The sequence below is a fragment of the Astyanax mexicanus genome, chromosome 6 (genome assembly GCF_023375975.1).
Source record: "Astyanax mexicanus isolate ESR-SI-001 chromosome 6, AstMex3_surface, whole genome shotgun sequence".
Lineage (NCBI taxonomy): Eukaryota > Metazoa > Chordata > Actinopteri > Characiformes > Acestrorhamphidae > Astyanax > Astyanax mexicanus.
In genome coordinates this window covers 808375-1961807 of record NC_064413.1, presented here as the reverse complement: position 1 = coordinate 1961807, position 1153433 = coordinate 808375, and the positions used below count along the sequence as shown (strand labels likewise).

The 1153433-nt window shown below is 36.9% G+C and overlaps 52 protein-coding genes and 3 long non-coding RNA genes across 107 annotated transcripts in view; 33 read left to right on the top strand and 22 right to left on the bottom strand.

The window, feature by feature from the left end:
• Positions 1 to 86589: 86589 nt before the first annotated feature.
• On the bottom strand, positions 86590 to 96165 carry LOC125802331 (uncharacterized). The gene is made up of 3 exons (XR_007439365.1): positions 95656 to 96165; positions 91917 to 92072; positions 86590 to 88552 (listed from the first exon to the last, which is right to left on the bottom strand). It is a non-coding gene; the product is annotated as an uncharacterized LOC125802331 (long non-coding RNA).
• Positions 96166 to 106686: 10521 nt separating this feature from the next.
• Positions 106687 to 109229, top strand: LOC103039641 (regulatory subunit of type II PKA R-subunit domain containing 1). Its single transcript, XM_007255908.4, has 4 exons — positions 106687 to 106821; positions 108035 to 108111; positions 108650 to 108696; positions 109079 to 109229. The coding sequence occupies exons 1-4, from the start codon at positions 106756 to 106758 to the stop codon at positions 109150 to 109152; spliced, it is 264 nt and encodes an 87-aa protein (XP_007255970.2). The 5' UTR covers positions 106687 to 106755; the 3' UTR covers positions 109153 to 109229.
• Positions 109230 to 122586: 13357 nt separating this feature from the next.
• Positions 122587 to 148028, top strand: otoa (otoancorin). Its single transcript, XM_022674175.2, has 29 exons — positions 122587 to 122694; positions 126016 to 126099; positions 126782 to 126876; positions 127545 to 127566; positions 129025 to 129067; positions 129757 to 129898; positions 130095 to 130163; positions 130274 to 130464; positions 131278 to 131480; positions 133176 to 133297; positions 133702 to 133847; positions 133954 to 134062; positions 134169 to 134384; positions 135001 to 135165; positions 135979 to 136119; positions 137431 to 137486; positions 138095 to 138215; positions 138409 to 138527; positions 139402 to 139537; positions 140295 to 140488; positions 140911 to 141001; positions 141840 to 142002; positions 142782 to 142966; positions 143719 to 143871; positions 144217 to 144359; positions 144458 to 144594; positions 146010 to 146107; positions 146196 to 146373; positions 147758 to 148028. The coding sequence occupies exons 2-29, from the start codon at positions 126045 to 126047 to the stop codon at positions 147829 to 147831; spliced, it is 3567 nt and encodes a 1188-aa protein (XP_022529896.2). The 5' UTR covers positions 122587 to 122694; positions 126016 to 126044; the 3' UTR covers positions 147832 to 148028.
• A 3818-nt stretch (positions 148029 to 151846) lies between these two features.
• Positions 151847 to 165455, bottom strand: znf687a (zinc finger protein 687a). Its single transcript, XM_007255906.4, has 11 exons — positions 165352 to 165455; positions 161483 to 163664; positions 161285 to 161372; positions 161083 to 161167; positions 160790 to 160974; positions 159663 to 159854; positions 159413 to 159575; positions 159078 to 159311; positions 157746 to 157858; positions 157527 to 157629; positions 151847 to 156443 (listed from the first exon to the last, which is right to left on the bottom strand). Exons 2-11 carry the CDS (start codon positions 163641 to 163643, stop codon positions 155886 to 155888), a joined length of 3882 nt encoding a protein of 1293 aa, XP_007255968.3. The 5' UTR covers positions 163644 to 163664; positions 165352 to 165455; the 3' UTR covers positions 151847 to 155885.
• Positions 165456 to 166944: 1489 nt separating this feature from the next.
• setdb1b (SET domain bifurcated histone lysine methyltransferase 1b) lies at positions 166945 to 185788 on the top strand. Of its 3 annotated transcripts, none has more exons than XM_049479979.1 (23): positions 166945 to 167183; positions 168595 to 168829; positions 170094 to 170257; positions 170375 to 170431; positions 171048 to 171091; positions 171663 to 171972; positions 172822 to 173023; positions 173509 to 173582; positions 174348 to 174538; positions 175482 to 175611; positions 175714 to 175849; positions 176877 to 176984; positions 177809 to 178097; positions 178509 to 178861; positions 179942 to 180058; positions 180277 to 180446; positions 181422 to 181664; positions 181758 to 181919; positions 182077 to 182255; positions 182889 to 182976; positions 183928 to 184160; positions 184340 to 184428; positions 185228 to 185788. In XM_049479979.1, exons 2-23 carry the CDS (start codon positions 168597 to 168599, stop codon positions 185343 to 185345), a joined length of 3690 nt encoding a protein of 1229 aa, XP_049335936.1. In that variant the 5' UTR covers positions 166945 to 167183; positions 168595 to 168596; the 3' UTR covers positions 185346 to 185788. The 3 variants fall into 3 exon arrangements, with proteins under 3 accessions (XP_049335936.1, XP_049335935.1, XP_049335937.1); XM_049479978.1 differs by having other exon boundaries at positions 176874 to 176984; XM_049479980.1 differs by lacking the exon at positions 170375 to 170431 and having other exon boundaries at positions 176874 to 176984.
• Positions 185789 to 187682: 1894 nt separating this feature from the next.
• LOC111193399 (uncharacterized) lies at positions 187683 to 198412 on the top strand. 2 transcript variants are annotated; one of them, XM_049479986.1, is made up of 8 exons: positions 187683 to 187744; positions 187878 to 187922; positions 188563 to 188874; positions 189584 to 189649; positions 190122 to 190169; positions 190354 to 190665; positions 191457 to 191477; positions 198245 to 198412. In XM_049479986.1, exons 1-8 carry the CDS (start codon positions 187720 to 187722, stop codon positions 198352 to 198354), a joined length of 939 nt encoding a protein of 312 aa, XP_049335943.1. In that variant the 5' UTR covers positions 187683 to 187719; the 3' UTR covers positions 198355 to 198412. The 2 variants fall into 2 exon arrangements, with proteins under 2 accessions (XP_049335943.1, XP_049335942.1); XM_049479985.1 differs by lacking the exon at positions 198245 to 198412 and adding an exon at positions 191654 to 192421.
• A 2316-nt stretch (positions 198413 to 200728) lies between these two features.
• Positions 200729 to 207732, top strand: LOC111193391 (uncharacterized). Its single transcript, XM_049480000.1, has 12 exons — positions 200729 to 201170; positions 201309 to 201350; positions 202030 to 202344; positions 202621 to 202677; positions 204499 to 204609; positions 205255 to 205276; positions 205469 to 205500; positions 205597 to 205627; positions 206143 to 206195; positions 206821 to 206845; positions 206926 to 206993; positions 207389 to 207732. Exons 1-12 carry the CDS (start codon positions 201146 to 201148, stop codon positions 207493 to 207495), a joined length of 888 nt encoding a protein of 295 aa, XP_049335957.1. The 5' UTR covers positions 200729 to 201145; the 3' UTR covers positions 207496 to 207732.
• Positions 207733 to 209390: 1658 nt separating this feature from the next.
• Positions 209391 to 213224, top strand: LOC103027644 (uncharacterized). Its single transcript, XM_049480497.1, has 5 exons — positions 209391 to 209415; positions 210399 to 210707; positions 212568 to 212867; positions 212974 to 212988; positions 213118 to 213224. Exons 1-5 carry the CDS (start codon positions 209391 to 209393, stop codon positions 213222 to 213224), a joined length of 756 nt encoding a protein of 251 aa, XP_049336454.1.
• Positions 213225 to 215853: 2629 nt separating this feature from the next.
• Positions 215854 to 239562, top strand: LOC111193427 (uncharacterized). 6 transcript variants are annotated; one of them, XM_049480004.1, is made up of 11 exons: positions 215914 to 216190; positions 216302 to 216343; positions 233162 to 233482; positions 235280 to 235396; positions 235494 to 235551; positions 236395 to 236423; positions 236520 to 236550; positions 236651 to 236703; positions 237717 to 237738; positions 237816 to 237883; positions 238863 to 239562. In XM_049480004.1, exons 1-11 carry the CDS (start codon positions 216166 to 216168, stop codon positions 238934 to 238936), a joined length of 840 nt encoding a protein of 279 aa, XP_049335961.1. In that variant the 5' UTR covers positions 215914 to 216165; the 3' UTR covers positions 238937 to 239562. The 6 variants fall into 6 exon arrangements, with proteins under 6 accessions (XP_049335963.1, XP_049335961.1, XP_049335959.1 ...); XM_049480002.1 differs by lacking the exon at positions 216302 to 216343 and adding an exon at positions 231949 to 231990 and having other exon boundaries at positions 215920 to 216190; XM_049480003.1 differs by lacking the exons at positions 215914 to 216190; positions 216302 to 216343 and adding exons at positions 220487 to 221121; positions 231949 to 231990.
• Positions 239563 to 241035: 1473 nt separating this feature from the next.
• trim108 (tripartite motif containing 108) lies at positions 241036 to 255258 on the top strand. Its single transcript, XM_049480496.1, has 15 exons — positions 241036 to 241156; positions 241875 to 242070; positions 243647 to 244135; positions 244876 to 244971; positions 245400 to 245633; positions 245742 to 245818; positions 246664 to 246776; positions 246877 to 246936; positions 248329 to 248425; positions 249691 to 250195; positions 251226 to 251321; positions 251442 to 251675; positions 252238 to 252308; positions 253127 to 253242; positions 253840 to 255258. Exons 3-15 carry the CDS (start codon positions 243683 to 243685, stop codon positions 254334 to 254336), a joined length of 2649 nt encoding a protein of 882 aa, XP_049336453.1. The 5' UTR covers positions 241036 to 241156; positions 241875 to 242070; positions 243647 to 243682; the 3' UTR covers positions 254337 to 255258.
• Positions 255259 to 259141: 3883 nt separating this feature from the next.
• On the top strand, positions 259142 to 265088 carry cldc1 (C-type lectin domain containing 1). 2 transcript variants are annotated; one of them, XM_049480008.1, is made up of 6 exons: positions 259142 to 259484; positions 260307 to 260408; positions 260660 to 260818; positions 262008 to 262159; positions 263243 to 263364; positions 264389 to 265088. In XM_049480008.1, the coding sequence occupies exons 1-6, from the start codon at positions 259385 to 259387 to the stop codon at positions 264543 to 264545; spliced, it is 792 nt and encodes a 263-aa protein (XP_049335965.1). In that variant the 5' UTR covers positions 259142 to 259384; the 3' UTR covers positions 264546 to 265088. The 2 variants fall into 2 exon arrangements, with proteins under 2 accessions (XP_049335965.1, XP_049335964.1); XM_049480007.1 differs by having other exon boundaries at positions 259144 to 259484; positions 260304 to 260408.
• Positions 265089 to 265708: 620 nt separating this feature from the next.
• cops7a (COP9 constitutive photomorphogenic homolog subunit 7A) lies at positions 265709 to 280839 on the top strand. The gene is made up of 8 exons (XM_022674166.2): positions 265709 to 265803; positions 268199 to 268321; positions 269418 to 269493; positions 269730 to 269818; positions 271182 to 271384; positions 272228 to 272333; positions 275704 to 275873; positions 280428 to 280839. The coding sequence occupies exons 2-8, from the start codon at positions 268199 to 268201 to the stop codon at positions 280465 to 280467; spliced, it is 807 nt and encodes a 268-aa protein (XP_022529887.1). The 5' UTR covers positions 265709 to 265803; the 3' UTR covers positions 280468 to 280839.
• Positions 280840 to 286551: 5712 nt separating this feature from the next.
• LOC103036196 (PILR alpha associated neural protein) lies at positions 286552 to 301614 on the bottom strand. 2 transcript variants are annotated; one of them, XM_049479975.1, is made up of 5 exons: positions 300382 to 301614; positions 298580 to 298929; positions 296515 to 296593; positions 290294 to 290413; positions 286552 to 288111 (listed from the first exon to the last, which is right to left on the bottom strand). In XM_049479975.1, exons 1-5 carry the CDS (start codon positions 300390 to 300392, stop codon positions 288090 to 288092), a joined length of 582 nt encoding a protein of 193 aa, XP_049335932.1. In that variant the 5' UTR covers positions 300393 to 301614; the 3' UTR covers positions 286552 to 288089. The 2 variants fall into 2 exon arrangements, with proteins under 2 accessions (XP_049335932.1, XP_049335931.1); XM_049479974.1 differs by lacking the exon at positions 296515 to 296593.
• Positions 301615 to 301703: 89 nt separating this feature from the next.
• Positions 301704 to 325292, bottom strand: si:ch211-154o6.3 (uncharacterized protein LOC563854 homolog). Its single transcript, XM_049479973.1, has 13 exons — positions 324532 to 325292; positions 322329 to 322444; positions 320698 to 320846; positions 318853 to 318976; positions 318620 to 318741; positions 316987 to 317073; positions 315431 to 315520; positions 314062 to 314150; positions 309893 to 310121; positions 306307 to 306429; positions 305964 to 306129; positions 302544 to 302632; positions 301704 to 301995 (listed from the first exon to the last, which is right to left on the bottom strand). The coding sequence occupies exons 1-13, from the start codon at positions 324619 to 324621 to the stop codon at positions 301910 to 301912; spliced, it is 1560 nt and encodes a 519-aa protein (XP_049335930.1). The 5' UTR covers positions 324622 to 325292; the 3' UTR covers positions 301704 to 301909.
• Positions 325293 to 326356: 1064 nt separating this feature from the next.
• On the top strand, positions 326357 to 348555 carry znf384b (zinc finger protein 384 b). Of its 6 annotated transcripts, none has more exons than XM_022666982.2 (11): positions 326357 to 326545; positions 328676 to 328731; positions 328873 to 329110; positions 330175 to 330264; positions 331054 to 331196; positions 332470 to 332537; positions 334479 to 334703; positions 341213 to 341380; positions 341913 to 341991; positions 342151 to 342309; positions 345212 to 348555. In XM_022666982.2, exons 2-11 carry the CDS (start codon positions 328678 to 328680, stop codon positions 345578 to 345580), a joined length of 1593 nt encoding a protein of 530 aa, XP_022522703.2. In that variant the 5' UTR covers positions 326357 to 326545; positions 328676 to 328677; the 3' UTR covers positions 345581 to 348555. The 6 variants fall into 6 exon arrangements, with proteins under 6 accessions (XP_022522703.2, XP_022522701.2, XP_022522702.2 ...); XM_022666980.2 differs by having other exon boundaries at positions 345185 to 348555; XM_022666981.2 differs by having other exon boundaries at positions 331051 to 331196.
• Positions 348556 to 350322: 1767 nt separating this feature from the next.
• gnl1 (guanine nucleotide binding protein-like 1) lies at positions 350323 to 368949 on the top strand. Of its 2 annotated transcripts, XM_022666978.2 has the most exons (12): positions 350323 to 350545; positions 353077 to 353230; positions 353853 to 353989; positions 355241 to 355392; positions 355523 to 355594; positions 359375 to 359567; positions 359677 to 359775; positions 361946 to 362128; positions 363213 to 363391; positions 364503 to 364668; positions 365722 to 365862; positions 366642 to 368949. In XM_022666978.2, exons 1-12 carry the CDS (start codon positions 350473 to 350475, stop codon positions 366881 to 366883), a joined length of 1791 nt encoding a protein of 596 aa, XP_022522699.2. In that variant the 5' UTR covers positions 350323 to 350472; the 3' UTR covers positions 366884 to 368949. The 2 variants fall into 2 exon arrangements, with proteins under 2 accessions (XP_022522699.2, XP_049335921.1); XM_049479964.1 differs by lacking the exon at positions 353077 to 353230.
• On the bottom strand, positions 356196 to 469200 carry LOC125802329 (golgin subfamily A member 6-like protein 4). Of its 4 annotated transcripts, none has more exons than XM_049479969.1 (2): positions 468098 to 469200; positions 356196 to 356347 (listed from the first exon to the last, which is right to left on the bottom strand). In XM_049479969.1, exon 1 carries the CDS (start codon positions 469106 to 469108, stop codon positions 468563 to 468565), a length of 546 nt encoding a protein of 181 aa, XP_049335926.1. In that variant the 5' UTR covers positions 469109 to 469200; the 3' UTR covers positions 356196 to 356347; positions 468098 to 468562. The 4 variants fall into 4 exon arrangements, with proteins under 4 accessions (XP_049335926.1, XP_049335928.1, XP_049335925.1 ...); XM_049479971.1 differs by lacking the exon at positions 356196 to 356347 and adding an exon at positions 356430 to 356450; XM_049479968.1 differs by lacking the exon at positions 356196 to 356347 and adding an exon at positions 356813 to 356968.
• On the top strand, positions 388014 to 439798 carry ddr1 (discoidin domain receptor tyrosine kinase 1). Of its 2 annotated transcripts, XM_022666995.2 has the most exons (18): positions 388014 to 388433; positions 411136 to 411284; positions 416473 to 416575; positions 417320 to 417548; positions 417657 to 417804; positions 417920 to 418022; positions 419350 to 419536; positions 422765 to 423014; positions 423478 to 423624; positions 426867 to 427030; positions 427623 to 427824; positions 430223 to 430336; positions 431173 to 431468; positions 432258 to 432385; positions 432777 to 432974; positions 434556 to 434820; positions 434922 to 435071; positions 435524 to 439798. In XM_022666995.2, the coding sequence occupies exons 2-18, from the start codon at positions 411188 to 411190 to the stop codon at positions 435662 to 435664; spliced, it is 2922 nt and encodes a 973-aa protein (XP_022522716.1). In that variant the 5' UTR covers positions 388014 to 388433; positions 411136 to 411187; the 3' UTR covers positions 435665 to 439798. The 2 variants fall into 2 exon arrangements, with proteins under 2 accessions (XP_022522716.1, XP_022522717.1); XM_022666996.2 differs by lacking the exon at positions 430223 to 430336.
• flot1b (flotillin 1b) lies at positions 439808 to 455427 on the bottom strand. The gene is made up of 13 exons (XM_022666994.2): positions 455253 to 455427; positions 453523 to 453583; positions 451614 to 451689; positions 451097 to 451187; positions 450438 to 450581; positions 449775 to 449894; positions 449577 to 449672; positions 448945 to 449097; positions 448379 to 448560; positions 447475 to 447520; positions 447232 to 447369; positions 446346 to 446510; positions 439808 to 445255 (listed from the first exon to the last, which is right to left on the bottom strand). The coding sequence occupies exons 2-13, from the start codon at positions 453563 to 453565 to the stop codon at positions 445232 to 445234; spliced, it is 1278 nt and encodes a 425-aa protein (XP_022522715.2). The 5' UTR covers positions 453566 to 453583; positions 455253 to 455427; the 3' UTR covers positions 439808 to 445231.
• tubb5 (tubulin, beta 5) lies at positions 456943 to 466730 on the top strand. Its single transcript, XM_022666993.2, has 4 exons — positions 456943 to 457101; positions 461268 to 461376; positions 462413 to 462523; positions 463858 to 466730. The coding sequence occupies exons 1-4, from the start codon at positions 457045 to 457047 to the stop codon at positions 464913 to 464915; spliced, it is 1335 nt and encodes a 444-aa protein (XP_022522714.1). The 5' UTR covers positions 456943 to 457044; the 3' UTR covers positions 464916 to 466730.
• A 695-nt stretch (positions 469201 to 469895) lies between the features above and the next one.
• On the top strand, positions 469896 to 545118 carry mdc1 (mediator of DNA damage checkpoint 1). The gene is made up of 13 exons (XM_049479963.1): positions 469896 to 469966; positions 471398 to 471566; positions 471990 to 472574; positions 473684 to 473765; positions 474447 to 475369; positions 475923 to 475979; positions 476304 to 476576; positions 477437 to 480951; positions 481929 to 482111; positions 482854 to 482979; positions 483741 to 483851; positions 484774 to 485844; positions 544653 to 545118. The coding sequence occupies exons 2-12, from the start codon at positions 471419 to 471421 to the stop codon at positions 484960 to 484962; spliced, it is 6192 nt and encodes a 2063-aa protein (XP_049335920.1). The 5' UTR covers positions 469896 to 469966; positions 471398 to 471418; the 3' UTR covers positions 484963 to 485844; positions 544653 to 545118.
• On the top strand, positions 487850 to 517720 carry si:dkeyp-77h1.4 (uncharacterized). Of its 2 annotated transcripts, none has more exons than XM_022666988.2 (9): positions 487850 to 488092; positions 497239 to 497287; positions 497695 to 497715; positions 498200 to 498469; positions 500075 to 500371; positions 505466 to 505759; positions 507525 to 507703; positions 508473 to 508574; positions 508708 to 517720. In XM_022666988.2, exons 2-9 carry the CDS (start codon positions 497242 to 497244, stop codon positions 509542 to 509544), a joined length of 2046 nt encoding a protein of 681 aa, XP_022522709.2. In that variant the 5' UTR covers positions 487850 to 488092; positions 497239 to 497241; the 3' UTR covers positions 509545 to 517720. The 2 variants fall into 2 exon arrangements, with proteins under 2 accessions (XP_022522709.2, XP_022522708.2); XM_022666987.2 differs by having other exon boundaries at positions 497686 to 497715.
• si:ch73-54f23.4 (zinc-binding protein A33) lies at positions 520010 to 529389 on the bottom strand. Its single transcript, XM_049479965.1, has 6 exons — positions 529155 to 529389; positions 527609 to 527704; positions 526451 to 526684; positions 524073 to 524095; positions 522923 to 523038; positions 520010 to 521731 (listed from the first exon to the last, which is right to left on the bottom strand). The coding sequence occupies exons 1-6, from the start codon at positions 529275 to 529277 to the stop codon at positions 521175 to 521177; spliced, it is 1149 nt and encodes a 382-aa protein (XP_049335922.1). The 5' UTR covers positions 529278 to 529389; the 3' UTR covers positions 520010 to 521174.
• ino80e (INO80 complex subunit E) lies at positions 531830 to 537075 on the top strand. Of its 2 annotated transcripts, none has more exons than XM_049479967.1 (8): positions 531830 to 531844; positions 532006 to 532157; positions 533002 to 533084; positions 533165 to 533235; positions 533725 to 533777; positions 533899 to 533965; positions 534716 to 534833; positions 536613 to 537075. In XM_049479967.1, the coding sequence occupies exons 3-8, from the start codon at positions 533004 to 533006 to the stop codon at positions 536817 to 536819; spliced, it is 597 nt and encodes a 198-aa protein (XP_049335924.1). In that variant the 5' UTR covers positions 531830 to 531844; positions 532006 to 532157; positions 533002 to 533003; the 3' UTR covers positions 536820 to 537075. The 2 variants fall into 2 exon arrangements, with proteins under 2 accessions (XP_049335924.1, XP_007255949.1); XM_007255887.4 differs by lacking the exon at positions 531830 to 531844 and adding an exon at positions 535119 to 535217.
• On the top strand, positions 539557 to 788688 carry LOC103032795 (uncharacterized). Of its 2 annotated transcripts, XR_007439361.1 has the most exons (3): positions 539557 to 540460; positions 542126 to 544482; positions 788564 to 788688. XR_007439361.1 is itself a non-coding variant. In XM_007255886.4 (2 exons), exons 1-2 carry the CDS (start codon positions 540200 to 540202, stop codon positions 543629 to 543631), a joined length of 1767 nt encoding a protein of 588 aa, XP_007255948.3. In that variant the 5' UTR covers positions 539557 to 540199; the 3' UTR covers positions 543632 to 544629. The 2 variants fall into 2 exon arrangements, 1 of the variants encoding a protein (XP_007255948.3); XM_007255886.4 differs by lacking the exon at positions 788564 to 788688 and having other exon boundaries at positions 542126 to 544629.
• On the top strand, positions 548344 to 553313 carry LOC103031540 (receptor-type tyrosine-protein phosphatase H). Its single transcript, XM_022666991.2, has 6 exons — positions 548344 to 548631; positions 549741 to 550007; positions 550846 to 551109; positions 551680 to 551937; positions 552948 to 553041; positions 553122 to 553313. Exons 2-6 carry the CDS (start codon positions 549878 to 549880, stop codon positions 553285 to 553287), a joined length of 912 nt encoding a protein of 303 aa, XP_022522712.2. The 5' UTR covers positions 548344 to 548631; positions 549741 to 549877; the 3' UTR covers positions 553288 to 553313.
• rmc1 (regulator of MON1-CCZ1) lies at positions 554282 to 566834 on the top strand. Of its 2 annotated transcripts, XM_022666934.2 has the most exons (21): positions 554282 to 554462; positions 555737 to 555813; positions 556205 to 556289; positions 556820 to 556876; positions 556976 to 557062; positions 557292 to 557432; positions 557784 to 557887; positions 558600 to 558689; positions 559371 to 559476; positions 559693 to 559801; positions 560378 to 560410; positions 561226 to 561279; positions 561409 to 561537; positions 561779 to 561885; positions 562456 to 562575; positions 562658 to 562735; positions 563588 to 563692; positions 564102 to 564170; positions 564270 to 564495; positions 565313 to 565409; positions 565506 to 566834. In XM_022666934.2, the coding sequence occupies exons 1-20, from the start codon at positions 554364 to 554366 to the stop codon at positions 565390 to 565392; spliced, it is 1956 nt and encodes a 651-aa protein (XP_022522655.2). In that variant the 5' UTR covers positions 554282 to 554363; the 3' UTR covers positions 565393 to 565409; positions 565506 to 566834. The 2 variants fall into 2 exon arrangements, with proteins under 2 accessions (XP_022522655.2, XP_007255945.3); XM_007255883.4 differs by having other exon boundaries at positions 565313 to 566834.
• LOC103032492 (epidermal growth factor receptor) lies at positions 565902 to 606016 on the bottom strand. 2 transcript variants are annotated; one of them, XM_022666906.2, is made up of 27 exons: positions 605781 to 606016; positions 591675 to 591826; positions 591016 to 591226; positions 589688 to 589819; positions 588892 to 588960; positions 588675 to 588793; positions 587614 to 587755; positions 586781 to 586897; positions 585892 to 586018; positions 585220 to 585293; positions 584790 to 584880; positions 583655 to 583857; positions 582483 to 582615; positions 581962 to 582052; positions 581071 to 581228; positions 579429 to 579467; positions 578440 to 578581; positions 576700 to 576822; positions 576122 to 576220; positions 574742 to 574927; positions 573678 to 573833; positions 572954 to 573029; positions 572703 to 572849; positions 571508 to 571605; positions 569775 to 569954; positions 569455 to 569545; positions 565902 to 568706 (listed from the first exon to the last, which is right to left on the bottom strand). In XM_022666906.2, the coding sequence occupies exons 1-27, from the start codon at positions 605854 to 605856 to the stop codon at positions 568417 to 568419; spliced, it is 3522 nt and encodes a 1173-aa protein (XP_022522627.2). In that variant the 5' UTR covers positions 605857 to 606016; the 3' UTR covers positions 565902 to 568416. The 2 variants fall into 2 exon arrangements, with proteins under 2 accessions (XP_022522627.2, XP_022522628.2); XM_022666907.2 differs by lacking the exons at positions 591016 to 591226; positions 591675 to 591826; positions 605781 to 606016 and having other exon boundaries at positions 588675 to 588767; positions 589688 to 589774.
• Positions 610243 to 615643, top strand: cavin4b (caveolae associated protein 4b). The gene is made up of 2 exons (XM_007255881.4): positions 610243 to 610790; positions 614697 to 615643. Exons 1-2 carry the CDS (start codon positions 610428 to 610430, stop codon positions 615282 to 615284), a joined length of 951 nt encoding a protein of 316 aa, XP_007255943.3. The 5' UTR covers positions 610243 to 610427; the 3' UTR covers positions 615285 to 615643.
• dnah5l (dynein, axonemal, heavy chain 5 like) lies at positions 617462 to 688199 on the bottom strand. The gene is made up of 79 exons (XM_049479960.1): positions 687829 to 688199; positions 686676 to 686779; positions 685587 to 685775; positions 685003 to 685077; positions 684464 to 684550; positions 683634 to 683705; positions 683443 to 683544; positions 682214 to 682400; positions 681071 to 681236; positions 680848 to 680941; positions 680454 to 680552; positions 679436 to 679617; positions 678633 to 678752; positions 677659 to 677860; positions 676953 to 677048; positions 675890 to 676063; positions 675686 to 675775; positions 674507 to 674662; positions 672437 to 672576; positions 672140 to 672291; positions 670681 to 670888; positions 670166 to 670253; positions 669203 to 669326; positions 668086 to 668258; positions 667295 to 667387; positions 667007 to 667210; positions 665937 to 666017; positions 664749 to 665153; positions 663968 to 664086; positions 662839 to 662975; positions 662130 to 662292; positions 661298 to 661409; positions 660526 to 660654; positions 660308 to 660408; positions 659927 to 660025; positions 658955 to 659108; positions 658126 to 658392; positions 657875 to 658003; positions 654605 to 654820; positions 653719 to 653865; positions 653435 to 653607; positions 652596 to 652774; positions 652205 to 652392; positions 651340 to 651534; positions 650762 to 650896; positions 650492 to 650681; positions 649417 to 649634; positions 648442 to 648753; positions 647645 to 647734; positions 646575 to 646811; positions 645506 to 645673; positions 644643 to 644849; positions 643814 to 644143; positions 642596 to 642802; positions 641669 to 641911; positions 641081 to 641235; positions 639438 to 640102; positions 638236 to 638516; positions 637016 to 637231; positions 636257 to 636424; positions 636058 to 636162; positions 635038 to 635151; positions 634287 to 634463; positions 633999 to 634193; positions 632408 to 632563; positions 631186 to 631368; positions 630218 to 630388; positions 628725 to 629103; positions 627183 to 627454; positions 624915 to 625079; positions 624018 to 624285; positions 623264 to 623385; positions 622998 to 623153; positions 621863 to 622054; positions 621267 to 621455; positions 620540 to 620672; positions 620249 to 620457; positions 619251 to 619472; positions 617462 to 618602 (listed from the first exon to the last, which is right to left on the bottom strand). The coding sequence occupies exons 1-79, from the start codon at positions 688079 to 688081 to the stop codon at positions 618387 to 618389; spliced, it is 14070 nt and encodes a 4689-aa protein (XP_049335917.1). The 5' UTR covers positions 688082 to 688199; the 3' UTR covers positions 617462 to 618386.
• On the bottom strand, positions 689272 to 711101 carry tmeff1b (transmembrane protein with EGF-like and two follistatin-like domains 1b). The gene is made up of 10 exons (XM_007255880.4): positions 710302 to 711101; positions 697992 to 698101; positions 697250 to 697379; positions 695700 to 695726; positions 694520 to 694619; positions 693132 to 693280; positions 692838 to 692894; positions 691996 to 692116; positions 691509 to 691670; positions 689272 to 690198 (listed from the first exon to the last, which is right to left on the bottom strand). The coding sequence occupies exons 1-10, from the start codon at positions 710462 to 710464 to the stop codon at positions 690114 to 690116; spliced, it is 1104 nt and encodes a 367-aa protein (XP_007255942.2). The 5' UTR covers positions 710465 to 711101; the 3' UTR covers positions 689272 to 690113.
• Positions 715065 to 854108, top strand: si:ch211-285f17.1 (sickle tail protein). 13 transcript variants are annotated; one of them, XM_049479961.1, is made up of 22 exons: positions 733094 to 734520; positions 734850 to 735559; positions 776839 to 777152; positions 801308 to 801521; positions 809168 to 809366; positions 811087 to 811180; positions 819792 to 820576; positions 823120 to 823233; positions 823456 to 823505; positions 824909 to 825072; positions 828389 to 828564; positions 830571 to 830704; positions 831591 to 831738; positions 833130 to 833586; positions 834373 to 834577; positions 835792 to 836087; positions 839124 to 839261; positions 841320 to 841424; positions 844252 to 844329; positions 845726 to 847396; positions 848591 to 848731; positions 851167 to 854108. In XM_049479961.1, exons 2-22 carry the CDS (start codon positions 735277 to 735279, stop codon positions 851701 to 851703), a joined length of 6303 nt encoding a protein of 2100 aa, XP_049335918.1. In that variant the 5' UTR covers positions 733094 to 734520; positions 734850 to 735276; the 3' UTR covers positions 851704 to 854108. The 13 variants fall into 13 exon arrangements, with proteins under 13 accessions (XP_022522684.2, XP_049335919.1, XP_049335918.1 ...); XM_022666963.2 differs by lacking the exons at positions 733094 to 734520; positions 734850 to 735559 and adding an exon at positions 715065 to 715172; XM_049479962.1 differs by having other exon boundaries at positions 733092 to 735559; positions 835795 to 836087.
• Positions 854109 to 857548: 3440 nt separating this feature from the next.
• Positions 857549 to 859510, top strand: si:dkey-96n2.3 (uracil nucleotide/cysteinyl leukotriene receptor). The gene has a single exon (XM_049479966.1). The coding sequence runs from the start codon at positions 857590 to 857592 to the stop codon at positions 858550 to 858552; it is 963 nt and encodes a 320-aa protein (XP_049335923.1). The 5' UTR covers positions 857549 to 857589; the 3' UTR covers positions 858553 to 859510.
• A 1353-nt stretch (positions 859511 to 860863) lies between these two features.
• nphp3 (nephronophthisis 3) lies at positions 860864 to 888786 on the top strand. 2 transcript variants are annotated; one of them, XM_022666955.2, is made up of 28 exons: positions 860864 to 860957; positions 863205 to 863588; positions 864094 to 864219; positions 864523 to 864673; positions 867919 to 868071; positions 868355 to 868488; positions 869232 to 869392; positions 870016 to 870193; positions 870727 to 870801; positions 871487 to 871642; positions 873918 to 874021; positions 874236 to 874350; positions 875019 to 875162; positions 875850 to 875947; positions 876052 to 876154; positions 877415 to 877497; positions 877862 to 878000; positions 878718 to 878882; positions 879135 to 879229; positions 879688 to 879810; positions 880364 to 880553; positions 881276 to 881517; positions 882123 to 882198; positions 882664 to 882791; positions 883740 to 883980; positions 885336 to 885461; positions 886232 to 886347; positions 886949 to 888786. In XM_022666955.2, the coding sequence occupies exons 2-28, from the start codon at positions 863265 to 863267 to the stop codon at positions 887115 to 887117; spliced, it is 3915 nt and encodes a 1304-aa protein (XP_022522676.1). In that variant the 5' UTR covers positions 860864 to 860957; positions 863205 to 863264; the 3' UTR covers positions 887118 to 888786. The 2 variants fall into 2 exon arrangements, with proteins under 2 accessions (XP_022522676.1, XP_022522677.1); XM_022666956.2 differs by lacking the exon at positions 860864 to 860957 and adding an exon at positions 861912 to 862508.
• On the top strand, positions 878019 to 878534 carry LOC125802330 (uncharacterized). Of its 2 annotated transcripts, none has more exons than XR_007439362.1 (3): positions 878019 to 878107; positions 878252 to 878323; positions 878444 to 878534. It is a non-coding gene; the product is annotated as an uncharacterized LOC125802330 (long non-coding RNA). The 2 variants fall into 2 exon arrangements; XR_007439363.1 differs by having other exon boundaries at positions 878252 to 878311; positions 878444 to 878489.
• A 663-nt stretch (positions 888787 to 889449) lies between the features above and the next one.
• On the bottom strand, positions 889450 to 897197 carry uba5 (ubiquitin-like modifier activating enzyme 5). Of its 2 annotated transcripts, XM_022666953.2 has the most exons (12): positions 896896 to 897197; positions 896141 to 896186; positions 895937 to 896026; positions 894926 to 895035; positions 894685 to 894771; positions 894002 to 894086; positions 893344 to 893448; positions 893100 to 893227; positions 891845 to 891980; positions 891641 to 891716; positions 890818 to 890924; positions 889450 to 890066 (listed from the first exon to the last, which is right to left on the bottom strand). In XM_022666953.2, the coding sequence occupies exons 1-12, from the start codon at positions 897045 to 897047 to the stop codon at positions 889983 to 889985; spliced, it is 1206 nt and encodes a 401-aa protein (XP_022522674.2). In that variant the 5' UTR covers positions 897048 to 897197; the 3' UTR covers positions 889450 to 889982. The 2 variants fall into 2 exon arrangements, with proteins under 2 accessions (XP_022522674.2, XP_022522675.2); XM_022666954.2 differs by lacking the exons at positions 896141 to 896186; positions 896896 to 897197 and having other exon boundaries at positions 895942 to 896026.
• Positions 897198 to 898500: 1303 nt separating this feature from the next.
• sh3glb1a (SH3-domain GRB2-like endophilin B1a) lies at positions 898501 to 912505 on the top strand. Of its 2 annotated transcripts, XM_007255873.4 has the most exons (11): positions 898501 to 898735; positions 900682 to 900823; positions 901122 to 901250; positions 902206 to 902339; positions 902728 to 902820; positions 903983 to 904072; positions 905445 to 905468; positions 906357 to 906446; positions 906567 to 906667; positions 907885 to 908107; positions 909027 to 912505. In XM_007255873.4, exons 1-11 carry the CDS (start codon positions 898673 to 898675, stop codon positions 909132 to 909134), a joined length of 1197 nt encoding a protein of 398 aa, XP_007255935.3. In that variant the 5' UTR covers positions 898501 to 898672; the 3' UTR covers positions 909135 to 912505. The 2 variants fall into 2 exon arrangements, with proteins under 2 accessions (XP_007255935.3, XP_007255934.1); XM_007255872.4 differs by lacking the exons at positions 903983 to 904072; positions 905445 to 905468 and having other exon boundaries at positions 898503 to 898735.
• Positions 912506 to 920452: 7947 nt separating this feature from the next.
• On the bottom strand, positions 920453 to 932894 carry nrros (negative regulator of reactive oxygen species). 2 transcript variants are annotated; one of them, XM_007255870.4, is made up of 3 exons: positions 932789 to 932894; positions 923679 to 923787; positions 920453 to 922717 (listed from the first exon to the last, which is right to left on the bottom strand). In XM_007255870.4, exons 2-3 carry the CDS (start codon positions 923772 to 923774, stop codon positions 920762 to 920764), a joined length of 2052 nt encoding a protein of 683 aa, XP_007255932.2. In that variant the 5' UTR covers positions 923775 to 923787; positions 932789 to 932894; the 3' UTR covers positions 920453 to 920761. The 2 variants fall into 2 exon arrangements, with proteins under 2 accessions (XP_007255932.2, XP_007255933.2); XM_007255871.4 differs by lacking the exon at positions 932789 to 932894 and adding an exon at positions 927160 to 927783.
• Positions 932895 to 935063: 2169 nt separating this feature from the next.
• On the bottom strand, positions 935064 to 940717 carry fbxo45 (F-box protein 45). The gene is made up of 3 exons (XM_007255942.4): positions 940107 to 940717; positions 938095 to 938451; positions 935064 to 936032 (listed from the first exon to the last, which is right to left on the bottom strand). The coding sequence occupies exons 1-3, from the start codon at positions 940410 to 940412 to the stop codon at positions 935847 to 935849; spliced, it is 849 nt and encodes a 282-aa protein (XP_007256004.1). The 5' UTR covers positions 940413 to 940717; the 3' UTR covers positions 935064 to 935846.
• A 1099-nt stretch (positions 940718 to 941816) lies between these two features.
• rbis (ribosomal biogenesis factor) lies at positions 941817 to 944584 on the bottom strand. Of its 3 annotated transcripts, none has more exons than XM_007255868.4 (4): positions 944443 to 944584; positions 943530 to 943646; positions 943295 to 943411; positions 941817 to 942279 (listed from the first exon to the last, which is right to left on the bottom strand). In XM_007255868.4, exons 2-4 carry the CDS (start codon positions 943638 to 943640, stop codon positions 942208 to 942210), a joined length of 300 nt encoding a protein of 99 aa, XP_007255930.1. In that variant the 5' UTR covers positions 943641 to 943646; positions 944443 to 944584; the 3' UTR covers positions 941817 to 942207. The 3 variants fall into 3 exon arrangements, with proteins under 3 accessions (XP_007255930.1, XP_049336504.1, XP_049336505.1); XM_049480547.1 differs by lacking the exon at positions 944443 to 944584 and adding an exon at positions 944005 to 944177; XM_049480548.1 differs by lacking the exon at positions 944443 to 944584 and adding an exon at positions 943816 to 943837.
• Positions 944585 to 945684: 1100 nt separating this feature from the next.
• On the bottom strand, positions 945685 to 955035 carry riok3 (RIO kinase 3 (yeast)). 3 transcript variants are annotated; one of them, XM_022666929.2, is made up of 14 exons: positions 954919 to 955035; positions 954346 to 954425; positions 953184 to 953299; positions 952766 to 952911; positions 952503 to 952610; positions 951787 to 951896; positions 951476 to 951619; positions 950096 to 950223; positions 949692 to 949874; positions 948858 to 949017; positions 948216 to 948296; positions 947995 to 948084; positions 947439 to 947546; positions 945685 to 946444 (listed from the first exon to the last, which is right to left on the bottom strand). In XM_022666929.2, exons 2-14 carry the CDS (start codon positions 954379 to 954381, stop codon positions 946334 to 946336), a joined length of 1521 nt encoding a protein of 506 aa, XP_022522650.2. In that variant the 5' UTR covers positions 954382 to 954425; positions 954919 to 955035; the 3' UTR covers positions 945685 to 946333. The 3 variants fall into 3 exon arrangements, with proteins under 3 accessions (XP_022522650.2, XP_022522651.2, XP_022522649.2); XM_022666930.2 differs by having other exon boundaries at positions 954951 to 955033; XM_022666928.2 differs by having other exon boundaries at positions 954346 to 954434; positions 954919 to 955015.
• Positions 955036 to 955994: 959 nt separating this feature from the next.
• Positions 955995 to 962905, top strand: LOC103024572 (transmembrane protein 241). The gene is made up of 15 exons (XM_022666990.2): positions 955995 to 956196; positions 956402 to 956448; positions 956542 to 956619; positions 957180 to 957261; positions 957582 to 957659; positions 958171 to 958196; positions 958293 to 958344; positions 958653 to 958701; positions 958963 to 959008; positions 959421 to 959456; positions 959569 to 959603; positions 960509 to 960578; positions 961263 to 961356; positions 961655 to 961719; positions 961824 to 962905. The coding sequence occupies exons 1-15, from the start codon at positions 956125 to 956127 to the stop codon at positions 961876 to 961878; spliced, it is 885 nt and encodes a 294-aa protein (XP_022522711.2). The 5' UTR covers positions 955995 to 956124; the 3' UTR covers positions 961879 to 962905.
• Positions 962906 to 963076: 171 nt separating this feature from the next.
• Positions 963077 to 966055, bottom strand: LOC103024886 (CDK5 and ABL1 enzyme substrate 1). Its single transcript, XM_007255940.3, has 6 exons — positions 965978 to 966055; positions 965733 to 965865; positions 965420 to 965523; positions 965160 to 965266; positions 964018 to 964225; positions 963077 to 963515 (listed from the first exon to the last, which is right to left on the bottom strand). Exons 1-6 carry the CDS (start codon positions 966035 to 966037, stop codon positions 963375 to 963377), a joined length of 753 nt encoding a protein of 250 aa, XP_007256002.2. The 5' UTR covers positions 966038 to 966055; the 3' UTR covers positions 963077 to 963374.
• Positions 966056 to 966463: 408 nt separating this feature from the next.
• Positions 966464 to 967900, bottom strand: LOC125802430 (CDK5 and ABL1 enzyme substrate 2-like). Its single transcript, XM_049480495.1, has 3 exons — positions 967586 to 967900; positions 966844 to 966930; positions 966464 to 966470 (listed from the first exon to the last, which is right to left on the bottom strand). The coding sequence occupies exons 1-3, from the start codon at positions 967813 to 967815 to the stop codon at positions 966464 to 966466; spliced, it is 324 nt and encodes a 107-aa protein (XP_049336452.1). The 5' UTR covers positions 967816 to 967900.
• A 1020-nt stretch (positions 967901 to 968920) lies between these two features.
• Positions 968921 to 983773, bottom strand: rbbp8 (retinoblastoma binding protein 8). 2 transcript variants are annotated; one of them, XM_049480646.1, is made up of 19 exons: positions 983685 to 983773; positions 982438 to 982595; positions 981885 to 981927; positions 981290 to 981385; positions 980063 to 980166; positions 979174 to 979246; positions 978932 to 979086; positions 977795 to 977926; positions 977515 to 977585; positions 976971 to 977050; positions 976534 to 976816; positions 972787 to 972901; positions 972621 to 972691; positions 972420 to 972513; positions 971830 to 972033; positions 971071 to 971131; positions 970897 to 970978; positions 970098 to 970239; positions 968921 to 969254 (listed from the first exon to the last, which is right to left on the bottom strand). In XM_049480646.1, the coding sequence occupies exons 2-19, from the start codon at positions 982535 to 982537 to the stop codon at positions 969163 to 969165; spliced, it is 1998 nt and encodes a 665-aa protein (XP_049336603.1). In that variant the 5' UTR covers positions 982538 to 982595; positions 983685 to 983773; the 3' UTR covers positions 968921 to 969162. The 2 variants fall into 2 exon arrangements, with proteins under 2 accessions (XP_049336603.1, XP_007255929.3); XM_007255867.4 differs by having other exon boundaries at positions 977795 to 977890.
• Positions 983774 to 984931: 1158 nt separating this feature from the next.
• esco1 (establishment of sister chromatid cohesion N-acetyltransferase 1) lies at positions 984932 to 995649 on the top strand. 2 transcript variants are annotated; one of them, XM_007255863.4, is made up of 10 exons: positions 984932 to 985015; positions 986462 to 988637; positions 989521 to 989602; positions 989732 to 989822; positions 990259 to 990361; positions 990791 to 990922; positions 992275 to 992364; positions 992581 to 992724; positions 993433 to 993617; positions 994577 to 995649. In XM_007255863.4, the coding sequence occupies exons 2-10, from the start codon at positions 986463 to 986465 to the stop codon at positions 994722 to 994724; spliced, it is 3150 nt and encodes a 1049-aa protein (XP_007255925.3). In that variant the 5' UTR covers positions 984932 to 985015; position 986462; the 3' UTR covers positions 994725 to 995649. The 2 variants fall into 2 exon arrangements, with proteins under 2 accessions (XP_007255925.3, XP_007255924.3); XM_007255862.4 differs by lacking the exon at positions 984932 to 985015 and adding an exon at positions 985022 to 985385.
• A 3703-nt stretch (positions 995650 to 999352) lies between these two features.
• On the bottom strand, positions 999353 to 1006898 carry fen1 (flap structure-specific endonuclease 1). Its single transcript, XM_022666949.2, has 12 exons — positions 1006780 to 1006898; positions 1005507 to 1005612; positions 1005254 to 1005356; positions 1004130 to 1004232; positions 1003037 to 1003100; positions 1002837 to 1002946; positions 1002609 to 1002745; positions 1001825 to 1001891; positions 1001604 to 1001735; positions 1000718 to 1000869; positions 1000484 to 1000598; positions 999353 to 999601 (listed from the first exon to the last, which is right to left on the bottom strand). The coding sequence occupies exons 2-12, from the start codon at positions 1005586 to 1005588 to the stop codon at positions 999524 to 999526; spliced, it is 1143 nt and encodes a 380-aa protein (XP_022522670.1). The 5' UTR covers positions 1005589 to 1005612; positions 1006780 to 1006898; the 3' UTR covers positions 999353 to 999523.
• LOC125802516 (uncharacterized) lies at positions 1002327 to 1018047 on the top strand. The gene is made up of 2 exons (XR_007439648.1): positions 1002327 to 1002484; positions 1017518 to 1018047. It is a non-coding gene; the product is annotated as an uncharacterized LOC125802516 (long non-coding RNA).
• tm9sf1 (transmembrane 9 superfamily member 1) lies at positions 1007428 to 1018047 on the top strand. The gene is made up of 9 exons (XM_007255861.3): positions 1007428 to 1007651; positions 1008855 to 1009057; positions 1009577 to 1009708; positions 1010130 to 1010252; positions 1011206 to 1011564; positions 1012424 to 1012578; positions 1013191 to 1013376; positions 1014115 to 1014388; positions 1015231 to 1018047. The coding sequence occupies exons 2-9, from the start codon at positions 1008863 to 1008865 to the stop codon at positions 1015622 to 1015624; spliced, it is 1818 nt and encodes a 605-aa protein (XP_007255923.3). The 5' UTR covers positions 1007428 to 1007651; positions 1008855 to 1008862; the 3' UTR covers positions 1015625 to 1018047.
• Positions 1018048 to 1020822: 2775 nt separating this feature from the next.
• On the bottom strand, positions 1020823 to 1024889 carry nanog (nanog homeobox). The gene is made up of 4 exons (XM_022666912.2): positions 1024311 to 1024889; positions 1023011 to 1023375; positions 1022430 to 1022549; positions 1020823 to 1021551 (listed from the first exon to the last, which is right to left on the bottom strand). The coding sequence occupies exons 1-4, from the start codon at positions 1024705 to 1024707 to the stop codon at positions 1021225 to 1021227; spliced, it is 1209 nt and encodes a 402-aa protein (XP_022522633.2). The 5' UTR covers positions 1024708 to 1024889; the 3' UTR covers positions 1020823 to 1021224.
• A 3159-nt stretch (positions 1024890 to 1028048) lies between these two features.
• Positions 1028049 to 1049872, top strand: ipo4 (importin 4). 2 transcript variants are annotated; one of them, XM_022666911.2, is made up of 31 exons: positions 1028049 to 1028189; positions 1028326 to 1028431; positions 1029347 to 1029433; positions 1029891 to 1029970; positions 1030085 to 1030126; positions 1030224 to 1030353; positions 1031430 to 1031609; positions 1032575 to 1032640; positions 1032804 to 1032905; positions 1033392 to 1033475; positions 1035874 to 1036026; positions 1036136 to 1036189; positions 1037136 to 1037245; positions 1037354 to 1037462; positions 1038167 to 1038296; positions 1038399 to 1038512; positions 1039367 to 1039480; positions 1039599 to 1039722; positions 1040409 to 1040520; positions 1041175 to 1041287; positions 1041379 to 1041456; positions 1042281 to 1042338; positions 1043979 to 1044084; positions 1044694 to 1044887; positions 1045350 to 1045400; positions 1045920 to 1046045; positions 1046151 to 1046377; positions 1047057 to 1047189; positions 1047643 to 1047747; positions 1048361 to 1048430; positions 1049658 to 1049872. In XM_022666911.2, exons 2-31 carry the CDS (start codon positions 1028366 to 1028368, stop codon positions 1049786 to 1049788), a joined length of 3249 nt encoding a protein of 1082 aa, XP_022522632.2. In that variant the 5' UTR covers positions 1028049 to 1028189; positions 1028326 to 1028365; the 3' UTR covers positions 1049789 to 1049872. The 2 variants fall into 2 exon arrangements, with proteins under 2 accessions (XP_022522632.2, XP_022522631.2); XM_022666910.2 differs by having other exon boundaries at positions 1028049 to 1028431.
• Positions 1049873 to 1050492: 620 nt separating this feature from the next.
• si:ch211-196f5.2 (uncharacterized protein LOC556372 homolog) lies at positions 1050493 to 1052123 on the bottom strand. The gene is made up of 3 exons (XM_049480494.1): positions 1052098 to 1052123; positions 1051764 to 1051993; positions 1050493 to 1051512 (listed from the first exon to the last, which is right to left on the bottom strand). Exons 1-3 carry the CDS (start codon positions 1052121 to 1052123, stop codon positions 1051421 to 1051423), a joined length of 348 nt encoding a protein of 115 aa, XP_049336451.1. The 3' UTR covers positions 1050493 to 1051420.
• Positions 1052124 to 1057291: 5168 nt separating this feature from the next.
• On the bottom strand, positions 1057292 to 1069621 carry rec8b (REC8 meiotic recombination protein b). Of its 2 annotated transcripts, none has more exons than XM_022666998.2 (18): positions 1069341 to 1069620; positions 1068389 to 1068457; positions 1067435 to 1067577; positions 1066480 to 1066555; positions 1065926 to 1066046; positions 1065534 to 1065606; positions 1064905 to 1064972; positions 1064064 to 1064145; positions 1063903 to 1063984; positions 1062852 to 1063038; positions 1062630 to 1062770; positions 1061866 to 1061938; positions 1061487 to 1061644; positions 1060689 to 1060737; positions 1060293 to 1060368; positions 1059086 to 1059193; positions 1058351 to 1058457; positions 1057292 to 1057715 (listed from the first exon to the last, which is right to left on the bottom strand). In XM_022666998.2, the coding sequence occupies exons 1-18, from the start codon at positions 1069394 to 1069396 to the stop codon at positions 1057636 to 1057638; spliced, it is 1749 nt and encodes a 582-aa protein (XP_022522719.2). In that variant the 5' UTR covers positions 1069397 to 1069620; the 3' UTR covers positions 1057292 to 1057635. The 2 variants fall into 2 exon arrangements, with proteins under 2 accessions (XP_022522719.2, XP_022522720.2); XM_022666999.2 differs by having other exon boundaries at positions 1057684 to 1057773; positions 1069341 to 1069621.
• A 1090-nt stretch (positions 1069622 to 1070711) lies between these two features.
• pdcd6 (programmed cell death 6) lies at positions 1070712 to 1089186 on the top strand. The gene is made up of 6 exons (XM_007255857.4): positions 1070712 to 1071052; positions 1076725 to 1076786; positions 1083463 to 1083507; positions 1084783 to 1084941; positions 1087192 to 1087301; positions 1088504 to 1089186. Exons 1-6 carry the CDS (start codon positions 1070970 to 1070972, stop codon positions 1088600 to 1088602), a joined length of 558 nt encoding a protein of 185 aa, XP_007255919.1. The 5' UTR covers positions 1070712 to 1070969; the 3' UTR covers positions 1088603 to 1089186.
• Positions 1089187 to 1097271: 8085 nt separating this feature from the next.
• Positions 1097272 to 1153433, top strand: part of dlgap1b (discs, large (Drosophila) homolog-associated protein 1b) — a 92972-nt gene continuing 36810 nt past the window's right edge. The window contains exons 1-7 of one of the 3 annotated variants that reach the window (XM_022666918.2): positions 1097272 to 1097449; positions 1108284 to 1108379; positions 1119379 to 1119457; positions 1132340 to 1133467; positions 1135870 to 1136078; positions 1139510 to 1139690; positions 1142664 to 1142913. In XM_022666918.2, the coding sequence (XP_022522639.2) occupies positions 1132400 to 1133467; positions 1135870 to 1136078; positions 1139510 to 1139690; positions 1142664 to 1142913 (1708 nt within the window). In that variant the 5' untranslated portion in view covers positions 1097272 to 1097449; positions 1108284 to 1108379; positions 1119379 to 1119457; positions 1132340 to 1132399. The remainder of the gene's footprint in view (positions 1097450 to 1108283; positions 1108380 to 1119378; positions 1119458 to 1132339; positions 1133468 to 1135869; positions 1136079 to 1139509; positions 1139691 to 1142663; positions 1142914 to 1153433) is intronic. The other 2 variants (XM_049480825.1, XM_022666915.2) reach the window with 2 other exon arrangements.

Genomic DNA, 1153433 nt, shown 5'->3' with positions numbered 1-1153433 from the left:
TACAGCCCATGATATCATCAACAGATTCAGAGTATACGCCCATAAGCGGCAGGAAAACCTTGAACAATGGGCACCAGTGACCTTCAGATCCTCAGGGCAGCACTGCATTAAAAACCCACATCATCCTGTAACATCATTCTCCTGAACTTCTGAGCTTCTGGATCTTCAAAAACATTTTAAAATAAATTAAGTGAATTGTCAGATGCTGGTGTGAATGCAGAGTTACACTGGATTAGATTCACAATTTACTTTAAGTGAAAGAGTGACAAGATAAAACCACTGTAGCAAATCATTTAAGACATAATGAATGCGCAGCAAAGCCTTGATTTATGGCAGAACAAAACCGCAGCAGAGCTGCTGGAAGAATTCTAGGATTGCATGTGCTCTGACATATTATCACTCTTTTAAAACAAGTTAGAATAGGTCTACGGGCTTTACAACAACACATCAAACGTCCCACGTCTCCAGGAAGTCGCAGGAGTCAACCGCATATTAATAACGTTATTAAAAATCTCCCGATATCTAGAACGCCCATGCAGACAGCACAGTCACGTGTATAAAAGAGAAGGAGAGAGGGAGAGAAAGACTTTCCCCTCCTTTGCATAATTTTATGCAAAACAGCACATGGAAAGAGAGGGTTCTGCAAAGACTCTGCGAGTCAGCCAATCAGTTTTTAATGTGGGCGGGCAGTCTTTTTTTTTTTCCCCTTCTGGATTGGATGCATTCAGGAGCATCATGGCTCCTATCAAAACTTACGTCACCTATGACTACTCTAAAGTATATGATCCATGTCTGGTACGATGGCAAAAGGCATTTTGAGGTGAGGTAAATATTTAAATGAAACAGCTAAAAGGTAAAGTTTTGTAATCCTTTGGTATCCTTTGTGTGGGGTTTATTTTGGGGGGGTTTGTAGAAGATTTGGTCAGACAAGACCACACAAGCCACCTCGAATTACTGACACTCTTGGGGTGATATAAGTGACTTGTCAATTGTCTGTTGCACTGTAGCAAATCATTTAAGACATAATGAATCAACAGTGCGGGCTCATTTACAGCAATAGCTGGAAAGCATGGGGGAATTATGTGGGAGGAAACTCTGTAATCTTCCAGACAGGCCTTGTTTCAGTGGCAGTGCCAAAAAATGCAGCAGAGCCAAAAGTCAGCCAGGAATGCATGTGTGCTGACACACTGTGACCTCATCTTTCCACTAGGAGAAAACCCACACATACTGCAAGCTCAAACAGAAGTGAAGAGGAGATTTATCACTCTTTTTAAAGACGTTAGAATATGTATATGGGCTTTACAACACATGCTCATTAAAACCAACCTCAAACCTTCCTTAGAAGATCGTCCGTAGTCACAATATGTGGGTGGGTGACATGACATGTCCTTTTTTTTGGTTCAGTGAGTCAAATATATGTAAATTATAGAAGAATATGTCAAAAGCTTTGATGATATTGTTCAGAAAGTGCTGTTTTATATGAATTTACAGAGAATTAATTGGATTAACATTCAATTTCTTCTCAATTTTCAGTCAAACCAGAAAAAGCTCATGTGGCGTGACTGTCCCGATCACATTTCACAAGTCTAGATTTTGAATAAAAACAAGCAAATAAATGTATTTTCTGTTTAATCAATCATATATTAACAACCCAGATGTCTACTTGTGAGTCCAATTAAAAATAATGCAAAATGTAACAACTTTGCACGTGAGAAATGCTATAATTTGATATAGTAATGATAAATAATCAGGATAAATTGACGTACATTATCACATTATACCCATTTTTAATTTAATTCACAATAACAGCCATGTCACACCACGTGACAATTTTAGTCATATGTTTCTATATTATAAATGTTATAATATTTTTCCTTACACTATTTGCTCTTTCTGCTTCACATTTTACACTTATTACAGTTAGCCTACTACAACCTACCCCAGAAATATTTCCTGAAACGACGGTGATAAGAAGAACAGTGAACTACTTAATACATGAACCTGATAACAGTCTGTGATGTTTCCACTGTTAATGTGTGTGAATGTCCTCTTCTCTTCAGTCCAAACCACTGATGGACTTCAAGTAATATGTTCAACTTAGCTCAACCATAGCTCACTAAAATTAGACAATCCTATGATTAACAAAGTGTTAACAATAAACTTACATCACTGCAGTAAAGCTGAGTATAAATATCCGATTCAACATCTTATCTCAAAAACAGTAAAACTATTAGAACATGAACATGATATTTAATTAAAAAGCATTTACTGCAAATAGAAGTAAAACAGAAATGATATGAATATTTTAGAAATGATACGGTGATGAAATGTAAAATGCTGATTCAAAAGGCAGAAGGTTGAGGACATTAAGTTAAAATTCCAACGTTAGCACAACCATTGAACATTAAACGTTGTCTCAATGTTGAATCAACAACAGACATCATATTTCAACCACATTTCAACGTTGAATGTCAGTTTGTATGCCAGTTGGGATGTTATTATTAATGTTGTAAGTTTTTTTTCTTGCATTTTTTTATATATATTTTTAATTCCCCAAGAACTATGAACGTAATAAACTTACGCACTCATTCACTTTACCAGCCTTAAGCTATATACCATATTTACACTATTACTGTTATACGGGTTCTATTTATACTGTCATTCCATCTCAATCACCATCAATATCGCACTGTTGTCTTCCGTCTTACGTATGTCTATTGTGTTATTGTTGTATTGTACATAAAGTGTCTCTCACTCTTTTATATTATATATCTGATTTCTTTTTATTTCTATTTATATATCTTATTTTACCCCCCACACTACTGCACCTTGTTTTTGTCTCATGTATGTCTATTTGTGTCTCTGCTGTATTGTACTCATAGTGTCTCCCATTCTCTCTTTATTTTATCTATTATCTGTACTTGCAGTAAAATTTTGGAAGGAGAGTAACGTACTTTTAATTCTCTGTATGTCCTGTACATATGCAGTATTGACAATAAAACTACTTGACTTGACTTGACTAAACACAAGGAGGAGCCCTAACCAAGAAAACGTTCAACTCCAAGAAAACAGCCAACTCTGCCCACATTCAGTCCGGCCTCCTAGCGTCCGTCACATGGCGTCAGTGCTCTGACGAACCATAGGAGAGCAAACCACAAACCCGTTTTCTTTTCGGGCTGCAGCGGCACGGACTTGGACGCAGAGCCGGTGTGTGCGCGAGTCTCATTCATTCTCTTTAACTTCGTCGAAGCAAGAAAGGAAATGGATTTGCGAATGTGCTTCTGCTCGGTGCTGGCGCTTGTTTTGTTTTGTAAGTAGCGTTAGTTTATTTCCTTTTGTTTGAGCTTGTTATGTTTGTTAATCTATTTTAAAGACCGAGATCTTCAAAGAGCTCTCACTTTCCTAACTCTCCTGTAACACACGAATTAGTTCTAACCGCATCCCCGCCCGCGCAAAAAAAAATCTCCTCTATCTCATTACTACCCTGTCAGAAATGTATTTTTATTATTTATTTTGACTTGTATTAACTCTATTGCTAATGTACATGTTTAGTTGTAGATCGCTTTGGATCAAAGTTAAGCTAAATGCTGTGTGATGCTGGGATGATGTAATATAAATACTGTAAATGATGGTAATCAGGCAGGTTTCTCTTTGATGTTATAACTGATGGTCAGGTAGTTGTCGTGTTTCTGGTGCATATTCGTTGATTAAATCTGGTTAACTTATGTTTATTTAGCTGTAAAACTGCTTGCTGTTGCATTAACGTTACCAGGCTGCGCACGAGACCCGCTGCATCTGCACGCGGATTCCAGGAGTTCGCGCGAGCTCACAGCTGACCGCGCCGATGCTCTGAGGCTTTAAGGATGTTCTGGAATTTTATCCAAAGCGACGTACAAATAATGATGCACATTAACAATAGAGGACATACAACATTAAAAACCCATAAAAACGTTTATAGGCAGGGCCTAAATGAGGCATAAGAGCGAGAGAGAGTGTGAAATAGAGGAAGAAAAGGAGGGGGAGCAGGAAATGAGTTCAGAAGTTGATGAGGTGATGCGAATGTCATTATATAATGACATAGTTTTTCATGTTGCTAAAAAACAATTTTGTAAACTAGGCTGTTTTTATCAAACTACTTTAAAAAATACTTGAAAAAATGTTAAAAAAAAAAAAAAAAAAAGAAAAGAGGGAGGGTGGGGCAAAAAGGATAGCTGAAAAAGGAGAGCAGTGTGCATCTGATAGCAATGAGACCCAGATGGTTGGACGTCAGCAGTTTTATTGTTTGACTGATTGATTGATTTGCATATTGTGAACATTTTTTAAAGGCTAGGAAAAGTTTAAAACAATTAGGCATGACTGCTATGTTTTACAATTTCAACACTTTATTCACCATTACTTTACCAGATTAGGTATGTGATTAGGTCAGGTGAAGGTCATGTGAATGTACTTAGAAGTAGAAATTCTGTGTCATATGGTGACAAAATTTAAATTAGAAATATGAATTCTGTGTCACATGGTGACAAAATTAAGATTAGAAGTAGGAATTCTGTGTCATATTGTGTCACAAAGTAGGATTCTGTGTCATATGGTGACAAGATTAAGATTTTATAAATTGTTGTACAGTTTGGAATGAAGTGTTTCATTTTACCAAAGGTCTGAGGTAATCTGCTACTTGCATGTGTAGCTGTTTGAATTGTGTGTCATTTTTTGACATATTAAGCCCTATTTTGTAAATAATGTTCAAGCAATTATATAAAATTGCAGTGCCAAACTAACCAGAATACTTAACAGTGATTAAACAGTGATATACAGTAGATCATTTATAGATCATTTATATGTCTTAATGTGGATCTTCTGATTTGTTACAGTGGGTGGAGCAAGCACTACCAGGAATTCAACTGAAGGTAATTATCAGAGACATATATGTGTGTGTGTATAAAAGTATCTGTATATAATAAATGTATTTGTGTATATATACACTGCCTGGACAAAAAAAGGTCACACACTCTAATATTTGGCTGTGATTACGACATGCTTTCACTGTAACATCATTTGCACCAGCTTCTGCAATGTTACACCATTTATTTATATCCAGAGTTGCATCAGACCTTCGCATGACCTTCTTTCTTTGCTCCAGAGTCCAAAATTTATAATCTCTAGGAAACTGAAGCTGTTTTTGCTGGTTATCCTTACTGATAAGTGATGCTCTTGAGGCTACACAGCTGTTTAGTCCCTTTAATCACTTGAGTTTCCTTCACTGCAGTGTGCCTGTGGGGATGCTCTTACTTTCACTATTAAACATTTACTAGAGTTCTAGTGTTATTCAGTTTCATCAACAGTTTAAGTGATCGCCAATCACCATCATTAAAGATTTTTTGTTTCCAACCACATTCCTTTCTTTAAAATGATGTTCTCACTGTCCTTCCTCTTTTTAATAATTGATTTTAGTAGTTTCAGCTTCAATCTCCTTAGATTGTTTTTTTCTGCTTGATGGAGGCAATTATTGTGACTCATTTGAAATATGTTTTTTTAACAAATGGGAGGCTACTCACTGCATCAGGTAAATCAGAGTTAAGTTACTTGTTGTCAGCTGAAACATAGTAATAATACATGCAGTAGTCTCATCCAATGGGAGCCTCTCACCCGTTTACTTGGTTAGATCCATGTAGATCCATTGACATTTTTTGGCCAGGTAGTTTATATTCTTGCCATAATATGAATAGTAACAGTAAACCAACCCAAACTCAAAACTTGAGCTTATTTCATTATTTATATGTATATTAACTTTTTTTCATTATAAAATTCATTGTTATGAATAAAACATGTTTTGATTTTCAGATTGCATCCCGGTATCCTGCATGAACGGTTACGTCTTACTTCCTCTGAGTGAAAGCGTCATTGACAAACGCAAGGATTGTGAGCACGGTCTGTATAATGAGGTGAATATGTGTTTTAAACTCTGCTCTGAAAAGGGAAAAAATATGAGAGATGTATATTGTAAATGTTGGGTATTATTTGGATTATTTGGTCAGTATACAGGATATATGGAGTTCATTTAATATTGGTCTGTTTACAGTTGGATCAATTTGTGGTTGATCCTACTCAGCCAGGCGGCAGAAATTGTTCATGCGACTCACAAATCCAGGCCCAAAAAATGACCTGGAAGATCGACTGTCACAACAAGACGGTAAGAACTTAACTACAGTTAGTGTTGTTTTTGATCTGTATCTGTACTGTTCACTCTAAACAAGGGATGGAATCTAATACTTGTGTGTGTGTGTGTGTGTGTGTGTGTGTGTGTGTGTGTGTGTGTGTGTGTGTGTGTGTGTTTGTATTTTCAGAGAAAACCTGAGACCTGTTTCATGAGTAAGTGTCTCATCTTTAAATCATTTTAAAGCTCAGTTCATCTGTGAGAAACAGCAGCTTCACACTGTTTAATCTTAACCCCTTGTTTCTGTTTGTAGTTAACGCTATAATGGCTTCTGAAGACGAGCGTAAGTTGATTAAATTTAAAATACAGCAATTTTATTGTAAAAAAAAAAACAGAAATAGAAAGTGAAGTGAAATGAAGTCACTGTAAAATAAAGGTTAATTGCAAGGATTCGTAATTGGGCTTTTTGTCCATATACGCATGCACACACTTTCAATATGTATATGTATATATATATATCTATATATATATATATATATGTATATTTATATACAGCATTATTTACATGACAGTTGTTGTGTATTTTTATTTTTGCATTTATTTTATTTTATAGCTAAAAATGAAACTTCATCCCCCCATGTTCTGGCGTTGGTGGTGGTGCCGGTGCTGTTGGTGGGGGTGGCTGCTGCTGTTGGGATCGGCTATTGGAGAAATAGAGATGTGAGCATAACATTGTTGTTTCAGTTATGATAATGACAATACTGATATTAATATTACATAATGTTTAAACGTATTTACAAAAAGTCAACTACACTGTTAGAGATAGATTTTACATGAACATGTGTTCATTTAAAATTGCCATATTTGCTCAGCACAATAACATGATTAATAACATAGTAACAAAGTAAATTCTTTGTTTATAAAATTGTGGCAAAATCTATACAATGATGTATTCCATGCATATTTCTGTACAAACATTGACGTGGAATCAATCGTCCAGTTATTACAGCTGTCTGTCTGTCTGTCTGTTATTTAGTTGGTTAAGATCAAACAGCATGTAAATACAGACAGTGGATAACATGCAAAACTGTAAATAGTTAAATGAGCATAATATGATAGTAGAATATATCATATTATGCTATATATAGTAGTATAACAGTATGAATTAGTATTATAATATATATCGTGTTTACCTTTTCCAATTTGGTAAATCAGACAGATGAAATAATAGAAATAATAGAAATTATATTTTACAGCATTTTACTGCATTTAACTTTATATAAATCATAATATTATATAAACCAAAATATTCAGTTCCGTCAATACAGTGTTATATGCATTAACACATAAAAGAAATATACCTATGTAAGTGTTGTGTTATGTACACAGGGAGGGTAGAGCTTGTGCTGTCTGTAATTAAGATGCTATTTATTCAGTTTATACATTTATTGATTATTTCTTTACTGCAGGGCAACAGAAACCCAGCTGCTGAAAACCAACACAGTAAGTACGACCATCACAAATGACCCTGAAATAGAAAAACCTGTAACTGTAGCTGTACACACTCTAATCCTTCTCTTTTTTTTTCTTTTTTTTCAAAGATTCTGTTATTTGATGATGAAGATGGCGTTATATCTTTTCGAGAAGGAGGGAACCAGCAGTGGTTTTTATCTCTTATTCCAACTTTTCTGTCTGCCTGGCTACTTTTTTTTAACTTTATAATACTACTTGGGGTAGTTTTAATGCAATTTAAAAAATAGTATATTTTAATGTGCTGAGTAACACCTTAAAAAATAGTTTTTTAAATGAACATAATTTATGAATTTATGAAATAATCACAGACAAGAACCTAGCTTTTCGGCGGCTTTAGTCACAAACCAATGCTAACACCAATCTAAGCAAATATATACTACACTACGATTCTGTATATCGACGCTGTCCAATAAAAACACTTATCTCCAAAACAGCAAATTTACAGAAGAGAGTAAAAAACTTCGAAACTTTGAATGGAAGTCAATGTAAAAAGAGTTTATTTCAGGTCATTTTAAAGAGTTTATTTCTATTGGTCATCAACAAAAATGGAGATACTTGTTTTTCGTAGGACAGTGAAGATATAAATTATTATTTATCCAGTTTTCAATTGGAATTGATTAACCTGAGATTTCATATATAAAATAAACTGGAGATGATAAAATAGGATGTTCATAGCAAAACAACAGAAACATTTAAACTACTCTACTGCTACTATATTTCCTTTCATACAACAAAAGTTAATTCCATTTTGTTTTAATATATTTAATACATTTCACCATTTCCCTGAGTTCCTGTGAGCCTGAGACCCATTCTTTCACTAATGTTTCTACACTGTAAACCCATACGTTAATGTAACTTGATGTTTTAATTTATGCTAATTTATGCCTTTTTTTAAGGCAACCAGTTTTCTCAATTTGTTAAAGTGAATTAAACTTCGGATGGGTGAGCAAATACTTATGGCAATATACTGTATAGCATATATATACATACATATGTTACATTTTACTATTATTATTATATATTTGAGCTGTTTTGTGAAAAAACAGCAGAAGATACTTTATATTAGATAAAGCAAAGACAAATGAAGTAAATGTTGAGCTTTTATATGGATAACTTGGTTGTGAACATTATAGCATTACAATTTGAAGGACCTAAATGTAAAAAATCAAGGTTTTCCAAATTTTCCAAAACTTGTAGCAAGTGTAGCAAATACAAGTGTAGCAAATACAAATGCAATGTGATTTAATCTTGAGTCATTTTAGAGTATACCAACAAACCAGAGGTCTCATACTGTACAGGCAGACATATATAAACCTCAGAAATTTTTATATTAATCCGACCACACAATTTGAATGGAAGGCAAATATTTGTTGTCGTTAGCTGTGAAAGCTGATGCAATGAAATGCTGTGCCAGTGTGTACACAAATCTTCATTAATCAGTCATTTCAAAGCCTTGTATGAGACCAGCTCATTAAAAAAAAGAGTTTTGTCTTTGGGTATCACTTTATTTGGATGGTCCGGTCTGTTAGATGTGCCTCATAGATGATTTAAAATAACATTCAGTTTACACTCAAACTGGGGCTGGGCGAGTTTAAGAAATATCGATATATTTAGACTATGTCTAGTAAACTATATTAGCTGCAGAACGATTAAAAACGATTTAATTTCCACAGCGTTTATTGTAAGGGTGTAACTTTACCAGCCTTTACAATGGAGGCTTTTGCAGTAAATATTCCCCAAAGATGCCTCTCAGCCAATCAGATTTGTGCAGATTTGGGAGTGTGGGAACTCACAGAAGAGGTATGAAGACGAGCGTTCTCTATCACAATCAGCATGTCTTTAATGTTCTGAGATCAAAGCACTAATAAACAACAGCAGCAGAATAAACCAGAATAACCTGAATGGCCAATCAGCTTCTTCACATGGGGATGAGAATAGACCTGACACTGTTTCAGCCCAGATTTATAGAAAATGAAAAAATAAAACTCAAAATGCACATTTTATTGACTTATTTAATCAATTTAGTTTTTAGGTTACTAAAACATTTATTTGAAGAATATGTTGTTAATAATTAGTGTTTATAATTTAAATTGCCTTTGAGTTGTTGATGATATAAAATGCTGCTAAAAAAAACTAGGCTCCTCTAATGTACATATATTTATTTGCCTGTGTAAAATCTGAAACTAGCTTTTTGTTATTAACTTATGGGATGTAAATATTGATATATACATTTTTTATCCATATCGCCCAGCTCTAATTCAACTGCATGTCTATTAAATGTAACTGAAGTCTAAGGTAAAAGTAAATGATGATCTATTGAATGTAACTCTACACCCAACGCTAACCCGAACTCTAAACATTGGCGTAGGAACCAGGGGGGAAGTAATAATAATGATAATCAGAAATAATGATACCGCAGAAAAAGCTGAAATTGTTTTAAAATACACTTTTATTTTGAAAGTACTAAAATCTGCACCCCCGCCATGAAAAACACCTTCTCTCGGAAACGCGTTTCTAATTAAAGTTAGCTAAAGCACTTATCTCCGATTTTATCAAGAAGACGGTGCATACGCTCTGCTGAGAGGCCGTGCCTTTCATGGCACTGCTATGGTGCTGAATTCAGCCCCCCCGCCAGGAAGAGCACCCCCTCTCGAGAGAGGCTGTAGGTGACGGTTCTTTTTCCTTATTTTTTACGAGTCAGCGTAGCTTAGAAAAAAAGTGTCGTGGGTATTTCCATTTTCTAAGTAAAGTTAAAGTCAGGAAGAAGTGAGTGCGCGCTCCCGAGAGGGGGTGCTTTTCCTAGTGGGGGTGCTAAATTCGGCATACCAAATCTGTTATATTATTTTAAAAACAGGTGATAACTGGTCAGATTTTGTCGTATGTATATAATTCAGACATTGTTCGCATAATTTCTTTAACAACAGTAAATGTAATGTGGAGTAACATGTTTGGGTTGTAAAGTCAAATTTAGTTGAATTTAACTATTAATAAGCAGAAGTACAGAAAAATGTATTTTGACTCTAATCTTAACATTTTAGGGTTAGATTTAAGGTTTAGGTTAAGGTTTGGCTTAAGGGTTAGATTTTAGGGTTGATTCATGGTTGAGGTTTGGTTTATGGTTTGGGCTCTATAGAGAATAATTTACATTTGCATTTAATACACATTCAGTACACATTAAAGTAAATGGAGTATCTATGAGTCATCTGTTCTGGACCAACCAAACAAGTGTTACCTGTCTTTGAAATAAATAGAGCTTTATTAATAATAATCTTAATATAAATGATGATAAATAATATAATCACTTTATTATACCATACACTACATGTACATTGTCAATATCACACAAAAGCATCATATCTCCAAAACACCAACTTTACAGAACTAAAGCTAAAACCAATGCTGCCAACCTTAACATTAACACAGTTTTTTTATGCAAATCAATTGTCACCAAGTTTTCTGATTCTGGTGACACGTTATCGCTTTAATTTATACCTCTTTATCTCTCTTTTGCTTTCTCTTTTGACCACACACACACCCACACACACACACACACACACAGCTGCAGCTAGTTTTTTTTCCATAAGCTCTCCGTTAAAATTTTACTCAGCATGTTAAAATATTCAAATTAAATATATATGTTTCTATATATAACATTAAACTATCCTGAGATGTTATAAAACATAAGATATTAGATATTTATAGTAAAAGTAAAAAGTCTGTTTGCCTTTTTACCAAACCACACCCCCAAAAAAGGAAGTAGATACCAGCATTAGTTTTTCTTTTGTTTAAATCATGTAGCATTTTCCCCAAAGTGTTTTTCTTAAAAAAATGTCAATCACTTCTATGTAGCAAATGCAAGACTTACAATGTGATTTTATTTTTAATCATTTTTTACTGGCGGGCGTACACAAATCTCAGAAGTGCCTGTTATTAACCTGATCCGCGCTTTGTTGTCGTTAGCTGTGAAAGCTGATGCAATGAAATGCTGTGCCAGTGTGTACACAAATCTTCATTAATCAGTCATTTCAAAGCCTTGTATGGGAGAAAATCATAAAAAAAGAGTTTTGTCTTTGGGGTTTTCCAAAAAAGTGCTGCCGATATGATCGGGAGATGACTGGTTCGAATCCAGGTCATGCAGCTTGCCATCAGCTGCCGGAGCCCCGAGAGAGCAAAATTATTATTATTTTAAAAAAAAAAAGGTTGTCTTTGGGTATCACTTTATTTGAAAGGTCCGTTAGACATGCCTTGTAATCATGACTTTTTACAGAATATTGTGATTTTTGCTGTTAATTTTAAGTGATTAACAACATTCAGTTTAACAATCTTGCATTAATATTTTTTTGATTGTGCTTATTGATTTGACTAAACCTGATGATTTGTGTTTTAGATTTAATACGTATTATATATTAATCTTTACCCGGGAACTGATCTGCTGTGTATGAAATGCATGATGGTTATTTGGGGGGTATTTGGGTGGATTTGGTAGATTTGGTGGTATTTGGGTCTCTTTCTGCTGCTTTCTGTATCCTGTAGTTGCTTTCTGTCCTTTATCATGTATGGATTATAATAAAACATTTAAGAATTAAGTTTTTGTCTCAGATTCTGTTTATTTAAACCAGACAGTGTCAGCCTGGCTATCAGAGATCCTGCTGATTCAAAACCAGCAGAAAATTGGGGAAATCCAGGAGCGGAAAAAATAATGTAATTTGATTCTGTAAACAGTGAAAATTTAAATACATTCCATTTACTGAAGCCCAATAAATTATAGGTATATTCTGTATATTTCTTACAGAATTTGTTGTAAAATGATTTCTCACATCACCAAACACAGTTTATCCCATTGTGAAAGCTTGTATTCCTGCACTTAACACAGATTGACGCCTGTTGTCCATCAGAATAGACATTTATCGGCCAATCAAACAGCATATTAGCCCACTGCACTGAAAAACATTAGTTTGCACACTAAAATAAAACATGGCAGCATCCCTACTAATGAGGCAAAATAAGTATATATGTATATATATATATATTTTTTTTCCTATCATGTATTACGTTTTGTTGCATAGGGATGTTTTGTTTTGAGATAAAGTAAGTTATAAAAAAAGTAATATAGGATAAAAATAGTGTTAAACTTTTTTTAAATAGTTAATCAATTTTTTTTATTATTTTATTTATTTATTTACTGAATCTTAATTGTGAGTGCATTGCAGACACAAACAGCATTTTTTTTCATCGCTGAAACATAATTCAGGTTTGAAAGGGTTAAATATCAGCACTGTCCACATTTAAAGAGCAATGTTCTGAACTTTTGAATTGTATTTAAATCATTTAAATGTTCAGCAGTTCAGAGACAGAAACAGAGACATGGCAGAAATAATCGCTGACTAATCGACTAATCGGAAAAGTAATCGGCAGATTAGTTGACTAACAGAATAATCATTAGTTGTAGCCCAAAACAACATCAAAATGTTCTTGATCTAGAGGGAATATTATCAAAATATACAAGAAGGATTTGCAAGAAGGGGAGGATGATAGTGGTCTACCAGTGCAAATTATTCTAATATGGTGCATTTTCCACAAATCAGACCTGAGAAATAGAAAAGGTTAGAGCTTTTATATAATGGGAGTCCCTAGCTAAAGAATTAGAAGAAAAATATTAGATATTACTAAAGAAAAACAAACTGAGCAAACAGGAATGGTGAGCATTGTGCAACCTCTAAAACTCTATCAACTCATACCATATATGGTCATTCGTTCATTGACAGCTGCTTCCAAACACAGGGTGTTTACCCTGCCTTACACCCTGTAGCTTCTTGTAGGTGATAGCACTACACAAAGTGCCACCATGCTGCCCCTCTGTATATGGTCACATGCTTTGAAAATGTGTTTTGTCATACAAGGGACTTTTTATATTGTGCAGTTGTGTGTGAGCACGAGAGAGAGAGAGTGAGAGAGAGAGATTAAGAAGGTAAAAGCTGAACCAACATCTATTATATACAGCTCTGAAAAAAAATAAGAGAGCACTTTAGTTTCTGAATCAGTTTCTCTGATTTTGCTATTTATAGGTTTATGTTTGAGTAAAATGAACATTGTTGTTTTATTCTATAAACTACAGACAACATTTCTCCCAAATTCCAAATAAAAATATTCTCATTTAGAGCATTTATTTACAGAAAATGAGAAATGATGCAGAGCTTTCAAACAATGAAAAAAAAAAAGAAAAAATGTTTTAAGAGTTCAGAAATAATCAATATTTGGTGGAATAACCCTGGTTAGTTTTTAATCACAGTTTTTTGTTCATGCATCTTGGCATCATGTTCTCCTCCTCCACCAGTCTTACACACTGCTTTTGGATAACTTTATGCTGCTTTACTCCTGGTGCAAAAATTCAAGCAGTTCAGTTTGTTGGTTTGATGGTTTGTGATCATCCATCTTCCTCTTGATTATATTCCAGAGGTTTTTAATTTGGTAAAACCAAAGAAACCCAGCTTTCTTTCCAGCTGTACTGTGTTAAAATATTTAAATAATCATTCTACTACATTCTGTGGCCCTGAATTGTGCAGAAAAAATGTTTTTATTTATCTTTGTGGGCGTTAACTAAAAAATTTATACCAATTTCTCCTTTAGTCCATTCAGGTTCGGATTTAGGACAGGTGCAGTAAAGGGTTAAAAATAACACCCACGTGGCATTTTGTCAGAATAATAAAAAATCTCATATCAGGATTTTATTATAATGGAAAAAGATGCAAAGATGTTAAAGTGTTTAGCTATTTCATTATATGTTTGTCTCAGAATCAAAAACGTACAAATAATAATAATAATTCTTTTGAATTCCTTTGGTCAGAATTGTGTGGAAGAGTATGCTCTCTTGTCTGTGTATGTTGTTAACTTTAAGAGCTATGTCAATTTCCTTTTCATTTTTGTCAGAATCTTAAAAAAGACACTTCAATGATTAGGAAAAACAGGTGGGAACAAAAAGCCCCCTATATGCTTGTTTACCCCTGTAACCTTTTAGAGGATATTAAAGTTAGTAACATTCCTACAGTAGGAATTCTTATCTGATACTGATTAATGGCCTGGAAATACATACCAGTACCAAAAGCTAGGGCAACACCCTCTTACTCGTTGCAGAAAAAACAAAAAAACAAAACATCGACCACAGAAATACAAGCCCAAAGTCATTTATTTTGAGAACAAAATGGAAGCAAAAACATCAGGGATAAGAATGCTTTAACTTCCAGGTTAAAGATTACCTAAAACTAATACAATCTTTCCTATAAATCTTCCCGACCTCCCTAGCTAACAAAAGAAAACAGTAGAAAAGAAGAATCCCAAATCCCCTACAGCAGGGGTGTCCAAACTTTTTTTGTTGGGGGCCAGAAGGAGAAATATATTTGAAGTCACGGGCCACAGACTCTGTAATAAAACAAATAATGAAATATACCACTTTAAATAATACATTTTTCCTGATTATTTCATTTACACATCATTTTACTTGACTTACTATCTTTATCTTTGTGTTGTGTAAACTAAGATTTTTCAAATTGATGTTTCATTTCATGATGTCTCTTAATATTAAACTCCTTAATTACGGCAACTTTTAGACTTTGGCCTGTTTTTCTGCGCTAGAAATGCGCACTCTCTCCGCTTTTAGACTCTTTGGCCCGTTTTTCTGCGCTAGAAATGTGCACTCTCTCCGCTTTTAGACTCTTTGGCCCGTTTTTCTGCGCTAGAAATGCGCACTCTCTCCGCTTTTAGACTCTTTGGCCCGTTTTTCTGCGCTAGAAATGCGCACCCTCTCCGCTTTTAGACTCTTTGGCCCGTTTTTCTGCGCTAGAAATGCGCACCCTCTCCTCTTTTAGACTCTTTGGCCCGTTTTTCTGCGCTAGAAATGCGCACTCTCTCCGCTTTTAGACTCTTTGGCCCGTTTTCCTGCGCTAGAAATGCGCACTCTCTCCGCTTTTAGACTCTTTGGCCCGTTTTTCTGCGCTAGAAATGCGCACTCTCTCCGCTTTTAGACTCTTTGCCCCGTTTTTCTGCGCTAGAAATGCGCACTCTCTCCGCTTTTAGACTCTTTGGCCCGTTTTTCTGCGCTAGAAATGCGCTCTCTCTCCGCTTTTAGACTCTTTGGCCCGTTTTTCTGCGCTAGAAATTCGCACCCTCTCCGCTTTTAGACTCTTTGGTCCATTTCTGACACCTAGCATTCAAACTTTGAATCTCACATTATAAAAACCTGCTTAACAGCGGGCCAACTTTTGAAGTGTACTTACAAAGATGGACATGACAAATAATACAAAGATAAAAGATAAAGAATAAATGAGCTACCCAGGTTGTTTTATAGTCTCTGGCAATAGTACAAGTCACAACACTTACATTAAACAACCATTAAAGACTGTATTTTCTGCAGAATGTATCATCAGACCACAACATCACTCAAACAGCAAACTGCTGCCATGCAAACAGCTGAGCTGGCTATTTTTTGGCTGAACAGGTAATCACTGAGCTTCAGTAAGGTTACTAACCATAGCTAGGTAATTTAACAGCATCACTACTGTGGTAGAGACAGGCTTTTTGGACATTGCAAATGTATAAATTTATGATCTACGGCAGATTAAGACCCGTCGTCGCTTGCCACTGTGTGTCAATCTCGCAACCCACGTGAACTCCACGTCTGGGGAAGAGCGCCTGGGGCTGAAAACTCTATCCAGTGGAAATTGGGCTGTGGTACTCACTCACAAGTAACCTGCAAAAGAGATAGAAAAAGAGAGAGAGCAAACCTCAAAAGAGGAAGAAGAGAACAAAAGAGAACAAAGTGAAGCTTTCTATAGTAACAGGAACAATAGACATGGAAAAAAGTCTTCTTACACTGACTTTCATTGAAAGTTAAGAAGTTTTTTTTTTCTCTTGTACCGTGGTGTTTAAAAGTTGGGGAAGAATTTTCTATATTGCTGCATGGATATGTACTAAAACATCATCAGCTTTTCACAAGTCCTAATAGTAAAGATAGATAAAGATATTAATGCCCCTAGATTATTGTAAGGATGTTTATAAATGATTAATAGCTGATTGGGTGTTGAGTAGTGGTTGTTAAGTGGTTATTTGTGTTTACAGAGGCAACACTAAAAAGAAAGTACACACAATCACTAATAACTCTATAATAGAGCAGTTAATTTGTTCTGTAAAAGGATATACACTGTGAAAACATGCTTTGTCATTGAAGGGATTTTTCCTGTACATATGTATGTATGTGTACATGCAAGTAAGAGTGAAAGAATGTGGTAAAAGCATGGTATGCATTATGCCCAGACTATTCTGTTAACCCTTTCATGCATAGAGGTCACTACAGTGTACAGCTGTTTAATTTTTTTTTTTCTTTAAATATGCTTGCAATTTTGGGCACTGCTGCATATAGTCCACTGTAGTGGAAGCTATTGCATCATCCTATACAAAAAAATCCCATTGGTTGGTCATTGTAATGGGAAAAAGAAGTCAATGAAATCAAGATGGCCGGCAGACAGGGAAAACCACCAAACACCTTGGCTATTTTTGTTTCTACCTTTTATAAAATTATATCACTGCAGGTAAAAAATATATAATTACATCAAGTAACATCTAAGGTGACATATTATGTAAAGATTTTCGAAATTTTGATTTTATATTTGAGGGAATTGTAGATTAATCATCTGTCCACTTAATTGTACATCATGCATCATTAGCTATTTTTCAACTTTAATGCAATGTCAATTACTTCCAGTGTTGTTTTTAAAATAATTCATATTGTTTAATGTTTTGGCTGTAAATCAACTTCTTTAATTGAGGAATGTCTGCCAGTACAGACAGTTGCAAGCAGAGAAGTAGGGTCAAGCAGTGATAGTGAAGGTGAGTCTGGAAATGTTACTGAGGGAGTTGAGGCTGAGGAACGGAGATGAAGGAGATGAGGCTGTTGAAACTAAGGGCACCCCAATATCCAGTATGCCCCTGGAAACCACTGGCCCCAGCTCAAGAAAGTATAAAATGCCAGCACACGAAGAACCAAGTACGTCTGCATGCAGTGTCTTGTAGCTTTGTGCCCTGTATGCTTTGGCAACCATCATAGAAAATAGTCTCAGAAATTAGCAACAAGCATGATTTGACAGGAAATATGATACATGCTATAAAATACTATAAGAGAATATGCTCACTTAACAGTTCAGAGACTTGACAAGAATACAGTATGATAATACCAGTCACAATCAAGATTCTATAAGGTTCTACGGTTCAGAGACATTTTCTTGTGTCACAATATCCTCCTCAGTTCCACTATTCCAACAGAATACCATATTACAACTGTATAACTGAATTACATTTGTGTTTTTTTTACAACAAAAAATGCATGAAGTATACTTGAGTGGACAGATAAATATTTCTTTATCGAATAAAGATAGAATATATATTTTTTTCAAACCTTGTTTTACATCCCTAAGGATGTATAAAAACACTTAGAAAAAAAATCCTGACTGAGTTTATTATAATTCATGCATGAGAGGGTTAATTTTTCCATCCCACACACACACACACAAACACACAGACACACACAAACACACAGACAGACACACACACACAGACACACATAGAGACACAAGTCAACCCCAATTGGAAGTTTTGGTTCAAGGAACAGCAGTCCTGGGAAAGAACCAAACCTTCTGGAGAACAACTGGTGCCTTTTCCCATTTTCAGGATAGTAAAGTAAACATAAAGCCATTACTGAAAGAGTAAAAGGGTAGTCTACTCTAGAAGATCTGTGAACTGAAGCATAAAGCAGATAATTCCCACCGCATACCCATGTTTACAAAAAGTTATAATCCCACACTAAAATGACAGGTGTTTCAGTTTCATTGTCCAACCCCTGTACATGTGATGTATTATTTTTATATTTCTGTTTATTCCCTACTTTGTTTAATCCTCTATTATCTATCTTGCTATCTAATACTTCCTTGTTCTTTTTTGACCTGGACTGTCTTATGCTTCTTGGTATGTTCGACAGACAGAGCAGTTACACAACACAGTACCACAAACAACAGTAATAGAGGTGGTACAGTATAATCAAAAAGAAGTAAGTAAAAGCACAGAAGACATGTAAAACTATATAAGATGTATACAAGAATATATAAATACAAACAACACGAAACTACACAAAGTATGGAGTATGTTTGCTGCTTTACTTTTTTTTTATTTTGGTTCTAACACTGCCTGTTGTTGACCGTGTTTTTGGATTATGTAAGATAGCAAAGAGCATCGCGATGCGCCTTACGCAGGGTGTATGATAGAACCCATTAAATTGATATTGAAACTTAACATTTTTTTAATTTAATAATAAATCTATTAAAATTAAAAAAAAGAAAGCTGAATAATCAATTTCAGTATGTTTCCTGTCATGGGGACACATGGAAATTCTTCCAAATTCCTCACAGAAAATGACCAGAGCAGAGAACAAACCCAGTCCACAACCCCAGGCTGTGTTTTACACATGTGCTAAATTATTATACATGTGCCTCTAAGAAATAATAATCTTTATTGTGTTATAAAAGTCAATAGCGAGCAGTAGTGCTTACCTCTAGTAACCTGAAACCGAGGTATTTACTGTGGAGAGCCGCTGGAACGGTAAAGAAGCATTTACACTAATTTACTCTGCCACACCACACCTTTTAGTGCCTCTCAGGTTACATACTCTGCTGTTGCAGACAGAGAGACGTGATTAAAGACGTTCAACAAAAAAGACAATCTGCAGCAAAGGGAAGAAGGCCAATCTTTATGTACATAGCTTTTTCCTGCAAAACAGCGATCAATGCCCAGTCATTTTAGAGTCTGAAAATTAAAAGTTTTTTTAAAAGTCTTTGCACTTAGCCACCGTCTCATCTTCCATAGTGGGCAGTATAAATAGTAAACTGGGATATGGGGATGCCCTGAAACTCATTAAATGTTAAAAAGGTTCATTAGACATGCAGGTCAGTAGGAAGGATTCCCTGATGATATTGGATAAAGGAAACCCACCAAATTCACAAGCCCTGAAGCATGAAGTTATGTGGTGTTATAATGGAATGCAAATAATGCTTATAGCTAATATATTTACAGATCACTACTGTATTAATGATTGTACAGAAGCGTACGGAAGCATGTTTCCATCACCTACTCATATTAGCTTACATACATTAGCTTTATCTCTTCATTATCTCTCTATACTTGTTTTTGTTCTGTATTGTTCTTATTTGTTTTTACTGTCCAGGTTGAACACGATGGATTCCTCTTAATTGGTTCTTGGTTCTTGGTCTTGATTCCTCCTAAGGTTTCTCCTAAGGTTGTTGCGGTAACTGTTGCCGCAACAACCTTTGCACTGTTTGAATATCTGTGGTGCTGCTCATAAGAGGATTGAAGCCGTTTCTCTGTAAAACTGCTTTGTGACAACATTTGCTATATATAAGCGCTATATAAATAAAATTAAATTAAATTTATTGAACTGAACTGGATGAAGCTTTTGGCTTGCTAGGGTCCAAAAACATTTGACTAATCTACTAATACAATGATTAACTAATGAAGCCATGTTCGCAAACTTTTAGCTAATATATGGGGCGCCAAAACCTGTGCCATGATTGTATCAAATTTGAGATGCGCAACTCGAAAAATGGGACCTGTAGAGTTGTTGGTTAAAATGATAAATTTTAGTCAACAGTAAATGGTCAGAATTTAGTGTTTTTTTTATGTGAGTGTTTTAGCCACATTGTTTGGATGCTTACTGTACAAATACTATAAACAACACTAATTCAGGAGCAGTAAATAAGCCCTCTACTGCCAAACAAGACAGATATCAGTCAATATTCTTCTCGAGTTCAGGAAGACAAGCTCTTTATGTTGCTTATTCCTGCCAATCACCAATCAATAGCCCTGAGTTGCAGTGCTTATATAGTGCCCAGTGCCTAGTCATTATAGACTCGTTATTAAGTCTATCCACTTGGCCGCCGTCTCCGCTTCCTTCCTCAGCAAAATCACGTGTGGTTTTGTGCATAAAGGAAACCTACGAAACCTACAACTCCAGGTGCACGAAGCTATGTTTCACACACACTACCAGCTGAACTGTCAATGCACCTGCAAAGCAACTCAAGCACTTAGCACTTAGCTTCTTTAATCTTGTGTTTATCTAACCTCAATAATAAATTGAGAATCTATTCTCTTTAAAGGGTATTTCTTGAACTGGGAGTCGAAGCCAATAACTATTTATGAACCTTTAGAACCTGTCTAGAACTGTTGCATTTTAATCTGAAAGTTCTATACTTCTTTTAATAATTTTATTTCTCATTTTTAACCCAATTTCTCCCCAATTTTGCTCAGTGAATTACCCAACCCACTCATTAGGACTAGTGATGCTCCAACACACCAGGAGAGTAAAGACTGACTAGCACACGCCTCCTCCGATACAATTGAAGTCAGACTCTGCCTTTTTTTGAGCTGCTGCTGATGCTGTAGCATTGCCGAATAGCATCACAGCGCTAACGCTCGGAGGAAAGCAGCACAGCGACTCGGTTCTGATACATCATCTCACAGACGCAGCCTTGTGCTGATCCACATCACCCTTTAGTGATGTTAGGAAAGAGCACCATCTACTACTACTTCTATACTTTTAAAGATCTGTTTCTGTTTTTCGTCAATTCACTAGGAACACCGCATGACTAGATTTGCAACCCTGTTACTCACAACCCTGTTACTGTAAGTTACCAAATATATTGCATAATCTAATTTTAAAAACTGCTTTGATACCTGAGCTTGACGAATCAAACTTTTTGATGGTCTATTACCTGTATTTAATAAATATATGACTAAAAATAATCAAATTGAAGATCAAATTTTCAGAAGTGACCACCCCTGAAATGTACCAAAATCCTGGAATGTTCCTTATGGGTCATTTTTTTTAAAGCATTTAAATGCCAGAAAAAAGTCTAAAGGCCTAAATACACAAACTCTCTCTAATACACACAGCATCAAACATCATAAGAATGACTTCAGGGCCAACAGTGTATGCAGATGTACATATCCAGCACATTTCATCCCATCCATCTTTCTCCTGTTCATCACAAAAGCCATGCAAAAATCTGGAGAATTTAAAATTCAATTATGCTGCTTTATTTTGGGGCTTTGATAGGGCGGATTATATTTGACCCATAGGACAAAGGAAGTAAACAGAATGTTAAGATCACATAAGGGTTAAAAATATATAATTTCACCACTTAATCTTTTCTACAACATGGACAAAAGCATATCTGAACATAATCCATTTCCAGGCAGAGAGCCTAGAGGCAGGCAGTAATGTGCAAGCTGGGATTTCCCACACAAGCATCTTGACCTTGACAGAGCAACAGCAGGCTGGGGAGGATTCCTACAACGTTCAGGGCTTTTTAACACACACACAGACAAAGCAGAGGCAAAACACACTCACCTGTTCAAAGCTTTGCATTTAATTTTAGTGAGATTTTTTAATTGAGATTAGTACCTGCTTACATCTGCCATCTGTCATAATAATAGAATATTAAATGCATTTTGGCACATCGACCCAGACACACATTTTGAATGATAAACATCTCACCACTGTCATTAATTGGTAACACTTTAATATAAGACTACCTTTATTAGGGTTTTCAAATGGTTTGTAAAGGAGTTTATTAATGGTTATTAATTAGACTGCAAATACTTTAAAACCACGAATAACCATTAATAAGCAGTTAATTAATATATAACATAAATAGAAATGGCAACAGTGAGCTGAAAATTTGCAAATCAGTGATTCCACACTCGTTTATACTGTCAAACTTCAGATCTTTCTAGATACTGATTTTACTTTGTGTTTTCCATCAATCAGCATTAAACCTAAATTAAATGACTAAGTTGCCACTGTTGCTTTTTTATTGATGTGTTTTAACTGCTTTTAAAATGCTTTTAAGGCATATACAGTCTAATCAATAATAAGTAATAACCTAATTTACAAACCATTTATAAACCCTTTATAAAGGTCTTATTTTAAAGTGGTACCCATTCATTTCCTTACCAAAACAAGTTTATCTGTACAGTGTGGGACAGTATAGTGGATAACCACAGATCTCACCAACAGATACAGACATCAGCCCCAAATACAGCTGTATAGATTACTAAGGCACTGCCGCTATGACCGGGGAGATCTCTGGTTCGAATCCTGGCCATGCAGCTTGCCATCAGCTGCCGAAGCCCTGAGAGAGCACAGTTGGTCTTGCTCTCTCTGGGTGGGTAGATGACACTCTTTCCCCTCATCACTCCTTTTGAATGCAGCAGGTCTATAATGGTCAGGATAATTTATTTCTTGGCAACTCAGGTGAAGACATATCAGCTCTTGTGTGGTGTTCACATGGGGGCAATTTTCAGCAAGCTGGGATTTTCCACACCAGTGTTCTGGACAGAACTGAGCAAAAGTGATACAGGATTTTTGCATTTATGCATTCAAAATATTACTTGGAGAGGCTGGTTTCTTGGGCAGAGCTTTGCTAAAACTCAGGGGAAAGTGCTGCGATTTGGTTCTGATACATCAGCTCACAGATGCAGCCTAGTACTGATCCACATCACCCTAGGAGTGATGAGGGGAAAGAGCGCCATCTACTGTACCCACCCATTCTTTTGGTTACTGGATTATACTGTGTTTATATTCATTCTATTACATTTACATTAGTAGAAACTTATAGAGACTGTATTAATGTTATAGTATTGCTGTGTTTTTAGGGTGTAATGTGTATAGTCCTTATTCTGTACTTATTTTAAGTACATGATATTAGGGGAAGAATCCACTTTACAAACTTTTTGGGAAAAACACAAAGGATGGCCCTATACCACCATAGCAAACACACTGTACAACACCTTAACAACCATTTAGCAATAACATAGCAATCATCTGGGATACCACAGAAACACCATAGCAACCACATAACCACTTAGCAACAGCATAGTAACCATCTGGGATACAATAGCAACCACATAATAACCAGTACGTAACACCAAGGCAATCCTCTGGGATATAATTAGAAGTTCAATGAACATCCTTTGTGAAAGAAAAATAAAAATGTAAGACCCAATTTATGGTACTATCACTTCTAACTTAACAAACAGCTGGCCAATCCATATACACAACATGCTGAATACCCTTTACACATCTGGACTAAGTAAATTAAACACTTGATCCAAAGCTCTGTAAACTCTTGCCAGAGAGCTATTTTCACATCCAAAATCTACAAACACTGATCCAATAAACAGCTTTTACAACACCTCAGCTGTACACTTGTGGAATAAACACAAGCACTACTATCTTGTGTTTTTTGAGTGTTCAAAGTGTTGAGTGTTCAGTGTGCTGGTCTGTCAAAATAGTCATATGTACAGTACTGTGCAAAAAGTTTTAGGCACCAAAGCAAATTACACTGATCCATTTATCTCTGTGATATGAGTGTTTTTACCTGAAACGAGCAGCATCACATATGATTTAAACAGATGCAAATAAACATAAATACAGTAAAATGTAACAAGAAATTCTAATTTTTAACTACAAGATTGTTTTATATCCTGTGAGCCGAGCTGAAAAACAAATTGTAGAGATTCCAGATTTCTCCTGGATGCTCCTCTTCAGACAGCATGTGTATATTATTATACCTGATTTACCACATTTACCAGTAATTTACCACCAAACCAGGTGTTGATTAATATGATGAGAACTAGAAATACTGTAACTGTATTTAACTCAGATGAGGAGGAGAGATTAGGAGATGTTTTAAGGAAAACAGGGTTGTAAAAGCTGTAACTGCTTTTTGTAAATTTGCTGTAATGTGTTTTACTAAGCTAATAAACACCTACTGCTCAGATAAGAGGCTTTTTCTTTACTGAAATTCCCACATGTGCCTACAACATTTGCACAATACTGTACACAGTGTGGTAATTGTGGGAAAAGGCTGCATCTGTGAGTGATTCACAGGAAGAGTATGGGAGACACAGGCAGACTGCGAGGTAGTAAAGCTGGAAAAGAGTCTGTAAAAGGGTTTTATTGTGTGAGTTTGCGGTGGATATGCGGTTAGAGCAGCTTGAGATGAAAACAGTCTGAAGAGACTATCAGGGGGTTTTCTGCACTCACTACTCAGGCCCTGGGGCAGGGCCGCCGCTCTGCATACGCAGACAACGCAGCCAGCGTTAGGCCTCAACCATTTTGCAGTTGCAGGGAGCCAAATTGACTGAGAATGAAATGTGTTGAAATTATGACATTATTAAATTTAAAACCCAATGTGAATTATTTATGATACGCTCATCTTTTTTGTCTTTAAACATTGCATGGGGCACCTACTCTACTACTTAAAAGCGGCACGTTATTATTTTTGTGCATAATATAATGCCCCCACCCCTATTGCCTGAAATGGCACGGCTCGGTTTGCTCTGTTGGTTGTTGCCAGATGTGACATTTTCCAGTCAAATAAATAATCAAAAAATGCATGGAGGCGCTAAATCTTGCGCATGTTTAACCATTTTTAAAGTGTATGTGGCCATTCTATACAAAAACTTGTCCAGTGCAATATTTGTGTAAGTTAAAAACTTAAAATAAAATAAACAAATAGGATGAAAAATCGTAACTTATCTGGCAACCTTAGTCCTAACTAAAGTAGCAACGCTACTTGAGTTTGGCAGGAGACAAGTTCACCGCGCGAAGTTGCTACTAAATGGTAATTCAACTATGAAGCGACGGTTTGAGTCTGGAGCTGAGAAGAAGAAAAAGAAGCAGAAAGATGAGGCCCATGCATCCCTTTCTGGTGAGTAACTTCGATGATAAAGGTTTAAATAGTTTTGATTACTTCATGTTCAGTGGTGTTGCCTGAGCTAGTTACGTTGGCTTTGCTGATTTGGTAGCTTTAAACGCTTAACTAGAAACTAATCTGGGTATTGCAAGGCACGTGGCACGTTTGCAAATAGTAGTAGTGTAGTTTGAAGATTTTTAGTGACTTTAATAAAAAATTAATAAACAGAGTAGCCTACCTATTGACTAATGCCGTCAGTGCACTATCCAAATGGTCTGTATGACAGCAGGATCAGACAGCTCTATAGATTTTGACAGGCTGATATAAATACAACACGAATATAAACGATAATTTCATAACCTTTAAGGCTGGCTTGTGTAAATGACGTGTCCACTGCTTAAAATAGACATGCATCGTTTCATTTATTATTTATACATTATAAATAGTACTCTTGTGCTGTTCTTCACTGTTATTGGCCTTACTTATAACGTTGTAAATATTCACAGTTACATGTGTAATTTTAATAAATAGTAAAATTTTGCGTAAACCTTTTGTGTTTGTGTGTGTGTGTGTTTTTTTTTTGTCCTCCCTGACCAGTTATGCCTGCCCTGGGGTCTATAATTGTGGTTAGAATTTGTGTTTTACTTGAAGGAACTTTGTAGCCGTCACTGCCTAAAAGTGAATGTTACTTCTGGGCTGTGGGGAGTTTTTAGAGGGCAGTAATGAAGACGCGTGGTTTATCTTTACTGGCTCTTAAGGATTGCTTGTTTTATGCACCCAAACCGGCTCTTCTCTGCATTTGAATAATTAATTATTTTATCCAATTGTGTGTGTGTGTGTGTGTGTGGTTGTTTCAGCCTCCAACCGGACCACAAACGTCATGTCAGCATTATGCTACCTTGCTCACGTTTATAACAAGATACAGTATATTTCACAAATATACCCCAGCTGGCACACATCCGACCTTCAACGTTGAGATGTGGTTGAAATATGATTAAAGTAATGGCTGTTCTTGTTTCAACGTTGACACAGCGTTGAATCAACATTTAATCTTTAATGTATGTTAAATGGTTGTGCAAACGTTGAGATTTTAACGTTGAATCAATATAATGTCCTCAACCTTCTGCCTTTTGAATCAGCATTTTACGTTTTATCACCATATAATTTCTAAAAACTGTAGGATGAAGGAATTAAAAGGTGGTTTTATTCCATTTGCAGTAACTGCATTTTAATTTAACACAAATTGTTCACCATACCTGGCGGTATGTTCATGTTCTATTAGTTTTACTGTTTTAGTTTTTTTTTAGATTAGATCAGTAATCAGATTGGTACTAGTGGTGGGTAACACTCTTTATACCTCTGATTTACTACAGTGATGTAAGTTTATTGTTAACACTCTGTTTATTAAAGGTTAAACCTATGACGTAAAATTAACGTTGTCATATCAACGTTGATTCACTTTTTAAAATCAATACCAAATCCAACATTGATTCAACGTTGATATGGCAGCTGGGACAGGCTATTTTTGCATTGTTGGTACATAACCACATAACCAAGTTTAAACTAAAACACAACTACAAGGGGAATGTTTATTTTTTGTTATGCTTGCGACCGCGAAGGGATTTTTCCTGTACATATGTATGTGTAAATGCAGGTGAGAGCGAAAGAATGTGTGTGATACAAGCATACAAGCATGTTAGGCATTATGCCCAGACTATTCTGTTAATTTTTCCATCCCAGACACACACACACACACACACAGACAGACACACACACACAAAGACACAAGTCAACCCCAATTGGAAGTTTTGGTTCAAGGAACAGCAGTCCTGGGAAAGAACCAAACCTTCTGGAGAACAATTGGTGCCTTTTTCCCTTTTCAGGATAGTAAAGTAAACATGAAGCCTTTAGTGATAGAGTAAAAGGGTACTCCACTCTAGAACATCTGTTGACTGAAGCATAATGCAGATAAACCCCACTGCTCTCTGAACAATTAAGGACTTCTATCAAAAAATCTTCAATCCACATCATTTTTCACAACAACAAACAGATTTATTGTTTACTTTGTGTTAAAACATCTTGTTCCAGCAGATCCACTGTTATATACAGTAATCCACAGCAATGATAATCATACAATATATTTACAAAAACTTAAACTGTAGTGAGAAAATCTTCTTTACCATCAGGCAATGTATTTGGGGTATGCAGTGTGGAGCAGTCCAAAATCAGAGGTGGTGGTGGTGGTGGCAAAATAAGCTTTTGAAGCTTTTGGAGAGTGATGCGAAAGAAGCTTTTGCTTTTGCATACCTCAGGAGACTCTGTTTGTAGCGTGCTTGCAGAAATGGCTTCTTTCGCATCACTCTCCCATACAGCTTCTCCTTGTACAAAGTGCACTGTATTGTTGAGCGATGCACAGTGACACCATCTGCAGCAAGATGATGCTGCAGCTCTTTGGAGGTGGTCTGTGGATTGTGCTTGACTGTTCTCACCATTCTTCTTCTCTGCCTTTCTGATATTTTTCTTGGCCTGCCACTTCTGGGCTTAACAAGAACTGTCCCTGTGGTCTTCCATTTCCTTACTATGTTCCTCACAGTGGAAACTGACAGGTTAAATCTCTGAGACAACTTTTTGTATCCTTCCCCTGAACAACTATGTTGAACAATCTTTTTTGTTTTGGTTTAATGCATATTGCACATTTTCTGTACAATAAACCTCATTTCAATCCTGAAATATTACTGTTTCCATCAGTTATTAGATATATCTAACTGAAATGGCTGTTGCAAACACCCAAATATTTAGAACTAAAAATGATTAAGATTAATAGGTGTGCCCAAACTTTTTCATATGACTTTATATAAATACTCATGAGAAAGAGCCGAAATCCTATCATTCTTCAGAAACCTCTAATGGAGTGAAAGCAGGGTAATACAGAAACAAAACACAGCTCACATGGCATTCATTCATAGTAGAGACAACAACTAGACTGTTTAAAATTAATGAAAAAACGAGACCCTTAAAAATCTTAAAAATAGTAAAGATCTTATAGTAAATAGTAAATAGTAAAGATCTTAAAAATAGTAAAAATCTATTGGAGCGGTACAACTGTCCCAGTCTGGCCCTGTGGGTGAGTGAATACTGTTGGCAATATAGTTTATGTTCATTATGTACTAAGATACACACCTCCTGTGCTCTCTTAAATACTTATCATCATACGTCATGCTACTACTACGTCATCTGAAGTTACATCAGCTCATGACTGGCTCTTTAAAAAAACAAGCCAGCTGAGCGAAGGGTTAAACACTCTCCGCAGCAGAAAGGGAAATTCAGAGGGAGTGGTGCTGCCTCTGATCTAACTCCTCCCATAAGCGCTGATAGGGTTAGATAGATCAGATTAGAGATCAGGTCTGATGCTGTCCGACCAATGAAGCATTGCATCAGTTCCCCACCCCACCCCACCCCCCCTCCCCTCCGGGCGGCTGTGCTTCAAGCTCACTGAGCGCGCGCTTCCCAGTAGCGGCTGAATTATTCCCAGGCTCACTTCTGTGCTCCTACTACCTGCTAATTTCCACATTTTCGAGAAAAAGCAGACCTCATCGGCTTTTATCACCGACCTGACGGACGCTCGACTTTGTCCAAGATGGAAAACAACGGCAGAACGATATTAAGTAAGTCTTTATTTACTTAATAAAGCTTTAAAACTGTCTTCGGGCTTTTGAAGGTGCTGGAAGTTTAATACAGAACCTGATTCACTGATGCAGATCTCTCTCTTTCTCTCATACAAACATCTCTCTCAATTTAAAACTTTAATCATCCTGTACAGCTCTTAAAAAATTAAGAGACCACTTAAAATAATCGGTTTCTCTAATTTTACCATTTATAGGTTTATGTTTGAGTAAAATGAACATTGTTGTTTTATTCTATAAACTACAGACAACATTTCTCCCAAATTCCAAATAAAAATATTATCATTTAGAGCATTTATTTACAAAAAATGTGAAATGACTGAAATAACAAAAAAGACGCAGAGCTTTCAGACCTCAAATAATGCAAAGAAAACTAATGAAAAAAAGTTTATAAATGTTTAAAGTTTTAAGTGTTCAGAAATCAATATTTGGTACCCCACTGAAAACCTCTCTGGAATGTAATCAAGTGGAAGATGGATGGACACAAGCCATAAAACTAAGCTGAATGGCTTGAATGTTCACAACAGAAGTGGCATAAGGTCACCCAAAAGCAGTGTAAAAGACTGGTGGAGGAGAGCATGCCAAGAAAATGCCATGCCATTTCATGCCATGAAAGCTGTCATTAACGTGAGAGTGAGAGATATTCATGTTGACTTAAATACTTACTGTAAAATTGCTTACAGTGTGGTCAGGAACCATATGCAAGGTTACTAAATAAAACAAACAATGTATGCATGCAGTCCCATCACTGTACTGATTTGCAGATATTTAAACACAGTGCATGTGTACTAATCTGTGATCCATTTCATTTTTAAATCAGTTTTTGCTTTGTAACCAGCCAATAATCTCACAGAATGAGATGTGCCTTAAACACTGTGTAAAACCCATTAAAAACTTCATGCTGTAGGACGCCATTTGCTTATACATAAGCTAGAAGATCCTCCAATTTCTGCGTTAAACGCTGGTCTCTTTCAATTCTGTTAGCACTGTGTGTGTTTTCACACATGTGCCAACTGAGACATCAGAGAATTCTTACATATATGTTATTAGAAATAACATTACTGACCTAAAATCCAGCTCTCTTTATCAGGTTTTGTAATCAGAACAGTTCAGTTTGTAAAACTGAATAGACGAGTCTGAAAAAGTGCTATTTTTGTTGGTACCAAATTGCTGTTTGCTGTTTGTGGTTGACTTTGCTCCCCTTTGTCTTTCATTAGCTCTCCTGGCCCTGATACTGCTGAAGCTGACCGTCACTGAGGCGAATGTAACCTGTCATCCGTCTGAGCAGCATAAGAGCGGTGGTTCCCTCTACATCACTGTATCCAACAATGGGGGTTGTAATGAGGTCCGCTGGAAGGTTGATGTAAGTTTTTTCTTCCCTTTATGCTCAATTCGTTGAATTTCTGTTGTCAGAATGATGGACTAAAGTGTTTGTCTTTGGGTTAGGCTAAATTAGTTCATAAAATCTAAAATAATAGATGGTGGGCCTCCATATTGGTCTACACCACTTGACTTGTTTAAAGACTCCTGTACAAATTACATCTTTTGCTAAAGTGTAAATAAGTGAATAGCCACAATATACACAATATTGTTTGATGATGTATTACCTTAAAAATAATTGTGATAAGCCATTCAGTTGCTCTAATATAATGATAATAAAATGGCATAATAATTAAGATATATTTTAAAGAACAATTAGGACTCTGTTCTGAGAAGGGCCAGATAAATGTGAACCTATTGGCACCATGCCTAACACCAGACAAACTCTGGAGGGGTATAAAGCATTTCTCTGGAATGATAATGACGATTCATCCAGTCCTTGGCCAATGCCCCAGAACCTAGAGGAAAGCCCTCTCTAAACAGTAGAGACAGTAACTCCCACAAAAGCCCCCAAAAAAAATGTTTTAATTGTTTTTAATACTTTCCCTTTAATAGTTTAGTCCATAAAGTGTTCATAAGTATCAGTGCATTGCTAGCACAATTGTCATGGCGTAGCTATTTAGGTGAATTGTAATAAGTGTGACCTTCATCACTGAATGTGCTGTTTTTGTGTCTTTAGGGCCGCGTCGTAGCACATGACGGGGATTTTAATAAATCACTGGTTCAGTCCCAGGGGCGTTCCAATATCACCTTTTACACCTGCACTAAAAATGTTACCTACAATTGTGACAAGGTGAGTACTGACATATAATAGCCCAGGGGTTGTATGGTGTTGAGTGCATGTGTAGCGCAGATTTATGTGAGTGAGAGCGAGGCAACACAGTGTTATGTAGAGCTTAAACACACAAAAACATATCTTTAATTTGACACCATCTCTTTAATTTGACACCATCTTAATTTTCAGTCTCAGTGTGCAATGATTTGTTCACAAGGGTGTGGTGGGTTTTAACTACCTTACTTACATACTGCTACAGGAAACAGATTCTTTTTTACACACGTAATGGTGCCACAGAATGCATTAATGAAGGTGTGGTTTTATGTATAAACAATAAATAAATAAAAGTGGCCATTTTGATTGGAAAATGTTTAACAAGCCTATATTTACCACCCTATTACTTTACACTGAAAACCTCTGGAATGTAATCAAACCAAGCTGAACTGCTTGAATGTTCACACCAGGGGTGGCATAAGGTCAGCCAAAAGCAGTGTGAAAGACTGGTGGAGGAGAGCATGCCAAGAAAATGCCATGCCATTTCAAGCCGTGAAAGCTGTGATTAAAAATCAGGGTTATTCCACTAAATATTGATTTCTGAACTCTTAAAACACTCAATAATAAGCTCTCCTTCAAAGTTTCTTTCTGAGTAACTTTCTGTGACTGATGTACTTCTTTATATCTCAGATTTCTCACACAGATCACATTATAATTTGTGTAATATGAGCAGATTTTAAAGTTCAAATGTCTCCCAGCTTTTAAATGCCTTTTTAGTGATCAAGTAAATCAAAACACAGAACAATGACTCTTTTCTTGAACTTTGAATCCGAAGGGAGTAAGAGTGGGGGCGGATTTTTTGGTTGGGAAGAGCTCACAAAGTTAACTATCAAAGAAATAACTTGAAATTACTTACAAACTTGAAATGAAGATTAAACATCATCGCATTCTTAATGCTTCAGTTTTTCTTTTCTTTTATTATGAATAAATATGAATAATTTTTATATCCATGTTCGGTCTTAATCTGTGGTATTGTTTCAGTATCAGTATATTTAGGCAGGTATTGCATCAGAATTCATAATTTACTGTTAAGTTAAGTAACTGTTATTTTGTTGTCATTCACAGGAAATCATCCCTTGTAAAGGTAAGTAATTGCAGTTATTAATTATTAATGTTACTTTTCATTTTATATTGTATCTTATCTGTAAGCTGTAATAACTTATGTATGATTTCCTTCTCTTATTATAGATGTTTGCCGCGCCAATTCAGGTAAGTGCTTAAGTATCGTCTCTATTTTTGTACTAGTTAGGAGGGATTTTTTAGATAATTGCATGTGAAGGTCTCTAAAGTATAATGTAGAGTATAATGTCTCTAATTAAACACAATTTGTGCATTTTTCTCTCCTATAGATTTCTCTAAAGAAAACCCCAGCCATGATCCAGGTGCTCTAGCTGGTGGCCTCGTTGCAACCATCATCACTTTGTTTGCTATCATTACTGGCATCACTGTCTGGTTGAGGAGGAGAGCCCAAAAAAAAGTAAGTCTAATTTTCTAAATTATTACGATATCTGCATTATATATTTTATATATAAATCAAGAAACACTGCCTGGTCAAAAAAAGTTCACACACACTAATATTTGGTTGGAGCGCCTTTAGCTTAGATTAACACTTTACGCATTTGCTGCGGCATCAATTCCGCAAGCTTCTGCAACGTCACAAGATTTATGTCTGTCCAGAATGTCATTAATTTTACACCAAGATCTTGCAGCAGCATTGATGATGGTAGACCCTGAACGCTACACAAAGGTTAAGATCTGGACTCTCTCTCAATCCATGTGTGAAAATGATAAATGATGATCTCTTGCTCCCTGAACCCTGAACTCTTTTACAATTCCAGCCCCATGAATCCTGAGATTTCCATCTTAGAATATGGCCGTGCCTTTAGGGAAGAAAACATTGATCCATTGATGGTGGAATAACCTGGTCTATATATTTATTAAATTCAGGTAGTCAGCTGACCTCATTCTTTCAGCACATACTGTTGCTGAACCTAAACCTGCAGACCAACTGCAGCAACCCCAGATCATAGCTCCGCCTGATCATGCAGATCATGCACCCACAGTTGCATGGATGCATCATTTCTTTAGCCTCTCTTAAATCTGGACTCATCAGACCTTCAAATGACCTTCGTCAATTGCTCCAGAGTCCAATCCTTATGATCCTTCGCAAATTCAAGCAGTTTTTGCTGGTTAGCCTTTTTCTTGAGGCTACACAGCTGTTTAGTCCCAATCCCTTGTGTTCTCTTCACTGCATTGTGTATGTGGAAATGCTCTTACTTTCACTATTAAACATATCCCAGAGTTCTAGTTTTGTTCAAGTGTTCAAATCTGTGATTTGATTTCACCTAACGTTTAAGTGATTACCAATCACATTCCTTCCTTAAAGATGAAGCTTCCCAATGCCAATTCCATGTTGACCTTTCTAAAGCAGATGAACATATTTTCCATGACCACAAAAGTCTGAGTCTTTCCACATGGTTGCTTAACAAATGAGAAGCTACTCCCTGCATCAGTTAAGAAATCAGTAAATACCTTGTTGCCAGTTGAAGCATTATCATGATAATAATCAGCCATGCAGTAATTATGCAATGGGAGGCTATTTCTTATTTGCTTAGTTAAAGTCAGGCAGTGTATATCTCATGTGCAAATACCATGAACTTGTGTTAACAAAGACATTTTTAGAATCTAAGCGTTTTTACTTTGTGTGTGTGTGTACAGATGCTGCCAGTGCCAGTAATCCAGATTACAGCTGAAGCCTAAGAAAGCAACACAGCGCTGATGAAAACAGTAAAGGCCTGCGGTGAAGAGCTCGCAGTGATATCCAGAAGAATCCAGGATGCAGCTCCAGGTTTCAGCAATGATGAACAACTGTGGAACGTTGAAGCAAGATTTACTTAAGACGTTCTGATGCTGTACATCAGGGGTCGGCAATAGGCAGTCCGCGGGTCAGATGTGGCCCGCGAGCGTGAAACATATTGCCCGTGAGGTTGTTTGAACTATAATGAACGATAATGGGAAAAAATAAAATAAAATGTTTCTCTGGTGCGCTTTTGTTTATATTCCTTCCCTCTCTCTCTGTTGCGTTCGGCGTGACTTTAGTCCTCGATTTACAGACTCTCTGTCTCTTTATAACGCCGTTTTTCCCTACCGTGTCCCAATTCACTTGTGAGATCAGCAGTAGTGTATTGGACCGTGACCCTGATGACATGGGTTCGCTGGTGGTTATTTCCCTGTTGTATTTCCTTGTGTTTCCCTGCTGTATTTTTTGTAATCTTCTAAAACTTCTAAATTTAAAAAAAAAAAAATCTAGATATGCAATACATCAAATTTAGCCATTATAGTCTTCTAAGACTATACTCTTAATTATACTGTCTTTTATATTTGAAGTTGCTTATTGTTCTGTAATTATAGATGAAATTCACAATGTTGTATTTGTACATTATTGTGATTTGAATCACGATAATGGAAAAATAGCTTTATATTGCTAATCCTTATGTTTCTGCTATCTGCTCAACCTGCTTCTATATAAAATGTAAATATATTATGGATTGCACAAGTTTCCTTAGATCTGTTTGTTCATTTTTATTTTACCTTTAATTATTTTTTACGCTTAATTTGTTTTCTTTGCGTTTTTGCTTGTCTTGTTACCCATTTTGTTCATCTGCTGAAACCCACAGAGTCTAAATATAATGTAAGGATATTTGTTGATTACTCATCTGTATGTGCAACATTCCATTTGAGTAGTATAAAAGGTGTTTAATTACTTTTTTATTAGTCATTGGCACTGTAGGCACTGTACATCATCAATTTGATCAATAAACTTCTCTTTTCTGTTGTAAACTGTGAAGCTGATGTTGTGCTTTAAACCTTTAATCCAGTTTCCCATAAGTATTTTAGTGTTAAATTAATTCTGCAGGGCTAAAGCATACACTAAACACTGTGTGGGAGTGTGGAGTCAGTGTTGTCAGTCAGTCTGTCTGTGGCCTAGTTATCTTTTATCAGACAAAGCAATTTGTTATCAATGTCATCAGCAGAAGATTTTAGCCAAACTGTGCTAAAGAATCTGAATTTTCCATTATCAATCAAACAAAAAAAAGTGCACACATTATATTATTTTTAAATGAAGTGCACACATTATCTCCCGGTCACTGAACTCCCTGTAAGGAACTTAAAGAGCTCAAATTCATGTTTTATTTCATTTAATTGCCTGTTATTATACAGTTGCAACAGCCCTCTCTCACATATGGACCTGGGGACTTTCCTTCCCACTTCCAGAGGCTGCTCTCACCAGAGTAATGAATGTTTGTTTGCTGCCAAGTTTTGCAACCATTTTGCCTGACACTGAATTTTTGTACGGACGGACTGTTTGAATGACTCACTGAAATGAATCACTTTGTAGACAAAAGCAGTGAAAGAAGCACAGATTTCATCAGCATGTACACTCTAAACAACAGAGGTACGATATAAGTACTATTTTGTACTCAAAGATACACTCTTTATAATTGTACCCTCAATTACAATAATGGTCTTTTCAGGATCAGATTTGTTCCCTCTGAAGTACAAAGTCATTCCTAACAGCAATAAGTACAGATTTTACCATTTAAGCAGCCAAAGGGTACATTCAGTATTCTGTATCACTGTACTAATAAACATTATATATTTTAATTGCACAGTTTTTTATTTGTAAGCCAGACAATTTTGGATGATCAATTCTTGACACATACTCAGTTGATGATAATGTTTATAATCTTTATAATCTCTACTGGCACGAAAAAAACATTGGTACAAAAAAGGACTTTCACTAAAAGGTACTTTTTTTGTACTTCAATATAAGGTACAGCCCCAGCGACAAGCTTTACACTCTTTTAAGTACAAATCTGTACTTACTTTTCTTATTGTGTAGGCTTTGCAAGGCATGGGCTGGATCTTATTTACACCAAAATTCCCAGTGCATACAGAGCAGAGACTGGCCCCACTACAGCCAATTACACCACAACTCTGTGATGGTATTTCCAGCATACAGAAAGGTCATCAGAACAGAAGCAATTGACAACCTGACAACCTGACAACATGTTCAGAGAAGCCGCAACACCTGATGTCTCTGTCACCCTGGTGGAGTAGACAGAATCAGTGACTGGCTACTTTGGCAAGTGTGTTGCCAAAGACCACCGCCATTATATAAAATGTAGTCATCTGACATCATGACCAACATTTAACCTGAAATTAGAGTCTATTGATGATGTTGGCCAGCTGGGGTAGGAAGTTGGGCTGTACAGTTCCATCAATAAACACCAAAACTCACACCCTCATGGACTGTTTATAGTGTCTGGAGATTTAAATCAGTCTGTAACCTGAAGGCTCCTGCTGCTCTGATGCCCAACTTTCACCCGCATGTGCACTTTGCAAGGCATCTGCCATTGGCAGAGCTACAGAGCACAGCCCCGCCCTCACTATGGCTATCATATTCAGAGAAGCCACAACATCTGAAGACTCAATGAAGGAAGACCCCAGTGTCCTGCCTCAATGACTCCCCTAAATCATGAAGTGCATTGTGGTTAGTAGGTACACTGCAGTTTGTGTATCTTCCAGACTGATCAACAGACGATGCTATCTCAACAGCACTTCACCTGGCTTTCACCCACCTGGACAAAAAAGACTGCAATGTTCGAAAGCTGTTCATCGACTTCAGTTCAGCCTTCAACAACTGAGCTTGCTGGGCCTAAAGTCCTCGCTCTGAAACTGGAGTTCCTGAGAGACTTCAATCAGGCAGGATTATGTATAACTGTCAAAACTGGGCATACAGACTGTAAGGATCCCCCTTTTTGATCTAGTAGTGGTAAAAGAAGAGGTAACATAGAAAAATAGTAGTGTTAGTAAAAAGTTAGTAATGTGTCAGTGATTGGTGTGAAATGAAGGCCACAAGACAATGTGCTTTAGGAAAAAACACAGTAGGAATTTACTGGAAAAAAGCCAAGTTTTACAATAGCAATTTTAAAAAGGGATTATTTTTTTATTGGTGGAGTTGGTACACGTATTAAAGGAGAACTCTGGTGTAAAATTGACTTTTGTTGTAGTAAAACATGATAAAAAGTTGTTACCTTTGATGAATAGCACACCTCCGTTCTCCCACAGCATTCAGAGATCCAGAAATTTTAATTCTGAGCTCCGCCATTACTCCTGGTGCCAGCTGCTAGCTAGGCAGAGTCTATGTATATATATGTCTATGTCTTTATCAGTACAGTAATGGCGGCGCTCGGAGCTGAAGCTAGCGTTATTGGATGTAAACAGTGGTGTTTAATAAGCTTCTTGTGCACTTTTTAAGTTATTAATGAATGTCTCTTAAGAGACATTGAACATTAATTAGACTTCCAGAGCTCAGCTAGTGTATTTCAGAACTCAGCATCAGCCATGTGGTATTGGACCAAATGTGTGTTGTTTTAGCCACTGAAGAGTTGGCACATGAAGCTTAGACCAATTCCCATACTATACTAACCAGCATTTAAACAAAAACAGCCAATCAGCTTGCTGCTTACGCAGTGAGTGAAGGAGGTTAGAGTGCTAGGGGAAAAAGCATCTATTGATTTGATCTGTGCAAGCATTTAAGCCATAGAGATCAGCTCGATCTTTTAAATCATTTAATGATTAAATTATAATGAAGTAGGAGAAAATAATAATACTCCAGTAGTTACAGATTTAGCATTTTAGTACCTATACACAGTAGTGAAGTAAAAATAATGCTCCAGTATTAGAGAACAAATACAGCGTTTTAGTACCTAAGTACAGTAGTGTAGTAAAAATAATAATTAATAATAATTTTAGTGTAGTAAAAGTGAAGTAATTATACTACTGCCCACAACCCTTACCTTGCCTTGCTTTTCTGTCTGATAATGCAATTCTGGTCTGGCCAGGATCAATATCCAGCTCAAAAAATACCTTTTCATTCTATTATGAAGTGCCTTGTTTGCCACACGTACTAGACAGGGTGTCAGTCCAAAAGAGAATACGCACTACTTGCATATTTGCCATGACAAATGCCTAGCAACTCTCAGAAAATGGGCAAGTTGACACATACCATTTCTATCATTAATTACTTATTTATATTATTTATTTGCTGTTTGTTTTGTTGTTGTCATGTAATTACCTAGAACTATATGCCTAAGCCAAGAGCCATTTAGCAACCTGTAAGACTTTCTTAGTCATCATATAGAGGAAGTAGGGCTGGAGGCACAGTCTACAAGTCAAGGTCAATAACAAGGCAGAAGGTCATAAAACATGACATCAGGTTTACCAGAGACAGAGACAGGATATACACAGTCAAAGAACAGGAAGCACAGGTCAGAAACACCAAACATCAGATCAAAGCAGTGAACTGACTAAGTACACACGTACACCCTGCGCAAGGCATGTCGCAATGCTCATGTTACACCATCGACAGTCTATTTTCATGCCTTTCATTCATACACTACACAGCTGCTTGGGTATCTTCACAGAGCAAACACACAGGTCAGTATCCCCTGCTGATAAATGCAAAAGCCTTAATACCGCACTGTTAAGATAGGAACGCGCCAAAGTCAGGGCACACCTGCCTCTTAAAAGGAATGTAGGGCAACTGAAACACTGATTGGTTTATTTCACGTTACACCCAAAATTAACCACACCCATGATTAATTAAGAGAATTAGTACATGCCTTTTGCATGCTTCAAGCAGAGCAAGGTGTATTTTTTGGACCCTCACAATACCAAAGACACGCCATCAACACGCCCTAAATCCAGCTGCATGAGCCGCAATTGACTTCTTGCCTATAGATCGCTAAAAATAGGGCACTCAGACACGTGGTGAGCCTTTTAATAAGTGAGCTGGCTCGATTTAGGATTGTGTGGAGGGTGATTCAAATTCAATACCAAGAATGCCAAGAACCAAGAAAACAAAAAATGGGATTTCTGAACGACACACTAAAAGCAGAATCAGATGCTATTTTTATTTAAGTATAGAACTGACTCTAAAATTTGTAGTGAACGCTGTTTTTTTTTTTCATTGACGACCAGTCACAAATTTTGGAAAAAAAAAAACAAGATCAAACAAAAACAGGAACTGTAACCACTCTTGGTAATTTACCAGAATCCATTCATACATTACTGGAATACTTGAGCAGCAGAATTTGTCATCAGGCAAAAACACACAATAACACATTGAGAAATTTGTGTTATTGTTATTGGGATAACTGCTTACTTCTGCTTACCTAGTTACACCTGTCCTATCTGTCCAAACTGTAGTAGTTTTTCCTTTTTTGTCCTGTATACAGAACAGTTCCCTCTCCCTTAAACTGGAATGTTAAGTTAAGTTCATAACTTGACGTGTAGGTAGTTTTTCCTTTGTTGTTCTCTATACATGTTTTATGTGAAACTGTCTGTAAACAAATCAGACAGTTGATAGACATTCTTCTAGCACTTAAATCCATTTATCTTAGGAAATGTATGTTTCTGTAATCCTGAAAAGCACTTTTATGTGTTGCATCATATTTACTTTTAGGGGTATGTCATATCACAGGAATTAGTCACGTCATGTCAAAACAGGGATTATTTGTCATTTGTCATTGTCAATTGATCTTTGACTCGAGATGATACATAAAATACGTAAAATACATTAAATATACACTAATAAAATTAAAAGAAGAAATATGTGTTGCATGAGTTAAGACAAATAAGTTAATATTAATCTAATTTAAATTTAAACAAGCCAGTAAAAGCTAAAACTATTAAATAAAATATAAGATAAAACGGTTAAATATGAGAGGATCCGGTTCTGGTCTAAAAAACAGCAGATAACAGACAGTGAAGAAACAGATAGTGTTAATGAATATTTTTCATAATGGACAATGTATTGACAGTGGAGAAAGGAGAATGGAGGAAGGGGGAGGAGGAAGGGGGGAGGAGACTGGGTTTACTGGTTTAAGTGCCTGTGCCTGAGTCACTCTGGGACGGCTTTCCTCAGATCGGTCGCTGTCTCTGCCGCTGCGATCTCTCGAACAAGTCTATTAAAGCTTACTTCAGACTTTTTCAACACTGCTTCATTTATAGGACTTTTAAACAGCCTCTCCGGAGATGATCGGGAAATACAACATGTTGTTAGGTAAGAATTACTGTTCATTCTAAAAAATGAATGAGAATGATGGAAGCAGTGAAAGCGCTTATCAGCGCGTATGAGAGCGGAGTAATTCACTGATATAGAGAATTGTATGTGATGCGCTCCCTTATCTCTCTGCGGTGCTGATATCTGTTCGCCGGTGTTCTGTCGAATTTTGCTACCCATCGATACATGCTTCCCAAAGGTACTGCGCATGCGCCGACCTACACAATTTAATTCTTTCTCGTGTTTTATGTATAATTAATCTGGTTTAGGGGGGTTTATGTGCATTAAACAACCTGGGCGCACTATCATTGCACAAAAGTGTAAATGGAAACTAAAAATTACACTTATTATCATAAATAAATACAAAAACAGTTTGTAATGAGCTATATTTACTATAACTTTGCCATGGTACAATGAATTATGCAATCCAAATCTAATAACGTACATCTACTGGAATATCACTGGGTACATGCCCTAAAATAGTGCTTCTTTTGTATTTTTACAGTTAAATATACATTGGGGCAGCACGGTTCGACAAGGTAGCAGAATTCGACAGAACACCGGTCGCTTCTAAAAGGGTTAATTTGACTGTAAATTTTAAAGCCGGGTTTTCATATGTTTTTATCATAATTCCTTTTGCCTTGGGTGCATTAAACCACCTGCTTGAATGTTACAAATCTGTAAATGGCCATTTAAAAAATTTAAAATTAATAAATAATAATAAATTATAAAAAATACCGGTAATCTATTCACTGTATGCCCATAACTCACCTGATACAGTAATTTAGCAAGTTGGAATATCCTACCAAGACTTATTCTGCCAGGAATATGTTCCATATAGAGCTTTTTCCTATTTGTACCTTTAAATATACACTAGGTTAACACAGTTTGACAGGGAAGCATAACCCGACAGAACACCGGCCGCACACTAAATGCGCTGCGTGCGCACCAGGCAGCACGGTACTACCTGCTTTAAATGCTGCATTTCTGGCATTTTAAAGCATTTTAAGTCATAGGCCATGTCGTATTGATTTGGTTTTGTTTAGTTTTGGTTGTAATTCAGTGTAGTAGTTTTAAAAAGGCCGTGACCGCGTGCGATTTTTCCAATAGATGAAACTCTATTTAGACTGGAATATCTATTATATCTATATCATAAACTTCAATGTGTCTACTACTAAAACAAAGTTTTTGGGTGTTTTTAAGACATATGTACCGATTGCAAAATTGATTTAAATACAGTCACTCAACTGGTACAACCTTCCTATAGCGGAGGCCTTGGTAGTCCACTCTACTCAGGCCACTAGTCCACTAGAAACATAACATAGAATTGGGGATTTACAGGACTATATATATGTATGTCTCTCTTTTCTTCTTTTCCTGTTGTTTTATGTAGCGCTCTTCATCATCCAGCTGAAGCTGGCCTTGGCCGGATTTTCTTGCCATTCTTCATTAAATGAAAACGGCTCTGGTAGTAATACTGTCACTGGTGACCAAGAATGTAATGATTTCTCCTTCAAGGATGATCATGTAAGTATTTCTTTATTAGGGTATTTATATTTTCATATAGGCTTGAACTGTTAATAGCACTTAACAGTGCAATATATTGTTGTTAGCTCACATTTGGACCCTACTGTGAACACTTACTTTTGGTTTGCTCATTTTGGAGGCGCTTAATTAAGTGAATAAATCCTCTACAGGAAACAAACTTAAACCTGGTATATAAAACCCTATTAAATTGAAATACATTAAAGTGTAAATGCTAATTTTGAGGTTGAATAGTAAATCAACTGTAATGTGTCCATTCAAATAAGAGTTTACACAGGTCTTAATAAGTTCAATGAAGTCTTAAAACATGCTCATTGCTCATTTCAATGTTTGAATGAAGTGATAAACATTGCTTAATTCAAACACTGAATTGATTGAATTAAGTAATAAAAATACACCATAATGCATGGAGCAGTCTAAAATTTAAAAGTAAATAATTAATTTTGGTTTCATAAAGAAGCATTTTGTAACAGATCTGAGTGTAAAGAGGGTATAAGGATTCCGTTAAAGGTTTTTCACACTCATTTAACACAGATCTCCACCACAAATGGGGTTTCCAATGAAACCAAAAGTGGTTCTTTTTCGACTTTACTCAGTAGTAGTGTCAATTTAGTGGTTTGTTAAGTGGTTTGTGGTTTGTTAAGGTCAAAATACAAAAAATCCCAGACATCCCAGAATCCCAGAAAACCAGGCGAAATTCACAAACGCCTAAGAAACAGTCTAAAGGTTATGCATATAAAGAATAGGCTTATATTTGCAGGGAAAACATAGAAAACTACATACAATACCTAGCAAAGGGTCACTCAAGCATGTAAACAACTATGAACATAGCCTTTAATGCTGTACATGTACTGTTTTTTTGTGTGTGTTTAGAGCAACGTGTTGAAGATTGGCCAAGCACAGGCTGTCTATAAATTCTCCGATTGTGTCCCAAACATCACGTTTTTCTGCAACATGGTGAGAACTGCCAGCTATCATTTACATTCAGAAGAGTGTTCACGTTGGTTTTTGATGTGTGTATGTTAAAATAAGGGTGTGATTTGCTTGTTTGGAGTGAAAAATGTTCAGATGATGTTTTATATTTAGTTTTATATACCAAACCAAACTCTTATTTTACCTCAGAAAGAAACACATTGATTAACTATTTACAGTACCACGATTTTTTTGGAATTGTTTCTATAGTCTCTAGTGTAATAATAATAATAATAATAATAATAATAATAATAATAATAAAAGGGCTCTGGTCCATTTGCATAGTGTGTGATTAGACAGCTGAAGAGATTGTAGGAGGGTAATGTAGTAGGGTTAGCGTTTTTTATCTTAGCATCTCACTAGCCTTCAATCAGTGCTGCACCCATTCAGCTAACATTAGCTTTTAGCCTTTTTAGCCTCACTATTATTTTTTCATATTTTATATGAATATAACAGTATGATAACTATGCTTATTAGTGTTTTTGGGGCTGATTCCAATTTCTGATCAGCTTTTAGCTCAATTAACACAATTTAGCATTCTATCACACCTTTAGGTCTTTTAGTAGGAGACCTATGAGGACAATTTACTGTTTATTTAATTAATTGAACATTTTGGAATAAAAATAAAACAAAGGCTATGGCAGATATACATGGCAGATATGTTGTATTTAATGTAATATTAATATTTACTTTTAAAACACAAGTTTTCATAGGTTATTATTAATTGACTACTTGTTTTTATTTTAGCCTTCACGTGCAACCGCCGTTTGTAAAAGTAAGTCGCTGAGGTTTGACTCACATTATTAATGTTTATTAATTATTAATGTTGCTCTTCATATATTATATTGTCTAAGTGTGTTTGTAAGCTGCAATAAAGTACATAATAATTGTCTTTTATTACAGACGAGTGCCCACCCAAAGACAAACCTGGTGAGTGTTTTTCCTATATCTTCCCTACATTTGAACCCTGGTAATGATTTGCCTGTGGTTATATTTGTTTGCGTTCATATTCAACCTTTTTCTTCCAAGTAAGCACGTGTATGTTTGTACGTTCCTGATATCTGTAGCAATTTTTAACATGTTAGTTTATCTGGAAGGCAGTTCACTTATTTTTTTTTTATCCTATAGGAGAGATATCTGAACGCAACAACACAGCTAAAGGTGGTGGTGGTCTGTCTGCAAGCAGAATTGTTGGTATTGTTCTTGGTGTCATGTTGTCACTGTCGCATTTGGTGTTATAATGATCGTTGTGCTCCGGAAGAATAATCAATTTAAAAGGTAAGAGTCTCTGATTGATTATTTGAATATTCAGTAATGTACAGCAGAACCCCTCTACACTATTTACTATATTATTAACTGGTAATAACTACAAATGCACTGTAAAAAAGCTAGTGTCCTAAACATTTTTCCCTTTGTGTGTACAGATGCTTCCAGTGCAGTAATTCTGTCATATAACTGCAACTTTACAAACAGCACAACACTGAAGAAGCCACCATGAGAGGTCTGCCACCATGAAAGTTTGCCACCATGAGAGGTCTGCCGCGAAGAGCGAGCACTGAAATACCTGCGACTGCTGAGCCCAGGTTTCAGAGACGAATGCAGAACTGTTGATGAACTCTGTTGGAAAAGAGTTGAACACCTACGGTGAATTCGGGCTTACTGGTTAATGAAAAATGTTTTTTTTCATATTGTGTACTTTTAAGCAGGGCCAATTCTCATGCATCCTCACTGCATTTGTGTTCTGGGTGATAATCAGTCTTATTGATACCTGTACAACACAATAAAATAAGGAGGGGTCAGAGTTGGTTCTTTTTGATTCATATGTTGTGTTCTTGCTTGTCTTCCGTAGTCTGCTTGTGTTCTTAGTCATGCTATCTGTAGCACATGGCTCGCCCTGTCCAAGGCCCAAGGCCGCCCTGTCACAGTGTTCCCACCTGTGTCTCATTTGTAACCATGCCCCCTCATTATCCTCCCCATGTGTTTCTTGTCTGTGTCTGAATATATATATATATTTGTCTTTTTGTCTGTATATATATATATATATATATATATATATATATATATATATATATATATATATATATATGTTTGATTTCTGTTATATTTATTTCTTGCTTTTTAAGCTAGTCTTCTTTGTTGTTGTTTTACAGTCTTAGTATTTGGCTCTTTGTTTACTTTTGTTTATTTTTATGTCTTTCAATTCTGTCTTTTTCTATCTGTATATTTTTTAAATAAAAATCTCCTTGCCCTTGCATCTGGCCTCTGACTCAGATTCATTAGATATACACTGTATTTAGCAGTGATGCATTCACCCAACAATACAAAAAAATAAAAAAAATTACAAAAAAAGGTTCCTAAATAAAATATTTCTTTTTTATTTTATGGTTAGTTTTCCCAGATAATTAATGTATTCCACTTTTCCCAAGTGTTTTTTTCTTATGTGGTTTTATGTGAACTGCAAGGCTTGGCTAAGTGTTGGGGCAGGTTGTGTAGGGAGGGTCAGTGTGGAAAGAGAAAAGTATGGTTTAATTGTGTCAGGATGTTGTTCAGTAATATTATTCAGAATATTTGTTACATTACAAAAAATACAGTTGCTGTGAGGTTACTGAGCGCATGCTATTTCATTGCATTCCAATGGAGTCTGGGACGAGAGAAAAAAAAAATAAAACAAGTGAGAAAGAGCGTAAGAAAATAAGTGAGAGAGATAAGTTGAGTCTGGTGCTCTTTGAGTCGTGATACATTTCCAGTCACTGTAACATGATAGAGGTGAACAAAAGAGCAAATCGTCACTGTCCAATGAAAACCAGGTATCTCCAAAAGAGCAACTATACAGATAAGAGAGAAAAACTTCTAAACTTTCAATGGACGTCAACGTAAAAAGAGTTTATTTCAGGTCATTTTAAAGTATTTCTATTGGTCAGGACATTTTGACACAGTGTAAGGGACAATTTCTTCTGTTCCAATTATGTAGTGAACTAAAAATCCACAAAAATTGAGTTTTTTTAATGGACAGCAACAAAATAAAGGTCATAACTTCCTAACTGAAGTTTGTAATAGTATTCATTATTATTATGTATGTTTGTTTCAAGTAATAATACAATAAGTATTTGAATTAATGTGATGGCATATATAGGAAAATTGCCCATTGAGTTGTTTATAGACCAGAGTTTGGATTCCTATAAATCATAAATGTCAAAGGTTTATTGTATCACAGTGTTACATTTATAAATATTTAATTCTCCTGTATTCAAGGTAAATGTTTGGAGTAAGGGGAGGTCAGAGTTAGGGAAAATGCCCAGTGGGTTTTGAATGAAATTTGACATACAGATTTATTGTGGGTGTGTGGAAGGGAGGGGCTTTTGTGCTGTTATTTTTTGTTTGAACATTAGCTGCATAGTTTTTTTTTTGTATTGAAAGTACCAGACAAGGCAGCAGGATGTGGAAAACGTTTTAAAGGAAGTGTTTGATTGGACTGGTTGATGTGTTTAGTGGCCTGTCAGCACCTTCACACAATTTTAACTGTGGTAAGGAAAATTCCAGATCTAAATGTGAACTAAACATAGGTCTGGGTTATGTAATGAGGTGTTTTTACTGTTCCTTCAGAAATTTGTTGTGGATCTGTTCTTTGTATTTGAACAGTAACTGCTAATATTTTTTCTGCATCTACGGTATGTGTACGGGGTGAGCTTTGGGTGTGGAGGAAGTGTTTCATTTAGTGTGTCATTGGGCCAGATATCTTTTTGCTCTAAATCACACAGCTGTATGGTTGCAAACACTTACAGATTTACACTTGTATAAACAATGTGATGTGAGGAGCCGGTCCCAGCTGGCTGTCTAATCAGTCCAATTAGACCTGTCACAATAATTGCAATATCGATTTATCGTACAATAAATGAACATGAGCTCAATAACTTTTGATAATCGTGATATCGTCTATTGTGTTTAATGTTTCACATATATAACAGTGAACAGTAATTTAGCCAGTCATGCTTCAATAACTGTGACTCCATACTCACAGTGTGGACTAAAGTAGGTGAAGAAATAAGTATATAATTCCCAAACTAACTATAACAAATGATTTTTTAAATGTTTGCTGTCTTTTAAAAGTGTATAATTGCTTTTTATGCTATTCGGTTATCATCATGTCAGTGGAATTTAATAGTTTTAAAATGACAAAAACATCGTGTATCGCAATAGTTTCTAGGACAATATATCGTCCACAAAAAATTCTAATCGTGACAGGCCTAAGTCCAATGAGGGCCAGCTTGGACCAACTTAAAAACCCAACACAGGCAACACAGACCCAAAACATTGAGTACATCAACTAGAGCTACACTGGGCCTCGTTTTGGGTGTGGTGGCGGAGGGCTTTATTCCAAAAAAAAAGGTAAATTTTTGAGTTTATTCAATCCCTGTGTCTGTGTCTCTCTGTGCTTTCGGCTTACTGGGACGCGATGCCCACTCCCCTATCCCCACTCCCCTATCCCCACTCCCCTATCCATAGTTTAATTGGATCAGGATAGGAATAGTTGTGCTAATATATGGGAGAGGGAGATAAATGAAAGAATGTGTGGTGGTGTTCAAAGAAGAGAAATATTTATTTTTATATTTTGTGTATTTTGCACATGTGGGACAAATGCTGCGACATTTACACCTCCAGATGCAGGAAAAGGGTCACCTGCATCAGGAAGGATCCCACCCATACAGCACATGCACTTTTTCAAAACAACCAGACTGAGAAACAGCTTCTTTCCTGAAGCTGTTAGGTTCTTGAACTCCACCCAACAACACACTGCACTGTCAATTTACAAGGAAAATTACTGTTTACAAACACTGTCACTTTAAAACTGCACTGAGACACTTTATGCTCTTAATTCACATTTTCATGCTGCTATAGCAAACTTGCACTCTGGACTTCATGTTGCTGCTACCTGCCTACTCTCTATTTTTGTGTATTAATCTTGATGTCTATTTTTCTCTATTCTATTTTATTGTGTTCTTATTTTTATTTTATTTTATTTTATCTATATTTATCTGTTTTAACAACAGCTCTTAGGTGTAAACTGAATCGTGAGATCACAATTTTGTTCCACCTCATGTACCACATGTGATGCAAATGACAATAAAATCTCCTTGAAATCCTTATAGTAATCTTTTGTAAAGTTTGGCAACAATTTCATGCCTCTAGAGTTGAATAACTGAATAACTGCCACAGACTATTTTTTGAATACTCTATAGTCCTATATAATAAATATCCTTTAATCACTTGGAGACAGTTGTTCCCAAAATGGTACACATTTAACACTCAAGTATATATTTTTAATAGAATGTTTTAAAGAAAACAAAAACAGTAATGTTGTTTCTGTAATGTCACTAGCCTTTAGTATTTGCAGATAGGTTGCACTGTGGTTGGCTATACATAGGTCTGGACCACAGAACATGCGTTACAATTTTGAAAGACTTGGTTGATGTTGATTTAGGTTTTTGTGTTGAGAAAGATATGTTTCTGGTAAGCGCTTCTTAGCAGTTGTAAAAAAAACTGCACACACACACTCACAAACAGAATATTTACTCCTTATTCATACTTTTATTCTTATTGAAGTAATTTATCACAACAACAACAACAGCACTCTTACTTATAACAAGTCTTATCTCTTCCTGTAAACCCATCCACAAGCTTCTACAGTATACCCACACACTACTCACACCTCATAAACCCAATCACCCACCCACACCCAGACTCACTTCCGGTCATGTGCACCTTCAAAAAACAAGATCACATATCGTATGATGTTCCTGTGTGGGTGAGACAGACAAGAAGAGCCACATCAACACCAACAATAGCACTCCAGGATTTACCACACTTCAACAGATTTTCTAAGTGTGATTTGACATAAATGATTCATTCTCTAGTTGCTGATGATTGAAACTGATATAGGATTCAAGGGGGGTTATTACTCGCCTTACAGTTTTATTACTAGAATACAAAAGTACTCTTTTGTTTACTAGTTTATTTCCCACAAAATTGTGTAGGTTTGTGATCCATTCAAATTGACTTTTCATGCTAAATATATCCATCACACCCCCAACAATTTGCATAGGTGAAATGTAATGGCTATTTTGATAGAACATGAAAGTGTGGCTAACTAATATACAAACATTTTTGTATACCACATGCTCTAACAACAGTGTAGTAGCATTTCTAATAACACTTTACAATAAGAATACATGAATTAAAAGTACTTAAGGCAGAATGTCTCAACTAATTATGAATTGACACTAGTTAAGCCATTATTAATCATTACAATATATTTGAGCTGGTGTCTTAATTTAATATTATTTATAACATTCTTAAGCATTAAAATTTAGCCATGTTCAACAATGTCTTACCTTGTGTCAATTAATAATTAGTTGAGACAGTATTGAGACAATGTGTATTCCTTTCATAGTTACTGTTAACTAATTGTGACCCTTATTGTAAGGTGTAAAGTCTCATTTTTCCTATACAGAGAAAAACACTTCTTGCCTTCATGACTCTAATACAGTATAACACGTGTCTTCTCAGGTCTATATTATTTGATTACATAAGGTTACTTCCCCAGACAGGGAAAGTCCAGACCTATGTGCCATCAAGTATGTGTGGCAAGACTTGAAAATTGTGGTTCACAGATACTCTCTATATGCCACCACATTCACACTTACATCATCATAATAACTAGAAAAAGACACAGAAACACAGAGAACTCTGTAACTATTAAAAGTAGAAGTTCTTTCTTTTCTTTAGAGAAATTAAAGTTAAAGTCAGAGAGCGGTGAGTACTGTTTCCTACACCTTCAAATAAAAACTCTTGGAAACTGGAGAAAAAAAACTGCTACAGGAAGAGTCACGTCTGGCTGACCCACATGAAAACAGCAGCTTTATCCTTTAGCTCAGATTAACATGATTAAGGACTGAGTCTCAGTTTCAGCAGTGAAGAGACCTTAGAGAATTAGGGATTAGAGGTCTGACAGGTAAGGAATTGCAGTAAAAAAATCATGGATAAGATGAGAAAATAAAAAAGTAGCTTGCATGTCTAGGTCATGTCCAGTCCTGATGCAGTACTGCACCACTGCGGACACACACATTATTGACTCAGGAAAGCTAAACACAATTGCATGGCACATTTTTGTATTTGTAAAATAATGTAGATCATTTTATTTGTATCATTTTCACGAATCTGCTGCGACCCCCAGTAATAATATTTTTTGTATTTGAGTTATCTGACATGTATCCTGAGCACAAATACAGACCAAACAAGTTGTAAATCTTCTTTACGTGATTTAGACCCATCTTCCTCATGCTTAGGCCATGATTTAGTAGGCGGTACACCGAAGTGGTACATAATTCATGTGAAACATTCGCTTGCCTTTGCTGTCAGGTTTGATGGCCTCGACGCCCCACAAAACAACAACTTCCTTGCACTTGGCCTGTGTGCTCTTGCTTTTTAGCACCACTTTCAATCTCTTTAAAGTTAAAGATAAATGACTGAAGGGATGTTACAGTGGTGAAACATGAGGGAGACTAATTAGTAGTGAGGGTGTTAATGGAAATAAAAGTCTGAATGTAAGATAAAAAAATATATATACAAAGCGAATGTAAAAATTAAAAAATATATATTATTATATTAATCAATTTTTGTTCTTTTTTTTCTTTCATTAATCATGTATTTATGGGAGGGAAACAAACTAGCTCTTTAGTGTAATGTGGTTTGCCTTGCAAACAGGTTACAACCTTTTTATTATAATATCTCAGGATTGTTTTTTTTATTTTAATTTAATTCCTGACAAATCTTTGGGTAGCCATTATTCTTCAAGGAAAGCGCAGCAACCCAGATCCTATAAATCAGCTAACTGTCGCCTGTACTGACCTACATCACACTGGGGATGTGTGGGGAGAGAGCGCCACCTAACCACCCAAAGGAAGCATGGACTATAGTGCTCTCTTGGATTCTGGCTGCTGATGGTGAGCAGCATTGTGATTGGATCACAGTGACAGCTGGACTGGAGCTTAGATCAGGCCCAAAATATCAAGTCCGACCCAGCCCGAGCCTGTGCGTGTTCTTCCCGTCCCATCCCATTCACTGTCATTTTGAGCCCGAGCCCGATCCCAATTTAAACCCCACATTTTTTTGGAATTAGAGTGTTAAAACTGAGCTTTAAAAAATATTTTTGGGATGTGTGAATGAGCAAAGTCTGTTCAGAATGATGTTCATTAACATTGCAACACTAAAGAACAATTTAAGAAGAATTATTTAATTATTTAAGAAGAACTATTTAAGAAAAAAAAATGTTTATTAACAACAGATCTCCACAAAGATTAAAACACAAAAATGCGAACAATGATCCACAGGCCTAAACATCTGTAAATTAGGCTTAAAAAAATCAGATCAGGTAAAGTTCAGGCAGAGAAGTCAGACCACTCTTAGCTCCCTTGTTTTGCTGTTTTTTTAATTAGAATATATTTTAATGTGTGACCTAATAGTTTAACAGAAAGCTTTATCACCAAGCACACGTGTTGTGCCTGTGCCTTAGGCCAGCCCTCTCGTTATCCTCCCCAGGTGTTCCTTGTCTGGTTTCTTGTATAAGAAGCCTTTTAGATTCAGTGTTCCTAGTCATGTGTCTGGTCATGTGTGTGCTGTAAATCTTTGGTTGTAAAACATGTTTGTGGAAAACTGAAAGCCAATTTTAAAAAGGTTTGAAGCAGTTATAAACATTTTTTACACAGCTTGCAGTATATTAGTTATGCCTGAGTGTATACATGTGAAGGTTTAGTATATATTATATATAGAAACTAATATAGGGGATAATCCCATAGGGAATTAATCCACTCAATTCAAATGAGATATAAACACTAAACATGTAATCAGAATATAGAAGCTCTGTGAATGTGTAAATTACATTTTTCAGAAAACTTATTATATATGCAATTTCTTTCACCAAGGTAGTTGCAAAAAGAGCTGCAGAGGTATGAGTCACTTCTATATGTCTGTTCATCTCTTTCCTGTTTTACAGGAATCTACAGTATCTGTGACCACAGGTCCTGCTAGATGGCACCTGTTACATGTTTAAACCTCTCATTAGACTATGGTACACTTCTTTGTGTAGTAGTGACTTGATAACATGTTATGAACTTCACATAAAAGCTATTTAAAACTCTCATAGATTGATGAATAATGCTGCCAAATACACACTAAGAACATTAGAAGTAGTTAATAGTTCATGCTGAAGCTTAATAAATAGTGAATAAATCATTTATAAATGTCTATGCATATTAAATGTATTTATAAATGTATATGTTACCAGCATGTACTACTATTTGTATTACTTTCCTTTCCTGTTATCTTGAGTTCATTCAGAATCTTGTCAGAATGTAATGATGTAATTGTAAGCCATTTATTAACTATATGAGGAAATATACAATTAGCACACGTCATTATCATAGCAGAATTGCACTAAACCACCACTCTTTTTGTTCCTTTACACACACACACATGCAGACACACACACATGCACACACACACACACACACGGGAAGTACCTGATAACCCCCACTGCTGGCAACTTGTTGTTTCTGAGTATCTCAGCTGAGATGAAGAAGGCATTTAATTCTTAAGAAATCTGTCAGCTTTCTTCAGCTACACTCTTAAACAGGAAATTAACTTTCCCACGAGGCCACATAATACACCGGAACTGTTTAGAACAATGTTATTTTTATCTCTTAAAAATGCAGTAATTACATGGCTTTGATAAGTTACTAGTAAGAGTGGAGTTTAATAAAGGCAATAAATAAACATAATGCAGATATACAGTTCCAAAAAAATGAAGAGACCACTTTAAAATGATCAGTTTCTCATTGTTTCTCACAACATTTCTCCCAAATTCCAAATTCAAATATTGTCATTTAGAGCATTTATTTACAGAAAATGAGAAAAGTTCTAAATAAATTAAGTATATTTAATTATATATATATATTTATGTAACCCTGTACTACAGTAATAACTTGAGCATAAAAACACATTGACCATGAAGCTCATTTCTCTATTGCTTCTCTCAGTACTACAGTTATTCTACCTGTACTACAAAAATGATGAATTGCAACTCCATTTTATTAGATTAATATCCTATATTATTTCCTGTTGTACTACATTACAAAGTATTCGAAAAGGAATTCCTAACCTCATTTCCACATTGTTTTATGTTACACCCACACACTAATTTGTCTAGACCAACACAAAGAAGTAAGTGGTTGTAAGTGAAAACAAAGTGTGAACAATTGTCTTTAGTCATCGCCTAATTAGTAAGTAGAGTCCAGCTGTGTGTAGATTAGTCTAAGTATAAATAAAGCTGTTCTGTGAAAAAAAGCCTCAGTGGTTTGTTAGAGAACACTAGTGAACAAACATCATCATGAAGACCAAGAAGGAACTCACCAGACAGCTCAGAGATAAAGATGTTATGGAGAACAAGTTTAAAGCAGGTTATTATAACATATTTCAAGCTTTAATCATCCCAAGGAGTACTGTTTAATAGATCATCTGAAAATGGAAGAGGCATGACACAACTGCAAACTTACCAAGACAAGGTTGGTCACCTAAACTGAAAGCCAAGGCAACAGGCAAGAAGTGCACTAATAAGAGAATCAGCCAAGAAGCCCATGGTCACTCTAGAGGAGCTGCAGAGATCCACAGCTCAGGTGGATCAGGAGAATCTGTCCACAGGACAACTATAAGTCATGTATTCTACAAATCTGGCCCTTTATCAAAACCATTTTCGTAACAAAGCCATAAAAAGCTATGCGTGGAACACAGCAAATGTGGAATAAGGAGCTCTGGTCAGAAGAGAGCAAAACTGAACCTTTTTTGGCAGCATCATGCCACTAAACTTAACTAAATACAGGGCCATTCTCAAGGAAAATCTTTTAGAGGCTGTAAAAGACTTGGCAAGACTGGGAAGGAGAATCACCTTCCAGAAAGACGATGACCCTAAACATACAGCTAGAGTTACAATGGAATGGTTTAGATTAAAGAATATTCATGTGATAGAATCATCCAGTCAACGTCCCAAATGACCTAAATACTATTACGCTTCTGTGGGAGTATGTGAAACTCACTGTTTACTGATGCTTTCCATCCAACCTGGCTGCACAGGAAATTTGGCAGTGTTAAATCAACACTGATTAGTGTTAAACTTTACACTCTCAGTGTTAATTTAACACTAACAGTGTTGATTTAACACTGCCAAATTTCCTGTGTGAGCTTGAGCAGTTTTGAGCTTGAGCTTTTTTGCACTTACACATATTTGCCTAATTTTAGCAGCCACCAAACTGCTTGTGCAGCCATTCTGCATTTCCAGGAAATGCACTTGTATTACAGTTTTTCTCTCTGTATTACATTGATGTACTACATTAATACTATTTGTGCCACATTATTTCTTGACTATTGTTAGAGTACCGTCTACTTTATAAAACAAATGACTATGGCAATTCTCTATTTACAGTATTAATTTACCTCCATATTTTCTCTATGTACAAGAACAATTCTCTTTGTAATATATAAACTGACAGTCATGGCTGTAAGAGTGTGTGTGGTTGTGTGGGTGGGCACTCACATAAGAACAGGGCTGGTGAACCCAGCTGACCCTGAGGCACTTAAATACATAAAGGCACTGTGCAGACATGTGTGCTCTGAGGTTGACGCATACACAGGTGATCAAGGTCAAGACACTGTGAAGTCTACTTGCTGTGGTGTAACAAACCTAAAAACTTACTAGACTGAAAAGCCTGGAACTCGTCAACCCAACCGCACAAACCCAACCAAGATTAACTAAGATTTATTTAAAGTAGTGCAGTCGATTTTATCGCATTAATGAATGTGATTAATCTGTAAACTTTAAACTCCTCCCCTTGCTAACACAGATCTGCTTAGGCGCTCACACAGCTTGTCTAGTACAGTATGAGTCAGTATGAGTATGAGTCACTTTAAATTCAGTGTTTTTCCAAGAATGATCCCTAAAGTCATCCAAACTATGATGAAAACCATATGGAATTATGTAGTAAACAAAAAAAGGGTTAAACAAACCAGAATACGTTTTATATTTTAGATTCTTTAAAGTTAGAGACATAGCATAACATGAATTGTTTCATAAATAACAATTTTGTATATTGGATGACTTTAGTGATCATTCTTGAAAAAATACTGAAACATATGGGGTTTGAAGGGCTACACATCACATTGCATCCAGTCAGCAGATGTTTTCAACACTTTTATAGTGGAGTAACTCATTGGTTTTCAATCATGTGATGCTTCCTTTTAATTTGTATTCAAGGCACATACCAGAACTATGAACAATGAAAATACATTTTTAATAGTAATGTTATGTAATTAGGCTAAATTGAATATTTAATGCTACACATAAAGCTTGCTGCATTTCTTCCTCTCCAGGGTTACAGCTCATACTGTATGAAGACTCATGCCATCTGAATATTTTAGAGGGGGCGGGTATGGAATTAAGGCCCTTTTAACAACTGGATCTTTTTTTAAATCTTTTTTACCATAACTGACAACTTCAATTTAGTCTGTCTTTTGCTTTAATGGATCACGCGTGAGTGGTCCGCTCAAGACAGCGGAGGAGAAGATAATGGTGATGGGATGGAGATGGGTGATAGGTGGATAGTGACAATGTGAGGAGGCCCTGGGAAATACATATATATATATATGGGATTAGGGGGAGTACTTCACGCGGTGCTTGGTTTGGTGCACTCCGACTTCACCGCGAGATAACCACATCCTCCCTCCCTCATTATCGTGTGAGAGCGAGGCGACAGGGAAGCTAACCCCCTCACACACGCTGTTTTTTTTTTCATTCTAAAACATAATCCTATATTATAAATCTGTCTTCAACTAACTAATGCTTATTATAATGATATGGTGATAATCTTTGTGTCAGTCGTCATTTTATTACCGTAAAGCACTAAATTTCCTTTCGTATTTTGTATCATTAACTTTTTATCTCTAAATTCTCTTAAACTGTTGCTTTGTTATTTTAAAAACTGCAAAGGAAAAAGCTTTTTAAATCGCCATTATTATTATGTTTTTTGTTTTTGTTGTTATAAAAGGGGAAACGCAGACCTAAATCAATATAGATTAACATTTATACTACCATTTGAATGTTAGGTAGGCCAGGACCCCATTTAAAAAGGTATTGATTTTTTTTTATATAATATAACTTCAGTGCTTATGCTTTATCATTTCTCCTAATACACTGTAAACCCTAATATGTTACGTCTAGTCAAATCAACTGAAGTAATTAGTTGCCTCAAATGAATTAAGTTTTCAAAACACTTTTTTTTTGTAATTTATAATACTGTATGGAGTTGAACAAACATTTATCTTTAAGTTCAACAGACAAACCACAAGTACTTTAAACTCAAAATGTGGCGTAAACTTAACTTTTTTAAGTTAAAGTAACTATTGCACAACCGCTCTATCTTACTTGTTTAAGTTATTACAATGATTACTTAAAGTTATTTTTTAGGCAACATATGCATGTTGTAGCTGTTTTTTAGCCAAAAATTCTAAATTTAAGGGGCACCACTAAAAGAAATTAAATAAACAAAGACATCAAAGTTAAGGTGAATTAACAGACACTTAGGATGCATTAGACAAAAGAAACTTACATTAGTAGTGGTTTCCCAAAAAGTGTGAACAGTATTGAGAGCACAACAACACAGAGAAACCGCAGAATCACTACACACTGTGTATGGTGAGTATCAGAAAATGAGAGGACACACCCAATATGCAAATATATTGTGCCAGAAGCCAGTGGAAAAGATACCGCCAATGGCAACAGACTAAAGTCAGTTATTTTAAGTTGGTTCAACTCAAAGGTTTCGGTTTGAAAAGTACAGTATATGTACCACAAATGTTAACTTAACTCAAAATAGATCAGTAATGCAAAATTCCATTTATATGTATAACAGAATTCATTCATTTAAGTACAAACAACTTATTGGTTTACAGTGTAGTAAGCTAGCTGTTATCCATAGCTTATTCTAGCTGCTCATATTCATGCAGTTTTATGCTATAAAATCAAATTTCTGCTTTAATTCCTTTTTATAAGAGCGACACCCTGAGATCTGTTGTAGTTCGTGAGGGCTGCAGGTGGAGACTCCCCCACCAACTACAAGTCGGATGCTCTCAGAGGCTTGCGCGCTGACCACCAATGGGAAGCGCAGCTCTTTCGAGCACGTGCTCGTGCAGCCCTGCAGCAGCAGCATCCTCCGCTGTTCTACTCTCTCTATACAGATTTTTTCTGTGTTTTCTGTCCAGCAGATCAAGACTTATATTAGAGATGAAGAAGCTGCTCGTGTGTAAGTAATACTTTTCTCTCTTGAAGCGTTTAAATCCTGTCATGTTCGCTCTGTGTGTGTGCTTCTGGGAATTTACCGAGCTCAGAAGCGTTGCTCTTGGGAAGCCTATAGAAAGCTCAGTCATACCTCGGGTTTATCTCTTCTTATCGCACGAGCTCTCTCACTTTGATTTCAGCTCTTATAAACTACAGCGTGTTTCGATAGATGCGGTTAGTCTGCTCGCTAGTATGTAAAACATTTACATGTTTTTTTTTTCAGTTTTTATTGTTATTCTTTCTCTTTGCATTTTCTCATTTGTAAAGCACATTGAATGACCGCTGTGTATGAAAGGTGCTATATAAATAAGTGCCTTGCCTTGCTTAATAATAATCAACGGAATCTTAAGAATATGAGCTAAAATATCATAGTTTACGGTTATGGTTAAGTTCGCTAAATGATCACACCACGGGTGACTAATACATGTTTAAGAATCTTCCACCTCCACTTTGTTTCAGTGTGGCATTCCGTTCCAGCAGTCAGTGTTGCGTTATACAAACAATTATAGTATGATAATGAAATTAGGATGCCGCCTGCTGAACTTACTGTTATTGGTGGTGAATGTTTGTTTTAATACGTGTTCTCAGGTTTAAAACTGTTTAGTTGAGGATGGATGACATTTAGGTACTAACCTGGGCAAATTTTCTTATCCAGTCAGTGTATACAACGCACACTAAAAAGCAAAACGTGCATTCGGTATTCTGTATCACTATAATTATGCATTTTTTTATTTGAAAGCCAGACATTTTTGGATCATCGAGATCTTGACACATATTCAGTGGATTATTATGTTTATAATATTTATTATCTACAAAAAAAGACTTTCACTGAAAGGTACTCTATTGTATTTCAGTAGAAGGTATACAGCCCCAGCGACACGCTTTGTACTCTTTAAAGTTCAAATCTGTTGTTATTGTTCTTATTGTGTGGGCTTTATCTTACATCATGCGCAAGATGCATCAATGCTATCTCTACTCTTACAACTGTCTTTTTTTATGCCTTTCGCCCACACCGTTGAAATAGCGTCAGAGTTTAGGAATAAATCTACACTGATGGGTGGGGTGGTCTGGAAGTGAGGTGTGTTCAGGTAAATTTCTGGCGTGTTTCTGCCCTGGCGGTGGGGAAAACAGGAGCTCCACTGACTTATTAAAACTCTGACAACAGTCAACAGTCACCTGACCAATCTTGTCTTAGCCATGCAGGTGCCATGCAGGAGGCACATGCTCAGTGCATGTACACCCCAGTCCTTACATACAATCACACACACACACACACACACACACATGCACAGGCTGCAGCTCAAATCCAGCTTTTACATCAACAATAAACCGAATAAAGAATAAAATAAAATTGCTGTTCCCTTCGCTTGCTGTTTATTGCATTTAAGTAGAACAGACACAGCAGAACACTACAGGCTTCCATTGCCAGTGTCAGTGTGGGATGATGCAGCTACACCACAGGCAGTGACTTTTATACTGTTCATATAATATAGAAATGATATACTATCGACCGAAATTAAGAAACATATTGTGATTTACATTTTGATTTGTAGTAAGAAAAACAAACTGAAGTATTCATTTAGTCATTTATAATCTCCTAATCTGTTGTTTTGTCTCTCCATTCCACAGTTGACTTCCTTCTCCTCCTCACTGCACTGTTGTCACTTGTGCGTGCACTCAGTGACTCCTGTTCTGTTATCCATGTTCCAAATAGCACCAGCTATCTCCTAGCAGAGGGTGTAGGGTCATGTGATAACTACAACTGGCTTATCAAGGTATGTGTCTTTTTTTACATCACATGATGTCTGGGTGGGGCACCTTTGTTTATTTTGCATTATGTTTAGTAAAGTAGTGGATCTACTGAGGTACAGTAGATTACACACACAGCTATAATATGAGTCCTACCCAGAAATACCCTGAAATAAGATATGATCATTGAATCCAGATCAGGCTGGCTTATGCAAACACGTCTGATTCACCTTTAATTACCAACCACTAAACTTTGCTAGAAACATGCCGTGGAGTTGTGCATCCCTACCTTTGGTATTTAGAGATCTCCAAAATCACAAGTCAGTAACTTTCCATTGTTTAAAAAAGTAACTGTAAGTTCAGTTCAGCTGTACAGTGGAGGAAGGTGTAGCCAGACGTTTACCACTTCCTTGATTGAACACCTCCAGCCTGTTAAGAAGGAGCTCTAACCACCATTAACCACTCAGTTCTTGTCTGCACCACAAAGAAAACGGTTGCCTATCAGATTAAAAAAATAACCTTGTCTGCCTTGTCTGAATCTGAGGTTTGCAGTGTTCTGAATGAGTTCTGTTTTTTTGTGTTAGCCATGCTGTAACTAACTTTAAATACTGTTAAACAGCCTGTTGGAATGTTAGCTTAGCATTGGGTTAGTAGCTATTTTGTGCTTTTTAGGTACTTGAGGCCATTCACTTTTGAATACAATAGGACCCAACTAAAAAAAGCAGTATAAACAAACTCATAAATGTGGGTGTGATGGATGTCATTTATAATGTGTAACAGTAGCGAACAGTGGTACTTAGGCCTATTATGATGATTGTCATAGATTATCTTACAAAATATGGGCATGACATCAAGTTTTGCAATATTGTCTATTATGTTTTTCTTAGCCAGGAGAGACCCTTAATCGTTAATAGGTGAGCTGGTATGTCAACTCCAATTCCAGTGACTGAATATTAAAGGTTATTTGCTCTTTAACTGGATGTAATTGCAATTATGGGCCAAGTAGCATGATTTTCACTGCCATGCTATGCATGTTTTAGTGTGCGTTGTTGTTCATTCATTAATATTTTGGAACTTGAAAGGTTCTGACAAGGGAATCCTGGAATTCAATGAATGAAACAAATCAATATGCATTCCAAATTCCTATGCTTCATAATACTGTTCTATTCTCATTAATATGTCCAATTCATCAGGCTTAACTCGTTTGACGCTTGTTTTAGACACTGTTAGTTAAACACTGCCAGTGATTGCTGTGCATGCATTACAGTTGAATGTACGCCAATCAATGTGAAATTGAAGAAAGCAAATAAAGAGCTTAACCTGAATGTTACTGTTGTGTTTGTGTCTTCAGGGAACAGTGGTGGCAAATGAAGACGGCTTTAATCGCACATTAGTTCAAAGCCGAGGACCGAATATGATTACATTCTTCTCCTGTTACGACTCTGTTACGTACAAGAATGTGTGCACACGGGTGAGTAATACTTTCACGCAAAACGTTCAAGGGAAGTCAATGTAGATTACAATATATTTAGTGTTTCGTAATTGTACAGTTAATTAGAACATATATACCAATTATCTGTTTTTTTTTCCTTTCTTATCTCCACAGATCACTGTTAACTGCTCCTGTAAGTAAAATGGCATTTTCAAAAAAATGTATATTATAATTATATAATTATGTATGCATTTTAAATCAGTACACCCTTAGTAAAAGACAGTTGTTTTTTACCTAATCATATAATTAAGGAGTTAATAGATTCTTGAAGTTGGAAGGCCATACCAATCATGCTTTGTTTTTTGGTTGTCCCATACAAAAACTTTAATACTTATAGCAATTAATGTGCACTTAACTTGAGTTCTTGCAATTATTTTGTGAACACTCACACTCTGCCCAGTCAAAAAAAACTGTCACAATACACAATGAGTCACAATTGTCACAGTTTAGCCCATGTCTGTCTTGTGTTTCTCCCTCATTTGGTCTCTTGTGCTCCTGCCCTCTGTTTACCTGTCATGTTTCCCAGCAATGTGCTTCTGTTGTGTTTTGGTCTTGTCTCCGCCCTAGCCCCACCCTGTCATTAGTTATTTGTAACCCCGCCCCCTCATGATTGATCCTCAGGTGTTTCCAGTTTCCTGTTCCCTCCTTGTGTATATAAGCCCCTTTGTTTCAAGTCTTCCTTGTCTAGTCTTTTGTTGGTTTGTTTGCTGTCCGTAGTCTTGTCAGGTTTGGTTCTTGTCTCATGCTGTCTGTTAGTTTCCTGTTTTCTAGTTTAAGTCTTCTGTAGTTTTGTATTTAGTGTAACTTTGGTTTATCTTGTTTGTTCGTTAGTTTGTTTTAGTTTGTTTATTTAATAAATTAATTATATTCTGCACTTACGTCCATCCCCTACCATGTGTAACAACAATACACAGTAGCTTATTGAAACAGGACTCATTTACATAGATATATACTACCAATACAATGGCTTGCAAAAGTATTCATATGCCTTGAACTTTTACAACCACAAACTTGAATGTAAAGTAGCACATGATTGTCAAGTTGAACAAAAATGATACACATCTTAACCATTCCACTGTAGCTCTGGCAGGTTTTCTTCCAGGATTGCCCTGTTTTAAGCTTCATCCATTTCTTATCAACTCTGACCATTTAAGTTTGTGATTGCAAGTTGATAAAATGTGGAACAGTTCATGGAGTATGAAGACGTTTCTAAGCCACTGTTTATATATCTTTGAGGCACAGTCTGTTTAATCCTGAGGCTAGAGAAAGTGTTGCATCAGAAGAATTTCCCGTAACAGTACTCAGTTTGTGTGTGTGTGAGTGTGTGAGTGTGTGAGTGTGTGTGTGTGAGTGTGTGTGTGTGAGTGTGTGTAATAAACTATTTTCTTTCTTCTTTCACATACAGCCACCTGTGCCCGGTTTCCGCCACCCACTGGTACGTTTTCAATCACAGAAATTACTTCCTATGAAGTCATTCATGCATGTCATGCATGGGTGCCTATAAGTCATGTATTACAGGAGTGAATAGAAAGTGTAGGAAGGAAGATGTGGTCTTGCTAGATAGTGCCAGCAGTCAGTAATGTGCACTCTTGGACCGATGCAGTAATATTTGACTTAGGGCTGCAAAAATATACTCATATTTTCAAAATATTAGCTGCGCCTAACAGGAATGAATCCTGGTGGGTAGTCATCCCAGACTGTCACTGGAAGCACTTTTCCACCAAAAGAATTTTCTTTCTGGCTTATAAGAACCGTGGGGCTTTTTAGCGAACCAGCCCGCGTTTCCAGCTGTTTTAGTGCAACCGTCAAAAAGTCACATCATATGTGATCAATAGAGGACGGTGCACAGATGCAGTGAACAGAAGTGGTCACGGTTTGCGATGAAGAACCTAGAATTCTTCAGTTCCCACTATTGCTGAGATTCTGCTTCAGGAAAAGGTGTGGTGTGTCGGTCCGAAAAGGACAGGACACATCTTTACTGGGTTTTACTGTTTTTTTTTTGTTTTGTTTTTTTACTGGTACTTGTTACAGAGCTGTTGTAACTGTATGTATGTGGTCTGAAACAATAAAAGTAATACATCTATATCTTAAGTAAGCAACACAACACAAGTCTCTGAACAATTTCAATATAAAAACTTACTTTTTGTCACAAACGCACACAATAAAAGAGGAGCAGCAGAGCACTGAAACAATTCGTTGTTCAAGCCTCTCTACAGCCTCTTAATCACTCCAGTGATCCCATTGGCTGTGTTCCCACAGATTGCTAGTTATTAGCCAGGTATGCATTGACTTAAAGGGATCTTGCACCATTCTCTCTTGTATACCCGCTGCAAATCCTGGTTCTGGATCCTACTTTTGTTGGTGGAAACGCAAAATTATCAAAAAAGATCACAATTAGGTTCTCGAACCAGAACAGTGCCGGTTCCACGTAGGTGGAAAGGCGCTAAGAGTGACTGGTAATGCTTCAGCTTCAGTGATGAGTCCCCCTTTTGTTTCGGTGGAGATAATCAGCAAATCTGTGGGTGGAGGCACCATGTTTTAGTGCATACTGTAGATAAATGGTTTGTTGTCATTGGTCTTCATTACTGGCACTTCATTACAGCCCATTGTTACATTAATAAAGTCCTGGAACCAGTGGCCATAACTTTTCTGAATGCACCAGCACTCCAGTGCTCTGTTTCAGCAGAACAATGCTCATCCACACACTGCTGCCAGCTCAAGCAATGTAATTAACAATACCATGCCAGGGGCAGAATCTGCTAAATCAGCAGGAACTGGCTAAAAATATGCATGCTGCATGGGATGGATTAAAGCAGTACACCATTAGGAACCTCTACACCTCTCTACAAAATCTCTGGCACATCTAATATCTGATAATATGGGCCCACACAGATCTGCTGAGGCATTACATACGCATTTTCCACTACTTCTGTATTTGTAACTCAATAAATAGCTTTAACCGTTATCTCATTTCTGAGTAGCTCTGTAATACAACACTTTCTTGTGGGTGCAGTTTTTTTGATGATGAGTTTAGAAAGCAGAGATGAAATGTCACACATCTTCCTACGCAACACTTTCTGTAACCTGAGCTACTATTGTCTTTAAAACACATAAAACATTGTGCATGCGAGATTTCGTCATCATTACCTTATGAATCCTGCATTGATAATGCATTATAATTACTGTCATAAGCTTATGTAAAACACGATATGTAAATATGAACAGGGATATGCATAACCTTATAAAGCATTATTATGTTACTTTATGTAGAGAGTTTAATAATAATATTAATATATGTTCATAAGAGCATTGAGTAACACTATGAATGTTATCTCTACAAGACTCTATGGATACATTCATAACATATCATAATAATGCATTCATAAGGCATAAGGCACACGGTTATAAATATTTATGACAATGCATGACACATTATATCCATGTTTATTATGCATTATGAATTATAATCATGATCATTATGCTGTGTTCATAATATATGTGTTAAAATAGTACATATCTATCATAAATACTCTATTACCATAGTGAAAGTATTTTACTTTACCTGTAGTGGACAAAGACCATACGTAAATGACATCATAAATGATTATAAGGTAGTATTATATACAAAACAAGTCTTGAAAATTGTTGTATTGTACAGTGTGTGTTTATAAATAAGCAGCTTTAGTGACGTTAATGATGAATAACGATCGAATTATTTTATAAATATTTAAAGCCATGTTTATAATGCTTTATAAATGCATTACAATGTGCTGTGAATGTGCTTATAGAGGCTTACAGGTATGACATTCATAGAAAGTGTTACCAAACGTTGTACATATACAATATAAGGCATTAAATCTGGTTTAATGAAGAGACTGTAGTTCATAGATGAAAAATGGGGCACCACAACATTTTTATGGTGTTACTTACAGAAGTAAAATAAATAACAGGTTAGGTCAAGGTTCTCTCCACTGACAGCGTAGCTGCACACGTGCCCACACATTTAGCTTAAAGGGGCACTTAACTGTAATTGAAATGTCTTCCACCTTGTGAGTCAGTCAATAATACCGCTCAGTGACGCCCAACCATCTGCGTCTCATTACCACCATCATCTCTCCCTTCTGCCCCGCCCCTAAACCCATACATCACTCAGTCCCCTACCCAAACTACCACCTCCCATTTTTTAGCCTTTTTCAGATTTGAGCTGAGGGTGGAGTCAGCTAAAATCAGAGGCTGTTACCCTGTAGTTACCCTTAAAGGGAACGGCTGTTAAAGGATAGTGCACACATTAATCAATACCACATAATGCATTATGAATAGAAGATTCATAGAGAGTGAGATTTCTAAAAAGGGGTTAGATTTAATCTGGAAATTGCATATTACACCTAAATTAATGTATAAGCAAGCTTTTTTTACCCAACATAAAGGGGCCAGATTTACCAGATGAACATTTCTAACAACATTACCAGAAATTAGTGTTTTTACAATGCTCACAGAACACTCTTTTCTTCACATTTAGAGAACTTTGGCGCAGTTATTGGTGGCAGCATTGGGTGTTTCATCTGCCTCTTCATCATCGGCTGTGGTCTGCTGATATGACGCAAGTGCAAAAGTAAGAGCCTCCCTCACTTATTCTCTACACATTTAATTATCTGTTCTGCTGATATAAATATATGAGACATTTTTTAATCGGTTTATGTTTTTGTGTGTGTTTATATTTAAAGAATAAGAGGCAGGCCTGGTGCAGACGCAGCTACAGCCCAGCAGTGCACAGGGACAGTATGAGGAAAGAACCCACTTTCAGGGTGACTCATGATCCGGAACCCTTTATGACACTATGCTCAAATTAGCCTCAAATGTTTACTGAAACACAGTGCTTTATTTCTGTAATGTGGGAGGCATTCATTTTTAATCAGGTGATGGGGTGGTGCTTTTTTTTTAATCTTTCTTTGCTTAACACTGCATCTTTATGTAAGCATTTCTTCAGACTATTTTATGATAGAGTACTTACTGTGTAATTTGCACTTTAAAAGTATTTTTATGCTATTTTTGTAGCTTTAGAATAGTTAATCTATTAAATGAATAGACTTTTATTCTGCTACCTTTACTGCAGTTTCTGTTCTATACTGTACTGTAGCACAGCATCGTGTATTGTTAGAATTATAGAATAACAGCATTAAGTTATTAGATGTGTATATTGAATTGTATTTATTAATTAGATTATTTATTTACTTAATTATTTCTTACAAGGTAAAAATCATGAAATATGAGACAATCTAATTTTTAAAAATGCATAAAAGTTACAGAAAAGCCAAGAATATACACAAATAGTATCAGATTATTTTATTTTAACTGCCATGTACTAAAAACTGACCTTTTATTTTTGAACAAACTTAAACTGTGTTCACATTACAAGTCTTGTTAAAAAAAAAAATCAGACTGCATTTGGATCAGAATCACAATCTGTAGCTGTATCTATTTTGTGAACAAATCTGTTCCTGCACAAATTAATATGTTTATGCACGTTGCTTACACTGTAAAGTATTAATGAGTATTCTTGTAACAAAAAGAAAGAAAATGAGGATTCATGTGCGAGTATGGAAACTAGTATGTGGAGATCTGTGTTAGCGCAGTAGCCAGAACAAGCTGAAAAAATATTCAAAAGGTTTATTAAATTTTAAAGGGTGATATATTTTTTGTCTCTCACTATTCAGAGTGAGCACAGTCTGGTCTTGTGCGTCAAGAAAATGGCTGTAACCTATGTACAGACACTAGATTTGATGAAATGAATGCACTTTCTTTTTGAATAGAATCAAACAGTAGACAATCTTTCTGTACTCACACTTTACTCTCAGAGGAAATGTTACTAAATATTCTCCCATATTCTCAGTCAACTCTGGAGTTGACTATGGGATGTGTACCCCAATTATTAAAACAACAATTTGTACAGCAATGTTGGGGCAAAAATCTATATATCTATCTATCTGGGATGGATTATAAAGGATTAGATTAAGTCGAGTGTGTGTTTCTGACTGAGGAAGCTACTCTGATCTATAACCAATTATCTACTAAGCAGTAACTCTTCTCTATTTCATCACTGGCATGTGAAAAACATTTATTTTCAAAACAGCAACTTTACAGAAAAGAAAAAAAGCTCTATATGAAAATGTATGTAAAAAGAGCTTTATTTTTGGTTATTCTGGATCATTTCTATTGGTCCACCTATCAAGACATTTTACACAGTGTAAGGGACAGTATGCGTGTTCACATTATGTAGTAATACAAAAATAAAGGTACTTCTTTTTCATTGGACAGAAATGATATGTAGGACTTTATTTCAGTCTAACACTTTCAACTAAATATTTTCTATATTGCTATAATAATATAGAAGATAATATTTAATATGAAGTTGAACTTTTTACAAAGCAAGAACAATTACAAGGCAATTACACAACAATTACGCCTTAATGTCTTCCTGTATAAAGCCACGATCTACATGCTCTTTAATCAACTCCATACTTTGGGCCTTTGTGACTCATCTAAAGTGTGGTTAGGTCCTTCCAAAGTGTAATTTTTAAACCAATACATGAGCCATATAAAGGACACCAAAGATTGCATTTATAACCTCGAGAACATGGATAAGGGTTTGCCAAGTTACCACCTGAAGGTACTGCAAAAACATGAATATACAGCTATGAGAAATATGAAAAAACCACACTTAACATTCCTTCATTGAACAAGTAGGGCATAAAGTCACCCAAAAGCAATATGAAAGACTGGTGGAGAGGTCTCATGAACATTTATGTTAGCCAATGTGAGAGAGGCCTTCAGTTGCTTAGAAGTTACTCTGGGGTCCTTTGTGACCCTGACAACTATTACACAACTTGCTCATAAAATGATCTTTGTTGGTGGATCACTCCTTCAGAGCGTAATAATGGTCTTGAATTTCCTCAGTTTGTACACAATCTGTCTGACTGTGAATTGGTGGAGTCCAAGTTCTCACAATTATGTTTTGTTGGACCATTTATCTCAATAAATAAAAAATAAAAATAAATAACCAAGTGTATTTTTTGTCTCATTTGTTTAAGCATGTCCTCTTTAACTACTTTTAGGACTTTGTTTTTGAAAATCTAAAGATGATTTAGGTCATATTTATGCAGAAATACAGAAAATTCAAAATTCAAAACACCACTGCATATAGGGAAGCCCCACACTGCTTGATAGGATACTAAAAATATCCCAGTAACTGGAAATTATTTACAGACCCATCATAAAGAAAAACTAAAGTGATTCATTATGTTAAATGATAGGGTTGTAAATATGCTTGTAAAAGAACCTCTACTGCCAGTCAAAGTACCAGTTAATTTGGTGTATCATTAGTCCTACACTGTGTAATTCTTATTTTAATACAGTTCTGCAACTTGTATGCTGCAGCTTAATTCATACACATCACAACCAACATAAACACTTTGTTACTATAGCAACAGTAGGCTAGCACAAACACGCTAACTCCCCAAAGAGCTATGCAAAATATTTTTCTGTCTGTTATCAGCCACATCAAACTCAAGCGAATCACCCAATTAGTGTCATCATTAGGGCGAGTCACCTGGAATAGTTTTTGTAGTGTCTTGAAGGAATGAGTTCCTGGAAGAGCTTAGATCAGGGGATTACTTCCATATCTTTTCTGTAACCCTTAAAAGGTCTTCTTCTGCTAAAGTCCACTTGTTCTTGTTGTTTGTGACATACAGTAGGTCTCTCTGAGTTGTTTATGATGCTGCACTTGAAACTCTTTCTCAACCTCCATTGCCTGCAGCAGCTAGTAAAAGAAAGTATTCAGAAAAACGAGTCGAACAGGAAAGGCTCAGAAGTCTACCACAGTTTTAGGTTTGAATCGGATCTCCGGTTGATTCTGCGTTTTTTTAAATAAATGAAAAAAAAAAAAACAATTAAATGATTTCCAATGTGACAAATCATTAACTTAATTGCTCAAATAATTCTACAGGATAATTCAACAGTGTCTGCATTTCACCTGAAACTCTGTAAAAGTTGGGAGATGCAACAGGACAATGGCCCAAAACATCAGAGCAAGTCCATATAATAACCATGGCTTAAGAAAAACAAACTCTGCCTTTTGAAGTCAGAGCCTAGGTCTCAGATATTATGGATTGACTTATAGAGAGATGTACATTTGAAATGTTCAAGAAATATGACAGAGCTAAAGCAGTTCTGCAAGGAAGAATGAGCTAAAATTCCCCCTGAACTATGTGGAGGTTTGATCCACAGTTACAGGAAATGCCTGGTTGAGGTCATTGTGGTGAAGGGGGTTCAACCAGCAAATATATTCCAAGGGTTCATTTATTGTTTCCACTACCACTTTAAGTGTTCTATGAAGACCTGCAAGATTATTTTTGTGTTATTATTTTAGGCACATTATCATTACCCTTGACTTGGATGAAGATCAGAACACATTTTATGACAAATCTATGAAGAAAACCATGAGTTTTTTTCTGCAAAGGGCTCACATCTGTTTTCTCTGTATATGTGCTAATAAATTGCACAAATGTTCATTAAATACTATTTTTGTTTTAGAAGCAGAATTATTGAACATTGATTAATTATTTATCTCTCTCTCTCTCTCTCTCTCTCTCTTCCTCCCTCTCTCTCTTTCTCTATCTCTCTCTCCCTACCTCTCTCTCCCTCTCTCTCTTCCTCACTCTCTCTCTCTCTCTTTCTCTATCTCTCTCTCTCCCTACCTCTCCCTCCCTCTCTCTCTCTCTCTCTCTCTCTCTCTATCTCTCTCTCTCTCTCTCTCTCTCTCTCTCTCTCTTCATCAGAGAGCAGAGTGATGTGCAGGCTTTGAGCAAAGCACTAGTTTTATATGCAAAGGCTTCTTCTGCCAAAGTGAATTGGGGCAAATCAGAAGGTTTTATTATTGGGCAATGGCAAGATTTTGGGTTTCCAGTGCTTCCAGAGGGCTTGAGATGGGGGGTGATGGGGCTGAAATACCTTGGTGTTTTTTTAGGCACAGCCCAGTATCAAGAGAAGAACTGGGAGGGAGTAGTGGAGAAGGTGCGCGCTAGGCTGTCTAAATGGACTTGGGTCCTGCCTCAGCTATCCTATAGGGGGAGAGTCTTGGTTGTTAACAACCTGATCGCGTCTAGTCTCTGGCATAGACTGACAGTACTGGAGCCACCAGACTCACTCATTAAAGATCTGCAGAGACGGCTTGTGGACTTTTTTTGGACTGGCCAACACTGGACTCGTGCTGCTGTCCTTTATCTCCCCGTGAGTGAGGGAGGTCAAGGCTTGATCGACCTGTTCAGTCGGATAAAGGCGTTTCGACTGCAAACAGCACAGAGATTTTTATATGGAGTGGGGATGGCATGGGCTGCAACTGCCTGTGTTCTTTTACATAGGGTGGAAAACCTTGGTTATGATAGGCACTTGTTTGTATTGCAGCTGAACAATATGAACCTGTCTGGAACTACCCAGTTTTACCAGTCTGTACTAAAGGCCTGGGCTTTAATTTTTAAGACTACCAGGAATGAAGCGCAGATGTGTTTTTCCGCTGAGGAGGAGCCTTTATTTTTTAACCCGCTGGTCAGAGCAGCTGGTTTGGCATCCAAAACCATACGGCTTCAGTTTCAGAGGGGAGGCATTACCAAACTGGGACATTTGAGGTCGCGAGGGTCTTGGAAGTCCAGCGATGTCCTGAAAGCAGAGACTGGCATCCTCTCTGGTCGATTGCTGCAGAGAGTCCTGGGAGAGGTGATATCAGCCCTGCCTGCTTCTTTCAGAGATGGTTTAGAGCGCTCCTCAGATGCAGACCATGATTGTTTCCCATCACTCCCTATTGTTTTTAATACAGAGGACTCATGTGAGGAGGAGGGGGCCCTCCTCTCTTTTACACTGCCATGTCTGGACAATTTTAGTGATGTGTCTAAAAAGGCCTTGTATGGAGCTTGTGTTAAAGTTCTCCATAAAGACAATCTCTCTGGTCTCAAGGAGTCAAAATGGTCAGGGTTGTTGGCACCAGGCTCTTCTCCACGAGGTTGCTGGAGATCCCTATACAAACCTCCAATAGAAAAACGCACTGCAGATTTGCAGTGGAGGATTGTGCATGGGGCTGTGGCTACGAACAGACACATAGCGCACATTGACCCCACTACAGGAAAGCAGTGTCCCTTCTGCAGCAGTGAGGAGACTGTTGAGCACTTGTTTTTAAGGTGTACTCGGCTCTCAGGGATGCTAGCCCTGCTGAAGCTGTGGTGCAGTGCTCTTGGCGTGTTGTGGTCAGACACTCTTTATGTGTTTGGTCCTAAGTATGTGGCTGCTAATAAGGAAAAGATCTGCCTGATCAATTTCTTGATTGGTCAGAGCAAACTTGCAGTATGGCTTTCCCGAAAGAATAAACTCCAGGGGAGCGGGACACTGGACCCCGAGCTGCTGCTGAGAACAGCAGTAAAGTCCAGGCTCAGGGTGGAATATGCCTTTTTTAAGTTGACTCATAATATGCTGACTTTTAACCGAGTGTGGGGGCAGAATGAGGTTTTGTGTGTTCCTAATGAGGAGATTTTGGATTTATCTTTTTAATTTTTTTTTTGCTTTTTGTTTTTGTTATTTTTGTGTGGTTTAAGCATCATATTTGAGACTTTTTGAATTTTATGGGTAGTTTGTAGAATTGTTTGTGTTTCTGTTTTTCATGTTGTGATATTAAAGTGAGGTTTAAAAGTCTCTCTCTCTCTCTCTCTCTCTCTCTCTCTCTCTCTCTCTCTCTCTCTCTCTCTCTCTCTGCTCGATGAATGGGGCGAGGCTTCTTTACGGGAAGCAGCAGCATTTCGCCATAACTGCAGCAGAGCAGCAACTTCTGTTCCGATCTGAACAATGAAGATACTATTTAACGGTAAGATTTCTTTATTTTAGTTTTTTTTTAGAATCATGGGCGCGTTTTCACGGCTGAAACTGCTATTTAGAGTATACAGTAACAAATGTATCGGCAGTATGAGTGTATAATATACAGGTGTTTTGCATATTAACGAAAACATGTGCTTATCTACTTTTCCTGGTTTGTAATGAAGTGTTTTAATCTATCGTTCCACTTTAAACAGCGTTTAATACATTCAGACTGTTTTATATAGCTTAATTACCCAGATCGGGTAGCAAAAGTAACAACGACGTCAGAGTTTATTCATTTGTGCACGTCAGTTTTATGTTGATTCAACATTGATTGGTTTCACACGTATTGTTTGTATTAAACCTTACTTACAGTAAATATGTATATCTTGTTTGTTTACTGTTCTTATATATTTTACGGTGTTTGCACCGTATAGGAATTAACACCTAAATAACACAAATAATCTCTATAATAATGGTAATGATGATTTTTATTACTATTATTTTATTTTTTGGTATCGCTATTTTTCGTGGAGAATGCACCTTGGTTGTTTTTTTCCATCAAAAATTTGAAACAAGTAATACAAACATACGTTTATTCAATGCTCTATTCAGTGCGGATAGCAAAGGTATGAGATATTTTATCCCCCCCCCCCCCAAGAGAGACCCTTTTAATAGTCTAAGTTACAGGCCAAAGGTATTTAATATAGACTGGCGTTCACTCAAATAGACAGCTCCTGTTGAATCAATGAGGAGCTTTTTATCTTTGCTTAACAGCGTAGCACTTTATCCCTGAATTCTTCATGAAAAAAGAAAATCAACATTAAAACTGATTTCAAGGCATTTTCTAGTACTGCAGCACCACATTTCTTAATAGTCTATCAGTGTATCATTTTAAATGATTGCCACAACCTACACATGAAGATATGAGTTGATAAGAAACGATTATGCTTTAATAAGTTCCATCCAAGAGCAGAATTCTAATGTAAATGAAACATAAAAATAGTTAAAGCAATTATGAAGTCGGAAAGCAACAACACAGATGATTAAAAATTATGAAATTTTAATACAAAACATGAAGCTGTAACATATGGCAGCCTACTGAATTCCTGAGAAATCCAGATACAGTCGCTGACATAATCTTTGATGCAACCTTCTTATATTTATTTTGTGTATCAATAGAATTAATATTCAACAGACAGTCGCGACAAGGCACGTCGCGACACAGCCCGTCAACTGTATATTTTCACGCGTTTCGGCCGTTAAAATAGCGTCAGGGTAGAGTTTAGGAATATATTTACACTGACAACAGTCAATAATCAGCCACCCAATCATATCCTAGCCATACAGGAGCGCGGCGCGCTGTTTAATTCGCGTTAGGCCCAAAACACACCCATTATTAATTAAGAGAATTAGTATATTTCGAGCAGCGCAAAGCGTCTTTTTGCGCGCTCAAGATATCAAAAACACAGCTACACGATTAATATTATTGTTATTATTTATTAATTAGATGATTATTATTTTTTACAAAATCAGAATCTTGGTAAGCTGTACAAATAAGACACGTTTACAGATGTTTTTTGTTGTAACTTTTATATTCACACAAATGTTTAACGTTTATAATGTTTCACTAGAATATTCATTTAAAAAATAAATGTTTCTCTATAAATTAGTATAAAAAGTATTTTGTCAGATTGCCAAGAATATCGTTATTGCAAAAATACCCTGAAATATTGTGATTTTATTTAAGGCTAAAATGCCAATCCCTGCTGTATATCATGATAATTGACCACAATATAATTAATGTATTAAAATAATTTTAATGCTCAGTTAGTTGCCTGCTGGTCAAAGCGCAGTTATTAATAATAGGGCAGCCAGTTTAATTGCCTTGCGGCCACTGTCATGCCCTTAGGGAATGCCAGCCCCGTCTCAACCCGGCTTTTTAAATCTGAGATAAGCCGAGATAAGTATCCTATTGTACTGTTTGAGTAAACAGATTAGCCGTAATTGAAATTAATAGCACTGTATCTGATTAACACTGACTTAATAAAGTGAAAAACATGTATAAGCATTTATGGACAGTAGCATCTGTCTAGGGATGACATAATAGAGCATTGTCTATACTGTATTGGCAAGAACTTGGTAAAACGATGCGATACAGGATCTGATTCAATATCATGTGATATGATCCTGTAAGCAAGACATATATTGCAATGGTTTAATTCCGGTTTAGTATAATAGTATAAAACACACACTGTCATATTTATAAAATAAGTGTTAAAGTTTATTTATCATAAAAAAACAGAATTTTAAAAAAATAAGTACTGATTTAGTAATAAATAATAATGATGTAACATAAAATAATGTAATGTACCAAGCAAAATTTACCAAACTACGAAAGTGCAGAATATTTAGTGCATGCATATTGTTTCTAATCAGGGTATTACTGTGTCACAATGTATTGCGTGTGATACGATGTGACACACTCCTACTGACTTTAAATGGAAGTTAATGAGGAACATCTGTTCTTTTTAAGATTCAAGAAACGTACATACTTATATATTTTACATATTTTAGTAATATACCGCTTACCGGTCAATTGGAGAGCATGTAATACATTCTTTTTAGTATACTAAAAGAATGTATTACATGCCATCCATGTGTTCAGATTATTCAAATTTCAGGAATTATACTATATTATGGATCATAAATTGTTTGATTAATACATAAGGTTACTTGTAAATGCAGAAAGTTGCGACACCTTTTTTACAGTAAATTTTAGCATCATTTTTTCAGTGTAGCACATGCAAGCTTCCTCTGCTTTCTATATGACTGAGCCTACAACCTTCTCTGCCTTTTCCTGGCCTAATCTTAGCTTTTAGCTTTTTTTAGTTTGACATCCGTATTCTCCTTTTCACAAGTATTGCACAAGTATATCTGTGTTCACAATAGTTGCTGTTGTGTTTAGCCTTAAAATCCAGCTAGTGGTTGAAATATATATCAAATTTTAGGGGTAAATATCAATATAAATATAATATCAATATAAAAATATATATCAGGGTATAATGGTTTTGGGTGTGCTCTGTCTGGTTCTGCTGGATGTTTTCATGACGACGTAACAGCAGTGAGTCACCGTAGAGTGTAGCTCCAGTTTTATCACTTCCCTCTACCAGTCTCTCATTTTTCAGCCGACAAGACAAACACAAGTTGTGGGGAAAAGCGGTGCTTGTGTGGCCATGTTTGTGTAATGCCTCTCAGCTCGAATCAAAATGGTCACCGGAACTAATCAGTCATCCTTGAGAGACGTGTAGAGTTATTTAATTTGCTTTAGCACTGTTCCAACTCCAGATTTTGCAGTTTAATGGTGTGATGCCTGTGTACGGCTTTTTGATCAGACGTACAGTTTTCGTAAAAACTTCGCTTTTTTCCCATTTAAAAAATGCGGAGACAATTAAACATCACAATTTTTAATTATTGCCTTCTTTCCAAAACTATGATATATGAAACAATATGATATAAGTTTTTGTACAATTGTCGTACGAATTTTCCCCATAGGAATGAATGGGGGGCCCAGTGCTGGATCTTGCACCCCAGCAGCTCTGCGCACTGAACCCTTTCTGTACACTGCTCTCCAGTACTGTGTGTGTATAGAGGAGCTATTGGATAAACCAGCTTTCAGACAAAACTTTAGACATCCCACACGTCCAGAGCAACCAGCGTCCATACCCGAGCGGTGTAGCAATGTGCAAACACATTATAACCCGATTTATGCAAATATGTTACTTAGCAACCACCTAACAATCACTTAACAACAGAGCAACAACTTAGCAACCACATTAGCAAACACCTAGCAACTGCTTAGCAATATCATAGCAACCACCACAGATACCATAGCAACACCTTAGCCAGCACCTAGCAACTGCTTAGCAACATCATAGCAACCACCACAGAGACCATACGACACCTTAGCAACCACCTAGAAACTGCTCAGCAACATCAAAGCAACCACCACGGATACCATAGCAACGCCTTAGCAACCACCTAGCAACACCTTAGGAACCACCTTGCAACTGCTAACCAACACCATAGCAACCACCATGGATACCATAGCAATGCCTTAGCAAACCCTTATCAACACCTTAGCAACCACTTAGAAACTGCTTACCAACACCATAGCAACCACTTCCAGCAATAGATACCCCAGCAATGCCTTAGAAACCACCTTGCAACCGCTTAGCAACACCATAGCAACCACCACAGATACCATAGCAACGCCGTAGCAACCACTTATCAACACCTTAGCAACCACCACAGACACCATAGCAAGCACCTAGCAACATCATATTAACGACCATAGAGAACGGTGGGAGCCATTTTAGCTGTGCAACCATCCTGTGTTTGCTTCAGGAAATTCACTTTTCTAGTTTTCTCACTGTATTTTAGACTGTTTAATAGAATAAGCTAAAAAACATGGAATATACCTAATATTATGTAGACTTCCAAAAGCAAAATGGGACAGATGAGATTGTAGCATCATAGCTCTTTAAAGCCATTTACAGCCAATCACAACTTTACATGGAACAACTGTTTTGATTAGTCTGTGGTTGCTTAGCAACTACAACTAAGTTTACCATCAAAGCCAAATGTTTCCCAATAATGTTTTGATCTGCTCTTTTAAATAAATAAAAAAATCAAAAATAAACTTTTTCTTTTGCAAAAAAAAGTTATTTTAGGCCCTGGCTCCTCTGACCTGAACATTGCATCATAGCTCAGAAGAGAACCTACTGGCACTTTAAGTCTCATCAGGGGTTTTCTCACTTGCAGACATCATGTGATTCACAATGGAGTGATATGAGGTGATGTTTCTTCTGGTTTAAGATTGGCTGAATAAATATGAGGTGATGAATGAAGTAAACTCACATGCTGCTGCTGAGTAGAAGAGGAAATATCTCTTTAGTTGTAAGAGTGTTGGGGTCACCTCAGGTCATACTGTATCCCAGTCAAGCTGAGAACATCTGAAAACATCCTGTCAGTCTAGCGTATCTGTTACACACAGTAAAGAAGCCGTGAGCAACTGTTTTCTGAGTCATTTAAAGTCAATTGAGTAATCAGCTGGAAAAGCTTTGAATGAATCAGTATGTGGACGCGTGCAAGAAGAGAATGGGAGTAGAAAGTGAGTGCTAGTGATTAAATAGCAATACACTTCTACACTACATTGTGCTAATAGATATTTCCTCAAGCTTTTCTAATGATTCAACATCACTTAAGTGTTTTTACATTTACACAGAACTGTGGAGGATAAGAACCCTGCTGGATAGTTTTTTTAAATATATGAAATAGTCATTAAAAAAATTATTATACTGACGTTTCAGTTACTGGTTGGCGTTTTGTATAATATGATGATAATGCAGAGCTTTAAATAGGATATTAAAATGAATAATATAATTTTGACTTATGAAATTGTAGTCTGTATTTTCCCTTTTTAGTTATGTGACATAAATAGGAAAACAGATTGATAATTTGTGGCAGTATTTTTATAATCAATGTTATCTATAATGTTCTGTTGATACCTAGTTAACAGGCAAAAAAAAGCTATTTTAGGCCCGATCCTTTGTTTTCGCTGCTGTGCCGCTTGAAACACAGATACCATTAACAAATATTATTTCCAGCTTAAAACAACAACAAAAGGCATGTTCTCACACACTAAGAAAAGTAAGTACAGATTTGTACTTAAAAGGGTACAAAGCTTGTCGCTGGGGCTGTACCTTTTATTGAGGTACAAAAAAGTACCTTTCAGTGAAAGTCCTTTTTTGTACCCATGTTTTTTGTGCCAGTAAAAATTATAAAAACTATAAACATTATGATCAACTAAAAATGGCTCAAAAACTTGATGATCCACAATTGTCTGGCTTTCAAATAGAAAAATGTGCAATTAAAATATATATTGTTTATTAGTACAGTGATGCAGAATACTGAATGTACCCTTTGGCTGGTTAAATGGTACAAATCTGTACTTATTGCTGTTAGAAATTACTTTGTACTTCAGAGGGAACAAATCTGACCCTGTAAAGACCAATATTGTACCTTTGAGGGTACAATTATGAAGAGTGTACCTTTGAGTACAAAAAAGTACTCATATCGTACCTCTGTTTTTTAGAGTGCAGAAGACCACAGAGCATTTTACTTTGTGGTCTCACATAATAGCTGTTGTGATTTGCCTTAAAAGGCTTTCTCTGGGTGGGTTCATGTAAGTTGTAGAGGTGTAAATAGTGAAGTAAAGAAGTTAAGAAGTTGGCTCATTTTCAGCTTTCAGTTTTTTTTCGCTGGATTTTTAGTAGGACTGACATTGTTTGAGGTTCCAGGTTTGTCAGATCTATGCTTTAAACTCTTATTACTAATTTGTGCCATGATAAATACAGTTGAACATTCTAAGGTTCCTTTATAAACCAAAAAAACATGCCATTTATCTTACCATTCTGTCTGTCATGCTGCTGAACTGCCTTTAACTTAAATTTGTTGTCGGAAACAAATCACACTTCCTATGTGAGATTTTTAAATAGCCAGTATTGTTGTGAAATCTGACTGTAACACATGATGAGATTACAGCAGTCTTTAGCTCCGTGTGAAGTGATGCCAAAAGTAGTAGAACAGAGACCCATTTTGTGTCAAATGGAAAATAAAGATAGATGCACAGAGCTATGGATGGTAATGCCTTCTGTGATTAATTACTGGTATTCATGTGATCTCACTGTGAATCGAGGTTAAATGTCAGATACACACACAAAAACAACTCCCATAACTCATGTTACCTTGCCATGAGAACTTTGGAGAATGTTTATCCTTACACACAAGATAACACCCCACAACTTCTACAGGTGTGGACGTGAGCTACCTTTGAGGTAACACTTCGTGATCAATTTATGTAGTGATGTCCCATGACTTTTGGCATAAATTGCTGCTTGGCTCAAGTCAAGCCGTATAGAATATTTTTAATAACATTTTCAAGCATTTGCACTAAATTAATTTTGCAATCTGTTGACATTTCAACGTTGAATAAACTTACATCACTGCAGTAAATATTAGTATAAGGAAAGTTATCCACCACTACCAATCTGATTTGTATATAAACATTCCCCCAGATATGGTGAAAATTTGGTGCTACATTAAAAAGCAATTTCTGCTAATAGAATAATAACACTTTTTAATTCCTCCATCCAACCATTTTTTTTAGTGGATGGTGATGAAATGTAAAATGCTGATTCAAAAGGCAGAAGGTTGAGGACAAAAGTTTGCACAACCATTTAACATTAAATGTTGTTTCAAAGTTGTTTTAACGTTAAAACCACAACAGACACTACTTCAATCATATTTCAACCACATTTCAACGTTAAAGGTTGTTTTAAATGAACTAAACTTGTGGACTTTCAAAATTCTCAGTGCCTTGTTTTAAATGTCTGTGAAGTGTGGAGCTACTTTTGTTTGTTAATGGTGTAAAAAATAGTGGTTTCTTTGCATGGGTAAAGCTAAGCGCCTTTTACTAGCATTGTAAACCTGTTGGTTGGGAACACCGAATGCTGGGGAAGAACACAGGTGGATATTTAACAAACGTTCACACTCGTTATCATGTTTCACCACAACCCAAGCCCATTCAGAACTGTTCAGAAGCTGATTTTTGTATTGTTGAGATACCTAAGTAGGTAATCCATCTCCATTATCTAGATTAAACACACGCGCGTGCACATACACACGCGCGCGGCAGGACTATTTATTTCCCGCCGACAGTTAGTTAAATATTAAATGTTACGTCAATCTAGGCGCGAAAAGGAAAAGAGAAAGAGAAAAGGGAAGAGAGAAATATAGGGAGGGAGAGGAATGAAAGGAGTGAGGGGTTGTTATCTTTTAGTTCTGAGTAACAATAAGTAATATATGAACCCACCGTAGATCATTTAACTATAATTATTCCTCCTACAATCAGGTCTAAGTGCAGTTTTCAGAGATAACAGCATGTAAACGAGTCGCTAAACATCCTGTGATGATGTAAGAGACATTAATCACCATACTGTTCTGGCATGTTTTCATATTGAGAAAATGTACTTCGATCAAGCATAGCATTACGACCACCTCGTCCTTGTTTCTATGCCTTTTGTTTATTCTTTTTTTTCAGCTCCACTGATCAGATAGACGCATTTTGTAGTTGTATAGCAATTAGTTCTGTATCTGTTTCTCTTTATACTTTATTATTATCCTCCTCTTTCACTCTGTTCTTCAATAGTCAGAACCCACAGGATAGAAATGCACCACAGAGCAGCTATTGCTACTATTGTTATTTGGGTGGTTATTCTCAGCACTGCAGTGATTAGCAGTGGTTAGCATGGTGGTGGTGTATGAAGTGTTAATGTGTGTTGTGCTGGTGTGTTGTACAGTGAGTAGATCAGACACAGCAGTGCTGCTGGAGGTTCTCTGTAAATCCACCACCAAAATGTTTTCTTTAAATGCTGTCAAAAGACTACATAAAAGAGGCATTGAAAAATATTAACCTCAAACTAGAAAAGCACTGATTATTCGCCAGTATACATTATATATTAAGCTGAAAATGCCTCCTCCCCCAAAAAAATAAAAAAATAATAATAAGTTTATTTATATTGTGATGTGTTTGTTCATAACGCCCTATATCCCAGCGTTTCACTCCAATAGCACGTTTTTTACTGTAATAGCTGTAAAGGCGCGGTTCTCTGTACGCACAGAATAAGCGACAATGCGCCCTCTTGCATGCCCTCAAAATTCCCCTGCTCTCCCAGTCTCTACTCACACGGCACGATCAATCAGTGGCCTTGCACAGCAGCCCCCCCCCCCACACACACACACACAGAAAACCAGACCAGCAACCAGAAGCAGCCCTAATGCAAAACAATGTCTTTTTAAGATTAGCTCTGAACCATTCAAATTAATGTGTTTTTCCACTGACCTCATATATACGCAACTTTCTCGTTTTTATCCTCATGTTTCTTTATTCAAAAGCGAGAAGCTTGTCTACTTTTATTAACAAATACTAGACTTCAACTGGCGCCAATTTTCATCATATTATTTATAAATACACACACAAACCCCATTCTCCATTTATTCGCTTAAAATGGTATTAAAAAGATAAAAAACAAGATAGCAATGTAATTAATTGCTCCATCTCTAATGCGCTGAAATAACTTTGAACTCCGACCTCAGGATTGATTCGATTGTGCATCGATTTTGTGGTGTTATGTTATGGTTAAATGTACTATGACTTGTATTAATCTTACATTAAAAATGTATACCTTGTTTGTAGTCTATTCTTATAGTTGTCTTATAAGTGTCTTTGCAGTGTAAAAATGAACATTTATATGATACCAATGATACTAATAATGATAATAATTATTATGATAATAATAATAATAACAGCATTGTGTGGGTTGAAGAGCCACAACCTTCCGAAGCCCTTCAATGAACGCTGATTCAATGTTAGAATTTTAACACTTATCGATGTTTATTTTGTTTCCAACAACATTAAAATATGTAATGCAACGCAACAATTAACATTTATTTACTGTTATTTGCTATCTGGGAAAGGGAGTATTTAAACCAATCGTGAATTAAGCATGAATAGATCTTATTCAAATATTAACTAGCGATGCAAATAACATGACTTGGCCGGACATGGCACACATATTCATATTCATTCATATTTTGCTTTGTCAGTATTTCTGCTGAGATGTAAAAAAAAATGTATATTTCTAATTGATTTATTTAAAAAGCAAGTCACTATTTAATTTTTGCAATAATTCTGAAATGTTTCATTTTGCTCGGTAGCCGCAAAATAAATAGTCTCCAAATATCTTCAAATAAATCTGGCCCACTCTTCACCTGTACAGGTAAGTTTATATTAGTGGTTTTAGACTAAGCTATTAGGAATAGACGAAGTCATACCACGACTACAAATTACATCATATACCGCATTTTAACCTGCATCATATTGTGTTCTTGACGTAAGCATCTCTGCCGCTTTCCTGATGAACTAGATCAATCCCCCACCAGGCTTTCTGTAACAGGTTCTGCATATCTACAATATTTAGCAGCTATATATAGAAAACTATCACCAAGAACACAACATTCCCCCCTATTAAAGTGTTTCTCAATCGCGTTGTTCCCCTTGATTTGTTCTTATTTCTGCACAGCCACACCCTAACACGCCTGCATCTTTGGATAAAGGTGTTTTCCACTCACCACACTGAGCACTCCATCACCTAAGACGTGTAATGATATAAAGCTTTACTGATATAGCTTTTTCATTTATGCAATAGTAATGAGTGTCAAAATACATGGTTTCAACTTCGACCAAAACATAAAGCTGGTCACTGTTCAACATGATTTTAGTGTTCTTAAACCGGGCTATAAACTATAGAGTATAATCATTAAATCATAAATCATAACGCATTTTATAATATATTTGAAGCACATTTTTCTTGTGTTTCAGACCGCAGACCTTTGCATAGATTTTTTTCAATAGCTTTTGGTAAGGGAGGCTTCGAGCAGCAACGCCGAGAGCCAAACCTTTTCTGCATATTTTCATTTTGATTTAATTTCAATTAACATCACTCTTTATTGTTAGGTTTAATAATATGTATAGTTTTTTGCCTTTTCTTAAAAAAAAAAGTTGACCCTCGTTTTACATTCTTTTTGTTTTTTTATTCTCCACCAAGTCCCACTTGGGACTTTTGTATGTAGAAAAAAACATATATATATTTTTTGGCTTGAGTAGGCTAAAAATATCCAACCTCTTTTTGTCTTTACCTGAACTGGACCAGGTGAACCTTCCTGCATATTTTATTCGTAATCACAGAATTCTCTTTTTAATACATTCAAATCTTTATATATTTATGCTTCATGTCTTCCCTGGACAATAACTAAAACAAAAGAATACACTATAAGAAACTATGCGTTTAAAAGAAATATTGAATGATCTGGTGTCCCAATACCTTTGGTTTATACTATGTTTGCCTATGTATAATGAAAATACTCTTTTTTTGGTGCTGCCGAAATTCTGCACCCATTCAGAAGCGAATATTGGAAGCTTGCCACAGCGATAATTTAATATACATTTTTTTTTTTCAAAAAGAATAAAAAAACATTAAAATAAATATAATTTAGAAAATATTATATTTTATTTATACATACAAAAAAATAACGAGAAAAATAAATTATTTAAACGGATATTGCAGTTAGGGCACTTGTAATTACAGCATTACACATTTAATAAAACGATGCATTTCAATACAAAAAAATTGTGAATGCCCTTACAGTAAAAAAAAAAAAAAACTTGTAAAAATCTAACCAATATAGCACAAGTAGTGCCGTTATAATATCAGCACATATAAAAAAGGAATAATTAAAATAAAAATGCATAAATGACCGTAAAATAAAATGGACCGTAACGAAGTGCGCAAAAGGTACCTTTATGACTTTAGCGAAGCAAACATTAAAAAAACGACACATTGTAATTAAAAAATAATAAGAGTGCATACAATACAAAAAACTGTAAACAAAGAATAAAATAATGTTATAATAACCGCAGGGCACACAGTAAATTATAAAGATACAATTAAATTTATTGTAAATATAAACACAAGTTAAAATAAAAACGATACAAATAAAAAACGAACTGTACGGAATTGTACAAGATGGCGCAAATAGATAATTACACCAACACGTATTTAGACAAAAAAAGACCTAGCAATAAATCGAACTGTAAAAATAATAGCATGCAGCTGCAATTGCCGTAATAATTGCAGAACAGCACACACTATATTAAACGATGCATTTAAATTACAAAATCATGAACTACCATACAATAAAACGAAATGTAAAATTTAGAAATATCACCGTGGTATGCTTTGGAGATTCTAATCATATATTTGACACTTTTCCAAGCAGCTGGGCCCTTAGGTATGTTTGTTTTTCACGCCGCTGCCAACAAGACTTAAAGCGTGAGGCTGTAGTACAAACATATCATTTTGCAACATTTGTTGAGGAAAAAAACGAAAATTAAAATCCCAAAATTAAAACCAAATACCTAAACCTTGGCGTCTAGACCATGCATGGTGCTGTATCCCCGTACGTTTTCTTATCACAAATTCGCTCTATTAGGCGAGCCTAATTCGTCCTCTCAGTGATAAAATTCTCATAATCTGACGTTATGAAATCACCGGGGGTTGAAAAAGTTTAATAGTGCAATTTGTGATCAGTAACCAAAATTAAAAGCATTCCGTTGACTTTATTTTGGCTGGTTTAGTTAGTTAGACACAGACCTAATATTTAAATTCATGTTAACCACACTACATGTAATACTCATGTAAGTATCAATAAATGCCTGCTGGTTTTACAATAATTAATAACTTGCATTCAAGTAATAAGGTAAAATTATGCTTAACGAATCTCCGTTAAGTAACCGGATTAAGTAAATCAGTCATTAAGTGAATCAAACTAAAATAATAATTAAGCAATAAACAATAGTAATGTTTATTTTTTTGTTGAAACTGAATATTGATGTGCTTATATTGAACACAATTCCATGATGCTGCGTTTAATTTATACGTTTGATTAGATTTACTTATATTGTTGTAACTAATTGTAAAATAAGATTTTCAGGAATAACCGCGATTTTTCTTCTAAAGAAGTAACCGTACCCACAGACACGTGCAATGGTTTGAAAAAGTCTGATGTGATTTTCTTATCATTAAAAAACATGTATATTAAATATATGTTTTTTTTATCTAATCATGTAATATATCTTGTCCCGTTTTCTCCCCAATTTTGAAGGCCAGTTACGCTACACATTTATTAGAACTAGTACTCTAGTAATGCCCCTAGGATTTAACAGCAGCAATTCTGCCCTATTCCAGTCAGCAGACTGGAGAGTAAATTAATCATCATGTGCTGAATATGGTTTACAGTTAATCATCCTGTGGTTGAGAAAGTGGGACGATATATCGCGATGTGTCACAGGAACCGCAAGACTGCTTTGAAATGGGATTCAGCGAAAAAAAAAGATTTGTAGTTTATTTGTACCATTTATTTTTTTCCTTTTGTATAGGGATGAGTATGCACCAAAAATTAACCGGTCCAATTCGACTCTACTTATCAAGGGAGGAATGAGGGCAAAATCAAAACAGAGCTCATTTATATGCAAATATATGTCTTAAAGGCACAGTGACAGCACTCGTATAATGTTTAATATATTAATTTGACTCACGAATAAAACACGAACGTTTCGGCTCTTCGGTTTTCCTCCAGACCCGCAACTAAATAGATCACCCTGGTGTGTACACCGCGCCCCACTTAGCAACGTCATAAACATATAGTATTCCTTAAAAAAAGCATATGTTTGTGATTATTATTATTATTATCATTATTATATTATAGTCTGTTTTTCATAATGTCCTTTTTTCTTTTTTGCACATTATATATGTTTGTATTTGTATGACGTTAATGACTGTTAATGACGTTACTAAGTGAGGCCTGGTGTTTAATGAAAACACTGAGTAAAGTCTAAGTCGAAACGTTCGTGTTTTATCCGTGAATCAAATAAATATACTGGACATTATACGAGTGCTGTCCGACCCTCTTTATTTTTCGTTTTGTCTGTTGCGGATTCAGCGCGTGAGAAGAATTTGGAAAAGCAGCTTGTTTTTTGACGCTATAAAGGCACAGTTACAACAAAATCATTCTTTTTGGTAAAGGCTTGTTTTCTGTTGTTCGACCTTAATTTTTTACTCAGATCTGATTAAATTTATAGCGACAGCTAGGGGTGAAAATATGGGCCTAAAATAAAAAGGTTATATTCTTGGTAATATGACTAAATTAAAGTCTGAAAATGAATTAAAATTAATATCTTTTATTATATATTAGTTTTGAAAATTCGCGGAAATAGCAAAAACATATATAAAATAATAGCAATGAATAAAGTAACATTAAAATAATGTAATGTTACAAAACATACTACCACAATATACATTATAATTTATATACATTTTATTTAGTGCATGTATTGCAATCATAAACAATTATACAGAACCCCTTTTAAAGCTTCACAGTAAAAACAATGGCAAAATACTGCTACTATTACAATACAGATTCATTAATTTTGCTAAAATTGACTCACCACCCAAATAATAGCTGCTCTTTGTGGTTTTCCTGTGGGGTCCTGATCTTTGAAGAAAAAGGTGAAAGAAAAATAAAAAATATATTAAGATAAACAGATACAGTGCTAAAGCTGCAAGTGCTCATATTTTCAAGACAAATAAAGGGTGTAGAAACAAGGAAGTGGTTATAATGATATTCTTGATCTGAGTATGTGTTTGTATATACAGCTCTTGAAATAAATAATAGACCACTTCCGTTTCTAAATCATTTTCTCTGATTTTGCTATTGATAGGTTTATATTTGAATAAAATGAACATTATTGTTTTATTCTATAAACGCCAGACAACATTTCTCCCAAATTCCAAATAAAAATATTCTCATTTAGAGCATTTATTTGCAGAAAATGAGAAATGGCTGAAATAACAAAAAACAAGATGCAGAGCTTTCATAACTAAGGTTCATAACTTTATGCCACTCCTGATTTTTTTTTCAGAGCTGTATATATACACATACTGTATTTAACATGTCTCATATTTTACAATGTCAAAAATGTTGGCACATATACGTCACATATATTGTAATAAGGATATTTTTACAATATAAGGCGGATTTTGGTATTCTAATATATATTAGATAACCAGTTGTAATATCTTTATTTCTATGAGATATAGTCTGACCAACTGAATCCCTGTGTGTGTTTTATTATTATTTTCAGCTTTTTTTTTTGCTCCAACTGGCCATAGGGTGCATGGCAGCCCCGACTTTGGAAACACAGTGTGTTGCGAAGCAGTTGGACGCAAGCACGTTTCTCTTCACCCTGCCTCAAATTGTCACGCATGCCATGCGTGACCCAAGCTGCGTTTCAAGCTGGAGCAGCAACGTAAGTGCAGATTCTTCCACTTATTCTAGTTCTAGTACTTGCCCTTAACGATTACACTCGGCTGTTTCAAGGCTTTTGGGGGCCCCTTTAGTGTGCATGCCCAGTAGGCACAGAGGGGAAACGGTATCCCATTTATTTAAATTTCCCACATCAGACATTTCACAGTACCTTTTAAGATTTCTCATATTCAGTCATGTTAAAACATTTCAATATGTTATATATGGTCATTAAAAAGACCTACAGCTCTGGAAAAAAATAAGAGAGCACTTCAGTTTCTGAATTAGTTTCTCTGATTTAGCTATTTATAGGTATTTGTTTGAGTAAAACGAACATTGTAGTCTATAAACTACTGAAAGTTCAGCTTACAGACCTCAAATAATGCAAAGAAGAGTTCAGAAATCAATATTTGGTGGAATAACCCCGGTTTTTAAACACACTTTTCATGCATCTTGACATCATGTTCTCCTCCACCAGTCTTACACACTGCTTTTGGATAACATCAGCTTGGTTTGATGGCATGTGATCATCCATCTTCCTCTTGATTATATTCCATATGTTTTTAATTTGGTAAAATCAAAGAAACTCATAATTTTCTTTTCATTTTTTTCCAGAGCTGTATGTTCAATTTCACTGCATTTCAAAATCTTTCAACTGGCGCCACCTGCTGGTAACTGCTTAACGATGAAAGCACTAAATCTGAATTTATCACACATTATTTTTATTACAATAAGTTTAATTGCTATTGATGATGTCAATTCTCGTTGCATAATTTAAAAACTTCAAAACCTTATGACATCTTTTCTCATTCAGTGTATTTTTATGGTTTTTATATTATATTGTAAATTCATATCGTTTACAAAATAATTCCATATGCGTCTCTAAATGTTTTTCAAGTCTTTAATATTAATCTCCAGGTAGAAAATAAATTAAAGAAAGAAATTAAGAAAAACTTTGAATGAAAAGGTGTGTCCAAACTTTTGACTGGTATTGTATTTCACTACACAAGCTCTGTAAACTTGATAACATGATTAATTAGTATTAAATGCATTAAAGTTTCCAGATTGATTGCATGGCAGCACTAATAGTATTATATTAAATGAGGTGTAATGTAGAAATGCTTTAAAGCTGTGCTCATTATCTCCCAATAGTCAATATTAGTATTAATAGAATTTATGGGCTAATTTAATGTTCAGAAATGCTGTGCTCATTATCTCCCAATATTCAATATTAGTATTATTAGTATTTATGGGCTAATTTAATGTTCAATTGTACTGGAAACACCATAAGAAGTCGTCATTATGACCTCAATCTGACCTTAATACCAGATAATACTGGGCACTTGTTATATTAAACAGTGGCACTCGCCCAAATTTCCTAACAGATTTAAAAGATCTTAAGCATCTCTATTACAAGAGATTCTATACTGTAATTATTCTGTTAATTTACGTCTTCAGGGGACAGCTCAGGATGGTGAGATCTCTGGGATGGTTCAGATCAATATGATGATGTTATAATGGGGAATCATTCTGACAGCAAAGCCCTTTAGAGGCCAATTTAAAGTCAATACACGCCTGTTAGAGAGTGCGGATATCTTGGCGAGATTTCCAGATAAAGTGTCTAAAGCTACACAACACCTCGCATTTCAGAAAAATAACAGCGTACACATGCCCTAATTCACCACAAACGCAAGAAAAATCACCCATTCCAGCAGCTTTAAAAAGAGATAGATGAAGCCATGTAAAATAGAAACTTAATACTGAGACTAAATCCTCTCCAGAATTGTCTTCAGTCTTCAGTGAGTCTTTGGAAATCTTTCAGCTCAAATATCACTGAAAAAGGTCCAATCTTCGCTTATTTTACGCCGCTGTGCTCAGAGGGAGGAGCCTCAAAGTTCTGAAACATAAAAGAAATCAATATATTACATATGGTCAGCATAATAGGATCCACACTGCAATATATATATCACATGCACCATATATACAAACATCATATATATGTATATCTTATTTTTTGACAGAGCTGTATAGAAGTGGCAGAAAGTTATCCAAAAGCAGTGTGAAAGACTGGTGGAGGAGAACATGATGCAAAGATGCATGAAAAAAAAGAAGATGTGATTAAAAACATGGTTATTCCACCAAATATTGATTTCTGATCTCTTCAAACTTTATTAATTTGAACTTGATTTCTTTGCATTATTTGAGGTCAGAGCTCAATATATCTAGAAATATGTTTAGAAGAAGTGTCTGAAACACGGGTGAGAGTTGCAAACCGTGGCCTGAGCGCTAATAGATTACATCATAAGCATCAGCCTCAATGCCCGGTATTTTTGTAGTAAATATATTCTTGCTGTAAATAGCAAAAGAAATGCAAAATAGACTGCTAACAAGACAGAATTTAGGTACTATATACATAATACTAATATTATTATTACTTTCACGAGGCCACAGACGCTGTACAAGTTAAGGAAAGAGGAAAGAAAAATTCAAAGAACACTTGGCGTATAAGGAAACTTCAATATCATATTGCGATTTTGTGTTTTGCAATACAGTATTGATTTTCAAAAAAACATGGATTTTAATCATTAGTTTATATGTAAAAGTTGTTGTCAGACAATGGTTCATTTAGTGTTGTGTTTAAACCCCACCTCTAAATATTATGTTTTGTTCAGCTGTCATTCTGAACTCCTGAATAGCCCCTCTGATTCTGAGAGGGATGAAACTGAAACTTCACGGGAAGCGTTGCTGTTTGGCGTGTGTGCATCAGTTACACAGCACAAACCTTTAAGATAAATGTCAGATAAGGGTCACCCAAAAAACTTTGTGAACAACCTAATATAATTACCTATCAATCAGATTTGGGTCATTTTCATGCATAGCCTAGTGTTGACAGTGTTCTCTGTCAAGCTTTACTCTTATCCTGTATTTTTTTTATTCTTTTTTTATTTATTTATCCACTTAATCACAGCTAGCTTGTTTTGAACCATTCTAAACTGATGTTAGATGGGCTGATTTTATTATTATAGTATGTTTATAAATTTGTATCAGTTCCTTTATATACTCTACAATTGTTCACATTTTTTACATTCTTTTTTCCCTTTTTCTTTCAGAATATAACGGTTGCTTTAGCTGGTGGGGTAGCTATGCCAGTTATCTCTGCAACCGACGACAGCGTTAAGACAGTTGGCTGCCCAGTTAATCTGTCCTTTCGCCTCAGCTGTCCTGCCAGCAGCGTACGTTATGACCACTGTACAGCAGTTTATCATTATAATTTCCATGTTTATACTATTTCTGTTGTGTATTTCATCAGTTCCACTGGCCATATAGAACACTTAGTAGTTGTATAATAATTATAGACTGTAGTTCTGTATTTATTTTTCTGTATAATTTATTATTATCATCCTTTCACACTGTTCTCCAATGATGAGAGCAGCTATTATTATTATTTGGATGTTTAAAAACTCCAGCAGCACTGCTGGATCTGATCTACATAACCATTGAAGAACAGAGTGAAAAAAAAGAAGCATTAAAAATAAAGTAACAGCGAAACAGATACAAAACTACATTTTGTGATTATTATACAACTACAAAGTGCTTCTATTTAATCAGCTGATAATGGACAATGCATGTATAAAAACTTATCAATATAATGCAAACACAGTGCATTAAACATTTCTGTCTTTTTATTATTTTGCAGATCGACAAGTTTGTAAGCTGCAGCTGTAAGTAATTTTTTTTTCTGTAATACAGTACAATATTATACTGATAAACAGGGGTGTAATGATACACAGCATATATCATTAAAAAATAAATAAACCACAGTTAGTTCCGACCCTGCAATTTGTTTGGCTGAGAGGCGTTTTATGAGTGCCGTTATCAGCTGGTAATGCACTGACTGTAACCGAAGCTCTCCGTGTATTACTCCGCCACATACAGGCAACCTAGCAATGATGCAGCGCTTACAAGCCAAATAAAATTCAAATGCAATGTGATTATACACCACTGGGGGCGCTAGATCCCATAGACACAGTGAACAAAACTGTGTAAGCCATGTCTCCAATAGGCGGCACAGGCCTTAAATTTCTTATGAATATGCTTTAATATGGACAGTGCCTTCCGCCAAAAAGTAGTTCCACAACAACTGTAACAGAACTAACTACAAAACGGCGTATAGTTTATAACTTACAGACTAACACCACGGAAGTTAGCTTGGGAATAAGCGAAGATGGAACTTAAATGTTAGGACCGTGAAATAACGCTAATACTCTCCTCTCCTGCTCTGTGGAGTCGTCTTCGTGTGAAAGCTGCGCATTTTTTTACAGCATTTCTGCTTGTTTTGCTGGGTGGTGTTGGCTAGGTTTAGCTAGCCGGCTGGACTGTGGTTAGGTTAGCGTAGCTTGCTTTAGCTCAGCATTAGCTTAGTTTAGCCTAGCCTGGCTGGTTAAGTTACCGTTCTGGCTGTCAGACGGCATTAGCCGAGGTGATTTTCTTTCCCTTTTGCCACAAAAGACGAGTCAGGCGCTGTGGGTTGAGCGCTAGCCTGTGCTAAGCTAACGCTGCTGCTGGTGCCGGTGGAGGCGATGATTCAAAACTGTACTGTGTGTATACGCCGTTACTAGGCAACGCGTCGGCGGAGTGATGCAGATAGTGTGTGAGAAGGCCGTGACGTTATCACAAATATCACGGCTAGAACCACTTCTCAACCAATCAGATTGTGAGGTCGGTACTAACTGTTGTATTAAATACAATATTTTTTATATTTAAGCGATTGACACCATTTAACGCTACAGACGAGAGTAAAAACAAATCGAGGCACGTAAACAGAGAGCGTAGTCAAATAACAAGTGTGGGTCAAAACCAGAGAGACAATAAACCAAAAGATCAGAATTGAATCACACACCGAAACCGATACCATGAACCCGCTAGAAGCAGCGTTTAACAAAAATACCAAATATAAACAGAACAGAAAGGTAGTCAAAAATCGTAGTCAAAAGAGCAAACACGGGTCATACACGGAAAAATACAGACAGAAAGGTAACGTACCGTATTTCGCTGATTAACAGGGAAAATACTTCGCAACAAAATCGAGAAACAGACGGGTTTATATACATACAAATAAAATACAAACGCCTATATATATATATATATATACGTGTGTATATATATATATATATATATATATATATATATATATATATATATATATATATATATATAGCAAGCTGGAATATAGTCTAAATTTGATCTAAACAGTGGCCTACCTTATGAAGTGTGCTGTGGTGAATCCAGTGCCTTCTTTGTTGCAGCTTCCTGGAGGTTCCAAGATGTTTTAATACACGTATTAAACGCTGCTGCTCCCCCGTTAAATTGGAAATGACTGCACGCCGCTTCTAACCAACTATTGGTCCAGGATATTCCTTTAGTTTGGGAAAGTAAAATGATGTATTTTGCTAAAACAGCAAAGAAAGTGTCTGTAAATTGTAATTGTTCTACAGTAAACAGGTTTTAGGCAGTACAGATTTTTGAATTACTGCTACTGTGAGTTTTATATACATTTTATTTTTTTATTGGTTGGCGATAGTATTTTTTGTATAAAATGATCAAGCATTTATTAACTATGATTTTGCTCAGTTGCTCCATATCAACCTATTGATTTTGGATTCCCCCCTGTAGACATTCTCAAAAAGTGGTCTCTGTCAATGCAACCAATTCATGTTTATAAGGAATATTCTTTAGAATAACTATGATAAACTAAACAGCCGACAAATGTTTTATAATTACAGAAACATTAATAATACTGATTTGTGGATGGTCAAATAAACCACATAAAAAATAATAAACATTTAGCACAGAGACTTGACTCGAGTGCACTTCTCTGGTACACACTTCACTAAAAGACTGAAGTTATTATTATTCACCAGCAGATGGCACCTTAAGACTAATTCACAGACCATATTATATTTATTATTATGGTCAGTATTGATATAATAAACATTTTCCAGATTAATTTACTGTGAATAAACACATTCTTACACATACAGAGGGACGTTAATCTTATCTTTAAACAACTTCTTGTACATTTTATGCAAATTTCTTTGATGTGAAGGACTATGATTACTGAATAAATAATAAAACTGGGTAGTTAAATGAAATCCACTTATTAACAGATCTTTTAATGCTGACTGATATAAAAGACCATGCAACAACGTCACTGTTCTTACTATTTGTTTGTTGTGACTGCTTAATATTTTTTTTAAGTATTTACAACTTAACTAATAACATTAATAAACTCCTTTATGACGTATTTATAAACCCATTATAAAGGAGCATTATTTTAAAGTGGTACCCCTGAAAACTACACCTACACCTACTTACACTTACTTACACATTAATAAAGCTGAGTCAGATATATATATATATTTTTTTTCTTTAAAAATTTTTTTCAATTATGGAGTAACAAAGTATATGTATATGGTAAAATACTCTATTTTTGTGCAATATGATGATGGAAATAAATGTTCATGTTTTTATTTTTCAGGTCCGCCATCTCCACCAACAGCAGGTAAGAATATACAAGACAATACTGGACAACTATGTCTAGAATATGTACAGTTGTGGTCAAAAGTTTACATACACTTGTAAAAAAACATAATGTTTTGGCTGTCTTGAGTTTTCAATAAGTTCTACAACTCTTATTTTTCTGTGATAGAGTGATCGGAACACATACATGTTTGTCACAAAAAACAGTCATAAAATTTGGTTCTTTCATAAATTTATTATGGGTCTGCTGAAAATGTCACCAAATCTGCTGGGTCAAAAATATACATACAGCAACATTAGTATTTGGTTACATGTCCCTTGGCCATTTTCACGGCAACTAGGCGCTTTTGGTAGCCATCCACAAGCTCCTGGCAAGCTTCAGGTCGAATGTTTGACCACTCTTCTTGACAGAATTGGTGCAGTTCAGCTAAATGTGATGGTTTTCTTGCATGAACCCGTTTCTTTAGCACTGTCCACATGTTCTCAATGGGGTTTAAGTCAGGACTTTGGGAAGGCCATTCTAAAACCTTAATTCTAGCCTGGTTTAGCCATTCCTTTACCACTTTTGATGTGTGTTTTGGGTCATTGTCTTGTTGGAACACCCAACTGCGCCCAAGACCCAACCTTCGGGCTGATGGTTTTAAGTTTTCCTGCAGAATTTGGAGGTAATCCTCCTTCTTCATTATCCCATTTACTTTCTGCAAAGAACCAGTTCCACTGGCAGCAAAACATCCCCAGAGCATAATACTACCACCACCATGCTTGACAGTAGGCATGGTGTTCCTGGGATTAAAGGCCTCACCTTTTCTCCTCCAAACATATTGCTGGGTGTTGTGGCCAAACAGCTCAATTTTTGTTTCGTCTGACCAGAGAACTTTCCTCCAGAAGGCTTTATCTTTGTCCATGTGATCAGCAGCAAACTTCAGCCGAGTCTTAAGGTGCCTTTTCTGGAGCAAGGGCTTCTTTCTTGCACGGCAGCCTCTCAGTCCATGGCGATGTAAAACACGCTTGACTGTGGAGACTGACACCTGTGTTCCATCAGCTTCCAAATCCTTGCAGACCTGCTTCTTGGTGATTCTTGGTTGACTCTTGACCATCCTGACCCATCTCCTCTCGGCAGCATGTGATAGCTTGCGTTTTCTTCCTGATCGTGGCAGTGACACAACTGTTCCATGCACTTTATACTTGCGTATAATTGTCTGCACAGTTGCTCTTGGGACCTGTAGCTGCTTTGAAATGGCTCCAAGTGACTTCCCTGACTTGTTCAAGTCAATAATTCGCTTTTTCAGATCCACACAGAGTTCCTTTGACTTTCCCATTGTAGCTTTTGTAGCTGAGTCTAATCACTGGGTCAAATGAGCCCTATTTAAATGGGCTCATGAGAAGTCAACAGCTGTAGTCAATCAGAATCACTTACAAGAAGTGAAGAGGCCATGACATGAAGCTAATTTGATTGACACAACTCGCTACATCACCAAAATTGACAAATTTTGTTGCTGTATGTATATTTTTGACCCAGCAGATTTGGTGACATTTTCAGCAGACCCATAATAAATTTATGAAAGAACCAAATTTTATGACTGTTTTTTGTGACAAACATGTATGTGTTCCGATCACTCTATCACAGAAAAATAAGAGTTGTAGAACTTATTGAAAACTCAAGACAGCCATAACATTATGTTTTTTTACAAGTGTATGTAAACTTTTGACCACAACTGTAGCTATATCTATATTCCTGTGCTCTAAATAACTAAAAGAAAGTCTGAAAGTCCAGGTGTGTGTTAAGCTTCTCAGAGATTTAGGAGGATCTGCATCAACAAGAAATTAATTAGATTAATTTATATGTATCACGTGATTATGATAAGCTATCTATTAACAAGTCCATTAATTAAAATATAGTGGTCTCCCCTCCACAAATGTGTGTGTTTATATTAAAGGTGAGGTGCTAGACTAGTACTGTCTGTGTGTGTATTAGTAATTAATGTTACAGAATAACAGAAGATATAATGATAGTTTTGATGAGCCACTGTTGGACAGTTGTTTCTAGGATGAAGAGCAGGTTTAGGTTCAGGTGGTTCAGGTAAAGGTGAGAGAGTAAGGTGAAAAGAAATGATGGGATTGCACTGCTCAGCACGTAAAGATAATAATGTATAAATAATGTATACTTTTGAGTTTTGAGTAGCTTTCCACCTTTGGCTGTTTACATTAGATCAAACAATGGAGATTGCAGCTTATTTAAACAGAAATATAAATATAAACAGATCGTGTTTCCTCTGACACTGACTGCACACTCACACTTACACATTCTATGGACATGAGTCAGAGCTGCAGAGTAGAGACAAAAAAACTAAATTTTCCTAGAAGCACAGGGCTTGAACTTCCTGCAGTACAGAGTAAACAGAGCTTTGAATGCATGCAGTTCCTGCAGAAAAGCTTAAACAAAACTTCATATCTACTTACCTTATTTAGTGTTATGTGCAGAGAATAGTGCACATAGTCCAAAGTGAAGTGTAGGTCATCTAAAAATGCGAGTAATCCTCTCTAAAAAGACAGTACTAGTACACGGCTGCATTCCTGCAGTGCTGTGAGGAGAATAACAAGTTGCCTCAGACTTTGAGGAAGAGGTCCCGCCTCAGCTGGCGCCAGCAACCCTGTTATTGCTGTTACAGATCATGCAATTAGTTTCGTTTTGCAACCTCTTTTGCAATATTGATGAAACAACAGCATTCAGTTACAATATATATAATAGCTGGATATCTGAATCCTGTAATAAATACGGTGGGGTTGGGTTAAAAATAAAATATTGTTTCCAATGAAACAAAACAAAAAAAAACTGCAGCAGGCTGTGTGTTTTTGTAAAATGAGTCCAGCTGCGTAACAGGAGTCTTAGGCAACCTAATACCCCAAACACCCTAACCCTTCCCACAGTGCACTCTCTTCCAACTCCCAATGCATCTTAATAGCATTACACAGAGTACTTATAGCAGCCGTCTGGCGGGAAAAAACATTACATCATTGCAAAACACATTGCACCATTGTTGAACTGACCTTTTTATTATCAAATGACTGACCTGCTTAGAAATGATGCCAAAGTACACACTGTTGTGTTTTTTTTTTTTTTTGTAGTGAGATCCAAGGCTCACTGGGATACAGTGCCATGTGGTGAGTATGTTAAAGCATGAATGAGCTTTCCTGAAAAAAAAAGAAAATATTTATTTTTTTATTGTCTAAAGAAAAAAGAGTCAGATCTGCTTTCTGAAATAGTGTACCTAATCCCTTCTAATAGAGAAGTCTTGTTTTGTGCTGAGGTGTATTTCACATATCGTCACTGTCCAATGCAAAGCATGTATCTTCAAAACAGCAACTTTATAGGAGAAAGGTAAAACCTACTTAACTTTCAATAGACGTCAATGCAAAACATTTTTTTTCAGTTCATTTGGGAGAATTCATCAAGACATTTTGATTGTCTTTCATTGGACAGCGACAATATGGACCTGTTAGACTGCGTGTGGGACAGTGTGCCCTTTGTACTAAAAGTATCAGTTTATTTTCCCCTTGCTCTTCACTTTTCCAATGAGCTCACATTAAATATTCTCCAGATGTGAGACTTTGAACCTGAAAAACATGTTTCTCTGTCTAAAGGAATGAGAAAAATTGGCTAACTCTCTCCAAGCTCATTGGAAGCTTGTTCTTCTGTGTACTAAATATTGCAACTATTTTCAACTATTTCTTCACCATCATAACCAGCTAAACCCAACAAAACCAAACTAAACGCAACCAAAACCAACCAAACTCAACTAAAACAACTAAACCAACCAAACTCAACTAAAACAACTAAACCAACCAAACTCAACTAAACCCTACCAAACCCAACTAAACTCAGCTAAACCTACCTAAACCCAGCTACACCCAACAAAACCCCAAACTAAACCCAACAAAGTCCAACTAAACCCAACAAACCCAACAAAATTCAACTAAACCCAACAAAGCCCAACAAAATCCAACTGAACCCAACAAAATCCAACTAAACCCAACAAAATCCAACTGAACCCAACAAAATCCAACTGAACCCAACAAAATCCAACTAAACCCAACAAAACCCAGCTAAACCCAAAAACCCCAGCTAAACCCAACAAAATCCAACTAAACCCAACTAAATCCAACTAAATCCAACTTAACCCAACCAAACCTAGCAAAACCCAACAGAATCCTACTAAACCAAACAAAACTCAGCTAAACCCAACTAAATCCAACTAAACCCAACAAAACCCAACTAAACCCAACAAATCCCAGCTAAACCCAACAAAACCCAACTGACCCAGTCTGCTACAGCTTCTGTCATTGGAAAGTTTCATCAGGACGACTTGACCGGGATAATGTAGATCAGGGGTCGGCAATTAAGTTTGGCCGCGGGCCAAATTTTTTCCAAGCCATTACATGGCGGGCCATAAGCACTTGGCGGGGGGGGGGGGGGGGGGGGGGGGGATTGGCGGGCGCGGTGGCGGGAGGGCGCTCTTAAAATGACAAGCAGACATTCAAGTGGGCTGATGTGGGTGAAATCTGTGGACTGACCATTGGGGGCGCTATTAATGATATACCTGTTTGTTAAATAAAAATAAAAAAAACAAATATAAAAAATAACAGAATAAAGAAGCTAGCAGTTATCTAACAGCCCGTGGCTCTATCAAAAAATCTTTAATAAATTTTTCTGTTTTGGAAAATTAAGTTTCTAAATAAAGAGCATTTTTGAGACAGACAGATGTTTCTTGCTTGCGGGCCGCATCTGGCCCGCGGGCCGCCTATTGCCGACCTATGATGTAGGTCATGTGAATATGTTTAAACTGAATTAACTTCCCAAACAGAGATTAAGATCTTAACTTGCATATAATGATTTTGTCTTAGTTTCTACTTTCACTTCTCACTTTCACACTTCTTCTCACTTCAACTGAAAGCAACAGTATTGTGCTACAAATTGCAAACATGCTGATGCTCATTAAAGCTAAGTTTCCCTCATTCCAGGGTTCCTGGTAGTTGGCGCTGTCTTCATCATGCAGCTCCTTACACTGTAAGGTATGTATATGTAAAATATATATATATGGGAGGGTTTGTACACTTTTGGCCAAATGACACAATTTTGTTGTGTGCAAAGTAGTCATTAAAGTCTCTGTGTGGAATCAAATATAAAACACAGTACTTTCAGCAAATTCTGATCAGGAGATTTCTGGTTCGAATCCTGATCATGCAGCTTGCCATCAGCTACCAGAGCTCTAAGAGAGCACAATTGGTCTTGCTCTCTCTGGGTGGGTACAGTACAGTAGACGGCGCTCTCTTTTCCCTCATCACTCCTAGGGTGCTTTGGAGCAGCACAAGGCTGCGTCTGTGAGCTGATGTATCATAACCAAGTCGATGTGCTTTCCTCCGAGCGTTAGCGCTGCAATGCTACTCGGCAATGCTACAGCATCAGCAGCAGCTCAAAAAGAGCCGGAGTCTGGCTTCACATGTGTCGCAGTTTAGTGTAGTACTGTGTAGTACTGGAGAATTACTCTGTGTTTACTACCATGTTATGTTGTGTGGTCTTATTTGTGTTTAGGAACGACCCCAGAGAAAGGATAGAGTGATGACCAGTGAAGAACAAAGACTTCATCAACCAGTGGACCAGATATACACTTATTACACTTTCTACTGTAATCATGCTATATATATCATGCAAGTAATATATATATGGTTCTTATTATATATACACTAATAATAGTAGAAATTATATACATTTATTTAAATTAAACTATGTAGAGGAGAAACATAAAACACTTATAAAGCTTTATTGTATCTAATTTAATATCATAATATAATATAATATAATATAATATAATATAATATAATATAATATAATGAAGTAATTATTTTTATATATTATTATTATTATTATTATTATTATTATTATTAATAAATATAAATTATATATATATATATATATATATATATATATATATATATATATATATATATATATATATATATAGGGTTTGGACAATGAAACTGAAACACCTGGTAATTGATCGTGGTGACGGACAGTTCTGGTGGAAACAGGAGAGTTGAGGTGCACATTGAATTCTGCGTGATTTGATCAGCCGTGGTTTTATGTTTTTTGGATACAATCCGGGTTAGCACCCGAACATCCCTTTCAGACAGCTTCCTCTTACAGCGTCCACAGTTAATCCTGTTGGATGTGGTTGGTTCTTCTTGGTGGTATGCTGACATTACCCTGGATACCGTGGCTCTTGATGCATCACAAAGACTTGCTGTCTTGGTCACAGATGCTCCAGCAAGACGAGCACCAACAATTTGTCCTCTTTTGAACTCTGGTATGTCTCCCATAATGTTGTGTGCATTGCACTCTAATATTTAGAGCAGAACTGTGCTCTTACCCTGCTAACTAAACCTTTACACTCTTACAGCTCTTACTGGTGCAATAATGTGCAATTAATGAAGATTGATCACCAGGCTGCTCCAATTTAGCCATGAAACCTAAAATCCCCACTAAAATGATGACAGGTGTTTCAGTTTCATTGTCCAATGAACATATACATACACAGGTATACCGAGGCCATGAAATTCCACGAATGGTGCTTTTTTCTGTAATCAGGTTTAAGAGGCAGTTTCTAAAAGTTTACAAATAAACACTAATAGTAACACTAGTGAGCAGAACATCACCCCCAGACTCTGCTATTGATATTAAATACCAAAAGCAGAGTTCAGCTGCAGTAAATAGAGGACAGCTGTAGGAACTGTGTGATCTATTGTCTCTGGAGGCTCTGTGAAACCAGACATTGTGAATAAGGGTTTCCCCTGAGAAACTAAGTTCTAGACTAACCTCTTATCCCTGAAAACCACTTCCATTATTCACCACTTCTACTTTCGTTCTCAGAAACTAAACAGATCATCACAGGCTAGAGCTTACCACACAACGTAAAATCAGGAACTGCTGTGTTTTTGTCTTTATGAACAGTGTGTTTTTTTAAGTTAATCTAAGGTTACGTTCACACTGAGTTAGCAGCTCATATATGGAGCATCTTTTGCTGGAGTGGAGAGTAAACAGCTGCTCTGAAAAAAGGTGAAAAAAGACCAGGTGGTTTGCTTTTGCTGTTTTTTTTGCAGCTATAGCTGCACAGCTTCACCAAGAGATAGAGTGTGGGTACGAGAGAGAAGCATGTAGCCCTAATGCTAATGTATAAAAGCAAAATGACGTGTGAACTCAGATTTGACTGTTCGCATTCATGTTGCATGTCCATGGATGGGATGCGTATCCGATTTAGGACCACATATGAAAGTGACTCAAATCTGATGTTAAAAAATCAGATTTGGCACATTCACACAGCTATGAAAAAAAACAGATTTTACCCACATGCGAAAAAAATGTGCAAAAAATGAGATGAATAAACAGGTTAACTTTTGCAAGAGTAACAGACTGAACTTTCTTGGTTAGAAAATGATCCGCCCCTCCTGGTCAGAGTTACCAGGGCTCTCAGCCAGCATATCTCAGCCTCCCCCAGTCAAAAACACCAGTCTTAAAGTCTTTATGCCTGATCTAAAGAGACCTCATGACCCGCCGTTCCACCAATCACGAGTGAGTGGTGAACACCCTCGAGGTCGTCCTGACCTAAATTGATGACTCAAGGTCTCAAATTGTTAGATTAGCCTGTTATAATCTTAAAACAGGCGCTGTAGGTTTCTGTGAATTGTTAAAATGCATAGACAACACTTGTGAAGCTCACACACACTTTCTCACACACACATTCTCACACACTTTAATTCACACATATCTCACTATCTCACCACAAAGTGCTGATTAGACAGATCAGATAGAGATTTCTCTATACAAATTCTGAGAAGACACCCTGAAGCTTTTTCTCAGCCACATTAAACACTGCCTATGTGAAGTTTTACCCATGGTTACATGTAAATCACTCTGATTAACAAATTAACCAGAGATCATCAAGTAAAACTAAATAACATATTAATTATGCTAAGTGCTGATTATTATTTGTTTAATCGAAAATAACACAATAGATGACAATAGAGGACAGAACTAAAACTATACAATTATAAGAAAATATTCTTTCACTGCTTAATTAGGATAAAAAGGTTAAAAACAACAGCTTTTTTACACAGCTTTTATATTTAATATATTCTACAATACTAAAGATACTACGTTTCGTGATATGTGTAGTATCGCCATGTTTTTCCCAATACACACCCCTATATCAGTTTACTAGTTTACAAGAATTGGTGCAGTATAAATAAAAATGTTAAGGATAAGCCCTGAGAGAGCACAGTTGTCCTTGCTCTCTCTGGGTGGGTACAGTACAGTAGATGGTGCTCTCTCTTTCCCCTCATCACTCCTAGGGTGATGTGGATCAGCACAAGGCTGCGTCTGTGAGCTGATGTATCAAAACCGAGTCGCTGCTGCGCTTTCCTCCGAGCATTAGCGCTGTGATGCTACTCTGCAATGCTACAGCATCAGCAGCAGTTCAAAAAGAGGCGGAGTCTAACTTCACATGTATCAGAGGAGGCATGTGCTAGTCTAAACCCTCCTTCTGTTGAGGCATCCCTAGTGATAGGGGGAAGAGTGCTAATAAGTGGCAATTTAGGAAACCCAAGATGCTGACATACTAATATTGATAACACATCTCATTAATTATTTAAATCATAGCAGTCTTAACTTATCAGTTATGAAATCACAGCTTTTTTATTACTAAAACAATTAGATAAATTCAATTCACTTGACCTGCACTATTAAAGTTAGCATACAGTCTATATATAGAATAATATATATAGCATATATAGGCTATTGTTGGGAAAATCCGCACTACCCTTTACAGCGCCATTTCCAGTGCGTTCCCCCTGAATTCTTTTAAATGGTTGAGATGAGTAGAGAAGTCAAGAGGAGTCAGGATACCAAGTTTTCAGCAAATTTAACAGTTTATTTCAGAAGATCTTCCGGGAACAATGCTCCGCTCAGAGAGTCAAGGAGAATGTTCATCCCACTATGGTGTGAGTGAAGAAGGTTGAACAGCCCCCCCTTGGTCCCATAAACTGTATCCTATCTTGACATGACGCCATGCCTGCCTGGCACCTGCGTCTTCAGTATAATAAATCTATTGTCCTCCCGCCTGGTTCTGGCAACATAATTTCAGTAGAAGTTCCCTCCTTATCTTTGGTCTGAGGGGACGGGTCAACCTCCCTCACTCTCAAGGTCTAACTAACCACAGATGGCTACACATGTGTTGTGAAACATTCTTGTGCGAACTCAAATAAACTACTCTCTGCTCTATATATAGCCTTTTTTACCAGTGATTCTCAAACTCTGGAATGTGTACCACCTGTGTTACGTGAAGAATCTTAAGGTGGTACACAAGATGACCAGATAAACTGACCATACAATTAGCTGTATATACTTAAATATTAATGAATTCATTTTTTTGAAGTTAATCTCAACCCATAACATCCTGTATGTAAGCCTCTATAACTGCAGTACTAAAGAATTCACTATTAGCATAATCTTTATAGGCCCTACAATAGAACCTAATGGGACTCAAACACAGATCCCAGTAGATTCTGCATTACGTTTCACTTTCACTTACAGGAATAAACAAGTTGAGGTATTATCTTCTTCTTCCTAGTTTTGTTATCTGTGCACTTTACACACAAACATGTTTACATGTTTCCCACATGATATAATTACCAACACTACATTGCACTAATGTTGTACCACCTTTACTAGCTCCAGGCTGCATCTCTGCAGAGTTGATTTGTTAACTTCTGGAAAACCTCATGAGATAATATACAAATTCAGATTCTGAATCAGTTTCTCTGACTTTGCTACTTTTGTCATTTAGAGCATTTATTTGCAGAAAATGATAAATAAATATATGTCTTCATATTCATAAAGTTTTAAGAGATCGGAAATTAGAAATGTTCAGAAATGTTTTAATCAGTTCTCCTCCACCAGTCTTACACACTGCTTTTGGATAACCTTATGCTGCTTTACTCCTGGTGCAAAAATTCAAGCAGTTCAGTTTGGTGGTTTGATGGTTTGTGATCATCCATCTTCCTCTTGATTATATTCCAGAGGATTTTAATTTGGTAAAATCAAAGAAACTCATCATTTTAAGTGCTCTCTTATTTTTTTCCCCAGAGCTGTATGTTTTTCCTGCAACTCAGAATTTTAGAACATATCATATCCATTAAAATAGGTCTAGATCGATAGTAAAAATCAAATCTTAATCAGAGACCTTAATCTGCTCTTAATCTGATCTATTTCCAGACTTTATAAGATTTTTTCAGCACCTGCAGAAACCCTGGTATACCTGTGTTAAATGTTTAGTCAATATGTTGATTACTGGTCACTGCTTGAACCGTGGGTGGACCATGGGCCTTTTCTCTGGGCATTATTGCATATATCATGTTTATATTTGCTTTCTGTGCATTCCTGCATCTGGTTATGTAACCAAATTTGCAAAAAAAAAAAAAAAACGAAGTGATTAAGCAATAAAGTGAAAAAAATCTACTTATTCCACATGTGTGGAATAAGATTTTATTGGAATAATGATTTTTATTTTCTACTGTCGCTTTATACTGCTTTAATAAACTTTTAAAGCTTGCATCTGTCTCCAGGTTCATTCTTCAGAATCCAGACTTATACCATGCCTATACAGTAGCAAACACTTAGAAACACCATAGCAACACCTTAGCAACCCGTGCCTATACCATAGCAACACCTTAGCAGCCACCTAGGAACACCTTAGCAACTTACTCCTACACTATTGCATCATCTTGGCAACAAATGCCTATACCATAGCAACTCATTGGGAACAACCTAGAAGCAACTTGGCAACTGACCCCCATATTATAGCAACACCTTAAAAAACAATGCCTATACCATAGCAACACCTTAGCAACCACCTAGGAACAACTTGGCAACTGACTTCTACATGTAAGCAACACCTTAGCCACAAATGCCTATAGCAACACCTTAGCAAACACCAAGGAACATTTTAGAAACTGACTCCTACACTATTGCAACACCATAGCAACCCATGCCTGTAGCATAGCAACACCTTAGCAACCACTTAGAGACATCTTAGAAACTGACGCCTACACTATAGCAACACTTTGGCAACCAATGCCTATACCATATCAACTTACTGGCAACCACTTAGGGTCATCTTAGCAACTGACCCCCATACTATAGCAACACCTTAAAAAACAATGGCTATACCATAGCAACACATTAGCAACCACCTAGGGACAACTTAGCAACTGACTTCTACATGTAAGAAACACCTTAGCAACCAATGCCTATACCATAGCAACTCACTGGCAACCACTTAGGGTTATCTTAGCAATTGACCCCCACACCAAAGCAACACCTTAGCAACCACCAAGGAGCATTTTAGAAACTGACCCATACACCATAGCAACAAGGAATACCACCTTCCTAGGCACCTAGGAATACCTTAGCAACTCCTACACCATTGCAACACTTTAGCAAACCAATGCCTATACCATGGCAACACCTTGGCAACCACTTAGGAACACCTTTGCAACCAACACATGTCACAGCAACACTTTTGATCTACAATCACACTGGCAGTTTCTGTAGTAACTGCATTTCTAATGAATAAATGCAAAAGCTGCTTAAAGACTCAAAGCACTGTTCAATTCCTCAGCATAAATAAATTGAATAGAATTATTACGTAAAATTCTGTGCAAACGTGCAACAGCATTTAGCATTTAGCCTTTTATGATTTTAGTGGAGTTCATCATACTTCATGTTGCTTAAAAAGTAAATAGACCTGTTTATTAAGAACAATGCACCCACAGGTCAGGAGAAGTGAGTACTGTAGACTCTCTGTCTGTGTAGCATTGTGTTTATTGTGGGTCTCAACTAAAGAACTTGAAAGAAGAAGTGTGTTTGCAGTGAAAGAGGTTTATTTGCTGTGTTTGTATTCATGGTTACACCCAAAATAAGGAAGTCAAAGCTGTTTTTTTCTGTTTCAGTTGCAACTGCACCAACAGCATCAACTGCACTAACTGGTTTTATAAAGCAGGTTGTCGCAGTCAGTTGAACAGGAATAGAGTAATTAAAACTAGTCAGAGCAGTGAATAACTCACACTAATAAACTCAAAAACTATATGTACTTCCTTGTACTCAAAGGTACACTTTTCATAATTGTACCCGCAAATGTCTTATACTGAACTTTAGAGGGTCAGATAAGTTAACTCTGAAGTACAAAGTCTTTCCTAACAGCAGGAAGTTCAGATTTGTACCATTTATCCAGCTACATTCAGTATTTTGTATCACTGTACTAATCAACAAAATATATATATATACATATATATATATATTAATTATATCGTTTTCATTTAAAAGCCAGATCATTTTGGATCATCAAGTTCTTTACACATATTCAGTGGATGATAATGTTTATAATCTTTATAATCTGATAGATATAAGATACTGAAAGGTACTTATTTTTCTTAGTGTCATGTGTTGGATTATCATTTTAAATTATCATTATTTTATAATTATTTTTACTGTTACATTGATTTTTAAGCTAAAAGCAAACATGTGTTGGGGGGGGAGTGATCTGTCCATGTTGTTCACATACCTGTTTATATACAGTACGAGCAGTATACTCTACCATTAGGTGGGTAGGGTGTGTTCAAGGTGATAGATAGATAGATAGATAGATAGATAGATAGATAGATAGATAGATAGATAGATAGATAGATAGATAGATAGATAGATAGATAGATAGATAGATAGGTAGATAGATAGATAGATAGATAGATAGATAGATAGATAGATAGATAGATACTTTATTTATCAGTGCGTCTTATGGATAGATAGATAGATAGATAGATAGATAGATAGATAGATAGATAGATAGATAGATAGATAGATAGATAGATAGATAGATAGATCCCGAAGGGAATTTAGGCAGCAACAACAGCAGCAACAACGCAATATATACTAGAAACATATTTAAACATAAATTAAAACACAGAAGAATAGAAAATATATATATAAGGCTATAAAACAAATTGCATGTAAGTTTCTGCCATACGTAGTGTTTTACATTTAGGCCAAAAAGTGCAACTTTAGTATAATCTAATTAGATCTGACCTTGTTTTTAACAGCTAAAGGCTGTGTAAATAAGGTCAGATAAAAGAATGCAGGTTCACACACTGTCCTGTAGTGATGATCTCAGGATGTTCAGTCTATGACACTCAGGAACTTCATGAGTTAAAATGATTGAGAAAGTGCTGAGAGGAAATTAAGCTCTTTTGGGTTAAGCTTGTTGGTGTAACATAAAAAATAAAGGGGTATACATACTTTTTAAAAGCACTGAATCTGAGCAGAGTGCATGCAATAAGAGTTCAGTACACTGTAGTACCACTACTTCGCCAGCAGGGGTCTCCCAGTAGATCTGACAGCTGCACGCGCGCGGGCGTCGCCTAGCAACCACTGTCATCAGCAGACGGACCGCAGACGCCATGGATCAGCAGCCGGACCCCGGAGCTCTGAGCCCCGAACAGCAGGAGAAACTGCGCCAGTTTAAGGTACTGAGAGATTTACTCTCCCCGCAGAACCGCGGTATAATTTACCTTCCCCAAACTCGCTCTGTTAGCGCGCTGAAGTAAAGCATTGTGGGGACTGTAGTCCGTTTACTGTATCGTGGTGGTTTAACTGTAGTCCTGGGGACTTTGAGTCTTTTTTAATGAAAACAGGCCTTAAATATGCCTGCGCAACATCTCACGCAAAAACTCTGATTTATAAAGAAATACTTGGCGTAAAAACGAGGAGACGAGCGCACATTTCAGCAAGGTTTGACGCATGCGTATTCATTTAAAAGATAGAGCGCAGAGAGAGCGGGAATTACTGACATCATGTGGTGAAGCGCGGAATTGCAGGTACCCCAAACCATCCCCACGCATATTAATTCATACTGCATAAATCAAGATTGATAATTTTAATAAAATATAATAAAATATATATAAATATAATTGTTTAAATATATTTTTGTCAGTATTTATAAAGCTGCAATGCTTGCCATATCTTAATCGGCTTTATATGTAGTATTATTTTTATTATAACTTTTGTATTTCACTTGTAATTTATTTAAAATGTATTTGTATTATCTGGCTTGTTTTATCTCACAATTTAAAAATCTAAAGGTGCTATATATAACTATTATTATTATTATTATTATTATTATTATTATTATTATTATTATTATTATTATTATTATTATTATTATTATTAATGAAGTAAACATCTGCTGAGTATTTTAACAAAAAATGAAGTAGAATGTATTAGGACCCTATATTATAATAAATGGCATCAATTTGCTTCTATTACCATTCCTACAAAGATATATTTATGCATATATTTATTGTAAAAACAGGGTGTCTGTTGAGTCCCTAAACATTTTTCTGGGTACCTGAGTAACATGGTGCTGCTAACTTTAGAGATTACTATATAATGCATGTTTTTAAATTATTTTTAATCATACTCACTGCAGTTACACATTGTCACCGAAAACTTACAGACTGTCACTTTAAAATTATTGTTTTTAAACATTTTTAAAAGTTGGCATTCGCGCTAATGGGGTCTTCACACTAAATAAACCCAGTAGGCAATATCTCTAATTCATGAGTTTTCCATGAATAACTCTTTAATCTGAAATGAAACATCACATTTAAGATTAAAACTGTATTGAAGTATTTTATTAGTATTTAAGTTTCTGTGTATTTTGTCTTTGCTTTTTTCTAGATCAAGACAAGAATAGCGAACGAAATGTATCTAAGAGCTCATCCAGAGGTGGACGTGCTGCTGAGCGATTTTCTAAGGTGACTATTCAGAATAAGAATGAGAATTACTTTTATTCACTAAGTGTGTTATACATAATATTTTTTTGTCTATTTGAACATATTAAACAGAAAATTTACAGTATAAGAAACAGAGATGAGCTGAGACGATGTGCTAGAGTCTATATTTGCACTGAAGGATCAAATGATACTGGCTTATCAGAGTAGATCAATATTATACAATCATTAAAGAAGGGACTTTTCTTGTATCATCAAACACAGTTTATCCTATTGTGAGGGCTTCTATAGGGCACTACATCACTGATTAGCTAGTCCTGGTTTATTCTCGGGTAATGCGCTTAGTGCCTCTCAATGACTGATTTATGCAAATTGAATTCCACTGAAGCACAGAGATAATGTGAAGATGCATTATAAAGTTGAGTGATCAAGCTTAGTTCCTTCAGCTGTGCTTCAGTGAATATCTCAGATTAATTCAATGGTTATATTCATGTATTGTTTCCTCTAATAGAAGAGTGAAGAATTACTTTTAATTTTTTTTATCTTTCTTTTTTACCCTCAGGGACGTGTTTCTCAAAAGACCAGCAGATATCCGTAAATTCGCTGCAGGTAAGTAAATTATTTATAGGTTTATGTTTGAGAAAAATAAACATTGTTGTTTTATTCTATAAACTGCAGAGTATTGTAATATGAAGCATTTATTTATTTGCAGAATATGAGAAATTGCTGAAATAAAAAAAATGCAGAGCTTTCAGACCTCAAATAATGCAAAGAAAACAAGTTCATATTCATAAAGTTTTAAGAGTTTAATCACAGTTTTCATGCATCATGCTTGCCAGTCTTACACACTGCTTTTGGATAACTTTATGCTGCTTTACTCCTGGTGCAAAAATTCAAGTAACAAATATTCACAGTAACAGAACTTGCATGTCATTTTAATAGTTCACCTCGTGAGTGAACCTGAATGTGTTTTTTCTGTTCTTCTTTCTAGATTACTTCATTGACCCCAACCTGCCGGAGAAAATCAGGGTGCAGATGGAAGATAAAGCTGCAGTGAAGATCTAAAAAAAAAATGTTTTAACACATATTTACATTTTATAAAGATTAAATGTGTTTTATAAAATAAATGACAAACACAATAACTGGGTGCTCTCTGGTCATTTCCTTGTAAATGATTCACCTTCATTCATTTGCTCCATTAGGGTGGTGCTAGCAGTTTTAAGATGTGAAAACAACAAACAATAGTAAAGGAAAATAATCAGTGCTGTGCCAAAATCCAACTCCCCTTTATGTAAACGTGCGTAAAGAGATGGAGACTATGGCGGGGGTAGTCCAGGTTTATAAAGTAAAAATCCATCCCGAGGTTTTGTTGGCTTAGCCGCAGGAGAGCCGCCCAGGCATTTGGGAGAAATCCCGGGGATGGATTTTTACTATCTGGACTTGGACTACCCACCTCTGTTTACACAAGATAGCTAGCTAACTAAGTAACTAGTGTAAACAGAACTATTTAATTTATTTTATGAGTAAATAATAATAATAATATTTATTTAGATGAATATTTAAAAATGTATACATTTATAAAATTATAAATATAATATAGTATATAATAATATATATATTGACAACATATCTCATTCATCAACCTGCAAATTTAACTTCATGTACATTATAGTGGACACAGCTTTTTTGTTGCTAAGGCAATACAAATTTAATTAAACAAGAAACTATTTTTTTTTGTGCACGTAGTGTTTCCCAAACTACGGAGCCCGGGAGGGGCCGTGGATAAAAAAAAATCATTAAATCGAGAGAGGCGACCGTGAGTCGTTTCCCACGCCGCGAGACGCCTGCCGTGTGTGTAGAGCGCGCGCAGTCCTTCACGGAGCTTATTTACCAACCATATAGACAAATACAGTCAACTCCAGTGATGAATCCAGGAAACAAACATTTTACTGATGCAGGATGACTGTATGTGTGTTAATAAAAAAACAAGATTAAAACAAAGTTATGATACAATTTGGAAATGTGTTTATTAACGTATTATTTTCAACAACAATATAACGTAAAGAAGTATACTTTTGTAAATATACGCCAAATGTACACTGTAAAAGGAAATAAAGATAATACAAAATTAATAATAAAATATATATATATATGCTATACCATATGTCTGTCTTTAAAGAGCATAATATAAAGTATTTAATCATGAAAGCATGCATTAAACACCTTCCTCAGTGTAAATTAATGCACTGCGCAGGGTTGCCTCATCCAATATGGCGACCACGCAGGCACGTCAGGAGGAAGGGTGTGCGGCGTCTACGTATATCTGTGCACCCACCCACTGACTCATACTCACGAGTTCCCAGCTGCAGTCAGCAGTGCCCACTCAGCGCAACGCATCTGTCTCCTCAGAGATTAATATTAAATTAAATACTAAAGCTGTTAGTTTTAGGATGTTGGTGTTTGAGCTGAGAGCCGCAGAGAGGATTCTGCGCTGTGAGTATTACTTTTATTCTCTTTCATTCCGGCGTGTTTAGCCACGCGCGCTGTTCTGCGCGTGCTGCTGCTGAGTTTGTTTTGTGTGGGAGGATCTATCTGTTGATCAGGCGCGTGCCTTTAGAGGTGAAAATATAAAACATGCGCGCGGGCAGGACTTTAATGTCAGTGATTGATGCTTTTCTGTGTCCGGATTTCTACCGCTTTAAACGCATATCGATAGTTAGTTTCCGCCGGTCGGATGTTGTGCTTTGCTGTGCTGTGATTGGTCAAGCCCCTTCCCAGCTGAGTCATTTCTCTGATCTTGCATCACTCATGATGCAACAAAGTCTTTTTGAAAGTCTTTTGTTTGTGGACGTTTTTTCTGACTTTAAATGGTAGTATGCAAGGTAGACAAGTAGGCAGATAAGGTAAGCTAGCTAGATAGGTAGGTAGGTAGGTAGATAAGGTGTGTTAGGTAGATAGGTAGGTAGATAAGGTAGGTATGCTAGGTAGGTAGGTAGATGAGGTGGGTTAGGTAGATAGGTAGGTAAACTAGGTAGGTAGGTAGATGAGGTGGGTTAGGTAGATAGGTAGGTAGATAAGGTGTGTAAGGTAGGTTAGGTAGATAGGTAAGGTGGATAAGGTAGCTAGGTATGTAATATAAGTAGATTCTTAGGTAGGTAGATAAGGTGGGTAAGGTAGACAGGTAGGGTAGGTATGTAGGTAAGATACGTAGATCGATAGGTTAGCTAGGTAGATACGGTGGGTAAGGTAGTGGATAAGGTAGGTAGTTATGTAGGTAAAGTAGGTAGATAGATAGGTAAGGTGGGTAAGGTTGGTAGGTAGATAGCTAGGTAGGAAGGTAGATGGGTATGTTGGGTGGATAAGGTAGGTAGGTAGAAAGGTAAGGAAGGTAGATAGATAGATGGGTAGGTAGATAAGGTAGGTATGCTAGGTAGGTAGGTAGATAAGGTGGGTTAAGTAGGTAGGTAAGGTAGGTTAAGTAGATAGTTAAGGTGGATAAGGTAGCTAGGTATGTAATATAAGTAGATTCTTAGCTAGGTAGATAAGGTGGGTAAGGTAGTGGACAAGGTAGGTAGTTATGTAGGTAAAGTAGGTAGATAGATAGGTAAGGTGGGTAAGGTTGGTAGGTAGATAGCTAGGTAGGGAGGTAGATTGGTAGGTTGGGTAGGTGGGTAAGTAGCCCAAAAACAAGGGACACAAAAATACAGTAGGCTTTCTTGTGCATCAGCTTCAGAAGAGGCTACATTCTAGGACAGTGGCATGCAGATTTACAGAGTTGATGCCTCAGTGTGTGGCGTATGGTCTGAGTACTGCAGGCTGACATCACACTTCTTCAACCTCTGCAGCAATGCTAGCAGCTCTCATGCATCCATTTTTTTAAGCCAATCTCTGGATATTACTCTGGACACGCTGACTCAACTTTTTTGGTTGATCGTGGCGAGGCTTGTTCTGAGTGGAACCTGTCATGGAAAACTGCCGTATGACCTTGACCGTCGTGCTGTTTCTCGGTTTTAGGATGTTTGCCATCTTCTTATAGTCTAGGCCATCTTTGTGGAGAGAAATACTTCTGTTTTTCACATCCTCCTAGAATTTTCTTGCCACCAGAACTGTCTGTTGGAACAATAAGTTATTGTGCTCTAAAACCAGGTGTTTTAGTTTCTTTGTCTAACCCCTGTATGTATTGATGTTTTTTTTTGTTGCAGTTGTAAACTTTTTAATTTCTGTTTGTCTTTTTTACAGTCCTCTTCCTCTATTTCCTCCTCCTCCTCCTTTTCTCGCTGGAGCCACTGGTAGCTGAGCTCAATAACCCCTGTATTGTGGAGTGGCATCCAAACGGCACCATATACACCCTTACAGAGCATGTGGTTTCGGGTGAAGACTTCAGTTGGCTTGTTGACGTGAGTGCAAATAATCTATATAGTATCTAAATGTGAGCACAAAGCACTAATGTGGAATGATGTTAGTGAAAATCAAATGGAAATGTAAAATGCATGATGTTTTCACTTTCATGCCACATCTGGATCTCTCAGCTTGTCAACAAATGCATGTTTAAAGCGCTCGATGAGGTGATATCAATGAGTGATTTGTATTAATGGCAGTGCAGTAAAAGTGAGCTACACTCCACACTTGTATTAATACATAATGATGAATTAAATAGCTTTGTTTCATGATTGCATACAGAGAGTATATACAGCTCTGGAAAGAATATAAGAGACACTTAAAATGATGAGTTTCTTTGATTTTACCAAATTAAAAACCTCTGGAATATAATCAAGAGGAAGATGGATGATCACAAACCATCAAACCACCAAACTGAACTGCTTGAATTTTGGCACCAGGAGTAAAACAGCATAAAGTTATCCAAAAGCAGTGTGTAAGACTGGTGGAGGATGCATGAAAACTGGGATTAAAAACCAACCAGGGTTATTCCACCAAATATTGATTATTTCTGAACTCTTAAAACTTTATGAATATGAACTTCTTGTTTTCTTTGCATTATTTGAGGTCTGAAAGCTCTGCATCTTTTTTGGTAACCTATAAATAACACTATCGGAGAAACTGATCCACAAACTGATTAAGTCTTTATTTTTTCAGAGCTGTATATAGCTTAAAATTCTAACTCTGATATTGGTGTTGTGTGTTTAGGACATTGTCAAGGCAAACGAAGACGATCTGGACCCCACAATGGTTCACAGTCGAGGACCGCGCTTCATTGTGCTCTATTCCTGTCAGACACTTTTGTCGTACAGGAGCACGTTCAGTGTGGTGAGTAATAAAATGTTTATTCCACAATAGTAAAAATGCTGAATTGGATAATAAGTAGTACATTTAATTTATTATCAGAAAAATGTTCTGTTAAACAGGTCATACTTGGCCAAAAAGTGTCACAGAATGTAATAAATTAGTATTTTAAGTTTGCTGTAAATGATTTGATGTAAAATATAAGTAGGTGTTTAGGAACATATCGATATTAAAAAACACAAAATTTAGTTTTGCATTACTGCATACATATTTAAAAGCTCAAAATCTATTTAAATTAATTTAATCAAGGTAAAGCAGACAGTGGTTCATATTGGGTTGTGTTTTAGGTGTAATTAATCACGATTAATCACATCTTTTCTTTTTCTTAAGACTTAACGTAACCTCTGTATCGTGATGTGTATCATATTGGCAATACACACATATATATCGGCAATCATATCTTGCCAATATGCATCCCTACTGTGAAAATATCAAGGTCCTTAATTTTGTTAAGGTTCTCATTATAATTATAAAATTCTCATTATTCTATAAAGAACTACTGTATAGAATAATGAATTTACTGGTTTAAAGATATTTAGCTTTTTTTCCCTCTTTTGTTTTAAATCCAAAGACAGCATGTTAGCTTGGATTTTGGTTGGATAACTTCCATAATCTGTAATTAACCAAATGTTTTTTGTTTGTTTTTCTGTCTTTATAGATTCCCTGGAACTGTTTCAGTAAGTGAAAAAACTATATCCTTTAATACAGCAGCTTTTAAAACTTTTTAAAAGTACTATTAAAACCATGACTAGTAAGAATATACTATGGTTACATTTAAATTGCATTTGTTATTTACAGTTTAGATTGTCTGGCCAGTCTGTTTTTTTAAAGCTATGGTGTGATAATCACTATATAGCAAAGGAACCAATTGAAACTTTTTTTTTTATAGTGTATTAAAATAGCTGTTATTTATTTATTTTGAACGTTTTTTAATGATCTTTTCTTCAGGGTACAGTGGCTTTACTGTTCTTGACTGTTAGTTATACATGGTGTATAATGTTGTATTTTTTTTTTCCCTTTCCCAACAGCATCCTGTCCCATCACACCTGCACCTAAAGGTAATTTCAACCACAGACACCACCAACCACTTTCTATAAGCTCTTTCTATGAGTTTCTTCTGTAGTTTTAATGTTTGGCAGAAAATCAAACTGTCAGTAAGGGAAGAGAGTGTGTGAATAGGAAGGATATTGTGGTCTCTTTTTTAAAAGCCCACAAAAAGTCTATTAAATCACCCACTGAGGATACAGTTGAATAACCAATACAAAATGCAGTTATATGATATGATGCGACAACCTGTTATAGTTTTTAAATCAGGCTTCATATAGAAATAGCAAACTGCAATGTTATCTTTTTCTGTATTGATACCGAAACTTTTAAATAACATCTGAATCCAAGCTGATATTTCTTCTGAGCAGATTTTAGTTTAGTTTGGAGGATAATCTAATATTGTATAACCTCATTCGTTACATAGATCAGGTGTGCATTTATTGATTGGCTGATTGGCCCTTTTTCTTACACTCTGTTGAAGGCATGTTGCAATGCTTATCGATATCTTACACCCCTCCAATATTCTATTTTTACGCCTTTCTTTAACGTTTTTAAATGGTAAAGACGGTTACAAATGCATCTACGCTGATGAGCATGTTGGTCAGGAACATTTCTGGTGTATTGCTATCTTGGCAACAGAAAAAACAGGTGTTCCATTGATTTTAAAAACCATAAACAGAAAACAACCATCAGAGACGTTCATTGCTATCTTGGCACACATGGACACGCAGCAGGGCGCAAACCCATAGCCATTCCTTCGTGTTTGCAGATATGCAAATTTGTTTCCGATTCCCCCCCCCCCCCCCCCCTCATTTTTCTCCAAATTTGACATGCCTCCTCCGACATGTGAAGTCACATCATGGACACGTCCAAGTAGATGCACTGTTAAAATAGCAATCCGCCAAAGTCAGAGCTCACCGTACTCTTAAAGGGAATGATGAGCATGCGACACGCTGATTGGTTTATTTCACGTTACGCCCAAAAATTAACCACACCTATGAATAATTAAGAAAATTAGTACATGCCCTTTTTTCCAAATTTCAAACTGCACAAGGTGTACTTTTCCCGCCGTTACGATAGCAAAGGCACACTGACATGCTCTAAATCAAGCTGCGCGGTATAGATTACTTAAATAGGGCCTAGTGTGTGTTTCTTTAGTTTAGTTGTCAAAATATTATTTAAATTTCCTCTGGATCCTTCTTTGTAAATGATACAAAAGTTAGCACTGTCTGACGCCAATTTTTAAACTAATTCAAACTAATCAATAAAAACAATACCAATGTTTTGAATATCGATACAGTATTGCAAAACAAAGTTTTGTGGTAGGATATGGTATCAGTGTTTTCTTACACCCCTAGCTGCCACTTCTACGTTCGATGGAAGGAACTCTACAGATGCTGGGAATCTCCGTGCTGTAATCGCTGGCTGTAGCGCTGCTGGTGTAGTGGTACTCTGTGCTCTTGTGCTGCTCGGGGTGCTCTGGTGGAAGAAGGATAGACTGAAAAGGTGAGAATCCTGCTCAGCAGTGTTCTCCACACCCTGAGACATCTGTCCTAAAAATCTGTAAATCATTTTAACACGGTTATGTTTCTGTGTGTGTACAGATATTTCCATCCGGAGACTGCTGCCGTTCCTACATGTGCCTACAGCGCAGCAGAGTCCGGAGTTTCTTCACCAAGTTAAGGACATGTCCTTCAAATGTCTTCAAATGTAATGAACCTCTCTAGAGTTGTGTGGTATTTACAGTTTTTCTCGGCCAGCATCACTCCGCACCGTATTACAAGGGATGTGGCGTAGCACAAGTTGATTCCATGCATCTCATTGTGCATTACTATTCAAACTTAAAAAATATCCTTAAAGGTCGTTCCAGTTGTGGTCTCTAGTATGGATGAATGCAATGTGAGCAGTTTTTTGTGAAAAAAGTGATCTCTGAAAAAAGACAGGATTTAGGCTCCTGCTCATGAATATTCACACATGCAAAAATATTGCCTCAGATTGGCGTACAGCACTGCAGCAGAGAATGCCTACCTACCTGTCTTTACCCCACAGTACATTTTACAGCTCTTAAACTCAAAGGACTAAATGTTTTCAGAGATACAGCCTTAGTTATAAAGGTATATACAGCACTGAGTGCCTAAAGATAACGCCACACCCCGCTACGTGCAACACTGCTCTCCCCGTGGCATTGATAAAGTTTCTTTCAGCTAATTTGTTTAGCTAAATCGGCGCCTGCTTTGACTGGTGTTCTGTCGAGTTGAGCTACCTTGACAAACCGTGCTCCCATAGTGTTTATTTAAGGTCTCGGTAAAACAAAGAATCAACCGGAGATCCAATTTGAACCTATAGTTACTTACGATAGTTAACTAATGTTAATTATCTGGTGGATTGCTATTTTAACAGTGCAGCTACCTGCTTCTCAGCGGATGAAACTGACCAGCCCTGAAACTGTCTAATTCATTACTCCCATCACTGATACTAATTGACGGGTTGATGTAGACACGGTGCTTTTCCTGATCGACTGGTTTTTCTGAATATTTTATTTTACTAGCTGCTGCAGACAGTGAGGAAGAGCAGCATCATAAACAACTCAGAGATCTGCTGTATTTCACAAACAACAAGAACAAGTGGATTTTAGTGGAAGGAGAACTTTATACTTTGTTATATTATGCTGTAGAACAGGGTTGGGTATCGTTTGGGTGTCAAGATTGTATTTATTGTGTATTTATACGAAGAGTACTTTATTTTCTATGTTATTTATATATTAATGTGTTTGTCTCATCTTAAATAGTGCACAGATTAAGATGTTAAAGGCCGATAACATATTTTATTCATCCTACTTTTCAGTCCTGAGCATTACAAAATCCACACATAGAAAAGTACTCTAATTTGCCCTGAAAAACTGTGAACTCTGTGAACTGTGACCTGGCTTAGACTGTTCCATACCTTTTACATTTGATTTGTAGGGGGTTAAAACTATAACTAAAGCACACAACAAAAATGATTGTTCTTTTTTGAACACAAACCAATCAATTGAGATTTTCTCTGGCAGCTTTTACATAAAGATTTACAAACCAATTTGTTAAATCAAATGAATTCTCCAAGCAGTAAGTAAAATAAATGTACTGTACGATGTGCTGCGTAGTAATTTAACATGCTTATGTCCTAGTTGTTACCCTTTTATATATGACTGTATACAGTCATTGGTCCAGTGATGATCTGATTCACAGGTACTGGACACAGTTTTTATCACTTGTGGTGTGAACACAGGTTTCCACTACTTACATTTCTGACATTTCTGACCGCTGGTGGCCTCGAGGCAGGGGCCAGGGGGGGCAACTGCCACCCTTGATGCCTTCATGGTTCAAAAGCATTCTAAAGTGCACTCTATAGTGACCAAAAAAAAAACAGAAAGTGCCCGGGTGACCACTAGAGTGCCTCTAACTCAAAAACATTTGATAATGTGTCTTAATTAGTGTCTATATATATATATGAGTGCCCATCTGCCCTTCCAGCAGAATAAAGTGCAGTAGCAGTGTCCAAAAGGATAGTTTACACAGCCACTAGTTTAGTCCACCACTGATTCTGACCTCAATTTTGTATTCATGAGCAGCTAACACACAGACACACAGAGAAATCAGACCAGCTAACACACTTTTACTGACAAGCATTTACTGTATTTAATGTGTCTGCGCCCCTGATCACCTTTTTATCCCCTCTTTATAAACTTTTTTTAGTAAATTTTTGTATATCTCCCACATAAAAACATTCCATAGGTAAAACATTACTTTGTGTTTTATTGTAACCGATTACAGACAATCGAATTGAGGAATCTGAATGTGAAAGGGATTTATGTTTAGTGGAAAGGTAATAAAAAACGATATCCTACCCTACTGTACACTCTCTGAAAAAAAGGTGCTAAACTGTTTAAGACCACCTTTGTATTGTATTACAGTGTTTGTGTCTTGTACCTTGTTTTTCTGATAGTTTAGCACTTGTTTAGCACTGTATTTTTATTTTTATTTTTTTATTTCTATTGTTTTTTATATTATTGTCATTATTATCATTTGTTACGTATATGCTTTTATATTATATTATGTTTTCACTGAAAAAAAGCACACTTCTGTGAAATTATACAGCATTATGCAAGCCAAACACTGTCATGTATACTTTTACTGTACATCACTCAATTTCAGCCACACTGGAGCTTCATTAGAGCTCCATCAGTATATATTAATAAGTGGGCAGATGACTTCCGACCAATGATTGTCAAGACTGTTAAGTGCATTAAATGGTCGACGATGAATGAAAGAATAAATAAATAATATATGTCAGACCTAAGCCAGCTTTGCACATTTCACTGTATTTAATTGTAATACAAGTATATTTTATGCAATAAAACTCTGCATATACTATCTTTAATTGTTTATGCTTGTGTTTTGATGTTTGATATTCCAGTCCTGCTTAAGTGCTTTAAAATAAAATGCAGATATTAACCGAATTTAGATATTTAGTAAAGTCCAAATAAAATTAAATTCTTACTATATACTTGTTTACTATACAGCTCTGGAAAAAAATAAGACTTCTTCAGTTTCTGAATCAGTTTCTCTGCTATTTATAGGTTTATGTTTGAGTAAATTGAACATTGTTGTTTTATTCTATAAACTATAAACAACATTTCTCCCAAATTACAAATAAAAATATTGTAATTTAGAGCATTTATTTACAGAAAATGAGAAATGGCTGAAAAAACAGAAAAGATGCAGAGCTTTCAGACCTCAAATAATGAGGAAAAGTTCAGAAATCAATATTTGGTGGAATAACCCTGGTTGGTTTTTAATCACAGTTTTTTCATGCATCTTGTCATCATGTTCTCCTCCACCAGTCTTACACACTGCTTTTGGATAACTTTATGCTGCTTTACTCCTGGTGCAAAAATTCAAGCAGTTCAGTTTGGTGGTTTGATGGTTTGTGATCATCCATCTTCCTCTTGATTATATTCCAGCCATATATATATATATATATATATATATTTAGTATATATATTTAGTAGTGCCAGCTGTCTGAAAGGATGAGGTGAATTAATAAAAGAGGAATTTACTACAATTAAATCATTAAGAGCTCAACATGACAGGTTTTAGTTGTTTGCAGTGTTTCACCTCCTGATTAAAACTGAATACATTACTGTGTTTATTCTTTCAGATGATTTCCCTGTCCGTCACTTCATAATTAGCACCATTAGGTAATTGGGTCCGTTAGGATGGAGCGCCGGGGGAGTGGAGGCAGTCAGGCGTGTTTGTTAGTTCAGCTCTAGGGGATGAAAGTGGACTGAACTGAATGGAACATGATGATTTGTAGGAGTTCTGTATTATAAACATCTCAGACTGCTTGATCTGTACAGACAGAACAGGGTGACGGACATCTTCAGAGATGTTTATGTACACTGACAAAGTTTGATAAATTAATTTTATTTATAAGAGTTTGGAGAACAGTTTGCCTTGAAAATTAGTAATTAGTAAATAAAACTTTATAACTAAAGAAAATATTACTACTACGATTATTAGTCTACGATTTACTTAAAACACAGTTTTAGATCCTCAAAAAAGGAAAGTTGTATTGATTTGAATAGCAAAGTAACTCTATAAAGTACTTTAAATGTTGGCAACTTACCAAAGTTAATATAACCAAAGTTTTTTATTTTTTAATTTAGTTCTAATATTTTCCCATTTTCTCCCAATTTGGCCAGTTTTTCCACCCATTCAGATTCCACAACACCAGGAGGGTGAAGAAGACTAGCACACACCTCCTCCAACACATGTAAAGTTAGACTCCGCCTCTTTTTGAACTGCTGCTGATGCTGTAGCATTTCCGAGTAGCATAACAGCGCTAACGCTCAGAGGAAAGCGCAGCGACTCGGTTCTGATACATCAGCTCACAGACGCAGCCTTGTGCTGATCCACATCACCCTAGGAGTGATGAGAGGAAAGAAAGAGCATCATCTACTGTACTGTACCCACCCAGAGAGAGCAAGGACATTTGTGTTCTCTCAGGGCTCTGGCAGCTGATGGCAAGCTGCATGACCAGGATCCAAACCATCGATCAGTTTAACATTACCAAAGTTAATGTATCTATTGGTTCCTGACATCATCAATATGCATAAAGTAAAGATTGAACAAATAGAATATTAATAGTTAAGCGTCTTCGAGTTCTTTGAGAGGTGCTGTATAAGTATGAAAATATAATTTTAAAACAGTCAAATTTTAACTTTGATTTTGGACTGCCAAAATTTGTTGTGTTTTGTCGCACAAGGGTTTTGTGTTTAAAACAATGTTTTTTTTTAATGTTAAAAACAATTGAGTCACATAAAAACACTCTCCACAATTAAATTCCCTTGTGAAAAGGAAGTATACTTAAGAGCATTAAAAGTATGTTCAAATTTAGTTTAAATTAGGTAAAGAATACTAAAAGTACATTTTTAATTTATTTATTTATAAAACACAATAAATATAGTTTCTCTGTATTTCCATAAAATGTATTTTTAAGCAATATGCTTTAAATTATATGTTGTGTTGATAGAAAGATATATAGCTTAATTACAATTGAAATATACTTAAGTTGACATAAATTGTTCCAAAATACATATATATATATGGTACATATTTTCATTTAAAAAAGTTTGTATTTTTTTCCCATGTTTAGTATACTTTAACAAATATATTTAAATATACTTTGTGTGAATCGTTATTTTAGAGTATAGCTGAATTAATGTGACAAAACCTTCCTGAAACACATTGAGCTTGAGCTTTTGAAACAGAATGAATATTAATATGATACAGATTTAGAGTTTTGTAAGGTTGACTCTTCTTGTTAAGTCAGCTGGATGGAGAAATTGGTCTTTGCTTGGGTTAAATTCTTCTTCTGATTGGCTGTTTTTAAACAGGCCATAATAAGCCACAGTGGGACACTGTGGGTCATTCAGTCGGATTGAAATAATTTAACTAATTGTTATTGTGAAGTGCAGCAGAAATTTTCATAATGCCTTTTGATCCATTTCTTTATGTCTTTATTTTCAGTGCTACAATGTATTTATAAAAGTATTTGGGGCATCTGCTCATTACTCATGCACTTCTGTCCATTAAAGGCTTCCTACTAGATATTAAAGACGCATTGCTGTGAGGATTTGATTGATCTACTCAGTGATAAAACTCCTGCAATATGGACTGCAATTGAAAAAACAAGGGGGACCAGTGAGTTTTTAGTCTTTCTCGGTCACATGACATCACATAACGCTGTTCAGTAGCTCCTCCATTTCCACTCGCTGTTGTGTTTTTAATGTGGATCTCCATGGTAACAACCAAGCGCCCAAAGTGTAATTACGGTGCGCGGCAGTGGACAAATAGCTATTTTATTAAAGGCAAGGAGACGAAACTCAGAGATGTGCGTCCGGACGGGACTAAAATTACCGGAGGACCACGAAAAAGAGTTTAGAGAAAAACAGGAGATAATTGAGCCTGTAATTTATTTATCAGAGGACGTCTGAGAAAAACACGTACATGATCGTTCTGGACGGGAATAAAATCACAGAGAATAAAAAATAAAACATAAAAGAGAAAATTACCCCAGAACACCCTGAGAAACTAATCCCGTCTGGATAGGACTTATGATTGTGTGCCCATATATGGATTAACATCAGTGCCTGATGTAGTCCTTTAGGTGGACGGTTGTTTCTGGTTGGGAGTATGCCGTGCGTTATTGGCTACAGCTTCTCACTGATGTGTGAGAGCACCACTCTGTGAAATACCTGCACCAAAGTCAGAGCTTACCTGCCTTTTAAAGGGAATGACAAGTGAAACACTGATTGGTTTATTTCATGTAATGTCAAAAAACACCTATGATTAATTAAGAGAATTAATACATGCCTTTTGCAGGATTATTTTAGATGCTTAAAGTCGTAGAATGAAAAAAGAATTAAATATATAATGCAGGCTGGGAATGATGTGGCTTTTCTGAAGTTGTTTGTTGATGGTAACGGAACATATTATCTATGGAACGTTCAGCTATGAAGAAAATACTGCGTGGCCACCTAATGAATTCCCTCATACACCTGAGCAGGTAAGAGACCTCCCACCTGATACTGGGCGGGGCCGAGCAGAGACTGCAGGGCTCACATTCATTCCTCTCAGTCTTTAGAGGAACACCAGCAGCATCACCAGCAGCCCTTAATATACCGTCTGCATCACGGAGGAGAAACTGACGCACACTGTGAGTAAATTACATCTGTATTATTATTTAACTAACGCTGAAAACACTGTGATATTATAGGCTGGCTGTCATTTACTTGAAAATAAAATCTGCGATAAAACAGAAAAATGCTTTATTTTATATGTACATGTATCCCTTTTTTTAAATTAATGTTTAACAACGCTCATATCTAGGAATTTATATCTCAAGTAATATATTAAATTATATATAAAATTTATATATATATATATGTGTGTGTGGAAACAATTAATTTTGTAATGTATCATAATTGGGACAATTTTTAAAAAAGGGTATCTGTTAAGAGTTAAAACCTATAAAAACATATAGTATTGTTCACTTTCTGTATTTGTAAAGGTTTGGAATACTGATATATACAGTACCAGTCAAAAGTTTGGACACACCTCTTTTCATTCAATGTGTTTTCTTTCTTTCTTTCTTTTTAGGATTTTTCACATTGTAAATTTAATATAGAAACTTATATAAAAGCTATAGAGAAACTGTTTACGGTTTACTACTTAATGTTATATGTGTCCCTTATATGTTTTCTTAAATATTTTAATAATGAACTGAAATGTAGAAAATGAATTAAATAAAGTAATAAATAAAGAAAAAACATTAAATGAGAAGATGTATCCAAACTTTTGACTTGTTCTGTACTCAAACAGCATAAAAAATCTATATATATCAAAAATATATATATATTATTTTTCATTCTAAAATAAATATTTGAATCTAGAAAACATTGTGATATGTCAATTAACAAATGAACATGTTTAACATAAAAACGCTGTTTTACAGCATTTTGTAGCTTTGGTTATGTTTTATTTTTGTTGCTATAGCAACAGCACTGAGGTCTACGTTTTTAGAGTTATATAAGTAAAAAACTTAAACATTTTAAAATATGTTCAATTAAATTATGCACAGTTTATGGCTGTTCATGAAGGCTCTGGATATTTTCCTTTTATCTGAATTTTATCTGAATTTGATATAGTTAAAATCATTAGATTTTTGATGGATTTTTACTACCATGTTGATATAAAATAAAGAGATTTCAGCAAAGTCAGTTCAAACCCAATATATTGATTAATAAATCTGAATAATTAATACATTAATGAAATAAATAGAATCCAGGGACTATAATAAAGAGCATGAGAAGCGCTCGTCTAATTTTAGCTCTTTACCTTTTGATCTGCTGGGTGTGGAGGTTCAGCATCAGGTTACAGGGCTCTGTTTTTCTGTGAATGAATCCCAGCGGGACTCTTCATTCACGTTGGCGTCCTGGAGCCGTCCTGGTTCCTCACAGGTGGCAGGCAGGATGCGAAGGTTGCATAGATACAGAAACCACAGCAGCAGTGGAACAAAATGTACACAAATTAGAAAAGGAGTCATCAGGAGCAGAGTGTGTTAAATAATACAGCGTTTTATTCTGGACAGAGGCTTAAATTACAATTTAAAATAGTTTTAAAATAGAATAATTCCAGTAAATGTGGATACATAATATTAGTGTCTAATCCTTCATCACTATCACAGTGATAGTGAATATCTAACTGCTATAGAAACCTATTAAAAGTGATTCCCAGGATGACATATGAGTCAATATCAATATAACATGCTTTTGTGTTACAGCATAGCTGTTTATATGTCATACAAACTTTCATATAAATGTGTGGCAACACATTTTACAAGATAGGATGTTCCCATGTATGTTTTGTACTGACTGGTTGATTTCAATAATTATTTTAAAATGTCAATTGACACAACTATTTCAAAATAAATGTACATTTAAACATATTTAAAAATAACTTTCAATTGGCATTTCAATAATTCTTTAATTATTTAGCTATTTTTAAAAATATTTCAAACTAGGCACCAAGTGGTCCAGCGGTCTAAAGCGGTGCCACTATCATCAGGAGATTGCTGGTTCAAATCCCAGTCATGCAGCTTGCCATCAGCTGCCAGAGCCCTGAGAGAGCACAATTGTCCTTGCTTTCTCTGGGTGGGTACAGTACAGTAGATGGCGCTTTTCTCTTTTCCCTCATCACTCCTAGGGTGATGTGGATCAGCACAAGGCTGCGTCTGTGAGCTGATGTATCAGAACTGAGTCGCTGTGCTTTCCTCCGAGCTTTAGCGCTGTGATGCTACTCGAAGGAGGCATGTGTTAGTCTTCACCCTCCTATCTATCTATCTATCTATCTATCTATCTATCTATCTATCTATCTATCTATCTATCTATCTATCTATCTATCTATCTATCTATCTATCTATCTATCTATCTATCTATCTATCTATTGTCGTTCAAAATCTGACGACTCTTAGGCCTCCCGTAAAGGGAAGCCTTGGGCTAGCTTAAAATAGACTCTTTAAAAATTATCTAGTCATGCATCACTACAAAACTTTAAATACAAAAGAAAGAAGAGAAAAACAGACGAGTGCCTTGAGTTAAAAAAAGGAGAAGACGGAGTTCTTCGAAGTTCTAAGATGTTCTTTTATTGTCTTGAGATCAGCCAGGTTCAGTCAGAAAGTTCCAGTCTTCTAATAACACAAAGGAACACACGTATTTTTATACAGTATTTGGGTGAACAGAAGGTGGGGGCTTTAGGCTCCACCTTTTACTGTTATATAACCATTTTCCAGTTGAACATAATCGTTCCCAAATATGATCACCTTTAGGGAGGTTTTTTCCAGTCAAGGCCATGGCGTTATGCCAACATTTCCTTAATTGGGTCTAATCGTAGCCAAATCAACATGGTATGGTTTTTTTTAAATACTGACCTTCACGAGCACATTCTTTCCCATGAGAGCTAAGGTCTAAGTGGACACCTGGTTTCCGTCCAACGAATTTAGAGATACGCTCCCCAACCGTCCTATAGGTTTTCTGGGAACCCGGCCAAAGTATGGCCTGTTTATCTTATGAAGCTGTCTCCCCCGAGACATGCCTGACGCAGGCCCAGGCAGAGACTGAGCGAACTTAATGAACCTGCTCATATAAGGCCAAGTGTTGCTTTAGTATATGAAGCTTCTAATATCGATCTCCAATCTCCTAATTTAGGCCCCACACTATCTATCTATCTATCTGTTGGTCTGTCTGTCTGTCTACCATCCCATTCTTCCAATACTTAAATACAAAAAATGTTGAATACATTATTACTTTTCCACTTGTCTGTGAAGCTTAAAGAACACATAGACTTCTACTCAAGTCACTTTTTTTGATAAATGAGCACCTAAAGTACTTTTACTGAAGTCTGGGTCTCTAGTACTTTATACATCTCAGCCAGAGCTGCTTAACCTCACATTGTTTTATATATTTGATTCTGTCTTCAGCCAGCAAGAGATTTCCAGTTTAATCCATCATGTCTCCAGCAGGAGGAGCGTTCACTGTCTTGCTCTTAGTTCAGTGGGCTACAGGTAAGCTGAATTAATTGAACAATCTTGATGTATATGGAATAGTAAAGGTTTATGTTTCAGTAAAATGAACATTGTTGCTTCATGCATCTTGGCATCATGTTCTCCTCCTCCACCAGTCTTACACACTGCTTTTGGATAACTTTATGCTGCTTTACTCCTGGTGCGAAAATTCAAGCAGTTCAGTTTGGTGGTTTGATGGTTTGTGATCATCCATCTTCCTCTTGATTATATTCCAGAGGTTTTCAATTTGCTAAAATCAAAGAAACTCATCATTTTTAAGTGGACGCCGCCCACAGGACACTATTGGTGGACTGTTCTCGGTACAGCAGTGACTCTGAGGTTGCCAAGATAGCAATGAATGTCTGACGCACCTGTGTTCACAGTTGCCAAGATAGCAATACACCAGAAATCTACCTGAACACACATCACTTCCAGAGAAATACGGCCATCAGCGTAGATACATGTATATTCATACGCTCCATCGCTGTTTAAATTATGCAGGCGGAGGGCATGAAAATAGACTGTTTGCAGGGGGTAAGATAGCAACAAGTATCACAATGCACCTTTCTTTGAATTGCAACGATGTATGAAAGGAACTATCTATACAAATAAACTTGACTTGCTTTCAGTTTTGTTCCTGCGCATTAAATACAGATTAACATTTTTTTCTCATTTTTTTCAGTAATGTCACAAGACATGAGTCCATCTCCAATGCCAGACTTCAACATGACCTTCCCTGCAATACCCCAAAACTTTGAGGATGTTGCCAAGAAACTGGTAACTTATTTCAACTTAGCTATTTTATTACTCTAATAATGTGAGTTTATAATATGTTATAAAAAAAATAGAATATCATTTAAGAACCATCTTTATTCCAGTAATTCAGTTTAAAATGTGAAACTCATATATTATACAGATTTATTAAACACAGAGTGATCTATTTTACGTTTTTTTTTATTGTTGATTATTATGAAGCTTACAGCCAATAAAAACCCAAAAATCCGTGTCTCAGAAAATAAGAATATTATATATTAAGACCAATTGGTACTTTTGGCAGTACTGTGGGCAGTGTGCCAAATCCTGCTGGAAAATGAAATCTGCATATCTATAAAAGTTGTCAGCAGAGGGAAGCATGAAGTGCTGTAAGATTTTGTTTTCATTTTCCAGCAGGACTTGGCACAGGACTGCCCACACTGCCAAAAGTACCATTTTTTTCTTATATAATAAGACGAATGCAATCATTGCAATAAACTTAAACAAGTGGAATAGTCAAAATAGTGTATATGCATGTTTATAATAATAATAATAATAATAATAATAATAATAACAACAATTTCAATAGTTTTCAGTAATAATAGTTTCCTCAAAATCACATACACTCTTAGTGTCATTTGAGAAAACAATTTTTTATCAATTCATCGATCTTCTCACTCTTTTCCTCACAGATGACCAAGTGTTCCAAACAAGGTAAGAACTGAATGCAGACATACCGTAAATCCTGTCTGTATGGGATTAGTTTCTCAGGGGGACGTCTGTGAAAAATATTCCACACTTTTACTTCTAGTGATAAAACTCCTGCATCCTAATTGCAATTGAAAAAACAGTGAGTTGAGGACAAGTGAGTTTTTTTTGTGTGTGTATTTTTTCAGTCACATGGCATCGCGTTCAGTAGCTCCTCCATTTCCACTCGCGGTTGTGTTTTTAACATGGATCTCCGTGGACTCTCTGTGCCCAAAGTGTAATTATGGTGCTCGGCAGGGGACGAATAGCTATTTTATTAAAGGCGAGGAGACGAAACCGTGATTTCGGACATGTGCTTCTGGACAGGAGTAAAATTACCGGAGGAGCACGGAGTTCAGAGAAAAACAGTTGATAATTCAGCCTGTAATTTTCTCAGAAGACATCTCAGAAAAACATGTAGATGATTGTTCTGGACGGGAATAAAATCACAGAGGACCCCTGAGAAACTAATCCTGTCTGGGATATAGGACTATTAAATTGCAGACTTGTCTTTGTTTATCTGTCTGACTGAATTAGCTCTTTAGAAAAGTCACGTAGGGTCATACCACAAAAGCATATCTGGTTTTGGTTTAGGGCCTTCTCATGCAAGCATATGCAAAACAGGGCAAATTTCCCTACAGCTTATCAGCAGTTTATGCTCAGATGAGAAAGTATTTATTATAGGCAAACGTGACCCACCGCTGCTTCCTCATAATTCAAACGTGCGTCTGTTCAGACTCTTCTAGATGACATTAAAACCATATTTATATTTCGTCGCTGTCCAATGAAAAACAAGTATCTCCAAAACAGCAACTTTACAGGAGAGGGAAAAAAACCTTCTAAACTTGTGATTAATTGAAGTCAATATAAAAAAGAGTTTATTTCAGGTCATTTTGAGGTATTTCTATTGGTCCATTCGTCAAGAAATATAAAAATAATTTTAAATAATGGGTACCACTTTAAAATAAGACTACTTTTATGAAGGGTTTATAAATGGTTTACAATTAGTTTATTAATGGTTACTAATTAGGTTGTAAATGCCTTACAAATAGTTAATAATCAGGTATAACACATAATTAGAAAGAACAATAATACAGATGGCTGTGGGTTCACTATTTGGCAAACAACAGGTCATTGTTAGATAGATAGCCCTTTCTACGTATGTGTTATAACTGATTATTAATGATTTTAAGGCATTTACAACCTAATTAGTAACCATTAATAAACTAATTGTAAACCATTTATAAACCCTCTTATTTTAAAGTGGTACCAAATTATGTAGTGAACTAAAAATCTACAAAAATAGAGATACTTGTTTTTCATTAGACAGTGATGATATATAACAAATATTCAAAGCTAAAACAATACCAGATCTAACTGCTGTATTTTGTGTAATAACAATATGATTTAATTGTATTGTTGCAGGTTACCCTCCACCCCACATGATGATGATGTCCTCTATGAACAGGTAAATATACACTAAACATCCACAAGGCAACATACTGCAGATGAAAAGAGCTACTGAACACCAAACAAACACAAAACCAAGACACAATGTATCAAGTCCTGCTGGAAAATGAAATCTGCATCTCCATAAACGTTGTTATCAGCAGAGGGAAGCTGTAAGATATGAAGTGCTGTAAGATTTTGAGGGAAAACAAAACTGCACTGACTTTAGACTTGATAATAAAACACAGTGGATCAACACCAGCAGATGACAGACATGACTCTCCAAACAAACCATCACTGATCATCAATAAATTTTACATTTCATTTAAAGGAAATGAAGGGATCAGAGTCTGGAGGAAGAGTGGAGAGACACACAGTCCAAACTGCTCGAGGTCTAGTGTGAAGTTTCCACCAATCAGTGATGATTTGTTTGGAGAGACATGTCTGACATCTGCTGGTGTTGATCCACTGTGTTTTATTATCAAGTCTAAAGTCAGTGCAGTTTTGTTCTCCCACAAAATCTTACAGCACTTCAAATCTTGGAGATGCTGATTTCATTTTCCAGCAGGACTTGGCAAACTGCCCACACTGCCAAAAGTACCAATTCTTAACAGCTACAGTACATTCTGAACTCATGCATCCCTACCATGGTGAAAACATACTGTTCAGTTATCTGGTATTCACTCTGGTGTTTCACATCTTTTCCAGCACAATGACAGGGCTGGAGGAGAGGATGGGAAATCCCTTCTTTCTTTTTCCTGCAGTTCTTTCCTCCCTTCTTCCACTGTCTGGAAATCAAACCCAACCACAACCCAACATGACGGACCATTTTCAAATGAACATGTCCATGGTAGTAATCTTCTCACTCATTTACACACTTATACACATACATATACTCACACACACATACCATACCAATCTTAATATAGATGAAGGAGATATACGTCTCGCACATTCTTACTGGATTTCTCAGCAAGGTTTTGTTATCTTATGTCAGAATTGAAAGATTTTAAAGGTAAAATGTTTTGTTCTCGCTCTGCTTTAAGACCATGACAGAGAAGATGTGGAACTGCACAAATCTGCCTCACATGATCAGCATCATGAGGAACGCTACGGTGAGTGCTCTTTTTCCCAACTGTCAGGTATACAAATATTACACAATATAGGTCCCTGTCATTCTCTCTCTCTCTCTCTCTCTTTCTCTCTCTTTCTCTCTCTCTCTCAGGAGAAGGATTACTGCTTCATGCGGGCGTTTCTGGCTCCGCTCTCCTGGGCCAGTGTTCTTCAGAACAGCTCTCAGTTCAGTTCAGAGCAGATGGGTTTACTGCTGTGGGCGGCCAAACCTCTGCTGGAGGCCACGCCCCCTTCTCCTCTCAGCCTCCCCCCCACCCTGCTTAGAGCTCACCTGGTGGAGATGTGAGTCACCAACCACAGCAACCACACAACCACACAACCATTCTCCTCACATCATCTCCTCAATCCTCAATTAACCTCCTTAATTTACCTCCTCACTTCTCACATCATCTCCTCACTTCTAACTTCTCCTCACTTCTCACTTTATCTCCTCACTTCTCACTTAATCCCCTCACTTCTCACTTAATCCCCTCACTTCTAACTTCTCCTCACTTCTCACTTTATCTCCTCACTTCTCACTTAATCCCCTTACTTCTCACATCATCTCCTCACTTCTAACTTCTCCTCACTTCTCACTTTATCTCCTCACTTCTCACTTAATCCCCTCACTTCTAACTTCTCCTCACTTCTCACTTTATCTCCTCACTTCTCACTTAATCCCCTCACTTCTAACTTCTCCTCACTTCTCACTTTATCTCCTCACTTCTCACTTAATCCCCTCACTTCTCACATCATCTCCTCACTTCACATCATCTATCTATCTATCTATCTATCTATCTATCTATCTATCTATCTATCTATCTATCTATCTATCTATCTATCTATCTATCTATCTATCAGTTCCTCACTCTACCTCTGCACTCCTTACTTCACCTCTTTACTTCTCCTCCTCACCTCACCTGTCAGCCTTTTTCTTTGTTTCTTTCTTTTCTCAATTTCTTTCTATTTTTTTTATTTCACTTCCTTTCTTTTTCTTCATGTCAGGTCTTTCTCCAAGATAAATATGCTTAGTGAAATAATTAGTTATCTTTGTAAATATAAATGTTATAAATGTTATTTAAAATATCCTAAATCTTGATTTCTCTCCATTTCCAGGATGAAGCTGTTCAGCGATGTGTTCAGCTCCCTGTCTGAGAAACAGAGGGATCAGATCAGGCAGTGGATGAAGGACAGAATAGCAGAAAATGATCCCCTCTGTCAGACAAATCAAACCCAGCCCAGGATCCTTTCTCCCGCTTCAGAGAATCCATCATCTCCTCCAAATAAACCTGGACCAGTAACGGACACCCCAAACCCCCGTAAGATCTCTTCCTACACCCACATTCACATGAAATAAAAGGTTATATACAGCTCTGTAAAAAAAACATTTAAATACACTTAAAAATGATGAGTTTCTTTGATTTTACAAAATTGAAAACCTCTGGAATATAATCAAGAGGAAGATGGATGATCAAAAACCATCAAACCACCAAACTGAACTGCTTGAATATTTACACCAGGAGTAAAGCAGCATAAAGTTATCCAAAAGCAGTGTGTAAGACTGGTGGAGGAGGAGAACATGATGCCAAGATGCATGAAATTAAAACTGTGATTAAAAACCAACCAGGGTTATTCCATCAAATATTGAACTCTATTCTGAACTCTTAAAACTTTATGAATATGAACTTGTTTTCTTTGCATTATTTGAGGTCTGAAAGCTCTGCATCTTTTTTTGTTATTTCAGCCATTTCTCATTTTCTGTAAATAAATGCTCTAAATGAGAATATTTTTATTTGGAATTTGGCAGAAATGTTGTCTGTAGTTTATAGAATAAAACAACAATGTTCATTTTACTCAAACATAAACCTATAAATAGCTAAATCAGATAAACTGATTCAGAAACTGAAGTGCTCTCAGACCTAAAATAATGCAAAGAAAACGTTCAATGTTCTTCTAGGAATTCACCAGAAGATCAATGTCATATCTATAATAAATGTGTCCATTTTCAAATAACCAATACAGTCATCACTTCTCTTGATTGATCCAGAATCTGAGCAGACCAGTGCAGTGGTGAGCGATGATAAAGCTCTGAGCAGGGCGCGGCGAGGCTTAGCGATTGGTCAGGGTTTAGGACACGAGACTTGGAAAGTAATCCAACCACCGACAGTAGAGACAAATCCAGCAAATGCAGTGAACTCTAGGAAACCAGTGAACAGTCCAGGAAACCAGATGAACCCCAATAAACCAACAGGATCTAACAAGGATACGTCACCACAGACTGTTAACGATAATGGAAGCACTAACCAAACAGAAATGGAGAAGAACAAGACAGAAGTGGCTGTAGGACATGAAAAAAACAATGAGACGATCATTCAGAGTCCCGGGAAGCAAGGCAGCATCGGAAAAGAGGTAGAAGTTGGGAGCAGGAGCGGTAAAAACGAAAGCACAGAACAGGAAATTAAAGAGATTGTGAACAAAAGAGGTAAAAAATCTGCGTAAATCTTGATTGAGCTACAGATCGCAAGCAGAGGAGGATGAATAGAAGACAGCTATTCATTGGACAGAGTGTGTCAGTGCTTGTGAAGTGAAGTGAAGTGAAGTGAAGTGTGTAGAGGGAGTAGATGCAGACATCTACGATTAAACTCCTCTGGTGTTTGTTGGTTTGTGTGATGTTTCTTGGCCTATATATATATATATACTGTGTGTATAAATACAGAATACAAATTTGGAAAAAAAATAAGAGACCACTTCAGTTTCTGGATCAGTTTCTCAGATTTTGCTATGTATAGGTTTATGTTTGAGTAACATGAACATTTCTCCCAAATTCCAAATAACCATTTCTATTGGCTTCTATTGTCCTTTTTTAAATGACTGTCTGTTGTAACCAATGCAGCAGATAGAAATAAGGGTAAAAATGTTGGTTCATTACTATAATGTGAACACCAAAAAATGCAGAAAAACTAGTGTATAAAAAGTCATATCAAAATAAATCCATATTATTCATTCCTCTCTAGCCAATGGGCCTTCTTCTGGATGCCCACGAATGCCATGGTTGAAGGCTGAGGCGCTGAGGATGATGGGACGCTTTGTGTCACGCATGTCTGAGTCAGATATAAAAGCAATCGTCACAGAGGAGGTACGTCTTTGTAAACTGATTATTGAAAATAACTCATAAATTGCACATAAAATCATGTGTCATGCAGCTGGCCATCAGCTGCCAGAGCCCTGAGAGAGCATCTATTTGTTTTGCTCTCTCTGGGCGGGTACATTAGATGGTGCTCTTTCCCCTCATCACTCCTAGGGTGATGTGGATCAGCACAAGGCTGCATCTGTGAGCTGATGTATCAGAACCGAGTCGCTGCGCTTTCCTCCAAACACGCTGCGTCTTTTTACCCTCCTGGTGTTGGTTGGCATCACTAGTGATGGTGGGTGCACCGAGTGGGTGCATTAGTGATTATTAATAAGCCTTATTAGGTCATTTGTTTGCCACATACTGTTACACTAATCCTAAAACCGTTCTCTCTCTTTCTTTTTTGCCAGCTGTGCAAGTTTTTCCACACTCCTGAGTTCCCGTATTCGTTCACTAAACCCGACGGGATGCAGCCGTCTATTGGCCGGATGCTGCTGCAGCGGCTGAAGAGAGAATGTTCCAGTAGTGACCAGGTCCTCCCACCCCAAATGGAGAGGTGTGTACCTGTAAAGCCCTGGTTTTAGTATTCATCCGCATATACGATGATGTTTTTTCATCATTTGCCCTCCGCACTTATCTTGTCTTCTTCGCTACACCTCCAGGCTTGGCTCTCTTATCTGTTTCTTTGATGACGCCTCATCCCTGAACAGCTCTCAGAGTAAGACTCTGCTGATGCAGCTGGGGGACTGTGATAACACCGATAATGATCAGGTTAAGACATTTTCTCTGCATTATTATAAAATAGTGAATTAAAATACGTTTTTAGATGGTTATTTGACCCTGCTATGCCACTGTTCTCTACCATCCTCTCTCTCAGATGAAGCGGGACTTAGCGAAGAAGGTGTTAGCAGACATTGATGCTCCTGTAACCCGGGAGTTCCTGAAGTCTCTGGGTTCCAGCGTGTCCGTCCTGCCTCCCTCCAAACTGACCAGCCTCACTGCTGATGATCTGAGAGACGGTCTTTCCAGCCTGAGTCAGGCCAAGTGGACGCTAGCTCAGGCCAAAGTCCTGGCCAAGAAACTGCTGGATAAGGTAATGATGAGATGCTCTTACTAGATGGCTCCATTGCATCCATTAAAGCTTGTGAAATGAATAAAATGACTATCACAGTCCAATTTCAACCCCAACCCCAGTATTTACTAGAGCAGGGGTCGGCAATCGATGAAACATCTGGCCTGTGAGGTTGTTTGAACTCTTTAAATTGTCTGAATTTTAAAAAAAAATCTATAAAATCCTCCCCTGTCTCTCTCTCTGTTTCGCTCGGCTTGACTTTAGTTTCTGCCTGTTTCCGCCGTTTTTCCACCCGCTCTTGGGCTCCCTATCCCCTTATAAGGTTTTTTTTCCCCGACCGTGTCCCAGTTCACTAGCCTTTCTTCTTGGGTTTACCTGCTTTGAGATCAACTGTTCTGCAATTGGGTTCAACAACCCTCTGGGCTGGAGAGCTACTAGTCATCTCATTACACTTCATTTTACAAAACAGACTTTTTATTTTGTGGCCCACCACATGATGGCATGGAAAATATCTGGTCCAGGGCCAAACTTAATTGCCGACCATGCCTACCCATCATTTATCTGTTACTCATCTGATATCATGGCTAACCTCTGTCTCTGTTCTTTAACAAACCCTTTCCTCCTCTCCTCTCTTCAGAACATCACTGGTGAGAGTCTCTTGTCTCTGGGCTCCATGGTGATTGGGGTGGACGTAGAGCAATTGAGGAAGTGTAAAGGTCTGGAAGGAATGCTGAAGAATGAAGGAATGAAGAACATGACTGAGAAGATGTCATTTTTGCAGAAAATGGCTCTGGTTGAGGGGGTGAGGATTTATACTCATATTTATACAGTACTGTTCAGAGGTTTTATACACTTCGGCTCATTGTTCAAGAGTATCGAATCACATTAAAACAGATGCAGGTAACCCATTGATGCCCACCTGGGTTGATAAAGGGAACATCTGGGTTAAACACTGTACATTTGGACTAGATAGGGTCCCAGTAGTCCACCTGAAAAACACCTAGCCTACATTCCACCCATGTCACCCTATATAAGCAAATATTATTATAATATGATTTTATGGTAACCTGTTTAATATTAATCGCTCTATAACTAAACAATAGGCAAATTGCACTGTACAAATTAATCAACTATTTAACTAGACATTGCATAAAATGACATTTTTTTCATTTATCTAATGTAGTATTACCTCTAGTACAATGTCACTACACAGCAATATAAATATTTATCTATTATTTACAAACAGCATAATCTACATAATCTATATACATTTTTATGCAGGATAAATTGGTGTAGTTTTAACAGTCAGACAGTAGTATAAAGTAAAAAAAAAAACTATTTTGATTCAGTATAAATGTATATGTATAGGTCTGAATGTGACAGTAAGTTGTGTGTGTGAATAATACTAGACTCCACATGAGATTTGGAGATGTTTTATCATCACTTTCTTTTAAAATTTTATTTGTATTTTTTCTAATATTAGTGTTTTACTGAATAAATAACGTACTTATCACCCAAATAAGGAGGCTTTTCTATTGTCCTCTTCATAGGGAAGTAAAACACATTGCACATTTGTGGCAGATCTCTATAAGTGAAATGTGTGTGTGATCCTCAGATGCGCTCCAGTTTGAATGCGTCTGATTTGGTGAAGAACGTGCCGGACTCTCTCCTCCCCGTCATCTCCCTCTTCATTCTGGAGAAAGCAGGAATTGTTTCAGTCGACCAGGTGGAGGGTCGCAGCTGGTCCCGCACACAGGTCGGTGAGAATTTTGAGAATGTGATAGTAAGTCGTATAGGGTGATTTTGATCCAGGATGAATCTGCAGAGTGTGAAGTTTAAGTAATTTTTTATATTTACTTATAATAGGATAAATCTGTGTTTTAACAGTCTGACAGCAATAAGCATGAATCAATTTTGATCCAGTATGAATCTGCAGTATATAGATTTGAATGTGATAGTAAGGTATGTGGAGTGATTTTGATCCAGTATGAATCTGTAGGACATAAGTTTGAATGTGATTGTAAGGTATATGGAGTGATTTTGATCCGGTATGAATCTGCAGTATAAAGGTTTAAATGGGATAATAACAAATGTGGAGTGATTTTGATCCAGTATGAATTCATAGTCTATAGATTTGAATGTGATAGCAAGGTATGTAGAGTACGTTTAATCCAGTATGAATGTATAGTCTATAGATTTGAATGTGATACTAGGTGTGTGAAATGATTTTAATCCGGTATGAATCTGTAGTGTATAGGTTTGGATGTGATAGTAAATTATGTGGAGTGATTTTGATCCAGTATGAATCTGCAGTATATAGATTTGAATGTGATAGTAAGTTGAGGTGTGTGGAGTAATTTTGATTTAGTATAAATCTGTAGTGTATAGGTTTAAATGGAATAGTAAATGATGTGGAGTGATTTTGATCCAGTATGAATTTATAGTATATAGATTTGAATCTGGTATGAATTTATAGTATATAGGTTTGAATGTGTCAGTAAGTTAAGGTGTGTGGAGTGAATTTGATCCAGTATGAATCTGTAGTATAAAGGTTTGAATGGGATAGTAAATTATGGGGGGTGAATTTGATCCAGTATGAATATGTAGTATAAAGGTTTAAATGGGATAATAACAAATGTGGAGTGATTTTGATCCAGTATGAATTTATAGTATATAGATTTGGATGTGATAGCAAGGTATGTAGAGTACTTTTAATCCAGTATGAATGTATAGTCTATAGATTTGAATGTGATACTAGGTGTGTGAAATGATTTTAATCCGGTATGAATCTGTAGTATATAGATTTGAATGTGACAGTAAGTTGAGGTGTGTGGAGTGATTTTGATCCGGTATGAATCTGTCGGAAATAAGTTTGAATGTGATAGTAAGGTGTATGGGGTGATTTTGATCCAGTATGAATCTGCAGTGTGTGAAGTTTCTGTGTCTGGATATTATTATTTTACATATTTGTTCTTCAACTTGAACCATTTAAACCAATCATATCTACGTCTGCTATTTAAAATCTATTTGAGCTTCAATATGGTTTAACATGTGTTTTTTTCTCCAGTCGGTTTACATTATGAAGAAGGTTTTGGGTGAAGGGATAAAACGTGAATATGTGCGGTGAGTCCCTAATTATTCAGGCAGAAAGAAAAAATGTAAAAAAAGTAATACATTCTTATTAAATTACTAATACACACTAATATATTTTTACAGTACTTTTTCTATATAGTTTTTCTTTAGATAATAAATATATTAATAATAATAATAACCCATATTGACTGTTTATAGAAATGTGTGTGTGATTTTATGAAAGATAAATGTAAATGCATAAGTAGCTTTTAGATGGCAATTTAAACAAAAGTAACTGTATAATAAAAACATATTTGTTTAAAAATGAGCAATATTCAAAAAAGTAATTAGGTTATAAATACAGAAAATATGCAAACATTCTTATTACAATTTACAGAATTTATTTAATAGATTTTCTTTATAAACTCACCTTAACTAAAAATCTAAATGTTTTTTTTTTGTTGAAAAAATACCAACTTTAAGAGAAAATTGGCAAGAAAATGTATAAAAGTAAAAAAATATATCCTATATATATATATATATATATATATATATATATATATATATCTGGTGCATTTGCTTTCAGAACAAAAAGTGTGCTGTTCAATTAACAAAGAAATTACATTGATTTATTAAATATTTTAACTGTTTATTAACAGGAAGCTGGGCCAGGCTGTTCAGGGCGTAACGTGCAGCATGGTGAACAACGTCAGTCAAAATGACACCATGGAAATAGTGCAAACCCTCACCAGCTCGTCTAACTGGTTATCTCGAACACAGGTAGGTACTAGAGATGTTCTCAGTACCTTAAATAATCTCAATATTTTATATTTTATATTTTAATCTCAAACATTTTCAGCATTTGAGTATTAAATGTATTGATAAACAGCATAAATACAAATTTAAACTTTTAAAATTAAAAAATGATATTATCAGTATATTGTCTGATCTGGGATTCTGGTGTGTCCTCTAGATGAGCTGCATCGCTCAGAAACTGTTTCAGACTCTGGAGAAGCAGAGGGCTGGATACTTCATCAACATCACTGACTCTGAGCTCCAGGCCATTCCAGCTCTGCTGCTGATCCAGCTGCCGTGAGTTAATATTCATATATTAATATTTAACCGTTAATATTTAACCCTGACACCAATCCTAATCCTGACCTCAACACAAATGTCCCTATCGTACACGATGCTCATTGCTATCTTACACACCTTCAACCTGTTTCTATTGCTAAATTGCAACTTGAACATGTGCTTGCAAATATACCTACCCGCACCTTTACAGCGTGACGAGCAGCTCAGTTTCCTCTGCTGAGAAGTGTTAAAAACCAGGTAGCTGCGCCGGTAAAATAGCAATCCGCCAAAGTCAGAGCTCACCTGACTCTGGAAATGATGAGCAAGAGACGCTCTGATTAGTTTATTTCACGTTACGCTCAAAAAACCTTCATTATTAAATAAGACAATTAGTAGAGTGCTTTAAGCAGAACAAGGTGTACTTTTCCTGTTGTTACGATAGCAAAGACACACTGACACATTGGCCCTAAATCAAGCTGCATGGTTGAGACTAAACTAGAGACTAAAATCTATGTACATGTTTGCAAAATTAATTTACATGGTACAGAAAAGTGCCAATATGATCACAGGTTTAAATCCCAGTCTTGCAGCTTGCCATCAGCTTCCAGAGCTCTGAGAGAGCACAGCTGTCCATGCTCTCTCTCTGGGTGGGGACAGTACAGTAGATAGCGCTCTTTCCCCTCATCACTCCTAGGGTGATGTGGATCAGCACAAGGCTGCGCCTGTAAGCTGATGTATCAGAACCGGAACAAAACTGTTATAGTGTCCAAATTCAGCCAAGAATCACAAAAAGTTGCTCAATTGTATTTAAAATGCGGTAAACTGGACAAGACCGGCTTGGTGTCTGAAACTCATTAAATACCACACCACTAAAACTCATTTTATTCCACAGAATAAAGTCGATTCAGGGTCTCCCAGCCTCAGTTTGTCCTCGATTCCTGGAGAAGATGAGTCAGACCAACCTGTCCTCCCTGCCCAACAGTTCACCATCACGCCGTGAGCTGAGAGACAGAGCGCTCCGCTGCCTGGTGAATAAACACAAATCACACACCATCAGAATGAAGGAAAAAGTGATGTTAAATGATCTGGAGTGTAGTATGATTGTTGGTGTCAGAAGCAGCTGGTCATCATTTTAGTGTGGGATTTTAGGTTTCATGGCTAAATTGGAGCAGCCTGGAGTTCAATCTTCATTAATTGCACATTGCACCAGTAAGAGCAGAGTGTGAAGGTTCACTTAGCAGGGTAAGAGCACAGTTCTGCTCTAAATATTGCAATGCACACAACATTATGGGAGACATTCCAGAGTTCAAAAGAGGACAAATTGTTGGTGCACGTCTTGCTGGAGCATCTGTGACCAAGACAGCAAGTCTTTGTGATGCATCAAGAGCCACGGTATCCAGGGTAATGTCAGCGAGATACCACCAAGAAGCACCGACCACATCCAACAGGATTAACTGTGGACGCTGTAAGATGAAGCTGTCTGAAAGGGATGTTCGGGTGCTAACCCGGATTGTATCCAATAAAAAACATAAAACCACGGCTGATCAAATCACGCAGAATTCAATGTGCACCTCAACTCTCCTGTTTCCACCAGAACTGTCCGTCACCACAATCAATTATTGTCCTCTAAAACCAGGTGTTTCAATTTCATTCTCCAACACCTGTACAAAGAAAAACACTTAGCGAGTGGAAGTTATTTATTTTTGGTTAGATGAGTCCACTGTAACTGTAGTTCCTGCTGTTTTTTACTCACACTGACGTATCTCCGGTTCTCTGTGTCCTCAGGGGAAGAACGCTTCTGCTCTGTCCACGTCTGAAGTTCTGTCTCTGGGTCCTCTGGTGTGTGAGTTGGATCCTGCGTGGATGTCGTCTCTGAGTTCAGCAGTTCTAAACTCCACTCTGCAGGCTCTGTCCTCCTGTTTCCACATCCCCCGCGCCAACAGAGCCCCTCTGTTCAAACTCATTACCGGTGTTTATGGGTAATGTAGTCCTCGGCCTTGCTTATTCTGTAGTCATGTGTCTTGAAGAGCCTTTTTTACAATGTTAAAATGACTTAAAATTTTGCACACTGTTTTTTTTTACCATTTCCGGTTATTGACTAAACCTAAAGAGCTTAAATTGCAAAAATAAAGATGAAAAAAAGGGGTTGTTCTAAAACTTTTGATCGGTAGCGTATGTTTCCCACGATAATGATGATATCATGATACTGTGATTCTATAATTTTGATATCACAAGACAATACATGTCATCTGTGTTACTGGAGAGGATAAAATACTCCTAAATAATCAAAAAACAGGAATAATGGATTTATTGGTGTCAGTTTTAGACAATTTAACAATCAACAACCTGCAGTTGACTTAATAGAGCTAATTCATTTTTTACGTTTCTTCTTTAAAAACAGGGATCAGTCAGTTTGGTCAGAAGATGTTATAAAATTATTGGGACCCCTGGTCTTACTGAATGAGACTGCTGTTGAGATAATGCCATCCAAGGTGAGTAAGACACTTTATTTATTTATCTAAGTTACTTTATTTCAGTAATTCAGTTGAAAATGTGAAACTCATATATTATATAGATGTATTAAACACACAGAGTGATCTATTTTAAGTGTTTATTTCTTTTATTGTTGATGATTATGAAGCTTACAGCCAATGAAAACCCATAAATCAGTGTCTCAGAAAATTAGATTATTATATAATAAGGCCAATTGGTTCTTTTGAGGAAGTGTGGGCAGTGTGCCAAGTCCTGCTGGAAAATGAAATCTGCATCTCCATACATTTTTTTAGTAAAGGGAAGCATGATGTGTTGGTCCACTGTGTTATATCAAGTCCAGAATATCTTACAGCACTTCATGCTTCCCTCTGCTACTGACGACTTTTATGGAGATGTAGATTTTATTTTCCAGCAGGACTTGGCACACTGCCCACATTGTCAAAAGTACCAATTGGTCTTATATAAAAATCTAGGAAAATAAATGCTTAAAATAGATCACTCTGTGTGTAATACAGCTATATAATATATGAGTTTCACATTTTTCACAAGTTTTTAATGATATTCTATTATTTTTTTGAGATGCACTTGTATTATAAATACACTATATGTCCAAATGTTTGTGGACACTTCTTCTATAACACATCACATATATTCAGTTACTTTAAGTTGTACCCATTGCTCATCATACAAAGGTGCAAAAGCACATATAGCTCATCTAATCCCTGTTCAGAAGTATTGCCAATACAATAAGCACCATGGATGAAAACTTATAATGTTTATTATAAACACTTGAATGGGTAAACCCATAATTTACATCACTTCCTCTCTGCTCTACAGTCCTGGATGAAGTCGCTTCTGTCGGATCTGCTGGACGGGATTCAGAGTCAGCCTGCAGCTTCAGCTCCAGAGGAGTTCCGCCTGTGGCCTAATCTTTTAGCCCTGCGGCAAAAACTGTTCCAGCTGAAAACCAGCCCCACCCAGCAGCGCCGCAGGAGAGCAGGTGAGGCTCTAGAACCACAGCGAGAACCCTGCTGTGAGACAGATGAAGCATCTTCATTATTTATATATTAAATTTAAGTTTTATCCAATTATGAAGGTAAAAAAGAAAGACACGCCATGCAGAAACAGCCCAGCTGTTAGCACATCCAGCATCCAGCCAATCAGATTGCTGCTTGTGTGGAGAGAGGATGACATACTGGTCAGCATGCTAGTGGGGAAGCCCCCCCTTATCTACTGTGGAGATGTGCGCAAGCGCAGTTGCCATAAAAATTAAGAGACCAGTTTCTGAATCAGTTTCTCTGATTTTGCTATTTATAGGTTTATGTTTGAGTAAAATGAACATTCTTGTTTTATTCTATAAACTACAGACAACATTTCTCCCAAATTCCAAATAAAAATATTCTCATTTAGAGCATTTATTTACAGAAAATGAGAAATGGCTGAAATTACAAAAAAAGATGCAGCACTTTCAGACCTCAAATAATGCAAAGAAAACAAGTTCATATTCATAGAGTTCAGAAATCAATATTTAGTGGAATAACCCTGGTTTTTAATCACAGTTTTCATGCATCTTGGCATCATGTTCTCCTCCACCAGTCTTACACACTGCTTTTGGATAACCTTATGCTACTCCTACAGACCATAGCCTTATCAATCTCTGTAAGTTGGATATGGATTTAAAACATGGGGAAGTTTTGTAGTCAACATAAATGTATTATTTATATATAGTTATTTTAACAAAGGATCTTCTTATGTCCCATTTTGTCTTTCTGTCTCTAGTTGCTCTCGTACTGCAGCCTTATACATCACTTATAGAGGATCTGAAAGATGCAAACGTGTACTGGAGTCCGACTCAGCTCTCCAACATGACCGCCCTGACTTTCAGAGAGACCGTACAAGTGCTGGGAGAGATACGCAACTACACTACAGACCAACTAGCAGCGCTCAGGATGAAGGTTCATGAGGTACATTTACCAGACATCCCACCTCTCCCATAAGTCCTGGGATTCTTCTGCATATTGATATCAATAGCAGCTCCCTGCTGTTTGTAAATCATATAGAACATCACAAAAATTGGGATATTGGGAAAATTGTATATCAGCTGCAAAAGGTTAAGACCTGGCGTCCACATGTGTGGACATCACATTTTTTTTCTAGACCACAACACTAAATATTGCTCTACAAAGGCCTGGTGTCCTCATATGAGGCCATTATACATTAACTAGTGGTGGTAGAAGAGTTTAAAAGGTACAGTTTTCAACAGATTTTGTTCAGAAATTTAAATCAACAGTAAATACAGTAAATGTTTATGTTTTTTACTTTGTTATATCTTCATGTTGAAGCAGCACATCAAATGAGCCATATTGCTCAAGGGGGCAAAACTGTTGTTTCTACCTTTGTTTTGCACTCAGGTATAAAGAAAATGCTGTTGTTTTCGGACACAAAATAAATGTTTTGCACATTCATTACTAATTGCGACTTCATTGCGTTCTATTAAAATATAAAACCAAAGTCCTCATATGTGGACATGATTTTTCTCAGAAACTATATCATGTAAAAATTTGATTCTTTGTTTTTACACTAATCAGGTGCCAATTAGCCTAAATAGCAAAGAGAAATAAAAAAAAGCATGCCATGTATGAGTTCGGGTCTTTGGAGGTAAAGGTGTTTCCACAACTATATTTTTTATATGTTATGTTCTTGTGTTGTGCTGTAGGTTTACGCTAATGTATCAAACCTGGATCAGCCTCAGATTGTGGAACTGGGCTGTATATCTCAAGGTTTCACCACCAAAGAACAGCAAAGTCTGAATATCACCTCCCTGGATACCCTGAAACAACTGTCTGCCTGCCAGTGGAACCAAACACAGGTAACACACACCGGCTGATTTTATCACGCTGTAGGTTTTATGGTACACAACCACCACAAACTTTTTTTTACGCATGTCGTCTTGGATCTCTCAGCTTGACGAATGGGCGTGTCCGTGACATTTTTGAATTAAAATGAAGAAACAAAATTAAACAATCTTAAGTTTAATATTTTACGGTTTAAGTAAACCTCACTGTGAAGCTCGTATGTGTGTGGCTTAATGCACAGTGGCAAAGCCAGATTATAAAGACTATGACTGTTTATAAAGGCAATAAAACCATAAAACAAGATTGAGCTACTACTAATGTGGATGTTGGTTCTGTTCATGGTTCTGTGGTTCCTGCAGATTGCTACTATCTGGCAGAGTTTTGCGGAGAGAACCAAAACAAAGATGGCCGACCTCAGAGCAGTGGAGATGGTGGGTCTGGGGAACTTTATCTGTGGACTGCAGTCTGACCAGATCGATCAACTCAATACTACAGAATTCAAGTAAATACACACACATATACACATACAGCAATACTTTATACTGACCATGAATATATAAATATATTAATATTTTGATGTTCTGCTCTGTGGTGAATCAGGGAGGCGGTGGAGGATGTAGGGAAGGCGGCGTGTTCTTTAACTGTTCTGGAGTCTCTGAAGAAGAAAGCTGTAGCTGCACTTGGTCTTCCCAAAAGCTGGGGTGAACCTGAAGTTTGCGTGATGGGCAACATAATCGGTACGTCTCTGAGTAATGTTCCTATGAGATTCTGGTACATTTTAAATTTCCTCACTTAATTCCTACAGATTTAGAAACACCCCATTAATACTGGGTATAGCAGTACTGACTACCATCTACAGTACCAGTCAAAAGTTTGAAAGTTTTTATTTTTCTTCCTACATTGTGTATGAATACTAAATTCATACAGACTATAAAAGAAGACTTAAGGAATCATGTTGTAAACTTTATTATTTTTTTATCTGGGAGCTGTTAACTTCCAGTTTCTGATGCTGGTAACTCTGATTAACTTCCTGTACAATCCTGTACAACATAGGAAACTCTTGCTCTTCCTTTCCTGAGGGCGTTCCTGATGAGAGCCAGTTTTATCCCAATGTATCTGATGGTCTTTGCAACTGCATTTGAGGATACTTTTAAAGTTCTTCAAAGATTCGAACATTACTCAAATATTCACTATTCACTGTATACCTGTAACTCTACCTCTTCACTACTTTACTTTAACTGATGCTCTCAAACACTTTATTAAGAGACAAGAAATTCAAGTAATTAACTCTTGATGAGTTCAGCACAGCTGTTAACTGAAAGCCTGAATTCCAGGTGACTCTACCTCATAAAACTGACTGAGAAAATCCAGCAGAACAAGAGGAGCTACTTTAAAGAATGTAAAATATATTATTTTTTTGTTTACTAAATAATTAATCCATATGTTTTTTCTTCACAGTTGTGAAGACAGATTACTTTATTATTAATCTACAATGTGGAAAATTTTAACGTAATGAAAAAACACTGATTTTAAGGTGTGTCCAAACTTTTGTTTGTGGTGATCTTCAGCAGAAACCCAGATTCATCAGTTCATTCATCAGTTGTTTGTCTGTTTGCACAGCCAGACACAGACAATGAGATATTCCTGGTATTATACATGTGATACTGTGAATAAAGAAATGTAAAATTCCTGCTTAACTTGAGAAACAGGTTGTTGCATCCTTTGTTTCATTGTTTAATGTTGTCTCAATCCAACTTTAAAATTTGCCATAACATCTCACAACTTATACAGGGTTTGTGGCTATTCCCAAGCTCTGATATAACACTTTATGACCAATTAAATACTGCTATATGAAAATACGTCTGGAATACTGATCTAGCAGCGAGCCCTGAGAAGTTGATGCTGCTTCTGGACATGGTTATAGACAGTAAAAATTAATATAGACAGTAAAATAAGTGCCATTTGTGAATGTAAATGACCTAAATTTTGCCAAAGTAATCCTTTTTCTCGTGTGATCCCCATCTGTATATGTTCTTATGTATATCTATACATTTAATGAGGTCAAGCGGACAAAATATGAAATATTTATTTGGTTAATACTGTCTGCAATCAATAATAAAGTTTTCACCCCCAGTTCTCTCTCTGTCCACAGCTGGTTTGAACAGCACTGAGTTGGCCAGTATGAACTCCTCCGTCCTTCCCTTCATCCGCCAGCAGACCATCCCTCTCATTTCTCCAGACCGTCTGGCTGTGAGTCCCTTTCTCTCCTTCTCTCTCTTTTTCACCTCTTTAATGTTTCAGTAAATTCAGTCTCTTATTATCTCTCTCCTGTAATCAGGCTCTGTCCATCACCCAGCTGAAAGCTCTGGGTCCTGATAACGCTGCCATGATAACAGCGTCTCAGAGGTCAGCGCTGCGAGTGGATCAGCGGGCCGCAGTGGACGAGGCTTTAGGAGTGGCTACACCCCGCACTGAAACCAGCACCAGCGCCCCGATAGCCGTGCCCCAAAAAGCAGGCATGTGATCTCTCCCTGAAGTACTACAGACCATTAACTCAAACACAGCTGCAAATTTATCTGGAGCCCACAAATTAATGAGGGTCCCCTGCCTCCCCCACCTGTCAAACTGAAAAAAAAAAAAAACAACAGAAAACAGAACACATACCGAAAAATAAACCCATAAATACTTCCTCAATTACTCCAATACTCTCTGAAAATTCCTTACTATTCCATTTTACTGTTCTGTTCCACCTTAAATTCTGCTTAAATATATATTAAACAAACACACTAGTTATTCACACAATCACACTTTAAATTATGCTGCTATTTTTGTAATATTTTGGATTCATACTTTACTGTTAAATTCTACTGATATAATCACACAATTACACTAGCTCCACCTTAAATTTTACAGCTACATTCGTACAGTTCACTAGATCCACCTTAAAAACTGTTGCCATATTCACACAATCACAGTAATCCCACTTTAAATTCTACCACTATGTTCACACAATCACACTAATTCCACCTTAAATTCTACCGCTATAATCACACAATCACACTAATTCCACCTTAAATTCTACCGCTATAATCACACAATCACACTAATTCCACCTTAAACTATGCTGCAATTTTTGTCATATTTTGGGTTCATACTGTACTGTTAAATTGTACCGCTATGATTGAACAATTACACTGTCTCCACCTTAAATTATGCTGCTATTTTCACACAATCACATAAGTTCCCCCTTAAAATCTGCCTCTATGTTTACACAGTCACACTAGTTCAACCTGAAATACTGCCACTAAATTCACACAATTATACTAGTTCCACCTTAAATTCTATTGCTATGTTCACATATTTACATATTTACAAGTTCCACCTTAAAATCCGTTGATATGTGTACACAATTACACTAGGTCCACCTTAAAATATGCTGCTATTTTTGTAATATTTTGGATAATTTCTACTGCTATAATCACACAATTACACTAGCTCCACCTTAAATTTTACCACTACATTCGTACAGTTACAGTAGTTCCACCTTAAAATCTGTTGCTATAATCACACAATTACAGTAATCCCACTTTAAAATATGCTGCTATTTTTGTAATATATATATATATATGTGTGTGTGTGTGTGTGTGTGTGTGTGTGTGTTTATGGGGTTTTTACACCACTGTTAAATGAAAAATCTTTTTTCATTCTTCAGTGTTTATGACCACATATGTGTGGTGGCCTTTGTGTATTTAATAATTTAGTGGAAATATTAATGTAATGGAAACTGACACGAAAAGCACAGAATCTCTGGGGCATTTCTGTCATAGTCATCTCTCTGTCTTTCTCTCTCCCTCTCTCTCTCTCTCTGTCTCTCTCTCTGTCTCTCTCTCTGTTCTCCAGGGGCCGCAGAGCGCAGTGTGTTTGGGATCGCAGTGCTTCCTGCTGTACTGGTGATGCTGGGATTCATCCTCTGAGGGAACCATACTGAACATCTCACCGGGAATATTTACATCTGAATTACTCACAGCTATACAGCTCAATGCTAATGCTAAAGTTCTGTGCTAATATTCTTAACTTAGCTTAGCTTAGCTAAAATTTCAAAAAAGGGCCTGATGCAGTTCAGTTTCAACAAATAACAATACATCAAGCATTTCTCCCTTTTGAGAGAAATCAGTTATTTTAAATGTTTGCAAATAAAAAAAATCATGCTTTATTAACAGATTTCAGGGTAATTTGAATAAAATAACCTTAACAACAATAGTAGTAAAACAGTTATAAAGAAAATAACAGATTTCTTCCAAACAGGAGAATATATAGCTCTGGAAAAATGTATTTATAGGTTTATGTTTGAGTAAAATGAACATTGTTGTTTTATTCTATAAACTACAGACAACATTTCTCCCAAATTCCAAATAAAATATTCTCATTTAGAGCATTTATTTACAGAAAATGAGAAATGGCTGAAATAACAAATAAAGATGCAGAGCTTTCAGACCTGAAAAAATGCAAACAAAACAAGTTTTTAAGAAAAGTTCAGTAATCAATATTTGGTGGAATAACCCTGTTTTTTAATCACAGTTTTTGTTCATGCATCTTGGCATCATGTTCTCCTCCACCAGTCTTACATACTGCTTTTGGATAACTTTATGCTGCTTTACTCCTGGTGCAAAAATTCAAGCAGTTCAGTTTGGTGGTTTGATGGCTTGTGATCATCCATCTTCCTCTTAATTATATTCCAGAGATTTTAATTTGCTATTTGCTAAAATATTTTTTTCCAGAGCTGTATGTTAAATATATGATAATTTGTTAATTAATAATAATAACATAAATAAATAAAGAAAATTAACTATAGTAAATGAGTAAATATATTTCTTATATTTTAAGAGCCATAGAGAAAACCTAAATGATTAATATTATGCATTATATGTTTTGTATGAGGTACAGTTAGAACATCAGCAAATACTAGTTACAATTACAAGGCAAACAAAACAACTACTTCTACTATATGACACTAATAACAACATATCATCGCTATCCAAATATCTTTTTATATTTTTATTGATTTTTAGTTTACTACATAATTTGTGTACACAAAATATGTATTTCACTCTGTTTATATTTCTTGATAAATGAATAAATAGAAATTCATCAGAATAACCTGAAATAAACTATTTTTACATTGAATTGCATTGAAAGTTAAGAAGGTTTTATCTCTCTCCTGTAAAGCTGCTGTTTTAAGGATATTTTTGCACGTTTTTAATTGGACAGCAACCATATTCAACTGATTATGTTAATAATTAATAACACACACCTGTCCTGTAGAGGGCACCAATTCAATGCAATTCACTATTATCTCCCCAAACAGTGTGTTGTTCAAAGATGCTGGATTTTGTGCTGGAAGTGTGATTATATCTATTTTTTATCAGGAATTAAAGACTTTATCGCACTTTATTTTGTTCTCTCTCTCAAAATCAAATATACTGTTAAAGGAATAGATCAGTGAGAAATAAAATTAACTTAATTTATTATTTAATCTAGATGCATTTAATCAGCTAAAACATGCACTGAATCGGTAAATGTATATAAGATTATAATAATGTGTACACTGTTAATATGCAGTCATTTTGCTTAATATATACCATAACATTTGATCACCATAAAATTGATTTAATGTAAAAAAAAAAAAAAAAAATCTCAAAATACCCATTTACTAGTACATAAAGTACTAAAAATGTTCCATAGTAATGTTTCCTACAATGATATTGTGCAGAGCTCAAATCCTGTACTCTTAAACTATTAAACTATATTTTTTTCAGCTGATAAAACAACATATATTTTTGTCCATGTTAAAAGTTACACTTAAAACAGAATTTATAGTCCTGGAAATGTTATGTTATTTTATGTTATGTTACAGGTGCATCTCAAAAAAAATAGAATATCATATGTTAAGAGGTTATTTTTTATTTTATTGTTTATAATTATGGTTTACAGCCAATGAAAACCCAGAAATCAGTGTCTCAGAACATTAGAATATTATATAAAACCAATTGGTACTTTTGGCAGTACTGTGGGCAGTGTGCCAAGTCCTGCTGGAAAATGAAATCTGCATCTCCATAAAAGTTGTCATGTCATGTTATGCTTTCCTCTGCTAAAAACTTTTAAGGAGATGTGGATTTCATTTTCCAGCAGGACTTGGCACACTGCCCACACTGCCAAAAGTACCAATTTTTGGGTTTTCATTGGCCGTGAGCCATAATCACCAATAATAAAATAAATAAACGCTTAAAATAGATCACTCTGTGTGTAATACATCTATATAATATATGAGTTTCACATTTTTAAATGAATTACTGAAATAAAGTAACTTTTCATTGATATTATATATATATATATATGTATATTTGTTTTTTTTTTAAATGCACCTGTATGTTATGTAATGTTGTGTTGTGTTAAGTTCTTCAATATATCAAATAAACATCACAGTTACTGTCCAATATCTGTCCTTGAGCCTGAACTTTACTGTATGTAAAACTAAATTCATGAAATCTGTAAAAAAAATCACTTCTACATGATCACCACAGAAATTACACACACATGCCAAATATCATGGGACAGGTATCTTATCGTATTTTGAGGGAAAGAATGCTACACTGACCTGCAGTTTATGTGTGTTTTGGGGTCTCTTGGTTTAATGAGGATGTGATTTCTGCTAGAGAGGCTTATCTGCTCACATGCTCACATGAACAATTCTAACCAGATGCTGCCGGTCACAATAATTAAGCCATATAATATGTAATATTGGGGTAGATCAGCACAGCTGTGCCAATATTACACATTATAGCACAAACCTCAAAGTATATTATTGTAATTATACCAAAGAATATTGAACTATTCCCATTATATAGATTTTTTTGTACATAAATAAACAAAAACATACCCTATTTAGAGTTATATTTCTGTATTCACAAGGGTAATTTAAATAAACAACAAAAGTAAAGAAAAGACCTGCTTTCTTTTAATAAGCGATTTTTTATCTATAAAAACATGATAAGACAGATCTATGATTAGTAACAGTTATTTTATTTACAAAAGCCTGATTTAGAAATGGTAAAAATCTGAAGAGAGATAAAATGACCCAGTTAAAGCCCCAATCAAAAGATTGTACACACATTTACACAAATAAAAGAGTAATAAAAGTACATCAATATCAAACTTAACTTAATTCATCCATCACAAAAAATAACCACTAACTAATAAACATTTTTCTACAGGGTGAATAAATATGATTAATATCAGACTGATCTTAAATCTAAAGAGGATGATATATAAAGTTAAAGACAAAACATTCTTTTCATGATTTTCAGCAAGATTAGTGTTTTAATGTTGTTTTATGCAATTTTTTTGTATTAAAAAGGGAAAGGAGCACAGTCACTCTTATTTATCCTGTTAGAACTGCAGAATGTTGAAAATTCTTGTTAGGAAAGGTCAGACTCAGATGATACAAAATTTATGAGAACTGTTTGCCACTCAAAATTGTGTTCTAATTTTTGAGTATGAAATATGTAGTATAATCGCTGGTTCGAATCCCGGTCATGCAGCTAGCCATCAGCTGCCAGAGCCCTGAGAGAGAGCACAGTTGTTCTTGCTCTCTCTGGGTGGGTACAGTACAGTAGATGGCGCTCTTTCCCCTCATCACTCCTAGGATGATGTGGATCAGCACAAGGCTGCATCTGTGAGCTGATGTATCAGAACCGAGTCGTTGCGCTTTCCTCCGAGTGTTAGCGCTGTGATGCTACCTGGCAATGCTAAAGCATCAGCAGCAGTTCAAAAAGAGTTAAAAAAGAGACAATTTCTAAAAATAGGGAAACAGAGGCTTATAGTCTCTGTTTATTCTTTTTTTCTGTTTAATACAATGCATCCTAACTTATAGTCAAGGACAATTTGTAGAAAAAAATAACGTGAAATAAATGAATGACAAAACACAATGTATACTGTTAGCCACATCTAAATAAATTTGTTTTAATGATTCAGATCACTTTGAATGTAGTTTATAGTTACAGTGCATAGAGTATTTAATAACGTTTTTTTCTTAAAAATATAGTATTAGCTTTGGTTAATACATTTCCTTGTCAGTAAACAAGACAATAGGGCAACGTAGACAATAAGCTGTTATACTCACTGAGTGGGGTGTTATAAGCAGTTATGATCATGCACGGGGGGATCAATAAGATCGCTTCAGCCTCTTTTCAGATTTTTGTTATAGGTCATATTTTAAAACTGTATAATATGTAAATAAATACATAATCTTGCTCAAAATATGAAATAAATGTTTTGTATCTCAAAGAATGCCCTTGATTTTAAGGTCACAGTAACAGAAATTTAGAAGCAGGGGTGCTCAAACTATATTGATGTCACTTAAAGTTACCCTTTGGTCTTTTTTACAAAAAAAACTTCAACAGTAATGAAAGAAAGTTAAATTCCAGTACATTCAGCCACAGGCAGGCTTTTTCTCCAGTATATTAAATATGACTGTATTAAGAAAGATCCCAAGGGTGCTGAGTGGTCCAGCAGTCTAAAGCTAAAGCTCTGCCAATATGATTGGACGATTGTTGGTTTGAATCCTGGTCATGCAGCTTGCCATCAGCTGCCAGAGCCCCGAGAAAGTACAGTTGGCCTTGCTCTCTCTGGGTGGGTACAGTACAGTAGACAGCGCTCTCTCTTTCCCCTCATCACTCCTAGGGTGATGTGGATCAGCACAAGGCTGCGTCTGTGAGCTGATGTATCAGAACCGAGTCGCTGCACTTTCCTCCGGGCGTTAGCACTGTGATGCTACACTTGTGTTGTGGCATCATTAGTGATAGGGGATATACAGCTGAGTAATAGCTGAATAAATAGGTGGGACAATTGGCTTAGCTAAATAATGAGGGAAAATGGGAGAAAATTACAAATAAAATCCTAATTACAGTGTGAAGAGAACTGCCACCCCAAAAATCACTTCTTTTTAGTCCTGACTGAGGCTTTAACTGTCCAGCTGATCGTTAGAAAAGGAAAACAGTCAAGTTACTGTTGTTAACACACATGATTACCTACATCGTTATGTATAGAAAAAAAATCTTTGGGTACAGATCAGCCTGTAGTTTCTTCTTCATGATTTTCTTCTTCATCAAATTCTACTTATGCCTAGCCCTTATATACACACACTCTAATGCTTACACACATTTACACAGTTTATGAAGCTTTCTGTTGATCCAGATGGCATTGAATCCCAGAGAAATTTGATATTTGATGGCTTTTAACATCCTCATCAAACTCCTTTAGCATTAGCTAATTAGCATTAGATTTAAAGAGGAAGGCCACCAGTTACTAAGACTGTTCTCCTGTATGTTACTGAATATTAAAACTTTTTGATTGATTAATAAAAACTCAGACACAGAGACGTAAAAAAAAAAAAACAAGACAAAATCAAAGTGTGCTAAAATCAGTGTTTCCCAACTTAGTCCTCAATCAGACAATCAGGACTGGATTTCCCAAAGCAACGGTGATCATTAAAGGAGGCCACAGGACACAATTACATTAATTTAATTTTCTACTTGGAAATTCTATTCAAAAAGTTGGGAGAGTCTCAAACAATCCCAAGTTCAGAATCAAAGTTCAGAATCAAAGAATCAAAATTTTTTAAACCAATACTTGCTGGCGTACTTATTGTATGCTGGAAAAGGATTGAAATTGGTCGACACTGGCTGTGCTACTTTAAATTAATTCATTTAATTATTTATTTGTATTAGCTTCCACCAAGTTAATCCATGGTGTCTAGTCTCTCTGCAAATAAATAGATATACCATAGCACTGGCATCTGCAGATATATACAGTACATGTGTAATATAATTATATTGTATCGGCCCAGAATTCACATATCAGTGCATCCCTAAACCTAAATGTAAGGATTAATATATCTAGATATTTTACCCCCCCCCCCCAAAAAAAAAAATATACTATTATTGATGTAACTTCTTGTGCTAGCCCTGCAAAAATCGGACTGGGAAAGTATATGAATAACAGTTTAAAACGATCTGCTGCTACTGGTGCAACAAACTTTTAGAAAGGCTAGGTAATCAAAAAGGGGGTGTCATAATTTGGAGTTCTTTTTTACCTTTTTAACTTATGTAGTGTTATAACATCTAATGCTTCTTGAAATGGCCATTTATTAAAGTATTAAAGGTTATGTATGTATTTAGTTTATAGATCAGTTGTCCTGAATCCATTATATAGACACATATATAATAAGATTAATCTTACTAATGCTGCTTTTCAATACAATAGCATTTGTAAAACCTTCAGCAGAGCGAACAATGGAAAACTAGATTATCGTAGAATCTGCAGAAACTGCGAGTGTGATTGCAGTGCTGATTCGTGGCTGGTTGCTATGGTGTTGATAAGCGGTTGCTATATTGTTGCTGAGGTGTTGCTGGGATATCCGTGGTGGTTGCTATGGTGTTGCTAAGTGAGATTTATCTTTTTTTAATGCTGCTTTTTAGTACAATAGCATTTAGAAAACCTCCAGCAGAGGGAACAATGGAAAACTAGACCATCGAAGGTTCTGCAGAAACTGAGTTTCATCGTAGGTTCTGCAGAGTGTGACTGCAGTGCTAATTGCTAAAGGTGTTGCTAAGCGGATGCTAGGTTGTTGCTAAGGTGTTGCTATGGTATCCGAGGTGGTTGCTATGGTGTTGCCAAGTGAGATCCATCTTATTAATGCTGCTTTTCAATACAATAGCATTTTAAAAAACCTCCAGCAGAGCGAACAACGAGAAATCAATGCCTTGTAACTGACAGTTAGATTTCTTTCACCGAGTAAAACTTAAAACTCGAATGCTCCAAAAGGACTGGGCTGGAAAACACTGATCTCAGCTGCAGAAGACTAACAATTCAGTCTATTTCTTTTAAATCATAAAACATTGCAATAGACAGTGTTTGTCCAACAGTACAAAGGCATCTGTGAGTATGAACAGCTAAGGCTCAGTAAGTGCACTGGGGTAGGTGCTGAGGAACATCTAAAAGTCCACCACCTGCCCAGAAAACAATCCAGATTATAGATTATAACAGCCTCCTAAATTCCCTATACCGTCACCCTACAAGAAAAAGGAGTAAAGCTGTAAAGTAAAGTGCTGGTTCAGACTAAACCAGCACTGATTAAAACTCGTCCAAGCTCACTGCAGGGCTTCCTGCTGCAGGCCTACAGACCTCGAGTCTGGACACGGAGTGTTACAAGGCACATGAGGACATGAGTACAGTAATAAACCACAGTTTGGCCCAAAAAAAAAAAAGCACACAATTTTCCCTCTTTTGAAGCAGATCAGCCTGAAACGTGCTTCTCTATTTTTGCACTGAAACTACAAAGTTAACAGAAGCTAAAAGCTAATCGTCTCAAATTAGAAACAGTCTCTAATAGACTTCCTCGTTCACACAGCATTCCCAGCACTGCCGAATACATGTTTTTAATGTATCAGAAACAAAAGACTATACAGGCAAATGCATGAAGGTAGAAAGGGATGTCCAAATGCCTGGTTTAATTGGAGACATATCGTTAATATCGGATTAAAACATAATTTTGTACTTATAGTTAATTTCTGTTGGAATTTAGAGTATACATTTTAATAGCATTAACTGATTGTGTTTCACACTGACATTATCCAACAGCATTATTACACATTGCATTTTTTTCTTCACTTCCTTTATCCCTATAGTTTTCTTGCATATGTTCCTGTGGATATCTTTTAAGTGGTACTTTGACTTTTTAGTTTGACCGTGTGTAGGTACTGGTACTGTCCTGCCAATCTAAGCAGACACGTGCAAAACTAAGGAAGCAAGCATCAGACACCAAACACTTCTTTAGATCACACGCTGACTGAACGCATTTTGGTAAAGGAGGAAAACTGGAAGCTTCATTTTTTTAAAAGCCAAACTATCAGTAGGACTTCACATTTAAAACTACAGCTTTTCTCAGTATCGACAGCTTCATTTCTCCGCCTCAGGCCGGTTTGTCTGTTTTGTAGGTGGTAATAAAGGCCATGCCGTGTGTCCTGAAGTGTGTGCTGAGGTCGGCGGCCTTGCTGAACTGACGTCCACACACTTTGCAGGTCAGCTTGTCCTCTCCGTCTTCTGCCTGAGACAGGGACGCCGGAGAGAGGTCAGGCGCGTCCAAGGTGACGTTACCACGGGGGGCGGCGTCTCTGCGGCCTCTGGGCGTGTTATCCGGCTCGGTTCCTCGCATGCGGTGGCTGATGAAGCGATGGCGGCTGAGGGAGGAGCCCGAGGCGAAGCATGCTCCACACAGCTGACACTGCAGGGCCCTGCCCCCTTCGCCACGGTGAGTTTGGATGTGCTGGAGAAACTCCTCCTTCTCCAGAGACAGGAAGCCGCACGGTGCACAGCGGAAACAGTCTCCATCACGTCCCTGAGCTGACCTTGTCCCTGCATCCTGGGACAGGTGTCCCTCGTCCTCCTCTGCAGATCCGGCGGTCACAGCGCTGGGGGCACCGTCCTGCTCCGAGGAGCTGTCGGCAGTGTCCGTGAACCGAGACGATGGCTGAGAGGACAGAAGAGAGAGGACAGAAGAGAGGACAGACAGAGAAAATTTTAAAGGCATTCAAAAAAGGCTTTAAGTCAACATTATGGCAGAATTGGTATTTTTATTTTATTGTTTTGCTTCTGTGCTCCCCCTACAGTCAGGCTCTTAATTCACCACTGAAGCACATGCTTACCTGCATTTCTGGACAAGCTGAGAGATGCAGAACCGTCACTGAAAGTGAAAGAAGCATGTGGACTGAGGCAGCAGAGTAATATTGCAAGATTCGCAATAGCATTTTGCAGTTTAATTAATTAAATTACGGTGTGTACACTTACTAGCATCACAGGTGTCTACAATCTTGTAATCAGTCAGTCGGCCTATATATATATATATATATAGGGCTACAGGTAGCATACTGTGCTGTGCTAGCATCTCTGCAGGGTACAGGGTAGCTTACTAAGTTAAGTAAAGTAAACACAGATTTTTCTTCTGAATACTGTTTATTTGGGTGAGTAAAGTGGTTCCGTTTATTTACAGTAATCTTAGATTCCTAAATTTCTCCAGCACTAAGGCTGGAGCTTAAGCTTAAGCATTAGTGGCTAAGCGCTCCAGCAGTGCTAGCCGGGGTTAGCAGCAAGCTACAGGCTGATAACACTCCCCTCTCAACAGGGAAACAGCGAGCACGGTTAGCAGGTAAAGCTAATGCTAAACTGAACTACCTAAATATCACTGCAATTTGATGGAGTGGCTTTACTGCTCCTTAATAGCTGACTGGTAAAATTCATACATAAGGATTCCCAATTTTAGGGAAAATTAAAGGATTTTAACTGAAAAATATGGCTATAGTGCCAGCTCCTTCTTAGTGTGGAACATGCAGTACCACACTAGAGCAGCATAGGTGCATAAGCGTAGGTGCAATTCCTAATTTTCCACAGCCAAACAACATTAAAACATATTTTTAAATCATTTTTAGTAAGCTGTTAATTAGCAGCAAAGTCCAGCTTAAGTGATGCACTCTGTTTTAAAACTATGTTAGGATAATATCTCATTTGCTCAAGAAGCGTAAACACACACTGCCAAGTCGTCTCTGTAAGCTCTTACCTGTCGTGGATTTGTAACTCCTTTTCGTCCGCCATGATGAATTTGCATATGTTTATCTAGGACCAGCTTACTGCTGAAAGTCTTTCTGCCCTCAGGGCATAACCTACAGGTACAAACAAACAAACCAAAATTAAAACAAATATCGTATCAAAGTACAAATCGATCCCACGAAGAGTGAATTTCTGTCTGAAATATCGTATCGAACAGAGCTTTACTCACTGGCACTGGAAGGACCTTTTAATGCCCTTGTGTTTGACCCGCATGTGGCGTCTCATGCTTGAGGAGGAAGAGAAGGAGCGTTCACAGAAAGTGCAGGGAAACCGCTTCAGCTCCTTTAAGAGAATTCAACATAAGAACAGGTCATTTCATCAGAAGCAGTTCTTAGCAGTTTTACCTAGTTTCTGTTTTCCCATAACCTTCAACTCCAGTAAAAAAAAACATGTGTTTTAGCTTGAGGTATCAGCACACAGGAAGGAAATCTGCGATCTTAAATATAATTTTACACTCCTGTAGCTAATGTGACTTCTGTAAATTGTGGCCCATTTAACCCATCACTTGGACTGGGTTTCATTTAAAAACTTTCAATATCGATACAATACTTAGAATTCAATAGGAATATCCAAACAATACTTAAATATCTTTTTCTTAACTGAAAAAAATTAAAAAATCAAAAAGGAAGTGTGTAAAAGAGCGCGAGAGACAGAGGGAGTGAGACACAGAGGGAGTAAGAGAAAGACAGAATAAGTGAGAAAGACACAGAGCAAGTAAGTGAGAGAGAAAGAGAGAGCGAGAGAGAGAGACACAAAACGAGGGAGAGAGAAACACAGAGCGAGTGAAACAGAGCTCGTGAGAGACAGAGCTCGTGAGAGAGAGCGAAAGAGACAGAGCTTGTGAGAGAGAGAGACAGAGCTCGTGAAACAGAGCTCGTGAGAGAGACAGAGCTCGTGAGACAGAGACAGAGCAAGTGAGAGAGACAGAGCGAGTGAAACAGAGCTCGTGAGAGAGAGACAGAGCAAGTGAGACAGAGACAGAGCGAGTGAAACAGAGCTCGTGAGAGAGAGACAGAGCAAGTGAGACAGAGACAGAGCGAGTGAGAGAGACAGAGCGAGTGAGAGAGACAGAGCGAGTGAAAGAGACAGAGCGAGTGAAAGAGAGACAGAGCAAGTGAGAGAGAGAAATAGAGCAAGTGAAAGAAAGAGAGAGAGACAGAGCGAGAGAGTTTTTTGCTACCTCCCTCTCCACGTTTAGCATGTTAATGTGTTTTTTATGCAAAGTATCGAAAATAAGTATAAATTTTATTATTATTTAATTTTTTTTACGTTTACATTTCAGTCTGTGCCTTTTTGATATTGAATTTTGATACCCAGCCCTACCCATTACATAGGCATTAACCCCCTGAATAAGGCCAGGCCAAATAAAAATGAAAGTGTAAATGCACTCATATATAGTCCAGATGAAATGACCAAGTGTAAATGGGGTTGAAAGTACTGCCTATCATAACTAATGGCACACAACAGATGACGTGGCTGTAGTTTAAAAAGCTCAAGTTACCTTTCCATGCTTTTTGGCCATGTGGTTGATATAATTGTCTTTGTCAGAGAAGCGTGTTTGACATTGTGAGCAGCTCCACTGTTGGGCATTGGAAGTGGCAGGACCTTTTTTCCCCTTTGGAACTCCCTCTCTCTCTCCGTCCTCTTCATCTTCTCCATCAGAGCTCTCCATCTTCACAGAGCTTTTCTGAGCTGATACTTCACTGGGTTGAACCGTTAAATTCCTGTGAGAAGCCTGAAGAGACAGATGCGTGATGATAAAATGAATATTTCTTACGCTAGACAAATCAGAAATACATTCTAGACAGCACAGATCAAAATATATATGATATATACCTTCATGTGTGCCAGCAGAGAAGCTCTCTGAGTGAACAGCTTGTTGCAGTCAGGACACTTGAACACATGGACCTTCTGCTTGGTTAAGTGAGTGTCAAAATGAAGGCTGAGCAGGGCTTTCTGGGTAAAAACGGTCTGACAGAGGACACATTTATAGATCTCCCTGTACAAGAGAAAAAAAATACATAAGCCATTAAATAAATAAAAAAAAAACACCAATTTAACATCTGTTCCAGAAACCTGTACCTACTTAGACTGCTTGGCTGTGTCTGTGAGCGTGGGGTGCTGGGCAGTGCAGTGAACATCAGCGCTGGGGGCAGATTTGAAGGCCATGGGGCAGGCGGGGCATTTATGGAAGACCTCACAGTGAGCTGTCTGCATGTGAGTCTTCACTGCATTCAAACTATTTACCCCTCCAAACACCAGCTGGCAACAAGGACACCTGCAGAAAGAGACACGGCTCTGGCATTGAAGAGGGTCAACCAACCAGCTACCAAACACAGATATTTACACTCGCAAAACCAGATAACTTCCAGAGATCTGGAAACATTCATACAGACCCAGAGTGTGGAATATGCAGCAGGGACATGGATGAGGGTTGGAGGGTGAGAGACTAGGATGAGAAAGGGACTAGAAAAGGAGGGTGGGACTAAAATAAGGGTGGGAATAGAAAAGGCTAGGACAAGGGAGGGACTAGGACGAGGGTGGGACTAGAAAAAGAGGGTGGGACTAGGACGAGGGTGGGACTAGGACGAGGGTGGGACTAGAAAAGAAGGGTGGGACTAGAAAAGAAGGGTGGGACGATGGTGGGGCTGGGACGATGGTGGGGCTAGGACAAGGGTGGGGCTAGGACAAGGGTGGGACTAGAAAAGGAGGGTAGGACTAGAAAAGGGGGTGGGGCTAGAAAAGGAAGGTGGGACTAAGACAAGGGTGGGAGGGTGTTAGGGTGGGACTTGGACCTGGGAGTAGAACAAGGGTGGGACTAAGATATGGGACTAAAAGGAGGCCAGGACGTTGTGACTAGAACAAGGGTAGAAGATTGGGACAAGGACAAATGTGACAAAGGTGGGAAAGTAGGACTAGAACAAGGGTGAGAGGGTGGGACTAAGGCATAGGACTAGAACGAGAAAAGGATTTAAATTGGAGGATGGGAATAAGAAGAGGGTGGAACTAGGACCTGGGACTAGAACAAGGGTGGGACTAGATCGAGAGTGGGACTAGATCGAGAGTGGGAATAAGACATGGGACTAAAAGGAGGCTAAGACATTTAAACTAGGAAAAAGGGGACAAAGATGGAAAAATGGGACTAGGGCAAGGGTGTGACCAAAACACTAAGATCCAAGAACTCTTCTGGAACTCGTAGTGCCCCTCCTGTACCTGTATCCAAGCTGGCGTGAATAGTGCAGACAGGACTGCTGTAAGTGAGAGTTCAGGTGGTTAGGTTGGTAGACGAGGCCACAGTCAGGACAGACCAGAGGGGGCAGGTTCTGGTGAAGCCGCCGGTGAGCCGCTGCACTGCAGGAGTTCCACAGAGGCATCGGAGGAGAACACTTCATACAGCTCTACAACACACAAACATGTTCAGGTTACAGAGTGAGTCACTTTTGGTCCTTGTGCTTCGAGGTAATCCGCAATAAAATGACAGAAGACAGCGCACGGCACACACTCACTGATTCAGAGCCGCTGGGATCAACTTCTTGGAAGTGCGCAGCAAGTTCTTCTGTTGAGCTGAATGGACTTTTGCACTCTGGGCACCTATAAAGTAATGTTAAGTAATGAATGCTGTAATCTTCTAGAATATCCTGATTGTGGAAAATAGATTATCTGATACAGAAGTCTGCAAGATCCTAGGTCAGAGAGGTATGTTATTACCGGTTATCAAATATTCCAGGCGGACCAGAGGTTTCTTCTTTAGCTGCAGGCAAAGAACCGCAGGCCAGCAGAGATGGGGAGAGCACACCTGTCAAAAAATATAGAAATTTAAGCAGACTAGAAAAGATTATCCCATGAGAAAAGGTTTCCCACGAGATTGCATGCTTCATAACAAATGATTGGTTTCATTTCTCTCACCAATTGGCACAGTGTCCTGCTGACCAATCATCTGCTCCATGCTGACAGGTCGCATGACCAGATGAGAGCACTGCATGACCAGCCCTTTCTCCTTGTGCTCCCGAGCGTGCAGCAGCAAACTGCACTTGTTGAAGAAGGCCAGGCGCTTTGAGCAGTGGTTGCAGGTCACCTCAATTCGTAGCGACCGCCGGTCGTAGTGTCTCGCCAAGCTGCGCTCCAATGCAAAAGCATCACCACATTCCAGACAGCGATAACCTGCAGGAGGAACACCCAGGCCCCACTCTGGAGGTGGGGGAACAGAGAGGTCTGGCTGGTAGCTGGGCAGTGGGTTCCTGCTGTTGAGGATCTTGTTGAAAGCCTCCACAAGGCTGGACTGACTGCGGGAGATCACAGCACCGGAACTGTTCACGATGGACGCTGCTTTGGCCGAAGACACAGCGCTGTAAACTGTTTTCAAGCCCATCGACTGAACATTGATGCCCACAGGTGAAGACGACAAGGAGGGGGAAGGCAGAGGTTTCTTGACACTGGAGACGGATAAAGTAGCAGACACTTTCTGCACCTTGCTAGCTGCAAACAACATAGCTGTGCTAGCATCTTGCAATGTTGACACAGGCAGCACTGGTGAATTTTCAGATGCTGCAGAAGCAGCTCTTTTAGGTCTGGTGACCACCTTACGTCCTCCTAGCTGCATCTTAGTGCTCTCAGATCTCTTAGTGGCTCCTGCTGCAGCTCCTTTAGCAGCCAGTCTGGTAGCAGTGCGCGTGACATTGCCGGTAGGCGTTTTAACAGTCTTGATTCGAACTTTCAGTGGTCTAGAAGGTGCTGTGGAGGTGCCCAAGCCTTTCTGGCCAGCAGAAGCTACTGGAATAGGTACTGGTTGCTGTTCTTCCATGTCCACTTGAACCTTTTTCTGAATGCCTTCTTTAGGACTGCTCTGAACATGCGGATCGCAATTCCTTCCCTCTTGCATGCTCCTCCCTTCATTGTCCATAGTTTCCTCCATTGTTTCTTCTGGTACTGGCTCTTTTTTGACTGGCAGGGAGGTGGAGGGATTGGTGCTACACTGGGCAGGGGCTGGCGGTAAGCTCTTACCCTGTGGACAAGGGGGCATTTCTGGCTCAGGACTTTCAGGAGAGTCCCTCTCCTCAATAATATGCTCTGGGTATCGCTCTGCATTGGATGGGTCAGTAGTCTTTTCAGTCATAGAAGAGCAGGTGTTGCTGTTGCTCAGGGGTGTCTCCTGGGGGGTGGAGGACATTAGGCCTAGGTGTTGCTCTGTGACAGCAGTAGCCTCTCCAGTTTGGGTGTTGCTGACAGGCAAAGTTGGCGAAGAGGGAGATGGTGGCTGGAGTTGGATAGATTTCCTCTGTCTTCGTGGAAACTTAGGAGACAAAGAAGCTTGGAGGTCTGGACTTTCCTGGATCATAAGTGGAGGACTTCCAAGGTCCGGCTCAGATTCTTCGTCTTCTGAGCGAGGAACACCGGTCCTCGACGTGACGTTTAAAGACTCAGGATGCTCTACTTCATTTTCATCCAACTTGTTTGGAAGAAGGTCGATCAAATTTGCGGATGTGTCGGAAGTATCTGAAATGGGTAAAGGCACAGGAGGCGGAAAGATTACACTAGAGTGACTAGAAGAACTGCCATCATGGTTTTTCTCATCATCTTCGGGCCAAAGGCCATTTGGTTGCATCTGAGGCTGACTGGAGTGCAGGCTTGGTTCTGCAGCTTTATCTGAAGAAGCTTTAAATCCATTATGGATGAGCGAGTCAGGTGGCAAAAGACTATGTTCTCTGGGTTCAAGTTTGGGAGGCAGAACAGAATCACCTTCACTTCTCTTCGTCCCACATTCCTCCTCCTCCTCCTCCTCCATTTCTTCCTCTTTTATCAGAACATCAGAACACACGCTGTTTTTTACTATAACACTGACCACAGGAGGGTCATTAGAAGCTAGAGGAACACTTTCTTTAACCTCTGCCACAGCAGTGGGTTTTTGAGCAGAACCTCCACTTTTCTCCTTTCCATCTGCACCACTGGATTCACTCTGATTCCCATCAGGATCACCCGAGTTCGACTCAATAGCCTCCTTAGCATCAATGTCTGGAATATCGAATGCTGCCAGCAGGTCATCAAAATCTGGTGTCTTCATGTCACCCATAACTCTGTGACCAAGAGATGCCTAAAGATCCAAAAAAACAATGAAAAACTAACATTGTAAAGTACATTTTTTTAATTTACAACAGCACACAAAGTCACTGGAGCAAAGTATGATTTTCTTTTAACAACCCAAACCTTCACCTTACCATATCATTACCATATAAAAAAAACACCTGAACTGGCCTCTATTATAGGGTCATCATCAACTTGCATCTAGTATATATTAATAAAAATATAATTAGCATACATCCAAACTGTACAAGTATGATGTTCCTTTATGTGTCATTAATTACAATTACACAGACAACAGCAAAATTGCACTATATAAAAATAGTTTTATTATTTAAAACTATTTTTATATAGTGCAATTTTGCTGTTTTAAACATTATGTGGGAAACTACTTTTAGCTTTTATTTTAAAAGTATTTTTTCTTAAGGCTTCATTTCTTTGTTTTTACTCTAATTCTATCAATTTCCGCCTCATATTTAGGGTCCAATTTTGTGTCTCAATTCTAAGTCTTGGTCCATAGTCTCGGGGTTGTAAAAATTGCAAGGTCCTCTATAAGGCACATTCAGGGTAATTACAATTACATTTCTTACTGAACTACCCTTTAATTTAAATGAATTACCATGTCATAAATCTAAATTGACAAGCCTTTATTATATGGACATACAGCAATAACATAGTAATCACCAAATATTTACCAACTGAACTAGCTTCTATAATAATATGGTACAGTACTTAATATCAAACTCACAATTAGATTTGCCTGTATTATTATGGGCGTTATACCCCAATTATATAGTAATTACCATATAATTACGAACTACCTCTAATATATACAGCTCTGGAAAAAGACAATTACTTTGTGTAGCTGTATCATTTAAAATCTCAATAAAACTCATTTACATTTGATTGTAAGGTGACCAAATGTAAAAAGTACATAAAAAAGAACACTTTTGCAATCCAATGTATACGTAATCAAAATAATAGTAGCAGGTGTTGGAGAAACAAACCACTGATCCAGAAGTGATGTTTAACCATTAACATTAAATAAGTAAAGAAGCTCAACCCAGAAGGAAGTGTCAACAGGTTGCTAACCTGCTACAGCTGGGTAGCTTGTTTCTTTAACGTAAAATAATCAAAATAACAATATTGCAGCATTAATTTAAGCAGAGGGTTAAGGTTAAGATTTTCATAAGTCTGCACAGATATGCATTTACCTCATAACACACAGCTGTCAACAGTGCAAATTAGCCAGAAACAGCCCTACAGATTAGCCACTACTAGTGAAGCCACGGGAAACTGAATTTATTTGCTTTTAGACATAAATAGAAAAGAGTTTTTACCGAATACTTAGGTTAAAAATGTGTGCTGGGTATATGAAGACTTTTAAACAGCAGATAAACTGTGCAGAACGGGGACGCTAGCTGTGTTAGCTAACCTAAGCTAAGCTAAGCTAAGTTAACTATCCAACTGTCTGCAGCTACTGGCGCAGCTAGCTTAGCTTAGCGTAGCTCAGCATAGCTTAATGCTCAGGCTGTTTGCTGAAGTTTATTCGAGACTAAAGAAAAACCCGGGTCCGCTAAAACACAGTAAACTGACACAGCACCCCCTGCACATGTTTTAAACACACCAGCCGCCTGAACCCGCTGTTTATCGCTGTCTGAGGACGTAAAACCAGAGTTTTAAGTTTAGTTTAGCGTTACCTGCTCGCTGCTGACTGTTCCTGGCCTCTGCCAGGGCGGAGCATAACCGCCGCCGCGTCACCCCTGAGAACTACACCATGAAGACTGGATGTGTAAAAACTAGTGGGTCAGTGTAACGATTATTAATTACATTTAATTACTAATTACGTTTTAGGCTAAATGCAAAAATAAACAATTGGATGTAAAAAGTCTTTATTTATTTTTAAATGTAGTGCAATGTACAAGAAATAAGTTTTCATCCATGGTCAGTGTAATGTTTAGCAGTTTAATTTTTTTGACTGTATCAAGCTAAAATTGGGTTTTCATCCAATTTTTCAATTATTGAGTTTTTTTATTTCAGCCTTTCGCAAACAGAATTTCAAGAAAAATAAAAAGGTGAATCTTCTCTGGATTTTCAGATTTTCCATTTTTGTTTGTTGTAACACAAATCTGGTGGGATAATCAGAAAATAAATTTTTTTTTTTTTTTTTCATTTTTCCTGAAATTCCGATTGTGATGGGTCAAAGATATAAAAACCAAAATTAGAAAAATAGATGAAAACTTGTTGTTGTTGTACACTGCACTACATAAAAAAAAACATCCAATTACATCCAATTTTCCATTTTTGCATTTAGCCTCAAACGGAAAATGAAATCAATAAGCGTATTAAACTGAGAGTTTTTCATCCAATTTTTTAATTATTTAGGTTTTTTTTTATTTCAGCCTATCCCAAATGGCTGTTTTCAGTGGGATGAGCAGCGTAGATGTCCGTGCGGCTGTGTACAGTGAACGCTGCACATTACTGCCAGTGTAAACAACATGGCACAACAATGACAGCATTTCTTCATAGCAGTATATTATCTGGCTAATTAGGTACCAGATTAAAGTGTTCCTTATCAGCATTTTAGCTCAATTAAAAAAAGGAAAGATTTTTGAAAGCTTGGAGCAGATACTTACTGGCCCCTGTAGCAGGACCCAAGCTCACAGGTGCTGCCAATCAGGTGCTAATCAGGGACCCCAGAACCTGTGGGTAGCAGAAGCTCAAAATAAGTGTCAGTAGCAACAGCAGTTTACAATACAAAACTGTCTGCATCAATATATTGAATTTATTTATCAATTTAAATATTTTTTTTATTTAATTTATTGACCTCTTGTTACTGACAGGCCACCAACTGGGAAACTCAGGGCTTATCTAAAAATCAGATTTTCCCACTGGTGAATAGTTTGTAGGTTTGTGGGGACGTTCATGTGCTCTCATCTCGTAAATACCATAAAAACGATATTTCTGACACGATTTGAAGGCAGCATTAGCTCGATGGCAGGTAGTGGTGTTATCCACTAAGCCACACCACAACACCATAACAGGATTTCCAAATGTAAAACATTTATTGCTGAGAAGCATTTTTATCACAAATAAATACAAAATCTAGCAAACAATATTTTATTTATATTTTTTGTGTAAAAAATACATATCTTTACATATCTGTCAATCACAATCGTGCGAGATGATTGGCCAGCAAAAATAAACCCCACCTACAAGCTTCCCGCTTGCTTGCTACGCTGTACTCCTATTGGGTGAGAGGGCGCCTGTCAATAATCACAAAGCGGCGCTCTGATTGGTTGGACAGCCTCCTCTCGTTCTGATCTCGGTGAAGTTTCCCACCGACAAAGCGGAGAAAGTCCGGGATAATTAAACCGAACCGGACCGGCTGTCTCGCTTGTTCGGTGTGAAATGACGTTTATAGCTGCGTTAAGCTGAGTTAAATTCCTGTAGGTAAATAAGTGGATGTGACTTTAGGGCTCAGACCCGGAGCAGTTCACCGAGGAGCCGCGGAGCGGGTCGGGCTTTGTTGGTAAGCTAACTGCTAAGCTAAGTGAAGCTAGTGGAGGCTAGAGGTGGCTAACCCAGGTCTAGAAAGTAAAAATCCATCCCAGGGTTTTACAAAAATTGCCTGACCCGCCCAGGGAGTTGGTACAAAACCCTGGGATGGATTTTTACTTTTACCTTTGGTAAAGGCTAAAGCTGGGGAATCAATTAAGTTATCTTAGGTAAAAGGCTGCTTTTCGGGATTATTTGCTTATGTTTCCAGACTATAGATTCATTAAATTAGCTGAAAAAAAAAATGCTTAAATAGTGTGACTGGTTGGTGCAGCTAAACGAAGTTAAACATGGACATAAGCTAGCCAGCTTTAGCAGCTAACAAGCTAGCTAAACAAGCTTAGCTTAGCTAGCTTAGTTTAGCTATCTGTTCTAGCTGGTTGTGATGCTTTGCTCTATTAGCTAAGCTAAGCTAATGTTTGTTGATCATATTTTAATATGCTATAGCTGTATAGTAAGTTAACTGCTATTTGTTATAATTAGTAAATTTGTAAGGGTTAGATCTGAATGGATTTCAGTTGATGTTTTTGTCATTAGCTAGTCAAGTAACGTTAGCTTGCAGATAGCAAGCTAAGCTAAGTTAGTTAGCTAACATTATATTGTTGTGATTTAAGGAAAGCATGGTGTGCTCATACACAGTCCCTTTAAGCAGCTATAGCTTTAATGTCTGTACCTATAGCTGTATTCCTAATACAGCTCTGAGAAAAAAATAAGATGAGTTTATTTGATTTTACCAAATTGAAAACTTCTGGAATATAATCAAGAGGAAGATGGATGATCACAAGCCATCAAACCAAACTGAACTGCTTGCATTTTTGCACCAGGAGTAAAGGCATAAAGTTATCCAAAAGCAGTGTGTAAGACTGGTGGAGGAACATGATCCCAAGGTCCACGAAAACTGTGATTAAAAACAAGGGTTATTCAATCAAATATTGATTTCTGAACTCTTAAAACTTTATGAATATGAACTTGTTTTCTTTGCATTATTTGAGGTCTGAAAGTTCTGCATCTCCTTTTTTCTTAATTTTCTGCAAATACATGCTATAAATGATACCATTTTTAATTGGAATGTGGGAGAAATGTTGAACTGATTTGGAAACTGAAGTGGTCTCTTCATTTTTTCCAGAGCTGTAGATATATGTCTGTCTTTGAAGGGTGTAATGATTTTTAAGTCTATCAGGAAGACTTGACTCTCCTTTACCATAAAAGTTCAGAACAAGGCATCTGCATGCATCTTATCTAGTATAGTTTTAATATCTATATAGATCAATGTTCTGTTCAAAGACAGTTAATGCTGTGCATGGTGATGACCTGTCAACTCACCAGCAATGGTCTGTCTCTTTCTCTCGTCCTCTTCTTTCCTCTTAAATCATCATGTCTCACAGCTATGGAGGTGGACTCCGCCGTGGGCTCTGGAGGCCTGGAGATGGAGCTGGGTCCGGAGCTGGAGGAGGAGTTGGGTGTTTCTCTGGATGAACTGCGCGAGTGGATCGAGCAGCAGGTGGACAGCAGCGAGGCTGTGCAGCAGAGGAAAGCTCAGCTATCGGAGCTGCAGGAATGGGTTGAGACGAGGGAAAAAGAGATGGCTAATGTGGATACGCTCTGCTCCACTGCTTCAGAGTAAGTCCCTGTGTATGTGTGAGATTTAAGATAATGGCATCTAAAATAAGGTGGCACTGAAATGGGAATAGTGGTTTGATGGCGCTGATTAATGTGAAGCACAACTTATCACTATTCCGCACAAAAGAAACAGAAAACAGAATTTAACCCGTTCAGTGAACACACTGTTATTAGGGTAGTAAGAATGCCCAACATACGTTTTTTTTCTTTCCTTTTCCCCCCTGGAGGACAAAACCACACATGCTCACTTTAAATAAACCTCCTTCTCTTCCTCTCTTCTCTGAGTCAAATGACCAAGCCTAGTTTAATTTGCCTAAAGGCAAAATACATGATCAACATAGTGTTCGTTTATTTAAAAGGAGAATCAAAAGTAGGGCTGTAATCACTAGTTGACATAATCGAACAACATTAATTTAAATGTTTATAAAAATCTGAGGAGTGTTGAGCAATACCAAAAAGGATAGATAGATAGATATAAATAAATGTACAAATAAATAAAGGACATTCATTTTTTACTGCTTATTTTCTGATTAATATAAAACCATCCTGTAAAATTGGCCTGCTGCCTTAAGAGTGAAGCTGCCAAACATGCATTGGAACAGGAACCCAGTGTTACTGGGTAGAAATCAGCAGCCTCAGAGAAAAGCGTGACATTATGCTCTCTCTCTCAGACTCTGGCTGCTGATTCTGATGCAGCATGATCCAGAATTTTAACCAATGATCCTTGCTCATAGTGAATGCACCTTAAGCCCTATCCGGACGGCATTAGTTTCATATATTTCAGACTTCTATTTAGTGATAAAACTCCTGCATCCGGACTGCAGTTGGAAAAACACAAGAAGCAGTGATTTATTTATTTTTATTTTTTTCTTTCCCTCCTCTTAGTCACATGACATCGCGTTCAGTAGCTCCTCCATTTCCACACTCTGTTGTATTTTTAACTTGGATCTCCGTAGAAACGTGTGACCAAGGTGTAAATACGGTGTGCGGCAATGGACAAAAAGCTATTTTATTAAATGAAACGTCCGGACGGGATTAAATTTACCGGAGGAGCACGGAGTTCAGAGAAAAACAGTAGATAATTCAGCCTGTAATTTTCTCAGGGTCTCTGAGAAACACGTACATGATCGTTCTGGACGGGAATAAAATCACCCCAGAACCCCCTGATAAAATAATCCTGTATTAGGAGCTAATTAATCGTTTTTATGATTTAATATTGATGTTCCAGTCTGAGGAAAGTCCACGTTGTGTGTGTGTTTCACAGTTCAGTTACGCAGTGCGAGTCCCTGGTGAAAGAGCTGTACAGTAAAATGGGTCTGGTGTATCGGGAGAGTAGTTCTGATGACGATGGCGGAGGAGACGGCAGTGCTTCTGAGATTATTGAAATTGATGATGATGATGACGATGATGTCATCGCTGTGGGCTGTGGTAAGTAAATGCCGGTTTATTGGATTTTGATGGATATAAGTTGGATGTGTGATGCCTATGGGTGCCTGGTTTACTTTTTTATATTGATTTTTGCTTCATCCTCCTAACAATTTGTAGCTGCATCAAGTAAGCGTAAAGGCAGTAGGTCAGTAGCTGCAGAAAGTGTGGGGAATGGTAAGTTATTAAAAAAATGGATCATCCATAACCCCTTTCAAAACTCAAATATCATCGGGATATAATAAAGGGGTGCACACTAGATACCTAACAGTGGCTGAGTGTTTACTGTATTGATGATGTGCTTTATTGGGCGAGTTCTTCACTTATCTTGGGGAGCACTCTTGGGAATTATCTCTGGGTGTAAATTTACAGACTAATACAGGGTATCTCAGTAGTTCATGAAAACTTAATCATCACCTGGAATAAAGACCTGGCACACCAACTGCTTTTCTGTCCTAAATATATTGCAATAATTGATTTTAAGACCATTTCATGCCACTGGTATAATGATAAAATATGAGCATTATGATTATTTTATTTTTTTGCAATACCATGCAGTTTGATGCCTGATATAGATAACCTATTGCCCTGTACGAATATATTCTAATAATATCTAATATTTATTGTGTTTTCACAGTTAAACTAAGTACTCTATTGGTGAAATACTATATTATTAGTTTTTTAAATCTGTGATTTTGTTTTTTAAATTGATGTCGTGGGCAGTTCTTTCCAATCACTTTAATGGGGACTTTTTTTTCCATAATGTTTATTTCCTTTCCTCGTTCCTTTACAGTGGTCCCACCAAAGAAAGTTGTGACCCCGGTCAAAGATTCAACGGTAAGATTATATCACTGTGCCTTTTAGAAAGGTAGCCAAAATAATAAGACACCTAAAAAAGTGATATGTTTTTGAAAATGGGATATCTTTTACAGTGGTTCTCAAATTGTTAAACCAGTGTACCTAACTAATACGGAAACTGTTGTGGATTGTGGAGTTTCACAGGGTTCAGTTGTAGGTTCTATGAAACTGTAAGGAAGGACTGAAGTGCAGCTTTTTTATACAAGATCTACCAGGTTAAACATTAAATACAAACAAAACTTATACTGTTACTGAGGAAAACCTTTTAGACTTCAATCACCAACATTTGTGTGCCTTTAATATTTGCTGGCTCCACCCTCAGCTCAAATATGAAAAAGGCTAAAAAAATGGGAGGGGAAGTTTGGGCGGGTTACTGAGTGATGTATGGGTTTAGAGGTGGGACAGGAGGGAGAGCTAATTGGCTGAGCTGCAGCAGCAGCAACAGTTTGAAAACCACTGCTCTAATAAATGTAACCATATCTGTATGATTTCAGTTTAATATAATTCACATAAACATCACAGTTCATTGTCTGTTTCCTCTCCTGTTCAGTTTAAGGAAGCCTCGGCAGCTATTCAGAGAACTTCACAGCAAGTGCAGAACTTGATGCAGACGGTCACCAAAAGCACCCCGTCCGGATCCAACGCCATCGTTCCACCTAAAGTGGTGGCCCCGCCCACTCAGAGCCGAGGTCCCATGATGAACATCCCGGCAGTGTTCGTGTCCTCAGCCCCAGGAAACTCGGCCACCCAGCCAAACCCGGCCATAAAACAGGACGCCATGAAGGTCAACATGAGCATTCTGGGTAAAAAACGCACCAAGACGTGGCACCGCGGAACCCTCGTGGCCATCAACTCCGTGGGTAAGTCCTCAACACACACTGACACAAGACTGTACAGAATATTATGGAAATATTATTAATAACTAGGCCTGTCACGAGTGGAACATTTATTCAATCAATCAATCCTTATTTTAAATAGGAAGTACATTGAGCGTAATGTAGGGTTTCAGTGTAGCCGAGCATTTAGAAAAACAGAGATTGACATGACGAAGAAAATGAAAACTAAATTTAATCATTTTAAAATAATGGTGCTTAAAATATAAAAAATAAAAATAGAATTAGAATAAAAATAGTAATTATAAAAAAAACTTATTTTAACTGATTAGAAATTAAAATAAAAAGAAGATAATATTAATTCAACAAAAAAACAGTTAAAATTAAGCTAAAACTAACTTTTATATTATACAATAAAAAACACAAATAAATCAATGAATTCCAAAAATAAAAACAATATAAAAAATATTAGTTATAATAAAAAGAAAATCAAAAGTTAAAAAGCACTATTTTAAATAAACAATAATATAATAAAATAATCAGTATGTAAACAATCACAGAGTAAAAAGTTAATGACATCCATTACAATATGAGTACTTGCAAAATATTAAAAATATCACCTGCAGTTTTGCATTGTGTGAGTTTCAGTTACTTAAAAATATTTTTAACATAAAAAAAAAATCTGTTTTAAAAAATGTATTGCTCATTGAAAATATTTTTGTTACTAAGCAATTATATCAGTTTATCAGTGGCATATAATATAGTAAATATTATAGTTTATCACTATAATTTTTGGGGCAATATGCTGTTCAAAAAGGACATTCTGTGACAGGCAAAGCATAACATTCCTTGTCTCTCTGCTCTCCTCTGATTCAGGAAACAGTTTTAAGTATAAGGTGAAGTTTGAGAATAAAGGGAAGAGTCTGCTGTCTGGGAATCACGTGGCCTTTGACTATCACCCCACTCTGGAGAGGCTGTACGTGGGAGCCCGGGTTGTCGCCAAATACAAAGACGGAAACCAGGTGTGGCTGTACGCCGGTATTGTGGCCGAGATGCCCAACAGCAAGAACCGTATGAGGTGAGAACATGAAATTAAAAGCCAGGAGGTTCATATTTACTTTTATACCACAGTTACTTCAGACCCTGCAATGTGATTGGCTGAGAGGCGTTCTATGAGTGCCGTTATCAGCCGATAATGTACTGTAACTGAAGCTCTCCTTGTATTACTCTGCCACATACAGGTATCCTAGCATATATCTGTGCAGTATGAAGCTGCTTTAACACTAAACGCTGAAAAAAACAGTGTTTTAAATAGGATTTCAATAAAAGTTTCATGGGTGTGAGCGGACAGCGAAGCACATATCGAGTTTAGTGTAAAAAACAGATTATCAAGAATTTAATCCGACTCATGTTTGAGCTTAACAGCTGTTCAGGTGCAGTTTAATCTGATTTATTACCCAGAAATGTATTAGCTGGATGAATGGGATCAAGTGGCTGCTGATTTAAGATGCAGAAAAATTTATTGTTGGAACTGATGTACATATCTGTCGTATGTTCTTTCAGGTTCCTCATCTTTTTTGACGATGGCTATGCTTCCTACGTGGGCCTTCCTGACCTTTACCCCATATGCAGACCCTGTAAGTATTACTTTAATGTGAATTAATTGTTAAAAACTGCGTTGAGGAGTCCATAGGTAAAAGGTATAAGGCATTAGTAGATCTAGAAGGTCCCTAACAGTCATTAGACTGGACTTTGCCTTGAATTAAACACATGGAACCAAACTTTTGCTTTCCCAGACTAGTCCTAGTTTTTTAAATTTTTTACATAATGACACTAATTTTATTAATTAATAATAGATTGTTAAAGTCATTGGTAATCAATTAGCCATTCATATAAAATGTAATTTGACATTAACCAATCTTTTTCTCATTATTTTAATTAATTTGTTTTATTTATTATTACTTTAAATTTTTATCATTTTTTATAATTTTTATTTTACTTTACTTTTACTATTACCTTTATATATATATATATATATATATATATATATATATATATATATATATATATATATATATATATATATTTTTTTTTTTTTTTAGATTCTATAAATTGTTACATTTTATGTGTCAATTTAGTTTTTTATGGTCGTTTAGAATGTTCTATTTTACTTATATATTTTATTCATAAATATTAAATGTTGATTTTAAAATTGTTTTTCATCCCTTATTATTTCTAATTTCTTATTAAATGTTTTTAATCCCTTTGATGCTTTAAGTGCTCTGCAACATTGTAAATGAGGGTCCCCCATAATGTTTTCCTGAGTAAAATTTAGGGTAGTTGATTGATTAAATGTCCTGCGATGTTACTGATGCTACATGTTCGTCTGTGTGCACATGCAGTGCAGAAGTCGTGGGAGGACATAGAGGATGAGTCGTGTCGGGATTTTATTCAGGAGTACATCACCGCGTACCCCAACAGGCCTATGGTCCTGCTGAAGCCAGGCCAGATCATTAAAACCGAGTGGGAGGGGACGTGGTGGAGGAGCCGAGTGGAGGAGGTGGACGGCAGCTTGGTGAAAATGCTGTTTTTGGTAAGTTTCAGTGATTTTATTCTGATTCTCTGTCTGTTTTCAGACTTAATACTTAGAGATGGACCAGTTTGTGTCTTTCAGCTGAATTGGGTGATTGCTGATACTGATTTTGGGCGGGGCCAAATGCCACATAGATGCCAGGCAAACTTGGTTCAGATTCCCCTAATTACAGCCACCTCTAAGAAAAAATTGGGAATCGAAGCTGAGTGTACTGCTTTTCACACTATTAGGCGTCCCGGATTATAAGGTGCACCATCAATGAACATCTATTTCTGGTCTATTTTAAAATTGGTAATAAATTTCATAAAGCGCATCAGATTATATGGCACATTTTATGCAACACTAGTAAGGAACCGGGGTGTCGCCATGTTTTCCTTCTATTTCAGCAAGTCTGAAGACCTGTAAAGCTAAGCTAAGTTAAATAAACAAAACTGTAATTCTCAAAAACCATTTCAGACGAGTCAAACAGGTCAGTTGTGTGCTGGATGTTAATCTACACAGATTTCTCTCCTGAAAACTGTTTATTTGGGTGAGTAAAGCGCTTCAGTTTATTTACTGTAAGCCTAGATTTCCAGATTTACACTAAAGCTGGACCATTAGCATTAGCAGCTAGAGTTCATACGATTTTTGGGAAACTTGGAGGGTTTTAAGTGCGTCTTATAGTGTGAAAAATACAGTATTTTATTGGTTTTATTGAGTGCTTTTATTTGGTTAATGGGGGTAAAATCTTTATTCTGAACTGTATGATCTGCTGACTGAACTGATTTAAGTCTGCTAAGAGAGAATCTTTAATATAATGTTTTATACTTAATATTATATCTTAAAATTAATATTTAAAACTGCAGTCACACAGTGAAACAATAGAATGAGAGTGATGTATAATGAGATATGTGTGAAAGTAGAATCATGCATTGTCTAAGTGTTGTTTGAATGCTGTTTTTAGGATGATAAGCGCAGTGAGTGGATCTATCGTGGGTCCACCCGTCTGGAGCCCATGTTCAACCTGAAAATTAGTGCAGCCAACAGCCAGGATAAGAAGCTCGGAGGCCTGCAGAGGCCAAGACCCAACATGGGTAAGAAACGCCGCTTTCTGAATGTGTTTGTGTAGCTGTGATGATCATCTCTTTTTATTGAGTGTCTTAATAATTAGATTGTTCTCCGTTTGGTCTGTTTAGTACCAATGAGACCTCGAGGACCTGTCGTCCAGTACAATTCTAATGAGAACAATTCGTTACCCGGTCGACCTGCAGGCCCTCAGTTTACAGGACCTCGGCCGCAGTTCCCCTGCCCCCCGCAGGCCATGCGCCCTGAGTGAGTATCCAGCTGCTCTGAAATTAGATTGCTCTTTGGGACTTTTAATACCTGCCATTTATGTGTTTTTGTATTTAGACAGTATTTGGGTCTTAAACAGATTTTGTTTACAATTAAACTCCTAAAAATATAATTATAAATCAGTAATAAATATATAATAAAATACAATACATTATAAACATATAGTACAGTATAATAACCTCAGGGTCATTGACAGTATGCAATCTTACTGCCACACAAATTCACCATTTTACTTCCTTACAATACTTTTATCAATATTTTCTTATATTTGTTTTTTCTTCTATATTTTTCTAATGGTAGGTGGAAAAAATATGAGAAGGATCTTTGTTAGTTTAACCCAACTATTGTATTTACTTTTTTGCCTCAAGTTTTTTGTATAACAAGTTGTTTTTCGGTGGTTCGAATCCCGGTCATGCAGCTTGCCATCAACTACCGGTGCCCTGAGAGAGCACATTTGGTCTTGCTCTCTCTGGGTGGGTACAGACAGTAGATGGCACTCTTTCTCCTCAGCACTCCTAGGGTGATGTCGATCAGAACAAGGCTGCATCTGTGAGCTGGTGTATCAGAACCGAGTCTCTGCGCTTTCCTCCGAGCGTTAGCGCTGTGATGCTACTCGGCAATGCTACAGAATCAGCAGCAGTTCAAAAAGAGGTCGAGTCTGACTTCACGTGTCGGAGGAGGCGTGTGCTAGTCTTTACTCTCCTGGTGTTGGGGGACATCGCTAGTGATGATTGTGGAATAGTGTAAATTAGGGAGAAATTGGGATATTAAAAAAATATATATATTTCAGTGGACTTTTCTTAAATCACATTCCTGTATTTTATTTATAATAGTGAATAATTTTCTTATGTGTGTCTTTATCTGTATGTATATTTTATTAGTAATTAATATGTTAAACCATTAGTAGGATGGGGTTAGAAATTGGTTTATTGGAGTTATTCTCCTTATCTTTACCTTTCTTTTCATCTTGTATGAATCTCTCTCTTGTTTCCTTGTTTTATAGCAGTAACATGATTAAGAAGGCACCATTTGTTTCTCCGACTCGGCACACCCTGAACCCCGACCTTCAGTTCAAACCCGTCAGCACCATGCCCGCCCAACCCAGCGGCCCCAGGTTAGCAAATCTGTCTTACTCTGAACCACTAAACCCCTCCCACTGCTGGAGCGTTACTACTCCGTTATTATTATCGGGGTTTTTTTTGCACTATAAGGCGCACTGGAATATAAGGCACATTTTCTGGGACACTAGTAACTAGTAGTAAGAACAGGGGTGTCGCCACCTCTAAAGCTAAGTTATTTAGACAAAACTTTCATTATAAATAATTACAATTATTATTTAATAAAAAGTTTCAGATGAGTCAGACAATTCAGACGAGTGCTGGATGTTAATCTGCACAGATTTCTCTCCTGAAAACTGTTTATTTGTGTGACTAAAGTGCTTTCATTTATTAGCTTGTTAGAACATGGTAAACGTGCAAACTACCCTCTGTTAGACTAACCTCTAAACAGCAAAAGTGCTAGCGCTGTGGTTAGTGCCGAATGCTAATGCTGCTCCAGCAGTGCTAGCTGGGGTTATCATCAGGCTACAGGATAATAATACTCACCTCTAAACTTACAAAGAGCTAGCGCTTTGCACGGTTAGCAGCTAATGCTAATACTGCTGGAGAACTAAACTGAAACTCCTGTATAACTCTGTACTTCAGTGGAGTGGCTTTACTGCCCCTTAATACCTGACTGGTAGAATTCATACATAAGGAGCACTCACGATGTTTGGGAAAATTAAAGGATATTAAGTGTACCTTATAGTTTGAAAAATATGATAAGTGTGGACTCAGTTTTGTCATTAGTCCTTTATAATACAGTAATATGCAAATATTTAACATGCAGTTGAAGTGGATGAATATCAGATTTTCACCATTTCTGTTTTTTCTGGTTCAGGTTCTTCCTGCTGCAGTCCAGTCCGGTGCAGACCCTCATTCCCATGGCCCCGTCCCAGCAGGCGATGCAACCGGCGGTGTCTGCGTACGGGGGAGAGCGGATCCCCCAGGAGCCGTCCTATCAGGCCCCCAACGACCGCCTGTTCTACCTCTCCCACTCCTGCACCCCCGACTGCCTGAAACGCGTCCGGCCCACCCGACCCAACATGCACCGCGGCCGCAACCCCCTCCTCACACCCCTGCTGTACGAGTTCCGCCGCATGACCGCCCGCAGACGCCTCAACCGCAAGGTACGGGTGTGTTAGTGTGTGTGTGTGTGTGTGTGTGTGTGTTGGTGAGTCTCTTTTTCTCTTTCTGTCTTTTTTTTTCTGTATCTCTCTACGTCAATGTCTCAGTCTCTGTCTCTGTGTCTCTTTCTTTCTCTCTGTCTCTCTCTGTCAATGTCTCTCTCTGTCTCTCTCTGTCAATGTCTCTCTCTGTGTCTCTCTGTCAATGTCTCTCTCTGTGTCTCTCTCTCTGTCTCTCTATTTCTCAGTTTCTCTCTCTCCATTTTTGTCTGTGTCCCTCTTTGTCTTTGTGTCTCTCTCTCCTGTCTCTCTTTCTCTGTGTGTGTGTGTGTGTGTGTGTGTGTGTGTGTGTGTTTTCTGTCTCTTCTCTTTCTTTTCTAATTGTTTCTGTTCCTCCTTCCTCCCTCGTTCCAGATGTCGTTCCACGTTATCTATAAGTCTCCGTGTGGTCTGAGCCTGAGGAACATGGGGGAGATCCAGCGCTACCTCTTCCAGACGACCTGTGACTTCATCTACCTGGAGATGTTCTGCCTGGACCCGTACGTGCTGGTGGACCGTCGCTTCCAGCCGCAGAGGCCCTTCTACTTCATCCGGGACATCACAGCGGGACGGGAGGACATCCCCCTGTCCTGTGTGAACGAGATCGATAACACTCCTCCTCCCAGCGTCGCCTACAGCAAAGAGCGCATCCCTGCAACCGGGGTCTACATCAACACCAGCGCAGACTTCCTGGTGGGCTGCGACTGCACAGACGGCTGCCAGGACAAGTACGTTTCTCAATAAAGCACAGGGCTCAGGACGGATCTGTCCCAACAGAAACACAGATCACTTCAGAAACACAGAGATCACTTCAGAAACACAGAGATCACTTCAGAAACACAGAGATCACTTCAGAAACACAGAGATCACTTCAGAAACACAGAGATCACTTCAGAAACACAGAGATCCCTACAGAAACACAAAGATCCCTACAGAAACACAAAGATCCCTACAGAAACACAAAGATCCCTACAGAAACACAGAGATCCCTACAGAAACACAGAGATCCCTACAGAAACACAGAGATCCCTACAGAAACACAGAGATCCCTACAGAAACACAGAGATCCCTACAGAAACACAGAGATCCCTACAGAAACACAGAGATCCCTACAGAAACACAGAGATCCCTACAGAAACACAGAGATCCCTTCAGAAACACAGAGATCCCTTCAGAAACACAGAGATCCCTTCAGAAACACAGAGATCCCTTCAGAAACACAGAGATCCCTTCAGAAACACAGAGATCCCTTCAGAAACACAGAGATCCCTTCAGAAACACAGAGATCCCTTCAGAAACACAGAGATCCCTTCAGAAACACAGAGATCACTTCAGAAACACAGAGATCCCTACAGAAACACAGAGATCCCTACAGAAACACAGAGATCCCTACAGAAACACAGAGATCCCTACAGAAACACAGAGATCACTTCAGAAACACAGAGATCACTTCAGAAACACAGAGATTAATTCTGAAATACTCGTGATCATGCCAGTCCAGCAGGGGGGGCTAACTGCTCATGTGTTCTGATGTTTGATAAATTCTTCTTGAAGCATTTCATTTAGCACAGAGCTTTAAACCAGATTCATACAGATACGTTTGTACCTGAGAGGATGGCTTGGGAATGCCCACATCTGTATAAGGTGGGAGGTGTTATCTTGTGTATCTTGAGTAAGGATGAATGATCAGAGATCAAGGACAGCCTGATCAGGAGTGTTGGCAGGTGGATGGGACACATTTCTATGGGTTTTTTCCCCCCTTATCTTTTCTTTAGATATTTAACATGATTTTGTTTTCCTGTGTACAGGTCTAAGTGTGCCTGCCACCAGCTGACGCTGCAGGCTACTGGGTGTACTCCAGGGGGTCAGATAAACGCCAACGCTGGGTACAACAGCAAGAGGCTGGACGAGTGCTTGCCCACAGGGTAGGTATTAAAGTGCACAGGAGAGATTTGAGATTTATCATAATATATTGTTTCAGCTTTTTATATATATATATATATATATATATATATATATATATATATATATATATATATATATATATATATATATATATATATATATATATATACACACACATATATATATATTTTTATTAGCTAATCTTCTTTTCTCTTTTGTTTTTATCTTCCTCTCTCAGGATATACGAGTGTAACAAGCGCTGCCGCTGTAACCATCAGATGTGCATTAACCGCTTGGTGCAGCACGGCCTGCAGGTGCGCCTGCAGCTCTTTAAAACCCAGAATAAAGGCTGGGGCATCCGCTGCCTCGACGACGTGGCCAAAGGTTCCTTCGTCTGCATCTACGCAGGTACAGAATGAACTGTTTCTAATGGTTTACCCTCATCTTTTTTGCTTAGTTAATCAGTTCAGTTTATTTTTCCCATTACTGTTGTACAGGAGTGACTCCAGTCTCCATAGATTTGCATGCATATACAGATTAGTAATTCATTAGGTGTAACAGAGTCCTTGAGAGGAAAAAAAAAGGCTAGCTTTGCGTTTTCTTCGCCGTGCTTCATGTACCGCGGTTTTCAAGATATTGACACCATTCCAACTCTCGATTATGCGGCCTGACGGTGCGATGCGTGTATACAGCTTTTTGATAGGACATACAATTTTCATAAAAACGTTGTTAATGTTAATGATTTCCTGCAATTGTCGTACAGTTTTGCCCAATAGGAATGAAAGTGAGGCCCAACAATCTGACTTGCCAGTTGACTCACGGGAACCATTTATGCCCCCCACTCTCCAGTACTGTGTGCGTATGGAGGAGCTGTTGTATAAAGCAGCTATTGGTCACAACATACAAACACTTTAGCAGTCACTGGGCTTTTCCTTAGCGACCACCTTAGCAACACCATAGAAACCACCATAACGAACAGTGAGAGCCATTTTAGCTGTGTGACCACCCTCATTTTTTTTTTCCAGGAAATACACTTTACTAGTTGTAGACTTTCTTTTTCTGTCAATGAAAAATATCTATTTAGAATGCAGTTTAGTCCAAGACTAGACTTAATCCCTGTTTAGGAAACCTGTAAATCCGTCAGTCTCACTCAGGGCCGGAACACTGCTACTGAGCTATTCTCTCCAGAAATGTGGACCAACCAATTTGTGAACCATATTCTGTATCTCTCAGCTTGTCAACAAATGCATGTGTACAGCTGTCCATGAGGGATAGCAGAAAGCCTGATTTGTATTTACAGAAGTGAATTACACTTCTCATCTGAAAGAAAAAATACCAATGCCCACATAATTTCACTGTTTTCTCTCTCTCTCTCTCTATTAGGCAAGATCCTCACGGATGACTTTGCGGATAAAGAAGGCTTGGAGATGGGAGACGAGTACTTTGCTAACCTGGACCATATTGAGAGTGTGGAGAATTTTAAGGAGGGCTATGAGAGCGAGGCGCACTGCTCGGACAGCGAGGGCAGCGGCGTGGACATGAACCGGGTTAAAGTTCGAGCTCCGAACCAGCAGGGCAAACATCCCCGCAAGTCAGAGGACCGCAACAGCAGCACTACCGGCAAAGGTGAGCGAGGGATTATAAAGAAATCTGATTACAATATCTGTCTGCACCCATGACTAAGACCCACAATGTTAAATAATCTCCTCTTGTCTTCAGGCCAAGGCTCGTCTGAATCTGGAGACAGCGACGAGGACAAGGACTCGAACCCTGACGAGAGCGACAGCTCAGACGACACGTTCGTAAAAGACACACACTACACGTCCAGCTCTGTGTGGAGGAGCTACACCACCCGCCGACAGAGTAAAGGCCTGAAAGAGGGTAAAGACCTGCAGCTCTTTCTCCTGCTGTACTGACTAAAATACATGAAACACATGAACTACATTTTCTCATAGCTACCCAACACTACTTTCCTCCGCTTCATTTTCCTCCAAACTGTTGCCGTACTGAAGTGTCCCTCCCTCTCTGATCCCTGTAGAGAGTCAGGACAGTAAGGATGGGATGAGCGTGACGGGTGGAGGAACAGAGGAGCAGAAGCCTCCCCCCATGCCTGAGGAGAGCGGAAAGAGTAAAGTGGCGTCTTGGTTGACCAGCCAGTCTGAATCTACTGGAGATCAAAGTGTTAAAGCAGAGGAACAACCGAAGACTGAGAAGAAGGTAAGACTGAGGGTTAAAGACTTTGTTTTAAGGAGTGCTCTAGGGGTGGGAATCTCTAGGTAGCTTACGATATGATTCAATTAGGATTCAAAGTTGCTTTAAAAAAAGTCAATTTAAAAGTTAAGCATTTGTATCTGTAGGCCCTTTAACACTGTTTCTATTTACTTAAAAAACATAGTTATTTCAAATAATCTGCTGTAGATAATATAGTGTTATTAAAAGCAGTAAAGCTATACAATAAAGTGCTTTAGCTGCTTATAGAAGTAAAATCAGAAGTGAGACAGAGCAAAGCTTCAGAGATTGGGTTGGAGTGATCAGCTGTGATTGGTGTCAGTGGAGCTGATCTCTGGTAGAAGCTCAGCAGTGGGCGTGACCTCGCGTTCGGGAGGACATGACAGTGCTAATGCTAATCAGGCATAATTTATTTTTGTCATTTGTGAATCGATCCAGAATCTTTCACGTCCAGATCCAGATGCATCTAAGAATCAAATATTTACCCAACTTCTAAAGAGCGCCCTCTCTCATTCACTCACTTCCCTCTCTCTCTTTCTCATTCACTCACTTCCCTTTCTCTTTCTGACTCAAACCCACACTCACATGTTCACGTTTCCCTCTCTGGTGTCTCTCTCACAGGAAGTGATGACCCTCTCGGACAGTGATGATGTGCAGACCATCAGCTCCGGGTCAGACGACAACAAAGAGCGCGAAAAGAAGACTCAGGGTAAGAGAGGATTCAGTACAGACAGAATTTTAAATGGGCTTTTTGGTTCCAACACATCTGATTTAGGCCCAGTTCAACTTATTATTTTGTACCCTTACCCTTGATTTTAAGTCAGGCTTCATATGATCATGAAAACTAGCAATTTCCAGGCCTGGATAAGTTTTGGAAAAGTCATGGAAATTTTGTCTACAAATCTTTTTTTTTTTTTTTTTAAGCCAACAAATTAATCAGCGACCAGCATCCAGATCTGAAACATACTACAGTATTATTACTGTCCGCTCACAATAAAAACTAGGAAATTCCAGCATAAAATCATGGTTTTAATTCATTTTTAAGTCATTGACACCACTAATAATTACATTTTGCCAATCTAATGCTGATGATCCTTATGAAAAACTCATTAAAACTGAAATGCATCCAGCAATATGGTTTTGGAAAAATATTTGTAGATTAAGCATTTAATGCTCAGCAGTAATGCTGTTGTTTTTGTTTTTAATATAGTGCCACAATCATGCTCATAATTATGGTTGGGGTTTTTTTTTGGTTGCAATTTTGAAAAAAGTACCGTTTGGGTATCACTACCGAATTTAAGGTACCGTACCGGTATCAAACATTTTAAAAATGATACCCAGCACTATTGTCCATTTCTTATTTCCTCTGTGATGGGAAGCTGAAATTAGCTTTATTTTAATTTGCTTTTATTAGGCTTTTTCTTTCTTTTTTTTTTTTGTTGTTGTTCGGTTCCACCTTAAATTTAAGGTTGAATGGGAAATTTAGCTATTAGCCTTTTTTCTATTATTATTATTATTATTATTATTATTATTATTATTATTTTATTTTATTTTTTTTAAATAATGCTTGTTATGAAGAAAATAGTAAGTAAACATTAAAACTACATATTAAACTGAGATATAGTAGTTATCATAATTTTTTTATCTTTCTCTTTCTCAGCGGTGGTGAAGAGGCAGGTGGCGGTGAAGTCCACGCGGGGCATCGCTCTGAAAGGCCCTCACGGTATAAAGATGAAGGTGGGCGGAGGTGCCGGGGGCGGGGCCGGAGGGGGTGGTAATCAGGGCCAAGGCGGAGAAGGCGGCCCCAAAACCACCCGTCAGTTCTTCGATGGGGAGGAGTCTTGTTACATCATTGATGCTAAATTAGAGGGAAACCTGGGACGATACCTCAACGTGAGTATTGATTACTTACTTACTACCAGATTAAAATGTTCTGCAGTTATTATGTGCAGGCTACACACACTGCAGATTCTTATTAGACTGAACCTGTATAGATTTTTAATCTATCAGACTAAAATCTACCTGCATTACAGATTCAGTATGTATTTTTCTGTTTTCTGTCTCTGTTACAGCACAGCTGCAGTCCTAACCTGTTTGTGCAGAACGTGTTTGTGGACACTCACGACCTGCGGTTCCCCTGGGTGGCGTTCTTCGCAAGCAAGTACGTCAGTTCTTACATATTCATACTGCAGGACATAGCCTGTAGATTCATACTGGATTAAAATCAGTACACCGATCTCACTGTGATATGCTAAAAAAAAAAAAACTCCACACACTGCAGATTCATACTGGATTAAATTGACTCCATCATCAGACTGTAAAAACTACATGCACTGCAGATTCATGCTGGAATTATCACTCATCGACTCTGACAAGCAGCACACAGATTCATACTGGATTAAAGTCACTCTTTACACTGAAATCTACACACTGCAGATTTACACTGGATTCAAGTCAATCCTCACTTATTACTGTCCCACTGTGAAATCTACACACTGCAGATTCATACTGGATTAAAGTGCCTGTCCCTCTGTGTGCCTGTCCCTCTGTGTGCCTGTCCCTCTGTGTGCCTGTCCCTCTGTGTGCCTGTCCCTCTGTGTGCCTGTCCCTCTGTGTGCCTGTCCCTGTGCCTCTGTGTGCCTGTCCCTCTGTGTGCCTGTCCCTGTGCCTCTGTGTGTCTGTCCCTGTGTGTGTGTTTGTCTGTCTGTGTCCCTGTCCCTATGTCCGTCCCTGTGTGTGTCTGTGTGTATATCTGTCTGTCCCTCTGTGTCTGTCTCTGTCCCTTTGTGCCTGTGTCTGTCCCTCTGTCTCTGTGTGTTGTAACTGTGTGTGTGTGTTTGTCTGTGTCTCTGTCCCTTTGTGCCCGTCCCTGTCCCAGTGCCTGTGTCTGTCCCTCTGTCTCTGTGTGTTGTAACTGTGTGTGTGTTGTAACTGTGTGTGTGTGTGTGTTGTCTCTGCAGGCGTATCCGTGCGGGGACAGAGCTGACCTGGGACTATAACTATGAGGTGGGCAGTGTGGAGGGGAAGGAGCTGCTGTGCTGTTGTGGATCTACAGAGTGTCGTGGGCGCCTGCTGTAAATCACAGCCTGCGGTTTTCACTGTTCACCGGGAAGCAGAGCACGTTCGGGTGGATTTCTCTGTGTCTGAAGCCTGAAGAGACCTGAGCAGAAGAGGAACTGAGAGGAAATCGTGTGGAATAAAGCACAGTGTTGATCTGGAGCTCGCCGACGCTGTAACTTTCATTTCATCTCCTTTATTAAACTCTGCCTTACACTCGAGAAAAGGCCATATTACGCTGTGATAATATGGAAGGGTGTGTGTTTCCTGATTTCACTGTTCGTTGACTGATCTGCAGATGCTGTTCTCTTTATCTCCTTTTAAGGCAGTTAAGGATAATGTTTTTTTCTTTTTCTCTTTTTATAATCAGCCATGTTTTATTTTGTCTGTGTCTTTGTCAGTGTGTTTGTAAGGACAGACCAAATTGTACTCTGGAACAGAATAAATTTTGTCCCTAATGGAAATTGCCCAGTCTGAGTCTTTCTGTCAAAGAGTATCTAGGGTTCCTGCAGGTCCTTAAAAAGTCTTAAATTGTCTTAAATTTATTGCAAATTTGATGTAGGTATTAATGTTTCAGTCTGTGCATTTAATGCTCATGGAGAAGCACATGCTAACTTCAGTGGTGAGTTACCAGAAAGAGAAAGGTTAGTGGATTCAGCTAACATTTAGCGGTGAGCTAGCTAGCACACTAACATCAGCAATGAGTTATGTAGCTACATTACTGGAGAGGGAACTAAGGTTAGCGAAGAGCTAGCTAACATAATAACATTAGCACTGAGTTATATAGCTACATTACTGAAGAGAGAACTAAGGTTAGTGGTGAGCTAGCTAACATACTAACAGCAGCGAGTTAACTAACATTAGCAGTGAGCTAGATAACATACTAAAGTTAGCGACGAGTTAGCTAACATTAGCAGTGAGTTACATAGCTACATTACTGAAGAGAGAACTAAGGTTAGTGGAGAGCTAGCTAACATTCTAACATCAGCGAGTTAACTAACATTAGCAGTGAGCTAGATAACATACTAAAGTTAGTGACGAGTTAGCTAACATTAGCAGTGAGTTATATAGCTACATTACTGAAGAGAGAACTAAGGTTAGCGAAGAGCTAGCTAACCTAATAACATTAGCACTGAGTTATATAGCTACATTACTGAAGAGAGAACTAAGGTTAGCGAAGAGCTAGCTAACCTAATAACATTAGCACTGAGTTATATAGCTACATTACTGAAGAGAGAACTAAGGTTAGTGGAGAGCTAGCTAACATTCTAACATCAGCGAGTTAACTAACATTAGCAGTGAGCTAGATAACATACTAAAGTTAGTGACGAGTTAGCTAACATTAGCAGTGAGTTATATAGCTACATTACTGAAGAGAGAACTAAGGTTAGCGAAGAGCTAGCTAACCTAATAACATTAGCACTGAGTTATATAGCTACATTACTGAAGAGAGAACTAAGGTTAGTGGAGAGCTAGCTAACATTAGTGGTGAGCTAGCTAACATTCTAACATCAGCGAGTTAGCTAACATTAGCAGTGAGCTAGATAACATAGTAACGTTAGCAGCAAGTTAGCTACGATAAGTTTTGATCTCCATGACTATTTTCATTTAAAATTATGACTACATTTTTGGGTCTTAAAGTATGTTTTTTGCAGTCTAAAAGGGTCTTAAAAAGCATTAAATTTGACTTTTTTTTTGCTAATGCAAAGTAAAGCATTAGCTTAAAGTTAGCATTTAGTATGTGTACACAGAATAAAACGTACAGGGTTCTGAACATATTTATTTACCACAGAATGTGACAGAGGCCAGTTTTTGAAAAGCCCACTAAAATTCCATATTGACCTGGACTGCTTAGACATGTAACACCAAATATGGGCATAAACAACATGATGGTCTATTGCGATACAGGGATAACGAATCAGTATATAATTAAAAAGCCTTGTAAAGACATGAAAAAAAATCACGAAGAAATATCATGAAAATTTATTGGTTAAAAAGTGTACGAAACCCTGGTAATATATATATATATATATATATATATATATATATATATATATATATATATATATATATATATATAACATGATTGAGGTGCCTCAAAACCATCCAGCAGGTTCTTAAATATTACATTGATTAAGTCCTTAAATATAAAGTTGTTTAACTCATTTCCCTCCCTAAGAAACACTAACAAGGGTTAATCTTTACAAGACAATACAAATTATATCATGATGTTGATAAACTTTTAGTTTTTATGCTGTTTATTTCCTCACAAACCAACATAAGAAGAAGCGGAAAGCAGAACTGGGCCGGTCTCAGTGTGGTCGGGGGTGAGGTGCCCTCAGAAGAAACAGCATCACACACATGACTGAAGAGCATGTGATGAGTCTGAACAGTGATGGACATGCGGTGCTTTATAATATGTAAGTAACATTATTTTTATGGCTCAACTGTTTTTGCTCAACTTCAATTGTATTTATATTACTCTGATATAATCTAAACTTTTGTTATTTGTCTTTTCGTATTTCTTCTGCTTGTTCTTCTAAAAAAAAAAAGATACTTCAGTCATGATGATGGCAATATCACTGTCTTTAAAAACAGGTATGTTCTTTTCACAAATTTAATTCATTTAAAATAAAGAGAGCACTTAAAAATTATGAGTTTCTTTGATTTTACCAAACTAAAAACCTCTGGAATATAATCAAGAGGAAGATGGATGATCACAAACCATCAAACCACCAAACTGAACTGCTTGAATTTTTTGCACCAGGAGTAAAGCAGCATAAAGTTATCCAAAAGCAGTGTGTAAGACTGGTGGAGGAGAACATGATGCCAAGATGCACGAAAAAAAAAACTGTGATTAAAAACCAACCAGGGTTATTCCACCAAATATATTGATTTCTGAACTCTTAAAACTTTATAAATATGATTTTTTTTTTTTGCATTTTTTGAGGTCTGAAAGCTCTGCATCTTTTTTTGTTATTTCAGACATTTCTCATTTTCTGCAAAATATAGCAATACCAAGTCTTAGAAAATTTGAATATTATATACAGTAAGACCAATTGATACTTCTGGCAGTGTGGGCAGTGGGCCAAGTCCTGCTGAAAAATGAAATCCACATCTACATACATTTCAGTGATATTCACATTTTTTGAGGTGCCCTAGTATATATGCATTATGCAATATATAAAATCTGCTCTTAAATAAAACATTAAATCACATTATTTTATTTGATGAACAGATGACGCTCTCGTTTTCCAGCCGGCGGAAATTTTTGTAAGCTCCAGGTCTGTGAAAGTTGGGGAAATGATCCGGTTCAAGTGCTCCGTCTTTGAGGAGAGCGACTCCAGTGATCAGATGAACATGTTCCTGTGTAGAAATGGTGTTGGAGTGATGATGAGACTCCTGGGGAGGAAAGGAGAATACACCTTTATTATAAAGAACGTTTCAGAGCTGGACTCAGGAAACTACAGCTGTGTTTACTCCTTAAACAGATATAATCTAGAAGAGGTGAAATCTTCAGGACTGAACTCCATCCACGTTCAGGTTACTGGTAAGAGATACAATTTAAAATTATCCTATTAATTACAGCTAAGTATAGAAACAGTGTAGATTAGAAGATTATTTGAGATTAGGTCAGTAATGTAAGGTTCCCAAAGGAACACAATTCATTTGGATTTTAGTCATTTTAGTCTAAAGTCTAAAGGGTATTAAATTCAGTGGCTCACTTACTTTTTCTAGCCTGAAATGCAGACGTTTACTTAATATGCTCAGTTAAAAGCATGAACAGGGCTATATACTAATCTATATACTATATTGACCAATTGGTACTTTTGTTGGCAGTGTGGGCAGTGTGCCAAGTCCTGCTGGAAAATAAAATCCATCCAGCATCTCAATAAAAGTTGTCAGTAGCAGAGGGAAGCTGTAAGATATGAAGTGCTGTAAGATTTTGCGGGAAAACAAAACTGCACTGACTTTAGACTTGATAATAAAACACAGTGAATCAACACCAGCAGATGACAGACATGACTCTCCAACCCATCACTGATCATCAGTAAATTATACATTTCATTTAAAGTAAATCAAGGAATCAGAGTCTGGAGGAAGAGTGGAGAAACACACAGTCCAAACTGCTCGAGGTCTAGTGTGAAGTTTCCACCAATCAGTGATGGTTTGGAGAGTACTTTAAAGGAAATAATTTATGATTTAATGTTTTACAGGTTAATATCTTGCATTTCCTTTCTTTTTTCCTCCTTGTAAAGACATTTCATCAACGACGACCACACCAGCACCTCCATCCACGATAAGAACCAAGAGACGAACCTCAGGTAAGAGCTGGATTTATGATAAAAAAACACTGGTAACATTTTGAAATAAGGGTACATGAATTAGCTTCTAAACTAAGGGTATCTTATGGAATTACTACTTAATAACTAAATCAGAAACTGTTGTGTATTACTATTATTGTTGGAGTCCCACAGGGTTCTGTTCTGGGGTGGATGAAACTGATTTTATTATAACTCTCACTGGCTAATTTAAGGTATAATTAAACATTAATACATGTTAATGCTTACGAATATTGTAAATACTGTTAATTACTGGTGAATTAAGACATAAGTTAAAAATGTGTAATGATAAATAATGCCTTAATTAGCGCCAACATTCGAAAGTACTGTTAATGAATGTGAACCTTTACTGTAAATTGTTACCACGTGTTTTATTCCTAATTCTATTCAAGAAAAGCATTAATTATCAAACCGATGTTTGATTTTCATACTGATTTTAAATGCTATAATCTAGAAAACGTGAAAACTTCCAGAAAAACCTCAGTCCATGCTCAAGTCCCAGGTAAGAAACATACTTTACCATTTTCCTCATAATTACAGCAAAATATGACCGGAGAAACTGTGTAGATAAGAAGTTTATTTGAGATTAGATCAGTAATATTTGGTAAAATGTAGATAAACTGTCTGAATTCATTAAAAATGCTCTTAAATGACATTAAAATCACATTATTTTATTTGATGAACAGGCAATGCTTCCGTTTTCCAGACGGCGGAAATTTTTGTAAGCTCCAGGTCTGTGAAAGTTGGGGAAATGATCCGGTTCAAGTGCTCCGTCTTTGAGGAGAGCGACTCCAGTGATCAGATGAACATGTTCCTGTGTAGAAATGGTGTTGGAGTGATGATGAGACTCCTGGGGAGGAAAGGAGAATACACCTTTATTATAAAGAACGTTTCAGAGCTGGACTCAGGAAACTACAGCTGTGTTTATTCCTTAAACAGATATAATCTAGAAGAGGTGAAATCTTCAGGACTGAACTCCATCCACGTTCAGGTTACTGGTAAGAGATACGATTTTAAATTATCCTATTGATTACAGCAAATATAGAAACACAGTAGAAACAGTGAAGATTAGAAGATTATTTATGATTATGTCGGTATGAACTGGGTGAGATGTTGAAAAATGTCACGTTGTTGCTCTCAGTGCATCATAATCTCTGTGTTAGGATTAACATTAGTAGGGTTGGGGGATATTGTAAAAAAAAATATATATCAATATTATTACATCCACCCATCTTCCCACATACTCATCCTCCCACTGATCCTCTCACCCACTCAACCAACCACCAAACCAACCAATGGTCCACCCATCCATTCAATCAACTACCCCCCCCTACCAAACTCCCAACCAACTACCCACCCACCAATCCAACTAAACACCCAACCAATCAACCACACAACCAAACACTCAGCCATCCAACCAACCAAATGTCCATCCAACTCTCCACCCACTCATCCAACCATCCATCCACTCACCCACCCAACCATCCAACCAACCAATCACACAATCACACAACCACCCAACCAACCATCCAACCAACCATCCAGCCAATCACACAATCACACAACCACCCAACCAACCAATCACACAACCAACCAACCAATCACACAACCAACCATCCACCCAACCAATCAACCACCCAAACACCCATCCATCCATCTAACTATCCATCCATCCATCCATCTATAACAAGTACACCATTTCTGAGGAACAATTCTCAGATTAAATGATTTACAGATGCCGTGTTTTTGTGTTTTTTCTCTCTATGCTGTAAACACGATTCTATTGAAGGCATGACTGAAGAAAAATCAGGTAAGAGATATAACCTGTTATTTTATTATTATTATTTTTTATTTATTTGGTTATTATCTTAAGTTTAAGTAAAGTAAAAAATGTATACATAAACTTTTATACACTGATTACTGTACTGATCTAACCGGAGTGATGTATCTCCGCTAACACAGGAATTCTTCTTGTTGTTTCTCCAGATTCTCAGTGGTGGATAAATTTGCTGAGATTGTTTTGCTCGGTTGGAGTTCTCTTATTTATGTGTCTGATAGTCGTTTTTGATTTTTACTCAACAAGACCTCAACGTCCTGTTACCCTGGATTCTGCATAGATTACAACCATGCTGGATTTAATACATCAGTTAAGCTTTAATATTTACAGTGTATTGTGTGTGTGTGCGTGTGTGTTAATTTATGTAAATATGAAATATATACATTTATCAAAGCAGAATTGTACAATAAAGATATTTTTCACAATTGTATAATGCAGTGTATTATATAAAAAATACTGTTTTTATGTAATAGAATGTAATTCAATGTAAATATAAATTTATGTTGTTCTTATTCCTGTATTTTGCAATTTTTACACCAATTTCAAAAGAAAAAAAAGTGAATAAAGAGAATAACAAAGACATAAAAATACGATACGATTCAAACACATACATACTGAGCATTTAAAAAGAAATGTAAATATTAAAGACGGAGGATAAAGTATAGCAAAACGTAATGCATATAATTAAATTCCTTACTGTATAATTACAGTAATTACATTTAAAGTGCTTATCTATCTTTTTTAAACCATATATAATGTTGAAGGTTAAAATAATATATTTAATATTTATGCAAAGTTACAAAGTCTCATTTATGTCATCAGCATTTTATAAATATATTTTGCAATGTGTATAAAACTGTGTTATAATATAATGTATTGTAGAAATCTTTTAAATAAACTCGTATCCAAATATATATATATATTATATATATATATATATTATATAAGCGCTCACTCTGCCCCCTCATAAACATATACAGTACTGTGCAAAAGTTTTCGGCACCAAAGCAAATTGCACTAATTCATTTATCTCAGCAATGTGAGTGTTTTACCTAAAGTAAAAAAGCACCACATATGATTTAAAAGAGATGCAAATCAACATACATACATACAGTAAAACTTAACAAGGAATTCTCATGTTTAACTATAAGTATGTTTTTTATATCCTGTGATTCGAGCTGAAAACAAAGTGTGGATTATTCCAGATTTCTCCTGGATGCTCCTCTTCAGCCAGCATGTGTATATATATATATATGTTCAGTTCCGTCAGCAGCTCACCTGATGAACCACATTTACCAGTAATTTACCACCAAACCAGGTGTTGATTAATGTGATTGATGAGAACTAGAAACTATAACTATAAATTTTAGCTTTTTGTAAAATTGCTGTTTGTATTTATTGTAATGCTGATTTAATGTGTTTTACTGAGATAATAAACAGAAACTTACTGCACAGATAAGAAGCCTTTTTTTACTGAAAAAAATCCCACAGGTGCCTAAAACATTTGCACAGTACTGCACACGATGTTGTAGCACATCAGCAAACACCAAAACACAAAGTACAGACTGCACAATAACCTGCAGCTACAAGCTGATCTGAAGCTTAAACTAAGTTTAAACTAAATGAAATTAATCTCAAATTAAGATTAGCTTTTAAAATAGAGAGCAGTCGTGCTGTAGACGAGCTGCAGGTCGAGTTTCTTCAGAAATGCTCTGCAGTATTTCGGGTCGTGAGCTCTGTGGTGAAAGAAAGAAAAAGTGAGCTTAGTTTCAGATTCAGACTCTAGATAATAAGAATAGCAGCGCAGCTCACAGTGCAGAGACAGTACCTGCTCAGAACAGGCCTGTGAGAAAATAACACACGCCTCACCTCAACGGCTCCTCTCAGCATCTTATCAGATACTTATATTTAGTTTATATATTTAGAGATTAAGTTTATACACTTCAGACTCTTTTATCTGAAGTTAACATTCAAAAACACACAAGTAAAACTCTGGTGAAAGAAATATATACTTAATTTTAGTTAAAATAAATTGAGAAAAGAAAGGTTTTATGTACTTACTTAAAATATATTAAATATATACCATATTTGCACTATTACTGTTATACAGGTTCTATTTATACTGTCATTCCATCTCAATCACCATCAATATTGCACTGTTGTCTTCCGTCTTACGTATGTCTATTGTGTTCTGTTGTATTGTACATATAGTGTCTCTCAGGCTTTTATATTTATATATCTATTTCTCCCCCACCACTACTGCACCTTGTTTCTGTTTGTCTCATGTATGTCTATTTGTGTCTCTGCTGTATTGTACTCATAGTGTCTCCCATTCTCTCTTTATTATATCTATTATCTGTACTTGCTGTAAAATTTTGGAAGGAGAGTAACGTAATTTCAATTCTCTGTATGTCCTGTACATATGCAGTATTGACAATAAAACTACTTGACTTGACTTTATTAAAATATTTTAAAATATATCATCAAATGTTTGAAAATAAACTTTGCTCATACTTTTTTTTAAAAAGTACAATATAGTGTATTTTAAATAAATAGACTCTCACAAAGTACTCTTTTAGTGTACTGTAATTTAACATACTTCTAAAATACTTTTTTTTTTCAAATATACTTTTGTACATTTTTAGCAAAGTGTTAAAAACAACTGTTGCAGTAGTTCATTTAAAAAAAAAGACAATGTATTATGTAACTTTTTTGGAAAATAAATTTAATTAAAACATTGATAAAATATTTTTAAAATATATTTAGGTATTACATTAATATAACAGTTAAAATGTATTTCAATGCTCCGTAATTATAATTAGAAAATTTTGTAGGGTACAGTGTTAAATAATAAAACACATTTAAATAACAAATTAAAAAAATACAGAAAATGTAACATAAATTAAATGTATATTTTAACATGCGAAAAATTGTTGTACATTATATTAAGATATATTTTTATACCGAGCAAAGTATACTAGAAGTGTGCTACTTACAAAAGACAGGAACAAGAAGCATGTATATTTGTACTCTAATGTAAATATAGATCACATATATTTAACATTAAACAATTAATCAATTCTTTATATAATTCTAATATACCTGGTGTATAATAAATAGTGATACAGTTGTAATACGCATTATTAAATGTATTATAATTTTACTGTAAGCATATATAAAATATTGAGTTACATACATGAAGTAGTATAAATATGTTTAAATGTTACTTAAATTTTACTTAAAATTTACTTAAAACGTATATTTAAAATTGTTTTTACTTTTAGTACAGTTAAGTACACTTTTGTACTATTTTTTATAATGTAATTAAAGTATAATAAGTACAAAAAAAGTTGTCTAAAAGTAGACGATAAAGTAGACGAAAAATATCAATACGTTTAAATACTTAAATGTTTTGTTTTGCAATACTGTATAGATTAAAAAAAAACATCCATCCACCAATAGATGAGCAGATAAATAAAAGATGTAGCCAGGAGATAACCTAGATCTTCACTCTGATAAAACATAAGAGATCAAACAGTACCAGATAAACAACCATCTCTGTAGAGCCCTACTAATATACCACTCACAACCTGCACTGTTCACTGGAGCTGATAGAGGGCGCTAAGGAGTGCAAACTGTTCAAAAACTCCACAGTGTTGTTTAAACACATCAGTAAAAATGTCTATAGTTTTAACAGCATTACTGCCGTATAAAGAACTAATTCTTGTTATTGGAAATGTAGAAATACAGTTATATTACAGATATATTACATATATATACATATATACATGTAACTCTTTCAGACCCTGCATCCATTGCAATGGACATGGTGTGTTTTTTCTCATTTTTATCTCTATTCTTTCACTTCACACAGATTCAGACCTATTGTTCCCCAGAATATACATTTATTAGCCAATCAAACAGCAGCAACTCCTCCCACTGCATTAAAAATAATAATAATTATCTGAACACTGAAGTAAAGCATAGTAGCACCCTAGCTAATGTTGCATGCAGAGAAACACCTTTTACAATCATGTTTTAGAGTTTTTTTACTGCTTAAAAATAGTTTCTTAAAATATATAAGCATATATCATAAAATGTGTGTAGATAAAAAAAACATGCTAAGTTATATGAAATAAAAAAACAGTGTTAAGCGAATGACTGCACTGCAACGAACAGACAAAAAGCTACAAACACGAATATTATGTTTGATTTTTATTTACTTATTTGTTTTTTGTGTTTTATGTATTTTTTTATTGAATCCTGTTTTTGAGCACACTACAGACCGAAACAGCATTTATATACATCATATACATTTTTCATCACTAGAACATAAGTTGAGTCTGAAAGAAGTAACATTACTCCAAAAATAGGAGTAAAGAGGCTATTTTTAAAACGTAAGGAGTAGAAAGTTCAAAAGTTGCAAAAAAATTATTTTAGGAAGGCACCCCCAGAACTGGACTTGGACGCCCTCTTCGAATCCCCCACTAAAATCTATGCTAAAATCACTATTAAAAAAAAGCACCATTACAAAGTGTACTTTCACTGTTTTTTACTTTTACCAGATATGGATATACTTTACAGTAGTCAAGAGGTAAAATGAGTTTTGATGGGAGCCATGATGCTCCTGAATGCATCCCGTCCAGAAGGGGGAAAAAAAACACTGCCCACCCACACTAAAAACTGATTGGCTGACTCACAGACTCTTTGTTGAGAACAGGCCAATCAGAACCCTCTCTGTTTTGTGGTTTGTTCTAGATTCTGGGAGATTTTATCTGACTTACAGGCATTAAGGAGTCGTTATTGATATGCGGTAGACTCCCGCAACTTCCTGGAGACCTGGGAAGTCTGTAAATGTAAGCAGTAGAAGTAAAAATAATATGAAAAATATTTACTCCAATAAAGAACTGTACATATAACCAACATTTCTAATAAAGTAAAGTTACAAATTTTTCGTATTTTGTTACTTTACACCTCTGGGTGTCAGAATGTGATTTATCTCGTGTCGTGTACTGATAGATAGCAGTGATGTACTCTGTCAAAAGAACCTACTACTGTGATCATTTTAGTGCTGTAATAGAAAATACAATGCTTTATAATTAATGCGATTACGTACATTTTAAGCAAGTTACTGTACGTTTCACAGTGTTATATTTCTACAGTGAACCAATAAGAAGAACTGGGCTGAGTCCAGTGTGGTTTAGTTCTTCAAGGGCATTCATAATCATAAACTTTAACACAGTTTAACACACACACACACACACACACGTTTAAAACTCATCTGGTGAGGTTGGACAGAGATGGCCTCACAGTGCTTTACAATATGTAAGTAACCTTTAATGTTTGATTTATACACTTTTATTTTTAAAGAGGAAAATTAATATGAATAATTAATATCAAATATCAAAATGTTTTGTGTACTTTCATTTCTGTACAGATATTTCCGTCGTGATGGCAGTATCATTCTCTGCAACAAAAGGTTTTTATTTACTTTTCTCACAGATTTTCTTTGCTTCAATATATAAAACATATATATTTTGATATATATATATATATAAATCAAATGTAATTCATTGCATTCATTGCATAACTCATACATACTGTAGGCTGTTATAAGTATATATATATATATATATATCAGAGAAACTGATTCAGAAACTGAAGTGCTCTCTTCATTTATTTTGTATTTACTACAGAATGAGGATCTGATTTATTCTATTGATTCTGAATCTGCTCTGTATTTTTTTCTGATCAGCAGATAATTCTCCTCCTAATTTCCAGCCAGCGTCCATTTATGGAAGCACTACTGGGAACACTGGGGATCATATGCAGTTTAGGTGCATCATCTTTGATGAAACTGGTGCTCATAAGGACGTGTTCATGTATCTGTGTAGAAACGGTGTTGGAGTGATGATGGAACCTCAGGGGAAAAATCGAGAATACACTTTTAATATGAGGAGAGTTTCAGTGGAGGATTCTGGGAACTACAGCTGTGTTTACTCAATTAATTTACACAATCTGGAAGATGTGAAATCATCAGGAGGAAGAACAATCCACGTCCGAATCACTGGTAAGAAATATATCCCAATATTTAATAAAATATCTGTATTATTTGAATTGTTTTTACAATTTAAAATGTTGAAATGCATTTGTACTTTAACCATGATTTCATTAAATGGCAATTTTCTACACTAAAATTGTCCAGCTTATTATTGTCCACACTGTAGTGCTTAACATCATAATATAATAATAATAATAATAATAATAATAATAATAATAATAATAATAATAATAATAATAATAATAATAATAATAATTTATTTCCCATTTTGAGGGACAAAATGTATGTTTATAATTCAGTAATTTAGATGAGAAAATCGTACCTTTTTTTTTTCAACCTCTTTTTTCACATTTTATGCTGTAAAGACAATTCTACTGGAGGCATGACTGAACAAAACTCTGGTAAGAGATATAACCTGTTTTTATTATTATTATTTTATTATTTTTTCGGTTATTATTTTAGGTTTAAATAAAGTAAAAGTCTGAGTAGATTAATACTACTATTTTCAGTATAATGAATTTTAGTATAATCCCCAAATCTTTTATACCCAACATTAATATTGAGAAAACATCGTCCTCATTTCTTTAAGTTACAACCTTTTATACACTGATTACTGTACTGATCTAACCGGAGTGATGTATCTCCGCTAACACAGGAATTCTTCTTGTTGTTTCTCCAGATTCTCAGTGGTGGATAAATTTGCTGAGATTGTTTTGCTCGGTTGGAGTTCTCTTATTTACGTGTATGATAGTCGTTTTTGATGTTTACTCAACAAGACGTCCTGGGTAACGTCCTGTTACCCTGGATTCTTTAATAGTGTGTTTATGGGGAGGGCGGGGAGTCTAAATGTGTGCAAATATGATATATGTACATTTTTGTATAATAAAATTGTATAATAAAGATATTTTTCACAATGGTCTAATGCAGTATAAGATATAAAATGACTGCTATTATTACTTTTTATTCCTTTAATACATTTTAAACCTGCTCTAGTTGTCTCATTATTTAATAAAACACCTTATGTCATAATTAAAGTACTGGCATCAGCTTTTCAAATCTATTCATGTGTCACTTTATAAATATATGTAAGCAATGTGTTTAAAACTGTGTTATAAAACTCGTACGTAGGAACCCCTTAAATAAAGTTTTACATAATAAAATAATATAATCATTTACTCTGCCCCCTCATAAACATCTACACGATGTTGTAGCACATCAGCAAACACCAAAACACAAAGTACAGACTGCACAATAACCTGCCGCTACAAGCTGATCTGAAGCTTAAACTAAGTTTAAACTAAATGAAATTAATCTCAAATTAAGATTAGCTTTTAAAATAGAGAGCAGTCGTGCTGTAGACGAGCTGCAGGTCGAGTTTCTTCAGAAACGCTCTGCAGTATTTCGGGTCGTGAGCTCTGTGGTGAAAGAAAGAAAAAGTGAGCTTAGTTTCAGATTCAGACTCTAGATAATAAGAATAGCAGCGCAGCTCACAGTGCAGAGACAGTACCTGCTCAGAACAGGCCTGTGAGAAAATAACACACGCCTCACCTCAACGGCTCCTCTCAGCATCTTATCAGATACTTATATTTAGTTTATATATTTAGAGATTAAGTTTCTACACTTCAGACTCTTTTATCTGAAGTTAACATTCAAAAACACACAAGTAAAACGTGTGAAATAGGAGTAAAAGCAGGTGATAATGGAGGGAAATATCAATAAATTAAAGTATTTCAATGTTTTGGCGATTTTTACAAATACAGTACTGATCTTTAATTAAAATGAAAATGTAAAGATTGGTGTCTGACAGTGTTATTTTATTGTGCTCAGTCATTTTATACAGTGGTTTGCAAAAGTATTCATGCACTATCCGGATTGGATTAGTTTCTCAGGGGGTTCTGGGGTAATTTTATCTTTTATGTTTTTTTTTTTTTTTATCCTCTGTGAGTTTATTCCCGTCCAGAACTATCAAATACATGTTTTTTTCTCAGACGTCCTCTGAGAAAATTACAGACTGAATTATCTACTGTTTTTCTTGGAACTCCGTGCTTTATTTTTTAAAATTATCTCTGAGTTTCGTCTCCTCGCATTTAATAAAATAGCTTTTTGTCCACTGCCGCGCACCGTAATTCCTCTACACTTTGGGTGCACTCTGTTTTTCACAGATATCCACGTAAAGAAAAAACACAACAGCGGAAATGGAGTGGAAATGGAGGAGCTACTGAACCCTGTGATGTCATGTGACCAAGAAAAAAAGCCTAAAACTCGCTGGTCCTCCTGTTTTTACTATTGCAGTCCAGATGCAAGAGTTTTTTCACTGAGTAGAAGTGTGAAATATTTTTCACAGACGTCCCCCTGAGAAAATAATCCTGTCCAGATAGGGCTTAAGTCAACTTACAACCACAACCACAAACTTAAATGTATTTTATTGATATTTTTCAGCCCCCTTTACTCTGAACCCCCTAAATAAAACCCAATGCAATCAATTCAGCGCCTTTAGAAGTCATAACTTAATTAGTTAATAGAGTTAATCCAGCTGTGTGTAATTTAGTCTCATTATTAATACAGCTGTTCTGTGAAGACCTTAGAGAACACTAGTGAACAAACACCATCATGAATACCAAGAAGGAACTCACTAGACAGGTCAGAGATAAAGAAGAAGTGGAGAAGAAGTTTAAAGCAGGGTTGGGTTATAAAAACAGAAATTGAAGTTTTAATAAAAGAAATAAAAGAGTTTTAAAAAGTACTGGATTCAAAACCACTTAAAGTATAAAAATAAAATAATGTAAGGAAAAAATAAAGCCATTAAGAAACAAAAGCTTAGGCCACGCCCACAGAGTCCTATAGTGCACTACCCCTCCCTCCCCAAAACACATTTTATTAAAGCCATAATGACTATACTAATAAAAAATTTAAATGTTAAAGTTGATAATATAATTTGGGATTTTGCACCAGGCTCCTCCCTAGTGTTTAAGCTGCATATATGCTGATCGTAAATGAATGTATTTTACATACAGTAGAATGTAAATATATTAGAGAAGCTTTAGTTGGACTGAAGTTTATCTCTTGAGTTTCTGCACGGATCATCTTCATACTAGACTACATAGGTCTGCTATGTTCTTGCTGGAGTGTGTGTGTGTGTGGCGGGGTGGGATCGTGTGCAGGTGTGATGGATCACAGTATAAACCAATAGGAAGTCAGAATGGTATATGTTTATACTTCTCTACATCCAATCACAATCAGATTTACTCTATCTGGATGGAGAGATTTATCTGGATAGGGGTTTTATTGAATGATGAGAAGCCGGAATGAAAACCAGCTGAAATGAAATAGGAGTAACAAGGCTGTAGATAACCAACATTTCTACTATAATAATTTTAGGACTGTGATTATTACTGTAATATAATGTATTGTATATTTCACACTTCTATATTTCGACAGTGAACCAATAAGAAGAACTGGGCTGGGTCCAGTGTGGTTTAGTTCTTCAAGTGCTTTCATAATCATAAACTTTAACACACACACACACACACACACACACACACACACTCATTTGAAACTCATCTGGTGAGGTTGAACAGGGATGGCCTCACAGTGCTTTACAATATGTAAGTAATTTTTTAATAAACATTTTAAAGGGGAAAATTAATCTGATTTATTGATATTAAATTAAGTACCTCATAAATCAACTAAACTAAACTAAAATATTTAGTTGTTTTGTTTTCTGTACTCTCATTTCTGTACAGATATTTCCGTCGTGATGGCAGTATCATTCTCTGCAACAAAAGGTTTTTATTTACTTCTCTCACAGATTTTCTTTGCTTCGTTATATAGAAAATCTATTTTTTTCCAGAATGTAAATCAAATGTATTTTATTTTATTTAACTCGCATATACTTATACAGCTCTGTAAAAAATAAGAGAGCACTTAAAAATGATGAGTTTCTTTGATTTTACCAAATTAAAAAAACCTCTGGAATATAATCAAGAGGAAGATGGATGATGTAGAGAAATAAAGTTATCCAAAAGCAGTGTGTAAGACTGGTGGAGGAGAACATGATGCCAAGATGCATGAAATAAAAACTGTGATTAAAAACCAGGATTATTCCACCAAATATTGATTTCTGAACTCTTAAAACTTTATGAATATGAACTTGTTGTTTTCTTTGCATTATTTGAGGTCTGAAAGCTCTGCATCTTTTTTGTTATTTCAGCCATTTCTTATTTTCTGTAAATAAATGCTCTAAATGAGAATATTTTTATTTGTAATTTGGGAGAAATGTTGTCTGTAGTTTATAGAATAAAACAACAATGTTCATTTTACTCAAACATAAACCTATAAATAGCAAAATCAGAGAAACTGATTCAGAAACTGAAGTGCTCTCTTCATTTATTTTGTATTTACTACAGAATGAGGATCTGATTTATTCTATTGATTCTGAATCTGCTCTGTATTTTTTCTGATCAGCAGATAATTCTCCTCCTAATTTCCAGCCAGCGTCCATTTATGGAAACACTACTGGGAACACTGGGGGTCATATGCAGTTTAGGTGCATCATCTTTGATGAAACTGGTGCTCATAAGGACGTGGTCATGTATCTGTGTAGAAACGGTGTTGGAGTGATGATGGAACCTCAGGGGAAAAATCGAGAATACACTTTTAATATGAGGAGAGTTTCAGTGGAGGATTCTGGGAACTACAGCTGTGTTTACTCAATAGAAAGACATCCTCTGGAAATTGTGAAATCATCAGGAGGAAGAACAATCCACGTCCAAATCACTGGTAAGAAATATATCCCAATATTTTATAATATATCTGTATTATTTTAATTATTATTATGCATGCAAGTGAAAATATAATGAGATTAAAGTTGGAAAATTTTAATGATTTGTGTGTTATCTGAAGGCTTATGAATACATTATAATCAATAGCCAGAATAATTAAAAAATTATAAGTAATTTCTTTCACTCTTTAAGGACAAAACGTATGTTTATAATAAAGTAGCAGTAATTTAGATGACAAAATTTAGCTTTTTCTCTCTTTTTTTTTCCTGTAAAGACTTTGCGTCCGCAGTGAACACACCAGCACCTCCAACAACCTCTATCAACAGCAATGGTAAGAGATATTTTACACTTTGTATTCTATATACTCATTTTATTCAATTATGCAGCTCCGAAAAAAATTAGAGCATTTAAAAATGATGAGTTTTTTTTGTTTTACTCAATTAAAAAAACTCTGGAATATAATCAAGAGGAAGATGGATGATCACAAACCATCAATCCAAGCTGAACTGCTTTAATTTTTGCACCAGGAGTAAAGCAGCATAAAGTTATCCAAAAGCAGTGTGTAAGACTGGTGGAGGTGTAGAAGATGATGCCAAGATGCATGAAATTAAAACTGTGATTAAAAACCAACCGGGGTTATTCCACCAATTACTGATTCTGAACTCTTAAAACTTTATAAAGATGAACTTTATGTTTTCTTTGTATTATTTGAGGTCTGAAAGTTCTGCATCTTTTTTGTTATTTCAGTCATTTCTCATTTTCTGTAAATAAATGCTCTAAATGAGAATATTTTTATTTGGAATTTGGGAGAAATGTTGTCTCTTAATTTATTTTGTATTTACTACAGAATGAGGATCTGATTTATTCTATTGATTCTGAATCTGCTCTGTATTTTTTTCTGATCAGCAGATAACTCTCCTCCTAATTTCCAGCCAGCGTCCATTTATGGAAACACTACTGGGAACACTGGGGGTCATATGCAGTTTAGGTGCATCATCTTTGATGAAACTGGTGCTCATAAGGACGTGGTCATGTATCTGTGTAGAAACGGTGTTGGAGTGATGATGGAACCTCAGGGGAAAAATCGAGAATACACTTTTAATATGAGGAGAGTTTCAGTGGAGGATTCTGGCTACTACAGCTGTGTTTACTCAATAGAAAAACATCCTCTGGAAATTGTGAAATCATCAGGAGGAAGAACAATCCACGTCCAAATCACTGGTAAGAAATATATCCCAATATTTTATAATATATCTGTATTATTTTAATTATTATTATGCATGCAAGTGAAAATATAATGAGATTAAAGTTGGAAAATTGTAATGATTTGTGTGTTATCTGAAGGCTTATGAATACATTATAATCAATAGCCAGAATAATTAAAAAATTATAAGTAATTTCTTTCACTTTCACATGTGTGTAAGAAATATAGATTATCAATATGAACTTGTTTTTATTGTATAAGTTTATATGTAAATTTTGGTGTCAGACAGTGGTTTATTTTTTTTATTATTATTATTTGATGTGTTAAGACCCAGATTTTACATTACATTACAGGGCATTTAGCTGACGCTCTTATCCAGAGCGACTTACAATTATTTTTATTACTATTACAGAGTTGGGCCAATGTAGTGTTAGGAGTCTTGCCCAAGGACTCTTATTGGTGTAGCACAGCATAGTCACCCAGACCTGGAATTGAACCCCAGTCTCCCACATGGTAGCTCACTGGCAGGTGGTGGTGTTATCCACTGCACCACACCAAACACCACTTACTAAACTATAGTTTTATACTTTGTCTTCAGAACTCAATGTTCAGATTGCTTAAAAAACTCAAAATTCTTTTACTCACGTTTTGTAATATAAAAAACGTTTAATGTTAAAAAAAATATATATATATATATTTTTTTTAAGCCTCAAGACTCAAAGTTGCCAAGGTCAAACACTTTAAACATAAACAGCTCATTATCTATCTATCTATCTATCTATCTATCTATCTATCTATCTATCTATCTATCTATCTATCTATCTATCTATCTATCTATCTATCTATCTATCTATCTATCTATCTATCTATCTATCTGGTGTGTTTGTTCGAATTAATAGTTCTTGGGCTTCAGTTAATGTTGCATTTCACTTCTTTTTATTTGTGCAGATTCGTCTCCTCTCTCACTGAAATTAATAGAAACGCTGCTGTTTTCTCTGGGTGTTCTGCTCGTGGCTGGAATGCTCTTTTTGGGAATATACTGTACATATACACATAACAGTAAGTACTGAAGATAATATTTCCACTTCTTTAAAACACATCTCTCATCTCAGAATAAACCTGATGACTTAAAAAAAACTTGACTTCACTGATTTGAATTGAATTATAAGAAATTATCTTATCATATGCATTTATAATTACATTGAGAATACCTACCTTTTTTCCAGAGCTGTATATATATATATTCATTTATAACATTTTTTTTTTAAACTTTCATTTTAGCATTTAAATATACACTAAAAAAATAAACAGTTATAATACACTAAATAAAGTCAGATTAATGAATCCAGATTCACACACTGTCTTGGAGTGATGATGATCTCAGGATGTTCAGTATGTGTCACTTAGGAACTTCATGAGCACTATTTTAGTGATCTATAGGTAAGTCATCAACCGTGCAACATGCAACTTAAAAGTACAGCTTGCACGGCTCAAAAACACACAAAAGGCATTAACTAATTCTCTTAATTAATCATGGGTGTGGTTAATTTTGGGCGCAACATGAAATAAACCAATCAGAGTGTCACTCGTCATTCCCTTTAAGAGTCAGGTGTGCTCTGACTTTGTCGGTTTGCTATTTTAATGGCGCAGCGCTTCGGCACTTCTCATCAGAGAAACACTGACACTTCTTTTTTTCTTTTTCAGTAAACCAAACCCAAGGACAAAGGTGCGTTAGATACGTGATTCCTGTTTTAGTGATTTCTGTACTTCCTGTACATTACTTACTTGTTAATTATATTTTTATCTGAATTAAATTAGCAGAGTGAAGCTAATCCTTGATAATTGAGTAATTTTATGCTGAAACTATATATTAACTCTATTTTTTTGTGTTTAATTAATTAAATTCTCTCTGTTTCAGTGTTCAGGATAATAATATTCAGTTATGTGAAGGTCTGCGCACTCTATACATTATTATATACAATATATTATAATCTGTTAACTACTGATCATTTACTTTTATATTGTTTTATTGTCTATTTTTTTAAGATTCAGTATCAGTGCTGTCGGAAATGGAAAGGTTGGCATTTTTTACATGTAATAATTTTACATATTTTTAAAATAACTGCAATATATTTTTTGTAACAATAAGAAATGTATATTGTGATAGCAGTATTTATTTTGAAGTTTATATATATATAATTATAATAATAGAATTATTATAATATATAATTGTTTGTCACTTTTGTAATGTGGAAGAATTTTTGTTATGTAAGATTAGCTATATGTTATATATTTTTAATACAAATTAATAAGCCTTCATTAGTCTGTCTGTTCTTTACATTTTTTTTTTAATTTTGCACATTTTTTTGTTTCTACTGAAATTTTAACTAAATAAAATTTTATCATTTTATTTTGTTGCAGCAGTTTATTCCTGCAATTATTAAAATATTATTCAGTATTTTTTTTTCATTTCGCCAAGAATTGTTAGCATAAAAATACCTTAAAATATTGTGATGTAATTTTAAGGTTGGATCACCCACAACTGAAGTTAGATTGTTGTATTTTATGTTTTATGTTTATTAAATCCAACAGGAAGGAGACCTTTAATGATATGTATGCATACGCCACAATTTCTGAAGTAGAAGGTAGGTTTTTTATATAGTTTTAACATGATTTATGGTTTAAATAAGTTCCTCTAAATCAGTATAACTATAAATAATGCATAATTTAAATTAATCAACACCAGCAGATGACATGCCTCTCCAAACCATCACTGATCATCAAGTTTTACATTTCATTTGCTGGTGTGGATTTCATTTTTCAGCAGGATTTGGCACACTGCCCACACTGCCAAAAGTACCAATTGGTCTTATTATATAATATTCTAATTTTCTGAGACTCTGATTTTTGGTTTTTTTAATTGGCTGTAATCCATAATCATCAACGATAAAAGATCGTTACCTGTATGTGGTGGAGTAATACATGGAGAGCTTCAATTACAGTGCATTACCGGCTGATAACGGCACTCTCAGAACGCCTCTCAGCCAATCACATTGCAGGATCGAAGCTAATAGTGGTATATTCGCAGTTAGTCACAGAATATTGTCATAATTATTTTGATTACATTTTTTTAATCGATTGACACCACTAGTTTTATCATAATTTTATGAATCTGGACCATTACTTTACATCAGAAAACTAACCAATTATTCAGTTTACTTAAAGAGTGAAAAATCGAGTTTTAATTTTGTAATAAAATTTTTTTCACAGCTCAAACAATTCCAACTACTTTTGGGTAAGTACCAGCTTTAACATAGACTGTTGAATTCTGTTCTGTTCTTTGATTAATTTAATTTTTATCTTTTTTTTGTATAGTAATGCTGGAACTGCGGTTTACAGTCTCGCTGAAGGCCCAGCGATATACAGTACAGCTCAGAAACCTGGTATCTATATCTATAAATATATAAACTATATATATATATTTCCATTAAGAGCTAAAATGTGTAAAGTAATAAAACATACCAGACCTGCTTAAAAGTTTTATAAACTTGCAGCTTAGCCAATCAGCTCTCCCTCCTGCTCCGCCCCTAAACCCATACATCACCCAGTGAACCTCCCAAACTACCCCTCCCATTTTTTTTGCCTTTTTCAAATTTGAGCTGAGGGTGGAGTCAGCAAATATGAAATCAGGGGCTTTAGTTTCCCTTTAAAGTGTTTATAAACTGTATTAAATATTGTTTTCTTTCATACAAACATGCATTTTAATGTGACAAGAAAATGCAAGTACAAGTACAATAAACAAAGCAGTAATTTTATATTTTTATGTGTCTCTGTGCAGAAAAAAAACGTGGAGAACAACCTGCAGCAGCGACAGAGGCCATGTATGCAAAAGTGCAGAAACAAAAACAGGAAAAAACATATGATCAGATTTTCATGTATGAATAATCAGTGTGAAGCATTACTGGATATTGTTATATATACAGAATCAATTTAGTGATATTTGTTATTTTATAATTATATAATAGGCATCACAAGAAGTGCAAAAAATGATATTTAGAAGAGTGTCTCATCTGCATTAAAAAGATCTGTATTTCAAAAATGAGAAATTTCCACACAGAAGAAATTTTTTGTGTAACACGTCTGAATGTAATATCAGTCATTTAAAGTAGAAGAAGGTTAAAATATTATTATTAAAACTGTACTTTACACACTGAATTTTTTTTCTTTGTTGAGTGTAAATAAATAAATGAATGTTCTTTTTCAAAAATCTAATTTTATAAAATCATGTTTGTATTCCTGTAATAAATAAAGGTCACAAATCTGAGTATTGCTTTATTTTCCTACTTTAATTATTTTCAGGATGATTTATCATGTATAACTAATAAACAATATAAACCATCAACAACAAAATGTATTATTTATTACTTCCATGATGATGAATATGATAAAGAATTATTGGAAATTAAATAAATACATGAACATTAATTCTAAATCAGTTGGTTTGTTATTTGTGTGATATACTCAAAAACTTAAAGCTGTTTTTGATGCCACAAGTGATCAACTGATCAACAGTGTGTCTTTGCTATCGTAATGACAGGAAAAGTATGCCTTGGTTTTCAATGTCTCAAAAGGCATGTACTAATTCTCTTAATGAATCATGGGGGGGTTTTGGGTATAACATGAAATAAACCAATCTGCTCGTTTACACTTACACTCATTTACGGGAACAGCAATGTTTTTTTTTTTATTTTGTACTTGAATTTGTGCAGTGCTGTGTGTGTGTGTGTGTGTGTAACAGAATTAAAAATTATCACATTAATTTTTCCTAAAATTTCTCTTGTCTCCAATTTTAGCAAAGGTAAAGCTTAGGCTGTCCACTCTGGTGTGGTAAAATAAAATGAAAACTATTCATTTAAATTAAGGAAATCTAAATCTAAATCTACTTTTAAAATAGGACAGTCCCCATGAGCAATTTAATATTTTGAAAATTGTAGGTCTTATGATAATTTTCAATAAAACTGTGCTGCTATGATTCGTGCATCGCTGGTTCAAATCCTGCATCAGCAGCCAGAGTCTGAGAGAGCCCTAATAGTCTTGTTCTCTCTGTGTGGATAGATGGCGCTCTCTCTCCCCTAGTCATTTCTAGTGTGATGGTGGTGAGCACCACAAGCATCTGTGAGCTGATGTATCAGAGCTGGGTTGTTGCGCTTGCTTAAAAAAAGAGGCGGAGTCTGACTTCACATGTATCGAAGGATGCGTGTGCTAGTCTTCACGCTCCTAGTGTTTGGGGGGAGGGGCATCACTAGTGATAAAAGGGAGTCCTAATGAATGGGTTGGATATTTAACCTTCCAAGATGGTGAGAAAATGAGGTTTAGAAATTAAAAAAAAGAAATAATTTACTATTTATTAATTAACACTAGTTTAGACACTATTAACCATTACAACCATTTGAAAACTATTTTTTTTAACTCAATTCATTATTAAATACTTTATTCATAATCATAAAAATTCAGTAATTCATGTTTTCATGTCTAATATTGCGTCAACTGATCTCAATGAATAATTAGCTGAGCTATTACTTATAACAATTTAACAGTAATGTTTATTACTATCATAAGTACTGTTTTTTTAGTTAATCTAATATTTATATTTTTATTTGTTTTAAAACTGTATGTATCACATGAAATATCATGTAACTGAAATCACGCAACACAATCTTAGCCAATCACGTGTGCCGACAGAGCAGCTCAGAGCAGCGATTGGACGTGCAGATGAATCAGGATGTGAAGAATTTAGGAAGTATAATATTTTACATACACATGAGAAGTTAACGCCAGTGATGGATGCTCTATATCGCTTTGCCTGTAAGTAAATTCATTTCATTTATTTATATTTGTTTTTACCTGTAAATTAAGTTTACAATAATATGAAATAATCACACTAATTATATGATAATATTTTAAATATATTGTTGCTTTTTTTGTCCCTGAAACAGTGATTTCACTCATTATGCTGCTGTCAATATGTAAAGGTATGTATCCTGCAACACTGTGTGTTTTATATCAAATACAAATGCTCTGAAATCTGTAATGTTTTAAACCTTTTTTATCTGTTAGACACAGAGACAGATTCTCTCGCACATTTATTTTTTTTGCACTTTATACCAAACCAGCCGTTTTTTCTCACTTCTGTATTTTTGCGTATATATCTGTTCCTATTTTAGTTCATTTAGTTTACTTTACTTTGTTATTTGACATCTTTGTTTGAGCTTTTGTTTTATAAATTGTCCCTATAATGAAATTTTAGTTGTTCCTATTGGTTATTTGTGTTTTTATCAAATATGTTTTAATATATATATTGTTTTAATGTGATTGGGCAGTCATTAAAGCATTTCATTGCTAGTTAGCCTGTGTGTGACTGTATGTGATGAATAGAATACAGTTAGAAAACAGAAAGAATAGATAGATATATTAATGGTTAATCTCTGGAATATAATCAAGAGGAAGATGGATGATCACAAGCCATCAAACCACCAAACTGAACTGCTTGAATTTTTGCACCAGGAGTAAAGCAGCATAAAGTTATCCAAAAGCAGTGTGTAAGACTGGTGGAGGAGAACATGATGCCAAGATGCATTAAAACAAAATGTGATTAAAAAACAGGGTTATTCCATTAAATATTGATTTATTAACTCCTAAATCTTATATATATATATATATATTCTGTAGTTTATAGAATAAAACAACAATGTTCATTTTATTCAAACATAAACCTATAAATAGCAAAATCAGAGAAACTGAGTGGATTAAAGTTGAAAGAGCACATGTTTTTGATGTTATATCAGCAGATAACGTCACTGATCTCCAGCCGGCGCTGGTGTTTGGTCGCTCCTCTGCGAGAGCTGGAGAAACCCTGGAGCTGAAATGTAGAATCGAAACCAAAGTCAAAGCGGGTCCTCAGATGCACCTGTACCTGTGTAAAGATGGAGCCCTGCTGCAGATGGAGCGGCTCAGAAACGCAGTCGATCACACTTTTATTCTGAGGAACATTTCAGACCTGGACTCCGGTAATTACAGCTGTGTTTTCTCCTTCCACAAACTCCGCCCGAAGAGCCTGAACACCACCGGCCTCAACTCCATCCACATCAGCGTCTACGGTCAGATACTGCACCTGCTGCACCTGCTGCCTACATTAAATCAGCATTTACACACCCAGTACACTTATTTATTCAATTACTGAGCCCTGGATTTAGCATTCAGACTTTAATCGTAATGCTGAGAATACTGTGATTTAAATGATTTAGTAATGGTCTGGTTTAGTGTATTGCGTGGTATCCCCCAGGGCTCTATTCTAGGGCCTAAAAAATGTTAAATGTTAAATATAACATTAATACAGTTTGAAAGTAAAGAACTTTATTCAGGGTTCATACACTTTTTAACCAATACATTTTCATGACCATATGATTTTTAAAACATCAGTGCAGACATGGACAATAAAACCAAAAATCAACTAAACTTAAAACTAAAGTTAAAATTGATTCTAGTAGATGTAAAATGAATCAGATTAAAAATGTTGACACACAATCTATATGACTTTATTACTGAATTGACATATTTGTAGCTCAAAAAAGATTTTACCAATCCATAAACTAAAACACAAAGATTTTAAGACCAAATTTCCATGACTTTTCCAAAACTCTCTCTGTATTTTTATTTTTCTAAAACTTATCCAGGGCTGGAAATTGCAATTTTCAAATTCCATGATTCTTTTCCAGGTTTTTCATGACCGTATAAACCCTGATTATTTACTTTAGAGACTTTAGGGGGTTAAATGCTTCCGCAGTTTCAATAGCATGTTTTTACTGTCCCTCCAAAACCTTGTATCTCCATATTTGTGTAAAAATGTCTCAAAATGAACTGACCAATAGAAATAGGAAAGAAATAGCTGGAACAATATATTTTGTACATTGATATTAAACGTTAAGAAAGCTGTCTTCTCCTGTAACGTTTGCCATTTAGGAGGTACAAGGTTTTTGCATGACACTGATAATATTAATAATATTAATAATAATAATAATAATAATAATAATAATAATAATAATAATAATAATAATAATAATAATAATAATAATATTATGCATGTAAAAGTGTGATTTATGACATGGGAAATTTCATTATCACTATTATAATCATGTTATTATGACAAATGTAATCATTTTATGCATTTAATAAAATAACCATGCATTCAAATGATCACATCTAGTGAAATGAATATGCATAAAATGATTACATTTGTCATAATAACATGATTATAATAGTGATAATGAAATTTCCCATGTCATTTACTAGTTGTATTAATCTGCATTACTATAAAACAATGTTAATGTTGTGAGTCATTGAGCACAATCATTGCCTCAGTGTACATGTAATTCATGTGTAATAAGTCAATAACAAACAAATCATTTATGATACTTGTTATTAATTAGACACTAAAAAATTAAACATCTATCTATCTATCTATCTATCTATCTATCTATCTATCTATCTATCTATCTATCTATCTATCTATCTATCTATCTATCTATCTATCTATCTATCTATCTATCTATCTATCTATCTATCTATCTATCCTTACTTCCTTTCTTCCTTCCTTACTTACTTCCTTACTTCCCCTTCATCTTCCCTTATTTTTCCCTTCATTTTTTCACCACCCCACATTTATTCCACTTTTAAACCCCCTTTAAGGAAACATTTTCTATGTATAAAATATATTAAACAGCTTTTGTGCCTTTGCAAGGGCTAATTTTGTTTTTACAAATATGTTTCAGTAGTAATAAAGTAATAAACAATAAATATGCTTTAAAATGTGCAGGAGTTGCAGAAGTATGCCATCTAATAATAAAATAGATTGACCAGGAGAGTCCAAACCTTTTCATTCAATTGCATTTTAAAATGTAAATAGTGTAACAATAATAATCAAAATATATAAATCTAAATAATATGTTTCCTCTAAACAGGTCATTCCTCTGATGTTCTGCCAGCAGAAATATATGGAAGCTCGGAAGTGAAAGCAGGACAAGATTTAGAGTTAAAGTGTAAAATCCCCACTGAATCCGGATCCTTCTACATGTACCTGTGTAAAGACAGTGTCCTGCTGAAGATGAGATTACTGCAAGATAAAAAAGAGGAGACTTTTATTTTGAGAAATATCTCAGAACACGACTACGGGAGCTACAGCTGTGTGTACTCCAATAAAAAATACGCTCTGAAGGACTTCACTGGAACAGAACAGAGTGCAATGAAGTTTCATTTCTATGGTAAGAGATTATATTACTGCATATAATACTCATTTTTATTTTTATTGTTTTATTACAGCATCTAAAAGCCAATTATATTTATTTTCTTTATTTATTTCACATTTAGGTATGGATATAGATGGTAAGTCTGAAAGCTGTGGTGCAGTAGCATAACACTTTAATGAGACATTTACCCTTAATTATTTATTTATTTAATTTTTTTCAGATACGTACTGGACGATGAATTTTGTCAGGCTTCTGTGCTCTGTAGGAGTGCTCATTTTTGGATGCATCATAGTGATTTTTGACATTAAAGCTAAGGGCCGTCCAGTCCAGTATAGGCTCAGTCCCATTTCACCCCCTGCCCCTTCCACTTAACTCTACTATTCACATTTTTTTGGAAGTCTCGATTTAGAAAATCTTTTATTCTTCAAATTAAGATATTTCTAAAAAATGAAGAAAACTGTATTTGGTACCACTTTAAAATAAGATTACCTTTATAAAGGGTTTATAAATTGTTTACAATTAGTTTTTCCTAATGGTTACTTATTAGGTTGTAAATGTCTTAAAAATCATTAATAATCAGTTATAACACATACATAGAAAGGGCAACAATATAGATGGCTGTGGGTTTTCTATTTGGAAAAACAACAAGGACAACAAGGTCATTGTTGCCCTTTTTCCAGATGTGTTATAACTGATTATTAATGATTTTTAAGGCATTTACAACCTAATTAGTAACCATTAATAAACTAATTGTAAATCATTTATAAACCCTTTATAAAGGTAGTCTTATTTTAAAGTGGTACCCTGTTTTCTTCATAAAAAGCTTTAAAAATGTCTAGTAAATTATCCCAGTAGCCATGGGCGGATTTTTTTAGATCCGCCCCTGCCAGTAGGTATCTAAACTTCCTGTTCCACCTTAAATGGTGCAGCAGCAGTTCCTGTGGCTCCTGCATTTAAGGAAGAACTGAAATTTTGTTTAATTATAATAATGGATATAGACAGGGGCGTTGAACTAAGGCCAGTTATATATATATATATATATATATATATATATATATATATATATATATATATATATATTTCAATAAGTATCCTGGTATATAATATATAAGACTTTAATGTGTAGTTTGTGGAAAACATACAAGTTTAGGACAGAGACCAGGGTTAAGAAACTTATTTAAACTAAGTATAGTACTAAATTCTGGTTATCCACAACATCCAGCTTTTAATTACAGCTTACAGTAAGTCTTGCAATCCTAGATTAATAAAAATAGTTTGAAACTAAAATAGTTATTGGCTGATCAGGTACATCAGGGCAAGTTAAACATATATCGTTTTATTTTCCTTGACTATCTATCTAAGCTAGCTAATTCTAAAGTTAAGCTAACTGACTATAGTCACAGGCTATATTTTATTATTATTAAGCACACAGCGGGTTTGATTTGTGTGTTTTGATTCAGAGACAAGTCTGGGCCTCAATCTTCCAGGTCAAACTCAGCAAGAAATATGATCCTCCGACTCTTAAAAAGATCATTTTAGCATTAATAACACTCCAGTTTCTGCCTTGTGCCCAATAAATCCAGGTTAGCTCTCCAGGAAGAAGTGGATGGACTCTTGTATATTGTTGTATATTATTAAAGTATAATTAAAATACTGTACATATCATTCAAACATACTGTGAGTTAAGAAAGTGGATAATAATAATAATAATAATAATAAACACAGCTTGTGCAGTTAATGATAATGTTCTGACTAACCTGAGTATGATAATATAAACTTGTAAATATATATATATATTTTTTAATTCTAAACAGTGAAAAGTATGTACACCTGATTTAAACGCACTTGGGCCCAATCCCATTTTACCAATTAGCCACTTTAATGTGTAGTTAATGTGTAGATTTTTTAATGTATTATGGCCATATTCTTCATAACAAGCATAAACTGATAATCGCTAGTAGTTTGTCTCTTTTTCCTGTTCCTGTTCCACCTTAAATAATGCAACAGACAGTAGAGGCTGCAGTATTTAAGGTGGAACAGGAAATAACTTAAAATACAAGCTAATTTCAGCTTCCCATCACAGAGGAATTAAGGATTTAACTAGATAACCAGCAGCAGCCAGGTTGCTGAACTTTGTCCGTATTGGGTGTGTAAAGGGTCGTTCCAAATCTTCTCAGGGTGTAGAGCTCAGTACAGCGGTGTGGTCAGAGCTGCAGAAGCTTCATACAGACCGATCTTTAAACAGAGACAGAGAAAACTGCAGCTCAACAACACACAGCCCTCGACCCAGACCCACAGAACTTTCACAAACACTCATTTATAGCAGGAGCCTCTTCACACACAGATACACTCTCTCACTGTAGTTCTACTGAGATACACACTGTTCCAACCACAGGAGCTAACTGCTGAGAGGCGCGAGTGTAATTATAATAGCCATGATGATGATGATGATGATAATGATGATGATGTATAATAATATAAAAATGTACAACAACATGATGCTGTATCACTCTTTCTTTCTATATTCAGATCAGAGGTTCTCAACCTGTGTATAACTACAACACATAACATCAGCCCACAAGAAAACAAAACTCAACTTTTATGTAAAATTGTTTTGCACTGACTGTGAACTTGATAGAACACAGTGGATCAACACCAGCAGATAACAGACATGTCTCTCTAAACCATCACTGATTGGTGGAAACTTCACACTAGACCTCGAGCAGTTTGGACTGTGTGTCTCTCCACTCTTCCTCCAGACTCTGATCCCTTGATTTACTTTAAATGAAATGTAAAATTTACTGATGATCAGTGATGGTTTGGAGAGTCATGTCTGTCATCTGCTGGTGTTGATCCACTGTGTTTTATTATCATTATATTAAGTCTAAAGTCAGTGCAGTTTTGTTTTCCCACAAAATCTTACAGCACTTCATATCTTACAGCTTCCCTCTGCTGATAACAACTTTTATGGAGGTACGGATTTCATTTTTCAGCAGGACTTGGCACACTGCCCACAAAAGTACCAACTGGTCTTAAATAATATTTATAATTTTTGGGTTTTCAAATAAATAAACTCTTAAACAGAAGAGGTTATTGAGGTGTAATTAAAGGGTGCTGAAGTGTACTGGTGTAAAATTATGTAAGAGCAGAGTTTATTTTAGTAATTTAAATAAGGCAGGATCATTTAGCGCTGTAACGACCAGTAAGAACCAATAACAAGATCTGGGCTGGTACCAGTTTCTCCTACCAACAGCATGAACAGGAAGGAGCATCACACAAACGCTTGAAGCTCAAGTGATGATTTCCATCAGCGATGGACCTTCAGTGCTTTATAATACGTAAGCGAACTATTATTATTTTACTAGAGGATTAACTAATAATAATTAATATATAAATAATCTTTATCTGGCATTGATATTAAAACTCTTTGGGGTTTTTTTTTATTACAGATTTTTTGGTTATGATACCGATATCAGTGTCTCCAACAACAGGTAGCGTCTTCTTCTTTCTAACACATTTTAATTTGCTTTGATGTGTCCAAAGGGGTAGGAGCGGGTTTGATATTGGGTTTGGGTATAATGTCTGAATTATATACACATAACAAAAACTGATCAGTTATCACCTAATATTTAAAATAATATAACAACAGATTTGGTTATTATTAATATTATTATTATTATTATTATTATTATTATTATGTATAGGCATGTCAATTCTGTAGTATATTTACATTTTCTCCACTCTTCTTTAAAAAACTCATCAATGTTGTGTCCTGTGTTTTTAATTTTTTCTACTGAAAGCACTCCTTACGATTGGTCATATTATTAAAATAATGTAACTTTACGTTTCACAGAGATATTTGGCAGCAGTTAATATAAATGTTAGATAACCCAAACACTCCCAGTCTGTTAGCAGAACAAGACTCATTTTTATTTTTATGCAGTATATTGTTATTGTTTCTCTCTCATTCATTGCTCTCATCATCGACCTCGCGTGTAAAGCAGGTGTTGTGCTGAATTCAGCACCCCCGTCAGGAAAAGCACCCCCTCCCGGGAGCGTGCACCCACGTCTTCTTCGCTTTAACTTTACTTAGAAAATGGAAATACCCAAGATACTGTTCTAAACTGCGCTGACTCGTAAGAAATAAAGAAAAAGAAACATCACCTGCTGAGGGGGTGCTTTTCCTGGCGGGGGTTCTGAATTTGGCACCGTAGTAGTTCAGAAATCTGCACATTCGGCAGTGAGTATGCACCGCCTTCTTGATAAAAGCAGAGATAATTGCTTTAGCTAACTTTAATTAGAAATGCGTACCCGAGAGGGGGTGCAGATTTCGGACAGTTCCTACAGCAATGGATAAATATTTACTACAAATGATCTGCCCTAATCTGAGTGTATTGAATGCATTACTTTGTTTTTGATCAACAGAAAGACTTGATGATTTCCATCCAGCAGACATTTTCATCAACAGCAGCAGCGGCACTGTTAAAGTAGGAGAAAGCATAATGATAAAGTGTGCCATCTTCCAGCAAATTAGTTCCAATGACCAGCTCTATACGTACCTGTGTAAAAATGGTGTTGGAGTGGAGATGGGGCCGATTGGAAAGATCAGAGAATATGTCTTTATTCTAAAGACTGTTTCAGAACTGGACTCGGGATCCTACAGCTGTGTTTATTCATCAAAAAAATACCCTGTGGCGAATGTGAGTGCATCCGGACAAAAGATCATCCATCTTCAAGTCACTGGTAAGAGATGCTTAAGTTATTATTAGTATTAATCTGCTTATATTGATTTAATAATGAATTAAAGATGCATTCTCCAAAAATTAGAATATCTTTGAAAAGTTTAGATTTTATCGCATTCATGCAGCTTGCCATCAGCTGCTGAAGCCCCGAGAGAGCACAGTTGGTCTTGCTCTCTCTGGGTGGGTACAGTACAGTAGATGGTGCTCTCTCTTTCCCCTCATCACTCCTAGGGTGATGTAGATCAGCACAAGGCTGCGTCTGTGAGCTGATGTATCAGAACCGAATCGCTGTGCTTTCCTCCGAGCGTTAGCGCTGTGATGCTACTCGGTAATGCTACAGCATCAGCAGCAGTTCTAAAAGAGGCGGAGTCTGACTTTACATGTATCGAAGGAGGCGTGTTCTAGTCTTCACCCTCCTGGTGTTGGGGCATTATTTGTGATAGGGGGCGTCCTAATGAGTGAGTTGGGTAATTGGCCTTGGGTAAATTGGGGAGAAATGGGATAAAGATTATATAAAAAAGAAAAAATGTATTAATATAAATTAATTTTAATAAATGTGATATTTTACCTCAGCTAAGAATGGAGACAACATGAGAAACATGAAGTGAAATTAATTTTACTCATTGCTGAACATTCAGCAGCAAGTGTCTTTAAGGTTTTCACTGAACCTATCAAAAATTACTTTCTTAAAGGGGCGGGGTTATCCCAGGATGACTGGGTGGGTGGACAGGGAATTCTCAAAGTGGGAGTTTGACCCACTTAATGTTTTTTTTTTTTTTTTCAGGTCCTCAGTGGCTGATCAATTTGATCAGATTGCTCTGCTCAGTCGGAGTGATTATTTTTGCATGCATCATCGTGATTTATGACATCAGGACAAGTTAATTTTGCAGCACATATAAAAAACCGAGGTTAGCAAGGCTAACAGATTGTACACAGGCAGTAACAAAGTCAAAATCAAGGTTTATCATGATTTTCCAGTTTTCTGTAGCTTTAGTCTATGAACCAGTACATTAACAGCAATTTAGAAAGTAGATTTTATTTATACTTTCTTTTACTCTCTTATTCTATTTCTCTCTCTTTCTCTCTCTCATTCTTTCACTCTTTTTCCCCTTTTCCTCATTGCTTATTCTTTCTGTTTCTTTTACTCTTTCTCTTTTTTCTCTTATTCTCTCTCTCTTGTTCTTTCTCTCTCATTTATTCTTTCTCTCTTTCTTTTTTCTTTATCTCTCTTTTTCTATCTCTAAAATGTCTAAAAATGTCACAATACATTTTTTATTTAATATGCACACATTATAATCCACTGTTTCTAGATTGTGTATGCCAGTTAGCTTATTGATTTAATTGCAGAATGAGCAAATCTGAACCAATAGTATTATTATTTATGACTTAAAGGGGCACAGGTTTTGTGTTCATAACTGTAGGCATGAGGAAAGAGTTGGGATGGGGGTTAGATAACCACATTTATTTACTGGGACATATTTTCAGTGTACTAACATAACTGAAACTTAATTTCTGTGTTTTAAATTAAACTAAATTGAATCCACCCATAACTGCAGACAGTTTAATTACAAATAATACAAATCTTTTATCATATACATATGCAGTGGTGAGAAAAAGAACATAATAGCCCGTCTCATATTTGCCAAAAAACATGTTGATGATCTCCAGGACTTTGGGTAAATATTTTTTGGACTGATGAGACAAAAGTGGAACTTTTTGGAAGGTGTGTGTCCCGTTACATCTGGCATAAAACTATAAAACACATAATTTAAAAAAAAAGAACATCGTACTGAAATGTAAAACATGGTGCTGGTAGTGTGTGTGTGTGAGACGGTCTGGGGCTGCTGGATAACTTGCTGTAATAAATTGAAGCAGGAATTCTGCTGTTTACCAGAAAATCCTGAAGGAGAATCTGAATCCGACCATCTGTTCCTTAGTGACCTCAAGCTCAGGTGTACTTGGGTTCTGCAGCAGGACAATGACCCGAATCACACCAGGAAGTCCCCCTCTAAATGGCTTAAAAAAAAACTAAATGCAGGTTTTGAAGTGGTCTAGTTAAAGTCTGATTAAGATGCTGTTAACTGAAAGTCTGAATCCCAGGTGACTCTACCTCATAAAACTGACTGAGAAAATCCAGCAGAGATGTGTAAAACTGATCATCTAATCAAGAAGTGCTTCTTTGAAGAATCTATAATATAAAACATATATTCTGGTGTGTTTAACACTTTTTTTTGTTTATTAAATAAATCCATTAGTTTTTCCTCATAGTTAGTTAGTTTTTTCCTCATAGTTTAGTATTAATCTATAATGCAGAACATGTTAAACTATTGGAAAAACTACTGAATTGTAGGTGTGTCCAAGTAAGTTTAAAGGGTTTAAAACTATACTAATAAAAGATTAAACAGTAATAAGTGATTTATGAAGAACGTATGGAGAAGATATGTGTTTGAAACAGTAGAAAAGATGCCACATAATAAACAACAGAGGTTTTAATGTTAACTGATGAACAGTGGGACTCTGTAGAGATGACTCTACTGTTTAACAGATAACAGATGCTCTTGGTTGTTTTTGATGCAGTTTAAAGTTCAGCAGCGGAAGTCGTGTGGTGTAGAGCTCAGTATAGAGGTGTGGGCAGAGACAGAGAAACTTTCAGAAACACTCATTTATAGCAGGAGCCTCTTCACACACAGATACACTCTCTCACTGTAGCTCTACTGAGATACACACTCTTCCAACCACAGGAGCTAACTGCTGAGAAGCTCCAGTGTAATTATAATAGCCATGATGATGATGATGATGATGATGATGATGTATAATAATAAATGTACAACAATATGATGCTGTATCACTCTTTCCTTTCTATGTTCAGATCAGAGGTTCTCAACCTGTGAATAACTACAAACCATAACTTTTTCTCTCCAAACCATCACTGATTGGTGGAAACTTCACACTAGACCTCGAGCAGCTTGGACTGTGTGTCTCTCCACTCTTCCTCCAGACTCTGATCCCTTGATTTCCTTTAAATGAAATGTAAAATGTACTGATGATCAGTGATGGTTTGGAGAGTCATGTCTGTCATCTGCTGGTGTTGATCCACTGTGTTTTATTATCAAGTCTAAAGTCTGCTGACTTTTCACTTTTATTGAGATGCGGATTTCATTTTTCAGCAGGATCTGGCACACTGCCCACCCACACTGCCAATAGTACCAATTGGTCTTATATAATATTAAAATTGACACTAATTTTTGGGTTTTCAAAGAAATAAACCCCAAAAAAGGAAAGGAAACAGTGCTGAAGTGTACTGGTGTAAAATTCAGTAAAAGAAGCGTTAGTTATGTAAATAAGGCAGGATTATTCTCTGTACGTATGCAGTTTAGTGCTGTAACTTCCAGTAAGAACCAATAACAAGATCTGGGCTGGTACCAGTTTCTCCTACCAACAGCATGAACAGGAAGGAGCATCACACAAACGCTTGAAGCTCAAGTGATGATTTCCATCAGCGATGGACCTTCAGTGCTTTATAATACGTAAGCGAACTCTTATTATTTTACTAGAAGCTTAACTAATATAATTAACATATAAATAATCTTTATCTGGCATTGATATTAAAACTCTTTGGGGTTTTTTTTAATTACAGATATTTTGGTTATGATACCGTTATCAGTGTCTCCAACAACAGGTATTGTCTTCTCCTTTGTTACACATTTTAATTTGCTTTGATGTATCCAGAGGCGTAGGAGCGGGTTTGATATTGGATTTGTATATAATGTTTGAATTTTATACACAAAAACTGATCAGTTATCACCTAATATTTAAAATAATATAACAACAGATTTGGTTATTATTAATATTATTATTATTATGTATTGGCATATCAATTCTGTAGTATATTTACATTTTCTTCACTCTTTTAAAAAAACTCAGCAATGTTGTGTCCTGTTTTTTTAATTTTGTCTACTGAAAGCACTCCTTACGATTGGTCATTTCATTAAAAGAACGTAACTTTACGTTTCATACAGATTTTTGCCAGCAGTTTATATAAACGTATATAATTCGGCACCATAGTAGTGCAGAAATCTGCACAACCGGCAGCAAATACTTTTATTTAAATAATTCTTCTTGATAAAAGCAGAGGTTTACTTTACTTAGAAATGCGTTCACGAGAGGGGGTGCAGATTCTGGTGCGCTTTCAAAATAAAAGTTTACTTTAAACATGTCTCACCCATCCCCCCTGGTTCCTACACCAATGGATGTATCACATATTTACTACAAATGATCTGCTCTCACCTGAGGCACTGAATGCAGCACTTTATTTTTGATCAACAGATGGTCTTGATGATTTCCATCCAGCAGAAATATACATCAAAAGCAGAAGCAGCACTGTTAAAGTAGAAGAATTCATAGCAATAAAGTGTGCCATACCTCACCAAATTAATTCCAATGACAATTTTAATATGTATCTGTGTAAAAATGGTGTTGGAGTGAAGATGGGGCCAACTGGACAGAAAGGAGAATGTGACTTTATTCTAAAGACTGTTTCAGAGCTGGACTCGGGAAACTACAGCTGTGTTTACTCCTCAAAAAAATACCCTGTGGCGAATGTGAGTGCATCCGGACAAAAGACCATCCATGTTAAAGTCACTGGTAAGAGATGCTTTAAATTATTAGTATTATTAATCTGAATTAAATGGTGGTTACTGGCTTTTTCCCATCTGACATAACTTTGAACACATATATGGTGTTATATTATTGATGTGATTCATTGCTCTCATCACTGACCTCACGGTGCGGTGAGCCTTGGGTCTCGACCCCTGTTAGGCAGTGCCTATAAGTACCAGAGGCAGGTGAAGCGGGAACCGTGGGACTTCCTTGGTTGTGCTCCCAGCAGCTCCGAGGAGGAGGAGGAGCTCTACCCAGCACCGGCCCGTACTCCCTTGCCGTATCCCCCAGGGGCGGTGCTCTACCTGGCTCTCGGCCGCACAGCTCCAGAGGCCGTCCCAACTCCCGTCCGCGCGGTTCCAGATGTGCGCTTCGTCCCAGCGGCTGCAGCGCTACCTTTCCCGGCTGCTGCAAAGCTAGCTTCCACCGTGGCTGCTGAGCTGGATTTCCCCGCAGCTGCAGCGCTATTTTTCCCGGCGCCTGCTACACCGTGCTCCAAGACTCTCGAGACCCAGGCCTGCCACTAGGCCCTCGGACTATGCCCCCAGAACTGTGCCCGGGCTGGCCCCATGGACTTCCCCACAGGCATTAGCCAGTCCTGGGCACCCTTCTGTATTTATACCCCTGTCTCTCCCTGTCCTGGTTCATGTCTGTGTTCCGGTTCCTGTCCTTAGTGGTTTCTCTGTTTCCGTCCCTGTCACTGTGTTCGTGCCTGTCCCTGTTAATTTTTTTGTTCCTGTTCCCATGGCCGGTCCTGTCCAGTCTCTGTCTCCTGTCCAATTCCCCGTCCCGTCTCCATCCCCTGTCCAGTCTCCGTCTCCTGTCCAGTTCCCCGTCCAGTCTCCGTCTCCTGTCCGGTTCCCCATCCAGTCTCCGTGCCCTGTCCAGTCTGCCGTCCTGTCTCCATGCCCTGTCCAGTCTCCCGTCCAGTCCCTATTCACGCCCCATGCCCAGTCTCCTGTCTAGTTCCCTGTCTCATCCCTTGTTTTTCTTGACCCCTCCCCGCTGCCAGCCCCCGGGGTTCGTTTTTACGCGCGTAGGGAGCTGTGCGTTTAGGGGGGGGAGCTCTGTCACATCTTTGCCCTGTTTCCTGTCTGTTCTCATGCTATTTTTTAATCTTGTTTTAGCTCCTTGTTTTTGTTTGTAGCTTCCACGTTGTTCTTATTATCTCTCGTTTGTTTTGGTTTATTTCTTTGTTCTTTGATATTTATTTAATAAATATTCAGCCTTACCTGCATTTGCGTCCGCCTACACGTCTCCCTGCCTGCCAATCCCTGACATGGGCTCCGAGAGGGGGTGCAGATTTCGGCACGCTTTGAAAATAAACGTTTATTTTAAAACAATTTCTGCTTTTTCTGCGGTATCATTTTTTGGGGGGACAAATCCACCTATTTCTATCCCCCCCGGTTCTTACACCAATAGATGTATCAAATATTTACTACAAATGATCTGCTCTAATCTTATCTTATCTTTTACACTCAGGTAAAATCTGGTCAGGGATGATTACAGAAACCCAGCGTTCTGTAAGAGAGGGAGAAGACCTGACACTGACCTGCAGAATCACGGTAACTCTGACCTGTGCTGAACTCTACGTTTACCTGTGTCTGAATGGAATTGGGAAGCAGGTCATGTCAGTGAGCTGTAGCATTTATTCCACTTCCACAACCTTCCTTCTGAGTAAAGTTAAACACGAGCACTCAGGAAACTACAGCTGTGTGTATTCAACTCATAACTACTCTCTCAGTGAGGTGAGAAAAGCAGGAGAAAACACCGTCTTCATTCAAGTGCAGGGTAAGAATCTGCTTATTATTAATATATTAACAAAGAATTAGAGATGCATCTCAAAAAAATGTGAATATCACTGAAAAGTTTTGATTTTATTAATATATTGGGAGATCGCTGGTTCGAATCCTGTTCATGCAGCTTGCCTTCAGCTGCTGAAGCCCTGAGAGAGCACAGTTGTGCTTGCTCTCTCTGGATGGGTACAGTGGGGGCGGGGTTATCCCAGGATGACTGGGTGGGTGGACAGGAAATTCTCAAAAGTGGAAGTTTGACCCACTTAATGTGTTTTTTTTTTTTTTTCAGGTCCTCAGTGGCTGATCAATTTGATCAGATTGCTCTGCTCAGTCGGAGTGATTATTTTTGCATGCATCATCGTGATTTATGACATCAGGACAAGTTAATTTTGCAGCACATATAAAAAACCGAGGTTAGCAAGGCTAACAGATTGTACACAGGCAGTAACAAAGTCAAAATCAATGTTTATCATGATTTTCCAGTTTTCTATAGCTTTAGTCTATGAACCAGTACATTAACAGCAATTTAGAAAGTATAATTTTTTAAAATATAAATGTTTAAGACGTGTAAGATATGTAAATTGTTCATTTTTAATAAAAGCCTGTATTTGGTTATGAATTGATCGTGCTGTTTTGAATGCTTGGTCATTTTAGTCTGTGTTTGTTATTGAGGTGAACGTCAAGTGTCTGTGCAGCTTCATCACAAATAAGATCCAGCCTCTCTCTCTTTCTTTTTTCTCTCTCTCTCTCTTATTCTTTTTATCGCTTTCTCTTCTCTCTTTGTCTTGTATTCTCTATCTCTTATTCTTTCTCTCTCTTTCTTATTCTCTCTCTCACTCTTATTCTTTTTCTCTCTCCTTCACTTTCTCTAATTTTTTTTCTCTTTCTTTCTATCTCTCTTTCTTTTACTTTCTTATTCTGTCTCTCTCTTTCTCTCATATTCTTTCACACTCTCTCTCTAATTCTCTCTTTTTCTACCTTCTTGCTTATTCTTTCTCTTTCTTTTATTCTTTCTCTTTTTTCTCGTATTCTCTGCCTTTCTTTTTCTTTCTCTCTCTCTCTGTTGATTTTTTTATCTCTCTGTTTTGTCTTATTAAGGTGGAGAAATGTTTGAGAACCACTTGTCTAAAGGGATGTATGTAACTGTTTAAAATAAAAAAATATTTTTATGCTTCTACCCACAATAAAATCTGGATTTGTCATTTTTTCTAATTAAATTAAATCCTCACAGGATTTAAAAATGTCACAATACATTTTTTATTTAATATGCACACATTATAATCCACTGTTTCTAGATTGTGTATGCCAGTTAGCTTATTGATTTAATTGCAGAATGAGCAAATCTGAACCAATAGTATTATTATTTATGACTTAAAGGGGCACAGGTTTTGTGTTCATAACTGTAGGCATGAGGAAACATTTGGCATGGGGGTTAGATAACCACATTTATTTACTGGACCATATTTTTTCTAGTGTACTAACATAACTGACACTTCATTTCGGTGTTTTAAAATGGTATTAGAAACTCTTACATTAAATTCACCCATAACTGCAGATAGTTTGATTGGTGAGAAAAGTAACACAATGGCCTGTTTCACATTGTCCAAAAAACATGTTGATGGTCTCCAGGACTCCAGAGACAAAAATGGAGCTTTTTGGAAGGTGTGTGTCCCGTTATATCTGGCATAAAACTATAAAACACATAATTTCAGAAAAAAAGAACATCATACTGAACTGTAAAACATCTGCTTGTGACCTCAAGCTCAGGTGTACTTGGGTTCTGCAGCAGGACAATGACCTGAATCACACCAGGAAGTCCACCTCTAAATGGCTTAAACATACTAAATGAAGGTTTTGGAGTGGCCTAGTAAGTCTGATTGAGATGCTGTGGATGATCTTAAACATGACGTTTAAAAATACTTTTTCACACAGGGCTAGATTAGTTTGGATAGTTTTTTTCCCTTTAATATATATTTTTTTATTTAAAGATTACATTTTATATTCACTCAGGTTATCTTACACTCAAATATTCACTATTCACTGTATACCTGTAACTCTACCTCTTCACTACTTTACTTTAACTGATGCTCTCAAACACTTTATTAAGAGACAAGAAATTCAAGTAATTAACTCTTGATGAGTTCAGCACAGCTGTTAACTGAAAGCCTGGATTCCAGGTGACTCTACCTCATAAAACTGACTGAGAAAATCCAGCAGAGATGTGCAAAACTGATCATCTAATCAAGAGGAGCTACTTTGAAGAATCTATAATATAAAACATATATTCTGGTGTTTTTCTTCATTTTTGTTATAGTTTGAACGAGATTTTTATTGATCTATAATGCAGAACATGTTAAACTATTGGAAAAACTACTGAATTGTAGGTGTGTCCAAGTAAGTTTAAAGGGTTTAAAATTATACTAATAAAAGATTAAACAGTAATAAGTGATTTATGAAGAACGTATGGAGAAGATATGTGTTTGTAACTGTAGAAAAGATGCCACATAATAAACAACAGAGGTTTTCATGTTAACTGATGAACAGTGGGACTCTGTAGAGATGACTCTACTGTTTAACAGATAACAGATGCTCTTGGTTGTTTTTGATGCAGTTTAAAGTTCAGCAGCGGAAGTCGTGTGGTGTAGAGCTCAGTACAGCGGTGTGGTCAGAGACAGAGAAACTTTCACAAACACTCATTTATAGCAGGAGCCTCTTCACACACAGATACACTCTCTCACTGTAGTTCTACTGAGATACACACTGTTCCAACCACAGGAGCTAACTGCTGAGAGGCGCGAGTGTAATTATAATAGCCATGATGATGATGATGATGATGATGATGATGTATAATAATATAAAAATGTACAACAACATGATGCTGTATCATTCTTTCCTCCAGACTCTGCTCCCTTGATTTCCTTTAAATGCAATGTAAAATGTACTGATGATCAGTGATGGTTTGGAGAGTCATGTCTGTCATCTGCTGCTGTTGATCCACTGTGTTTTAGTATCAAGTCTAAAGTCAGTGCAGTTTTGTTTTCCCACAAAATCTTACAGCACTTCATATCTTACAGCTTCCCTCTGCTGAGAAACACTTTTATGGAGATTTCATTTTCCAGCAGGACTTGGCACACTGCCCACACTGCCAACAAAAGTACCAATTGGTCTTATATAATATTTACATTTTCTGAGTCACTGATTTTTGGATTTTCAAATAAATAAACGCCTAAAATAGATCACTGTGTGTTTAATACATCTATATAGTTTTTAAAAAATAATAATAAATAGAGTGAATTAAAGTAACTTTTCAATGATATTCAATTTTTTTGAGATGCACTAGTAAATATTATTCAATTCTGCTTAGGTCTTAGAAAAAAGGACAGTTGTGATTAACTGAGAAAAATCTAAATATTGTGATTTAAACAACTGTTAGATTACATATGTGACCGAGACTGTTGTGTTACTTTGTGAGCAGAGGGCATCTTGGGAAGGTATCGAGCTCCACAGCAGGTGATGATTTCTTTCATCTGAGACGGCTCGGGCTTCACAGAGGACGTCACATGAACCTCATAACCCTGTAGAGGAAGGAGACAGACCATCATTACTGCATCATGTTAGCAGAGTTAATGACAACTTTTATGGAGATGCGGATTTCATTTTCCAGCAGGAAACACTGCCCACACTGCCAAAAATACCAATTGGTCTTATAATATTATCTTATAATATAAAAATTTTCTAAGAGTAAGATTTTTGGGTTTTCATTGGCTTTAAGCCATAATTTTGTATACAATCCGGGTTAGCACCCGAACATCCCTTTCAGACAGCTTCCTCTTACAGCGTCCACAGTTAATCCTGTTGGATGTGATTGGTCCTTGGCATTGCAATATTTAGAGCAGAACTGTGCTCTTACCCTGCTAATTGAACCTTCACACTCTGCTCTTACTGGTGCAATGTGCAATTAATGAAGATTGAACACCAGGCTGCTCCAATTTAGCCATGAAACCTAAAATCCCACACTAAAATGATGACAGTGTTTCAGTTTCATTGTCCAACCCCTGTAAGTTTCACATTTTGAACTGAATTGCTAAAATAAAGTCACTTTTCTGTAATATTCTGGAAATGGTGTCTTGCTGAGATTTAGGCGGGGTGATTTCGAGTCTCCTGCTAGAATTCACTTCAGGCTTTCAGTTCTGTAAGAAGCCTTTTCTCACTTCTCTGATTAAAGCCTTTCTTCCTGTGTGTCTGGAGTAGTGCTACACTATATGGACAAAAGTATTGGGACACCTCATGGGTTCTAAAATGTAACTGTTTTTACTGTTTAGGCAAGGTTTTCTACTGGATTCTGAAGGATTATATATGAAGACTTGATTTATTTGCAGAAAATGAGAAATGGCTGAAATAACAAAAACGATGCAGTAAAACGTTTTCAGACCTCAAAAAATGCAAAGAAAACAAGTTCATATTCATAAAGTTTTAATAGTTCAGAAATATATGGTAATATTTGGTGGAATAACCCTGGTTGGTTTTTAATCACATTTTTTTTTCATGCATCTTGGCATCATGTTCTCCTCCACCAGTCTTACACACTGCTTTTGGATAACTTTAAGCTGCTTTTGGTGCAAAAATTCCAGAGCTGTATATGTACATTTTACTTTTGCAATTTATATGCATGCACTTAATACTGTGCACTTTAATATTGTGATTTATTTTCTTACAATACCTTATTTTAATGTTACATTATTTTGTTATATTATTATTATTTTGTACAAATAAGCGTCTTGGAAAAATATCTGATCATTTAAAGTTAAACAAAATAAGGAAAGGTTTTCAGATTATTTTGTTATATTGGTATGAAATAAAAATGTAATTTGTATTTTAATTTGTATATCACCAACAATATCAGTATCAGAAAAGTTCCCTAAAATATTATAATTATAATTACTATGATTTAAATAGAATTACATATAATGTAATTGACTGTCACTAATTAATTCTCCTATTATATTCTAATTATATTCTGTATTCACAAATATTCATGCTGTTTTTCAGATCCTTAATGGAGGATTCATTTGATAAGATTATTAAGCACATTTGGATTTCACATAAATTTACAAGCGGTCTGGATTTACATCTTCATGTATGTAAAAGGTGTGTGTGTGTGTGTGTGTGTGTGTGTTCTTTTGCAATCTGCATATTTAAGACTTTTATGAATCAATTGAACTGCAATTTTTGTTTGTTGTAATTAAAACACAGTAAAGCTACATTTTTACCTTTGTTTAGATTACTTTTACATTTAAAATAATTGAGTTAGTGTCAGCAGAATCATAAACAATATTTCCAGGTGTGTTTGTTAGTAAACTCTGTGGTTTAAGATAAAAGGTATTAATAGATGTACTTTCTGAGTCGGGTGTGGTCTAAACGGGCATGTGACAAAACACCACAGGCCTTACTAAAATAACTCATCTGAAGGAACTGATCAGCTTTAGACACAGTTAAACTTTTCACACTTCAGCTTTTGTCAGTGTGAGAAAAGGGAAAAGGGAATATATATGTACATACAGCTCTGGAAAAAAATAAGAGACAACTTAAAAATGATGAGTTTCTTTGATTTTACCAAATTAAAAATCTCTGGAATATAATCAAGAGGAAGATGGATGATCACAAGCCATCAAACCAAACTGAAGTTATCCAAAAGTAGTGTGTAAGACGGGTGGAGGAGAACATGATGCCAAAAAACAGGGTTATTCCACCAAATATTGATTATTTCTGAACTCTTAAAACTTTATTAATATGAACTTGTTGTTTTCTTTGCATTATTTGAGGTCTGAAAGCTCTGCATTTTTTTGTGTTATTTCAGCCATTTCTCATTTTCTGTAAATAAATGCTCTAAATGAGAATATTTTTATTTGGAATTTGGGAGAAATGTTGTCTGTAGTTTATAGAATAAAACAACAATTTTCATTTTACTCAAGCATATATATATATATATATATATATATATATATATAGGTAGAGTCACCTGGAATTCAGGCTTTCAGTTAACAGCTGTGCTGAACTCATCAAGAGTTAATTACTTGAATTTCTTGTCTCTTAATAAAGTGTTTGAGAGCATCAGTTAAAGTAAAGTAGTGAAGAGGTAGAGTTACAGGTATACAGTGAATAGTGAATATTTGAGTAATGTTCGAATCCAGATTATGAGAAGCAACAACTACTCATCTATATACTTCAAAAAAGGTCAAGATGCTGACACTGGTGTTTGACAGGCTCAATTTAGAGCAGCTGTCAGTTGTAAACCTGTGAGGCATCTTTGTCTCAATCTCTAAGATATATATCTTCTTGCACAGTTGTGCATCAGGGCCTCCCACTTCCTTCTTCTTTACTCTGTGTTAGAGAATTTTGACACATTGTAAAGGACAGTTTGTATAGTTTTTTTCTTTGGACAGTGCTAGGCTTTAACGCAAGCATTTTTATTCTTTAACAATGATCTGACATTAACCCTTTCAGACCCTGCGTCCATTACAATGGACAGAATGTAGTTTCTTTTTTTTCAAATATTTTGTTGCACAGAACACTATTTGAGAGCTGATGTCAATCAGAAAAGATCATAAACCAGCTAATGAAACAGTAGCTTAGCCCCGCCTACTGCACTGGACAAAAAAAAAAAAAAATCTGCAACTCAGGACATGCCACTTTTTATCATGTTTAGGGGAAAAAATAGTGGAAAATGATTTATTTTCATATAGATTTTATAGGAGGACACTTATTTTGTTTGCATTATAGACAGAAAACAGCATTTTTATAGTTTTCCATCACTGAAACATGAACATAATTCAGGTCTGAATTAGATTAATTTAGAGTATCACATTTTATCTAGTGATTTTTATATAGTGATTTTTTTTAAATAAATTGTTATGAAGCAGCTTTACAGAGATACAGGTCCAAGCCTTTTTTGAGTAGCATAAAGGTATAAATGCATAACATGGCACAGAAAAATTCCCTTTATCTCCTTAAACCTTAGGGGGGACCAAGCGACAATAAACTAATAAACCCATCCTCCTCTGATCAACACTATAAATTATACAATTTTTTACTGGGCAGAAGGAGGGAGATAATGAGAAGCTATGGCTAGGAATAGGAATTATATAAGTACAGTAAAAGAAAAAAAAATGTATATATATATATATATATATACACACCATACTGTGCAAAAGTTTTAGGTACCAAAGCAAATTACACTAATCCATTTATCTCAGCAATATGAGTGTTTTTACCTGAAAAAAGCACCACATATGATTTTAACAGATGCAAATAAACATAAATACAGTAAAATGTAACAAGAAATTCTCATTTTTAACTAAGTATGTTATATCCTGTGAGCCGAGCTGAAGAACTAACTGTAGTTCCAGCTGTTTGTATTTATTGTAATGCTGTAATGTGTTTTACTGAGCTAATAAACTTCACTTACTGCACAGATAAGAAGCTTTTTCTTTACTGAAATTCCCACAGGTGCCTAAAACATTTGCACAGTACTGTATATAGATACATGTGTAAATTTTGGAGCATGCACTACAAATCTAAATTTGTAAAATTCAGTAAAAGAAGCGTTAGTTATTTGAATAAGGCAGGATTATTCTCTGTACGTATGAAGTTTAGAGCTGCAGCTGCCAGTAAGAACCAATAACAAGAACTGGGCTGGTTACAGTTTCCCCCACCAACAGCATGAACAGGAAGGAGCATCACACAAACGCTTGAAGCTCAAGTGATGATTTCCATCAGCGATGGACCTTCAGTGCTTTATAATACGTAAGTAAACAAATTATTATTTTACTAGAGGATTAACTAATAATAATTAATATATAAATAATCTTTATCTGGCATTGACATTTTTTTAAATTACAGATATTTTGGTCATGATAACGATATCAGTGTCTCCAACAACAGGTATTGTCTTCTCCTTTGTTACACATTTTAATTTGCTTTGATGTATCAAAAGGCGTAGGAACAGGAATTGATATTGGGGGGTTGCTAAAAAAAAAAAAGTTGCTAAAATGAATAAAAGCCCACCCTATAGTGACTTAGAACAACATTTGCAGAATTAAAGTTAATCTCAAAAAAAAAAATACAAAATACATTTTTATCATTTTTACGGGAAAAAATAGGATTTAATAAGATTTATTTTTATATTAGGACACTTATTTTGTTTGCATTATAGACAGAAAACAGCTTTTTTTTTTTTTACACTTTTCCATCACTGAAACATGAACATAATTCAGGTCTGAAATGTTTAAATTAGATTAAAGTAATTGTGTGACAAAATCGTTTGTGAATTCAATTTAATTCAATCACATTTTATTTAGTGATTTTTATATAGTAATTTTTTTAAACCAATTTTGTCATGAAGCAGCTTTCAGAGATCCAAGGTCCAAGCCCTTTTTTGAGTAGCATAAAGACATAAATGCAAAAAGAATACAACAAAATATTTTTTTCTGTACTTGCATGCAATATCTGAATTATATTATGTACATATACATGACAAAAACTGATCAGTTATCAGCTAATATTTAAAATAATATAACAACAGATTTGGTTAATATTATTATTGTTATGTATTCGCATGTCAATTAAAACTTTTTCCACTCTTTTTGTACTGAAAGCGCTTCTTACGATGACGTCTTTTTATTAAAATAATGTAACTTTACTTTTCATAGAGATTTTTGGCAGCAGTTAATATAAACGTTAGAAAACCCAAACTCTCCCAGTCTTAAGCAGAACAAGACATTATCTTAAAGTAATTTTTATGCAGTATATTGTTATTGTTGCTGTTGTTTGATTCATTGTTCTCATCACTGACCACGCGTTTAAAGCCGGTGTTGTGCCGATGTCAGCACCCCCGCCAGGAAAAGCACCCTCTCTCGGAAGCGCATACCCACATCTTCCTGGCTTTAACTTTCCGTAAATACCCAAGATACTGTTCTAAACTACGCTGACTTCAGTGCGCAGAATTCAGTGTGCTTTCAAAATAAAAGTTCCTGTTCCTACGCCAATGGATGTATTAAATATTTACTATAAATAATCTGTCCTATAATACAAATAATCTGTTTTTGATCAACAGTAGGACATGATGATTTCCGTCCAGCAGACATTTACATCAACAGCAGCAGCGGCACTGTTAAAGTAGGAGAAAGCATAACGATAAAGTGTGCCATCTTTCAGCACAATCATTCCAATGAGGAGATTAATATGTACCTGTGTAAAAATGGTGTTGGAGTGGAGATGGGGCCGATTGGACAGAAAGGAGATTATGTCTTTATTAAAAAGAACGTTTCAGAACTGGACTCTGGAAACTACAGCTGTGTTTACTCCTCAAAAAAATCTCCTGCGTCGAATGTGAGTGCACCCGGACAAAAGACCATCCATCTTCAAGTCTCCTCTGGTAAGAGATGCCTTAATTATTGTTAGTATTAATATAAATTATCTTTAAATTCACAGCCAGCTTACATTGCTTTCTTATATACAGTACTGTTTTTTTTTTTGCTACGAAAAAACTAATATTGCAATAAATACAAATAACCACATAGAAATTGTTAGAACTGTTTTAGGGGGCTATAGCCCCCCCTAGACAGTAGTTATCTCTAGACAGTATTTATCTCTAGACAGCCATTTTAAAAGAAAAGTGTATTAAGTATATATTTTTTAAAGTATACTTAACATGGAAAAGTACATACTTTTTAAAATGTAAATATGTACTTAAATCCATACTAAATGTACTATTTTGTAACTTGATGTAACCTATGGCAACTTAAGTATATTTCAGTTGTAATTAAACTATATTTAAACACAACATAAAAGTATTAAATTGTGCTTTTGAGTGCTGATTTTTTGTACAACTTCTGTGAACTTAAGTATATTTAAGTATGTGTTTTTAAACACCTTTTTTAATACACTTGTGAAGTATATTGTAAGTGTACTAATTGTAAAACTTTACATATTGATGCACATATTGTGAACAGCTTAATGCTACTGGGAAAGAAAAATCACTAAAGTGCACTTTAAGCAGTATTTAATGCCACTACATATATATTTTTTAATCAACACAACATATAATTTAAAGTATATTTTAAAAAATACATTTTATGGAAATACAGAGAAAGTATATTTATAATGTATATTTTCATAAAGTATATTAAATTATAAAAATGAACTTTTAGTGATTTGAATATACTTTTGAATATACTTTATTTTCACAAGGGAGCATTGACCCTCCCCACAAACACCATAGAAACCACCACAGATACCCTAGCAATCACCTTAACAACCACTTAGCAACAACATAGCAGCCAGCACCGATATCAAAGCAACACCTTAGTAACCACCTAGCAACTACTTAGCCACAAAATAGCAACCACCACAGATACCATACCAACCACTCAGCAGCATCATAGCAACCACCTTAGCAACCACTTACCAACAACATTGTAACCACCACAGATACATTAGCAACACTTTAGCAACCACTTAGCAACACCATAGCAACCACCACAGATACCATAGCAATCACCTTAGCAACCACTTAGCAACAACATAGCAGCCAGCACTGATATCAAAGCAACACCTTAGTAACCACCTAGCAACTACTTAGCCACACAATAGCAACCACCACGGATACCATACCAACCACTCAGCAGCATCATAGCAACCACCTTAGCAACCACCTTAGCAACCACTTACCAACAACATTGTAACCACCACAGATACATTAGCAACACTTTAGCAACCACTTAGCAACACCACAGCAACCACCACAGATACCATAGCAATCACCTTAGCAACCACTTAGCAACAACATAGTAACCATTGCAACACTTTTGCGACCATTTAACAACACCCCTGCTACCACATGGGATAATATAACAACCACCTACCAACATTTTAACAACCATATAGCAACCATTTAGCAACACCGTAGCAACCACCATTTATACAACCAACTTCATACAATGACCTGCACAACCAGCCCACATTTTTCTTCAGGAAATTCACCTTTTTTAGTTATTATTCTGTTTTTACAGTTTGTTTTCTGATTCTACCAAAATATTTCATATAAATTTTAGCTCAAAAGTGTATATTTAAAAAGAAAAAAAAAAGCAAGTAAATATATCTCATTGCTTTATATCTTAGTTAGAAGATTAAATTGATTTAATGTTTATATTTGTGACTCTGTGTGTTTTAGAACCTGCTGGTTCTGTTCAGTCAAATTATACGAAGTTCCTGCTGTTCTCTCTCGGTTCTCTGCTCCTGATTGGTTCGCTGGTTTTGGGAACATGTTGTACACGGAGATCCTGTAACAGTAAGAACTGAAGATAAAATTTCCTCTTCTTTAAAACACGTCTCAGATCTCAGACCTTAAAACATAAAGAGAAACAAACATTTCTTCTTTTTTTCAGAGCCCAAAAACCGAGGAGAGAGGAATGATAGAAAAGATCAGCTGATCAGCTGTGAAAAGTACGTTTAATTATTAACAATTAACCAAAGTATACAGATTTAATTATTATAAAATAAGATATACAACAAAAAACATAAATATAAATATAATGATTCAATTCAAGAGAAGGAATCCAGTGTAAGCAAATTAAGCTGGTTTATGTGGTTCAAATAATGCCAGTTGTAGTTTTACTGTTAAAAAATGTTTCATATAAATGGTTAAGAAAAGCTAAAAAACAATCAACATAGACATTTCAACTGTATAGTCTCATAAAAACAATTATTATCATGAATATATCATTCAAATTGTATTATATATTTAAACATAAGATCACTTTAAATATCTAAATGTGTGTTAAAATAAGAAAACAACAAAAAGGTTAATTTTATTAAAACTCTGAGTTGTTTTATGTTAGCTTTAATCTCAAGAAGCTTTTCAGATAGATGTTTGAGTATTTTTTAATAAATTCTCAGTGTAAAATGTAAAGGAAATTATATATATAAAATATATAATAAAATATATAAATATACAAATATATAAATATATCAGCCATTAATAAAGAGTGAAATGCCAAAAGGGCTAAAGCTTAAAGCAGTTCAATATTTGTAAGCAATAACTAACAAATAATAAAAAAAAGTTAAAAAAGCTAGAAAATACCAAGTTCATAAAAAAGTATTATATAAAACCACATATAACAGTTACAGGTAGTATAGAATTGACAAATTAGAGTATAATTACTTTAAATTATCCAGGAAAAATACTATATATGATCCAGTAGAATTACTGTAAACTATAAAATGTTTGAAACTTTTATTGATAAAGTTTAAATAAATTAATAGACAGTTCTCTTCTCTCTGTTTCAGAGTGCAGGATAATACTGGCCAGTTTAAAGGTGATTTTACACACACTGTTAATATAAATACAATATACTGTAACCAGTAAACTGATTTAATTTTCTCCACATTGTTTTAATCTCTATTTTTTGTAGGTTCTGTGCCAGTGCATCAGGCAGGAAAAAGGTCTATTTTGCTTTAAATATTTCAAATCAAATGTATGTGTAAAAAGTTTAACTCAATGTAATCAGCAGCTTGATCTTATTTCATATCTTTAATTCTACAGGACTGAGAACAATGATGAGATGTATGCATACGCCACAATTCCAGACATCACAGGTAACATCAATTATTACCTGGATGTTTTTCTGCTAATCGTTTATTTAAGTCACATTTAGAATAGCTAACACACAAATGCAACTGCACATTTTTATAAAATCACTTTGTACCTGTAAAAATGTTTGTTAAAATATTATATCTTAAATAATGTACATTGTGAGGTATTAATACCAACATACTGAGTGTTCTTATAGAAGAGAAGTAGGAATTATTATAATATTCTTATACTAAACTCAAGGGACAATTATCTTTAATTGTATTATTTATATTTAAAACTCCATCAGAATACACCAGATGGAAAAGTGTATTGAGACTTATTTATCAAAATACTGTGCTTTTGTCCCTCAAAATGTTATAAAAATGAATTTTAAGTGTATTATTTTTAGTTTTTAGCATATGTATGTAAGACTTAAAACTACATAGAAATCATATTTTTCACTTTTCACTAATCACTTTGCTAATAATTAGCAATTGATGGAAATGTGGTTGTTTTAAGATTTTCAAAAAATATTAAATAGTAAATGTTAACCTTGTATTGTTTCAGAAATATGTTTCAATTTTCTAAAGTAATTTTAATAACTTTAATTACTAAATTTTACCACTGAGGAATGGAAAGCTTAAGCTTTAAGAAACTGAAACTGATTTGCATTGGTTGCTAGGTGGTGTCTAAGGTGTTGCTATGAATCCGTGGCTGCTGCTATGGTGTTGCTAAGTGGTTGCTAGGGTGTTGCTAAGGTGTTGGTAGGTGGTTACTATATGGTGTTGTTATGGTATCTATAGTTTGATATAAAGTGAACACTTGAATTTTATGGAGAGGAATTAAAGCCTTAATGTTTAGAATTAAAGTGTTAATTTTCTCACAAAAAGACATTTTGTAGAGGGTTCTGATTGGACTACAGAATTTAGCCACATTTTAGTAAACAAATGGGACACAATTATTATATAATATTTAATATTTTAGAGTGATGAAGTTTAACATGAGATCTAATACTCTGATATAATTTAATTCACAGTTGACCCAGTGCCATCCACCTCGTAAGTAACCAACCTTTTCTTTGTTATCACTTATTTTGTGCAAACATTTTTCATTAATTGAATTTTTTTCTTGCTAGTGATGCTGAGCTTCCTGTGTACAGTCTCGCTCAAAACAGTGCCATATACAGCACAGCTCGAAAACCTGGTGTGTATGTCTTATATTAATATAATGTACCTTTTGTGACTGCAGGACAGTTGTTCACATTTTTACCCAATATCTCTGTGTAGCAATACATTTTACAAGATTGACTCTGAATCAATACATTATTACACACACTGTACAAAACAAAACTTAACATTGTTCTCCTTAAGGTGATTTTTAAGTCAGCTGAACAAGAAGTATTGAATTGCACCATAAACTTTAGCAAACTTATTACCTCAACTAACTTTATTAAGTTTCTTGTTAAAAGTTGGCTGAACTAAATAATTTGTGTTGGCAAAATTAAATTAAATTAAAGTAAAATGCATTAGTTGTCAGTGTTTCCTTTCATTACATTTAGTATATTTTACATTTCCTTGATGCAAAAATTCATAATGTTTCCATTAAATGCCAATTTTCACTAAAATTTCCTAAAATCATTAAAAATGCATGCATGCAAGTGAAACTATAAAGTGATAAAACTAAATATATTATTTCTGCAGATCCTTAATATGTTACCAAAAGAATTAGGTAAATCTTAGAAAAGAGTTTATTTGTCTTAAAATCTCTTAAATTTGCCTCCTAGAATTGTTAAAAATTACACAGACAGTAGATATTTTTGTTTTATTTATTTATTTTTTTAGCTCATTGCATTTTGCAGTTTGCAAATTTGATGTAAGTTTACTGAATTATTAATGTCTCTATAAAAGGCTCTATTTTCAGGTATGTTTATTACTTTTGGAGACAATATGGGGAAACTGTAGGTTTATAAGTTCACAGTGGAAAACTGTTGTTTGTTGTTTGTTTGAAATATCTTTGACAGAATTTTTGAGGAACAAAAAGCTCAGTATTTTGATAATAATCTGAGATAAGAACATGAGAGAATTGTCTGTAGTATATAAAATGTATTAAATGACTTTATCTGTGTTGTTTACAGTGATGAACAGTAAAATAGCCTTTTCTCTTTTCTTTCTTTACATTACAGAAAGACTTTCCTACATGGAGACTAAACAAACTGCAGCTATCTATGGAAAAGTCCAGAAAAAAGGAAAAGGCTAATTATGAATTGTTATCATGTGTGAATAATCAGTGTTAATCATTACAGTTTTTTACACTTTACAATAATACATTACATTAATACATTAATTAACAGTACTCACGACATAAAGTCTAGACTAATAATTAATTACCACTAATTAAGAAGCTATTCATTATTTTTTAAACTAAACAAATATTTTTTTTAACTATTGTCAATTAATAAATAGTTGATACAAGAATTTTAACCAAGTTAATATCTGTGGTCTTACTGTAAAGCCATTTTTTGTAAAAGGTTCAGAAAAGTAAAGTTTTTAATTATCTTTTGTATGTATTGTAGAAAACTGCAGTAGTTTTTACAGTAAATTGCAGTAAACTGTGATATATGTACAGAGATTTATACTGTGAGAAACTGGAACTACTGGATGTTGCTGTAAATAAAAGTGAAATATTATATTTTTGGAAATGTATTTAATTCACTCTACTCAGCTGCACAGTTACTGCCATCTATGGGCAATTAAAGTTTTACCATTAAATAAAGTATAAAATCTGTTTTATGTTTTATTGTGAGAATACAAATGCCATATTAAATAATAATAATAATAATCCAGCCAGCTTTATGTGTTATAATTTAATATAACTTACTTTAAAATGGCGCTTGACAAAAAAGCTAAGCTAACTAGCTAGCCAACTAGGCAGCCAAATTGCATTTATGATGGAATGGGATATTTAGGAATCCAATTTTAGCCTCACAGCTACATTTTATTTATTATTAAATTAAAAACTAAAAACTAATAACTTTAGTTAGCTTAAAAATCCAGCTTCATGTGTTATAACTTAATATACTTTAAAATGGTGCTTGACAGAAAAGCTAAGCTAACTAGCTAGCTAGCTTGCTAGGCAGCCAAATTGCATTTAAGGTGGAATGGTACATTTAAGAAACCAATTTTAGCCTCACAGCTACATTTTATTTGTAATTAATTTAAAAACTATTCTAAAAAGAGTGGTTTACCATAATAGTTCTAGTTAGCTTAAAAAGCCAGCTTCATGTATTATAATTTAATATACTTTAAAATGCTGCCTGACAGAAAAGCTAAGATAGTTAATGGTAGTTAGACAGATATCAGCTAATATTTCAACAAAACAGGGTCTCATACAATATATGTACTATGTCTAGTTCTTGCCTAGGGACCGCACACTTGCTAATATATATATATATATATATATATATATATATATATATATATATATATATATATATATATATATATATATATATAAATATATATATATATATATATATATATATAAATAACAGAATATTCTATGAAATTAGTATTTACCTTATTGGACTTCAAACCGCACAAGAAAATGGCTTACCGCTTCTTTTGTCCGCTTCCAATTTTGGAGAGAAAAATAAATAGTAAATACAGCTCTGAGAAAACATTAGAGACCACTTACAAAAGGATGTGTTTGTTTATCTTACCGAATAAAAAATTTGGAATATAATCAAGAGGAAGATGGATGATCACATGCCATCAAACCAAGCTGAACTGATTGTTTTTTGCACCAGGAGTAAAGGCATAAAGTTATCCAAAAGCAGTGTGTAAGACTGGTGGAGAAGAACATGATGCCAAGATGCATGAAAACTGTGATTAAAAACCAGGGTTATTCCACCAAATATTGATTTCTAAACTCTTAAAACTTAATGTATATGAACTTGTTTTTTTGCATTATTTGAGGTCTGAAAGCTCTGCATCTTTTTTTGTTATTTCAGACATTTTTTACAAATAGATGCTCTAAATGACAAAATTTATATTTGGAATTTGGCAAAAATGTTGTCTGTAGTTTATAGAATAAAACAACAATGTTCATTTTACTCAAACATAAACCTATAAATAGCAAAATCAGAGAGACTGATTCAGAAACTGAAGTGGTCTCTTCATTTTTTTCCAGATCTGTATGTTAAAAACAGTGAAAGATATAAAACACAAGAGGAATTTCAGTTTTTTACATTATTAAAACGAGGGACACAAAGATCATCAGATTATTATGTTAAAAAGAGATTTTTATTGTAGAATGAACAGAAATAGCGTCACATGTGTGTGGGTGGAGTCACAGGTGTGTAGGTGGGGTCACAGGTGTGAGACGAAAGAAGTTACTAGCTCAATGCTTCGTGAATCACGTGGACGCTAAGTATTATGACCTTCTACTGAAGCCAGTCTCGTGGCTCCTATGAGTCTGGTAATTTGCTCAGATTCTTTATCTGCTCTCCAGAGTGTTCAAACCGGCAGTTCTTCTTGTAGACCTGATTTAGTACTGGAATTGTTTCAAACATTGTTCCGGCTCCAAATGCAGCGAATCTGTGTAAATTTTCTATGGGTCCCAGCCCACGTTGGAGTGGAGGGGAACGACATAGTGGATTTGGTGGCCGAGCAGTGTTTGCAGCGGCAGATGTGTGATATTGACATCCCTCTGAGTAAGGCAGAGGTTAAAGTTTTAATTAAAAAACGCGTTCGGGCCCTGTGGCAGATAAACTGGGAGCAAAGTCTTAAGGGCAGACATTTGTTTAACATTCAGCATAGCACTGGAGCGGTATCGGGTGGAGGGCTCGGCCGGAGGGCTGAAGTAGTGATTGCTAGACTGCGAATAGGGCACACTATGTTGAACTCTTCCTTACATCTTATTAAAAAACATGACACAGGCATGTGCAGATTCTGTGAACATAGGGAGACTCCTGAGCATGTGCTCTTACATTGTTGTAAATATTCTGAGCAGAGACAGCAGTTGTTTGAGGCAATTACGTTGGAGGGCCATAAAGATTTTTCTTTGAAAGGGTTGCTTTGTTATGGGATGGGCATGGGGATAGTTCATAAGCAAGTTCTGGTGTTTTTGAAAAATATTGGGTTATTTAATTTAATCTGTTCTGTTTCTAATTTAAATGATGTTCACTATCCTGAAGTCTCCCTTCGCGCCACGGCTCAGTAGGTGGCGGTAATGCGCCTGTAGTTGGTACGCCATCCGCCATTAATACGAAGAAGAAGAAGAAGAAGAAGAAGAAGTAGTCTCGTGGCTCTGTTAGTTACTTGAAGTTACCTGGCTGTTGATGCGCAGGTACATGCGCACGCGGATGTTCCCCCGCGCTTCAGAGAGGACAGGTAAGACCTGCTGGAGTCGAGCTGCTCCTGCATATGCTGATCTGATCAGTGGGAGCAGCGGGGTGAAGGTCGGTGAGAGAGACATGCTGTGTTGTGGCTTTTATAAAATAAATAAAAGTAGAAATTATTCTCTAATATTGATTAAACTGAATGTCAGCTATGGATAACAGCTTGATTATCAAATATTAATTATATTTATAATTATATAATATTGAAATATATTAGCAGAAAATCTAAATTATAAACCCTACTGTGTTTGTTTTTTTTTCCAAACATACCTGGCCAACCTGATATTTAAATGGTAGTATTTATAAATGTATTAGTGCATCTAAAAAAATAAATATCATTAAAAATATTATATAGATGTATTACACACAGATGTTTTATTGTTGATGATTATGAGTTGAAATCCCAAAATGAAATCCCAAAAATCAGTGACTCAGAAAATTAAAATATTATATAAGACCAGTTGGTACTTTTGGCAGTTTGGGCAGTGTGCCAAGTCCTGCTGGAAAATGAAATCCACATCTCCATGAAAGTTGTCAGCAGAAGGAAGCATGAAGTGCTGTAAGATTTCCTGGGAAAACACTTCACTGATTTTAGACTTGACATTAGCAGCTAATGCTAATACTGCTGCACCCAGCCTTAATCTTCACTGAAAACTCACCCTTATAACGTTCTAATTCAGTGGAGTGGCTTTACTGCTTGTTAAAAAAATAATAAAAATAATAATATTAATAATGGTGATAAAACAAGCTTCCATTTTATTCACATTTGTTTCTTTCTATTTATAAGTCTTTATTAAAATATCATCTTTGTGCATTTTTGTCTTTGTTTTATTCACTGCCTGTTCAAAAAAAAAAAAAGTCACCACCTGGATGTAAGTGAGTAAATGATGTGTTGGATGGTTGATGCTGCAGTTGGTCTGCAGGTTTAGGTTCAGCAACAGTATGTGCTGAAAGAATGAGGTCAGCTGACTACCTGAATATACTGAATATAGACCAGGTTATTCCGTCATCAATGGATAATTTTTTCCTTCCCTGATGAGACGGACATATTCCAAAATGACAATGCCAGAATTCCTGTGTCTGGAATTGTGAAAGAGTTTAGGGCTCAGGGAGCACGAGATCATCATTTATCATTTTCACACAGAGTCCAGATCTTAACCTCATTGAGAATCTTTGGGATGTGCTGGATGGAGAAGAGCTGCTTTGAGCAGTGGTCAGACTCTACCATCATCAATGCTGCTGCAAGAGCCTTGGTAAAAAAAAATGAATAATTAAGCAACACTGGATTGAAATAAATCTTGTGACATTGCAGAAGCTTATTGAAACAATGTCAGATGTCAAAGCTAAAGGCGGTCCAACATAATATTACAGTATGTGACCTTTTTCTTGACCAGACAGTGGCCTAGACTCCACTTGAAGAACTTCTATTTTCTTTGTTTCAGTTTCAGAATCTCACCCCAAACTGAAATGCTTTTACAGTAATTTATATAATCCCATAAACTGTAACTGCAGCTGAACTGTGTACTTTGAGACTCATTATGTGCTGTAAATGTTCTTCCTCCTGCCAGATGAAAGTCTTCTAGCTCCAGACAGAAAACTGGAGCATGATGGCTACAGCTTTAGAGCAGCAGATCCAGTGCTCGGTCTGCCTGGGTGGATTCACCGACCCGGTGATTCTCCCCTGTGAGCACCTGTTTTGTCGACAGTGTATTTTAAAGCATCTTCAGAAAAACAAGAACCCATTCCGGGAGGCGCGATGTCCAGACTGCAGAAACACCTTCAGACAGGAGGACCTCCGAGATAACAGACCCGTCAGGAACATCGTGGAGAGCGTCAAGGAGCACCTTTCAGAACTCAGACTTCAGCAGCCTTTAGACCAGAAGCAGCAGAAGCAGCAGCAGCAGGACTGTTCCTGCAATCTGTGTCCTGAACATGAGGAGAAGCTCAAGCTCTTCTGTGAGACGGACCAGACCCTCATCTGCCTGATCTGTAGAGACTCTCTGCAGCACCGGTGTCACTCGTTCATCACAGCGAGCGACGCAGCCAGCGTTAAACAGGTCAGAAACGTTTTTATTATGGTGGCAAATAATGATTCTTTTCATCAACTTATGCTTTTAATTGGTCGACTAGACAACAATTGTTTCTGCCATGAATTTAAATTGATTTTGAATAAAAGAAAAAACAGCTGAACCTATGATTAAATATAACAGAAGATGTTTAAATGTGGAAAGTACAGATTAAATATGTAATCTGTTGTGTTTGGGCTCTTTTGGAGAAAGTGCATTAACTGCATTTCTGTGGTTTGCTGCTACAAATTGCAAATTGTTTAATAATCAGCACTGTTAATTATATAAACTTATCATTTGTTGACACCAATATATCATAATAATTTGTTAAACATTGTTATTTTTATTCCATAAATCATCCCTATGCAGTGGGCGGGGCTAAGCTGCTCTTTCATTGGGTGATAAATGTCTATTTTTTTTAACAACAGGCCTCAGTATGTGTTAAATGGACGCAATTCTGTAGACCTTTGGGAAGAATAAAATCTGTAATCTGTAAACAGTACTTTAATTGGTGAAAACCTTTTGTTCTTTGTTAAACCTGAAATGAAAGTAAAAGGAAAAAGCAGTCATATATAAGCACTGCCACTATGATAAGGAGATTGCTGGTTTAAATCCCGGTCATGCAGCTTGCCTTCAGCTACCAGAGCCCTGAGAGAGCACAGTTGGCCTTGCTCTCTCTGGGTAGGTACATCAGATGGCGCTCTTTAAACTGGTGATTCTTTGTTTTACAGGATCAGGTTAAAGCAGCTAAAGAACAGCTGTCAAAAGACAACGAAAAGGTGGACCATCTGATCCAGAGTCAGTTATCTGAAATCAGTAAGATTAAGGTAAGATTCAATCTAATTTAAGGTTAAACCTCCCCTTTTGCCAAGTTTAGGTGCAACAAACATGTTAAACGGCTTTAAAACCAGGGTTATTCTACCAAATATTGATTTCTGAACTCTTAAAACTTTTTGAATATGAACTTGTTTGTTTTCTTTGCATTATTTGAGGTCTGAAAGCTCTGCAACTTTATTTGTTATTTCAGCCATTTCTCATTTTCTGAAAATAAATGCTCTAATTGACAATATTTTTATTTGGAATTTGGGAGAAATGTTGTCTGTAGTTTATAGAATAAAACAAGAATGTTCATTTCATTTTATTTCATTTTAATACATTAACCTATAAATAGCAAAATCAAAGAAACTAATTCAGAAAATGAATAGGCTTTTCAGTTTCTCAGTTTAAAATATCCTCTTTTTCTACTTTTGATTAGGATCGGTCTAGCGCCTTGTCAGCTCTGATCACAGCACAGTTTGAAGAGATGCATGATTTCCTGAGAAAAAGGGAATATGAGGAGAAAAAAAGGCTTGAAAATGAAACTGAACATGCTCTGAGGCAAATGAATCAGAACTTAACTAGGATGGAAAAGCTGCTGAGTAACGGGGTGGATAATGAAGTAATTCTGACCTCTGCCTTGGAGGCTGATCAGCCTGATCAGTTTCTACAGGTAAAGTTTTGTTCTTAGTTATTTTTACAGCCTTGTACATATTATATTATAGTTTCACATGTAAAAATGTAATTTATTTATTTTAATTATTCCATTTTTGTTATTTAGTGGTGGTGTGAAAATGGAAATCGTATAATTACACAAGTGGAACAAGAACACAATGGTGCTGCCAGATCTCCTCTAAAGTGAGTTTTTCCATAGAGAATTAAAGTTATATATAATATATATAGGGCCTGTCACAATAATTATATTATTATATTCTACAATATATTAAGGCATAATCATGGTTTTATTTATGGATGCACGATAATATCTGAATTATTGTATCGCCATTGGACAATAATTGCTGTTTTAATAATCATTGTTCGATATGGACAATATTTTAAATTGATATTTACTGTATTTATTTTACACTGGAAAAGGACTAAAAAATACTAAAAAGTGATTTTAAACAATTAGTTTTAAAGTTAAAAAGTTATACCAAGGTTTCTGTAAGTTAATAAATAATAATAATAATAATAATAATAATAATAATAATAAATGTGTTTATCTGCTTTGGCTCCCACAGCGGTGCATCCCTACTTTTATAATATTTATATTTCATTTATTTATAATTCTGAAACATTTTTTTTTATTTTGATTATAATTACTAAATGTTTTTCTTTGCTCTTCAAGATTAATGTGTCATGCATTTTTATGCTCTATTAAATATATAATCATTATCATTGTATATGTGGCAGGAAATTATGTTAAAAGGAAAATGTATATATATTTTCTGGGAAAATAAATTAATAAAAAAAATGAACTACTATATATGCGGATTTCATTTTCCAGCAGGACTTGGCACACTGCCAAAAGCACCAGTTGGTGTTGTACCATGTTCTAATTTTCTGAGACACTGGTATTTGGGTTTTCAGTAAAAAGAAATGAATGCTTAAAATAGATCACTATTTTAAATAAATAATAAAATTATACCTTATAATTATGAAAAACACTTATACTTGTATATCCTTTTTTACCCCTGGTGCAGATCACTGATGAAAGACCTCAAAGTGAACAGTGAGACTCTGTTCCGTGGCTCTTTTGATACTGGACTTCACGTCTCCAGAGTGGTGAAGGAGATGATGAAAGCCATGAGGAAAGGTGAGCATTTTTATTTGAGTTATTTAGCTTATTTTGTTCTATAAATGTGCAGAACAGAAGATTAAATTGTGAACTAAACAAATTTTTTGTGTTTTTCTAGTTCAGGGAGGAGAACGCCTCTGTGAAGAAAGTCCTCACAAACTTTTATTATACAAAAACTGTTAAGAAATTAATTATTTTGTGTTTGTAATACTTGTTGTGAGTAATGATGAAGCCTGGGGGTGGGGAGTGGCTGGCACTGGAGGTGGGGGGTGGCTTGGGGGGCACTGACCATCCCCAAATCTAACACTACTCTGGTTTATCTCATTGGGATTTATGAACTACAGTTATTTGAGTGCTGCAGTCGAGATCATAAGAGCCGTGTGTAGTGTGTAGTTCTAACTGAGTCACACTTTGATTTCAAGGGTTTGTCTGCACTTATTTAAGCATTATGTAGATGTGATTTAGAAAAAAAAACCAATGCTGAGATGTCACATTTGTACATAGTAAAATAAATTGAGAAAATGATGTAAAGTTATTTGATTCTCTGATTTATGTCTGTTTGTGAGTTTTCCATCCAACATTTTTTGTGCATTTTGAAAATTCCCATTATGTTGTAGCTAGAAATCAGGACCAATCAGTGTTTTTTTTTTTCTGAATAAGGGCGGAGCTAGTTGACACATTAACCTTTTAAAGGCAAACCTGTTCATTTTGCTCACTTTTTGGACAAACACTAGAAATTTAAGCACACTGTAAATATATGGAAGTGCTTAAAATCACCCAAATTCTTTCAGTAATTCAGTTAAAAATGTGACACTCATATATTATATAGATGTATTAAACACGTAGTGATCTATTTTAAGTGTTTATTTATTATTTATTTATTGATGATGATTGATTATGGCTTACAGCCAATGAAAACCACAAAAATCAGTATCTCAGAAAAGTAGAATATTATATAAGATCAATTGGTACTTTTGGCAGTGTGGGCAGTGTGCCAAGTCCTGCTGGAAAATGAAATCTGCATCTCTATAAAAGTTGTCAGCAGCAGAGGGAAGCTGTAAGATATGAAGTGCTGTAAGAATTTGTGGGAAAACAGAACTGCACTGACTTTAGACTTGATAATAAAACACAGTGGATCAACACCAGCAGATGACAGACATGACTCTCCAAACCATCACTGATCATCAGTAAATTTTACATTAAAGTCAATTAAGGGATCAGAGTCTGGAGGAAGAGTGGAGAGACACACAGTCCAAACTGTTCGAGGTCTAGTGTGAAGTTTCCACCAATCAGTGATGGTTTGGAGAGACATGTCTGATATCTGCTGGTGTTCATCCACTGTGTTTTATTATCAAGTCATTCATTTTCCAGCAGGATTTGGCACACTGCCCACATGGTCAAAAGTACCAGTTGGTCTTATATTATATTCTAATTTTCTGAGACACTGATTTTTGGGTTTTCATTGGCTGTAATCCATAATCAGTCATCAATAATAAAATAAATAAACCCTTAAAATAGATCACTCTGTATGTAATGCTAAAATAATAGCCTCTAATTCAAATCTTTCCAGATACTATTGGCTACAGGGATGAAAGCTTAATAATCATAGATAAAGTCAGAAAACGACTTTACAGGCTGTGTCCTATCAGCCTCACGTATCTCTATAGGTGTGGTCTGCTGATGTTTCCTGTCTCACATTTTCCACGTCATTCTTTTCTCTAATATTAGATGGAGACAGGATACAGGCGTGAAACGTGTTTATATGGGTGTTAGCTGGACGGCATGGCAGGGGTCAGGAAAACAGAACGTTTAGCACAGCTGTATACATACAGTTTACACAAACAATAGAGAACTACAGACAAAACACTAGAGATCATACGAGACCATGGATCAAAGGAAATGCTACACTGGAGATATGATACATATGATGAAGGCCTGATTAAATAGATCCATTATAGATCATTAGTGGCAAGAAATCAAGTCTAAATACTTTGTTACTATACTATACTATACTAAGTAGAGATTTATAAGTACTTTTGTGCTTTACTTGAATATTTCTCACTCTTGTTTTTACTCTTACTTTATATAATACTCATTAATTAGTTCATTAATTAACAGTACTTACAGCAGATTGCTTCGCCTATTTATTAATTGGCATCATTACAACATTTTAACTAACTATGCGAGAAAATTAGAAATAAATCTAATTTAGAGGGTAATTAGATGTTATATATTTTTTGTGCTTACAAGGCATATACAGAGTAGAAGCCTTATTTGTTAAACTAAATTACTGACATTGTATGTAACAAGACATGGCCTTTCTACAGCTGTATAAAAGGACAATACTGAAACGTCAATAGTGAAAAAATCTAACCTGACTGGTATTTCCAATAGTTCATGCCTGGCATAATGAAGCACCAGTTCTTTCTAGATCAGTGTTACACAACACATTTTATATAAACTGACTGGCCCACATTTTCACTCCAATTCCAGCTTCACTATATTTCCAGAAGTTTTTGCTTTTTTTTTTTTCTCGAAACTGTGCTCTCTCGGGGCTCCGGCAGCTGTTGGCATGCTGCATGAACAGATTTCAAACCAGCAATCTTCTGATCATTGTTACAGCACTTTAGACCGCTTAATGGTTTTCGAAGTATTTATAAACGAATTAATAAAATAAATTAATTAATAGATAACCCCTTTTTTATACACTATTTATAAAGCCTATAAAAGGTGATTGTGATTTTGTAGAATGTGGTAGAAGGTCGGTAGAAGGTCATGGCTTTTCAGTTTCTGTGTGTAAGCCATTGCAAGCTTTTTTGCAGGTTACATTTGTTCGTGGTTTGATCAATAGGCTGCAGAACCTGTTTGTAGGTTGGGTGGTGCCTGAACCTACGACTAGAAAAATCGAAAGCATCTTCGTTATGTAACTGAGAACATTTCTGAGACAGCAGCAGTTTTACTTTACTGCACTTTATCCTCACCGTTCTTCTACGATGGCCTTCCAGCTGTCCTGCCATATCGAGTGCCCTCTGTGTCTGAGTGACTTCACTGATCCGGTCAGTCTGTCCTGTGATCATTCGTACTGCCGCCAGTGCATCACAGGACACATGCAGGCCAACCCCAACCAGAGCTCCTGCCCCGAGTGCAGGAAGCCCTTCACTGAGAAAGATCTGCGTCCCAGCCGTCTGCTGAAGAACATGACTGGAGCTGTACGGAGACACCTCTCGTCCTCCTCCTCCCCGACTTCACCTACAGAAACTCCAGCTTCAGCTCCAGCTCCAGCTCTGACGACCCCTCTGACTTGTGCTGATCACGAGGAGAAGCTGAAGCTCTTCTGTGAAACGGATCAGAAGCTGGCGTGTGTGGTGTGTCGAGATGGAGAGAAGCACCGGGGGCATCAGTTCAAGCCTGTGAAGGAGGCGGCACAGATAGTCAAGGTATTTTTTTTTAAACAAGCCAAATTGGTGCATGACCAACATTCATTGTTAAAGCCTGATTTAAATAATGAGATTTGTAGTTTCACACTTAAAAAAATCATACAAAAAATGCAAAACGTCAGATTTTAAACACAAAAAAAATAAAAGACGTTTGAAGATATTGAATGGTATTAAATTATCTTTGCCATAAAGATTGTCTTAAAAAAAAAGAAAAACTTTGCAAAGAGTTTGCAAAGAGTTTAAAATGATAATGGTTGTAATCTATAGTTTGTTTAATTGTTTTTAAACTAAAACAATGTTGGGATATCAACATTGATTCATCATCTAAAAACAAAAATTAATTCAGGGACTGGCAAGCATGAGACAAGAGCAGATAAAATGAACTATATACTTATATACAGTATGTAATTTTGCACGGAACCAGAATTAATACTCAGTGGTGTCTGAGTAGAGTACAGGGGTATATATAGTGAGATAAACAGGGGAAATCAATATTCCGGTGATTGCGCTCTAGAGAGGGTTAAGTAATCAGTCATGTGCTGTGTGATGTAAGTGTGTGGTGCATTCTGGGCAATGAAGTCCAGAGCTGGGAGATCACTGATTGACACAAGTGCAGGAGGAATAGAAGTGTCTTCAATGCCAGTTGTGACACATTAATTATAATTACTAATTTATATTATTTGATGGTAGTCCTATAAAAAATATGATTGTAAAATATGAGCATTAATGTACATATTGCATTAACTCATCTTTCGTGGGTCATGTGATATGAGCTGCACATTCCTCTAAGTCTTGTCTAAGTGTTTGAATGCAATCACAACATTTTTTATACATGTCGAAATTCAACAGCAAATTAAAAAACTTAAAGAGGCACTAAATCCTGAAAGATTTTATTTTTTCATTAAATTTTCATTTCATTCATTTTTTTAATTTTGCATCTGAATTTATGCTTTTTTCATTTAGTTTGCTTTTATTATGTCACTGTATAAAAATTTCCATGAGTTTGTACTGCCCTCTTTTGGTTCTATAGGCAGAACTGAAGGGTGCCATAGGCTTCCTGGCTAAAGAGAACATACAACTGTGTGACATGTCCCAAAAACAGACAGCTGAGATCACAAAAACCAAGGTATGACCATTCCATTAGTCTGGTTAGGGACCTTGTCTCAAAGGAGCCAAAATGTGTTTCAACGCCTTTTTAAAAACGAATCAATCTAAATATGTATAATTTCCTTTTTTATTACCTTAGATTAGATCCAAAAATCTATCAGACCAGATTTCTGCTCAGTTTGAAGAGCTGCACCAGTTCCTGAGAAAAAAGGAAGAGGAGATAAAGAAGCAACTAAAGAGTGACGAGAAAAAAGCTGTCGAATCCATGTGCAAGAACTCGTCTGTGATGACTGAAAGATTAATGGAAGGAAAAGAGACTGAGACTATTTTTCAGTCTGCACTACAGATCCCTCAACCTGATCAGTTCTTACAGGTAACTCCATGTTATGCTTTTATCAATTGTTCGCCTCTTCGCACATTGTGGCATTTACATTAGCGTAAATACTATGCTACAGTGCGTACATAAACAATATACCATTATTGTATATGGTATACAATATACAGTATATTGCAAAAAGAAAAAAAACATCCTATTCTTAATCCATAACATTTAATATGGTGTTGGTCCACTCCTCGCAGCTATAACAGCTTCAAATTTTTGGGAGAGCTTTCCACAAGGTTTAGTAGTGTGTTTCACTGACTGTTGGCTGTGGAATACTTCGTAGTGAGTAGTAAAAAATGTTGCACAGGTGCTGGATCCAATCACAGTACCACAGTGCTGGAGTTCACTGAGTTCCTAAGAGAGACCCATTCTTGCACTAATGTTTGTAGAAGCAGTCTACAGTATATCTAGCAGATTGGAACCTGAAAGTTCAGTTATTGTATAAATAAATATTATACTGGCAATATATAATATTTAAATAAATAAATATATAAATATATGCATTCTGATGGTACTACATTAACATTTAATTTAACCATTTTTCTTTTCCCAGTGGTGGAATGAAAAGGGACTTTCTGCTACGCAGAGGATGAAACAGAAAGACAGCTCAGGACAAAAAAACAAGTAATTTCTAGCAATGAAAAAATCTTATTTTAGCCCTTTATTTTATTTATTTACTGTATTTTTCGCACTATAAGGCGCACCGGATTATAAGGCTCATTTTATGCGACACTAATAACTATTAAAAAATCTAATTATACGTGTCAGACGAGTTAAATGAGCGCTGGATGTTAATCTACACAGATTTCTCTCCTGAAAACTGTTTATTTGGATGAGTAAACGACTTCTGTTTATTTACAGTAAGCTTAGATTTCCAGCTTCAACTAAAACTGCAGCATTAGCATTAGCGGCTAACCGCTAGCTGTTAGCGGCTAATGCCACCCGACAGTGGTACACTGAGGAACCCTAAGCATTAGCATTAGCGGCTAACCACTAGCAGTTAGCCGCTAATGCCACCTGACACTGGTACACTGAGGAACTCTAAGCATTAGCTACACTGAGGAACCCTGGGTGTTTCGGTGAGCCAGGGCGATATAAGCTAGCGGTGCTAGCCAGGGTTAGCAGCAGGCTACAGAGTGACAATACTCACTTCTGGACGGCCAAAAAGCTAGAGCTTAGCGCGTTTAGTAGCTAATGCTAATACTGCTGGAGAACTAAACTGAAACTCCTGTATAACTCAAAGGAGCTTCACTGCTCCTTAATACCTGACTGATAGAATTCATACGCCCTTGTAGTGAGAAAAATACGGTTTTTATTTAGTTAACATGTCCATAACAGGCTTAAAACTTAACATATAAAAATGATATAAATATTTAATAGATTTCTGTATTTTGCTGACAAATTCTGGAGGTTAAGTATCTTATTTGTTTTTTATGTTGCAGGTACAGTTCAAGACTAACAGGTCTAACTGTGATCCCTCATTCATTGTTTCTTGGCCCTCCAGAAACTCACTTGCAGTTTTTTGTTTGGAAAGAGATGCTGAATTCAATCAAACCAGGTGCAGTAAATACCTTCCTAAATTTAATTCACAGTCAGTTTTTTCAGAGGTGGAAAGTAATGAATTACATTTACTCAAGTAACTGCAATCAAGTAGATTTTATGATTAATTTGTCATTTTTAAAGTAGTTTTTTAAATAGGTAATTTTACTTTTACTCAAGTACATTTTGACAAGTAATCTATTTTGCTACATTGAAATCCCCATTACTGAGTAAAAAATAAAATGCTGGGAAAAAAAAACAATTGTCTGAATTAAAAAAATAAAAATAATTGGTGCGGATGCGCCGGCGCACGGATACTGCCTGAAAGGTCCAAATTATTATGTGAAATACTTGTTCATTTAAAACAATTTAATGTATGATTTGTTGTACTTTTTTACATCACTATGTAACTTTTACTCAAAGTACATTTTAAATTGAGTACTTTTTTACTTTTATTCGAGTAGATTTTAGATGGGTACTTTTACTTTTACTTTTTCTGTACTTTTTCCACTTCTGGTGTTTTTAAAATAGATGTTTTTTAGATCAGTTGTGTCATTGCCAATTTCCAACCATTCTAACTTTTAATTATTCTAACTGTCCATTATTTATTTTCCAGTTCCTGAGACTTTTACCTTAAAGGAACCTGTAGACTCTTACCTAAGGATTGCACCTGGAGGTGCACATGTTTGGCACACCAAGAGAAAGTCTGTCTTCTTCGCGGACTACAGTCCAGGCGTCGTCTCCACAGAGTCCTTCAGAAATGGACAGCACTACTGGGAGGTGGAAGTTGGGAAGAAGTTAGACTGGAGCGTAGGAGTAAAAGCGGAGAAAGATTCAGGGGTCCATCTTCATCTTCGAGATGGAAAAGGATATACCCTCAGTTATGATAGACATGAGTTCAAAGCTAATGTCAAAGGAAAGCCCAGGAAGATCGGACTCTACGTGGACTGTGAGAGAAAGAATATCTACTTCTATGATGCTGACAGCATGTCTCAGATTTGTATAATCAGCTATACATCAGACCTTCCCTGGTCTATTAGTCTTAATCCAGGGCTTTATCTAGATGAAACAAACAATGATCCACTCGCTGTATGCTCCTACAGAGCAAAATAAGTCAACTGGTCGAATTCTGTAGCCAACCGAGCCCACTCAGCTGAAAAACTACACTATATCAATAAACGATTCGAGAATTATTAATAATTTAAATGATATTAAAAGTACTAAATGATAATCTTGATTTAGCTAAGATTTACTTTATACTTAGTATGCCTAGAAGTGTTGTGATCCACCCTCATCTCAAAAAAGAAAAAATGCCAAAAAATGGGAGGAGTCATTTGGACGGGGCACTGGGTGTTGTATGGGTTTAGGGGTGTGGCAGGAAGGAAAACTGATTGGCTGAGTTGAACCAGAAAGGGCGCTGCAGAGGCAGAAATTACAACAATAAAAGCATGTTTTTATGGTTAGGAATGGTTTATAAAAAAATAATAAAGCAGGACTTGTATGTTTTATTACTTAAAGAAACACATCTCAGCAAACAATTAAAAAAATATATATGGTTTAGGGTTTAAAGCCTTTTTTAAAGGAAAGTTTGTGCAAGAAAGATTTTGGATGGAGGGAAAAGGAATCCTCCAAAAACAGGTTTTTATGCTAATCATCCATATAAACATTTTTCCCCACTGTGTTTTTCAATGACTCTGAAATTATGTATTTTATGGTGTACTGATTTATCTTTTAGTGTGAAGTGTAAACTTAAAATTTGATTTACTTTTATTTACTTTTCTTGAACACAACTCATGTCCATGCTAGTTTTAACTGGTAGCTCCTGAAATAAAGAACAACAAGTACTTTTCTTGTTTCTAAATGCTCATATTTTTGAAGGCCTTTCTTGTCCCTTGTCTCTGGTCCCTTGATTTCCAAATGAAATGTAAAATGTACTGATGATCAGTGATGGTTTGGAGATCTTACAGCACTTCATGCTTCCCTCTGCTGACAACTTTTATGGAGATGCAGATTTCATTCTCTAGCAGGACTTGGCACACTGCCCACACTGCCAAAAGTACCAATTGGTTTGATCTAGTACACTAATTAGGGGTGAGCCATAATCATCAATAATAAAAGAAATAAACGCTTAAAATAGATCACTCTGTGTGTTTAATATATCTATATAATATATGAGTTCCACATTTTTAACTGAATTACTGAAATAAAGTAACTTTTTTAAGGTATTTTAAGTTTTTGAGATGCGTTAAAGCAGTTCTGCAGGAAGAATGAAGTTCAGGTCTAATTCACAACTAACATTGCTAGTGGTCAGTGTTTGAAATGTAACATATAATGCTGGGATTTGCTGGTCTGTGTTGTGTTGCTGACAGTGTAGTCTGACTGGGCACTGGATCAGTCTTGTGCAATCAGTCCTGAAATAAAGCCCACGCTTTTCCTTCCTCTTCTGACCTTCTTAACTGATGATAAACACACAGTCTTAGCTATTTCCTAAATGCTACTTTCAGTTTTAGGATTAGCCTGTTAACTCTAACGTAGTAGGAACAAGCTGTACACTTCATATCCTGCTTCACAGATATCATAATCATTTAATTTCTCTTTACTGTGTCATTATTAGTATATGATGTGGGTGATTTTCTGGATCGGATGCCCTTTGAGTCCCTTTTTGTTAGTTGGGAACATGCCATCAGCTTTTGATTATTAGGAGTAGATTAAAGAGCAGGAAAAGGAACTCAGATCACCTTTTTGGCTGTACAAATACTTAAAGGTCACCTTCCGCGAAAATCCGATTTTTCTTGTTTTTTGTGGAATACAGTAGGTCTCTCCGAGTTGAATGTGTACACCTGCACATTAAACTGTTTTGCAGCCCCCATTGTCTGCAGGAGCTAAGCAAAGAAATCCCCCCTCCCCCCCTCCGAAAAACGGGTGAATTTTGAATTATCTTTCTGCCTACGTAGGCAGAAACTCACAGACCAGCCCACCTTGGCTCGAGAAACTCCCAGAGGCGGAGCTGAAGCGACGCAACATCACCGCTCATCAGTTAGGAGGTGGGAGGCAGTGAGCGGCAGAGCGGTGGAGGGGCGTCGCAGTGCTCCTAGCCAATCAGAGGAGAGATATTTGCATGCTGTTTGCATGTATGAATATTCATGAGCAAAGCTGGAATCCGGTCATTTTGGACACACCCCTAAAACAGTCCATTAAAAAAGAGCTATACAGAGACACCTGAGCACTTTTTTTTTTACAAAAACGGCTCACATGTCATTCATTCATACTAGAGACCACAACTAGACATTTTAAAATGAAAGAAAAAACGACGGAAGGTGACCTTTAAGTTACCTTATTTACCTTAGTAAAAATGTAGGTTATTTATACTTTACTAGAGTGATTATGTTTGCATTTTCACACAATTATCTGAACTTTGTACTCCTTACATTTTAAAAACAGCCTCGTTACTCCTATTTCATTTCAGCTGGTTTTCATTCCGGCTTCTCATCGTTCAATAAAACTCCTATCCAGATAAATCTCTCCATCCAGATAGAGTAAATCTGATTGTGACTGGATGTAGAGAAGTATAAACATACACCATTCCGACTCCCTATTGGTTTATACTGTAATCCATCACACCTGCTCACGTTAAAGTTATCCAAAAGCAGTGTGTAAGACTGGTGGAGGAGAACATGATGCCAAGATGCATGAAAACTTTGATTAAAAAACAGGTTCTTCCACCAAATATAGATTTCTGAACTTTATGAATATGAACTTGTTTTTTATTGCATTATTTGAGGTCTGAAAGCTCTACATCTTTTTTTCTCATTTTCTGCAAATGCTCAAACATATACCTATAAATAGCAAAATCACATAAACTGTTTCAGAAACTGAAGTGATCTTTACTTTTTTTTCCAGAGATGTATGTAGCCTAGTATGAAGATGATCTGTGCAGAGACTCAAGAGAAGTAGAGTTTTTCAAACGTCCATCTAAGCTTCTTTAATATATTTACATTGTACTAAAATACATTCAATACAATGGGCATATATGCAGCTGAAACAGGGAACAGCCTATTCCATCTAGATGACTTGGTGCTCAAGGTGTCTACCACTGGTTTATATGTTTAGAAGCAGATTACCAATAGAATTCTGTTTTTAGTTGGTGCATCAAAGTTGAGTTTAGAACTATTTGACTGCTAGTGAGATTTGTGGAACATTTTAAAGGTAAAAAAAAAACTTAATTTGGTCCGAATGATGTCTATTGATGGATTATTCCATTTTTAAAGGTGTTTATCTCATTGTACTGATATATAACTCTGTTTTAAGTGTTTCTAATTTTTTTGGTTTGTCCTATTTGTCAGATTTAGAAATATATTAGGCAATAAATAAGCTTAGCTAGTGAAGTAATGACGTAGTAAAAACATGTTTGCGCTGTTTTAAACACAGTCATGTTGGACAGCTGCAGTCTGCTCTGTTTGGAACACAATGTTTGTATTTGATTTGCGTAGAGGCCAAAGAGAGGAGGAAAAAACATAAAAAAAAATAAATGAAGACTCAGCAAGTGAGATTCCTTGTCTCTGAAAGTGCACAGTCATGATTGGTCAAACCAGCTTGGTCTAGATATGTTCCACATGTTGTTCTTCAGCTGCTGAGTCATGGTTAGAGATTGAGTTGCTGTTTCTACACACAAGTTCACAAGTTCATGGTTCACTTCAGGGCCTGAAACCAACGTCCATGTTTATCAAGCGAGCGGACAGACTGACCTCACTGTTATGTTTGATCTTCCTGTTGATGGCAGCAAAACAGTTAAACACAAAGTATGTAAACTGGTCTTTAAAAGAATTTGTGGACTTTGGTGGACATTGGTCTGGTTTTTATACTAAGTGTTCAAAAGCAACTGAAAAAAATCAATGAATCACTTCTGCCAGGAAGACTCCAGAGGACAGTATTAACAATGTGATTAGATAACAATTACAGTAAATACCCTACACAGACATCTCAAGTTGCAAAAATTAACATAAGAGAGGATAATGAAGAGAGCAGTTCAGCAGTTTCTGAATCGGTTTCTCTGATTTTGTTATTTATAGGTTTATGTTTGAGTAAAATGAACATTGTTGTTTTATTCTATAAACTACAAACAACATTGCTCCTAAATTCCAAATAAAAATATTGTCATTTAGAGCATTTATTTACAGAAAATGAGAAATGGCTGAAATAACAAAAAAAAGATGCAGAGCTTTCAGCTGTCAAATAATGCAAAGAAAACAAGTTCATATTCATAAAGTTTTAAGAGTTTAAAAATCGATCAATATTTGGTGGAATAACCCTGGTTTATACGGTTTTCATGCATCTTGGCATCATGTTCTCCTCCACCAGTCTTACACACTGCTTTTGGATAACTTTATGCTGCTTTACTCCTGGTGCAAAGGTTCAAGCAGTTCAGTTTGGTGGTTTGATGGTTTGTGATCATCCATCTTCCTCTTAATTATATTCCAGAGGTTTTCAATCTGGTAAATGCGAATATTGGGTTGAGTGTTTAAAAACTCCAGCATCACTGCTGTATCTCATGCACTCACTGTACCATCAGCTCAACACTCAATAACACCTCATACACCACCACCATGCTAATCACTGCTAATCACTGCAGTGCTGAGAATACCCCACCACCACCCAAATGTTCATGACCTGAAATTTTTTAAAGTTTGTAAAATAAAGAGGTGACTCATTGGATGGTTGTGAACAGCATGTTCTAGATGTTCAGGTTTTCTGGAGTTTTGAAATCGTGCCTTTCCCAACTCCTCTTTTTTCCCGCCAGTTCCTCCTCTTCCAGTAAACTCCCACTGGGTCGCTACTTTCTCTACTTTCTCTGTGTGTTACAGTTACGCCCCCACCCCACTCCACCCCACACCCCACACCCATCCCACGGCCGCGTGCATATCTGTGTGTGAGCGCGTGCATGCCTCGGACGTGCGTGAGCGCGAGCTGAGCGTGAGGAGCTGGTGTGGAGGAGCGCACAAACACCGGAAGGACAGACAGAGGAGATCAGAGGAGGAAGGAAAGGTGGAGAAAGTTCTCCTCAGTGATTTTGTAGTTTTCAGCTTCACGCGCCTCTTTGTAGGACTTATTAAAGTGGGCGCGCGCGGCTGTGTGACAGTGCGGGTCTCGCGGAGGGGGTGAGCATGGCGGATATAGAGAACTACAGCAGTCTGCAGGAGTTCACCGAGGAGCTCACAGCGCGCGGAGACAAGCCCATCCTCCGCTCAGCGCACGCGAGAGCAGGTAACCGCACGGACAGACACTGCCGGTCACGATACTCTAACACGATACCTAACACATCACAGATTATTTAGACATATTAAAACAAATATATTATACTTATAACAATATCAGTACTTATTAATAATTAATTGACAAGTTAATTATTTTTTATACTTAGTCTTGCTTAATTTAAAATGTATAATATAATACATGTAGTTTTAATTCAAACTCTTGTATAACTTTAAACTTCCTAAATCAATGTATCTGTCTGTCTGTCTGCCTATTTTCCTGTCTATCTACTGTTTGTATAAATATCTTTGTCTATACCCTACAGTCCAATTGTCCTTCTATGTATTAACCTATCTTTCTGCCTGTCTGTAATATATTTTTAAATATAACAAATATTTGTCTGTTCATCTGTTCTTCTATCTATTTCTCAGGCTGTCTGTCTATTTGTTTGTATAGTGTGCTATATATATTGTCTGTTTGTCCATTCATCCATTATGTCTGTCTGTCTGTCTGTCTACCTATTTTCCTCTCTATCTATAAATATATATATATATATATATATATATATATATATATATATATATATATATATGTCTATCTGTCCTTGTATATATTTATCTATCTTTCTGTCTGTCTGTCCATCTGACTTTTTATATATTGATCTTTCTGTTTGGCTATTTGTCTAAGTTTCTATTTGTCTCTGGCAGTTCACCTATTATGTCTGCCTGTCCTATTTTCCCGTCTACATATAAATATATCTGTTAGTCTATTTATCTCTTTATGTCTTATCATTTATCTGTGTGTGTGTGTGTGTGTGTGTGATGTTTTCAGCAGGTGTGGTTAAGGGGATGGAGTGTGTGAGGGGACAGATGGCTGCTGTGCTGCTGGTGGCTCTGCTGGCATCGATTTGTGCCAACATAGTTCTCGGAGTTCTCTGTGAGTAAACACACTTCTACACGTACACACACATATCCCAGGCCAGCATCCTCTTCTGCGAGTGAGTGTGTGTGTGTGTCTGTGTGTGTGTGTGTGTGTGTGTGTGTGTGTGCATGTCTGTGTCTGTCTGGCTCAGTTCCAGCCTGGACAGATTAGATACACAACAAAAACAGTGCAGTTAAAGAACAACTTCCTAACTCTCTCTCTCTCTCACACACACACACACACACACACACACACACGGGCTGCAGTGATGAACAGCAGATCTGCTGGTACCTCGGTCAGTGAGAGCACAGCTGGCTCTGGGAGGGAGGCGGCCTCTCTGACCCTGAAGCTGAGCGCCCTGCAGGAGCGTTTCTCCGTCCTGTGCTCTGAGTACACCACCCTCGGCAGCAGCTGCAGAACACCAGGTGAGAATCTCACAGCCTGCATTCACAAAGAGAGATTTATCAGCATTATGTGAGAATAGACATTTCTTGCTCTTGGGCTTGTCCTATAGTCAGAAAATGTAATGGGAAATATAATTTCCTCTCTAAGTGAATTATTGAGGTCAGGATTTTGAATGGTCAAAATCCTTTTTACCCCCAACTCATCCAAATTCATCCCAGCTCATCTCAACTCATTTCAACTCACCCCAACTTATCTCAACTCATCTCCAACTCACCCCAGCTCATCCCAACTCATTCCAGCTTATCCCCAACTCATCCCCAACTAATCCTAGCTCATTCCAACTCATCCCAGCTTATCTCAACTCATCACAACTCGTTCCCAACTCATTCCAGTTAATTCCAACTCATTTCAACTCATCTCCCAACTCATCCCAACTCACCCCAACTCATCCCTAACTAATCCTAGCTCATTCCAACTCACCCCATCTTATCTCAACTCATCCCAACACATTTCAACTCATCCCAACTCACCCCCAATTTACCTCAACTCATTCCAACTCATTTCAGTTCATTCCAACTCATCCCAACTTATCCAAATTCATTCCAGCTCATTCCAACTCATCCCCACTCATCCTAACCCATCCCAGCTTATCCCGACTCATCCCTACTCACCCCCAGCTCAGGAGGTATACGATACTCTATATTACTCAATATTACACCCTATAGCACAAACCTCCAATGTATTATTACTTAATTAACTCTTTTTACATTGACTTCCATTGAAAGTTAAGGAAATTTTATCTCTCTCCTGTAAAGTTTCTGTGTATTTTATTGGACAGCAATGGTATACTCCAGTGTTTTGGACCGAACTCTGTTCACACTGGTGCCGCCAGACAGAGCAGGACAGTGTATTGCTGCATGAAGTGGACACTTGCATCACTTAGCATGTTCCTCAGTCTGAATCTCACAGAGAGCTGCACTCTTTTTTAAACGTTATTCATCCGTGCGTCTCTCCTGATACTGTATGGAAATGGGAGGAGAGAAAGTCGTATCCGCAGCCTGCTGTGAAAATTGGCCTGTAGAAGGAAAGAATTGCATCATCACGGCTTTGTTAGCTGTGCTTTTTTAATCCTGGTCTTTTTTTATCTTTAACCCCACCACCACCCATAACCCCTCCCCCCATCCCCACATCTCCCCCACCTCCACCCAGTAAAGACGTGCAGGCCGTGTCCGGAGGGCTGGACACATCTGCAGGGGAAGTGCTACTTCTTCAGTGAAGACAAACTGGACTTTAGGAACAGTAAAGACAGCTGTGCTTCTATGGGCAGCCATCTAACCATCCTCCACACCTACCAGCAACATGTAAGAGTGTGTGTGTGTGTGTGTGAGAGAGTGTGTGTGTGTGTGTAACTGTTTGTGTGCTAAAGTTAAGGCTAAATATTAGACTCATATTATTCATAATTATTTAAATTATATTATTTATGACGTCATTATTATTATTATTTCTGTCATTACATTCCTAACTTTCTAGGCTTTGACACCCTTTCTCATTTAATACTTTTTCCCTTATTTTTATTTTTTCCAACACTGTAAATTATTACTGAACTGATTCAGATGATGAAGGAACACATAAGGAATGTAGTAACATGTAGTAACTTGAAAACACTGTTACAAACTAAAACACTCTGTGAAGAAGCTTTTAGGTGCTCTAATCTGGGGAGCTGTTTGTTAAGTTGTGGTTTCTGGGGCTGGTAACTTATCCTTTCCTGGGGTCCTGATGAGTGCCAGTTTCCTCATAACATTTTTGCTGGTCTTTGCTAGACTTTTTTCTTTATTTAGTTGAGTAGTTGTTGTTTCGTCTCATAATCTGGATTAGAACATTACTCAAATATTCACTATTCACTGTATACCTGTAACTCTACCTCTTCACTACTTTACTTTAACTGATGCTCTCAAACACTTTATTAAGAGACAAGAAATTCAAGTAATTAACTCTTGATGAGTTCAGCACAGCTGTTAACTGAAAGCCTGAATTCCAGGTGACTCTACCTCATAAAACTGACTGAGAAAATCCAGCAGAGATGTGCAAAACTGATCATCTAAACAAGAGGAGCTACTATGAAAAATCTAAAATATAAAACATTTTGTTCAACACCGTTTTTCTTTATATTAATCACAAATTCGGAAATGTTTTAAACAATGAAACATTACTGAATTTAAGACTAAATTTAACACCATAATTGTAATATCTTAAATGTATAATCTATCTTTGTTAAATGAAGTGCCTCAAGATTGCATCACCATTTTGAAGCGTAAGATGATCTATTTATTACTAGTTAATTAATATAAAAGTTATGCATTTCTTGGAATTAAAACTTTTCTTATTTTGAACGTGATGATATTGATTAAGGAGCAATTTATGTAAATGTGATTTTTTTAATGCAGGATGATCTGGGAAAAATAGCTCGTTCTTTTGGTGGGTTTGACTACCATTACTGGATCGGCCTGACCGACACTGAAGAAGAGGGAGTGTGGAAATGGGTGGACAACACAGTGGTCAACAAAACGTAAGACCACATATTAAACACAAGCTAAACATTCACATATCTTTGCCTCACTATTTCTTTGTTTTCTCACATACACTGTATTTTTCACACTATAAGGCGTTAACCAGATTTTAAGGTGCGCTATGCGACACTAGTAAGGAACAGGGGTGTCGCCATGTTTCCCTTCTAATTCAGCAGTAAGCAAAACTGTTATTCTTAAAAAAATATATTATTTTAAAGTCAAACGAGTGCTGGATGTTAATCTACACAGATTTCTCTCCTGAAAACTGCTTATTTGGGTGAGAAAAGCGCTTCAGTTTATTAGCAGTAAGATTAGATTTCCAAATTTTCACTAAGGCTGGGTGTGCAGCAGCATTAGCATTAGCGGCTAACCCCTAGTAAATGCCGTCCAACAACGCTACACTGAGGAACCCTGAGTGTTCTGGTAAACCAAGGAGATATAAGCTAGCTGGGGTTAGCAGCAGGCTACAGTCCGATAATACTCATCTCTGAACTGCAAAAGAGCTAGCGCTTAGCGCTGTTAGTGGCTATTGCTAATGCTGCTCCAGCAGTGCTGGCTGGGGTCAGCACTTCAGTGGAGTGGCTTTACTGCTTCTTAATACCTGACTGGTAGAATTCATGCACATAGCACACCGGATTATAAGGAGCACGGACGATTTTTGGGAAAATTAAAGGATTTTGAGCGCACCTTATAGTATGAAAAATACAATAGTCTGTTTTATCTGTCTTGGTTTAGTTAACAAGCTGGTAATCTATAAAAACAGTACTTCTAGTAACAGCTAATTGTTACTAATTTAATGTGATTTAGAACACTTTTAAATATATATATATATATATATTTTTTTTTTTTACTGTTTAGGGATGGTTATTATAATAAAAAGGTCACTATGAAATATAAAATATTACACAAAGGCTTCCAATGCAATGGATATAAAAAAAAAAATTGTCTGAAAGGGTTGATATGAAATTAACATAAATGTTAATTGCTCTTTAAACTCATGGTCTCACTGTTGCCCGCCTGTAGGTACTGGAAGAACGAAGAGCCAGATAATCACCAGTCCGGAGGACTCCACGGTGAGGACTGTGCTGTGCTGGAGTCCCACTCTAAGTCCTGGTACGACGTACCCTGCGATTTCCTCTACAAGCGTATCTGTGAGATGGATGCTGTTCCTGTGCAGTAAAAACGTGGAAACTGTGGATTGTTTACCAAAGAGCTAATCTGAAAGCTGTAATTGTAAATATATCAAAAAATGAATGTTTAAAAGTTGTCTAATGGAGGATAAGCCAATTAAACCAAGTAAAAGTATTGCTACTGCAGGGAAATGATGAGTTAGCATACCAAGAAAGCTAAGCTAGCACGCTTAGCTGGGGAATTTGCCGCAAAGATATGTATTTTTAATTTTAATGATGAATTATAATTAATTGATTGATTGATTGATTGATTTGCATATCCTGAGTGTCTGCACACCAAAGTACACAGAAACATCATCCTCGCCTATAGCACAGTTAGCACTGAAGTTAGCTTACTTTTTTAAATAGTGTATTTTTTAAAACTGAAAACTTGTTTTGTTTTTTTAATTGGGAGATGAAGCATATAACAAAATGCTGATTTATCACACCTCAGACTGTGATTGTGGAAAAACATTAGATTTTTTGTACCTTTTGAATATGTTATTTTGTACATTTTGCACTGTTTTTCACAAATAAAGAAAATTATCTGCTGAGCTGAGTTGACTTTACTGTAATTCAGACTCCGCCTCTTTTTGAACTGCTGCTGATGCAGCATTGCTGAGTAGCATCACAGCACAGCGCTAACGCTCGGAGTAAAGCGCAGCGACTCGGTTCTGATACATCAGCTCACAGACGCAGCCTTGTACTGATCCACATCACCCTAGGAGTAATAATGGGAAAGAGCACCATCTACTGTACCCACCCAGAGAGAGCAGGGCCAGTTGTGTCTCTCAGGGCTTTGGCAGCTGATGGCAAGCTACATGAACAATTGCTCTTTTGGGTGTAACTGGACTGTAAGATCACAATTTCGTTCCACCTCATGTACCACATGTGATGTAAATGACAATAAAGTCTTCTAGAATCCTTAAATTCTTGAATATTGTAATAAAGATTTAAAGCATATATTTTGTATTTTAGTTTGCATTTCTTTTCATTTATAATTTTTTAAATATATTTTCTTATAATTTTTTATTTTTGTATTAAATATGATATAACAACTGAACCTGCCTTTCCATGCCGGCAGGGGGCGCCCTAACATTTACACGCCACTCAATGCATTCGATTGGTCGAAACTCCGCTTGTCCCCGCCTACTCCTTTCTCTGTATCCAATCAGAGACGCCGATGTTGTGTTGTCTCTCGTCAGCTTAGCGAAGACTCAGCGGGACTGCGGAGAGGAGAAGAGATTTGGGCTAATTTAAGATATAAAGGTAAATATTTCGTTGTTTTCATTTTTAGTGTACAATAATTCGACGGTGCTTATAAACATATTCAGGACTTTATTTTTTAGGTTTATGTCATAATTTCTGCTCCACACGCAGTTAAGTATTATGACACCCAGTCTAAATAAACGCAGGCCTTGTGGCGTTTCTCAGCTAAGCTAAGGAGCAACAATGGCTATTATACTGATTTTAAAGTAGTTTAACGTATGTAACTCAATTTTTAAAGTGTATTACTGCTTAAAACACGTTAATTGCCCGATTTAGATCAGCCTAAACTTACATTTCCATGTTTAAAACGAGGTTGAAGCTGTTTTGTTCTTGTTCGCTAGCTGCGTTTTTGGAATTGTCCGTTCCACCTTAAAACAGTGCAGCTGTTACGTTGTGGAGCCGGAGGATTCAGCACGTAACTGCTGTTGTTTAAGGTGGAACGGAAAATATATGGTAGCTAATCTTCTTCTGTGTTTTCAGATGAACATAACTATAAACGTAACCTAAGACACTTTTTTACGATGAAGGAGGCAGATTTAAAGGCTTATTTAAAGATAAATATATAGATTAAACTCATTTTATTCAGTAAGTTATATAAATGAAGTAACTTACTGCAGGAAAGTTGTACGTTACTAGGCTAGTAGAAGGTACCATGCAGTTAGCCTTATGGCTAAGCTAAGCTAAGCTAATATATGACAGCCTTTTTTAAAGCTTAATTTTAAGAGTTTAAAACTGTGTTCTTGTGTTTTATATAGCTATATTTTAATCATACTAACATCAAACAACAGTTATATTATTGTATAGGTGTATATCATGCAGTCTTGGAGCTGACAGCTGACTGTATATATAATTATATAGTTAGCTTATTTAGTATATAGTAGTGTATGTATGTATATATATATATATATATATATATATATATATATATATATATATATATATATATATATATATACGTACGTATGTATGTATGTATGTTTAATGTAAAAGCTGGTTGCATACTATACCATACAAAAACAACAAAATTTGAAATTAAATGTAGAGGAAACAATAGCTTGCACTTTTCTTTAAATGGCGCTGTCTGTATGGAGTTTGGGCTAGATAAGTGTTCTTATGATCAGTAGTTTAAGTAAACAAAAACAAAGTTCATATCTTGCAAATATGCATTTTAAATTCATTTAAGCAGCAACAGAACAGTGGTGTTTATGGTTCTATATACAGCTCTGGTAAAAATAGAGAGACTTCAGTTGTTGAATCTGTTTCTCAGATTTTGCTATATATAGGTTTATGTTTGGGTAAAATGAACATTGTTGTTTTATTCTATAAACTACAGACAAATTCCAAATAAAAATATTGTCCTCAAATGATGCCAAGAAAACAAGTTCATATTCATAAAGTTTAACAAGTTCAGAAATCAATATTTGGTGGAATAATCCTGGTTTTTAATCACATTTTTTTTTTGCATCTTTGCATGTTCTCCTCCACCAGTCTTACACACTGCTTTTGGATAACTTTATGCTGCTTTACTCCTGGTGCAAAAATTCAAGCAGTTCAGTTTGGTGGTTTGATGGCTTGTGATCATCCATCTTCCTCTTGATTATATTCCAGAGGTTTTTAATTTGGCTTTTAAGTGGTCTTTTTTTTTCCAGAGCTGCTGATGTATTTACTGAAGTTCCCTTGGTACTTTTTTGAAGTGTAGTTTGGAGTGTCTTTTTAGATGATAGTTTCAATGTCTCAGTTTAAAATCTGTTAAAATATTTACAGTACTGTAAAATTCCCAGAACAAAAAAAACAGTGAATTCAGAAAATAGTGCAGATGTGTAATGTTTTTTTTTCTCTACAGTTAAGTATTGCTTTTAAATATTTGGCAAATACAATGATATATATTTTATCATTCATGTTTCAGTATTTGTCAGTATTTGTTTACAGTGTTAGCCAAGCATCTCCCATCTAAAAGAGAAGATGCCATTTTTAGCTGCCATTTAGATGCCATTTTTTGAATGCCCACAGGGTTCAGCAATAATTCATGTTCATTTGTTCATTTATGTTTTAATATTCCATAAACCAGCCTTTTGTACTTTGCAGATTTCCGCAGCCTGAATTAAAAACCCCTTTCGCTTTTTCATTGCTGCACTTGGTGTCGACACCTGTCAAATAAAGGCTTAATAAATGGCTGTTGCTGAAAGCGCAGTACGCTTATTCTGAATGTTCCTGACAGCCAGGGTACATTTATTGTAAGATATTGCGCCCTGTGAGCACAAATTTAATTAGAACATCTATCATAGAGAGAGGTCTGTATAGAAGTTAGATTAAACTTCTTTCTGTTGTTACACTTGGTCTAATCACCCTTTCATTTTCCTTAAATATCTCTTTTCTCTCTTTCTCTCTCTGTCAGATGGAGGTGGATCAGCTGCAGTCTCTGTCGGGTCCGGCTTTGGCTCAAGCGATCAGTTCTCTGCTGGAGACTCCGGGACTTTACGTGTTCTCTGATATACTCGAGCTGCCCAATGTCCGAGAGGTAGTACTTACAGAGATACAGCATCAATGTGTATTGTTATAAGAAACTAAGAAAACCACATAAATTAAGCCCAGTTTTGGACTGCACAGCATTTTAAATAGAGATTTTAAAACATACCGTAATTTTCACACTATAAGGTGCACATAAATTCCTCTGATTTTCAAAAATCGGCATTGTGCCTGATAATCCGGTGTGCTAACCACAGCGCTAGCTCTTTCACCGTTCAGAGGCGAGTATATCGGACTGTAGTCTGTGTGTTTATTGTGTTAAAATAAGCTACGTGGGATGAACCGTTAATATCTAATAGCTAATATCGCCCTGTGTTACCGGAACACTTAGTGTAGCGCTATCAGGCAGCATTTCCTAGCGCTAAGCGCTGCTAACAGCGGCTAATGCTGCTCCAAACCTCACTGTTGAAAATTAGAAAGCTATTGGAAAGCTAAGCTTTACTGTATAAAAACAGAAATGCTGTATCTTATATTATATATTATATTGTAATAATATTATATTGTATTATACCTTGAAATATGGTGCCAAATCACCCACTCCTAATTATCACGTCAGGGTACTACAATTTTGCTGTTTTTTTTGTAATACCGTGATATAATTTTAGGGCCATATCACCCACCCCTACTTGCTCCTTAATATCGTTGCTTAAAATGTGCCTTATAGTCTGGTGCACCTTATAGTCCATTAATTACGGTAGTATTTTAGCTTAGCTTAAAAACAATTCTCTTGTATAGGATAAGAGCATAGAGAAGCTAAAACCAGTAGTTTTTCTATGATATCAGCTTTAAAAACTAGGTGTTAATAAAACGTTTAGGATGGAAAACTGTTGAGTTCGATGATCATTTTCGTGCCAGTGAAGAAGACACTTTGATGAACATGAAGAACATTGTTGAGTGTTGTTTATGTTAATTATACCCGAGGAATAAGCTTGTGGCTGATTTAGGCTTTTTTTTATTAAGAAAAAAAGCTGTTCTTCACTGCTTTATCAGAATTAAGGTGTCCCCAAACTTTTGATGGTTAATGTGTGTGTGTGATTCTCACACTGTTGTACTGAACATCTCCCCCTCTCTCTGATATACATCCACAGTTGGAGACCGGTCCTCACGCTCCCGTCTATCAGCTCCTCAATCTCTTCGCTTACGGAACTTACTCCGACTACAAAGGTAACCATGACAACACACAGGTTGGGTAGATATTACACCCCTGGGTGATAGCTTCATCCGCTTTGCTCGGTCACACTCCGCAGAGTGTTTTCTCTCACACTGCCTGTTGTCCAGCGTTCTTCTGGAGGTGCTAGCCGGCAGTCTGGTGGCTATCAGAGTGTTTGTGATCTGTCTGTCTGATCTGACCTGTCTGTGTGTTTGTGTGTGTGTGTTTTTTGTTGGTCTGTTCTCCTCAGAGCGAGCCGCCTCTCTCCCTGAGCTCACACCCTCCCAGAGGAACAAGCTCCGCCACCTGTCCATCATCAGCCTGGCCTCCAACCTTAAGGTACTTTTTAGTTCTTTTAGCTGTAGAAGCTAAACCACAGTGGCTTTTTTTAAAGCAGAAAGTGATTATACAGTCAGTTAGGGTAAAAGATAATGAAAATAATAAATAAATAAATAAAAAGCTACTCTGGTGAGCTTTTGTTTATATTCCTCTCCTTGCTCTCTCTGTCACGCTCGGCGTTAGTTTCCGCACTTGTGTCTTTGGTCGCTAATCTGTGGTTCACAGTTTATTTTACATATATGATCAGAAAAAAAGAATCTGCAAGTGCCTTTGTGTCCAGAGTTAAAAAAAAAATGAATTGTCAATGTTACTTTAATCTAAATATTGTTACTTTTTGTTGATAAATATTTAGGGCAGTTTTCTCAGAACCCACAGAGTCCCCGGATGGTTGTACTTTATCTGTTTTATTTATTTAGGATATTAAAATATTTTTATATTTGAAGCCCAATGTCTGCTTTTATTGTAAAAATGTCGTATTATTGTAAAATTGTGTAATAGTATTATTATGCTAGTATATTTTTACTGTGGCACTTAAAGCTCCTTTGGGAGCCCAGATGCAGAAAAAGCATTTTATATAGTGCCCCTTTAACAATCTAGCAATCCTGGTGGCGCTCTGTTGGCTTCAGTTCATTTCAGTTCAATTTTGTTTCTAAAAAACAAAACTCTCAATGCATTTTTGTCCACATTTTTCTCATGTAGTTTGCTGCCATGTTTAATTTAAATTATGATTAATTCTAGGAGTTTATAGTGGCCTTTTCGTGGTGTGTACACACCCAGAGAAAAATGGCAGATATACCCTAAGTAATAGTGTGTAATCCCAGCTCTGTTTCTGGTACACTGCCCTGCAAATTATAGCATTTATTATAGCACCTTCTTTCAAACCAATCGGTCCAACTAATATGGTTAACAACCATTAACTGAGTTGATTTCCCTTTTACTGAAACATTTGTCACTGGGTAATGGTGCTGGAGAGCTGGTTTGATGACCTTTAGGGTCAGAAACTGCTTGTTAAAATGCAGTCTAAGCTTGTGTGGTACCAGAGTTTTGCCAGGGAGTGTTTAATGTCCTGATGATGTGCGGTCCAGAGGACTTTGCAACTGTGCATTTCCATCGTTACTTGTTCTTGTCTTTATGCTTCTTGTTTATTACTGTAGAACAATGACCAATTGCTTCATAGAAAAGACCAATTAAAGAGTCTAAAAACAGCCAGTAATCACTCTTAAATTAAAACTCTGTAACAAGGAACTGAATTGGATAGATAAGTCTGTTTGTTTGTTTGTTTTTCACCTGTATTGGGGATTATAATATCAATTATTGGGACATTAAGATCTCTATTATTCTTCTTTCCCTATCTCTCCTCCAGTGTTTGCCGTACTCCCTGCTGCTGCAGCAGTTGGAGCTGAAGAATGTGCGTGAGCTAGAGGATTTGCTGATCGAGGCCGTCTACTGCGACATCATCCACGGCAAACTGGACCAGCGGAACCAGCAGGTGGAGGTAGACTTCAGCGTGGGCCGAGACCTCGGTCCCAATGAGCTGCCCAACATAGCCAACACACTGCAGGAGTGGTGAGTGAGTGTGTGGGTGTGTGTTTGTACTTGGGCATTAATATCCTGTTACCAGTGCATGGATCACATTTTCATATATTTTCACAAAATTGGGAGATCACCAGTTCAAATCCCAGTCATGCAGCTTGCCATCAGCTGCTGGAGGAGCCCCAACAGAACACAGTTGTCCTTGCTCTCTCTGGGTGGGTACAGTACAGTCGATGGCACTCTCTCCTTCCTCTCATCACTCCTAGGGTGATGTGGATCAGCACAAGGATGCATCTGTGAGCTGATGTATCAGAACCGAGTCGCTGTGCTGCTTTCCTCTGAGCGTTAGCCCTGCTGTGATGCTACTCGGTAATGCTACAGCATCAGCAGCAGTTCAAAAAGAGGCGGAGTCTCACTTCGCATGTATCGGAGGAGCATGTGCTAGTCTTCTTTACCTTCCTGGTGTTAGAGCATCACTAATGATGGAGGGCGGGGGGAGTCCTAATGAGTGGTTTTGCTATTTATAAATATATGTTTGAATTAATGGACATTGTTGTTTTATTCTATAAACTACGGACAACACTTCTTCCAAATTCCAAATAAAAATATTATAATTTAAAGCTTTTATTTCTCCTCCACCAGTCTTACACACTGCTTTTGGATAACTTTATGCTGCTTTACTCCTGGTGTAAAAATTTAAGTAGTTCAGTTTGGTGGTTTGATGGTTTGTGATCATCCATCTTCATATTGATTATATTCCAGAGGTTTTTAATTTGGCAAAATCAAAGAAACTCATCATTTTTAAGTGGTCTTTTATTTTTTCTACAGACCTGAAGAGTGTATGTAAACCTGTTTGTGTGTTTCTCTCTCTCTCAGGTGTGCTGGGTGTGAGGCAGTGCTGTGTGGAATTGAGGAGCAGGTGTCCAGAGCTAATCAGTACAGAGAGAGCCAGCTGAAGGTCAAAGTTCAGGTGGAGACAGAGGTCAGTGTGTGCAGAAAGGAATGCTTTGGACAGTAAAGATTTGCACGTCTTATAAATGTTCATGATCTAAATAAAACTGCTGGAATGTTATTATAAACCCTGGAGGAGAGTGAGCCTTTACCACCTTTCAGCTGTCCTTATTTTCAGCATTGCTTTAAACTTATTTTAAAAATATTCATCATAAAGAAATGACATTTGGCTGAATTAAAAACAGCCACGTTCCAGGCTCTGGCGAAGATCCCCAGCAGAGACGTCCTCTCCTCTCTGACTCAGCCTGCTCTTGATATTCGTCCACGGTCCTTTCATTCTGTTCTTTCTCTCCTTTCCTTATACTCATGTTTTTCTCTCTCTCTCTCTCTCTCTCTCTCTCTCTCTGTCTCTTCTCTCCAACTGCTCTTATTCAGATGCCATTTAAAAGTGATTAAATGTTAGAATTGTGTTGATTTAGCTCCATCTGGTATGTAAATACCCTGTATCTCCACAATGTCAGAGGAGAAGAAATAAACTGACCTAACTTTGAGAGGAAGAACACTGATATACAGGGTGTTTCAAAAGTAAGGAACACCCATATAGTGCAGATTTCTCAATTCTTCCATTATATGGTTATTTCTTTACTTTTGAGACAACCTTTATTTATTTATTGTACATGGACAAAATTAGTGGGACACTCCATCGTTCATTAAGGAGGAAACTAAAGGAACACTAAATCCCACTGATTTTATCTGACTCCACTCTCAGCTCAAGTTTGATAAAGGCTAAAAAAATGAAAGGAGTAGTTTGGGAGGGGCACTGGGTGATGTATGGGTTTAGAGACATGGCAGAAGAGAGAGCTGATTGGCTAATGGGATGGTTGGATGACAGCAGGGGGGGCGGTATTATTGATTGGCTGATTTGCATATTGTGATGTGTCTGTGTACCAAAGTACACGGAAACATCATCCTCCTTTTTCTAAAGGTTAGGAAATGTTTAAAAAAAATTATGCAGGACTGGTATATTTCATTACTTCAAAAGAACACATTTCAGCTATTAATGGAGAAAAATATGGTTTAGGGTTTAGTGTCTTAAAAAAAAAGAGTTAATGCTATCCGTTTTTTCTCCTCACATTTAATAAAATAGGTATTTGTCCACTGCCCCGCACCGTAATTACACTTTGAGCGCACCACGGTTTCCACGGAGATCCACGTTAAAAACGTAATGGCGAGTGGAAATGGATGAGCTACTGAACCCCACGATGTCATGTGACCGAGAAAAAAAGCCTAAAATCTCACTGGTCCTCCTGGTTTTTTTTTTTTTTACTCCAGTCTGGATGCAGGAGTTTTATCACTGAGTAGAAGTGTGTGAAATTTTTACAGACGTCCCCCTAAAAATAATCCCATCTGGACAGGGCTTAAGAGACAAAATAAGCACATTTAAGAAGCAAAAGGTTTCTGTGCTTCGCAAACTCACTTCTTCTTGACTTTTATATTCAGCTTTTGTAAGTCAAAACAGTACAGAGACAGAGCTTGAGGCTAGTCTATTCATTCTATTCATTCTGGTTTTTATTTATAAAAGCATATCCATATTGTAAGAATCACATCTCTGCTTTTATCTTTTAATCTTCCATTGAAAGTGTTTCTCACTGTGGTCTCAGAAACGCAACAGTGAGTGTCTGAGAGACGCTGCGTTTCTAAGCTTTAAAGACGGAAGCTTTTTGCTAAAGGCACAGAGGCTTTGATCCAGATATGTTTTTCGAAAAGCAAGACTGGAATATGTGATAAACAGTTATTTTACTGATTCAATTTAAGCTTTTTAATCTGCTCTCGCCTGACTAATGAAGTTTTCATAGACGTGTTTTATTTTCCTCAGCTAATTACATGCCATGTAGAGATGTGGCTTCATGGTTGAAATCTCTTGTATTTATAGCGTGTAGTCTCCTCTTATGACCTGCAATAATGTTGTCAGAAATGTGCTTCACGAGTGTGAAGATACAAACAGAAGCAGCTGCGCCGCTGATTTCCAGTTTAGAAACTCGAATCTGGAAGCTCCGCCTGCTCTGCTGTGATCTACTGAACATTTGGTCAGTTTAGGCGCAGCTTCTTCTTTTGCAGATGAAGTTTTTTAGCGCCAGGATTTGGATATCCGCCGGTAAAGACGCGCTGGCGTGGGGTGAACTGTACTGTATTTGAATATTGTTTGCTTCCACAGCACAGAGTAAACCGACCAGACTGGTAATGTTTGATTTTGTGAAGCCGGCTGACTTTAAATCCTCTGCAGAACATGGCTTGTTTTTAAGGCGCTGCAATAAGGGAAAAGCCCCTTAATAAGCCCTCCTTAATCCAAGTAAACACATTTTATATGAATTTCTCTGTGATATATCCTAATAAAATGAAAGATTGACAGTCGAGGTTTATATGAATTTTTAAAAGGGTGAAATGAATAAAGCCTGGCGCTTTGTTGACACACAGGATCACTTGTGCCTAAAACTTGTCTTCTAAAACCCGCCCTCATTGTTATGTTTATGAATTATATATATTTTAGTATAGCCTTTGCTGCATCAAAGCAGAAGGTAAAAGATACTGATCAAGCATCCTTTTTTCTACACCCACTGAGCATACAGGACACTTAGTACTGTATTTTTCATATACAAGGCGCACCACATTATAAGGTGCATTATGCAACACTAGTAAGGAACAGGGGTGATGTCACCATGTTTTCCTTTAAATTCAGCAGGTCTACATTTTTTATAACTGATTTTATCCAAAGAAAAATTCACACTGTTCTTATTTTTCATTATATATCTACTAGATTATTGACCTCTATTGCAAATCTGATCTAATTCCTGTATTTTTTTATATCATAGTTAGGGGTGTGTCATGTCATATTGTATGCAATAATGAAATTATTTTTTTATTTTGTTGCAGGAGTGTTTTCTTGAAATATATATATTTCTAAATTCAGTGTTATTTCACACAAAGAGTGTTGTTATCGCGAAAATACCATGAAATATCGCGATATTGTTTTAGGGCCAAATTGCCCATCCCTATTTTTGATAAGATGAATACGATTATTCCTGACTGTGATGTAACAGTTTTGGGCCTTTGGAATTGGTCTGTTTTCCAGCTGTTTCTTTTTCTTGGATGTTCTTTTAAAAGGTTAACTGTGTTTTAAGGGTCACTTTCATTTACAGAACACTCATTATTCAACTATTCCACTATTCTAATAACCGAGTATATCCCAGTTTCATCATTAAAGCATATGATTACAATATTAGTATTTTGTCCATATTTCTTGTGTCCCTTATAAACCCGTGTTTGAAACCTTGAAAGTCGTCAGTGCTCCAGTTCTCTAACATTAATTAAACTTAATATCTCGTGTCTTGTCGCTTCTCCAGGTGTCAAACCTACAGAAAACCCTGAAAGCAAGCTCCACTTCACCATCTTCTGGCCCCGCCCCCGTTGGAGCCGCATCCAATCAGGATGTCGATCAACCCGCAGAGCCGCGAGACCCTGCGTCCTCTCAGGAACCACGGCAACCAGGGAAAAAGAGCTCGAAAGTCAAAGGGTAAGTGCCGTGGCTTGAGGACATTACTCCCAGCGTTGCATCATTTCACTGTCTGCTGCCTCCTCTTCCTTTCATGTGGATTTTTCCCTTTGTTCTTTTCATTGTTCTTTCATTTATGATTGTTTCATTTGCATACTTTTCATGAATCACCTTGAGCTGAGTTTCTGTGAAATAGAGCTGATCGATATGGACAAAATACTAGTATTGTGATTTTTCTGTGTTGTGCATTAAATATATATTTTAAGCACATTTTAAATTTTGCTTTAGCTGAGAATGCATTGCTGATTAACACCTATGGAATTGTTTCCCAGACAGGGATTAAGCCCATTCTTGGACTAGACAGCATTTTAAATTGAGATTTTTTTCCATTTAAAGGAATATATAGCTTAATCCATGTCAAGGAAAATGATCCTAGTTATCAAATCACTGTCAGTATTTCCACCGAAATCGTTTTTATAAATACTCGAATAAATACACTATTCTAACTCCCTCAACCCACAAGTACACTAGACAAACTGGACACAGACCATTTCTTGTGATCTGACAAGACTATGTCCAACCTGTGGTTGTAGACACCCATCAAGTATGGCTGGGTATGGAAATTCGATACCAAAAAGCCACCGAAATGTGTGTGTGCTACTGAATACCGAAAATTTTGTGCCTGATTTCAGTACTTTGTATGAAATGCGCACATCTTTCTATCTCTCTCTCTCTAAATATATCTAAATTTCACCAATATAATACGGATATTTCTTTTTTAAAAAACTCTGAAAAACTAAACTGCGTACAGCAATATGCTTAGAGAAAATGTTTAAAGTAATGCTGCTGTTTTTGTTCACACACAAAAAAAAAAAAATTGTTTATCCAACAAGATCCAAAAAGATGGAATAAGATGTACTCATTTTGGCTGTTAAATAAATGTTGCGTCAGAATAATGATCACTTTTTGGTTGCATTTTTTTGGTTGCAATTTAAAAAAGGTATCCAAAAAAAAAAGCATACTTTGGGTATCGGTATCGAATTCAAGGTACCGTATCGGTATCGGCATTGGAAAGAATGTAAACGATACCCAGCACTACTTTTAAACTTGGTATTTTGGTTCAGACCAAACTGTACATTTAGAAAGTCAGAGCTAAATATGGTGAATTATCACATAAAAGAGCATAAAAAAGAGCTTTAATAACATCGTAAATAAGAGCATGTTCTAACTGCATTACCTGCATGTGGCAACAGAGGGAGCTCTTCACACTGCAGTGCTCAGGTGACATAACTACACTACAGGTAGAGTGAGATTAAACTTTAACATGTATCTCTTAATTTATTATATTTATTATATTTCATATTATGGGAATATCCAGCAGTGTTATCACACATCACATTTCCTCCTCTTCATGCTTTTCTTTCTTTTCATTGATTGATTCTATCAGAGGTTCTTCTTCTTCATGCTCTTTTTTTCTTTTCTCTTTCCGAGTCTTGGTTCTCCTCAGTGGTTCTGCTTTTTTTTAACGTTTTTATTTTTTTTATTCTTCTTCATGCTCTTAAGGAGTTTTCCTGAGAGTGTTGCCCTTGACAACAGTCATTAGGGGGCACACGCATTTCTTGAAAGCTGCTTTGTGACAGTGTTTGTCATAAAAAGCTCCACATGCATAAAATTGATTTGAATTAAATTAAATTGAATCCCGGGCCGTAAAACTATTTCAGTAAATTGTAAGAGGGCATTTACGCTCAGCTTAAAAAGAGTGAGATTTAAAATGCGTGTCTGCTCTGATGGCCATGAAAATGAAGCATTCGGGAGGGGAACAGGGAGCGAGGGAGTGTGTGTTAATGTGTGTAAGTGTGTGTGTGTGTGTGTGTGTGTGTGTGCACGTGAGTGTGCTTCAGACATTGCCTTCATTGTGTGTGTTTTTCTGTAGTTCCATTTTGCCCCAGTTCCTCGTTCCTGTAGAGGATTAGTGACAGAGCCACTCTTCTAATTAAGCTCTAACAAGCTGCTAATTGTCCCTGTCCTGTTCCCCAAACCTCATGCAACCAAAACAGCTGGAGGTTTTTTTTAGAGGAGATGAGTTTGATCAGCGGCTCTTTGGAGGATTTTTACCCCTCCTGTTTTCTCCCGCTGCGTCCGTCACTGAAGTGCAGTTATGTTTTTACAGTCTTATTATAACTTAATTATATTGATGGGGAAAAAATGAATAAAAATAAATAAAGATTTTTTTTTCATGAATTGCTCTGAGAAAATGACTATCTATTAGTTTAATCACTTGACCACCATTGTATCTGCACTATTGGCCGTATATTAACCAAAACTAGGGCTGCAACTAATGAGTATTTTGGTAGTCGACTATTCTGACGATTATTTTTTCGATTAGTCGATTAATCAACAATTATTTCTGCCATCTCTAAAAACGATAGAAATAGCACAACAAGAGATTTAAATAGCATTTAAAGATCTGAATGTTGTTTAAACGTGGAGAGTATAGATGATAGAAAGAAACTAAGTTGAGTGTAAACTGTGAGTGAGACATTTACCCCCCATTTATCTCCCATTGGGCTTCTGTTCCCAGCACTTTGTGTAATGCGGTACTGTTACAAATGAACGACTAGTCGACAGTGTAATTTGTAGTCGACAAATTTAACTAATCGACATTGTCAATTAGTCGATTTGATTTGCAGTAGGGCTGGACATCAAAATTCAATACCAAAAATGCACTGATTGAAATGTCTCGGTACTTCAGAGTACCGAAAGGTCTAAAAATAAATAATAAATCTATCTATCTATCTATCTATCTATCTATCTATCTATCTATCTATATATATATCTATATATATATATCTATATATATATCTATATATATATCTATATATATATCTATATATATATATATATATATATATATATATATATATATATATATATATATATATATATATATATTTATTTATTTTTTTTTTATTTTTTTATTTTTTTATTTTTTTTGCAAAGTTTGCAAGAAATGCAAAGCCTACCAAAAGAAAAGAGCGCACACACAGCGAGGGTAAACATACGGCGACAGTGCTCTTATAAAATACTCACAAAAATACGTAAAAACAAAAAACAAAAAAAAACTAATTTTTAACCACTTATATCAATATTATTTTCCCCCAATCTAATGCTAATTATTTTATTTACATTTAAATACCTATTAATACATGCTTAAACAATAAAAAGAAATGTCTTAAATATAAAGTTTCCATTAAAATATTAAGCTAACATTTTTTTTCTATAAGAAGCACAGGCTGGTACATTATACTTATTACTTACTTATTACTTATACTTATTATAATTATATATTTTTAAATTATAGAAAGTTATATTAATTATAGAAAGTATTGTGAACTATTGTTCTTAATGAAGCACCACAAACAAACATGATCATTGTTTTTTGTTCCAAAAAGATCCAGATTGTTTCCTTTCCTCTCATGGTGACAGTATGATAATGAGATTACTCATGTCAGCTGATAAATAAATATTTTGCATAAGAGTAATTATCGTTTTTTTGACTCTTTTTAATATATATATATTTTTTAAAATAATACTCAGCCCTAGTTTGCAGGTAATGCTCAAAAGTTATATATTCTGTGGCACATCCAAAATTTAGGAGGGCACAGCTCAACCTCTTTACTCTCCTCTTTTAAAATATATCCTTTCATAAATTATTTAACCTCCTGAAGCACCTCTGTACTGCTCTGCTCTGCTCCTTTACTCACTCCACCTCCTGCTGCTGCTCAGACAGAGGATGCTCTCCTCCAGCTCTCATCAGGACCAGTTATCTGTTTGGTAATACCTGGATACAGATAACTGGACCATCCGTGTTTTGGGGGCAGATACCACCTTAATCTTCAATTTCTCCCACCTTTAAACCATCACTGATTGGTGGAAACTTCACACTAGACCTCGAGCAGTTTGGACTGTGTGTCTCTCCACTCTTCCTCCAGACTCTGCTCCCTTAATTTCATTTAAATAAAATATAAAATTTACTGATGATCAGTGATGGTTTGGAGAGTCATGTCTGTCATCTGCTGGTGTTGATCCACTGTGTTTTATTATCAAGTCTAAAGTCAGTGCAGTTTTGTTTTCCTGCAAAATCTTACAGCACTTCATATCTTACAGCTTCCCTCTGCTACTGACAACTTTTATAGAGATGTGGATTTCATTTTCCAGCAGGAATTTGCACACTGCCCACACTGTCGAACAAAAGTACCAATTGGTCTTATATAATATTCCAATTTTCTGTTTAATACATCTATATAATATAAAAGATTTTCACATTTTTTAACTGAATTACTGAAATAAAGTAACTTTTTTTCAATGATATTTTATTTTTTTGTGTAAAGATGTGCAATCTGCATTGTGCTGTTTTTAACATTGATCAAATTAATCTGAATTAATTAATACATTTCTGTTTTAATGGAATCTCCCAGCCTCAGGTGGGGAGTTTGTAATAGTCTGGCAACCTGTTGTGTGTTATTTTGTTAAACTAGATCTGTGTGTGTGTGTGTTTGTGTTTGTGTGTTTCAGGCTTCGTGGGAGTGGGAAGATCTGGTCTAAGTCTAACTGAGGACGCCGGCACTGAGAGATGCACTGAAGCTGATTTACAGAGAGACAGACAGACGGACTCACTGACCAGGACACTTTACACAGACTGGAGTCGCACAGGCAGACGGACTGGAGCAGGTTTCAGCACAGCTGCCCAGACAACATTTAATCACAGACGCAGACAAATACAAGATTCTGATTAGCATGTGTGTGTGTGTGTGAAAGAGTGTATGTCCGTGTGTGTATGTATGAGTGTGTGTGCGGGCTTGGGCTGTATATGTTTTAACTTGTTAGATTTGCGTTTCCATTTTTGTTTTCTGAGTGTGTTTGATTTTTGTTGATCCATAACTGGTATGTAAAATAATAAGGAAATAAAACATTTTCCACCAACCAACCAACCAACTGCTCTCTCTCTCTCTCTCTCTCTCTCTCTCTCTCTCTCTCTCTCTCTCTCTCTCTCTCTCTCTCTCTCTCTCTCTCTCTCTCTCTCTCTCTCGCTCTCTATCTTCTTCTATCTCTCTATCTAGAGCTCTGGACAAAAAAAAATAAGAGAGCACTTAAAATGATGAGTTTCTTTGATTTTACCAAATTGAAAACCTCTGGAATATAATCAAGAGGAAGATGGATGATCACAAACCATCAAACCACCAAACTGAACTGCTTGAGTTTTTGCACCAGGAGTAAAGCAGCACAAAGTTATCCAAAAGCAGTGTGTAAGACTGGTGGAGGAGAACATGATGCCAAGATGCATGAAATTAAAACTGTGATTAAAAACCAACCAGGATTATTCCACCAAATATTGATTTCTGAACTCTTAAAACTTTATGAATATGAACTTGTTTTCTTTGCATTATTTGAGGTCTGAAAGCTCTGCATGATTTTTGTTATTTCAGCCATTTCTCATTTTCTGCAAAAAAAAATGCTCTAACATAAACCTATAAATAGCAAAATCAGAGAAACTGATTCAGAAACTGAAGTGCATGGCTTTATTTATATATATATATATATATATATATATATATATATATATATATATATTAGTGTATAATATAGTGTTTTTCTGAGGTAAACAGCTTCACGGCGCTGGTGCAGCAGATGGAGGGTAGGCTGAAAACGCAGCAGAGTTCTCCTTTAAGTGGTGGTAAATGTTAGGCCACTGAGGGAGCTGGTATGTTTTAGAGGTCATGGCATTCATTATCGCTCTTACACAGCCACACACTGAGCCCTGTGAGCGGCGGTGACACACACACATTTACACACTACCAACATTACAGCTATCACAGCCTGTCAGATGTTTGGCCTGTGGTGTCTTTTCCAGCCATAAAAATGGTTAGGCTTTGCCTAAAACTGTTATTCTCACCCTCCCATCTCTCTTTCTCTCTCTCTTTCTCTCTCTATCTGTCTCCTTCTCTCAGTTTCCCCTGCATGACGTTAATGGCTGCAATTAACTCCTGGCACTCGCTCGGAAACTGAGAACTGCAAAGAGAGATGATCCATTTTTCTATTAACCCTCTGTCCTCCTCTGGGGTTTGATCTTTTGGTGGGGTAGATAATATGATGTACTGTCATTATTGTGATATTATCATCATCATCATATAGAGGATCATCAGAAGAGAAAAACAGCGCTCATAAGACCTCTGACAGCATTTTCATATCAAGATTTTAGCTTCAGATCCTCAAAGTCCTGAGACGGAGATCCACGTTAAAAACACGACAGCGAGTGGAAATGGAGGAGCTACTGAACGTGATGTCATGTGACAGAGAAAGCTGGGAAAAAACTCACCAGTCCTGTTTTTTCAAATGCAGTCCGGATGCAGGAGAAGTCACTCTGAGAAACATTTCACTGAGAAACTTGATAGATTAAACAGTAAATGTTTAAAAAAATGTTTAATAGGTGTTGAAACAAGTTGGTCAGTGTGGTCATTTGTTAAGTTCTTTTTGTTTTGTTAACTTTGTTAAATCTTTCCAAAATTAAGGTTTTCTTGCTTCATGCTGGCCTCTGGAGCAGGGGTGTACAAACTTTTTTGTTGGGGGCCAGAAGGAGGAATATATTTGAAGTCACGGGCCACAGACTCTATAATAAAAAAAATAATGAAATATACCACTTTAAATAATACTTTTTTCCTGATTATTTCATTTACACATCATTTTACTTGACTTACTATCTTTATCTTTGACAGTGTTGTGTAAACTAAGATTTTTCAAATTGATGTTTAATTTCATGATGTCTCTAAATATTAAACTCCTTAATTACGGCAAGTTTTAGACTCTGTTTTTCTGCGTTAGAAATGCGCACTCTCTCCGCTTTTAGACTCTTTGGCCCGTTTTTCTGCGCTAGAAATGCGCACTCTCTCCGCTTTTAGACTCTTTGGCCTATTTTTCTGCGCTAGAAATGCGCACTCTCTCCGCTTTTAGACTCTTTGGCCCGTTTTTCTGCGCTAGAAATGAGCACTCTCTCTGCTTTTAGACTCTTTTAGCCTGATTTTCTGCGCTAGAAATGCGCACTCTCTCCGCTTTTAGACTCTTTGGCCTATTTTTCTGCGCTAGAAATGCGCACTCTCTCCGCTTTTAGACTCTTTGGCCCGTTTTTCTGCGCTAGAAATGCGCACTCTCTCTGCTTTTAGACTCTTTGGCTCGTTTCTGACTCCTAGCGTTCAAACTTTGAATCTCACATTATAAAACCTGTTTAACAGCGGGCCAACTTTCATTCTATTTCTAAAATACCTCGCGGGCCGCTCCAAAAAAGGAAACGGGGCACAAATGGCCCGCGGGCCGTAGTTTGGACACCCCTGCTCTGGAGTCTTTCTACAAGAAAAAAATATATACATAATTTTCTCATGCCATTTTCTGACTTCTGTACTCGGGTTCATCCATCGCATTTTTTCTATCATCATGAAGATCCTCGTTACTCCTCTAATTGCGATATTTATTTACTTATGTTTTTATCACATATCTCACTTTTACAGTCCATATTCAATCCTGTAAACACAGTGTTTCTTCACATCCATTCCTCTGATTCAATCCTCTGCCCCCCCTCCCCTCCTTCTCTCTATAAATAGGAGTGTTAATTTCAGTCTGTGCGATTGAACGTCAGTGTTTCACAGTCTCTCTGAACAGATGGGAGCTGTGAACTCATACAGCTGCACACCTGCCTGTGTGAGATGATGAGGCCCTGTGTGTGTGTGTGTGTTGGTGACAGACCAAGGGTGAAGCGAGGCGTGTTTTACACGCTGAAACTTTCAAACTTTCGCAGCTTGTACGTTTAATTAAAACTACATTTCCCTGGTGTTGCGTGATGTAAATTAGTACTTCACACCAAACCAGCGGTCAGCCAATCAACATGCTGACAGCGTGTCATGTGACGCCGCCCCGGCCACTTTCTCTTAAGGCTGGTTTATTTGCTGGTGACCCATTATGTTAACTAGCTATCTAGTTAATGCGACAGCTGTTAGAACAGCTGCTGGTGTCGTGTTTTTATGCAGCAAGGTTATTCACCGTCTCCTCCTTTGACATCACTTAATTACTGCACAGAGCTCCGAGTCCTTCGGGACCTAAAGGATGAAACCGAATGCAGAATAGGAGGCTGAGATGCGGCAGTAGAGATATGACGTGACCATATGTCCTCTTAACTCTTGCACGTCTTTTTGTAGACCTCTGAAGTCGTGTCCGCATCCTGTAGTCAGAGCCATGCTGTCATAAACATGTTTCTAAAGTCTAAAATGTAGGAAAAGAGCCTACACTGTAAAAAACAAAACTCTTCTCATTATGATCAGGGGATCGCCAGTTTGAATCCCGGTCATGCAGCTTGCCATCTGCTGCCAGAGCCCTGAGAGAGCACGGTTGGGTACAGTACAGTAGATGGTGCTCTTCTCTTTCCTCTCATCACTCTTAGGGTGATGTGGATCAGCATAAGACTGCATCTGTGAGCTGATGTATCAGAACCGCTATTTTGTCCCACCCTTAGAGCTGTTACAGCTGCAAAGAGGGACCGACTACATACTAATGCCTATAGATCTAAAATGGCATTTCATTAAATCTCCAGTAGGTGTAAAGTACTGTATGTGTCGATGTTCCAATACCCTGGTCCATATAGTGTATTGGAGTTATGATGTAATAATGCAATAATGATAATGGCAGTTTCTTCAGTGTCTTCTCCTCAATGCATTCTTCCCACAGAGTGACTTCAGTGTCCCAATCAATACTCCAAAAATCCATAACCACCACTTTTAAAACACCAGGGATATAGTTTTATTGATCGTTTGTTGTACAGTGAACCACAGACAGTATTATTTAAGGCAGTGCTACTCCAATGATATAAAATTACACCACACTAATCTCACGCTATCACAGCTCCAACGTGTAGCTGAACCTTGATTCCATTGAACCAGGTACCAAAGAGCTTCCAAACTCTCGTAAACACAGGACAGTTCGTCTCAAACTGCAAGGCGGATTCCATATAGATCCCACAGAGGAGTATCAGGAAATATCATACAGCTCTTCTGTTCTTGTTTCCATTAAGAGTTTCTGAGAAAGTACCATTCCTTTTCTTCAGTTGAGTCAACAAGTGCTAGTTTTGAGGGTTGAGGACCAAAAACTGCTGTTTAGTAGCATCTTCCCATGTTTTGTGCCATTTGAAATCAGAGCCTTCTTGATAGAAACGTTACATTTGGCTTTAATACTGATTTTTAGGGGCTAAAAATACTGAATAAACAACAAAAAATCTTGACTGACACAGTTCTATAAAGGGAAATATTAGATATGTTATCAGATTGTCCGTTTTCAAACATGAATTGTCAATTGCGATTGTCAGTTCCCAAACGTTAACCACCCGAAACATCTAAATAAGCTAAACTAAATATTACTGCTGCTGGGTTTTTGCAGTTTTGGGCAAGTTTTGGAATGGCACCCGCCATTGGTAAATTTGTAAACTTACTAGCGCTAAGTGCTGCTGTTAACCACATAAAAATACTGGAAATCTAATCTTACTGTAAATAAAGGAAGTGCTTTACTCACCCAAATATAAATTTTTCAGGAGAGAAATGTGTAGATTTACATCCAGCCCTCGTTTAACTTTAAAATAAAGTGTTTTTCTTTAAGAATTACAGTCTTGTTTACTTGAATTAAAAGGGAAACATGGCGGCACCGTTGTTCCTTACTACTGTCGCTTAAAATGCGTCTTATAATCCGGTGCGCCTTATTTAGACCATAATAGACCAACAAAATAGACTTTCATTGATAGTGCACCTTATCTGTAAAATGTCTGTAAAATACTGTACTTATCTTTTAGTAGATATACCTTTAAATTAGTTTTTAAAGATTTCTGTCCACTTTACCTCCCAGAAGAACTTCATCCTGTTTGATTTTGATTCCTTAGATGATGATAGTCCTCATTTTTGGACTGAACTCTGAACTCAAACGCAATAGTTTAAAATGGAAATTAGATCCAATGCTGTAGAATTGCAGTTAGACCAGTCTGTATTCAGCAATGTCTTCTATCTTCCTGCAAAAAACACACGTCTCAATGTCCTCGTCTTCTCCTCAGGTCTTCTCAGGCCGTCATTGGTCCATATCCCGACAGTCGAAACACCATTGTATGATGTATGTTGTATATGTTGTAAGTCCTTAGCGATAAAAAGTCTTAATCAACCTCACTTCCAGGTGCCACGTTCTCCGTGCACGGTTACAGAACCGTGAATAAAACACATCGCTAGGCTTTTTTACATTTGTAATCACTGAAAGTGTTCTCAGCGTCAAGTTTATGGGATTTCAGTGGCAGTAAACATCAGCACAGTCGCTGTTGCCAAGGGTGACACAGCTATATAAAACCCAACAGTCTAGATACAGAGCCGTGAGACAAACGAAAAAATATATAGGCTACATTTATCTCTGCAGTCGTTCTGCGAGTCTTAATAAATGCTACACCACAGCGTCGGAATAACAGAACACACGAGCAACCACAGCGGAACTGAACACCCACATCCACCAACATCCCAGCCACTGTAAACCTGCGATTATGGAAGATTATGGTACAGCTAAAGCAGGCAGGTAGAATTTATCAAGCCTCTGTGATTGGCTGCAATAAACATGGGAAAGTGATGCATGGGTATTTAATTCAGTTCATATTTCAACTAATTCTAAAGGAACTTTATTGTGGTCATCTGATCTTTTTGTTGTATAAAAATATTAATTGTTTGCTCAAATATTAAAAAGAAATTCCAAAACAATAATTGTGATTGGTTGTGCCCTGCTTGCCCCTTTTTAAGTGTAACAGTGCAAACCTATCATAATTAAAAAGAAAAGAACCTGACTCAATTGTGATTCAATTGCACTAATTCAAAGATTTTACCATTATCAATTCTCCTAATATTCAATAATTTTTGCCAATTGTAACCAAAATAGCGTTTAGAAATATATAAAAAACAAGAATTTATCTTAAAAAAAAATGAATCAAAATAATCAATTTGTGAAGAAATCAGACTCATGTCAAATAATTTCCTAAAGAAGATTAATTGAATCAATTGAATGAATCGAATCATGGTGAAATCAGTAAAGCACTGAATCAATTCTTAAATATTTCAATTGACCTAAATTAAATCATGGTGAAATGATTGAAGCACCAATTAAATTCTTGAAGAATCAGTTTGAATCATGGTGAAATCACTAAAGCACTGAATCGGATCTTAAAGAATTGTAACTGAATCAGTTTGAATCACTGTGAATCTGAAACTGTTTTATCAAAAGAGTATTATAATTAAATTTAATTAAATTAAATCACTGAAGCTCTGAATCATTTCCGTACTTCCTTTGGATTAAATCAAATTTAGCATTGATTAGTTTGCTAAGAATCAACCTAAAATGAATCATGAATCATCACTGATTTGATTCCAGAAGAACTGCATCTGAATCAATTTGAATCATTGTGATTCATTGAGTAAATTTGTTCCAACAGAATTCTAATTGATTGGAACTGAATTAAATCAAATTATAGTGAAACCAATAAAGCATTGAGTTGTTTACTATTTACTAAAGAACTGTAAATGAATCAACCTAAAATGAATTATGAATTTACTGAACTCGCTGATTTGATTCCAGACTTAATGAATCTGAATCAATTTGAATCATAGTGAAATCATTAAGTAAATTTGTTCCAACAGAATCATTATTGATTGGAAGTGCATTAAATCAGATTTATACGAAAATAGCACTGAATCATTTACCTAAAGAATTTAAATTGACTGGAATTTAATCATAGAGGAATCAATAAATCATTGAATCATTTTTAAAAAACGCTAATTGAATGAAATCATAGTGAAATCAATGAAGCATTGAATTGAATCGTTGTGAAAGATCAGAGATGTACAGCCTGGAGTGTAAAACTTCAGGAGTCCCGCTGTCCCTCCATGTCCACGTCCGTCCATCTGTCCATCCATCCCTTTGCCTGTCCGTCTGTCTGGATCCCGCAGGTACACACCTGTATCTGTACAGGCAGGTGATCTGCAGGTTTCTGTCTGTAAGTGAGTACTGTGTGCAGGTTCACGTGTCGGCAGGTTGGTTCACGCATTCGTCCTCTCAGGATTCCCTCCACGCCCGGCGGGCACACAGGGACACGGGCACACGCGGGCACGGCTCAGTGCGGTCAGCTCCTCAGAGGTTGACCACAGGAATCCTGCATAAAGAGAACGACAGCAGAACAGTGGAGGAGAGAGAGAGGAGGGGGGGCTGAGTTTATCCTGCGTGAGATTAACTTTAAAATCCCCCCGACTTCAGAAACGAGAGACTTCACTCCTCTACCTCTCCCTCAGTCTCTCTTTCTTTCTCTTTTTATTTATTTATACTTCCCTTCCTTTGTTGTCTTTCTTTCTCCCTGTCTCTGTGTTTCCCTCATTCTATCTTTGCCTACCTCTCTCTTTTTCTGTCTCTCTCTTCATCCATCTATTTTTGTATGTATTGGTTCAGTCTATACTTGCTGGGTGTTTCTGTAATTGGTTCAGTCTGTGTCGGTTCAGTCTGTATTCTTCAGTCTGTACTTTCTGGGTCTGTTATCAGTTCAGTCTGTATTGGTTCAGTCTGTACTTGCTGGGTCTGTAATTAGTTCAGTCTGTATTGTTCAGTCTATACTTTCTGGGTCTGTATTCAGTTCAGTCTGTACTTGCTGGATCTGTAATCTGTTCAGTCTGTATCAGTTTAGTCTGTACTTGCTGGGTCTGAAATCAGGTTAGTCTGTATCGGTTCAGTCTGTACTTACTGGGTCTGAAATCAGTTTAGTCTGTTCAGTCTGTACTTGCTGGGTCTGAAATCAGTTTAGTCTGTATCGGTTAAGTCTTTACTTGCTGGGTCTGAAATCAGTTTAGTCTGTATCAGTTCAGTCTGTACTTGCTGGGTCTGTACTTGGTTTAGTCTGTATCAATATAGTCTGTACTTTCTGGGTCTGTATCAGTTCAGTCTGTACTTGCTGGGTCTGTAATCAGGTTTATCTGTATTGGTTCAGTCTGTACTTGTTGGGTCTGTAATCAGTTTAGTCTGTAATCAGTTCAGTATGTACTTGTTGGGTCTGTATTGGTTCAGTCTAAACTGGCTTTATCTGTTCTGGTTGGGTCTGTAAAATCTAGAGTCTGTATTGGTTAGGTCTGTAATGTTTATGTCTGTTTCATGTCACTGTATCGACTGGGGCTGTAGTGATTAGGTCTGTAATAACTAGGTCTGTACCAGTCTAGTTGGTACTGGTTCTGTTTCTATCAGTTTGACCCATATCAGTTTAGTTTGTATTGGATGAGTCTGTAATCAGTTCAGTCTGTACTGGGTTAGTCTGTATCAGCTGGGTCTGTAGTGATTGGATTTGTACTGATGGTTCTGTTGTTGAATTTGTTCTGTACTGGTTTCATTCAGTGACGAACAACAAAGAAACATTAAACAATAACAGATTATCTCATTCATTCACTCTTTTCCTTACTATTTCCGTCTCTCCTTTTCTTTGTCTTTTTTATTCTTTTCTCCTGCTTTTTCTCTCCTTTCTTTCTAGCGCTTCTTTTTTGTAATTCTCTCTCTCTCTCTCTCTCTCTCTCTCTCTCTCTCTAGTCCTTTTCTCTCTGGTCCTCTCACTCTCGTCTCTCTCCCCAGTTCCTTTTTCTTTTATTTTTTCTCCTGCTCTTTTTTCACCACCCTCTCTCTCTCTCTCTCTCTCTCTCTCTTTCTTCACTATGGGCAGTCAAATCCTCTGCCTCTGAAAACACAAATATGCGCATATTCATGTGCACAAGCTCCAAATCAATACATGCAAATCAGTTTAAAGCAGAAACCATGCGTTTCATTCTCCTTCTCTCTCTCTCTCTCTCCCTCCCTCCCTCTCTCTCTCTCTCATTCTCCCTCCCTCTCTCTCTCTGTCTCTCTCTCCCTCCCTCTCTCTCATTCTCTCTCTCTCTCATTCTATCTCTCTCTCTCATTCTCCCTCCCTCTCTCTCTCTGTCTCTCTCTCCCTCCCTCTCTCTCATTCTCTCTCTCTCTCATTCTATCTCTCTCTCTCATTCTCCCTCCCTCTCTCTCATTCTATCTCTCTCTTCCTCAGTCTTTCTCTCTCTCTCTCTCATTCTTTTACTCTCGCCTCCTCTCTTCCCCTCTCTCTTCCTCAGTCTTCCTCTCTCTCTCTCTCTCTCTCTCTGCATATGCTTGTGTCCCCTTTAATGCACACACTCTTTAGTCTAGTTATCCTTGGATCACACACACACACACACACACACACACACAATAATCATCCTTGCATCCTTGTTCTGTCTTGCAGGCAAACTCATACTACACTCACTGCACACACACACACTGAACACACACACACTGAACACACACACACTCTCTACCTCTCTCTGTCGGGGAAGGAGGGGGTGCTGTGAAGTGTCTGCCTGCTGTCCTCCTGAGCCAGAGAGCGAGGGATGGCGAGCGAGAGAGGAGGAGGACGCTGGGAGAGAGAGCGGTCATAACTGAGAGAGAGAGAGAGAGGGAGGAGGAGGGAGGAGGGAGAAAAGAGAAAAAAACTGGTGAGAAAAACACGACATGGAAAAACATCACGAATATACAGAGAGAGAGAGAGACAGGGGACCCAGAGACAGAGAGTAAGAAGAGGATGTAGAGAGAGATAGAGAGAGCAAAAAAGAAAGAGAGAAAATCTGAGGAGGAATAGAGGGGCAGGGATAGGGAGAAAAAGTGGGACAGAGAGATAGAGACAGAATGAGAGAAAGGGACAGAGACAAACAGAGAGATAGAATGAGATATGACAGACAGAGAGAGAAAAAATGAGAGAGAGGGAAAGGAACACAGAAAGACACAGAATGAGCCAGAAAAAGAAAGAGGGACCGGAACATAGAGAGATAGAGAAAAGAAGAGAGAGAGGGACAGGAACACAGAGAATGAGAGATGACAGAGACAGAGAGAGACAAAATGAGAGAGAGAGAGAGAGAACAGGGACACATAGAGATAGAATGAGAGATGACAGAGACAGAGAGAGACAAAATGAGAGTCAGAGACAGGAACACAGAAAGACACATAATGAGACAGAAAAAGAAAGAGGGACAGAAACACAGAAAGATAGAGACAGAAAGAGGGACACAGAGAGGTAGAAAGAGAGAGAAAGACAGGGACACAGAATGAGAAAGGGACAGAGACAGACAGAATAAGAGATGACAGGGCCATATCTTACACCATGCACAAGGTGTGTTACGATGCTCATTGTTATCTTGCACCCGTCAACAGTCAAGACATTTCTCCCAAAACTTCAAATAAAAATATTCTCATTTAGAGCATTTATTTTTAGCAGAAAATGAGAAATGACTGAAATAACAAAAAAGATGCAGAAAAGACTTCAGACCTCAAATAATGCAAAGAAAACAAGTTCATATTCATAAAGTTAATTTAAGAGTTTAGAAATAATCAATATTTGGTGGAATAACCCTGGGTGGTTTTTAATCACAGTTTTAATTTCATGCATCTTGGCATCATGTTCTCCTCCTCCACCAGTCTTACACACTGCTTTTGGATAACTTTATGCTGCTTTACTCCTAGTGCAAAAATTCAAGCGTTAAGTTCAAGTTCATCATCATCATTAAGTGGTCTCAATTTTTTTTCCAGAGCTGTATATCTTGTTATAAAGAGGACATGGAGAGGGGGCTGTGTTTTTTTCACTGTTTTAGCAGTAGAAGATCCTTTAATATACACATATATTACAGCCACAGTGATAATATAAACACAGGGAATAATATATTGAGGAGTATAATATATTCAGTTAGTTACAGGGTGTGACATGTAATCAGTAGAAGAGGAGAATGTTTGAGGTGAGGTGATGTCTCACATTATCACTGCAGTCCCTGCTGTATATTATTCCTGAATTAAACAGTTAGTAAATTATTTGTTGAACATGTGCGTGCGTATATTTAATATAACAGCAGTAATGCAGGAGAAGTTGTGTGTTGTGTTAATGATAATGGTGATGATAATGCTCTGTTCTCGGTAATGCAAGCGGTAAAACGAGCCCCTGCTAATTATGGGTCCGGGCCTGGTAAAGCGTACGTGCTTTTAGAGACGCTGAGAGCAGGTTAGTGCACTCCGTGTCTTCAGGCAAAAACACTATCATTAGCTAAAGACAGAGAGAGAGAAAGAGAGAGAGAGAGAGAGAGAGAGAGAGAGAGAGAGAGAGAGAGAGAGAAGAGAGAGACTCTGGGCTAATTGCAGGGTTTACATTTGTCAAATTACAGCCAGCAGTCATTATACCAGACGGACTGAGAGCCACAGGTACATTCACACACACACACACACAAGGCAGAGTCATGCTCATGCAATATTCATGGAAAAAACACACACACACACACACACACACACACACACACACAGAGGGTGAGGAGCTCGATCAGGTTCTGCTCGGAGTGAGAGGCAATAAACAGCGGAGGGTTGTTAGGAGAGCAGAAGGCTGGTGCACACAGAATGCATAATGTAGAGAGGAGTGTGTGTGTGTGTGTGTGTGTGTAAGTGTGTGTGCTCCCTCGTTTGATCAGCTCGTCAGCAGAGGCACAACAAATCGCTAGCGACTCAGTTTGATACCCCGATAAGAGAGGCTGCTTGATCTGTGTAAGTAGTAGAAATCTCTGGTGAATCTTCACAAACCAAAACTGACCCTAAAATAAAGATAAACACACAATTCCTACAATTACAATTACAAATTACAATTACAATTAAGCGATAAGATATTCACAAATTCAACTTTTCAATACAGATCAATTACCAATATCAGTTGTAGCCATTTTCCAATTTCCTCGACTTATCACGCCTGACCTGAATAGGCGATATGTGGAAATATGTGTCTGTATGAGCTAATAAAAATTCAAAATATACATCTCTAACTAAAGGCACTGACTCAAATTACTTCATCTATCATATGTAGTGCACTATTGCCTGGTTCACACACCACACAATTTTAACCCAGTTTTTCTTTAGCTTTTAGTCGCTGTTAGTTTTTTGTTGATCACCGACAAATATTCTCTACTCAGAGGCAAATCATGGATCTCTCGGCGCTGACTGATCGCATGCTAGATATCTGACCCAGTCGGCAACTGGGAGTCAGGAGAAGCGGCTACCAACAGCCAATGGAGTCACAGAAAAAAAGAGAGAGAGAGAGAGAGAAAGAAAGAGAGAGAGAACCACTGTTTTCAGAACTCTCCACCTTTTCTATATCAGAGCTGTTAATAAAAAGACTCTGACCACTTTCTGTCCTTTTGTTATAACAGTAAATGAGTGTTAAATGGAAATAAATTCAGTTTATCATGTCAGTCAGGTTATTTCTGTTTTTAGTTGTTTGTTTTTTTGACGTGATAAAAGCACAAGAATCATCAAGGGAACACAGAACAGAAACAAAGGGGCTACAGTAAACAGGAAACACTTGGGGACAGGTAATGAGGGGGCGGAGTTACATATTAACACAGGTGGGAGCACTGAAGACACCTGCAAAAAGAAAGGAATGGCTAGGAAAACAGACAAAGATAAAAAGGAAGCTCTGTTTCTTCCTGTAGATGGAATATTTGGATGATATGGGAAAAAATATGGGAAAAATATATATTTTTTTTGACATCACAAGTGATGACTTTTTAAGCTGTTTTAAGCTGTTTGAGTGAATCAATTATACACTGCTGATGATCACAGAGACCATTATTAATATCGTATTATTAATAATAATGAAAATAATAAGAATAATAATAATAAGACTTCTCCTGGGTCGCTAATACTAAAAATACTACTTTTAAATCACTGACTTCTGGTACAATCTCAAAATTTTTTTTTTTTTTTTTTTTTAAATAAAGTAATATATATTGCAGAAAAAAATACTGCAACATTTTATTTTACCCAACATAACGCCGGCCTGCAGTCGTGAACAGAATCCAGAGATTGCCATGACTACAACACGAATATAGCTATTTTATTTACTATCCAAGCCCACCACTGAATCTACCACCAGCGTGATGCATGTACTGTTTCTACTGACTGTTGTATATAATGCTGATAATGGTGAAACATTTTCTTTAGGGATTATTTTGTCTTTCTTCTGCATTCATAATTGGATTTAAACCATAGGCTGTTCCACCACAAGCTTATCTCAACTCCAGCACTAAACAAGGTCTCAAGCATCAGTGAGAAGAATATTCACAGTCATTTAATAGCATTAAGTGTAATAGCTTTCTGTGAGGAGCTGATAGAAGCTTTATACTCTCTCGAGTTGCTTTGAGTCAGCAAGTTTCTCTAACTGTGTTTCAGACTAAACCCACTCCCAATGACTGTTTAACAACTTAAGCATTTAAAAATATGCAGATAACAAAGCAACAAACAAACCAAATAATATAATCAGGAGGAAGATCAACAGGATGATCACAAGCCATCAAACCACCAAACTGAACTGTTTGATTAAAGTTTTGCACCAGGAGTAAAGCAGCATAAAGTTATCCAAAAGCAGTGTGTAAGACTGGTGGAGGAGAACATGATGCCAAGATGCATGAAATTAAAACTGTGATTAAAAACCAACCAGGGTTATTCCACCAAATATTGATTTCTGAACTCTTAAAACTTTATGAAAGATGATCAGTTTTGAACATCTCTGCTGGATTTTCTCAGTCAGCTTTATGAGGTAGAGTCTCCTGGAATTCAGGCTTTCAGTTAACAGCTGTGCTGAACTCATCAAGAGTTAATTACTTGAATTTCTTGCCTCTTAATAAAGTGTTTGAGAGCATCAGTTAAAGTAAAGTAGTGAAGAGGTAGAGTTAAAGATATACAGTGAATAGTGAATATTAGAGTAACTACTCAACTAAGTAAATAAAAAAATACTTTAGAAATGAATGGAAAGTGCAGTCACAAAGACCATCAAAGACTTAATGATGAAACTGGCTCTCATCAGGACCACCACAGGAAAAAGAAAAAGGAGACCAATAGTAACAGCACCCTATATACCCTATGTACTTTTCCCGTCGTTACGGTAGCAAAGACAAACTGATGCGCCCTTAATCAAGATTTGCGGTGTCTGGTTGATGGCTCGCCTATAGATCACTAAACTAGAGTTTAAAAGCTGACATAAGTAAAGAATGTGAAATTTAATTTTAAACTTGAAATATTTTATGAGGTAAGTCAGAAATTTTTATTTAATTAAAAATGAATTTTTAGGGTTTTGAACTTTTGAATGATTGTTTTAAAACTTCAGTTATTTTGAAATTATATCTTCGCCTCACAAGTCCAGAACACAACAAAACATTGTTAAACATATTTCAAGCTTATAAAAACTTAAATATAAATATAAATTAAAACATACAAATGCAGATTGTGAGTCAGCTCATAAGCTCCATAAATATTAGACTTTTGTTCAGACGGATGAATGTAAGAGTTGCAGGGGACAATACGCCCCCTCAACTTTTAGATGTGCTCTATAAAGTCCTGAGGCAGAAACCAGTCAAAACAATTTCTAAAAACAGTCCCAGCTGCTGGTCATTCCACATCATTAAACTGACACATGAAGCTCTGGTGAATCAGCAGAGCTCTGACAACAATACTGCCTTTAACTCCACCTCCCAATCTCGTACTTATGACTTTAGAGCTCGTAAATACGATGTGATTTCTGTTCAAGTGTTTTTGGTTGAAAACACCCTGATAAATGCTTTCTTTCTGTTTAATTCAGGTCAAATACTGCCCAAATACTTTAACAAATTGAAATCATCTGGAATATAATCAAGAGGAAGATGGATGATCACAAACCATCAAACCACCAAACTGAACTGCTTGAATTTTTGCACCAGGAGTAAAGCAGCATAAAGTTATCCAAAAGCAGTGTGTAAGACTGGTGGAGGAGAACATGATGCCAAGATGCATGAAAAATAAAACTGTGATTAAAAACCAACCAGGGTTATTCCACCACATTTTACTCAAATATAAACCTATAAATAGCACAATCAGAGAAACTGATTCAGAAACTGAAGTGCTCTCTTCATTTTGTGTGGAATGCTACCTATCTGTATGGGAAAGATTATCGCAGAACACCATTAGGAACCTCTACAACGCCACGTTCTGCTACACATTCATTCTAAGAATGCAGAACCGTAGTTACCCATATCAGTCTAAATACATACTGATTTATTTCTCCTGATAAGCTTTATTTTCCTTTCCAACAGCATCACAATCTGACACTTCCTTCTGGGTGCAACTTTTATTTTTTGAGGCTGAGCGTATATATCTTAAAATCAAACAGTAGACTGGAAAAACCAGGCCTCCAGCTTTCCTCGACATGATTCAGATTAAAGCTTCTCAATAAATAAAACACAGCGAAGAGCTCGAACAACTAACATCACTGCTGCTGCTGCAGCTAACCGTCTCACAGAGCTGTGAAAGTCCCTCCGTAATGCATCCGCTGAGAGATAACAGCAGGGAAATCTGGCGTGTGAACCCTGGCATTATCAGACTCGAGCGTACACACACACACACACACATTCACATATTATAAAGGCAGTGTGTGGGGACGTGCGGCGGTGCAGTGAGGACAGATTAAGTGCCGAAGCCGCCTCACCAGAGTTTGGCTGAGATGATGACCACCGAGAGAATCAGCAGAGACGAGATAGTCACGGTCACATAGAACTGAGGATCCACTGCAGAAAGAGAGAAAGAAAAGGAAGGAAGGAGAAGAGAAAAGAGAGAAAAGAGAGAGAGAGGGGATAAAAACGGATTGGGAAAATAAATAAAGGTGACAGGGAAATGAAGAAAAAAAGACACACCGCACAAAAGGACGGGGAAGGCAGTCTCCAGCTGAGAAAAATGGAAGTACTGAGTGAACACAATCCAGAGCGGCTGGAGGATGAAAAGAAGCTGAGAACTGAGGAAGAGATAAAAGTAGCTACAGCTTCACCAGCAGCCGAAACGCTTCAGCTGAATATTTTAGAGCAATATCTTGACCAAACACAAACAGGGCCTGAGTGTGAAAGAAAAACGCAGTCGGTTTGTGAGTTGCTAATATCTGGAAATTTCCTTTCATTTATTATTAGAAACGTATTATTAGTCATGCATCGTGAGCGTAAATATATCCAATGGTTAAATTTCCATTATGGCCCTACATTGGGGTTAAACAAGGGCCCCATCCGGAGGGTCCTTTGTGATTTTATTCCTGTCCAGAACGATTATGTACGTGTTTTTCCCGGACAACATCTGAGAAGAAAATTACATGCTGAATTATCTACTGTTTTTTGCTAAACTCTTTTCTTCGTGATCCTCCGGTAATTTTAGTCCTGTCCGGACGCACATCTCTGAGTTTCGTCTCCTCACGTTTAATAAAATAGCTATTTGTCCACTGACGTGCACCATAATTACACACAGGCGTTTCCACGGCGATCCACGTACTGTAAAAACACAACAGCGAGTGGAAATGGAGGAGCTACTAAACACTGCGATGTCATGTAACCAAGAAAAAAGCCTAAAACTCACTGGTCCTCCTGTTTTTTCGATTGCAGTTCAGATGCAGAAGTTTTATTACTGAGTAGAAGTGTGGAATATTTTTAAAACCGTTCCCCTGAGAAATTAATCCGATTTGGGAAAAATAAAGATCTATAAAACGAAGCCAAAAACGACTGAATGAATGAAAGAGACTAAACAGTAGAAACTACTGTAGATGTTGAGGCAGGCTTGCTTACTCATTCTTTAGACCCGCCCCCTTCTCCTAGAACTATTTCTAACTATTATTAGCAACTTTAGCTTAGCATTGTGAGCATAAGAACAGAAATATTTCCAATGGTAAAAGACACAAATGCACACAATTTACCAACAATTTGTCCGTTTAGTTCCATGATGGCCCTACATATATGGATCAGGGTTGGTGATTGGACCAGGAGGGGTTAAACAAGGGCCCCATGAGGATTGTAAATTACATATGGAGCCTAGATGGGACCATGTGGGATTAAGGTGGGCTGTAGTAATGATGAAGGGTTCAATTGGGAAGCTCCACTCTATATAAAGACTTTAGAAATTCGAGTTAGAATGTCTCAGAGTTGTGGTTGTTTGATATTATCTTTACTCTAGTTTGTTTTAAGTTTTTATCTGTAAGATGTGCCACTTTTGTATGATGTTTCTCAAGATTGGACATTACTTTCTGCAAGGTTTTTTAATCAAACATTAAAAAAAAGATTAAATGTTAACCTCCATATTTTCTGACTGCTAACAGCTGAAATTAGTAATTTAAATGCTTTAAATTAAAATGCACAATTAAATAAGTTAGAAATGTATACGTTCCCATTGTCAAGAATGCAGCATGAACCTAAGTTCAAGAACCAGAGTTCTTTTGGTGGAAAAGCTCAGTATGAGAACCTGTTTCTGATGACATATCTTGAAGGTGGGCGGGGCTTCTAAAAAACTACAATTCCTTTATGGCAGATCCTTGTGTGCAAGAATGTTGTTTGCTTAAAAACAAACTTATATCACACAAAAATCCTCCAAACCTCCACCCTAAAGTAACTTGTAACTTATCCAAATCTCCTCCCAACTTTAAGATTTATTTGGACTCATCCATATAGGAGACTTAGTGAAACAAAAGCATTATGGGAATTGGAGTTCTATGATAAACCAGCCCTTTGCTCCAGATGCCCCACCTTCTTCTGGTTCCTTTTCCTGCGCCTCCTCCTCCGGCTCCTCCCCCGAGTCTCTGGCTTCGATGGACAGCGGTTGCTGCTGGGTCTGGTTGGTGGGCGTGTTCCAGTGGTGTGGCCACGCCTCAGGTGTGGCTGCTTTGGCTCCCTCTGTTTCCTGGCTGGAGAGCAGGTGATGCGTCTCGTCCTCCAGGGGTTGCGTAGGACCCCAGTCTACGGCCCATAGAGGAGTGGGCGTGGCCTGGGCAGTGACTGACAACTGCATGTGCTCCGCCCCTTCCTGGCAGCAGGTGGGGCAGGTAACCACAGCTACCAGCAGGAGGTACCAGAGAGGGGTCGGCCCAGAGATGGAGCTGAGAGGAACGGAAGGAAGGATGGAAGAAGAGGAAGACCATAAAAGAAGTAAAGAAAGAAGGACAGAAGCAAAAAACAGTGAGAGAGGAAAAAAGAAAGGAACAAGAGATTTAGAGAAAAAGAAGAAAAGGATGAGAGGGATGAAAAGAAAAGAATACACGAAAAAAAGAAGAGATGACAGAAAGGAAACAAAGAACGAAATAAAAAAGAGAAAGAAAGGAATAAAGAAGGAGTAATAAAAAGAGAAAGAAAGGAATTAACATAGAAACATAGAACATAGAAAGGTAAAGAGGATAAGGAAGGGAAGTGCAAGAAAGAAATAAAGGAAAGAAGGATAAATTGTTAAAATTTTAACAAAAAATAATTAAGGAAGGAAAAGAGGAAGGCAGGAAAAAAGAATGAATGAAAGCAGGAATAGAGGGAGGAAAAATAAAAGGTTGTAGAAGAAAAGAAGTGAAAAGTGACGGATATGTTAAAGATAAAGCTGCTGTTCATCTTTAATTCACTCTGTAATTCAACGTCTGCAATCTCAACGAGTGATTGAATGAATGAGTTGACAATCGAGTGAACGAATGACTGAATGAGTGAGTAAACAAATGAATGAGAGAGCGAGTGAATGAGTGAGTCAATAAGTGAACAAGTAACAGACTGAGAGAACGAGTGAGGAAGTGAATGAATGAGGAAGCAATTGTGTGTTTGAATTAAAAAACCATCAAGAGAGTAACTAAATAAATTATACAAGAGAATGAATGAGTAAATGACAATGAGTGAGTTAATGAGTGAACGATTCACTAAATGAGCGAGTGAATGACTCACTGAGTGAACAATTGAGCGAATGACTCACTGAGTGAACAATTGAGTGAAGGAGTGAACAATTGAGTGAATGACTCACTGAGTGAACAATTGAGCGAATGACTCACTGAGTGAACAATTGAGTGAAGGAGTGAACAATTGAGTGAATGACTCACTGAGTGAACAATTGAGTGAATGAGTGAGTAAAGGACTCACTGATTGAACAACTCATTGAGTAAACAACTGAGTAAATGAGTGAATGAGTGAACAACTCACTAAGTGAACAATTGAGTGTATGAGTGAGTGAGTGGCCGACTCACCGAGTGAACAAATGAGTGAGTGAAAGACTCACTGAGTGAACAATTGAGTGAATGAGTGAGTGAACAACTCACTGAATAAGTAAGTAAATGACTCACTGAGTGAACAACTGAGTAAATAGGTGAGTGAGTGAATGGAGTGAGTAAACAATTGAGTGATGGAGTGAGTGAACGACTCCCTGAGTGGGTAAAAAAAGACTAAATGATTAACTAAATGAATAAGTGAATGAATGACTGAATGAATCAGTTATCAAATGGTTTAACAAGTGAGTAAACACGTGAGTGAATGAGTGAGCATGTTAAATCCTTCTCTCTCTCTCTCTCTCTCTTTCTTGTTCTTACCATCGCTCCATTGCTTCACTCTGTTCACTGCCTCCCTGCTCCTCCGTTCATTTCCTTTCAGGGGGAGGGTGAGGGGGGTCTCAATCCCGATACTTCAACTGAAGGACTATAATCATATGGCTGGAGAGTGGAGAGAGATCCCACCACACACACACACACACACACAAACACACACACTAACTAAAACTATATATACATAATAAATATATATCAATTCATAAGTATAAATACTTCACAGCCATGCATAACATTAAACACCCTCAAAACACTACGTACAGTTTTATACTGTACTGTTACTTAAGTGCATGCTGTGTGCAATCAAACCACCCATTCTAACAGCTCACTACACACACATACACTTATACACACACACACACACACTTAAACACACACACCTGTGGATGGATCCAGTGTATATAAATCCAGTTCCCGACCCAGGCAATAGCTCAAGTGCTGGAGCCAATAACACTACTAACACTGTTATCAACAGAACAACATCTGACATATGAATTAAAGAGAAACACACACACACTCTTAACACACATATATATATACACACACACACACGCATCTGGAGACCGCTATCAGTCCACATGCCTACCTCTCCGGCGCTGATGGAGGGAGTGAGTGAGAGTGAACGAGAGAGAGAGAGACACAGAGAGAGACACAGAGAGAGAGAGAGAGAGAGAGAGAGAGGGAGAGAGAAAGCATTGGTTGCGTAGCGACAGAGACAGAGAAACTGAGCGAGGGGAGCGTGTGCATGTGAGAGAGAGAGAGAGAGAGAGAGAGAGAAAGAGAGAGAGAGGGAGCGCGAGAGAGAGTGTGAGAGAGTGTTAGCAGTAAGGGGAGGGGTGTTCCTGTACGAGAGAGATTTAAATGCTAATTATGCTTTTTTAACTGGTTCAATTAAACGGAACAGAAGAGGGAGGAAAAACGGAAGCGGATTTTGAAGACAGAAATAGTTTTCTGAGATGAAGAAGGAGAAATGACTTAACCTGAAAAGGGGATGAACGAGAGAGGGAGAGAGGGAGGGAGGGAGGGACTGGGATGAGAGAAAAGTATTCAGCTTCCCAAAAAAAAAAAAGGAAAGACAGACAGACAGAGAGACAGAGAGAGAGACAGACAGGGCGAATGGAACAGGCCCCCCAAAAAAATCAATATGCATTAATTTCAAAGCTGGCCGACCACACAGCGTGATGATGAAGAAGAAGAAGAAGAGAGCTGTGGATATTAATAGACAGAAACGGCGGCCGTGATAAATAATTACACACACACACACACACACACACACACACACACATGGACACGCAGACAGGCACAGGCGCAGTATGGCACTTTTATTGGCTCCGTGACACAACGTCGTTTACACGCCGAACAATCTGCTGTCCAGCCGCTCTCCCGGCCCCGTCACCACTCACTCAATCTGCTACACTTCACACCCCACCTCCTCCTCCTCTCTCTCTCTCTCTCTCTCTCTCTCTCTATCTCCCTCTCTCTTTCTATCTCTCTATCTCAGTGTCTCTCGCCCTCACTGGAGAACACAGCGCAGCCAGGATGAATTAGCCGCTTCTTCTGAGTCTGATGCATCCTGGGGAATGGAGTCCTCTTCCTCATCTGTAAGAAAAAGAAAAACTATAATAATGTATATAAATCAATTTAAACCTGCATCCATTGTTTGACCACTTATTATAGAAAAAAAGTCTATAGACTATATCTGATTGAAAGCTCGTTTCTCCTTGCTGACACGACAAATAACAAAAAGGAAAAAAAGTGTTTTTTTATTATTTTTTTTATACCAAATATATACCAATACCAAAAATATCATCATATAAACCTTTGACATAGTATCTTAAATAATATCTAAAAATGTCTTACATTCTAAAAAGTTTTATTGTACTAAAACCTTTCAATAATACTTTGAATCTCGAAATAATGATGATTTGCTACAACCTTTCTCAAAACTTTCTCATAAAATCTTTTCTAATCAGACTACTGACTTTTTAATATCTGACTTTGTATCTCACAATGACTTACTTTCTCTTTCTACATTTTTGTCTCGTAATTGGCAAAATTATGATATATACACTTTTGAGCAAAAAAAAAATACATTTTATTTTTGCGAAATTCTTCCTTTAGAGTGTCGCCCTGTATCTGTCCCTCACCATCACTCTGCTCCTCCTCCTCCTCCTCCGAGTCAGATTCCGTAAGCTTGTTGTCCAATCGGCTGTCTCGTCTCACTGTGACATCACCCCTGGGGTAAAAACAACAGACTACAGTTATAGAAAGAAGACGCTGGATCCAGCAGTTCAGAGCACACACACACGTTTACCGTACTGAAATGATACAGATCATAAAGACTACATTTCTGAGAAGAATTAAACGTGCATCATTTACCCATAATGCACTAATAGAGGATTATGATGTTCATGCCACATTTTTTTAAGCATATTTAAGATGTATTAAGGTGAATGTGTAAAATGTGTTGCTAGATGATTGCTATTGTGTTGCTAGGTGGTTGCTAACTTGTTACTAGATATGGTATAGTGCTATAGTGTTGCTAGGTGGTTCCTATGGTTCCCAGGTGGTTTTATGGTGTTGCTAACCTGTTGCTAGGTTATTGTTATTGTGTTGCTAGATGTTTGCTAACTTGTTACTAAATATGTTGTAGTGTTACTTGGTGGTTCCTATGGTTCCCAGGTGGTTCTAATGGTGTTGCAAACTTTTTGCTAGATGATTGCTATTGTGTTGCTAGGTGGTTGCTAACTTTTTACTAGATATGGTATAGTGCTATAGTGTTGCTAGGTGGTTCCTATGGTTCCCAGGTGGTTTTAATGCTGTTACTAACCTGCTGCTAGGTTATTGTTATTGTGTTGCTAGATGTTTGCTAACTTGTTACTAGATATGTTGTAGTGTTACTTGGTGGTTTCTATGGTTCCCAGGTGGTTCTAATGGTGTTGCTAACTTGTTGCTAGATGATTGCTATTGTGTTGCTAGGTGGTTGCTAATTTGTAACTAGATATGGTATAGTGATATAGTGTTATTTGGTGGTTCTTATGGTTCCTAGGTGGTTTTAATTGTGTTGCAAACTTGTAACTAGATATGTTATAGTGCTTTAGTGTTACTTGGTGGTTCCTATGGTTCCAGGTGGTTCGAATGGTGTGGCTGACCTGTTGTTAGGTGATTGTTATGGTGTTGCTAGATGGTTGCTAACTTGTTACTAAATATGTTATAGTGTTACTTGGTACTTGGTGGCTGCTATGGTTCGCAGGTGGTTCTGATGGTGTTGCTAGTTTATTATTAGTTGATTGTTATAGTGTTGCTAGGTGGTTGCTATTATGGTGTTACTAGATGGTTCCTGTGGTATCCTGGGTGGCTCTGATGGTGTTGCCAGCTTATTACGCTGATTGTTATAGTGTTGCTAGATGGTTGCTGACGTATTACTAGATATGTTATAGATGTCACTATGTGGTTCATATGGTTCCAAGGTGGTTCTAATGGTGTTGCTTATAATTAGCTTGTTGCTAATTATACTGTGAATATACTGTGCATAGTGTACATTAGCATACATTTGCTTATTAATCTACAGCAGTTTAGCACCGCCCACTTACATAGAATTTATCAGGACTGTTTTAGTCTGAATTGCTTTTGAATGAGACACAGTGCAGGGCAGCCAATCAGAAGCAGTTTTAAGGGCACAGTTAAATAAATAAATAATAAATATTATGGGTGGAGCTTAATACAGACTTCACAGCCTCTCACAGTCTTTAATTACGCATCATTCTTACACATTATTTGTGGAACTGTATGGTTATTATTGCTTACTGTTTGTGAAATACACAAATGTCAAGATCGCACCAATGAAGCATTACTCACAAGAGTGTGAGTGTGTGTGTGTGTATATATGTGTGTGTGTGTGTATAAGTATGCGTGTGTATTCACTGCCACATCCATAAGCAGTCAGTGAGCAGAGAGCTGTGTGTTTTAACAGTGAGCAGCACGTGCTGAGACACAGTTATTAAAAGAGCGTCCCGGGAGACTGTGCTTTAACTGTGCCGGGGTGCTACTCTCACATCAATACCTCCCTCCATCCGTCTTCTCCAATAAACACGTAACCCGAGCTCTCTGAAAGGTCATATCGACAGAATTATTGGATGGCCATTAGCAGCGGCAGCAGTGGAATACGTGGGAACGGCGTACAGTAATAGAGATAGAGGCAGGTAGTTCATTATGTGTGATGTAGCGGCTGTTTCTGAACTGCAGGACACGTGTAATACTTCAGCTCTCAGCTCCGGGGCAGAGAGAGAGAGACAGAGAGAGAGAGAGAGAGACAGAGACAGAGCTGCTGAATGTAAAAGCGATAGTCTGGACAAATATCACACTTAAACAGTTTGTTCTCTCTCTCAAATGAGTTTACGTGTCTAGACCTGCCCGGTGTAAAAGTTTCCTCCATCAGTTTTAAAACAAGTTGTTATAAAGGCGTAATAAAGGTTTGTTATTTTCCCAAAAGCTCAGAATCAAATAAACAAATAATAAACTTAAGAAAAACCCTTTTCTACTATATATATATGTCTGGGCTGGCAAAATCTCTGCTCCAAAATTTTGAGAAATTATTCATTCTTAGATGCATCTCGATTTGGATGTGAACGATTCTGAATCGATTCACAAAAAACTAAAATTGATTCAGACATACCAACAGGTACGTATTTTGTGTAACGGCTAAGTGTTTTGCATAAGGGGTACCTAACTTGGGCAACGAGTGTGTTTTTTGCCGAATGGGTACGTGTTTGTATTTGTTGCATACCTGGAATGTATTTTGCATAACAGGTACATTTTTTGTGTAGCGACTACATATTTTATATAACAAGTATTTTGTGTAATGGCTAAGTATTTTGCGTAACAGGTACATATTTCGCGTAGCAACTACATATTTTACATAACATACGTATTTTGCATAACAGGTATATATTTTGCGTAACTGGGATGTATTTTGTGTAATGGCTAAGTATTTTGTGTCTGTTTTTTAATGCTAGTTTTATTTTAATATGAAGCTATGGTGTGATAATCACAATATAGCTTATTAACAAATCAAACTGTGTTTTAAAAAAAAATAATTGCACAAGTTAGAATGTTATAATGAATTTTTTTTTCTTAAATATTCGGTCTATGCTTCTTCAGTGTTGCAATAATAATTAACATCATTCTGAACAGATTTCGCTCATTTAAACAGCCCAAAATGTTTTTAAAAAGCTCAGTTTTAACGCTGTACTTATTTAATAAATGTGGGGTTTAAATCGGGCTCTGGCTCATAATGACAGTTAATAGGTCGGGTTCGGGTTATTTCATTGCCCGTTAGCTACTTTAACTCACATCACATTTGCAGCTCCATTCTAAAACTAAAGTAAAGGAAGCTTCAGACACTCTGGATGTGCCTCGGCTGATCGATCACATCTGAACTGCAGGAGTAAAATGGTGTGTTTTATTTCTGGCTGAACTTTCTCTGATACGGATCGATGAAGGAGCTCCAGACTGGAGCAGGATGATCCTGGACTCCTGGCTAAAGTTGGGGGGTTTTATCAGCGCACCTCTTTTTGACATTTCCTTGAAGTTGTTCCCACACTATAAGACTGCGTCCGCCGGTGACCCAGCGATGACCTCCGCTCGGAGTGAGCCACGCCGCAAAACAAAGGATTCTGGGTAATTCTGAACTGGTGAGCGAGACGAGATACTTGCACTGAGGGACAGCGAACACTGCCAAGGACAAAAAGACAAAGAGAGAGAGAAAGAGAGAGAGAGAGATTAGACAGGGATTTAGCATCATTAGGGGTGAGTGAGTTTCTAAAAATATAAAAATATTTTATCTTTAAACTTAAAGACCATTTTATGACACACTGTCATAATTATGAGTTTCTGAAGGTGTTTACTTACAGTTAAGTGAACTTTCTCCAGAACTAAGGTCAAAACTTGAGCCAATCAGAACTCCGGGAATCTGGTTGACGCAATCTGTGACGCCAGCACTGCTGCTGTGATTGGTTAATCTGCTCACTGTGCCTAAAACCAGTTAAACAAAACAAACACAGACAGTCAGGAGGTAAAATACAGAACTTCACAGTGTTACACACACACCTGATCATCATATATAATCGTAGCTGTCAAGCTAAATCCTTGTATCTCCAAAATGGCAGGAAAACCCTTCTTAATTGTCTTCTTAAATTAAAGTTAATGTAAAAACATTTTATTACAAGCCATTTTGGACCATTTCTATTGGTTCATTCTAGGAATGTCTCAATCATTTGTCCCAAAATCATTTTAAATATCTGCAGATAACCGAGTTGAGATCCAAAACTAGTTTTTAGCACAAAAAATTACAAAAATTATAGTAAACAAGTAGTAAATAGCCATATGAATGATTTTAATTTAATTTTGCATCTTTTTTAAATAAATAAATAAAATTATGTGTATGTGTGTGTGTGAGAGAGAAAGAGAAAGAAAGGGAGAGAGAGAGAGAGTGCCCAGCAGATGTCTCTATAGGTATCTTGCTGAATTGGCCTCAGTGCTCATCGGCATTAAATCAGTGTTAATAAACACGGCGACACCGCCAGCATCCACAAACACACTTACAATACAGTCTTTACAGTCTATACTGAACTTGTGGAGGAACAATGTATCGTTACCTTTTAGATAAATCTGTGATCCAGACCTTTTTTCTTAACCTGATTCTGATCCTTTGAAAATTACGTAATCAGCCCCAGTTTCCGATCACTTGATCAGATTGGGGACATCCTTAGCACGTTAGCAGCTCACATGTGGAGCATCTTTAGCTGGAGTGGAGAAACAGTAAACAGCTGCTCTGAAGTTCATGCTCAGGTCCAGGAGGTGAAAAAGGACAGGTGGTTTGCTTTTGCTGTTTTTTTTGCATGTTGCATGTCCATAAATCAGATACGTATCCCATTTAGGACCACAAAAGAAAGTGACTCAAATATGACTCGGATTTGCCATGTTCACACAGCCATTAATAAATTCAGATTTAAGTCACTTCAGCTTGGTAATGTGAACATAGCCTAAGAGTCTTTAGTTTTTACAGCACACTGTAAGAACTGCGATGAACCGCCACCCTACCCTGCACTACAGTCGTACAGCTGCTGCACGTGCTGCTCCCATCTTTGATTAATGTGGTGTAACTGTGTACAGATTTTGGGATAACAACACCCTTCAGAAGACATATCCCCGGATCCGCCGCGCTCCGAAGAGACGGGATTAAGACGTGAGCGTTCCGGATGTTTTCTGAAATTTCCTGCTGCCCGGGAGCGGTCGGGCTTTTCTTCGGAGTGTGTTTTTTCTCCGGGTGCCGCTGGGACTCAGCGCAGCTGCTGCGAGCGCGCCGGCCCGGCCGTGATGCATTCCATTAATAAATCCGTTAAACAGCCTCGGGGCCGCAGAACAAATGCGAGTCTGCAGAGGGCGGCGAGATATTAAACAGAACAGGATTCGGCACAGCAGACACGCGGAGCGCTCGGCGGAGCGCGGTGTTGACTAAACGCTGGGTGCTGACGGGGAGGCCGCGCGAGAGCTGACAGGTTGGCAGGACGCCATTTGTGAAACTGTCACCACACTGAGGATGATAGGTGGTGCATGTGAGCGTCCTTCACTTGTTGCCGCAGACGCAACGCAGACGCAGACGCATCGCAGACGCAACGCAGACGAACCGCAGACGTAAACAGCGTCTACAATCAACCGCTAAAAGAAGCTTTGAAGTTTTTTTTTTCTCAGTTTGGTGGAAAATCAAATTTACACTATTTCCCCCTGCATCCAAAAGCACTGGATTGGCCGAGTCACGCTCACTGTTTTTAAACACGCTCACTGTTTAAAAACTTTTCGCACCAGCGCAAATCTAATTCCTGTTTGAAAAAAGTGAATGCAGCGCGACGGTGTGTTAACATTCACAATAACATCAAAGGGAGGGGTGCTGCTCTTTCGCCTTATTCCATATGCATTAGTAGGAGTTTCTTTCTCGAAGCAGTAAATATATGGGGAGCTGTTATTATCACACACAAACACAAACACACACACACATATATATATACACACACACACACACACAAACATTTGAGATAATGGTTCTCGTGTTTCAGCACTTTTAAGGGAGAAACACTAATATAAATAAATGATAATGAAAGAATGTAAAACAGCAGTGACCTTCCCTTTGATGTTACTGCAGATGACGAACGGACCAATAGAAATGCTCCAAAATTGCTTTCTAAAATCTGGTTCTCTATTGACTTCCATTGAAGCTAAGACGTTTTTTTTTTTTCCTGTTCTGTAAAGTTGATATTTTGGAGATGTGAGATTTGTTTAGGGTTCTTGCACCATTTTAAAGGTCAAATGTAATGCTTTTAAAGACCTTTTTAAGATCTCAATAAATAAAATTTAAGACCTAAAATTTAGTCATACTATCTTTTGTAGGGAAAGATTTATTGTATTGGAAGAAGCGAGAGAAGCACGTAGCGCTAATGCTAAAAAGTTGCTTTTTTTGCAACTTTCTGCTTTTGCTTTTTTTTTGTTTCATGTAAATTTAAGTAACTTCAACTCTGTTTCAAGACTTAAATGTTACACAGAGTAAATAAGTGAACTGAACTTCAGTCAATTTCTTTTTTTATTAAACTTTACTTCATTTATCCATACAATATTACCTAATTACAATTACCTAATTTATACAAGATTATAAAAAATATATTTAGTTAAAACAAACATTCAAATATTTACATGATCTCAAAGATTTATATTGTAAACTGACCAAGTCTCACTGTCTCAACACATGGATGCATGTAATATATTATTTTTAGTTTACTAGAATAAAGAATGTATTATTAATGCCGTCCATGTGTTGAGACAGTGTAATATGTGTGTTTTAACTAAAAATATTTAAATTTCAGGAATTATAATATATTATTTATCATAAATTATTTGAGTAATATTGTACAAATGAAGTAATTGTAATTAGGTAATATTGTATGCAGAAATGAAGTAAAGTTTACTAAAAGAAAGGATTGATTCAGTAAAAATAAATGAAATAAAGTTTAATAAAAGAAAGGATTGATTCAGTAAAAATAAATGAAGTAAAGTTTACTAAAAGAAAGGATTGATTCAGTAAAAATAAATGAAGTAAAGTTTACTAAAAGAAAGGATTGATTCAGTAAAAATAAATGAAGTAAAGTTTACTAAAAGAAAGGATTGATTCAGTAAAAATAAATGAAGTAAAGTTTACTAAAAGAAAAGATTGACTGAAGTTCAGTTCACTTATTTACTCTGTGTAACATTTAAGTTCTGAAACTGAGTTGAAGTTACTTACATTTATCTGAAATTAAATTTACTTAAAAAAAGCAAATGCAGAAAGTTGTGAAACTTTTTTGAAATAAATGTTAGGCATAATTCTTTTCAGTGTGTGTGAGAAGGCCGTGACCCTGGTGAGTGTGTGGTGAGTGTGAGGTGTGATGTATTGGACTGCGGTTCTGACCCGTCCTCCAGTCGAGCACTCGTACGCTGGCTCGTCCACAGGCCAGGAAGACGCGGTCGCCGCGGGCGCTCAGCCTCAGCCCCCCGCCGACCTCCTCGCCCCCGCCGCAGCCCGTGACCTCCGACCCCCACTGCTGCAGCCTGCGCAGGGGCTCCGCCCGGCCGTCCCGCACCTCCCACACGCTCACGCCGCCGTCCGCCGAGCCGCTGACCACCAGAGGACCCTGCGACTGTGGGGGAGACGGTGGGGTCAGTGCCACTGTGTTGCCATGACAACCGAAACTCTTAATGAATAAATAAATAAAACTGAAGATAAAAAAAAAATATATATATATATATAAACATGCAGAAATTGAGCAATGCACTTCCATTCTACAAAGTTGAAATAGTCAGGATCTGCTGTGATAAAAAAAGCTCTTATTTATACATACATATATATAATATATACATTTTCATTGGCTATAAATACACAGACCGAGGTTATACAAGCATTTTTTCTCAGCTCCACTGATGATATAGGAGCCCTCTGTAGTTGTATAATAATTCCAGACTGTAGTTCTGTATCTGTTTCTCTGTACTGAAAAAAAATAATAAGTAAAATTTACTTTTAAAAAGTTTTAAAAAGCAACTTTCTGTACTTTTTTAAAGGTCACCTTCCGCGAAAATCCGATTTTTCTTGTTTTTTGTGGAATACAGTAGGTCTCTCCGAGTTGAATGTGTACACCTGCACATAGTGCTGGACGATATGGCCAAAATTTATATCACGATATATTCCTTAATTTCGGTCGATACGATATAATTTCGATATCGATATAAATACTTTTAAGGCCTCAGAAAAACTGCTAAGAATCCCTGCAATGGAAATCTGTACACTACTGTCTGAAATTTTAATTTAAGTCTTTAAAGCCTCCTCTCACAAAAACTATATAATACTTTAGAAATAAAAAATGATCATAATAAATCAATGCTCACTTTTGTTTGCATTTAGCAAAATAAAAACATGACATCTCTGTCAAACACCAATATAAATAACTTTTACATTACAACAGAGGCAGAGCTTCTTATTCTTTTGTAAACATACAGATCAAAACAAAAGTACTTCAACCAGGATAGGGAATAGAAAAAGGCTTCATAAACATAAAGGGAACATGATACCCCTGTCAAATAAACAAACCTATATCAACTAAAAATAACTTAGATACAACATAAACTACAAAAGTGTTTTAGCCAGAATAAGGAAGATATTGTGTGTAGTGAAACTGCTTGAGGTAGTGGAACCGTTGCTAGTCGGCTCCACTCTCCGGCACAATTTGGAGCAAGCTGAAGTCTGAAGTTTATCAGACCTTTGAACGCCGAACCACTAAATAAGACCCGAATTCCTCAGTTATTTATCCTGTTTAATAATTTGTGGAAGCGTCAGGTGCACTCATTCTGCATCTAAAATGTCCTACGATGAAGCCGAGTTGGTTAGGGTCGGTTTCGCTTCACCGTGGAAGATTTGAGGTGCGGATCGGAGAGCAGCTGAGATCCGCTCGGTTAGGGTCGGTTTCGCTTCACCGTGGGAGATTTTAGGTGCGGACCGGAGAGGAGCGGAGCTGAGGTCCGCTCAGTTAGGGTCGGTTTCGCTTCACCGTGGGAGATTTTAGGTGCGGATCGGAGAGCAGCTGAGATCCGCTCGGTTAGGGTCGGTTTCGCTTCACCGTGGGAGATTTTAGGTGCGGATCGGAGAGCAGCTGAGATCCGCTCGGTTAGGGTCGGTTTCGCTTCACCGTGGGAGATTTTAGGTGCGGACCGGAGAGGAGCGGAGCTGAGGTCCGCTCAGTTAGGGTCGGTTTCGCTTCACCGTGGGAGATTTTAGGTGCGGACCGGAGCGGAGCCGACCCGACCTATGTCTAGCCTAGCCTAGCCTATCTGGCTACGTGCCTGTATGATTGCGTCATCACGCACTGATGTAGCCCGGCTACGGAGTTTGATTGTGTTCAGCGCTGCAGTGAATAACGCCTGTGAATAATACATATCGATATGCCACAAAAATGATATCACCGTTATTGAAACATTTCTTATCGCGATAAATACCGATATCGAAATATTGTCCAGGCCTACCTGCACATTAAACTGTTTTGCAGCCCCCATTGTCTGCAGGAGCTAAGCAAAGAAATCCCCCCTCCCCCCCTCCGAAAAACGGGTGAATTTTGAATTATCTTTCTGCCTACGTAGGCAGAAACTCACAGACCAGCCCACCTTGGCTCGAGAAACTCCCAGAGGCGGAGCTGAAGCGACGCAACATCACCGCTCATCAGTTAGGAGGTGGGAGGCAGTGAGCGGCAGAGCGGTGGAGGGGCGTCGCAGTGCTCCTAGCCAATCAGAGGAGAGATATTTGCATGCTGTTTGCATGTATGAATATTCATGAGCAAAGCTGGAATCCGGTCATTTTGGACACACCCCTAAAACAGTCCATTAAAAAAGAGCTATACAGAGACACCTGAGCACTTTTTTTTTACAAAAACGGCTCACATGTCATTCATTCATACTAGAGACCACAACTAGACATTTTAAAATGAAAGAAAAAACGACGGAAGGTGACCTTTAAATTAAAAATTTAAGATAGATTTCAGATAAATCTAAGTAACATTAACTCAGTGTTTAAAAACTCCAGCAGCACTGCTGCTGTTGTATCTGATCCACTCACTGTACCATCAGCTCAACACACACTAACATAACTGATAATAAAGTTAGCAGAAAAAGAAATACAGAACTATAAACTACAAAGTTCTGAATAAACGGACAATATAAGATAATGCTTGAACAATGTAAAAAAAGATAAATACACTACAATTAGAGAGAAGGTTATTTATATATATGTATACACTAGATGGCTTAAGTAATTTTCGATTTTATTTTATTATTAATGAAGTGTTCTGTAAACAATAAGCCACAGTTATTAAACGGTAAACAATCTATTTATAAAATTAGACTTGTGCAACTAAAAAAATTAGAGTAACATAGAACATAGTTACTTTATTTCAGTAATTCCATTCGAAATGTGAAACTCATGTTATATAGCTGTATAAATGTAGAAAACCCAACACTCAGTGTCTCTGAAATGTTTAATATTATATAAGATCAATTGGTACGTTTGGCAGTGTGGGCAGTGTGCCAAGTCCTGCTAGAAAATGAAATCTACATCTTCATAAAATTTGTAAGCAGCAGAGGGAAGCTGTAAGATATGAAGTGCTGTAAGATTTTGTGGGAAAATAAAACTGCACTGACTTTAGACTTGATAATAAAACACAGTGGATCAACACCAGCAGATGACAGACATGACTCTCCAAACCATCACTGATCATCAGTACATTTTACATTTCATTTGTAAATCAATGAGAAAATAAGAGTCTGGAGGAAGAGTGGAGAGACACACAGTCCAAACTGCTCGAGGACTAGTGTGAAGTTTCCACCAATCAGTGATGGTTTGGAGAGTCATGTCTGACATCTGCTGGTGTTGATCCACTGTGTTTTATTATCAAGTCTAAAGTCAGTGCACTGACAAATTTTTTAGAAATGCAGATTTCATTTTCCAGCAGGATTTTCTAAGACACTGATTTTTGGGTTTTCATTGGCTGTAAGCCATAATCATCAACAATAAAATAAATAAATGCTTAAAATAAATCACTCTGTGTTTAATACATTTATATAATATATGAGATGCACTAGTATATCTGATCTTTTAGGCTCATTATTAGGTGTAACTTTCTTAACAATGCTAAAATATGTGTTAGATTCATTCTATTTATTCTTCTTCAGCTTTCTAATAATAATAATAATCAGGCCACTTTAAAAGCTCTTTTAAAGTTGTGTCTAATTAGCATACTGGCGTCGTGCTCGTATCTCTGCAGCCGCACTGGTGTTATAAGGATGTGAAGGTTGGTGGTGGTGTAAATATCAGTGAGAATAAATAAATATGGAGCTGGGAGTGAGAGACGGGTACAGAGGGGCTCGACTCTGTGAGGGTCCTCTGAGGACCGGGCTGCCCGCGCTCTGAGCTCCGCGCTGTAGGAGAGGAATATTAAAATTTGATAGATGCTGGATCGATGCCGCTCTAACGAGGAGGCAGACGAGCCGTCCACGCGCCAGCCGAGCCGCCCCGGCACTGTTGCTATGGCGTCCGCCCACCTGTAGCGCGGTGACTGCGTCCAGGTGCGCGTTGACTGATTGACGGTTCTCCTGAGAGAGCCAGTCCCACACCTGCAGCTTCCCTCCACCTGTCACACCAACATCAGCGCATCAGTCACCAGCACACTTAACACACTGACAGCCCCGACACGCACACGCTGTTAACACACACACACACACACACATCATACACACACACACACACACACACTCTGTAAATCTTCTCTGTCACATTTACACTTATATACACTGATATCTCCTAAACACTAAGCACAAACCCTTCTGAACTCTCAATGCTAGACAGTGTAAAAAGATTTGGAGCATTCCCATTGGTCCATTTACAATGCATGAAACTACCAGATTCAAATTATTAGAGATACAGAAATATATCAGAACTATATCTTTATTAGCCAAAAATTGTTTTTTATTTAGAATCATCAGCATCCGCCTGATGATTGAATGCTTGCCGATGTACTTTAAAATATATTTTTTTAAGCTAATTTTGTTTTATTTTTCATAGTTTCAACAGATCTATATTTTTATTTAACTTAATAATTAAAAAATGGGCTAAAAAGCTGCAAACAGTTTATGTAAGGACATGTTTTTATTCTATATAAATCTATGGTGATAATGGTAATAATCACAATATAGCAAATCAAACTTTGTTTTTAAAAAAGTTTGCAGTACACAAGGTGTACTTTTCCCGCCGTTACGATAGCAAAGACAAACTGTCATGCATTAAATCAAGCAGCGCGGTGTTCCCGGTTAACGGCTCTGTGATCTACATTCTACATTTCTACAACTTGTCTTTTTCTCCTTTTTCTTTTAATAAATAATAAAATACATAAAATAAAAAAATGGTGATTTACTTCTAGGTTTAAATTGGTAAAAGAGGTGTTAAATTATATATGAGATATTTTCTATAACAAGAATTGTATCATGACTTTTTTATTTATTTTTAACAATACTGAGAAATGATTTGAGGTGTATGTAAGTTTTTATAACTTTTGTGACCTAATAAATTAAACAATTATATTAAATTAAATTATATTAATTAAAAATAAAATAAACATAACCCCAGCTTTCAGTTTGAGGTTTCTAGGTCTCTTCTTCTCTTATTCAACTAGCTCTTCATCTTGGTCTTGTCTGACTGGAAATCAGCAGCCGGGGGCGTCGCCAAGATAATCACTGAGGAGCAGATTTTCTATAAGGACGTTAATTTATTTAGCAGCATGGGAAAAAACAGCCTATATAAAATCTGTTTACTGCCGTTTAGGAAGGAACGCAGAATTCCTCGAAAGAGAGCATCATGATGCACACACCCACACACACACACACACACACACACCAGCATGTGTGGATTCCTCACCTGAGCCTGTCGCAATGTAGCCCTCCCCCTCGGCGATGAAGCTCAGGCTGGTGACAGTGTTAAAGGTGTAGATGGATTTCACACACTGCCCTGCCAACAAACACACACACAGCCAGAGCATGACGCACAATCCAGACTAATGAGCATCAACATGTACACACACACACACACACACACACACACACTCACACACACAGTATTCACAGCTACCTTCTCAGGACAGAACACACAGCAACATGTTTACTGACAGAAGCCAAATCATTCCAACCCAGTCAATCACTGTTCTCTAAATGGATATATAACATTTTTAATATTTTAATTATTACATAATTTTTATTTTGATAAAAAAAAAATAATAATAACCCACACCTACTTGCGAAATCGACTTTATTTTTACTGTTTTAATCAAAAGAAAAAAATGCACTGTTCTCATTATTTCCCATTATATATCTATTAGAGACTAGAGATTCTATCTGTCCAGCATCATTTATTTTAGTTTAATCCTAGATATTTATGGAGATATATAAAGGAGTGCATTATTAGTATTATTAGTATCATGACTGATCATTCTGGATCATTGACTTCTGTTACAAATCTGATAAAATGATTGTATTTTTTTAAAATATATTTAATAGTTAGGGGTGTGCCATATAATATCATATATGCAATAATACATTTTAAGTTTTGTCATATCGCTATCGCAGAAATACCATATATATATATATATATATATATATACATATACCTCTGGAAAAAAAAACAAATTACCAAATTAAAAATTGAAAAAGAGGAAGATGGATGATCACAAGCCATCAAACCACCAAACTGAACTGCTTGAATTTTTGCACCAGGAGTAAAGCAGCATAAAGTTATCCAAAAGCAGTGTGTAAGACTGGTGGAGGAGAACATGATGCCAAGATGCATGAAAAAAAAACTGTGATTAAAAACCAACCAGGGTTATTCCACCTAATATTGATTTCTGAACTCTTACAACTTTATGAATATGAACTTTATGAAGTATATTTAAATTATTTCTATCCTCACTGGCTGCTCTGTATTGTTCTTAATTCAATTCTGGGCTGAAAACACTTTAAATGCTTGTTTAATTATGATGAAATAACAGCAGGTAGTCTTGACATTTGGACTGATTACATTAAAAATGACACTAAAATAGATTATAGCTTTTTTTAGATCTGGACTGATTGTGATTGCATTATTTGTAAAAAAAAAAAAATTATTATGCTACACTAAAAGGTCCTCTGATACATGTGAAGTCAGACTCCGCCTCTTTTTGAACTGCTGCTGATGCTGTAGCATTACCGAGTAGCATCACAGCGCTAACACTACAGGAAAGCGCAGCGACTCGGTTCTGATACATCAGCTCACAGATGCAGCCTTGTGCTGATCCACATCACCCTAGGATTAATGAGGGGAAAGAGAGAGGGCCATCTACCATCTACGACTAAGGACAATTGTGCTCTCTCGGGGCTCCGGCAGCTGAGGGCTTTGGACCACTTTTTTTGTAATGTGTTTATGAAGTTAAGTGTGTGACTCACCAGAGCTCAGCGTCCAGATTCTGACACAGCAGTCAGTGGATCCGCTCAGAACCAACCTCTCCTTCTCCCCCAGACACAGAGCAGATGCTACAGTACCACAGAGAGAGAGAGAGAGAGAGAGAGAGAGAGAAGGAGGGAGGGAAGGAGGGCAGTTTGCCAGTGAGCATCATTATAAAAGCAAAGTGAAAAAGAAAGGGCAACACAAAGGCAGAGAGAGAGAGACGGACAGATGGAAAGGAGGAGAGAAGAGAGGGAGAGAGAGAGCAGACAGGAGAGGAGAGGAGAGGTGGGTGGAAAGAAAGGCAGAAATAAACGGACAGGCTGCAGTTAAATCTGGATCTGCCAAGATGATACTTATTCAGTTAATGTAGTCAGAAATTCAATCACTAATCAAATATCTGCATTAAAAAAAGTTCTTCCAGAGTTTATGTGAAAAAAAATTATTTAATGTTGATGGAGTAGCTGTCTTTACTGTCCAGAGAAGGCTTTCTACTTTTCATTCCAGAGAGTCCTATTCTATTGGCAGCACTTCTCTACAGGGATTAGACAAGCTGTGTATGTGCATTTGCACATCTGTTATAAAAAAATAGACAATGAACAAATAAACTGAAAATCCATAGTATATTCAGATTAATTCATACTAGATATTAATACATTTATAGTAGCTACTGAATAATCCAGAGTAGCTAGTAAATAATTAAAAGTACCTAATAAATAATTCATAGTAGTTACTAAATAATTTGCAGTAGATATTGAATAATCCAAAGTAACTACTATAATTCATAGTAGATACTGAATAATTAAAATTAGGTACTGAATAATTCATAGTAGATACTGAATAATTAAAATTAGCTACTGAATAATTCATAGTAGATACTGAATAATTAAAATTAGCTACTAAATAATTCATAGTAGATACTGAATAATTAAAATTAGCTACTGAATAATTCATAGTAGATACTGAATAATTAAAGTTAGCTACTGAATAATTCATAGTAGATACTGAATAATTAAAATTAGCTACTGAATAATTCATAGTAGATACTGAATAATTAAAATTAGCTACTGAATAATTCATAGTAGATACTGAATAATTAAAATTAGCTACTGAATAATTTGTAGTAGCTACTGAATAATTAAAATTAGCTACTGAATAATTTGTAGTAGCTACTAAATCGTTAAAAAAGCTACTGAATAATCCAAAGTAGCTACTGAATAATTACAAAAGTAGGTACTGAATAATGCATAGTATATACTGAATAATTCATTATAGTAGAAAATGAATATCTCCTATTAGATACTAAGTAATGTATAACAGGCACTGAATAATTCAAAGTAAATTGTAAATAATGTAAAAGTAAGTACTGAATGAATTCAGAGGAGATACTGAAGTGTATTTCCATACAAAATATCTACAGTTCAGGCACAGAGCTGGGGTGGATTTGGGATTGAATGGGTTAAAATCATATCTATGAACAGATGTGATGAAGCTCATATGAATTGAAAACATGAATATTAATATAATTATAGATTTTTTTCAGTGAGTGTGGGGAGTTGTGGGTGTAGCGCCTGAAGCTCTGTCACTCTCAGGCTTTGTGTGTATGTGTGTGTGTGTGTGTGTGTGTGTCCGTACCCACTCTCCTGCAGTACTCCGCCGGCGGCACACAGAGGCAGGTGACCCCGCCGCTGTGACCCCCCAGATTGCGCTGCTCCGTTGCCGTGGGAACGTGCCACACCTTCACGGTGGTATCGCGGCTGGCGCGGGCGGGCGAGGGAGAGATAAGGGGCGTGAGCTCGGTAATTTCACAGTTTGTTAAAAAGCACAAATCCTCTAATTTCACCCCCAGACTGAAGGAGAGACGCTACCTGCCCGAAATCACCAGGTTCTCCACGGCAGCCACGCAGGTGATGATGTCACTGTGGCCCTCCAGAACCCGGAGCCGAAACTTCGCCTTTTCCCACGATGATCTGAGGGATCTGAATTCTGCGTCTGGAACAGAAACACTATTTAACACTATTTAACCCCTAAAACCTCAAATCCAGATTCACACAGTTCCTTAAACCTGCTGAGATCCTGCTGAAATTAACTGTAAAACATCAAGAAGAAAAAACAGACTTTTTTTTAACGAAACAGACTAGTTTTAACGAACAGTGTGAACAAAAAACACTGGAAAACAGTTCATTCAGATCATTTTAACGATTTTTTAGAAATGTCTGAAAAAGCTGTGTAAACTGGTCTTCAATAAATAAAACTGAATAATAATACTGAATAATTTATAGTACTTTCTGAATCATTCAATGATTCAAAGCATGAAGTGACTAATTCATAGTGGATACTAAATAATACACAGTAATTACTGCATAATTCATAGTGGATACTGAATAATACATAGTAACTACTAAATAATTAATAGAAGTTACTAAATAATTGATTGTAAATTTATAAAAATATATAATTAATTGTGAACACTAAATAACTCATAGAGGAATGATTCATAGTAGTACTAAATAAATCAAACAAGATACCGAATAGTTACAGTATAATTCATAGTATTCATAGTATTCATAGTATAATTCATTTAAAATACTAAATAAGTATTGTAATTACTGTATAATTCATAGACGATATTGGCAAATTCAAAGTTTGTAGAGAATAATTCATAGTGGACACTAAATAATACATAGTTACTACAAAATAATTCATTTTGGATGCTAAATAATACATGCTAAATACTTAATAATTCACTGTGGATACTAAACAATACATGGTAAGTATTGAATAATTTATTGTGGATACTAAATAATACATAGTTACTACTGAATAATTCATTGTGGATACTAAATAATACATAATTACTACTAAATAATTCACTGTGGATATTAATTAATACATGCTAAATACTGAATAATTCGTAGAAGTTACTAAATACGTAGGAATGAATAATGAATAATTCATAGTAGTTACTTAATAATTAATTATCATATTTGCTGCACAACCTATTGTAGTAATTGCAGTAATTGCTGGGTAATTAAAGTAGTTACACAATAATTTAGAATTAGAATTTAGTAGTTACTGCATGAGTCATTAACTATATACTATATTAACAGTAGACTCTAAATTATTGATAGTTGTTAGGAAATAATGCATAATAATCCCTGAATTATTTACAGAAACACTGAATAATCCAAAGTAAAAACTTTAATACTAATTTACAGTATTTGCAGCAGCATAACATAATTTGTTTTAAAATTTCAAAGTTTTAATCTCAACTTTTTGTAAACTTTTTGTTTCAGAAAAAGAACATAGAAAACAGGTTATTCCACTAATGCAATTTTTAGATTTTACACATGATACACATTTTTTAGAATATTTACAGATACAGATCTGTGGATTCTGATAGATTTGCTTTTCAGCTGCAGGTGAAGAGATCACTGCAGAGATCTGATCTCAGACTGAACTTTACTCTAATATTTATAAATTATATATATATATATATATATATATATATATATATATATATAATAAAAGCAGGAGTTTAAGGGTTAAACTGCTTCAGCAGCTTCAGGCCTTTTCTGTTTTTAACTCCAGAATTAAGACGGAAACTGAGCGGCCGAAAGCAGTACACTAATTACACACCCAGAACCGGAACCGGAACCCCTGCAGCCAGACGCTGCTGTGTGTGTGTGTGTGTGTGTGTGTGTGTGTGAGACCTGGGTCTGGTGGGCTGGGTGTGTGTGGAATGGTGTGTGTTTGTCCGCTGCTTTCTGTTCTGTCCTCTTTCTTCTGCTCATCTTTACGTGGAATCTTCTGGGCTGGAGTTTGAGTTTGATGTTCTGTGTGGTGCTCGGCTGCTTCCTCCCTACAAACACAACAAATATCAATTTAGTTCAAATATGATATTAATAACAATAATAACACAAAAATAACTCATTATGTATAGAAATTACTTAATGCATCGTAAATAAAAAATAGTGATTTGATTCAATTTTTGAAATGATTCAATGCAAGATGAGCTTTTCTTTTGACACACTGAAATGATTTAATGCATATTAAAATAAATAAACTCACTGCAAATCTGCACAATTTAAAGTGCAACAAATGAATCAAACACCTTTCCATACAATTTGATTCATATAAAGCCAGTGAGAACTCTCAGCATGATTCAGTCTGATTCAGTTCATTTAGTACAATTTGAATGAACTAAACTACAAATATTTAATCATTCATTACATTTTCAAACCACTGTTTAAAAAATGATTCAAAGAATCATTACATTTTACAACTCCTGATTCAATTTGATTCACATAAAAGGCACTGTGAAACCTCGACTCGCTACATGATTCAGTTTGATTCAGTTCTTTCAAACTACACTAAAATATATAAATTAATCATAAATATGAAATTTTATCACAATTCAAAGACATTCTACTATTTTGTTACAATTTAAAAAAATATCATGTTCAAAATCAAGTTGATTCGTGTTAAAATTTATGAAACTGACATAAAATCAGTGCAATTAAATGATTCAATGAGTCGAGTCTCTAATTTTACCATAAATCAATTTGATTCTTTCAAAATGAATCAAATGACTGAATGAGTCAAAACATTTAAAATATAACAACAAATCTAATAAATCTTATTCTTTCAGCGTGAATTAAATAAAATTAAAAGAATCAGTGAGTCATCCAATACTTTTTCGCCACAAGCAAACTTAATTCAAAGCATAAAATGAAGTAAAATTAAATAAAATTAAAAGTAAATTATTAATTTAGACATAAGAATATTACTCAAATATCACCACAAATTAGAACTGATTCTTTCTGTAGGAATTTAACTGGTTTGATTAACAAATGTATGATCCAAATTCATTCATCACTTCAGATCAGTGGATTTATCCATTCATCACCTCGCATTGCTGTGTGTGTGTGTGTGTGTGTGTGTGTGTGTGTGTGTGTGTGTGTGTGTGTGTGTGTGTGTGTGTGTGTGTGTGAGTGAGTGTGTAGTTGGATCCAGTGCTGGTGTTAGTGGTGTGAGAATTCGCTACCTAGCTGTTATTAAACACACACTCACACATTTACACACATACACACACACACACACACACACATTTACACACACACACACACACTCTCACAGCTGGGTGCTGATGGTGTGAGGCTGGGAGGTGGGTGAAGGTATGGTCTGATTAAAGATGCGTGACTGTCTCCAATCAATACAGACGAGACGAGAGAAAGGGGCGGAGCCGCCGGGGGGCAAACGGAGCTTCACTTCACACACTCCTGACCCTCTCTCGCTCTCTCTCTCTCTTTCATTCTCTGTCTCCCTCCACTCTCATTCTTACACTTGTCTCTTCATTTTATCCTCCTCTTCTCCCACAATGCACTGGGTTTGCTGGGGGCCAGAAAGCTGCAGCAGCAGCTCAGCCAATCTGCTGCGAAGCTCCGCCTTCTTCGAGACCTAAAAGAGAGAGAGAGAGAGGGAGAGAGAGAGTGAACGAGTGTGGAGTGAGAAAAAGAAAGAGAGTAGAGAAAAGGAGGTATAAATAAGAGTGGAAAGATGTAAAGTGAGAAAAAGAGAAAATGCTTGAAAAGAGAGAGAGAGAGAGAGAGAGAGAGAGAGAGAAAAAGTGAGAAGAGACAGAAAGCAAGAGGTTAACAAGTAGAAAATAGAGAAAGAGGGAGAGAGAACGAGAGAGAGAGAAACATTAAATGAGTATGGTGTGAGAAAAAAGAGAGAGAACGGAGAAAGAAACAGACAGAGATGTTGAAAAAGTAGAAAGAGAGAGATAGACAGAATAATCAAACAGTGAATGAGTGTGGAGTGAGAAAGAGAAAGAGTGTAGAAAATAAGTCATTAAAAAGAGTGGACAGATGGAAAGTGAGAAAGAGAGAAAATGCTTGGAAAAGAGAGAGAGGGAGAAAAAGAGAGAGAAAAGTATGGTGTGAGAGAAAAGAGACAAACAAAAAAAAGTAAAAAAAAAGAGAGTGCGTAAATAGACAGGGTCAAAGAGAAAGAGAGAGCATACGATTAGATAGAGAGATAAGAGTAATCCATCAAAAGAGAGAGAGAAAGAGAGATAGAGCGAAAGAATGAATGGTGTGACCTAAACTAAAGCAAAACCATAACAATCACCTAATCACAACAATTATAACAATTATAGTTCTTATTAAGAAGCATAATTAGAGTTCTGCTTGATTAATTAAATAATTCAGTCACAGAGAGCTTTAATAAGACTGTAATAAAACAGGTCTGAACAGCCTGCAGCCACAAATCAGTCCAGCATGAGAACATTACCGGAGGTGAGGGGGGGATTGGGGGGCTGGGGCATTTGAGGTCAGTATTTGGTGAGAAGCTTTTCCTGAATTTCCCATTCCACCTTTAATGGTGCAGCAGTTTCCTTCTGGTGCCTTTCAGCACAAATCAGCGTGAAATAAATTTGAAATAACACCATAAACGAATGGGATTCTTTCAAAAGTCACAACAAATGAATGTGATTCTCTCAGCATGAATCAATTGAAATGAAATGATTCAATGCGTCACACAATTTCAAATATCACATCAAAACAACTGAATAATAAATCTTAATGCATGAATTTAAATGAAATGAATCAGTGTTTCATAACATTTCATGTTATTTAAACTATTTGACTCTTTTAGCATGAATCAAATGAAATGAATCAAATGAAAAAAATTCAGTGACTCATAAAATGTCAAATATTCAGGGTTCATACACTTTTTAACAAATACATTTCCATGACTTTTCCATGACTTTTCCGACCGTACTGTCTTTAAAATATCAGTGCAGACATGACAAGATGGATTTCTCTAAAAATGTAATTATTTTTAACACTAAAATAGCTTTTCTTAGTCGATAAACGGAAACACTGAGATTTGTAGAGCAAATTTCCATGACTTTTCCGAACCTTTCTGGGTATTTTTATTTTTCCAAAACTTCTCCAGGCCTGGAATTTGCTGGCTTCAAATTCCATGACTTTTCCAGGTTTTTCATTACCGTACGAACCCTGAATATTACCACAAATTAATTTGATTCATTTTGCCTGAGTCAAATAAAATGCAATGATTCAATGAATCATAATACTTCAAAACAAAAAACAAAAAACATTGATTTACGTGTTTCATCATAATTCAGATTACATTGAAACGATTCAGGAAGCAAGAAATTTTAAATTTAATTTAAAAAATTAATCAGTTTTTTTCTGCCTGAACTGAAGAAAATCAATGGAGTCACACCATTTAAATACCACAATAACTCAATTTGACACTTTCTTATCATTACCACACCTCTTAAGAAGTCTTAATTATCTTGTTCCCACTCATTAGTATCTTGTGTGGCCATGGATTATTACCTTAGGGGCTCCATAGATTCTCTCAGTAGAAATCAAAATGCTTTCGATTGTTATGATACAGAATTAACTGTATTGTTCATAATTTAATGTGGAACAGCAAATTCCATCATCAGCTTTAGCTGCATTACAGAAAAAACTCTTTAAATAAGAAAAATATTGCTGTTTAGTGTTCTGTACCTTCACTCTCTCCTCTGGTGTGAGAGAAACTCTTATCTCCAGGTTCTCAATCTGCCTCAACTTCTTCTGCAGCTTCCTCACCTCCCCCATCTGAGAGCTTCTGTGGAGCAGATCACCCCTTAAACACCCCTTTAACTACCTCTATTAACCCCTCAGTTTATATCAGCGCTCTGATTTCTGCAGATTAATGCGGGTTAAAGGGTTAAATGTGTGCTCGGGTCAGTCTGAAGGAGCTGCGCTGAAGTTTAGTGTCCAGAAATCAATCCTCCGCTGACGAGTACAGATCGTAGACGTGTAAATACGACCTCACCGGAACTCCACTCCACTAAAACGACCTCATCATCCGGAAGAAGGTGCGCGTCACTATGGCGACCGTTCCGCTATAGCTAGCATATGCTAATATAAACAAATACAGCGCTGGAAAAAAATGATGAGAGCGCTTCAGTTTCTGAATCAGTTTCTCTGATTTTGCTATTTATAGGTTTGAGTAAAATGAACATTGTTGTTTTATTCTATAAACGTCACACATTTCTCCCAAATTCCACGTAAAAATATTGTCATTTAGAGCATTTATTTGCAGAAAATGTTCAGAAATCAACATTTTTATTTCTAGATTTGTGCTTTGTAATATTATTTATATATCAAATAACTTTAATAGTCTTACATACGTACTCATTTTATGTAGGTTATTTTTTATAATTAAAATAAAATAAGAATCATGTAAATATTGCTACATTGGTCTTAAAACCAGTTTATAAAGCGGGGGAATTAAAATGCATTAACACAATAATTGTCTATAGATTAGCATGTTGGCTAGCAGCTGGTGCCTCCTCACATGCCAGAAGCAGATAAAGCTCTGATATCTCCTCAGGATGATAATACAATCAAGGAAATCACTGTAGTTTACATAATTTGATCACATGATTAGAACACGTCTCAACTGAAAAACAAAGAGATGTGTATCAGCATGGGAATAAAATGATCAGAGCATCAGATCTGATCAGTGCTGTTTGGTTATTACCCACCTTAATATACTTTCTTTCTTATAAACTTGTTTTCTAAATAATAATAATTTTACCACAAGCATTCTCATTCATTCAATAATAAGGGGGAAGAAGTTTATTTAAGGTTTTACTTTAAATGTAGAGTAATCTTTTTAGGGGTCAAAGCAATGTGGGATTCAAAACCACTAATTGGTAAATTAATAGAATATTTTTTATTACATATTTACACACCTCCCTGAAATCAACTTTTGCAACTTGGGATGTCTGCTCTACTGATCATGGCTTTACTTTAAGATGGCGCTGCCTAGAGATGTGGCTAATGCTACAGTTTGTAAACAGTGTTTTTAATAAATGTCTTGTGCACTTTTACAGTTTATAATGCGTTATTTTAAATGTCAGGGCTCTCCAGATTCTACCACTGAGGTGTGGAGCTACTTAGATCCTGGAAAACAGTGGAAAAGGCGATTTATCTACAGGGCTAAAATATGCCCCATTCAAACACATTCTAGTCTGTTTGGACAAACTGCACAAAATTGCTGGATCTCGGAAAGCTGTGGGAGAGAGGAGGTGGGCTATTTTTGTGTGAACATTTAACTTATTCGTGTAATTTCCTGGGGACAGCAATGGTACCGATTCGGCAGAATATGCCATAAATTATTATTATTATTAATATTTTTTAATAGTTATGTTAGCTGTGTTAGTTAAACAGTCCTTTGTGTTGAATCCAGTGAGGCTGTATTTCTGTGCTGCTGCAGCTCATAATAAACCGCTGTAATTTGACCTCACTGGTCGGAAGTGACATCATGACGCTGGGAAGGCCCGCGACCTCACTGGGAGGAAGTTGCAGCGCAGGCAGTTCGGGTAACTCCGTAAGAAAAGGAAAAAAAATAAAAATAATAGAAAAAAGCACGGAGGCGCGAGCGGCGCGGATCTGCGGGGCCGCGGGTTACGGGAGGTTTCTGCGCCGCGCGGAGGGAGACCCGGGGGAGCGCGCGGTGCCTCCGCCACCGGTAAATCCAGGCCTGCCTTTTATCCAGCGTGTTTTTTTCCTCTGTTAGCCTGCAGCTGTCGATCCCTTTCTCCCTCTCTTTACCCATCATATCATCACTCCTTCTCTTCTCTTTTCTCTCTGTTCTCTTTAAAAAAAAACCCTCTCTCTCTTCTCTCTCTATCCCTCTTTCTCTTCTCTCTCTCCCTCCTTCGTGCCGGAAGTCTGCGTAAAGCCTCCGTTTCAGCGTCGACGTTTTTTTTTTCTTTTTTCTCTCTCTCTTTTCTCTTTTTTTCTTGTCACTTGTTCCACTATTTTTTCCCTTTTTTTTCCTCCCTGCTGTTTTTTTAAGCTCAGGCTGCTCAGCTGAAGAGCTTCCTCCAGTTTATCTGAGTTACAGCGATAAACACGTCGCGTTAGCGGACACGACAACGACTCTGCGTCTGCAGAAAAACCGGCCACGGCGTTTAAACAAATAAACCGGTTTATTTCAGGCGTATCTTTAACATTTCTTATTAGCAACCTGACTTTTGTTTAGTCCACCTTAAATTCTGCTCGAGTTAACAGTTAACGTTCTGAAAAACGTGCAGAATGTGGCTACGTTGCTGCTCTATTTAAGGTGGAATTGTCAGTTTAATGCTTTTCCTTTTATATTAACATAGCTTGTCTATTAAAACCTACATTAAATCAGCATGGACTATATACTACATTCTAAAGTGGGGCAATACTAAAAATGCATTTATTCTTTCTTATATTTCTTTTTCTTAATGTAACCTATATTGTGATAAAAAAAATACAGGAGTTTTGCTCTATTTTACAAGATTTCATTGGAAGCTTCAAACTGTTATTATATTTGAATGCACTTTGTGTTTGCAAGATTAAAGTAAATTCAATTTAATGTCCAGTTCAGTCCATCATGTCCAGTTCAGTCCATCTTAAATGCTGCACTAGTTAACAGTTAAAGTTCTGAAGATAAGACTGTAAGCTCCACTATTCAGATCCCAAAAAAACAACCCCCATAGTTTAATGCTTTAGAATAGTTTAATGTGTAAAATATTAACAAATAATAAATTTAACCTAGCGTGTCTCTTTAAGTCAGATAAGCATAAACTATATACTAAATTCTAAAATATTGCTGCACAATAGTAAAAATGATTTTTATTTTTTGCAGTATACATTGTGATACAAAATTTTTTTTTGTTTTTACCAAAGTTCACCAGATTTCACCTGAAGTTAGTGCTTCAAACTGTTCTTAACTGTTATTACCTGATATTTAAATGCCCTTTGTGTTTGCATGATTTAAGTAAAATACATTATACGTAAATATAACATATATCTTATTAGAAGAAACCTGACTTTTTTTAGTCCACCTTAAATGCTGCAGGAGTTAACAGCTAATGTTATGAAGAATGTGCAGAATGTGACTATGCTGCTGCTCTATTTAAGGTAGAATTTAACAAATTAATTTGAAATGTAATTTTCAGTTTAAGGGTACATGGTAGAATATAATTTAAGCATAACAAACCAAATACAGTTTGCCTCTAGATGAGCTTAATTGCATCTTAGAATAGCACAGAGGAGAAAGGACAATCAGTTTAAAGTTTGTTGTGGAAAAGTTGTAGTTGCTGAGATAAAACTGTCCACTCTGATTACCATTGATATCATTGCGTATCACTATGACTACTGCATATTTTACCTGTAGGAACATTAAATACCCATTGTCCATAGCTCTGTTCTATATTGATATGCCACATGCAATGGTACAATAATTGGTATTGCATCCCATGACATTTGCTTGAATGTGAATATGAATCTCTTATTTGTATGCATGGACAACTGTAGCCAGATGCTGCAGGTCACGATCATTCCCATCCACTGTACTGTCCTGTGTCCTGTGTGATACTGTAGTTGAAGCAGTACCAAATGCCAATCTGGCCTCACTCTCAAATAAGATAACACCTCACAACTTGCACAGGCATGGGTGTCCCCAAGCCGTACACTGAGGTAACAGTTTATGATCAGTTTGCGTACTGCTATCCTGTAACTTTTGGCATGTCAGTGTAAATCAGAGGTTTGTAGATGAAGTGATTTATATTATATATTATTATAGTTTTACCTCTTACTACAGTTCTGATATTTGGTTTAAACACAGGAATGATGGAGGATTCCCATTTCAACTCCTACTTCTGGTCTCCAGTTCAAGGACAGGTATGAAAAACATGCGTTTTAGAGTACACATAAAAATAAACAATATGTAACCATGAAAAAACAGTATCTGTGTTTTCCATTAATGTGTGTGTGTTTGTGTGTCTATGGATGGATGGATGGATGGATGGATGGATGGTTCAGATTGAGAATGCTGTGTTTCTCAACAAGGTCAAGGAGCAGCTTGGGCAGGACAAAAACCCCGCCTACCCGCATGGCTCCACCCACTACCCCACCACAGCAGTGGTTGCAGTTGCTGGTGGGGTTCCCATGGACGCAGCATCCAGTGGGCGGGCACTGAAACAGGAACAGTCACACCCTCCCCATTCCTCCCACAGCATCACAGTGCTGCCCGTACCCTCCACTGGAATCATGACCGCAGGTATGAGTTTATTCTGGGGGAGTTCTGCTGAATCTGATGTTCAAATATGATTTTTTTTTTTTCACAAAGGCTGAAAATACTGATACTTTACTGATAACAATGCACTGAATTAGAGCTGGACTATATATTAATATTGTTTTGTATCGTGATCAATTTTCTTATCATATCAACAAGGCGTATCGAGAATATAAATCTAGGAGGTAACTAAGTTAAGTAAAGCTAAGCCAAGTAAACAAAACTGTTCTTTTGTATGTTAATCTACACTGATTTCTCTCTTAAAAACTCTTTATTTGGGTGAATAAAGCGCTTCCATTTATTTATAGTAAGCTTAGATTTCCAGATTTTCACTAAGGCTGGGTGCAGCAGCAGCATTAGCAATAGTGGGAAAATGCTGCTTGACAGAGATAAATTCTGGTAAGCCAGGGTGATATTAGCTAGCAGTTCGCTAGCTACCTTTGAATGGCAAAAGAGCTAGCACTGTGGTTAGCGACTAATGCTAATACTGCTCTAGCCTTAATGCTAGAGAAACTTCACTTAAAACTCACCTTTATATATATATACTTCAAGGGCACCTTATAGTGTGAAAAAATAAAATACTGTCACATAATATTTATTCAGTCTAATATTTATTCAGTATATTATTTCAGTCATACATTATATACATGAATGAGCTGCTCACAGATTTTTTTTATTTTATTTTAAAGTTGGTATCAATTTTAATCAAGCACACACACAAACAAATAATGGCTTAATCAATAAAATAAAATGAAAAATGTATTGGGAGATTTGTTAAGAAAAACATTTAAAAATTGATTATTACATAAAGTAACACTCACAGTTAGTGTGTGAGTGTAGAAAACTGCTTTTGTTTACTTTCCTGTGTTAAATGTGTTTAAGATCAGTCTCAGAACACCTCAGAGTGTGGTTTCAGTGATCCATTCGTGAACTGATCGTAATCCGATCGTAATCCGATCATGCATCACCTGGCTGTTGGTGTGGTCAGGTGAAATCTGAGCGTGTTCACTCCCTCACCTGTTCCTCTCCTCTCCTCCTCCTCTCTGCAGCGGGGCTGGTCACTCTGGTCTCTCCGGTATCGTCCGCACCATCTCTGATCCCCGGACATCCGACAACAACCATGATCACGTTACACACAGGTACCGACCGCACGGCCACAGACATACCAATCACAGAGTAATAACCTGTATAAAAAAAGAGAGAAGGATATAATATAACCATCTTCTTCTTCTTCTTCTTCACCTTATTATTAATATTATTGTTAGCGTAATTATATTGGTTTTTTTATCATTTTTTTTTAGTCTATTGTAGCGATTTTCTTGACTTTTATTCAGTTCATATTAATTACTTATATTGTACATGAGGGTCGCCCTCAATTGTTTCTCAGTTTAAACAAAAGTTGTTTGCCTAAACATTTATTAAATAAATGGTCATTTATTTGACCAAGAAAGAAATAAAAGATCACAGTTTCCACAAATCAAAATGTTAGGACATTCTTTGCCCCAGTAGCTGGTATTTTACTCCATTTAACATTTTCTATAACTGTTGACTGGCCTTCAAACTTCATACAGCTGAAAGAATTCTGCATGGAGGAGTAGGATACACTTAAGAAGGTTTATCCTACTCCTCCATGCAGAATTCTTTAAGCTGTATGAAGTTTAAGAGTCCATTTTCAATCCCCCCACATCATCTTATCAGGATTAAAGCTGCTTAAATTTGAAATTTAAGTAATTTTGAAAGCCTTTCTTTTGATTTTGCTAAACAATGCTTTAATCAGGACCTACTATGCTGTTTTTAACTAAACAAATGTTTTTGTCCGTATTTAAGTCCACACTATGCTTGAATGCTTTTAATATATGTATAATTGTGTGCGTGTGCTTGATTTATATATTTAATATGCTTTTAAATCATGGCAATTTTTCAAGCAGATAAGAAAGAGGACGGCATGTCCTGCCCCCCAGTCGTCATACCCGTACCATCAAAGAGGGGCAGGAAGAAGAAATGCACCATACCGCTGGTGGGCTCAACAACAGGAGGACAGACGCTCACGCTCAGCCATCTACCTGGACAGGTACTGTGCCATAAACCCCGTTGGCTGTGATATTATCTGGCGGTTGGTCCTATGTAGTTTGTTTTAACATTGTAAACGCACCGATAATACTCACTTCTGAACGGCTAGTGCTTCTGTGGTTAGTGGCTAATGCTAATGCAGCTCCAGCACTGCTAGCCGGGGTTAGCAGCTGGCTACAGGCCAATAATACTCGCCTCTGAAAAGGGAAAGGGCGGTAAGCAGCGGTTAAAGGATTTTAAGTGGACCTTGTAGTGCGTAAAATACAGTGTATATTGGGCAAATTATTTCAGGTGTGGGGCATTAAAATGCTTCCCCCACTGCCCTATAAAAGCCTTTTATTGGCAACTTTCGGGGAGTGTCCCTCCTGGTGAGAGATCATTGACTGCTAGACTTTTTACCCAGTTGACAGACTTTAAATTGGGGCACATCACTCAACTTGAGGTGAAGCTACCCCTCTGTGGTCTCTAACACATGACACAGCCGCCATCATGAGGTCTGGTTCCAGTAGCAAGCTAAGTTTCTGGAGGTGATGAGCTGCTGTCTAGTATCAACAACACACTATTAACCCAAAGTCGTTTAACTCACGTTTTTACTTTTTAGACCTTTTTCCCCTATCTCTGAGGGGGAAACCTAACAAATCTGGACTGTTATGGACAGTTTTAGGTTTTTAGTATTGGCACATTTTTAGCTTTTAGCTTGTTTTGCTGGATGTTCTTTTTTTTTTTTTTTTTTAAAGGATGTGTTGCGATGTTTGCAAGACCTTATAATCCGGTGCTCTTTATGTATGAATTCTACCAGTCCAGGTTGTAAGGAGCTGTAAAGACATTTCGCTAGAGTTTCAGTGAAGTGTTATTGGCATTAGCATTAGCATTAGCTAAGGAATATCTGAAATTAGCCTTAGCTTACTGTTAAGTAAACAGAAGCACTTTACTCACCCAAATAAACACCAAACTTTTCAGGGGACAAATCTGTACAGATTAACTTCCAGCACTCGTTTTTTTTATTTTTTTTACTTGCTTGAATTAAAAAGGAAACATGGTGACACCTTTGTTCCTTACTAGTGTCACCTAAGGCACCCTACGCATCTTATAATCTGGGGCATCTTATGTGTAGAAAAAAAAAAGACCGATACGGTATTCATTTTAATATTATTCATATTATTATACTACAATTTACCATTTTAGAGCATTTTAATTGAATTTAATTTAATTAACTTAATATCTTTCTTGTCTTATCTCTTCTGTTGTTTTAATGAGTTGATTGTCTTCCTCAGCACCATCCCGGCAACTCCTACAATCTGTCAGTGGAAGACGGACACCCTGGAAAAGAGAAAACCTACAGGTACGGCCCCTCAGAGAGGGTCCGAAACTAGCATGCACTTGTTCTGTGTGTGTGACTGTGTGTGTGTATGCGCGTGTGTGTGTGTGCTTTCCAAAAAAAGCTCTAACAGTGGCAGGACTGAAGCAGAGACTCTTGTGTATTGTCCATTTGCACCACAGCAGTGCATGGCCCCCTATAAACACACACACACACACACCCATGCACACACACACACATGCTTGTGCTTCCCAGGCTGTGAGCTGAATGCGAGTGTGTGTGTGTGTGTGTGTGTGTGTTGGCTTTGCTTAGTATGAGGAGCGCCCCTGTGAGTGTGTGTGTATTCTTGGCTGCATGTGCCAGCATGGCTATCTTCAGCTGCATACACACCTACACACTTAACCACACCCCCAAACACTTTCTCTCTCACTCGTTCCCCGCTCACTTTCTCTCTCTCTCCTTCATGTGACTGCACTCGTCTTTCTCGCCTTTCCCTCTCATCTTTCCTTGTGTTGTGTGAGTCTACAGTTACACAAGAAAAAGAGAGAGAGAGAGAGAGAGAGAATGTGGAGCTCTGTCTTTCTCTATCTTTCTGTTCATTGATCTCTCTGTTTTCTATACATGGATCTCACTGGTTTTCATCTAGTTTATATAAAGCTCTGAAAAAAAATATCACTTCAGTTTCTGAATCAGTTTCTCTGATTTTGCTATTTATAGGTTTATATTTGAGTAAAATGAACATTGTTGTTTTATTCTATAAACTACAGACAACATTTCTCCCAAATTCCAAATAAAAATATTCTCATTTAGAGCATTTATTTACAGAAAATGAAATTAAAGAAATGGCTGAAATAACAAAAAAAAAAAGATGCAGAGCTTTCAGACCTCAAATAAGGCACAGAAAAAACAAGTTCATATTCAAAAAGTTTTAAGAGTTCAGAAATCAATATTTGGTGGAATAACCCTGGTTGGTTTTTAATCACAGTTTTATTTCATGCATCTTGGCATCATGTTCTCCTCCACCAGTCTTACACACTGCTTTTGGATAACTTTATGCTGCTTTACTCCTGGTGTAAAAATTCAAGCAGTTCAGTTTGGTGGTTTGATGGTTTGGGATCATCCATCTTCCTCTTGATTACATTCCAGAGGTTTTTAATTTGGTAAAATCAAAGAAACTCTCCTGAAATCCTGTAATCAGAGCAGTACTATAATTTCATGGATATTCCATTTTCATCTTAACTCACTCTTGCGTTTATTTTTCTCTCTCTCTCTCTCTCTCTCTCTCTCTCTCTCTCTCTCTCTCTCTCTCTCTCTCTCTCTCATTTCTCACATTTCCTTTATTTCACTTCCTTTACTTTCATTCATTCTAAACATTTTCATCATCACTCTTTTTTTTGTATTTTTTCTTTTTCTTTTCTATTCATCCATTCTAAGTATGGATCTCCCTTTTTCACCATCGCTTGCTTTTGCACGATTTCTTACATGCTCTCTCTCTATCTCTCTCTCTCTCTCTCTCTCTCTCTCTTTTTTCTTTTATCGTCACTCACTCTATTTTTTTGTATTTTATCTGTATTTCTCTTTCTTTTCTATCATCACTTCCTTTTGCACGCTTTCTTACATGCTTTCTCTCTCTCTCTCTCTCTCTTTTTATCTTCACTCACTCTATTTCTTACTTTCCTGTATTTAATTTTCCTTTACTTCCATTCATTTTAAATACTCAAACTCATACGTTTTTATCGTCACTCATTCTATTATTTTGTATTTTATCTGTATCTCTTTTTTTCTATTCATCCATTCTCCCTTTTTCACCATCACTTGCTTTTGCACGGTTTCTTACATGCTCTCTTTTTCTCTGAATTCATATTTCTCCACTGTTTCCTCTCTCCTGTGTTTTCTCCTCCTCTTATCACCTCTCTCTCCTCATCCTTCTCTCCCCCCGGTATGTGTGTGTGTGTGTGTGTGCAGGTGCCGGATGTGCGGCCTGACGTTCTGCAATAAGTCAGACATGCAGCTGCACTCCAAGTCTCACACGGAGGTGAAGGCGCACCAGTGTCCGCACTGCTCCAAATCCTTCGCTAACTCCAGCTACCTGGCGCAGCACATCCGCATCCACAGCGGCGCTAAGCCCTACATCTGCTCCTACTGCCAGAAGGCGTTCAGGCAGCTCAGTCACTTACAGCAGCACACACGGTACTGCCAACCAGCCGCGCCAGCCAGCACATGTGAAAAGAGAGAGTGTGTGTGTGAGAGAGAGAGAGAATGAGAAAAAGAGAAAATGTTTCACCAAAAATTTGGGTTTTTACATTTATCTATAGTGAAAAATCTTCTTCTTTTCTTGTCTGGCAACAGCTCACAGCACATCCCACCCACATACTGTGTTAAATCATGAAACTGAAACACCTGGTTTTAGAGCACAATAATTGATTGTGGTGACGGACAGTTCTGGTGGAAACAGGAGAGTTGAGGTGCACATTGAATTCTGTGTGATTTGATCAGCCGTGGTTTTATGTTTTTTTAATACAATCCGGGTTAGCACCCGAACATCCCTTTCAGACAGCTTCCTCTTACAGCGTCCACAGTTAATCCTGTTGGATGTGTTTGGTCCTTCTTGGTGGTATCTCGCTGACATTACCCTGGATACCGTGGCTCTTGATGCATCACAAAGACTTGCTGTCTTGGTCACAGATGCTCCAGCAAGACGTGCACCAACAATTTGTCCTCTTTTGAACTCTGGTACGTCTCCCATAATGTTGTGTGCATTGTGTACAATATTTAGAGCAGAACTGTGCTCCTACCCTGCTAATTGAACCTTCACACTCTCTTCATGTTCTTACTGGTGCAATGTGCAATTAATGAAGATTGAACACCAGGCTGCTCCAATTTAGCCATGAAACCTTAAATCCCACACTAAAATGATGACAGGTGTTTCAGTTTCATTGATATATATCAATATATAGTAAAAATGATTGGAAGTTATGTTCATATTTTGTATGATAAGTGTGTAATTTTAATGACATATTGCCTATATCAGCTGTCTGTCGTCCATGGGTAATAGGAGACAGTCATTAGTTGCAGCCAGAAAGTGTGTGTGTTTGTTTAACCGTGTGTGAGTGTGTGTTTAAGTGTGTGTGTGTCACAGCAGCATCACTGGGAGTGAGTTCAGATTGGACGTGGCAGTGTGTTGTGTCTGTAGTAGCTCTGAATCAGAACATGCTGTGATTTGTCCTCCAGTAGCTGCTTGGTTCCTGCAGTTCTTACCCAAACACAGCAGCTCTCGGTCTGATTGGGCATTGATTCACCGGTAGGCGGTCCACTAATAACATCACTGAGCCTGTGAGGGAGAATGTGGTCCAGTATAAACAAAGGTAGAGGAAAGGTAGAGGCTTAAAAGCTGAGAGTAAAATATGTGGACAAAACCTCAGTAATTTTTGCTGATTTCAAAATCGAACTTAGTAGGGTCTTATTAACATGACATGAGCCAGTATGTCAGATTTATAAAACTAAAAAAAGGTGAGTTTTTTTGTTATTTATTTATTTAGAAACATTTTAATATTCCAATTCCAATGTTAGAATTTTCTTAGTACTTACCTTTTCGGGCTATGCTGCTTGGCATCAGCAGCCGGAGTCAGAGAGAGCACAATTGCTCATGCACTCCCTAAATGGGTAGATGGCGCTCTTTCTTACTGGTAAATGATTTGCGTAATTGACCTTCTAAACTGGTCATGCAGCTTTGTCATCAGTTGCCCGAGCCCCGAGAGAGCACAATTGGCCTTGCTCTTTCTGGGTGGGTGTGTACAGTAGATGGCGCTCTCTCTTTCCCCTCATCACTCCTAGGGTGATGTGGATCAGGACAAAGCTGCGTGCATCTATGAGCTGATGTATCAGAACCGAGTCGCTGCGCTTTCCTCCGAGCGTTAGCGCTGTGATGCTAAATTGATAGAAAAATGCAAAACAATTAGAAAGAAATAAAAGTTTAAAAAGAAAAAAGTAAATTGCCCTTAAAATGTGAGTAACAGGATTATTATACTGTTTTTTGCTGGCAGAAAAATGTCAATAATATCACAAAAACAGTCCTGTGTTGAGCCATTTTGCTCAGAATGCAGATAAACCTGCAGAACCAGAGAGTCCAAGAAACACTAAAGACTATGTAGCACTGGTGTACAAAAACACCCTAACATACCGGTGGCTTTTCTAACTGGTAGAGATGAAACAACCAAGTTTAGATAAGTTTAATACTTTCTTTAAGAAGATCTAGTGACTAAAAATAAAAAAAAAATGAGTCCTAGACATGTCCTAGTGCATGAATCCACAAAGCAAATAGTGTCTAAATATTGTGTCCTTGGCGTTAGGGGTGTGAATAGACACTAATATCACGAGACGAGACAAGACACGATACTGGGTTCACTAGAATGAGACAAGACGAGATTTAAAAATAACATTTTAAAGAAAACGTCAAAAAAAAAAATGGCTTGAAAACTAGAGTTTTATTTGACAATCATATAACGCAAACTTAACAGACTGGTTCATCTCTCACATTGATTCTATAAGAAATAGAAATAAGAATAAAAAATAAAAAATAAAACTTTTCTAGGTCTTATATAGTGCAAACAATAACTGCAGACCACAACCAGTCATATTAAGCCTATGGTTTGTGTTTTTTTCTCCTAAATCTCTTGTAATTTAACTATTCATAACCATAACCAGTCATATTAAGACTATGCTTGAAGTGCAAACAGAGACAGAACATGTTTTTAAATACAGTACAGAGCTAAGGGATTAGTACAGCTGTCTATGAAACAGTCAGGTGTAGGATTTATTTACAGTATTTATATATGGTTTGTATCTTGTTGGTCACTCTGTTACCGTTTATTGTTTCCACTGGAGCCAAAATGCAGCCAGATATACAACTTAAATGTAGCAGAAGCTTCTTCTATACAAATACCTGAATTTTCCTCTTCTGCTGAGAGCTGCTCTCACTGCTCAGCCACCACACTCGCTGATATCGCTACTGGGTTGCCAGATCCTTCTTAAATAAGCCACACCAAACTGTTTTTTTTTTTTTTTTTTCCGCGAGACTTTTTTTAGGGTTTAAGCTTGATGAGAAATATCGTCACGTTTTAATCTCGACCCACACCCCTAATTTTCGTATCTAGAACACGTTCTCCACAGCTTCTATCCTCTGTTCTATTCCTGTCTTCCCTTTATTTCTCTCACTGTCTCACTTTCACTCTCTACTCAGGCCTGTCATTTCTCCCAGCTTCCTTTTTACACCCTGTTGATGTCTAGCTCTCTGACTGACACACACACACACCTTTATACTCACACTCACAGCAACTCAAGCAGCCAGTGTAGTGTGTGTGTGTGTGTGTGTGGAAGAGAGAATGTGTGTGTGTGTGTTGCACTTTGCCACCTTTCAAAGCCTCTGAAATGGAGGTGGCGGAGGGTCCTGAGCCCTGCTGAACCCGCGGTGGAGTGGCTGGAGACGGCCGGGTCTGAGGAGCTTTCAGTTTAACAGTGGAGGGATGTACCTGACCTTACAGCCACCCAATCCAAACACCTGAACCAGAACACATCCCCTCAGCCCGGCTTTAGATAACAGGAGGAATAAATCAGGAGAGAGACTTGCTGAGAAATACTCCCAGTCTACTCACTATAGAAAACAAGAGCAAGATACTTTATTTCAGTAATTCAGTTCAAAATGTGAAACTCTTATATTATTATATAGATGTGTTAAACACACAGAGTGGTCTGAAAACCCAGCAATCAGTGTCTCAGAAAATTTAAAAATATATATAAGACCATTTTGTACTTTTGACCATGTGGGCATTGTGCCAAGTCCTGCTGGAAAATGAAATCCGCATCTCCAAACCATCACTGATTGGTGGAAACTTCACACTAGACCTCGAGCAGTTTGGACTGTGTGTCTCTCCACTCTTCCTCCAGACTCTGCTCCCTTGATTTACTTTAAATGAAATAATGTAAAATGTACTGATGATCAGTGATGGTTTGGAGAGACATGTCTGTCATCTGCTGGTGTTGATCCACTGTGTTTTATTATCAAGTCTAAAGTCAGTACAGTTTTATTTTCCCACAAAATCTTACAGCACTTCATATCTTACAGCTTCCCTCTGCTACTGACAACTTTTATAGAGATGCTGGATGGATTTCATTTTCCAGCAGGACTTTGCACACTGCCCACACTGCCAAAAGCACCAAATGGTCTGATTTTTTTGGATTTTCATTGGTTGTAAGCTATAATCATCAACGATAAAAGAAATAAACGCATAACATAGATCACTCTGTGTTTAATACATCTATATAATATATGAGTTTCACATTTTAAACTGAATTACTAAAATAAGTAACGTTTCAATAATATTAAACATTTTTGAGATGCACTAGTACAAATGAAATGGGGTTTTGGGCATGTCTTAGAATTTTCCGTGAACTAAAAATGCACAGGTTCAGTATTTTTCAAGCTTTCGCCACCTGCCTGAGGTCTTAACTGTATTCTGTATTTTCTTTAAAGATAAACAAAAGCCTGCCTGGGGTATCTTTAGCAAAAAAAGTCTTCTTGAGAGGAACTACTATGGATGTTTATTAATGCTTGTTATGAGGGAAATGGCCATAAAGCATTGGAATCACGCATTCAACTATACTAATATAGTGGTTATTATCATTTTTAACAAGACAGTACTCGAATTAGTGGATTTCTTTGGTCGCCTGAAGTATTCCTCTACAAAAAATCTCAGTTGAAAGGACCATATAGCCCCAGCACTTCCCATAACCTACCCCTCTAACCTAACAATATTCAGGACACCCTACAACTAGATGTGAACACGCAGAACAGAGGGATACGGCTAAGTGATGAAAGAGTGCGATTGGTCGCAAATGTCCTTTGTTTGTTAGCATCAAGCGTATCTTGGCTGAGTGATTTAATTTGGGTTATCGCTGTATTATGTTTACACTCATATTGTTGCTTTGAGAATTGCAGCACATGCTTGGGTGAGAATGAGACGACTGTCTCACAGCTTAACACCAGCAAATTACAGGCTTACACCCAGACTTAAAAACTTTTTTGTATATGTGTGTGTGCTAGTGTGTGTATGTCCTTGCTAAAAATACTGTTGTGTTCACGGTTTAAGACACGGTGACGCCTCCATGCGAGGTGATATATTTAAGGTAGCTAGCAACAGGCTAACAGGAGTTGATAAGAACATCAGTAGTGTGAATGAGATCCAGAGAGAGAGAGAGAGGCTAGTCTAAATTCACGAATAACACTAAATTACTAAAAATATTTTTTTATTTTAGCACCTTCAAAATTCATAACATTTCTTTAGGTGATTTTTTTTCTCTCTCTCTCTCTTTCTCTCTCTCTCTCTCTCGCTCTGTTTTTCTCTCTTAGTCATTGAAGCTTTATTGGCATGACTATAGTAAATTACAGTATTGCCAAAGCATGAATTAATTGATTGATTCATTAAAAAAAAAACAATTGATCAGTTAACATTAATGCATACATAACAGTTCACATTTACATAAATAATTCACTAAGGTTAATTAGACATTAATTACTATTGTAATTGACTGGATATATGTGTAGATTATATTGTTGTATTGCTATATGATATGTTAGATGCTTTCTCTATCTCTCTCTCTCTCTCTGTCTTTCTCACTGTGTCTTTCTCTTTCTTGCTGTCTCTCGCTCTTTCTCTCTTTCTGTATCTCTTGCTCTCTCTCTCGTCTCACTCTCTTTCTTGTTGTCTCTCTCTTGCTGTCGGTCTCTTTCTCTCTCTCGCTCTCTCTCTCACTCTTTCGCTGTCTATTTTTCTTTCGCTCTTTCTCTTGCTGTCTCTCTCTCTTTCTCTAAGTCTCACTCGCTGTCTTTCTCTCTCTCTTTCTGTATCTCTTGCTCTCTTTCTCGCTTTCTCTCTCTTTCTGTCTGTCTCTCTCTCTCTCTTGCTGTCTTTCTTATTTCATCTTTCTGGCTTTCTCTCTCTCTCTCTTGTTGTCTCTCTCTTTCTGCCTGTCTCTCACTCTCTGTTTCTCTTGCTCTCACTCTTTCACTGTCTCTTTCTCTCTCTCTCTCTCTCGCTCTCTCTCTCACTCTTTCGATGTCTATTTTTCTTTCGCTCTTTCTCTTGCTGTCTCTCTCTCTTTCTCTAAGTCTCACTCGCTGTCTTTCTCTCTCTCTTTCTGTATCTCTTGCTCTCTTTCTCGCTTTCTCTCTCTTTCTGTCTGTCTCTCTCTCTCTTGCTGTCTTTCTTATTTTCTCTTTCTCGCTTTCTCTCTCTCTCTCTCTCTCTCTCTCTTGTTGTCTCACTCTTTCTTGTTGTATCTCTCTTTCTGCCTGTCTCTCACTCTCTGTTTCTCTTGCTCTCACTCTTTCACTGTCTCTTTCTCTCTCGCTTTTTCTCTCTCTCTCTCTCTCTCTCTCAATTAAATTGAGAGAAGCTTTATTGGCATGACCATAGTAAATTAAAGTATTGGCCAAAACATTGATTAATTAAATGATTAACTGAAAAAAAGAACAACAATTGATCAGTCAACATCAATGCATACATAAACAGTTTACATATATGTAAATATTGAAGCTATATGATCTATATGGTTATCTCTGTGTTAGAACCTGGTGTCAGTACAGTACAGTACAGTGGTTTTGGTGTGTTTATTACTAAACTGATTATTCTCTCTCTGTTTAGAAATCACACTGAATCGAAGCCTCACAAGTGTCCTCACTGCACGAAGTCGTTTGCTAACACCAGCTACCTGGCTCAACACGTGCGAATCCACACGGGCGTGAAGCCCTACATCTGCTCCTACTGCCAGAAAACCTTCAGGCAGCTCAGCCACCTACAGCAGCATCACAGGTAAAATCTCACCAGATCCCAACTTTCTGATTATTTATCATGTTTGTTTCCATTTGCTTCTCTTTTAGATTTCTCTTATTTAGCCGCTATAGCAGGATTAAAGGAATAGCTAGTCAAAAATATATATTTAATTGTAAATTAAATTGTAAACTCAAGAAGAAAGGAAAACATAAATAAATGAATAAACACACCGCTCCTTATGCGGGATCGAACACGTGTCGCCAGGGTCGCGATCTAATACACTACCGCTGCCCCAGCTAGTGAATTGGGACACGGCCAGGAAAAAACGCCCTTATAAGGAGATGGGGAGCCCAAGAACGGACAGAAAAATGAGAATGGGTGGAAACGAAAGTCACGCCGAGCGCGACAGAGAGAGAAAGACAGGAGAGGAATGTAAACAAAAGCTCACCAGAGAAGCATTTTATTTCAATTTTTATTTTACATTTTCATTATCATTCATTATAGTCCAAACAACCCCGCGGGCCACCTATTGATGACCCTTGTTTTAAATGAACTTGGTCTGTTGTTGCAGAATCCACACAGGAGACCGGCCGTATAAATGTGCCCAGCCGGGCTGTGAGAAATCCTTCACTCAGCTGTCAAATCTCCAGGTACGGTCAGTCGCCCATCGCTGATCCTGAACCAGAGTTATTCAGATTTATTCCTCTCTCATGTTCATACAAAAAAAATAATATATATATATTTATACAGTATCTAGATGTTTTCCATTATTGATATAAAGTATATGTTATTTTTTGTTCTACCTACAGTCTCACCGCCGGCAGCACAACAAAGACAAGCCATACAAGTGCCACCACTGTAACCGCGGGTATGTCGATGCAGCGAGTCTCGAGGTTCATCTGTCAACCCACACAGTGAAACACGCCAAGCTCTACTCCTGCGGCTTATGCAATCGCACCTACACTTCGGTAAGACCAACAGCTCTTCACTTACAGACTTTTGAGGAACGGGTGAAAACTGTCATTTAAAGAAAATGGTGAAAAATGCAGTAAATCAATGTGGTTGATGTTCAGATTGCACTGGAGCTACAGGACTAATGTAGTTTAATGATATAATAAATTTTAAAAAATGATAGTAGAGATAGATGCCTCAGTCACTGTTTTTGGGCCAGTGCCAATCACTGATCTGATCATCTTTCAGCTCAGTGTGTTGCTGTGCTAATAACTACTCACTGTACTGGCTGAATGATGCACTGGTGTGGTGTTACAATCCTTAATATGCTAATCTACACAAGATGCCACATACAGTTGTGGTCAAAAGTTTACATACACTTGTAAAAAAACATAATGTTATGGCTGTCTTCAGTTTTCAATAAGTTCTACAACTCTTATTTTTCTGTGATAGAGTGATCGGAACACATACATGTTTGTCACAAAAAACAGTCATAAAATTTGGTTCTTTCATAAATTTATTATGGGTCTGCTGAAAATGTCACCAAATCTGCTGGGTCAAAAATATACATACAGCAACATTAGTATTTGGTTACATGTCCCTTGGCCATTTTCACGGCAACTAGGCGCTTTTGGTAGCCATCCACAAGCTCCTGGCAAGCTTCAGGTCGAATGTTTGACCACTCTTCTTGACAGAATTGGTGCAGTTCAGCTAAATGTGATGGTTTTCTTGCATGAACCCGTTTCTTTAGCACTGTCCACATGTTCTCAATGGGGTTTAAGTCAGGACTTTGGGAAGGCCATTCTAAAACCTTAATTCTAGCCTGGTTTAGCCATTCCTTTACCACTTTTGATGTGTGTTTTGGGTCATTGTCTTGTTGGAACACCCAACTGCGCCCAAGACCCAACCTTCGGGCTGATGGTTTTAAGTTTTCCTGCAGAATTTGGAGGTAATCCTCCTTCTTCATTATCCCATTTACTTTCTGCAAAGAACCAGTTCCACTGGCAGCAAAACATCCCCAGAGCATAATACTACCACCACCATGCTTGACAGTAGGCATGGTGTTCCTGGGATTAAAGGCCTCACCTTTTCTCCTCCAAACATATTGCTGGGTGTTGTGGCCAAACAGCTCAATTTTTGTTTCGTCTGACCAGAGAACTTTCCTCCAGAAGGTTTTATCTTTGTCCATGTGATCAGCAGCAAACTTCAGCCGAGTCTTAAGGTGCCTTTTCTGGAGCAAGGGCTTCTTTCTTGCACGGCAGCCTCTCAGTCCATGGCGATGTAAAACACGCTTGACTGTGGAGACTGACACCTGTGTTCCATCAGCTTCCAAATCCTTGCAGACCTGCTTCTTGGTGATTCTTGGTTGACTCTTGACCATCCTGACCAATCTCCTCTCGGCAGCATGTGATAGCTTGCGTTTTCTTCCTGATCGTGGCAGTGACACAACTGTTCCATGCACTTTATACTTGCGTATAATTGTCTGCACAGTTGCTCTTGGGACCTGTAGCTGCTTTGAAATGGCTCCAAGTGACTTCCCTGACTTGTTCAAGTCAATAATTCGCTTTTTCAGATCCACACTGAGTTCCTTTGACTTTCCCATTGTAGCTTTTGTAGCTGAGTCTAATCACTGGGTCAAATGAGCCCTATTTAAATGGGCTCATGAGAAGTCAACAGCTGTAGTCAATCAGAATCACTTACAAGAAGTGAAGAGGCCATGACATGAAGCTTATTTGATTGACACAACTCGCTACATCACCAAAATTGACAAATTTTGTTGCTGTATGTATATTTTTGACCCAGCAGATTTGGTGACATTTTCAGCAGACCCATAATAAATTTATGAAAGAACCAAATTTTATGACTGTTTTTTGTGACAAACATGTATGTGTTCCGATCACTCTATCACAGAAAAATAAGAGTTGTAGAACTTATTGAAAACTCAAGACAGCCATAACATTATGTTTTTTTACAAGTGTATGTAAACTTTTGACCACAACTGTAGGTCACTCAAGTCTAACACATAGACACTTAATAACAAAGACGAAATATTATCTTGCAACATCCCGCTAACGATGAAACACATATAACCATATAACCATATGAAACAATCCTACTACAAAAAAAAATAACATAAAAAAACAACCAACCTTAATATGCTTCCTCCCTGATGTGCACTAGTTTTACACATTCCAAAAATACATGAATTTGAATCAGTCAAGGCTTTCACATATTGTTTTGGGATTAAAAGGCCACTAAACCCCCTGACTCTTTTTGCTGACTCTATCCTCAGCTCAAATTTAAAAAAAGTTAAATAAAAAAATGGGAAGGGTTGCACTGGATGATGTATGGGTTTAGAGGGGGGCAGGAGGGAGAGTGTGCCTCTAATAGCGGTAGTATTATTAATCAATTGATATGCATATTGTGAGATTGTACATGGAAACATAATCCTCGACTATCGCACAGTTGAAGCTGAGGGGACGCTACAGAGGCAGAAATTACCACTAAGAAAGGTTTATCAAATTTAAATTAGGACTGGTATGTTTCATTACTTAAAGGGAATTTTTGCTATTAATGGAAAAAATATGGGGTTTAGGGTTAAGTGCCTCTTTTAAAATGGACTACAGAGTCTACATGGCATGGTAAAAACTTAAAGCATGCACAAAAATATTAATTATAAGTTTTCTGAGGTCATCTGTCGTGCGCGTACCAAAGTTTTAGAACCACTGCTGTAACTGAATAGAACTACATTTTTAGCATCGTAGCTCCAGTGCAAAGCTAATGCATCAAACTTTGACTGGCTACATTTTGTAGTTTTGTGGGGTTTGATTTGGGGGATCGTCTACAGCGTCCCCAGATGTGTCCGAATGTTGATTTGTTGTGTCTAACCAGCCATTGACCTGTCCACCCGCCCACCAGGAGACATACTTGATGAAGCACATGCACAAACACTCGCCGGACTTAGTGCCCACCCCGCCGGTTCCAGCGCCGGCCCAGCAGAACCACAGCCCCGGCCAGGCCGGCTCAGCGGCGGCAGCAGTGGCAGGAGGAGGAGGAGGAGGAGGAGGCAGAGAAGGAGCTCCTGATAGAAACCGGCCAGAAAGGACTGATGCCTATCCCCCGCCAAACGCTGTACCGTGTGTTTTTGACTTGCACCAGTACAAACCAGTGACTGCGCAGAACATCCAGTATAAAACAGTCAGCGTGGCTGATCTCTCCCCTCATAAAGACCTCTGCATCACTGTAGAAACCTCCGCCATACAGGTGGAGCAACACCTCAACTCGTGAGGAAGAACGGACCTGACGTACGACGGAAACACACGAAATGAGACAATGACTGTATTACAGAAACGGAAGCTGTGCGAAAGGAATATAATTTTCTTGCCAGGCCGGAACTGTATTATTGGAATTGGAATATTACTGTATTTTTCTCACTATAAGGCGCACCTGAATTATGAGCTGCATTTTAAGAGACACTATAAGGAACTTCTATAATTAGACTGGGGGCTGCAACGATGAGTCGATATAATCGACAATGTCGATTATTTAATTTTGTCGACTACAAATTTCATTATCGACTAATCGTTCATTTGTAACAGTTACGCATTACACAAAGTGCTGGGGACAAATAAAAAAACACAGTGGGAGGTAAAAGGGTAAATGTGTGTGTCTCCAAAAGTGCCCAAACACAACAGATTACGTATAAATATCAGTACTTTCCACATTTAAACAACATCTAGACGTTCAAATGCTTTTTAAATCTCATGTTCAGCTGTTTCAATTGTTTTTACAGCTGGAGGACGTAAGAAATAATCATTGACTAATCGACTAATCGGAAAAATAATCATTAGACAGATTAGTCAACTAGAAAAATAATCATTAGTTGCAGCCCTACTTCTAATTCACTTTAATGTCAGATAAGTGCTGGATGTTAATCTACACAGATTTATCTCCTGAAAACTGTTTAATTTATTTGTGTGAGTAAAGCGCTTCTGTTTATTTACAGTAAGCTTAGATTACCAAATTTCTCCGAGCACTAAGGCTGGAGCATTAGCATTAGCATTGGCGGCTATCCGCTAGCACTCGACAGCGCTACACTAATGAACCCTGATGAGTGTTTATGGTAAGCTAGGGAGTTATTAGTTAGCGGTTTGTCAAATGCATCTTGTTTTAACACAGTAAACATGCAGGATACATTCTGATATACTCTCCTCTGAACAAGAGCGAAAGAGCTAGCGCTTAGCATGGTTAGTGGCTAATGCTAATGCTGCTCCAGCAGTGCTTGCCGGGGGATAGGAGCAGGCTATAGTTTAATAATACTCACTTCTGAGTAGAGAAATAGTGATTAGCGGCTAATGCTAATATTAATGCTAATGCTACTACAGTCTCGGAGTGAAGTAGCTTTACTGCTCCTTAAAACTTGACTGGTAGAATTTTATACATAAGGAACACTGATGATTTTTGGGAAAATGAAATGATTTTAAGTGCGCCTTATAGTGCGAAAAATACGCTACTTTATGTAGTTGATTATTATTCTTTTTTTTTACTTTTTAACTTTTTATTTTCTCCTCATAAATATCCCGCTCTTCCGTTAAAGTCTTCAGTAAAACACAGGGCTGTGTGTCTGATTACACAAACCCCTTCCAGCCACTTACAAATACCTTTGACAGACCTGCGAAAGACCTTTTAAAACGCCTTTGTTTTACGTTAAAAGGAATTCCACTAATTTTACACATTTTGTTGAGATAAAAACAGCTTCAGATAGAGTGGTTTGGTGGTGTGAGTTTTTGTATGTGATGTTGGTTAAGGTTTCTTTGGGGAGTTTTTATGTTTCGCTAAACATAAATGCCTATTCGCTCCAAATGTACAACATATGTGTATATATTAAGTTTTGACAGAAAAACAGCCTTTTTTTTATCTCTGACTCCCAAGTTTTCTATTGTATCCTGGTACCTTCTGTTCACATACTGTTAGTGTCTTTCCCACTTTTTACACACATTTGTGTGTAGTCATTCTCCCCAGGCTTTAAATGTCTCTGAATTATAGCTCTGGAAAAAATGAAGATTTAGAGCATTTATTAAAGAAAATGAGAAATGTCTGAAATAACAAAAAAGATGCAGAGCTTTCAGACCTCAAATAATGCAAAGAAAACAAGAAGTTCATATTCATAAAGTTTTAAGATTTCAGAAATAATCAGTATTTGGTGGAATAACCCTGGTTCTGTTTTTTAATCACAGTTTTTATTTCATGCATCTTGGCATCATGTTCTCCTCCTCCACCAGTCTTACACACTGCTTTTGGATAACTTTATGCTGCTTTACTCCTGGTGCAAAAATTCAAGCAGTTCTCATAATTTTTCATAATTTTTAAGTGGTCTCTTTTTTTTCCCCACAGTCAGTGTATTTAACAAATCATTTTTTATGTGTACTCAGATAAGTTCACTTAACTTTTTTTATGTTTAATTTGATTAAGTAGACACACTTAAAATAAGTCGACATTAAAAAATGTACTCAGTTTCAGACTCAAGATCATTTAAAAGGCATTAAACTTTTTAATGTTTTAATATTTTCCATTTACCACCACTGTGAACGAATCCACCCATTGCAAATTCCACATCAAACCACTCTGAATGACTTTGGTTAACGTGTTTTTCAACAAAACAATTTGTGGAATTCTTCTTTTATTGTGTGTTCAGTCAGCTGTAGATCTGTATCTACTCTTTTTTTACAGAATATGATTTTTTCCATATTCGTCAATGTTTGTCAGACTGTATGTGCAAATATCTGGAGTATGTTAAACGCAACATGCATGTGGTATTTGGTCTTTTTCATTGGAAACTATGGATTCTGCTATGAATGTTCTTGACCTAAACAGTCTTCTGAAATCTGTGGATGATGATGATGATGATGATGATGATGAGATTGATGATAACACTCTTACTATTTTTAGACCATCACTTCCTCATCTTAGTGTTTTAACAACCCTTGTAATTGACCCTGAGCTCCATCCTGGGCATAAAGATGATAAAACCTAAAATAAAAGTAAAAAATCCTCCATTCCCCAAAATAATCATAATGATGATTGGACAGTGTGTTCACCCAGCACCCAGCCATTGTTGACTGTTGACTGTTGCTACACAGTACCTGAATGTACAGGTTCTCCCCCTCCCTTCCTCCAGGCCCATATCCTGTATTATTACACTTGTGTGGTTTTTATGCACCAAAAGAATGTCCTAATTCATCTATTAAACTTTTTTTTTATTACTATGGTGTGATTTTTGTGTTGATTGGCTGTCAAGTTTCAAGTTTGATGCTTACAGCTTGAATGTATGTGGCTAAACTGCTTAAAATTTGAGAATTGGTGGATATTTTGTGTGTAAAATGTATTTTTTTTTTTCAATATGATATAAGGAGAGAGTGAAGAGAGACACAGTCCAAACTGCTCAAGGTCTAGTGTGAGGTTTCCACCAATCAGTGATGGTTTTGAGAGAGACGTCATCTGCTGGTGTTGGTCCACTGTCTTATATATACTTACATTACACTTATATTTCATGCTTCCCTCTGCTGATAACAACTTTTATGGAGATGTGGATTTCATTTTCCAGCAGGACTTGGCACACTGCCCACACTGCCAGCAAAAGTACCAATTGGTCTTATATAATATTCTAATTTTCTGAGACACTGATTATTGGGTTTTCATTGGCCAATCATCAACAATAAAATAGTTTTGAATCCAGGTTTTTTATTTAAACAGTAAAATGCTTGAGTTGATACTTTAACTTCTATAGAAGTGTTTTAAACACTAGTATCTATACTTTTGACAGCAGAGTAATAAATGGAGATACTTTGGAAACATTTATTAGTAGTAATATGGTAAAATATGTTTATTTATAGACAATATTCTGCAGTGATCTGAGTGATTTACAGACTGACTGTGTGGAGTCTGGCTGGGTGCTATTTCAATAGCGGGCACTACCAACTTCCTCTGCTGTGGGGGTGTTTTAGTGGTTGTATTTTAGCAAAAATATAGAAAAATGGGGCTGTGTATCACCCTCGGGGTATGGCAGAGGAAATGTATTGTGTATAATGTTAATTCAAATAAATTTTAACATTTATATCGGTGTACGAACGCATTTAATGTGGAGTCACAGTGGTATCGCCCGCCTGGTTTGGTTGTAGTTTGGCCAGAGATACTCTACGGAAAATAACACACACTTGAGAATGTGTTTCGTGTTATCAGACACCAGGGGGCGCTCCAGAGCGAGCCCAAAATGAATGGGTTTAAATTGAGCTTTAGAGCAAAAACACAATTTATAATTGTTTTTAAACTTTTTTACAGCGAAATATATTTTTTTCCTCAAGACAGCTCAATATCAAATGATATTGTGCTAAAGACATACTTTTTTTTAAAGCTTTTGAACTCCAGTTTGCTGTAGAAAAATGGACACATTAATAAAAAAAACTTTATTCTGATTTCCTAATTTAAAATAATAACTAGAGCAAGCACTTAACTATTTTTAATTTAAAATCGACACTAAATTCCCTTGATTTTTGTTGACTCAACTCTCAGCTCAAATTTGAAAAAGGCTAAAAATAATTAAAAATTAAAAATGGGAGGGGTAGTTTGGGAGGGGCACTGGGTGATGTATGGGTTTAGAGGCAGGGCAGAAGGTAGAGCTGATTGGCTGAACTGCAGCAGTTAAACACAGTTGAACCTGAAAGGGAGCTGAAGAGGTGGAAATGACAATAAAATCACAATAAAAGCGTTTTTCAATGGTTAGAAAATGTTTATAAGACATTCATCAGGAATGGTATGTTTAATCGCTTTAAAGGAACACATTTTAGATATTAATGGAAAATATATATTTTAGGGTTTAGTGGCTATATAGTGCATATTTTTCAAGTTTTTAGCCGCTTACCCCATTCACCCCCATTCATCGAGAGCTCCCACGCGGGCTCCCCCTAGCGGTTGGTGCAGTAATTTTCTGATCTAAAGTCGGCAGTCTCGCTTTAAACTCGCTTTATCTGTGGTCTGGCGTCGTAGGGAAAAGTAGGCAGCTAGCATGTGCAGAGTGGCGGAGAAACTTCATCCGCCGTGAATAAACACACAACTACGGCCAAACTACAGCTTTAAACTACAGAAAAGTGGAGTATCTCGTTGTTTAGGCTTTCTGGGAGAACATGCCACGGAGGAAGCCGTTCAGTAACAAGCAGAAAAAGAAGCAGCTCCAGGTGAAGCGGGAGAGAAAGCGGGGTAAGAGTGGTTAAAGCTGTAGTCTGGCTGAATAACTCCACGATTTTCTACGCTATTCGGCTGTTTTTCAGAGCTGACATGGCACCTAGTCGTTTGTGAGGAGTTTGGTCGGGATAATTTAAGCTAAACAGGCTTTTTACGTCGCTTATTTATCAATTTAGCTCGTCTGAAAAGCGCTGGTTGTTGTTATAGCCCTGTTCTGTACTGTAGAGGTTGGTTAGCTAGGTTAGTTCATTGATAAACGAGGTTTAACGCTGGGAATCGCTGTGCTGTCGATTTGTGCTACCCGTCAATATGTGCTGCTTAGCTGCTGTGCGCATGCGCGGGCACACAATCACATTGTCACAATGTTTTTTTTTTCGGGGTTTTTTTTCAGCTTAATTCTCTGAGTTGCTCGAGTTTATTTAACAATCTGTGCTCTATGCTTTATTAGCTGTTTGTTTTTATGTTGTTACTCTGTGAAAAATGTAAAAATACAATAGAATATAAAACATATATGTAGGTTATCCTAGCTAAGTTTAGCTAGGATAAGCTAACATATCTTTAGCTTATCTAGCTATATTTATACTTTTTAAAGCTATTTAAGCTAGTTTACTATAGCTAGCCACCTTTGCTCGCTGTCCAATGAAAAACATGCATCTCCAAAACAGCCACTTTATACACACTTTTCAGGAGAGAGATAAAACCTTCTAAACTTTCCATGTAAATCAATGTAAATATATATATATATATATATATATATATATATATATATATATATATATATATATATATATTTCAGGTCATTTTGTAGTATTTCTATTGGTACATACATCAATATTTTTTAATACAATGTAAAGGACAGTTTGTTTGTTGAAATTATGTAGTAAACTAAATATAAACAAAAATAGAGATGCTTGCTTTTCATTGGACAGTGAGGATGTACACTATGGTACCCAGCTAAGCACGTTTTGACGAGGCAGCACAAATCGACAGAACACCGCTGACACTGTCAACATCACACACACACACACACACACACTGACTTCAGGACTTTGAGGACACAGCAGTGAGTGAGTGAGACAGCTAACCCAGCTGTCTGTCTGCTGTAAATGAGAGATATAGAGAATGTAAAGTGTCTAAAGGAGCTGAATAGAAGCAGCACCGCGGTTTCTCTTCATTCAGCAGTGTTTTGAGTGTGTTGAGTGTTTGGGTAATGCGGAATAGCAGAGCGCTGCACTGCGCAGACTCAGAACAGGGTTATGTAACAGTGAAGCAAAGCACTGGAGATTGGAGGAATCAGTGGATGCTTTGTTTATGTTTGATAAATATATATACTATATTATATAGATGTATTACACACAGAGTGATATATTTTAAGCGTTTACAGCCAGTAAAAAAAACCAAAAATAAGCGTCTCAGAATATTTGAATATTGTATAAAACCAATTGGTACTTTTGGGTAGTGTGGGCAGTGTGCCAAGTCCTGCTGGAAAATGAAATTCGCATCTCTATAAAAGTTATATAGATCACTCTGTGTGTAATACATCTATATTATCTTCCATTCACCCTGTTCCTCAAGGCTCAGGACCCCACAGGATAGAAAACCACCAAAGAGCAGCTATTATTTGGATGGTGGTTATTGTGTCCACCAACCAGAAACATCCAGTCTCTAGTTGCTGCTTCCTGCCTCCTGCTAGTTGCTGCTGCTGATTGCCACCTGCTAGTTGCCGCTGCTGCCGATTGCATCCTGTTATTTGCCGCTGCTGCCGATTTTCTCCTGCTAGTTGCCACTGCCACTGATTTCCTCCTGCTAGTTGCCACTGCTGCCGATTGCCTCCTGGTAGTTGCCACTGTCGCCGGTTGCCTCCTGCTAGTTGCTGCTGCCGATTGCCTCCTGCCAATTGCCTCCTGCCGATTGCCTCCTGCAGGTTGCTGCTGCTGCCGATTGCATCCTGCTAGTTGCCACTGCCCCTGATTTCCTCCTGCTAGTTCCAGTTGCTGCTGCCGCCAGTTGCCTCCTGCTAGTTGCCACTGCTGCTGATTGCCTCCTGCTAGTTGCCACTGCTGCCGATTGCCTCCTGTTAGTTGCCACTGCCCCTGATTTCCTCCTGCTAGTTGCCGCTGCCGCTGGCAACCTGCTAGTTGTCAATTGCCTCATGCTTGTTGCTGCAAATTGGTTACTGCCAGTTGCTGCTGAACGTTGCCTCCTGCTAGTTTAAATTTTTACATTGAAACCACATTTATTTTAGTGTTGATGAAGAGCTATAAAGTATCACATTAGCTGATGAGAGCTGGTCTCAGTGTGGGGTTAATGTCAGCAGAGAGAGAGGGTTCATGCACAGAATATAAAGTTGCTGCTGGGTGAATCTATGGGCCTATTGAAAGTGTTCCACGCTCGTAATGAAGTGCTGCTTGTTGGCTTTTCACAGAGAATCCTTTTATTTTCTGAGGTCAGTAATAAAGTCAGCTTCTGAAAAACATCAGAGCACACTGTGGGGAGTGTGTGAGGGAATGTGCGGTTAGTGAAACGGTGCGTCTGTGTGTGGGAAGGTGATCCAGGCTCGGGTCAGAGCAGCCGGAACGCGAGCGTGGAAAGAGGGGTGAGACGGGACAGACAGTCGGACACGTCAGACAGCGAGACCACAGACATCAGGAGGATCAACCAGCAGCCTGGCACCAGAGACGGACGATATGACCCCAACAGGTGAGCGCCCGAGAGGCAAAACTGTAACTCAAGATCCGCGTCTGCATAAACAGAAAGGAGATATTTCAGCAGGCAGAGGCGGCGGCGGCTGGAACAGAGGCAGGAGCTGCTTCAGCTAACAGTACATTTATTTTAATTTGATTATATAACAGGAATATTACAGGGTTTTTAGAGAAAAAGAGAAAAAATAATAATCAGATTTGTCGACTACCAAAATAATCATTAGTTGCAGCCCTAGTGTAATGTACAATAGTTCAGAATTTTTCATTATTGTTTTATTTTATTTCGTTTTCACATTTTCTTTTTCAATTCAGTTAGTTTTAATTAGTTTTGGGTTTGCTAGTTATTTTTTTTTTATTGGTGCTTAGTTTTAGGTGCAGGATTCAAAAATGTGTTATATAATAAAACAAAAGAAACCATTAAAAAATATATACAGTTACTAAATATAAGTAACTGTAATATAAGCATTAAGTGCAAAGCATATGTTATACTGCTGCTTAAACTAGCCAATAGAATTTCAGCAGGATGTGCTGCTGAAATTGATCAAATGATTTTCAAGATTAATCGTGCACATTAACGTGTTAATATTAAACAGTACTGTTTGTTTCTGCTGTTGGTTCAGATTCCGGCTCCACTTTGAGAAGGAGAGTAAGGACGAAGTGGAGAGGAGGAAGAGGATGGCTCAGGAGAGAATACTGCAGCCTGTTCCTGAGAGAGAACTAGAGATGGACATAAACCAAATCTACCCTGAGGAGCAAGGTGTGGCTAATACCAGGCTAATACTACAGGATTTAATAAATCAAATCTGATATAAAAACGTTAGATACCCTGTACCCTGTGATTGTCATACCAGTACACCAGTATCAGAGATTCTCTGATTAAATATCTGCTCTTCTGTGAACCGTGTGAGATTTAGTGATGAATCTCTGAGCTGAATCAGTTTAGCAAAGGCCAGAAAAAGTTATAGAACACCTGCTGTTTATATTTCAATTCAGAATAAATACAAGACATTCATTTTTCAGTGAGAAGGATGGACAGACAGGTGGAAACATGGGCAGATAGATAGGCCTATTAATAGATATGTGGATGGATAGATAGATGAGCAGATAGATGAATAGATAGGTGGATAGATGTCCATTGATAGATGTGTATGGATAGATGGTGGACGTTAGATAATAGATAGATAGGTGGATGGATGGATGGATGGATAGATAGATAGATAGATAGATTGGTGGGTATATGGGCAGATAGATGGGCGGATAGATGGAAAGCTGGGCGGATATATGGATAGATGGGTGGATGGATAGATGGGTGGATAGATGGATGTATAAATAGGTCCATTGATAGATGTGTATGGATAGATGGTGGACGTTAGATAGGCTGATAGATAGATAGATGGATGGATGGATGGATAGATAGATAGGCGATGGATGGATCGATCGTTTGATTGGATAGATAGATAGATAGATAGATAGATAGATAGATAGATAGATAGATAGATAGATAGATAGATAGATAGATAGATAGATAGATAGATAGATAGATAGATAGATAGATAGATTGGTGGGTATATGGGCAGACAGATGGGTGGATAGATGGAAAGCTGGGCGGATATATGGATAGATGGGTGGATAGATGGATGTATAAATAGGTCCATTGATAGATGTGTATGGATAGATGGTGGACGTTAGATAGGCTAATAGATAGATAGATGGATGGATAGATAGGCGATGGATGGATCGATCGTTTGATTGGATAGATAGATAGATAGATAGATAGATAGATAGATAGATAGATAGATGGATAGATGGATAGATAGATAGATGGATAGATGGATAGATGGATAGATGGATAGGTGGTAGATGTTAGATCAGCAGATGGATTGATAGATGGATAGATATAGATATAGGTGGATACATGGATGGATGTTGGATGTATTGGTGGATAGATGGATAGAAAGATGGATGGATGGATGGACCCTACTTATCCTTATTGTGTCTACTCTCTCAGGGCTGGATTTCCCTCGGAGACCCTCGTGGCATTATGGGATGCAGAGAGAGGAGCTCCTGAGGAAGGAGGAGAGGTCGTTTCGGGAGTTTCTGGAGAATCTTCACTCCAGGAACCCTCCTGAAACCCTGAGCCACTTCGAACACAATCTAGAGGTGAGAGCTGAGTCTGAACATCAGTGATGAAAAACATCAGAAATCTTCTTTTATCCTCTTTAATTTGAATTATTTGATTAACTCTCTTTTTTTATTGAGCTCTTCCTTCTTTTCCTCTTTATTTTCACAGACATGGAGGCAGCTGTGGAGAGTGCTGGAGATGTCCGACGTCATTCTTCTCATAGTAGATATCCGACACCCTGTAAGAGCTTTATAGCTTTTTAATGTTATACAATAATAGTTTAACAGTAATTGTATGAGATAAAGCTATGGGGTTTTGATATTGGTCAGTCCTTAACTTGTGGATTAAGTTATCTGGCTAACTCAAAATCCCTTTTATTAACTACACCTCCAGGTGAGTTATTATGATGATGAAAGTGTGAATGTACTGTATGTGTGTAAGTGTATAAATGCTGCAGTAGAGAGTAACAGCAGCAACACCATCTGTTCCAGCACTACAGCCTTACTACACTATATATATTATATATATAGTGTAGTATATATTATATATAGTGTTTTATATATATATATATATATATATATATATATATATATATATATATATATATATATATATATATATATATATATAATACTAAAATGATTATTTTTTCAGTTTTTAGTTCATTTGTTTTCTTTAAAGTCCCTGGAAGTTTAGTGCACAATTTTGTACACTGGATTTTGTACTATTTTCAGTTTTTCACTGAACTTTATGAGCTTAAATGGCAAAAATAAAGGTGAAAAAATGGGACGTTCTAAACTTTTAACCAGTAGTGTATTTTTTTTTATTAAGGAAAACAAAGCAATCCAGGCTGTTCTCATACAGAGTTCCCCAATGGTGGAACAAACTACCTTCCACTAACAGATCAGGAGAATCTCTCACTATCTTTAATAAACTCCTGAAGACAGAGCTCTTCAAAGAGCACTTACTCTCCTAACACCTCTAACTAACTACCTTCTTCTACCAGATCAGGAGAATCTCTCACTATCTTTAATAAACTCCTGAAGACTGAGCTCTTCAAAGAGCACTTACTCTCCTAACACCTCTAACTAACTACCTTCTACTACCAGATCAGGAGAATCTCTCACTATCTTTAATAAACTCCTGAAGACTGAGCTCTTCAAAGAGCACCTACTCTCCTAACACCTCTAACAAACTACCTTCTACTACCAGATCAGGAGAATCTCCCACTATCTTTAATAAACTCCTGAAGACTGAGCTCTTCAAAGAGCACCTACTCTCCTAACACCTCTAACAAACTACCTTCTACTACCAGATCAGGAGAATCTCTCACTATCTTTAATAAACTCCTGAAGACTGAGCTCTTCAAAGAGCTCTTACTCTCCTAACACCTCTAACTAACTACCTTCCACTACCAGATCAGGAGAATCACTCACTATCTTTAATAATAAACTCCTGAAGACAGAGCTCTTCAAAGAGCACTTACTCTCCTAACACCTCTAACTAACTACCTTCTACTACCAGATCAGGAGAATCTCTCGCTATCTTTAATAAACTCCTGAAGACAGAGCTCTTCAAAGAGCACCTACTCTCCTAACACCTCTAACTAACTACCTTCTACTACCAGATCAGGAGAATCTCTCACTATCTTTAATAATAAACTCCTGAAGACAGAGCTCTTCAAAGAGCTCTTACTCTCCTAACACCTCTAACACACTAACTACTTCTAACCTCATCTCCTTCTTCCTCTTCTCTACTCCTCTATCCCATTATTTCCCTCTGACCTCCTTAAGGCCCTATCTATAGATGCTTTATTTTTAACTTCTATTATTTTTGTACTTAACCTCTTCTATTATTTGCACTTCAATATTGTAAGTCGCTTTGGACAAAAGCGTCTGCCAAATGTAATGTAATGTAATGGAAAAGTGTGAAATATGTTAATCACAAAAGCCTATCTATTGAAATTCACTCCTGCAGCTTCTATAAGTAAAGATACACAATCTCCATTATCCCATATAAATAAAAAAAACACTTTAAAACAGTGATTCAATTGATTAATTGAATTAATTCGATTAACCTCCCGGCCCTAGAGTGAGTGAGTGATTGATTGATTGGTTAGATGCTGTACTCTCTGAATCGAATATTAAACATATAGATGCCCTGACATTGATATATTTGTGCATCTCAAATAAATAGAACATAGTTAAAAAAAAAATACTTTATTTCAGTAATTAAGTTGAAAATGTGAAACTCTATATATATTATATAGATGTATTAAACACAGAGAGTGATCTATTTTAAGCCTTTATTTATTTTATTGTTGATTGATTATGGCTTACAGCTAATGGTACTTTTGTTGGCAGTGTGGGCAGTGTGCCAAGTCCTGCTGAAAAATGAAATCTGCACCTACATAAAAGTCCGTGCAGTTTTGTTTTCCCACAAAATCTTACAGCACTTCATATCTTACAGCTTCCCTCTGCTGCTGACAACTTTTATGGAGATGCAGATTTCATTTTCCAGCAGTATTTGGCAAACTGCCAACAAAAGTAACAATTGATCTTATATAATATTCTTATATAATGTTCTGAGACACTGATTTTTGGGTTTTTTATTGGTTGTAATCCATAATCATCAACAATAAAATAAATAAATAAAATAGAATAAAATAGATCACAATGTGTTTAATACATCTATATAATATATGAGTTTCACATTTTGTTTCAACTGAATTACTGAAATAAAGTAACTTTTTAATGATACTCCAGCATTTAAATGTTTTCTTTCCTCTTTAATTAGCTTTGATCTCAGCTGTGAATGTAAATCTCATGCATTTCCACCGCTTGTTTGATAGGAAGGTGAAGTGCTGTGAAGTGTGGACTCTGTAAATAATGAGCCGAGCTGCTCTCTGCTCCACCAGAGCAGCTGATCACTACAGCCTCCTCACTACAGCTCAGATTATACTGCAGGAACTGGCTCCTGAAGTGGAGGCTAAGCGAGAGCAAACAGCAGTCAAATGGAGAGCTTGTTTGAGTTGATTTAACTAAAGCTACTGGGGCAGAAGGCAGTGTGGAAGGGGTGTAGCACACTCTGTCACACAGTCTCAGCTGTAATACACTCAGTTTAAGAGCTGCACACACACATACAATACACACACAATACACACAAACTGTGAGCCTTACTTTATAAAACAGAAATAACCATTATAAAACAGGAAATATAGATATTTAAGTGCTTGTTTAGAAAAAAAATAACGTTTCATGTTTTTTAAGAGGTCACCAAATTATTTTTTTTATGTTTTCTGGTGAAAATGTTTGGCTGAATCTTGGACTAAACATTATGAAACATAATCTGACCTGACTATCAAATATCAAATCACAAGCTTTGGAAAATAATTAGAGACCATATTCAGAGCACTTGTTTGCAGAAAATGAGAAGTTGCTGAAATAACAAAAAATAATGATGCAGAGCTTTCAGACCTCAAATAATTCAAAGAAAATGCTCAGAAAAAGTTCATATTCATAAAGTTTTAAGAGTTCAGACATCAACATTTTGTGGAATAACCCTGGTTCGTTTTTAATCACAGTTTTTAATAATGCATTTTGGTATCATGTTCTTCTCCTCCACCAGTCTTACACACTGCTTTTGGATAACTTTATGCTGCTTTACTCCTGGTGCAAAAATTCAAGTATTTCAGTTTGGTGGTTTGATGGTTTGTGATCATCCATCTTCCTCTTAATAATATTCAATCCAGAGGTTTGATAAATTGGTAAAATCAAATAAAGAGTTTTGTTTCTGACCAATCAAAAGAGACCACACACCTGCATAGTTTGTTGGAGCACGTTTAGCTGTGTTTAGGTGTTTTTGCCTGTGTGAAAACAAACCAAACCGAGTGATTTAACCAGAGTGTTTTAGACCAGAGGAACATGCTACAGAGAAACTACACTATAATGTGAGAAAACAACCTCACATCACTATAGCTACTCTTTTCTCTTTTCTCTTTTCTCCCTCTCTCTGGTCCAGGTGCTGCAGTTTCCTCCCGCTCTGTATCACTACATCACAGGTCCGCTGAAGAAGCAGGTAGTCCTGGTGCTGAATAAGATTGACCTGTGTCCCGCCTCACTAGTACTGGCATGGAAGCACTACATGACCGAGCACTTTCCTCACCTGCACTGTGTCTGCTTCACCTCCCACCCGGGACAGCCCTACAGCACCTGTGAGATCACCGCCCGGAGAAAAGAGCATTCACTTCTTACTCATATATTCCTCAGGCTGGGTTTCTGAGTACTTTAGTGAACTTACCTGTCTTTGTTTCTTTGCTTTAGTGCTGCAGAAAAAGAGGATGAGGAGGAAGTGTGGGTGGAGCCAAGCGGGAGGACCAATCCATATTATGAGGGCGTGTCAAGAGATCACAGCAGGAAAAGGTAAGACACGCCCACCGGACACATGAGCGTAGCATAAATCAACTACAGAGATACATTATACATCTCTGGAAAAAATTAAGAGAGCACTTCCGTTTCTGAATCAGTTTCTCCCAAAAGTTGATGATATCTTGCACCCTGAATGGTAACACGCTGAATGGTTTAGTTCATGTTACAACTAAAAGTTAATCACACCCACGATTTTGAGCTGGGGAAGGTGTACTTTTCCCGTTGTTACGATAGCAAAGACGCACTGTCTTGTCTTTTTTTTTTTTATTCTAGAAATAAGTTTTGATAGCATTTTAAAGTATTATTGCAGACTTATAGTCTTAACCTTTCTGAGAGGAACAGATTTATTTAGCAACTCTTTTCTTGAGTTCGGCTTGACTTTGGGTCGGTGTGGCTAAACTGAGAAATCCTGTTCAGTGACGGACCCTCTCTAAAGGTCTCTGTATTGGATTTTCTGTGTTTAATCTGATCTAAGCCGGTGGAGTATGCTTTTTTTTACGTGACTGCGTAAATAATTAGCTACCTGCCAGAGTCTGATAATGAATGTGTTGCTGGTTGGGAATAAAAACAGGCTCATTAATGATTAAAGCGATAATTAGGGGAATAAATCAAACGTACACCGTGTCCCCCTCTTATGACAGCTAATGTCAGTCAGCCAGGACATTTTATTTATGCAGTTTATTTCAGAGTATTATTACGCCCCTGCGGTGAGCATCACGCAGAAAACATATTTAAACAGTTACACACACTTCTCCAACTGTGTGGAGGTGTTACTAAACACTAATAGACTCTACTGCTTATGCAGATTCTCACACTGTATGACTCACAGTTATCTATAAACATGCACTAAATATAGATACAGAACTGTGTGTCATTTCTCTCAGAAAGAGTATCAACAAGTTTGCTTCAAACTGCATGAAGTTTGTTTAAACTCTTGAAAAACTGTATGTGGCTTTGAATGGAGTGTGTGATTTAATAGGGCTGCAACTTGACTAATCTGGCGATTATTTTTTTAGTTTAATCGATTAGTCAACGATTATTTCTGCCATGCCCTCCATCTCTGCCCATGCTGTGGGTATGCAGTCTGTTTCTAGCTTTTTTTATTGCTTCAAATTATTAGAAATGACTAAATATAGGATTTAAATGTCCTTTAATATCCAGAACATTGTCCTTTAAATGTATAAAGTTCTGATATTTAGTGAGGAAATGTGTAATCTGTTATGTTTGAATACTTTCGGAGACACAGGTTGAGTGTGTAAGTGTCCCCAGTACTTTGTGTAGGGCTAAAAATTAAGTATTGGGTTGAAGGAAAAAAGAAATAAATAAACATATTGTTTTTCATCACGCGCTCCAATACACTACTGCTGCCCCAGCTACTACTGAATTGGGACAGGGCTGGGAAAAACACCGTTATAAGGAGATAGGGAGCCTGAGAAGGGGCGGAAATGGAAACAAAAAAGGAGAAAGAGCAGAAACTAAAGTCACGCCGAGGCCGACAGAGAGAGAGAGAGACAGGGGAGGGATGTAAACAAAAGCTCTCCAGAGAAGCGGTGGCTATGTTAATCTTCACCCTCCTGGTGTGTTGGGGCATTACTAGTGATAGAGGGAGTCCTAATGAGTGGGTTGGGTAATTTGCCGTGTAAATTGGGGAGAAAATGGGAAAAAATGAGAAATAAAATTATATATATAAAAAAAGAAGCTCTCCAGAGAAGAATTGTATTAATCTATTTATTTTTCATTATAGTTCAAACAACCTCAATGAACAAATGAACATTTGGAGTCAACACCTTTTTTTAAAATTGACATTATATCAATTATATCGACTAATCGTTGCAGCTCTATTGATTCAGGCCTGCAGGTAGCACTAGGGATGTCCTTAACACGATCACATGATCAGAAATCAGGTTAGGATCACTGATGTATCGAAAATGTTGTGTTATGTTGTTACTCCTTAAGTTCACTATTAGAAAACCCATCATGCGCTTTACTTACAAGATAACACCTCTCAGCTTAAACAGGCAGTTCCCTAAAGGTAACGCTGGATCAGTTTGCGTACTGCAGTCCCATGACTTTTAGCATTTTAGGGTATAATATAATAATAATATAATATAACATGAGTAATACAGTACGTTGGTGTGTGTTGTGTGTTGTTTTTATGTACCAGTTGATCTGAGTAGCTGGGAGAGTAAGATACAGAAGGATGCAGTTGCCATGGGAACAGGAGCGGACTGGCCTGACGACGGGGCAGAGAGCGTGCTGATGGAGCACCACAGTGATACTGCATTAGAAATGAGCAGCTTCTCACAGGAACTTTATAAAGATGGAGTTCTCACATTAGGATGCATAGGTGAGCCTGAAGACAGTACTTCTGATTAGAGTGGGAAGTTTAACCGATCAAAAATAAAAAAATAATGCAGTAAACCATATTATTGTATTTATTTAATTAGAAATTTACAGCATTATTAAATTATGTTGTGCTAAATTGTCCTATTGTATTGACTACACTATCGGCAAGTTTTTTAATAATTGTTATTGTACAATTTTTTAGGGTCATATGGGCCATCGGGGCACAATTTTCCCCATCAAATAATACCTACTACAGAGACTATTATTATTACTACTATTAGAGATCATATCTGTTCAATATGTTTATATTACTTTAATCCTGTATACATGAAGTACATTATTAATATCATGATATAATTTATCATTAACTTACTGTTAGAATCTGGTGAAAATCTCAATGAGTGTGCCATATTATATCATATGCAATAATAATGTAAAATTTAATGCATTAATAACATCATGTAAATGTAATATAAATTTAGTTGCAGTAGCCTATTCTTTTTTTTTTTTTTATATATATATATATAATTTAATGTTTTGTCATGTTGCCAAAAATATCGTTATCGCAAAACCTACTAAGGAGATATCATCAGTGTTTAAAGAACGTTTTATTAACAGAGTTTAAAAATATCCTGTGTAGTTGGATAAAACAATTACTAAGTACTATATGAAGAAGTCTTATTTTAATAATTTGTGTAAAGATATAGATATATTTGATATAATGTTATGACCATATCTCCCAGCTCTAACAGTGTCTTATTACATACACTGCACTCTGTGGCTTTTATATAAATTTAAATATGTATCAGAATTATATTATATAGACTGTAAGCAAGTTAAAAAAATCTGAATACACTAAATATATAAATAAAAGCAGTTTCTAAACACACAAAATTCGAAACATGCCTGTATATTCATATTAAATGACCCTCTTTTATTATGTACATAGAGCGGGTAATATCAAGGCCAACAAAAATTATTAATCTTTTGTGCATATATTGTACAATAAATCACTGATGTAATTATCAAGACAGTCCTCAGTGTGTGCTGTTGTGTGTGTGTGTGTGTGCTGCCGGTTCCTGCAGGTTTTCCTAACGTAGGAAAGTCTTCAGTGCTGAATAGTCTGGTTGGGAGGAAGGTGGTGAGCGTCTCTCGGACTCCAGGACACACCAAGTATTTCCAGACGTACTACCTCACCCCCACTGTTAAACTGTGCGACTGTCCCGGACTCGTCTTTCCCTCTCGAGTCAACAAACAACTCCAGGTAAAACACACACACACACACACACAACATACACACAGATATACACACATACACAACACGCACAGATATACACATACACAACACACACAGACACACAGACATCCCAGGCTTCAGTAATGGATTGTTGTGTTTAAATCCTGGCCCAATCCCATTTCACCCCTCTATAATGGAAATGGATGAGTAATTCCATATATTAGTTCTGCAGGTATGTAGCATCCTTGCACCACAGTGTTCTGTACCTGTTAAACTGTCACTGATAGGCTGATAGATGTTTTTGTATGTAAAGATGGTGTTTGTTAGTTTTTTTTTTGTAGTGTTTGTTTTCTTTTTTAAGTGCAATCTGCTCATTTCTGGCGAACGTAAAGCCCAATCTGTCATTTTTCACTGTTTTTTGATCAGCTATAAATACAGCCAGAGCGCCCCCTGCTGGATGCTTGCATTCATACATTTATTCTCCATTTACACCATTAACCATTTAAACCCGGCCTATTTTGGTGTGTTTTTTTCTCAGTTTTTTTCGATTTCCTCTTTCACTTGTTAAAACACAGTTATGTTAGGAGACAGACCTCATTTGAGATGTAAATGCTTCCAGAATTTGTAAATCTTCATGGAATTGATCATGTTTTGATCACAGTCTTATCCCTCGTCTGTTCGCTCACTCAAACATCCTGAATGAAATGTTTATGAAAGCTCAGTTTTAACACTATACTTAATAAAAAAATGTGGGGTTTAAATCAGGCTTTGGCTCATAATGACAGTTTATAGGTCGGGTCAGGCTGGATTGTTTTGGGCCTGATCTAAGCTCTAGTTGGCAGACTGTTCAGACTAGAGGTGCACTGATTTATCGTTTTTTTACTTCCGATAGATTTACTTCTATACCGAAACAAATTTCTCTGAAATACCTTTTTCTTAGCGTCCTTCAAATCATTTTGGAGCATTTCTATTGGTCCATTCATTATGATATTTTAAAATAATTAAAATATGAAACAAAATCATGCAAAATTCACATTATGTCACAAAGTGATATCACAACAATATGATATTAATTCAGGTAGTTCTATTAGCATTTGATGAGTTAACTGTACTAACTCTTATTTTATCTTCTTAACAGATCGTGGCTGGTATTTACCCGGTGTCTCAGCTGCAGGAACCGTACAGCTCAGTGGGATTTCTGTGTGAGCGAACTCCATTCCTCTCAGTCCTGAAGCTCACGCACCCTGAGCACAGCCCCGGCTCACAAGAGCCTCACGACTGGACCGCCTGGGACGTGTGTGAAGGTACAGACAAGCTTTCTAGGAATGCCTAAAAATGACATACAATTTTTTTTTTTATATATATATATACAGTAAAGTAAAGTAGTTTTTTAAAGAAAATAAAATTAAAGTTCCATGTATATTATTTGGCTCTTCGACTGAGCACCAAAAATGATTTTATAAATGCCGTTTTCAGACTAATAATGTTCATTGCTGAATATTTTATTAGTGCCCTATTAAATAAGTCCCTACAATTTACCCATAGCCTTATATAAATAGATCAGAGATACGTTACCCTTATATTTAGTGTCTGGCCTCCTTTTTAGGTTTAAAAATAATCAATATCAATATATAGTCTCATCACCACAGGAATAAAAAAAGAAAAAGAAAAATAGTAACTAAAAAAAGTAAGTATTAATAAATAAACTAATTACAATGTTTTTTTGCTGTTGTTTTTTAGTTTACATCAATTGTTATTAAGCACTTATTATACATTATACATTCCCGGTAAATACAAATATTAAACTGAAATAAAAACTTGCAATAGAGATTATTTAGGTTTTGGGTCAAAAGATGGTCAAATTTAAGTTATTGTGTACACTAGTTTAATATTTACATCTCAATTTAAGATGCATATAAGTATTCTAGAATCGTGTTGTGAATGTCTGTCTCCTGTAATATATTTTATAATTTAATAATAGGTTAATATCAGTACGTCAGACTATTAAAAGGTCTTGCAAAATCTGTCTAGTTTAGCTGTTGCAGTAAAAAGTACATTGGATCGGGAGACTTACCAATAGAAAGCACAGATTTAGGACATGGAGAAAAAAAATGTTAATAATAATCACTAATATTAAGCAGATTAAGTTCAGCTCTAGTTATAATAATATTCAACTGAAACAAATTGAGATTGTGTGAATCAGAATTAAATCAATTTAGGAAATGGATGGTGAGGCGAAGCCCTAATAAACAGGCGCATATTTTACATTTTACTCAGTTGTGCAGTTGTGTGAATGTATTTTTTGTCAATTTTATTCTGTATTAACTCGTCTTTTTCTTGTTATCTCTCACACTCAGCGTGGGCGGAGAGGAGAGGGTATAAAACGGCGAAGGCGGCGCGGAACGATGTGTATCGAGCAGCTAACAGTCTGCTGCGACTCGCTATAGACGGACGCCTCTGCATGAGCCTGCGACCGCCGGGATACACACAGAACAAAGGTCAGAGAGCAGCCAATCACACTGCAGTTCAGTTTATAAAGGTGTAACCTCTGATACCTTGTACCATTACATTACATAACATTAATTATACTCACCTAAACTTATCTACCATATAATTCCACATTTTTAAACTGCTGCTGATGCTGTAGCATTGCTGAGTAGCATCACAGCGCTAACGCTCGGAGGAAAGCACAGCGACTCGGTTCTGATACATCAGCTCACAGACGCAGCCTTGTGCTGATCCACATCACCCTAGGAGTGATGAGGGGAAAGAGAGAGCACCATGTACTGTACTGTACCCACCCAGAGAGAGAGCAAGGCTACAATTGACAACCTCAATATTTGGTGGAATAACCCTGGTTTTTAATTCATAACCCACAGTTTTTATGCATCTTGGCATCATGTTCTCCTCCACCAGTCTTACACACTGCTTTTGGATAACTTTATGCTGCTTTACTCCTGGTGTAAAAATTCAAGCAGTTCAGTTTGGTGGTTTGATGGTTTGTGATCATCCATCTTCCTCTTGATTAAATTCCAGAGGTTTTCAATTTGATAAAATCAAAGAAACACGAGAGGAGAGACACACAGAACACGTAAAAACATTCACGCAAATATATAGATATAAAAGCTTAAAGCTGTTAAAGTGAAAGAGTGCATATTCTTTAGTTTTTTAAGTGTCACAGTTGCAGGGGGAATTAAAGTGGAATTACATGTTTGCTTAATCAGTGTTTAATGAAGTATAAAGACACTTTTTTTTTTTCTTGTTTTATTTCTAACAGATCAGTGGGAATCTCATCCAGAGCTGCCGGATATCGTGGCTCTTCAGGGCCGAAGACCCGAGGATGAGGAGAGCAGCGAGGAGAGCAGCTCGGAGCCGGAGGACGAGGACGACCGAGACGCAGACGACGACGAGGACGGAGACGGAGACGACGAAGACGAGAGCGTGAGATCCGACAGAAAGAGCAAAGGAGGATTCACTCTCAACATGTTCGGGGTTCTGGGGGAGAACGAGTGCGAGTGAGGGATCAGCACCCTTCTGTCTGCTGCTGTCATCCCTCGTTCATCTCCGTCAGCTACATTCCGCCTCCTCTCATCACCGCTCGTTTCACCATTTCAGGAACCAGGAGCACGACTGTACTTTCCACTGGTGACAAACATGGACCAACACACACACACACACACACACACACACTGTACAATCATCAAGTGCTACACCCGAACTCCAACCTGTTTCTTGCTGCAGTTTAAAGCAAGGCCCAATCCCATTTCACACCTTGGTACGTTAGGGGGGTAGGAATTGGGCGTGTTAGCCTTTCATACGGTGAGTTTTCAGATGCACACTTCAAACCGAGGGGTTTTATGAGAGTCACTGGTAAGAAACCCACAAATTTAAGTATTTTCCTTGTTAAAAGTGATGATTAGCACTTTTGTATTACCATAGTCTAATGTGTGGTTTCAATATTTAATGGCCAAATTCTTCATAACAAGCATAAAAAAGCTCACAAGTAGTAATTTTGTCTCAGTAGCTAGCTAACTAGTTTATCTAACTTTCCCATTCCACCTTAAATGGTGCAATACACAGCAGGGGCTGCATTTAGGGCATTACAGGAAAAAAAGCAAATCGAAGCTGATTTCTGAATTCTTTCTAACAAGCATAAAAAGGATCACTATTAGCTTGTCTTAGTAGCTGGCTAGCTTATCTAATAATACTTTATAGAGAATTACTGGTAAGAAAACCCACAAATTTCAGTATTTTCCTTGTTAAAAGTGACAGTTAGCACTTTATATTAACTTACATTTAAAGTGTATTTCTAATGTTTTATGGCCGTATTCTTCATAACGAGCTTAAAAAAAGATCGCTAGTAGTAGTTTGTAGTCTCAGTCGCTAGCTAACTAACTTTCCCATTCCACCTTAAATGGTGCAAAAGATGGCAGGAGCTGCAGCATTTAAGGTGGAACGGAAAAATAAAATACAATAAAATAAAAGCGAATCAAAGTTCTGAATTCTTCACAACAAGCATATAATAAGCTTGTCTTAGTAGCTGGCTAGCTAATTAACTTTCCCGTTCCACCTTAAATGGTGCAACAGACAGGAGGGGATGCAGCATTTGAGGCGGAATGGAAAAATTAAATAAATAAAATTAAATAAAAGCTAATCAAAGCAAATTAATTAGTACACTTAACAATACTTGTTATTATGAGAATCACTTGTCAGAAACCCACACATATAATAAAGATCGCTAGTAGTAATCTGTCTCAATAGCTAGCTAACTAGCTTATCTAACGTTCCCGTTCCACCTTAAATGGTGAAACAGACCCAGGGGCTGCAGCGTTTAAGGCGGAATGGAAAAATAAGCTAAAGCTAATTTCAGCTCTCCTTCAAAAGAGGAATTAAGAAATGGAAAATAATAATTAATTTCTGCACCAAATACCTCCCCCAACTTTCTGAAGACATATAATAAAGTTAAATATAGTTAATATAGTTATAGTTGGTTTCTTAATTTTTAGAGGGAGTATTTCACCCCTTCCCCTTCTACTAACTCTGTTCCAATGGGAAAGAGGGGGTAGGGGTAAGTGGTGAAATGTGATTGGGCCCAAGTGTGCCTCTGTACCCTTAGAGCCAGAAACTCTCACGAGATTTTAGTTTTAGTATCATTACTTAAAAAAAAAAAAGAAAAAGAAAAAAAAATCATTTCATTTGAGTTTTTCTTTCTTTTTTTCACGAACAAGAAATGCAATCTCGATCTTGTTTGAGAGGTTTGCGAAGGCAGATTGAATGTTATTGCGGGGCGCGAGTGCACAGACAGTATTATTCATTTGTTACAGATGAGTACAATCATAGATTGATTAAGAATCTGAGCTCGCTGCTTTATTGCCAAAGGCCACCGTGCGGTCAAACATGCATTGAGACGAGAGAGAGAGAGAGGGTTGCGGCGCGAGAGCCTCACACCTGCATGCAGCACTGGAGGCGCGAGAGTAAATAAAAGCAAGCCGTGATATAAGAGATGCTGTAGATCAAAGCAGAGAAGCTACAGAAGTAGGAGATGGAGAGGAGTGGAGATCTGAAGAAAGTTTTTTTTTTTTTTTAAAGCAATAAGAAGCTCTGAGAATTTGTCACAACAGACGACAGGATTCCCAAAATGCTGAATTTATACTGTCAGGTTCAACATAGCACCTAAAATATGATAAATACTAGCTTTTAGAGTCTTAAAGATGGTTAATTCTAGTTTATTGTCCTCCTCACACTTCATAACTCTTTATAATCATATTTTATGATGCTTTATGATGATGAATTAATGATGTATAAAAACAGAGAACCATGATGTGCTGTTGTGGCGTTTGTGCACGGGTGCTGTTCAAGATTAAATTTGTATTTTTTGGTAAATTCTTTAAAACAAAACAAAAAAAACGAGGTTAGCTGTTTTAGTTATAGATTGATCAAATTCAATCCCATAACCAAAAAGTTAAAAAATGAAACATTTGGCTAAAGTTTATATACAGCTCTGTAAAAAAAAAAAAAGAGAGAGCACTTAAAAATTATGAGTTTCTTTGATTTTATCAAATTGAAAACCTCTGGAATATAATCAAGAGGAAGATGGATGATCACAAACCATCAAACCACCAAACTGAACTGCTTGAATTTTTGCACCAGGAGTAAAGCAGCATAAAGTTATCCAAAAGCAGTGTGTAAGACTGGTGGAGGAGGAGAACATGATGCCAAGATGCATGACAAAAAAAAAACTGTGATTCAAAATCAAAGGTGATTCCATCAAATTTTGATTTCTGAACTCTTAAAACTTGAATATGAACTTTTTTCTTTTTTGCATTATTTTAAGTCTAAAAGCTTTTTTGCATCTTTTTTTGTTTGTTATTTCAGCCATTTCTCATTTTCTGCAAATAAATGCTCTAGTCTAAATGACAATATTTTCTATTTGGAATTTGGCAGAAATAGTTTAGTTTCAAACATAGTTTATAGAATAAAACAACAATGTTCATTTCACTCAAACATAAACCTATAAATAGCAAAATCAGAGAAACTGATTCAAAAAGTGCTTTCTTAATTTTTTACAGAGCTGTGTGTATATATATATATATATATATATATATATATATATATATATATATATTTATATATATATATATATATATATATATATTTATATATATTTATTTTAACTGCAGGTTCTCATTCATTTTGATGCATCTTCAGATTTCTCCATTGCATAAATGAAATCATATGCCTAATCATGTTTTTTTTTTTTTGCTTTCCAATAAAAAAAATCTATTACCAAACTACAGTAAAATATATTTATTATATTTAAACACTGAATAAATCAGCTTGTTTTTAAGTGATTTGAGTGGCACCAAATCAGAAATGTCTTTTTTTTTTTTTTATTGTTTTTTGGTTGGTTGCCGTTGAACATAGTGTAAATTTTACCTGGATTTGTTGAGGGGCTTCACTATACGAAAAAACAATGCTAACAAGTTTAAAAGTTTGCTATTTCTTTAATTTAGTAATTGATCAAATGAAAAAGCTGGCAGAGTTTTGTACGTGTTTCCATTTTTATGCGCCAGCAGTTGATTTTTTGATGCATTTTGTTTCTTTTTAGGTCTGTGCTAGCCATTGAGCTGTACTATGCTATGCAAGATTTCAGAAGTCAGTATAGAAGACCGCAGTGCTGAACAACTTACCTCATTCTGTTTGCTACATGACATAAAGGAAAAGACACACTTCTTATTCTGCTGTTTTTTTGTTTCTTTGTCTTCTTTATTTTGCATATTGCAACACAATAACAGGCTGTTGTGATTTGCACCAAGATCATGCTTATAGGAACGTTCTTCGGGTTCCCTCTGTCGGACGCTGTGGTGGAATGATATCAGCTGTGTGTGAAAATGCTGGTGATAATGACCCAATATTAAGAGAAGGAGTAGTTTAGCGGTAGGTAGATCCATGCTTCACATGCTGAACCTTTTTGGAAGTGTTTTATTTCAGCTAGAATTGATAAAAAAAAAAGGTCTTGGATTGAAATTGCTTCATCATTAAAAATAATTTGGCCAAGAAGGAAAATGGAACGCTGATTGTAGAGCTCCTATCGAAGTGAAGATCGTATAGAAAGAGAGTGAGTGAGTGAAGTGTGTGTGTGTGTGTGTGAGGTAATCTTTGTTTCATTCCTGAAAGAAATGAGATGTTAAATTGGACTGAAACAGCCCTCTGCAATAAAGCTATAAAGTATTGGTACTAACCTCTGTTCTGTTTTTTTCCGCTGTTTTTATTCTGATTAAGAGAAAATGAAAGGATTACTGACACCATAGCTTCTATCCAGAGGTAGTTCAGTAATGATGATGCATAAGAAGAAATGTCAGAACAGTGAAAGAAGCATAATAGAGTAGAGGGTAGAGGGTCTTCATAAAAATAGAAGAAACCAGGACATATTTACAGATGTAGTGATGTAATTGCACTACATCATTTTGTATTTAGTATTTATTTCCGATTATATTGGCGTTAGGTGTCGACAGGAGCACTTTGCTGTTAAAGTAACTCCTCCGCCTCCTCCGATACATGTGAAGTCAGACTCCGCCTCTTTTTGAACTGCTGATAGCATCACAGCGCTAACACTCGGAGGAAAGCGCAGGGACTCGGTTCTGATACATCAGCTCACAGACGCAGCCTTGTGCTGATCCACATCACCCTAGGAGTGATGAAGGGAAAGAGAGAGCGCCGTCTACTGTACTGTACCCACCCAGAGAGAGAGAGCAAGACCAACTGTTCAATTGTAGGTGATGGCAAGCTGAATGACCGGGATTTGAACCGGCGATCCTCCCAATCATAGTGGCAGCACTTTGGACTGCTGGACCACTCACATTTAATGATTTATAAAGGAAAATCATTAAAAAAAACTTATTAGGCCCAAACTTTTCCATTGCAGTCTTTCTTTAAGAAGCATTAACTAACTCAGTGTAACTTTAGAGACCTCCTTGTCATCCAAGCCTTTTTTGGGTCTCATTAACACTCATCTCAACTTCTTCCACTCCTCCCTACATCCCTTCCTTCCTTCCATTACCACAGAGACTTTTGAGGTTCTGTTTAAAAGAACATTTATATTAATGATCGTTTAATTAGTAATAAGTACTAATTTACAGTGTTCAGAGTTCACATATGGAGAATGTCCCAATTCTCATGAGGACATAATATAAATGTGTCTTTAAATCACAGTTAACTTGATTTGATGAGTGTATACCCACAGCGCACTGTGCAATCAGCTTTCACAACTCAAAAAAAAATCGGAATATAATTGACATTTAATTGGACGATCCATCAGGCTTGTCTTGCGTCATGTGGCTTTGCTGGGTGTGACCTGGGAAGATTTACTGCAGTTTTTATTTATTTCTTTTTTATTATTCATTTGTAATGATTTAAATGAGTTTCATCATGTGTTTGTATGTCCAATTAGGTGCTTCCTTAAACCGTCAAATCTACCAAACCCATTCCACCAGTCTCTTCCCCACCACCCACCACAAAAACCCACTCAGACAAAGCAGACAAATAGCAGATGAACTCATTTCCTGTGTAGCGTAAAAAAAAACAAATAAATCATATGCCTGTTCATAATTACTGTACTGATCCAGAGCCGCTCTCGCGTCCCCCCCTTAGAACAGTTCAGTGTTTACTTTTTGGACCTGGACTACCCACCTGTCTGTGTGTATCTATAGGTTTAAATAGGATCTCCGGGGGATTTGTGAGTTTTACAGAGACTCTAAGACTAGATTAAAGTCTTGTCTTGCCTTGCGTCATGTAATTTTTTTTTGCTTCAAAAAACAGCAGTGTGGCTTTGCTGGGTGAGACCTGGGAAGATTTACTGTAGTTTTATTTATTTATTTTTTTAGTTTTTTTAGTTTAGTTTTATCATGTGTTTGTATATCTAATTAAGCCCCCCTAATCTACCCAAATCTACCAAACCTATTCCACCAGTCTCTTCACCACCACCCACCACAAAAACCCCACTCAGACAAAGCAGACAAATAGCAGATGAGCTCATTTCCTGTGTAGCGTGTTAAAAAAAAATCATGTGCCTGTTTATAATTACTGTACTGATCCAGAGCCGCTCTCGCGTTCCCCTCGCCCGTGACCCCATAAATTGTGATAATTAAGTTCTGGTGTGTCGCATTCTCGCAGGAGCCATTGGTCATGCCAGCAGGGGCCATATGCAGCGCATTAGGGGCCTGTGCTTTTCTCACGATGGGCCCCACAGCCCCTCCAACACCCCCTGGGTGAGACCCGCCCGTCGCATTACTCTGAGCCGGGATGAGTAATGCGCTAAAGACGCTGCATTACAGCAGCCGAGGCTGATCTTGTCGCATTCGGCCGAGTCTCTCTGTAAACATCAGTTCAGAAAGAGGACGAAGAGGCTCCAGACGAGCAGCGTCGACCCAAATCACCCCAGACAAATTAGTGTTTGGTTGCTGGTTAAGTTGTGGTGAGCGTGCCACACAGCCAGGGGGCGATGCAGAGTTACCGTCACACATTACTGAAATTCCTCCAGTGCTCTCAGTGGAGCTCCAGCCAGATGTTCATAATCCAGAATATAACAGCCGGAATCAGGTGCTCACTGATCTGCACTGGAGTTCAGGGGTCTGGAAGCAGATTTCATGCAGAAATATGTTTAATTAGTCCTTGGGAAACTAGTTTACAGTATAAAACAGTAGTTTTATACTGTATTGGAATGCTTTGCTTCTGCAAAAATGTGTCACTACTGTAACATCAGTAATAAGCAAAAATACAGAGAATCTTTACTAAGCTTTTTAAAGTTACAATTGCAAGTGCGTCTCAAAAAATTATAATATAAAGATGTGAAACTCTAAACACATTATATAGATATATTACACACAGAGTGATCTATTTTAAGCGTTTATTTCTTTTTAATGAAAACCCAAAATTCAGTGTCTCAGAACCTTGGTCAGTGTGCCAAATCCTGCTGGAAAATGAAATCCATCCAGCATCTCTATAAAAGTTGTTTTCAGCAGAGGGAAGCTGTAAGATATGAAGTGCTGTAAGATTTTGCGGGAAAACAAAACTGCACTGACTTTAGACTTGATAATAAAACACAGTGGATCAACAGCAGCAGATGACAGACATGACTCTCCAAACAAACCATCACTGATCATCAGTAAATTTTACTTTACTTCATTTAAAGTAAATGAAGGGATCAGAGTCTGGAGGAAGAGTGGAGAGACACACAGTCCAAACTGCTCGAGGTCTAGTGTGAAGTTTCCACCAATCAGTGATGGTTGACATCTTTTATGGAGATTTCATTTTCCAGCAGGTCTTGGCACACTGCCCACACTGCCAATATTCAAATTTTCTGAGACACTGATTTTTGTGTTTTCATTGGCTGTAACCCATAATCAATAATCAACAATAAAAATATATATATTTTTTAATGATATTCACATTTTTTGAATACATATTTCATCAACATCTGAATGCAGTCTTTTGTTAACAAGCATAAAATAACTCTGTGTAACTTTGGAGCTTATGAACAAAAACATTTCACACAATTAACCAATTATTACAAATATATATCAATATTTTTTTAGTACTGAGAGCAGTTTTTTGGTGTTGTACTGCTGAATTTGATCCACAACACTCGACAAAGACACTGTACCCTTTAGTTTACTGACCACAGGGTCAGGAACACACATACACACACACACGCACAGCGTAATTTATTACCAGGCAGTTGTCCCCCAGACTGCTTCCGAGTTGGGGGTTGGGGAGGGGTGTGTATTATTGGGTGTCTCGGCTGCTGTTTGTAAGCCTGCTTTCAATATGGCGGCTCAGTGGGCCCAAACACCACGCATCAACATCACAACAAGAGACGTGAGGAAAAGCTTAAATTATGAGATTATTGTTCTTAAACTGGTGGTATCTTGGTATTTTAAACATGTTCTGGGTGTTTTCAGTTTTCAGTACCTCCAGAACTCTGAACAACTGCAGGTTTCATTTAAAAGAGGAAACAGGTGGCGCCCAAGTGGCCGAACTGGCTAAAGTAAAGGACACGCAGTGTCACTGATGTGAAGCACTAATCTCTGTTTGATCACTAATAGCACTAATAGCATTAATAGAGAATAATCAGCCTAAAGTGTGTGAACGAGTTGAAATACTACTTAAAATTATAAACATAAATCTATCCATCTTTTAAAATGAAGTAGTTTTGTTATATTTTTATATATATGGAGATCAAATAACTCAGTTGTTAGCATTAGCATAAAGAGTGTAAAGACTAAACCACACAGTGAGACTAAACAAAAATTGTAGACTTTTACAACTAAGGCTACGTTCACATTACCAGGCTGAAGGGACTCAAATCAGATTTTCTTTTGCTCAAAGTGGCTCAGATCTGATTTTTTTGTATGTCTGTGTGAACGTGCCAAATCCGATTTTTTTCAAATACAGATTTGATTCCCTTTCATATGTGGTCTTAAATCAGATACGTATCCGATTCACAGACATGCAACATGTTTTTTTATATGGCTTTTACATATTAGCATTAGCATTAGTGCTACGTGCTTCCCTCTCATACCCACACTGCATCTCTTGGTGCAGCTGTGCAGCTATAGCTATAGCAAAAAAAAACAGCAAAAGCAAACCACCTGGCCTTTTTTCTTTTACCTCCTGGACCTGAGCATGAACTTCAGAGCAGCTGTTTTCTGTTTCTCCACTCCAGCAAAAGATGCTCCACATATGAGCTGCTAACTCATCCATTTCCCTTTATAAAGCTACGAGTCTCTCCTCTCTCTAATATGAGGGGTTTTGTTGTTGGTGAAGAAGGAGGCGTTTATACAGGTATCAGTGTGCAGCATGTGAGACGATTCAGGAACCGATTCTGTGTTCACATTACACACAGATACAGATCACTTACATTTACACTGAATGTGAACCGACAAGATCTAAGCCAAATCTGATCTGAGCAAAAAATCGGATTCGAGCAATGTGGTTTGTAATGTGAACACAGCCTTAGTCTGCTGAAGCGGTTGCATAGACTGATGTTTGTTGAGTCTGCTAGTATCCGACTGCCCTTGAAGGTGTGCATATTATGTTGTGCAACTGTGTGTATTTGGTTGCCTGTGTGTGTGTGTGTGTGTGTGTGGTGTGTGTGTGTTTACCCTGACCCTGTTTGGGAAGTCAGAGTCTGTGTGTCAGTAGATATATTAAGCCTGGGCTCTCACTGCATTGCAATGGCGTGCATTTACCAAGCCCCCCACCAGCACCCCACACTCACTATAGAACCAGAGAGAGAGACAGACAGACAGACAGATACTGGGACAGAAAGACAGTTCAGTCTGCACCTGAATCCTCACGGCCCCAATTAGCCCCCTTCACCCTGCGTCCATAGTAACAGTCAGAAATACCAACTATCTGAGGATTGGAGACGCTTGGCTTTGCTTATATCAGTGGATTTTCTTCAGTCAGTATGCAACCTATTTTTTTGTTTTATATAAAAAAATTGGATGTGTCAGATAAAATCTCTCAGAATCTGGAACAAGTGGCCCACAAAAAGTCTGTGAGTCAGCCAATCAGTGTTTAGTGTGTACGGGCAGTGTTTTTTTATTTCCCCTTTTGGATGGGATGCATTCAGGAGCATCATGGCTCCCATCAATACATATTTCACCTCTACCTACTCTAAAGTATATCCATGTCTGGTAAAAGGTAAAAAAACCCCGCTGTACAGTTTTTAATAGTCAAAAGGTAATGTTCCGTTATTCTTTGGTGTCCTTTGTTTTTTTGTTTTTGTTTTTTGGCAGGGGATATAGTTGATTTATGCTAATGTCTTTTTTATAGCAGGGATGAGCGCTAGCTTGAGCTAGCTATGAGTATTAATTTTCATGTTACTAGACAGCTGAACACACTTACATTTAGAATCTCTCTCTCTATATATATATATATATATATATATATATATATATATATATATATATATATATATATACCCACTATCATGCACGAGCTAAACATATACACAACTGATTATTTACTACCAGCTCTACATTCAGTAGCCAATCATTCAGCTGTATATCCCCACAACACAAGGAGGTTGAAGACTAGCGCACACATGTGAAGTCAGACTCCGCCTCTTTTTGAACTGCTGCTGATGCTGTAGCATTGCCGAGTAGCATCACAGCGCTAATGCTCGAAGGAATGCGCAGCAGCGACTCGGTTCTGATACATCAGCTCACAGACGCAGCCTTGTGCTGATCCACATCACCCTAGCAGTGATGAGGGGAAAGGGAGAGCGCCATCTACTGTACTGTACCCACCCAGAGAGAGCAAGGCCTATTGTACAGCTGATGGCAAGCTGCATGACCAGGATTCGAACCAGCCGCTGGACCACTCAGCCCTCTATTACTGTATTCAGTATTCACTGCTACATTTAGTATCTGTTGAAAGTATTAGTATCTAATTCTGCATATATATATGTATATATAGTACTTAATGTAGTATCTGTAGGATCTGCTACTACATGTAAAAGTTTGGTCTGTTTGGAATTGACCAAACAGTGATAACAGCAGGGGTCTCAGGACACAACCCTGGGGGACTCCAGAGCAGTGGGTGTCTCTTCTGTATCTTCTACATCCAGTATCTACTCCCTGTTCCAGAGCTGCCCAACAGATGAGTTGTATTTAGAGCAGAGGGAGGGTAAAGTGATGACATAATTCATAATAGACAAGTTCATAGAGCGAGCAGCGGTAGGAGAGAGAAGAGAAGAGAGGGAGGGAGGGAGGGAGGGAGGGAAGTAATTAGGAAAAACAATAAAGCCTCAGACAAGGGAAATACTGAATTAAACCACAGGCCTCCCAAAACCACTCCCACCACCACAAACAACTAAACACAACATGTTTATCACCAGATTAGACAAACAGAGAGAGAGAGAGAGAGAGAGAGAGAGAGAGAGAGAGAGAGAGAGAGAGAGAGAGAGAATGCTGTGAAGAATAATAGCAAGTATAAAGGAGGATAGGGACGTAAACAAGAAGAACAGTTCTAAAACTGAAAGAACAAAAAAATGAAAGAAAAAATGAGAAAACATTTAAAAAATGTAATGAATGTAATGAAAGATACTGAATGTAGTGATGGATACAGCGGTACTACTGAAAGTAGTGGTAGATACTGGATGTAATGGCTGATACTAAATGCAGAAATAGAGTCTAAACAAACCAGTAGATACTAAATTTAATTGTTGAGTCTCAATATACCAGTAGAAATTTGATGTAGCAATAGATACTGAATATGGTGGTAGATACTGAATGTAGAGGTAGATACAGTATGTATCCCCAGGTACTATATCTTTTTTTAGATATTCAGTATAGCCGTAGATACTAAGTATACTGGTAGATACTATAAGTACTGTACATTTCTAAGTATACTGGTAGATACTGAATACTGGTTGACTGAGATGGAGAGTGTAATGTGAGACTGGGTGCTGGTCAGGCTGTGTGTGAGACAGACAGCAGGTCTGGTTCAGATAAGAGTGCTGTTTGCTGCTGGTGTTGATAACAGTGTTTGAGAGGTGTTGGTGAGAGTCTCTGATAACAGAACAATATCACTTAACTCTGTTCCCTTACCGGCCTTCTTTCACCATGTTCAGTCCAGTTTAACACCGTCAAACACAGGTCAGATACTACAGCTCTGAAAAACAATTTTAGACCAACTAAAAATGATGAGTTTCTTTGATTTTACCAAATTAAAATCCTCTGGAATATAATCAAGAGGAAGATGGATGATCACAAACCATCAAACCACCAAACTGAACTGCTTGAATTTTTGCACCAGGAGTAAAGCAGCATAAAGTTATCCAAAAGCAGTGTGTAAGACTGGTGGAGGAGGAGAACATGCTGCCAAGATGCACTATAAAAATTAAAAACCAGGGTTATTCCAGCAAATATTGATTATTTCTGAACTCTTAAAACTTTATAAATATGAACTTGTTTTCTTTGCATTATTTGAGGTCTGAAAGCTCTGCATCTTTTTTGTTATTTGAGACATTTTTTAATGAAATTACATGATTCAGCTTTAATACAATGTATGGGGAGAGGGGTCCGTGTCCGTGTCGTCCCCCGAGCCGCGTGAGAACACTGACCTGTGGATTTCTTGTTCAGACACCTGTAGGAAAGGTGGAAGAGCTGAACCCCACCCAGCCTCAGGCCCAGAGTCACACCCTGACCCCCCGACCCCCCGACCCCCGACACCTTCCCCTCTCTGCATCAGCCTTCAGGTCAAACAGCTCGAAATAGAGCCGTAAAACACTGGAACTCTCCCAGATCACACAATACAACAACAATACAACAACAATATACTCTACATTGTATTGCATACATACTTCAGTTTCCTGCTTTATCTCCCCAAAGCAGACCTACTATCATACAATAACATGGTGCACACCATTACACTGAACTTCCTGGAGTGTGTGTGTGTGTGTGTGTGTAATCAGGCTGTCTGGGATTGGACTTTGTTCACCAGTATATTAACCCAGATTACATTCTGCATATAAAAGAAATGAGCCTTAAAAAAGAAGACTTTATTATTATATATCTGATCATCTACAAACAATCAAACAGGTTTTAGTCACATTTTTGTTGTGTATAAATGTATAAATTAAGGGTCTTATAACATTAATAAATAAACGTGTAATAAATAAATAAAAAAATAACAACTTAGTATGTCAAAATAATGATTTAGTATTTCAATATAATATTTTAGAATAATGATTTAGTGTCTCAAAATAGTGACATAACATCTCAGTAGCTTAGTACTTAAAAATAAACTTTGTATCTAAAAAAAAAAACTTTTTATCTTAAAATATGGACTTAGTATTTCAGAATAACTACTTAATATTTCAAAATAACTGTGTAGTATCTCCAAATAATCACTTAGTATCTTAAACTATGTGTAGTATCTCAAAATTCGTATCTTAAAATATATTATCTCAAAATATGTACTTAGTATGACAAAATAAAGAGATAGTATCTCAATGTAACAGCTTAGTATCTCAGAATAATTCCTTGGTATGTCAAAATAATCACTTACTATCTTAAAATAACAACTTAGTATCTTAAAATATCTTAATAATTCGTATCTTAAAATAACTCAAAGTATCTACTTCGTATGACACAATAAAAAGATAGTATCTCAAAATAACAGCTTAGTATCTCAGAATAATGAAGAATTATCTTAAAATAACTACTTAGTATTACAAAACATCAGGAATAAAATTCTAATTAAGTAATTTCCAGTATGTAATGTGAGTAAAATTAACCCATATGAAGTTCATGGTCTCCTATAGAAATTCTCTCTCTAAAGAACAAAGCCCAAAGTCACCATGTCCCCCAGAGCTCCAGACAACAAGTGTTACTGATCCCATTTCACACACACACACACACACACACACACACACACACACACACACACACACACACACACATACACACATCCTTCAGAAGCTCTCCCTGAATCATCTCAGTGTTTTTTACACCTTGGGGGGCTCTTTGGCTCTTTGGTTTGAGTGGCTCTCGGTATCCCTGCAGCTCTGGAGACCGCGTGCCATTCTGAAAGAGGACACCACACACTCCATTGCATCGCTCTCTCTCTCTCTCTCTCTCTCTCTCTCTCTCTCTCTTTCTCTCTCGCTCGCTCTTTCTTTCTCTGTGTGTGTGGATGTATGTACACAGAGGATGAATTATTACAAACCTACAGCTCTGGAAAAAATAAGACACCACTTCAGTTTCTGAATCAGTTTCTCTGATTTTGTTATTTATAGGGGGTCAACCCGAGTAGGATGGGTTCCTCGGACTGAGTCTTGGTTCCTTCCAAGGTTTCTTCCTCTTAAAGGGAGTTTTTCTTGCCACTGTGTCACCATAAAATCAGCATCTCTGTGGTGCTGCTCATAAGAGGCGTGGACCTGTTTTTCCTGTAAAGCGGCTTTGTGACAACCTTTGTTGTAAAAAGCGCTATATAAATAAAATTGAATTGAATTGAATTGAATTGAATAGGTTTATGTTTGTGTAAAATGAACATTTTTGTTTTATTCTATAAACTACAGACAACATTTCTCCCAAATTCCAAATAAAAATATCATAATTTAGAGCATTTATTTACAGAAAATGAGAATAGATGCAGAGCTTTCAGACCTCAAATAATGCAAGGAAAAAAACAAGTTCATATTCATAAAGTTTTAAGAGTTCAGAAATATAACAATATTTGGTGGAATAATCCTGGTTGGTTTTTAATCACAGTTTTTTTCATGTATCTTGGCATCATGTTCTCCTCCACCAGTCTTACACACTGCTTTTGAATACATTTATGCCACTCATCATGTGTCTCCCAAATGCAAAAAAAAATAGCTTTACATGAGAAGACAATAATGTTCTTAACTTTGAATGAAAACAGTGTAAATGAGGGTGTGTGTGATTAGGAGAAAAGTAAATGATCTACACAGTGTACAGAACAGCTACAGGGTTGAAACAGTGGAGAAAACAAGACGAAACAAGACGAAAATAAAAATACATGTTTTTTTTGGACAGTATTGGACAGCAGTGATGTGAGGCCTGTTTCTGTGTGTATTGTGTCTGTTGCGGGCATGACGCAGAGCACTTATGGGAAGCAGGGACAGGAAAAAGGAGCATTGTGTATAAGAAAGAGAGAGAGAGAGAGAGAGAGAGAGAGAAAGAGAGAGAGATGGATGGATAGATTAGGTGCTTCAGGAGGGGAATGACTGGAATGCGAGTTTGTGTCAGTTCCCAACATTCTGCAGGCTTGACATTCTGAGGGTGATCAGGCTGCCCCTCAACAGCTGTGTGTGTGTGTGTGTGTGTGTGTGTGTGTCTACACATGGTCTAGCAGCCATTTGTGAAGTAGAGCAGACAGACAGCCACAGCATACACCTAAACTCAAGACTCTTTATTTTTTGTTGTAGTATTAGATTATTAGATAAATATTAGATAAATTAGTCTAAAATAGACTCATTAATTCCAGCTGGATAACTATCCTAGAAAAATGGATTTAATATTATGGACTCGATATTTTATTGTGCAAAAAGTTTTACATTGCAAATGTTATTTTTTGGACGATATATATTGCAATACTAAACAATATAGAGCCCATGACGTCACCAGCCCTCCCCCCACTTGCGTGCTGTCTCGCTTCTGGACCAATCAGAAGCTGAGTTGTCAGCGCCAAGCTTTTAAAACCCAATGAAAACAGCAAAACAAGAGTAATCAGCCTTTAATCAGGCATTTAAACGGCTTTTTAAAAGGTAATTAAGAGTTTTAATACGTTTTTTCTTGGATTAAAAGCATGAATATAGCTGTATCTGCGCTTTTATAAAACTGTGCTGGACTGAGGAGCAAAACTTTCCACACGTGCTCACGTTTACAAGCACGTGCCCAACCATGTGGATGATGGAGGCCATGCGTGTATCCCCCTCACGCTTCACGGGCAGCAGCAGCTTGTCACTCACACAGACACAGAGACAGCGCTGTGTATCTATATGTTTTATTCTATAAACTATAAAGTATTAATTTAGAGTCCTTTAGAGCATTTATTTGCAGAAAATGAGAAATGCCTGAAATAACAAAAGAAAAAAGATACAGAGCTTTTAGACCTCAAATAATGCAAAGAAAACAAACAAGTTCATATTCATATTCAAGTTTTAAGAGTTCAGAAATCAAACCTGGTTGGTTTTTAATCACAGTTTTTTTTTCATGCATCTTGGCATCATGTTCTCCTCCACCAGTCTTACACACTGCTTTTGGATAACTTTATGCTGCTTTACTCCTGGTGCAAAAATTAATTCAAGCAGTTCAGTTTGATGGTTTGTGATCATCCATCTTCCTCTTGATTATATTCCAGAGGTTTTCAATTTGGTAAAATCAAAGAAAATTTTCTGTAAAAAAAATAACACAAGTCTTATTCCAAAGCCTGAACAAATTGCCAAGCTCTCGTCCTCCACCTGTGAAAGAGAGAGAACGATAGAAAGAGAGAGAGAGAGAGAGAGAGAGAGAGAGAGAGAAAGAAATCGTGACTCAGTGTGAATAGAGTATTAGCCTTCTGAGCTCCCGTCTCCAAAAACAATCAGACATTAATTAGACACCTGAATACGAGCGGCAGAGATTTAATTTCATGCAAATTGTGATGTAATGAAATGCTGTGCTCTGCTGCTCACCTTTCGGGAGGGAAAATAACAGAGTGTATCTCTCGCTGTGTCTCTCTGTGTCTCACTATGTCTCTCTGTGTCTCTGTGTCTCTTGCCCTCCCTCTCTTACCAGATTTATAACACTGTCAAAACTCTGACAGGTCCCTGAGCCGTCCGTAATCCAATCAAATGAAATCTATCTACCTTTTCTCATTTTCAGAGCTCCTTATCTCCTCCCTCCTTCTATATCCCTCCCTCTCCTCTCTCTCCTGTGCTCTCTTTCTTTCTTCCGAGCTGAATTCCTCACAGGACAGGGCCTGCTTTTCCACGCTTCATTGCGCTTCATCGAGAAAAAAACAAGAGCGAAGGAAAAGGAGAAGAGTGAAAACTTACTGAGTGGCAGAAAAACAGAATCATTTGGCATAAAAAAAAGATAGATATGTAGAGATATGGAGGGAGAAACAGAGAGAGAGAGCTGGGGGACTGACCCCCACTCTCTTTAAGGGTGCACAATAGAGAGAATAGAAAGACAAAGATAGAAAGAGAGAGAGAGAAAAACGAGAGAGAGAGAGTGAGCACAAGTTTGTGATAGAGAAAGTGAGAAAGTGAGGAAAGACAAAAGCGAGAGAGCGAATGCAGAAAGGAGCAGTGTTCAAAGGTCACTGGGAAATGTAAAAGAGGACTGGGAGTTGCCAGGACTACACACACAAAGCCCAGCAGGCCAAAGAACCCGAAAGAAAAGGAGAAAGAGAGAGAGAGAGAGAGAGAGAGAGAGAGAATGGGAGGGGGAGGAGAGCTCACGGTGCGTCGAGAAGAAAAAGTTAAGGCCTTGTTTTTGAGTTTGAGCTTTTCTTTAGCACTGGGCCGACTGCCACTGCAGTCTCATGATCATAAAGACATTAATATCAGTTATAGTTCAGCAGGCAAATCAACTCAAGTGAGAAGTTTGCTTCCTTAGTTTTTATTCGATAAACTACGGACAGCATTTCTCCCAAATTCCAAATAAAATTGTCGTCATTTAATGCATTTATTTAAAGAAATAAAATAAAAAGATGCAGAGCTTTCAGACCTCAAATAATGCACAAAAAAAAAAACTGTCTCTGTCTAAAGTCCACTTAAATTCTTTTTTGCTAGATTTTTTTCTATTAGAATATACAGATGCTATAAGAATGTGATTGCATTCAATAACAAGCGTGATGTGTCAGATATTAGATATTAAGGAACATGCAAAATTATCTTTTTTCAAGCACTGTTATCTCTTGTCAGCAGAGCTTTAACCAGTATTTTATTACTAGAACTGTGTGAGTGTTCCCCAACACTAATTTCACCCCTGAGGTTGCCAGGTTTAGAAAGACAACAGCAGAGCTGCAGCCATGGAAGGTAGCAAGCGGGCAGGTATACACTACAGTCTAAGATCCTTGACCAAAGAATTCGATACATTTTTTCTGTACTTTTGCTGATTTTTATTGATGACAACACAACATCTCATGTCAGATTCTACATATTCAAATCTGTTAGTGGTTGTTTAACAACTCCACAAGATTGAAGGCCAATGTGTGTCATGATTTATGCATACATAATGCTAACTATGAGCTTTTAAAATGTTTTAACTACATTTGCCCCAGTTCAAAGTTGCCCCAGTTTCCGAAAATTTGCAGTAATACACAAGTCGAGTGGCTGCAAGCAGTGAACGCAGCACATACAGTGCTCAGTGTGTAAACAGCATGGAGCAGCAGAGATAGCTTTTGTTCATAGCTGTGTAATTAGCATCATCCTGATAATATATCAGATTTAACTGTTCCTCATCAACAGTTTAGATCAAATTAAAGGAGTATATTTGATAACTAGGTCAGATCAAGACTGGATCACGTTCTCACCACAAGTGAACCGCTCCAGAGTCCTCTAGCAGATCTCGGTATGATTGTTTTGATCCGCACCCGAGTCCGATTACTGCTACTGCTATAGGTACAAACAAACCAGAGTCTGCTTTAACTGGACCAAATAGATTTAAAATAGATTCAAAACACTTTTAATTGCCGAAACTTAGAATTTAGAATTGGGGTTAAAATGTGTAAACTCAGTTTTATCTCTAAACTATCTCTCACAGACTCTACCCACTGATTACAGCCTCGTTCCTGAGACTGATTTTAATAGTCACCCTTTAGGAATCTCACCACTCCGACCTGAAAAGCCTGGAATTGAATAGAAGTCTTGTTGAATCTCTGTGTTATTAAACCACACACACACACACACACACACACACACACACACACACAGAGTTCTGCAGTAAAGCTGAGTCAGTTCAGCAAACAGAAGCAGAACAATAGAGAAGTAGAGGAATTAACAGCCGTAAAGAGGCTCTAACCTCCAACCAAGCTGCTGGATTTGGGTCAGAGTCTTCAACCATTAAACACGTGGATTCTGGATGTGTGTGTGTGTGTGTGTGTGTGTACTCGTTTGTGTGTCTGGGAAGAAAGTGCTAGTGAATATTTCACTATATGCACAAAATATTGCAAATATTTTAAAACTGTGCTGATGAACCTTTTATGTGTTAAACCTATACTTTAAAAGTTAACTTTAAGTGTGTGTGAATAAAAGGTGTGAATTTAACTTTAACGAATGATTCTTGCAATGAGATATCTTGCTTTTGTTTTTTAAATGTGACGTTAAATCTATACTTTAATCACACTTTTAATGTGTCTTTAATATATCGTATTTATTGGGACAGCTCACACTAATACACTTTAATTGTTTTCACTAGTGGCAAAAATTACAGTGTAAATTTAGTGCACATTTATGTGCAAATTAGTGGTTTCCAAATAACATAGTTTAAGTTTACTTTTTTTCACAAGGTATAATGTATATAAAGACAGCATTACACATATATAACATGTTAACAGGCCTAAACAGAAATAATATATAGTATACTTATACTTATACTGTAACTTTACAGGAGAGAGAAAAAACCTTGTACACTTTCAATGGAAGTCAATGTAAAAATAAAAATATTTCAGGTCATTTTGAAGAGTTTCTATTGGTCCGTTCATCAAGAACTTTTGGCACAGTGTAAGGGACAGTTTGTCTGTTCAAATTATTTAGTAAACTAACAATCGACAAAAATGGAGACTTCAGAGAAAGAGAATATAACACACAAACATGCACAGAGCACTTCAGTCTGATGCCAGAAATGTGTGTGTGTGTGTGAGAGAGAGAGTGTGTGTGTGTGTGTGTTGGCAAGATTCTGCTAGCTTCTTTGTTACAGCATTTAGAATTTCACTCGCCTGACATCAACTGGGCAAGTACCAACACACCCCCCCTCCAACACACACACACACACACACACACACCTCCCTGCCCCACATCCTTCAGCACCTCCTTTAAACTTCACCTTCACCACCACACCCTGCTCTACCCCAATTTATCTTCTATACTTCACTTTATTCTCAACCCTCAAAAACACCCCGGCCTGCTGCACCGAGCTCAAAGCTAACCGCTAACGCTAAAGCTCCTAAATCACCGTCCTCGCCGCCTCAGGGAGGTAATTGTATACAGTTTCAGGTGCGCACTCTATTATAATCTGCCCTTTTTCTTTAACAACAAAGGGGGCAAGTCTCCAGGTAGACTAACATTTTTTAACTGCAGTGGGCCGGCGGTGTGTAAACGAGCTACGCTACCCGAGATTACTCGAAACACTCATTTCCAGCAAATTGAAGGCCTTCAGCTCTTAAAAATGAGCTTTAATTTAAGGTGATTCTCCTTCTAAAATGTTTACTTTCTAAAATATCATGTTTCATGTCCGCCCCCTGAACCGTCTTCCCTCAGACATGGAGGAACATTCCTGACAGGTAGAGGAGAACAAACCTTTCTGGCAGCGATATCTCAAAGTATATCAAGTTACATGACTTTTTTTTTTTTACATCTTTTTGGACTTATAGGCCTGACTATGCCCTACTAAACACTAAATACAGAACATAAGTAGTCACAGTGAAGCATTAGGTCCAAAATTCTGAGAAAATAAGTCTTATTATATTGACATATTATGTCAAAAAGTCCCAAAAGGTAATTCAATTTAGTAAATAGTAGTCATTATTTAGAAACACTAATTCGATTGTTTGTGAAAAGTCTTTGAGTTACTAACTCAAAACTTTATTTACTTTATTTTGCATCATAACATTATTTTTTTTACAACATAGTAGGTATTAGGATGCCAAGCCAAAAATGAGAAAATAAGTAAAACAAATAAAAAGATTATACTTCAACTACAACTCAACCCTCTATTACTTTTTCTGATTATTATTACACTTTTTTTTATATGTAAAGAGGTATGTTTGCAAGCATGTTTTTAAAGCCTTTTTAGATTTGTTTTTGCTTTCATTTACTTTCTAAAACAGGGATTTTTATTAGTATTAATATATTTACATTATTTTCCATTTCTTTGCTGCAAATTTTATTATATTTTTATTTTTCCAAAACTTATCCAGGCCTGGAAATTGCATGACTTTTCCAGGACTTTTCCTTAACTCTGAACGTTAAAACATGTCATTATTTGAGTTACTGCCCCACAAATACTATAAAATAAAAATGAGTAATTATTTTAGGATAGTAGGTTTCACATAATTGCAAAAAAAGTCATATTTTACTTACTTAAAGATATGAGGTTATTATTTAACCATAGCAGTCATATTTCCTTTTAGATTTGAGACATTAAATCTATAGGCTTCCATAAATCTCCTGATGTTTTTATATATTTCATTAAACACGCCTATTTCTCTCTCAGCGCCCAGTATCACTTACAGAGCGGTTGCCAGGCCACGCAAGCCCCGCCCCAATGCCCTTCAGCGATTGGCCGGTCAAGTGATGAATATTCTAATAGTAGCGAAGAGGAGCACGGTGATTGGACACGGCCTGTAAGCGATATGTAAATGAGCACCTGGCAGCGAAAAAAGCTCACAGGCTGGAGCTGTGATTGAGAAATAAGGAGAGCGAGCGCGAGCGGAGCCGCGGCGGCGCGCGGGTTTACTCTGAATACTTTACACTAATAACACTAATAAGCTGGTTTTATTTTTATTCCGGACTTTTCTTTTCTTATTTTAGACAGAACCGAGTGTGAAAAGCTCGTATACGGATTTACTGCTGTTCAGACTGGCGAGTCTTCTCAGAGGGACCTGTTTTATTAAGTTGTGTCAGATTTCAGCAGCGTTTTAACTGTGTTTAAAAAGGTCAAACAGAGTTAACTTTATAATCCTGCGCAAAACTCACTAAATCAGGAGGAGCTGTGGATTTCTGTTCCTGCGCTGAACTGAACCGACTCGCTGTTAATCGAAGCGTTTGGATTAATTCGATTTGAAGAGGAAACTTCGCTCCGGTTTCACAAACAACTCCTTTTCGGTAAGTAACGACAACACCGGCGAGCTAACTATTTATAACCGCTCGTGCGGAGAGTTAAATAATACCGATATGTTTACCGGTAAAAGTGCTGCGGGCTCGAGCTCAGCCAGCCCGCATGCCCGGGTTTGGTAGTCGGTGCACGGTGTGGACTCGGACGGCTTGGCCAGTGTTCTGACAAATTGTGGTACCTTGCCAAACTGTGCTACCTTAGAGTAACAGTTAGAGTGGAGTAGATTAGAGTAGAGTAGATTAGAGTAGAATACATTAGAGTAGAGTAGAGTAGTGTACATTAGAGAAGACAAGAATAGAGAAGACTAGAATAGAGTACAGTAGAGTAACGTTACATTAGAGTAGAGTATAATAGAGTAGAGAACATAAGAGTCCAGTATTTTAGAGAAGAGTAGAGTACAGTAGAGTACTTAAAAGTAGAGTACATTAGAGTAGAGTAGGATACAAAGATAAATACAAAGAAACATACAAATATAGATTGATTGATTGATTGATTGATTGATTGACTCTGGTTTTTAATCACAGTTTCCTCCACCAGTCTTACAAACTGCTTTTGGATAACTTTATGCTGCTTTACTCCTGGTGCAAAAAATTCAAGCAGTTCAGTTTGGTGGTTTGATGGTTTGTGATCATCCATCTTCCTCTTAATAATATTCCAGAGGTTTTCAATTTGGTAAAAATCAAAGAAACTCTAACTAATTGTTAAGGATAAGGATAAAATATAACTATTCACATAGAAATACAATAAAATCTAAAGTATAAAAGTAGAGTCTTTAAGTGTGTGTGTGTGTAATGGAGGCAGAGTAGTTAAACATAGTTAAACAGCAATGAACATCAGTTACTGTGCATATTAAAAAGATGACTGATGTCAGCCACACAGAAAGTGCAAGAACGCAGGTATATAATAATTTAGCAGTGCAAATTTTCAATTATTATATACCTGAGTATATATATTCCTTTCAGACCCTGCATCCATTACAATGGGCATCATGTATTTTTCTTTGTTTATGTTTTGTTGCACATAACACTATTCCAGTGCTGTTGTCCATCAGAATAGACCATGAGTCGGCCAATGAACAATTTTTTTTACAATTTTTTACTGTTTGGGGATGGTTTATGAAATAAAACGGTCAATATGACATAGAATATTATTCCAGTGCAATGAAAAAAAAGTAGATATTTTAGTCTGTTAGTTAATTGGATTTATTTACTTTATAGATTTTATAATAGAATCTTAGAGTCTTCTTTTCTGTGCATTACATTCAGAAAACAGCATTCTTAGGTTACATTTTTGCCATAACTGGAAATAATTCAGGTGTGAAATGGATATTTAAAGGTAAAAATACAAAAAAAAATATTAGTAAATATATCCAGCAGACATCTAGTTTAGGTAACGTTATAATATTGGAATAGGTTAAATCACTGTATCAGATAACGTTATGATCATAAATAAAGATGATTAATAATCGTAAATTTTTATTTATTTTTATTTTATTTTATTTTTGCCGTTTACAGTTTTGTAACATTCCAACACGTTGCTTAATGCACCCAAGGAAAAAAACAGAATTATCATAAAACACACAAAAAAATAAATAATATGGTTCAGCGCATGCGCAGTGGTGTTAGGAAGCACATGTCGGTGGGTAGCATAACTGGACAGAACACCTATATCCTACCGGGGTTTAGTGTGAGTTACTGTTTCTGCTTCAGAGGGCGAATTAAAGTGGATTAAACATGTTTGGAACTGTGTCTGCGGGTTATTTCGCCATTATACTGCTTTCTTCTAAAATCCTTGTGTAGAAAAACGGCGTCAGGCAGTCTGTGGGTGTTTGTGTGCGTTTAAAAGCTGGGGAAGCTGCCGAGTGCGCTAACTAACCGTCTGTCCACACGCGTCTTCTAATTGTCCGTTCCACCTTAAATACTGCAGCAGTTACAGTGGGGCGCCTCGGTTACTTAAACGTATCTGCTGCACTATTTAAGGTGGAATTGAAAATTTGAACGTAAATCTGGCGAATGAGAAGGAAAAGTCTTGTGTTCTTGTTTGTATGTGTGGGAAAGTGCCCGGATTATTATAACTTGAGTAAATCTCTTACAATCTCACGTTGTTCCATTTTTAAAACATTTAAAACACTTTGTTTTATTTAAATGCTTGTTATTTTGTTGTTATAAATCTTATTATAAAGCTTGTTTTTTGTAATTTGATGGGCAGCTTGAACGATATGTACTGTTAGTTACAATATTTAAGAGTGAACATTATAGTATTTTATTATATCAAATGACAGTAGAGTTGTTTATCATGATTATTTCCAAGACAATGTATAATTTATAAAACTAGTTATTTTGACTGGTCTAACAGAATGGTGGCATTACGTGCAGTATCCGTACTATTTGTTCTAGTAGCTAGCTATAACATTCTCTGTGAGTTATTCAGTGTATTTATGTACATGTAGACAGTACAATACATTAGACACTAGGTTGACAATAATTTAAGATTTTTATGCAAAAAAAAAAAAAACAACAAAAAGGAATGGGTTTGATCAACCTAATCAATACTTACTGTTAGTTACACAATTCAGGAGTGTCATAACATTATGATACTTTGCTTTAATTTTATCAGCTTCTCAAAATGATCTTAAAATAACAGTAAAATAGTTTATTATGATTATTTCGAAGACAATGATTCGTCATCAAAAATAGTTATTGTGACTGGTCTAACAGAAGTGATGGTGTAATCTACATTGTCTACAGGTGTCTGATGGGTTGAGCTGTCTGTAAGTGAATAGCATCAATTATGGCAAGTGTAAGAATCTAAGACACTTTGACAAGACTTTAATGTCTAAATGACTGAGTTGGAATGTCTCCAAAACCTCAGGCAGGTCTTGTGAAGAGTATTCAGTGGCCAGAATTAGTGAACTGGTGTTTGGGTCATGGGTAACCAAGGCTCATTTATGCTCATGAAAGTCTTACCTCACAACTTTGGAGGACTTAAAGCACATGTTGCTGCTATCGTCTTGGTGCCAGATACCACAGGGCACCTTCAGAGGTCCTGACTCATGGGGACCCTTGGCAGGTTCCTGTTTTAGTTCTCTAGTTCAAAGATCATTTCAGCTGCGCAGATTGATCTAAACCAGTGGTTCTCAAACTGTGGTACGGGTACCACTGGTGGTACTCGATGAACTCCAAAGTGGTACACTAGATGAGTTCAGAAAAAAATCTGCTGTTGTTACAAGATAAAACCCCAAGTTTTGATGGAAAGATTGAATTGGGAAAACTCAGAATGAAATGATTCCATCAGTATTGTAATTGTCCATCTGGTTCACAGCCGTGGTTCTCCGGGTGTGAAGAAGACCTTCAGGATCAGTGATATTTTATGGTGAATTGACCAAATTTATACTCTGTGTTTGCCAGAGCAGACTGCTGGTTTATGATGTGAATCAAGGACTAAATTCTGAACTCCTGCATTAAGCAGGCAGTCACTCGTGTAGGAGCAGTGTGTTAAGTTCAGTCACTTTGTTTTATGGCCACACACACACACATACACACACAGGCACTTGTGCATGCGCACACTTGCACACTCTGCAGTGTCGGTGCAGAGCAAACTTGGGAGGTCAGGGGGTCAGTAATGGAGCACAGCGACCACCTGGAGCTCGGGAGCTGATCGTAAACACTGGTGTGTGTGTATGTGTGTGTGTGTGTGTGGTGGGAGGTAATGAACACATCGTCCAGCCTGGCAGCGAATGATATGCATATATTAAACAAGAGTGTCCAGTATTTACACTGTAAACAAAACCGACTGTTTTAAATTTTAAAAAAGCCTCTTTTTAAAATGTTTTTCACCAAGAAAATACAATAGTAATTAATGTTTTACAGGTGTTTGTGTGAGAACACCACAAGGTCCACCGATAAAGCATCCATGTTTGTTTTTACCTAAAACCAAACCAAAGTGAAGCTACCACCACCATGTTTCTGTTCAAAACCATTAGTAGTCGTAACCACACCAGACTCATGTCTACCAGCACCATTGGAGCTACCACCATGTTACTGTTCAAAACCACTGGTGTTCATAACCACAACATGCTTATATCTACCACCACAAGTGAAGCTACCACCACCATGTTTCTGTTTAAAACCGCTAGTAATTCTACCACCACAAATAAAGCTATTAAACCAAAGTTTATCTTAACAATTACTACTGAACCTACCAGTACAAGTGAAGCTACCACCACCATGTTTCTGTTCAAAACCACTAGTAATTCTACCACCACAAATAAAGCTACAAACCCAATGTTTATTTCTACGATTACTACTAAACCTACCAGCACACGTTACTTGTGGTTTTGCCACAAATTAGGCTACTAAACCAAGTTTATATCTACAATTACTACTGACCTTACCAGCACAAGTGAAGCTACCAGCACCATGTTTCTGTTCAAAACCACTAGTAATTTTACCACCACAAATAAAGTTACAAAAACAATGTTTATATCTACAATTACTACTGAACCTATGAGCACAGGTGAAGCTACCACCACCACGTTTATGTCCAAAACCACTGGTAATTTCACCACCATGTGCCTGTCTAAATAAATGTACTTTTGATACTACCACCACCATGTTTATGTCTAAAACCCCCAGTGATCCTACCAACACAAGTGAAGCCACCCTCACCATGTTTTTGTTCCAAAGCCGAAAACTATACTTTTCTCTCTTCACCTCTCTCTTTATCTCTCACTTTACCTCATTTCCCCCCACTCGCTACCCTTTCTCTCTTCACTCCTGCTCACTTTACATCTCATTCCCTGCCCAGTTCCTCCTCCCCCTCTTTATCTCTGTATCTCTCTCTCTCTCTCTCTCTCTCTCTCTCTGTGCTGATAGTGTAAATGCTGTCAGTGCAGTAATCGATCATGTGGGGTAATCTGTCTCTCCTCATAGCTCATTCTGTCCATCTTTTTTCCTCCTTCTGACACTCCCTCTCTCACTGCCTTTTCTCTATTTCTCTCCTTGCTCTTATGTTGCCATAACATTTCCCTTCATCACTTTTCCTTCTCTAGTGCCTTAGCCTTGCATATTTTTGTGTTGTTTTTAATCATTTATTAAACAAAAGTTGTTTAATATGATGATGATGGAACTGGCCCTTATCAGGACCACCCCAGTAAAGGAAGAGAGTTTCCTTTGTTGTACAGGATACGTTCATGAGTTTCCAGCCTCAGAAACCACAAGTTAACAAACAGATCCCCAGATAAAAGCAATTAAGTATTTTTAAGAGTATTTTGGTTTGTTTAAGACTTTTAAGTTACTACATGATTTCTTATGTGTACAGACTTTAGTATTCATTTATAATGAACACTGTAACTAGTGGTGGTTCTGTGGGTGGTTCCTCACCATTGAAGAACAGGGTGAAAGAAGGATAATCTCGGTGAATATCTCGACATAAATGGTGCATGAATTCTGATCTGGGTGTTTGGTCATTGTAATAAGAAAATATATTTATTGGAAAAGACAAAGATATACAGTACAGGCCAAAAGTTTGGACAGACTTTTTTTTTTCAACACGTTTTCTTTATTTTCATGACTATTTACATTGTAGAATACAATGAAACTACGAATGAACACGTGGAGTTTTGTACTCCACATAGTATATATATATATATTATATATATATATATATATATATTCTAGTTTCTTCAAAATAGCCCCCCTTTGCTCTGATTACTGCTTTGCTCACTCTTGGCATCATTCTCTCAATGAGCTTCATTTAAGAGGTGGGCACCTGAAATGAAAAGTTCTCCAACAGTTTTGAAGGAAGGAAGGAGTTCCCAGAGGTGTTTATTAGCACTTGTTGCTCCTTTGTCTTCTTCACTCTGTGCTCCAGCTCACCCCAAACCCTCTGGATTGGGTTCAGGTCCGGTGACTGTGGAGGACAGCTCTTTTTTTTGTTTGTTAAGTACATAAAACTCCACATGTGTTCATTCATAGTTTTGATGCTTCAGTGAGAATCTACAATGTAAATATCAGTCATGATAAATAAAGAAAACGCATTAAATGAGATGGAGTGTCCAAACTTTTGTCCTTTACTATATATACTGTGTTAGGACATACAGTTTACAAGACAAATACAGAGAATAAAAAGATGAGGAGAGTGGCTCTGGCTCTGGGAGGGACACAGTGGTTCTAGAACAATCTAAACATGATGTTACAATCTCCTTATTTCTGCTTAACTGTACAAAACAAGACCAAAAGGTTGAGATAATCAAAATTTTAGGGTGTCCTGTTCTCTTAAAAGAGGAAGTGAAGCATGAAACATAAGGAATATTCCTGGAAGAGAGAAGTGAATCTTATGATCACGCAGAATTCTATAAAATAGGATGCTGTGGTTGAGGTAATAGTTGTATCCCTAGTATTAGATTAATGATTTTGCTATGTGACTTTTTATTGTATCAGTAAATCCTCTTGTTTTGTAGCATTGCCTCATTTTCTTCTTATCTCCTCATTAATAATATCTCTGTTTAAATACAAAGTATAAAAAAGTTAATAATCATCTGATAACAATCTTTTACTTTTAATAAGTTTACTAAAAGTCAGTTCTGTATTTCTGGGAACTAATACAGTACTGCAAAACAAAATGCTGTGATACTTCAATATATTGATATTTATTACACACCTACTCTGCTACTCTACTCTCCCTAATATGTACCCCTAGTATTAGATTCATGATTTTGCTATGTGACTTTTTATTGTATCAGTAAATCCTTTTGTTTTGCAGCGTTGCCTCATTTTCTTCTTGTAAAACTATGTACTGTACTGTACTGTAGTGTGTGTGTGTGTGTGTGTGTGTGTGTGTCTTGGTTTGCGTCATCACTCAGTTACACAGTTACACACACAGCAAAACCTTCTGCAGAATGAAAACCACATTTCAGAACTGGCTCCAGATCCAGATCCTGCAGTTCTGGGTTTGGGTCACTCTGGGTTGTTTCCTCACTCCGGTCACATGAATCAGAGAGCGTATTAATGATTTACTGCAGTGCAGAATGTTTATACACACTTTTATTAGCTGTGTTTTCTCTCGTTTGTTAGAAATGCTCTGCTGTAATTCATCACACTGACGGGTCGGCTCTGGCTGGACTCATTTCTGAGGCCTCGGACGCGAGAGCAGCGAAATTGGAAGAAGAGAATGAGGTTTATTGTTTGGCGGTTGATGTGAAATAATTACGGAACCGCACAGCTTTGCTTTAGTTTCTAGTCTTGAGTTCAGGCCAGGATTGGGTGCTATTGTTCAGAGCTCAGGCTGGATCTATTCTTTACTCTGCTGATACCATTCATTTTCTATATACCCAAGAGTTTATTATCATCCCTGATTGTCTTTCTATTATTTGAATTAAATAGATTAAAAGCACACTCTATAGTCAATACACAGCAGAACAATAGAATTCAACTTCTAAATGTAACACATGCATGGAATTAAACACTAGGGTTAGGTGGTGAAATGGTAGTAATGTATTTTTTTTAAATGTATTTAAGATCATGGTTTTATCTCCATTATTAATATGATAAGTGCACACAACTAAGATAATTTATGCTCTTTTATAATCCTTGATGGAAGTTAAAATGTTCTCAACATATTATACAGCTCTGGAAAAAATAAGCGAGCACTGGTGGATGATCACAAGCCATCAAACCAAACTAAACTGCTTGAATTTTTGCTCCAAAAGCAGTGTGTAAGACTGGTGGAGGAGAACATGATGCCAAGATGCATGAAAAAAAAAACTGTGATTAAAAACCAACCAGGGTTATTCCACCAAATATTGATTATTTCTGAACTCTTAAAACTTTATGAATATGAACTTTTTTTTTTTCAGCCGTTGTTCATTTTCTGTAAATAAATGCTCTAAATGAGAATATTTTTATTTGGAATTTGGAAGAAATGTTGTCTGTAGTTTATAGAATAAAACAACAATGTTCATTTTACTCAAACATAAACCTATAAATAACAAAATCAGAGAAACTGATTTGTGCTCGACCAGCCTTTAAATATATTTTAATCACTGATATAATCTGCTTAAAATCTTATGAAGTTTGCAGTGTTTTGACTCCATACTACACAAAACTGTGGTCTTTTTTGTCTTGTTGTGGCTGCTGAGCTTGCGCAGATCTCCTTATTGAGGGAGAGGCTTTTCCAACAGTGTGCCAACTCTCCTCTCCTGATTGGTTCTTTTTGTTGAAGGGCAGGATTTTACTGTTTATTCTTTATTCTCTTTATTCTCTCGGTTAATGTGTCTCCTCATTAATAACGTCTCTGTTTAAATACTATAAAAAACGTTATTCATCGTCTTCCATCAATCTTTTCTTTATCAGTTTAGTCAAATCTGTATTTCGGGGAATCAATACAGTATTGCAAAATAAAATATAGTGATACTTTGATATATTGATATTTTTCACAGGCCTACCCTGCTCCTGTTAATGCTGTCTACTGTGGTAATAATTTATATAATAATTTGAGGCAATCTGATAGTATTAAAAATGGATACTGCCTAACCCTAGTGAACACACACACACATATTCACACACACACACACACAGAAAAGAACACATGCTGACACTCTTTTTAATGCTAGCTTTAAAGTAATTGCTCAAGGCTGCCAGCAAATTTTGACAAGCTTAAGGAAAGCTTTTTTATAAAAATGACAGAGATCCACATCAAAAGCCCTTCCTTTCATCTCAGTCTGAAACCCTGTAACTCCGGCTCTCGCTGAGAAAAGGTGCAAACTTCCCAGCCTCATTCCTCATTCATTAAGACTCCGCCCACAGAGACACAGAGACGTTAACACATTAACTCAGACCTTCAGGAGATTTTCAGCATCATCGTCCTAATCTGAGGCTTCTTTAATGTACAGTCTGTTACCGCGGAAACAACTTTAGTGTGGTAGCCTTGCTTTTAGAAAACCACCAGAAAACGACTGATGTGAACACATTCAGATACTTTGCACTTTAAAGTTGTAACTATCACTGACACAGATGTGCAAATGCACAAATACAGCTTGTCTAGATCCTGTAAAGAAGTACTGACAATAGAAAACGACCCTCTGGAGCAGATAAATTGGTTTGGGCTACAGGAAAATTGCAATTTAAGGAACATACTAACTTATCTCATAAAATTTTAACATCATTGAAAAGTTACCATATTTCAGTAATTCAGTTTAAAATGTGAAACTCATATATTATATAGATGTATTAAACACAGAGTGATCTATTTTAAGCCTTTATTTCTTTTATTGTTGATGATTATGAAGCTCACAGCCAATGAAAACCCAAAAATAAGTGTCTCAGGAAATTAGAATATTATATAATGAGACCAATTGGTACTTTTGGCAGTGTGGGCAGTGTGCCGCCAAGTCCTGCTGGAAAATGAAATCTGCATCTCTATAAAAGTTGTCAGCAGCAGAGGGAAGCTGTAAGATATGAAGTGCTGTAAGATTTTGTGGGAAAACAAAACTGCACTGACTTTAGACCTGATAATAAAACACAGTGGATCAACACCAGCAGATATCAGACATGTCTCTCCAAACCATCACTGATTGGTGGAAACTTCACACTAGACCTCGAGCAGTTTGGACTGTGTGTCTCTCTCCACTCTTCCTCCAGACTCTGATCCCCTTTTTTCGTTTAAATGAAATAATGTAAAATGTACTGATGATCAGTGATGGTTTGGAGAGTCATGTCTGTCATCTGCTGGTGTTGATCCACTGTGTTTTATTATTAAGTCTGAAGTCAGTGCAGTGTTTTCTAATATTAATTAATAATAAATAATAATCAGGTTTAAGACCAGGTTCATGTAAAGTGATTGTTTTTAATCTACCTTTAAGTATCTCTCTCTCTTTTTCTAACTAAGCTCTTCCCTTCACTCTCTTCTCACACACACACACACACACACGCACACACTCACACTCCTGAAGTGCTGATTCGTATAGATTTCATGTGTGAGCTCCTGAGTGTTCCCCTCAGGGCTGAACTGTATTCCTCTCTTAATCACCGTCAGGCTCAAGGCTAATAACGGCTTTTAACTTTGCTTTAGTTTCAGTGATATGATCTGAGAGCTGCAGAAGATTGATCTGAGCCGTTTTCTCGCTCGTCCTTGTGAGAATGTCGCAGTGCCGTCACATACTTCACCCTCTCTCTAACTGCCTCCAGGTTCAGCCTGGCCGTGTGGGCGGGGCCGTCACCGTGAGGCTGTGAAATACTCCATTACTCATCAGTTACAGCCCAGTTCACTGCAGGCCATCAGCCACGGTCATTTTCTGCACCTGCAGCTCTCTCACTCCACGTCGCAGGAGTCGAGAGCACGAGCATCACCATCAGGGTGAAAATATATTAGTGAAAGTCTAGTGAGTAGGGTTTCCATGATAAAAAAAGTTGAATGAAACTGAAACACCTGTCATCATTTTAGTGTGGGATTTTAGGTTTCATGTCTAAATTGGAGCAGCCTGGTGTCCAATCTTCATTAATTGCACATTATTGCACCAGTAAGAGCTGTAAGAGTGTAAAGGTTTAGTTAGCAGGGTAAGAGCACAGTTCTGCTCTAAATATTGCAATGCACACTATAACATTATGGGAGACATACCAGAGTTCAAAAGAGGACAAATTGTTGGTGCACGTCTTGCTGGAGCATCTGTGACCAAGACAGCAAGTCTTTGTGATGCATCAAGAGCCACGGTATCCAGGGTAATGTCAGCATACCACCAAGAAGAACCAACCACATCCAACAGGATTAACTGTGGACGCTGTAAGAGGAAGCTGTCTGAAAGGGATGTTCGGGTGCTAACCCGGATTGTATCCAATAAAAAACATAAAACCACGGTTGATCAAATCACGCAGAATTCAATGTGATTGGACAGGAACTCTGCTGGGAAGCACTGCGGTTTAGAGTGTGAGCAACACCCAATTTACATGTGTATTTAAGGGAATGTGTGTGTGTATGTGTGTGTTGTTATAGCTCCTCGTACCATGTCAGGACTTGATGGTAGAGAAGCTAAAATTGCTTGCGGTTGGTCTGGAGCAGCGGCATTGTGGGAAAGCGGTTATAAATGGGACAGGTGTGCTGTGGGAACAGTTGGGGGGGCAGGTGGGGGCCGGTTACCTGTGGGGAAAGCCGAGGCGAGTGCAGGCCTGTTAGCTGTGCTGATTGATGGAGGGGATCAGTGAAATTACCCGAGTTCATGTTTCTCAGAATGATCTGATCCTGAAACTCTGCTCTCAGATCAGAATAAACTCCTGAACGAGCCGGACTGAACCCTGGAGCTCTGCAGCCGCTGCCAGGCAGCCGTATGTCACTTTTACTGCATTACTCATTTTCAGATATTAGAAATTCCAGCGCAGATGCAGATGGGTTTACCTTTAGGCCCAATCCCATTTCTCTTTTGTACCCGACCCCTTGTTTTCCCTAGTTTAAGTGTAACACTGAAATTCTCCCTTTAAAAATAGAAAATAGAAATGTCAACAGTGACAGTTACTTACTATTTTAACATATCCAATACAATAATTTAGAAAAACAGTTTAGTCATTTAATATGTTATAATAATAGCTAAATAAATAAAGTTGTTAGTAAAAAAGTTAATGATGACTTTTATGAAAAGACTAAAAGAGTAAACTAAGCATCTGGAAAGAACTGAGGTCTTTAATGTATAATTACTATTTAGTACACGACAGGCCACTGTTTCTCTTCCTATTCATGTGTTGTAACTGCTTATTAATGGTTTATAACCTAATATTTAATAACCATAAATTAACCATAAAGTAATAAACCTTTATAAACAGTTTTAACCCTTGTTTTAAAATGGTACCGAGGACAGGAAGTGCAGCAATTAATTTAGCTTTTATTTTATTTTTCTGTTCCGCCTTAAATGCTGTAGCCTCTGCAGTCTATTGCACCATTTAAGGTGGAACAGAAACGTTTGTTAGCTAGCTAATGAGATGAACTAAAACCAACTACTACCAATTTATTTTTTTATGCTTGTTATAAAGAAAATGGCTGTAAACATTAAAACTGCACATTAACAACTGTTTGTATTGTAATTTTTAACTTGGAAAATAATCAAATTTGTGAGTTTCTTTGCCTTTTAATAAGACAATATGTAATCTATTGTGTTTGGGCACTTTTGGTGACTTTTAGGATGAGCTGAGTGTGGACTGAATAAAGCCAACGCTAAACATTTAAGACAAATTTTTATTATGAACATTGTGGACAATTATGTTAAGTATTCATTGCAGCAGTACGTAAGAGAGGTTAGATTTAATGTAGTGACACTGCTATACTGTAAGTTTATCGTTATATATGTGCAGAACAACTGTCACATTCTCGTCCTGTTCTGTGTCTCTCCTGTCTGTCTCTGTGTTTTTTTCTGCCTTCCTGGCCCTGTGTGGTTCTCCTGTGTCTCTGCCTTGGTTCATTTGTTGCCCCGCCCCCTCATTGCCTGTCCCCGGGTGTTTCCTGTTGCTTCCCTGTGTACATATGGTCCCTTTTTAGTGTTTTAGTGTCCCTTGTCAGTTCTTGTATGTTTTATCGTCAGTTCTGGCTGAGTGTTTTCTTGTTTTTTGTTCGTTTGTTTGCTTGTTTTTTTTCGCTTGTTTATTTCATTCAGAAATTAATTTTTATGCTTTAATTTCATGATTTCTTCTCTGTTTTTTGTGGAACTCACTGAACTCTGCAGATGCTGGTTCTGGTAAGGTCTCTATAGAGTCAGAGTGCTGAGGTAGATTGAACCGGAGTGGAGGTGGAGTTCTGACCGTAACTCTTAACAACTCTTCCCCGTTCTGCTCGTTTCCGCTGATTCCATTAAGCCTCTTTTCTCCACTCTTCTAAAAATGACTAATCCTTCCTCTTGTTATTCCCTCTCTCTCTCTCTCTCTCTCTCTCTCTTTCTCACTTTCTGTACCCGAACCAAACGTGAGTAACTCCAGAGTTCCTGCCCGTCACACGGATCCTACCACTCTGATGGTCAGCTCCTCTGGAAGCTTAAGTAGTGACACACACACACAGTGACACACACACACTGTGACACACACTGTGACACACACACACACTGACTCAGTTAATTTAGTGTTCTTATATAAAGCCAGTGAATCTGAGGCAGCAGAAGTGTGAGTTATGGGTCTATGGGTGGATGTGATCTTGTTTCAGTTTGTTTTGACGGCCTGAGAAAAAAATTTAATATTGATAATAAATCTGTTACCTTACCTTATTCTGTTTAGATTACCTCACTCTTCATCATTTTACCTTGCTTTATCTAACTCACTTTGCCACCACAGAGGGTGGTTTTGTTTGCTGTTTGTTTTTTTTGTGTTGTTGACTCATTGTAAAACTAATAACGGTATCAAAACTAATAAAAAAATTGGTCACAAAAAAAAAAATAGTTCCAAAGCTGCTTTGTTTGTAGCTGCGCTGTTTGGCTTGTAAGCGCTGCATCGTAGCTAGGTTACCTGTATGTGGTTACAGTGCATTACCGGCTGATAACGGTACTCGTAGAACACCTCTCAGCCAATGACATTGCAGGGTCGGAACTAACTGTGGTATATCATTATTATGGATATTTCCAAAAACGTTTTATACCAGGTGAAAGAAATTAGCACATTTTAATATTACATCTGCTGCGTTAGTTACCATCTGTGTATGATTTAATAAAAAAAAGGATTCTTCTTCTTCTTTTTCTTCTTCTTCTGAAAATGGGTTACATTATGATATTATTTTACCATCTCAAACAACATAATCCAGTACAGTTTACTGGAGTAAATCCAGCCGAATCCTAATAAAACTTCTCCTCTTCTGCCGTCTGTAGGAAAGGTAGTTTTGATGTTTACACTCTGTGGACTTGATTCATTCAGCTTCTATTGAGTAATAATTTAACAGAGTACCGTAAGCAGTTGTGATTCAGGGATTGTATTGTATTCCTTGTGAAGCTGAGCGGTGTGATGAAGCATGCTGGGAAGGGGTGTGGTGGGAAGGTCAGTGTGAGGGTATGATCAGCTCCAGTCAGTGAAGGTCAGTAAGGGTCAGAAAGTTTTCTATAAAGATTCTATAGAGGAAACCGGAGAACAATAGAGCTGCTGCTGATCTGGACAGAGTTACTCACCCAGAGACTCTGAGGCACCGGCAGGAACACTGTCTCTAGATCAGGTTACACGTGGCATTAAGATGTGTTTTTGATGATCACATTCAGATTTTACCTTTTAATTCAGATTTCACAATTACACAATTACAGGAAGCTAGTCAAAACTTGCCAATGAACTGAACAAAGAAGAGGGTATAAATACACAGAGAAGCAGGTGAAAACAATCAATAGTCAGGTGATTTAGACCGAGGGAGTGTCTTGTAATGATGAGCTGGAGTGTCAGCAGAATTCTTTGGTTGCTGCATTTGGTTTGTTGATGATCTTTAAAGGTTCTTTAAAGCAAAGGCAATGGTGCTTACATGTATGCATTAATATAATAAAATAAAACCTCAGAAATACCTTTTTTTGGCCTTTTTTTGTCCTTGTGCAGATTGCTGGGCAGTAGTGGTGATTTCACATGCTGGTGCTGTATTTAGGGCTTCAGAGATGTTGGTGTGTATGTGATTAGTGTAGGAGCGTCTGCACTGTTTAGCAGATCTCTGTTGACTGTGACATCATCTCTGTACACACACGTGTGTGTGTGTGTGTGTGTGTGTGCGTGTGTGTGTGTGTGTGCGCTGCAGGGCTCAGCAGATGACACTGCAGTGTGAAGTGGTGTCTCATATTCAGGATTGGTCACACTGGTCTCTTTATACACACTTGGTGTTACACAGGAATCTTTACAAGGAGTCTCCTGAGATACTTTTCCAACTAGAGTCATCACAATATATTTTATAATATATTTTACTGCAGTGACCCCGCCTTCCTCTCCCCACAAAGTTGTATGCTGACTGTGGTTTCCATGAAAGATAATACATGAAGCCTCAGCAGAGACAGAGGGGCTAAGCCCTTAACATGTTCAAAAATTGATAAAGACCCCCATTCTTATTACTGCATACAGATGCACCCTTAACTGATATATGTGCATAAGAAAATAATTCACCAACATATTATATCCACATGAGCCATCATATAAGTCATCATGCCCCATGCCCCATCAGCTACAGTGGTATAAATCCACCAGCAAGCATCGTGCAGTTTTCATTTTCTGGAGCGATGGAGCTCAAATCCACCAACTTTAGCATGAGCTAAACAAAACAAACCTCATCATCCATCACAATTACAATCAATTCCTCTGCTTAATATATATTTTAAACATTTTCAGAAGATAAAACTATTTAGAAAGGTGTTTTTAATGTACCAAATGTATCGAAAGAACTAGGGCTGCACGATATTGAAAAGATTTTACATTGCAAATGTTCCTTTTTCAACAATACATATCGCAATATTAAACAATGCAGGGCTCATGATGTCACCAGCCCAGCCCCCGTCCGGACCAATCAAGAGCTGAGTCAGCGCCGAGCTCTTAAAACCAGAGGAAAACAGCAAAACAACAGTAATCGGCTCTTTAATCAGGCATTTAAATGGCTTTTTAAAAAAAGTAAATAAGAGCGTTTTCTGTTTTTCTAAGATTAAAAGTGTGAATTCAGCTGTAACTGGAAATATCTGTGCTGATAATCTGTGCTGGACTCAGGAGCACAGCTTTCAACACATGCTCACGTTTACAAGCACGTGCCCAGCCATGTGGATGATGGAGGCCATGCGGTTACTTCATGCTTCTCAGGCAGAAGCAGCCTGTCACTCACACAGACACAGAGACAGCGCTGTGTATCTACTACTTTTGTCAAGAATCAAAACACCCTGCAATGTGACTATTCATGATGACTATGCTTAAACAATATATTGTGCAGCCCTACAAAGAACCATTATTTGTTATGGCTCTAATGTCATTTTATTGTTTTAATAACAAGATTATTGATTAATCAGCTCATTTTAAGTGAAAAGGAAAATGTAATGCATGGTTCAGTAAACTTTTAATAGAATGCCATTAATTAGTCAGACACTAATAGCGAATAAATTTGTTGGATACTGTTTGGACAGGCTTCATATTGCCTGATGCTTCATTTTTCAGCTATACTACACTTGTTTTGAGATTAGGATTTTGTCTAGGCTCCTGACTGATTACTGAGTGTGTGTGTGTGTGTGTGTGTGTGTTAATTCTGTTGTTTGATCTGAATGCAGCTGTGCAGCAGTTGTCTCATTCTGAAGTACTTCTGAAGCATGTGCTGAGACGACGCGCCTCTCAGGGCTGAAATGACTGCAGAGACAGAAGCTCTGATAAAACTCAATATTACTCTCTTATCAGTGTACTATTATTTCCCAGTAATGTTTGAGTATTTAATTATACTCACACATTAATGTATATGTTGGTAAAAATAAAATTTTGGTTTTTTATATTCATATTCATATTGACATTCATAGAACACTTTGTTAACTTTCACACAAGTAAAACAAACAGGATCATAGCTGTAGTATGTATCTAGGCAATAAATCAAGTTAAACTGCACCTGAACAGCCATTTAGCTCAAACATGTGGAGTATATTTGGTTGGATCACATTCTCACCACAAATTAATTGCTCAAGAGTTTTTTTGGGACTGGACCAAAACCACCTTCTTTCTACAGGTCTTGGTGTGGTTGTTTTGGTTAACACCCAAGTGCAATTACTGTATTCATACCTGCCAAAAAATCAAAATGCACCAAAGGTGGAAATTAACTGAAGTCTGCTTTAACTGAACTACATAGTGCTGGTCTAAAACCAGGCCTTTACTCAAACTTTCACCCCAGAGACTTAAGAACCAAAACTTAACTGATTTAATTGACCACAGATCCTCAAGGTTCCACTGGGACCCATGTGGTAACTGGACTTGGACTTGATCCAGAGACTCTGCATGTACTTCCACCCCAGTAACTTAAGGCTAGGCTGAAATTTTCACCCCTAGATGAAAAAAATTGACTCACATCCCAGGGACTCAAAATTTGACATGGACTCACATCCCAGGGACTCGACTCAGACTCAGTCCAGAGGCTCTAATCTGAGTCACATTGAAAGACTCAGCTTGGGCTGGTTTCTAGAGAATTGAGAATTGACTATGACTCACCTCTAGACCCTCACAAGCCCATATACTTGGGTTTGTGCTCCAAGACTCTGCCAAACACTAAGAAACTTGGCTTAGATTCACACCTCCAGTCTGAGTCAACGGTGAATCAACTCTGGTTTGTACCCCATAGACTTTATACATAATAATGACTCGCCAACAGACCCTCAACTCTAATACACACCCAGAGATTTAAAACTCTTTACTGAGTCACATCCAATGTCTCAACTTGGAGTTGTGACCAGGAAACCGTGATACACAGTCAAATCTTGCACTTGCACTTTGTTTACTCACACTCAGACCCCAAACTCAGACCCCAAAACACAACTTCTTACTCAGTGACCTGCACCCAGACCCTCAATCTGACTTGGACATCGGGACTACAACCCAAAGACTTGACTCAAACTCACACCTCCGAGACTCTACTGACTTATATCCAAAGCCTTGACTTGGATTTAGAGTGCTCCAAGACCCTGCCAATCATCAAGAAACTTTGCTTAGAGTCACACCTCTCTACTCAACTTAACCAGAGACTTTAGACTCTTTACTCTTTATTGAGTTCCATCCAATGCCTCAACTTGGAGTTGTGACCAGGAAACACTGATACACACTCAAATCTTGCACTTGCACTTTGCTTACTCACACCTAGTGACTCAATTCAAGCCTGAACCCCAAAACACTTCTTCCACAACTTCTGACTCAAAGCCAACCCAAAGACTTTGAGACTCAGACTCACACCTCAGAGACTTTGCTGACTCACATCTAAAGTCTTTACTTGGACTAAGAGTGCCCCAAGACCCTGCCTAACACTAAGAAACCTCTATTCTCACTCACACCCAGAGATTTAACTCTGGTTTGTAGCCCAGAGACTTTAGACTTGATTATGACTTGTTCCCAGACTCTCAACTCTCACTAACACCCAGAGACTCAACTCAGTTTGTACCCCAGAGGCTTTAGACTTTTGTGTCCAGGAAACTCTGATACACACACAAACCTTGCACTTGCACTTTGCTTACTCACACCTAGTGACTCAATTCAAACTCAGACCCCAAAACACTTCTTCCACAACTTCTGACTCAAAGCCACAAACTTGATTGTGACTTGCACCCAGAGACTCAACTCTAACTACAACCCAAAGACTTTGAGACTCAGACTCACACCTCAGAGACTCTGCTGACTCACATCCAGAGTCTTTACTTGTGTTTGTACCCCAGAGACTAGAGAACATGTACTCTTTTATTTAGTTAAATCTACGTCTTTTGAAGGCAAGCAGAGAAGATGCAAGAACATGTTCTTTGAAACCTAGGAAGAGGTGGGAATAAAGTACTGTTTCTATGTTTCTGTGGCTTATTTTTCCAGGATTTGAGACAAAAGATGGCGTTCACTCTCTCTTTCGTTGTGTCCTGTTCTGTTCTACTCTTTCTGCCAGGACTCTCAGTCATAGGTTGCTATGGGTTACGCAAAGCTTATTGTCTGTATTGTAAACGGATGTGTGAGGGCCAACTGTAATAAACTCACAACTTATGTTTCAGCACTGAATCATTGGCACTTGTTACTCTTTCTCTCTCTCTCTCTCTCTCTCTCTCTCTCTCTCTCTGGCTCTCTCACTCTTTTTCTCTCACTCTCTTGTTCACTGACTTTTGGAAACACTTGCAATCCTGTGTGTGTGTGTGTTGGCCACCGCCTGTCTCTGGCTCATGACAGCTGCACTTGCCTGTGCATACACACACAAACACACACACACACACACACACACACACACACACACACAAACTCCCACTCACACTCACTCACACTTACTCACACACCCTCAGACTCACAGACACCACAAAGTCCATTAAGTAGGGTCCATTACACGCTTCCCTTCTCAGCATATCTCATAACACTCATCTACACGTCTGTTCCACACCTCCCTTCAGCCTCTCTCGCTCTCTCTCTCTCTCTGTAATTTTCTCTCTCTCTCTCGCACCGTGGCTCGCTTGCTCGCTCTCGCGCCCCTCGTGTCTGCACAGCTGTGTATCAGCTGTCTGTCTCTGAAACTCCACAACAAGCCCTGTCATTCTGCAGAGCGACAGCTGTCACCTTCTCTCGCTCAGACCTTTAAACAATGCATGAAAAAACACCATGTGGAGGAAGAATGCACGAGAGCGGGAGCGTCCTCCAGGATCTCACTGTAGGAGAGTGGAATCTCAGTGAATCATCTTTACTGTCTTTACTGTCAGAGACTGCCTGAAGTATTGAAACCATGTGTATCACCATACGCTGAGATTCCTGCGTTGAGATTCCTTTAGGTCTTCAGTTGCTGATTCTTGGTGAAAATTCTTGGTGAAATGGTGCTTTCTTAACTTTTAATAAGATCTTGGGTTGCTTTTGTGAATGTTTGAGTGATTATCCATCTGTAAAGTGAAGCGCTGTCATGTCGATTTTGAGTATATGGCTGTACATCTTCATTTTTCACACTGTAAGATGCACTTAAAATCCTTTATTTTTTCAATAATCCGCTCCTTATATAATCCGGTGCTCCTTATGAATTATGAATTCTATGAGTCAGGTATTAAGGAGCAGGTATTAAAGCCACTCCACTGAAGTACAGAGTTATACAGGAGATTCACCAGTATTTGCAGCAGAATTAGCATTAGCCGCTAACTGTGCTAAACGCTAGCTCTTTCGCCGTTTAGAAGTAAGTATCATCGGCCTGTATATAATATCGTAGTATAATATCTTGTAGTGCCAAGTGTACTAATACTAATCGGCCCAAGTTGAACATGCTAACATGTCGGCTGCTGAGTGTAATACGGGAATCAGCCTGAGCTGCCCATGCCGAGTATAAATATGGTAACTAGCCCGTTCTAGTAGTGCCATCACCCCGGTTGCCAAGTATAATATGGGAATCAGCTCATACCGAGTGTTTTCAATGGGAGGTGTAGTTTTGAGCAGTGAACGCTGCACACACTGCACTCATAGTGTGTAAACAGCATTGAGCAGCAGAGACAGCGTTTGTTATCTGGCTCTCTCAGTATATTAAATTACATTAAATTGCGCCTTAACAGCAGTAAATTAGCTTAATTTAAAAGAATTATATAATTGATAGCTGGGTCAAATCAAGACCAGATCATAGAGATCGTGTTCTCACCACAATCGAACCGCTTTAGAGTTCATTTGGGACCAGGATTGAGAAATCTGTGTGTTGGATGGAGGCAGAGCAGATTACGGCAGAAGTTGGGTCAAACTTGGTGGTGTAATTAATAATTAATTAATAATAATAAAATCCAAATTATTCCCTAATTTAAACTCAATTTTTTTGCAGGTACCATTTGTAGAGAACTTGTTGCTCCTCTGCTCCAGTGTCTTATTGACGCCAGCTTTGCTGTGGTACAGTTGGTCTGTGCTTGTAGCTCCAGGCAGGAGAGCAGATTATATGCTGCTTAATTACAGGGTGAGGTCTGTGTTTATATTGCAGCAGGGTGATTGTGCGCTAATGTCATGCTAATGGGAGGCAGGGCGCTGATGCTCAGAGCTCGCGGTGAATTAAAGGGGCTTAAAATGTATAAAAAAAGGCAGAAAGCTGCGAGTTTTAATGTACCCGTACGGCCTCACCTGTTCCTGCTGCTCTAATGAATCACTATTGCAGCCCCACGCTAATGTGCACACACACACACACACGCACAAACACACACACGCATAGGCTAACAAAGAGGGTTTTCATTTTCGCCGCTTTTCGCCTCAGTGCCGCTTGCTGAGATCACGAATCATCTAGAAAGTTCCGCTTGGCTGGCGGTACTTTGACAGCCGGGGTTTGAAGCCTCAGTCAGGAGCCACATTGCAGTAATTGCCTGGTGGTTGCGGCACGGCGCTCTCTAAGACGCCGGAGCTCGAGCTGATTTCACATTCATAAGCTAGATTTTAAATGCAGGGAGCGTCAATCAGTCACGAGAAGAACCAGCGATTCAAAGCTCGGCCTGGTTTGTTTGTGATGGATTGAACCAGAGCTGTCAAAACATCTCATACATGATACGCAAACTCGTTTAGATCAGTGGAGAAACCTGCTTTATATGCTCTCTTTTTAGATAGAAAGAGTTCAGCCCAAGAATTTTGCACATTTACACAGAGTTAAACCCTGCACTCCACTGGTGGCACGGTGGCTTAATGGTGAACAAGTTTCTCCCAGCACTGGGGTCTTGGGTTCAAGCCCCAATCTGGGTGGAGTTTTTACATTTCTGTGTATATAAAATGTAAGTATGACTATGTGCCCAGATATGGATTGGCACTCTGTCCTGGGTAAATGCTGTAGTGGCCGATACAGTCCTTTTGCAGGTGGACGGTGGTTGTTTCCGGTTGAGAGTATACTGTGCTGTGAGCTATTGGCAGCCACTTCTCACCGGTTTGTGTGGATGACTGCTGAGTGTAAATGATTGTGTTTAAAATCGTAAAGCATGCTTGCGTTTCTAAAGAAGAGTAACTTTATCTACTGCAATATATGTATAAATATAAAACATTTATACTTGAGCGATGAAGTTAGAGCTAGAGAAACTAGAGCTATCAGCAGTAGGCAGGAGGAGTACGTGAGCATGTTACCAGTATTGGTATTCATGCATCCCTAAGCATATTAATAATGCAATAACAGCAATTTTTTAAGAGCAAAACTGTGTTAAGTATTATAAAAGTTTGAAAGTTTGGAAATGGAATGCATAAAATGTTCTAAATAAATAAAATAATTGCTAAAATAAAACCACTATTTCTAGAAGGTAATAAAAATATAAACATATATATAAAGTAAGAGAGAGAGGAGGGAGAGGAGAGAGTGAGAGGAAAGAGAGAGAGAGAGAGAGAGAGAGAGGATAGAGTGAGAGGAGAGTAAGAAGAAAGAGTGTGATAAGAGAGTGAGAGGAGAGGATAGAGTGAGAGGAGAGTAAAAGGAAAGAGTGAGATAAGAGTGAGAGGAGAAAGAGGATAGAGTGAGATAAGAGAGTGAGAGGAGAGGGGAGACAGTGAGAGAAATAAGAGTGAGTGGAGAGAGTGAGCGTAGAGAGAAAGTGAAAGTAAGTGAAGAGAGAGTGAGAGAAGTAAGAGTGAGAAGAGAGAGTGAGAAGCAAGAGAGTAAGAGGTAAGAGTAGAGAGTGAGAAGAGAGAAAGGATGGAGTGAGAGAAGTAAGAGTGAGATGAGAGAGTGAGCGGGGAGAGAAAGAGAGAGTAGGAGAGAGAGTGAGAAAGCAAGCAGAGATTTTTGAGAAAGAGAAAAAGTGAGAAGAGAAAAAAGAGAGCAAGAAGAAGGATGAAAGAGAGTGAGCCAAAAAGTGAGAATGAAAGAGGAGAGTGGGGAAAGCTGGAGCAAAGAGGAAATGAGAGCATACAGGTGTGTGATTATTGAGGTATCACAATACTAATCTGTAAGTTTTCTGCTTCCCTTATTGGTCATTTGAGGTTGTGGGTTCGATTCCCACAGAGCCAGAGTTGGGCCTCCCAGCAAGACAATGACCTCTGCTTCAGAGGCTGTTACTCGGATTAGCGTGAAATAACCTTAGCATAATTTTTTTTTTCCTCTCTCTTTTTTTTTCAGGTATGTCTGCCGCAGCCACTCCAGACAGGTAACCAGGTGTGTCGCTGTTGCCATGGCAACAGGAATGCTGCCAATGTTGCCTCTGCTCTTTGCTGCCCTCCTGGTGTCCTTGACTGCAGCTCAGGACCACGAGTGGGACTTTGACTCGGGTAAGAAAGGAAGGGGCTTACGCAGTGCAGTGTGTGTGTGTGTGTGTTATGCGTGTGTGTGTGTGTTTAATGTACTCTATGGAGTGGGCGTGTGTGTGTGATTCATGAACTTCCTTCCTTTAATGTTAGGTTTGGGATTTAGAAAAGTTTTAGCGTCAGGATTAGCGGATACAGCGGCTGCAGGGTCGAACACTGAACAGTGATTTTTTTGCCTCAACCTGACAATCTGACACCTGTATTCACAATTTCACTCCACCTTAAATGGCACATTAAACATCAATATTTTAAGGTGGTACTCTTTTTTTACTTAGTCAAGAAAACCTCTGGAATATAATCAAGAGGAAGATGGATGATCACAAACCATCAAACCACCAAACTGAACTGCTTGAATTTTTGCACCAGGAGTAAAGCAGCATAAAGTTATCCAAAAGCAGTGTGTAAGACTGGTGGAGGAGAACATGATGCCAAGATGCATGAAAAAAAACTGTGATTAAAAACCAACCAGGGTTATTCCACCAACTATTGATTTCTGAACTCTTAAAACTTTATGAATATGAACTTTATCTTTTCTTTGCATTATTTGAGATCTGAAAACTCATTTTCTGCAAATAAATAAATGCTCTAAATGAGAATATTTTTATTTGGAATTTGGGAGAAATGTTGTGTGTAGTTTATAGAATAAAACAACAATGTTCATTTTACTCAAACATAAACCTATAAATAGATAAATCAGAGAAACTGATTCAGAAACTGAAGTGATCTCTTAATTTTTTCAAGGGCTGTAGGTCTGGAAGTTTACTGCAGGTTTACTGTTCTAAACCCTATAGGAGTGTGGGCTTTAAATCTGGGGGATGGCTGGACCTAGAGATCCAGTTTCTGCAGAGTTGTGTGGTTTTCCTGCTCAGCAGCACCTGATCTGATTCAGCTTATTAATTCCTGATTTATTTAGAGTTTTAGAGCAGAGAAATCAGCCGACAGTGCAGGACTGTGACTTTCACTTCCCCCCTGCTTTAACTACAGCTGACAAAACGACTGTGTTTAATAAAAACCTGCACTGTTCAGTTCTGAGAAATCATTACAGACCTGTCCAACATTCAGCTGCCGATTTTCAGAGCAGAAAGTCCTGAATGGTGAAAGCGAGCGAGAGCAGTGGATTTACACTGCATTCTATTTTACATGGCGGCTTTTTTTTTAACCTCTCTGTTCTGTAATCCTCAGAGTTTTCTCCTGTTACCTTCACAACCTCAACAACCCTCAACAAACCCTCTAAACCCTGCAAACCCTACACGCCCAGCTCTGAGAACTCTGACAGAACTGAGTGAGAGAGAGAGAGAGAGAGAGAGAGAAGTGAGAGTAAGAGAAGTGAGACAGAGAGGAGATAAAAAAGAGGAGAGAGAGCAGAGATTGAGTAAGATAAGTAAGATAGAGAGAGAGACGAGTCAAAGTGAGAGGAGAGAAAGGAAAGAGAGAGAGGGGAAAGAGACTGAGAGGAGAGAGAATGAGAGGAGAAAAAGGATTGAGAGAGGAGAGAGAGAGAGAGAGAGAGAGGTAAGGGTGAGGAGAGAGAGAGTAGAGCATGTAAAAGGAGAGGAAGTGAGAGAAGAGTGTGAGAGTGACAGGAGAATGAGAAAGAAGAGAGATAGTCAGAGCAGTAAGAGTAGGGCGAGAGAGAGCGAATGAGAGAGAGAGAGCAAGCAGAGAGATTTTGGAAAGAGAGAGAAAGCAAGAAGAGAACAGAAGGGAAAAAAAGGAAAGCAAGATGGAGGAAGAAAAAGAGTGAGACAAAAGTGAGAATGAGGGAGAAGATAATGGAAAGACGTGCAAGAGTGAGAGATGATGGATACAGGGGATTAAAGAGTGAGGAAAGGGTAAAAGGAGAAAGTAGGGAGATCAAGGAGAAAGTGAGAGAAAAGAGAGAGAGAGAGAGAGAGAGAGAAAAGGAAAGAAGGGAGAAAAAGGACAGCAAAAAGAAGGAAAAAAGACAAAAAGTGACAATGAGGGAGCAAGGAGCAAAGAGGAAATGAGAGAGAGAGAGAAAAACTTGAGAGGAGAGTGAGTGAGAGATAAGAGAAAGAGGTAAAAGAGTGAGATACAATGGATATTAAAGAGTGAGAAAAGAGTGAAAAGGAGAAATTAAGGAGAGAGCAAGAAGAGAGGAGTGGGGAGAAAGAAGATTGAGTCAAGAGAGTGAGACATTGAGAAAATATTGAGAAGATGAGCACGAGAAGTGGAGATAAGAGAGGAGAAATATTAGAGAATTTGTAGGACAGGAGATTAGACATTAGAATGAACAGAGTGAACAGAGATAGAAGGAGAAGGAAAGAGAAGAGAGGTAAGGGAGTGAGAGAAAAGTGAGACAGGAAAGAGAAACAACAGTGAGAGAGTAAAGCAAGAAGCCAGAAGAGAAAAAGGAGAGGAGGGAGAAAGAGAGCAAGAGGAGGAGAGAAAGTAAAGAGGAGAGTAGAGAAAAAGAAAGAAGAGGACAGAAAGAGAGCGAGAAAAAAGGGAGGATGGAGAATGAAATGATAGCAATAGTAAAAAAGGCAGAAAATGCTTTCATGTGTGTGTTTTGTGCTTGTATTGGAGGAACTGGTGGGACATTTATTAATCCTCAGGGTGTTTATTAAGAGAGGGATGAAGGATGAATGTAGAGAACAGAACTGGATGAGATAACTGGACTCTTCATTCTTTTACTAAAAGCAGCTCAGATTGTATCAGTCTGTACACAACGACCTTCAGGATTAGTCATTAGATGAATAAAGGACAGGAGTGTAGAGCCTGAGCTGAGACAGCACTGCATCCAGATCAGTTATTCAGTTATAGCTAATAGAACAAAATCATGGCCAGTTTCACTTATATTAACCACGTCCAGAAGCAGCTAAATAAAAAGGTCTCTGGGTTTGGGGGCTTCTGGGATGGACCATCTCAAGGTGAAAACAGGTATAGTAGTTTAACAAATCAGTATACCAGATCTGTTTCAAAAGAAATGGACAAATAAAAGGATGATCCAGACTGTAATCAGCAATCAGCAAGCATAAAAACCAAGATCTATCATGGTATGGAGGTTAAATGAGTCCACTTTTTTGATTTGTCAGCATTAATTCAAGAAATACCGTATTTTTCCGACTATAGATGCACTTAAAATCCTTTAATTTTCTCAAAAATCTTCAGTGCGTCTTATAATCTTATAATTATTATAATATAATTTATCAGTCAGATATTAAGGAGCAGTAAAGCCACTCTGCTGAAGTACAGAGTTATAGAGGAGTTTCAGTTTAGTTTTCCAGCACTGTTAGCACATTAGCCGCTAACTGCGCTACATGCTAGCTCTTAGGCCATCCAGAGTAAGTAAGTAAGTGAGTGTTATTGGTCTGTAGCCTGCTGCTAACCCCGGCTAGCACTGCTGGAGGAGCATTACTATAACCGCTAGGTGTTAGCTGCTAATGCTAATGCTCCAGATTTAGTGGAAATCTGGAAAGCTAAGCTTACTGTATATAAACAGAAGCGCTTTACTCACCCAAGTAAACAGTTTTTAGGAGAGAAATCTGTGTTGATTAACATCCAGTGCTCATTTGAGTGGTCTGACTTTTCTGAAAGAATTACAGTTTTGTTTACTTGACTTAGCTTAGCTTTACAGACCTGCTGAATTAGGAGGAAAGCATGGAGACACCCCCTTTCTTTACTAGTGTTATGTGCGCCTAATGTATGAAAATAGACCAGAAAATAGACATTTATTGATAGTGTGTCTTATTATATATATAGTGCGAAAAATGCAGTATATTTTGATAGTAGAACAACCTATGCTGCCTTCTCAAGGACAGGGAGTCTGCATTGTCTGCACCATTCCATCATTTTCTGATTTGTACGTTTAATAGAAGTCCTATAGCAGAAGATGCTGAAGCAGCTTCCCATATTTCAGGTCAGCAATTTTCGGGGGATTTTTTTTGCGTATGAATTTATTTGAGATGGATGAGCGAGAGAATGCTCAGTGTTCCAGAGAGGGAGAGAGAGAAAGAGAGAGAGAGGGGGAATTGGGGAGCAGCATGGGGTATTACAGAGAGAGAGAGAGAGAGAAAGTGTTTGGAGAGAAAATTTTATTGGCAGGAGAGTGATGATGTAATGAACCAGGCACCTGTCCATGACTGTGTGTGTGTGTGTGTGTGTGTGTGTGTGTGGCTGACAGAAGAGTTGGGATTTTCTTCCAGCCTTAACATTCTTCACCAGTGACTCATGGACAGCCACCGAGTCCCCTCCCTCACTGGGCATGCACACACACACACACACACACACACACACAAGCCCAGGAACACACACACTCGCTCAGAGCTTAAGTAACACTCATTGTGAACATTTTCAGAATACGAACATGCTGTTAGGCCAGTGAAATGTTTCTCGTGCCACTGGCTGCATGATGCACCCGCCCCCATGTTTAACAGTAGTGGTGGTGTTCTTTTTCTTTTTCTGCATACTTCATATGCCTCACTCAGTGTGACAAAAAAAGCTTTAATCGTAACGTAATCAATCACAAGATGTGTTTGCGAATTGCATCAATGTGTGCTGAGGATGCAGGAAAGGTTTATTTTCTAATAACTGATTAATTTTTATATTTTGCAATTAAGCGCAGCTTAATTGCAAAACTATAAAGCTCAGCAACTCGGTTCCGATACATCAGCTCACAGACGCAGCCCTGTGCTGATCCACATCACCCTAGGAGTGATGAAGGGAAAAAGCGCCATCTACTGTACTGTACCCACCCAGAGAGAGAGCAAGACCAACTGAGCTGCATGACAGGGATTTGAACCAGCGATCTCTTGATCATAATTGCAGCACTTAGCCCAATTAGACTAATTACAAGAAGTTGAGGCAGTCTATTGTCAACCATTAAACAATAGAAAAAGAAGATAAAGAACTGATTTTTTGTGATAGCATGATTGAAAGAGCCATTATACTTTAAACAATAGAAAAATGAACCGGTGTTTTGCTAAAATCTGACTCCAGTCAGACAGCAGTATGGGTACAGCAGGTTAAGCTGGTCGTTTTTATATCTGCTGTAACTGTAGATTATCCCTTAGGCTATGTGTAATATAACAGAAATAAAATAAATCTGAGCAGAAACTGTTATGCAACTGTTATGTACCCTAAACTGTGTGTAACAGAACAGGGGTCTTTCTCTGTCTTTTATTTACAGCGAAGTGTCGCTATGCTCTGGGGATGGAGGATGGAACAATCCCGGATTCTGATATCTCAGCATCCAGCTCCTGGTCGGATTCCACTGAGGCCAAACACGGCAGGTAAGAAACTGTGTGTGTGTGTGTGTTTTTTGTTTGTGTGTGTGTGTGTGTGGGGGGGGGGGGGGGGCGTGCTGCACACTCAGTAAATCACATGAAGAGACACTATTAGATTACTGGAGATGTCAGTAATGGAGTGTATCCTGATATAGCGCATTAGGTAATGACATTACTGCACTGTCTGTCCAGCCGGGACTCAGACTCTGTGCAGAACACAGGCCAAAACACACACACACACACACACAGACAGAGAGACACTCAGACAGACAGACAGTCCTCTACCCCCTCATTACGTTAAGAGAGGTGTGGGTGTGTGTCCTTGGCTGACATGCTGGTCATGTCTCTGTGACTAACATTGGTTGGTTGGTTTTTAATCACAGTTTTTTTTTCATGCATCTTGGCATCATGTTCTCCTCCACCAGTCTTACACACTGCTTTTGGATAACTTTATGCTGCTTTACTCCTGGTGCAAAAATTCAAGCAATTCAGTTTGATTTTATGGCTTGTGATCATCCTGTTGATCTTCTTTTTGATTATGTTCAATGCTGAGCTTTCCAATTTGGTAAAATCGAAGAAAAACATCATTTTTAAGTGGTCTTTTTTTTCCAGAGCTGTATTTTGACATCATGTAATGCCAGCTCTCTCTCTCTCTCTCTGTCTCTCTCTCTGTCTCTCTCTGTCTCTATCTCTCTGTCTCCCTCTCTCTCTGTCTCTCTCTCTGTCTCTCTCTCTCTCTCTCTCTCTCAGGTTGAGTACAGGTGAGGGAGACGGCGCGTGGTGTCCGGCGGGCGCTGTGTTTCCCAGCGGTTCTGAGTTCCTGCAGGTGAATCTGCACAAACTGCACTTCCTGTCTCTGGTGGGCACGCAGGGGCGGCACGCTGACGGGCACGGCCGAGAGTTCGCCCGGAGCTACAGGCTGCGCTACTCTCGAGACGGACGCCAGTGGATCACCTGGAAGGACCGCTGGGGTCAGGAGGTCAGGGGAAATACTCTTTTGATAGTTATAGTCTTTTGAGCAGGAAATCAACTGGCTGTATTGGACTCATTTCTGCTGTGTGTGTGTGTGTGTGATTTTTTTGTTCAGGTGATCTCTGGTAATGAAAACACGTATGATGTGGTTCTGAAAGACCTGGGTCCCCCCATCATCGCCCGCATGGTCCGTTTCTACCCGCTGGCCGACCGTGTGATGAGTGTGTGTCTGAGGGTCGAGCTCTATGGCTGCGTGTGGAACGGTGAGTTTATCAAATTCTTCACATATTTAAGTAAAGTATCTTATGGTTCTGAGATTAATTTATTTAATACTTTAATGTGTGTGTGTGTGTGTGTGTGTGTGTGTGTGTGTCTCAGATGGACTGAAGGCCTACGCTGCACCCATGGGTCATGTGATGCACCTGTCTGGCTCCCCTATTTACCTCAACGACTCCATCTATGATGGCAGTATTGAAGCAGGGTAAGCTACCCTCACCCGTGTGTGAGTGTGTGTGTGTTTAAAGCTTGCAAAGAATTCATAAATGATGATCACACATTACGCAATATTTTCAAGAGATTTTAAGCTACTTTTTTTTACATTAATAGCTAATATATGTTGCTCTGTAACAATAAACTAGAATTTTGATTATTTAGACTATATTTCCAAATAAAATAACATAGTCCTAATAAAATAATAAAATATGGACGTTCTTTTTTGTTTTTAGTATAGATGAAAAAATATATGAAAAAAATAACAGCACTTTGCCACTTTAAGGGAGGAAATTAGTTAGCGTTAATTTTTAAAATTTTTTTACTTTTTTCTGTGATTGATTTATCAAAATTAGTGCGTTCATTTTACAGCTAAAATATACCTGTTTTCTGATGTATATTCAGTAATTACATTTATATTAATAGAACATAGATAGTGGTACTCAAATATGGAGGTTGCTATGAATATTTAGGCACAATGATAAACCATTTAAATGGCTCTAAAAGCTACGTTTTGAATGTGTAAAGTCGCTGTTATAGCTCTTTATTGAACACCATCACTGTAACTGTGATTATTTATTTATCTGTCTCAGGTGTTTAAATGCACTTTCTTTCTCCATTGTCTTGAGCAGGGCTCGTGCTGTGTGTGTGTGTGTGTGTGTGTGTGTGAGCTGGTGCTTGTTGTGTGTAAGCACTCACAGATGTGTTTTTAATGAGGCAGAGATGTTTGCATTAGCAGAGCTGAGGATATTTGACTGCGACCAGACGTGACCGCTACAGCTGTGCAAGTGTGTGTGTTAGTGTGTGTGTGTTAGTGTGTGTGTGTGTGTAACCTGCTGGATGATGTGTGTATAGGAACTGTCTGTACATTCTGTATTTCTCCTGGTTAAATGAGTCCCAATCCCAAGTTTTTCGGGCTCCTGATTTGATCCCAGTAATTTATTATTTTTGAATTATTCCATTATAGCAGTTAACAAAGCACAATTGAAAAAAATCCAGCTATATTTAGTTATTGCTGATCGAGTTCTAATGCATTAAAATACACTGTTCATGTTTTACCAGTATTAGGCTATGTTCAGACTGCTAACCCAAATATGATTTTAGCATATCTAGATTGTATTCGATAGCAGACTTTCCAAGTCTCCCGGAAGTTCTCCTCCACCAGTCTTACACACTGCTTTTGGATAACTTTATGCTGCTTTACTCCTGGTGCAAAAAATCAAGCAGTTCAGTTTGGTGGTTTGATGGCTTGTGATCATCCATCTTGCTCTTGATTTTATTCCAGAGGTTTTCAATTTGTCATCTCAATTTTCCTGCAGGACGCTGTTTGGAGGTCTGGGTCAGCTGTGTGATGGAGTTCTGGGTGGGGATGATTTCATGGAGAGTAAGGAGCTGAGGGTGTGGCCCGGATACGATTACGTGGGCTGGAGCCGCGAAGCTTTGGGCCAACCTACTGTCGACATCGAGTTCCACTTTGAGAAAACGCGCATCTTCCATGTCATGCAGGTAAGCTTTCACTCATGGGTGTGTGTGAAGGTGTGAGTTCCAACCTTTATTCCAGGAAATATAGCATTTAATTTCATTTTTACAGCTGGCTAAATTCATAATATAGTTGGTTAAAGATGGAGCAGTGTTAGCATTAGCCATAAACCAATATTTCCTTGTTTAGAGTTGAGTATTATCGGCCTGGAGCCTGCTCCTAACCTCGGCTAGCACTGCTGGAGCAGCATTAGCATTAGTCGCTAACCCTGCTAAGCGCTAGCCCTTTTTTTTTTCATTGAGAGGTGAGTACATCAGACGGTAGTCTGCGTGTTTACTGTGTTAACACAAGCTACGTGGTACGAACCGCTAGCTAATATCACCCAGCACTCAGGGTCATCAGTGTAGCACTATCAGGCAGCATTAGCCGCTATCCGCTAGTGGTTACCCGCTAATGCTAATGCTCCAGCCTTAGTGATGGAGAAATTGGGGAATCTAAGCTTACTGTATAAATAAACGGAACCACTTTACTCACCCAAATAAACAGTTTTTAGAAGAAAAATCTGTGTAGATTATCATCAGACACCCATCGCTTGTTTGACTTTAAAATAAAATCTTTTTTTAATAAACTTTCATTTACTTAGATTAGCTTTAATTAGCCAAATCTTTTGCATGTATAGAGCAGAAGAACTGTCTCTGACTCTGCCTTCCCTTTATTCCTCCTGCTGTCTTATTCTCATCACACCATCCTCACACTCCTCCTCTCTCCATACCCCCCTCCACCTCCCCGCCCCTCCTGTCTTTGTTGTGTGTGTGTGTGTGTGTTGTTTACTGCGGTGGTCTCTGCTTCGAGGAATATTCTGTATGACCGCAGGGTTTTGGATGAGATCCTAACAAAGCAGGAGATTCTGCTTTTTCCCTGAAAATTATTTATAACCCCTGCTCTCACTGCCTGTACCCCCCCCCCCCCCCAATCCCCCAGCGGCTCCTTCTTTTTCCATATGTATTATCCCCCCCCCCCCCCCCCCTCAATACACTTCTCCAACTTCCTGCTGTAACTTCTTACAACAACTTCTTACAACTCCAACAGCTTTACAGTCTCTCTGCTCACCCCAGAGGAAGTGGCAGGAATCACCTCTTAGACCTAGACCTGTGTGTGTGTGTGTGTGTGTGTGTGTGTGTGTGTGTGTGTGTGTGTGTGTGTGTGTGTGTGTTCGCATGGTTGTATGCAAGGTACTTTATTGTTGCATTATTACATATGGATGCAGAATGACATGTGGGTACATTATTACATTAGTGCATTACATACATGCATTAATGCAAGAATTTCATGTACTTATAGGTACATTAGGATTTTTTTGCACTATTAAATATAGATACATTATTAAATTATTGCGTCTATCTAAATTATGAAAAGATTACATATAGATATATTATGAAATTCCTGCATAATTGCATATATGTACATCATGAAATATTTTAGCATTATTGCATATAGATACATTATGAAATTATTGCATTATTACAGATATATACATTATGAAATTCCTGCATTATTGCTTATGGGTACATTCTGAAATATTTTAGCATTATTGCATATATGTACATTATGGAATTTCTGCATTATTGCTTATAGATACTTTATGAAGTTATTGCATTATTACATATAAGTACATTATACAATTTCTGCATTATTGCATTTAGTAACATTATGAAATTCCTGAATTATTGCATATAGCTACATTATAAAATTTCTGCATTATTGCAAATAGCTACATTATGAATTTATTGCATTATTACATATAGGTACATTATGAAATTATTGTATTATTGCATAAAGGTACATTATGACATATTAGTGCATTATAACATATGTGTTTGTTGTTATATAAATGTATGTAGTGTAGTTGTGCTCATACCTGGTTCCACTCTGCAGAGTTTACCATCAACTAAAGATAAAAATCTGTTACTCTTTAACCTCCTGACAGGTTGTGGTTGTTTCAGGTGTTTGTTTTCAAATGATCGTCTGTGTGTGTGTGTGTGTGTGTGTGCACAAGCACTTACATGTTGACCTTACGTGTCAGGCTAATCACTAACCTGTCACACTGATTTTCCACAATGCCCTCTTTTTCCTGTCTCGTGCACTCTCTTTTTCTTTCTCTCCCTCTCTCTCTCTCTCTCTCTCTCTTTTTCTCGTGAGGATAGAGCATCTGGTTTCATTTGTCTGAGCCGACTGTCGTCACTTCTTAATCTAACCTGTGTTCTCTCTGTTCTCTCTCCTGCCGCTGTTTCTCTCAGAGTTTAGATCAGTTTTCTTTTCGTTTACACTTGAGATTAAGGCCAATGTAAAGGAAAGCAGCTTTTTATTCCAGAAATTTAAACAAAGATAAAAGATTTTTCCAGTTTTCTCCCCAGTCTAGTAATGTTTACATGATGCTACAAGTGCTAGCATGAAAGCTAGCATTAGCTTCCTCTGAATCACATGAAGCACCAAACTCTTCCTTTTCTAACTGCTGGGGCTCAACACGCTTGGAGGAGAATGCTTACTGCTATTTCTGTTTCATTTACACTGGTTAGCATCACACTGAGGGATGCAAAGAGAAAGAGGGAGAGATAAAGAGAAAGAAAGAGAGATAGAGGGAGGGTGAAAGACGGATGATCAAACACTTAGCGCCACTCTAGAACTATAGTACATTTGTCATTACAGTATTATTACTGTATTAAAGACAAATTAGTTTAACATAGGCCTGTCACGATAACAACATTTTCAGGACGATATATTGTCCTAAAAGTATTGCGATAAACGATAATATTGACAATTTAAAGTGACAAATTGACAAATTATTTTTTCTGCTTCTGCTCTTCCAAAGGAGCTTTAAGACAATGTTCCACAGTAATAAAATATTAGCATAATAATACTATTACAGCATTTTACACTAAAACTAACTTTTTATTATTAAGAGCAGACATTGGGCTTCCAAAATAAAAACTAGAAAACTAGCTAGTAAACTAGTAAACCCGATGGCTATTATTGACATCAGCAAAAATTATCGGTTGCAGTTAAAAATATTGTACGATAAATCGGTAAAGTAATTATCGCAACAGGCCTAGTTTAACATTATAAAAATATAATAATGAAAGTAAATGTCTGGTCTATAAACATGTTTACTGTTTATTTCTTAGTGCTGTTTGTTCAGATTCATTATGTCCTTACATGACTGTGTGTGTGTGTGTGTGTGTGTGTGTGTGTTTCAGGTGCACAGTAATAACAGGCACACTCAGGGTGTGCGCGTGTTCTCAGAGGTGGTGTGTGAGTTTAAGGCCAGTCTGCTGGATCACTGGACAGAACCAGCGCTGAAGCTCCGCGTCCCTCTGGAGGACCTGAAGGACCCCTCATCCCGCTCTGTGGACCTGCCCCTGGGGGGACGTCCCGCACAGATCCTCCGCTGTCACTTCGCCTTCGCAGATCGCTGGCTGCTCATCAGCGAGATCAGCTTCAACTCTGGTACACACATTTAAAAAAACCTCTGGAATATAATCAAGAGGAAGATGGATGATCACAAACCATCAAACCACCAAACTGAACTGCTTGAATTTTTACACCAGGAGTAAAGCAGCATAAAGTTATCCAAAAGCAGTGTGTAAGACTGGTGGAGGAGGAGAACATGATGCCAAGATGCATGAAAAAAAAACTGTGATTAAAAACCAACCAGGATTATTCCACCAAATATTGATTATTTCTGAACTCTTAAAACTTTATGAATATGAACTTGTTTTCTTTGCATTATTTGGAATTTGGGAGAAATGTTGTCTGTAGTTTATAGAATAAAACAACAATGTTCATTTTACTCAAACATAAACCTATAAATAGCAAAATCAGAGAAACTGATTCAGAAACTGAAGTGTTTTCTTTATTTTTTCAAGAGTTTTCATTCAATCTCTACAAATATCTATATATTTTTTTTCAGAGCCGTTTGAAGGTTCTTCAGTGTTTCCCTCTGGAGCTCCTCCTCCTCCTCCCTCCTCTACTCCTCGCTCCCGTTTCTTCACCTCCTCCTCCTCTCCACCATCATCCTTCTCTCCCAGCACCTCCAACTCCACAGGCCAGAGCTTGGGTAAGCGCTAGTTATGGCTATATTTATTTAATTATTATCTCCAGCAGTGCTAGTCGGGGTTAGCAGCAAGCTACAGGCTGATAATACTCACCTCTGAACGGCAAAGGAGCTAGTGCTTAGCGCTGTGGTTAGCGGCTAATGCTAATACTGCTCCAGTCTCAGTGCTGGAGAACTAAACTGAAACTCCTGTATAACTCTGTACTTCAGTGGAGTGTCTTTACTGCTCCTTAATACCTGACTGGTAGAATTCATACATAAGGAGCAGCGGATTATAAGGAGCTCTGACGATTTTTGGGAAAATTAAAGGATTTTAAGTGCAGCTTATAGTCTGAAAAATACGGTAGTTAGCTAAGTTAGCTTAGCTAATGTTAATATCCTAGACCTGTACAGCTCGTATCTTTCAGGTGGAAAATAGACAGATAGTTTATTAGAAGTGTTTGTTAGAATTTATGCTGAATGCTTTATTTCATTTAGTTAATGTGAAGTAGAGCGTAAAAATGAACTTAAACCTGCCGTTTATTGTCTCTTCTTGCCAATAAATGTGTAGAAGGGCATAAATCCCTGGAGTATTAAATAATAAGACTGCTAGCCTGATTAACACACCTAGGCTAGTAGCAAAGTCGCTTTTCCTTTCTAAGTTTCCGTCTCTGGATGTGCTGTAGACGTCCTGTCTGAACTGCAGAGTGGGATTTTCCAGTTCAAAGACTGAGAAATCTCTTCCGGTGAATTCCTTTAAGATGGGAAGCCTCCAGCTGCCCTGAGGGGTGGGCTTCTGCCGGTGGGAATTTTTAGTTTTTTGAAGGTGAATATATTCACTATATATTCAGGTGTTCTCCACTAGTCTAGAGACTTTTCTTCAGCTGAATGACCTTCAGGGCTGAGGGAGGTTAGATCTGCATTCAGATGCTGCTGCTGCTGTTGTTGGGGATCAGTGAGGTGTTTTTTGGCTGGAGGATTCAGACCAAACATAATAATCCTTATCTTTAAAACTTCAGCACGTCTGCTTCTGTTCTCTCTCTCTCTCCCTCTCTTGCTATTTATCTCTCTGTTTTTACACTTACCTTTTATCTATCTCTCTTTAATCTGTCTCTGTTTCTCTCTTTACATTTTTGTCTCTCTTTCTTTACACGTCGCTCTCTCTCTCTCTTAACATCTCTTTGTCTCTTTTTGTAAATCTGTCTCTCTCTTTGTTTCTCTCATGATTGCTATTTTTTTCCTCTTATTTCACATCTCTTTATCTCTTTTTAGATTTCCTTTCTGTCTCTCTCTCTCTGTTTGTTTCTCACTACTTCTTTCTTTCTACATATCTATTAACAGCTCTCTCTTTACATATTCTCTACATTTCTCTTTATTTCTCTTTATTTACATCTCCTTTCTTACGCCTCTCATCATGCTCTCATCTGCAATTTTTATTTTTTCTATTTGTGTGTGCATGTGTGTGAGAGAGAGAAAGAGAGAGAAAGAGAGAGAGAGAGAACAGAGAAATAGACACTGAGAGAGATAGATAGAGATAGAGTGAAGGATAGAGATAGAGTGAGAGAAAGGGAGAGAGAGAGAGAGAGATAATAGTATATTTGGGGTCATGTTGGGATGGTTGTGGTGGAGCTGTGGGCTTTAGTGTCGCTCTGCTTTTATGTTTTCGCCTGAAAAAGCCCTCACCACACAATAGCAGCCCTGTACAACTCAACACAACTCTGTATGTGTGTGTGTGTGTTTGTAGTGTGTGTGTGTGTTGTTTTGATGTTGTTTGTGTGGGTGATTATTAAAGTGTTGTTTTTTTGAGTTAGCGTTTTTCCAGCTCGGCTCATAAACTCTAATTCTAATTACATTCTCTTCATGCTTTTGTGAATGTACCCCTATAAACCCTCAGCTCTCTCTCTCTCTCTCTCTCTCTCAGTTTGCTCAGATCACTCTGTCATTCAATCCACTTTAATTTACTCTGATCAAAGCTTTATACATCTCCTGAACATCTGCTCTGCAAAACATATATCCTCACAGACCCTCACGTTCTCTCTTTCTCTCAGAGCATGGTGTTTACTGGACACTGAGAGTGTCAGGACCAATCAGACCATCAGGGCAGATGAAAGAGAGGTCGCAACACTTTGATTAAATTATTATGGAAAAAATAATAAAAATAAACACTTTAGATCTGATTGCTTCCTAGATATAACCATGAAATATGATCATGATGAGGCTAGGTTCTTTTAAATGTTCAGAAACTTTTATTATGACTTTCTGTTAATGCTCCGGGATCCTATTCATCATTTGATTTGTTTATTGTTAAACTCAGCCAATCAAAATGTTTGCTTGAAAGCAAGCCTCTGCTCTGCTGATGAATAAACATAAGCATAAGCAGAAGCATTTCCAGCCAATCAGAGCAGTGATGTTGCACTAAACTCTCTCAGAAAACCTTTAAACTCTATATATTCGCCCAAACTTCATTATTATTGTCATTTTGATCACTTCCTGAGGCCCTACAGTAGTATACATGATGTTCACTTTAGTGTCTAGGGTTTAAAAGGTCAGTGTATGACAACCTGTATGAACTTTAACGATGCAAAAACCTCCCTTAAAAACAAAGTTTATTCTAAAAATAAAAAAAAAGAATTGGTAAGTTGGCAAGAAGGACCAAGTGGTCCAGCGGTCTAAAGCGCTGCCACTATGAGCGGGAGGTCGCAGGTTCGAACCCCCATTCATGCAGCTTTACCATCAATCTGCCGGCGCTCAGAGGGAGCAAAATTGGCCCTGCTCCCTCCGGGTGGGTACAGTAGATGGCGCTCTCTCCCCACATCACTCCTAGGGTGATGTCTGCAGCACAGGGCATCTGTGAGCTGATGTATCAGATGTATCAGTGTTAGCGCTGTGATGCTGCTCCGTAATGCTGCATCAGCAGCAGCTGGAAAAGAAGCGGTGTCTGACTTCACATGTATCAGAGGAAGCATGTGTTAGTCTTCACCCTCCTGGTGTGTTGGGGCATCACTAGTGATAGGGGGAGACCTAATGAGTGGGTTGGGTAATTGCCCGTGTAAATTGGGGAGAAAATAGGAAAAATTAGAAATGGTAGTTTTGCTTTAGCACGTAAAATTCCATATCATTGGTCCTTAACATATAAATATACGTGCATTTATAAAGGATTTTATTAAATAAGTCATTGCTGTTGTGCAGAATCATGTTATACAGTATGATCACTAAATTTTAAATGAATACTGAAAGTATTCTTCACATATTTTCTTCTTTTTCAGGTGATGATTTTGCTGCCGTCACCCCAAAAGCAGGACCTGTTGCTAAAGATGACAGCAGCAACACTGCCATCCTGATTGGCTGTCTGGTGGGGATTATTCTGCTGCTGCTGGCGGTTATAGTGGTCATTCTGTGGAGGCAGTACTGGAAGAAGCTGCTAAACAAGGTGAAGTTTAGCTCTACTGATGCACCACAATAAAAAAAACTTTGGCCAAAAACTGAATAAAACATTTCTTAACGATTCAATAAATCAGATAGTCTACATGTATTTTTGTCTTTTCTTTCCTATAAAAACTGGAGTTTAAAAATAGTTATTAAACAAATCACAGTACATTTACTAAGTATCTAATCATAAATGTACCCCAGCAGTGCAATTTTAGTCATACATTTACCTCAGTAGTGTCATTCTAATCATAAACTTACCTCAGTATATACATTTTGGCCATAAATGTAGCTCAGTAGTGCAATGTTAGTCATATATTTACCTTAGTAGTGCAACTTTAGTTATATATCTACCTCAGTATTTAAATTTTGGCCATACATGTACCTCAGTAGTGCAATTTTAGTCATACATTTATCTCAGTATAAAAAATTGCCATAAATGTAGCACAGTAGTCCCATTCTAATCATAAACGTACCTCAGCAGTGCAATTTTAGTCATACATTTACTTCAGTCGTGCAATTCTAATCATAAATATACCTCAGTATTAATATTTTTGCCGTAAAAAATGCGTGTGTGTGTGTGTGTGTGTGTGTAGGCCCAGGGCAGCCTCTCCAGTGATGAGCTCCGGGTTCACCTCTCGGTTCCCTCTGATAACGTGGTGATCAATAACACCAACACACACACCTACTCCAGCCGCTATCAGCGCATACACACCTTCCCCGACGACAGAGACCGAGACGCAGAGTACCAGGAGCCCAGCACTGTGCTGCGGCCGCGAGAGCAGCGCGATAGCACAGGTAAGATACGCACACACACACACACACACACACATACACACTTCCACACACACACATACTGTAGCCCACTTTCTATAGTTATACATTACATGGACAAAAGTATTGGGACACACCCTTAATCATGAATTCAGGTGTATAATTCAATCCCATTGCCACAGGTGTATAAAATCAAGCTCATAGCCATGCAGTCTCACTTTACAGCCGTTAGTGAAAGAGTGGGTGGAGCTAAAGAGCTCACTAAACTCCAGCATGGTACTGTAACAGGATAACCCCACTGCAACAAGTCAACTGATGAGATTTCTTCCTTTTTCCAAGATATCCCCTCAATTAAACACAATACATGCTAATGTTTGTGGTCTCCCCTTGTAATAAATGCATGCAGGTGCTTTAAATTGCACCCATTGCTGACATATTCAAATACCCCTGGAAAAAAGTACTGCCAATAGAATTGAACTCTCTTGAGCAGATAATAAACATGTCTCTCAGCAGCACCTCAGATTCTAGTAGAAAGCCTATTTACTGGAAAGTAGAAACAGTTACTTTGACAAAAGCAAAATAAACTAATTTTGAATAACCTTGATTTCAGAAGAATAATGCATGAGCAGGAGTCCCAATACTTTTTGTCTTAAGTGTAGTAAGTTTTGTAGCTCTACGGAGGATCTGGGAAAATGGTAAAAAAAAATTAAAAAGCTGTTAAATAATATATTTTTTTTAAAATAAATTCTGGTTTAGAAACTGTGGCTGTTTACAATGTTTATTACTTTATTTATGTGTGGAATAAACCTAGAGAAAAGAGCTGCAACTTCTTTTTTGGTATTTGGAGACCCCTAGTGTCCAGACTGTGAAAATGAATTCAAGAATAAAGTGTGGCAATACAAATCCAGGTAGAATTGTACATGTTTGTAAAACAGTTTGCCTTTAAATGTACAATTATTTAATATTTTAAAAAACTACCATCAAAAAACATTCAGTTTTGATTAGTCTGATCACTCATAACACTCATAGAGGTCTAGTGTTAGAATCTGATTCAGAGGCGTAGAGAAATCACGCACAGTGCCAAGTAACCTAATACTTCACATTCACTTTCTATAAGATCTGTTATCTTATCTTAGTTTTAGATGAACTAAACTCTGTGTGTGTTTTAGCACAGTGTGCAGGAGAGACCGAGCCACAGATAGACAGACAGACAGACAGACAGAATGAATAACGCTGCCAAAGCAGCATACGAAAAAATACTTAAAGATACTCCACTGCCCAGACACAAAGACACACTGTCTACACACACACATACACACACACACACACACACACAGAGAAAGAGAGAACAGAATGAGAACACACAATGATTTGATTCAGTGGGATTTCTGAAAATTACTCCGTAAAATTGGAATAATACTCATTCTCTACTGAAACTCAAATATTACAATAAATGTTCTCATTTCCCATTATATATTTACTAGAGACAGATTATATCTGTACAGTATCATTTATCATTTACTTTACTTTAATCCTGTATATATGGAGATATTTGGAGTGCATTATTAATATTATTAGTATCATGAATTTATGGATCATCCTTGATGAAATTACTGTATATTTTAATATCTCAGTTAGGGGTGTGCCATATCATATTGTATAGTATGCAATAATAAAATAAAATTTTCGTTTTGTTGCAGTAGTTTATTCTTGAAATAATTTGTGTAATTTAGTGTTATCACAAAACTACCATGAAATATCATGATATTATCTTAGAGCCATATCGCCCTTCCCTACCACACACAGTGGACAGTGTAGTGGATGGTAATGATGGAAAAAGTCATGGGACACACTATTACATCTTGTCCCATTACAAGATGTGGGATGTTAGTGTATTATTAAGCTAATAAAGCTAAATTAATAAAACTAAATTAATAAAGCTAAATTAATCAATATATATAAGTTTATTTCTTATATGTATTATATATATCATATATAACAGTTGGTCATGGTTGCTTTTACATTTACATTTTCACAACATGAATACGTGCAGACGTCTATTTTCACACAGAATCACACTTCCTGTTTGCTCTCTCTCACTCTGAGTTAACCTGTGTTCACTCGTTCCACACGCGGATGATTACTGATTAACTGCCTGCAGTATGATAACCCTGCCTGCCCTCTCCTGCATCTCATCTGTAACTGTGACCTGTGACCTCTGACCCCGACTACACACACCCTAACCATTGCCCTGTTTGTGTGTGTGTGTGTTTTGTGTTGTGCTGTGTTGTGCTGTGTTGTAATGTGTTGTGATGTGTTGCTTTGTTTTTATGTTGCACTGCATTGTGTCCTGTGTTGTGTGTTACTGTGTTGTTGTACCGTGTGTGTGTGTGTGTGTGTGTGTGTGTGTGTGTGTGACCAGCCTTGCTGTTAAACAATCCAGCCTATCACCTTCTCCTGTCTGGCCTGAGGCATGACCCCAACAGACTGTCAAACAGCTGCAGAGAGACAGAAAAGCCCCAAAATCTGCCCCAGGGTAAGAGCGGGGGGCATTTATTTGCCCCCAATGGTAACTCAACAACAGACAGACTAGAATTATACCACTTTAACAGAACATCTCGCAGACGTTTCTAATAAAGTGGCCACAGTGAGTGAAAGTACAGTGAAGTAGGTGTTTCTAATAAAGTGGCCACAGACAGTGAAAGTACAATGGAGTAGGTGTTTCTAATAAAGTGGCCAGTGTAAGTGTTTCCAATAAAGTGGCCACAGTCAGTGGAAGTACACTGAGGAAGGTGTTTCTAATAAAGTTACCAGTGTAGATGTTTCTAATAAAGTGGCTAGTGGAGGTGTTTCTAATAAAGTGGCCAATGAGTGGAAGTACAATAATGTAGGTGTTTCTAATAAAGTGGCCAGTGATTGGTTGTACAAAGTAGGGTGTTTCTAATAAAGTGTAAGTGTAAGTGTTTCTGATAAAGTGGCCAGTAACTGGAAGTACAATGAGGTAGGTATTTCTAATAAAGTGGCCAGGGTAGGTGTTTCTAATAAAGTGGCCATAGTCAGTGGAAGTACACTGATGAAGGTGTTTCTAATAAAGTGGCCAGTGATTGGTTGTACAAAGTAGGGTGTTTCTAATAAAGTGGCCAAGGCTTTTTAGAGGTTAATATACATTACACTAATTATATTTATATTTATATGTATTAATAAACTCAGCTGTTTCCTTCATCTGCATGTACATTATCTAATCACTGTGATTAAGTGCATGATTGTGATCTATGATGTCATTTTATATAAAGTCATTAATATTTACAGTACAGTCAGTTTAAACTGAAATCTGCTCAGTTCAGATTTTATATTTCTCTTATTTCTCTGCAGCATGTGCTCTAGATTTGGACGATAAAGCCCTGCCTGTGCAGGAAGGTCCGCCCCCTTATCCTGGAGCCCCGCCCCCTCTCCTCTCAGGAGCTCATTATGCAGAAGCCTCAGGGGGTGGGGCCAGTGTGCCTCATTATGCTGAAGCTGACATCATCAGCCTGCAGGGTGTGAGCGGTAACAACACCTATGCTGTCCCCGCCCTGTCGGCCACGCCCACAGACTGCCCGCCCCTTCCGGAGTTGCCACGGGAACGGCTCATCTTTAAGGAGAAACTCGGAGAGGGCCAGTTCGGAGAGGTGATATGCTTTTAATTCCACACACACTCTAAACTTCCTGATTTTAGCTGACTCCACCCTCAGCTCAAATTTGAAAAAGACTAAAAAGTAGAAGGGGTTGTTTGGGAGTGGCACTGGGTGATGTATGGGTTTAGGGGTGGGGAAAGGAGGGAGAGCTGAATGGCTGAGCTGCAGCAGCAGCATTGTGACTCTGATAGCGGTGAGACGCAGAGGGTTGGATGTCAGCAGGGAGGCGGTATTATTGATTAATTGATTAATTAATTTGCATATTGTGATGTGTCCACGTACCAAAGTACACAAACACATCAACCTCACCTATAGCATATTTGAACCTGTGAGGGCGCTGCATAAAAAAATATAGATTTTCGATACAATACCTACCTAAATATCTTAATACCGATAAAAAAACATACCTCAGGAAAAATATAAAACATTAGAAATTAATAGAATAATAGTGGATTTAACATGGATCAAATTTTTTTTGTTATTTATTAATAATAATACAAAAATATATCAACAATGTGATGTTAATTTCATAATATGTTTATGGAATAGTGACCTTGGTGAACTCTGAGCTGTCTGAGAGAAGAGGTTAAGGAACGCGATAGGTTACGTTTAGAGTCAATTCATGGAGTGAATCAGTTCAGGAATCGAGTGCAAATTAGAATCAATGGTTCTAAACATTGTTTAACATTAAATATATATATACTTTATGCTGATTAAGATAGTAAGCTTGTGAACCCATCACACATATCTCTTAATCTCACTCTGCTCTTAATCTCCTCTAAGGTTCACCTCTGTGAGATTGAAAACCCTCAGGACCTGCCGAACCTGGAGTTTCCTTTTAACGTGAGGAAAGGGCGTCCCCTGCTGGTGGCGGTGAAAATCCTGCGACCTGATGCTTCTAAAAATGCCAGGTTAATAATCCCAGTAAATTCAGATAAATCCTGTTTAATTGATTGCTTTCATGTATTACCATGTTTTCTCATGTTAAATTACATTAAAGTGTCATTTAGTAAAACAATATAGACCAAGACTAGACCCAATCCATGTCTGAGACGCTGAGCCATAGTGTATGTGTCGAATTTTAGGTGACATTAATTTGATATTTGTTTACTGTAGTAATTTAACACCAGTTGATTCTGTTTGCTGTAAAAATGACCCATCTTTAATTACATCACAACCTTAAACATGAGGAGTGTGGAACAAGAGGTGCAATAAAACCATGTATAGGTTTTTTAGTATTTTATTATTTTTATTACTATAATTATTATTATTATTAATACTCCCATGTCTCTTGTCTCACAGGAATGACTTCCTGAAGGAGGTGAAAATTCTGTCTCGTCTGAAAGATCCCAACATAATCCGTCTTCTGGGAGTGTGTGTGAGCAGTGATCCGCTGTGTATGGTGACTGAATACATGGAGAGCGGAGATCTCAACCAGTATCTCTCCCAGAGAGTCCTGCTGGACAAGACTGGACCCCTGCACAACACACCCACCATCAGGTACACACACACACACACACACACACAATCACTCACACACACACTCACACGACCTACACATAATAGACAAGACTGGACCCCTGCACAACACACCTACCATCAGGTACATATAATAGAAAAGACATGAAAACTGTTAATATAGAGTATTATTTCTCTCTATATCCACAATCAAATTGAATGGGGTAAAAATAAAATGTATCATATTTAACCCATTATATTTAAAATGTTATATGGTAAAAAAAACCTTTGCATAATGCCCATGACCATGTTTGTTGCTACACAATATGGACAAAAGTTTTGGGACAAATTCATTCATTCATTCATTCATTCATTCATCAATCATTCTGTGAATAAATTATTGTGTGTATTAGTATTAAGAGTGTGTGTTGTTGTATATTGTGTGTATAATAGAGGTTGTTGTATATTGTGTGTATTAGTATTAATAGGTTGTGTGTGTGTTGTATGTTGTGTGTATTAGTATTAAGATGATGTGTGTTGTTGTTGTATATTGTGTGTATTAGGGTTAAGATGTTGTGTGTGTTGTATGTTGTGTGTATTAGTGTTAATAGGTTGTGTGTGTGTTGTATATTGTGTGTATTAGTGTTAATAGGTTGTGTGTGTGTTGTATATTGTGTGTATTAGTATTAAGATGTTGTGTGTTGTTGTTGTATGTTGTGTGTATTAATATTAAGATGTTGTGTGTGTGTTGTATGTTGTGTGTATTAGTATTAATAGGTTGTGTGTGTGTTGTATATTGTGTGTATTAGTGTTAATAGGTTGTGTGTGTGTTGTATATTGTGTGTATTAGTATTAATAGGTTGTGTGTGTGTTGTATATTGTGTGTATTAGTGTTAATAGGTTGTGTGTGTGTTGTATGTTGTGTGTATTAGTATTAAGATGTTGTGTGTTGTTGTTGTATATTGTGTGTATTAGTGTTAAGATGTTGTGTGTGTTGTATGTTGTGTGTATTAGTGTTAATAGGTTGTGTGTGTGTTGTATATTGTGTGTATTAGTATTAAGATGTTGTGTGTTGTTGTTGTATGTTGTGTGTATTAATATTAAGATGTTGTGTGTGTGTTGTATGTTGTGTGTATTAGTGTTAATAGGTTGTGTGTGTGTTGTATATTGTGTGTATTAGTGTTAATAGGTTGTGTGTGTGTTGTATATTGTGTGTATTAGTATTAAGATGTTGTGTGTTGTTGTTGTATGTTGTGTGTATTAATATTAAGATGTTGTGTGTGTGTTGTATGTTGTGTGTATTAGTATTAATAGGTTGTGTGTGTGTTGTATATTGTGTGTATTAGTGTTAATAGGTTGTGTGTGTGTTGTATATTGTGTGTATTAGTATTAATAGGTTGTGTGTGTGTTGTATATTGTGTGTATTAGTGTTAATAGGTTGTGTGTGTGTTGTATGTTGTGTGTATTAGTATTAAGATGTTGTGTGTTGTTGTTGTATATTGTGTGTATTAGTGTTAAGATGTTGTGTGTGTTGTATGTTGTGTGTATTAGTGTTAATAGGTTGTGTGTGTGTTGTATATTGTGTGTATTAGTGTTAATAGGTTGTGTGTTTGTGTTTCTCAGTTACCCGGCTCTGATCTCCATGGCGAGTCAGATCGCGTCTGGGATGAAGTTTCTGGCGTCTCTGAACTTCGTTCATCGTGATCTTGCCACGCGGAACTGTCTGGTGGGGGGCGAGCGGGGGGACGGTGAGGACCGCATGGGGGAGAGGCATATTAAAATCGCAGATTTCGGAATGAGCCGGAACCTCTACGCCGGAGATTATTACCGCATCCAGGGCCGAGCTGTGCTGCCCATTCGCTGGATGGCCTGGGAGTGTATTCTCATGGTGAGAAGTGTGTGTGTGTGTGTGCACATACAGTACAGCGTAATCTCATCTCATTGCTTTTGATGATGTATTGTGATGATTTGTGATGTGTGTGTGTGTAGGGGAAGTTCACCACAGCGAGTGATGTGTGGGCGTTTGGTGTGACGCTGTGGGAGATGCTGAGTGTGTGTCAGGAGCAGCCCTACAGTCACATGACTGATGAGCAGGTCATTGATAATGCAGGAGAGTTCTTCAGAGACCACGGAAGACAGGTACACACACACAGACACACTCTCACACACACTGAGTGTGTTTAAATGCACTTTAGAATAATTATACTAGGACTATACTAATAAGTTTAATTACTAAGTATAATAACTATAATTATACTAATAATAACTGCAGAAATTATATATATTTTTAATTTTATCTTGGGTAATCAGATAATGGGAGTAGTATAATGGGAGTAGTATAATGGGAATAGTATGAGTCAGATAGTTTCTTTGAAACCAGTTGATAAACTTTATGTCACAATTTCTTTTAACAGTCATGTATTGCACAGTTCTAGTAATAAAATACTGGCTTTAGCTCTGATAACAGCGCTTCAACTTTACATGTTTTCTGTTGAAGCATCCTGATCCTTTCATCATTTACTGCTGAAAATATAATCCTGAACAGTCCTTTAAGTTCTTCTCTCTCTCTCTCTCTTTTTTCTCTCTTGTAGATATATCTGACTCGGCCGGCCGTGTGCCCGCAGGGTCTGTATGAGCTGATGCTGAGCTGCTGGAACAGAGACTGTAAACTCCGCCCCTCTTTCACACACATGCACTCCTTCCTCGCGGAGGACGCCATGAACATGGTGTAGAGCACGGCGGAGAGAGAAAGAGAGAGAGGGATAAGGAATCAAACGAGTGAAGCGACTCGTAACGATCCATCCCTCCTTCAGCCAGAAGAGAAGAGAGGAGAGGTGTGTGAGTGTGTAAGCGAGTGTGTGTGAGAACGAGGGTGTGTGTGAGTGTGTGAATGTGTGTGTAGATCGCACAAGCTGGTGGAGGTGTAGCTGGTGTAGAAGTAGGCGGAGCTAAGCACTCTTATGTACATTAGCGTACTTTGTGATTGGTGGGTTGAAGCTGAGAGACGCTGCTGGTTCGGCGCTTCAGCTGGACCTGCTTTAGAGCTAAAACCCCAAACTAGTCCTAATTCTAATCCTAGTCCTAATCCTAATTCCTGCAGTATAAAGGCCTTTACACACATTATACACACTGCTATTAAACATGTTTTAATATTAAAGTGTTTCCAGTGGCAAATCAGCTGAAAATGCGCTGCGCTGTTTGGGTTGTAAGCGCTGCTGCATCGTTGCTAGGTTACCTGTATGTGTGCGGAGTAATGCATAGAGAGCTTCGGTTACAGTGCATTACCGGCTGATAACGGTACTCATAGAACGCCTCCCAGCCAATCACATTGCAGGGTCGTAACTAACTGTGATATAATGTGGAGTATAAATCAGAGAACTGTGATACATTATAAAAAAACATTTGTCAGATTGACGTTTGTTCAGAATCGTGATTATAATTATGATTATAATCTGGTGTTTGGTGTGTAAAGGCCTTTATCCCTCAGTAATGATTACAGACAGCCCTTCCCTTCATCTTAACCCTCTCTAATCAGCTTTAACCCTTTACCTGCTGCGGGGCGGAGCCTCTTCTTCATCTGAACAGCATTAAACTATAGACTGTGAATCAAATCCTTCAAATCAGCAGATAACCAGCATAATTTCAGCTAATTACGCTCAGTGCAGTAGTATTAATACTACTAATAATGATGATAATAATAGGACAGATATAATAAATGACCAGAGCATAAATCAAGACTACTCACACAGTATAAAGCAGTATAATGTTTTTTTATTATCAGAGGGGACTGGTAGAGGATTGAGTCTAATCTTGGGGATCATGTTGGGCGTGAGGGTTCCTTTCATTTCAGGTGTTTTAATCAGTCAGTCACTCCATAATCACTGAACACTGAACATACAGCAGAGCGGGTGAGGGCTTTTCTGTTCTAAAATTATAGTTTTATTTTTTAAATGTTACTAAAATTACAGATTCAGAGCATCGTAACCATTTTTGACACATTCATTCTGCGATATTAAAGTATAAATATACAGATTTTTCCAAATTTATGTCAACTTTAAACACAATTAAAAGACAAAGTCATTCAGAGTGAGGTGTTTGGTGTAAAATGATGGTTCAGTGTAGATTCCCAATTTTTAATAAGTAATATTATTATTATTTGTTATTTCTTTACACTGGTGGTGACAGAAATCAGAATAAAATCGTAACTAAATCACAAATATAGCTGAATTTCATTTCCAATCCAAAGCTACCAGTGAAGCTACCACCACCATGTTTTATATGCGGTGGTGGTGACAGCAAAATTGTGGGAAAACTATAAAAAAAATTATTTTGTATTCAGGTTACCCTCCTGTTACATTGAGCTGTATGACACATTTTTTGTCATGCATCTTGGCATCATGTTCTCCTCCACCAGTCTTACACACTGCTTTTTTACACACTGCTTTTGGAATTTTTCGGTGTAAAAATTCAAGCAGTTCAGTTTGGTGGTTTGATGGTTTGTGATCATCCATCTTCCTCTTGATTATATTCCAGAGATTTTTAATTTGGTAAAATCAAAGAAACTCATCATTTTTAAAGTGATCTCTTATTTTTTTCCAGAGCTAAATCAATCATTTTCCCTTTACATTAATTAAGTCTATATAAAATTAAGGTTTTTTATGCTCTAAATGTAACAGGAGGGTAAATAGTGCATCTAAAACCTGGTTTAGAAAGTTTACTTTACTTCACTCCACATTATTAGAGTTAAAAATCACTCCACTCATACTGCACCACGATTGGCCAGTTTTACCTGTAAATCGGTACAGAATTGATCCCGCTCCCCACCACCAGCACCAGTGAAAGTCTGAACTTGAGTGTGTGTCATTTTCTGATTTACCTGAACAGGTTAAGCACAGGTGAGCTGGGCTAAACTGGATATTATGGAAATTTGATGTATGAAAAATATAAATATACTGTATATTGGAACGTGACTGGTTTTCTTGTCCAGGTTTGGGGGGTTTAACAGTTTCTGATTGGACAAGATTGGAAAGAAAACAGGGGTTAAGCATAGTTACGTGTAAATATGTAAATCAGTAAGTTGAAAAAAGTGATTAAAGGGCCCATATCCTGCATTTTCTAGTATTTTCCACTGTCCTGTTTTATGCCTCGTTCACTAAGCAGCCCGTTAAATATTTTTTTTTATGAAATAGTTTTAATCCATGATCTGGGATGAATGAGATGGTTTGAACCTGTTTACATACGACATAAAGCTCCTCTGTTTTTTTATTTTATTTTTTTTAATGATATGGGCCCTTTAAGGTAATTCATACTGGGTACACAGGCCGTAATCGCATAGCTGCACTTTAACGTCGACCCGATTATTGGAATGTTTGATCACAGAAACAGCAGTATGAATTTTTTTTTTATTCAGAAGCATTCAAAATCGTTATTTTGTGGATGTCCAGTATGAATGAGTATGAGTCCTGAGGATTATTGACCAGCTGATTTAAAGGTTGATTTAAAGGGGAATTCCAGCATTAACATTCTATTAACGTTTCTGCATAAATCCAGTTATTAATTGTAGATATTAGCCTACCAGCATTCCCCTAATCCCATTTCCACACTCAGGGTTGCCAGGTAAAGAACACAACAGCATGCAAATATATGCTGATGCTATGGAAACAAGGGAAGCTGGCTTTTTTTCTGATGAACAGGTACTGAGCTCACTGAGCTTCAGTAAGGTTTGGTAATATAGCTGGATTATTAATTTACCACCACCACTAATAATAATAATAAACATAGGGATATTCAGACATCTCTGCAAGTCTTACGGAAGTTGCAGGAGTCTACCAAATATAAATAATGGCTTTAATTTTATCTGCATGCTACTGTGTGTCAATCTGGCAACCTGTGTGAGCTTAACATTTGGGGAATTAAAACTTACTCGTTTATTTTACTGATTGTTCCTTTAATTTTATTTACTATCAAAACCCAGCCATGCTGCCACAGCTTATGTATAAGAGTTTTATATATAATGTTAATGATTGGAAAATAAAAGTGTCAAATCTGAAAACGGGATATATATTCAATATTTGGCAACTGGAATTATTTATTCAAAAATTCAAAAACTAAAACAAAAAAACTCAATTCAGTCATTTTGTTCTGTTTCATATCAAAAACTTGAACAAAATGTTTTTTTTTTATTATTCTGCCCAATAATACTCTATATTTTCACCTTTAAAATAAAAGAAAAAGTTAAATTGTTAAAGAAAAAACAAACAGTGTCAATAAGGACATGCAGTGCAATCATTATAACCAAATTTATATATTTTTTTTTTTCTCAATATTTTTTTTATTTTGTTAATTTGGCTCCTTATTCACCACCAGCTTTTATAATCAGCTTAATAGTTTTAAAGTTATTTATACAGAAATGTTGAAACATCAGTGGAATTCCCCTTTATTATGTGTGTGTGTGAGAGAGAGAGAGTGTGTTTGAGTGTGTGTGTGTGTGTGTGTGGAGGACATACTGTCTACATACTGTAATGTGTATAATAGCGTGTGAAAGGATGTGATTGGTAAATGGTTATGTTGCGATGCTGAATGACCTGTTAACCCTTTTTTGATACACTGTAGTCCTGAAACTAAAACTTGTATTTTTATAAATCTGATTTCTTCGGCTCTGCCTTCTGTTCATATTTACTTTGATGTAAAAGTAAAAAAATAAATGTGTAAATAGTCGATGGGACATAATTTTCTTCACTAATATTTGGTGTCTCTGTGTCGTGATTGGTCGGGTCTGTCTCTGTCGGAGCTTTGCTGTCAGTGTCGGTGACTGTCGTCTATTTTTGTAGTTGTTTTAATAAAAATTAACCATTTCAGACGAGAAAGACTGAGACTGTTATTTTTTATTTATTTATTTTTTAATAATGAACAATTTTACAATCAATCATTCAGTTCACTACTTACACATATCACATATTCAGCAACACGGTACACACGTTAATATATTAGTGTGACGTACAGAACAGCAAGAGCACAGGCTAATGCTAACAATAGAGGAAAAACAAGACTTATTAATGATTCTGATTAGGGTAGCACGATATTGAGAAAAAAATTTCTGAGCTGAGTCAACAGCCCCTGTCTTGTCTTATTTTATGTTGCTTGACTATTTTACATAAAAAAGACTCTAAACTGGAGAGAAAACTGCTACAGGAAGACGTCTGGCTGACCCACATGGAAACAGCAGCTTTAGCCTTTAGCTCAGATTAACATGATAACATTAGTCAGCACCGAGCCTCAAACTCAGAGGAAAACAGCAAAACAACAGTAATCGATCCTTTAATCAGACATTTAAATGTCTTTTTAAAAGGTAACTAAGAGCAAGAATAGGTTTTTCTGAGATTAAAAGCATGAATTCAGCTGTAACTGGAAATATCTGCGCTGCAAAACTGGTGGACTGAGCTCTGCACAGCTTTCCACCCCTGCTCACATTTACGAGCACGTGCCCAACCATGTGGATTATGGAGACCATGCGTGCAGTTATCTCACGTTCACTCATGCGATGACTATGCTTAATCGCTATATCGTGCAGCCCTAATTCTGATGAACATTAAAAAAAAAACCAGAAGAGTAAGTGAGCGCTGAAAGTGCAGAGACATTCATTTCTCTACAGTTGAGGTATTAAATGGTTGGAACTGGAAAAGGTCAGTCTAAGGCTACGCTCACATAGCAGGTAGAAGTGGCCCAAACCCGAAATTTGCATACATATCCGCCTCAAGGCAATGCGACAAAATCTGAACAGCCAGATTCGAATTCATGCAACTTTTAAGTCAAGGAGAAGATAAAAAAAAAAAACTGCGCCATGTTTCTTATGAAATGAAAGAACATGGCCACAAGAGGGCAAAATTTATTAAAAAAAAAAAAGGAAAGGCCACAGATGGAAAAAACATGTTTTTTTGTAGGGAGCTTGAACACGTACATCTTTAACGGTAATAAGCTCAGCTTTCAGACACTTTTCAAACCTGGAACTGCAAGGATGAAACCGAAACTTCACGTGAAGCGATGGATTCGATGAGAAAATCAGATTTGGGCCACATTTACCTGCTGTGTGAAAGTAGCAACATAAAACGAAGCCAGGGCTGGGCTGTTTTCTGGTCCTGGAGATCTGGATTTGAGCACAGTTTGCAGATTTCTCTGCTTTAAAGGAGAACTCTGGTGTGAAATGCACTTTAAGTGTATTTATTAAAACATGATAAAAAATAAGTACTTATCTTTGTTGAATAGCTCTCGTCCACTCCCCTGCAGTTTTCTGACATCCAGTATTTTTTTTAACAAGTTTTCATATATACACCTAAAGTCCATTTCACACCAGTGTTGTCCTTTAACAGACAAACTTATTTTACCTGCAAATAACAGGGTGGAGAGTTTTACCAGGAAAAGCACAGAACTGAACAGGAATCCAGACCATCCAGGACCTGCAGAACTGCACAATCCTGGTCTAACAGATGTTTTTAGGCACTTGTTGGCGACCGAAGGCAAGAAACTGGACATTGACTGGAAAATTAACAGACAGTAATAGATAGGAATAGACTAATTCAGCTATCAATTAATTATTAATATGATTAAATGACTGATCACAAATACAGCTGATCAATAAAGGAGTGTTGGGTATCTAAGGTGTGCTTTTTTAATTGAGCCATTCTTATAAATAACCATATTATTGAGCAGGAAAATGACATATTTTGACATGATATTTACAGGAAGGGCTCAATTTATTAGAGGAGATGCTAAGCTAGATGCTAACGTTTCTAATAATCAGTCACTAGTATCATCTCTCAAAACACATCCAGATCTTCTTCATCAGTTGTTGCAGACTGAAGGATGTGGTTTTAGAACATCATGTGACTTACAGGGTTAGAGTTAGCATTAGCAGCGTAGCATCTGTAGTTCCAAACTAACAAAGCCTGACTGACTGACTAAATTTGAGCTCAGTGATCAATCATGATAAATGATCTAAAATATTCCTTTAAGTTTTGATTAGACTGATTAGACCTTTAATACATTATAAATGCACTTCTGTCTTCATCCACAAGATGTCGCCGTTTCTCTCTAGCAAATCTAAAGCTTTTACCAATGAAATACCATTAGCAATGGTCAGGTTGCATAAAACAGGCATATATATATGTATATATCTAAAAAAAACAAGGCAATAATATATTTAATCATATTCTATTCTAATAAACTACTAACGATTTTAACATAAAATGTTCATATGAAAGGAACATAAAACAGTATTTTGCTGTTAAGTCATATACAGCTCTAGAAAAAAAAATAAGAGAGACCTTAAAAATGATGAGTTTCTTTAATTTTACCAAATTAAAAACCTCTGGAATATAATCAAGAGGAAGATGGATGATCACAAACCATCAAACCACCAAACTGAACTGCTTGAATTAATTTTTACACCAGGAGTAAAGCAGCATAAAGTTATCCAAAAGCAGTGTGTAAGACTGGTGGAGGAGAACATGATGCCAAAATGCATGAAAAAAAAAGTGATTAAAAACCAACCAGGGTTATTCAAGTTTATGAATATGAACTTGTTTTTGCATTATTTGAGGTCTGAAAGCTCTCTCAAATAAATGTTCTAAATGACAATATTTTTGTTATTTTTATTTGGAATTTGGGAGAAATGTTGTCTGTAGTTTATAGAATAAAACAACAATGTTCATTTTACTCAAACATAAACCTATAAATAGCAAAATCAGAGAAACTGATTCAGAAACTGAAGTGTTTTCTTTATTTTTTCCAGAGCTGTATATTGCAATAACTTCCATCATGGGCGACCCAAATTATGACATCATTAATGTGACAGCGTTAAGGCTGGCACTTATCAATAAACCAGGCCACTATTGGTCAGGATGCTCACAGTGTAAAGATGCTCTTTACAATCATTGTTGCATTATGATAATTTTGGGAAGCTGATTAGAGGATTATTTGCATATTCATAATATAGCCAAGAATGATATGACCATTTGGATTAATAGTAAAAATAGGTTTACAGTGCATCTCTAATAAACAGGTAAGTAATGCCACTAAATACAACATACAGATATATATATATATATATATATATATATAGAGGAGATATCATGCATACTTCACTCTCCTGACCTTTATAAACGCTTATAACCTAAATCATTACCTTCCTCTACCTTCTACACCCTCCTCCACACACAGCGTTCGTGTGGCGCGATGCCCTCGCCTACCTTTAACACACTTCTCTCCAAACCACTACCTTTCCTTTAATCTCCTGCAGAACAAACAGCAGCAGAAACACACACACACACTTCCTGCCGCCCCCACACCTCTACACACTTCTGATTTTTACAAATCACGTTCTACTGTTCTGCTCTGACTGAGGTCTGAGGTTTCTGAACATCGCTGTTCCAGCGAAACCGACAGCTACCCTTTTTTATATTGTGTTTATTAACACAAACACCATGCCAAATGGACCAATCAGAAGTTTACAATAGTCTCTAAAATCTGTGTAATTTTGAAGAAGATTGCTGTAGATTGTTTTGGGCTGTAGAAACATTCTAAATTGTCCAAATAGGACATTTTATATCATCTGTTTCTCTGTATACTTTATTATTCTCCCCCTTATTTTCATCCCGTTCTTCAATACTCAGCACCCACAGGATAGAAAAGCACCAAAGAGCAGCTATGGTGGTGTATGAGGTCAGGTGTTAGTGTGTGTTGAGCTGGTATGACTGTTGGTGGACTGTTCTCAGTCCAGCAGTGAAAATGAGGAGTTTAAAAACTCCAGCAGCACTGCTGCTGTATCTGATCCGCTCACTGTACCATCAGCTCAACACACACTAACACCTCATACACCACCACCATGCTAATCACTGCAGTACTGAGAATAATCATATACAGCTTAAAACCACTTAGAAATGATGAGTTTCTTTGATTTTACCAAATGTAAAACCTCTGGAATATAATCAAGAGGAAGATGGATAATCACAAGCCATCAAAAGGAGTAAGGCAGCATAAAGTTATCCAAAAGCAGTGTGTAAGACTGGTGGAGGAGAACATGATGCCAAGATGCATGAAAAAAAAACTGTAATTAAAAACCATCGGGGTTATTCCACCAAATATTGATTTCACAACTCTTAAAACTTTATGAATATGAACTTGTTTTCTTTGCATTATTTGAGGTCTAAAAGCTCTGCATCTTTTTTGTTATTTCAGCCATTTCTCATTTTCTGTAAATAAATGCTCTAAATGAGAATATTTTTATTTGTAATTTGGGAGAAATGTTGTCTGTAGTTTATAGAATAAAACAACAATGTTCATTTTACTCAAACATAAACCTATAAATAGCAAAATCAGAGAAACTGATTCAGAAATTGAAGTGCGACCTTCATTTGTACATATTTGCTCTGTAATGTGGGTCCTGATCATTGGAGAACATGGTGAAAGGAGGATTATATAATCAAATATGGAGAGAAACAGCAAAACTACAGTGTTTTGAAAAAAAAAAATAAAAAACTGATAATGGGTTCTGGACGGTGTATATAATATTTTTTTTTTCAGTTGAGTACAGAGGAGAACAGAATAGCAATATAAAGACCTAAAAGTCCTTAAAACACATTCACATTTCCCATGTATGGGACACTCACAGCCAGGGTCTGGCGTAATGAATAAAATGAATGAATATAGGCACAGTGAAATATTACAAATATTAAAGAAGTGTTAGTAAGGCATTTTTTACAAGCTACAGCTTTAAAACAAAACAAAAAAACCTTCCTAAATGATAAACTGACTTCTGGCTCAAAATGTATTGTCATCAGAATACCGCCAACATCCTACATCCGTTAATTAATTCTTCTTCAACTAGATCAACAGGTTGTACAAGTCTGAACACCTGTATGGTTAAAGGTAGCATTGTACAGGTACAGTAGCTGAAAGGGCACAGAAGGTAAGGCAGAATTGCACTGGCTATGCCCAGAGAATGCACTTCAGGTCTGACATGTGTGTGTGTGTGTGTATATATATATATATATATATATGTAACAAACAAGACTATAAAAAAACAACAGAATGTACATGAAATATGAACACATATTATGGACCCCCAAATGTCTAAATTACAGCACGTCCTAAATAATGAAGAGTTATATAAAAAAAAAAAAGCCTTAAATTATCGTGGATTGTAGATCAGAACAGCCATTCAGATATGCATAGAGATTTGATCAGGGGGAGGTACTACCATTCTTCATGCAGACTCCCCACCTCCAGTTCTGTCAGGATCCTGTTCAGCCCATGCGAGTGGAGGAAACCTGAGAATACAGAATATAGAACATGTATTCTGGTTCAGTGCTTAATATTAAACAGTTTTAACAGCCAGAAACACAATTTTAACAAATATTTTAAATTTGTTGCTGCGTGAACTTGGCTAAATTGATGCATTCTAGTGGAGTAAAACATTTATCACTTTTAAGTTACTTTAAAAAGAAAAATTGGAATTGAAAAATCCCTGTACCATGATGTTTTTGGGTATAAAATTAAATATATATATATATTTTTTTTATTTTTTATTTTTTTAACATTTCTACAGTGCCATAAAAATATTAGCATAAATGTCATAAATGAACAGGAAAAAACTGGGAGTGTTCTAAAAACTACCTTTTGACCGCCAGTATATAGTAATATTAATAAATCAAATCTACTTCATTTTCACATTAAAACATTAAGGAAAAACTAATAATAATAATAAATAAAAAACACACATTTAAATAAATCTATTTAATATAAATGAATAATGATGTCTTGGAGATTCTTTTTTTTCATTGGACAGCGATGATATATAAAAATAGAAAAATCTAATTAAAAAGATCATAAAAAATAACCCAAATAGTAAGAATTTGCACAAAATAAAATAAAAAATAATAACAGTAAAGTAAATTATAAAATGAAATGATAAGAAGGATGAGTAATAATAAAACATGAATAAGAATCAAAATAAAAAATAAAAAAGTAAAAAAAAAAAAAAATTTAAATAATAAGAGAAAGGATAAACTCAGGGTTTAACTATCACAGGCTTTCTGATAATGATTAAAAACTAAAAGTTTAAAATAATTATATAATAAATAAGTATATAAATAATAAAAAGCTTCATTATTAACATTATATACTCCATAAGAAACATCAAAATGCAATTGATTGAAAAACAATTAAGACTTTTATGAAAGAAAATATTAGTTTAAAGAAAGTCAGCATGAAAAGATTTTGTTTCAAGTATTTTGTAGCATTTCTATTTTTCGGTTAATTGATGACATATGGACGCTATATCAAAAAGTTATAGAAATATATCTTCAGGATAGTAAATAAAGCAGTTATATGTTTATATCTGATGTTCTGAGAGATTACCTGAGAGATGTTGATTCCGGTCAGTTTCTCTATGGTTGCAGGCAGACGGGTCATGATGTCCAGAACTTCTCCGGTCAGTTTAGCCGCTCCCACCTCAGAGCCGCCGCTCGACACCATGGTCACTTTCTGCGCTGCAGAGAGAGGCTTGCTGATCTCTTCTGCCATCTTTAATAAAAAAACATCAGAAATTAATACAGAGATCAGATCAGTGAGAGAGAAGGAGAGAGAGAAGGAGAGAGAGAGAGAAGGAGAGAGAGAGAGAGAGAGAGAGAGAAGGAGAGAGAGAGACAGAGAGAGAAGGAGAGAGAGAAGGAGAGAGAGAGAGAGAAGGAGAGAGAGAAGGAGAGAGAGAAGGAGAGAGAGAAGGAGAGAGAGAGAGAGAAGGAGAGAGAGAAGGAGAGAGAGAGAGAGAGAGAGAGAAGGAGAGAGAGAGAAGGAGAGAGAGAAGGAGAGAGAGAGAAGGAGAGAGAGAGAGAGAGAGAGAGAGAGAGAGAGAGAGAGAGAGAGAGAGAGAGACTTTTTTAACACGACAGCAAGAGAGTTTCAGTGCACGAGTGCAGCAAAGTCTATAGTGAACTGAAGTGAAGTTTGAAAATTATTTGATTGGGGACATCCCTATTTGTTGTTATTATTAAAATAAGAACCACACAAAAAAAGGATTGTTACTAGGTTTTTCCACAATACGGGTTAATAAAATACATTTTGCCATTCTTTTGGTCATTGTACGTGTCATTGTATTATTATTATGCAATTTGATCAACAGTTCCAGATGATTTTAACAATAAAACCTCATTATAGTTATTATGTTTATGCATCACTAAGCCCTATAACTGTCTGATTAATTGACGGTCTGGTATCTTAATTATAAATGTATGATTGGACTCACCAGAGGCAGTTTCTCCAGCAGCATGTCCACCATGGCTCCCTCCTTATACTGCTTAAAAGCCTCGGCCTTCTTGGCCATCTGCTCAGCCTCGGCTCGGCCCTTAGCCTCCAAAGCAAACGCCTCCGCCTCGCCCTTCATCTGCGGCACAGAGAGAGCAGATTTAACAAATTATAATCATAATAATAAATAAATATCATGTTTTTAAATTAAAAAAAGCACATTTTAATCAATAAAATTACATACTCTAATAGACTCGGCCTCAGCTTCAGCCTCCATGATCAGCTGCAGACTGTCGAGTGAGGAGGAGAGAGAATAGAGGTATTAAAAGACAAATTTATCACAGATAGGATTAAAACACTCACTAACAATAATAAATAATAAGGTTTATCAGCAGGATCAGTTAGAGGGAGAGCTGGAATTAAATAGATTTTATCATAAAAGTCCATTAATTCTACATTTATTAATATTATCAGACTGTACAAACATCTCACACACAGCAGATTCATACTGGGTTAAAATCACTGATAAATGCTTACTGTCAGACTGTATAAACTAAAATAAAATAAATAAAAAGCAGATTAATACTGGATTAAAATTGCTCTACCAGTATTATAGCCAAACAGTAGGAGCTACAGTCTGCAGATTAATACTCAATTGCTTTTTGACTAAAACAGTTTCAAATCACATTTTAGTTAATACCAGACTGTGCAAACTACACATGCACACACTACAGACTCATACTGGATTAAAATCAAATTTTATTTACCGTCTGACTAAAAAAACAAAAAAAAAACAAACAAAAAACAAACAAAAAACTAATAATTTATAATAATGACTAAATAATTTTATCATTATTGCTGTATATACTTTAGTTACTTTATTTCTATATTGCTATAATTTTATATTTATATTTTATCCACTCTTCTGTCTCACTGCTATATGTGATAATTCAAGCCACAAATTATTTTACTGTTATTTAAATGTTAACTTCAATTTGATGACACTGCAGATTCATGCTGCACTAATATCAGTTTCTTAATTATAAAAGTCAGACTTTAACATTAAAACAGATCCCTGGTAAAACTAATCCTTGTGTGTGTGTGTTTGGTGTGTGTGGGATGGTTTTGGAGGAATACTGAATGCTAACCGTTCAGCCTCAGCGAGTTTCTCCAGACGGTACTTCTCGGCCTCGGCCGGCTTCTTCACCTTGGCCTCCAGTTCCTTCTCCTTACGGGAAATTTCCTGTTCCTGCAGGGTAATCTGCTGCGTGCGCTCCACCACCATCACCTGCATCTTCTCCTCCTCGATGCGCTGCTTCGTCTTCGCCACCTGATGCAGAAGAATAGAAGGACAGAAGCCTCTTTAACCTCATTTTCCTAAATCCTCCTAAGACTTATCTACTGATAAAAGTGATTTTATTTGATTCAAGTTGTTTGCGAGTGTCACCCTTCCCTTTAGCAGATTCATACTGGGTTAAAATCACTGAAGAGTTATTACAGTCAGACTGCAGAAACTATACATACTGTAAATTCATGCTGGATTCAAATGGCTCTACCAGTATTACAGCCAGATAGTAGGAACTACGATCTGCAGATTCATACTGGATTAAAAAACACCTTAATTTAATCCTTATAACACTCTTTATTTTTTTTAAATAAAAAATAAACAGTCTAACAGCACTATGGGAGATTTTGGAGAACAGGTCTCCTGTACCTGAAGCTGATAGGCCATCTCAGACTCCGCCTTCTTGGTGTTGATCTCGATGTCGTAGGCAGCTTTCTTCAGCTCGTAGTCTCTCTGAGCTTTCGCCATCTCAATCTCGTTCACGTACTGTGCAGATACCTTCTCCTGCATGGCATGAGCTTCCTAAAAACACACACACGTACAGAAACACACAGTGAACAAGGTGGTTTAAAATTGCATTTCCCCAGATGTTGCCAGATTGACACTCAAGCTGATTAGTGAATATATACACACAATTGCATTGTCTCTACTATGCTAGTGGTGGTGGTAAGTTACTATACTAGCTATGTTCAGCAAGCTTACTGAAGCTCAGTGATTACCTGTTCAACATAAAAACAGCTAGGTCACCTGTTACCATGACTGCAGCACACTGTTTGCATGCTGTTGTGTTCTATACCTGGCAGCCTGGGGTGTGGAAATGGGACTGTGGAAATGGGTGTAAGCAGGTTTGGAGGGGCTAAATCCCACAAACTGCACAGTTATAATAAGAAAATACTATCTAAAGCCCTTCTGATAAGAGCTGCCATATTGTATAATCCATCCTGAACATGTTATAAGTTACTACAGAAAATATAATTCTGAGACATGAAATCAAACCTCACCCTGATAACAGCGTCCCTCTTGTACTGAGCCTCACCGATGCGAGCGTCTCTCTGAACCTGGGCAGTACGAGCTTTACCCAGAGATTGGAGGTAGTCCTTACAGAGACACAGCAGAACCAGAGTCAGTTTCTGATTAACACATTAATCTGTGTGTGTGTGTGTAAAGATTATAAGTGTGTGTTTGTTGGAAACAGTCACCTGATCATCGTGAACGTCTTTCAGTGTGTAGCTGACCACTCCGATACCCATGTTGACCAGATCAGATGAAGCCACCTTGAAGACTTGCTCTGAAAACTTCTTACGATCTTGATAAATCTCCTATATAGAGACAAATTAATAAAACAAACAGATGAATTAAAATTACTAATACTATATACTCTTAGTGGATGATGACTATGTGTCCGTATGATCATGGTCGCAGTTTATTATTTAACTTCTAACAGGGATCTTCCAGCATAATAAAGAATTAGATCTTAATGCATACGTCTGGAAAACTGCTTAATTGAATATGCACTTAAAAATGGTTAATAATCAGATGACTGTAGTTATGCAGTTATCAGATTACTTAAGTTATTTAAAGTAAGGTATTTCGCATTTGTATATCTGAATTAAATGTATCTCATTTTTAATAAACTTTAAATATTTAACATTCATAAACTTATGATCGACCATTTTATCATAAACTTGTATTTTAATATAATTTTCAGATAAATTCAGATGCATACATTTTTTATCTGAATATTTTTAAATCTGATTTTTTTTTATCAGAAAAATTGTATTAAAATTCAAATATATGAATTACGTTATTATATATTTTAAGTGAAGGGAAAAAAAGAGAGAGAGAAACTCTCCTCTCAGTACCTCCACAGTCAGATGAGCGATGATGGCTCTCTGGTGGCCCTCCAGCGTCTCCAGAGCGATCTGAGAAATCTCAGTTTCAGTTTTACCCAAGAACATCTGACAGGCTGTGGCCAGCATCTCCTTATTCTGACCCTGGATCTTCACCTACAGAGAACATCAACAACAACAACAACAACAACCATCAGTCTCACACACACACACACACACACACACAGCGAACCCGTACACTAGTAACTGGGGGAAGTGGTAGGGGTGGGCGATATGGCCCTAAAATAATATCACGATATTTCATGGTATTTTGGCAATAACGATACTCTAGGCAATATGACAAAACACTGAATTTAAAAAAATATATTTTAAGAATACACTACTGCAACATAATAAAAAATACATTATACTATTGCATATATGATATAATAAATATGAGAAAATAAAAAATGAGATATTAAAAAATATACAAGAATTTTATCAGATCTGTAACAGAGAAGTCAATGATCCAGAATGATGTCATGATACTAATAATAAACGATTAATAACGCACTCCAAATATCTCCATATATTCAGGATTAAAGTAAAATAAATGATACTGGACAGATATAAAGTGTCTCTAGTAGATATATATTGGGAAACGAGAACAGTGTTGGCAATTTTTGGCTCACCTGTGCGATGCCAGTGACTGAGATGGGCACTCCATGCCTGGTGTAGACTTTATCACTCTTTACATTCAGAGTCAGAGTATTCAGAGATATCCTAAAAAAAAGAGTGAGAGAGAGAGAAATGTCAGAAACTCTATTTTGGCTGGGACTGAAATAAATCCCTATTTACATTGGCACTTAAAAGATTGTGAGGCCTTTAAAATGTTCTATATTTCTTTATAAATACGACCAAAAACATCATTAGAGTTTCACACTGAAGTACTATGTAGATAAAGGGAAAAAGACAAAAAATATTAAACTTTTTTTTTTTTTTAAACATTTATTTAATAAGGAAAATGACCCAATATTACATATTTGTGACAGAAAAAGTAAGTGAATCTATCTATGCTTTAAGTATCTGATGCGATTTTTCCCCCTTTGCAGCAATAACTGCTATAACTAAACATTTCTGGTAACTGCTGATCAGTCCTGCACATCAGCTTGGTGAATTTAAACTGAGACCATCTCTGTTGGTAAATACCTTTGGATTTGCTGAATGCAGGGAAGGACAAACACTCTTCCACCTGAAATCATGATGGGAGGAGAGCGCCCACAGCCTGCAGAAGAAAAAAAAAACAGAGGAAAAACGTGCACATGTAACACACATATAACTGTGGTATAGTGCTCTATAGTTTCTATTTAGCCCTGCTTTAGTTCGCTAGATTAGTGGACTCTGAAAAAGAACAGGATTTCTGCTCGTGGTCATGAATATTCATACATGCAAATATTTTGCCCCTGATTGGCTAACAGCACTGCAGCAGAGAACACCTACCTGCCTCCCGCAAAACAGTAAATTTTACAGCTCTAAAACTCAAAGGACAAAATGTTTTTAGAGATACAGAACTGAGTGCTAGGAAAAGTTAACCCTTAAACTGTCTGCTCTGTATCATAAAACTCTGCTTGTAAAACTCAGAATTCATCGGAGATCCAATTTAAACCTGTAGTTACCGTCTGAATGCAAACACAGACACAGTGCCCAATACATTCTAACATTTAAGGCAGGTTTATAATGGACACATCACGAAAGATTATAATGCATGTAATAAACCAAATTTTTTTTTTTTTTACTTTTTACTTTTTTTTAAAAGCTAAAATCTGCTTAATTCTGCCTTTCAGTTATCAAATGCTTCCTCTTAGTGTGAAACCATATACAGACTTCCCTTTTAAACAATATAATGACCTGTGATTGACAGGACCAGGGGTATGAAGACTGTAAACACTGCTGCATATCTGAACTTCTGAGCAAACCCATGACACTTTATATACTGATCATGTGACAGTGCTGGCATGCAGTGCTGAAGTCACAGATCTGTAGGAGGAGGAGAAGAAGTGGAAAGGACTCATTCCTCAGTGATTTCGGAACAAAGCCAGGTTGCGACACCCTCTCAGCGCAGATGCTAAAGCAGCTGATTAAGAGATAGCACAGATTTTGAGGGCACGTTCTGAGCATGAGTGTGTTCACACTGCTTAACCGAAGTGTGTAATGTGTTTAAAGTTCAGGAAAATACAGATAAAGAACGAGAGTCAAACATACATTGTAACATCTAATGATTAAACTATTTATTTTAATATACAGCTCTGAAACAAAATAAGAGAGCACTTAAAAATGATGAGTTTCTTTGATTTTACCAGTTTTACCATAAAAAAAACTCTGGAATATAATCAAGAGGAAGATGGATGATAAAAAACCATTAAACCACCAAACTGAACTGCTTGAATGTTTGCACCAGGAGTAAAGCAGCATAAAGTTATCCAAAAGCAGTGTGTAAGACTGGTGGAGGAGAACATGATGCCAAGATGCATTAAAAACTGTGAAATGTTGTCTGTAGTTTATAGAATAAAACAACAATGTTCATTTTGAGCAAACATAAACCTATAAAAAGCAAAATCAGAAAAGGTGATTCAGAAACTGAAGTGGTCTCTTAATTTTTTTACAGAGCTGTATTTATGGCTAATACACTTTTTAACCAATAAATTTCCATGACTTTTCCATGCCTTCAAAGACATTGCAAAGACTGTTATTAGTGTAAAAATGTCTTTATTTCAAAACTATTTCAAAAAAGTGTTGTTCGTCTCGCTGCCTCCTGGTGTCGCAGTGTTGCATGTATAAATATTCATAAGCAAGAGCCGAAATCCTATAGTTTCTCCCAGCCCTCCACTCCTCCACCTGACTAAAGCAGTGTTATACCAGATCACCAGATGATTTTATTTTTATTTTTCACAAAAATTAGCTCACATGGCCTTCATTCATACTGGAGACACAACTAGACGATTTAAAATGAATGAAAAAAAAAAACCAGATCGATTAAACATTTATTAAAATAGAACAAGTGATTAAATTTCCTTTTTGTTCCAGCCATAAATTCCTACCTATAACGGTTTGTTCTTACCTGAGACCACCATCGCCTCATTGGGACCACAGGTGTAGAACATGTTGATACTGGATCAGACCTGAAAAATAATTCAGTACTGTACATTAAATCCACCTGTGCTGACTTACTACTATTTTTATAAGACAATTCAATGGATTTAATGAGCCAGATCATGTAAAATTCCACAGATCAATCTCTATATGAGGGAGTGAGGGATATCTCGTTGGTGAATTTTTAGCTGTGGCCAAATCACATGACACTTCTTTCACTAGATAAGCAGCTGTTTCTCTCTGGACACTTGTGTGGCTGAAGGCATGCAGTCCCTCCCTCTTCCTCCATTCATTTCTCTCTCTCTCTCTCTCTCTCTCTCTCTCTCTCTCTCTCTCTCTCCATAATATCCTGTCTATACGCCTCAGTTCATTTCAACTACACAAAAAGAAAAAATCAACAAACCACAACCACATGATTTGTCCAGACTTGCGTGCGAGATTAAACCTCAGAGTTTCCACAGTAGAAAAGCTGAGAAAACCCACGTCTTTAACAATGTAGAACATTTACAGCAGCCAAAAAAACTCCACATTTAACAGACCAAATGTGTAATAATACACATATTTTCATATTTGATATCAAGGATAAGAGTTTAAAAGATTTTGATCATACAGAGCTATATTATATTGTAGGCTACATATAGAATTATCTTACAAAGGATGGGTAAACCCCCACATTTCTATTAATATTTTATTATATCTTTTCATGGGACAATACTAAAGATAAAACAATTTAATACAGTGTAAAGTAGTTATTGTACAGATATCAGATATAACAGTGTAAGTTTGCTGTGGTGAGTCGGTACACACCTAAATAAAAATAATATATCTTCGGTACAATCGTTTAAAATGATCTAATTTGCTTTATATAAAAATGCTTTTTTATACACGCATAAAATCATGAGCAATAATTATGCTGTCGACTTATTGTACAGAGTATTAAACGTTTTAATATTTCAATGCCAACGGAAGAATTAACTTTAATAACAGATATAACAGTTCACCCAGCTTTAAAGGTAACTTTAATGTGTTTATTGCATTGTTATGTTATCATATTGTCATTATCTCAATAGCATAAAAAGGCTTGAAAATAAAATATGACAAAAATAGTTTTGTTCTACGTAAATTAACTAGGTAACTTATATGTTATCTATCTTTTTTATAATAGTACTTATACTTAACGTTACTTATAGAACACACAAAAACCTGAACAGCCTTATAAATCTACTATTATATTAACTTTATCCAATATATAACTTTATACAAAAAACTGAACCAAAATGTAATCTGGTAACAGGTAACTGTGGTTTTTGTAGTCCTGGGGTGGATTTTTACTTTCTGGACCTGGACTACACACCCCTGTTAGCTAGTTAGCTAACTATACCAACCTATTACACGAAGAAAACTTGGGAATTGGGAACAGAAATATAATGTTAAACAGCGGTAGGCTGTAAATACATAACCTATAGTTCAAAAGGACATTTAGTTTGCTGATTTTACTCTCTGTCTATACGCGTGCTGTTAGTGAGTAACGTTAAGTTTCTGTTAGCTAGCTAAGCTAGGCTAACTAGGCTAGCTCATCAAAAGCCATTAGCTAAATCAATGTAAACAAGCCAACAGGCGACCGTAGCCCCTGACTGCGCTAATGCTGCGGTTATTCTGAATTATATTAAATAATGTAGTTAAACTGGGGTTTCTTACCGACAGCAGGTCTTTAGCAATGAGCTGTGGACTGTGGAAAAGGTTTCGCAACCGCGGAAAGTCTTAAAAGTACCAGTTTTTGTAGCAGCAGCTGCAGCACGGCACAGAAAACACAGCGAATAGCACACAGACGTAGCCGCGCCCATTTACACACTCACACATACACTTACACACACTCTCTCACACACACTCTCACACACACACACGCACACGCACGCACGCACGCACACACACACACACACACACACTTACACACACACTTTTACACACACACACACATACACTTACACACACTCTCTCACACACACTTACACACACACACACGCACACGCACGCACGCACACACACACACACACACACACACACTTACACACACACTTTTACACACACACACACATACACTTACACACACTCTCTCACACACACTTACACACACACACTTACACACACACACACACACACACTTACACACACACTTTTACACACACACACACACACACACACACACACACACACACAAAACAATACAACAGCGTCCCCTGTAGTGCCTCTTATGTACATTCACTCTAATAGATAGATCGCTTCAGTTTCTGAATCAGTTTCTCTGATTTTATCTCTGATAAAATTAACATTGTTGTTTAATTTTATAAACTACGAACATGTCTTCTGAATTCCAAATAAACATATTGTCATTTAGAGCATTTTTTTGCAAAACTTTCATAATGCAACTTAAATAATGCAAAGAAAACAAGTTAATATTTTAAGAGTTCAGAAATCAATATTTGGTGGAATAACCCTGTTTTTTTTATCGCAGTTTTCATGCATCTTGGCATCATGTTCTCCTCCACCAGTCTTACACACTGCTTTTGGATAACTTTATGCTGCTTTACATTTCAGTTTGGTGGTTTGATGGTTTGTGATCATCCATCTTCCTCTTGATTATATTCCAGATGTTTTCAATTTGGTAAAATCAGAGAAACTCATCATTTTTCAGGGTCTCTTATTGTTTTCCAGAGATAGATAAACAGAAGTAAAGAAAGTGAAAAATAGAAAGAGTGACAAACACAGAGAGATACATAGAGAGAAGTAGAGAGAGACACACGTAGAGAAGGAGGGAAAATAGAGACAGAGAGAGAAACAGGGATACACAGTAAGACATAGAAGTAGAGAGAGAAGTAGAGATAATGAAAGAGAGAAAGAGACTGAGAAGTAGAGAAAAGTAAATAGAGAAGTACAGAGAAAGAAGAAGAGAGAAAGAGATAGAAAGACAGTAAGAAGCAGAGAGATGTAGAGACACAGAAAGAGAAATAGAGAGAAGTAGAGAGAAGTAGAGATACAGAAAGAGATTAAATGTGAGTGAGAGGTAGAGAGAAGTACAGATAAGTAAAGAGAGAATTAGAGAGAAAGAAAGAGAGAACTAGAGAGAATAAGGGATAAGTAGAAATATGTAGAGAGAGAAGTAGAGAAAAGTAATGAGCTGAGTGGAGATAAAGAAAGAGAAAGAAAGAGAGATAGAAGTAAAACGAATTAGAGAGAAATAGAGAGAAGCAGAGAGAAAGAAATATATATAGAGAGAGACTAGTAGAGAACGGTTCACATTAGGCCCCGCCCACGTCTCGCGCTCGGTCAAATCAAATCGCTCCACTGCTGCTCGGCCCCGCCCTCTTACTAGCGGAGCCTCGTTCTGGAGAGAATCCAGAATTATAAAGCCTTTGTCCGGCCAGACTCACTACAGCGGAGCCACGCCGTTACATCCGACCAGAGACCCAACTCCTGCACTTCACCTGCAACCATGAGAGAGATCGTTCATATTCAGGCCGGCCAGTGCGGTAACCAGATCGGTGCCAAGGTAAGAGGATATGCACTGTTCTCCTGGAAAAAAAAGAATAAAAAACGACCAACATGCCTTTAAACATGCTTATATGCATCTTGAAGGGGCTTTAAGATGACAATGAAACCCCCACACCAGAGGGGTGGTCTGGTGGCCTAAGCTGCTCTTTTTTTTTGCACAATAATATAAAAAACAATAAAAAATATTAATTTTAACATGCTTCTTTAGCTTTTTTTTACTTTAGAAATGTTTAAATGCATTTTTAAATATTAATGTAGCCATATGCATAAATATATATATATATATATATATATATATATATATATATATATATATATATATATATATATATATATATGCAGCAATGTATCTTCTATCCATTATTATCTAAGAGAACCATATAGCTAGGTCTGTCTGTATTAGTTAGTTAACGTTAGATGCAGATCAACATGTAGGTCAGGTTTAACTTCTTAATCTAACTATATCTTGTATTTTATGCATTTATTATATGTTTTTTTGACAAAAAAACAGAATAGTAGTTGATATTCACGCATTCAGTGAATAAGTTAATTAATTTAAAGTTTATTTAAAAAAAATTATTGTGAAAAAAATGATTGCAGCATGTTTGTATGAAAAAGCAAAAAAGCACTCACAGAATCCCTCAAAAAGTACAAATAAATATCTTAAATTCGTGATTTTTCCTTTCCTTTTCGGTTCCTTTCACTCCCTTTCTCTTGCTGTCTTGCCGGCTAACGGGCGTGGCGCGAGCTCCACACTGTCTGTCTAAAGCTAAGCTAACATTGTCTGGTTCGGAATTTTCCCGTTCCACCTTAAATTCTGCAGCGGTTCCATTCAGGCGCTCTGCGAGAGGAATTGGACCTAGAATGGAACTGCTGCAGAATTTAAGGAGGAATTGGAAATTCCGTCAAAAAGCTTCGCTAGCGCATTCTGCTTCGTTACTAGGCGATGGAGCTGAGGCAAATGCGGGGTTAAAAAGCTGTCAGCACGTTTTTCAGATTAAAAAAGGGTCTTTTTCACCCATAATCTGTTTGTAATGGTTTTTGTTGCATTTTAAGTCGTCGTTTTCTGTATTTTTGTGTGAATATGGATAAATTTGGTGCAGATCAGATGAATGAGAGTGGGAAGGAAGGGTGGGGCGACACAGACAGAAAACCACTGACAAAGAAAACTACCTTTATCTGGAGAAAACTCAACAATATTTATACAATTATGCACAATAAATAATAGTTTAATATAATCAACCTCTTAATTTATTAAAACAATATTATTTTACATATTTTTTCTACATTTTTTGGACAATAAAAGCTGAAAATGTCAGTCTATGTCAAATCACAGACTATGGTAGATAGACAGCTAAGAGGATCTATTGTAATCTGCTATTAACCCCCTTATAGTTTCACTAATACACTAAAAAAATACAAATGCCAACAACAGCCAGCTTCATTAGTGCATTGTTATATATCTGTTATAACTATTTGGATGGCAATTTATTATAAAGGGCTCATGAGAAACGCAGAGAGTCTATTGATCCATCTCATTATGAAGATAATGGCTCCACATACTGGGCGTATTTGAGTGAACAGGCATTGTATTGAACCGGGTTTGGGTGGGGAGGGGCGCAGGCTCCAGCAGATGGAAGATGAGGGATGGTAATGGGTCTCCCAGCTGCTTCATCTGCAGGCCTGTGGCTCAAACCAGATTTAGTCTGACTAACCGAGGAAAAAGACAGGGGTTATTCCTGCCTGCATATCACTGCCGTCTCACCCGCCCTGCTGAAAAATCCAAAACCAGCTGGTCATCCAGAGAAAACACAGCCTATGGTCAAGACCTAGTTAAGGAGATAGCCTACCATCAGAGCTGATCATGAGCTGAATCAATATCAATATCTATCAATTTTCAATTGTAATCACAATTTCAACCTTTGCAATACTACCAATATTGTGATATGGAGCTAATCACAGCATCGGGCAATACTACCGGGTTTCAATACTACCGATATTGGGTTGCGATATTAGCGATATTGTGACATCTAACTAATCGAGGATTGCAGTACTGCAGAGATTGTGATATATAACTAATCACAGCATCGGGCGAAATTTTCAATACTAGCAATATTGTGATATCTAACTAATCACAGCATCAGGCAAGGGTCGCGATACTACAGATATTGTGATTTCGAACTAATCACAGTGGACGAGGGTTCAATGTTTACTATATTGTGATATCAAACTCATTACAGCACATGCAAAAGTTTGCGATACTACCAATAATGTGATATCTAACTAATCACAGCACCGGGCGAGGGTTACGATACTACTGATTCACAGCATTGAGTTAGAATTAAGATACTACCAATATTTTCATATTTAACTAATCAAGGGTTTGCAATACTACTAATATTGTAATATCTAACTAAATGAGGGTTGCAATAATTCCAATATTGATATCTAACTAATACCTAACTAATCATATCATCATCAGGTGAGGGTTGCCATACTTCTGATTTTGTGATATCTATCTGATCGAGGGTTGCGATACTGCTGATATTGTAACTTTAAACTAATGTGGAGGGACCTTTACAATGATTACACACATTAAACAAAATCCAAGAAGCAATACCAATTACACTTTCTACGCTATCCGACATTTAATAGTCTGAGAGTCATGCATATCACAATACGCAGCAGTTTAATTGCTGTTGTTGTTTTTTCCTGTTTGTAGACAGGCATGTGTGGTGACAGGGCAGAACTCTGGCTGCTTATATAAGTTTTAATTGATGCTCCTGATGACAGTGGGGCTTTGCCTGCGTGGTCTGATGGAAGTGATGGGAGTTGACCATGCCACTCAGCACTTCCCTGCTGTTTGTCCTCATTCTTTCAAAGCAATTACTCCCTCTATACCTTGAGATCCTCATTTTGCAGTCCCACTCTTCCTTTACTCTCACTGTCGTTCAGATCGAGGTCATTTATGCAGTCGGGCGGCTTGATTATAACTCCATATGCTGCTTTTTGTTCCAGATTAAATCCATGCTCCTTACATGGACAAGATATTAATAACCTCCAAACACGGCTCAGACACAGATGTAGCAGCAAGTGGTTTGCGATATATTGGAGACTTTATGTTTTTAGACAATAAATGGGATATTTAAAAAGGAATTGCATCAGTGTTTCCAGTTTTCTGCATCGTTATTTAAATTTATATTTATACAGCAGCAATAAATGGCATCGTGGGCACCACATCTGCAACATAGTACTGATATTTACTAACTATCGAGAGCTATCAGCGAATCTACCACCACCATGCTTTACATGTCATAAAATAGTACCGGATTATTTTACCTTTGTTCACCATAAATGCAACTACAGACAACATTTTTCCCAAATTCCAAATAAACATTTTAATGTCATTTAAAGCATTTTGTTGCAGAGCTTTCAGACCTCAAATAATGCAAAGAAAACAACAAGTTCATATTTATAAAGATTTAAGAGTTCAGAAATCAATATTTGGTGGAATAACCCTGTTTTTTAATCACATTTTTCATGCATCTTGGCATCATGTTCTCCTCCTCCACCAGTCTTACACACTGCTTTTGGATAACTTTATGCTGCTTTACTCCTGGTGCAAAAATTCAAGCAGTTCAGTTTGGTGGTTTGATGGTTTGTGATCATCCATCTTCCTCTTGATTATATTTCAGAGGTTTTCAATTCTTATAAAAAATCTTATAATCAATTATCGACATATATGATTATGCCATTATTTTTTTGGCTTTTAAACATTAGGTGAATTTATCTTTTAACTAGTAATACATTAATACAATTAATAATTATGTGCATTATTTTAAAACCAAGAATTTTAATATCAGTGCATGTGCATCCCTGACTGCAGCACTAACACACACATGCACCAGCCAGGGCAGACAGACTGCAGGTCAGTTGAGTTAAAGTCAATACAGGAACTGCAGGCGTGGGGTTGCATGTATTGGAACTGGAATGGTGACATAATGTCCTTTAATTCCCTCTGACTTTTTAACGCCTCTCTCTCTCTTTTAAAAAAACACCTCATGACTAACAACCATCCCTTTAAAGTTATTTTAACTGCAGACTAATAAAAGCGTGTTTTATGTGAATAATAAGTGTGTTATTGTGCTCTGATCTGTTTTGTAGTTCTGGGAGGTGATCAGTGATGAGCACGGCATCGACCCAACAGGCACCTACCACGGAGACAGCGACCTGCAGCTGGACAGAATCAGCGTCTACTACAATGAGGCTACAGGTACCGATGCAGCTCTTAATGTAGCCGTAACTATTTAAAAACAAGTGCATCATTTTTTAATGCACATCTGAATTATTATAGAATATATGTTCTAGAAGAAAATCTATCAAGGCAACTTCAAGTAAAAATGTCTTAGTTGTTTAAATAAGCATGCTAAATGTAGCAAATTTGATGCAAAATAAAAGTCATGTATGCAAAGTGTAATAATTTTTTTTTTATCACCACACTGATTGAACACATTGACTTAAAGTGCATTTTTACATTGATCAAATTATGATTTACAGATCAAACTTATTTTTTTGTTTGCCTAAAAGCAAATCTATTCCCTATTAAAACAACACAAAATAAATACGCAGCTCAAATAATAGTTCTACTTTAAGCCAGATGTAATGCCATCACATCAGCACTGCACTATATATACTATATATACTCTGTATTTATGTGGTCAATAAAGAAATAAAGGCCTGATTAGAAACTTTAAAAGTTTGTCCAGTTTGTCCAATTGTTACTTAATTTTAGAATATTACACATGTCATTTGGAGGTATTCTAACATAATTTAATAGGTTTTATATTTGTGACTATAGAAAATATATAAATAAATAATGCATTTAGGCTGAAAAGGAAATTAAGGAAAGTTTATAAAATTAACCAACAGAATTAAAATGATTTAATTAGTTTATTTATGCAAAGGTAAAACAATACATGGCTGTAATAGAAAATAATCTTTTTTACCAGATTTTAAAAAGTAGTGTAAAAAAAGGTATTTATTATAAATCATCTTTTTTCTTTGTTTTAAAGAACTTTTTGGTACATGGGTACTTGTTTAATACAAAGTAATGGAGTACAGTCCACTGCAGAGACCGAAATACCGGCTCAGTGCAGCTTAATAAGACACCTCCTATACTTCATTAGGAGACCTCATGAGACTTGTGACTGTGGAATGTGTGTTTTTTTTTTTTATTCTGTGTATTGAGCTTGTGTTCTTTATCTCCCTCTCTATCTCTCTCTTTCTCTTTCTCTCTGTTTGTAATGGAGGAGGTAAATACGTGCCCAGAGCCATTCTAGTGGATCTGGAGCCCGGCACCATGGACTCTGTCCGCTCTGGGCCATTCGGACAGATCTTCAGACCTGACAACTTTGTATTTGGTGAGTTATATATATATATATATATATATCACTTAAAAATGATTAGTTTCTTTATTTTACAAAATTAAAAACCTCTGGAATATAATCAAGAGGAAGATGGATGATCAGAAGCCATCAAACCACCAAACTGAACTGCTTGAATTTTTGCACCAGGAGTAAAGCAGCATAAAGTTATCCAAAAGCAGTGTGTAAGACTGGTGGAGGAGAACATGATGCCAAGATGCATGAAATTAAAACTGTGATTAAAAACCAACCAGGGTTATTCCACCAAATATTGATTATTTCTGAACTCTTAAAACTTTATGAATATGAACTTGTTTTATTTGCATTATTTGAGGTCTGAAAGCTCTGCATCTATTCCCCAATTTTACTGCAAATAAATGCTCTAAATGGCAATCTTTTAATTTGGAATTTGAGAGAGATGTATGAACAAATACAGATGCATGTATAACACATATTTAACAGAGTATCATAGAAATTTGGTGTTTTCCACCAAAACCAACATTTATCAACAGCAAAAATGGATGTATTATAGAAGGTGTTTGAATGACAGTAATGAAATAACACAATCTGTGATCTAGCATCCTGAATAAAACAAACTTTAAAGCCTACACCTTCACAATCACCTTTTACTGTAATGTTCCAGACTTCCAGAAATAGTTCTAAATGATCTGAACGGATGTTTGAGCTCAGAGCTCATGTTTATTCCCAATCTGTCGCACTGCATCTAATAATAGCGGCTCTGCTGAGGCTGTTGCAGCAGTGTGGAGTTAAACCACTGCTCCCCGAGGATGCATTAACCAGCCAACACTGGAATTTACACCCATAGGGGTCTTGCTTGCAGCAGCTTTCCACCCACTTCACTTTTTGATGTTTTTAACCCTCTGCGTGCACAGGCTGCCTGCCTGGCTGATTCAATGCTTTTATTAATGTCTTTGCAGTAATACAGCGCAGAAACATGATTCAAACATTTCCTAAATCTGTAGATTCTGCCCTTTTAAGAGCATCTATTTTTATAGATTTATTACTAGCTCCTGATTCTTTGCCTTGCTGAAGAAACACGTTTAACTGGAAGTCTGCATTTAAATAGCATTTAATTAAAATATTTTGTTACCTTCCAGCTCTAGTAGTATAGTATACAACTGCTTTCAATTTAAAGAATAAATATTAGGGATTGCTGCTTGCTAAAAGCATGCAATCTTATAATATTGTCTCAAGACTGTTTCTGCAAGTCCTAGATATGCAATAAAATATATAAAATTGTCTTTTCTTTTCTTATCTTATCTTCTTCACGGTATCTATGTTATTATATCTTTTTCTACATTTGTCTGCAGGTCAGAGTGGTGCTGGTAATAACTGGGCTAAAGGTCACTACACAGAGGGAGCCGAGCTGGTGGACTCGGTCCTGGACGTGGTTCGTAAGGAGTCTGAAAGCTGCGATTGCCTTCAGGGCTTCCAGCTCACGCACTCTCTGGGCGGAGGTACCGGCTCCGGCATGGGTACCCTGCTCATCAGCAAGATCCGTGAAGAGTACCCCGACCGCATCATGAACACCTTCAGCGTGGTGCCCTCGCCCAAAGTGTCCGACACCGTGGTGGAGCCCTACAACGCCACGCTGTCCGTCCACCAGCTGGTGGAGAACACAGACGAAACCTACTGCATCGACAACGAAGCTCTGTACGACATCTGCTTCCGCACACTCAAGCTGACCACGCCCACCTACGGCGATCTCAACCACCTTGTCTCTGCTACAATGAGCGGCGTCACCACTTGCCTTCGCTTCCCCGGCCAGCTCAACGCCGACCTTCGTAAACTAGCCGTCAACATGGTCCCCTTCCCTCGTCTGCACTTCTTCATGCCCGGGTTTGCCCCTCTGACCAGCCGAGGGAGCCAGCAGTACCGCGCCCTGACCGTTCCCGAGCTCACCCAGCAGGTCTTCGATGCCAAGAACATGATGGCCGCCTGCGACCCGCGTCACGGACGCTACCTCACGGTGGCGGCCGTGTTCCGCGGACGCATGTCCATGAAGGAGGTGGACGAGCAGATGCTCAACGTCCAGAACAAGAACAGCAGCTACTTCGTGGAATGGATCCCCAACAACGTCAAGACCGCCGTCTGCGACATCCCACCCCGCGGCCTCAAGATGGCCGTCACCTTCATCGGCAACAGCACGGCCATCCAGGAGCTGTTCAAGCGCATCTCCGAGCAGTTCACCGCCATGTTCAGGCGCAAGGCTTTCCTCCACTGGTACACCGGAGAGGGCATGGACGAGATGGAGTTCACCGAGGCCGAGAGCAACATGAACGACCTGGTGTCCGAGTACCAGCAGTACCAGGACGCCACCGCCGAGGAGGAGGGCGAGTTCGAGGAGGAGGCGGAGGAGGACGCCTAAAGAAAAGTGGGCTAAGGGTTAGGGAAGGAGTAGTGCAGGGGTGTCGATCAGGTTAGGGATGGGACCATATTAAAAAATGTGACCAAAATATTCATAAACATGCAATAGAAATGTTTACAAAGCACTACTGAAAAGAACAAATCACACAAAAACACACTGAACAAATTACAAAAATATCTGAATCTGAAGCCACCACCACCACCATGCTATTCACAATCTTAAACGCTTAAAAAGTAAACACACCTTTGTTATTGATTAGCACTGGTTTTATGATAAGGTATTATACGGTTTTCGTGTCCCATCTCTAACTCTAAGTTCTGGAAAGCAACAGCCATCTGCAGAGATTAGGATCCCTCCTCCAACACCATTCTCCCAGCACCATTAATAAATACACGATGCACAGAGGCCCTCTCTGCAGCGCTGTCGCCCTCCAGGACTGCAGTTCGACACTCCTGGAGTAGCGGTAATTTAAGGAAAAGGAGGAACATGTAGCAAAGCACCTTGCGGATCCCCACCGTAAGCGTCTCTGTCGAAGTAGAAGTTAGCACTAGAGAAACGGGGCCAAAAACAAACCAGAGGAATCCTTGAACCCAGAATGTTCTTCAATGTTCAGAACGGAATAAAAGAAAATCAAATGAAAGGACTCGACACTAGTAGGGGATAGATTTTAGTTGATGTTTTAGTTCCTTTTTCTCTACTTTACCGATGTCCTCACTTCTTCCTTCTTCCAGAGTTTCCAGGGCTTCTTGAACACAGATTAGGCTTAGATATAGGATTTCAAGATGTAAGGCAGGTACGTCTTTTACTTGATTTTGCTTCAAGAAATTCACTTTCTACCATAATTTGACTTTGAAACAACATACATTTTTATGCATTGATCAGTGGAAAACTGTCTGACATTGTAATTCATTTAAAAACTAGGCCTGATCCGTGTCCTGGAAACCAGACAGATAGTTTTGGCCGGTCAGATCGCTGCCCCAGAGGCAGATAAATGTTGGTTTGGACAGACTAGATGCCATCGGGGTGATGTCAGATGTGTTCCCATCTCATCATCACTCTGAGGGAACTGGAGGGAAGGTTGTTAGTAGAGGACATTCAAAGCCATTTGCTTATTTGTTCTTTTTTTCCTTTGGTTTACACTATTTGCTCATTTTTTTACTCTGTAGAGAGTCACAGAACAGAACAGTGTGAAGCGTCGACCCGTAGAATGATTCAGAATGATTGTAAGTAAGAGAGTATTCCTCCTAACAGGAGCATTGCACTACAAACATCTCAACCCGTCCTCCTTCACCGGGAGCAGGATTACAGTATTACAGTATTACGTCAAACGGTTTACAAGGAGCTGAATGAAGAAAGCTTGTGAGGAAAAGTTTAGGGGAAAAGACAGAGATGAAATGAAGGAGTTTTAGACTGAGAGAGAGAGCTTCTTTCGTCTTCCCACCTGGACGCCGACCAACGTCTTTAGGAGGAAGGCTAGAAGACGGTATTAAAACTGGAACTGGAACTGGAATGTGTGAAAGATCCTGTGTGGAAAAAACTGGAACTATGAAGAGACTGGGATTATAGAAGATGAAGAAGAAAGTTGCTGGCGATTTTGAAGCGTGGAACCCACGAAAACTCGGAACTTCTTTTCCTGTGACTGAGCCCAAAGCTTTTTAAAAGTTGTTTTTTTGTTTATGTTTGTGTTTTTTTATATCTTTCTTCATTAAGTGTTAAGAATGTCCTTACATTTTATACTACGATTTCCTATTTGGGGAAAAAAAAGAAATCCTGAGCCTCTGGACAAAAAAAAAAATCAATAAAATAAAATTGGAACTTTGGTTTGTCTGTGTTTTAATTTCAAATAAATAAATAAAAAGCTGATAAAATAATGTTTTTGCTAGTTTAGCTCAGCTTAGTGCACCTAAACTAAGTGCTACTTGGAGCTAATGTACACTATAAGATGCTATTAGAGATTACATACACTGAAAAAAGTGTCACGTAAAGGGCGTGGCCTCCCTGACCATCATAGTGAAGAAGTTGTTCTCATCAGGGTGTCTTCTCTTATAGCTACTATAGGTTAAGTTTTATATAATGGTTAAATGCTTGTGTGTTGTCGGCTGTATAAGAGCAAGTTGTAAGAATATATTTGTTTAACTGCACAGTTTTATTGCTTTTACTTAAGGAAATTAAATCCTGATTAGAGACTGGAAAAGTTTGCTGAGCCAAACCAATTGGTCTTATATAATATTCTAATTTTCTGAAACACTGATTTTTGGGTTTTCATTGGCTGTAAGCCATAATCATCAACAATAAAAGAAATAAACGCTTAAAATAGATCACTCTGTGTTTTATACATCTATGTAATATATAAGTTTCACATTTTGAACTGAATTAATGAAATAAATTAACTTTACAAAGATATTAAATTTTTTAAAGATGGCCCTGTATATATACCCTTATATGTGAGTCTTAGTCCTCCCAAGGTTTCTTCCTCTTCCAGCTTTCCTTGCTTATTTTATGTTTAATGATAATTAAACATAATAAACTTGTCTACTAATATTTTCTCGTTTCAAATTATTTTTTAACCAACTTATTGTTTTAGTTCTTATATATACATATAAGAATATACTCTCTATATATACTCTATCTATATATATACTCTCGCTATCTTTAAGAAACTCCTGAAGACAGAGCTCTTCAAAGAGCTCTTACTCTCCTAACACCTCTACCTAACTACACTCTAAAAAACAGAGGTACGATATGAGTACTTTTTTGTACTCGAAGGTACATTCTTTATTATTGTACCCTCAAAGGTACAATATTGGTTTTTACAGGGTCAGATTTGTTCCCTCTGAAGTACAAAGTCATTTCTAACAGCAATAAGTACAGATTTGTACCATTTAACCAGCCAAAAGGTACATTCAGTATTCTGTATCACTGTACTAATGAAAAGTATATATTTAAATTGCACATTTTTTATTTGAAAGCCAGACAATTTTGTATCATCAAGTTTTTGAGCCATTTTTAGTTGATGACAATGTTTATAATCTTTATAATCTATACTGGCACAAAAACCATGGGTACAAAAAAGGACTTTCACTGAAAGGTACTTTTTTGAACCTTAATATAAGGTACAGCCCCAGCGACAAGCTTTGTACTCTTTTAAGTACAAATCTGTACTTATATTTCTTAGAGTGTACCTTCTACTACCAGATCAGGAGAATCTCTCACTATCTTTAATAAACTCCTGAAGACAGAGCTCTTCAAAGAGCACTTACTCTCCTAACACCTCTAACACACTAACTACTTCTAACCTCATTTCCTTCTTCCCCTCCTTTATTTACTCCTCTATCCGATTATTTCCCTTCGACCTCCTTTAAGCCCCATCTAACGATGTTTTACCTTAAACTTCTATTACCTTGTACTTGACTATTGTAAGTCGCTTTGGACAAAAGCGTCTGCCAAATGTAATGTAATGTAACATATATATATATAGGTAAGGGGGGGGGGGGATTGGGTGGAGGGGGGAGCTCGCCCCTTAAACAGCTGCCTCCCCTCATTCTGCCTTCTTTCTTTTTCCTTCCTTCCTTTCTTTCTTATTTAGATTATCTTTATTTAGATTTAGATTTCTGCTATTTTGGGCAGCATCTGAGCTCACGGACGGTCTATCCTGTTACTACCATCTCCTCCGTAATGCGGTATATGGATTGGAGGTGTTGGAGGAAGCTCTTTTTCCTGGTTTGCACGACGGGCCTCCTCGTTCTCTCTGTCTCCAGCAGGTCCTCAATAACGTCCTCCTTTTCATCAGCGATCTGCTGCCGCTCCTCCAGCTCGTGCTCGCGCTCCTCACACTTCCTCTCCCGCTGCTCAATCTCCCGCTGCCACCTCTCCAGCGTCTGCTTCATCTGCTCCGTATCCTCTCTCTGCTTCAGGAGAAACTCCTTCTCAGCCTGAATCCACGCACACCTGTTCTCAGCACTCACCTTCCGCTCGGCGAGCTTCTCCTTCCGCACCGCCAAGTCCCGCGCGCGCTTCTCAAACATCAGCTCGTGCTCCCTGAGCTCCAGCTCCTGCTGCCTAACCCGCTGCTGCCGCTCTCGCAAGTCCCTGCTTTTTTCTTTAAAGGTCTCCCTCAAAGTTTTAAAGCACTCCATCATTTTTTTGAAAGGGTTTTTTTGAGTTTCAGGACGCTGCTCCTCTTGCTGCTGCATCTCCCTCACCTGTGCTGATGATGACGCTGATGCTGCTTTTTTACCTGTGCGCTGTTTAGCTCGCCTTCCTAAAGAATAGTTCACGTATACACGTACCATTGTCCAGGATATGACGCAATGCTACCATGCGCTTTTTATTAATGCTCGTGGCTGATGACGTCACCGCGTCTGATGACGTCACCGCGCCTGCGTGGAACGCGTACGTACGTACGTCATAGACTACGCCTATAGCTTACGTCGTAGAACGAACACAGAACGTTCCATTAACGCTTTGGTTTAATCCTCCCATCACTAATCACTATTGCACTATTGTCTTGTGTCTCTTGTCTCACGTATATCTATATCTGTAACCTTGTTTTATTGTACATTTAGTGTCTCTTATTTTTTATATATTATTTATATATGCATATTTTTTTCTGTATGTATATTTTATATACATATTTTTTTAAAACTACTAATTGACTTGACTAAAAGGTGGAAAATAAATTAAATAAAGTAATAAAGAAAACTTGAAAATGTTGTTTGTTTAAACATTTGAACTTTTGACTCGTACTGTAAAGAGATGTTTAATAAGTATGCATAGGACATTTCATTCATGCATGTATGAAAATGAGATGTTGGACACACCCCTTTGTAGGCGGGGGGGGAGGAAAATGCGCGGGGAAATTTTTAACAAAGAAACACGTGGTTTGTTCACCGTTCAATCACGAGCCGCTATGCAGTCAGTGACGCGAAAACTGACCAATCAGGCTGTAGTATTTGGTAGGGGTGGGTACGAGTGCGACCAATGAGCTGCGCCGGGGAGTGTGCAGGCGTGTCGTGTTGTGCAGGAAGTTTGGGGTCTCTGTGCTGCTGAGGGTAAAGTGTGACGATTATTGATCAGATCAGCGGATTATCGGGGCAGATGATCAGATTTTAGCGTGTTTAGAGCTGCTGTGTGTTTCTGCGTGTGTGTGTGTTAATGTGTTTATAATGATCAGAGCTCTGGTTTAGTTTAGCAGGGAGTTAGCATGTGTGTATGCTAAGCTAGCTAGCCTAGCTAACTGGCTAATGAGTATAGTAAATAGAAAAGTGTTTTATCTATATTAAATATAATAAATAATTAATGGTTATGATCGTATTAAAGTGCGCTAGAGAGCTTAATCCAGCTGTAAACGTCAGCTAAATTACATTTAAATATGCTGTTATTGAGTGATTTTTCTTAAATCTTTAGATGCTTTTGGTAATTAAACCATACCCTATTTTTATTCATGTTTTTATTGGTTTATTTATTTTTGATATAATGTTACAAGACCAATACATCAGGACGTACACGTGGGTAATAAATAAAATAATATATATACTGTATATACTGCTCTGAAAAAAGTTAAGAGAGCGCTTTAGTTTCTGAATCAGTTTCTCTGATTTTGCTATTTATAGTTTTATGTTTGAGTAAAATGAACATTGTTGTTTTATTCTATAAACTACAGACAACATTTCTCCCAAATTCCAAATAAAAATATTCTCATTTAGAGCATTTATTTATATGCAGAAAATAAGAAATGTCTGAAATAAAAAAAAAAAGATGCAGAGCTTTCAGACCTCAAATAATGCAAAGAAAACAAGTTCATATTCATAAAGTTTTAAGAGTTCAGAAATAATCAATATTTAGTGGAATAACCCTGGTTGGTTTTTAATCACAGTATTTTTTCATGCATCTTGGCATCATGTTCTCCTCCACCAGTCTTACACACTGCTTTTGGATAACTTTATGCTGCTTTACTCCTGGTGCAAAAATTCAAGCAGTTCAGTTTCGTTTGATGGCTTGTGATCATCCACATACAGGTAACCTAGCAATGATGCAGCGCTTACAAACCAAACAGCGCACCTACAAACAAACAGAGCAGCAATGGAACTATTTTAAATGGCGGAGTTTTTTTATAACAAAACAGATCCTATTTTCTCCTCCTCTTTAACTCTTTAAATCTTTAAATCTTTCAATAAACAGTGAACATGGAACTGTGGTATAATCACAAAATTTACACTCAAGGTTTGTGCGTGTGACTGCATCACAGCAGTGCCAATATTACATGTTACAGCACTCCCTCTTGGGTGTTATTGCTTTAGTAACTTTGGAGTTTTAACCAAAATTTAATATCTTCCCAAATGTGTTATATATTAATATGTCTTTATGTGTTTTTCTGATCTAAAACACTCAGATTAAAGGTCGTCACTGTCTTTTCATTAAAATATATTGTTTTATTTATTTATTTTATATATATATATATATATATATAATTTTTTTTTCAGGCACTTCAGGAACAGGCCAGTATGGATGCGACCCAGCACATAGAGGACTCCTTCTGTGTAGAGGAGGAGGAGGATGACGACACGGATGAAGAGAAGGAAGAAGAAAAGAAAGAAAGAAAACCACTGGCTGCTCTGAAAGTGTTCAAAAACGAGCACATTCCAGAAACAGGTATTTTGCACTGAACACCATCAAACGATAAAACTAAGAACTACTGCAACAAAATTTTGAAAAATACAATTTTAGTATTGCATACGATATTGCATAAGATATGATATGGCACACCCCTAACTGAGATTTAAAAAAATAATAAAATACAAGAATTTTATCATCAGATTTGTAACAGAAGTCAGTGATCCAGAATGATCAGTCATGATACTAATAATTATAATGCTCTCCTCCAAATATCTCCATATATGCAGGATTAAAGTAAAATAAATGATACTGGATGTGATATTTAGGGGTATAATATAACTGCATACGATACGATATGACGAGTGAAATGGAGATGATAAATGGAGATAATTTGTCATATTAATGATATAATATTATTTTCTTTTTCCTTATCTATCTCTTTCTCTTTTCCCCTCTCAGAAGTGCCGCTGTATCTAGGAGAGAATGTTTTGGGTCGTGACCCCGCCTCCTGCTCCACTGCGTTACAGGCTCGCTCCATATCCAGCCGGCATGCCGTCATCTCCATCTCTGTGTTCCGTGGGAATCCCCGCCGCCCTGGTGATGGTGATGCTGTAGAAGCTCTTGTTTGGGATCTGGGGAGTTTAAACGGCACCAGGAAGGGCCGAATTAAACTCAGCCCTCATGTACGGTACGCTCTGAGCGCGGGGGACAGCGTGGTGCTCGCCGACCTGCCCTGCCAGTACATCAGCCTGAAGGACGCGGAGAGAACCACGGCCATGACCACCAGCACAGTCGCAAACACAGCCGCAGAGAAAACCAAGAGTCCAGCAGCCGCCAGCAACGCCTCGGATAAAGGAACGGATAAAGGAATGCAGAACGGAGGGAAGAGGGGAGCGTTCCCCCCTGTGCCGATATGGGCAGATAAAGAGAAGAGCCTCCAGTCTCCTCAGACGACCCCCAGACCCCCCGAGAGGACTCTGGTACCCGAGTCTGACTCTGAATCTGATGGAGAGCGGGATGGGAGGAGGCCCAGGAGATTTCTGGGTAAGTGGCCAGTTTTGGGTCAGTCTTGGGCTAAATAACAATTTTAAAGCAAATTTTTATTCTGAAATATAAAAGATTTGCGTCCGCTAGGTTTAAGATTTTTTTGTTTGTTTGTTTAATTAAGTTAAGTTTTAATTTCCAAGTAATGGCTTATTCACTGACTACTATAAATTATTCCATATATATTTCTTAGCAACTACTATGAATTATTTTGTATCAACTGTGATGTATTCAGTACCTACTATGAATTATTCGGTATCTACAGTAAATTATTTAGTTACTTAGTTATCTAGAGTTATTTAGTATCTACTATGGATTATTCAGTATCTACTATAAATGATTAAGTATCTGCTATGAATTATTTTGTATCAACATATTCAGCATCTACTGTGAATTATTATGTATCCACTATCAATTATTAAGTATCTTTTGTAAATTATTTAGTATCTACTATGAATTATTTAGTATCTACTATGAATTATTTAGTATCTATCATAAATAATTTAGTATCTACTATGAATTATTCAGTATCTGCTCTGAACTATTCAGTATTTACTATTCATTATTTAGTATCTACCATGAGTTGTTTAGAATTAACTGTGATGTATTCAGTATCTAATATACATTATTTAGTATCTGCTGTAAATGATTTAGTATCTACTATGAATTATTCAGTATCTACTATCATTTATTCAGTGCCTACTATCAATTATTCAGTATCTACTGTACATTATTTAGTATCTACTGTAAATGATTTAGTATCTACTATGAATTATTCATTATCTACTATAAGTTCTTTAGTATCTACTATTAACTATTTATCATCTACCATAAATGATTCAGTATCTACTATGAATTATTCAGTATTTACTATCCATTATTTAGTATCTACAATGATTTGTTTAGTATTAGTATGTGCTGTATTTAGTATCTACTATGAATTATTCAGTATCTATCACACCATCTCTCTCTCTCTTTCTCTCTCTCTCTCTCTCTCTCTCTCTCTCTCTCTCTCTCTCTCTCTCTCTCTCTTTCTCTCTCTCTCTCTCTCTCTCTCTCTCTCTCTCTCTCTCTGTCTCTCTTTCTCTCTCTTTTTCTCTCCTGTTTAGTCTCAGAATCGGCCTCCTCTGACCTTTCAAGCCCCACGTGTTCCACATTCCTTACGCCTGCAAACAAAGTCATTCCAGAGAGGTACTGTATCCACACAGTATCCGGGACTGTGAATCATGAGTCATGGCCAAAAGTGTTGGCACCCCTGAATCTCTCCCAGAAATGATTGTTAATATTATTATCTGTAAAAAATGGGTGACTGTACATCTTTTGTGCATTGACTCTAATTGGTGGGTATATACAGTACATCAAATTTATGTTAGCTGGGCCCGTCACAACAGGGCAAGCAAACCAATTAACTGCCTAAAAATGTCAGACTACGACTGGTTATGAATTGAATGCATCGATACTCAATAAAAATCTTTACCAAACTTTGTAACTTCTGCTATAAAAAACTTCTAATCTGTAAAAACCTAAAGAAGTCTTGTTTATCCAAATAAATTTGAATTTTAACTCTTCAAAACATTTTCATATACGTCGTATTTCTGCTTAGTAATACGTAATGATGTTTTAAACTGTTTTTTATATTTACTCAGGTTATCTTTGTCTGATATGAAAAATTATTAAATTAATTAATAAAAAAAAACGTAAATATGATAAAAAAGCAAAAATGAAGAAAATAAATCTTTTCACAGCGTTGTGTAATGTTGTTTTGTGTTATATTGAGTAGCTGCTTTATTTAAGCCATATTTGTAGGATTTATTGTGAGTAGCATATGAGTAACATTTTTTTTTTATTTCTTTTTTATTTCTTTCTCTTTAGTGAGGATGAAAGCTCCATCACTCCGTCCTCAGCAGTGATGGGCAGATATATCAGTAAAGACGTCCTCAGTGAAGCTTCCTCAGGCTCTCCTAAACCTGCAGCGCTGATCTTTAACATGGACAGCGACACGGACGTGGAGGAAGAGGAGACGGAGGTGTCTAAAGATGCTTCTGAACTTCTGAAACCTGCTGTCGTCCCTCAGCAGGCGGAGCCGGTTGATCCAGCTGGTCTGAATATGGACAGTGATACTGATGTAGAGGAGGAGGAGGAGGAGGAGGAGAAGACGACCAAAGGTTCCAGGAGTCCAGAAGTTCCATCCGTCTCTGAGCAGAAGAACTCAGCAGCTCCGGCTGGTTTTAACATGGACAGCGATACAGACGTAGAAGAAAATGAACCTTTAGAAGCTAAAACCAGCTTTTCTTCTGAAATCAAAGCTGTTAAAGAGACCGAGACTCCTTCAGAACTGCACATGAACAGCGACACGGACCTGGAAGAGGAGGATGCTCCTGTCTCCGCTCCTCCAGCCAATCCTGCGGCAGAATTCCACATGGACAGCGACACCGATGCAGAAGAAGACGTGGTGATCCCAGCCAAGGAGATGAAGATAATCTCAGAGAGCGAGACTGATGATGAAGATCCGTTCCAACCTGGAAAAGCTGTGAAGAAGATTTCAAACTTGAAAAATGAAGATTTTAAACCTCAACCGTGTAAAAACACTGAAACCGACATGAATGTATCTCATGAAATTTCTCCTCAAATCCAGCCTCCTCGTGAAAAAGAAGAACAGGATGAGTTCAGAATGGACAGTGATACAGATGTGGAGGAGGAAGAGAAGGAGGAGGAGAAGAAAGTGGATGAGGGAGGAGAGAAGGGTGCAGAAACAGCTGCTGGGATTACCCGGTCTTCTACACCGAGAGGAGCAGGTGCGTTTACAGGTGTTTTATATTTAAGCAATAATAAAACACCTATAAAACACTCGAGGTTTGTGCTATAAAGTGTTATATTGGCACTGCTGTGCTGCGCTCGTGGGTGTGTAGATCAGCACTGCACTGCCAAAAATATTACACTTTATAGCACAAACGTAGAGTAAAATTAAACTATAATAAAACATTCAAAACTATTATAACCTTAAGTAACAAATCAAACTATTTAAAAAATATATTTTTCCAATTAGTCGATTAATCAGCGATTATTTCTGGTTTCTGTGAGTACAGCTCTTGTTTCTATATTTCTCTTTCACTTCTAAACGATAAAAAACGCTAAACGTTGCATTTAGATGCTCTTCAAATGTCCCAGAAGACACTAAAATTTTGAATATTTTGTTCTGTGAACTGACCAATTTATTATATATTTTTTTAATATATATATGTATATATAATCGACCTTGTCCATTATTTTGATTAATCATTGCAGTCATTCTCTGTGTGTAAGTGTAAATGGTTTGCTGTGTTTGTGTGTGTGATTTATTTATTACAGGTTTGTCAGAAGAAATGGAAACCCAACCATTTCTCAGTCCTTCTCATCAATTTAAACGTGAGTCTTTTTAGTTTTCTATTACTTTTTTTTTATTTATTTGTGGTTAGATAACCACTCAATACAAACTATCCAGGCAAATTCTAATCCCATACAGAATTCTGCAGCTTTCTTACAGTTGTTTTGGCGACTGTAAACAAGAAGTGAGCTCTTGGACCCTCATTTGTCGCTCTTCGCCACTAGTTGTCGGCAGCTGTAAAACTGCTCGAGTGGAAACAACCCTTATAAATAAAAAAAACATGAAAATGGAGCATATTCTAACTATAATTTAACTGCGTTTTAGTTATAAGGATATAATCCTCTCTTTGCTGTCCATCTCTTCAGGACCAGCCCTCCCGTCTCTCCTCCAGTCCGCCGTCTCTCCCGGAGCAGGCAGTCAGGACAGTGATGATTTCACTGTGGCTGAGACTCAGTCCTTCGTGTGTGATGCTCCTGCTGCAGACGCCACCCTGGATGAGACACAGAGCTCCTCTGGAAAAGGTTCATCCTTCCAGCTGGGTCTGTCTGACAGCAGCCATCAACAGCCCGACACTGAAGAAACGCTGGCTGAGGACCCGGCAGAGGAGGACTGGGCCCTGCAGTCTACCCAGCTATACGGTATATATTTACACACCTTCATATTCACCTTTTCAGTCTATTAGTCAAAGCCTGGAAAGAACAGCTACTAGTCAGCTAACTATCAAGTAATAAAGTACAAATACTTTGTTACCTTGCTTAAAGGAGAACTACGGTGTGAACATATGATAAAGAGTGCTAACCTTTGTTGAATAGCTTTGTGCTCAAAACATGTAAAAAAAAAAAAAAACTGGCTAACAGACAGTTAGAGGTAAATTGTGTTTCTGTGAACATATCCATATATTTGTGTAAATACAGGACACGGACAGTGTCTCTTCTTTGAGATCCGGTCCGGTTTTGTAATCCAAAGGTTTGGGAGTAATATATGTTTTGTGAATAGACAATTTTATCAAATTTATCAATTAATAAGCTGGATTTTTAGAACTGGTAAAAACTTTTTCCACACTGTGTCCCAGTTTGGTTTAATGCTAAGTGCCCTCTCCCGAAATATTGGTGATGCCATGTTGCAGTACATTTGTTTAAGAAGAGATGTTTAAATCAAAGCTACTGTGTTTCCTGATGTGGCTGTACAATATATCCACTTCACACCACAGGCTTTTAAAGACTTCTCTTAATCGTAGGTACAGGAAGAAGGAAAAACCACGGACAGTGTTTCTGAAGAGCCCAATGAGCTGCAGTTAGAGCTGCTGACAAGGGAGCTGTGTCTGACTCTAAAATAGTCATTCTATTTAGTCACCTGAATGCAGGAAATGGCATCCAATTTATTTATGAAGGTATGGGGTGCTAAATGCTTCTGACACCCCTGACAAAAACTGGTGCTTCATCAGGCTCTATTAAGTTTTTATTACGTTTTTAGAATTATTATTATTATTATTTCACAGCTAAGGCACCAGGAAGCAGAGGAGCAAGTGCTGAAGTTGGGCAGAAGCAGCTTTACCTGCAGGCTACACAAGCGTATGCGGCTGAGGTTCATCAAGAGGAAGAGGAAGAAGAAACGCAGCCATTGGTATTCGCAACAGGAAGTGATCACATTACGAGAGCACTTGTGCAAACTAGTGCACAGGCAGAGGAGGATCACGGGGAGATGATTGACTCGCATCCTTCTACTGCAGATACCCTGATCCTCGTCAGGAGCCCAAAGCTGGAGGAGCCGACTCAACCTTACGCTGTGTTTACTGCACAAACTCTGCCACTTCATGATGATGATGAAGAGGAGGAGGAAGATGAGGAGGAAGAGGAGGAAGTGCAAGTTCCCACTGTAGGAAGAGTGATAAAGGCTCCTGAAGTTGAGGAAACGGAAACAAAGCACCTTGAGACGGATGCTAACACTAGTGTTGCTATTGCTGAAACCTTGCCCATGGTTGAGGATGAAGATGAAGAGGAGGAACATGAGGAAGAATGTGAGGAAGAACCTCAGAAGGAAGCTACATCTAGCAGGAGACCCAGTAGAGGAATGAAGACTACTAAATTTAATGAATCGAAACCCTTTGAGACGGATGCTAACTTTAGTGTTGCTATTGCTGAAACTCTACCCATGGTTGAGGATGACGATGAAGAGGAGGAACACGAGGAAGAAGGTGAGGAAGAACCACAGATTGAGGATACCACAAGCAGGAGACTTCATAGCCGCCGAAAGAATGCTAAAATTGAGAAAAAGCAGCCTCTTAAGCCTGTGGCTAGCACTAGTGTTGCTATTGCTGAAACTCTGCCCATGGTTGAGGATGAGGAGGAAGAGGAAGAGGAAGAACGTGAGGAAGAACCTCAGAATGAAGCTAAATCTAGCAGGAGACCCAGAAGAGGAATAAAGGCTTCTAAATTTGAGGAAACGCAGCCTCTTGAGCTTGTAGCTAACAGCAATGTTGCTATTGCTGAAACTCTACCCATGATTGAGGATGAGGATGATGAAGAGGAACATGAGGAAGAACCACAGATTGAGGATACCTCTAGCAGGAAACCTCAAAGCCGCCGAAAGAATGCTAAAATTGAGGAAATAACCCAAAAACCTTGTAAAAGAGGAGTGACTTCTAAATCTGAGCCCACACAGCCTCTGGAGCTGGATCCTAACAGCAGTGCTGCTATTCCTGGAACTGAACCAGTGGGTGAGGATGATGAGGATGAGGAGGAACAAGAGGAAGAGCAGCAAATTGAACCTAAGAGACCTCGCCGAGGAAGACCGAGCGCTAAAACTGAGCCAAACCAGCCTCTTAAACCTCATTCTAACACCCACATTAACACTACTGACACAGAACCGATGGAGGAAGATGAGGAGAAACCTGAGGAAGAGCAGCAAGTTGAGCCCAGGAGATCACGCCGGGGGAGACCAGGCACTAAAACTGGGCCTCAAAAGCCCAAAAAAGCTGAACAGGAGCCAATAGAAGAGGAGCAGGAAGAACAGGAGGAAGAGAAAGAGGAGGAAGAAGAAGAACAGCGAGAAGAATCGAGCAAGAAGAGCCTCCGAAAAGCTAAAGGAAGAGGAGCGACTGCTGGCAGGACCAGAGGAAAAAACGCCACAGAGAAGGAGGGAAAAAGAAAGAGAGGAAGAGCTGAGGAAGTGCCAGAGGAAGAGGAGGAGGACAGTGAAGAGGAGGAGGACAAAGAGCTGAAGACAAGAGGAAGAAAAAGCACGAGGCTTAAACCCAAAGAGAAGGAGAGACAAACGAGAGAGCAACAGAAACAAGAAGAGGAGAAAGAGAGAGAGAAAGAGGAGAAGGAGAGGAAGGAAAAAGAAGAAACTGAGAGAAAAGAGCAGGAAAGGAAGGAGGAGGAAGCAAAAGAGCAGCTAGAAAAGGAGAGGAAAGAAAGAGAGGAGCGTGAGAGACTAGAAAAAGAAGAGAAAGAAAGGTTGGAAAAGGAAAGATTAGAAAATGCAAAGAAAGAACAAGATGAAAAGAAGAGATTGGAAAAAGAAATGAAGGAGAGACTGGAAAAGGAGAAGAAGGAAAGAGAAGAAAGAGAGAGATTAGAAAAACAAAAGAGAGAAAGAGAAGAACAGGAAAGACTAGAAAAGGAAAGGAGGGAAAGAGAGGAAAAGGAGAGATTAGAAAAAGAGAAGAGAGAAAGAGAAGAAAAGGAGAGATTAGAAAAAGAGAAGAGAGAAAGAGAAGAAAAGGAGAGATTAGAAAATGAGAAAAGGGAAAGAGAAGAACAGGAAAGACTAGAAAAAGTAAAGAAAGAGAGAGAAAAACAGGAAAGACTTGAAAAGGAAAGGAGGGAAAGAGAAGAAAAGGAGAGATTAGAAAAAGAGAAGAAAGAAAGAGAAGAAAAAGAGAGATTGAAGAAGGAAAGAGAAGTGAAGGAAAGGTTGGAAAAAGAGAGACTAGAAAAGGAAAGATTGGAAAAAGAGAAAAAGGAAAGAGAAGAACAGGAGAGACTACAAAAGGAAAGGAGAGAAAGAGAAGAAAAGGAAAGACTACAAAAGGAAAGATTGGAAAAAGAGAAGAAGAAAAGGGAGGAAAAGGAAATATTGGAAAATGAAAAGAGAGAACAAGAAGAAAAGAAGAGATTGGAAAAGGAGAAAAAGGAAAAAGAAGAACAGGAAAGAATGGAAAAAGAAGAAAAGGCAAAGAAAGAAAAAGAGGCAAAAGCTGGAAAGGGGCGTGTCCTTGGAAAGCGGAGAGCAGGGCTGGTTAAGAACGAAGAAGAAGAAGAAAAGGAGGATGAAAAAACGAGTGGGCTGGAAAGAAGAAACAGGAAAGAAGAAACTGTGGTAGCTGCTAAAGATGGATGTGAAGATGAGAAGAATAAAAAGGCGGGGGATGTTGAAGTGAAACCTGCCAGGGGAAGAAGAACCACCCGGAAGTCCACGGCGCCCCCTGCTGACGCGGAGGAACCGGAGTCTGACGACGTTCCGGCGAAGAGAACGCGCTCTCGCTCCAACTCCTCCAACTCAGTCAGCTCAGAACCGTCCCTGTCCTTCCTGGAGGAGCAGAGCAGAGCGCGAGGACGAGGCAGAGGGAGGAAACCAGCTGAAGAACCGAAAAGTAGAAGGACGACCAGAACGGCGCCATCTGCTGAGCTGGAGGACACAAAGCAGGGCCCCAGCTCTCGAACCCGCTCCCGCTCCAACTCTGCAAGCTCTGAGAGATCCAGCACCACTTCTGAAACTCCCAGCAAAACCCCAGGAAGGAGAGGGAGGAAGAGTGTGAAGGTGGAGAAGACAGAGACAGAGACACAAGCTGCTGGACAGGGCAGGGGACGAGGGGCCAAACGTCCCCCGACAGGAGACACCAAAGCAGAGGCAGCAGACGAGACAATGTCCGTCAGTGAGGACAGTGCTGTAACTCAAACCCCCAGCAGAGGGCGCAAAAGGGGTGCAGATACATCAGCGCTGGCGGCAGAAAGTCCTCCACCCACTCCCAAAACACCTCGCCGATCTGTAACCGGACAGAACCACAAGGTACACAGTCACATTTACACATTAATCATTTTACAGTGAGAGCACTTCAGTTCCTGAATCAGTTTCTCTGATTTTGCTATTTATAGGTTTATGTTTGAGTAAAATGAACATTGTTGTTTTATTCTATAAACTACAGACAACATTTCTCCCAAATTCCAAATAAAAATATTCTCATTTAGAGCATTTATTTACAGAAAATGAAAAATGACTGAAATAACAAATAACAAAAAAAGATGCAGAGCTTTCAGACCTCAAAAAATGCAAAGAAAAAAAACGAGTTCATATTCATAAAGTTTTAAGTTTTAAGTTCAGAAATGTTCAGAAATATTTGGTGGAATAACCCTGGTTGGTTTTTAATCACAGTTTTTTAATCATGCATCTTGGCATCATGTTCTCCTCCTCCACCAGTCTTACACACTGCTTTTGGATAACTTTATGCTGCTTTACTCCTGGTGCAGAAATTCAAGCAGTTCAGTTTGGTGGTTTGATGGTTTGTGATCATCCATCTTCCTCTTGATTATATTCCAGAGGTTTTTAATTTGGTAAAATCAGTATTTTTTCCAGAGCTGCATTTAAATGTACTAAATATCAGTAAATTTACAGTACCGATACAATACTTTGAATTCCTTATCGATACCCAAATGATACCTTTTTCTAAATTGTAACCATAAAACAAAAAAGTGATAATTATTCTCAAACATCGTATTTTTTTAATAGCCGGTGTGAGTAATATCATTTTCATACTGTCATAATGAGAGGAAACATCTTTTTATTTATTTGGATCTTGTTGAAACAAAAAACAAACTGAGCGTTTTTGTTTGTGGATCTTTGTTAAGAGCAAAAACATCATCAATAAATTATATAGTATGTACAAAAAAAACAAATGAATTAAATACATTGCTCAAAATTTCCTTCAAAAATGACCTTTTAGTGAAAATTCTGTGTAGTTTCTTATAGCAGATCTCTGTGTATTTCAGGTGCTGTTTACGGGGGTGGTGGATGAGGATGGGGAGAAGGTTCTGGCTCGGTTGGGAGGAGGTTTGGCGAAGGGTGTGGGCGATATGACTCACCTGGTGACGGATAAAGTCCGCCGCACTGTAAAGTTCCTGTGTGCCGTGGCAAGAGGAGTGCCTATCGTCACCACGGACTGGCTAACGAAGGTGAGAGGGCTTTACCAGCAGTTTTCCAGCAGTTTAATAAGGTAATAAACATCAAACTGAATTATTATACTGCTGCTGGTTTTCTGTGCATCAGTGTGATTGGGGTAGTGGTGGTGGCGGCTAGGTGGTTATCAGGAGATTGCTGGTTCAAATCCAGGTTATGCAGCTCGCCATCAGCTTTCCCTTACCATCAGCTGCCAGAGCCTTGAAAGAGCACAATTGGCCTTGCTCCCTCTGGATGGGTAGATGGCGCTCTTTCCCCACATCACTTTCTAGGTGATGTTGGTCAGCACAAGTCGCTACGCTTTCCTCCAAGTAGGAGTAGGAAATCAACAACAAGGTTGAGGGTTTGATACCCAGGTCCACTAAGCTACTGTTGGGCTTTTGAGAAAGACCTAAATACAGAGCAATCCTGTAAAATTAAATCTGGGAAAGAGACTGGGAAGGAGGTTGACCTTCCAGCAAGACGATGACCCTAAACATACAGCCAGAGCTCTGCTAAGTGTATACTTTAGCATGTCACACTTTTCCAATTTTTATTAGATTAAAATGTCATTCCTCTTCACAATTGTGTGCTACTTTGTGGTAGTCTATCACTTAAAATCTCAATAAAATAAATGTAATTTGTGGTTGGGCATTTTCTTTAAATGCTAGCGTAGTTATTACAAATTCTGTTGAGCATTTTACCAGATTAAACAGACCATTTCTCAGACCTGTCTCTCTCTCTGTCGCTCTTTCACAGTGTGGTAAAGCCGGGACCTTCCTCTCTCCGAATGAGTTCTTGGTGAAGGATGTGGAGCAGGAGAAGAAATTTAACTTCAGACTGCAGGAGTCTCTGAGAGCGGCCGGCCGTCAGCCTCTATTACAGGTCCTTATTTATCTCCTATTGATTTCCGTTTCCAGGCAGTCGTCTAGATAAGTCTAGATAAGGAGATCCCAACTAATGCACTATATTAACTGCCTCAACTTTTTCCACAGCCCAGGAGAATATTGAAGAGGCTTTAGTATATAAAACATATATATATTCCGATTCTAAAACCCCTTACAAAGCAAAACCCAGTGGCTACTTAAGGAAACTATTCACAACTACTCTATAAAATTAAAAATAGCCTGTTTTGGGTAAAATCACAGGGTGGTAAATAACAGTACGGCTTGTTAAACTATGTCTACATTTTTTCTAGTTTCTTACAAATTTATTATTATTCATTCTATTATACATATTTCTCCCCCCATGCCATCAGTACTCTGAACACCCCACCCCTGATGACCCCTCCTCCAATAGCTGTTTAGCCTCGTGCTCTTCTGACATTAGCGTCTCTCCAGTAATGCAGCACATGCTCTATTCTTAAGCACAAACTGAACATTTTGCACAGTAATAATTTCTGTACTGTATAAAGACCTGCATTATTATTAATGCTGCATTGTATTGCACGCTGCCAACGTACATTTTTCCACTTATATTGCACACTATACAACCATTTCTCCGAAAATTAGAAAATTATATAAGACCAATTGGTATTTGGCAGTGTGCCAAGTCCTGCTGGAAAATGAAATCCGCATCTCCATAAAAGTTGTCATTAACTCTGCTAACATGATGCAGTAACGATGGTCTGTCTCCTTCCTCTACAGGGTTATGAGGTTCATGTGACGTCCTCTGTGAAGCCCGAGCCGTCTCAGATGAAAGAAATCATCACCTGCTGTGGAGCTCGATACCTTCCCAAGATGCCCTCTGCTCATAAGGTAACACTACAGTTTCGGTCACATATGGATCTGATTTGATTAAAACAATATTCAGATTTTTCTCAAGTAATCACACCTGGATTTTTTCTTAGGATGTTATTAATATTTACTAGAGCATTATAATTATAATTGAAAAGTTACTTTATTTCAGTAAAACATTTCAAAATGTAAAACTCAAATTATATAGAAATACTAAACACACAGAGTGATCTGTTTTATAAGCGTTTATTTGTTTGATAACCCAAACATCTTAGTAAATTATAATATTATATAAGTCCGATGGTACTTTTGTCAGCAGTGTGAGCAGTGTGCCAAGTCCTGCTGGAAAATTAAATCCGCTCCTTCATAAAAGTTGTCAGTAGCAGAGGGAAGCTTTAAGATATGAAGTGCTGTAAGATTTTGCGGAAAAACAAAACTGCACTGACTTTAGACTTGATAATAAAACACAGTGGATCAACACCAGCAGATGACAGACATGACTCTCCAAACCATCACTGATTACCAATCAAATTTCACACTAGAGCTCGAGCAGTTTGGACTGTGTGTCTCTCCACTCTTCCTCCAGACTCTGCTCCCTTAATTTTTATAAATGAAATGTAAAATTTACTGATGATCAGTGATGGTTTGGAGAGTCATGTCTGTCATCTGCTGGTGTTGATCCACTGTGTTTTATTATCAAGTCTAAAGTCAGTGCAGTTTAGTTTTCCCACAAAATCTTACAGCACTTCATATCTTACAGCTTCCCTCTGCTACTGACAACTTTTATAGAGATGCTTGATGGATTTCATTTTCCAGCAGGACTTGGCACACTGCCAAAAGTACCAATTGGTCTTATATAACATTCTAATTTTCTGAGAGACTGATTTTTGAGTTTTCATTGGCTGTAAACCATTGACCCTCATTTCTCTCTGCTGTTTCTCAGGCCCGGGTGGTGGTGGTGTCGTGTGAGGAGGACAGGGCTCTGTGCAGTAAGGCGGTCAGTGTGTCTGTGCCCGTGGTCAGTGCTGAGTTTCTGCTGACCGGTATCCTGCAGCAGAAGGTGGATCTACAGACGCATGCGCTCCCAGCTTCCACCTCCACCTCCTCCAAACCCGCCTCCCGCAGGAGGTAGCCAGACGCTCCGGGGGCAGATAGCGATACACGTGGTCGTTATTAACTGCTGATAGACGGAGAATCTGATGCAGTTTCTTTCTGATCACAAGAAATATTGAATTTTTATCCATATTATTATATTAAGCTACTATTGACTGTGAAGAGACTCTGGTGTTCTTTAAGCTAAACATCAAATAAACATTTATTAGAAAAATGGATAATATCTTGTCTTTTCTGAATTAAAACTGGAGTAGCTTGAATCAGTGATGACCCTGTTGCACAAATCAGATCGGCTCCTGAGTGGAGCAACAGTCATGGGCTACTTTCACATTACCAAAAATTAGCAAGTCATCCTAAAAAAAACAAGTGAACTTTACAGGAAAACAAAGAAAGCTTCTTTTCTTACATTTCAGGGCATTTTTTTGAGCAGTTCTGTTGGTTCATGAAATTGTGGCACAATATAAAGAACCCCCAAATTCACATTATGTCCAAAAGTAAAAAAAAACTAAAAAACAAAAATATATATGCAGCTCTGGAGAAAATGAAGAGAGCACTTCAGTTTCTGAATTAGTTTCTCTGATTTTGCTATTTATAGGTTTCTGTTTGAGTAAAATTCCAAATATATTCCAAAAATATAGTCATTTAGGGCATATATTTGCATTAAAGGAGAAATGGAAGAAAACAATAGCACATATTGATAAAGTGTTAAGAGTTCAGAAATCAAGATTTGGTGAAATAACCCTGGATTTTATTCACATCATGTTCTCCTCCTCCACCAGTCTTACACTCTGCTTTTGGATAACTTTATGCTGCTTTACTCCTGGTGCAAAAATTCAAGCAGTTCAGTTTGGTGGTTTGATGGTTTGTGATCATCCATCTTCCTCTTGATTATATTCCAGAGGTTTTTAATTTGATAAAATCAAAGAAACTCATCATTTTTAAGTGGCCTTTTATTTTTATGTTTTGCAGAGCTGTGTAATATTGTTTTTTGTGACAGCAGTGATGTATGTGTTGTGTTTTATATTTGATTTAATTATTTTTCCAGAGTTTTAGAAATAAATATTACATTTCTACTTTTTTCTCTCACTCTAAATTACAATCAATTACAATTTAAATTGTTTTAAAGATGCTGTTTTATACTGTGCATTACACCAATTTGATTACAAACATTCAGCATGTATTCTCAACTGTAAGTAAAATAGAAATGTTGGACCCTTTAGTGTTCTTGAAAAATCCAACCTGAATAAATGTCATAGTAAGGATTTTTTTTTACTTTTTGTAATGTAATGTTTCATTTATTATTATTGTATTATTCTTATTGCGAGTTCCATCAGATGAACATTTAAAACCTTTCCCAATGATCAGGTCTTTATTGCCTTGTGCTAAAAATATTCTTTTTTTAGGTATTTCTCTGACAGTGAAATTATAATTATAGTAATTTTATATAGAAAATTGTTATTTTTCTGATTGATTGATAAATAAATAGATCAAACTACTATTAAAGTTAAAGTTTAATAACAGACCGTGTTCGTAAAGGATGCCCTGCAGCATCTTAGGAGAACTCCACTGATGAAGTCATTTAAAGCAGGTTATTTCCAATCAGCCTGCTTTAATTCAGTGTTGATGGTGATGTGATGTGAGGTGTCAGGGGCCTGGAGCTTTACTGACCTCAGTTCAGCAGCTCTGTGGAAGAACCTTGATATTTTAGGACTTTTATCTATTATTTTTATATTATATCAACATTAAAACCACTGCCTTGTACAGTGTACATCGCTCATTATCCATTTTTTTGAGCACATAGGAGCACTTTATAGTTCTATAATTAAATATATGTAGACCTTCTGTTTCTCTGTATACTTTTATTATTATTATTATTATTATTATTATTATTATTTTATTTCACCCCTTTTTTCAATGTTTAAGACCCCACAGGATCAGCAGCACTGCAGTAACACTAACACTGAATTTGATTATTTAAATCGTATTTATTTTAATAACAGTGTGATCATTAATAATTAGGGTCCATAAATATAAAATAGTCACAAAAATACATTATGTTTAACTTCTTAACAGGCCTTGGCTCGTATACGGGTGTACAGGTATAGGTGATATAAAACCCTTTTTCTCTTCAGTTAATTAAGTTATTTACTTTATGATAACAGAGAAGCTGCCTGTCTAATAATTTCAGATAAGTAGGATTCTTATATTTGAAAAATAGGCAACCATCATAAAACGAAAGGTTTGTAGGACAGGAAATTTGATTTGATTTGCATTCAGGAAAAATTGACTTTAAAATAAAGATATGTTTGTATGATTTGTTTTATTGTATTTTGACAATTGCAGATTTACTTAATTTTATATTTAATATTTTATATTGCAATTACAATTAGGATGTCAGTAACGCTTCTTATCAAACGCGAAACCTTTATATGCCATTCTTATAAAGATATTGCGCTTAAAAATTGAGTTTCTTTGATTTTACCAAATTAAAAACCTCTGGAATATAATCAAGAGGAAGATGGATGATCACAAACCATCAAACCACCAAACTGAACTGCTTGAATTTTTTGCACCAGGAGTAAAGCAGCATAAAGTTATCCAAAAGCAGTGTGTAAGACTGGTGGAGGAGAACATGATGCCAAGATGCATGAAAACTGTGATTAAAAACCAACCAGGGTTATTCCACCAAATATTGATTTCTGAACTCTTAAAACTTTATGAATATGAACGTTTATGAATACAGAAAGTCATTTTCTGCAAATAAATGCTCTAAATGAGAATATTTTTATTTGGAATTTGGGAGAAATGTTGTCTGTTCATTTTACTCAAATATAAACCTATAAATAGTAAAGGGAGGGAGGTGATGGTGAGGGTGGGGTTGGGGGTGGTATCCGAGTCTCCGGACTTTGCCGACCTCAGCCGAGCATCTCCGAAGGTCGCAGACGAGGCTACGTATCCTCAGCGTCTCCGCGCGCGCAGCAGGACCCTCAGTGCTGCGGGGTGGGATACTCGGGAGGAGAGCTCGAGGAGGAGGCGGAGAAGAAGAAGCGCGCGCGGAGCTTTTCCTGCAGGAACCGGACGGACACCTCGCGCGGCGCGGCTCGGCTCGGCTCGCTTTTATCCGTACACGCGGGCGGACGCACGGCACGGTAAGAGGACGGGGCGCTCGTGCGGGGATGGGGCGTGCTGGCGCGCGAGGGGTTAAATTCTGCAGTTCTTTTTTTTGGCGCTGTCTGGTAAATTTCCAGCGCAGCGGTCGGATGGGACTGTGTGTTTGTGTGTGTGTGGTTTTAGTGTGTGTGTAGTGTGTGTGTGTGTGTTGGGGGGGGGGTGGGATGTTACATGTTTAGTCTGCACACCTTTCCTTTGATGTGCACCGGCGCCTCGTGATGCAGATGCAGCATCACTCTAGATGCTGTAGATGCGCAGTCAGCACGCGCAGGGCGCGAGCTCATGCCAGTGACACGCGTGAAAATGTCACGTGCCCACGCGTTAATAAATGGCGTATGTGCACGAGACTATATATCTATAGACTATGTATGTATATCTCTCTGGTCGTGTGCCATATCATATCTTACGCAAATAATATCGCAAAAAAATCTTATTAAAAAGCTTATTTTATTTTATTTTATATATACATTATTTTTTCTTTGCAGTTTAAATGCATGCACTCAATATGCTGCACTGTATGGTTTCCTGTATGGAGCATTCAGATGTTTGGAGCATTTACTAACACTTTGAAAAGGGAATACAGATTTCTAACATCTAACATTAACGGGATACCCCTCTCAAGAGTGTGTCTTTTAGGTAACATAGTGAGTTTCTGTCTCTGTCTCTCTGTTGGGTTAAGTTCAGGACTCTGTGCAGGCCAGTCAAGTTATTCCACACCAAACACCTCAGCTAATTCATGTCTGTATGTCTGTATCATGCTTTATATAGAAGTAATCCATTCTCAAACTGTTTAAACCAATTAAACCAAACTGAATCTGAAGCATTAAGAGTTGCTTTTATTGGAACTAAAGAAGTGGAAATCTCTACGCCATAATAATCCCCCCTCCACCAAACTTTTCACTTTTCGGACTGAACAATTCGGGGTGGTAGGCAAGTCTTAGAGAGTTTAGTTTGTCTGTGTTTAAGTAAATACATCCATATTTGATGCTACTTATCGATAATGTATCGCAAAGAAAATTTAACGCTATGATATATTGCATTATCAGTTTTAAATCCAATGCATTTTGTGTACACACAGTGGTGGATTAAAGCACATGCTACCCTAGAATACCCTGAGATATGCCTAAAAGTAAATCATATTTTTATAATAATCATAATTATCATAATTATGATTGATCACAGAATATTGTTGTGATTAATACAGTTATAAACAACTCTTTTTTAAGTGATTGATATCATAAATATAAACGGCTATATGTGTTTGTGTGTAGGAATGTTTGCAATAGGGGGCCCACTCAAACTGTAGCCTTGGGGCCTTGATCACCCTTATCCACCACTGTGTAAACCTGTAGTTTATTCCTATTTTTTTACGTGCTTTCTTGCATGCATGAGCATGAGCACGCAGTATCTGCGCAGACATCTGCAGAAGCAGCTCGCTGCAGAACCTGTGTTAAACCCCAGGCTGTGTGGAGTGTTGGCTTGTTTGTAAATGATGCTGTGTGATGGTGGAGCTCGCGCAGGCTCCACTCCGCCAGCCCGCGTGGGCGGTTTTCTCATCCTGTCACCATGAGAAATATGTTGGGATGGCAAATATTTCTCTGACGGGGAGGTTTTGTTCTCGTGCTCAAGAGCTCCAGAGTAAAACACACACGCACACACACACACACACACACACACACACGCACACAGGCATGCACCGAACCCAACCACCCCTGCATACTAATGCACTCGTCTTGTGTCCTCAAGTTATGGGCCCAGGAGGATGCTCGCCTCGTGCTGTGAATGCATCAGCCGGTGCAATCTCAGGAGACGGGTCCACACCCAGTCTGACAAAGCAGCCTGTCTACCTGCTAGTGCTGGTAGACTATATATATATATATATATATATATATATATATATGTATATATGTGTATGTATACATATATTAGGGGTGTGCCATATTGTATCGTATGCAATAATATAGTATATTTTTTTGTCAACAATATAATATACTATTATTTTATTCTGTTAATATACTATATTGTAAATATATTACATTGTGAACGATAATATACTTTTTTTGTCCACCTCCCCTTCATAGGGCTTTTAATACTTAATTGTTTTTTAGTTAATTAATTTATATATATATATATATATATATATATATATATATATATATATATATATATATATATATATATATATATATATATATATATATATATATATTGGCTTGGAGTGACTTATATATAACTTATATGCAGTTTTACCTAATGATTTTGCTATGGTTTATCTTGTGTTGGATTATTATTATGTGATTTACTGTAATGTTTGAATTAAATGTGTCCAAATTGGATCTAAATCTGTGTTTTTGGTGGGTTCTGAGTGTGTGTCTAAGTGGAGATTATTCCAGTTATTCTATTGTTTTATTTTGTTGTATTAGTGGTTTAGTGGTTGATGTGTCTTCTAGTATATAGGTGGTCCCTGCCCATGCTTCATGGTTGTGCTTCACCCCGCCTCAGAGAGCAGGAGCGTCTGATGCAGGAGATGTGGGGTCTGATGCCAAAATGGCCTGCTCTCTCTCTCTCTCTCTGCCTGACTACATGCCTAGCTGCTGCCGGTTCATGTTTTATAAATGCTGTGTGTGTTTTTAGGGGAGGGTGGAACCGTGCCCTTATGAATATTATGGGATGGTTCACTGTTATGTAAGGGAAGGGAAAGTGAGTTTGGTTGAGGCTTGAAAGGTTTGAAGGTGGAGGAGAAGATGGAGCAGACCAGAAGACTGCAGAAACAAAAAAATCCACGATATGTTCCAAATAAAAGAGTCCAAATCAAATCAAATCAAATTTTAGGGCTGCAGCGATTAGTCGATATAATCGACAATGTTGATTATTTAAATTTATCGACTACAAATTTAATTGTCGACTAATCATTCATTTGTAACAGTACAGCATTCATACACAAAGATCTGGGGACAGAAACGCAATGGGAGATAAAGGGTAATTTACCAAACCAGGTGTTGATTAATATGATGAGAACTAGAAATAAATAACTCTATTAAACTCAGATGAGGAGGAGAGATTAGGAAAATTTTAGCTTTTTGTAAAATTGCTGTTTGTATATATTGTAATGTGTCTCTGTGTTTTACTGAGATAATAAACACTTACTGCACAGATTAAGAAGCTTTTTCTTTACTGAAATTCCCACAGGTGCCTAAATTCTCAACATATTTAGCATATTTTTAAAGAACTGCCAATAATGACAATATAATACTGTAGCCACACAAGAGTAAACACTGTAAAGAGTGAGCTTTGTATTTGATTTTGATGAAAATTGGTGGAGGTGTTTGGTAAAGTGACTCTCTGATACAGACTTTAGTTAGTAAAGCTGTGAATTTTTACTCTTTAGATCCTCTGGAAGTGTCAGCTTGGAGTTAAGCTGATTTATTAGAAGGAAGGTTCTGAAAGGAAATCCGGAGATGCTGCTCTCAGGATTTAGCTCTCCTGATGATGAGCAGTTGAGATGTAATATAATCCTTTTCCATTTTTCATTTTTATAAGAATACCTGCCTCTGCCTGCTGGAGCCGGTTCTGAAAAAACACATAAAAAGATCATTAATGATGAGTTTTAATGTAGGGGAAATGAACAGAGTAAAACTAGTAAAGTGGATAATAATACTGTGCTTTGCTATCGTAACGATGGGAAAAGTACACCTGGCATTTTTCTTGTACGTGGCTTTTATGTTCTCCTTGTCTCGGCTTCTGTCTTCAGTACAACCACCTGTGTTCATTTATAACTCCGCCCCCTTGTTATCTGTCCCCAGGTGTTTTTTTCTGGTTTTTATTCTGGTTTTATTTTTTGTTTTGTTAGTTTTTTTATGTTTTTATTTCTGCTTTCATGTTTATTTGGTTTCTTGGTTTAGCAAATTGATTTGCATTTGCATCCATCTTGCAATGGTTTGATTTTTATTTATAATGCACTCTCCGGTCATTTGCCAGAATATATCACTTTATTGAACACCTTTAGACAGCCTGTACCTGTATCTTATTTATTCTTAACTTAATTTTTTTTTTGTTTTAATTCTTCTCTTAGTTCTTTATTTCTTTTTATTTCTTTCCTTATTTTATTTTTTATTATATATATATTTTTAACAGTTTAGTACTATTGCTTTTTAACTTTTTTTGATTTTCTTTATTATTATTATTATTGTTTTATTTTTTTTGTTAATTAATTTATTTGTATTTTTTAATTGTTTTGTGTAAAAGTCAGTTTTCGCTTAATTTTATCTGTTTTTCTGTTGTATTAAGCATATCTTCTTTTGATCTTAATTTCTTATCAATTAAACCAAGTTTTATTCTAATGATCATTTTTTAAATTCTAATTCTATTTTTTTTTTAAATATCTATTGTTATTTTAAAAGGATTTAATGGAGTTATTATTTTCTTTGTCAGGTCAATCCCTGTTTTTTATAAATGCTCGGCTTCATTGAAAATGAGGGTTGCCCTCAGTGTACTTACGAGTCAAAATAAAGGTTGATTGATTAATTGATTGATTGATGGTTAAAACAAAGACTCTGGACTGGACTGGGATTAAAATAGCCAATACTTGATCCAGTTAAACATGCCTGGATTGCACACTGACCTGTTTTCTGACCTTCCAGCTCCAGAGAACACAACATTTATCACTATTTTAGCCCTTATAAGTAGTGATGGGACGATACGAGGATATTTTTTTCAGCTCCGATCCGATACCGATACAAAACTGATAAAATTGCAGATACCGATACAAATACCGATACTTTTAGTTTATTAATAGTACTATGATTAAGGTTTCATAATGAGGCTGAAACAGACCACACAGCCCTTTGAAGAGTATACACAAGTGCATTTAATGTAAATGCATTCAAAAGTCATTTATTTGACATACTTTATATGCAAATACACAGTAGTTTCCTTTCAAGTTAAATGATTTAATTTTTATTAAATATTAAAAAAGGTAAATATTAAATACGCTAAATATTAAATTCAGGGCATTGTTTTGCTACGGTTGCGCAGGAGACTTTTATTTTGACAAGTAGCATAGAGGATTAGCTGCAATAGCTAATGGCTAACCGGTGGTGCTAACTGTATTTCCGAGCTGAATTAATCACTGTTTTTTAATAACTGATTGATTTCTTAGTGCTGGTTAGGGTTGGTAGGATCTGTGGTTTGATATTAGATGTGGATTATGGCTGTAGTTCACTTAATATAGTTATTTATTACATTCACAATGCCGGAATGCATTTGCTAACGGCTAACTGGTGTGTTTGTGCTGGTTAGTGTTTGTAGATCCTGTGTTTTTATAGGATATGTGAATTATAAATATAATTTGCTGTCAGTTCAGTGCTAGCTAGGCTAACAGACTGCTGGTGTTAATCTGTTTATTTGGACGCTGACTTTACGTGTACCGTTCTGCTGTACAGCGTTTTCAAAGTTAAAACTCTCCAGATAATTGAATTTTTATTGTAGACAAATAGCTAATGTTCACTCAGTCAGCTGCAGACTGAAGCTGCTGGATGTTCAGGGTAAACTGTGGAACTGGAATCCGGATCAGTGATGTGTTTCGTGTTAACGTTACGGCGGGTTTACTGTCCAGCTCAAGCTGTGGACTGGAATATGGATCGGTAAGTGGATCGGATGCGATCGCCCGATATCCGATATGTCGAATTACGTCAATATCGGCCCCGATTCCGATATTGTATCGGATCGGTCCCATCTCTACTTATAAGCCTTGAAAACAACATTTCTAGACAACTAGTGCAAATTAATAATTGTGCAATCTCTAATTTATTACTCTTCCAACAATTTCCTGAACAAAAAAGACGTTTTAAATAATTTAAAATCAGCTGTTTACTAGATTCAGAAGAAAGTAATCCTAAACTCAGGCCGTGTCATTACTGAAATCCCCTCAAATTCAATCCAGCCGGGATCAAATGAATTCTTCTTCTATAAAGTTTATGTCCTGCAGAGATCGATGGATCAATGGGCTGAACCTCAGAGCAGCAGTAAAGCCGTCAGTTCTGCACTCTTATAATTACAAACGCGCTCTAATGAGTCTTTAAGGAGCCAATTCAGCAGCAGCGCTGCTCTCAGAACAGCTCTTACTGCTCTCAGTAATTTCCCCTAAAGACAGGAATCCACTGATTCCACACAAAAGCCTGCGAACTGGGGAAAAGCATCTACTGAGGTTCATTTATCACAGGATCAGGGGCTTTAAATTAGAGATGGGACCGATCCGATACAATATCGGTATCGGGGCCGATATTGACGTAATTCGACATATCGGATATCGGGCGATCGCGTCCGATCCACTTACCGATCCATATTCCAGTCCACAGCTTGAGCTGGACAGTAAACCCGCCGTAACGTTAACACGAAACACATCACTGATCCGTATTCCAGTTCCACAGTTTACCCTGAACATCCAGCAGCTTCAGTCTGCAGCTGACTGAGTGAACATTAGCTATTTGTCTACAATAAAAATTCAATTATCTGGAGAGTTTTAACTTTGAAAACGCTGTACAGCAGAACGGTACACGTAAAGTCAGCGTCCAAATAAACAGATTAACACCAGCAGTCTGTTAACCTAGCTAGCACTGAACTGACAGCAAATTATATTTATAATTCACATATCCTATAAAAACACAGGATCTACAAACACTAACCAGCACAAACACACCAGTTAGCCGTTAGCAAATGCATTCCGGCATTGTGAATGTAATAAATAACTATATTAAGTGAACTACAGCCATAATCCACATCTAATATCAAACCACAGATCCTACCAACCCTAACCAGCACTAAGAAATCAATCAGTTATTAAAAAACAGTGATTAATTCAGCTCGGAAATACAGTTAGCACCACCGGTTAGCCATTAGCTATTGCAGCTAATCCTCTATGCTACTTGTCAAAATAAAAGTCTCCTGCGCAACCGTAGCAAAACAATGCCCTGAATTTAATATTTAGCATATTTAATATTTACCTTTTTTTAATATTTAATAAAAATTAAATCATTTAACTTGAAAGGAAACTACTGTGTATTTGCATATAAAGTATGTCAAATAAATGACTTTTGAATGCATTTACATTAAATGCACTTGTGTATACTCTTCAAAGGGCTGTGTGGTCTGTTTCAGCCTCATTATGAAACCTTAATCATAGTACTATTAATAAACTAAAAGTATCAGTATTTGTATCGGTATCGGCAATTTTATCAGTTTTGTATCGGTATCGGATCGGAGCTGAAAAAAGCGTATCGTCCCATCACTACTTTAAATCTGTGCTCAATTTCAGAGAATCGTGACTAGGGGTGGCTGATATTAATTTCAAGTCAAGTAAAGTAGTTTTACTGTAAATAGAGAATTAAAATTACGTTACTCTCCTTCCCAAAAATTACAGCAAGTACAAAAAATAGATATAAAATATAAAAGAATGGGAGTAAAGCACTATATGTGCAATACAATAAGGAAACAAAAGACATACGTGAGGCAGAAGACAACAGTGTAATAGTGATGTGGGGTGAAAATAAGATATATAATATAAAGAAAAATAAAGAAAAACACATTTACAACACGTTGCAGATGATTGTAAGCATGTGGGCAATGCCAAACACTTCCTGAGATATTTTTTACTCAGAAAATTAAGTTCTAATTCTGAAATCCTGATAAACTTATAAGCTAAAATGTTTACAACTAAGATAAAATAAAAAAAATCCTCTCTCCAATTTGTCATGCATTCTGTATTCCAACACCACACGCTGATTTCATCTCCTCTCAAACTCCTGTTTCATACATTAAAACAAATAATAATCGTTTGTCTATTTCGTAATCAGTAACTTTATGAGATTTTCTATGAAATAAAATTAAAAATACGTAGCAAAATAAAAAAAAGAGCGTCAAAAAAGCGGTGTACACTCGTTCATGAGGTGCAGGTGTGCTGTTTCCATAAATACCCCTGCAGGTTCAGCACTTTCTGAACTGTTGCTGCTGACTTTTACCACTTTCAGACGTCGTAAGCATCATTTTTAATAAGCAGATATGCCTTATCTAAAAAAAGAACGAGAGGTTTTGTACTTTTTTCAGCTAAAACAGATGTTTTTCAGGTTTGGCAGAATATTGCTAAATACAGCTCTGTAAAAAATGAAGAGACACTTCAGTTTCTGAATCAGTTTCTCTGATTTTGCTATTTATAGGTTTATGTTTGAGTAAAATGAACATTGTTGTTTTATTCTATAAACTACAGACAACATTTCTCCCAAATTCCAAATAAAAATATTCTCATTTAGAGCATTTATTTACAGAAAATGAGAAATGACTGAACTAACAAAAAAGATGCAGAGCTTTCAGACCTCAAATAATGCAAAGAAAACATAAAGTTCATATGTATAAAGTTATAAGAGTTCAAAAATAATCAATATTTGGTGGAATAATCCTGGTTGGTTTTTAATCACAGTTTTTTTTTCATGCATCTTGGCATCATGTTCTCCTCCACCAGTCTTACACACTGCTTTTAGATAACTAACTTATCATTTTTAAGTGGTCTCAAAACGCATAAACTCATATATTATATAGATGTATTAAACACGGAGTGATCTATTTTAAGTGTTTATTTCTTTTATTGTTGATTATTGATTATGTCTTACAGCCAATGAAAACCCCAATAATCAGTGTCTCAGAAAATTACAATATTATATAAGACCAATTGGTACTTTTGTTGGCAGTGTGCCAAGTCCTGCTGGAAAATGAAATCTGTAATCCACATCTCCATAAAAGTTGTCAGTAGCAGAGGGAAGCTGTAAGATATGAAGTGCTGTAAGATTTTGTGGGAAAATAAAACTGCACTGACTTTAGACTTGATAATAAAACACAGTGGATCAACACCAGCAGATGACAGACATGACTCTCCAAACCATCACTGATTGGTGGAAACTTCACACTAGACCTCGAGCAGTTTGGACTGTGTGTCTCTCCACTCTTCCTCCAGACTCTGCTCCCTCGATTTCCTTTAAATGAAATGTAAAATTTACTGATGATCAGTGATATAATTACAGCCTGAATTTCTTCTTCCAGGTTTGTGATGTAACTCCTGCTCTTTCTTTTTGTGTAGAACATGGAGAACTTCAGACTCGTGGGCTTCGGCGTGCTGCTGTGCTTGGGTAAGATACGTTTTTACATTTTCAGAATAAAAATACAGTTTACAGGTGAATCTGCAGGTACTGTATCTATGGGGAACCTACATTTAATTTTTTTACCACCAAGAGAAAAGGTTAAGACTACTTTTACAATAATAAAATGGCATAAAATACACAAAAACAGTTAGATGATTATAAGGACTTAACCAGTAATGACTTATTTCATTAATTTTGTCAAAAGAAATTTGAATATAAAGTATAAAGGAATGGGGAAATTATTTGATATATGACTGATATAGAGTATTTGCATTTGATTTTTTTACTGAACTATTCCTGTAATTGATGGATTTAGCTCTTCTAAAAATGTTTAGTTTGGTATTTATGAGGCTGAATATTAACTTAAATCTCTTTTTTCTCTTGAGGACATGCAGCTTTCTCTGTGACATCAAATGGTAAGATTACACCCTACACATTTTAGATTTAAATATTTTTTGCATAATACTACACTTAAAATTCAGAAATCAATATTTGGTGGAATAACCCTGGTTGGTTTTTGATCACAGTTTTTTTTTCATGCATCTTGGCATCATGTTCTTCTCCTCCACCAGTCTTACACACTGCTTTTGGATAACTTTATGCTGCTTTACTCCTGGAGCAAAAAATCAAGCAGTTCAGTTTGGTGGTTTGATGGCTTGTGATCATCCATCTTCCTCTTGATTATATTCCTTGATTATATTTTTTTAAGCGGTCTCTAATTTTTTTTCAGAGCTGTTTATTTACCGCAGGAGCGAAATTAAGGCAGTTAGAAAGAAAACTCAACTTTGAGAACTATGTTCTCAGTGGCTTTAAATGATTTAACATTTATTTATAATGAGTATATATACTTTATCATATATACTTATGTCTTTCTCTGTCTTTCTTCTGGTCATTTTCCAGCTAAAGAAGTGACGGTGTTCCTGGGGGAGCATTACTACATCCCGGTGCCGGTGGAGGGGGCTGATGTGGTGTTCAAGCCCACGTTTGGTCCAGCGGGTCGCGAGGTGCAGTTGATGAAGGCGGGGAAGGTGGTGAGCGCTCGGGCTAAACTCAACGATCATCTGAGTAATTTAATCCTGGAGAACGTGGGAGAGTCGGATGAGGGAGTCTACATTGTTAAGTCCAGCAAAAGTCCTCAAGATGTGCAGCGCTTGAAGCTCATCGTCAGAGGTGATGACACTGTCTAAAGAGCATGTGATAAACTTTGTTAAAGGTCTTATTCCGTAGTTTTTTACATTCATTTTAAAATGTCTAGTTGTGTCTCTAGTATGAATGAATGTAATGTGATCCGATGTTTCTGTATAAACTAGCTTTAGTTCACTGGATTAGTGGTCTCTGAAGAAAGACAGGATTTTGGCTCTTGTTAATGAATATTCATACATGCAAATATAGTTATTAATCATTAGTTAATGGTGTATTAATGAAAGTTATTATAAAGTGTTACCGAAAAAAAGAATCTGCAAATATCTTTGTGTTTTGTCTATATTAAAAATATATATATTCATGTAAATGTTACTTTAATATAATAGTTGCAGTTTTGCAGAGGTGGTACTTCATTTGTTTTATTTATTAAGGATATTACAATTATTTTATATTGGAAGCACAATGTCTGCTCTTAATAATAAAAAATAGTTTTAGTGTAAAATGGTTTAATTGTATTATTATGTTAGTATTTTATTAATGTGGCATATCATTTATCGCAATAATTTCTGGGACAATATATCGTCCTGAACATTTTGTTATCGTGACAGGCCTAGATGTTGTAGCTTACTAGCAGTGGTGTAGTGGTGTTATCCACTGCACCACACCAAACAATATACTATAGTAATATAGATCCTTTAGAATATAGCAAGTATGCTGCTTATAATTATTACAGTAATTGTTTAATCTGTTGATTATTCTTTAAGAACTACAACTATTCCAAGCTACCCAGAGTCTCACCACTATTTAAAGCTATATCGCCCCCTACACATCCTGTAGTGTACTGCGTTCTGTCAGAATTATCATGTATCTGCTGTATTAAACCTACACAGCACTATAAATCACTTTTATCTTTAAGCACTAGCACTACACGTTACATAAGCACATGCAGATATTCAGCACAGCGCCCGGAATATTCCTGGTTACTGGGGGAGCATGTGGTAGTTAATGGAGTGGGAGAGTAATGATACGCTACAGTAATTACGGTCCTGTCAGAGCACACTGGATTCCTTCCCCCCTTTATTTCCTCTGTGCTTTTCTTTTTGTCTCCCTCACATTTCTCTTTCTCTTCATGTTACTGAGGGGAAAAACTCCTGGAAATATTACTGTAGAATATACAGCTCTGGAAAAAAAATAAGAGACCACTAAAAAATATGATTTCTTTTTGTTTTACCAAATTAGTACCAAAACCTCTGGAATATAATCAAGAGGAAGATGGATGATCACAAACCATCAAACCACCAAACTGAACTGCTTGAATTTTTACACCAGGAGTAAAGCAGCATAAAGTTATCCAAAAGCAGCGTGTAAGACTGGTGGAGGAGACTGCTAACCACGGCCAGCGCTGCTGCTAACCTTGACTAGCGCTGCTGATAACCACGCTGTCAAAAATATTGTTAATCCTATCTTACTTTAAATTAACGGAAGTGCTTTACTCAACCAAATAAACAGTTTTCAGGAGAGAAATCTGTGTAGATTACCAGCATGGCGACACCATTGTTCCTTACTATCGTCGTCTAAAATGTGCTTTATAATCCGGTGCGCCTATTTTCATCGATCTTTCTCTCCGTACAGACTGCAGAAACGAGATGAGTGTGAAAGCTGGAGAAAAATTCCGCGTCTCTCTGGACGGAATCTCCAGCCCTGTGGGCGTGGGCTTTCGGCCCAGCGCGGTGGAGGCCAATCAGACGTCTAAGCCGCCGCTGGATCTGATGAAATCCGACGGGAGCTTCCAGACAGGGTATGAGAACCGCCTCAGCATTATTGACGAACACCTCGTCCTCCACACTGTTACTGGAACAGACGAGGGAAGCTACACCATCACCGACGCCGGCGGGAAAGTGGGCAAGAAAATCTGTCTTAATGTGAAAGGTAAGAAAAATGTGTGGTGGTCTTTCTGGCAGGGAGGCAACTTCTGAAAAGGCAAATCATTAAAGTGACAACATTCCACAAACCAATCAATAAGAGAGCACTTAAAAATGATGAGTTTCTTTGATTTTACCAAATTGAAAACCTCTGGAATATAATCAAGAGGAAGATGGATGATCACAAACCATCAAACCACCAAACTGAACTGCTTGATTATTTTTACACCAGGAGTAAAGCAGCATAAAGTTATCCAAAAGCAGTGTGTAAGACTGGTGGAGGAAAACATGATGCCAAGATGCATGATTAAAAACCAGGGTCTTAAAACTTTATGACCCAAATAACATTATTTGAGGTCTGAAAGATCTGAAAACATTTTCTGTAAATAAATGCTCTAAATGAGAATATTTTTATTTAAAATTTGGGAGAAATGTTGTCTGTAGTTTATAGAATAAAACAACAATGTTCATTTTACTTAAACATAAACCTATACACAGCAAAATCAGAAGAATAACCCTGTTTTTTGATCACAGTTTTCATGCATCTCTGCATCATGTTCTCCTCCTCCACCAGTCTTACACACTGCTTTTGGATAACTTTATGCTGCTTTACTCCTGGTGCAAAAATTCAAGCAGTTCAGTTTGGTGGTTTGATGGTTTGTGGTCATCCATCTTCCTCTTGATTATATTCCAGAGGTTTTTAATTTGGTTCAATCAAAGAAACTCATCATTTTAAGTGATTAGGAACAGACGTAAAACAGATATGTTTTTACGTTCAGAGGACAGGGCTTTAGTAGAAAAGGGAAGAGTGGGTTGAATGAGTTGACTTGATGTTTCCGAGACTCTTAATGAGTATAATAATAAGGACGCAGGATGTTTGGTTGTCTCGGTGCTAAGCTCTTAAACACCCCCTCTCACGGCAGTAATGGCCGTATACAGCAGTTCTGCTATTATACAAGTCCTTCCTCTGTTCAGATGGAGGAGGAGAGCGAGAGGACTGAGGTGAGAGCATGTGGTGTGGAGCCTGATCTGTATCTGAGTCTGTATCAGCTCTGTATCTGAAACGCCACTGAAGGTTCGTCTTGTTGAACTTAATGTCCCTGAAAAGAGCAGGGGTTTTATTATCTCTATAATCTGCCTTTTCTATTCTTGAGTTACCAGATCTGATCGAATCAGGTTTATTTATATAGCGCTTTTCACAACAGCTTTACAGAAATAAGAAATGGTAGCAGGACAAAGAGTCAAACAACACAAAAAAAAAATCACACGAAACCCCCGGTGAGCAAGCTGATTCACGAGGGCTGGAGAAAGAAATCAGGGATCACACGGGATTAAAGGTCACTATACTGCCATAAAAATCTGTTATGTTCATGGGGTACTAATATAATTGTAATTTATAATGATAGAAAGAATAATGAAAATGTTAATGTTGGAAATTGATAATGTTACTAAAACCAGTGAAATAAAAATAAGAACAATTATAGCTATAATTAGTAAACTGACAGTTATTGTAAGGGCGTTTTTACACCAGCACTATTTGGTTCGGTTAAAACAGACTCTGGTTGGTTTGTCTGTGCAGCTTCACACTGCACAGATATACAGATACACATATATACGCGCTGGATCACAGAATATTCTATATATTTACTATATTTACTTTCTTACTCCCATGCCAGACAGTTCAAAGACCTCAGACCAATCAGAGGAGATGATGTGCTCGCGTGGTTTATTGGTGCGTTTAGAAGTTTTTATGCCTGTGTGAAAACAAACCAAACAGAGGGAGAAACTGAAGCTCCAAATAAACACATAAACTCATCAACTGATCTGGATCATAGAAACTTTCACAAGTGTAAAGGTCAGTATAGTCAGAAGTTAATCTTGATTGGATTTATGGAGAACAGAGAATTACCAGAAGGTAACATAGACACAAATGCAACCTGAAACAGTGGCACCCATAGGCTCCACCAACCACAAACAGGAAGACAAGTGATTTGCTTCTTTATTTTAGACAAAGGAATGCAGTAATAGGTACGCCTACCTCCTCAACAGTGTCATTTACTTGAGTAGAAGTGGTGAAGTGTATTTTCTTCACCATGGAAAGTACTTGTCTGTGTTCTCAATAGAAATAACTCAAGTGTGATTATTTATTTTTGTTGTTTTTAGTGGTTCTCCAGCTTTTTGGTGTTTGCCAATGCATTTATCCTTTTTAAAATAAAACAAATCACCGCATTTAAGGAGTTTTCATTATTTGTTACCAAATACTTGTACTGAAGTATTGAAGTTGTATAATTGGAATAATGAGGAAACAGGCCACAGCTACCATAAAAGTGCTTATTAGTACCATCAAATTTAGTTGGATGACCTGAATACTATTTTTACAGCACTGTATGAACATAACATTTAACCTAATGTTATATAACTGCAACTATAACTGGAAAAAGGTTTTTTTTTTTCATATAACTGGTGTATAACTGGTTGTTTTTATATATATATATGCAGCAGGCAGGACAGAGATTGGAAGCTTTTGGTGAAACAGATCTGTGAGAGCATGGAGGGAAAGAAGCTACATTATATGAGGACAGTGAGATATTTAATAATAGAGAAAGAGAGACAGAGACAGAGAGAGAGAGAGAGAGAGAAAGAAAGAAAGAAAGAAAGAGAGAGAGGGAGAGAGAGAGAGGGTTTCAGAGCTTTTCACATCCCTGTCTGCTCTAGCCATCCCATAAAATATTCATATCTCCTCTTCCTTCATCATTCTCTCATTTTTCCTCTTGTTCATTTATTTCCCCTCTTTTTTTTGTGTATTCTTTCACTCTATGACATCATCTCCAACCCAGGACAGTGACCAAACCTGCCCTGTACCTCCAGTTTTCGGAGGCTCAGTCTGGGATTATTGCACTGCAAATTCTGCCTTTCAGAGCGATCTGAGAGTTTAATTAACTTATTTTAAGTGTTTAAAGGTCCTATTTTACACCCTGCTTTAAGGTGCTTTATGAGGCTCATTGCTATCTTACACCCAACAGTCACACCTTGCACCTGGGTCATAAGTCAAGACCCAATTTATGTATAATTTAGAGTGTAGAGTCTAGACAATGACTTTTAGTAGTTGAGTCTTAGTCAAGAACGAGACTTATAGTAGTTGAGTCTGAGGCAAGATAATGACTTGCAGTATTCAAGCTTGAGTGAGGAGAGTGACTTTTAGAAATTGAGTCTAGAACCATAATTTTAGTAGTAACAAAATAAAACTAATGTAGAGTGTAATAAGAGTCTAGACAATGACTTTTAGCAGTCGAGTCTGTGTCAAGACCAAGATTTTTAGTTCTTGAATCCGAGTCAAGACTTTTAGTAGTCAAGTCTGAGTCAAGACCAAGACTTTCAGTATTCGAGTCCGAGTCAAAACCAAGACTTTTAGTAGTCGAGTCTGAGTCAAGACCAAGACTTTCAGTATTCGAGTCCGAGTCAAGACCAAGACTTTTAGTAGTCGAGTCTGAGTCACGACTAAGACTTTTAGTAATTGAGTCTGAATCAAGACAGTAAATTTTAGTAGTCAAGTCTGAGAAGATTTTTAGTTCTCGAATCCGAGTCAAGACCAAGACTTTCAGTCGAGTCTGAGTCAAGACAATGACTTTTAGTGATTGTGTCCAGGTCAAGACCCAAACTTTTAGTAGTCAAGTCTAAATCAAGACCCAGACTTTCAGTAGTCAAGTCTTAGACCCAAACTTTTAGTAGTCAAGTCTAAGTCAAGACCCAGACTTTCAGTAGTTGAGTCTGAGTAAAGACCCAAACTTTTAGTAGTCAAGTCTAAGTCAAGACCCAGACTTTCAGTAGTTGAGTCTGAGTAAAGACCCAGACTTTTAGTAGTCGAGTCCGAGTCAAGACCCACAGTTTTAGTAGTTAAGACTAAGTCAAGACTCAGACTTTCAGTAGTCAAATCTGAGTAAAGACCCAGATATTTAGTAGTCGAGTCAAGACAGTTACTTTTTGTTGTCTTGGTCAGATAACTAACCTGAGTCAAGACCCTGAATTTTAGTAGTTGAGTCCAAGTCAAGAGAGTGATTTTTAGAGAGTCGAGAATTAACTAAGATGCAAATGCACTTAAATAATTGATGTATATTGTGATTAAAAAGTGAAAAATCTGGGGTATCAGTGTGGCAGTAGTTTGTGTCTTGAGCTCCCAAATGGCTAGTTTCCTATCTGTAGTCTTCTATGATTTAGTCCATAAAACTAAACCAAAACAAATAAAACTTAAAATTTAGACTCTCGAACATTATCCTCTGTTTACAGAAAAGCCTCCATAATGGTTCCATTATCCTGCATTGAGCTGATTAGTGATTTGTCTGTGGTTTGCCATTTGTGGTAAGAGTGAATTAGGCTGTTATAGGACGTTTCAGAAGCGTGAGATATATTGCAGTAAGAAGCCGGTTAATTGAAATGCCACATCCTCTGGGTGTGCCGCTGCAAATTAAAAATAAAATTTTATAAATAAAGCAAATAAACACAAAAGCAGATTAAAAAAAAACATACAGGAATAGACAGGAATAGACTAACAAAACATGAAATAAACTTAGATAAGGAACAGCAACCTTACCAACATGAAAATGTAGAAGAACCGATAAAAGAAACAGGAAACACAGGGCTATAAATACACACATACAGCAGAAAAGGAAACAGGGAACACTTGGGGAAGGTAACGAGGGGGCGGAGCTGCAAATGAATCACAGGTAAATGCACTTGATGGGGGCAGAGACATGTAGGTACACACAGGACCATGTGGGAAATGACACAGGCACTAAGGGGAAAGGTAAACACTGATGCCAACAGGGCAAGGATGTGACAAATATGAAAAATGCATGACTAAAATTAGACTCAATATTAAGTAATTTAATTGACCAAAAATGTAGTTTTTAATCAAATAAAACGAATTATAACTCAATGTCTAAAACAAATCTAAAATAAATATTTTACTCAGACGACTAGGATAAATTTTACCAACTAAATAAAAAGTTCTTGTTGAAATTTGAACACTGCTTGTTACAGTTTTTATTTATTTGTCATTTTTTTCATATTTTCTATTTCTTCCTCTTTTTCTGTCTGGTTTCAGAGCATCAAAAGTTTGAGAATATTGAGTACGGAGGAACTTTTAAACTCAACCTGTTCCTGAACAGCTCCCTCGTCCGGCTGACCTACTCCCCCAACTCCAGCATATCGGACCGGTCCTGGGTCCTGCTGGACCGGGGGGAGCTGACCCTGCCCCCCGAGCTGGAGATGGAGGGGCGCTTCTCTGTGGTGGATTCTCTCTGTGTTCTGGAGCAGTTGAAGACCAGCGACTCGGGGCTGTACAAGGTCACCGACCTGCAGGGATTCACCGTCGCCAACGTTCATCTGCATGTGCTCGGTGAGAGATACACAGAGTCTCAGCATCACTTTTATCAGAACCCGGTAACACCATCCCCTTTTACCAGCTGCTTTTAACTTTATTTAAAATGATTATAATCAGTGAATCTGTGAAATCATGGCCCAATATTACTATGCAGCAAAAAGGAAGTCTGCTGTTTAACCCCTTGTGTGGTGTTCATATTTTTGTTACTCGTTTACTTTGTTATTTGTATTTAATTCAGCAAAATTAAGCAATTTTACATTAAAATGCTTTACACATGGTCGCTTCACCTAAATTGCAAGCAATATAAACAGCTTACATGGTTAATATTTGCCCTTTACCTTTCTTATGTTACATTTCTTTTAAAAAGTGCTACTCTTTTTTTATTAGTTTTTTAATAAAATGTAAAAGAAAATGAATTAAACTCAAGATATGAGTAGAAAATTTGTTTAGTTTCAAATTTACAAATGAAGCAATGTTTATTAGCCCTTGGCCAAACAAACTGTATGTAATATAAATGTGTGTGTGGGGGGCGGGGGCCGGGGGGGGGGGGGGGGGGGTTTGTACAGTGTGTGTTTATCGAAAATGTGTTTTGATATATGTTTTTCACCAAAAATGAGCCAATCCCAATGAGTTTAAGTTTAGAAAAATATTTTTTAAGTATCATTTGATGAAAAATGAAAACAAGTCCCACAGACCCGAACACCACACAAGGGTTAAAATTGTACAAAAAATTATAAACATTTTACAAGAAAAAAAAAAAAATTGCAAAAAATATAGAATTTTACAAGAAATTTACAAATATTTTACAAAAAATTTACAAACATTTTACAAAAAAAATTGCGATAATTCAAATTTTACAAAAAGAGAGAAAATTACTATTTAGAATTTATTTCCTAAAAGTATTCAACAGGGACAATGCACACTGATCAACATTTCATTTTCTACATCAATGTGCCAGAGTTAGCTACAAATTCTACAAGTACAAATTCTTAGCTCTTTATTAAAAAAATAAACTAAATTAAACTAAAAAAACTATTTTTACTATTTATAATGTACTATTAAAAATTCCAAAAAGTCTAAAGATTATACTATGTATTGTTTCTCAGTCTACTCTTAAAAAGTCTGCTATTTTAAAACTCTAAAATTGTAAAAAAAAATTGCTAGTCAATATTCCAAAAGGTATGAAACTGCACAGTTTAACATTCTAAAAGTGAAAAATCTCGAATTAAAATAAAAATTACAATACGTAAAGAGAAAACTACTACTGAGATTTTTTTTATATAAAAGTATGTCAAATCTACTATTTATAATACAAAAATACGTCCTTTGTAGCACAAATTCTTAGCTCCAAGTGTAACATTAACATCTTTACTATTAAAAATCCAAACATCTAAAAACTCTACTATTAAAAATGTACTAAAAATTCCAAACGTTTAAAGGACTATACTATGTAGCATTTCAAATATTAAAAAGTCTGCTTTTTTTAAGTCTGCTGTTAAAAATTCAAAAATTGTATAAACGTTGCTAATTATATACCAAAAGTGTATAAATATAAATCTATAATTGATATAAAAATGTCTAACATCTAAAGACTATACTATTGAAAATGTCTACTATTCGATATATATACTATTTTTAGAAAAATCCCAAAACTCTATTCTAAACTCTTGTATGTATTGTACTATAAAAACTGAGTTTTTTTTGTTTGTTTAGTAATACTAATATTCAGTTTGCAGTCTCTACATTATTATTGTATATTGTCCCTGTCTCTGTCTCTCAGCGTACCAGCTGCCGAATGTCCTGGTGGCGGTTATTTCTCTGGTGGCGTTGACGGTGGTGCTGCTGCTCGTGTGTTTGGTGTCGTGTTTGGTAAAGGTGCGCAGAAGGGCAGCAAAAGCCAGAGCCATCGAGAAGATCGCCCAGAACGCTGGAAAAGAGGAAGGAGGCGCTTTCAGACAGGTAAACACTGATTCCACACATGCAGAGTCAAAATCCAGCATACAGCAACGTATACAGCATGTTTATTTAAAATATGTTGATGATTGCAGCACATTTATTGTCATAATGTGTAAGGGTTTTATATTCATTTATAATAATATTCTGCATTAAATTGCCATTTAAAATTTAGTAATTGTTTTAATGTTAATAGATATTGTTAAAATATGAGCAGTTCGATCATTAAGTTGGCTCGGAAATGATGATTATATTATTTTGAAAATCCTATTAAAACAGATATTCTAATAAACAGGAGTTATAATTTTGGTCAGTCATTTAATAAGTGACGAATTAAACAGTTCAGAATTCTGAGTAAATCTATCATAGTTTGTTAATTTTCTGTATGAACATTTGGTCATAGACCTTCCACTTATTGGTCAGAACTCTTTGGGGGCGGAGCAAGAAGGTAAATACAGGAAGAATGTTCTGTGTTCTGGACTAGCACATATTTTAGTGCAGTTTAGCATTGAGCAGCAGCAAAGATTAATAAGCGTAGAAGTAGTAATTATCTGGGTAATAAATCAGGTTAAACTGCACCTGAACAGCCATGAGGAGTACAGCTGAGTTAATTTGGGACTGGACCAAGATTATTATTACGATTACGGTATTCAGACCTGTCCAACTGAAACAAACCACAGATTAGATTAGGTTTTTTCTTTAGATTTGACGTGTTAACCAAAAATCTTCTATAACTAGATGTTATCTAGGTGTTATTCTTGCTTTTTGTTTTCAGGTGGTCCAAGACGCCTACAATCGCCAACATGAGGAAGCTCCAGCTCTTTCCCAAAAAGAAGATATCACTGAGAAATCCCAGAGCACTGAGGTCAGCATTAAGGTTAGTAAAAAGATTGAAAATAAAATAAAAATTTAAAATGTATGCTTTTTTTAATAAATCTAGATGCATGCTCTGAACCACTGTGGACCACTCTGGACCCAAGTGCTCTATCTCTGCTCTACCTTATGACCAGGGTTTGGAAGTGTCTGCTAAGGACACCAGCATCCACGATAAGAACCTGGAAACCAGCGACTCTGGAGTGGGTTTCAACACAGCTGGCATCCCATTGGACAGCGACACCGAGGCCCCCACAGCACCAGCTGCAGAAAGCGATGCCCTCAGCACCTCTGCTGCCACTGATGCCAAACCTGCTGCCAAACAAACCCCAGAGACCAAACCAGCGTCTGAGAAGAAGGCGGCTCCAGCACCTCCAGTGTCAAAACCAGAACCGGCCCCCGAACCCAAAGCTGTAACTCCGAAAATGACCATCTCACCTCCGCCTGAATCAAAACCAAGCCTGAGTCCATCTCCAGAACCCAAACCTGCCGCGACACCTGACCTGAAACCAGCCGTCAGCCCAACTCCTGAAGCCAAACCAGCCACGAGCCCGGGCCCAGAACCTCCTAAAGCCGTGACGCCAACTCCAGACCCAAAACCAGCCGTCACTCCAACCAAACCCGCAGTTTCTCCCACTCCAGATCTCACCCCAACCAAACCAGCTGCCCTGAGCCCAACACCAGAACCCAAAGCAGCCACCATCGCTTCTTCACCTGATCCCAAACCTGCTCTATCTCCATCTCCAGATCCTAAACCCGCTGTGTCGCCCACCCCACCTGCGTCCGACCCAAAGCCAACAACCAACGGCACTCTGGAGTCCAAGCCGGATTTGGACGCTCCTGAGCCGGTTTCAACCAAAGTAGCCTCAGACACGGTAAAATCTCCTGAGGTCATCTCCTCTGGAGCTCCTCCTGATCCCTCCCCCAGCGACGGAGCTCCAGCCCCCGCCCAGGAGGCGGCATCCACCACCTGAGGTCACCATCACTGCCATGGTTCCTGCTCCCTCCAAATGTCCTTAACACCGCTGACAATCTTGGACATCTACTCTAAACAATGAACGAAAGAAATTCATTGACTTTATTACGAAGGAGGGCCTTTCAAGTGTTTTCAAGTCTTTCAAGTCTCCTCACAAGTCTTAACTTGATATAATGTAACTAACAACAATGTAACAAACAGTGACGATCCTTCACTGACAAACTCACCACCTGATTTCTTACTATTACTATTATATAACCACTTTGTAATACTACTACTACTACTTCTACTACTACTACTACCATAACTAAAGCTAATTAAACACTGGTAACAAATAATAATAATAATAATATTAATAATAATAATACAAATACATCAGTTGCTTATTTGACCCAGAATAAAAAAAAGTCTGCGTCAGATATGCAAGATAGATAAAATACACTTAAATAAATAAATAAATATGCCGCCACTGCATGCGAATACTAAGAGAATGAACTTACTGCATTAGTCGTTTCCTTACTCAGAGATTGCAGTAGTGAACAGACACTGGAATGATATATATATATTAAAAATATAATATATAAATCTATATAAATACACACGCATTCACACATATACACGGACACAATGATCCAAATATAAATCAATAAGAAAATCAAAAAGACGTTAAACGATTTATACACCCACCTTCCCAAATCCTACTACTGAGATAATTCACATTTATTCATATTTATATTACACCTTCCTATATTATACTATACTACAAAAAAATAAATAGCCCCGAGCTACCACGAAACCAATGTGGATTCTGAACATCTACTTAAGCACAATTACAATTACAATTACAAATACAAATACTCAACCTCCAAATACCGCAACCTTTTTTTCTGTGGATTATTCTGTGACTTTTCGCTTTTGGGAACACTCTGGAACGTTTTCCTTTTCTGGGAGGAATTCTGCTGAACCGCTTCCAATCCATCGTACACCAAGAAAGAGACTGTAAAAACGGATAAATACAATTCAATTCCTGCAATTAAATACAAACAACCACTCCTCCCCAAGCACATAAAAACAGAGCCTTACAACATCAACAACTGGACCTGTTTGGGTTAACATTCATATATATATATATATATATATATATATATATATATATATATATATATATATATATATATATATATATATATTTATATATATATCCATTATTAAATTTCAGCCGACATTGGAAAGACATTCCTGGTGTTCCCAGACTCCAGCCGTTTCCTATATTTTGTCCTTTCAGTAATATGGGCCATTTCAGTTTGTAGACCTATCTAGCATGACTCTGTTACAGTAACCAGTTTCTAGGTGCCTGTTCTTATTCCAAACTGATCATGTTCATGCTTGCTGACTCACTGAACTGTGTGGCATGTTCTACGAGGAACTCCAGGCGCTTTTGGATCCAGACAGGGTAAGTGGGTTAATGCGGGAATGGTTTTTACTTTTTCGTACTTATTTTAAAAGGAGTTAATCCTGTTTTAGAACTCTGATACTCTTAAGTATTCACTTAAGATGTTATTAGGCTGGCTTTTCATGGTGTAAACGCTATCTGCATAGCTTCAGTTGCTTAAAGGGGGCATAACGGCCAAAAAAAATAGCATTATGACCTTGTTATGCAGTGTTTAGTAGTTTTTAGCCATATTGGTTTTATCTGTAAATTTACATATATATATTTTTTACATTACAGTACCCAGCATACCCATTCATACTATATATGAACCAATAGAAATAAATCTCTCTTAGCGCTTTCTAGCGATGTCTAGTTTGCTAATCGCTTTTTATATTTTAAACTGGTTTGCTTTAGCTTTTAACGTGGAAACGCAGAATTTTGCAGGGTTGTAGAAACTGTGTTGAATATATAGCTTGTGCTTTTTGGAGCAATACATGGTACGGTTGTCGTAAAACAATTGATTTTAGTCATTTTTAGGGCCACTATTGAGCTAGCAACACCACAGCAACCACCCAAATATACTGAATTACGTTCAAAGTATGTTCCGCAACCAGGAATGTTCGTTCGCAGTGGAAACTGAATGATATTAGCTTCTTAAGTGCAAATCGTGATCGCTTCTGTTCACTACACCCTCTGTTAACGATGAATGATGTGATATTTTGATGATTCCACTAAAACTGGTGGAAATGTGGGCTGATTCGCTAAAAAGCACCACAATTCTTATAAGCCCAAACAAAACTGGTTCTAGAACTAGAGCTCTTTTGGAGGAAAAGTGCACTATAAATACAGTTGGAGTGCTAAATCAGTCCTCACAGCTAGCCTAAATAAATACAACCAGCTAGCATTAGCATTCCTCTTACCTGAGGTGCTTTTTCCCTTTTCAAAAAAGCAGTTTTACAGGAATGAATACAATTAATACAATTTAGCAAACTGAGTTACTTTATCTAGAGAGCTACGTAGCAACTGTGCTAATTTTAGAACTGGCACTTAGCTTTAAGCTTGGTAATCCTTCAGTCTTTTTTGTTTTACTATTAGATAACTAGCAACCAGCTAACAAACAATTTCAACACACATTGCTACCTTACATGATTTACCTTACAATAATTAAAGTAGCATTAGATCATGTAAACGTGAAATAATGTGATTTACCTGAATTAACATTGGATAACATTGGATAAAAGTTAGCTTAGCTATCTAGCTTGCTAACCAACACCTAAAATCCCTATTAAAGCAAAGGTGTTTTGTTTTTTAAAATAAATATTAGTAGACATGTTTGCACCAGATAAAGGGATGCATTGCAGTTTTAATATTGTCTTTTGAATGGAATTGTCTTTTAAAACCTTTAAAAAATTGCTTGATTCTTAACCTCAATAGTTTACATCTTAATTTTTGTGAAATTATTTTAACAATTTTAACAGCCAAGTAAAGCTATAATATTTTATGATGTTTTGAAACCAAGCTAAAAATACTATAAGATATAATTGCAACCAACAGCAGTTGGTTAGCAATTAAGTTTACTAGCACGTTTCAGTTTTTTGTTTTGCTTTTTTCTACAGTAATACCAGCAGTTATTTAAGGAAATGCTTAAGTTACTTAAGGATGCTCCTACATTAAAATTTACAACAAGAGGAGCAGCGGCCATTTTTTTTGGCCGGAATGTCCCTTTGAAACGTAGTAAAATGTATATTTCACCAAATTAAATTAGAAGAATCTGAAACCAATCTACCAGCAAAATTTGGATATTTTTTTTTCAACAGGGTTTTTGGAACTTAGCTGCTAATGCTAACTGTATTAACTTGTATTGTCACAATTCATTGTTCATTGTTAGCCTATTATTTTTATCCTTATTATTTGTCTTCACATCCATTGATTTGCACAGTTTGGATGTCCCATGTAAAGCCAGCCTAACAAGTCATCAACAGTTAAAAATCAGTTTACAGAAATTTCGGTTGCCTCTTTGTAAAATCTGAACACCACTGCCCTTTTGCTACTGCACCAGCAGTCAGTGATGGAAATCTGCTCTCTAGAAATCTGTTTGCGTATGGCTTTTCTTCCCTTTGGAGGGTGCATGGTAGCTAGTTTGAGATTTATGATATTATGTTTTAAAAATTGGGATGTACCTATGGGAGGTTCAGATGTTCGCTAGTGCAGAAGATAAAACCTCTACCTCGCGTCGTACGTCAACCCTAACCAACTACAAATGGTACGTTCACTGTAGTGCACTGATGACAACAAGGACTTTGTAGGCTTTTTCCTGTGTCCAATCACACAAGTGGATCTTCTGACGAGTGAAGCTTTACAGAACCTTACAACAAACCACCAATCTTAGGCATCCCAGACCACTGTCCTCCCTCACCATTAATCAGAATGGCCTTGTTCTTTCTAAGCCTTTTACACCTGTTTTAATATCAGTATTAAAAAAAAGACATTTAAAAGCCATAAGGTATAATATATAAAGTATGATAATGCACAGTACGCGATGTAAATAGCATGCGATTATGGGGTTGTTACCCACTCTAGACGACGTCCCTTGAAAAGGGCCTGTAATAGGATTCTTCATACATAGATATTAACTGTAGTTGCAGAGGAAATGTCCAGTATTAGCTCATAATAAAGCTTTTAGTCACTAATGCTTTCAGAATCTCTCTTTCTGACTCAACTCAAATATGGCAAGGGTGCAAATCCTTAATGTTTCAAGACTTAAGCAATACTGAGTGCGCTCAAACATACGCACATACGATTAACAGGAAGTGCCCCCCCCCCTCAGTCTAAGTGAATCAGATTTGCCCTAAGATGACTCATGACTTGACTCAGACTCAGATTTAAAGTAGGACCACTAACCTCGATAATATAAAAAGACTTGAGACTCAACTTGCAACATAAAGACTTAATGTTTGACTACTTGACACTATAGACTCACCCTAGAAACCTAAAGTTTGCCTCAGACTTGTTTCCAGACACAATCAAGACTCAACAGAACCACGAATCAGAGACTCAACTCAAACTTACTCAGAAGATTTGAGGCTAGACTCAAGGCTGAGAGAATCAAGACCTAACTAGCACTCTATAAGTCCGACTCAAGGTTCAAACCATCGCCTGAGATTTAAGGCTCAGCTTGCACTCTAGACACTTGAGGTACATGTTTGTACCTGAGATTTAAAACTTGGCTTGCAACCTAGAGACTTGAGGTTTTACTCTCTTAATCTTGAATCTCATGGATTCAAGACTCAATTTGGACCAGCAATGCAGAGACTTGAGCCCTTACATAGACATCAATGAAGGCCAAAATTGAAACCCAAGACTTAAAAACTTTCACTCAGATTCAAGTCAGCCAATCCCAGTGACAGATACTTTATTTATCCCAAAGGAAATTTAGGAATCAAGACTCAACAGACCCACAAATCAGAGACTCAACTCAACCCTACTCAATAGATTTGAGGCTAGACTCAAGGCATGACTCAGAATCATATCTGAGACTCAAGACTCAACTCTTCCACTCTACAAATTTGAGCCCATCACTCACACCTGAGAGACTCAAGTTCCAAACTTGCACCTGAGATTTAGGACTCAGCTTGGACTCTAGAGACTGGAAGTATGTTTTTGTACCTGCGACTTAAAACTTGACTTGAGATCTGATGTTTTACTCAGACTCGCATCTAAATGATTCAAGACCCAATTTGGACTTGCAATGCAGAGACTTGAGACCCTACATTGACATCAAATAAAGACCTAAGTTGAGCCCTAAGACTTAGAAACCAGAGATTTAAGCTTTAACCTGCATCTGAGGAACACAAGGCTTGACTTGAACCCACAGACCAGAGACTTGACTTACACTCAAAAGACCTAAGATTTGACTTGGACGTGCATCACAGTGACTCAAGGCATGACTCAAGACTCAGCTTCCAACATAGAACTTTGAGGTTTGACTCAGATGTAAAGGATTCAAGACTCGATTTGGACTTGTATTCTAGAGACTTAAGACCCTACTTAGACTCCAACCTTAGGTTTAAGGCTCATCTTGACTGATTTAATTATCAGCTTAAAATCTCCCACAGATCAGAGACTTGACTAAGACTCACACTCAAAAGACTTGAGACTCACCTCAGACTTACAGCAAAAGACTCAAGTCTTGACTTGGACTTTTTATCACACCTGCGACTCAAGACTTGCAAGTCTGGATTTTTATCTGAGAGGTTCGAAACTCGACTTGTGGCTGTAAATTACGCTAGGCACTTAGAGAGACTTGCCACTGACTTAAACCATAGATACTGTGGCTCAACTTGACTCGTAATCCAGATACTTCGATTCTCAAACTTTCAAATTTTAGTTACTCGCACCCCAATGACTCAAGAGACTCAATGCTTTCAATTGCACAACTTCTCTGGCTTAGTCTTTGACTCACTCTATGTATTATCATTTATTAAGGTGGGGGTTCCCACAATGAAGTTTTCACACCAAAAATATTCCTGGAAAATAACAGAAAGGAAATACTGTACACTATTAAAAGCTCCAGTTTTATTCACTGTTTATTCACAGTGCTGCAAACCAGCACTGATCCAGATTTAGTCATGTTAGGTGCAACGATGTGTGGCATTGCATCGTGTATAATTCATGAAGCAGTGAAGGAACAGTTATACAAGGAGGTGAAGAAGTTAACAATACATCCTCCTATTCATGTAGTAGCATGCCATTTGTGTCATACAGTGAAAACCTTTGGGACCCCCCCTCCTTATGAGATTGTTGTAGATTGCAGTTTTTTATGCAAACAAAATATTTTGCTAGCAATAAAGTCTCCAAATGATGAAGATATATATAGCAAAACTGAAGTGTATATCCCAAAATATATATATCAAAATAGTCTTTATATAGTAAAGAATTATAGAGCACTATTACACTGGATTGTTTCAGCTTTTTCAGTAGAGTCAAGTGAACTACTGGGCTTTTTGACCTGATGGAGATTGAGTGGAGTGTCAATGTAAGAGTACGATAGATGTAGTGAACATTGTGAATGATTAATTCAATTGTTCATGGAAAAATACAACCACAAACACATTTACAAATGAGCCAATTTGGCCTACAGCAGTTCAACCTGCCCATTAAATGTAGTTGTGCTCCTTGATGATGGAAATGCATCAGTAATGAGTTGCTGGAAGTTTTTTAAGGATTGAAAATCAGTCTGAACTCAGATTATCATTACCAGAAATTGCATTTAACATATTGATCATGATGATCCCTGGTCTAAAGGTGTACACTATTGTCAAAAATCTTTAGAAAGCCAAGTATAAGTAGGACTCTTATTGTGATGGTCGTCCACTGACCCATCTAAGGACCCATTGATTGGTGCAACCTCATTTGTCATATACAAGAAAGAGCCTATTGGGCCACCATCTTTTGGAGTGGGTAGGATGGTCCTTCCTCTCCCCGATCCATCACACAAAGACATTCTAACCAACACAGGTGTATGTTAGTTCTTGAGGGTTCTCCTCAAAGTGTGTTGAACCACCCAATGACGTTGTGTTATGGTGCTTTTCCACTTTCCATTCTACCTACGCTACTTGACTCAGCTTCACTCAGCTTTTACTCATTGCTCTACCTATTGCTACCTGCTCTACAACCGAGGGGTCGGCCATAGGTGGCAGCGTAAAACATCTATAAATAAATAACACGCTTCTCTGGTGAGCTTTTGTTTACATTCCTCCCCTGTCGCGCTCAGCGTCACTTTAGTTTAAGCCCATTCTCGATTTTTTTGCCCGTTCTCAGGCTCCCTATCTCCTTGAAAGTGCGTTTTTCCCGACCGTGTCCCAATTCACTAGCCCCAGGGCAGCAATAGAGTATTGGACTGTAATCCTGAAGACACTGGTTTGATCTCGCCTGAGGAGCGGTGTGTTTATTTCTTAATTTTTTTGTCCTTTCTTCTTGGGTTTACCTGCTTTGAGATCAACTGTTCTGCAATTGAGTTCAATAACCCTCTGGGCTGGAGAGCTAATAGTCTGTAGCAGCACTCCATCCCATTACATATTCATTCATTTTCCATCACGTAATGGCTTGGAAAATATTAAAAAATAATAATAAACATAAAAATAAACTTAATTGCCGACCCCTGATGTGTAGAGTGACTATTGCTGAGAAAGCAGTTCTCAGAGTCTAGTAGTTCAGGTTTTATAACTTGGAAAAACACCATTCTTTGACAATGTTGAGTTGCTAGCCTTCACCTACCCAGCTTGGTATGACCAAGCCACCAGATATGAATTCTTGAATTTTGTTGACCTGCAGTGACTCAATCTGTGAACACACTGTTACACACATACCTGTAATAAAATGGCAATAAATTCAATGCTAGTTCTTATAACATTCAGAGAAATATCGGACATTTAAACTGTATTTAAACTGAGTTATAGCATGAACTCAGTGCTGCACACTGCTGGTACATGCATCCCTTTTTGTAAAAACCAGTGCTGATTGTTTAATTGTTCAGTGTGCACCCACCAGAACACAATGATTCACGTACCTGTTTGTACCGTGTGTATTAGATGTCGGGACACTGATGTCTTATGATGTGTATTCACTGTTGGCTCCATCTGCATTGGACTGTGTTTGTGAGGTTTGCGCGTGTGTATGTTTACGTGTGAGTTTTGTGTTTACAGTAAGAAGACACTGGATAAATGATGTATGTTGAACACCACCAGTTGTTGTAATTCCCTGACCAATACCCGCCCAAGAAAATCACCTGTAAAAAGTTTCACAACAAACGTGATTATCTTTTTTGTTTCTAGACCAATTATCCATTTTTTTCAGCTTCAATGATCATATAGGAGCACTTTGTAGTTCTATAATGATTATAGAATGTAGTTCAGTATCAGTTTCTCTGTATATACAGCTCTGGAAAAAATTAAGAGAGCACTTCAGTTTCTGAATCAGTTTCTCTGATAAACTACGAACAACATTTTTCCCAGATTCCCCCAAAATATTGTAATTTAGAGCATTAATTTGCAGAAAATGAGAAATGGCTGAATTAATAAAAAAAAAAGAAAAAGATGCAGAGCTTTCAGACCTCAAATAATTCAAAGAAAACAAGTTCAGAAAAATCAATATTTGGTGGAATAACCCTGGTTTTTAATCACAGTTTTAATTTCATGCATCTTGGCATCATGTTCTTCTCCTCCACCAGTCTTACACACTGCTTTTGGATAACTTTATGCTGCTTTACTCCTGGTGCAAAAATTCAAGCAGTTCAGTTTGGTGGTTTGATGGTTTGTGATCATCCATCTTCCTCTTGATTTTATTCCAGAGGTTTTTAATTTGGTGAAATCATAAAAACTTGTAATTTTTAAGTGCTGTACTTTATTATTATGTCCTCCACTCTATTATACACTCCTACCTACCTACACACACACACACACACACACACACTCCGAGTACCCTCCCCCTGTTAGTCTGCAGTGCATTGTTCACATAACAGGCCTTGGATAAGGCCGTGGTCAGCAGGTGTGAGTGTAATATTTATAGACTGGCTAACTGGAAACTGTAAAACACACAATAACCCCAGCCGTTTCCACCACCTTTACTCTGTCTACAGTTTGAGTTTATGTAATTGTGAATATTTAAGCTAAAAGAGAGAACTGATTTACTAAAGACAAATATAAAAAATGTGAACTCTCCATTTTAAAGGAGAACTTCAGTGTAAAATTGAATTTTGGGGTAGTTAAACGTGATAAAAAGTACTAACCTTTGTTGAATAGCTCACCTCCACTCTCCTGCAGCTTTCTGAGATCCGGTAATTTTATTCCGTTTGTCCAAAGATGCTTTAGAATGGATGATATGGGGCATATTTTACCCTGCAGATAAATCACTAAACTGCTTTTTCCACCATTATTCAGACTCAAAGTAGCGCCACAACTTCATTGGTAGAATATGGAGAGATCAGACATTTAAAACGAGGCTTTTAGAGCTTTAAAAGTGCACAAAAAGTGTATTAAAAGCCACTGTTTTCAGCAGGGGCAAAATATGTCCCATATCATCCATTCTAAAGCATGTTTGGACAAACGTAATAAAATTGCTATATCTCAGGAAGCTGTGGGAGAATGGAGGAGGGCTATTCAACACAGGTTAGAGTACAGTAGAGTTTTATCATGTTTTACTACACATGACAGCAAGTCAAAAAAAAGATAATAAAAATAAATAAATAAATAAAAATTACTAAGGTTCTAGCTGTGGTAATGTAATGTTGTCAATGGACAGAAATCCAAGGGCCCTACTTTATCAATCTATAGGCGAGCCTTTAACCATGCACTGTGCAGATTGATTTAGGCTGTGTGGCTGTGTAGGCAGTGGGTCTTTGCTATCGTAACGACAGGAAAAGTACACCATGCATCAGAGTGTCACTTGCTCATCATTCCCTTTGAGCCAGGTGTGCTCTGACCATGGCAGATTGCTATTTTAATGGTGCAGCGCTTTTGCGCTTCTCAGCTGAAGGAAACTGACCTGGATGTTCACGCTGTGAAGTTGCGTGAGCAGGTAATTTATGTGAACAGAAATTTAATGTATTGTTTATTCTGTTTATCTATTCAGTTTAGATCGCTAAAATAGGGCCCTGTGTGTTAAAATTGAACATGCATATTGGTAACGTGAATAGAGTTTTTATTTTGTCTATGATATTATTGTTTATATAATTTGGATAAAATAAAATCTGATATGTGTGAGGGTCTGGACTGTCTAAAAACAGCTGGATTATTTGGAGAAATAATATTAATATGGAAAGTTTTTGAAAACTCTGATTTTTTTTTATCTATTTTGGTCTTTTTGACCATCAGAGGCATGGAGCAGGGTTAGTCCTGGTAGATCAGTTCCTGGAAGGCCATCGTGCAGCACAGTTAATAATTGTAATGTAATAATTACCCCCCTCAAACATACCTGATAAACCTGGAAACTGTCAGATGAGATTTTTAAAAGTGGAATATGGGAGATTTCTTTTTAAATATTGAAGTGCTTTATTAAAGTCATTACCAAAAACATCTCACAATAAAATAAACACACGCCATAAAACACATGAAACCCATTTGATCCATGAACGTGAGCATAGCAGGAGCTATATTCAAGTTTTGAGCTTTTCAAGCTTGAAATCTAACCTCATTACAGTCAGTATTCTCATAACAATTTAATTAAACAACAGTGTTATTTCTAGGAAACATTCAATTTAATATCCTTTGACATCATTTGATTTAAATTCACAATTAAATCGAATAGAATTTCAAACGTTTCTAAAGTTTATATAAGAACAATAACAATATACACTGAATTCGTGACAGTAAGTGGATGAACTCGGTTAAACAGTAGTGGAATATAGACTATTTATAGACTATTTAAAATAGCCAAAGCTGTATATTATTGTATTATTGTCTATAATAACAAAATATATCATTCAGTAATCAATGTAACAGACCAAACCTGCCCAGAGTTTATATAGAAAAGGAATAGTTCAGCCAGAAAGCTAAAGCAGACAATGAATAAAGACGACGGGCTACCAATCAGCATTATGCAAAGTGACCACTGACAAAAAAAATATGAGACCTCTTTAAAAATTATGATTTTCTTTGATTTTACCAAATTAAAAAGCTCTGGAATATAATCAAGAGGAAGATGGATGATCACAAACCATCAAACCACCAAACTGAACTGCTTGAATTTTTGCACCAGGAGTAAAGCAGCATAAAGTTATCCAAAAGCAGTGTGTAAGACTGGTGGAGGAGAACATGATGCCAAGATGCATGAAAAAAACTGTGATTAAAAACCAGCCAGGATTATTCCACCAAATATTGATTATTTCTGAACTCTTAAAACTTTATGAATATGAACTTGTTTTCTTTGCATTATTTGAGGTCTGAAAGTTCTGCATCTTTTTTGTTATTTCAGTCATTTCTCATTTTCTGCAAATTAATGCTCTAAATGACAATATTTTTATTTGGAATTTGGGAGAAACTGTAGGGGTCTATTCATTTTTTCCAGAGTTGTATGTAGCTGGTGACAACTTTTGACAGTTCACTTTGATTTGGATTACTTTGACTTCTAATTGATAGCCCATGGTTTCTATTCATCGTACAGGAAGTTAAGCACTTCTGGTTAAGCTATTCCTTTCAGATTCAAAGCGAGGGATAGAAGATGGAGAGAGGGTTGGCGTTCTCTCCATCGTCCGAGTCGCAGGGGTTGTAAAAAGGAAAGACGGGCCCATCCAGCGAGTCCATGGCGAAGGAGAAGAGCGCCGACATGGTGCCGGCATTGTAGAAGGACACCTCCTCCCTCTCACAGTCCAGGAAGACCCCGATGCGGGTGGGCAGGGTGGCGGAGCGCACCAGCGTGGGCTTGGGGTGGGTGCAGGCCAGGATGGAGCCGTTCTTCAGAGACAGCGTCCAGAAGCCGTTCGCCGTCGAGGACGAGTCCATCTCGCCCCGGGGCACGTCCTCTCTGGCCACGCCCACTCTCCACGCCGTCTTCCCTCTTATCTCCACCTCCCAGTAATGGCGCCCGTGACTGAAGCCCTCGCGGCCCATCACGCAGTAGTAGTAGTGGAAGCGCTTGGGGTTCCTCTCCTCCTCCTCGACCACCTCCTTCTCCTCCTCGAAGAGCACCGTCGTGTCGTTGTCGGAGAGCGTGAGCAGTGGGTGCGCAGTCTCGGGGTCGAAGGTCACCATAGATATGTCTGCAAATGTGAAAAAAGAGTGCACAAATAAGGTCAAGAGGTCAAAGCATGCTTTATCATTTTCCCCTTATTTACACTTCCTGAGGGCCCCAAACAAGATTCTGATAAAGGGCCCTACTTTTGCTATTTATAGGTTTATGTTTGAGTAAAATGAACATTGTTGTTTTATTCTATAAACTACAGACAACATTTCTCCCAAATTCCAAATAAAAATATTCTCATTTAGAGCATTTATTTACAGAAAATGAGAAATGGCTGAAATAACAAAAAAAACGATGCAGAGCTTTCAGACCTCAAATAATGCAAAGAAAACAAGTTCATATTCATACATTCATTCATAAAGTTTTAAGAGATCAGAAATCAATATTTGGTGGAATAAACCTGGTTTTTAGTCATAGTTTTCGAACATCTTGGCATCATGTTCTCCTCCACCAGTCTTACACACTGCTTTCAGATAACTTTATGCTGCTTTACTCCTGGTGCAAAAATTCAACTCTGCTCCTCATAGATGCAGAGTGCTCTAAAGTGCTCTAAAGATTTTGTTTAAGATTCAATATTCATGCAAAAGTGAAACACATTTAACTATGCAGAAATAGAATTTAAGGTGGAATAACTAAAACAGTGACAAACCAACCTCAATTTAACTCATTCGCTATTTAAACATTTAAGATTTCAACGTAGTAACTCTCTAAAACCACAACAAAGAAACACTTAGAGGAACCAAACCTCAAAAGAAGAACCACTAAAGGGAACCAATATTCAAAATAAGAAGAACTTAGAGGAACCAAGACTCCGTTTCTAAGCTGCACTGGCAATAAGTGCACATTTCTATCTATCTATCTATCTATCTATCTATCTATCTATCTATCTATCTATCTATCTATCTATCTATCTATCTATCTATCTATCTATCTATCTATCTATCTATCTATCTATCTATCTATCTATCTATCTATCTATCCATCCATCCATCCATCCATCCATCCATCCATCCATCCATTAAAGTAATAATCAGGCAAAGTTAATGTAAGTCAACAACATTGAATACAGTAGATAATTCTGATATAAGAAATGAAATGTTAGTGTTAGGTTAGTTAGGTTCATCAACATAAGTTGAGTTGTGTGTTGAGGCAGTGGTAAGTCCTCAAACTGAACGGTTAGTATACAGAAAACGAGAAAGAGAAGAAGTACTTGGGTAGAGAGAAGCCTTCATATGTTTCCAGATCCTGTACTGAATGGGTCCCACAAACTGGCCTGAGAAAACCTCACTGTTCACTGGAGCCGGGCGGATAAAATTCACCTCACACCTGAGAGGAACAGAGGAATGAACAGAAGAATTATGAAGTCTGAACCGAATTCCACCTTAAAAAAAATAACATGATTCTGCTTTACAGTGCAGCACAGCAGCCCTTTGAATAGAAGATTGCACACCCCTGATTTATAGCATATACAGAATTATTCATAGTAGTAGTTACTGACTCATTTGTAAGTGCCAATGAATCATTTATGGAAGAGAATGATTCATTTATAGTAGGAAATGACTCATATATAGTAGATACTGAATCATTTATCATAGGTACTGAATCATTTATGTTAAACACTGATTTATATATTGAAGATTCTGAATCAGTGTATAGCAGATACTGAATTATTTGTAGTTTCTACTGATTCATATATAGTAGATACTGAATCATTTGTAACTGATACTGACTCATATATATATATATATATATATATATATATATATATATATATATATATAGTCAAATACAGACAAATTTAACTTAAATCATTCAAATAATTTATTGTAGATGCTGACTTATAGTCAATTATATTTTCTAAACCATTTATTGTCAATACTGAATCATAAGTAATAGATACTGAATCATTTATAGCATATACTGATTAATTTATTGCAGATACTGAATTGTGAATAGTAGATAGTAATTAATTTGTAATTGCAATCATTTACAATAGATATTGAATAATTTATAGTAGAAACTGACTCAAATGTAGCATTTACTGAATCCTTTCTAGTAGATACTGACACATTTAGTAGATTTTAATTCATTTTCATCGTAGTTACTGAATCACATATAGTATATATTGAATCATTTATAGCAGTTACTGAATCATTTGTAGTTAATTCTGAAATATGTATTATTATTATTATTATTTTCTAAATCGTGTATAGAGATATGGGCTCATATGTAGTAGATACTGAATCTTTTATACTAGTTACTACATTATTTGTAGTTGCTACTGAATCATTTGCTGTTTATTTTTACAATTAAGATAAAAAAAAATTAGCTATGAACATTTCAGGATTTTTGACACTTACCTCTTTAGCAGATCTTTAATTTCCTAAAACAATAAAACAGACAAAATAATCATTAAAATTACAATAAGACCATGTGGTCAACACAATAATTCTCTTTGTTCTATTAACATCCATTCAGTCCTGTGATTGTTTGTGTGACCAAAACAGAGTCAGATGGCATCCAGCAGGTTCTGCGGGTACATGCCAGACCCTCCTGTGGTGCAATGGCCCTGTGGTGCACTTCACACATTGCTGAAAAAGGTAATGCCGAGGTACTCTGGTATCAACAAATGATTTGAGTAAGGTCAGCCACCTCGTTTATGTAATGCCTGTACTTGTTGAGACTAGATGTGTTCCTGGCCTTAAATATCTGCACGTCTGCTTATATAATGCATAATAATAACTATAATATGATATAATATAACTATAATATGTATCAATAAAAAATATGTATAAATATTATAGTTTCTCTCCTATTACTTTTGGAATGTAAGTGTATCCATAGCAGTAGTGAACTGTTCGGAAGCCTGAAAGCCAGTGGGAAGAAACTGTTCCTCAGCCTGTTTATTCTGGGCATCCTCTCAGAGGGAAGCTTGATAAATAGGCTGGTTTGCTGAAAAAGGTGCTGGTTGGTGAAAAAGTGCTATCTGGTAAGACAGAACTTATTGACCTTTCACAAAGAAAGATGCACTGACGGGTGGATCTCATCGGACGTGATGAGATCATCGGTAAGGTGTAAACCATGAAACTTAACACTGCCGACTCCACCTCAGCTTCATTGATGCATTAGGGATATTTACCACATTTACCTAATTCTGATGACATCATCCTTGTAAGCTCTCTTACTTCCATCAGTGATGAGGTCATCGACAAATTTAAGGTTATTAGATTTATGCATAAGGGTGAATCGGAGATCAAGCACCAATCATCTGACATTAATCTCTTGACCTAATGGATCTAATGGCCATATTCCTGAATGAAATCAAATATCTGGAAGATTTGAGAATCGTTTTAAGCCAAACAAAGTCTACATTAAGTCACTGGACTGTACTGTTTGCCTGAAAACAGTCATAGCTTCACTTAAATGGGACCTGGCCTCAGCTTTGTTGCAACCACAACACATATTCTTCTGGGAAAGCATCCAGGTATTTGATTCCTTTCAGGAACTTGACCATTAGGTCAAGATGATCAGTGCTCCATCAGTGACTCGCCCTTTAACAGCAATCATAAATAATATAAATATAAATGTGATTGAGGTCATCAATCCAGATCATCCCAGAGGTGTTCAGTGGAGCTCCATCACTGTAACACATTTATTTATTTAGAGTTGAGTTAAATCGCTTAACCATTATCCCCAACTGTACTCAGATATGGTCTATCACAATGGTTCCCAGTGCTAAAAAGTCTTAGTTTCCTTCTCTAACACACCACTTTCAGCTCTAGAATGGATTTGTTAATTAGCTAATCATGGCATCAGGTTTTCTAGTAGCATGTTTTTGAACCACTGCTTGACTACACCAACTTTTCTCTCTGGAAAATCACCTTAAAATGACAGAAAAAAGGTCAAAAGTAAAATGCATAAATTAAATATCTTTTTTATAGCTTTTGGATGGCACTTTTAGTAAAACTAACGGGAAAATAAAAAGTATTCTTTGTTAATAACATCTGTAGCAATTTTTGCAATCTATCAAACAACAGAGACGTCCTGTTTTATTTCATGATTTACTTGGATAAAATAAAAAACAGCTGCCAGAAAATAACAAAAATAAATATATTTGTTTAACAGTATAAATTTCCCTTGCCTAACATACCATGCATTATACTGCCCTATTTTACTGTGTTTTGTACTCAGCTACTGGGGGAGTTGGCACAAGTGGCTCAAACCAATAATCATACAGTGTTGTACTCAGCAACCGGTTGTTGGCACAAGCAGCATGGGGCAATTACTATATTATACTTGGCAACTGAGGTGGTGGCATATGCTGCTTGGGCTAATTACCATATTATACTCATCAAGCGGGGTGTTGGGACAAGATTTCCACGTTATACTTGACAACTGGGATGTTGACACATATGCAGCTCGGGGGTAATTCCTATATTATCCAATATTATACTCATTATACTGTGTTGACACAAGCAGCGTGAGCCAATTGCTGTATTATACTTGGCAACTGGGGTCTTAGCAGAAGCATTGTGGTTGGATTGCTGTATTAAACTTGCCAACTTGGGTATTAAAACATGTGGAATGGCAGAATAGCGTATTATACTCTGCGTCTGGGGTGTTGGCACATGTGGCACATGGGCCGGATCTGAACCAATCATTTGGCTTAAAATAAAGCATCATTAAAGCATCATTCCTGGTCTGTAGATAGACATATATAAAGACACCTGTCGAGCACCTTCAGAAGTTTGGGGCTGTCCTCCTCCTTCAGTTTGCAGTTGAGCGTATCGATGGCTCTCTCCAGGTCGCGGCCCTGCATAGCAATCTTCCTCTCTCTCTCCTTCAGCAGCTTCACTCGTCTGTCCCTCTCCTTCTTCAGTCGCTCCAGGTCTCTCTCCTCCTCCTCGTCCAGGAAACGATGAAGATTCTGGAACTCTGCCTGGATTTCCCGCTCCATGTCCTCAAACTGACTCTGAGAGGACACAGCGAGAGAGAGAGAGAGAGAGAGAGAGACAGAGAGACAGAGAGAGAGAGAGATAAATGAGGGGCTGATAAGAGCGAGGGAATCTGACTCAGCAGGAGGGGAAGGAGATAAAGAGTCAGATTAGATTACCCTTTAATGCTGGAGCCTCTCAGACCCAATCAAACGTTTAATGTAACACATATCAGTCTCTTACTACACTGTAAAACCCAATAACTATATACATATATAACAATACATATATATTTAAAATTAAGATTTTCCTGAACTCATAAATATTTTATTTACTCAAGTACTTTATACTACATTAGTTTTTTTTTTGTAAGAATTCCATCATTTACATAATTACCGCCAACTTAACCAGAACACAAAATATATGATAGTATATTATTTTTTTGTATTATTTATGTCAATTGCTTTGCATAATAATTCTACTTTGAATACTCATAGAAAAGTAGATAAAGAAAGAGAACTAAATAAAAGAATTTAAAGTACACAGAATTACTATAGCAGCTCACAAAATGATGCTTGTTCTTACAGCCTACAACACAGAGACCAAGCAGTTAATCATTATAATATATGATCTAAAAATGTACCTAACATAGCCCAGGGTGTATCACTAGACACTGATGGTGTCAGAAACTGTTGGACACACCCAGTATGCAAATAGATTGTGAAAGAAGCCAATGGAAAAGACAGCAGACTATAAACTCAGTAATTATAAGTTGGTTCCACTCAAAGATCTCAGTTTGAATAGTACAGTTTGTGTGCAACTAACTCAAAATAGTTAAATATTGTTTATAAGTAAAACAGACTTAATTTATTAAACTGCTGGGTTTACAGTGTAGGTGATATCTGTAGGGATGTGCTGCAATAAATTAGCCATTTACTCTTAACTAAAAATCTGTTATTTACCTCCACATCCATCGCCTCCACGTAGGTGTCTTTCTCAGCTTCATAGCACTCATCGATTTCATGTTTAATCTTCCTGATGGCCTGGATCAACTTCTCCTGTAACACAGACATACAAGAGATCACACCTGATCCAGGAAACGAAGGCCTTCACAGGGACAGGTATATTAGACTATGTTCACGAGAGAGAAGCACTAATGCGCTAATGATAATGCTAATGCTAATGCGTAAAAGCAAAAAGACGCATGAATTCTGATTTGACCATTCACATTCATGTTACATGTCTGTGGATCGGATACGTATCCTATTTAGGACCACATTTGAAAGTGATTTAAATCTGATTTGAAAAAACAAAGGATTTGGAACATTCACACAACCATTACAAATTCAGATTTGAGTCACTTCAGCCTGGTAATGTGAACTTAGCCTTAGATTTCCAGCATCCAGCATAAACACAGTGTGATAAACATTAGGCTATATTGTATCTGTTTTAAACACAGTGTGATGAACATTAGGCTATATTGTGTCTGTTTTAAACACAGTGTGATGAACATTAGGCTATATTGTATCTGTTTTAAACACAGTGTGATGAACATTAGGCTATATTGTATCTGTTTTAAACACAGTGTGATGAACATTAGGCTATATTGTATCTGTTTTAAACACAGTGTGATGAACATTAGGCTATATTGTATCTGTTTTAAACACAGTGTGATGAACATTAGGCTATATTGTATCTGTTTTAAACACAGTGTGATGAACATTAGGCTATATTGTATCTGTTTTAAACACAGTGTGATGAACATTAGGCTATATTGTATCTGTTTTAAACACAGTGTGATGAACATTAGGCTATATTGTGTCTGTTTTAAACACAGTGTGATGAACATTAGGCTATATTGTGTCTGTTTTAAACACAGTGTGATGAACATTAGGCTTTATTGTATCTGTTTTAAACACAGTGTGATGAACATTAGGCTTTATTGTATCTGTTTTAAACACAGTGTGATGAACATTAGGCTATACTGTATCTGTTTTAAACACAGTGTGATGCACATTAGAATATATTGTCTATTTTAAACACAGTGTGATGAACATTAGACTATATTGTCTATTTTAAACACAGTGTACTGAGCAGTAGGGTCATATTGTATTAGTTTTAAAAACTATGTGATTAATATCACTGTACCATATCTGCATAAACACAGTGTGATGAGCAAAATTTGTTTAAAAACAATGTGATATGTATTAGACTGTACTTAATCTCTTTTCTAACACAGTGTAGTAAACATTAGACTATACTGAATTAGTTTGGAACACAGTGTGATGAATGTTTGGTTGTATTGTACAGTATGTGTATGTGTTTAAATGCAGTGTAATGAACATTAAAGCACAGTGTATTTGTTTTTAGTGCAGTGTGATGAACATTTAGCTATGTTAGACTATACCTGAGGATTTTTTAATCCTTTAATTGTTCTACTTGGCACACTTGTGCACAGTGTGAAACTCTCTACGCTTTTAAAACACAGTGAAAAAGTCATGTTCTTACCTTCTGGTCATCAAGGAGAGACTTGCTGTAGTTGTTGTTTGTGTCCTTCATGTGATTGTTGTACATTCCAGTGTCCTTGTCAGAGCAAGGCTGAACAAATCGAAACTTTAGGACGTCACACATTAGATAGAGGGGCACGGTTAAAGTGTGTGTGTGTGTGTGTGTGTGTGTTAGTCTGTGTGTGTCTTAGTATGTGTGTGTGGGACAGAGAGAGAGAGAGAGAATAGAAGGACAGAGACACAGAGCAAGTAGTAAATCACTGGGGGCACTAGTCAGTGATTGGTCAGGAGGCAGATGTGACCTGTACGCCCAAATGTAGACAAGTTTGGTATCTGAAGTTTCTGCTTATTTAATTTGGCAATAGAGCTAATATGAGGCTAATGTAGCTAACAGCTAATAAAAGCATATGCACTCCAATTAGCATTGGGCCTCCATTATCACACACTTGCTTAAAACAAACATCAGTAACTTTAAATACTTGTTTTGTCTTTTTTTATATATATATATAAGTATAAAGTGTGGATACCATATAATATTGCTCATACATTTTTCAGAAATCAATATTTGGTGGAATAACCCTGATTTTTAATCACAGTTTTCACACATCTTGACATGCTCTCCACAAGCCTTTCACACTGCTTTTGGGTGACCTTATTCCACTCCTGGCACAAGAATTCAAGCAGTTCCGCTTTGTTTGATGGCTTGTGCCTAACTTATATCTTACATGATTACACTCAGAGGTTTTTCAATAGGGTTCAGATCTGAAGATTGACAATCAATCGTCAACTTACTTAAATGACAGTCAGCAACCACAGGATGACATCAGGTGACCTATAACAAGAATGGCAAATAGCAGCTGGGGTGAAGTGCAGGGAGTTTAAAATAATCACTTAGAGGCAAGACTAAAGCTTGGAAAAAATAACTTTCTTCAGTGAGAAGCAAAGACGAGCCAAGCTGAAGTTTGCAAAAAATCATAGGAACTGGACTATAGAGGACTGGAGTGAGTCCAGTTTTCAGCTTTGCTCAATACCTGGCCATCAAATGTTTAGATGGAGACTTGCAGAGGTGTTTTCTTTCCAGCAGGACAATGCCAGTACAAACCTAAAGAAACTAAAAACTAATATAAACAGAGAAAGAGGAAAACAATGTAGGTTATCAATTTAAAAATGTCATTATCTAACATTAACAGCAGGGATGAAAGAGGAAAAACAGAGGGAGGGTTTGAGAGGTTTTATTTATGGGAGATGAGAGAATAGCTTTCTATTTCTGTCTGTCTGCCCCACTGCAACAAGAGATGACGGCAGAGGACAGGCCGGACTGGAGAGAGAGAAAGAGAGAGAGGCTTAGGTTTCAGTCTATGGAAGACTATGGACAGCTACGTGTGTGTGTGTGTGTGTGTGTGGTTCTACATAAACAGTGGAGACATTATTCCTGATAAAGAGCGGTCTGTCTGTGTGCTGCAGATTTTCTGAATTCTTCTATGAATCCAGTGCTGTAGGTCTTTCAGAGCAGCGCTGAGTAACAAAGGAAATCTATTGAGAGTAAATCTCTCTTCTGCTTCTGAAACTGGGTCTGATTTTTCACACAAAAGGTCAGATTGTCAGTCAGTGTTTCACTTGTGTCACTCTGCCCCTGACCACGCCCTTCTCCACCCACTCCAGTTCACTGCCCTTGACCACGCCCTTCTCCATCTTTCACCAGTTACTTTAAATCAGTCAAATCCGTCAGAACATCAAGTTTTATCTAAATAAGTTATCAGTAAAAAACTAAAATGTGCATTTTAGTTGCATGAAGAAAAATCAGAATGGTTCCTAATTGTCACTATGGTGTCTTAGTTGATTGCTACGATGTTGCTAGGTGGATGCTGGCTGGTTCCTATAGTGTTGCTAGGTGATTGCTAGCTTGTTGCTATGGTGGTTGCTAGCTGGTTGCTTTATTAGTGTTGCTAAGCTTTTGCTCAGTAGCTCAGTACTAAGGTGGTTATTTTCTGTTGTATAGTTCTTGGTTTCTACGGTTTTGCTAGGTGGTTGCATGAGTGTTGGTAGCTGGTTGCTTTAGTGTTGCTAGGTGGTTGCTGGCTCATTGCCATGGTGTTTCTAGGTGGTTGCTGGCTTGTTCCTAATTGTATTCCTAGGTGGTTGTGTTGCTATGGGGTTGCTGGGTCGTTACATGAGTGTTGCTAGCTGGTTGCTATGGTGTCCAAGTTGGTTGCTTTGGTGTTGCTGGTGGCTGTTGGGACACAGAATGGCTTATGGCTTGGGACTGTGTAATAATGAATCAGGGAGGAACGATATTTACAGAGTTCTCTGTGTTTCTGTGTCTTTTTTTCCCAGTTATTATGATGAAAGTGTGAATGTGCTGTGTGTGTAAGTGTGTAAATGCTGCAGTAGAGAGTAACACTAAAGTATTTAGTAACACTAAAGTATTTGTAAATTAAAAAAGATTTTGCATCCATTTCCTATAATGCAACAGCCATTTCTTAAAATATACAGTTTTTAGATACTTTTAAAGCTCCTTATTTTAATTTGTATTTGTATTTGTAGTGTGTGTGAGTAAAATTTAAAAATATCAGCATGCTGATATCAAAACATGCGTTTAACTGTGTTATTTATTTATTTATTTAATTATTATTTTAATCGCTCGAGCTGGCATTATCTTTGAACAAGATAAAGAAAATAAAAGTCCCCTACGTACGTTGTTAGCTTTAGTTCACTTTAATGCCAGCTCTAGTGATTAAATTAATAATACAGAAAAATAAAGCAGTTAAACACTTGTTCTAATATCTGCATGTCGCTTGAATTTGTGCGTTTTTTTTATTTTTTTTTATTATTTTATTATTTTTCTCTCACAGGCCGGGGGTGATTTCCGGTGTATGAGCAGGAAGTGACAGGAAGTAAACACGGCGCTCGCTGTTTGTTAGCTTTTGCGCTTTTTTCCCCTCTTTTTTCTCTTTTTGTCGCTTTGAATCTATAGCGGGTGAATCTATAGCAGGTTACAGTTAAGGTCAGTATCTTGTTTAGCCCCTCTGTGTTTGTATAAATGTATTTTTATTATGTAAAGGAGCTTAAATAGAGCGGACATGCTATGCTAAGCTAAGCTAGCTGCTGCAGCTAACGATGGGGAGCTCTGCATGGTAGCTAGGCTAACTCTGCTGAGCTTGTGTCAAAATATTGCGATAAATTATGTTTATAGAACCAAGTGGAACACAAATTTATAAAAACTGAAAAATGCATGAATTTCTACTATTAATTTCTGGCCCTTCAAATGAATTAACAGAACAAGCACACAAAATAATATTTATTAGAACATCACTTCCATCTGTATATTATTATAATGAAGATAACCTGCTTTGATTTTGAGTTCCATATGTCTTATGATGCTCTGATAAGATGCATCATGCACGAAATGTTTCAAAGATGCAGTATTTTGCACAAAAAAAAAGTTAAGGTTAAATAGTTTGCCATAAGATGTGTTATTTTTTGCTATCCTGCTGCAGGATAGCAGAATAATTTACTACTAAAAGTTATCTTTTAAAAAGAGAAGCCGATTTTTACATATTTTAATATGGTCCAGCCATCGCCTCACACTCCTGTTATTTTCCTTTCTCTCAAGTTTTCTGAGATGTCTCATAATAAATAATAGTATTTGGTACTTTGGAAGTTTTAGTTTGATAATTTGGAACTACATGGTCTTAAAAGTTTGAGATCTACAGTTTTAGAGCAGTTCCAGATGTAAAAATGAAGAATGTTGATGTGAAATCTTTAATGTCAGTAGTCAGTGTGAACTAGGTAGTTACAGATGTGCTTAACTGTCACAGATCTTAACCACAATGTTGTCTCTTTATCAGACATGAACGGCCAAGCTGATTTAGATGTTGATTACAAGCGGAAATACAAAAACCTCAAGCGGAAACTGAAGTTTCTGGTCTATGTAAGTATGCTACTTTCTGTTTTTATTATTATGTTTCCCTTGGGGCACATTTATTCATTTGGCTACTTATTTTATTTCAGGAGCAAGAATGTTTTCAGGAGGAGCTGAGAAGAGCACAGAGAAAACTGCTAAAGGTTTCCAGAGACAAAAGGTTAAGAGTTGTAATGAACACCAACTTTGTAAAGTCTGTGATAAAAAATAATTATCATTTTGTCATTATTGTCATTATACGGCCTTCAGTTTGACTATTGTGCACGTGCACATTGCGATTATGTTAAAATAATATAATGTGCAGCCCTAGTTAACTCTACCCTTTAAAATTCACTTATGACAGCAAATAAACAGTGCTTGTATGTTTATAATAGTTAAGAATGAGAAATAATTCTACAAAAAATAGCCCTTTTCTAAACAGTAATTTGTCTTCTCAAGAATGGAAACTTAAGTTGACAAATTAAAGCACAGATACTAATAGATAATAGATACTGACTTTCTGATGAGAGTCAAATCCAAATACAGTTACTTAAATACTATCAAGTTCGAGTACAAATACTATAGACAATTCTGAGTACAAATAATATTAAGTATTGAGACGTTGTTGACACACATAACTCACATTACATTTATTTCTTATCTGTCTCAGTTTCTTATTGGACAGATTGTTACAGTACGAGCGGGTGGACGAGGACTCCTCTGGTAAGTCTTAATATATTCAGATTTAAGGTTTACTAATATGGTTTTATTTTTATTAAACTATTAAACAAAAGGACATTATATGTATTATTAACAATAATACAAACTTATTTGTATTCACAAGACTCCGATGCTACAGCCTCCTCAGAGAGTGATGGAGAGGGAGCGAGAGATCGGGAAGCAGGAAAGAAGTGAGTCCATTAGGATCTCCATTATAGACAAAGTGGTGTGTAGCGGTGTATAGTGGTGTGCTAAAGCATTTAGATAGCGTTAATTATGGTACTAATCACGAGTTTTGTCTTTTTGACAGTTTCACTAAACTGTTTGATTTTAGCTGACTCCACCGTCTTACCTCAAATCTGAAAAGGGCTATAAAAAAAAATAGGAGGAGTAGTTTGTGTTTGGGAGGGGCACTGAGTGATGTATGGGTTTAGAGGCGGGGCAGGAAGGAGAGCTGACTAATTGGCTGAGCTGCAGATTACGCAGATTTATTATTGATTGATTGATTGACTTGCGTATTGAGATGATATGTCAAAATAAGGTTCAGGAAAGAGACAATTTTATGATTTTTATTTATTATATTTTGACACTGTACTTTCTTTTATAATTACAGTAATGCTTTTTAGTAATGTTCTTCATCAGACATGAAAGCTTTTATGCTTGAATAGTGGTGTAATGTCAGGCAGAACACTAACAAAAATCTTGGCTAAATCTGTTAAGGGATTTAGTGGCTCTTTAAAAAAAACGATTGCACTTTAAAATGACTGTAAATTTTAGTGCTTTAATTATTTACTTATGCTTATTTAATATACAAAGGTGTACAAAATGTAGCAGCATTTTATCACTAATTTATTTAGATTTGATGCCTCGTGTCTGATTGGAGTATCTATAAGACCTGTATGTATTGCTATTTGTGAACTATTCATCAATATTTCCTGCAGGAGGCGGAGTCCTGGAGTTCCACCCCTCCCTTCATCCTCGTCACCCCACCTCTCTCTCCTCCCGCGGTCAGGAGCGAACCCCCTTCAGCCCTCAACACCCACCCAGTATCTCAACACGGTCAGTATGGGTTTTACAGCTCAGACCACGCCATCCACCTAATCAAACATGAGCTCACGACTTCCAGTTTACAGCATTTTACATTCAGACTGTGTTTTGTTGCACATTATTTCTGCCATTTGTTGTTTTGGCATTCAGCTTTTATTTATTCATTGTTTTCTTTCTCTTTTATGTTCTCCTGTTGCCATAATCATCTGCTTGTTTTGGACCACTGGGAAAAACTCCATCTTTTCGGGTGGGCGATGTGTGTGTGTGTGTGTGTGTGTGTGTGTGTGGGGTGAACAGTTACCCTTCCCTCCTGACTATTTGGCTCCCTCTGCTGAACGAGTGAAGAAAGAGAAAAAAGCAAAACCGTCCAAACAAAAGAAAGATCCTGCAGGAAAGGTGAGGCAGTAATAAAAGGAGACGCAGTGGCTTTTAAAAGCACGACATCCAATAATATAACACCAATATTGTTGCAGATACATGTATAAAATCATTCTTATATCACCACTGTTGGAATAAAATCTCTTAAAAAAACTGTATAAAAACTTTTATTAGAATTCGATGTTTATATATATTTTTTCTTAATTGAGGGAGTGAGACAAGAGAAAAAATAAATCAGAAAATAGAGAAACAGAACAAATCCAATGAGAGAAAAAACCTAAACAATATCCAGTATAAGAGCACAAGAATAATACACAAAAAAATAAATGTACAAAACTAAAAAAAAAAAAAAAAAACTAAACCCAATTCCTCCGTATTTCCCCTTCTTTAAACCCCCTTTAGCCCCTCCCCACCTCATCCCACCCCTCTCACATTAACCCCCATCTCTATCCTCCCTTCCAAAAATTTTATTCATCATGAAATTCTGATACATTTCACTCACTTACATTAACACACTTATATAGCCCCTTTTTGACACTCAAGGTACCCAAGAATTCTTTTAATTATATTCCACACACACTTAACACACACCAGCCAATCACGTACAGCGTACTCTCAACCAGAAACAACCCTGCACCTGGAGTTATTATAATGAGATATTTTTAATTTGTCTAAGAAATCATTTCGATTTATTATTATTTTGAGATTTATTTCTTATTATTTTAATACAATGTTACTATTTTTTATGATGCATTTGTTTATTTACCACCCATTAATGTAAGATCATTTATTATCTCATTACTTAATTACTGACTCTTTACTGAGTCCTTAATAAATTACTGTAGTAATCTTGCTATTGCAAGATTTTTTTTTTCCATTATTTTGAGTCATTGGTGAAATTTGGTTTATCATTATTTGTAAGAGATTAACTTTTAAGATATTATTTAATCTTGAGTTGTTGCTTTATGTGGTTCAGAGGAACAACAATTGATCAAATTACTAATTACATCAAAAAACAAGTTATTTAAGTGTTAGTCATTTTTATATGCCTTTACTTTTATTTGTAATTATTTTGAGATATTTTTTTGTCTTGAGTTAAAGGACCAAATTACTAATTGCATTGAAAACAAGTTATATAATTTTCAGACTCATTATTTTCAAACATTATACATTACATCAAAGACCCTACTTAAAGATAATGCCACCATTTTTACAGAGGCAGAAAAAAGCAGATTAGTCGTAGTGGATCTGCTATAAGTCTATAAAGTTTTTTGTATCTGTAATTTTCTATTTAACATTACATTAGTTAGTGTTTAATGTTTTACCTGTTAGAATCTGTAATCTACAGGGTACATTTTAGCCTTGTTTTTCTTGTTTTTCCTCAATATTCTCTCTTTCTCTCTCCTGCTGTAGGTGGTCTCCCCTCTGGGCTCTAATTACCCAGCAGGCAGTGCTCCGGGTGCGGGTTCCTCTGGTCCGTTCAGCTGGGTCCCGCGGCAGATGCTGAGCGGAGATGCTGCGGAGGAGGAGGGAGAGAGCGAGGGAGACAGTGACGGAGGAGAGGAGGAGCGAGGAGAGGGAGAGGAAGCTGAGCTGGTCATTGACATTCCTAACGAGTGAACAGGAAGCAGAAACAGACTCAAACCTCAAACAGAACCTCGAAAAGACACACCGTCACAAAGTGATCCTGTTTTACAGCATCCGTGAGCCCATTAACACACAGTGTTTACAGACACAGCTGTTCCAGTGTCGCGTTAGCATGAGAAGACTCAGTGTATGATTATCTCATAACTCTTTATATCTCAATATTTTTCACCTGTTTTTGAGGTGAAAGTGTTTTTGGAAAGTGAAATAAAGAATAAGATAAGTTTGTGAATACACTGCACGTGAATACACTGTGAATTAGGGGTGAGCGATATGGCCCTAAAATAATATCACAATATTTTATGGTATTTTTGTGTTAACGATACTCTTAGCGATACAACAATACACTAAATTTAAAACAAAATTTAAAAAATATTTTAAAAAATACACTGTTGCAACAAAATGAAAATAAAATGTTATTAATGCATACGATATGATGTGGCACCCCCCTAACTGAGATATTTAAAAATACAATAAATGTTACTGGACAGATATAATCTGTCTCTAGTAGATATACAGCTCTGAAAAAAAAAATAAGAGAGCACTTAAAAATTATGATTTTCTTTTTTATTTTACCAAATTGACAACCTCTGGAATATAATCAAGAGGAAGATGGATGATCACAAACCATCAAACCAACAAACTGAACTGCTTGAATCTAAAAGCAGTGTGTAAGACTGGTGGAGGAGAACATGATGCCAAGATGCATGAAAAAAACTGTGATTAAAAACCAACCAGGGTTATTCCACCAAATATTGATTATTTCTGAACTCTTAAAACTTTATGAATATGAACTTGTTGTTTTCTTTGCATTATTTGAGGTCTGAAAGCTCTGCATCTTTTTTTTAATTTCAGCCATTTCTCATTTTCTGTAAATAAATGCTCTAAATGAGAATATTTTTATTTGTAATTTGGGAGAAATGTTGTCTGTAGTTTATAGAATAAAACAACAATGTTCATTTTACTCAAACATAAACCTATAAATAGGTCTCCTATTGTTTTCCAGAGCTGTATAAATTGTGCAGTCCCAGAAACAGTGTATAAAGAAACCTAAACACTACCTTAGCTACTCTGAAGGAACATAATCTGGTTCTGGAAGACCAGGAATGTGTGTGTGTGTGTGTGTGTGTGTGTGTGTGTGTGTGTGTGTGTTTTGTAACACTATGCTGTATAACTGCATGTCTGAACTGATTTCAGGGAGCTTAAGGGCAGAATAGGTGTGGCTGAGAGAAACTTTTCAATCTCTTTTATTTCCACCTTCATTCTGTAAATCCCTCCCAGTGACCTGCTCTACAAAACCTTAGTGTTTACCATATAGAGGATTATAAGTTATATGTAGGGTTATCTTTAAAAAATTATATATGATTCAATTTATATAATGAGATTGCATCTAACATAACTTAGTGATAGCTTCGTTAAATACTAATAGCATTTAATAAATATTTTTACATTGGCTTACAAAAGTATTCATACCCCTTGAATTTTATTGAGATTTTAAGTCATTGACCAACACAAAGTAGCATCTAGAGACTGAGGTTGTAACCGAAATGTCTCCCTATTTACTATTTGGTGCAATATTAAGTACGTCTGCCATTTTTCTCTTAGTATCCGAATCAAAATGAAATTGGAGCGTGATTTTGAGGGCACCATAAACTCCCATAATGCATCATGAATTTTATTAAACATTGATGCTCACTACTCAAGCTAAATGTGTCCCAGAATGCATTGCGAGTCTCCCTACCAAGCAACAGACCAGCTTAATAAACAGAGCAGATAAAAAAAAAGCCATCAGGGTTGCCAGATTGTTACAGTGTAATTCAGGTAAAACCAAGTCAATACATAACACAATACTGCAAAACTGCAGAGAAAACCACCCAAAAACGATGTTCAGCTGATGTTCAGCATATAAACAATATTACAGGGTTTATTCCAACATGATCTTAAATAAAATATATAATATTTAATATTAGCCTAATTTCTAAAGTCTTAACACTTGGTAGTTTTGGTGGCATGAAATCACCCAATCTGGCAACATTGTGAGCTGGTGTACAATTTTAATTCCAGATGTTTCTCCATGTATTTCATTCATATTGTGATTATGGATTATGTTTGTTAACGGTCTAAATATATAACATAATATAAAGAGAGAGATTACTCCATGATCAGCTCAGAGCTTCACTAACTTTCATTCAGAGCTTTCGTTCAGGTGTTCATGTTTAAGCGACCTGATGGAGTGAACTACATAGTCTAACCCTATATACTGCATCACTAATAAGGGAGTAGGGAGACGTTTCGGTCACAGCCCCAGATTTTCTTTTTGCCACTCTTTCATAAAGGCCAAATTTGTGGAGTGAATGACTTATAGTTGTCCCTTTGGATCTCTGCAGCTCCTTCAGAGTGACCATATGCCTCTTGGCTACTTCTCTGTCCAGTGCTCTCCTTGCTGGATCTGTCAGTTCCAACTTTATTCCAATTATATGCTGTTTGTGTTGGTCTATCACTTGCAATCTCAATAAAATATATGTAAATCTGTGGTGGTAAGGTGACCAAAGTGGTATTAATACTTGTGCATGCATGTTAATGTGTGTACATTAACCAACCACTTAAATGCTCTATAAATAAATTCTACTGCACCTTTAAGAGAGAAACTGAGAGAGAAACTGCTAGAAAGCGAGAGAGAGGGAATGCATGGGTGTCTGCTGAGTGAGTGAGTGAGTGAGAGTGTGTGTTGGAGAATGCTGACTTACAGGTAATGGTGATAGGTGTGTGAGGGCGTGTGCACAAGTTTGTGTGCATTGCAGCTGAGCCGTTGCCAGAGGAACTGATTTATGAAAGAGAGAGAGAGAAAAGTTGAGAGAGAGAAGAAGCAAAAAGGAAGAAAGAGAGAGAGAGAGTGCAGACTTGCAGGGTCTTGTTGTTTTCTTGTTGTTTGAGAAATAGACAGAGAGAGAGAAAGAGAGAGAGATACAGTGACCTTAGCTCTTTTTTGCATAGTCTATTAATTAGAAGCATTGAAAGTAAAAGAGGAGAAAAAGAGAGAAAGAAAGAAAGAAAGAGAGAGAGAGAGATAGTGCCGACATTGCAGGGTCTTGTTGTTTGTAAAAATAGACAGAGAGAGAGAGAAATACAGTGACCTTAGCTCTTAGTTCTGCATAGTCCATTAATTAGTAGCATTTAGAGTAAAGGAGGAGAAAGAGAGATAGAGAGAGAGAAAGAGAGAGAGAAAGGGGCAGATCTGCAGGCTGTAGTTGAGTGTAATTGCTGCCTCAGTGCTGTCAGTCGCAGGCAGTGCCAGGCTGCAGCAGTGACAGGGCAGCAGCAGTATCTGCAGTGGGTTATTGGTGGGGTTTTGGACCATGCTGGTTCTGGCTGCTCTCCTGCTGGGCCTGCTGGCTCACACACTCCACGCCTCCCATCCAGAACGGCACCAGTGTGAGGAGAACTTCTACAAACACACTCTACCGCGGCACATCGTCCACTCGGGCCTGGAGAAGTGGTGCCACGGTCCGGCCGGGCGCTCCTACACCTCCCTGTACCACACCGAGTGCCAGGCCAGCGTTTACACTGCCTTCCATCTGAGCCACAGCAACGGATGGGGTAAAGGAACCTCAGAGAAGGTACACTCTTCTGTTCCTCGTTCTTCTTTTCTTTTGTGCTTTCGTTTTTCTAACATGCGGCTTATGCAGATAACAAGCAACTATTAAGCATCTCTCAAACTAGTCTATCTTTGAAGATAATTTTACATTTAGACATTTAGCTGACGCACATATCCAGAAAGGTTTTTCCTCTTACAGAGTTGGACCAATGTAGTGTTAGGAGTCTTTCCCAATGACTCCTGACTTATTGGTGTAGCGCAGCATTCAGTCACACAGGCCGGGAATTGAACCCCAGTCTCCCACATGATACTCTAAACCAGTGGCAACTCAGTAATTGAGTTGAGCCTGTTTGCCATTGACCGCTTTTCCTATCTTTTCTATTGGCATACTGGGTGTCGCACACCATCCCCGCCCGCCATCTTTGTTCTTTTGAACATGTTAAGGCATGTTCGCAAGAACAATAGGACAAAATAACACCTGAAACACTTAATTGTTGGTATCCTTTGTGCAAAAATCTCTTTGAAGTGAAGAGAAGAAACATTACCAACATTACAAAGCTGAAAAGGTACAGCTTTACAGTCCCAACTGTATTTTGAATGTGGTTATTTTGGTAGTCGACTAATCTGATGATTATTTTTCCTACTAGTCGATTAGTCAACGATTATTTCTGCCATTTGTCCTTCATCTCTTAAAACAATAGAAACAGCTGAACATGAGATTTAAAAGCCATTTAAATGTGTAAATATGTAATCTGTTGTGTTTGAGCACTTTTGGAGACACAGACTAAGTTGAGTGTAACCTGTGTGATTAAGCCATTTACCCACATTTATCTCCCACTGCGTTTCTGTCCCCAGCACACAAATGAACGATTAGTCGACAATGAAATTTGTAGTCGACAGATTTAAATAATCGACATTGCCGATTATATCGACTAATCGTTGCAGCCCTGAAGTGCAGGAATGGATGTAAATTAATAAATTAAATAAAAGATGATCAGACAAAACATGAAATACTTGCATATATACTGTGTGCATTTATACTGTCTGCAATGAAAATATCATTTTTCATTTTCAAAAAAATAAATTATTCATCTGTAATATAAAGACAATAACAACTATCACTTATTCTGTATAAACTATGTAAATCTATTTATAACAGTAGGAATAAGCCATGGCACAGTTTCAATTTCACAGAATTTTTCATTTGAGACCCTTTTTTCTGTATCAGTTTCCTTGGTCTCCTGAGTGGTGTAGCAACAAATGACCTCAAATTATTTAAGCAGATTGATTTTTTTTCCAGGGTTACACGTGTCTGACACACTGCTTTCTTCTTCTAACAATCCCAAATTAAAAAAGCATAAATGGCCATGCTCTTTCTGGGTGGGCAGATGATGCTCTTATCCCACATCATTCATCAATATCTTGCAATATTGGTTAATCAGGGCTGTATCACCTGTATCAGGGCAGGCATGCATTACTCCCCACCCTTCTAGTATTGGGAGCATTGCAAAAGATAGTGGGAGTTTATATAAACTGGGATTAAGTATTTGACCATCCAATCCATCAACTTTTATTAGAAATGAGAAATACCGTTCATATCTAGGCAGAAAATCTTGGTTGAGCAACTTGTGACCTCAAATTGAACTCAAATGAATGTGTATTTTATATTTCCTGCATCTACCTGCAGGATGAAACCTGGAATGGTGAAGACTCCAGCGTGTTCATCCCATCTCTCTACAAACGGAACCGGGAAATACTTCCGACATCCGACAGCCTCTCCCCTCTCCAGAAAGTGGACACCCTCACTGCAGAGCTGGTGGAGAGCCAGATCATCCCTCTCTGCTCTAAAGGAGGGGGTGAGGTTTACGTCCAGAGCGGGGTGGGGGCGCTGAACCGGTGTGAGGCAGGGCTGCTGTGGACAGCAGTGTGTTGCTCTGCACCAGACGGAGCCGCCAGCTTTAGCATGGGAATGGTTCTGGAAGGAGGCGACGACGTGAAGGTTGTGAGTGTGGAGGAGCTGGAGAAGCTGGTGGGGATTGGGGAGCTGTTTTTGGGAGGGTGTGGTCAGGGAGTGAAGAGTCGTGAGGAGATGATGTCCATCTCCAAAGAAGGGATGGAGAACGTACAAGAGGCGGAGGTGACTGATGAGACAAAGATATACAGGGATAGTAGATTGGAATCACTGAACAATGAAGTAAAAGAAGAGGTATCGAGCTATACAACGCAAAAATCTGAAACCAGCTCTGATCCTTTAGAGCAAGAACCCGAAACCAGCTCTAAATCTCTAAATCAAGAACCCGAAACCAGCTCTAAATCTCTAAATCAAGAACCCGAAACCAGCTCTAAACCTCTAAATCAGGCATCTGAAACAAGCTCTATTGAAGAAACCTCAATCGAGCAAAGCTTGAGCGAGAAAAGTACTTTTACAAACGACACCGAACCCTCAGAAAGTGTCTTGCTCTACATCCTGTCCTCCTCCTTTTCTCTCCTTTATGCTCCTCTGTCACCAATCGTCTCCACCTTGACCAACCTCCCCTCTCAGATCACGTACGTCCTGCAAGAGGACGCAGCCGTACTCACAGCCCTGCCCGGGGACACCCTTACTCTGGGTAGGGACATCGTTTGCGGTGTGGCCTCTGGAGTGGAGAATGTGTGGGACGTCCTGTATCAAGTTGTCGAGACTGGGGTGGGATCAACCTACTTCTGCCTCAAGACGTTAACGGGTACCCTGCTGATGTCCTGCCAGGAAGGGGTGACGGGTACCGGCACGCTCGTGTCCGATGCTCTGGGGCTGGCGACTGGAACGACTGGACAAGTCTTGGGGACGGGGTCGTCTCTGGTGGGGTCGGCAGGATGTGGTCTGGTTGGGTACCTGGGCACTTTAGGCTGGGAGATGGGTCACCAAGTGAAAAAGGCGGGAAGAGGGATTGGAGTTCTTCTGTGGAGAAGCCAGAAAGGACTCGGTCACCTGCTAAGAACGGCGGGCGCCGTCGCAAAAGGAGTGTTGGACAATGCCGTGGAAAACGTGCAGGAAGCTTTTGAAGGGACGGAAAATGTGGACGAAGCTGTGCAGGAAGCTTCCGCAGGAGCAGAAAGCGTGGTGGAGACTGTGCAGGAGGTTTCCAGTGTGGTGGAGAATGCGGACCAATCTGTTGAAGAAAAGGTGCAGCAGGAAGGCGCCACAAAAAAGTGAGATATACTAGTGCATCTCAAATGCACTAAAATTAGAATATCATTAAAAAAAGTTGTTTTTTATTTCAGTAATTCAGTTTTTTTTAAATGTGAAACTCATATATTATATTATATAGATGTATTATTACACACACAGAGTGATCTATTTTAAGTGTCTATTTCTTTTGTCGTTGATGAATGATTATGGCTTACAGCCAATGAAAACCCAAAAATGAATTGGTACTTGAATTGGCAATGTGTGCAGTGTGCCCACTGGAAATCCTGCTGGAAAATGAAATCTGCATCTCCATAAAAGTTGTCATCAGCAGAGGGAAGCATTAAGTGCTGTAAGATTTTGCTGGGAAACAAAACTGCACTGACCGGGAATTACTGAAATAAATCACCTTTTTAATGATATTTAAATTTTTGGAGTTGCAATAGAAGATCATCCTATGAAAAGACAAGCAGAATGTGAACAACAGTTTTTCAGTTTTTGGTCTTTGGAAGGAAAATGCTGGAAAATAACCAACATCAGTCTCTAGTTCAAATGGGTTTAATCCACGCTCTACCTATTAATGTATTTTTTTACGTAATTAATGTTGCTAGGTCAGGAGTGGTAGGAATAATGGGGTATTTTCTAGGGAATAGGATCTACAGCTCTGGAAAAAATGAAGAGAGTTTCTCTGATTTTGCTATTTATAGGTTTATGTTTGAGTAAAATGAACATTGTTGTTTTATTCTATAAACTACAGACAACATGCAGAAAGATGCAGAGCTTTCAGACCTCAAAACAAGTTCATGTTCATAAAGTTTTAAGAGTTTAAAGACTTCAGAAATTAATATTTGGTTGAACAACCCTTGTTTTTAATGACAGTTTTTGTTCATGCATCTTGGCATCATGTTCTCCTCCACCAGTCTTACACACTGCTTTTGGATAACTTTATGCTGCTTTACTCCTGGTCCAAAAATTTAAGCAGTTCAGTTTGGTGGTTTGATGGTTTGTGATCATCCATCTTCCTCTTGATTATATTATATATCCAGAGGTTTTTAATTTTATAAAACCAAAGAAACTCATCATTTTTAAGTGCTTTCTAATTTTTTCCAGAGCTGTATAATGGGAATGTTCGGACAAAAACAAAAATAAAAAACTTTGGTGTCATTGGTGTGGAAGTGTTATTTTATTTCAGTTTAGTAGTGTATGGTACTGTGTGTAATGACTCTATAGTTCTCTGTAGAGTAACTCTCAGTTTCTGCTGCATCTTTTGTTTTAAATGGAAGGCTGGTCATATACTGTATAAAATAAACGTCTTATTTTGTTTCTCAGTGATTTATTACTAGTTAAACCTGAATGAGGATGAATAACTGAATGAAGGTTTTCAGGTTTATATGAGTGTGATTCCCTAAACTAACCATAAACAACTTATTGTGGAACTCTGGGCAGCTGGAAAGAAGACAATAAACAATTAAGAATTCACTTATATCTGAATAAAATGCTGTTTTCTGATTTTATGACGGTTGTGTCATTATGCTAATAATAATAAGATGCTAATATATGTGTATTTAGTCTACATTTAGGATATATTTACATGAAACATGCTGAATTATACCATTAGCCCACAATAACCATATCAGTACTGTGAAGAGAAAACAGTATGATACTTTTTTTCAACTCTGAATCTAATAACACATGTATTTAACTATTCAAAACATGTACTGGTCAAACTTAGGCAGCTTTACTTCATTTTTTTTTCAAGGTTTTTAATCTGAAAACGTATGTGAGATTTAAAAATGATTTATTAAACAAAAGGATAAATGATGAACCAAACAGAATTGGGGAAAAGTGGTTTACATAAATGAATATTCACATTAATAAATCAATAAACCAGGGGACAATACTCACTCCTGTTACTGGAACTCACTCCTGTTACTGACACTTTTTTTTTTTTTGCACAGAATTGGCAAAAACATGAAAAACAGCTAAATGGCGGCTATGCTAATAGCATGAGGACACTGAGCACATTCTAGTCATTTCCCCAAAATATGTATTTTAAAAATAAACCAATAAGATGTAAGAATTAATGTAGGTAACAGGACTGAGTGTTGAGATCGTTTTCCTCCGTCATCGTTACAATAAGATCAAATATACAGAAAACAAAAACAATGAGGGAACTTAATTCTGGTGTTCCCATGACCTTCAGAACCAGAACCAGCTGATGTCACTTCCTGTTGTAGAAGTGACTTCCTGTTGTAGAATGTTTCAGATGATTCAGATGGGGTAATGTGTTAAGGTAAAAGGACTGAGTGAAACCACAACACTAAAATGTGTTTTTTAACTTTTTAACTAAATATTTTGAAAAAAGTAATTTTTTCACAACAATGCACAAACAATACATCTCTGAAGGATTTTAGTTATAGTCATAGTTATATTTCATCATAAAGTTAGAGAGTTAGAGAGTGGGGGTGGGTAACAAATGGTATTTTTTCAGTGTTCTAAGTTGTTTTTATTAATGTTTTAAATTAAATATATTTTTTTGCAATTAGGTCAATACAAAAGAGTATGTTCTCTATGTAATTAAACAGGTGAATCAATTATTTTGGAAAATAATTAATTGCTGTGAATCTTTTGACTCCTGTCTCAACGCTTCCATCTAGTGTCCAGTTTTATTTACTACAATACCTGTTTATATGATTATAAACTTAATAATCTCTTAATTTACACTTACATTAATGTTTTTTAAGTGATGACCTAACGAAGCTTCCTTTACTGTCATCACGTGATAAGGTGAGAAGCGTTTGAAATGAGGCATCGAAACAGTGTGTCGATACTTCACAGATATTTCACAGCGCGCGCTGTCGGCTCTGCTTTGATGCTCTGTATGGAGAGGTAGCTCTCTACTGCGCAGACTCCGGCGTTGCTGCTCTGTGATAGAGCCTCTCTGTTTAACTAGTGTTTGGAGTTTATTAGATTAGCCTCTGTTGAGTTTCTGTTTAAAAGTTTTTTTTTTTATAAATTATATTAAATCACTTAATAAACTTATTTTTAATCAGATCTATAATCACAGCTCTCAGTCATGACAGTGAGATCAGTAGAGTTAGTGCTGCTGCTGTGTTTGTGTTTGTGTGTGGATCCTCTGTGGGTAAGAACTGCTTTTTTATTTAAAAACATGTTTAATACTAACTTAATTTGATTTAGTAAGGTTAACCCTGGTTTATATACACAGTACCAGTACCAAAGTTTGGACACACATTCAGTTTGGACTTCTCATTCAGTGTATTTTCTATATTTTTATGATTTTTTTTACATTGTAAATTTAACACTTTCAAGACTATATTAAAGCTCTACAGGAACACATGCAGAACTTTTCTGTAAACAAAAAACAAATATATATTTTTAAACAAACCAGAATTAGTTAAAATTCTACTTTAAAAAATTATTTTAAATAAAATAATTTTATTTTTTTTAATATCTTATTTACTTGTGTGCGATATCAGAGTATTGCTTTCTCAAAAATACTATGAAATATCGTGATATAATTTTAGAGCCATAAAAACACAGAATATTTAAATCTTCTAAACATTTTCAAGACTATATTAAAGCTATAAAAGAACACTTAGGCCGGATTATTCTTTAAACACAAAAAGTGTTAAACAAACAAGAATATGTTAAAATTCTACTTTGAATTCTTCAAATATAAGGACAGATCTGCAAACTCTTGCATATTAAGAACAGATTTGTACTTAAAAGAGTATAAAGCTTGTTGCTGGGACTGTAGCTTATATAATTAGGTACAATAGAGTGTAATCTTACAATGAATGTTTTTTTTTGTACCCATGTCTTTTGTACCAGTAAAGATAATAAAAATATACATTGTATTGTTTATTAGTACAGTGATACAGATTACCGAATGTGTTTTTTATATCTGTTATACCTGAAAAGTACAGGAAAGTACTTCTATCGTACCTACTTTTTTAGTGTGTGGTATTTTAATCTCAGTTCATCAGGTTTAGATCAGGGGATTAATGTGGAGGAATAACACTTTTTTACTATTTACTATGCAATTCTATATGTGCCCCTTAACTGTTTTCATGTCATTAATATTAATCTACCATGTAGAAAATAATAAAAATATAAATATTTTTATAAAAAATATAGAAATAAATAAAGAAAAACACTGAATGAGCTTTTGACTGGTGCTGTATATATGCTTATATATATATATATATATATATATATATATATATATATATATATATATATATATATATATATATATATATTGTATTAAGCATCAGTCTAGTGTTTGCTACTTTTTTAAGTGCTGCTATAAAATTGTTGTGTTCTGTTTTATTTGTAGGGTCAGCAGTCCGTGGCACGTAAGATGCAAACCTTTGTAGCTTCTCTTTATAAAGTTGTTTTTTAATGCTTAAAAAAATTAGAAAAAATGGTTTAGTGCCTCTTTATGTGATTGATTATATAAAAATTTAATTTGTATAGCACCTTTTAATACACTGAGGGTTTTCGAAGTGCTTTACAGAAATATTTAAAACTTTAAGATTGTAGAGTTTAATATATATATATATATATATAAATTAAAGATGGGGAAATATTTACATTTATAACAGAATTAAAATGAATAAAATTGGAATATAAGAAAAAGTTAAGATGTCACACAGAACAATGTTGAAAGAAAATTACAGTACATTATAATAATAATAATAATTAATTAATAAGAAAATTAACTCTCTCTCTGTCTTTTCTCTCCTCAGCTCTTAATGTTGCTAGTGTCTCAGTAAAGGCTCGGACTGAGACAGCACTGACCCTGGAGTGGATCAGAGCGATTAACTGCAGTTACTCTCTGAGATTCACTAATGGAACAGAGATTTCTCTCCCTGGATCTGCAGACGGGTCTGTAGTAAATTACACAGTCTCTCCTCTCTCACCTGGAGCTAAACACACCTTCATTCTGTACACACTCCTCAGAGGAGCCAGGAGCAGTGGATTCACCATCACTGCAGTTACCAGTAAGGTGCAATCATCTATAATATACAGTGTATAATCTACAGTTTATAATCTGCAGTCTATAATCTGCCATTTATGATCTACAGTCTACAATCTACAATCTATAATATACAGTCTGCTATCTACGGTCTACAATCTATAGTCTACAGTCAACAATCTACAATCTGTAATATACAGTCTACGATCTATAGTCTATAATCTATGGTCTACAGTCTATAATCTACAGTCTATAATCTATAGTCTGCAGTCTATAATCTGCCATTTATAATGTACAGTCTATAATCTACAATCTATAATATACAGTCTGCTATCTACGGTCTACAATCTGTAGTCTACAGTCAACAATCTACAATCTATAGTCTCCAGTCTATAATCTACAATCTGTAATATACAGTCTGCTTTCTACGGTCTATAATCTATGGTCTACAGTCTATAATCTACAGTCTATAATCTATAGTCTGCAGTCTATAATCTGCCATTTATAATGTACAGTCTATAATCTACAATCTATAATATACAGTCTGCTATCTACGGTCTACAATCTGTAGTCTACAGTCAACAATCTACAATCTATAGTCTCCAGTCTATAATCTACAATCTGTAATATACAGTCTGCTTTCTATGGTCTATAATCTATAGTCTACAGTCAACAATCTACAATCTATAGTCTCCAGTCTATAATCTACAATCTGTAATATACAGTCTGCTTTCTACGGTCTATAATCTATGGTCTACAGTCTATAATCTACAGTCTATAATCTATTGTCTACAATCTACAATCTTGTGTTTTTTGTTGTTCTTGATAGATAGACAAATCTGATCTGAGGAAAAAATCAGATTTGAGCAACGTGGATTGTAGTGTGAACGTAGCCTAAGAGAGTTAAAGCTTCTGGAATGAACGTTTTATGGCCAAAATCTCTTTTAACATTCGAACAAAACTTTTGTTGCAGCTGAAATGTCTATAAATTAATTTATATCAAATCAAATTGAATGTTTAATCACATTGGGGCCTTGTAAAAGGATCAAATTGATCCGGGACATTGTTCGTGATGCCTGGTCTTTAGTGCAGAGTGATGGAGGATGGCCGTGTTTTTCTGTCTCTGTTTTTCAGCTCCTGCTAACGTTGGGAGTGTAGCGGTGAAGGCTCGCTCTGAGACTGGAGTAACGTTAGAGTGGAATAAAGTGGGCGGCAGTAATACGTACTCTTATATACTGAAGCAGAGCAACAAGTCCGAGGCGTACGCTCCGATGTACTGGGGAGGATCTGTGGCTACACACACAGTCTCCTCTTTATCTCCGGGAATTAAGTATAACTTTACTCTCTACACCGTGTTCGGAGGAGAACGCAGCAGCGGCTACAACTTTTCTGCTGTTACCAGTAAGTCTGTTCACTACAGATTTTTAATCCTTTGGTTTATGGAATTAAATCACAGTACACATACAGTCCCAGGTTTCTGTTGTAATGAGTTGCAGGCGTAAATTGTAGGAATGGGTTTTTATTTGCAAATCAAATGAAGTTGAATATCTCCGGTTCATACTGTCTACAATCAAATCAAGTCAAATCAAATTAAATTATTATTTTATTTTGCATTTTCCATACAACCCCAACATTTTCTGATTTAGGGTGATCTTTTTTTATTCTACCAAGTTAAATATTGCACTAGAGTTGCACGATGCACTAAACGTTCTTTAGCATTCAGTGCTTTCAATATTGTATAAAGCCTAGTTACTACTTTCAAATGAGTCAAATTAGTAGATTCACCTCATCATAGCAGGCGTGGCAGGATTAAAGTGAACTTAGTATTCTGAACTGAATGAAATGAATCAATTCGTGAGCATTAATATAATAGACTCAGTTGAGCGACACACATACATGCAAGCCAGCAAACGAGAGAGCAGCAGCCCCTGTAGAATGATGAATTCTAAAATAAAATACGTCCTCTCTCGACCACGACTTGTGGACAAAACGGGCTTGAGAAGTGGAGTCTGGGCGTGTTTTGCTTATATTAGTCCAAATCGAATGTTCACGCAATTTTATTGCTGTGTTTTTTCTTCTTCTAAGTATGGAAAATCGTAATACTACAGTTGGTATCGGTATCGAAGTAAAAATTCTGGTATCGTGACAACCCTATATTGTACAGTTCTATAAATGTAGGCTGATGTCCCCGTGTAGATACTGTCTCTCCTGTCGTTACTGGTGTTTCTCTGTGTTTCAGTGCCCCTCAGTGTTGCTCGAGTGAACGTGACGCAGAGATCTGAAACTCAGCTGGTGATTTCTTGGGAAAAAGCGAACAGCAGCAACATCAGCTACATCCTGAGTCACAGTAACAGGACTGAAACCTCCATTACCGACCTGGATAAAAGTTCACTAGTGAACTACACCATCCCGTCTCTCTCTCCAGGGACCAGATACACCTTCACACTCTTCACTGTGTTTGAAGGCGTAAGGAGCAGAGGCCTGAACTTCTCTTCAGTCACAGGTTCATTAAAACTTTTTTAAAACCCACCTTTGAGGTCCTATATTAAAGTTTCGGCACACTTTGCCAAAAACAGCGTTAGTTTTCCACCACACATAGAGCTTTGTATTCAGGCCAAACGTAAAGGGGGCTGAATACTTTTGCACTTCTCACTTTTCACTTTTCACATGGTTTGGAGAGTCATGTCTGTCATCTGCTGGTGTTGATCCACTGTGTTTTATTATCAAGTCTAAAGTCTTTTAACTTTTAATGGAGATGTAGATTTCATTTTCCAGCAGGACTTGGCACACTGCCCACACTGCCAAAAGTACCAATTGGTCTTATAATATAATATTATAATTATCAGAGACACTGATTTTTGGGTTTTCATTGGCTGTAAGCTTCATAATCATCAACAATAAAAGAAATAAAGGCTTAAAATAGATCACTCTGTGTGTTAAATAAATCTATATAATATATAATTGTCACATTTTGAATGATTTGAATGAATTACTGCAATAAAGTAACTTTTTTTAATGATATTCAAATTTTTTGTAATAATAATTTTATTATTTTGCTGTGTTTTGTCCCCAGCCTCTGTAAAGGTGAGTGGTCTACGCTGTGAGCAGGTTACTGGGGGCAGTGGTTTGGTACTGGTCTGGACCGCTCCGGGTGGAGTATGGACGGGGGTGGAGGTGCTGATGGAGGGAAGAGGTCCTCAGTACTCCAACAGAACGAGACTGGAGCTCGGGGATCTCCGGCCGGCGCGGTGGTATAACCTGACCCTGAAGTTGTGCTCAGGAGATGTGAGGAGCGCTCCAGTCTCCATCAGGTGTCTGACTGATCCTAGAGGTGAGGCTGATCACCTGAGTAGTGATCATAGTGGGGATGACTCGATTACATTGTTTTGCTTCAGAGTCATTTGATGTTGAGTATCTGCCGATATCGAGGCCTGATCCGATACTTTGGCAGAGCAGTAAAAAAAAAAAAAAAAAAAAAGGAACACATCCAAGTTGTCTGTTAAGGTTTTTAACTTAAAATTTTACGTTTTATCACAAAATAAACACTTAATAGCCATATAAATGATTTCCATTTTAATATGCATCGTTTTCTTATTAAACAAACTAAAAAATGGCACACAACAACAGTGACTGTAATATCCCCTCCACGACACAAGTGGTTTTTAAATCATTGAGTGCCTGTATATATTGTATAGCTTCTATATTGAAATTCTTCAAATAAATGTTTTATTTTTTTCCACTTAAAATATCCTAATAGCAAAGGGACACAAAAAGACAGTGCGCTTTGGGGTGAAAACGTGCATCTAAAGTGTATAAATTAGTTAATAAATAAGTTTGACTTTAACTTTTTCATTTTCTACTAATCTGGGCTGAATGTGATTGGTCCTATTTTGTCACTGCAGAAATAAACCACAGGAAGTGCTGGGACTTCTTTATAATGGTGTGTTTATTTAATATTCTGATCCCAGGAATTTGTTTGACTTTGCCCTGGCAGGATTTTTAGATTATAAGAATATTGTGGTATTAATTGATTAATTGATTTACATTGATTAAAAAATATTTGTATTTTTGTTTCAAGTATCTGCCCTTTAGAATTGGCGGAATTAGTCTTATTTCAACCTGAATTGCAAAATAACCATGTAGAAAAATAACCAAATTACATTTTCAGAGTGGTGGCTTTAACATAATAAACAATTAAGATTTATGTCTGTTGTATTTTTCTATTTTTTCTTTTCTTAATGAATCTCTCTCTTTCTCTCTCTTTCTCTCTCTCTCTCTCTCTCTCTCTCTCTCTCTCTCTCTCTCTCTTTCTCTCTCTCTCTCTCTCTCTCTCTCTTTTAGGAGTGATAGCAGGAGCAGTATTGGTTGTTCTGTTCATCGTTTTTCTTTGTTGTCTTGGAGTTTGTGTAAAAGGCCGGCGGTGTATTACTAAAAGGTTAGTTTTGACATTTTTTAGGAACGTGTAAAAAAACATGTATTTGTGTTTCGTCGATTTAATTCCATTAAATTCTGTAGAAAAACTCAGCATGCGAGACCTTCCAGTCTTGCACCGATTGAAGCACTGGAAGAAGGTGTGAGCAGAGCTCCAGTCCAGGCTAAACCACAGACTTCTGTTCTGAATAAACAACTTTCTAGAGGAACTCTTCAGGAAAACCCGTACAGAAGCCCCAGACCTCAGTGAAATACCCAGGACTCTGTTAAAGAGAAGTTATAATTGAGGGGGGGCTGGGACTGAGAATGATGAGGATTTTGTGAGGTCTTTGATAAATGTGTATTTTTGTAAATTTTAAATTTTCGTTTCATCAGTTGTATTGTATGTAAATCATCTTGTGTAATTGATCAGTTGTTGTAAGTTTGTAAAGTAAATTGTAAATGCTGTCACACAAGTAGAAAATCAATTTTATTATTTATTGAAGTTTAAAATGGTATGGATTTGATTTGCTGATGAAAAAATAAAAATAAATAAATAATAACAATGATCAATGTAATACCAAAAGTGTAAGTGATGTAAAGTAACAGATCTAGTAGTCTTGTTATTTGGGTAAGCAAGTCACTCACATATTTATTTGCATAATTTGTACATACTTGCATGTACAACTTTTTAAATTTAATTTTTCAATAAAAGTTTAAGCACTAACTAAGTTACTTTGATTTGCCGTCTATTTTTTGTTGTAATTACTGTTTTTTAATGGTTAGTTTATGTGTAAAGAGTGCTGTATTCTGTCGTTAAATCAATTAGTTGTGATTAAGTAAAAGAAAATCGTGCTTTTTATCCATATTTAAAAAATGATATATACAGCTCTGGAGAAAGAAAAAGAGACCACTTCAGTTTCTGAATCAGTTTCTCTGATTTTGCTATTTATAGGTTTATGTTTGAGTAAAATGAACATTGTTGTTTTATTCTATAAACTACAGACAACATTTCTCCCAAATTACAAATACAAATATTGTCATTTAGAGCATTTATTTACAGAAAATGAGAAATGGCTGAAATAACAAAAAAAAAAGATGCAGAGCTTTCAGACCTCAAATAATGCAAAGAAAACAACAAGTTCATATTCATAAAGTTTTAAGAGTTCAGAAATAATCAATATTTGTTTTACGCCGCAGCATAGGACTTTTATTTTGACAGGTCGGTTTGCGTCCCACTTTTGACGACTCATCGCTGCGTCGACGTGATGAAGGGTCACATGACCTGTGCAGGAAAACACCCTGCAGTGTGTAGTACAGGCTGTAGAGTAATAAACACAGCGCGCGATGGATCAGGAGTATTATTTAGAGCTGAGTGAGAACCCGGTGCAGTTTGAGAACGCGTCCAGCGTTAATAATGTTTTCTTCGACGAGGCCAATAAACAGGTATGTAGCTTATTTATACTGATCTGCTGCTGTCAGCCAATCCGCAGAGCCGGTGTTCTGCCGAGGTGTGCTACCCTACCAAACCGTGCTACCATAGTAGTATTTATTTTTTAAAAAGTTAAAAATACCAAAAAAGCACCATATTATAAACCTTATAATAAAATACGCTCAGCATAAGCTTAGGTAGGAAATGTGGATAGGATAAATCACTGTATCAGGTTTATCTGTTAAAATATAAGGTAATTTACGTGATTTAGCTACCGTTTTTTATAGTTAAATTTTTTATTTATTATGTTTAACTGCTATTTGCAGAGTTTTTTTCACATGCAAATAAATTGTTTAATGCTCTCAATAAAAAAAAGGAATTATCATGAAAAATATGAAAACACATTATTAAAGGTTTGTCGGCGCCTGCGCAGTGTCTAAAGAAGCACGTATCGATGGGTAACAAAACTCGACAGAACACCCCGGTTAACTTCAGTTCACTGTCACTATCAGAAACAGAGATTGTTAAATCAGTTCACATTTTTTTTATTCTAATTACTGCAGAAGAAAAATGATCAGTGTTGTTTAGCTTAATGTTCCAGATTGGATCTTATCCACTGATCCACTTTTTGTCAATTGGGACTTCTGAAAATGACCGAGCTCGGTATTTTGCATAATGCTTGTAACTATACCATGTATTCTGTTTGTAAATATGATTAATGACCAGACTTTCTAATTTAATTCCAGTCTATTTCCTCTTACATGTTATCAGACTAGGAAAAATATAGGTATATATTTTTTATCATTTTATTTTTAATTTTTTTCCCATTTTCTCCCCAATTTTACACGACCAATTACCCAACCCACACATTATGATTCCCCTTATCACTAGTGCCACTAGTGCCGAGTAGCATCACAGCGCTTACACTTGGAGGAAAGTGCAGCGACATGGTTTTGATACATCAGCTCACAGACGCAGCCTTGTGCTGATCCACATCCCCCTAGGAGAGCAAGACTAATTGTGCAATTATGCTCTCTCAGGGCTGCGGCAGTTGAAGGCAAGGTGCATAAACAGGATTTGAACCGTCAATTTTTTTCACAGAGGCAGTGCTTTAGACTGCTGGACCACTCGGAGCCCCCAAATTAGGAAAAATATTGATATAGATTTACAAATGTTTTTAACTGTGCAGGAAATTATTCAGTGGCATTGGTTGTGGCTACTGGATAATACGTTTGCTTCTTTATTATTTCTATACATCTAAAGTATAAATGTTCTTTTATAACTGTAGGTGTTTGCTGTGCGCTCTGGTGGTGCCACTGGAGTAGTCGTTAAGGGACCAGAGGACAAAAGCCCGATTGCTTTCAGGTAGGAATAGAAATGTGACAGTATGTAATATTGTGTGTAATGTTGAGCTAATTGTTCATTGGTTATAAACTAAACTAGAATGATTTTATAGAAATTTACAGCATGTTTAATAAATATATATATATTATGTGTTTTTGTGTTTGTTTTTCGTCTGAAATAAGAAAAATCAATACGAAATAGAATTAATTTTTAAAAGCACTAACAGTAAACTAAATAGCTTAAAAAACTATTTTTATTTCTAATTTTCACAATTCTACTGGGATGTAAGAAAAAGCCTACTTTTTATCCACTCAAAAACAGAAGAGTGAGATTGAAAATCAGTACTAATTACTTTACAGCATGTTTTTTTTATTTGTGTTAAAATAACAATATGGTTTTGATTTGTGTACAGAATGGATGATAAAGGTGAGGTGAAGTGCATCAAGTTTTCACTGGGGAACAAAATCCTAGCTGTTCAGCGGACTCCAAAATCAGTGGTAAACATTTAAAATCACTGTTTTTATCCCACATATAACAACTATGGTAAATACTAGTGCATCTCAATTAGAATAAGAATATCATTGGAAAGTTAATTAATTTTAGTAATTTAGTTAAAAATGTAAAAATGTGAAACTCATATATTATATAAATGTATTACAAACAGAGTGATCTACTTTAAGCGGATTTCATTTTCCAGCAGGACTTGGCACACTGCCCACACTGCTAAAAGTACCAGTTGGACTTATACTGTATAATATTTAAATTTTCTGAGACACTAATTTTTGGGTTTTCATTGTCTGTAAGCTTCATAATCATCAACAATAAAAGAAATAAAAGCTTAAAATAGATCACTCTGTGTGTAATACATATATATATATATAATATATAGTATATATATATATATATAGAGTTTCACATTATCAACTGAATTACTGAAATAAAGTAACTTTTCAATGATATTCTCATTTTTTGAGATGCACAAATATATAGAAAGCTCTTAAAGATATATTCTTGTTTTTTTCTTTAGGATTTTACTAATTTCATCCCTGATTTCCCTCATTTGGAATTCTCCCATGAATGTAAGGTATGTCCAGAGGCAGGAGAGTTATAAATATAAGGATTTTTGTTTTGATGGAACCAAACAACAAAATGCTTTTGCTAATTCATTTGTTTATTTTAACAGACTAAGAATGCTAATGTTCTGGGATTCTGTTGGACCAACTGGAATGAAATTGTTTTCGTCACCGACCAAGGAATCGAGTATTACCAGGTACAGTACTGCCACACATTCAGTCGTATTTAATCTTGGACACAGTTTACTATTTTCATTGATAATTAAAGTGCCCAAATTTTAACTTTTGAACATCTTCTGAAGATTTATAGGGTATTTAATCTCCATGATCAGCTGTTTCTCTTATTAAAACGTTTTTTTTTTTTTTTTTTTTTTTTTTACAAATCACCCTTTTCTCTAATGTAAAGATTTTGTTTCCTATGTTCAGGTGCTGCCTGATAAACGGAGTCTGAAGATGCTGAAGAGTCAGAGCATTAATGTGAACTGGTATATCTACTGCCCAGAGACAGCAGTGCTTCTGCTTTCCACCACTGTACAAGGCAACGTTCTTCAGCCCTTCGCTTTCAAAGTAAATTTCTTTCTAGCCTAAGCTTTTGTTCTTAATGGCTTCATTTTTTCCCCTTACATTACTTTTACTTTTATACTTTAAACCAGTACTTTTACACTTTTACGTAACCTCCTAGGACCTGGCGTCCACATATGTGGACAACACATTTTAGGTGTTCTAATCTAGACCACAACACTACGTTTAGCTGTACAAGGGCCTGGTGTCCTTTTATGAGGCCACTATACTGTCGCGTAGTGGTGACAGAAGAGTTTAAAACTACAGTTTTTTACAGATTTTGTTCAAAATTTTAAATAAATTTTACTTTTACTCCAGAGACTCTGTTTTATGAACTGTTGGTGTGTTTTTCTGTAGAATGGAACCATGTCGAAAATGCCGAAGTTTGAAATAGAGCTTCCAATGGTCCCCAAACCAGCCAAGATCAGCCTTTCTGAAAGAGATATTGCTGTATCCACCATGTAAGTATGATGACTGTAAAGGTGTGTGAATGGTTTAGTAGTATGTATTTTTGTGTCTCCCAGGAAATGATTGACCCATGTTTTACACATTATATAACAAGTATATAACACACTTTATGTTATATACGTGTTCATTTCCTTTCTGTGTATTGGAGCAACACAAAAAATGAAGAAAAAGCCAGAATTTATATAATTTTATTGCTGAATTTCTCCACATTTTCCATTGTGTACATTTAAAAATAAATATTAAAATTCATAGGAAAGAGAAAATAACTGGCTCTAGCTTGCCTTACTTTTTATTTACTACTATTTTAGAGTGGCTCTAAATTTTTTTAGGCTGTAATGGCCATCGCTTTCTCCTTCTTTGGGAAGCAGGTTTTAAAAATTGATTTAAAGTTTAAACAAAAAATTCTATATCATGTTTTTTGATGAAAATATGAATCACAATCAATTAGCAGTGTATCAGAGTTAATTCAGTTATACACAAAAGAGCTATCAGGATTTGACACACATTTTATTTGTAAAGATTATCAGCATAGCTTAAGGAAATATACATATATATATATATTTTTTTTAAATACATGTTAAGTAAGATATAGGCCTACTAGTCCAAGCGATAGCTTGGAAAAGCCATTGAAAAAAGTCATGGAATTAAATTGGTTAATAAGTGTATGAACCCTCCCTTTTTTTCTTTTGCTCTTTTTTCTATCAGTTATGGTCAGCTCTATGTGATGTACCTCAAACATCAGTCCAGAAGCACCAACAGCTCCGGAGCAGAAGTAGTTCTGTATCATTTACCCAGGTATGAGCTGGAACTTTCTGTAGTAGACACCTACAGAATTAAACCACTGACTTTTATTTTGAATTTTAATTTGAGTTAAAACATACATTGAACGTTAACTGTTTTGTTTTCATTTATATTTTGTTTTGATTAAATCTTTAGAAAAGCCCTTTATCTATAGCTCTATCTGGATGGGGGTCATTTTCTCTTTTATTGTTTTTTTTTGTATCCTCTGTGATTTTATTCCCGTCCAGAACGATCATGTTTGTGTTTTTCTCAGACGTCCTCTGAGAAAATTACAGGCTGAATTATCTACTGTTTTTCTCTGAACTCCGTGCTCCTCCGGTAATTTTAGTCCCGTCCGGACGCACATCTCTGAGTTTCATCTCCTCGCCTTTAATAAAATAGATATTTGTCCACTGCCGCGCAACGTAATTACACTTTGGGCGCTTGGGCGTTTCCACGGAGATCCACGTTAAAACACAACAGTGAGTGGAAATGGAGGAGCTACTGAACCCTGCGATGTCATGTGACCAAGAAAGCCTTGTTACCACATCAAATAATTATTTTAGGTTGAACAAACAACCCTGTTTTACAGTGTAATATGGAGAGGTAGATCTGCACCATGAGAAATGAAGCCTTTGCTCCAAAATGCTTAGTTTTGTCACTAATAACTGAAAAATCTGTGTCTTTGTTCCACAGAGAGGGGGCCTGTAAAAAGACTCACATCCTGAAACTAAACACCACCGGCAAGTTTGCTCTGAATGTGGTGGATAATCTGGTGGTGGTGCACCATCAGAGCTCACAGGTGTGTTTAATCATTTAGCTGCAATATTTCCAAAAAAAATATCTATATAAATTCAGTGCCATTTAAATGCCAATTAAATCATGTTTAATTTATGAATATTGCCTAATATTTAGTTTTTTTTACACTCTGCGCTAAGCTATGCCACGTTATGAGTTACTACTGAAAATATAATTCTTTAATAATTTATGAAAATATTGTCTATACTTGAATCCTTAGACCTCCATTATCTTTGATATTAAACTACGGGAGCCGGACTGTGCTGTGAACGTTCACCAGCCTGTGCTTCCTGCTCGATCCATCCACCCCTACAAGATCCCTCTCACAGGTGAACACAGCTTTTGAGCATTTGTCTTTTTAAAAATGTTACGGAATGTGCATTTAATTATATGATTTAAATGTGTATATTGTATTATCTATATCTATATCTGTAATTATTAGTGCTAGTTAGATAGTTCTGATAAATTGAGCATCTTTATGTTTTCAGATATCTGATTAATGGTCATTTTATCAGTAATAATACAATTTATAAATACTGCTACTAGTTTTTAACACATTAAATGCATTGGCACCATCATACATTACAGACTGTCTTTCTCTATATGTTTTATCATATTCTTTGATTTTATTATTATTTTTTTATTATTAATTTTTATAGACATTTTACTATTTTACTAATTTAAAGCATTATAGCATTTAGCCTGTTAGCAGCTTTTAGTGGTTAGTCTTGTAGCATTTAGCCTCTTTGTAGTTTTACATTGCATTTCTAAATAACTTATTTTTTAAATAATGTTTGTTATTTGTTTTTTATTTTTTGTCTTAGTTTAATTGTCAGTTAGTTCATTTTACTTTTAATGATCGTAATTGTTTTAATTTTCTTGTTCCGTTTTCTCTGGTCTCGTAGGGCCTACAGCAGCTTCAGTGCCATGTGAACTCTGTATCCTTTAAAATTATATTTTTATATTCTGTATTTTTATTATTGTATGTAGTGTTGTTGTAAAGTAACAAAAACCTAATTTGATGTGGTATTACTGTCTAAAAAAGATTTAAAATGCATTCTGTTAAAACATAACATTTTTGAATAACATAACATTTTTATACATATTTGACCATTGTGTGATTGCATGAATTTTTAAGTATTAATCATTTATTTGCATATTTCTTTAAAATATGTTTTTGTGGCTTTTAGAGGTTAATCTTATAGCAGCTTCTAGTGGTTAGGCTTCTAGCGATTAGCCTGTTAGCAACTTATAGCAGTTAGCCTGTTAGCAGCTTTTAGTGCTAAGTCTTAAAGTAGTTAGCCTATTAGCAGCTTTTAGTGGTTAGTCTTATAGCATTTAGCCTATTAGCAGCTTCTAGTGATTAGGCTTCTAGTGTTAAGCCTGTTAGCAACTTATAGCATTTAGCCTGTTAGCAGCTTTTAGTGGTTAGTCTTATAGCATTTAGCCTGTTAGCAGATTTTAGTGGTTAGTCTTATAGCATTTAGCCTGTTAGCAGATTTTAGTGGTTAGTCTTATAGCATTTAGCCTGTTAGCAGCTTTTAGTGCTAAGTCTTATAGTAGTTAGCCTATTAGCAGCTTTTAGTGGTTAGTCTTATAGCATTTAGCCTGTTATTATCTGTATTAAAATGTATGAATTGAGACTAAGGTTTGTTTACTTTATATTTTATTTTATTTGTTTGTGATACACCCCTAATAAATAGGATATGCAAGATTTATAAATGTCTTTTTGAAGATCTTCCTTAACGTTTAGACTCATCATCATGGAGTGTCTTTCAGCCGGATATCATCATTAGTGCGAGCGAGGGTAGAGGACTTTTTTTATTTATACTGTCTACATATTTTAATAATTAGATTTTTTTCTTTTGGGATATAACAGAAGAATATTGTTTGTTTAGTCTTTTTCTTTTGTATTTCTCTTTATGTTTTTTTTCAGGGTATCTTTGGTATCTTCAGGTGAAGCTCCAGCCAACAGTTAACCTCCTTCAGGATAAAGGAAAATTAATGGACTTTTTATTGCGCAGACGTGACTGCAAAATGGTCATCCTGTCCGTCTGCTCACAAAGTATGACTCTTAATATTGTATTTATCTGTGTCTTTTGTTGAACATGTTATTTTAGAGCGATTCTATAAAATAAGTACTTTTGTTTTTATTAAAATTGATTTTACACAAGATAAAATGATGAAGAAATACGATAAAAATGTATATAAAATACACGTTTTGTGCAATTGTTGCCATTACATTTTATTAATATGATATCTAATTAAATATGTTCTCTGTTTTTTTTTTGTTTTGTTTTTTTTAGTGCTTGACGGTGGAGAGAAAGGAAACTTACCTGTGATCGCCACTGTGTTCGATAAGCTAAACCAGGTGTATAAGGAATATCTGGAGGCGGAGCAAGCATACACTGTGGTACTACTGATCCCCTCTTACATTTACAGTCCTTTTCTTTAATAAGACTGTTTATTTAAATGTTAGTCTTTCTTAAAGCACAATTAAGGATTATATTTTCTGTAGTAAATCATAACATGATCAGGATGCATCATCAGATATTAAGCATGGGCAGCTGTAGCCAGTATTTTCTTATTTGAACTGTGCAGAACATCACGGAAATCAGTGTGAGTTTTATCGGCCATTCCTTCAGTCTCATTTCCACACTCAGGTTTGCCAGGTATAGAACACAACAGCGTGCAAACAGTGTGCTATAGCCATGAAAATAGGCGAGCTGGTGAACGTGTAATCACTGATCTTCAGTAAAGTTGCTTACCATAGCTGGGTAATTTATCACCACCACCATCATAGTGGGAACCAGCATTTTGGACGTTAAAGCATATATAAATTAACTGACGCACAGCTACAGATTTAGACTTCTTGTCTAAATCTAAAGACACCTTTAAGTGTAATTTTATTGTGATGTTTATACTAAACAGACTGTTTAGTTTTGTTTTTAACATTTTTAAAATTTGTTTCTGTCTCTATCAGGCTTTAGAGTCTGGTCCCAGTCGCTTCAGCAGCTCCTACAAGAGACCAGTTCGAACACAGGCCGTCATCGACCAATCAGACATGTACACCCATGTCCTCTCTGCATTCACTGAGAAGAAGGTGATGGTTTGTCCTGACTCTTTATTTATTTTTAGTTTGTAAAAATCATTCTATTGCTTATCAGGTCTTTTCTGTTGAACAGGACGTGTCCCACAAGTTCATTATTGCTGTCGTCATGGAATATATTCGCTCCCTCAACCAGTTCCAGATCACAGTTCAGGTACAGTAATGTCCATATCAGTGTTATAATGCTCTTAACTGCTTCTCTATTTCTAATTTATCCTTTTTCTACTCAATTTGAAAGACACATTTCCCCAAACCTCTCAATAACTAGCAATACCCCCAAAACTAGGAGGTTAAAGGTTAGAACATGCCTTCTCTGATAAATATTTAGTTAGCCACCACCCCTTTTCTAGCTGCCACTATCCTTCTATTATACAATTTAACAACTTTTTTACATTTTGTCAACCTTACAAACACAAACTTAAGTGTATTTTGTTGAGATTTTAAGTGATGGACCAACCAAAAGTAGCACTGTTGCATGGAACACTTTTCAGATTTGTATTTGATTAAAATTGTAAAAACAATGTACTTTTTTCATTCCACCTTACAATTATAATCAAATAAAAATAAAAAGAAGCATTTACTCAGAGAGCCCTAAACATATAGAAGTCGTAACTTAATGAGTTCATAGAATAATCCAGCTGTGTGTAATTTAGTCTCAGTATAAATACAGCTGTTCTGCTCAGAGAAGCAGCCAAGATACCCATGGTCACTCTGGAGGAGCTGCAGAGATCCACAGAACAACTATAAGTCGTGTACTCCACAAATCTGACTTTATGCAAGAGTGGGAAGAAGAAAACTATTGTTAAAAGAAAGAAATAAGAAGTGCAGATTGACGTTTAAAGCCACAAGCTTTCTTTCCACTTTAAACACAATTATGTGCTACTTTGTGTTGGTCCATTACTTACGTTTTGTGGTTGTAAGGTAATAAGAAAGCCAGTGTAACTTTGCTTCTTCGAAATAACTGAATTGTAAGATCATGTTTTTTATTTATTCTCTATTTTGGCAGCACTACTTGTATGAGCTGGTTATTAAAACTCTGGTCCAGCACAATCTGTTCTACATGCTCCATCAGTTCCTTCAGTATCATGTGCTGAGTGACTCCAAACCACTGGTGAGTTCAGCTCCAGAAATGAGAAGCTGTAAATTGAGTTATATTAAGTTTTTTTTGTTCACTTTTACCATATTAAAAAAAAACAAAAAGATTGATAAACTTAAATACTTGATAAAATTGTTATTTGCAAAACTCAGACAATTTGGTGTATAGTCCACATATTGTATAATTAAATACTGTGTCTCAACATTATCAGAATGATTTTAGGCCTACTATAATTATTTTTAATTTAGTTTTGGTTTTATTGTCCATGTCTGCATTGATGTTTTAAAAATCATATGGTTATGGAAATTTGCCTTGAGGGCATGGAAAATCATGAAAAAATCATGGAAATTTATTGGTTAAAAAGTGTTTGAACCCTGTAGTTTATTTTATTCTGTAAATTTTAACTGTATTGTTTTTTCCTCAGGCGTGTCTGCTGCTGTCACTGGAGAGCACGTATCCTCCTGCTCACCAGCTCTCTCTCGACATGCTGAAGGTAAAACTCTAATGTGAGCTTGTTGTAAGTCTGCTTTAGTTCTTCTATATTTGTTATCTATATGAGTGAATTAACTGTGTGTGTGTGTGTGTATATCAGAGACTCTCCACAGCGAATGATGAGATCGTGGAGGTGCTCCTCTCGAAGCAGCAGGTGCTCGGAGCTCTCCGGTTCGTCCGCAGCGTCGGAGGACATGATAACGTATCGGCGCGTAAATTCCTGGACGCTGCTCGACAGACGGAGGACACGATGCTGTTCTACACCATCTTTCGCTTCTTTGAGCAGAGAAACCTGAGATTACGAGGAAATCCTGCTTTTAACCCAGGTGGGTGGAGCTAAACTGATTATTATTCTTAAAGGGGCACTAAACCCCCTGATTTTAGCTGACTTCACTCTCAGCTCAGATTTGAAAAATGCTTAAAAAAAAACGTAAGGGGTAGTTTTAGAGGGGCACTGGATCATGTATGGGTTTAGGGGCGGGACAGGAGGGAGAGCGATCTGATTGGCTAAGCTGCAGCAGCAGCAGTGTGCTTCTGATAGCCATGAGGCACAGATGGTTGGACATTGTCAGCAGGGAGGCGGTATTATTGATTGTATTTATTGATTAATGATCTGCATATTTTGAGTGTCAGTTTTTCTTTTACCTTTTTATTTCTTTTCTTTTCTTTTTATTTATCTGTTTGTATGTTTTAACTTTGAGCCTTTTTATTTAGTTCATTACTGATGTTTTACTTTTGGATTTTTACCTTTTCATTTCATCGCCCTTTTATTTTTTTAAATAATTTTTTAAACTTTATTTAACTTCTATCATTTACCTACCATCACTTTTTTTTTTTTTATCATTTTGGTGTTTTTTTTGTCCTCTGTTTCTTTTATTGTGTTTATATTTTATTATTCTAACTATTTATCTCTTTATTTTATTGAATTACATTTTAGACTGTCTACATTTCTTTTTTATTCTGAATTATTTAATTTCTTCTTAATTAAATCTTTGTTTGCTTGTTGTTAGAATGTAAACTTATTTTTCCGGCCCTTTTAATTTAATGTATTACCGAGTGGAAATACAGGTTAATTGATTGATTAATTGATTGATTAATTGCTATTCTTCGCTTAACACCTTTCCTCTCTCTGTTTTTCTGCAGGTGAACACTGTGAAGAGCACAATTCTTACTTTAAAGAAGTGTTTGGGGAACAAACCCTGATGAAATCTGCAGCCGTGTGAAGGTGTGAGATTTGCTGGTGAGGTTTGATCTGATTGTGCTGCAGTTTTTACACCAAAATGATCAACTGAGCAAATTTTAATAACTTTAACTTTATTCCTCCCAATACTAACAGCCCTCTGGTGGACCTCCTGTACCATCTTCTGTATCACTGTTAATAATTATGTATTTTATATCTATATATAATCTCCATAATGCCTTGTACTGTAAATAGAGTCACTGGTAATAATATTGAGAACGTACGTTACTGAATATATCTATCAGTTATTTGAGTTATTTTAGGTTAATTAGGTTTATTCTTAAAAAGGAGATGATCATTTGTGACCTTGTGATCTAGAAATGCTCTCTTTAAATGTGAAAAAAACTAACACTGCTGTAAATAATAAATGTATACAATATATTATATGACATTTAGTTAATAAAGGCTACCATGTATTGATTGTTTCCTAAACCACACAACAAATGAAAGAAAAATGAATTAAAATAAAATAAAATAAAGCAAAACAACAAGCAGTGGCAGTTTGTTTAATAAAGCTGTACATGTAAAGAAACAAAATGCTACGTAACATGTAAATATCTTGACAAATAACTTACAATATATATTTTTTAGTGTATGAAAGAAAATGTATTCACAGTGTTTGTTTAATGCAGTTTTGAATGCATACAATCACATTACATAATTCACATAAATCGGTGCAATCACAGGATTAGTCCCTACATGACACATATATTCTATAACACAACAGTTATAGACGGCCTGTCACAAGAACTATATTTACTATATATTTTTTTGAACAATATATATATTATTGTCTCTAAAATAATTTTATGTCACCGAAATAATGATGGTATATTAATGACATGTAAACCCTTTTAAAGGGGCACTAAATCATCTGATTTTAGCTGAATCCAATTTCAGCTTACATTTAAAAGATTCTAAAATAAATAAAAATAAAAAGTGATGTATGGGTTTAGGGGTGGAGCACTTTTATTACTTTATAGGAACACATTTCAGCTATTAATGAAAAATAAATATGCTTTAGAGTTGAGTGGCTCTTTAAATAGCAATTTTAATTTAATTCTTGTATTTTTTTGATTTTTTTATTTTTTATTTTAGTGTTTTGTCATATCGCCAAGAGTATTGTTATCACGTAAATTAAACCATGAAATATCGTGATATTATTTAAAAGGGCCATATCGCCCACTCCTATAGTTTCCATTACGTCTTATTCTCTCAGCTTATGCTGTGAGTTTGCAAAGTTTAAATCCAATTATTTTGATTTCATTTTAATTTAATGGGTTTTCACATTATCTCATTACCCAAGTTCATGTAAATGTGTTAATCAGATAACGTAAAAAGTCTGATGTTTTGGACTGATTTAGATTTATACCTATTTGTCTATTGTACATTACATCGATATATATATATATATATATATATATATATATAATTACTGTGACAGGCCTAACTATCTATAACATTAGAAGAAATACATATTTTTTATCAATTTATCTTTCTGCACATTTATGAAGTCACAAAACACAAACATGCACTAACAACAACGTCTGCGTATTTTTTATTTTTTCAGTTTGCTGTTTTAGAAAAACAAAAAGTTCATGAATTTTTAATTCATTGCAAACATTAAATATTAAGTGATCTGATTTTGTATTTCTTAGTGTGTGTGTGTGTGTGTTTACTGACTGGCCTACATCTGAGACTGATTAAATTTTAACAGTGAACCGTATTAATACTTTTAAAAACTGAGAGAAAGTCAGGTATAATAAGTGCAGACTTGAACTATACTTGTTCTGGTAAAACAGGTCAGATCTGCTGACTCTGTTTTTAATGCGGGAGAGTGGAAAATCAGAGACGGGCCTTTTTATATTAAAAATGCAGCCCGGGTCCATTAGGCTGATGTGGGTCAATAGTGAATATACTGTGCCTTTTGTGTCCTCGGTGTAGTTGTTTAAATTTAATACAAGCCCTGTATAACAAAACATTATTCTAGATTTACTCTGATTTAACATATTAAAAATATTTGCTTCAAATAAATTCACTTTTGTACAGTTTTCTTTGAGGTAGGTGTGTTTTTTTAAAGTTGTGAAAAGGGTTTTTAATAGTAATAAAGAATATATTTTCTCAAAAATATCCAAGAATTCCCTGTTTTCCTGGGATAAAAAGTAACCCTTCTCACCAAGGGTGACGTCACAATCTTCACACTGTTTCACTGTTTCAAGGGACGGAAAATATGACAGTTGCTACAAGTTATCCAAAAGCAGTGTGTAAGACTGGTGGAGGAGAAGAACATGATGCCAAGATGCATGAAAAAAAACTGTGATTAAAAACCAAAACCAGGGTTATTCCACCAAATATTGATTATTTCTGAACTCTTAAAACTTTATGAATATGAACTTTTTGTTTTCTTTGCATTATTTGAGGTCTGAAAGCTCTGCATCTTTTTTTTTTTTTTTTTTTTTGAGCATTTCTCATTTTCTGTAAATAAATGTGTTAAATGACATTATTTTTTAAAGGAATTTAGGAGAAATGTTGTCTGTAGTTTATATAATAAAACAATAATGTTCATTTTATTCAAATATAAACCTACAAATAGCAAAATCAGAGAAACTGATTCAGAAACTGAAGTGCGACCTTCATTTTTTTTCAGAGCTCTATACTTATTTTATTTTAAAAATCTGCTAAACTGCAAGTGAAAATCCAAAGTGATTTAGCTGCACAGGTTTAATAAATATGATACTAAGTTAAAAAAGTCCCAAAAGGCACAGTATTTTCATAATGTGTCATAATATTTCATAATAAAAATATTTTAGATTTTAGGTATCTAGGTTAAGTGGGCATCCAGGGCGTACATCTGTATTACCCGCAGGTCAGCCGCTCATAAATGTTTTAAAATAATGTAGTGCAGTTATAATAAAGGTGTAGGCGGTTTAGGGAGGTGTGCTGAAACAGACTTCATGCAGGTCCTGCACTGTTTTGAGTTCATACAGCGCTCCCACATCAACAGTCTCTAAAGCCCCGGAGGCAGAACAGCTGGAGTGAGACCCACATAGCCCAGGTTCTGCGCTGCGGGGTGGAACAGACTGTCCGAGGCCTGGCTGGGGAAGAAGTCCTCCTGATACTCAGGATTATCCAGACTGGCTCCTCGCACCACTGCGCCGGTACTGGAGGAACCGTTCAGGAGCTCCGGTCTCTCCGGTCTCCTGCCCAACGTTCCAGAGTACTGTCCCCTGGGCAGGGTGTTCTCATAGTTGTGATTTTCCGTGTCGCTCTGTAAACGCATCTCCTGATTCATGTACTCTGTTAAACAATGAAAACACACTATTTTAATATTTGGGCAAAAATAAGCATATTTATATATTCTATATTTATTAGATAATTTTATCAGCTCTATTGACCATATAGGAGAACTTAGCAGTTGAATAATAAAAAGAAACAAATGCTCCTATAAAAATCAGTGGAGCTGAAAAAATAGACAAATAGATAATAAATCTGTGGAAAAGAATAAGAGAGCACTTAAAAATGATGAGTTTCTTTGATTTTACCAAATTGAAAACCTCTGGAATATAATCAAGAGGAAGATGGATGATCACAAACCATCAAACCACCAAACTGAACTGCTTGAATTTTTGCACCAGGAGTAAAGCAGCATAAAGTTATCCAAAAGCAGTGTGTAAGACTGGTGGAGGAGGAGAACATGATGCATAACAACTGTGATTAAAAACCAGGGTTATTCCACCAAATATTGATTATTTCTGAACTCTTAAATCTTTATGAATATGAACTTGTTGTCTTTGCATTATTTGAGGTCTGAAAGCTCTGCATCTTTTTTAAAGTTATTTCAGTCATTTCTCTCATTTTCTGTAAATAAATGCTCTAAATGAGAATATTTTTATTTGGAATTTGGGAGAAATGTTGTCTGTAGTTTATAGAACAAAACAACAATGTTCATTTTACTCAAACATAAACCTATAAATAGCAAAATCAGAGAAACCGATTCAGAAACTGAAGTGTAGTAATTTAATGTGTTGGTGTAGAGCAGTGGTACCTGGTGGTAGATGGTCTTTATTCAGGGAGCCATTTATTGGATCAGTGATGTAGCGCAATATCAGGCTGTTTCCACGCATCTGGTTGTTGCCCTGATAATAAAAACAGGTTTTAAATCAGTGTACCCTGCGATATCAGTAAGCAGCATTCAATAATAACAATTACCTGAACTTTCTACTCCTTACATTTTAAAAAGTGCACTATAGGACTATAGGATGAGCTTTTGTTTATATAGGCTTTATTTTCTCCTCTTACATTACTGTTACTTTTATACTTTAAGTAAACCTAAACGATAGGATAAGTGAAAGTAACTGAGCGTACCAGTGAACATACGGTTGAGTTTTGATGCTGTAATGGAGGTGTTTGTGAATTATTAAAGAATGCTTTGCCAGGTAGCAGATACTCCTCTGCATCCACCACGTCCTCCATGTCCTCTGAACTGAACATGGACCTGTACACTCTTCTGTCTGTAGAACCGGACAGGTGGAGCTGCTCATCTCCCTAGAGAAAAGTCCAAATCAAAATATAATATTATGTTCATATTAGATATATTAAATCATGAAAAACATAGAAAAGTCATGGAATATGAAAATAGCAAGTTAATAAGTTTTGGAAAAATAAAAAAATCATGGAAATTTGATCTATAAATCTTTGTGTTTCAGTTTATCGATGGTGAAAATCTATTTTGAGCAACAAAATACATTATCTCGAAGTTAATTCAGTAATTTAACCCTTCGCAACGGATCTCTCAGGATCTGACACACAATTTATTATTTAATTCATTAATTTTAGGCCTACTAAAATACATTTTGATTATAGTTTTAGTTAATTTTTTGTTATTTATTGTCCATGTCTGCACTGTTTTAAAATTTTCATGTATGGTCATTAAATTTGCTTTGAAGGCCTGGAAAAAATCTTTAAAAAAAAAAATCATGGAAATGTATTTATTATTTAAAAGTGTGTGAACAATGAAAATAAATTCAATTCAATTCAATTATATAATTCAATGCCTTAAGGCTAATTTGTTAAACTAAATCAAGTTAAACTGGGCTGCAGTTTATCGTCTTTCATGTATTTATTTGGTCCTGACTGGACGCAGTGTTTAAAAACTCCAGCAGTACTGCTGCTGCTGTCTGATCCAATCACTGTATCAGCAAAACACAGTGGTCAATGAAGCTAAAAAATGGACAATAAATGGACAAAAAAAAAAGGTGGTTGATGTAACATGTAATATTTCCTCAGGAAATTTTACACTAGTAAGTGACACTTTGTGTGATGTTTGAATCAACAGAAATTAAAATCTTAGTTTTTTACTGGACAGCGATGATATACTAATTAGTACACAAAATATTAAAATATCTATCTATGCTACAGAATTCATACTAACAAAATAGTGTTAAAAATAAAAAATAATAATAATTAGTCCATAATTTGAAATATAGCGCATATATTTATCCAAATACTTATTAATCCTCCTGTTATGTTCATTTGTCAGGAACAGCAATGGTGTTCCCGGGTCATACTGAACCGGTGCATGTTTTAGCATCCAAAAGATATCTAACACCAAAATAATCCTGTAAACTCCATTACTAATTATTCTATCAATATTTAGTGCAGTGGTGTTTCTTACCTCTAACAGGTAATGCTTCAATTAGGATAATTCTCTCGTTTTTCATAAAAAAAATACATGGTTTAACTATTTTTCACTACTTTATTACTTTTGAAAGATCAACATATGAAACATAAAACTTTTTTATACTTTTTTTTTAAACATATAATTTTCATATTATATGTTTATTACACTAATTAAGGCAAGCAGAAGAAGTTTTATACTAAAAAAAAAATACTTTTAGCTATTTTTCTAGATCTTCTAACTTTAAAACAGGACACTTTAACCCAGAACACAACTGGAGGGTTAATCTTTCCATGTACCGATACAACACACAGATATTTGAGATCAGCATGTTAATGAGCTAGATTTTCCAACAGCATCAAAACACACTTTAATTGTCTTTATCTTTATGTATAGTGCACACAGTGATGGGTGTGAGTACCTGAATCACGAGGTAGCGCGTTGGATCTCGAGCCATTTTTGTGAACTCTGAGCTGAGCTCACGAAAGCGAGGTCTGCTGTCCGGATCGATCATCCAACCTGAGGGGAGATGATGGATACGCATGTTGAGGGTGCACAATAATTAGCTGAAGCTCATCAGTTCCTGAGCAATTTGTTAAATATCAGTTTGTACATTTTTTCTTAATTCTGGACCTGTGATTTCCTATGCTAACACTCCCTGTTTTTTGATCAGTTAGTTCATTATCTGGAATAGGTTGAGTTTATATAAAATTCAGTAAAAAAAATGTCCCCCTTTGTTCCAATTTATCTGGCCAATTGTCCCAACCATTCAGCTGCTATTTAGCTTTTTATCCCACAAGACTTCGCCAATACATGTGAATTCAGACTCCGCCTCTTTTTGAGCTGCTGCTCATGCTTTAGAATTGCCGAGTAGCATCACAGCAGCGCTAACGCTCGGAGGAAAGCGCAGCGACTCGGTTCTGATACATCAGCTCACAGACGCAGCCTTGTGCTGATCCACATCACCCTAGGAGTGATGAAGGTAAAGAGAGAGCGCCATCTACTGTGCTCTCTCAGGGCTCCGGCAGCTGATGGCAAGCTGCATGACCGGGATTCGAACCGACGATGGTTGATCTACATGTATATTGTTGCTTTACAATGTCATTGGAATCTCCTAGATGCATTTGAGACTGTGCTGGTAAACATAGCAAACCACGGCAAAGCAAATACATTTTTTTTGTTTATTGGTTTTTGGATGATGGATTGTGGAACAGGGCTCTTTAGGATGCTCAAAGCTTTGGATATGTTTTTTTTATAACCTATAACCTCTCTGAGCTGTCTGGTGAGTTCCTCTTGGTCTTAGTGTTACAAACCAAACTCTAACAAACCACTGAGGTCAATACAGAACAGCTGTATTTATACTGAGACTAAATTACACACAACTGGATTAACTCGATTAACTTATAAAGTGATTTTTATTTGATTTAAATTGTGAAAAAAAAAATCATGTATTATTTTTGCTCCACTTGTGCGACTTGTGTTGGTCTCATTTAAAATCTCAGTAAAGTAGTAGTTTTGTTATTTACGTTTTTTGGATGTAAGCTGACAAAAAGTTAAAGGGATGTGAATACTTTTGCAAACCACTATGTGTATATATATATATTTTGCGGACGCACATTTGACCATGATCATGTAGACGTCTATAGTGCAGATGGAGGGCTGAGGTAAGCGCTCTCCTTTCTCCAGCAGGCATGAGATCTCTTGCGCTGGAATCCCATCGTAGGGTTTCGCACCAAACGTCATGAGTTCCCACACAGTTACACCTGCAAACATTACAGGCATTAATACACTACATATAGTCAATTATTTTGCATTAATACACTAAATTAAATTGCTTATTTTGGACAAAATATGGACACCTCCTCACCGTAACTCCAGACATCACTCTGGTGTGTGTACGTCCAGTGAAGAATAGACTCTAGAGCCATCCACTTTATAGGAACCTGGTAGAAAACGAAAAGCATCCAAATACAAATATATTTGGCTATTCCCTTATAGAAAATATATATTTTTCACACACTTTCAATGCAGAGCGAACTAGCTTCAAATGTAAAAAAAATGTAGGCTTTTAAATGCTAAAGTTAAGTGAAATTCATCTTATGATTAAATTAGATTATGTTTAAAGTAATTATTTGAGAAAGTAATGCATTTACAATCAAATTTTCTTTCTTTTTTTAATTATTTAAAAATGCTATCCCATTTTCTCCCCAATTTACACGACTCATTACCCAATGCACTAACACAAGGAGGGTTAAGAAGACTAGCACACGCCTCCTCCGACACGTGTGAAGTCAGACTCCGCCTCTTTTGAAACTGCATGACCGGGATTCGAACTAGCAATCTCCTAACCATAGAGAGGTTTAAAGTGCTGACACTATGTTCAGGAGATTGCTAGGAGTTTGAATCCCGGTCATGCAGCTTGCCATCAGCTGCCGGAGCCCTGAGAGAGCACAATTGGCCATGCTCTCTCTGGGTGGGTACAGTAGATGGTTCTCTTTCCCCTCATATTTGAAATAAATAAATATAAAATATATAAAAAAAAAATATATATATATATATATATATATAAATATATATTTAAGTGACTGTACCTTTCCTCCATCTGAATGGTACTCTTTCTCATTAGCGTTGAGAAGCTTGGCCAGCCCAAAGTCAGTAATCTTCACATGATTGGGCGTCTTCACCAGCACATTCCTGGCTGCTAAGTCACGATGGACAAGCCGATGCTCCTCCAAGTAATTCATGCCCTGTTAGGAGAGGAACAATGCAGCATGGGAACACCATTAAGGGGAATTTGCTGAAACTGTGTAATTATTTGGGCACAAATGTTTGTTGTAAATGTGTTTTTCTCGGTCATGCTCCATCTACTGCTGGAAAATAACATATGACCACCTCAAGCTGTCTGACTAGCTTAGATTTGAACCAGAAAATATATTTTTTTATTTTATTATGTGAGCATGATGGTTTAACTGGTCTATAAGCATGATCAATCTGATCAAGACCAAGCTCAAGATCAAATTGCAGCAACAAACAAAAAGAAAAAACACAAAAATATGAGTAAAAAAAATCACTAGAGAACAAGAACTAAAGACACTCTCTGCCAGACAAACCAACATATTTTACAATGGTTCCAACAGCGAATTAAAGCGCATGTGAAGGATCACTAATGATAGAACTTCATCTTTTTTATGGTTATTTGTTTGTGCAATGCAATCAAAAAGAGAGCAAGACCAATTGTGCTCTCTCGGGGCTCTGGCAGCTGATGGCAAGCAGCATAACCGGGATTCAAAACTGATATAACCAATAATAGTCGCAGCGTTTAGACTGCTAACACACAGCGCCCCCCACTCTAAAAACTTTTTTGCGTATTTTCAGCACTTGCTTGTGCTTTTCTTCGGTGTAGCTTTTTAAATATATGATCAATATATTCGTTGTTGATGGAAATTTCAGTAAGTATAAATATTGATGTATGGAATCATATTATTTCTAAACCAATTGCAAAGAGTGTTTTCCCTCCAGCTTTAATATGGTAAAGAAATAGGATATTTACCACCAATTTTTTATGGTTCTATAAATCTCCCCTTTTGTAAATGGCATATATTTTTTAATCATACCACACTAACATATAATGCATTTGACATGTTTTCAGACTCACCTTGGCAATCTGCACACACCAGTTGAGTAAATTCTGAGAGCCGATGTTGTCTTGGTTTTCTCGGATGTAATCCAGCAGACACCCAAACGGCATAAGCTGGGTTATTAGCTGCACTGTAGACGTCAGACATATTCCCAACAGACGACATATATGTGGATGGTCCACACTGGCCATAACGTAAGCCTCCTGAAAGATAATATATAATATTAGATTTTGTAAGGAATACAAAATATTAATTGTAATTAATTCACTTTAGTTTCTATGTGCCTAAACTGTTAAACTTAAAGTGAAAACCAGTTTGTTAACAATCATTAAATAGTGCATCTCAAAAATTAGAAGATCATTGAAAAGTCAATATTTTTTAAGACCAATTGGTACTTTTGTTGGCAGTGTGGGCAGTGTGCCAAGTCCTGCTGGAAAATGAAATCCATCCAGCATCTCTATAAAAGTTGTTATCAGCAGAGGGAAGCTGTAAGATATGAAGTGCTGTAAGATTTTGTGGGAAAACAAAAACTGCACTGACTTTAGACTTGATAATAAAACACAGTGGATCAACACCAGCAGATGACAGACATGACTCTCCAAACCATCACTGATCATCAGTACATTTTACTTTATTTCATTTAAAGGAAATGAAGGGAGCAGAGTCTGGAGGAAGAGTAGAGAGAGACACACAGTCCAAACTGCTCGAGGTCTAGTGTGAAGTTTCCACCAATCAGTGATGGATTTCATTTTCCAGCAGGACTTGGCACACTGCCCACACTGCTAAAAGGCCTTATATAATATTCTAATTTAATAAAAGACTGATTTTTAGGTTTTTATTGTCTGTGAGCTTCATAATCATCAATAATAAAAGAAATAAACGCTTAAAATAGATGACTCTGTGTTTAATACATTATATAATATAGAAGTGTATAGTTTCACAGAGTAGAAAGTAATCAAGTAATAAAGTATACACATTTTATGATTGTCTAGCAGATAATTAAATGATAAATTTGTATAAGAGCAAGTTTAGCTTTGCTGTTATTGGTCAAAAGAATGACCACAAAACACATTCTGGACATTCTACACTGTAGTTTAGATATTTTCATCTAAATCGGGGGTGAGAAACACAAAAGTAATGCAATAGTTACTTTTACTGGTAACTAGTTACTTTTGTAGTGAAATAACTCAGTTAGTAATTTTTAGTTACTTTTTTGGAGAAGTAACTACTAACTATAACTAATTACTTTTTCAAAGTAACCTGCCCAACACTGTTTAAAAGTATAGCAACTATCACATGCTCATAATGAATATACAGTAATCTTTACTGCATAAATATGGGTTAATTAGTGTGCAAGTGTTTTATATTTTATGTTGTGATCAGTGCACTATACTCACATCCAAAATTTCTTTATTAGCTTTAGGAGAGGTGACTTCTCTCAGGACTTTAATGGCAACAGGAATCTTCACATCCTCCCCTTCCGGGATCCACAAACCCTGAGTATCACACGTAATTTAACATTCAACTTACAGTAAGCAGACTGCGAGACAGCCCCATCCATCAGGCTGTGAGGATGCTGAACTCTCTTCCTGCTCTATCCCCCATCCCAATCCTGCCCCCAGCACACACTCACTCAGCATCCTGTTGTTTCTGTCTCATGTATGTCTATTTGTGTCCCTGCTGTATTGTACACATAGTGTCTCCCATTATCTCCTTTATTATATCTATTATCTGTACTTGCTGTAAAATTGGGAAGGAGAGTAACGTAATTTCAATTCTCTGTATGTCCTGTACATATGCAGTATTGACAATAAAACTACTTGACTTGACCTGAAAAAAAGTGTGTTAAAAACAATATTATATATGGATATGGATATTTATAAAAAAGGAAGAGAATCCATAATAAAAGTGCAATACTACAGATATGATGCACTAATACAGTACATGAACAGTAAGATAATGTTCAGTCGTTTACCTTATAGACCGTGCCGAACGCTCCAGATCCCAGAACTTTCACTTTTTTAAACTCTGTCTCTTTCAGGATGCGGAGGAGGGCCTGATTTGGTGCTGCGCCACTCGGGGTCAAAGGCTCCACCAGCTGAGGGGATCACATGATACACAATGATTTAGCACATATTCACTATTCTCAGCTTAATTTGATTACTAAATAAAATTCTTAAAAAATATATATAGAAATATATTGTGTTTGGATTTGTTTCAACCAGCCACGTGTTCTTAGACGTTAAACCTTTACTGTAAAGGTTGGATTAAAACTTTGTTTGCCTTAAACCTTGCCCAATTTTTATGAGAAATACAGAGAGAAGCGGAAAATAGTTTCCGGTTCTTTGTAGAGCATGAACACATCAAGATGCATCAAGATAAACCTTAAAAAAACACCTATATATTGTGTATATAGGGGCATGTAATGTACGTCATTCCCCAGCCTTTTTCAGATTGTGTTTTTTCAGACTCAGTGTAAATATCATCATTAATGTACTAACATATTGACATTTGGTATCAAATTGTTTCCAGTGTCAAAATAAACATCCTAAAATTAATCATAGATTTTTTGTAACCATTACTACATATAATAAAATACATCATAGTTTTAAGGGTTCAGTAATCAATATTTGGTGGAATAACCCTGGTTGGTTTTTAATCACAGTTTTTTTTGTTCATCTTGGCATCATGTTCTCCTCCACCAGTCTTACACACTGCTTTTGGATAACTTTATGCTGCTTTACTCCTGGTGTAAAAATTCAAGCAGTTCAGTTTGGTGGTTTGATGGCTTGTGATCATCCATCTTCCTCTTGATTATATTCCAGAGGTTTTTAATTTGATAAAATCAAAGAAACTCATCATTTTTAAGTGCCCTCTCTTTTCAGAGTTGTATAAAGTAGTTTTTTTAAGGTTTATCTTGGTGAATTCTAATGTGTTTATGCTCCAGAAAGAACCGGAAAAAACAGAACCACAGAATCGTTTCTCTCTGTATTTCTGAAAAACATTAGGCAAGGTTTTAGGCAAACAAAGTTTGAACCCAACATTTAAGGGGAAAGTTTAAAGTCTAAGGACACGTGGCCGGTTAAAACATATCCAAACACGCTAAAAACTGTATTTAAAACAGAAGGTGCCACTGCGGGGAAGGGATTGACAGCTACAACAAAAAAAAAAAAAATGTAGATAGAATAAAATAAGTAATAATACTAAAAAAAGGCATTTTAATAAGGTATAAGAATTATTTAAAAAAAGGATAATAATAAAAAAAAAATAAAGATATAAAACAAATAAGGTAAAAATAAAAAGTTAAGAGTAGGAATCATAAAATCATACGTAAAAAAAAAGGTATTAGAACTAATAAAAATTCAACTACAGATGAATAAATAAAAACTAAACACATAAAAGAGTACAATAAAAATAAGCAATACCTAAAAATAATAGAATAAAAGAAAGAAACTAAAAAGAAATGTGAAGAAAACAGCTAAAACAGTGAACTCAAAACTTAAAAACATACCAAAGATCATAAAAAATAAAAGAAAAAACTAAAATGAGCTAAAACAGTTTAAAATTAGTATTAAAGTATTAAATATTTTTGACTTTTATTTCACAAATGTAATTTTAATATAGAAAATATATAAATTAAGGTGTTTAATAGTTAAAAATGTTACTAATTAAAAACATCACACATATAACACTGTATATATTGATCATTCTGTACCTCTCTCTCCTGCAGGAGACGGCGGAGTGTCCTCCTCCGGCGGATGCGTTTTCGCCGCATCAGAATGAAGATGCAAAGAAAAACGATCACCACAAACAGGAGCCCGCCCACCACACCTGAAGCCACCATGGACACCTGTGAGCTGGAGGTGAGAGATATTATATACAGTTACTTATAAAAAAGCATAGAGTAACATTTATAATGTGATAATCACAAACAGGCAGTAATATGTAAATACAGTTTAAAGAACATGAAGGAAACTGTTTTAATAGTGAAAATGTGTAATAAAAAAGAGAGCCGACTATGTAGTTTAAGTCAGGCGACACAAAGCTAGTAGCGTTTTACTAAAGAGCATTAAATGTTTACTTAAGAGCATTAAAAAAGTCTGTTCAAATTAGGTAAAGAACACTAAAAGTGCATTTTTAATTTAATATACTTTATGAAAATACACATTAAATACGCTTTCTCTGTATTTCCATGTATTTTCAATGTATTTTAAGCCATGCATTAAATTATACTTTGTGTATGCAGAAAAAAATAAAAATAAATAAATAAATATATATATATATATATATATATATATAAAAAATGGAATTAAATACTGCTTAAAATGCATTTTAATGTATTCATTTCCAGTAGCATTAAAGGTGTAAACAGTATATTTACAGTATATTTAGAAAAATATTCAAATGTATTAAATCTAAAGTTTGCAGAAGTTTTACAAAAGAAGCACTTAAAAGCACAGCCTAATACTTTTATTATTTAGTGTTTAAATATGGTTTAATTATGACTGAAATATATATATATATATATATATATATATTTTGTTCAGTCCACATGTGGTTTGTTTTTTTGTGCTCGCAAGTTTCATAGTTGTGCTCGCCAGAAGGAAATTTACACATGCAAAATGCAAAACTATTATACACAGTCACTTATTTATTGAGAAGAAATTATCCATAATTACATTTTTGTGAGTGGCAAAAGCATACCTCTGTGTTTCACAGCTCTTCAGCCCAGGTCCTGTACATCTAAATACATAAACATAGACAGAACCTATTTAATAACGTGTCAAATTATATCTGTCTCATAGAGTACGTGTGTAACCTTGTCAAAGATACAAAAAATTGCAAAATTAGAATAGTTGCATCCAGAAAGGCCCATGATCACTCTGGAGGAGCTGCAGAGATCCACAGCTCAGGAGGATCAGGGGAATCTATAAGTCCTGCACTCCACAAATCTGTTTTTTTAAGTGTAATGGAATACCGTGGTATTAAATGATTCATAAGGTTGAAGTGTTTGAGAGTGGGTAAAGAGAAGAAACACAGAAAAGCACAGAAAAACGGGCCAAAGAGTCTAAAAGCGGAGAGAGTGTTCAGCTGTAGCGCAGAAAAACGGGCCAAAGAGTCTAAAAGCGGAGAGAGTGTTCAGTTGTAGCGCCGAAAAACGGGCCAAAGAGTCTAAAAGCGGAGAGAGTGTTCAGTTGTAGCGCAGAAAAACGGGCCAAAGAGTCTAAAAACTGAGAGAGTGTTCAGTTGTAGCACAGAAAAACGGGCCAAAGAGTCTAAAAGCGGAGAGAGTGTTCAGTTGTAGCACAGAAAACGGGCCAAAGAGTCTAAAAGCGGAGAGAGTGCTCAGTTGTAGCGCAGAAAACGGGCCAAAGAGTCTAAAAGCGGAGAGGGTGTGCAGTTGTAGCGCAGAAAACGGGCCAAAGAGTCTAAAAGCGGAGAGGGTGTGCAGTTGTAGCGCAGAAAACGGGCCAAAGAGTCTAAAAGCGGAGAGAGTGTTCAGTTGTAGCACAGAAAAACGGGCCAAAGATTCTAAAAGCGGAGAGAGTGTTCGGTTGTAGCGCAGAAAAAACGGCCAAAGAGTCTAAAAGCGGAGAGAATGCGCAGTTGTAGCACAGAAAAACGGGCCAAAGAGTCTAAAAGTGGAGAGGGTGTGCAGTTGTAGCACAGAAAAACGGGACAAAGAGTCTAAAAGTGGAGAGAGTGTTCAGTTGTAGCGCAGAAAAACGGGCCAAAGAGTCTAAAAGTGGAGAGAGTGTTCAGCTGTAGCGCAGAAAAACGGGCCAAAGAGTCTAAAAGCGGAGAGAGTGTTCAGTTGTAGCGCCGAAAAACGGGCCAAAGAGTCTAAAAGCGGAGAGAGTGTTCAGTTGTAGCGCAGAAAAACGGGCCAAAGAGTCTAAAAACGGAGAGAGTGTTCAGTTGTAGCACAGAAAAACGGGCCAAAGAGTCTAAAAGTGGAGAGAGTGTTCAGTTTTAGCGCAGAAAACGGGCCAAAGAGTTTAAAAGCGGAGAGGGTGTTCAGTTGTAGCACAGAAAAACGGGCCAAAGAGTCTAAAAGTTGCCGTAATTAAGGAGTTTAATATTAATAAAAAATGAACATTATGAAATGAAACATCAATTTGAAAAATCTTAGTTTACACAACACTGTCAAAGATAAAGATAGTAAGTCAAGTAAAATGGTGTGTAAATGAAAATAATCAGGAAAAAGTATTATTTAAAGTGGTTTAATTATTTGTTTTATTACAGAGTCTGTGGCCCGTGACTTCAAATATATTTCTCCTTCTGGCCCCCAACAAAAAAAGTTTGGACACCCCTGCTCCAGATGATGAGTATAATTCTCTCTCACCCGTGGGTACAGTTAGGATGGCACGGCTGGCACTGTCTGTTCTTGTCAACAAATGTCCAGATGAGTCTGTTGTTCATGCCAGGAACACCGTTAGCACACTGGGAGACACAGTTGGAGCCATCTTTAAAGTGGGCGCATTCAACACACTGATCAGCTCCCTGAGAGAATACATAAAAAAAACTATTATTATTTTCTAAACACAGAATTATTACATTTATTAAAGTATTAAACACAGAGTGATCTATTTTAAGTGTTTATTTGTATTTTGTTGATTGTTGATTATGGCTTACAGCCAATAAAACCCAAAAATCAGTGTCTCAGAAAATTGTAATATTATAGAAGAACAATTGGTACTTTTGGCAGTGTGGGCAGTGTGCCAAGTCCTGCTGGAAAATGAAATCTGCATCTTCAAACCATCACTGATCATCAGTAAATTTTACATTTCTCTTAAAGGAAATCAAGGGATCAGAGTCTGGAGGAAGAGTGGAGAGACACACAGTCCAAACTGCTCGAGGTCTAGTGTGAAGTTTCCACCAATCAGTGATGATTTGGAGAGACATGTCTGTCATCTGCTGGTGTTGATCCACTGTGTTTTATTATCAAGTCTAAAGTCAGTGCAGTCTTTTCATGGAGAAAAACTTTTATGGAGATCCTGGATTTCATTTTCCAGCAGGACTTGGCACACTGCCCACACTGCCAAAAGTAACAATTGGTCTTATTATATAATATTCAAATTTTCTGAGACACTAATTTTTGGGTTTTCATTGGCTGTAAGCTTCATAATCATCAACAATAAAATAAATAAGCTTTAAAAATAGGTCATTCTGTGTTTAATACATCTATATAATATTTGAATTTCACATATTGCACTAGTATGTAAATGTGACATACTGGTCCATGGCAGCTTGGAGTTCCGTTGAGAGTCCTGCACTCTTGGTCACATTCCAAACACATGTTGTTGGAGATGTACTCACGAGGCATTCTGCAAGAAATTAATCAAGAATTATGAGAATTATGAATTTTTGAAAGCACTCCTGTCTCTCCCAAACTCAGCTTTATCTGTGATCTCCAATTTCTGGACTACGATACCCAGAACGCACCACACACTGACGTCACTGCCCTTTACGATCACTTTACGATGTCACTGCAGCACCTTCAGAAAGTTAATCACCAGAATATTGAATTCACCTGTCCTCACCCACATAAATACACCTTCACGTCAGTGACACACACACACCCTGCTGAGTGTATGACCCTCGGACTGTCTCTCGTTTATGGTATGTTTGCTCCCTTTTGCTGCTGTTTCCTGGTTTTGGCCCTGCTTGTTAATTTTTTTTAATCAATTATTCAAAACTAGTGCTATTTTTCTCCCAAAACAGAATGAATTTGTCATGATATAGATTGGCACTCACCCCTCAAGTATATTGCAGGAGTCGACACACTGCCCCTGACGACTGACGTGGCGACAGGAGAAGCACATGGAGGGTCCTGGACCCCAGCAACCTTCCTCAGTACACATCCCATCACACATCCTGTTCTGCACCTCTGATAAAGAAAAGAGCATCTTATCAAATAATTACAAACCTACCCTGCGTTATATTATATAATCCATGTTTTAATAATAATAATAATAATAATAATAATAATAATAATAATAATAATAAAACACATTTCTTAAATCTTTTTGAGAACAACATTACTCTATATGTAACATACGTTGTGTGTTTGTGTACTACTAATTCTTATTCCACAGTTAGTTTTGAGTTTTGACCATGCAATGTGATTGGCTGAGAGGCGTTCTATGATTGCCGTTATCAGCTGGTAATGCACTGTAACCGAAGCTCTCCACGATGCAGCGCTTACAAGCCAAACAGCGCAGCTACAAACAAGCAGAGCTGCAATGGAACTACTGTATTTTACCTGGTGGAGTTTTTTTATAACCAAACAGATCCTATTATATTTTCTCCTCCTCTTTAACTCTTTAAAAAATTTCAATAAACAGTGATAATGGAAGTGTGGTATAATTGAAATAATACACTAGAGATTTGTGCTATAAAGTGTAATATTGGCACTGCTGTGCAATTAAAAGTTTTGTTTACTTGGGCATTTCCCCCCAGCGGCATAACCTGCGGAATTACAAGAGTCCCCCTTACATTCAACTTAAAATACCTGAAATATGTTAACTGGGAAATATACTGACACTTAAGTTTTTATTTTAATAATAATAATAATAACAACAACTCTTAATCTGATATCGGTGGCTGATAATGTGTGTAATAATGCATATTTTTCAATCACTGGGTTTATTTATTTATTTGTGGGATCACGTCTTTGCCTGCGCCGCCTATTGGAGACATGGCTTAGTGTTTCTGCACTGTGCCTCTATGGGATTTAACGTCTCCCAGTCGTGTATAATCACATTGTATTTGGTTTGTATTTGGTTTGTAAGCGCTGCATCGTTGCTAGATTACCTGTGCCGAATGTAGCAGAGTAATACATGGAGAGCTTCGGTTACAGTGCATTACCTGCTGATAATGTCACTCATAAAATGCCTCTCAGCCAATCAAATTGCAGATTCTCTTACCGCATGCCTCGGGAGCTAAATTATCTCGGGTTTTAATGGTCTGTGTGTCGGATCTGAAGAGTTTCCTCCAGTAGTTGGCGTTGGTGTAGCAGAGCCGGGGGTTATTCTTTATCACCACGTCTCCATCGCTGATCTCCTTCAGAGAACGAAGACCCAGGTATTCTATGTGGGCGATGTTCAACGCAGCGAAACTGACCCTTCCACTGTTTTTAAAAGACACGATGCGACATTTTAAAGATGATTTTTGTCTTATATTAACCCTTCAACATCCTCATGATAAAAAAGAATGGAATATTTTAATTTCTGTGCATTTTTTTTTGTTTAGAGCAATAGTAATCAATTAAAATGTGTCATTTTCTTTTCTTTTCACCCCACAAATCCAAATAAATAATAATAAACTATATTGCATTTATATTACATAATTCTACATAATAACTACTTTACATAATTCAATGCATCAAAATCCCTGTGTTTATAAAATGCTAAAAAAAAGGTAAAGATGAGACTATAATCAGGTTGGGTTAAGTCCAACATCTTATTTAATAAAAAAAATTGTGCTATCAAAATATAATTATATTATATGCATTCCTAAAATTCTAGTGTTTTTATTTCAGACTGAATAAATCTGTGTAAAATGCAAATACATATATATCTGTATCTCTGAGATTCCTGAGCATAGCATTACAACCATCTCTAAGGTACCACAGTTAGTTAAGCCTGTTGAGAGATGTTGCGATGTTGGATTACCATTACTGCACAATAATGGCACTCTGACCAAAATTTATTAAGTATTACTCCATAAAAATACAACTTATATTTATTTTCTTGTAGTTATAACCTATATTTGACAATAACACATCTGCATAGCAACAATAATTCTGTGTAAAATGTTGAAAAAAAAAAATATATATATATATTTTTTATTTAAGTTTCATTAAATCAGCAGCTACAACCTGTTTAAGAACAGATAATTCATGCATTTCACTTCATTTTCACTGTTTTGTTTAGTAACTTGTGTATTATTGTCATTTTAAAAGATATAATTTACAGAAAAAAAAACATAAAATAAATATATGTTATAAAATATAAAAAAAAAATTAAGTGTAGCACATATGTTTGAAAAAATAGATCTCACTGTTGTTGGGTTCGGCCTCTGATGACCTCCAGATTCTCAAAGGGACTCAGTGAGGTGAGGTTCTCAGGCCAGGCCTGTATCAGCAGAAACCCTGTTCAAGTTCATAAACAAGAATTAATGTTCTAAAAATGTTTTTGACGCAAAAACATATCAGCACCAATACTAAAACTCAACTTAGGTTGGTGTTTCTTATTTTTTTCGAAGCAAAAAAAAAAGAAATTTAAATGGAAACATATTGATAAACATGTTTTTTTCTTCTTTAAAATACTAAATATGAGTTTTTAGCTTAAGAACTAGTAAATTATTAGTGTTTTATTCCTGTATTACCTTAAAAAAAACTTGAATTCATGCTGTTATAGCCACATTTTGCAATTTTCTGGTATGACTCAGCAGTCTTAAAACAAATGGCTAAACAATTATATTTATATACCTGTGATTTCCTTCACTGTTTTAAAATAATCCAGTTTAGCAGGATCCAGTTTAGGCGTTTTTGTGTAGGGATCTCTGGAAAAGAACATTTTTTTTTAGCTGAATTCAGTTATATCATCATGTGTGTCACAGATCTTAAAAAATAAAATAAGAGAGCTTTTAAAAATGATGAGTTTCTTTGATTTTATCAAATTAAAAACCTCTGGAATATAATCAAGAGGAAGATGGATGATGATCACAAACCATCAAACCACCAAACTGAACTGCTTGAGTTTTTGCACCAGGAGTAAAGCAGCATAAAGTTATCCAAAAGCAGTGTGTAAGACTGGTGGAGGAGAACATGATGCCAAGATGCATGAAAAAAACTGTGATTAAAAACCAACCAGAGTTATTCCACCAAATATTGATTACTTCTGAACTCTTAAAACTTTATGAATATGAATTGGACTAGATGTATTTTATTATATGAAGAAATTGATTTTATGACAAAATGAGAATATTTTTATTTGTAATTTGGGAGAAATGTTAGAATGTTATCGAATATAAATGTTATAGAATAAAACTCAAACATTTATCTATAAATAGCAAAATCAGAAAAACTGATTCAGAAACTGAAGTGCTCTCTTCTTTTTTCTCCAGAGTTGTATGTGATAAATATATATAGATTTCTTACCCACGTAATGTTGTTGCAAATATTGAGATATCTCCATTTATTTTGGTGCAGTTTTGAAAGGTATCTATGTTAGATGCGTTGACTGTCATGATGCCGGCCAGCTCCCCGTTTCCGAGTCCATTGCAAACTAAAAAAAAATAAATAAATAAATAAAAACATTCATGATTTATTTTTAAAATCTGTATGATGTTGACAAATATTCACTTTTTTAGCAGAATATAGAATACTGGTTATGTATTGCAGCTTGGTAACTGTATATAACAAGCACTTTTGTAATTTACAGTATATGGATAGACACTGTATAGCAGCCAATATATATATATTGTCACACCTTAGCCTGTGTCTGTCTAGTGTGTGCCTGTGTATAAATACCCCATGTGCTCCTTTGTTTTCTGCCGTGCTTTTTGTTTGATGCTGTCCTGTTCAACCGTGTCTGGATGTTAATCTGTGTTTTGTCTACAGAGTTCTGGTTTGTTTTCTTTATATTGTTTGATTCTTTGTTAGTTTATTTCACTTCTTTGTTTGTTTTGAACTGGTTAAGTCATTTGTTTGTCCTAGTTTTTGGTTTGTCTTATTATGTCAAATAAAATCGACTTGCATTTGCATCCGGCCTCCTCCTCCGTGTTACATAAAGCACGACCGAGAACAAAGGAGCACATGGGGGTATTTATACACAGGCAAACACTAGGGACACCTGTGGAGGTAATGAGCGGGTGGAGTTACAAATGAGACAGGAGGGGTTACAGATAACAGGGCGGGGCTAAGGCGGAAACAAGACCAAAACAAAAACAGAGCCATGTGTAGCACAAGGAACCAAAAAACAGACACAGGCTAAGGCTAATATATATATTTATATTTATGTATATATATATTTATGTATATATATCACCTTTTGGGCAGGGTCCATTACAATTCTTGCATTTTCTAATTCCATTCTCCTCCACTTCATGAGTTTTGTCTCCGCAGGTTCGAACACAAGCTCCGTGATCCGTCACCACATAATTATCTATAGAAAACAAAACGAGCAAATCTGATTTATATACAGTATTTTCATTAACTACATCCTACAGTACTGAACTATTAACAACAGACACCAGCTTCTGTTACCAACTATATTTCTGAGAGTGATGCATGTGGGACTTCTGTATACCACAATCAATTCCAGCTCAAATTTAAAGTTGAATTAATGTTGATTTTGTGAAAAAAAAAGTGAATCAACATTTTTTCAATGCTGAAATTTTTAAAGAAGAGGGAAAAAATGTATTCCCTGATTAATTGAAAATTAATTCAAATTAATTTTTCATTTTTTTTAAATATATATTTTTATTCTCTCTCTCTAGCTAAAAGTACAAATTCCTAGTGTTAACAATAAATTTATATCAATAAATTAATATACTTTTAGTAAAGCTGAGTATAAGGAAAGTTACCCAGCACTACCAATCTAATTACTGAACATCTGATCTCAAAAATAAAACAGTAAAACTAATAGAACATGAACATTCATTTTCCAGCAGGACTGTCCAGCACACTGTCCACACTGCTAAAAGTACCAATTGAGACACTGATTTTTGTGTTTTCATTGGAAATACACGCTTAAAATAGATCACTCTGTGTGTAATATATCTTTATAATACATGAGAATGACACAGAAGTACATTTAATTACTAAAAAAATAGACATTGACGAGGATTTAAAAGCCAAAATACATTTTTAAACACTTACGTGGGCAGTTTTTTACACAGGTGGCTCCAAAGCTGAATTTGCCGTTAGGATTCACTACAAGCTGGTGAAGGTTGGGGTCGTACAGCATCAGCCGGGGACAGGCGTCTTTACACATCCCATCATCCTTAAACTCTCTGCAGGCCTGAGCGGTACACATAAAAAAAAAAAAAAAAACGTAACTTAACTTATTTTTTGCAACAATGTATATCCTTTCATACACTTAAAAATACTTTTATCATCAAAAAATAGTTGTACCCAGAAGAAATCAACCCATAGTGTGTCACAATAGCTGCACTGACTGATCGCAGAGTTGCCTGACAAATATTTGGCATACTAGATATCTGACTCAGTCTGTGACTGGGAGTCAGGAACAGCGGCTACATACTGCCAATGTAATTACAAAGAAAGAGAAGGAGAACCACGAATCTAAAAACACACCTCCTACATTACTAGAGCAAAAAGTTTGTGGAGAGTCTGACCCCTTTCTGTCCCCCTGTTTTATCAGTAATGGGGTAAATGTAGCTAAAAGCTAAAAACTTTAAATTAAAAATAATAATATGGCTGGCAACATCTACAGCTCTGTAAAAAATGCAGAGATCACTTCAGTTTCTGAATCAGTTTCTCTGATTTTGCTATTTATAGGTTTATGTTTGAGTAAAATGAACATTGTTGTTTTATTCTATAAACTACAGACAACATTTCTCCCAAATTACAAATAAAAATATTCTCATTTATTGTCTCATTAGAAAATGAGAAATGTCTGAAATAGCAAAAAAGATGCAGAACTTTCAGACCTCAAATAATCTGTTCAGAAATCAATATTTGGTGGAATAACCCTGATTTTTAATCACAGTTTGTTTTCATGCATCTTGGCATCATGTTCTCCTCCACCAGTCTTACACACTGCTTTTGGATAACTTTATGCTGCTTTACTCCTGGTGCAAAAAATCAAGCAGTTCAGTTTGGTGGTTTGATGGCTTGTGATCATCCATCTTCCTCTTGATTTTATTCCAGAGTTTTTTTTTATTTGCTAAAATCAAAGAAACTCATCATGAACTCACCAAGCAGTCTGTAGCCAGCGGTCCAGTGCATCCAGCAGCACAATGTTCATTACAGCAGTCCGCAATGGCGGGACCTTTGCATCTATGTGAACACTGCTCTGCACAGATTAGCCTAGTCACTGAGAGCAAAAGAAGCCAAAGAAATACTCCTCTAAACATTTCATTTATAGATTTATATATATGAAATGTACATACACACATAAAATAATATACTTACACTTCTGGCAGTTTTCCGGTCCTGGTGCCCAACATGATCCATTATAGCAACTTTTATCACATGGTTTACCTGAAGAAGAAAATATTATAATAAATTTCCTAAAAATTTCATATGACTACTTATTACTAATAATATTTTATGTTCTAAATCTTTTCTAAACTGTTTAACTTGCTTGTAACTTGTTTTTTGTTGTGTTACACATTCACTACATTGTGCTCTCTCAGGGCTCTGGCAGCTGATGGCGAGCTACATGACCGGGATTCGAACCAGCAATGTCCATATCATAGTGGCAGTGCTTTTTACTCAGCGACTCTTTTTAAATATATATTTGATTTCAGGAGAAACAGTAAATGAGCAGATATCCCAATGCTTTTGTATATGCCATGTAGTGTATATTAAAGATATTCATATTATCTGTTCAACAGTGATCAAAATCAATCAATCAATCAATCAACCTTTTTTTTTTTAACTCGGAATTACATTGAGGGCAACCCTCATTTTCAATGTGGCCGAGCATGTACTAAAACAGGGATTGAATTGACAAAGAAAATAATAACTACATTTAATCATATTAAAACAACAGTAAATAAAAGATTAAAAAAAGGTAAAAATAAAAATAAAATAAGAATAAAAAATGAATAGTGAAACTTGGTTTAATTAAGAAATTAAGATAAAAAGATGATAATATTAATACAAAAAAAGTTAAAATTAAGCTAAAAATACAAACAAAGAAATAATAAATAAATAAATAAATAAATAATAATAATAATAATAATAAAAGAAAGTATAGACTTACATGTAGAGTCAGTGCTTTCTGAGGTTATCACCGCATTTGTACTTTCCTTGCTCACGATATCGTGCCACTTAATAGTCTCTATGTTACAGAGTCTTGGATTACGAGCGATCCGAACTCCTCCTCTCAAAATCTCTGAAATAAATGAGAAAAATGTGAGAAACTGTGAGAAGTTAAATACGAAAATCACACCTTGGATCTTGATGAATGTGGATTACATTTAAAAGCTATACTGATATAAATTGTGTACTTTGTTAAGAACAAAATGATGTAACAGTCACTTTTAGTACTTTTAGTAATTTCTTGTATTTTTCCCTTAATTTTCATTACTGTTTATTATCTTGTAACTTTCTTTCATTGGAATTAGTACTAGTAACATGAGTGAGTTCCAGTAACAGGAGTGAGTAAGTTTTAGTAACAGGAATAAACGCCATTAACAGAGGTGAGTTCCAGTAAAAGGAGTGAGTTTTAGTAACAGGAGTGAGTAAGTTTTAGTAACAGTTATAAACGCCATTAACAGAGGTGAGTTCCAGTAACAGGAGTGAGTTCCAGTAACAGGAGTGAGTAAGTTTTAGTAACAGTTATAAACGCCATTAACAGAGGTGAGTTCCAGTAACAGGAGTGAGTTCCAGTAACAGGAGTGAGTAAGTTTTAGTAACAGTTATAAACGCCATTAACAGAGGTGAGTTCCAGTAAAAGGAGTGAGTTTTAGTAACAGGAGTGAGTTTTAGTAACAGGAGTGAATGTCAGTAACAAGAATGAGAAACTCCTTCTAACTCATTGTTCTGTATTCTGTTAAAGAGCCACTAAACCCTAAAACATAGTTTTTAAATTAATATCTAAAATGTGTTTCTTTAAAGTAATAAAACATATCAGTTCCGCCTAAAATTTGCATAAAAATATGTTCTAACCTTTAAAAAACATTTTTGTTGAGATAATTTCTGCCTCTGCAGCTCCTCTCAGGTTCAAATGTGTTTAACCATAAGCGTGGATGATGTTTCTGTGACTTTGGTACGCAAACACCTCATCACAATATGCAAATCAAGCAAGCAATCAATCAATAATACCGCCCCCCTGCTGACAACGTCCAACCATCTGCGTCTCACCGCTATCAGAGGCTTACTACTGCTGCTGCTGCAGCTCTGCCAATCAGCTCGTCTCTTTCTCCTGCCCCACCCCTAAACCCATACATCACCCAGTGCCCCTCCCAAACTACCCCTCCCAGATGTGGGCATTCCCAAGCCTTCCTCTAAGGTGTTACCTGATGTAATAAATGTGTATTATAACAGATCATACTATTAAATGTTGCAAAATAGATCAACCCCTCTTACCTCTTAAGTTCCGTAGAGGAAGTTCTCTCAGTCCGGTGGGGATGCTGCTCTCAGCAGATGAACTGTTTGCCGTGTGATAGTTGGCCATCACAGCCAGGGCGAATTTACCCTCATAAAGGGAGTGTCCCCGAATTAAACGCAGGTTTTCTAAGGGGATCACGTTCACATCGTTGATCGCTATGAGGACATAACCTCCAACTTCTTCAATACTCTGCAAATCAAAAGAACAGTAAGAAGAAATACATGATTTATAGCATTTTAATACATTTTACATACAACAGTAGAAGGGGGCGTAAATATATATATATATATTTTTTTTTTTTTTAAGCTTTTTTCAACTCAGAATCTAATAAAACACATATATATTTAACTATTCAAAATATGTACTGGTCAAATTCAGGCTTCTAATCCAAAGATTACAAAGGTTACAAAACTCATGTATAAGGTCCAATAATTCCTTTTGTTTTCTCTCAAGAAAGTCTTTATTTTAATAAAATGTTTGGCTGCATGTTCAAATAATTAATATTTATGACAAGAAATATCACTATATATGCATGCACACTGTTTTCAGGCACTTGATTCGGTGGAAAGGCCAATAAATAATGTCTAATTCAAGTTGTTAATTCTGTTTTTATTGGAGTGTAGGTGTTTTAACAGACCCTGAGGAAGGAGAGGTCGTAGTTCTCTCCTACGTGGGTGATCTCCAGGTTCTCCAGCACTACAGTACAGTTACTGTACATCTTCATCAACGCTCGGTAGTGGTCGTCTGCCTGGGACAGTAGATTTAGTTTGTTGCTTGTTCCCTGGCAAACTGTTGGGAAAAATATAAAAAGTTTGTTCTGAATAATGCCATTCATCTTGTAATCAATGAAAAGCTCAATAATCAATCAAATAACACTGATGTGTTATTCGCACAAATAACACAGGAGTGAACTGCATGCTGTTCCTAGCGCTGTTAGTTATCTCCTATCTGATGAGATGGCGTCACATGAATACTAATTCATGGGTTGACGTAGACACGGTGCTTTTCCTGATCCCTAACCCTTGTTTTTATACATATTTAATATTTTCTTTTACTAGCTGCTGCAGACAATGAAAGTTGAGGAAGAATTTAATGTGCAGCATCATAAACAACTAGAACTGTCACGATGCATTGAGAGATAGATAGAATAGATTTTATTTGTGAACGATATGTTGTCCCAGAAAGTATTGTACCATTAAATGGCACAAATACACCATGACATGCAGCCCCGGTCTGTCCCAGCTGGCCCACATTGGACTGGCATATAAGACACTAAAGTGATTAGAGCTGCACTGGGCCGTTATTATGTTTCTTTAAGTTAGTTTTGGGTGTGGATGAAGGGCAGTTTTACTAATAAAGGTACGTTTTGAGTTAATTTACTTCCTGTGTCTGTGTCTCTCTGTGCTTTTACACGACTGGATCATCCCCCCCCACCCCCCCCCCCTGTAGACGATAGCCTACGTTGCTGTATCATGTACCATCTTGCACAAAATGAAACAAACCTTAACAGAATGCAGAGCTCCTCAAACTGGTAAATCAACCTACTGTTGGACAGCCTACAGCTGAATCTGCTTTGTTTTCAGGTTGTATTCATATTTAAATCAAATATCACTACAATACACAAATGATAATAATCAAATACAGGAGATACAACATTTGTGGGTCTTAGTCAATCTTAATAATTATTAAAAATCTTAATAAGTATAGAGGTTTATTAAATCAGTGCAGTAAGTGCAACACAAATAACACAAAAGGATGCCACACAGAATTTCTGCTTAAGTTGCTGTAAGGAATTAAGAGCTTGTTAGATTTGTACAGAAGATAAATAAACGTGTTGAACTTTACTTTATCCTGTTACTGCATGCTCACCACTCATAGAGTCACAAGACTGAAAGGACCTTTTCTCACCTCTTAAAAAAAAAACAAAGTTTACCAGAAAAGAAAGCTTCTTCTGCAGGTTTCAGGATCTGCATGATCAACTTACTCAATCAAATCTCTAAATCCAATTGCAGAAAAAGCACCACCACACTGATAAGGTTGTTACAGAGCACACATACAGTAGATTTAAATAGGATCTCCGGTGGATTTTTTAACATAAATAAAACATCTCTCCAAACCATCACTGATTGGTGGAAACTTCACACTAGACCTGGAGCAGTTTGGACTGTGTGTCTCTCCACTCTTCCTCCAGACTCTGATCCCTTGAATTACTTTAAATGAAATAAAGTAAAATGTACTGATGATCAGTGATGGTTTGGAGAGACATGTCTGTCATCTGCTGGTGTTGATCCACTGTGTTTTATTATCAAGTCTAAACTCAGTACAGTTTTGTTTCCCTGCAAAATCTTACAGCACTTCATATCTTACAGCTTCCCTCTGCTGCTGACAACTTTTATGGAGATGCAGATTTCATTTTCCAGCAGGACTTGGCACACTGCCCACACTGCCAAAAGTACCAGCTGGTCTTATATAATATTCTAAATTTCAAAGACACTAGCCACAAGTATTTACTAGATATATTGTATAATCTGACAACATTTTTTTAAGTGCATGTGCTTCATGCAGCACATGAGTAACAAACTACCCTCAGATTCCTATTTATTATTATTTTCATGAATCCTAATTTACGGGAACTTAGTAAAGAACTCTGTACAGAGCGTGTGTTTGCGTAAAGAGTCTGATAGGTTATACACTAAACAGAAATAAATTTAAAGTATAAAATAAAAGTTAAAACTTAAAGATGTTAGGGCTGCACAATATTGGAAAAAATCACATTGCAAATGTTCTTTTTTCAAAGATTTTAAACAATGCAGGGCCCATGACATCACCAGCCCCGCCCCCATCCAAGCTCTGTCTTGCGGAGTCCAGACCAATCAGGAGCTGAGTTGTCAGCGCCGAGCTCTCAAAACCCGAGGAAAACAGCAAAACAACAGTGATCGACTCTTTAATCAGCATTTAAATGCCTTTTTTTAAGGTAAATAAGAGCGTTTGTTTTTCTGGGATTAAAAGTGTGAATTCAGCTGTAACTGGAAATATCTGCACTGATAAACTGTGCTGCACTGAGGAGCACAGCTTTAGACACGTGCTCACGTTTACGAGCACGTGCCCAACCATGTGGATGATGGAGGCCATGCATGCGGTTACCTCCTGTTTACTCCTGCCCCCCCCTCACGCTTTTCAGGCAGCAGCAGCCTGTCACTCACACAGACACAGAGACAGCGCTGTGCATCTACTTCTTTACTTCTTGTGTCAAGAATCTAAACATTTCAGCATGACGTGTTTGATTTAATTGCCTAGAGCGACATCACACGTCCTGCGATGTCACTATTGTGCACGCACACATCGCGATGACGATGCTTAAACAATATATGTGCGTGCATTGTGCATTTTCAGAGGTTATCTGGTGTACCACCTTATAAACTAATGACCACTAACTGCTTTTAGCGAAACATTTCCATTTCCCACTGAATCCACGACAATTCTGCAACGCTGCAGTAAAAAAAAAAAAAACCTTAAGCATAAACACTCTGTTACCTGCCCTGTTTAACACAATTAAACCAGAGACAAGGTTCATGTTAAAGTTAGAGCTTTAAGAAGCTTAAGCAAATGAAGTGAAAGGAAGATTTTAAATCTTTCCTTTAAAAACAATATAATGGCTATGAAATGAAAACAGCAGCAGAGTGAGCGCTGTGAGCACAGTGTTAACTGCAGGTCCTGTAGCTGCAGGCTCAGGCAGCAGGATGTGACTGAACAGGTTGGTCCTGAGTGAAGAACGTGAATGGGAATGTTTCTCACATTCCACTGAGACGAGCTCTGATTCTGCTTATTATGAAATACTGCGCAGCAGGTAATGATAAAGCAGGGTCACAGCGTGCTCGTGTTCAAGAACACAGATAAGAGTCATTTATTGTAGTTTTTTGTATTTATTTCTAATTAAATCATTTTTTATACCCAATTTAGACAATTATCCAATCCTTTTTTTTATATAAACTCCCCCTATCACTAGTAAACTGCAGGATCCCAGACCCTCATGCTCACCAACATCACACTACAGCCTTATTAGACAGATCTACAGCGCACTGGTCATGGTTTAATTTCTCATTCTGTCTAAAAAAAGCACAAAATCACATTTTTTCTTTTATTCTTATATAATTCTATATATGTTCTTATACCCCTCACCTTCTTTCCTCAATGCTGACCTTACACTAAACATTTTTTAAGCTATTTTACTCTTTTTATCTTTTTTTCTCAATCTGGTGTTCAGATCAAATCAACCGTGTTTATTATTTTCTTAAGTCTTCAGACGTGGCTCATGCAAATATCATCGAATCAAATCAAATCAAATCAAATCACATTTATTTGTACAGAGCTTTTCTTTGATTTCACCCAATTAAAACCTCTGGAATATAATCAAGAGGAAGATGGATGATCACAAACCAGCACCAGGAGTAAAGCAGCATAAAGTTATCCAAAAGCAGTGTGTAAGACTGGTGGAGGAAGAGATTTTTTGCATTATTTGAGGTCTGAAAGCTCTGCATCGTTTTTTGTTATTTCAGACATTTCTCATTTTCTGCAAATAAATTAATGCTCTAAATGACGATAATGTTCATTTTACTCAAACATAAACCTATAAATAGCAAAATCAGAGAAACTGATTCAGAAACTGAAGTGCTCTCTTAACCCCTAGTGAGCGCGGATGTTTCCTAACCGCTACAAGGTTGTAAACTCACCTCTTACAAACCACATCAACAAAGGAATTTCACAAATGCATGTGCTTAAACAATTACAAAACACACCACGAGAAAAAGTTGACATTTTTTAGTTGTAGTTCTGTAGTGACCCTGCGTGATCCCCAGTCTTTGCAAAATCTGAGTCTTTTAGTCTATATTAACCCTTGTGTGGTGTTCGGGTCTGTGGGACCCGTTTTCATTTTTCATCAAATGATACTAAAAAAATATTTTTTCTAACTCAAACTCATTGGGATTGGCTCATTTTTTGTGAAAAACATATATCAAAACACATTTTCGATAAACACACACTGTACACCCCCCCCCCCCCCCCCCCACACACACACACACACACACATTTATATTACATACAGTATGTTTGCCCAAGGGCTAATAAACATTGCTTCATTTGTAAATTTGAAACTAAACAAATGTTCTACTCATATCTTGAGTTTAATTCATTTTCTTTTACATTTTATTAAAAAACTAATAAAAAAAGAGTAGCACTTTTTGAAAGAAATGTAACATAAGAAAGGTAAAGGGCAAATATTCACCATGTAAGCTGTTTATATTGCTTGCAATTTAGGTGAAGCGAGCATGTGCAAAGCATTTTAATGTAGAATTGCTTAATTTTGCTGAATTAAATACAAATAACAAAGTAAACGAGTAACAAAAATATCAACACCACACAAGGGTTAAAAATCTTTTCAGTCTTCAGTCTAAAAGTCGTCTAGTGTATCGTTTGCTTTAAAGTCCAGAAAAAAAAGCCTAAAGATAAATCCTGCATAAGAATTCAGCCAGAGGCGAGTGCTGGATCTGAATCAAGTGCTATTAAGTGGTTTTGTCTTCACCTCTTTCCCAAGGCTGACAAATAACCTAATTGGCTGTTTTCACAAGACTTTTAGCTTTCCTTTCCTCTAATGCAACTCACTCTTTAATCTCCTCAAGGCCTCTCTCTCTCTCTCTCTCTCTCTCTCTCTCTCGCTTCCTCTCTCTCTCTCTCTCTCTCTAATTTAGCTTGAGGGCATGATGGATGCTAATCTTATGTTCACCCAACAACTGTGCACTAAACAACACTATAAATGAATGTGGAACAGAGCATAAATTAATTGTACATGTTTTTAAGGCTTATAAAATAAATAAAATAAATAATATAGTGTTTCTTTAAATGTATTGAAGTTTATGTCACTGCAGATATATTATTTTGTTTAATACACCTTCAATTTCATATGTTGCAGCATTAATTGCAGAGATATTACATAGCGTTGATTATATAGCAACATAAAGTGCGTAAAAGTGCTGCGCTGTTATGATACGAATGCGCCAAAGTCAGAGCTCACCTGGCTCTTAAAAGGAACGACAAGTGACGCACTGATTGGTTTATTTCACGCTACGCCCAAAACTAACCACACCCATGAATAATTAAGAGAATTAGTACATGACTTTTGTTCTTTTCGAGACACACAGATATGCTCTAAATCCAACTGCGTGATACGCAGTAATTGATTGATGCGTTATAGAAAATAACTAAACTAGAGTCTCCTCATTCTCAGTGCCAAAATGTGAAAATGTGAAAATTTGAAGTGCTGTGACAAATAGCAACACTATAAAGTGGTAATGCACCATAAAATGGTGGGATGCACCATATATAAATATATAAAATGAAAAAAAGCAGATAAAACATGAAATATTTTGCGTTCATACTGTCTGCGATCAAATAAAAGACAAAGTCAATGTAAGGAACACTGTATTTTTAGCTTTTAGAAGTTAAAAAATAAACAGTGTTTTTCACAGTGTATATCATAACACTATCAAATCACTTAGCGTAAGTATTTAGTGATCTGACACTCCTTCAACACGCTTTCAACACTCCTCTCCAGCTACTCCGCCCTCAGGCACAACACTGAGCGCTTCACCTTTTCCCCCACAGTTATGAGTGAATGTGGGTGGAGATCTTCCTGTGGGTGGGGAGCGTCTGTCAGAGGGTTTGGTGGATCAGTGTAGCTGATATATAATCAATTGGTAGCAAAGATAATACAATACTATTATATTAAAATAAAAAAACTAAATTTTATAGTGCACACTATTAAAAAAAATATTAGTCTTAAATGTACTGTATATTCCTCTTTAAATTATTCAATTGCGCAAAAGCACATCATCCCGATGCTTAAGTTTTGATTAAATAAAATAAAATATATAATTAAATAAATGATGAATTAATTCTGAAGTGAGCTCATTGGATTTCATGCAGCTGATGGTATCTGACCGGTTATCAGTACAGATATTTAAAAAGAGCAGTGAGTGGCCTTTTGAACAGGGTGAACAAACTCAAACAGCAGGCAAAGGTCTTTTTAAGATCCACACAAAGGTACATTTCTGGAGTATTGCATGTTTATCTTGGTGGTGGAAAACACAGGTGCTCCACTGACTGTTTAAAACCCTGACAACAGTCAACAGTCAGTCATCCAATCCTATCTTCTGCACCGTGGAGCACTGTGTGCACTGTGCAGAGTACAAATCCAACTTATACATCAACAATAAACTGAATAAAGAATAAAATAACATTATTGTTCCCTTAAATAAACTGCTGGTGCACGCATTAATTTTAAAGAGGTCAGTTTCCTCTGCTGAGACGCATAAAAGCGCTGCGCTGTTAAGATACGAACACGCCAAAGTCGGAGCTCACCTGCCTTAAAGGGAATGTAATGCGCCGAGTGGTCCGAGGGTCTAAAGCGCTGCAACTATGAGCGGGAGGTCGCAGGTTTGAACCCCCGCTCATGCAGCTTTACCATCAAGCTGCCGGCGCTCAGAGGGAGCAAAATTGGCCCTGCTCCCTCCGGGTGGGTAGATGGCGCTCTCTCCCCACATCACTCCTATGGTGATGTCTGCAGCACAGGGCGTCTGTGAGCTGATGTATCAGAACTGAGCCGCTGCGCTGTCCTCCAATCTCGGAGGCTGCTCGAAAAGAAGCGGTGGCTGGCTTCACATGTATCGGAGGAGGCATGTGTTAGTCTTCGCCCTCCTGGTGTGTTGAGGCATCACTAGTGATAGTGGGTTGGGTAATTGGCCGTGTAAATTGGGGAGAAAATGGGAAAAATTTGAAATTAAATTATTAACAAAAAAAGGGACACACTGGTTTATTTCACGTTACGCCCAAAATTAAACACACCCATGATTAATTAAGAGAATCAGTTCATGCTTTTTGCACATTATAATGTGGACAAAATGTATGCAATACCAAAGACACAACGACCGGCCCCAAACCCATCTGCATATTAGCCTGGTTTCTGCACTTTCTGCAGTTCTGCACTTATTTCAAGGTCTTGCTTATTCCATTATAATCCCGTGATTATCTTAATCTAATGTGTATCTTCTTAATGATCTGTGTTGAAGTGTTGAGAAGTGTTTCAGCCTCTCCAGATCACTTCACTCTAATCCCCAAAAAATCCCTAAAATCACTCATAAAATCACTCGGCTGGTTCCGATGCATTTTAAATAACTCCGACGCTCTTTAACAACAGAACAGGTCAGAAGTTTTTAGTGTCAGAACTGTGTCACGTTTTTTTGATCCGACACTTTGGCAAGTAAAAAAAAATGAAAGACCACATCCATTATACCTTAAAGTGACTTTTCTTAAATAAACAAACGAAACAATGTCACACAACAACAATTCTGTGATTAATCCACATTATACCACAGTTAGTTCTGTGAGTGCCGTTATCAGCCGGTAATGTACTTTAACTAACCGAAGCTCTCCATGTATTATTCCGCCCACATACAGGTAACCTAGCAACGATGCGGCGCTTACAAACCAAACAGCGCAGCTACAAACAAACAGAGCAGCAATGGAACTATTTTAACTGGTGTTCAGTTTTATGTGTTTAGTTATATTAAATCAATTTATCATTATTGTTCAAATAAAGATCAAAAGTCCAAATGTTTAAATGTTTCAATGGGCTGTTCAAATTTTTCCACATGACTGTAAATAGTGGGAGTAATAAATAGAGACACACACACACACACACACACACTCTTCCACCAGCAGTGTATCTCTGGGCTCTCTGTCAGCCACAATAGGAGGCATGTGAATGAATTGCAGACTAACCAAATTGTAGCGAATGCAATTTGCAGTGTTTTAAATTAAATAAAGAAACCTCATGTAGACGTTTTCAATGTGGCAGCAGACAAAGACTGACTTAAACAAGTGAATGTGTTTATATGTGTTTATATATGTTTATATATTTCACTCCTTGACAAAACTGCAAACACTAAACTCCTGCTCACAGTTTGCTGTAAGAGAATGAGACGTATTGAATAATAACATGTGTTTTAAATAGCATGTGATATTTATGTTTATGTTTTAATTGATTTCAGTCAGTTGCCTTATAGTTGCTGAATCTTTTTCTAATTTTTTTTAGCTTTATATATTATTTACAAGGGACTCTGGACTGTTAAAGTTTAAATATCCCTAAACGATTGGAAGATTGGATTTCAGCTATTACTCATGAATATTCATACATGCAAACATATCGCCTCTGATTGGCTAACACCACTGCGACACCAGGAGGCAGTGAGACGGACAACAGTTAATATAAAGACATTTTTACATTAATAACAGTCTTTGCAATGTCATATGTTACGTTACAACATGTGTAATAATAATGCCCTGCTAAGTTCAGTTCAGCCACTGACCTAGTCATAGAGTCTCTGTAAAACACCAAATCCACCGGAGATCCTATTTAAACCTATAGTTACTTACACACAGAGGTGGGTAGTCCAGGTCCAGAAAGTAAAAATCTGCTTTTACCAGTGTAAACAGAACTGTTCTAAACATACACCTACCTATCTCTATTGTACTTGGCTGGTGGTGTTGTTCCTCCATAGACTAATTCTAACCATTTGTTTCTTAGCTCTGAATTACTGGGTAAAGTATATAAACACTGATGTGTTATTCGCACAAATAACACAGGAATGAACTGCATGCTGTTCCTAGCATTGTTAGTTATGTCCTATCTGACGAGACGGCGTCACCGCCCCGCTTCATCTCTGCTTGTGGGCGGTCCCGAGCTGAGGTGGGCGTGGCCATGAATATTAATTCACGGGTTGATGTAGACACGGTGCTTTTCCTGATCGACTCTGATCGTTTTTCTGAATATTTTCTTTTACTAGCTGCTGCAGACAATGGATTTTAGCGGAGGAGAACTTTAGGTAAAACACTTACAGGCTGTTTAAAGGTGGTTAGATATTAAAAGTTTAAAATTACTAAGTGACACCAGTGAGCTGAGTTTTAGAGTTTTCTGTAGAAACACAAGAAACGCCTCCCTCTGCCACACTACACACTAAAATAACTGTAGAAACAATATGATTATCTATACTGGATTATCTAGATTCAATTTATGTGTCTGCCAACGACCTCAAATCAGCACACTCAGTTCATCAGTTCATCACTCTGCTCTGAGTGAAATTACTACCCCATATCACTGTGGGATTCATCAGAGAAAGAAGTCATTTAGTCCACTGTGCAAATGTATGGTGGGAAACACATTTGTTCCCTTATGAAAAGTATGAAAGTATACTTAAATTAAGCTGAACCACTAATTTGTACTTAATTACTACTTGTTTGTAATTAAAATAGTATAAATGTACACAAAATATATACTGAGTATACTGTTAATATGCTATTTTCCCCACTATTTATTATAATTTAAATATATTTGTGTGAGCTGTATCCAACTGAACATTTAAACCATATTATAAAGGTGATGTAAAAATATATTATAATATAATATGATAACATCATATTAACATCATTTTCATTTTTTTTACCATTTTGTATATAAACTGGTAAAAAAAAATTAGATGCTGCAAGCATCAGTTATTTTATTTGCTTTAAACTGACTAAAGTAAACTTTTAAAGTCTATTTTTATAACATAAAAGTTCATAATCACAGTTTTAATTTGTAATTTGTTTCTAAGACATTTTACAGTTTAAGAAAACAATACAAAAAGTATGTATTCTTTATTAAGTAGTCCAGAGACAAGAAGTTAAATCTTTTTTTATATTTTATATGATCTCCACAATTTTACAGTGAGAGCAGGACACAATGTCCTTCCCCTGGGAAATAAAAGCATTTAGCAGGAATAAAAGTCAATAAAACGTTTTTATATCGCTAAACTAATCAATAAAAATAAGGCTTAAAAGGGTAACAAGCATCATATTGATATTTAGCACATTTATACTGTTAGTTTTAATTGATTTTTTGGACTTTCTGTACAATTTAACTCATGGTTGCTTCAGGCTACGTGGTAAAGACCACTGATGCTCACAGAGAATTAAATTATGTGTTATGTGGGCATGCTTACAGAAATGCTAAATGCTAAAAAATAAAAAAAGAGTTATTTGATGTAACAGCAGTGGAACCCCTTCGGTTTGTTTGGCTGTATCCTCTTGAGACCCACAAAAAGAGGTTTTAATATTTAGATGTTAAGGTAATTATGTATTGTAGTTAAAAGAAAACTTTACAGTGGAAAATACCAAAAATGCTTTTGTTATATTTTATCACATATATTTTTAAGTTTAATTTAAAGGACATACTGCATTGCCTGATCTCAGAATATCCGAGTTTTGTAAAGTTACTGTAGCTTTAACTCAGAGAGACCTGTTGTATTTCACAAAGAACAAGAAAAAGAGGATTTTAGCGGAAAGAGATCTTTAAGAAAAACTGAAAGAAGGAAAGAAAACACTAAAAAATCTGAACACTAAAAGCCTTGCCCTTTAAAAAAATTCTGAGAAACCTGCTGCACATACTTTATAAAATTCTTTCAGTCTCACTCAGCCGTCTGCTTCCTCAGAACTGAAACTAGCCCTGTCATAATGACTATTTTAAGTGGACAAATCAGAAATTTTACTGACGTAATGATAATCAAATAGCATAACTAAGCAGAATGACTTTTAAAAATCGGCTTGAAATACTATACGGGTTGAACAATGAAACTGAAACACCTGGTTTTAGAGCACAATAATTGATTGTGGTGACGGACAGTTCTGGTGGAAACAGGAGAGTTGAGGTGCACATTGAATTCTGCGTGATTTGATCAGCCGTAGTTTTATGTTTTTTGGATACAATCCGGGTTATCACCCGAACATCCCTTTCAGACAGCTTCCTCTTACAGCATCCACAGTTAATCCTGTTGGATGTGGTTGGTTCTTCTTGGTGGTGTGCTGACGTTACCCTGGATACCGTGGCTCTTGATGCATCACAAAGTCTTGCTGTCTTGGTCACAGATGCTCCAGCAAGACGTGCACCAACAATTTGTCCTCTTTTGAACTCTGGTATGTCTCCCATAATGTTGTGTGCATTGCAATATTTAGAGCAGAACTGTGCTCTTACCCTGATAACTGAACCTTCACACTCTGCTCTTACTGGTGCAACGTGCAATTAATGAAGATTGAACACCAGGCTGCTCCAATTTAGCCATGAAACCTAAAATCCCGCACTAAAATGATGACAGGTGTTTCAGTTTCATTGTATAACCCCTGTAGATAAGCTGTATTATAGATGAGCAATGGCTGCAACTTCAGGTAGCTAAACAAATCCATTAGACTAATGGGCTTGTGACATCATGGGCCCTGCATTGTTTAATATCGCGATATATATTGTTCAAAATTATATTGTGCAGCCCTAGTATGTTCTTCACCCAGTAAATCAACTAAAATAAGCTATTTAATATTTAATATTGATATAAAGAACAATGGCGACAACATCTTTTCTGGGTTTAGTGAGAAAAGTAACAGCAGACAAACTCAAACCTGTTTCAGGGATTTAGCAGAAGAGATTGTGATGATTCTGCGTTACTGACCTCATTGATTGCACAAGAAAAAAAAAACAAAAGAACTGCTTTTGTACTAAAATAATAAGAGACTGTCAGAGTCGGGGCTTGACTCTACTTGTCTCGGTGCTCATTCTTAATAATGGTGAAATTCTGGCCCAGCTAAATATATTCCAGTAATCCAGATATCTGGGGTCATTTTCTCATACAAAAATAATGAAATAATCTCAGTAAACTTTTAGTCCAACATAACCAAAATCTGGGTCTGGTTTAGTTAAAATTTACTAGTTTTAACTTTATTCCTTAATAACAGCAATATATTACCGCTAATTCTTACTTTCTTTTTTCTTTTATCGCTATTTATTTATTTATTTATCTTTGTATATTTTTGGGAAGTAGAGGTGCGTAAATTGGTTTAAGCTGTATTTTTTAGAACTGAGCTTGATTGCTAACAGTATAAATGTCCAGGATTCCTCCATAATCAAAATAGGATTTCCTATTAAAAAAATGTTTATATAGCATAAAGCTCTGGAAAAAAAATAAGCGAGCTCTTAAAAATGATGAGTTTCTTTGATTTTCCCAAATTAAAAACCTCCAGAATATAATCAAGAGGAAGATGGATGATCACAAACCATCAAACCACCAAACTGAACTGCTTTTAAAAATAATTTTGCACCAGGAGTAAAGCAGCATAAAGTTATTAAAAAGCAGTGTGTAAGACTGGTGGAGGAGAACATGATGCCAAGAAAAAAAAACTGTGATTAAAAACCAGAGTTTTTCCACCAAATATTGATTTCTGAACTCTTAAAACTTTATAAATATTACATTTTTTCTTTATATAATTTGAGGTCTGAAACCTCAAATGTTGTCTGTAGTTTATAGAATAAAACAACAATGTTCATTTTACTCAAACATAAACCTATAAATAGCAAAATCAGAGAAACTGATTCAGAAACTGAAGTCCTCTCTTCATTTTTTACAGAGCTGTATATCTATGCCAACACCTTATTTCAGTATAAATGACTGGAAATAAATGAAGCTGGAAATGCGTAGCTATGTCTTATCTCTTCTATCTGTCACCCATCAGCACCACCTACCCCATTCAACCCCCCCCCCCCCCCCTTACCTCTGGTTTGCTTGTCTCTCTGTACCGGTTTAGTTTAAAGTATGTACAGCCATAGGTGTGTGTGTGTGTGTGTGTATATACATGTATATTATGGTTGTCAACATTAACACGTTAACGCATACAGGTAATCTGGAAACTTTAACACATTCCTTCTCTCTCTCTCTCTCTCTCTCTCTCTCTTTTTTAATGTAGAATATGGAGCTACATTAGTGTTTATTTTCTCCATTTCAACTCTCACAGTTAAACTCTGTAACTCAGAACATTACACTTTCTAGTTTAAAAAGCATAAAAAATTCCCTTAGATAATACAGTAAAACTACCCTGAGATATTATAATACCGTAAATAATAAGATCTAGTCTGCCACTTTATAACATTATTTCTTTTCCCCTCTTAAAAATACAGTTAAGTACCAGCATTTTAAAAAAAGGTAATCACAATTTTATCTGTGATTTATCCATTTTTAAGGGATTGGCACCAATAATACAAAAGTAAATGTGTCTAACATTTGAATCTTTTACTCGCAATTAAATACCCATTGTCTAAACTTAAGGAAGAAATTTAAGTGTGATTAACTGTGATTAATCACATTTTTTATCAAAATGACAGGGGATTAAATTATGGCCACATCCTGGACAATTATACTGTTAGTTATTGTAATAGCTGTAGATGATTTTCTTTGATTTTACCAAATTAAAAAAAAGAGGAAGATGGATGATCACAAGCCATCAAACCACCAAACTGAACTGCTTGAATTTTTACACCAGGAGTAAAGCAGCATAAAGTTATCCAAAAGCAGTGTGTAAGACTGGTGGAGGAGAACATGATGCCAAGATGCCAGATTTCCAGACCCATTTTTAAATGACATTTTTTCCCTTTTTGTTTAAGGACAGAGTGTACGCAGGCGCGTGCACAGGATATTATCATAACCATCAGCTGGAGCGCGCGCTCCTCGTCTTGTCAGCGCTTGCCTAAAACATAAAAAAGTGGATTTTTGCTGGCTGTTCTCGCGCTCAGGAGAAATAAAACTCTACATTTAATGAAGTAATTAAGTGAACTCACCTTTTCTCTCAGGTGCAGCGGAGCACGCGAGGCTTAACACGGCCAGGTAGAGGAGTCCTGCAGCGGCAGGTGACATTTTAATCAGGTAACTGCGTGTTTATCTGGAGGTGTCCTGAGCGCGTGCTTGGGGTGGTACTCCAGCAGGGCGCGCGCAGGGCGTTTGGAGGCGGCGCGCGGGATCAGCACTGCTCTACTGGTCAGGGCTGTTGTACGGGGCAGATGTGACGTGTGCCGCTCCAGAGGTGTAATCTGCGGGTTACTACAGCGCATGCGCAATAACAAACTGTCACTGTCCAATGAAAAACAAGTATCTCTATTTTTGTTGATTTTTAGTTTACTACAATATTTAAACAGATAGTCTCTAACACTGTGTCAAAATTTATTGATAAAAGAACCAGTAGAAATACTTAAAAATAACCTAAAATAAAAAATATTTAGAAAATTTAAAGTTGCTGTTTTTTAGATACTTGTTTTTCATTGGACAATGACGAAATACTCATGGAAAAGAGAAAATAGAGCAATGTAATTACTGACAGCTCCAAAACTTTAGAATAATCTTTCACTTTTTATAAAGAACTCAATCACAGTGGATATTTTTAACCTTCCTTTTATGTTCTGGGCAAATGAAATGTATTTGTTTTTATCTTTTTTTAGTACCTGCATGGGAACACCACTGCTGTTCACATTTGTTGATACGTTTGAAATAATTTTATAACATTTTGTTTTGTTTTCCTATTTTAAAACGGTATTGAAGGATGGAGAATAAACATGGCTATTCCTCTGCCAGAGACTATTTAAATCACCTTAAAATTCTAAAAAAAAAGTGTCTGGGACACTGTTTAATATGTATACTATACACTGAGAGTACCATTACATTATACCAAACAATAGATAATCTGTTTGTAAAGTGTAGAAAACACAAAATTAACAAAAATGAATTATATTTGATCTGTTTATCCTTTAAAATCAGTCATATCACACCTGGGCCATGTGCTAGTGGAGTGTGGAGAGTGACCTCTAGTGGTCGCTGGAGGAACAGCACACTCGAGGACGGTGTAGATAGATAGATAGATAGATAGATAGATAGATAGATAGATAGATAGATAGATAGATAGATAGATAAATAGATAGATAGATAGATAGATAGATAGATAGATAGATAGATAGATAGATAGATAACAAATTCATATTCATAAAGATTTAAGAGTTCAGAAATCAATATTTGGTGGAATAATCCTGGTTTTTAATCACAGTTTTTTTTTTTCGTGCATCTTGGCATCATGTTCTCCTCCACCAGTCTTACACACTGCTTTTGGATAACTTTATGCTGCTTTACTCCTGGTGCAAAAATTCAAGCAGTTCAGTTTGGTGGTTTGATGGTTTGTGATCATCATCCATCTTCCTCTTGATTATATTCCGCAGGTTTTTAATTTGGTAAAATCAAAGAAACTCATCATTTTTAAGTGTAGCCATCATGTTTTAAGCTACACATCAAGAGATAATTGTTGCCTCCCTTCAAGATAATGACTCCGCCTACTGCTTACATAATAAACAGTGCACACAAAGAACCACAGATCTCAGGAACCATTAGACCCAACTTAGACCTGAGTTCAGTGACTCACGCTCATCATCAGTCTGCTGCACGTTTACTGCAGGTTATGAAGCCAGGCAACCACCCTGCATTAATACAGAGCCGTAAAAGACATGTGGTTTCCAGGACGCTGATTAAGTCGAGTCAATAAAAGAGGAATTTTGATGAAACACTGGTTCAGGTCAGGATTAAAACATATTTTTTCCCAGAAAATGTTCCTGCTGCATTAGTTAGTTAGTGCAGCATTCATGCAGAAGAACATGGCTATCTTCTAAACAATAATAGAGTATTGGTATCAGACCCGTATCAACAGGGCAAGCAAACCAATCAATTGCCTATATAGGGCCCTGAGCTGACCTTTAGAATTTTTGTGTATTTTATTGCTAATTTCAAATTTTTATCTAATCTTCTTCCCAATTTACAAGGCCAATTACCCAAGAAGACCAGCACACGCCTCCTGCGACACATGTGAAGTCAGACTCCGCCTCTTTTTGAACTGCTGCTGATGCTGTAGCATTGCCGAGTAGCATCACAGCAGCTCTAACGCTGGGAATAAAGGGCAGCGACTCGGTTCTGATACATCAGCTCACAGACGCAGCCTTGTGCTGATCCACATCACCCTAGGAGTGATGAGGGTTAAAGAAAGAGCGCCATCTACTGTGAAAAACAGAATATGTTTTATTTAGTTAGATTGTTATTATTGGTAAAAAAAATAAAAAAAAAACACCCCCAAATCCTCCCCTGTTCCACCAATGACTGACTGCCCCTCATGCTGAACAGTATGACTCTCAGCAGGAAGTGCTGCTAGTTTAGTGGGTTTTAGTGGGTGTTGGGTCTTTAGGGAGTGCTAACTTTTAGCCTTAGCTTTTAATAATTGCTAAATTAAGCAGTTTTCCAATTGTATTAAATGGTATTTTATAGTTAGTTTAATTAGGCAGTTCTAGTACATACTGCTTTACTGCATTCAGAGTGTAAAAATATACAGATCTAAATATAACAAAGACAGAAGAGTTTAACATTGCGTATTTAACTCAATATGAGTTCAGTGATATTTAATTGATATGTTTTTTAAAATGCTCTAGTAAATATACATGTGGAAGCCGATTCCCTCTTAATATTAACTTTATAGGAGAGAGAAAAAACCTTCTTAACTTTTAATAGAAGTCAATGTAAAAAGAGTTTATTTCAGGTCATTTAGAAGAGTTTCTATTGGTTCGTTCATCAAGAAATTTTAGCACAGTGTAAGAGACAGTTTTGCTGTTCAAATTATGTAGTAAACAAAAAATCGACAAAAATTGAGATAAGTGTTTTTTACACTGGACAGCGAAGAAATATAAGCTGTGATTGGTCCAGTCAGAAATACAGTGTGTCACGTTTTTTCATCAACATCTAAAGATGTATTAATAAAGTACTGATATTAAATAAAGAATAAAGGATAAAGAATCGCTCACATGTAAATGAAGTAAAGCTGATTGGCTGTGAGAGAACTAGAGTGGGTATATGCAGGTCTTTTTTAAGACTAAGAATAGTCTGCAGCTGGTAGAATAATTTTAGATGGTTGGACAGTCCCCACCGCCCCAGGCAAGGTTACAACCCTTCAGGCAGGATCATCTTCCTCTGGTTGCTAAGAGATTTAATCCGACTATAGTAACTATAGAATCTGTTCTCTTATCTCTGTTGATCGATTGATGTAGTACTGAAAAGTATTTCTGTTAATAGCAATGATGCGCGACAGTATAGACAGTGTAGACTAATAGTCACTGGAGTATTTATATACTCCTTCAACTTTTTTACATTTTGTCTCAACCACAAACTTAAATGTGTTTTATTGAGATTTTAGAAAGTGGTGCATAATTGCGAAATTGGGGGAACAAAATTAAACGAAACACCCATGGTCACTCTGGAGGAGCTGCAGAGATCCACAGCTCATGTACAGATCAGGAGAATCTGCAGGAGAACTATAAGTTGTGCACTCCTCAAATCTGGCCTTTATGAAAGAGTTGTTGAACATTGTTGAAAGAAAGACGAAGTAAGAAGTGCCGTTTGCAGTTTGTAGCCACAAGCCATGTAGACGAACACAGCAAACATGTGGAAGAAGGTTCTGTGGTCAGATCAGACCAAAAAAAAAAGGTTTAAGGCTTTTTGGACTAAATGCAAAGCGCGGAAAACGAACACTGCTCACCATCCCCACTGTGAAACATGGTGGTGGCAGCATCATGCTGTGGAGATAAGCTTTTCTTCAGCAGGGACAGAAAAGATAGTCATAGTACAGGGCAATCCTTGAGTCCTTATTTTGCTATTTATAGGTTTATGTTTGAGTAAAATTAACATTGTTGTTTTATTTTATAAACTACGGCCAACATTTCTCCTGGCTGAGGGGCTGAAATAACAAATAAAAGATGCAGAGCTTTCAGACCTCAAATAATGCAAACAAAGCAACAAGTTCATATTCATAAAGTTTTAAGAGTTCAGTGGTTTTTAAACACAGTTTTGTTTATGCATCTTGCAATTATATTATTCTCCTCCACCAGTCTTACACACTGCTTTTGGATAACTTTATGCTGCTTTACTCCTGGTGCAAAAATTCATTCAAGCAGTTCAGTTTGGTGGTTTGATGGCTTGTGGTGATCATCCATCTTCCTCTTGATTATATTCCAGAGCTTTTATGATTTTTTTTTCCAGAGCTATATATATATATATAATTTGGGAAAGCACCAGTTTATTTGCATGGGCTGGCAGGGATTTACATCATAGCAGCTACATGCACGTCTTAAAATGTCAAAGTGTCATCTTTCAGAGGGATAAATATAACTGAATTCATGTGGCACCTCCTCTCTCTCTCCCTCTCTCTCTCTCTCTCTCTCTCTCTCTCTCACTCTTTGCTCTCTGCCCTTTCATGAGCTTCAGTCCATCACTGAAGGTCCAGCTGGAGGAAGAGCTCAGTGCTGAAGCTGATGAGTCCAGCTCTCTCCAGTCTACCCTGAACTTCACGCTCTGCTCTCCAGCGTCTCACCCCTCCAGGCAGGACCTCAGGCTGAACTCCAGCAGGGAGAAGGATGGCTGAGAAACAGACAGTAGGTGCGGCAGATGAGCCCAGCGCGCTGAACATCCTGGCTCTGCTGGAGCGCGTGTCCGGGATCATAGATAATGTTCAGGCGTGTCAGCAGCGCATGGAGGAGCGGCAGCTGGAGCTGGAGAACAGCGTGAAGAGCATCCAGGCCGACGTGCTGAAGCTGACCAAGGAGCACACCACCACCAGCAGCGCCGTGGACAAACTGCTGGAGAAAACGCGCAAAGTCAGCTGCCACATCAAGGACGTGCGCGTGCGCGTGGAAAAGCAGAACACGCGCGTGAAAAAAGTGGAAGAAACGCAGGCTGAGCTTCTGACCAAGAACAAGTACCGGGTGGTGATCTACCAGGTGAGCCTGGAAAAGGCCTTCAAATGTCCTATAATAAACCTTTAACTTGTCCAGGCTGAATTTAGACATTTACAATTTACAATCATACATTTAAAACAGTTATAAAACTACATCAATTACAAGTATACATTTATTTTATAGTAAAAGTAAAATCTGCACGTCAAAAAAGTGGAAAAAACACGATTCTAACTTCTAATCAAGAACAACGAACAAAAAGTACCCGGTGGTAATCTATCAGGCGAGCCTGGAAAGGCCTTTAATTCTTTTCTATTAAACCTTTCATTTGTGCTAGCAAATAAAATAAAAGCTAAAAGCAAAATCTACATGTCAAAAAAGTGAAAGAAACGCAGGCTGAGCTTCTGACCAAGAACAAGTACTGGGTGGTGATCTACCAGGTAAGCCTAGAAAGGTCTTCAAAGTTTACTACACTGTTATAAAACTACAGAAATTACAATTATACATTTAAAACAGAAAACGACACCAATTATAAATTTGATTTATAAAATTAAAAGCTAAATGCAAGATCTGCATGTCAAAAAACTGGAAGAAACACAATTTGAACTTCTAACCAAGAACAGTGAAGAACAAGTACCAGGTGGTGATCAATCAAGTGAGCCTGGAAAGGCCTTCAAATGTAACTTATTAAACCTTTAATTTGGCCTGGCACAATATATCCAGGCCACACAATTATAAAACTACAGCAATTACAATTCTACATTTAAAACAGTTATAAAACTACAGAAATTACAATTCTATGTTTCAAACAGTTTTAAAATTACAGCAATTACAATTCTACATTTAAAACATTATAAAACTTAAAGCTAAAGACAATGACCCTAAACTACACACAAAAAAAAAAAAGAATTGTAAAAGAAACACCAGTGGTGATTTTTCAGGTGAGCTTAAATTTTTTCTTATTAAACCTTTAATTTAGCCATAATTTAGCCAGGCCACACAGTTATACATTTTTACAATTTCTAAAATTAAAAGATAAAAGCAAAATCCAAATGTCAAAAAGCAAAAAAAACAACAACACAATTTTAACTTCTAAAAGCAGTGTCATAAATAAAAGTGTTCAGTTTTAGAATTTCCTGTATAGTGAGGTACTGTTTTTTTTTTATTAATTTTTTTTTGCTGTTGTATATTGCAATCAAGTATTAAGTACTACTTGTTGTCTATAACAAGTCTGCATCATTTTTATATTTTAAATAATTAATTCTTTAATTAATTTATCAATTTTATAAATTAATACAATGTGACCTAGGTATAAACCTCTAATAATGCTAGTTATTCTGATTATTTATAGCTTTAAGAGACATTTGGACATATATAAAACTAGAGTATAGATTTAATGCATATAAAGTTAAAATATAAAGACAGCAAATAAAGACAGCAAAAGAGGAAGAGCATGTTTCTTTACTCGTCTGCTTTGGTGCACTGAGAGAGAAAACACCAAGAATTGTTGTTGTTGTCCTACTAATTTGCACAGTTATTTTTAATTATTACATAATATGAAAGCATTGATTTGCATCACTTATATTCTCATACTGTGCTGGATTATTTTGTATTCTGCTACTAAACATTTACTACAATAAATAGAATAGTAATAATAAGAGTAATATTTCTCTGGAAAGTGAGGAATTGTCTTTTCTAGTTAATGATATTGACAGCTGCTTCTATATTAGCGGAGCTGCTAGTCATGGCTTCTCGCATGCGACAGCTGACATACTTCCACAGGGTTATTCTGAGCGCTTACTCTGTGAAGACTCATGTCCTAATATAGTATTATTGACTTTAATACTGAGTGACTCACAAAAAGTACAGAATTACAAAAACCAGTCATTCTGGATTAATGTGTTTAGTACTATTCATATGTTTGATTGAAAAGTAATGGTGCAACAGACAATTAAAGAGCTCAAATATATCATAAGCTATATAGAGAACCTCAGCATGATGCATCTGCAGCTTCTAAGACCATATAGATCATTATGAGCTATTCTGATGTCCATGTATTCAGAAATGTCTAATGTGCACACCCTCTACCGTTCACTAGAAATAAAGATTATTTAAGATGAATAAAAAAAAGTATTTATTTGTATACAGCTCTGGAAAAAATTAAGAGAGCACTTAATTTTTGCACCAGGAGTAAAGACATAAAGTTATCCAAAAGCAGTGTGTAAGACTGGTGGAGGAGAACATGATGCCAAGATGCATGAAAAAAACTTTATGAATATGAACTTTGTTGTTTTCTTTGCATTATTTGAGGTCTGAAAGATCTGTATCTTTTTGTTATTTCAGTCATTTCTCATTTTCTGTAAATAAATGAGAAATAAATAAATGAGAATATTTTTATTTGGAATTTGGGAGAAATGTTGTCTGTAGTTTATAGAATAAAACAACAATGTTCATTTTACTCAAACATAAACCTATAAATAGCAAAATCAGAGAAACTGATTCAGAAACTGTAGTTCCAGAGCAGTGTGTATATAAAATATATATAATTTGAGACATATATGTTTATATATTAAGCAAAATAAATCTGCCAATAGGGTGAGCCGAATTCTTAAAATAAGCTTTAAAAGTCTGAAAAGTTAGACTTAATTCAACTTAAAAAAACACTTTCTGTGCTTGTTTTGAGTTTAAATGACTTAAATTAATTAGAAAACCTTAAGTAAGACTGATTAAGATGATTATTTGTAAAATAAGCAAAATAATCGTACATTAACTCAATGCTTAGTAACACAAAAAAGTTTTTTTCCAATAGTGGTATATTAGTTAATACTAAGATATACACCATAAGACCACCATATGTATCACAGCTTAATAAATAGTCTTTCTTTTCATATTTTGGGTGAAATCTAGGGAAAATATTGACTCATTCTTTGCTCTGAAAAGACTTTAGAGTCGTGTGTGATCTGTGAGTTATCTTGGTGCACGGCTCAGTGAGAGGGTCTTTAGTCTATTATAGAAGTTGAGGTGTGTAAAGGGTCATTATCCTGCTGTAAACATCATCCTTTATTCTATGTCTTCAGCTGTTTTACAGATACTGTCATGTTTCCTAAATTTGCTGGTAACTGAACTCATTGTTTCCTAAGCCACTGGCTGCAGCACAACCCCAAAGCATGAACCATCCACCCCCATGCTTAACAGTTGGAATGGTGTTCTTTACTTTAAATTACATTGAATTCTGCTCATTTGGGAACCTGATGCTGGAGTAAAAGTAATGAGGGCACATGAAACCTTGCAGGAAGTTCGTATTTGAGCAGCTGTTACAGAACATTAGAACACACAATTAGTGCATCAACACCTTCGAGTCTGCTACCAACACTGCCACCATTTCTTTCAAATGATCTACAGCTTAAAAAATGATGAGTTTCTTTGATTTTACTGAATTAAAAACCTCTGGAATATAATCAAGAGGAAGATTGATGATCACGAACCATCAAACCACCAAACTGAACTGCTTAAAGTAAAGGCATAAAAATATCCCAAAGCAGTGTGTGTAACTCTGTGTTTAAGTAACTATAGGTTTAAATAGGATCTCCGGTGAATTTGAAGTTTTATAGAGACTCTAAGATTCTAGGGCAGTGGCTGAACTGCACTTAGCAGGGCATTATTACACATGTAAAAATGTCTTTATTTTAAAACGTTTCTAACTGTTGTTCGCCTCGCTGCCTCCTGGTGTCGTAGGGATGTAAGCAGTGATGTTCACTCCTTCACCGGACTAAAGCAGTGTTATACTGGATCACCAGAGCATACACATAGCATTTATTCATACTAGAGACACAACTAGACATTTTAAAGTGAATAAAAAACGATGGAATGAGACCTTTTAAAGAGTAAAAAGCTTTTCAAATCAGTTTTCACACCTTTGCTAATCATAAAAACGTTCTTTTCTCCTCACAGGGTGATCAGGAGCTCCCAGCAGTTCAAGCTCCGAAAGCTCCACCAAAAGAGGAAGCGGGGGCCGGAGCTTCTGCAGACCCGGACGCTCCCGAAGCTCCGCTGCCGGACTCTGATGAGGAGTACATGGTGGTGGAGGAGGCGGATTCTGCAGCTACGAAGCTGAAGAAGACCGGGCTGAGGCGCATCGAGAGCCTGAAGAACACCTTCTCCCGAGAGAACATGAGCAAGACCAAGGAGAACCTGGGCCTGAAGGTCAACAAGCTGGGCGAGCGAATCGTGACAACCGAGAGGCGCGAGAAGATCCGGCAGTCCGGGGAGCGCCTGAAGCAGTCCGGAGAGCGCCTGAAGGAGACCATCACCAAGACCGTCCCGGCTAAACTCAACCTGAAGAAGGAGAGGACTGTGGCCGAAGGTCAGGAGGGCGCCGAGGGGACCGCGGAGACCGAGGCGCCTGTACCGCCGCCCAAGGGCCGCAAACCCAGCCCGGACGTGGCGTACGCCGAGCCCACGCTGAAGCAGGGAGGAGCCGAGGAGGGGAAAGCTGAGGAGACGGAGGTGCCCATGTTTGATATGAAGCAGCTCTCCTAAAAACAGAGTATCGGTGAAATCAGAGGAGCGGAAATGGATTTAAGAACGTTCACCTCCTGGTGAGAGATTGAGAAGAGAAGAATGGAGGAGTTGAAGCAGCACGAGGGAGGTCGTGAAAATGGGCCAGTCGGAGATCTAGTGACAAAAAAAGAGGACTGGGGCAGCTGTGCAAGAAGGTCTTTAATCCTGGGAGGTTTTACTCGTAAATGATGGAATACGGAAAGTCCTGTAGTACAAACAGGGGTTGGACAATGAAACAGAAACACCTGGTTTTAGAGCACAATAATTGATTGTGGTGACGGACAGTTCTGGTGGAAACAGGAGAGTTGAGGTGCACATTGAATTCTGTCGTGATTTGAGCAGCCGCTTCAGACAGCTTCCTCTTACAGCGTCCACAGTTAATCCTGTTGGATGTGGTTGGTTCTTCTTGGTGGTATGCTGACATTACCCTGGATACCGTGGCTCTTGATGCATCACAAAGACTTGCTGTCTTGGTCACAGATGCTCCAGCAAGACGTGCACCAACAATTTGTCCTCTTTTGAACTCTGGTATGTCCCCCATAATGTTGTGTGCATTGTGTACAATATTTAGAGCAGAACTGTGCTCTTACCCTGCTAATTGAACCTTCACTCTCTGCTCTTACTGGTGCAATAATGTGCAATTAATGAAGATTGAACACCAGGCTGCTCCAATTTAGACATGAAACCTAAAATCCCACACTAAAATGATGACAGGTGTTTCAGTTTCATTGTCCAACCCCTCTATATACGGAATTACACTGAATTTTTTTAACTTGTGTATTTTCTTTTATTTTATCTTTTTTCTTTTTTCTACATTTCTTATGGACTCAGACACTTGGATGGGGGATGAATGTAAATGAATAACAGGAAGTGATAGCTTTCTAACATACAGTAATATTATATTTAACATATTATTCTAATATGATGACGTGTTTTTTTTGCATGTAAAATCTGAAATGTGTTTCTGCGATGCTGCAGTACCGTTAGTTAGTAGCGGTGTGAAATGGGTGACTTTGGGTGTATTTTTTATTAAAACATGATAAAAAAAGTTATTATTATAATAATTTTTTATCACGTTTTAATGAATACACCCAAAGTCCATTTCACACCGGAGTTCTCCTTTAAATAAAATAAATAAAAAAATAGCTGAATCTGCTGATCTGTCATAAATCTCCTGTAAGAAAAAAGTTTTTTGTACTACAAGGTGAAGGTGCATGAAGAAATATTTTTATTTATTTTATTATTGTATCATCTACTCTTCTGTTCAATGGACAGCAAAGACAAAAGGATTTTGTATGCTAACTTTTTATTCATGTTTTATTCTCTTCTATTCTATGTTCTGTTTATCTATTTAGAATAATAATTATATTAATGATAATATATAGGTTGTAATGAAGTGCATGCTTTAGGTTTTGACTGTAGAAGTATTTACACGGTGCTGCTAATTGTTTGACCTCACTCTAAATGGGTTTGCACTAAAGGAATTTGTATATTTTATTATATATTTTAAGTCTCACCTTTAAGATCAGTTATCAGTTATGTCCTCTGTTCATTTCCGTTACTGAAAAACAATAAAATTATAATAATGCTTGTATAATGGCACTTTGTATAATGATATTTTTTAATATGTAACTTATCTGAATGAAATGAATGCAAAATACGGACAGATGGATCAATCCGTATCCATATTAAATGGATATATTAAATTAGAGAATGTGCACAAATACGGACAAAATGCTGCATCCATACCTGTAGTCGTATTAATGCAGAATATGGACAGAAAAAAATTAATGTCTGTAGTCTGTCTGTGTTCGGATCCATATTTAATGTTGATAAATAAGTAAATAAATAAATATAGTCTTTCTGAGAGTGTGCACATTAATGCAGGATGGAGACAGAAGCCTATGTCTGTATTTTATGTAAATATGTTGTAATTATCTGTAATTATGTTGAGCATACATTAACCTATCAGAGGTTTTGCCCAAAAAGACGCAAAATAAATGCAAAGTACGGACAGACAGCTCAATCCGTATCCACGTTAAATGTTGAGCATAAACGAAACTTTCAGAGAACGTGCACAAATACGGACAAAATAAAACCAGAATACGGACTGAAGCTGAATCCATATCCATATTTGTATTTAATGTTTAGCATAAATATGCCTTTTTAGGGAATGTGTACAAATACCGACAAAGTAAAACCAGAATAGGGACAGAAGACTCTGTCCGTAATGTTGTGTGTACAAATACGGACAAAATAAAAAACAGGATACGGATAGAATGCTGCATCTATAATCATATTTAATGTTGAGCATAAACAAGCTTTTTAGAGAAAAACAGTGCAAAAATACAGAAGGAATTAACACAGAGTATCCATAACCAGCATTAATTACCCTTAAAAGTGGAAATATAACTATGAGAAACTAATTGAGCTTTTAAAATTTTAGTTTATTAATGTAGCCTATAAGCATGTGTGGTTGCTAATAACATACTACTAGCATTTTCCCATCACCAGAGAACATATACAGCTCTAGAAAAATAAGAAAACACTTAAAAATCATGAGTTTCTTTGAGTTTACCAAATTGTTACCAAAACCAAGATCCAAAAGCAGTGTGTAAGACTGGTGGAGGAGAACATGATGCCAAGATTCACGAAAACTGTGAAAAAAAAATGAACTAGACTAGAAAACATTTTACCTTACAGCATCAAAATATATGGAAACCCTGCAACTAAAAACACTTAAAAATTATGTGCACTCTACTCTAGCGCTGGGGGGTATGGCCAAAAATGTCATTGGCCAAAAGGCCATTATTTTTTTAGATTCTGAAAGTTACTAATTAAAAATTGGCTTTTATATAGATTTGTGACTTATTGTACTGTTAGAAGTATATATAATAAAAAAAAACTACGGCTTTAAATTAAGGCTTTGATTACTTTAGGGTGTAATTCGTGCCACAAAATTATACACTATCATATATATATATGAATCAGACTGCATTATTTAAAAAAAACAGCTGAATAACAATGCAGTTAAACAATAGACCTTAAAAAGAGATACGCCTTTAACAACTATTGTTACTGTTATTTACAGTCACACAGTAGGGCTAACCCCCTCAGGGTCCAGTGGTCGGGGTTCTGGACGGTACGGAGGAAGAGGGTGAAGATGAAGGTGAGGTCGGTGCGTCGGGGCTTCCTGTACACCGGGCAGGGATACAGACTGACTCCCTGAGGACGCTTAGGATCTGTCGCACTGCTCACAGCGTACACGTGCACAACCGGCAGAGGGGTGAACAGCACCTGCCGACCAATCAAAAGAAGGAAGTTAAAAACACCAGAAAAATCAGCTAAATCGCCTAAAAGCATCAGAATACAGTGGCTTCCATTAGTGTTCAACCCCCTTGAACTTTTTTCACATTTGGTCAACTTTCAACCACAAACCTAAAAAATGCATTTTTGAGATTTTATAGTAAGTAATAGACCAGCAAAACGTAGATTTGTTTTCTTGACACTGTTCCATAAAAGCTGGATTTGTGGAGGTCAGGACTTATAGTTGTGAGCTGTGGATCTCTGCAGCTCCTCCAGAGTGACCATGGGTCTCTTGGCTGCTTCTCTGAGCAGTGCTTCTCTACTGGCTGGATCTGTCAGTTCAGTTTGGGTGGATCATGGCCGTGTTTTGGTAGGTTTGTAGAAACTATTATAAAATATTTTTTTCAGGTTCATTGTTTTTTGGATGATGGATTTTGGAACAGAGCTTCTTGGGATGATTAAAGCTTGGGATTTTCTTTTTTTTTTCATTTGTTTGAATTTTATTTATGTGTTTCAGAGTAAAGGGGGCTGAATACTTGGTTTGTTTGTCCATCACTTAAAATCCTAAATACATATTAAAATACATTTAAGCTGTAAAAAAGTTCCAGGGGTATGAATACTCTGTTTACTGTGACGCACTTTAGGAAGAGACTCTAAAATCTTGCAGTTTCTCTTGTCCCACCCGGCACCATCTAAGAAGAGGCCATAAATATAAACTCCTCCCACGTCTCCTGTTGGAGGTCCGGTCACGTCCTCCCTCATCATTCGCGTCACATCGTTCAGAAGCACCACCGTGTCCAGAGTCCAACCTTTCGCTAGGTTCATGCGTGTGGTCTCCTGACGCATGGCTGTTAAAAAACCCTTAAAAACAAAAAAATAGTCACATTTTAAATGTATGAATTGAATAGTTAAAGTTCATCAAAACTCAGAAAAATGTTATTCTAACGTATAGCTAACGTCAGCTTTTAAGCTTCATAGAAAAAATATTGTCACATACATGTTGTTTTCACAGTGGACAAATAGCTATTTTATTAAATGCGAGGAGACGAAACTCAGAGATGAGCGTCTGGACGGGACTAAAATTACCGGAGGAGCACGAAAACGAGTCCAGAGAAAAACAGGAGATAATTCAGCCTGTAATTTATTTATCAGTGGACGTCTGAGAAAAACACCTACATGATCGTTCTGGATGGGAATAAAATCACAGAGGATTAAAAAAAACCCATAAAAGAGAGAGAAAATTACCCCAAAACCGCCTGAGAAACTAATCCCGTCCAGATAGAGCTTAAGCAAACAAAAAGATACATGGCACACAAAGGAGCTTACAAAGGAGGATGAGAAACACCTGGGACCAGTAACAAGGGGGCGGGGTTACAAAAAAGACACAAGGTGACAACACTAAAAGACTAGGGTGGGGCTAATGCAGAGACAGGACATGTGCTTAAAGAGGAAAAAACACAAGACAGACCCAGGCTAAGGTGTGACACATATCAAGGTCACCAAAGGTTATAGAGGTGATGTATTGGCCATATATTTTTTATTAGGTCAATATGAATTATCGTAACAATCGCGCCTATAAAGTATTATAATTTAAATTAGATTTTTTATAACTGGATAAATCTATAAATCAGACCCACCTGAGGATTGAAAAATCCCGTGAGCCAGAACTGATGGGGTCGTCCGTTAAACGTCCAGCTGTGGAACTGCTGATTTCTCTCCAGCAGTTCAGTAAACCAGAATCCAAGAGTGGCCGAGTCCCACGAACTTCTCTGCCACAGTTTTGGAACTCGAGCGTCGTACACGCTGTCCAGAGCGTCCCGAAGATCCTCCGACATGATTATAGTCCCTGTTAACAACAGAACAACTTGTTTTAATGAAATAATCCAGAAACTCCTGGTCTGGGTGAGAGAAATCAGGGTAAAGCTCACCATCAATAGCCAGTTTGAGGTCGGTCAGAGTGCTGCGCACACAGCCAATGATGTTCTGCATCCTGTCGAGCTCCTGCCGCAGAAATATGGTCATTGGTTGGACCAGTCCCATCTTCTGCAGATGGGTCCTTACCTACATGATAGCATAAAAAAATGAGTCAGTAATAAAAGAGCAAGAAGACTAGATTCAATACCAGGCAGAGATGAACTGGAAACAAGTGGTATTTATACTAGTGGGAGCAGGTGTGTGCAATTAGAAGCTCGGCGAGCCAGAACGCCAAAGAGTCACATGATCAGCAATGTCCGGGAGGTCTGGCGTAGGTGCATGCTGGGACTTGGAGTTTTTGCCATGTGTACTAGAGGACTGACACCAAGTTTACCATGTTTAATATGCTGGGCATGCAGAGGGTTACTTTTAGTACCAGATCCTGAGTAGAGAGTGCAGTAACACCACTGATTTACTACAATATAATTATGGCTTTGGATATTGATATTTTTTAATCCATTTTCAAAGCTGTTAACCAATGAATTGCAAAGAATTTCACTATTTTTGCCAAACTATAATGACATTTTTTTCAGTTTTTAGATCATTCTGCACTTTTTTTACACTGAATTTTGTACCATTTCCAGTTACTGACTGGACCTAAAAACCTTAAATGGTAAAGAAAAAGGGAAAAATAAGGTATACAATGATCTCTTCTCAACCATACAGCACACAAAGTCCTACCTCATGAGCTACATAGTCTGGAGGAAGCTTCTCCAGCATCTCATTGGCTAAACGTAAAACTGTGGATTCTCGGGTCTCATCTCCGCCTCCACTGCTGTCCTTCGGCTGGATGTTGATGATGGTGCTCAGAATCTCACTGGCCATATTAGTCTGACAGGAGATGTCAGCGTTAGGATGGAGGCCCAGTACCTGTTATATTAAACAAATGTGGAGAAATCAGTGAATCAAATAAGACAATAAATGCATGAACCATCACTTTTATTGTATCTGTTACTTAGTACACCAGTGATGACTTTCTTCTTTAGGAGAATAAAATATGTATACATGAGTCTGCATTTACAGTCTGCCAGGTCTTTCTCTGAGTCCTAGAGCCACACCACGACGAGTTTCTCTTCACAGATGGAAATTAGATCCCACTTTTTGGCCAGGGCAGCAGGTCTGGCTCTCCAATGAGAGAAACCTGAGTCTTGTTTTATCCTGTTTATTCCTCCCACTGGCTCACTCAGTTCAGTGACACAGCAAATTTACACTCTCCTCAAAACCAGCTTTCTATCACTTTTAAAACCGTTGTGAAACACATATTAAAGCTCTGTTACCTCGGGGGTGTCGACCAGTGGCAGAGCGTCGATGTGAGAGTGGTACTCCGGTAGGGTTTTGGCGTTTGGTATCGTGTATCCTCTGTAGAAGCAGAACTTCTCCCCAAACATGTTCTCACTGAACCAAATCCGAGTGAAGGTGTTCAGCAGACGCTTGTCCATGTCGTCAGTGACTCGCCCTCCGTACTGAACCTGGAACAGGTAACTCAGCATAAATATTTACTATATTCATTATATATAAGTATGTATATATATATATATATATATATATATATATATATATATATATATATATATGTCACTATGATCGGGAGATTATAATGTTTTAGTGTCTGTGGTGCCAAGAGGTCCAGCAGACTAAAGCGACTATGCCACTATGATCAGGAGATCGCTGGCTCAAATCCCGGTCATGCAGCTTGCCATCAGCTGCTTGAGCCCTGAGAGAGTACAATTGTCCCTGCTCTCTCTGGGTGGGTACAGTACAGTAGATGGAGCTCTCTCTTTCCCCTCATCACTCCTAGGGTGATGTTGATCAGCACAAGGCTGCGTCTGTGAGCTGATGTATTAGAACCGAGTCGCTGCGCTTTCCTCCGAGCGTTAGCAGTGTTTGAGAGGAGGCGGAGCCTTACTTTTCATGTGTATATTATGAATTATATACTTATTCTTGTATTCTTATGTATAATGTACTATTATGTATAAAAAGTCTAATGTATAAAAAATACAGAGGATGGTAAAGTTAATTTTAGAAGAATTTATCCAGATGAGCTAATGCTTAAGCTAATGCTAGAGCTAGTCAAGCTAGGAAACGTGTTTTTTGGCTTGTTTTGGTTACTGAGCATGCACAGATTTCCAAATCGAAGGGAGCTTTCACCTCTATGCACTGACTACTAACCATAGCTACTCATTATTACCATATCTAAACCTTTTTTACATAGGGAAGTGGGGCAAAATTAATGTTAAAGGTGATTTCGTTGAATAGGTCCTGTTTGAGTTTACCATGCCGGTAACTTAATTACTTAAGTTATAAAGCTAAATAATTGCAAAATACCTAATATAATTATATTTAATTATTTTTTTATTTAATTATATTTATATATATAAAATATATTTATATAACAGTCATTTCCAGCTGTACCTCTCCGAGCATGTAGCGCAGACAGTTCCAGTTCACGCCCAGCTTTACGTCCACGTCCTCCAGGTGATTCTGCACAAACTGCACACTGGAGGTGAAATCCGCCTGGTTAAACTCATAGGGGATGTTCCATCCCAGCGGCCCGAACTTACGCCTCTCCTTATTAACAGGAAAGAAGGAGAATAATGAAGAATAAAGAGGAATACGAGGCATATAAACAGACCAAAATGTAAATGACAGTTATTAAAAATGATTAGTATATATTGTACCTGAACAGTGGTGTGAAGGAAAGCCACAGCGAACAGGAGAGGTCTCCACTGGGGCATGTTGGTGATCTCTAGCTGATCCTGAGTTATACTGCTGTAGGTTCTCCTCAGACCAGCTTTTATACCTTCACACCATTTCAGACATCACACACAGAGACACGGAATTAGATAGAAAACTAGGTATTTATAGTCAGAGTTCATATCGTCGCTGTCCAATGAAAAACATGTATCTCTAAAACAGCAACTTTACAGGAGAGAGAAAAAACCTTGTAAAATTTCAATGGAAGTCAATGTAAAAAGAGTTTATTTCAGGTCACTTTGAAGAGTTTCTATTGGTCCGTTCATCAAGAAATTTTGGAACAGTGTAAAGGACAGTTTGTCTGTTTAAATTATGAAGTAAACTAATAATCGACAAAAATGGAGATAAGTGTTTTTCATTGGACATCAACTAAATAGTTATAAAAGGTTAAATATTAAAATAAAATTTAAAAATTCACATATTCTAAAAACAACTTATTCAGTTTAACTTCAACATCATGTATATGTGCCACATTGGATGGAGACATCACTAATTTGGAGGAAAGTGCAGCGACTCTCAGCGGTTCTGATACATCAGCTCACAGATGCAACCTTCTGCTGATCCACATCACCCTAGGAGTGATGAGGGGAAAGAAGAGCGCCATCTACTATAACTCAGAGAGAAACAGCAAGGACAACTGCTGATTCAAACCAGCAATGTCCTGATCACACTGCGTACCTTGAGGAGGCTCGTTGGTGAACTTGACTGAGGACTGGAGGAAGTTGATGGGGAATTTAGGATGGACCTCTGTCGTCACCCAGACTCTAAAGCTCTCAGCGATGTTCTCTGAGGTGTTGATGGTCTCCAGAAGCTCATCTAGGAAATCCAGACCGAGGTGGCAGTTCTGCAGCAGCAGCCAACCGCCATCCGCCATGCTCTGAGCCAGCAGCCTCCTCGCGTGCACCTCCTGCCCCTGCCCCATAGAGATGGGCCTACAGGGGAAGCCCTGTAGAAAGAATTAGAAGACTTAGAACAATGCTGGTGGTTGTTGTTGTTGCAAAAAATAATAACTAGATACACGGGTTGGACAATGAAACTGAAACACTTGGTTTTAGAGCACAATAATTGATTGTGGTGACGGACAGTTCTGGTGGAAACAGGAGAGTTGAGGTGCACATTGAATTCTGTCGTGACAATCCGGGTTAGCACCCGATCATCCCTTTCAGACAGCTTCCTCTTACAGCGTCCACAGTTAATCCTGTTGGATGTGGTTGGTCCTTCTTGGTGGTATCTCGCTGACATTACCCTGGATACCGTGGCTCTTGAAGCATCACAAAGACTTGCTGTCTTGGTCACAGATGTTCCAGCAAGACGTGCACCAACAATTTGTCCTCTTTTGAACTCTGGTATATCTCCCATAATGTTGTGTGCATTGTAATATTTAGAACAGAACTGTGCTCTTACCCTGCTAATTGAACCTTCACACTCTGCTCTTACTGGTGCAATAATGTGCAATTAATGAAGATTGAACACCAGGCTGCTCCAATTTAGCCATGAAACCTAAAATCCCACACTAAAATGATGACAGGTGTTTCAGATTAATTCTCCAACCCCTGTATATATATGATGAAGTACCTTTGATTTTGCGAGTCTCTCTATGTTCTCTGTAGGATCTGAACCCATAGACAGAAAGCAGGTCATTGGGGTCCTCTTGTCATTTTCTGTGCACATAGAATCCATATCCAGAATCACCCCCTCCGCATATCTCTGTCCTATAGACTCTGTGATGTAATGCCGAGCCTGTCAGAGGATTACAACCAATGAGAACTGAATAAATATATAAACATATTATGTTTATTTATTAATGCATACAAGTGAAATCTGTAATTAATCAGATCAACAAAATGCATTGTGCCCATAGTGTGCACTGTAAACACTTCTATTCTTAGTGTGTTACACTATATACATAACATGTTACACTAAATTAATAATTGCCAAATATTGTGAAAACTGAACTAGCAGAGTCTGACCAGTATAATAACTAAATAAACATTAAGTTTGACATTTTAACAACCGAGTCTGACAGACTGAGACAGAGACACCGGTTTAAAAGCTGCAGGTCAGTGTAACGGCTCCGAGTCTTAATTTAGCACAGGCACTAAAATAGCCTGCTGAGCTAATGATGGGTGATGGAGAGAAAACAGGTGTGTCAGAGCTGTAGTTAATCTGCAGCTTAAAACTATGGAGACACTGTGAGCATGATCTCTACGTATCTGTGTATCTGTGTATCTGAAACAGGAGACGAGAGTGTTGTGAAATCAGTATCTTAATAGTTTAATATGAAATGTGCCTACATGACACTTTTACTGTGTTAAGAACAGTGAACTTTATGTGCTTTTTTTTAGCTAGCCCAATTTTATTCATTGATTTTGTCCTTCTGACAAAATGTTTTATTCAGAAACAGTTTGCAACCCCTCTACTGTGAGATAACAATCCAAATTTAGTCAATCGTTTTTTTTTTAATGCTATACAGTCCAATAAACAGGGTTTAAAGGAGAACTCTGTTGTAAAATAGACTTGGGTTGTAGTGATACATGATAACGAGTACAAACTTTTGCTGAATTTCCCACCTTCATTCACCCTCAGCATTCCCAAATACAGCACTTTTAGCCGATGCTCCCAACTAACAGGCTTACAATGCTTACAATATTGATGGGGGCATAGAGTTACCCATGCAAAAAATCACTGTTTTACACCATTAGTAAACTTAAAGTAGTTTAATACTTCATTGATAGAATTCAGAGAGCCCTGATATTTAAAATGAGGCACTGAGAGATTTAAAAGTGCACAGATAGATTATTAAAAACTTCAGGTAGTTTAGTAAAAAAAGGGTTCGGGTTTGGGATCCAATTGCAAAATGAATTCAGTGCAAATGTATGAATATCATACATGTTTTATAATAGTTTTAATAAACTATCTGAAGGTATTGTGTGTATAAACAGCACATAAATGTGCACTAAACTTAATTCACTTTGCTTTTTTTGGCCAGAAGAATAAGTTTAGTTGCAGTGCTGTTTAGAAGAAAGACAAAAATATAAATGTAAAGTATAAATGGTAAAATATTTTAACTCATATTATGGCTCATTGGTCATGGTTATTGAGATACACATTTTTATTAGTTATGCATTTAAATCAATGAGAAAAAAGCAATGCCTGGCTGAATTGCGGGCTCTTTTGCCATTCACAGGTGAGTATTATAGGCCTGTAGCTTGCTGCTAACTCCAGATAGCACTGCTGGAGCAGCATTAGCATTATCTGCTAGCTGCGCTAAGCGCTAGTTAGCTCTTTTGCTGGTCAGAGTCAGCCAGAGTTAAGTATATTCTAATATCTCCCTGGCGAACTAGTGCAAATGTGGAGATCTAAATTTACTGTACATAAACAGAAGAGCTTTACTCACCCAAATAAACAGTTTTCAGAATATGAATCTGTGTAGATTAACATCCAGTACTTGTATGACTTAAAAAATATATTGAGCCTTTTAATCTGATGAGCCTTATATAAGAAAATAGACGTTTATTAACTCCTTATAATTCTTGCGAAATAATGTGAAAAATACGGTACTCTGCCACTCAAGAGCTTTAGAACTAACAGGTCGACTTTGCAAATAGACACTGGAAAAATGTTAATAATGTAATAATATGTACGTATATAGACACTGCTGTTTTAAATTTTTGGGTATATTCTGGTTATGTATTACCAGTACATCTGGTTGTAATGACCCACCAAATTATTAAAACTCCTTTTAATGTCTATAATTTATAGCAAGGGTCTGATCATCTAGAAAATCAGTAAAATGATGAATTAGATATACTATAAAGCTCATAGTAGCTCTTTTAATCTCACCTGAGCGATGGTGCGATCGGGACACCAGCTCCGGATCAGCAGGAGTTTATGGAAGGCGCCGAGGAGACTCTCATATCCATCAGGGAGAGGAGCTTCCTCCGGAGCCGCTTCATCAAACCAGGACTTCCAGCCGCGGTCGTTCTGAGAGACCTGAGACGGGAGTCTGGAGAACGGGTGCAGACTGGACAGGTGAACCAGGTTCAGCCAGGTCATATCCAGAATCCAGCGTCTCGGTTTCGGCTCCACTGAGTTCAGATCGAGAGAAGCTCCACCTGACCGGAAAAGTGCAAAAAAACTTATTCCATCTCTATAAATGATTTATTTATTTACTCTTTTTACTTTTCTAATTTTATGTTTTACCTTTTAGCCTTTTAATTCATTTTGTATACTTTTTTTTAATTTTAGTTCCATCATTTACCTTTTTTAAAATGTTGGTGTTATTTTTATCCTCCATTTCTTTAATTGTGCTTATATTTTATTATTCTAATTATTTATTTCTTTATTGTATTGCTTTACATTTTAGCTTGTCTGCACATCCTTGTATTCTGAATTATTTTATTTCTTCTTAATTAAATCTTATATTGTATGCTTGTTTTTATTTAATTTCAAATCGTTTATTTTATTTAAAATCACATTGTATTTTTTAAATAGTTAATCAACATTTTATTGCATGAAATAAAAGTACTTAATCACCAACAACCTCCTTGCCTCAGTAAGAGCGTTTAAGATGGGTCATGGTTGGGTCTTCCAGCATGACAATGACCCTGAAAAAACAGCCAAGGCAACCAAAGAGTTGCTTCTTGAAAGATCTGGAGATGATCTGTATATTAGGGGCTCTGCAGTGTCTCTGCAAACTTGGTCAAGAACTACAGGAAACAGGACCTCTGTAATTGTAAAAAAAAATACAGTTTTTGTACCAAATATTAAGTTATGTTTTTATATTGTATCAAATGCTTATTTCATGCAAACGAAAATGCAAATTAAATATTTAATCCTTTAAGACTAGTGATGGAAAAAAAAATTAAGAATGCAGTTTTCTGTCTGTAATGCACAAAAAGGAAGACTCTAATATTCTAATATAAATTATTTTTTAAATAAAAACTTTAAATTTAATTAACTAAAATAAGTAACTGTTTTTTATGTCTATTGGATTGGAAGCCTGTGCTTAACGTTTTAGATATTTTAGATCATTTTAGATTTGATATCGACCTTTTTGTTTACAAACCATCACTAAACCCTTAAACAAACATGATAAAATAGTGTTCTTAATTACGTATAATTAGTAAAAATGAGCTCTTTAAATTTGCCTTGGCTCTAAGTAGGCGGGGCTAAGCTATTGTTTCATTGGCTTATAAACTTATAGTCTATTCTGTTTAACAAAAATAAAAAAAATCATGTCTATTGTAATGGACATAAAGTCTAAAAATAAAAATCATACAATGGGATTTTCTGGCTTTTTTTTTATTATTTCTCTCACAGTTGAAGTAAACCTACGCTAAAATAAAATAACAAAATAAAAGTCCTCTGTCGCTTTGCTCGTACCTTTAATAAGAGCCTGGAACTCAGGGTGAGAGATGTTCTTGGCCTGAAGGTCTATCTTCAGAGTCAGGAGGAGGGTGAAGAGGAACTTGTGGTCTTCGTACAGGCCTCGTACCGTATAGCGGAAAACCTCGTAGGTGAGAAAATCCATGATGTTAATCAGCCTTTTAGACGTAATCTGAGATTTAGGCGACTTTTCAATAGAACTGTCGAAAATCCCGAGGAACTGCCGGAGCGAAGTCTGATACATGACATTAACCAGACTCATCTCCACGATCAGGAAGTACAGGATGCTCCCCCGCGTCGCTACAGGACGATACTCCTCCCGGGCCTCATTAATCTTTATTTCAGTTTCTGCAGCGACCAGTAACTTCTCTCTCACCTTTAAATAGGAATAAAAATCATAAATCATCATTTAAATAGTATACAATTATATGAAACATTCGTCTGGCTCTGAACAGCATTTTTTCATACATAAATGTCAAATCCCCTTTTATCACTACAAAAAGTATTTTTATACATTATATGTTTATACAAATATCTATCTATAACATCAATATAAAAAAGTATATTTCATATTTTTTAAAATGTCATTCAAGTTAAACACTAAAATAAATCCCTTTTTTCACTACAAAAAGTATTTTTGTTATACGTTTATACAAATATCTATCTATAACATCAAGATAAAAAAGTATATTTCATATTTTCGTAATATATTTCATATTTTTGAAATGTAATTCAAGATAAACAATAAAATAAATCCCCTTATCACTACAAAAAGTATTTTTATTATACATTTATACAGATATATATATATATATATATATATATATATATATATATATATATATATATATATATCAAGATAAAAATGTATATTTCATATTTTTGTATATGCCAAAAACTGGATTATACAGTACATTTTCCATAACATCAACAGAACATTTCTTCAGTCCTTAACTAAATTCTTCCATTAAAGTACAGTTAATGTCTTTCTTATTATATATATTTTCATAATTTCCTCCTCTTTTCATTACAAAAATGCTTCATACTGCAGAAACAATCTGTAAAAAGGGAAATTTCAGTTAAAATTCAGGCAAAATAAAAATATACCATAAAACACACTGAACTTTAAAATAAGTTTTATTTAGTTCTTTTAAACGATCAATTTTGTTCTTTACATTTTAATTTACTAATCATATTTGTAATCTCACATATTCATATTTTCACTATTGAATATTATATTGTTAGCATGTGTCTAGATTTTGTTTTTTAGATAACAGAGCTTTTCTATCAGTGTAATTCTTATTTAATCAAGGTGAGGTATTGAAATTAATCATAATTAGATCATTTTTACATAAGCAAAGTATACTCTTCATTAGCTCTGGCTTGAAACATATTATTATGACTATCAACATGCCCACCTGTTATGTTCTTAAGCAGTTTTTTTATTTTTTTTAATAGGTAAAATGTGGACATGGAGGACTCAGACTCACCTCTTCTGCTGTGCTTTTAGTGACTCTGAGCACCTCGATCAGACTCTCATCCTCCACCAGTGATCCCTGAGTGCTGGTGAGTCTGTAGAGCAGGTTATCCTCCAGCTCCTGCATCTTACGCTTGTTGGACGTGACCTCCGCTAACATCTTCACTCTCTCCGACTCCAGTTCCTTACAGGAGGAACAACACGCTTTATTTCATCTGGATCTCGTCTTATAGATGTATACATTTCTAAACATATGTATCCTGAACAAAATACAGCTGTTTGTGCTCTGCAGTGTGTCACCTATAGGAAAAGACTCTGAAGATTGACAGTTGTCAGGGTTTTAATCAGTCTGTGGAGCTCCTGTGTTATTTGTGCGAATAACACATCAGTGTTTATATGCTTTACCCAGTAATTCAGAGCGAAGAAACAAATGGTTAGAATTAGTCTATGAAGGAAAAACACCACCAGCAAAGTAGAAGTGAGATAGGGAGGTGTTTAGATGTTTAGAACAGCTGTATTTACACTAGTTAAAGTAAAAAGATTTGTACTTTCTGGATCTGGAATACCCACCTCTGTGTGTAACTACAGGTTTAAATAGGATCTCCGGTGGATTTGGTGTTTTACAGAGACTCTAAGACTAGGTCAGTATAGGCTGAACTGCGCTTAGCAGGGCATTATTACACATGTTATAAAGTAACATATGACATTGTAAAGACTGTTATTAGTGTTAAAATGTCTTTATTTTAAAACGTTACGTCACAGTGCTGTTAGCCAATCAGATGCGATCAGATGATTGCATGTATAAATATTCATGAGCAAGAGTGGAAATCCCCCTCACTCCTCCACCGGACTAAAGCAGTGTTATACTGGATCACTATACTGGTCATACTCGAGAGCAAAACTAGACATTTTAAAATGAATAAAAAACAATGAAATGAGTGATTCATAAAATTAAAAGTAATATTAATAATTTGTTCCCACCTGTTTCTCTGTGAGGATGACGCGGCCGAGCAGCTGATCCTCCAGACCTTTAACTGTGACGGTAAAATCCACGATGGCCGTTTTTGCACTGACCTCAGGACTGTAGGCTGGGTTGGCCATTTTAGTGGTTATGTAGAGAGTGAATTCCTTCATTACATCCACCTCCTTATCCCCCACTTTAACCTACAATAAATAAAAAATATTATCCTGCATTAAAATACATCAACAAAGACATCCTCATAATTCTAGAACAATAAGGAAATTATCTGTTATTTTATAATATATTCTAAATATTAAGATTATTATCTGTCAGCTGTTAATTCATCATTTTTCCCCCTGAAACGTATATTAACCCTTTAAACTTCGCTCCACTGTTTGATTAAACACATTTGAGTCTCTATATTTTATTAAACTTATATTTTTTCAACCTAATCAACATGATTAATCATCATTTCTTTCAGTAGTATGACTTTTTAGTTCTCACCTGTAAATCACTTATCACTTCATATATGTGGATTGATTTTAGTGGATTTTTTTTAAGTAAACCTATTCTTACTATAATTTTTAGCACTGTTTAAAATTCTTTAATAAATGGAATATTTTTTTATTTAACTTTCTGGTACATACCGTTCATTAGTATTACTTTCAATTTCCATTTGATACAAAACTGGGTTCTTTAAAAAAAATTATTTTATTACTGCCCCAAACAAAGAAACAAACAAAAAATATGACAAAATATTTGATTGTTTTTTTCCAGTGTGTATATTAAATAGTTAACATTGCTGAAGTTTTTAACACATTAATTCCAATGGGTTTCTAGAGTTGACCTGATTATTTTTTTATTTAAAGTGTTTTTTTTTTTGTTAAAAAATTCTTTTTTTGTGCCGAATTGTAAATTCTATACATTTGTTAAAAAAAAAAAATATCACAAAAAAATATTATTATGTAAATACACACTCATCTTTAAAAAACATTACTTGCACCCAGAAAGAAGTGTCAGACTGCAATATTATTTATAAATAAAACAATAGGTTACCAGAAACAATAAATTATTTTAAAAAAATAGACACAATAATAAAAAGTATTGTGTAATGCATGTGTAACGGAGATCCTAGTTGAGAATCCTAGTAGAGTGCTTTTATTTTGACATTCTGTATCTTTAAGAGTGATTTTAAGGAATTTAATAAATCTATGAAATCTATGAAATAAACAGTTGTTTTACTTTATATGTGGATCCAGATCTGATGAAGTTCTTCTCTAAAATATTATCCAGAACAGGATCCAGCTCTTCCCCGACATCTTCAATCAGGAGCGGCTTCCCCAGAGATAAGCAGTCCTCGATATGAGCTCGGAAATACTTGTGGTTTAAGGAAGTAACCTGTTAAAACAAAGGCAAATATTATTTATGTGAAATTTACAAAGTTAACTTTTACAAAATATTTTAATGGATCCACTGTTATACGTTTTATCACGCAGCTTTTCAGCTTGGTTATAAACACGTTAGCAGCTCATGTGACATACTTGGCGCACACAAAATACCTTTTACATACAAAATACATTTTATTATTAAGTTCAATATTGTATATTGATCTGATTACAAAAGTAAAATATGTCATTAAAAAACATTAATAAAAACTACTTAAAACACTGAAAAATAGCTTTTGTTACTTACCCTCATGCTATTAGCGTAGCCACAATTTAGCCCTTTTTCATGTTTTTGCTAATTTTGTTCTAAAAATTAATTCCTGTTCCTTTCAGTCATATTACTCAAAACATAAAAAGTAACAGTAATAAATAAGTGCCAGTAACAGGAATGAGTGCCAGTAACAGAACTGAGTTCCAGTAACAGGAATGAGTTCCAGTAACAGGAATGAGTTCCAGTAACAGGAATGAGTTCCAGTAACAGGACTGAATTCCAGTAACAGGAATGAGTTCCAGTAACAGGAATGAGTTCCAGTAACAGGAATGAGTTCCAGTAACAGGACTGAATTCCAGTAACAGGAATGAGTTCCAGTAACAGGACTGAATTCCAGTAACAGGAATGAGTTCCAGTAACAGGAATGAGTTCCAGTAACAGGAATGAGTTCCAGTAACAGAACTGAGTTCCAGTAACAGGAATGAGTTCCAGTAACAGAACTGAGTTCCAGTAACAGGAATGAGTTCCAGTAACAGGACTGAATTCCAGTAACAGGAATGAGTTCCAGTAACAGGAATGAGTTCCAGTAACAGAACTGAGTTCCAGTAACAGGAATGAGTTCCAGTAACAGAACTGAGTTCCAGTAACAGGAATGAGTTCCAGTAACAGGACTGAATTCCAGTAACAGGAATGAGTTCCAGTAACAGGAATGAGTTCCAGTAACAGGACTGAATTCCAGTAACAGGAATGAGTTCCAGTAACAGGACTGAATTCCAGTAACAGGAATGAGTTCCAGTAACAGAAATGAGTGCCTGTAACAGGACTGAGTTCTAGTAACAGGAATGAGTTACAGTTACAGGACTGAATTCCAGTAACAGGAATGAGTGCCTGTGACAGGACTGAGTGCTAGTAACAGGACTGAGTGCTAGTAACAGGACTGAGTGCCAGTAACAGGAATGAGTGCCAGTAACAGGAATGAGTGCCAGTAACAGGACTGAGCTCCAGTAACAGGACTGAGTGCCAGTAACAGGAATGAGTGCCAGTAACAGGACTGAGCTCCAGTAACTGGAGTGAGTTTTTTAGTCATAAATATAAATGATTTGAACATGCAGTCAACTATTTTTTTAAAATAAAGACTTTTTTAGGAGACAAATAAAAAAATAAGTCACAGATGTACCTGCAGGTCATGATTAGCCTCGCGGTTCTTTATCCAGGTCTTTCCCTGGCCCTGCGGGTCGATGAGAAGCGGGTAGCGAGACGCTGACGTGACGATGATCCCGTTCTGAATGGACAGATCATCATTAGGAAGACCCTGAAGGTTCCACTCACCCAGAGTCGCGTTATCCACCAGCATAGTGATGAGATTAAAACTCTGAAAAAGCAGAGAATTTTATTATAAAACATCACTGCATCGTGTTCTTTCCTCACATGATGAATGAATTCAGAACAATAGCTTTAAAAGTACCTGGCTGTACGGAATATGATTACCGCTCATTTCTTTCTTCCACTGCTGCAGTAGAAGGTTACGGTACTCCTGGTTAAAAGGACCGGCGTAGGACAGGAAGCCTGTAGCCAGTAACACGTCTCCTGGAAGATGCTTGATCTGTCTCTGGAACTCAGTGCTGCTCTCTGTCCAGCGAATCTATAGTATAAAATCATTTTATAATCATACAATCACAAAACGTTTAATACAAAAAAAATCTAATTGTGAGTAATCAATGGTTTCTGATCTCACGTAGTCTAATCCAGGGGTTCCTAAACTTTCGCAATTCATTGCATAAGAGATAACTCATCTCAAAACTTTTCCATTTAACCCATTAAAAGAATTTCCTATTTAACTCATCTCAACATTTTCCAATTTAACCCCTTGCAAAACTTTTCCACTTAACCCATTGAAAATAATTCCAATTTAACCCATTTCAAAAACTTCTATTTAACCTATCCCAAAACTTTTCCATTTAACCCATTAAAAGAATTTCCTAAATAACTCATCTCAAAAAATTCTTATTTAACTCATCTCAAATTGTTTCAATTTAACCTATCTAAAAAAAATCCTATTTAACCCATCTCAAAAAATTTAAATTTAACCCATTGCAAAACTTTTCCATTTAACTGAGCTCAAACATTTCCCACTCAACCCATCTCAAAGCTCTATTTTCCGTACTGTAAATCCACCTCCACTATTCCCTGCTGTAAATGGTCACGGTCACGCCCACCTTCTCTCCCCCGAGTCCGTCGATGAGAGCCATGGCGTTGGACATTTTTCTGCGGCATGCTTCAGCGTCCTCCAACAGAGACTGCTTCTCACTCACTGCTCCATCATAAAGCTCCTGTAGAGCACAGCACATCACAAACACACCTGTTTATACAAGTATATAAAACACTTTCTCAACACACATTTAGTGGTAGAGGAAACCTTGCAACCCTTAAAAACTAGCATCTGTAAAATAGCAACAGAGTTTAGGAATAAATCTACACTGATTGGAAGTGAGGTGTGTTCAGGTAAATGTCTGGAGTATCGCTATCTTGGTGGCGGAAAACACAGGTGCACCACTGACCGATTTAAACCCTGACAACAGTCAACAGTCAGATGTCCATATGAGATGTGAACCAGCAGCTCAGTTTCCTCTGCTGAGAAGAGTTTGTTGGACACGTCCAGGTAGCTGCACCGTTACAATAGCAATCCACTAAAGTCAGATCTCACCTGACTCTTAAAGGGAACGATGAGCTTTTAAAGAGACACTCTGATTGGTTTATTTCACGTTACATCTAAAAGTAACCACACCATGATTAATTAAGAGAATTAGTACATTCCTTTTGCACATTTCAAGCTGCGTAAGCTGTACTTTTCCAGTCGTTATGATAGCAAAGACACACCAACACACCTTTTACCCAAATATTAATAATAATAATAATAGCTGTTCTGTGGTGGTTTTCTCTCCTGTGAGTTCTGAGTATTGAAGAACAGGGTGAGATTAAGGAGAAAAATTATAAAATATACAGAAAAACAGATACAGAACTACAGTCTGAAATTATCATACAACTACTAAGTGCTCCTATATGATCAGTGGAGGTGAAAAAATGGATAATAGGTGCAGAAACAATGTTATACTTGATTGGCAGGTATATATACATTGATAATTAAAATAAAAATCTCCTGTTTTAGTGTGTCTGATATATTAACTTCTCTTAATCTATTTAAATGCCTTATATAATATGGAAAACCTTGAACAAACCTGAGCTTCATCCAGTTCTTTCTGTTTGGCGTCCAGCTGCTCCTGAGCTTTAGCCAGCTCGTCCTGAGCCACCGCTAATCGAGCCTCCTGCAGCTTCAGGTTAGCCTGAGGGACGAGATAGCAATGTTCAATTCCACGCAACTAATAAAACCAATTAAACTAGTTAAAAATTAAACTTACACCAGTGAAAGACTCTCACCTTCAGAGGCAGAACTTCCTTATTGATGCCAAAGAAGTCAGCCATAGCCTCGGTCCAGGAGCAGAGCCCGGCCACATTGCCACAGATTCTCTTCGCCGCCTCCAGATTATAATCCTCCATACTGAGATACGGCAAAAGGAGCTCCACCATCTCCTCATTAATCGTATCCTAGATTAGTTACAGGAGAAAACAGATGAAACAGAAGATCAATGGGATTTACAGGTAAGTCAGGACAGATTCTCCCACCTGAGCTGTGGATCTCTGCAGCTCCTCCAGAGTGACCATGTTGGTCTGTCACTTAAAATCTCAGTAAAATACATTTGAACCAAGTTTGTGGTTGTAAAGTGAGGACATGTGAAAAGGGGTTTAAGTATATACTCTATATACTATTGAAAGCCACTGTATATTCATATTTAAGATGTTTTAATCTCACAAAACTTATTCTGTATTACGTTATAATCATATTATGAAGCTGTACTGCTTTCTCAGAGTTTCAGAAATTAAAATGTTGAACTTTGCTGAAGTTTAAGACGATTTTGGGAGGCATTGGAAGATAATTTTACACATTTTAGTCAATACTTATGTTATTGAGACTAAGCTTACTTTAAGATTATTTTAGATTACACCCACACAACACCTGTTAAGAGTATTTTTATAAGGTTTCCCACATTGTTTAATGTATTTTTTATGTTTTGTTTAACTTCTGCAGTGCACCTGAACCCTGTGTGAATGATTTCTCTGTGACTGACCCAGACTGACCTTGTTGAAGTTGAGCAGCATGCTGAGGAAGCCTGAGTTGTTCATGAGTTTGAGGGCTTCGGCCCATGATGGTCTCAGGCAGGGTCTCTCAGGGTCCATGGTGACGGAATCGACCCGGCGCTGGAACAGCAGCAGCACAGCGTCCATGATCCTCATGATCAGATGTGGAGGTTTTCCCAGCTTTCGCACTGTGGCGATATCTGCCGGCTTTATGGTCTAAAAACAGAGGATTTACACGTTATTAGAGAAATACATTTAATTGACTTTACATTTCAATTTAGATATTATTAAAAAAAAAACTGGCTCATGAGGGTCTTTGAGTGGTCCAGCCTTCTAAAGCAATGCCACTATGATCTATGATTAGGAGATCGCTGAATGTTCGAATCCCGGTCATGCAGCTTGCCATCGGCTGCCGGAGCCCGAGAGAAAACCACGCCTTCTCATGCTATCTCAAGATATAGTGAGGAAGCTGTGATCTCAGAAAATTAGGACAATGCTTATTATATAATAAATAATATAAGCTTATTATTTTATCCTCTTTTGTATATTTGTTTTAAGGATTATCTGGATTTTAAAAAAATCTGGAGGGTCTGAATGTTGGTTCTAAAAGCTCTTAAAGTTTGAATCCAATGGCATGAAGTGACTTTTAGCAAATTAGCAAAGCTCTTGAGTTATATGATCTTGTATGCAAATGTATACAACATATTGAGGTACAAAACTCTGCATTGTGGGAATGAATCTATTATAGAAAAATAAAAGCATTGCTATTTTACATTAAATCATTGCTATATGGAAGAATTAGATATTGTAGAAGGCTTTACTGAGCTCTGAGTTTCCTCTTCTGAAGTCCCCAATGCTCCACCAGCCGCTCGCGTTCAGTAAAACTAAGCCGGATCCTCTTTTAGAAGCTTTACTTGTGACGTAAGTGCGCTAAGGCGCGTGACGTGGCCAGAATTATAAAAACTCCTGCAAAAAGTGTCTTGAAACCCCAGTTTTTAGAATTAATATATTTTCAGGCTTAGCAGGGACGGGAGTTTTAGAACACTGGTACCATTAATCACTATAATTTATCCATATTCTTCTCCACTTAGAAATGCTTCTGCTTTCAGTTTAGAAACTAAATAATAGTACAGACTGCCACTTTAATACAAAATTCAATATATGTCACACATATTAGTTCACCATGAGCTCATCTGGGTTAAATAAATCGATCCACTCACCTGCAGCGCCGCCTCTGCAGCAGCTAGCGCCGGTTTCGCCGCCTCCAGTTTGGACTCGGCTATTTTCTTGTCCCCCTCGATCTCGTCCACGATGGCCTGGGCTTTATCTTTCACTTTCTGTACTTGTGTCTTCACCTTCTCAGCCGCCTGAGCTTTAACCGCGACCTCCTGAAGAACTGCGTCTGCTTTTTTAGACGCCACTTCCAGCTCCTTCTCCTTCACTGCCAGAGCTTTAGAGAGTTCATTCACTGCCTGCTCTGCTTCCTTCAGTCTGTCAAGACCTGTGGATGACATATAAACGCACTTATTAAAAGTTGTGCAACGCATAATTTGAAGCGTGCATTTAATATATAGCTGATGCCAGTAGATATATGAGCTATATACAGCTCTGGAAAAAAATAGGAGAGCACTTTCTGAATCAGTTTCTCTGATTTTGCTATTTATAGGTTTATGTTTGAGTAAAATGAACATTGTTGTTTTATTCTATAAACTACAGACAACATTTCTCCCAAATTACAAATAAAAATATTCTCATTTAGAGCATTTATTTACAGAAAATGAGAAATGACTGAAACAACAAAAAAGATGCAGAACTTTCAGACCTCAAATAATGCAAAGAAAACAACAAGTTCATATTTTTACTTTTTACTTTTACCTGAATTTAATAAAGTTTCTCTTTTAAAATTTTTGAAATTATATTATCACATCTGAACTTTGCAACTAAATAAGAAATTTATGAAACATGTTATTTATTTATGTATTTTTACCTAAAATGTCAGTATATATGTCCACACAGCGCTGTTGAAAACGATGGCTCATTATAACGTTATAACGTTTTACCCGCGTAAACATTTAAAGAGTAAAGTAGTCATTCCAAACCTGTATAGAGATGTGAAGCACGGTGTCCCAATGAACTAAAGCTCCATTAAAAGATATAAAAAAAACTAATTTAACTGTTGTGTTTCTATAAGTCTATATCATATAAACACTAATATTTTATTAATGGAAGTTTGAGTGCTCCTTGTATAATTACATATATTTCATATTTAAACTACAATTTGTATTGTAACTGAAATTTCCTTAAATGAATCGATTTTGAATCAAATCAGGACCTTGTGTATCGGAAGTGAGTCTAACTGGGAAATCAGTGACGATATTTTTAATAATTTTTTTTAAAACATAGCTTTTTGGCTTATTCTTACCTGTGTTCATGCGCTCTGCCAGCGTTCTCACGTTGCCGATCTTCTCTGAATAAATGGTCTGATATCCTTTAATGAAAGATAAGTATGATTTGGGCGTGACGTAAGTCTGTCGTCTGAATCTCTGGAAGTACTCAGTGCAGGTCTGAGCCACCAGATCCTGAAACGTCCCCATGGTCCCGATCACGCTCTGCTTCACCTCCTCGGAGCACTGCAGGGAATAGCCGGACAGGAAGTGCTGAGCCACGGCGACCAGGGCGTCCTTCGGCCATCGCTGGAACCAGTCCACGGTGCAGCCGGAGATCAGGCCCGGGAACTTCACGGCGCGAGAGCCCAGCTTCTCTCCCACCGGGGAGAAACACAGCACCACGTGCAGGTTACTGCGCACTCTGGACAGGAAGTAGCTGTACAGGTTGTCGATGGTGGGCGGGAGGCGAGGATGCTGCTGCTTCATGGTGGGAATCAGATCCTGGGTGATTTCTGAGATCTCGTCTCGGGTGAAGAGGTTGGAGACCTCGCCGGACGCCACCACGTTGGTCATGTACTCCAGAAACGACTCGTCTTTAATGTCGTTGTCTGCGAAGATGAAGGTCACGCCCTTTCCCTGCAGCCCTGCGATGCGGTACAGCGTCTTTAAATCTTCCATCAGATTAGTGGCGTTGTAGGTACTGTAAGACATGATGAGGATTTTTCACATGTTTAACATGTTTATTATTTGTTACACAAGTGATACTAAAATACATTTTGCATGAAAGTCAAAAATTGCCATCAGCTGCCGGAGCCCCGAGAGAGCACAATTGGTCTTGCTCTCTCTCTGGGTGGGTACAGTACAGTAGATGGCGCTCTCTCTTTCCCCTCATCACTCCTAGGGTGATGTGGATCTACACGAGGCTGCGTCTGTGAGCTGATGTATCAGAACCGAGTCGCTGCGCTTTCCTCCGAGCGACACACATACACAAACTCAACAATAAACAGAATAAAGAATAAAATAACACTACTGTTCCCTGTTCCCAAATGTGCCAAAGTCAGAGCTCACCTGGCTCTTAAAGGAAAAAAGCAAGTAAAACACACCCATGAATAGTTACAAGAATTAGAACATGACTTTTGCGCATTTTGAGCAGCGAAAAGCGTATTTCTTTGAGCCCCAACGACACCAAACACACACCGACAAGCCCTAAATCAAGCTTTGGAATCCGTAATTGAACGATGTGCTATAGATCACTAAAATAGGGCCCAATGTCTGTTTGTAGTGAGTTTGTTTTACACAACATGCCAACTTCATTGGATTTTTGTTTGTAATATTTCAATTACATTACATTTGCATATATAATAAAGTTTCATTAAATTTTATACATGGTGTGTTTTTTTTTATTGTCTACCAGTGTATACCGTCGCTGTCCAATGAAAAACAAGTATCTCCATTTTTGTCCATTTTTAGTTTACCACACGGACCAATAGAAACTCTTCAAAACTCTATTTACATTGATCTCCACTGAAAGTTTAAAGGTTTTTTTTCTCTTTCCTGTAAAGTTGGACAGTGACGATATAAACATAAGTAAATACATGGTTCAGAACTACACTGAACACAGACAAAACATAAAATCTGTTTAAATGAATTTATTTAACAGCTACTGAAGATTTCTCACCGTGTCAGAACGATCTGGAAGCTCTGATAACCAGCGATGAACGACGCTAACCGTGTGAGACTTTGCTTTCCAGATCCTCCCACTCCCACCAGCAGAGCGTTACCCTGCGGCGTGCGGATGATCCGGGAAATCTTCACCAGGTGGATCATTGCGTCCTGTTCAGGCAGAGAAAAATGTATTTATTTACCGTATTTTTCAGATTATAAGGCACATTAAGCAACACTAAGTAAGGATGCCTGCGGTTAGCAGTGCTAGTCAGCCCTGGTTAGCAGAGATTTCCTGCTCTGGTTAGCAGAGCTAGCCAGCCACGGTTAGCAGTGCTACCTAGCTATGGTTAGCAGTACCCAGCCGCGGATAGCAGTGCTAACTTCCTTATACTCTGTAATTCAAAGTGGCTTTACTGCTCCTGACAACCTGACCGGTAGAATTCATACATATGACATTCATACTGTCGATTTTTGGGAAAATCAAAGGATTATAGATGCGCCTTATAGTGCGAAAAATACGGTAAGTGACAGACATAAGGAATATCAGATAGATGGGGTGAGATGATTGTGTAGAATGTAGGAACTCTTTGTTCTAACTGACCTTAAAAAAGACCAGGTCCATGGCGCTGCCCCTCACAGACTCGTTATACTGCTGCAGAAACAGGGTTAGGCGCTCTGACAGCGCTGAGAACGAGGGAATCGGCTCGTAGATCTTCGGAATCACAACTTCGGTGTCTTCAGGTTCATCTCCCGTTATCTCAGGAGCATCTCTCAGAAAATCCACAAAATACTCCTCCCACGCAACTCCTTTCACCAGATCAGAGCCATGCTCCTCTGTGGAGATCTGAAAAAGAGTGAAAAAGCAGCAAACTTTACTGTTATTCAGACTACACAGAATTAGTTTCTCAATTTTTGCTATTTATAGGTTTATGTTTGAGTAAAATGAACATTGTTGTTTTATTCTATAAACTACAGACAACATTTCTCCCAAATCCCAAATAAAAATATTCTCATTTAGAGCATTTATTTACAGAAAATGAGAGAAATGACTGAAATAACAAAAAAGATGCAGAGCTTTCAGACCTCAAATAATGCAAAGAAAACAACAAGTTCATATTCATATATAAGTTTTAAGAGTTCAAAAATATAACAATATTTGATGGAATAACCCTGGTTCTGTTTTTTAATCACAGTTTGTTTTCATGCATCTTGGCATCATGTTCTCCTCCACCAGTCTTACACACTGCTTTTGGATAACTTTATGCTGCTTTACTCCTGGTGCAAAAATTCAAGCAGTTCAGTTTGGTGGTTTGATGGCTTGTGATCATCCATCTTCCTCTTGATTATATTCCAGAGGAGATCAGGTAAATTGGATACTCTAAATTGCCCTCTAGGTGGACGGTGGTTTCTGGTTGAGAGTACTCTGTGCGCGATTGGCTGCTTCGCTTTTCTCAGGTAAATGTAATTGTAAGCATCCTTTCTAGATCAAACTAGAGTTACTCAGTTTTGCTGATTGAAATATACCCACCTTTTCCAGAATTCCATCGAATACGTTTCTGTCGTTCTGATCAATAAAGCGATCAGCGATGACTCGAGTACATTCATGTCTGAAGAGCGAGACCAGGACCTCTGGATCTCTGCACACCTCGGCTCCTACAGTGAGCATCCCCTGCCATATCCTACTCAAATCCCGCAAATTAAAGATATAGTGGAACTTCGCAGGAGACGGCAGCATCTAAAAAAGATCAATAATAACACATATATATATACAAATATATATATATATAGTAAAATATGCAGTAACTACAACCTAAATTTCACCAACCAGTCCCCAAATATATTCCTCTTCCTGCTCTCGAGTTCCTGTCCTCGGTAACGGGGTTCAGAGTTCATTATGTCCTGTTCAAAATTCTTACTTCTGTTTTCTGTTAATTCTATACAATTCTGTACAGTTCCAGAAGCTTTTTAAAAATTCTATAAAAATCTAGGCCTATTCCAGATGCTTTTTAAAAACTCTATAAAATTCTGTACAGTTCTAGAACCTTTTTTTTTTAATTCTATAAAATTCTCTAAAAAATCTCTAGAAAAATTTAGGCCTGTTTCAGATGCTTTTTAAAAACTCTGGACAGTTCTGGACAGTTTCAGAAGCTTTTAAAAAAATTCTATAAAATTCTATAAAAATTCTGGACTACTAAGAATACTAATACTGGGAACATTGTGCAAAAATTAGTAAAAATATATACATTTTAAATATAATTGAGCTAACCACAATAGAAAAGTTTATTGGGGATAATAACCTTTTTCTTTTCATTTTAAGCATAGAAAACATTTAAAACTAAAGCAAGATATCTTATCAACTGTTAAAGTTATTTTACCTACATTAAAGTAACTAAAATAAACTTTTGAAGTAAAGTTTTAATACATAAAAAAAGGTTGATCAACACAAAATTAATATTTTGCTAGCAAATGTCAGTGAAATACAGTTTTACTGCAGAATTATAGGCTTCTATAGAAACATTTAGTATAATTATAGTATATATATATATTTAATAAGTACATCATTAGTATAAAATTAGCACATTAGCAAATAAAGTAAACGTATTTTTAAGTATACTGAAATACTGGAGTACAAGGAGAAAACGTATACTTTAATTATTACGCATATAGTTTAAGCACACTATTATTATATTTAAACATATAACAGGGCTGCTATCTCTCGAACTCTTGAGCCGTGTCTGGGTTGTACCTTGGCTTTAACAGTCTGCCACACTCTCCTGATGGTGGGAACGAGGGCTTTAGCGAGGGAGCTCACGCTCTCAGTGAATCCTCTCTCTGAGCAGAAATATCCCGACGCCAGCGTGTGGAAGATCTTATCTATAGAGGAGTTGGAGGGCAGAGTGCAGTTAAACACACAGAACTGGCGTTTGAGGCGCTGAGGGATGTCGTTTCGGCCGCCTCCCGGGTGAATCATCGCTGCTACCAGCTGTAGATCCACCACACTGACGAACTCTCCCGGACGCTCCAGACTGTAAAATCCCCCCTGCTCCATCAGCTGACGAACGATTTCATTCGTAATCTGGAGAAGAAGAAACGAGAATTCGTTAAAAATGGTTTAGAAATTTTAAGTGTTTTACCAAATTAAAAACCTCTGGAATATAATCAAGAGGAAGATGGATGATCACAAACCATCAAACCACCAAACTGAACTGCTTGAATTGATTTTTGCACCAGGAGTAAAGCAGCATAAAGTTATCCAAAAGCAGTGTGTAAGACTGGTGGAGGAGAACATGATGCTAAGATGCATGAAAAAAAAAACTGTGATTAAAAACCAACCAGGATTATTCCACCAAATATTGATTATTTCTGAACTCTTAAAACTTTATGAATATGAACTTTTTGTTTTCTTTGCATTATTTGAGGTCTGAAAGTTCTGCATCTTTTTTTTTTTTGTTATTTCAGTCATTTCTCATTTTCTGTAAATAAATGCTCTAAATGAGAATATTTTTATTTGGAATTTGGGAGAAATGTTGTTTATAGTTTATAGAAGAAATTTCTATAAAAATAATCACTCTCACCTGGTCTCCCCACTCGTTGATTACAGGCATGTTGATATCATCGATGAAGACGGTCATCTTTTTCCCTGCTGGGGGTCCGTACGTGCTGCCCATGCGTTTATCTATGTAGCTTTCGATGGTCTGCTGGAACATGCTGGGGAGCGTAGCGGAGGAGAAGTTCAGGCTCTTGCTCAGGTGTGTTTCTGGGTCATACTTGGTGGTGTAGCCCTACAGAGAACCAGGAAATAGACATTTTACATTTTAGCTTATTTTATATACTCATGGCACAGCTCATAATTGTATGCTGGAGCCTCATAATGCAACACTAAAATTTTAAAACAGGTGAACAGGACGTTACAATAGTCCAGTCGAAAGAATTTAAAGGAATAAATACGGTTTTCAGGGTCTCATGGTTGTCATTGGGTCTTTAAAGGTACATTCTGTAGGAAATGAGAGCGAGCATGTGAAATAGCTAAAGCAATCAAATTTCAATCCTCACCACTAACTTAATGACTAAATTAGCTATAGCCAATTAGCTTCCCTGTTGAGGAGAAAAGTAGCAGCTCTGGGTCGGTCTCGTCGTCTTTTTAAGCTCTAAGTTTTCTCCACCGTTCGAACTCACTGCCAATATTTACTCTTGTTATATTCCTTCTTTGGTCACTGAGCTTTTTTGAGACATGCTGAGGCTTTTTAAGCTGTGTATCAGCTAAAGTGTAACTGAAGCATCTCTGCTTACTAGCTTCCATGCTGCAGCACCGCTCGCTAGCAGTAGTGTATGTGCTTTGGTAAATTGGTAATTTCCAGGCTTCTGAGGCAGGTGATTGAGTATTCCAGGTAAAAATTACACTATTTACAGTTATTAACAGTTTATTACAAATACATACCTTGATCATAACAGTCTTGCCGGTTCCCTGTTCACCAATCAGCAGCACTGCTTTTCCCTGCTTCATGATGGTTTGCAGCAGGAAGTCTGTGCGGGTGTTATCCACGTTCGGTACCAGAATAGAGGAGTAATCAGGAACTGAGTCTTTAGGATAGTGATACTCTGGGACCTAGAATGACATTAATCAAAAGTTTAGCATTTAAAATCCTGATGTAACATAGATAACAGTACAACAATTAATATTTTAAATAATTAATAATTCATAATGCTCCGGTGATCCGGTATAACACTGCTTTAGTCCTGTGGAGGAGTGAGTTGGGGGAGAAACAATAGAAAACATCTGATCGCATCTGATTGGCTAACAGCAATGCGACACCAGGAGGCAGCGAGACGGACAACAGTTAGAAACGTTTTAAAATAAAGATATTTTTACACTAATAACAGTGTAACTTTACAATGTCATATGTTACTTTATAACATGTGTAATAATGCTCAACCTGCTAAGTGCAGTTCAGCCTATACTGAGCTAGTCTTAGAGTCTCTGCTGTAAAACACCAAATCCACCGGAGATCCTATTTAAACCTATAGTTACTTACACACAGAGGTGAGTAGACCAGGTCCAGAAAGTAAAAATCCACCCTGCATCTACATTGATGGGCGTGGTGATCTCGGAATTAGCTGTGTTTAGCTAAATTTCTGGAGTACTGCTATCTTAGCAACGGAAAACACAGGCAAGTGCGCCACTGACTGAATACAACCTAGACACACAACAACAGACAGACAGATGTATACCCCCGCTAGTCTGCTGAGAAGTGGAGAAGCACTGAGCTGTTAAGACACGAATGTGCCAAAGTCAGAGCTTACCTGGCTCTTAATTAAAGGGGATGGCAAGAGACACGCTGATTGGTTTATTTCATGTTACGCCCAAAATTAACCACAAGAGAATTAATACATGCCTTTTAAACGCTTTGAGCCATGCAAGATGTACTTTTCCCGCCGCTACGATAGCAAACACACACTAATACACAGCCCTAAATCAAGCAGCACAGCTGCACATAAAATCCTTTTACCTTCACAGACCACGGGTCCCATTCTCCAGCCTCGTTGACCACAAACTCAAAAATGGTCTGGTCTTGCTGAGTGTTGGGCAGGTCCAGAGCGGCCGGGTGATTTCTGAGGAACATCTCCATCCTGGATCGATCCTCCAGTTCCAGCAGAGCACCAACAGACCACATCACAGCAAACACAAACAACCGACCAATGACCTTCTCCGTCAGACTCTTTTCCTCCCCTGCAGATAACAGACCCTGTAAAGCAGAAAATCAAGATTTTACTATATGTTTTAACATATTACTAAATATATACACAGTATACTATATGTATTTTAGTCGGGAATAAAATGTATTAAAAACTAATATTTTTCAGACCTTCTATTAGTCCTGTATATACAAAGCATTATATAAGAACTAGGATTATCATATCATACTATAAATTTTAAATGATATAGTTATCATTTTTAATATGACTTGAAATTGTCTATTTTGTATTAGCTTTCTGTAAAGTGTGAAGCTTCAATTGTATTTTTATGTATATGTTTTATGCCATTTATATGCATGCACTAAATATTATGCACTTTAATTTTTGTTACATTTATGTATGAAAATGTTATACATTACAAAATACAAACATTGATTTTGTTGCAATAATTAACAGGTAACACTTTACTCTAATTAACAGTCACAATAAACAGTACTCAGATCTGTAATAAACACTGTTAAATGGTTAAGTAATATTTCAACTAGTTATTAATAACTGACTCTAGATAAGACATTATTAAGCATTACTTAAATTTAAACATTACTGAATTTTAATGCTTAAGAATGTTGCAAATAAAAAATAATGAATTGGGACTTTATTTAAAACAGTTTTCTCTTGTTTAATCATTTACTTGATTATTTTACTTTAGAGTTTTAGAGTTTTTGTTTAATAGTTAATAGTTTTTCTTGGTATTCTACCTGTTATTCATCTCTAAATTCCTTTTTACTCATTTGAATTGATCTTTAAGTTGTTTTTTTCTGTTAGTTTTAGTCTCTCTGAACATGTGGAGTGGTGCTGTGCTGTGCTGTGCTGTTAGACCTGCCTGTAAAAGGTCGATGGTTTGTTTGATGTACATGCACTCCAGCAGCTGCATTTTGGGGGAAACTGCAGTAAAAATGAAGTTTATCAGATCCTGTGGAAACAGACACAACATTGAGTATTGAGTAATTTGAGTGATTTACACATTTACAAGGATCTAGCTCTGTTTCAGCTTCGTATTTTATATATATATATATGTATAGCTTGATTTTAGGGTGTGTCAGTGTGTCTTTGCTATCATAACGTCAGGAAAAGTACACCTTGTGCGGCTTGAAACGTGCAAAAGGCATGTACTAATTCTCTTAAATAATCATGGGTGTTTTTTTGGGTGTAACGTGAAATAAACCAATAAGCGTTTCTCTTGCTCATCCTTTCCTTTTAAGAGTCAGGTGAGCTCTGACTTTGGTGGATTGCTATTTTAACGGTGCAGCTACCTGGACGTGTCCAACAAACTCTTTTATAGCAGGAAACTGAGCTGCTGGTTCACACTCGTTCCTTCTGTTTAATGCTGATTTAAAAGTTGGGTTTGTGCACTGTTACGTGTTGTGTACACGTGTGTGGTGTGTAACGAGCAAGGGTATATGAATGTTCGGTGCGCACGATGCACCTGCTTTGCCAAGATAGCAATGAACATCTGGCTGTTGACGCCTGTTTTCTGTTACCATAAAAAACTAGCAAAACTTCAGAAATGTACCTGAACACACCTCATTTGCCCAGTTGGAAGAAATGAAAATAGACTGGACTGTTGGTTGGGTGTAAGATAGCGATGAGCATCGTAACTCACATTAAGATAACACTCACCTGGTAGACGGGGTTAAAGCAGTTTAGAATCAGCTCCGCCTGAGAGGCTGGAAGCTTCTTCAGCCAGGCCTGCAGGATGGGCTTCCAGTTCAGCACAGAGGAGCTCATGAACACCATGCCGTTACGGGACACGGTGGCCGGAGAGGCGTTATCGATATTATGAGGCTCAAACACCACTTTACAGGTCGGAGCCATCGGGATACGATCTCCGTTAGCCAGCGTTAGAGTCTTATTATCATCCAGCACTGAGTTCAGATTCTCAATCCAGACTGCATCTACTGGACCATCCAGAACAATCCAGGTGTATTCACCCTAAAAACACCATTCAAATATTAGTGCAGGAAACAACTGTGCGACTAAAAGTAGCAGAACTGATCAGGTAATCTAGTTCAGGGGTCCTCAACTAAGTTTGGCCGCGAACTAGATATTTTCCGAGCCATTACGTGGCCACAAAAAAAAATTGGTTTTGAAAAATGAAGTGTTGGAGCTTCAGACTAGTAGCTCTCCAGCCCAGAGGGTAGTTGAACCCATTTGCAAAATAGTTGATCTCAAAGCAGGTAAACCCAAGAAGAAAGGGTAAATAAAAAAGCAAAAAAATAAATAACCCTTGTCGTAAGGGTTGCACTCCAATACACTATCCCCGGCTAGTGAATTGGGACACGACCAGGAAAGAACCCCCTTATAAGGAGATAGGGAGCACAAGAACGGTCGGAAAAAAACGAGAACGGGAAACTAAAGTCATGCAGAGTGCGACAAAGAAAGAGAGAGGGGGGAGGAATATAAACAAAAGCTCACCAGAGAAGCCTTTTCTTTCATTTTTCTCCCACTATTGTTCATTATAGTTCAAAACAACCTCACAGGCCAGATGTTTTAGCCTATTGCCGACCCCTGATTTAGCTCATTATAAGCAATTTAGTTCCTCTCATGTTTAATTTAGGGACTGAAGACAAAAAATATCTATTATCATTTTCCTACTTTCTTTGCTTTCAGAGTTTTTCTCCACAGTGTGGAGAACACTCCATCGGTCCAGTCGTTTGTGGCCACGTCCAGAGTGCCGAACATCTGGGAAGCTGTGATGGCCTTGGGGTTCATCCTCAGCTCTTTGTGAGGAGTGCCGCAGTCCGTCATAGCTTTCAGTAGAGTGTGAATGCAGGTGGTTTTCCCTGTTCCACTCGGACCAAGAGTCATCATACCTGCCGAAGAATGTTCAGAAGGTGTATTATAATGGAAAAGCAAAGATATTCACTGATATACCGTATTTATTATAAAATTATACGCCTTATATTCCAGTGCATCTTATGTATGAATTCTACTAGTCAGGAGTTATAAGAGTGAGTGGAGTTTTCAGTGAAGTTTCTCCAGCACTAAGGCTGGGTGCAGCAGCATTAGCATTAGTCGCTAACCGAAGCTCTAGCTCTTTTGCTCTTTCATTCAGAGACCAGTATATCGGACTGTAGTCTGCATGTCTACTGCTAATGCTGCTGCACCCAGCCTTTAGTTCTAGACCAGAAAATAGACAATCATTGACAGTGCGCATTATAATCCAGTGTGCCTTATAGTCCAAATAATACGGTAATTCAGTCAATTTATCAAAAAGTTAAGACTTCAGACTTGAGTTCTCAGCTGAAATATATACACTAGTTTTAGAACACCCCCATTTTTTTTCTTTATTTTTGCTATTTCAGCTCTTCATCTCTAGTTAATAACTGGAAATAATAGAAAATTCTGTGTACATAAACTGCCAGAGTCTTTAAGGAAATCAAATGGAACTAAAAACTGAAAAAAGTCAAAAAGTAGATTTTTACTTTCTGGACACCTGTGTGTGTAACTATAGGTTTAAATAGGATCTCCGGTGAATTTGGTTGTAAAGTATGTTGTAAAGTAACATATGACATTGCAAAGACTGTTATTAGTGTAAAAATGTCTTGAAATCCTATTGCTGCTCCCCGCCCCACTCCTCCAGGACTAAAACAGTGTTATACTGGATCACCGGAGCACTTTTTTTCACAAAAACAATGGAATGAGACCTTTAATAAAAGTCGTAACTCACCATGTCTCACTCTCTGCGTCTCATAGAGCTGCACCAGTTTGAGGACCCACGGTTGGTGGGCGATAAGCCCCGCCTCCTCCGCCTGTTTAACAATAGCTGCCTCTAAATCAGGATAACCAGCTTTATCCAATACGATCCCCGGAAACAGATCATTAATCAGACTCATAAACAGAGGCTCATCCTCATCCACCTGTAATAAGAGGAGAAATATGGAAAATGCATATTAAATTGTAAATATCATTATAAATGTCATATTTATTGATTGATTACCAGTTTGGAGATGTTCATGTCCCTCAGCACCCTCATGACCACAGTCTTCTCGGACTCGGAGGGGTTGGATCTCTTCACGGCTCCGAGGGTCCTCAAAACGGAGAGAATGTTGCGCAGCCCAAAGTCATAATGAACCTGTGCAGAAAATGATAAAATTTACAGAAATTAAAATGTTTTACTGTGGTACTTTTTCATTCATTTTAAAATGTCTAGTTGTGTCTCTAGTATGAATGAATAAATGCCATGTGAGCTGTTTTTTTTGTGAAAAAGTGCTCTGGTGATCCAGTATAACACTGCTTTAGTCCGGTGGAGGAGTGGACGAGGAAAAACGGTAGGATTTCAGCTTCAAAAATGATGGAATTGAGACCTTTAAAGGATTATCCACCTAATTCGATTGGGAAAAAAAATGGTACCACTCTAGAAAAGCCCATGGGCGAAAATGACCAATTACGTTTTATTAATTTATTTAATCTATGATGCAAATCACATGCTTACAACAGAGGAAATAATGTTTTATTTTGTTTGATTTTGGACGTTGAATCTCTAAAACCTTGTATCCTCTTCTGCGTTTGGTTTACCTGTTTGGAGAGCTGCTCCTCACACAGTTTATACAGCGTGTAAAACTTGCGGCTGAGAACTTGGTTGTCTCTGAATCCAGCGCTCGCCAGTTTCACTCTCATGATGATCGCTCGGTCCGGAACCATCATGGCCACAGTGCGGAACTGAATCTTCAGGTTCTCAGGCAGCTCCTGCCGTCCAGCGTATCCTGGGTTCTAAAATATTAAATATACAAGAATAAATATGGTTGGGTTTGATCAGGATTTAAATCATGAAGTGTAGTTGTGGCGCAGAGTGGTCCAGTGGTCTAAAGCGCTGCCACTATGATTGGGAGATTGCTGGTGCGAATCCTGGTCATGCAGCTTGCCATCAGCTGCCAGAGCCCCGAGACACAATAATATCTCTGCTTACAAAGAAGATTGTAAAGAGCTAGCATGTGCAAATAAATCTTTGGCTAATGATCTATTGGATCAGGATTGAGACGCATTGGATCCATGGTTCTTTCTATTGTACCCCATTGCTCTTGACTCCCAGTCACCAACTGGATCAGATATCAAACATGCTAGATATTTGCCAGGCAGCTGCGACTCGTCTGCAAATACTCTGCAATGGCTTGGCGAGCATCTTTCAGTATTTCTCAGCACATGACTGAGCGAACGCTGAAAGATCCCTGATTTGCCTTAGAGCTGATTTTTTTTTTGTCAGCGATCAATAAAAAAAATTCTGCAAAGCTTCATTGTGACCAATTTTTTTGTGAAAGTTGTGATGTAAATCCATTTTTCAATGTACTAAAATACAAAAAATGAGATCAAATTGGAAAAGTCTTTTCGTTAAGACACATCAAGTGCATTACGCCAAATTGTTTAAATAGAAATCCGCACTAACCATAGTCAGGAAGATTCCAAACTCCTTGTCCATGTCCACCACGTCTCCATCAGTGAAGATGAACTGAGGCTTCTTGTTTTTTTTACACTGCAGGACGATGTAGATCTGCTGAGCCGCTACCGACAGAACAGGAAGCTCAATACGATTAAACTCATCAAAACAGCCCCACGCACCCGACTGAGCCAAACCTGCGGGATAAAAACACACTTTTATACTGTAATACTGTAATAAATACATTTAAATACGTTTACTGAAGAATTTCAATTCAACCCGCAGTTTATTTCTATGAGTATTTGACTGTCTAATATTACTGTTATTGCTGGGAATAGCACAAGTATTCGGAAATCAGAGCAGGGTATGGAAATTTGATATAATTTAATATAAACTGTACCTTTGTAAATGCGTCCCAGTCCTCTATAGTCCATCTGATCTGAGCAGTTGAAGACCACCACGTATTTACCCAGGCAGCGTCCCATGTCTTTAGTGGTCTCTGTCTTTCCTGTTCCTGCAGGACCTGCAGGAGCTCCACCCATACTCATCCCCAGAGCCTGGGCCAGCGTTATATAACACCTGCAATATAAAACTTGTATTGTATTATCTTATTTATTACGTTTTATGTGTTTAATTATATTATTCTTCATTTTTAAATGAAAATAAAATGCTTAAAGTGTAATTAAATCCCCTGATGTTTGCTGACTCCACCCTCAGCCCAAATTTGAAAAAAAAAGAGGAGTAGTTTGGAGGGGCACTGGGTGATGTATGGGTTTAGAGGCGGGGCAGGAGGGAGAGCTGATTGGCTGAGCTGCAGCAGTAGCAGTGTGACTCTGATAGCTGTGAGAAGGTGGGCAGATGGTTGGACGTTGTCAGCAGGGGGGCGGTATTATTGATTGCCTAATTTGCATATCGTAATGATGTGTCTGCGTAACAAAGTACACGGAAATCATCCACGCCTATAGTTAAACACAGTTTAGAGGCCGAAATTACCATAATTAAAGTGTTTTTTTAAAGGTTAGGAAATGTTTATAATAATTTTAAGCAGGACTGGTAAGTTTTATTACTTTAAAGAAACACATTTCAGATTTTAATGAAAAAAAAAATGTTTTAGGGTTTAATGGCTCTTTAAAAAAGCATTTTTTTGATCTGTCATATTTATGTATTTATTGATCTGCTTCAGTTCAACGTGAATACAAAACATTTCCTTTACATTTCTTTCTCTTTATCTATACTCACCTGTCAGTAAGAGGAGTTATGACCAGTCTATCAGTGCATCCCAGATACTCATTACAGTAATCAAACTCCACGTCCGTTATCTGTATGATGCATCTGTCTGTATCCTCTATAAAATAGAACCGGGACTGTTTCTGCCACTGGAAATCAGACGTGGATCGGATGTTCATTTTTACCTGGTAACAAAAGTAATGATTAGTTTTAGTGACGAGCTTTAGAAGGCTCATCATAATATATATTTACGGAAAAGTAAAAAGTAACAGAGTCTGAATAAAGATTTTTCTCACCAGATCGTCGTATATGTCTTTCTGATGAACATGGATGGTTATCAGGGTTTCGTACTTGGTTCTCTCCATCCTGGTTAGATCATGAGTCGTCATATCAATCAGCTCATTCAAAATATCCAGAAATTTCTGATTGGTCGTCTGCATGATCTGCGAGAACAGTAGAAACATGCGCATTTAATCAAACAGAGAAAAAACTGAAATTACAGCATATATGACATTAATTAGGACAACAGTTCCCAAAACATTGTACGCATGACTAACATCGCTGAGGAATGAAAAAATTATCTATATTGTCCAGTGATTGGTGATATCATTTTTGTTTTTGTGTTTAATTTGACTTGGTAACATTGAAACTTGAAAAAATAAAGTCAAATTATAATTTAGTTTTTTTTCCTTTAATAATTGTATTTCTAATTTTTCCCATTTTCTCCCCAATTTACACGGCAAATTACTCAAGAATTACTCAGAATCCGCTTCTTTTCGAGCTGCTGATGATGATGCAGCATTACCGAGCAGCATCGCAGCACTAACGCTCGGAGGAAAGCGCAGCGACTCGGTTCTGATACATCAGCTCACAGACACCCTGTGCTGCAGACATCACCCTAGGAGTGATGTGGGGAGAGAGCGCCATCTATCCACCTGGAGGGAGCAGGGCCAATTTTGCTCCCTCTGAGCGCCGGCAGCTTGATGGCAAATTGTTTAGTTTTATATAGATCAAATATATATGCAATCCTCGAGAAAATACTTGCAAATCAAAAACGAAAAAAAAATGTACATAAAAAACAAATATATATATAAATTAGACATTTTATTACAGAGTAGATTGACAGGTTGTCAAGAGATTGTCAGGAGGGACAGAAAAACAGACAGGTGAGTGAATGTGTACCTTCTTATCAGATTTGCAGAGGTTGAGGGACTCCTCTGCGTCTCTGGTCCAGATGAGCTGAATCCCCAGCAGACCGATCTGAGCCGGAAACATGGACTGAAACTCGATGATCTTCATCCCCGGATCACAGGCTGAGATATAAGCCTTCCTGATGATGCTGTGAATCGTCTTCCTCACCCCGTCCAACAGCAGACCCAGCCAGCTCTCTACATTACCCTCAACACAGAATAACCACAGATAAAAACCTCCAACAGCTAATTAATACTATTTAATCCCACCTACAACCAGCTCTCTACATTACCCTGAGTAATGTAGTAAAGTTTCACAACTTTCTGCATTTGCTTTTTTTAAGTTAATTTAATTACAGATAAATTTAAGTATCTTCAACTCGGTTTCAAGACTTAAATAGAGTTACACAGAGTAAATAAGTGAACTGAACTTCAGTCAATCCTTTCTTTTAGTAAACTTTACTTCATTTACTAAAAGAAAGGATTGATTTAGTAAAAATAAATGAAGTAAAGTTCACTAAAAGAAAGGATTGATTCAGTAAAAATAAATGAAGTAAAGTTCACTAAAAGAAAGGATTGATTTAGTAAAAATAAATGAAGTAAAGTTTAATAAAAGAAAGGATTGATTCAGTAAAAATAAATGAAGTAAAGTTTACTAAAAGAAAGGATTGATTCAGTAAAAATAAATGAAGTAAAGTTCACTAAAAGAAAGGATTGATTTAGTAAAAATAAATGAAGTAAAGTTTAATAAATGAAAGGATTGATTCAGTAAAAATAAATGAAGTAAAGTTCACTAAAAGAAAGGATTGATTTAGTAAAAATAAATGGAGTAAAGTTTACTAAAAGAAAGGATTGATTCAGTAAAAATAAATGAAGTAAAGTTTACTAAAAGAAAGGATTGATTCAGCAAAAATAAATGAAGTAAAGTTTACTAAAAGAAAGGATTGATTCAGTAAAAATAAATGAAGTAAAGTTTACTAAAAGAAAGGATTGATTCAGTAAAAATAAATGAAGTAAAGTTTACTAAAAGAAAGGATTGATTCAGTAAACATAAATGAAGTAAAGTTTACTAAAAGAAAGGATTGATTCAGTAAAAATAAATGAATTAAAGTTTACTAAAAGAAAGGATTGATTCAGTAAAAATAAATGAATTAAAGTTTACTAAAAGAAAGGATTGATTCAGTAAAAATAAATGAAGTAAAGTTTACTAAAAGAAAGGATTGATTCAGTAAAAATAAATGAAGTAAAGTTTACTAAAAGAAAGGATTGATTCAGTAAAAATAAATGAAGTAAAGTTTACTAAAAGAAAGGATTGATTCAGTAAAAATAAATGAAGTAAAGTTTACTAAAAGAAAGGATTGATTCAGTAAAAATAAATGAAGTAAAGTTTATTAAAAGAAAGGACTGATTTAGTAAAAATAAATGAAGTAAAGTTTACTAAAAGAAAGGATTGATTCAGTAAACATAAATGAAGTAAAGTTTACTAAAAGAAAGGATTGATTCAGTAAAAATAAATGAATTAAAGTTTACTAAAAGAAAGGATTGATTCAGTAAAAATAAATGAAGTAAAGTTTACTAAAAGAAAGGATTGATTCAGTAAAAATAAATGAAGTAAAGTTTACTAAAAGAAAGGATTGATTCAGTAAAAATAAATGAAGTAAAGTTTACTAAAAGAAAGGATTGATTCAGTAAAAATAAATGAAGTAAAGTTTACTAAAAGAAAGGATTGATTCAGTAAAAATAAATGGAGTAAAGTTTACTAAAAGAAAGGATTGATTCAGTAAAAATAAATGAAGTAAAGTTTACTAAAAGAAAGGATTGATTCAGTAAAAATAAATGAAGTAAAGTTTACTAAAAGAAAGGATTGATTCAGTAAAAATAAATGAAGTAAAGTTTACTAAAAGAAAGGATTGATTCAGTAAAAATAAATGGAGTAAAGTTTACTAAAAGAAAGGATTGATTCAGTAAAAATAAATGAAGTAAAGTTTACTAAAAGAAAGGATTGATTCAGTAAAAATAAATGGAGTAAAGTTTACTAAAAGAAAGGATTGATTCAGTAAAAATAAATGAAGTAAAGTTTACTAAAAGAAAGGATTGATTTAGTAAAAATAAATGAAGTAAAGTTTACTAAAAGAAAGGATTGATTCAGTAAAAATAAATGAAGTAAAGTTTACTAAAAGAAAGGATTGATTCAGTAAAAATAAATGAATTAAAGTTTACTAAAAGAAAGGATTGATTCAGTAAAAATAAATGAAGTAAAGTTTACTAAAAGAAAGGATTGATTCAGTAAAAATAAATGGAGTAAAGTTTACTAAAAGAAAGGATTGATTCAGTAAAAATAAATGAAGTAAAGTTTACTAAAAGAAAGGATTGATTTAGTAAAAATAAATGAAGTAAAGTTTACTAAAAGAAAGGATTGATTCAGTAAAAATAAATGAAGTAAAGTTTACTAAAAGAAAGGATTGATTTAGTAAAAATAAATGAAGTAAAGTTTACTAAAAGAAAGGATTGATTTAGTAAAATAAATGAAGTAAAGTTGAAAGGATTGATTCAGTAAAAATAAATGAAGTAAAGTTTACTAAAAGAAAGGATTGATTCAGTAAAAATAAATGAAGTAAAGTTTACTAAAAGAAAGGATTGATTCAGTAAAAATAAATGAAGTGAAGTTTACTAAAAGAAAGGATTGATTCAGTAAAAATAAATGAAGTAAAGTTTACTAAAAGAAAGGATTGATTCAGTAAAAATAAATGAAGAACAGTTTACTAAAAGAAAGGATTGATTCAGTAAAAATAAATGACGTAAAGTTTACTAAAAGAAAGGATTGATTCAGTAAAAATAAATGAAGTAAAGTTTACTAAAAGAAAGGATTGATTCAGTAAAAATAAATGAAGTAAAGTTTACTAAAAGAAAGGATTGATTCAGTAAAAATAAATGAAGTAAAGTTTACTAAAAGAAAGGATTGATTCAGTAAAAATAAATGAAGTAAAGTTTACTAAAAGAAAGGATTGATTCAGTAAAAATAAATGAAGTAAAGTTTACTAAAAGAAAGGATTGATTCAGTAAAAATAAATGAAGTAAAGTTTACTAAAAGAAAAGATTGACTGAAGTTCAGTTCTCTTATTTACTCTGTGTAACATTTAAGTTCTGAAACTGAGTTGAAGTTACTTATTATTTATCTGAAATTAAATTTACTTAAAGAAAGTTAATTTTACTCATCATTTTTTTCAGTGTAGTTTAGCTCATAATCCAAATAAAATCTTACCTGTGCATTAATGGGCTCGGTCAGGTTCACAGTCTCCCCCTCCTGGGACTGAAAGCTCAGGATCTGGTCATAGTTCTTCTCATGAAACACAACTCTGTTCACATTATCAAACAAGTTCAGCAGATGAGCCTGAAATAATAATAAAACAGGATTCATAAGAATGACCTATTATTTTTCTATATTATATGTATATTTTAAACTTTTTAACATTTTTTGCATTTTATTTCTGAAATAAACTGTGTGTCCTGTACCTGTATAGTGTGTGAGTCAGAGGCCTGGCCCAGGATCTCCAGCAGAACCGGGTCAGATACGAAGAAGAACCGAGGAAAGACGAGGCGCTTCTTCTCCAGGTATCCGCTGAGGGATTTCTGACACACCTCCAGCTGCTCCAACAGGTGAGGAAGCAGCTGATTCAGAGTCTCATCTCCCACACAGCACTGAACCACCCCAGGTATCTCATGAGCCCTCTGCATGATCCTCTGCCAGGCCTTATCAATGTTCTGGAAGCGCTTAGCCTCCTGTTTATCAGAAGAGAAGAGAAAAACAGCAGCACTTTTTACATTTAAATAAAATATACAGCTCTGACAAAAAATAACAGAGCACTTAAAAATGAAATATAATCAAGAGGAAGATGGATGATCACAAGCCATCAAACCACCAAACTGAACTGCTTGAATTTTTACACCAGGAGTAAAGCAGCATAAAGTTATCCAAAAGCAGTGTGTAAGACTGGTGGAGGAGGAGAACATGATGCCAAGATGCATGAAATTAAAACTGTGATTAAAAACCAACCAGGGTTATTTCCCTAAATATTGATTATTTCTGAACTCTTTCTGAAAACTTTACGAATATGAACTTTATGTTTTCTTTGTATTATTTGAGGTCTGAAAGCTCTGCATCTTTTTTGTTATTTCAGACATTTCTCATTTTCTGTAAATAAATGCTCTAAATGAGAATATTTTTATTTGGAATTTGGGAGGAATGTTGTCTGTAGTTTATAGAATAAAAAAAGATTTTCCAGAGCTGTTTATTATTTTATTTAAAATCTTTTATATGGATATATAATATATTAAATCTGACCTGTGGAAGCTGCTTGGCGATATCCCCTCCCACAAACACAGCCTCCAGATACAGCCACAGGTTCTGCACCGTCAGCCATTTCTCGATCACCTCAGAGCTGTTCGACAGCTTCTGCACCCACTGCTGAATAGAGGCTTTAAACGGAGCATTGTACCTAAAATCAGAAAATTTAATAAAATATTATTAAGAATTCTGTGTCTCAGAATTTTCAGAAAAAATACAAACTTTAAAACCTTTTCTAAAAAGGGTAATTAATTAAAAATATATATATGTACTCCAATATACAAATATACTCCTTTTATTTGAGCTAAACTGCTGATAAGGTGCGGTTTAATCTGAAATATTAGACAGATAACGCTAATTACCACAGCTATGAACAAACACTGTCTCTGCTGCTCCGTGCTGTTTACACACTGAGTCAATGAAGCGTTATGACTATTTACATCATAAAATAATACAATAATTTATCTGGCCAATTGTCCCACCCATTCAGCTGCTACTCAGCTGTTTATCTCCCCTATCACTAGTGATGCTCCGACACAAGGAGGGTTAAGAAAACTAGCACATGCCTCCTCTGATACATGTGAAGTCAGACTCCGCCTCAGAGGAAAGTGCAGCGACTCTGGTGGTTCTGATACATCAGCTCACAGGCGCAGCCTTGTGCTGATCCACATCACCCTAGGAGTGATGAGGGGAAAGAGAGAGCGCCATCTACTGTACTGTACTGTACCCACCCAGAGAGAGCAAGGCTAAAGGTGCTCTCTCAGGGCTCCGGCAGCTGATGGCAAGCTGCATGACCGGGATTCAAACCTGCGATCTCCTGATCATAGTGGCATAGTCTTTTTAGTCTGCTGGACCTCTTGGCACCACAGACACTAAAACATTATAACTATTATTAACTAATTTGTTTTGCTATAGTGTGTAATATACTGAATGTGTGAACCAATAAACAGTAGAGTTGCTGTTTGATACCTGTTGCTCATGAGAGAGCTGAGAACCATGAGGCTGTCCTCCATCAGCACCACCTTCTCCACCGTATCAGATCCTTTCAGCAGCAGCTCTCCACGATTCCTGCACAGAGGATATAAAATAAGATTAATTTTTTAATAAAAACTAAATCAGTGGCCCTAATCAGTCTAACTTAGAGTTTTAAACTTTAAAGGTCTAGGAAAAATGGTTAAAAGTAGTTTTTTTGGTATGAAACTTCGGTACCACTTTAAAATAAGACTACCTTTATAAAGGGTTTATACATGGTTTACAACTAGTTTATTAATGGTTACTAATTAGGTTGTAAATGCCTTAAAAATCATTAATAATCAGTTATAACACATACGTAGAAAAATGTTACTCTACCTAAATGATGCAAAAGTGAACTGGTGGCTGCTCCACTCGGCCACCACGTCCTTCAGCTTCGCCTCGATGTCCCGCTCCTTCACTGCACTGATACACACATCCTGTACAAAAACACAGTAACGGTGAAAGATAGCACCATTCACTAATGCGTTTTTTGTGTTAAACTGGTGTTACACTCAGCAAAAAAGCATCAGCATTATTATACATAAATAAATTACCTCGATATCTTCTTTGTATTTGAGGAGAGGAGCACTCAAAACACTTTTCAGGCTAAAATTTACAGAATCCACCTCAAATCTGTGGCCTGTGATGTCAGCTAAACGTTCCCAGTGACGGGGCAACATCGCCTAGAGAAAGAGTAACACAAAAAAAACACTCATCAACATTCACATCAAAATATATCACTTTTAGTTAAATTAGTAAATTAGTAAAATCAGGAGGTGGTTGCAAAGCTTTCCGAGTAACTGACTAGATACACAGACATGCAAAAAGTCATGGGATAGCAATATGTATATGGAATGTACAGAGAGCACTACAGTTTCTGAATCAGTTTCTCTGATTTAGCTATTTATAGGTTTATGTTTGAGTAAAATGAACATTGTTGTTTTATTCTATAAACTACAGACAGCATTTCTCCCAAATTACAAATAAAAATATTCTCATTTAGAGCATTTATTTACAGAAAATAACAGAATAGATGCAGAGCTTTCAGACCTCAAATAATGCAAAAAGAAAACAAGATCATATTCATAAAGTTTTAAGAGTTCAGAAATCAGTATTAGGTGGAATAATCCTGGTTGGTTTTTAATCACAGTTTTAATTTCATGCATCTTGGCATCATGTTCTCCTCCACCAGTCTTACACACTGCTTTTGGATAACGTTTAAAAATAAATTGGATAACGTTTTTTTGCTTACATGAAACAAGGCAAATACTAGCCCCATGATATTTGGGATGTCTAAAAATATTAGCTGTTTTGCAGAAAACATACTTTGTTTGCCATCATAGAGAGCAGAGGACAGGATTCACTGAAGTCATCAATGGTCTTCTTGAGGTCATTAAAGGCTTGCCATTCTTTCAGAGCCTTGGGAAGCTTCCGGATTCTACAAGAATTACAGAGATATTTTAATTAGAATATTATATAAGACCAACTGGTACTTTTGTTGGCAGTGTGGGCAGTGTGCCAAGTCCTGCTGGAAAATGAAATCCATCCAGCATCTCTATAAAAGTTGTTATCAGCAGAGGGAAGCTGTAAGATATGAAGTGCTGTAAGATTTTGTGGGAAAACTAAACTGCACTGACTTTAGACTTGATAATAAAACACAGTGGATCAACACCAGCAGATGACAGACATGACTCTCCAAACCATCACTGATCATCAGTACATTTTACTTTATTTCATTTAAAGGAAATCAAGGGAGCAGAGTCTGGAGGAAGAGTGGAGAGACACACAGTCCAAACTGCTCGAGGTCTAGTGTGAAGTTTCCACCAATCAGTGATGGTTTGGAGATGCGGATTTCATTTTCCAGCAGGACTTGGCACACTGCCCACACTGCCAAAAGTACCAATTAGTCTTATGATATAATATTCTAGTTTTCTGAGACAATAATCATCAACAATAAAATAAATAAACGCTTAAAATATATAACTCTGTGTGTTTAATATATATATAATATATGAGTTTCACATTTTCAAATGAAATACTGAAATAAAGGAACTTTTCAAGAATATTAAAATTTTTGTATGCATGTCAGTCAGTCACTATGTGTGTATATTTGTATATATATATATGTATATGAGTATGTAGTATATTTATACTGTACCTGTTCTGAAAATCTTGCAGTTCACCGTTGATCTTTTCTATGTTGAGATCAGCCCACAGTACATCACTGTACCCGTTAACAGTGTCGATTACAGAGTTATACAGACTGTAGAGCTTCGACAGCAGGCTGAGCTCCCTTTTGATTCGATGGAGAACAGGATACTCTGTAAAAAATATATAAATCAATATAAAACAACATAAAAAATGGTTAATTTTCAATACTGTAAAGTACAGAAGAACAAGCAGTGTTTATACATTGCTGTTGTGACTATAGTAGTGTTTTATAGCGTCGTTTAATGTCAATAGAACATTATGATCTGTCACTTAAGTTGCATGGTGCAGCTTGATTTAGGGCGTGTCAGTGTGTCTTTGCTATCATAACCACGGGAAAAGTACACTTTGCGAAGTTCGAAGCGCACAAAAGGCATGCACTGATTCTCTTTTCATTTTTTAGGGTGCATTCCCTTTAAGAGCCAGGTGAGCTCTGACTTTTTTTTAAAATAGGCGGATTGCAATTTTAGTGGTGCAGCTACCTGGACGTGTCCAACGCTTTTCGGCAGAAAAAAAAACTGCATGACTGGGACTTGAACCAACGATCTCCCAATCATAGCTGCAGCACTTTAGCCCTCTGGACCATTTAGAGCCCCTATTATCAGCTTATATTTAACAAACACATACTAAAAATTATCAAATAAAAAATAACAGCTTACCTTTAACTGTAAGCCCAAACAGCTCCTCCCCACTGGAGAAAGTAACAAATTTCCTCCAAAGATCATCAAATCGGGCCTGATAAATCTGAAGTCTGTCACTGGCCTCACGAGGGCTCAGCCCCACCACACCCGGACCACTGTTTAATATATTAATACATATATTTATTCAGTAGATTTTACATAAATAGGCCATAATATGACTATTTTATTACTTTACCTACAGTTAAAAAAACAGTAAACCAGTATAAAGCACCAGCATTGGTACAAAATTCAAAATCCAAAATCCAGTTCAAGACAAAAATCCTAAATACTGGTGTTGTGCCGAATTCAGCACCCCCGCCAGGAAAAGCACACCCTCATGAAGGAGCCTACAGGTGACATAACTAAATTTCTTTATAGCTTAGAACAGTATCTTGGGTATTTTCATTTTCTAAAAAAAGGTTAAAATCACGAAGACATGGGTGTTTGATCCCGAGAGAGGGTGCTTTTCCTGGCGGGGGTGCTGAATTAGGCACAACACTGGCAATAAATATCAATCAACTGGCCAAAACTTAATAATATTAACTATTAAAGTAAAAGAAAGAAACGTAAAGTAAAGAAAAAGATGACAACATCCTTGCTAAATGCAAATCACTAATAAGTACTAAATTTTACTTTTTTATTTTTTTTTTCCGTTTCTATTATCCTGATCACATTAATTATGGCATAATAAAGATTTTTCTAAAAAAAAATCTGTGTATTGGTATATGTATACAGAATCAGTCAAATGTTTGGATACACCTTAAATTCAATGTTTTTCATTATTTTTTTCAATATTTTTTTATATTATTTGCATTATAGATTAATACTAAAGCATAAAAAGATATCTAATTATTTAGTCATCTTTACATATTTTTATTAAATAGTCAAATTTACATTCTTTCTTTGCTTTAAATTTGTAAAAAAAATAAATAAAATTTATCATATTATTATGTATACTTAATTCCACGGTGGTATACATCTTATCACTTATCGTAAAATAAATGTTCTTTTACATTTACTTTCACTTGATAATAATATAATGTATGTCTTTCTTGATTAAAAACTATAAATAATAATTTCTACTGGAGGTAAAATTGAGCATGCTGACCTCTTATCATAATCGCTGTAGAAATTCTGCACTGCGGGCTGAAATGTTTCCACTTCAGACAGAAGCTCCGCCTTCATTTTGGGATAAATAGTCTCCAGAGTGTTCTGTGTTTGCACCACCTTTAATTTGAAAAAATAAAATAAAATAGTACAAATTACTGATGATACAGGAGATTATTTGATTATATCTGTTTATTTTAGATGTATTTACTGTAAATAAAAGTGCATCAAAAATTTGAACATTATTAAAAAGTTCAAAAATGTCAGTAATTCATATTATATTATATAGATGTATTAAATACAGAATGATCTATTTTAAATTAAACTAATTTTATTTATTTTAGTGTTGATAAAAGATTAGAGTTTACAGGCAACGAAAACCCAAAAATCAGTGTCTCAGAAAATTAGAATATTATATAAGACCAATGGGTACTTTTGTGGACAGTGTGGGCATTGTGCCAAGTCCTGCTGGAAAATGAAATCCGCATCTCCATTTTTTTCATAAAATTTACTGATGATCAGTGATGGTTTGGAGAGACATGTCTGTCATCTGCTGGTGTTGATCCACTGTGTTTTATTATCAAGTCTAAAGTTATTTTTTTTTACATTGAGAAAAGTAACAATTGGTCTTATAATATAATATTCTAATTTTCTGAGACACTTTCTGAGATTTTTGTTTTTTTATCGGCTGTAAGCCATACTTTTTTATCAACAATAAAACTTTTCAATATCTTTTCACTGATATTCAATTTTTTAAAGATGCACCTGCATCAATCACATACCAGAACTCTGAGGTTTTTCCAGCCGTATGTTAAACTGTCCATCTTCTCTGCGTTTCCATCAATAAACTGCAGCTCATGTTTGTTCAGGAGAGCGAACGACTCCTCCACCGGACCGACAGTGGCGTCGACTCGTATCTCCGCCTCCCGGAGCTCCTTCAGAGCAGCCATGGCCACCCTCACGTCGTCCAGGTCGGAGACGGGTCTCTGGAGCTGTCGGCTCACACCCTCCACAAAGCAGCTGATCTCCAGCATGTCCGCCGAGGCTCGCCGGTTCAGGGCCGAGCCGTACGCCCGCTTCCACGCCCGGCACTCCTGAGTCAGGGACAGCTTCAGGGACTGGACGTCGTAAAGGACGGGACCGGAGGTGCAGGTGGACGGGATCTCCTCGATCTTACTTTCCAGAGCCTGAAGACATTCATCCAGTTATTCATCAGCAGTTTTGGGAACGTTACTTTGAAAAAGTAATTAGTTATAATTACTAGTTACTTCTCCAAAAAAGTAACTGAGTTACTCCACTATAAAAGTAACTAGTTACCAGTAAAAGTAACTATTACCTTACTTTTGTGTTACCTGCCCCCGCAACCCCCAGATAAAGTAACATGCAGTAACGGGGTGTGGGAAATGGTAACGGCGTTATAGTGACAGTCAGAGTAATTTACAGAGAGAAGTCTGCTCCACTCACCCCTCCCCAGACACCACGCTACCTCGGGTTGCCAAGTAGGGTTGCCACCTTTCAGAATTTAAAATAAGGGACGCCCACCACAGCTCCCCTGGGCCACGCCCACCACAGACCCCACACCTGTGAGATGGGTGATGCTGGTTGCTGGTGCTGATGGCATTTTTAGTAAACCACTTATCACCCGAACATCCCTTTCAGACAGCTTCCTCTTACAGCGTCCACAGTTAATCCTGTTGGATGTGGTTGAATTCGTCCTCTTTTGAACTCTGGTATGTCACCCATAATGTTATAGTGTGCATTGCAATATTTAGAGCAGAACTGTGCTCTTACCCTGCTAATTGAACCTTCACACTCTGCTCTTACTGGTGCAATGTGCAATTAATGAAGATTGAACACCAGGCTGCTCCAATTTAGCCATGAAACCTAAAATCCCACGCTAAAATGACGACAGGTGTTTCAGGGTGAGCAGTGTGACGTCACTGATAAAGTGAGAAAGTTGAAGCACTTACAGAATAATAAGAAAGCTGGGAATTGAACTCTGGGAGGGATGGATTAGTGTCCAAAAATTCTTTCACTTGTTCTGCTGGATCCTGAAAAACAGAAAAGCACAAGTTATCATCTTATCATATCTTATTATCTTATCATACGCGATAATATCGGCTGCATTTTTGAATATGGTGAATGATAGACATTATATCCTGAAATATGATGCCATATCACCCACCGTAATTATTAATTATCACATCAGGGTACTACTTTTTTTTTTTTACTGTTTTTAGCAAAAGAAAAAAAAATCACACTGTTCTCATTATTTCCCATTATATAATATCTACTACAAATCTGATATATATATATATATATATATATATATATATATATATATATATATATATATATATATATATATATATATATATATATATATATATATATATTGGTAACGAGACGTATGCCACAAACGATTTTAGTGTTTAATTTTCCATGGTAGTGCAGCTGAACCTGTCCTATAAATGAGGTTCATTCAGTAAGTGGGAGTGGAGGAGCTGCTGGGTAAATCAGCTGTGTGGGGGTAAATCAGGTACATAATTTCCACATTCATCAGTCTCAGACGTTTTTCATTTTATGTTTTATTAGTGGATGAATAGCGAAATAAATTTCGTCATAGTTTTCGTTTTCAAGTATTATTAATATTAATGAAATTAACACTGATTGATAGTGCACCTTACAATCCGGTGCGCCTTATAGTGCAGAAAATCATACAAACACCATAAATTATCCCTTTTCTTCAAAAAAAAAAAAAACAAGTGCATCCTGGAAAAAGTGCTTTACAAATGATTTACACACAAATTCAGGTAAATTTCTGGTGTGTTTCTATCTATTTTGGTGGTGAAAAACACAGGAGCTCCACTGACTGATTAAAACCATGACAAAAGTCAAATTTATTCATTCCTGCTCATGTTTCGTAAATGAGGCCTAATGTACGTGATGTGCTTCCTTAGATTAAATATTTTACTTTTATACTTAATTATGATATATCTCTCTTTACCTTCATCATCATAGTTTTTGTTATTCTGCTCACCTGGTTCCACAGTGCGGAGAAATGGATCAGGTCCACCAGAATGTCTCCAGCGTTCACCTTCAGAGAGGACATGATGGAGCTGAGCTGAGCCACAGCTTTAGTAACGTCTTTATGCTCAGCTAGCTGTCTGTCCAGAGGCTTCAGGGTCAGCTGTTTGGTCACCGGGCTATCATCCCCCTGCTCTCGAGCTGCCTGCTGCTCTATCTGCAGGATAAAAACCAGGTAAAAACGGTGTTAGAAATTACATTAAAGACATAAAAAATAAAAAACAGATAAATAAATAAACACCTGATATTGCTTGTGTTGTAGATGAGAAAACTTCCAAAGAGGAATATCCTTCGCCGTGGACAGAACTGCAGCCACAACTTTATTCAGAATACTCTGCCAAACACAGATCAAGAGCATTAAAATATAAAACGCTGAAATTAAAAATAAATACAGTACCAGTTAAAAGTTTGGACACACCTAAAAGTAATGCAAACTATGAAGAAAAACATATAGCTGATGATCAGAATTACACATCTCTGCTGGATTTGATTTTCTCAGTCAGTTTTATGAGGTAGAGTCACCTGGAATTCCAGGCTTTCAGTTAACAGCTGTGCTGAACTCATCAAGAGTTAATTACTTGAATTTCTTGTCTCTTAATAAAGTGTTTGAGAGCATCAGTTAAAGTAAAGTGGTGAAGAGGTAGAGTTACAGGTATACAGTGAATAGTGAATATTTCAGTAATGTTCGAATCCAGGTTATGAGAAGCAAGAAATACTCTAAAAACTAAATAAAGAAAAATTGAAAGTATGCTCAAGTGACCACAAAGACCATTTAAAATGTTATACTGATGGAACTGGCACTCATTAGGACCGCCCCAGGAAAGGAAGAGTTTATCAGAGTAAGCTCAGATAAGAGCATCTAAAAGCTTCTTCACAGAGTATTTTAGTTTGTTTAACACTGTTTTTAAGTTACTACATGATTCCTTATGTGTTCCTTCATAGACTGATAAATCACTTCATTCTTCATTTACTATGTAGGAAAATAATTTGCAATCAAACTCCATCAACTCATTCTAAATGAGGCATTCTGACCTGTATTTCCTCCAGGCTTGGTCTGAAGATGACGTTGGGGATGGCCAGCTCGATGGAGGTCCTAAACAGAGGAGCGTGTGGTGCTGGACGGCTTGATGAGGAAGATAAATGATATTTGGGACTGGAGACGACATGGAGACGGTGCCTCAGAGAGTCCAGGGAACGTTTAGTAGCTTTGAAAAGGAAAGACATTAAATCTTTTAGGAGAAAACGTTGCATGCAGGCTTTTAAATACACCAATTAAAAATATAAGTTATAAATATAACAATTCTAGACATTACCACAAATCTAACTAACAAAAACACATAAGCAGGTGTGACTGTTTTCTGACGAGTGATCTGATAATGGCTTCTCCTAAAGCTTTACAGGCACCTGCGTAGCTAAGACAGCAATGAACGTCTGACTGTTGACTGTTGTCCGGGTTTTAATCAGTCAGTGGTGCACCTGTGATTTCCGCCGCCAAGATAGCAATATGCCAGATATTTACCTGAACACACCTCATTTTCAGACCACCATGCCCATGAGTGTAGATTATACTGCTAAACTCAGATGCTATGAAAATAGACTTTTGGCAGGATGTACAATGAGTAACAACTAGCTTTGCCATCTGTTTTTGATACGATGCATTAAAAGTGCACACAGTCCCTCTCCTGATATATTATAACACGTTTATAAAAAGCTCCTACCGGCATTTAAAAAAAGAATCATGATTATAATTAATGTTTAAGTGATTGACACCACTAATATACTTTAATTTCATTTGGTTAATGTAATGCTGATATTTTTTTAAAAAGAACTCAAATAAATAAAGCAATATGCGTAGGAAAAAAATGATTGTAGTTTAATCACACACAATAATTTTTGTTCTTACTAAACAACACGACACAATAATGCTTACTGTTTTTGTTCCAACAAGATTTAGATAGAGACTCTCTGATAGTGACGGTATGATTTTTTGGTTGAAATTTAGAAAAAAGGTATCAAAAAAGTATTGTTTGGGTATCAGAACCTACTTTAAAGCATTGTATCAGTATCAGTATCGATACCCCAAATTTTAAAATGATACCCAGCCCTATTAACTACTAGTAATAGCATGTAATAGAGTGATGTTTCAGACCTTTAACCAGCGCCTCAGTGTTCTTCTGGCACAGCTGAGACATCGTCATGTAGAAACTACAGGGCAGACAAATCTGACAGCGAGTCTTCAGTTTAGCATCAGGGTGAAGACACTGGAATGAGTCCTGCATAACAAATAATAAAATATAAAATACAATATACGTTAATTTTGCTCCATACGTAAGCAACGTGTATAGAGTACATTGTTGAAGTGGGTAATTATTAAGTGTCCATGTTTCACTACATTACAAGCAGTCTTTGGAATATTTAGTCCGTATTTCACTTAAAATCTTTAATTTTCCCCAAAAATGGCCAGTGTGCTTATAATCCGGTGCTCCTTATGTATAAATTCTACCAGTCAGGTATTAAGGAGCAGTAAAGCCACTGAAGTACAGAGTTACAAGTGTGAGTTTTAAGTGAAGTTTCTCCAGCACTAAAGCTGGAGCAGTAGCATTAGAAATAGCTGCTAACCACGCTAAGAGCTAGCTCTTTTGCTCTTTTGTTCAGATGTGAGTATATTGGACTGTAGAACAAGCTACGTGGTAAGAACCGCTAGCTGATAGCGCCCTGGCTCATGGTTTTTCAATCTAGCGCTGCGGTTAGAGGCTAATGCTAATGCTGCAGCACCCAGCCTTAGTACACAAAATATTGTAAATCGAAGCTTACCGTAAATAAACTAATTCACTTTTCTCAAATAACCCAAATAAACAGTTTTTAGAAGAGAAATCTGCATAGATTCATATCCAGTGATCGTTTAACTTTAAAAGAAAAGTTATTTTGTATTTTTTTTAAATTACTGTTTTGTTTACTTAGGCGCTTCCCCCAGATTCCCCATTAGAAGGGAAACATGGTGACACCCTTATTCACTACGATTTAAGCATTCTTACTAGTGTCACTAAATGTGCCTCGCTGCGCTTTATTGTATATTTTAGCTTTTTAGCGTTTAATACGTTTAAAACATTACCTCCAAGTTCACCTTCTCTCTGGGATTCATCCCCCTCTTCACTTCCTCGAAGAGCTCATACATTGATCGCTCTACCTGCTGACTTTGACTGTTAAAAGAGATCAACAATGACTTAATAGGTGTTAAAAGTGTCTCCATTCATTACTCTGTAGGTAGAAGCATAGATACTACGGTTTAAAGTAAAAAGTTTAAAGTTGCACCAGGAGTAAAGCAGCATAAAGTTATCCAAAAGCAGTGTGTAAGACTGGTGGAGGAGAACATGATGCCGAGATGCATGAAAAAAACTGCCATTTCTCATTTTCTGTAAATAAATGCTCTAAATGACAATATTTTTATTTAATTGAAATTTGGGAGAAATGTTGTCTGTAGTTTATAGGATAAAACAAATTGCAAAATTGTGGAACTTGTTCTCTAATGTCCAAATCAAAGGATTAAGGGTTATTTAAGTGAAGAAGCATTGTTAGTAATAGCTCTACTGTAAGTTTAGTATATTTTAAAAGATATAAAACACTCACGTCATTAGTGCGTGTCTGGCTGATCTTACAGTGCTTTCAGTATCACTGAGGAAGTTTTTGGGAAGAACTGGATCCTCCTCAGGAAGAGCCAGAAGAGCAGTGCAGGACATAAAATCCAGAATCCGCTCGATCCGACACTCCAGGATATCCGTGATCACCTTCCCCACCTGCTCCAGCTCACGCAGAGATTCATACGCACCATCTATGACTGAGGAAAACATTTAAAAACACAGTTACAACATTTATACATTATGAATTAAACAAATATAAGCAGATATAATCAGCATTTAGCAGAATTTAACCTATTAAAATGCCTTGAGCTGTATACAGGCTACAGGTGTCGGTGACACAAAACCTTTATTCTCTAAAATAAGTAAAATAAGTTATTTACACTCTCCTACAGGATCTCTTACAGGACACTTAGAGAAGCTCCTGTTCACTTTCTCTCTACTCCACTTAATAATAAATCCAGATCTGATCAGTAACAATCATTTAGGAATCAAAACCCAAATTCTGCAGGTTTGAAAACAGACGTTTAAAAAACTAGACAAACATAATAAAACTAAAGGTTTTGGAGGAAATTAACTGTTTGATTTGTATTCAGGAAAATCAGAGGTGGAAAAAGTACTGAACAATTGTAATTAAGTAAAAGTACCTTTATTTTGCTAAAAATCTACTCGAGTAAAAGTAAAAAGTACTCAATTTAAAATGTACTTTCAGTAAAAGTTACATAGTTACTTTTAATTATTTGATGTAAAAAAGTAAAAACAAATAATAAATTAAATTGTTTTTAATGAACTTTTATTCCACATAATAATTGGGATCTTTCAGGCAGTATTTGTTCAGACCAGCACATAAATTAAGTTTTTTTTTACTATTAAACATTTATGGTAATATATGTGACTATAAACTGTCATTTTATAGTTTTACAGTTCATTATTATTTTTTAACTCGCCATTGCTGTGCTTTAACTGATATTTACATGTTTTTAACATTTAAGCTTTGCCAATGTAGTAAAGTAAATTACTTGTGTCAAAATGTACTTAAGTAAAAGTAAAATTACCTGTTTTAAAAAACTACTTTAAAAATTACAAATTACTCATACAATCTACTTAGTTACAGTAACTTGAGTGACTTTCCACCTCTGTGGAAAATACAGATTTTAAAATGAAGTTCAGGAAAGAGACAATTTTATGATTTTATTCAATATATTTTGACATTAGCAGATTTACTCAAATAATAGATTTACTCAAAGCTTTTTATTTAATGCTTACATAGAAATCCTCAAGATTTATTGGTGTAATGTCAGGCAGAAAATAATGCATAATCTGGCTTTAATAATGTTTAGCGGTTATTTGTAAAATTACTGCACTAAATTACAGGATCTCAGAACTCTGCGGGCGAGTGGAGATGGGCTGTTAGCACCTTTTATTCTGATTTAATATTTTAGATGTTTTACATGAGCTAATGTTGAGGGAGGTCCAGGACAGAGTGGTGAGTCCGGGAGAAAGAGCCGTTTCCACCCGGTTGATAAAAGGCTTCATTAGAGGCTGAAGAAGAGCCGGGATCCTGATTACAGCCGCCTCAAAGTCTCTCAGCATCTCAATCAGCCTGAAATATATACATATTTATTATTATTATTATTATTATTATTATTATTATTATTTATTTATTCATTATTATTAAATTAATGCAAGATAAGTTCAACTAAAAGCCAAAGTAAAAGTCTTATCTGAGTATTTTTATTCACACTCACTTATTATGATGATATTTCAGCTCTGCTATGTTGGGATAGATTTTAAAGATGGCTGCTGGAACAGGAGCTCCCAGTTTCTGCATGTACTTTATTTCCTGCAGCACCTCCAAAACCATCGGGTCCAAATTCACACAGATCTCCTGAAAAATAAAATTAAAACTAGATTAATTGAATTAATTGAAGATCATCAGAACTCCACTGCCCTCTCTGCAGAGCATCTACCACCAGAGAGTCCTCAGGAGAGCTGCCTCCATCCTCAAAGACTCCACCCACCCCCAGCATGGACTGTTCACTCTTCTGCCTTCAGGCCGGAGGTACAGAAGTGTGAAATGCAAAACCACCAGGCTAAAGAACAGGTTCTTCCCCACTGCTACCAGACTCCTCAACCTACCTCAGAAATAACCTGCACTTTACACTCTACATGTTTACATGTCAAGGACATTTCTCAGAGGCACATGCTCACTTTACTTTGAAAAATTATGTTATAATTGCACTACTGAACCTTTTGCACTTTTTTCATATTCCACTGCTGTAGATAACGTACTTAATTGTAAATAATATCCATAACTCATTACTGCTTTCATGTATATATTTCCATCATGGATGTAAATTTAACACCAATTTAATATTTATATTTTGTTAGTTTATTCTTTCTTTATTGTATATTTTCTACTTTTATCTTTATGTGGTATACTTGGCGAGGGGCAAAGAAAGAATTTCATTGTATGAGGAAGCTTGTTTCTTACTGTGCACATGACAGTAAACTCTTTGAATCTTTGAATCTTTGAATCTTGAATCTTTGAATTAGGAAAGTTTACAGAGGAAAATTGCACTAATAACATTGAAAAGTTAGCATTTATAAACTGTGTTAATTCAGTGCTACCTTAAACCTGTTAAGACCTTAAAAAAATCTTAGACTACAGCAAAGCAGCGCAAATACTGCTGCTCATATTTAAATGCTGATGTTCAAAAACTTTCAGCTAAACAGTGAAATGCCAATATTTTGGCTGAATAAGAGGTGTCAAAAAACCTTTCGATGAATGTTAAAGTCCAAAACCTTTTGGCTAAATGGTGGAATGCCAGTACTTTTTTCCTGATAGAAAAGTGTCCAAAACGTTGATGTTTGAAAACATTTGGCTAAATGGTGGAATGCCAATATTGTGGCGGAGAGCGGTGTCCAAAAACATTTGGCTAAATGTTAATGTCCAGAAACTTGTGGCTAAATGGTGGCATGCCAAAACCTTTTACTGATAGAGAAGTGTCCAAAAACTTTAAGATGAATGTTAATGTCCAAAGACAATTGGCTAAATAGCGAAATGCTAACACTTTTTTTACTGATAGAAAAGTGACCAAAAAGGTTTGATAAATGTTGATGCCCAAAAACTTAAAGCCAGATGGTGGAATTACAACACTTTGACTGATAAAGAAGTGTACAAAAAGGTTTGGAAAATGTTAATGTCCAGAAATGTTTGGCTGAATGGTGAAATGCCACAACTTTTTACTGATAGAGAAGTGTCCAAAAACATCTGGCTAAATGGTAAAATGCTAATATTGTGTCCAAAAATGAATTTGAATGAATGTTGATGTCCAAAAACGTTTGGCTAAATGGTGGAATGCCAATATTGTGGCGGAGAGCGGTGTCCAAAAACATTTGGCTAAATGTTAATGTCCAGAAACTTGTGGCTAAATGGTGGCATGCCAAAACCTTTTACTGATAGAGAAGTGTCCAAAAACATCTGGCTAAATGGTAAAATGCTAATATTGTGGCTGAGAGAGGTGTCCAAAAATGAATTTGAATGAATGTTGATGTCCAAAAACGTTTGGCTAAATGGTGGGAAGCTAAACCTTTTGTCTGGAAGAGAAGTGTCCAAAAACATCTGGATAAATGTTAAAGTAAATGGTAAAATGCCATCACTTTAAAATAAAACAAACAAATAAAAATAATACTGTAAATAAAAACATTTACATGACATTTTAGTAAAGGCAGTTGTACTACATAAATCTGAGAGAACTCAAATCATTACTTGTGTGAATATGAATATGAATATGAATATTAAAGGATGGATGAACCATAGTATGCGGGTTTCTGACGAGAAGTGAGGCGCTGACTCCCTGCTGCCCCAGTTCTGCTGCACTGATCCAGCCTCTGTGAAACAGCAGCTCATACTCCACCAGAACCGCTGCTGTCCTGTTATATGCCTGAATTATCTTCCTCACCTCCGGACCCTAACAATCACACACAGAGCGCACCTTTAATCAGTGTTTTATGATTCAAACAAGAGACAAATATGATATTCTCCATATAGGAATAATTGTGGTACAAATGTTTCTAATCTCTTCTTATGTCATGATGATAAAAATACACAAGTAACATCTAAACATCTATGGGATACCATAGCAACCATTTAGGAACACCCTAGAAACCACACAAGACACCACACCACACACTAACTAACAGGTTTGGTTGCTCAGCACTTGATATCACTAGGTATACCATATCAAGTGCTGAGCAACCAAACCTGTTTTCATGCCCTTTCAGATTGAATAATTTAAGGTACAGATCCCACCCTTGGACGAAGTCTACTGGCTAATCCTGCTTTGTTCTGTCTGAAATAGTGACTGAAATTCCGTTTCTTCGACTAATCTAGTGGGCCCTGGTGGTGGTTGACGGGTAAAGGGCGGAGCCAGGGTGGTTCTATGCAAGTTTTGCTTGTTGTGATGTCACAATAAGGGAGGAGCATGCAAACGGCTTATAAAAGCAAATGATTGACACCAAACTAAATGGATTTGTTTGGTGCTTGGAGTGTTTATAGTCTTTATAGTGTTTATAGTGATTATGGGTGCAGTCGTGACCAAAGTGAGAAAATATAAAAACATGCAAAAAGTGAAAATCGCATAATATGTCCCCTTTAATATATTACACTATTATTTATCTTTGGGTAAAACCAAATGTAGAAGTCGCAATAGTCTGGGTAAATAAATGGATGCAATGCTAGATTCTTTCCATCATTAAAACTTCTGAATTACATTCTATAATATACTGCACTAACTGCAGGTATATCTCAAAATTTAAATAGTTTTTAATTTCCAAACAGGGTTTAATTTAACAAATATTATTACACAGAATACAAACACATTTTATTCCTAATAAGGATGATTTTGTATAGATTTTTTGGGTTATCGTCTCATCATATTCTATATAATTTAAAAAATAATAATAATGGCTATATATTATTTTAGAGATTTTACCCGTAAAACATTCAGTTTATCTTTGAGTTTTTCCATTGGCAGCTCAATCTTTCTGAACAGATGACGTGCCCACATGATGCGCCCCGCTATCTACAGAAAAAAAAAAACAGAAGAAGAGAACAAACTTTGTTAGGTTTTATTCATTTAACTAAATACATCAGTATTAGAACAGTGTTGGACCAGTATGTATTAGATTATACGTACAGGAGGCATGTTGCGTGGGATGGGAGGACTGTCCTTCTGTTTCTGGTAGAGTTTGCGCACCTGATCCAGATCATTAGCGAAACGCTGCAGAACTACAGCGTATTTCTGACTGAAGTCCATGTGCTCACCTACACCTTTCTCAAACTTACACAACAGATCCAGCAGCTGCGCGGTCTGACGACGAATAAACACAATAAACACAAATAATATCAATATTTAATATAGTTAAATAAAAAAACTGAATCAGATTAAAGGTCTCCTAACGCTTAAATCTACTTTTTCTTGTTCTTTGTGAAATACTATAGATCTCTCTGAGTTGAATCGATCGGGATAAGCACTGTGTCTACGTCAACCCGTGAATTAGTATTCATGGCCCCGCCCACCTTGGCTTGGGACCGCCCACAGACAGAGCTGAAGCCGGGCTGAAGCAGAGCTGACACTCTCTCATTAGCTAAAGAGCTAACAGCTCTGTTTACAGCAGCTAGTTAACATTAGATATCTTGTGTAAGTAACTATAGGTTTAAAGCGGATCTCCGGTGGATACTGCGCTTTACCGAGACTATAAATATACACTTGGGAAGCACGAGTATAACATAACATCGGTCAAACGGGGTGCCGTACGCATATTTTGTAGAATAAAAAAATGTACTATAAGTAGCAAAATCAGAGAAACTGATTCAAAAATTTAAGTATTTTTTTGAATTTTGTTTATAAATCCAATAGCACCAATCGTTTTAATGTACTTTACTGTAAATAAATACAATTGGATCAAGAGTTGTATTTGTGTATTGATTTACCTCTATACTAAGTATAGGGTAATTATATTCCTCAAGTGTTATAGTATTGTGTTTTTTTAACTGGGGAAGTGTTGATAATCATTCACAGATTATATTTTCCCTTCCTCTTTTTCTCAAAATCTTTCAACAAACAGAGATAATTGAACCTTAAGTGCATCATTGCTTGTAAAACACTACATTGATAAAATATAAATCACAGGCAATATAAACATGCATAAATGTAAAGAAGTTAAGTTATAGAAAATGTAGGAGAGATAAATCCTTACAGAAAGCGGCTGCTGAAACAAGGTGTCCAGTAGAGACTGAAGAGACTGAAACAAGGCCTGGATTTGACCCTTGAACTCTGAGTAATCACTATCAAACTGAAGGAGAAGAACACCACAGTCAATTACAGGAATAATATAATATAATATTATATAATATTATATAATATAACTTAATTAAGTTACACTAAGCCTGGACATGGCAGGAACTAAAACATTAAGATTAAAAAAATCATTTTAAAAAGATGTGTTAACACTTTTAGGCAAGGGTACCTTAATTAACAGTACTTATGACAAAATATTTCAACTAATCAATAATTGACACTATTTAAGGCATTATTTATCGTTAAACTTTTTTAACTTATGTTTTTTAATTCACTATTAATCCAATTTTTCTGTAAGTGCCAAGGCTCTAGTGCTAGGCCACACTGCTAGGCCACCCCAGGCCACCAGATGGAGATATAGAGTCTCTTCTCTTTAAGACCAGGTGTGCTCTGACTTTGGCGTGTTGATATCTTAACAGCTTTAATATTTTGGCATGTCAGTGGATTTTCACATAGAAAAGCAACAAAACTTTTCGTCTTATGCAAAATCGAATGACCTGAAAGCAATTTCACAGACAAAACACTAGTATGGGTTGTTTTTTAAGTAATTTTACATTTAGAAAATAAATAAAAAACACCCAGCTCGTGATAAATCTGAAGCGTACCTCTACTTTGCGGTGGTCCAGGACGTTGTAGGTCTTGGATTTGATGTTGGTTATGATGGTCTGATAGCGGATGTGGATTTTCTCGATTCCCTCCAGTTGTATTTGCTGTAAAGCTGAGAGAGCTTCTAGAGTCGTGGCCATGTCTGAGATGTTCTTTAGACGAGTACAGAACGCGTCAAACTTCCCGAAGATATAATTCTCACTGTCAAATTCAGAACAAAGGGTGTTTATCAGAGTATACAGGCATAATAAAAAACATTAGGTAACACTTTCTATAAATGACATCTCTATTAGACTCTATAACCACATTCATAACATATCATAATGCATTCATAAGGCATTATAAACATGGCTATATATATATATATATATATATATATATATATATATATATATATATATAAATGCATAACCCATTATAGCCATGTTTATTAAGCATCATGATATGTGATCATAATACATTATAAGCTGTGTTTATAATATATATGTTAAAATAGTATGTAGCTATCATTAATAATCTAGTCCCACAATGAAAGTCTGGCACTTTACTTAGAGCGCACAAAGACCTGTTATAATACATTATAATAAATTATATTCAAGACAAGAATAATTAATAAGTATATCAAAATATATTTATAGTATTATTGAGGATGTGTTTATAAGTTGGAAGCTTTTTTTAGTCATGATAAAGTCTGTAAGCTGGGACTAAGTTAACATGTTATAAACACTACAGCTATTAATGCATTATAATCACAGTTCAAGATGGATCATAAAACATGGCTATAATGAGTTATGCATTTTCATAAATATGTATAGCCATGTTTATAATGCCTTATGAATGCATTATAATGTGTTATGAGTATGTTTATAGAGTCTTATAGAGATGACATTCATAGAAAGTGTTAACAAACATTATACATGAAATATTTACAAATGCTTTAATTCAGTTTAAATTTCACCATGATAAAATGTACCTGAACTCGAACTGTTGGTCAGCTGGGGTTTGCTGTAGTGTTTTCCAGACTCTTTGGAAACACTGCTGATATTCCTGATTCAGCTGCAGGCATTCCCCAATCCTCTTCAACAGCGCTTCCCTAAACAGTACATAAATATATGAAGCATTTAGGCCTAACTATAGTTTTAAATAGGATCTCCGGTGGATTTGGTGTTTTACAGAGACTCTAAGACTAGATCAGTGGCTGAACTGCACTTAGCAGGGCATTATTACACATGTTGTAAAGTAACATATGACATTGTAAATACACTTTTAATATTTTTTTTAAATGTTTCTGTTGAACTGTTGTCCGTCTCGTTACCTCCTGGTGTCGCAGTGCTGTTAGCCAATCAGAGACGATATGTTTGCATGTATGAATATTCATGAGCAAGAGCTGTAATCCTATCGTCTCTCTCCGTCCACTCTTCCACCAGACTAAAGCAGCGTTATACCGGATCATCAATTTTATTTATTATATTTTCTGTGTGCCCTTTTTATTCCCATGGTTTACTTTCTTTATAATCTTTTTGTTATTTTTAGCTGCTTAAAGTTTGAGTCAAAATTTTGATTTTTTATCTATTATTTTTTACTTGTGTCTTACATTGTTTGTTTTTCTAATGCTTTTGCCATTTGATTTGTATTGTTTTGTTTATGAATTGTATATTTATTCTTCACAGCCGATGTTCTTCATTAAAAGTTTATGATTCTTTTCTTTAAAGAAAGCTAAATCTATGTGCTACACAGTTTTATTTAATGTATCTCCCCTAAAAATAAAAAGCTTACCTGTCCAGGTCCCAGATTTTGCTCACTCCCTGACACAGGTAGAGTTTGCAGGAGCTGACCACCTGATTAGTGACCTTCACGAAGAGGGAGGTCATGTGTTCAGAGGAGTTATAGTATCGGGAGACGTTCTGAATCAGACGGATGCTGTTCAGCAGGCTGGGGATGTGCTCCAACATAGAGCTCTGCACAAACAAGAGCAGCAGAAACATCTGTGAAGGTTTCTCACATTTAGAGAATGAAGAAATGTATCAGTCAAAGTCAATATGACCCATCAATCCATCCGTCTATTTTCTAATCTATTTTCATACATAAGGCTCACTAGTAAGAATGCTACAATGAAGTAAACAAGGGTGTCGCCATGTGTCCCTTCTTCTAATGGGGAAGCTGGGGAAGCGTCTAAATAATACAATTGTATTTCTTAAAAAAAAAAAAACATTTTATTTTTAAGTTAAACGAGTGCTTGATGTTAATCTACATAGATTTCTTAAAAAAAAAAAATTTTTTGGGTGAGTAAAGCGCTTCAGTTTAGTTACAGTAATCTTAGATTTCCAATATTTTGGAATCTAAGGTTGAGATTTCAGCAAAGTTTCTCCAGCACTAAGGCTGGGTGCAGCAGCATTAGCATTAGCCGCTAACCGAAGCACTAGCGCTAGAGTGTTTTGGTAACCAAGGGGCGCTATCAGCTGCCGGTTTGTCCCACGTAGCTTGTTTTAACACGGTAAACACACAGACTCCAATCTGATATTCTCTCCTCTGAGCGAAAGAGCTAGCGCTGTAGTTAGCAGCTAACGCTAATGCTGCTGCAGCTAGCCTTAGTGCTGAAGAAACTTAATACCTTAATAATTGACTGCTAGGATTCATACATAAGGAGCATCGGATTATAAGACACACTGTCGTTTTGGGGGAAAATTAAAAGATTTTAAGTGCGCCCTATAGTGCAAAAAAAAATAAAATTCTTATTGTGTACAATACACTTAAGAGAGTTTACTTAAATGAACGCATAGTTTTTAAATCTTACCGGCGTGCACTTCCCCAGTGCTCTGAAGAACTTCTCTAGTGTGTGCAGATACTTCACATTATCTTTGGCCTCATTGGCTACAATTGTGATGTTTCCATCCTGTGTAAAAAAAAAAAAACACACACACACAAAGAAAGTGTTTTATATCTTATAATATTTTTTATAATATAAATCTATATGCTGTAAAAATAATCAGGACACCCATTAGGGCTGCAGAGCTAAAAGAGGGCCGGGCAAGACCTGAACTTCACACAGCTGAAAGAATTCTGCATGGAGGAGTGGGAAACACATACGGTGTTCTAACTTTATGAAAGGGAAGTTAATTCCATTTTACAACGTATGTGTTTCTTTCACTGTACAAGCTTTCAGAATGCATTATTAAATATAAACGAACCAGTTCTTTCCATTTACTCAGCATCTTGGACTTGGCCACCTGCAGAACTCCAATGACCTTCCTGACGTGGGGTTTCTTTATTTCCTCCAAAAGGCTGTTGATAACAATATAAACAGCATATTTTATAATGTGTGTATGTTTTTTTTTGTCTAAGTTAAATATATAAACGGTTTATGAGACGTACACCTGTATGCAGGATATAATAAAGTATATGTTCAGTTACCTGTTGAAGGTGCTCATGCGGCTCTTCCAGTACTGCAGCTCCTCAGAGGGCCCGATATCGTCCGCCTCCTTCCTCAGCTGCTCACTTTCAGCCAGAACCTGTTCGATCTGCTTCACCCAGCGCAGCAGAACCGCCTCCAGACCCTCCACCAGCTCCGAGTTACTCACTATATAAAACACACCCGCAGCAGATTCACACCATTAACCGCTTTTATTATAGCTTTTTATTTCATTTATTTATTTTCTGCTTTATCTTTTGGCCTTTTACCTTTTTATTTATTTAATTTGTTTTTTTGCTTTACATCTTGGCCTTTTCCCTTTTTTATTTCATTTATTATATTTTCTGTTTTACCTTTTTATTTATCTTATTTATTTCATTATTTTATTTATTTTATTTTATGTTTTACCTTTTTTTCTATTAACTTTTTTTATTTATTTCATCTTCTTATTTATTTTATTTTATGTTTTACCTTTTTACCTTTTACCATTTTATTATTATTTTTATTTTTTATTTATTTTATTTTATGTTTTACCTTTTATGTTTTATGTTTTACCTTATTTAATTTATTTCACCAAGTAATTTATTTTATGTTTTAACTTTTTATTTATTTTATATATTTTGTCATTTTATTTATTTTACTTTATGTTTAACTTTTTACCACTTTTTTATTTATTTCATAATTATTTTTATTATTTTTTCTGTTTTACCTTTTAATTTATCTTATTTATTTTACCACTTAATTTATTTTATTTTCTGTTTCACTTTTTGGGCTTTTACCTTTTTATTTATTTTATATATTTCACCACTTTTTTATTGTATTTTCTGTTTTACCTTTTTATTATTTTTATTTATTTAATAATTTTATGAATAAAAAATGTTGTTTTACCTTTTTATTTTCTTTCTTTATTTTTCTTGATAATCTAAGTGTAATTTTTAGTTGCTTAATTTTTTTGTCATCTAGAAGAATCATCGTGTGCCTGTTTTATGAACGATCTTTACACCTGATCTTCTTTATTAAAAGTTTATTTTTCTGTGACTTTTTAAAATTTTTCTGCTCTTTCGAGGTCTTGCCCTATAACCAAGAAAAAGTTTTTTTGTTTGTTTTTTTTATTCATTTATATATATATATATTTTTTTTTTTACCAGCGTTGGTGAAGTCCTCCGGTTCCTGGAGGTCACTGAGGTCTGGAGCTGACAGCATGTTCTGAAACTGCAGCAGGTTCTCCGTGTTCCTCCTGGCTGAGGAGAGGCTGCAGATAAATTTATCTACTGAGAAGAAGAAATCCTGAACATTGGAGTCTCTCTGTCCGTCCTGCATCACCCCCCAGTCCTGCAACAGAGTGGGAAATTAAATTACTACACTGAAATAAACATTATCTGACCCAATAATAGAGATAATAATCATGAGAACTGAGTTTGTAGAGGCACAATCGTCTGAACATTATAACAGGATACTAATGATCAAATTTTATATGATGTGTTGTGTGGAGGCTGTGACACCCAGCCCCGGTCTGTCCCAGCTGGCCTGCATTGGACTGACTGAGCAGCCAGGCTGAGACCTGCATAAAGACCCTGCCTCAGAACAGACCCAAGAACTTTAAAATTCATATATAAAAAAATAATATTTGATAATGGTGATTTGGTTTATTGTGTTTATTTGTATATTTGTTCACATATATATTTCAATTAACAGTATTTTAGCCAGTCATGATAAATGACCAACCAGTGCTCCAATAACTGTAAGTTTATATTTCCCAAACTATTCCCAAACTATTACTATATATGACTATATAATTCATATTTTGTCATTTTTGAAAATGTAATAATGCTTTGTTATGCTATTTTATTATTATAATGTCAGTTATATATTGAATTCTGTCGTGATTTGATCAGCCGTGGTTTTATGTTATTTTGGATACAATCCGGGTTAGCACCCGAACATCCCTTTCAGACAGCTTCCTCTTACAGCGTCCACAGTTAATCCTGTTGGATGTGGTTGGTTCTTCTTGGTGGTATGCTGACATTACCCTGGATACCGTGGCTCTTGATGCATCACAAAGACTTGCTGTCTTGGTCACAGACGCTCCAGCAAGACGTGCACCAACAATTTGTCCTCTTTTGAACTCTGGTATGTCTCCCATAATGTTATAGTGTGCATTGTAATATTTAGAGCAGAACTGTGCTCTTACCCTGCTAATTGAACCTTCACACTCTTACAGCTCTTACTGGTGCAATGTGCAATTGCCTCACTAGTGGAGCCACTGTTTTTCTGTAGAATTGCTGCTGGATTTTGATCATTTCATGCTCTCATGATATTTAAATGCACATTTACAGGACAAAGCGAGCTGAAGCTTTAAAATAAATATTAATACCTCTTGTGACCTGAGTGCTGGATACAGGACTTCAGTGAAGAATTTCTCCAGACTGTTTAAAAGATTTCCATCTGTACAATCCAGCATCCCAAAATTCACCTCCTGCAGAGCAGAGCAGAAGCTGACTGACAGAAACACAATGCAGCACTTAAAAAGTACCAATTAAACCCCAGTAATCTAACCCCGCTGACCTGGGATATGTTACTGGTTGTTATGGTCTTGATGGTGTTGCGCAGAAAAAACAAACACACCCCAGTCAGACTCTGTAACAGATAGAGTTTCATCATCAGAGAGGAGAGTTTTATCCATAGAAACCAAAAAAAACACTCAAACAGGTTCACAATCACACAATCACTATTGTCTCATTATATTCTAGAGCATGAAGCTGGAGAAGAAGGGTGATAAAGTGATGATATTTAAAGATTAAATATTATTTTTACTAAGTAATATATATATACAAAATATACAGCTCTGGAAAATAAAAATAGAGCACTTAAAAATGATGAGTTTCTTTGATTTTACCAAATTAAAAACCTCTGGAATATAATCAAGAGGAAGATGGATGATCACAAGCCATCAAACCACCAAACTGAACTGCTTGAATTTTTACACCAGGAGTAAAGCAGCATAAAGTTATCCAAAAGCAGTGTGTAAGACTGGTGGAGGAGAACATGATGCCAAGATGCATGAAAAAAAAACTGTGATTAAAAAAACAACCAGGATTATTCCACCAAATATTGATTATTTCTGAACTCTTATAACTTTATGAATATGAACTTGTTTTCTTTGCATTATTTGAGTATTTATTATTATTTCTCATTTTCTGTAAATAAATGCTCTAAATGAGAATATTTTCATTTGGAATTTGGGAGAAATGTTGTCTGTATTTTATAGAATAAAACAACAATGTTCATTTTACTCAAACATAAACCTATAAATAGTAAAATCAGAGAAACTGATTTAGAAACTGAAGTGCACTCTTCATTTTTTTCTGTATTTATGAGCTGTATTTATATTTTACCTCAGTGGTTCCTGTAGTGATGAATAGTTTCTTCTGTCCACTGGGTACACTCTGAGATTCTGTCCCAGAGGGTCCATTTCCATGGGCCTGTAAAGAGTAGAAATAGAAAAGTAAGTAGTTTAAGTAAGTAGTGCATTGTGTTTAAAATAAAAATAGGGGATGTATGGGTTTAGGGGCGGGGCTGAAGGGAGAGCTGATTGGGCTGAGAAGTGTGCCTCTGATAGCAGTGAGACGCAAACAGTTGGACATCAGTAGGGGGGGTGGTATTATGGATTTTGTTCTGGGTTCTGGGTTCTTTAGGACCTCCTAGATGAGTTGTCCATGCCCTTTTGGAGTAATTTCAGGTTCAGGTTTGTTTGGATTGCTTATTTTTCTTATTAAATGAAATCAACGTTAAAAAACAGCACTAGTACGTAAGTATACATCCACTAGTACGAGGGATTATGCTCAAACTTTTCACTCACCTTTACACCCATGTTAATGTGATACTGAAATAAACCTGATTTGATTTTGTTTGATTAAAAATATATATGATTTACCGGCTGCACTGCTTGATAGTAGAAGATCAGTCTCTTTGATCCGTTGGCTGAGAAGAAATCCTCGATCATGCTGAACTGTAAAAATGCAAAATATTTTAATAACTGTGTTCTCTAGGATTCTAATAATCAGTATTAAAGTAAAGCAGTAAAACAGAAAATAAAAATAAATCAATATAATTCACTGTATATATCAAATCCCAGTCATGCAGCTTGCCATCATCATCAGCTGCCGGAGCCCCGAGAGAGCACAGTTGTTCTTGCTCTCTCTGGGTGGGTACAGTACAGTAGATGGCGCTCTCTCTTTCCCCTCATCACTCCTAGGGTGATGTGGATCAGCACAAGGCTGCGTCTGTGAGCTGATGTATTAGAACCGAGTCGCTGTGCTTTCCTCCGAGTGTTAGCGCTGTGATGCTACTTGGTAATGCTACATCAGCAGCAGTTAAAAAAGAGGTGGAGTCTGAATTCACATGTGTGGAAGCATCACTAGTGATAGGGGGAGTCCTAACAAGTAGGCTGGGTTATTGGTCGTGTAAATTAGGGAGAAAATGGGATATAAATTAAATAATACATATAGTTTGTCTTACCTTCTCATCAGAAATAAGCGCCTCCTCCGCCTCCGTCTCTCCAAGAGAGACAGTACTGGTGATCTTGGCGATGAGATACTTGTGTCGGCTGTCGAGCGTTGCTCTGCGCTCGTCTTTCAGAGCTCTGGCCTGTTTCACCATCTCCTTCCTTTCTTCATTAGACAGAATTACAGAGCGCTTCGTATCCAGCTGAGAGAGATTAATCTGATTAGAAATCTATATACACATATTTATAGAATATATCTGTTCATTTATAAACCAGACAGAATTTTAAAGTGTAATTTTGAATCTATAATGAATGTGATGGTGATAATTGGTAACTAATTTCAAGGAGGTACCCCTGAATATTGCTCGTTTTTTACTTTTGCCAGATATACGGATATACTTTAGAGTAGTCTGAGGTGAAATGAGTTTTTATGGGAGCCATGATGCTCCTGAACGCATCCCATCCAGGAGGGGAAAAAACAAAAAACACTGCCTGTCCAAACTAAACACTGATTGGCTGACTCACAGACTCTTTGTAGAGAACAGGCCAATCAGAACCCTGTCTGTTTTGCATGCACTTCATGAGTATGCACACGAGGGGAGTGCCTTTCTCTACCTCTCTGTCTCTTTCTCTCACGCAATCATTATTGTAAGTGTGTAATGTAATGTGATGTCATGTGATGTGATGTAAAGTAATGTATTTTAAAATAAAGTAATGTAATGGTATGTAATGTGATGCAATGTAATGTAAAGTTGTGCAATGTAATGTGATATAATGTAAAGTAATGTAATGTAATGTAATGTGATGTAATGTAATGTAAAGTAATGTAATGTAATGTAATGTGATGTAATGTAATGTAATGTAATGTAAAGTAATGTAATGTAATGTAATGTAATGTAATGTAAAGTAATGTTATGTAATGTGATGCAATGTAATGTAATGTAATGTAAAGTAATGTAATGTAATGTAATGTAATGTAATGTGATGTGATGCAATGTAATGTGATATAATGTAAAGTAATGTAATGTAATGTAATGTAATGTAAAGTAATGTAATGTAATGTAATGTAATGTAATGTGATGTAAATAAATGATTTCACTCACTGCAGTTGTGGTGATCGGGGAGGAGATGCTGGCGGATGCTGATGTTTGATTGCTGCATTTAACTTTCTGAGACCCAATTCTTCTGTGTTTTGTCACACCAATCACTGATTAAAGAACAAATCATTATTGTAAAACATATTACATATTATATATTTTTTTATAAAGGAAGTATACCTAAGAGTAGAGGTGTACCATATCGTATCGTATGCAATAATATTTTTAAATATCGTGAACGATACTATACCATCAGGGTTTGGCATTAAGTAATTTTTTGTTCAAAATTTGCCGCTTTTCTTTTAAACACAGGTTTTTAATGAGACATGCAGCACAGATGTATTTATGAAATTATGACTGAAATTGGACTGCTAATTTAATAAAATCAAAATCTAAATAATACTTTTAAATTCCGTTTATTTAAAAAGATATGACCCAATTAAAGAAAACCTCCTAGTGTGTAAACAGCATGGAGCAGCAGAGACAGTGCTCCCTGTGTGGAAAACTAAGCTAAGTGTTAAATAAATCACTTTAAATGCTTTTTCTTTGAAAAGAAATGACACAATTAATGAAAACCTTTAAATACAGCTCTGGAAAAAAATAAGAGATCACTTCAGTTTCTGAATCAGTTTGTCTGATTTTACTATTTATAGGTTTATATTTGAGTAAAATGAACATTGTTGTTTTATTCTATAAACTACAGACAACATTTCTCCCAAATTACAAATAAAAATATTCTCTAAAAAATAAGGGAAAGAATCAGATTTATGATGAGATACACTAGAATTAACAATTTTATCAAAAAATCTAAATCAAATATTGAATTCACAGCTCTGGAAAAGAAATAAGACCATGAGTTTCTTTGATTTTACTAAATTGAAAATCCAAGAGGAATCAAGAGGAAAATCCAAAAGCAGTGTGTAAGACTGGTGGAGGAGAACATGATGCCAAGATGCATGAAAAAAATGATTAAAAACCAGGATTATTCCACCAAATATTGATTTCTAAACTCGTAAATCTTTATGAATATGAACTTCTTGTTTTCTTTGCATTATTTGAGGTCTGAAAGCTCTGCATCTTTTTTGTTATTTCAGTCATTTCTCATTTTCTGTAAATAAATGCTCTAAATGATTCTGTATTCTATTGCTACAGCACATACCTGGGTTAGTTTTAATAAGCGGTGGTTTTACTTCTTTAATCAGCGGTTCTGGTTCTGTATTTGTGAGGTCAGGGTTCACCACTGTCCTGGTGCTCTCCTCCGTCCTGCTGGAATTATGGGATGTATCCTGCTGATTCTGTGGTTCTTCAGGACCTGGATCAGGACCACTCTTTACTGGTGAATCAGAATTATCAGGTTCTGTGTTCATGTTTTCCATCATGGGAGAATTCAGATCTTCCTCCTTTTGCTCCATTAATGCTGCTTCAGTGTCCAATCAAAATCAAGAGCTAAATCAGCATGAAAAATTACTTTTATTTTAATTTCTCTTACAAAAACTCTCAACTCCACCCACTTCTGTAAATCACAGCAGGTTTAGTGACTCTGGAGCTCAGTGGGTTTTTATACCTCAGCCAAAGTTTGTCTGTTTCCACAGAGACGCTCAGTCAGGTGGAGGAAGAATCAACAGAACAGCACGTCTCTACTAGAGCTCTGCCTTAAAAAAAAACTATATTAACACTATATTAACTTATATATTCAATATATATAAACTTGTCAATATTTTAGGGCTAAAAAAAATGTTTACTTTGAGAATAAAGTTGTGATATTACGAGATTAAAGTCATAAAATACATAAAAAACAAAGAATTATACATTTGTTAAAGTTATATTTTATGAATTATGTTTATTTTTTGCTAAAAAGATTCATATATAGATGATTTATAGTATCACAAATGTAATAATAATGATGTAACCAGATTTAAGAAAGGATGCATTAGTATTTAATGGTTGGGTGTACAGTTATAGTGGGTGCTTTGGAAGTTTTTTTCTGGGAAATATTGGGAATATTTTAATATGAATTACGTATATTTATTTAATTAATACATGTTAGTCATAAATTACTATATTACTAAACAGTTACTAAGAAATTATTAATAAACACATTTCCACATTGTAGATGCCGTAACTTTGACATTCAGATCATGTTTTCTTCACAGTATATTTGATGAAGATATAGTTTATAAACACGAAGACAGTCATCCTGCATCAGAAAAAGCTTAATTTATTTTATTCATGACTGAAATCTTCTGTATTTATGTTCCTTTGGTCGCAAAAACGGAATTAACAAAGTCTACCGAAAATCTTTTGCGCGCACTCCCCACACAGGAGGCGTCTCGCGGCAAGTTATTTAAATGTAGATGACTGATGGTAATCACAGCAGCCCTGTAACAGATATGAAAGTGGAAAATGCTCCTTTTCCTACATCCTACATGCTCAATTTCTGCATCTACTTCACTGTTATTCGCTACTTTGTGTTGATCTATCACTTAAAATCTCAATTAAAATCAATAAAATTAATTTTAAGTGGACCACAGTCGACAAATCCCAGGTCTGAAGTCTGATAAAAATTAAAAATAAAAAGAAAAGACAAGAAAACATCAAAACGTTATTCATAAGAGAGAATTTATTCTATTAATTCTACATCACTGGACAAAGTTTCACAGGTCATGCGATATGCAGTGCCTAGAATTAAATTAATGACAATGATCATTTTCAACATTAACATTAACACCAACAACAATTTGAATGTAAAATCTACAAACATTTCCACATGACAGGATTAGCTAATCAACCACATTTGCATTCCATTTTCTGGAATTATCTCTTTTCTTCTTCTTTTCTTTTCTTTTTTTTGTTTTTTAAAGAAACTCTAAAATGTCGTCATTTTGTCGGCGCACATATTTTTGTACATAACCAATTGCATTTGGTGTTCAGCTGCATTTGATTCGCTAAAGGAAAGTAGTGTGAAGGGCGGGCAGAAGGCAGAAGGCAGTTCAAAGACGTTTCGTCTTGTAAGAAACACATTCTGTAAGAGAGGAGGACGTCTGCGTCTGTGATACAGTCCGTGTGCCGAGTTACATTTATAACATTATTTACCAATAATGGATACACCCCCCCCCTATCCCCTCCCAAAAAACAACAAAATAATATATTTAAAACAATAAAAAAAAACTAAAGAAAAATGTACACAAAGAGCTGGCTTATCATTCAGTTGGCAGTGCTTTCCACTGACAAGATCCTAAAATGTCCAAAATAAAGGAAACAATAAGGCACCATCCAAATAAAATTGACAAAACAAAACAAACAAACAAACAAAAAAACAGAATTAAAACCTTATTGTCCACACGTAAAAAACAAACAAAACAAAAAAAAGAAACAAGAAATAATTACATAGAAATGTAATTCACCTGGTACAAAAAGTATAAAAAATGGCCAAATAAAAATAAGCTACATCATCCTGGAGGAGGTGTCTGACGAAAAATGTCCCATGTTCTGCTTTTGCCGACGTCCTCTGTTATTCTTGGGGCATTTCCTATAAATGTCAAACAAACAAACAAATAAATGATTAAGACTAGAACGGACGACTACAGTTGAGTAATTTCCTTATTAGTAGTAATTCTAGCACAGTAATTTTCACACTATAAAGCGCACCAGGCATTATAACACACTAGTAATTCAGCTTTAGTAAGTCAAAAGTTAAAAGTCAAAAGTTAGAAGTCAAAAGTTAGAAGTCAAAAGTTAGAAGTCAAAAGTTAGAAGTCAAAAGTTAAAAGTCAAAAGTTAGAAGTCAAAAGTTAAAAGTCAAAAGTTAAAAGTCAAAAGTTAAAAGTCAAAAGTTAAAAGTCAAAAGTTAGAAGTCAAAAGTTAGAAGTCAAAAGTTAGAAGTTAAAATCCAGAAGTTAGAAGTTAAACTACGTTAAGTACACAAAACTATGATTCTTAAAAAAAAAAGGTACCACTTCAAAGACATAAGATTACCCTTTATAAATGGTTTATGAAATACGTAATTAATTATTATTGATTAGGTTGTAAATGCCTTAAAAACTATTGATAAGCAGTTAAAACACATCAGTTGAAATGGCAACAGTGTCAAATCTGTGGTTTGCTTAGTCATTTAATTCAATTATATATTAGTATATATATATATAATATTTATTTAAGAGTATTTCCAACCCAATTTATAACCAACAATAAACTCCTTTATAAACCATTTGTAAACCCTTTATAAAGGTAGTCTTATTTTAAAATAGTACCAAAATATATATTTATATATATTCTTTTAAAGTTAAATGAGTGCTGTATTTTAATCTACACAGATTTCTCTTCTGAAATCTGTTTATTAGGGTGAGTAAAGTGCTTCTCTTTATTTACAGTAAGCTTAGATTTACAGATTTCCACTAAGACTGGGTGCAGCAGCATTAGCATTAGCATTAGCAGCTAACCGACACACGACAGTGCTACACTGTTTCTGTAATCCATGGCTATATTAGCTAGCGAAGCTTGTTTATCCCATGTAGCTTGTTTTGACACAGTAAACACGCAGACTACAGTCCGATATACTCACCACTGAGCTAGCCAAAAGAGCTAGCGCTTAGCGGCTTAACGTGGTTGGAGGATAATGCTAACAATGCTGCTCCAACAGTGCTAGCTGGGGTTGGCAGCAGACTACAGGCTGAAAAGTGAAAGAGCTAACAGTGCTTAGCATGGTTAGCAGCTAATGCTAATGCTAATATTGCTTTAGCCTAAAGAATTTTAAGTGCGAAAAATCCTTATAGTGTGAAAAATACAGTAATTCTATTGGACATTGGACATATGATGCAATGCAATGGTAAATGGATTTACCTGGTGATGCACATGACAACCGCCACGATGATGGCTATCTGCACAGCTCCAATGATAGCAGCTATGAGCACGTAGTGTAATTTTTGGCCACTGGGAACCACATACAGTATATTAAAATCAGCAACCTCCTCACACTGCGGCCCTGTGTACCCAGAATCACACCTGAGGGAAAAAAAATATATATTATTTTATTATTTCTATTTTCATCCCCATTTTCTCCCCAATTTACACAGCCAATTACCCAACCCACTCATTAGGACTCCCCCTAAATTCACAGCGCTAACGCTCGGAGGAAAGAGCAGTGACTCTGTGGGTTTTGATACATCAGCTCACAGACGCAGCCTTGTGCTGATCTACATCACCCTAGGAGTGATGATGTGGGGAAAGTGCACCATCTACTGTACTGTACCCACCCAGAGACAAACAGCAAGGACAACTGTGCTCTCTCAGGGCTCTGGCTGCTGATGGCGAGCTGTATGACTCTTACCTGCAGGAGGCAATGCCGTATTTTAATTCACACTGGCCGTGAACACAGAAGTTGACGTAGTCATCTGTGCAGGGAACCGGCATCCAACCGTACCCTTTCCCATCTCCCGGCTCCACAGTGTCTGAAATATTTACAAAAACACTTTATATATACACTCATATTTAATTTTAGCATCTACATTATTAGTGGCTTATGGTTAGGGATGCCCTGAACATTTGGCAACTGAAATTATATTTATAATATTCATAAAAATAACAATAATCTTTATTTATACAGCACTTTTTATGCAGACTAAATTATGGACATAAAAAGATTAATATCCTAACCAATTAATATCATGTACTAATACAGGCAATAAAACATGTGCAGTCATTATAAAACATAAAAATATAGATATAAATAGAAAAGCAAAATGTTTCAAATTAAAAAAAGTTTACAAAGGATCAGAGACAGGTAAAACAGAAATATTGAAATAAATATATACAACAAATATAAAATTATTCAGTCTTTAGCAAACTGTACATGGCTAGAATACTGAATCGGTCTTAGCATTCGTTTTTTTCACCAAAAAAAAGATAGAAACAAAGAAAGAAAGTTGCACTACTAATTATTTTATTATGTATTGTTTATGTTGCTTTAAAAAAAGTTCAGAGATTGTAATTTTGTAATTACTTTTTCCTTTTTACCCAATGTTGAAAAAAAAAGGTGGCAAACTGAACGAAAACCTGTTAAAATATTTTTTTGTTTTTTGGCCAACATTTTTGATTTTGGTGCATGTCTATTTAATGGAGTTATACACCTGCTGAAATTCTATTTTTTCCAATTCTAATTTCTATATTTACCAAAAAAGTCTGGCTTGTAGGAGAGTCCATCATCAAGCTTCCTCCCTTTGTCTTTATCTGAAACAAAAAAAACAAAATTGTTAAAATAGCCTAAATTTACTGTTGAAATTTATTATTTTAACAACAATAACAATTCAATCCTCTGGCTCAAACCCAGCCGAGGTAGTCTTTTATAGAGTAAAAGAACAGAAAATCTTTGCTTATTCAATTTATGTTTGAGCATTATAAATAATTGATAGTGAGTGAACATTCAAACACTCAAACACAATATCTGATACTGAAATCTGATCTCACCTGGGCACCGTCCCAGATGTTTAACATCTATCTGCTCCTGCTTTAAACAGGAAGCTTCCCGCACCAGACACGGGTTATTATAGGAGTTTCCGTCTGTTCCACACACTGGGTTTTCATTATGCCCACTGCAGTCAATCTTACACGAGCACCTGCAGTATACATAACATGAAAAGAAAACTTAAAAAAAAATTATATTTAAAAATTGACAATAATAAATATATGAGAAACCAGTCTTCACTGTTCCACTGCTAACTTATGCCTAGACCTTAAACGTTCAGACTCATAAAATAGATACTTTCTTATAATATTAGCACAATTTCACAGAAGATTTTGGATAATAGCTTTGAATAACAATTATTTCATTACCTATGCAATGCAGGGAAAATAGAAATATCTAAAATCCCTTTAATTGTCATTTGACAGCTAAATACATGTGAATTTAATGCACTAAACTATTGGATAGACACACAATAAATCTGTCATTAAAGTCAGGCAGCACTCTGGCTCCCTCTGCTGGAAAAAAATGGGGATTGTTGGAGAGAGAGAGAAAGAGAGAGAGAGAGAGAGAAAGAGAGAGAGAAAGAGAGCGAAAGAGAGAGAGAGTGAAAGAGAGAGAAAGAGAGAGAGAGAGAAAGAGAGAGAGAGAAAGAGAGAGAGAAAGAGAGAAAGAGAGAAAGAGAGAAAGAGAGAAAGAGAGAGAGAAAGAGAGAGAGAGAGAGAGAGAGAGAGAGAGAGAGAGAAGAGAGAGAAAGAGAGAGAGAGAGAGAGAGAGAGAGAGAGAGAGAGAGAAAGAAATTTGGCAATGCAGTAAAAAGAAAAAAAAAAGAAAAAAAAAGAAACACATCCAAGTTATCCCTTAATTTTTAATTATAACTGAAACAATAATATCAAAACAGCCAATTTTTAGGACAAAATTAACTAAATAAGTACTAAGTATACATATAAATGATTTCCATTCAAATATGCAACTATTTTTAACAACAATTCTGTGATTAATCATAATTAAGATCATGATTATTTTTCTTAAATCCCGGTAGTTCGTATATTTGGGAGGGAGAGAGTAATAAGGGCAGATTTATTATATTGTATTATAATCATTTCTCAGGGTAGTTTTGAGGCTTTTTTATAGTAAGTTTCAGAGTTACTGAGTTTAAATTGGAGCTTTAATGGCTGCATATATTGTATATTATCGTATGTTATATTATTATTAATATATTATTAATAATAATATATAATATATAATATAATATATAATATATTTTCCACCCGATTCCGATACTTTTTTACGAAAATTATGTGATCAGATCTGGCACATCCCTAATTAAAAACAGAAATAAAACAGTATATTTAACAGTTAATCAGTACAGATGAATATATCAGGTACTCACGAGTCCTCGTCCTCTGCATCCTCGTCACACTCAGCGCCGTATTTGCAGTTACTGCATTTACTCAACTTCTTTCCTGAGTCTGTTCCTGATCCCTCGTCATCTATAAGATACATTATTAAATCACACATTCAGCTACGCAGAACTACACAAAATACACATATAATTTACATTAAATACAATATGCAGTACAGTGGCTTACAAACATATTCATACAGACTTTTACCCAACAGCCACAAATTTAATAGTATTTTATAGAGATTTTAAGAGATAGACCAACACAAAATAGCAAATAATTGTGAAATGGAACAAAAATGATGCATGTGTAATCAATACTTAGTAAAGCCTCTTTTTACTGCAATTACAGCTGCAGTCCATGCTTCCCTCTGCTGATAACAACTTTTATGGAGATGCTGGATGGATTTCATTTTCCAGCAGGACTTGGCACACTGCCCACACTGCCAACAAAAATACCTTAATTGGTCTTATATAATATTCTAATTTTCCGAGACACTGATTTTTGGGTTTTCATAAAAAATGAACGCATAAAATAATCACTCTGTGTTTTAATACATCTATACAATATATGAGTTTCACATTTTCATATGAATTACTGAACTAAAAGTAATTTTTTTAAATGATATTCTGTAAATAATGTTTTGAGACACTAGTATTTCCATCACCATCATACACATATAATATATACACTACATATAACACAAGGAATGGATTTGTGACGCAGCCTTTTCTCTACATGCGAGTGTATATCTGTTTATTATATATATTTATATATATTAAACTCGAAGGGTTGACTCCTTATATATATATAAAGAATAACCTGTAGTAAAGATATTGGAACATAACAGACATTATTAAAAAAAACGGAGCTAAAGGAAAAATGTAACATTTTAAAATCTATAAATAAAACCCACTTCAGTGAAAAATCAGTCCCCTGTAATTTTCTCTAATAGCAGCTCTGGAAAGCAGCTCTCAGCAGCCGGTGCTCCACGAAAAACACACTGAGAGACGCTCAGCCTTTTACTATCACAACTAGCCTTTTTACGTCACAGCTGATAAAGGTTAGTTATGACTAAGACTATTTCCACTAAATCCTGAAGAGGATAAACAGCATTTATGATTACAGGGAATTAAATCAACAAGAGAGCTGGAGTTTTTTCTGTACCTTCATCTCCAGACCCCGAGCTGCTGTCTGAAAACAAGAGAGAGAAAAAGAGAGAAAAGGATTTAATGATCAGCAGTTTCGCCATCATGCATCACATGTATTATAAGAAAAATAAAATAAAATAAGAATAAAATATAAAATAAAGAACAGAATAGATCCCACTTCAGTTTCTGAATCAGTTTCTCTGATTTTGCTATTTATAGGTTTATAAATATAAAATATATATATTACAGAAAATAACAGAAAAGATGCAGAGCTTTCAGACATCAAATAATTCAAAGAAAAAAACAAGTTCATATTCATAAAGTTTTAAGAGTTCTGAAATAATCAGTATTTGGTGGAATAACCCTGGTTGGTTTTTAATCACAGTTTTAATTTCATGCATCTTGTCATCATGTTCTCCTCCACCAGTCTTACACACTGCTTTTGGATAACTTTATGCTGCTTTACTCCTGGTGCAAAAATTCAAGCAGTTCAGTTTGGTGGTTTGATGGTTTGTGATCATCCATCTTTCTCTTGATTATATTCCAGATGTATTTTTATTGCAGAGCTGTATATATATATGTATATATATATATATATTCTGAACCACAGTAGTCTAGAAAAGACATGAATGTGAAATGACACTACAGTAACTCCATGTTTGTGGCCGTGAGCTGCATTACTGCTGCTCCACTGCATCAAATCATACTCTGCTTCAGTTTCAGCACATTACACTGTGCATCACACAAAGTTGTTGAGGGAAAAATGATAAAATTCACATCCATCTCCATTAAATCTCAGATATTAGCTATTTAATAAATACACAGAAATGTACCTGCATGTTCCTGACAGTACTGACAGGTTCTTCTAACTTTTTGGGATCAAAATACCCAATAGGATGTGCCAAATTTGATCATGTGATCGAAAATTGTGGCCAATCATGTAATTTTAAAGGATCAGAATCAGGTGGAAAAAGATCTAAATCACTGATATGGTTCACTATAGACTCTGCTGCACTCGCACTCTTATTTACACTATTATTTACTACAAATGTATTATTTTTTACAAATATACAGAGAAATACCAGCATTAAAAAAAAAAATCTTACCGTACTTATGATTAATCACAGAATTTTTGTTGTGACATTTTTTATTGGTAAAAAAAAAGTGTATTTTTCAATGGAAATCATTGTTGTTTCTAAAATAATAATAATAATAATAATAATAATAATAAAATTAAATACATTTTTTTTTACTGCATCGCCACAAACTGCCTTCCTTACACCCTTAACTAATCCTTAACTAATACCCAACTCTAGAGAAGCGACTTCCACCTCAGCCATTTTTTAAAACGTAGACGTATCCCATGCAAAAAGTCATGGGATACCAGTGTGTAGTGTTTTAAATCAAATGTGAGGTGTTATGATATGAGAGAGCTAAAAACTGACCAATGTGCTCATGGCAAGGCAGTGAAATAAGAAATTTTCCATGTCTGAAGTTGTGAGGGCACGTAACTTGATTGTTAACCTTTCCTGCTGAAAATGAAAGACTGAGGACAGGTGGACTCACCTGGATAGCAGGGTCCATCAGAGGCTCTGGTGATGGAGCGCTGCTGGGTGCAGGCTGCTTGTCTCAGGTAGCACTCGTTCTGATAGGTGTCCCCGTTAGACCCACACACAGGTATATAGTTCTTATGGCACTGTGGGAAAAACAAAACAAAAAAGTTTAAACCAACTCAAATTTTATGGTATACTTTACATTTAAACATAAAAGCACCCAAGACATAAATAGTGACTAAAATAAAAGAAAAAACGGTTTTAGTAAGTTTACAACGAGAATAAAAATATAGTAGGAATATAAACAAACAAATATACAGTTGCAGGAAAAAGTATGTGAACCCTTATACTTGGATTATACTTGGATTTCTGCATAAATTGGTGATTAAATGTGTTCTGATCTTCATCTAAGCAACAAAAACAGACAAACACAGTCTGTTTAAACTACTGTACTTGTTACATGTCACATTACTTGCAACACTATACAAATAGTAAGTAAATAAATGCAGAAAAATAGTAAATATGGTACAGTATGGTGAAATATCAAAAAAGTTTGGTTTGTGACCTGAGGGAAATACTATAATAAATGACTAAAAGCACAAATAATAAAAAATCTGAGTAATTTACACCAAACAATCCTCTGCTTCCACATTTAACTGATTTTTTTTTTCACGTTTGCAATTGCTAAATACAATGCATCCGATGCACTACAATTTAATACACGTTAGACATGAGGATATGAAATATGAACTCACCTGAAACTGACACACACACTTAGGATCTGCACCTGTATCCCGGCAGATTCCTCCGTAGCGACATGTGGAGGGGTCGCACACTCGCAAATCACTCTTCTTCTCAGAGAGATCTGTAAAAAAAAAATAATAAATAAAGAACATTTTCCACATTGTTGTGTATGGAGCTGATCTGACATTTTTACAAATCACTCAAGCACTTAATAGGAGAAGTAGTTTGTGAGGGGCACTAGGTGATGTATGATGTATGGGTTTAGGGGCGGGGCAGGAGGAAGCGCTGATTGGCTGAGCTGCAGCTGCAGTGTGCCTCTGAGAGCGGTGAGAGACAGATGGTTGGATGTAAGCAGGTGGGGGTATTATTGATTATTGACTGATCTGCATATTGTGCATATCCTCATCTATAGCACAGCTGACCATGAGAGGAGCTGCCGAGGCGGAAATTACCATAGTAAAAGCGTTTTATAAAGGTTAGGAAAGATTTATAATTTCTTTAGTTAAGCAGGACTGGTATGTTTTATTACTTTAAAAGGAACACATTTCAAAAAATATGATTTCACTTTTAGTGGTTCTTTAAATGAACACACTGCAGTAGTGCTGTGCGATATGATATGATCATCTCTATCGTTTCTACAGTCATTTCATCAATTATTCATGCAAATATATAAAAGTAGGCTATGATGAAATGTATTGGTGTGGTCACTTTGCATAAACTCAGTTTATATAACTAATAATAAAGTAATCTTTACCAAAAAAAGCTTAATAATGTGGTTTTTTTGTGATGTGACGCTAGGGGTGGGCGATATGGCTCTAAAATAATATCACGATATTTCAGGGTATTTTTGCGATAACGATATACTTGCCGATATAGGAAAACTAAAATAATTCATTCATTTCAGGAATATAGTATAATAGCATAACAGAATAATCATAATGTGGCAAAATAAATAATATAGCATAAAATAATATAATGCAGCAAATAATATTGCAGAATATTTAGTGCATGCATATAAACTGCAAACTAAAACAATTATACAATAAATACACCTAAAGCTTCACAGTAAATAATAGACTACTTTTAAGACAGAACAGCCCTGTTATCACAATATGGATTTTTAATATCATGATATTTCTGTCACGATATATTGTATACGATATAATATTGCCCACCCCTATGTGACGCTGCTTTACGTTATTTGACGGACACTTTAAAAAATGTTAATTGAGGTTTTTTTCATAACTCAATTTAAATACCTGTATTATTTAGAAAAAATGAGATACTGCATCTAAATCATCTGCTTTCATTTGATACATATATATATATACACATATATATATATATATATATATGTATATATATATTGCTGCACTAAAATGTAGTAATTCTCATTTGTAAAAGTTGGGTTTAATGTGACTTTGAAATAAAGTTGGAAAAAAAGTAAGCAATGATATTTTGCCATATTTTTCAAAGAATAACTGAAATGTGGTATATCATGATATATATCGTTATAGTAAAATATTGCATATCGTGATACATGATTTTTCCCATATTGCCCAGCACTCAACTGTATGTGTGTATATTGTGTCAGTAGTGTGAGTTGAGACCCCCGGCTGTTTAGAGCTGCTGAGACCCTGCAGGTTTTCCCACACAGCTGACGGCTCGCTGACGGACGGTACAGCTCTCAGACTGCTGGGGGAGCTTTTTATGGCCCTTTAATCACTTTGTTTATAGTGTTTCCTGCTTTAAACAGTGTCCAGTCTCCACTTACAAATGCCCCCAAGCTATACTCTTTACTAGGAACCACTAAAAGTGACCACAGTGGGCCTGTCACAATAATTACATTATTGATTTACTGTGCAATTTATGTTTAAGACCACAGTCATTTTGCTAATTGAAATTTTGCAGATTATGTTTTCTAATTATTAAATTAATTTAAATTGTTTGCATTTCAGTCTAAAACTTCCAAATAAATGTAAAGTTCTTTGCTTTCAAAAAGGTAATTGTAACTGCATTACTATGCTGTTACAGGATCAACGCATTAGTAGAGGCAGATAAAGTACAGTTATATTTAAGATTTTTTTGTGGTAAATTCACACAGCAAAAAAAAAAAAAAAGAACAGTGTTGTCACGGTACCAAAATTAGGACGGTTAAGGTTAAAAAATATTTAAACATACAAACTACATACAGTTAACGTATGATCTGTGTGGCGCTCCCCTTACACAATTACAGCATTAGACCTCTAAAATCTTTTAAATCTGAACAATATTTGGTTAAATATATTAAATATGTAGGAAATAAATTATTACATAAATAAATATATTTCCTTTTTATCCAAATTAAAATAAATTAATCTAAAAAAATTGTTTTGCAGCCCTAATTACCTCATTCACAAGATGAATAGTATTTATGTATATAATTATATGAAATTAATTCATTTATACACTCTATTATTAATATGCCATACCATATGCCTGAGAGCATAAAACAAAGAGCATAATACAAAAGTATTTAAGTATTTTATCATGAAAGCTGGTATTTGTAATGTGTGACAGCATCCAGGATCATTACTACATCTCTACTGCTTGTTACAAACCAAACTGTGTAAAAATATATAAATTGGTAGAGTTGTGATAATTAATTATACATATACACACACACACACACACATATATATACATACATACATACATACATACACATACGTCTCTCATTGTCAGTACAGTAACGGCGGTGCCTGGAGATTTACCTGCGCTATGGCTTAAAAACAGTGTTTTTTAATAAGCTTCCTCTACAGTTTTTAAGTTCTTAATGCCTTGTTTTAAATGTCAGGTCTCTCCAGATTCTAGCAAGGAGGTGTGGAGCTACTTTGAGTCTGAATTACGTGTAAAAAAAGATTAATCAGGGCAAAAACATGCCCCAAAGCGACTGTTTTAAAGAGTGCTGGGCAAAAAGTACACAATTACCGGATCTCAGAAAGCTGTAGGAGAGCAGGGGAGAGCTACAACTCTTTATCATGTTTTACTAAACTAAAAGTCAATTTTAAGTAAGTAAGAACTAAGAGTTCTCCTTTTAAGAAGAACAAGTGCAATTAATCACAGTTAATCACAGTATACTGTCGTGAATAATCTGATTAAATCTTTTTAATTTTTTAATCGATTGACACCAGGCTGGACAATTTAAACCTATTTATGTTTATGGTCACACAGCCGTTTATAAAAGTATGAGAACAGCGAGGCTGATGGTTTTGAATCTGCTGAAGACTAAAAGACGTTTGTGTTTAAGATCAAAGTAAAGACAGAAGACGCCGAATGGAATTTCAGCTATTGTTTCCTGATATTTACATTTAAATGCGTTCTAGAAATTTCCCTGCAGCCTCCTCTTCAGGACGTGCGGCGCATGTTTAATTGGGTTAAGGTCGGGTGAGGAACTTGGCCGCTCTGAAACTTTCCACTTCACCCCCTGAGGAAGTTCTTTGTTGGGTTGGCAGTATGTTTTGTGTTGGGTTGGCAGCAAGTTCCTCCTGATTGGACTGAATGAATTTCTCTGTAAATTGACTGAAGGAATGTCTTTGCAGAGTTTAGAAGACATTTATCAAGCTTTTACCATCATAAACTGCATCATCAATAAAGTTTAGACTCAAAAAGTCTCAAACAGGGAACATATCGTCCGGTTGAGACTTAGTTTCTTGGGTTTCTCTCAAGGTTTCTCCTATTTGATCTGATGGAGTTTTTCATGCCACTGTGGTCTTTAGGTTTGTTTAAAGGACGCTCAGACCCAGATATCTGAAATACTATTAAGTGACAAAAGTCACTGTAAAAATGGCTAAATTTGAAAATACCGCTGTTCTGGACCAATGAGCTTGCGTGTTTCGCTTCATGAACATAGTCTTTATTTCTCTATACTTAATATTATGACCTAACAATTTATTGGTTTCATCTGTGGATTAAAACCTGTGCAGTGTATTAAGTCTCTCTTATAAACATCCTTTTGTCCTTTATCTTCATAGAAGCTGAAGTGCTTCCATACACTAGCTTTTAATGCAGAGGATGCTGGTCAGATTTGATGCTCATCCATCTTGCGCCTCATTGGGCTTTAGGTGCTCAGCAGGTAAATGTCTAATCTAGCGCTGGGCGACTATGGCCTTTAAAAAAAAAATCTTAGATTTTTTTTTTTTTACAAAAACTACAGATGAAAAAGAAATTGTTCAAAACTAGCTTTACCTGTGAAAAAAAAAGAAAAGCCAGAAAATAAGGCATTTAAAAGCTAGGAGACGTGAAAAAATCTGCTGATATTTCATGAAATAATCAAGTGATCTGTTTGGTGTTTCTTGGGTTGAATCGACTAACTGAGTGAATCAATGATTTAAAACAATGTTTACAAGCCCATGCGTTCATATCACGCGCCGACCTCGTATCTACACAGCTGCGGAGATACTCACACAATGACACTGGATTTTACTTCAGAACACGGGTTAGCGTTGCTGCCATTTAGCTATTTTTCATGTTTTTGCTCATTTTATGATTAAAAACTATTTTCTGTTACTTTCAGTCCTGTACGGTGGCCGAGAAAGCCCAGCGCCGTGCAAATTGAAAAGCGCTGCAAAAGCACAAAACACATCCATCAAAATTACAACACAGGCGCAGCAAATAGAAAAACGCGCTGCAAAAAGAAAAACGCGCTGCAAATACAACCACAACACAACGGAAGTGAGTCACAACACAACGGAATTTTCCCGGGGGACCTTAAAAGATGCTGTACCAGCTGTATACAAAGGACAATAAGTGGCAAACAAGCTTCTGAAAAGTAAGTTATGTTTATTACCTGTGATTACCACGGTTGTGTGCATATTATTAAAAGTTCTGCTTCACAAAACGCCTTGTTTGCCACTTATTGTCCTTTGTACACATAGTGAAGTCCGAGACATTACTGAAGACGCAGTTTAGCTGGTACAGCATATTTTAAGGTCCCCCGGGAAAATTCCGTTGTGTTGTGACTCACTTCCGTTGTGTTGTGGTTGTATTTGCAGCGCGTTTTTCTATTTGCTGCGCCTGTGTTGTAATTTTGATGGACGTGTTTTGTGCTTTTGCAGCGCTTTTCAATTTGCACTGCGCTGGGCTTTCTCGGCCACCGTAGTCCTGTTACTCAAGAGTAAAAAGTAACAGGAATGAGTGCCAGTAACAGGAGTGATTTTTTTTTGTCATAAATATAAATTATTTGAACATGCAGTCAAACATTTCTTTAAAATAAAGACTTTCTTCGAATACAAAACCTTGTAAAAAAAAAAATAGTAAAGCTGCCTGAGTTAAACCAGTACATGTATTAAATAGTTCAATACATGTGTTATTAGATTCAGAGTTTAAAAAATAAAACAAAAATGTTTAATTTAGAAAAGTGACAACAGGCAAACTGCCCACATATTTTTTTCAGAGCATGTTATCATGGTATAAAGAACATTTTTCTCTTGCTGAACTCTGTACACGCAGTAAGAAGGTGTGGATTCTGTGGTCCAGCCCCCGCCCTGATGCTCTACACCTGGGGCCGATGAGCACAATGAGCTGCAGGTGCGGCAGTAAAAGCTCCAGTTCAGCTCAGAGACGGGAGGAACAGCAGGACTGAGAGACGCTGTGGGGAATTAATTCAGAATTAATTACAGTTCTGACCCAAAAATCTCACAGGAACAGTAGATATGTTGATTTAAGCGCTGTTTTGGTGTGGGTAATGGGGTTATGTTAATAAAAGTCCCCTCAGGGATGAGATATTAAAGGGGATGAGATACTGAGATGGCTGGGGTCTGCCTCTTCGCTTTGCTGGGTATCAGGTTGCGGTGGCCACGCCCCTTTCCCAGGGGGATGGGCCACACAATACATGAAGCTGTTCTGGAGCTCTGCTTCCATATACAGACCACTGAACCACATATACTGTACTAGTGAATCTCAAAAAATATCATTGAATCCTCAAATCCTTAAAAAGTTACTTTATTTCAGTAATTCAGTTTTTTTAATGTTAAACTCTCTTTCTTTTATTGTTGATGATTATGGCTTAAATCAGAGTCTCAGAAAACTAGAATATTATATAAAACCAATTGGTACTTTTGGCAGTGTGGGCAGTGTGCCAAATCCTGCTGGAAAATGAAAGTGCTGTAAGATATTTTCCAGGAAAACTCTGCACTGACTTTGGACTTGATACACTACACACTATCTAAGGTTCCTTGCTAAGCTAATTTCTAAGCTGTAAGCAATGGCCAGACCTGTATATGTTGTAAGGTTTTATCTTGTGAGAGAGGCTAAACGCTGGTCAGCATGCTCATGGCAAGGCATAATACATGTTATAGAAGAAGTTTTACTCTACTGCCACAGTCCAAAGTATAACTCTTAATAATACTTCAGTAATGCTTCTGTATCTCTCAGCTTGTCCAGAAAAGCATGTGTAACCACAACTGCTGAAAATACAATACAGCTGTGGGCTCTACGGTACTACTGATGTGTGCAGATTTTACCTCAAATATAAATATATTATATGCATTTAAAAATATATGTTTTTAAAAAAGAGCCGACATACAGATTACCAAGCTTTACAGTCATTATTAGTGCAGCATAAGATAAATAACACCATGTCTGTAATAAATTTACAGCTAAAATAATCTTCAACAATCAACTTGTATAGTACTAAAAATGGTACTAACAAATAAGCATTCATTTTTTTTATTTTTATTATATTTCATTTTTTTTTTTATCTTATTTTTTCTCAACCCAAGCTGGTTCCCAGCAGACTGTACTGATATGCTGACTTAGCGCAACAGAAATTGCATCCTGCCATAATTGAAATGGGAGATGCTGCATAAAGGAAAATAAAATGATTAGTCAGATATTCGCAGTTATGTACAGATCAGAACGTGGCTGATCTAACTACAGATAAAAATGTCATTAAATGCAAAGCTAAATGAATAGAATTGCATATAAAACATATAAAATGCCATTAATAACTCCTTCCTCACTGTGTCATAAGGTTATTTAAGTAAAACTGCAAATAAATGATGTGCAAATGCAATTTTACCTATATTACATATATTGTGAAGCTTCTTTCCTATACTGTGGACCAGTTTATCTGTATTTCAGTCAGTTCAATTTGCTTTATTTTGTTTGTCTGGGCTCAAGATTTAGTTATTTTCCTATAAAATCTTCCAATCAAGCTTAAACAAAGTGTTCTGTTAGTTAAAATAGACAATAAGCTGCAAAAATCAGTGTCTCACAAAATTAGAATATTATATAAGATAAATTGGTACTTTTGTGGGCAGTGTGGGCAGTGTGCCAAGTCCTGCTGGAAAATGAAATCTGCATCTCTATAAAAGTTGTCAGTAGCAGAGGGAAGCTGTAAGATATGAAGTGCTGTAAGATTTTGTGGGAAAACAAAACTGCACTGACTTTAGACTTGATAATCAACAATAAAAGAAAAACGTGTATGTGTAATACATCTATATAATACAGCTGAAGCTGAACTGCTTGAATTTCTGCACCAGGAGTAAAGCAGCACAAAGTTATCCAAAAGCAGTGTGTAAGACTGGTGGAGGAGAACATACTGATTTCTGAGCTTTCTGAACTTTTTAAGGGGGTCTCATTTTTCCCAGAACTGAATTACTGAAATAAAGTAACTTTTCAATGATATTTAAATTTTTTTGAGATGCACTAGTACACAAAAGCATGCAAATGTCACCAAATAAGATTAATCACTATTCTATATAAATATATACACACAAGGAAACTGGGGAAAAACAGCTTGAGTGGCTAATTAAACACAGAACATAACATCCTTAGTAAACCCAAATACAGTATTTTGTTTTATACACAGTTGTGGTCTGAAGTTTACATCCACTCATCATGGACTCATCAGGAGTTCCCCAGCAGTAGCAGACTCTCAGTGACTTCTTTAAACAGTTTTGTTCCTGCGGCTAAAAGAAAGTATCACGGATATATTTCACGATATATTGAATTGTAAACCATGTATTGTGATGCACATTAATCTTGATCATTCAGTTCTTGCCAATACACAGCTCTGGGTGTATTAAAACGTGAAGTTTACGTTTTAATAAGTACACCCAAAGTCAATTTCACTCCGGAGTTCTCCGGAGTCATCAGTTTTGAATTAGTCGATGTTTTTAGTTTTTATTTCTACAGATGCATTTAGACTGTGATCATATGTAGTGAAATACATGGTGTCTCGTGAACATGTTTTTAACTATTGTGATTTAACTTAACATTTGCAGCTGCAGAAAATGCAATTTTCTTCCTTTGAAATGCAATTTTTTTCTGACCTGAAGTTGGTTCAATGCTGCTGAACCAACTGTTAAGCATGGTGGTGGTGGTTGCAGCAACACATTCTGGGCTGTTGTGCAACTGATACATTGTATTCTTTTAGATACCAAGTCAAAAATATATACACATACCACTCTAAAAGATTCATTTAATGGTGCTGAAAATTCTGAAATGTCTCTTTAACTTGCCAAAACCTTTTTAACCTCCTCTGTTTGTGATTCTGATTGCCTACAGCTGGTAGCTCTGTGGTTTGGATGTAAAGGAACAACCCATGAACCACCAAACGACAGGCTGCCATGCTATCACCAGCTGCGTTCAGATGCCTGGGCTGCAGCTGGGGTAGGGCGGGTCCTCCATTGGACTGTCCTATGAAAAACCCTTCTGAGCAGCCTACTGCTTAAATTTAAGGGTGGAACAATGCATCAATATTACGATATACTGTTTGGATTGGATCGTATTGATTTTTATTGAAACCTACATGCTCTAAACCTCCTAAAACTGAATAAAGCTCTATCTGAATGGGAATAGTTTCTCAGGAGGACTTCTGTGAAAAAAATATTTTACACTCCCCCCCCCCCCCCTACCCCCCCCCCCAAAAAAAAAAAGAAAATTACCCCAGAACAACTTAAGAAGCTAATCCCGTCCAGATAGGGCTTAAGAATATAGTAATGAAGAATATAATAATAATAATTTCTATAATTTTGACGAAAACATTAATAAACCATATTTTGCATTATTCAAAAATGTGTTTTTAAAAGTCTTGTACTAGCCTGCGTTATTCAGAAAATGAATGGTTTGCTTGAAATTGTGTCAGTAGACCAGGTCGCAGAGGTGTGTGTGTGTGTGTGTGTGTGTGTGTGTGTGTGAGATACACAAACGTGCCTCCCACTTTCTCCTAAAGCCCTGGTTATGGACACCACCCTATGGGACATGGAGAACAGAAGGCCTGAGCTGGCCTGGCCTTAGAGGAAGCCTTTAATAATATACAGCTAGGCGTCCTGCAGTGCATGCTGTAGAACTGTAGAACCCATAATTATGTAAGGTTTAATAGACAAGCCTAAATTGTTCTACTAAAATGTATGTAAACTGAGACATGAATTTAGTTAGCTTTCTTAAAAAAGGCAAATCGCCAAGTCAGATTTAAACCAAGCAAAAATCACTGATTGCTTTGGCTTAAAATTGGACAGAAGATTTACTAGAATAATTAATTTAAATTGAATTGATCAAAAGCAAAATAATGAAAAAAGAAGATTTATTGCCTTGAAATCTAATTATTTTACTGGCTAAGATTTAGGGTTAATTTTGCAGTGTACGCTTTTAATAATATACTGCTAGGTGTCCTGCAGTGCATGCTGTATAACTTCTATAGGCTGTAAAACCCACAATTAACTAAGGTTCAACAGACAAGCATAATTTTTTCAACTAAAATATATAAACAAACTGAGACGTAATTTTAGATAGATTCCTAAAAAAAAAACAGGCTAAAGCAAAGTCTTATTTATTCAAAATCAAGCAAAAAATAACTGACTGTTTTGCTTAATTTGAATAGATCAAAAAGTAAGACTAAGTAAGACTATTTATTCTTTTAAACAAGCAAAATAATCATACAATTATACAATGCTTAGTAAGAGAAATCACTCAATTCTTATCAGAGCAAAAAACTGATGTATTGCTTTGATATGTGATTATTTTACTGGTTAAGATTTAGCTTATTTTTTGCAATGTATGTGTGTGTGTGTGTGTGTGTGTGTGTAGAACAGAAGGCCCGAGCTGGCCTGTTCTTAGAAGAAGCCTTTAATAATATACAGCTAGCCACCCTGCAGTGCATGCTGTAGGCTTTGCTGTAAGCTTAATAGCCCATAATTAACTACGGTCACGTTTGGTATAGAATTATAATTCGACAGAAGAGCCTAATTTTATTATTTTGTTTGATTCTCCCGATTAAACGCATCCTTCAGTGGAGGATACTGAGCTGCATGATGATGGTGTGAGGAGGGTGGTGTGGAAGGGTGGGGTTCCTCCAGCCTGCCTTTCATATATTACTGTGGCACACACACACACACACACACACACACACCTGATCCTAAACAAAGGAGGAGGTCTGATAATAAATGGAATAAATGAAGGATATTAGAATATTACAGCAGCTTTACAGTTTCTATAATAATAAGGATTGTATTGGAGATGCTAAGCTACAGAGAGAGCGTTATGTTTATATAGGGAGATTAACTGCGTGTAAAATCTATATGTAGCTAAGCTAAGCTAACGTTAGCAAAGCAGCTAACGCTATACAGTTAAGAGGGCCTAGCTAACTAACTAAGCCAGCTAGTTAGCTTAGCTTTTTGGCTTAAATTTGGACTCAAGAATCACTAAATAGAATAACTTGACAGATATGTGACTTTTTGGTGCTTATTTTATCTTAGTTTAAATATTTCTAAAATAAGAAAAGCAACATTAACTCTTAATAAATCTAACTTAGCACAAGCTAGGGTAATATTAACCATTGTAACCTAGCTAGGTCTACGGAAATAAATAAGTTTTATTGCCTAGAAATTAGATTATTTAACTTATTTGTAAAATTAAATAATACAATTTAACTAGTTAGTTGGGGTTAAATAACTAAGATAGCTAACTAGCTAACTATATTATTAGGTGTAAGTTAACTGGCTAATATGTAGTCTAGCTAGCTGTTCGCTAACTAACTATACAGCTAAGCTAGCTAACAAGTTAACTAGGTTAAAATTGTTCATTGTAACCTAAACGTAAGAAAATAAATAATATTAATTGCTTTGAAATAAGATTATTATTTAATTTGCTTGTGAAAATAATATTTTTTAACTAACTTAGTTAGCTAGCGTTAACTGACTAATTAAGCTAGCTAACTAGCTTATATTATTAACTAAGTGTAATAAGCTAATATGTAGCCTGGCTAGCTGTTCGCTAACTAGCTATACAGCTTAACTAGTTAACTAGATTGATATTAATCATTGATATTAATCATTGTAACCTAAGTGTAGCTTAAAACAAAAAAATCGTATCAGAGAAAAAAAACGATATTTATTGCCTTGAAATCAGTTTATTATTTCATTTGCCTGTAACCTAACGTTAATTTAGCTACGTTAACTAGTTAACTAGCTTATATTATTCTGTGTAATATGCTATATTAAGTTAATCATTGTAAGACAAATATTTGAGAAAAAAATTATTGCCTTTAAATCAGAGTATTATTTAAGTTGCTTGTGAACTAGCTAACTTATATTATTACATGTAATAGGCTAATATGTAACTAAGTTAGCTAGTTAGCCAACTATACTGCTAAGCTAGTTAGCTAGGTTATAATGATTAATATTAACCTATAACCTATATTAAATCACTGTAAACCAAGTGTAAGACCAAACAATCTTATTAAAGAAAAAAATTATAAGATTGTTTGCCTTGAAATCAGTTTATTATTACATTTTCTTGTAACCTACCTTAGCTAGGTTAACTAAGTTATCTATCTTTACTTTATTTTACATTTAATAGGCTAGTTAACTAACTATACATCTAAGCTAAGCTTGGTTAGCCAAGTTAATATTAATCATTTTAACCTAAGTGTAAGACCAAATTAATAAAAAAAAATAAGAACAATTATTGCTTTCAGACCTGAATATTACTTGCTTATATTACTAGCTTACATTATTACATGTAACTTAGTAGGTTAATATGTAGCTAAGTTAGCAGTTATCAAACTAGCTATACAGAGCTAAGCTAGTTTGTTAGCTTGGCTAGCTAACTAACTATTGATCAGGCTAGCTAGGTTAAGTTAGCTACTATATCTATAGGCTGCGTGCGTGCGTGTGCTTCAGGCCTTAATAATAATTATTATAACAATAACAACAATAAGGAGCATGTTTAGCTCTTTTCTGGTCAATCAGCAGTGTCTCCATCACACATCACCTCCAAAAACACACATTTAAAGCTATTAGTCATAATATTTTGCTCGTATTTAAGGTTATATCCTACCTGGGCAGCCTTTTCCTTTGCCGGGCACGCACTCGCTGCTCTGAGGATACGACGATTGGACCCCAAGCACCGTAGCAATGGTCAAAATGCAGAAAACAGTACAGTGGAGGTGGTGGTGGCACTGTAGTGATCCAATCCGTACGAGCCTAAAACCCAACATCATGATGGTGGTGCTGGTGATGATGGTAAGTTAAGCAGCCTTGAAGCGCTGTTTCCCTTCGTTTATTGTTGCTAGATAAATAAACTGCACACTGCAACACTGCGCTCCAGCTAGCCTAGCTAACCCAACCCTAACAATAACACACGAGAAGACGAAGACGTCGATGGTGGAGGTGTTGGTGGAGATCTCCCCCTAACAATGCTGGTCGCTCGTAAATCTGGAGTGTCTCCAAGCAAAGCGAAGCGAAGCGAAGCGAAGCAAAGCAAAGCACGCAGCAGCCCTCAGCACGCTATCATCCCGGTTCAGACAGACTGAGCATCTAGAATCAGCCAGTTAACCCAGCTCAGATCCCCCTCATTCTGTGGCTCCGGCCGGCCTAGCTCCTCAGGCTCCTCACGCTCCCCCAGGCTAATGCTCCTCGGCTCCGGTCGCGGCTCCCTCTCGCCCGCTGCTCTTTGTGTGCATGTCGGCTGCGTGCTCGCGGTGTCTTCGCCTCTGTTCCGCTCCACAGAGAACAATCCGGCCCCCGGTCCGTTTCTCCACCTGATACCGGCCAAACTGCCGCGCCCAAGCCGCGCCTCTGTGTTCCTGAGACGGTATAGATACTCAGTAAAAGCCCCGGCCGTGAGAACCGAGCTGCTGAAAAGGCAACAACAAAGACTCCGCAAAAAGATGGTTTTAAAGTCACGTGACGCAGGACCACCTCCCCCAATTCCCACCGGAGAGAGAGAGAGAGGGAAAGATAGAGAGAACAGGAATAGAGAGAAAAGAGAGAGCAGGTAAAGAAAGAGGCAGAAAGGGAGAGAACAGGTATATAGAGAGAGAAAGATAAAAAAGAGAGAGCAGGAATGGAGAGAGACAGACATGGAAAGAAAGATAGAGCAGGAATAAAGGGAGAAAGAGAGAGCAAGAACAGAGAGGCAGGGAGAAAGAGAGCAGGAAATAAGAGAGAGAGAGACAAGAGAGAGCAGGGATAGAGAAAGAGAGAAAGAAAAGAGAGAGGGAGAGAGACCAGGTATAGAGAGCAGGACTTGAAAGAGACAGAAAAGAGAGCAGGAATCGAGAGGGAGAAAGAAAAAGAAAGAAAAAATGAAAGAAAGAGAGAGAGCAGGAATAGAGAGAGAGAGAATAAAGAAGGAATAGAGAAAGAAAGAAAGAAAGAGAGAGAGAGCAGGAATGGAGAGGGAGAAAGAAAAATAAAGAAAAAAAATGAAAGAAAGAGCGCAGAAATAGAGAGAGAGAAAGGGAGAGCAGGAATAGAGCGAGAGAAAGAGAGAGCATGAATAGAGAGGGAGAAAGAAAAAGAAAAAGGCAGGAACAGAGAGAGAGAGAAAGAGAGAGCAGGAATAGAGAGGGAGAGAGAGAAATAATAGAGAGAGCATGAACAAAGAGAGAGGAATAGAGAAGGAGAGAGCAGACAGATAATCATAAGACTGGGAAAGTTGAGGAACGCTCAAAAAACACCTGTTTGGAACATTCCTCAGGTGAACAGGTTAATTGGAAACAGGTGTGAGTCATGATTGGGTTTAAAGGGAGCACATCTGAAAGACTCAGTCGTTCACAAGTGAGGACAGTGTGAGGATACGACGGGTCACAATGCTCAAAGATTCGCTTTTGCTTGGACAAACAAAAGTTCTTCATCAAGAATTTTGTCCACTGCAAAAATACGGAATATATATATAATGGAATAGCATTATATAAATGTATCATGACATTTTCATCGTCTAGCTCAATATTTGTCTTGGGAATGGACACACCTGTGTAGGTTGAGGTGTAATCTTGTGAGCGAGATGGCCAGTGTGCTCATAGCAAGGTGACGTGAATTATCGAAGTTGGAATGAGCTCTGATAGGAGGTGCCAGAAGGTCACTGAATAACACAAATACAGTATAATGGCGGCTTTTAATGAACCCAGACTCCCTATATTTTACCCTCTTTCTGCTTTATAAAGCTCCATACTCCAACAAATAACCAACAATCAACCGTTCTTTTTTACATCAACAACTTTGCTTTGCTATTCAGAAATATATATCATTTTTTGAAGGCACTAAAATATATAAGTGGACCTAAAATATATTAATTAAATAGGATTAATTAAGAATTATCTTTTGTTTATTTTATCTTAAACATCATCCTGTCCAGCTTCTTTACAATGTTCAAATTCAATCCATTTGAAGATTTAAATATATTGTCTTTGTTGTGAATTTAATTGAATATAGGTTGAAAAGAATTTGCAAATCATTGTATTGTGAATTTATTTGAAATCAGTTTTTTTAGTAAACCTGCATATTCTCCACATCCCTCATAAAAAAGGCTGCTTTTAAGTCCTACAGGAAATGATATTTCAGAAACGAGAGCACATGGACGCCACCACAATGTTCTAATTACTAGTGGGATATTTTCCAAGTTGGGGGGTGTGTCAATACAAAAAACCCACAGCACCGGCTGCTGATAATTACACTGTACACTGCTGTTATTCAGCTGCAGCACATGGACACTACAGGTGGGGGACACTCAGTATGAAGGGAGTGGGGGCTGGGGAAGACATGTATCAGCAGACAGAAGATATAGAGATTTGGTGAAAACCTGGTATAGAGTAGAGCTGTAATTATATTATAAGTTGCACTTCAAATTAAAAAAACGTATTTTGGTAAAAATCTATTCAACTTAATTTTTAATTCACACTTTGTAACTCGTGCCCTGCGATGGATTGGCGGCCTGTCCAGGGTGTATCCTGCCTTCCGCCCGATGCCGGCTGGGATAGGCTCCAGCACCCCCCCGCGACTGACTGACTGACTGACTGACTGACTGAAGCGGTTGATAATGACTTGACTTTGTAACTCGCTGTAAAACACTAGAATTAAAACTATATTTCTCTTTACTTTATATTTTAAATACATTTAAGCTGAATAAAACGTTATCCAGAGCAATTTACAAGGTTATTTCTATTACAGAGTTGGATCAATGTGGTGTTGGGAGTCTAGCTCAAGGACTCTTATAGGTGTAGTACAGCATTCAGTCACACAGAAGGGGGATTTGAACCGCAGTCTCTCACAAGATGTAGTAGCTCACCAGCAGGTAGTGTTAGTAGTGTTGTAAGTGTATATATATATACATACATATATATATATATATATATATATATATATATATATATATATATATATATATATATATATATATATATATATATATATATTAATTCAGGAGGTCTGAATACACATGCATGCCACACTTTCCAGATTTTTATTTGTACAAACATTTGAAAACCATATATTATTTTCTTTTAACCTCACAATTACTTGCTACTTTTTGGTCTATCACATAAAATATCAATACAATATATTTAAGCTATATGTAACATAAAAAAACATGTGGAAAGGTTCACAGGGTAAACTTAAGTTTTGTTTATAGACTAGGGACTAAAGCGCTGGAAAAAAATAAGAGAGCACTTAAAATTGATGAGTTTCTTTGATTTTACCAAATTTAGAACCTCTGGAATATAATCAAGAGGAAGATGGATGATCACAAACCATCAAACGACCAAACTGCACCAGGAGTAAAGCAGCATAAAGTTATCCAAAAGCAGTGTGTAAGACTGGTGGAGGAGAACATGATGCCAAGATGCATGAACAAAAAAACTGTGATTAAAAATCAACCAGGGTTATTCCACCAAATATTGATTTCTGAACTCTTAAAACTTTATGAATATAATTGTTTTGTTGTTATTTCGTCCATTTCTCATTTTCTGTAAATACATTCTCTAAATCACAATATTTTAATTTGGAATTTGGGAGAAATGTTGTCTGTAGTTTATAGAATAAAACAACAATGTTCATTTTACTCAAACATAAACCTATAAATAGTAAAATCAGAGAAACTGATTCAGAAACTGAAGTTCTCTCTTCATTCTTTTCAGTGCTGTATTTAGCATTTCTACAAGTACAAGAGAAACGCCCCCAGAACAATAGACCAATGGACAATAGGGTTAAGAGACAAAGTGAGTGGTGTGTTGGTTCCATCTACTGGACATAAGAGAGCATTGCTCAAAGATTTCCACTGTATGTACCGAATACTGTCTGGGAAACCAGACATTTTTTTCCAAATTAATTAAATCAGTTTAAGAAAACCCCCATTTTCTTTTTAAATGCAATTTTTTTCTGTATCAAATAAAAAAATCTGAACTGATCTCCTGGATATCTCACTTAGAAAGTAAAAATGAGAAGGCCACACTCACTTTGGCTATGAAACTGCTAATTATCAGTACATTCTCAAACATTAGTTATAATCATATGTGGCTTATAGAAATCAGAAAGTTGAGACAAACAGGAAATGCAAAAAAAAATAAAATAAAAATGACTATTATTATAAAACTAAAAGTGGAAAGTAAAAGTGGAAGTAGGATAAAATAATATTACAGTAGATACAGATACAGCATTTTAGTAATGTGTGTGTTTGTGTGTGTGTGTGTGTGTGTGTGTGTGTGTGTGCGCGCGCGCGCGCGCGTGGCGCAGTTAAGGCTACTGAAAGTTCACGCACCTCGAGCCAGAGCGCGCGCACACACATAAACGCTGGAGCGCGCGCACGCTGGAGAGTTCTGCGCGGAGCTCCGCAGTGTCTCGCGGGCGGCGGAGCGGCGATGGCGGGACACAGGGTTCAGTTTGTGGATCTTCCTCCAGCCAGACCCCGCGCGGAGACCCACAGAACCCACAGTAAGACCCGCTTTACCACCCTATATTAACCCCGCAGAGCGCGCGCACTGTGTTTATACTCATGACCTTCTGTGTGTGAGTGTGAGAATGCTGACAGCTGATTGTGCTCTTACTGTAATGTGTGTTACACTAGTGTTAGTGTTGTGTTACAGTGTTACACTGTGTTAGTGTTGTGTTTTAGTGTTACATGGTATTACATTGTGTTACATTATGTTACTCTGTTACAGTGTTAGTGTTGTTACAGTGTTACACTGTGTTATAGTGTTAGTGTTGTTACAGTGTTACACTCTGTTACAGTGTTAGTGTTGTTACAGTGTTACACTGTGTTATAGTGTTAGTGTTGCGTTACACTCTGTTACAGTGTTATTGTTGCAGTGTTACACTGTGTTACAGTGTTATTGTTGCAGTGTTACACTGTGTTACAGTGTTATTGTTGCAGTGTTAAATAAATAACAACTACTCTCAAAAGAGGTTATATACTGATATGGGGGTTCCTCATAGAATCTAGAACCATTACTTTATACAGAGGATCTTCAAAGGAGCACGAAACTCTCTGATTTTAGCTGACTCCACCCCTAGCTCTAATGTAAAAAATACTAACAAAAATGTTAAGAGGAGTAGTTGGTTTTTAGGGGCACTGGGTGATGTATGGGTTTAGAGGCGGGGCAACTGCGATATTATTGATTGACTGATTGATTTGCATATTGTGATGATGTATGCGTACAAAAGTACACTGTATCCTCGCCTATAGCACAGTTGAACATGAGAGGGTGCTGCAGAGGTGGAAATTACCACAATAAAAGCGTTTTTTAAAGGTTTATAAACATTTTAAGCAGGACTGGCATATTTTATTAATTCTAAGAAACACGTTTCAGCTTTTAATGAAAAATATGGTCATTTACAAAATTAATTCTTTAAAAAAAAGATCTACTGGAGTGTTCTTCAGGGTCATAAATCTCATAAAGCAGTCCTCAGGTTCTTCACATGGTCCACATTTAAATGTTTTGAATCGAACAAAAATGCGCTCTGTTTTCAGAGCCCTGAGGACTGATCTGAAATCCACAACTTCAGGGAACAAAAAGCATTTCTTCTGCAGAACAGTGAGACCCGGTGGTGCAGGGGAGTGTTGTGAAATATTGAGGCGGAGCTCCAGTACAGTTCATTAGTCCATGAATGCAGAAAAACATTTTAAAACATGGTGATACAAGCCTGAATACACAGATTATACTCAGGTTTATACTTGTCATGCTTTCCTGTAGCTTTAGTCTGTATTACTCGGGGGTGAATACTGAACACTGCAGACCAGCGAATGATAATTTAATCTTCTGTTTAGTCGAAATGAGACAATTCTGGGTTTACATTCTTTATACCCAAGTGTCCTTGTCCTCTATCTGCTTCTCTAAGAGCTGAGAGAGATTTCCCAAAGCTAGACGTAAACAGAGAAGAAGGGAAAAGGAGAAACAGTGTTAGAGTTAGTGGTGGGCAATATGTCCCTAAAATAATATCACAATATTTTATAGTGTTTTCTCATAAATGGTACTCTTAACGATATGACAAAACACTAAATAAAAAAAAATATTCCAAGAATAAACTATTTCAACAAAAGTAAAAATAAAATTTTATTATTGCACATAATATGATATGATATGGCACACCCCTAACTAAGATATACAGAATAAAAATATACAGAATTTTATCAGATTTGTAACAGAAGTCAGTGATCCAGAATTATCAGTCATGGTACTTATAATAATAATGCACTCCAAATGTCTCCATATATCCAGGATAAAAATAAAATAAATGATACTGGACATATATAATCTGACTCTAATAGATATATAATGGGAAATTAGAACAGTGTGAATTTTTCTTTTGATAAAAACAGTATAAAAGTAGAACCCTGATGTGATAATTAGGGTTGGGTGATATGGAGCGATATTTCAGGGTATTATATCATTCACCATATTCAAAAACGTTGCATGTTGGTGATATTATTGTGTCCAATACGATATGGCACACCACTATTGTGAGTTACACTACTAGTGTAAATAAAATAAATAAAATATCATTCAAAAGTTACTTTTTTCAGTAATTCAATTAAAAATAAGAAACTCATATATTATATAGATGTATTAAACACAGAATAATCTATTTTAAGGGTTTATTTCTTTTATTGTTGATGATTATTTATGGCTTACAGCCAATGGAAACCCAAAAATCAGTGTCTCAGAAAATTACAATATTATATAAGACCAATTGGTACTTTTGAGGCAGTGTTGGCAGTGTGCCAAGTCCTGCTGGAAAATGAAATCCGCATCTCCATAAAAGTTTTCACATATATAACACAGTGGATCAACACCAGATGACATGGCGTGTGTGTGTGTGTGTGTTAAGAGCATGCTCAGGCAGGCTTTGGGATGCTACAGAGAATTGCTGAGCTCATCACCATGGTGATGGTTGATTGACAGGCCATGTGAGGGCAAGCACAATGAAGCACTGCCATCTCTGCAATCACCATCAAGCACAGTACAGTGCGTGTGTGTGTGTGCATGCACTGCTGAGTAGTACATGACACAGTGCAGTGCTGCGTCATCGCAATTTGTGCTCTGTTAAGAGTGTGTGTGTGTGAGTGTGTGAGTGTGTGTACTCAGCTGTATATCCCCTCTATCACTAGTGATGCTCCAACACCAGGAGGGTTAAGAAGACCAGCACATGCCTCCTCCAATACATGTGAAGTCAGACTCCGCCTCTTTTTAAACTGCTGCTGATGCAGTAGCATTGTCGAGTAGCATCACAGCACAGCGCTAACATTCGGAGGAAAGCGCAGTGACTCTGCGGGTTCTGATACATCAGCTCACAGATGCAGCCCTGTGCTGTTCCACATCACCCTAGGAGTGATGAGGGGAAAGAAGAACGACATCTACTGTACTGTACCCACCCAGAGAAAACAAGGACAATTTTGCTCTCTCGGGGCTCTGGCAGCTGCATGACTGGGATTTAAACCAGTGGTCCAGTGCTTTAGACTGCTTAGTGCCCCAAAATGTAAAAGGTTCACTGGGAGTCGAGAAGAGCACAATAAAATTAACATTTTATAAAGTGTGAGGTGTTATCTTGTGAGTAAGGTTGAAGAGTAGTCAGAGTGCTCATGGCAATGTGAGGTGAATTATGGGAGTTTGTGGTCAGTGGTGTCTGCCTGCTAGAATTGTCCACGCAAGTGACGAAGCCACTCAGCCACTATGATCCAAGGATCGCTGGTTTAAATGCCGGGTTATGCAGCTCTCCATCAGCAGCCGGAGTCTGAGAGAGTACAGCTCTCTCTGGGTGGGTACAGTAGGTGGTGCTTTTTTTGAGAGAGTCAGAGAGAGAGAGACAGACAGAGAGAGAGAGAGACTGGCTGTTTGAAATGTCTGGGTTGCTGGGTGGGTTTGTGTAGGGATGACACAATGAGCAACCAACCACACACTCCTCCCTAACACACACACACACACACACACACACACACTTACAGTAAAAGACCCTTGTCTTTGTCTCTGTGCATTGCCACAGTTCCACACTGCTGTAACTGTTCTTCACACTGTACACAGAGTTAAACTGAGTTTTAATCTGTAAATCCAGTGACTCATTTAAATTCCATTCACCGGCTGCGGTTCCCTCAAACACCTAAAGCTCTACAGTAATTAGGATTTGCTGAAACAGTGCTTTAGCTTCGCAAAGACCAGCAAAAAGTGTACAATCAGAGAGCATGTAATGGGCTTTAGTGGTGGCAGAGTTCCTTTAAAAATGGTCAGAAAATGTCATTTATTCATGTCATTTTTAAAAGTGTCCAACACGCTAAACACATCTTCTGCTTTACACACATTTTGCATTTTTATTATGATCATTTTTATCATGTTTTTCCACTAGTAATGGCCACACATCCCCGAATATACATGTGAAGTCAAACTTCGCGTCTTTTTTTGAGCTGCTGCTAAAAGCTATAGTATTGCCGAGTAGCATCACAGCAGCGCTAACGCTCGGAGGAAAGCGCAACGATTCTGCGTGTTCTGATACATCAGCTCACAGACGCAGCTCACCTTGTGCTGATCCACATCACCCTAGGAGTGATGAGGGGGGAAAAAGAGCGCCATCTACTGATATACTGTACCCACCCAGAGAGAGAGCAAGACCAACTGTGCTCTCTCAGGGCTCCAGCAGCTGATGGCAAGCTGCATGACCGGATGATGTTATAAATTAGGTGACACATGCACACAGAATTGATAATTAGTGTAGTTTTTTCTCTGTTTTCAACGCAACATTCAAGAGCACTTTGCTGTTGTTTACTGTGTTTGCTTGATTTAGTGTGTGTGTGTGTGTGTGTGTGTGTGTGTGTTGTGAGGCCCTTCTAAGCCCATGCAGAGTTTTAATTAATGCTGTTATTTACTCTTTTCGTTTGGATGAGTTTGCAAATCAATCAGAGGTAATGCACCACTGACACTGAGGTCACGCCAGGTTAATACACAAGCTCACACACACATACACACACACACAGTTTCAGAGGGATTAAAAGTGATGTGGGTGGGGAGAGGTTTGACATGAATTAGCTGCACTAGTTCAGTTTTAGCTGTGTGTGTGTGTGTGTGTGTCATCAGGAGAATGGAATCTGCTCTTAGTCAACAACCACTAGCCCATCCTGACAGCATGACTGATTTGAGGTTTAGAAAGTGGGCGGGGCGTGGGTGGATACGTTTAATGGGGGTTTTCTGATTGGCTGGATGTTGGTGAGAGGGACTGATTGTGGGATATTAGGGGTCAAAGCTGAATTTTTGAAGAGGGAGGGACAAGCTCAGTCAAAAACTGGAACATCTACAGAACGCTGTATACCCTCCAGTGGTTGTTTGTCTTAACTTTAAATTAAATGCTGTAGCATTGCTGAGTAGCATCACAGCGCTAACGCTCGGAGGAAAGCACAGCGACTCTGGTGGTTCTGATACATCAGCTCACAGACGCAGCCTTGTGCTGATCCACATCACCCTAGGATTGATGAGGGGAAAGAGAGAGAGCGCCATCTACTGTACTGTACCCACCCAGAGAGAAACAGCAAGGACAACTGTGCTCTCTCAGGGCTCCAGCAGCTGATGGCAAGCTGCATAACCAGGATTTGAACCAGCGATCTCCTGATCATAGTGGCAGCGCTTTAGAATAGTGGACCACTCAGAGCCTTAAAAGAACCATATGTTCTTGTATTCTTGTTACTGAATGTAACCTACTTCATAAACCCTGGGTATTATATATACTATATATATATAATTATTACAAAATACTATATACATGAATGTGACTTTTCCAAATCCAGCTCTAGAGAAATGAAATAGGCAAGATGTAAATAATGTCCAATGTCCAAAAAACTATACACACCCATGGATAAATATTTTTTTCTAACCGCTTTTTTTTTTCTTGTTTGTTTTTTATTATCCATTTTATTTGTATTATATTAAATATTTTATCATAAACTATTTTAATTTCCATTGCTTCATTTCTAGGACTGTTTATTTTCGAAAGAATCAAAGAATAAAATAGTATTTCTCTGTTTGAGGTGTTTAGGTGTGTTGAACAGAAAATATTATTTGTAATTACAGTGTTTTGACATCGTTGATTATATCGACTAATCGTTGCAGCCCTAGTAAGCAGTGGCTGTGCTCTCTTTAGTGTTAGTTGTTAGGATGGTGTTGGTGGCTGATGGTTGCTAGGCTGTTGCTAGGTGGTTGCTTTGCTGCTCCTCTTATTGTGCATGCTATGTGGTTGGTTGGTAAGGTGTCTCAGGTGGTTGATAGGATGCTGCTGTGTGGTTGCTTTTGGTTGCTTAAAGAGAAAAATGGGATGAAAGTTACTACAGGTGGAATAAGGTAAGCTGAGGTGTTTGTTTGTACTTAAACCTGTGGAGTAAATGTGTGTGTGTGTGTGTTTGTGTGTGTGTGTGTGTGTATGTGTGTGTGTGTGTGTGTTTGTGTTTGAGTGTGTGTGTGTTTGAGTGTGTGCCAGACTGTCAGTTTAATCTAATCCTATTTGAGCCACAATAAGCCATTAAATTACTGGCTGGCAGTATTGTGTGTGATGAGGCAGTAGACTGTATCTATAATGGAGTTAAGAGACAGTGATAGTTGCTTTGATGTTTGAAACCTGAGATACACACCAGGACACACACACACACACACAAGTAGATGCAAGTCAATGAGCGAGTTTACTAAAATGCAGTAAGTATGAAGGGGTGTAATGTTAATATAAATAACCGTATTTCAGCATGTTTACAAATACAGCTCTAAAAAAAATAAGAGATCCCTTAAAAATGATGAGTTTCTTTGATTTTTACCAAATTGAAAACCTCTGGAATATAATCAAGAGGAAGATGGATGATCACAAACCATCAAACCACTAAACTGAACTGCTTGAATTTTTACACCAGGAGTAAAGCAGCATAAAGTTATCCAAAAGCAGTGTGTAAGACTGGTGGAGGAGAACATGATGCCAAGATGCATGAAAAAAACTGTGATTAAAAACCAATGAATTTGGGAGAAATGTTGTCTGTAGTTTATAGAATAAAACAACAATGTTCATTTTACTCAAACATAAACCTATAAATAGCAAAATCAGGGAAACTGATTCAGAAACTGAAGTGCTCTCTTCAATTTTTGTGCAGTGCAGATTTGTTTTCCCACAAAATCTTACACCACTTTATGCTTCCCTCTGCAGATTTCATTTTCCAGCAGGACTTGGCACACTGCCCACGTAAAGTGCGTAGAAGTTGTTGTCTTGTGTTTTAAGGGTTTGAATAGTGTAATCTACTGAGAGTATTTTTACTGAAAAACCCAGAGAATGTTGAAGTATGTTGAATAACTCTTCAGCACTGCTGGAAAAGTTTCTCTGCGTTACTTTTTTATGACTTTTGGAGAGACCTTAATGCATTCCAAGAATCTTCTCCTAAAGTCGTCTGTGGGGTTTTCTCTCCCAGAACTGAAGCTGTGAAGCTGAGAGTTTCATTGTCCAGAGGATTGTGGTGAAATTTGATGGAGAGCGGTCGGACTCGGTTTGACTTTGATGTAGAATGAAGGAATTTGATGAGGATCAGATGAAATGGTGAGGCTTCCAGAGGAGCCACCATCACTTTTTCACTCTCTCTCTCTCTCTCTCTCTCTATAATCCCTTTCTCCTCTCCTCTGAGGGTTCATCAGTTCTCTGTGGAGTCTTTGGCCACATGCATAATCAGCAGCAGCCCAAACACACACACACACACACACACACACTCTCTCTGATGTCTGCTGCTTTCATTAGCAGATCTGGGGCTAATGTGTGTGTGTGTGTGTGTGTGTGTGTGTGTGTGTGTGTGTGTATTCGAGTAGGATAGGGTTTTAAGTGAATCCAAGAACATATGTTCACAGATAATTGTGACAGTGCAGACGCAGTGTAAGACGGTGTGTGTGTGTGTGTGTGTGTGTTTAGAGAGAAGGGTCTGTGATGATTTTTTAATAAACGCTGTTTTTATACAAGCTGTTCTCATTCTGGAATGTGAGGTAGTTTACATTATTTGCTGTTATTTACTGTTTTAGCTGAGTGTCTGAAAAGTATATTTATGTTAGGATCGTTAGATAACTTAGAGCTGCATAATAGATCATTTTAACAAACACTGTGTGAGCATACACATTATTCACATTAAATTGTCCCAGCCATTCCTCCATATCCCCTATCACTAGTGATCCCCTGACACAAGGAGGGTTAAGAAGACCAGCACACACCTCCGCCTCTTTTGAAACTGTTTTTGCCGAGTAGCATCATCACAGTGCTAACGTTTGGAGGAAAGCGCAGCGACTCGGTTCTGATACATCAGCTCACAGACGCAGCCTTGTGCTGATCCACATCACCCTAAAATGATGAAGGGAAAGCGGGCCATCTATCTAGTAAATGAAGTGTCGCAACTGTGAGCAGTGAACGCTGCACATACTGCATTCAGTGTGTAAACAGCATGGAGCAGCAGGGACAGGGTTTGTTCTTAGCAGTATATTATCTGGATATTTCAGCAGTTTAGCTCAATTATAAAGAAGTATATGGATGGAAGTATAATGGCAGATTATGGATGAAGTTGGCCTTGAGTTTTATTGCAAACTGATATTTTAACACTGTTACAGTATTACAGATTTACAGTGTTATATTATTACTGTAATACAGTATTACAGTAATACAGTAGGAGTGTGTTATTTGGGGTCATGCTGGACTTGCTGTACTGCAGTGTGTGTGTGTGTGTACGCTCAGCACTTCAGCAGAGTCATGTGTTCTGAGTGATGTGCTGCTGAGGGCTGCAGTGTGTTTGAGGCTATTGTAGTTAGAGGCTACTGTAGTTCTCCTGAGACTGAGATTATTCTGTTCTGTTGTGCTTTGTTATCTTTTCTCATTCATCTTACTATTCACAGTCTATTCTGTTCATTCAGTTCAGGGTGAACCGTGATACGTTTATTTCGTAGGCACATTTGCATATTCATAAATTCGGATTACGGTCCGCTCCATCCGTTGCGTAACGAGAATATAGCTGTTATATTTCATCTTCATTATCTCCAGCAGGCCTAGAGATCCAGAATCAGAACAACCTCTTCATTACTGGTGACTAATGAAGCTATTTTAAGAGCAAAGCTGAGCGAAAGGCCTGAAACTGCTGAGATTATCATTCATTAATGAACTAATTCATTTCTATTACCGTCACTGTCTGGGGAACTTCACCCGGCTGTCTCTCTTTTTAAGGAAAGTTTTGGTTTAAGGCTTATAAAACATGGTTTTTGATTAGTGAAATCTGTGGTAGATAGAATAGGGGCACTAAACCCCTGATTTGTTGACTCCACACTTAGCAAAAATGGTAGTAGTAGTTTGGGAGGGGCACTGGGTGATGTATGGGTTTAGGGGCGGGGCAGGAGAGTGAGCTGATTGGCTTAGCTGCAGCAGCAGATGGTTGAAACTTAGCAGTGGGGTGGTATTATTGATGGAATGAGCTGCATATTCCATACAAAAGTACACAGGAACATTATCCTCTCCTATAGCACAGTTCAACCTGTGGGGGCGCTGCAGAGGCAAATAATTACAGAAATAAATGCGCTTTTTAAAGGTAAAAAAAAAAGTCTATCTATCTATCTATCTATCTATCTATCTATCTATCTATCTATCTATCTATCTATCTATCTATCAATCTATCTATCAATCTATCTATCTATCTATCTATCTATCTATCTATCTATCTATCTATCTATCTATCTATCTATCTATCTATCTATCTATCTATCTATCTATCTATCTATCTATCTATCTATCTATCTATCATTTCAGCTATTAATGAAAAAAATGGTTTAAGGTTTATTGGCTCTTCAAACAGGAATAAGGCCATTTTGAATCCCGGATCTTGTGTAATGCCATCAGCAGCCGGAGTCTGAGAGAGCACAGTTGGCTTTGCTCTCTCCGGGTGGGTAGATGGCGCTAACTCTCTCTCTCTCTCTCTCTCTCTCTCTCTCTCTCTCTTTCTCCAACATCACTCCAATCATTTTACTGATCAGTCAGCACAGGCGTCTGTTAGCTGATATATATAATAGCTGGAGCGCTGCGCTTTCCTCCGAGAGTCATATTGAGAAGGTGTGGTGATAAACAGGAAGAAGATGCACCACACCAGCATTTCTCTCAGTGCTGGATTATAAAAGAGTGATGGTTTCCTGCTGGTTAATAAAATCCTTCAGCAGTGCTGAACTGATGAACTACTGACAGCAGAGTTTGTGCATGAGTTTACGAAACCAAGAGAACCTCATACATTTCTGTAGCATAATTTCTCTCATCATATAACTAGCCTGAAGCTAGTGCCCTAAATCTCCTCCAACAGTAATCCCCTCTGACAATAAACCCACCTGTAATAGGTAAACAATGCTAGCGTATGAATATAATACATTCAGGGATTCTGTGCCCTTTGAAGATAAGAAGAGGAGCGTCAGTGTGGTTCTGCTCTTTTGCTGAGTAATATATTCATCACATCATTTCAGCACTTATCTTCTCTACAAAAATCACACATCACAGCTCTGTTTGCTCGGAGAGTAAAGGGGAAGTCTTTTTTTAGATTGAACTCTTTAAAATACAAATAGGAAACATATAAAACACAAATCCAGCACTTTCACATTACCCTGTGTATTTAAAACTGCATTTCATTTGGTTTAAAGGGTAAGGAATGTTATTTTTTATTTAGTATTCTGTTTATTAATGTAAAAGTTGGTAGGTATGGACACCTGACTGCTGACTGTTGTCAGGGTTTTAATCAGTCACTTGCGCACCTCCTATGTTTTCTGTTGCCAAGATAAACAAGCGAAACTCTAGAAATTTACTTGAACACACCTCATTTCCAGAACACCACGCCCATCAGTGTAGATATATTCAGAAGCTCTGCTGATATTTATACAATACAGGAGGAAGAAGTGAAGTTAGACTGTTGATGTAAGATAAGGCCGTCTAAAGAGCTCCTACTATGATCAGTAGATCGCTGGTTCGAATCCTGGTCATGCAGCTTGCCATCAGCTACCGGAGCCCTGAGAGAGAGCACAATTGTCCTTGCTGTTTCTCTCTGGGTGAGTACAGTAGATCAGTAGATGGCGCTCTATTTCTCCCCTCATCACTCCTAGGGTGATGTGGATCAGCACAAGGCTGCGTCTGTGAGCTGATGTATCAGAACCGAGTCGCTGCGCTTTCCTCCGAGCATTAGCGCTGTGATGCTACTCGGCAAAAAGGTTAAAAAAGAGGTGGAGTCTGAGGTGTTGGAGTGTTGGAGCCAGATAAATTGGGAGAAAAACAGGAGAAAATTTAAATAAATTATAAAAAGATATAGGACTCTTAATGTGTTTACTATGATTATAGCAAACTGTTCTACAGCCACACCTGCACGTTACAGACCACTGCTGCAAGTCTGCACTTGACTGAATGCATGAATATAAGAGAAGATGAAAGAACTCACCTGGATTCATGAAACTGAATCAGACGCTTCATGTCAGTCTCGAATGAGCTGCTTCATCTCATCTGAATGTGTGTGTGTGTGTGTGTGTGTGTGTGTGTGTGTATAAGTATTTGCACGCCAAGATTGGATTTCAAAATGAAGACTCCTCATCTACTAGTGCATCCCAAAAAAAATCATTTTTAATATAATCAAAAAGTTACTTAAAAAAGGTGAAACTCATATATTATATAGATGTATTAAACACAGAGTGATCTATTTCTTTTATTGTTGATAATAGATTAAAGCTTACAGCCAACAAAAACCCAAAAATCTGTGTCTCAGAAATTAAGATTATTATATAAGAACAATTGGTACTTTTGTCAGCTTGGGCAGTGTGCCAAATCCTGCTGGAAAATGAAATAAGCCTTCAATTCTTGATTTAAAATATTTTTTTTGTTTCTTTACTTAGTTGAGTAGTTCTTGCCATAATATGAATACTATTCACTGTATACCTGTAACACTACCTCTTCACTACTTTACAAAATTACAAAAAATGACTCAAATGACTGAGGAAATGCATGGGCATGGTAAATTGGCCCAAGTTTGCTCAGATATGCCACAAAATATATGTTAAATAAATAAATGCTCTAAATGAGAATATTTTTATTTGTAATTTGGGAGAAATGTTGTCTGTAGTTTATAGAATAAAACAACAATGTTCATTTTACTCAAACATAAACCTATAAATAGCAAAATCAGGGAAACTGATTCAGAAACTGAAGTGATCTCTTCATTTTTTACAGAGCTGTATATCTGTCAGTCTAGTGAAATAAAATAATATATAAAAAGGACTATTGCTATCATTGCGCAGTGAGGGGTCTACAGAATTTAGAAGATTAAATTAGTCTGCAGACTTAACAGATTGTGTGCCAGTTATTTATTTTATGGCCAAATGAATTTCCCTCCAGTAATTCTGTAATTTGGAATATGACCAAGAAACATTTTAAACTGTTCACACTTTAGCAGAAAGTTTTGTTAATGGATATTAATAGAAGTACATTTAGGAAAGACTAAATTACAAATATCTGACCAGAAATTAAATGGAGATGAATGAAGAAAGTCTCAGATTTGTATAATATTTATAAAGTGCATGTGTGCAGATGTGGGTGACTGTAGAGAGCCACAGGGGGGCGCTACAGACAGCTTCTCCAGTATTACAGACAGGGCTTTCACTGCTGTGCAGCCTCTACAGTGCACTGTAGTGCTTTTCATTTAATTCAACTGTTTTGGACAATAAATACACTTCTGGGTACAGTTTCATTTTATCTGTGTATTAGTATAAAAAGTAAATAGCTATAGAAAAGTTTGTAAATTAGTGAATTAGTATAAATTGGTATTTATACAAATGTACAGCTTCACAGATTTCAACGGATTACAGATTAGAAAGCTGTAAAAATAAATGAGAAAACTAAATGTATCCAGAATGATAAAAAGAGCAATTCTCACAACTGACTTTAGTAAAATTTTATAGTTTTGAACTAAAAAAATACGTCAGCTCAGAGTAAAGTAAAGTGATTTAACCCTACAAAATGCAGATTTGTGTCAGATTTATTTTAGGCCTACTATAATACATTTAGATTATAGTTTATAGTTTATTGGTTGATCAGTCAATCACTCAATCAGATTTAGATGAGAGAAAACACAGGAAAAAGCACCTCAATTCATGATGTCTTCATAGAAAACATCTCACATTGGATCTCCTTGTCATGCCAGTGATGTTGGAAGGTTTATTTTATTTTTCGCCAGAGAAAAAGGGCCCTTTTTATATCTATATATATTTATATATCCATAGTCATTTATAGGGGCGTGTCGGTGTGTCTTTGCAAAAAAAAAAAACGAAAAATCTAATTAGTTAAGGGTGCTTTTTGGGCGTAACTTCAAATAAACCAATCAGTGTGCCAGGTGTCATTCCCTTTAAGAGCCGGGTGAGCTCTGACTTTGGCACATTCCTATTTTAACATGTTATATATGACATTCATATAACTGTGTACTTCTTGTACACTTACACTCACAATATACAAATCAATCAATCAATCAATAATACTATACTGTTAGAGGCACACAGCTTCTGCAGCTTAGCCAATCAGCTCTACCTTCTGCCCCACCTCTAAACCCATACATCACCCAGTGCTCCCGTTTTTAAATTCGAGCTGAGGAAGGAGTCAGCTTAAATCAGGGAGTTTAGTAACTCTTTAAGATCTAGATGCGCAAAATGCAAGTAAACACTTAGCGTTTGTATGTTTATTATGTTTATTTGTATGTTTATTATGTTTATTATGTTTACAATGACTGGCTGGATTCTTTTAGTCTGACAGCTTCAGTTTTACTAAAGCTTCCCACCCCCAACCTCTCCACACGGACAAGAGCAGGCAGATATCCCTGTGTTCATGAGTCAGTAGTTACCAGAAACACTCCAGGGCGTGTGTGTGTGTATGTGTGTGTGTGTGTGTGTGTGTGTGTGTGTGGGTGTGTGTGGGGTTGGGGGAAATCTACCATGACTCATGAAAACTTTGAGTCTCGGCAGAATGGGATCAAAAAACTGGTACCTGGGGGTCTGGAGTCAGACAAAAAGAGGGAGCGTGCTTACAATGCATTCTACTCTCCACACACACACACTCACACACACACACACACACACACACACACACACACACTCACTCACACTATACACACACACTATACACACACACACACTGTAACCTGCTGGAACAGTGACTCACATTTAATGCATCAGGGTGATTAAAAACTTCATATCACATCTTCTATATGAATACAGACAGAGATTCATTTGGTCTGTATTGGTTTTATCTTATGTATTTAAAAAAATGCATTACTTAAATTGTTGTTTTATTCTATAAACTACAGACAACATTTCTCCTAAATTACAAATAAAAATATTCTCATTTAGAGCATTTATTTATTTGCAGAAAATGAGTTTTAAGAGTTCAGAAATCAATATTTGGTGGAATAACTCTGGTTTTGAGATGCACTAGTATTATATATATATGTATTTATATATAAGTGTGTGTGTGTGCTTTGAGGTTCAAAAACACCCACTAATAATATATAGTGTATCTGTACGTCCATTTATAGCTGCTACCCCACCCTGCTCCCTATCTCCCTCCCCGAGCGCTGGCTGAGGCTGTGGTGGCTCAGTGGTCTGAGCGCTGTGGAGCTGATCAGAGGGTTGTGGGGACTCGACCCACGTGTGCTGAGCTGCTGCTGGGTACTTGAGCCTGGAGTTTTAGCCCCTCAGCACTAAGAGTTCATTAAGCCTGTATAAGACCGGCTTTTTAGGCTGAATATATAAAAAGAGAACTACAAACCATCACTGATTGGTGGAAACTTCACACTAGACCTCGAGCAGTTTGGACTGTGTGTCTCTCCACTCTTCCTCCAGACTCTGATCCCTTAATTGACTTTAATGTAAAATTTACTGATGATCAGTGATGGTTTGGAGAGTCATGTCTGTCATCTGCTGGTGTTGATCCACTGTGTTTTATTATCAAGTCTAAAGTCAGTGCAGTTTAGTTTCCCCACAAAATCTTACAGCACTTCATATCTTACAGCTTCCCTCTGCTACTGACAACTTTTATAGAGATGCTGGATGGATTTCATTTTCCAGCAGGACTTGGCACACTGCCCACACTGCTAACAAAAGTAACAATTGGTCTTATATAATATATAATATTCATATTTTCTGAGACACTGATTTTAGGCTTTTTAATTGGCTGTAAGTCATAATCAATAATCATCAACAATAATAAATAATAAATAAACGCTTAAAATAGATCACTCTGTGTTTAATACATCTATATAATATATGAGTTTCACACTATGAACTGTATGTGTATATATATAAATAAAAATGCATCTGCGCTTTTACTTTAACTTTTGTGTTCTGTATTGTGGGTGCTGTTATATGTGTGTGTGTATAGCTGTGTGTGTATAGCTGTGTGTGTGTCTTCTAAATGTAGGTCAAATCTTTTTCAGCAAACCCAATATACCCTACATATATGTTGAAATGATCAGAGTTAAAATGATTGAACTGTGGCTCGTCCAGGCGGATTAACAGTCTAATAGTTTAAGGCCGTGTCCGAGGGAATGGCCAGGGTTTGGACTAATCCTGTGTGTGTGTGTGTGTGTGTGTGTGTGTGTGTGTGTGTGTGGGTTTATCAGTGGTTGTTATGGCTGGAAATCTCTTATTCAGAATTCTGTAGTGGGAAAAGAGTGTAGAGAAACAAATTTTTAGGGGTGGGCGATATGGCCCTAAAATAATATCACGATATTTCATGGTACTTTCTTGGCAATAACGACAAAAACTGAATAAAAAAATATATATATATTTATATTTTAAGAATACACAACTGCAACAAAATTAATTTTTTATTTTATTATTGCATACGATATGATATGATATGATATGATATGGCACACCCCTAACTGAGATATTAAAAAATACAAGAATTTTATCAGATTTGTAACAGCCACTACCAACATCCAGTACTGACAATCAGTCTTGTACTTCGTTCTGGGGATCATTAACTTGTTTGTTGGTACCGTAAATGTGAAATAGGCAGTCTCTTTCTTATTATTGAATCATTAACACTGATCTTAACTGAGGCGAGTGAGATCCTGCAGTTCTTTAAATGTTGTTCTGGGTTCTTTTTTATGGATCTCCTGGATGAGTTCTTCATGCCCTTTTGGAGTAATTTTGTTCGGTCGGCCGGTCACTCCTGGGAAGGTTCACCAGTGTTCTATGTGTTTTCTCCATTAGTGAATAATAGTGAATCACTGTGGTTCTCTGAGTCCCAAAGCTTTAGAAATTATTTTATAACCTTTTCCAGACTGATAGATGATCAATGACTTTTTGACGTTTTCTTATCTTTTGTTAAATTTCTTCATAATGTGCTGCTTTTTAAGATCTTTTATCTGCTTCATGTTATCAGACAGGTTCTATTTAAGTGATAAATAGCAAAATCAGAGAAACTGATTCAGAAACTGAAGTGATCTCTTCATTTTTGTGTGGAAATGATGTATAAATCCATATAAATCCAAAATAAACTAGATACTAAATATCTGTCCTTGATCATCTGGATACTGAAACGATAAATGTCTGAAATTCTTTCTTTTGTAGCAGAAAAAGGAAATGACATTTTCCGGATTTTCTAAAACACATAAAAACACATATTTTCCTGAGAAGCTCAGATACAGCCTGTGTTTTCAGTAATCCCTCTGCCACAGCTTTCTGTAATACCCATAAATACCCCACTCCCTGTGTGTGTGTGTGTGTGTAAGAGCACACACCTTTAGGACAATGGTCTTACAGCGCATGTGAGTGGAGGAGAAAGAGAGAGAAATTAAGAGTAAGGGATTGAGAGAAAGAGAGATGGAGGGAGTCAGAGGAAAGGAGAAGAAGATGCAGAAAGAAGGAGAAAAGGGAGGATTCAAGAGAGAAATCCTGAAAAATGTAAAGAAACAGAAAGAGAGAGGCAGAAAGGGAGAGATACATTCCATAGCCCAACTTTATTAACACTTATCCTATAATAAATACATAAAAACAGAGAGATAGAGTGAGAGACAAAAATAAAGAAAGAGTGAGATCGAAAAAAGCATGAGTAAGAGACAGAGAGAAAATGAGAAATAAACTAGCAAGAGTGAGACAGAAAATTAAATCAGAAGGAGTGAGAGACATAGAGAAAATACAGTGTAACACCAGTAACAGATTCTTAGAGAAAAACCTGTGAGTGAAAAACAAAGAGAAAACAGAGAGAGAAAGAGAGAAACAGAAATAGAGAACAAACTGTGAGAGAGACAGAGAAAACAATGATAGAGACAGGGAGAAAACAGTGAGAGAGACAGGGAGAAAACAGTGAGAGAGACAGGGAGAAAACAGTGAGAGAGACAGAGAAACAGAAATAGAGAACAAACTGTGAGAGAGACAGAGAAAACAGTGAGAGAGACAGGGAGAAAACAGTGAGAGAGACAGGGAGAAAACAGTGAGAGAGAAAAACAGTGAGAAAGACAGGGAGAAAACAGTGAGAGAGACAGGGAGATAACAGGGAGAAAACAGTGAGAGAGACAGGGAGAAAACAGTGAGAGAGACAGGGAGATAACAGGGAGAGAGACAGGGAGAAAACAGTGAGAGAGACAGAGAGAAAATGGTATGAGTGTTGAGATGGTATGTGGTATGGTAGTGGCAGCCTGAGGAGAACCTGAACAGACAGAGGCTGGATTCTACTGCTTTTCTTTTTTCTTTACCTCCGTCTCTCTCTCTCTCTCTCCATCTTTTTTCCATTTGTTTGGAGCAGCCGCTGCAGCCACCCAACCGGAGAGATGCAGACGCTGTGAGAGAGAGAGACAGAGAGAGAGAGAGAGAGAGAGAGACAGAAATAGAGAACAAACTGTGAGACAGACAGAGAAAACAATGATAGAGACAGAGAGAAAAAAGTGAGAAATCAGTGAGAGAGACAGAGAAACAGAAATAGAGAACAAACAGTGAGAGAGACAGAGAGAAAATGGTATGAGTGTTGAGATGGTATGTGGTATGGTAGTGGCAGCCTGAGGAGAACCTGAACAGACGGAGGCTGGATTCTACTGCTTTTCTTTTTTCTTTACCTCCGTCTCTCTCTCTCTCTTTCTCTCCATCTTTTTTCCATTTGTTTGGAGCAGCCGCTGCAGCCACCCAACCGGAGAGACGCAGACGCTGTGAGAGAGAGAGAGACAGAGAGAGAGAGAGAGACAGCTGACCAGTAGAGTGTGTGCATGTGTGTGTGTGTGTGTGTGTGTGTGTGTGTGCTGGAATGTGCAGACACAGGAGAACGGACTGCTTATCTGCATCTGTCCTCCTGACACTCAATCGGAGACTTGTGCGCGCACACACACACTCTCACACACTCTCACACACACACTCACACACACACACACACACACACAAATACACACACACACACACACACACACTCAGTCTCTCACTCTGAAGAAGTGCCGGAGGCTCTATTCTGCGAGACTGTGATTAACCCCTCTTCCCCTCCCTGTCTTCCGTCTACCTGCACTCGTCTGGACTTGCGTGGAGCGAGAGACAGAGGAAGAGAGCGAGAGAGAAGGAACGAGAGAAGAGAGAGAGACAGATTTTCGTCAATACCTCCCCCAAAGATCCTGGAACGGAGACACACTTCCTCGGTTCCTTGCAGAAGAAGGACGACCGGCACCTTGGAGACACCTGAGGAATTCTCTGCTGCTACCCTTTTATAGTGTGTGTTTTAGTGATGTGAGTGTGAATAAGTGTGTGTATAAGTGTGTGTGAGTTTGTGTGAGTGTGTGAGAGTGTGTGTATGTGTACCTCAGGAGTAACTGACACCTCTTATTTAGGTGATTTAGGGATTATAAGACGTCTTGCGTGTGGACTGTTTTGGATGCTTGGACGCTTTCCGGAGGAGGCAAGTGAGTAGAGGCTTCTATTGGGGAACCCAACAGTAGCCTGGGTTATATAGTGTGTGTGTTTAAGTGTGTGTGTGTGTGGGCACACACGTTGGAACCTCAAAACTCTTCAAAATCTACCTACTGATATTAAACAGCAACATACGGTAGCCTGGAATTTACTGTATATTTACTATGTTTTTGGGAAGGTTTGGGGCTTTTTTGGATTTCTGAGGGATCTGCCAATAAAAAAAACCAATACACACTTTGAGACAGTGGAGTATGAACAGTGGACTTGGTTATTTTTAACATCTGGATTGGGAGTTGCAATTGAAGTAGTTCAAACACCACTAGCCTGGAATTTACTGTATATTTACTACATTTGTGGACAGTTTTTTGGACTTTCTTGGATTTCTGAGGCACCTGCAATTACAAAAGTAGCTGATATTCCAGACAGACACACTTTGAGACAGTAGAATATGTATTTTTTTATATCTGGACTGAGATTTTCTATTTCAAGCCTGCAACACTAGCGTGGAAATGTGGAAATGTGTTTTTGGGCAAGTGTTAGACCTTCTTGGATTTCTTGGAGTGACCTTCCAATACAAAAGAAGGTGAAATTCCAGATTGACACTCCGTTAGACAGTGGATTATGGACAGTGGACTTGGTTATTTTTAACATCTAGACTTAGAGTTGCCATTGCACGGGTCCAAGCTCCACTAGCCTGGAATTTACTGTATATTTACTGTGTTTGTAGTCAGGTGTTGGACTTTTTTGGAAATTCTGAATGACCTGCCAATAGAAAAAAGCCAATTTGTCAGACAGATACTTTTGAGACAGTGGAGTGTAGACAGTTATAGTTCATATCTGGATGGGAAGATGCAATTTCAAGGGTCCAAGCTGCCGTAGCCTAGAATTTACTGTATATTTACTGTGTTTTTGGGCAGGTATTGGATTTTCTTGGATATCTTAATGACCTGCTAATAGAAAAAAAACAAGGAAACGTGGTTGTACTTCATGTGTGGACTGAGAGTTGCAATTTCAGGGGTCAGAGAACACTAGCCTGAAATTTACTCTGTGTTTTTGGGCAGGTGTTGGACTTTCTTGAATATTTTAGTGACCTGCCAATACAAAAGAAGCCGATTTTCAGACAGACACTCCTGAAACAGTGGTGTGTAGAGAGTTCTGCTTCATATCTGGATTGGAAGATGCAATTTCAAAGGTCCAAACACCACTAGCCTGGGATTTACTCTATGTGTTTTTGGGCAGGTGTTGGACTTTCTTGGATTTCTGAGTGACCTGCCAATAGAAAAAAGCCAAGAATCTCCTTGAGACAGTGGAGTATGGACAGTAAACTCAATTGTTTTTAATGTCTGGACTTGGAGTTGCAATTCCAGGGTTTTAAGCGGCACTAGCCTGGATTTACTGTGTATACGTTGATGCGTGTGGGAAGGTGTTGATCTCTTTGGGATTTCTAAGAGAATTTCCATTAGAAAATAAATCTGTATTGCAGACAGATCCTATAACTCTGAGAAATGCACACAGTGGATCCCAATAGTAGTAACAAGTAAACACCACCCCGCTGTATTACTGATATATATATTTACTGTATGTACTCGTCGTACGTTTGCGTGGGTGAATAGTAGAGGATGTCGAGGCCGTCTCGTCTGACCCGGCCGTCCTCGGCCGCTCCCGGCTCTAAGCTGCCGTCTCCCCGGCGCGAGACGCCGTCCTCCCGCCACAGATCATCCCAGAACGATAAACTGATGCAGACGGACGCTGAGGGCAGCCTGTCTCGTCACAGTCCGTCTGCCAACGGAGCTACACACTCTCAGAGGAAGAGTGAGGAAGAGTCCGGCCACCATAAGAGCAGAAACAACTCATCCAGAGGAACCACAGCGACCCTAACCCAGCAAGCACCTGGCCATCACAGTGAGTATCACCTAAGGAATACTGTCAATAAAATTATACATGGTATTTACCCCCTTTTATTTTAAATCAATTTCATTCAGAAACTCTTAAATGATAATAGTTAATAGCTATGTGTAATTTAGTCTCAGTATAACCTATACAGCTGTTCTGTAAAGTTGGTCCTCAGTGGTTTGTTAGTGAACACTAGTGAACAAACAGCATCATGAAGACCAAGGAACTCACCAGACAGATCAGAGATAAAGTTGTGGTAAAGTGGTTGTTGGAGGCTGCAAAATGTCTTGACCTTCCGGCAAGACGATGACCCTAAAGATACAGCCAGTCCAAAAAATGGGGTATGAACACTTTTGCAAGCCACTGTACATGGCCTGCTGGGACCAATTGCCTCTTTGGTTTGTTGACTTAATAGTTTGCAGGTTGAACCCATGAATCATCTGTATGAATATGACCAATCAGGTCGTTTTGTGGAAGCAGTGATAACTTTTAAACACAGTGTGGGTAGCCTATATGTCGAAAAAATGCAGCTCTGGAAAAAAAATAAGAGTCAGTTTCTGTGATTTTGCTATTTATAGGTTTATGTTTGAGTAAAATTAAGGTTTTTACTTTATTCTATAAACTTTCTTCTCCTAAATTCCAAATAAAAATATTGTCATTTAGAGCATTTATTTACAGAAAATGAGAAGCAGAGCTTTCAGACCTCAAATAATGCAATGAAAAAAACAAGTTCATATTTATAAAGTTTTAAGAGTTCAGAAATAATCAATATTTGGTGGAATAATCCTGGTTTTTAATCACAGTTTATTCATGCATCTTGGCATCATGTTCTCCTCCACCAGTCTTACACACTGCTTTTGGAAAACCAGTTTAGCAGTTCAGTTTGGTGGTTTGATGGTTTGTGATCATCCATCTTCCTCTTGATTATATTCCAGAGGTTTTTAATTTGGTAAAATCAAAGAAATTCATCATTTTTATTTTTTTTCCAGAGCTGTATGTTACATTAAACTTAAGTATCGTGTTAATAAGATGTTGTTCCTTGTACTGGTGATATGTGTGTGTGTGTGCGTAAGTGTGTGTGTGGGTGAGGGGGCACTGATGCCTGAACCCACCTGTCAGAAATAATTGCTGCAGTCCGTGCACATCTACAGCCATCTGGGACAGTGTTTAAAATAATTTTGGGGCGTATTTATGTGTGCGTGTGTGTGTGTGCATGTGTGTGTGTGTGTGTGTGTGTGGAATAGGGGGGTATAAATTATTTTCTTTGAGTAAAGGATAATCCCATAGCTAGTAAATAATCCAGTATGAAGAATAATACGGATAAATCATTAAAAACTGTAGAGGTTTGAGATTTTAGGTTATACTTGAATATATGAACATAAAAATATTGATTGATTTTTTTATTTCTTTTCTCTCTGCGTAGAGACAGATTAGCAGCGTAAGCTAAGTATCACAATATTTAGTTTTTCCAAACATATAAACATTTTAAATATTTAAAACTAAGGTTTTATAAATATGATAGTGTTTTTTCCTTATTCTGGTCTCAGGCTGAACCAGCCTTTAAATATAGTCCATTTATTTGAACTAAACTGTTGATAAGGTGCAGATTAATCTGATATATTAGCCAGATAACACTAATTAGTTACCACAGCTATGAACAATGGTGCGCATTTTTGTGCGTTTAGGTGTTTTTATGCCTGTGTGAAAACAAACCAAACAGAGAGAGAGAAACTGTAGCTCCAAATAAACACATAAACTCATCAACTGATCTGGATCGTAGAAACTTTCACAACTACAGGTTTGAAAACGCCCTTAAGAGCTCTCTTGGTGCTGATCAGGGTTTGATCGTCAGTGCCGTGCAGTACAGTATGAAGGAACTTGGTCTGTTTTTGGCTTTGGGTTCTGAATCTGATGTGAACCACAATAGGAAGCCAGTGGAGGAAACACAGCTTACAGATTGGGCTCTGAGTATTGGGCCGTGTTTTTGTGGATATGAGGTTTTTATGTGGACTTTAAGGGTTTATATGGATTTATTACACACCCTGTGAGATTATCAGCTGCATTCATCAATCCCTTGTGATTGATTTTTGTAGATTTTCCAGCGTTTCTTAGAAGCACGCTAATTCCAGGCTGTATTATAATCGCCATTCTTGCGCGGTGGGGTACGGATTAGCACTGTGTGTGTGTGTGTGTGTTTATCATGTGATTAGGGGCCTCTTTATTACTGGTCTTTAATCCTGGGGGTGTGGATCTACAGCTGCATGTCACCTACTGATAAAACTCAATCTTATTACTTTTATCTTTTAAGAAAAACATGAAAATGAAGAGCTGTGATGAGAGAAGATGAGTAATGGAGTAATGTTTGAGGTGTTTTGTATTTTCTTTTTTGTATTTGGTGAAACAACTGGTGTAAATGGGTACTAGTGCTGGTGTATCATTTGATTTATTTGATTTATACTGATACAATACTTTGAGTATGCAGCCACTCAGGACCCCAATAGAGTGAGTTCTGAGTCATTCACATCAAGCTCAGGGGTGATGGAAGGAGGTCAGGAATGTGTGCAAAGCATGCTGGGAGTATAAAAGGTCTAGTGTGTGTGTGTGTGTTTGTCTTGTGGCTTTTTGTGGACAGGTCTGAACTGGAAACCAGATGTTACGGTCAAACTAAGGCTGCATAATATGGACAGCATTACAATCCTGTTGCTACAGTTCGCTTATATATATATAAATATATAATATATACAGCTCTGGAACACATAAGAAGAGCACTTCAGTTTCTGAATCAGTTTCTCTGATTTTGCTATTTATAGGTTTATGTTTGAGTAAAATGAACATTGTTGTTTTATTCTATAAACTACAGACAACATTTCTCCCAAATTACAAATAAAAATATTCTCATTTAGAGCATTTATTTACAGAAAATGAGAAATGGCTGAAATAACAAAAAAGATGCAGAGCTTTCAGACCTCAAATAATGCAAAGAAAACAAAAAGTTCATATTCATAAAGTTTTAAGAGTTCAGAAATCAGTATTTGGTGGAATAATCCTGGTTGGTTTTTAATCACAGTTTTAATTTCATGCATCTTGGCATCATGTTCTCCTCCACCAGTCTTACACACTGCTTTTGGATAACTTTGCTGCTTTACTCCTGCTGCAAAAATTTAAGCAGTTCAGTTTGGTGGTTTGATGGCTTGTGATCATCCATGGTACGAATCTGTGTTCATATTCTGCTACACCTAACAGGTGTTCTGCAATGCCGCTGCATAATTTCCTGTCTCCCAAGCTTTATTATAAATTAATATTCTGCCAGCTTCAGCTACAGCTCTCTTCCACGCTTTGATCTGGAGACTGTCTGCCAGCTAATTTCTCCCCAGCCTGCAGAATATACAGCATTAAATACCGCTCTGGAGATTATTTCAGAGAAATGCATTAACAATAGGTACAGAAGGCTGAGGGGGATTGTCCTAAAGCATGTCAGGAGTGTTTCAAGTGGAGAAACTACAGTTCGACTTTTTTTCTACTTTTTATGTTTAATGCATAATGTAAGTAAGTACTCAAATGCTGTATCTGCACCATATGATCTTAAAACGAGTTGATCAGGAGCTAACAGCGCTAGGCAGTTAGTTAACAGCATGGCAGTTCATTCCTGTGTTATTTGTGCGAATAACACATCATTTTTTTATATATATATATATGTATATGCTTTATGGTTAGAATTAGTCTATGGAGGAAAAACACCACCAGCCAAGTACAATTGAGATTACTTTTGGACCTGGACTTCCCACCTCTGTGTGTAACTATAGGTTTAAATAGGCTCTCCGGTGGATTTGGTGTTTTACAGAGACTCTAAGACTAGGTCAGTGGCTGGACTGCACTTAGCAGGGCATTATTACACATGTTGTAACGTGTCATATGACATTGTAATGACTGTTATTAGTGTAAAAATGTCTTTATTTTAGGGTGATATATTTGCATGTATGAATATTCATGAGCAAGAGCTGAAATCCTATCGTTTCTCCCCCCTCCCACCTGCTCCTCCACTGGACTAAAGCAGAAGCAGTGTTATACCGGATCACCGGAACACTTTTTAGTTTTTCTTTCCACAAAAACCAAACAGCTCACATGGCATTCATTCATATTGAAGACACTAGACATTTTAAAATGAATGAAAACATGATGGAATGAGATCTTTAAATCAAAGGTCTATTCTTCTTTAATGGTGCAGTGTTAATTAACATAAATCTGAACAGATGTCGCTCATTTAAACAGCTCTAAAATGTTTTAAAAAAGCTCAGTTTTAAAGCTCTACTTGGGTGCTGGGTTTAAATCAGGCTCAGGCTCATAATATATAGGTTGGGTCGGGCTGAATTTTTTTGGGCCCAATCTAATCTGAGCTCCAGTGTTTCTGAGTTAAACGCCGCAGATATGACTGTTATACTGACTTTATGAGGGGGGGCAAGTGAAGCTAAGATCTGCTGTACACCTAAACATATCTAAACATATCCAGCTTTAAACTGCTGGTGAGCAGCAGCGCCACCGCTGTGCTAATGGTGACGGTAAGAAGGAACTCCGTTTAGAAGGAACGAAAAAGAGTCTATTAAAGACATGAAAGCCTGACCTTCATCCCCCTCTCTCTCTCTCTTTATCTCCTCTCTCCTCATAACCTTTCCTTCACCCAATCTAAAGTAAGCAAGACCACCCTGGATGTGAAATTTACTGAGTGATATGGCCATTAGCCACTGTAATTAGCCTTATGCTAGCGCTAACCGTGCTTTTAAAGAGCATTCTGAGCTCCATTTCACCTCTCAGTGACCCTTTAGGAGACGTCAGCACCGCCGACTACCAACAAAACACTGGAATCTCCTCTGTTTTATCTGTTTTATAGACAAACAGCACGGGTTTAAAGCAAGAGAATAGTTGGAATAATCTTTTGTTCTGTTAGAGGTTGCCTTCAGGCAAGTGTAGAGCATTCCTAAAATGCCCTGAAAAGGATAAAAAAAAGGATAAAATGACTGGAAAAATATGTAAATTTATGTACAGTAATAAGTAGTTAACAATATTAATGTTTAAAAATGTACAATTGATTCAGTGCTGGCGCTCTCAATGCCTAGAGGGAACCTAAAAATTACTTTCAAATTACTTCTGTTGAAAGTTAAAAAGGTTTTATCTCTCTCCTGTAAAGTAGCTTGAAGTCTTGGAGAGTTTTAAAAATAAAAATATATAATAAATATATAAAGCATGCTGGTGTGCAAACTTTTAGGAGTGCACATCTAAACCGTGTATTACGGTAGCCGCATGCACAGCAGAGCTGGGGGTGAAGCTGCGCTTATTTTTACTGCAGAGACTTAACATACGCAAGCCAAGGTGGGCGGGGCCATGAATACTAATTGACGGGTTGATGTAGACACGATGCTTTTTTCTGATCGACTCGTTTTTTTTCTGAATATTTTCTTTTACTTGTTGCTGCAGAGAATGGAGGAATAGAAGCAATTGAGGAAGAGTTTCATCAGCAGTGTCTAAGCAATGTCCTTAGAATTCTTAAAGTCTTAGTTACTTCAGAGTCTTATTTCCTCTTTCCCTCCAAAATGATTCCATTCTGACAAGTGTACGACTGTAATGCGTCTCTGAGCCGCTTCTACTGGATGATAAAACGTGTAATCCATCCAAAAACACTGAGACTGAATGAGGGAAGATGCTTGTAATCGAGGATTAGATCTCTTTTCCTTCGAAATGCAGATTTGTGGCCTGTGAGAGCAGTGCAGAACCAGAGGAGGAGATTTCATTTAAACAAGTATCCCTCATTAACCTTTAATCCACTCTGATTATCACAGATTAAACAGTGAGAAAACTTTCCAGCACCAATCAGACTGAAGTTTCTGTTAGATTGAGTTTTTATTTCACTTTACTCTTTAAAGATCTCCTTCCGTTAAAATGTGCTAAAAATGTTCTTGTTGTTTGTGAAATACAGTGGGTCTCTTCCTTATTCTCTGCAGCAGCTAGTAAAAGAAAATATTCAGAAAAACAAAACGAGTCGATCGGGAAAAGCACCGTGTCTACATCAACCCTTGAATTAGTATTCATAGCCCCGCCCACCTCGGCTCGGGACCGCCCACAAGCAGAGCTGAAGCCGGGCGGCGACGCCGTCTCGTCAGATAGGAGATAAATAACAGCGCTAGGAACAGCATGCAGTTCATTCCTGTGTTATTTGTGCGAATAACACATCAGTGTTTATATACTTTACCCAGTAATTCAGAGCTAAGAAACAAATGGTTAGAATTAGTCTATGAAGGAAAAACACCACCAGCCAAGTACAATTGAGATAGATAGGTGTTTAGATGTTTAGAACAGTTCTGTTCACACTAGTTAAAAGTTAAAAATCCACCCCGATTTTTTTTACTTTCTAGACTTTGACTACCCACCTCTGTGTGTAAGTAACTATAGGTTTAAATAGGATCTCCGGTGGATTTGGTGTTTTACTCTGAGAGACTCTAAGACTAGATCAGTAGCTGAACTGCACTTAGCAGAGCATTATTACACATGTTGTAAAGTAGTAACCTATGACATTGTAAAGTTACACTGTTATTAGTGTAAAAATGTCTTTATTTTAAAATGTTTATAACTGTTGTCCGTTTTGTGTTTTTGGCCAATCAGAGGCGATATGTTTGCATGTATGAATATTCATGACCAAGAGCCGAACTCGTATCGATTCTCCCCCTTCCCTCGCCGCTCCTCCACTGAACTAAAACAGCGTTATACCAGATCACCGGAGCACAACTAGACTTTTTTAAATGAATGAAAAAGAAATTCCAATTCAAATGTCGAATTTACAGATATGAACAAACTACAAACCAATAAACTAAAGCAGATTTAAAACAGTGATAGTTTAGCTGCTGAAATAAAGGTGAATTCTGAAGTGTTTGGTTTGGCTGTTTCAGTAGGAGAGAGAGAGAAAGAGAAGGAAAGAAAGAGAAAGGGAATAGTAACTGAGGTGAGGCTGAGGTGCCTCTCCTGACTTCAGGAATGTTCCAGAATCCTCGGTGCTGAGATCATAAAGGTTATGCAGTCGTCATGCCAGCTGTGGAAAATGTCCTCCAGGTCCAGGCGGTGATATAGAGAGTAAAAGAGTAGAAGCACTATAAAGTCTGGAAGAGCTCAGGACAGAATGCTCAGCAGGACTCGTCAGAATCAGGTCACCCGCTGAGCGTCAGCTGACATGTTGATGCAGCGCATCTCTCTGAGTGGGCTTATAATAATTCTATAATAATTCTATAATAATTCTATAATAATTACAGACTGTGGTCCTGTATCTTATTTATTTCTCTGCATATTTTACTTACGACACTGATTAGCGTGGTGGTGGTGTATAAGAAGGGTCTGGCTCAGTCGCGTCAACGCCAACGCCTACGCCAATGATGTGTTCCATTAAGTTTCAATGGGAATGAGTACGAAGGATTGATGCGCTAAAAGGTTGAGCCAAGGTGAACTTTATGCAGTAATATAATAAACACACAGACAGTACTAGTCCAGCACCTCACCTTTAATATAATAATAAACACACAGACAGTACTAGTCTAGCACCTCACCTTTAATATAATAATAAACACACAGACAGTACTAGTCTAGCACCTCACCTTTAATATAATAATAAACACACAGACAGTACTAGTCCAGCACCTCACCTTTAATATAATAATAAACACACAGACAGTACTAGTCCAGCACCTCACCTTTAATATAATAATAAACACACAGACAGTACTAGTCCAGCACCTCACCTTTAATATAATAATAAACACACAGACAGTACTAGTCCAGCACATCACCTTTAATATAATAAACACACAGACAGTACTAGTCTAGCACCTCACCTTTAATATAATAATAAACACACAGACAGTACTAGTCTAGCACCTCACCTTTAATATAATAATAAACACACAGACAGTACTAGTCTAGCACAAACCTCTCAGTATAGAGAACATTAATTATCTCTTTAATTATAACAAAAAAGATGCAGAGCTTTCAGACCTCCAATAATGCAAAGAAAACAAGATCATATTCATAAAGTTTTCAGAGTTCAGAAATCAATATTTGGTGGAATAACACTGGTTGGTTTTTAATCACAGTTTTCATGCATCTTGGCATCATGTTCTCCTCCACCAGTCTTACACACTGCTTTTGGATAACTCTATGCTGCTTTACTCCTTTGGTGGTTTGATGGTTTGTGATCATCCATCTTCCTCTTGATTATATTCCAGAGTTTTTTAATTTGGTAAAATCAAAGAAATTCATCATTTTTAAGCGCTCTCTTATTTTTATATTTTTAAGCCTCCTGTTTCTTCAAGCATGTACAGCTCAGCTGCTGCATGAGGAAAGAGTTATACTCCACCAGACGTTCTGCTCAGAACATGAGGGGTTTACTGGACCGGATCCTCTATACATCAGTTTAATGTGTGGCGGTTCAGTGAAGTAAAGCTGCTGGACTCAGGATTGGGTCTGAGGGAAGTCTGAATGTGTTATCCATGTGTGGAACATTTTCAACTCCATTTACAGCCCAGTAAAAGCAGCAACACCTAAACCACATGAGACAGAATCACAAACACACCACAGATCTGGATTTACTGGTGGATACTCACTTTTCACAGTGGATCATACTGGACTGTACACTTATAATAAGCACCAGACCAAAAACCCTTGAGCAGTCCCTAAACTCACTGTTAGGTTCTGAGGCTAAAAGATGGTGAGAAAAGGCCAAGTTCCACTTAAAAAACAAATATCGTAGAAACATTTTTACTTTTTAATAGCATTAAAGGGTAATTTATGTCCAGGACAGGTCATTTATGGCTCAATTATTAAAACACAGTTCATAAAAATATGTCTTTATAACCTGATACAGAGATATCGACAGCAGTGGAGCTCAGCTAAAGTTCAGCAACCTAACTGCTGCTGGTAAACTAGTTCATTTTAGGATCATTCCATTTTTATCATATGTCTTCAGAAAGTGAGAAGGTGGTGCAGCAATTATTTGTATTGTCCAATTCTTAATTCCTTTGGGAATACAATTTTAAAAATGCATTTTTCATTTTTCCCATTTTCTCTCAATTTGTCCCACCCATTCAGCTGCTACTCAGCTGTATATCCCCCATATCACACATGTGAAGTCAGGCTCCGCCTCTTTATAAACTGCTGCTGATGCTGTAGCATAGCAGAGTAGCATCACAGCAGCGCTAACACTCGGAGGAAAGCGCAGCGACTCTGTGGGTTCTGATACATCAGCTCACAGACGCAGCCTTGTGCTGATCCACATCACCCTAGGAGTGATGAGGGGAAAGAGAGAGCGCCATCTACTGTACTGTACCCACCCAGAGAGAGCAAGACCAATTGTGCTCTCTCGGGGCTTCGGAAGCTGATGGCAAGTTGCATGACCGGGATTTAAACCCGCAATCTCCTGTGTTCATAGTGACAGCGTTTTAGACTGCTTGACCACTCGGTGCCTCAAAATCAGCTTTTATTAGCTTTTATTTTACCGCTTTCCACCTTAAATGCTGCTGTTGTCTGTTGCACCATCTAAGGTGGAACAGGAAAGTTATCTAACAAGCAAGCTACTGAGATGCACATTTTTTAATACTTGTTATCTGCACATACAAAACAGAGGGGTAAGGTTAAGATAATGGTTAAAATGATAACGGTTAAATGACCACTTCCCCTCTGTATTTTCCCTATATATGTTTTCCCTATAGGAGCATGCTGAGAACAGACTGTAGCCCTGTTAGCATTGTTAGCATTGTTGGCTAAAAGCACAGCTCTGTGTCCCAGATTCCAGCACAACTAAAAGCTAGTGTTCTTCTGTAATCCTGAAGCAATGGGTCCTGACAGGCCTGAAGCCCCCACACACACCAACACACACACACAAACACACACACACACACACACACAGAGCGCTAACTGACAGGATCTTTCAGCTCTCAGGCCGTTTCTCCGTTAGCGTTAGCGTTAGCGCCTGTCTCTTTCTTTCCCCTCTGTCTCTCTGCTGTTGCATCCTCCTACTCTTCCTTTTTTCTGCTTCCTCTCTTTTTTCACTCGTTTGTGGTCTTGCTCAGGTTTGGCTGTGCTGTTTTTATCCCTGTGATCATAAAAAAGCACGCTGTCGTCCCTCGTGACGAGTCACTGTTAGGAAATATTCACTAGTGATGGCAAACTCACAACTCAGACTTGTATTGAATCGATTTATTCTTTTAAAAGTTTGTATCAAAATAGAAAAAGCCACACACGACAACACTGCCACACTTTAAAAGAGATGCCAAGCATTGTAACATTTATTTTTAACAATTATTGTGTTTTTAATATAAAGCTCATTATTTGGCACACCACTAGCATTTGTGAAAATAAAAGGATCATATTGAACTTAAAGTGCATCTAAACCCCCTGATTTTTGCTGATTCCAGACTCAGCTCAAATTTGAAAAAGGCTAAAAAAAATGTAAAGAGACAGTTTAGGAGGGGCATGGGGTGATGTATGGGTTTAGGGTCTGAGCAGGAGGAAGAGCTGATTAGCTTAGTGCAGCTAATCTATCTATCTATCTATCTATCTATCTGTCTGTCTGTCTGTCTGTCTGTCTGTCTGTCTGTCTGTCTGTCTGTCTGTCTGTCCCAGTCCCAGTTTTCTCTTTTATCCTCACATTCTGTCATTCTCTGTCTCAGTCTCACGTTTTCCACCTGCATCTGTTTTCTCTTCTACCTATCTTCTTTCTCTCACTTGTTGACTCTCTCACTTTCTCTCTCTCTCTCTCTCTCTCTCTCTCTCGCTGTTTCTTTCTCTTCCCCCCTCCTTTATTCTTGTTTTCCACATATGGCTCTTCAGTCTCTCTCTCTCCCTGTCTTCTCTCTTTTATCTCTCTTCTCTCCCTTTTGTATGTCACTCTCTCTTTTCCCCTATTTTTCTTTTCTGCCCCTTCCTCTCTTTCTTTATCCATTTCTCTCTCTATTTCTTCTCTTCAAACACACACACACACAGTTCTGTGTGTGTGAGCATAAGTGTATAAGTGTGTATGTCGGTATTAGAATATGAATTCATGCGTTTTGTATCACCTGATTTGTATGTCCTGTGCTGAGGATGAATATATCTTCAGTTTTAATATGTGTTATATATGGTTTCTGAAGGTGATTGTTGCTGAGAGACTGTGAGAAGAAGTCCAGAGATCAGAACCAGCCTGACTCAGAAAAACCCAACCAGGAATTTTAACAAGTGAAAGTTTCTGGATCTGCTGAGGAGCAGTAAAATCAGGACCGGCTACAGACGTGGTTTTATTAGTGCCCTGGTTTTGCTGGGTTTTGTGTGCTGTGAATGGGGCTGTTGTAAAAACTTGGAGCATCTAGGAGACCCAGAGGAGCAGTTTTTGGACCCCTGGTCTAGAGAATGTTTTAATAGTTGAGTAAAGCAGCTACATATGCAGTTTTTTTTTTTTTTTCAAATTATTTTTGATTACTAAGTAAGTGATGTGCAAAAGTCAGGAAATTCACACCAGTATTAAGACCAAGACTTATATTTCCACATTTTATTTTATTCACAACAGAACATAGAGCACAGATCAGATGATAAAAGTGAGACAGTTTACCATTTCATAACATATTTAGAAAAATAATAATAATATTACGTGTACGTCTATCTGTCTGTCAATCTATCTATGTAGCTGTCTGTCTGCCTGTCTATCTAATTGTCTGCCTGTCTGTTTCTCTGTGTGTATCTTTATAATACACTTTATTTATGTGTAATAATATGTGTATTATAATATTAATAAAATCACATAATATTATTAGAGGATTTAGAGAAACCAGAGAAATCTGTCTGTCTATCTGCATAGCTCTGTTTATCTTTGTAGCTGTCTGTCTCCCTGTCTGTCTATCTAGCTGTCTGCCTATCTATCTATCTATCTATCTATCTATGTAGCTGTCTATATATCTGTCTGTCGATCTATCTATGCAGCTGTCTGTCTATCTAATTGTCTGCCTGTCTGTTTTTCAGTGTGTATCTATTTATATATGTGTCAGATTGTCTGTCTATCTATCTATGTAACTGTCTGTTTTGCCTTTCTGTCTATCTTGCTGCTTGTCTGTCTATTAAGCTGTCTGTCTGTATTTTTATATATTTATATATACTTAATTATTCTTTCACCCACCACAGATCAGGGTGTATTATTTGGGTGGTGTGTGATTATTATCAGTACTGTAGTAATGTGATAGTGATGTGATTGTGATTGTGATAGTGTGATAGTGATGTTAGTGTGTGTTATGCTGGTACGGGAGGATCAGACAGTGTGTTTCTGGTGGTTTGGCTGATTTCTCTGGGGAAAGCTGTGATGTGCAGATCTGGAGATGTGTGGTTTTGAGAGGGATGATGTCATCCGTCTGACGGCTAGAGCAGGATTCAGTCGTGGGAAACAGAATAAAGAAACACTGAGTCTCTGTCTGTTCTGATATCGGCAGAGCTCTGAGCTCCGTCATTTTCTGCAGATCAGATCCTCTCCTCCTGTCGCTCAGGGTCCTGCTGCTGTAACACCATCCCACAGGTCTCTGGGCTGCTGACTGATCCTGGAACAGTTCAGAAATGTGTGTGTGTGGCAGCATGTTTCATATAGGGACGCCTGATAGTGGAAAACAGAGATGCTATATATGGCCTTAATTTCCTGTTTTGTTGGTCTTGGTCTGATAGGGCTGCACAGTATATTGTTTATTTATGTTTATTAATTTGCATTTGTGGAAATAAAGGGTCTCAAAAAGTCCTAGATCTGCTGTTTGGGGTCATTTTGAACTTAAAGTGGAACTAAACCCTCTGATTTTTGCTTCCAGACTCAGCTCAAATTTGAAAAAGGCTAAAAATGTAAGAGATTGCATTGGGTGATGTATGGGTTTAGGGGCTGAGCAGGAGGAAGAGCTAAATAGTTGAGTGCAGCATCACTGTGCTATCTATCTAATCTGTGTAGATTAACATCCAGCACTCGATTTACCTTAAAAAATTATATATTTTTAAGAATTACAGTTTTGTTTACATAGGTTGCTTTGGCAACATACTGTCAGCACGTCTCTGTTTTCATGTCTGCCCGTTTGTTCTTCTATAGATCTCTTCTAGAGGTTTATTTCACTACAGAAACTCTTGATTTCCTCTCTTCCCTTTTCTCTCCTGTCCTTTAGTCACCCTAATTGCTCTCTCTATCTATCTCTCCCTCTTTCTTTCTCTGTATTATGTGTTTGATTGGCTGCTGTGCTGTGAATGGCCTGAAGTAGCGTAAGGTTAAACGAGTGTATGTCTGATAGTGAACACATCATTACTGTGATTTGTGGTGATCAAACAGAACCAGTCCAGCTGTTCTCAGATCTCTCTCTCTCTCTCTCTCTCTCTCTCTCTCTCTCTCTCTTTTTTTTCTATCTACTTCTTTTTGATAGAATTGCCACATCGTGCCCACATTGCAGCATGACCTAGGACTAGACAATATGGCCAGAATTTCATACCACAATATATTACCTCTATATATATATATATATATATATATATATATATATATATATATATATATATATATATACATTTTTGTCGATAATTCAGATTCCTGAATTGAAAATGTCTGAAGGGCAATAGAGAACATCTAAATGGGGATTCTATTTTTTTTATATGGATATTTCCTTATTTTCAAGTGCCAAATTAAATTATTGCGTATTGTGAGTTCTGAATGTTTATTTAAAAAAAAATCACAATTGTCACAAAGTGTTCCTTGCTCTCTCTGAGAGGGTACAATAGAGGGCGCTCTTTCTCTCTCTCTCCCCTTATCAGTTGCAGTGTGATGTTGGTCAGCACAGGCTTCTGTTAGCTGATGTGTTGGAGGTGGGTCGCTGCGCTTACCTCCAAATGCGCTGTAATGCTGCATTTTACTTTCAAATTTTAAAGAAAATGGGATAAATTCTAAAAAAAAAAACTCTCTTCAGTGTGTCTCTGTCTCTCTCTCGTGTGTGTGTGTGTGTGTTTGTGTGTGTGTGTGAGTGTGTGTGTGAAGTCCACAGAGAGGAATGTATATGTGGAGTGAAAGAGAACGGGCTGACAGGTATCAGAACACCCACTGCAGTTACAAACGGACGTATAGAGCCGCCAACTTTAATGACTGTGTGTGTGTGTGTGTGTGTGTGTGTGTGTGTGTTGGTGCAGTCTGGCACTGAGGGTAACAGCAGACTGTGGCATTTTGAAGGGGCCTTCAAAACACACACTCTCACACACACACACACACACACACACACACACACACGCACTTTCCTTGAGCCTCCTCCTCAACAACAACTTTGAGTCGAGCAGAGGTTCCATAGCAGGAAGCCCCCCACATGTTTTCTTTTAACTCTTCCAGCTCTCTCTCTCTCTACTTTCCCCCCCTCTTTCTATCTTTCACTCTCTTCTGCTCTCTCTCTCTCTCTTTCTTGTGTGCCCCTCTTTTTCTCTCTATCTTTCTTTCTTTTTCTCTCACATCTCTTATAATGTTATATTTCTTTCTTTCTTTCTTTCTTTTTCTCTGTCTTTTTTTTTTACATTTTAAATTTGAATGAGCTCTCTTACTGTCTCTACGCGTTTTTCTCCCTTTCTAATATTTTACTCTCTTTCTTTCTCCCTCTCTCCCTCTCTCTTACTTATCTTACTTACTTACTTATTTCTTTGATTTTCTTCCCTCAGTTTTTGAGAGCGAATGGTGATTCCAAACTTTTTTTCTCGAATGTGACCAAATTTGAAAAATTAAAAACATGAATCCAGACTTCCAAGCTTTTGCAGTAGTTTAAGGTGTTTTTGGTTTGTTTGTTTGTTTGTTTGTTTGTTTAAAAGCTGTTTCTACATGTGTTTTTCTGATTCTTGGCTCCTGGTTTTAAGAGGAAGGAATAAGATCAGTTCAGAGAGATGATCAGGGTGCAGGAGAAATGTGGGGTATTTGTGTGGAATAGTTTGTGGATCTCAGGGTATTTTGGGAGTTCTGTCAGGAAGTGTGTTTCTGTTTTCCTGAGGAGTTCAGGATCTCTCCTTCCTGTTGGTCTCTAAAGAGTCAGGCTGTAAATAGATCAGGATTTCTCTAGCTTCTGAACTGTGTTTACATCTCTAAATACATCCAATAATACTCACCAGGAAAAATCACTATATATGTCCAGAAAGCATGTTTCTCTCTCTTTCTTTTTCTTTATTATTCTCTCTCTCACTTGTTAGTCTTCTGTCTCTCTCTCTTTCTTCAGTTCATTTGGTATTAGCGAGATTAACTTATTATTACCACTTATATTGAGCACTCTCTCTCTCTCTTTACTGTTATCTGCTATCTCTCTCTCTCTCTCTATCATAACTGTCTTTATTCATTTACTTTCTTTACTCTCTCTTTTTGCAGCTGTCTCTCTCTGTCTCTCTCTCTTGTTACTATCTTTTTCTGTCTCTCTCTCTTCCTCTATCTTTATTGTTGCTGTCTTCTCCTGTTTCTTTCTCTCTTTCTCTATCTCTATTCTTGCTGTTTTTCACTGTCTTCTGCTGTCCCTGTTTTTTTTTTCTTTCTCTTGTTACTGTCTTCTTCTGTATCTCTCTCTGTCTCTCTCTGTCTTTCTCTCTCTCTCTTCCTTTAACATCACTGTCTTCTACTGTTTTCCTCCCTCGCTTTCTCTCTGTTTACAGTCTTCTGCTCTCTCTCTCTTTTTACTGTCCTATGCTGTCTCTTTCTCTTGTTCTCTATCATTACTGTCTTTAATATTTCTCTCTCTCTCTTTAATTTAGTTGGGGATAACTGTATTAGCATGACTAACTTTGTTAAGTAGTCTTTCTCTCTCTCTCTCTTCCTTTACTATTACTGTCTTCTGCTCTTTTCCTCTTGTTCTCTTTTTCTCTTCTGCTCTCTCTCTCTTTCTTTACTTTCTTATGCTGTCTCTTTTTCTTGTTCTCTATTATTGCTGTCTTTACTCATTTACTTCAGTTGGTGATAACTGTATTAGCATGACTGTTACTTTATTGAGTAGTCTCTCTCTTTCTCTCTCTCTCTTCCTTTACCATGACTGTCTTCTGCTGTTTTCCTCCTGTTTTCCTTCTCTCTCTCTCTCTCTCTCTCTCTCTCTGTCTCTTCAGTTTAGTTGGTGATAACTGTATTAGCATGACTGTTACTTTATTGAGTAGTGTTGGCAAAGCAGAGAGAAGCTAATCCTCCCTCTCTCTCTCTTTCTATCTCTCTCTATCCCCTCTCTCCCTCTATCCAGCAAATAGCTTTTTTCTCTTTTTCCTCTTTTTTCTCTCCTTTTCTCAGTGAGCTGCTCTGTCCGGTCTGTGCCAATCTTTTTTCATTGAGGTGAGCCAGACTCAGGGGAGAGCCAAGAGAACAAGCACAAAAAAGTATTGAGCATGTCACACACACACACACACACACACTTACTCACACACACTCACACACACTTACTCACACACACACACACACACTCAAACACACACGTCCTGTCTGAACAATGCTCCTTGGCCGGGTTAAGGGGGAGAGGGGTGATTTTTAGTGCTTGGGTAAAGGGACTGTGTGTGTGTGAGAGTGTGTGTGTGTGTGTTTTAGAGAGATAGAGAGAGAGAGAGAGAGAGAGAGAGAGAGAGAGAGAGAGAAAGTGCAGCAGTGTTCTCTTGGGCAGGAAGAAAAGTTTTTCAGCTGCGAAGGAGAGGAGAGGGTCTCTCTCGTTTTCTCTCTCTGTCTCTTACTCTATCGTTCTCTATTGGATTGTTATTTGGACGTGTGGGGCAGCAGCAGGCGCAGTGCTGATAGGGTAAGTTACACGGACTCTTAACATTCCACACCTCTCTTCACATCTACCCCACCCCCCACACACACCCTCCGCACCCTCCGCACACACTTCTATCACCAGATTCATGTGTTTATTAGTTTATTTACTGTTAAACTGTGTTTCTATGGTTCAGAACTGCACCCTCTCTAGATTATAGGTAGATAATTACCCATAATCCCATACTGTATTTATTTGGTTTATACAGGATGATCATGGTCATGGTATGTAACTCATCATCTAAAAGATCAAGACGTTGCACCCAGACCAAACTAACTGACAGGACTAAAACTTGGTGGGTAGCCATGCCTTACTGTCATGGACTCAGAATTAAAAGTCTTGCTAAAGATAAGCATCTAATCTGTATGTAAAGATAAGAGAGAGCTCTTCAGTTTCTCTGATTTTGCTATTTATAGGTTTATGTTTGAGTAAAATGAACATTGTTGTTTTATTCTATAAACTACAGACAACATTTCTCCCAAATTACAAATAAAAATATATAAATATATATATATAAAAATAAATATATTCTCATTTAGAGCATTTATTTACAGAAAATGATAAAAAGATGCATAATATAAATTCATAAGTTTTAAGAGTTCAGAAATATAATCACAGTTTTAATTTCAAGCATCTTGGCATCATGTTCTCCTCCACCAGTCTTACACACTGCTTTTGGATAACTTTATGCTGCTTTACTCCTGGTGCAAAAATTCAAGCAGTTCAGTTTGGTGGTTTGATGGTTTGTGATCATCCATCTTCCTCTTGATTATATTCCAGAGGTTTTTAATTTGGTAAAATCAGAGAAACTCATCGTTTTTAAGTGCTCTCTTATTTTTCCAGCAGATATTGAGTCCCTTGTGCACTGTAAAGCTTGATTTAGGATGTGGCAATGCGTCTTTGCTATCGTAACGACTGGAAAAGTACACCTTGCACGGCTCTTAATCTCTTAATTATTCATTCATAGGTGTTTTTTTTACGTAACATAAAATAAACCAATCAGAGTGTCTCTTGCTCATCATTTCCTTTAAGAGTCAGGTGCGCTCTGACTTTGGCTGATTGCTATTTTAATGTTGCAGCGCTTCTGCTCTTCTCAGCAGAATAAAACTGAGCTGCTGGTTGACGTTGTGAAGGAGCTCCAGCAGCTCATTTATGGGAAACAGCAATGTTATTTTATTTACTATTCAGCTTATTGTTGGTGTAAAGTTGTGTGCATCTCTGTTGCCAAGATAGCAATGATCATCTGTTGCTAAGACAGCAATACACCAGAAATTTGCTTGAACACACCTCATTTCCAAACCACCACGCCTATCAGTGTAGATACTGTATATTCAGAATGCTCTGCTGCTACAGTATTCAAACAATGCAGATTAAAGCAGTGAAAATAGAGTGTTGGTGTGGAGTAAGATAGCAATGAGCATCAGTGTATAGATAGGTAGACTTATAGTGGAAAAAATAAGTCTGGTATCATGTTATTATCATGTTATTAATCGTGAAAAACACAAAAAACACGGAGAAAACGCTATTAAATCAGAAAATCAGATTGAGTCAGATTGCTGTGTGGTTAGAACGAAATCTAGTGCACCGTTAAATAAAACCACAGCGCTCAAACCCTGTTAGAACTTCATTTTAATGGCGTTAATGGACCCCAGGTCCATCGTATGTTCAATGGAAAAGATCCTGAAGAGCTGTTGACATTTAGCTGTTATAAGTCATCTGTGCTGGATATCAACCATCCATAACTCTTTATATGGTTTGCAGTAAGTGATGGTGAGTGTGAAGATGTTTTACGGTGGGAAGAACTATTGATTTGCACGGACGGTTGTTGGCTCTAGTGACACCACTTGTGCACATGTGCACCATATAGCAGCTTGAGTGATGATAGTGATGTTAGTACTGTGTGATGCATTGTCTGTTCAGGTCGGATATTAATGGGCGGTTCTGAGCTGTAGAAGTGCATTTCATGTTTGGTGAAATGGGAATGGATTTGCTGTGGTTTTGGAAAGCTGACAGTTTTCCAGTGCAGTAGACCGAGGCTGTGCCCCCCACTTCATTTTCCCCTCGTTCTTTTTTTTTCTTCTTCTTTTCTTTTCCATCCGCCGCTTAAGTAGATTTGCATCTGGAGGTTTTGGGCCGCATCCTGTGTTCAGTCTGGAAGGAGTATCAAACGCTTTCTCTCTGCGAGCTTCACTCATCCGGAGAAAGCTGGATATGAATCTGAGTTAGCGTCACTTGCAGTGGCGTAGGGACACAATATCAGAAATAGGTGGATTTGTTCCTCCAGAAATTGTTTTAAAATAAACGTTTATTTTGAAAGGAATTATCTCCTTCTTTTATCAACAACACACTGCTGAGAGGGGGTGCTTTTCATGGTGTGGGTGCAGATTTAGGGACTAATACGAATTCAGACGAATTCAGCTGATTTCAGCACCCCCGCCTGGAAAAGCACCACCTCCCTTTGTTTTTCCTTATTTCTTACGAGTCAGCGTAGCTTTAAACAGTATCTATGTTATTTCCATTTTCTCCAGCTTTTTTATGGTGGGGGTGCAAATTTAGGCACTACTGTGGTTCCAAATTCAGCCGAATTCAGCACCCCCGCCAGGAAAAGCACCACCTCTTGGGAAAGGCTGCAAGTGACATTATTTTTCCATTTTTCCTTATTTCTTATGAGTCAGTGTAGCTTAGAACAGTATCTTCGGTATTTCCCTTTTCTAAGTAAAATTATAAAGTTAAAGCCAAGAAACGTGGGTGTGTGGTCCCGAGAGGTGGTGCTTTTCGTGGCTGGGGTGCAGATTTAGGCACTACCATGGTGTCAAATTCAGCACCCCCGCCAGGAAAAGCACCATCTCTCGGGAGTGCATGCAGGTGGTATGTTTATGTTTATTTTTCCTTATTTCTTATGAGTCAGTGTAGCTTAGAACAGTATCTTCGGTATTTCCATTTTCTAAGTAAAATTATAAAGTTAAAGCCAAGAAACGTGGGTGTGTGGTCCCGAGAGGTGGTGCTTTTCATGGCTGGGGTGCAGATTTAGGCACTACCATGGTGTCAAATTCAGCCGAATTCAGCACCCCCGCCAGGAAAAGCACCACCTCTTGGGAAAGGCTGCAAGCGACGTTTATTTTTCCTTTTTTCCTTATTTCTTACGAGTCAGTGTAGCTTAGAACAGTATCTTGGGTAATTTCATTTTCCCAAGAGGTGGTGCTTTTCCTGGCGGGGGTGCTGAATTTATCAGCTTTGCACACAAATTCAGTGATGAGAGCAATGAATCGCAACAATAAATAACAATACACTGCAGCAAAAACAACTGTTGGGTAATGTCTTGTTCTGCTAACAGACTAGCGGGGTTGGGATATCTAGCAAATGTTGTTTTAAGTCACTATAAGGTGGTTTTAAATCATTTTAGCAAATGTGTTTCCCCCCCACCCCCAATGTCAAACTCGCTCTTATGCCTTTGGTCACTTTCACCGATTGTTCCGGCCTTTTCTGAGTTTGTGTGATGATGAAGGGGCTTCATCAGAGAGCCGAGGCCTGAGTGAGTGTGTGTGTGTGTGTGTGTGTGTGTGTAAGTGTGTAAGTGTGTGTGTGTGTGTGTTTGTTCAGAAGCTGTGGAAAGATCTGGAATAGACTGTGTAATTGGCTCTCTAACTGATGGGCTCAGAACGGACAGCTACTCTTTTCTTCATCAGAACTCCTCAGATCCAATCAGAGCGCTCGGACGTGGAGCTTTTTACCCGGCTGGAATAATTACAGTAACTACAGTTTAGCTCGGATTACGCTAATCTCCTCTTTCCAGTCTTTGACAGCTAATGGCTGTTCATTCCTTTACTGGCCAGACTGCAGCTGAGGAGGAAAAAAGGAGAAATCAGGTTTTTGAGAGGAATGTGACGATGACTAAAATGTATTGTAATTAGGGCTGCACGATATATCGGTTAAGCATCGTCATCGCAATCTGCGCATGTGCAATAGTCACATCGGAGGACGTGTGATGTCACTTAAGGCAATTAAATCAAGCATGTCATGTTAAAATGTTTTGGTTCTTGACACAAGAAGTAAATAAGTAGATACACAGCGCTGTCTCTGTGTCTGTGTGAGTGACAGACTGCTGCTGCCTGAGAAGTGCAAGGGGGAGGGGGAGCAGGGCAGCAGTAAACACGAGGTAACCGCATGGCCTCCATAATCCACATGGTTGGGCACTTGCTTGTAAACGTGAGCATGTGTGGAAAGCTGTGCTCCTCAGTCCAACACAGTTTATCAGTGCAGATATTTCCAGTTACAGCTGAATTCACACTTTTAATCCCAGAAAAATCTTTAAAAATGAGTTTGAGATTAGTTTCTTTAATTTTACCAAATTAAAAACCTCTGGAATATAATGAAGAGGAAGATGGATGATCACAAACCATCAAACCACCAAACTGAACTGATTGAATTTTTGCACCAGGAGTAAAGCAGCATAAAGTTATCCAAAAGCAGTGTGTAAGACTGGTGGAGGAGAACATGATGTCAAGGTACATGAAAAAAACTGTGATTAAAAACCAACCAGGGTTATTCCACCAAATACTGATTTCTGAACTCTTAAAACTTTATGAATATGAACTTGTTTTCTTTGCATTATTTGAGGTCTGAAACCTTTTTTTCTGATTCCCTATTTGTTCTGATTGGTTGTTTTCTCTGTGGTGAAGCTGAATGGCTGCATTTCATAGTGAACAGGTCTATACTGAAACTCTGGTGTTTTCTTTAGAGCAGATGGCTCTTCATCCAGCTGTTTCATTAGTGGAGCCTCCAGAGAACAAGAGAGGGCTTTTCACTCTATATGAGGCCTCTGTGTGGAACTGACCAATCAGCATGAGTAACTCCCGACACTGAGACTATAGAGAGGAACATGTGTGTGTTTAAAGATCTCATTCATTTTATAATGTCTAGTTTTGGTCTGTAGTATGAATGAATAACACGTGAGCTTTTGTGGTTTTTGTGGAAAAAAAGTGCTCTGGTGATCCGGTATAAAACTGTTTTAGTCTGGTGGAGGAGTGGAGGGGGAGAAAGGTAAAGAACTTTACTGTTTTAAACATCTAAACACCTACCTATCTCAGTTGTACTTGGCTGGTGGTGTTTTTCCTCCATAGACTAATTCTAATCATTTGTTTCTTAGCTCTGAATTACTGGGTAAAGTTTATAAACACTGATGTGTTATTCGCACAAATAACACAGGAATGAACTGCATGCTGTTCCCAGCGCTGTTCGTTATCTCCTATCTGACGAGACGGCGTCGCCATCCGGCTTCAGCTCTGTCTGTGGGCGGTTCCGAGCCGAGGTGGGCGGGGCCATGAATACTAATTCACGGGTTGATGTAGACACGGTGCTTTTCCTGATCGACTCTGAACGTTTTTCTGAATATTTACTTTTATTAACTGCTGCAGACAAAGAGGAAGAGTTTCATCATGTGCAGCATCATAAACAACTCAGAGAGACCCGCTGTATTTCATAATATAAAAAAACAAGAAAAAGTGGATTTTAGCAGAAGGAGAACTTTAATACTCTCCATTCTGAGACAGTTAATTTACCAACACAAGTTTTCACAGGAGCTCATTTTCAGAGAGAAGATAAAAGTCCTGCTTTGTTAATAAGTTATGTACTGTATCTACAACACCTTGTTTGTATGTAAATTGTGTCCTATTCACACACTGTGAGTGCAGGGACAGCTCTGTCTTAGTTTAGAGTTTGACAGGGGTTGTTAATAATGATTTGTCCCTGCGGGAAAAAGATGAGCGCATTAAGCTGCAGAGTCACTTTACACTTCTGACTGTGAATTTCTGCAAGAGATATTATATTTATTTCAATGTTTTTCAGCACAATAAGCTGTTTTACTACTGTAACTTTTAACACAGAGTATTTTTGCTTGTGAAACTTCGTGTTCATTTTTAATTTTGTGAGTTTTGACATGCAACCATGACCAGAAGTACCCCTGCACTTTTTATATAATTTATGAATTATTAATTATCCTGATCTAAAGACCCAAAACAACATGTAAAATACACCACTTTCTACTTTTTTCTACTCTTATCACACTTTATTAATATTTGCTAAGCCTATTACTGCATTACCCATACCTATATAATACTCTGCTTTGCTATGTTATTTTCCTATACTGTATATTATAATCTATTCGCACTGCTCTTGCATTAAAACATTTAAGGTGGATCTTATCTGGGGGGGGGCTGTTAACTTCCAGTTTCTGAGGCTGGAAACTCTTCCTTTCTTGGGCCAGTCCTGATGAGTACCGTTTTCATCATTATAACGACTTACCATCATTTTTTCTTAGATTTTTTTTTCTTTACCTAGTTGGGTAGTTTAGTTCTTGCTTCTCATAACCTGGATTCGAACATTACTCAAATATTCACTATTCACTGTATACCTGTAACTGTGTAACCTCTTCACCACTTTACTTTAACTGATGCTCTCAAACACTTTATTAAGAGACAAGAAATTCAAGTAATTAACTCTTGATGAGTTCAGCACAGCTGTTAAGTGATCCTATAACGCTGACTGAGAAAATACAGACAAAACTGTCATCTAAGAAGAATCTAAAATATAAAGCATATTCTAGTTTAACACTTTTGTACTAAATTACTCAGTTGTTTACTAAATAATTCAATATGTTTTTTCATAGTTTGGATGTCTTTAGTATTAATCTACAATACAGAAAAAAAATGTTTACTGTTTTTTGGTGGGCCGGTTTCATGTCTGGTCCCGTTCGCCCATGTTCCCAGTGAACTGGAAATGTCTACTGTTGCCACAGCTTTAAATAAACCACGGCTATTTATTTGGAATAGAAACGTAATCCATATAAATGCTTTCAGGCTTCATTTTCTACTTCATTTACTAAGTGCAAATTCCCTTCCTTCCACTGTGTGAGAAAAAATAACTTGATCAGATATCTGTATTCCAGCAGAAATGTTTATATGACAGCTTTTCATTCAGACGGGAAGATTTCTGGATTATTAACAGAGTGTTGGGTTACGTGAGAACTGTCTGCAGTCTGCTCTCCTCATTCTTACTGAGCAGGACTTCAGGAATCAGGAGAGGAAAGACTGTGACGTCATGTGATGTTTATGAGACGGCTGGTTCTTCTGCTGGAGAACAGGGCTGTGCTCTTTGTGGATTTATAAGATACAGGAGCGTTTATCAGGTCGGTGGATGGTGTTAAATGGTCATTATCATGCAGGTCGTTGGATGCAGGGTCGTTTTAAGACATTTGGGGCCCAAAGCAAAATTTCTTTCTCTACTTTTCTCTTCTGTTTTCTCTCGGCTCTGTTCAGATCAGCTGCTCCCGCCTGATCCCGCTTCCTCTGACGGGTCATTCAGCTCATCAGCTCTGAATTAAATATTTATACAGGATAAGAATAGATTCAGAGTCTGAAACACGGTGTGACATAATACTGTATTCTCTGTTAGAATAGAGTCAAATTTAGGAACGTATCCTCTACAGATACCCCTGCATTCAGATACTGTAGGTTGTACCTGAAGTGAAGTATTGCCAAAAGAATAGGGGGGCTTTCTGGGGCAGATGATCCAAATGTGGATGGCACCATGTCTAATGCAAGGTGTGGGCTAGAGAGGTATAACATTGCCGTGAAACAGTGGAACTGTGTTCTCTGGAATAATGGTGCTGATTGTTTGTTGAGTTTCGGATATATTGTGGAGTTTGGGATTAGATGTGGAGTTTAGTTTATGTTATGAGTTGTAGAGCTTATTTTAGTATTGGTTGTGGAGTTTGGGATGAGTTGTAGAGTTTACTTTATTATTGGTTGTAGATTTTGGTATTAGTTATGAAGTTTAGGATTGGTTGTGGAGTTGGGGATGAGTTGTGGAGTTTAGTTTAGAATTGGTAGTGGAGTTTGGGATGGGTTGTGGATTTTGGGGATTGGTTGGGGAGTTTAGTTTAGGATTGTTTGTGGAGTTTGGGATCAGTTGTAGAGTTTTGTTCAGGATTAGTTTTAAAGTTTGGAGTGAGTTGTGGAGTTTGGGATGAGTTAGGGATTAGTTAGGGATTGGTTTTTGAGTTGGGATGAGGTGGGTGGTGATCATCCAACATCCTGACCTCACTGACACTGTTGTTGCAGAATGCAATCAAATCCTCACACCAATGCAAAGCAAGATCTAGTAAAAAGCTTTTCCTGGACTGTTTTAATTCCAGTACTTTTGTCCATGTAGTTGCTTTAATAAGTGTTTTTCCAAACTGTGAAAAGTGACACATATGGAGGATTTTTGTTTGTTTGTTTGTTTGTTTGTTTGTTAGAGGAAAGTTGTTACTCAGCGCTATATGCTAGTTTTTTTTTTATTTGTTTCATTTGTTCCCTCCCTGCATCTCATCCTCATTTTCACCCCCAGCTTTCACCATGATTACACACCAGCAGCTTCTCCTCACACTCTGCCTCACTAACGATTCTCACCACGTCTATTGTTACTGAGGGTTGGAGTGGAGGACCTGCTGGCTGGAGAAACCTAACTGTGGGTTTTAAAGAGCTGTTTACAGTTAAGACACATAAAGGAAGGAGGGTGGGAAGCACAGAGAGTGGGGGAGGAGTTTTTACATGTTTTTCCTTGTTTTTTCTTGTTTTTGATCATCCTAAAGAGATTTGAGAGATTTTTGGATGTAACTCTGTTTATGGTGTTCTAAGGACACTCTGTGTAGCATCAGACAAGCTATCTATGGCTATCTGTGTTTATTAAAACAGTTAATTTTGTCAGATTTAATTAGTTATTTAAAATATGATGTTGAAATGGTAGCATCACAGCAGCGACTCGGTTCTGATACATCAGCTCACAGATGCAGCCTTGTGCTGATCCACATCACCCTAGGAGTGATGAGGGGAAAGCAAGAGCGCCATCTAATGATATACTGTACCCACCCAGAGAGAAACAGCATAGAAAAATTGTGCTCTCTCAGAGCTCCGGCAGCTGATGGCAAGCTGCATGACCGGGATTCAAACCAGCAACCTCCTGATTTCATGTAGTTTCTGCTTTATTAGATACAATTTAGATATCACAAATGAAGATCACATGCTTTCTTCGCAGGTTTCCAGGGCTTTCAGGCTGAGAAGCCCAAATTCAGACAGTCGTTCAGATCTGAAGCTTATGGAAAGAATGAGATAATCCTGAGGGCTGCCCCCTCTTTCATCTTATAATTGGAGATTCATCTTCTTCCTCTTCTGCTCGCTGCTGTGTCCGAGCTGAACGCCTGCGCAAAAAGCAGCTAATTAAGCCGGGTCTTTAGCCGGACTGTGGGTATTAAGCTTCGCTAATCTCAATAAATATGGATGAAATTTCCACAAACCGCAGCCTGAACTCTGTCAGGTCCTGAGAGTCAGACCTTCACTTCTTCACGTCTTTCTTTCTTTCTTTCTCACTCCCTCACTCACACACATGCATTCACACACACTTTTATCAGCTTTGCCCATATGCTAATAGCTTGTTATCGCTCCGTGCTTTATAATTAGCTGTTAGCGGACAGGGGGACTGTTTCGGCGCTAACGCTACGGCTGAAAGAGTTCAATATCCTCAGCTGTGGAAAGCGCTTACCACCTTTTTTTTCCTCGCCTGGCGATTCGGCTGCGTAGTTTTCTATAAATCTGGGTAATATGAGTCTGTGGATCATTTAGGATTCAAGTTAAGGAGTTAAGTAAATGAAAATGCATTTTTTTTTATATTAGACCTGAATTATAATGATTATAATAAAGCAAGGCAACTTCAACAGCTGGAAACTTCACACTAGACCTCGAGCAGTTTGGACTGTGTGTCTCTCCACTCTTCCTCCAGACTCTGATCCCTTTATTTACTTTAAATGAAATGTAAAATTTACTGATGATCAGTGATGGTTTGGAGAGTCATGTCTGTCATCTGCTGGTGTTGATCCACTGTGTTTTATTATCAAGTCTAAAGTCAGTGCAGTTTAGTTTTCCCTCAAAATCTTACAGCACTTCATATCTTACAGCTTCCCTCTGCTGAAAACAACTTTTATGGAGATGCTACATGGATTTCATTTTCCAGCAGGATTTGGCACACTGCCCACACTGAAGAGTGCGCTTCAGTTTCTGAATCAGTTTCTCTGATTTTGCTATTTATAGGTTTATATTTGAGTAAAATGAACATTGTTGTTTTATTCTATAAACTACAGACAACATTTCTCCCAAATTCCACATAAAAATATTCTCATTTAGAGCATTTATTTACAGAAAATGAGAAATGACTGAAATAACAAAAAATCAAGCAAAGAAATAATAATGCAAGTTTTAAGAGTTCCGAAATCAATATTTGGTGGAATAACCCTGGTTGGTTTTTAATCACAGTTTTTTTCATGCATCTCGGCATCATGTGCTCCTCCACCAGTCTTACACACTGCTTTTGAGTCTGACTTCACATGTGTGGGAGGAGGCGTGTCCTGAGATATTGTTTTCTCTACATTTGTTTTCCTACATGGCCTGAAGACTTTCTGTCCTGAAAGTCCTTCAGCACAAAAACAGAAACACACCCTTCTCTACGTCCCCATAGCCGGAGCTGACAGAAGACTGATCCGAGTGTTTTCTGGAAGGTTCTTTAACCCAGCTGAAGGTCGGCTCAGTCCGCCCCTTCCTCACGCAGCTCTTCTGAATGGGAGGAAGCTGAGAAATCTGGGGAAATAAAAACAATGAACAGCAGGAGAACCAACCAGGTCCTGCCCTCAGAGTTCCTCCAACGTTCTGAGAAAGTTACTGAAACGTTTCTGCTGAACTTTCCCTCCTGTGTAGCTCCTTACAGACTGGAACGCACAACAATGCTCTGTTTTAAGCTGTTATTGTGGTGAGAGAGAGGTTGAGGAAAAGACTATAGTTGAACACAGAGATACACAAACATGTTTCAGCCTCTAATAAAAGGAAAACTCCTGTGTAAAATGGATTTTTGGTGTATTAAAACATGATAAAAAGTTCTTAATTCGTTGAAGAGCCCACCTCCGCTCTCCCACAGCTTTCTGAGATCCAGTAATTTTGTGCTTTTTCCCAGCACTCTGTAAAACCGCCGTATTGGAGCATATTTTGCCTCAATAAATCACTTTTCTCACCGTTATCCAGCTCAGAGTATCGAAGAATGTAAACACTATTTTTTAATAAGCTTCTTGTGCACTATTTAAATTATTATTAATGCCTTGTTTTAAATGTCAGAGCTCTCCAGATTCTAGCAAGAAGGTGTGGAGCTACTTTCAGCCTGAATATCAGTATAAAAAACGATTTATTGGTACTGATACGGCCGTTGTAAAGAATGCTGGGCAAAATCACAAAATACTGGATGTCAGAAAGCTGCAGGAGCCATTCAACGAGGGCCATTCAACAAAGAACTGTTTATCACGTTTTACTACAACAAAAATCAATTTTACACTGGAGTTCCCCTTTGAATCCAGTTAGATTTACGTGACTTGGATCAGTGTTAATTTCTTTAAAGAAAACTATGACAACAGAAAATAGGTTGGCGAACGTTTTCTTTGTTTAAGACAAAAAGTAATATTCAAAAACAAGAACTATGAATTGAACTACAAATATGACAAGCTGAGAAATCATTCTATCAATCATTCATGCATCTTGGCATCATGTTCTCCTCCTCCACCAGTCTTACACACTGCTTTTGGATAACTTTATGCTGCTTTACTCCTGGTGCAAAAATTAATTCAAGCAGTTCAGTTTGGTGGTTTGATGGTTTGTGATCATCCATCTTCCTCTTGATTATATTCCAGAGATTTTCAATTTGATAAAATCAAAGAAACTCATGATTTTTAAGTTGTCTCTTATTTATTTTCCCACATGTGAATGTTTTTTTGAATCATGTATCTGGTTATGTATCCGTGGATTATTATTCTTTATAGTTACGTCATTAGAGCATGAGCAGTTTTGGACTAAAAATTAAATAAATATGAATCAAACTCAAAGTATCTGTATAAATATTGCAGCATACAAAATTAAGTGGGTGTTTAGGATATTCTACTCACCTCTAAATGTCATATTTCTCGTTTTATAAAGCATTTCTGGTCACAGTGTGTTTTGGTAAAGTCACACAGGGAGGCATATGACTCTCTGACATTTGGCTGAGTATCAGTGAGTGTTTAAGTTCATTCATAGACTCGAGCTCCTCATTCCTCCCCAGCATTCAGGCTGATTCCCCATTTCCTCAGATTTACTGACAGACGCTTTAATAACAGCCATTACAGAAACTGCGCACACACACACACACTGACCTTTAGCTTTTAGCCAAGAATGCACTTTTCTCTCGCATGTTTTGGCTCGAGTTCACCTAAAGGAAATTGCTTTTTTAAATAGAAAAAAATGTTTAATACACTTATATTATATAACAAATCTATGCGGTCTAACAAATGAACCAGTATAGCTTAAGACTTATTAATCTGAAATAAACTGCATGGTATGATAATGTGAATAGTATCTGTATTTTCTAAATCTGCTTTGATTAAAATTGGAATTATGCGGCAAAATTAAGCATGGAGATACACTACGGCTAAAAGGATACTTTTCCCGTGGTTATGATAGCAACGATACACTGGCATGCAGTAAAACACAGCGTTTTCAGTTAAATTCAGCACGATGACTCTAACCTACAACACACTGTGGGATTTCTTTGCTTTTTTAAGCCGGTCATGCTAACACAACACACTGCTCCTCTGGCAGCCGCTCAGGGACGGCGAGCGCTAATCTGGATTGTGGAATGTGATTTAAAATATAGGGCAGGAATTTGGATTGGGAATAAATATATTTATAAAGGACAGAAAGAGGAACTCTGTTGTGTTTGGTCATTCTCAGAAAACTCTCTCCGCAAATACTGCTAATACTTAGCAAGCCTTACTGATAAAACCAGTGTTTGGGAACTAAATTCACACACATGCTTTTATATAATGATATATAAATATATATATATATATATATGCATACTGGTGTATGAGGTGTTAGTGTGTGTTGAGCTGGTTTAAGTGGATTTGATACAGCAGTGCTGCTGGAGGTTTTAAACTGCTGGACTGAGAATAGTCCACCAGAAATATCAAACAAACACCACCCTGAGGCCAACATCCTGTGGGTAGTGTCCTGTGGGCAGCATCCTGTGGATAATGATATGTAGGTAGCATTCTAAGGGCAGCATCTTGTGGGTATTGTCCTGAGGAAAACGTCCTCAGGGTAGTGTCCTGAGAAAGGCATCCTGAGGGTAGTGTCCTGACGGCAGAATTCTGAAGGCAGCGTCTTTTGGGTTGTGTCCTGAGGGCAGCATCCTGTAGGTAGTGTTGTAGGTGGCATACTGAGGGCAGCATCCTGAGAGCAGCATCCTTTGGGTAGTGTCCTGAGGGCAGTATCCTAAGGGCAGTGTCCTGTGGTGAATGTCCTGAAGGCAGCATCGTGTGGGTAGTGTCCTGAGGGCAGCATCCTAAGGGCAGTGTCCTGTGGGGAGTGTCATGTGGGCAGCATAGTGAGAGCAGCATCCTGTGGGTAGTGTCCTGAGGGCTGCATCCTGAGGGCAGAATCTTGAGGGCAGCGTCCTGTGGTTAGTGTCTTGAGGGCAGTGTCCTGTGAGTAGTGTCCTGAGGGCAGTGTCCTGAGGGCAACATCCTGAAGGGGGAATCTTGTGGGCAGCGTCCTGTGGTTAGTGTCTTGAGGGCAGCGTCCTGAGGGCTATGTCCTGAGTATAAAGTCCTGAGGGCAGAATTTTGAGGGCAGTGTTCTCAGGGTGGCGTCCTGTGGGTAGTGTTTTGAGTACATTAAATTTACTAACACACACACACACACACACACACACACGCGCACACACACACTAACACACACACACACACACATGCGCACACACACACTAACACACACACACACACACACACACGGTGATTCATCTCTGTGATGCTGATAAACCATCAGTATCAAGCTTTAGAGAAATAAAAGCTTTTGAAAAGAAGATGAATAAAGGAGTGCATAAAAGAGGTGTGTGTGTGTGTGTGTGTGTGTGTGTGTGTGTGTAGCTGAGGTCCAGTCTGCATTACATCATGGCATGCTTCAATGCTGATGACATCGGCACTCTGGGATGTGGCTGGAGAAGGTGATGTCACAGGGAGTGAATCTGATTGGCTGTTCAAACTGCAGACTTACTGCACAAAAAAACACCTCTCTCTTTCTCCATCGCTCTCTCTCTCTCTTTATTCTTTCATCATCTGTCTTCACTCTTGTGTGCAGAAGTAAACTTTTTTGTGTATATATGTGTACACTACAGGTCAAAAGTTTTAGAACACCCCTGCTTTTAGTAGTCTATTAGCTACAGTGCTGTATGATCCAGACAATCTTTTTATCTTATTCATTTTTATTTTATCTTTATCTTATCTATAACTCTTCTTCTAAAACTGAGACTCAGTTCTTAATCATGTTCATTTAAAAAGCTAAAGGCTAAAGCTGTTGTTTCCATGTAGGTCAGCCAGACGTCTTCCTGTAGCAGTTTTCTCCAGTTTCTCAGTGTCTCAGAAAATTTGAATTGTGGGCAGTGTGCCAAGTCCTGCTGGAAAATGAAATCCACATCTCCATAAAAGTTGTTTTCAGCAGAGGGAAGCTGTTAGATATGAAGTGCTGTAAGATTTTGAGGGAAAACAAAACTGCACTGACTTTATACTTGATAATAAAACACAGTGGATCAACACCAGCAGATGACAGACATGACTCTCCAAACCATCACTGATTGGTGGAAACTTCACACTAGACCTCGAGCAGTTTGGACTGTGTGTCTCTCCACTCTTCCTCCAGACTCTGCTCCCTTGATTTAACTTACAAATGAAATGTAAAATTTACTGATGATCAGTGACGGTTATGAAGATGGGGATTTCATTTTCCAGCAGGATCTGGCACACTGCCCACACTGCCTCAAAATTACCAATTGGTCTTATATAATATTCTAATTTCCTGAGACACTGATTTTTGGGTTTCATTGGCTATAAGCTTCATAATCATCAACAATAAAAGAAATAAACTCTTAAAATAGATCACTCTGTGTTTAATACATCTATATAATATATGATTTTCAAATTTTTCACTTAATAAACTGAAGATATTCAAATTTTTTAGATGTTCTCTTCAGCATCATGTCCGTCTCTCTTCTGCTGGACACTTCCGTCTTTTTCCCATCGCAGCAAAAGTGAACGCCGTGCTAAAAGCGTCAAAGAAAAAAGTGCTTTGAAAGAAAGGTTTGTTTGAAGGCTCTGGTAAACCCCCGGGCTGTAGTCTCTGCCACACCACAGGTCTTTGAAGCTCAACAATGCTTCTCAAACACCACAGTGTGTACACACACACGCCATGCTCCGTTAGCATCGCTAGTCATGGGTGGCCGTGCTTCTGCTTCTGCCAATCAAACGCCAGAAAGATACAGCAGAGGAAAAGCCAGGAATACAGATTTCCAGATCATCTGCTGAGACTGAAAAATAAAAATGCAAGATCATTCTGGCCTCTGATACTAATATTGTCTAGCTTGTGTTATAACTGTGTTGTAACTCACTAATACACTGTCCTAATCACACCTTAACCATAGAATTCTTCTAATATTAATCTTAAATAATAATTCAAAATCAATAATAGTTTATAGGGGATATATTATACTTCTTCCTTTAGTTAGAACAGATCTACAGGCTATAATATAACATCTTAGATCTAACCAGCTCTGTTCTTACCAGTTTTAGTCCCTTTCTAGATGAGCCATTTAAGGGGCTCTGTCACTTTTTTTTTTTTTTTTACAAATAAGCTGTTGCTGGCCACACCCCATGTTTACTCAGAGAGTTTACCTCTTGTAACTGTTAGCTTACAGCTTATCGTTCTAAATGGCAAAACACAATCAAGTGTGTTGATGCTAGTTGATGCTCATCTGCTGAGTTTCCACAGACAGTAGGTACAGATCCCTCCCTCAAACAAAGTCTAATGGCTAATCCTGCTGGTTATTTTGTGAGTGAGATTGAACGCTGACCAGTGTAAGACCTCATGGTAAGACCTTATAGTGGGTGGAGTATAGATGGAACATTTACATTCCTCAGTACACAGTGACGTGGGTGTGTACCTGGAATACATCATAGAAGGCGACTTCTGGCTAGAAGTGTCCATGCAAACAGACAAGTGAGATACTGAGGCACTACTATGGTGCAGAAAAAAAAAACTATATATATATATATATATATATATATATTCTTTTTTTTTGTTTGTTTAAGCAGAGATCTGAACTCTAACAAGCCACTGTTGCACACAATCTGAGCTACAGAGAGGAAGTGTGTGTGTGTGTGTGTGTGTGTGTGTGTGTGTGTGCAGGGCTGAATGATTGACTGGCAGCAGTGAATTCTGCTGTAAAGCTTCTTATCTCAGTGTGGAGGCCTGACTGCAGAGTAATCACATTTTAATAAAGCCATATGAGGGCTGTTATATTTAAACATGAATTCAAATAAGACAATGCAGCCAAGCTGAAAGGGGAATTTCATCACTGGGGTAAAGTGTGTGTGTGCATTGGCGTAGGAACTGGGGGGGGGGGGGGCATGTCCCACCCAATATCAGAAATAGGTGGATTTATCTCCTTCAAAAAAAGATTCCGCAGAAAAAGTAGAAACTTTTACTTTGAAAGCGCTTCGAAATCTGCACCCCCGCCATGAAAAGCACCTCCTCTCGGGAGCGCGTTTCTAAGTTAAGTTTGCTAAAGCAATTATCTTTGATTTTATCCAGAATTAAAGACGGTGTGTACGCACTGCCGAGAGAGGGTGCTGTTCATGGCGGGGGTTCAGATTTAGGCACTACTATGGTGCTGAATTCAGCTGCCCTGCCAGGAAAAGCACCCTCTCCCGGTGCATAAATCTAAATCTAAGCCTAAATCTGCACCCCTGCCACGAAAAGCACCCTCTCTCAGGAGAAGCTGCAGAGGTGTGTGTGTGTGTGTGTGTGTGTGTAGACTTGGTCTTGGGCAATGTTGTGAAAAGTGTTCACATTTATTACTCTGTAGGTAGAATAGAGTTTAGATACTAGGCTTTAATAAAATACTTCTGTAGAAGTTATAGAAGTATCAACTCAAGCTTTAAGTTACTCTTTAAGTAAAAGTGTTTAAAAAAGTATTGGTTTCAAAATTCTTAAAGTACTTATAAGTAAAAAAAAATGTGATAAAAGAGAAAAATAGAAATTAAAATTAGATAGTTAGATAGTTCCTCGTCTCATCCCCTCAGGGGTCTGCAGGCCCCTTGGTTGGCGGGGTTACGGTTGGTACAGAGACCAATACAGCACTGAACACACACACACACACCCATGCACAGACACACAAACACACACACACACATCTACACACACACACACACACACACACACTCATACTGTCAGCATGGGCTGAAAGAAAACCTATCACGAGCACAGAGCACAGTGAAGTAGTGAACACTGGTGTGTAGATGTGTGAGATGGAGCCGTCTGGTGGTGAAAGTCAGAAAAGCACAGGGAGTGTGAGAATGTGAAAATGCTTTTATTTATATTAGCGATGAATTTAATAAATATGCTGTAACTGATGCTGAATTCCTGACAGAGATACATGAAATAATTGGTACCTGATTACTGATTACTCCTTTAAAAATTAACTTAGTTACTTTATGCATTACTTGATTTTAAAAGTAACTAAGTTACTTTTAAGTTACTTTATTAGATACTTTCACAGGAGCTGTGATTGTAAATTTTGTGAAAATCTGATGAAGTTTAAGGTCAAAGTTTTGCAGAAATATTGAAAATTCTAAAGGGCTCATAAATGTACTGTAATTACCACTGTAAACACAGAAAGAGAGATAAAGAGAGAGAGAGAGAGAATGAACTCTTTAAACTTACTGTTATCTGTGTGTGCATCTAGGTCTGTCTGTGTGTGTGTGTGTGTGTGTGTGTGTGTGTGTGTATAGTGTGTGAGAACATGAAGCAGTGATTGAAAACAAGAGAACAGAGAATTTCATTCACTTGTTCTGCAGCCTGGAACATACGGAGGAGGCTCACAAGTGTTCGAGGCATAGTACATCTGTGTGTGTGTGTGTGTGTGTGTGTGTGAGTGTGTGTGTGTGTGTGTGTGTGTGTGAGGCAGAGAGTGAGAGAAACATTATAATTCTGTATAATGTTGTTGAAAAAGTAACAATAGGACATTTATGCTGACTGAGAGCTGTTTTCTGAACAGTCTAAAGCTGGAGTTTAATGCTCAGAAAAGCCCACTGTGGTTTAATTTACAGTAATATATATGTAATATATATATAATATATATATATATATATATATATATATATATATATATGTATAGACAGCCCACCCTGGTAGACCACAGTGAGCTGTTTATGCTGCCTCTGGGAAAACACACTGGAGTGTTTTATTGCAACATTGAGTCAATGTGGAAACACAGGTCCATAACACACACACACATATACACACACACACACACACTCCTTCCCTGCCTCACTCCCTCACACTCTTTCCTCGACCCAAAAGGCCGCACCGCTCACCTCAGCCAAACAACCCCTGACAGTTAGATTCCATCACCCTAAAGCCTCAGGGGCTCCCAGGATGCTTTTAATGAGCAGCTGGAGACCAGAACCCAAACAAGCAGCCGGGGGCCAGGGGGGGCAACGGCCCCCCAAAACCACCAGACACAGGTCTCAACCTTTATTCCCTTATTTTACTGTTATTTAGAATAACTTATAAAAAGGATTATATAAAATTAGGTGTGGGTATCGTTTAAAAAATTTGGTACCACTTTAAAAAAGGCTACCTTTATAAAGGGTTTATAAATGGTTCACAGTTAGTTTTGAAGGTGGTTATAACCACCTTCAGTTTATTAATGGTTACTAATTAGGTTGTAAATGTCTTAAAAATCATTAATAATCAGTTATAACACATACAGTAGAAAGGGCAACAGTGACCTGTTGTTTGTCAAATAGTGAACCCACAGCCGTCTATACTGTTGCCCTTTCTACGTACAGTAACTTATGTGTTATAACTGATTATTAATGATTTTTAAGGCATTTACAACCTAATTAGTAACCATTAATAAACTGATTGTAAACCATTTATAAACCCTAGGCTTATTTTAAAGTGGTACCAAAAATTTTGATACTGATACCAAAAACTATATTTTTCCCGATACTTTTTTCTTAATTGTAACAAAAGAAACACAAAAATCAATAAAGAGGCAAAAGAACATTTATTGATCTTCTAAATCTGGTCCACAGTGAGGAGAGCTATTTTAGAATACAGCATTTCTGGACTTGGCCTTTATACTTGGATAATAGAAGCAGGTCATAGGGTCAGTTACACACACACACACACACACACAGAGTTATGTGACCAGGCCTGACCGGAGTCTCTGTGTAACAGTGTGTGTATCAGACTGTGTGTGTGTGTGTGTACGGGAGAAGTTGGCTTTAGGGCAGAAAGCTGGACAGAGGAGGAATTGAGCTGAATGCAGCCTGTATGTTTATTGTGTGTGTTTATACAGACTGTGCTCAGATGGTTATTATATGTGTGTGTGTGTGTGTGTGTGTGTGTCTTTGCATGTGTTACTCATTAGTCTTCACCTGTCTGGAACGTGATTGAGTCTGAGCTGCCTGGACTATTCTCAATTACACACACACACATTACACACACTTACACACACACACACATATACATACTGTACAGTATAGTAAAATACAACATTACAGTAAAAACTCTCTTTCTAACACACACACACACACACACACACACTTCACAACGTTCTGTCTGTTATACACACACTCTATACAATAAAGTACAAAACATTCACACACACTTGCAAATTTCCGTCTATTATACTGTATACAGCTCTGAAACAAATAAGAGCCTCCTTAAAAATGATGAGTTTCTTTGATTTTTACCCAATTAAAAACCTCTGGAATATAATCAAGAGGAAGATGGATGATCACAAACCATCAAACCACCAAACTGAACTGCTTGAATTTTTGCACCAGGAGTAAAGCAGCATAAAGTTATCCAAAAGCAGTGTGTAAGACTGGTGGAGGAGAACATGATGCCAAGATGCATGAAAAAAAAACTGTGATTAAAAACCAACCAGGGTTATTCCACCAAATATTGATTTGATTGATACACACATACTGTACAATAAAGTACCAGATAAACAATATTAAAGTATTGTACTCACTGTTATAGACCTATCTATATTCAGTTATAAGTCAGGCACAGGCTAAAGATGAGAAGCTGATCTCTTCAGCTGTTTCTCATACTTACACACACTCTCACACACATACACACACACACTTATACACACACACACATACACACCAAACCTTACACCCTCACACCCTCAGCCCTCATCTAACAGATAAACACTTTCTGTGTGTCCGTCTCAGACCGTGTTCAGAATTGATCTAACCTCGAGGATCAGGGTGAACTGTGAGTGTGTGAGAGGGGGAGTGTAAGGGAATGTGTGTGTGTGTGCTTGTGTGGGGTGTGTGTGTGTGTGGGGGGGGTGTGGGGGGTGTGTGACACGTGTTGGCCAGCAAAAATCACTGGCGTCACTGCCTCCTCTTTTAGCAGACCCTGGGAATGAGGTCACACACACACACACACGCATACACACAAACACACACAGACATACACACACACAGAGGGCAACCAGCTGAGGGTGTTTTGAAGCAGAGGGTTTCTTTGCTTAATCTGGCCAGTCGCAGGCTGTTGAGCGTAGTGGGGACCCGGTCTTGTGTGTGTTGAGCATTGTGGGGACCCTGTTTTCCATTGTATCCATTCTGCAGTTTTTATAATGGAAGTATCAGATGAAAAAGAAGTGGGAGAAGGTAAGAAGAGCGAAAACACAACTGAAGGAGGGCAAGTGGACGAGTGTCACACACCCAGTATCACTCTTTCACTGGCTATGAGTGTAGATGTGTGTAAGTGTGTGTGTAGAGGCTTGTGTTTGTTTTGTACATTTTGGGGACACAAGAAATGTCCAGACTTTGTAGTACAACCAGAGAAATGACCTGCAAAGTGGGGACCAACAGCAAGGTCCCCACTTCTTAAGTGTTTGGAGTTTGTTTTGTTTTACTTTATACTTTATAGTACTTTATAATTTTATAGAAAACAATATTTAACAAAACAAAAGAAGAGGGGCTTACATTTACATTTAGCATTCAAATGAAAGCAGTGTTTGTTATAGGTTATTAACATGTATAGCATTCTTCTATTATGGCAAATCATGTATTTGGGTTTTGAAAGTTTGAGACTTTAAATTTTTTTATTTCATTGTATTCGTAAGTGTGCCATTTTTTTGCCTTAAACAGGACATGCATTTGAGCTGGCTTGGACTTGTTTTGTGTGTGTGTGCATGCAAATGCTTATGATGAGTTAATGAAATTCATCAAGCTGAAACTAAATCTGACCTTTTTGTTATGTGCAAAGGCCATAATAAAAACCTCACATTTAAATACGAAATACCAACTCAGAATTTATGCAGAATCACAACTAGCTCTATTTCATTATACTTTAATAAACAAAATTCACGTGATTGGTCGCTTACCCCAAGAACAAGAATTTTTTCAGCAAATATAGGTTTGATAGGTTTGTAATGAGCTTTTTCAGTTTGATTAGAGTAGGGTGACAAGTGGTCTTGACTGAATCCCAGTCATGCAGTTTGCCATCAGCTGCCAGATTCCTGAGAGAGTACAGTTGGCCTTGCTCTTTCTGGATGGGTACAGTAGATGGCGCTCTTTCCCCTCATCACTCTTCACCAGTGGTAGGGGGATATACAGCTGAGTAGCATTAAAAAATAAATAAATAAATAAATCTTAAATAATAAAAGTTATAGTCACTTAATTATAGTATTTCAAGATTACTACAACTATAACTCAAGTCAACAATCAAGACAATTTAATTAAAGCAAATAAAAAAAGTTTACTAATTTCTCAAAATTTTCTCTCAAAATTGTGTACACTGCATTTTATACCATGTGTAAAAATAAAAGAGAAAAAAAATGATAGTGACGGTAGTGTTAAAGAAATTTCCCCTTCTTCTGCAACTCATTTACATATCCACACCTATTCAGACTACCATCATTTAGCTCCGCCCACAGAGAAACTCTCCAGCAAGATGTTAGATATATTAAGGGCTAATAAATACATTAAAATAGCACAAGCAACAGTAAAAGTCTGTATAGCTTAATAATTACAACATAAAGTATTTAGCTAGTATTGAATAAACAATGATAAACATAAAAAGTAAATGTAATTTGTATATTGGAAGTGAGAGTGGGTGAAAGGTGAGAGCAAGGGGAGCTTTCACACCACTGTCCACACCACGTCCAATGGGGTGGAAGAAATGCCACAGAGGGGAAAAGGCTTCTATCAGCAGAATTACCCTTGGCAATGAAACCAGCACACACACACACACACACACACACACACACACACACACACACTCTGAGAAAAGTCACTATGATACATGGACTTCCTCTCTGGTTTTGGCACATTCAGGTTCAGAGATAATACAGCAAATCCTCATAGTAATGGGGACATAAATTGATAGGATGTCACAGAGATGCACAACCTCATGGGATATGTAGTCTTTTCCAGCTGAGAAAAACTATGATAAAAAAGATTGAACTACATTTTATATCTAACTCTGTAAAACTGCAAAAATATAAATAATATAGAACATTGTTGTTTTATTCTTTAAACTACTGAAAAAATTCTTCCAAATTCCAAATAAAAATATTCTCATTTAGAGCATTTATTTACAGAAAATGAGAAATGGCTGAAATAACAAAAAAAGATACAGAGCTTTCAGACCTCAAATAATGCAAAGAAAACAAGTTCATATTCATAAAGTTTTAAGAGTTCAGAAATAATCAATATTTGGTGGAATAATCCTGTTTTTTAATCACAGTTTTTTTTTTCATGCATCTTGGCATCATGTTCTCCTCCACCAGTCTTACACACTGCTTTTGGATAACTTTTGGATACCTTTACTCCAATCATTGAATTAATTTAGAAGATGACCTGAGACGCATTTTAAACAGATATAAATTGAATCACTGACTCCATTTCAGAAGGTTGTCTGAGATGCATTTCCAAATACCAATATAAATGTTCAACTTATAGACAATAAGCATTAATGCTAATGCAGAATATACTGTGAATTACTTGGTAACTTGGTAATTGGTAGTTTGTGCAGTACCACAATATCATAATACACAATTTTCTGTAAATGTTGAACAGAATTTGTTGTGTTTTTGACTTTTTACTACGCTTTATTGGGATCAGTTCATCTTCTTCTTACTAAACTATTCACAATAAGAGAAAGGTTGACTGTGGGTACCCACACTCTGCTCACTGCTGTACGAGTTTTAGTAAAATTATGTAATCTACATTACTATAATCACAAATAACAAACATGGATCACAGGCCTGAGAGTAAATTGTGAAAAGTGACTTGAGTTAAAAAAAGACCCACCGTCCCCAAGCTGAGCCCGCAACTGCAAACATGCTAAGAGCTCTATTTATAGACCCTCTAAACCCCCCGTCAACCACCCCATGTTTTATAGCTTGTCTCAGGATGTGAGTCATACAAAATACAGCTCTTAAAATGCATAGTTTATAATAATATACACTGCATTACCTTTTTAGGAATTAATGCCTCTCCATTTCCACAGGCTCAAAAAATGTAACTAGATAAACTAATACTGCACTAGCACTGCACTTTACTTTACAGATCGCTAATAAGTAGGTAATAATATGGTTTTATTATGGTAGCAAGTTGTATTAATTCATAAATAAAACAAGAATTTCCTACTTGTTACTGATTAATAAATCAGCAAATGTGGAGGTAATATGTCTTTAACAAATTAAAAAGATTGAGATTGTAGTGCACCAGGAGTAAAGGCATAACGTTATCCAAAAGCAGTGTGTAAGACTGGTGGAGGAGAATTTTTTAAATATTTTTTTTTTATATAAGAATCACAGAATTACAACTCTAGATTTACTATTTTCTTTCTGACTACCACTCCAATCTCTATCTTTTCTATTTTTATGTGTAGAAAATGTGCACATAACTTATTATGTAAGTAAAAGATTTTACCTATATTTTACAAATTATCATTAAAATTTAGGTACTACTAAAATTAACGTATTAACGTATTATTCATGAAGAACTAGAAGTAATAAGAAAGAAGCATGTCAGTACAGTGTTTCTATACTTATAAAAAAATCAGAAAATAATTCATAGTAAATACTTGTTAATAACTTGTTACCGTGATATTACCTTGTAATTACTTAGTTATTACTAGTGATCCGTGTCCTTAAGGCTCAGAGGGCATTAATGGTCTTGCTCTGTCCCTCTCAGCCGTCCATCACTCTTAGCTGATGTAACAGAATGGGGAATTAGTGTTCTCCTCCGAGCGTGTTCATGATTCTATTCTCTCTTTTCTTCCACAGAGCCGCTAAAAGGTAATCTAAAGGTGACGTCTCCAGAGGACGCCGAACACCTGCACCGCAAGCAACCTGCAGGGGGCGCCGCGTCAACCGGCGCGTCCGCTAACGGGCCGGGGGTACGCGGAGACCCTAAAGGCAGCCGGGCGGGGGTGTCCCGCCGACACACAGTGGGAGGAGCTCGGAGCTCCCGGGAAATCCTCGCCATGCAGCCGTCAGATATGGACAAGAAGAGGGAGGCTTTCCTGGAGCACCTGAAGCAGAAGTACCCTCACCACGCCTCCGCCATCATGGGTCACCAGGAGAGACTGCGGGAACAGGTCAGAGAACAGGACGCTGCACTCACTAATGTCCTGCTTTAATCACATTACTGTCATCACATTTAACCATATAGACTATAGAGCTGAGACTTATCTGATTATCTATTGTTTCTTCTGAAACCAGAAAGCTTTTAAACAAGAGTTTATCCTGCTTTGTCAGAGTATCTGTCTCTACTCTCTGCACATCTCTGTAAAAAAATGAGCTCTGTAAAATGAAAATGAAAACCTCTGGAATATAATCAAGAGGAAGATGGATGATCACAAACCATCTAATAAAAAATGCTCTAAAAAATAAATGTCTGTAATTTATAGAATAAAACAACAATGTTCATTTTACTCAAACATAAACCTATAAATAGCTAAATCAGAGAAACTGATTATTTTTGAGTAAAATTAACATTGTTGTTTATTCTATAAACTACAGACAACATTTCTCCCAAATTCCAGCATTTAGTTACAGAAAATTATAAATGTCTGAAATAACAAAAAATGCAGATGCAGAGCTTTCAGACCTCAAATAATGCAAAGAAAACAAGTTCATATTCATAAAGTTTTAAGAGTTAGGGTCAGAAATCAATATTTGGTGGAATAATCCTGGTTTTTAATCACAGTTTTTTCATGCATCTTGGCATCATGTTCTCCTCCACCAGTCTTACACACTGCTTTTGGATAACTTTATGCTGCTTTACTCCTGGTGTAAAAATTCAAGCAGTTCAGTTTGGTGGTTTGATGGCTTGTGATCATCCATCTTCCTCTTGATTATAGTTCAATGGTTTTCATTTGGTAAAATAAAAAAAAAAAACATCTTTTTTAAGTGCTCTCTTATTTTTTTCCAGAGCTGTTTATATGTATATATGTAGAAAGGTTCTAGTGCTTATTGGGCCAAATTTAGCCTGGATATAAGATGAGATATGATTGGATATGGATTTCTACAGACATATGGCATAATCCCTATGGCATGCTGTGGCACACAGATGTTGCAGCTGAACCTGTAAATTCTGATACACTCATGGTTATAGAGGTTGGTGTCCAAGCTCCTTCCATAAATGGGATATGTAGTTTTTGGACATGTTGTTGAACAGTTGAAACTTTAAAAGTTTTTGAAGCATTGTTAGATTGTTTTGTATCATCCTCAGATAAATAAGACTGTTGTTTTTTTCTGTAATAGTTTATAAAAAAGCAGCTTGAACACATCAGTTTCTGAATCACAGCCGTCAAACAGTCAAACCCATTTTATTCTGCTGTTCTTCTGCTGCTCAGCTGAGACGAAGACGAGCACAGGCTGCTGTGTGTGTGTTTTTGTGTGTGTGTGTTTTTGTGTTTGTAAAGTGCTGTTGAGTTTGGGAATACAACATTATTTCACGCATCATTATTTTGCTCTGTTCAGAAGTGCTGCTGAAGAAAACACATCATTTCATCTGATTATTATCGTCCTGTGCGGACTGCAACTGCTCTCTCTCTCTCTCTCTCTCTCTCTCTCTCTTTCTTCTCCTCTTTCTTTCTCTCTTTCTCTCTTTCCCTCTCATTTTTTCTCTCTTTCTCTTTTACAAAAACTCTATCACCGCCTCTCAAACACACTTATACACACTCAGTGGGGCTGAGGAATGCTATTTGGATTGCCCCAGGGGGTGCAGGGGGTGGGGAGGTGGACACTTTCCTGCTGTGTGTGTGTGTGTGTGTGTGTGTGTGTTTACTTTGGCTGGAAACAAAGGGCTCGTCACCTGGTCTTAAGAGCTGCCGCAGTCGAACAAAAGCGTGCTGATTGGTGAACTCGCGGAAAGCTAATCATGGGAAGATCTGAATATATGGGTGTGTGTTTGTGTGTGTTTTTGTCTCTGTGTGTGTGTGTGTGTGTGTGTTTTTGTGTGTGTATGTGTGTGTGGGAGCTTAGGGAAGGAGAGATTGGTATTCTGTTCTTGTGGTCGGACTTTAGACTTTACATTTATCGCATTTTTCGCACCATAATAAGGTGAATTATGCGACCCTAGAAAGGAACAAGTGTGTCGCCATGTTTTCCTTCTAATTCAGCAGGTCTCACCGCTGGTTGTTGGTGGTGGGGGGTAGGTTATCTAAGTTAATAACGCTAAGCTAATTAAACAAAACAGTAATTCTTAAAAAAAATTAAACTAAAAACTATTTATTTGGGTGAGTAAAGCACTTCCATTTACTTTAAGTAAGCTTAGATTTACAGATTTCCACTAAGGCTGGGTGCAGCAGCATAGCGATTTGTCATATGTAGCATGTTTTAATAGGGACTACAGTCTGATATACTCGTCTCTGAATGGCGAAAGACTAGCCAGGGTTATCAGCAGGCTATGGTCCGATATCTATATATAATGAGTGGCAAAAGAGCTAGCATTAACTGGTAAAATTCAAACATAAAGCACACTGAGGATTTTTGGGAAAATTAAAGGATTTTAAGTGTGACTTTAGCTCTGTCCGGACTGGATTAGTTCCTCAGGGAATTTTGGGGTAATTTTTTCTATATTCTCTTTTATGAGAGTTTTTATCCTCTGTGATTTTATTCCCGTCCAGAACGATCATGTAGGTGTTTTATTTCTCAAACGTCCTCTGAGAAAATTACAGGCTGAATTATCTACTGTTTTTCTCTGAACTCCGTGCTCCTCCGGTAAAATACTATGAAATATTGTGATATTATCCACCATTCATTTTTACAAACTTGAAACTTGAACTTGAAATTTAATAGAAACAATATTTGTAAAACAGTAAAAGTAATTTGTAAAGGACCTGTCATAGTCACAGGTCTTATAACATCTTATAACAACTTCCTGGTCAACCGACTGCAACCAAACTATTGGATCAAACTTAAAAATGACTGGTTTTAAGGTTCATATTTTGCCGACTGCAGGAATCACTAACCTGGATGGCTGGCTACTGTCACTCCCACTAGTGGGAGGAACCTCCCGTGAGGAGGATTTTATAATAAACAGTGTTATTCTGCATTTTCTGGCTGAGTGAACGTTGAGGATGTTTCAGCGTGATGGAATGTAGACCTGACCTCCAGCGCTGACCTTTACTCTGGTGACTGAAACACAAGCCGACTAAAACAGGCCACGATCAGCATGCTCCCCCTCGTGACTCATGATGAGATGTGTGCTCACGGCGTGGTGTGTGTGTGTGTGTGTGTGTGGAGGCCAGACAGACCCGTACCTGACACACTGCTGACCGCTGAGAACAGAGTGAGCAGCAGAGAGACGGAGAAAAGCTGAGCCTCAAACAAAGTTCTGCTTTACTTCAGCTATATAAACCTTTATAACTGCAGCTATACATACTGAATAACAACCAGTGTGGTCATAAACACTGACATATTTTATATCACTGATAAAAATCTGATTAAATTTTTTGTGCATTTTTCGATCTGTTATGGCTGCTGCACCTGCGCATATCTCCACAGCGAGGGGAGGGGCTTCTCCACTAGCACACTGACCCTTCTCTGCTTTCGGAACAGCCAATGAGCAGAGCTGAGCATTTTTATGAGAAAAAAAAATACTGCAAGAGTTGGCACAAGTGGCATGAGCCAGTTGCCATATTATACTCAGCAACCGGGGTGTTGGCAAATGCGACACTCAGGTTGGATGTGAGTTGAGCCAATGCAAATCAGAAAATGGGCCACGTATTTTTGCAATTTGGTCAGGCAGTGTATTTTTATAATTTTTTCATGTTATTATATCATACTTAATAATATCGCCAACATTTTTTAATATTGTGAATAATATTACACCCTGAAATATGGTACCATATCACTCACCCCTAATTATCACATCAGGGTTGTACTTTTTTACTGTTTTTATCAAAAGAAAAATTAACACTTTTTTTCATTTCTCATATTTATATATCTACTAGAGACTAGAGATTATATTCAGTATAATTTGTTTTACTTTAATCCTGGATATATGGAGATATTTGGACTGCATTATTATTATTATTAGTATCATGACTAATCATTATGGATCATTAACTTCTGTTACAAATCTGATTATAAAATAATTGTATTATTTTTTTAATTTCTCAGTTAGGTATGGGTGTGCCATTATGCAATGCAATTATATGCAATAATAATAATTTAAAATATATATAATAAAAATAAAAAACAGTTTAAATGAACTAGTTCATTTTAAATGTGAACTGGCACAAAACTGCCCATTCCTAAAAAATGGCTTTTTTTTATTATTTATAATTATTTTATTTTGTAATTTATTTTAAATATATATTCATTCCCAGTTTTTTTTTTCTCAGTGCGCTATTGGTGGAGTGCTTGTGAGTGTGCACTATTATTACCCAATCGTAGCGCAGGAGGCGGAACTGCACCAGCCAATCGCAGAGCTAAACTATCAGCCAATCGCTGAGCTGCTGCCGCAAAACCGGTGGGGAAAGAAAAAAACAACACAACACAGTTCAGTAAGACGAGAGCTCGAGCCCACCAGACCGAAAGCGCGCACAGCCACGCGCGCGCTCACACACACTCCTGCAGAACAGTGTGTCGGTGTGTGTGTGTGTGTGTATTCTTCTGCACTAAACTGGAAGTAAATAAGGTTAAAAACTATCTAAACTCTCTGAACTGCGGGATATGGCGCGCGGGAGCTGATTCTGACGAGCGGCGCTCTTTAAAACTCCTGGTTTTGGGAGGAAATCGTGGATAAAAGGTGTAAAAAAGGTAAGAATCCGGTTTCTTTATTAATCAGACTTCAGGAGGAGCTTCGTGTTCGAGCCTGCAGAAGCTGCAGAAGCTGCAGGAGAACATGCTGCAGGTTCTGCTGCAGTTTTTACTGTTGATTAAGAAACAGAACGAAGTGAAAGAAGTGTAACCTGAGATCCACAGAGTCACAGATATCAGTTTACCTGATCTACTGATCTGGAACTCTGGATCTAAAACTTCAGTGGTATATATATATATATATATATATTGTTTTTTGGGATCAGCAATTTCAATCAGTTTCTCTGATTTTGCTATTTATAGGTTTATGTTTGAGTAAAGTGAACATTGTTGTTTTATTCTATAAACTACAGACAACATTTCTCCCAAATTACAAATAAAAATATTCTCATTTAGAGCATTTATTTACAGAAAATAAGAAAAAGACGCAGAGCTTTCAGACCTCAAATAATGCAAAGAAAACAAGTTCATATTCATAAAGTTTTAAGAGATCAGAAATCAATATTTGATTATATTCCAGAGTTTTTTTTTATTAGGTAAAATCAAGGAAGAACATAATCATTAAGTAGTCTCTTATTTATTTTTTTTTTTATCATACAGCAGATGAAGACAGATTGCTGGATGCATTTTAGTATTTGAGTTCTTTTTAAGAAATATCAGAATTAGATTGTTAAAATAATATAAGTGGTGTCAGTCCCTTAAAAATGGATTAAAATAATGATTTTTTTTAAATGCTGGAATTTCCCAGGATTATTGTGAGGAGACAGTAATAATAGTGTAGTGTGGTTTGGTCTAATAGACTAGATAATTTTTACTGTATATCTCAGAGAGAGAGAGAGAGAGACAGACAGACGGTGTGAGCGAAGAAGAGAGAGAAAGAGAGAGAAAGACAGTCCGAGCGCCTAACCCTGCGTTCACACTGGAAAGCAACAGGCAACCATTAATGTATTCCTAATGTAATATTACCATTAGGTCTTCATATGTATTCAACTGTTTAGATTTTAAAAAATAAACATGTTAAACATGGCTGATCCAGGAGCAGTTTCTTCCAGATCTGACCTAAATGTTCACAAACTAAATCAGCAGGTGTCCTCAGGTCATCTCTCCCGCAGACGCCCCCCACCAGCAGCTTCATTGTCTGGGGCGGCGTCTGACGGCACGGCGTGCTCCGATACATCAGAATACTGAGGCGGGTCATTCCAGGGTCACGGGTTTACACTGTAAACGGCTGAGCCGGTGGCGGCGCTCAGTGTTTGGCTGCTCGATTCTCATGCATGGATGCTCCTCAGACTCCACGCCTTTATGTGCTTTTCTGTGGAGCTCAGATGCTCGTTTAAGCGTGATGCCTTCACTACTCTCAGCCAGAGCAGATATCAGTTTATCACGAGAGAGAGAGAGAGAACAGAGTTTCGACAGGAGTTTCACACAATTTCAGAACTTAAAGCTAATAACTAGCAACTGTGTGCACCTGCTCATACACCGTTTATTTCTGCTGCAGTTACCATAATAAAAATAGATGATCACAAGCCATCAAACCAAACTGAACTGCTTGAATTTTTGCACCAAGAGTAAAGCAGCATAAAGTTATCCAAAAGCAGTGTGTAAGACTGGTGGAGTTCACAACACAGTGAAATTGACAAAACTATTGTTCTGCGCCTACTTTTACTTTTACAAACAAACTTTTTTCACAATTATTCTAGAACCCCGAACTTTCCCAAAACCTTCTGTCAGTTTGATGAGTTTCTTAGATTTTACTAAATTGAAAACCTCTGGAATATAATCAAGAGGAAGATGGATGATCACAAACCATCAAACCACCAAACTGAACTGCTTTTTTGAATTTTTGCACCAGGAGTAAAGCAGCATAAAGTTATCCAAAAGCAGTGTGTAAGACTGGTGGAGGAGGAGAACATGATGCCAAGATGCATGAAAATTTCTGATTTCTGAACTCTTTTTATAAATATATAAATATGAACATATATTGTTTTCTTTGCATTTTTGAGGTCTGAAAGCTCTCATCTTTTTTGTTATATTCTTTTTTTGATGACAATTTAGAGCACTTGTGCTCTCTTAATTTTTGCATTATTATTATCATGACTGATCATTCTGGATCATATAATTCTGTTACAAATCTGATAAAATTATTGTAATTTGCCATATCATATTGTATGCTATAATACAATTTAATTTTCATTCAGTAGTACAGTAGTGTATTCTTGAAATATATATTTTTTTATCGCCAAGAGTATCGTTCTCACGAAAAATACCATGTAATATTGTGATATTATTTTAGGGCCGTATCGCTCAACCCTAAGTTGAACACATCTTGGTTAGATGAAGGCTTGTGAACTGATATCTAGGTTGTGACCAAACACCCCCCAAAACACACACACACACACACATTATACACACACACACACACACACACACACTGATTCCCCTGCAGTCCCTCCATCCCTGCTCACCTCCCTTGATCTCTCTCTCGCCTCCCTGCTCTGATCCAAACCCATGAAAGGATAGATTGCTTTAATTTCCTCTGCTGCCCGGTGGCGATGTGTTTTCCTGTGTGTGTGGTGTGTGTGTGTGTGTGTGTGGTCAGGGTTGGTCAGTAAGGAGCAGGGTGAGGGTTTGGACTGGGTTTCAGCTCTGTGGCTGAAGGACTGTATCTCTCAGCTTTAGTTGAAACCTTTCATAAGAAGCACTTAAAAAGTCGTAATTTTTTATAGGATTGTTTTTCTGACTGAACAGTAATTCAGTTTAACAGTAAAATCAATAGAGGACGAGTCTCTTAGAGCCTAATCTGACTGGATATAAGAATTTTACTGAATTTTTATAATTAAAATGCATAAAAGCACTTTTGTTATTTGGCTGAATAACAAAAAAAGACAAAAAAGAAAAGTTATATTGCAGTTTATCCTCTACAATTTGTTTTTTAGCATAAATGGTACTGGATCCTGTATTGGCTACATGCAGGGTACAAGCAGGGTACACCTCTGAACAGGGAAACAGCGGTTAGCAGCTAATGCTAATACTAATACTGCTCCAGCCTTACTGCTGGAGAAACTTCACTGAATCTCCTGTTTAACTCTGTACTTCAGTGGAGTGTCTTTACTGCTCCTTAAAACCTGACTGATAGAATTCATACATAAGGAGCATCGGATTATAAGGAGCTCTGAGGATTTTTGGAAAAATTATATATTCAGCGTAAAATACGGTACATGCCTGGACACAATAGTGAACATTTGTGTTTTTTAGTGAAGTATTTCCAGAAAGGGCCTTTAAACCACGTCTTCATCCCAGGAGCGCTGCACTAGTTCTGGGGTGGAGATGCACTCTTTCTGTCTGTCATACTTGACAGGGGTTTGGAGAGAAAAAGAGAGAGAGAGAGAGAGAGAGAGAGAGAGAGAGAGAAAGAGAAAGGAAGAGAGAGAGAGAAAGTGAGAAAAAGAGAGAGATTTCATAGTGCATTCTCCTTTTAAGTCAGTCAAGCGTAAAGGTGATAGATTGTACTGCATAGAGATAGAGTGAGACAGCTCTCCCTCTTTCTCTCTCTCTCTCTTGTTCTCTCGTTCTTTGCGGTACTCTGATTTTGATTGCCCGTTATGCCATAAAGCCGTGCCTGCGGAGGAATAAAAAACAAAGGAATCTTTTCTCCTCCGAGCGAGAGAGAAGGAGAGAAAGAGAGCGAGAGCGAGTGTCGAATGTCCTTCAAAGATTTAACTTTTGTTTTTCTTGGAAGACGCAACTGGCCTTGACTTAAAGCACAAAGCGTAGCTCTGTTATTGGGGCTCAACTGATATGACAGTGTCCTGTTCGATAAACTCCACAGAGTGTCACATATAGTGATAACAGAACAACTGACGTAGTTTCATATTTATATTTCAGATTATACTTTTATATTACAGTCGTTTAGATCAGTGTTAATGTGCTTTTTTGAAGGGAACATAAATACAAAACAATAAGATAACCAAGCTCAATTCTGATTAACTACATTCAGTTGTGCCTCATTCAGAAAGCACTCAGATAGCACTTAATAGTTGGATGTATGTCAGTGAGTCAGTTCTCAAGACTGAAAGTGAATTAAAAACATGCTTTTTATGCAGATTAGTTGTTTCCTGATGCTTTCTTTGCTTTTTTAGTAAAATATATTATTCTACTTTTTAAACACGTAGTTCATTATTATATTTAATTTAAAGTTTTTAGCTTTTAGATCCATTCACCCCCATTTATAGAAGACTCATTCGCATACTTCCTGTAGAGTTTAATAGTAATTAATTTATGATATAACAGGGGGAATACAACAGAAAGTGGTCAGACTCTCCATAAACACCTCTGGTAAAACAGGAGATGTGTTTTGAACTCCTAGTCATTGACTGAGTCAGATATCTAGCATGCCAAATATTTGCCAGGCCTCTCCGACTAGTGGTTGAACAGTCAGCGATGGATCAGCGAACGTTAACACTACACTACTGTGCAGCGTTTTTTTTTTTTTTTTGTCGGTGACTGAAGAACTGGGCTAAAATCAAGTATTGTGAACCTGGCATTAGCATTGCAGCTCCATCGCTGCTAAGGCTGGCTAGCTGTTAGCATCGCAGGTAGCCTGCTTCAAACCTGCTTAAAAGTCCGGCTGCCATGTCTGTTAGTTAGCATTATTAGCAATGGTAATGTTCACAATGTTGGACTATTTCTATAATCTTTAATACGTTGATATGAACTAATGATATTTTGTACTGGGCTGTTAATTTATTTAGCTCTATTTTATTTTAAGAACTTTCACACACGACGTGACAAATCTCTCCACAGCAGCTGTTCCTGTAGTTGTAATGGTGACCACCAAGATGATGATGGATCTGCACACTTCTCTGAGTGCATGTGTTCACTGTTTATCACTGTGTGTACATGTGTGTTCTTAGCATGGATTAGTTAAAGGGATGGGTTAAAGGTGGAGGCCAGATTCCATCAGCGTGTTTCTCTAAACTATATCAGACACCAGAGCTATGAGTATTTATATAGACTCATACTCAGATACTTATATAGTAATAGTTAAAATTTTTAAAGTGTCAGTCTGTATTATTATCTAGTTTCTAAACTGAAAAGCATTTTTGAGTGGAGAAGAATATGGATAAAATATAGTGGTTAATGGTACCAGTGTGCTGAACCACCATCCCTGCTAATGCTAATAATATATTTATTCTAATGTAAAAACTGGGGTGTTGGGTCACTTTTTCACTGGAGTTTTTATCATTCTGGCCACGTCACACGTCTTTTTAACGTATTTTCGTCACACGTGCAGCCTCTAAAAGAGGATCCGGCTCAGTTTTACTGAACGCGAGCGGCTGGTGGAGCAATGGGGACTTCAGAAGAGGAAACTTAGAGTTCAATAGCTCTCTCTCTGACTGAACATAACCTGGAATCGGATTCATCCACTCTGAAAGGTGATCGCATCACACCCGCCCAGTTTAAAATGATTCTTCTGCATGATCTGTGCAATTACCCATTCTCACCAGAGAGGCGCTAAATCCCCTAAATCCCAAAACTTACAGACATCAGCTTTTTTAAAAATTCCTCTCCTTTCTCTCAGTCTTTTTTAGCTTTGCGTGATCTGTAGTTCAGAGTCTCAGGAAACACAGACAGACCTGATGAACTTCTGAAGCCTCACAGTCAGCTAAAAACAAGGAAATCAGACAGGAAAGATGTTTCATTCAGTAACCGAGACCCAACCCTACTCTTACTGTCCCAGCATGATCATTACATCCCAATGCTGTTTGCTAATTTTGTGAAGAATGAAGAAAATAGAAAGAACTTAAAAATGATGATTTTCTTTGATTTTACCAAATTAAAAACCTCTGGAATATAATCAAGAGGAAGATGGATGATCACAAACCATCAAACCACCAAACTGAACTGCTTGAATTTTTACATCAGGAGTAAAGCAGCATAAAGTTATCCAAAAGCAGTGTGTAAGACTGGTGGAGGAGAACATGATGCCAAGATGCATGAACAAAACTGTGATTTAAAAAAACAGGGTTATTCCACCAAATATTGATTTCTGAACTCTTAAAACTCTTAAAAATATGAACTTTAAAGTTTTCTTTGTATTATTTGAGGTCTAAAAGCTCTGCATCTTTTTTTGTTGTTATTTCAGCCATTTCTCATTTTCTGTAAATAAATGATGTAATTTACAACATTTCTATTTGTAATTTGGGAGAAATGTTGTTTGTAGTTTATAGAATAAAACAACAATGTTCATTTTACTCAAACATAAACCTATAAATAGCAAAATCAGAGAAACTGATTCAGACACTGAAGTGCTCTCTTCATTTATTTAATTCATTTATTATGACCAGGAGGTGGTCATAATATTATGCATGATCGGTGTAGAAGTGAACACTAGAGCACTAGTCTTGTGAAAGTGGTAAAAAAGTCTGTGTTAACTCAGAGAAACACAGCTCTCTCTGCTCTCCTGCTAAGAAACAGAGAGAAGTTCTGGTGGTAATGACATGCTTTCCCTGACCTTTAACCCCGGGGAGGAGTTATAGGGTGGGTCTCCTGCTGTTTGATTGACAGGTGAGAGTGATGGGAGTGTGACCTCCTGAATAGAGACATCATGTAGCAGGATGGGAGGAGGTGACAGGACATATGTCTAAAAAAAAAGCTCAGACTCTGTTAGGAACTACCCAAAATACTTCAGAAATATAACAATATTTGGTGGAATAATCCTAGTTTTTAATCACAGTTTTTTTCATGTATCTTGGCATCATGTTCTCCTCCACCAGTCTTACACACTGCTTTTGGATAACTTTATGCTGCTTTACTCCTGGTGTAAAAATTCAAGCAGTTCAGTTTGGTGGTTTGATGGTTTGTGATCATCCATCTTCCTCTTGATTATATTATAGGGGTTTTTTAATTTGATAAAATCAAAGAAACTCATCATTTTTAAGTGCTCTCTTATTTTTTCCAGAGCTGTATATATTCCCTGTGTTTCACTGTAATTCGCCGTGTATTAGATATGGTTCCGTCTATCTATACAAACTGTAGTAAAGTAAAGTATTTCAGTACTTTTTAGTACAGTAGTTAAGTACTTCTACTTCATTACTATATGCCTTATAAAATAAGTATAATAAATCATAAACCTTTATAAAAGTCATGCAAAAATTCTAACATAATCTTTAAAATAACATGATACAAATTTTTGGTGTAATACTTAGTAATACTGAGAGTGCAAAAAATAATTTTTTATATAACAAAACACACACACACACACACACACTGAAATTCCTGAATATTACTAAAGCCACAAGCCAGAGCACAGGGCTAGGCCCAACCCGCACACTCAGCAAGGATATGCCCACACACATTTCTCATTTCTGTGTGTGTGTGTGTGTGTGTGTGTGAGAGGGTATGTTTTTGTGACTGCTTAAAAGTATGTGTGTATGAGAGCAGACGTCTGCATATACAGTGTGTGTGTTTACATTACTCTAAAACACACACACACACTATTACACACACACACACACACATTTATACCACCAGATCTAACATCTGCATCGTATGAACGCCCGTCGGCAGGTTCCAGCTGCAGACAGGAGAGAGATGTTGAGCGTCTGGTTCTGATTGGACGAGAGAGTAAAGCACATCTGTGAGAGAAAAGAAAATATAAAACATCTTTTAGATGTTTCTTACGTGTGTCTGAGGAATGTTCGTACGTCTAATTTGAGCCACGTTTACAGAGCTGTAGCGGCGGGATGGAGGCAGCTGTGTGTTTAAGGGAAGAGCTCAGAGTAGAACGAGTGTAGACGATCAGTCAGGGCTTGTTTAGCTTTTAGAGTTTCCTCAGTATTGCATTACAGCTGTGATGATGATGATGATGATGATGATGATGATGGAGATCAGAAGTTAAAGGAAGCTCATACTCTGATTATTACTGTTACTGATTATTGGTTAATGCACTGAGAGAAAACCATTTAAATACTACCAACTACTAAAACTCCTGCTGGAAAATAAAATCCGCATGTCCATAAAAAATGGTCTTATATATTTAATATTCTAATTTTCTGAGACATGGATATTTTTTATTAAACTCCCTTATTTACAATCTAGCCAAGCAGTTACATAGGAAAGGGATTGACAATTTTTTAAAATAAAATAAAGATGTATAAGACATTATAAGATATTATAAAATATATATTATACATATAAGTTAAAAATAAGAATTTAAGTGTAGGAATCCTAAAATCACAGAGTCAAAGAGTAAAATATAAATAAACAATAACTAATAACAATAAAATAAATCTGGAAAAAAAACTAACAAAGTTAACTAAAAAATCAAATAAAATTAAAAAACAACTAAAAACATACCAAATACCATTTAGAACTAAAATCAGTTAAACAGTGGCAGGCTGTCTGAAGGTGGCTAGAGACTAGGAGTTTAAATTTTTTATTGGCTGTAATAATACAGAAACTGTTGTTATTTTTATTTTTAATGGTGGTGTTTCACAGGGTTCAGTTGTAGGGTCTATGAAACTGTTAAGAACTGTAGTGTTGTAGCTTTTATGAACACAAACAAACCTGATGCTGTGAAAAATAGAGGTAAAAACTTTCTAGATTTCAATCATTCATATTGTATATAATATTACAATATAATATAATATGTATTTAGGTGTATCTGATGTACCACCCTGAAATGCTTTGTGTACCACCAGTGATAGACGTACCACAGTTTGAGAACCACTGTCTTAGACTGTTTCAAGATAAAATTATAAATAATATCAAGTGTTTTTAATAGTCTTTGGTTTCTCTCAAGCTCTTTTCACACTCAAACCTGTGACATTACCGATTTCATTTGTTTATTAACCTCTTATTTCCTGGCTTTTTTCCTCGCTTACGAACAACTCAGAGAGTTTGCATTGCTCTGCATGTAGTTACTGAATAAGTTATCCTCAGGCTGTAATAAAAGTCACAGAGCGTAAGGAGTTAAACTGTGTTTTACGCTTATTTTACAGGAGGCATGAGTTCAAACCTGTCCTGAAAGTAACTGCAGACAGAACACAGTGTTCTGAGCACGGATAATGATGACTCCTTCATTTATAATACATGAAAAATATACTTCTGTTAAAACAGACGTGTGATGTGAGCATGCTGTTGACTTAATGCATTTTTACATGTTTGGTTCAGTTCGTTTTTGGTATTAAAATTGCAGTTTAGTGAGTAAAATACTTGGTAAAAAACTTGGTAAAACTTTAAAATACCTGTATATTAATTAACAGTACTTACGACAGAATGTCTCAACTAAATATTATTTAAAACTAATTAATTAATTATAAATAACAAATGTTTTAACTAATGTCTCAATTCACCACTATTCATCATTTTGTATTAATTCAAACGTCTGTCAGAATCCCCCCAGTGAGGGTTCTACTGTATATTTAACTGGCAACCCCCTTAAGCCCTTAAGGGTGCTATACACATGTGGCAACCTATGACTGAATCTCAGTGTGTTGCCTCCGCATATGTTCACAATTCTGCGTCGCTGTGGGTGGTTCATACCGAGGTTGATGGCACTTTTACACCTGTTTGACACCTTTTATACTAGTTTAAAGCTCTGGACCAAACAGTAATTGTGAGTTGAGTATAAAAGCATCATTATTTTCACATACAGGCCATGTATACCAACAGGGTGGTATTTTTTTTTTATTCATGGACTGCTGCTAGAACGAATCATTTAATGAGTTCCTAAACTTAACTACATTTTTTTCCCTTTGGTTTGGTTTGTTTTCACACAAGGAATCCCCCAACTAACCATGTGAGAATAATGTCTCCACTGATTGGTCAGAACTGTTTGGGGTGGAGCTAGAAAGTAAATACAGGAAGAAAGATCCCATCATTTTTTTTTATTGCAATTTAGCACAAATTAACTGCGAATATTGCATTTGATCATAGCTGTAGTAATAAACTATTCCAGATTAAATCTAAACGTTCAGTGTTCAGATGATTGTTGGGTTGGTTTGAGGTCAGATCTCTGTTTTACCACAAGTAAACCACTCCATACTTAACTTTTGACCAAACCGAGACCATCTCCTCTCAAGAGACTCGAGAGTGTGATTGTTCTGGTAATTATAGTGCTCACAACCGCACCACACCAAATCAACCACACCAAGAGTGAAAACAAACGAGTCTGATTTAACTGGAATAAAAAGTTGTAAAAACATCCTAAAAAGCATTTATTTGTAGAGCAACAAAAGGAACTAAACCCTAAATCATATTTTTTTCATTAATATCTAAAATATGTTCATTTGATGTAATAAAACCTATCATACCATATCAGTCCTGCTAACATTTTTTATTAATCTTTCCTAACCTTTAAAAAATACAATTATTGTGGTAATTTCTGCCTCTGCAATCAGCTCCCCCTTCTGTCCCACCCCTAAACCCATACATCACCCAGTGCCCCTCCTTCACACATTTTTTATAGCATTTTTTCAAATTTGGGCTGAAGGTGGAGTCAGCTAAAATCAGGGAGTTTAGTGCAACTTTCTGTGAATTACTTACTGTCTCCAGTTGAATTGTAGTTTTGATATAATCTTATGTTGTTTAATCTTGATATGTGAATGTGTGTTACTGGTAAAAAAAAAAAAAAGCACATTGTTAAAAAGCTGGTCGAACATGATTGAGGTGGCATTCTTTACTGTGTTCTCGAGTAAAATTATGAAATCAGATAAGGTAGAAAAGTATGTCAGAGGCATGTAGACAGAGTGAAACTTACTAAATAAATAGGACGGGTTTCTGGGGGAATCTGAAATCTCTCATTCCATCGTTTTTTCATTCATTGTAAAATGTCTAGTTTTGTCTTTAATATAAATGAATAAATGCAATGTCAGCTTTTGTGGTTTTTGTGAAGAAACGTTTTAAAATAAAGAAATTTTTACACTAATAACAGTCTTTACAATGTCATATTTTACTTAACAACATGTGTAATAACGCCCTGCTAAGTGCAGTTCAGCCTATACTGACCTAGTCATAGAGTCTCTGTAAAACACCAAATCCACCGGAGATCCTATTTAAACCTATAGTTACTCACACACAGAGGTGGGTAGAGTCCAGCTCCAGAAAGTAAAAATCCAACCCGGGGTTTAGAATTTTTACTTTTAACTAGTGTAAACAGAACTGTTCTAAACATCTAAACACCTACCTATCTCAATTGTACTTGGCTGGTGGTGTTTTTCCTCCATAGACTAATTCTAACCATTTGTTTCTTAGCTCTGAATTACTGGGTAAAGTATATAAACACTGATGTGTTATTCGCACAAATAACACAGGAATGAACTGCATGCTGACAAGACGGTGTCGCCGCCCGGCTTCAGCTCTGTCTGTGGACGGGGCCATGAATACTATTTCACGGGTTGATGTAGACACGGTGCTTTTCCTGATCGACTCGTTTTTTTCTGAATATTTTCTTTTACTAGCTGCTGCAGACAATGAGGAAGAGTTTTATCATGTGCAGCATCATAAACAACTCAGAGAGATCTGCTGTATTTCACAAACAACAAGAACAAGAGGATTTTAGCAGAATGAGATCTTTAAATAGTTAAATATAAACAGCACTGAATAGATCCTCCAGTCTCTGCTCTCACCACCAGTTCTATTTACAGACAAACCTAAACAGACCTCTTACTCCTGCACTCTTCACCCCTGTCATTGTAGTGCTAGAAGCCCATAAACTATGAGTGTATGTGTAAATAAGTGTGTGTGAGTGTGTGTGTAAGAGGAGGGAGAGAGTAGAGTGTAAGGGTAAGTGTAGCGAGAGAAATAAAGCTCTCTTTGTTTTGCTTCCTCCTCCTCCTTCAGTCTCATATCGCCTTCTTGTGAGTCATTCGCAAACACACACACATACACACACACACACACATACACTTACATTTACACACTCATTAACACACATACACACACTCATAAACCCACAAAGAAGTGAAAAAAAAAAAGATTCAGATCACTAATTTATAAATAAATGTAACATTGTGTGCAGTGGTCTAAAGCGCTGCCACTATAAGCAGGAGACCGCTGGTTCGAATCCCGGTCATGCAGCTTGCCATCAGCTGCCGGATCCCCGAGAGAGCACACACAGTTGTCTCTGCTCTCTCTGGGTGGGTACAGTACAGTAGATGGCGCTCTCTCTTTCCCCTCATCACTCCCAGGGTGATGTGGATCAGCACAAGGCTGCGTCTGTGAGCTGATGTATCAGAACCACCAGAGTCGCTGCGCTTTCCTCTGAGCGTTAGCGCTGTGATGCTACTTGGTAATGCTACAGCATCAGCAGCAGCTCAAAAAAAAAGGCCTGGAGTCTGAATTCACATGTATCGGAGGAGGCGTGTGCTAGTCTTCTTTACCCTCCTCGTGTTGGAGCATCACTACTGATAGGGGGAGGAGTCCTAATGAGTGGGTTGGGTAATTGGCCGTGTATAATTGGGGAGAAAATGAGATAAAAATTAGAAATAAAATTGTTAAACAGTTGTAATTGACATTTAATTTAATTTAATTTAATTAATTTCTAAAGTATCGGATCGTAACTCTGTATCGGCAGATACTCAAAATTAAAGGACTCGGACTCCAGAGCTAATAAATGTGTTCGGGCCATCGCTAATCCTTGGTCGCTAATTCTTCTGTCCAAACCTTGTTGAATTTCTTCTCCTTCGTTCTCAGTTCTCCTGCGTTCTTTCCTCAGGTTTATCTTTCCTGTCGTTCTTCTCTCAGTCCTGCGGTCTGTCCGTTTCTCCTGTGTTTATTCAGACCAGGCGGAAACATCGACCCCGGATAATGTTTTTACAAAGCGACAGAGTTTTAACATCAGGAGAAATCCAGAACAGGAAGTGGACTCCAGGACTCAATAGCAGAGAGAGTGTGTGTGTGTGTGTGTGTGTGTGTGTGTGTTTAATGAAGCTGATTGTTGTCACATTGCTTGTATGCAGTCAGCGGGGGAATCCCAGAACAAAATCTCATTTTAGAGATAAAAATGTCTCACATTCATAAACAAAAAACACATAAACACATAAACACAGTCATTAAGTGTTATTTCGTGTGTGTGTGTGTGTGTGTGTGTGTGAGTGTTTACGTGTGTGTGTATAATCATCATGTGATGTGATGAAGGTAGCTCATCACCAGAGTAGCATTTCAATGTACTTACGTTTTAATCCTGCTGCTGAGGGGGAGGGTCATGAATTTTGTTAACCTGAAAAGGAAAGAGTTAATTCATTAATTAATACAAATTTAAAAAAAAAAGAATAGTGATCACTTAATGTCATGAAATATGTATCAATGTGATAGCGCTATTTGTGTTTTTGATTTTGTCTGTTTTATAGTTAATATTTAATGGCACGTTACTTATATAAAGTAGAGGCGGGGCTTAATATGTAAACCCCAGTCTGAGGTACTCGAATTTAATCATTTATAGAGGCGTCAAGTAGTCCAGTGGTTTAAAAAGCTTCCACTATGATCTTCCACTATGATCAGGAGTATGCTGGTTCGAATCCCGGTTATGCAGTTTACCATCAGCTGCCGGAGCCCCGAGAGAGCACAACTTGCCAAGCTAAATTGAGAGAAAATAGGGGAAAAAATCTATCCGTTTATAAGCACTTCCGTGCAGGGTTTCATATTTATATATATAATTTCCATTAATATATTGAGCATCCAATTGTTTTTCTTTAAGAAGTTCAGGCTAATACAACATAATACTTTTAAAAACACGTTTTTAAATAATGCAAAATATCATGTTTATTATCGTTATCATTAAAATGCTTGAAATAATTGTTTTAATTTTTTTTTTTTTTGGCGGAGCGAACACAAATAATGCTGCTGTTTTTGTTTTTATCAAAGCGCCACAAACAAAAATGCCCATTGTTTTTGTTCCAAAAAGATCCAGAAAGATGGAATCTGTCACTTTTTGTATTTTTTTTTTTTTTGGTATAATTCAGTATCAGATGTTACAATTGTTTTGGTATCTGTATCGAATTCAAATACAAAGTATCGTATCGGTATCCAACATTTTAAAACAATACTCAGCCCTATTGATTAATAAAAAAAAACCTGGATGTAACGTCTGTATTATGAAAATAAACAGTGATAAAGACGAAGAGATTGCTTCATGTTCACTGGTAGTTGTTTTTCTTTCTAGATTGTATCATGCAGTATGTAGTTGTAGTGTGTATTTTTAGTGTGTGTGTGTGTGCTGGTCTATAGTGTATCTGTCACTGAAGTATTTATACGCTGTGTGAACTTTAAACAGTTCAGAAACCTGTCTGATCACATTATTAACTCAGGTATGGGATTGATTGGACACTTTTTATGAGTGTGGGATTTGGCCTGTGGTTAAGAGTTTCGACTTGTGTTTACAGTCAGATCTCACAGAAGCAGATCATCATATCTGACCTCTATCTAGTATTACACTGACTTACTGTGTTACTGAGATGATCTGAGGTTAAGAGAAGAGTAAAATATTGAGAAATAAGTTGGTTGAGCACCATCAAGTTGCTTAAAAACAGCTAAATTTCAGTTTCTAGTATTATTACATGCATTATTACATGATTATTTGATGCTTCTAAAATCACCCAGTTATTATGTCTTTATCTACAGAATAATAGACATCCCAAGTTGCAAAAATTAATTTTAGGGTATGTAGTATTTAATTGTTTTTTACTTTTACCAGACATGGATATACTTTAGAGTAGTGAGAGGAGAAACAAGTTTTGATGGGAGCCATGATGCTCCTGAATGCATCCCATCCAGAAGAAGAAGAAAAAAAAAAAAAAAACTGCCCGCCCACACTTAAAACTGATTGGTTGACTCACAGACCCTTTTTAGAGAACAGACCAATCACAACACTCTCTGTTTTGCATGTGCTTCATGAATATGCCCTCTCTTTCCTTCGTGATTTCACGTGATTGGGTAAAAAAAAAGTATGCGTCGCCTGTGTAAGCGCTTGTGTTCACTCTTGGGCCACTCGTTCTAGATTCTGTTTCTAGATTCTAGATTTTATCTGACTTCACGGAGCATGTTATTAATAATGTTATTGTTAACTTCTGGGAGACTTGGGACATCTACCCTACACACAGCACTGGGAGCAGATACTGAGGCTTCCACATCTGCAGTGTAGCACACAATGCATTCATTAGCATTTACAAATGTGATAGCAACTTTTTAGTTTCTTAAAATGTGAAAAATAACAGTTATTAATCATTAGTTAATGGTATATAAATGAAAGTTATTATAAAGTGTTACCGGTCCATTAACATAACACACATTCAACTTCTTAAAGACTTGGAATGTCTACCCTACACACAGCACTGCAGTATTCGGATTAAAGGCTAGTGTGAAAACACCTTTTAAGTATCTTCTTAAAAAATGGTTGTGAAGTTTTTTTGATATCAGATTCAGTTGCACTTGTAATCAGAATTAAAGAATGTTTTTTAAAGGTCCATATATTGTCCTCCTGACTCTGGATAGTTAAACTCTGTGTGAACTCTCCCACATAATTATACGAGTGGTTTAAGTGCATAGGTTTTGGAAGCAATCTGTGGTAACGTAACACACATTCAACTTCCGACAGACTTGGGACGTCTACCCTACACGCAGCACTGGGAGCAGATAGCATTCAACACCTGCAGCGTTCCATACCACACAAGATTCTGCTTTATGTAAACCCCAGGAAATTGATTATTAGAGAAGGATCATACCTCGCTAATCTGGGCATGTTTTTTTTGCTGAAAATCTGCTTTTATATTTAACGAAATGTAGAAAACTCGCAGAACAACCATTGCAGTATTCTAAATAAAGGCTAGTGTGAAAACGCCTTCTTTAAGTATCTTCTTAAAAAGGTTTTTTTTTTTAAAGGTCCATTAATTGTCCTTTTGACTCCGGATAGTTAAACCCTGTGTGAACTCTCAGAGATAATTATAAGAGTGGTTTGAGAGCACAGGTTTTGGAAGTGATCTGTTGTAACGTAACACATATTCAACTTCCGACAGACTTGGGACGTCTACCCTACACACAGCACTGGGAGCAGATAGCATTCAACCCTTGCAGTGTACCACACAAGATTCTGGAAAGTCTGGAAAGCAGCTTTTATAATTCCAGTATTCTAAATAAAGAATAGTATGAAAATGCCTTCTTTAAGTATCTTCTTTAAGAAGGTTTTTGATGTTGTTTTGATTTCAGATTCAGTTGCACTTGTTAAAGAGCATTAATGAGTGTTTTTAAAGGTCGATTTATTGTCCTCCTGACTCCAGATAGTTAAACTATGGAAGCCCATTCCCGCCACCTAAAAAATAAAAATACTCCAGCAATTTTTTTTTATTATTATTAAGTAAATTGCTATCTCAATATTTTGAGATACTAAGTCAATATTTTGAGATACTATCTCAATATTTTGAGATACTAAGTCAATATTTTGAGATACTAAGTCAATATTTTGAGATACTAAGTCAATATTTTGAGATACTATCTCAATATTTTGAGATACTAAGTCAATATTTTGAGATACTAAGTCAATATTTTGAGATACTAAGTCAATATTTTGAGATACCTTAAATGCTGGCTGAATATACATGCGGCCACCTGTAGATAATGACCTGGGAATTAGGCCAAAAGTGAGAGCAATAACGTTTTAATTCATATTTAATTTTATTTACATTATATTTCACTCAGAGTTAAACTCTGTCCCTCGCATTGTGTTCTCCCCTTTATTCAGAGCGTTTTCACAGCACTTTGCTTACATGCTGTTTTTTACTGTTAAAATGCGACATCTACAGGCGGCCGCATGAATGTTCAGCCAGCATTTAAGGTGGAACGGAAATCTGAATAAGACACTGGCGAATAAGAAGCTAACTTCAGCCTCGTCCAAGATCCGGAGGCTTATTTTGATATTGTGTGATTCCTCTAAAAGTTCCAATATTTCATGATTTGTGAATCCACGTCTGAAGTAGTCCTCAATGATGGTATCCATTTTGCATCTTTGTCTCACCTGCTTCTGTCTCTGTACAGCCTACTAGTATCTCAAAATATTGAGATAGTATCTCAAAATATTGACTTAGTATCTCAAAATATTGAGATAGTATCTCAAAATATTGAGTTAGTATCTCAAAATATTGACTTAGTATCTCAAAATATTGACTTAGTATCTCAAAATATTGACTTAGTATCTCAAAATATTGAGATAGTATCTCAAAATATTGAGATAGTATCTCAAAATATTGAGATAGTATCTCAAAATATTGACTTAGTATCTCAAAATATTGACTTAGTATCTCAAAATATTGACTTAGTATCTCAAAATATTGAGATAGCAGTTTACTTAATAATAATAAAAAAACATTTTGCTGGATTATTTATTTTTTTTAGGTGGCGGGAATGGGCTTCCATATTAAACCTAGTGTGAACTCTCTGAAATAATTATACGAGTGGTTTGAGAGCGCAGGCTTTGGAGGTGATCTGTTGTAACGTAACTATCAGTGATACTCAGACTGACAGCTCCTGTCTGCTTCATCAGAATGTCATCCTGCAGGAAGTTTATGGGCTTATGGATCACGTTACTCGCCTTTTAAACCTTCTGAAACTTTTTCTTCTCTGTGAACCTGAAACCATCCCTCTCTCTCTCTCTCTCTCTGTCTGTAGTGTTTGCAGGGGATGTTGTCTTCTCTGCACTGTGAGTTAAATATTCAGAGATATCTGCTAAAAATCGAGACTCTTCATCATCATCAGCCTCACGTGAGCTCAGAGCATCCCAGCTAATCTAACTGTGTTTCAGCATGGAACTGTGGACTCACATAAACCCCGCCTCCTGAGAGGTGTTGATCTGCAGCTCTAGCATGCTAATGCTTTAGCTTTCTGAAGGCGGGAGTGTGTGCGTTTGTGTGTGCGTTTGTGTGTGTGTGTGTTGAGTTTACTTTGGTGTGTTCTCACAAGCCTGTTGGGCCTGTTGGTTTGTTGTTTTTGCTCTGAATGAAACTGTATTAGACCTGTGTGTGTGTGTGTGTGTGTGTGTGTGTGTGTGTGTGTGTGTGTGTGTGTGTGTGTGTGTGTGTGTGTGTGCATGAACTAGGCCTTAGGGTTTTAAATCACAAGTCTAATTACGATACAATCTCATATTGATTATTTTAAGATTTTTATGACTATTTTAATGTTAAATAAAAACGATTTGATGCAATTACAATTAATTACGTTATCGACTCATCGCACAGTGTATGAACATAACTTTTAGATATTAGTATCTGTTCAGGATCTCAGTATATGCAACTTTATTTAATTTTACTTACTTTTTTATTTAGGTTATTTAAACATCTTAAACAGCTTCTATATATATATATATATATATATATATATATTTGTATTAATAATGTTTTTGGGGATATAACAAAACATGTCATACTACAGAAAATCATATTGCTAAAAGTTACGAAAACTGCTGATTTTGAATAAAATAATGATAATAATAATGTAACTATTTTAAATACTTTTTGTTTTGTGAGAATGCTCCAGATTGTTGATTTGGTTATGCCTGAAGTTTTTGTTAATTATCAGAGTCAGGATTGTGTTTATTGGCTTATTTATGGCTCCTTCACTTGAATCAACACCTGTTTGGGCCTCATATAGAGAAATTTCTCATTTACATCTACCAAACACAAATTCAACACTCAAAATAAACTCTATCATCTTTATTATCACCTGAGTTTCTCATGAAACAATGAGGGAAGAAGTGACACCTGGCCGTGAACCTGTTGATCAGTCAGCCGTCCAAATATTATTATTATTATTATTATTATTATTATTATTGAGTATGTCAATCTTCCCTCAATTTTCAGATTTTTCTATTTTGTAACAAGAGTAAGTTGCATTATACCATCAGATTTTTGTAACAAGATGCAAAAATAGAAAAATCTACCAAAAACTAAAAAATGAGAGAAGATACATTTTTTAAATTCTGTTAGTGAAGGCTGTAATGGAAAACAAGAGATTAAAAAAAAAAACATGAAAATATATTTCTTCTTCACCAAAGTAAATGAAAAAAATAAATAAATAATATTAATATTATTTAACTAATAATTAAACTAATAATATTAGTTTTATACCCAAATTTCTATGTTTAAATTTAGCCTGAAATGTTATACTGACATAATCCAACTTGCAAAATGCAAAAATGGAAAAATTAGAAAACAAAAAAAAAGATTCATTTTTCATTTTTCCTAAAATGTTGATTGTGAGGGGTTGAAATTAAAAAACTAAAATTGAAAAAATGGATGAAAACTTATTTCCTGTACTCAGCACTACATTCAAAAAGAAAGGGTTTTTTACATCCAATTTTCTATTTTTTATTTTTTTTGTGTCTCAAATGAGATTATGAACACTGATCAGCTTCTCCTCGTCCAAAGAGATATGTTGGGTATTTGTATTTTTCAGTTTTTTGTAATGTTGGTTGTGTGTGTGTTTTGTTCTGCAGACCCGGAGCCCTAAGCAGGGCGCGGCGTGTCCGTGCCCCAGCCCCGTACCCTCCTCTCTGGGGGAGCAGCTGGAGCAGGGCTCCCTGATCTCTCTGGACGCTCTGGAGGTCATGTCGGAGTGCGACGCCCCGCTGGGGTTCACCCGCGGCTCACGCTCCCGCGCCAGCCTGCCCGTGGTGCGCTCTGCCAACCAGACCAAGGACCGCTCTCTAGGTACGAACACACACACACACCCTTATACACACACACACACCCTCACATTATAACACACACACACACACACGTTATCTGATTTCACCTTCTGGCTTAAAGCTTTTTTAATTATGATGCAGCTTGAGTGGCAGCTTGAGATTAAAAACTGGTGTTACCTATACACAAACACACATACACATACATACACACATCCAACAGGATTAACTGTGGATGCTGTAAGAGGAAGCTGTCTGAAAGGGATGTTCGGGTGCTAACCCGGATGAATGAACACATGTGGAGTTTTATGTACTTAACAAAAAAAGGTGAAATAACTGAAAAAAACTAATTATATTCTAGTTTCTTCAAAATAAAAGCCCCCCTTTGCTCTGATTACTGCTTTGCACACTCTTGGCATCATTCTCTCAATGAGCTTCATTTAAGAGGTGGCCACCTGAAATAAAATGTTTTCCAGCAGTCTTGAAAGAAGGAAGGAGTTCCCAGAGGTGTTTATTAGCACTTGTTGCTCCTTTGTCTTCTTCACTCTGTGCTCCAGCTCACCCCAAACCTGGATCTGGATTGGGTTCAGGTCCGGTGACTGTGGAGGTTCAGCTCATTTTTTGGTTAAGTACATAAAACTCCACATGTGTTCATTCATAGTTTTGATGCTTCAGTGAGAATCTACAATGTAAATAGTCATGAAAATAATAAAGAAAACGCACTGAAAAAGAGAAGAAGGTGTGTCCAAACTTGTGGCCTGTACTGTATGTGTTTAAAAACACAATTATTTGCTGTGGTTCTCTGGCAGATTAAAGACGGCTGTTTGGTATTTGGTGTAATTGAGTCTTCCTCTGAGTTCAGGATGTTTGGAGAAAGTTCTGGCGCCTCGTCCTGCTTCTGAATTACAGTGTATTTAATGAAAGTTTTCCAAAATCCAGATTCCAGTTATTTATGCCACATTTTTTTCCACCCATGTGTGTGTGTGTGTATGAGTGTGTATAAGTGTGAGTGAGTGTGTGTTTGATTTAGTTCCTGAGCTTTGCAGTCAGTTTGAAGTTTGTAGAGGGTAGAAAGCGATTCTGTCGTTTTCCGTCCAGCCAGTGGAATCACTGCGTCTCCACAGCTTGGAGTCGTACTCTGTATTTAAGCTCCTACAGGCATATATTATGGGAGAGACACTGGTCTGAAGATGCACACAAATACATCAAATACAGATCATCTCTCAGTAATGGGGGCAAAAATTGTTGCGCCTCGTCTCTGCGTTCAGACAGAGCGCGGCTCCAAATATAACCATAATAAAACCATATAAAACTAAGTTAACTTAATTAAACTTAATATTTGTTTAGCTTTACAAGCTCTTACTCATCTTATCAAATATAGGATTATTTTATCAAAAGGATAGGTTTTGTTGAGGTTTGTTGTGTTGTTTCCATGATCAGGGAACAGCTGGTGTGCATGGATACTGCTGAACATGTTCCAGTCTGGTTATATTCTACTTTTAGCAACTAGTGAGAGGCGCCCCCTTCAGGTTGATTCTGATTGCAGTGTTGTTGTACCTTCCTGCACTGACCATCACAGAATTTAAAGGGACAATCACACTGTCTGGGGGTCCCAGGCCAGCTTGAGGCCCTAAGCAATTGCTGAGACAACTCTGACCAATCAGAGGAGACGATGTGCTCGCGTGGTTTATTGGTGCGCATTTTGTTTAGTTTTGTTAGTTTTTATGCCTGTGTGAAACCAAAACAAACTGATTCAGATCTTAGAGACCAACTATATGTGTAAAAACGCTCTTTTATACTCAGCTAATTAAGTTCTAATTCAGAAATCCTTACAACCAAGCTGGGATGTTTATAATAATGTAAAAAAAAGTTTTCTCCATACAATTTATCATGCATTCTTTATTCCAGCGCCCCACGTTACGGCTTTATCCCCCCTTAAGCATACAAGTATATACTAGTATTTTAATTATTGACACTACTAATATAAATATAATTATATTTTACCTTTCTTAAATTCATTATTTTATTTACATTTAAATAAAATGTAAAAAAAAAAACACTTCGTACTCCTCTGTAGATTCACTGGAGGATTTTAAAATCTTCACCGGAGTGAAATAAGATGCCGAGCAGATTCTCTTCTAGTTGAGTTTCACTAAGAAATGGTGAGGTTAAGTGAGTTGAATGGAGCTTTTGTGAGGAACAGTGGTGTAAAAACGTGCGGGTGGTTCTGCTGTTCCTCTCTCTGAAGGTTATTCCTGTTCTTTCTCCTCTTTTCCTTCCAAATCAGGACAGTTTTAGTCCTGGAAACATATGAAAACAAACAGACCCACACATGCAGACCTGAGCTGAAAGAGAATCCTTCACTGACCCCGAAAGCTCTGATTGGTCGGTTTAAATGAACAGCAGCTGGAAAGCCAGTTACGTCTAGAGAGAGAGAGAAAGAGAGAGATAGAGAGAGCGAAACAGGGGATAGACGTCTTCAGAATGAAGCTTGGAGCAGAATAAGCAGAAGAAAAGTTGCGTTGGCAGTTTAGTGATCTACAGAGAGAGAGTATTTCTGTCTCTCTCTCCTCCTCCTCTTCTTTTTCTTCTTCTTCTTCTGGACGACACTCATTCACAGCTCTTCCTCTCTTTCTGCGGAGAACTCTCAGGTTGGAAAACTCTGCTTATGTTCTTTTAAAGCTGCTGTCTTTGTTTAGCTGCATGAACTTTAAAGGAGATTCTGTGATTGTCTTTGTGTTGTGATCAGTTTTTATAAATAGAATCTATTGTAAAAATGTCTGTAGAGATTATTTAACTTTTAATTTACTTTTGTTGGTTGTACAGTCTTAAAGAAAGCTTTTAGAGTCTTTACAAATTCGTACTGCGTACAAAAACTGCATTGTTGCATGACTCTCATCACTTTTACATACGCGTTACTGTACAGATCTAAACAAAAAAAATAAGAGATCACTTAAAAATGATGAGTTTCTCTGATTTTACCATATTAAAAAGCTCTGGAATATAATCAAGAGGAAGATGGATGATCACAAACCATCAAACCACCAAACTGAACTGCTTGAATTTTTACACCAGGAGTAAAAGCAGCATAAAGTTATCCAAAAGCAGTGTGTAAGACTGGTGGAGGAGAACATGATGCCAAGATGCATGAAATAAAACTGTGATTAAAAACCAACCAGGATTATTCCACCAAATATTGATTATTTCTGAACTCTTAAAACTTTATGAATATGAACTTGTTTTCTTTGCATTATTTGAGGTCTGAAAGCTCTGCATCTTTTTTTTATTTCAGTCATTTCTCATTTTCTGTAAATAAATGCTCTAAATGAGAATATTTTTATTTGTAATTTGGGAGAAATGTTGTCTGTAGTTTATAGAATAAAACAACAATGTTCATTTTACTCAAACATAAACCTATAAATAGCAAAATCAGAGAAACTGATTCAGAAACTGAAGTGATCTCTTACGTTTTTCCAGAGCTGTATATCGTTTTGCGAATTTTCAACAATCCGTGCACCTCAAATGTGTTTTAAAATGTACCTGTTGACCAAAAATGGTCTTCTTCTATGGCATTGTTTAAAGAATCCTGTAGTGAGTACTGTAGGAACTCTGTTAGGTCTGTTGTATTGTGAGAACACAGGAGAACACTAGTGAACTCTTGCACGCTTTGTCTTTGGGTTTAGGATGATTTTAAACAGAACTTTAAATATCCTCCTGCTGTAAATCTGTTGTTTTAGTCCGGCCCATCCTTCCTGACTGCTCTGAACATTTGTTTCTGATTTGTAGTGACAGCGTGAACACACACACACACACACACACACACACACACTTCCAGTGCATTGTTCACCAGTCCCAGAAAGGATATCCGCCTCCACATTGTAGTGATACAGTGAGTGCATTAGTTTATGGCTGAGGAATTCATAACACAAACATGGACGTGTTCTAATCATCATATCTCTGCTCTTTTGTGTTTGTGGACTGATTCCAGTTGATGGATGAAGTTGTGTTTGAGTTAAAGCTGGTTAAAAAGGATTTTTTTTACACTTTGTTTTGCTCATTTGTGGGAGGGGCTTGGGCGAGTGAATCCTTTATGAATGGGGGTAAATAGAGCTAAAAATCTAGTAATTATCTGCTTGTTCTGAGGATTTCTTACATTTTAGAAAGTAGAAAAATGTGTTTTACTAAAAAAAAAAGCAAAGAAAGTGTATCTGTGTATCTGTATCAGTTTTTTACATTTTTTACAACACTGAGTTTAACCCTTGTGTGGTGTTCATATTTTTGTTACTCGTTTACTTTGTTACTTGTATTTAATTCAGCAAAATGAAGCAATTCTACATTAAAATCCTTTACTCATGCTCGCTTCACCTAAATTGCAAGCAATATAAACAGCTTACATGGTTAATATTTGCCCTTTACCTTTCTTATGTTACATTTCTTTTAAAAAGTGCTACTCTTTTTTTATTAGTTTTTTAATAAAATGTAAAAGAAAATGAATTAAACTCAAGATATGAGTAGAAAATTTGTTTAGTTTCAAATTTACAAATGAAGCAATGTTTATTAGCCCTTGGCCAAACATACTGTATGTAATATAAATGTGTAGAGGGGGGGGTGTACAGTGTGTGTTTATCGAAAATGTGTTTTGATAAATATCTTTTTCACAAAAAAATGAGCCAATCCCAATGAGTTTGAGTTAGAAAAAATATTAGATCAGACATTTATGAACTCTGAATTTATGAATTTTGATCAGTTGCTTCATATGAACCCATTCATTTTGGCCTCACTTTAAGTGCGTATTCTCCTCTCTAAAGGTTCTCTGCACGGCATCGCTAGTTCTTGTGTGCGCTCAGTTCTGTTTATCTCGTGATAAACGTGTTTCTGGAAAGCAGAAAAATGAGTCTGTGATTTGCACTTGATGAAAAATGTAGTGAAAATGTCTCAACAACTGGTGACTCAAAAAGTTGTGTAGTGTGAACCTTGCATTTAGGGTGCATAATATTGACACATGATGTGTGCTAATTCTGATATTAATATAAAAAACAATGAATTAAGATATTAAGACCTACAATAGTTTAAGCTCCTAATAGATTTTACAAACATGGCCTTGGCTGCACCAACTTATCCCAGGTTAGGAAGTATTTTAGAGCTTTTTCACACATGTAGTTAATTTCCCTGGTTCAGATCAGTTGGTGAGTTTGTTTACTTGGAGCGTTTTCGCACAGGTGCAAATCTAAACGCACCAAAATACGCACAATAATTCTTGTTTCCAAATTTAAGGCAAAAAATCTGTGATTTTTGCTTGATTTAAATGTTACGTTACTTATTCTGTGATTACTTTTTTGAAGAAATCTTACCAAGAATAATTAGCTTACCCCATTGGCAGAGTTTTTTGCTTAAGTGTATGGTTAGATTGACGTTGGAGAAGTTCCTGTTTGGGCAGTAGGCTCTGTGTGTGTGTGTGTGTGTGTGTGTGTGTGTGTGTGTGTGTGTGTGTGTGTGTCTCAGTGTGGGAAAGCTGAAATAGAGATGACAGAGAGAGAAATAGAGTGAAAGAGTGTGTGTTATATCATAACTGCTCCACCCAGCTTACTGTAATACCACAGCTGATGCCTTAAATCTCACTTAAACTTCAACACACACACACACTCTCTCTCTTACACACACACACACAGCTCCGCCGCAGTGTGTTCTCTCCCAGCCCACATGCTGGCACCCGGAGCTCCACACACACACACACACACACACAGCAGTGATCTGTAGAGATACTGTTTCACTGTGAAAAACCCAAACACACACAGAGAGTGATCACCACTACTGCACACTACAGTCAAACATGCTGCAGGAGGATAGATTTAAGTTAAATTTGACGATATATTGCGATGTGTTGAATCTAGTTTTCTGTTAGATATAGTAAACAGTTTCATTTTTATCTGGTTGCAGTTTTTTTTTTACATTTTTTAAACTTTTCCCACAATAAAAAGATCAGTTACATAATTTATATAAAAAAGATTAATTATATTATTCTACATAGATCAGTTCCATGATTCTGCGAGAACTAGAGATACCATGTAGAGAATCTCTATAGAGGTGATTACGCACTTAAAGTGAGCCCACTTTAAGTAGACAAATGAAAAACTGGGCTAATATTGCGTATTATACCACAGTAAGTTCCGACCCTACAATGTGATTGGTTAAGAGGCGTCCTATGAGTGCCGTTATCAGCCGGTAATGCACTGTAACCTAACCGAAGCTCTCCATGTATTACTCTTCCGCCACATACAGGTAACCTAGCAACGATGCAGCGCTTACAAGCCAAACAGCACAGCTACAAACAAACAGAGCAGCAATGGAACTATTTTAAGTGTTTATAACCAAACAGATCCTATTTTTCCTCCTCTTTAACTCTTTAAAATCTTTCAATAATCAGTGATTAATGATACTGGAACTGGAAATGGTATAATCGCAATAATACTCTCGAGGTTTGAGGTTGTAGCACTCCCTCTCAAGTATTATTGCTTGAGAAAATTACCCTGGAATAAACGGCTCTGGTCTTGCAGGAGAGGAGATGTGTTTTGGACCCATGGTTTCTATGTAATCTTATTGGCTGTAGGTAGCTGCTCCTCTTGACTCCCAGTCGCTGGCTGGATCAGATATTTAGCATGCCAAATATCATCACTGAATCGAGCTGAATTGTTTTATCAGTGATCAAAATCTAGGCTTAGCAAAATAGCAATAGTGTTTGCATGCTTGCCATATACATAATACATTCTTGCATTGCTTAAAAGCTACTGCTGTTACTGTATTCAGTTCCTGCTGATCGTGCAGTAAATTTCATACTTCACCTCCTGCCAGAAAATAAAAGGAGAATAAAAGCCCTCTGCCTCGGGACTGTTTACACTGCTATACCACCGTCAATTGCTTTGTGGTTTGGAACTCCCACCCAGTGCAGCTCAGCAGAGCAAACGGGTCTTTCCTGCTTTAACTGGGATTAAATTATGTGTTAGAATAGGTTGTGTTTATTAATGATCATTTATTATACAGCTCTGGAAAAAAGTAAGTTTCTCTGATTTTGTTATTTATAGGTTTATGTTTGAGTAAAATGAACATTGTTGTTTTATTCTATAAACTACAGACAACATTTCTCCCAAATTCCAAATAAAAATATTCTCATTTAGAGCATTTATTTACAGAAAATGAAATTGAAATCAGCTGAAGTAACAAAAAAAAAAGATGCAGAGCTTTCAACTAAGACCTTAAGTAATGCAAATAAAACATAAAGTTCATATTCATAAAGTTTTAAGAGTTCAGAAATAATCAATATTTGGTGGAATAACCCTGGTTGGTTTTTAATCACAGTTTTTTTTTCATGCATCTTGGCATCATGTTCTCCTCCACCAGTCTTACACACTGCTTTTGGATAACTTTATGCTGCTTTACTCCTGGTTCAAAAATTCAAGCAGTTCAGTTTGGTGGTTTGATGGTTTGTGATCATCCATCTTCCTCTTGATTATATTCCAGAGGTTTTTAATTTGGTAAAATCAAAGAAACTCATCATTTTTAGGTGAAATCTTATTTTTTTCCAGAGCTGTATATATGTGAGATTATTGTAAAATTGTGGATTTTAATATGAATTCCAATACTAACCCTCTCTCTCTCTCTCTCTCCCTCTCTCAGGTGTGTTGTACCTGCAGTATGGTGATGATATGAAGCAGATCCGGATGCCGAATGAGATAACGAGTGCAGATACAGTGCGCGCTCTGTTCGTCAGTGCCTTCCCCCAGCAGCTCAGCATGAAGATGCTCGAGTCCCCCAGCACCGCCATCTACGTCAAAGATGATATGAGGAACATGTACTACGAGCTCAGTGATGTCAGGTATTAGCTCTTTCTTTACTTACTTTTCTTTTATTTACTTAAAAATAAAGTTTAACCCTTTCAGACCCTGCATCTATTACAGTGGTATATGTATTGTAAATGTATTTTATTTTTCCACATGTTTTATTGCACATATCACTAATTGAGACATGTTTTTAATCAGAATAGTCTACCATATTTTTCACACTTTAAGGTGCACTATCAATAAATGTCTATTTTCTAATCTATTTTCATACGCGCACAACTCGCACCGGATTATAAGGCGCATTTTAAGAGACATTAGTAAGGAACAGGGGTGTTTTCCTTCTAATTCAGCAGGTCACTCTCTTAAAAACTGAGTAAAGCATTTTTTCAGGCTGATAATATTCACCTCTGAACAGCCAAAAAGCTAGCATTTTTGGCTAGCATTACTTAGCGAGTAATGCTAATGCTGCTCCAGCAGTGCTAGCCAGGGTTAGCAGCAGGCTACAGGCTTAGCGCATAGCGGCTAATGCTAATAATGCTGGAGATCTAAACTGAAACTCCTGTATTACGCTGCTCTGTAAAAGTATTTTAGGAGCTCCTTATAGTGCAAAAAATATGGTATAAATGAGCCAATGAAAAAGTTTAAGTTTAAGCCAATAAAACGATTTTAAAAATTAAAAAAGCAAATTTTTACTACAGGAAAAAAATAAGAGAGCATTTAAAAATGTGTTTCTTTAATTTTACAAAATTGAAAATCTCTGGAATATAATCAAGAGGAAGATGGATGATCACAAACCATCAAACCACCAAACTGAACTGCTTGAATTTTTGCACCAGGAGTAAAGCAGCATAAAGTTATCCAAAAGCAGTGTGTAAGACTGGTGGAGAAAGAGAACATGGTGCCAAGATGCATGAAAAAAAAAACTGTGATTAAAAACCAGGGTTATTCCACCAAATATTGATTATATTTCTGAACTTTTAACACTTAATATTTTTTGTTATTTCAGACGTTTATCATTTTTATTGGGAATGAGTTTCTTAGTTTGCAGTTTAGTTGTAAGAAGTGTTATATAAGTAAATTAATGAAAAAGCTAAATACTACATCACACTCACACTCACACACACACTGTCTCTTTAATATTTAATACGTCGCATGCCTTGTAAAGAAGGTGATGCCCCTCCTCTCTGGTTGCCACGGTGACGTGAGCTGAACTTTGAGACGCTCTTTGAGAGTTCTGGTTTATGATCTCTATATAATACTGGATTGTAATAATGCTGGAGCTCGGTCACATGACTCAAGCTGAACATGTCATATCAGCGTCTCAGAGTTAAATACACACACACACACACACACACATAGCTATGTCACCTACTGATCATTAGCGTACGACGTCCAGGCAGAGTTTATTTAGCTCCAGGAATATTTCTAGTAGTCAATGAATCATTTTTCTAATTTTCTACGTTTCCTAAAGACTAAGCTTTAAGACTTTTAACACTAAAAACTAATTTTAAAGGACTATCTCATGGATTCATCATCAGAAGAAGAGTTTAGCGTCTCCACAGCTCTGAACAGCAGAGAGACCTCGTTTTCCCGCAGTCACTCTCCTCTCGCTCGGGTGGACCTGCCGTCGCCGCTGGTGCACCCGGCTGTGGCCGAGCTCAGGGCCCGGCGCCAGCGTGAGCGTCGCTCTCGCCCGCGTTCAGACGGTGATATCTGGAGTTCACGTGTGACTGATCTGGATTTATCTTTTAACAGGAGTATCACAGACCAGGCCTGCCTCAAGGTCTACCACAAAGACCCAGCTCACGCCTTCAGCCACGGAGCCAGACCCAGCAACGGAGACGCCAGGGTGAGGAATTAATCCGCGTTCACATTACGTTCAGGCTGAAGTGACTCAGATCTGATTTTCATTCATGGCTGTGTGAACGTGCCAAATACGATTTTTTTAAATCAGATTTGAGTCACTTTCATATGTGGTCCTAAATCAGATCAAACGTACCCGATACGCATCCACAGACATGCTGCATGAATGTGAACAGTCAAATCATGCAGAATTCATGCCTTGTCTTGTTTCGCTTTTACGCATTAGCATTAGCATTAGCGCTACGTGTTTCTTTGATTTTACCAAATTGAAAACCTCTGGAATATAATCAAGAGAAAAAAAAGATGGATGATCACAAACCATCAAACCACCAAACTGAACAGCTTGAAGTTTTGCACCAGGAGTAAAGCAGCATAAAGTTATCCAAAAGCAGTGTGTAAGACTGGTGGAGGAGAACATGATGCCAAGATGCATGAAAAAAAACTGTGATTAAAAACCAACCAGGGTTATTCCACCAAATATTGATTATTTCTGAACTCTTAAAACTCTTTATGAATATGAATTTTTTCTCGTTTTATTTTTTTCTTTGCATTATTTGAGGTCTGAAAGCTCTGCATCTTTTTTAAAGTTATTTCAGTCATTTCTCTCATGTTCTGTAAATAAATGCTCTAAATGAGAATATTTTTATTTGGAATTTGGGAGAAATGTTGTCTGTAGTTTATAGAATAAAACAACAATGTTCATTTTACTTAAACATAAACCTATAAATAACAAAATCAGAGAAACAAATAACTATAACTGAGTTAATTTTACATTCACAAGCTAAAATAAGTATTAAATAAGCAAATAAATCCTGATAAGGTGCGCTCCACCCACCTGAGTTCTTGTGCTCAGTGATCTGCTGGTTCTCTCTTTTTGCTCTTTTGTGTTTGTAGTCTGTTTATCGGGATCTCTGATTTTTTTTGCGATGCTTTTGTGAGCTGAGCGTAATTTCAGGGGGATTGCTGACGGACTCGGCTGGGTGGGGGGGGTTTGGGGTGCGGTTGGAATGGAAGTCAGGGGTCTTTCTTCTGCTCCATTCTTCCCTGTAATCCTCCCCATTCTCCCACAGTGCCCACTGTGTTTGTCTGGCATGGATGTAACGGAAATAAGAGCTTTCCCCAGTGTGTGTGTGTGTGTGTGTGTGTGTGTGTGTGTGTGCCCAAATCCACCTGGGTCACTCCCCCCCTCCTACCCATAAATAACTTTTGTGCCCCCTAATCCCCCGTCTGGCTCAGTCCAGTGTAATAGGCGTTTGATTGGAGCTTTATGCTGGGCTCCAGAGGAACGTGTGTGATAGAGATAGAGAGGAGAAAAGTTGCTAAACATCCGTTTTAGGTAGAGATAAACTGAAATGCAAGTTTTGCAGATGATTTTTAATGATTTAGGCATTTGAATTATTAATAATAGAATAGAATTAAGCTCTAATACACATGAGGTTCGTGCTATAACGTGTAATATCCGCACTGCTGTGCCGCGGACGCAGTCACGATAGCAGAGACACACAACCACACTCGCCAATAGATCTCTAAAATAAAGCCCATTTTCTCGTTACTGAGATGTAGTAACGCTTTGTAGTAAAGCAGTGTGTGTTGTTGTGGTAAATATCACTGTAATTAAAATAGTTTTAGAAAATCTAAATAAAGCAGAGACATCATGGAGAATTCGAAATGTTTGCAACTCTAATTTGTATTAAATTTGTATTAAATAAAGTCGTAAGTCATGTTTTATATGTTATGGCTGCAAAATGGAACAGTATTCTGAGTGTTACTCTCTTAATCTCTTAAGATTTTTTCACACCAGGGACTAAATACAGCAACACACACACACACATACACACACACACTAGCACCTATTGATGACTGTAGGCTGGCTGACATTTATTTGCATGCACACACATTCAGCTAGAGCACTGTCTGTGGTGAATAGTGTGTGTGTGTGTACTAGTGCATCTCAAAAATCATTGAAATTATAATTGAAAAGTAACTTAATTTCAGTAATTCGGTTCAAAATGTGAAACTTACATTTTACATCCAGTGTGGGCAGTGTGCCAAGTGCTGCTGGAAAATGAAATCCGGAACTGAAGTTGGCTCCAAACCATCACTGATCATCAGTGAATTTTATTTCAATTTTATTTAAAGGAAATTAAGGGAGCAGAGTCTGGAGGAAGAGTGGAGAGACACACAGTCCAAACTGCTCGAGGTCTAGTGTGAAGTTTCTACAAACTTGTCATCTGCTTTCATTTTCCAGCAGGACTTGGCACACTGCCCACACTGCCAACACTGCCAAAAGTACCAATTGATCTTACTTGGTATAATATTCTAATTTTCTGAGACACTGTTTTTTGGGGTTTTCATTGGCTGTTAGCTTCATAATCAATAATCAACAAAAAATAAATAAACACTTAAAATAGATCATTCTGTGTTTAATACATCTATATAATGTATGAGTTTCACCTTTTTTAACTGAATTACTGAAATAAAGTAACTTTTCAATGATATTCTAATTTGTTTAGATGCACTAGTATGTGGATAGTCCTCTTTTCAGTGTATTGGTCAGTTTACTCAGATCAGCCAATAATATCGCTGGATATTTTACACTATAATAATAATCCCCTTTGTCACCTGATCCACGCTGCAGTCACGCTTCAGAGAGGCAGTGTTCACTATTAACACGTTCCACATGATGATCAGAGAGCTGGAGCTGAGAGGAAGAAGAAGAGGAGGATGAACAGACTAAAAAAGAGAAAATAAATGATAGTTGAGTTTATTCAGTTATTCAGTTTTAAATAGTTCTATAATTCTAAAAACAGCCTTTATTCATATTTCATTCATTGTTGTTCTTCTCCTCTCTGAAAACATTGTTCTCTAATACACACCAACACAACAGTGTACACAAACACACACATACACACACACACACACACACACTCAAACACACACACACTCAAAAACCCTTTTAGTGAAATCAGGCATGAAGTTATTCAGACTTAATGAATAAATCAAATTAGCTGTGCACCTGTTCAAACATTTCAGCGGCTGTGTGTGTGTGTGTGTGTTACTGTGACTGTGTGTGTGTGTGTGTGTGTGTGTGTGTGTTTGTGTTGTGAACATCCGCTACACAGCAAAAAGCCGTTGTGCTCGCTCTGACTCTGGCTGCTGAGGCCGAAGCAGTATAACCTGAAATTCAGACGTACTGAACGGTACTAAATAAATGGGATATTATATTTTATTGTATTTAATTTTAAGAACAAAGTATTGAGGTATGTTCTAATGTTCTAAAATTGTGTAACGTGCAACACTATATGTATGTAACACATATTAAAATATTAGTATTTTTTTTTTAGTTTAGTTTTTTGCAATTTCATGAATCAGATATGTATCAAATTTTTTTAGTATCACAAAGAGATAAAGAGAAAGGGTTTGGAGTTAAAAATAGAGTTAAAATATTCCAGTAATACACTGAACTATGGTCATAATGAGTAGATCAGGTAATTTGCCAATTTGACATTTGGTTTATTATAAAAAAAAATGTATATTTAAGTAGACATATCTATTATGTTTTATTTTATCGTTTATTTTGTAAGCTCTGTGTGTTTGTAAGGTTATTGTAAGTGGACTATACGTTTTATCTTACTGCTTTCAGTAGAATACAGAATATTTAATGTAGGTAATTACAAAATGTACTTAAGTAGGGGTGTGTGCATATCTCTCTATCTTTTTTTATCTTTATTGTTATCTCCTTTTGTCTTTTCTTCCTCCGACATTAAGAAGTGTGTAAGAGGACACACCCCTTGGTCAGATGTTTTGTGAGATGTTTTCTCAGGGTGAATGAATTGGGACTTGCTAAAACCTTCTTTCCAAAAACTTTTGGAAACTTTAACACATAACATTCTTACAAATTGCTAATTATTATGAAGTTTGGCTCGAATTTCTTGTGTATTTTACTGATGTATTAGAGGTTACATTGCTGCTGTTGAGTTCAGAAAACTGAAGTTAAGGATTCCCTAAAAATACACAATTAATTACTACAATACTACAATTTTGGAACAAAATTAAAGGATACGAAACATTTAGGCTTAAGACCAAATACTAGATACCAAACCTGTTTTCCATTCATTTGAATTCTTTTTAAAGAAAAGTAATTGTTCTGCTTGTACTTTTTTTTTACACTGTAGGTCGGGTTGTAACCAGTCAGGTTGTAAGGCTAGCACTGCTGAAGCATTATTAGCATTATTAGCTCAACATGCTAAGTGCTAGCTCATTCGCTGTTCTGGGCATAGTCTTAACTCTTTTTGTATTTATTCATAGAATTCTGGATTCTTAAGGATTCCCTGAAATAAACATTTTGGACCCAAATTAAAGGACACAAAACATTTGGCTTAAGACCAAATACTAGATAGCCAACATGTTTTTTATTCATTTTAATTCTTGATAATGCGCACTTAATTTTCCCAAAAATTATCAGTATGCCTTATAATTGTGTGTGCCTTATATATGAATTTTACCAGCAGTATAAGGGTGAGTTTTTTTAGTGAGTTTTCTTTAGCAGTATTAGCATTAGCTGCTAACCATGCTAAGCGCTAGCTCTTTTGCCGTTCAGAGGTAAGGATTATTAGTCTGTAGCCTGCTGCTAACCCTGGCTAGCACTGCTGGATCAGCATTATCATTAGTCACTAAACGATTCGATAAGTATTGTATCTGTATTGGGGTTGACTTTTTTTTTTAAACGATACTCAGCCCAGGTCAGAGCACTGCTGTGTACAGTGCTGGCGTGGAGTGTGGGAGAGAGCCAACAGGAGCATAATCCAACTACAGATACACAGAAACACAACATCAGCTGTCTGCAGTAAAGCAGATAAACAATATACAGCAGACTTTAAAAACGTATAAAGGTTTGGACGCTCCTGTCTCCTGAATTGATCTGAAAGCAGACAGCATATTTGAACTGCTCTCAACTCCAGGCTCTCACCTGGGCGAGGTGTGTCTCGCTGTCTGACTCAGACGTGGATAATGCCCTGATTGTTAGAGAATAATACAGAGGAGAGCAGGACAATGAGCGATCGGCCACCTGACCTTTCAGAGAGCAGCCTGAGCAGCAACAACAAGCTGCTCTGGGTTAAAAGGAGCTCTGGATTGATGTTTGTCTGTCCTGTTCTGCTCTGAACTTCAGGACCTCTGTAGTGAGTGAGTGAGTGAGTGAGTGAGTGAATTATGAAGTGTGTGAGACAGGTACAGGTGAAGGTGGTCTGATAGAAAGGCCTGATAAATGGGAAATTGCTTTTTTTTTATTTGTGCAGTTTTTAAACTTTTCCTCAATCCACAGTATCACATGTATACCAGAAATACATTATAGAAGACATAGACCTCTCTGCCTACCTTCCTACCTACCTAGCTCATTAACTATCTATCTACCTACCACTCTACCTGCTTACCTACCTATCTGCCTGTCTACCCTCTTACCCCTATCTCCTGCTCTACCTATCTACCTGCCTACCTACCTATCTGCCTTTGTCTTTCCCTGTCTATCTACCTACCTCTCTATCTACCTAGCTCTCTACCTGCCTACCTCTCTACCTGTCTGCCTACCTACCTCTCTGCCTGTCTACCTACCTATCTACCTGTCTGCCTATCTATCTATCTATCTATCTATCTATCTATCTATCTATCTATCTATCTATCTATCTATCTATCTATCTATCTATCTACCTAAATACCTGTCTATCACCTGCTCTAACTATCTTCCTGCCTGCCTATCTATCTACCTACCTTCCTACCTACCTCTCTACCTTCCTATCTACCTCTCTTTCTGTCTGTCTACCTACCTCTCTACCTGCCTACCTACCTATCTACCTTTGTCTCTCCCTGACTTCCTGTCTACCTACCTACACACCTGCCTATCTATATATTTACCTACATCTCCACCTGTCTATCTACCTACCTCTCTACCTACCTCTCTACCTGCCTACTTACCTATCTACCTCTCTACCTGAATACCTCTCTACCTGAAAACCTTTCTACCTGCCTGCCTATATATCTATCTACCTAAGTACCTACCTTTCTGTCTGTCTGCCTGCCTACATACCTGCTTACCTATCTACCTGCCTGCTTCTTTACCTACTGCTCTACCTACCTCTCTAACTACCTCTCTACCTATCTACCATTCAGTAAAGTTAAGTGAAGTGTGTTGACTGATTTCATGATGCTCTGAATCATATTTTAACAGGAAGTTGATCTGATTGTATTGAGCTGGAACTGAATCATCTAAAATCACAGGAGCACCTGAGCTTTGTTGTTAAATCTGTTACCAGGCGACCGGAGACACGTGCAGATCAGTGAGATGTAAATATGTGAGTGAAGAAGCTCCGGATGAAGGAAGAAGAGACGGTTGTACTGAATGTATCAGTATAAATACCAGAACAGAGACAGCAGGTTTCAGTCCAGCTGAGTTTCAGTCTGCTGTTCTCAGATTCACGGTTCTTCCTGTTGATCCTCATTGCTGAGCTGAGAGGAAGGAGCTGCAGGAACTCGTGTCTCAGTAAAGTTCTGTCCTCAGGCGTCAGAACTACTGTAACTCTACATCCGCCTCCGGTTCAGAACACAATCCGGACCTGGGTTTTATAGTGCAGTCTGTGCACACTGTGTTTATGTATTTAGCTTAACTGTCTAAAATACTGTTTACTGTTATATATGTGAACAAACGCACAAATAAACACAATATACCATATCTCCATTATTACATATTACTGAGATCATCAACATTTATTGTATGATAAGTCAATACTGTATTTATCCTGACAGGCATGCTGATTAATCACGATAAAATGAGATTAATCGCGATTAATCACATTTTTCTTTCTTAAGCTGTGAGTCTGTGCTAATGTCCAACCATTTGCATCTCACTGCTATCAGAGGGAGGCACACTGCTGCTGCTGGTCCTCAGCCAATCAGCTCTCCCTCCTTCCCCCCAACCCTAAACCCATACATCACCCAGTGCCCCTCCCAAACAACCCCTCCTTCCATTTTATTTTTTTATCCTTTTTCAAATTTCAAAGGGTGGAGTCAAATAAATGATAATCTTAACTTCTGAACTCTGAAGTAAAGTTCTGAAGTAAAATGATAAATTATAATAGTTTTTAGATCTCCACTCACTTATTGAAAAACGTTAGGCTTTGATGCATTCTGTGTGTTATGTTACGTATATGTTATTTGTTATATATTGCTGTTTTCTGTAAGTTTTATATTTAATTTGAGACATTTTCATATCTTGTATTGCAGTAATGAGCTGCTGCTTAGTGTCAGTTTCTAAGAGTCCTGATAAGTCTGTAAAACTTAAACATACGTCTACTTTATCATCAAATGTTAATATATCGCTTAGGCTCTAACACACACACACACACTCACACACACACACACACACACACCTACCCTCTGACTCACAGAATTCTCCATCTGAGGTGCATTAGTGTGATTAGTGTACTCAGGGCTTCATGGGCGGTCGGCTCAGTGTGGGTCATTGGTTTGTCTTCAGGTGATGTGAATTTAGCCTGTATAATCTTTCACACAAGAGTTTTACCCCCCTAAAACTCTCTCTCTCTTTCTTTTCTCTCTCTCTTTCTCTCTCTCTCTCTCTCTCTCTTTCTCTCTCTCTCTCTCTCTCTCTCTCTCTCTCTCTCTCTCTCTGTCTCTCTCTCTCACTCTCTCTCTCTCTCTCTCTCTCTGTAGTATCAGTATAGTGTAACACTGGGCTTGTGATTCTGAAAGGCTGCAATATGCAAATATGCAAAAGAGTTAGATTACACACTTCTTCACGGAAAACAGAAATATCTTTAAACATGTTTAAACATGAGGTGCTGTTTTTAGGTGGAATGGTTTTATCGGTGCATATTCAAATACAGCACCAGTCAAAGGTCCACACACACTTTCTCATTCAGTGTTTTTATTTATTTAGTTTATTTAGCAGTTCTGTAATGTTTAAATTGTTGTCTGGGGTTTGGGGTTTTAGATGTATATCTGTATCCTTTTCTTGTGGTAGCTTGTATAATTGGCTACTAAATTATTTGGAAATCTGGATAAACTTCCTTTTTATAGACTCAGCAAGAGGATGATGACTAAATGTATGTAATTCTATAACCCTCTCTGGTGAGAATGGGTAACTGCACCGAGGTTATGTTCAGTCAGAGAGAGAGAGAGAGAGAGAGAGAGAGAGAGAGAGAGAGCTCAGTCAGAATCTTCACTCCTTCGTTTCTTTGCTTTTACTATGAGAGAATGAGCTACTGAGCTCTGAGTTTCCCCTTCTGAAGTCCCCAATGCTCCACCAGCCGCTTGCGTTCAGTAAAACTGAGCTGGATCCTCTTTTAGAGGCTGTACGTGTGACGTAAGTACGTAAAGACGTGTGGCATGGCCAGAAAGATAAAAACTCCCACGAACAGTGACCCGACACCCTAGTTTTTAGAATTATATATTAAAATTAGGCTTAAACACAATATTTTATCCATATTTTTCTTCACTCAGAAATGCTTCTGCTTTCAGTTTAGAAATGAAAATAAAATACAGATCTTCCACTTTAAGCATTTCCTCTTTCTCTTATTTCCCCTCAGATGCACAGAGAGGTGATGTACGCAGCACCACCCCTGATGCGGCAGCACTCGCTGGGTCCCCCTCCACCCCATGCCATGCAGGGTCCGCCCCATGCCATGCAGGGTCCCATGTCCCCCCCTACCCCTCACTCCATGCCTCCATCACCCTCACGTATCCCCTTTGGGCCTCGTGTCTCAGGAGGAGGAAGCACCACCATGCCCCGAGAAAGAGCAGGACACAACCTGGCAACCCCCACCCGCTCCGCCTCGCCCTGCGCCAGTGCCATCCTGGAGCGACGCGACGTAAAGCCGGACGAAGACATCGCAGCCAAGAGCATGTCTTTACCTGCACGCAACGAAGGCCTTTACGCCGACCCCTACCTGCTACAGCACCCGGACATGGTGGACCACGGCTTCCACCGTGTCCCCGTCCGTCCCTACGGCCCCCCGGGGACGCCCATTGAGCCGCCGGAGCACCACTCGCTGTTCCGACAGAAGAGCCGCAAGTACGCAGACAGCCAGCTGCCCACGCTGGGCTCCAAGACTCCGCCCCCTTCCCCACACCGGATGGGTGAAATGAGAGTGATGGACATCCATACGGGCCAATCGCAAGCCGCCGCCGCTGCCGTCACCCTGGAAAGGTCTTCACCCGTGCGGCAGTCCTTCAGAAAGGAAGCGCCCGTCTCAATGGATATGGTGGTGAAGGGTAGAGGCGTCATGGCGTCCCCTGTGACCCCGGTGACCCCTGTGACCCCTGACCTTCAGGCTCATGGTCCAGTAGTTCCATCAGCAGACCCTCTGACACGGTAAGTCTGCTGTTTGTTGAGTAGATATAGCGTAGAATTAAGGAATGAAGGAATTAAGGAATGGAGGAATGTACCTCACTAACCAAGCATTCAAAAAACACATGTAACACGTAACGTAACCATCATGAACTTATACATACTAACCCAGAATCCATTGCATAAGTCAGAAGAATGTTTCCTCACTGCATCGTTACGTACCAACACTTCTAACTGCATCCGAGACTCTTACTAGCAGCTCACTGTTGCATTTTGTTCGTTTTACAAACCTCGCTAAACACAATATCTCACACAGCGCTGAATTTAAATCTGGTTAAATGGAAAGTTCGGCAATTTATTGAGGAAGTTCATATACTGGGTCATGCGGCTTCTGGCATCAGCAGCCGGAGTCCGAGAGAGTCCCCTCTATCACACCGTTGTAGCAGTCGCTGGCGCAGCCGTCTGTTGGCTATTTTATCAGAGCTGGGGTCTGGCGCTTTCCTCTGAGTGTGTTAAATGCCTACCATTACTACATTGATGTTAGATAAACTTATTGATGGATGTATAATTTACTAAAATGTCTGTGTATATGTTAAATATAAAACAAAAAAATTGTTGGTGGACTATTTTGCCCGAACCATATCCTGGCATGATGTTGTGTTCTATACCTGGCAGCCCGGGGTTCGGAAATGGGACTAGTGGAATGGCGGTGGGCAGACTCACAATCAACAAAAAGCTGTCAGTGACTGAAAAACTGGGCTATAATGGTGTAGTGTGAACCCGGCATTAGGTGAACATTACTGTACGCTGGATGTACCTCCACCCTCAGGCCGTCTACCTTATACAGCTCTATACAGGTGTAGAGTTACAGACAGAAGCCCATCTGCTCTCATGAATAATTTATTCACTCACTGCCACATTCATTATTACTGAGCCTGGACCACTGTAGAGCAGATATCATATGGATGGTGGACTGTTGTTCACTTTTTTTTTTGCACAGATACTAAAAGTGCAATTTAGTTAGTCAAATACTTGTTCTCAGACATAGCACACACACACATACACACATTTAATTTAATGTAATGTAATTTAGTTCTCATTGTGTTTGTTTAAAATAAAATCCAGCTGTGCAAATAATGTATTATGTACTGTAACTGAATTATTCCCGTTTGAGGTAAAAACATGTACATCCTGGCTAATAATAAAATGACTATAAGATTAGTTACCAGTTATAACATTAGATAGAGCAGTTATAACATCTAGCTATCACCAGATAGAGCAGTTATAACACTGGCTAGAGTAGTTATAACATTAGCTACAGCGAATAGAAAATCTAGCTATCACCAGCTAGAGCAGTAATAACACTAGCTAGAGCAGTAATAATATTAACTAGAGCAATTATAACATAACTATTGCCAGATAGAGCAGTAATAACACTAGCTGGAGCAGTTATGATATTAACTAGAGCAATTATAACATAACTATTGTCAGACAGAGCAGGTTTAACACTAGCTAGAGCAGTTATGATATTAACTAGAGCAATTATAACATAACTATTGCCAGCTAGAGCAGTTATAACACTAGCTAGAGCAGTTATGATATTAACTAGAGCAATTATAACATAACTATTGCCAGATAGAGCAGTAATAACACTAGCTGGAGCAGTTATGATATTAACTAGAGCAATTATAACATAACTATTGCCAGATAGAGCAGTAATAACACTAGCTAGAGCAGTTATGATATTAACTAGAGCAATTATAACATAACTATTGCCAGACAGAGCAGGTTTAACACTAGCTAGAGCAGTTATGATATTAACTAGAGCAATTATAACATAACTATTGCCAGCTAGAGCAGTTATAACACTAGCTAGAGCAGTTATGATATTAACTAGAGCAATTATAACATAACTATTGCCAGATATAGCCGTTATAACACTAGCTAGAGCAATTATAACAAAGCTATTGCCAGCTAGAGCAGTTATAACACTAGCTAGAGCAGTTATGATATTAACTAGAGCAATTATAACATAACTATTGCCAGCTAGAGCCGTTATAACACTAGCTAGAGCAGTTATAACACTAGCTAGAGCAATTATAACATAACTATTGCCAGCTAGAGTAATTATAACACTAGCTAGAGCAGTTATAATATTAACTAGAGCAATTGTAACATAACTATTGCCACATAGAACAGTTATAACACTAGCTAGAGCAATTATGACAAAGCTATTGCCAGCTAGAGCAGTTATAACACCAGCTAGAGCAGTTATGATATTAACTAGAGCAATTATAACATAACTATTGCCAGCTAGAGTAATTATAACACTAGCTAGAGCAGTTATAATATTAACTAGAGCAATTATAACATAACTATTGCCAGAACGAGCAGTTATAACACCAGCTAGAGCAGTTATAACACCAGCTAGAGCAGTTATAACACCAGATAGGGCAGTTATAACACCAGATAGAGCAGTTATAGCACAGTCCGGCGGGCGGTCAGTGAGAGGTCAGTGAGAGGTCAGAGCGTGTGTTTGGTGTTGAGTGTTTGGTGTCTGTGTGCAGAGAGAGAATGAAGGCTATGGAGGAGCAGTTGGCCAGTCTGACTGGTCTGGTGCAGCATGCTCTCCTGCAGACCCCCAGCTCTAACGGCTGCAGCGGCGGCATGGAGCAGGCCAGGTAAGCAGGGCATGCTGGGAAGTGTAGTTCACACTGCTGGAGGGACGAGTGGATTATATTACATTAACATTACAGTACAGTAACACTAACTGTCTGCATGCACTGACTGCTCACATCATACAGCTAACCCAGATCCTGCTCATCTCACACACACCGTCTCCTTCTGCTGTGTGTGTGTGTGTGTGTGTGTGTGTGATATATAATGTATATTCTGTATTTCAGTGATCGGTCAGTAAAATCAGGGTCACCCGTTCACAGCACGTCCAGCGCAGGTGAGACATCCTTCTTTCTTTCTTTCTTAAACGACTTATTCCTTCCTTCTGTTTTACTTCATACTTCCTTTTTTCCTTTTTTCTTTCATATATATTTCCTGCTTTCTGCTTCACTCTTTCCTTTTTTCTTACTTTCTGTTTCATTACTTATTTCTTTCTTCTTTTTCACTTTATAATTCCTATTTTTATTATTATTTTTCCCCTTCATTCTGCTTTATTCTTTCATCTTTCTTTTTTCTTACTTTCCTTTTTACTTTTTCACCCTTCTTTCTGTTTCCTCCTTCAATCTTTCTTTTTCATTTTTTCTTTCTTTCTTTCTTTCTTTCTTTCTTTCACCTTATACTTCCTTTCTTTCATATATTCTTTTCCTTCTTCCTGCTTCATTCATTACTTTCCTTTTTCTCTCACTACTTTCTCTGACTGTTTGTTCTTTGCTACGGGTTCTTATTTCATCCTTTCTTACTTTATTTTTCTTTTAGTTTATTTTTTTTTAGTCTTCCCCACTCTTTTTTCATTTATTTTATTTTTCTTTCTGTTTAAATTTATTTTTTCCCTTATTTCCTACTTTTTATTGGACTTTTCCTTTTTTATTTATTTATTTTTTTTATCTTCCTTCCTCCTTCCCTTTAACTGCATTTTTTTCATTCAGTCCATTAGTTTAATCACAAATTTGATCTGTCAGAAATGAGCCATTCAGAAATGCAGTGTATCATGTGTTCTCCCAGTCACTACTCGCCACACACACACACACACACACACACACACACAGGAAAAGAGTGTAAGTTACGGAATAATCAGCATGCCCACACAGATACACTTTCCCTCTCACACAAATATGTGCTGCTGTGAGCACTTCTCCTCCCAGTCCTGATCTGAATCCAGCTGATATTCATTACTGTCCTGCTTTAAACACCAGATACCTGATCTCACCAATCAACACAGAGCTCCTTCTGCACTCATTTAAATACTAAAAAAACATGTTTAAGTCAGGCTTTTCTTCTAGTCCAGGAGGGTTTAGTCTGTATCTTGTAGTAAGACTTGAGTGCAGTGATTAAAGTGATTCATGTAGAATAATCTGGAACTTAAAAGTTTGGTTTTCTGGGGCTGAGGTTAGCTGGTAAACAGACTCATATTCCATTTAACTGTGACTAAAAAGGACAGAAAGTTCTCTAATTTAAGACTCTCATCCTTTTAAAACTGTTTAAAGGTTTTTTGCTGCCTCCTGGTGTCGCAGTGCTGTTAGCCAATCAGAGGCGATATGTTTGCATGTATGAATATTCATATGCAAGAGCTGAAATCCTATCGTTTGTCCCCGCCCACTCCTTCACCTGACTAAAGCAGTGTTATACTGGATCACCAAAACCACAAAAAAAACTCCTGCTGGTTTTGTTTTGTTTGTTCAGGAAACTCTCCGGTACTCGGACCCAAAAGTGCTGCAGTCCCACCTGAGCGAAGCCCCGCCCTGACTCCTCCCCTCAGCTCCGCCCCTCTGCAGGTCAACCTTCACCAGTTCAGAAGAAACGTCTCAGATCTCCGTGTTCAGCTGCAGCAGATGAGACAGATACAGGTATTACAGCATATTTATACAGTAATGATCATAATTATTGATCATTTATATTAATCTATACACAAACACATTTACTATTTTACATAACAACTCACACAAAAGACTCCATTTCCCAGAATTCACCTGCACCCAACCTCCCGGACATGCTGGATCACGTGACGCTTCAGTGTTCTGGCTCACCCAGCTATTGAGATTGCTCTAACCTGTGTTCCACTGTATATATACCCCCTGTTTTCCTCCTCTCCCTTACCTAGTATTGAATCTAGTTTTCTAGCTCTTCTACCCAGTGTTTCTTTTGTGGTTTATCTTTTTGTTATCTAACATTGACTAGAGTAGTTAACATCTAGCTAAGTTTGGAACTTACATAACTTCCATTTACAGATTGTCAGTCTGCCTGTCATAGACTCTAGCTCACAGACAAAATACTCCACTTCCCAGAATTCACCTGCACCCGACCTCCCGAACATGCCGGATCACATGCTGCTTCGGCGTTCCTGCTCACCCAGCTATTGAGATTGCTCTCACCTGTGTTCCACTGTATATATACCCCCTGTTTTCCTCCTCTCCCTTACCTAGTATTGAATCTAGTTTTCTAGCTCTTCTACCCAGTGCTTCTTTTTCGTCTGTCTTTTTGTTATCGACCTGTATTGTACTTTTGTGAAGATGAGTGAAATCTAGAGAGAGAGCATAATTCAGCCAATCTGTCTAAATAAAGGTGTGGCAAACTTGTAGGAGCATCTCCAGCACTGTAGTTTCTGCCAAATGACAAAAAAGCAGTTTTATCTGGAGCTTTATTTCTGTAGAATGATAAAAAAAATAATATTTAATTTTAAGATGAGTACAAAACAAAAAAAATGTAAAATGTTTTAAGGATTTGAAACCTGCGCTTTCAGTGATCATACAAATACCAGACAAGTCAGAACACAGCGGCTCATTTTTACCGTTTTTTTTTTCTCATTTCAGAATAATAGTGAAGATCTCGGTGAAATTATTATAACAGCCTTATTATAACACTCAGAAACTCTGGCCTTCTTCCAAACACAGCAATTTAGTCCCACCCAAACATGTCACAACACCGCTAAACAAATTACCGAGGACAGACATTTCTCTAATGAAGCTTTAATGAGGCTCACGCAGTAATCAGGATGATAGAACGACTGCAGTTCAGCACTTTCCCACTCAGATTTAATAAAATGCAAAAAATTCAAGTTTTTATATCCTTTCTGGTGATTATTAGAAAGCAAAATTATGGTTACTGCAGTGGCATTTCTAAATATATATAAGTTCTGGTCTGTTTATGGTCATTTGCAATTCTATTCCACCAATACTCGTCTGCATTGGACCATATTTTACAATAATCAAAAAATATACAAATATATAGCTCTGGAAAAAAAGAGACCACTTAAAAACTATGAGTTTCTTTGATTTGACCAAATTAAAAACCTCTGGAATATAATCAAGAGGAAGATGGATGATCACAAACCATCAAACCACCAAACTGAACTGCTTGAATTTTTACACCAGGAGTAAAGCAGCATAAAGTTATCCAAAAGCTGTGTGTAAGACTGGTGGAGGAGAACATGATGCCAAGATGCATGAAAACTGTGATTAAAAACCAACCAGGGTTATTCCACCAAATATTGATTTCTGAACTCTTAAAACTTTATGAATATGAACTTTATGTTTTCTTTGTATTATTTGAGGTCTGAAAGCTCTGCATCTTTTTTTTTGTTATTTCAGTCATTTCTTTTATTTCATTTTCTGCAAATAATAAATGCTCTAAATGAGAATATTTGTATTTGTAATTTGGGAGAAATGTTGTCTGTAGTTTATAGAATAAAACAACAATGTTCATTTTACTCAAACATAAACCTATAAATAGCAAAATCAGATTCAGAAACTGATTCAGAAACTGAAGTGATCTCTTTATTTTTAAATGATAAATACACTTTTAGCAGCATTAATAATAATGCACAAAAAATACATTTAACACTTTGTTTTACAGGAAATATTACAAAGAAAAATCATATAACATTAAAGCTTAGTGACAGAGAAGTTGGTGTGTTGGAAGCAGTAAGAATGCAGGAATTTAAAATTACATTAATAGTTAATAGATTTCAGCACTATGATTAAAGCTGGAACAGTTGGTAGGACAGATGGACAAACGTCTCAAAATGTTTTATTACAACTCAACAAAAACTCTCAGTCTGTCAGAGTGATGGACTCTCGTCCTCTTGTCTGTCGGTGAACATCTGCACCAGTCCATCTTGCAAAAAGGAAAAAACACTTTTACAGACAAGAGTCACAATGTTCTTTACAGAATAGTTTATCCTACACCTGAAGGTAAAAACATAATAACACAATACAGGACCATGTGATTCAAGACTAGACGAATCAGCAAATCTTTAAGAGTTGGGATGTGTGTTCCATCATTTAAGAGCAACAACCTCCATTGCTCCAGGCATGCTCCAGGCATGGATGATATTTCTGTTTACAATATGTAAATCAGTCAATCAATAATACCGCCCCCCTGCTGACGTCCAATCATCTGCATCTCACCGCTATCAGAGGCACACTGCTGCTGCTGCAGCTCAGCCAATCAGCTCTCCCTCCTGCCCTGCCTCTAAACCCATACATCACCCAGTGCCCCCCTTTTTTAAATTTTAAGCCAGGGTGCAGTCAGACCTTTAAGACCTTTATTGGATTAATTCTTTGTAACACTGTTTTTTCCCCATTTCCTTAACCATTTGTTTATAGTTTTTTTTTCTTCTATTTTTACAGTTTACTGTACTGTTTTGTCCTCTGCATTTTATTTGCCAGACCCTTAATAAACCAATTGTACAAAAAAATAAATAAAATAAATAACGTTTCATCAGAAATCCTAAATATAGATAAGGAAACAAATTAGAAAAAATTATTATCATACTAGGTAATTTATTTATTATTGAGGAAATGCTTCAATATTATATATATTCACGAGAGGCAAAAGTATCTTCAGTATCTGATGAGAAAAAAGTCTGATGAAGATAAGGAGAAGATAATAATCAGATGTTAATAGAAACTGCAGAATAGAGACACACACTCTTATTTACTCTTATTTACTCTTATTTACGTGTTGTTTTCCTGCATTAGTGCTGCTCTGTAACCCTGAGGCTGATCTTTCTGCGTCTCCAAGGTTATAAACTGTGTGTTTTTTTGAGGTTTAGGAGCAGAATGACATGAACCACGCCTGCTGTTACATGTAAAACTCTGTCCTGCTTTAGACGTGTGTATTCATGCCTGTGTGTGTGTGTGTGTGTGTGTGTGTGTTGTGCAGCTGCAGAATCAGGAGTGTGTGCGAGTTCAGATGAAGCAGGTGGAGCAGGAGATCAGCGCTCGTCTGTCTGAAGCTCTGAGACGTCAGGAGGACCCGTCTCACCGTCAGAGAGCCGCGGTGGAGGAGGAGAGACACGCGTATCTCTGCATGGAGGAGAAAGTTCTCACACAGCTGGGGTGAGACACACAAACACACTCTATAATTATATATATATATATCACTATATTTCATTAGTTAGTTATACACTCAGTTTCAGTTAGTTATCGTTTTTTTCTTTTAATTACCATAAGCAAGGATAAAACTTTTATCTCATTTTAGGACTTTTAGGCTAAATCTGATGTTTTACGTCATATTTATGAAGAAATATAAAGAGTTATAGATAATTCTAAAGGGCTGACAAACTTTCAAGCACCTGTATCTCTCACATATATTAGTTTGTATTATTTGCCAGTAAGTGTATACACAAGTAAAGCAGGTTTTAGTTAGTAAAATGTTAGTAAAGCGGTCTAAAGAGCTGCCACTATGATCGCTGGTTCAAATCCCGGTCATGCAGCTTGCCATCAGCTGCTGGAGCCCTGAGAGAGCACAGTTGGTCTTGCTCTCTCTCTGGGTGGGTACAGTACAGTAGATGGCGCTCTCTCTTTCCCCCCATCACTACTAGGGAGGGTGATGTGGATCAGCACAAGGCTGCATCTGTGAGCTGATGTATCAGAACCGAGTCGCTGCGCTTTTTCTCCGAGCGTTAGCACTGCTGTGAATGGGTGAACGGGTGGGACAACTGGCCATATAAATTGGGAGAAAAATAAAAATTTTATATATATATCCACACTTCATTTTCATTTGCAGCCACAAACGCTCTTGGTCAGAATCCAGGTTTTTGATTGGTGGTTCGCTCCGCCGGCTGGAGGTTAGATAATCTGCAGCCAGTCATAAACGCCACCGCAGATAAAATCACCGTCTTCCACAGCAGTGGAATTAAAGTAGAATTAAAGGAGACAGGCTGGAGATTTAGGGCCTTGTTTTCCTCGCCGCTCTGCCCAGGTCCCATCAGCAAACTCAGCAAAGCATCGTGGGACGGAGGAGGCCGGCGTGAGGGCCGGCGTGATCCCAGAATGCACAGGGGCAGTGAAGAACATGGCGTAGGAACTTCAGTTCCCACATTAGTAAATAAAGATGATTTGGGAAGGAACTGTGGCACTGAAACCCTCTAAATATTTACCTATTTTAACTTTTAAAATAAAATAGGAACAGTTTTTAGCAGTGCAGAAACATTCACAGGGTCTGAAGCAGTTTGTTTTATCTATAAAATAACTAATTAAAGTTTGGATGCACTTTTAAGTTTAGTTTAAAATGCCTTGTCCTGTATACAGGCTACAGGTGTAGGTGATACAAAACCCCTTTTTCTGCAGTAAAATAACTTATTTATACTCTGAAAATGTGAGGAATTTAAAACTTTAAAACTAGACAAACATAATAAAACTAAAGGTTTTGAGGACATGAACTGTTTGATTTGTATTCAGGAAAATACTCTTTTTAAAATGAAGATCAGGAAAGAGACAATTTTATGATTTTATTCATTATATTTTGACATTAGAAGATTTACTTAAATATTTTTCTATATTTTCTATTACAATTACAATTATAATTTTCAGTAATGTTCCTTATTAAACATGAAAGCTTTTTATGTAATGCTTAAATAGAAATCCTCAAGATTTATTGGTGTAGATAGATAGATAGATAGATAGATAGATAGATAGATAGATAGATAGATAGATACATACATACATACATACATACATACATACATACATACTTTATTGATCCCCGAGGGGAAATTCTTGAAGTCAGGCAGACAAGTGTCAAAAATCCGGGCCTTTTAAAGGGTTAAAAGGGTTTTGTCCGTGTGTTTATAAAAATAAGATTTTCTTAGGTGATGTTTTATGTAAATTTGGAGTAAAGCATGATGAGCTACAGTGTGTAATGTAGATGTATGTGATTGGTCTATAATATAAGAGTTGGGTCAGTCCTGTGTTTTTATTAAAGTGTAAATTTAAGTGTACGCTGATATTAGAATGATTTTTCTGCCCTCTAGAGTGAAACGTGTGTAATTACAATACTTAGCAAATACTCCACATGCTCAGTGTGTGTGTGTGTGTGTGTGTGTGTGTGTGTGTGTGTTCAGGGATCTGGAGAGCTATGTGGAGTCTCTGAAGCGAGATTGGAGCTCAGGTTTAGGTTCCAGAGTGAGTCTGAAGGAGGTGGAGGAGGGAGCGGTCAGTCTGAGGAAGGTGGGCGAGAGCCTAGCAGGTCTTAAAGGTAACAAAATACAGATTAATCACATATTTAATACTTTTTCTGATTGATCTCTGTCTGCTGTATCAATACTGGACCATAATTTCCAAGTAGAAACGTCTTTATCATGTTTTTTTTGCCTCTGAGTCATTTGAATGGGTTCGAATCCCAGTCATGCAGCTTGCCGTCAGCGGCTGGAGCCCCTAGAGAACACAGTTCTCACACAAGGCCTTGCTCTCTCTCTGGGTGGGTAGATGGCGCTCTATTGGGTAGAAAATGGGATAAAAATTTAAAATTAAATTTAAAAGAAAGAAAGAACACATACCTAAGTTGTCCCTTAAGGATTTTTTTTAAATTATAATTTATTATATTTATTATACTTTAATGTACTGAGTATTGAGTAATGAGAGCTTACGCTAGTGGAACTGTATACATCACATTCATTTTTGCCACATTTTTTTCAACACCCATAAAAATGTAGTTAAATACAGATATTAGGAATTCTTATTATAATACAAGAAAGAATAATAATAGATTAATAACAATGAAGTGGTGATGAAGATTGTAGCAACAATAATAATAATACACTTATTGCGCATCAACTTACATCAATTTTTACAGCAATTATTAATTATTAATTATTGATTTTCACCTAACAGACCCCCAATTATGTACTAATGACTAAAGGTCACACAAAAGAAAGCCTAGTATGTTGTTAATAAATAATTTAAAAATGTCTAATTAAGGTTTTATTAAGCAAATAATAATATATTAATAGGCCCATAAAGTGTTGTCCAGTTTTCTTATGCTGCTGCTAAAGCCTGAGTATACTGATAAATCAGTATACTGATTAGATAATTACTAATAGACGATATATGTGTGTGTGTGTGTGTGTGTGTGTGTGTATTAGGAGAGTTTCCAGCCCTGCAGGGACGGATGCGGGCCGTGTTGAGAGTGGAGGTGGAGGCGGTGAAGTTTCTGAAGGAGGAGCCTCATAAACTGGACAGCATGCTGAAACGAGTCAAAACACTCACCGACTCCCTCAGCACCCTGCGCAGGTACAGAGAGAGTGTGTGTGTGTGTGTGTGTGTTTTCTCTTTAGAACTGTTTACTTTATGTATTGTGCTTGTATCTGTTCTTTTTTAAACATTCTGCTACAGAAAAACAGAAGCTAAAAATTCTCAACTATAAAAATAAGAGAGCTTTTAAAAATGATGAGTTTCTTTGATTTTACCAAATTAAAAACCTCTGGAATATAATCAAGAGGAAGATGGATGATCACAAACCATCAAACCACCAAACTGAACTGCTTGAATTTTTGCACCAGGAGTAAAGCAGCATAAAGTTATCCAAAAGCAGTGTGTAAGACTGGTGGAGGAGAACATGATGCCAAGAAACATGAAATTAAAACTGTGATTAAAAACCAACCAGGATTATTCCACCAAATATTGATTTCTGAACTCTTAAACACATAATATATACTTAATACTTAATACATACGGAATAAGTGCAATAAAAATTCTATTCAAATACATTCACTGCATATTTATATTTATAGTTATACTAATTATATTTGCTGTTTTATACTTTTGTCTACTTGCTTTGCACTTTATATTGTTTATATACACTTTATATACACTTACTCTTTGTTTCTATCTGTGTGTACTGTATTGATGCTGCTACTGGAACCCTAATTTCCCTGAGGGAACCTCCCAAGGGATCAATAAAGTTCTATCTATCTATCTATCTATCTATCTATCTATCTATCTATCTATCTATCTATCTATCTATCTATCTATCTATCTATCTATCTGTCTATCTATCTAAAACTTTATGAATATGAACTTCTTTTCTTTGCATTATTTGAGGTCTGAAAGCTCTGCATCTTTTTTGAGAAATGTTGCCCGTAATTTATAGAATAAAACAGCAATCAGAGAAACGAAAGTGCTCTCTTAATTTTTTTCCAGAGCTGTATATATACATACATACATTATATAAATTACACACACACACACACACACAAGCTAATATTTTAACCTTAAATTAAGGCATAAGACATTAGCCACTACCCTATTATGCTACTAAAAATACAAAACAATATCTGGTCCTTACATTATAGACTTATTATAATTATATATAATTTGATTGCTGCCCACTGCTCCGGGCATGTGTTCTCACTGTGTATCACTGATACTGCTTTTCAACCAACGTGGAACCAGCACCATTCAGGTTCACATTTCCACCAATAAGTGCTAACCATGACCTCTTCTGTTCACCGCGACTGTGTAGCGCCCTCTGTTGATGACGTATGATGTGACGGTTCTTATAAGAGTTCTTTTGGTAAAAAAGCGCTATGAGTGTGAATGTTTACTATACTACAGATGAAGGTGTGGTTTTTAAGGGTGTCTTTTCTTGTCTGATTTGTTGGTTTCTCATCCATTCCTTCCAGGTGCGCTACAGAGGGCTCTCTCAAACCTTCAGATGTTTCCACCACATCATCTACACCTACAGCAGATGGAGTAGAGTCAGCGCCTCCATCTGAACTCCAGGACACGTCCAGCCCCCCCGTCACCGAGCTCCAGACCTCCTCCGTTAAATCAGAGCTCATCAACTCCAACCCCACGATCATCCACCACGCCCAGAGTTCCCCCGTTCCCCTGCACCAATCCCAGCATTCAGCAGGGCCACCATCTTCAGCCCCGCCCCAGCCGGCCCGAGACTCCGCCCCCTCGCCCACAAAACGCTCCGGCAGCCCCAGGCAGCTCAAGAAGCCCGGCCAATCCCAGCCTGAGGCCACACCCCCATCCAGCAACGGCGTCAGCGCCGCCAACGGAGCGTCTCCAGGCCTGTTCATCGAGGAGATCACCAGCCACGGCAAGATCAAGAACAGAGCCACGTCTATAGAGGTGAAGCTTACAACGAAATGTGTTTTTTTCTGTTTTTCATCATAGAAACGACCTCTAATATTTTCTTTATCTGTGGTATCTGTGGTAATTATAATCTGTTTCACTTCCATTGTGAGAGTCGTCTTAATTTTGTCTCTGAGGCCTTTGAGGTCTTTTAAAAAGACTTACATTGAATTTCATCATACCTGTAGATACCCTGAAAATGCTAATGCTAATGCTAATCATCTAATATTATTAGGAAACATTATTTCACTTCCAAACTGGACCACAGTGCACACAATGATACCTCTACTGAGATTAGTGATTTATCTGAGGAGCTCCTGTTGCTGTTTTTCACTGTATGAGTGTTTTTTTTTATCTAAAAGTAAAATAGAAAAACAAAAGCAAACAGCTCTTTATTTACTCAGAAAGTGACGAATGGAATTACGCAATCCATCCACAGCTCAGAGAAAAGTTCCTCTCAGAGAAAAGTCTGATTTCTTCATGATATTGTGTTTATATTTTTGTGGGACAAAGTAAACCCAATACTAATCAAAGCCTTAATTTGAAGCTTTAGTGTATTTTATTATATGTATTTCTAACAGTACAGTAAGTCACAAAAAAATCTATATATAAATAGATTTATAAAAATACAGTGATATATATTTTTGGTCATACTGCCCAGCACTAGTTTCACTAATCTGTAGCTGTGAGATAATGGTACCTGTTGGGAATGTTGTAGGATGTATTGAACACTTCGTCTCTCAGTAGGAAATGATGACGTTTCTCTTCCTCTCCCCTGTTCAGGCTGCGGAGAAAGAGTGGGAGGAAAAGAGGCACAATATCAGTCATTATGACGGGCGGGAGTTTCAGAAGGTCCTTCAGGAGGCGGAGGCCACCATGCTGAGAGGAATACCCAGCCTGGAGGCGGCAAACGAAGGAGAAAACTCACAGAAACCTGCAGTGGAGGAGACGGTGGAGAGACCTGAACCTTCAGCTACTGCAGCACAAGGTCAGAAACAGGTCAAACTGCAGAGCTGAGCATCAGTGAAGCCTCATTTAACCTGATGAGTAGGAGACCACTTCTAAAAACAGTTTCTCAGCTAGAGTGAAATAAAACTAATTATTATGGGATACACTGAAAAATTTGGGACTCAAAAAACTCAAAATAAAACAAAATAAAGCATTTTTGTTGGACTGCAATAATCAAAAAATATTTATTTAACACTTTTAAGGATCCCAGCAGACAAACAAACTAAGCACAGACAACTTACACAGACTTATACCCAAACAGTGCTATTCTAATCGTACATTTATTTCAGCAGTGCTACTCTAGTCACGCCTTTTTTTTTTGATAGATAAACAAGATAAACACTCAAACGCTTAGCCTGCATAAAATAAAAAGAGCGTAAAAAAATTAACTTCAACCTGCTGTTAGTTACTTTTAAAACTGAATAAATGTAACTTAGTTATGTTTAAAATCAAGTAAAGAAACGAATTTACTTTACTGACAAAATATTGGTAATTTGCCTGCAGCCAATATATTGTCACACTTTTATTTTTTCTGTATTGATGTTACACATATGTGACAAACACAAGGCAAAAAAAGAATGCACTCCTAATCACTATATGTACATATAAATATATATTTATATATATAGCTTATGACTGTATTATAGAATTGGGTGATATGGCCCTAAAATAATATCACGATATTTCATGGTATTTTCACGATAACGATACTCTTAATGATTTGACAAAACACTGAATTAAAAAGTCTATTTCAAGAATACACTACTGCAACAAAATAAAAATAAAAAAATATATTATTGCATAATTACGATATGATATGGCACACCCCTAAAACTGAGATATTAAAAAATAAAACAGAAGAATTTTATCAGATCTAGCATTAAAGATTAGATCAGGAATAAAGTAAAATAAATGATACTGGACATATATAATCTCTAGTCTCTAGTTAATATATAATGGGAAATAATGAGAATTATGAGTGCGATTTTTTCTTTTGATAAAAACAGTAAAATAAAAGTAGAACCCTGATGTGATAATTATATATATATTTAATAATTAGGGGTGGTTGATATGGCATCATATTACAGTGTATAATATCATATTTCAGTTTACTATATTAAAAAATGTTTGAGATATTGTTGCGTACGATGCGATACGATATGGCTAATCACTAATTTATTATCTGTATTACAGAAGACAGTCAGCCTGAGCCCCCCACTCCTGAGAAACCCTCAAAAACGGGTCCAGAAAAAGCCCCCAAACCACATCCAGAGAGAGTAGCTAAAGCAGCGGGTCTGGAGAGACCCCCCAAACCCGGCCTGACCTCCAAAACCAGCCTGGAGAGAGCGGCCAAACCTCCCGATAAACCAGCCAACAAATCCCCCCCTCCACCCCCACCCCGCCGAAACTACCCCACCACCACCGGCATGACCACCACCCGCTCAGGAGAGGTCATCTACACCAGCAAGAAGGAGCCTGCAGCTCCACAGGTACTGCGTAAGAGAGAGTGTGTGTGTGTGTGTGTGTGTGTGTGTTAATGGCTGATAAATAAAAAACAAATATAATAAGCAAAATAAATGAATATTTGATGAACAGCTAAAAATAAACTACAGATAAACAGCTTATCTAGTTCTGTAATTACCAAAATAAACTGCTAATAAATACATAAATAAATAGCTATATTTTAATAATAATCCTTATTTTGGCAATTATAGCCCACAGCATGTGTTAATCTGTAGTATATCATAAAAAATTAAAGATAAATAGCTTCTGTATATCATATTTGTTAACAAAAGATATAATAAATAAACAGCTACTGAATAAATGAATTAGATACAGCTGCTGTATGGTATATTTTCCAAATAAAGGGCTAATAAACAAACTATTATCTAATAAACTGCAGATTAGCAGCTAATCTAGTGCTGTAATTCTCTAAAATAAGAGCTAATAAATAAACAGCTACCAAATAAAATATTTAATCAGTTATTGGCAATAACTACCAAATAAAGGCCTAATAAATTATTAGCAAGTAATTATAGCCCACAGCAGCTGCTAATCTGTAGTATATCAAAAGATAAACTGCTACTGTATACTATAATTGTTCATTAAAAATCTAATAAATATAAAGCTACGAAATAAATTAATGATAAACATCTGCTGTAAATTATATTTTGGAAATAAAGGTCTAATAAACTGATTTTTTAAAACTATTATCTAATAAACTGCAGATAAACAGTTGATCTAGTGCTGTAATTTTCCAAAATAAGAGCTAATAAATAAACAACTACCAAATAAACTACAGATTAACAGCTGCTTATGGCAATAAGTACCAAATAAAGGCCTAATAAATTAATAGCAAGTAATTATAGCTATATATTATATAAACTGCTACTGTATACTAGAATTTTTCATTAAAAAGCTAACAAATAAACAGCTACTAAATAAATTAATAATAAACAGCGGCTGTATGGTATATTTATTCAAATTATAGGCTAATAAACAACCTACTATATAATAAAATATAGATAAACAGCTGCTGTGGTCAGTAATTACCAAATTAGGCCCTAATAAATAAATAGCTAGAAATTAAAGATAAACTGCTGCTCTAGTGCTGTAATTTTCCAAAATAAAGAGCTAATAAATAAATAGCTACCAAATAATCTTTATTTTGGTAATTTCAGCTGTGTATCATAAAAAAAAAAAAAATATATATATATATATATATATATATATATATATATATATATACACTATGTATATGTAAATGTATACTGTAATTGTTAATTTAAAAAATATAATAAATAAACAGCTACTGAAGAAAAATAATGATAAACAGCTGCTATACGGTATATTTTCCAAATAAAGGGCTAATAAACAAATTTATTATCTAATAAACTGCATATAAACAGCTGCTCTGGTATTATAAACAAAGGTCTCGTGTCTAATGAATAGATGATAAATAAACAGCTGTTTTTGGCTAAAATTAACCAAATAAAGAGCTAATAAATTAATAAAGTTACCAAATAAACCACAGATAATCAGCCACTCTGGGTTACTGTTACCAAACACATGGTCAATAAACAATCCATTACCTGATAAAATGCATTATTTTTAATAGTTATATAGTTTAATAATCATAATACATTTTTAATTACGGGACAGATAATACCCTGTAGTTCCCTCATACCTGTTTCTATTGTGCAGTCAGAAAGACAATAGGAGGAGTAGATTTAATCAGCTTTAGTGCACATGATCCACATCAGGGTTTTTATTGGTGAAGAAAGATGAAGCTGAATGTTCATGCAAACAGTCTTTGATCAAGATTTCAGGCCAGCAATAATAATCTAGATTAAGATTTAAAAAATGCTTCTATGGTGCAGATATAGATGCATCAGATAAATACCCTGAAACAACCGGAAACACTCAGAAACACTGTGCACAGAGGTTGTTCTGGTCAGAGTGCACGTACTAAAGGCTTCACACCTCTATATGTAGACAGGAAGACAGCTAGCTCACTGTGGTTTCTGAGAGACGTTTGCAGCACTAATAAATTCCACCATACAGATTATTATCATACCCCCTGCAGAACCTGCGCTGATTAAACTACATTCATCAGTTTTTGCATAAATCTAATATCTATATAGGACGGGTTCAATATTTACTGATATTTGCAGAAAGCAGGGAAGGAGTATTGCTTTAAAACAAAGCTACAAGCAATAAATAACATTTTTTTGGTTACTTAGGTGCTTTTCCAAGCGGCAAGACCTGCGGAATTAGAAGCGTCTCTTATTATCCTTAAAATGCCCTGTATTAACCTCTCAGGGTGAACCGATCACAACATGCAGATCAGTAAATCAATAATACCACCCCCCTTCTGATGTCCAACCACCCGTGCCTCACCCCAATCAGCTGTCCCTTAAGCCCCGCCCCTAAACCCATACATCACCCAGTGCCCCTCCCAAACTAGGCCTCCCATTTTAAGCATTTTTAAGCCTTTTTCAAATATAAGTTGAGGGTGGAGTCAGCTAAAATCAGAGGGTTTAGAAGAAACTTTAAGAAATTTTTAAATATTTTAACTATAATTGCTAACCAATCTGATTTAATAGCACAAATATTGATTTTAGAATATTTTTCAGGATATTACACAATGACAAATCTGACTTCTATTCAGATTTATAAAGGGTTTTATATTATAATGTGTGCTTTTATTATGTGTGTGTGTGTGTGGTGTGTGTCCATGAAAACCTGGAAAATAAATTGCAATTTCAAGGCCAATTTCATGGTTAAGTCATGAGTTAATTCAGTAATTTAGCCCTACACACATTTCATTATTAAATATCGTGTGTCAACATTTAATCTGCTCCATTTTAGACCTAGTATTATCAATTTTGATGATAGTTTTAGTTGATTTTTTTGTTTTTAATTGTATGGTCATGAAAATTTGGCTTGAAGGCCTGGAAAAGTCATGAAAAATCATGTTTATGTATTGGTTAAATAGTGTATAAACCCTGGTGTTTGTTCTACAGGAGGTTGAAGGAGATCCTCAGCCTAAACTGAAGAATCCTCCAGAGACCAAACCGAAGCCAATCACTCCTCCCCCCGTCACCGCTTCCTCCATCCCCGAGGAGGAGGACGAGGGAGATAAAATAATGGCCGAGTTACAGGTGAGTCACATAGATACCTGTACACACACACACACACACTCACACAGTGACGTGCATCTTTACGAGGTAATGTAGCTCCATAGATTACTGATTAAAGCCATTTGATCCTACATAAGTCCTATAAGAGCAGAATCGCACCACTGCTCACCACAACCATATCAAACCTGGAGGTATTCTTATTCCGTTCACCACTACAGTTTCACATCTGAAACATCCTGCCCACAGACGTTGGTGCTCATGAATAGAATACTGATGAAGTTTCACACTTTCTGTGTTATAAGTGCTGCACTGCACGAGAGTTAAAGTGTTTTTAAGCAATGACCCATAAGTGCTCTCTGGGAAAATTCATAAAATATACAATAACATTATAATAAATGTAATAAAATACAGTTAAGTCTCATCTACTTCCACAAGTAAGAGATTCATTTTTAGTCATATTTTTTAAAGCATCCTCTGTGAACTCACTTAGCTCCCCTCACTGACAAACTGAGTGAAAAAGTGAAATTAAATTAGAATAGTGGAAATTTACAAGAGATATGAAGTTTCTACTCCCATGTCCCATTTTAGGTCCCTCTGTGTTAAAACTTTTTCTTTTTATATCTAAAAAGAAAGAATCTTACTTGAATTGTGAATTGGCCGTAAAGTGTAGTAGTTTGGGAGGGGCACTGGGTGATGTATGGGTTTAGGGGCAGGGCAGGAGGGAGAGCTGATTGGGTTTACTTTGTGTTGATGGATGGAAAAATAATATTTTGTGCAGCAAAACATGGGCTATGGTCAGTAATCATAAACTACAGAATTCAGCAAAAATTAAGAGATAAAATAACTGATTAAATATCTTATATAATCCAGTGCTTCTGCAGTGAGTTGGGATGGTTATCATCCAAAGCTTTACCTCATTAAGGCTCTAAAATCTAGTAGAATTCCTGTAATTTTGGAAGAAATTTGCTACACATATGGTGTATGTAATAATGTGGCTTAAATTACAGTAAAAGGTTAAAATCCTGGGTGGTTGGTTGGGTGTGTGTGGGGGGTTATGTGTGCTCTTGTTTCCTGGTGGTGGGGCTTTTTGTCTCTATGGCAGCAGAGCTAGAGGTTAACTTCACAAAAAAACAATATTAATATCATGTCCTTTTACATTTACATTCAAGTCTGATTGGCTTTATAGATTCTTTATAGAGTCAGTTTGGTGTTTCGTTACGTTTTTTATTATCATATAATACTAAGATTGAATTATTTAAGTAAACGTATCTACATGTAGGATACTCATAGATATTGTGATTAAAAGTTGAAACCCACTGATTGTTTAAAAAAAATCTAAATTAAGTTTGATAAGAATTGTCAATAGAACCTAAAAATCCTTAAAAAGGCTTAAAATCTAAACTAAAAATGAATTTATCCAAAAAAAGGGCTTTTGTTTGTCATTAAATATATTAAGTATACAGTCTCTCAAAGGTCTTAAAAACACCCCAGATTTGTATGCACAATTTAAATACAAATATTTAAGCTTCGGCCTCAGCAGCCAGAGCCCAAGAGAGCACAAAAATGGCCTTCCAGTTTCTGAACCAGTCGCTCTGAGTTTGCTATTTATAGGTTTATGTTTGAGTAAAATGTAAAATGAACATTGTTGTTTTATTCTATAAACTACAGACAACATTTCTCCTAAATTACAAATAGAAATGGCTGAAATAACAAAAAAAGCAGAGCTTTCAGACCTCAAATAATGCAAAGAAAAAATGTTTAGAAATCAATATTTGGTGGAATAACCCTGGTTGGTTTTTAGTCACAGTTTTTATTTCATGCATCTTGGCATCATGTTCTCCTCCTCCACCAGTCTTACACACTGCTTTTGGATAACTTTATGCTGCTTTACTCCTGGTGCAAAAATTCAAGCAGTTCAGTTTGGTGGGATCCATCTTCCTCTTGATTATATTCCAGAGGTTTTTAATTTGGTAAAATTAAAGAAATTCATCATTTTTAGATGGTTTATTGTATTTTCAGCAGTCAGTCTGAGCAGGGTTTTTAATCCCGTTTCTACACGTATTCTCATATTCCCCTCAGGTTTTCCAGAAGTGCTCTAATAAGGATTTAGGGCTGAAAGGTTTGGTAGAGCCTCAGATCAGAGAGCTAAGACCCGGGGCCTTACTGCCCCTCAGAGATAAGAAGGTAACGGACATGGCCTCCTTTAGCTGCCCCTCTAGCTGCCTGCTCCTCTCTACCGCTTGTCCCTGACGGCTGCCCTTAATAAACCGCCTGAATGCCCTTTTCACCTCCTGCTTACTGTACTCTACTGTACTTTACTGTACTCTACTGTACTCTACCGTACTCTACTGTACTGTACTCTACCGTACTCTACTGTACTCTACTGTACTGATGAGTTTCTGTATAAAAACGTTCTCACTGATTTTCTTTTCCTCTTTATTGTCCACTGAACTCAGAGCTAATACTGTTTAGTTTGTAGCAGAATCAGATTCGGTTTTGTGAATTAAAGACGTGAATTTGTTTTTTCACCGTTTGGAATCTGATTGGCTTTGTATTTTAATCCAATCAATAAACTAACATGTTTTTGGCATTCTGATGCAGTGAATCAGTGTTGTGTGTGTGTTTTTTTTTTGTAGGTTCGTTTTTTGATTGTGCGCATTACCTCATGCATATACATACAGATATATATAAAAGCCTGAAATTATAAGCTTTTAAATCTTCTACAGGTCACAAACTGAAATATACCAAAATTCTGTAATATTCACTGAATTGTAAAAAAAATTAAACATAATATACTAGTGCATCTAAAAAATATATAAAAATATAATTGAAAAAGTGTGAAATTCATATATTATATAGATGTATTAAACACAGAGTGATCTATTTTAAGAGTTTATTTAAGCTTTTATTGTTGATGATTATGAAGCTTACAGCCAATGAAAACCCAAAAATCAGTGTCTCAGAAAATTAGCAGTGTGGGCAGTGTGCCAAGTCCTGCTGGAAAATGAAATTTGCATCAGCATAATTATCACTGAGAGATACACAGTCCAAGCTGCTCGAGGTCTAGTGTGAAGTTTCCACAATCAGTGATGGTTTAGATGCGAATTGTATTTTTCAGCAGGACTTGCCACACTGCCAATTTTCTGAGACACTGATTTGGGTTTTAATTGTCTGTAAGCTTCATAATCATCAACAATAAAAGAAATGAACCCTTAAAATAGATCAGTCTGTGTTTAATACAAATATATAATATGAGTTTCACATTTTTGACTGAATTTGAGATGAATTGAAGAAATATAGAAGATTTATATATAGAAGATTTCATCACTTATTTACTGTATTTATATGCGGTCGGTAATAAAGGCATAAAATATTAAAAAACAGATAAGCTAAAAGTTTTTTGCTACCTGGTAGAGCTGGGGCGATATGGTAAAACGATTGTATCACAATATATAACTATTTATCGCATATATTTTAGTTTTTTTTAGTCTTTGTAATGTTATATCAGTGTTCTTTAAGCACTGATGATATCCTTGATATGTTTAAAAAAATATATTGTTGATACAATAAGAAAATTTATCACGATACGATAAAATATTGTCATATTGCCCACCTCTATCCTACCATTACCACAGTTATAAGGTGAATTTTATACTGTGTAAACAAAAAAAAACTGCCTGCCCTTTTTACCCACCTGTCAGGTGTTTGTGACCTGAATAGACTGCAGCTTAACTGTAAATTTGTATAAAATTTCTATGAAATTTTTATTTGCTTTTAGAGTATGGGTTGCTAACTTTAATTTAAATATAAATATGAATACATTGAAAACATATTAATAAGGTTAATAGTAAATGGAAGATTAGTTTAAAATGACCATTTTGCATATATTTTAATCTGCTTGTGTAAATTAAAAGCTGTTGCTATTTATTGTAAGAAACTATAATATTCCCATAAATTATAATTTTAACGTTAACGTTTTGAGAGGTTTAGTAGAATTGAATATATATATATTTATATATATATATATATATATATATATATATATATATAATAAGAGTTCAGTTGATGTGATCTTCTGCTGCATGCCCTGCTCTAAACGCTTTCTAACTTGTATTCTGGGTTTAATGCACTTCTTAATTCACTTCCTTTCGTTTGCATTTTGATTATTGATTATCTGGATCATCTGTTCTTTGTTAAATGTCGTGTAATCTGATCTCCAAAGCAGGAAGGTAGGGTTTCTGGGCTCTTAATCTCCATCCTTTATGTCTTTTCTACTTATACATTATGGTGTGTGTGTTTTAACTTATTTTTTTTATTACATAAATCTTCATATAATATCATTTAAATTGAATAAGCAGCATTAGAATAGATTATGTAATTTTTTATGTCAGTTTATGTCATGCCGAAAGTCATGGGCTTATATATATATTACATCAGGGTACTACTTTTTTACTGTTTTTAGCAATAGTAAAATTCACACTATATCTTATCGTATCGTAATTATGCAATAATACATTTTCATTTTCATTTTGTTGCAGTAAATTTTTTTATTCAGTGTTTTGTCATATGGCCAAGTATCGAGTATCGAGTAATAATAATACTAATAATAATGCACTTATCTAAATATCTCTATATATCCAAAAAAAGTAGTAAAATGGTGATATGGCCCCATATTTCAGGGTATAATATCAAAAATCACCATATTCAAAAGTGTTGGTGATATTATTGCATACGATACGATATGATATGGCACACCCTACTGCTACTATCCCATGACTTTTGGCATTTCAGTGCATAGTTTTAATAATGGTAAGATGCCATGCTATAATATAATAGTAGATACGTTTGCATCAACTATCTAGAATAGACTTGAATATCTGAGCTATTCTGCATGTTTACAAAATATATATATATTTCTTATTTTATTCTATTTAGAGTGTTCTCTTATGAATATATATGCAGAGGTGGGGTATTTGTGAGAAGTGATGTTATTCCTCATAAACTGTCGTAGCAGAACACAGAAACCCAGGAAGAGAAATATCTGCTCACAGATGAGAACGGAAACAACACAGTCCGTCAGAGTCCAGGGGTGAGAATCTGCTTTCACTGTACATTTTCCTTATTTATAGGAATTTTATCCTATTTCTACCATGAATGTAGACACATTTATACATTAATACATTTATACAGATATATATTTTATTATATATTATATATTTTAGCCTCATTTAACATATAGGACACTTTGTAATTCTATATTTGCAGACTATATTATGTATACATGGTTATATCTGTGGTGGTTTTCTATCCTGTGAGGTCCTGAGCATTGATATTCAACAGGATAAAAAGAGAAAAATAATATATAGTATAAAGTATATGGAGAAACAGATACAGAAATACAGTCTATACTGTAATTATAATACTACAAACTACAAAGTGTCCTATATGCAAAGTATAGCTGAAAAATGGACAGTGGGTGTAGAAACAAGGTGGTGGTCATAATGTTATGCTTGATTGTATATTGTATATATTATTATTATGCATTGTTGTAAGCTTTTGTTCTTCTCCTAGAAAAAGAGAGAATTAGGGACCATAAGTCTAACTTGTGCTGGGTGATATTTTTCAAAATTCTGGTATATTCATATTTTATGGTATATCACTGTATTTTTATGATAATGATTATTATTATTATTTATTTTATTTATTTTGTAAGGATGGGCTTTTATTATATAGGTTTGTGACTTAGTCTACTGTTAGGAGTATATATAATATAAAACACTAACTAAATTAAGGCTTTGATTACTATTGGGTTTACATTTTCCCACAAAATATATACACAATATATAAAGAAATCAGACTTCATTATCAGAATAAACAGCTGAAGAATGCAAACAATAGACCTTAAAAAGAGATACGCCAACAACACAGCTTTAAAAGGGCTTTAAATTTTTTTTAAATACTTCCATAAACACTTTAAACAAACCTAAAATACTCAATGTTTAACAATGTCGATTATAAAAAAAAAAATTATGTTCATTGTCAGAATATTTGTTAATTGGGATTAGGGTCAACTCGACCATTCGGGAATCTAAGCTTACTGTGAATAAACGAAAAATGCTCTCCAACACTCGTTTGACACTCGTTCTATTACAGTTTTGTTTATTCAGCTTAGCTTTACTTAACTTAGTTAGCCTAACTTTTTTGAAAATAGACAACTAGGAAATTCCTAGAAAGTGTAACAGAACATTTAGATTCAGTAAAGTCCCCCGATTTCCTGAAGTCTCCACGTCTCCTGATTCTCTCCTCTTCTTTGCAAACTGAGAACATTAGTTTACAACAGTATTTAGTATTGTTTGAAGCATTTTTTCCACCATTATAGGCTAGATACATTTTAATGCATCTAATCGAGTGTATATATACATGTATACGACCACTCTAATACTCTTCTTTTTTTTGTTCTTTCCCTCTTTTTTTGGCCTTTGAAGGTCATCTACTATGTCACAGCGCAGATCACCAAGGACACATCGGAGGAATCGGCTGATAGAACTGCGTCCCAGCCTTCCCCATCACAGGTCTCACATGTCAATGCTTCTGAAAAATCCCAAAAGCAGCAGCAGGTATCCACAGAAGGATCGTCTGGTAAAACAAAGAACAAAGTTCCAGAGAACACATCCAGCCTTCCCAGTGCTCTTCCTCATAAACAGCTTACTCGTCCGAGCTCGCTGAAGTCAAAACCCAAATCTTCCACAGAAGAAGGCCCTCTTAGTCCGACCAGGGGAAAGGTCCACGTGGTGAAGGCTCCACAGGTTCAGGTTAGCGTAGAGGAGAAGGTGGAGTCTCCAACTTCAGTTTGTTCTCCAGTTTCTTTGGGGAGCTTTGACCCGAACCTTTTCCAGGCGAACACCAATCCTGACAAGCTGTCAAACCTGAGTTCGGCCAAACCGCAACCCGTGCTCGGTTCTTCCAAGGCAAGGGATCGGAAATACGAAGACGTGGATGATAATGACGACTGTGAAGCCTTTCTCAGTCCTGACTTGCCAGGAGGCGAACCTCCGCCTCCACCTGATAATATTGCCTTCATGATCACAAACACCAAAGTGCAGGCTTTATCCACTGGAGAGTACCAGGAACTTGTCAACGCCAAGAGAGGCAATGTGCAAACCGTTACAGTAGGCAACAAACCGCAATCCAAACATGGACCAAACAGTAACATGAGTCCTGGAAGTGTCACGAACAGCAACGGATCAGAAGAGATTGATAGTTTCGGATTTAACAAAAAGCCTGTCATCATCATATTTGATGAGCCGATGGACATCCGTTCAGCCTACAAGCGCCTCTCCACTGTCTTTGAGTGCGAGGAGGAGCTGGAGAGGATGCTGGCTGAGGAAAGGATAGAGGAGGAAAGTGAAGAAAATGAAGAAGAGGAAGACAGAAACCGAGAACAAGGCGATAAAACCTATTCGGGGAAGGCGTCAAACGGTACATCAAACTCTTTCTTGGTTGGTGGAGACAGTCACATCAGTCACATCTCCTCAAACTCTACATCATCGCCTCCACAACCACAGTTGTCTGATGAAGGAGAGCCAACAGATGCAAACGCTGATGCCAAACAAGACGCGAAGAAGAAGTTTAAGTTCAAATTCCCTAAGAAGCAATTGGCAGCCTTGACGCAAGCCATCCGCACTGGTACCAAGACAGGCAAGAAGACCTTGCAGGTGGTGGTGTACGAAGATGAAGAGGAGTCTGATGGCACCGTTAAACAACACAAAGAGGCAAAGAGGTTTGAAATTGCTCGTTCCAAACAGGAATCATCAAAATCCGAGATCTCCTCTCAGGAATCGCAAGGGCGAACGGACGAAATCAGAAAGAGCACCTACAAGACCCTCGATAGCCTCGAACAGACCATCAAACAACTGGAGTCCACCATCTCTGAAATGGGGCCAAAGTCTTCCGAGGACCAGCACCAATCTGAGAACTCCAGACCTCGGGAAAGAGAAGCTTCTTATAAAGGAATTCCTTCGAAAACCTCGAGTCCCAAACCTTCCCTCTCCAGCAAAGCTCCCAGCCTTCGGAAGAAACCCAAACCGCAACTGCTTCCACGACCCGTCGTGATCCCAACAACGGGCGTGTCCATCGCACCAGCTCCTACCCAGCAGGTCTCTCTTTAGCTTTGTCCATCTTCACTATAGTGCACTAGTGACGACTAGTGGAGACTAGTGCGTCCGTCTGTCCTTCTCCTCTTCCTCACGGCAATCCCAACCTAACCAGCGACTACCACCAGATCCCTAACCCCTTCCTCTGGTTCCTCCGGTTCCTCTGGTTCTTCTGGTTCAGGGGACTGACTGTGGAAGCTCAGCTTTTAACACACTGTGTATATATGGTGTCTGTATTCTCTGGTCTGGTGTTTTTCACGGGTGTTTTTTTTTGTTTATTTTTTATGGTTCACCTTTAACTTCATGTGTTCCCTCCCATGAGATTCTAACCTTGGTTAAAATCTCCAGGCAGCCAAAAAACAACCACTACTACTCACAGTCTAAAAATCACACTTACATTTTTGAGGTCTCAGTTCTTTCCCAGTACTTTCCCAATTCTTTTTTTAATGGGCTCTGAGGTATAATTATAAGTATTAATCTGTTGGTGTTGGTTGAGGATTGGTTTGCATGCGGATGGATACGTCTTTCCTTCCTGATATTCAGAATATTCAGATATACAGGTGCATCTCAAAAAAATTTGATTGAATATCTTTGAAAAGTTACTAACTTTATTGTAATGATTGATTTCGAAATGTGATTATGGCTTACAGCTAATAAAAACCATAATAAAAGAAATCAGTAACTCAGAAAATTAGAATAAAGACCAACTGGTACTTTTGAGGCAGTGTGTGGGCACTGTGCCAAAGTCCTGCTGGAAAATGAAACCCCATATATCTCTATAGAAGTTGTATAGATGACATGTCTCTCCAAACCATCACTGATCATCAGTAAACTTTACATTTCATTTGGAAATCAAGGGAGCAGAGTCTCAGAGTCTGGAGGAAGAGTGTAAAAGTCTGCCTCCCTCTGGTGTTTACATCTTTTATGGAGATTGGGATTTCATTTTCCAGCAGGACTTCCACCAGGCCCACTACCCACACACTGCCTCAAAAGTACCAATTGGTCTTATATAATAATAGGAGATGCACCCGTTTGAGGTGACCTGTTAAAATGTTATGAAAGGTATTTTCGCGTATGTTTTACACAGGTTTTGTTTGTCTTTCTCTTTCAAAAAATCAACTTCCAGTGTGGCTCCTTCTTGTGTTCCTTTCTTTTATTCTTTTTTTCTCTCCTCTTTGATTTGAATCCCTCCTGCAGAATGCCAGTGTGGCCTCGCCCACTAGTCGGATGCCGGTGCCCATGTCTGCCAAGGCCAGGCAGCAGCCGGGCACCTCAGACAGAGAGAGGGCAACAAAACAGCAAAAGCTTCAGGACTCAGGACAGAGGCAGTTCCGCCAGGTAGTTTTATCATAGGACCACTGGTCCACAGTCGGTCAGCGGACTCACACTTAAGGATGCTGAGATACTGAGATATAAGACGTATAAGTATGAGAGTGTTTATGCCATAGAATAGACCAGGGAGCTTAATTACATCAGGGTTATGAAGTTATGAAAGAAAACTAATACTGAAAGAAAACTAACATTGAGAAATTGAGTTAAATGTCATTTTTGGCCACCGTGGCTCTTTTGTCATTTCTGTGGCTGTTCTGTGGCTTTGATTAGCGACGACTGAAGGCATGTGACTGTTATCTCATAACACCATGGAATGCTTCTGCTTCTTCTGTTCACTCTGCTTGTGGCTTTGGTGCTGTGTAGAAGACCAGGACAAAAAACTAAGCAAAAACGGGCCGAAACCAAAAGAAAAGACGAGAGACAAGATACTGACGCTCTCCTGAGTTACCATCACAGCTTTTTCTCATTCGACTCCTACTCTTATCTGCCCCATGCTTTGGTTACAAGCTGCCTAAACTACTAACTTTTAAACTACTACATCACAAACGGCGCGCTTGAACCCCAGTTTCTGCACCCCAGTTTCTAAATACTTCTACTACTAAACTACAGCGCTGATATCTAACACCGTAAACCGTAAAGTCAGTGTTTTACGCAACGCCACTTTCCATGCTCGTCTCTTTCATGATGCTCCTCTACTAAACCCAGTCTCGGACGCTTTCCCCTGTTTGCCTCTCAGGGGACGAGTCCCCACCCCTCACTACCAGGATCCACCCCCTACTAAAACCTCCAAGTGGAAACCCTCCCACAATGCACCTCCTCCAATCCTCTCGGAGCCTCCTCTGGTCTTGCATACTGGTTGGTTGTCCTTTCACCCTTTCACTGTGCATCACTCACTTTGATTAATGAAACATTAATGATCCAAAAGGAGCACTCCAGTGTTTGTTTTAATAAAGCTCTGCTGCAGATACTCTTGTAGCCTACGTGTAGACATGGTCTAAGCCATAGGTCGGCAATAGGCGGCCCGCGGGCCAGATGCGGCCCGCAAGCAAGAAACATCTGGCCCGTGAGGTTGAACTATAACGAAAAAAAAAATCGGACTGTCCGTCTCAAAAATGCTCTTTATTTAGAAACTTAATTTTCCAAAACAGAAAAATTTATTAAAGATTTTTTGATAGAGCCACGGGCTGTTAGATAACTGCTAGCTTCTTTGTTCTGTTATTTTTTATTTTTTATTCGTTTGTTTTTTTTTTATTTAACAAACAGGTATATCATTAATAGCGCCCCCAATGGTCAGTCCACAGATTTCACCCACATCAGCCCACTTGAATGTCTGCTTGTCATTTTAAGAGCGCCCTCCCGCCACCGCGCCCGCCAAACAACCCCCCCCCCCAGAACAAAATCTGGCCCGCGGCCAAACTAAATTGCCGACCCCTGGTCTAAGCCATCTATTTAAGCATTCGTTGTTTAAACTGCGGTATAAACAGTACTGTAAACATGAGCAGCTGCATAGGGCGCTCGCACAGGCTGTGCCATGGGCACCGAATTGACTCAACGCAGAGATATAAACCAGCCTCAGATATTTGAACAGATGCAAAAGAAGGCTAGAAAATGCATATTCAGATAAGTTTGCGATTCTCCACCCCTCAGTCTATTTTATATTCTATTAATTTCAACGTTTCTGCATGCCATGGTACAAAATCTATGGTACAAAATATTTTTATAATAATTTTTTTAAGTCTTATATCAAAATCAGGCACATAATGATGGATTTTTGATTTTGATATCAGTGAAGTTCTAGTTGTATGAGTGTTTTAGGCCATATATATATATATATTTTTTACAAAATACAAATACAGAATACTGCAACAGATTATGTTGCAGCAAGTTCTCAAGTTCTCATTGCTCAGGTTCACAGCATATAAAACAAACATTAATTGAAAAGAAAAAAATATAAACAATTAAAAATATCAAGTATTATATTATTATATAAGAAAATAATAAATAGATTAAGGTAGAGCAGCAGGTATAGATTATACTGAACAACACTGGAGTTCTCCTTTAAGCTGAATGTGAATGATTTTACTTTTTCCCTAAAACTTCCAATCTTTCACTCCCTTACAATCCTCCTAACACAAAACACTGAAATTGTACCTCTCATCCTCTCATATATATGTACATATATGTATGTATGTGTGTTTATTTGTGTGTTGGAGTGTTTGTGTGTTTGTTTGTTAGTGTTTTTTTAGTCAGTAATGATGAGTTTAATCTTTTAATTTCTGTCTTTGATGATAATAATAATAATAATAATAATCTCTGATAATTAACTGTAGACCTTGAATAGTGTTTAATATAAATGTCTTGAGCGTTTTCTTCACGTCTTCACGTGGCGAGTTTGCGGCTTGCGGCTGATGATCGGTGTGTTCTGGCATCTTTGTTCGCAGGCTAACGGAAGTGCTAAGAGATCTGGAGGAGATCCCAAATCCACTTCCTCTTCCACTTCCTCTTCCTCTAAAATCCCCGCTTTTTCCTCTAGCACAGGAAAAGGTGCATCCCAGTCTGACGCTACTACTAACCAGTTTAACCCTTCCTCAAACGCCCCTTCCTCTTCCTCTTCCTCAAACAACTCCTCCAATAGCAAGTCTTCCATCCCCACCCCTCGCTCTATCCCCGCCCCTTCCTCCCACATCCCCTCCCTCTCTAACGGCTCTCTGAAGCTTGCTCCGCCCACTCACAGCACTAAAGGCCTCTCCTTGTCCACACAGACCCAAAACGGCCGACCTTCCTCCTCCTCCTCCTCCTCTTCCTCCTCCTCCCACTCTCCTCTGTCCCCCACCATGTTGACTCAGGGTGTGAAGAGCATCCGAACCATACACACACCCAGCTTCGTCAGTTACACACGGCCGCACAACGGGAACGCTGGGAATTCTGGGAAATCAGCCATCCCCACCCCCACCGCCGTCGCCAAGGAGGCTTCATAGAGCATTCGCCCACCGCCAACCATCAATTCCCTGTGTCTTAATGAGAGGAGAACTCTTTAAGTGTATTAAAACATGATAAAGAGTATTAACTTTTGTTGGAAAGCTCACCTCCGCTCTCCTGCAGCTTTCTGAGATCCAGCTATTTTATTCCATTGGTCCAGACAGGCTATAATGGGTTTTAATGGGGCATATTCTTGCCCTGTAAAGCAGATAAATCGATTTTTACACTGTTATCCAGCTTAAAGTAGCTCCACACCTCATCCGGAGAGCCCTGACATTTAAAACAAGGCATTAAGAACAATAAAAAAAAAATCAACTTTTATTTTAACTTGGGAATACATTAAGTGTGACCCTTATTTACAATTTTTATGTTAAATTCAATTCAATTTTATTTCTATAGTGCTTTCTACAACAAAATTTGTCACAAAGCAGCTTTACAGAGAAAAACAGGTCCACGCCTCTTATGAGCAGCACCACAGAGAGGCTGATTATTGTTGAAAAACTACCTTAAATTAAGTGAAAGAAACCTTAATAACCCAGGAACCAAGACTCAGTCAGTATCAAGCAGTCATCAAGCATTCGTTTACAGTATAAAAGGGATTGAAAACATTTAATTAGAAATTAAAAATAATTAGGAACTTAATAGTAAAAAAAATAATAGTGGAAATTTTAAATCAACATTTAATTATAAAGGAATAAAAAAAATAGAAAATTCTAAAAAACAAAAACCATAAAACAAATTGACACATAAAAAATAAAGATTTTTAAAAAATATATAAAGCAAATAAAAAGATAATAATAAATAGTAAGAGTAAAGTAAAATGATAAGAATGATATTTTAAATATCAGAGCTCTCCTGATTCTACCAATAAGGTTTGGAGCTACTTTGAGCTGAATAACGGTGTAAAAAGTGATTTATCTGCAGGGGCAAGAATATGCCCCATTAAAACCCATTCTAAAACCTGTTTGGAAAAATTAAAATAAAATTGCTGGATCTCAGAAAGCTGTGGGAGAGCGGAGGTGAGCTATCCAACAAAGGTTACTGTAGTACTCTTTAAAAAAAATGTATACACTAAAAGTCAATTTTACACCGGAGTTCTCCTTTAACGAGGCAGTGTTGCACCTCAGTTGTTGCTCAGTTCAGTTTTTTTATTTTTTTTTTATTTTATTGTTTTATTATGATTATGATTATCTGTTGCATTTATTGTTCAGAGTGCACTTTGTTTTTTTTACATTCGTTTCAAAATTTTCATTGTTTGTTTTTATTTTTTTCATTAGGCTTCTGCTGTTATTCGTAAAAAAAATACTATACTATACTTTTGGTTCTTTTTTTAAGTGTTTTTAGCGTTAGCATTTGAGCAATCATAATTCAATTCAAAATCCCATTTTGAACTCCTTCATGCTTGAAATCTTGAAATCATGCTGTGCATCCTGTTAATACTTATAAATACTAATATTAAAAAGAAAAAAAGATAAAAATAAAGAAAAAGGAAAAAATAATATTTCGTTGAATTGTACATTGAGATCTCAGATTGTTCTGTTTTTTTTTTTTTGTTTTTTTTTGCTACATTTGATTACGTATATTAAAATATATATATTTTTATTATTATTAAGACAAAAGACTAACCTATACGTGTAAAGTACGTATAAAATAAGTGTAAAAATAAAGTGTTTTACTTTTAAATAAATACAGTTTAAAACTGAGCGAACATACTATATATTTTTTTTCTAGATTTAGTTTTATTTTTTGTTTTTTAACTTCACAGACGAACATTTGCAGCCATGGTGTTTTTTTAATTCTGTATCTATACTGTACTGTAACTGTAGATGATTTAGGTTTTTAGTAAATGAACATTTTCTATAATTCAGTTCTCTTCACGTTTCACTGCCAGTGTCTTTAGATTATTCCTAAAAATCCCAGAATCTCTCTGACGATTTTTCTTCCTGTTTGCCAAAGTTTTTCATTCTTATTTTTCTTTATATACCGTTAGAAACTGGAGATGTATATTTAATATGATTTATCACGGTTATGACGAACAGCGCGGCAATACTCTGTAACTGTACTGGAAGACCACAGCTCTTAATTTAATAGAAATGTGTGTAATTAAAAAAGCGTGCTGTAATGATCTGTACTATCCCTGTATATACTGTACCTGCTCCTCAGAGATCTAGTCTAGTTTTGTTAACATATTGTACCAAAGTTTGTTTCTATGCATGCCTTTCTGCTACTGTAGACGGACGAGTGGAGAGAGAGAGAGAGAGAGAGAGAGAAATACGACGCTTGCACAGATTAATTATGTAAATATATGTTTTATTCTCTCTCTAAACGTCTGAAGCTTTAAAAACGATGCAGCGGTAAATCAGCTGTGTAGGTGTGGCATCAATAAACGTCTGCATGTTTGTCATCTGCCTTCTGTCTTCTCTTTATTTATCAGCTTTTTTAGAACCAGAACACTCAGAAAAAGTAGAGTAAGATAAAAATAGATTAATAAATCAGGAGATTACTGGTTCGAATCCCAGTCATGCAGCTTGCCATCAGCTGCCGGAGCCCTGAGAGAGCACAGTTGTCCTTGTTGTTTCTCTCTGGGTGGGTACAGTACAGTAGATGGCGTTCTCTCTTTTTCCTCTCATCACTCCTAGGGTGATGTGGATCAGCACAAGGCTGCATCTGTGAGCTGATGTGTCAGAACCGAGTCACTGCGCTTTCCTCCAAAAGCATTTTTGGGCTACTTTTTAAAAATTACTGCGGTCGCAAAAAAATAAAAAACCAAATGCATAGAAGTCAACACTAAAATCAATCTTCCTTGATTACAACAATAATAACCAATAGAGTAAAAGTAAAATTATGTTACTAATAAATGTTCTTGACTGGAATATAAAACTGTAATAAAATAACTAATAAAACATTAGTGTTACGATATTATTGTAACATTCATTCTATTTGATATAATAGACTTAATAGTTCAAAGGTTTTAATAGTTTTTTTAACCAGAAGAGGAGGTGGAGAAAAGAGGAGGAGTCTAGATGAAAATAACCAATCACAGCTCAAACTGAACAGCATCATTCTGAGACACAACTTCACAACTCAACCACCACTGAACCACCACTGAACCACTGGAGGAGAACTGCTCAACCTGACGGTGAGTTCCTGCTTTATATAAGAACAATATAGACTAAACACTATAAACTATATAATATATAATAATAGAGAGAAAGGATATATATATTACATATATTACACCATCCATTCAGTACAGCCAGACCTGATACTGAACATAAATACTGAAAATACAGAACAATAGAGAATATAAACTAATTTCAGAGTTTAGTGGATGATCACAAGAGTAAGGAAGCAATATATCACTGTTATATACAATTTGTTGTTGCTTTAAAGGGTCATAATCATTAAATTCCAAATTTTATACACTTTTTAAACCAAAAGACAGTTTATTGCTTGTTTCATGTTTACTTTCCTCTTTTTTCAATAAAACTTCTTGTCTTGTAAATTTGCATAGTTACAGAATATATACTATTAGACTCATTTTAATACATTAGAATACAATATTTAGCATTACACTTAAATTATAATATTAGACCACAGTTTATTACATTACACTAATGTACAAAATTAGACTAAAATTATATTACATTACACAATGAATGTATAGAAATAGACACATTTTTATTACACTAGACTAAAATATTAAGCATTATACTAAAAACTATGATTTTAGACATTTTAGAAATGTTAACATTAGACCAAAGTTTATTACATTAGACTTAAATTATATTAAAAAACACACCAAGAAAGTATAGCATTTTATATAATTACACTAAAATATATAACATCACATTTATATACAATAATGTATAGTATTAGACCAACATTTTTAGATTACAATAATATGTACTTTAATTAAAGACTTATAATGGTTAAAACAGAGCTTTAGAAGGTAAAATACACTTTAAAAGAAGCTTAGGAGTTTAGTTTTAGCTCCAGAACTAAACCTAAAACACACATTCAACTAACACACTGTACCTGTATATCACTCAGGAACTTTATTAAGAGTTAAAATGATGGACGGAGTTCTGTAGGGATCTTAAAACATGGGTTATTTAAGGTAAAAAAATGTATTTTTTAGCAATAAACTTCAATCTTTAGTGAGAGAGGGGGAAATTACTTTATAAAGCAAAAAAAAAGAAAATTGATCTAAACAAAACTATAATTCACTAACAGCTTCGAGAATTAGTACTTGATAATTCTGTTCCACTGATAATAAACTAAATGTGCACCCCTAAATTGAGGTGATATTGTTGATATATAAGTTCTTGGGACACATATGTCGAGTTTTAAACAGAAAATACAAGGTTTAGGTAAAGATCTCTATATTTTGGGTTTTAATTGTTTTTACTTCATATAAATACTGATTTGACAGTTCTGTTTAACACATATTGAAACACCTACATAGTTTTTTACCTATGCTTCCTTTTGACAATCTGTGTGGGTTTATGTACCAAAATAGTCTCAGTTCTGTTCTACATGATCACTTCCTCTCCTCCGCTGATCTCTGAATGAACCAGGCTGTTCTGTAAAGGTGTTTGTGGTGAAAATGACGTGTAAATGGGTTTCAATTGATGTGTTTTATTGTACCTAATTTAAAATTAATCCAGGCCTAAGCAGCTATCAGTTTTCTACCTTAAGTTAGTTCACAGTCAGTTATTCATTGAACACTAACTCAGCTTCAGTAGCCTACCATCATTTTCACACTATAAACTGCACTTAAAATGATTAAATTTACCCAAAAATCATCAGAGCTCCTTATAATCCGGTGCTCCGTATGTATAAATTCTATCAGTCAGGTATTAAGGAGCAGTAAAGACACTCTGTATTAGCATTAGCCGCTAACTGCGCTAAGCACTAGCTTTTTCGCCATTCAGAAGTGAGTATTATCAGCCTAAAAGCCTGCTGCTAACCCCGGCTAGCACTGCTGGAGCAGCATAAGCATTAGCCGCTAACTGCTTTTAGCTCTTTCGCCATTCAGAGGTAGGTATATCGACCTGTAGCCTACTGCTAACCCCGACTTGCACTGCTGTAGCAGCATTAGCATTATCCGCTAACCACTAACTGCATTAGGCGCTAGCTCTGTCACCGCTCAGAGGTAGGTATATCAACCTGTAGTCTACTGCTAACCTTGGCTAGCACTGCTGGAGCAGCATAAGCATTAGCCACTAACTCCACTAAGCACTAGCTCTTTCGCCATTCTGACGTGAGTATACCAGACTGTAGCATGCTACTAACGTAATGTAATCAGATAATGGGGAAACTCTGGTTTACATAACTCAGGCAATAATCAGATTTCTGCTTAGAAATCAGACAAAAGTCCCTCAGAAACGTTTTTTTTTTTTTTTTTTTTTTTTTTGTAAATACAGACCCACTTTACCAGCAAGTATGACTCTAATTGAATTATTAATTGACATATATACTGATTAATTGCATATTTTAACTTGATCCATGCATAAAAGCACTATAGAACTGATGAACCTGATAGGGTGCTGCAGAGGCAGAAATGACTGCAATAAATTTAGTTAGGAAATGTTTGTTAAAATGTTAAGTATGTTCAGTATGTTTTATCAGCTACTAATGCCTCTTTAATAGTTTTTAATATTTTTGCACTTGACATCAAGTTTTTTTTTCTTCACAAATAACTGTGTAATATCTTTGGCTTGTGCTTGTGACCAAACCCCCACCACCACCATGACTTTACTAAGAATGACAATTATGTAAGATTAACCCGTGACTGACCTCTAATTTCTTTCTCTTTCGCTTTTCTTTCAGGGTCACAGTGATCTTTTAAAATTGAATTTTTAAACGTGAACTTTTGAGAAATGCCGATGAATTACTCAGAGGAGCAGAGGAACGGCCTCTACTCGGGCGGGTCTCACGAAGAGAACGTGATATTCGCCACCTTCTACATCATTGTCTTCATTCTCTCGGTGCCGTGCAACGCCCTGGCTCTGTGGGTTTTCTGTCACGCCAAAAAAAGCACCCCTTCCAAGGTGTTCCTGCTGAACCTGGCACTGGCTGACATGTTCTACGTGCTGGTGCTACCGATGCGGGTGGTCTACCACGCTTCGGACAGTCACTGGCCGCTCGGAGAGGCTTCCTGCCGCCTGGTGGGCTTCCTCTTCTTTCTGAACCTCTACTGCAGCATGTTCTTCATGACCTGCATCAGTCTGGACCGGCTCCTGGCCATCGTCTTGCCGCTGCGGTGCCAGAACCTGCGGAGAACCTCCTATGCCAAGGCGGCATGCGTGGTCCTGTGGGTCATCGGGACTGTGTCCATGGCGCCGGTGCTTTTCTCCTCCCAGACGGTGACGGTCCACTCGGCAGAACGTAACGTGACCGTGTGCCAGCAGCTCTACCTGGAGAAGTCTTCCAGCAAGGCTCTTGTGTCGACAGCGGTGGCCATTGCCATCCCTCTGGTGACCTTGACGGTTTCCTATGTGCTGATTCTGCTCAAGCTCAGAGCGATGACCTTCAATGAGAGGACTTCTGTCCAGCAGAAAGCCTTGAGGATGATCGTTCTGACCGTGGTCATCTTCCTCGTTGCCTTTGTGCCCTACCACGTCCACCGGTTCCTCTACATCCATCGGCACACTCACAGCCACCTATCGGACGACGAAATTCGGTCGTTGGCTTTCGGCAATCGCTTAACGTCCGCTCTGACGTGTGTCAGCGGCGTGCTGGATCCGGTCATGTACTTTTTCCTCACTAGAAACTACCAAACCACTCTGCTTCAGTTGTGCGGGAGGACGTCAGATAAAGACAAGCCACAGTCCACTTCCTGAACATGGCGAGAACTTCCCTCATAAAAAATATTCGCCACTAGTTTCATGGGAACCAGCACATTTTTCCTAGCATTGCCACCCTCCCTGTACCGGACTAGGGTTCAATTCCTCTGCAGGGAATCTGATATAAAAGGAATTTTAAGACATTTAAAGACACACCTAAAGTTGGTTTGTTAGACTTAGTTAACAAGCTAGTTTTTTTTTTTAATTGAAGAACTTTCCCCTTTAAGGATTTGGTTTGTTTTTACACAGGGGAAAAAAAATCTAAGTGCACCAACCTGTCACAACAAACCAAACCATGTGACATCATTCTCTCTACTGATTGGTCACAGGACCCCGTCTGGGCCAGAAGAAAGAAAGTAAATACAGGCAGAAGGTCCCAAGATCTGGACAAGTGTATATATATATATACATATATTTAGCTATATTTAGGAGAGACATATTTTTTTTTTAAGTAAAGGTATGTGGTAGAAGGATTTATGTAATTTTAAAACTTTTGCAGATTAGCTGTGATACAAAAAAACTGTGAAATATGTTGGAAAAGCTGTAAAAACGCTCTTAAACAAGATTTTTGACCTAAAGCTTTTCAGAAAACGAACGTAAAAAACCATAAGCTTTCTGTGATTCAGCATTAAAACTTAACTGTAACTCAAGCACTTTAATCACTGTATAAACTGCACGATTTCTCTAGCTTTTCACACCAAAACTGGTGGAATTGTTGCACATTTCTTTTTGAGATTATACTTTATTTAATACGTATATATAAAAGTCCTGGAATAAATTAAGAGAGCACTTAAATTGATGAGTTTCTTTGATTTTACCAAATTGAAATTTCAGCCATTTCTTATTTTCTGTAAATAAATGCTCTAAATGAGAATATATATTATTTGGAATTTGGGAGAAATGTTGTCTGTAGTTTATAGAATAAAACAACAATGTTCATTTTACTCAAACATAAACCTATAAATAGCAGAATCAGAGAAACTGATTCAGAAACTGAAGTGCTCTCTTCATTTTTTTTCATATAAATATATACTTAAGTCATTGTAAAATAATCAATAAGCTTGTAAATACTAAACCGAATTGACTGTTCAACTGGTAACATTTTTGTGCAATAGAGAATTTGCAATAAAGCACAGAAGGCTTCAGTTGAGTAAATGTGTGTCATAGTTTTTTTTATGCCGTATTGATCACGTGCGTAGTGTGATAGACGGGCAGTCACATGATCTGATTATTGGGAAAATACACCAAAAATTTCTATTTCCTTTAAACTACATGACTCACGCTGTCATCAGCCAGATCTCATCAAATCACAACTAAACTACTGAAACTGAAACTCAGTCCAACATCTGCTGTTCTTGACTTTTAACACTTTCATTGATTATAATATGCCATCATTTGTGCTGCAGAATAAAAGTATAATAAAAAAATAAATAAATATAAACATCAAGTAAAGGTATGTGTATTTTCTTAACACTGTAGATCACTGTAGATCAGCCCTTCCCTCTCAGAACTACAGTTTTATCATTATTAACATTATAAAGTTTGATTGGTCCTACAGTAAAACCCTGTGGAACACCACAAGATCTGCTCTATCAACCAACAGTTCACCATCAGTTCACTACAGTTTCTGCACTACAGTTAATTACAGATAAATAAGCTAGTGAACACTGTAGTTCACTGATCGACTCTCTTGTTGTTTATTTTCCTCTGTTTAAATCCTGATTCTGAGATTCTCAGTAGGATAAAATACTGTATTAACCAGAATCAATAATCAATCAAACTACTTATAAACCATCATACAAACTTACATGGTAATTAAGAAAAATGAAATGGCAAAAATCCTTTTTAATTTAATTTAATTTTTTTCACGTATGACCCGCCTTGCTCAGGTGAAAAATTAAATTGCAAGTTAAGTGATTTAATTTTACTTTGAATTTTGTCATCATATTTTCACATATGTTTGTGGAAAAAAGGGCAAAAGAGTATTTGCATTTTCACTTTATTGTTATTATTTCACTTATATTTTTGGCAGGATTTAATATACCTCCCATATTTAGGGGCATCTGCTTCCTCCATCACTCTTGTACTAAATGAACATCTGTGATTTTTGTGTGCGTTTCTGTAAAACTTCCCTTTAAAGGTAAAATGACGCAGATCTCACATGTTTTAGGAACTGTGCCGTTTTTAACATGTTTCAGAGAAACGGGAACAGAGCAGCCGGTTTACCGGCTTACCTGAAACCAGCGGCTTTTCTCAATACGCGCTTTTCCCTCCGACACGCAGAGCGTTACCGCGCTAGTTTGTCCGCACGAAGGATCCGTAGAGGGAGGCGGTTGCCCCTGGTGATGGAGGGACTGTGGAGGACGTTCCCGTTTGTTTACTTCAGTCCGAGTTTCATTAATGTAAGAATTGTTTAATTTTCTTTATCAGAACTTTAACACTGACCCGTATCCGCGCGGAAACAGCAGATTCAGCACTTTATTATATTTAAAAGCGCTGTAAAAGATTAACTACGTTTATAATCAGGGACCGGACTTTACAGACGGTCCCTTACGGTCTCCAGCGCCGCTGCAGGGATTCCGCTCAGTTTTCAGAAAATATCCTCTGAAAAACGTAAAAATCGGTTGTTTTTGAGTAAATGTAACGTGTGTATTTTGTTTTCTAAACATAAGTGGTTTGGATAATGTAGTTTAGGAGAGTTTATGTCGCTGTGTGTGATCAGGAGAACGGCCCAAACAATAAACACTCAATATCGAATATCAAACTAACGCAACACTTTAATTAACTGATATTTAACCACTTTTTAGCTTTTGCCCGCGAGTTCAGTGGTTATTTTCGTTTAAAAGCCAGTTATCTAGAGTTGTCTACCGTTTTCTAGAGTTATCTGGAGTTATTAGCAGTTAACTTGAGTTATTTAACAGTATCTAGAGTTATCTGTATTGATCTGATGTTATCTATAAGTTAGTTATCTGACGTTTTCTGGAGTTATTTAGACTTATTTAGAATTATCTGCAGTTATTTAGAGTTATCTGCACTAATCTGGACTTATTTAGAGTTATCTGCAGTTATTTAGAGTTATTTGTAGTTATCTGGAGTTATTTCGAGTTATTGAGAATTTTTTTAAGTTATCTGCCGTTATCTAGAGTTTTTTCAATTTATCTGCAATTATCTAGAATTATTTATAGTTATTTGCAGTTATCTAGAGTTATTTGGTGCTATCTGTAGTTTTCTGGACTTATTTAAAATTATCTGGAGTTATTTCGAGGTATCTAGTATTATTTATAAATGATTTGCAGTTATTTGGAATAATCTAAAGTTATCAGCAGTTATCTGAACTTATTTAAAGTTATAAGCAGTTATGTGGAGTAATTTAGCGTTATAAGCAGTTATCTGGTGTTATCTAAAGTTATCTAGAGTCATATAGAGTTATTTAGAGTTATCTGACGTTATCTGGAGTTAAATTAATCTGTAGTTATCAGAAATTATCCAGATTTGTCTGGAGTGAGGGGCAGTTCTCTGGAGTTATAGTTAGTCAGAAGGTAACTGTGATCAGTTCAGGCTTCAGGATGGAGTAAAGTGCTGTGGTTCAACACAACTTCACTATTATACACTAGCGCCTCGTTTACAGCAGATTTATGTGAAAATCAGCTCTTCATAAAGTGTCTCTGATTTTTAAATAACCAAACAATAACTTGGCAAGGCTGCTTCTCTGACTGACCAGTGCTTTTCTTGCTGGATCTGTTAGTTCAGTTTAGGTGGATCCTGTTCATGGATTGGTAGGTTTGTAGAAACAGTTTTAGTAGAATAACTTTTTCAGATTTTGTTTTTTGTATGATGGATTGTGGAACAGAGCTGCTTGGGATGTGTTTTTATAATCTAACCCTGCTTTAAACTTCTTCTCCACATCTTTATCTCTGACCTGTCTGCTGAGTTTATCACACTGCTGTTGGATGGTGAGGAAGTAGAAAAGGTTCTTTTGAATCTTGCTTATCATATTTTGTATGTGGGTGTGTGTCAGATTAGAGAACTATGATAAGAAATGTGACATTATCGTGAGAAGCATGTAAATTCAGTAGAAGTTTATCTCTCACAGGTTGTTACTTCTCTTTTTATATCTTAAATCAAGCAAAGCATCACAGATCTGCTGCAGTGCCTGCTTAAAGGTCTCATTCCAAAATCTTTTATTTTTTAATTCATATTAAAGTGTCTAGTTGTTTCTCTAGTATGAATGAATACCATGTGAGCTGTTTTGTTTTTGTGGAAAAAAAGCAGTGCTCCGGTGATCCAGTGTAACACTGCTTTAGTCTGGTGGAGGAGTGGAGGGGCGGAGAGAAACGATAGGATTTCAGCTCTTGCTCATGAATATTTATTGATACTTTGACACCAGTAGGCAGCAAGACAAACAACAGTTAGAAACGTTTTAAAATAAAGACATTTTTAGACTAATAACAGTTCAGGTCACATTCTTACCACAAGCGAACTGGTCTAGAAAATAAATTTGTGCATTGGGCGGGGCAGATTACGGCGGAAGATGGGGTCAAACTTGGTGGCGTAATTTATTATGCATTACTGTTTCCAAATTAATCTGGTGCATTAATGCTTTAACGCTAACAGCCCTACTATATGTACTTTCTTTTCTTCATCCACAGGGCCTCCAGTGGTGCTTCAGCCAGGGTGGAATCTGGTAGCTGAGTCGTACCCGGAGCACCATGGGCACGGCCTCCTCTCTGGTGAGCCCCGGGGATGTGATTGAGGATGGGTACGGTGCAGGGGGCGGTGAGGCGTGCGAGATCCCGGTGGAGGTGAAGCCTAAGGCCCGACTCCTGCGCAGCTCGTTCCGGCGCGGCCCGCGGGGCATCGGCGCCAGCTTCAAGTCCACGGGCTCCGTGGAGCTGGAGTACGCCGCCGAGTACGACCGACTGCGCAAGGACTACGAGATTTTCCGCGTGAGCAAGAACAACGAGATCGCCTCCATGCAGAAGAAGGAGGCCAAGCTGGACGAGGAGAACAAGAGGCTTCGAGCTGAGCTACAGGTGAGCAGGACTCATACTGTCCTGTAGCCCTATCTGGACAGGATTATTTTATCAGGGGGGCGTCTGTGTAAAATATTTCACACTTCTACTCAGTAATAAAACTCCTGCATCCGGACTGCAATTGAAAAAACAGGAGGATCAGTGAGTTTTTAGGCTTTTTTTCTTGGTCACATGACATCACGACGTTCAGTAGCTCCTCCATTTCCACTCCCTGTTGTTCAGAGAAAAACAGTAGATAATTCAGCCTGTAATTTTCTCAGAGGACGTCTGAGGAAAAACACATACATGATTGTTCTGCACGAGAATAAAATCACAGAGGATAAAAACCCCCATAAATGAGAGAAAATTACCCAGAACCCCCTGAGAAACTAATCCTGTCCAGACAGGGGTGTGAGGAGTTATGCTAGTAGATTATGACCTAATATACAAAAGGTTTATGACAAGTTTCTTTCTTTATGCCTGTGTTCTTTATTTCTATATTTATATCTGTGTCTCTGCTTTTCAGGCTTTGCAAAAAACTTATCAGAAGATTCTGAGGGAGAAGGAGAGCGCTCTGGAGGCAAAGTACCAGGCCATGGAGAGAGCAGCCACGTTCGAACATGATCGAGACAAAGTAAAACGCCAATTTAAGGTGTGTATCTTACTCTGGGGACAGTAACAGAAGGAAAAATGTAGATAAAAAAAAAAAAAAACCGATTATTATCGAAAATACTATGAAATATCGTAATATTACCCCTAATTTCAACTATGCCCAGTGTAAGAGGAGTAAAGTCCATTAATTTCCTTACTTGTGGCACAATTACTATTACTATACAAAGTTAAACCTGCAGTCTTCTGCTTGTTAGCCCCTTTTCTATACAGTAGAAAAAAGAACATTATTCATTTTTCTGTTTAACCCTGTGTATCATCATTAACTCTTAACTCATTAACTCAGATCTTCCGTGAGACCAAGGAGAAGGAGATTCAGGATCTGTTACGGGCTAAACGTGATCTGGAGTCTAAACTGCAGCAGCTGCAGGCTCAGGGTATTCAGCTGTATGATCCGGCTGACTCCGACTCCGATGACAACCGTACGAGCATCACAAGTAAGAACATAAACTATATAACATATATAACTAACATATATAATGTATTTATGAAACAGCTTTAATACGTTTTCAAAATGTAATAAATAAATCCCCGTAACAGTCTGGCAGAGGTACTTTAAAACAGGGTGTCTGTAGATCCTTAAAAAAAGTCTAAAGGTCCTGTTTTAATGAACTATAGGCGAGTTGTTAACCGTGCACCGTGCAGCTTGATGTAGGGTGTGTCAGTGTGTCTTTGCTATCATAATGATGGGGAAAGTACAAACTTGCATGGCACGAAACATGCAAAAGCATGTATTTCTCTTCTATTTCTCTTAATTAATCATAGGTGTGGCGAAATTGGGGCACAATGAAGTGCAACCCACGCAGCTTAATATAGATAAATAACTAATGAAGTAACTTGTAATCTAACTTTTAAGTTACTTTTTAAATCAAGTAATCTATACAGTAACTAAGTTATTTTTTTAAATCAAGTAATCTATACAGTAAGTAAGTTACTTTTTAAATTAGGTAATCTATACAGTAACTAAGTTACTTTTTAAATCAAGGAATCTATACAGTAACTAATTACTTTTTAAATCAAGGAATCTATACAGTAACTAAGTTACTTTTTAAATCAAGTAATCTATACAGTAACTAAGTTACTTTTTAAATCAAGGAATCTATACAGTAACTAAGTTACTTTTTAAATCAAGGAATCTATACAGTAACTAATTACTTTTTAAATCAAGGAATCTATACAGTAACTAAGTTACTTTTTAAATCAAGTAATCTATACAGTAACTAAGTTACTTTTTAAATCAGGTAATCTATATAGTAACTAATTACTTTTTAAATCAAGGAATCTATACAGTAACTAAGTTACTTTTTAAATCAAGTAATCTATACAGTAACTAAGTTACTTTTTAAATCAAGGAATCTATACAGTAACTAATTACTTTTTAAATCAAGTAATCTATATAGTAACTAATTACTTTTTAAATCAAGTAATCTATACAGTAACTAAGTTACTTTTTAAATCAAGTAATCTATATAGTAACTAATTACTTTTTAAATCAAGGAATCTATACAGTAACTAAGTTACTTTTTAAATCAAGTAATCTATATAGTAACTAATTACTTTTTAAATCAAGGAATCTATACAGTAACTAATTACTTTTTAAATCAAGGAATCTATACAGTAACTAAGTTACTTTTTAAATCAAGTAATCTATACAGTAACTAAGTTACTTTTTAAATCAAGGAATCTATACAGTAACTAAGTTACTTTTTAAATCAAGGAATCTATACAGTAACTAATTACTTTTTAAATCAAGGAATCTATACAGTAACTAAGTTACTTTTTAAATCAAGTAATCTATACAGTAACTAAGTTACTTTTTAAATCAGGTAATCTATATAGTAACTAATTACTTTTTAAATCAAGGAATCTATACAGTAACTAAGTTACTTTTTAAATCAAGTAATCTATACAGTAACTAAGTTACTTTTTAAATCAAGGAATCTATACAGTAACTAATTACTTTTTAAATCAAGTAATCTATATAGTAACTAATTACTTTTTAAATCAAGTAATCTATACAGTAACTAAGTTACTTTTTAAATCAAGTAATCTATATAGTAACTAATTACTTTTTAAATCAAGGAATCTATACAGTAACTAAGTTACTTTTTAAATCAAGTAATCTATATAGTAACTAATTACTTTTTAAATCAAGGAATCTATACAGTAACTAAGTTACTTTTTAAATCAAGTAATCTATACAGTAACTAATTACTTTTTAAATCAGGTAATCTATACAGTAACTAAGTTACTTTTTAAATCAGGTAATCTATACAGTAACTAAGTTACTTTTTAAATCAAGTAATCTATACAGTAACTAAGTTACTTTTTAAATCAAGGAATCTATACAGTAACTAATTACTTTTTAAATCAAGGAATCTATACAGTAACTAAGTTACTTTTTAAATCAAGTAATCTATACAGTAACTAAGTTACTTTTTAAATCAGGTAATCTATATAGTAACTAATTACTTTTTAAATCAAGGAATCTATACAGTAACTAAGTTACTTTTTAAATCAAGTAATCTATACAGTAACTAAGTTACTTTTTAAATCAAGGAATCTATACAGTAACTAATTACTTTTTAAATCAAGTAATCTATATAGTAACTAATTACTTTTTAAATCAAGTAATCTATACAGTAACTAAGTTACTTTTTAAATCAAGTAATCTATATAGTAACTAATTACTTTTTATATCAAGTAATCTATACAGTAACTAAGTTACTTTTTAAATCAAGTAATCTATATAGTAACTAATTACTTTTTAAATCAGGTAATCTATACAGTAACTAAGTTACTTTTTAAATCAGGTAATCTATACAGTAACTAAGTTACTTTTTAAATCAAGTAATCTATACAGTAACTAATTACTTTTTAAATCAGGTAATCTATACAGTAACTAAGTTACTTTTTAAATCAGGTAATCTATACAGTAACTAAGTTACTTTTTAAATCAGGTAATCTATACAGTAACTAATTACTTTTTAAATCAAGTAATCTATACAGTAACTAAGTTACTTTTTATATCAAGTAATCTATATAGTAACTAATTACTTTTTAAATCAAGTAATCTATACAGTAACTAAGTTACTTTTTATATCAAGTAATCTATATAGTAACTAATTACTTTTTAAATCAAGTAATCTATACAGTAACTAAGTTACTTTTTATATCAAGTAATCTATATAGTAACTAATTACTTTTTAAATCAAGTAATCTATACAGTAACTAAGTTACTTTTTATATCAAGTAATCTATATAGTAACTAATTACTTTTTAAATCAAGTAATCTATACAGTAACTAAGTTACTTTTTATATCAAGTAATCTATATAGTAACTAATTACTTTTTAAATCAAGTAATCTATACAGTAACTAAGTTACTTTTTAAATCAAGTAATCTATACAGTAACTAAGTTACTTTTTAAAGGAGTAATCAGTAATTATTTTACATTTTAAAAGTAACTATGCCAATCTGACTCACTGAATTGATGGATGCTAGTCTCATATTTTGTGTTAAATTTTGCCTTTTTGTTCTATATAATACAAAAAATAGCTGATTTTGGATATTTTTACTTTTAAAAAGTACTTTATCTCTGCATGACTTTAATCTGCACTTTCGATCTGATGTATCAGCATGCACTGATGCAGTTTCTGTGTGTGTGTGTGTGTGTGTGTAGCTGCAGGGACTCAGTGTGAGTACTGGAGTGGGGGAGTGTTGGGTAGTGAGCCCTCTATGGGCAGTATGATGCAGCTGCAGCAGGCTCACAGAGGACCGGAGTTTGCTCACAGTCTCATAGACGTGGAGGGGCCTTTCGCTAATGTTAGTAGAGGTAAGTGAAATATACTGTGTGCAGTGGCTTGCAAAAGTATTCATACCCCCTGAACTTTTTTTTTTTTTACATTTTGTCATCTTACGACCACAGAATTTTAAATGATGTATCATTTTCGTTTCACTTCACAATTATGTGCTAATCTGTGTTGGTCTATCATTTAAAATCTCAATAAATTACAGAAGACAAAATGTGGAAAGTTCAAGAGGTATGAATGAATTTACATTTGCATTGATTAATTTACATTTTGCATTTGTTTAATATCTTTCTTTTTTTATTTTAGATGACTGGGATGCAGCTGTGGCCAGTCTGCTGCAGGTCTCTCCTCATGTCTCTCAGGCTTTATGGAGCAACACAGTCCGCTGTTACCTCATCTACACCCAGGAGACCAGAGCAGAAGTTCAGGCCTTTATACAGGTACACGTGTGTTGGCACCTACATACCATTCCTGAGGACTGGACTGATCTCTCTATAGAAAGAAAATTGTCAATGCAGAATTTCATTGTTGATGCATCATTAATGTGTGATGGAGAGAGAGAGAGAGAGAGAGAGGGAGAGAGAGAGGGAGAGAGAGCCTGCACAGGAGAGCAAAAAAGGCAAAGAGAGAAAGACACACATACAGTGAAAGGGTGAGCATGCTGATTGGCCTCTCCTCATACTTAGTTGGCCAATGAGGTTTCAGTCTGCAGAGAGCTGCTGAGGAGAGTTGTAACAGTATTCACTCCTTCATTACTATTAATAACATTAGTTAGACTAACGTTAGCTGGATAAGCGTTAAAGAGATATTGTTCTCTGGACACTCCATTAAATTAAGTTATATGTTATAATAACTACAAACTAAAAAATATTATATATTTCAGGGAGGTATTTCCTTGGAAAAAAATAAATAAAAAAGAAACACACGTATCCTAGAATCTCCTAAAAATAACATCCAGCCCGTGTGAATGTTTCCTATGATATACTGTGTCATTTTTAGTTTAGTATAGGTTCATCAAACTATCAAAATGTACTGCAAAATTGGTCTTGGGGCCTAAATGTTTGGCTCTCCTCGCCAGTAGAAAGTACAAATTAAGAGCATGACAAAGTAGTTGCTGCACTAGCAGAGATTATCACTCACAGCCTAATTGTAACTGCATGATGATCCTCTCTGTGTCCTTCAGACTCATTCCCCCGGGTTAAAGAGGTTTTGTGAGGGTTTGGGTCATTTCTACCTGAACGTGTGTTTTCCTGAGGAGAAAGCTGCTCTGTATCCTGATGAGCGTAAGCTGGAGATCGAGAGGAGCTCTGTGTGTGTGCTGCTGCTCAAATCCTCAGTGTCCAGGTCAGTCATGCTGTACACACTTTCAACACATACAGGGGTTGGACAATGAAATTGAAACACTGAATTGGAGCAGCCTGGTGTTCAATCTTCATTAATTGCACATTATTGCACCAGTAAGAGCAGAGTGTGAAGGTTCAATTAGCAGGGTAAGAGCACAGTTCTGCTCTAAATATTGCAATGAACACAACATTATGGGAGACATACCAGAGTTCAAAAGAGGACAAATTGATGGTGCACGTCTTGCTGGAGCTTCTGTGACCAAGACAGCAAGTCTTTGTGATGCATCAAGAGCCACGGTATCCAGGGTAATGTCAGCGAGATACCACCAAGAAGCACCAACCACATCCAACAGGATTAACTGTGGACGCTGTAAGAGGAAGCTGTCTGAAAGGGATGTTCGGGTGCTAACCCGGATTGTATCCATAAAAAAACATAAAACCACGGCTGATCAAATCACGCAGAATTCAATGTGCACCTCAACTCTCCTGTTTCCACCAGAACTGTCCGTCACCACAATCAATTATTGTGCTCTAAAACCAGGTGTTTCAGTGTTATTCTCCAAACCCTGTACATACAGACTCGCACACATAGTGTATCTCTGAAGTGTGTGAGTTTCTCTGCAGCTGTGTGGTGGAAGATGTTGAGGAGGCGTTTGTGAAGTGTCCAGACTCTCGTCCTCTACTGCTGTACTTAAAGACCGGAGAGAAGAAAGCGGAGGGTGAGGGAGCGTCCGGACTCAGCCCGGCCACCAGAGAGCTGCTGGAGAGAGTCAACACTGCCGACAAGACTGCTAAAGTTAAGGTAAAGAGTATTATTACCTTTTACATAGGTGCGTGAAATAAATCAGTCATTAAAATATATCTCTACTACATGCTTAAGATTAATATCATATATATTGGAAGAATAACTTCCAATTTAAAAATAAAAGTAACATTTAAAATCTGGAACCCATTTACCTTTGCTTTTTATATTCTAGAATTAGAGCTTTTATTTTGTAGATTTTTTTAAATTAAATATTACTTCCACAGTATCAGCTTCATTCACCAATATCTGTTTTAATATAAATAATTAAAAGCGGGAATCATTACAACATACAGGCCTAACTCTCCTTTAGTCTATTTATATTTTCTACTGCTAAAGCTAAATCCTTTAAATAATAAAAACTCATGGCATCATCTACCTCATCATAAATTCCAGCATTTTACAATGTTATTAATTGCTTGTGGAATAACAAATAAAACAGGGATCCGGATTCAATTCCCTTCTTTACGTAATCAACCTGATGTGTGTGTGTGTGTTTGTGATTGTGTGTGTGTGTGTGTGTGTGTGTGTAGGTCGTGGATCATGCAGGCTCTGCTGAGGATGGAGCAGCGCTTATTTACGCTCAGTTAGAGAAGATTATTAAACAGGTATGCTTTCTTTCAGCCATAATACACCTAATAAGAATATACTAGAATTATACTTGTTTGGGTTTAGCAGAATAGCCATCCTTTTTTAAGCCTGAATTATTTATATGCATTTGTTAAACACAGCTCTGGAAAAAAATAATAGCTCATGATGAGTTTCTCAGATTTTACGAAATTAAAAACCTCTGGAATTTAATCAAGAGGAAGATGGATGATCACAAACCATCAAACCACCAAACTGAACTGCTTGAATTTTTGCACCAGGAGTAAAGCAGCATAAAGTTATCCAAAAGCAGTGTGTAAGACTGGTGGAGGAGAACATGATGCCAAGATGCATGAAAAAAACTGTGATTAAAAACCAGAATTATTCCACCAAATATTGATTTCTGAACTCTAAACAACTCTGAAAACTTTATTTGAGGTCTGAAATGCTCTACAAATATAAATAAATGCTCTAAATGAGAATATTTTTATTAGGAATTTGGGAGAAATGTTGTCTGTAGTTTATAGAATAAAACAACAATGTTCATTTTACTCAAACATAAACCTATAAATAGCAAAATCAGAGAAACTGATTCAGAAACTGAATATTATGCCCCTGTTTGTATTTTTGCCATTTTTGCTGTTTTTTACATGTTGATATTGAATCGATAAGCTGTTTTTTTAACGTGTTTGTGTGTTTGTATAGGAGTTGCTGGGATTGGAGCTGGAGGACAGTGGAGTGGTGGAGGAGAGAGAAGAAGCAGATTCTGGAGATGTTCTCTGGGATCTGCATGATGAACAGGAGCAGACTGAGGCCTACCAGCAGATCTGCAGCGTTGCAGCCAGCCTCAACTTCCAGAAGGTTCCTCCCACCATTAATACTTACTCGCTTTATATTACATTACATTACAGATGCATCTAAAAAAAATGAATATAATTGAATGATTCAGTTGAAAATATGAAATTCATATATTATATAGATGTATTAAACACAGAGTGATCTATTTAAGCGTTTATTTCTTTTATTGTTGATAAAAGATTAGAGCTTACAGACAATGAAAACTAAAAAAGTCTGCGTCTCAGAAAAGTAGAGTATTAAATAAGATCAGTTGGTACTTTTGGCAGTGTGGGCAGTGTGCCAAATCCTGCTGGAAAATGAAATCCGCATCTAAAAAAAAAAAGGAAGCATGAAGTGACACTTTAGACTGGTAAAGCCTCAGGAAATGATGTAATTTTCTATAAAAGCAATGTGTTGCATAAGATTCTTGGCAGATGGTGTGATGGTTTGCTTGCAGAATTTTCTGGTTAACTCCAGTTTCAAAATTGCATAATGAACTGAGGAAATGTAAACTTACACCTATTTCACTTTTCTGTCTTCTGATACCCTTCTCCTGCTTTATGAGCTAATGAACATATAGATCTTGTTATATATAGACCTATAACTCTTGTTATATATGTATAGACCTATAGATCTTATCTTCTGTCCTGCTGACAAACAAGATTTCGCTACCTATACATCTTGTTATCTATAAACGTATATATCTCGTTAGACCTATACTATCTTCTACATCTTCTGTCCTGTTGACATATAGCATTAAACTACTTACAGACCTTGTTATCTACAAAGATATATGTCTTATCTACAGAACTTTAGATTTTGTGAACTAGAGATCTATAAATATTGTTATATATAGACCTATAGATCTTATTATCTATAAACCTTTAGATCTTGTTATTTGTAGACATATAGATTGTTTTATCTATATAGATCTTGTTACCTATATATCTATAGATCGTGTTACCTATAGACCTATAGATCTTATCTATAGACCTATAGATCTTGTTATCTATATATCTATAGATAGTGTTATCTATAGACATATAGATCGTGTTATCTATAGACCTATAGATCGTGTTACCTATAGACCTATATATCTTATCTATAGACCTATAGATCTTGTTATATATAAACCTATAGATCTTGTTGTCTACAGACCTATAGATCTTATTATCTATAAACCTTTAGATCTTGTTATTTGTAGACATATAGATCGTTTTATCTATATAGATCTTGTTACCTATATATCTATAGATCGTGTTATCTATAGACCTATAGATCTTGTTACCTATAGACCTATACATCTTATCTATAGACCTAAAGATCTTGTTATCTATAAACCTATAGATCTTGTTATCTATAAACCTATAGATCTTGTTATCTATAAACCTATATATCTTGTTATCTATAAACCTATAGATCTTGTTATCTATAAACCTATAGATCTTGTTATTTAGAGACTTATATATCTTGTTATATATAGATATATAGATCTTGTTATATATAAACCTATAGATCTTGTTGTCTACAGACCTATACATCTTATTATCTATAAACCTTTAGATCTTGTTATTTGTAGACATATAGATCGTTTTATCTATATAGATCTTGTTATCTATATATCTATAGATCGTGTTACCTATAGACCTATAGATCTTGTTACCTATAGACCTATATATCTTATCTATAGACCTATAGATCTTGTTATCTATAAACCTATAGATCTTATTATCTATAAACCTATAGATCTTGTTATCTATAAACCTATAGATCTTGTTATTTAGAGACATATATATCTTGTTATATATAGATATATAGATCTTGTTATATATAAACCTATAGATCTTGTTGTCTACAGACCTATACATCTTGTTATCTCCTGTCTTTTTGCTTTTAAGCCTATAAAGATGCTCCAACCATAAAATATTTTTATGACCTAAAGGAGCACAAAACCTCTGCTGAAAAAAGCTTTGCTGTTTAGGTTAGACTCTGTTTGACTGCTAATTGTATACAGTATTAATGAAAAATATTCAGTTATATGTCAAATAATAAGAACTATTGAAAGCTCCCTCATGCCTTTGGGTTCTATTAAGTAGAAAATGTAAGAATATTGTTATTTACTCATTTATTAAAAAACGTTTGATTTCTTTTATTTTGTGTTATTCTGTGTTTTAGAACCTCTTCTAATTCTCTTTTTCATGACCCCAACTGTACTAAAGCTTCAGCTAATGGAAGGTTAACAAACTTTAAAATGTTTGTAGTTTTTCTTTTTATTAATTTTCTCTCTCTCTTTTTTCAGTATATTGATAGACTGAATGACATGGTTGCGGCTCCTCCTCCCACTCCTCCTCTGCTGGTGTCCGGAGGTCCAGGATCAGGAAAATCTCTGCTGCTTGCTAAATGGTATTTTTAGCTGCATAAAATCAACATTGCATGTGAGACAATTCATGGATTCATTAATTAAATTCCCTTTTTTATTTATTCACTTTTTTATTCACTTTTTTTAAATTCACATTTTAATGCACAGTGTTAGAAAAAAATAATTATTTATTGTTTTAAGTGGAGCTTGAATGAGTTTCTGTATTTTACAATATTTTATTTTTAATGTGTTAAATAGGATTGAACTGCAGCAGAAACACTCCCCCAACACCCTGATCCTCTATCACTTTGTGGGCCGGCCTCTCTCCACCAGCGCAGAGCCCGTGCTCATCATTAAACGCCTCACTGTGAAGGTCTGACACACACAATCAATCAATCAATCAATTAATCAATCAATCAATCGACATTTACTTTCAGGGAAACCCTCATTTTCAGTGCAGCCGAGCAATTAAAAAATTAAAGGGGCTGAAAAATAAGGTTCAATTGTAAAAACAAGCAAACAATATAATATTTTATTTTTATTAAGAAGAAATAAAATGATTCATAATAAAAGGATATTCAGACAGCCTAAAATGTAAAGCAATAAAACAAAGAGATAAATAATAAGAATAATAAAACATAGTAATATAATACAAATATAAAAAATAAATAGAGGACTATAATAACACCCAAATTATAAAAAAGGTAATTGATGGAACTAAAATAAATTATTAATGACAAAAAGTTTAAAAGTATAAAAGATCGAAATAAATGAAATAAAAAGGTAAAAGACCAAAAGTAAAACAAATAATAAAGTAATAAAATAAATAAAGAAATTAAATGGAAAAAAATAAAATAAAATAAGGAGGCTAAAAGGTCAAATATAAAATTAGATAATAAAAAAATAAATAATAATAAATAAAAGTAATAATGGATTAATGGATTTTGCAGTATTTATATATATGTGATATTAATTGCTGCTGAATTGCTGATGGATGATGATGGTGATGATGATGATGATGATGATGATGTTGTTCTGCAGCTCTTGCAGCATTTCTGGTCTATCTCTGGTCTGTCTATGGACCCGTGTAAAATCCTGGAGGAGTTCCCGCGCTGGCTGGAGAGGCTGTCCGCTCGCCACCACGGAAATATCGTCATTGTTATTGACTCCATCGACCAAATACAGGTTAGCTGCTGTTAAAAAATCACATTAACGCTGCTGATCACTGCACTACTCCGTGCAAATGCAGTTTTTAATTGAGTTTCCAAGCTGGTTTTCAGCCCAACCAGCTCTCCTTCCTGCCACACTTCTAAACCCATACATCATCCATTGCCCCTCCCAAATTAACCCTCACATTTTATTTATTTATTATTATTTTTTTTTTTTTTAGCATTTTTCAGATTTTAACTTGAGGGTGGAGTCAGCAAAAATGAGGGGGGTTAATGTCTGTTTAAGCTTGGAACAAAATTAAAACATTGCAATTAGGACTGTTTTTTTAATGGACGATATATTGTTTAAATAATTATTGTGATAAATTATTTTTTTTTGCCATTTTTAAAGTTTTTACATTTTTAGTCCTGGTTTTTAAATCATTTAAATAAAAATCCTCCACTTTAAAGAGTCAGAATTATTTCTGTATAAGGGACTGATGTTTAATGTGCTATGTTTATGATCAGATTTAACCCATTTTATTACCTTTTTGTACAGTTATTTTCATATTTTTGTTAATTTATGGTCGTTTTGGTCACTTTGTTGTCTGGGCTTTTCTTTTTGTGGTGAATCCCGCTTTCCTCTACCCAACACGCCTCTGCACTAACACAGAAACAGCTCATTTTAACAGTTTCTTAACTGTTTTGTCTGTTTTGTACCCAGAATGCAGAGCGTCATATGAAGTGGCTGATTGATCCTCTTCCTGCTAACGTCAGGGTGCTGGTGTCCGTTAACGTGGAGACGTGTCCTCAGGCCTGGAGGTATTTTTTTTATTTTAACACACACATACAGCAACATGATAACGTACTAAACACTTTAAACACTATAACCACAGCTAATCTAATAGTTTTTATCCTGGATACAGACTGTGGCCCACGCTGCACTTAGACCCTCTCAACCCCAGAGAAGTGAAGAGTGTCATTAACACAGTGTGTGTGAGCACCGACACCAAACTCACTAAAGACCAGGTGAGTGTGAACAACTTTTAACTGTTACATTACACTACTTTACACTAATAACTACACTGTTACATGATGCTCCTGATTGCTTTATATTAAGTAGGTATTGGTATCGGTATCGGTATTGGTATCGGCATCAGTTTATGTATCATTATTACTATTGGTATTGGTATCAATATCAGTAATTGTAATGTATCAGTATTGGTGTTGGTATCCATAATGGTATCGCTATTGGTATTAGTATAAATATCAGTAATTGTATCGGTGTTGGTGTCTGTATTGGTTTTAGTATTGGTATTAATATCAGTAATTGTATGGGTATTGGTATTGGTATCAGTACCATTAATTGTGTTGTATTGGTGTTGGTATCAGTATGATATTGGTATCAGTATGAGTAATTGTATCGGTATTGGTATCGGTATCAGTATCACTAATTGTATTAGTATTAGTATTGGTATCAGTAATTGTATTGGTATCGGTATCAGGATCACTAATTGTATTAGTATTAGTATTGGTATCAGTAATTGTATTGGTATCGGTATCAGGATCACTAATTGTATTAGTATTAGTATTGGTATCAGTAATTGTATTGGTATCGGTATCAGGATCACTAATTGTATTAGTATTAGTATTGGTATCAGTAATTGTATTGGTATCGGTATCAGGATCACTAATTGTATTAGTATTAGTATTGGTATCAGTAATTGTATTGGTATCGGTATCAGGATCACTAATTGTATTAGTATTAGTATTGGTATCAGTAATTGTATTGGTATCGGTATCAGGATCACTAATTGTATTAGTATTAGTATTGGTATCAGTAATTGTATTGGTATCGGTATCAGTATCACTAATTGTATTAGTATTAGTATTGGTATCAGTAATTGTATTGGTATCGGTATCAGTATCACTAATTGTATCAGTATTTGTATCTGTATTGGTACAAACATCCATGTATTTGTACTCATACTCGATTGGAAAAAAATAGAATTGATAAATCCCTATTCTCCATCATTTGTTTATTTTCCAGTAAATCGGCTATTTAGTAAAAGATATTTGTTTTTCAGCAACAGGAAAAAAAACAGATTTAAAAGTGAAAAATGATTAAAAATAAATAAAAAAACAGATAAATATTATATTAGATGTTTCCATATATTCCTGCTTTATTTTTTCACACTTACAAACATTCACTTTGTTAAACTTCAGTGTTTTCTCTCCTGTCTGTAATATATCACTGTATTTTTTTTCTTTTTTTATTGTGTAAAACAGGAGAAGAAGTTGGAAAAGCACTGTCGTTCAGCTTCTACCTGTAACGCTCTTTACGTCTCTCTGCTCGCCAGAATCCTCACACAGTGAGTTCAGATCTTTCCCTGTTTCTGAAAGTAGCTTGTGATTAGTTTAGGGGTCAGTAAAAGGTCTTAAATTTCTTAAATTAAATTCTGTGTAATTAAGGTCTTAAATATTCTTACATTTTCTGCCCTTTGGCTGTAGGTATTACATTTTCAGACGTTGTGTTTAATGCCGGTGGGAAAACACATGCTAACTTTAGCAGTGAGTTAGCTACGTTACCAGAAAGAGAACTAAGGGTAACTGAGAGCTAGCTAACATAGTAACGTTAGCCATGAGTAACTAGCTGCATAACTGGAGAGAGAACTAAGGTTAGTGGAGAGCTAGCTAACATAGTAACATAGTAACTGTCTTCCTGGTGTTTCTCAGCTCTAAATCCTCCTCGTCGTTGGAGAGGACGCTGAATCAGTGCGTCTCGTATCAGGATACAGTGGCGCTGTACAGACTCTGCCTGAAGGTGGCGCTAGACACACTGAACACCGACAGAGAGAGAAACGTTATGAAAGAGGTGAGCTCATCCGAATAGCTGGGGTTTAGACTGGGGTTTAGACTGGCTTTTAGACTGGGGTTTAGACTGGAGTTTAGACTGAGCTTAAAACTGGAGTTTAGACTGGGGTTTAGACTGGGGTTTAGACTGGGGTTTAGACTGGCTTTTAGACTGGCTTTTAGACTGGGGTTTAGACTGGGGTTTAGACTGGGGTTTAGACTGGCTTTTAGACTGGCTTTTAGACTGAGCTTAAAACTGGAGTTTAGACTGAGGTTAAAACTGGGGTTTAGACTGGGGTTTAAATTGGGGTTTAGACTGGCTTTTAGACTGGGGTTTAGACTGGAGTTTAAAGTGGGGTTTAAATTAGTGTTTAGACTGGGGTTTAGACTGGAGTTTAGACTGGAGTTTAAAGTGGGGTTTAAATTAGTGTTTAGACTGGGGTTTAGACTGGGGTTTAGACTGAGGTTTAGACTGGAGTTTAGACTGGAGTTTAGACTGGGGTTTAGACTGAGATGTAGTTTATTTTGTCCTTTATTTTTTAATTATCCATTGCATTAAAAACGCTGTTTTGTCTGAAAGATTCGGTCAGATTAAATAAACTGGGAAAGCTAATTGTTTCTGCTTCTGTTTTATCACATCAGATACATCAGGATCTCATTTAACTATATATTTACATTAATTTAATTGTATTTATTATTTATATTTATAAATATATTTGTATTTCTTCTTCTTCTGCAGTTATTGTGTTTGATTAGTGGAAGTCATAATGGCGTCAGTGAGACGGAGGTGTTGGAGATGTTTCCGGAGCTGAGTTTTCCGGCTCTCTCCTCTCTGCTCTACAGTCTGAACAGACTCCTGATCCTCACCTTCGGCTGTGGACTCGTCCGCTTCCAGCATCTGCAGGTTCCTCACTCTTCTATAACTCTGTGTGTGAGAGAGAGAGACAGAAGAAATAGAGTATAATATATTCAGTTAATGGTATTAGCAATAGGTCTTTGATAACAAACAAATACTTTGAATACGATACCAATACCAAAACAATACTTTTTTTCTTAATTGCAACAAAAAAAGTGATAATTATTCTCACACAAACTCGAGCAGCGCTCCAGTAACTGATATCAGAGTGTGATTAGTGATGTTTGGTCGTGTCTGCAGGCGTGTGAGGCTGTGATGCAGGAGTTTCTGGATGGAGGGAGGAGCTGTGCTTCATACAGAGAGAAACTCATTCGTTATTTCAGCCAGCAGCTCAGGTCAGCACTTCATTTTATTATACACATTTATCTCTTACTCAAACAGCTCAAAAAATTACAATATTATTAAAAAGTTACTTTATTTCAGTAATTCAGTTTAAAATGTGTTTAAGCGTTTATTTCTTTTATTGTTGATGATTATGAAGCTTACAGCCAATATTAAAAACCCAAAAATCAGTGTCTCAGAAAATTTGAATATTATATAATGAGACCAATTGTTACTTTTGTTAGCAGTGTGGGCAGTGTGCCAAGTCCTGCTGGAAAATGAAATCCCTTACATCTCTATAAAAGTTGTTATCAGCAGAGGGAAGCTGTAAGATATGAAGTGCTGTAAGATTTTGTGGGGAAACTAAACTGCACTGACTTTAGACTTAATAATAAAACACAGTGGATCAACACCAGCAGATAAATATATACTGTGTGTGTGTGTGTGTGTTTTATATTTTTTGTTGTATCAGTGAGAACAGAGTGACGTGGAGAGTTGCGGATGAGCTTCCCTGGCTGCTGCAGCAGCAGGAGGACCGGAGTAAATTACAGCTCAGTCTGCTCAACCTGTTCGTGTCTCAGAATCTGTACAAGAGGTTGAAGCTCTCTAATCTAATTTATCCTTCACTAAATATATCTATTAGTCCTCTCTTTCTGTCCTTGTTTACCTTTTTCCTCTCTAGTGCAGGGTTGTGCAGGGCAGGAAATAATCATTTAATAGGGCAGTTATTGCACCTCGCTGACTGAGTTCAGTGAAGTCTAAATTAACATATCATATATACAGCTCCGGAAAAAATATATTTTCCAAATTAAAAACCTGGAATATAATCAAGAGGAAGATGGATGATCACAAACCATCAAACCACCAAACTGAACTGCTTGAATTTTTGCACCAGGAGTAAAGCAGCCTAAAGTTATCCAAAAGCAGTGTGTAAGACTGGTGGAGGAGGAGAACATGATGCCAAGATGCATGAAAAAAAACTGTGATTAAAAAACCAACCAGGATTATTCCACCAAATATTTATTTCTGAACTCTTAAAACTTTATGAATATGAACTTGTTTTCTTTGCATTATTTGAGGTCTGAAAGCTCTGCATCTTTTTTGTTGTTTCAGTTGTTTATTTCTCATTTTCTGCATGTTCTGTTTAGGGGTCATTTCTCGGTGCTCCTGACGTACTGGCAGTTCGTAGGTAAGGATAAAGTCTCGATGGCTGCAGAATATTTTGAAGCTCTGAAGCAGTTTGAGCAGAGCTGTGAGAGCGAGGAGAGCATGAGTAAACTCGCCAACCTGTACGAGACACTCGGACGATTCCTGAAGGACCTGGGGCTGCTGAGTCAGGTACACACACACACACACACCCTTATACACACACACACACACAGGTGTTATTGCAGTAAAAGGTGGCTCTACTAAGTTTTGTAATTCTCAATTATGTGTGTATAATAACATTTGTGTTGGTTTAACATTTAAAATCTCAATAAAATACATTTAGGTTTGTGGTTTGAAGATGACAATATGTGAAATACTTCCGACCCTACAGTGTGATTGGCTGAGAGGTGTTCTATAAGTACCATTAGCAGCCAGTAATGCACTGTAGCTGAAGCTCACCCTGTATTACTGCGTCCACATACAGGTAACCTAGCAACGACGCAGCGCTTACAAACCAAACAGCGCAGCTACAAACAAACAGAGCAGCAATGGAACTACTGTATTTTAATTGGTGGAGTTTTAATTTTATAACCAAACAGATCCTATTTTCTCCTCCTCTTTAACTCTTTAAAATCTTTTAATAATCAGTGGTAATGGAACTGTGGTATAATCACAATAATACACTCAAGGTTCATGCCAATATTACACATTATAGCATGAACCTCGAGTGTATTATTGCTTTATTGGTTTCTTTTTTGTGTGTGTGTGTTTAATTTGTGCATTTATGTAAACAGTTAATTATTGTAATCAGTTATTATGGATATAAACTCATACATAAAGTATGCATATTTGATATGCTGATATCACAGTGTTTATATGTAAATTCCTCTGTTATATTCTCTGTTCTGCAGGCGGTGGCTCCTCTGCAGCGCTCTCTGGAGATCCGTGAGACGGCTCTGGATCCGGATCACCCCAGCGTGGCTCAGTCTCTGCATCAGCTGGCCGGGGTTTACGTTCACTGGAGGAAGTTCGGAAACGCGGAGCAGCTTTATAAACAGGCTCTGGAGATCAGCGAGAACGCGTACGGAGCTGAGCACTGCAGCGTCGCGCGAGAGCTCGACTCACTCTCGCTTCTCTACCAGAAACAAAACAAGTACGCCCGCTCCCCACCAGACCTGAGTACCACTTTAACATTTACCATACAGATACTGATACTTTGAATACTTTGATACTTTTTTTTTTAATTGTAACAAAAAATACTAAAAGTGATAATTATTCTCACACAGTGTATTTATTAAACATTCGATATGAGTAATCTCATTCTCATACAGTAGATTTTTCATTATTTAAAAATGATTAGTTGCTTAATATATTAATGGAAACTATAAATAGTAAATATTAAACCCTGCACATATTTCTTACATGTTTATTAAAGGGTATTTCAATGTAAATAAAGTAATTGTTTAAAAAATACAGATGGATGGATGGATGGATGGATGGATGGATGGATGGATGGATGGATGGATGGATGGATGGATGGATGGATGGATGGATGGATGGATGGATGGATGGATGGATGGATGGATGGATGGATGGATGGATGGATGGATGGATGGATTTTTTATATCAAATTTTGATACCCAGCCCTGCTACTCACAACATTCTCTAACTCAATGTCCTTACTGATACTTTACTGTCTGATATTTGATTGATTGATTGATTGATTGATTGATTTAAATTGTGTGTTCTGTTTGGTAGGTATGAGCAGGCCGAGAAGCTCCGGAAGAGATCCGTCAAAATCAGACAGAAAATGGCTCGGCAGAAAGGCCACATGGTGAGTAGAGAAGAGCAGATTTATTAGTATTGTTGATGCTTTGATGTAGAATTTCTGGGCAGTAACAATAGCCTATATTAATTATTAACACTTTGTTTTGCACAGATACCTGTTTCTGACTATTTTGCATTTTCAACCTAAGTATATATATATATATATATAAATATAGTTCCTGGAGGTGCTGAACAATAGCTGCTGCTTTTCCTTCATGCTGTGAAGCTCCAGCTCATCTCAATTAAATCACCTCAAATCACCTTAATCTCAGTTCATCAGCTTTAGATCAGGAGATTAATGTGGGGGACTTTTACTTTTTTAGTGTTTAGCACGTAATTCCATATGTGCTGCTTAATCATTTTCATGACTTTAATATTAATCTACAATGTAGATTTGATGCATATGCATGTATATGTAATCCAGGTTGTGTTTGTGTGTGTGTGTGTGTGTGTGTGTGTGTGTGTGTTGCAGTACGGCTTCACTCTGCTGCGTCGGAGAGCGCTGCAGTTGGAGGAATTGACTCTTGGCAGAGACTCGGCCGACTGCGCCAAAACCCTGAATGAGCTGGGAGTTCTGTACTACCTCCAGAACAACCTAGAGTTAGTGAATACCTCCTAATCCCACAATACATTACTGCACAACACTCCACTGATTGATTAAAACCCTGACAACAGTCAACTGTCAACTGCCCAATACACCCCTGTACACCCCAGATTGTTGAACACGCAAATAAATGTGCTGCAGAGCAGAAATCGCATAGATTTCAGCTCTTGCTCATGAATATTTATACATGCAAATACATCACGTCTCATTGGCTAACAGTACTGCAACACCAGGAGGCAGCGAGACATTTTTACACTAATAACATCAGTTTACAATGTCATATGTTACTTTACAACATGTGTAATAATGCCCTGCTAAGTGCAGTTCAGCCACTGACCTAGTCTTAGAGTCTCTGTAAAACACCAAATCCACCGGAGATCCTATTCAAACCTGTAGTTACTCACACACAGAGGTGTGTAGTCTAGGTCCAGAAAGTAAAAATCCACCCCGGGGATTTCACTTTTAAGAAGTGTGAACAGAACTGTTCTAAACATACATCTATCTCAATTGTACTTGGCTGGTGGTGTTTTTCCTCCATAGACTAATTCTAACCATTTGTTTCTTAGCTCTGAATTACTGGGTAAAGTATATAAACACTGATGTGTTATTCGCACAAATAACACAGGAATGAACTGCATGCTGTTCCTAGCGCTGTTAGTTATCTCCTATCTGACGAGACGGCGTAGCTACCTGGCTTCAGCTCTGACTGTGGGCGGTCCCGAGCCGAGGTGGGCGGGGCCATGAATACTAATTGACGGGTTAAAGTAGACACGGTGCTTTTCCTGATTGACTCGTTTTGTTTTTCTGAATATTTTCTTTTACTAGCTGCTGCAGAAAATGAGGAAGAGGTTGAGGAAGAGTTTCATCATGTGCAGCATCATAAACAACTCAGAGAAACCCACTGTATTTCACTATGGTAAAGTTGTGTTATTTTGTGTTTTCAGTGCAGCGAAGGTGTTTCTGACTCGTTCTCTGGAGATGAGGCAGCGAGTTCTGGGAGCAGATCATCCGGACTGTGCTCAGTCTCTGAATAATCTGGCCGCTCTGCACTGCGAGAGGAGGGATTACGAGAGCGCCGAGCTGCTGTACGAGAGAGCGCTGGACATCCGCAAACGAGCTCTCGCGCCCGACCACCCGTCTCTCGCCTACACCCTCAAACACCTCGCCATGCTCTACAAACGCAGGGTACGTCCTCCTGTTTCATCACCATTTATCACCTCTTTTATTTTATTTTGTCTCCTTAAACTTTAAATAGTACCACCTCCACCAAATGTGAATGGTGGAGATCCACAGGGTTCAATTGTAGGGTCTATGAAGCTGTAAAAAAAAAACCTTTTAGATTTTAATCATTAATATTTTCATGCATTACATGTTGTGAGGTTATCTGGTGTACCATCCTGAAATACTTTATGTACCACAGTTTGAGAACTAGAGACAGTTACTCCAACAAAAGCAGGTTCAAATCCTAAATTTGCTTTTAGCTACAGAGCAGGAGCAAGCTGGAGTTCACTAAAACTATTTTTCTCTTTCCCTTTTTTATTTTATTTATTTTGTCTTTTTATTCATTTTATTCCTTGTTTTGCATTTGAACTTTTACCTTTTTTTATTTGTTTCATCCTTTTATTTATTCTATCACCTTTTTCGCCTCTTGTTTTATTTCTATCATTTACTTTCTTTATAATCTGAGCGTTATTTTTAGGTTTCATTTTTTTTATCTTTTTTTTTTATTCTAATAATTTCTCTTTTAACTTCTCCTCTTGTCCTTTTATTCTGATTTTTTTAATTTCTTCTTAATTAAATCTTAGCGATTGCTTGTTTTTTTAATGCTCTTAACATTTTTATTGTTTTGTTTATGAAGTTTATGAACTTTAGCTTTTTTTAGTCTCTTTATAGAAGAAAAGTTGCAGATGTTGTAAAGAAAATCAGGGTTCCCCTCAATGTGTTACAGAGTGAAAATATATTTATTTATTTATTCATTTATTTATTCATTGATTTCAGAACGTGTTCCAGCAGCACAGTCACACATCAGATCCTCTAGGGGGCAGAAAGAGCCCTGGTCTTGTGACGCTTCCACCCCTATTAAATTAAGTCATATCTAAAATTACTGCTGTTTTTTTTTTTTTTCTGGTTCCTCTCCTTTATTTAACCATTTACTCTGTTCATCATCACTAATCTCTTTACTTACTAATCTCAAATTATATGGATGGGTTAAATTCTGTAAACCAGTTTAATGGATACAGAAATTAAGCAGTTAATGTGAGAAAAGTTTTTACCAGAAATGGTTTTACCAGACTAAGTCAGATAAAGTATATTTTAGGCCAAACTAATGTGAAGAATATACTTCAGTACTCAGTATTTTTTACAGTTTTTATTTTTTACAGTCGGTCACTATTACTAGTACTAGTACTATTAATGGTGAATTGCATTTCTGTGTACTGAGGTTCTGTGGGTGGTGCAGTATTTAACAATATAATTCAAATGGAAAAGGAAGTACTAAAGATAGTACTCTGTGTCGTGTGTGTGTGTGTGTGTGTGTGTAGGGGAAGTTGGAGAAGGCAGTGCCTCTGTATGAGCTGGCTCTAGAGATCAGAGAGAAGAGCTTTGGGCCCAAACATCCCAGTGTGGCTACAGCGCTGGTTAACCTAGCGGTGCTCTACTGCCAACTGGTAAGACATGAAACCACAACCAACACCATAATAAAGAGCATTTCTCTATTCACTCCGCTGAGCAAAGCAAATTCACATATCCAGTGATTCATTCATTATTTACTGATCTGTTCATTCTGTTTATTCTGTCTCTGAAATGTCTTTCATCTTTATAAGAAAATGTAAAAACCTTGTTTAAATGTAATTATTTTAGAGCATGAGGTTTTAATAGTGTAAAAACGCAGATACCAGATTCACATTCACATTTAAAAGAATGAAAATAAATAAAATAATTACACTTTTTAATAAAGTTCCTCCCAAATTCTTTAGCAAGTACTCTTAGTGTTTCTTAAAAGACTCATTCCATAGTTTTTAATTCACTTCAAAATGTCTAGTTGTGTCTCTAGTGTAAAGCCATGAAGCCATGTGAGCTGGTATTGGTGAAAAAAAGTGCTCCGGTGTTTCTGTATAACCCTGCTTTAGTCCGGTGGAGGAGGAGGCGGGCGGGAGAAACGATAGGATTTTGACTCTTGTTTATGAATATTTATACATGCAAACATATTGCCTCTGATTGGCTAACAGCACTGCAGCAGAGAACACCTACCTTTTTTGAATAATGCAGAATATTGTTTCTTATCGTTTGTTATCATCAAAATTATAGAAATTATTGTGAATTAGTTTTCTTTTGGGGGTTTGTGTGATTTGTACTCATAAAATTGTTGAGCAGATTTTCTTAAAAAGAACTCTTAAAAACAGAACTATATGTCTCTCTATTCTGACCTGTTGTGCAGAAGAAGCACAGTGAGGCGTTGCCGTTGTACGAGCGAGCTCTGAAAGTGTACGAGGACAGTCTGGGCCGACTGCACCCTCGCGTGGGAGAGACGCTCAAAAACCTGGCAGTTCTCAGGTTAGCTTCTTCTTATCTTACCTTCAATTACTGTTTTACTCTTTTTAGATACCTATTAAAGCAGCAGTATTTAGCATTTTATTTTATATAATATATTACATAAAAAAAATGATTCTGATTCCCTTACCTCTTCTCTTACCTGTAAATACACAGGACTTTACACAGTGTATTTATATGAAGTTGTAATTTTACTACTGTATTCTTGTGAAAATAAGATTCTAGTCTTGTAGTATTATTTCTTTTTTCTCGTTATATTACAACTTTATTCTCACAATATTTTGACTTTGTTCTTGTAATATAATGACTATTTTCATAATATTACAACATTATTCACGTAATTTTATGACTTTACTCTCTCAATATTACGACTTTATTCTCGTAATATTACAATTTAAAGTCATTTTTTTAAAAGAGACCTTAAAAACTGTCATATGTATCAGATATGGATCAAAAAAATAAATCCAGTCATAAACAAACCTAACCTGATATCACACTGTAATGAGTAGTAAAACTGAAAATAGATATTAGACAAAACATCAGGAAGTACTAAATGCTGTATTCTTTTTCTTTCTCTCTCCCTCTCTCTCTCTCTCTCCTGCAGTTATGAGGAGGGGGATTTTGAGAAGGCCGCTGAGCTGTATAAACGAGCCATGGAGATAAAGGAGGCGGAGCCATCACTGGTTTGTGGGAAAGCCCCTTCTCGTCATTCGTCCAGCGGCGACACCTTCAGCCTGAGAAGCCCCGCCCCTTTACCTCACACACCAAGGTGACCTCCAATCGATTCAAGCCGACCGGGAACGACTGTGTTACCCCAACCAGTGTGTTTACACACAATTTGATTAAGTATATAACCAGATTTTGTCAGTCAGATTTGTTTAGGGTTATATATAGCTCACATGTATCAGTACATGCCTTTTGCTTTGCGTTTCAAGCCGCACATGGTGTACTTTTCCCGTTGGATTTTTTGGACAGTTGAAAGCAAGAATAACTTTAGAATAAACAGGAAAAAATAAAAGATTTATGATCTAAAAAATACATTCATCACATAAATGGAGGCAGTGTTATATCATGGGCATGTAAAGCTGCTAATGGAATTCGAACACTTTTGTAGAAAGACAGCCAAAAAATAATATTTTTATATTGCCAAGTCAATCACTAGACCCCAACCCAACTGAAGATAGCTTCACAAACAGCTGACTGAAGACAAAACTGATGTCAGAAAGACTTAAAAACACGCAGCATCTAAACGTTTACAACAATTTAATGGCCATCAGATTGTCAACATATTTATCGTCATCATCATTTATATGCAGGTACTTTATATTACTTTATGTTTACATGAACATATGTTGGGATTTTTGGGGTGTTAATTTTTGAGTGTTTTTTATTTAGTTTTGTTCCATTGTATCTAACAGGTGCCTTTAATTACTCTACTTTTAATTACTTTTAATTAAGCTTTAAAATCATTGTCTTTATTGACTTGGGAATAACTCAATTACTGACATTTAACAAGAAGATCAAAAGTGTGTTTGGTGTGAAATGTCCAATATCCAAAATACCAGTAAACCTCTACATGTCTTGATTCATGAAATTATAATATAATTTCACAGCAAAGCTCTAAATTACTTACTTTACATTTTGATGATTTAATGATGCAGAAAATAGATGGAGTTTTATTGCCTTAATACATGTATTATTATTATTATTATTATTATTGTCATCGTAAAATAGTTTAAAAAAAAAGGATATGCAATAATAAAGTGTTTATGCCAAGGATCCATTGTTTTTTTTTTTTCTTAAAAAAAAAAAAAAAAAAAAACTAGAACTAATGCTGTTTTTAAGGGAGTTTATTTGTTTTTTATTTGTTTTTTAGCAGAGCAATGCTTAAGATTCTAAAAGTTTAACTGCTGCCACCAAGTATTATTGTATCCAGCAGGAAAACCCTGACCCTGCAGCTTTAATTTCACATTTCTTTTAGATGTTTTTGTGTAGAAACAAGCACGTTTACACCTTGTGTTAGGATCGTACCTAAATATATGAACATATACCTCTTACTATTCTAACATGCTTTTATAATCGTCTACTATTGTACAGCACACTTTATAATTTTAATACATAAATACTTAAAACATTTGCAGAAACAGTATTATAGTGTGGATTTGTTTCTGTTATTAATAATACACACTGCCTTCCACATATATTGCATAATCAAGATTTTTTTTAATATGCAGTGTCTTACTGTGAAATGTGTGTAGCCACTCAGAAGCACAGTTTTTTTGTAGTGTGGCCGTATGTGTCGTGTTGTGTACTATAATGTATTTGTTATATCTGCAGTTTTTTGCACAACAGTCTATCTATTCACATGTACAGTGTAACATGATGTTTGTACTATATTTACATATTTCATCATGTAAATATAATAAAAATGCAGGTTCTGTATTTGTTATTCTTTACTTTTCTTTGCTTAAGAAAAACAGTATTTGTCCAAATGCTTATAAAGATACAGAAAAGGATACAGAGAAGTCAGGTCTCAAAGTCTTCAAACAGTCAGTATGAGCCTGAGCCTGATTTAAACCCCACATTATTTTAGTAAGTAAAGCTTTAAAACCGAGCTTTTTTTTTTTTTTAAGTTTTGGGGCTGTTTAAACGAGTGAAATCTGTTCAGAATGATGTTAATTAACATTGCAACACTGAAGAAGCATAGACCTAATAATAGACCTAATATTTAATAAAAATGTTCATTAAGAACCGATACACAAGTGCATAATGCTCTGTATTTGGGGAAAAAAAAAGTTTGTACTTTTACTATATAGTTATATTCTGGAGTCTGGCATTTCTGACCATTATCAATTATATTCTCGCTTCCAGTTTTACTTTTTTTAAAAGCTTTACATTTGTTAGGTAAACTTGGGCGTACAGATGCACGATGCACGAATCTAAATCAATCTGAAGATTCAAAGAGTCGAGTAGAACTGCGAATGACTCACATGAACATTATGCAGAGAAAACACCCTTACTTAGCATCGTTCTTGTGTCCTCTTGGTGTAAAAGGTAAAAAAAAAAAAGGGTGTATGTGATTAAAAAGAGACTTTCAGCATGACGTTAACTTGAATGCCAATAAATAATTTATTGATCAAAAGCAGCTAATTGTTTAAAGATCTTTCAGCAAATGAAGTTGAGTTGCAGACATAACTGAGATGCAGTTTATAAGCGGTGTAAAATTATAATAATAATTCATACAACTGCTGGACAGTATTTCCTCTGCTTTATGATGATTACAGTGACTGTTATACAGTAGTCGGATTAAACAAGGGAAAATAATGCAGTCTCTCATTATTAATCACACTTTTCATTTTATATTTACAGTGTTCCCGCAATAAGAACACTAAATACAGGCTCTACTCAGACACAGTTCATTCAAACCTGACGTTACCATGATGTTAATAATGATTGTTAGTTAAAACAGTAAAGCTTTGTTTGTTTTTTTAAAGAAAGGATAAATGAGTTCTTATTTTGTTTTCTGTTGGTGGTAATCAGTTGTAAACAGCATGTTCTCCGTGTGCAGGTGTCAGTTTTCATGTCACACCTGTAACTCAGGTGAGGGGGGGGGGGGGTGGGGGGGGATTTCTCTTCTTCTACATCTTTCTCATCTGAGCCATCAGCTCCTCCAGACTCTGATCCGTCTCCTCCACCGTCTGTCCTGAAGACGCACCTTCATCCTGATCAAACAAAGAAAAAGAGAGAGAGAGAGAACATGATGATAAACAATTTAAACAGAGATGGATGGATGGAGAGGTAGATAGATAGGAAGAAAGATAGAAAAGTAGACAGAAAGAAAGATAGAAAAGTAGACAGATAAAGACAGAGAAAAGTAGACAGAAAGAAAGATAGATGAATGAATGGATGTAAATGTAGAGAGAAAAAAATGCAGACAGAAAGATAAAGTAGACATATAGAATGAAAGTTAGAAAAGTAGATTGATAGAAAGAAAGGTAGATAGATAAAGAAAAAGAAAAGTAGATAGAAAGAAAGATTGAAAAGTAAATAGATGGATGGATGGATAAAAAAGTAGATAGATAGAGAGATAGAAAAGTAGATACATAAAGAGAGATAAAAAAAAAAGTAGTAAGATAGAAAGATAGAAAAGTAGACAAAGATAGATAGATGGATGGAAAAGTACACAGATAGAAAAACTTTTCTTTCTATCTCTCTACTTTTTCTGTCTGACCACTTTCCTGAGAGAGAACCTTAGATATAGTGTAAGAAACAGACAGATACAAAGAAAGAAAAAAAAGTAGATAGATAATAAAAAAGAAAAGTAGACAGAGAGAAACAAAGAAAATTGGATGAATGAATGGATGGATGGATATGTGGATAAATGGTTTATTGATCCCAGAGGGAAATTTTGGAGGTAATGTAACAGTAGGTATTAAGTTATAATATAATAAAGTGATTGTAATTGTTGTGTACCTTCTCAGGTATGGTGTACGCTACAGTTATTCCCTCTGGTAAATCTGGTTTTGGTCCAGATGCAGCTTGAAGCTCCGCCTCCGTCACCTCAGACACCAGTTCAATTCCTACAGAACACAGCAGGAGCCGGGCCAATAATCAGCACAATACACAATACTGACACTATACAATATACTCCTTCTATATATATATATATTACACTGATGTTTATCTACAATGATGGAAATGAGGTGTGTTCAGGAGTATTGCTATCTTGGCATTGGAAAACACAGGAGCTCCACTGACTGAATACAACCTAGACAGAAATACCAATTGTTGATTCTGAACTCTACCTTAGATAAAACTTTAGTATTGTTGTTGTTTCTAAATGCATATTAACTAGGTTTTTTTTGCATTATTTGAGGTCTGAAAGTTCTGCATCTTTTTGTTATTTCAGCCATTTCTCATTTTCTGTAAATAAATGCTCTAAATGAGAATATTTTTATTTGTAATTTGGGAGAAATGTTGTCTGTAGTTTATAGAATAAAACAACAATGTTCATTTTACTCAAACATAAACCTATAAATAGCAAGACCAGAGAAACTGATTCAGAAACTGAAGTGCTCTCTTAACTTTTTTTTTTTATATATATATAAAAATGACTATATATAAAACCTCTCTTTTCTCATTAGAACAAAATGCCAAATGGTAAAAAATTGCCTGTGTTTCTCATGACCACCACAAAACCCACAGAAAGTACCGGACAAAATCCCACGCAGCGGCACTGAAAATAAAAAGCTGACCAAAAAAAAAAGTGACCGCAGTGTGTGTGTGGCACACTCACCCCACTCATTCTCTTCGTGCACTATTTCCTCTTCCTCCTGCACTACTTCCTGTTTTGGGTGCTCTGCTTCTTTTTTCTGTTTAAAGATAAATTATTGGCTTTATTAATGCAGAGTTACAGCTTTAAACTGATGTTTCTGTGAGAAAGGAAGATGGAATATGGTAAATTGTATTGATACAGGTGTCGAAGGAGGCAGGTGATCACCTTGAACTCCTCCTGTTGTCTCCTGCAGTGCTTATCATCACACTGGGGGTTGGCCTTCATGGTCATGGTCGGGAAGAAGTCCAGCATGGCGTTGTAGCCCAAGTAGAAACTGACCGTTCCAAACCCGAGCAAATGCCTGAAATACACACCATCAGAATATTATAGCAGATCAGTGTAAAGAAGAAGAACATCGCCTCACAAACGAAAGCAGCGGAGAGGAAGGAAGTCATGCTGGGCCCTCGATGAGTTACGTTAGGGCAAGTTCCATTCAGTTTTAATGAGCCAGCAGTTTGGGGCAAGTGAAGAAACAGTACACTGGCATTCTATCACTTTTACTACATCCCAATAGAGCTGGGTATAGAAAATTAGATACCAAAAAAGGTTGCGCTTCTCAGGCAGCAGCAGCCTGTCACTCACACAGACACAGAGACAGCGCTGTGTATCTACTACTTTACTTCTTGTGTCAAAAAAACAAAACACTGCAACATGACATGTTTTATTTAATTGCCTTAAGTGACATCACACGTCCTGCAATGTGACTATTGTTCATGTGCACATCGTGATGACGATGATTAAACGATATATCGTGCAGCCCTACTCAGTACTACAGAGTTTATCTTTCGGTACTAACTTAATCGGTGCCTATTTTCGATACTTCAAATGAAAAATGTGCCAAATGTAATATTAACTATTAAGGGGTAAAGCATGTTAGCTGTGTTATTCCACTTTATAATTTGATTTATGCAAATACATTACTTAGCAACAACATAGCAACGAACACTGATACTACAGAAACACCTTAGCATCCACCACACACACCAGAGCAACACCTTAGCAACACCATAGCGAACTAAAGGACTAAAATGTGACTAAAACTATTAACCAGCTAGCCACTGATTAGAAACCACACAGCAACCACTTAGCAACACCTTAGCAACCACCTTATACACCAGAGCAACACTCTAGCAAACACTTAGAAACAACACAGCAACCAATACAGATACCATAGAAACACCCTAGCAACCAGGTAGCAATCGATTAGAAACAACTTAGCAACCACCACAGATACCATGGCAACACCTTAGAATCCACCACAGACACCAGAGCAACACCATAGCAACCACCAGCAACTAACTAGCAACACCATAGCAAACTAAAGGACTAAAATGTGACTAAAAACAATTAAACCTAAGTCCAAAGACTAAGACCTGTGGAATTGAGCGCTGGTGATGCGTGAGCTGTGATTGGCTCTTACTTTAAGACGTTTTGCACGAGGATCCCGGCAACAACACCCATGGTGGTGGGAAGACTGGCAGCACACACTCCATCCTTCTTCAGGGTCTTCTCATCGATATTAGCTGCTACGACCAGCGGAGGGGCGCACTGCGATACAGAATAATCAACAGGAGAATTAGTGTTTATAACCTGGTATAACAGCTTAATAACAGGAGGCTGAATAAAGGCCAGCACTGTGCTGTGCAGGTTAGTTTTAGACGTACAGCAAAACAGGCAGTTTCTCCTGGAATGATGAGCTGAATGTGTCCAGATACAGCGTTCTCACTGACCCCAGACTCCATCCAGATCTGACCCAGCTCATTACACGCCTACAAAATAATAAACAAACAAACAGAATCATTTAAAAACATGTGAACAATCTGCATAATTCCTGTAAAAACCTTTTTACCATCATTTTAGATTAGCAAGTGGTGAGACAGAATATGATATTTGTGAATATGAAGCTTACTTTAATTACAATATTTAGTTTTTGTATATATTTATTATATCTAATAGGGATGCATCAATATTTACAATTAATAAATCAGAAAATTATTGTGCACCTTGTTAGTGTAAATTAGTGCAATTAGTAAGTGGTAAATAATCTTTATTTATATAGCACTTTTCCAGAACAACTCACAAAGTGCTTTACAGAAAAAAAAACAAAAATACAAATATATAAAAATAGATAAAATAATCAACACATGACGAATCAATGTAACAAACTGTTAACATAATCACAATGTTTATACACTTCAAAAAGTAAGAGAATAAAAATAAGCCCTTTAACGTTTCTTTAGGACATGAGCAGATGTTACTTTTCAAAACAAGCATATTTAAAAGTAAAACTGGTACTAAAATGTATCATGATTAAATACTCACTGTGTTAATAGCCATTCGAGCCTCGAAATTATCCACACAACTCAACACCAAGTCCACAGGTTTCCCCTCCTCAAGACCACCATTACTACACACAGACGTCAAAGATAAGTAAAAGGTAAGATAAGTAAACAAAACTTTCATTATTTAAAAAAAAAGTGCTGGATGTTAATCTATACAGATTTCCCTTTTGAAACTGTTTATTTGGGTGAGTAAAGCGCTTCAGTTTATTTGCAGTAAGCTTAGATTTCCAGATTTCTACTAAGGCTGGGTGCAGCAGCATTAGCATTAGCAGCTAACTGCTACATCGCACTGCACTTAGTGCTGTTAGCAAAACTCCTGTATTACTTCTCCTTAATACCTGACTGGTAGAATTCATATATACGTAGCACTGAGGATTATATGGTGCACTGTCAATTTTTGGGAAGATTAAAAGGATATTAAGTGCACATTATGGTGCGAAAAATGTTAAATTAAGACGTGTTTAGCAACAAAATAGAAATGCATGTGGTTAAAATAATTTCAGGATAAAATCCATGTGTAAAAAGGGTCTTATGGTGCAAAAACAATCAGACAAATCAGAAACTATTTGTATTTTTTCCACCAATAAATATGAACCCTTAGCTAATAATCATGCTCATAGATCTCATTAGTAGGAGTGGCTCAAAATACAATAAAATACACACCTGACGCGCTCCATGAAGTGTGTGAAGTTGTCCATGGTGGTGATGTTGTAATTATGAGTCTCAAAAACAACGTCAGGGTTGATGTTTCTGCAGGTGAAATGTGAGCAGTAAGGGAGACTGATGATGATGGTTTATTTATTATTTATTTTAAGTACTGTATGTTATTTTCTTTCTGCTCATTGTTTGAAGCTGAACGTCTGTTCACTCTTTGCTGTCAGTGGTTTCTGGGCGTCTCTCTCACCTCAGTGTGTGTTCTGCTGCCTCCACTTTGCTGAGCCCTGCTTGATGTGGCTGGAAGAAGAGGCGGTTCATGTTGGCCAGCTCCACTTTATCATAGTCAAACAGCAGCAACTGCAGAGGAAATTACAGACACAGCAGAAACAGAGAGAATTCAGTCAGAACTGCAGAGCAAAACCAAGCATCACTTCATAATATCAAAGCAGAACCAGCCAAAAGAGCATCAGCAATAATCTATATATACATACATACTGTGCATATAAAAAAATTAAATATCATTGAAAATAGGGGTGAGCAATATGGCCCTAAAATAATATTACAATATTTCATGGTATTTCCACATGATAACAATAATCTTGTCGATATGACAAAACACTGAATTATATGATATGGAGAGATTAAGTTATTTAAAAAATACTTTTATACATTTGTAACAAAGTCAATGATTCAGAATATCATGATACTAATAATAATAAAGCACTCCAATATCTCTATATATCCAGGAAGTAAAATTAATGATACTGGACGGATATAATCTGTCTCTACGATATTATATCATTCACGATATTCAAATAGGTTAGCAATATTATTGCCTACGATACAATATGGCACACCCCTAATTGAAAAGTTACTTTATTTCAGTAATTCAGTTCAAAATGTAAAACTCATATATTATATAGATCTATTAAAGACAGAGTGATCTATTTTAAGCCTTTATTTATTTTATTGTTGATTATTGATTATGGTTTACAGCCAATAAAAACCCAAAAATTAGTGTCTCAGAAAATTTGAATATTATATAAGAGGCAGTGTGGGCAGTGTGCCAAGTCCTGCTGGAAAATGAAATACATCCAGAATCTCCATAAAAGTTGTCAGTAGCAGAGGGAAGCTGTAAGATATGAAGTGCTGTAAGATTTTGGGGGAAAACAAAACTGCACTGACTTTAGACTTGATAATAAAACACAGCGGGGAGAGAGAGAGAGGTGGATGTATTAGGAGTAAAAAGCTGCATTACCTTACCAATGCCACACCTTGTGAGCATTTCTGCAGTTACGCTGCCCACTCCTCCCACTCCTACCACAGCAACAGTAAACGAGCGGATTTTCTACAGCAGAACACACAGACAATTCTCCATTCCACCTTAAATGTCAAATGCGATAATTATTTTAAAAAAAAGAAAACTTTAGATACAGTATTTAGATACAGTATAATAACACACCTCATAGTCTTCCACAATCCCCATTCTCTTCAGGGCCATCAGTCGACTGCAAGAGAAAATAACACAGTGATCTGAGTCAGTCAGCCAACACATAGCCTAATGCTACCATATGGAACATGTGAGTGTGGGTATGTATGTATACAGCTCTGGATAAAAATAAGAGAGCACTTAAAAATGATGAGTTTCTTTGATTTTACCAAATTAAAAACCTCTGGAATATAATCAAGAGGAAGATGGATGATCACAAACCATCAAACCACCAAACTGAACTGCTTGAATTTTTGCACCAGGAGTAAAGCAGCATAAAGTTATCCAAAAGCAGTGTGTAAGACTGGTGGAGGAGAACATGATACCAAGATAAAAAACAGGGTTATTCCACCAAATATTGATTTCTGAACTCTGATTTCTGAAAACTTTAAAATTATGAACTTTTTCTTTTCTTTGCATTATTTGAGGTCTGAAAGCTTTGCATCTTTTTTTGTTATTTCAGACATTTCTAATTTTCTGCAAATAAATGCTCTAAATGAGAATATTTTATTTGGAATTTGGGAGAAATGTTGTCTGTAGTTTATAAAATAAAACAACAATGTTCATTTTACTCAAACATAAACCTATAAATAGCAAAATCAGAGAAACTGATTCAGACACTTTTTTTTTCATTTTTTTCCAGAGCTGTATATGTGTGTATTTTTATATATGTATACATATACATATATATGTATGTGTGTGCGTATATATGTGTTTGTATTACAGACCTATATGGGTTTGAATCCACCACCTCAGCGCTCATTCTCTCTATCCTCCCTCTCGGCTGGTTTTGCTCCTCGCTGCTTCTCCTCTGTTTACATTTAATCAGCTCGTTTTCCAGCTCGCGGACGCGCAGCTTCAGCTCCTCCACTGTAGCCATCGCTCCTGAACCCGGAGTCCCGCTAAACCCCCGCTAAAACCCGCTAAACCCGTTAAAATCTGCGGTAAACAGGTAAAAACCGCCTGCTTCAATGGACACGTCTACTATTCTACAATCAGCTGGAGCACAGGGCCGCACAATAACTGGTCCGAGTGGAAACATAGTTCTTACTTTTTAGTTCCTTCTCAAATAACATTTACCTTAAACCATAAAATATATACACGTATACTCAAATATACTTAAACTAATATATAATATACGTATTTACAGTCCATGCCTTAAACATACTCTCCAGTTTAATTGTATTAAATGAAGCTTAAATGGTTGCAATAAAAAATAAGGAAAAAATGTTAGAAAAAAGGAGACAGGAGAATACATCATAAAATAGCAACAAAAATAGAATAATGATTTTCGATTACAATACATGTAGGTTTTAGAGTAGTACATTTACATTTGTGAGCATAAAGATTTTCTAAAATCATGTTTCCTTGTTTTTGTTTATATAGTTATATATAATATTATATTATATATTATTATTATTATAATTGTTTATCTCTTTATTGTATTGCTTTACATGTTAGCCTGTTCACTTGTATCCTTTTATACTATATTATTTTATTTATTCTTAATTAAATCTTATATTGTTTGCTTGTTTTTCTAATACTCTTACCATTTAATTTGTATTGTTTTGTTTATCAAGTTCCTTATTTTAGCTCAACCTGATTAAATGCTTTAATATTTAATGTTTTATTCACATTTATTTTCCAGTCCCTTTAAGTTGGAAATGCTCAGCTGCATTAAAAAAATGACGGTTATCCAGTGAAAATAAAGGTTCACTAATTGATTGATTGAATAATTGATTGATTCTTATGCTGCCTTCAAGTCCTCCATTTCTACTTACACATCTCCTCGTGTTTATTAAAATAGCTATTTGTCCACTGCCGCACACCGTAATTGCACTTTGTATGCGTGTTTCCACAAAGATCCATGTTAAAGACACAACAGCCAGTGGAAATGGAGGAGCTACTGAACGTGTTGTCATGTGACCGAGAAAACCTGAAAAATCACTGGTCGTCCTGTTTTTTTAATTGCAGTCCGGATGCAGGAGTTTTAACACTGAGTAGAAGTGTGAAATATTTTCACAGATGTCTCATTTGGAGCTTTATTTAGCTAATAACAACCTGCAAGTGTTTAGCGTTAAGCAGTTTACCATACAAACTGTCTGCATCAATTTACTGACACGCCTCCAACTTGAAGGCATAAAGTACCATCAGCACAACACACACTCATTAATCACTAAAGTGTACAAAAACACAGAAGGACTATCTGCTTGTAGTTGTTTTAAGTTAGTTACTTCAGTTTAAAGTAGAGTAACGGATTATGTTTATGACAGCCCCTCGCCGCAGGCCGCCTGCTCCTCCTCCTCCTCCCCGGGCTGTGCGCTCCCTGCAGCGGCGTGGAGCTTCAGGCGTGTGGGAGGGACTTTCGGTTTTCCACAGCCGGCGCTGCTGCGGGGCTGTACGGGCGCGGAGTTATCGATACGCTGTATCCGGTGCCGATGCGTGGCTGCTGCGCTTTGTATCGACGCGTTCTGGGCTCTGGATTTCGGGTTTAGTTATTAAAACATGGATTTCAACGTTAAAAGATTTGCAGCGGACGCCGGAACCTTCCTGAGCCGAGCTGTGCAGGTAAAGTCCGGGCTGGAGCGCCGCTACTGCCGCCGCTGCTTTCTGTTCTTAAAACTTTATATTTAGTTTATTATTTGAGAACTGCCATCATACTGGGAGGGGTGCGAGGAGTTTTACTGGATGGATAGAGAACTATTATTCAGCTAGATTCGCTTATTTTAGGTAAAATGACAGCTGATAAAACTAAAAATATAACTAATCCACAGGAGCTTGTATTAGCTAGCCAGCTAACTAGCTAACTGGCTACGCTAGGTTAGCTAACTATAAGAATAACCGTTAAGTAGACAAGGAACGTTATTAACTAGGTTAGCTAGCTTCGGTAGCTAGCATTAGCCAGTTAGCTAGCATAAAAAAATCTTGTGAAAACTTCACAAACTCGATATTGTCACGTTTCACGACCAAAGACAACCTTTTAGTCTTGGATTAAGTAATGATTAATGTTAGATTTCTAAGCCTAATTAGCTAAATACGCTAGCTGTTCTGTTCTTTTTTTTGTTACTTTTTAACTGTAGTAGGCTAAGCTAAGCTAACTAGCTAACAAAAGTTTTGGGTAGCAAGCTCAGCACATCCGCTGTAGCTGCGCATGCGCGGCCTGGCAGTAACCCACTGCTTACTTTAGGTTTTCTGAAATTATTTAATATTTTAACCCTTTTAGACCTGAATTATCTCCACTGATGGTCTGTAATATACAGAAAAGAGGACTCTAATATTGTTCTATGATGTAGTATTTATATAGTAAATAAATACAATGAACTAAAAAAATATATATGGTTTTTATATATATATATTTTCTATTGTACATATGTATGTGTGTGTGTGTGTGTGTGTCTTTAAAAAAAATAAAATAATGCGTGGCCTCAACTAACCTAATGCGTAGGAACGAGATAATTAAGGCGGTACCACAACTTAATTGTGTCACTGACCCTTTAAAAGCTGTGTAAAGTTCACCTAATGAAGCTCCTAAGTAACACACATGCATTAGTAAAAAAAAAACAATAGTGACACATTTATTAGTAAAAAAAAAAAAGCATAATATTATGGTAAGATGATGCATAATGTTATAGTAAGAACAAAGTACGAATGCTGGGATTGCTTGTGCAATTGTAGGCTAAGGTTTTAGCTTGCCACACCTACTACTTACACTGGGTTATTTGAAATTAGATCGTATGTAATGCCATAGGGAGTTCAAGGGTTCATCAAAACAGGCTATGTTTGTTCAGTCTTCAGTTGTTCAGTTGGGTCAGCCTGTGCTCACTGCAGCCTCAGCCTTCTGTTCTTAACTGTCAGAAGTGGAAGCTGAGATAATCTTCAGCTGTTGTACACCATCTCAGTGTTTGACATGTTTTGCATTCCAAGATGCACTGCTGCTCACCACAGTCATACACAGGGGTTATCTGTTTTATTGTATCATACAGATTATGTTCTTAAAGTTGTTATGCTAAAATTCCTGGTACCAACAATCATGTAATAATATATTTATAACTCTGTTCTGATTGTTAATGTGAATGTTGCCTAAAGTTGCTGATCCATTGCTCAGGGGCTGCACAATTGGCAACCAAACTATCAGTTTAGCTGAATCAAGTTCTTTTGAAGCATCAACACATCAAAGACCCGTTAAACATAATGTTCTAATCTTATAATGTTCTAATCTTTACCAAATTAAAAACCTCTGACATATAATTAAAAGCATGATGCATGATCACAAGCCATCAAACCAAGCTAAAGGCATAGAGTTATCCAAAAGCAGTGTGTAAGACTGGTGGAGGAGAACATGATGCCAAGATACATGAAAAAAAAAATTATTCCAAAAAAAACAAGGTTTTTCCACCAAATATGGATTTCTGAAAGCTCTGTATCATTTTTTGTTATTTCAGCCATGTCTTATTTTTTTGCAAATAAATGATCTAAATAACAGTTGAATTTTTTTTGTATTTGTGTTTATCTAGTTCACAGAGGAGAAGCTGGGCCAGGCGGAGAAGACTGAGCTGGATGCACATTTGGAAAATCTTCTCACCAGAGCAGAATGTACCAAACACTGGACAGAGAGGATTCTGAAGCAGACAGAAGTGCTGCTGCAGCCAAATCCAAGTAAGAGCACCGCACATGTAATTTGTGGCCTCTAATTGTTTTTCAGGCTGAGCATTTGAGACGCCTTTTGAGTTCCTGAATGCTGTGTTTGGTCTGTTTCACACGTACTGCCTATTTCAGCACTCAGGTTAGAGCGTTCACACGGCCTGCGTCAGCAGTGTGAAAAACTGTCCCAGACACCTCGAGTGGAGCTTTTTTTAAAGCTAATTATTAATATGTCTTTTTATTCTTTATTATTCTGTAATGTGAATGTTGATGCAAGTACTTAATAAAGTGTCTCTCTTCTTTCACTCTGCAGATGTTCGGATAGAGGAATTCTTTTATGAGAAATTGGACAAAAAAGCCCCCACGCGAATGAACAACCACGAGCTGCTGGGTCAGGCCATGATCGACTCCGGAAACGAGTTTGGGCCCGGAACGGCTTACGGTTAGCATCAAGAATTGCATTCAAAATAGCCAAATTTAATAAGAGCTAAAGGTTTTAAAATTGCATTACGTTTTTTTTCAGTTTCATGATGTGGATTCAGTATTCTCACAGTTTTGTTGCACATTTCCAGTTTGTTAATTGTGTGGAATATGGAGCTAAACTAGAGTTCATTTTCTCTGTTAAAGCTCTATAACTTAAACTTTATAACTTAGAAATATTCTCATTTAAAACCATCATAACTACCCTATGATGTTGTATAATGCAGTATAAAAAGGATCTAGTCTGCCTAAAAAGGAAAAATAAATCATGATTTTAATTATTATGGTTAATAACAGAATATTGCTGTTATGAATACAATAAATTTGTAAGTGACCGAGATCACTAATATAAACATCATTAATTAACCTCAATTACGTAATTCATTACTGGATATGGCATAACTAAGGTAATATACCCAACATTAAAATAATGAAATATTAATTTCTTGATTTTGAAGTAAAATACAATTATCGCAAATATCTAACATAACTGATTTAATTGCAATAAGTTGGTCTAAAGCTGCTGAATCGTGGTTACATTTGCATATGGTTGTGGTTGGAAATTTACATAAACTCATGAAAGTGCATGAAAGTCGTGGCAATACTGAATCAGAATACTCTCAGTGATTTCTAAAGAAATCTATATTTATGGGTCAAAATGAGTGTACGATAGTGTTGCACAATATTGGAAATGACGGACATTAGATTTGACCAGATTTCAATAGAAGTAAATGATAAACTTACACAATTATTAATACTGATAAATATTACAAAATGTCCCTTAGTTGGGGTTATGTGATGGTATAGGTAAGCAGTTTACACAATGCTAATTGTAGTTGTTGTAACTTATTGTATAATTTATTGTGGAAATATGATTTTTGGCACCCAGTTAGTTGATTTTTTTTGTGTTTCTGTAGGAAATGCTTTGGTAAAATGTGGCGAGACGGAGAAGGAGATTGGTGGAGCTGAGAGGGAGTTTATCCAGAGCTCAGCTATCAATTTTCTCACACCTTTTAGGAACTTTCTGGAAGGTGACTTCAAAACGATATTGGTAAGTTAAGAACTTAAAGTAAACATAATACGCAAAACGTACTTTTTGCTGATGCAGCATTTCCGAGTAGCATCACAGCGCTAACGCTCGGAGGAAAGCGCAGAGACTCGGTTCTGATACGTCAGCTCACAGACGCAGCCTTGTGCTGATCCACATCACCCTAGGAGTGATGAGGGGAAAGAGTGCCATCTACTGTACTGTACCCACCCAGAGAGAGAGCAAGGTTAATTGTGCTCTTTCAGGGCTCTGGCAGCTGACAGCCAGCTGCATGACCGGGATTCAAACCAGCGATCTCCCGATTATAATGGCAGCTTAGTCTTTTATTGATGAAATATAAACAAATAAAGCAGTTCAACTCTTCTTCTCTTCTCTCTCTCTTTCCTAACAGAAAGAACGTAAGCTGTTACAAAATAAACGTCTGGATCTTGATGCTGCGAAGACGAAGCTGAAGAAAGCCAAGATGGCTGAGGCCAGAGCTGCAGTGAGTTACATTACGTTACATTTAGCTTCTTCTGCTTACTTCAGATCTGTTCATACCTGACAGGATTCATTTAGACAAGATGTTGTCCTCTCTACTTTTGATAAGGTCTTTCTTGGTAGCCAGTGTGACCATGTGATCAAAATCAGAGTCAAAAAAGAGAAAATATCTGATATCAAGTGTCTTAAATCAAAACTAAATTTATCTTCTGTACACACGGCTTTAACCTTAACTGATTGAAGTTTCATAGTAAAAACTATTTTAGGTCAAAAAGGACATTTCACAGTCCTCAGCAGGTTTACGTTTGTACATCATTTATGTGCCCAGAGCCTTAATAAGTAATCAGTTTTCAGATGAGCATTTCCCAATCCATCTCTATTCTGTAAGACAATTTTTGATTTTATTTCTTTGTTTTAGACTTCTCTCTACACAAACATGCATGCAAAAATATAACAAAAAATAACTAAATTTCCTTCATTGAGAAGTGAGCTTTGAAAGGACAAATCTGTTAGATCCCTAATTATGAAAAAAAAATGTCTGTCTGTCTATCTAAAGATTTAGGTGTTCAGAAATCAATATTTTTTTAGTCACACTTTTCATGCATCTTGGCATCATGTTCTCCTCCACCAGTCTTACACACTGCTTTTGGATAACTTTATGCTGCTTTACTCCTGGTGCAAAAATTCAAGCAGTTCCCCTTGGTTTGATGGCTTGTGCTGTAGAAACATCAAATTTTTTAATGAGTAAAATAAATACAGTATATTAAAGAACACACATTTTCTCTTAAATCAATTTAACTTGTTCTTTATAATGTATAATATATGTATATTCGCTAATATTACTGTTTATTAATAAGTTATAATTTATTCTTGGAAAAACACAACCTGTTATTAAATCAGTCATAATGTAATGTCCCATTTCGTATCAGTTCTAGGAGATGATTGGAGGGAGTATGCAGAAATGTGATATATGTGTGTGCTTGTATGTGTGTGTGTATTGGACAGTTACGGAAATACGGAACATTTAATTGCCAAATATATGGTAATTATCCATAAAACTATAATTTACAGGATGAGTGGCAACCCCTCCATCTGCATCGTGCTAAAATTGCAGCTCTTGACTCTTACGCTTTTGTCTCTGCCCTCATTTTCACACGTTTTTCCAGCCTCTTAGCACCACTCCCCCGCCGGGAGACGTCGGCTACGCGGCTAACGTCTGTTACTTGGTGAATTTTCTTCATGTGAAATGGCTGAAGGTTGGTCTTTCTTATGCGCTGCGCAGCTCCTCAGAGATAGGGTGTTGGGTGTTGGCTTCCTCTTTTAAGCTGCTGATTAAGCTTCTTTTAATCCCTTGTTGTGAGTATGACTGGCAGCCTCATCCCTAGCTTCCCTTTTTTTTCTCGCCTCCAAAGCTGGACAGAATTTCCATGTTTGCTCAACAGCTCCAAACCGTTTCAACACGGAGCGCTTAGCTGCGTTCCACTTTCGAAACAGAGACGAAAACGCTGCGTGAAGATGCTGATGATCTTCTCATGACTTAGATCCCTGAATGTATGGGCACAACAAACAATTCACACACACACACACACACACACACACTTCTGCAAACGTAATGCGGTCTATTCTCTTGTGCCGTTTCAGAGATCAGCTGAATAAGCTGGGTTTAGGTAGTGCTATTGCTTCACCAATGATGTGATGCTCTTCAGCATTACTTCCCTTTACTGACACTGTAAACTCTTCAAAAGACAAGACAAAACAAGACAAGACAAGATTAACATGCTGTATTTTTCACACTATATGGTAAACCGAAATATAAGGCACGATATCAAAGTCAATAAACGTCTATTTTCTGGTCTATTTTCATACACTAGGCGCTCCTGGTTATAGGGTGCATTTTGCAACACTAGTAAGGAACAGGGGTGCCGCCATGTTTTCCTTCTAATTTAGCAGTAAAGCTGTAAAGCTAAAATAATTTAATCTACACAGATTTCTCCTTAAACCTGTTTATTTGGGTGAGTAAAGCGCTTCTGTTTATTTACAGTAAGCTTAGATTTACAGATTTCCACTAAAGCCGCGATTAGCTACACTGAGAAACCCGGTAAGTGTTTTCCGGTAAGCCAAATGCGCTATCCGCTAGTAGCTTGTTTTAACATAGTAAACACGCAGACTACAGTCAGATATACTCACCTAGCACAGCTGGTAATGCTAATGTTGCTCCAGCAGCGCTAGCCATGCAAGTAGTATGCTTAGGGAAAAATATGTATAGCTGCTGAGATCTCATGGCGACAGTATGAGAATGAGATGAATCATGTCAGCTGTTAAATAAATATGCTGTGTGAGAATAATTATCACTTTTTTTTATTTTTTGCCCCAATTCAGAGAAGGGCAAAAATTATCGTTTGGGATTAATATTTAAATAATACCCAGCACTGATCATTTCATGCCTCTGATCCTTTTCAGCAGTTGAGTGTGTGTATGTATAGTGTTAGTTTTTGTGTGTGTGTGTGTTGGAGATGGTGTAAGTGAGTTAGAATTGATTGATTGTGTATCTGATGAGTTGCTGGCTGCGTTGAGTCTGTGATAGGAGCACAGTGTTAATGAGTTTCACTGTTTTTAAACGCTGCACAGATGTGGGCGGAGGAAGTGATGAAGGTAAGAGGAATGTTCAGATGTTCTGGGTGCTCTGAGCTTTTTGGCAGTGCAATCTGAGAGCCACTTCTCGAGGAACAGCCATGAAAAACTGGAAAGAAAAGCATCAATAGAGATCACTGTTAATTCAGTTTTTTTGTATATATTTTTTTGTATATTGTAGAGGATGTTACTGAAACAAAAGCAGGTAGACCTAGTATTATAATGCTGATATGGTTGCAGATACATAAGCATTTATAAAATGTAGAACTACATTTACTTGAATTAGCATAGAAGCACTTAAGTTTTATAATATTGGCCAATATTAATCAATTAAGACAATTCCAGTATCGTACGACTAGTGCATTTCTAGTAGTGTGAAACAAGACTGCATGATGTGGACAAAATATTAGTATTGTGATTAAATCAGCATTATTAATTAGCAAACCAAAACACAGCTACAGACTGGTAAAGGACTGGCGTACATTGTTTTGACCAGCATAATAAACCATCACTGCCCTGCAAAGACCTTGTATCTCCATTATCTCCATTTTTGCCGTCACTATATACATAATTCGAACTTGGCAGTTGTTCTTTATGTTGTATCACAACTTTTTATAGTGAATAGGCCAATAGAAATACTAAATACTCCAGATTGACCCTTAAACCAACTGCTAATCTGGAGGTTCACATAATTTTACAACTTTATTGTAACTGGTTTCTCATTATCTACTTTTAGTACTTCTGATCTAAAAATCTGATTGTGTTTTAGGTCAGATTTATGCAGAAATATAGAAAATTATAAAGGGTGATACAGAGTATAGGAAAATTCATTAGCATATCATTTTCTTCTTCCATAAACAGGGTAAATGCTGTGTTACATAACATGTTTATTATCTCTCTCTCTCTCAGGCGGAGCAGGATCTGAAGATGACGCAGAGTGAGTTTGACAGGCAGGCTGAGATAACTCGACTCCTGCTGGAGGGAGTCAGCAGCACACATGTACGTCCTGCAGCTTAGCTTAGCTTTATCTTAGCATATCTTTGACTCAGTCCAAAAGGCCAGTATTGAGAGTAAAGCCTGTGTTTATGTTCCACTGTTGTCTGTATCTGTCGTACACAGGCTCATCACCTCCGCTGCCTGAATGACTTTGTGGAGGCTCAGACCACGTATTACGCTCAGTGCTATCAGTACATGGTTGACCTACAAAAACAGCTTGGAAGGTACTCCCACATCCTATACCTTACAGACGTGTCTTTTGCTGTGTTTACACTACTAAGCTGAAGCAGCGTTCCCTAAATTATACAAAAAAACTTTTAATTAAACCTCGTTTTTATATTTTATCAGTTTCAGTAGTACTCCTTAATTTAAGTCGTTTGCAAAAAGAAGTTTTATAGGTCAAGGAGGAGTAATTAATCCCTTAAATTAAGAGTTACCACCAGTATAGAAGAGTATGGGGTAGTATGGAAAAGTGTTGGGTAGTATGGGGGGGTAGCGAGGAGTATGGGGTAGTGTGGGTAGTATAGCAGAATATACAGTTGTATGGAGGGAAATAGAACTGGTAACTTGAGTATATGTTAGTATAGAAGAGTGTAGGTAGTATAGGGGAAATATAGAAGAGTATAGGGTGGTGTGTAGTATAGAACAGTATAGAAGAGTATGAGGAAGTGTGGGCAGTATAGAAGACTAGAGGAGTACGGGGGAGTATAGAAGAGTATGGGGAAATGTGGGGAGTTTAGAAGAGTATTGGGAATACAGAAAAGTGCAGGGTAGTATAGGATACTGTGGGTAGTATAGAAGAATATACAGTAGTATGGTGGAGTATAGAACTGGTAACTTGAGTATATGTTAGTATAGAAGAGTGTAGGGGGAATATAGAAGAGTATGGGGTGGTGTGTAGTATAGAACAGTATAGAAGAGTATGGGGTGGTGTGTAGTATAGAACAGTATAGAAGAGTATGGGGAAATGTGGGGAATTTAGAAGAGTATTGGTAGTAGTGTGGGTATAGAAGTATGGAAGAGTATAGGGTAGTATAGAAGAGTGTGGGGTAGTATAGGTTAGTGTAGAAGAGTATGGGGGAATATAGAAGAGTATGGGGTAGTATAGTGTAGTGTGGGAAGTATAGAGGAGTATAGGGTAGTATAGAAGAGTATGGAGTAGTATAGGGTAGGGTGGCTAGTATAAAAGAGTATGGGACAGTATAGGGTAGTATAGGTGGGAATATAGAAGTGTATAGGGTAACATGGTGGAAGTATGGAAGAGTATAGAAAAGTAAAGGGTAGTGTGAGGGAGTATAGAAGAGTATGTGGGAGTATAATTAGTATATTTTTAAGAGCATTGGTTTAAAGAACAAAGTGACTCAGTGCGAGTGGATGTGTAATTATGACCCATTATTTGTTAAATTAGTCGTTGTTTTTGCTGTCTTCCTCTCCACTGCAGCTTCCCGTCCACGTTCTCCTCCAATAATAACCAGGCATCGATGATGGGCGGGGCCAGCGTTTCCGTGCCGACCCTGCCGGTGTCCTCTTCTCTTCCCGGCGCCGGGGGGAGGAGCTCCTCGGGCTTCAGCGAGCTGCTGAGCTCGGGCGGGAGCCGTAAAGCACGAGTTCTGTACGATTACGATGCTGCCGGCAGCAGTGAACTCTCCCTCCTCGCTGATGAGGTGGGCGGTGCTTATTTTTGGATTTGTACTTGAGGAAGAAGCGACAAAGAAAGAAGTGAAACTTTCAGACATACAGCTTTTAAACACTGGGCACGACTTACTGACTAACCAAGTATTTACAGGATCTTTCTGTTTCACTAGTAAAATACTGTTTATATTTACAAACTAACAACAAATAGAACGCAAGGTCACACAGGGTCACTGATGCAGTGCACCAAAAGCTGTTTAATCACTGTTAACAAGAAAAAAATAAATCTTAAATACAATTAATTGCAGAATTGTTGTTGTGTGACATTTTTCAGTTCATTTAGTTAAGAAAAGATGCATATTTAAATGAAAATCTTTTATTTGTGCTTTATAGTGCTTTTTATTACTTTGCAATAAAATAGAACATTTTGCTACTGTTGTAATACTAATAAATAAAAACATTTTTTTATCTAAAACCTAAAAAAGAACATACAAAATGCAGGCTTTTTATTTATTTATTTTATTATCGTTATTTTATATATTTTATTTATTTTTTTTTTACTGCATTGCCAAAGTACCGGATTGGGACTCAAATGACTCAAACTGGGGGCAAAAAAATGTGATCGGGACCTGATTGCAACATCTGCTCTTGAGAGTGGCAATCTTTAAGGGGTTGAATAGTTTTGTCAATGAGGAAATCACAACAAGGACATTTGTTTGTATATTAGAAAAACATATTGTTGTGATTTATACAAGTTATCTAATCTGATTGTGTGTGAACAAGATAAAAAATTGATGTTAAACTTGCTAAAACACTTAACTGCAATTAGGGTTAATAATAAAAGGCTTATCTTATCCTAAATCATTTTGAACACATTTTGTGTGTTACTGTACTTTACAAGAAAATTACCCCATTAAAAAGCCCATCGCTGATCTGTTTCATCTTCCTCAGGTGATCACAGTGAGCAGTGTCCCAGGCATGGACTCTGATTGGCTGATTGGGGAGCGTGGAAACCAGAAGGGCAAAGTGCCAATAACCTACCTTGAGCTGCTGAACTGAGGGATGAGTTAAAGATCTCAACGCCAACTGCAAAAAAGAGAGAAAAGGAAAACCCTGCGTATAATTCATATTTAATGTGTATATACAACTGTGCTTGAACGAGCTGCTTCCTCGCCATCAGTATCTCATGGATATTTATACCCAACCAGGGAAGACCGTCTCACACGAGGCCTTTCTGTTTACGAGCTGAGTTAACGCCTCAGCTTTTTACAAGCGCTTTTAATGTGAGAGATCATTACCGCCAGCACTCCTCCATCTTTATAAAGAATGCCAGGTTCACACTACACGATTTTAGCCCAGTTTTACAGTCGCTGACAGAGGAAAAACAAAAATCAGGGATCTCTCGGCGCTTGCCCGGCGAATATTTGGCATGCTAGATATCTGACCCAGTCGGCGACTGGGAGTCGGGAGTCAGGAGCAGCAGCTACTCACAGCCAATAGAATTACAAAAAAAGAGCTCCAAAAAAACACTCCTGCTTTACTAGAGCCGTTTATGGAGAGTCTGACCACTTTCTGTTTCTCTGTTATATCAGTAAATGACTGTTAAACTCTAGAGTGAGTCCTCTACAAATGGGGTGAATGGAGCTAAATGAGCTAAATGCGAAAACTTTAAATTAACAATATTAATGAACTACTTGTTCTGAGCATTTCTTTAATTTCTCTTAAAAAAAGCTATAAAAGCATGCCTGTATTCTTTAGTTTCTCTACAGAAAACTGAACATTTTTACACTGTAAAGCACTAGCATTACTGCTACTGTGAGCTGATTGGTTGATTGGAGTTCAAAACGATAAAAAATGATGTCTGCTGTGCTGAAACATTTGATCTAGTTCTGTGTTGAGGACATGATTACATATATTTAAGTATAAACTCTGGTTTTTCTTAGTTGCTTCATATGAACCCATGTTGTTCATGTTGGACTCACTTTAAGTGCGTATTCTCCTCTATAGAGATTCTCTGGAATAGAATTTCTAGTTCTCGTATGTTTAGTTCTGGTGTTTTCTCGTGATAAACGTGTTTCTGGAGAGCTGTCAGGTGTGTTAGCGATTTTAGACAGCGGAAAAATTGTGTAATTCGTGACTCTGTGTCGCAGATCAGTCGTGTAGTGTGAACCTGGCATAACGTGGGACAGACTGCCAGCATGTAGCTTATCTTGTTTTATGTATTTAAGTGCTTTGCCAGTGGAGTTGTTTGGCTCGTGGGTGAAATGTGTAAATTTAAAAGTCTTATGCTCCAAAAAGGTCAATGTAGACTTGACTACCTGGAACATTTGTAGGTTAACTTTTAACCTTTCTCTTGGGAACCATAAGGAAACCATGACTGTGTCGGGTCTTAAGCACGTTGCTTTTAGCAGCAGGTGGGCGGAGATGAAACCTGAGGTGAATATTTTTGTTAAAAATATGAGGGCTGTCTAATTTCTAAGTCATTGTAGCCATATACCTCAGATATTACACTATGTGGCTTATCTTATCTTATCTTATCGTACCTTCTGCTTTTTTGTTTTTTAAAATTAATTAGGTAATTTGTGAAGCTCATGAGGAAACTTCCCGTCTTCACGACGCCCCACCCTGCTTTTATTCATTTCAGAGACCTTTAATGAACACTGTGGAGAACGAACCAACAGTATTCAGAGCTCGAACTTACGTTAGGAATATATGTTTTGATATAAGACTTTTATTTTGTAAAGTTTTATACAGTTTAGGTTACTGTAAGGTACAGCTAAGGTATAATTTAAGTGTTGCGTGCCTTAAAATGTCATTGTGCCTTATCACAATAAACTGTAATTAACTGTAGAGCTTTAATCAGGAGTTTAATCAGGAAACGGTGGTCTAACGATCAGTACTAGTATTAGGAGTGTACCTTGTGCCGGACTGTAAAAACTGTAAAAGATATAAAATATGTTTTGTAACTTTAAAAGATAAAAAAAAAGCCTAACGATACAGCATTTATGGGTAAATTCAACTCATCAATCAACCCTGTCTTTAGTCTTTGTTAATGTTTAATATTGATTTTTTTTTTCCCATTAAATAATTTTATTTTAATGCCAATTACCCAACCCACTCCCTCTATCACTAGTAAGGCTCCAACAGTGCACTCGGAGGAAAGCGCAGCGACTCAGCTATTATACATCAGCTAACAGACAACGCCCGTGCTGACCAACATTACATTAGAAGTGATAAGTCGAGGGCTAATTGTGCTCTCTCGGACTCCAGCTGCTGATGGCGATCCTTACATCCTAGTGTTTAGCAGATCTTTAGCAAATTTTAAGTTTAAGCCTTTTGGTCAGTTAAATTGTTGCATTAAAATTCCTATTAATATATTTATCTATTGCGATTTAAAAAAAATGTAATAGTGGCCCAGAGCTGCCACTATGATCAGGAGATTGCTGGTTTGAATCCAGGTCATGCAGCTTGCCGTCAGCTGCCGGAGTCCTGAGAAAGCACAGTTGCCGACTAGCAGCTGAATAAGTGAGACAATAATAATTAATGTATATTATAATTAATAATAAATGAATTGGAGAAAAAAAATGGAAGAATTTGAAAAATAAATCTTAAAATCCATTTTATACATTTTTCAACCAATTACAGTACTGAAATGAGTGTCTGTTAATGCAAACAATGCATGAGCAAGGATAGTATTATTAACTACTATTTATCACTTCATTTAAAAAATATAGCCCCATTTTCTAATGATATTGCATAATATAAAGGATGGCGTAGAACTAGCTAACATTAGCCGCGAGCTAGCTAACCTTGCCAGGGAGAGAACTAAGGTTAGCGGAGTTAATATTAGCGGCAAGTTAGCTATCATGCTAACATTAGCTGCGAGTTAGCTACATTACCAGGGAGAAAACCAGAATTAGCAGAGAGCTAACTAACGTTAGTGGCCAGCTAGCTAGCATGCTAACATGTTCTGCATCAAACAGAACAAAATAGAAACTAAAATCAATAAATGGGAAACATTAAGTTTTCATTTTCAATACAATTATATTACAATTCCTACTAAAGAAATTATGACTAAACTTTTGGGCCTTAAATTATATTTATTGAGTTTTTTTTTTAAAGTTCCTAAAAAGCATTAAATTTGACAGATACCTCTGTATCACCGGATCATCGCTGCTCCCTAAAAGATTGCTAGTTTCTGCAGTTACAGATTTTATCACAGGAGGAAATGTTAAAACTGATGAGTTGAGTTTGGTTATTTTTGCTGTACAGTTAGGCACCCTTAACTTAATATGCACAAATTACCATATGCAGTACATGCACAAACTGTACGTTTACATTGGGAGGCCATAAATGTTTTGTGTTATGTAATTTCTTTTGACCTGTTATAGAAAAAGGCTTTTTCATTATAGAATAAAGAAATGATTTTACGCTTTTAGCTCCCTTTGTGTGATTTTTAATTGTATTTTATGTTAAAACTTTCAATACCTCACCCTGCACCCTCTTTAGTTGGACAGTTCTATTATGTGCCAGTAGAGGTCATAATTTCCATTTTCCCCATTCAGCTTCAGTATTATTATTCTCCACATTTTAATTATTAATTTTTAATTTCTGTGTTGAGTTCAAAACAGTTATTTCTGTCAGTTATTTGTAAGTCATTTGGGATAAAAACACACACTATATCCAATGTAATCTGCAGTGGCTTGCAAAAGTATTCATACCCCCTAAATTTGTTTTCCATTTTGTCCCCATACAACCACAAACTTAAATGTATTATTATTGAGATTTTAAGTGTAGGCCAACACAAATTGGCACATAAATGGAATAATAAGTGGAATGAAAAAAAAAACGATAAAAAGTGTGACATGCAAGTATTCGGCGTCCTTTGCTTGGAACCCCCTAAATAAAATCCAGTAAAATCAATAAATCGATCACCTTCACGAGTCTGAACTAAATGAGTTGATAGAGTTAATCCAGCTGTGTGTTATTTAGTCTCATTATAAATACAGCTGAACAAACAGCATCATGAAGACCAAGGAGGAACTCACCAGACAGGTCAGAGACAAAGTTGTGAAAAAGAAGTTTAAAACAGGGTTAGATTATTAAAAAAAAAAAAAGATCATCCATTAGATCATCCCAAGCAGCTCTTTTCCACTAATTCTAAATGCAAAGAACTACAGCGTTATGTGTGGCATAAAAGTAACACCCTGCTCATCACCCTGAACCAACCCTGATCCCCACTGTGAAACATGGTGGAGGCAGCATCATGCTGTGGGGAGAAGCTTTTCTTCAGCAGGAACAGATTTAGGAAGCTGGTCAGAGTTGATGGAGGGAAGATGGATGGAGATAAATAAATACAGAACAATCCTGGAAGAAGAAAAGCTGTTGGAGGCTGTATAAGACTCGAGACCTTCCAGCAAGACGATGACCCTAAACATACAGCCAGAGCTACAGTGGAGCTATAATGATTTAGATCAGAGAATATTCATGTGTTAAAATGATCCTGTTAAAGTCCTAAAAGACCTAAATCTCATTGATCTTTTGCTGTTTCATGAAGAAGAATGGGGGAAAAATCTCTACAGTCTCCAGATGATCAAAAGACTTGCAGCTACTTTGTGGTACTTTGTGTTGGTCTATCGCTTAAAATCTCATTATAATACATTAAATTTTGTGGTTGTAAGAAGTCAAGATGTGAAAACAGGGTTCAGGAGGTATGAGATTATATTTCAAGCCGCTGTAATGAGCTGTAAAACCCAGCTGAAGATATTTCTGTCTCTGCAGGTCCGTATTGGTCTCTGTTCTCAGGGCCGGTGGCTGAAACCGCTCCAGAAATCAGAGGCTGATCGTTTGGTGGTGTGACTCACGGCAGTCGAGTTCTGAATAAGCTGCCAGTGAACAGAGCCGTATCGCCCCTCAGTAAACAGAGGGTTAAGTGGAAGTAGAGCAGCTCAGGCTCTTCACTTCCTGTGCTGTGGTTCTGCACGCTGTCCGTCCTGCTGTCCGTTACTCAGCCTCACATGGAGAGACAGGGGCCACGTTCAGTTCCTTTCTGAAAATATTAATGTAAGCGCAGACCTCAATCAGCTTCCGCCCAGAGAGCCCCCTTACCTAACGCCTGAACCAACTGAAAACCAACTGCTGCTGCAGACCTGTTTTCCTCCTTTATCATTTCCTATTCTTATGCATGTTTGTCTCTTTTAAATGTTTCATATCAGAAAGACAACACAAGTAAGACAAAATGCAGTTTATAAATGCAGCTTTTTATTATTAAAGGAGAACTCCGGTAGAATAGCCCACCTCTGTTCTCCTGCAGCTTTCTGAGCCTTTAGACCGGGTGATACGGGGCATATTCTTGCCCCTGCTAAATGATAAATCACCACAAAGCTATTATCCACAAATGGCGAAAATGTGGAACAGTGGTGAACCTTCCCAGGAGTGACCAGCCTTCTAAAAATACTCTAAAAGGGCACGAACAACTCATCCAAGAGGTCACAAAAGACCCCAAAACAATATCTAAAGAACTGCAGGCCTCACTTAACTCAGTTAAAGTGAGCATTCATGACTCCACCACCATAAGAAAGAAACTGAAAACATTTAAGGTTTGTCTCAATTTTGCAGTTTTTCTCAGAAAACCTCTTGATGAAACTTTAGCGAAAAGACTTTTGGGCAAACTCTGGACTGATGAGACAAAAATTTAACTTTTTTTCAAAGGTGTGTGTCACATTATATATGACAAACACTTTTTTCACTTCAGTTTCTCTGATTTTGCTATTTATAGGTTTATGTTTGAGTAAAATGAACATTGTTGTTTTATTTTATAAACTACAGACAACATTTCTCCCAAATTACAAATAAAAATATTCTTATTTAGAGCATTTATTTACAGAAAATGATGAGAAATGACTGAAATAACAAAAAGATGCAGAGCTTTCAGACCTCAAATAATGCAAAGAAAACAACAAGTTCATATTCATAAAGTTTTAAGAGTTCAGAAATATAACAATATTTGGTGGAATAACCCTGGTTTTTAATCACAGTTTTTTTCATGCATCTTGGCATCATGTTCTCCTCCACCAGTCTTACACACTGCTTTTGGATAACTTTATGCTGCTTTACTCCTGGTGCAAAAAATCAAGCAGTTCAGTTTGGTGGTTTGATGGTTTGTGATCATCCATCTTCCTCTTGATTATATTCCAGAGGCTTTTAATTTATATATTAATATATATATATATACCCTATAATGCACGATTTACACCAATAAATCACCATTCCACATTATGACTGCCTTGTTTCATAATGAACACTCTTTGTAGTTCTATATTTACAGATTCTAGATATAGACAGATGGTTTGACCAGTGCGGCCACTGTAAATATACAGTAAAATACACATAATCATATCATAATCATATGTAAAATAGTATAAAATTGTGTATAAAAAGGGATGTGAGCTCTGTTCCAGTGGTGAGCCACACACGGTGGTCCAGTGTGGCTACGGTTAATCTTCCACAGAGACCAAATTGAGGCTCCTGCATCAAATTTATCATTAAATTAAAACATTAAACATAAATTTTAACAGGTCTTCAAAGCTGATACCTTCTTTTTTTTAAAACTGCAGACCTTTATAAGATTTATAGTAAATAATAGGCCTAATTACAGATATTAGAATTACCATGATAACTTACAGTATATAAAAACTGATTAATCTCAGGAGGCTTTAAAGATTCAGTTTACTGTACAGAAGCTCTTTACCCAGTTCTGAAACTTTTCTCACAGAAAAGCCAAATCTGAGAAAAGGCCTGTTTCAGTTTCAGTAATGGAATTGCGTTTCCTCAGGATTTTTTTTAAAGTATCTAATGAACAGTTTGTGTTCCCCACCAACATCTCATGACTCCATGTGACTCTGATGTGAGAAATGTGATATTATTGCACTTTACTGAGAGCAGAGTCACATGCTTCATAACATCAACAGATCTGCTGTGAGGAAACAGCGGGGAGATACTGTTATAGTGAGAAACTATAGAAAATTATAGACATCCTGGAATAACTGTATATATCATGAAAATTTATCAACATTATTAACGTTTGATATGTGTGCAATTAAAATGCTTTCAGGTGATGTTCACATTATTGCAGATTACAGTTAATTAATACACAGTGCAGAAAAAAATCCGCCCATCAGCTTGTGTATTAAAGTATTTGTACTTTTACTAAAGTATTTGTACTTTTACTGGAGTTTTTTTGTACTGTTACTGGGGTATTTTGTAAATGGAGTATTTGTACTTTTGCTGATGTATTTTGTAACTTTGTACTTTTATTAAAGTTTTTCTATCAGGAGTATTTTTACTTTTATTAAAGTATTTTCTATCTGAAGTTATTGTACCTTTGCTGGAATATTTGTACTTTTGCTGGAGTATTTTGTAACTGGAGTATTTGTACTTTTTCTAAAGTAATTGTATTTTTGCTGATGTATTTTGTAACTGGGGTATTTGTACCTTTTCTGAAGTATTTTCTAACTTGAGTATTTGTACTTTTACTGGAGTATTTTGTAACTGGCGTATTTGTATTTTTGTTGAAATATTTGTACTTTTGCTAAAGTATGTGTACTTTTACTGAAGTATTTTGTAACTGGAATATTTGTCCTGTTGCTGGAGTATTTTCTAACTGGAGTAGTTGTACTTTTTCTGAAGAATTTGTACTTTTGCTTAGGTATTTTCAAACTGGAGTATTTGTACTTTTGCAGAAGTATTTTCTAACAGAAGTATTTGTACCTTTGCTGAAGCATTTGTACTTTTGCTAAACTAAAGTATTTGTAGTTTAGCTCAAGTACTTTCTAACTGGAGTATTTGTACTTTTGCTTGAGTATGGAACTTTAGCTGCCTCTGATCTGCAGCTCTATCTGTGGGAAACAGGACAGATGATTTTTATTTGAATCATTTTTTTCTCCTGTAGGTAATCTGACCCATATTAAACTGTGAGTTTAGAGGGCTGAGCGCAGCAGGGTGGCAGCTGTGGCTCAGCCTGAGCTCCCCAGTTTCTCTTTCTCTCTTAGCTCAAACCGCCATGACCCAGAGTATCACCACAGCGGTATTCTGGTTACAGTCTGGTTTATTCTGCACGCTCTGCTTCAGCGAGCTCGCTGTGAACACACGTACAGCCCCCAGCGTTCCCGCGCTCCTCCAGCGCTTTCTGCTTTTCTTTTCCTCTTTTAAACTGAAACCAGCCACAGAATATCATCCAGGACAGATCTGGAGAAGGCTGGGAGGTGGGGTCAGGGTTCGAGGGCTCGGGCTCGGTGGTCTAACCTCTTTATCGCCTTCGAGGCCTTGTTGAATTTGACGCTGCAGCCTCAATTTGGTCTCTGTGGAAGATTAACCGTAGCCACACTGGACCACCTTATGTGGCACACCACTGGAACAGAGCTCACATCCTTTTTCACCTCCTGGTTTAGCTGCACTTTAATGTATTTACTAAAAAATATATGTATATATTTATATATATATAGTCATGAAAAATAAAAAAATCTTAATTTTAAATGAAAGTCAGTGTAAAAAGATTTAATTTCAAGTATTATTGGAGCATTTAAATTGGTTCACTCACCATGCATTTGTGGTTCAGTTTAAAGTACAGCTTGCCATCAGCTGCCGGAGCCCTGAGAGAGCACAATTGTCTCTCTCTTGCTCTCTCTGGGTGGGTACAGTACAGTAGATGGCGCTCTCTCTTTCCCCTCATCACTCCTAGGGTGATGTGGATCAGCACAAGGCTGCGTCTGTGAGCTGATGTATCAGAACCACCAGAGTCGCTTTGCTTTCCTCCGAGCGTTAGCGCTGTGATGCTGCTCGGCAATGCTACAGCATCAGCAGCAGTTCAACTCTTCAAAAAGAGGCGGAGTCTGACTTCACGTGGGTCGGAGGAGGCGTGTCCTAACTTTATCCCACTATTCCCCTTGGCCTCCTTTAGGCCCTTCTGTGGCTATGTTCACATTACCAGGCTGAAGTGGATCAGATCTAATTTTTTTGCTCATTGTGGCTCATATCGGATTTTTTTATTGGTAGTGTGAACGTGCCAAATCAGTTCTTTTTTTTTTTCTTTTCAAATCAGATTTGATTCACTTTTATATGTGGTCCTAAATCTGATACGTATCTGATCCACAGACATGCGACATAATTGTGAACGTTCAAATCACGCAAAATTCCTGCATCTTTTTGCTTTTACGCATTAGCATTCTCTGCATCTCTTGGTGAAGCTGTGCAGCTATAGCTGCGAAAAAAAACAGCAAAAGCAAACCGCCTGTCCTTTATTTTCCTCCTCCTGGAGCTGAGCATGAACTTCAGAGCAGCTGTTTACTCTCCACTCCAGCAAAAGATGCTCCACATATGAGCTGCTAACTCATCCATTTCCCTTTATAAAGCTACGAGTCTCTCCTCTCTCTAATATGAGGGTTTTGTTGTTGGTGAAGAAGGAGACGTTTATACAGGTATCAATGTGCAGCATGTGAGACGATTCAGGAACCGATTCTGTGTTCACATTACACACAGATCCAGATCACTTACATTTACAGTGAATGTGAACCGACAAGATACACAAATCAGATCTGAGCAAAAAATCGGGTTTGAGCAAAGTGGCTTATAATATGAACGTGGCTTATGTACTGTATTGCTAATGTACATTACAGTGCAGTTCAATAGTAGAACATTTAAAAACAAAGAAAATACCATGATCCACCCCCTGCCTGATTGTACCTATAGTGGGTAAATGGCTGTAAAACTATTATATTGTGATTTAATTTGCTTTAGAGTTGGTAGGTGTCTCAGTACCACCTCTCTGAATTGTTTTTTTTTTGCGTGGTGAGATCTATCTGAGCATGCTTCCACCAAGTAATAAAGCCATAAAAGCTTACAAGCTGTAGAACATGGAGCTTCTGGAGCTCGACCTGCTCTTATTTTGACGAGATAAAGGCAGAGATAAGAGTAACAGATAGAACCTGGCCACCTACAGCATGGAGCGAAACCTCAGCCCCACCACCCTCTTCTCCAAGACCTAGAACTGGGCAGTTGCTACAGATCTCAGCAAAACAGGAAATTTCATGTTTCCTCTGCTGCTTTCGGCAACTGTTTGCAACACACAACACGCACTTCTGCGCACACCATTCAGAGTGTTCACACGCGCTCACGCAATCACACACACACACACACATATATATATACACGTATATATATATAAATATACACAGAAAGAGAGAGAGAGAGAGAGAGAGAGAGAGTCACGCGCCAGCGCAAAGAAGTAGTGCAAGTGTCAGAAACACTGAAGGTGATCACGAATTTAAAACTGGTAAAGAAGTAAAACCACAGCTCTGCACGGTTTCACACCACTCTGCACCATCTAAACATCTACACTCCCAGTACGTTTCTGACTCATCAGCCTGTGGCCTCGACCTGACTCCATCTGCACACCATCAAGAAGTGGTTGGAGGAATTTAAAGGGCAAATTTACTATGTAAAAAAAATAAAAATAAAAAATCCAGTATTTGGAGCATCAGAAAAAATGTGTTTTTTAGTACATGTAATTAAAATTAAGTTTCTTTAAACAAATTGAAAAGCTCTGGAATATAATCAAGAGGAAGATGGATGATCACAAACCATCAAACCACCAAACTGAACTGCTTGAATTTTTACACCAGGAGTAAAGCAGCATAAAGTTATCCAAAAGCAGTGTGTAAGACTGGTGGAGGAGAACATGATGCCAAGATGCATGAAAAAAAACTGTGATTAAAAACCAACCAGGATTATTCCACCAAATATTGATTATTTCTGAACTCTTAAAATGTTATGAATATGAACTTGTTTTTATTTTTGCATTATTTGAGGTCTAAAGGCTCTGCATTTTTTTGTTATTTCAACCATGTATGGTAAAAATAGAAACATTCAGGGTAAAAAAAACATTAGAATTAAGTCAGTTTAATCAGTTTTTGGCTTCAGCAGAAAATTAACCTGAATAAATGAAGAATTATGTACTATTCTATACTATAATGATTTTGGGTTGTTCTTGACCATATTGAAGACTAAACTTCAGGAATGCAGATATCAAATTTATCTTAGAGTTTCTAGCTAAAAATCAAGACTGGTCAATATGAATATTAATATTTATACCATTATTTTAAAACCACATGAATGCAGCATTATAGAAGTGATTATAGCAATGAGAGAAAGAGAGAGAGAAAGAGAGAGAGAGTTTACTTAACATTACTTAACATTTTTTATTTTCTCTTTCTATTTCTTTTTTCCAAAAATGTGTAGTATGTTTGTACTAAATCATGAATACCCTTTTTTAGGCCTAAAACCAAATCTTAAGCAATGTAGCTTCAAAAACAGAACCCTAATAAATGTAAAACAACAGAAAAGAAGTTTAATTAATGTACATTTTCCAACAAAAATCTGTGCCTGCGGGACAGATTCAGATTTTACATTATTCACATTTTTGTTCAACCTGTTGGCTAACAAACAATGATGTGTTATCTGTATCTACTGTATGTGTTAACTAAAAACTGAAGTTGTTAACTTACAGTCGCTTATTACAAAAAAAAAAAGTCAGGACATTTTTTAAGGCCTGGTGAAAAGAGAGAAAAAATAAAAACTCGTTCACAGTCTGTAGTTTTATTCGAGCAGTCTGTATTTTTTTTTATGTTAGTTTAGTATGATGTTGGCCTCCAACACCTCTTTTTAATAGCATGAGGCAGCAGTTTCTGTCTGAACGTGAGGAAATAAATGATGGAGATGCCCACCAGCGACACGCCGACGGATAAAAAGAGCAGAATGTACCAGATAATAGACTCCTCCGTGCTTTGACCTCCACACTCTAAGGAATTGAAGAGCATGGCTTTTCTCCTGCGCTGGTGCAGGTCTATACACGTGACCTCTGAGAGGTCAACTGCGTGAAGAGCCTTCGATTCCTCGAACATCCTGTACCACTCTAGCTGGCAGCAGTTAAACGCGTTTCCGTTAACGTAGACCGCCCGAACCCTTTGCGCAAGAACTGTGGCGTCTTCTGATTGGATGGTTGAGAGCATGTTGTTCCTCAAGTCTAGGAGCTTCAGGTTGAGTGAGATTAGGGATTTTGGAAGCTCCCATATTGAGTTGTTGGAGATGTTTAGGAACTTTAAATGTCTATACGGAGAGAAGTCAAAGTTTTGCAGGCCTGTGTTGCTCAGTCCCAGATGCTGCAAGCTTCCGACAAGGCTTGATAAACAGTTTTGATCAACGGCCAAGTCTGGATTGTTGGAGAGTTCGAGATGCGTTAGTGGTGTGCCTTCGAAAACCGAAGGTGACAAACTTCGCACGCTACATCCAGCGATGTAGAGCTGCTTTAAAGAGGAAAGATTCGACCAAACGGCGCAAACTTGAGCGTCTGAGTCACTGACGTCTCTAGAAGGACAAACACCTACAGAGTTATAGCTGAGGTCTACAGAGCTGAGACTGGGAAGGGTAGTGAAGACTCGAGGTGGGAGAACCTGGATGTCGTTTAAGCTCAGGTTGAGATGCGTGAGGTTATTGAGTTTATTGGCCGAGCTCGGCTGAGCATGCAGCTCGGTCAGTCTGTTGTCGCTCACGTCCAGTTCGTATAGAGTTTCAGGCATGTCTTGCACGGTCAGACTGAGCGATTCCAAGCAGTTTCTTCTCAACCTCAACCAGTAAAGGCGAGGCATTTTCTGGAGGAATCCCTCAGGGAAGGATCTCAACTGGTTTCCACTGAGATCCAACAGTTCCACAGTAGAGATATCTCCAATAAGACCCTCGTCCCAGATCTCTACAGTGATGTTGCTGGCGTTTTTGCCCATGTTGTAGTACTCGACGCTATCGGTCCAGTTTGAGGAGCTGTTGTCAGCGAGATGACCGTAGAAGCCGATGTGGTTATTGGAGAGCAACAGCGTCTTAATGCGACTGTGAGAGGGAAGGAAGGGGAAGAACAGAAGCTGGTTGTCAGATAAATCCAGCGTCTCCAGTTGAAAGGTCTCTGGCAGGTCTGGATTAGTTATAAACCACTCAATTCTGTTATGGCTGGCGTTCAGTACCACCAGCTGGGTCATCTCGAACTGAACTAAACAAGGCAAAGAGTTGAAGGCCAAGTTGAGTCGCTGAAGCTTCTTCAGATGATCGAACGCCCCGTCGATTTCAAACAGCAAATTCCTATCCAGGTTCAGTTCTTTCAGCTGGTGAAGGTCTTTGAACGTTGACTCGTCCAACCTGAGCAGGAAGTTCCCAGATAAATACAGGAACTCCAGAGACGTGAGGTTTTGCAGCACATAAGAAGCCATGTCCTCCGTGAGCCCATTGCTCGATAGATCCAGAGTTCTCAGCCTGGTTAAAGATCTCAGAGACTGGGCCAATCCTTTGTGTCCATTGTGAAGCTGGTTGTTGGCCAAATTTAGGTTCTCGATAAGCGCAGAACCGGAGAAGGCGTCCCCCTCGACCGTGGTTAGACTGTTGTTCGCGCAGCTGAAGAGACGAAGAGCAGGATACCTTAAGAGACAGCCGCTCTGTAAGGCTAATATCGAGTTGTGATTTAAAAACAGCTCCTCTGTTTGTTGAGGTAAGTTCTGTGGAACGGTAGAGAGTTTACAGCCGTTGCACAGAGCCGTGGTTTGAGTCTGTAAGAATAAAAAAAAAGAGAGAAATCGGTTATTGATCAGCTATCAATTAAAAGATTTATACAGTTATACAGTCATTTTTCTAAGCATGTTATGTGTGCATTTTCTAAATTAGCCTTTAAACAACACTGTATTGTACCCACCCAGAGAGAGCAAGGACAACTGTGCTCTCTCAGGGCTCCGGCAGCTGACGGCAAGCTGCATGACCGGGATTCGAACTAGCTAATCTACTAATCTCTAAATCATAGTGGCAGGACCTTAGACTGCTGGATCATCCGGCGCTTATAATATGATTAAAAAGTATGTATCAGTATGTATGAGTTTTTTTTTAGTTAAAATAAGGAGATCTTTGTGTGATATTGTGATTTTTCATCTTTAAAGGTCTCCTTACAGTAAAATCAGCTTGTTCTACTTCTTTGTGAAATACAGCAGGTCTCTCTGAGTGGTATACGATGTAAAAGTAAAAGTGGATTTTTACTTTCTGGACCTGGATTACCCACCTCTGTGAGTAACTATAGGTTTAAATAGGATCTCCGGTGGATTTGGTTTTTTTACAGAGACTCTAAGACTAGGTCAGCGGCTAAACTGCACTTAGCAGGGCATTATTACAGATGTTTTAAAGTAACATATGACATTATAAAGACTGTTATTAGTGTAAAAATGTATTTATTTTAAAACGTTTCTCATTGCCTCCTGGTGTCAAAGTGCTGTTAGCCAATCAGATGCAATCAGATGTTTGCATGTATGAATATTCATGATCAAGAGCCGAAATCCTATCGTTTCTCCCCGTCCACTCCTCCACATGACTAAAGCAGTGCTATACTGGATCACCAGAGCACTTTTTTTTTCACAAAAAACAGCTCACAGGGCATTTATTCATTCATACTAGAGACACAACTAGACGTTTTAAAATGAATATAAAAATGATGAAATGAGATTTTTAATAATGTAAGGTTCTTACCAGTCTGCAGGGGCTGATGTTTGGATGGCTGAGGACCAGCAGCACAGGCACTACGATGAAATACAGCAGCGCTGGGAGGACGCTGAGGACCGGCATCTTACCATAATCGCTAAGAAAGAGAGAGAGAAATGAGAAAAAATTTGAATTACAGTAGAGATGAGTTCAGGAGACGCATCACAAACAAATCAAGCAGCAGCACTGAGTCAATAACCCGGCTTCATCTCTTTCATTTCATTTCTCACTTCAGGCTTAAACTTATTTTTTCAGGAGCTATTTCTGAAGACCTAAAAACACTTACTGGCATATGGAAGAGGAAATGCAGAGGAAAAACATCTCATATAGTTAAAGCATACAGAATAACAACTGTGCAAAGCAAAAAGAAATCAGGCTCTACCCTCATAAATCAAAAAACAGAGTTTTAGTAAGATTTCTGCCCTAAACTAATCAATTCACACAGCAAATGGTCAATATATATAACAAAATATAAAATATCAACCATCTCAGAGCCACTTAAGACCAGGTTTAGAAGTACTGAACTACAGCACCAAGCCTCCATCACCCCAACTGAAAACACAAAGCTAAAATAAACTAAAACCCTGATCATAAAGCCTTTATAAAGCAGTTCAGAAAGCTGCATCTGTTTGCATGTGTTCTTTTTCTTCCTAATGCAATAAGAAAAAAACACCAATCAAAAAGTCCTTATCTGAGAAAAGGGAAGAGGAGCAGGAACATCATGTCCGAGCATGTATTATCTATTATCTATATTGGCATTTAACAGATAAAACCACTTGTTGATGTTCAGGGCTGATTTCAGTTCATTCGCACTACCACCATTATTCACTATTAGAGTTTATGGTGAATTTTATCCTGTAAATATTGTTCTAATGTAAAAACTGTATAACAATAAAATGTTGCATCTGTGAGCTGATGTATCAGAACCAAGTCGCTGCGCTTTCCTCCGAGTGTTAGCGCTGTGATGCTACTCAGTAATGCTACATCAAAAGATCTTCCACTGGTCTGTGTCTCTGGTCCAGAAACATCTGTAATCCAGCATTTTAAATGCTTCCCAAAGCACACAATCATAATGAATCTTACACACTATTTACACTACTGTATTCATCTTGTTCACAATCAGTTCACTATTGTAATATTTGCTCACAATGAAGCTGAAGGCTCTGTAAACAATAAATCTTATATATTTCATATTTACAGAGGAGGAGTTATGAGAGGTACTAATCATGAGCTCAGAAATGTGGCTTAAAAAAAGGCTTAAAAATGTCATGTACACAAATATACACATATATATATACACATATATATACATATATATATACATATATATATATATATGTATATATATGTGTGTGTGTGTGCAATAAATGAATCCTTTAAACAGATTCATTTTCACTTTAGAGTTGGTGTATGCGATTTTATTGCTTTGCGTCAGCAAAGTTAATCTAAAATAAAAAAAAAATAAAAAAACACTATATGGAAACTATAAGAGATCACTCAGTCACCGCAGCTCAAAAATGTCTATATTTACAGCTGGAGTGAACGGCTAGAACATTTGTTCGTTTTAAACTGAACACTTTAGACCTTCAGAGTGAGATCAAAGCCGATCTTATCATCTCATCACAAACCAGATTTATCGGATTAAAAAAATTGTCATCCCTGTATCAGAAGAACAGCATGTGAAACTCTAATGTTACAGGAATAAAATAGTCGATTATGGAAATCCATTTTTTACCATGTAGAACAGAAAACAAAATATTTATGAAATTATTTATATTACACATTACATCAGATGTTTGATACTTTTGTCTTATTGTGTTGTTATAATCATAATGGCATGTTCTCTAATTTTGATCTATATTGTCAAAGATGTCACTTCTTGATTTTTTTATGATTATAACTATGTTGACTTAAACTTTTTATCTACCTGTTTTCTTATGAATTTCTCCTAATCCTAATTCTCCTAACCTAGTCTAATTATTTAAGATTTGACCTCTTTTGACTTGATTTAATGATTTATTTTATGATATTTCAGCTGACCAATGTTTATTTATATGATTACGTATTTTGTATTGTATTTCTTTTTACCCAGGTTACAGGTAACATAAAAAATAATGGTTTATTTTCTTATTATTTGACTTTTGTCACAGTAAAGACTTGTTTTCTGTAGCTTTTGTTTTCTGAGATATGTTTCTTTCTGCTCCAGTGTTTACTGGGCTACGGTATCAATAATAACTTCTTTTCTTACTGTTTGACATTTGTCAAAACAAAAGCATATTATCTGTAGATAGTGACTTATGATGTCAAAGTAATTGTGTTTTTTGATCTTATTGGTTTGACAGTTTTTTTCTAATCCAACCTGTCATGTTTAAACTACTTAAACTGTCTGAACAAAAACTTATTGCACCTCTATTGTCATTAAACACTTACGTGCACAACAACAAAGCTGTTCTCTTTGCATTGCACCACTTTAAAAAGCTGGGATCAAAGCGCAGACTCTGCCATGCTACTGTCTCTCTTTCCAAATAAAAATATTCTCATTTACAGCATTTATTTACAGAAACAGCTGAAATAAAAAAAAGATGCAGAGCTTTCAGACCTCAAATAATGCAAAGAAAACAAGTTCATATTTATAAAGTTTTAAGAGTTCAGAAATAATCAATATTTGGTGGAATAACCCTGGTTGGTTTTTAATCACAGTTTTTTTTTCATGCATCTTGGCATCATGTTCTCCTCCACCAGTCTTACACACTGCTTTTGGATAACTTTATGCTGCTTTACTCCTGGTGCAAAAATTAATTCAAGCAGTTCAGTTTGGTGGTTTGATGGTTTGGGATCATCCATCTTCCTCTTGATTATATACGATTGTGACTGAGTTTGTAGTTTGGAGAATTAATGACGACCAAAATATTTATTTATTTATTTATTTATTAAGTATAGTATTGTCTTGAGTACAAGTTTGGATAAAGCACTTAAATAGAAAGTTTAAGAGTCTTAGCCTTGTTATGTGTAGTACTAATACGACAAAAACATCAAAAACTTTATTCAAAAATATTGAATGTATCGATACATTGATATATCGGGCCGCACATAGAGCCTAATTATATAACACACTGAATTTAACCCGTTTACTTAAAAGCAAGTGTTTGGATGTTGCACTCTATGTGTTTAAAGAGGGAACGTCTACAAAGTCTACAACACTTCTTTTATGGTCAAATCCTTAATCGCATTAATCAAATTGTCAGATCCTCCTTAAATACTATAGTATTCACCTTCTACACTGTAATTTATACAATATTTAAGGTGGACCAGAAAATCTGAATAAGAAACCAGACGTTTCTTAATTAAAGAACCGCCGACAATACCAAGCTGGCGTTGTTGGAGGCGCCCACACGCCGCTCCGGGCTCTGCTGTGGGCTGGATGGAGGTAAATGAGGTTGGATGTAGGCGCATGCTCACGCTCTCTTACCCCTCCGGGCTGGTTTGCGTCCCCCGCGCAGCTGCACCGTTCCCTGCACACCATTTCCCCGAGCGCGGCGAGAAACCGGGCGTGTGACCAGCTCCCTTGGATGAAGCAAGTGCTTTGACATCTGCACCCCTTGCAAGCTCCTTTTAGATATTTGCGGAAGCAAGAGAGCAACGGAAGCCGAGTCACATGTGGCCTGCAGAGATAGAGGCTTCGCTGTGCATGGTCAGAAAAGATGCAGAGAGCTGCAAAAAAAACAAAAACCTCCACAAACTGGGCCAGCCTGGAGAACAAGCGCCAAATGAATGCACCTGCATGAAGCAGCACAGCAATCCATGCACTCCTGCCCAGTTCCACACCTTCACACTTTCCACCATATCATCATATCATCATTTCATGACCATCCAATCAGAGGCCCTGGACAGATCTCTCGGTTTGGTGTCAGATGCACGACATGCAACACTGAACAACATTCATGGTGCACGAGGCCGGCGTGTGAAAAAACGTTGACGTTAACCCTCTCCAGTTCTCTCGTCTCTCATCCAATAAAGTCTCAACGTTAAATTAGCAGTGAGATTCAGCCGACCACAAGAACCTGTGTCAGGAACACACCCATGCCACCCACTACTGGTTTCGCTCATCAGATACTACTGAAGAGGAAACCACGGAGAGCTCACACCCTTCCTGTCAGAGCTGCACTCAAACCCTGTGCACAAGAAAAAGCTGTTTTCTACCGCCTTCGTGCATCGGCTCTGACACTTGTGAGCCCGTGTGAAAGCCGTCACATTCGCGCTCCCTCGTCAGCACCATGGTGTTAACCGACAGTGCCCAGGAACAAAGCACGCTTCCTCTCACTGACCTCGAGGAGGCCTAACTCGACCTGCCTCTTCTTATCTTAGCTAATCTTATCTCATCTTATTTAATCTTATTTTAGGCTTGATATAAACTACAGAAGAGCGAAGTCATTTAGAATAGAGTTGTCATTTCTTTATATTTGTCAGGTCTTTCTGTTTCTGTGAGCAAATGATTCAGTAGCTACTATCTACAGGTGCATCTATCTTAAAACATTATAGAATATCATTGAAAAGTTACTTTAATTCAGTAATTCAGTTCAGAATGTAAAACTCATGCATTGAATAGATGTATTGCACTATACATGGTTCATAAAATGCTATAAATGATTCAGTATCTATTAAATATGGGCCAGTATCTACTATAAATGATTCAGTATCTACTATAAATGGATCAGTATCTACTATAAGTGATTCAGTATCTACTATAAATGATTCAGTATCTACTATAAATGGATCAGTATCTACTATAAATGGATCAGTATCTACTATAAATGATTCAGTATCTACTATAAATGGATCAGTATCTACTATAAATGATTCAGTATCTACTATAAATGGATCAGTATCTACTATAAATGATTCAGTATCTACTATAAATGGATCAGTATCTACTATAAATGGATCAGTATCTACTATAAATGATTCAGTATCTATTATAAATGGATCAGTATCTACTATAAATGATTCAGTATCTATTATAAATGGATCAGTATCTACTATAAATGGATCAGTATCTACTATAAATGGATCAGTATCTACTATAAATGATTCAGTATCTACTATAAATGATTCAGTATCTACTATAAATGGATCAGTATCTACTATAAATGATTCAGTATCTATTATAAATGGATCAGTATCTACTATAAATGATTCAGTATCTACTATAAATGGATCAGTATCTACTATAAATGGATCAGTATCTACTATAAATGATTCAGTATCTACTATAAATGGATCAGTATCTACTATAAATGATTCAGTATCTACTATAAATGATTCAGTATCTACTATAAATGGATCAGTATCTACTATAAATGATTCAGTATCTACTATAAATGATTCAGTATCTACTATAAATGGATCAGTATCTACTATAAATGATTCAGTATCTACTATAAATGGATCAGTATCTACTATAAATGATTCAGTATCTACTATAAATGGATCAGTATCTACTATAAATGATTCAGTATCTACTATAAATGGATCAGTATCTACTATAAATGGATCAGTATCTACTATAAATGATTCAGTATCTATTATAAATGGATCAGTATCTACTATAAATGATTCAGTATCTATTATAAATGGATCAGTATCTACTATAAATGGATCAGTATCTACTATAAATGGATCAGTATCTACTATAAATGATTCAGTATCTACTATAAATGATTCAGTATCTACTATAAATGGATCAGTATCTACTATAAATGATTCAGTATCTACTATAAATGGATCAGTATCTACTATAAATGGATCAGTATCTACTATAAATGATTCAGTATCTACTATAAATGGATCAGTATCTACTATAAATGGATCAGTATCTACTATAAATGATTCAGTATCTACTATAAATGGATCAGTATCTACTATAAATGATTCAGTATCTATTATAAATGGATCAGTATCTACTATAAATGATTCAGTATCTATTATAAATGGATCAGTATCTACTATAAATGATTCAGTATCTATTATAAATGGATCAGTATCTACTATAAATGATTCAGTATCTACTATAAATGGATCAGTATCTACTATAAATGGATCAGTATCTACTATAAATGATTCAGTATCTACTATAAATGGATCAGTATCTACTATAAATGATTCAGTATCTACTATAAATGATTCAGTATCTACTATAAATGGATCAGTATCTACTATAAATGATTCAGTATCTATTATAAATGGATCAGTATCTACTATAAATGATTCAGTATCTATTATAAATGATTCAGTATCTACTATAAATGGATCAGTATCTACTATAAATGGATCAGTATCTACTATAAATGATTCAGTATCTACTATAAATGGATCAGTATCTACTATAAATGGATCAGTATCTACTATAAATGATTCAGTATCTACTATAAATGGATCAGTATCTACTATAAATGGATCAGTATCTATTATAAATGATTCAGTATCTACTATAAATGATTCAGTATCTACTATAAATGGATCAGTATCTACTATAAATGGATCAGTATCTACTATAAATGATTCAGTATCTATTATAAATGGATCAGTATCTACTATAAATGATTCAGTATCTACTATAAATGATTCAGTATCTACTATACATGGATCAGTATCTACTATAAATGGATCAGTATCTACTATAAATGATTCAGTATCTACTATAAATGATTCAGTATCTATTATAAATGGATCAGTATCTACTATAAATGGATCAGTATCTACTATAAATGGATCAGTATATGCTATAAATTATTCAGTATCCACTATATAAGGGTCAGAAAATGCTATAAATGATTTAGTATCTATTACATATGGATCAGAATCTATTATAAATGACTTAGTATATACTATAAATGATTCAGTGTCTACTATATGTGTATCAGTATCTGATAGAAAGGATTCAGTAAATGCTATAAATGATTCAGTATCTATTATAATCGGGTCAGTATCTACTATAGATGGTCAAAAAATGCTATATTTGATTCAGCATCTATTATAAATGATACAGAAAATGCTATATATAATTCAGTATCTATTATATTCGGGTCAGTATCTACTATAGATGGTCAAAAAATGCTATATTTGATTCAGCATCTACTATAAATTATTCAGTATCCATTATATATAGGTCAGTATCTACTATAAATAGTTCAGTATCTACAATAAATGGTTCAGAAAATGCTATAAATTATTCAGTATGTTCTATAAACGAATCAGTCCCTACCATGAATGATTCAGTAGCATCATTATTTCAACGATGGTGATCGAAACAAGATTTCCAACCTCGATTGGACTGTCAGATTATAATGCTAAACAGAAGGAAGATAATGGTCACCAGAACCAATACATATAAATAAAAAAGACTAATATGGGCAATTAAGCTATTAATAATTAAGCTATGCATACAGAGGTTTCTGAAGATGCCCCGCAAAAATCTGAATCTGAAAAAAAGCACAAAAGAACCAGCGAGGACCTGCAAAAGACTCTAGAGAGGAGAATACCCACCTGAAGTGAGTCCATCAAATGTTTTAGTATTGAATATAGAGTTGTTTAAAGGTTTAAACTTCAGTTATAAACATTTTGAACGCTTTGTCTGTATCTCCATCATCAGATTACCAACAAAAAATGCTAGAAAAATGAAAATATACAGCTACGCTTTTTTATTTAGTAAAATAAAAAACATAATTCTACTTTCTAATAGTTAATAATAATTATAATTATTATTAATTACTACACAGTTTAAAAAGATAATTTTAGTTGTTTAATAATGTCTTACGTAACCATTTAACAATGTTTATTAGTGTTGTATGTATGGTTATTTGTATTACTGTAATTATTTTAGTATTGTAAAGTGTTACCAAAAACTAGAGTATTGTCTGAGGATAATAACTGCACTATTACTTTTTCAGGCACTGCTAAAAGGCACGTATTATTATTAAAAATAGACCAGCATATTGATTGATTACTGATATCAGACAGTATTGATTTCAAATTAAATCTGATTAATTTTTATGAGTAAAAAAAGCATAGTTGAGACTTACATTTAAATTTCACGATACAGTTAAATACTGCTATCCCATGACTTTTGGCATTTTAAAGGCGTTACTAGAAGTAAATGTAAATATTAGAGCAAATAATACTGATTGGTTTACTGATTTTTAACCCTAAAGCAACCCCCATCACCACCCATTTAAAACGAAATGAAAATTGTTGGCAACTTTTAACAGATTTAATTTTTTTATTAATTCTTAAAACCTCATAATCTTAAACAAAGGAGGTTAAAATAAAATAATTTAAAGAAAATCTGCTTCCCTTTTCTTACTTTTATTTAATTTAAAAAATGTGTAAGACTTCATCTTAAGTAGATTTTTTTCTGATTATTTTTGATTATTTTAAAATCTATTTTTTCACCATTTTTACTCATTGTAAGCAGCACAAAAGAAGTGCTGTGCCTTTTGTTTACATTGTTTATATTGTTTACATTGTTTACAGCACCACATCAGCTGGGAAGTGCTACTGTGGTTGTTCTTGCAGTTCTTGTGCTCCGAGTTTCACGAATGTGAACACAAAAGCACTGTTCACTTCCTTTAGTGATTTCAGAGTTTTAAAAAGATTTTTCTAAAAACTCCTGGTTTAGTTTTTATAACTTTTCTGGATGGACCATGTTAGAAATTTTATTTTTTTTGTTTTAAGTTTTTTTTGTTTTGTTTTTTTTTGTTTGTTTGTTTTTTTTTGTTAAATTGAACTTGTTTCAAGATTCTGAACTTTCATTATTTTGTTTTTTTCCAGCAGAAAACTTATAGAAATGTTTTTTTGTATAAAACAATTTAAACAGAAAGAAATATTCAATTAATAATAATATAGTACATATTAATGATATATCACTCATAAAACATTAAAAAAATGAAACCCCATATACATTACGTGGTTCACTGACCAGACGTACTGATGATAAACCCATTTATCAGAGAACTGTATCATTACTTTCAGTATAAACCCTTTCTGTGTGCTGTTATATAAAGAGCATCATCAGATTAACCCTTTACAGTGTGTTCACTCACCTGAGGAGACAGTAAACGGTTCTCCACTCGTTTATCAGCGTGTGATTAATCCCCCTCTCTTCAGCAGCGTGGACTGAAGCAGTGCGTGTATGAGTGTGTATTAAAAATATCCTGTGGAAGTGAAGATAGAGAGAGAGAGAGAAGCAGTAGAGGAGCCTGTAGCAGAAGAATGGGTGGTATATACCCCCTTGTGGAGGTTAAGAAGTAGACATCAGCCCTTAATTATTCCATTTATACACAATTCTATACATAAGAAGAGCTAATAATGGGGATAAAACATCCTCTAAAAGCTTTACTGTGGGAAGAAACTGGGCTTCTCAGAATATCTTATGTTATTTAGGCGATAAATTGTCCCAGAAATAAATGGAATAAATTATATTACTGTCACTTTGAGACCACGGTCATTTTATGCCACTGATATAACAATTATATAACAATAATAATAATAATAATAATAATCCCATTTAAAGAACAATAAAAGAGCAAAACAATTACAGTAATTATTCATCTTCAGACATTAAATTTCAGATATAGAAAATGTTTAAATATCCTCCTTATTCAGCATATATCAAATTAAACACACACTTTTTGCTTGTTGAAGTGGTAGTAAACACAATGGGCAATACCAAGGCCAGCTAAATTATTAATTAAATTATTGAGATCACATTACATATATATATATATATATATATATATTTTATATTCATACTTTTATGGACACGCGGATTTCATTTTCCAGCAGGATTTGGCACACTGCCCACACTGCCAACAAAAGTATCAATTGGTCTTCTTATATAATATTCTAATTTTCTGAGACACTGATTTTTGGGTTTTTATTGGCTGTAAGCTTCATAATTAATAATCAACAATAAAAGAAATAAACGCTTAAAATAGATTATTCTGTGTTGACTACATCTATATAATATAATATGAATTTCACATTTTAAACTGAATTACTGAACTAAAGTAACTTTTCAATGAGCTCATATTTTTTTTTTTTTTTTAAGATGCATCAGTAATGAATTTACATCATTTTTATACTCATCCACCCACACTTTCAGTGACCTCTCGTGACCTGTGGATGGAGAAGCACTGAGTAAAAAACACCCTCATCAAATCAGAAATGTTTTTATCATACAGTGGTGGAAAATATGTATTTAATACAAAACCTATTTTCAAGTTTTCCCTCCTATAAAGAATGTAGAGGTGTGTAGATTTTGATCATAGGTTCACTTTAACATTGAGAGACTCATTACCTGCATTAACTGCACCTGTTCCAACTCGTTACCTGTATAAAACACACCTGTCCACTTAATCAATATACAATTACCTACCTAATCAATCACACTCCAGCCTCTCCACCATGACCAAGACCAGTGATCTGTCTCCAAACACCAGAGACTAAACTGTAGAGCTGCACAAGACTGAGATGATCTACAGCAGAACAGGCAGCAGCTGAGAGAGAACAACAACTAGCGTTTAATTATTAGAAAACAGAAGAAACTGAAGATGAATGTTAATGTTCTTCTTCTTCTTTAACCCTTGTGTGGTGTTCATATTTTTGTTACTCGTTTACTTTGTTATTTGTATTTAATTCAGCAAAATTAAGCAATTCTACATTAAAATGCTTTACACATGCTCGCTTCACCTAAATTGCAAGCAATATAAACAAACAGCTTACATGGTTAATATTTGCCCTTTACCTTTCTTATGTTACATTTCTTTCAAAAAGTGCTACTCTTTTTTTATTAGTTTTTTAATAAAATGTAAAAGAAAATGAATTAAACTCAAGATATGAGTAGAAAATTTGTTTAGTTTCAAATTTACAAATGAAGCAATGTTTATTAGCCCCATGGCCAATCATACTGTATGTAATATAAATGTGTAGAGAGGGGGGGTATACAGTGTGTGTTTATCAAAAATGTGTTTTGATATATATCTTTTTCACAAAAAATGAGCCAATCCCAATGAGTTTGAGTTAGAAAAAATATTTTTTTAGTATCATTTGATGAAAAATGAAAACGAACACCACACAAGGGTTAAAATTCTACATCTGGTGTGTGCTTTATGTTCTTAGTGTGAATAAAATCCTATATATGGTATATTAGATACATTTTATATTACAAATCATTGTAACATTACATCATCTGATTTTATTTATTTATTTATTTCCTTACGTGGAACTGAGGTCGCATTCATCACCTGTCTGAACTTCTTTCTTTCTTTTTTTAAAGAACAAAAGGTAGAAAACTACAACGGCCGGCACACTTTCACAGACTGGCACCATATAGTTTATTTACAGGTCCCACGACCTCATCGATATCAAGGATAAAACCTAATAAATAAATATCATACACTAGTACATCACAATTGAGCAGTACAGTAACATTGTTACAATAGGTTTTCTTTTGGATTTCCTGCACAAAACACCGACGTCCAAAGACGGCATCGACTTTACTGCATGCAAAGTACTCTAGTGAACTCCTCTAGTGAAGCAGCCTCGCCCGAATCCTCGCCCGGTTCCAAATGGTCAAGCTGTGTGGAGGTAATAAGAAGAAGGTGGTTTTGGCATTGGTCGTTCGCTGCACTGCTGGATCTGTTGGAAGTCCTAAAGCCATCCCTCCGGTGCGTCAGTGGATCAGGTACAGACAGTAATTTGTGTTAAAGACGCTTTTTGTTTTGTTACTGTGGATTATACGGTTAGACGATCAGGATCGGAGGGGGGTGTTAGGGTTAAAACTTGCCACGTGCCATCTAAAGTGGTTTGGCTTTGATTAATCTAGGATTATGAGCTAGCCCAGTGTCTTTATTTTTTGATAAATTATGTGATATAAATCAGTTTCAAAAACAAAACAATAGTCCTCAACAGCCATCAGGGGGAGCATCCAGAGACGTGCCGGATCCACGGAAGAAGCGTGCAGTGGAGAGCCTCGCCGTTCCCCCCCCCCTGTAAACCTTTAGAGTTCCCCCCGTACGACTCTCGGTGCTCTGACTTGTGGACGTCTCTTTCCTTGGCACTCGTGATGTCTATGACGTCTATGTGGCACAGAGACGGTCCTCAGCCATCCAGAGGCTTCCCCAGGTAGACCATGGTGACCTCCGTGTTGCCGTACACAGCCGAAACCGCAGGGAAGAGGCAGGTCTTGGGCAGCCCTCTGAAGGCCACGCCCAGAAATTCAAAACCTCGCTCGAAGGCCAGCGTCTTGTCGTCCATGTCCAGGATCACGCGTATTCTCTCCCCGATCTAAAACAAGATAAAAAATTAGGATTTAATCTGCTTGGTTTGTTTCCACACAGGTACAAATTGCCCACCAAAATGCACCAAAATGCCCACCAATAAACCACGCAAGCACATCAGAGTCTAATATGATTTGACAAACAGTGTTTGGTGTGGGGGGAAAAAAAGAGTAAATATAGTGATGATAAATATAAGATTCTGTGTTCCAGTGCGCATATATGCCTATCATTGCAGTGTGAAGCTGATTTAAAACAGAATGCTGAACTTTTTGAACAGTGTTTTTAATGGGAAGTAGTGAACACTGCACAGACCGTGCTCTTAGTGTGTAAACAGCACGGAGCAGCAGAGCCAGTGTTTGTTTATAGCTGTGGTACAGCACTATACTCTTGAGTCTTGAAGCATCCAGTGTGCCTGCTCTTGTTTACTGTAAATAACAGGTTTTAAGTTTACCTGAATATATTTTTAGTACCTTCAAATCCTCAACATCTCCTAAAACATAAACAGTCACTATAAAATGGGACTGTCTAATAGAGGATGTGTTTCTACGTGAGCTAAATGAGACAGTAAAAAAAATTGCCAGCTTGGATTATAATGTGCCTGATAAAAATGTGATTGCATCAGTCTTTGCTGCAAAAACTGGAGCAAAGTTGGACCATGCAACAAGACAATGATCCACAACATTCCAGTAAATGCACATGAGAGAGTATCAGAGTTCAGAGTATCAGAGTTCTATTTCAGACGAACGAGTTAAAAGAAAAACTTTGTTACTTCTGAATTTTTTTATATATTTTACAGTTCCATATTTAGTATTACTACTTTCTAAACTCTCAATATTGTTTTAATGAGGATTAAATGTGCATATGTTTTAATTTGTTAACCAACCAGAGTTTTCCCCTGATTTTTTCACAAGGCTGTATTTTATTTGCACTCTGAACAGAAACACTATTTTCTGGTACTTCTTCAGCATTTATATGGCTAGAATGAAATGAAAGGCATTAGTGGCTATTTATAAAAGCAAGGAGGTAATATTATGCTTGATATGTGCATTGTATAATGCAACAGACTAAATTGAAGCACATTTAAAAGAATATAAATAATATTTACTTTTTCTTGTGCTGTGCTATAGAACAAGCTGACTGGAATTCAAATCCAATTCTAATTGGAATAAAAACCATTTTATGAATGTAACCGATACCTTAAGTGCTTAATGACATTTCTGGCACCAGTGCAAAAAGCGAGCTAATGGCACTAATTTGCTAATGGAGCTTAACAGAGCTAAATATGGCCTACATTTCCAGGATTTCTCAAAAACAGGCTGTTATCAAACAGTCAGCAACTCTTCATCTGATTTAGAGTTGGCCACAGAATGATTTATGTTTTTAATATTAATATTATTAATATTATTAAAGCACCTCACTCAAAACAGCACCCATCTATAGCCAATCAGATCGCTGTTTTGGTCTATAATTATTTGAGATTAGGTACACACATCACCTGTAGAGAAATAAAAAGAGGATTTGGTATGGTAATCAGTTAGCCATGCAAACTTTGCATTGTCAATGTTTTTGCTTAAAGAGGCACAAAACCCTAAACCATCTTTTTTTTAATTAATATTAATGTGTTAAAATGTGTTCCTTTAAAATAAAAAAACATACCAGTCCTGTATAAACATTTCATAAACATTTCATAACATTAAAAAAAAAAAAACGCTTTTATTGCATTTATCAATCAACTAATAATACCACCCACCTGGTGACGTCCAACCATCTGCGTCTCACCGCTATCAGAGGCACACTGCTGCTGCAGCTCAGCCAATCAGCTCTCCCACCTGCCCCATCCCTAAACCCATACATCATCCAATGCCTTTCCCAAACTACTCCTCCTATTTATTTATTTTTTTAAGCATTTTTCAAATTTGAGCTGAGAGTTTAGTTACCCTTAAACATCGTTTCTAATCGTTACGTGCAAAGTCTGATTTCTGTTCCATATTGAGTTGATTTTGATGTTTTTTTTACAGACACTAAACACTAGGGTACACTAAATAAAAGCATCAATTTCAGCACCTTACCTGGTATTTGGGCGCGTTGTTGCACTGAGGGAAGTTGCCGTTGACCTCACCGTTGTGAAGCAAGTTATTATCCACCAGATTCCACCCCCAGCTCTGGTCATCACTCCCCAGCAGCGCTACGTAGCCCTGGCACTGCATGGGCGCCCTCTTTGTGGCAATGCCAATGACTGCCACAGTGCCAAGCGGCCCCTCCCACCAGATCTCCCAGGCGTGCCGGCCCTCCGTGAAGCCGATTTTACCGCGAGCGCCGTCGGTGCTCTGAGCTATAGGGTTTCGGTGGAGGGTGAAACCGTTCTTCTTCACGTAGACGTTCCTCGAGCAGTCGTGGGAGCTCAGAGCGTGCTGGAACGACTTGAGCTACAGAGAGAGAGAGAGAGATACAGAGGGAAAAGATAATCAGAAAAAAACTGTATTTGTTCTATTTATTCTGATAATATTACATGAACAAAACCCGAAATCCGAAATGATCCAAATGCTAAAAAATCATCATTTCAAAAATTATTTGCTAGCATAAAGCAGATTGTTATTTTGTTATTTGGCTCTTGCATTTAAAAGCTATTAAGTCTTTAAGTATTTTATATATCTCCACATTTCCACAAACAGTTCCCACAACAATTCTCTGACAACATATATATTTTGAGTAATTCTTTGAAATTTAGCCTAAATTGCATTAGTTGTAAGCTTGCAATTTCATGTCGAGAGCTAAAGAATATATAATAACAGATTAAAAATATATTATATATGTTTTTGACATCTGAGATTAGTTACATTACAGATAATATTCAATATATATATCAATCAACTGAAAATAATCCATTTATTTGTACATATTTAATGATGGATTAGATCAGATTAAATCATTTTATCTGAAATTCAGTGCGGATAAACAGTACCGCGTGTGCAGTACTGTGTGTTATCTTTCGCTCATAGGATCTGTGTGGGTGGTGGTTTGAAAATAGCGACTGGGAGAAACTCTGCCATCTCACCAGAGCACATTCAGCACATTCATCCTTAGATGTTATCTACAAATCTTCAGGTTTTCACTAGATGAAAAAAGCTAGTAATCACAGAATAGGTCAGCAGGGGTTAAGATAAAAAGAAGAGCCACTTAAATATGCAATATTGTCAATAGCTAAAACTAAAAGCATTTTCTCACACCTGCACTTTTTAGTCAGACTCCTAAGCATTTACATTTAAATGTTCATTTTCAGCATTTAGCTGATACTGAAGGTTATTCCTATAACAGATTTGGGGCAATGTACTGTTAGGAGTCTTGCCCAGGGACTCGTATTGGAGTAGCACAGAATTTAGTTCCAAATGAACTCTGGAGCAGTTAGATTGTGGTGAGAACAGGATCTGACCTCAGGTCATTTTACTAACTAGTAGGTACACTGCTTTGGATTAAGCTTAACACCTCTAATGATAGGAAGATAAGGAAGTTACTCAGATTACTACAATTACTACAGCTATGCTATATATAACAAATGCCATAACTGCTGTTTGCTCCATATTAAACTAAAAAAAGATTAGATTACATAGCCATTCTACCTGTATTTACTTTATTGCTCCACCACAGACAGATATAACCAACAAGCAGAAAGAAAGAAAGCAAGAATATATCCACATGATTGATTGTTACACATTTTGTGTCACTCTGATTTTTCCATGTGTGAAAACAAACCAACACAACTAAAAAGTTACTTTACCAAAGTCAACAGTAACTTACATTGTGACAGTAGTAGACAATATTTGCTCCAACACCAGGAGAGTGAAGACGAAATATTGTCTACTACTGTAGACATATAACGTTATATGTGTGCCAACTCCTGCTGGAAAATGAAATCCGCATCCACATTCATTCAAAACCATGCAAATCACGTAGCCTAGCTACTAGTTTAACTTACGCTATTTAAACGAATTAACATCTATAACTAACACCTATTATAAACACATTACCGCAGAATTAAATGTTCCCCGTATATCTCCACGGCTGCTCCATCTCCTGAACCCACCTTTCCTTTATAAGTCCCCAGGTTGCAGAGGATGTCTGACCGCATAGCCTCGTCGCTCAGCACCCGGGAGCACAGGCTCCGCCACACCTCGCTGTTCTCGTCGGCGAGGCATTTGTTCCAGGAGCGGCAGACCAGCGAGCACCGCGTGAGATCCAGCAGGTCCAGGTAGGAGAAGATGTGCTCCAGGACGCGGCCGGGAAGCTTGGCCGCGGAGCCCGAGCCGCCTGCAGCGAACCCGCCCGGACCGCAGCCGGGGGCGGCCGCGGCGGCGGCAGCAGCAGCGCCGGCGCCAGCCACGCCGGACATGTCTCCGGGCAGACAGCGAGGCTGGGGGACTGGGTAACGCGGTCAAAGCACACGCATGAACCGGCCTCGGGCCTTTAGGAGCCGGTTACAGCCGCATCACGGCGCCGCGGTGAACATATTCGGCTTAAAACGGCTAAAAATCCGAGAACCGAGTGGCCGCAGCCACACCAGCAAATCTGTGACTGTTGTAGCTTAAGGTCCTGGCAGGATATGCTAGCGTTAGCTAGCTAGCTTAAGCTATGCTAAGCTACACTATGCTAAACTACGCTATGCTATGGTGCAAAGCTAAGCTAAGCTATGTTGCAAAAAATCTATTAAAAAAAGGCATTTAATTTATATTATATCATATTATATTAAATATACGCGCTGATAAATTAATTCACGTAATAACGAAGGTTAACGTTAAGTTACAAAGCTAAATAACACGTATATACAACAATAATAATAACCATAATAATAAGAAGCCTATATTTCATACATTGTTTTCCACGCCTTTAAGGACCTTTCTAACAATTACGTCTGTGTTATTGGTGTTATTCAGGCATATTTACCGATAGGGGGCGCCAGAGCTGCTTAAACAATGCTGCAGACCGGAGACCTCAATAGATGGGCAAATTTATTGAATTATATTTTATTTTAAATTTTATTATATTTTATTATAAATTATATTTTGCATTGACCAATTGCAGAGAAGAACAAACGATTTATCCATCGCTTAGATTTGAACCAAACAAAACAAAACAATAATATACCCTGAAATATGGTGCCATATCCCCCACCCCTAATTATCACATCAGGGTCCAAAATTTTTGCTGTTTTTGGCCAAAAAAAAATCCCATTATATATCTACTAGAGACAGATTATATGTGTCCAGAATCATTTATTTTACTTTAATCATGGGTAGATGGAGATATTTGGATATTCTGGCTCACTGACTTCTGTTACAAATCTGATAAAATTCTTCTATTTTTCTAAATATCTCAGTTAGGAGTGTGCCATATCATATCGTGTGCAATAACAGAATTTAATTTTCATTTTGTTGTGTTAGTGTATTTGTGAAAAAAATTGTTATCGTGAAAATACCATGAAATATCGTGATATTACAAAAATCTTCTTAGTCATTCAGCATAATTACAACAAAAAACTGTACATTTGGATGTCAAGCAATTCTTAATCAATGAATCTCAGCTGAGATAATTTATCTGTGCATTTTTATATTGTTTGATTTTTTATTTTATTTATCATACACATACAAGTTCCAGACATGTATAAACATTTTAACAGTTATTAATTAAATTGTTTTCACTGTATGCAAAAATATCTTATATTCTTTTCTTGTTTTAACTCTGTTTATGTGCCCACAACAGTTTCTAATAACTTAAAAGATGAATGGGTCACTTATACTCAATTTTGTTGTGTTGTCTAAAACAACACGTTTTTTATTAGGAGCGACAGATGAAATTCAAGCCAGTGTTTTACTGACAATAAAACTGGCAGATTTTCACACATTCATTAATTCATCTTTCCCTTTTTCCCAAGTTAGGTTCAAGTTGGGTTCAGAAGCGCTCCCTTCATTTTTCCAGCTCATATCTTCTTGAACATTCCTTAATGTCGATTCTCATTAAATCCATCAGTGATCCAAAACACACTGTGTGTGGAAAAAGACATTTGTCCAATTTTCTCCACTACCGCCTGATCTGGAGAGTGATTTCTCCTCCAGGTTGGGTTTGGCACCGCGACTGCCTGAGTTTAAACCCTCACAGCAGAACAGATCCATTAGAAAGTCCTTGTTTCTCTACAGCTGAGAGAAAAGCTGAGCAGCTCCGTCCACATTCACAGCCTCCTGCTGCTTCTTCTCTCTCACAACCTGAAAAACAAGCTCAGCTTTAAACAACGTTTCAGCCAAACCTGATATTTATCATGATCACACAGGCAGTAAAAAAAGCAAGTTTTAAACTTTTTTTCCCCTTAATTATTGCCATTAAAGCTCTTCAGGTCCAGTGAATCCCTTGTAAAATTAAAGTGCATTTAAGTATATATTTTTAAAAACTATACTTATACTTGCACTGTCAATACGCACTTTAATTCCACTTAATTAAACTGTGAACTTTAAGGACTTACGCACCCATTCACTTTACCAGCCTTAAGCTATATACCATATACCGTATTTGCACTACTGTTATTTACTATTTTTACTGTCATTCCATCTCAATCACCATCAATATTGCACTATTGTCTTACGTATGTTTATTGTGTCTTGCTGTATTGAACATAGTGTCTCCCACTCTTTTATATTATAATTATATATCTATTTTTACTTATTTACTTATATTTATATATCTATTCCTCCCCCACGCTACTGCACCTTGTTTTTGTCTCATGTATGTCTATTGTGTCCCTGCTGTATTGTACACATAGTGTCTCCCATTCTCCTTTATTATATCTATTATCTGTACTTGCTGTAAAATTGGGAAGGAGAGTAACGTAATTTCAATTCTCTGTATGTCCTGTACATATGCAGTATTGACAATAAAACTACTTGACTTGACTTGACTTGACTTGACTTAACATAGAAAAGTGCATACTATACAAGTTTGGAACAACGTATGGCAACTTAATATTATATATTATATTTCAGTTGTAATTAAGATATATTTAATCAACATACAAGCATGAGATTACTACTGGACTATTAACAACAGGGGAGTTCTAACACTTTTGACCGGTAGTGTAAATTTTTCACTTTGTAAGCAGCGTGTTAGTGTTAGTCTGTTAATATATAGTAATAAACTCATACTGCATGTATAAACCTTTTGTTATTTAATGTTTAATGTTACTTAGTTCTGTAATCAGACTGGCAATCTGTTCCTAAATAATATTACCACAGTTTTCTCTTTCGGTTCTGGAGCTGTAGATTTTGAGATGCTTTTCACGTCCCTCTGAACATCTGAGAAGATCTGATTCAGGTTCTCCACTCTTTCATTCTTCAGGGTGTTTATCTAAAATCAAAAGAAAGAGATGATTTTCTAGCATTTATTTATTATCTTATACTATAGTTGTTCTTCACGTAAAAAGAGTTATAAGCTGGAGCAGAACAACCACATAAAGAGCACTTGCGTGTTTTAATGACGTCTTAACCGGCTTGGTTTTGGTCTTAAGCTTGGTCTGTTTCTGGGCCACCTGAAACACATTCTTCTGTTTCTTCCCCTTCTGTTTATTTTTTGCCATCTTTACCTGCAGAGAAAATATCAGAAATGAACGTTTCACTGAATAAAACAAGTTCTTCAGCTAAAATGAGAAGAAAAAAATCCCACAAGTGTTTACATGCTGTAAAAAAGATAATATCTGTAATATACAGGTAACATACCAGTCCTGATAAAAATATTTATAAACATTTCCTAACCTTGATTGATCGATCAATAATACCGTCCCCCCTGCTGACGAACAATCATCTGCGTCTAACCGCTATCAGAGGCACATCAGCTTTCCTTTCTGCCCCGCCCCTAAACCCATACATCACCCCATGCCCCTCCCGAACCACTCTTTCCATTTTTAGCATTTTCAAATTTGAGCTGAGGGTGGAGTCACTTACACCTTATTAATATAAGTAGAGTCTCTAGTTTTCTTGCTCAGCTCGTCTAGAAGAGCCATTTCCTCATTTAACTTCTGTTTCTCCTGTTTTATTGCTTTAAATTCTCCAAAGATTATAAAAATAAGCTTGTTTCCACCACTGCTTCTGTACAGCTTACAGTAACTATACCTTAAACATGGCGGCGCTTTGTGACATTACACATAGTAAACACACGTAACTGTCAACGACCAATATAGCGATTTGTTTTGTATTTTCTTTTAAATAAATACAAATAAAAACACAAACACAAATAAACAGTAGAGCAGCACAGCTCCTCCCTCCTTCGCTCAGCTGCAGCTCTGAGTGACCCGAGGCCGGGCTGTAACCGGTTATTTACAGCAGCACAAACAGCAGAATATAAATATAAATCTGAATATTAATATAAATCTGAAACTTTACCTGTTACGATAAACCTCAACACGATCCCGATCCTCCACCAGAACCTCCGGAACCACGTGCTCCCTCTCCTCCTTCTGTACTGCAGCGGCGGAGCGGCTACTGCTGCTGCTGTTACTACTGCCACCTACCGGAGAGCACTAACAGCACACTGACTGCAGCATATCTACAGACTGCAGCTCCCTTATCATATAATTCAATTCAAACTGGATTTATTAGCATTTAAAAAAACAATGTTACCAAATATACAAATGTCAAAACCGAACATATAGTAAGACATCAATAAAAATATTACCAGAAAGATCAATAAAAAACAACAGTAGTAACTACAACAACAATTTTATTAATAATAATAGTTATAGTAATTTTAATAACCAATATAATCACCATACTCTGTTTACACTGTATTTACACATATATTGATTTAATTATGTATTTCTAGATGTATGTATTTGTTTCTGTATTTCTAGATTTATTTATTTATATATTTATTTTCCTCTGTATTCAGTTTTTTTATGTATGTATTTCTAGATGTATTTCTCAATCTATTTGTCTATTTCTGGATTTATTTTACTATATGTATTTGTTTCTGTATTTCTAGATTTATGATTATTTATATATTTTTTCTGAATCTTTTTTCTATATGTATTTCTAAATGTATTTTTTGTATTTCTAGTTTTATGTATTTCTAGATTTATTTTTTTCTATATTTTATGTATGTAGTTCTATAATTATCTGTTTCTGTGTTTCTTTATTTATGCATTTCTAGATTTATTTGCATCTAGAGACTGAGATTTTTTTACCCCATTCTTCTTTATAAAACAGCTGAAGCTCAGCCAGGTTGGATGGAGAGCATCTCTAAATCGTTCCACTGGAGCTCTGGCTGTATGTTTAGGGTCATCGTCTTGCTGGAAGATACCAACAGCATGATGCTGCCACCACCATGTTTCACAGTGGGGATGGATGGTGTGTTCAGGATGATGAGCAGTGTTACTTTTCTGCCACTCACAGCGTTTTTTATTTAGGCTGAAATGTTTAACCCTGGTCTCATCTGATAATAATTTTCTTCTTCTTGTTTTGGTCTACCACTTAAATCTTATAAAATTATCAATAAAATACAAATGTGAAAAGCACTGCTGTATTATATAAGTGTGTAGGCATAATAACAACAATGCTAATGTGAAGTGAACAGCAGTTTAATAATTCCAGAAATATGGATTAATATAAAACCACACTCACTGCTCCTCTGATTCAATGTGTTTATTTTATTTTGTTTCTTCAATTAAACTGGTAAAAGATAATACAACATAAAATATCTACTAAAACAGCAACACCTCACTCCACATTAAAATAATTCCACAGAAAGCTGAATATTCCCATCAGAATGCACGCCCTGCACAGACAGATTGTTTTTTTTGAAGTGCTTTTCAATATTATATTATAATTATATTCCATCTATGCTTACTACCATTTTATATAATAAAGTGAGAAATATCGCAGATCATCTTCGGGGCCGACAGTAATTATCTGCTGCAAATTCATCTTATTTATCTTAATCTGAATGTGTGTTTTATACATGAATGGTTCTTTATGTCGCACTTCAACAGGTCATTTCAGTGTTTGTTAAACTGCCTCACAGTCAAAAACAGGTTGTGTTCAAATGTCAGATGTGAGGGTACTCTGTACTGAGGTACGGTACATTATTATACCCTGAATTTGTAATTTGAAGTCAACCAGTCACAGCAGCGGCAGCGGTGGCGGCAGCAGTGGCAGGTGCAGGGTAAAGACGGGTGTCTCAGAGGACAGTGAACACTCTCACATGCCCATGTTTTACCCCCCTCACCTCAGTGTGATTTGATTCTCCTTTATTACTCAAATGGGCATTATCTTATCGTTAATCATCATCATCATCTAACAGAGGAGGACCATCATCACAGGAATTAGTGAAGACTTTCTTGCTTCGTTTTTGCACGTGGTCTTCATTCATCTTCTCCAGAGCTTCAATCTGTAACGACAGAGATCTCAGCTGTTAACAGTCCAAACACAAGAAAAAACTCCAACATTTTTCCGCTTGTTTTGGTTAATCAGTACCAGAGAGAGCTCAGTGTCTCCTCCTGGCTGTTGCTGGATGTGTCCGGTCTCAAAACAGAGAATATTAACTAATAGCATTAGTCCATTAGCATACCAGCAACCAGGCTCATCCACTATGGTGGCCCTCAGTCTGTAACCCCTCCCACTAAACAGTGCTGTGGTCTGAAGTAAGGCTGAGTATTGAAAATCTGTTATTATTTTCTATACAAACATCTCTATTTCTCTATTTCACTTTGTCTCTCTGTCTGTCTCGCTCTCTATTTTCTGTCTTTTTCTCATTGTCTCTTTCTGTATATTTCTCTCTCTTTTTTGTGTCTCTCTCTTTCTTTCTTTCTGTCACTATTTCACATTGTCTGTCTCTTGTTGTCTCTGTCTCCCTCTCTTTTTGTCTTTTGCTTTGTCGCTCTCTCTCCCTCTCTCTGTCTTTCTTTGTCGCTCTCTCTCTGTTCTTCTTTATTTTCTCTGTCTCTCTCGGTCTCTCGCTTTGTCTTCTTCTGTATTTTCTCTGTTGCTCTTCTCTTTCTCCTCTCTTTTTATGTATTTTCTCTTTGTTGCTCTCTCTCTCTAAGTCTCTCTCTCCTTCTGTATTTGTCTCTATTTTTTGGTCTCTTTTTATCGCTCTTTTTTATGTCTCTCTCTTACTTTGTCTCTCTGTTTATTTCTCTCTCTCTTTTCGTGTCTTGCGCTCTCTGTCTCTTTCTCCATATCTCTTTGTGTCTCGCTCACTCTGTGTCTCGCTATCTTCGTGTCTCGCTCTCCCTCAGTGAAAAGTGTCTATTTTCTTCTGTTTTTTGATTGATAATATCAGCTTCCATTTAAACTGTGTCTGTATATTTATGTTGAGTTTAAAAGCACTAACACTAACAGCACATCAGAAAGGAAAAGCCTGACAGTAACAGAAACTTTACCTGAGCTAAGAAATCCGCCTCATTATCACAACTGATCTCCAACCCAGACACCGTGTTAAAGAGCTCATACACACTCAGAGCCTCCGCCACACCCGACTTCTGGAAAAACTGGGGAAAAGAGAGACAAAAAGATCTGATTAATCACTGCAGTTATTTATTTAATTATTTAAAGCAGATTACTACTACCTGCTAGAGCTGTGACGAGATTTAATCAGCACAGTATCTCTCATCAGGGGTTAAAATGTATCTCGCGGAAATTATCCACAGGTAACCAAAACAAATGTTTGATCATTATGTTCTGTATTTTACTGAATATGATAAAATCACACATTGATTAACATCCATTGCAAGATGGTTACTTAAAATTCACCTGCAGTTTTGTATTTTATGAATTTTAATAATACATTTTAACTTTTGATATAAAATATAAATATATAGCATTAAAATCTCATCTCACCTAATGTGGTGGAACATCCACAGTAATTTAAGCCTTCAGAAATGTGTACAAATATGTCTAAATAAGCTTTTAGGAGGAACATTATGCAAAAGCACTTACTGTGGCCACATTCCTGCAGTCTCTGAACAGAAACTCCAGCCCGTGAGGATGAGTCGGCTCAACGGACTGACTCACGTCAATCAGCCACACCTAAAAATCATTAAAAAGAAGTGGGAAATAGCTTAAAATATATATATAAATATATATATACACATTTTTAAATTAACTTGACATTTGCTATAATTTTAATTTAAAATAACTACAAGGTGCACGACTCGTACCTGTCCATCATGCCACAGCATATTATATTCACTCAGGTCAGCATGAACCAGGTTGCATTCCTTATACAGCTGCTGCATAGTCTACAAAACCAAACAGAATAGATTATATTTCTGCTGGAATAACTTTTTTTAGTACACAATGCGTATTTTGAAATGAGCATTTTAAATCAGAAGTGTCCCTGAAACATACCCAAGATTTTCAATTGGATTTCTTTCTTTAAACTTACTGTACACTAGATAACTATAATTAATCGATGTAAGACTTTCTATTTTTTTTTAAAGTAAGCAAATAAATGCTGAAAGAGACAAAATATCGCATAGACACATACAGTAGCATCAAAAACAGCTGATAAAAATCAAGCGATAAAATAGTTTTTAGGGATGTTTAAATCAGTGATCCGGATCCTTTTCACCAGATTCTTATCTCTTATGTTTCTGATCACGTAATCAGATCGGTAACATCCTTAAAAATTCTCATTGAAAATGCTTAATTAAAATATGTAAACCATTTAAAATCATCTTGGCTTATTCATGTAGAACAGGGAATTTTAATAACAATTTAAAAATCAATAAAAAAATTTGTTCCACAGATGTAATTTTTTCCTTTTGGGCACATTATGGACTAATAGCTCTAATACGTACCTGCACTACTTGGTAGTACGCCTTAGTTAAATCCTCTTGACTCAGATTTGCTTCCTTTAGTTTTGGAGCAGGAACTTGATTTTGCCCAATAAAGGACATCACCAGGATGTGCTTCTTCAGAATCACCACGTCTGGACATGGAATCCCTGCCTTCTTCATTCTGAGAGAGAGAGAGAGAGAGAGAGAGAGAGAGAGAGAGAGAGAGAGAGAGAATTTCATTTGTCAATGTATTTACAGTATAACCACAAATCAACATAATGCAAAATATCATTTTCATCGTTTATAATGGTTATCGTCAAAATTATAGAAAGTATCGCAGCATTATATGGATGTTTCAATTAGTCTTTTTTTGTTTGAGTAAAATGAACATGCAAAGAAAACAAGTTCATATTCATAAAGTTTTAAGAGTTCAGAAATAATCAATATTTGGTGGATTAAACCTGGTTTTAATTTCATGCATCTTGGCATCATGTTCTCCTCCACCAGTCTTACACACTGCTTTTGGATAACTTTATGCTGCTGTACTCCTGGTGTAAAAATTCAAGCAGTTCAGTTTGGTGGTTTGATGGTTTGTGATCATCCATCTTCCTCTTGATTATATTCCAGAGGTTTTTAATTTGGTAAAAATCAAAGAAACTCGTCAATTTTAAAGTGCTCTCTTATTTTTTCCAGAGGCTGAATATAAAAATATAGACATGCAATGTGCAGATAAATAAAGGACTAATAACAGCACACAGTTGACGTGTGCAGACATTTTTAGCACAAACTAACGGCAATATGATTTAATTCAACTGGCAACTATGCACTTGTATTATATATTGAGCGTATAAATACCTGGCCAGGTTGTGCATCTCCTTCTCAGCCCACAGACGGATGATCTTGCGAGGATTCAGTTTGCTGAAGCGATCCTTGAAGCGGTAATCATCTTTAATGTACTTATCACGGTTCTTGAATTCATTCAGGGTGGTCTTAAAGACCTTGAGTACACACTCCTCTGGAACGATCATCTCCTCAAAACTAGACGGGAAAATAGAGAACCATTTAAAAAAAAAAGCTTTTCTACATTCTATTTTAAGAATATATCAGTCAAGTATTCAAATGTAGAATTTCTAAATTAATAAATTGACCAATCAGTAGAGACATCATTCTACTACACTCGTTCTACACAACTCTAAACTCTATTGAAATGCTACTTAGCTGCCTGATTCTGTACTGCAGAGCTGTACTGCACCACTTACCTTCCTCCATCAGCATGAAAAACCACAGACTCTTTTCCTGTGCTGATACAGCCGTTAATATTCTCCAATATTCCTGCGTTCACCATTTTAAACATGAGAAGTCTGGTCTTGGAATCAACTGCTTGCTCCTGGATAAAGAAATGCAGTAAAACATGAATTCAGAATAATATATACCAATCAGACATAACATCACCGTTTCTAAAATCACTGTAAACAAGTATAAAACTGAGGAGTGATCTTTTTATATATGAAACTGAAAAAACTGTAAAACAGCAGCAGTAGATTAGTTATATTAGTAAATAGGATATAGGGCAAAATAAGCTAAAGCTTTAGCCTATACATCTTCATTCTGTATTGATTTGTTTAAATGCAAAACTTACCAAGGTGTTTTTTTTCCTTTATAATTTATTGTGTGTGTATACATTTTGTAAAACCGAAATAACTGAACTAAACTGTCCCATTTTAAGCCAACTCTGTTTTTTTTTTTTTTTACAATTACAGACACCAGACCTTCTGTTTGTTGGTAGGGTGTATGAATTATAAATGAATTATATATCATGATTTATTTTTTTTAAATGCTGGTATTTGTCCCCTGCATGTTTGTGAGGGACAGTAATAAAGTAATGTTTCTTTTAATAAAGGGTTTTCTACTGTACAGTACAAATCTCAGACTAGAGAGAGAGAGAGAGAGAGAGAGACAGAGGGAGTCTTCAGTACAGTATATGTATGCACTTCAAACGCGTTCACCTTCCTGTGTGTGCTGTCAGCCTTTCTGTGTGAATGGGTGCTGTGGCATTAGAAAATGGAAAGCACTAAAAACCCTACTACCTCACTGGACTCTATTGCACACTGTGTAATAGAGGTAATTACTACCTCACCTGGTCTTTTTTGCACACTGCATAATTTGCACACTGTCTTGTTATTTATTATTCTTTGTCTGTATGGTGTTGTATTGTCTGTCTGCACTTTTGTACTGTTGCACTATTGTTCTGTCTACACTGTGTTTATGTGCACCATGGTCCTTGGAGGAACGTTGTTTCATTTCACTGTGTACTCTGTATATAGCTGAAATGACAATAAAAACAACTTTGACTTTGACTATTTATTTATGTATGTATTAACTTGCTGTGTGCTCTCTCCACATTTGTCACGTTTTTGAGTGTTTCATTTTTTTCATCAAGTATTTTTTAAGATTTTTCGGTACTCTTTAGTACTAAGACATTCCATTTGGTGGCTATTAGATATCAAATTTCGATACCTAGCCTTAGGTAGGACCGTTCTATTACTGAGATTTTTCTTGCTACATTAAAATAAAAAAAACACCCATAAACAAATTAACTTTCGATAGTCAAAATCTAAGTTTCAGTTGACGGAACTCACAGCAGTTGAGTGCTCTTTCTTCTCGTGCAGTCGTGCGCTGCGTCGCTGTTCTGTCTGACAGTGGCGTTTCAGAGCATTGTACACTTGATTAGACAGCTTCAGGTCCATACTGATCCCGTCACCCACGTGCACTTCTGGAGCAAACTACGACACGTGGAACAAAAATATAAAAGTTACAATTAAGAAAGAGAAATGGCAAAATAATAAGAACAACAAAAGAACTAAAAAAGTACAGTAAAAAACATAAAACTGTATTGATGTCATTATTATTTATTAAGAAACTGAATATTAGATTATTAAACATGGCTCACGTTGTCCATGCGTGCAGTATTTTTCCGCCCACAGACGTCCTCATCGTGTTTGGTTGTGATGTTCTTGCCCTTCCCCACAAAACCTTTCTTTGGTGTTGTGGTTGGCTTTGCTGAAGCACAGAGAGAATGCAAATGTCATTTTCACATTATCAGTTCCCCTAAAGGTGATTTAAATAACAGAATGTACAGTCTAAATATAGAAAAACAAAGCAAATCACTACAATTAATGTGGAATATGAAAATCAGACCATCAGAATGAGAGAGTGAGGATGTACAAGCTTTGCTGTGAGTAAGAATTCCATCCTTTCTAGTATATTTTTTTAAAAGACAACTGAGCCTCCTGATTTTAGCTCAAATTTGAAAAATGTTTTTTAAAAATATGAGGGGTAGTTTGGGAGGGGCACTGGGTGATGTATGGGTTTAGGGGTGGGGCAGAAGGGAGAGCGGTGAGACTTTGGATTATTTCTACTGGCAGATCAAAGCTAAGACCATATTTATTTACAATATAAACAGATGTTAATCAACCAGAAAATTATGCAGAGAAATTGTTATTATTATTATTACTATCCCAGATAAGCAGTTCTAACATTTTTCTCTACAATCCCAATACCAATGTATTAACCCTGTCGGGATAATGCATAAACACACAGTAAAATAACATTGGTTACATAAAAAAAACGATTATCACATTTTTACTTTTTAAAACTGTCACTCACCGAGCCGATAGGGATCGTGGCGGGTGTCTTGCCAATCGACTTCATCATCAGAGCTGTCACTGTCCTCAAACGGGTGAACCATGCGGTAGTTCTCAAATGAAATGGACACTGTTTTAATAAAAAAAGGGGAAAAATCTGTATCAATCTATAAAATGTGGTATATCTCTGCCATTACACTCAAATTCACATGAAAATTACATCTCTATATGTGTGAGTGTGTGTGAGTGTGTGTGTGTGTGTGTGTGTGTCCAGTAAAGACCTACCTTTGCTCTCGCCGTTGAATTTTTTCTCTTCTCTGCGTAACTGGGTATCAAACTCCCTATCAAACTCCATCTGAAGCATCTGAGCCAGCATCAGGTCACTGGACGTGTCAGCATCTTGGGGAATACTAGCCAGGTCCAGGTCCCCACTGAAAAATACATTAATTAATTAAATTAATTTCACGTGTTTTCAATGTTTAAATAAAGTATAATTTTATCGTTTGGTTTCTTAACAGTTAATTTTACACATTAATGCTATTCACATCGAGACACATGTGTAACATTTAAGTAAATAAATCCTTAGCAGGTATAAAAAGGCATAAAATAAATATTACAAATCCTATAGAATAAAAAGGTTCAAATCTGTCATTTTATCACAACTGATTTCTCTCACATGTTGTATTACATTTTTTAGACTCACTCAGTGCAGCTGGGTGAAGAGGTGCATTCATCATTGAGTTGTTTGGCCAGTTGTTCGCTCATGACGTCGGCCAAGGAACACGGGGGCGCCGTCACATTCTGAGTCCCCCAAGGGCTCTGAAATTAAGGGAAAATTAAAATTAAATATAAATGAAGTGGATCAGCAATTTTTTATTACACAACACAACACAAAGACTGATTAAAGGTCTCATTATATCTTTTTTTAACCATTTTAAAATGTCTAGTTGTGGTCTCTAGAATGAATGAATGAAATGTGAGCTGATTTTTGTGAGAAAAATAGGATTTTGGCTCTTGCTCATGTACTCTTAGACACAGATTCATTTTTCTTCCTTTTCTTCCTTGAGGAATTGTATAAGGACTTTAGAGGGAATGCAAAGATTCACATTATTATTTCTGTACTGTCCATAAAGATCAAATGTTCTGTTTGTTTTTTTAATCTAAATTTCCATATGTCCTAAAATTCTAAGGAGCGAAAATCAAAAACTAAAACATGGAAAAAAATTACAAAAAAAATCATTTCTTCTTACTAAATTTCTTCTAACAAAATTAGAAAAACACACACACACACACACACACATAATATATATATATATATATATATATATATATATATATATATATATATATATATATATATATATATATATATATATATATGACAGGCGTTACACTGAGCCAGAAACCTATGTCAGGTGTAAATCAACTATAGTATAACTATAACATAACTGTAATATAACTATAATAAATCTATAACTTGTCTCTGGGTTTATTATGGTGGTTTATGGAGAGGCATGTCTTGACATGTTGTCAGGGGTCTGACGTCACGGCTATTTCTGAACCGCGGTCCAAAACCAGCCGGCTAATAGTTTAATACCGCAGTTATCTGTCTTATAAATACCCAGGAAATATAGATATATGTGAGGGTATGAATGAACACAGCGGACAGACAGCCCAATAACTAGATTTATAAGCGAATAATAATCGTAGATATGAGAAAAATACATACAGACACTGGTCAGTTAGCTGTTAGCTTAGCTAAGGAACTGAGGCCTCAGCCCGGGCCTCTCCCTGCCTTTTACAGCCTCACTAAACCTGATATATAATCACTTATTATTATATTTAGATAAATTTAGTCACTTTACCTTTGGTTGTGTTGCAGTTACGTTTACTTGGTCCATGTTGGCAGCTTACAGACAGACGAAGTGCTGTAGAGGTTTGCTAGCTGTTGGAACAGATTAAAAAAAGCAGGATTTGAGGTATTTAGTTCATTAAAACAACGTTTAAAAACACAGCTAGCTAGGTAGCTAGCTAACTAACACATTTAGCTATTTAACTAACTAGATAAGTTAGCTAGATAAACCGTCAATAAGAAAACTAGCTAACCTAAATAAATAAGCTCTGATAAAAACTAACGTTATGCTACACAACCTAGCTAGCTTTAGCTGTTGGAATATATTAAAAAGCAGAATTTGATGTGTTTAGCTCATCAAACAAGGATTAAAAACCAAGATAGTTAGCTAGGTAAAAAGTAAGTTATTTAAGGTTAGCTAGCTTGCTGGCGTAATTATATTTGAATACATATAAAATCACGTTATGTCATGATCTGATCTATAACAGTTAGCTACCTAGCGTTAACTAGTTATTATAATAAACCTTCACAAAAATAACTGAACATAATTGAGGAAAAACACACAGAAAAACAGGGTTTTACTTACTGTCTATTAATAAACCGTGGGTTAACACTGACGTTAAGGCAGAGCAGCCGGTCCGATATCAGTAGGGAAATGGCCCTGGTATCTGTGTACTTGTGGATGACGCACGTACAGCTCTTCAAAATAAAAGTCCTCAATGCTATATAATGGAATTACACCTTTTTTCCGGGTGTGTTAAATAAATATAAATAATCCTTCTTCTCTCTAGAATATTATCCCGAATATTATTTTTTTTTAAATTGATATCCAGGTTAAGAAATACTCTTCTGTGAGAAATGCTATATAAGACGCACCCTATAAAAACATCTTGTGGGTAAGGCACGTACTGCTCTTCAAAATAAAAGTCATCAATTATTCTGATTTTATTACAAACAGGATGCGTTATATATTTTGACAGTAGCGTTATATTTTTCTAAATTTTATCAATTGAACAAACTAAATCCACGTAGTTTTTACATATATATTTATATATATATATATATATTTTTTTATTCATGCGTATTATATGTATCGGCTGATTAATGCTCAAAATGTGTCAAAAATGAGTGTTACACCCCCTTAACCCTTTCAGTCCTGGATTATCTCCAGTGATGAAAAAATAATGTATAAATGCTGTAATGCACAGAAAAACATGACTCTAATATTCGACTATACAATCTGTGTAGTAAATAAATCCAATTAACTATATAAAAAAGTTTTTTTTATTTCAATTGCATTGGAAGCATGTGGGTAATATACTTTGTATTTCATATTGACCTTTTTATTTATAAACCATTCACTAAACAGTAAAAACATGATAAAAAAGTGTTCTAAATGACTTTTTTTTAGTAAATTTTAGCTTTTACTACTAGTACTACTGTTTTTCCAGTGCAAGTTAATGTTTTATTAGTTTATAAACTAGTTTAACTTCTTTATTGGCTGGTTCATGGTCTATTCTGATGAACAACAGCTCTCAAATAGTGATAATAGTGTTTATGTGCAACAAAACATTTTTAAAAATTAAAGAAAATACATGATGTTCATTGTAAAGGATGCAGGGTCTGAAAGGGTTAACGCCCTATTACTTCACGTAGCTACGTGTCACAGCACGCTGCATCTAGGAAGTAGTTTTTAGGTAAAGTTTTCTATGGTTAGAGGAGCAGATTTGTGATGAATTTTAGCTGATAATAAGTGTATCATCTGTCTCAGATTACTGGCTCATCCTGACAGATGAATGTAGCACGAGCGGGTCCTGGACTCGTGTTTTGCATCTTTTTTATAGTGTCCTATTTCACCAACAAGGTAAATAAATGTTTATTATTTCTCAATACAGTCAGTTTAACATAGCCTAGTCTGTTTAAATAGTAATAATCAGAATAATACATAATTACAATACATTTAACATGCTTTATAATCAGTTTGGTATTCATATATTGAGTCTGTCAGTATTTATTCTTGCTGTATCTTTATTTATCTTGTATGTTTATATTTGTTTTTTTTTTATCAGTATGTCCTGTCTGTGTTGAAGTTTACATATCCCACCCTGTTTCTGGGGTAAGTCCAGCAGCATCTAAAACCTACAGTAAGTTACTCTGCATCCTGTGTTGTTTTCAGCTGGTAAAGAGTGTTTTATTCTCTGAACTCCAGGTGGCAGACCTGCACTGGGACACTTCTACTGGTGGTGACTGGGAAGCTGGGATGGGTGGAGGTAAAAGGGTTTACCAGGTAACAACATCATTATTTACAATTATTCAGATATACAAGTGCATGGGAGATCATTCATTCATTCATTCATTCATTGATGCATTGATGCATGCATGCATTAAATTCTTTATACATTAATTCATGCATTCATTCATTTATACATTCATTAACGCATTAATGCATGCATGCATGCACTAATTTTTTTATACATTAATTCATGCATTCATTCATGCATTGATGCATTCATTCCTTTATACATTCATTCATGCATTCATTAATTAATTAATGTATTTATTTATTCATTGATGCATGCATTCATTGATGCATTCATTCATATATTAATTAATGCATTAACTCATTCATTGATGCATGCATTCATTGATGCATCCACTTATGCAGGAACACTCACACCCACTTTTTGTTGTTGCTAATAAGTATATATTAAGGAATTCAATAAAGTTTTTATTCAATTTATATTTAAATACTGATCTTCCCAAACCTAAGTTTAGCTTTAAATGTCTTTAAAAGTCTAAGTGTGTGTGTGTGTGTGTGTGTGTGTGTGTGTGTGTGTGTGTGTTTAGATCTGCAGGTGTTCTCTGGCTTCCTGGGTCAGTCCTCTTCTTGGGAAACATTTATGGTGGATCCAAAGCCCTGTCCATGCTGGTGTGTATCTTCCTCATAAACCATAAAAACTGACAAGATTTACAAATATCTTTAACTTTAATTTGCACTAATTTCTTTATGAAAAGGTTAATCCAGTGTGTTATATCTCGTCTAGTCTCCTGTGTGTTTTAAGCGTAAGAATATTTTTCTTTTAGATTAATCAAATCTTACTTTTGAAAGACAGAACCTTGTAACATTTCTTAATACTTCTGTATAGATTGATTTTGGTTTGATTTATTATGGTATATTTTTATAGTTTTAAAAAAAAACTGTGCTTGTTCAATTAAAAAATATTTGTTTGTTTTGTCTTGTTCCTTCAGCCTATCCCGTTCTTTTTTGTTCTACAAAATGTATCTGAAGTGGTCTTTATACTCATCATTAGAGTCACCCAAAGAGAGGTAAGAATGAGGGCAAATCACAAAAAAATTGCAAATAAAAGCTGATTCTGCCGAATGGTAAAGCTTGTTATGGTTGGTTATTTTAATAGGAATTGTTTTTATTGAATCTGTTTATTCAGAAAATCAGGTGGAAATCACAATAATCAAATTTCTATCCACTTTAAGCAGTGAATACGTTTCTTTGTGTGTTTTTTTATAGTTTCTAATTGCACACAATTCTGCTTATTCTTGATAAAAAAGGATAAAAACTCTTTTTTTAACTAGTGTCTGTACTGTACAGTTACGTTTCCATGCTTTCCAGGTAAAAAGTTAAAATCCTGCTTTTTATCAGATTCTTATTCACATTTCTTAGCCTTAACTGCCAAGAAACTGCCTTTCCTGGTTACTAGTGTTTAAACATTACTAGTGTAAACTTTAATGTAAATGAATATGGTGTGTATTTCTATAATATGATAGAATTAATTAGGGTTACACCTAATTTGGGTTTTTGTTCTTTATGTTTTACATCAAGAGATCATCATGGATGAAGCTATTCAGGTATGTTTTCTTGTTAGATATTATTTATTTATATACATATCATGTTTGATATGTTTATTTCTCCATGTTTTATTTAATATTTTGCTTGTTTTTCAGTCAAGTGTTGGTGTTGGTGTCAGCTTTAACCCTAATACTTCACAATCCCCAGGTAAACACTTTACAACCCCTCAAAACCCCTCAAAATGTGTGTTTTAAACCCACATTATACATTTCTGCAGTATTTTAGTAGTTAATGATAACTCATCCAGTTAGATTTGCTATAATTATGACAACTGCTGTAATTAATTAACTATAAAATATTAAATTCTGATAAGATATGGTATTTTATATATGTTTTTTTGTTATTTATTTACGTATATTATCAGTTGTCCTCCTCTGTGTACTATGATGTTAAACAGTAATTTTGGGTAGTTTTAGGTTCAGTATTTGTAAAACTTTCTCTCTGTTTGATTTCAGTTTGGACCAAATGCTTATGGCTGGGCCACTGTCCATCTTTTCTGTATAGGTAAGATTGTTGAGTTTATTTTATAAAGAAAATAAGCTTTTTATTTTAATTAAAGAAATAGTACAATGTTTTTACTGTTTAAATCTAGTAATTCACATCATTAAGAACACTTGACTTACTCTAGTACTGTTATACTGTTATTTTAGCTTTTTGTTTTTGTTATTTTAGCTTTTAGAAAAACATAAGTAGAAACTGGTGTGTAAATGATTTTATATAATCTCTTATCTTATAAAGATAAAATAAATGTTTTATTTTCTTCAGGATCATACAGAGCGTTTCAGAGGAACTCAAAGTCCAGCCATCTGAGGTTGTGCTTAAGGACTTTTTTTGACACAGAGTTTACACAGATTAATATTCAGTTTCAATCACTTTTCATCAGTTTTCAGATAAATGTATAAAAGGATTTTAAAATGGTTTTATTTATTTATTACAACCCCAAATTCAGTGAAGTTGGGACATTGTGTAAAACTAAACAAATAAAAACAGAATATGATGATTTGCAAATCCACTTTAACCTGTATTCAATTGAATTCACTACAAATATAAGATATTTAATGTTCAGACTGATACACTTCATTTTTTTTATAAATATTTAATACATTTTAATGTTGAAGTTAGAACATGGGAAACAAAAGATTTTTTTTATATTAACTATTTTAAAATAATTCATAATTCAGACTACAACATTTTTCTTGTCTGATATTCTCTTTATATTGCAGTGAGCTCGAACAGCAGTTGATCAACTACATGGTCAGGTAAATACGCTGGATTTTATTTTATTGATTTTAGATGGGTTTTTTTATATATATATATTTTGGTTTTGTTTGCAGACTATTTTAAATATGTGTTTTATTTGTGTAATTTCAGCATGCTGCTGCTGGTTTCTGCTGCACATCCAACAGGTAGACTGGAGATTAAATTACTTTTTATTCTTTTTAAGAAATGTGCACAAAACACTCTTTAGAATGGCGGGAAACCACAATAAAATAATAATAATAACAAAGGAACTTGTAATAAATATGTGGATACAGTAGCGTTTGGATTTTTTGGATGATCTGTTGTCTAAAACAGAATGTGACACAATTTGGTTAGTAATATTTATCACAAAATATAAACTGTGGAAGACGAGAAGTAAGATGACTAAAGGCCAACATTATGTATCAAGCGAATGTGTTTTTAAACAAATATTAAAATAACATAAACCAAGAGGAACTAAAGTAAATAAAGTAAATAAAGGTCACTTATGGTCAATTTTGGACTTTTAAAGGAAAATAAAAAAACACATTATATTTGTATTCTGATGTATAATATTGTGATGTATCATGCAGGCCAAACCAAGGATAGACACTTATAGATTAAAATCAAACACGGTAAAAAAAAAAACAAAAAAAAAAAACACAAAAATGGGTCAGAAACAAGGAAAACAAACACAAGAAACGCTTAGTAGATAAGGGTAAATATATACAGGACAGACCAGGTGCAAACAATCAGTAACTGGGGGAGCGGGAACGCCATAGCGTCATGTGATCAGCAGAGTCAGGGAACTCCGGTGTGCCAAAGTGCATGCTGGGAAATGGAGTCTTTGTTGTTAGGTTCAGAGTCCAGAGCAGGCAGACTGACATTATGTATGATGTATTGATAACTTTTGCTGTATTTTGTTGAATTACTAAAATAAATGTAACAAAAAAAGGAAAAAGAAAATCGAAATGAAAGTAATAAAGAAGTTATAAAGAGTGTGTGATGGGGTGTGTAAAATATGTACTAGTGTTTGTTTTAATTTATTAATTTTTATTTTATTACACAATAGGTGATTTTTTCGGTGCCTTGGAATTTCCCTTTCTCATGTCCTATGAGTTCCATAGTGGATGTTTTGCCAGGTGAGTGTTCCTATGAGTTTTTCTGTCAATAACTTATAACAACTGATTTATAACTCTTAAGGAGGTATAACGTATATATTATATAAATGTATTAAACACAGAGTGATCTATTTTAAGAGTTTATTTATTTTATTGTTGATTATTGATTATGAAGCTAACAGCCAATGAAAACCCAAAAATCAGTGTCTCAGAAAATTAGAATATTATATCATAAGACCAATTGGTACTTTTGGCAGTGTGGTGGCCTGCTGGAAAATGAAATCCTCATCTCCATTCCAAACTGCTCGAGGTCTAGTGTGACGTTTCCACCAATCAGTGATGGTTTGGAGAGTCATGTCTGTCATCTGCTGGTGTTGATCCACTGTGTTTTATTATCAAGTCTAAAGTCAGTGCAGTTTTGTTTTCCCTCAAAATCTTACAGCACTTCATATCTTACAGCTTCCCTCTGCTACTGACAACTTTTATAGAGATGCAGATTTCATTTTCCAGCAGCACTTGGCACACTGCCCACACTGCCAAAAGTACCAATTGTTCTAATAGTCAAATTTTCTGAGAGACTGATTTTTGGGTTTTCTTGGCTGTTTCACATTTTGAACTGAATTACTAAAATGATATTTCTTTTTTTTTTTAGATGCACTAGTATATCTATGCATATGCTAATGAGATATGCATTCTTTCCCACAGTGCTATACTGGGTTTTCTGCTGCTGCTGGCGTCATTAAAGTTAAGGAGTGGCCTTTCTACGGTTCACTGTGCCGCCTGGACCTTTTTTGCCAAGGTTAGAGACCCTATAACATAAATAATATTCTGTATGATCATTCTGTGTGTGTTTGTCTGCTTTCCCACTTACTAAATAAGACAAATATTAAATATAAATACATGTCACACACAAACGTCTCTTAATGCAGTTTGTAAAACCACAAAACACTAAGTATAAGTTCATTACAAACACAACACTAATCAGTCTAATGTAGAAAAAAGCAGCAATTTCAGAGTTTGCTCTCTTCAGACCTGAATTATTATAGATAATTAAGAACAATTACTGGGTAAAATCACTAATATTTATTCTCTTATAGATGCTGGCATCAGTGCTGTCCGTTTTTATATTCATCACAGAGCTCAGTCCTCTAACACTGTGCTGGTGAGTTTATGCTGTAATATTTTATTTGGAGAGCTGGTATTAAAAATCATTTATCCAGAGAACAGATAACTCAAAATAATGTTTTTCTTTTCATTTTTTTGCAGCATTCTTATGAACCACATTGGAGAAGCATTATCAATACACTCTGACAGAGTTTAGGATGTTAGTAGCTACAAAGAAATGTCATAATCAGGTTTTGCAGATAATTTATCATTATATCATTTATCTTCTGTGCTCCTACGGATCACCAAGATTCAGACTTTATATCACCGTCCACAGAAATCTGCTGTGAATTATTGCAGTACGTCATGAATGCAGTACAGTATCTACAGTATATAAAGCTCTGCAAAAAATGAAGAGATCACTTCAGTTTCTGAATCAGTTTCTCTGATTTTGCTATTTATAGGTTTATGTTTGAGTAAAATGAACATTGTTGTTTTATTCTATAAACTACAGACAACATTTCTCTCAAATTACAAATAAAAATATTCTCATTTAGAGCATTTATTTACAGAAAATGAGAAACGGCTGAAATAAGAAAAAAGATGCAGAACTTTCAGACCTCAAATAATGCAAAGAAAACAAGTTCATATTCATAAAGTTTTAAGAGTTCAGAAATAATCAATATTTGGTGGAATAACCCTGGTTGGTTTTTAATCACAGTTTTTTTCATGCATCTTGGCATCATGTTCTCCTCCACCAGTCTTACACACTGCTTTTGGATAACTTTATGCTGCTTTACTCCTGGTGTAAAAATTCAAGCAGTTCAGTTTGGTGGTTTGATGGTTTGTGATCATCCATCTTCCTCTTGATTATATTCCAGAGGTTTTTAATTTGGTAAAATCAAAGAAACTCATCATTTTTAAGTGCTCTCTTATTTTTTTTCCAGAGCTGTATATATTTATTTATACATTTATTCACGTTATTTATTGTTTAATTGTTTACCTTTTCACTGTAATAATATTTTTGTTTGTTTTTTTTCCATATTGTACCACAACTTGCAAAATACTGAAACCAGCTAATAACCATCATTACCATCATGTCATGAGTCATGGCATGTTCTAGCACTGGCACTTTCTGTACTTTCTATGCATGCAATACAGTTTTAATTCTGTACACATGTACATTCTGCAATGTGTGTGTATGTGTGTGTGATCAAAAATATTTTTTATAAAGTTTTGTTGTTGTTTCTTCATTTATCACAGAAATATAGTGAGAGTTTGACTGTTTGCTGAAATTAACCAATAATAATTTAACAAACAACTACACTTCCTGAACAAAAAATAAAAGTCTTGAGTAATTATATAAATACATTATATTATATTTTATGGTAAAGTTTATAGTTACAGAGTGGGGACAGGTAACAAATGCTATTTTTCAGTGTTATAAGTGGTTTTTATTAATGTTTTTAATTACATATCTTACTTTTGCAATTAGGTCAATGTAGAAGACACTATGCTAAATAATAAAATGTATTTTAAAGTTAGTTTGTGTGCACATTTATACATGTAACTTCCTGGAGACAGAAATGGTACTGATTTGGTGGAATGTCCCAGTACTGATGTTTTTAAAGAGAAAATGTAGGACCAGGATGAGCTGATACTCAAGAATTGATAAAAGTGATATTGTGTTGTCTCTACTGTGTTTTTCTAGTTTTAAGAGTTGAGCAGGAGGCGTCTGTAGTGAGGCTGGATCACGTGATGGGGGAGATGTAGCTCAAACTCCAAGGCTACAAACACCGGAAACTCAATCGCCAAAAGCTCCTTTCGATTCAGACGTAACTTCTCCTCCAGCCTCTAAAAATAAAAAACAATCCATTATAATAACAATCGATTATAGAAACAAATTATTAGTAATAATATTTATTTAGTATTTAAGTAAACACTAAAATGGAATAGGAGTGTGTTAATTGAACATTTTGCCGCAGAAGTAACTCGGGAAAGTGGTGAGGTGTTATCTGGTGACTGGCCAGCATGCTCATGACAAGGCAATGTTACTAATAGGAGTTAGAGAATAGATGAGAAAATCTGGCAAAAATCACATTAATATTCAATAAAGAGGCACCACACACACATCCGACAAAGTCAGAGCAGCATTTTTTAGCTTCCATTAATATCTTGGAGATGATAATACCAAGTCCCATGACTTTTGGCACGCCAGGTGTATTTAAGAGCAATTTTATTCAATAAAATAAGAGTATTATAATAGCATGCATGAGCTCGTTTAATGATAATTTTTGTTTAACATTAAAAAACAGCTTGAATTCTCTATCGATGCGCTCGAATGTAAAACACTCACGTCGATCAGGTTCTTCACCTCAGGTCTCTTCAGATCGCTGCCTATCTTGGCAGCCAGTAGGATGCAGGCTCCAGCACACAGCCTCCGGTTCTGCTTATTGATCTTAGAGAGCAGAGCCAGCTTCTCAAAATAAACAAAAGCCATGGCTACTGTCGGCTCCTCGTACCCACAATCCTCCTGGGCCAGCTTTCTGATCTCCCTCTTCAGACTGATGAAGGACAGAAATATATAAACATACACTTACGGTCAGTTAGAGGTAAATCAAGGATTAGGAGGGGACTAGTTGGGGATGAGTTGGAGGTAAATTGAGGTAGGGATGAGATTGGGAATAAATTGTAGATGAATAGAGGATGAATGGGGGATGAGTTGGGAGTGAACTGGAGATAAGTTGGATGAAATGAAATGGAAATGAGTTGGGTGGGGATAAGTTGGAGATAGGGTTTGAGATGAGTTGGGGACAAGTTGAAGATAAGGTTGGAGATGAATTGGGGACAAGTTGGAGATGAGTTGGGTGGGGATAAGTTGGAGATAAGTTGGGAATTAGTTGGGGTGCGAATGAGTTGGGGACGAGTTAGGGATGAGTTGGGTGGGGATAAGTTGGAGATAAGTTGGGAATTAGTTGGGGTGCGAATGAGTTGGGGACGAGTTGGGGATGAGTTGGGTGGGGATAAGTTGGAGATAAGGTTGGAGATGAGTTGGGGACAAGTTGGAGATGAGTTGGGTGGGGATAAGTTGGAGATAAGGTTGGAGATGAGTTGGGTGGGGATAAGTTGGAGATAAGGTTGGAGATGTGTTGGGGACAAGTTGGGGATGAGTTGTAGATGAGGTGGAGATGAGTTGGGAGTGAACTGGAGATAAGTTTGGGATGAAATGAAATGGAAATGAGTTGGGTGGGGATAAGTTGGAGATAAGGTTGGGGATGAGTTGGGGTGGGGATAAGTTGGGTACGAGTTGGGAATGAGTTGAGGTGGGGATTAGTTGGGGACAAGTTGGGAATTAGCTGGGGTGCGCATGAGTTCGGGACGAGTTGGGGATGAGTTGGGGTGGGTAAATGTTGGGGAGGAGTTAGAGATGAGGCAGGAATGAGTTGGGGATGAGGTGTGGAGACAGGGACGAGGCGGGGAGGTTTTTTTTTTTTGTACCTCCTGATTTTGCTGAGAGTTAGTCGCACATGTGGGAACTTTTCTCCAAAGGTTTCATTCATGTCTCTCTTCAGGTCTGACGGCTTCACATACTCAATCACTGTGGTCTAAAACACAGCATTCTTATCTTAGATAAATAAATATATAAACATGACACTTTTAATAAGTTTCAGTAGTTTCATATTCAGGATTTATCATTAAATATGAACTAATCTATAATTTAATTTCTGTTCTGTGAATAAGTATAATAATGATATTACCATGTAGGACTGGAAGACAAGCACACGCTTATGTTTCCCACAAGGCCACTGGGGATCATCTAGAAGATTAGGATCATAATCAACAAATTCCTGAGCTTTAATACCTGAATATGAGAAGAACAGAAAATATACTTTAAAGAACAGGAAAAAACACATAAAACACTTACATCTTCAGTGCTAAAACGTTACACAGTGGTAAATGAGTGTTTGAATGAAAAAATGAATCAAATGAAAATTAAACACAATAAATAAGTATGGTCACATGTGTTAAACAGATCATATAGTCTTTTACAGGCAGATCTGCTTCACGGACCTCTTTTTGTGTGAAATTGGACTCCTCCTCGGACACGACCTGGAGAATACGGAGGACGAGGCCTCAGCGCCGTGTTAGAAACGGGGCCACAAAAGACATAAGTAGAATACAGCAGTTCAGAGTAGGACACTGTCTGCAATTAAAATATTTACACATGCAATCAATCACTAATCAAATAGAATAAAAAAGTATTTTTTTTAATCAGACATTTTTATATACACTAATTGCTTTTATAGACATTGCACCTTTCCCTCAGCACCCAGTTCCACACCTTCCAGCCCAACGGCGTTTTCTCTAGACCCCATACCACTGTGAAAGTGTCTTCTGTCCCTAAAGCAGATTATATATATAATAAGCACTTAAAAATGATGAGTTTCTTTGATTTTACCAAATTAAAAACCTCTGGAATATAATCAAGAGGAAAATGGATGATCACAAACCATCAAACCACCAAACTGAACTGCTTGAATTTTTGCACCAGGAGTAAAGCAGCCTAAAGTTATCCAAAAGCAGTGTGTAAGACTGGTAAACGATGATGTGGAAAGAAAGACTCATCCTGTGGTCATGGTTTCAGAGGTAGGGTCAAATTACTGGCATGAATTAAGCAGAAAAAAACATAATGATAGAGATTGTTGCTGAAACTACTAAAATCAGGTTAAAATCTGTCCAACACTTTATTAAACAGTGGAAGAACAAAACTGCTGTGGAGAGTAATACATACCCCAACTGGCTCAAATCCTGATACGGCACCAGAGAAAACACACCGTAGAGAGCTCTTCTCACACTTATTAGCACTATCCTACAGAAATAACAGAAATAATAAATGCTTTCCTCCGGGTTCTCCGGTTTCCTCCCACAGTCCAAAGACGGCACGTTCAGACTAATTGGAACTTGGTTGAAATTGCCCCTTAGGTGTGTGTGTGTGAGTGAATGTGTCTGTGTGTCTGTCTGTGTCTGTCTGCCCTGCGATGGATTGGCGGCCTGTCCAGGGTGTATACTGCCTTTCGCCCGATGCCTGCTGGGATAGGCTCCAGCCCCCCCACCCCCCGTGACCCTTCACGGATAAAGCGGTTGACAATGAGATGAGATGAGATGAAATAATTCAGCCTACCTGCCATTCCGTGTGTCATGTTGTCTCATGTTTTTGATAAAGTGAACTTTCTTACAGCTCTTTGGTTCAGGAGAGCCTGCAGAACATCTGCTGAAAGACAGGAAGAAATATAAGGTTAATTTAGTTAGTTTTAATATATAATTTATATAATATATATATCATTTTTAATGATACTTTTGCCTGTGTTTATAAAATTCAATGTATTGAAAAAGTCTTTAGTCGTTTTTGTTTCATGTTAAAAAAGAACTTTAAAACCAGTCACACTTTACACATCCTTAAACTACTGTGTATAGTCTCCGAGTGGTCCAAAGTGCTGCCACTCTGGTCAGGAGATCGACGGAGCGAATCCTGTTCATGCAGCTTGCCAGGAATTAGTTTTTTAGCATAGAATTAGCAAAAACAAAAATTAGCTAAACGGTGGCTATGCTAACAGCATGAGGATACTGAGCACATTCTAGTGATTCTCCCAAATCTCCCAAACCAATAAGATGTAAGAATTAATTTAGGTAACAGGACTGAGTGTTGAGATTGAACTCCTCAGTCAGGAAACAAATGCTATTTATTTTGTATTACGTACTGTATTTTACTTTTTGCAATCAGGTCAATGTACAAGACACTATGCTTATTAATAAAATGTATTTTAAAGTTATTTCCTGTGCACGTTTACACGTCATTTCTTGGGGACAGAAATGGCACAGATTTGGTGGAATAACCCAGTAATTGAGAGAAGAGACATTCTGACCTCTGCATTTCCACAGCAAAATCCCTGCTGGGTCCAATCTCCATGCATGCATTATGGGATGTCTGTCTCAAGGCTCCAGAGCACTGAGGTACAGAGGAACATCCTGGTATAGCTGCTTCATCCATCAAACCTCCAGACTCCTCCCCAGCCTCTGCTGATGAGCTCTTTCTGGGTGTTCTGGGCTGGGTTTTCCGTGGTCGTCTTCGATGCTGGATCTGGACCGGCTCCATATCTGGACGCAGCTTGGTCTCCACTGTAATTTACTACAGGCTGGTTATGGAGAGAGATGCTGTTCAGGAAGCGGAGAGCAGCATGTCTGCGTCTCTGATCCATGATGAATGAGCTCAGTATGTGCTGTTAGTAGTGTTTAGTGTCAGCTGTCTCCACAATAAAAAGCTCTTAAACTGAAGAGTGCTTCAACCAGAGCGATGAAGAGCAGTCAGATGGCTGCTTTACTAACCTGTTCATACTGTGGAAACACTAAAGCCAGAACTTATTTAAAGAGTTGTAGTAACAGAATATAGTTTTGGTTTTAAATATGCATCTTAAATACACAAATACAGCCCCGTTACAACAAGGCAAGCAAACCTGGGGCCCACAGACAATGAATGGTTATGCATGTTTCATGTAAAATTTTTACGTATAGTTACACGTTTTTACCTAAACATTACAAATTATAGTGAAGGAGACCTCTGGAATATAATCAAGAGGAAGATGGATGATCACAAACCATCAAACCACCAAACTGAACTGCTTGAATTTTTACACCAGGAGTAAAGCAGCATAAAGTTATCCAAAAGCAGTGTGTAAGACTGGTGGAGGAGGAGAACATGATGCTAAACTGTGATTAAAAACCAGGGTTATTCCACCAAATGTTGATTATTTCTGAACTCTTAAAACTTTATGAATATGAACTTGTTGTTTTCTTTGCATTATTTGAGGTCTGAAAGTTCTGCATCTTTTTTGTTATTTCAGACATTTCTCATTTTCTGTAAATAAATGCTCTAAATGAGAATATTTTTATTTGGAATTTGGGAGAAATGTTGTCTGTAGTTTATAGAATAAAACAGCAATGTTCATTATACTCAAACTCAACTTTTTTTTAGTCTGCTCTATTATACTATTTATATTCTATATATACTACTATTTATATTGACAGGGAATGTATAATAAGTGCACAATAACAATTGACAAGCTAAAAGCAAATTGTCATTTTTATTATTTTTTATAAGTATATTTATTAGTGTTTAATTCAAAAGCCTTAAAAACCTGTATTTATGGGAATGTACACATTTCATTGAAACTTAAATCATACAAATACAGGTATATACTGTGTTCATTTTATTCAGCTTTATTTATCAAAAACATTTTTCTTCAATATTAAAAAAAAAAAATAAAACTCAGAAATTATACGGTACAAACAAACAAAATTGACTAATGTCTTACTAATAAAACAATTACACTTTGTTTTGACAGCAGAATTATTGATGTTTAAATGATTATTTAAATATATCTAAAGGTGTGATTTTCACTACACAGGGTTATGAAGACTCTGTTCATCACTGTGAAGTCTTGTGTCACGTCTGTGACGTCTTTGGTGAGAACGTAGCGAGGTACGGTCTCCTTCTCCTCATACGTGGATCTGCCTGGTCGTCATCTTTAATGTATCCTGATGAAAAGCATTATATAGTTAGTTTGCAGAGGACTGTTTCCATATAGACTGTAGCACAGAGGCATGTGTACCCATCATGCAGTGTAGTGGAGAAGAAGAAAAATATACAAAACACTGGCTTTCAACAATAGCCTGCAACTACTAGTTTTATTTTAATCTGATTATTAAAGTTGTTGGCATCTAATTGATAATTGACTAGTTTGGTCTGTATTTTTATACACATAAGTACAGTTGCTACCCTCTAATGTGGGGCAGTAAGTAAACCATAACCATGAAAACAAAAAGCACCATTAAAAGGACCCTAAACCCCCTGATTTTAGCTGAGTCCACCCTCAGTTAAAATTTGGAAAAGGTTATATAAAAAAATAATAATAAATAAATAAATAAATAGGAGGGGTAGCACTGGGTGATGTATGGGTTTAGGGGCGGAGCATAAGAAAGAGAAAAGTACATAGACACATGATCCTCGCCTATAGCACAGATGAACCTATAAAGGCAGAAATGACCGTAATCAAAGCATTTTGTTTAACATGTTAGGAAAGCAGGTCTAATATGTTTCATTACTTCAAATGAACACATTTCAGCTATTAATAAAAAAATAAAAAAATAGGGTTTAGTGCCTCTTTAAGCTGAATGCATTTTGGTGCCATGGGTGAAAGAGACTCGCAGTGAGTTTAATGTAAGTTAATTCTATTTTTTTAGTTTTCATAGTTTTTTAGTGTAATTGTGTTTATTTTTATTAATAAAAAATTAATCAACAGGTTAATCAAAACAAAATGCCAAACATTTTCAAAATAATCATTAATTTTAAATAAAATAAAATATTTCAGGAGTATGTACCTCTCTCTTTGCAGGTCTGAGTGGAAGGGAATCCCACCTCCCAGAAGTTCTCTGGTGTGGACGGGGGAATGTACCGGAAACGATGCCGAGAACAAGACGACAGTTTCTTTCTCCTCTCCGCCTCCGGCAGATCAGCGTAATACTGAAACCATTACAGACACACTTTTATTAGATACGGCTTTAGGAACAACAAAAGCATTCGTAATCTAAACTGATCCAGGAATGCAAATATAAACAGTGTGGAATGTGCATGTGCAAACTCTGTGCAGAAATGGTGAATTATTAACAATTTGTATAATATTGTTATATATTTGCCGAATATCTGACAAATACATAAAGCAATAAGCAATGTTTCGGAGAAAGCATGAAATAATACAACTCTTGACAGAAGTAGGATGTTTTTGCTTAATTTGCACATAAATGTTTAATTACCGTAAGCAACTTGATATAGGTCACAATAACTACAGGAATAACTATAGGAGTACAAAACAATCCCAGTGGTAGCAGGGTTTTCTTTACTTATGATTTTATTTTGACCAAATTAAAACGAACAAACCCTGATATTATAATGGGCTAATATAAAGCCTATATCATAATAATCTAAATAAATATTACAAACATAACTGCAATAAAAGAATATCAAATAACACAAAAACAAAGAGTGAATGTGTATATACACGAGAAAAACAATACATTTATTTTATTATTTTATTTTATTTTATTCTATTTTATTTTCTCTTATATTTAACTTATTTTAATAATTTCTGGAAATGCAGTTTTGTTCACCTCATGTACTTACTATCTCACACTCTTTGCACGTGTGGCCGTGAAGCTTCCTTCGCTCGTCTTTCTTTCGCACAACTTCAACACGTGCAATAGACCTGTTCATAACACGCAGAACAGAGCAGAGGAATGAAGTTAAACACATTGAACGATTTTACTGAACTCTTATTATATAAGAAATATATCTCACTTCTCAGCAGCATCTCCAGGGGACTCGTCTCCTGCTCGTTTTAAAGCTGTACAGAACTTTCCTGCGGGAAAAAAAAAAAGAAAAAAAAAAAAAGAGAGAAACCACTTAAAAATGATGAGTTTCTCTGATTTTACCAAATATAAAACCTCTGGAATATAATCAAGAGGAAGATGGATGATCACAAACCATCAAACCACCAAACTGAACTGCTTGAATTTTTACACCAGGAGTAAAGCAGCATAAAGTTATCCAAAAGCAGTGTGTAAGACTGGTGGATGCATAAAACTGTGATTAAAAACCAACCAGGATTATTCCACCATATATTGATTATTTCTGAACTCTTAAAACTTTATGAATATGAACTTGTTTTCTTTGCATTATTTGAGGTCTGAAAGCTCTGCATCTTTTCTGTTATTTTCTGTAAATAAATGCTCTAAATGAGAATATTTTAATGTGGAATTTGGGAGAAATGTTGTCTGTAGTTTATAGAATAAAACAACAATGTTCATTTTACTTAAACATAAACCTATAAATAGCAAAATCAGAGAAACTAAATCAGAAACTGAAGTGGTCTATGGAAATTGAAGTTTTCTCTTTGGTTGGGGTTATTTAGGAACCACTACTTGTTAATTGATCGCAATTGAATTAAACATGGTTAATTATTCACGATACTGATTTGTTGTCATATGGTCCAGTACTAGTTACTCTCTCATAACTTATTTTAAAGAAAATGAAAAGCATAGAGAATAGAGCATAAACCTTCTATATCTTGTTTCTCCCTCCCATGTTTTTCCTCTTCTTCCTTGTGTTCTTCATCTTGGTACTCCTCCTCCTCCTCTTCATCCTGATGAGAGCAGTCATGTTCTAATTCAGACATCTCATCTTGTGGGCAGGACTCGTACTCCCCTTCACCAGTGGTATCAAAAATGTTCGCCAGGCTGTCGTTAGCCTTCAGCCCAATTCCTGTGAAAACAAGAGAAAAGAGTTTGGGGTTTCTGGATCTTTTTGTTAGAGTTAGTCTGAATTTTCTGACTACTTAAGTGCCCCTAAATGTCCCTAAATGAAGAGCACTGTGGTTGGTGAATCCCCATGTCAGTCAACTGTGGAGCTTCAAAAGGGGCAAGGGTAACCAGGGAAATTGCACATTGGAGGAACTGTGATTTAAGAAGAGAATATGTGGGCAGGCCTCAAGAAAAACAAATTCATACAACAGCATGTTAGTCTGGAGCCCTGTTTTTACATTAATTCAAATGCAACAGATTAAACAAGTAAACCCAAACAAGTAAAAATAAATAAATAAAGGAAAAATTAGTAAATGTTTGACACACAGAAAATGCTGAAAATGGTACCTGGGATACTCTCACTCCGCTTTCGGCTGTGCATCAGCATACTATGGCTCACAAACGTGCAGTCCATGTCCACAGTATCTGCCTGTACTTTGGGCTGAGCAAACAGAAGAAAAAATATTATACACTATGCCCATAGGCTGATTTATTTCCATAATTAAATATAAAGGAAAAACACAGTATATAACAGCTGTATCTCATTACCTCTGGATGAGGGGAGCTATCTGCACCGTACTGAGACAGAGCAGCTCCTGGGTCTACACTCCAGTTCTGATCTAAAACAAACAAATATTACTTAGTTTAACTGCTTAGCTGTGCTTTGCTTTCATTCATGTAATAAACTGCATCACACACAGCAGTAAAAACATACCAGAAGGGCTGCAGTTCAGGTTGAGGATGGGGTTCTTGTGTGTGGAGTGATGAGCAGGTTTAGCTTCTTCTGTCTGCCAACTTTTCATCTCGCCTGGTACCTTAAAAATCGGTTTCTGTAATAAAGAACATATTCTAATCAACATAAAAACACCAAAACAGAGATGTTAAGTTGATAGAACATTAAAAACAATGCTAATTATGGAGGGGTGGAGGAAATGTACATTTTTAAGCCCTATCCGACCTTGTATGTCTTTTTCTCAGACGTCCTCTGAGATAATAAATTACAGGCTGAATTATCTACTGTTTTTCTCTGAACTCCGTGCTCCTCCGCTAATTTTAGTCCTGTCTGGACGCACATCTCTGAGTTTCGTCTCCTCCCCTTTAATAAAATAGATATTTGTCCACTGCCGCACACAGTAATTACACTTTGGACGTGCCACAGTTTTCACAGAGATCCACGTTAAAAAAACACAACAGGGAGTGGAAATGGAGGAGCTACTGAACGGCGTGATTTCATGTGACGGAGAAAGCCTTGAAAAAACTCACTGGTCTCTCTCTCTCTCGCTCTCCTTCTCTAACTTTTTCTATCTCTCTCTAATGCTCTCTCACTTTCTTTTTTTCTATCTCTCTCTCTCAACTCCATCTCTCTCTGACTCTTTTTTATCTCTATATCTCTCTAGAGAACTCCATCTCTCTCCCTCTTTGTCTATCCTTCTTTGTCTCGCTCTCTCATTCTATCTCTTTCTATTTCTCTAAATAGCTCTCACATTTCCTCTTTCTAAGACAGGTTAGAATATGCAGCTACACTGTACATTAGGGGTGGGAATCTTTTACTATCTCACGATTCGATTCGATTCCGATTTTGGGGGCCACGATTCGATTCAAAATCGATTTTTGATTCAAAACGATTTGATTTATAAAAATTTATTGAAAACTTATTGAAAAAAAAGCCTCCAAAATATACACTGGTCCTGGAGAAGGTAATGTGTTACAAAAACAATAAAATGTGCAGGAATGTGGGTCTTCAGTGACAGAGGAATCACTGGGATATCACAATGACGTTAATGAACAATAAATAAATAATAAATAACACTGCTTTATTACCAGGCTACTAGCGGTGGTGTGTAGGTGACGCTGCTGGGCTGATGTGATGATAGCAGTGGAGCGCTAAAGTTCAGGAGCAGCTGCTGATTAACTAGTTAATTTAAGGTCGTTGTATTTCTTCAGAAAGGGAGCAGGAGGTGGAGAAATTAATTCATATTGTCCATTCCTTAATTCCTCTGTGATGGGGAGCTGAAATTAGCTCTGATTAGCTTATTGTTATTTTTCCGTTCCGCCTTAAATGCTGCAGCCCGCTGCCACCTGTAGCGTTATTTAAGGTGGAACTGGAAAGTTAGCTAGTTAGCTAGCTAACAGTTACTGAAACTAACTACTAGCGATCTTTTTTATGCTTGTTATGAAGCATTCTGCCATAAAACATTAAAACTACACGTTAATCTAAGGTAATATAGTGCTTGTTCTGCCATCTTACCGGTGATTCTCATACACCTACGCTCTGTGTGGGTCTGACGGTAAGTTCAAACTGCAGCGGCCACGGTCGCTTTGGGCAGTGGGAGGCGGAGCGAAAAACGCTTCGTGCCGCTGCAGTGTGAACTTACCGTGAGGGGTAGGGCCAAGGGAAGAAATGGGATTGGACCTTAGAATCGATTTTGGGACATTTTAAATCGATTCTGAATCGTAGTAAATGAGAATCAAGATTCTTATGTGAATCGATTTTTTGGCACACCTCTACTGTACATATCTCTATTATCATTTATATCATTATATACACTACCGTTCAAAAGTTTGGGGTCACTCAAACAATTTTGTGTTTTCCATGAAAAGTCACACTTATTCACCACCATACGTTGTGAAATGAATAGAAAATAGAGTCAAGACATTGACAAGGTTAGAAATAATGATTTGTATTTGAAATAACATTGTTTTTACATCAAACTTTGCTTTCATCAAAGAATCCTCCATTTGCAGCAATTACAGCATTGCACACCTTTGGCATTCTAGCTGTTAATTTGTTGAGGTAAGCTGGAGAAATTGCACCCCACGCTTCTAGAAGCAGCTCCCACAAGTTGGATTGGTTGGATGGGCACTTCTGGCGTACCATACGGTCAAGCTGCTCCCACAACAGCTCAATGGGGTTCAGATCTGGTGACTGCGCTGGCCACTCCATTACCAATAGAATACCAGCTGCCTGCTTCTGCTGTTAATAGTTCTTGCACAATTTGGAGGTGTGTTTAGGGTCATTGTCCTGTTGTAGGACGAAATTGGCTCCGATCAGGCGCTGTCCACTGGGTATGGCATGGCGATGCAAAATGGAGTGATAGCCTTCCTTATTCAGAATCCCTTTTACCCTGTACAAATCTCCCACCTTACCAGCACCAAAGCAGCCCCAGACCATCACATTACCTCCACCATGCTTAACAGATGGCGTCAGGCATTCTTCCAGCATCTTTTCATTTGTTCTGCATCTCACAAACGTTCTTCTTTGTGATCCAAACACCTCAAACTTGGATTCATCCGTCCACAACACTTTTTCCAGTCTTCCTCTGTCCAATGTCTGTGTTCTTTTGCCCATCTTAATCTTTTTCTTTTATTAGCCAGTCTCAGATATGGCTTTTTCTTTGCCACTCTGCCCTGAAGCCCAAAATCCCGCAGCCGCCTCTTCACTGTAGATGTTGACACTGGTGTTTTGCGGGTACTATTTAATGAAGATGCCAGTTGGGGACCTGTGAGGCGTCTGTTTCTCAAACTAGAGACTCTAATGTACTTATCTTCTTGCTTAGTTGTGCAACGCGGCCTCCCACTTCTTTTTCTACTCTGGTTAGAGCCTGTTTGTGCTGTCCTCTGAAGGGAGTAGTACACACCGTTGTAGGAAATCTTCAATTTCTTAGCAATTTCTCGCATGGAATAGCCTTCATTTCTAAGAACAAGAATAGATTGTCGAGTTTCAGATGAAAGTTCTCTTTTTCTGGCCATTTTGAGCGTTTAATTGACCCCACAAATGTGATGCTCCAGAAACTCAATCTGCTCAAAGGAAGGTCAGTTTTGTAGCTTCTGTAATGAGCTAGACTGTTTTCAGGTGTGTGAACATGATTGCACAAGGGTTTTCTAATCATCAATTAGCCTTCTGAGCCAATGAGCAAACACATTGTACCATTAGAACACTGGAGTGATAGTTGCTGGAAATGGGCCTCTATACACCTATGTAGATATTGCACCAAAACCAGACATTTGCAGCTAGAATAGTCATTTACCACATTAGCAATGTACAGAGTGTATTTGTTTAAAGTTAGGACTAGTTTAAAGTTATCTTCATTGAAAAGTACAGTGCTTTTCCTTCAAAAATAAGGACGTTTCAATGTGACCCCAAACTTTTGAACGGTAGTGTATATATCATTTGAAGCACATATAGATATAGTGTTAAAGGGTCTATTAAATTGATTTATTATGAGATCATTACATCATTACAGATACTTTATTTTAAAGATACCAAATAGTCATGCAGAGAGGAAAATGAAATCCTGTATAGAAGAAAAAGATGCATCAAGATGCTCGATAACTGGTTTATAATCGCATCGCAGACATTATTCTGAATCGTAATCAAATTGAATCATACGGTGCCCAGAGATTCCCACCCCTCCTCTATCTCTGTGCGTTCTGACTCTCAGACCACCCTACACAAACTCACCTGCAGATCTGCAGGCTTTTTCCACTCATGGTTCCTCCTGATTTCCTGTTCTCTGTCTCTCAGGCTGCTGTCAGAAGGAGGAGAGGTCTCCATCTGCTTTCCTTTCCCTCCTTCAGAGGGGGAAGATCCAGCTCTGCTGATGTTGTATGAAGAAGAGGACAGATGTTGAAGAGGAATACGACTTGAGGCCTGCTGTTTCTGCTCCTTAGCAGCACTGGATGGAGGATCATGGGATTGAGGGACGATGCTACTTGCATAACCTGCATCAGAGGATAATGATAATCTGGGACAAAAAAAGAAAAAAAAATCTAATAAATAAACAAACAAATGTAGAGGTTATAAAATCTGTAGGTTTTCACTGAATGTCTATTAAAAAGCTTGATACTGGTAATATATGACCGTGTGGAATTTGTGAAAAAGTGAAAAAGTTCTCTTACACAGTGGAATCCTCTTCTTTCCATCCTTGTTTGGATACAGCATGTAGTAAAGTATGAGAAATATCATCATCTTCAGAGTCCTGAAGGGAAATGATTAAATAAAAGGTGATTTTGAAGAAAACTTTTTGCCAGTAAAAAGAAAAAGTAGATAAAGGACCCTATTTCAGTGATCTATGGGCGAGCCACCAACTGCGCACTGCACAGCGTGATTTAGGGCGTGTCGGTGTGTCTTTGGTATCATAAAAGTACGCCTTGAGCAGTTAAAAAATTGAAAAAGGCATGTAATATAAAATAAACCAATCAGCGCATCATTTGCTCATCATTCCCTTTAAGAGTGAGCCCAGGTGAGCTCTGATTTTGGCGGATTGCTATTTTAATGGTGCAGAGCTTTTGCGTTCCTCAGCAGAGGAAAATGATTTTTTTAGTTTTTTCATTTACAGGAACAGCAATGTTATACACTGAAAACAAATGTTCTAATAATCATTTAAGCAGAATAATGTCCCAAAGGTTTAACAGCAACTAGAAACAACAATGTCTGACATACCTGTTCAGCAGACATGTCTAACTGACACGTTTCTGCAACCACAGTTCTCCCACCGATCCTGCGATTTTCCTCTGAAATACACAGATTAGACATAAAGTTTATGGATTTTTTAATTTATATAGGGATTTTAAAATGAAACAATCTATGAAAAAAACGACCTTAACCATTCATTAAATATTCTATATTTTTCTCTGTTTATCCTTTTTCTTTACCTCCTGTGTGTAAAAACACACGGCATGGAAGGAGGAGCTTATGTTTCATCACTTTAACATTTACTTACTTCTATAACATAGTTCATCCAGATCACACGTCTCCGGCACCAGCGTTGCTCTGCGACTGATGTTCGACTGTAAAGATGATTCTCTCCTCTGAACATCTGTAGAGCGTAATTTCTGAGGGTCAGTGTATGAACCTTTGTATTTCAGATGGGAACAGATGCAAACACACATTTTAACATGTTTAAAAGGTCTGTAAATCTGTTAACTTCAAAAAAATTTCTTAACAGAAAATTCTTGGCTTAGATGTTTTACAAGAATTAATGTTTTCCTAATTAGAGGGCCCTATAAAATCTGTTTAGGTTCTTGGCAAATTGAATTTTTTCCATCACATTTTAGATTTTTCAGGATTACATTCACTGAAAACATATTTTAAACTTATTAATTTTAGCTGAGGAGCCAATAATTGTTTTAGACTTAAAAGCTCCCTCTAATGAACATCACTCAATAACAGATAATGTCTGCAAATGCTGTATATCTCTTAAAACAATAGACAAAACTTTACAGATTAATGCAGACATTTATTCACCTAAAAATGACAAAACTATTATAGAATACACTTCCACATGCCTGAGGTTACAGCAGATTCTAGGCTACTCAAATATGTATTTAAGAGTAACTACACTAAGCTAAGTAAACAAAACTATAATAAGTAAATATTTTTTTAAGTCAAACGATTACTTGGTGTTGATCTCTCCTAAAAAAGTGTTCATTTGGGAGAGAAAGGTGCTTCCATTTATTTAAAATAAGCTTAGATTCCCTAATTTCTCCAGCAGTGCTAGCCAGGGTTAGCAGCAGGATACAGGCCGATAATACTCCCCTTTGAAAGAGGAATTAGCAATAGTGGCTATTGCTAATGCTGCTCCAGCCTTAGTGCTGGAGAAACTTTACTGAATCTCTGTATAACTCTGTACTTCAGTGGAGTGTCTTTACTGCTCCTTAATACCTGACTGATAGAATTCATACATAAGGAGCACCGGATTATAAGGAGCTCTGATGATTTTCGAGAAAATTAAAGGATTTTAAGTGCAGCTTATAGTGTGAAACATACAGTAAGTAGTTTGGACATTATACTAAACAACACTGAGTAAACGAGTGATAAGCCAGAAGGTGGAATTGTTCATATATTTTGCAGGTCTAACCAGGTAGTGGCTGTGAACGAGGCTGCTCAGCATAGCGAACGTGGCTCTGATCTCTCTTGCGCTTCAACTTGCTGACCACAGGAAATGACATAGGCTGGAGGGGAGAGTCTGGGATCATGCCTTCCTCTGGTTCGGAGAAGGACGTCTGCTGTAAACTACAACACACACAAACACACAAACTCAAACTAAAAACCTGTACTTCTGTGAACCAGGTGAGGTGTGTATCTGTCCATTCCACTCACCCGTGTGTCCGCATCAGCTCCAGCTCATCACTGAGCCTTCTGTTCTCTTCTTTAAGAGTTTGTCTCTCAGCCTCTAGAGAATAAAATAGCAAAAGAATATTTTTCACACTATAATGGGCATTATGAGGCACTAGTAAGGAACAGGGGTGTCGCCATGTTTTCCTTCTAATTCAGCAGGTCTTACTGCTGGGTGGTGTTGGGGGTTATCTTAACTAAGTTAGGTAAAGCTAAGTTAAGAAAACAAAACTGTAATTCTTAAAAAAAAGTGCTGGATGTTAATCTACACAGATTTCTTTTCTGAAAACTGTTTATTTGGGTGAGTAAAGCGCTTCAGTTTACTTAAAATAAGCTTAGATTTCCAGATTTACACTAAGGCGGGGTGCAGCAGCATTAGCATTAGCTGCTAACCGCTAGCATTAGCCACTACGCTGAGTGTTTTGGTAAGTCAGGGTGATATCAGCCAGCGGTTCGTCCCATGTAGCTTGTTTTAACATAGAAAACGCACAGACTACAGTCTGATATGCTCACCTCTGAACAACAAAAGAGCTAGCGCTTAGCATGGTTTGCAGCTAATGCTGCTCCAGCCTTAGTGCTTGAGAACTTCAATGAAACTCCTGTATAGCTCTGTACTTCAGCAGAGTGGCTTTACTGCTCCTTAATACCTGACTGATAGAATTATAAGGCACCCTGGGGCTTTTAAATTGAAGCCAAACATTTTTGATAACAGGTCAGAACACAAGCATCATACAGCCATACAACCTACTCTACACAATACATTACACTGACACATCAATTTAATTCGAATTAAACTAGCTCTGGCTGTAAAACAACAATATTATTATTCTAACATTTAGTTAATTTAAATGTATGGTAATGTGAATATACTTACTGAGTTCATTGATGAGTGATGCATCTTGGTTTTCAACCTCAACTTGTGCTTTTTTTGCCTGTTTTTCTCTTTCCTTGCAGTGATCACAGGGTCCAGACTGTAATCTAGTAAAATATGTTTATTATAATTAAGGGAAGAAAGCATACACACAGTCGCACAGAGAGTACAGGATGGCCTGTATGTAAAGGGTGAAGCATGCTCACAGCGGACGAATATAAACAAACGTAATGTGGAACCATATTTTGCGAATTTTAACCGTAAGCTGTAAATCTAAAGCAAGAAATGTGTGGATTTGCACAGTATTGTGTGAACTGTAGTGGATTTACAAGCATCACTACGATAACTTTAGTGTTGTGGTCCCCCTTTCTCTCTCTCTCTCTCACATACGTTTGTTTTTTTAATTAAGTCTTTATTTAGTCTGTAAGTTGGTTATTTTTTTAAGAGTAAAATAGCACAAATGCTTCTTTAAAAACATATTTTCTTTAAGTCTGGAAGATTTTTTTTAATAATGCCTTTTAATTTACAAACTTTAATTGTTTATTAAGCTTTTTTCATAAAACAGAAATATCAGTCCCACTGATTTAACAATTGTCTCCAATAACTGTGTAATTAAACATTAACAATCCATGTAATAATATAGTAACTACTGGTGAATACGAACGGTTACATGCGTATCAGTGTCAGTTAGACATAGCAGAATATGTTGTCCATCTTCCCATAATTAAATATGAATTATTATTTTTATTACTTTTTATTACTCACTGTAAAAAAAATAAAGAAATAAATGCATTTTGGTCAGTTTGCATTCTATTAAATTCTAATCATGAATTTATAGCGGATCAGGTGAGGACGATATATAGACTTTATTTAATCACTACATATTATTAAAGCGAAATATATAAATGCTTTAATATATAAATAAAATAAGACACTTCCAGGCACTCTTTAAATACTAAATAATATATAAAATTGACACTGTGCAGCATAATTCAAATCAGTATCTGAATAGTTGTTTATGAAGTTTTAATTTTACACTTCAGGACATGAAAATTTTACAATAGTTTATTCATAGATTATTATTATTAGACAAATCCATGTGAACTAATTTGCATAATCATTTTGATTTAAGGCTTTTTCTGTAATTAAGTTACATGCATAAAGTATAATACATGATAAATGAAGTTTACATCTGGGAATATTCAATCCTAGAGAAGTAAAGAGAAATACCTCTCTTTGAGGAGTCTGATAGATTCCTGCAGGGCTTTCTGCTGCTCTCGTAGCTGCTGATTTTTATTGTAGAATTCCTCCAGTTTTTGTGCGTCGCTTATAAAGAAAACAAGCAGCACAAATATCACTGACAGAACACTGCAGGTACTGCTTTAACCCTTTCAGACCCTGCATTCATTACAATGGACATCTTGTATTTTCTTTATTTTTACACATAAGACTATTAACACAGTTTGAACACTGTCTGCCCTCTGTACTGAAAAAAGAACAGTAGCACTAAAGCCATTGAGGCAAAGTAAGAGCTAATTTTTACTAATGTAATTTAGAACATTTTTAATGTTTAATTTTAATTTTACTGTTTAAGAATGGTTTATGAAGTAAAAAGGTCAATGTGAAATAAAAAAAAAATACACACAAACTTCCAATGTAATGAAAATAAAAATCAATTATTAAATAATTTTGTTAATTCGCTGTATAGATTAATTTGCTATATAGATTTTATAGTAAAAAAACATCACTGTAGTTAAAACAGGTCTGAAAGGGTTAAAACAGCTTAAAACACAGTAAACAAGAAAGGGCCAAAAACTCTACTTACAGACAACGCTCCTTCTTCAGCTTGGTCACCTTTGACTGCAGACCTACAAAAAAACATTTGGAGTCTCTTAAAATCCAGAAGTGTCAGATACTGCTATTTTTTTTACATATGTAACACTGACAGGCTGTGTGTTAGTAAAACCCTGAGATGCTTTTATGTCTACATTTGGAAAATATATGTATTTATTTAGCATTGTCGAGTAGCGCAGTGATACACCAGCTCACAGACACCTCAAACTGACCAGATTGCATGAATCTGTGTGCACTCTGCGGTGCATGACAATTTGCTGCAAAGTTCAGCTTTTAGTGGCAGCTGCTAGTTTTAGTATAGTACTACCACTGACTCACTTACTAGGTTCAAACAAATTAACCAATTAAAACACATTTAGCTTTTAACCAACTGTATACAAACAATCAAATGAACAGTTTCTGCTGAGAAATTTGTTTTTACATTTATTGTTTAATATAGGAACATAATCACTGCTGCCCAGCATTACTGTAGTATTAACGCTATTAAAATGTAAATTGTTGTGCAAGCTCTCCAGAGACAGTACCTTGTACTACAGTATCATGGCACTCCCTGAGGCGGCTCAGTAGATCCTGAAAGAGCTCTTCATTATTGCCAGAGGTGCCACTGAACTGAGGACTGGTCATTGTCGTTTAGTCCACCAAGCTACCTCATCACATGCCGAACAGCCAACATGCACACTCTCTGTTGAGACAGAAATAGCAGTTAAATTAACCGGTGTGAAAAAATCTGAACGTGAGATATGAATATTAATAATGTTTCTGTTAAATTTTATAGTTTTAAGTTCATACTTATTTTAACTTGGAGCTTTACATTAGGTGATTTTGGTTGAAAACAACATTAACATAGAAAGTAAATACAAAAAAATGCAACAAAAAAAATCAATATACATAATATGCTCCAAATACATCTTTTTTTAATCATATCCTATATGCGGCCACCTTGACAACAAACCACCTCCACACATGTTCTTTTGATGAAATCCTGCAAATAAAATCCTGACTAAACTAGAAATGCTCTGTAAAGAAGAATGGTCCAAAATACCTTCAACCAGACGCTTCAACAAGACTCTCATTGGAAGCTTTATGAAGCATTTAGAGGCTGTTATTTTATTTCTGCAAAAGCAAGATCTACTAAATATTAATGTATTTCTTCTGTTGGTGCCCAAATTTATTCACCTGTCTGATTAGATTAAATAATAATTGCAGACTTTCTGTAAATCCTATAAACTTAATTTTACTTCTCAAATATCACTGCGTTTCTCTGCTATATTATATATTTAAACACAATTGCTGAACTGAAAACAACCAATGATTTATAAGGGAAACTGTTTTTAATTCCACTGTAACGAGCTAGTTATTTAGCTAGTTAGCTTAACTAGGTTTACAAACATAAGCTTAGCTATTTAGCTTAGCTATCTGTATAAAGTCTAAAACTACAGCTACAGACAGTTTAAAAACACAGTTATTTTAGCTATAACTCGGAAAGTCGAAGCTCACTAAAAACCCTATGTGTTTTCCACTAATAAATACTAACGTAGTTACGTGTTTGTGTGTGTTTATCTCGTAAAAACGATTCATAAATCCGAAACTGCATTAAAACCAACAACCCAAACAAACAAAAAGACAGACTTTACGCACGTTTTTAAACAGAACCTGCGGGCTAACCTAAATAACACGCGTAACAGAGTCTTACCTATATCTGCTTGAGTCTAAAACACACATAATTTTACACATAAATCCTAAAAACAGCAGGAAAACGTTAAATTCTTACCCAGCTGTTCCCAAACACACAAACGAACAGCCCGCCAGACCTGAAGCCCGTCTGACCCGGCAGCAGAACAGCGCCCCCAGCGGCCGGACGGAAACACTTCACCCTGCAGGCAAACCAGTACAAAAACATCAGAACAATAAAATAAACTAAACCCACAAAAACATTTATATACAGCTCTGAAAAAAAAAAATAAGAGAGCACTTAAAAATGATGAGTTTCTTTGATTTTACCAAATTAAAAACCTCTGGAATACAATCAAGAGGAAGATGGATGATCACAAACCATCAAACCACCAAACTGAACTGCTTGAATTTTCGCACCAGGAGTAAAGCAGCATAAAGTTATCCAAAAGCAGTGTGTAAGACTGGTGGAGGAGGAGAACATGATGCCTTAAAACTTTACGAATATGAACTTGTTTTCTTTGCATTATTTGAGGTCTGAAAGCTCTGCATTTTTTTTGTTATTTCAGCCATTTCTCATTTTCTGCAAATAAATGCTCTAAATGACTAGAATATGTTTATTTATTTGGGAGAAATGTTGTCTGTAGTTTATAGAATAAAACAACAATGTTTGTTTTACTCAAACATAAACCTATAAATTGCAAAATCAGAGAAACTGATTCAGAAATCTACGGAGCCCCTGGCCTGAAGGGACAAGGTGTAACTTTTTTTAGTATGTGTATATTTAGTATTTATTTTTTGTTTTACTTAGTATGTGGTGCTCACCACTTAGTATGTGGTGCTTATCACTTAGTGTCTGGTGCTCACTACTTAGTATGTTGTGCTCACCACTTAAGGCCAATTTCTACTTCTGCGTCAAACCTCTGCCAGAGCCTTTGCGTCGCCACATACCCCACGCCATGGCTTGAGTGCAACTCTCTGTAAATGTAATTATGCGCGGTGCTACACGTACGGTCGCTGTGATTGGTCCGCCGGTTCTAACTGCACGCGCACGCAGAAGTATAAACGCGCTCTGCTACATAGCACAGTTTTGCGGGATATGTAGGCTACATCGTAGGTTCGACTCAAAAGTATATATTGGGCTTTAGTATCTGGTGCTCACCACTTAGTATGTGGTGCTCACCACTTAGTATCGGGTGCTTACCATTTTTAACGTAAAAAAACACCATGTCATTTCAGAGGATCCGTAAGAAACTGAAGTGGTCTCTTAATTTTTCCTATAACATACTATAACATAATAAACAGTGGAAAAGTACTGAGGCTGAAGGAGGGGAGCCGCTGCTGCAGTGAGCGCTCTCACCGCTGGGGGGCGGTATCGGTGAGTCTGACTCGCCACAGATGTCGAAGAAAACTGGGGCGCCGGAAGAGAAGGTAAACTTATCGCAGCGCAGAACAGCTGTTTTACAGAAGCTTTACCGCACTTTACCGCAGATTTAGCCCGCCTGCGCCGCTCCGCGGGGCTGTACTCTGGTGTAGAGGGGATACAGATCCGCCGGTATGATTTATAAGCAGCAGTTCGGGCTGAAAAGCCGCGTTTCAGGAGGTTTTTGTGGGTTAGCCGCTTAGCTAAGCTAACTACATTTTCACTGCCTCGACATTCCGCCGCCTCAGACCCAAAAACACCCCAAAAAACAGCCAAAAAAAAACAAAAACACCGAAAATACCGCATCTGATTCGGGCAGGAGACCGACTGGAGGAAAACACTTTATAAAGGAAAGGAAATACAGCTTTCCCAACTGAAGTAAGCCTCTATTTACCTTTATAAACAGTATATTATACCTAAAATTAGCCGATTTAGACTAAAATCACCCCAAGAGTTTAGCAGTAAAACACAAAGTACAGAGCTTTGTTATGCAGATCTTACCAGCAGAGACTTTAATTTCAGTTATCAGCTGTATCACCTGTATATACAGCTCTGGAAAACAATTATTAGACCACATCAAAATAATCAGTTTCTCTGATTTAACTACGTATAGGTATATATTTGAATGAAATAAACATAGTTTTTCATTGTATAAACGACGGACAACATTTCACCCAAATTTAAAATAGTCATAAAATCACCAGGATCACATATCATTGATGTAATTCTGACTAGTCCTACGTTAGGTTACCTTTCTCTTAACTATAATTACATTTTACTAGTAAAAACTCCAGTTAAATATATCTACATTTATTCTGTTACTAGTAGAAATTGCAGATTCAGATATATCTACACTGTAATTCTTCCTATGTTTCTTCTTTAATCTATTATTTAATCTAATTAAATTAGATTAAATCACTCCAACCATTCAAACAGTATCTAGATTACCTAACTGCTCTGTAATGCAGTTCTTACCTATGTTAGTTTACCTTTCTCTTTACTATAATTACATTTTTAGTAGTAATACTTCAGTTACAGATATATACTTACTAGTAGAAATTTATCTCTGAAATTGATGCCCATATCTACACTGTAATTCTTCCTAGTAAATGTTCTGCTTTGGAACATTGATACCAAATTCATAATTAAATCAGATAAAATGAGTGAGCAGCTTATTCGTGTTTTTTTCTAGCTGTGGGCACATGACTGTATTATTTTTAGGCTTTACAAACTGTGTTGAAAGCTATGTTTTTTAATTGTATGTACTTAAACACCTTAACTTGTATTCCACTTATTTATGTCTTTCATCACAAGCCTTTTAAACCCGCTCTCTATATAAACATGTAGACAGTGTCTAGGCTTTAACATTTTTATGAATGCTTATACATACTTGCTTGTACCAGCGTTTACTTCGTATTTATTATTTATCCATTTATGTGTTCTTTTTTCTTTAGTATGCTCGGTCCCAAAAGAAAGATGCCAGCTCAAGCTGAACCTCAAGTGAAGAAGAAAAAGGTGGATCAGAGTCCGGCAGCGTCCGATAAACACGGTCAAACATCTCAGACGACGACCAAGAGGTCCTTGAGGGCTGGAGTCTCGCAGAGGAAAGGTTCAGCTCAGTCCAGCAAGACGTCTAAAGCTCATCTGAAGGACGAGAAGGAAAAGCAGCCGCGTCGCTCCTCCAGGCTGAAGATAGCCCCTAAAAAACTGACTGGTAGGAAAAAGCGGAAGGCATCGAATGCATCTGCTGCACCAAAAGAGCTGGGCTCTAAAGGTGGGAGTAAAGCTTCAGAGATACCTGGAGAGAAAGTGTGTCAGAGTGAGCCTGTTCTGAAAAAAGGAAGTAGGAAGTACGCTGGAAGAGCAAAGAAAGGTAAATGCTCATCTCCCTCGTCTGAAACCGTTAGCACGGTGTCGGCAGCTGTGGATCCTGTGCGAACGGAGCACAACTACGGTAGACCTCCTGATATACAAAGCGAAGAGACGACGATGCCGGAGAAAAACAGCGTGGTGGACATCATCGACGTCACAGACCAAGACCCTCTCCGAGCCTCTGGTGCTAAAACGCTGAGCAAGATACCGCTTAATGAGCATAAAGAACTCCCGCCTGATCCTATCGAGAAAATCACTGTAACTTTAGATGCTAAGGTGAGTGTGATGAGAAAGTCCCCGCCACCTCTGCAAGCCCTTTTTAAAGTTATTCAGGAGACCAGCTTCAATGGTAAAGATGTGTCCGACGAGGTCGAGGTGGTTAATACGTGTTCTGTACAGGATGCTTCTGTACAGGATACTACTGTACAGGATACTACTGTACAGGATACTACTGTACAGGATACTACTGTACAGGATACTGCCCAAGATACAGAACTGTCTGCTGCTTCCGAAGGATCTCTGACCTCAGAAACCTTTCTGAATCTGGACGATATTGAGATTGAACACTGCGTGGTTGAGATTGAAACTGTGGAGGAAGTAGTTGGCGGGAACCTTGGTGCCTCATCAGAGAATTGCAATGCGCTGCCTTCGCAGGACTTGCAGCAGTTGCAGGATTTGCAGGAGGCATTAGCTCTAAAAGAAACCAGCAAAGCTGTCGTGTGCAAAGAGAGCACCTCGACTCCATCTCTGCCACAGGATGGCGCTAAGGACTCCTCCACACCGGGTTCTGTTGCACAGGCCAGCGCTGAACCTCCAAAGAAGCAAGCGATGAATCCTCAGGCCAGAACCAAGGCCCGATTAGCAGCTCTGGCTGAGGAGAGAGCAGCTGCTGCTAAGAGGCAGCCCCCCAAGCAGCTCAACCTCTTAGCTCTGTGTGAGGAAATTGCAGATGATATCGCATCGGATGCACCAGCAAAAACTGCAACACCTACAATAACTACAACAGCAGCAACAACAGCAGCATTAGCTTCAGAAGAAGATGCAGTAGAAAGAGTAGAAAAAGTAGTAGTAGAAGGAGAAGAAGAAGAAAAGAAGAACAAGAAAAGTGCTCAATCTCAATCTGAAGAGATCACCCAAAGCAAAAGTGATGAAGTGGAGGATGCACCAGTTCCCACTGTTTCCAGTGACCTGCCTTCCACTGCAACCCACGCCGAGGAAACATCCGAGCCTAAGGTGCAAGAAAACACACCCAAGAAGCGCTTCTTCCTCAGCCAGGTGTCCGTTCCTCTCAAAACCCAGGAGAAGAAGAAGCTGTCGCGTTTCCAGAGACTCAGGCAGGTGGAGCTGCAGAGGGACAAGCTGACGTGGACGCGTGTGAAGAAGCTCAAGTCTGATCAGGCCAATCAGGAGCTTGCAAACGATTCCACGCAGTCTGTGTTGCCCGACTCGTCGTCTGCATCCATCACCCCTGTCCAACAACATCCACCTCCTCAAACTCCTCCTCCTCCACCGCCGCCTCCTGCTGCTCCACAGATTGTACCTCCAGCTCCAGAGACTCTGCCCAAAATGAGTTTACGAGAACGCAAGAGAGTTCTGCCCGCTGTGGCACCGCCCATGCCCAACGGCATTACCAGCCCCAAGCCCAAACCTGCTGTAGAATATAAACCGTACAACCCCAGACCAAAGTACTCGCCCGACGATTTCGAACTGGACGAACCGGAGGAAACGCCGAGCGCGCCGGCTGCTTCCAAACAGGAGGTACGCTAAAAAATCTGTGCATTTACACTGTAATAATCATTACATTGTAATAGTAATAATAATAATAATAACTCCTTTAAACCCTCCTGTTCTGTTCTGGGTCAAATTGACCCGTTTTAAAGTTCAAAGATCTAGGAAAAATATATTTAAAAAAAGTATGTCTCCAGAATGAAAGAAATTTTTCTGCTTGCCTTAATTAATTAGTGTAATTAGCATATAATATGAAAGTGATTTTTTTCAATGTTATGTAAAACTATTGCATTTTATGTTTTATGTTTGTCTTTCAAAAATAAGTAACAAAGTAGTGAAACATTAAAAAAGTTTAAACTTATATTTTTTATGATAACGAGTGAATTATCAATAATTAATAATTAAACCATTACCTGTTAGAGGTAAAGAACAATATTGCACTAAAAATATTGATAGAAAAATTACCTTCATTACATTTTTGGACAGTTTTAGACATTTTGTGGATAATTAAACATAAACACCATTGATGTTCCTGACAAATTAACATAACAGGAGGGTAAATGTTGCACAGTAATAATATTATGATATTTTTAGGGTATTTTTGCAATAATGATATTGTTGCCCGTATAACAAAACATATATATTTTTGAACAATTAATTTAAAAAATGTTTGAAATTTCAAAAAAGTTTTATTTGTTATATAGATTTTAGTTTTATAAACAGGAACAAGATGCTAATTTTGTACAAAATAACAGTGTAACGAAACATAAAATGTAACAAAAATGCTAATAATACATAGGTAATATAACAACAAAAATGTACTTCAGCACAGGTAATGAAGAAAGAGTGATAGAGATATCATTCTCTATAATTTATTTCTATTAAATTTTATCATCTAAATGTTTCCCCACAGATCAGAACGGCGCGTCCCGTATCTCATTCTGAAGATCCCTCTAAAACTTCAGCAAAGCATGCAGGAGCTTTAACCCCTACAGGTACGTGTTTATGCTTCATTCCCATGCGTTCTTTACATACTTAGTATCTAACAAATGTTTCCTGTTGAGTTAAACACAATTTTCTCCCTAAATTACACGTTTTTGTATTTGTATGTGTTCTGTATTTAGTTGTTCCTACAGGAGGAAACCTGAAACCCTCAAGTCAACCCCAAGCACAAGCGAATAAAACACCATCAGAAAATTCACAACCTAAAAACAGGTACGTACTTCTATGGAAGGGTCCTAATTATAAGATAGTATGTCATAATAAGAGATGGTAAGTCATAATTATGAGATACTAAGTCATAATTACGAGATAATACCTCGTAATTATGACTTAGTGGAGGACCCTTATTTTTTCCCCAAGTGATGGAAATGGTCTTATATTCCATATATATTCCAGCATGTTGTTGATGTTACAGGAACACAGTAAGATTTGCTCCCATGCCTTTCTGTGAATTCTCTCCATGGTGTAGATGTATTCCCTTATTTTATTTAATTGTTTCTGCATTTGTGCACATGTACAAATCATAGCAAACAACCTAGATATTATAGTTTTATATATATGTTTTAATCTGTGTAAATAAAACCTGTCTGGCTGTGTTATCTGAAGGTCCAGTTTTTTAATGCTTATGTGTTTGTGTTTCAATTAAAAGTGGTAGCTGTGACACTGGGTCGGAGGCAGAGCCTCAGAAAGAGACGAAAAGAGACGAAAAAAGTGAAAAGACAGGAAGTACAGGAGAAGAACAAACCAGCACGGTTAGTATAAACTGTATTTATTATATATTTATGGTTAAAGTTGTTCAAAGCCAGGTTCTCTTTAAAAATAGAATCATAAGATGTTGTTTTGTTGGTATTTTGCATTTATGACCATATCATTATTCTTTGATTGGGAGTGAATAGCTTGTTTTATAAACTGTGTTTATATTCCACATCAAATGTGAATTTAGTAAGGTGTAATCAGGTAAATATATATGGCTGATGATGCTCATTGCTATGTTACACCCCACAAACAGTATATGTTCACTCCTTGCGCCTTGAGTTTAGGAATTAATCAACAGTCTTGAAATGAGGTGCGTTTAGGTGCCCCAGTCACCTATTAAAACCCTGACAACAGTCACCAAACACAAAAGAAGTGTTTGTGTTTTATTTTCAGATCACATGATTTTATTGTTTGTTTTATTGTAGGAGAAAAGCCCGAGTACGTTCGGAGCCGTGACCTGTAACGTGTGCGGGATGCTGTACTCTCCTTCAGCCACAGAGGATGAGACCCAGCACCTGCTCTTCCACAACCAGTTCATCAGTGCTGTCAGATACGTGGTGAGTTTTATTGTTGGGGGGGTTGATGATGATTTGTAAACCCCTGTGGATAGTAACAGTGGTAAAGCACTGTCTGACTATTGCTGTTTAGGTACATGGTTAGAATATGACTAGTTATACTAAATGTTAGGATATAATCTGTATGTGAATTTTTTGGCTCCCGGGCCGAATCTTAAAGGTCACCTTCCGCGAAAATCCGATTTTTCTTGTTTTTTGTGGAATACAGTAGGTCTCTCCGAGTTGAATGTGTACACCTGCACATTAAACTGTTTTGCAGCCCCCATTGTCTGCAGGAGCTAAGCAAAGAAATACCCCCTCCCCCCTCCGAAAAACGGGTGAATTTTGAATTATCTTTCTGCCTACGTAGGCAGAAACTCACAGACCAGCCCACCTTGGCTTGAGAAACTCCCAGAGGCGGAGCTGAAGCGACGCAACATCACCGCTCATCAGTTAGGAGGTGGGAGGCAGTGAGCGGCAGAGCGGTGGAGGGGCGTCGCAGTGCTCCTAGCCAATCAGAGGAGAGATATTTGCATGCTGTTTGCATGTATGAATATTCATGAGCAAAGCTGGAATCCGGTCATTTTGGACACACCCCTAAAACAGTCCATTAAAAAAGAGCTATACAGAGACACCTGAGCACTTTTTTTTTACAAAAACGGCTCACATGTCATTCATTCATACTAGAGACCACAACTAGACATTTTAAAATGAAAGAAAAAACGACGGAAGGTGACCTTTAAAGTTGTCCTTTAAGCTTTTTAAATTATTATTGAAACAACAGCCAATTTTATAACAAAATAAACAACTAATAAGTGACCATATAAATGATTAAAATGAACATAAACAGACTAGAAAAATATTATACAACAATTCTGTGATTTATAATAGTTAAGATCATAATTAATTTTTTGTATGTTTTTAGTGTGTGTTTTGTGTGTGTGTGTGTTTTTCTTTGTGTGTGTATGTTTGTTTGTCTTTGTGTGTTTATTTGAATGTGTGTGTGTGTGTGTGTGTTTGTGTTTTCCATGCAAATGTAGGAGTGTCTATAGTGAAATCATGAAGTAACAATGTAACATTACACTTTGATCTGGATCAAAGTCCCTATTGAGCAGCAGAAAATGTGATTGTACAACATTATACATTTACTGTTGTAACATTATAAAAACATAGTTCTGTCCAAAAAGTGCTTTATAATTAGGAATTTATTAGTGTACTAATGCTAATTCTACATTTATGTTTCTTAAAGATTGTATATAATCTATATAATTAGTAATATCATATTTGAATAAAATATCAGTGGCTATATTTGTTTTACATGCATTAATATCAGTGTAACTCTATATCTGTTACAGGGCTGGAAGAAGGAGAGGATTTTAGGGGAGTATCCTGACGGCAAGATTATACTTGTTCTCCCGGAAGACCCGAAGTACGCACTGAAAAAGGTACTGTCCCCAAATGTCCCCAAGAGACATTTTCATTTTGAGTGCACTGTTTACAATCTGTATGTTAAAAGAGTTTTATTAAAATGAATTTCAGTGTTTTAATATAAAGTTCTTGTTGTTGATTCACTGTTCTATAAGTCATATCAGGTTATGTTGTCCTCTCGTGTCTTTTTTCATAATAAAAGTCTTTTTTCTGATCTGTATCTGCTCTCTCAGGTGGAGGAGATTAGAGAGATGGTGGATAATGACCTGGGCTTCCAGCAAGTACAGACTAATGTCCCCTCCCAGACCAAAACTTTCCTCTTCATTTCTAATGATAAGAAGGTGGCTGGGTGTCTCATTGCTGAGCACATTCAGGAGGTGAGCTGGATTTATTTATTTATTTTTTATGATAATTTTTAAACAGTACTTTTATTGGATTTTACATAGATTTTCACCATCAATTGCAAATCAAACTAAAAAACATAACATTTTACATAAATTCATATTGAAAATAAAATAATTCAGCAAGACTACTAATATTAATAAAATAGCATTACAAACAGGAAATAATAATACAAAAATAATAATAATAATTGTAAAATAAATAATAAAATAAGACAGAATAAGTCTTTCCAGTATGATGCACCATACCATTATCATTAACCACACTGTTTCTCTGGATATATGCCTTAAAATCATTGTTTTTTTGCTAAGGTACCTTCACACCAACGATCTCAGAGATTTTATTTTAGTATTATTGTTTATTTTGTGTGTAAATGGTTTATTAGAATCATTGGATAACATTTTTTTTGTTTAAAGAATTTAGTAGTGTAAGAACTTTTATACTTTATTTTATTTGACTTTTGAATATTGGGTAATTCACATTATTTAATTTTCTTTAATACACCACACTGATTTCTTTAATTTTTTAATAAAAGGAGGTGTAACTGCTTTAGGATTTTTTTTATTTGAAGAAATATTATTTTATGTTTTATTAACTGCAGTTAAAATATTGTGTTTTATATTTATCAGTAATAAACAAATAAAAATAACTTTTGCATACAGCTAATATTTTTTAATGTTCAGGGCTACAGGGTAATAGAGGAGGCGGTGCCGGAGGGCTCAGAGGGGGAGAAGGTGATGTTCGAGCGGCAGAGAGCCTGGTGCTGCTCCACCGTTCCAGAACCTGCAGTCTGCGGGATCAGTCGCATCTGGGTCTTCAGTATGATGAGACGGAGAGGCATCGCCTCACGAATGATAGAGTGCCTCAGGTAAATACAGAACTATTGCAGGCTACTGGATAATTAAAAAAAAAAAATCACGTCTATTAAAAAAAAGTGATTCATCGCTCAGCACTACTGTTTTAATTCACTGCTGTTCAGGTGCAGTTTAATCTGATTTATTATCCGGATAAATAAGTAAGTCAAAAGTCAAAGTCAAAGTGGTTTTTATTGTCATTTCAGCTATATATAGAGTACACAGTGAAACGAAACAACGTTCCTCCAGGGACCATGGTGCACATAAACACAGTGTAGACGGAACAATAGTGCAACAGTACAAAAATGCAGACAGACAATACAACACAATACAGACAAAGAATAATAAATAACAAGACAGTGTGCAAAAAAGACCAGGTGAGGTAGTAATTACCTCTATTACACAGTGTGCAATAGAGTCCAGTGAGGTAGTAGGGTTTTTAGTGCTTTCCATTTTCTGGGGTAAGTGGGGTAAGAGTGTGTGTGCATGTACAGAAAAACCATCAGTTCAGTCTCTGCAGTTGAGGAGTCTGATGGCTTGGGGGTAGAAGCTGTTGCAGAATCTGGTCGTGCTGGACCGGATGCTGCGGTACCTTCTTCCCGAAGGCAGGAGGGAGAATAGTTCGTGTGAGGGATGGGTGGGGTCATTCACAATGCTGGTTGCTTTGCGGATGCTGCGGGTGGTGTAAATGTCCGTGATGGAGGGGAGAGAGACGCCGATGATCCTCTCAGCTGTCCTCACAATACGCTGGAGGGTCTTGCGGTCAGAGACGGTGCAGGTCCCAAACCAGGCAGTGATGCAGCTGCTCAAGATGCTCTCAATGGTCCCTCTAAGGTACATAGCTAAGTACCTTAGCTATGAACAAATGCTGTCTCTGCTGCTGCTCCATTTAGCCAGTATTACTATATTTAGTTTAGCAGCACTATAGTAATGAAATGCATTCCTCCATCTCTTTTCTCCTCTATTGTTTCAGGAATAATTTTATCTACGGGTCGCACCTGAGCAAAGATGAGATTGCTTTCTCCGACCCCACGCCCGACGGCAAGCTGTTCGCCACTCATTACTGCGGCACCTCGCAGTTCCTGGTCTATAACTTCGTCAGTGGGACGCGCCCGACCTGACAAACGCCCAAAACAGACGAGACACTCCTGTAGAGTCCCACAGAAATCCTGCAGCCGGGTTCAATAGAGCCAGAATCACACCTGAGCGTAAAACAGAGCCAAAAACAGGAGAAGAACCGCACCAGAACCGAAAGAGAACGGACAGTTTTACAGGCTTTTACTGTTAAGAGGCACGGACCCGTATTTAACAGACTTCTTCTTAAAATAAGAACGTTGATCTGAGATCAGCTCTTACATTTCATATCCTAATGGATATAGTTGTATAAAGAGGAGGGCGGGGCTAATCCTAGATTGGAAGTATGATATGCCAAGCAGGTACCATGTTGTATTTTTATTTTATTTTATTTTATTTACATTTATTTTCTGTTTTTTCCCTTTTTTAAGTTGTTAAGTGATGAAATTATATTCTAAATTCTATTCTCTGTTCAGAGGGAAGAAACGCAGGTATGCAATTATCAATTATCCATCAATTATGCATCAATTATGAATCAAATATGAATCAATTATCCTTTCAACCCCATCATCAAGACCAATTAATTGACAATGAAATTTACACTTAATACATTGAATAAATTGAATAACACTCCACTACAATAGCATTTTATTTTATTTCACTGGAAATCATGTGCACTGTTCTCAGGTTTAGTTTAAAGCCTGTTTTTGGACCTTCTATGTCTAACTGGAGCCATTTTATCCAGAGCACAGTTATAAAATGAAATGTTTGCTGATCCTCTATAAAAGAAAACGGTGGTAAAAAGACGTAAACTGTAAACTGTACTAGTGCTACTACTGCTGTGAGGCACCGTTCCAAAAACACGAGAACAAGACTTGTTTTTAATCTCAGGATAAAGAACATCAATGTTTTCTTTGGGGCTACATTTATCCGAGCATTTTAAGCATCTGTTAAACATGTTTTCACATGAAATTTCAGTTTTCAGTATTATGTTTATCAGTATAAATCAGGAAAATGGGGGTAAAAAATGACAAAACTGTGTCTAAAACCAGTTCACCAGCAAAACATTTTATCTCATGCTAAAACATGTTTTTAGGTCCTTTTAGGTCTGGTTCTCCCTTTAAAATCATGTATTTTCATCCTTTTATTTCAGCTGCAGCAGAGTTTCAGCAGAGCCTATTTGTCCTTATGCAGTTTATTCTCTGTAGACGTCTACTGAGATTTATATGCATGGCATCGACAGCAATAGATCATCGTCTGCTGAGCGTTTCACACTCGTCCCTTGTGTTGAAGAACGGTGCAAGCGGATAAACATACATAATCTTAAATGTGGGATATTTAATTTTTTAATTTTTAATTTTTGTTTTTATATTTAAAAGACAAGCCACGCCCAAGTCAAGTCAAGTAAATCATGGTTTAATTTTTTTTATTTATATGTTATGATGGTTATATGGTTTAATGTGTCATTGCATCATTGCATTTTAATTCTATATTAATTTGCTTCTGAACAGGTTCAATCTTGAGTTTGAGTTTTTGCAGCACAGCGCCGTATTATTAAACATCCCGAGATTATTTTATCATTTTTATTGAATAAATTTAAAGCCCATATCATGTAGGAAAGCTCAGTATAATTAAATGCAGAACTTCCTGCAGTTTGAGCTGAATTAATATTAGTAATATTAAGGTATTGTTCCACTATATGGTACCTACACTGTACTACTCCACTCATCTTTCTCACTTTTTGGGAGCCGTTTCACTGAATTATTTTATATTTAAAAATCTTATTTGCAAAAACAGAAAGATAAATTTATTTTAAAACATACCTTTACGCAAACTTTCTACTTTTATCTTTATAAAAGTTGCCCTTGTTAATTAGATAAAAACTAGAGATGCACTGAAATCATTTGCTTTTGTCCAAAATGAAACAAAATGAATCATTAGATTACTGAATATTGTTTTTCACAGGTTTTCTTTATTTTTGCTTACATTGCTTTGCTTAAAAATAGCCTGACTGTATTCATTTAATTTTTTTCTTTTACAAAATTACACAAAACATTTTTAACATTCGACAAATTTGATTCAATCATGTCATCAAAAACGTTGTTCACTATGATCTGAGGATTGTTGGTTCAAATCCCGGATCTTACTGCTTGCCATCAGCAGCCGGAGTCAGAGAGAGTACAGTTAGCGCTGTGATGCTACACTTTAATGCTGGATCAGCAGCAGTTTGAAAAGAGGCGGAGTCTAACTTGTCTAACATGTATCGGAGGAGGCGTGTACTAGTCATTACCCTTCTTGTGTTGGGGGAATTACTAATAATTGGCCATCCAAATTGGGGAGAAAATTGAATAAAATAAATAACAATAAAACAAACCAAAAAAAGATGCCATTGTGAATCTGATTAAAACTAAAAACAATGGAATTTACACAAATTATCTGCTTTTGCCCGAAATCGAACAAAATGAATCATTTGAATGCGGATTATACAGCCCTGGAAAAAATGAGATCTGAAACTGAGAAACTGATTATATATGATATTTTTTTCCAGATCTTAGCATTAAAACCAACAAATTTGATTCGATCATATCATCAAAAATGTTGTCTTTTTTGACTAAACACGCAGAAATATTTGCTGAACATTTTTTATGCATCTCACAAAATCATAAAATGTCATGTTTTAGTCCCGACTCGAATCCTCGCTTGGATCTATGAGTGATCAGGTGCTATAATAAAAATTACCTGGTTCCAGGTACCATATTTTCTTAATTAGTGGAGTTGAGTCCTGTAGGTACCATTAATGGAAAAGAACCATAAGAAAGACTTCATGGCTGCTTTTTCTAAAAGGAGAGAAGGAGAGATGGAGCACAGCCAGCTTTATTTTAGTGGATTCTCATAAACAGAACTGAAATTCTGACGTTCACGTACAGAAATATAAACTAGTGCCTTAGCAGATCAAAAAACTTCTCCATTTTTCTCTGGAAATTCACATTAAAAACACACAATCAGAAACAACCAGAAACAGTGCTGCATGTCTAGGATCAATAAAAGTGTGGATCACTTAAAAACAATGAATCAACCACCAAAATTTAAATAAATACTAATAAATAAATGGGCCAAATCACAAACAATTACCTTTCTTAAAAGAAAATACAGAAAGCTACCCAAACATCACTAAACTACATCAAGTCCAAGTTTTTTTTTTACGATGAAATTGAAAACAGGCAACATCTGGGATCATAGGATGTGAGAAATGTCATTTTTGTTCATTGTTGTTTTTCTTTTTGTTTTTTGCCTTCAAGTTAAAATTGTTCCAAAAAAAAAAGCAAATAAATATTTTTCCTACACACAGGCACTCGTGTGAACAGCATCTGATTGAAGCATTTAAAGCATAAAACCATTTAAAATGCACTTTTTTTTATTAAGTGTTAGCGTGAAAAAATAAGTTATCTTATTAAAGTTATTACACTTTAAATCTAAGCCAATGAAAGTGAAATACCTGGTTTTAGAGCACAGTAATTGATTGTGGTGACGGACAGTTCTGGTGGAAACAGGAGAGTTGAGGTGCACATTGAATTCTGCGTGATTTGATCAGCCGTGGTTTTATGTTTTTTGGATACAATCCGGGTTAGCACCCGAACATCCCTTTCAGACAGCTTCCTCTTACAGCGTCCACAGTTAATCCTGTTGGATGTGGTTGGTGCTTCTTGGTGGTACGCTGACGTTACCCTGGATACCGTGGCTCTTGATACATCACAAAGACTTGCTGTCTTAGTCACTGCTCTTACTGGTGCAATGTGTAATTAATGAAGATTGAACACCAGGCTGCTCCAATTTAGCCATGAAACCTAAAATCCCGCACGAAAATGATGACAGGTGTTTCAGTTTCATTGTCCAACCAAAAAAAAAAACACAAAAAAAACAAACGAATAGTAAAACCAAAAAGTTTTACTATTCGTTCTCGGCGGTTTGACTTACTGTGACTTAAATTTAAAGATGGCGACTCCCAGAGATTTACCTACGCTATGGGTTGTAAACAGTGTTTTTAATTAGCTTTTAGTGCAGTTTTAAAGCTTTAAATGCCTCGTTTTACATATCAGAGCTCTCCAGATTCTACCAATGAAGTGTGGAGCTACTTTGAGCTGAATATTGGTGTAAAAAGTTAAATTTATCTGCAGGGGCAAAATATGCCCCATTAAAACCCATTCTAAAGCCTGTTTGGAGAAACTGCACAAAATACTGGAGGTCAGAAAGCTGCAGGAGAGCAGAGGAGAGATATTCAACAAAGATAAGATCTTTTTATCATGTTTTAATAAAAAAATACACCCAAAGTCCATTTCACACCGGAGTTCTCCTTTAGCACAATATACACACTACCAATGATAATACAGGGGAAATACATGTCTATATTTATTTAATCATTTTATTAACTGTATTGGCCATATAGGAATGATATAGAATTTTGTAGTTATATAATAATTACAGACTGTAGTTTTGTATCTGTTTCTCCGTATAAAAGATTGTGAAAATATTGTGTTTATGAATCACACAGATAAATATATATATATATATATATATATACATATATATAGGAATGTCCCCGATCTGATCATGTGATCAGAAATCAGGGCCAATCACATCATTTTCAATTTTAAAGGATCTGAATCAGGTGGAAAAGTTGGTTTTTTACTTATTTTTTTATTCAAGACAAACAGAACAAAAAAAAAAACATTTGTTAAAATACATTTTGCAGAACTATTTTTGCTGCGCTTTTTTATTCATATAAAAGCCACAGCAAAGCTTTTACACTGTTTGAAGGTCCCAACTAATTTTATCACTTTCTAATCGTTTATTTTCCCTTCTTGAATCTGCCTGGTGTTGAACCCGTCTTCTGTTTCTTCTTGGCTGATCCCTTCACTTCTGGCTCCTGTATTAAAAAAAGAAAAATAGAAAAACAAATATTACAGGTTTATTTCACCTATTCAAAGTAATTTATTTTTCCCATTTTTAATCCCACTTTTCACTCAAATTTAGCTATGATGATTATCCCATCCAATCAGCTGCATTCCCCCAATCACTAGTGATGCTCCAATGCTAATGCTCGGAGGAAAGCGCAGTGACTTAGCTCCGCGATACATCATATTATTTCATTTTATGTGACAAGGCTGTATTGTAGTTGTCAAGTGCAAAGTAAAGCTTTAGATAGAAATTAAAGTTCTCAAAAGTCATATTTTTTTAAACTAAAATTAAACAGTAAATTCAAAAACGTAAATAAATTCAAAGACCGCAAATACCAGTGATGACCAGTGCTAATTTTGACAGGTGATTTTGGTTTAGTTTTAGTCTTAGTCTTTTGACTAAAATGCATAATAGTTTTAGTCACATTTTAGTCAGTTAGTGTTAGTTTAGGTCTAGTTTTAGTCGACAACAACAGACAGCATTTTAGTGTAGTTTTAGTTGAATACATTTTAGTTAAACAAAAAGTATGTATGCATCACGTATTTTTATGGTTTTATTATTTTAGATTTGTGTTATTATTTTGAGATACCTGTCTGAAATAGTGTTGTGTTTCATATAGAGCACCTTTAAAATTATACTATTGTTCTTATTGGAGAATATTTCACACATGTCTAAATAATGTACATTGTGTAGACTTTTGTCAAAACCGTTCCTATTATACAGTCTTCATTTTTGATAAAGTTATTAGGCTGTCTCCGAAATCTTGTGCTGTGAAACACACTGAGTTCAGCATCTCCGTATATGTGCTGTATATGTGCTGTATATGTGCTGTATATTGGCGTATTCGTACCTTGCGTTTGGAGGAGAGAGATCCTGTAACAGTGAAGAAAGTATCCAGCCGCCCCTGAGTGCTGCCCTGTCTGCTCTTCATGATCTTCTTACAGCCGTTACGGATTCGCTCCTCACTGGAGAACAGAAACAAAAAGAAATCGGTTTAAGAGTTAGAACCACAGAAGTACCGGCCTAAAATACTGTTAATAACACTAGTGTAGCTCCATATTCCACACTAAGTATCAGTGCTTACCTGAACTGTTTCTCGGCGCACATGAACTGGATCAGTGCGTCCTCATCAGGCTCGTTCCACTTCAGCTCCAGAGTGGAGCAGTCGACCACTTCAGGCTCCAGGAACAGCCCACGAGCCTCTTTATACAACCAGTCCTCTGGAGCCGGGTGTTTCTGAACACAAATACAATTTAAAGTACATTCGTTAAAATTATCCTCATTTATAAACAAGGGAGATTTTTATTAGATTCATACAAAATGTGTCTCAGGTGTTTTTCATTGATACATCAAAAAAATACGTTATCATTGTCCATATTATGAATTATTTTAATGGGTAGAAGCCAAAAGGATGAATTCTTACATTGTAAAGCATATAGTGTGTATAGAGGTAAAGAGAGAGAGAGAGAAACTTTAGTACAGTGACGGTGTGTTGACAGTTTGAATAATAAAAAAAAAAAGTGTAGATGAATGTTTAGAAGTAGAGTCAGACTTTAGAGCACTTCAGCATGTTTAAATGGAAAGAAAAAAAAAGTTTTTAGGCTTTTTTCTCGGTCACATGACATCATGGAGTTCAGTAGCTCCTCCATTTCCACTCTCTGATGTGTTTTTAACGTGGATCTCCGTGGAAACCGTGGCGTGCCCAAAGTGTAATTACGGTGCGCGGCAGTGGACAAATATCTATTTTATTAAAGGCGAGGAGATGAAACTCAGAGATGTGCGTCCAGACGGGACTAAAATTACCGGAGGAGCACGGAGTTCAGAGAAAAACAGTAGATAATTCAGCCTGTAATTTACTCAGAGGACGTCTGAGAAAAACACCTACATGATCGTTCTGGAGAAGGTGTGTCCAAACTTTTGGCCTGTACTGTACTTATACTGCAGAACTTATTAACCTAATAAAGACTCACAGATTGATCAATGTTATCCAGAATCTCCTCGATAGACCCGTGCTGCCTGATCAGATCGATGGCTCTCTTGGGTCCGATTCCTTTGATGGTGCCACAGTAATCACAGCCCAGCAGGATACACAGGTCTATAAACTGGAGAAGAAAAGAGGGAGATGTATGAATTAGTAGAGGAAGAGAAGAAACAGGCAGAAGCCCTGAAGAGGAAAGGACTGGTGTTGTACCTGCTGATGCGTCAGGTTCATCTCCTGAAGGATGCGACTGAAATGGAACTCCTGGATGGGAAGTTTCCTGGAAGCAGAGGAGGAAACTGAGCAACACGTCTGGCAGAGTTTTGAGAAGAACCTTCATAGAGGACTCAAAACAGCCACCATGTCACTGACATACACACTTAATTAAATTACATTTTATTTACTATATTTTTTGCACTATAAAGTGCACTTAAAATCCTTAAATTTTCCCAAAAATCATCAGTGCTCCTTATGTATGAATTCTATCAATGAACATTGTTGTTTTATTCTATAAACTACAGGCAACATTTCTCCCAAATTCCAAATAAAAATTATTTCGTTTAGCGAATTTATTTACAGAAAATTAGAAATGGCTGAAATAACAAAAAAAGACAGATTTAAGACCTCAAATAATGCAGAGAAAACAAGTTCATATTCATTTTTAAGAGTTTTATAAGTTCAGAAATCAATATTTGTTTTTTTAATCAGTTTTTTTTTTCATGCATCTTGGCATCATGTTCTCCTCCACCAGTCTTACACACTGCTTTTGGATAACTTTATGCTGCTTTACTCCTGGTGCAAAAATTCAAGCAGTTCAGTTTGGTGGTTTGATGGTTTGTGATCATCCATCTTCCTCTTGATTATATTCCAGAGGTTTATAATTTGGTAAAATCAGAGAAACTCATCATTTTTAAGGGATTTAAGGCATTTAAGGGATCTTTTTTTCAGAGCTGTAGTATGAAACCATAATTATCCAGAAATGTCTAAATGAACGTACTTAGCTTCACTAGCAGTTAAATGTCTCAAAAGGACATTTGTTCCGAAAGTTAATCCGTCCATATCTTCAGTAGCTGTAGCGAAGACTTTTCCTGCTTTGACCAGAGCAGCACAGCTGGCCTCTGCCTCACAGGGAGCCTAGAAAAAAAGCTCTCTTTAGTAAAAATACAGCTTTTTTTGTATTATTTAGCTTATTACATATTTTTATGTAATAAAATTTTTCCAGTACCTCAATATACGGCACTCCCATAAGGCTGAGGAGTTTCTTGCACTCGTCATTGTGCTGCCTGGTGACTTTTACGAGACGTTTGCTGAACTTGTCGATGTTCTCCTGTTCACCTGAAGTTCAGCAGAAAAAGTTAAAACTGGATTTGACTTTAATTAAAAAATAAAAGTAGACGAATCTGTTAAAAATCTCTATTTTTGTACCCATTTCCTGAGCCTGAGCGAGCAGCTTCTCAGCTTCTGCTCTCCGCTCGCCTCTCTTCTCCAACTGCACACAAATAAGAAGAGGTTTAATAGTTTAAAATATACACAAAAAAATACAACAATCCAACAATAGAAAGACATCAGATAAGTCATACTAGTCTATAACTGTAAATTATTTATCTATAACTCTGAGTATTTCACATAATGCTGCTTTTTAAAGTTGACATTACTAATTTGCCTAAAGACTATACTCTGTCCACTAAAAACCAAAACATTTCTACACAATCCAACCAGTATATTATTTATAGAAAATTAATTGTACTCAGATTGTATCCTGCATAGAAAACACAATATTTGCCTGTGACTATTTTAATTCTTATCATTTTAATTTAATTTGTATTGTTCTTACTTTATTATTTTTTATTATTTTGGTTCTTCTTCTAATGATTTTAGTTAATTATATATTTTTTTCATTTCTTATAACTGTACTTTATAATTTACTTATAATTTACTTGATTTAATTTTATAATTTCGTGTTTTTTGTGTTAATCTGTTTACTGTAATTTTATTTAGATTTTCCTATTTTATTTTTTTCTATTTGTATTCATCTATATTAAAGGGATTTATTTAAAATTTGTATTCCTTTATTTATTTATTTTTTTTCTAATTACTTACCTAATGTTTTAAATGCTTTTAAACTGGAAATGCTCAGCTTGATTGTATTGCTTAAAAATTTAAATAAAAAAGTAAAAATAATAGTTGACTTATTTTTTTCTTTTTGTCTTGTGTAAATTGGTTTCAAATCAATATCAATCAATATCTACAATATTTTGCCCAGCCTTAATTTTGAGTATGTACAGAATTTATATTACATTACATTTACAGCATTTATCTGACGTTCTTATCTAGAGCTACTTACAAGGTTATTTTTGTGTTAGGAGTCTAGCCCAAGGACTCTTATTGGTGTAATGCAGCCTTCAGTCACCTAGACCAGGAATTGAACCCCAGACCCCCACATGGCAGCTCACTGGCAGGTCAGTGGTGTTATCCACTGCACCACATTACCTGCTGGATGCACTTCTTTCTTCCTTACCTCTCCAGACTTGAGCTGAGGAGGCTTCCCATCAAACACATAGACTGGCTTTATGCCGCTGTCCAGCATCCGGATTGTCCTGTAGAACATGCCCATGAGGTGGCTGAGGAGAAACAAGCACATTTACTTATTCCTTATTGCTGATTATAAAACTGAAGCTGCCAAAAAATGTACATGTTTTAATCCTTTCAGACCTGAATTACCTTCAATGAAAAATATAATAGTGCTGTTTTCTGTCTGCAACGCACACAAACATTTGACAAATAGTCTAAAGAGTAATCTATCTAAAATTAAATCCAATTAACTATTTTTATTTATTTTTTTTTTTAAACTTCACAAATTATCCATAAACAGTAATTTTTACATTATAAAAGTGTTTTAAATCATAAAATTAGAAAAGATTAGCTTTTACTTTGCCTTGTTGGCTCTAATGTCTGAGCTGCTGTTTTACTTTCTGATGCAGTGGGCAGAGCTAAGCTGCTGTACATTTTTTATTGGCTGGTTAATGTTCTATTTTGATGGACAATAGGCTTTAATAAGCCATATGTGCAACAAAACAAAAATAAAAAATACGAAAAAAACACATGCTCTGAAAGGAATAAAGCTAAAAGTAGAATATTACCTGCTTATATACAGTACCCGTTAAAAGTTTGGACGTGCCTATTCTTTTTATATATATATATATATTTTTTTTTTTACATTGTAATTTAATATTAAAGACTATATTAAAGCTATACAGGAACACACATGGAATTATTTAGTAAACAAAAAGCATTAAACAAACCAGAATATATGTTTTATACTTTAGATTCTTATAAGTATCAGATTTATCTTTGAGGACAGATCTGCACACTCTCAGTGTCTTCAAGAGGGAGAGTTTCTGGAGGTGCTGAACAATAGCTGCTGCTTTTCCTTCACGCTGTGAAGCTCCAGCTCATCTCAATTAAATCACCTCAAATCACCTTAATCTCAGTTCATCAGCTTTAGATCAGGGGATTAATGTGGAGGAATAACACTTTTTTACTATTTACCATGTAATTCCATATGTGTCCCATAACTGTTTGAGCATTTGATATTAATCTACAATGTACAGGTACTGTTCTGTACTTATATTAGTTACCTACCTTGTTGTCTCTCCATCTTCATTCTGCAGAACATTCCCGTCCTGTCTGACAGCGATTAGGAACTGGTAAATGCACATAGAGGCATCAACAGCAATCTTACGGCCTGAATGTAAATGGAACAGGTAGGGGACAAAAACAGACACAGCTCTTAGCATACAGGTGTTCGTGTAGTAAATAAAACTATAGTATGGAGATAAACATATTTTAGCTTTAATAAACAGAGCATGGCAGCAGAAAGACGACTGAAACTCACCGAAATAATTCTTAATATCCTGCTCCTTGATGGCTGAAGGCGCCTGATCCGCGATCAGTTTAGCGAGCCCGTGAATTCCCATGGCGAAGAGCTGTGTGGAGCTGAGCTGAGGTAAAAACACAGTAGTGAATAATTTAACAGATACAGTATAGATAGAATATAATATAATAATATATATAATACATACTGAATTATTCATAATGGATAATGCATCATTTGTAGCACAGATTGAAACATTATTACCAGTAATTGAATTGCAAATTATAGATGCTGAAACATTTAAAATAGTCACTGAATGACTTATAGTAGATATTGAATTATTTAGGTGTGTCAGTGTGTAATTAATTGTAAATACAGAACTATGTATACTGATTTAAACTTAGAATAAGCTGTATAATGTATTTAATTTATTTTATTTCATTTCATTGCAGAAATATAACTATCTTAGGTTAGATAGCTAGCTAACCTAGGTTAACTTTTTATATTATTTAGCTATAGCTTGCACATGGTGTTCTGCCGGATTGTGCTACTCTGACAAATCGTGCTACCCTATATGTAAAAGCAAAAATGCCAAAAAAATAAGCACCATATTAGAACATGCTTCCAACAGGATATTTGGATAAGCTATCTATCATACTGCATCAGGGTAAAGTTAAGACAATAAGACATGCCTAGATAAACAAATGTATGTTTTGTTTATTTAATTACTTTTACTTTTTCTTATTATTATTAGTATTAATATTATTGCTAGTTTTTATTTTAATTGACATTTTCCTTTTTATTTTATTTTATCGTGTTTTTTATAATAATTCTGTTATATCAGGAAAACTTACGAAAACAGTACTAGGGCTAAACGCATGCGCAAAATCGCTAAGTAGTACATCAGTGGGTAGCACAGCTCGACATAACACTGGTAACAGCACAGTAGTGTAGCTACAAAATCTAGATAGTGAACCTAACCTACTTACACGAGATAGCTAAGCTAGCTCAGTAAATTAGTGTAGAGCAGAAGCCTTTAATTGAATTCGTGAGTAAATAATAAAACACTTAGATAATTTCTAAGTTCTAAATATTCATTAAATTAACTAAAGTTAGTTAATTTAATATATCTTCTGTTTATTTTAGCCGGATTCCGCTTTTTACCGGGTCCCACTAGTAGTTACCCAAACAAAACTCACAAAAAGCGTTTTCTTCTGTTTTGAAGCCTAAAATATGAACTAGCTTCTTCTTATTTCATACATAAAGCAGAATTATGACTTAAATCTTAATTTACCGAGAAAAATAAGACTAAAACGCGCTGAAACTCCTCAGAATCTCTCCTCAGCTCTCAGTCAGGCGGAGGAACACTGCTGCATTTGGCGCGCTGTGAAAACTGCCGCAACAGACCGAACCAATCGAACCCAGCCAACAAGCCGAAGCTCTCGATCCCTCATAGGAAGCTGTGGGTCAACTGTTCGGAATCGATTAGTACTGCCTCGCCCTGGAACAAAAACAAAAAACGTGGAGACAAGCCGCGCAGAATAGCAGCATTACATGTGTGGATAACAGAATTGTATGATATAAAGAAATTATATATACCTAAATCTATAATATACCAAGGTCAAATATTAATGATTATATTTAGTAAATATAAGTAAAAAAAAAATACGTTAGTTACAGCACAAGTCAAAAGTTTGGACAATCCCTTTCATTAAAAGTTTCAGAATCTATCCACTGGATGCATTTATGCATGCACATACAGTCACCATTAATAATAATTCTGCGTGAGGTTCTGTACAGCTTTAATCTTTCTTCTACATTAAATTTACGATGTAAAAAAAAAATCTGAAAAATAAGTTGTTAAAAAAATTGAATGAGAAGAGGCGTGTTTATAAAAATCAGGTGTGGGCGTGGCGTGTATAACTTTGCCCCGCCCACCCAGGAAAAGCCTGAGTGGTGTGTTCTGTATGTGAAGATGACGTGGTATCGGTAGCTGGGCTGGATGTTTTACACTGGATCACTGAAGCGCTGGTTCGGAGGGCCGGTTATGGTCCGCGGTTCGTTAAGGCGGGCAGATATGATCCTGACCCGCGGATAGAGGGAGGAAACAGCGGTTCTGGACCAGGAGAGCAAACGCTAGCGAGACCAGGCTAGCGCCAGAAACAGGTTAGTTAGCCTGGCTAACGCTTCCCACAGGCGGAAGCTGCTGTAAATTAGCATCTGGAGCTAGCTATGATGCTAACCAGAAAATATCCTGTATATATCAGACAGCTCGCTTTATATTAACCTCCCCGCTGTGTTTTACAGATATATATTTACGAGTTATCTGCTTCAGTTCGGCAATGATTGTAATAATTATTTAGCTAAGCTAGTTTAGCAGGTTTAGCCTGGTTGCTACAGGCATTAAATTAAATTGCCCAACAGGCTAAAATGCAGAAGCTAACTAGCAAACTAGCTTAACTTTAGCTTCTGTTTATTTATACTGTTAATGCTGCTTTATATTAACACACAGCAGAGCTTATTCCTGCAGTTTTTAGCTTTAAACCACACCAGTAAAACTCAGGACTCAATTCAGGACCCATTATAGTGCAGCTTTTGAATGGTAGAAGTTCTAAAAGCTGTACTGACAGGAAATAAATGGGCCCTTCTCTCTCTATTTATATCTATTTATCTCACTCTACCTGCCTCTCTCTCTTTAACCATTTCTTTTTACTTGTGTCTCTATATTTCTTTCTATTTCTCTCTCTTTCTCTTTACCTGTATCTCTCTACTTCACTCTCTCTTCTGTTTTTTTTTCTATTTTTCCCTCTCTCTTCCTCTCTTTACCTGTCTCTATTTCTCTTTACGTGTCTCTCTGCTTCTTACTTTCTCTTTCTGTTTTTCCCTCTCCACTTCTCTCTCTCTCTCTCTCTCTCTCTCTCTCTCTCTCTCTCTCTACATTTGTCTTTCTCCTTTTTTTCTGTCACTTCCTTTCTCTCTCTACTTGTCTCTCTTTCTTTACTTGCCTCTCTCTACTTGTCTCTTTCTTTCTTTCTCACTCTCTACTTGTCTCTCTCTTTCTCTTTACGCATGTCTCTACTTCTTTCTTTCTCACTACTTCTGTCTTTCTCTTTATTTGTGTCTCTTTTTCTCTTTCTCTCTCTTTTTCTTAATATCTCTGTTATATTATTTGTATATCATGTTTTCTTTTTTATTGTAACTTAATTAGTTGAGTGTTTATCAGTGGGAGGATGTGTAAAACTGTTAATGCTGGAAAAAAGGTTATATTTAATGCTCTACTGGATGCAGTAATGGATACACATGCAGTCACCATTAAATTCTGTGTCAATAAAGCTTTGGCTCTCTGTTTTCTCTTCTTTTTATTGACAGGGATTATCATGACGGTGAGGCTGGGCCGCGGGTGTGTCATGGAGGCTTGTCTGTTGCTTCTGTTCCTTTTGCCACAGATCGGATGGGCTGTCAGTTACAAGCAAGGCGATCCTGTGACTCTTTATGTTAACAAAGTGGGTCCTTATCACAATCCCCAGGAAACATATCATTATTATACGCTGCCTGTCTGCAGACCTAAAGAGGTGAGTTATTAATAGAGCTGGGTATCGTTTTAAGATTTTCTATACCGATACCCAAACAATACTTTTTTTCAGTACCTTTTTCTTAATTGAACCCCTTTTTTTGAACAAAAAGTGATAATTATTCTCACACAGCATGTTTATTTAACATCCGGCATGAGTAATCTCATTTTTTATACTGTCACCATGAGAGGAAACATCTTTCTGGATCTTGTTGGAACAAAAATTCCACATAGAGGCAACGAGCACCGGGCGAGGTGGACAACTATTGCTTAAAAAAGTGATTGACCTCAAAAAGTAATTGTGTGATTGGCTTCAGTCTAAAATGATTGACTAAAATGATCCGCGCTTTGCTTACGCCCACTGGTTCTCCAACCTGCATTAGTGAAATTCTGACAGAACATCGTCATATTTTCCCATCCTGAAGCATCGTGTCCCTACTTTATAGTTATCCTGGATGTTTAGTATGTCAGTGTCATTGCCATGTCATGTGACAACGATATCTCCATTTTTATTTCACAGGTGCGTCATAAAGCCTTAAGTCTTGGAGAAGTGTTAGATGGAGACCGGATGGCAGAGTCTTTGTACAAGATTCACTTCAGGGAGAACACTGAAAGACAGACCTTGTGCCAACTCAGTCTCACTGAGAAAGAGGTACTGTTGTATTGTCATTTTGTCGTTTTTATAAATTAAACTTTGGCAACTTATTTGTTCTTTTTTTTGGGCAGTATTTGAAAACAATACTTTTTTATTGTGTGATGAAAAGTAATCAGTTATTATTTCTTTATTTAAAAAAAAAACCTTTTTTTACATTACATTGCAATTAAACATTTTAAAATGAAAGAATTTATAATATTGAAGAAAATAATAGATAGAGAATTGATTGATATATGGTTATTCATTGAGACATCTCAGCTAATATAATATTAAAGCATTTTCAAAAATAGAAGCAACAATTTGTATTAAGGTACAAGCTGTTATGTGATAAACACATCAATACAACATTTTTATATTATTTATACTTGTTTTTTATTCACAAACTGTCATTACTGAATGCATACTTTTTTTTTTATAGGTGGATCAGTTGAGGGAAGCTATTGAGGAGCTTTATTACTTTGAGTTTGTCCTGGATGATGTTCCTATCTGGGGATTTGTGGGATACATGGAGGAGAGTGGGTTTCTGCCTCACAGTCATAAGGTTTGCCCACCTGCTTCTCAAACACTCTCTCTGTCTCTGTCTCTCTCTCTGTCTCTGTCTCTCTCTCTCTCTCTCTCTCTCTCTTTCTCTTTCCCTTTCCCTTTCTCTTTCCCTCTCTGGCTGCGTTCAGAAACGGCTACTCCTTGCTAGTCCTCTTTAAGTCCTCCTGTTCTTCTCCTAACCTGGAAGAAGGTGGAGAATTGGAGGAGAGGAGCAGGAGGAGTGGAGAGAAGGAGTGGTAGTAATTGGGGAAACGGGAAGGCTGATCCTAAGCCAATCACAGCACTCGCTTTCAGCTCCCCTAATTCTGCCAACTAATCTGAGACGCTGCAACTGACACACCCCTTTAACTGTGTTAAGTGTGGCTGTTTAAACTCTGTAAATAATGAATCGCAAAGAAAATACAAAATTTCTCAAGTTTTATGAAATATTTAATAATTATCACATAAAAAATTAAGCTTTTTTTGTTTGTGTGTTATTTATTTTATTTTTATTTTATCTTTTTTTTTATTAATTGTTAATAAGAAACCAGATATCTGGCAGATTAGTTTATTTAAAAATTTTATTCTGTTCAAAGTTTCTAACTAAAGTATGTATAGTATAAATTACTGTTATACGTTAAACATTAGAAATGTGTCTCAGTGTATGGAATTAAATAATTAAGTAATCGCCTATTATAATACATTTTGACATTATTTTATTATTGTATTGCCACAGATTTTGAAAGTCACAAATTTATAATGGGAATGTATTGATTAAAAAGTGTTTGAACCATGCAGATATCATGAGACATGGGACTAGTATTGTGTCTCATGGAGGGCTGTGTATTTTATCAAGAAGTTTTAATATTGTTCTTATACTGAATTTATTCGTCAGACCCTTAACTCAACCCTTACCCATTAAAAAAATTAAAACATGCATTTAATTTTTTTTCCTCTCTAACTATCTCATAGGTGGGATTATGGACTCACCTGGACTTCAACATTGAGTACAATGGAGACTCTGTGATCTTTGCCAATGTGTCGGTTAAGGATGTGAAGCCAGTGCCTCTGGAGGAGGGGGGAGGTGGAGCAGGTCATGGGGCGGGGGGCAGCACTGAAGGACTCACAGTGACCCACACGTACAGCGTGCGCTGGTTCGAGAGCCCCCTGCCTCATTCACGCAGAGCTGAGCGCCTCCGAGATTACTCCTTCTTCCCAAAGACGCTGGAGATCCACTGGCTGTCAATCATCAACTCGCTGGTGCTGGTGGTGCTGCTGCTGGGCTTTGTCATCATCATCCTCATGAGGGTGCTGAAGAACGACTTCGCGAGGTGAGGAGTGTTGGGGGCTGGGTTTAGAAATTCAATACCAAAAAGTTATAGACCGAAGTGCTCTAAAGTCTGAGTCTACTTCTAAACATTCATCCGCACTTAGTTTTCCTTCAAACTGTCGACACACTGTCACTGTGCTGAAGACTCTCAAATGTTTGCTCTCTCTCTTTCTCTCTCTCTCTCTACCCTGAGATATAATAATACAGAAAAAAAAGGATCTACTCTGCCAGACTTAAACCACAATACACTATTATTACTGTCACCTCACAATAATACATAATAGTTTATTTACAGTTAAATCCTCATTAATAAGTGCTAAAGAAATATGTGCACTGAGTTTTGCACTCAAGTAGAAATCCATCAAATATTTAGTTTCCATTTATATACTGACTAACCAATTATTGACCTTTAAGAACTAAAGGCAAGTACAATACAAAACTTTTGCAAACGTTAAAATTTCTTTGAATAATGCAAAATATAGTTTATTATTGTAATAGTCAGAATTATAGAAATTATTGTCAGTTAATTTACTGTTAAATAAATACAGTGGGTCAGAATAATTATAGCTTCTTAGATTTTTTTTTTGTTACAATTAAGAAAAAGTAATCAAAAAAGTATTGTTTGGGTATCGTTATTGAATATTTAAAAACTATACCCAACCTTAGAACTTAAATGGAAAAAATGTGTTGTGGCTTATCCACTTCATTTGGTGTAACTGTTTAATTATTGCACATAATATATAGTCATAGTGTTTGGTAACCTGTTTATACCAGTACTTCAAATGATTTATATATATTTATATATATATAATTGGCAAAATGTAACAGAATGTAACAGTCCTGGCTGTGTGTTAAAACAGGTATAATGTAGAGGAAGATGGCAGCTGTGATGATCTGGATCAGGGAGATAATGGCTGGAAGATCATTCACACTGATGTCTTTCGCTTTCCAACTTACAAGAGCTTGCTGTGTGCTGTTCTGGGAGTGGGAGCTCAATTTCTCACTCTGGCCACAGGTAAGATATTAATTACTATTTACTGCACAAGAAACAAATTTGGCGATTAAATGGTTGCGATTTTAATAAACTGCACCATAATGATGATTAGTTTTTTTTATGAGAAAAATATTATTAAATATGTATTATTCTGGCTGTGACTGTTCTGTACAGCCAGTCCTGCCTCTAACTATAAGAGACCAATCAGTGGTGCAGAGTTACATGCCCCACAGTTCCGCCCTTTTTTAGGGTGATTCCAGGCGGTCAGTTAATTTAGGACTAGCAAGCAACTCATAATAACTATGAGACAGTTACTGCTGCTGAGATGCACTAGTTTTTAGATTACAGGGAAATACTAATAATGCTGTGCACTGATTACAGAAGGCAAAGCTACATGAGGTAACCAGAATAACACTGTGTAACTGGGTAATGCAATGTGACAATGTCAAGCTGATTTATTTGCAGAGTGCAGTTTGACTATTGTCTAGTTAGAAAGCAGTTAATATTGAACAGGTCACCATAAAATAATATTGTTATAACCTGTTCATCTCAGAAAAGTCTATGAAGTTAAAGTTAAGGTATTGACATGGTTGTGCCGTCATGCTGCTGTTAACCACTTGTTCTGGTTGTCAGGAATTATTATCATGGCACTGCTGGGGATGTTTAATGTGCATCGCCATGGTGCCATAAACTCTGCTGCAATTGTGCTGTATGCTCTGACCAGCTGCGTATCAGGATACTGCTCCTGCAGCTTCTACACCCAGATCCACGGCCAGCGCTGGGTCTGGAACATCATCCTCACCTCCAGCCTCTTCTCTGGTGAGCGTTTTTTATTTATTCTTGATTATTGACATTCATTACTCTGTAGGTAGAGGTATAGATACTGGGGTGAAGTATCAACTCAAGCTCTTTTAAGGATCTTATTACATCGTTTTTTCATTTGTTCTCCGGTGATCCGGTATAACTCTACTTTAGTCCGGTGGAGGAGTGGAGGGGCGGGGAGACACGATAGGATTTCAGCTTTTGCTCATGAATATTCATACATACAAACATAATTGCATTTTATTGACTAACAGCACTGTGTTTTAATATAAAGACATTTTTACACTAATATCAGTCTTTGCAATGTCATATATTACTTTACAACATGTGTAATAATGCCCTGCTAAGTGCAGTTCAGCCACTGACCTAGTCTTAGAGTGTCTGTAAAACGCCAAATCCACCGGAGATCCTATTTAAACCTATAGTTAATTAAGAGGTGGGTAGTATTTTACTTTTAACTAGTGTAAACTGAACTGTTCTAAAAACACACACCTACCTATCTCAATTGTACTTGGCTGGTGGTGTTTTTCCTCCATAGACTAATTCTAACCATTTGTTTCTTAGCTCTGAATTACTGGCATATAAATACTGATGTGTTATTCGCACAAATAACACAGGAATGCTTAGAGTGCTTAGCTCCTAAGTAAGTGTAAAAGTACTGTAAGGTGTAAAGTGTAAGGAGTAAGCAGTAAAACATTGTGTGAACAGTAAATAAACCTGTGTTTCTCTCCTCAGCTCCTCTCTTTCTGACCTGGAGTATAGTGAACTCTGTTCACTGGTGGAGTGGTTCCACACAGGCTCTCCCAGCCTCCACTGTGCTCCTGCTGCTAGGAGCCTGGGTGCTCGTGGGCTTTCCCCTCACGGTCATTGGGGGAATTGTGGGTAAGAACAGAGCCGGGAGCTTTCAGGCTCCCTGTCGCACCCGAAACATCCCCCGGCAGATCCCCCAGCAGCCCTGGTATAAACACACGGCCGTGCACATGGCCATCGGAGGATTCCTACCTTTTAGGTAAGCAGTGAATCAGCAGTTTCAATACAAATCTAGTTACACAAAGCACTTAAGAAGATGGATTAAAACTTTTTGGGACGTAAGAAATAGCTCATAGCTAAATTAAGTGAATACAGAGTCTTAACTTTCGGTTCCTGATGTATATTGTCTGTGTACTCTACACTCCCAAGGTAGTAACTGAAGTTAGAACATGTCTGCTCCTCCGCTGTGACTGTGTTCAGAATAGTCCAGATCACTGTGGCTTACTTTGCTAAGTCCTTAAATTATTTTAAATGCCTGTCCCTAGGAAACTAACATACTGGTTTTGATAAATTACCTGTCTAATGTAGCTCAGCTAACCTGTTCAGGAGAAAAATAGTTAGCAGCTCGGCGTCTTGTTGTCCTTCTGGGCTCTTGGTCTTCTCTACTTCTCTAGTCTTCTGTTGAACTCACTGCCAATATTCAATATTCACTCTTGTTTTATTTTGTCTTTGGTCACTGAGCTTTTTCAGCGAATGATTTTTTAGGCTGTATAGCAGTTAAGATTTTCTTGCTAGCTTCTATAGCTGCTTCCATGACAGCCCTGCTGATGTGTTTTTAAACCTGGCAACCCTGGAGGTGGAGGTTGTATTGGGGAGTCCGATAACTGTGGGAACCACACTGTTACAGTAATAAAATACTGGCCTTAGCTCTGCTGACAAAAGATGACCATGCTTTTATTTATTATTACATGCTTCCAATAGAGAATTATCATTTTCCATTGAAAATATAAGGCTAAATGGTCTTTTAAGTGGATTTCTCTATTATTATAGTTTGTATTGTTATCCTACTCATACACTTTCTCCTCTTCTCTTATTTTGCAGTGCCATCTCAGTGGAGCTGTACTACATATTTGCCACAGTATGGGGTCGGGAGCACTACACCCTGTATGGGATCCTGCTCTGCGTATTTGCCATACTGCTGTCGGTGGGGGCCTGCATTTCCGTGGCCCTCACGTACTTCCTGCTCTCGGGCGAGGATTACCGCTGGTGGTGGCGCAGCGTCCTGAGCACGGGCTCCACCGGCCTCTTTATATTCGTCTACTCTCTCTTCTACTACCACAATCGCTCCAGTATGAGCGGCCTGGTGCAGAGCGTGGAGTTCTTCGGGTACTCTTTACTCACCGCCTTCGTCTTCTCTCTGATGCTGGGGACCGTCTCGTTTTGGGCCTCGCTGGCCTTCATCCGTTACATTTACTGCAGCTTGAAGATGGACTGAAGGAGAATGTAAAAGTAGAAGAATGCGGCCTATCTCTTTAGCCCTGTCTGGACGGGATTAGATTTTCTCAGGGGGACGTCTACTCAGTGATAAAACTCTCCTGCATCCGGACTGCAATTGAAAAAACAGGAGGATCAGTGAGATTTTAGGCTTTTTTCTCGGTCACATGACATCACATAACGCTGTTCAGTAGCTCCTCCATTTCCACTCGCTGTTGTGTTTACAGTATGTGGATCGAAACTCAGAGATGTGCGTCCGGACGGGACTAAAATTACCGGAGGAGCACGGAGTTCAGAGAAAAACAGTAGATAATTCAGCCTGTAATTCTCAGACGTCCTCTGAGAAATAAAACATGTACATGATCGTTCTGGACGGGAATAAAATCACAGAGAAAATTACCCCAGAACACCCGAGAAACTAATCCTATCCAGATAGGGCTTTTCTCTTTCTCTCTCTTTTTAAATTAATTTTCTGTCTTCTTTGCTCTCTCTCTCTTTTTCTCTTTCTCTCTTGCACTCTCTGCCTTGTTGGACAAGAACATCTTGGCTCATCCACCAGTTCCCAAGGAGCCTGATCCGTTCATATTTTGCTGGAATGTTACAGTTCATCCTCAAACTGACATCAGAATAGATAAATTATCGAAGAATCTAATAATAATCTAATAGAGTCACACAGCTGGTGGTTTGAGAGAAGGAATTAAGTCTGAATTAAGTTTGTGTCATATGTTTTTTTTTTTTATTATTATTATTTTTTTTTTTTTGCTGTTGAGACCTTGAGATGCTTGAAATTCTTGAAGGAATGCTTCGGCTTTTCTCAGCATAATGTTTTCAGGTCACATCTGCACCATGTGGTCTCTTTCCACAGTCATTTCCTTTCCTTGTGTTTAGGAAGGAACAGAAAACCTATTTTATTTTTATTTTTTTCTCTTCCATGAATGTGCTTTAGAATGGGCAAGCGGAATAAGGCTATGCAGCCACAATGATCAGGAGATCGCTGGTTCGAATCCCGGTCATTCAGCTCGCCATCAGCAGCCAGAGCCAGAGCACAATTGCTTCAATCTTGCTCTCTCTGGGTGGGTACAGTACAGTAGATGGCGCTCTTCTTTCCCCTCATAACCCCTAGGGTGATGTGGATCCTTGAATCAGCATTAGGCTGCATCTGTGAGCTGATGTATCAGAACCGAGTCGCTGGGCTTTCCTCCGAGCACTTAGAAAAGGGGCGGAGTCTGACTTCTGTATTGGAGGAGGCATGTGCTGGTCTTCACCTAATTTATAGGGATAATCGGTATATATAAATTGGGGAGGAAAAAAATTTCATTAAATAAAAAAAGTGCTTTAAATAAATTAGGTTTTCTGTACTTTTACTAAATTCTCCCTGGAAGAAGATCACACATGGTACAAATGCATTAGATTAGGTTACAACAAATGCTAAAAACAGCGACATTCCTTTAAGTATATAGCTGATGATACAATATACAGCTATGGAACAATTGAAGAGAGCACTTCATTTTCTGAATCAGTTTCTCTGATTTTGCTATTTATAGGTTTATGTTTGAGTAAAATGAACATTGTTGTTTTATTCTATAAACTACAGACAACATTTCTCCCAAATTACAAAATAAAAACATTCTCATTTAGAGCATTTATTTACAGAAAATGATGAGAAATGACTGAAATAACAAAAAAGATGCAGAACTTTCAGACCTCAAATAATGCAAAGAAAACAAGTTCATATTCATAAAGTTTAATAGTTTCATGTTCTCCTCCACCAGTCTTACACACTGCTTTTGGATAACTTTATGCTGCTTTACTCCTGGTGTAAAAATTCAAGCAGTTCAGTTTGGTGGTTTGATGGTTTGTGATCATCCATCTTCCTCTTGATTATATTCCAGAGGTTTTTAATTTGGTAAAATCAAAGAAACTCATCATTTTTAAGTACTCTCTTATTTTTTTTCCAGAGCTAATACTAGACAATTGGATCTGGTTCATAGCTGTTGAGTGCGAAGTCTACTCAAGGCCATGGAAAATATATATTTGATTTTTTCTGTATGAACTATAAACTGGGATTCCCTATGAATTTCAAGTGCAAAAAGCTGAAAATACTTCGTTCATTATCCAGATAATTCATGTGAAGGACTTACACGTGTATAATTTTGTATAAGGGACATGGATTTTTCTTAAAAATAAGGGTTGTTTTGAAAAACTTGGTTACATAAAGTGTGTGGAAGTTGTTGTTGTCCATGGAATGAGTGGTGCATTGAATATTTGTGAGGGTTTACATTAATTTTGGGTTGAAAAAGGGCATTTACTGTAAATGAACTTTTGAAGAGATTGCTTGGTGAAAGCTGATGTGAATCTAACAGGCTTTCACATGCTGCTTCTACTCCACAAATTCATGTTATTGTCATTTAGAGCTTTTATTTATTTACAGAAAATGAGAAATGACTGAAATAACAAAAAAAAGATGCAGAGCTTAAAGATCTCAAATAATGCAAAGAAAACAAGTTCATATTCATAAAGTTTTAAGAGTTCAGAAATAATCAATATTTGGTGGAACAACTTTGGTTTTTAATCAGTTTTTGTTTTCATGCATCTTGGCATCATGTTCTCCTCCACCAGTCTTACACACTGCTTTTGGATAACTTTATGCTGCTTTACTCCTGATACAAAAATTCAAGCAGTTCAGTTTGGTGGTTTGATGGTTTGTGATCATCCATCTTCCTCTTGATTATATTCCAGAGATTTTCAATTAGGTAAAATCAAAGAAACTCATCATTTTTAAATGGTCTCTTATTTTTTTCTATAAGGTAATCTGTTCTCTGGAGTGCACTATTGAGCACCCTGGTGAGTCTAATTACTCAACATCATTACCTGTATTCACTTATGCTGTTCCAGAATGACTAGAAGTGTCACTAAAAGTCACTTTTAACCTTGTGGAAAGTAGTATTCCCTAGATTAGGAGTAATCTAACATTCTGTATACTCATTTTAATGGTACGCTGATTTTAATAGGGAGAATGGTGCCTTTTTCATTGTCATTTAGAGGCCTGAATGCTGTTGCTGCACTATATAACTCTGGTGGAGCCCATAAAATTACTCTTAATATAAAAATACCAGTTCTTGCATGGGTAGGCATGGACTAAATGCCTCTACAATCAAATTGCTGTGTAATGTATGATGTTTTCTTTACTAAAGATTAAGCAGGTGTTCTAAATATCTAAATAACCATATCAATTCTAAGACTGCATGTAAAAAATGAGCTAAAATCAGCAAAGGCCCAACAAAACGTTGCTTTTACTTTTATCACTAAGCTCAATAAGCTTGTATAAACTAGCAGCAGTGGTTAAGACACATTAGTAGGCAGAATTTGTATGATATAACTCATAAATCTTACCACTTTGTTGGTTCAGGTTGTATGGTATCAATATGTAGACAATCTACAAAATATTAAAACCCTGACCGTTAGGTGTGAATGTGTGGAGTGGAAGCGTATGAAAGCTTGTGAGATTCAGAAAAGGTTTGATCAGGCTGATATAATATGATATATGGGACATGGGAGCAATATGTACTATAGTCACCACTTACTGTGATTTTATTTCAGATGTATAGATACACAATCTTTTCAATAAAGCCACCTTTTTCTTACAAAAGAAGACTTTCCTTTTTAAAAAAATCTCTGACGGCAATGTTGAAACTTTTGGGGAAGTAAATAAAACAAAAAATACATATATGCATACATACAATTACTGTCATCTACAGTCATTCACTGCAGCTCAAAGTTTCTCAACCTAATGCTACATTCCAATGAACTTAAGACTTCAGAGTGTAATTAATTTTAGGCATTTATTTCTATTGTTAATGATTATGAAGCTTACAGCCAATGAAAAGCCAAAAATCAGTGATTTAAAAAATTAGATTATATAAGACCAATTGGTACTTTTGGTATTCAGTGTGGGCAGTGTGCCAAGTCCTGCTGGAAAATGAAATCTGCATCTCCATAAAAGTTGTCAGTAGCAGAGGGAAGCTGTAAGATATGAAGTGCTGTAAGATTTTGTGGGAAAACAACACTGCACTGACTTTAGACTTGATAATAAAACACAGTGGATCAACAGCAGCAGATGACAGACATGTCTTTCCAAACCATGTTATATCAAGAATCTTACAGCACTCCACGCTTCCCTCTGCTGACAATGTTTATCTCCTATAATATTCTAATTTTTTGAGACACTGATTTTTTTTTGTTTTAATTGGCTGTAAGTTATAATCAACAATAAAAGAAAAACACTTCAGATCACTGTTTAATACATCTATATAAAAGAGATTCACCATTTTAGTAATTCAGTTGAAAATAAGTGACTTTTCAATGGTATTCTAATTTGTTTCTTAATTCATCCCCTGCAGTAATGTTTTATGATCAATTTACATATCAAATAATTTACATTCAGTATTGGTCAGTCGACCACAATTTAAAACTAAAAGAAAGTCATTAAAATGTTCCAACAAAAGGTAGAATTGAAAGTTTAATACGTTATTTGGCGCCATTTCTAAAAACCGTGGCAAAACTGCATTACTAAAGAACCCAACCCACCACCCAAACATTATATATGCTGGATTAATTTAAACACACCCAACTCCATTATATATTTATCTGCAAATATACAGCATGAACCACTGTGTGTTTCAAAGGAGGAGCCAAACAAAACCAAACCAGTCTGGTTTCTCAACTTGGAAAAACTCAAACATCGCCCCAGGGTCAGATCCACACGCAAGCTAATGCTAATCGCCAACAACAAGGAAACGTTTGAAGGACACCAGATAAAACATTTATTCAACACCCCACAAGACAAAAAGATCAGTACTGCAACCAAGAGAGAGACAGGTGTCGACGAAGAACAGCAAGATCTGGAAACCCAACACTTATAATAATCATCAAGGCCTTTACAAGCAGTGAATTCATTATACAAAAACTGTAACTAAAACTGTATATAAACCCTGTGCAGTACTGAATCTTCCCGGCAGCAAATGTTGAAGAGTGCCTTACAAATACATTCAATTCATGGAATTAAGTTAATGCACACATTAACACCACCTCCGTCAAGCGCCAAAAAGAGAAAGAAAGAAAGAGAGAAAAAAAGAAAGAGAGAAAGAAAGAGAGAGAGAGAGAGAGAGAGAGAGAGAGAGAGAGAGAGAGAGAGAGAGAGAGAGAGAGAGAGAGAGATCCTCCTGATCTAAATATCTAAAGATTAAATACTCTGGGGAAGAAGAAGAAGAAGAGGAAGAAGAAGAAGAAGAAGAAGAAGAAGAAGAAGAGGAAGAAGAAGAAGAGGTCCACTGAATTTACAAAAATAGAGCTCCACTATAAAAGAACGTCAAAAAACTCTAATTTCATAAAAAGAAAGAAAAAAATATATATAAAAGTAAAAAAAAAATGTGCATCTGATCGCATCCAGTGACTTAAAAACACACAGATCAACAAAGAGCATCAGCCACCAGCTCCCCGGATTAAATCTGAATATTATGTACAGAAGAAGAAGTATCGTCTACAGGCTGTGAGGTTCTAATTATTTACACACGCCGCCGCTCACAGCCCGGCGCAGTCGCATTAAGACGACCACTGGGTGGCGCTGTGCAGGGTGGCCAGTTGCGTAGAGCTGCTGCTGCTAGGATCGGCAGAGTTTCCGGCGTCGGGGTTCCCGCGCACCGGCACGCCGGGGTTGGGGAACTCGTAGTGCGTCACAGCTGGGGGCAGGGGCCAGGACCCCGGGGGTCTGGAGGAGACCTGGGAGGGGACCTGGGACGGGGAGAGGGGTCTGGTGTAGTTGGGGTAGAAGGGCTGCGTCTGTGGGGGGCTTTTCTTGAACACGGCATTTCCGAACTGAGGGTTGGTGGCAAAGAGGTCCTGGTTCAGCATAGGAGCGTCTACCTGAAACTGAAGGAGAGAAAACACGATAAATACATAATATACCTAACTATCAAATGACAGAAGATGCTATTTAAGAATTTAGAACCATTAACCGTGCATTGCACAGCTTGATTTAGGGTGTGCCAATGTGTCTTTGGTATGCTGGGGACGCAAAAAAATAAATAAATAAATAAATAAATAAATAAAGCATGCATAGTGCAGTTCGAAAATGCATGCACTAATTTTTTTTCCAGAAAAAGTCTAATAATGCATCCAATATCAGTTTTTTTTACATAAACAAAAATATATAATTGAGTAATGTATAGGTAAACACACAAAAATCTTATCTTGAAAAATTAGAGAAAATAGCTGAACTAAACAAGCAGCATACCACGCTACACCTCAGTGCTTGGTGCATCTCAGAGGAAAGTGATCTGTGCATTTATGCTTTGAAGATGCGCCGTAGCAGGTAATTAACAGGAACAGCACTGTTATTTTTATGTACGGTTGAATTGTGAATGTTGTCAGGGTTTTAATCAGTCAGTGGTGCACCTGTGTTTCCCACCACCAAGATAAAGACACACCAGATATTTATCTGAACACACCTCGCTTCCATTCTGACCACCACACTCATTAGTATAGACATCATTCTAAACTCTGATGCTATTTTAACAGTGTGGGTGCAAGGTGTGAAAATACTGTTAACAGAGTGTAAGGGCCCTTTGTATCATCCTGCCTTTAAGACAATTTCCAACATCTATTGAAATGCCTCCATATTGGATGATTGGATAATCTGTGTCCACACTGAAAGTCACTACCGATGAAGAAACAGTAGTACAGGGCAGTGTGGACAAAAAGCACAAAAATAATTAAAATTATGGGCAGAAAAATAAAAAATAGTTCACCTGAGAATGTGAGGGTGGGCCGCTGGGCACCCCAGCAGTGATGTACCTCTCCGACACCCAGCTGTTGTCTTTCTGGTGTCGCTTGAGCTTCATTCTCCGGTTCTGAAACCAGGTTTTCACCTGTTCAGGAAGAAACAGATTGGTTAGACTTTGAAAAACAAATGCTATCATTGGAATGCAACTTTTTTGACTTTGGGATAATGCTGTGCATCAAAAAAATTAATTAATTAATTAAAAAAAATCAGTATTGTATATCTAAAATTCAGTCAGAGATAGGGCTGCACAATATATATCGTTTAAGCATAGTCATTGTGATATGCGCATGCACGATAGTCACATCGCAGTAATCAAATACATCATGTTGCAATGTTTTGATTCTTGACAAGTAGATACACAGCGCTGTCTCTGTGTCTGAGTGAGTGACAGGCTGCTGCTGCCTGAGAAGCGGGAGCACGAGTTAACAGCATGGTTTATAAGGTTTTTTTCTCTCTTCTGTAAAGCTGCTGTTTTGGAGATGCTTGATTTTCATTGGACAGTGACTATTATATAGATTTATATTTAGGCTTATTAAGCGATGTTACCTGTTTGTAGGTAAGCCCAGTCAGCACAGCGAGAGTCTTCATCTCTGCAGGCGTGAGGTATCTCTGTACATTAAAGCGGTCGGTCAGGGCGTTCATCTGACCTTCAGAAAAGGCTGTTCGGGCTTTAGCTTTTCGTGGTTGTGATGGAATCTGCCCGGGTGGAGACATCACCAAACCGCAGTCCTCCTCCACCTTAAAACCTGACTGATGCTCTGCTGCTGAAAGAGAGCTGGGAATAACCTCAGTACAGTCAGGACTGCCACCGTCCAGCTCATAGGATGAAGGCTCTTTCTTCACCCAAGCAGGAAGATCAAGCTCGGCTGGAGGAACGCCACCTTCCCGACTGCTGCCGGAGCTCCAGGAGTCTGGAAGAGAGAGAGCAGCACGTTCTATAAAAGATCTAACATGATAATTCACATTTTAAAATTTTATCATCATTACTGCTCATAAATTTAATGAACCTGTGATCCAAAGTTAGAAATGGACCATTCATTCCATCCAAATTGGTGTCATTTGCTTGTTGCAACTCTTCCAAATTAAAATTTATTTTTATATATATATATATATATATATATATATATATATATATATATATATATATATATATATATATATATATATATATATATATATATATATATATATATATATATATCTTTTTTTTTATCTCTGAACCTAACATGCATTAGAATAACCATTCAAAACATGTTCTGTTCAAACTCTTTACAAGGTTTCTCATCTAAAGATGGTTACAAAACTCGTGTGACACTTAAAAAGCATACTAAAAAGCAAGTCCAACAATTCCTTTAAATTTCTTTCAAGAAAGTTTTTATTTTTTATATTTAAAGAGAGTTGACTGAGCGATCAAATAATTGATATTTATGACAAAAAAAAAATTATATATATATATATATATATATATATATATATATATATATATATATATATATATATATATATATATATATATATATATATATAGTTCATTAGTACAGTGACATAGAACAGAATATACAATTATTAAAAACGCACCTTTGAGTACAAGAAACTACTTCTATCGTAGCTCTGTTTTTAGTCTGTGGTGTGTTCGTGTTTAAGTGTGGTTGGGCCATAGAATTAGTGAGTATTAGTGATTATAGGGATAACATAAGAAAACTATTTTTGGGGGGTTATTTACTTAAATATTTTTTTATTTAACATCCGGAAAATGTGTTTCTGCATTCCATGACCACTGCAATCAATACTCAATTAAATATATCGGTCAACAAAAAAAAAATACTAAAATAAAAAGGATCTGAACCTGGAGTGTGGGCCTCGGAGTCGCTCGGGGTGTCGCTCCCGGTTCCCGCCTGGTCCGCCTCCGGGTCTTTGGGCTGCTGGTCGAACTGCACCCGGTTGTTGGAGAAGAACAGGCGGCCGTTCTGCGTGTGCGACTGGGAGTCGGTGTAGTACACCACCGAGCCCGGGTAATGCCCGTTACTACCGGCGGGCGCGCACTCCGGGCTGCCGGGCGGGGACTGAGACGGAGCGTGCGGGGAGTAATAGCCGCCTGTGACCGCGGCAGACGGGCCGTACGCGGCCTCCGCCCAGCTGACGGTGGGGTGGGTCTGCTCGGGGGCCTGGGGGTACATCAGGCCGTACGCGTACGCGTGATATGACGGGTTGTAGTAGCTCACCGGCATCTTCCAGTCCGCCATGTCTGTAGTTTCTGTAAAAAACAGCTAATCCTGAAACTAATAAACTCCCGCCAACCCGATCAATTAACCAATTAACTAATGAACCAATTAACTAACTACAGTCCCAGACACAGCTCCAGTCCGCTCGGTCATTCCAGGCGCGCGCTTCTCAACTGCAGCTTCCCTCACATAGCTAAACTCACCTGGAGTTATATCGGGGTTCATTTATAAAGCCAGGTAGCGCAGGGGGCGGGTTAGGTGTGGATAAGGCCCAATCAAATTAGGCGCCTCCTTGTTTGGTAACTAAATAGCCACGCCCCTTCAAAACACATCCTTTAGAGTTTTCTTCCAACTCAATATTTTGTGTAATATTCTGTGTAATTTAATTTACAAGTTACTATTTGTAAACATTTTTTTTCCAAATAATGACTTACTATCTCAAAATACCTCATTATTTTGAGATAGTAATTCATTATTTTGAAATACTATATTATTATTTTGAGATACTGTCTCATTATTTTAAGAAAGTATGTGTGTTTTGGGGGATTTCTTTTTTATTTCAAAATAATGACTTACTATCTCATAATAAGGACTGCTATCTCAAAATAATGAGATACCAGTTTACTTAATGATAATTAAAAATGTGCTGGATTTTGTTTTAATTTTAAGTGGCAGGCAAAGATCTGTAACTGGGATTGATTTTTTTTACCAGTAGAAACTAAAATACTGCTTCTATTTTAGCCCCATAAAGTGCTTGTCATATTTCAAATCATGCATTAAGTTGAGACCAAATGATGTGATCATTAAAAAAAAATTCAAATAACAAAATAAATACTATATGCTTTTTTATTGTAATTTAATAATGTATGTCTTTTTACTACCTCTCTCAGGTGAGAGGGTAAAACTGTTGCTGTTGTAAAATTATGCAACCTTGATATCTTATACTGCCAGCCCTATCTTATTTATTTAGAAGAAAATGTACTCATGGAAATCCCAATAACTGGGTTATAAAGACAACAATATGTCCTGACATGTTAAAGTTATGAGCAGCTCACTGATAGACACATGCATTTATCTATTATTCTTTTTTTTATATCCATTAGCAATTTTTTCCTAATAAAGATTCTCAAAATCATGTCTAGGCGTGTTTTTATTTCAGACACATTGTGTGTATTGTGCTGCAGATAGCCACTGTCAGTGTTGGTATGGAATTTGGCCTGATCTGTTTACTGAATCTCTTGTTAATCGTCCCCATCTGGCAGAATTTGCCCAGCGGCTTTATTTTTAGGCACTATTACCTCCCTGAATATACAAATAACTCTAAAAGCTATAAACTGCACACATTTACATCATCATTTACATAAGCTATACTAAATCAGCTCCTGAATTAAATAAACAGCTCACTGATGTCACAGATTTACATACTTACAAGTGAAATTTGTCTTTTGCTGCATTGCAGTGTTCACACTTCATTGAAGTATGATGGTGAGACTTTGAGCTGATTAGCATAATTACAGATGCGTGGGTAGAAAATTACTGAATCTCATTGTTAAACATTGGGATAAATCTGGCTAAAAAACTTAAAATAAAAATGATTATAAAATAAGTGATATTGGGCAAAAACGGATAGATTTGTCATTAAAACATTAAAAAAATGTGAATGTTGTAATTTTTTTATTGTCAGAAAACATAAAATAATAATAAAAAAAATAAACATTTTATTATATTTTTATGTTGATATTGCACATTCTGTGATTTAGTATAAATAATATAATGTATCATTTATCATCATGTATCATGATGTATTCATATATTTTGTATGATATATTGTATCATCCTAGTGTTTAGTTTATACACAAATAAATAAGAAAGGAATAAAAAGTAAGTAAATAAAAAAACATTTAAATAAATATTTACATACTCCTATTTACCTATCAATATATATATATATATATATATATATATATATATATATATATATATATATATATATATATATATATATATATATATATATAAAGCAAAAAACACCCCACAACCATACATTTTACACTTTAATATCTAAAAACAAAACAAAACACTCTTACTTTTCAGTTTTATACCACTTTGTTTTTAAATATTTTCTTGAATGTTACTGAACTACACATTCATACTTAATTCCTCTTCAAAGCTATTCCACACCAGATAAACTATAAACTAGATAAACATCTATATTTTTATATTTCTCCTATAGCTCTCCTTCTTTTAAATCTATGTACTTCTCTTTTATATAACTCTGAATACAGTGATTTATATGATTATGTGATTTATACGTTATTTGTAACAACAGGGTTCTTCAGAAAACAAACATATCTTTTAGTATTTTGTTTTGTATCCATTATACACATTACAGATGTGTAAAACAGGGATAATGGGCTGGTTTTAGTATCAGTAATGAGGTAATGAGGCGGGTAGTGATCTTATTGTAATGGTAAATGTGATTGTTCTGATAGTCCATTTTCACCTGCTGTTAACCTGCTGTTAACACATCATCAGCCCTTACACACCTGTCCATCAACATCAAGTAAACATCAGTCAATCAGTCAGTTCACAGCAAGAAAAACAACACTATCTTATTTTAATGGATTATTGTTTTTGGTGTAATTTGATTTGTTTTCCTACAGAGCCCCTAAGTGTAAAAAAATAATAATACATGGCCAACACTTATTAAAGCATGGGAAGCAGATCCTAATGTGTGGCCATGACTTATTGAGCCACAGGAATGAGATCCTGATGCAAGGATCTTATTAAAGTGTGATCCTACTTAATTATCTCATTGCCACACTTTCATTTCTTATTATTAAAGTGTGGGAATGAGATCCATCTTATTTATCTTGCTCCTATGCTTTTGTTTGTTCTAGAAAAAATTCTTATGTGTGGCCAAGACTAAGAAATGCATGGGAACACAAATTTAACGCAAATGCATGACTAAATGATCTTGTTCCCATGCCTTAATAAGTCGTGGCCACGCGCTATTATTTATTTTTACTTTCTTTTAGACGCTTTCATTATCGCTAGTTTTTAGTGATTACTTGTATGTCCTATGGACATTGAATACATCTTATAAGGTATAGTTAATTTTCAAGCCTCAGTTAACATCTTCCATAGTCTAATATATAGTCTTATATCTTGCATCTCTTAATTATATCCTTTCCACGCCTTAATAAGTCGTGGTCACGCGTTATTATTATTATTATTTTTTTTTTCTTACATTATGTCCCTCAGTGGTACAGTATGGAGGCAGTAGCAGTAGCTCCTCCGGGCCGCTAGGCTGCGCGGGAGCCGCGGGTTGTCGCTGTGCGCTCGCGCAGGAGCGGCTGCTTCTTTTGCACGGCGGGGCTCGCGCGTGTCGCTCCCGGTCCGCGTGGTGAGTTCGGAGCAGAACTCCGCTAACGGCGTTAGCTCAGCTTCACCGGTTACACGGGGAAACGGCCCGTTTTCAGCGGATACACCGGAAAACTCCCGTAAATAACAGATCCAGCGTCTCTCTGTATTTATTATTATCAGTCTAAGGCGGTGTTTTACTGACCGGTATCCCGCCCGGTTTACTCTCCCTTCACACGATTCTCCGGTTTAACGATAATTTTACCGTTTTCTCAGAAAACCCCAGCGATAAACCCGAACTACGGATCTAAACAACATGTCTGAAGAACTGGAGAACATCCTGTCCCAGCTGACAGAACCTGATAACGCTGTTATACAGAAGGTAAATTACTATATAAACTACTGCATCTCAAACAACTACAATATCACTGAAAAGTTACTTTAAAATGTGAAACTCATTTATTATATAGATGTATTAAACACAGAGTGATCTATTTTAAGCGTTTATTTCTTTTAATGGTGATTTATTATGGCTGACAGCCAATTAAAACCCAAAAATTGATGCTTTTGTTGGCAGTGTGGGCAGTGTGCCAAGTCCTGCTGGAAAATGAAATCCCTTACATCTACGTAAAAGTTGTTATCAACAGAGGGAAGCATTAAGTGCAGACGACATGTCTCTCCAAACCATCACTGATTGGTGGAAACTTCACACTAGACCTCGAGCAGTTTGGACTGTGTGTCTCTTCACTCTTCCTCCAGACTCTGCTCCCTTAATTTACGAATGAAATCAGTGATGGTTTGGAGAGTCATGTCTGTCATCTGCTGGTGTTGATCCACTGTGTTTTATTATCAAGTCTAAAGTCAGTGCAGTGTTTTTGTTTTTTTTTTTGGGCGGGGGGGGGACTAAACATTTTAATGTTAAATAATACAAAATACACGTTTTTAAAGGAGCTTATGAGGTTTTATCTCCAGCACTAACACTAAAACACTCCTAATTTCTGTATGAATAAGCTCAGATGAATGAATGCACATTGACACACTGTCCTGTAGTGATGATCTCAGGATGTCCAGGATGTGTCACTTATAGGAACTTTATAAAGTAAAGAGTTAAAGTGAAGGACAGAGTGCTGTAAGTAAATGTATTAGCTTTTACAGGGTCTGTGAGACTCATACATCACCATGGATTATTTTGACTGTAGACTGGTGTAGAACAGTAAATGAGTATTTGAGTATATAATGTATTTGCTCTGTGTTTTTGTTAATAACGTGCTTTAACGCCTTTATTTTAACCTGTCAGGCCACTGCTCAGCTAAAACAGGCGTTTAAAGACCCGAACATCATCCCAGCTTTATGTGCTGTCATGACAGGATCACAAAATCCACAGGTAGGTTTTTATACCAGTTCTATACATTATATTCATTATTTACTACAGCGATTCTCAACTGATTGGTTGGGACAGCTTGTAAAAAATAAATACATAAAAAATATATAAAAATAAATTCTCATCTGATTTAGTACTCGTCTTCTATATTGTATATATATTGAGATTTTATTTACTGATGAACTCTGAAGTGAAATAATACATTTTGTGGTCTTATTTATTTTGTGCAGTTTTATACATGTACTTGTCAAATTCCTCCTCAGTTCACTTTGCATGCATGTGTTTGTTTAAATGGGTTTTTGAAGTGGCCTGTTGAGCCAAAAGTCATGGGACGTCAAAAAAAAACTTGTGTGCTTTATACAGCTTTATGCACATTTTCTTTCCATCAGCTATTAATTTAATTTATATTAGATTATATTTTATTAAAGATGTTGATCGACTCTTAATTCTCTGTGTTCAGGTCCGTCAGTCTGCTGCAGTGATGTTGAGAATGAGAGTGAAGAAACAGTGGAAAAAAATCAGTCCGGACCATAAAGAGAGGTTCAGAGAGATATTTAAACATATTAAACATATTAATTTATTTTATTTATCATAAAATTTCTGTTTTAGATTTGGTTTGTGGATTATTAATGCTGAATTTTGTTTTTCCCTCAGTTTAAAGGCAGTGGTCCTGCAAGCCTTCAAACAAGAAACTGAGTAGGTCTATTTTGTTTTCCTGTAAAACTTAATTTTTTATAAGTTTTAGTGTTAAAATACTGATAAAAGGTTTATTTCTTTCTTTCTTGTCTTTTAGACATGTAGTTCGTCACTCTCTTTCTCAGCTGAGTGCAGTGATGGTGAGGCATGAGACGCCTGACCGCTGGCCTGCCCTGCTCGCACTGCTGAACGAGTCCACCAAGAGCAACAATCCTCAGGACAGACAGGTGCTTATATTTCCCCTATATTTCAATAAATTTCATTATATTTCATTTTAATTTAGGCATGACTTTTGAGGTTTAGAATTGAGGCCTGTCTTTAAAGAATAACTAAGCTCTCTAATTTTTGCTGAATTTCACCCTCAGCTCAAATCTGAAAAGTACTAAAAATGTGAAAAGTTTGGGAGGGGCACTGGGTGATGTATGGGTTTAGGGGTGGTGCAGGGTGGAGAGCTGATTGGGCTGAGCAGTGTGCCTCTGACAGTAGTGAGACACAGATGGTTGGACGCCACTAGGGGGCGGTATTATTAATTGACTGATTTGCATATTTTAAGTATCCAATACCAAAATACACCGAAACATCATCCTCGCCTATAGCACAGTTGAACCTGAGAGTGCCCTGCAGAGACAGAAATAACCAGCAATAAAAGTGTTTTTTTAAGATTTGGAAATGTTATAAAAGATTTAAGCAGGACTGGTATATTTCATTACTTCATACTTTCAAACAAACATATTTCAGCAATTAAATGAAAAAATATATGGTTTAGGATTGAGTGGCTCTTTAAACATATCACATTATTATGTTGTTGAAATATTAGTTGATTTATAACAACAATGTGGTTTAACCGTTTTTTCAATTTCTTTGATAATGGGTACTTAAATGTAAATGAAAGAATCAGCATTGAATTTATCCAAAATTAAATTATATTTATGTTAATGGTGTCCGTCATTTAAATTTATTGTATTGATCACCAAAAAAAAAAAAATTCTGCAGGTATTTTCCTGTATTGTTGGGAGAGCGGCAGTAATAATACTGTAGTGGGGTTTTGTTTAGACTTGGCAGACTAGAACCATTTTTACTGTATTTTAATAGTATTACAATATTTAAGGCTAGTTTTAATGAGTTGAACTGCGAGAGAATTGAGAAAATATGCTCTAGTCTAGCTCCATATTCCACATTTAGCAAGTTGATATTCGTAACTGTCTTTAGGAAATGTTACTTCAGTATTGTGAGATGTTTTGTATTACTATAAAAGCTTTTTATGATGTCTTTATTTCTCTACACTTGTGTCTCCCCTCTTCAGGTCGGGCTGCTGCTGCTCAGTAAAGTTGTGGAGTCGAACCCCGAGCCGTTTAAGCCGCACTACAAGCATCTGCTCCAGCTCTTCGACACTTTACTCCAAGACGTGACGAATCCCACAGCTTTATACTACTGTATCCTCACCATCACTGCCATCACACCGCATACCGGCACAGAGGAGATGGTTAGTTCTGTTCTGTTTGCCGAGTTTTTGTTTGTTGTTTTTTGTATTATTAACTTAATCAAATAATATTACTAGGGATGTCATGATCACATGATTTTGCTCCTGAGTTAGATTTTTTTTTTAATTTAAATATGTTATATCAAGTCCTAAGCCAATATTTTGGCAATGCAGTTAAAAAATAAATAAATAAATAAAAAAAAACACTTAATTTGTCAATCAAGTTTTTGTTTTTAAAATACATTTTCATTTATTTTTGAAACAACAATATCAATAAAAAAATTGCACAAAATAAACAAGTACCAAATAAAATCATATATTAATGATTTTCATTTTAATTTGTATCTTTTCTTGAATAAACAAACAAAAAATGTCAGACAACAACATTTTCTGTGATTAATCGTAAATCGTAATTAATTAAGATCATGATTATTTTTTATTTATTTTGTATTTTCTCTGTGTGTTTGGAAGGGGGGGCAGTATTAAAAATGTAGATTAGATAAGACTATTTACTGTTATAATATCTCAGGGTAGTTTTGGCTTTTTTACAATTAGAATATTTACTGAGCATAAATGAGCTTTTCTTGGAGAAAAAAAATGCTAGTGTAGCTGCATATGTCACTTTATTATTTTTTTTTAAAGAGGAAATGTGTGTGTGTTTGTGTGTGTGTGTTTGTGCCCGTTGATGAAGCAGAGCGATAGTGCGAGCATGAAAAAATATGAAGAGATCATTTCAGTTTCTCTGATTTTGTTATTTATAGGTTTAAAATCAAAGAAACTCATCATTTTTTACTCTTTTTTTATATATCTATATATATCAGAGACATCACTAGGTATGATCGTTATCTATCTGTGACTAGTCTTTACTTGTCTTGAGATATTACTGCAGGAAGATCAGAGAGAACACCAGGTGTGTGTGTGTGTGTGTTTGAGGTTAACGACTGTTGTTCTTTGCTTTTGTTTTGTAGAATCTGATGCGCTCGCTGATCCCCAGGCTGATAATTGCTCTGAAACAGATAATCCAGGCTGATCAGGTGAAGAGCTCATACGTGTGAATGTTCTCATCACTCTCTTTGTTCACCTGATTATGTGCTAAAGACCGGAGCTTCTCAGGTGTTCAGTTATCCTCAGGTAACCCTGATTTAATGTGTCTCTGAGTTAATGTTGACTTGTTCTTCTCTTATTATGTTTGTGTAGGATCAGGCCAGTGAGGCGATGGAGGTGTTTGATGAGCTGATGGAGAGCGAGGTTTCTATTGTAGTTCCGCACATCGCTGAGATCGTGCGCTTCTGTTTGGAGGTAAATAGGTATTCTTTTTAAAATTGTACTAGATTAATATAATAATGTAATAATAATAAATACCATATCAAGAAATATGCAATAATATCACGATATTATGATATTATAATCTGAAATATGGTGCCATATCACCATTCATCATCATTTTAAATGTTTTTAGTAAAAGAAAAATTCACTCTGTTCTCATTATTTCCCATTATATATCTACTAGAGACAGATTATATCTGTCCAGTATCATTATATGTCAATATATGGAGATATTTAAAGTGCATTATTATAATTATTAGTATCATGATATTCTGGATCATTGACGTCTGTTACAAACCTGATAAAATTCTTGTATTTGTTTTTTTAATATCTCAGTTAGGAGTGTGTTATCATATTGTATGCAATAATAAAATTAATTTTCATTTTGTTCCTAAAATATATATATATATATTTTTTTTATAAGTGTATTATATTGTGTTTATTGTGTTTCTGGTTTAGGTTGGAGCTGATGTTGCTCTCAGTGATTCTCTCCGTGTAAAAGCTCTGTCCTGTATTGCTCTCCTCATCAGACTGAAGAGCAAGGTACTGTTATTTACTCTAAACACATATTTTTAGAGGTGATTTGTGACAATGCTGGTTGTTATATAAATGCTTTATAATTACAACCTAAAGAATTATAATTCAAACTAAAGAAAAGTTCTAATAAAAAATGTATTTGTCTTTTATTTTTTACAGTGTAAACCCAATATATTTAATGTTGTCAGTTGTCAGGACAACTTAATTTAATGTGTTAAAGTATGTTCATTCCTGCATTATAGAATCGTAGTACATAAAGAATAAACATACATAAAAAATAGGGGTGTCACGATCTCGATATTTTATCGAAATCGAATCGAAATGAGGTCACGATCTCGAGTATCGAAGTCAAAAAGAGGATCGACGATCCCTCCCGCGCGCGCTACGCAAATAGCGCAGCGCGCTACGCAAATGGCGCGGCACCAACACAGCGCATCCTATTCATTTAAATAGAGAGCCGCTGCATGAGCGCAGTCGGCGGGAGTGTGATCACTGTTTTTATCTGTCCAACGGGGGAGGGGGGGCGGGGGTTGGGCGCGCAGGTTTTGTATCTGTATCTAACGGAGGGGTGGGTGCGCGCAGGTGAGAGCGTGTGAACTCGCTGAAATGCGTGTGTCAGTGTGACTTGAGAACACTGACTATAGATCACAGTGAGGTGGATTAAAAATCTTAAACTTATAATTGACTACACCTGTTGCTTTCCATTGAATTAAAAAAACATCTTTCTCTCAGATAAAGTAAACACAAGCGTGTTTCTGACTAAAATAAAAGCTTTTCAGGAGAGATATAAGTTATGTGTAAATATTTATAAGACAATACCCACATCACTTATCTAACCAGCCTGTACTGATTTCTGCCCCCCAATAATGCTTTCAATAACCTCTAATAGCCTTTAATAGTCTTCAGTAGCCTTTAAAAGACTTACCTGGCGGCCGTGGTGTGTCCACTAAACTCCGTAGTTATAAACATCCTGAGGTTAGCAGCGCGCTAACTGACCTGTTTATAATGTAATCCGAGCAGTGCCTCCGTGTCGGCTGTTCTAACCTGCTGCTGTTAGCTGCTTGGGCTGAAAGATGAACTGTAGTGAGCTGTATTATCCGGTTAGTGGGGTTAAAACCTTTATTTGTTTACAGAAACAGTAAAAACGGACTGGCTGAGCTCTGTAGCCCGTGGCTGGGCTGTACTGAAGTAGTGACTGAGTGAAGAGAGCGGGGTGCTGCTGCTGCTAGTGGTTGGATGAAGAACTGCAGCTTCATGTAATGAGCAGTTTCACCAGCCATCCACACACAGCTCTGATAAACTGCTTGTTTTAATAGTGCACACTGTTGCTACCAAAAAAAGTCACTAGATGGCATTACCATATATATCTTAATAAATAATAATAATAATATTTATAATATTTATAATAATAATAATAATAATAAATATATTATTTAAATTTTATGAGGCATAAAATAATAACAAGAAAAAAAAACAAGAAAATCGAGAATCGAATCGAATCGTGACCCTCAAATCGAAAATGAAATCGAATCGAGGATTTAGAGAATCGTGACACCCCTAATAAAAAACATAGTTAATCAATCAATCAATCAATCAGTCAATCAGTCAGTTAACCTTTATTTTGACTATAAAATACATTGGGGGCAACTCTCTTTTTCACTGTAGCCGAGCATTTACAAAAACAGCGCTCGACAAGCCAATGAAAATATCTACATTTAATCTTTTAAAATTAAAATACATTTTAAAATAACAGTGAATAAAAGATAAAAATAGATCTAAAAATAAAACATAACCAGTTGTCAGAGAATTTTTTACACAAAATAATTTTAACACAAAATGATTTTCATTTAAATATGCATCTTTTGTCAAGTAAACAAACTAAAATATGTCACAACAACAATACTGTGATTAATTTTAAGTAAGATGGATTCTTAGGATGATTAGTTTTCCCGCTCTTTTTCAGTCTGTAATATAAGTAGTTTATAAGTAGTTTGATTGACTATTGATTCTGGTTAATACAGTATTTTATCCTACTGAGAATCTCAGAATCAGGATTTAAACAGAGGAAAATAAACAACAGGAGAGTCGATCAGTGAACTACAGTGTTCACTAGCTTATTTATCTGTAATTAACTGTAGTGCAGAAACTGTAGTGAACTGATGGTGAACTGTTGGTTGATAGAGCAGATCTTGTGGTGTTCCACAGGGTTTTACTGTAGGACCAATCAAACTTTATAATGTTAATAATTATAAAACTGTAGTTCTGAGAGTGAAGGACTGAAGTGTAGATTATATACAGATTATATACAGGTAAAAAATAAACACTAACTAATGTAATGATCGATATAAAATTACAGATACATGAAAATGTATTTTTTATTTTTTTTCTGCTCCTGTAATTCTAGGCTGTGATGAAGCAGAAGCTGCTGGTGCCGATCCTGCAGGTTGTGTTCCCTATTCTGAGCGCGACGCCCCCTCCTGGAGAGGAGGACCCAGAAGATGAGGAGAACAGTGATGGGAGTACCGACAGTGAGAATCCCAAACACTTCGCTGCTCAGGTGAGTCTGTCTCTTTCTGTTAAAGTTAAAGTTAAACATTTTTTTTTAGGTAATCATTCTATCTGTGGAAGTTTCTCACACTGTTTTTTAATCTCTCTGCTGTTTGTAGGTGATCGACACCATGGCTCTTCATATGCCACCAGAGAAACTCTTCAGCCAGCTGGTGAGAAACAACCTGATTTTCCTGAGTTTCCCCACACTGACCGAGCAATAACAAGTTATAGTGATGATTATCAGGACAGGGAATAAGCCTAGTCCTGAAACACAACTATCTACTTTCAAAGAAGAACCTCCATCCACAGGGCTGTATAGTCCAGGACTAGGTATGATCTGCAAAACGGATCTTTTGAAGTTTAATATCAAAACTAGAGCTTTAGGTATCAAAATTCTTATTTTAGATACTTTTCATGAAATACATAAACAAACACACAACCGGGCCCTGATGCACAGAAACGCAAATCATTAATACTGCATTAAAGCATCACAGCGCTGACGCTCGGAGGAAAGCGCAACGACTCTGGTGGTTCTGATACATCAGCTCACAGATTCAGCCTTGTGCTGATCCACATCACCCTAGGAGTGATAAGGGGAAAAAGAGAACGACATCTACTGTACTGTACCCACCCAGAGAGAAACAGCAAGGACAACTGTACTCTCTCAGGGCTCTGGCAGCTGATGGCAAGCTGCATGCCAGGGTTTCGAACCAGCGATCTCCTGCTTGCTCTCTCTCATTCGCTTTGTTTCTCTTTTTCACTCGCTCTGTTTCTCTCACTCACTGTCTCTCTTTCTCTTCCTCTTTTCGCTCGCTCTCTTTGACTTGCTCATGTCTCGCTCTTTCTCTTGTTTTCTCTATTGCTCTCTCACACACTTGCTCTGTCTGTCTCTCTCTCTCTCTCATTCACTTTCTCTCACGCTTTTTTAAGGCTTTGGTTACAATTTTAAAAAAGTAAAAAAAAAAATATTGCTTGGTTATCAGTTATAAAATCAAAGTATCGTATTGATATCAAACATTTTAAAGACTTATTTAATTGTGAAAGTCTTGTTTGAGAAAGTTGTTGAGCTATTTTTTTTGTTCATGTTTAGTAACGATTAATTCTCTCTTTTTCTAGATGCCTCTGGCTCAGGCTTGTCTGGTCAGTGAGAATCCGTACGAGAGGAAAGGAGGACTGATGTGTTTAGCTGTGCTGGCAGAGGGCTGTGCCGACCACATCTGTACTAAGTGGGTCATGTTCTGTCCTGAATATATATATATATATATATATATATTTTTACTTTATTTTTTTTGTTATTACTAAATAAAAGGACATTTTTGTGACCTGTGTTTCAGGATGTTGCCGACCATCCTGCAGACGGTGTGCCGCAGTCTCTCTGACAGTAACCAGGTGGTGCGAAGTGCAGGACTGTTCGCTCTGGGTCAGTTCTCTGAGCATCTGCAGGTAAAACTACATGATTTCAGCTCTATAATCCAAATTCAGATCAATCAACCTTTATTTACATCGGAATACATCGAGGGTGACCCTTATTTACAATGCTGCTGAGCATTTTCAGTTTTAAGGGATTAAAAAACATTTATTAAGAAATAAGAAATTAAAAATAAATAAATAAAAATGTATATAGATGAACAAAATATATATGTAAAAAGAAAACAATTCTTAAAAGACCATACAGAAATTTGACACACAAAAAATAAAGAATTTATAAAGAAGTATAAAATGAAGAAAAAGATAATAATAATAAAAGTAAAATTATGAAAATTATGAGAAATTATAAAATGAATAATAATTATCTAAGAACATAGGAATCAAAATAAAAACAATAAAAAAACTAATTAGATAAATAAATAAAAATAAATATAACAAAATATTTAGAATAATATATATTGATTTAAAAAAAAAAACATTTAAAACAAATGAGTAGTTAATAAAGAGTGACAGTTCTCAGCCCCCTTCATTTGACTGATTTCAGCTACAGTCTCCTTAAAAGAATGTGGGTAAATATTTTGTATATTTCTGAAGTGTTGTACAGGATGAATTTAGTTTAATTTTGCTTGGCACAGCTATTTGTTTTAGTCTGTTGTTTTATACTTTAGAATATTCTCTTTTTAATGTGCATCTCTCTTCATATCTTGGATTCTTCACAGCCTGGAATCAGTAAATACCACGCAGAGCTGATGCCGCTGTTACTCGGGTACATGTCCACTGTGAACGAAGCTAAAATTGGCCACGTCACCAAGGTGTTTTACGCCCTGGAGAACTTTATAGAAAACCTGGGTAAGAATAAACAGCACAGATGGTAAATTAAGAGGTAAGACTGTGATCTAAACTCTAATTTAACTTTAATACTGTACGTATATACGCTCCTCTCTTGATCAGGTGATGATATTCAGTCGTATCTTCCTACGCTTATGGAGACCATGCTGTCAGCCCTGAACAATGCAGAGAACCTCAAACTGAAGGAGCTAGCTGTCAGTGCTATCGGCGCTATAGGTAACAAGATATATTACATTCTTTATTTTTCCAGTGTGTAATTTCAAGAATTGACATTCATAATGTACATTTTTTTCTTTTTTTTTTTTTTTATAACAATTATCACATTTGTGTGCCTTCAACAAAAAACGTATACAGAACAAGGAACTATTAACTTTTAAGGATGCCTTAAATTATTGTGCAATAAAAATGAAGTAAAATCTATATAAAAATAAAAAATATATATGTTTTCTTTGGTAGAAGTTTAGTCTGTTTGTGTTTTAATTAAATCTGATCTTTCATTCTTCATGTAAATTGTCCATTTTGACCATAGTTTTGCAAATTTTAACATCTGCAGCCTAATAGCATATGTATTTTTTCCATTACATATATTTCATTGACTATATTCATTCATCAATTCTTTTTTTACTTGCAATCAAAAGAATATTCCACAGATATCTATTTAATCCTATTGCTTGAGGACTGGTCTCTTCTAAAAATAAATCCCCAAAATATATGCCAATGTCCAGCCTGACCACACAGTCGCCAGCATTTCTGTTTTCCCTCCAGGTTTTCTTCCATTAATCCTTTATACATTTTAGATATAATGCAGATATATTATATTCTAATACATTCGCTTGACAAAAGTCATTTGTCAGAAAGTGGCTCTTCTACTATGCTCCAAAAAAGCTAAAAACATTGAACCTGTCCAGTAGGGTCGGTAATGCCTTCTAATACAGGTTAGAATAACACTGAGAACACAGCTGTATCAGTATCTAGTTTTAGTAACTCACTGATTTCATATGTTTATTGAATTTTTCTGCAACTCAATCAGATTTTTATGTTTGTTTATTTCTCCTTGTATGTTATTTTAGCTAATGCTGCCAAAGAGACGCTAGTGCCCTATTTTCTCCCTGTGATCGAGAGTTTGAAAGGTTTCTTGACGGACACACAGGAGGAAATGAGGGCGCTGCAGACTCAGGCCTTGGGTAGGAGTCATCATCGTGTTTGTTTTATTTTATTATTCATTTTAACTTTATGGTTTTCATGTGTTTTTTCTGTTTAAAGTTGGATTTAGAGCTTTTTATTTTTTCCACCCTCTTCTAGAAACACTGTCAGTTTTGGCCCGGACCATCGGTAAGGAGGTGTTCGGTCCGCTGGCTGCGGAGTGTGTGGCTCTGGGTTTGAAGCTCACCGATGCTGTGGATGATCCAGACCTGCGGCGCTGCACGTATGAACCTTTTAAACAACCCAGTAGAATATATTGTTTATCTGTATTTCTGCTCTGTTTACTGCCAGTATCGAACAGTGTTTGTCATTAGAGGGCAGTGTTTGTTCTGTTTAAAACAGTATGAAATGTTGGTGCATTGGCTTACAGTGGCTTGCAAAATGATTCATACCCCTTTTGTCTTTTTACAACCACAACCACAAACTTGAGACCTTCCGGCAAGACGATGACCCTAAACACACAGCCATACAAATTTTAAAAACCATATAATTTTTAGTCTACTTAAAGTGTGTAAAGTATGTGCTACCTTTGTGTTGGTCTGTCATGTAAAATACAAAATACGTTTGTGGTTGTAAAGTGACAAAATGTGAAAGTCCAAGGGGTATTTTTCTCTGTATTTAGCATAGTGTAATATTAGTGTAGCATTAGAAAACCAAGGTAAATATGCCACAAGCAATGTAAAACTTAACACTCATTTATCATTATTAGCAGTCTTATTCTTAATTATGTTATTTCTCACTTTTACTTGTAGTCTTTTGGAGAAAAAAGTGATTATTATTATTATTATTTATTTAGAAAATGAGTAATACTTGTTGTTGTAAAGTTGAGATTACCGTTTTGTTTTTATTAATACTGTTGAAAACTGTAAGTATTCATCAATGAAAGTTGTGTGTGTTCTCTCTCTGCAGGTATAGTTTGTTCTCAGCCGTTTCCACAGTCAGTCCCCAGAGTCTCGAACCCCATCTTTCAGCTATCAGCACTCTACTGCTCCTATCATTAAAATCTACAGAGGGAGTGACGGTTAGTGAACACTAGATTATAGCTGTGTTTCAAAGAATAGACTGTTCTAATAATAATAATAGGTCATTTCCTAGTTGGGGCTGGATATCGTTTTAAAACTTCCAGTACTAATACTGATTGAGAAAATTAGATTACTATTTAAAACAATTAAAAAATTGGTGCTTTTGGCAGTGTGGGCAGTTTGCCAAGTCCTGCTGGAAAATGAAATCCGCTCCTTCATAAAAGTTGCCAGCAGAGGGTGCTTGCCATCAACCTACCAGAGCCCCGAGAGAGCACAGTTGTCCTTGCTGTTTCTCTCTCTGGGTGGGTACAGTACAGTAGATGTTGCTCTCTCTTTCCCCTCATCACTCCTAGGGTGATGTGGATCAACACAAGGCTGCGTCTGTGAGCTGATGTATCAGAATTGACAACATGTGTGTAATACATCTATATATTATACGAATTATATTATATTATATATTGTATGAAAAGTTTCACATTTTGAACTGAATTACTGAAATAAATATATTCTCTTTATTTTTTTGTAGTATTAAAATATAACAATCGTATGAATATATTAAAATAACCAATATTAAATTGTGTTTTCTTTATATGAAAAAAAAAAAATCTGAGTTTATTTAAGTTGTGTTTTTTTATAATGATAATTTCTAATAGGCTCATTTAGAGGAGGACAAGCAGTTTGTTCTGCTGGATGATGAAGATGATGATGAAGAGGGTGATACTGTATTGGAGGAAGATGGGGAGAATGAGCTAGATGATGTTACTGGGTATGTATTCTTATGTACTTGAGTATCTATTATCTCGATCTCTCTCTTTATTTCTGAACGGTGTATTTACAGTATATTTTTGTTGTTTCAGGATCAGTGTGGAAAACGCTTATATTGATGAGAAGGAAGACGCTTGTGATGCTCTGGGAGAAATTGCCCTCAACACCGGGTAAAGAGCTTCCTCTTACACACCACTTTCTCTTAGTTACAGATATATATATATATATATATATATATATACTGTACACTTTGGCTGTTTTAGATCTTTTACAGCTGAATAGCTTATAGTGATTTGCAGGCATCAATAAGAAAAGTGTGCATTTAATATAATTCAAAATGTTATTTATACAGATTTCATTTCTAACAACTTACAATATGTATATGTATCTTAATTCTATATTTGTCATGTCGAACACACTAACAAATGATCACTTTTCACTGTCTTTGCTATGATTTAAAATGTTATTTATTCTCTTTGTTACAGTTAAATGTTATTTATTAAAAAAATCAGTTTCATATTGCATTTATATTTAACATCAGCTGTCTTCTATCAATTGTATTGTTTCTAAGTTTGTTTGTTTTTTGTTGCAAACAGAATGTTACATGTTTGCTCATTTTTTTATACAAACAGATGGTTTATAAAGGCAATAAATGCTGCATTATTCAGCGTAGCCTGTGCGAGTGCCCTATGCAGCTGCCGCAATTATACTTCTGGGTTTGTGTGTTCGTGACTCTGCGTTTTAGTGGACCAATCACAGCTGCTGCTGTTTGTAAGTTCCTGGGGAGGTGTAAAAGCATCCGACTGGAAAGTTAAAGTAAAAGAATTTAAATTATATTAGCGGACGTGAGGAGGTTTAGCCTATTCTTAAAGGGAGCAGACCCTTCTTGGAACCCCCCTAGAACTGCCACTGATACACACACACACACATTTACAACCATATATAAACACACTCGTATTTGATTTATCTCGTTTTGTTGTTGTTTCCTCCCCAGCGCTGCGTTCCAGCCCTTCCTGGAGTCGAGTTTCGAGCAGGTCTATAAGCTGTGTGATGTGAGTTGCTGACGGTGCTCTCCTGAAGTCCGTGTGCTTTCACTGATTGTTTATTGACCATGAAGGGCGTTCTTTGTGTCTGAGAGAGGAGGTGGTTTCGCTTTTTTTAAAAAGAATCCCAGCATCCTGTAGAGTTAGTGCCTCCTGCTTTATATACAGAGACCACTTCAGTTTTTGAATCAGGTTCTCTGATTTTGCTATTAATAGGTTTATGTTTGAGTAAAATGAACATTGTTGTTTTATTCTATAAACTACAGACAACATTTCTCCCAAATTACAAATAAAAATATTCTCATTTAGAGCATTTATTTACAGAAAATGAGAAATGACTGAAATTATTGGTGGAATAATCCTGGTTTTTAATCACAGTTTTAATTTCCTGCATCTTGGCATCATGTTCTCCTCCACCAGTCTTACACGCTGCTTTACTCCTGGTGCAAAAATTCAAGCAGTTCAGTTTGGTGGTTTGATGGTTTGTGATCATCCATCTTCCTCTTGATTATATTCCAGAGGTTTTTAATTTTGTTAAAATCAAAGAAACACATAATTTTTGAGTGCACATGATATTATAAGGCGCATTTTAAGCAACAATAGTAAGGAACAGGTGTGTCACCATGTTTCCCTTCTAGTGGGGAAGCTGGGGGAAGAGCCTAAGTAAACAAAACTGTAATTCTTTAAAAAAGGATTTTTTTTTTCGCCTTATAGTGAGGAAATTACAGAATGTTTTTAATCCCTATTTTTTATTATTTAATGAAAGAATAAACTAGTTAGTATTCCTGTAAAGTAATTAGTAAAACATGGCAGAAAAACAAGACTAAATACATTTAGGTCATTGAAATTGTGCAGTAATAAAAAGTGGCAAAAATTTGACCAATAATTATAATTATTGTGATATGGAGCGATATATAATTACATATACAGCAATAGAGAGGTTGTTCTTTCCTTGCTCAAGTTTGGATATTTTAGGTGTAAAACAGAGCAAGATGATAGAACAGAGAGCAAATTGCTCTTTACTGTGTAAAAACCCCAGAGTTTGTGTGTATAAATGTAAGTGTATGAGTAAATGTGATGACTAACCTGTACTCCCACTGAGAACGTCATTAAAAACACCTACACTCACTCATTCATACTGCAACCTTCTATAAATCTAATAGTGTAACAGCAGTGTACCACATAAAATCGTGCGTATATGAGCTAACAGCATCATATAATGTGCTCCTCTGTGATCTTATCAAATATTTTTATCGAGGGAATGAGAAAAGAGGAAAAAACAATAAAAAGTCAGGGAGGTAGAAAAACAGGATGAATTCAGTGGGTGGAAAAAACCTAAACAATATCCAGCATAAAAGCACAGAAATAATAGATAAAAAAAAAAAGAAAAACGTACAAAACTATATAAAAGGACGCAGCACAGAATAAGGCGGTAGTTAAAAAGCTTTGTTTGAAATATTTAGACGCCCTAATTATTAAATTAATGTCTAGTTTAAATCTGGCTTGGGCTCATAGTGACAGTTTATAGGGCGGGCTGCACTGTGAATTTAAATATTCATGACCTGTTGTGTTTATGCTAATATCTGTTCTTCTTTTTTGTGTTTTGTTTTGTGTGTGTGTGTGTGTGTGTGTGAATGTGTGTATATCAGTTTCCACATGAGGACGTGAGGAGAGCTGCCTTTGGTGCCATGGGTCAATTCTGCCAAGCTCAGCATAAAGTGTGGCAGGAAAATCCTACTGAGGCCAATCGGCAGGGTAATACACACACACACACACACACACACACACACACACTATATCTCTATTGTCTAGCCCAGGCCAAGGTTATAATAGTTTAGACATTTTCATTACAGTTTAATTTTATTTTGTTTTCACTTTTTCTCCTCCAGTTCAGTTAGGTTTAAAGTGGGTTTGCTATTTTCATTAGTTTTTATTTGTATTAGGGCTTAGTTTTTAACCCCCTCTCATGCAGCTTTGCCATCAAGCTGCCGGCACTCAGAGGGAGCAAAATTGGCCCTGCTCCCTTCGAGTGGGTACAGTAGATGGCGCTCTCTCCCCACATCACTCCTAGGGTGATGTCTGCAGCACAGAGCGTCTGTGAGCTGATGTACCGGATTCGAGTCGCTGTGCTTTCCTCCGAGCGTTAGCGCTGTGATGCTACTCGGTAATGCTACAGCATCAGCAGTTTGAAAAGAAGCGGTGGCTGATTCACATGTATTCTGTCTGTAATTTCAGTTTAGTTTGTTTTAGTTAATTTTATAAACTCTCAGTTTAGTACTTTAAGTGCGTCTTACAGTGCGAATCATACAGTACCTCCACTAATAGTGTTCTGACTGACTGGTGGACCTGTGTGTCTCTCTGCAGCGCTGCACAGCCTGCTGGGATTGGTGCTGCCCTGCTTCCTGGAGGCGGTGAAGAAGGACCGGGAGCGGCACGTGGTGATGGCGGTTCTGGAGGCGATGAACGGACTGATAAAGGCCTGTAAAGGAGAAGCTCTGCAGACCCCGGAGAGACTGACCCAGATCAGCCACGCCATCAGAGACGTGCTGAAGAAGAAGGTGAGCGCTGATTACCTTTATCTTTAAACATGATTTTAACATTTACTCTTAAAGGATACATAGAGAGAGAGTTTAAAAGTGTTTTTTATTTATTCAGATGAGAGAGATGTAATGATTTAATTATTTCTGTAAAAAGGCATATACTAGTGAATCTCAAAAAATAAGAATATTAATTGAAAGTTCAATTTTTTACTTTTATTATTGATGATTATGGCTTACAGACATAAAAAAAAATTAATATTATATAAGACCAGTCAGTATTTTTGGCAGTGTGCCAAGTCCTGCTGGAAAATGAAATCCTCATTTCCATAAAAGTAATCCACAAAAAATACACCGTTTTATCATATCAGCCAGCCCTTATGATGACCGTAGTATGCAGGACTCTGAGTGTTAAAGTCTAGTATAAATTTTGTTTAGTATTGTTTTTATCTGTTGCTTCATCTCTGTTTATGTTTTTTACAGACTGTTTGTCAGGATTCAGGAGGGGACGAGGCGGATGATGATGAACAGCAGGTTTGTGATCGGCTTCTAATTATTCCTTTTTATTCCTGACTAAAGGTAGGAATCTCTAGACACTTAAAAATTCAGTTCAATCACAATTTGGAGTTGGAGTTGCGATGTGATTCTAAAACAGTTATAGGCTGGGGATATACAGCTGAGTAGCTGCTGAATGGGTGGGGGAATTGGCCAGATAAATCGGGAGAAAATGGGATTTTTATTTTATTTTTTGTTTTAGTTAAAATAAATATATTTAAAAAATCTCAGAAGCCCTGCAGTGTTTAGTTTATTGCTAACGTCTATTTTTTTTATTAATTCATTAATTCATTAATTCATTCATTTATTCATTAATTCATTAATTTATTTATTTTGTGAATCGGATCAGAATCGTCCACATCCAAAGGAAAATGCATCTAAAAATTGATTATTTTTCACCTTTACCAATAACTATAGTATCATTATATTAATATTATCGAGTAAAAACTGATCCTGAGTGTATATATATATATATATATGTGTGTGTGTGTGTTGTAGGCTGAGTATGATGCCATGCTGCAGGAGTTTGCTGGGGAGGGAATTCCTATTTTAGCTTCAGCTGTTCCAGCAGAAACCTTCTACACTCACCTCAACGACTTGCTGCCGCTCATCATCAACAAAACCGTGAGTCTCTGCCTTTTAATTCTCCTCCTCTGTATAAAACTACACTGTACATATCTGTAAATATCTGTTTTAACTGTATTTATCCTCTGTGATTGTGATGGTCAGAAGTCGTCCTGCACCGTGGCGGATCGCTCCTTCTCTATAGGGACGATTGCGGAGACGCTGCACGCGCTGGTGAACGTGGCAGGAGGAAGGGCGGTGGCAGGTCGGCTGGTGAAGCGGCTGCTGCCGGTGCTGGTGGCAGGTGTTAGGGACAGCGACGCTGAGGTGCGCAATAACAGCGTGTACGGACTGGGAGCTCTCGCTGAGGCCGCCGGGCCCGCCGTCGCTGCGTATCCTCCTCATTATATCAAACTACCCCTCCCGTTATTTATTTTGCATTGTTTAAATTTGAGTTAAGAGTGGAGTTGGCTAAAATCAGGGGGTTTAGTTGCACTTTAGAACATGCTGACATCCTCAACTTCGCATGCTCAACTTTTTTTGACCAATTACCCATCCCCCTCATTAGGACTTCTCCTATCACTAGCGATGCTCCAACACCAGGAGGGTTAAGAAGACCAGCACACGCCTCCTCTGATACATGTGAAGTCAGACTCCGCCTCTTTTTGAGCTGCTGCTGATGCTGTAGCATTGCCGAGTAGCATCACAGCGCTAACACTCGGAGGAAAGCCCAGAGACTCGTTTCTGATACATCAGCTCACAGACGCAGCCTTGTGCTGATCCACATCACCCTAGGAGTGATGAGGGGAAAGAGAGAGCGCCATCTACTGTACTGTACTCACCCAGAGAGAGAGCAAGGGCAACTGTGCTTTCTCAGGGCTCCGGCAGCAAAATATTGTTGGGATATCATTATCGACATGTTTAAACAATGTTTAAACCCAGCCCTATATGTGACACTTAAGTCGATTACTGGCTTAAATCATCTCTAAAAGGGTCAAAATTAGGGTAATTGAAAGTCTTAAATGCCATTTCTATCCTCCGTTTGGTTTCTCCTTAATTCCTGTGGTGCAGTGATTACCCCATGATGCTGTCTCTCTTCTCTAACCTGCTGTCTAAAGAGTCGGACAGGAGAGTGATCGATAATCTCTGTGCTGCTCTGTGTCGGATGATCGTGAGCCACACTGAGGGAGTTCCTCTGGAACAGGTAAAGCAGCAAAACTGTGTTTAACAGACTTCAGATTATTGTGATTTACTGCAGGGTTTTCTTAATTTAGAGTGTTTCCATACCAGCACTATTTGATGCGGTTAAAACTACTGTACTCTTAGTGTGCTTATATTTAAAATATACTCCTTTTATTTGAGCTAAACTGCTGATAAGGAGCAGTTTAGTCTGAAATATTAGCCAGATAACACTAATTAGATTCACATTGCACTGATATACTATATTTACTTTCTCGCTTGCACGCCAGACAGTTCTGACCAATCAGAGTGCCTGTGTGAAAACAAACCAAACCGAGGGAGAAACTGAAGCTCTAAATAAACACACAAACTCATCAGATGATCTGAGTTAAAGCCACTGCTGATTTAAATTGTATGAGTTGCTTCACCTCTTTTACTCTTTTACCTGAGTTTACCTGAAATTCTGTCTGTTCCACAGGTGCTTCCTGCTCTTCTGGAGCGTCTTCCACTGCAGGAGGACATGGAGGAGAATAAGACGGTTTACAGCTGTCTGACTTTCCTCTACTCCCACAACCCAGCTCTGGTAATAACTCACAACTCATAACAGAATTCTTTTTTATCGGGGCTTTAGGTATCTGTGGCTACAGTGGCCAGAAATAAATCCTATTTTGTGTCTGTAGTCCAAAGTACACTCTAAAACATTACATACAGTGAAGGGTTTGTTTCCTTAATTATATTTTTAATGTTAAAATATACATTTCATTCAAAATGTTAGAAATCTAACTCTTTTCATAGTCATGGGGACTGATAATGTGTGTAAAATTGCATATTTTCACATCAATTTGCTCAATTTTTGGGACCACGTCTTTGCCTACGGTATCCAGCAGCTCTCATTGGTCTACAATAACATCGCATTTGTCCCGTGTGGGCACCCGTACTCTAATTACATCAGAATAACACGGCAACAACCCTGTTCACTTCAAATGTAGGCATCCTAAGTAGTGTACAACACTGAAATCGAGAACAATAACCATTGTGTCTCGTAAATGCACAGATTTACAGCATTGTTAGAGATACTAAAATATATTTTATGATGTTTTATGATGTGTTTAAGTTTAAATTAAGCAGAAGCTGTAACTACGATTGGTCTAATTATTATTATTATTATTATTATTTTTTATTATTTCTAATTTCAGATCGTACCCCATATGAAGGTGGTTTTATCTGCTGCATCACACGTTCTGGGATCTAAGGATGTTGATGCAGGTAAGAGTGGAGCGTAGAGATGAAGTCTCTCTCTCTCTCTCTCTCTCTCTCTCTCTCTCTCTCTCTCTCTCTCTCTTCCTGTCTTTTCTCTCTCTCTCTCTCTCTCTCTCTCTCTCTCTCTCTCTCTTTCTCTCTTTTCTCTCTCTCTCTCTCTTTCACTCTTCCTGTCTTTTCTCTCTCTCTCTCTCTTTCACTCTTCCTGTCTTTTCTCTCTCTCTCTCTCTCTCTCTCTTCCTGTCTTTTCTCTCTCTCTCTCTCTCTCTCTTCCTGTCTTTTCTCTCTCTCTCTCTCTCTCTCTCTCTCTCTCTTTCTGTCTTTTCTCTCTCTCTCTCTCTTTCACTCTTCCTGTCTTTTCTCTCTCTCTCTCTCTCTTCCTGTCTTTTCTCTCTCTCTCTCTCTCTTCCTGTCTTTTCTCTCTCTCTCTCTCTCTCTCTTTCTGTCTTTTCTCTCTCTCTCTCTCATTCACTCATTCTTTCTAACCCCCTTTCTTTCCTCTTTTTTTCTCTCTCCCTCTTTCTTTCTCTTCCCCCCCCCCATTTTTTTTTCTCTCTCTCCCCACTATTCACTGTCTCTCTCACCCTTTCTCTCATATTTTCTTTGTCTTTTTTATCTTTCTCTCCCCATTTTTCTCTCTCTCTTCCTTTCTATTTTCTTTTCTCTCTCTCTCTACCCTTAATCTCTGTCCTGCTTTACCTCCCTTTCTTCCTCTTTTTCTCTTTCCCCATTTTTTCTCTTATTCTCACTTATTCACTCTGTTGCTCTCTCCTTTTTTCTTATTTTCTTTGTCTCTTTCTTTATCTTTCTCTCTCCATTTCTTTCTCTATTTCCCTTTCTATTTTCTTTTCTCTCTCTCTACCCTTTATCTCTACCTCTCTCTCTTCCTCTCTTTTTTATCTTTTTCCTCTTTTTTCTCTTATTCTCTCATAAAATTATTCATGTCGGCTGTTAAATAATTAAAATGTGTAAAAAAAAAAAAAAATTAATGATCGATTTTTGTATTTCTTTTATTACAATTTTAAAAAAGGTATCGAAAAAGTATAACGTATGTATCGATAATAAATTCAATGTATCGGATCGATATTGAAATTTTTTAAATGATACCCAGCTCTAGTTGTGAGGGTTTGGGTTGTGCTCTGATAAAAAAAAATATATATATATATTTTTTTTTTATATTAAATTTACTGTTTTTAATAGTTTTTTGTGCTTCTTTTTCTCCTCGTGTCTCAGAAACTCAGAACATCGTGATCCTGCTGTTTAAAGACGTGGCTCAGAGATACTCACAGGAGTTTGAAGCTGCAGTGATGTCACTTCCTGTTGAGCAGAGGACTAAGGTGTCTGCAGCATTAAGTCAATCATAGCCCCGCCCCCTTCGCCGTGGTTACCGGTCAGCCCAACTTCAGATGTTTTCTTTTTTTTTTTTTGTTTCTTATGATTTTTTTTTTGCTACTGCATGAAAAATACTGTGTATTTAAATTAGACAAATACAGATTTACACTTCAGCTCTTCCCCAACTCAACTGTTTATCACTATTTATTTCATTTATTATGAAATGTGTTATTTTTTATTTTATTTAACCGTTATTTCCACAAAAAATCTGAGCTACTGCTTCCCTTAACAAATCCACGAGAATCTGCATATTCATATGAATTATCCTCACAAAGAAAAAACCTCAAATATACTTATATACTAATTTATCTTTCACTTTCCCCTGCTAAATATACAGTATATCACTCACCATACTGAATATACCCTGTTATTAATATTACTCAGTGTTATATGAAGTTGATCTGTTTATTTTTATGGGAAAACACTATATATGAGGCACATTTTGAATGAAAAAGTGTGTAGAAGTGCTTTATAGACTTTAAACATTCACACAACATGTTCAACTTCAAAACTTTAAAACTTTAATACATTCAGAATTTGTTTTTAGGTTTACAGAAGTTACAATTTCAGGTGTTTACTTTTTTAATCTCATATTTCTTGGGCTTAAATCCATCAAGCTGACAAATATATATATAAATATATATATATAAATATGTATGTATGTATTTTTATCTGACATGCACAATGCTATGAATTTATATAAAATAAGCTTGTGTTGTAAGAATTGAGATTATTGGAAATTTGCCTGTTTTTCTTTCCCCATGCAGTTATTAGCAGTTAATATTCACTGTTTCTTTTTGCTGCAATATGTTCAAAGCATTGTTCACTCAATAAAACACACTTAATAAAATGAAGTTAATAAAGTTACTATAATAACAGCATATCTGTGTGCAGGTTTATTGCTACAGTAATGAATAAAATCAGGGCACTCGGCAAAGCCCTGATTAAATGCAATGTGAAGTTAAATGTGTTTAAGTGTTTATTTTATACATACAGCTCTGTAAAAAATAAGAGAGCACTTAAAAAATGATTTAAAAAAGAGTTTCTACCAAACTTTTAATTTTACCAAATGTAAAACCTCTGGAATATAATCAAGAGGAAGATGGATGATCACAAACCATCAAACCACCAAACTGAACTGCTTGAATTTTTACACCAGGAGTAAAGCAGCATAAAGTTATCCAAAAGCAGTGTGTAAGACTGGTGGAGGAGAACATGATGACAAGATGCATGAAATTAAAACTGTGATTAAAAACCAACCAGGATTATTCCACCAAATATTGATTATTTCTGAACTCTTAAAACTTTATGAATATGAACTTGTTTTCTTTGCATTATTTGAGGTCTGAAAGTTCTGCATCTTTTTTGTTATTTCAGTAATTTCTCATGTTCTGTAAATAAATGCTCTAAATGAGAATATTTTTATTTGTAATTTGGGAGAAATGTTGTCTGTAGTTTATAGAATAAAACAACAATGTTCATTTTACTCAAACATAAACCTATAAATAGCAAAATCAGAGAAACTGATTCAGAAACTGAAGTGATCTCTTCATTTTTTTACAGAGCTAAATATATATAATTGATTTTATTCAGCGTGCATTTGCTTATTTCACGTTTGATGCTGCACTTTTCTCCTCTGTTTGGTTCTGTCTGTCCAGTGCAAGGGTCATCTCAACTGGTTGAATCCCGTTTTCAGCTGTACAAACACAGAAACACAGTCATGTTAGCGGCGAGTTAGCTACGGTACCAGGGAGAGAACTAAGGTTAACGGAGAGCAAGCTATTACTAGCGCCGATTTAGACAACGTAGTAACGTTAGCAAATTATTTTCTACATTTTTGGGCCTTAAACTTTTTTTTTGTAGCGTAAAAATAGTCTTAAAAAGCATTAAATTTGACTTTTTAAATGGTGCAAAACCCTTTTTTTTTTTTTTTTTACGTATCCTCACCTGATTGGCTGTTCCTCCAGGGCAGGATGTCGACGCCGCTGCGGCAGTACGCTCGGTCGGTGTGGGACTCTGTGCTGTAGAGGATCTCCTGAAACTGATCGTTTCCTCGGGGCTGAGCTTTAACCCTCACCTCCAACACTGTCACCTCCTTCTCCTTCAGCTTCCCCGATTTACTCCTCACCTGAGTCCTCTTAGTGTCCACCCAAACCACACGCTCCTTTACTGCAGATCTACAGTCCATAAACATAAAATCACTTTATTAAAAACACTTAATAAACCCTCAGACGCAGCAGATGCTCATGATTCGAGAGCCATGATTCATTTTATTATTCACGCTTCTTCCTCATCGTCTGAGGTCATTTGCATTGTACACTGATTAATCACGTTTCTGTACGCATATTTAATGGAAATATACCCTCACCGGTAGGCCTGTCACAATATAACTAATATCGTTCAATAAATTGACATGACTTCAATCATTTTAATAATTGTGATATTGTCCAACTTTTTTAGCCACATTTATTAAGAAAAATGAAATGCCCTCCATTAACACCCAAAACAAACTTAAAGAAACTTAATAACGGCCAAGTACGGCTCTAGTTACTTAACTTTTAGTGGCTCTTAGGTTCATGTTGCCTCAGCCTTCCTCTCACCATCAGCGTATTTCTCGAGCGAAGGCACCAAGGTCCAATGTGGGCCAGCTGGGACAGACCGGGGCTACACATGATGGTGTGGTGCAGACCCACTGTTCCCCTGCCTCCACACTTCGCAAAATTAGGTGCAGTTCCAAAATCAGGCACGTGAACAGGAATGGAACGTTTATTGTCTTTAAAAGGGTGTAATTCCTTTGTTATGATATCATGTTATCATTTTATTAGTGCCAAGTTTCTGGGAGAAAAAATATAGTTCGCAAAAAATTATCATGACAGGCCTACTCACCAGCCACTTTATTAGGCACACCTGTCTAACTGCTCTTTAATGCAAATGTGGAATCAGCCAATTTCAGAAACTGCTGGGATTTTCACCCACAACCATCTCTAGAGTTTACAGAGAACAACCCGAAATAATCGGAGAATATATTCAGAGAGCAGCTAAGTGAGTTCTGTGGGAGCAAATGCCTTGTTGATGCCAGAGGTCAGAGGAGAACGACCAGACTGGTTCCAGCTGATAGAACGACAACAGTAACTCTAATAACCACTCGTTACACAGTGGATCAACAGCAGCAGATGACAGACATGACTCTCCAAACCATCACTGATCATCAGTACATTTTACATTGCATTTAAAAGAAAATGAAGGGATCAGAGTCTGGAGGAAGAGTAGAGAGACACACAGTCCAAACTGCTCGAGGTCTAGTGTGAAGTTTCCACCAATCAGTGATGGTTTGGAGAGTCATGTCTGTCATCTGCTGGTGTTGATCCACTGTGTTTTATTATCAAGTCTAAAGTCAGTGCAGTTTTGTTTCCCCACAAAATCTTACAGCACTTCATATCTTACAGCTTCCCTCTGCTGAAAACAACTTTTATGTAGATGTAAGGGATTTCATTTTCCAGCAGGACTTGGCACACTGCCCACACTGCCAACAAAAGTACCAATTGGTCTCATTATATAATATTCTAATTTTCACTGATTTTTGGGTTTTTATCGGCTGTCATTCATAATCATTAATAATAAAAGAAATAAAAGTGTGTGTTTAATACATCTATACAATATATGAGTTTCACATTTTCAAATGAATTACTGAAATAAAGTACATTTTTTTAACTTTAAAAAGGTTTTCGTGGTGGACCCCCAGCCTGGGGCTCCTGCTCGGTGTCGGGGCCGGCCAGCTTGATCAGCTAGTGGAAACTACAGGGTTAAACTGGGCTTTTCTGATCCTCTGCTCCTGATTTACAGCCAGTTCTTCTTATTCCTCAAGATATTTTATATCCAATCAGTGATAAAAGCTGATTTTTAGTATTAAATATGGTTTGTTTTTTAAGCGGAATTTAAAATCCAGGCAGTAAGATCTCGGTCTGGTCTTGAGCTTCTTCTTCTTCAGGGTGTGGAGATCCTGAAGTCAGGGCGGATTTAAATGGCGGTTGGTATGAAGGTGTGTAATGTTGTAGAGAGCTGTGAGGTTTATTAGGCTGTCAGACGCAGATAAACGAGTGGAGGAGATGTTGTTTTTATGTTTGTGTGTGTTGGTTGGGTACGTCTGGTACCACTCTGAGCTCTTCACTCACTCCAGAAGGCTTCCCTCATAAATTACTGTCACAACAATATCTCATCAATTCCTGTGTTCCTCCTGTCAAAATCCCTGGATAAATACCACGCTGGATCTCCGTCATAATTCACATCCAGCTGTGAGATACTCCACTATAGGCTGCTATGCAAAAGATTAGATTGAGCACCCTGATCAGATTACATGTGGTAAAATAAAAAATAAGTCAATAAGTCAATTAAATACATACATTTATAATTTTGCAGAGCATGAGTTGCACTGGCTCACAGGCAGGCCAACACCCCGGATGCTGAGTATACTATAGCAGTTGGCCCGCAAATTCGATTCAATTCCATATTGGCCAATGCTGAGTTTCAGCTGATGCTGCCATTCATCATCCGAGCTCGGCCAGATTCTTTATGAAATCTCCATGAAAAACCTCTGGAATATAATCAAGAGGAAGATGGATGATCACAAACCATCAAACCACCAAACTGAACTGCATGAATTTTTGCACCAGGAGTAAAGCAGCATAAAGTTATCCAAAAGCAGTGTGTAAGACTGGTGGAGGAGAACATGATGCCAAGATTAAAAACCAGGGTTATTCCACCAAATATTGATTATTTCTGAACTCTTAAAGCTTTATGAATATGAACTTGTTTTCTTTGCATTATTTAAGGTCTGAAAGTCATTTCTCATTTTCTGTAAATAAATGCTCTAAATGAGAATATTTTTATTTGTTATTTGGGAGAAATGTTGTCTGTAGTTTATAGAATAAAACAACAATGTTCATTTTACTCAAACATAAACCTGTAAATAGCAAAATCAGAGAAACTGATTCAGAAACTGAAGTGATCTGTTAATATATTTAGATCAACTGGCTCTTTACTATTTAAGATAAACTTGCTTTTGAGCTTCAGGTCATTGTCCTGCTGCATGACCCAGTTGTGCTTTAGCTTTTGGTCACAAACTGATTAAAAGGGATATTCTTTGCCAAGATTTTTGGATAGAGAAAATAATTTATGTAATCTTAAAAACAGGTCTTTTCTGATTCTCTGTTCCCGATATCACGCCAGTTCTTCTTGTTCCTTGAATAATTTTATATCCAGTCATTAATAATCTAACAGTTGTTTCCTCAGACAGGTCATGGTTTTGTGAGGAGATCATTTCGTCCACCGTCTCTTTTTGTACGTATTTCACAGCAGGATTTAGAGCGCTGACAGCAGCACGCCGGATTTTAATCACCTCAGGAAGCATGTTGTACTCATAACTCTGCGCTGTGATCATGTACGTGTCACATGTCATGAGTGAATATGGAATCTCCGGCTCTTTCTTTGTGCTGTTTACTACTCTGAGCTGCTGTAGTGAACTGTGTTATTACGTGTAAGAGTTAATAGATGTCAGATAAAGCTGAGTATAATTAACCGTGTGTGAGGATAACTCTGATCTGTGGGTGTATTTATTTATCAGAGGGTCAGTATGTGAGGAAGCTCTTCAATGATGGACTGAACATTTTTCACATTAGTATGAAGGGCTGGGATGAGTAGCGTTTACTAGGAGAACTGCACTGAAACAGAAATAAAGGTTTTAATGTTCAGAGTTCTGGACATTGGGTACTAATTTTAGAATGTAGGGGTTATGTGATTGTAGTTAAAATGTATTAGCTGAGATGAACATGTTTAATATGTTCAGTAGGAGAGCTCACACAAATATACTTAAATTGTAATAAGTAGTGGGTAAAGTAACACATGACTAGTATACTAATACATTCAGTGCAAATTTATATCATTTTAATTACAAACAAGTAGTAATTAAGTACAAATTAGTGGTTCCAAAATATCATAACTTAAGTACAGACCTTTTTCAGAATCATTTAGGCATACTTTTTTTTAACAAGTTGAACCAGACCTTCATCATCATCACAGATCTCTCTGTAAATAATTTAATATAATATAATAATAATAATAATAATAATAATAATAATAATAATAATCCGGCGTGCTGCTGGTCACACCCCAGTTCTGCAGGCTGAGCTCATCAGTAGGTGGGCTTTGCTGCGTTGCTGCAGACGGCGGGTTTGTGATTCATCACAGGCTGGTGTAACATTCCCGTGGTGTAGTTCATACACCTCTCTCTCCTCTATTGTGTGAAGTGATTCAGCCATGAGATCAGAGAGTGTTTCTGCCAGCGAGGCACAAATACAGCAGAGCAGCTCCGGTCAGGAACTGAGGTCACTGTCCTCTGCTGTCTCTGTTATCTGTTATCTACATCATCTCCATCATCATCATCATCTCCGTCATACTGATATCAGTATACTGAGCCTTTTGACTTCTCATAACTTAAACAAAAAATGGCTTAACCCTAAAACACTACTAAACATCACTAACGTTGGGTTTACACTGTATGACAAGTTTTGGAACCCTTCTTTAATTTTACAACATCACATTAAATTAAAAAAAGGTACCATAGATGACCCTATAAAAATTTTTAAAAAATTATTGGAAAATCAGGTTATTCTTAACAACTTGGTATTTGGTTCACCCATGATTAAACACACAAACACTAACATCAGGTACTGTAAATAAGACCCATAAAATATCTTACTCTCCATCACTAATGTCGGATAAAAATCACCTGAACGCATGTCTCCTGAAAATAAACATAGATAGGAGGAGGAAATCAACCATAACATTAATGACATCAATGGGGATCGCCCTGAAGATACCCAAAGTCCCATACAGCTCAGAGCAACAGCTGCAACACAATGAAAATCACATAAAAAAAAAAAAAACACCCAGGGTTAGAGTTCTAGAGTTAATGACTATTTATTATACAACCCAAATTCCAGTAACTTTATTTACAACTCCACTCTGTGTAATCCCATAGCACCAATCAAGTGCATGCACACACCAGTCTGTGATTCATCATATTTATAATTCTGATTATTATTATTATTTGAATGATTTAGGGATTCCGTTTTGTTCAGCTCTAAAGACTCTATATTACAATTGTTCAAATTTCATGCAATTAAACAGCAGAACCAAGTGATGATTCCAAACAGAAATGTAAAAACAAGTTGTTTTATTCAATTTAACATTAAAAACAGGTTTGAAAAGACCGAAAGATCTGTTTATATGTTGTAATATTTTCCAAAGCAACAGCTCTTTATGTTTATAAATATAACATAGTGGTTATGTACTGGTAATAAGCTACGGAAATTCAAAATCAACAAACACTAAAACAAACTTTTTTTTACAATCAAAGTGTTTTTAAAAACTCATTTCTAGATAAAAAAAAACAAAAAACATCAGTTATTCTGTCTTTATATATTTTTTTAAAGCAACAGCTCTTTAATAAGATAAATATAAACCTGAGTATGTGTAAGCTACAAAATAAGTAAGTTATGAACAGAAGCTTACAAATAAATAACAATAAATAAAAACAACTTTAAAAACATAATAAACACGCATAAAAGTATAAAAAAATCTTAAAAACCTTTAAAAAGTTAGTTTAGTTAAGTTTTACCTAATAACAGCCAATTCATATGTTTACATCAATGTTTATGCTACAGTTACGTATTTCACAATCATAGTCCTTAAAAACGTGCATTAAAACATTAAAAAGCAAAACATTAAAAACAAGTACTGTGGATGCTTTTAAGTGCGTGGTTTAGAGTCGTGCACGAGAGATGGTGATGGGTCCATACGGTTCACTCTGCTTCACACTCAGCTTCCTTTCGCACGTCAACTCTACACACAACACACATCAGAAACGCTCAAAAACACAAAAAACAACACAAAAACAGCTCTGGAAAAAAATAAGAGAGCACTTAAAAATGATTTAAAAATGAGTTTCACTGATTTTACCAAATTAAAAACCTCTGGAATATAATCAAAAGGAAGATGGATGATCACAAACCATCAAACCACCAAACTGAACTGCTTGAATTTTTGCACCAGGAGTAAAGCAGCATAAATTTATCCAAAAGCAGTGTGTAAGACTGGTGGAGGAGGAGAACATGATGCCAAGATGCATGAAATTAAACTGTAATTAAAAACCAACCAGGGTTATTCCACCAAATATTGATTATTTCTGAACTCTTAAAACTTGATGAATATGAACTTGTTTTCTTTGTATTGTTTGAGGTCTGAAAGCTCTGCATCTTTTCTGTTATTTCAGACATTTTCTGTAAATAAATGCTCTACATGAGAATATTTTTATTTGTAATTTGGGAGAAATGTTGTCTGTAGTTTATAGAATAAAACAACAATGTTCATTTTACTCAAACATAAACCTATAAATAGCAAAATCAGAGAAACTGATTCAGAAACTGAAGCACACTTTCCATTTTTTCCAGAGCTGTAATGCCCAGCTGGTACTTTACCTAGTACTTTGTAGAAGACGTGAGCTGCAGAGCATCGGTCAACTTCTGGAGGGACGAGTGAGGAGAAAAAGACTTTCCCGAAGCAATTAATGTGGGAATTCAACATCCTGCCACAGAGCAAAAGAAAGTAAATATCAGTAAATAACTGATATGAACAAACGTCTGAAAATATATCTAGATTTCACACTTCTACTCTTTAGTGAAAACTCCTGCATCCAAACTGCAACTGAAAAAACAGGAGCACCAGTGAGTTTTTAGGACTTTTTTTCTCGGTCACATGACATCACATAACGCTGTTCAGTAGCTCCTCCATTTCCACTCGCTGTTGTGTTTATAATATGTGGATCTCCATGGAAACCGTGGCGCACCCAAAGTATACAGTAATTATGGTGCACGGCAGTGGACAAATATCTATTTTATTAAAGGCGAGGAGACGAAACTCAGAGATGTGCGTCCGGACGGGACTAAAATTACCGGAGGAGCACGGAGTTCAGAGAAAAACAGTAGATAATTCAGCCTGTAATTTACTCAGAGGACGTCTGAGAAAAACACCTACATGATCGTTCTGGACGAGAATAAAATCACAGAGGATAAAAAACATAAAAACCCATAAAAGAGAAAATTACCCTTAGACTCTGTGCTGGCCAATCCTTTTCTCTTAAAATTAGTTATAATTTTATAATCTAGGTAGAACTCTGCTAATTCAGTGTGCAGTCGGATCAGGTGTATTATTACCTGAGGAGAGATTGTGGTGTGATCTCTGTTTCTGTAAATCCCTGCGGAAGCTCCACATGCTCCTCCAATATAGCCTCCATATGTACAGCAGCATCTTCTTGTGGAGACCTATAAACACACAAACACACAAATACACACACACACACACACACATATACACAAAAGCTCTGATTAGGGCTGGGTATCGTTTAATAATTTTAGATACAGATACCAATACTCAAACTATATATTTTTTATGTCTTTTTCTTAATTATAACCAAACATACTTATTTACATAATTATTCTTTCTTCATCTTTCTGGGTCTTGTTGGAACAAAAACTAATGAGCATTTTTTTGTTTGTGACGATTTATTAAGAACAAAAACAGCAGCATTACTTTACATGATTAAACAATAAAATAGTTTAATGTAAAAAATATCGCAACAATACAATACTTTCTATAATTTTGACTAAAACAATAATAAAGTTATTTTGCATTATTCAAAATTGGGTTTGTAAAAGTCTTATATTGTTCTAGCCTGAGCTTTCCAAAGCTTAGTAATCAGTTGCTTAATATATTAATGTAAACTAGATATTTAAAATTGTCAAAATACTTTCTAAATAAAATTATATATTCATGTTAGTGGTAACAATTACTTTTTTTTTTAGCTTCAGTCCTCAGTAGTATTAAGACATTTCAGTTGGTGCCTTTTTGGTATCGAATTTTCAACACCCAGCCCTAGTTCTGATTTACTCTCTTTGTGGGTTATGTTCTCACGCTGTGAGTATGGTTATTTTTACATTACATTACATTACATTACATTACATTTGGCAGACGCTTTTGTCCAAAGCGACTTACAATAGTCAAGTACAATGTAAAATAAGTTTCAAGGTAAAACATCTTTGGATAGGGATAAAAGGAGGACAAGGGGAGTAATAGGATAGAGGAGTGAAGGAGAGGAAGAAGGAAATGAGGTTAGAAGTAGTTAGTGTGTTAGAGGTGTTAGGAGAGTAAGTGCTCTTTGAAGAGCTCAGTCTTCAGGAGTTTATTAAAGATAGTGAGAGATTCTCCTGATCTGGTAGTAGAAGGTAGTTAGTTAGAGGTGTTAGGAGAGTAAGTGCTCTTTGAAGAGCTCTGTCTTCAGGAGTTTCTTAAAGATAGCGAGACTCTGGTGTAATTTCCCAGAGTCCTGTATTCTAGCTCTGTAAATTATCTTGTTATTTTTACCTTCTGCTAGAGGGGGTGATGACATCACGCTGGTACTTATCTCCTTTTGAGCCATCCAGCACTACATCAGATGCAGCTACAGCGCAAAAACACACAAAGTGTTCACATCATGTATTTATTCATTCTTCTTAATGTAGTTAAAGCAAAATTAGGCGTTTTACTGTTGATGCTTTTTGCATTTCCAACACAAATTTGACCAAAACAAAGATTTCTGCAGCTCCTCCAGAGTGACCATGGGCCTTTTGGCTGCTGCTCTAACCAGTGCTCTCCTTGCTCAATCTGTCAGTTTGGGTGGACGGTCAGGTTCAAAGTTGTAAAAAAATATATATTTTTAGATTATAGATTGAACAGGAGGTCTGACACATTTTTGTCATATGAATATATGAAGAGTCTAACCTGAGATTTCAGAGAGGAGAAGTGCAGCATCTGCAGATTCTCTCAGCACCTGAATAAACACAGTGAGAAAGATCTAGGTCAGTATATACGGACACCAGCAGTACTTTTAGAAAGCAAATGCATGTATTAAAACACAGACACATTTGAGTATTTTCCTTCCTAAAAATAAAGATAAACACAATATAATTGTTTATATATTATATGAGTTTAATGTGTAGTTTCAAAGCTTAAAATCACTAATAGTTTGTTTTTGTAGCTAGCTAGCTGTCCTGTTCCACCTTAAATGACGTAACAGATAACACAGGCTGCAGCATTTAAGGTGAAATAAAATAAATAAAAGAAAATAAAAGCTACTAAAAGCTGATTTAATCATCTTTAATTGCAGCAGCACCTGTCCCATTTCTAAAGACATACAAAGAACATACGCCCTAACAAGTTAACAAGTTAATAAGCAGCAGTTAGGTTGCTGAACTTTAGCGCTTCCTTGCTATAACGCTATATCTGTATCGGGATCATGAAGGGTTCCCAATTCTTAAAGGGTGGGATTTCACCCTTTTCTCTTGTAGTACATTGCTCGTTTTACAGCTGTTTTTTTTTGCTGCCCTGTCCCAACTAAAAAGGTATAATGAAAGGGTGTTAAGTATTACTCAAGGGGTTAAATGATTAGTGTTCTAGATTTAAACTTTTTTTAAATCAGGGTTATACATAAAATGGAAAGCCTCTCTAAAAGCTAGAGGTCTACGAATAAACAGACTTTCTATGAATATAACTTTAATAACACATTGATAAATATATCACCTCTATACTTGACTCTCTCTCTCTATTCTCGCCCCTCTCTCTCTCCAACTCGGAGAGCTCGCTGTCCTCCTGCAGGCGGCGTCTCTTGGTGGGACTGGGACGGATGATGGGGATGCAGGACATTTTCCACAGTGACTGGAGGTCAGCACTGAGGAGCACTGGATCAACAGCATTAACCAAAAACGTTTTAGTTTTAGAAAATAACCAGGATCAGGAGTCCTGATCTTAAATTAAAGGTCATGTAGTTGAGCCTACTGATCCTACTGGCATTAAACCTTTAATTAAACTTAATTTAAGTTAATTCTTAAGTTAACATTTTTAATTTGCCAAAAAACGATATAAGAGTCTGCGTGTGAGCTAGAGGTGCTGAGTTTCTTACTGTTACAGGGAGAACTGAGGAGATGTGAGGATGAGAACTTGTCGTTTAGGCGTTTGGGTAGCAGTACGTCCGACTAAGAGAGGAAGAGATGAGACAAAATCATTTTTTTGTTATTTTATTCTATTCTATAAACTACAGACAACATTTCTCCCAAATTCCAAATGAAAAGAAATATTCTCATTTAGAGCATTTATTTATTTGCAGAAAATGAGAAATGGCTGAAATAACAAAAAAAAGAAAGATGCAGAGCTTTCAGACCTCAAATAATGCAAAGAAGAAAATATGTTGATATTCATAAAGTAGTTTTAGGAGTTCAGAAATCAATATTTGGTAGAATAATCCTGTTTTTTTTTATCATTTTTAATGCATCTTGGCATCATGTTCTCCTCCACCAGTCTTACACACTGCTTTTGGATAACTTTATGCTGCTTTACTCCTGGTGTAAAAATTCAAGCAGTTCAGTTTGGTGGTTTGATGGTTTGTGATCATCCATCTTCCTCTTGATTATATTCCAGAGGTTTTTAATTTGATAAAATCAAAGAAAATCAATTTAAGATCACAATGTGCAGTTCACAGCCTGCATTAATAATAGGAAATATTTGTCCTTTATTTTTTAATATACTTAAAAATATAATATCTCACTTTTTTCCAATATAGTGCAGCCTTAAAACACAGGATTGGGATATTAATGCACATGGATTGATAGAGAGATCCAACAAACACAAACACATATGGGTACATGTGATGATCAGGTGTACACATACCAGTGACCGAGTCTCAATCAAGTGATTATTGATTTGTTCTCGCATTGCATCCTGGGAAATCTGTGTGTGCTGATCGATAAAGATCAGTTGGCGTCTGCGGCCCTGTTTTCCTGGAGGAATCCTCACCTCTGCCACGGGGATCTAATACAGCGGAAGAGACGCTGTTATTCAAGAGTTTCATTCTTCAGAAACATCAGCACACACACACACACACACACACACCTCACTGCTGCAGTGCTCTGTGTCTTTCTCCGGCTCTAGATCTCTCTCACTGGCCTCTGTGGTGTCCGGCAGGGTTACAGGTGGAGGGGTCGTCTCCACTCTGGCCTTGCTCTTGGTGGCCTCTAGTGGACGCTCAGGGTTCTCCACGGTCCATGATCTGCCCTCAGCAGATACATCAGCCTTTAATCTGAAAATATAAAAGACATAAATTTGTACTGGAGTAATATATTGTCAATATTGATATCAACCAACCTTCATTTTCTCTCAGGAATACATCGAGGGTATCCCTTATTTTCAATGCAGCCGAGCTTTTTTCAGCTTAAAGGGACTGAAAAAATGTAATTTAAATGACAATAGTAAGTATTTAATCAGATTAAGCTAAAATAAGGGACAATAAATTGCAAAAGAATCAAACAATTAAGATTTAACTAAGAAGAAATTAAATAATGCAGAATAGAATAAAAAGTGGAAAGGGTAAAATTTAAAGCAGTCAAAAAAAAACATAAATAATCAGAATAATAAAAGATAACAAAAGAATTAATAAAAAGAAGACCAAAAAAAACGAAGTAGCATAAAATAACATTAAGATTTTAAAGAAAGTAAAGTGTAAAATAACACTAAAACACTAAGATTATAAAGAAAGTAAACGATAGAACTAAAATAAAAAAGGTAAAACAGAAAATACAATAAATAAAGGGGGAAAATTATTAAATAAATAAAAAGATAGAAGTTTAAAAGTTAAAACAGAAAATAAGATCATAAAAAAAGGAAAAAATAAAAAATAAAAAGACAAAAGGCCAAAAGGTAAAACAGAAAATAAGATAAATAAAGGTGCAAAATTAATTAAATAAATAAAAAGACAGAAGGCCAAAAGGTAGAACATAAAATAAAATAAATAAATGGACTAAGTAAATAAAAAAGACAGTCAGTAGTGTGAAATCATTTTTAGATGATTTTGGCCAATCACAGAAAGTTAAGGCAGGCAATCGTCAATAATTATGCAATAGAATGAAGCTGTTGTATTGTAATGGAATCTGACTATTCTACTCACTGCTCTATGGAGACCATGGCAGCCCCCAACTCTCTTGTTGTCTCTCCATCTCCTGCCCTCTCTCTTTCCTTATCCTCCACTTCTGTAATAGAGAGACTAATATATGAGAAAAATCTGGATACTCATTCTTTAATGTGCAAAGACCTTTTCATCTACTTCACCTCCAAGGAAAAACCGATCTTGCTGCTCCATAAGCAGGTCGATCTCGTAGGCTGTGGCCTCAGGTAGCTCTGCCCCTCCAAACTAAGTATTAAGGGAAAGAAGACGATAGAAATCAAGAGCCAGTGATGCATGTGGGTGAGAAAAGGTCATATACAGACTATTATGACTATACTATTTCTCAACTAGATTGTGGCCATGACTCAGAGTAACGTGGGAACTAATGTAGGCAGACTATTATTAATATATTATTATATATTAATATTATGGGCAAAAAGAGATCTCATGATTAGCTGTTTACTCAACTTGCTCTCCAAAGCGAGGGAATTTTATGGAAAAGAAGACCAGAAATCTGGACTAATGCCAGGTTTATACTATACGTCTTTTCTGTTATTGTAACTTTTACATTTTCATTTCTTACTGAAGAAATGAAAACCAACATTAAAGCCACACCTGGACGGGATTAGTCTCTTAGGGGGACGTCTGGGTAAAATATTTTTTTTCTCAGTCACATGACATCGCGGTGTTCAGTAGCTCCTCCATATCCACTCGCTGTTGTGTTTTTAACGTGGATCTCCGTGGAAACCGTGGGGCGCCCAAAGTGTAATTACGGTGCGTGGCAGTGAACAAATAGCTATTTTATTAAAGGCGAGGAGACGAAACTCAGAGATGTGCGTCCGGACAGGACTAAAATTACCGGAGGAGCACGGAGTTCAGAGAAAAACAGTCTGAGAAAAACACCTACATGATCGTTCCCCCCATAAAAGAGGAAATTACCCCAGAACCCCCTGAGAAACTAATCCCATCCGGATAGGGCTTAAGTAAGAGTTTACTAAATCTTACCTCAGCAGTGAGGATAGGCACCGGTTCCTTATCTCTGATGGTAATTGTTTCAGGAGAGGCTATGTGGCCTTAAGAAATGGAAGATTATGTTTTAGCAAGGTAATGATAATGTGCTTACTGTACATCAAACACACAAGAAGAGTGAGAGAGACAGATACAAAGCAACACTAGATAAATTAGAAAAGAACCAATACTAATACTTTCGGTCATCAGGGCTTTGCCCAAAAACGTCTGGTTAAATGCTAAAGTTCAAAAATGTTTGGCTCAATTGAGAAATTCCAGAAGCTTTCGACTAAATGGTGAATTGCTAATACTTTACCTGATTGTAATGGTTTGAGAGGTACATTGCCTGAAACTGGTTCTATTTGTATATAGAATTGTGTGGTTCTGGATTTAAAAAGTAACCTGTATAACTGTTTTTATTATTTATAGCTTAAAGACACTTTTGAATGGAATCCTATGGGTAAAAACATTTATTGTATGAAAAAAGAAAATAGTTAGGTTATAGGTGCGATCACCCTTCAAAATTCTATGTAAAGAGTAAAGGATTTTTTGGGAAATTCAGTAAATAGAATAATGAAGAGTAAGTTGGCTTTCTCAATTCAACTTTTTAAATGTTTATTTCTTACCTAAACCAGGTGTGTCTTCCTTAGTCAGCTTTAGAGGGCATTCTGGAGATGAAGCCATTATAAACAGACCAGCCTAAAAGTGAACAGTAAATCCATACAGGGTCTAAGATCACAATAAGGATATTATACAACGATCAGCCATAACATTATCACCACGGACAGATGTACTGAAATATCAGATCTGTTGTGGTAGCACAGGTAAGGCAGATCTGTGTATACAATTCAACACTGACATCATTATTTAAAGTTTTCTAGTCATAATGTTGCACCTACAATATGGACAGAACAAGACTGTTCAGCTTGAATATGATTTGAGCATTATTCTGGTGTTTCACTTTGTGAATCATGTGGGGAATAACTGCAATTTTCAGCACCGCTGCAAGTTTCCCAACCTGTGGCAGCTGGTAGGGACTGGGCATCTCACACTCGTCCCCCATTTTCCCAAAGAATGGTGCCAGAGCTCCCTCTGCCTCCTCTAACAGGAACAGCGAGTCTGGGAGGTTCAGACCCAGCCTGCAAGTCACAAGAGTTTTCAGTAGTTGCCACATAATGTTATAGATTAAATTCTTATAGATTAAAGTCCTTACAATTGCCTACAAGGTTTCCAAAAGACAGAGCTCTACAAAGGCCACATACTCTCCTAACACCTCTAACAAACTAACTAACTTAACTTTTAACCTCATTCCTGCTCCCCCTCCTCATTTCTTCCTCTATCACATTTTTGCCCTTAGGCCATGCCTAAAAAATGAATTGCCTTGGACTTTTATGTCGTTTATTGCTAAAGTACCTCATTTTTTGTGTCCCTTTGGATAAAATTGTCTGCTAAATGCAATGTAATGTAATGTCTTTTAAACCAAGCCATTCAAGAATAGTAGTATAAATCAGTCTATCAAGGTCAATCAAGATCAATAAAAGGTGATTTGACAGAGAGCTTGTTGAGTCTGACCTGTCCGGCTCCTGCATGTCGATCTTTGAGTGTCTCTCTGAGCGCAGCAAATGTCTGATGGCCTGCTGGACCTCCTCTTTGGATGGATCATGTAAACAAACATTACAATCAAATATTAATATTGAATTTACAAAGAGGCAAGCAGAACAAAACTGTTTTTGAGGCTTCTGAGATATAACCCTATACAAATACAATCTCTATATTATGTCTATGTCATATGATGTCTGAAGTACTGTTGTGTAAAGTTTTTTTAATTTTGATGATCTGTCTACATTGGTAGTGAGAAGGCGCTTTGATTTATATGATTTATATTTTACATTATGGACTTTATGTTGTCTTTCTAATTTTGTGAGGCTTATTTGTGGGCATTGCTAAATATCACTTCCTCATCTTATCACCTACTACCCTCCACCTCCTCACATACATCTGCATGCCACCTACTATTGTGTTTTTCTAAGATATAGAGGGCGGACAGCAGCACAAACAGGAGGTGGCTGTACTGCGTTACATCATGCATCGCCATGTTGTTGCATTTACAAATTCACTCTAAATCTGCCTATAAACAGTATGTGTAGGATTTTCACAGGTTGAATAGCTTGAAAAGCATGAATAAAATAAAATTCTGTATATTTATTGTTTCAGTTCATATATATATGAAGAGGAGAGGGTGTTTGGTAGGATTAATAATGAAAAGAAAACAAGTTCATATTCAAAAAGAGTTCAAAAATCAGTATTTGGTGAAATAACCCTGGTTTTTAATCACAGTTTTCATGCATCTTGTCATCATGTTCTCCTCCACCAGTCTTACACACTGCTTTTGGATAACTTTATGCTGCTTTACTCTTGGTGCAAAAATTCAAGCAGTTCAGTTTGGTGGTTTGATGGCTTGAGATTATCCATCTTCCTCTTGATTATATTCTAGAGGTTTTCAATTTGGTAAAATTAAAAATCTTACCCAGCAGGAACCCACACTGTCGGTGGTAGACAAGTATCACCCCATACTGCAGCTGACAGGAGAGATATAGAGAGAATCGTGGGCGTGGCAGGCTGGGATGAATAGGTGGAACCTGGACTTTCACATAGTCAATTATGTCCTCACTGCACACACATACACACACACACACACACACACACAATTACACACATACTCAAAAAGGCCACCTTAAAACAGCTGGTAATTTCACGTTAAATTTATGATTGACTAATTGATGCAACATAAAAGAACTAGCTAATATTGAATTGACTGAAAATGACTTCTTCTAGAGATTTTACCTCTTGTGACTTTTCACATCCCTAACAAACAAAAATGTATTTAAAAGATTTCTGGTGCACTACAGTGTGATCACAGCCAACCAATGTGACTGATACAGCCTCTCAAATCAAAGCCTACAGACAAATAAATCAGCTACTTTAATAGAGGTTAAGTAAGTGCAATTAACATTCACTTACTTTGATTGCACTCAATAATACATCATGTAAATCGTGCAGGGAACAGTGAAGAATGGTTGACATTACGCTTAAAGGCCAAAACCAGACTACACTCTCACTAGACAAATTATCTGACTAATTGATAAACACACAGGTTTCTGAATATATGAGAAATATATTTCTGACACTATATATTGTATGGCTTAGGAATAGAAGAAACTGTAAAATCAACAAATAGGCACCCAAATTTCTACTATTTTCACATATAAATAAAGTATCACAAAACTAAAACCATACAATATATCACAATATTGATATTTTGTCCCACCTCTACTCATCCTACTATATTTAAAACCATTTGGAGACACATTGGTTAGCTATGAAGGTTTCCAGCGTTTTATATATCACCTATGATTCACATGCCTATAAACCACCTGTTGATTATCAGAGTATATTGATACTAATTCTGAGGATTCTGTACCATGTTCTTCCAATGTTGACCTTGAGGAACTCTCTTCTTGTTATCTTGATACCTTTAGTGGCTGCCAACCTGTTAGTGGTAAGAGTAATAACAGACATTATAATTTCATCTGTGATAAATCATTTACACTGACTAACCTAGCTACATTATTAGGTTATTTTTATTTTTATTTTAAGTAATTTGGTCAGTCAGGTTAGACTATAATAACATAGTTAACATGCTCCTACAGCTTAGGTAGCTAGATGTTTAGCATTAGCACTAGCTATGTTAAATGTATAAAAAAGTCATTTTTATTTTACATTTTTAAATATATGTTTATTTATCAAAATAACCTGTGACCTTTGGGTATTAAAATGTCAACTTACTTCAGCTAGCATTAGCTTATAGCTTAGCTAAAAATGACCTCAACTGTGACTGATTTATATTAACTGTGTGGAATACTGAAGGTATTTGGTATATTGTGCTCCAGCAGTTAGCTAGCTAGTTAGTTCGCACTAGCTATGCCAAATGTATAAAGATTTAATTTTCATTATACTTACAGACTTACAGACTTATGGTGACTAGGAAAATATGTAAATTTACTTTAGCTAGCGTTAGCTTAGCTAGTTAGCTTAGCTAGTTAGCTTAGCTAAAAATTACCTCAGTGGTGACTGATTTATTTTAGTAACTTAGCTTGCCTATCTAGATTGATGAATTCTATTTAATAAATATTTAACTGTAATATCCCTTATGCTGTAAAAGTCTCCTATATTAGGGAAAATGACAACTGTGTAAAATACTGAAGGTAAATTATATGGTAAGGTTATACTGTGCTCCTGCAGTTAGCCAACTAGCTAACCTAGTTATTTAGCACTAGCTATGTCAAATGTATAAAAGTCCTTTTTTATTATATTTAAATTTATAAATATATAATTTTTCTTCTCACTATTATTTATCAAAATGTAAATCTTACCAGATTGTAGAGAAACAGCCAGTGTGGCGCTGAAGAACGTTAGGGTAGTAAAACATGTCAACTAGATTGTTAGCTTAGCTAGAATTTACCTCAGCAGCAACTGATTTATCTTGTTAGCTAACTTAACTAGTGTAACCTAGCACCATATACTACTGGTTTGTTGATCACAAAGTCTATTAAATAAATATTTAACTAATAAATATATTACCCTTATGCTGTAAATTAGCTAATTAAAATGTATATTTATTTTTTTAACTTGATCTGGCGGTTTCTGATAGCTAGTTAACTAGCTAGCTAATATTTAAAAATCTTCTCATGTCTGTTTATCCAATCAGCACTCAGCACGCACTGGACAACCAATCACACTGATTTCTGTTCATGTTGCTGTGGAACTCCCAAAAATATGGATTTTAATTGGATAATTTAAGTTTCTTTTAATTTTTTCATTATTGTTTTATATTACAACCAGACAGACAGAAAAACAGATAAGCAGCTAGATTCTTTATTAAGACATTTCACAGTTAATAGCAAATGTTCAACACAGCACAGAGGATATATTTACACTATACAGACACAAATATGTGTAAACTACACACAACTTAGTTATAAACATAAATATACCAACCAAAATACTTTGCTTCTTTTAACCATCAACAAGCTTCTTACGCCTCTCAGCTGGAATTTTGGACCACATATTATATATTAGTTTCTTCAAAATAGCCCCCTTTGCTCTGATTACTGCTTTACACACTCCTGGCATCATTATATCAATGAGCTTCAAGAGGTGGTCACCTGAAATGAAAAGTTTTCCATGAGTCTTGAAGGAAGGAAGGAGTTCCCAGAGGTGTTTATTAGCACATGTTGCTCCTTTGCCTTCTTCACTCTGTGCTCCAGCCCACCCCAAACCATCTGGATTGGGTTCAGGTCCGGTGACTGTGGAGGTTCAGCTCATTTTTTGGTTAAGTACATAAAACTCCACATGTGTTCATTCATAGTTTTGATGCTTCAGTGAGAATCTACAATGTAAATAGTCATTAAAATAATTAAGAAAACGCAATGAATATATATATATATATATATATATATATATATATATATATATATATATATATATATATATATATATATATATATATATATATAAGCTGCTATCTCAAGATAGATTGATATCTATATAGAGTTCAAATAGGAAGAAATACTAACATTTAGTTATCTCGTATTTTAGTTACATATGGTCTTAGTTACAATCTTTTCCAAACGGATAGAACTATCTAATATCTGTAGAAAACAGTAGAAAACAGGCTGTAATGTGATATAATGATATAATGTGAGAGTTACTCCACAAAGACTATTCATATTTTCCAGCGGCCGGTCAGAGTGGTTCAGCGCTGCGGCTCCGCCCCTTTAGCACAAAGTCTGCGCGCTGCCCAATCAGGAGGCTGGGAGGTGCCGCGGGACCAATTAGCGCGGTGCAGGCGCTGCGTCACTGCATTTTTTATTCGAAGCGGCGAGTTTTCCGCGGAGGCCCCGCCTCTGCGCGGAGAATGTCAGAGTCAGATTGAGGCTGAAGTTGAAGGACTACGCCTCGCGCTGCTGCTGCCTTTATTTTCCGCTTCGATTAGAGGAGAAATGGCTTATCACAACCAGTACAGACCCCCGCACTACAACCAGGCGCCGCCGGACCAGGCCTTTCTCTGGAACATCTTTCAGAGGTGAGAAAAAACAGCAGCGAGCCGCTACGCGCGCTGTTCCGCATTCAAAGCGCCGTCTATCCAACGTTAAAAACAACCCACCACTACCAACACCACCGACACAGCTAACCTTACAACCACTCAACTAACTAACTACCGACACAGCTACTCAACGTGCGGGCCGCAGCTGAGGTAGCGATCTAATCTCGCTAGTTATTACAGATTAACGTTAACGTTAGGTTTGTTAACGTTAGTGCGGTGGGCACAAGGGGGTGGGGGGGCACAGTGCTTTACTGTGCTTTACTGTGCCAAGTTGTTCTGAGCTTTACTACTAACCTTATTCTGTTAACATTAATATGAATTCAACAGGGATTTAGACATTTTGTGTTTTAACGTTACAGAAAACTTTAACGTTACAGATTTTGCTTTGAACGTCGTAGGTTGGCTAATTAACGTTACTTTTCTTAAAGCCTTTATGCTTTTTATGAGTATCCTAGCGACGGAGTAACCAGCTTTCTTTAGCTAACGTATATTGTTTACGTGAGATAAATAACTATAAAGGTTGAATAGACATCTAGTTAAATCTATCTTTTTTTCTGAGAGTTTCTAAACGCGGTGTTGTGTCGAGTTGTGCTACCCATCGGTACGTGCTTCCTACGGGCAATGCGCATGCGCTGACCTACACTTTTTTAAATAAAATTATTTAAATCTTAGCTAATTAAGATTTAGACTATCCAAAAATGGCACATAGCACGTACAGAAGGTAGAGAACAAGCTCTTATATGGTGCTTTTTCGTATTTTTTCCTTATCTATTCTTATATTTTGCCTTAAATATAGCTACACTAGGGAAGCACGTTTTGACAACGTAGCACAACTCGACAGAACATGGGTTCTGTTTTTTTTCTAACGTCGTTTCCTGGTTTTAGTCAGGATATTGCCTGCCTACACATCAGCCTGAGCATGAGTGTGTGAACTGAATGCCCACTGAATAGTTTATTTTTGTGTCTCTTTATTTAACCAGTTATCCAGTTAAAACACTTGATTTCAGACACGCAGGATCCTTCGTGACTTGTGTATCTTGTGTACGTAGCTCCAAAGAAAAGCGTAGGTGTGTTTTCTGTGTGTTTTTTTATTTATTTTCATTTTTAACAGCCCAGCCAAGTTGCCTCTCTGGTGGTAGTAGTGAATGTAGTGAATTATGTAATACTGCGCAGGGCTGGCTGCTGCTTTCTCACACATGTTGTAATAAACTGCTCTGGGCTCTGAAGGCAGATCTCGCGCAGGTCAGGTTTATGTCTCTACCTGAATTTACCTGGTTAAATTAGCTAGCTAACCTCGGTTACAGCAGCAGCAGCCGCAGAGCTACAGCTGATACTGTACTGCAACGTGGCCGTAAAGCCCCCAGCAGCTGGATAAAGCTGCTCACGGAACTCCGTGGAGAACTGCTGGAGACAGATCAGGCAATTACGAGGGTTTGCCCTTGATCATGTGAACTAAGGAGAGTAAAGGTCTCAGTGAGTCACTCACAGCTTCTCCTCCTTCTCTCCATTTTCTTCTCCTTTTTCCCCTTCTTTCCCTTTTTTACTTTTCCTATTCTTCCCATTTTTCTCCTTCTTCTTTTCCTTATTCTCTTTCTCTTTGTTTCTTTTCCTTCTTTTTGTTCAAACCTTGTTTTTTTCTTCTCCTTCTTTTCATTCATTTCCTTCTTTTTGTTATTTTCCTTCTTTTTGTTTTCTTCTTCTTATTATTCTTATTCTTAGTCTTCTTCTTTTCCTTCCTCTCCTTCTTTTCTTCCTTTTCCTTCTCTAGCTTCTTTTCATTCTTTTTGTTCAAACCTTCTTTTTCTTCAAACCTTTTTTTTTCTTCTCATTCATTCATTCATTCATTCATTCAATTTTTAGTTCATTCAATTATTCCTTCATTCTTCTGCTTCTTCGTCTTCTTCTTACTATTACTTATACTTCTTATTTCTCTTCTTTCTCTTTTTCTTCTCCTTCTATTCCTTCTTTTCCTTCTTCTCTTGCTTCCTTCCGTTCTTTTTGTTCAAACCTTCTTTTTCTTTTCATTCATTCATTCTTCGTCTTCTTCTTCGTCATCTTACTATTACTTATACTTCTCCTTATTTTTCTTCTTTCTCTTTTTTCTTCTCCTTCTATTCCTCCTTTTCCTTGTTCTCTTGCTTCTTTTCATTCTTTTTGTTCAAACCTTCTTTTTCTTTTCCATCTTTTCATTCTTCTTATTCTTCTTCTTCTACTTCTTCTACATCTTCCTTTCTCTCTTCTCCTTTCCTTCTTTCTTCCTTTTCCTTGTTCTTTTCTTCTTTTTTGTTCAAACCTTCTTCTTCTTCTTCTTCTTCTTCTTCTTCTTTTACTGCTTTTCTTTTTACTCCTTCCTCTTCTTCTTCACACTGTGGCTGTGACACAAATCAGTCTCCAAACATATCCTAAATAAACAGGAAGATTTCATCTGTCCTCACAATATTTAGCGTTGTAGCTGCTAAGCTATATTATACAGTATACATTGTATACAATATATTAGTATATGTTCTTATTTGTTTATCAGCTACCCACCCATGTGTTTGAACAAGTATGACCAAACACGCCGGTTGACCAGGAAGACCAAAATAAAATGCAACCTACAGATCAAAAACCATTTGGATGACCAGCCTTTTAACCACCTTTACCAACAAAGACCTTTAAATACTTTTAAAACTCTTAATAATCAAGTTTCATTTTCACACGTGTGTGCTAAACCTAGCACCTCCAGCATGTATGACCATTACAGAGGAGCTCTGAATAGGTTCCTTCTCAGGTTTCTTCTCACTCTGTCTGGAGGCACTTTCACTTTTTAGATTATCATGCTATGTATAAGCCACTCCCCCAACCACCGGTAACTCAGTATGAGCGGAAAATATAGGCATTCTACCCGTTTAAAAGTCCTAGTTATGTTTAATTTTCACACGTGTGTGCTAAACCTAGCACTTCCAGCATGTATGACCATTACAGAGAGGAACTCTGAATAGGTTCTTCTCAGGTTTCTTCTCACTCTGTCTGGAGGCACTTCCACTTTTTAGACTATCATGCTATGTATAAGCCACTCTCCAACCAACCTTGACTCAGTGTGAGCAGAAAATATAGGTATTCTATAGGTTCTTCTCAGGTTTCTTCTCATTCGGTCTGTAGGCACTTTCACTTTTCAGACTATTATGCTATTTATAAGCCACTCTCCAAGCAACGTTACCTCACTATGAGCAACGAATGTGAGATTTTGAGTGATTCGCTCAGTTTGGCAGCTTGCAGGCTGATTGCAGCAGTGGAAAACAGCAGTCATGTGAGGAAAGCTGGAAGTGGAAGTTTTACTGTAGCCTGTGTTCACCTGAATTCCAGGAAGCTGGAATGGAACAGAGCTTGCGTATGCAAAACAGATGGCGTTACCTAAGGGGAAGGATGTAACGGTAAAACGCTTTTACAGTAAAAAATGAACGTATCTGGAGTAGGCCAGTATTTCAGAGAAAGCTCAGAGAAAGCTCAGAAAAACTGTAGAATTTCGGACTCAGTATTCCTGTTGTCCCGTTGAGCGAATCATCCAATTTTCTTGGCCCGACATGAGTGAACAAGCAGCCGTGTGTTCAGAATTTGGTGGTTATGGAGACAGAGCACGCCCTTCTTGGACAAACAAACCAACAAGGTCTTCTATTCATTCCATCATGCTGAATCAGATTTTATATTTTTTTGGTGTAGCAACAGCTCAGGAGGCCCAGCTTGTAGCCGTGTGTTTTCTGAAGGGGTTTCCCTGTTTTTACTTCTTGAATACTGGATTTTTTGTTTGACTGTTTATCCAGGATTGTTGTCAGGCTGCTGGGGAATGTCTGACAACTTCACAAAAGTGTCGCACAGAGATCTGCTAAAGCATAATCAGGGTTCATACAGTCATGAAAAACCTGGAAAAGTCATGGAAGTCATGAATATTCAAAATCGCAATTTCCATGCCTGAATAAGTTTTGGAAAAATAAAATTAACCCAGAAAGTTTTAGAAAATTAAGGGGAAATTTGCAATCTACGAGCCTTTTATATGTTTTTAATTTTATTTTTGATCTATCGACAAAGAAAAGCTATTTTATGCTTACAAATACATCAGATTAGAGTTAGTTCAGTAATTAAGCCCTACTCAATGGAGCCATCAAGATGTGACACACATTTTATTATTGGAGATTGTGTCAGCATTGCTTATAGAAAGGATTTTTTTTATAAATTAACTGTAATCAATTTTGATTATAGTAATAGTTGATTTTTGGTTATTTTTTTTAGTTTTTAGTTGATTTTTGCCTTGAAGGCATGCAAAAGTCAGTATGAACCCTGCTTATAGTCAGACGAAAATCATATCTGATTACAAAGTGACTGTTTTTAAATGTGTATGACCATAGGAATAATGTCCAGTAAAGAAATTGCAAACTGTATAACTCTATATTTCAGATATATTACAGTATTACAGGCTCAGAATCTGATCGTGTTGGTCTGAATCTATGTTTGGAACCAGTTTCCTTGGAAACATTCTGGTATGAGAAGGTTTTAAGGTGGAGCCAGTAATAATACCACACATTCTGTCCAACTCTCTTTATGTGTGAAACAATTCCTGGACAAGCCTGTGCTGAAATTACCACACGTTTACTGAGTTGTAATAAGAATCAGTCTTTTAAATGCATGAAGTAGAAATAAATACAGCTCTAAAAAATTATGATTTTCTTTGATTTTACCAAATTAAAAACCTCTGGAATATAATCAAGAGGAAGATGGATGATCACAAACCATCAAACCACCAAACTGAACTGCTTGAATTTTTACACCAGGAGTAAAGCAGCATAAAGTTATCCAAAAGCAGTGTGTAAGACTGGTGGAGGAGGAGAACATGATGCCAAGATGCATGAAAAAAAAAAATGTGATTAAAAACCAACCAGGATTATTCCACCAAATATTGATGATTTTCTGAACTCTTAAAACTTTATGAATATGAACTTGTTGTTTTCTTTGCATTATTTGAGGTCTGAAAGCTCTGCATCTTTTTTGTTATTTCAGACATTTCTCATTTTCTGTAAATAAATGCTCTAAATGAGAATATTTTTATTTGTAATTTGGGAGAAATGTTGTCTGTAGTTTATAGAATAAAACAATAATGTTCATTTTACTCAAACATAAACCTATAAATAGCAAAATCAGAGAAACTGATTCAGAAGCTGAAGTTTACAGCTTGTATTAGTTTGATACTATTAGTAGATACTGACAATGAGATGTTTAGGTTTAACCAGTGTATTAAATAAACATTAGATCGTCTATGTATTTCAGTGTTCATGTTCAGGTCATTTTTAGGTCAGTGGTGCTTGAAGTTCAGTGCTGGAAGAGACCAGCTTTTCAGGTTGTTGTTTTACTCAAACACTGAGTAATTAGTGGATTAGTTAAATAATCTGTGTTTGAGTAGAGCTGTTCTCAAACTGGCCACCCCTGAGTTAGGCAATGTGTAGATTACTGGACCATCTCAAGAGGTATGCTGTTTAAGAGTGGGAATCTCAGGGCATCTCACAATACAATATATTATATTATATTGTATTATATTATATTATATTATATTATATTATATTTGTGGTGATCTAGTACTGTTGAATTATATGACTAATAATAATGATTTTTTTTCCCTTTAGGGTGGACAAAGACAGGAGTGGAGCAATATCAGACACAGAACTTCAACAAGCTTTATCAAACGGTATGTGCTCTAAACACTCACCACTTCTGTTAACTACAGTTGCTAATGTCTGCACGAGCCGACCCACCCCATAAACTGTCATTATGAAACTGAGCCCGATTTAAACCCCGCATTATTGCAATATTGTTCAGAATGTTAATTAACATTGCAACACTGAAGAAGCATAGACCTGTTGTTTAATAAAAATAATGTTTATTAAGAACAGCTACACACAGCGCTGCAAGTCCTAGGGTGATGTGGATCAGCACAAGGCTGCATCTGTGAGCTGATGTATCAGAACCGAGTCGCTGCGTTTTTCCTACGAGCGTTAGCACTGTGATGCTACTCGGCAATGTATCGGAGGAGGCGTGTGCTAGTCTTCACCATCCTGGTGTTTAATTTTTTTTTTAAATAATTTAATATTTAAAAAAAGAGAAACAGACGCCTACATCTCAGACCATTTTCTTGAGCCCGACCCAACTCGGCCCGAGGAAAGTGGTGGAAAATCTCAGCACTATCCGGCCTGAGTTTGGGTTGGGCATCGGGCAGAGAACCTAAACTTTAATTGTAAATGTGTTCGCCTGCGGATAATACATATTTCCTGCAGTAAAATCTTTCATATTTTCACCATTTGCAGAATTATTCCAGTATCTTTAAGGTGTTTTAATTACAGTTTTAAAGGCTTGTCAGTAACTTCAATCCATAAACTGCCTCAAGATTTCGGTGTGAATTTGCTTGTTATTTTTAGCAAAAAAGATTTAGCTGAAAAAGGTGTAGGGTGTATATAAGTATTAATAATACACACTGTATGCATTACGATTGTGGTTGTAGTAAAATAAATCATGTTTCTGGTGAATATGTCTTGGAAAAAAAGGACAGGGTAGGTCGTAGTGTGAATTGTTTGATTTAATTTAATAATTTAATATTGCAGATCCTGTAATTCACTACTTTTAAATCTGAAATGATGTATTGTGCAGCTGTAGTGAGTAGTACAGTAATAGTGATTATTATAAGCAGTTATTACGGCCGTCTGATGCTCTGACTGCACTCCTGTGATCTGAGTGACTCTATCATATAACTCTTCTCATAGCGTCTATAAAAGATTCAGTGAAATTTCTCAATCTTTGATCCTGATTTTGCTCAGACAGGATTTTGCTCAGGTCTTTGATGCTGACGAGTTTCTACAGTATTCCCTCTGTTCTCTCATGAGATCTTTCAAACCATCCTTTTCCGCCATGTTTTTTTTTTTAGCAGCAGGTTCATCACGTATATTTATTTTTTTCATTTTTTTATAGGGCAGATGTTGTTTTATGTTTCCATAATATTGCTGATGGGTGTAGTTCTCCTCAGCTATGCTTTTTCCATGAGGGCAGAAAGGTTTATCTTATATTTCCACATGCTCTGGTGCTTGCTTCACGTTTTATAAGATTATGTATGATTTTAAATTCTCATTCCATCGTTTTTTCATTCATTATAAAATCTAAGTCTAATTGTGGTCTTTAGTATGAATGAATGCCATGTGAGCTGTTTTTTGTAAAAAAAAAAAAAAAAAAAAGAGCTCCGGTGATCCGGTATAACACTGTTTTAGTCCGGTGGAGGAGTGGACTAAAGCAGTTGGTTTGATAGGATTTCAGCTCTTGCTCATGAATATTCATACATGCAATACATGTGAGACAGACAACAGTTAGAAACATTTTAAAATAAAGACATTTCTACATTAATAACAGTATTTACAATGTCATATATTACTTTACAACATGTGTAATAATGCCCTGCTAAGTGCAGTTCAGAGTCTGTGTAAAACACAAAATTCACCGGAGATCCTATTTAAACCTATAGTTAATCAGGTCCAGAAAGTAAAAATATTTTACTTTTAACTAGTGTAAATAGAACTGTTCTAACCATCTAAACACCTCCCTATCTCAGTTGTATTTGGCTGGTGGTGTTTTTCCTCCATAGACTTATTCTAACCATTTGTTTCTTAGATCTGAATTACTGGGTAAAGTATATAAACACTGATGTTAAAATAAAAAGTAAATTTTACCTTTTAAACATTTAAACCTTTTAAGACCTTAATGCAACCAGCCCATCACATGACGTCAGTACTGAGAGAATAAAAGCTAGCACATGCTTTCTGTGAGTCACACAATATATCAGTGCATCAATGAGTCGCTATGCAGCATCACACTAAAGGTATTCTTATTTTCCATGACACAACTACCAGATTACAGATTACAGCTGCCAACTCCAGTAATTTTACTGCAGCTCTCAATACACAGAGGGGATTGTTAAAATCATAACATACTGCATCACTGACGACTGGTAAAAAAAATAGTTTAATTCACAAAATATGTCACAGAACAGTTGTTTTTGATCTTATATAATGTTTAGTCAACTATTTTAACCTTCTGTTTATAGTTTCCCTTCTCATCAGATAGGAGGAGCTAACAGCGCTAGGAACAGCATGCAGTTCATTCCTGTGTTATTTGCGCGAATAACACATCAGGGTTTATATACTTTACCCAGTAATTCAGAGCTAAGAAACAAATGGTTAGAATTAGTCTATGGAGGAAAAACACCACCAGCCAAGTACAATTGAGAACAGTTCTGTTTACACTACTTTAAACTGAAAATCCACCTCAGGGTTTTACTTTCTGGACCTGGAATTTGCCAACCTCTGTGTGTAAGTAACTATAGGTTTAAATAGGATCTCCGGTGGATTTGGTGTCAGTAGGTCAGTATAGGCTGAACTGCACTTAGCAGGGCATTATTACACATGGTGTAAAGTAACATATGACATTGTAAATACTGTTATTAGTGTAAAAATGTCTTTATTTTAAAAAGTTTCGAACTGTTGTTCGTCTCGTTACCTCACAGTGCTAGATCCCTCCCAGAATGATTTGGCTGAAAATGGCAATTAAAGTGTTATTTTATTTATTTTATCATTCTGTTATTTTTTAACTAAATGACTGCATTTCATTTTCTGATTCATAAGTATTAAGCCCTAGTAAAATGCTATACTTATAACTAATCTAGATTAGCTAGATGAGCTATATTATATGTAGTGTCTACTCAGTAATGAGCACTTCCTGTTTTTTTCACTCTCACTCTTTTTCACTCTCACTTCACACTTTTCTATCAGCGCTGTCAGGGTTTTCTGCCTCGCCGTATTTATGTGCTCCTGATTTCTCTGATGCTGTGCTCAGCATTAGTCAGGCTGATGACCGTGTGCTCAGATTTATTCCCAGAGTCATTTTTTATGTCAGGGTATAGCTGTAGTAAAATTACTCCAGGACCCAGAGGTGATTTATACAGTCACAGTCCTTTAGAAGACAGGTTATCTTATTTCCCCTGGTGATTATCACAATTTAACTCATTATCACAAGGGAGTCATGGGATTTAATCAGGTTCATGAATGGATAAAAATACAGATACAGACTGTAGAGGAATGCAGTACTCAAAGCCGCTTTACCAAGCTACGTTTTTCTGAGCTGGATTACTCGCTGATAGTAGTTTTCAGTGTTGATGGACATGTTCTTTTACTTGAAGTCGTCCAGAGTATTCCCTCACTGCTGATATAGTAGTATTATTTATTTTTTTAGGGGGATGGACATTGTTGCCGCAATTTTGCTGAGCTATCTTTCTTTTTTCAATCATTTATTCCTTTCTTTTTCAGACAGTTGTTCCTTTCTTCCTTTGGGTATTCATTCTTTTCTGTCCTTAGTCATTTCTTCATTCCTTCCTTTACACATTTCTTACTTCAGTCATTGCTTTCTTCCTTCCTTCAGTGCTTCCATTCTTTCTTCAGTCATTCCTACCTTCAGTTATTCCTTCATTTCTTCCTTTATTCCTTCAGTCCTTCCTTCTATCATTCATTCATTCCTTCTATTCTTTCTTCAGTCATACATTCCTTTCTTTTTCAGTCGTTCATTCTTTCCTTTCTTTGGTCATTTCTTCCTTCCTTCCTTTACACATTTCTTTCTTCCTTCATTCCTTGCTTCCTTTCTTTCTTCCTTCAGTTATTCCTTCCTTCTTTCCATTCTTCCTTCCTTCAGTCATTTATTCCTTTTTTTTTAGTCTTTCCTCCCTTTTAGTCATTTCTTCCTTCCTTCCTTCCTTCCTTTACACATTTCTTCCTTTACTCATTCCTTCCTTCCTTCCTTCCTTCCTTCAGTCCTTCGTTCCATTCTTCCTTCAGTCATTGCTTCCTTCAGTTAATCCTTCCTTTCTTTATCTCTTTCTTCCTTCCTTTCTTCATTTAGTCATTCTTTTTTCTTTCCCTAAGTCCTTCATTCATTTGTTTCTTCATTTAGTCATTCCGTTATTCCTTCTTTTCTTCCTTTAGTCCTTTGTTCATTTCTTCAGTGATTTGATCATTGCCAGTGCTAACCCTAGTTTACAGTATTCCTGTATAAACTCTGTATAAAAGGCTTAATAACAGGTAACCAGTTAAATTAGATATTGCAGTATTGCAGTCTCTCTCTAGTTGCTCTCTGTAACGTGGGTTTTACAGGGTTTTCGGGGGTTTAAGGGTAATTCCAAACTATTCATTGTAAAAAAAAAAGGTCTATAAATCAATTCCTTAAATCAGTGCTTTTTAGTGCCACAAACTGCACACTAGCGTAGCATTAAAAATATCTCAGTGTTGTTTTTTTCCATGTTGCTCATTGCTGGGTGTGTGTTACTGATCCATAGTGAAGCTGTATGTTCGGCGGTGTGTTGCAGGGTGTGTGTGTGTGTGTGTGTGTGTGTGTGCGCTGCCTGTGTCGTTCATTAGCACGTTCTGCTGCTGGATGCTCTGCGCGGTGGTGAGAAGGTCCAGTGTGAGTCAGTGTGAGCGGTACAGTAGTGTCTTTGTGCCGGAGGTCAGGCAGTGTGTGAGCTGCTCTACACCCCCCTCCTGTTTAGCCCAGTAATGGATAAACACACACCGGGTCCTGATGGGGCTGTCCACACCGAGCCCGAGTGATTTGCGTTGCTCGAGTCCCGTAAGAAAGATAGTCAGTGTGACCTTGGCGGCTCAGGAAACGCAGACTCTCTTTTTTCCAGCGAAAAAAAAAATCACTTAAACCATTTTTTAAATATTTTTTTTCTTCCCTCGCTTAATGGTGCGTAGATCATAAAGTTTTATTGGTAAATCTAATTACAAATTTGCCAGCAGGCTTTTTTATTTTAAGTCATTTTATTAACCAAAGAGTTTTACATTATATACCGTACATAATTATATTTAAATTAATTCTCCTAGTTAGAGTGTTGGAGAGAATCAGAATCACCTGAAAGTTCCTTCTTAACACTCTAAAAAATCTCAAAAAATCTAAAAAATATATATAAAATAGTACATATATGGCTGTAGTGGTTGGTGTGGTGCAGTGGATAACACCACTGCCTGCCAGTAAGCTGCCATGTGGGAGACTGGGGTTCAGTTCCAAGTCTGGGTGACTGAATGCTCATTAGTTTCTCAGAGGGACGTCTGTGAAAAATATTTCAGACTTCTACTCAGTGATAAAAATTTATATTTCTCGGTCACATGACATCACGGAGTTCAGTAGCTCCTCCATTTCCGCTTGCTGTTGTGTTTTTTAACGTGGATCTCCGTGGAAAATCTCGTCCAAAGTGTACAATAACTACGGTGCACGGCAGTGGACAAATAGCTATTTTATTAAACGTGAGGAGACGAAACTCAGAGATGTGCGTCCGGATGGGACTAAAATTACCGGAGGAGCACGGAGTTCAGAGAAAAACAGTAGATAATTCAGACTGTAATTTTTTTATCTCAGAGGACGTCTGAGAAAAACACGAACATAATCGTTCTGGATGGGAATAAAATCACAGAGGACCTTCATAAGAGTAAATTAGTCACATTTACCTGAATTGGTTATGTGATTTCAATACTACATGTAAAAGAGTGGCTCAAATCAGAATGAAAATATCTGTATATCTATTTTTACAGTGTTTTTACAGTATATCAAGCTATAAAAGGCAGTCAGCTCTGCAACCCCAATCTGTTCTTGTTCTTAAAATTTCTGTTTGTAGGAGGAATTGCTTAGAAAGTAGTTTATAACTCAGAAAGCTCTTTCTCAGAGCAGAGCGCCGGAGCTGAAGCACTGACTCATCAGAACGCACGAGTGGATTTATTTTGCACTTTGGCCGTATTGGTTACGCCACTTGCAGCAGGAGGAGTGCAGAGAGCCTGGCCGCTGTGATAAGCTCACTTCTGTATTTCATTAAGCCTTTTATTCCTCCCTCACCAGGAGGAGGGCTCGCTGTACAGTGAGTTACAGGGTTTTATCGTCAGCAGCGGGTTTGTGTTTGAGTGTTTCATCAGACCTGCAGTGAATTGCTGTGAAACCTGGCCTTGCTGAGCCGTGTTTCACGTCTCAGATTTTTATAATGCAGTTTAATTGGCTTTACTGGGACTACACGCTCGCCTGTAGTGTAGTTTAAAAGCAATTCTGCTGCTACAACACTGGATTTAACTGAGGAAAAGAACATTAAATAAACAGTGATGGTAACCTACATACCTGCAGGAACAAAGCTGCATACAGACAATCGGCAGAACTGATTTGATCAGTGCAGACAGGACTAATCATCAGTCAAATGTTTTTTAGATTTTTGTGTTTCTAAAGTGATTTCCAGGTGAATTTAACACTCTTGTTGGCCGGACTCTGCTGTTAAACTGTTTCTTGTTTTTTGGCAGGCACATGGACGCCATTCAATCCTGTGACAGTCAGATCAATTATTTGTGAGTATCTTTTTCCTCAATCCTTTAACCTGGTGATCCCAGCATCAGAGCAGCGCTTTAGTATTTTCCCTCTTCTCTCCAACGATTCATTATATCAAGCCCTGATCAACTAGAGATCAATTAGCCCTAATTAAAAAAATTATCAATTAATTAATTACAAAATAAAAATATAACAATAAATACGTAATTCAACCACAAATATCTACCACAAAACTACAGTGTAGTTTTTTTAAGACTTAAAAATAATACAAGGTTTGTGCTTTCAACAATATCATGATTTTAATTGTTTATTTTTTTATTTTTTGTCATGTTAGAATTTTTTCTTGGGCAATATATTTGAGTTCAATATGATGCGTCACACCAATACTAAATACATAGAGTGTGGACTGCGGTAGAAAAAAAGGTTATATTTCCTAGACTATAATTAATTATGGTTTAATTGCTTTTATTATGATTATTATTATTTTATTATCATTATATCAGTAGTATTTAAATGGACAGTAATATCGTTTTATCACAATAATTTAAAAATTAAAAAAGTGTTATCGTGACGGTCCTATTTACCATGCATGTAATTATTGGATGTTTGTATTACTGCAGTTATTATATTATAATATATACAACATAAATAAATATGGCTGCGTGTTTTCTCAGGATGTGTAAAAGGAAGGAAGCTGCAGTGGTTTTTTTTTTTAAGCTCCTGAAAGTCAGTAACATTTAATATTACCATTAAAAACCCTTTAAAGTTGATTAAATCCGAAGAGATCCGAGTAGTACAGTAGGTTAAAGTGCTATCAATATGATCAGAAGATCGCTGGTTCGAATCCCAGTCATGCAGCTTGCCATCAGCTGCCGGAGCCCTAAGAGAGCATAATTGTCCTTGCTGTTTCTATCTGGGTGGGTACAGTACAGTAGATGGCGCTCTCTCTTTCCCCTCATCATCACTCCTAGGGTGATGTGGATCAGCACAAGGCTGCGTCTGTGAGCTGATGTATCAGAACCGAGTCGCTGCGCTTTCCTCCGAGCGTTAGAGCTGTGATGCTACTCGCAAATGCTACAGCATCAGCAGCAGATTAAAAAGAGGCGGGGTCTGACTTCACATGTATCAGAGGAGGCGTGTGCTGGTCTTCTTTACCCTCCTGGTGTTGGGGGGGCATCAATAGAATGAGCGGATTGGGTAATTGGCTGAGCAAATGGCCATTAATCCCATTTTACAGGTTATAAAATTGATCATTTATACTGTAATAACTCTTAAATAATTTCTTTCACTTTTAGCTATGTTCGACAGAGAGAATAAAGGTGGCGTCAACTTTAACGAATTCGCTGGCGTATGGAAGTATATCACCGACTGGCAAAACATCTTCCGCACCTACGACCGCGACAACTCAGGGTTCATCGACAAGAACGAGCTGAAACAGGCTTTAACTGGATTCGGTGAGTTTTTATTATAGATTTTTACAACTGATAACAAGTGTTTAACTCTAAACTCTCAATACAGCAACATACATCCCTCTTACAGTTAACCAAATAGATCATTCCCTGTTCAAAAGCTTGTTTAATCATCTGCATCAACTAATGCTCTCAAAATCAAAACAGTGCAACCAGTGTCAAAATAATAACAGCTAATGACATTAAAGAAAAAGCATCACTGTTATACACAGTGCTGTGCATTATTTTTTTTATAACTTTTATATACCTTATTTTATATATCAAATATCTTTTTTTTTTTCAATTAAATTTTTTTGTGTTACATTATTTATTTTTTGTTTTACATCATTATTATCTATTTTTATTTAATACAATTTCATTTTGGTACGTCATCAAAGTTACTGCTGTTTGCAATTTGAATTGAATTTTTCAACATTCAATCAATCAATTAATCAATTAATCAACCTTTATTTTCACTTGGTAAATACATTGAGGGTAACCCTCATTGTCAATGTAGCAGAGCTTACATAAAAACAAGCAAACAATGTGTAATTTAATTAAGAAAAAATGAAATAGTTTAAAATAAAAGGATGTGCAAACAGGCTAAAATGTAGAGCAATAAAACAAAGAGGTAAATACGTAGAATAATAAAATCTAAACACAGTTAAAAATTAAAAAAAAGGACTAAAATAACCACAATTATAAAAAAGTAAATGATGGAACTTAAATAAAAATTTAAATAGTTATACCCTGAAATATTGCGATATTGTTTAATACACTCCTAATGCAGACTAGTAATATCCTCTATTGATGGCTGAAAATTTGCACTTCCTGACTGTATGATGAGCCCAGGAGTGAAATATATAGCCGTTGTCGCAGAACTCCGCTTTAACTGGTCTCAGGCCAGAGACGGTAGATTAATGCAGGGCTTTGGGATGGAGGTCTGTTGGCACCCAGTGAAGCAGCGCCGGAGGAAATGAGACGTTGGCACATTTTTACAGGCAGTTTGGTTCAGTGAAGAAGTGATTACTGCAGTTATTAACTCTGCAGAAATCAGTCAATACTGATAAACGATGGGTGATGGCAGGCTGAACTAACTCTGTTCAGGCAGATGAGTTTCTGATAGAACAGAGACGCTTCAGCGGCAGCATCTCCTTTGTGTAAATCAGGCTGCGTTCACATTACCAGGATGAAGTGACTCAAATCTGATTTTTTTATGGCTGTGTGAACGTATCCAATACGTATCTGATCTGTGAACATGCAACATGAATGTGAACGGTCAAATCATGTAGAATTCATGCTTCTTAATCTTTTTTTATGCATTAGCATTAGCGCTACGTGCTTCTCATGCTCTCATACCCACACTGCATCTCTTGGTGCAGCTGTGCAGCTATAGCTGCTAAAAAACAGCAAAAGCAAACCGCCTGTCCTTTTTTCTCCTCCTGGACCTGAGCATGAACTTCAGAGCAGCTGTTTACTGTTTCTCCACTCCAGCAAAAGATGCTCCACATATGAGCTGCTAACTCATCCATTTCCCTTTATAAAGCTACGAGTCTCTCCTCTCTCTAATATGAGGGTTTTTGTTGTTGGTGAAGAAAAAGGCGTTTATACAGGTATTAATGTGCAGCATGTACCCTGATAAACTGCTTTTTACACCGTTATCCAGCTCAAAGTAGCTCCACACCTCCTTACTAGAAGCCCTGATATTTAAAACGAGACATTAATAACTTAAAAAGTGCACAAAAAACTTAATAAAAACCTGATTACATCCTATAACACTACTAGCTTCAGCTCCGAGCGCCACCATCACTGTACTGATAATGACATATATACATATATATACACATAGACTCCATATAGCCTGCCTCTTCTTGCCGGCTTCTACACTATGCAGAATAGTCTCCCTCCTACATGCACTGATTCTTGTATTCACTTTTAAACACCCAATATCAAAAGCTTGGTTTTAAGAAAGGAAAAGTGATATGTGTGAATTCTGTCGTGATTAATTTGTTTTATTTTTGCTTCTAAAAAGTGATTTTGGTATGCACATGCCTTGCAGATTGTTTTTTTGTTTAAAGAAGGAGTAATTAGCAATTAGCCACAAGCAAGTGAATAAGCCTGAAGCTTTTAAAGAATTTAATGCATTCTCAAGCAGAATGTGATCACAGCTAATCTCTAATGATAACTAATGTAAGGAGCATTTTGGTGGATCTGCCTGATCCTCATGCTGCTGCTGCTGCTCTTTGTTTTCTCCAGGCTATCGTCTCTCAGATCAGTTTTATAACACGCTGATCGAGAAGTTTGACCGGCAGAGGAAAGGTCAGGTGGCCTTCGACGATTTCATACAGTGCTGTATCGTACTACAGGTAGGAACGCGGCTCATGATGCACAATACTTCTGTTATTAATGATCTGTTAGCTTTTAAAAGACCAGGACGACTGTAATTGCACCTTTAAATAATGTTATTTTAATATTTTTAGCAACACAGGTGATTTAGGACAGTAATATTGACAGAGATGTAAGCGTAATATACAGAGAGTAGCTAAACATAAGATAGTTAGATTGAAAATAGAATGAATGGGGGGGATCGCTGGTTCGAATCCTGGTCATGCTGCTTGTCATCAGCTGCCGGAGCCCCGAGAGAGCACAGTGATAGGGGAAGTTATAATTAGTGGGTTGGGTAATTGACAATAGAAAAACAATATATGTTCTTAAATATTGTTCCAAGTATCATATTCAAATATAACAGAGATCCCTCTCCCAAACATACCACATAAAAATGGTGATTTTCTATGATTTTACCAAATTAAAAACCTCTGGAATATAATCAAGAGGAAGATGGATGATCACAAACCATCAAACCACCAAACTGAACTGCTTGAATTTTTGCACCAGGAGTAAAGCAGCATAAAGTTATCCAAAAGCAGTGTGTAAGACTGGTGGAGGAGAACATGATGCCAAGATGCATGAAATTAAAACTGTGATTAAAAACCAACCAGGGTTATTCCACCAAATATTGATTTCTGAACTCTTAAAACTCTTTAAAAAGTCTGAAAGCTCTGCATCTTTTTTGTTATTTCAGTCATTTCTCATTTTCTGTAAATAAATGCTCTAAATGAGAATATTTTTATTTGGAATTTGGGAGAAATGTTGTCTGTAGTTTATAGAATAAAACAACAATGTTCATTTTACTCAAACATAAACCTATAAATAGCAGAATCAGAGAAACTGATTCAGAAACTGAAGTGATTATATTAAATAGATTAGACAGTATTAGACAGAGAGAGACATGACATTTGGAGAGCAGACAACTTTTATGGAGATGTGGCTTTCATTTTTAAGCAGTACTTGGCACACTGCCCACACTGCTTACATTGTAAAAAATACCAGTTGCACTTAAAATAGATCACTCTGTGTGTTTAATACATCTATATGATATATAGAGTTTCACATTTTGAACTGAATTACTGAAATAAAGTAACGTTTTAATAATATTCTCATTTTTAAAGGAACTCTGCATGAACAAGCTCTCATTTCTCTGGATGCTGTTTGTGTTTTCTGTGTTCAGAGGTTAACGGATGTGTTCAGGAGATACGATACGGATCAGGACGGGTGGATCCAGGTCTCGTACGAGCAGTACCTGTCCATGGTCTTCAACATCGTATAGCACAGCACAGTCCTCACCGCACACACCAGTGCCAAACACCAAACCTCTCTCCCCTCACCGTCTTCCAGCAGAGACACCACACACTCCCTCTGAAGGAGCTTTAGGGGACGGAATATTAAGATTTCAATTTATGGATTAATGTCTTAAAGTCTTCATGTCTGTGGTCCTGTTTCTTTATAAGGTTAAATATACTTATTTTAAACAGAAGAAGCCGTAACTCCTCGTCTGCTTCTGCGTTCAGAACCGTTTGTAATGTAAATATCATTAAGCGTCAGATGCATGCTTTCTGATGAACCTCTTTACTGTTGAAGCATGAACTGATTCTGTTCTCTGTTTTTTGCTGAAGCCATGTTTACAAAGTCGGCGCGTTCCCGGATTCACTGACGTGAGCTAATGCCATATTTGTAAGGAACTGTTTTTAATCTGCATATAAAATATATATATATATATATATATAAATATATATATATGCAGGAGGTTTAGCCTTTAATTACGAGACGGGAGGAACATTTGTTTTTGTTTCGCATGATGCTTTACAACTGCAAAAAAAATTTGAACTGTTTTATTAAAAAAAATATATGCTATTTTAGTGTCTGTTTTTTTATGTTTTTTTTTTCCCCTAGATTCTACATTTAAGAGTTTTCTGAATGTTTTATTTTATAGGTTTGTGCTATAATACGTAATATTGTCACTGATCTACAGGCAAAGTAGTTAAAATTTTAGTTCCATTCAGTGATCCGCCGCTAAAACACGACACTGTATAATTTGTACATTTTTATCTTCAATTTACACAGCCAATTACCCAACATTTACCCCCCCCCCCCCAACACCAGGAGGGTTAAGAAGACCAGCACACGCCTCCTCTGATACATGTGAAGTCAGACTCCGCCTCTTTTTGAGCTGCTGCTGATGCTGTAGCATTGCTGAGTCGTAGCATCACAGCAGCGCTAACGCTCGGAGGAAAGTGCAGCTACACGGTTCTGATACATCAGCTCACAGATGCAGCCTTGTGCTGATCCACATCACCCTAGGAGCTCCGTTAGCTGATGACAAGCTGCAAGACTGGGATTCGAACCAGCGATCTCCCGATCGTAGTGACGGCGCTTTAGTCCGCTGGACCAATCGGAGCACCGTCACCCAGTAATTTATTATAATTTTATTTATTAAAAGTAAAGTTTAAAAACGATTGAAAAGCGATTTTGGACTAATTAACAGTAAAGTAAAACAATACATCTAAAATATGTGCATTAAATAAAATGTACATGTACCATAGTCTGATAAATAAAAAGTATATCTAAAGTACCAAAAAATACATTGTTTTATTCTAACAAATAAAATGTGCATTGAGATTTTAAGATTTTGATGTTACTTAAAAGTGCGTTAAGTACATTTATCTTAAAGAATGAATAGAGTGAGGAGGTTTGTTTTGAGATAAATGTAGTAAATTTAATATTTTGAGATTTAATAAACTTGCTGTATTTCATTTAGACAGATGTTTCTGCACTGCAGATGTTTGGTTTGTAAAACTTTTAGTTAAATTGGATAAAACCTTAAAGATAAAACTAACTGTGGTGTAATTATGTTTAACACAGTGATGATTAGCCTTAACTTTCATGCAAAATGTTGTATTCTAACGTTAAGCTGAACTGATAGACGTCAGAGACTTACAGGTACATCAAGTTCAGCGAGTTTGATGAGTAAATATTTGCAGTTTCCAAAAGAACATTATCATCGTTTGCATTTTCAGTGGTTTAAAATATATAATATACATATACTTTACCTGCAGGTCTCTTTACACACACTGGAGTTCACACTAAAGATCAAACATCAGCTTAAAAATATGCATATTTTAAGAAAGTAAAGAAATTAAGGCATGAAAAATGATCTGAGAAGGAAATATTAATGAATCATTGTGTATGTATAAATAAATATAAGCATCTGTGACATTAAGAGACCTGTATTAAAGTACAAGAGATCCAAACCTGAGTAAAAGTACTTTTAAATGAATCAAATAAGCTCCACACTTAAAATAAAGTACTGAATATATATTTAAAATGTTCTGTATTTAAGTACTGCATCACGTAGTTTATAGTAAAGTGTAGTAGTGATGCACTAAAAGTAAAAATAATACTCCAGCAGAAGCAGATAAGAAACTTAATTTTGTAATAATTAAAAGAGGAAATTAATAAACTGTTTTTATTACCAAGACACTAATGGTACTTCAGGAACAGTCCCCACATTTACTCTTATAAATAAATTAATCTGTTTAGAAAAGTTCTGACCATTTAGAGAAATTCTTACAGACTAAAACAAATGAGAGGTTTGTCCTAAAAATAAAATTAAAAAATTAAAAATGAGGTTAGGCAAGTTTATTTATATACTACCTTTGATACACAACGTTCATTCAAAGTGCTTTACATATTAGAAAATACACAGAGAAATCGAATTAAAAAACACGTCAAAGAATAACAAAAATAGGAATAAAAAAAAAGAATGAGATTCAAACATGATTAAAAGTAAGAGAAGTCAAATTAAAAACTAAATGATTTAGAATAAAAATGCCGTTACAGAATAAAAGTGAGCAGAGCTGCTGTGTTTTAAGTTGAGCTGAAGGCCTGATCAAAAGATTAACAATATTTTAAATAATTGCTTAAATGATAGGTTTAAAAAAAATAAATAAGAATAACAGTTAATCTTAAAATTATAAAATATTTTAAAAACACTGTGGTGATTTGTGGTGTAACTCTGCCCCCTAGTGCTCAATTTAAACCAGTGCATCAGAGCCAGACTGGGACTACAGAACCAGTAACCAGTGCATTAATAATAATAATAATAATAATAATAATAATAATAGGATTGAGTCCTCTGATCATTCAAACTTCTCATATCCATAAAGTTCACGTCATTTTTAATCACCTCCTGTTTCCCAGTGGAGCTGCAGCCCACAGTCTACTATAACACAACACTAATGATTAAAAAAAAGATCACTTAAAAATGAGTTTCTTTAATTTTACCAAATTAAAATCCTCTGGAATATAATCAAGAGGAAGATGGATGATCACAAACCATCAAACCACCAAACTGAACTGCTTGAATTTTTACACCAGGAGTAAAGCAGCATAAAGTTATCCAAAAGCAGTGTGTAAGACTGGTGGAGGAGAACATGATGCCAAGATGCATGAAAAAAAAAAACTGTGATTAAAAACCAGGGTTATTCCACCAAATATTGATTATTTCTGAACTCTTAAAACTTTATGAATATGAACTTGTTTTCTTTGCATTATTTAGGAGAAATGTTGTCTGTAGTTTATAGAATAAAACAACAATGTTCATTTTACTCAAACATAAACCTATAAATAGCAAAATCAGAGAAACTGATTCAGAAACTGAAGTGCTCTCTTCATTTTTTACACAGCTGTACAGTTTTGTTGAGAAATGTGTGCATACTAGTGCATCTCAAAACATTTGGATCATTGAAAAGTTACTTTATTTCAGTAATTCTGTTCCAAATGTGAAACTCATATATTATACAGATGCATTACACACAGAGTGATCTATTTTAAGCCTTTATTTTTTTGTCTTTTCTTATTGATGATTATGGCTTACAACCAATAAAAACCCATAAATCAGCATCTCAGAAATTTTGAATATTATATAATGAGACCAATTGGTACTTTTGTTGGCAGTGTGGGCAGTGTGCCAAGTCCTGCTGGAAAATGAAATCCACATGAAATCTCTATAAAAGTTGTTATCAGCAGAGGGAAGCTGCAAGATATGAAGTGCTGTAAGATTTTGCGGGAAAACAAAACTGCTCTGACTTTAGACTTGATAATAAAACACAGTGGATCAACACCAGCAGATGACAGACATGTCTCTCCAAACCATCACTGATCATCAGCAAATTTTACATTAAAGTCAATTAAGGGATCAGAGTCTGGAGGAAGAGTGGAGAGACATACAGTCCAAACTGCTCGAGGTCTAGTGTGAAGTTTCCACCAATCAGTGATGGTTTGGAGAGACATGTCGTCTGATTGGTGATGGGTGATGGAGGAACTGTATCTGACGCCTCTGGCTCATATCCGCATGATTTATGCGCTGCACTGCTGCCACGTGATTGGCTGATTAGATAATTGGATGAATGAGTTCATAGTGCTGAGGGGACTGTTGCGCTGACAGCAGCTAAATATAGAGTAAAGCGTTATTAAAGGAAATTACATGCATTTTCTCTTTCACTTCAGACTGTATTACATTAGAGACGAGAATTTAGACGACTCTTTAAAGAGATAAACATCATATTTCATATGATGATGTTTACTCAGAATTCCATTTATCTTACAAAAAAATCAGGATATAATGGAAGAAACTGTGAACAGCTCTAGAGAAAGTGAAGAGAGCACTTTAGTTTCTGAATCAGTTTATCTGATTTTGCTATTTATAGGTTAATGTTTGAGTAAAATGAACATTGTTGTTTTATTCTATAAACTACAGACAATATTTCTCCCAAATTACAAATAAAAATATTTTAGTCATTTAGAGCATTTTTTATTTATTTATTTATAAAAATAAAGATGCAAAGCTTCTAAACCTCAAATAATGTAAAGAAAACAAGTTCATATTTATAAAGTTTTAAGAGTTCAGAAAAAATCAATATTTGGTGGAATAAACCTGGTTGGTTTTTAATCACAGTTTTTTTCATGCATCTTGGCATCATGTTCTCCTCCACCAGTCTTACACACTGCTTTTGATGTTTAAAACAGTAGACTGGAGTAAATGTGTGATAAATACAGGGGCTTCAGTTCTGCATTGGTCTCATCTTCCACATGTTTGCTGTGGATCTCTGCAGCTCCTCCAGAGTGATTGTGGGTCTCTTCTTTGCTGGATCTCTCAGTTTGGGTGGATTATGGTCGTGTCTTGGTAGGTTTGTAGAAACAGTTGTATGATGGATTAAACAGTACTGCTTGTGATGCTCAAAGCTTTTAGGTTATGTGTCTTTGCTATTGTAACGTCAGGAAAAGTACACTTTGCTTAGCGCGAAACTGGCAAAAGTCATATACTAATTCTCTTAATTAATCTTGTTAGTCTTTTGTTAACTTATTAGTAGTTTCACACAATTGCTAACATTTAAAACTTAATTTTCTTTTGTTTATCGGGGTGAACACTTTCTGAGTGACCAGTGATTGGTAATTCAGGACCCGAGTCACTTTTATAGAGCGTGCAGGTGGATGTATTTATCCTCCTGTTAGTCACACTGTCATAGCAATCAGAGCTGCATATGCAGAGAGGAACAGACCAAGGGCAATCTTATTAAGCTGCTATCTCTGATTAGCAGAATAGGGCCTCAACTGTCATTTCTAATTGGTAAAATGCACCAAGTCTAATTGCTGTTATAAGGCGGCTAACAGAGCTTCTTCTTCTTCTTCTTTTAACCCTGTTGTTTTATATTATTCCTGAGCTCAGGGTCGCTGTGCTGTAGTGACATTCGTGCAGGTTTTATTCACACAAGAAATAAATCGGGTCTATTTAGTTGTCTGTTTCTAAAAACTAATGATTGACCTTTTTTTTAAATGATTTTTAAATATGTATATTCTTTTTAAAAGCTGATTTGTCCAAAAACTCTGAACAATTTTCATTAAATACAGTGTTAAATGGATGTGAGGTTATGATGGAATGGTATTAGAGGTTAGTGATGCTAAAACCTGGGGTGCGGTTCCCAAAAACAACTTTTAAGAATGACGTAACTTTTTAAAAATACATTTTTACAATTTTACCAGTATAAATACTAAAGTACTATATATACTAATTGTTATTACATTGCTTAATTCTTTGCATTTTTAAATTGTTTCGCTATTATTATTTTAAACAACAGGGGCTTGGTAAGTTACAACAAAACAAAACGAACATTTTTAGATTTTAGATTTGCTTTTACCCAAAGTAGCTGTTATCTTTATAAAAATAAACTTAAATATCTATTTTTTTGCAGTTTTACATTTTTTAAATTTATTTGAAAAATGTCAGTGTCTTGTGGGTGTCGCCAGGAATATTAGTGTTGCAAAAAATGTCTCTGAATGCAATCAAATCCTCACAGCAGCTCTACTAGAAAGCATTGTGGGAAAAAAGGCCAAATTTTGTTAACCATACAGCTTGATTTATAGTGTATCAGTGTGTCTTTGCTATCGTCACGGCAAGAAAAGTACACCTTGTGCTGCTCGAGACGTGCAAAAGTCATGTACTAATTCTCTTAATTAATCATGGGTGTGGTTAATTTTGGGCGTAACATGAATTAAACCAATAAGAGCGTCTCTTGCTCATCATTCTCTTTAAGAGTAGATCAGGTGAGCTCTGAGTTTGGTGGATTGCTATTGTAACGGTGCAGCTACCTGGACGGGACCAACAAACGCTTCTCAGCAGAGAAGACTGAGCTGCTGGTTTCTTCTGTTTACTATTGATGTAAAAGTTGGGTTTGTGCTGCTGTGTTGCTAAGATAGCAATAACCTGGACAGATAACTGTTGACTGTTGTCAGGGTTTTAATCAGTCGTTGGCGCACCTGTGTTTTCCACCACTAAAATCGCCAGAAATTTACCTGAATACACCTCATTTCCAGACCCACACCACGCCCATCAGTGTAGATATATTTAAAAGCACTGTTGCTATTTTAATGATACAGGTTGAAGGTTAAAATTAGACGGTTAGCGGGGTGTAAGGTAGCAATGAGCATCTTAAAGCACCTTGCATATGGTGTAAGATAACGCTTCTAGTCTGTCAGGTGTGTGTCGTTTTTTTGTCTATAATTAAAGGTGATCTGTTTGTCTAGACGATTTTTCACCTGATTTTCAGAACACTGTGCACTTTATCCTCACCTGCCCTTAAACCTGCTCAACCACACCTGAGGCCCCTGCAGCCCCCCCAACGCATGATGATGTGCACAGTGTTCTATTAACACAGCACTGAATGCTCTCAGTACAGCACAGACACTGCTGTAACCTGGGGCAGGTCCTTCTGCATGATATCATACTGCACTCATACTTACAGTGGCTTGCAAAAGTATTCATACCCCCTGAACTTTGGTATGGATTAGACATTTTGATCTGGCGCTCGCGGGCTCAGGCTTTTACCTGATGTTCTGTGATTGGATTAGCTAGCTCAGTGATCCACAACCCTGGCTCTCGAGGCCAACTGTCCTGCACACCTGACCCAAATAATCAGCTCACTGAAAAGAGCTTACTGAGTTAGAGTGGATGAATCGGGTCTGAGACTGATGTATACTACATGTATAATGCAGTAATAAATACAATAAAATCGCTGTTGCCATTTTCTGCGTTCAGGTGTATTTTTAACAGGTTGTTAAATACCTAATTTTACCTACAAAAAAGTGACTTGATTCAATGACTAAATTAGAGTCAGACACAGCTCCCTAATCAGCAGCTCTAGCTCTGTGCAGATCACTGCGCTCTTTTGGGAAACACTGTCCATGTCCGTGTATTTATTAAGACAATTAAGCTTACAAACAATGTTTATGTGTTTTACCTGTGTCTGCCTCATGTTTTTTTGCTGTAGTGAATTTTTATTATTTTATTAAAGTTATACCTGCAGTCACGTCTGTCTCCGTCTGTAACAAAAATGTTATTGATTAAATTTATTTTAATTTCTAAAAGGTGGACACCCCCTACACCATGCTTTAGGCAGGTTTTAGTCTCTTGGGGCTTTTTGTTACTGTGTCTATGGATTCTAACAATCATCCTCCTCTAAACCCACACAAGTGTGATCTCTTAGTGACGTCACAGTGGCAACGCGATAACGTCACCGTGTCGTTTCCGGTCAGGGGTTTAGCGCCTGCAGTTCGGCTCCGCTCCGATCAATCACTGCGCTTCTGCACCGCGCGAGCCTTTATACTCCCCACCTGATCTCAGACAAGCCCCGCCTCCTGCCCTCTGATTGGCTACTCGCTCAAAAGCAGGCGGGCTATTGGCTAAAATCATAGTTCTTTATAAAAACATTTATAAAGTACTAGAGATCCAGACTTGATTACATTAAACGAGCTCTATCAAAAAAGAGACTTGATTAGAAGGTAAAATGTTCTTTAAACTATTCAAATTTTTTTCCAGCAATAATGAACATTTGATATTTTCTTCATATTTTTAGGGATTTAAAATAAAATAATACAGGGTAAGCAACAGCAAAGTAGTTTTAAATATATATAAATTGGAACTAAATGTGCTTGAGATATAAAACATTTTTTAAAGATTTATTTTGCTATCAAAAAGTAACCAGAAGCCAAGAAAAAATCTCATACAATAGCTTCTTATATTAAGGAATTTTATATTCATACAATAAAACGGTATCTGTCCAAACAAACAAAAACAACAGAAGAATCAGGAAATTATAAATAATACATTTTTCTAATATAATAAAAAAATATATATATATATATATATATATATATATTACAGATTTTAAATATCTCAGAACTGTGTTATTTAGTTATTCAGTTACTATTTTAAACATGTAAGAAAAAAGGATACAAAAAAACACGCATCTGTAAAATTTAAAAAGATAAAAATTCCAGCCAATCACAGCTCACGAGCCGAAACGTTTCCAGCCAATCCCTTTGTGAGGGGGCGGGGCTTGTTGCAATAGGGGTGGGTAAAGATCAGAGAGCCGCTGCAGCGCCGCGCCGCTCTCTCGCTTTGATCTACAGGCGCGCAGTGCGGAGCGACTCTGTAACCCGCGAGCCGGAGCTGCACGCGCACACGGAGACACGGAGACTCGGATACGGATTAATTCTGTTTTTTTTGCGGGTTTAATCGCGGGGAAGCGGCGCGGTGCTGAGCGGAGTGTGAACTCTGCAGGTAGGAGCGGGTCTGAGTGTGTGTGTGTGAATATGTGTGTGTGCGCGTGTGTGTGTATTGGTGAATTTGTACGATTTTTTAATTGATAAACGATAATAAATGAGGCTGTATTTCTGTTTTTTTGTTTTATAACCGGATCTTATCTAACGCTTCTAACTAACGGCTCCGGTTATACCGACTGTTGAGTGTCCGTTACACCGGTTACATTTAAACCGAATTAAAATTCCGCTCGCGTGAACGCTGATGTTTGTTTACGGGAGTGTATTTGTTTATGGATGGATCCGGATTTAAACCTTGTCTTGTTTTGGGGGAGATGAACAGGAATAAGTTTATTCTGATTTAAGGCCTCTGTACACTGAGAATATATTTCACACAAATTATAAATATTTATTAAATATGAGGCGCAGATACATAATAAAGCTGTTACATGCAGTACAATGTGATTGTTACCTGCAGTGTAACATGATCATTACATACAGTATAATGTGAAGGTTACATGCATTAAAATATGACTGCTACATGCAGTGAAATGTGATGTATCATACAATGTAATGTGACCACTACATTCAGTAAAATGTTAACATCACATGCAGTCTAATGTGACCATTACATGCATCCAATTGAACCATTATATGCAGTCTAATGTTACCGTTACATACAGAATAATGTGATTGTTACATGCAGTGTAACATGACCGCTATCGGTGTCTGTACAGACGTATGCAGACACATCTGTATACCATGACAGACTTTGGCTTTTAAGCTTATTATTACTGATAACAGTCTGGATGGTCCTTTTTGTATTTAGTCTGGAGCACACAGATCTGAGATTTGATCCTCAGATTATAGTAACAGGCCTTTAATCTGCTGGACCATACAGAGCCTCTTAATTACTATTCACATAACGTCCCATTTTTAATAATATTATTTGTGAGGACGCAGTATAAAACACTGAGATTTAGCAGTCAGTGGTGACCGAGAATAAATACGAGTTTTTGTATTGCACTGAATCATTAATGTGATTAGTGGTTTGTGTCACTCAGGTTTCTCACAGAAATTGAGATTTTGATTAGTTCTGCCACATTTTATGCCCAAAAGTGCGGTTTAAAGTCAAGTCAAGTTAAATTTGTTTATATAACACTTTTTTACAACTGATGTTGTTGCAAATCCGCTTCAGAAATCCGGTAATAAGACAACATTACATTAAACCTTAAATCAAACATATTAAATTTTAAAAAGGGGAAACAAAATCTTGGTAGGACCAAGCCATGTAAAACGTAGAAACACAAGCCTAAACACACTGGAGACACATTTTAAACAGATACAAATCCAATCTCTTAAATCTCTTCTCTATAAAGTGGCATTTGAGCGGTTTTATTGCAGCATAAAGGTATTTATCTCTCTGAGACACTTTAAACAACCAAAACCGACGGTACTGTAATGTAGTTTCTGAGTTCATCAGTTTATGCACTCGTTTTCTGTCAGCATGGACTGTTCTCTAGCTTAAAGAAACTCACAATGGCATAGAAATGGTCTGTGCACAGCAGAGGAAGGCCCAATCCCGTTTCTTTTATAACCTACCCCCTGTTTTTGAGTGAAACTCTTCCTTTTGGAACAGAGTTAATAAGGAAATAAAAGAATTTGGAAAGCCTTCATCAAGCGCCTGAAACAGATATAGCTCGTTATTGCAGTGGAGCGCTAGTTCAGAAGTTCAGTTAACTTTAGGGCGTATTTTATTGTATTATTATTGTCCAATCCATAATTCCTTTATGATCAATCGCAGAAATCATGTTTTATTAACCTTTATTGCGAATTTTAAGGTTTAACAGGAAAGTTAGGTGGCTAGCCGGCCACTGAGACGAACTATTAGCTTAGTGTTTATGCCTGTTATGAAATAAAAAATGTCCATAAAACATTAATAAAAGTCTAATTTAATTAGAAATGTTCTATATCGTTCTATATCTTTATCTCAATCAGGGTTTTAAATACAGTAGAGCACTGCGCCACTCCTCCAGCTTTCACTACGGCAAGATACTCAGAAACCCTGAAATTAGCTCTTTCATATTTAAAAGCTTTTATTTTTAACCATAGCTTCTCTCATCTTTCTCTCACACACTCACACACACACACACACACACACACACACACTCACACACACTCTCACACACACAAACACACACACACACACACACTCTCACACACACACGCACTATTTCTCTCATTCTGTTAGAGGATTCTTTATGCGTTCTGAACTCCATTAAATCTCTCCCCGTGAGAGAGGCGTATTAATAATTAATAACATTCAGATTGGTGTGTTTTTGTGTGTTTTTTTGTGCGTTTTTAAGGAATTTCTCTCGTTGTATCAGAACAGCTTCCGCTGATTCTTAAAACAGGGGTTCAGATGTTTAAAAACTATTATAAAAAGAGCTTTTGTTTGTGTGTATATTGTGTGTGTGTGTGTGTGTGTGTGTGTGTGTGTGTGTGTGTGAAATGATGGATTTATGTTATATTTTAATAATTATATCTTAATTACTTTTTCTGTCCACAGTGTATGTGTGTGTGTGTGTAGATATGCACGTTGTCGTGTCAGTGATTGTGCTGCACGGTGCCCGAGGCTACCCTGAACATAACGAATGCGCACTAGTGAACCATTTGCCCAGCCTGAGGGCAGGTTTCACACGGCCAGCCGCCTGCCTCAGGGTACACTTCAGACTTCTGCTGCCTTTTATCAGGTGTAGCTCACCTTACAGAGAGTTCAGAAAATAATTGAATCCCTTTTCTTCAGATTGAATATTCTGTTATTTCAGGCTGTAGTGTCAGTTAAAGGTTCCCTTCCGCTAAAATCCTCTTGTTCTTGTTGTTTGTGAAATATGTGATATGTTTACATGTATGAATATTTATCTTTTCTTTACTCAAAAGATACATGGACCCGTATCTCTGTAAAGCTGCTTTGTGACCAAAGTTGTTGTATAAAGTGCTCCATAAATCAAATTTAGTATAGTAAGATTGAGCTCGAGTAATATCTTCTGCAGAATTAAACTAAACACTAGGTGTTCTATCCAACAACCTGTTTAATATGATTATAATTGTAATATAAACAGCACTGAACAGCACTGAATGCAGGCAAATATTATATTGTTCATATTTGTTTAAAACAGGAACGAGCTTTTCAGCACAGTTCATATTACATTACATGTTGTGATTGAGTTGTATATGAGTTGTATATAAGTTAAGTGTATGAGTTGTATATGAGTTGAGTTATAAGCTGTGTACGAGCTTTATATGAGATGTGTATGAGTTGCATGAGTTGTTGATGAGTTAAGTATAAGATGTGTATGAGTTGTATATGAGTTGTGTATGAGTTGAGTATGAGTTAAGTATAAGTTTTGTTCACAAGTTGAGTATGTGTTGAGTATGAGTTGAGTATGAGTGTATGAGTTGTGTATGAGTTAAGTATGAGTTGTATATGAGTTGTGTATGAGTTATATATGAGTTGTATATGAGTGTATGAGTTGTGATTGAGTTGTGTATGAGTTATATATGAGTGTATGAGTTGTGATTGAGTTGTGTATGAGTTATGTATGAGTTGTGTATAAGTTGTGTATGAGTTAAGTATGAGTTGTATATGAGTTGTGTATGAGTTATATATGAGTTGTATATGAGTGTATGTGTTGTGATTAAGTTGTATATGAGTTGTATATGAGTGTATGAGTTGTGATTGAGTTGTGTATGAGTTATGTATGAGTTGTATATGAGTTGTATATGAGTGTATGAGTTGTGATTGAGTTGTGTATGAGTTATGTATGAGTTGTATATGAGTGTATGAGTTGTGATTGAGTTGTGTATGAGTTATGTATGAGTTGTATATGAGTTGTATATGAGTGTATGAGTTGTGATTGAGTTGTGTATGAGTTATGTATGAGTTGTATATGAGTGTATGAGTTGTGATTGAGTTGTGTATGAGTTATGTATGAGTTGTATATGAGTTGTATATGAGTGTATGAGTTGTGATTGAGTTGTGTATGAGTTATGTATGAGTTGTATATGAGTAAATGTGGGTTTTGATCTACAGAAGAGCAGAGTGAATTCACCACAGAGTTTGTGGTGTTTAAACAGTGCATTAAGCTGAATTGTCAGCAGTATCAGATCCTCAGCGCAGTGAGAGGATTGAGTTACGGTCAGGAGTTCACTCCTCCTTTATTTCTCTCTCTTTATTCCCTCTCTTCTCTCACTCTGAAACAACAACGCTCCAACACCTCTCAGATCCTCCTCCTCCACACACCCTGCTAACCTTCACTTCACACTGAAGAGGTTTGAGTGAGAAGATGAGCAGGGGTTTGGATCTGCTCTGAAGGATCTGCTTTTAGCTTGCAAAAGTATTCATACCCCTTGAACTTTTTTAAAACATTTTGTCTTTTTCCAACCACAAACCTAAATGTATTTAATTGAAATTTTATGTGATGGACAAAAGCAAAGAGTTGCATAAGTGTGAAGTGGAACGAAAATGATACATGGTTTTAAAATATTTTATTTAATAAAAACCTGAAAAGTGTGACGTGCAAAAGTATACTTATTATAGTATACTAAGTAGAGCCACAATTTGCTGCAATTACTGCTGTAAGTTCTTTAGGGTGTGTCTCTACCAGCTTTAATTATCTAGAGACTGAGATTTTTACTCCATTCTTCTTTACAAAACAGCTGAAGATCAATGAGATTTAGGTCTTTTAGGACTTTAACTGGATCATTTTAACACATGAATATTCTCTGATCTAAATCATTATAGCTCCACTGTAGCTCTGGCTGTATGTTTAGGGTCATCGTCTTGCTGGAAGATCTCAAGTCTTTTATAGCCTCCAACAGCTTTTCTTCTTCCAGGATTGTTCTGTATTTATTTATCTTCATCCATCTTCCCTCCATCAACTCTGACCAGCTTCCTAAATCTGTCCCTGCTGAAGAAAATGTTTATCCTCACAGCATGATGCTGCCACCACCATGTTTCACAGTGCAGTGGGGATGGATGGTGTGTTCAGGGTGATGAGCAGTGTTACTTTTCCTCCCCATATAGCTTTGCTTTGCATTTAGGCCAAAAAGTTAAACTTTGGTCTCGTCTGTGGATCTCTGCAGCTCCTCCAGAGTGACCATGGGTACTCTGTCCTGGGTAAATGCTGTAGTGCCCAATGCAGTCCTCCAGGTGGACGGTGGTTTCTGGTTGAGAGTACGCTGCGCACTATTGGCTGCTGCTTTTCACCGGTGTGGATGAGTGCTGAATATAAATGGTTGTGTGTAATAAGGGTAAATTTTAAAGCGTCCTTGGGTTTCTAGAAAGGCTCTATAAAGGTTGAACTTCATTCATTTATGCATTCATTTTTAAGACAGTTGTTGTTCTAAGAGATCTGGAAGGGAATGGTCCTCTTGTGAAGATGTGATAAGGAAGATGTGGAGGATGTGGAGGATGAGGAGGATGAGGGGATGATTCAGGAGGATGATGAAGACCCCTGCAGCTGAATCAGAGAGAGGGAAAGATGAGCTTCTCAGAATGAAGAATCAGGAGACAAACAATCTAAAGTTCATCCAGTCGGATTTACCGAGCGCTTAATGCGCATGTTTTTGTGTTTTTCTACAGAACAGAATTATGAGCCCCAGTTTGCTTTAATAACAGTTTCATCTCTTCTACTGTCTTTTCTTCTGCTGCTGAAGAAATATTCAGACTGATCAATAATACTGACTGACAGTGAAATTTCTTTTTTTATGAATTTATATTTAATTGCAGAATTCTGCTGATAAAGCGTAAGTGTGTAGAGTCTCATTTTCTTTATATTGTAATCAATAGACACCAGAGCAGAGTACGGGTAGAGTAGGACAGCACTGAATATATAAATTATATTTATTAAACTCGCAGATCTCAAAGACCTGCTCTGAAACAATGACCACATCCCCTTTAAATACTGTATTTAAAGGGTGCACTTAAAATCCTTTAGTTTTCCTAAAATTCAACACTGCACCTTATGTATGAATTCTATGAGTCAGGTATTAAGGAGCAGTAAAGACACTCTGCTGAAGTACAGAGTTGTAAGGGTGAGTTTAAAGTGAAGTTTCTCCAGCACTAAGGCTGGGAGCAGCAGCATTAGCATTAGCTGCTAACCGCAGCGCTAACTCTTTCACTCTTTCACTCTTTCGTCATTCAGAGGTGAGTATATTGGATTGTAGTCTACATGTTTACCGTGTTAAAACAAGCTACGTGGGACGAACCGCTAGCTGATAGCGCCCTGGCTTTGTTTTTTATTTTTAAAATCATTTTGCCCTTTTTTTGGTTCTTTAGGATGCACTGTAAAAAAAACTCAATGAAGGCAGTGTGAGACGCTTGGTTTGAGAGAAGAGGGCGGGTCTAATAAATGGGTGGGTCTAGCTGATGAATCCAGCTCTGCTATTGGACGCTTCTTCTTTTTTATTGTGTTATAAATAAGCATACAGGCTGGAAACAGTCAGAAGACCACCGAGCTCCTGGGAATCCCTTCAGCAAATCCAGAGGATTTCCAGCGTCTGCAGGGTTAAAAGTAGCAGGAGACACGCGATCTTTAAATCGGATGCTGGTTTGTCTATTATCTCCTGGGTAATCCCCGGTTGATTGTTTGAGATCTTTGTTTGTAGTTTCCTCTCATCTGCTGATGTCTGCCCAACACTTAAAGCCTATTTAAAGCAGAGAGATTTGCATAAGCACTGGTTAATGGGGATCTTCTGCTGCTAAAAGTGGAGCGGATGTCTTGGAGTGTAGTAATACTTAAGACGAGATAATGACTGCTCACCTAAACCCCCCATGATGGTGAAGATTTTACTGGCTGTGAGTTCAGACGATTATTAATATATTATTATTATATATTATTATTTTCTTTTGGAAGTACAGTTGGTCATAGCATTGAGTTATTACCTTCCTCTTTTGATGCGATACTAAGGGTGTTATATTTTACAAAATTAGTATTCTTTGTGAGACTAACGCTCGGAGGAAAACACAGCGACTCCCAGCTGTTCTGATACATCAGCTCACAGATGCAGCCTTGTGCTGATCCACATCACCCTAGGAGTGATGAGGGGAAAGAGGAGCACCATCTACTGATATACTGTACCCACCCAGAGAGAAACAGCAAGGCCAACTGTGCTCTCTCTCAGGGCTCCGACAGCTGATGGCAAGCTGCATGATCGGGATTCGAACCAGCGATCTCCCATTCATAGTGGCAGTGCTTTAGACCGCTGGACCACATATGAGTGAATATTTTTTAAAAACAATGTATTTACAGTTTGTCCATTTAAACATTTAATATCTTGTGTTTGTAGTGAATTTAATTTAGAAGTATGGGTTAAAAAGGGTTTAAAAATGGCCGTATTCTGTTGTTATTGGTGTTTTACACAGTGGGTTTAGTGATTGTAAATAAAGGGATGTGGTTATGACCTGCGCTCTGTGTGTTTGCGGGCGAGTGAGGAGATGGCTGCATGAAGCTAGACCCTAAACTCTGCCAGATTTAATTTCACGCCCCGGAGAGCACACACACACTCACGCCCACCAACACACACATAAATACACACTGGGATGAAAGGCACAGTGACATTTACATGGCCTCCTATACCACCGGCAGTTACTACAACCCCACGGCCGGAGCTAAATCAAGCAATTTGGAGCGAGAGAGAGCTGAATAAACCAGAGCAGAAACCGCAGAATTACAGCGTCAGGAGAGGATTACGCTGCGAGACGGGGGGTAAAAGAGAGAGAGAGGGAAGAGGTGAGGATGGAGGTGGGAGAGGAACAGGAAGTGGAACGTGTGCATATGGCGGTTTGGCTGCTCTAACAAACTGTAGCTCTCTAAAGCAGCTAAAGGTCTTTTAGTAATTGAACAATTTCCCAATAATCCACCCGGCATCAATAAACAGCTATCAGCAACGTACATTAAGAGTTTTGATGGATTTTCTATTTTATACTAATGGATTTTTTTTATATTAGCAATAGGCTAATAGCTAATGAGCTGTTTGAGTGGCAGTACTCTATTCATTAAAACCTGTCTGTAATCAGCCCATCCATTTATTATTAATATTACTGCATTTTTTAATGCTGTGCGTGCATGACATGCTAATGCACTAAAGTAATCATAGTGGCATTCTAATATAAATAAGAGCTCTGTCAGTATGGAAAATCCAAACACAAAAAAATAAATAATTCTCCGTTTCTTACATCTCATACTATGAACCCAATTTACTATGATATTTACTGTATTTTTTGGACATTAAGAAGCACTTAAAATCCTTTAATTTGAGATTCAGATGGTTGCACCTCAACAGGGGGGTATTATTGATTAACTGAATAACTGATCTGCATATTATGAGTGTCCGCGTACCAAAGTACACAGAAACATCATCCTGGCCTATAGCACAGATTAGGAAATGTATATTATATAATGTATATATTTTTAGCAGGACTGGTATGTTTCACATCTTCAGAGGAACACATTTCAGCTATTAATGAAAAAATATGGTTTATGATTTAGTTCCTCATTAGGCACATGGCCCTGTTTTGGTTTTGTCTTGTCTCCAACAAAGAAAGCCCCACCCTTTCATCAGTGTTCTTACTTGAAGTTGTTTTATGACTCCGCCCCCTTGTTATCCTCCCCAGGTGTTCCCAGTCTCTCAGTGTATATAGAGCCCCTTTGTTTCAGTGTTTTTTGTCTGGTCTTTTGTATGCTGTGCATGCTTTGTCATTTCTGTGCTATATTTAATACCCAAAAGGTAATTTCTTGTAATTTTGGGATGTGTGCAATACCCGATCCTTTAAAATATGTCTTCTGATACTTTAATTTAAGTTTCTTTATATTCGTTTTTGTAAGGAGTTTTGAAATAGAGTTTTTTGGAGGAATTGTTAAATTTCTAGAAAGCACACCAGAGTAAACAGGCCAGTTTTAATCAGTTGTGTGTTTAGATGTTGTAGGAATGGATTAAATACCCATCATATGCTCACGTGTGTGTGTGTGTGAGTGTGTGTGTGTTATCTGGTGTTTGAATGGGATTTTAGTAGAAACATCTGAGCACCAATAATGAGGCGGCAACAGCAACAACACAAGTCAGGCTGTGTGATGGCTGAGGCATTGTAGAGGCTTCTGTCTGACAGATGGTTGTGTGTGTGTGTGTGTGTGTGAGAGAGAGAGTGTGTGTGTGTGTGTGTGTACACCATCGTTGTTCAGTAGAATGTATTATAGTGTGTCACAGGAAATGGTTTTCCCGCCAAATGTCTCACAGACTTAGAAAAATGTTAAAATATCTCATAAAAGGTCATTTTTTTCTGTTTTTTAGATACTTAAAAGATGTTTAATGATTTTTTAGTAAAAAAGCAAGCTTGCAATCCAGCACACACACACACACCACACACACACACACACACACACACACACACACACACACTCAGGCAATACAGCTACTATTAAACTGATCCATCGCTGACACACTGACATAGAAAACCAATAACCCATAAATCCTCCTCACCCTGCATCCAAACATCTACTTAATAAATGAGCTTCAGCTGAATAAAATGATCTAATCCAGACTATAATTCAGATGAAGCTCTGTCCTACATGCTCTGTTCTCCCTAATCTAAAGGGATTTTCTATTGGTTAAATGACATCTGCAGGATTATTATCAGTGACATGCGTTTCTCATCTTTTCCCTTTTTTTAGGATTTTGACATAATAATAATATATATATATAATACCACTAGTTAAACTGTGATTAATATGTAATATACAATATAAAAACATGTATGCTGAGTTTGTGCCAGAGAAAGATGGGAAGAACCAAAAATGGTATTTATACTAAGTACTAAATCAAGTAATCAGATTAATATGGATTACTGATGAATTTTTGATGTTATGTGCCCTCATATTTTATTTAAACAATTGACTCTCTAATTAAAATAGTGTAAAATAGTATTTTTATTTTTGCATTTTTTATTTTTTTCCTTTTTAGAATATATACTATATACGGATACTTTATAATATATACAATACCAATAAAACATGCAATTGTACCTTAATAATGACCTTTAATTATAAAAAAAATTATAGAATAGAATAGGATTAATGAGTTAACATTGTTTTGGTAAACAAAAAAACTAATGATTTAAATGTACTATTGATCATGCTATTGGTTAGCAGGGTTGGGCAGTATGGCCCTAAAATAATATTACTATATTTTTGTATGATGTTTTGGTGATAACACTGTAACAAATAAAAATATTTTATCAATTTCATCAAATTTAATCGCATCGAATTTAAAGTATCGTATCAGTACCAAAAAGTTTAGAATGATACCCAGTTTTATTCTAATGGGACACAGATATCATACATGCAGTAGTGCAGTAAACCACACAAAACACATGAAATCTGCTATTTTTAATTCAGATTTGGGCTATTTTAGTATTTATTATTAAAATCCAATACGTATCCAATTCTGGCAACCATTTACTAAAATTAAATTAATTATTTGTAAAAAAGGATGTTGCTGTTGCCAAAAACAAACAAAAAAATATTACAAAAGTACAAAAATTTACTAAAAAAGCAGAATGTTAATAAAAGTCAAGAGAAAAATAAAGACATGATTTGCAGTTCAAATAAGTTCGAAACATAAAATAAAATGGCCAAAATTAATAAAATAACAAGAGTACACGCAGTACAATCCTTTTAGTGTTCAATTCTAACTAATAAAAATGTGTAAAATGTTGATCAGTCTCATATTTCTGTAATTCTTTAACTGTATTACTCTGTATGATGCAACATGGTAAAATAATTTTTGATTTCTTGCAGACTAATCCAGGCCCAGCATCAGGGAAAGGCATGGGGGCGTCGACGTCCTGGAGAGGAATATTATTATAAAACACTTCATCACATCAGGCAGTTCCAGTAAGTACAAAAAAATTAAGTTTTATAAATGTATTAAGAAATAAAAAACAGCAGGAGGAGGTTATTAGTTAGTATTAGTTTCTCAAAAATGCATCCAAGAGATTAGGGCTGAGGATCGATATGAGATATCGATATTTTATATGATACTTTGAGTTTGATACTGATACCCAAACAATACTTTTTTTTTTGATAAGTTTGTCTTTAAAAGTGATAAATATTCTCACAAACTTTGTTGGAGTGAAAATAATGAGCATTTTGTTTGTTTTGTTCTTTATTAAAAACAATTACTTGAGTTTTATTAAATATGATATAAACATAAAATGCTTGCTGTTTCCTGACTGATGGGATCACCTGCTGTGGAAAAAATCAAGATCAACCCAACAATAAAAAAAAAAAGAATTTTAATTCTATTTTGGTTTTAGAGGAATAATCAAGATGTTTTCTGGTGAAACTGAGTCAAACCTCAGTATTCTTTTTGCTCATGCTGATCTTAACTGAGGCGAGTGAAAGGCCTGCAGTTTTTGGATGTTGTTTTGGGCTGTTTTGTGACCTCTTGGATGAGTCGTCACTGCGCTCCTGGGGTAATTTTGGGCGGCCGGCCACTCCTGGGAAGGTTCACCACTGTTTCATGTTTTCTCTATTTGTGGATGATGGATCTCACTGAGGTTCGCTGGAGTCTCAAAACTTTAGAAATGACTTTATAACCTTTTCCAGGCTGATAGAGCTCAAGTACTTTATATCTTATTTGTAAAGTAACACAAAAGTAATGCAATAGTTACTTCTCCTTGTAACTAGTTACTGTAATTATGGAGTAACTTCGTTAGTAACTAATTACTTTTTAAAAGTAACGTGCCCAACACTGGAAATAAAAGCGTGTGGTGAAGAAGGGGTTTGCATGTTCTGAGTGTGTTCTGAGTGTGTTCTGAGTGTGTTCTGAGTGTGTGTTCTGAGTGTGTTCTGAGTGTGTTCTGAGTGTGTGTTCTGAGTGTGTTCTGAGTGTGTGTTCTGAGTGTGTTCTGAGTGTGTGTTCTGACACACTGATAGCGGGGCTGAGTGATGGTGAGCCGGTGGTGAGTCAGAGCTTCAGAGTGGGGTTAGTTCAGCTGTTTATTCAGATGTTTACTATTTATTTATTTAGGATGGATAAACCCGGGGCGAGTGATTCATCTCTGGCAGCGGCCGCGGTGAACCTTCGTGCGTGCACGTGGATTAGTGACTCGCCTGCACACACACACACAGACACACACACACACACACACACGCGTTAAAGTGATAATCACATCAGCCCCCTTCCGTTCTCTCTTCACAGGAGTCAATCCAACACTGCTGATTGTATTAGTGGGAGGAGTGGGGGGGAGGGGGCGGGGCTACGAGTCTGAGACTGATAATCTTATAAAGCTGAGGCAGTTGTACAGTTGTAAGTTAATGGGTCTGATGGATCAGGGCTGCTGAACTGATGTCTTTTTAATGCGCTTTCTCTTTCATTGATCCTTTTCCTCCACGTCCGTCTCGTCTCGTCCTCGCTGCTCGTTTTACTGTCGTTTACTCAACATAACATCATCATCTCCACCTTCTTCACTTCAGACCTCCGACTCTCCGACATCAGCTCGTCATCAGCTGCCAGAGCCCTGAGAGAAAATAGTTGCACAGATGTCCTTGCTGTTTCTCTCTATATCAGTAGATGGCGCTCTCTCTTTCTCCTCATCACTCCTAGGGTGATGTGGATCAGCACAAGGCTGCGTCTGTGAGCTGATGTATCAGAACCACCAGAGTCGCTGTTCTTTCCTCCGAGCGTCAGCACTGTGATGCTACTCGGCAATGTTACAGCATCAGCAGCAGCTCAAAAAGAGGCGGAGTCTGACTTCATATGTGTCAGAGGAGGCGTGTGCTAGTCTTCTTAACAGCTGAGTAGCAGCTGAATGGGTGCGACAATTGGCCTAATTAATCTAAATTAATAAATTAAAGCATACAAGGCAAAGTCACATTTATTTTACTATACATTATTTCATTAATGCGTGCTGGCTAGGGGCTTTTATTATGAAACCCAAAATGCTGGATTAACCATAATTGCTAATTACTAACTCCGGTAATTTTAGTCCTGTCCGAACACACATCTCTGAGTTTCGTCTCCTCGCCTTTAATAAAATAGATATTTGTCCACCGTAATTACTCTTTGGGCGCACCATGGTTTCCACGGAGATCTACATTAAAAACACAACAGCGAGTGGAAATGGAGGAGCTACTGAACGCTATAGATGTCATGTGACCGAGAAAAAAGCCTAAAAACTGGTCCTCCTGTTTTTTCAATTGCAGTCCGGATGCAGGAGTTTTTTCACTAGAAGTAGAGGTGTGAAATATTTTTAACAGAAATGAATCCCGTCCAGATAGAGTTAAAGTGACATCTATACCAAGTTCGTACAGACCTCGTCTCTATTTAGAGGCTGCACTACATTTCTAGAATGGTGCATATTCACACATAATATATATTTTTATTTGAAGTGCAGAAAGCTTGGATGCTTAACTTTCTCACAGAATGTAGGAACAGCGAGCAGCAGATCTAACCCATTAAAATCCCTCCTGCTGAAGAATCGCTGTAAAATATTAAAAAGCTGAGAGGAAAACAGTCAGAAAGCTCCATTAACCAGCGTGCAGCATACGCTTCATATTCACAGCTAGTAGGAGGGAACATAGTTCTGATGTTTTAGGCAGTATAAGGCATGAAATCATATAGAATGTTCACATTTAGGGATTTTCCGATCACATTATTTTACTCCTGAGTCATTTGATGCCGATACCGAATTCAGTTCTAATATAAAAAAAAGAGTTTTTAATTATTATTGATAATAATCGAGCGTTACTTACAGTGTTTTTATTATTCCTGTTTTTTTTATCTCTGTCTGTCCTTGACTGCGATTTTTGCCCTGTGTTCTATTTTTAGATGTTTTTTTTATTTTATCTTTGTCTGTTTTTAGATTAGGATTTTGTCTTGTTTTTTTTTTGGATATATAAACCTGCCTGCCCAAAGACTGTTGGCAGGGTCCAAGATAGCAATGAGCATCCTGCAGAAAAATCTGAACAGCTCCTGTTGCTGTTTCTACTGTAGGAGTGTTTTTATCCAAGTAAAATAGAGCAGTAACTACAGCCCTTTAAATATATATTAATACTGTAGTTTGAAGAATGATTTAAATGTATTTTTTGACTGGAGAAAGAAGGGAATTGTAGCTAATCTTAATACTGTAATGGCTTCAGGAATCTGAACATATAGTAAATTTATATTAAACTTATGTCTTACATGTGCAATATAGCTTTTGAGAAATATCTCTTTTAATACTTAAACAGTAAGCATTTTATGTCCATTTATAGTGTTTATGGAACTATTAAAAATATTTTTTATATTTTATTTTGTTCAGTTGTTTTTCTGCTAATGAAGTCTGATTTCTTCACATATTGTGTATTTATTTTTTATGAGACAAAGTAAACCCAATTCTAAGCAAAGCCTTGATTAAAGCTTTAGTGTTTTATATTATATGTACTCCTAAAAGTAAAAGTAACTCACAAACCTATATTAAAGCCCAGTCATGCAAAATATAATAATAAAAACATATATATAAATACCGTGATATACCGTGAAACCATCAGAATCTTAAAAACATACTATAATAATAATAATAATGCATTTTTGGCCGTACCACCCTACACTAACACTATGTATTGTTGCTGTGCAGCCTAACCTTTAACTGCCAGGTTACTAAACACTACAGGGGAGGAGGGATTATATATATATATATATATATATATATATATATATATATATATATATATATATATATATGTGTGTGTTTGTGTGTGTGTATGTGTGTGTGTGTGTGCACAAGTCATGTGCCATGTGGAGGAAAACCTTTTAGTCCCTGGAGGGTCATATTTTATTAAACACCTCCCACCAAAGGTCACACTCACACACACACACACACACACACACACGCTCACCACAAAAACATTTGCTTACGTCTAAAATGCTCTGTGCAGTCAGCTGAAACTGAATTAATAGTTGCATCCTTGACTGATTTGTATTTTAATTCTAAGACTAGTGTTTATTTATTTGTAATACTTTCAATAATAATTGAAAAACTTTTTCTGCATTATTTGAGCACTCTTTAGGCCATTCATCAATCATGCACTGTGCAGCTTGATTTAGGGCGTAGTGTCTGTGTGTCTTTGCTATCGTAACGACAGGAAAAGTACACCTTTGCTCGGCTCGAAACGCACGAATGGCATGTACTAATTCTCTTAATTAATTGTGGGTGTGTTTTTTGGGATGGGTTTAATGTGCAATAAATTACGTCCAATCCACGTACGTGTCAGTTGCCATTCCCTTTAAGAGCCAGGTGCGCTCTGAGTTTGGCGGATTGCTACTTTAATTGCACAGCTACCTGGATGCTTTTAAACTGAAAATAGTGAAAATAGACTGTTGGGAGGGTGTGCGATATAAGAGGCCCTCTAGGAAATAAATATTAATATCGAATTATTGTCCAGTCCTACCTGAAACTTAGACACTCATTAAAGGTGGTTTGTAGAATAGGTAAAACTGACGTACGATCGGGACCTCTTTGTCAATTAGGATTGATACCAAATTATTGTCCAGCCCTGCCTTAAATCATCAGAGTTGTTTCTGGGCAATAGGTCTAAACAGTGAATCATTTTTTTAATTGAAATTAAATTAATTGGAATGGTTGCGATTTTATTTAGCCAATAGCCTGCTCTTACGTAGATGCTTCACGACATTGCTTCACGTGTGCCGAGACGTCACCGTGTTTTTTAGTCTGTAGAATGCTGACAATGTTGAAACGCTGCAGACAGTCTGTCTGTCTTTCTGTCTCTCAGTCTGTCTGTCTCTCAGTCTGTCTGTCTCTCAGTCTGTCTGTCTGTCTCTCAGTCTGTCTGTCTGTCTTTCAGTCTGTCTGTCTGTCTCTCAGTCTTTCAGTCTGTCTCTCAATCTTTCAGTCTGTCTCTCAGTCTGTCTGTCTGTCTTTCAGTCTGTCTGTCTGTCTCTCAGTCTGTCTCTCAGTCGGTCTGTCTCTTAGTCCCCCTGTCTCTCAGTCTGTCCCTCTGTCTCTCTCTCAGTCTGTCTGTCTGTCTCTCAGTCTGTCTCTCAGTCTGTCTGTCTGTCTCTCAGTCCCTCTGTCTCTCAGTCTGTCTGTCTGTCAGTCTGTCTGTCTGTGTGAGATCTCTTTGCATTGTGCTCCAGTGAATTTGAGTTCATATCAAACAGCATCTTTTAGCGTTAGCGCCCGCAGCCCAACAGCTGCTGCTGTGTGAACCTCTGCAGTGAGGAGGGCGTTTTGAGTCGACGTGTTTAAATGAAACACAGATCTACGTGCGGACGCGGCTGCGTGAGAGCGCTATAGTGAAGAAGTGGACTGCAGGAGAGTCCGAACAGCACAAAGACAAATCCAGCAAATCCCATCTCTCATCTCTCCACCGACACCACGCATTTCACTTGCAAATCCTCTGCAGAAAACCAGCAGAGACCTTCACACACACACAAGAGAGAGAGAGAGAGACAGAGAGAGAGACAGAGAGAGACAGAGAGACACAGAGAGAGAGAGACAGAGACAGACAGAGAGAGAGACAGAGAGAGACAGAGAGAGAGACAGAGAGAGAGAGAGACAGAGAGAGAGACAGAGAGAGAGACAGAGAGAGAAAGAGACACAGAGAGAGAGACACAGAGAGAGAGAGACAGAGAGAGAGAGACAGAGAGCTTCAGAAGTCAGTGTGTCTCATGGTCACATGGGAAATACGCTTATTTATGTTACTTAATGTTTTTATTTCTATGCAATAAAATATCAGTGATCAGCTTATGGAGGTTCAGAGCTGAATTAAATAGTGAAGAATATTCTTAAGAGCAAAAGGAAGAAGAAAGACTCAAGGAGACGAAAGGATAATCCTACACTGAGCAGGTAGAGGGATTATCATCATGAACTTTCCAGAAGACAAAAAGAAATCAAACTAGCGGAACTTGTCTTTTTTATCAGCTATTAATTTTGTTTACAGTTATTGTTGGTTCCAGATTTATAAAAAGGTTTCAGACTAGTAGCAGATTGCATTGCATCTTCCACAAATTAAAATTAGGTTGGTAACAGCATTTCATTATTTATATTGATTGTTATAAAGATGATCAGTGATGGTTTGGAGAGTCATGTCTGTCATCTGCTGGTGTTGATCCACTGTGTTTTATTATCAAGTCTAAAGTCAGTGCAGATTTGTTTTCCCACAAAATCTTACAGCACTTCAAAACAACTTTTATAGAGATGCAGATTTCATTTTCCAGCAGGACTTGGCACACTGCCCACACTGCTCCAAAAGTATCAATTGGTCTTATATAATTTGGGAAATGCATGTTATTTGCATGTTATTTGGGAAATGCATAATTCACACACAGTGGCCTGAACATGCAAAGAGCCATTTCATTTCTATAACCAGCCTGAAGTAATCTTCAGCTTAAATTCAAAACTATAATCAGCCATAAGATAAGCTCTGGGATGATCTATATGTAAGCTAGATTGGTATATATATATATATAATTTCCCTTTTTCTATGATATTATGATGAGAAATCTCATAGAATGATATTAAAGGGAGCCCAGGCTGGGGCTTTATGTAAGCCTTTAATATCCTGTAAATAGTCCAGTATTATTACTGTGTTATTACTATGTTGTATAAACCAAGCATTATGTGTATATACAGTACCAGTCAAAATATAGACAAATCTTTTTTGTATTATTTTAAAATGTTCTGCATTGTAGTTTAATACTAAGACTCATGATACTAATAATAATAATAATGCACTCCAAAAATCTTCATATATTCAGGATTAAAGTAAAATGATACTGGACAGATATAATCTCTAGTCTAGTCTCTAGTAGATATATAATGGGAAATTATGAGAACAGTGTGATTTTTTCTTTTTTGCTAAAAACAGTATAAAAAAAACAACAACCTTGTGCTCTGTTTGTAGCTGTGCTGTTTGGCTTGTAAGCGCTGCATCGTTGCTAGGTTACCTGTATGTGGCAGATTACAGTGCATTATCGGCTGATAACGGCACTCGTAGAACGCCTCTCAGCCAATCACATTGAAGGGTTGGAACTAACTGTGGTATATAATTGCGTACGATACGATATGGCACACCCTTGATAGCCCATAATATTGTTGTGTGCATTGTTTAATGATGGAAAAATATGATAAATGTGATAAATCCATCCGATCCAGCCCATATTTTTGAAATATTTTTTTATATTATTTATGTCTCTCACAGCACGCAGCACACATACTTTAATTTAATTTTAATACCTGGTTAGATGCTGATTTGTATGCTGCACACTTCTGCCCTCCTGAAGACCAGCGCTGTGATTAAATTTAACAAATGGAAACTTTGCAGCCCTGCTTTATTCAGTAATGCAGTTAATTGGTGGCACGCTTTTAGGTTTAGGTTTTAATCCTGTAGTTTTCTTCTATTTTGTTCTTCCTTCCTGTTTTTCCTTTTTCTTTTTCACTTCCTCTCTCTCTCTGTTTTCTCTCTCAGTGGCCTGAAAATGTAAATTCTGTCCCGCCCTGTCAATAATTCACTGCCTTTTCACGGCCACTGTAATCCTCTTTCAGGAGGGCACAGCTCAGACAATCAGCAAATGTGTGTGTTTGTGAGTGTGTGTGTTTGTGTGTTTGTGCGTTTGTGTGTTTGTGTGTGTGCAGGCTTATCACTGGTAATCTTCATGGATGCTGACTGTTCCAGATATGGGTCAGCTTGTTACGGATGGGGGGATGAGGGAGAAGAAAGGAAGTGAATATGAAATTGTCATTTTTGCATGAAGATTTGAATGTCGTACATGCTTTAAATACACTCATTTAGGCATGTACTGAAGAGAGCACTTCAGTTTCTGAATCAGTTTCTCTGATTTTGCTATTTATAGGTTTATGTTTGAGTAAAATGAACATTGTTGTTTTATTCTATAAACTACAGACAACATTTCTCCCAAATTCCAAATAAAAATATTCTCATTTAGAGCATTTATTTACAGAAAATGAGAAATGACTGAAATAAAAAAAAGATGCAGAGCTTTCAGACCTCAAATAATGCAAAGAAAACAAGTTCATATTCATTCATTCAAAGTTTTAAGAGTTCAGAAATCAATATTTGGTGGAATAATCCTGGTTGGTTTTTAATCACAGTTTTAATTTCATGCATCTTGGCATCATGTTCTCCTCCACCAGTCTTACACACTGCTTTTGGATAACTTTATGCTGCTTTACTCCTGGTGCAAAAATTAATTCAAACAGTTCAGTTTGGTGGTTTGATGGTTTGTGGTCATCCATCTTCCTCTTGATTATATTCCAATGAGGTATATTCATATATTTTTAATGTGGTAAAATCAAAGAAACAAAAGAAAATGGGAGGTGTAGTTTGGGAGGGGCACCGGGTGTTGTATGGGTTTAGGGGCGGGGCAGAAAGGAGATATGATAGCGATACTATTGATTAACTGATTTGCATATTGTGATGTGTCTGTGTACCAAAGTACACGGAAACATCATCCTCGTCTGGTGTGTTTCATTACTTCAAAGGAACACATTTCAGCTATTAATGAAAAAAATATGGTTTAGGTTTTTTCCTGATTGTACCGCTGTAGCTGAGAGTTAGACCGGTGGTCTGAAATGGTGCTCGGAGTATTTAGCATCCATGGGGTGACTCTCCTCTAAAAATCCTCTCCTCGGTCAAAACTCCACCACACTTATTCATATGCATAAGCACCTCATGAATCATGCATTGTTATGCAAAAAAAAAAAACCATCCGGAATGTCTGAGGAGGAAACGGCTGCAGCCTATGCAAAAAAAATAATAAACTGCATCAAGGCACAGAAAAAAGGTGGAAAATAAGGTAAAGAGCTCAGATATGATGTTAAATAAATGTAGCATTACATAAAATAGAAAGTATAAGCCATTGCATGCAAACTAATATAACCAACCTCTCTTAAAAAACATTGCAATTGAAAGCATAACAAAATATATATAATCAGTTTAAATGAAATATAAAGTAATCTACAGATTTTGGGCTCTATTTTAGCTTTACACTCGGCTTGGCGTGCCTGTGTTACCGAGATAGCGATGAACGTCTGACTGTTGGCGTCTGTCTAGGTTGTATTCAGTCAGTGGAGCTCTTGTGTTTTCTGTTACCAAGATAAACAAGATAAAACTCCAGAAATTTAACTGAACACACCTTAAAATAGACTGTTGACGGGGTGTAAGATAGCGATAGGGCCTGTGGTGTATTTTGTTGGTAGCTCTGCTTTATGTTGTGCAGCAGATCAGTCAGTCTGAACAGTATCTGCTGTGCTGGATTTGCATCTGCTGCTGGTGGAAGGTGTTGATGTGCACCTGCAGCAGGTGTACTGAAGGTGTGAATCTGCAGAGTGTGTTTAATGTGTGTATGACATCACAACCGAGTGTGAAAGAGAGAAAGAGAGAGAGAGAGAGAGAGAGAGAGAGAGAGAGAGAGAGCAGGAACAGTAATATAGAGAGAGTTTAAAAGTGAAAAGGACAGAAGGATTAGTAATGAAAGAGGAAGAGGAGGAGAGGAGGAGGAGGTGAAGGTGAGTGGAAAGTGCAGAGATGCTCCACAGGTGATTTCCTTATGCTTCTTCTGACCTTGTCATGGTCGACTCATCATCCTCCTAAACACACAGAACCCCCCACAGAGCGCTCGCGATCCCCCGTTAGCCCCCTGTCCAACCCGGACGCTCCCCTGCCAGTGTGATCCCCAGAACACCATCTGCCGGCACTGTCGCCCAGAGACCGCCGAACCGCCACCAACACACACCTACTGCCAGACCCGCATTTACATAACCTTTTATATATGTATTTATTACTGATTCTTACATATTCATGTGGAATATATTTTTAAAGGTTGATTATACGAGTGCGTGATGATTCTTGGGGCAGAATATTTAGGGACAAATAAAAAAAATTAATATTAATTAGTAAGAGTAATATATAGATACTGATGTTATATATTGAACCGTGTCATGGCTATGTTATGATGTAATATCAGCAGTTATTTGTCATAGTTTTAAACTGTCTAATTTTGTATATAAATATAGTGTGTGTGTTCAAGGTCAGAGAATGGGATTAAAATTTTCATCAGTTATCTTGTGCTCTCTGTTCTCTCTCTTTTTCTCTTTTTCCTTTCTTTCTCTTAATCTTCTCTCTTTCTCTCTCTCTGATTTTGCTATTTACAGGTTCATATTCATAAAGTTTTAAGAGTTCAGAAATAATCAATATTTGGTGGAATAACCCTGGTTGGTTTTTAATCACAGTTTTTTTTCATGTATCTTGGCATCATGTTCTCCTCCACCAGTCTTACACACTGCTTTTAGATAACTTTATGCTGCTTTACTCCTGGTGCAAAAACATCTATCTTAATCTTCCTTTTTGTGTCTCTCTCTCTCTCTCTCTCTCTCTCTCTCTCAATTCAATGTTATTGCCATGACTTACTTAATTAATGGTTTAATATACAAACTAAGTTAAATTTAAGGTTAAAACACAAAGAAATAAGACAGAAAAAGTTAGAATCCATATATTAAAGTTAAATATACTTACATGCTTTTGAAATACAGCAAGTAGTAACTGACTAGTAACCTTTAGTTGTTTATAAGGGAGAAATAATAAAGGCTGGTTATAAATTGGAAAGTAAAATTGATTTAAACTTCTTCTTTTTTTGACTACACTTAATAATAAAAGCTACTCCCTGCATCAGCTGGAGGTAAATAACTTGTTGCAGCTGAAACATTTGAATCACCTCTGCAGTAATTATTATCCAATGGGAGGCTCTTATCTGTTTACTTAGTTTAAATCCAGATTGTGACTTTTTGTTGGCCAGACAGTGTATATTGGAGTGTTCTAATGATTATTTTGTTTGTTTTTTTCTCTTTTGCACTCATTCTGCATTTTCCAGTGAGGCGACGCTCCTGCAGAGAGGAAGAGAACGATGGCGTGAAAGAGAGAAGAATGTGTGAAAGCAGAAAGTAACACAGGTGAGCGGCAGCAAGAATGAACAAATGCATATCATTAAAAAGACTTGATTTGGGCTATAGATGGAGTTTGTTTTAGTATTTTTACAAATATATTAATATATTAATAGAAATATACAGACAGCTAATAAGAGAGTTAAGGCAGTGCTGAAAAATAATGGTGGAAAAACAAAATATCGATACTTTGGGCACAGTTGCACAGTAAATTTACCTTGTTATACTATATCTGTACACTTTTGTAAGATACTGTATATCTGCACTGGAGCTTTTTCTTTTGTTTGTTCATCTTTAATGAGAGCAGGATCAGAAATAGAGCTTAGATCTAGCCAAAAATCCAACCTAACCCGTCCCTTAAACTGTGATTATGAGCCCGAGCCTGATTTAAACCCCACATTATTTTAGTTTTAGTGTTAAAACTGAGCTTTTAAAAACATTTCAGGGATGTTTGAATGAGTCAAATCTGTTCAAAATTATGTTTTTTAACATTGCAACACTGAAGAAGCGTAGACCGATTATTAAATAACAATGTTTATTAAGATCAGAAACACCAACAATGAGAACAATGATCCACAGGCCTAAAGATCAATAAATTAGGCTACAAGAATGATGTCTGAATGACTTTCCTGTAATCTAAAATGATTTAACATGGTTTAAGAATATATTTTTTATATTGAGCTTATATACTATGTGCGAAAACCCCCCAAAAAACAGTAATATGGTAATGCACTGCACTGTGCAACTTTTATATAAAACACAGTTTGATTTGCTACTTTGCTGTATTGTGATTATCTTGCTATAGCTTTATACAAAATAAAACAGACGCCTACTTCTAAGGCTCTTTTCTTGGGCCTTGGGTCGGGGTTGGGCAGAGAATCTAATCTCTAATCAGAATATGAGGCTCGTGAGTGAAATTATTAATTGGATATTCTGATTTTATAGAGGATTAAATGCTGTTTTAATTTGTGTTCGATGTTTTTAAGGATCTCTTTGTCTTTTACACACGATCCTGTCACACAGTCTCTCAGACAGGAAATCAATGACCATCACACTTCAGTGATAAAGTAAAACACACACACACTCACACACACACACACACCGATGGGTGAGCCGTGTGATAATCGGTGTGAAGTGTGGTGAGTCTGAAAGGTCAATAGTCTTGGGCTGTGTGCGCTCTCTGAGAGGACAGGTGGAGTTTCACACTTTCACACTCAGTAAAAGTGTGTGAGAGAAAGAGGAGGTGAATCAAATCTCCTGATTGCTGTAACCCTGCTGTTACACTCTATCCCCACCGGGGGACGCTGCTTTGCCAGCTTGGTTCTTCCTGCTGATTGGTCGAGAATATATATGAGAAATAAGCGAGCTCTTAAAAATGATGATTTTCTTTGATTTTACCAAATTAAAAACCTCTGTAATATAATCAAGAGGAAGATGGATGATCACAAACCATCAAACCACCAAACTGAACTGCTTGAATTTTTGCACCAGGAGTAAAGCAGCATAAAGTTATCCAAAAGCAGTGTGTAAGACTGGTGGAGGAGGAGAACATGATGCCAAGATGCATGAAAAAAACTGTGATTAAAAACCAACCAGGATTATTCCACCAGATATTGATTTCTGAACTCTTAAAACTTGAACTTGAACTATGAATATGAACTTGTTTTCTTTGCATTATTTGAGGTCTGAAAGCTCTGCTTCTTTTTATTATTTCAGACATTTCTCATTTTTTGCAAATAAATGCTCTACACTTGTGCGTAGTTATAGAATGAAACAACAATGTAAATTTTACTCAAACATAAACCTATAAACAGCAAAATCAGAAAACTGAGTCTCTTCATTTATACCGTTTCCAAAGTTCTGCAGGCATTTAACCTTCTGTGATCCGTAGTGGTATATATTTGTGATGTTGCCTCATCTTTAATTGAATTTGTTGTATATTTCTAAAGCAGTCAGTGAAAAGACATATGGGGCCCTATTATATAGTGATCTACTGTATAGCGCAGTGGTCAATTGTGTATTGCACAGCTGGATTTACAGCGTGTCAGTGGGTGTTTGGCATCGGAGTGCGCAACAATTGTGCCTTGCATGACTTAAAACATGCAAAACATGCAAAAGGCGTGTACTAATGTGAAATAATCAAATACTGTAAATCAGTGTGTCACTTGCTCATCATTCCCTTTAAGAGGCAGAAGAGCTCTGACTTTGGCACGATCGTATCTTAACAGCACAGCGCTTTTCTGCACACCAGCAGCTCATTTAATGGAACAGCAATGTTATTTTATTCTTTGTTCTGTTTACTGTCGAGCAAACAATATCAACAATATACACGTGTCCATGTTTATGTGAGTTAATGTTGTTATTTTGGTCTGTGGTAGGAGTAAGGGCGTTTAATAACCTTTTAATATTCAGTGGAATTGAGTTTTTGCTTTGTAGAGGCTGTGTAGGTTTAACTACATGATCTGTAGCTCTTATGAGCAGATACTACACTGGATAATCATCATCACTGTAAGAGTGGTGAGCTGGTTGTAAACACATGTATCTCCGTGTGGTTATCCGGAGTGTGTGCTGTTGTATCATGACCCTCTGCAGTCTAATCTCTACAGATTTACAGCCTTTTCTCTCCGGTGCCAGAGATATGGATTTGTGAGCGGGTTATTTGATGTAGAGTTTAGCTGAGTTTTAAAGGGCGTCTGAGGAAGTTTTAATCGTGAGGAGAGATATAATAATCCAGAAGAGCGTTCCCGTTCCAGAGCAGCGCGAGAGCTGAGGGGTCGGGGGAACGGACGGGCTGAAGTTTAACAGGATCCCTGAGGAGAGCTGGATCACTCCTGCAAAACGGAGGATTTCTGAAAGAGAGGAGAGAAAGCCCAAAGCAAGAAACATCAAAGAGCTGCAGCGAGCGTGGAGCTGTAGATACAGAGCAGAGCATTCAGAGTGAATGAAAGGGGTGAAGGATACGGTTATTGAGACGGATTAGAGCTTTGTGTGTGTGTGTGTGTGTGTGTGTGTAAGTGTGTGTGTTCAGAAATCTTTTAGTTACAGCATGTTGCAGTGCCACATGTTTGAGCCTATAAAATTTCAGTGTTGAGAAATGTTCAGTCTGAATGAAATGTTAGAAAGAGTAGATTTTTTAGGGTTTAATTTATACGGGTTAAAAGTATAGTAGTGGATTTGCTGTTATAATTCTTGAAATACTCTTTATATTCTTCTCTAAGCCATCGGTAAACCTAATCTTCTGATGACATCAAGACAAAGTGCTCTAAAGTACACCCTGTGTAAGGTGTGTCGAGATGCTTATTGCTATCTTATACCCTTATACAGATGCACCACTGACTGATTAAAACCCTGACAACAGTCAACACTCAAAATCTCAAAAGCGCTGGACTGTTACGTCTTCCTGTAGCAGTTTTCTCCAGTTTCCAAGAGTCTTTTAAAGGTGTAGGAAGCAGTAACTCCATCTGTTCTTTGCTACAGACAAAAGCTTTGGAAATTGACATTTTTTTTATTTGGAGGAAAATGAAGTGTGGATGAATCTTTAGCAGTAGAATCAGAGTTTTTTTTCTCAGTGTGTGTGCTCTCCACGTTTGGCACCTTTATGTGCATTTAATATTTAAAGTATCGAAAATAAGCACTGATTTTTTTAGACCTTTTTTATACATTTCATTGGTATCTTTTTCCGTTATCGAGTTTTTGTATTAGCATTGCAAACTAAATAAATGCACTTGCACTGTAATTATCCATTTACACAGGTGTTTAGTGTTATTATCAGCGTATTTAATATCCCTTATACCACTCGAGACTGCTGTACAGGATTTCAATGAAGAGAAATTAATATTTTTCATGATTAAATTAATAAATGGGTTCCAGTACAATTTTCTTCTCCCTCTTCAGAGAGAGAGCTGCAGTGTTTTAGACACCAAGGCCTTTTGGCTTCAAGCATTTCAGCCCATTAACCCAAAATAATTACCTCATTTACCAAAAATGATTAGTTGGCTTCTTCCTCCAACCCCCCCCCTCCAACCCCCCACCCCTCTCCGCCAGCTCCGTCCTCCTTCCGGAGGATCATTTCCACACAGCGGAGGCACTTTTAGCACATGATGCTGACTTACAGCAGTGTAACAGAGGGCAACAAAGTCATCGTGTTGTTTATACGTTATTTTATGTTTTTCTCTGCATTTCTTAAAATGAAAATTCGTACAAAGGATGATCCTTTATAATCTCTTTTACTGATGGTCTTAAATTCACTCTTCCTTTATTCTTATTTAATTCGTATCACTATTACTATATATATATATAAGTGGGTATAAGAAAGTGCTAGAGATGAAAGATAGAATAAAGAGTGTAGTGTAAAGTGTTTTATTTGAGAAACTGAAATTTAATGCACATAAGTCCTGTAAATAAAGAAACTGTAGTTTTTTTGTGAGGGTTTTTTGTTACTACACAGCAAAAAAGTCAAGTGTGGAATTAACTACCACAGTGTTGATTTCAACTCTTTCCCAGGTTTTATATACTGTAGCTCCACACACGATGTTAAATCAAATTTTTTTAAACAGTTAAACATTTAACACTTTGCCAGAATTCCTTTTTAACACCTTTTTTAACAAAGTATTAATTTATTTAATAAAGGATTAGGATACAATGCTTAGCGACTAGGAACAGAAACAGGGGGTATTTATACAAAGGGAGACAGGAAATAGCAATCCAGAAAGTCAGGTGAGCCAGAACTCTGGTCCAACATGTCCAGGAGGTTAGAATGCAGGTGCATTCTGGGAAATGAAGTCTTTAGAGTGAGAACTAGAGTCCATGGTAGACAGTTAGCGACAGGACAGCACAGCAACACAGCAGCAGCAGAGTGTTAAAGATTTCCAACACGGAAAATAAAAATTAAACTAGAGATAAAAATACATCCCATTATTTACCCTGCTGTGCTTTCTCCACGCCTTTCTCCTCTCATTCTGCCTCTCTCTCTGTCTCTCTCTCTTCTCCCCCTCTCTCTATCTCTCTCTCTCTTTCTCCTCCCCTCTCTCTCTCTCCCTCTCTCTCTCTCTCTCTCTCTCTCTCTTTTGTCTGTATTCATTATGTATTGAACAGAGCTGCTCTCCTATGCGCCATAGCATGTTAACACTGATGCCACTCACACAGCACTGCAGAGGCACTACCATCTACACACACACACACACACACACACACACAGAGAGATTATCTAGATCAAGATATTAACCCCTTAAAACACCTCGTTACAGGTGTAGGTGATACAAAACCCTTTTTCTCAGCAGTAAAACAGTTAAGTTTTTTATATTCTGTAAATTTCAGGGTTTAAAATCTCCTACAGGACCCTTAGAGAAGCTCCTGTTCACTTTCTCTTTACTGCATTTAATAATAATAATAATTCCAGATCAGTAACAATCATTATTCATTATATTTTGACATTAGCAGATTTTCTTAAATATTCTGTTTATACTTTCTATTAAAATTACAAGTAAATTTTTCAGAAATTTTCCTTATTCCTTTTTATGTAATACTTAAATAGAAATTCCCAAGAGTTAGTGGTGTAATGTCAGGCAGACAATTTACAAAAATCTTGGCCTGTTAAGAGGTTAAACTAAATGATTATTGTAAATATTATGTTGAGTTTGGTTTTGTTGGTAAATAATCTGAAACAATCGAAAAAGCTGCAAACGTTGGACATGGTTGCATCAAATTTGCAGTTTTCATTTCATTACATTTCCTTTTAAAAGATTCAGGGCATTTTTCCCATTTTCTTCCCAATTTTGCTCAGACAATTACCCATCCCAGTAACTCCGCCTATCACTAGTGATGCTCCAACACCAGGAGGGTAAAAAAGACTAGCACACGCCTCCTCCGATTCTCTTTTTGAAACGCTGCTGATGCTGCAGATTTGCCGAGTAGCATCATATCGCTAACGCTCGAAGGAAAGTGCAGCGTCTCTGGTGGTTCTGATACATTAGCTCACAGACGCAGCCTTGTGCTGATCCACATCACCCTAGGAGTGATGAGGGAAAAGAGAGAGCACCATCTACTGTACTGTACCCACCCAGAGAGAAACAGCAAGGACAATTATGCTCTCTTAGGGCTTCAGCAGCTGATGGCAAGCTGTATGACCGGGATTTGAAACAGTGATCATGTTGGCAGTCCGCTTAGTCTGCTGGACCACTCAGAGCTCCGAGAATTTTAAGAGTCTTTTAACAGTAAAATGTGAACGCACTAAACATTATGTCATTTATAATCCAGATAAACATGTATTTTTGTATAGTTGTTGTTTGCTGTTGTTGATTAAAGGTGGTAGAGATGAACCTCGTCCTCCCGCACTTTATTCCCCCAGAAGAAACCCCAGCAGTTTCCATGGAGATGAAAAAGACTCATGTCCAATTTCCCCTGGAGATTATTTATAGTTGTCCTTATTGAGCTTTATTGGGGATGGGGGGATGCTGAGGGAGGAGAATTGAATTCTGCTTTATTATCTTACAACAGGAGCGAGAGAACTGAATTCACTGTGTCTCTTAGCTTTCTGAGCTGACCTATACTTTAAGATGAGATCGGTACAAAAAAAAAGGTCATTGAGAAATAATTTTTTTTGTTACCCAGTTTTTTTTTCACATTTATTTTAAGGTTGCGCAACTTAATGATTAATTATTAATTATTAATGCCCGATTTCTTTTGCCAATTAGAAAAGAATGGGGAGAAATTTGCACGCCCAGGTACAAGTACGATGTTTGAGCTACGAAGACCAAATTTGAAAGGCCTATATGAAACCGTACAATGCACATTTTTCGTACAATTGTCATGCGAATTTTCCACATAGGAATTAATTGTGTGCACAAAATTCCGTCTCACATACCAGCCTACAGAAAGCTGCATTACCTGCCTTTATCGGCCTAGAGCTGACAAAAATATATAAATATAAATAGATAAATAAAGACTAGAGTACTGCAACAAAATGAAAATTTAATTGTATTACTGCATATACGATATAATATGTCACACCCCTAAAAACTGAGATATTAAAAAATACAAGAATTTTATCAGATTTGTAACAGAAGTCAATGATCCAGAATTATCAGTCATAATAATAATAATACACTCCTCCAAATATCTCCATATATCCAGGATTAAAGTAAAATAAATGATACTGGACAGATATAATCTGTCTCTAGTAGATATATAATGGGAAATGAGAACAGTGTGAATTTTTCTTTTGATAAAAACAGTGTGTAAATCAGATGGTCACTGCGTTCTTCAGCCGTGATGCCAAAAAAAGTTCTAGAGGACTTTTCAGGACACTTTCAGTCCTCCTCTTTTCTGCAGTAGAGATGATGCTGTTTCAGCACACTGCTCCATCTGAACTTAAAAATGGCTGATGCTTCTACTTATCTCTTTATAAAAGGTCTTCAGGAGTGTCCCCTGCTCTCAGCATGACCTCCTGCGTCTCCGTCTCCTAAACAGGTAGAGTCAGCTCTGTCCTTTCCTGCCTGATTTACAACATTCCAGACTTTATCTCAGTCCTGATGCTGTTAATCTGCCTGCTCAGGACTCTGAGCTTCAGAACAAAGACTACATTTCCCAGCATTCTCACTTACCAGACTTCCCTGACTCTGCTGATCACGTAACCCTACGACGTTCACGCTCGCCGACCTTCTGATTGCTCACACCTGGACTGCCTTGTATAAATACCCCCTTGTTTTCTTTTGTTTTCTCACAGGGTATTGAATCTTGCTTGCTAGCTCTTCTACTAAGCCTTTTTTTTTATTTTGAACTTCTTTAATTTTTGTATTTTTAACTACTCTTTTGCCTTGCCCTTACTTTAGTTTGTTTACGGTTGTCGACCCTGTTTTTATATGTAGACTACTTTTTTGCCTTGCCCTCTGGGGTCATTTTCTCCTTTATAGTCCTCTAGTCCTCTGTGATCTTATTCCCGTCCGGAACGATTATGTACGTGTAATTTTCTCAGATGTCCTCGAAAAAAAAAATTACAGGCTGAATTATCTCTTTTTCTAGTTTTTCTCTGAACTCTGTGGTCCTTCTGTAATTTTAGTTCTGTCCAGACGCACATCTCTGAGTTTCGTCCATCCACGTTAAAAACACAACAGCGAGTGGAAATGGAGGAGCTACTGAACTCCTCGATATCATGTGTTTTTTTCAATTGCAGTCCGAATGCAGGAGTTTTATCAGTGAGTAGAAGTGTGAAATACCCCTGAGAAACTAATCCCGTCCGGATAGAGGTTTTAATCTGACCTTTCTTTGATTTGGTTGATTATGTTTTTACAGGCTTCAGAACTCTATAGGAATATTGTTTTAATGTAACTGCGTTCATAACTCCTTCCTTTATTCTTTATTCTTTAGAGTTACACATGCAGATGCTCAGTAGCAGTTATCAGTATAGTGCTGGAGAGACAAAGCTGAGTATGATGAACACACACACACACACACACACACACTGAGAGAAGGGGGTGGGGCAGTCCTGAGGCAGTGTGTTATATAATATCGTCCAGAAGAAGCAGTGCAGTGAAGGAGGGATGTAAGTATACAGTATATATGTGAAGGAATTAATTTGCATGTAGGATAGGTGCAGTATATACAGTATATAGTGTGTGTTCAGGGTTTTGTGCTACAGTTTCATACAGGCCCATAAATATTTGGACACTGGATTAGAATTAAACGATAGAGATGCAGGGCTGCCCTCTTTTAGATGTTTTTTTAGACATAAAAAAGTTTAATCTGGCCTTTCTTAACTAAATGAATGTTTTGCAGCTTGTGGTGGACCCTCTCTTTATGGTAGACTGATATTCTGATACACTGTGCAGCTTGATTTAGGGCAGAGTGTCAGCGTGTCTTTGCTATCGTAACGTCGGGAAAAGTACAACTTGTTTAGCTCGAAATGCACAAAAGGCATGTACTAATTCTCCTTATTAGTTATGAGTGTGCTTGTCACTTGCTTATTATTACCTTTAAGAGTCAGGTATTCTCTTATTTTGGCGGATTGCTAATTTAATGGCGCAGCGATTCTGCTCATTCACGCAAGCAGTTCATTTACAGCAATATTATTTTATTTATGTGGGGGTAAACGCATGCTGAACATTTGGTGCACCTGCGTAGCTAAGTTAGATATGGACATCTGACTGATGACTGTTGTCAGGGTTTTAATCGGTCAATAAAGCACCTGTATTTGCTGCCACTAAGATAGCAATACGCCAGAAATTCACCTGAATACACCTCATTTGAAGACCACCACGCCCATGAGTGTTGATGTATTCTTTATTACCGATGATACTTAAATGATGCAGGTTCAAGGCGTGAAAATAGACTTTTGGCGGGGTGTAAGATAGCAATGAGCATCGTGATGCAGCCTATTTAGATCTGACCAATAAGCAGAGAGAATATCATCAGAGTGGTTTGTTGTGCCGCATTTTTGTGCGCTTGCATTTTTCCCTGTGTGAAAACGAACCAAACCAAATTATCTATCTAACACATTTAACTGATTTAGATCAGATCATGTGATTATTACAGTCATATATGTTTATGTCATTATTGCAAAGGTTAATATTAAGATTTCTTTAAACAAACCAAATTTATATATATATGTGTGTTTGTATTTTCTGGTAAGGGCCTTTAAAACTGTCTGAAAAAACAGGTTTGATGAATTTACAGAGCTGTGAAGACGAGACACTGGAGGAGATAATAATTCTGCTCTTCTATACTTTTATTTTTGTGCATTAATCTGTTTTTAGACTGATTCATCTTGGATCTTGTTTGATAGGCTTTGAGGGGGTTTAACATGTCATTTTTCGTTCTATTTCTGTTTCCAACTCTTTGATCCGTTCCAGATCAAGAATAGAAAAGAGAATATTTGCATATTAATGTCTTTTTACAGGGAGAAGCAGGAATAATCAGGCTGAAGGCTCCTGCGTGACGCAACACAAACTTATTGTGTTTTTACACCGAAAGCTGAGCAGACTGACAGCAGAGCGAGAGGACAATAACTAGAAACGGGTTTGATGTATAAATTAGTATAAACTGGCCTTAAGGTCTGTAGGTTCTTCTTAATTCTGCTCATGTAAAACCCGTTATATCTGATTCTTAGACGACTCCTATAGAATGTTAAATTACTGTGTGCAAATTAAACTGGCTTTGTCAGCGTCTCTTTCCTAATGAGAAATCTTTGCATGCTAATGGAAAAATTAACACACCACAAATGAGTCCATCCCAAACTCTCTCTCTCTCTCTCTCTTTCACACACACACACACACACACACATTCTCTCTGTTGTCCAGGTGTTTTAACCTGCATTTGTAGATGGAGTGATAAACTGTGTTCACTGACGATAATTTTGTGATTGGCTGAGAGGTGTTTTATGAGTGCCGCTATCAGCCGGTAATGCACTGTAACTGAAGCATTCAGGTAACCTAGCAATGATGCAGCGCTTACAAACCAAACAGTGCAGCTACAAACAGAGCAGCAATGGAAATATTTTATAAGTGCTATAATGTGTAATATTGGCACTGCTGTGCTGATAGAACTCCCTTTCATGTATTATTGCTTAATTCTAATTTCTTTGTTGCATCAATGCTACTTGGTATCTTTCACACAAACCCACACACACACACACAGGTTTTAACCTGCACTTGTAGATGGAGTGTTCACTGACGATGGTTTTCATCAACAATAAACAGAATAGTAAATAAAATAACATTGCTGTTCCCGTAAATGAGCTGCTGGAGCTCCTTCACAGCGTCAACCAGCAGCTCAGTTTCCTCTGCTGAGACGTACAAAGCATCGCACTGTTGACATACCAACGTGCCAAAGTCAGAGCACATCTGACTCCTAAAATAAATGGCAAGGAATAGGCCTTTTGTGCGTTCCGAGCTGCACAAGGTGTACTTTTCCTGTTGTTACAATAGCAAAGACACTCCAATACACAGCCCTAAATCAATCTGCACGATGCACAGCTTTAGATCTTAAATTCTACACTTTGCAAGTCTAGGTGCGTAGCCGTAGCACAATCCAACCACTACAGAAAATCACACAGTTGAACCAAGCATCTCAAAATAAACATATTTCCATATATAGACTCTGTTTTTTATGTTTAATGAAGGAAAAAAACATTTCCTGTCTTCTATTGTTTTTGGCTTCTGAACAACAGCGGTCTTTTAGTAAAGCATGATGAGGACAAACACATACCCACACACACACCTGCACACACTGTATACACACAATAGAAAGGCCCTGTAAGTGTGTTTATAGGTGTGTGTGTGAGTGTGTATATGTGTGTGTGTGTGTATATGTGTGGTGAGTTTGTGCAGTCATCAGGAGAGCATGTTCATGCATGAGTTGATTGATGTTTCTGTCTGTAGACAGTTGCAGCTGTGAGCTGTGCAGTGTGTGTGTGTGTGTGTGTGTGTGTGTTTTGTCACTGTTGTATTTTGTCTGTTGTATTTTCTCCTTCTTTTGTCCAGATTTAGCTCCATCCCTCGCTCTCATGTTCCTCTCTGAGGAGAAAGGGAAGTGGAGATAGGAGGTTTTGGAAGAATGGGCGCAGTGTGAAAAGAATACTAATGCAGCTTTACACAATTCAGTTTCAGTTACTGTATATATATATATATATATATATTTTTATGTCTTTCCATACTAGTCCTCGAGCAGTTTGGACTGTGTGTCTCTCCACTCTTCCTCCAGACTCTGCTTCCTTGATTTCCTTGAAATGAAATATAAATTTATTGATGATCAGTGATGGTTTGGAGAGTCATGTCTGTCATCTGCTGGTGTTGATCCACTGTGTTTTATTATCAAGTCTAAAGTCAGTGCAGTTTTGTTTTCCCACAAAATCTTACAGCACTTCATATCTTACAGCTTCCCTCTGCTGATAACAACTTTTATGGAGATGCGGATTTCATTTTCCAGCAGGACTTGGCACACTGCCCACACTGCTCACACTGAGTACCAAAAGTACCAATTGGTCTTATATAATATTCTAATTTTCTGAGACACTGATTTTTGGGTTTTCATTGTCTGTAAGTAATAATCATCAACAATAAAAGAAATAAACACTTAAAATAGATCACTCTGTGTTTAAGACATCTATATAATATATAAGTTTCACATTTTGAACTGAATTACTGAAATAAAGTAGCTTGCGTACTATACACTAGTATATATTTTAACACAGATGTGTAACATCTTTACAATTACAGGTTATGATTCATTATAATCACAGTTCATAATATTATTATATGCATGGCTATAATGTGTTATAAATATGTATCATGTTTATAATGCCTTATGAATGCATATTATGAGAATGCTTATAGAGTTTGAAGCCTGCAAAAGTGTTATGGTTTAATGTCCTGATTATAAATTGGATGATAAATGGATGATGTAATTATTGAGACAAGCTTAGTTGCTGCTGTTTGTAAATGTTAAAGGCATTCTCTTACGTTTCTCTTTCTGTTTCTCTCTTCTTTCTCTCTTTCTTCTTGTTCTTCTTTGCATTCTCTTGCTCTTTTCTCTCTTTTTTTCTCCACACTGCTTTTCAAAAAAACATGTCATTCTTTTTTCTTGTCATTTTGTTGTTTTGTTATTTTGTTTCTCTTTCTTGCTCCATGTTTCTCGTTTCTTTCGTCTTACATTTTCTCGATTTCTTTCTTTCGCCTCTCTTTCTTCTTCTTCATCTCCCTCTTATTTTCTCTCTTTCTTCTTCTTCGCATCCTCTTTCTCTTCTTTCTTTTCATTTTCTTCCTCTTTATTGCTCCACGTTTTTCGATTTCTTTCTTCTTGCATTTTCTTGATTTCCTTCTTTCGCTTCTCTTTCTTTCTTTTTCCTCTTCTTCATCTCTCTCTCTCTCTCTTTCTCTTTCTCTCTCTCTGCTGTTGTAGAGCGCTGCACCGGGACCTGTGCTCACACTCGTGTGTGAGAGGGTGTGTGTGTTTGTGAGGATGACGATGAAAGGCCTGTCCTCCAGCCGGAGTCATCACCACGCTCTGGCTCACTGTGATTCTTCTTACGAGTCTCTGACGCTTCGCCCCGACCGTCGCCCGTTTCTCTTCGACCCGGCTGAGGCCCACCCTGCCGACCACCACGGCTTCTACTCCGGCTGCGGTACGGAGCTCCCGGCCAGCAGCACCTTCCCTCGCCGCCACTACAGCTCCCACCACCAGCTGAAGGATGAGTGCAGGGCCGTGGTTCCCTACACCGGGCCCCCCTCCTGCGGTCCTGCAGCGGCCGTACCACCGGCCCTCATCGAGCAGTTCGAGCGACAGCGGCCGCCGAGGCGCGACGGCTACCACACGCTACAGTACAAACGTACTGCGGCGCTGGAACACCAGCGCAGCGACAGCCCCGGACGCATCCGCCACCTCGTACACTCCGTCCAGAAGCTCTTCACCAAGTCCCACTCGCTCGAGGGCCCCAGTCAGCGCGGTCTGAACGGTAATGACTCCGGCGACCCCACGCCGACCACCTCGGCTTCCCACCCCAACGTAGCGACCCTACACCGACCCCACGGCCAAACCAAACGAGCCAAGAGCAAAGAGAGGAGCCGATCTGAGCCGAAGCCACGCCCGCGCTCGCCCGCCTCCGGATACTGGAGCTCGGACGATACCCTGGACCGAGAGATCTGCCTCTACCGCCACCACCACCAGCTGCCCTCTGGAGTCATGACCATGGGCCGCCACCCGGACAAATCCCAATCGCACTACTTCCTGGACCACACCTACAACACGCTCGGAGGAGGCAGGTCGTCCCTCAAGACTTCCAGAAGCAATAACGATGTGGGGAAGTGCGCCGCCTGCTCTGTGGGGCCCCCGGGGGCCACGGTGTTGGCGCTGCCGGACCCGGCGGTGGTGGAGCAGGCGGGGCCGCTGGTGAAGAAGAGCTCCTGTTCCAGCGTCCTGACGGTCAGCCGGGCGCGGGAGGTCTATAAGAAGGGGGCGGTCAGCCTGACGGATAAAGCTCTGGTTAAAGCACAGACCTGCCAGCAGGGGCGCACCTGCCAGTTCCTACAGGTACGACTGAGATCATGATGATCATGATGATGAGTACTGCTGCCATCATCATCATCCTCACCTCCATCTTCATCTTCATGCACCTTCATTTTTCATTTTCAGACATCAAGACAGCATTATCCTGTTCAACACATCGCTTGTATTTCCTGTTTCATTTCTCCTTTCGGCTTAAACTCAAACTGATGCATGTTGCGTTCATGTGGATTTCTGTTGCAGACATCTTTCACTGTAAATACCTTCTAAATATCTTCTTTTCCATTTTGTCCATTTTCTTTGCTTGCATATTTATTCACCTTTAAAATATGAGTTTTATCAGACATCCCAAGTTTTCACAAAAATACATTTCAGCAAAATACCTTCGGATCAATGCTAAAATCACTATTACAAATTTTACAGCGGGTAGTAAGACTTTCCTTGTTGTTTACGTGGATATCAGACATGGAGATACTTTAGAATAGTCAGAGGTGAAATGAGTTTTAATGGGAGCCATGATGCTCCTGAATGCATCTCATCCAGCATGGAAAAAAAAACATTGCCCGCCCACACTAAACACTGATTGGCTGACTCACAGACTCTTTGTAGAGAACAGGCCAATCAGAACATGAATATGCACACGAGGGGAGTGCCTTTCTCTTCCTTTCCCGCTCTTTCCCCTTTTTTATACGCGGTTATACACAGTTTAGAGAAATGAGTGTAGAAGAAGTTTGTCTTTTTGAGATTTAGTACAGAATTACTCTGCTGCAGAATTACCAGCACTGTAGCATTAGCCGTTAGCACTTAGTGAGCTTAGCGTTGTGACTTTTGTCGGTGAGGTCAGGGTCGTTACTGTGGCAACAGGAGCGTTCACAGGTAGAATAAAGTGTCCTTTCAGAGACTGACTTCCCTCGTTCTTTATCTCCCTCCTCCTCCTCCTCATTTCCATCCTTTACTCTTTAACAAAACCTCCCTCCAGCCTGTGGGACAATCGCTTTCATTGTTTTTCTTTTGGTCTCTTTCTCTCGTTTCCTCTCTTTTTTTGGTCTCTCTCGTTTCCTCTGGTTTGTTTTGGTCTCTCTCTCTTTTCCTCTCGTTTTTGTTGGTGTTTTGATTGTTGGCTGGCTGTTTTGTGAGTTCTGAGGGGAGAATGGCGGTGTGGTGGAGTTCTCATGCGGCTCACGTTGGCGCCGCGGGCACCGCCGCCGTGCCGCCGGGCTGTGAGTGAGCCGGGCGCTCACTGGGCGACGCTGGGTAAACCGGGCTGTTCTGCTGGATGTTATAAAATGATTGTCATTCATCTCAGAGAGGTGAGAAGTGGTAGAAGTAGAAACCAGGGACTGAATTGCAAGAGTGTGTGAAAACGAGTGTTAATGCTTTTGTCGCTTTTGTGCTAAAAGTCTGGTGTTAAAAGTCTCTTTCCATCGTTTTTAAATTCATTTTAATATGTCTAGTTGTGTCTCTAGAATGAATGAATGACATGTGAGCTGTTTTTTGGTGTTTCTATTTAGCCCTGCTTTAGTTCACTGGATTAGAGGTCTCAGGATTTCAGATCTTGAATATTCATACAAAACATATGCAAACAAATCGCCTCTGATTGGCCAACTGCACTGCAGCACAGAACGCCTACCTGTCTCCTGCCCACAGTAATTTTCGCTTAGCTTTACTCTTCTGGAAAACCAAACATTTCTTGAAACTGGTGTTCAGTCCAGCACAACATGCTGAAGGAATTTTTATCATTCCTAGTAACAAATCCACCTCTTTTTATTTAGTTTATTTAAATTTTTCTCCCCAATTTACAAATTACCCAACCCACTCATTATGACTCCTCCTATCACTAGTGATGCTCCAACACCAGGAGGGTTAAGAAGACTAGCACACGCCTCCTCCGATACATGTATACATGTGTAATGATGCGGCATTGACGAGTAGCATCACAGCGCTAACGCTCGGAGGAAAGCGCAGCGACTCTGGTGGTTCTGATACATCAGCTCACAGACGCAGCCTTGTGCTGATCCACATCACCCTAGGAGTGATGAGGGGAAAGAAGAGCGCCATTTATTGTACCCACCCAGAGAGAGCAAAGCCAGTTGTGCTCTCTCGGGGCTCCAGCAGCCGATGGCAAGCTGCATGACAGGGATTCGAACCGGAGATTACCTGAACAAAACCACTTCTTTTTTACTTTGTTTTGCTTTGTTTAATCATGTCTGTGTAGTCTCACGTGTCGTGTTCTCAGTCATTTCTGGTAATTTTCTTACTTTATCCTCTAGTTTCTGTCCGTGCTCTGATGTCCTGATGATCTCCTCAGAAAATCGCTGGTGTAATCCAGAATTAACAGATTTATGAATGATTAATAATAATAACATTATTAATAACTTTATAATGCAGGTTATGATGCATTAATGCAGTTTTCTCTCTCTGTTCTGCAGGTTCCTCAGGATGAGTGGAGCGGGTTCTCTGCGCGGGATGATGAGATCCCGTGCAGGCGGATGCGCAGCGGCAGCTACATGAAGGCCATGGCTGAAGATGACAGCGGAGATTCAGACTGCAGCCCTAAACCCTCCCCTAAAGCCCAGGCCCGGAGAGCCAGCTACCTGAAGGCCACGCAGCCCTCGCTCACCGAGATGACCACACTCAAGTACGTCCGTGTTTCACGTTTACAGTGCATACCTGTAACTTTTTATTATGATGGTAAAGCAGGTTGAAAGCTGATCTAAAGGTGTTTTATTGCTGTTTGTTATGGTTAACCAAAGTAATAAAGCAATCCCTTCAGTGTTTTTAAGAGAAATTAATTGATAAAAAAATGGACAAGTATGAATATACCTTAATAAAGTACTTAATGCTATTTAATGCATGCACAAAAATATTAATGATTGACAGTTTTAAAGATCCTACTACTGAACCCTGTGGAACTCCACCATTCACAATAACAACAGTTTCTGTATTAGTGATAATAGTCTCTTCACTAACTGCTTTAGATCTATACAACAATTTCAATTGAAGGCAGAGACAATATCAAAAAATACAACAGGAAATCAGGAAATCGTTGGTTCAAATCCTGTTCATGCAGTTAGCCATCAGCTGCCAGAGCCCCGAAAGAGCACAGTTGGTCTTGCTCTCTCTGGGTGGGTACAGTACAGTAGATGGCGCTCTCTTTTTCCCCTCATCACTTCTAGGGTGAGGTGGATCAGCACAAGGCTGCGTCTGTGAGCTGATGTATCAGAACTGCTGAGAGTCGCTGCGCTTTCCTCCGAGCGTTAGCGCTGTGATGCTACTCGGCAAAAGAAGTTCAAAAAGAGGCGGAGTCTGACTTCACATGTAACGGAGGAGGCGTGTTCTAGTCTTCTTCACCCTTCTGGTGTTGGTGGGCATCACTAGTAATAGTGGGAGGAGTCCTAATGAGTGGGCTGGGTGATTGGCTGAGCAAAATTGGGGAGAACCTGGGATAAAAATTTGAATTAAAATGATAAAAGAAGTAAAAAATGAAATACAACAGGTGAAAAAGGTTGAGAATCTCTGGTCTCTGGGCAACCATGCTTTTGGAGTTTAAGTAGCATTGGAGATTATAAGGAGTACATAATGGCAAAACAATTAAAGAAAAGAACATTGAGGACAAAAACATTGTAATTCACACACACATTTTATATTATTTTTTGTTTTTGCTTGTTGAGTTACGTAATGCTGTATCTAGCCTGGCTGTGCCCTGAGGACCACGCTCATTAGAGATGGGCGTCCCTCAGATTGCCTGCCCAGTAACACAGTATCATGACCTTAGAGGATCTGTTTAAACACCACCCTGATTCACCCACAGCTACCTGACCTCACCTGTCCAAGCTTAATATACCTGGACTTAAGTGATTGGCAGGGAAAGATCAGTTAGAGATCCTATTTGTTGCAGTCAGTGGGAGCACTGGGGTCTAATCAGGTGCCAAATCTAATTTATCAAGTTTCTTCAATATTTTCTCCTCAATTTATCTCTTTCCAGCTGATTCTCAGCTGTATATCCCCTATCACTAGTGATGCTCCAACACCAGGAGGGTTAAAAAGACCAGTACATGCCTCCTCCGATACATATGAAGGCAGACTCCAACTCTTTTTGAACCGCTGCTGATGATTTAGCATTGCCGAGTAGCATCACAGCGCTAACACTCGGAGGAAAGCGCAGCGACTCTGGTGGTTCTGATACATCAGCTCACAGACGCAGCCTTGTGCTGATCCACATCACCCTAGGAGTGATGAGGGGAAAGAGAGAGCGCCATCTACTGTACTGTACCCACCCAGAGAAAGCAAGACTAACTGTGCTCTCTCAGGGCTCCGGCAGCTGATAGCAAGCTGCATGACCGGGATTCATTCAAACCATTCTAACCATTACAATTAGTACTACAATATGAGTTAGTTTTAGTGAGACTACCTATTTAGAGTTAGCTTGTTATGGATAACCAGTTATTGTTCTTAAGTTATATAACATCTTTATAACTGTATAACATCTGGAGAATTCCAGCGTTTCTCTGTAAGTAAGCCACTCAGATGCTCCTACAGTCTCTTCTCTCTCTTTTATCATTTCAAGACTCGACTAATATGGTTTCCTTCTAGGTGATTTATTTATTATATTGTTAATTTCTGTTGTTATTTTATTTGAAGTCAGGGTAAATTTCTGTTTTTGAGTTTACAGATTGTTTCTACTAAATTGTAAACTTTTTATGCCATTCGAATATTCAATTTAAACCAAATTAATTCAATATTTTCCAGTCATAATTTTTCATTCTACACAGAATATTGTCATTACAGAACTATCCTGAATATCATATTATTTTAGATATATTTTAGAACCGTATTGCCCACCCAAACTCTCTTCTCTTCATTAATTTTCATGTTGAACTTTTCTTTAACCCTCTGTCTGTATCACATCATGAACATGTGTAACATCTTCACATATTTACTAAACTTTTAGTAACTGTATATTCTTTCCTTTTGTTTATTTGTATTGTAATATCTATAGTATATTTTCTTCATTTCTCTCTCTCTCTCCGTTTTTCCTCTCTTTTCTATCCATCCTTTACTCCAGTGGAGAATGAATAATCTGCTTTTTCTCGCTGCTGTAACCACGCTCTATTTTAAGAACCGCATCCATAATTAAGACATAGCCAACCTAGTGGGACATAGTGTGTGTGTGTGTGTGTGTGTGTGTGTGTGCGTGTGTGAGATGTTTGTTAGATTCATTCATCGCTGGGGGACAATATTCAGCATTTTTATATAAATGCTAAATATTCACTGTGTTTGGTCTTAATGAACACATTAGGCATCCAGTTCCACCTGCAAACACACAGGACCAACCAGAGTTTAGAGACAGAAAAGAAAGAAAGAAAGAAACAGAGAAGGATAACAAAAAAAATTGTTTTTTAATTTATAGGGAAGCTTCTCTAAGTGAGTAACACCTGTAAACCATAAAACACACATAGTACCTATCTTATAATCCATGAACCCCAGGGAAAGTTGAACTGTATACTTATTTATAGGCCGTGGGTAGTTGTTCTGTTGTTTAGAAACGGAAAATGCTTTTAAAGCTAAAAAATATTTTATTTAATAGTTTGATTCAGCTTTAAAATTGAATAGGCTGAACCCTATCTAAGTTACATATTAACCATTATAAAATGCTTAATATGTACAATCCATTCCTCTTGGATCAATTGGAGAAAACACATAGCACTGTAAATCCACTCCAGGTGAAACTGGAGGAGGTCAGGTGCGCCACTGACTGATTAAAACTCTGACAACAATCAACAGTCAGCTATATATACCTATTTATTTAGCTACGCATGTGCGGTGTGCACACTGCACGACCTCAGCGTGTTTACACCCCCGGTCTTTACACAAACACATGGACACAAATCCAGCTGCTACATAAAACATAAACAATATTTGCACAGTGACCAAATGTGCTTAATTTACCAAATAAGAGGTGAAAAATATTGACCTCTCTCTTTCTATCACTCTGTGAAACATGGTGGTGGGAGTGTCTCTTTATCTGTCAATCTGTATAATTCTCTTTCTTTCCTTTTGTTTTTCCAGGATCAGTACAGACTCCCATTCGCCCAAGCTGCAGATCCGGAGCCACAGTTACCTGCGAGCGGTGAGTGAGGTGTCCATTAACCGCAGTTTGGACAGCCTGGACCCGGCAGGTCTGCTGGCCTCGCCCAAATTCCGCTCCCGAAACGAGAGCTACATGCGCGCCATGAGCACCATCAGCCAGGTTGGTCATTCGCTTCACTGCCTCGGATGCTGACCTGAGACCAGCTTTCTCTACACCTGTAGAATCGAGATAAAAACGGTGGTTTTCGATTCTCTTTTGAACTGTGATTTATGGAGATAAATCCTTCGTTTGAGGCTGCCATAATGTTGGAACATATAATAATGGGTACATTCAAGCAGTAAAGAAGTTTAGTGTTGTATATCACGTGCAACAAAACGTCATCAGGTGCTGCGTATAGTATTCTCTGGTGATGCTTTTCGATGCAAAGTGCCTTTTTCTGATTTTTCTGGGGTAGATTACTAGATTATTCCTTACTAGTATTCCTTACACAGTTTTATAGGTTTGATATTACCAAGGTTTGACAATGGATTTAGTCTTAATTATAGCCTCATAATAGCTTATTTAACTTTAAGGGTGTGAACTTGTATAGCGCCAACCCAAGGCTGCTTTACAATTTACTAATTTTACACACAACCATTTATACTCAGTACTCCACACACCGGTTAGAAGCAGCAGCCAATAGAGCACTGCATTAGAGCTGCATGAGATGTGTATGAGTTAAGTATGAGTTAAGTATGAGTTGTATATAAGTTGTGGGAGCATTATTGAAGCCATGGAGCATTCTTACGTATTCATAAACACCCGTGAAGCCAAATGTTCCAAACATTATGTCATTGTTTAAATATATATTATATATATATATAATAAAGCAGATTTCCTCCAGTTGAATCATGAGCTGGATTACAGTACGGCCGATGAAAGCTGGTCCTAGATCAGTGTCTAACCGCAGGGTCTACCTGAGGTCGTACCTGATGTCCCGTCTCCCCTGAAGAAGTGCAGAGGGGAGGAGAATCACAGGAGCAGGAGAAGCTCGGCGACGGCATCCAGCCAGACCCAACAGCGTGGAACTATTTCTGTTCCAGAATCTCTGGCTTCCCTCCATTTCTCAATGCGTTACTCTGTTCCATCTGCTTTCACAGCGCTCCTCTGTGATCCCACCATACGCTGCTTTTCTATTTACATCTAACTTTTCCCCCACATCTCCGGGAAACGTGTAAAAGTGTGTGTTTTAATCACTGTTGCATATTTTCAGTTGGTGAATCAACACTGTAACGTGGTTAAATATCGCCTGAATTATTTAAAAAAAAATGTAATTAAACGAAAAACCATGCAAGATCCACTAAAACTGCCCAGACAGAAAAGATGGACTTGGGTTGTACTGAAACATTACAATCTTGTGTGTGTGTGCATGTCCTGCAGGCAGTGTGTTATTGAGAAAATTTTCTGTGCAATCTGTTATATAAATTATAAGCACTAAATTATTATATAATGTAATATGATAGTGACTAACGTCGTATAGTCAAGCTGTGTGAAAGAAATAAGCAGTATTAAAGGCATACTATATGCAACCCGTGGTTGGTTTTCTTACAAGGTGCCTAATATAATACTTTTAGTGTTAAAAATTTAGCAGCTCGGCTGAGAAGAGTTTGTTTGTTGGACACGTCCAGGTAGCTGCGCCGTTAAAATAGCAATCCTCCAACGACAGCTAATTGGTTTATTTAACGTTAAGAGAATTAGTACATGACTTTTGTGCTTTTCGAGTCTCACAAGGTGTACTTTCCCTATCGTTATGATAGCAAAGTTTCAGGATAATCCAAAACCAAATCAACCAAAAACCAAACCAGCTCCCATTCCTGCATTATTATAAACCACTTTTCCACTCACAAAACCTTTTTATAAAACACTTTCCTTCCATTTTCCAAACTTCCAATCACAGCACTCCTCCTTCTTCTTCTTCTGTTCGATATGTGATTTTATCAGTTTTTCACACAGTAATTAAGGAATTGAGATCACTGTAATGCTATAACACACCTGGTCGTCTTTCACCTGTGGAGTTTTCTCCCCCCTGCACTTCCAGTTTTCCTGTGTTCGTCTGAAAACCTGTATGTTGTGTTTGTGATGCAGTTTTGTGCTCTGTTATATTTGTTTTATGTATTTCTTATTAATCTGTGGTGCTGCTGGAAAGTTTATAAACCCTTTAAAATGTACTGTATTTTTCTATTAAAATGATCTACAACATCACCAGATTTACTAAAAGTCCTAAAAGTAGATAAAGAGAACACAGTTAAACAAATGAGACAAAAAGATTAAACTTGCTCTTTTATTTATTGGGGAAAATGATCTAATATTACATATTGTAGGACTGCTTTAAAAGCCTATTAAATAAAAAGTAAAAATGAATTTCACTTACTCACTTTATTTTTACCCAGTAATACATCAGCTGAGCATTTAAAACTTATTTTTTTATTAAAATTAAGTTCTAGCATTTAATTTAATTTAAATTTAAGCTATAAAATATGTAACTTCATAAAACAAATCATAAAAATGTAATGGTAAAAGCATTAGAAAAACAAACAATTTAAATCTATCTAAAAAGAATCAAAATAAAAGGATTAGTGGAAAGGCTAAATTGTAAAGCAGTAAATTAAAGGGATAAGTATAAATAATGTTAAATAAAAAACATATATATAGAGGAGTGAAAAATGAAGTAGCTAAAAAGAACATTTAGATTATAAATAAAATAAAAACGTAAAATAGAAGAAAATAAAATAAATAAAAGGATGAAATGAAACAAATGAAAAAAATGTATTATGTAGAATACCAAAAGGAAAACAGGAAATAAATTAAATAAAAAGATAAAATGAATAAAATACATAAAAAGGTAAAGGGCCAAAAGTAAAACAGGGAATAAAATAAATAAAAAATAAATAATATATTTTTTCCAGGTTAAAACAGGTACAGTCTGTCTGAAGGTGGTTAGAAATAAAAGTTTATAATGATTTGGGGAGTGTCAGTGTGATGGTGTGTTCATAAGTGTAGAGAGTAGAATAGAGGTAAATGAGACTCTTATTTTGAAAGTGTGTGTGTAGCTGCAGATCTGAGGTGTGTGTGTGTGTGTGTGTTGTGCTGCAGGTGAGTGAGGTGGAGGTGAACGGGCAGATCGAGGCGGTGTGTGAGAGTGTGTTCAGTGAGATGGAGTCGAAGGCGGTGGACGCTCTGGATCTGCCGGATGTTGCCGGGTGTTTCCGGATGCGCAGCCACAGCTACGTCCGCGCCATCGAGAAGGGCTGCTCCCAGGAGGAGGGGGAGGAGCCAACGACCCTCTGCGTCCTGCCCCCCCCTCGAACCGCCACCACCGTACGCACCATCCAGAGCAGCACAGGTAGGACTTACCTGCAGCCCCTGCATCACCTATAACCCCTCCCCTTCCCCTGTGGAACTGTGAGACATTAGTGTTTCACAAGTTACAACATATATAAATAATTTCTTAGCCAGAACAATGATAATAATAATAATAATAATACATTTATTTAATATTTATTTAGCACCTTTCATACATAAGCAAAGAGGTGAGCAAAACACCAACTTAATTTAAAAAAACAAACAAAAGAACAAATAAGAGATACAATTTTTACCCAGAAAATGTATAAATGAATAATAATAATCATAATCATAAAAATAATCATAAAAATCTAATTAAAAGCTAATGTTAAAAAATATTTGTAATTTTTTTTCTTCAAAGTTTAAATATCTTACACATATCTCACACATATATCAACCATATATCACATATATCTCACACATACCTTACACACATCTAATCCATAACTTACACATATCTTAAACATGTCTTACACTAATTTACACATATTTTAAACATATCTCACTTATATCTCACACATATCCTGCACATATATATATATGTATATACATATACTATAGGAAAAAAAACTCAGTAGTAGTAGTAGTAATAATAATAATAATAATAATAATAATAATAATAATAATAATAATAATAATAATAAAACATTATTTATATAGCACATTTTATATATTAAAATGCAGCTTAAATGTGTCTGTCTAATTAAAACTAATGTAAAAAGAAATGTTTAAAATTTTTTCTTATGTTAAAATATTTCACACAAATCTTACACATATATATGTATATACATATGAGACAAAACTCCCCTATATTGTACTGAGACGGCGGTCTCTCCTGTCATCTGTTTCTCATTCTTTATTTCACTTATGAGCACGAACACACACACACACACACACACAGCCGTCTCAGATGTGTTTAATACAGAAGCTGGAGCGCAGGGCGCGAGAGTGTGTGAGAGTGTGTGAGAGAGTGGTGGAGGAGGAGGAGGAGTAATGATGTAAGAGTGAATCCTCAGAGTGATGCTCTGTGTGTTTAACGCTGAGATTTCACTCTGCTCTCATTTATCCAGCGTAGATCTCAGTATCTCTCCTCACGACTCCGAGACTCTGATAATACACAGGTTTAGATGCAGGAGGTCAATAAAAAGTATTACTTCATCGATTTTATACACTCAAGCTGAGAAATGTATTAGTGGATGATCTGTACACATAATTAATTGGGTAATTATTGCATGTTTAACCTTGAGGCTGATGAGCTACAACAGATTCAGTCAAGAACAGAAAGCTGAGGCTGCAGTGGAAACAGGCTCAACAACAGAGCTGGGTTTACAGTTTTCTTAATCTTTTCTCTAAGTATACTACTCATAATAATTGCTATAATTCTTACAATAAACAATATTTTGCATTATTTAGAAATATGTTAGTAAAAGTCTTTTATTGTAATATTCGTTGGTTCTTCTTGTGCACAACTCTTATTGCTGCTTGCCTTATTATCTATAAAACAAAAGGACCTTAAAGGCTACGATTTAATTAAGTCATTCCCACGCCTTAATAAATTGTGGCTACGCCTTAACTATCTTGTTCTCACACATGAATTCTCTCATTTCCAGGCATTAGGAACCCCTTCCCATGCTTTCATTATCTTGTTTCCGTGCATTAGCATCTCACTCCCATGCCTTAATTATCTTGTTCTCACGCGTTAGGTTCTTGTTCCCACACCTTAATAAGCTGTGGTTATGCATCAATTATTTTTTATTCATGATGTCACCTTAGGGGCTCTTCTCATTTACTTTCTCTTTCTCCTGCACAATTTCTCTTTTTTATTCCTTTATCTCTCTGTCTCTCTCTGTTTCTCTTGCTCTCTCTCCCTCTCTCTTTCTGTCTCTCTCTCTCTCTCTGTCTCTCTGTTTCTCTTGCTCTGTTTCCCTCTCTCTTTCTGTCTCTCTCCCTCTATCTCTGTCTGTCTTTCTGTCTCTCTCTCCCTCTCTCTTTCTGTCTCTATGTTTTTCTTTCCCTCTCTCTATCTATCTCCCTCTCTCATTCTGTCTCTCTCTTTCTCTTTTTCTGTCTCTCTGTCTCTGTCTTTTTCTGTTGTTTTCTCTCTCTCTCTGTCTCTCTCTCACCCTCTCTCTCTCTCTCTCTCTGTCTCTCTCTCTCCCTCTCTCTCTGTCTCTCTCTCCCTCTCTCTCTGTCTCTCTCTCTGTTTCTCTCTCTCTCTCTGTTTCTCTCTCTATAGTTCAAGTTCAAGTTCAATAAAGCTTTATTGGCATGACTGTCACAAGGTACACTGTTGCCAAAGCAGACAAACAATACACAAATATAAACACAATGAAAAAAGAAAATCTAATAAAACAACTTAAACAAGAAGAGATTAAATAATATTGATATGAAAAATATTAAATATGAAATAACAATGTTAACAATAATAATGGCATATCAATGAAAGGAGATATAGATATATAATCTAAATATAAATAAGTGAACAGTAGGGGGTAATATTGATTAATAATGGATATTGATTATTGTTTAGAGTGGTTGTCTCTCAGGTTGTGACAGGCTGTGATATAGAGAGCTGAGAGTGGGAGGAGTTTACTCTTCTCTCCTAATAAACAGGAGAGTTTCTCATTGTTACTGTAGTGCAGGAACTCAGGAGAGATGTCCATCATTTGTCCATAATATCTCTCTCTGATCTGGGCGTACCTGGGACACTCGGTCAGAAAGTGCAACTCTGTCTCCACCACGGACCAATCACAGTGAGAGCACAGCCTGGACTCTCTGGGTAACCAGGTCCGTCTGTGCCGACCCGTCTCCACGGCCAGGCTGTGATCACTGAGTCGGTACATGGTCAGGACTTTCCTGAGGTTCTGATCTGGGATCAGTGTGAGGTACTCTGCGAGGGTGTACTCTCGGTTCAGGGCTGAGTAACACTGCAGTTTGGGTTGGTGTTGGATACTCTGGGTCCAGTAGTGGTGGTACTGTTCTTTTAGTCTGGTGAGGATCGGGTTGGGTCGTAGTGTTTGGGTGAGTGTGTGGTGGGGGTGTGTAGAGTGTGTAATGTCGGCGGGGTTAAGGTGGGTGATGTTTAGGATTAATTGGGTAAGGGGGCTCTTCTGGAGGTTCTGTTCCTGATTGGTCAGAGCTTTGTAATGGAGTGATTGGGGGTGGCTGGATTTAATGTGTTTATAGAAGTTCACGGCTCGTTTTTGGATGGTTAATATTTTCTGTGTGTGTCTCTCTCTCTCTCGCCTCACTGCAAGCTCAGCACCCTGTTTCTTCAATTAATCTACACACACACACACACTCACTCTCTCTCTGTGTTTGGTTGTGTGTATCTGAATGATTTATAGCAGTTGTGAGAGCAGGGTAAGAGCAGTGCAGTCCGCGAGAGCTTTCCCTGCTTTAACCCCCTACTGCTCTAACCTAACATACAAAACAACAGCAGATACACCTGCATCTGTACTTTACTGGAGTTATTATTATTATCACAATTTTTACACAATTATCTAAACTGTCTAACCCTTACATCCATACAATATTATATATCTTCATTTTAAAGTAATCAAATTAATCCATTGTGAAACAGTTTTGCTGTGAAAACCCCTTTTAACCCTTTTAACCGCCACTTTAATGCTGGTTATTTCAGTCATTTCTCATTTTCTGTAAATAAATGCTCTAAATGAGAATATTTTTATTTGTAATTTGGGAGAAATGTTGTCTGTAGTTTATAGAATAAAACAACAATGTTCATTTTACTCAAACATAAACCTATAAATAGCAAAATCAGAGAAACTGATTCAGAAACTGAAGTGATCTCTTCATTTCTTCAGAGCTGTATATAAATTTCTCCTACAAGTAAATTTAAATTCAAGAATTCTCAATTCAATCCTGAATTCTGAGTTTGGTTTGATTCTGATTCATGATGCGTTAAGCTCAAATGCCTCTGACTCATTGAATAAAGTCATTATGCAACTAGAAAACTGCCATAAACACATTACAGCAGCAGCTGAGTCAAACCACCTTAAAACTAATGTGAAACGACATCAGCTCAGAACTGTATACGGTTTAAAGCTTTTATCTGAATGCTCTCGGGGGCTTTGAGTGACTAAAAGCTTTAAACACATTCACAGTTAAACCCTCTTAAGCCAAATGACTTATTACTCAGCCCACCTTAAATTACTGTGATTACATGTGATCAAAATTATTCAGAAACATGAAGTTTTTAGTCCGTATTCATAGAAAAACACTGTGAGTCAGGTATAAAGCAGAGCTACAGCTAAAATAGCACTTAAACATCTTTCAAACTTGGCCTAGAATAAAATATCAAGAGACGAACCAGAAGTTAATCTGCTGGCTTTTGTAATTACATAACTCAGTGCGTATAATCCAGCTATACATTAATGGGGCATAATCTGCGTCCAGCTGTGAAAACCCCTTTAATCGCCCATTAAAGCAGATTTGATTTATTTGATAGCTTTTGCTGAAATGATGCAATTTTGCAAATTTCTGCAGTTAGTTAAACACATTAAAACAGAGAGTTTAACCATTTAAACTACATTTAAAACACAATTATAAGCACAGAAACAGTTGAAAATCTTGTCTAACAAGTAAATAAATGTTATAATCCAAATTCCTATGAAGCTGGGATGTTGTATAAATCATAAATAAAAACAGAATCCAATGATTTGCACTAAATTACATTAGTAAAGTAGTTCAGTATTTAAGTACTTAAGTACAGAATTATAGTAGATTTACTTGGTTACTGTATATCTCTGTATTGGGTTTGACAGGGCTGTGTATTGTGTTACTCTGGGCTGGTTTATAAGATATTTTATTATGATGTAAATTTGATGAGCTCTACAATATAAGTGAGATCATATAAACAAGTGTTTTGAGCTTTAATCATTTCTAAATCCATCTGAGTGATCTCAGTGTTTACTGTTCTAACTCAGGATAAGATGTATTTATCTGATCTCTCAGTGAAATGAATCTGATGAGCTGCTGATGGAGATAAACAGAGCTATACAGCACAGAGGTCATCTTCTAGCCCATATATTAATATATTTACATAACATGATCATGTTGCATTTTAATCTTTAATATTTGTAGTTTAATCTTGATATTTATATAAACACAGAAAACACAAAAGGACCAGTTATTGCAGATCTACACCACTAGATGGTGGCAGTGAGCTGTTAATGGTTATAGTTCTGTATGTGACTGTACAAGAAAAGCTTTATTATGTGATTTTTTAGGTATGTGTGTGTGTGTGTGTGTGTGTGTGTGTGTGTGTGTGTGTGTGTGTGTGTGTGTGTTTATTTCGACTGTCCAACAGAAATCAGGAGAAAGTAATTTTAGTTTTTACATCAAAAAATAAATGTACTTTACTTATACCTCTGTTTCTTCCTTCATAAAGGCACTTAATAATAACTTACACTAGTAAAGAACAGATTTGATTTATCTTAAAGGGAATTAATTATTAATTGTAAATTAGAAAAATCAGAAAAAAGTACCCCTTGCTTTATATTTATGGCCGTACTAAATATTACTTGAGCCCGTCCAACAAAAAAACATGCTTCAGTCAAATTCATAAATCAGGATAAATACGTTATTTTCTTTCTTTTTATTTTGATGTTTTTACATCCAATTATTACGACATTTTTTAATAAATAATAAAATATGCTGTATTTATTATTTTATTTAAATATTTTGAGGTTAAAATGAGTTAAATATTTTGTTCTGGTAATCAGATCAGAACTAGCATTACTATCTATTTTATATATATATATATATATATTTTTTTTTTTTAAGCTCTCAGTATTCTTTATTATGTATCATGTGTTTACTCCACCCCTTGCCTCGCCAAGCCCCGCCTTCTGGTTGTGATTGGCCATTAGTTGAACTATAAGCCAATCCTGTCGCGATAGATTAAAACGTCACGATTCAGTCCGCTGTAGAGACCCGCCCTCCGCGCGCGCCTCATTACTGACCAAAAACACGGAGCCGCGGCTCGAGCTGGAGTTTCTACCGGAAACCGGGAGATTCCTCCGGTCGCGGTGCTCCCCGCTCTCCGCTCTCCGCTCCCCGCTCACTGATTACCGAAATCCCGTTACCGGTTACCGAACAGCGCGGAGCATGTGGGACTGCTGGATCCGCCGCCTCTGTGAGTACACGCCCTCCTCACACACACACTCACACACACGCACACACACACTAACACTCTCTCACACACACCAACACACACACACGCCCTAACACAGACACTAACACACACACTCATTGACTAGCACACAAACACACACATACACTTACACACACACTCTTACACACATTAACACACCATACCATTATTAACACACAAACTTACTATACACACACATTAACACTAACACACACACACACACTAACATACAAACTCACACAAACACTAACTCACACACACTAACACAGACACTCACTCTCTCATACACACTAACTCACACAGACACTCTTACACACACTTACACACCACACCATGATTACTACACACACACACTAACATACACACACACACACACACACTCTTGCGTTGTGTACTATTCCTGTCGGCTCAGCTGTGTTTTCTGCTTACTCACTCCAGCAGCGCCGAGAGATCCATGAATAAAACCGAACAGAACCGATACTGAACCGATACCGGCTTTAATAACTTTATTGGCCAAGACTTATTAAAGCGCAGGATTGAGATAATTAAGTTGTGTGAATGACTTATTAAGGTGTGGGAACTAAATAATAAAGTCATGGGACGACTTATATGGCCAGTGCTGAATTATCTCGTTCCAACACATTACTATTTTATTTCAACACTTTAATAAATCGTGTCCACGCATTACTATCTCGTTACGACACTAATAAATCATGGCCACACATTACTATCTTATTTCAACACTTTCATAAGTTGTGTCCATGCATTGCTATCTCATCCGGCATTACTGTATTGTTATTATACACTTTAAGATAGATAGATAGGGAGAGATATAGATGGGGAAGAGAGAGAAAGACAGAAGCCTGGTTTCCATCTAAACCTTTCGAAAAAAGAATGCGCAATTTCCAAATTTCGGCAGAAAAAAATGCGAATTAAGCCGTGTTTCCATTCACTACAGTTATGCGAATAAACTATAGATAACGTGGGAGAGGACGCCAAACAAGCATGTCCCGCCATGTTTTAGGTCTGATCACATGGTACAGAATAACATGACTTGAGGCCTGATACGTCATTTTTTATGCGAAAAACCCTTTTCCATCCAGTTTTTCCGAATTTTGGCGATGCGATATTCTAACTTTTCCACCCCCTCCTAGCATAAAAATCGTTTTGCGATATTTGGGGCTTTTTTCGAATTTTTGACTTTTTCCATCCAGCTTTTTTCATGCGCATTTTCAAAATGCGCAAAAACTTGGTGGATGGAAAACCCTCTAGAGATGGATGGGGAAGAGAGAGAGAGAGAGAGGGAGGTGGGCAGAAGGGGGGCAAAGTCTATAGACCCTGTCCAACTTGGTCATCTATTTTTATGTGTAATATGTGAGGAACTGAAGCAGCTGCAGATGCCAGGATAGAGGCTGGCACCAACACCTCACCCACAGAATCACATGATCCCTGTAGATGCAGGAGATTTGTGTGTGAGGTTCGGTAGCTGATGTGTTTGAGAATGTGTTTGGTATGGAGACAACATTTCTCCCAAATTCCACATAAAATATTCTCATTTAGAGCATTTATTTACAGAAAATGAGAGAAATGACTGAAATAACAAAAAAGATGCAGAGCTTTCAGACCTCAAATAATGCAAAGAAAAACAAGTTCATATTCATAAAGTTTTAAGAGTTCAGAAATAATCAGTATTTGGTGGAATAATCCTGGTTGGTTTTTAATCACAGTTTTTTTCATGCATCTTGGCATCATGTTCTCCTCCTCCACCAGTCTTACACACTGCTTTTGGATAACTTTATGCTGCTTTACTCCTGGTGCATTTTTTAAAGCAGTTCAGTTTGGTGGTTTGATGGTTTGTGATCATCCATCTTCCTCTTCATTATATTTCATTCATTTTTAAGTTTATGTAGCAAGTTCAGCCCAAGAGCAGAACCTGAGGTGTGTGATTTTATCTCTAATGATCCTAAAATATCATCAGTATCATCAGGAGATCTGGATGCAGCTCTTGCCAAAGTTGCATCATCTGTTTTGAGATGTTTTTAAATCCCTTCCCGGACTCCTCCGCCTCTGATGCAGCTGATGTTCTGCACTGGACTTGATAATTTTAGCCGTTTTAAGCTGCAGTAAATGTGGAGGGGACTTTACCTTGTTTCTCATTAAATAATAGAGGTGTGCCAAAAAATCGATTCACATAAGAATCTTGATTCTCATTTACTACGATTCAGAATCGATTTAAAATGTCCCAAAATCGATTCTGAGGGGCGGGTTTTAGACTGATTTTGGGCTGGGTATTTTTGTTGGACCTGGCAACCCTGGGGATAGGGCTTGTCCCTTCAAACGGAGATCTTCCAGACACACACAGAGCGTAGGTGTTTGAGAATCACCGGTAAGATGGCAGAACAAGCACTATATTACCTTAGATTAACGTGTAGTTTCAATGTTTTATGGCAGAATGCTTCATAACAAGCATAAAAAAGATCGCTAGTAGTTAGTTTCAGTAACTGTTAGCTAGCTAACTAGCTAACTTTCCAGTTCCACCTTAAATAACGCTACAGGTGGCAGCGGGCTGCAGCATTTAAGGCGGAACGGAAAAATACAATAAGCTAATCAGAGCTAATTTCAGCTCCTCATCACAGAGGAATTAAGGAATGGACCATATGAATTAATTTCTCCACCTCCTGCCCCCTTTCTGAAGAAATACAACGACCTTAAAGTTAACTAGTTAATCAGCAGCTGCTCCTGAACTTTAGCGCTTCACTGCTATCATCACATCAGCCCAGCAGCGTCACCTACACACCACCGCTAGTAGCCTGGTAATAAAGCAGTGTTATTTATTATTTATTTATTGTTCATTAACGTCATTGTGATATCCCAGTGATTCCTCTGTCACTGATGACCCACATTCCTGCACATTTTATTGTTTTTGTAACACATTACTTGCTCCAGGACCAGTGTATATTATGGAGGGTTTTTTTTCAATAAGATTCATAAGCCAGAAGCAGAAATTTTTATAATTCAAATCGTTTTGAATCAAAAATCGATTTTGAATCGAATCGTGGCCCCCAAAATCGGAATCGAATCGAATCGTGAGATAGTAAACGATTCCCACCCCTATTAAATAATTTGCATTTCTATTAATAATGTTATACAGTTTATACAGTTTTTCAGCAGCAGTAATCATATTAAATCAACATTAAAAGAAGAAGTAAACACCTGAAATAGATCACTCTGTGTGTAACATATCTATATATTCTATTTTTTTATTGAATTTAAGTAGGTGATGAGAGCAGGAACTGTTTATATTATTGAGTCGCACTGTAGCTTAGTGGTTATAACAGATTCGCCTCTCAGCACTGGAGTCTTGGGTTCAAGTCCCAATCTGGGTGGAGTCAGGTGATCCCATCAGTCAGGAATAAGCAAGTGTGTTATGTTTATATTTCTTTAAAACAACCCTTAATAACTGAACTGAGTCCAGTAGTCTGCGTAGGGAAAAAGTTATATTAATAAGTGTAGTAAGTTTAGTTAATTTAATCAGTTAAAGTAATGCTGCTGTTTCTGTTCTTAATAAAGTGCCACAAATATACATATTTATTGTTCCTTTTCATTCCATCAAGATCCAGAATAATTCAGTTTTGTGTATTTATTTTTTGTTACACAATTTAGAAAAAGGTATCGGGAAAAAGTATCATATTAAATTAAAATTAGCCTAAAATTTTAAACGATACCCAGCCCTACATACACATTATAAATATGTTGTATTTATTGGTGAGTGATAGTGATAAATCAGTGTTATTAATAGTGTGGGAGTGTTGTGTAGGTTAAAGTGCAGTGATGTACAGTGCTGTTGTGAGCACTAGGTGGCGTTAAAGCGCAGGATAAACTCTGTCTGCATGTGTTTCTAATGTTCTGCCCTCAGGCTGTGAGTAAAGACTCAGGCTGTGTGTGTGTGTGTGTGTGTGTGTGTGTGTGTGTGTGTCATCTGGTGAATCAGTGGTTCTCAGAATACACACTGTTAACCTCATTCAGAGACACTTCACTCAACTCTCTCTCTTTTTTGTCTCTTTTTCTCTCTCTCTCTCTCTCTCTGTTTCTTTCTTATTTTCTGTCTCTCTCTCTTACTCTCTCTTTCTCTCTCATTTTTTTATTATTTAAAATAGCTTTATTGGCATGAATTGCGAATAACAACTTTTGCCAAAGCAATAAAACAAGTAGTTAATATATATATAAAAGATAAAAAATAACAATACATATCAAAAATATATACATTAACATACCTTACATATAGAAGTAAATCATATAGTTGAATAAAGAATAGATAAATTAATAAGATATCAATAACACTG

Bases quoted from the DNA above. Each gene is read 5' to 3' on its own strand.
- flot1b (XM_022666994.2), bottom strand. From the start codon at position 453,565: ATGTTCTACACCTGTGGTCCCAATGAGGCGATGGTGGTCTCAG. The intron at 451,690-453,522 runs GTAAGAACAAAC...TTTCTTCTGCAG, and splicing joins TGAGGCGATGGTGGTCTCAG to GCTGTGGGCGCTCTCCTCCC. The intron at 447,521-448,378 runs GTTAGCATTCAG...CTCACTCGACAG, and splicing joins AAACTCGCTGAGGCTGAACG to TCTGCAGCTGATCATGGAGG.
- dnah5l (XM_049479960.1), bottom strand. From the start codon at position 688,081: ATGGAGCAAAAGGAGGAAGATCTGAATTCTCCCATGATGGAAAACATG. The intron at 672,577-674,506 runs GTTCATCCATCC...TTTATTTTTCAG, and splicing joins TCAGAAACCCGCATACTATG to GAGATCTGTGTGAATTTGGA. The intron at 661,410-662,129 runs GTACAGTATAAA...TAATTCTTGTAG, and splicing joins CTGCAAGATTTTCAGAACAG to AATCCGGAAGCTTCCCAAGG.
- LOC103024886 (XM_007255940.3), bottom strand. From the start codon at position 966,037: ATGGGGTCTAGAGAAAACGCCGTTGGGCTGGAAGGTGTGGAACTGGGT. The intron at 964,226-965,159 runs GTACAAAAAAAA...GTCCTTCATCAG, and splicing joins ACTCTCAGCAAAATCAGGAG to TCTGAAGAGGGAGATCAGAA. The intron at 963,516-964,017 runs GTGAGTGTTTTA...TTTTATTTTTAG, and splicing joins AGGTGAAGAACCTGATCGAC to AGGCTGGAGGAGAAGTTACG.
- LOC125802329 (XM_049479969.1), bottom strand. From the start codon at position 469,108: ATGCAGCAGCAAGAGGAGCAGCGTCCTGAAACTCAAAAAAACCCTTTC.
- si:ch73-54f23.4 (XM_049479965.1), bottom strand. From the start codon at position 529,277: ATGTGTGACGTCCTAAAGTTTCGATTTGTTCAGCCTTGCTCTGACAAG. The intron at 527,705-529,154 runs GTAAGAACATGA...TCTGTGTTACAG, and splicing joins CTCTCCTTGATGACCAGAAG to GAGAAGTTGATCCAGGCCAT. The intron at 524,096-526,450 runs GTGCTCGACAGG...TTATTGTTTTAG, and splicing joins ACAGCCCCAAACTTCTGAAG to GAAATTAAAGATCTGCTAAA.
- cavin4b (XM_007255881.4), top strand. From the start codon at position 610,428: ATGGCTGAGAAACAGACAGTAGGTGCGGCAGATGAGCCCAGCGCGCTG. The intron at 610,791-614,696 runs GTGAGCCTGGAA...TTCTCCTCACAG, and splicing joins ACCGGGTGGTGATCTACCAG to GGTGATCAGGAGCTCCCAGC.
- LOC103024572 (XM_022666990.2), top strand. From the start codon at position 956,125: ATGAATGTAGCACGAGCGGGTCCTGGACTCGTGTTTTGCATCTTTTTT. The intron at 957,660-958,170 runs GTAAGAATGAGG...TTTTACATCAAG, and splicing joins TTAGAGTCACCCAAAGAGAG to AGATCATCATGGATGAAGCT. The intron at 959,009-959,420 runs GTTGTGCTTAAG...TTTATATTGCAG, and splicing joins TCAAAGTCCAGCCATCTGAG to TGAGCTCGAACAGCAGTTGA.
- LOC103027644 (XM_049480497.1), top strand. From the start codon at position 209,391: ATGGATGCTCTATATCGCTTTGCCT. The intron at 209,416-210,398 runs GTAAGTAAATTC...TTATATCAGCAG, and splicing joins TGCTCTATATCGCTTTGCCT to ATAACGTCACTGATCTCCAG. The intron at 210,708-212,567 runs GTCAGATACTGC...TCCTCTAAACAG, and splicing joins CATCCACATCAGCGTCTACG to GTCATTCCTCTGATGTTCTG.
- cldc1 (XM_049480007.1), top strand. From the start codon at position 259,385: ATGGCGGATATAGAGAACTACAGCAGTCTGCAGGAGTTCACCGAGGAG. The intron at 259,485-260,303 runs GTAACCGCACGG...TGATGTTTTCAG, and splicing joins CTCAGCGCACGCGAGAGCAG to CAGGTGTGGTTAAGGGGATG. The intron at 262,160-263,242 runs GTAAGAGTGTGT...TTTTTAATGCAG, and splicing joins TCCACACCTACCAGCAACAT to GATGATCTGGGAAAAATAGC.
- tm9sf1 (XM_007255861.3), top strand. From the start codon at position 1,008,863: ATGACGGTGAGGCTGGGCCGCGGGTGTGTCATGGAGGCTTGTCTGTTG. The intron at 1,010,253-1,011,205 runs GTTTGCCCACCT...ACTATCTCATAG, and splicing joins TTCTGCCTCACAGTCATAAG to GTGGGATTATGGACTCACCT. The intron at 1,014,389-1,015,230 runs GTAAGCAGTGAA...CTTATTTTGCAG, and splicing joins GGAGGATTCCTACCTTTTAG to TGCCATCTCAGTGGAGCTGT.
- znf687a (XM_007255906.4), bottom strand. From the start codon at position 163,643: ATGGGTGACATGAAGACACCAGATTTTGATGACCTGCTGGCAGCATTC. The intron at 161,168-161,284 runs GTAATAACATAC...ATTACTTTATAG, and splicing joins CCTGGAATATTTGATAACCG to GTGCCCAGAGTGCAAAAGTC. The intron at 157,630-157,745 runs GTGAGTAAAGCT...TTGTACCTGTAG, and splicing joins AAAAGGTCCTTCCAGTGCCA to GTTATGCCCTGAGGGCAGAA.
- si:dkey-96n2.3 (XM_049479966.1), top strand. From the start codon at position 857,590: ATGCCGATGAATTACTCAGAGGAGCAGAGGAACGGCCTCTACTCGGGC.
- si:ch211-196f5.2 (XM_049480494.1), bottom strand. From the start codon at position 1,052,123: ATGACCTCAGACGATGAGGAAGAAGC. The intron at 1,051,994-1,052,097 runs GTGAATAATAAA...TATGGACTGTAG, and splicing joins TCAGACGATGAGGAAGAAGC to ATCTGCAGTAAAGGAGCGTG. The intron at 1,051,513-1,051,763 runs GTGAGGATACGT...GTGTTTGTACAG, and splicing joins CTGGAGGAACAGCCAATCAG to CTGAAAACGGGATTCAACCA.
- fen1 (XM_022666949.2), bottom strand. From the start codon at position 1,005,588: ATGGGAATTCACGGGCTCGCTAAACTGATCGCGGATCAGGCGCCTTCA. The intron at 1,002,947-1,003,036 runs GTACAAAAATAG...GCTGAACTTCAG, and splicing joins CGCTCAGGCTCAGGAAATGG to GTGAACAGGAGAACATCGAC. The intron at 1,002,746-1,002,836 runs GTACTGGAAAAA...CTTTTTTTCTAG, and splicing joins TGGGAGTGCCGTATATTGAG to GCTCCCTGTGAGGCAGAGGC.
- LOC111193399 (XM_049479985.1), top strand. From the start codon at position 187,720: ATGGACATGCGGTGCTTTATAATAT. The intron at 189,650-190,121 runs GTAAGAGCTGGA...GCTATAATCTAG, and splicing joins AACCAAGAGACGAACCTCAG to AAAACGTGAAAACTTCCAGA. The intron at 190,666-191,456 runs GTAAGAGATACG...ATTCTATTGAAG, and splicing joins CATCCACGTTCAGGTTACTG to GCATGACTGAAGAAAAATCA.
- LOC103031540 (XM_022666991.2), top strand. From the start codon at position 549,878: ATGTACTGGGGAGGATCTGTGGCTACACACACAGTCTCCTCTTTATCT. The intron at 551,938-552,947 runs GTGAGGCTGATC...TCTCTCTTTTAG, and splicing joins GTGTCTGACTGATCCTAGAG to GAGTGATAGCAGGAGCAGTA. The intron at 553,042-553,121 runs GTTAGTTTTGAC...TAAATTCTGTAG, and splicing joins CGGCGGTGTATTACTAAAAG to AAAAACTCAGCATGCGAGAC.
- pdcd6 (XM_007255857.4), top strand. From the start codon at position 1,070,970: ATGGCTTATCACAACCAGTACAGACCCCCGCACTACAACCAGGCGCCG. The intron at 1,076,787-1,083,462 runs GTATGTGCTCTA...GTTTTTTGGCAG, and splicing joins TCAACAAGCTTTATCAAACG to GCACATGGACGCCATTCAAT. The intron at 1,083,508-1,084,782 runs GTGAGTATCTTT...TTTCACTTTTAG, and splicing joins GACAGTCAGATCAATTATTT to CTATGTTCGACAGAGAGAAT.
- sh3glb1a (XM_007255873.4), top strand. From the start codon at position 898,673: ATGGATTTCAACGTTAAAAGATTTGCAGCGGACGCCGGAACCTTCCTG. The intron at 904,073-905,444 runs GTTGGTCTTTCT...AACGCTGCACAG, and splicing joins TTCATGTGAAATGGCTGAAG to ATGTGGGCGGAGGAAGTGAT. The intron at 906,447-906,566 runs GTACGTCCTGCA...TGTCGTACACAG, and splicing joins AGGGAGTCAGCAGCACACAT to GCTCATCACCTCCGCTGCCT.
- LOC103036196 (XM_049479974.1), bottom strand. The intron at 290,414-298,579 runs GTGGGGCATCTG...TCTCTCTCTCAG, and splicing joins GGAAAAGGAACCAGAAGAAG to TTATGACCGCTCTCTCTCCC. The intron at 288,112-290,293 runs GTAGAGAGTGTG...CTCTTTATGCAG, and splicing joins TCCTTCCCCGACAGAGAGAG to GATTCCTGTGGTCAACCTCT.
- riok3 (XM_022666929.2), bottom strand. From the start codon at position 954,381: ATGGACCAAGTAAACGTAACTGCAACACAACCAAAG. The intron at 953,300-954,345 runs GTAAAGTGACTA...CCTTAATTTCAG, and splicing joins TAACTGCAACACAACCAAAG to AGCCCTTGGGGGACTCAGAA. The intron at 948,297-948,857 runs GTACGTATTAGA...TTGGTTTTGTAG, and splicing joins CGTACTACCAAGTAGTGCAG to ACTATGCAGCAGCTGTATAA.
- LOC125802430 (XM_049480495.1), bottom strand. From the start codon at position 967,815: ATGGAGCCGGTCCAGATCCAGCATCGAAGACGACCACGGAAAACCCAG. The intron at 966,931-967,585 runs GTCAGAATGTCT...GTCTTTCAGCAG, and splicing joins TTTGCTGTGGAAATGCAGAG to ATGTTCTGCAGGCTCTCCTG.
- LOC103032795 (XM_007255886.4), top strand. From the start codon at position 540,200: ATGCTGGTTCTGGCTGCTCTCCTGCTGGGCCTGCTGGCTCACACACTC. The intron at 540,461-542,125 runs GTACACTCTTCT...ATCTACCTGCAG, and splicing joins GTAAAGGAACCTCAGAGAAG to GATGAAACCTGGAATGGTGA.
- uba5 (XM_022666953.2), bottom strand. From the start codon at position 897,047: ATGGCTACAGTGGAGGAGCTGAAGCTGCGCGTCCGCGAGCTGGAAAAC. The intron at 894,087-894,684 runs GTGTGTATTTTA...GTCTGTGTGTAG, and splicing joins CACTTCATGGAGCGCGTCAG to TAATGGTGGTCTTGAGGAGG. The intron at 893,449-894,001 runs GTGAGTATTTAA...ATTATTTTGTAG, and splicing joins CTCGAATGGCTATTAACACA to GCGTGTAATGAGCTGGGTCA.
- LOC103039641 (XM_007255908.4), top strand. From the start codon at position 106,756: ATGGATCAGCAGCCGGACCCCGGAGCTCTGAGCCCCGAACAGCAGGAG. The intron at 108,112-108,649 runs GTGACTATTCAG...TTTTACCCTCAG, and splicing joins CTGCTGAGCGATTTTCTAAG to GGACGTGTTTCTCAAAAGAC. The intron at 108,697-109,078 runs GTAAGTAAATTA...TCTTCTTTCTAG, and splicing joins TATCCGTAAATTCGCTGCAG to ATTACTTCATTGACCCCAAC.
- LOC103032492 (XM_022666906.2), bottom strand. From the start codon at position 605,856: ATGTCACCTGCCGCTGCAGGACTCCTCTACCTGGCCGTGTTAAGCCTC. The intron at 583,858-584,789 runs GTGAGATCTATT...TTTTAAAAACAG, and splicing joins AGAGGCCGAACCCAACAACA to TGGAAGGGTCAGTTTCGCTG. The intron at 571,606-572,702 runs GTGCGTCCGCAA...ATCTCCCCTCAG, and splicing joins CTACATGATCATGGTCAAAT to GTTGGATGATCGATCCGGAC.
- si:dkeyp-77h1.4 (XM_022666987.2), top strand. From the start codon at position 497,242: ATGGAGAACTTCAGACTCGTGGGCTTCGGCGTGCTGCTGTGCTTGG. The intron at 497,288-497,685 runs GTAAGATACGTT...TTTTCTCTTGAG, and splicing joins CGGCGTGCTGCTGTGCTTGG to GACATGCAGCTTTCTCTGTG. The intron at 498,470-500,074 runs GTGATGACACTG...CTCTCCGTACAG, and splicing joins CTTGAAGCTCATCGTCAGAG to ACTGCAGAAACGAGATGAGT.
- ipo4 (XM_022666911.2), top strand. From the start codon at position 1,028,366: ATGTCTGAAGAACTGGAGAACATCCTGTCCCAGCTGACAGAACCTGAT. The intron at 1,032,906-1,033,391 runs GTAAATAGGTAT...TTTCTGGTTTAG, and splicing joins TCGTGCGCTTCTGTTTGGAG to GTTGGAGCTGATGTTGCTCT. The intron at 1,038,297-1,038,398 runs GTAAGAATAAAC...TCTCTTGATCAG, and splicing joins GAACTTTATAGAAAACCTGG to GTGATGATATTCAGTCGTAT.
- LOC111193391 (XM_049480000.1), top strand. From the start codon at position 201,146: ATGGCCTCACAGTGCTTTACAATAT. The intron at 205,628-206,142 runs GTTGGCATTTTT...TAAATCCAACAG, and splicing joins GTGCTGTCGGAAATGGAAAG to GAAGGAGACCTTTAATGATA. The intron at 206,196-206,820 runs GTAGGTTTTTTA...TTTTTTTCACAG, and splicing joins CACAATTTCTGAAGTAGAAG to CTCAAACAATTCCAACTACT.
- znf384b (XM_022666979.2), top strand. From the start codon at position 328,678: ATGATGGAGGATTCCCATTTCAACTCCTACTTCTGGTCTCCAGTTCAA. The intron at 328,732-328,872 runs GTATGAAAAACA...TGGATGGTTCAG, and splicing joins GGTCTCCAGTTCAAGGACAG to ATTGAGAATGCTGTGTTTCT. The intron at 329,111-330,174 runs GTATGAGTTTAT...TCCTCTCTGCAG, and splicing joins CACTGGAATCATGACCGCAG to CGGGGCTGGTCACTCTGGTC.
- rmc1 (XM_022666934.2), top strand. From the start codon at position 554,364: ATGGATCAGGAGTATTATTTAGAGCTGAGTGAGAACCCGGTGCAGTTT. The intron at 558,690-559,370 runs GTATGAGCTGGA...TTTGTTCCACAG, and splicing joins GTTCTGTATCATTTACCCAG to AGAGGGGGCCTGTAAAAAGA. The intron at 561,280-561,408 runs GTAGAGGACTTT...GTTTTTTTTCAG, and splicing joins CATCATTAGTGCGAGCGAGG to GGTATCTTTGGTATCTTCAG.
- otoa (XM_022674175.2), top strand. From the start codon at position 126,045: ATGTCTCCAGCAGGAGGAGCGTTCACTGTCTTGCTCTTAGTTCAGTGG. The intron at 138,216-138,408 runs GTAGGTACTAGA...TGTGTCCTCTAG, and splicing joins ACTGGTTATCTCGAACACAG to ATGAGCTGCATCGCTCAGAA. The intron at 146,108-146,195 runs GTGAGTCCCTTT...TCCTGTAATCAG, and splicing joins TTTCTCCAGACCGTCTGGCT to GCTCTGTCCATCACCCAGCT.
- tmeff1b (XM_007255880.4), bottom strand. From the start codon at position 710,464: ATGATGTTGGGTTTTAGGCTCGTACGGATTGGATCACTACAGTGCCAC. The intron at 691,671-691,995 runs GTAAGAGTCATA...TTTTTCCCTCAG, and splicing joins TACGGCATTGCCTCCTGCAG to GTGTGATTCTGGGTACACAG. The intron at 690,199-691,508 runs GTAAATCCATTT...TGACATTTATAG, and splicing joins GTTGTCATGTGCATCACCAG to GAAATGCCCCAAGAATAACA.
- rbbp8 (XM_049480646.1), bottom strand. From the start codon at position 982,537: ATGACCAGTCCTCAGTTCAGTGGCACCTCTGGCAATAATGAAGAGCTC. The intron at 976,817-976,970 runs GTAAGAGAACTT...TTTTTGTCCCAG, and splicing joins AAAGAAGAGGATTCCACTGT to ATTATCATTATCCTCTGATG. The intron at 972,034-972,419 runs GTACCATTTTCA...TTGTTTTCACAG, and splicing joins GCGGAGTGAGAGTATCCCAG to GAATTGGGCTGAAGGCTAAC.
- tubb5 (XM_022666993.2), top strand. From the start codon at position 457,045: ATGAGAGAGATCGTTCATATTCAGGCCGGCCAGTGCGGTAACCAGATC. The intron at 461,377-462,412 runs GTACCGATGCAG...TTTGTAATGGAG, and splicing joins CTACTACAATGAGGCTACAG to GAGGTAAATACGTGCCCAGA. The intron at 462,524-463,857 runs GTGAGTTATATA...ATTTGTCTGCAG, and splicing joins ACCTGACAACTTTGTATTTG to GTCAGAGTGGTGCTGGTAAT.
- ino80e (XM_007255887.4), top strand. From the start codon at position 533,004: ATGAACGGCCAAGCTGATTTAGATGTTGATTACAAGCGGAAATACAAA. The intron at 533,778-533,898 runs GTAAGTCTTAAT...TGTATTCACAAG, and splicing joins GGTGGACGAGGACTCCTCTG to ACTCCGATGCTACAGCCTCC. The intron at 534,834-535,118 runs GTCAGTATGGGT...TGGGGTGAACAG, and splicing joins CCACCCAGTATCTCAACACG to TTACCCTTCCCTCCTGACTA.
- rec8b (XM_022666998.2), bottom strand. From the start codon at position 1,069,396: ATGTTTTACTACCCTAACGTTCTTCAGCGCCACACTGGCTGTTTCTCT. The intron at 1,063,985-1,064,063 runs GTGAAGTAGATG...TCTCTATTACAG, and splicing joins AGATCGGTTTTTCCTTGGAG to AAGTGGAGGATAAGGAAAGA. The intron at 1,063,039-1,063,902 runs GTGAGTAGAATA...TTATATTTTCAG, and splicing joins GCCATGGTCTCCATAGAGCA to ATTAAAGGCTGATGTATCTG.
- si:ch211-285f17.1 (XM_049479961.1), top strand. From the start codon at position 735,277: ATGTCGAGGCCGTCTCGTCTGACCCGGCCGTCCTCGGCCGCTCCCGGC. The intron at 834,578-835,791 runs GTCAGAAACAGG...TCTGTATTACAG, and splicing joins TTCAGCTACTGCAGCACAAG to AAGACAGTCAGCCTGAGCCC. The intron at 844,330-845,725 runs GTGAGAATCTGC...TGGCCTTTGAAG, and splicing joins CAGTCCGTCAGAGTCCAGGG to GTCATCTACTATGTCACAGC.
- rbis (XM_007255868.4), bottom strand. From the start codon at position 943,640: ATGGCAAAAAATAAACAGAAGGGGAAGAAACAGAAGAATGTGTTTCAG. The intron at 943,412-943,529 runs GCAAGTGCTCTT...TTTTGATTTTAG, and splicing joins TTAAGACGTCATTAAAACAC to ATAAACACCCTGAAGAATGA. The intron at 942,280-943,294 runs GTAATATTATTT...CTTGTTTTTCAG, and splicing joins AACCGAAAGAGAAAACTGTG to GTTGTGAGAGAGAAGAAGCA.
- ddr1 (XM_022666995.2), top strand. From the start codon at position 411,188: ATGGCAACAGGAATGCTGCCAATGTTGCCTCTGCTCTTTGCTGCCCTC. The intron at 431,469-432,257 runs GTGATATGCTTT...ATCTCCTCTAAG, and splicing joins GAGAGGGCCAGTTCGGAGAG to GTTCACCTCTGTGAGATTGA. The intron at 432,386-432,776 runs GTTAATAATCCC...CTTGTCTCACAG, and splicing joins GATGCTTCTAAAAATGCCAG to GAATGACTTCCTGAAGGAGG.
- mdc1 (XM_049479963.1), top strand. From the start codon at position 471,419: ATGGATGCGACCCAGCACATAGAGGACTCCTTCTGTGTAGAGGAGGAG. The intron at 472,575-473,683 runs GTAAGTGGCCAG...TCTCCTGTTTAG, and splicing joins GAGGCCCAGGAGATTTCTGG to TCTCAGAATCGGCCTCCTCT. The intron at 475,980-476,303 runs GTGAGTCTTTTT...CCATCTCTTCAG, and splicing joins TCCTTCTCATCAATTTAAAC to GACCAGCCCTCCCGTCTCTC.
- LOC111193427 (XM_049480004.1), top strand. From the start codon at position 216,166: ATGGACCTTCAGTGCTTTATAATAC. The intron at 216,191-216,301 runs GTAAGCGAACTA...TTTTTATTACAG, and splicing joins CCTTCAGTGCTTTATAATAC to ATTTTTTGGTTATGATACCG. The intron at 233,483-235,279 runs GTAAGAGATGCC...TGTGTGTTTTAG, and splicing joins CCATCTTCAAGTCTCCTCTG to AACCTGCTGGTTCTGTTCAG.
- nrros (XM_007255870.4), bottom strand. From the start codon at position 923,774: ATGCCGGTCCTCAGCGTCCTCCCAGCGCTGCTGTATTTCATCGTAGTG. The intron at 922,718-923,678 runs GTAAGAACCTTA...TTATTCTTACAG, and splicing joins ACATCAGCCCCTGCAGACTG to ACTCAAACCACGGCTCTGTG.
- nanog (XM_022666912.2), bottom strand. From the start codon at position 1,024,707: ATGGCGGACTGGAAGATGCCGGTGAGCTACTACAACCCGTCATATCAC. The intron at 1,023,376-1,024,310 runs GTTCAGATCCTT...TCTCTCTTCCAG, and splicing joins CTCCGAGGCCCACACTCCAG to ACTCCTGGAGCTCCGGCAGC. The intron at 1,022,550-1,023,010 runs GTAACATCGCTT...CTTCCTGAACAG, and splicing joins CTGGGCTTACCTACAAACAG to GTGAAAACCTGGTTTCAGAA.
- trim108 (XM_049480496.1), top strand. From the start codon at position 243,683: ATGATGGCTACAGCTTTAGAGCAGCAGATCCAGTGCTCGGTCTGCCTG. The intron at 244,972-245,399 runs GTAAGATTCAAT...ACTTTTGATTAG, and splicing joins CTGAAATCAGTAAGATTAAG to GATCGGTCTAGCGCCTTGTC. The intron at 252,309-253,126 runs GTAATTTCTAGC...TTTATGTTGCAG, and splicing joins AGCTCAGGACAAAAAAACAA to GTACAGTTCAAGACTAACAG.
- si:ch211-154o6.3 (XM_049479973.1), bottom strand. From the start codon at position 324,621: ATGGGGGAGGTGAGGAAGCTGCAGAAGAAGTTGAGGCAGATTGAGAAC. The intron at 317,074-318,619 runs GTACGGACACAC...GTGGTACTGTAG, and splicing joins GGAGTACTGCAGGAGAGTGG to CATCTGCTCTGTGTCTGGGG. The intron at 314,151-315,430 runs GTGAGGAATCCA...TTGGTGTGACAG, and splicing joins CTACATTGCGACAGGCTCAG to GTGGAGGGAAGCTGCAGGTG.
- gnl1 (XM_022666978.2), top strand. From the start codon at position 350,473: ATGCCACGGAGGAAGCCGTTCAGTAACAAGCAGAAAAAGAAGCAGCTC. The intron at 353,990-355,240 runs GTGTGGCTAATA...CTACTCTCTCAG, and splicing joins AATCTACCCTGAGGAGCAAG to GGCTGGATTTCCCTCGGAGA. The intron at 355,595-359,374 runs GTAAGAGCTTTA...TCTCTGGTCCAG, and splicing joins TAGTAGATATCCGACACCCT to GTGCTGCAGTTTCCTCCCGC.
- esco1 (XM_007255863.4), top strand. From the start codon at position 986,463: ATGCTCGGTCCCAAAAGAAAGATGCCAGCTCAAGCTGAACCTCAAGTG. The intron at 990,362-990,790 runs GTTAGTATAAAC...GTTTTATTGTAG, and splicing joins GAGAAGAACAAACCAGCACG to GAGAAAAGCCCGAGTACGTT. The intron at 993,618-994,576 runs GTAAATACAGAA...CTATTGTTTCAG, and splicing joins CGAATGATAGAGTGCCTCAG to GAATAATTTTATCTACGGGT.
- setdb1b (XM_049479978.1), top strand. From the start codon at position 168,597: ATGGAGGTGGACTCCGCCGTGGGCTCTGGAGGCCTGGAGATGGAGCTG. The intron at 168,830-170,093 runs GTAAGTCCCTGT...TGTGTTTCACAG, and splicing joins CTCTGCTCCACTGCTTCAGA to TTCAGTTACGCAGTGCGAGT. The intron at 171,092-171,662 runs GTAAGATTATAT...TCTCCTGTTCAG, and splicing joins CCCCGGTCAAAGATTCAACG to TTTAAGGAAGCCTCGGCAGC.
- nphp3 (XM_022666955.2), top strand. From the start codon at position 863,265: ATGGGCACGGCCTCCTCTCTGGTGAGCCCCGGGGATGTGATTGAGGAT. The intron at 875,948-876,051 runs GTATTTTTTTTA...TCCTGGATACAG, and splicing joins ACGTGTCCTCAGGCCTGGAG to ACTGTGGCCCACGCTGCACT. The intron at 883,981-885,335 runs GTACGTCCTCCT...GTGTGTGTGTAG, and splicing joins CCATGCTCTACAAACGCAGG to GGGAAGTTGGAGAAGGCAGT.
- fbxo45 (XM_007255942.4), bottom strand. From the start codon at position 940,412: ATGTCCGGCGTGGCTGGCGCCGGCGCTGCTGCTGCCGCCGCCGCGGCC. The intron at 938,452-940,106 runs GTGGGTTCAGGA...CTCTCTCTGTAG, and splicing joins TGGGGACTTATAAAGGAAAG to CTCAAGTCGTTCCAGCACGC. The intron at 936,033-938,094 runs GTAAGGTGCTGA...ATCTTGTTTTAG, and splicing joins ACAACGCGCCCAAATACCAG to ATCGGGGAGAGAATACGCGT.
- cops7a (XM_022674166.2), top strand. From the start codon at position 268,199: ATGGAGGTGGATCAGCTGCAGTCTCTGTCGGGTCCGGCTTTGGCTCAA. The intron at 269,494-269,729 runs GTAACCATGACA...TGTTCTCCTCAG, and splicing joins AACTTACTCCGACTACAAAG to AGCGAGCCGCCTCTCTCCCT. The intron at 272,334-275,703 runs GTCAGTGTGTGC...TCGCTTCTCCAG, and splicing joins AAGTTCAGGTGGAGACAGAG to GTGTCAAACCTACAGAAAAC.